This window comes from Balaenoptera borealis (assembly GCF_965194805.1).
Source record: "Balaenoptera borealis genome assembly, chromosome: 14".
Lineage (NCBI taxonomy): Eukaryota > Metazoa > Chordata > Mammalia > Artiodactyla > Balaenopteridae > Balaenoptera > Balaenoptera borealis.
Window position 1 is genome coordinate 79742980 of NC_138875.1, and position 873739 is coordinate 80616718.

The window sequence follows — 873739 nt, forward strand, 5'->3', positions numbered from 1 at the left end:
GCTGATTCGAGGAAAAACTGAATGTCCCCAAGAGTGGAGTTTTGGTCCTTTCTGTGCAGGAGAGCTGACCACACCAGGATGAGGTCCTCCGTACCCCTCCCCAGAACCAGAGGCCCCACGTTTGAGGGGATAGCGCGTCCCACTCTGCATTCAAATGACAAACACCGGTCACCGCAAACCAACTTCGCTCATCCTCGGAGAAAAACGTCTTCCTGGTAGGGGCACAGCTTTCTCGTTAAGGCCGTCCACTGCCTGTCAGGACGGGCAGGTCTACGACAATGGCTGAGGCGGGGGCCGGCTGGCTCTCCCAACTCGGACCTTTGCTCTGGGCAGCAGCTGTGGCAGCCGGGAGCGTGTGGTGCTGGCCGCCTGTCCGCGGCGCCCTGAGCCTCGCAGACCTGCCCACCTCACCAGCGGCCAGGCCAGATGGCTCCCTGGCTGCTGCAGTGGGCCATGCAGCGACTTGGACGGAGGCTGCCTGGGATGGGCGATGGCACAGCCCCTCTCACTGGGCTCCGGCCCCTGCCATGCGGGTGCCAGCCTGCTCTCTGCCTCTGATGGTGGGCAGGGGCTTCCAGGCAGAAGCTCTGTGCCGGGGACCTTTTCATCCCCTAGGGAGGGAGGGCAGGCTCCCCCGCCCCACCACTGTATCTTCTCTCCCCTCGCCCAGTGCTAGCACTAACGCTGCCGCCTCGTTTCTCTAAGATGGAGGCGGCCATAAACTGCTTCTCGGTACATCCTCCAGCCTTACTGCTGCCCCTTGGACCACTCCTGGGGTAAAGACCAGAAACCTAGCCCCTTGCTGACTTGGTCAACATGCAGATTAGAAGGAAGAGGAGTCACCGTGTGCCCGTCGGAGTCCTCAGTCCTCCTGGGGCCAAGTTCATCCACCACCGAATCCCTGCTGGCACTTGTTCACTGATTCCAAAAGAGCCTGGAGACAGAGGCAACACTGACACCCTGGGAAGTCGTGGTGAAAACCACGGCTCCTCCCACTCAACTGTCCAAGGCCTTCCCAAGGTCACTGTGTGGGAGGACAGCTTGCAAAGCAGGTGTTTGCAGAACACTTGCCAAGGCAACTTGTATCTTTAACTCTCCATCAGCCTGCGTAAGTCACTGTGCCGTCTGCAGTTCAGCTCCGGCCTGGTGAACCACAGGCAGTGGAGACAGATTCAACTGTTCAGCGACAAGGATCCGATCCGTACATGACGCACATCGAGAACTTGCCAGTGCCCGTGATCAGAAAAAAATGTAATGGTTTTGTTAAAGTCTAGCAATAATTCGCTCCCTCAGAGAGTGCTTGGCCAAAATTGGAAGCTGTTGTCATCTTACTGCATTCCCTTATCCATAATTCATGTTTAACGTGGCTGCAGAAGTTTTCCCCTGAGCTTCTCATATTAGATTTCCATTACACAGCCCTTTTGTAAACCTACCAAATTGGCGTGTTTGTGTCAAATTGCCGTATTCTTTTAACGGCCAAAAGCTGAGTTCTGGTAACTTTTCCCCTTGGTACTATGCTTTCAACCCAATTCCTGGGAAATGGGTGGAGAACATGGAGAGAGGTGACCTCACCCTCATCCCGCAGGCTGCCGACACTCTCCCTGCTCCATCTCCTCCACCCACAGCCTGAGGCCCTCGAAGCACTGACTTCAAATATTTGACTTAGCACTGATTAGTCACAGGGGTATAATTCCTAATGAAAGGAAAGCTGTAAAACAAGTGCATTTGGTAATTTCTCAACTTGCCTATTTTAGAACAAACATCACCTGCTTCAGGCTGCTTCAGATGGGGGGAGGGTGCTACACTCCCTCAGGGTCTCTGCAGCCAGAAAGCCCCTCCTGGGCACGCCCACCAGTCCAGCCCCGTAAGGGGCCGTTTCCGAGCCTCCAGCCTCCAGCCTCTGCAGACCGCACTGCCCAGACAGCCGTCCTGAGATGCGTACCCAGAGCAGTGACCCTCGTTTTTTCTAATCAAAGGCCAGCAGACTGGGGGGAATAACCACCCTTCCTAGGAGCAGGTCCGCACCAACTAACAGAAGACCCCGATCACTCCCGGAATGACCAAATGAGTGAAAACACATCACGCACACGGTGCCCTGGGAGCCGGCGGGGGAGCCCCAGGCGGACTCTGGCCGGCCCTCTGGTGGAAATGAGCCCCAACCCTGCCGATCAGACGACATCCTCAGTGACGGTGAACAAACAGCTTGGGTTTGAGCAGTATGGACTGGGCTCAGGGTGGATAAATCTCATTTTAATTAGCGGTTTAGGTAAGCTGAGGCTTCAAAGACACGAGGCCGGCCCTCGGTGGGCTGAACAAAGGCAAACGCTTGCCTGTGCCCACACTGGCCATGTCTCCCAAACGCAGGCTCTGCAGAGGGGCTGATGGAAGATCTATTATTTATAAAAACACTTTACATTAATGAACTGCCTTTGTTGAGAAGAACAAAATGGAAGCAAATTGGGAGAATCCCAGAAAAATACAGCCTACGGTGGCCACACCAGCAGTCCTGCTGCTCTGTAACTCCACGGGTCCCTGGCAGTAGTGCGGGGCAGGGGAGGGCACAGGGAAGGCACGGGGAGGGCACGGGGAGGGCAGGGGGAGGGCAGGGGGACGCACGCTTCTGCCAGGCTGCAGGGGTCTCACTGGAGACCCGTCCTGGACGACAGCTAACGGGCACCTAAATAGGACCAGATCTCCCCACGCCAGGCCTTTCTAGGTTCCCTCTGTGGGCTGCCGGGCACCCAGGGGTGTGAGCAACTGATCCCAGCAGCAGGAGAAGCGGGGGTGGGGCGGGAGATCACATCCCACTTTCCCACCCCATTGCCGGCACCTGGAGGGTAAGAAGCACAGCCTTGGCCCTGACCTACTGCTTTGAAAATGTCAAAATATTTGTGGAATTAAGCACAAGTCTAAATAAGAAGCAGATTCTACTGTGTAGCACAGGGAACTACATCCAATCTCCTGGGATAAACCATAATGGAAAATATTAAAAAAGGAATATATATATATATATATATATGTATAACTGAGTCACTTTGCTGTACAGCAGAAATTAGCACAACATTGTAAATCAACTATACTTCGATTTAAAAAAGTTAAAAAAAGCAGCAGAGCTCTGGAAGTGACTTCAGACCTCTCTCTACTTACCAGAGATGTGGCCGCGCTGCCCATGGCCGCCTGCCTGTCAGGCGCATCGTGGAGACTGGTGTTCCTCAGGCACAGCTGGGGTCGGAGGCCCAGTCCGGTCCACCGCACGCTCACCGGGGTGGGATGCCCGCGCCAGCTCTGTCTAAATGATGAGGGTTTCCCAGCTCCACTGCCGCCCTCAGGACACCTGCTGGCTTTTAAATACTGACATTAATCTCGTCCTAAGCAACGTGTGCACAACACAGCTTTGGGGGGCGGATGTCAGAGGAAGGACCATCATGACTGCCTCAGGGAAGGGAAGACCAGGTGCTGGGCGTCGGATGAAGACTCCAGGGGGCGCCTGTTACATTCTGAACCCCAACATGTGGGTATAAGATAGATAAAGCACACTTAATATCAAAACTGAATTACAAATTCAAGAATGCAAACAATAGCAATAGCCAATTATCAGGGGAACTTTCCTGGAAGGCTAGGAAGGTGCCTCCCGGCGAGTGTGGATGAAGCAACTACCAGGAGGAGGCCTGGAATGTCAACAGTGACCAGTGACCACGGTGATGGCAGCTCTCCCGAGCGAGTCAGCAGGTCACCAGGGCACCACCGGCTGCCAGCCCTCTGCTGACTCATGGGCCACTGCCACCAACCGAGATGAATGACCTTTGTTTCCTCCTCCCCTCAGACCCCACTGCCGGAAGGTGACAGCCGGAGTTGTGGGAGATGCCACCTGGGGCAGTCACCTCCCCTGCTGCTGCTGCGCTGGGGACAGTGGAGTGCTGACTATGCAGCCGGCCCCCATCCTGAGGAAGGGCCGCAGGGCACACCCCACCCGTTCCCCGCCGCGCCCTGACCGCTGGCGGCCCCAACACCGCGGGGCGAGCTCGGGCACTCACTGCGGCTGGCTCAGGCTCAGCTCCTCTTGTCTCCTCCTTGGGTCTGAATATCCGGTCACGGCACCAAGGAAGCCCCACCACCCAAGTCCCTGCCCCCATGGAGTGAGGGGCTGCTTCTCCTTACTTCCCTGCCGGGGCCTGAGAAGGCGGGCAAGTTCCCAGCACTCAGCAGGGAAAAGAGCAAATACTTAACCCAAAATAAACCAGAAAGGAAGGAGGCAATAAATCCCCTTGCAGACCAGCCTCTGAAGACTTGCTGCTGCGGCTTGCTCCTCGCTCCCCACCGTCAGCCAGCCTCGGGCCACCAAGTGGCCAGGCCACGTGCATGGACGTGGGGAACAGACAGGAGCCACGTTCATTAACAAACCCTTTTTCTTTTTTATTGGAGATAAAAACAGCAAAGCCCCGTGTACCATACCCTGCAGGAAAAAGAGGTGAGCGAGGAATGTTGACTGTTTACAAGAGCTGCAGCAAAAGGGCCCCCGGGGGCCTCGCTGCCCGGGCTCTCCGTGGGGGAGGGGCAGTCAGTGGCACAGGGCGATGGTTTCCATGTTAAGGAAGCGGACGTGCATCTTTGTCTCGATGTCTATCCCCTGCCAGATCTGGAACAGACGGAGCAGTGTGAGCGGGCATCCCCACCGGGGTCCTCGGCCACCTTCCCACCCGCCCTCCTCCGCCACCCACTGAGGAGCTCCCGCAGGTGGAATCCAGTGCGAAGCGTGGAAGAGAAACTTCCATCTGCCTTTTTGCTGGTTAATTGGGCTCTGACATTTGGATTCTTTCTGGATTGTCACAGCAAGTTATTATTAAGTACTGAATCCAAGCTCTTAGCTGAAGTCACTTGAATCCCACCCACCACTTCAGGCTCTGTGATTTTCATGCAAATTCCTTAACCCCACACTAAACCACCTTTTCACCAGAAAAATGTCGAGACCACCACCTGTGCTGCCCATTCACGGAATGTTCTGGGGGCTCCAGGGGAATCATGCACGGAAGCGGTTTATAAACTGTTAAGGGCTGTGCAATTATAAGGTTTCTTTAAGCCATCATCATTAATTAAAAGGTCACAACAGTTAGGTCTTTACAACCTCCCAGGGATAGGAGGTCACCATGTTCCAGACAGACAAGCTCATGCCCAGGAAAGGTACTTTCTGCCAAAGACCACATCCATCACCACATACCTGCTATTGGCACTGCCGTCACGGTCCATCCTGGCTAGGGCCCTAGCGGACACTCAGGCCACCAGACCCTGTATCTGCCACACTAGGAAGCCCCAGAGCGGGCAGGACTGTGCGCTCGCCAGCTCCTTGGCCACTCGGGGCCCAAGAGGACCACGGATGGAGAAGTGGCGGGCAGGATGCGAACAGGAACGGAGGGACGTGGTGGGCAGTGACTTGTCACTGTCTCCCTGCTTATGTAAGAACTTCAAACTGTCAAGCTGTCACCCTCAACATCTCCAGGGACAGCCTTGAGGCTGGGGAAAGCAGAGCCCTGTGGGCACCCAAGTGGCAGGGAGGCCTCAGCACGTTTCCTGCCACTGTCACGTGCCTACGGTCCCCCAAGTGCTTTCCTTGTTAGGTGAACAAGACGTTCCCAGGAGAAGGTACCTGGATGCCAGGGTGGTTTCTGCCAAAGGCCGGGTGATGCCAGGTGGCAAGAGGCTAGTTGTGGGGCTCAGAGAATGGGATGGGCCGGCTGGTCAGGAAAAACTCCCACGGTGCAGAGGCAACGGGCTTGGGAACACTAGAGGCGGGGCAGCGGCGGGGGCGGCCTTCTGGGGAAGAAGCTTGGTTTCTGAGGCCAAAATTGGATTTCATCCTATCTTCTGGCTTAAAGCAGCCGTCCCTCCTCCCTAAGCTTCCCTGGCCTCCCTGATCTTCTAACTCCTTATTCTGGTTCTTGCTTGAGTGTCATCACTTTTCTGGAGCGCAGACCTCAGAACAAGCCAAGGTGACCTGTGGCACAAACGCCAACTCAGCCTCTCCCAGTCTGCCTGCCCTGCCCAGCCCTGGGGGCGGCGGAGGGTGGTGCCTGTCCTCCTCCGGCCCAGCAGGCCCTTTGGGTCTCTCCCTCAGGCCCAGGTCTGTGCCGCCCGCCCCCTTCCTCTTGCCATGACTAGCCAGGTTGGCGGCGCAGACTTTGGGGGAGCGCCCGGCTGAGCTGCCCCTCAGCTCACCAGAGTCCCCGGCCCCAACCCAGGCACAGGCCTGCTTCCCTCGGGCCACCCGGAGAGTTGGCGGCCGGCCCGGGAGCCACGCTGGGTATCGTTCCCCTGACTTCCTATCTTCCTCGCCTCCTGGAAGGGGCTCGGGGACACCGCTGTTGGGATGCTCAGGGCCAAAGCACGGGCAGAGCACGGGGGGCTCGACTCCTTGCCACGGGGATCTGCCTGTCAGAGCAGCGAAGGGCCCCAGTTCCCAGCCTGCGAGCAGGCTTGTAGCAGTGAAGGCTGGGCGAGGCCTGAACGTCCACTAACAGGGGTGGAAGGTGGGCAGCCAGACAAACAGCACGGACTGCGAGGCCCAGGGCAGAACCACACGCGGTCAGCACCAGTGTGTGCTTCCGTGAACAGCAGGTCTCGTACAGGCACAGAACATTCCAGAACCCTGGTTCCAACTGTCAACAGGGTGCTTCTGAGAAGGGGGACCAGGGACTCGCGGGGGCAGAAAAATGGAGTTTTCCTCACAGGCCCTTTTGCACTTGCTTAGTTGTTCTGACTGTATACCTATCATCACCCTTCCAATAAAAATAAGTAAAACCAGTTTAAACTATTTTAAAGGCCACACCCAGGCTTGACCCCTTTCCACAGAGACGCCCATCTCCTCCTGACCAGCAGGGTCCCCCTCAAACCCCCAGCACAGCCCCCGTGCCCACCCCTACCCCCAGGTACCCACCTTCAGGAAGTCATCGAAAGTGATGCCCTCGTACACCTGATCAGGCTCCTGGGGACAGAGTACAGGGTGCAGTGAGGGGCTTCTGCCTGTAGACTCTCCATCTTCCCCCCACCCTGCAACACAGAAGGCTGGGGCCATTTAGGGAGAATCATGAGAATGGGGAGAACATTCTGGATTGTTTGCCTCCAGCTCGAGGCTGTTGGCCCTGAACTCCAGCGTCCCCTTCACTGGCTCGATGGTGGGACGGAAGGTGGTGCAGGCTCACCAGGGCCCCACCCACGCCCCCCAGGGAGGACAGAGCAGGCGAGGGTGGGAAAGGAAGAGGTGGGCACAGAGGCAGGGCTCGCTCCACCCGGCACAGCCGCCTCCCGCCACTTCCCAACAGTACGCCCACCAGCAGACACCTCCTGCCATCTCTTAGTCCTGCCTCCTCAAACCAGCCTTGGTAAGACCAGTTCTGGGCCGACCTGCACTCCAGACACTGGGGAAAGGGCCAAGTGAGTCACCCTGATAACATCTGGCCCAGGGGCCTCCCACCTACCAAGTCACTGGCAGTGCCAGTCTCCGCACACACACGAGATGATAAACGGAGCTCCTGCCCCTGATGCTGCTAAGACCAAGTCCCCACGGCGCCCTTTGTGACAGTGAAAGCTGGGCTGACACCCCACTGCCCATCAATACAAGACCAGCCAAATAAATCGTGGTCGCCCTGGCTATTGGTTACCACGAAAAAGGGGTTGATCTAGACCTGCTGATATGGAAAAGGCTCCAAGATACATACACGGCGGAAAAAAACACACAAGGAGCAGAAAGATGCCTGCAGATTCTGCCCCCCATCACGAAGCAGACGGCCGCCACCTGCCCCGTGGACCTGTGGGGTCAGCATGGGGGAGAGGGAGCCGTTGCAGTTCAGCGCCATTCTGTGTGAATCGGAACCGAAAGACACACGTGTACACGTCGGCCTGTGTCAGGAAAAACACCATCAAGGGCAGTTCCCTTTAGGGAAAAGGACCAGGGCCGATGGGAGGAGGGCCAGCAAAGACGCACTTCTCTTTCCGCACCGCTCGGAAACTTGTTCCTACGTGTATTTAAGAAAACATCGGCAGGCGCTCTCTGAGCGTTGGCCGTGTGCACTTTACAAACGTTATTACCATGAACTGATGCAGACCTCACAACAGCTCCCAGAGGTGGGTTCTGTTCTTAATCTAATTTTGGATATACTTTTTTTTTTTTTTTAGATTTTTTTTTTTTGAATGTGGACCATTTTTAAAGTCTTTATTGAATTTGTTACAATATTCCTTCTGTTTTATGTTTTAGTTTTTTGGCCGAGAGGCATATGGGATCTTACCTCCCCGACCAGGGATCGAACCCGCACCCCCTGCATTGGAAGGCAAAGTCTTAACCACTGGACCGCCAGGGAAGTCCCCTGGATATACTTTGTAATTTTATGAAAAACACCAATTTTTTAGAAGGCCTGGGCCAGCCCTGTCCCTAGGGCTGTCCGCTCTTCCTGCCCAGGGGCACAGACAGAAGTGGTCGCCCACTCCCTGCCAGGGACCCCGGGTTCCTAGGGTGGCGAGGGGAGCTAATTATAGATAAGGCCCCGCTGGCCCAAGACCCGGGCTGGACGGCGGGCACCGGGTGGAGGGGCTGCAGGGTCAGGGCAGCGCCCTAGGCTGAGACCCCAGCACAGCTGCCCCAGCCTCCAGCCACAACAAGGCTTTCCAGGGAAACACCCCGGAAAGAGCTCACTGCCGCAGTCGACAGCCGGCTTCGGAGGTCTGTTACAGTGGGGCGATGCGTCATTTGTCTTTGGCGAGAGGTGCTGGCAGAAATGTTAAGCGTCCTTGGAGGCCACAGGTATGAACTGACTCGGCCACCCCTCACCCTGCGCCTCTGTGTTTATCTGGTAGACGATCACACGAGAAAATATTCTAAGAGCACAGAGAGGATCCGTAAGTAAAGAAAGATGCACACGGTGAGCGGGACACACACCCGGGAAGCCGGCACAGACTCCCGGAATGCCCCGGCTTCTAAGGTTGTGCAGCTTTTATGCAGATCAGCAGCTGCCAGCTGCCAACAATTTTACTACAGCAAATTAAGAAAACTGTCGCCAATTGAAACTGGAGTGGGACGGGGAGCAATTTAACGAAGGAGAGTGTCATTAAATCAAATGGGAATTTGGCTCGGGCAACCCGGCAGCGGAATCCCCGCGCTCCCCACCGAGGTCACCGGCCCTTTTCCGCGGCAGTTAATTGGCTGAGAGGGGTGGCTTCGCCAAAGCCAGAAGCCTCCCCCTGGGCCCCCGAAGCAGACAAATGAAATACAGGCCAAGAAAGTGACCTCAGACCCCGCCCCTGGGGGCAGGCCCGGGCCCGCCATCTCCTGATGACAGGCCTGGGCACAAACAGCAGGTTCCAGCAGGAAAACACCCCTCCATCTGGGCTGGGGTCACCCCAAAGCCATGATGGTGTCTGGGGCTGCAGCCACTATAAATACACAGGAGCCAGAGGGGACGGCCCCAGGGGGACCACCCGAAACCCTCAGGGAACAAAGTCCACGGAGATGGTCACGTGCCTGCCCGCACGGCTCCCGGGGGCTCCGAGCCCCTCCGTCAGGGGCTGTCTGGACTGGACTGGACCCGGCCCTGCAAGAGTGAGTCCACCGAGCGCAGCAAAAAGGTCGCTGCCCCCAAAGTCCAGAAAATTCTTTATGTCCCCACCAGTGAAGCAAGGTTACAAATCTATGAAGTGATGCACGTGAAGAAGCCAGCACGGTGCCTGCACACGCTGTGTGGTCACCCTACAGGTGACCCTGGGGGCACCTGGCTGCCTGGAGCCTCCAGGGGGCGCCTGCCAGAGTCCGTGCCTCCCCACCCTGACGACAGCGCCATCTGAGCACAGAAAAACCGGCAGTGACCGCTCATACGACGTGCCAGCCACCACTGCCCTGACCATTCGCTCCTGTGCCCCTCTGAGCCAACGGTTCTGCACTGGGGGTGACTTCGCCCCCCCCCCCCGCCCCAGGGACATGTTGGTTGTCACGACTTGGAGGGTGTGACTGGCATCCAGTGGGTGGAAGCCAGGGAGGCTGCTGAACCCCCTGCAACCCCAGGACAACCCCACGTGTCAACAAGGCCGGGCAGAGAAACCCTGCTCTAACTCACCGACGTCACCCCAGGCCCGACAGCACGGTTCCAAGAAATGACCCAGCCACTTCTACGCCAGTCGGACCCTGACAAGCCTCAGCTGTGTCCAGCTGTGGTCCAGCTCCTGCTCACGTGGTCCCACCCGCCTTCCTCCCCATCACAGCTCGAGCCCGGCCCTCCGCCTGGGCCACCGTAGCAGCCTTGCAAGTGCCTCTGGACGAATCCTCTCATCTCTGTCAGCAGGGGGCCTCCCGTCCTGTCAGCACACAAGCCCTGATGGCCCAGCCCCTCTCCTCTGTCTCATCTACACGTCACCGCCCCCGCTGCTCTCAGCTCCTCGCTGGACCCCGGATCATGGGCCCTCAAGAGAGCTCCCTGCTGACCCCTGCCCTCCAGGCCACAAATCCCCTCATTAATAATTAAATGAGAGCAAGCCCGGGCTGTACGCCGACCGGGCCTGGCACTGTGCCAGGCGCTGCCCGTGGGCCCGAGGAAGCTACATAGTGGGGTCTATAGCCCCCAAAGCCCAGACTCCCCTGCTTGGCCCGACCCCCCGGGGGTTGGGACGTCGGGCCGGTCTTCTGGGGGGACAGGAAAGCAGCGAGAGGCCTCTGAGCAGTGGTCGGCGCCAGGCCCGGTTAGAGTGGCGAGCAGGACACGCACAGTCTCTGCCCGCTGGGGCCTTCCAGAAACACAGACTAGTGCCGGGGCACGGCACAGCGGGGTCAGCAGGGGCAGGGGGAGGGGGGATCTGGGGGCCCGGACCCGGCAGCTCTCACCATCCGCCCCACGCAGACGCTGGCCGCCTCCATCATGGCCCCGTCGGCGATGGAGCGCGCAGACTCCTTCTCGATGTGGGGGTTTCCGGAGAGCAGTTCCTCGACCACCTGCCGGTGGAGCAGAGATGCCGTGACCTCGGGCCTCCATCCCGGCTACAGGGCAGGGGAGGCGCTGGGGCCCCGCCGGCGCGGGAGCATTCTTTACATTTCGATACTCTTCCAGGGTGATGCGGCCGTCGCTGTCTGAGTCATACATGTGGAACAGAACTGGGGGTGGCAGGGGGGAGAGAGCGGCTGAGTCAGGCAAGGTGGAGGGGAGCCCGGGTCCCCCTGCCCCCCAACCTTTCCCTACCTCAAACTGAGCAAAAGACCCCAGTAACGGGAACCTAACTGCCAAAGCCACAGGGGGCAAGGGCAAAGGCCATGGGGCCAGACCGACCACTTGCTGGTGGGTGACCTTGGGTGAGTGACCTAACTTTTCTGAGCCTCAGCTTCCCCATCTGTAAAATGGGAGTAACCACACATCTGCCTCATGGTGCTACCAGGTGAGCTAAGGCTGGTGGACCAGGGCCAGCGACCGCCTGGCACACTGTGAGTGCAGATGATGTGATAGTCTCATTAACAGGAAGCCAGATCAGTGTTATTTCAAAGTGTCATTCCTGACAGACCCAAGAGGGTGGCTGTCATCCCAGGCCTGTGGCAGATCATGGACCCGGCTGCCTACATCCTGCCCCTGGCTGATCCGAGCCAGCCCCTGATGGTACGAGGGGCATTCACACCTGCTCTGGTTATTTCACTCTCAGTGACATCACGTGGTCCCTTTACTGACATAACTCAGCATCCCGCAGCCCAACAGAGCCAGGAGCTGAAGGGGAGGTGACCTCTCCGCCCCCTGGCTCAGCCTCAGGGAGCCTCAGGCACACAAAGTCCTCGGCCCTGGCACTTATCCAGCCTGGCGCTGTGCAAACATCTCTTCCCCTCATCCTCACATGACCCCGTGAGGCCAGGGCTGCCCTGAGCCCATTTCACAGACGGGGCTGCCAAGCTCACAGAAGCGAAGGCATTTGCCCGCAGCCACCCCATTAAGGGAGGGGCAGCTGGGGGGTTGAGCCAGAGTCCATCCCATCCCACAGCCCTCACACCCCTTGACCTGGCCCTTGGAACAGTGTGGAAGCCGGGCGGACACCAGGCATCACCACCCTGCCCCCAACAGCCCTCAGTACACGTCCAGTCCTGAGCTAAGTATAGCCCAAGTCCCGTGTTTACATGTCCCTGAAGACGCTGCTGCCTCGGGTGGGATGGAGAGGGATGCTGGAGTCGTGGGAAAGTGCACGGGGAAGGGAGGTGTGACGCAAGCCACCCTGGGACTCTGTGCCATCCCCCACCAAGGCCGATCCCAGCTAAACTTGCTCAGAGCCCAGGGCCAGCAGAGGCTCCTCCAGGACGGACGAGCCCCACAGAGGCTGCCCCGTGAAGCTGCGTATGGTGGCCGGTCATGGGCCAGGGAAGGGAAGAAAGGAACTTTCAGGAAGCACCCGAGATCTCACCCAGCCTCAGCATCACCCCTACGTTCAGTCCTCATCCCCACCGTCAGGTTCAGGGTCAGACAGCTGCTTAGTGAAGGGGCTGGATTGAACCAGGTCTGTCCAAACCAAGGGCCTTATTAACCTTTTCCAATCAATGACACCTCCTTCTGTTCCCAGAAAACCACCAGCTGCTGAGAAGTGTCAACAAGGAGGCGGCCATGGAGCAGCCTCGGAGGAGAGGGAGGTGCAAATGCCACCCTCTGTGTGTGCAAATCGGGACCAACCTCCCCAAGGCCTGGGCTGGTGCTCCCTGACCCTCCCCACCCCGCCCTGGGGGCGCAGCAGGACTCAGGGACACACAGGCGGCCAGGTGCGCACTGGGGAGGGGCCCTGCGACACCCACATCTTAGCTTCTCTTTCCGGCACAGCTGCACCTGCTCCTCATCCATGGTGGTGTCGATGGGCCGGAAGTAGGACATGATGGTCAGAAAGTCCTCGAAGTTGATCTCGTCAGCCAGGCCGCTGGGCCCCTTGCGCAGGTTCCTACGGGAGCAACGAGGGGGTGTCGGAAATGCGTTAGAAACAGAATCTCGTCCTTCTGCTACCAACAGCCCTCGAGAACCCGGCCCTTCTGGGCACACACTTCAGCTACGATGGCTGCCCAGCCTTGGGTTCTGTTTCCCAACAACCTGCTCGTGGGGGCCCCGGGCCCCAGGGCAGTTTAGTCCAGCCCCTCCCCGGCGCTCCCCCCACTCCCAAGAGATCGCCGTCTGAGGGCCTGGGGGGAGACACGGTCAACTGCACAGCTGCTGGGATGGAGGGCTGCCCGGGCAATGCTGCGGTGCACAGAGCTGGGCACTTAAACACGGGGAAACCGAGGCAGTAATTCACCCAGGTACGTCTCCTGACCCTTGCCTTTAGATCGGGGGTCAGCGAACTGCAGCCTGGGGGCCAAATCCCACCTGCTGTCTATTTTTATATAGCCCATAAACTAAGAAGGGTTTTTATGTTTTAATATGGTTGAAAAAAATGTTGGGAAAGAAAAGAATAGCATCTCATGACAAGTGAAAATTCCATGAAATTCAAATTTTGGCGTCCGTAAATAAAGTTTTACTGGCACACGGCCAGGTCCATTGATTTACATAGTATCCGTGGCCGCTTACAAGCTACAGAGGCAGAGTTGAGCAGCTGTGACAGAGACCATGTGGCCCGCAAAACATAAAATATTTACTCTCTGGCTTTTTAGAGAAAGTTTGCCAATTCCTGCTATAAGCTGTTTAAAACTTGAGTACAATGATCAGTTGCAGGCAGCTCTGAGTCATGTTTCCTACCAAAGTGCAAAACTCGCCAATGACTGCAGGTTTTCTAATAGATCAGGGCAGGTTTTCTAATAGATCAGGGCACAGAATCCCAGTGTGGCCTGCATCACACACCTCCCTTCCCCGTGCACTTTCCCACCACTCCAACATCCCTATGGATGTGCTTTTCTGCAGGGGCAAGAAAAGGGCTCACGTTCCAGGCGGGGCTCAGGGAGAGAACCCAAGGCTGGGTCTGCCCTGTGCCTAGCACACGGCGGGTACCCAGCAAATGCGTGAGTGCACTGAAAAGCCACTGGGTGAGGGTCCTGGCAGAGAAGAAGAGTTGAGAAAACAGCTTGGAGATGACTCCAACCAAACACGGGCTCCTGACCCACTGCTGCCAAACCCTCATCACTAACTGACTTCCGCTGGTGCAGGTGGCCATTGGGCTGATGGGCTGAGGGTCCCTCTGCCCTCACTGTGCATCCTTGCAAAGAGACAGTTCTCAGCTGGCCCGGGATAACTAACAGTCAGGGGCTAGTGCTTGTCAAATGCATTTGGGTCCCACCTGGGGTTAGGACCATATCTCGGTTTAAAGGAATACATTTGAGGTTCTCTCTCTAGGGGCCCATCCACTCCTTTTCAAATACTGCCCCTGAAGTGTGCACCACACTTCACAGTTTAGAGACCTCGCTATTCCCAATCTTCCATTCCAGGACATTTTCCAGACAGAGGTGGCTCCCAAGCCTGGAACAGGGAAGGTGGATCATGAAACAACAAATCTGAGAGGTAAGGCGAGATCTTCTCCTGGACTCAGGAAGCCTAGCCTTTGAGTGTTTTTTCTCAATCTTCCCGGAAATCTTCTATATTACAAAGTTTTTCCACTGCTCCTCCAGGCAGATTTTTAATAATCTCAGAGTTCTTGCTGTCAGAGGCACAGTCCAAATTTACAGGGCGTAAAAATATCCCCAGGATTTAGCGGGCTCCTCGGAGGTACTTTTCGCTGTGTTTGGGTTGCACGTCCTTCTCAAGGGGTTCAGGCTGCAGCGAGAGGGATGACAGTGAGCTCGGGGGACACGTGATAAACCCCGGGGCAGGCTGGCCACGAATGTGTCCTTCTCAGGGAAGGTCGAGACCTGGCTGCCTCAGCATCAGGACCTGATTCAGGGGCTAGGCATCCCTTCTCCTCCGAGTGTCCCCGGGAGGTCCACATGGGCCAGCATCACGGTCTCTAAAGGTGACCACAATGCAGAGACCGAGGAAACCCAGACACGGCACCTAGAGCCAGACCCACGTGCACTCCAGACCACTTCCACAACGGAGCACCCAAGACCTGGGTCGGGGGACAGAAGAACAGGGGCTACATCCAAATCTGCAGCCCAGCACGAGAGCATTCGTTCTGCAAGGATGCCTGATTCAGAGCAGTCTTCTCGCTTCCTTAACTCTCCGATGACCCTGTAAGGATCAGAGCCCTTGGAGGTGGGGACAGACCCAGCTCAAACTGCCCTCCAAGACCAGCTTCTTGGTTCAAAACGTCTTAGGAAGCAAGGTGGACGCTGGTATTTCTTGAAAGGAAAATCCCGTCTCCAGCCCCTCCTCTGAGTCCTCCCCCACCTCCTTGCTGGAACTTATAGGACGAGATGTAAGGATACATAGGCGCCGAGCTGTTCTGGGTCCAGGCTAGGGAAGCCTTTCCTTCATCCTCCCCTATCTGGTGACTTCTGGGCTGCTCACCGACTCACCCGGGGCCTCCCTTTCTCCACACCATGTCTCTAAGCAGCCGCCCCAGGCTGAGGCCCCAGGACCCCCAGGGGAGGCTCTCGCCATCCCCTACTGGCCACTGCCCTCCCTCTCCGGCTCACTGTCACGCGTCATCTTCCGATAGCAATTCCCTAGAGCAGGTGCCTCGTGAGCTGCCCGCACTGCAGACCCAGGAATCCCTTGACTCCGTCCCCATCCTATCCAGTCAATCTCCAGTTTCACTCCTCTGATCTCTCCGGGATTCCCTCCTCGTCTCTCCTGGGACAGCCTGGTCCAGCCTCCTCCATCTCAATGGGCACACCACATGCAGACAGAATGAGCTTTGCAAAAAGCAAATCAGACTCTGTCGCTCCCCTGCTCGATGCCCTCTGGGAAGCTCCTCCAGCTCTTGGGGTGACCCCCAAGCCCCCAACCTGGTCTCCCAGGCCCAGGAGATTTGGTCCCAGCCGCCCAGCTCTCACCACCCCTTCCCAGCACACTCCCCTCCCCAGGGGCCCAAAAGTTTGTTTCAATGTCCACCTTCTAGGCACTCAACGTTCCCTGATCGACTAAGGCCCCTTCCTCCATCCTTTAGGTGCCACTGCACCTGCGCCGCCCTTAAGAGCTCTGTCCTAACCTCAGATGCTCCAAGTACAGTAGGGGGTCTCTCCTGCCTCTGACTGTGGACTCAGGGCACGCCTTCTTGTCCTCTGGCCCCTGCCCACGCACTGTCCCCTCAGCAGAGGCAGCGCTCATGGAGAGCGGCCCGACAACGCCTGAATTCCACCCTAAGAGCTGAAAACGCAACTCCTGGATCTGTTCTGGTTTCCACAGGGGACAGCTGAGTGCCAAGCCACCTCAGGCCAGATTTGTTTTTTGGTTTGTTTGTTTTATAAATTTATTTATTTTTATTTACTTTTTGTTTATTTTTGGCTGCATTGGGTCTTCGTTGCTGCACGCAGGCTTTCTCTAGTTGTGGCGAGTGGGGGCTACTCTTCGTTGCAGTGCGCGGGCTTCTCATTGCGGTGGCTTCTCTTGTTGTGGCGCACGGGCTCTAGGCGTGCGGGCTTCAGTAGTTATAGCACGCGGGCTCAGTAGTTGTGGCACACGGGCTTGGTGGCTCCGCGGCATGTGGGATCTTCCTGGACCAGGGCTCGAACCCGTGTCCCCTGCATTGGCAGGCGGATTCTTAACCACTGCATCACCAGCAAAGTCCCCAGATTTGTTTTAAGGAATAATTACATACAGTAAAAGGCACATATCTAACGTTTGGACCAATGTGTTCACCTGAGAAACCCACCCCCCAGTCAGGATACCAGAGGTTTCCCTCGGGCCCCTCTCCAGCCCAACCTGTCTCCTCCTGGGCTGGCGGTGAGAATGGAAGAATCAAGCCCTTGGCCCTAGGTGGGCCCCACAGGCCCGGGGCAAGCAGGGTTTGCCAGGACCTCTGGGTGTCATCCTCTCCTCACCTTAGCACACCTAGTACTGCAGGAGACACCAGCCCCTCTAGCTCCAATCCACAGAAGGCTGGGTCCCCGGGGCCCGGCCAACTTCACAACTGGCCCAGTCTCGTCCAGCCGTTTGGAAACAAGCCTCACAGACACATACATGCAGGCACGTGTATATACAGACACATGTAAGGCATCACTAGGCTCTGGTCACCCTGTACCATCTTCTTGTGACGCCTCCAACTCCAGGCCCCGACACCCATGTCGTCTCCACGTTTGGGGGCCGCATCACCGCTCCCCCTGCCACCTCCCCTCTCCACCACCTGCCAGCGCCCCCAATCCTGCTCTGCCTCACTGCCCACCCAGGCCTCCCTCTGGGATTCCGCAGGCAGAACCAGGATTAAAAAGGAGCTGAGGGCCCTGCCCACCCCGCACCTCTCACCATGCTTGGCCTCTCTGTGCTCCAGCCCGGCCCCCTCTGCCACTCGCACCACTCCCTGTGCCACAGGGTCTTTGCACGTGCAGTTCTGGTCTCTCTCTGCTTTGCCTAGTTAACTCCTGGGCACTCTCTCCTCAGGTCTCACCCCACAGGTCCGGGAGGAAGGCCTCTGCATTTTCTGGGGCAGCCTGAGGACCCCGTAGCCCCAGCCCGTGAACAGGTGAGGCCCGGAGTCTTGCTCAGGGCCCTGCAGCCCTGGCAGAACCAGAGCTGGGCGGTTCAGGCTCGTACAACTTGAAACCCGTCTGGCAGTCCCCACCCATGATACGACCTCAAGGAAGGGACATGCCTATTTCTGCCAGTTCTCCCTGCTTCTCAGAGATCTCTGCAGACACAGGGTGTCAGGCCTGGGCCCCTGGTGTGTTTGTCCACAGGTTCTGGCAGCCTGGAGAGGGCATGACCCCCTCCCCCCTGCACCTCTCCACCAAGCCTCAGACACAGTGATCTCCATGCGGATATGTGAGTCTTTCAACTCCGACGACACTAAACGTTTGGGGACGTGAGCTCTGGTGTCAGCCTCAGCTTTGGGATACTGTCCATGGTGCCTCTCTCTGCCTCAGTCTGTAAGCCAGGGTGCTGAGCATTAACGACAGCTACCCTGGCTCTTTAACATACCTCAGCTCAGCACAGCCTCACAGCAACCCTGAGAGGCAGGTGCTATTATTACCTCCGTTCTCTATGTGAGAAAACCGAGGCAGCCTCCAAGAGGGGCCCCAGTGATCCTGCCTCCTGGTATTCATGCCCCATGTAGTCCCCTTTCCAAGTGCGAGGTGACCCAGTGACTTCTGATGAGGACAATATAACAAAAGTCATGGCATGTTATCTGCAAGATGAAGTTACCAAAAGATGGTGTTTTCCATCTCAGGTGCCCAATCTCTCTCTCTCTCATTGGAACATCTTACTCTGGGGGAAGCCAGCTGCCAGGTGTGGTAGCCCTGGTGACTGGTCCATGAGATGCCTCCAGCCAACAGCCAGGAGAGTGAGCTCGGAAGCACAGCCTCCCCCAGTCGAGCCTTCGGGTGAATGTAGCCCCAACGGACCCACCCTGAGCCTGAGAACCCAGATCCCTGACTCTCAAAAATGGTTAGCCAATAAATATATATTGTTTCAAACTTCTAAGTTTGGGGGTAATTTGTTACACAGCCATAGCTAACTAATACAGAGGCCTAGAGAGATTGAGTGAGCTGTCCCAAGTCACCCAGCCATGAATCCAGGACTGCCAGACCCCGGACCTGTGCTTGTAGCTCCTACCTGACAAAGCCCCCTCTTCTCTGTGTCAGCTTAAGGGGCTGTTCCGAGCACACGAGTCATGCAAGCAGTTACAAGGGCAAATGCTCCCCCAAAGTCACCCACCATCGGCAGTACCAGGAGAAAGGCCCACCTGTTGTCGAAGAAGGCACGGACGATTTTGGATCGGATCGGGTTGAGCTCCAGGTCAGGGATGTTGTTGAAGTTCTCCTTGCTGGGTACCAAGGAGGGGGCACACCGGGAAAAGAGTGAGAAAAGAAAGCAGACGTCAGAGAGCATGTTCATCACTTCTCAAGCTGTGTTTTTTTATCCTGAGCAGACTCCACGAGAACAGTCCAGAATGAGACAGGACTGGAATATGCTGCACCAGTCTGTCTCCTCCTCTAACCTCTGGACTGGCAGGACCACAGAGGGTCTGGAGGCTCAGAGATGTCCCTGTGAATCTGATAAACGTCCTAGACATCCACCCCCAGGAAGATGCAGCGACACAAGATCTGCACCCCATTCCGAGGGGTCAGAGAACCCAGGTAGGGAAACCCTCAGTTGGCCCTTCTGGAATCAGAGAAGCAGGATGCTGGCTTGGAGCTTTGGAAGACAGTGTGGCAGGTCCTCAACAAGTGAGAAACATGGAGTTACCATGTGACCCAGGGATTCCACTCCTAGGTATATAGCTGGGTATGTCCCTAGAGAAATGAAAACATTCATCCACATAAAAATTTGCCCATGAATATTCATAGAAGCATTCTTCCCAACAGCCATAAAGTAGAAACACCCCAAATGTCTGCCAACAGATAACTGGATAAATATGGTCTATCCATATAAGAGAATATTATTATTCAGCCACAGAAAGGAATGAAATACAGATACAGGCTACAACATGGACGGACCTTAAAGACACAGTGCTAAGTGAAAGAAGCCAGACACAGAAGACCACATAGCGTATGATTTCATTCATATGAAATGTTCAGAATAGATCAATCCATAGAGACAGAAAGTAGCTTAGTGGTTGCCAGGGGCTGGGGGATTGGGAGTGATGGGGAATGGGAATGGTGTCTAAAAGGTATGGGGATTCTTTTGCGGATGATGAAAATGTAAAATTGACTGTGGTGATGGATGCATAACTCTGTAAACATACTAAAAGCCATTGCATTGCACATCTTAGTGGGTGAATTGTAGGATATGTGAACTGTATTTCAGTAAAGCTGTTTAAAAAAAGAGAGAGAGAGAGGGACCTCCCTGGTCGTCCAGTGGTTAAGACTCCACGCTTCCACTGCAGGGGGTGTGGGTTCCATCCCTGGTCTCCCTGCTCGGGGAACAAGATCCTGCATGCCAAACAGCAGCACGGCCAAAAAAAAAGAGAGAGAGAGAGAGGAGAGACGCTTGCAGGAGAGGGTGAATTTCAAACACAGCCACTCTGTTGCTGGGTCCTAGAGGCTGTGAGTTTGCAGGCGTGGAGGCAGATAAGTCCCTCACCTACCTGACCTTCCCGCATAAGGCCATCCTTTGTTCTCGGAATCTGCTTCCAGCTCCCTGGACTTCAACGGGCAGTGGCCTTGGAAGGGACCCAGGGCACAGGCTGGTAATTCCGGAGAATAAGGGGGCACGCCCAGTGGGGAGGAGGAGGAAGGATATTAGCCACTTAAAACGAGGATGTCCAGGGGCCCTCAGATTCAGAACTCGAAACTAGCACCAACCCATGCTGGGAAGGAGGAAGTGCCACATATACGGAGAATTCAGCACTGTCAGAGTTGGAAGGTTCTGTAATCACACAGCTGACCCCTGTCCTGCCCCCACCTTACAGATGGGGAGGCTGCGGCTCAGGGAGGAGAAGCAGGACCTGCCTGGGGCCCGGACGCCTCCGTGTTCTCTCCATCTCTGTGTGTTTCAGCCTCTCCCCATCCCCCAGTGCTCCCAGCTTGGCCCGCTTGCAGCACTTGGCCAAACTCAGGAGCAGGCATCAGTGGACGCCAACATTTTAGATTCCTGACGGCCCAGTTCTAAAGGGGGCGACACAGAGCAGCTGGCCTGCAGCAATGGAGTATTTATTTGGCCATAAAAAAGGAATGAAGTACTGACCCATCCTACAACACAGATGAACCTCAAAAGCATGAACCTTATTTCACCACTTAGCAGTGAAAGAAGACACACAAAAGGCCACATAGTGTATGATTCCATTTATATGAAATGTCCAGAATGAGCAAATCCATAGAGACAGAAAGCAGACTGGTGGGTGCCAGGGGCTGGGGGATAGTTAATGGCTCGTAGGCACAGGGCCTCTTTTGGGCGTGATGAAAATATTCTAAAATTGATTGTAGACTTTAAGTGGGCGAACTGTGTCGCATGTGAATTATATCTCAATGAGGCTGTTTTAAAATATCCCTAAACTATTTTTAAAAACCAAAAAGCAAAGAACCACTGCACTATGGCTCCATCGATATAAAGAACAAAAAGTGAGATGCTAACCTGTGCAGGTTCACGGTCAGCTGTCTCCGGGAATGGTGACTAGGAGGGAGCATGTGGGGGCTCTTGGGGCTGAGGATGTTGTGCTCTTGCTCTGGGTTTGGGGCCACGGGTGTGTTCAGTCTGTGAAAGATCATCTCACTGCCCCCGTCACTTTTCTCCATGCACATGACAGTCGCCCCACACTGGCACAGGCCCCCATCCTCCCCTTCTTCCTGGTGAGTGGGAAGCAGCCACAGGAGGAAACAGACAGAAACCCCAGAGCCCCCAGGATGGGAACAGGTCAAGTCAAAGGGGCCACGTGGAGCTTGAGAGGGGATCTGGGGAGAAGGGAAAGGAAGCGAGCAGCTGCTAGTTAGCACGAGACCCCCAAGCCCTCTTTGGCTTTCACTGGCCAGGGGTCTTGGCTACTGCTAACTCTTCCTCAGCCTCAGTCTCCTCATCTGTGAAGTGGGCACAGCCTCTGGAGTCAGACTTGGGTTCTACCAGCTCTGCTACCTGGGACAAGTGACTTAGCCTCTCTGAGCCTCCGTTCGCTCCTCTACACACAGGAGCCTCAGGCGGCTGTCGCTCTCAGCACGGTGCCTGGTGAAGAGCAAGGGCTCCATGGATGGAGGTCTTCAGGCATCCGAGAGCACGGGGACAGGACTCTCGTCTCCACAGCACCACATCCCAGCACCACATCCTCAAGGCCTTGCACAACTGAGGGTTGCACAGGGACTCAAATCACGGCGTGTGGACCGAACAGCTGAGCAGAAGGGACGGCGGGTGTGGGCAGGGCACCTGACCCCCAGGCTCTGCTCCTTCCCCAGGCATCCACACCCTTTGGTGCCCCCAGGAGTCCTCAGTCTGCAGATCCTTGGAGAGCATCGCAACCCCGCTCTGCCTTGCCGAGTCCTGGAAGGGGCTCTCAGAGGAGTTTTGTCCCAGGGCTGCTGGAAGGACCACATCTGGGGACACGCCTGGGAAGTAGGCTGGTTAATTCCCCAGGAGGGAACAGAGGCCAAAAATGGGGAAGCTGCAGGTTCTAGGGGGACTGGGAGACACCCGGTCCCCATGCTTGTGAAGGTGGCAGGAAGGGCCCCCCTGGCACCATGACATCCCACAAAGGGCCAGAGGGACCCTGGCTGACTTGGGTGGGAGAGCAGACAGCAAGGTCCCAGGAGGAGGATAGAGGCAGAAGGACCTCGAAGAGCCCGACTGTGTGTCTGGAGGAGAAAATTAACAACAAAAAAGAAGTCTGACCTCCCACTGACAGAGGTGAGACAGATGCCAGGAATCGAACTGGGGACACAGTGTCTTTGGGTCCTGGCCGCACAGCCCCTGGCAGGTCTGTGCAGGTGTCTTTGAAGCCTAGCTGCCTTTCTCCATAAGCTAGAACCACACTGTCCCTCCCCACGGGCACCTTACTGACTCTCCAAGCCTCAGTTTCCTCATCTATGAATTGCGTACAGACCAAGCACCACCCCCCAATATCAAAGGGGAAGTGAAGTCAAGTACACCTGGGGGCCGGTCCAGGCTCCACTCCTGACCAGGCATGTGGTCCTGGGTGAGCCGCTGCATGTCCCAGAGCCTTGATTTCTCATCTGTAAAATGGAGATTGTGGAAATATCCCAGCAGGATCATGGGGTTAATGAAATGATTAAATGAGATAAACACAGGTAAGGTGCTTAGCATAATGCCTGACACGCAGTGAGATTGTCATTTTAAAATGATGATGATGATGATGGTGATAATTATAACAGCAGCTGCAGCTAACCTTCTACGTACTCCCAAGGTGTCAGGTACTGTTCTGAGAGCTCTACATTATTATCCTACAAGGTAAGAACATATTTCCACCTTACAGATGAGGAAACCGAGGCAGAGAGGTGAAGAAATGTCTTACTGCTAAGAACGACACCCCTGACTTAGGTGGCACATGGAAGCTCCAGCCCGGAAGCAGCTTCTCCTAAGGGGCGCGGGGAGGGGGACCAGGACTTTCCTGCCAGGATCTTTTGTGCAAAGGCATGTGGATGGGAGAACCACCTGGTGCAAGTAGGGAATTCTTGGGAATTCCCTGGCCGTCCAGTGGTTAGGACTTGGTGCTTTCACTGCCATGGCCCGGGTTCAATCCCTGGTTGAGGAACTAAGATCCTGCAAGCCACGTGGTGCAGCCAAAAAAAAAAAAAAAAAAGCAGGGAGTGAGGGCAGACAGCAGAAGCAAGAAGAACTACAACCCTGCAGTCTGTGGAACAAAAACCACATCCACAGAAAGACAGACAAGATGAAAAAGCAGAGGGCTATGTACCAGATGAAGGAACAAGATAAAACCCCAGAAAAACAACTAAATGAAGTGGAGATAGGCAACCTTCCAAAAAAGAACTCAGAATAATGATAGTGCAGATGATCCAGGACCTCAGAAAAAGAATGGAGGCAAAGATCGAGAAGATGCAAGAAATGTTTAACAAAGACCTAGAAGAATTAAAGAACAAACAAACAGAGATGAACAAAACAATAACTGAAATGAAAAATACACTAGAAGGAATCAATAGCAAAATAACTGAGTCAGAAGAACGGATAAGTGACCTGGAAGACAGAATGGTGGAATTCACTGCTGCGCAACAGAATAAAGAAAAAAGAATGAAAAGAAATGAAAACAGCCTAAGAGACCTCTGGGACAACATTAAACGCAACAACATTCGCATTATAGGGGTCCCAGAAGGAGAAGAGAGAGAGAAAGGACCCGAGAAAATATTTGAAGAGATTATAGTTGAAAACTTCCCTAACATGGGAAAGGAAATAGACACCCAAGTCCAGGAAGCGCAGAGAGTCCCATACAGGATTAACCCTAAGCAGAAATATGCCAAGACACACAGTAATCAAATTTGCAAAAATTAAAGACAAAGAAAAATTATTGAAAGCAGCAAGGGAAAAATGACAAATAACATACAAGGGAACTCCCATAAGGTTAACAGCTGATTTCTCAGTAGAAACTCTACAAGCCAGAAGGGAGTGGCATGATATACTTAAAGTGATGATAGGGAAGAACCTATGACCAAGATTACTCTACCCGGCAAGGATTTCATTCAGATTCAACGAAGAAATCAAAAGCTTTACAGACAAGCAAAAGCTAAGAGAATCCAGCACCACCAAACCAGCTCTACAAAAAATGCTAAAGGAACTTCTCTAAGTGGGAAACACAAGAGAAGAAAAGGACCTACAAAAACAAACCTAAAACAATTAAGAAAATGGTAATAGGAACATACATATCAATAATTACCTTAAACGTGAATGGATTAAATGCTCCAACCAAAAGACACACGCTTGCTGAATGGATACAAAAACAAGACCCATATATATGCTGTCTACAAGAGATCCATTTCAGACCTAGGGACACATACAGACTGAAAGTGAGGGGATGGAAAACATATTCCATGCAAATGGAAATCAAAAGAAAGCTGGAGTAGCAATACTCATATCAGATAAAACAGACTTTAAAATAAAGAATGTTGCAAGAGACAAGGAAGGACACTATATAATGATCAAGGGACCAACCCAAGAAGAAGATATAACAATTATAAATATATATGCACCCAACATAGGATCACCTCAATACATAAGGCAACTGCTAACAGCTATAAAAGAGGAAATTGACAGTAACACAATAATAGTGGGGGACTTTAACACCTCACTTACACCAATGGACAGATCATCCAAAATGAAAATTAATAAGGAAACACAAGCTTTAAATGACACAACAGACCAGATAGATTTAATTGGTATTTATAGGACATTCCATCCAAAAACAGCAGATTACACTTTCTTCTCAAGTACGCATGGAACATTTTCCAGGATAGAGCACATCTTTGGTCACAAATCAAGCCTCAGTAAATTTAAGAAAATTGAAATTATATCAAGCATCTTTTCTGACCACAACACTATGAGATTAGAAATCAATTACAGGGAAAAAAATGTAAAAAACACAAACACATGGAGGCTAAACAATACGTTACTAAATAACCAAGAGATCACTGAAGAAATCAAAGAGGAAATCTAAAAATACCTAGAGACAAATAACAATGAAAACATGACCATCCAAAACCAATGGGATGCAGCAAAAGCAGTTCTAAGAGGGAAGTTTATAGCTATACAAGCCTACCTCAAGAAACAAGAAAAATCTCAAATAAACAATCTAACCTTACACCTAAAGGAACTAGAGAAAGAAGAACACACAAAACCCAAAGTTAGCAGAAGGAAAGAAATCATAAATATCAGAGCAGAAATAAATGAAATACTAACAAAGAAAACAATAGCAAAGATCAATAAAACTAAAAGCTGGTTCTCTGAGAAGATAAACAAAATTGATAAACCATTAGCCAGACTCATCAAGAATAAGGGAGAGGACTCAAATCAATAAAATTAGAAATGAAAAAGGAGAAGTTACAACAGACACCACAGAAATACAAAGCATCCTAAGAGACTACTACAAGCAACTCTATGACAATAAAATGGACAAACTGGAAGAAATGGACAAATTCTTAGAAAGGGATAACCTTCCAAGACTGAACCAGGAAGAAATAGAAAATATGAACAGACCAATCACAAGTAATGAAATTGAAACTGTGATTAAAAATCTTCCAACAAACAAAAGTCCAGGACCAGATGGCTTCACAGGTGAATTCTATCAAACATTTAGAGAAGAGCTAACACCCATCCTTCTCAAACTCTTCCAAAAAATTGCAGAGGAAGGAACACTCCCAAACTCATTCTATGAGGCCACCATCACCCTAATACCAAAACTAGACAGATACTACAAAAAAAGAAAATTACAGACCAATATCACTGATGACTATAAATGTAAAAATCCTCAACAAAATACTAGCAAACAGAATCCAACAACACATTAAAAGGATCATACACCATGATCAAGTGGGATTTATCCCAGGAATGCAAGGATTCTTCAATATATGCAAATCAATCAATGTGATACACCGTATTAACAAACTGAAGGAGAAAAACCATATGATCATCTCAATAGATGCAGAAAAAGCTTTTGGTAAAATTCAACACCCATTTATGACAAAAACTCTCCAGAAAGTGGGCATAGAGGGAACCTACCTCAACATAATAAAGGCCATATATGACAAACCCAGAGCAAACATCATTCTCAATGGTGAAAAACTGAAAGCATTTCCTCTAAGATCAGGAACAAGACAAGGATGTCCACTCTCACCACTATTACTCAACATCGTTTTGGAAGTCCTAGCCACGGCAATCAGAGAAGAAAAAGAAATAAAAGGAATACAAATTGGAAAACAAGAAGGAAAACTGTCACTGTTTGCAGATGACATGATACTACACATAGAGAATCCTAAAGATGCCACCAGAAAACTACTAGAGCTAATCAATGAATTTGGTAAAATTGCCAGATACAAAATTAATGCACAGAAATATCTTGCATTCTTATACACTAATCATGAAAAATCTAAAAGAGAAATTAAGGAAACACTACCATTTACCATTGCAACAACAAGAATAAAATACCTAGGAATAAACCTACCTAGGGAGACAAAAGACCTGTATGCAGAAAACTATAAGACACTGATGAAAGAAATGAAAGATGATACCAACAGATGGAGAGATATACCATGTTCTTGGATTGGAAGAATCAATATTGTGAAAATGACTATACTACCCAGAGCAATCTACAGAGTCAATGTAATCCCTATCAAATTACCAATGGCATTTTTTACAGAACTAGAACAAAAAATCTTAAAATTTGTATGGAGACACAAAAGACCCTGAAAAGTCAAAACAGTCTTGAGGGGGAAAAACGGAGCTGGAGGAATCAGACTCCCTCACTTCAGACTATACTACAAAGCTACAGTAATCAAGACAATATGGTCCTGGCACAAAAAACATAAATATAGATCAATGGAACAAGATAGAAAGCCCAGAGATAAACCCACGAACCTATGGTCAACTAATCTATGACAAAGGAGGCAAGGATATACAATGGAGAAAAGACAGTCTCTTCAGTAAGTGGTGCTGGGAAAACTGGACAGCTACATGTAAAAGAATGAAATTAGAACACTCCCTAACACCATACACAAAAATAAACTCAAAATGGATTAGAGACCTAAATGTAAGACCGGACACTATAAAACTCTTAGAGGAAAACATAGGAAGAACACTCTTTGACAAAAATCACAGCAAGATCTTTTTTGATCCACCTCCTAGAGTAATGGAAATAAAAACAAAAATAAACAAATGGGACCTAATGAAACTTAAAAGCTTTTGCACAGCAAAAGAAACCATAAACAAGATGAAAAGACAACACTCAGAATGGGAGAAAATATTTGCAAACAAATCAACGGACAAAGGATTAATCTCCAAAATATATAAACAGCTCATGCAGCTCAATATTAAAAAAAACGAACAACCCAATCCAAAAATGGGCAGAAGACCTAAATAGACATGTCTCCAAAGAAGACACACAGATGGCCATGAAGCACATGAAAAGCTGCTCAACATCACTAATTATTAGAGAAATGCAAATCAAAACTACAATGAAGTATCACCTCACACCAGTTAGAATGGGCATCATCAGAAAATCTACAAACAACAAAGGCTGGAGAGGGTGTGGAGAAAAGGGAACCCTCTTGCATTGTTGGTGGGAATGTAAATTGATACAGCCACTATGGAGAACAGTATGGAGGTTCCTTAAAAAACTAAAAATAGAATTACCATATGACCCAGCAATCCCACTACTGGGCATATACCCAGAGAAAACCATAATTCAAAAAGACACATGCACCCCAATATTTATTGCAGCACTATTTACAGTAACCAGGTCATGGAAGCAACCTAAATGCCCATCAACAGATGAATGGATAAAGAAGATGTGGTACATATATACAATGGAATATTACTCAGCCATAAAAAGGAACGAAAATTGGGTCATTTGTAGAGACGTGGATGGATCTAGAGACTGTCATACAGAGTGAAGTAAGTCAGAAAGAGAAAAACAAATATCGTATATTAACGCATATATGTGGAACCTAGAAAATGGTACAGATGAACCAGTTTGCAGAGCAGAAATTGAGACACAGATATAGAGAACAAACGTATGGACACCAAGGGGGGAAAGCGGCAGGGGCTTGGGGGGTGGTGGTGTGATGAATTGGGCGATTGGGATTGACATGTATACACTGATCTGTATAAAATTGATGACTAATAAGAACCTGCTGTATAAAAAAATAAATAAAAGAATAAAAAAAAAAAGCAGGGAACTCTTGGCGCTTCTCAAACATGAACTTGCACACGAATCCTGGGGATCGTGGTAAAATGTAGGTTCTGATTCAATAGTCCTGTAAAGGCCAGTTTCAGTCTCATTTTCCTTCTTCCCCTCCCGCCCCCAGGTGCCCATGGGGCTGGTTGAACCAGCTCAGCCAAAGGCCTCCCTGCCACCCGTGGGAACAGCTCTGCTTCACCCTGAGCCCAGGGCTGGGGCCGGAGCTGACACACGGTGGCCAGTGGTCCAGCAATGTTGCCCCAGTGACCAGCAGACCGGGGTCTACCCAGGAGGGGTCCAGGGGCACACAGCTTCTGTGGGTTTACAACTTTCTCCCTCGAGTCCCCCTCATGTTTCCTGTGCCAGGCTGAGTACTCTGTGAGCTCAGCCATGTTTAATCACCCTCACATCCCAACGATGGGCGATGCCAATGACCCCACCATTTTACAGGCAAGAAAATGAGGCCCAGAGAGGGGAAGTGACTAAGCCATCGTCACACAGCTAGTAGAAGAGCTTTGAAGCCGGCTCTCACCACCCCATGCACTTCCTCACACTTGCTATTTCCTTCGAGTTGTAGTTTTTAATTTAAAGAGAGAGAACGAGAGAGATCTTCATAGGGCATCTGATCCCACCCAGCCCCGAGAGGCCCCATCCGGGACCCAGAAAGAGGGCAAGACAAGTGTCCAGCCCACAAAGGAAGGAAAGACTGAAAAACCACGAAGGAGGGTGGGCCGGGCACTTCCTCCTGCCTTGTGGTGTGGGTTGGTTTCCGGCGGCTTTGAGGCTCAGCTCAACTGCAAAGTTCTCTCTGCAAGTTTGGGGCGGATTCTCAGCCTGGAGCCCCGGCCTCCCTGCTCTCTGCTGGTCCAGGGCTTCCCACATCAAGGAAAGCCACGGGGCTCTCTCCTCTGCAGGCCGCATGCCCTACACTCCCGGACCCCCTCCCTGCACTCAGTGTTGAGCTTGTGATGGTTAAACAGCGGGGAAACTGGGGGCCCACAGGGGCCCAAGAAGGAAGGAGCACGTCTCACCTAGCGTGTGTCTTGCCAGGCAGTGCCGAGCCGCTCGAAGTGCAGTGTCTGGACCAGTAGTGGCAGCGGCACCCGGGAGCTTGCGAGAAATGGAGGGTCTTGGCTGGGCCCAACCAGCTGACTCAGAACCTGCATTTCACCTCGATCCCCAGGAGCTGTACGCGAGTTTGTGTTTGAGAAGCTCTGAGAATTCCCTACTTGCACCAGGCGGTTCTCCCATCCACATGCCTTTGCACAACAGATTCCGGCAGGAAAGCCCCGGTCCCCCCACCCCCGGACAAATGTCTCTTCCAGAAGCTGAAGCAGCATCAGCGATGTGATTCCTCCCCGCACGCGCTTCCCGACCTGCCCCCCACCGCTGCTCCATGCTCGGCCCGGCCGCACCCCAATACCGGTCACGTACTCAGTACAGGGGGAGCGACAGGTATTGCAGCACCTTCCAAGTGGCAGACCCTGTCCTGCGTGCTGGCTTCAGCAGCGATGGGACAGACATGATCCCTCCTGGGGTTCCAGTGGGGGAAATGATAGAGACAGAAAACGGAGGGACTTCCCCGGCGGTCCAGGGGTTAAGACTCTGCCTTCCAGTACAGGAGGCGTGGGTTCGGTCCCTGGTTGGGGAACTCAGACCCCACATGCCGTGGGGTGCGGCCAAAAACTTAAAAAAGAAAAAGAAAATGACACTTAAGAGTTAATGGTATCAAAGTCACATTGGCTAAAGAAGGAAAACAACACACTTTTGAAAAAAAAAGAAAAAAGAAAAGAAAACGGAGCATCTCAGGCAGTGAGAAGCGCTTCGCAGACACACCGAGCACACTGGGGATGGATGAGACCGCAGGGAGCTGGTGCAAGTCTCCGTGGGCTGGTCCGGGAAAGGCCTCACGGTGAAGGTGACACGTGAGCACAGACCCGCAGGAGGCGAGTGCTCAACCCCAGGGGACACCTGGCAACGTCTGGAGACATTTCTGGCTGTCACACTGCGAAAAGGTGCTACAGGCAGCCAGGGATGCGGCTCAACATCCTACAACATACATGACAGGCCCCCCCACCCCCAACAAGAATGATCCAGCTCCAAGCGCCAGTGGAAAGCCTACTCTGGGGAAAAGCATTTTAGAAAGAAGGAACGGTGCGTGTTAGAGCCCTGAGGCAGGAACAGTAAGAACGTCCACGCGGCTGGAACAGAAGGAGTAAAAGGCAGATGGTCAGGAGATCGGAGGGGTGGTGGGCACAGGGATCTGCAGGACACGCACTGACCAGGCGGCTCTGACTTTATTCTCCTCGGTGAGATGAAACATTCTTAGCAGAGAAGTGCCATTTTCGGAGTCCACCCCCACCACGCATCACTGTGGGTCTGTATGAGGGCGGGGCAGGGAGAACAGGAGCAGGAGGTCTTGGGGGGTGTGTGGCTGCTACGATAACCCAGGTGAGAGAGGATGGCAGCCTGGATGGGAGGTCTGGGGTGGGGGGCGACAGGGGGCTTTGCCCTGGGACGCGTTAAGCGTGAGATGCCTTCGGGACATCAAGGGGACGGGCAGGGGCTAGGCGAGTCTGGAATTCAGAGGAGATGGCCCAGCCGGAGATACAAATTAGGCAGTTAATATCCAGGTGGTATTCTGAGCCAGCACTGAGTCTTTTATTTCGGGTCCTTCCTACGGCCAAGACGGGCCTCCGTGATCTGCCCCCAACTCTCCAGTCCCCTCCTCACTGGGGCTGACGGAGCTCGGTCCCACCTCCGCCCGCAGCATCCTTCCCTCTTCCCTCCACACACCGGCCCCTTCTCTCCATGCTGCTCTCAGCCTCAGGGCGGCCACCTCAGAGGGGCCTTCACCGACCACCTGTCCCAAGGTCCTTCTCCACATGGTGGTCCCAAGGGATGCACCCTCTCTGCCCCGTTTCCCTCGTCACTGTATATAACGAGCTGGCTTATACACTAGTTACCTTGCTCACACTCACACGCACACACCTGAACAGAAGCCCCCCCCCCCCGAGGAGCAGAGGGAGCCTCACTTCTCATTCGGTCTCCTCGGCACTGGAACCCGCCAAGGAAGATCCTAACACCCGCTTTTGTAAAGCAAGGACTGAGTCAAGTATTAATCGTCCTGGGAAAAGAATCTGTTAAAAAAATTTTTTTTATGTGAGTCCTCTAAATCTAGGACCATTTAGGAAGCTTCCTCCTGCTCTGGGGGACACCTGGGCACCCTTTCACACCAAACTGGTGCCTTCATGGGTCCCCTTCTCACATCTGACCTCACACGGTCACCTGAGCAGGTGTGAGAGCCCCGGGGCCACTCACACCTGCTGTTTCCTGGGCAGTTCTACAAGTAACTGCGGGTTTTTCTTTTTAAGTGAATGTGTATCATGCTAGCTGAGGCTTTAAAGGGAGTCCTGGTAAACTCCTGGAATACGTTAAATACTGACAGTGAAATAGCCTCAGCATCTAGGTGGGGCCTCAATTCTTTCACTGTTGTGAGTACTTCTTAAAAAAAGAAAAAGTAAATCCTTAGTTATTTGACAGGTTAAAAAACAAAGCGACTGGGTTAAAAAGTGACTTCATTTGGGGAAAAGCGATGTGATCACAGTGGTTCAGGGCTCTGGCTATTCCAACAGCCGGCCCTGCTGTGGGACCTTAACCTTCTTAGCCTCAGTTTCTTGATCTGACAAATGGGGTAATGGTGTGAACTTCAGAGGGTCCCCGAGACCCTCGAGACCACACAGCTAACAGCTAACCTCTCACTGGATAAAGCCATGAGAGGCACGGCCGAGGGATGCAAAACAAGCCCTGGAGTTAGGACTTTTGCTAACGTCTGGCCCATCAGAATGCTGCTTGGCGCTTTGGTGGCGCTGGACAGTGGGCAACTGCATCCTTTTTCTTCCCCGTGTGCATCTGTGGTTGCGTTCATCCCGGGAATCACTCCACATGTGGTGGCTTGATGCAGCTAAAAATATTTTTGTAATGCAGCTCTATCTAATCAGGCACCCTCCTGGCCCCCATCACTAGATTTGAAGGATTCCATCGCATCTATTTCTGGGGGTTGGTGAACCTGCCAGAGCACTATCAGGAAGTCAAAGGCTGCTGTTTAAAACATTTGATGCTTAAGGGACCCCACTAAAGAAAGAAAGAGTTCAAGAAGCCATTATTGTATTTTCTTCACTGTCTAAAATCAGCATTGTTTAACGAGCTTATTTATGGAAGGTCTTCCCTGTTAGAAGAAAAGCTTTTGAGGACAGAAGTCTCTGCATATTAGGTGCTCAATTAATGAGTCAGATGAACATTTTTTATCCAAGCATTTTTCATCAAGAGGCCTCAGAACAGAGCGCTTTGTGATCAGGGTGGATTCAGGTTTGGGGGGTCCAGAAACACATATAATCTGCGGGGGCCCTCTTAAAGAAAAAGAATTCAGCATTAGGAATTCTTTAAAAAGTCAGTTGCTGGGCCTTGTAAGGAACCCATACAGAGTGGGGCCCTGAGCGCTGGCTTTGAAAGCCTCAGGGTAAACTCGCCTCTGGATGTCCTTACATGATTTTTCAGAAAAAGAGGGGACATGACCAGATATGGGTAGGAAGTGGTGGGTTAAAATTAAAAACAATTTTCGCAATTTTTACCCCATAGGATTTTTTTAAAAGCTATATTCAACTTATTAAAGTCATACATTCAGAAACCTGGGCTTCCCTGGTGGCAGAGTAGTTGAGAATCCGCCTGCCAATCCAGGGGACATGGGTTCGAGCCCTGGTCCGGGAAGATCCAACATGCCACGGAGCAACTAAGCCCGTGAGCCACAACCACTGAGCCCGCGTGCCACAACTACTGAAGCCCATGTGCCTAGAGCCCATGCTCCGCAACAAGAGAGGCCACTGCAGTGGGAAGCCCGCATATTGCAATGAAGAGTAGCCCCCACTCGCCGCAAATGGAGAAAGCCCAAGCGCAGCAACGAAGACCCAATGCAGCCAAAAATAAATAAATAAAATAAATAAATTTATAAAAAATAAACAAATAAATTCAGAAACCCAGTTCTTCATTAAGCTTTTAAACGCAACGTACAAGTCCTACTAGCCTATGTATAAATGCTGCAGGTGTCAATGGTCACTTTTAAGGGGCTTTCTGTACTGGAAGTATTCTGAAGTTCCCCCATGGGTCCCTAGTAAGCTCTCGGGCACCTTTGTTCTCTGAGAGGGAGGGGGCAGAGGGGCCACATCCCACACCCCTCCCAGACTGGGGTACTGGGTGCCTTGCTCAGGGGACCCCAGTCAACGACTTTCACAAATCTTGACACTAAAGAAACAAAGCTCTTTTCTATGCTCCAAAACCCCAGCGTGGCCCAGGGCCTCCTGGATGTTCCCCTGGACATGTCCAGGGATCAGAGAGGTTGAAGGCCCAGCCTGGGGTCACACAGGAATCCCTTTGCAGAATGGGGACCATATCACAGTCCAGGGCCGCTCATCCCTTCTGCCCAAGGAGAACATGCAGGAAAGCCTAGGAGGACTGGAAAAACTGCCCCATCGCCCTTCTCCAGGCCCTGGAGGGTGGATTAGGATTAGGCAAAGCAGTTGCAGGGGACTGAGAAGAGGTCCTTCCTGCAGGCCTGTTTGCATAAGCGCTGCAGTCGAGTGGTGTTACCTCCTTCCTGCACGCTGGGCCGGGCTATCACTGTGTATAGCTGACACTACCCACCCAGCAGAGACTGCAGACACTGCAGCAGGCGCTGTGGTGTTGGGAATGATACCCCCCCATCCCAGGATGGTAAGGGCGGAGGGTCCTCAGAGAGCAGAGCAGGGAGACGGAGGCCCTCACGGGACACTCGCAAGTCAAAGCCATGCCCCCAGCTTCCTTACAGAGGGATTTCAGCACCGGGTTCAAATCAGCTCCTCCACTTATGAGCTGTGTGACCAGGAGCCAGGTACGTGACCTGCCCGAGCCTTACTTTCACATGTGTCAAACGGGGAGAATAGGTGTTCCTACCACTAACTGTGGGGTTGTATAAGGCGGAAGTAGCAGGCTGTGCAGCACAAAACATGCTGAAACAATAGCTTCTACCTGTGAACAGTCCCCATGTGCCAGGCCCCCAGATAAATTATTTTACTAGGAATATATAAACCCTGTGAGGGAAAGACTACTAGTAACAACAGGTCTCATCTATACCATGCTCGATGGATTATAGAGAACTCTTCTAGTCAATATGCTCACTCACTTGTTCCTCACTTCTTTGCTCTCTCATTCATTCATTCATTCATTCAATCAATCGATCAACTACTCCCAGAGCATCCACCCTGTTACAAGCCCTGGACTCAGCACCAGAGCCAGGGGAAGAGACCCAGTTCCTGCCCCGCAAGGGGCCGATAGTCTGTTGCAGGGGATGGGTGGCAGGAAGGGGGGCAGTTACAACTCTGTGCTGTAAATGTTGGGCTGGGGCACCCCCAGGAGGAATCTGTGGGGGTTAGGAGGTAGGAGGGTGTCTTGGAGGAGGTGGTGTCCACACTGAGACCTCAGCAAAGCAAAACCCAGCAGCTGAAGACCCTGGTGGACCCCAGCTAAAGAGCATGGACATGACGTTGACTGGGGAGCCCCCGAGGGCTCGGGAGCAGGGGCTGCTCACTGGGTCCAGGTAGATATAATCAGGGCTTGCTCAAGGGCAGGGGTGGAAAGGGCAATGCATATGGTGCTCCCAGGAGTGGGTGTACAGGAGATTCGTAAGTGGGATGCAGGGTGGCGGGCAGAGTCACCAGCTCAAACCTTCCCAAGTCCTGGCTTGACCTACGAGGCACGGGAAATAGGAGGCTGCACATGGACCACTCGGCACCTGGGGGTGGATAGCACCACCTATCCAAGCCTGGAGGGCAAACAGGGTGCCATCCCCAGATTCTAGGCACCTCACCAAGACTGCCCATGACAGTTAAAAATGCAGAGTCCCAGGCACCACTACGGTCCTGTGAATCAAAACCTGTGTTTTAGCAAGATACCCAGGTGATTTGCACATACACTCATGCTGGGAAAGAACCAGTGTTGACTATTCACAATAGCAAGACATGGAAACAGCCTAAATGTCCATCAACAGATGAATGGATAAGGAAGATGTAGAACATATACACAATGGAATACTACTCAACCATAAAAATGAATGAAATAATGCCATTTGCAGCAACATGGGTGGACCTAGAGATTATCATATTAAGTGAAGTAAGTCAGAAAAAGACAGATACCATATGATATCACTTATATGTGGAATCTAAAACATGACACAAATATACTTATCTATGAAACAGAAACAGACACACAGACATAGAGCACAGACTCGTGGCTGCCAAGGGGGAGGGGGTTGGGAGAGGGAGGGATTGGGAGTTTGGGGTTAGCACATGCAAACTATTATATACAGAATGATTGGAAGGGAAGAGGTAAAGTTGTCACTATATGCAGATGACATGACACTATACATAGAAAACCTTAAGGACTCCACACAAAAACTAGTAGATCTGATAAATGAATTCAGCAAACTAGCAGGATACAAGATTAACATTCAGAAATCAGTTGCATTTCTTTACACTAACAATGAAATATCATTAGAAAGGGAATGTAAAAAAATAATAACTTTTAAAATCACACCAAAAACAACAAACAAAAAAAAACCCTAGGAATCAACCTGACCAAAGAGGTGGAAAGACTTATACGCTGAGAACTATAAAACATTAATAAAAGAAATTAAAGAAGATTCAAAGAAATGGAAAGATAGCCCATGCTCTTGGAGTGGAAGGATTAATATTGTTAAAACGCCAATACTACCCAAAGCAATCTACAGGTTTAATGTAATCCCTATCAAATTACTCATGACATTTTTCACAGAACTAGAATAATCCAAAAATTTACTTGGAACCATGAAAGACACAGAATTGCCAAAGCAATGCTGAGAGAAAAAAAAAAAAAAAACAGGAGGCATAACTCTCCCAGACTTCAGGCAATACTACAAAGCTACAGTAATCAAAACAGTGTGGTATTGATACAAAAACAGACAAACGGATCAACAGAACAGAATAGAGAATCAGAAATAAACCCAACGCTTATCGTCAATTAATCTTCAACAAAGGAGGCAAGAATATAAAATGGGAAAAAGTCTCTTCAGCAAGTGGTACTGGGAAAGTTGGACAGCTGCATGTAAATCAATGAAGTTAGAACACACCCTCACACCATGCACAAAAATAAACTAAAAAATGGCCTGAAGACTTAAACATAAGACATGACACCATAAGACTAGAAGAGAGCATAGGCAAAACATTCTCTGACATAAATCATACCAATGTTTTCTTAGGTCAGTCTCCCAATGCAATAGAAATAAAACAAAAATAAACAAATAGGAACTAATCAAACTTACAAGCTTTTGCACAGCAAAGAAAACCATTTTAAAAAAATGAAAAGACAACCTACGGAATGGGAGAAAATACTTGCAAATGATGTGACCGACAAGGGCTTAATCTCCAAAATATACAAACAGCTCAAACAACAACAAAAAACCAAGCAACCCAATCCAAAAATGGGCAGAAGACCTAAATAGACATTTCTCCAAAGAAGACATACACATGGCTAGTAGTTACATGAAAAGCTGCTCAACATCACTAATTATTAGAGAATGCAAATCAAAACTACAATGAGGTATCACCTCACACCAGTTAGAATGGGCATCATCAGAAAATCTACAGACAACAAATGCTGGAGAGGGTGTGGAGAAAAGGGAACCCTCCTACACTGTTGGCAGGAATGTAAGTTGGTGCAGCCACTATGGAAAACAGTATGGAGGTTCCTCAGAAAACTAAAAACAGAATTACGATATGATCCAGCAATCCCACTACTAGGCATGTACCTGGACAAAACTATAATTCAAAAAGATACATACACCCCTATGTTCATAGCAGCACTGTTCACAATAGCCAAGACATGGAAACAACCTAAATGTCCATCAACAGATGAATGGATAAAGAAGATGTGGTACATATATACACTGGGATATTACTCAGCCATAAAAAAGAATGAAATGATGCCATTTGCAGCAACATGGATGGACCTAGAGATTACCATACTAAGTGAAGTCAGTCAGAAAGAGAAAGACAAATACCATACGATATCACTTATATGTGGAATATAAAATATGGCACAAATGAACCTATCTACAAAACAGAAACTGACTCACAGATATAGAGAACAGACTTGTGGTTGCTGAGGTAGAGGGAAGGATTGGGAGTTTGGGGTTAGCAGATGCAAACCAGTATATACAGGATGGATAGACAACAAGATCCTACTGTATAGCACAGGGAACTATATCCAATCTCCAGGGATAAACCATAATGGAAAAGGATATGAAAAAGAATGTAGGGACTTCCCTGGTAGCGCAGTGGTTAAGACTCCACGATCCCAATGCAGGGGGCCCAGGTTTGATCCTGGTCAGGGAACTAGATCCCACGTATATGCCACAACTAGGACTTCACATGCCACAGCTAAGGAGCCCGTGGGCCGCAACTACGGAGCCCTCCTGTGCAACCAAATAAATAATAAAATAAAATTTAAAAAAGATTAATCAGAAAATAACTTTAAAAAAAGTCTGTATATATGTGTATAATTGAGTCACTTTGCCATACAGCAGAAATTAACACAACTTTGTAAACCAACTATACTTCAATTAAAAAAATAATGGATAAACAACAAGGTCCTACTGTATAGCACAGGGAACTATATTCAATACCCTGTAATAAACCATAATGAAAAAGAATATATATATGTACAGCTGAATCACTTTGCTGTACAGCAGAAATTAACAGAACATTGTAAAACAACTATACTTCAATAAAATTAAGAAAAAGAAAAAAAAAAAGAACCAGTGTAGAGCTCAACGTTTCCGTACATCCTTGCAAAGGCCCATGAGGGGCCCCCTGGACAACATAGTCAGGGCTCCAATGCTGGAATCTCAAAGTGGGAGGGGCCTCCACCAGCACTGCCACCTCCTGCTCACACAGCATCTGTGCTCCCCACCTCCACTCCAGCCCTATAATCAACGGCCGCTGCTTGGACATCTCAAGGTGGGTCCTCATGACCTCACCAACGGTCGAATGACAACAGTCCTGTTTGCCAAATGCCAAGGAACCCAGCTCAGAGCAGAAGCATCCTGCGTCTGCTCATCTTTAATGCTCAAATCAAATCCCAAATGACCACATTCACTTTATGGAGGAGACAGTCTCAGAGAAACAGAACAATTAACCCAAAGTCACGCAGCCAGGGATATGGATGATCCAAATACGATACGTTTCCCAAGTCTGGGTTTTGCCTCTGCTTCCCCCAAGTCTGAAAACACATGTGGAATTTGAACCTGAGACCTCTCACCAAGCCAAGACCCACGGACCCCAGACCCATAATAATGAGAAGCCCAAGGCAGCTTATGACAGGGCTGGGGGCACAACTTGGTGGAAAATTATCTTGAGAAATGGGGCCCCGCCTTCACACACCCCCAATTGTGAGCTGCATGGTGGTCCCGCCTGCCAGCACAGATATTGCCCACCTGGCACAGAGCATGTGCCCATGAATTTCTAAAGGAATGAAGGCTGCCCTTGACACTTCCATGTTCCAAAATCCAGGTGTACATGTGTCACCTCCCCTGAGACCTGCACCCATTCCTCAGCCCCTGGTCCAAGGAAGCCCTGGGAAATCACTCCACCCTCCACCCCTGCCCTTGGCAGATGACCCAGCCCTGCTCACTCACAGCTCTGGGAAAAAACAATTTGCATTTCCAACCCCTGGCTATGGTGATTGGCTCAGCGCTGGGCATGTGACCCCATCAGAGCCAATGAGAAGCCAGAGGAACTTTTGCTGGGCTCTTCACTGGGCTTAGTGAGTGAGATGTGTAGAATTCAAGAAGTCAGTCCTGATTTAATTTACTCCCGCTCTGATATAATCAAACTGAGACCAGAGGCCATCAGAACCTTGAGACCACCAGACTGAGCTCTGGAAATGGATGCTCTGAGAATATAATGCACTGGATTAACATGACTTTGTTTAGGCAGATGAGAGAAAGTGGATAGTATTTACATGCTGCTTTCCATAAAAACTTAGTTAAATTTTAAGTCCATTTACTAAGAAAAAAACATGTTTTCCTGGACTATTTAAAGGTTTATTTTAAAGTTCCAAAGACTGTAACCTTGCGACTCTGAATGTCTATTTTAGGAAACTACATCTGTTAGAAAGTTTGTGGTAGAACGGTATTCATTTGACGTTGGAAACTGCTTGCTTTAGTTCAACTCGAAGCTTCCTCACCAATTTTGTGCTCAACTCATTGACTAGGTCTTCTCACTAACTTAGTTCTAAATAACAACCACCACCTAAGACTGAACACACTCTCGTAGAAGAAGGCAAACAGTCCAAGGCGTTCCTCCTCACAAAAAAGTAACCCGCCCAGCTTCTACAAGATTCACATTAAATAACGCAATGTGAAATGGTGATTTTCCCTGACAGAAATCTGAGGCTGCCGCCCACCATCTTGCCTGAGGCTGGAACTACCAACCAGAGGAAGCAGAGTCAAGAGCCGGGGCCTCGTGACAGCATTCAAGCCCCTGAATTGAGCCGCACCACAACCGACTCATCTTTGGGGTGCCCAGCGCTGGGTATGATCCTGGCACTCAACAGGCCCGTCATGTGTGTCTGGGGTTCCAGGGAAGGGAAGGGAAGGTAGGGGTAGCTGACCAGCTCTTTGTCCCCGCCCCTTGTTTTCACTCCAGTTATAATTTTCTGATCCCAGTAGAAACAGATGAGATTCTTTTCCTCCCAGCTGAGGACATCTTGTCTATAAGGAACCAAAAGCATTACGACAACTACAGCTTTGTCTCAGGAAATGGGGCTACCCAGGGGCTCTGGCAGAGCCAGCCAGCACTCAGGGGAAGAAATAAATGGAAAGGGACATCCCCAAGGGTCACGGCCCTGTCCGACACCCAAACCCAGCTGCTGATCTTACCGAATGGTGGGCTGGTCTCCACTCAGGTGCTTAAATCTCCGGTGGAGCTGCTCTATCTGGTCAGATGAGACTAAGAAGTAGGAGAGAAAAAAGAAAAAAGAAAAGTGAGAAAGGCATCATTGACCTCTGAACTCGGAGCTACAGGAGGGGGGCTGGAGCCTCACTCTCACCCTCACCCTCCTGTTCCATTCATTCTCTCGCCACCTCCTACCAAGGCAAGACGAAGCTCAGGATGAAGAAGCAGAGAACGGGTTTGCCATTCCCTACTGGTAACACAGCTCTGGGGTTATTATTATTAGCTCTGCCCCCTTAGCAATAAGACAATTACTACTAATAACAGCTCCTGGGACAGGACAAACGTGAACCAGGTCACCCTCTGTCTCCTCAGCTCATTAAAGAGATGGTATCTGCTTCTCTGACTTCCTCCCCTCCCACTCCTAGAGATGGGCATTTTCCCCACTGAAAAAGGGGCTTCGTGTGTCACATTAAAAGAGACAGAGGAGGAGGGAAGGGGAAACGTGGTTCAGGCTGGTGCCAGAAGTGATTTGGGAGACCCGTAGTAAGAAGTGTACAGAGAATCTGGTAAAGCAAGAGAAGTGGAAGGAAAAGAAATAGAATTTTGATCATTGCTGTTGTGGGCAATGTATTTAGATAACCTCAATTGTTTCATTTTCTTCCTTCCAGTTTGATTGAGATATAATTGATGTACAGCACTGTATAAGTTTAAGGTATACTGTATAAAGATTTGAGTCACATACATCATGAAACGATGACCACAGTAAGTTTAGTGAATGTCCATCATCTCATATGGAAAATTTAATAAATCACTGAAGAAATCAAAGAGGAACCAAAAAAATACCTAGAGGCAAATGACAATGAAAACACAATGATCCAAAACATATGGGATGCAACAAAAGCAGTTCTAAGAGGGAAGTTTATAGCAATACAATCTTACCTCAGGAAACAAGAAAATTCTCAAATAAACAACCTAACCTTTTACCTAAAGCAACAAGAGAAAGAAAAACAAATAGAACCCAATGTTAGTAGAACAAAAAAAATCATAAAGATCAGAGCAGAAATAAATGAAATAGAGATGAAGAAAACAACAGAAAAGATCAATGAAACTAAAAGCTGGTTCTTTGAAAAGATAAACAGAATTGATAAACCTTTAGCCAGACTCATCAAGAAAAAAAGGGAGAAGACTCGAATCAATCAAATTTGAAATGAAAAAAGGAAAAGTTACAACAGACACCACAGAAATATAAAGGATCATAAGAGACTACTACAAACAACTCTACGTCAATAAAATGGACAACCTAGGAGAAATGGACAAATTCTTAGAAAGGTACAACCTTCCAAGACCGAACCAGGAAGAAATAGAAAATATGAACAGACCATTTACAAGTACTGAAATTGAAACAGTGATTAAAAAACTTTCAACAAACAAAAGTCCAGGACCAGATGGCTTCACAGGTGAATTCTATCAAACATTTAGAGAAGAGTTAACACCTATCCTTCTTAAACTCTTCCAAAAAATTGCAGAGGAAGGAACACTCCCAAACTCATTCTATGAGGCCACCATCACCCTGATATGAAAACCAGACAAAGATACCACACAAAAGAAGAAAATTACAGACCAATAAAACTGATCAACACAGATGCAAAAATCCTCAACAAAATACTAGCAAACCGAATCCAGCAATACATTAAAAGGATCATACACCACGATCAAGTGGGATTTATCCCAGGGATGCAAGGATTCTTCAATATCTGCAAATCAATCGGTATGATAAACCACAGTAACAAACTGAAGAATAGAAACCATATAATCATCTCAATAGATGCAGGAAAAGCTTTTGACAAAATTCAACACCCATTTATGATAAAAACTCTCTAGAAAGTGGGTATAGAGAGAACTTACCTCAAAATAATAAATGCCACAAATGACAAACCCACAGCTAACATCATTCTCAATGGTGAAAAGCTGAAAGTATTCCCTCTAAGATCAGGAACAAGACAAGGATGTCCAATGTCACCACTTATATGCAACACAGTTTTGGAAGTTCTAGCCATGGCAAACACAGAAGAAGAAGAAACAAAAGGAACCCAAATTGGAAAAGAAGTAAAACTGTCACTGTTTGCAGATGACATGATACTATACATAGAAAATCCTAAAGATGCTACCAGGAGACTACTAGAGCTCATCAATGAATTCAGTAAAGTTGCAGGATACAAAATTAATACACAGAAATCTCTTCATTCCTATACACTAACAACGAAAGATCAGAAAGAGAAATCAAGGAAATAATCCCATTTACCATCGCAGCAAAAAGAATAAAACACCTAGGAATAAACCTACCTAAGGAGGCAAAAGACTGTACTCAGGAAACTATAAGATATGATGAAAGAAATAAAAGATACAAACAGATGGAGACATATACCACGTTACTGAACTGGAAGAATCAATATTGTCAAAAAGACTATACTACCCAAGGCAATCTACAGATTCAATGCAATCCCTATCAAGTTACCAATGGCGTTTTTCACAGAACTAGAAAAAAAATTTTTTTTAATTTGTATGGAAATACAAAAGACCCCGAATAGCCAAAGCAATCCTGAGAAAGAAAAATGGAGCTGGAGGAATCAGGCTCCCTGACTTCAGACTATATTACAAAGCTACAGTAATTGAAACAGTATGGTACTGGCACAAAAACAGAAATATAGATCAATGGAACAGGATAGAAAGCCCAGAAGTAAACCCACAAAGCTATGGTCAATAAATCTATGACAAAGGAGGCAAGAATATACAATGGAGAAAAGACAGTCTCTTCAATAAGTGGTGCTGGGGAAAACTGGACAGCTACATGTAAAAGAATGAAATTAGAACATTATCTAACATCATACACAAAAATAAACAAAATGGATTAATGGGGACTACCCTGGTGATGCAGTGGTTAAGAATCTGCCTGCTAATGCGGATTTGAGTCCTGGTCCAGGAAGATCCCACACGCCGTGGAGCAACTAAGCCCGTGCGCCACGACTACTGAACCTGCGCTCTAGAGCCCGCGAGCCACAACTACTGAGCCTGCGTGCCTAGAGCCCATGCTCTGCAAAAAGAGAAGCCACTGCAATGAGAAGCCCGTGCCCCACAACAAAGAGTAGCCCCCACTCGCTGCAACTAGAGAAAGCCCGTGCGCAGCAACGAAGACCCAATGCAGCCAAATAAATAAATAAATTTTAAAAAATGGATTAATGACCTAAATGTAAGGCCAGACACTATAAAATTCTTAGAGGAAAACACAGTCAGAACACTCTCTGACATAAATCACATCAATATCTTCTTTGATTCACCTCCTAGAGTAATGAAAATAAAAACAAAAATAAACAAATGAGACCAAATTAAACTTAAAAGCTTCTGCACAGCAAAGAAAACCATAAACAAAACAAAAAGACAACCCACAGAATGGCAGAAAATGTTTGCAAATGAAGCAATCAACAAGGGATTGATTAATCTCCAAAATATACAAACAGCTCATGTAGCTCTTATATCAAAAAACAAAAAACCCAATCAAAAAATGGGCAGAAGATCCAAGTAGACATTTCTCCAAAGAAGACATACAGATGGCCTAAAGCACATGAAAACATGCTCAACATCACTAATTATCAGAAATGCAAATCAAAACTACAGTGAGGTATCACCTCACACCAGTCAGAATGGCCATCATCAAAAAGTCTACAAACAATAAATAATTGCTGAAGAGGGTGTGGAGAAAAGGGAACTCTGCTACACTGTTAGTGAGAATGTGAATTGGTACAGCCGCCATAGAGAACAGTATGGAGGTTCCTTAAAAAGCTAAAAACAGGGCTTCCCTGGTGGCGCAGTGGTTGAGAATCTGCCTGCCAATGCAGGGGACACGGGTTCGAGCCCTGGTCTGGGAAGATCCCACATGCCGCGGAGCAACTGGGCCCGTGAGCCACAATTACTGAGCCTGCGTGTCTGGAGCCTGTGCTCCACAACAAGAGAGGCCGCGATAGTGAGAGGCCTGCGCACCGCGATGAAGAGTGGCCCCCGCTTGCCACAACTAGAGAAAGCCCTCACACAGAAACGAAGACCCAACACAGCCATAAAATAAAATTAAATAAATAAATAATTAATTAATTAAAAAAAAAAAAAGCTAAAAACAGAACTACCATATGATCTAGCAATCCCACTCCTGGGCACATATCTGGAGAAAACTATAATTTCAAAAGATACATGCACCTCAGTGTTCACTGCAGCACTATTACAATAGCCAGGACATGGAAACAACCTAAATGTCCACTGACAGAGGAATGGATAAAGAAGATGTGGTACATATATACAATGGAATATTACTTAGCCATAAAAAAGAAGAAAATCATGCCATTTGCAGCAACATGGATGCAACCAGAAATTATCATACTAAGTGAAGTCAGACAAAGACAAATATCATATCACTCATATGTGGAATCTAATTTTTTAAAATGATACAAATGAACTTATTTACAAAACGGAAACAGACTTACAGATATCAAAAACAAACTTATGGTTACCAAAGGGGAAAAGCTGGGGGGAGGGATAAATCAGGAGTTTGGGACTGTCACACACACCCTACTGTATATAAGATAGATAACAAGCAAGGACCTACTATACAGCTCAGGAAACTCTACTCAATACTCTGTGATAACCTATATGAGAAAAGGATCTGAAAATGAATGAAAATATGTATATGCATAACTGAATCTCTTTGCTGTACACCTGAAATGAACACAACATTGGAAATCAACTGTACTCCAATAGAAGTTAAATAAAAAAAAAGAAAAAACTATTTCCATGTGATGAGAACTGTTAGGATTTACTTTCCTAACAACTTTCATGTATAACAAACATACGGCAACGTTCATTGTATTTATCACGTGGTACATCACATCCCTAGTACTGATTTATCTTATAACTGCAAGATCGTACCCTCTGACTGCCTTCATCCAATTCCCCCTCTCCCCACCCTCAACTGTTTTAGAAAACCTACGTACAGTTTTTTTTTTTTTTAATTACCATTTTTGGTGGGTAGGCCCTGATTATTCCACAGCTAAGACTGGGCCTGGTGGGTTCCAGGCTTTAGAAGGCTTCCACCCACGTGTTGGTGCTTATTTTATGAAACGCACAATATTAAACCCGTATGTGTACCTTCTCACTTCCTCCTCAAAACAACCCTGTGAAGAGATACTTTTTCCCTCTGTTGTATCATTGGAAAAGTGCAGCTCAGAGGGTGCTATGATCACACAACTGTGAGTGGTAGAACTGGGATTCAACCTCAAATCTCCCCAGCTCCACAGCCCACCCTTAACCGCTACACAACATCACCTCTTTCCCCAGAATATCCTAGTGTTTGAGGCCCTTAGGCCTGGCACATGGGGACTATGGACAGTTCAGGCAAAACTTTCTGAAATGGGGCTTCCCTGGTGGCACAATGGTTAAGAATCCGCCTGCCAATGCAGGGGACACGGGTTCGAGCCCTGGTCGGGGAAGAGCCCACATGCCACAGAGCAACTAAGCCCGTGCGTCACAACTACTGAACCTGCGCCCTAGAGCCCGCGAGCCACAACTACTGAAGCCCACACGGCTAAGGCCCATGCTCCGCAACAAGAGAAGCCACCGCAATGAGAAGCCTGCGCACCGCAATGAAGAGTAGCCCCCGCTCGCCACAACTAGAGAAAGTCTGCGCGCAGCAAAGAAGACCCAACGCACCCCAAAAAAAAATTAACATAAAATAAATAAATTTAAAAAAACAAAACAAAACTTTCCGATATGGTGGCTGGGCTGGGGAAGGGCTCTCTCCCCGCACCATCCTCTTGGCATTTCTCATCCCTTAAGCATCTTTTCGCTTCCTGTTCCAGAGGTAGCTAATTTCTTGGGCCAACTGGTCACCATACTTTACTTCATGTTTTTTTTAGCCTCAGGCTTGAGCTGTGATCTCTTCAAGAATCTGCAACTCAGGGGACTTCCCTGGTGGTCCAGTGGGTAAGACTCCACGCTACCAATGCAGGGGGCCTGGGTTCGATCCCTGGTCAGAGAACTAGATCCCGCATGTATGCCGCAACTAAGAAGTCCACATGCCACAACTAAAAGATCGTGCATGCCAGCAACTAAACAAAACAAAACAAAACAAAAGATACCGCATACCGCAATGAAGATCCCAGGTGCAGCAACTAAGACCCGGCACAGCCAAAATAAATAAATATTTAAAATAAAAAAGAATATGCAACTCAGAATTCTCAAGCCTTTCTAGAAGCTGCTGTTGGCTAGAAAATACTCTTTACAATGACCAACCCATCCCGAAGGCCTGCTATGTGCTGGGGGAATGGGGCTCATCTCCACACGTTAGCTCATCTGTTCCTCATGACGTCCTGGGAGGAGGCTGAATCCCATGTTACAGATGTAGAAACTGACACTCGGAAAGGTCAGGTAACCCCTGGGGACAGTTATCACCTTTCTGGAGGAAAATACAGCCATTTACATCACATGTATGTTAGCACGGACAATCATGTATTCCATGGTCTGGCCATTCCACTCTTAAGTACATACCCAACAGAAATGCATATTTGCCCACATCAGAAGATGTGTAGAAGGATTTCATGGCAGTACGATTTGAAGAGCCCTGAAATGGAAATTATCCAAATGCCCTGCAATGGCAGAATAGATGAAGTGTGTGGTATATGCAAGTAATGGAATAGGATACAGCAGTGAAAATGAACAAATAGTATGGACAATAGCTTGGGTGAGTTCCAAAACACAATAACAAGCAGAAGAAGCCAGACGTGGAAGAGTACATACTTCATGATTCCATTTACATAAAGCTCAAAAACGGGCAAAACTCATCTGCAGTGTTAAGTCAGGATAGAAAGGCTACATACGGTATGATTCCAACTACATGACATTCTGGAAGAGGCAAGACTACCGAGACGGCAACGAGGTCAGCGGTTACCAGGGAAGCAATGAGTTGGCGAAGCACAGAGAATTTTTAAGGCAGTGAACCTACTCTGTATGATACTATAATTATGGATACATGTCATTATACATTTGTCCAAACCCATAGGACGCCAAGAGAGAACCCTCATGTAAACCGTGGACTCTGGGTGATGATGTATCAATGGAGGTGCATCAATTGTAACAAATGTCCCCTCTGGTGGGGGACGCTGACAGTGGGCAAGGCTGTGCATGTGTGGGGGGCAGGGGGCCATGAGTAATCTCTGTACCTTCGCCTGAATTTTGCTGTTAACCTAAAATGGCTCATAATAATGTCTTAATTTTTTTAAAAGTTAGGATAGAAGTTGCCCTTGTGGGGCAGTAATTTGAATGGGGCATGAGAGGGTTTTTGGGAACTGGAAGCGTTTAATTCTTGATCCAGCTGCAGGTTACACAGATGTGTTCTCAGAAAGTTTTGGGATCTGCATGCTCACTAGTGATGTACTTTTCTCACTAGTGATGTGATATCGCAATAAAACATTTACTTAAGAAGATCAGCAATTCTACTTAGCGGGGATTTATCCTGAAAGAATAAATCCAACGGGTACAACAACATGAGTACATAACTGTTCACTGTTGCATTCTCTACAATAGTGTAAAAACTGGACTCAGCCTCAGGGCCCACCAAGAGCAGATCAGTTAAATAATTTATGGTAGGTTTAGCCAATTTTTTTAAAAAGATGCTGCCTTTAAAAGTGACAGTTGTGTACTGAATGTGAACATACATTCCAACATAATGTTGTCTAAAAACAACTGCTATGAAAACAGCATGAACCCCCATTGGGAAAACATCTAAATATATACAAATGTATGTAAGTAAGGAAAGAAAATCGACCTGTTTTCCCCAAATAATAATAGCAATTATCTGTCAATGCTGGGATTAAAGACTATGTTTGTTTTGCTTTGATTCATCTGCATTTTCCAAACCTTCTCTAATATACAATATATATTTATTAATCATGTAACAAATATTTTAAGCACACAATATGGTCCCATATGGGACAGCCGAGGCATCTCAAAAATATTGTTAGTGGTGAATCATTCATTGGCAAGTACTGCATCCTGGGCACATGTGTGCTTATTTAATCCTCTCCATGACCCAATGACCAACAGACAGACGATTCCCATTTTACAGACGCACAGAGGCTCTGAGGAGATTAGTAACCTGCTCAAGGTCACTAAACTTGAAAGAGGCAGACCCAGGATTTGAACTTAGTTTGTCTGGCAGAACATGTGTGGTTTAGTTTAGGTTTTTTTTTTAACTGACACCCCACACTGCCTCGCTTTGGGTGATCAGATTACATTGGCCAATTAGAGTTCTCAGCTCTAACCCACAGATCAAAAAAAATACACTGATGCCATTTGCAGCAACATGGATGGACCTAGAGATTATCATACTAAGTGAAGTAAGTCGGAGAAAGACAAATTATCATATGATATTGCTTATATGTGGAATCTTAAAAAATGATACAAATGAACTTATTTACAAAGCAGAAATAGACTTACAGACATAGAAAACAAACTTATGGTTACCAAAGGGGAAAGGCGGGAGGGAGGCATAAATGAGGAGTTTGGGATTAACATACACACACTACTATATATAAAATAGATGAACAACAAGGTGTTACTGTATAGCAGAGAACTATACTCAATATCTTATAATGACCTATAATGGAAAAGAATCTAAAAAAGAATATATATATGTATAACTGAGTCATTTTGCTATATATCTGAAACTAACACATCGTAAATCAACTATATTTCAATATTTTTTTTTTAAGTACACTGATCTGTTGAGAAATAATGATCAGAAATTAACGCCAACCACATGCTCCTACACCACCTCCATGAAAAATAAGTGAGAGAGGCCTGTCATAAAGCCACGCCTGGCGGGTTTCCATTTATACAAAACACTCAGAGAGGCAAAGCCATAGAGACAGAAAGTAGACCAGTGGTTGCCTGGGGCTGTGGAAAGAGAGAGGGAATCACTGCTAATAGCAAAGGAGTTTCTTTGACGGGGGATGAAAATGTTCCAAAATTAGATTGTTACACAACCCTGTGATTATACTACAAACTGAGGACACTTTAAATGGGTGAAATGCAGGGGATGTGAGTTATATCTCAATAAAGACATTAAAAAAGAAGTTAGTGCATCATCATGACAACAATAGCCATTAATTAACAATAGGCATTCATCAAGCTGTGTCCTGGGCACTGTGTTCGATTCTACTCTTGACAAGCCTTGGCTCACATAACCCTCAATCAATCCTATCAGATAGGGACAGTTCTCTCCCCAACCTAGAGATGGGAACACTGAGACCTGCCCAAGGTCACACAGACAGGAAGCGCTGTGTAAACAATAAACCATCTCAGACCAGATTTCTCTAATGAAGAGTTTCCAGCTAACTGCATCCAAAGTGCATGCACACATGACACACGCACCTTTCTGTCCTGCTTGACTGAAAGCAGAGGAATTAGGAGGACAAACTCCCCAATTCTGGTCCCCTCTTTTTGGCACTCAAATCCTCAGAGCCAAGAGCTCAGCCCTCAGCTAAGCTCCTGTGCCCCTGGGCCCCCTATAAGGTCTGTCCCGTGAGTGCCTGATACACATGTGCCCATGTCACACCCTGGAAGGCCCTGTCTGTTGTCCCCTCAAGGGTTCCCGGGACAGAAGCTTTTCCAGTTTCCCCGCTCCTCACTCTGAGCCCTCTCTCCAGGCCCCTGTGAGGTCACAGTTGCCATGGGAACGAGAGGCAGAGACACCTTGGAGCCTGGCATCTCGACCTCGTTATTTTGGGTATTAGATTTCAACCTGAGGGAAATGTACACCCTTCCATGGGGCTGGTGGGAGTTTCATCTGCCCAATTTGGCGGGGGTGGGGGGGTGGTGGTGGGGGGAGTGACTTGTCATTTTGTATCAAAAGCTTAAACAAAAAAGTATACACCTGTACTGCCCAATACAGAGCCACATGTGGCTGCTGAAATGTGCTCAAGTGTAAAAAAACATACTGCCTTTCAAAGACTTAGTATGAAAAAAACGTAAACTGTCTTAATAATTTTTATATTAATTATATTTGAAATAATATTTTAGTTATAATGGGTTAAATAAAATATATTATTAAACTAACTTCACCTGTTCTTTACTTTTTTTTTTTAAATGTGGCTACTAGAAAATCGGGAATTACATTCCATCTATAGCTCGTTGGAAATTTAGAATTATTCCACCTCGCATTATATTTGTGCTGGACAGTGCTTGGTATACGCGCTCTGAAGCAGCAACTTGATCCCTAGGAATGAATTCTGAGGAACCGAGACATATGTACAAAGATAAACAGATAAGCGTAATCATCGTTGCCTGTTTCAAACAGTAAAAAATTGGGGCAATGCCGGGCCATGGGAAACGGGTTAAATAAATCCTGGTGCATCCTACACAGCCTGAGAAAATATGTTTAAAATATCGTGGGACATCAGAAAATGTTCCTGGAATATCATTACATGGAAAAACCAACAGGCAACAAAGATCTCATTTACATGAAAGTTCATATTGTTATACAAGTGTGTGCACAAGAAAAATTACGAAAGGGTCACAACAAAATAGTAAATTGCTCCAGATGGTAGAATGACAGGACATTTCCCTCCTCTAGCTCCTTATCTTTGATTATCTGTCCTTTAACTTTTCTGCAATTAATAGGGATTACTTGTGTAATCTTACTTAAATTAAAAAAATTTTAACTTCAACGGCTATAATGAAAACTAAAACAGAAAATACCTAGCGTTGGTGACACTGTGGAGAAACTGGACCCCTCAGACATTGCTGGTGGGAATGGAAAATTGCGCAGCTGCTGTGGAAAACAGTTCGGTGATTCCTCAATAAATTAAACATAGATTTACCACACAATCCAGAAATTCTGCTCCTAAGTATATAACCAAGATAAGTGAAAACATACGCCCACAGAAAAAAACATAAATGAATGTTCACAGCACTACAATGCACAACAGCCAAAAGGTAGAAACAACCCAGATGTCCATCAACAGCTGAATGGATTAAGAAAGCAGCTCATGCAGCTCAATATCGAAAAAACAACCCAATCAAAAAATGGGTGGAAGATCTAAATAGACACTTCTCCAAAGAAGACATACAGATGGTCAAAAGGCACATGAAAAGACACTCAACATCACTAATTATCAGAGAAATGCAAATCAAAACTACAACTCATACTGGTCAGAATGGCCATCATCAAAAAGTCTACAAACAGAGCTGCAACGAACATTTTGGTACATGACTCTTTTTGAATTATGGTTTTCTCAGGGTATATATGCCCAGTAGTGGGATTGCTGGGTCATATGGTAGTTCTATTTTCAGTTTTTTAAGGAACCTCCATACTGTTCTCCATAGTGGCTGTATCAATGTACATTCCCACCAACAGTGCAAGAGGGCTCCCTTTTCTCCACACCCTCTGCAGCATTTATTGTTTGTAGATTTTTTGATGATGACCATTCTGACCGGTGTGAGATGATATCTCACTGCAGTTTTGATTTGCATTTCTCTAATGATTAATGATGTTGAGCATTCTTACATGGAAGCAACCTAAGTGTCCATCAACAGATGAATGGATAAAGAAGATGTGGCACATATATACAATGGAATATTACTCAGCCATAAAAAGGAACGAAAATGAGTTATTTGTAGTGAGGTGGATGGACCTAGAGACTGTCATACAGAGTGAAGTAAGTCAGAAAGAGAAAAACAAATACCGTATGCTAACACATATATATGGAATCTAAAAAAAGAAAGAAAAAAAAAAGGTCAGAAGAACCTAGGGGCAAGATGGGAATAAAGATGCAGACCTACTAGGAATGGACTTGAGGATACGGGGAGGGGGAAGGGTAAGCTGGGACGAAGTGAGAGAGTGGCATGGACATATATACACTACCAAAGGTAAAATAGATAGCTAGTGGGAAGCAGCCGCATAGCACAGGGAGATCAGCTCCGTGCTTTGTGACCACCTAGAGGGGTGGGATAGGGAGGGTGGGAGGGAGGGAGACGCAAGAGGGAAGAGATATGGGGACATATGTATAACTGATTCACTTTGTTATAAAGCAGAAACTAACACACCATTGTAAAGCAATTATACTCTAATAAAGATGTTAAAAAAAAAAAAGTCTACAAACAAATGCTGGGGAGGGTGTGGAGAAAAGGGAACCCTCTTGCACTGTTGGTGGGAATGTAAATGGATACAGCCACTATGGAGAACCGTATGGAGGTTCCTTAAAAAACTAAAAACAGTACTACCATATGATCCAGCAATCCCACTACTGGGCATATATCTGGAGAAAACTAATTTGAAAGATACATGCACCCCAATGTTCACTGCAGCACTCTTACAATAGCCAGGACATGGAAGCAACCTAAATGTCCACCAACAGAGGTATGGATAAAGAAGATGTGGTACATATATACAATGGAATATTGCTCAGCCATAAAAAAGAATGAAATAATGCCATTTGCAGCAACATGGATGGACCTAGAGATTGTCATACTGAGTGAAGTAAGTCAGAAAGAGAAAGACAAGTATCATATGATATCACTTATAAGTGGAATTTTAAAAAATGATACAAATGGACTTATTTACAAAACAGAAACAGACTCACAGACTTCAAAAACAAACTTACGGTTACCAAAGGGGAGAGATGGAGGGGAGGGATAAATCAGGAGTTAGGGATGAACATAAACAAACTACTACATATAAAACAGATAATCAACAAGGACCTACTGTATAGCACAGGGAACTCTACTCAGTGTTCTGTAATAACCTATATGGGAAAAGAATCTGAAAAAAAATGGATATATGTGTATGTATAACTGAATCACTTTGCTGTACACCTGAAACTAACACAATATTGTAAATCAACTATACTCCAATAGAAATTTAAAATTAAATTTAAAAAATAAGTACTAGGGGTGTAATGTACATGGTAAATATAATTAACACTGCCGTATGTTATATATGAAAGTTACTGAGAGAAAATCCTAAGAGTTCTCATCACAAGAAAAGAAAAAAAGGTTTTTTTCTATTTCTTTAATTTTGTATCTATATGAAATGATGGATGTTCACTAAACTTATTGCGATCATCACTTCGTGATGTATGTAAATCAAATAATTACGCTGCACACCTTAAACTTATATAGTGCTGTATGTCAATTATATCTCAGTAAAACTGGAAGAAGAAAAAAGGCAGACAGCGCAAATAGTTTTTTCCTCCCATATTCAGTTTGCTTGTTTACTAAAAACTACATATTTAAGGAAACAAAGAACAATATTTGATTAAAAACTGATTTAATAAAAAAGTGGGGGCTTCCCTGGTGGCGCAGTGGTTGAGAATCTGCCTGCCAACGCAGGGGACAAGGGTTCGAGCCCTGGTCTGGGAAGATCCCACATGCCGTGGAGCAACTAGGCCCGTGAGCCACAATTACTGAGCCTGCGCTTCTGGAACCTGTGCTCCGCAACAAGAGAGGCCGTGATAGTGAGAGGCCCACGCATCACGATGAAGAGTGGCCCCCGCTTGCTGCAACTAGAGAAAGCCCTCGCACAGAAACGAAGACCCAACACAGCCATAAATAAATAAATAAATAATTTAAAAAAAAAAGTGTTCTGTCCCTACAATGGAATATTATTTGGCCATAAAAAAGGATGGAGTACTGACACCTGCTACAACGTGGATGAACCTGGAACACATTCTGCTGAGGCACAGAAACCAGACACAAAAGGCCACATAGTGTGTGATTCCACTGATATGAAATGCCCAGAATAGGCAAATCTACAGACACAGAAAGTGGATGAGTGGGGTGCTAATGGATATGGGGTCTCTGCCTGGCCCCGGCCCCAACGGTCAGGCTGCCGACCTGGTATACTAAGCAAGGAGCCACTGGGGAAGGAGAGTCGTACAGACCAGGGGTCAGAGACAACACTCAGGAAGGAGGGCGGGAGGAGACTAGGCGCCGAGAAACAGGCCCGAAATCTCCCACAAGGTCCAGCCTCCCTCACGTGACTTGCGAGGAAACCGAAGATCCCCATTTACCCACATCCGCTACGGGGTGGTCAGAACTATTTGAGCCTGGCGGTGAGGGGCATATAGAATACCACTTGCTTCTTCCTCCCAGAATCTGGGCTGCCCTCAGGGGTGTGAGGGCCTGACGGACTCCTCCGTGGCACACCTGTATCTGCTCAACCCTCTGACAGGTGCCCCCACCACTCATTAAGAGATATTTACTGAGTGCCTCTGGTTTGCTGGGCACGTGCCAGATGCCAAGGATGCAGACAAAGAAGGCAGAGCCCTCACCTCGCTGGGATCCAGGGTGCTAAGTGCAGTGTCCGCTTGCCGAGGAGCACCAAAGTTGGAGCGGGGCTTCCAACCCACGGGGTTGGGGTGGGAGGTGATGCCCGATGGGATCCCAGGGGCTGAGGGCTGGCGCAGGCAGAGTGGGAAGAACTCGGGGAGCTCCAAGCCCTTTAGCACGGGTGGAAGGCGGACTAGGAACGTGTGCACAGGAGTGGGGGGCACACACGTCAGACTAAGGCATTGAGACTTCACCCTGAGTTTCCGGAGGATGCTAAGCCACAGAACAAGATCCCATGTGCCCGGCAACCGAATGGAGGGCAGATGCAGATGCTGGGGCTGGGTACCCACTGAGAGGCGGGCAGCTGTAGCAGTCCAGGTAGGGAAGGGCGCTCAAGACACAGCTGAGAGGGCTTCCCTGGTGGCGCAGTGGTTGAGAGTCTGCCTGCCAAGGCAGGGGACACGGGTTCGAGCCCTGGTCTGGGAGGATCCCACATGCCGCGGAGCAGCTGGGCCCATGAGCCACAACTGCTGAGCCTGCGCGTCTGGAGCCTGTGCTCCGCAGCGGGAGAGGCCGCGACAGTGAGAGGCCCGCGCACCGCGATGAAGAGTGGCCCCCGCTTGCTGCAACTAGAGAAAGCCCTCGCACAGGAAAGAAGACCCAACACAGCCAAAAATAAATAAATTACTAAAAAAAAAAAAAAAAAGACACAGCTGAGAGAAGCAAGGGCGGTTGAGAGTATGCTGGCTGCTTTCTCCAGGGGCGCCCCAGAGCCACCTTGCCTCCCTCCGTTTCCCCCGGCAGCGCCAGCCTGGATGCAGGCTCTGGGACTCCAAGTGGCATCACTGGGAAGGGCTTGGTGGCTTCCAGGACCCCCAAAGCTCTTCTGCTGGCTGTGCCCCGAGAGACTGGCCAGTACTCAACCCAGGCATTGGCCAAGGTCCTGCAACACAGGGATGCGCCCGGCCAGACAGAAAGGTGAGCTAACCCCATCGCTGCCAAGAGCTGCAGGTTCAACCCCCAGCTTCTCGTCCTACTAAACCTTCTCCCCAAGACTGTTACTTTCTCCTCCGTAACTCAGAGATAATAATAGCACTGCCTACATGAGGCTGTTCCTACCACAAAAAACAATCAAATCACATAAACAATATGCATAATCGTCAAAACGTGGGAACCCAAATGGCCATCTACTTGTGAACAGATGAACAAAATGTGGCATCTCCATCCAATGGAACATTATTCCACCATGAGACAGAATGAAGCAGTGACACTTGATACAACCTGGATGAACCTTGAAAACACGACATTAAGAAGCCAGACACGCAAGGCCACTACTGTATGCTTCCTTTTATATGAATCTCCCAAAGTAAGCAAATCCATAGAGACCGAAAGTAGGTTAGTGGTTGCCAGGGGCTACGAGTTGGGAGATTAGAGTGACTGCTGAAGCTTCTTTTTGGGGTGATGAAGATGGTCGGGAAATACAGTGGTGATGGTGGCACAGCATTGTGAATGTGCTTAATGCCACTGAATTGTATGCTTTAAGATGGTTAAGATGGGGGACTTCCCTGTTGGTCCAGTGGTTAGGACTCCACACTTCCACTGTTGGAGGCCCAGGTTCAATCCCTGGTTGGGAAACTAAGATCCTGCAAGCCGCACGGTGCGGCCAAAATAAATAAATAAATAATAAAAATAAAATAAAATGGTTAGGATGGTAAATTTTATGTTATGTGAATTTTGCCCCCATTGAAAAAAAATCATATACACACTCAGCACTGGACCTGGCAGGAGAAGCATAAGATGCTTGCTATTATTATGTCCCCAAAGCAATAATCTCACGGTACCTATGCGGCTCTTTGGCTGCCTCCAGGATCCCAGGGGAGAGAGAAGTTGTGTACCTCCTGGAATTACAGCCCAAGCAATGCCTAAGCTGGGGCCTGGGGAGGGAGAGCGAGGGACCGGCCTCCACAGCCTGGAAGGGACCCTCCTTCACATGCCTGGCACGCACAAGATGCTTCACGGTGCCGTTTGCCCTGCTTCTCTCCTCCACCTGCCTGCCCCTTGGAAGCCATGTGCTGGGCGTGTACACATTCCAGACCACATCTCACTGCTGGGAATTTAAAGTAATCCAAAGATGCACCTGGGTGCACTGGGTCTTGAGAATGAAGTTATCAAACTCAATTCTATTCCAAAGCAGAAGCAACGACAAGAAGATTAATTGCTGGCCTTCCTCCAGCAGCTTTCAACCCTTTGCTCGAAAACTTCAACCCGCTTTGTAAGTGCAAAAGCTGAGGGGTTCCCAGGAAGAGCTGCCCCAGGCCCATGCCAGCCTGAGGACGGCATTTATTTTAGGTACCGAGGGTCTTGTTAGGATATTTCGTTTTGTTTTGTTTTCTGCACAGAATGAATCCTCCAAATCTCAGGACTGGAGGGGACCCTGGGACAGACTGAAGGGACATGATTTTAGAAAACATTCTCCCCTCATGAGCAACGAGACAACTCAGAAAGCTGTCAGAGTGGGTGAGCATGACTCTCAAAATCACACAGACCATGCTCTGCTCATCCACGCTCACCTTCCTACGGCTAGCTTCTGTTCTTTCCCATTTGCCTTAGAGCAGAAATAATAACCACCAAGTGTCAGCATTTACTCAGAGGCAGGAACTAAGCCAAACACTTGACACACATGATCTTATTTAGTCCTCATCACAGTGCCTGCCTCTCCTGGGGGTTGTCACACCCATTTTACAGATACGGAAACTGACTCTCAGAGAGGGCAGGTCACTCGCTGAAGGTCACACAGATATGAGTGGCAGAACCGGGATTTGAACCCAGGTCTGTGACTCCAGAATCTGTTCCCATGACCATCTGCTGTGCTGTCTGCCAAAACTAAGAAGTGACTGGGACAATGAATACATACCATTTACATCACTAAACAAAGAGAGATGTCTCCATTTTAATAAAAAGACTAAAGATGAGGAAGGGAGGAAAGCAACAGTTAATCAGCGGAGATTTGGGCACTTTTCAGAGCCTCTAGGGAACTGGTTTTCACATTCTTCCAGATCTATCTTCAGCTCCAGATTTACCAAAAGCACGAGGGCTTATTATGGTAGGACATTTAGGTAAAGAACTCCAGTTTCAGGACTTCCCTGGCGGTCCAGTGGTTAAGACTCCACGCTTCCAAAGCAGGGGGCACGGGGTAGATCCCTGACTGGGCAACTAAGATCCCACATGCCACGCAGCATGGCCAAAAAATAAAAAAATATTAAAAATATATAAAAAGGAAAAAAAAAAAACTCAGTTCCTTCTACAAGGAGCTAACACAGACTTTGCATTCCACTATGAACCCATGAAGCACTGGATAAAATTAGAAAAAAATTTAAGACATCACTAAGCTTGAAAGAAAGGGAAATCCCCAGGTGCCAGAAGCAAGGAGGGGACTCAGACCCAGCAAGTGAGGTGGCCCAGGGGTACCAGAATATTTCCAGGCTCTCACAGCAAAGGGTGTGGCTTCTAGCCCACTGAGTGACAGCAGTGGTCTTGGGTCCGTATGAGTTAGAAGTGAGATTCCTATCAAAAGCTAGAGCACAAAGGGCTGCCTCTCCACATAAGGTGGGACAGAAAAATGTTCCCTGCTGGCCCAGAGAATCAACAAGGAAGTTGACTCTGCAGAAGAGGTGGCAGGGTGCAGAGGAGAGGAGGGGGACCCTGTGATGAATCAAAACTCCAGGCCTGTGTCATTCACGAGAGAAAAATCCAAACCTCTGTGGTGCAGGAAAGCCAAATTGAGGAATTAATGTAAAAAGTGTTTCCAGACCAGTGAAAGCCCTAAGGTACCCAGAACAACAAATGCAAAGCACTGTGTGAGGTACTTCTATAGCCCAGGGCACAGGGTACTCTCATGGGGGAGGTACTTCAGCTAAGCCCATCTCCACTTGGTTTGGCCTCAGCATGAATCTGGAGATGAGTGAAAAACCAGGGGGGAGCCAGCCCAGAGATGAGCTCAAAATCAAAAACCAAACTACACAGCAAATGACCACCATATGGGAGAATCAGCAGACACAATTAATAAATGGAATGGACCCCCAAGATGATGAGACAGCAGAAACTATACAATAAGCTTTAAATTATTACAAATAATATAAGAACAGTGCCCTATGACACAAGCACTGAATCTGAAAACCTTATAGAACTTACAAAATGTTTCTTTTTTAAGTCTATGGAATTTAAAAAACTAAGTTGGGTTAAGGCAGCAATGCTGTAATAGCTAAAGAGAGAATTAGTGAATTGGAAGACAGACCTAAGGAAACAAATCAAAATACAGCACACAGCAACAAAAAGATAGGAAATATGCAAGAAAAGTAAAGAGACATTCAGGACAGAATGACACGGTTCATCACCTTTCAAAAGTAATTACTGAGGAAAAATATTAGGAGAAAGGGGAGAGATAATATCTTCATTATGGAAGATATCAGTCATTTTTAGAATAATACAGCATAAACCATTCCCAGGCAGGATAAATTAAATCCACACCTACACAAAGCACCTAAAAAACCACCACCAACAAATATTTTTAAACAGAGGGGAAAAAGCAGATTTCTACAAAGAAATATCAATCAGACAAAAGAGCTGACTTTTCAACAGCAAAAAGAGACCAAAAACTCAGTGCTGAGAGAAAACATGCAGCAACCTCAAATTTTATACCCAGCCAAATGATCATTCCTATAGCCTGGCAAAATAAAGACATTTTCAGACAAAGCTGACAACTCAGAGAGACTCATTGCAAACTGCATGGAAAGGTGTGTTACATAAGAAGAAACTGAATTTGGGGACTTCCCTGGTGGTCCAGTGGGTAGGACTCCGTGCTCCCAAGTCAGGGGGCCCGGGTTTGATCCATGGTTGGGGAACTAGATCCCGTATGCATGCTGCGACTAAGAGTTCGCATGCCAAAACTAAGAAGCCCGCATGCCCCAACTAAAAAAGGATCCTGCATGCTGCAACAAAGATCCTGCATGCCACAACTAAGACCTCGTACAGCCAAAATAAATAAATATTAAAAAAAAAAAAAAGAAACTGAATCTGTAAGGAAGAATGGTTGCAAAAATTAATAGAGTCTGCATAAAACAAAAACCAATACATAGGTTTTTAAATTAGAGAAAAAATACTACAGAGTGATACAAATTAAAGCATGCTAAGGTCCCCGATCATTAGCACAACATCAAGAAAATGACAAACTTGAGGCATGTCAAAGATGGCAGATGTATCACAAGTGATATGAATTACTGAAGGAAGTTACAGAATACCCTTAAAAAGGAGATATATGGCCAGCTTCTGAAAGGTTTACAATCGAAATGATCTGTACCTGCCAACAACTATTGAACACTTATGACGTGTGAAGAGCTTTACTCAAATTCTCATTCGATCCTCACAGCAGCCCTGGGACACATTCCCATCATACAGATGAGGAAACTAAGACTCAGGGAGGCAAAGTTTCTTGCTTAGACAGTAAACAGCAGCGTCGTGATTCAAACCCACTTCTACCTGCTGGTAAAGGTCAAGGTGGTGGAAGGCTAGTCTGTGTCCACGTGGGACTCTGGCTGAGGCCTTGGAGATGCAGGAGAGGACAAGATAAGGGAACCCCTGAGGACTACCAGGTGGGTGAGGCCTGTGAAGTGCTGGGCGCTCAGCTGGGGTTCTCTGATCACTGAGACCCTGGCATGGGTGCTCAGGAGCTGGGAAGGGCCCCCCACCCTTCTCTTGCCATCGCTGTATAACTCAGCCACACCAACCGTGCTGCTGTCTCCTGCCTGGCCACCGGCCCCCCCTCCCAGAGGTACCTGGGCCCTGAGACCTAACTGCTCCCTTTCACCTCCCAGGGAGCTGTGCTGAGAACAGAAGGCCCACTTCTGACAGCCTGCCCGTCCACAAAGGTCACACTGTTGGGACAACAAAGGGCCTTTCTGTCCTTGCGCTTAAGGTGATTTCCACCACTGGCAGAAATCACCCACTTGACCTTCTGGTTTTATGAATTAATAATAAAGATGGAGCCGGTGACAGGATGGCTGGCAGGACCAAGGTGCCAGGCTCCTCCTCGTCACCTTGCCCAGCCTCTCCAGGCTGGGAAAAGGTGCCCTGCCTTATCTTCTCAAAGCAGTGGGCACTCCTGAGCCAAGAACGCCTTGTTCCCCGGGCTTGAGATAGCAGATACTAAAGTGCTTTGCAAAAGTAGAAGCATCTTATCGAGGCATTTTGTCTGTTGGATTGGGCCGTATGGCATATCTGAGCAGTGATTAAATTCCAGGCTGCATTCTGGGGACCATTAACTCACAGAAAAATTATCCTGCCAGCGTGGGGATGGGGGAGGTGAGAAAGAAAGATGCATAAGGGATCTAATTACTACTAATCCGTGGAGCTGGGAAGTCTTGGAGTGGATTGCCAGTTGCTTTCACGCAGAGAAAACACTACTTCTGAAACAGACGTGAGCCACACAGTCAGACCCAGGAAATGGAGGGGGTTTCTTCTTCTTAGCCCTCCCCATACCCCTCACACTGCTCATCACCAAGCTTGCCCTCCCCGGGGGTTTGGGGGGGAGGGGGGTGTAGCCCACACTTCTAGAACTTTCCACATCACCCAGAGCTAATACCATCTGCCTTGAAGTCCGATTCTCCCCTTGCCAACTGGGTAAACAAGTGTGTGGAACACTGTTAACAAGGTCATGGGGCGCCTCTCACAGATAATACGACCTGGGGTCACTCACACTCTCCACCTATGTTATATCACATGGGAGAGGCAGTTTCTCCTTGCACCCGAAAAAGATAGCTTTTTGTTTTTTGTTTTTTTACAGTGTATTCCTAAATTTATTTTTATTTATTTTTTATTGAGTATGGTTGCTTTACAATGTTGTGTTAGCCTCCACTGCACAACAGAATGAATCAGCCATACACATACAGATATCCCCTCCCTTTTGGACTTCCCTCCCATTTAGGCTACCACAGTGCACTAGGTGAGTTCCCTGTCCTATACAGCACGTTCCCATCAGTTGTTCATTTTATAAATAGTATCAATAATATATACGTGTCAATCCTAGTCTCCCAATTCCTCCCACCCCACCCCTTTCCCCCTTGGTATCCATACATTTGTTCTCTACCCCTGTCTCTACTTCTGCTTTACAAGTAAGATCATCTATACCATTAAAGAGGCCTTGTTTTGAATTTGGGTTCCACACACAGCATCTAAGTGACCTTTTTTTAAATTATATTTTCTTGTTTTTATTGAAGTATAATTGATTTATAATATCAAAATCGTGTTAGTTGCAGGTGTACAGCACAGTGATTCAGTTATACGTATGCATCTAAGTGACCGTGAGCAGTCACCTGCATGTCTGAGCCTCAGTTTCCTCATCTGTAAACGGTAACAAAAGTCCCACTGGGGGGGCTTCCCTGGTGGCGCAGTGGTTGAGAGTCTGCCTGCCAATGCAGGGGACGCGGGTTCCAGCCCTGGTCTGGGAGGATCCCACATGCCGCAGAGCAACTGGGCCCGTGAGCCACAATTACTGAGCCTGCGTGTCTGGAGCCTGTGCTCCGCAACAAGAGAGGCCGCGATGGTGAGAGGCCCGCGCACCACGATGAAGAGTGGCCCCCGCTTGCCGCAACTAGAGAAAGCCCATGCACAGAAACGAAGACCCAACACAGCCATAAATAAATAAATAAATAAATAAAGGAAAGAAAAAAAAAAAGTCCCACTGGGCTCTTAGGCGGATGAGATGATGGATGGAAAAGGCCCAAGAAAGAGCAGCTGTTACCTCATCCACAGCTCTAGACCATCTCGTTGACCGCCACATCTTCAAAGGGGTGGAACTGGTGGTTCAGAGAGGGCTGCAGCCTGGACCAGGCATCTCAGCACTGCCGCATGGGGCAAGCCCGATGATCGCCGGCCTCCTGGCCCTACTCTGCAGCTACTGCTAACACGGGATGACTGGATCCAGGTGCACAGAGTGAAAAATGGGCCAGAGCATGGGGCGCTTTTGGGTGCCCAGGAATTAGTTCACTTGCTACCCAGCCTTTTTCTGCACGTTTCCACACTGTGAGCACCCAGGGAGTGGGCAGAGGTCTGGACAACCCGCCCGACCAAGGTAGTAAAGGTTCCAGAGGGCTGGGGTCACTTGGCCCTCCCTGCTGTGGTCTTGACCACTGTGCCCAGGGCCCCCGAGAGCTCAGCCTTTGGGGACCAGTCCTCCCAGATATGTCTGTTCCTCCCTCAGCAGGGAGTCACCATTTTTCATTCTTCTAAAAAAATTTAAGTGCTCTTATTATTACTTTCTTATTGGGGTCTGATTTACATACTGTGGAATGTATCTCCACTGTTTTAAGAATCTCAGGAAAGCTGAGGGTCCACATCTCCCAGAGCCCCACGGACACAATTCTGCACCCCACTTTATGGGTTTCAGAGACTCCCCAAGGATCCCAAGTTAAAACCACGGTCCACCCCAGAGGAAACGGAAAGGGATCCAATAGGTCTTGTTGGCCATTTAGCTCCACAAGCCTTGGTGACAACAGGATGAACACAGTGGTACCGGCCGGTCCGCCCTTACCCCTCAAGGTCCCGAGCTTCAGGAAGGCAGGGGAGGTGTCTGGTGCACCAGGGAATGTGGCATGGGGTGAAGGGGCTGAGGCTGTGATCTGGGGCTGCTTGAAGACTTTATAACCCAGGAGTACTGCCCAGCCGGGAGATTCCAGTGGAAAATGCAGTGCCACCCCTAGAAGCCAGCCCAGGCCACACAGGCCTCCCGCGTCTCTGCTTCCCTCCCCAAAGGATGAGGTCCGGGGGTCAGACCAGGACTTGAATCCCGCCTCTGCTTCTCAGCGGCCTGTGGCAGTCACGTCCTCTCTTCAACCTTGACTTCCCCATCTCTGGAATGGGAAGGCCACAGCGTTCCTGGGAGGATTCCATGAGCCACTGCGGGGAAACTTCATAGCTCAGCACAGTGTTCGGCAGATGACAGGCGCCCGATAAACATTAGCTCTAACCATCATGAGGTCTGAACTCTAGATCTGGGAGATTGATTTTTCTTCTTTCTTCTGGCAGCTTCTTGGCATCTACACAGACATGCCTGTGGAGCTGTTCTGGAGCCTGAAGGAAAAATAGACCCCTCCACCTTTCCCAGATTCCTCCTCGTATTCTTTCCTTTCCAATTCCAGGAGCAGACACGGGGTTGGGGGGACAGGAAGGGGGGGCCACCTCCAGGCCAGCTCAAGGTGGTGACAGGGAACATGCCACGGTGAGTGATTCCTTTCTTCCTGTCCAGCGTCCACGTCACACCTTGGGACACACACTGGGCTTGACACCACGCCTGCCACGGAGAAAGGCCAGCTCACCACTCGGACACACAACCAGAATGCCTTCGCTCGGGTTTTTAATATGAATTTTAACAGTCTAGGTAGTCAGCTTTCCTGGCGCAGAAAAGATGTTTGGGAGTACTTGTCTATGCTTTAAATCAGTCGATGAGACTCTGACAGGCAAGGAGAGGTGGGCGTGCGGACCCAAGGAAGCCCTGAGTGAGCGAGCTTGCGCTCAGGCCTATTTTTGGCGGGGCTGACGTGGCCAAGGCCAGCTGCTGGTGCGGCACTAGATTTTATACCGGACACTGGCTCCTGGGCAATACTCCCTGGGTTATAAAGTCCCCAGGGCCTTCACCCCTTCAACGTGAACCTCTTGTGTTCTCACTGAGTACAAAGGCGAGTACACTGCCCACTCTCAGGGAGCTCCAAGTTTCAAGGGGGTAGCAGGTGACGAAGCTGACAATTATAACAGGGTGTGATGTGAGCTATTATGGGAGGGAATGCAGGGGCTGCGGGAGTGCCGAGGACGGGCATTTAACACACAAAGGTTGGAAGGAGGGTACCTGGGGATGGCTTTCTGGAAGGAAACAATAGCTAAGCTGAGCTCTGAACGAGGAAGAGCATGAGTTTCATAAAGAGGGGGGCAAAGAGGAAACGTGCGCGATCTTCACCTGGGTGGTGGTCACAGAAGTACGGCCATATGCAAATGCCGAATTATGTGAGATGGAAAGAGTGCTCCAGGCACAGGGAACAGATTGTGCAAAGGCCGGGTGGTGAGAAAAATATACGGGCAGGCTGTTCCTACCCCTTCTGGGTTCCTAGAAATCTGAGGGGCAACGAAACACAGTGAAAGCACAGCAGTGGCAGGACAGTGAACCTGGGGATCCTGAGATCTCCTACTCCTCCGCTTATGAGCTGTGGGACGGGAGGCAAGTTGCTTTACTCCTCCGAGCCTCTGTAAAATGGCCACAGTACCACCTTCCCCGGAGGATTACCATGAGGATTCCAAGAGAGCGCATGCAAAGGGACCAGGCTGATTCTTCAAATCAGGGACCACCCTGGGCCTCAGAGAGGCGGGGGAAGCCTAGCAACCCTGTGGGCACAGCCTGTTGTTCTCTGGCTGCCCTGGACCTAGGCTCTTCCCCCTTCTCAGGGATGCTTCCCAAGGGTTCTTACAGGAACACTCCACCCAGCCCGCAGGATGCTGGGAGCTGACGTTCCCATACCAAGTCAAGCACTGCCACACATAACATACACCCTCTTGTTGAATCTATACCGCCACCCCACGATCCAGGTGGGAGCACTAACGCTCAGAGAGGTAAAACGACTTGCTTAAGGTCATGCAGCTGTGAAGAAGTGGCACCAAGACTTAACTCTTACTTGTGGCTCAGAGCAACCAGGACCTATCAATGTATTTAAAGCATGGCTGATAATACTAAACACTTGTGCTTGCTCTAAATACTTCACGTGAATTCACTCACTTAATCCTTCCCAACAACTCAGAGGAAGGTACCACTTTTATCCCGATTTTACAGTGCATGAAACTGAGGCACTCAGGGCATAAATGACTTGCCCAAGGCTACATACCTATCAAGACCCCTTAAATCAGGTTCCCATCCCAACCTGAGCCCTATGTCCACGTCCTCATCTCATACAAACCTCATTCATTGTCCTCAACTTGTTCCTGCCAAAGGACCTTTGCATTTGCTGTGCCCTCTGCTCCAAATGCACTTCCGACTGGTCTTCACGCAGCTGGCTCCTTCTTACTTGGGTCTATTCCATTATCACCTCCCCCACGAAGCCCTCCTGGTCCCCTCGAAAGAAATGTTTCCTTGCCCCTCCCCCAACTCTCATGCCGTCGGATTGTATCTTCTTCACGGAACTTGACACCAATGGGTTGATCTGTTTATACTGTGCATCTCCCCTCAGGAAATCAACCTCTCTGGGTCTGAATGGATAAAAGTGCTCAGACTGTGCCAACCCCTTTCTCAGAACTAGGGGGAAGTTTCCACCTACTTGAAGTTCAGATAACGGAAGGCATTATCCTCCCCTCTAGTCTGACCTCAGAACTCCTTCCCTGACCGCCTCTGTCTCCCCTCCCTCCTTCGGGGTGTGAAATCTGAGTTCTGAGCAGCAAAAAGGGAAGTCACATCAGCCACCTCTAGGAAAGCAACAGAGCACGGAAGCCTCAGCTTCTATCACCCGGGCAGGAGGCTGGGCCCAGGAAACTGACAAGATTCCCAGAATGCTCTGCAGCCCCATCACCTGTCAAACCCACAACCAGATGGAATTCCCCCAGACTGCCTGCCACGGGGGCTGCCTGAGAGACTGCGGCCAGCCCTCCCTTCCTGCAGAGATCCCAGCCTCAGAAAACCCCCATTTCTAACCAGCCAGATTCAAGGCAGCCAGAGGGCACTCAAGAAATAATAAAAACAGGGGAAATCCAAGAAAGTCAGGTGACAGGAATCCTACCTCCTCTCTCACGTGCGCCTTGGGGTTGAACTAGACTTTATAAAACTTTTTGAGTAAGTGAAATAGTCACACATGGTTCAAAATGAAAACGTAAAAAAGTTAACAGTGAAAAGCTCATTCCCCCTTCATCTTTTCTACCAAATCCCCCAATAAGTATTCATTATTCTTAATTCCTTGATGCAAATAAAAGTTACAAAAATATACTCTTACTCCCTCTCTTTAAAAAAAAAAGGGGGTTCCATATGATATATATGCACCACAACTCTTTTTTTCTCCAGTTGAAGATAGCTCTGTATTTGTACACAGGAAGGTGTCCGCATACATGTCTGTGTATGTATGCATGTGTAGACGCAGACACCAATTATTAAGGGCTTTCTGTAATTTTCACCCAATTCTCCTGGGAAGAGGTGTTTAGATTGGGAGTCAGGAGGGGTCATTTTTCAGCCCACGCACAAATGGCGGGGCCGCTCCCTCCAGCTGATCAACCATGGACGCAGACTGTCTGCACTGAACTCGAAGCAGGCACCAGGAGCCAGCTCCTGACTGGAAATAACAGCTGCAGCTCCCGTTTTCTTGAGCATTTCTCTACAAGATACTAGCAGAAACCCCATTCTAGAAAGAAGGAAACAGAGACATAGAGAGGTAAAGTGACTAGCCCAAGGACACACAGCCAGGAAGTAGCGCTGGCGGGGTTGACACCCGGTCTGCCCATTGCCAAAGCCAGTCTGCCCACTCACCTGGCCTCTCTCGGTCTTCAGTCCACACCCCCCTTCACAGTCCGTAATAGAACCGGGTGCCCCGAAGTCAGGGCCCAGGGTCAAGTTCCCAGCCCGGCTGGACTTGGGCGGTCAGGCGCTTCCGCCATCACTCCCCTGCGGTCAGCTCGGCCCGCCGCCCGGCCTCCCGGTGCGCCCTGCCCCGGGCGGATATGGGGCGCACAGCGTCTGCGGGCCCGGGAGTCCGGGCGAGCTCCACGAAGGTCGCTGGGCTCCAGCAAAGTGCTCTTCGGGCGCTGCCTCGCTTAATCCTCCCAGTTACCCATGGGGGGGTAGGGGGGGAACCGCCTGAACCCATTTTACAGACGGGAGGCTCAGAGACCCGCTCCCCCGCGCTAAGGTCGCGGGGCCGGGCTCCCACCCAGCTCCCGCCGACTGAAAAACTTTCCTCCCTCTGCGTAATCCTGAATCCAAACGACTTTCAGGTGCGGGTCGCGTACAACAGCTGAGCGTCCATGGACGCTAGCTCTCCCGGGCCCGGGAGCCCGGACACTGCTCCCTCCCGGGTCCGCAGTCCCAGGTTCAGGGGTTCCCAGCCAACTCCGAGAGCACCGAGGCACAGCTGCCGCGACACTTACTCAGCATCACCGCAGCCTGCAAAGTGGCCGGCGGGGACCCATTTGAAGGAGGGGGAGACTGAGGCGCAGAGAGAGCCAGCAACTAGCCCAAGGTCACACAGCGCGGTGGCCCGAAGCCGAGCGGGTGGCCGTGGCTGGGAGCCCCCGTGCCAGCCGGCCGGCGGTCGCGGTCCCCGCCCCCGTCCCCTGCGGGATACTCACAGCCCGTCTTGCCCTGGAGCTCCCGCACCTCCTCGGACGCGGAGTGGGTAGCGCCCATGGTGCCCGCGGCGGGGGCCCGGGTGCGCTCGTTCCTCCCAGGCCCTGGGCTGGCGTCGGCTGCGCAGCGGCAGGTCCGGCCTCGGGTCCGACACAGGTCGGGACGCCAGGAACTGGTCTGAGCCGCGGGTTCCGCGTGGGGTGCGAGCGCGGCCTCTTATAGCGGCGGCGGGCGGAGCGCCACGGTCCTAGTGCGCTCCGGCTTCGCTCATTGCCGGGAGTGGGGAGCGCCCCGCCCCGGGCCGGAAACGTCGGGGAGAGGGGTGGGGAGAGGAGGGGGACCCAGGTTCCCCATTCCCCGCAACCGCGGCCGTGCTCGTCGCGCCTCACCCCTTCCGCACCCCTGCCGGCTCTGGGAAGAAGGTGTGAGCAGAGTTGGGGGTATAGGTAGGAGGGATCAGACCCCACGGAGGTTCCATGCCCTCCCCCACCCCTGTTCCACTACATATCCTCCCAGATGTCGGGAGGGAAACTCCCTGGGAACAATGGAGAAGGACAGCGTTAATTATCTCTATGGTGAACAGCAATAAAGATAATATAATAATAATCCAACCTGAATGCACAAGTGGGGGGGCTTTCTTTGGCTTATTCCAGGCAAGCCCACCCTGATGAAGTGGGCACACCCACGTACAAGACTGGCCTGTCCTAGCTGCTCAGCCTAGTTGCTTAGGGTGGGGACGTTCTCAGTCTTTAGGTTCAGGGATTCTGACTCAGGCAGGGCCCAGGAGGCTGCATTTCAAACTACCAGAGAGGATGCCATCCTTCTGGGAGAAGTTTCGCCCGAAGCTGGCTGAAGGAGTTGGGTTCCGTAACTAGGCTGGGTGACCCCGGCCAATCCTGCCACCTATCTAACCATGATTCCTTCTCCTTAAGATGGGGATAATAATAGTTAATGAGACATACATCAGAAAGGCCTGGCCTGGGACACAGCGCAAGAGAGCCGCTGTGGAATCATGTCCACTTTACAACAGAGGAACTGGTTCTCAGAAGGGTCACAAAGCCAGGGCATTAATTCAAAGTCAACACTTTCCCTGCCTCAAGCCCAGACCATTGTGCTCCACAGTGCCTGGTGACGTGGCCATCAAGGATTGGCATGTATTCAGGGTCTGTCCTGGGTGCCAGGCTCTGTTGATAGTGCTGGGGGGTGGCGGTCATGGAGACTTGAGCCGGCTCACCTACATCCGCGTCACAGAGCGCTGGGGAGGGAGGGCTGAGAACCAGGTACCCATACCTCCAAGCTGAGGGTTATAGCCCCTTCCAGGGACAAGGATGCCGTTCAGAGTCACCAGGGGGCTCCTGAAACCTGCCAGAGCAGCAGAATCAGCCCCCTCCTGGTTGAAAATCCATCTCCCCTTTACACTCTGTCAGGACACTCACAGAGCTGGGGCGGCACCTGGAATGTGCATTTGCAAAGCTCGCACGCACGGGCAGTGCTGAGACCTAGCCAAGCTGGGGAAATGTTGGCTGTGGGACATCAGCTGGTCCAAGCAAACTGGAAGGCCGCCTGGGAGACTGCATGTCAGGTCAGAAGGAATCTAGAAACCCAAAGTGGCCTCTGGATCAAGAAATGGGGCCCTGGACCCCTTGGGAATTACCCACAACTGCTGGACACAATTTTGTTCCGACTTAAAATATCTGTTCCTGGAATTTTATTAAATTATCCAAGGATTAAATGCTGGGGCTTTTTGCTGGGGAGATAGAAAATGACACTCTCATGGCTGTATCTCCTCCCCCTTGGCATGGTTGCTCTCAGAGCTGGTACAGTACAGGTGGGTGGGGGTAAAAGCCCTGGGACAGTGCCCTGGGGCAGGGAGGGGGCACGTGGCCTTGCTCTGCCCCTCAGGTGATCGCGGAGAGACTCCCAGTGTATGGGGTGAAGGGAGGTGGTCTTTACTCCATCATCTGTCTACACAGTCAACTTCATCTCAAGCTCCGCTGGCCACGGTCAGTTTCTAGACAAGCATTTGTGCTGGTCCCTTCTGCCAGGAACTCCGCTGCTCTCCCTTTTCCCATGATCGGGGCTCCTCAGATCTCAGCATAAACATCACCTCCTTGGAGAGTCCTTCTCAGGGCCCCCAGCCGCTCTCCTGGGTCAGCTGCCATACAAGCCGCCTTCACCAGCCAGCGGGAGCTGGAAGGCTGGGTGTGATGACCACAGGGAATTTGTTCCTGATGGCAGGGCTTGGAGAAATAAATCAGGAGCTCCTTGTGGCAGCAGGAAGGCACAATGTGCAGGCTTGCTTGTTCATTCATTGATTCATCGCCCATTTATCGAAGGCCTGCTGTGTACAGGGGACTGCCTGGGGCCTGGAGCCACATTTCTGCTCCTAAGAGAGTCCTGGAGGAGTGGGAGACAGACACACAGGAGGTGACAACGCAGCGGGGTAAACAAGGCCCCGCAGAGATCTGGACTGTTCGAGCTGGAATGGCCGCTGGAGAGACTCTGTTAATCCCTAAGCTGAGCTTTGGGGAGTCCATGACTGTCCCAAACTGTGGTCCCAAAGGGACATGCCAGAGGCAAATACTGGCTGGACAGAAGTACCTGTGAGGTTTGGGGGCCCTGCGGTCACCCACCCTCTGCCTGGGCTTTGCCTCCTTCTCTGGCAGTGACGCACACACACGGCAGGGCTCTCTGCACACAAAGCCTGCTGCCACTGTTCCAGGGCGTCAGGCCTTTAATTCAATCCTGCTAATGGCGTCAGAGCACCAAGGAGGTCTGGAGCGCTGCGTGGGGTCTGGCTGGGCTGATTGGATCAGTTGTCTGGAGCCCTGGAAGAGGGGGCACCCTGTGTGGTGATCTTTATCCTCCCCCTCACTCAATGTGACCTTCGGAGAGCTAGGGAACACTTTGGTCACCAGGCAACTGCCTCTCTTCTCCCAGAGGAGCTGATTACAAACAGTGGCTGTGGTGAGAATGGCTGGTACCTGTGAGGCCACCAAGGGCAGCTGAGCCCAGAGATGGTGAGGATGGTCTTCATTCGTCTAAGGGAAACAGACTACCGAACCACACTTGGGCAAGTGGCTTTGCCTCCCTGGGCCTCAGTTTCCCATCTGTAAAGTGGGAATAACAATGGTGCCCTCTTCATGATGTTTATGAGGGTTAAATGTGGATTCATATATCTAAAGGGCTTAAAACAGTGCCTGACACAGGAAGTGCTATCCAGTGGGGTGCAGGTAAACAGGCCCTGAGAAAACAGAGGGGAAGCTCTACTTTGCAACATTGCCAATTTCCCTGTTGTAAATACTCCCACCATGGTCAATTTCAAGCGACCAATAATTGAACAATGGGCTTGCAAAATTCCTGAATGTTTAATAATTTGTTCTTGCAAGCTGGTCTGAGACAACTCAGCACACCACTACACAGTAGGCTGTTATTATGATTCATATGTTCATTTGTCCATTCATTCATCTATTCACTCATTCACTACTGAGTGCCAGGAATTCAGATACTACAGTGAGGTAGTCAGTTTCTGACCTCAGAGTCTGGAAGGAAAAAGATAGGAACAGACCATCATCATTAGTGCGTACACTACTGGGTACCCAATACATGCCCTTTTTTTTTTTTTTTAATTTTTAAAATAAATTTATTTATTTATTTTTGGCTGCGTTGGGTCTTCGTTGCTGCACACGGGCTTTCTCTAGTTGCAGTGAGCGGGGGCTACTCTTTGTTGCGGTGTGCAGGCTTCTCATTGCGGTGGCTTCTCCTGCTGCGGAGCATGGGCTCCGGGCACACGGGCTTCAGTAGTTGTGGCTCGCAGGCTCCAGAGCGCAGGCTCAGTAGTTGTGGCGTACGGGTCCAGCTGCTCTGCAGCATGTGGGATCCTCCAGGACCAGGGTTCGAACCTGTGTCCCCCGCACTAGCAGGTGGACTCCTAACCACTGTGCCACCAGGGAAGTCCTGCCCATTTTATTGATGGGAAAACCAAGGTGTTCAGAATGGATGGTAAACCAGAATCAGAATACATATATGCAGTTGTGTAAATGGCAGTTCACCCGTATTGCTCTCCTGGCCCTCTGATCACTTAGCTTGGGGGGTCTCCAAAGGGTTGGCAATGTTCTGCGAGCAACAAAACACTTTTCTTAATTTGGGGACCACTGACCCTATGAAAGTTACAGGGATTCCAAGTGCCATCTTGCTTGGCCTTTGACTTAGAGCAGACCACACCTAACCACTTCAAACAAGTAAGGATTGGTGCAGCTCTTGTAAATTACGTCCAGGGAGGGAAACCCCAGAAACGGCTACACCAGTGTCTTGACTCTGAAACAGCTTTTCCCTTAAGCTCGTTTAAGCTCCTTATGCCGGTCTCATATGTCTTGGTCTCTTGGTTTCAGCGTGAATGGAATCAGAGAAGAATCATCCCCAATTTGAATTTTGAATTAAAGGTGTCCTTTTGGTTATCTTTTATTTGTTTTATTTATTTATTTTTTTATTGATAATATATTTTTTAACATCTTTATTGGAGTATAATTGCATTGCGTTGTGTTAGTTTCTGCTTTATAACAAACGGAATCAGCTATACGTATATCCCCATATCCCCTCCCTCTTGAGTCTCCCTCCCACCCTCCCTATCCCACCCCTCTAGGTGGTCACAAAGCACTGAGCTGATCTCCCTCTGCTATGCGGCTGCTTCCCACTAGCTATCTATTTTACATTTGGTAGTGTATATACGTCCATGCCACTCTCTCACTTCATCCCAGCTTACCCTTCCCCCTCCCTGTGTCCTCAAGTCCATTCTCTCTGTCTGTGTCTTTATTCCTGTCCTGCTCCTAGGTTCTTCAAAACCATTTTTTTTTTTTACATTTCATATATATGCATTAGCATACAGTATTTGTTGTTCTCTTTCTGACTTACTTCACTCGGTATGACAGTCTCTAGGTCCATCCACCTCACTACAAATAACTCAATATCATTTCTTTTTATGGCTGAGTAATATTCCATTGTATATATGTGCCACATCTTCTTTATCCATTCATCTGTTGATGGACACTTAGGTTGCTTCCATGTCCTGGCTATTGTAAATAGTGCTGCAGTGAACATTGTGGTACATGTCTCTTTTTGAATTATGGTTTTCTCAGGGTATATGCCCAGTAGTGGGATTGCTGGGTTGTATGGTAGTTCTAGTTTTAGTTTTTTAAGGAACCTCCATACTGTTCTCCATAGTGGCTGTATCAATTTACATTCCCACCAACAGTGCAAGAGGGTTCCCTTTTCTCCACACCCTCTCCAGCATTTATTGTTTGTAGATTTTTTGATGATGGCCATTCTGACTGATGTGAGATGATACCTCATTGTAGTTTTGATTTGCATTTCTCTAATGATTAGTGATGTTGAGCATACTTTTTTGTGTTTGTTGGCAATCTGTATATCTTCTTTGGAGAAATGTCTATTTAGGTCTTCTGCCCATTTTTGGATTGGGTTGTTTGTTTTTTTTATATTGAGCTGCGTGAGCTGCTTGTAAATTTTGGAGATTAATCCTTTGTCAGCTGCTTTATTTGCAAATATTTTCTCCCATTCTGAGGGTTGTCTTTTCGTCTTGTTCATGGTTTCCTTTGCTGTGCAAAAGCTTTTAGGTTTCATTAGGTCCCATTTGTTTATTTTTGTTTTTATTTCCATTTCTCTAGGAGGTGGGTCAGAAAGGATCTTGCTGTGATTTATGTCATAGAGTGTTCTGCCTATGTTTTCCTCTAAGAGTTTTATAGTGTCTGGCCTTACATTTAGGTCTTTAGTCCATTTTGAGTTTATTTTTGTGTATGGTGTTAGGGAGTGTTCTAATTTCATTCTTTTACATATACCTGTCCAGTTTTCCAGCACCACTTACTGAAGAGACTGTCTTTTCTCCATTGTATATTCTTGCCTCCTTTATCAAAGATAAGGTGACCACATGTGCGTGGGTTTATCTCTGGGTTTTCTGTCCTGCTTTTGGTTATCTTTTAAACAATCCTTTCTCACCTGAGGCACCCTGATCTTTGAAGCTAACCTTGGGTGATGGTGTGCTGCAGGAGACGGATTCAGATCTGAGTTGCATCCCAGCTCTGCCACTCCCTGGGTGGTGTGGCCTTGGGCTGGTTCCTTTGAAGCTCTGAACCTTGATGTCCTCATCTGTATAATGGGTCCACAATCCCATCTTTATAGAGAGGATTCAGCAAGGGTGACATGGCTAGGAGGTGACAGGGCTGGGATTGGATGCTGAGCCGGCCACCTGCGGGACCATGAACTAACCAGCAGGGCAGTACCACTGGCTGGGATCCTGCCACCTGGTTCATCTTAGCACCTCCCCAGCCAGGGGGTGGGAGTGGGGGCAGGCACAGCCACCTCTTCCCTCCCTCCCTCCCTGCCTCCCCTCCCTCCTGGGATGGCTGCAAGTACCTGTGGGACCCGGCTGAAGGCCTGGGAGGCAGGGTGATAAATATATGCTGGGGTTCAGAGTCAGCACAGCTGACAATTTGGGGCTTATATGGGACAGGATGCAGCAGGCACCTACCATCTGGGCCAGCAGGGGCAGACAGAGGGCAAAGGCAGGCCGGGGCGGGGTGGGGGTGAGGGTGGAGGTAAGAGGTGGGCCCAGGTGCCCCGCCGCGCGCCCCCCTCCCCAGGCTGTGCTGACTTGGCAGTGCCCAGGCCGCTCCCGCTGACTGGGCACGCTTCCCAGATGTCCACCCTCAGCTGTCTCCGCAGCCCTCCCAGGGCTGGCTGTGGACAGCCGAGATGGGAACCAGATCCAGCTCTACCCTTCATGGAGAAAGATGTGGATGTGAAGGAACGACAGGTTCCCAGCTTCTCTTTCAAGGCTCTTTACACAGAGGAAGGATCTCCTCTGCCCAAGAGACTCCAGCGTGGGGTGGGGGGAGAGAAAGGTGCTTTGGGGGCTTCTGGGTCCCCCACTGCACGTAGAGGCAGGTGAAACTCCTGGACAGGGTTTAGTGTTTTGACCTGGCAGAGGGGCTGCTGGGGGGAGAAACCGGGGAAGAGGAGCCCCCCTCCCTCCTCACATTGCAGTGGGCAGGAGCCAAGTTGGGGGGCTCCAGTGGGGGGATTAAAGAGCCCCTTGGAATTGGCAGGCTCGACCCTTTCATTTTCACCAGGGAGGAAGCTCAGAGGGTCAAGGTCACATAGGTCTAAACCCCAAAGAGGGAGGGAGCATAGACAGGGCCCTGGACCTCAAGCCCAGCCACCAGCTGTCACAGGGTGAGGGGAGGCCTGTGGATTTCTGGGGAGAGGGAGGCAGGTGGGGACAGGAGTGAACTCACCACCATGGGGCCCCTGGGCTTGCCGGTCAGCAGGAACAGGAGAGTCTGTGCTGGTGGGGGGTTCAGGAGCAGGGTCTTCCAGAAGGAGGCATCCCTCCCAGGGGACCCGGGAGGCCAGGGCAGACGGTGAGGGCACAAGTGAGACAGCACTGGGGCTGCCCTGAAATCCACGGGGAGCCGCGTGGGCTCAGCTCCTGCGCTGCGCACTCCAGGGCTGAGGAGCCAGGACCCTCCGGAGGTGCCGGGTGAGGCCTGAGGGTTGCCTGACAGCAGAGGCCCCTCCCCTCTTGGGGGGCTGTTTCCTGGAGCCAGGGTGCAAGGTCAACATCACGTGCAGCCACAGTCATCCTCAAAAATCCTCTAGTGACCATAAAGTCTGGTCCTTATAGGTTTATGCACACAACCCTGTGCAGGAAATACGCATAACATCTAAACATGCAAACGTCCAGTAACATACCGCGCACGAGCGTCTAAGTATGGCAAGGCACAATTTTAAAGATATTTTAAGTTTAAACTGTTCCCTTTTCCTTTTCTTTCTCCTCCCCTTGCCCCAATCCCTCTAATACTTCCACTAAAAGCTCACAGCTCCTGGCGGGGAACCATAATTTAACCTTAGGTTGACCTAATCTTTGTACTTAATCTCTCCCCAGAATTTATTAACTTCAGAAAAAGTCAGCAGTTACCTGCCGGGACTTGGAGCAAGTTCTGGACTGGAGTTCTGCTTCCCTTAAACGGCAGGACTTCCCACACTCGGGTGTGTGTAAGAATCCCCCAGAGCGTCTGGTGCAGTGGGCTGGGGTGAGGGGCTGGGGTCTGCACGTGTCAGAGGCCCCTCAGGTGCCGGTGAGGCCGGGGCCAGCAGGACGGAGGCACCTGTGCCCTCTCACTGCCCGGGAAGCATCTAAACCCAGAGCTGGCCAGGGACCGCCCCGCCCTCTCCCCTGCTGACCCCTGCTCTCTATCCCCATCTTACTGGTCCGGTGGCCAGCGTCCAGAAAACGGTGGGGGTGGTGAGGAGGTGGAGAAGTGACAGATCAGAAACCCCATCTTGGGGGTCACCCGGCCCCGTTGCTACACCTTCAACGAATTCCTTCGGCTCAGTGCATCCCTCTGAGGGGGAAAGGCGGTGACGCTGTACCGGCAGCTGTTACCAAGCTGGAGAAAACCCACATCCCCCCAGGCTGCTCTGCTCTTATGTCACCAGAAAGCTTCTCCCGTCAGGCCTCAGCTGCTATTCTTAGTCTGGAGAACACACCTCCGCCTGTTAGAAGTCTCTAGACTTCAGCAGGCTTTTTATAAATCACTTAGAAACTCGCAGCCTGCCGGGCGCTGGTTAAATACTTCTTTCTTGTAGGCAGAATGTTCGAAGCGTCTCTGGGGTGGGCGCACCTTCCGCCCCGGGGAAACTTGTAGATAATGTCGTAATATCAGCAATGATCACTTCCATCGATTGAACCTGCGCGCAGCCCTTCAGTACTAACAGCAAACAGGGGCGTGCATTGTGTGTGTTGAGCTGCGTGTGAGTGATTTCGGAGGCAGGTACAGTGCCGTGGTCACAGTGCAGCTGAAAGACCTGGGTTCAAATCCTGCCTCTGCCACTTACAGGTCACGTGACCACGAGGAAGTCACTCTGCTTCTCTTTGCCTCTGGGTAACCAGGATACCCACAGCTTCTGGATGCTGCGCTGCTGTGAAGGTGACTAGACCTTAGTCACTGAGTCTTGGAGCAGGGCAGGTGAGCCCTGCAGGGTCTGTGCTGCTCCTGACGTAGTGATGAGCAAGCACGCTCCGCGGAGGTCCTCGTCCCTCCATCCACCCACAGGAAACGGAGGCCCCCGCCTCCAGGCTAAATGACCAGCCCACGCTGGTTAGTAACAGAAGCTTAGCTTGAACCTGAGTCTGGTCCACTGCAAAGCGCGGGCAGTTACGACGCTCTGCTGCCCCCTAGGGCATGCGGGGGTGGAATCAGACGCCATCCAGGCCCGTGGGGCTCCCAGCCTCTCTGAACCTGTGACCCAACGAAAATCGGCCCACTCCATCCCCCCCGGGGGAGCCATCTTCCTCCGCCATCTGTTTCTTTCCCCCTTGAGACCTGGAGTGCCCCGTCGCTGAGCCTCTTTCTTCATCTGTAAAGTGGGTTGATAATAACAGCATCCACTCTGAAGAGTAGCATGAGGATTAAATGACATGGCTTTTCTGAAGGCACGGTCCCTCACCTCCTACTGGCCCCACCAGGGTGGGGGGCCATCTTCAGCCCCCTGGATGAGGCAGCCCCCTCCAAGACCAACTGATGTCCAAGATGTGCCAAGGCTGGGAACGCTCACATCTTTTCCTGGGTCTCCCCACCGACCTCTTGGGGTATCATCTTCGGCACAGATCCTCTGGGGACTCATGCTGGTTGTTTGGTTGCATGAATGTCTCCCTCGGACGCTGAGGCTCGGCTGATGTCCTCGCCAGGAGGAGGTGTCCAGGAGAATCAGAATGACGCTGATCTCCACCTACTCCCCTAGCCCCCAACCCCATAAACATTATGGAATAACCCACCCAGCGTCGTGAAGCACCATCTGGGGACTTGATCCAGGTGTTTCCCACATTTTTTTCACATCTGCGAGGGGAGACCACACTTGGTTGAACTCACTGCAGGGCCAGTGCCTATTGCTGGCTCCAGGAGGGAGTAAGGACCAGAGAAAGCACAGTGACACGACCCCCAGGGTGCAGCCTCTTCCCGGCCCCTCCAGTCTGGCGGTTCCCAGTTATCAAGGGGGCTCCTCACTCCATTTCAGGCCTCATCACATCCTGCAAAGATGACAGAAGCAGAGCATCTCAAATGTGATGCTCCCACTAGGGGTTGAAGCTGCTCAGGGGGTTGGGGGAGAGGAAACAGTGTGCCCAGCTGCTAGTTTACTTACTGGACTAGAATGAATTCCCCTCACCTCACAAGTTTTCCCATCTCCTGTTGGTGCATCATCCAACGACCAGTCCTAAATTCTCCTTTCTGGAAAGTCCTTCTTCCTTGTCCTCACCTCGCATTGCCCACTTCCCTCTCTGGGATGCTACAGAGTGAGGGTAACAGGAGCCGGGACGCAGAACCAGTGGGGTGCATTGAAAGTTCTCTGTAAGAGTCCTGAGCCTGGCAGGTGGCAAGAATTCAGCCAGGAAGGAAGCAGTGCAGACAGATGACACAGTTCAGTGTGCAGCTCTGAGGAAACCTGGGGCTGGAGATTCAAACTGGGGACGAATTAGGATATTTGTCATCAGACCCAGGGAATCTGGGCTTTGAGATCACTACCCAGTGTTGGGGGTGAAGGGGACTTGGAATCTTCCGTCAGCAGAGTGACTACAATTAGGGTTCAGCTGAGGTCCCTGGAAAAATCAATTCCTGGCCAAAGAGCAATTTGCAGCATTCTGCACTTGGAGGGGAGCACAGGCTTGCTTGGGATGGCACAATACTCACCCCAGAGGAGTTAGTATTTAGTACAGAGATGATGAAGTAAAGCAAAGTCAGGTGTTTTTATCTGTTTTGATCCTGTATTATATTGGAAAGTAATCCATGTATATTTTGTGTTTTAAGCCTTTGAAACGTTTGCAAGAATTTGAAATCATCTAAGAGAAAGGCTTCGTGATTCCATTTTATATGAACTGGGTAATCAGTTACTGCCAGGTTATTTTTCTAATTGTGGTAAAATACACATAACATAAAACTGACCATCTTAACCAGTTTCAAATGTACCGTTCAGTACAAGTGCATTCACGTTGCTGTACTGGATAGATTTTTACCTTGAAAGTTATAAGAGAATTTTACTGCATCTGCAAACAGTATGCTACTGTGAAGTTAAGACTTGCCATATTTAAAAGTTCAACTTTGTAGATGTATGAGAATATATGGTACACTTGGGAAGGTTTTGAAAAGTGCTTAAGGAGAAATCAAATTTATTAAATGCATTGGTGCACTTAAAGTACCTAAGGGAATTTAAGTGGTTTTTTACAAAAACAAAAGTTATTGTAAAATATAGTCAATTTATAAGCAAAATAGTAAGATTCAGAAATTCTACACAAAATCGTAAGAAGTGGTGTTTCAAATCTGTTATTTGTCATAGGTGGAACATTAATTGGAAAAAACCAACAAAGAGTTCCCTGAATAATCTTACATGAAAAGCCTTTCAGGCACCAAAAAAAAACCCTGCTGACAAATAAGTGCTTTACAGCCTTCAAACCATTTATACATAAAATACCTCATGACTCAGTGGTTCCCAAATTTGAAGCCTGGAGGACTTGTTCAAATACAGATCGTGGGCTCCTCCCCAGAGGTCCTGATTCAGTGGGTCTGGGGCCCAAGATCCTGCATTTCTAACGAGTTCCCAGGTGACGCTGATGCTGGGGGACCAGGGACCAGACTTTGGGACCCGCTGCACTAGACACACAGAGGCCAGGCGTTACCATCGTCAGCTGTGTGGCCTTCGCTAGTTACCACTGTCCTTTGGACCTTAATTCCCCCGGCTCCAGCACGAGAATAACACAAGGGCACTTACCCTGCAGGGCTGTCATGAGGGTCAGAGAGACGTGCATGCAGGGCTGGCGCACGGTGGGCTCGCAGCGTGTGGTATAGATGATTGTATTATACTGCTCAAATCCCGACATGGCCTCATAGCCTGGGTGCCTTTTATGGCCTCCATCCTCCCAGCATAGGGCTGTGCACATAATAGGTGCTCAAGAAACACTGATGGCAACAACGGGGACTGCCCCTTCCCCATTTACTGCGGACAACCAAAGCTTGGCTGTTATTGCTCCAGGCAGCCTCACCAAAAGCACCTGGGTCTCGGGGTTTGCTTTCTCCACGAAGGTGAGGAGACTGAAGATGCTCGTTGGCAGAAGACAGCAAGGCTGTCTAGTTTGTGCTGTTGGTGCCCGCAGCTGGGGCTTGTAGGGACGTGAGATGCTCTCTGTCGAATTCTGAGTGAACTGAAAGGCAATGAAGGATTCAGAGCACAGCCGTTGGCGGGTTCAGAGCACGAGCCTCTGCTGCAGGATGGGGATAATCAGACCCACCGTACTGGGAGGCTGCAAGGGGTCAATGAGATGGGCCATGTGGGCATGCCGGCCAGAGGGCACAATGTCAAGGCAACACTGGAGTTTTCTTCCCTGACTGTTCTTGTGTCAGAAGCTTCTGTCATTTCACCCCTCGCTCATGCTGTACTGTGTCCAGCTAGTTCTTGGATCTAAAATGCAGAAGAGAGCAGATGGGCTTCTCTAAGATGGACGTGAGGAGACAGATAATGCTCCCCAGCTGGGGCTCCTCAGACCCCCGGTTCCCTGGAGTCTAGGTTTTTACCACAAAACTTCTCCTCGAGGATTCTGCACATTTGGTTGGAAAGTGAACAGGGAAGATTGGGAAGCCACAGCAGGAGGAAATGTATTAAGCTGCCTTCTCTTTGTGCTAATGAGCACTTATTTATATGATAATGTAATAATACAGCATTATTTAGGTTATTTAGGATCTGTTAGACTGTGAGTGAAGAATGCTTGTTGTAAATATCACAGACAGGTCTTCTCCCCTTTTTTTTTTTTTTTCCCAATCTGTCATCTATTTATTAACATCATCTATGAAGATCATTTAACAAAATCTTTAATATTGATATCATCAAATGCATTAATTGTTCTCCCTAGGAGGTCTTCTCCCTTTTATCCAGAAGTTGGAGATGAGCATTTCCAAGGTTGGCACAGAAGCTCAGCAAAGTTGGAGTCTGGGCTGGCATTTCTATAATTCTTTGGACCTTCCCCTCATGGCTGCAATGTCTTTTGATAGTATTCAGTATTCAGAGCTGAGTAGTTGCAACAGAGACTGGCCTGCAAAGCCCAAAATATTTACTATCTGGCTCTTTATAGAAAAAGGTTTTCTATCTCTGCCTTACTGTGATAAGCCCCACTATTTAAAAGACAGAGGGGGGCCTGCTCTCAGGTTGGCAATACTCTGGCTGGGAAGATGACATGCACAAAGAAGAGAAAACAATAGATACACTCATGACTAGAGTCTGTATGCGTGGAACAGTTTGGGGGTCAACTCTTGAACTGGATGGCTATTTCTCTTTTCCTTCTAAAATTATTTCTTCTACCCAGTGCCGCCTGAGAACACTTTCCATTGAGTTTGGCAAATGCCAGGCGCCATGCTAGGTGCAGGAAGTACACACATCACGGTGATCCAGCCCCCGAATCTGCCCTTAAGTTGCTCGAAGCGTTTTGGGGGACACAGGCAAGAAATGAACATCCAGAGTGGCAAGTGCTCTGATAGGGTTAAGCTTAAGATGCTAAGGGGGCGGGGTCAGGCTGGCGAAAGTGAGAAGGTTGAAGCTGCCGAGGGCATGGCCGCGATGTCGGAGGTAGGGTGTCCCTGCAGAGGGAAGAGCCCACGCGGTGGCCCAGAGGTGGGCGTGTGTGGAGAAATGAGGGAGCCTGTGATCCGGGGCTGATGCACAGTCTGTGTACTAGAGGGCGGAAAGCTGCCCTCAGGAGTCTGGGCTTTATCCTTGCAACTTCCATCAAGCAAGGAATTAACTGGAAGAGATACATACTTTAGAAAGATCACCTTGGATGCAGCTGAACTTTCCAGGCAGGAGGCAGCAGGGGCCTGGACCAGGGTGGTGGCAGCGGGGACGCACCCAGGTACCCTCAGCAGGACCTGGTGGTGGATGAAACATGAGGAGTAAAAGAAGGGGTGGTGAGCCCTTCATTCAATTTCAGGATTCAGCAGACCCCTCCCGAGGGTGGGGGGGGTCCCCGTTTCCCCCCGGACCCTTCCCCAGCACAGAGTGGGAGGCCACACAGCCGATTTCCCTCCTAAGACCCCTCTGATTCACCCAGTGAGGCTACCGTCTCCTCTTTGTGCCTGACACTGCCACCGACGGGGAGATGGCAGGGCGTTCCCGATACCTGGATGGTTCTAGGCCCAAGGGAGACACAGCCTGTCCTGGTCCGTGCGGGCGAGGAACCATGTCCTCGTTCTCTGAGTCACTTACTGGAGCCAAGGAAGACCAGGTTTGCTCAGCAAATGCTATCCCGAAGAGAGCGTGTCGGAAGACACAGCCTCTCTCCTGTGACCTTCCCAGCCTGTTCTGTTCTGGTGGATTTGTGGCACATTCCACAAGGCAGCAATGTATGGCCGAATCCAAGCCCTCTGAACCCCGCCCATCCCTGGGCCACCAAGGGGGAGGGGCACTTCCCTTTAAAATAAAACGATGACAACGAGGCAGCGTCTCCAGGCAAACAAGCAGGCCCCCGGCAGATGCAAGGCTTCTGCAGGTGGAGAGGGAAGCTGATCGCAGAAAGAACTCCGGATCAGGAGGTGGAGTGGGTGTGGACAAATCTCCCCCAGTCTTCAATCTGTGCTGCTCAGCAAGAGAAATGACAGCAGTAGTAAAACAAGCTGGGAATGGATTTTGCTTTCTTCTGAGTCACCCGGGGGAGGAAAATGGAAAATTACCTCTCTCTCTCTCTCTTTCCCAAATGGGACACGAGTTCCTTGGAGGGGGCAGCTGAGCCTGGGGCGTGCAAGCAGCTGGCAGGATCCCTGGGCCATCTTGTGTGGCGGCCGCTCCATTCTGGCTCTCTGCGTGCGCCCATTCTGTGTCTCCTCCTGGCAGGTCACACGGTGCCGGAGCCTAATGAGCTCTTAAGGCTAGTGATGCAGCTGGCTTTGGGGAGCTGTGCAGCCTGACCGGGGGTGACATGCTGAATGGACCTTGCCCAGACAGTGACACTTAGCAGAGTCTGTCACTCCCAGAGGAAACTACAGAACATTTGCCCCGGCCCCCTCACCCCAGAACCATCTGTTTGTCTCTATTACCACATGACTATGCTACTGGGAGGGAGACTTCCGCCTCCCCTCCTATGGGGCTCACTGCGGGGGAACTGCAGCTCCACACATCAGAATGTGCATCTCAGCCTTGGAACCAGCCCTCCGTCCCCCCTTCCACCCCCGCCCCCCAGCTCCAAGCAGAGGGCAAAACCAAACTAGAATAAGCAACAAATGATAAATGGTGCTTGGACGATTTCTAATTAAGAGAAAAGTTAGGTGGAAGACTTAACACACATGGAGGAAATGGAGCTGTTGATAAATAACACACCCACATAAACGTGTGACCGAGTCACCATCGTGAGAAACCAAGGACTCAAAAGGTGGTCCTCTGAACATCTCTGGCTGGCAGCTGCTAATCCCTGGAAAGGGAAAAGGACGATAAGCACACAAAGAAATCATGCTTTGCCAGGAGGTCATAAAGTGTGTGCCCTGAGTCTACCCTTCTGACTTTCACTAACTCCACCCACGTGTTCTCACTGAAACTTTCTCACAAGCAACATCACTGAAAACTGTCAACATCTTTAATGGGAGGGTTGCCTTATTCTGTCTCCAGGAGGATAAGGAGGTAAACTCCACCAGGAGAGTTGTTATCTTAGTTCAGCCTGCTTCAGCAAAAACACCATAGACTGGGTGGCTTAAACAACAAATGCGTATTTCTCACTGTTCTGGAGGCTGGGAAGGCCAAGATCTGGTGCTGGCAGATCTGGTGTCCGGTGAAGGGCATGTGTCCTGGTTTGTAGGTAGCCAGCTTCTTGCTGTGTCCTCACATGATGGAGGGGGTGAGGGAACAGTCTGAGGTCTCTTTTATAAGGGCACTAATCCTATCACGAAGGCTCCACCCTCATGACCTAATCACCTCCCAAAGGCCCCACTTCCTAATACCATCACCTAGGGGGTTAGGTTTCAACACATGAATTGCAGGGGCAGGGGTGGGGGGGGGTGACATGCAAACACTCAGTCTATAGCAGCTATAAAGAGCAGCTTGGAGTCAGGCAGAGATGGGCTTGGATCTGGGCCCTGTTCCTTAGTAGCTGTGTCATCTTGGGCAAGTTACTCAACTTCTCTGAGCCTTAGTTTCCCCGTGTAAAAGTGGGAATATTCCTAATACCCCCAGGATTGGCAGAGAATAAAGGCTCAGCAGAGTGTGAGCTCTGACCGAGTGTGGAATGTTTGTGCTTTTTGGGAGCGTGTCCTGTCACAGGAAGGTGCAGTGACTCCATCTAACATTCTAGAAGCATTTGTCTGCCTCTTCCGTGTCAGCTCCTGTGGACCCAGACAGGAGCAGGTGCGAACGCTGACCTTGTAAGGTCTCCCCGAAAGTGGAAGGAAAATCTGCCTCGTTGCACAACGGAACGGAAGATGCCAGCCGGCCTGGGGTGCACAAGCTCCTGCTCACACCTGGGGCCGCCTCGGGTGTCAATCACCCACACATGGAACTGGGCTAGCCCAGGCTTGAGAGGACAGTCCCGTTTGGGTCTAAGTCTCGGCTGACTACGTTTTCCATATTATGAGGTCCAGGTCCTGAAAGCAGAAGGTGAACGGATTCGCCAGGATGGAGCACCTCAGCCCCAGGTGCTAACAGACAACCTGCCCAACTGGATTCAAACGCTATGGGGCCTTCCCGGGTCAGACCCCTCCCCCGTCTCCTCTGCTGAAGCTCCACTCTGAAGTACCTGGATGACAGTATCTGATGCACATTCCCTGAGCTGTTTTACAGATGCTAAAACTCCCACCAGATGGAAGACGTTAACTACTTGATGACCATGAGCACGGAGCCCCCAGGCCTCCTGGAGCCTAAGGATTGATAGTTAAAACCCCTGTGACATCGGCCCATTACCTCACCATCGCCCAATCAGAGAATTGTGCACGAGCTGATCACAGACCCTGGGACGCCCCTCCGTCACCTGGCCTTTATAAATGCTTTCCTGAACCCCATCAGAGAGTTTAGGGTTTGGGGGCATTAGCTGTCCTGAAGTCCTTGCTTGGTGCCTACAATAAACACTGCACTTTCCTTCACCACAACCTGCTGTCAGTAGATGGGCTTTACTGCGCGGGCGAGTGGACCCGAGTGTTGTTCAGTAACATGCATATAAGCAAAGCTGACGTTTTGGGGAACAAAAACCTAAAACCCCAAAGGGACACAGGGAAACTTTTGGAAATGATGGATCCGTTTATCACCTGGATTGTGGTGAGGGGAACACAAGTCTATGCATATATCCAAACTCACCAAGTTGTATACATAAATTATACGCAGTTTTTATTTATTTATTTTTGGCTGCACTGGGTTTTCACTGCTGCATGCGGGCTTTCTCTAGTTGCGGTGAGCAGGGGCTACTCTTCGTTGTGGTGCACGGGCTTCTCACTGCAGTGTCTTCTCTTGTTGCGGAGCACAGGCTCTAGGCATGCGGGCTTCAGTAGTTGCAGCACGCAGGCTCAGTAGTTGTGGCTCACGGGCTCTAGAGCACAGGCTCAGTAGTTGTGGCGCATGGGCTTAGTTGCTCCGCGGCATGTGGGACCTTCCCAGACCAGGGCTCGAACCCTTGTCCCCTGCATTGGCAGGCGGATTCTTAACCACTGCGCCACCAGGGAAGCCCTATACGCAGTTTTTAATATATACCGATTATACCTCAATAAAGCTAGAGGAGGGAAAAGCAACTTCCTTTAAAAAGTCTTTGCAGCCTTGGAATAGGGTTTCCCCAGACTTCAAGAGCGCACACTGCTGGGATGGGGAGGGATAACACGTCCTCATTTTCCCTCAACAAAGTCAGTGTGAGTGAAATAGAGTGGCTGAAGGTGGCCAGGTGGTTGTCACAGCACAGTCGGTGAAGAAATAACAAGGTTCTAAATCCCAAATAATGAGGGATGATATTATTAGCAAGATATTTTCTGAGGTCAAGTCCAAAGGCTCAGGCTCTAGTCCCTGCTCTGAGACCCAAGCCAGATCAAGTCACTTTAACCTCGATGGGCCTCATTATTTCTCTTTGTGAAATATCAGGAACCAGGGCTCTAGCAGCTGATTCTTAAGGGGTCTGTTAGCTTTCAAATTCTCTGTGGAAACAATTTAGGAAATGGTTTCATACGAAGGTAGCCACTACCCAGGAAGTCTTATAACTGCACTTTAAAAAAATCCTACTTTTTAAAGAGGCAAATAACTCTCTAATCAGGTTTTTTTTTTCTTTAAAGGAACAGGTTCTAGGAGATTCTGGGGTCAAGTCAATAAACTAAGGGAAGACAAAGCAACACATATCTAAAAAGGTCTTTGGAATATACATTTTAGCACTTGCAGGTGACAAAAGTGTTCTTATGTATTCACTACAGCTCCTGGCACAAAGGTGGGCACATTAAAAGACACTCCAAGATAGGACAGCAGTGGTCAACCAGTAGGAAGGAAAAGACAGCAGCTCTTTCCAAAGCTGCCTCCCAGGTGGGGCTTGAATTCTCAGTGGGGCAAAACTAATTGTTGGGGGGAGTGAAAAACGATTACTCTTTTGATAGGTAAAGCACAGATACACATACAATGCCTCAGTGGATATTTAGTGAGGTATTAAAATTTCATGGCAGTTCGCAGCAGCTCTATTCACAAGTGCTAAAAGGTGAAAACAACGCAAATGTCCATCAATAGCTGAATGGATAAACAAAATGTGGTCTATGCATAAATTATTACTTGGCCATAGAAAGGAATTAGGTACTGATTCATACTACAAAGTGAAAGGACCTTGAAAACATGATGCTAAGTGAAAGCAGCCAGTCCCAAAATGCCATATATTGTATGATTCCCTCTACATGAAATGTCTAGAATAGACAAACCCATAGAGATAGAAAGCAGATTGGGACGGGGGTGGGGGGAGGCTGGAAATGAGGAGCGACTGCTTCCTGCTTCATGGGGACAGGGTTTTATTTGGGGGCAGTAAAATGTTTTCATCTAGATAAAGGCGGTGGTTGCCCAATATTGTGAATGCGCTAAATGCCACTGACTGTACACTTTAAAATGGTGAATTTTATGTTCTATGAATTTCACCTCAAATTAAAAAAAAAGATCAAAACAATTTCATGGGGTGAGGGCTATTAGGAAGAAATTATCTTTAAAGGGTCCTGGAGTGGGGAGGGTTACTGGAAAAAAGGTTGAGAAGGACTGGGGTGGAGACGGGTAAGAGACGCTGTGGGGAAAGCTTTCTGCACAGGGACAGCCAGGACAGACCATCAGCACATCGTGATGGTAGGTTATGAAAGACTTCCACAGCCCTGAGAAGATGGTGTTCTAGAAATAGGAGAAACTCAAAACTCTCATTCAAAGCGCTCTCTTAATTTTCCCCAGATTCAACAACTTCAATGCGAACATTTCCATTAAGAATTCTGTCATTTTCACATAGTGTTTTGGGGCAGGAGCCCACTGTGTCCCCCTTCGCCTGGCAAAGCAATAAAGCTATTCTTTTCTACTTCACTCAAAAAAAAAAAAAAAAAAAAAAAAGAATTCTGTCATTTTAAGAGAAGTAGATGGAAATTCGATCTAACCACACAAGGAGTCTAGAATGAACTGGTTCTCCCCTCCACATTTTTCTTTATTCTGTACAACTTCTTTTCCTAAGTTCACGAAACAACCTGCTTTAGCTCTTTCTACTCCCCAGAAGACACTGACATCATTGTCCTCAGTTTTTTTTGTTTGTTTGTTTTTGCACAGCCAAACAGGAAATGGCGCTTCCTATGGAAAAATTAGCCCACTTTGAACTTCAAAACCAAACCAAAAAAAACCCCAAAAACCAAAACACAACCCTTGAAAGAACTGCTGTGACAAACCCTAAACTCTACGGTGTCAGCTTAGCAGGCGGGTGGCTAGGAGGCTGGAGGGTGTTTGGGGTTATACTTGGTTAAATTGCTGCTTATAATTTGCAGGCTGGAGCCTCGGGCACTGTAGCGAGTCTCGAAGTTGTCAAAGAGACAGAATACAGGGTACTGGCTGCTCTTTGCAGCAGCTGATAACGAGATACCTGAGAGAGGGACGCTCAGGCAAAAACATGCTGGTTTAGAACTAAAACAGCAGAGTCAGAAATCCCAGGCTTCCTATGTTGGGAAAGGCACTGCTTCTGGACACCACGGCAAGAGACAAGGATGGAAATCAGTTTGAGCAACGAAGGCCCCTTAGACACTTGCCCGTTCAACAGCTGGCTTTGGCTAACAGCAGAATCAGGCGGCCGCCACTAGGTCAGGAAGGGACACGCACCAGGAAGAGAAGCTAAGAAATAAAGTGGACTTGGGAGTTCCGGAAAAGAACTCTGGGTATGATTACCTGCGCAGGTAGTAGCCTGCTAAGTTTTTGAGGGAGCTGTTGCCAGAGGGATCAGAAGCTTGAAAAACGAAATGAAAGTCTTGGATTGGAGCTGTGAAAGCTACACAGCTTGCAGGGAGGGTGCCCCCGCAGCACCCACTTGTGAGGCGACCAGAATGGGCCCCAGAGGGCCGGATGGGGTGCGGGGAGCAGTGGACGAGGGAGTCCCTTCCAGAGAGCACACTCAACCTCCCCCACACCCCGCAGGGAGGCGGCTTCACGACGCCCACCTGCCCCACAGTATTTCATCAGCCAGTGCCCAGGGCCTACTGTGTGTCTCATTCTTTTTCCAAGCGGGAGTTTTCATTGCATTTCCCTGCTTCACCAGTGAATGGGAACTGGGAGGGGGGGGGGGTATGGACTGATAGAGAGGACGGCCCAGCTGGGCAGGAAGTGGGTGAGAGGCACAGACAAGGCGGGGACCCCAAACCTTTCACTTTCCCCACTGGGCACACAGGAGGCCACTGCTCAGCCTCCTCTGGAGTTAGGGTGCGAGTCGGTGACTTGAGTTCCGGCTACTGAGGCAGAAGTACCGGGTGCGGCTCACCCCTGTGAGGTCTCCGCACCACCCCCTCCACCACCGGCCATCTGTTGCGGGGAGAATGGGTTGAGGTGGCAGCGTGGCCTGCAGGAGCCCCCGCTGCTGGTGGTCGTGCTGTGGCAGGAGCCAGCGAGACATTTCTGGACTGAGATGCCCACAGCCTGCTGTCTGGCAGCCCGGCCAGCCTGACTTCAGAGGCCGGCTCCCTGGGAGGGAGCGTGCCCCCGCAGGGGAAGGCACACCACCTGACCCCCTCTGCCCCCTCTCCTCCACCCTGGCCTCCCCGGAGGAAGGTGAGCGCCAGCCCCAGCCCCAGCTCAAGAGCCCTCCCAGACATGTCCCTTCACGCTCCCCCCTCCCGCTGGACAGCAGGTGGCCCACGGTGCTCAGGGAAGCCACACCTGGTGGGTCTGGGTCTCTAGGTGACTGCGTGAGGGCCGCCCGCCAACCCACTCCCCTGCCCCGTGTTACGTGAACAAGAAAGTTCTTCTGTGTTCAAGCCATCGTACATTTTTGGGTCTATTTATTACAGAACTAACATTACCCTAATACAATCATTGCTAAATGGCCATAATACATTTCTTCTGTAATTGCACATCAATTTTAGTCACCAAAGGAATGTTCTTTTCTCTCAAGACTCTATAAATTTTCAGAACTGAAACGCGAGAAGTTATGGTTGCAGCAAGGCAAAGGGTAAAGACATCTGCGAGGTAGTTGCTGAGGCTGTCGGCAGTCTGGGCGCGGGGAGCTGGGGCTCAGAGGTCAGGTCCCTGGCTTCACAGCCAGGCTCCCACCTGCGAGCAGTCCGCTCAGGGAACCAGGCGGGCCCACACCTCAGCAGGGGTCAGCGGACTGCAGCCCACGGGCCAGCCGGCCCCACCCAGCCTGTGGACTGTTTCTTCACAGCCCTCTAGCTAAGAATGTTTTTTACATTTTTCAAACCGAAGACTATGTAACAGAGACCTTACACGGCCTGCAAACATGTTCACTGCCCGGCCCGCGTCTTGCAGTGTTGCCGTGAGGATTATAAACAGTTGAGGCCGGTGCCTGGCTTAAAGTAAGCACGCAACGCAAGGTAATACATGCAGTACAGCTGTTAATGTCTCCAAAACCAGACTGTCACACAGCCAAATTCTGCATTCCTTCTAGGTGAACAGTCTCTCCTTTCCTCCAAAAATCAAACAAAATACATGCAAGAGGGAAGAGATATGGGAACATACGTATGTGTATAACTGATTCACTTTGTTATAAAGCAGTAACTAACACACCATTGTAAAGCAATTATACTCCAATAAAGATGTTAAAAAAAAAAAAAACCCATGAAGAGCTACAGCTTGATTATTACGGCCACAAGACACTTTTCCATAAAAAGGCTGCTGGCAATCCAACTTCACTCGCTTGGAACATGAACGAAGGGAAAGACATGTCCCCCCCTTTACAGCAAAGGGGCCTTGGTGGTAGCGGATGAGAGCCCAGGACGTGAAAGCGTGACTCAGTTTAACACCTTAAGAAAGACTCAGACGTTTTAAACGTAGAACGAGACTTTAAGTGGATATTAGAAAATGTAAAACTGATTGAGCAAGAGTACCGATGCTGGTTTTTGAAATAACATGACTTTGCAACGTAAATGCACTTCTGATGGAGAGCTATTACGAGGCTCGGACAGAGACACCACGAAGCCAGCCTTTCAAAATCCAATTAGATGGATCATGTTTTCAAACGAGACGCTTGGCAAGACTGGTCTGCTGGTGACGTGGACTAGCTTTGGGCATAACTGACATCTCGCTGAGACTGTGTTTCCCAAAGCAGGTCTGCAAACCCTGGGCCTCGGGGACGCTGTGCACATGCGGGTGTGCTGGGGGAGGAAAGTTCTAGGGTCTTAGAAGTTGGGAAGACACCACTACACTCCCCTCCTGGAAAGTCACAAAGTACAACTGCACGTGAAAGGCTCTGAGAAACACCGCAGTGCACGAAACTGCTGACTGCTCAGCCGTGACCTTCCCTTTCCATGCCGTGTGTGACAGCACACGTGTGACAGCGCGGGGAAGCGGCGCTCGGCGGGACGCTGTGGAAAACGCCGCGTGCGTGCAGCTATCGGGTCAGCGTTAATGACACACCAAGAACCTGGGTTTCCCTCAAAGTGTCTGCAACTCTCACTTTACAACACGTAACTCGACATAATTAAAAGGCTGCAATCTTCGCGTTACAACCAGACACTCTCAAGATGACTAGCCAGCTCGAAAAATTAACGTTTGGCAGGGAAATCATAATATAAAGGTGCTCTGTCCGCTCACTGATGTAAAGAAAAATTCGGTAGAGCCAATTTTTGCATATTTCAATCAGAATGAGAACTGAGAGATTCTGCTGTTGTCACGGCTGGGCTTTCTGTTCTGGAACGAAACCCGGCAGGCCATTTGTGTGGTTTCTCTGGATAAGTTCCATTTATTAATCATTGTACAAAAAAATCTTGGCATTCATTTGAAGAGAAAAGAAGTTACTATATCCAAATATTTAATATTTCAACATTGTGAAAGTTCTACTTTTATAACAGGGGTTTTTAAAGTGGAGATAACGTTTCAAAAAATTTTAAAAAGAAACTTATGATTTATTAGAGTACAGGATCCAAAACACATTTTTAGAAAAATATAAAGTGCCCAAAGACCAACTTACACAGGTGACACAGGCTTCCTGGAGCCAAATGAAGCATTCATGAAGAAACACATTTAGAAACAGTCTAGATACATATTTACAGTGGGTCAGTAAAGGTAAAACCATCTTTCTTGGCTTCGATGTTACTCTAAGAAAAAAGGAAATCAAACCAGAAAACCAACAATTGTAACTCTCAGCATGCGCCACAGATTCTTAGTAATGCATCTCATTAATATTAATGCCATAGTATCTAATTTTCACCTTTAAATGAGAGTAGTGTAAAACCCCCCAACCTCAGACGGGCCGGGTGTTGTGAGTGGTCACAATTTCAAATGCAAGTCCAAATCATCTGACTTTGGATTGGACAGATGAGGAACACGGGCCCTGGACCAGAGCTGATGGGGGCTGGAGGGAGCTGGCTAGCCAAATCCCCATCTCTTTCCCATAACTGCTCAATAGCTGTCACTTGCTAGTAAGGGGTCTCAGGTGGCTTCCCCAAACCTTGGTCATCCCAGGGTTTCCAAAGGGTAAACGAGAGGCAGTCATCAAACATGGTGTGACAATACTGCATGCAAATGGACAGTAGGCAGCGAGGCGTGGCTGGACCACAGCCCCCCGAAAGCCTCATTCACTAGAGCGACTGGAATCTTTTAAACTTAGAGAGTAAAGTAACTAGGTCCTAACTCCAGAAGTTAGCTGCTACTGGTTAACTACAAGGTCAGCCTGCTGGAGGAGGGACGGGTCGAGAACGGTGGGAGTCGTTCACGCTCAGGTACCATGAACATGGAAAGGACCGGTGCCAGCGGAGCCTGGCTATGCAGCCGCACTCCCCAGCGGCTTGAGCACAGACTTTCTCCTGGTGCTTTCACAGCCACGGTAACTCGAGAACACGGGCCACGCTCACGTCTCCTTTCCCACAGGGCACACGCTCTTAAAATTGGAGATACTCCGTTTATTTCTACCCTGCCACATTCAAAAAGGTCCTGAAGTGATTCTAAGGAAGCACAGGGAGCACGAAAACTCCCCTTTCCTTTTTAATTTCCAAGTTTCATTATCTCTTCTTTTTTCTGGTTATAAAAGTGAAACCTCATTTTCAGGTCTTTGGAGACCACGGAGTACAGTTTCTAAAAGCAGACATTTTAACAGCAGATTGTACTTCCTACTACAAAGAGAACTCATCACTGATTTAAGATCTACTTACGATACTGGAGTAGATTTCTCTTAAAAACCCACTTATTTTAAAGGGAGGAAGAGCAGATGAATGTGGAAAACCCCATTCACAAAGGCTATTATTAATTACGCATTTTCTCAAAGAATTTTATGTAATAAAATAGAAAACTAATAATTCGTAGAGATATGAGCGTAAATCCAAGAGACGAATCCGGAAGGCAAAACTGTGTCATCCTCTCAATTCAAATAAAGAAAAGGACAAATGCCTGAAATCTGTTTCAAGAATTAGAAAAAAATAAATTCCAACACTTCTGATTACCATTAGTTTGTTAATGACTCCAGAGCTGAGATGCTGCCAATATCACCTAGAGCTTCAGCCCTGGATCAGCACTAAATGCAGGGTAAAAAGACAGATGATCCTGACTGAGGAGGGCACACATCCCACAGAGAAATCAGAGAAATGACTGCAAACGGACAACCCCATCTGTCCAGCAAATGAAACGTTCTGAGACAATGTAGACAGACACGATGGGAAGTGAGGAAAAAGAATGGTTATAAGAGTGTCGACTGTGAGACGTCATGAAGACAGCATGTCACGAACTGTCACCACAGGACAAGCATACAAGCCATGCCACTGAACACAGTGCCTTTCAATGAATCACTAGTGTAGGCGGAGAGCAACATTGTCTTTGCAGCTGGAGGAGAGCACACGTGATTTAAACTTAGTAGGAGGCAATCAGCACTACTGGTTAAGTGGCTTTCCCGGTGGTGTGAATCCAGAGGGATCCGTGGAGACATCTCCGTCCGGAATCCTGTTCTCTTGGAAATTAGCAGCAGCAGCAAAGGTACAATGTCCCCCTAGACTTTACTCCACATTCTCTTTCTTTGCACTGTAAATATTCTGCACCGTTTCATAGACAGACTCCAGATCCTCTGGGTACCGGATTTCTAGCTCTGCGTTCGGGATGTAGTGAGTGCCCGTGAACTCGGAGAAATAGCGTCCGACGTCAGGGTGTGAGATCTCCTGAGGCTCCACGTTATACTCCAAGTTCTCTGTTGGCAGAGAGGCACACGGACATTCTCATTAAAGCTGATTTCTGCAGCATATTTTATCCAGAGACCCTCCTATCACCCATTCTGAGTGCATTTTTGAGGGGGGGGAAAAGGAAAGACAGATGTTTATAGAAGTCGGAGGAGGAAACAGGAAAAGGCGGCGAGGCCACTGGAGGATGGAGGGAGGGAGCTCGGGGTCCTCCTCCAGCTCCGCAAGGAACACGAGTGTTTTCCTTCTCTCTGAACAAAACTCCAGCAGTCCCTCGGGGTCTGCACACTAGGGGCTCGGCAGGCTTCTCTGACCTGATCCAACACAAAGCCACACGTGTGGGCCGAGGGTGGCCTAGCCTGCTCGGTTCTCGCCAGCGGTGAAGCTTCTGAAGCCGCCTCAGCACCCGCTCACACGTCTCTCCCTGCCGTCCTCCTCGTCTGCTACTGGGAACCGCCCTCCCACCCCCCGCCCCAGCACCCTTCAGTGTTTCCAAGGGCGAGGACCTGGCTCACAGGGCTGGCTTGGGGACCCTACAGGGATAGGGGCTGTGGCATCTATATCACCTCTTAGGAAAACCACACTACCTCCCTTCCGTGCTCCCCGTTTTGCCACTAGAGAAAGCAATAGAAAATAAGACTCCTTTCAAACGGAATGAGAAAAAAAGAGGTGATAATACCTGCAAGGTATTTTAAAGCCTGAAATCCTATCCGATGGCCTCTCCCTCCCCAAGCGATTTGAAAAACGGCCCCTCCATGGGCCCAAGGAAAGGACAGTGTCTCGTGGGCCCTTCCTCGCTGGCCACAGAGGCCTGGCCCTAGACTGCGTGTGGCCCACAGTCAGGAAAGGCCACCCTCACCCTCCATGACCTGGACCAGAAAGGAGCTGCCCAGGCAGGCCTCCCCACTCTGACTGCGTCCCAGATCAATATGAACCATACTTAGCACCTACTGCCAAAATCAATTCAGGGAGTCCCTGCGCGAGCCTAGCTGACGGGCTAACTAACACCAACGGTGCAGCAGGTTATCTCTTAAACAGCTCATTAAACATCCTGAAACGCATGTGCAGGACCTTCGGTGCCCTCCACCCAGAGTACACAGGATAAACACGAGCGCCTTTCAGAAGCAGTGCCTGTAACGGATGTTTGTCTTTCAAGAGAGGGGGAAAGAGTCTGTAATTCAATCTGTAACTTTTTTACAAGATGGGAGGATTTAAAGAACTTTTGTGCTTGTAGCTGTTTTAGGCTGTTTATTCAGACTACCGCTGGGATGTATCAGTTTGAGAAAACAACACCCTTATGGACATCACATACCAATCACGAGCAAAGATGAATGTTCAGAGGTTACCTCAGCATCGCTTAGGAGAGCAAAAAATGTAGTAACAATCTAAATGTCCAACTGCAGGTCAATATGTAAATAAATGATGGCACATTAATTCAGCAAAATCCTAGACAGCCAGGAAAACGAGCAACCTGTTTTCAAGACGCTATGGGGGAAGTGGGAGTAAAAACACGTATCACTTATAAAAAGCCAGGAAGGCCACATACCTGCGCTGCTACGTGACACGCACATACACACAGCTACACGTTTCCCGTGAACTCCTTTAAGCTGGGCACGTACAGCGCGCCGGGCACCGCGGGACGTGCGCAGCCTCCAGCTCGCAAGGCTCCACGAAGAGCTCTGGTCACGCGCCCTCTTGCGGCTGAGCTGACAGCAGCAGGAGTGAGGACCCTGCCCAGGGATTCAGCCGGGGCTCAAACCCACACGGCCCAGTTCCAGGGCTGGGGAAGCAGCTGAAGAGAAGCGTCCCGTGCACTGTCCCGCCAGCAGAGGTCAGGGAGGAGGGGCTGGGATAGACCAGAGGGCCAGGCCACGGCTGCCTCAGAAAGCAGGCTGTGGGGACGGTGCTCTATGAGCTCTGATCTCTCTCTACTGTTACCACCAGAGCTCTGGAGATGGTTTTACTTCCTTCCTTACATTTATTTTCAACAAACGTTGAAAAACAAAACAAAAAAACAAAAAGTTGGATGCTTTAAAATGCCACTGGCTGAGAAAATCTGCTGTCTTGCTCCCCCCGCCCCCCAAGTGAGCGACGAGTCACAGGCGTACCTGCCTTGGGGAGGCCCAGGGGGATGCAACCACGGCCTGGGGCCTGAACCCGGCCAACTGCCTTCCCCTGTCGGCTGTTCTCGCCCCAGAGATGTTCGACGGAGGGCCAAGAACCTGGGATTACCCCCGAGAGATAAAAGTCCATTTGGTCCTCATCCGGGGGCCATTCTGCTTCTGACAGGACGCTCGGCAACATCTGAAGACATTTCTGGTTGTCATGGTTGGGGGCTGCTGCCGGCATCGCGTGGGCAGGGGCCAGGGTGCCTCTGAACCAATGCACAGGACACCCCCCAACACACAGCTTCTGAACCAGAATGCGCCCAGCGCCTGCTCTGAAGAAAGCCAGACACACGTTTCAGCATCACTTCTCTCCCTTTTTCTATGTATCCTTAAGCAGCAGCTTGGTGTCAGCCAACGCTTGGCGTCTGAGTGTTGGTAGGAGGGCAGAAAGGTCACAGTCAGGTCATGATCACGTGTCTGTAAGGACAGCACGACTGGGCAGCTGCTGCGGAGAATTCTGAACGTGGGCCCCAAACAAAGAGGCATGAGGAGTACGGACAGAACACTGGGGAAACCAGGAAAGGGGCGGTGACAGTCCACGAGGGCGCTCACGGCCCCGCTCTTGGCTGTTAACCAGGAACGTGGACTGAATTCAGTGTTTATCTACCTGGACTCCCAGCAAAACAGGAAAAATGTACTCATAAAAGAAACTTTTTTAGGAAAAAATAAAACACTGAAGTTGACAACTAAGTATTAGGAGGGGAAAATAATTCCCAATCCACTAAATAAGTTTAAAAAAAATTTGAATAGGAATAAGAAATCTAAGTGATATAAAACTTAATAAAGAGCAAAATATTAAACAGGGACTACTTAAAAGTCCTGGAAAAATCTTGGGAAGAATTTCTGATTCCCCTAAAATTTTCAGAGAAATGTGTCTGCTTATTTTATTTAAAAATTTCAGCTACCCCAAAATACACGAATACATTCCTGTAAAAGTCTGGAAACAGTACCCATGAGTCCTCTGGGGGCACCTATCAGCCCCTCCCCAGAGGAAACCACTATGACCGTGAGTTTTCTAGTCCTTTTATGAACATACATATATGTAGCTAAATATAATTATATGCATTCAAAGAAAATTCTGTGTTGCCTTATGTGTGCTTATTCCTATAAAACATACAGTAAGCATTTACCTGCAACTGGTTTATTTGGTTGCAGCTCAGTTACCCGAAGTTTGGATATACCCCCATTTACCAGACAAGTCCCATGAATGACACTGCTTTGCTGTCATAACAAGGGGACCATAGGCCCACTGTGTCAGCGCGTCTCCAGCGGAGGAACCGAGGGGAGAAATGCCAGGTCAGAGGAGAATGAGCACTTGAGATTTTGACAATTTGAGAGCCAAACCGCCCTCTGAGACGGCTGAAAATTTACACTCCAACCCTGGTGCAGGGAGTCCTCACACCCTTGCCAGCATGTGCAGACCGCCATGGACTGTGTGTGTGTGTGCGTGTTGGGGGCGGGGGGGGGGGATGGTGGAAACTTAGTTTGGAAGTGGAAGACCAATTATGGAAAAGGAAACTGACACTGGGTGAGGGCACGCCACGGCCCAAGCGTTCAACCAGGTGCTTTACTATCGTACACGGAAGACATGTAAGAGCCAGGTTCTCACACCACAGCTGAATTCCTGACCTTCCAATATGGGCAGCTGGCTTAAATTCAGAGCATCTGTGATAGTCATTTTCTTCAGTACTAAGAAGTACGCAGGGAAGTTGAGACAGGAGTTTCTGGTACCAAGAAAATATTAATACTAAAGCACGCCCCCTAGTGGGAACAAAAATTACAAAATGCAAGATGCTGTACAGCCCATTAACATATTGAGGGAAAATTTAATTGTGCAGACTATAAGTATTTGAGGATGGCACGCAGGTATGTGGTTTGTAATTCACTCTTCAACTCTCTGTGGAGAGCTAAAAAACAGAAAAGCATTCATTAATGGGCTCTGCCCAGATTACTAGGATCACTGGAGCCAGAGGCTGAAAATTTAGATCACGAAATAGTTTAAAAACAAAATAACTTAATGCAAATATATTAACCCAGAAATGTTCAAAAACATATTTAAATTAGTGCTTTTAAAATTTAGCCTCTCAAGGTCGCTCACTGGCTAAATGTGAGCTAATTTGAGAATAAAATTGTTCCAAATGATTATAACACATTGACTAAATAAAAAATCCAGGAATCTATGGGAGGAGAGGGGAAGGAGAGAGGGAGAGAGAGCAAGGGAGAGAGGAGGAGAGGAGAGAGAGGCGGGGGGGGGGGAGGAGAAAAGAGAGAGAGGAAGAGGGGGAGGAAGAGGGGGAAGGAGGGCAAAGCTCTTGTTTACAGAACTAGAGGGTATACCCACAGTAGAAAACCACTATTTTGCAATTCTCACATCATGATTTAGGCAAGAAGAGCCAATAGGTGCTAAAACAAACATAAGGATAAAGGTTATTGGGGGACAGGATATACCCAGGATGCCCCAGTTTGACCCCATGGATTTCCTGTTAACTGCAGAGGGAAAACTGTCCCTTATAGCGAGTCACCATCTTAGCCAATGACCACACTCTGCCTCACTAACAGTGGACACGGAACCCCATGGTCTCTGGACGAGATGCAACGTGACACACACAGCACCTGAGAGTAAGCACGCCAGCCAAAACCAGCAATCTGATCTAATCAAACCCGGGCTTAACTTCCAGTTTACAGACAATACATAGACAAAGAAACAGTAAGACAAATCCAGAATGTTAGACAATTTACAAGACAACCGGCCCGGACTCTTCAAAAAGTCAAAGTCTTGTGAAAAAGGGAAAAAAGATGAGAAATGAGGAACGGTTCTTTACTAAAAGAGACTACAGAGACATAATAACCAAACACACTGCCTGAATCTTGTCTGGATCATGATTTAAAAATGAATAAACAAGTACCTATAAAGTTATTCTTGTGACAATTGAGAAATTTGAATATTGACTGAATGTTAGATATTATGAAATCATTTTTATTTGCTGGGTGTAATGATGTAACTGTGGTAATGCAGAGAAATGTCCTTATTCTTATAAGATGCATGATTAAGTATTTAGGTCATGTTATCTGCAATATTCTTTCAAATCAATTTTAGAGTGTGAAACTGACAAGCAGATTTTTTTTTTTTTTTTTTTTTTTTAACAAAGTCATTATAGTATTCTGACTGTAAACCTTACAGCTCATGTTGACCTAAGGTAAGATTAGGATGAATTCCTGACTCTTCTATGCAGACACTGGACAAATTCAGAACACCTTAAAACCAAATACCCAGCTTCACCTACTCTAAGAAGCCCATTTTAAAGTTAATATAAATGTTTCTAGAAACCCAAATATCAGATACTGAAAGTCTTGATTATCAACTCCATGTAACGGGCAACGAGTGTACAAGGTGAAGGTGTAGACACGGCCCCCAGTGTCGACAACAAGACGATTTCCTCTGTGCTCGGGACTCACTCCGTGACGCGCAGTGGGAAATGCTCACTGAGTGATCAGTGACGGGGGCAAACAGTCCGAGAATCACTCAGCGATTTCCAAATAACTTGATTTTTAAAATTTGTAGTATAATTTTTTTTTTTATCTGACAAAGCTTCTTAAGTTAAATAAAATCCCTGTCAGTGCCTTCATCTGACATGGGGTGCACATAGCCCCCTTTGATAACTCCCCTTGTACTGACGGAGGTTAGGTGAGCTGTGGTCTCAATAAAGGGAATTTCTCTTGTATACGATCCTCTCTCAGCTTCTGATGAATTAACAATAATTAATATGAAACTTTTTCTAGTCTATTCGGTACTTCTGAGATTTTTATACATCCAACATTTCTATTATTGGATTTACCAGAACACAGTATCAACTTAGGTCAAACATGATGCTTTAGGTGAGACGCAAAAAGGTGCAGCATGATGGTTATGGGGAAGGCTCTTTGCCAAGCTGCCTGGCCGCATACTCTGTAAGTTAAAATTTAAACATCTCTATGTGCTTCAGTTTCCCTGTGTATCAAATGCGTACGATGATGATGATGATGATGGTAACTACAGTTCTCAAATGGAGTTAACGGACATTAGAAGGCTGCTGTCACAGAGCAGCACTACGTCAGCATTTTTATTAATAAAATGAACATTGCGAATGCCTTGACAGGCAGGCATGGGATAAATTCACCCCACTAAATGGAGGGACAAAGAAGAGGAGAGCCCTGGGTGAGCACCTGTCGGGGCTGGCAGCGACCCCAAACACCTACCAAGCACCTACCTGTTGCTGCCTCTCCCAGGTGCCCTCAGAGCCAGGGCTGTGAACTGCAGTTCCCACAGTGGCCACTGGGGGCGTCTCTGGGGGGAGCACAGCTAACTGGCTGCCAGCCTCAGTGATCCGGTGGCTCCCCCAGCAGTGCCAATCGGTGCCCTCCAGTTCAGGCAGGCAGTATGAGCAGGGCACAAGCTGACCCTCCTTGCCCGCAGGGAGCCAATGGCAGTGCCTGGGAAGCAGGACTTTGACTGGCAGAGGCAATGACCAATCAAAACAGAGGTCGGCAACAGCCTGGAACAGGGTCCTGGCTGGGGTGGTGACTGGGTAACTCGTGGTATGGCCGCACCAGTGCACACCCACCCACGTTCAGCTGAGTACCAGCTCTGATGAGGCTAACAGCCATGGGACACCTGTCAACTCTGAACAGACTGCCAGCCTGTGCCTGCGGAATCTGAGGGCTCAAACGTGTGCTTCAAGTACAGACAGTACCAGCTACTCACCTTGGGCGGCATATCTACAGGACCCATCCTCCACCAGAACATTATAGAAAGGCTGATGATGGCCGTGAGGCAGGCTGTGGACGTTCATGTTTCGAATCCACTCGTGTCCCATCATGCAGGTGGGGTCCCAACCATAGATGACACAGTTATAGCCATACCTAATTAACATAAGAGCAGTGGCAGATCAGCTCCCTGGGGCCCTGTCATGGCAGCTATGAAATATAGAGACAATGGCTTGGCTTCTCTGAAGCTTACATTCTTAGAGATTTGCCTGCTTTTACTCCATGCTAAATCAATTTTACTCCTGCCTCTCTTTATAAACCCCTCTTGTTATCTATCCATCCATCCATCCATCCACCCATCCATCCATCCATGGTAGGACAACTGAGGAAACACAAACTCTCACCAGATATTTGATGAGGTTAACGAACTGATTTTTTTCTTAGATATGACAACAGAATGGTAAAGGTGTCTTTTTAAAAAAGTCAGCCCTTACCTTTTAGTGTTACCTACTGAAATAGCTACAGATGAAAAGGACCTCTGGTATTTGCTCCAGGGAGGAGGGGGAGGGGGTGAAACAAATTGTATGATAACTGTTGAAGCTGGACATGGGAACATTACCTGGTTTGTAACACTCCTCTCTCTTACATATGCTTGCAATTTCCACAACAAAGTTAAAAAAAAGAAAAAGAACGTAATAAAAGAATGGAAAACACTAGCCAAAAACTGAGTAAAGATATTTGCAACTTATCTGAACATAGAGACTAATACACAGAATAAAGAAACTGCAAATCAGTAAGACTAACAACTCAAATGAAAAGCAAAATACCTGAAGAGGCACTTAATCAAAGGAACCTGAATGGCTAGTAAACGCAGGGAAAGAACCTCAATCTGGGTGGTAGCCAGGGAAATGCAAATTAAAACCACAATGAAATGCCATTTGCCATTTACCACATAAGTGCATTTTTAAAGGTCTGGCACTAACACAAGTTGTCGAGAATCAAACCTCTCAGGTCCTGGCCTGCTGGTGGGATGTAAATAGGTACAGCTGCTCTGGAGGCAGTTTAATTTTGCCTCGTCCATCAGCCATGTCCAAACCCCAGGACCCAGCAAGTCCCTACCACCCTCAGATCCAAGGAGAGCAAGACCCCTGGAGAGAGTGAGGACGACGAAGAGAGGAGAGGAAGAACGAGGCTGACAGGGCTTCCATCCCCCACGGAGAAGGGTCACTACACACAGTAGAAGAGCTCCCCGTTAGGAAAGCAAGTTGCGTCTTAAAAAACAAAAAGGTTAAAGATATGGTTCAGCCTTCGGTTCTCGCTGCGATGGGCCTCAGTCGCTGCTGCATCGGGTCAGGTCCCCTCCAGGTGCACCCCCGCTGCTCCGAGAAGCGGGGCTCACGGCGCTGTGTCCTCTGCAGCCGCGTGGGGGCGGACGCCGGGGCACTCACCTCTTATGCTTCATAATGAGCCCAATGGCATAGCAGACGTCTCTGTGCTTCTCGTGGGAGCGGAGCTTCACCTCCACGCCCACCTCCTCCTTCTTGCGCTCAATGTGCTCCAGCGTGTGCTGCACCAGATAGCCCACCGCCCCGTGCTGCCCGGGGTCTAGGGTTTGGATGTGCTGGAGGATGTCAAGCACCTTCAAGACAAGACAGAAAGACTAGGAGATAATATTTTCATTTAGGCCTTTTCTTTTTCCTGGCAAGGGATTTAGACCTACATAACCTGAGGAAGGGCAGCGAGGCGAGCCGGGCTGACGGCCCGAGTCTCCGTTACCCACAGGCTCTCACCCCGTCGGTGCTCTGTACGCCCAGAGTCACTTCACGTGCTGGGGACTGGCCCCGGCATCCAAATCCAACCAGCGTGAGTGGGAGGAACTCTATAGAAACATGGGGACCGGAGTCCGCACAGGATGGGGATGCGAGGGTCTGTCGGACTACGTGAACTCTTAACAGGTTCCAACATCCTTGGTGAGCGGGGGGACTCAATTTCTCACACACAGAAAGGAAACATTTTCAACCTGCCACTCATGAATTGAGAGGAAAAAGAAATGTGAAGCTGCTTCAATCAAGGTCAAGAGGCTGAGTGATAGACTGGCCTCAGTGCTGCAGGAGAGGGGAAGGGGTCACAGGGAGGGCACTGGAGTGATGGACGCAAATCAGCACAGTTCATTTATGATGCTATATGTGAAGAATGAAGATGTGCGGAGCAGGGTTCTGAAATCCTACTGGTCGCTTCAATGACTTTAACTCACAGCACAATTCAGTGTTCAGGTGGACGGGGAAACCCCGTCTCCCCGCAATTTATGCGACTAGCTGGCAGAGCAGAACTGCCCGACCCCAAGGCTCTACTCTTTCTACTGCACCCAGTGCCTCTACGGAAAAATACAAGTTCAAGGAACGCTAACACATGTGAACAATCAGCAAGCCCCGCTCGCTCACAGCTCAGCCGAGGGCCTGTGACACGGGTCTCCTCCTACTTACGGACGCTGAGGAGACAGAGCAGCCTGGACTCTAGGCCCGGATCAGCCACACTCGCTGTTTTTACCCTTGAATTAATTGATTCACTTGTCAAATAATGATTAATAACTGCCCTATTTCCTGATACATTGTGAGCCTATAAAAGTGTCGTGAAAACTACAGCTTTATGCAATGTAACATATTATTTTAAAACCCAATCTTGTCTTCCAGAATGAGATTTGCAGGATCTCAATAGTTACTGAATACTTATTCTCTGCTGGTCACTGTGCCAAGCCTGTCACATTTTTTACTTCATTTAATCCTCCCAACTTGAAGGTCAGCAGTCCAGTCACTGCCAATTTCAAAAGGAATCAGACACAAACAGAGCCGCTCTCCAGGCCATCCTATATAACCGCATCAGGACATTGGATTTATATCAATAGCATGATTCCCATTTAATCTAAACACAGGAGACCTGCAACAAATTTTTATACTCGACTTAAATCACTCAAATCTCCCCCTTGTAAGACTCGTACTAGCTGCAGCCGGAAAACCTGCTCATTCTGGACTTCACCCTTGACCCCCCTCAGCAACAGAAGGTCCTGCTCCTGTCTCAGCCTTACTGCACTCAAGCACAGTAGTCGTGGCAGGGATCTTCTTGCTTATTCGATTTTACCCTTTAACAGAAAACAATAAACTTATTCAAACAGTAGCACTATGCTTAGGAGCCCTTACCACCCTATTCACAGCAGTATGTGCCCTCACCCAAAACGACGTTAAAAAAATTGTCGCCTTCTCCACTTCCAGCCAATTAGGCCTAATAATGGTAACAACTGGCATCAACCAACCCTATCTAGCATTCTTGCACATGTTCACACATGCTTTTTTTTTAAGGCCCTACTATTCATATGCTCCGGATCTATTATTCACAGCCTGAACAACGACCAAGATATTCGAAAAATAGGAAGCCTATTCAAAGCTATACCTTTCACCACAACAGCCCTTATTATTGGAAGTTTAGCACTGACAGGAATGCCTTTCCTCACTGGCTTCTAAAGGCCTGATCACTGAAGCTGCTAACACATCTTACACCAACGCCCGAGCCCTGCTAATAACTCCAGCTGCCGCCTCCCTCCCAGCTGTCTGAAGTGCTCACGTTCCCTTCTTCACCCTGCTAGGACCACCTCACTTCTCTCCCTTAACCTCAACCAATGAAAACAGCCCACTCCTAATTAACTCCATCAAACTTCTTACTAATTGTGTTTTTGCCGGATTTATTATCTCCAACAACATCCCCCCAACAATGGTCCCCCTAATAACCACGCCCCCATACCTAAAATTAACTGCCTTTACAGTGACCATCCTGGGCTTTGTGCTAGCACTTGAAATTAACCTTAACACACAAGACTTAAAATTTATTTACCCCTCAAATACCCTCAAGTTTTCTAGTCTTTTAGGGTATTTCCCCACTATCATGCACCGTTTACCTCCCTACCTAAACCTATCATAAGCCAAAAATCAGCATCCTCCCTCTTAGACTTAATCTGACTAGAAAATATTTTACCGAAAACCACATCCCTTATTCAATTAAAGCCCTCCACGCTAGTTAAGCAACTTGCCTGAGGTCATGGGGTCGTGAAGACGTGCAGTGAGGATGTGGACCCAGAGCTGACTCGCAACTCCAGGTCTCAGTCACCTTCACATCAAAGCAGGAAGAGGAGTATTTTATTTTAATTGACTGTTAGGAAAATTTTCAAACACATAAAAAATGGACAGAGTGGTATAACCCCAAGTAGCAGACCCAGCTTCAACCAGTACCAGCCAGGAGCCAATCCCACCCACTTGCCACCCCCTGTAGTGGCCTTGTAATGTAGGGCCAACACTAACAACAGTTGTCCCTTGTAGCTAAAAGCATCTGATTTCACAGAAAGCTTCTTGTGTTCCCCTCCGCAGTTCCAACTAGTTACTGCTGACAACTTTCCTATAGACACAGCCTCCCCTCTGTTCCTGGCAGCCCCTTTCCACCAGATAAGTGAAAGAAACATAACGTGGAATCTTCAAAGCATAAAGGAAGTCTTGAACTCAGAGTATCCGAGGAGGAGATAAGGTTCAGGGATGATTACTCCCGTCCTTCCCTTGGTGTGAGGATGATAGGGTGAAGGGAGACGGCAGAAACGGAGAAGGCACCATGAGATGTGCCCGGTGTGTTTCCAAAAGCCCGTGCTGACAGTGGGGCACCATGACGTCTACAGCTAAATGTCTAGGCCTAGAATCCCAAGAGCCCACAACCTTCAGAGTAGAGATCTTGGAACAGGGGTGTCTATTGCCCACGACTGGCAACTTGTTCTGTAAAGGGCCCGAAAGTAAATATTTTCGGCTTTGTGGGCCATATGGTCTCTGACTCAACTACTCCCCTCTGCCGCTGTGGCTGAAAAGCAGCCAGAGACAGTCCACAGACAAACGGACACGGCTGTGTGCTGACAAAACGAATTCACAAAGCCAGCCGGCTCTGGGCCCAGGGGCCAGAGTTTGCAGACCCTGCTCTGTCCTCTTAACTGCAGGTTTCCCCTGACATGTCTCTGAAGCTCTTGGCTCCATCCTCTGGACGTCCACTTCTGTGGGCTCTTCCACGTTTGGGACTTCAGCTACCAGATGCTGATGCCAAGAGCGCCCACCAAACGCGGTACTCCACGGCTCCGGGTCATGCCAATCAACACATCCCAGACGGAACACTGTCTCCTACCCCGAAACAGGTCTGCTCCCCACACACTTCAACTTTTGAAGTGGCCACCCTTATTGGAAAATTGGGATATTCTCTTCGAGCCTCCTTCCTCGTTCACAGCTAACGAATTTCTGTCATTTCTTAATCATTCATTCAAATAAAATGTTGTGAGCACCTACTGGGTGGCAGGAATTGTGCTGAGAGCAAGGGGAAGAGCTACAGTAAAGAACAAGACATGGTCCCTGTCCTTAAAGAGCACGGTCTCGTGGGGAAGGGTGGCTAAGCAGCTGCGAGACACTCCTCCGCACAAGCTTTGTGGAAGGGCGCGCTCAGGGCCGTCAGGGTGCAGAGGGGCAGGGAGGGGTTTCAGAGGCAAGGGCTAAGCCGGCGGCTCAGCAGGAGTTAGCCGGCAGATGGAGCTGAGGGACACGAAAGGTGTTCTGGGCAGAGATGCAGCGTGTGCAGAGAACTGAGGCAAGAGCACAGCACAGATGCAGGACGTGGTTGTAGCAGCAGAGTGGATACAGGGAAACGCAGGCAGGCAGGGCCGGGCCGCCAAGAACCCAGCAGGCCTCGGTGGAGAGCACGAGCCTGGTCTTCCAGGCAACGGGGGAGCCACTCAGAGGGCCCTGAGCAGCGAAGAGACGTAACTGACATTTTGTCATGATCACTCTGGCTACAGTGTTTAAAACATGTTCAAACGGTCTCAGAGGAGAAGGAAGGAGACTGAAGGAGCCTGAAGGAAGGAGACTGAAGGAGACACAGCCACCGACAGGCATCTGGATGTGTTGGCCTGGAGCCCAGGGTCCAGGCAGGAGATCAGAGATTTGGGAGCCGCTGACCTACAGATGGTAACTGAGGTAAGGTGAGATCACTGAGGGGAACCGTGCACAGAAGAAAGAAGTCTAGAAACTACCCCACAGTGTAGAGCCTTAAAGGGAGAGACAGAGGACGGGAAAGGGAGAGACAGGACAGCAACTAGCGAGAGCCTGGGAACAGGGGACCAGAATCAAAGGAACAGAGTGTTTTGAGCGGGGGGACAACCTCCAAGTGATCAAGAAAGATAAGGAAAGACAAGTGTCCACTGGATTTGGCAACAAAGAGAAGGTTCAGCAAGAGGGGGTCACGGGCTTCCAGTTCACGCGGGGGGGAGGGGTGGGAACAGAGCCCCACGCTCTGTGCAGTGCGGGGGAGGTGAGAGGGAGGCCGTCACAAGGACCCTGGCCAGGCTGGGAGCAGAGAGGTAAGATGGAGCCGCGGGGAAAGCCAGGGGCTGTCGTCGGAGGCTTCTCCTTCTCTTTTTTCAAAGATGAGGGAGACCTGAGTATGTTTAATGCTGACAATAGAAGTAGAAACAGGGAGCTGCAGATACAGGAGAAGAAATAAAGGAGAACTTAATAGTCCAAGGACAGGCAGCAGGTTGGATCCAGAGCACATGGAGTTTTGCCTTGGAAAACTGAGGGACATCTTTTCCACTCAATGTGGAAAATGGAGGGAAGGGATAACTACGGATCGGAACAAGGATGTAGGTTTAGCAGCAGGAGTAGAAAATGCCCTTCTGCTGGCTTCTTCAGAAACAATCTCGCCTTGGCCCTGGTCCACAGGGGTGAAGCGTGTGGGTGGGCTGTGAATCTGAACGCCTGATGCCATCAACTTCTGTGCGGGAGACCTTGGCAAACTACTTTTCTCAGTGCCTCGGTTTCATTATTTGTAAAAGGGCAAAAAACAAAACAAAACAAAATGAAACAACAGTAGCCACCCCAAAGGGCTGGCAGAAGGGACTGGAGGTGTGCAGCACTGAGCTCTCCCAGCCGCCCCACCACTGGAGGAACCTACTTCCCTGTGCTCTGAAATCGTTCCCCGGCCTTCTAGGGCCACCTCAAACCCTTCCTCCGGAAAGGACCCTTTTCTAACTGCTTCCACACCCCCTGGAGCCTTCCTCACTGCGGGCCCCAGCTCTCCTCCGCTGTCTTGGGGTCCTTCCTGCAGTTGCAGCACAGTTCATGGAGGCGAGACAGTTGCCACACATGGGGAAGGAGCCACTTTCCCTTCCTGATCTTAGATGCAGGGAGCGTCTAGGTGCCTGACCCCAGCAGCCCATGAATGGTCATCATGGGGAAAAATTTTCTGCGTGTGACAATTTTGGAACTTGTTCCAGTGACATCTGTTTGGAAGGAAGGCAATCCTGACCATCTGAGGAGGATACCAAGGAAATTCCCCCAGAGGCAGCACAGGAGCCCTAAACTGAGCCTGTCATCAAAGGAAAGGATGCCAGGGCTTCTACAGACGTTCCTCCCAAAGGCGACGTCAACCCTACTCCTTCTAAGGCTGATGTGTAATTTAAGTACAGAATCTACTTATGAGGAGCCATGCTTTGAAAGGATCTCTGCATTTTACAAATTATCATGAAATTCCTGAACTAATGTACAGTATAAAGTGAAAGGAATTAGTTATGTATATCCTGGTATCAAAAATAAATCAAGTAAAAAGTAAAAGTAAACTATTCAATTCTGGACAAGGTCGTGGGAAGCAGGTGGTGACCCTGGTAGAGAGCCTAGTGTTCCAGGAACTCTTCTATCGCATCACATGGGTGTCCTGGGCTGTAGATGACATCTGAAGACAGGGGCTCAGGGATTTTCCTACTAATGCATCCTTTCCTAGAACTACAGTAGATCTTTGACACTGTCAATAAATGAGGAAATGTACATGTAAGCAACGGTGAGTCATTGAGATTATTTACTTTCTCAAGGAAGATTTTACCACTCTCTAGTGACAGGGCTGATGATTTTATGGTGATGTTCCTGTGAGAGCTTAGAATTCAAGCCTCTCACCCGGCTGTCTAAACAAAGTGGACCATTAACATATTCCCAGGGACAAGCAGGGGCGTGACAGGGGCGAGCAGCTGCTCCTGCACTGTGCTGCGCGGCTGGAAGCACACACGTGCTGCACCCGCAGCTCTTGAGCAGTGGTGCTGACCCCAAACACGGTGGCCTCTGACAGGGCTGCCTGCTGGCCAAAGGGGGCGTCACAAACCTGAGAGATCCAAGTGCAACAGTAAAACCCAACGGTTTCCAAAGGCATAAGCAGTCCTAAAAGCATCCAGCAGCTGGACCTGAACACATCTAAGATCTCACTTTCCTACGCCTTGCAGGGCTATTTACATGTGGTCAATTTCGTTGCTAACAGCACAGCTGGAGGATGAATATGGAAACTTCTGCTTCCCCTTGAGAAGGGTGACTTGGGGAAAATACATCTTTGGGGCACCAGTGGGTCAGTGGTAGGGCCGAGGCCTTGTGGTTCTGGGAGTTTAAGGCGCTGACCACAGAGAAAATGGGCAATTCCTGGCAGGATAACTAATTTTTAGTAGAATAAAAGGAGACAAAAAATTAAATCGATGGGTCAAAACCAGGAGACTGTGAATAAATCTGTGTTTATCCTCCAGGTTAATACAAGGATAAACTTGTAAGCGCTGCCTTTCAGCTAGGAGTTCCCTCTCTAAGACAGGTGCAAAGCATCAAAGTAAAATAATTACCTTCTCTGGCCAGATGCCCAGGTGGAAGTAGAGCCTGGCTTGGAGGAGGAGGAGCTGCACCTGGTCCGGGTACATCGCCAGGTACAGATCCAGGGAGTCCCTCAGGAGCTGGTACGACTGGTCGATGCCTTCCCTGTGAGGAAAGAAATCTGTGTTTATCCTGTTTGCTTCCGAGCTAAGACCCTCTTTTTCAAGGCCCAGATTTTAAAAGTAATGGACACAAATCCCACACGTTCTCTGATTCTGATACTTCCTCTCTTCAGCAAAGTTACAACACTCTTAATAAAAAAAGATACACAAGAAACAGAAATTTCGTACTCCACTAAGTTAAAATTGTAACCGTTTTCCTTACGGAGTCACCTCGATAACACTGTACATAAATTAAGAATGGACTCTGAATAGGTGGAGCACTGAGGACTTCCAGGTCAGTGAAACTCTTCTGGATGATACTACAGTGGTGGGTACATGTCATTACATACTTGTCAAAACCCACAGAATGTACACCAGCAACAGCAAACCCTAATGTAAACTACGGACTTTGAGTGATAATGACGTGCCGAGGTAGGTTCATCAACTGTAACAAACGCCCTGCTCCCGGCGGGCGGTGGGGGCGGGGGTTGAAATGAGGGAGGCTGTGTGTGCCCAGAGGCAGGGGGTAGACAGGAACTCTCTGTACTTTCTGCTCAGTTTTGCTGTGAACCTAAAACTGTTCTTAAAAAAATAAAATTAAAAAAAAAATTCTGCCAATAGGCAGAAAACTAATACTCCAATATATAAATTTCTATTTTTCCTGTAAGACAATTTTCCATGGACTCAGAAGCAAGATTGTTTCATACTTTTGTTTGTTTTCTTACCTAAGTGATAGAAAGGTATAAATTAAAAGACAGCAAAGCACTAGGAGGTGAAAAATAATTGTTGCCAGTCTAAACTATTCTTGTTACTGGAGAATGCTTTCAGCATTTATAAAAGAGAACTCGCCCAAGTCCACTGCAAAGATCTCAAAGAAAAGTCACTTAGCACATCCTAAGTCTGGACAGCATTACATCACGGGAACCAGTTTTTTCCCACGGTGGGTAGATAGCTGCAGCGGTCCCAACTGTGCCACACAGCATCCGCTGCGTCTCTGTATCACAGGCAGGCTCATTAAATACAATTCTCTGTAAGGTAATTTGCACCTCCAAAGACGCACACGCCGCGGAAGTACTGGAAAACCAAGAAAACCTTACCGCTTTCCCAGGCTTAAAAGGTTTCCCACCATTCGCTGTAACACCTTCTTTACATTCACCACCCCGTACAGCGCTGCAGTCACATGCTGGCCGATCAGGTATTCGCATTCTTTCACTGTCAGCTGCTTGCCTTTCCCAAAAGCATCTATGTAGATGTAGTCAAAGATGTCCAGGGTTGCCCTATCCAAAGAGCACACGTAGTGAGTCGTATCTCAGATTAGAGCTGAACAAGTCAATATTTAAAACTCCGTAATAAGTAGCTCAAATCAGAGACTGAATGTTAACACAGTGGCATTTCTACTGAAAATATCAAGGCCTTGCCCAAAGTCTGAAATCTGACCTCTATACACACTCTGCTGTATTAAGATTGCAGTACACTGATACTTGAGAAATAGCACTGGTTTATGCCATTTAATATAGTTTTTTCGAGATTAACTCTAAAACTCACTGCCAGGCCTATCTATCAGAAGTCTGGTTGAGAGAAATATTTCTGGAATGCCTGAGACAGTCTATTAATTTCACAGAGTAGCAGCAGTTAACGTCTGTGGATCCCGGGCCCCTTGAGGCTGTGATGACAGTTATGGGGCCTGGGGCCACAAGGATTCTGGCCTCAGCTCTGCAGATGCGCTCGGGAGGCTCAGGCTGGGACCCTGCTCCAGACCCCGGAGAGCTGTGTCCCTGGCCTCCACCTCCCGCTCCTCCCATGGAACCGCTCTCTGCGACCCGAGCTCTCGCACGTGGGGGTGGCCCACGCCGAGCCGGGCGGGTAGGCGGTCACATAAGCAGGTTCTCACCGCAGGACCTCTAACGATACTGCATTCACCCTAGGAGGACTCCTGAGGGATTGAGGTGGGACTTTGTTTCAGGGATGGCTGTGTTTTTTTTCTTTGAGCAACTGTTTCACTTTGATAGAGACTTTCTCTTGGGCAGCTAAAAAGCCCAGTCAGATTTCTTCTTTGAGTCGTATTAATAGCCTGCCTTTTTAGCAAGACATATATAATTGTTCCAGAAATAAGGAATGCTCTTCAACCCTTTTTTTGAGTCTAGGAGAACCACACAAATGCACACAAGTTTATAGGCAAAAATTCTAAATAAAATATGAGCAAATCAAACACAGCAATGTATTATAAAAATCGATATGAGTAAGTTCGATGTTCCTTGAGAATGAAAGGAGGATTGAACACTAAAAAATTTCACCACATGCAGCCTAAAAGAGAAAGACCACATCCTATCTGTAGACACAGAAAAGAAATTTTTGGGGAAAAAATCCTAGTTATTAATAAAACTCTTAGCAAATTACGACTTAATTATTTTTTTTCCTTTTTTTTTAACCGTACCGTGCGGCATGCAGGCTCTTAGTTCCCCGACCAGGGATGGAACCTGTGCCCCCTGCAGTGGAAGCGTGGAGTCCTAACCACTGGACTGCCAGGGAATTCCCAAATTACAACTTTAGAAGGCAGCTTTGATCATCTCAATGAAAGGTACTGCTCCCAAACATCATGTTTGAGATGAAATTTTAAAGTCATACCCAAGGCAGAGTGCCTGCTAGCCCTGTTTCTATTCACTGCGTACAAGAGGACCTAGCCAGCAGAATAAGTAAAAGAGACACAAACATACAACAGCTGGAAAAAAAAGAAATAAAACTGTCACAATTCAGACAATATGACTGTCTACATAGAAAAGTTGAAAGATCTAGCAAATTATTAGCACTAGTAACTGATTCAGCAGAGGTGCTGATAATCAGACCCAGATCTAAGTCATCAACCATGCCCCTGTACACCACCAATTCATAGACAGCGTAATTTAAACAATTATCATTTATAATAGCAACAAAAAGTTAAGGTACCCAGGAATAAATCTAGCAAGATATCAAAGAGCTAGATGTAGAAAACAATAAAATCTTTTTAAGGACATTAAAGATGACTTAAACGTGGAAGGAGATGTGTTTACAGACAGACAGACGGAGTAGGGAAACGCAAGCAGGCCATACTCCTCATGGGAATCCACGGATCCGTAGGAGCTCTGGGCCCAGCTACCATACCAGAGCTTCGAGGTGCCTGACAAACGGATTCTAAAGCTGCACATGGACATCAGGCTAAGAGGAGCCAGGGCGATTCTAAAGGACTCTGTGGGGGCCTCGCCCTACCAGTCATTAGGACTAACGATAAAGCCACAGTCAACGTGACATTATGGTCTTGGTGCAGACACAGAGACCACGGGAGCAGGGTCCTGTCAGGACGCAGAGGACCGCAGCCCAGCAGCTGTGCGCTCTCCCACCACCCTCCCGGCCTCTCCCCAGCGGGCCAGCCCTTTATGGGTCTCAGTGTTTGTGTCTGCCAGGTGCTTGGGGTGCTAACAAACCACTTCATTGTTCATCTGCATTGTGGTGTATGCTCACTGTAGCCTAAAGAAGGAAAAACAATCCTGTTACCACACACAAATGTGCCCAGCAATAGGTCACTGTGGTAAATAACATGGTAATTGGTGTTTTAAATGCTTTATATCATAGAGAAATCCTTGGTGGACCATTATATAAGCATTTAAGAATATTTTAGAGATATTTGGGGAAATTGGTTGGGTTATTCAGGGAGAGGGAATGAGCTGAAAAAGCACTTTTCTCATTTAAAATAATGGAAAATGGTTGCCTGCTATCCAAAAGAGAAACCATCCAATACATTTTAAGGAACAGATTATATTTGGGAAACAAGGGAAGCCTGTACTCGCTATTCAAGGAAACATACACATGTAATGAAATATTAAAATTTGCATGGAAATAACAAATACTTTCAAACTAACTGGCAGTTACCTCTAGAGAGAAGAGGAGGGAAAGGGATAAGGAAGAATACCGAGGAGGCGCCAACTTATAGACAAGTTTTATTTCCTAAACCCGGAGATGGAAATATAGAGACCAGCATGAGAAATTCCACCAGGCGTGTAAAGCACTGGGTTCTCTCATTTAACCCTCCAAACCACTTTATGAAAAACATTAGCCCCATTTTACACAGGAAGAAACTGAGGCTCAGAGGAAGCCAGGTCTGAATTCAAACTTCAAAGCTCAGCTACTTTCTATCATTCCACTCATCACTTCACCAAAGAGTACCACAGCCAGTCATTAAGAAGTAGTTTGAAATAATAGGATGTAATTAAATAACTTTGTTTCTTTTCCCTCTAGATGGCACTTTTAAAGAGACCGTCTCTCTAGCCTATACCTGAAAAGGAGCTTTATGTCCAATAGGACACCAGGTCTAAAAAAAGAGAACAAAATAGAACTCATTAACCTGGTCTGCAAAATGCACATCAGGTCACCAACCTTGCCTAAAAGGAGTGCCACTGCTGAGAACTTGAATATTTGCTTTTGCACATGGATGAAGAACTTGGGCCCAGTTCCCTCTCCCCTGCTTCTCCCTCCCTCCTTCCCTCTCTTCTGGGGGGAGATTTTATGGAAGACTGGGAAGTAACAGTTTCTTTAAGAACTCTTTGTACTGATTTGCTTTGGAACAAAGGGACTCTGAGATTGACATAAGATCCTCAACTCTTAGTCCTGTTCTTTAAAATTAAATGTTTTCTCTGAGATAACTGGAGATTCACATGCAGCTCTGAGAAATAAGACAAAGATCCAGAGTGCACTTTTCCCACGAGCAGATTACGGACGTGGATACAGTCAAGAGCAAACCAGTTCCATCACCACCCTAGGCCCCCTTTTAACCTCTGTTGTTACATCTCCTCTCAGCACAGTGGAAATGAATCCTCAGGGCAATCACAATGTGTCACGGATGGCTCACCCTTCTGCACCTTGGCACCACCTTAATAAGAAGTGACTGGGGAAGTTGACAGGCTCCAGTGGGACCCCCAACTGCCGGGCAATCGTCAGGTAGAGCAGAGACATGCTGATTGGGATTCCAGTTCTGCGGATTAAAACCTAGAGGAGAAGAGAAGGCTTTAGCTTCACAGAGATGAACCACACCTTCTCACCCCTTCCCCACACCTTCTCAGTGGGCACCTACTGTGCATCAGGTGAGAGGACAGGTTTTCAGGCTTAAGTGGATGAATATTTCATTTACTTAGATCAGGGCTCTCGGACTACAGTCCATGGCCAAATCGGGCCCACCACCTGTTTTTGGATGGCTTGCATAAGAAGAGTTTTAATATTTCTTAATGTTTAAAAAAAGTCAAAAGAATACTATTTCATGAAACATGAAAACTATATGAAATTCACAGGCCCATGTCCACATACAACGTTTTACTGGAACACAGCCACATGCCTTTGTTTCTGTATGGTTTGTGCCTTCTTTCGCTCGACCACGGCAGAACCGAGTGGTTAGGACAGAGGGCACATGGCCTGCAGAGCCAAGGGGAATCACTGTCTGGCCCTTCACAGAAAAAGTGTGCAGACCTGTGATTTAGGCCCTCCTTCTTCTAGGAAGAACGTAAGGCCATTTCAAATAATGTGTGTAAGATACGACAAAAGAAAATACAAGTCTCGTAGAGAGCAACAGAACAGATACGAAAACGGAGACAAGTGGGAAGCAAATAAAAAACAAGCATCAATGACGCAGCTGGTCATGTATTTCCTCCAGTCTTCCTGGAAGCCAGTGCAAAAAGGAAGACCTGGTTAGTTTCATAGTTTTGTGTTCACAAGATGCAAACGGACCACACTGAGTCAGAGAGGTCCAATTTCTAGTCAAGAATTTATTTACCTCAAGGGTTTTCAGATAGAGGATGCTCTGTGATGAAGTCGGTAAAAGCCATAGCAATACCCTCATAATAGAGGCAAAAATGAGTTTCACTGGGCATTGAGAGATGAACAAAATCTATTACTTGCCCTCAATAACTGTACAGTTTATCAGAGATAAGCTTAATATATATATGTAATTATTACATTTTCTATTATACACACATTTACCTGGTGCATATATAAGTTTAGGGCATTGTAGTAATCCATTCGGTTCCCCTTGAACTTCAGTTGGTCATAAAGGACGTAGTTCATGGCATCCAGCACCTGGCTCTGGAGTTCTATTTCCATTATCATGGAGGATTCACCTGAAATACAGAGACCTACTCTGAGGACACAAGCACAAATAACGTTGTGACCAGTGTCCCAAATAACCTTTAACATGCAGACACTGGCAATGTCCTAAGAATATACATCAGGTGTTACCAATCCAGGGTGGAAAAGAGAATACGTATTTGAGGTCTTTTACATCATCCAGGTGAATATGTGGTTGTATCATCAGTCGATTTTTTGGGACATAATGGGAAGGCACTGCAGAATTCCCCAAATTAATCAATTACTCTACGTTTTCTTTTGCAAATACAGCTGGATCCAAAGCAATTCCACACCTGCCTTGAAGGCCAAGCTGGGGTGGCGACTATTTATGCCCCGGAGGGTTTTGCAAACAAGCTCCACGATGCTGTCAATCTGGGCCTGAATGTCTCTGAGGCTGATGTCGGAGAGAGGATTGCAGTACTGGTCAATATACACTGCACCTGAAATGAACAAGAATTACTGAATGAACTCCTACTTCTACCTTTTCTTATTAGTGGTCATTCACCCCCGACTCCTGGGGCCATGGCTCTTTACACCACTCCTCCAGATGTGGTTCCTATCGTGGATGTCAGGTCTGGCTGCTAATACACTGAGAAGGAACAACATTCTTACACAAAGGAGATTACATTTCATTATTATTATTATTTTTTTAATATACCAAAACTCTCTCAGAGGTCATGGACTCAAAGAACTGTGTGATACATGCCATATCTCCACAGTCTACTAGGAAGAGAAATAAATACAATAAAGGAGATCTTTTCAAGCTACTTCTCTCTCCCTAATTTTCTTATAGTTCAAAATCCAACAACTCTGAAAACTTATAAGACAGTTCATTGAGACTTAAAAAAAAAAAAATAGTTGAAAGCCCTCAAAATGTCAGATATACCATTTCAACAAATTATTCCTCTGAAAGGTGAGCCAGTAAATGGACTTTGGAGATAACTGGACTTTGAAATTAAATAGTTACACTCAGGAAACCCACAGCTAAAAAGTTGTACAGAGCACACCAGAGACACTGTCTCTCGAAAATCACTACTCTTCACCACCTTAGGTTACTTTTTAATCCGAGACCCAGTGGGCTAACCTGCTCACCTGTTATAGGACGTTTTCACTCGGGAAGCTGCAGAGTCACTTTAAATTCAAGAGATCTCAAACCAGCTCGGGACCTGGATCCCCTACTTACACCCCAGTGGGTTATCAAGAGACCTGGACACCAGCCCCAGTTTTGCCACCAGCCAGGGACTGGCACCTGGGCCTCCTCGGGACTCAGTTCCCCACCTGTCGGCTGAAGGGATTTATGCTGCACAGCTCCGCAGCCTGTTCTATCCAACTGCTGCTTCTTAGACTTCGTCAATGGCATCAGATGATTCTAGTTGGTCACCAAGGATCAAAACCTTGGAGACAATTTCTATTCACTCAACTAGTTAAAAACCTTCAACAGCTACCCAATGTCCACAGCACTGATGTGAATGGGCTGCTGAAAATTATAATATTAATATTTGAAAGATGAAAGAGAAGTAATTGTTTTCATAAATAAAGCTTGTCAAGTTATTCTTGACTGTGGAATAAACAGAAGATGCCTCGTAACTCCGGGATGCGTATGTGAAGATTCCAGGGTGGTGAGGGTATTTTATTTTAATGAACTGAAGCAGATACTTCATGTCCTTCTGGATGGTATAATCAGCAAGATCAATCAATAAGAATCTGTGCTACGCACTGTGGAGTATGTCCTGATCATAACATAAGGACAAGGAACACAAGAAACACAGTGACTATTAAAGAAACAACCTGTACACACAGGAAACAGAAAGGATGGATAGGGTTTACTAGCCACTGCTACTGTATTAGGTCTGAGGCAGTAAAATCTGCAAGTGTTGCAGTTATCAGGGAAACTTAATGCAAGTGAAACCTGAAATGAACTTGGAGGGTGAGTAGGATTTAGGAGGGAATTCTAAGGAAAAGGGATATCACGAATGAGGAAGTGAAGCCAGGTGTATGCGTATGGCACCAGTGAGGACAGTGGCCTGGCTGGAGCAAATGGGACATTTTAGAGAGTGATGGGGAAAGGCCTGACTGAATTATGGAGGGCACTGAAAGCAGGCAGAGATTTAATTTAAAAAAGGAAATCAGCTGGCCACGTCGCAGGCTCACATGGAGTGCTGAAAAGGCTGGGTTTCAGACTAGGCCGGCACTGTACGCTGGCTGACTTGAGAGCAGGAGGGGGCGATGCCCATGAAAGCAAGTATTACTTAGAAAGCTGCTGCTGGGAGAGGTGGCAACGGCCTGCGTGAGACCAAGAACAGAACGGAGACACGACTGAGAAACGCTGGGAAGGAAAAAGAATCAACGAATTGGGTAAGTTGCTGGGAGTAGGGAATGAAAGTGAAGGAAGAGTCGTATCTGTATTTCATAACCATAACTTGTGGGAGTGTTTGTGTAATATGCTAGGAATTTAAAATAGTTTTTAAAAAATGAAGTCACATTTTGTTCTTGTTCAACTCAGTAGGAACAGAAAGTTCTTCCCTTCATCTTGCCTGTCCACTGGACTTCTTTCCACTCACTTCTCGTTATGGACAAGGAGACTCACTGACGTGCAAGAACATTTTGTCCTCATTAAACTCCAACCAGAGAGGTTAAGGGATTTGCTTGAGGTCACATGGAGACAAAACTGGACACATTTATTTCTGATTTGAAATGAGGCTTCAAAGCTTAGAGAGAAAGGGAATTAACCTCATTAGCTAAAATGTCAGCCTCATGCTTTGAACCGATGATACATCTTTAAATTTATTTACTTATTTTTGGCTGCGTTGGGTCTTCATTGCTGTGCGCGGGCTTTCTCTAGTTGCAGCGAGCAGGGACTACTCTTCGTTGCGGTGCGCGGGCTTCTCATTGTGGTGGCTTCCCTTGTTGCAGAGCACGGGCTCTAGGCGCGCGTGTTTCAGTAGTTGTGGCTCGCAGGCTCTAGAGTGCAGGCTCAGTAGTTGTGGTGCACGGGCTTAGTTGCTCCACGGCATGTGGGATCTTCCCGGACCAGGGCTCGAACCCGTGTCTCCTGCACTGGCAGGTGGATTCTTAACCACTGTGCCACCAGGGAAGCCCAATGGTGCATCTTTAGTAAACACTGTCTCTTTAGCTGGCAGCTAAAGATTTTGACCAGATCTTAGCTCTAAATGTAATCGTTTTGCCTACCTAATTGATCATACCATACAACCCAACCTCCAGAAGCCCATGTAGCACAGTTTACTTTTCCACTGCTTTTCCATCAGGGCCACTTTCACTGCTGCTCTTAAGGACAACTCAGCTGCCTATCAAAATATCAATGTTGAAGTCTCACCTTCAAGATATGATTCATAGTCATCAGGCTGCTGAAGAAAAGCCTTAAGATTATTTAAAATTTTCTGTTGTCGTAGGTAATAAAGAATTTTTTTGGCATAGTATTTCCAGGTCAAAGCTTTTCTGGAAAAAACAAACAAACAAACAAGCAATGAGTCAATAAGAATTAAGATATTAAAATTCTCAATTATCCATTTTTTTACTTCACACTAATCATACCACGTTAAGAGTCTATTTAACAAGAAAAGTATAATTGGCTCACAAGCATATAGTACTTATTATCATGGAAGCAGACAGCACAATTTAGGGTTTGGCATTTGTAATTTAACACTAAATTAGCTGTGCTGAAATTCAAGAAACAGTTATCCATTTGGCTTCAGATTTACTAACAGGAAATGAAAGAGAAACGTGAAAAGTCAGGGGAGCTGGGTGAGTCTCAGGAGACGGGAGAAAGGCGTTTGGAAGCTTTGCTGGCCGCTCAGTTACCCTGGCAGGGGTAACTCAGGCCTCAGGCTGCTGCCTTTCTCCTTCTACACTCACTGCCATCCCATCCAGTCTCAAGGTTTCAGACACCATCCATACTGACACCCCCCAATTTATTCTCCAGAACAGGTTTTTCCCCTAAACTCCACAGCTGTATATCCGACTGCTACAACCACATCCCACTTCAGCATCTGAGACCTGAACTTTCTTCCCCTCCTAGAGTCACGCCCATCTCAGATAAAGGCAACTCCACCACCCAGGGAGGCCACACCCTCGGAGCCATCCTTGACTCCTTGCTTTCTCTCACAGCCATATTCAGTCCACCACCTATGCTTAGTCCTGTCGTCGAAACATATCAGAAATGTGAACACGTCCAACTCATCTAAACCACCATCCTCTTTTGTCTGTATCATAGCAGCTTCCTGCTTTGATCCTTGCCCCTCACAGTCTACATTCGACATGGCAGCCAGAGGGCTCCAGGTGACATGTTAAGTCATAGCACAAAAATCCTCTGCCCCAAACTCTCCAATGGTTTTCCACCTCGATCAAAGTATATAAAAGGCCAAGTCCTAATGATGACCTGAAAGGTCCTTTAAACGCTCGCCCCGTCACCTGTCTGCCCTCAGTTCCTGTATCACCCTCCCCACCCAGTCCAGCCGCCAGCAATGCTGGTTTCCCGGCCGTTCCTTCCTCACACCTGGCTGGAGTTCACCTTAGGCCTTAGCACTCAATTCCTCCTGACTGGAACATTCCTTCCCTGGGGATCTGCAATCTGTGCCCTCACCTCCTTGCAGGTTTTGACTGAAATGTTGCTTTGAGTAAGGCTTTCTCCCACCATTCTATTTAAAATTGTACCGCCCCCCCCCCATCGTTCCCTCACCCTCTCCCCTGGTTAATATGTCTCTACAGCACTTCTCATTTTCTAATATAATTAATATCTTAACTTTGTTAAGCATCGCTCTTCTCCACTAGAGTGTGAGCTCCATGAAGGCAAGGTTTTTTTTTTTTTTAAGTGTTGCTCACTGCTGTATCCTCAGCTCCTAGAATGGTGTCTGACACACAGCAGATGCTCAATAAACACTTGCTGAATGATTGAAATTCTTCATCAGATCTCCCAAATATGCACAGGGATTATAGGAAGTAGGAGGGAGACAATCAATGATTAACTTATCGGCCTGGCTTCATAAATAAAGGACTCTCCAGTCTTCAGGGAGTAAGTGAAAATGAGCAGAGCTAGGTTTTACTAGCTTTTTAACCTTTGAGTTGTAAAGTATACCAATCTAGAAAATCACATGAAACAAATGAATAGCCTAATGAATTATTATAAGGGAAACACCCTTGTATCCACCACTTAGGCCAAGAAACAGAACTCTGCAGACACCCCGGAAGCTCTCCATGGGCCCCCCCAACCCATGACAGTGACCACAATCCACACCTCCACGGTCATCACCACCTCGCTTTCCTCTAGAGTTTTTGCAGATGTGTAACCCTAAACACTCCGGACTAGTCTGTTTAGACGCTTTGAAGTCTCTGAATTCACAGGATCCCCCTTCATCTTTTTTCCCCTTGTATTTTATTTGCTGAAGAAACCTGGTTGTTTGACCTGTACTTTCCCATAGCCTGGAATTTGTTGACTGCATCCACATGGTGTAGCATAACATGTTCTTCCGTCTTCTAAATTCCTGTAAATTGGACGTAGAGGCTTGATCAGATTCAGATTCCATTTACTTGGCAAGACGACTTCATAGGTGGTAGTGAGTTCCGTAAGGAGGCAATCATGCCTTGATTGTCTCTGTGATGTCAGCAGCCATTGCTACTCAAAGGCCCAGGTGTGTTAATTCATTAGCGGCCATAAAGTGGTGATATTCTAATGCAGCCATCCCTTTTAATTATTAGCTGGAATACTTCTATAAAGAATAATTTCCCCTCATCTACTATTTGGTCCCCCAGCGGCATAGTATGTAGGAAAAGGCAGGATAAATGTTCACTTCTTTCCTTTTATCATTTTCCAAAATAATAATTTGGGTTGTTATTATCCTCCAGAGGTGACCGATTAGTTGTTGTTAAGTATTAGTATGAACTCATGGAGCTAAACGTATTTGCTGTATTTCCACCCATTCTAGTTACTGTTCACAGTGATGCTCAAATCACTACATCTTTGGCCACAGGAAGCCTCCTCACGTTGGCCCCTGAATACTTCTGACATGAAATACTGTTACTTTTCTTGCTACCTGGTTCTAGGCTTCCAAGGTCATCTTTTACATTTCCTGCTCTGGACCTAGAATCAGCTATTTCTCCAAGAACTCTGGCTGCTTTTGATGGGAAGTAGAATGAAGACCACAATCTGAGTGCTAGGAATGATCATTTCTACTAGGTTGGTTATTGTTTCTAGACCTTTTCAGTGGGCAGATAGTAAGTCTAGTGTATAAGTGTGTGTACACACACACACACACACATATACCTACACCTATTTAAACATAAAATACCTCATGAATTCATACTGACACATCTAATTCAAATTCAGAACTATACAGTTTTTACCTTCTTCTATTTTATATCTATATCTTTTTTCCTCCAGGAGAATCCTGCTTCTTCAGGATAGCAGTGATGAATTAGAATATCACATAATCACTCATCTGCTTTATTCTACATCTCGCTCTCTTTTATACACACACACACACCAGCCTCAGAATAACAAGACCAATATTCTTATCACCTTGATGATTCCTGAAAACACCTAAATATTTTGTTCACGATCTCCCCCGTCCTCTGCTCATTTCTTCTGGACAGCTGTGTTGTATCTGCACTGTCAGGGCTTACAGACATCACATACAATACTTTCTCCCCTATCAACTGTCACTTGGATTTAATTCTACAAGTAAATATGTATTTAATGTTCACCACTAGTTCTTGTATCAGGGTCTTTTTGGTTATTTTGGTTGTCTGAAGCTCATTTTCTAGCATATTTTTCAGGTAGGGCTCAGAAGTCCCTGAGTTCTTTCAAGTGGATGAGTTTTTCCATAGCCCTTACACTTGGAAGTCAGTTTGGCTGGATATAAAAATACTTGGCTGACATTTTCCATCCTTGGGTATCTTAAATGTGTTACTCTTTTTTTTCTCTGGCAGAGAGTACTGCTGTTGAAAAGTTTAATGATATTCTGATTTGTTCTCCCTTATAAGTGGCTTTGTCTTTTTTTGCTTGGATCCCCAAAGGACTTTTCTGTCTTTAAAATCTAGTAGTTTTACTGAAATATGTCTCAGTGCTGGTCATTCTGGGTCAATATTCCCAGATATAGTGTATGCCCTTTTAATATGTTGCTTCAAATCTTTATTTGTAGGATGTACTCTTCTTTTAAGACCACATAGAACACCATAAATGCAAACTGTTTTCAAATACCCAGGGACTGGTGCCTTAGCACCAACTACCCTTCTTCATTCCTATGCTTTCCATATCCAAACAACAAGCATCTGCCAGGAATGAATACAAAGAGGGTCCTTCATGAAAACCGTCATCCCCAAATATTTACAAACATGAGACTATTCCCTATTATTAAAAAACAACCCTGTTTTAGGTTCAAAATACTTGTCAGGCCAAAGGGTAACATACTTATGATAATTTCTAAAAAGACTATAATGATATACACGTTTACTGGCTGTGCATATTTAGTCTTTTTTTTTACCAATCTGATAAGGAAAAATGCAATATTTCATTGTTATTTAACATTTCTTCGAAGAGTGAACTTAAAGGTCTTTTTACTTGACTGCCAGCCACTTGGACTTGCTCTTCTGAGAATGTCATCCCCTTATCCTTTGAACATTTTTCAATTTCTTTTTAGAAATTTTAAGGATTCCATTGACTTTGTTTATGGTTTCTTTGGTCATACAAGTCTATTTTTTTAATTGCAAAATCATTTGTCTTTATTTTTTTAATTGCTTTTGCATTACCAGTCTTGGTTAAGGAGGTATCCCCAGATTGTACATGAAGTCTCCTATTTTCTTGAAGGATTTTCATTGTGATAGTTTTAAATTTTAGGTTGTTTAATCTCTTGGAATTTAATTTTTGTATATGACACAAGTTTTACTTTCTTCCAGATGGATATTCAGTTATGTCCAATACCATTCATTAAATAACCCATCTTTTCCCCTCTGAGTTTAAATTTATTAAATTATCTGTTATGCTGGGACATGAATTTGAATTATCCTTTGCCACTGATGTAGCTATCTATTTTTATTCAAATATTGTATTGTTTGATAACAGGTAGTGTCATAATATGTTCTAATATCTAGTGATGCAAGTTTCCCATTGTGATTATTTAAAAATTGTTTTTTCTGGCTCCTGTGAATTTACTATTCTGTATATATTTTATGACAATACTATCCATTTAAAACACACAGAGCTCCCCTCCCAAAACTCTTGCTGGATCCTAATTGGAACAGCACTAAGTTTATGCATTAATTTTGGAAGAATCAACATTTTCATGATGGCAAGTCTTCTTATTCAAGGACATGTTATCTCTTATGTTTTTCAAACAACATTCTATAGTCTGACCTAGGAAACCCATCCCCAGGAATCTAATACTCAGAAGCGAAAGCACTAGAAACACCACCCTCCACAGTCACAAAATGGAGAAAAAAGTGGTACCCATTAATGGGGGATGATTAAATAAGTTATGGTATATACTACAAAACAGTATGTAGCCATTAACAAAAGTGAATTTGATTTTTACCAGTTGATTAGGATAGATTTCCACGGGGTAATGTTGAATGAGGAAAAAAAGATACCGCAAAGTACCTATTATTTGACCTCAGTTTTGTAAAGTGATGATCCCCCTCCATCCGCATGTATATCATATTAGCATGGAAGCATACAACCTAGGTTGTCATCATCAATTACGGGAGTGGGGGCAGGGAAGGGCAGTGCAAACGGAGGGAGAAGGGAGGAAAGAAAAAAAACAACATAAATAAGAAAAAAAAAAAAAAAGTCTGCACTAAACATCAAACCAAACCCAAAACAACCAATAAACTGAGTATGTATAACATTTATGTATTTAAAAGTTTATGTGTATGTATGTAAAAAAGACAGGTCGACTTTTATTTTTAAGGCTGCACAATACTGACTATTAGATCACACTTCAATTCATTTATAGATAAACCAAAATAGAAACAGAAAAATGACCTCTGCATCAGAACTCATCCAAGGCCTAGAATAGTGACACATCCTACCTCTCCCCACAGCTGTTCCACTGATAGATATTTCTCTCTCCTAAACCCCCTTGAAAACAACAAGAAAAACATCTTGCTCCCTGTTTGTGAGACATTTCACAATAATCTCTCTTAAGGAAGATGTTAAACTAGCACTCTTATCTTCCATCACTAGTAAAGTTTCCAGAACTTTTAGAGCAGAAAATCTTTTTCGTAGGTCAGTTAAGCTGGAAGCCAAGTCATCTTTCAGGTAAACTGGAAATTAACCTTCACAGCAGAAAATATAAGGCATAAAAAAATTTAAGCAACAACCAAGAGATAATGGATTCTTCTTAATCGGGAGAGATAAAAGGCTCAACCAAATATCTATAATGTTCGTCGCCAAAGTAAGATTACTGCTTACCAGAATTCATAAATTGTAAAAAAAATAATAATAATAATAATAATTATCCATTACATTAAGACATGCGTAAGAAATTTTTTTTATTTTTTTAATTCAACTCACGACAGGCAAATTTGGCGGTGGTAGATGAAGAGATGAAAACAAAGAAAAGATAATCTGTATTACCCAAATGACATACAGATACAAGTGCCCAGAGCACAGTATTTGACCCATAGGAGGATTAAATATTAATTCTCCCAAAAGGATTTTTGCACCATTTCTTTAAATATCAATTGTCTTGGTGTATTTACCTTACATACACAGACTTTTTCAAAAATATAACTATGGCAACATGAATGTAACATGAAATATTTGGAAATACGTGTACCACAGTTCAGCCACATACAAATTACAGCAATTAATTCTGGGATTATTATTAAAACACACAAACAAATGAACAAAATCCCTGATAAAACTACAGCTTACCTTCCTTCCATATTTAGGATACACACCAGTTCATCCTCAAAAAATATCTCTGGTCCCTCAAGATTCTCAATGTCACTAAAACCGTTACAAGGGACCTATGAAGAAGACACACACAAAGAGGCCTCAGTAACGAGTAATAATGTTGTTGTCACTCTCACACACAAATCTGAGTTGCAAACAAAGCTGCTCATTTCCATGGAAGTGGTAACACCTCTCCCACACTATCTTGCACCACCCACCCACTAGAGGTGGAAAGGAACATGTGGAGTAACAATAATTTGTTCAGATCATAATTGTTAGTTGTAAATGAATTTAATTTTCAAAGACTGGAATTTCTGAAAGTGATAACTCACATCGGAAATGTGAAGAAAAATAGCTCTGAAATGAGGACTAGAAATACAAAAATCTCCTAATTCACAATAACTATTCTGTGCAGTCTACGTTGTATTCACCTAGGAGTGTAGGGCCAGAGAGAGAAGTCCAGTGCTTTGGGCAACTCTTAACCGACTGGGCATGTTTCTCCTCTGTAAAATGAGGTGGTGGTAACCAATGAGCTTTAAGATCCCCTTGGTTTAAAATTCTATTACTTCTCCCACTTTTCTTTTTGAAAGTAGCCAGGAAATTTCTTGTCAACCTGTGTGCATGCTGAGAACACAGGAATACAAGGGTCCCGAGCCAAAGTAATCATCCACCCACAGATCAATCCTAAGTATACTCCTGTTATGTTCAAAGTCCTTGACACGCTTCTAATCAAGCAGAGGTACAGGGAAAGAGGGAGCTGGGGAAAAACCACACCAATGCATTATTATTAGACAAAGGCACAGGCTGTTAAGTATGCATACAAAACCAGCTGGACTATACGTGGAGGTAGCAAACCAGCAGCCCATGTCCAAGTGCATCCAACACATCCAGCACCCACATACATGTACGTGCAAACACACTTAAACCAGAATGGAATACCTGTGATTATGAATGCTCTTAGCCAGCGTCTGGCTTATCCAAAGTAGGACATAAATTCTGTCCATTCTAACATGAACAAACATTTATAGAAATGAATTACACTAGGAAATATCTAGTTTTATTCTCTATAGGGGAATAAGTTCAAATTTGTCCAAAGTTCAAATTTTCCCTTTCAAAACTTGAAAAGCCTTGAAAACATTTCAAAACGTATGAACTCCATTAAGTAATAGTAATTAAAATTAAAAATAGGAATTAATCGTCAGTAAACCAGGATAGTAAAATAAATCAGACTGGCTCCATTTCTAGACCTCCGATCACAAATAAACTTAAAATATTAGCGTGGACTATTTTCCAGAATTTACAAAAAGTTAAGAATCAGGACCCAATACAGAAACTTCTGTGAGATATTTTGTGGAAGGGAAACCAACCAACCAACCAACCCACGCACTTCAGCAATGTTAAAAAACAAACAAACAAAATAACTTTCCAGGGACAATGAATACAAGACTATTTAATTGAGGGAGTAATAATTCTTGATTTACAGGTATGTCTTGATTTTAGGCATGTCTTAATCCTCTGTTACCTTAACAAATAATGCAGTTCACTACTGGTTAGAAACCTGCAAAGCCAGAGAGAAGAACCATATTAATTTTGGCAACGCTTCTGGAAAACAACTGGGTGAAATCTGTAGTGTTTAATCATGGATAATACCCCCAATCATGTGGAGGTTGCAAAATATATGTTTAACCCACTTAAAGAGAAACAATGCTGATCTGGATTCCCTCCACATAGCGCTGCGGTGATGCCTTCCCTCTCCCTCCCCCTCTCCCCCCATTCTCTCTGGCTTTAGAAAAGTAAAGCTGGCAGGGACAAATGGCTTCACGTTGCTGGATAGGAGGAAAAGGACACAATGACTCTTGCAGCCATCTAAGTGAGGAAGGGATTGTGAGAGCACTGAAAAGGGAGATGGCAAAACGAGCTGGATGAGCTAATGCCGACAGACCCAGACGCAGACACCACTACCACGCAAATGCCTAGAGCTCCATCAACAGATCCTTACGTGCTCTGAAAAGAACCTCTTTGAGAAGGAGGCTACAATCTTCCGGGCCTCTAACCCAGCTTTTTGCCGAACTTTATACTCCTCCAACCAATTGACGTAGTCGGTGGGGCTGTAGTGTTTCATAAGGGAAGGCCACCTACAAGGAGAGAAACACCCCCTCAGCTTAACAGAGCCTCAAAGGCAGACAAACACGAATCAAAGGCAGCCTTGGAAAACAGGGAAAGCGGTTGGGTTTAGGGGTCAGAGGGGCCCTGGCGATGGACCCAGTTCAAATCTCCACCCGGCACGCACGCACTGGCTCACGGCGTGACCTTGGCGTAGCAGTATGAATACTGTGTTTTCCACTCCCCATTTATAAAATGCGGACAGTCGGAGCAACAACTATCATAGTGATGACAATCACAGTTAACATTAAGTGTGCGCCTCCTAAGAGCCGGGCCCTCCGTAAGTGCTCCCTATACATCAGCTCGTCTAATCACCACAGTAAAAGGTATACGTCTAATCAACACCGTTTAAAGTCGATGAAAGAGGCTCAGAAAAGGGCAGTCGCTACCCCCAAGGTCGCACGGCGAGTACGCCAGGGCCAGATTCTATCCCGGGTCCCACACCGAAATCTGTGCTCTCAGCCAACAGCCAGAGGATGATGCGCCCGCTTCCTCAAAGGGCTGTAAGGAGCACTGCATCACCCGGTCCGTGTAAACATTTTAGCACAGAGTCGGGCACAAAAGAAGCGCGCATGATGGATTAGCCGTGATACCACGGTCGTCATCCTTTATGGAGGGCCCGGCTGCTGGGCGCTTCCCAATGCGCAATCTGGACACCGGCGGGTCCGCTTGGCGTGGACCGAGGGGCCGGCGGCCTGGAGGCCTTTGTCTGTCTGTCCGCGGGAAGGGGTCCGGGGGTGGGATGCGGGGGTGGGGTCCGCGCGCGGGCAGGGAGGTGGCGGCTCCGGGCGGCCAGGCCCGGGCCCCGGGGGGCGCAGAGCGGGGGCGCGGGCGGCATGGGCGGCGGGCTCACCTCACCCGGAACTGCTCCTTCCACACCTTCCCGCTACTCTGGCACAGCTCGCGCAGCCGCCGGCAGGTGCTGGAGACGCGGCCGATATCGGCGGCCGTCAGCGAGCCGCTGCACAGGATGTACTCCAGCACCTCGCCGGGCAGGTTGACGAGGCAGCTGAGGCCCGCTGCCTCAGGCGCGGCCTCCTCCGCCAGCGCCGGCACCACTTCCATCGCGCTGTCGACCGCTGCCGCCGCCATCTTGTCCGCGTACCTGGGGCCGCCACGCGCGCGCGCGCGCGGGCGCCAGGACACCCCTCTTCGCTCCGCCCACCCGCCTTGAGGGGTGGGCGCCAGGGCCGCCCCGCCCACGCCCGTGGCCACACCCCCTCGGCCCCAGCTGCTCTCGGAGGGCTGAGCTGTGGCCAAGGGAAGGAAATGCGTTTTGGAAAATAACAGCGAGGTGGGGCCCGGAAGCTGTGAATGGACAATAATAGTGGCATCCATGTTTATTATGTGTGCGGAGCGTTTCCTGTCAATGAGCTCGTCGGCCCTTCCTAATAACCCTATGAACTGTTCTTCTCCCCAAGTTACAGGTGGGGAAACTGAGGTTCAGGGAGATAGATGGACTTGTTGGGAGTCCCTTGTCCTAGATTCTAATCCAGATACACTTGACTCTGCTTGACTGTATGCTAAACAGTATGCTGTAATAATAACAAACTTAATATTCATGAGCGGGTGCCCTGCCAAGCACTCTAAATCCGTTCTTCAAGGACGCCTCATCTGAGCCCTCTGCCATAGGTACCATATTTTATATACGTTCTACAAATAAGGAAAACCTGGCTCATAAAGGTGGGAGTCACTAGTTGAAAGTCACAGAGACAAAAAGTGGTCGAACCTGGATTTGAATCCTCCAAACAGGAGTTCCCATTCACCTGTGGGTGGGCGCTCTCTTACTTACATGCCTGCACCTGTTTATTTTTCCAACTCAGTTTAGTTTCCTGACAGGCCCTGGGCTGTGTGCCTTGGGGATACAGAGGTGAATAAGACAGTGTCCTTGCCTCCCAGGAACTCAAAGTCCTCACCCCCTCTCCCTCATCCCCACCTCCCGTAATTTACCTTGCCCCCTCCCAAAGTTTCCTGCCTTGGAAAGGGCCAACCATCCCTCCGTTCCCGCAAAACTGGAAACTGCTGCCATCCTTGCGACCTCTCTTTCCCTCACCCTCTGTATCCAAATGCCCCATAGAGGATAACATATCCAAGCCTCCATTTCCACATCTATAAAATGGGGATAACAATAGATCTTCCTATTAAATGAAACAATACATATACATCAGTTCCTGTTGCTGCATAAGAAACAAACACAAAGTCGAGGAGCTGAAAACAACCTTGTTTTTGTGCTCTTGATTTTGTAGGTCAGGAAATGGGGAAGGGCTCAGCCGGGCAACTCTGAATTGGAATCAGGTGGTAGCTCCAGATTCTCTGCTTTCAAGCACTGCATGCTTTCAAGATCCCACAGGGCCTGGAAAAAGTGTTGAGATCTTAAAGTGTGCTAGGAAACACTATCTGTATTCAAATGCCCAACAGAGGTTAAGTTCTCTGTGCCTCAGTTTCTTCAGAGAAACTTTTTTGTGGGAACAGGAAAGCAATTCTCTTTTCTAAAAGATCACTCCTAATATTTCTCAAATCTATCTCTTTCTCTGTCTCCTCAGCCACTGTCCCCATCCATGTCTCCAGGGTGGCTCTTACCAGTTCAGGCCTGGCCCTGAGAATGTGAATATCAGCCTTGGTGACACGCAGACCTCGGTAAGGTTTGCAGCCTGTTAAGTGGAAGGCAGACCCCCACAGCTGCACAGGTGGTTGGTAAGACATTCTTATGAACGACTATGGATTTCTTTTCAATGACAAATTAAAATTAAACTCTCCTGCCAATCCAGAAAATCCTCCCCAAACCCTAGGAAAGAAGGAGAACAGTTTTATTGTTGAACAAGCATTAAACTAGATGGTGATGCACATCACAGGTAACCTGCTAATGAGATTACAAAGACAGAGAGAAATCCCACCCTTTTATATACAGCCAAACATTTCATCGCGTACATGCTTCTGAGATTAATGGTGGCTTGTAAATTACCATGCACTTAAAAAGTAAGAGGACCTGATCACACTTTCCCTAGTTTATTCTTTCCAAGTTCATCCTAAGGTCACCTGGCAAGTGGGGTACACACTGTACTACCTGACTTTGTCTCAAGGAATAATAAAATTGCTCATCTTTGTGATAAGCTGGTGGTTACAGCCTGAAAGCGAGTGCTCAGACTTCCACATCGCCGGGAGAAAAGGACACTACCTTCCTTGATATTTACATTTCAAAGAGATGGTTCCCAGGCCCTTAAGAGAAACATTTCTGGGCTGTGACATTGGCAAGAGGCTTATTTAGCTTTTGAAAAGATTTGCAAAATGTACGGTAGACATACAGTGGAGTAGTATTCAGCCATGAAAAGGAATGAAGCACTGACACGTGCTACAATATGGATGAACCCTGAGAACATGATAAGTACAAGAAGCCTCACACAAAAGGACAAATATTGTATGATCCCACTTCTATGAAACATCTAGAATAGGCAAATTCATAGAGACAGAATGTAGATTAGAGGTTTACCAGGGGCTGGGAGGGAGGAGGGAATGGGGGGTTACTGCTGAATGTGTACAGAGTTTCTGTTTAGGGTGATGAAAAAGTTCTGGAAAGAGATAGTGGTGACAGTTACACAAGATGAATGCCCTTAATGCCATTGAACCGTATACTTAAAAATATTTAAATCGTAAATTTCCTGTTATGTATAGTTTACCATAGTAAAAAAATAAAAACAGCACCCACAGAAAAGATTTACATCCGTATCAAAGAGACAGAGGAAAGATTTACACATACAGAATTTGTCAAGGAAATACTCTAAGAAAGGAAGGAGGGAATGTGTCTCTTTCCATTTTGGCAACAGGGAAAATTCTAAGTTTTTAAGGTACCCTTTCGCTGAACTGCTGACTGTATTTAACCCAGAGCTGGTCCCCGCTACCTGAGTTCCTATTTAAAATCCCCTAGCAAAAGCCCAAATCCTTGACTACCCAGAGTTCCTCCTGGGTGCCCTCTCCCTGCTGTAGCAAAAGAATAACCCTATCTTTGTGGACCATCGGTGTATTTCTGGTTATCTTTGGCTGGAGGACTTCGACGTTCCTCTCCCATGAGATCGCCACAGTCCAGCTAGAGAGACCATTTCAATCCCCCTCAACATCTTCTATGGCTTTCCTTGTTCTCCAAATAAACAAACACATCCTTTCTCTTCTGATAACAGCCCCTAGACTCTCCCTCCCACCTGCTAATCCAGGGCCACTTTCCTGGAGTGTCTGCAGCTCCCACTCATCCTTTAGGTCTAACTCAAGCACTTGCCTGCAGAAACACATGTCTGCTGACCACAGACTAAGTCTGCTTCTGTCTCTGCCCTTGCAGAACCCCTTTTATTCATTCAGTACACACTCCCAAACTGTCATAATACACACCTTGGTGTGATTATCAGATTCACCCACCAGCACGGGCCGATTCAGGCTTCGCGGGGTGTGGACAAAGAATGTTGCCTCCCATTTCAGTAAACAAAGAATGCTGCAGCCATCAAGCCATCAGCTGCCCCCGATGGTGCACCCTGAGGGGAATTCAGGATGGAGAAAAACAGGGTACTGGCCCTACATAGTTAAGATGCCTATCAAAGGAATGATTTTAATAAGCCCAGACTCTTGCATATTTTCATACATAGAAAAGCACTAAAATCATTAACTTGAGATGTCTGTTTTTTTGTGATTAGCAGTAATCTTTTGATGTTTGACTACATGTTTTGTTTTTTCAGCAAAAACTCCTGTATATCCTGGCTCCTCCCTTTCCACTTCGGAACAGTTCCCCAGAGCTATCTGAGAGGCTGCCTTCCCTGGCCAGAGCCCTCAGTAAGGTCCCCGAATAAAACATAACTTGAAACTTTTAGGTAGTGCTTCTTTTTGCAGTCAGTAGGGGCCTGAAGCTTTCCTGTTTGGAGGCCCTGTTTTATTTTATTGTTTTTTGGCCGTGCCTTGCAGCTTGCGGGGAACCGGGGATCAAACCCGGGCCCTCGGCAGTGAAAACTTGGAGTCCTAACAACTGGACTGCCAGGGAATTCCCTGGAGGCCCTGTTTTAGAAAAGGAACACACAGGATGAACTTGTAAGTCAACAGGAGGGCATTTATGTAGAATGAGGAAAGAAGGCACCTTGGATGAGGGGCCCAAAGTTTATCATTAATTCGATGATAAACACATTTCTTCCTATAAGAGGTAACCTCCGTAAGAGCAGGGCCTCTGTCCCGTTTTGCTCAAATATTTACTGAAGGTACTGCTAGGGTGTATGAGAAGGCTTTGTGCTGTCGCCGCCCAGTCACCCCTGGATGTGTGTGGCTTTTCCCCTCACCCGCCCAAGTCTCCTCAGAGTCACCTAATTGAGGAGGCCCTGCCTGGCCACCTCATTTAAAACCCTCTGTCACTCTGCCCTGCTTTGTTTTTCTCTAAAATTTCTTACCACCATCTAACATACTCTTCAAAAAAAAAAAAACACTTAACTTATGTCTCTCTCCTTCCAGTAGAATGTGAACTCTACTGGTTGCTCTCCAATGTCTACAAAAGAGCTTGACACATACTAGGTCCTCCTTATATTTCTAATGAATGAGTGAATTAATCCCATGGGTGCAGCGCAATTGAGCTGGATGTATTTTGCATGTGGGGTGGAAGTGTATCTTTGAGGGCCAGAGAGTAGGCTATGGTAGGCTGAATAATGGCTCCCACAGACGTTCACATTCTAATCGCTAGAACCTGTGAATAGGTTACTATGGTGTGTGGGTTTTTTTCCCCCCCAACGTTGCCAAGCGATTCTCCGACACCAGCTGGGTGTCCTACAATTCAACTCAGTGCTGACACCATCTACCTGATACTCTCGACCAGGAGACAGATCCCACAGGTTAAGGGTTCAGTCCTACCAGACTGCCCCCCCGGCCCCGCCCACATCAGAAGCCACATTGCAAGTCCGTGTTGTCACCTGTGCTTCTGCCAGTCTGGCTACAGCTCGGAGCTCCCCATGACGCCCCTCCTTGTGTTTGATTAATTTGCTAGAGTGGCTCACGGAACTCAGAGAAACGTTTTGCTTACTAGATTAACCAGTTTACTATAAAAGGTATAACTCGGGAACAGCCAGATGGAAGAGATGCACAGGGCAAGGTATGGGGAAAGGGTGTGGAGCTGCTGTGTTCCCTGAGCCCATCACTCTCCCCAAATATCCACATCTTCACCAACCTGAAAGCTCTCCAAACCCCGTCCTTTTGGGTTTTTACGGAGGCCTCATTCCATAGGAATGATTGATTAAATCACTGGGCATTGGCAATCGATTCAACCTCCAGCCCCTCTCCCCTCCGAGGAGGTCAGAGGCATAGGACTGAAAGTACCAACCCTCTAATCACCTGGTTGGTTCCCCTGGCAACCAGCCCCTTCCTCAGGTGCTTTCCAAAAGTCACTGCAGTAACATAAACTCAGGTGTGGCTGAAAGGGGTTTGTTAATAACAAGACACCTTTGTCACTCTTATCACAGGAGATTCCAAGAATTTTAGGAGTTCTGTGCCAGAAATAGGACCAAGACCAAATATATCTTTCTTATTGTAAACCACAATATCACAGGTATCTTACATGGCAAAAGGGACTTTGCAGATGTAATTACGTTAGAAGTCTTGAGATGCAGAGATTATCCTCTACAATCTTGTGGGCTCAACGTAATCACAAGGGTCCTTATAAGAGGGAAACAGGAGAGTCAAAGTCAGAGAGAGGGGATGTGACGATGGATACAGAAGTTGGAGTGATGCTGGGCCATAAGCCAAGAAATGTGGGCAGCGTCTAAAAGCTGGAAAGCATAAGGAAATGGATTCTTCCCTAGAGCAGTAGCAATAAGAAATCAATACAGATTAAATACAGATTTTACTTTTCTATTGCTGCCATAACAAATTACCACAACTTAGGGGCTTAAAACAACATAAATGTATGATCTTATGGCTCTGGATGTCAGAAGTCTCAAATGGGTCTTACGAGGCTAAAATCAAGACATCAGGAGAGCTGTGTTGTTCCTTCTGGAGGCCCTGGGTGAAAATCAGTTCTTGGCCTTTCCCAGCTTGTAGAGGCTATTTGAATTCCTTGGCTCAGAGCAGCATGACTCCAACCTCTCAGCAATAAAGCAGTATGCCAGGGAGATTTTTGTGACTGTTTGTTACTCAGCATTATTGTGGCAATAGGTAACAGTTACATAGAAGCAGGTAAAATGCGTGCACACACACACACACACACACACACACACAATTGCAAAGCAGTACCTCCACGATGCCAAGCGATTGGTACAGGCAGGAAGTATAGTTGGTGGGTAGAGGAGGGCTTCCCTGAAAAGGCAGTGTCTGAGTCCAGCTCTCAGCAATAGAGGCGGGATCCGCAGAGGTGAGAGGGCAAAGTGGGCTTTCTAGGTAGGGGGTGTGCCAGAAGCAAAGGCCAACCAGAAGGAAAATAAAAGCTGTGTTTAGAGACCTTGGGGCGAATCAGTGAAGCTTTGCATGGAGCAGTGGCCGAAACAGAAACCCAAAGGCTGCTTGTGGCCAGAGCGGGCACTGAGTGTTGGCCGGAGGGGTTGGTCTTCCCCCTCTGGTCCCTGGCGGCCCCGAATGCCTTTGAGCGAAGGTGAGATGGGCCGAGAGAGATGTTTCTGGAAAGGCAATCTGGGGGCAGCGTGTGCCTTTCAAGGAAGGCGATGCTATTAGCACCAGCTTGGAGGAACATGGAACAGGTGTCTCTCTTCCTGCAGACTTTGCTGGCGGCTTTTCTGCTAATAACTGCATTCCCATTAGTGACTCTTTTTAAAGCCTTCAAAATGAAACTGATTCAATTACTCACTGCGTAATGTTTAATTAATGCCACAGATACTACACCTTGAGTTGATAGTATGTCTCAGAGGCTTTCTCGCATTTAATAGTTTCTTTTCCCCAACACATCCTTATGAGATGTGGGGCTCATCACCCTCGAAGATCTCAAAATTCCTGGAAACAGTAAATTAGTGAGGAGAGAGTGGGGCTCCCAATATCAACTTCCAACCTCAATTCTGAGTTCCAGCTGAGAAAACCAAGATGCCTAGAAGCCAGGAGACCACCCACTCCTGTCCTCCCACCCTGTTCCCAGGTCTAGTAATAACAAAAGACTTGAGACTTAAAAAAAAATCACTTTACTAATTACTTTGGTTTTAATCTTCTGCTATTTGATTAACTTAATCTTATTTTCCTCCAGAGGCTATTGCTAAAGTGATTTCCTTTTACTGATGTGGGTTAAGCTCTATATTGATTGTAAATACTTTCCCTGTTTTTGCTTCCTTGGCGATTTTGCCAAGGGTACAATGAAAAAAATAAGAAGTACATTTTTACTATTTAACTGACTGCAAAGCCCATATTCTGTAATGATCTGCAGTGATTCAAAAATCCTTTTTCCCTCCTCCCCTACTTGTTTTCCATCCCCTTCTCCTTTTGATTTGTGGTTGGGAAGGTTCTGTTTTGGTGTAAACTTGGATTTTTCACCTGGTTGCCAGGCAACAGAAGCCACCCCATTCGGGATGCATATAAATGTTAAATTGTCCCCAGCCACGTTTGAGGCCGGACCTGTCAAAACTCCAGTGTGTGTATGAATCACGTCGTCGGGGAGCTGGTTAAAAACGTGAGCGGTGTCAGACCTTATCCCCAGCGAGCGCTAATGAGCAGGTGTGGGGAGAGGCCAGGACCTGGCTTTTAAAACCAGTGGCCCCCGTGATGGCAGGTGGTCTGGGAAACGCAGTACCTAAGTATCAATTGACAAATGGCATCAAGATGGGGCTGTTTGGACTTCCCTGGTGGCGCAGTGGTTAAGAATCTGCCTGCCGATGCAGGGGACACGGGTTCGAGCCCTTGTCTGGGAAGATCCCACATGCCGCAGAGCAACTAAGCCCGTGCGCCACAACTACTTAGCCTGCGCTCTAGAGCCCGTGAGCCACAACTACTGAGCCCACGAGCCACAACTAATGAAGCCCACGCGCCTAGAGCCCGTGCTCTGCAACAAGAGAAGCCACCGCAATGAGAGGCCTGCGCACTACAAGGAAGAGTAACCCCCACTCGCTGCAACTAGAGAAAGCCCGCACGCAGCAACGAAGACCCAACGCAACCTAAATAAATAAATTAATTAATTAATTAATTTAAAAAAAAAAAAAAAAGATGGGGCTGTTTGAGCTTCAGTAAGAGAAAAGGGCTGAGAAAGTTGGAAGGAACCAGAGCTAGAACCTTAGTTTACTTGTGTATAGGACTCCTCGATTCTATCCTATTCTATTCCATTCCATTCCATTCTGTTCCATCATGTTATATGTGTGTTGCCTATATTAACTCACTTAATCCTATCGCATTCCAATGAAGTCAAAATGATCACAGCCTATTTTACAGTGAAGAAGTGAAGGTACAGAGAGGTTAGGCAACTTATCCAAAGTTGCACAGCTACGAAGTAGAGGAGCCAGGATTTGAATTGTGACGGTCTCTTAGCAGCAGCACTGTGTCGGCTGGAAAAAAACGCACAACCTGAAAGTTGAGAATTACGTTTTATGTGGAACCTTACTGAGAACTCTAGCCCGGGAAGGCAGCCTCTCGGATAGCTCTGAGGAACTGTTCCAAAGAAGTAAGGGAGGAGCCGGGATATATAGGCGTTTTTGCTGAAAAAAACCCAAACAAACATGCAGTCAAATATCAAAAGATTACTGCTAGTCACACACACACAAAAACCCCCAGCTATCTCAAGTTAATGATTTTAGTGCTTCTCTATGTATGGGAAGATGTAACAGTCTGGGCTTATTGAAATTATTCCTTGGATTTACATCTTAACTATCTAGGGCCAGTATCTTGTTTTTCTCCATCCTGACTCCCCTTCCAGGTACGCCATGGGGGAGGGGTGGGCTGCAGAGGCCGACGGCTTGATGGCAGGCAACATTAGTTGTTTACCGGAATGGCAGGGAACATTCTTTGTTTACTGAAATGGCAGACGACATTTTTTTTTTTTTGGTCCACAACAAGGTGGTGGTTAAAAATTCAGATTCTAGAGCCGGACAGTCTGGACTTAAACTCCACATCTAACATTTACTGGCTATGTTGACTGGCTGACCTGCTTTCGCCTTAGTTTCCCAGGTTTTAAATTGAGGAGAGCAATGGTAACATGTCAAAGTATTTTTGTAAAGACTGGCATTTGATAACTGTTAGCCATTATCTTAATTCATTTTTGTAGGACAGCGTGGATCCGGGTACTGAAGCATCCCCTGACTCCTGCTTCCTCTCTGATCTGCATCTCATGTTTGAACTTGGGCCTGAGGCTCAGGGATGGGGCAGAGGTGTCAGGAACCGTGTGAAGGGAGTGTTTGCTGTTGGATAAATAACTCTGTAATTTAAAAGGTTGAATATCGAATGGTTTGTGCTTTCTGACCAGGAAATAGGTGTGAAGGTCAAAATGCCCCAGCGTCTAAATGGCCACGCCCAGAAGGGCATGAGGAAGCCCACGCCCCACTTGATCCTTTGATAGTAGCCACTCTGTCAGGGTATTTGGGGTCGGCTCCTCTTCATCTGTCCTTTTAGGGCTTTTGAGGTCTCTGCCTTTTGGAACTGGGTCTGTAGCCAGTCAGGAACTAGGCTCAGGGTCTCAGGGTTGTCGTGCAGGGAAGAAGGGCTGAGGGGGAAGGTGGTCCCGTCTCTTTGGGGGTCCTTTCTAGGGATGCAGCTGTGATGGGAGCAGAGGTGTCAGGGAGGGGGGTGGACACGATGCTAAGAAGTGTCCTCCAGATCCATGTCAGGAGTCAACGGCTCTTCCTCTGGATGCTGGGAATGCCCTCATGCCCTTGGGGCTTGGCTTCTGCTGCAGAGAGCGAGGGCTTCTTGTCCCAAATCGGGACAGCTCTGGAAGGCCATTTTCAGAATTCCCTGCAGTGTTGGCTGAAGTTTCTGTTGAGACAACATTGCAGCTCAGGCTTCCCCTCCCGCCTTCCCAAGAGCGCCCCCCGCGCCCCCCTTCAGCCTCCTGCTGCCTCTGTCTCAGACTGGGCTTCCTGGTACCCGGCCCGCTGCAGTGGGCAAAGACATGAGAAATTCCAAGCAAATCAAACAAAAGACCACGGTCAGTCGAGTCAAGTCCACTTTTTAATATTTTGACCATGATGCAAACAGGCATAAATAGACTTTTGTTGAATTCCATCAAATTAGAAGATAAGAATTATACAGAAGAAGAACATGCGGCGAGCACAGCCTGGACAACCTCGCAGAGAGCATGGGGCAGGCGTCAGTCCTTCGAGAAGGTGCTGGAGCGCACGGGACACTTGGCGGAGATTAGCAGCATTGAGAGCTCAGAGGTAGGGGGAGGTCCGAGCTTCTGGCAGCGCGTTCAGTGACAGGTGACACCGGCTTGGCCCACCTTCCTGGCTCCCCAGACCCGGAAGGAACGGAAACCCACCACCACTGGCGCAGCAACGCAGGGCGACCCCCTCCCCGCACCCTGCGCCCCCCAGGTAACCACTGCTGAGCCCGGAGTGGGTCTTACGATCACGATGACACGACAACATGGAAAACAGGGTGGAGACGGGGTGGGGGGCACGGGAGGGCGCTGGGCCTCTGTGGGTCTTCATCGGAACTGGATGCCAAGGGCACAGCATCTTATGGAATCGGCGCTGTCATCCTTCTGTCTTGGGCAGGAGTTGGCGGAACCACACTTTTTCATTCCCTCTTGAAATCCTTCAAGTTCTTGGCGGCAGACAATGGAGAGAAAACCATCGGGCTGAGAAATGCTCTGCCTATTCCAGAAGGTGGATGGTGAGAAGGCCTGGGGCAGCCGGTAGAGATTCTGTTGCCCCCAGGGGACATCTGGCAATGTCCGAAGACATAGTTGGTTGTCACGACTTGTGAGGGTGGGGTGGGACTGCTACTGACATCTAGTAGCTGGAGGCCAGGGGTGCCACTCAACACCCTACAATGCCCAGGACAGCCCTCACCACAAAGAATTCCCCAGCCCCAAATGCCAACAGTGCTGAGGTTGACGGACCCTGGACCAGAGTCTCCTAGGAGCCGAGTCTGGGCACTTTGATGTCCTGGCGTCACTTTCTAGAAGACTATGGAAAGCTGCATCTTCAGGCAGATCTGTTCCTGCCTGTCAGGGCCACCTGCTTTAAGAACGGGCTCTGCTCTGGACCAGACACGCATGCCCCGCTTGCTCAGACCGTTCAGACGTTCTAGGACACGACAAACTCAGAAACATACCGAGGCGTATTTACTCCCGATCACCTCCCTTGCATGCGGCTCTGACAAGTATTAATAGAGAACAGACCCCACCCACACCGCCAAACAGCCCTTGCTTTCCTGGCGTGAAAGTTTACCTGGGTCTTCGCACCTGAGACACATCATTGTGTCTGTGCCACCAGGCGGGCACCGGCAGGTGGACCGAAGTTGGGGTGGGTGTGGAAGAAAGAGGAGAGGCCAGGCTGGCGTTAGTCCCCAAAGGCCAAATTCAGGTGTGTGGGGACCATCTGTGTTGAGTCCCTGGGGGGCACGGTCACTCCCTCAGCCTCTCAGATCCTTTATCCTCCATCCCAGCTCTTGGCCTGTAATTCTTGAGCCGAATGGCACATTTGGATGCAGGAGAGGGCTGGCAGAAGACAGGGAGTGTGGGCAGGTCCCAAGGGAAGCCCAGATTAATATTTCTTTTTCCTTGTCACTGGCAGACAGTCTCAGATTAACATGCCGATTCAGACAGAAGACTTCGAGGGTAAGGCGGGCACAGTGCCATGCTGGCAATCGGGGGCAGGGGGCGATGGAAATATACAAGGAAACATGGCCGGCTTAAAATCTTAAGTCCATGCTTTTCCTAATGGCATGAATTAAAAGGGCCAGTGCCCTTTTAGTGGTAAGGGGGTCCAGACATCGGCTTGCCCACTCTGGCAGGAACCGTTTGCACCATGATCTGGGTCAGAGAATCTCACCTGTGGCAAACCGACTTAGGGCAAAACCTGACCTCCTTTTGGAAGCCCAAAGCAGGGGGCTGCTGAGAGTGTGTCTGGCAAGAAAATCCCGTGTTCTAAGGCCGATGTCTACTGGCCTGGGGTCAGTTCTCTTTCTGCCCATCTAGGCGTGGCTGGACCTTGGAAGGATCCACCCTGCTGACTCGGGGAGAAGCTGGCTATCATGTCAGTTCCGAAAACGCAGCTTTACTTGGAGGCTGTTTTTTCTCCTGAGACCCATTTCTCAGCCTAGAGGCAACACTCTTGACTCTCCCTTTGTTCTCATCCTCCACAACAGGTGGGAGTCCAGGTCCTGGTAATTCAACCCCCGGAATGTCTTTATCACTACATCTGCCCTTTCCCTCATTCAAGCCTTGGGTTTCTGCAATAACCAACCAATAGTTGAACAGGTCAGCCATGCAGGCTCTGTGCTGTAGCCAGAACATTCTTTTCCAAGCATAACCCAAATCACCTTATTTTCCCCTTTTAAAAGCACTCCTAAGGACTCTGTGTTGCCTACCAAATAAAGTCAAAATCCCTTGACAAAATTCTGTCTGTTCCCTGCCTGTCTCTGCAGTGTACCCCTACCTTCCTCAGCCTTCCAAAGCTGCGCCATGTCTGAAGCCAGCCCCAATTTACCCTGCATGCCCCCTGTCCATGTCTTTCCCCTCTCCCTTCCTCCATCCTGGCAATCTCCTTTCCCCAAACCTGCTGGTGGAATTCCACCCATTGCTCAAACCCCAGACCTGCATGTAGATTCTAAGAATTGTGTCTCTGCATCCCAGATCCTAACCTTCTGTAAGAGAGGAAATGTGTTTTGCTCTGGACACTCCACGGCGCCTTCTGCCTACTGGAGAGGCAAGAAATGATACAGATTAAGTGAAACAAAATTTGATAGCTTATAATGGGCCAGGTACTGTAACTGGGCATTTTATGGGCATTAGCTCATTGAATCCACCTTGTGATACAGGTAGGTATGTAGGCTCGGAAAGGTTAGGTCACCAGCTCACAGCTGTCTACAGAGACAGGGGCAGAGTTAGCATTTGGACTCAGGTCTGCTTCTAAAACTCCATTTTGGTGGGTCTGAAGCAGTCCCCCAAAGATACCTGGCTGTCTCACTCCACAGAAACCAAGGGAAAACCTGCATCCTCTCAGGGAGTTTAACGACTTCTGCTTCTTTTGCAACACAAGGTACAGGAATAGAACTCACAGTGACAATAGGTGAACACGACTGTTCTAGCTTTCCTGTGGCAGGGAATGTCTCATCCCTCCTGGCCAAACTCACTTTTGTTAAGTGGAGTGGTCAGCTACTGCTGACCAGTTCAAGAGAGCGCAAGAGAAATAAGAGGGCTGCAACTAAGGCGACCCCTGAATGCCCAGGCAACCCTATTTTTGTTCATCTACTGTTACACCAAAATTGGCAGGCTACTGGGACTGAACTACAAACCACCACAAGAGAGCAGCATTTAGCCACCCTGGATCAGAGCTGAACCTGAAATCAGGGCTCCACTCCCTCTGCCTCTTGATAGGTTCATCACAGCGAGGCTTTTGGTATCAGAGATTCTGGCAAATGAGAGAAACACATCAGACCAATCTCCTGTCCTCCAGCCAGGAGTTATGAAGCAGCTTGTGTTGAGGGTTGAAAGGTGTTTACTTAAAAAAACACAAAATAGTCATTCTCGGGAAGAAAGATGAATCCTGGTGATGCAATCATTTCTTTAGACTCCCTGATAAAGCAAGATGATATTTTTCTCTGTCTGCCTGCTACTAGAAGGGCAGGGCTATTTGAAGAAGGTGCCTGGCATGGAATAAGTGCTCGTAAGTATTTATTTGGCGATGCAAAAGCATTCATGCCTAAAGCTTGATTTGGAAAGGGGAGCACTGATTAATTCCTCTATGATGGAGGTTGGACACAGTGGTTCAGTCCCTGGGGAGCTAGTGACATCTTAGGAGGTATCTCCAAAAGGCTCAAAGGGTTGGAAAGGAAGCCTCTGGGAGGAGAGCTACTGGCCAGAATCATGTTTGCAGGAAAGAAAGGGTTTAGAATGGGCTTCCCTCCTGGTCAGAGAGGGTCAGCCAAGCATGCCAAGGGCTTGGTCTCTGTGCCATGGAAGCCTGAGCAGGAGGAAACAGGATTAAAGGCAGGCAGGGAAATCATAACTGGCACGAAGGCAAACTCCAAGTGCCAGGGATGCGATACCAGCGGGGGCTGCCGGGAAGGGTGGAAAAAGGCGACATAGAGTTTGCCCTTTGTCTTTAAGAGTCTCTAAGGTTGTCCCCTCCTGGGGACACCTCTTTGGCACCCCCTATCTAAGGCCCTTCCAGAGAGAGCCAGGGCTCTCTCCCTTTGGCAGACCTCCAAACTGAGCATCAAGAAAGAAATGCCCGTGCGCTGTACAGAAAGAAAAAGCTGTCTTTCCATCGGACAAGACAAAACGAAACAAGACGGAAGATCAGAACTGGCTGATTGCTTGCCTTTCAACACTGGGAAGGCAGTTCCTGGGGGGTCAGTGGAACTTCTTGGCTCTCTCTGGGTGCTGCTCACCATTGATTTTTAGCACTTAAGTGTAGAAAGCGACCCTGCCACCCCATTTCCTCTGAGAAGTTGAACTCTCTCAGGTCTGCCTGGGAGAAACTGTACCTGCCCTGATTCCTACCAAAGACTTTCCTGCCTGTTTTTGATCTGAGTTGAGGATAATTTATTTGTCAGAATTATCTTATCAGGTTAAAAATTGGGGGGAATCTCTTTTAGAAGACCAAAAGCATGAGGGCAGGTACTCCCCACCCTGGCTGGGGTCCTGTAGAGGAAGCCGTGAGATACCTCATGACGGAGTCCCTCTCCAACCCGATCTGCTTTCACCGGCTTCCATTACTTTATCCCCAGGGGTGAAACAGCAAGCCTCACTTGGGGGAATAAAAAAATAACAGTGATATTCTTCCTTGATACCATTTTCAATCTCTACAACTTTAAAGTTTGATCCATTCATACTTTTTGGCTTCATAACATTACAATTAGTGGAAACTAAGGACCAGTGATATCGTCCAAAGTTAGCCGGTGGCAAAGACGGGAAGATTCTTATTTCCAGTTCATTCCCTTGGACAACATTACTTCTGGTCTTGTGGGTGGGAGTGCCAAATCAGGCGATCCTGATTTGACCCTGGGGTGCGTGGGGTTGGGGAGCAGGTTTGCCCAATCCATTAGATGGGTTAATTTCCCAGTAAGGGCTCCGCTAACTGGGGCCAGCATCTAAATGCATCTAATTCAGTGATTTCCCCTTTCATTGGAGATATCCCCCTTGATCATCACACCCCACCTCCATGCCCTGACCCTATATAACCAGGACAATTAGGACGCTTCCAAGTGTTTCAGGCATGCTAGCACAGACCCTTAATTATGGATGTGTGAGGCCCCACTATGGGCCGGGGCATATTTCTTGGCACTGAGGGTCTGCAGGCGACATGCCTGCATGGGCAAGAGGATGGAGGGAGACCCAGGCCCAACACACGCTCACACACGCACGACCAGAATGCCATCATAAAAAAGGACAAGGGGGATTTGAACGACTGAGGGACCAGCTCAAAAAACTCTTCCGTCTGGTCCCTGCAGCCTCTCCAGGGCAAACCCCAGAAAACACCCTAACACGAACCACAGCCATGTTCCAGTGGTTTCATGCACTGGTGATTTGCCCTTGTCAGAAAGAGAGAGAGAGGGAAACAGTTTTGTAAGAGCCACTGCGGATTATGAAGGCATTGCACTGCAGCAGGAAAACTCAAGGAGAAAACCCAAGAGGGCCAGGAAACCACTGAGAGGTGAGAACCCAGGAGAGGAGGGCCAGGACACGGCGACAGGACAAGAGGCAGAGCGGGGGCCACGTGCGGGCCCGAAGGAAAGGTTCAGCAGTGTCCGTGCTTACAAAACCTGCAGCCATCCTGGCCGAGTGCAGTGGGGTGCCATCCACCTGGGCAAGAGCGTCCAGTTAGGAGCTGAAAACCCTGTAGGAGGAGAAGTGGGGAGGGAGTTAGTGCCACAGGAGCAAAGGCTGCTCTGTTTCCTTACACAGACCCAGAGAAAAGCACCTGAGCTCTGGGTGCTTTGTCTCTTTCACTTCCTCGTTAGCCCCAGTGCCTTGGACAGGACCTGGCACCTTGCTGGGGCTCATCTTGAGTGAATGAATGAATGAATGAACAGATGAATGAATGCTTGCTCACCCACACAACAAACCAGGACGAGATGTGATCTTCAAGGCAATAATGTCAGCCTGCTGGACACCAGTGTATGTTTTCGAGACCGCCGTGTTGTCATAAGGGGAAAAAAAATGGGGATGCTTAAGAAATGGAGTGTGTGTGCCCTAGGCTACTGAAAACGAAGCAGCTGAATTCCCACCTAATTTAAAGGGCACACGGTGGTGGTTTCGAGGTGCTCTGTGGCAGAGAATGGGGAGAGTGAGATTACAATCAAGGGTGACATGTCATGGCATTAATGTAAGGTTAAAATAGTGAGACTCAGTCCCAGTTTTGTGGTACCTCAGACCATTTCCAGCAATTTCTAGAAGACAAGTGGAATTGTCAAATTAATATCAACTGGAATTTGTGTCAGTGAGAATGCTAGCGGCGCTCTGTGGGTGAGGGAGGTGGTGTAAACGCTAGGAGCAGTGAAGAGGAATACAAATTTTGCAGTGGTGAGGGCCATCACTCAACTGGGGGCGCCCCGGTGGAAGTTAACATCCAAAGCTGGGGTCCCCACACTTGAGGGGAGCTCAGAATCCCCTCCAGGGGTCGTAAAATCACAAACCGCTCGGTGCCCTGACCCCAGAGCTTCAGATTCATCAGGGCTGGGGCAGCCTGGGAATTTGCATTTCTAACACGTTCCCAGGTAGTGCTTATGCTGCTGGTCTGGGGACCCCACTGCGGGAAAGCCATGGTCAATGAAATCAGACATCCCTGCCTGGCAGGGCTCTGCCCAGCCCGCCCAGGGGTGGAGCCAACTTACTCATCAGTGTCCTTTTTGCTCTCCTCAATGAAGGCAATGGATTCAGATCTAAGGCGGTTGGTCACTTCATATGTGCGCAGGGTGACCCCGAAAATATCCTCATGGTACCGGTTGTCATCCTAGGGGACAGAAACAACCAGGAAACAGACCTCAAATGCCAGCCAAGGGCACGGAGAAGGGCAGACACATTGATACCCTGGAATGGAATATTCCTAGAGAAGACGGTTCCTTAAGAAACGAGGTGTAGGGAATTCCCTGGCGGTCCAGTGGTTAGGACTCGGCGCTTTAACTCCCGTAGCCCTGGGTTCAATCCCTGGTTGGGGGACTAAGATTCTGCAAGCCCTGCGGCACAGCCAGAAAAAGAAAGAAAGAAAAAAGAAACGAGGTGTAACCCAGGGCCCCCAGAGACCCCTTTGGTCTCTAAGACTCTGTTTCAGCAAGACCCTCTGCCCTCTAGGGCACGGGGCCTCTAAGCCAGTTGGCAAAGAACTCTTTTGCTCCCATCCAGAAACATGCTGCTGCTTTGTGGATTCTGAGGATAGAAGAGCTGAGGGGGTCCAGTGGAAACTTCTCCATTTCCCCCTTTCCTCCCTCCTCCTTGTTCCTGCAAGCTCAGATCTGGGCATGGCTGGGTTTAGTGTAAACATCACAGCCTGTAGAGACCAGCAGAGATGGGAGAAAAGACAAAGTGCCCGCTTAGCACTCAGGAAATACCACGGTTGCCAAAGTGGAGACTTCTCTGAACATAGGAGTTTTTCTGACGATGAGCATCTTAGCTCAGCCTTGCCCAGAAACAGACAAACAAAAAAGACAACTCAAGGAACGAATGATGATGAACTTGTGGCATCTGGGAGTTTCTGGAGCCATTGGAGCTCCTGAGGCAGGACTGAGGGATGGGCATTAAGAATATCCCAGAGGGCAGTGTCGCTGAGCATTAAATTCTGGCATCCTTGGTCCCAAAGGTTTTGAAGAAAGTTGCCCATCTGTAGAGTGGATTCATTTTACGTTGCGGTGGTTTTCAATCTTATTCTGCAGAGTTTTGCAGAATCTATGAAAGTGTCTCCCAAGACTCATACCAAAGAGACAGAGTGGTGAGGGCTCTGCAGCTCTCCTTGGAGCTGTGGCATGTCTACCAGAAAGTTGTTGTTGTCATTGTTTTTAACCTAGTAGGGTTTATTATCAGAATTGGAGCAAGGGCTTCTTCTGCAAAAATGTTTGATTACTGCTCATTTAGGGAAGAAGGGAGAAGAATGGGATCACCCCTGGAGCTTTGTGGAGGCCTGGGACTCAGTTTATTCTATTTGGGGCAGTTGGCCACATAGTTAGGACTTTGCTTACTGGGCTGCTACTAGCCTTTGTGTAAATTAGGAAAAGGCATCCCTCCTCCCAAGGTGCACTGCTTGGGAAGCCAAGCATGGGGTGGCTTTCATCCCCCACTTGCCCCCTTGGACACACCTTTTTGTGCAGTGCCCAACCTGCACAACTGCACAGAGCAGTGCTGCAGCTTGTTTCTGGGGACAGGAAAAGTTGGGTTAGGATGGTTTCCATCTAGCTACCCAGTGGTCCACCCACTTGTTATTTTCACACATCATAGCTCCCTACCATATTTAATACAAGCACCTGCATGTCCCACCATCCTTCCTTCTCTCTCAACTATGGTTTGGGACCACTATATCCTCTACCCCCAGTCATAAATGGGAAAATGGGAGCAGGGATGTCATCATGGGTCCCCTAGTCATTGAGACAGGAAGGATGAGGAAGAGGAGACAGGAAGCTGGATGCCAGAAAAGGAATCCCAGGAGCTGGCCCATCACTCACCCTCAGCCTGCTGATGAACACGCCGGCGTCCTCCACCGAGAGCTTCCCCTGCTGGGTCATGATGCGCTGGATGGCTTTGAGGACATCGGCCGCCATGGTGACGTCCCCGCAGACGTAAATGTGGCCCCCTTGCTCCTTCAGGGCTCGGTACACGGGTTCTGCCAACTGCTCCTGTAGGATGTCCTGCACGTACTTCTGCAGGGAGCAGGAGGGCCAGTGAGAAGGAGCCGGGCTTCAGGACAATCCTGTGTAGCTCACTCCCTGGCCCCACCACCCCGGGAGCGGAGTCAGACACAGGGGCTTGTGGGCAGGTCTATATTTTGTGCAGTGATGCAGGGGACTGGGAAGAGTGAAGCAGGAGAGGAGGGAAAGCCGATCTGAGGGTGTGATGAGTTGCCCCCCACTCTGGAGCTCACCTCTGCTGAGAACCCTCTTTGGAATCATGCAGCACGCCCCCCAGAGCCATGCCCTGGAGGGGCGAAGAGGGGGGCATCGTCCACCCGCTCCTCTCTTCAATGGCCTGTGGTCACCCCGGGGGTGTTAACTCCCGTACACTTCTAGGTGCGGGGCTGGTACTGCAGGCGTCCTATGTCGGGGTGCCAGAGAAGCCCCAGGACAGACAGCAAGAGATGGGGGCCGGGGAAGGGGCTGTCAGGTTACACCTGGGCAAAGCCAGCTGCTGCAGGAACTGCTGGAATAACAGGGGGGCTAAGAGGATGTCAGGTGGACACAAGGGGTGTACAATGCAGCCTCCAGGGAATTTGTCTGGTTTGTCCAGGAAACTTCCCCCAGGCGAGCCCGACATTCAGCTGGTACGTTCCGGCACGGCTGTACCTGCTACCGAAACATTGATGAACTTCCATGCCAGATGTCAAGTAGCTGCTGCCCAGATCCTCTGAGTGCCCCCCCTCCCTGCTTTCCTGGCTCCTTTCCTGGGACACCCCTGGGGGTCCAGTTGAGAACCCCAAGATCCAGCGGGGGCATGCTCCAGTCCTGCGGCCTGTGTCCATTCTGACTTGGAGTGCCTCTTATGGGCTGTTTAATTTTTTTTTTTGGCTGCTCTGCATGGCCTATGGGATCTTAGTTCCCCGACCAGGGATTGAACCTGGGCCCTTGGCAATGGGAGTGCGGAGTCCTAACCACTGGACTGTCAGGGAATTCCCTGTTTAATTTTTAAAATTCTTTTTATTGTGATAAAATACACATAACATAAAATATATGTGTGTTTTAAAGTGTATAATACAACGCAGTGGCACTCAGCACATTCACGGTGCTCTGCAACCATCCCCTCTACCTGGTTCCAGAACCCTTTCATCACCCCCAGAAGGAACCCTGTACCCTCCCCATTCCCCCTTCCCACAGCCCCTGGCAACCATGAATCCGCTTTCTGTCTCTATGGATTTGGCTGTTCTGGATATTTCATGTAAGTGGCCTCATAGAACGTGGGCTGTTCAATATTTTAAGTCAAATGTTTATGCTCCGTGCTTCCTTAAGTTCAGAGCAATGTCACGGAGGAGAATTCAGAAAGGGTGAGGGGGTTTCTGGGAACGGGATTTGCATGTGTGGAGAGCATGTGTGTGTGCTGGGCTGGGGTGGGGGGGACCATGAACAGGCTGGGGGTTACCTTTGGTTTGTCTGGCTCCCGGGAGTAGGCTGTGTACAGTTCTCTGAAGACCCCCTTGCTCTTGGCCTGTAGGGTCTCCTCCCTGTAGATGTGGTCTATCTTGGACTGCCGGCACCCGAAGACCAAGACCATGGGGCAGGGACTCATTCCTGGGGACCGGGAAGATCTCCTGTCACCGACAGCTCTGATGCCTGATTTGGGGGGGGGCAGCTGGTGGTGCCAGGGCTGCTCAGAACCTTAGCACGTGCTACAGGGGTAGAGGTGCACGGACCCTGGGGCAGGCGGTATATGGACTCGCATACACACACACGCACATGCACACACACTGAGGGAAGTAGGTGAAGTGTGTTCAGACTTCGGCAGGCCTCTCTTCTCTGGGTCTCAGTCTTTGCTCTGGGAAAGCCCCCACCACTGGGTACCGCTAACCCCCGAACCCTGAAGCTAGACCGCCTGGATTCAAATTCCAGCTCTGTGTGATGCTGAGGCGCTTACATAACTTTCTATGTCTCCGTGTCCCCAAGTACCAAATGGAAATAATAACAGCGTCTAACCTCGTAGGGTTAGTGTAAGAAGTAAATGTAAAACATTAGACCTGTGCCTGGTACACAGTGAATACAGTTGTCCTTCGGTATCCTAGGGCATCAGTTCCAGGACCCGCCCTGGATACCAAAATCCACTGATGCTCGAGTCCTATAGAGTTGGCCCCCTGTATCCGAGGTTCCTCTGTATCCGAGGTTCCACATCCGCAGATTCTCACCCAGCCTCGGAGGGTGTAGTACTATGCATATGTATTTAATGAAAAGAACTTGCGCGTAAGTGGACCATGCAGTTCAAACCCATGTTGTTCAAGGGTCAACTGTACTTTGTAAATGTTAGCTATTCCACTAGACTGACAGTTCCACTGGAGCAAGTTTTTTTTTTAAGTTGTTTCTCTGTCTTGTTCATTGCTGCGCCTCTAGTGCCTACGATAGTGTTTGGCATTCATGAGATGCTCAGTAAATTCCTGTTAAATGCATGTCAGAAATGTGGTTTTTTTTCTCTCTCTCCTCCCAAAGCTGATCTGTTGTGTTTCTTACACAGCAAACCCTGCTCCTGAATTACAGTCTTTGGGACCATCCCATGAACACACATCCATTTGATAAGGCTTAATGCTTACCCCTTCTAGGGCTGCTTACATTTTAAGATGGGAGTCTTATCTTAACAGTCCAAGAAATGTCTTCTGGGGATGGAATTTCGGGCCTTGGAACAGGCTGTGTGGACGATTTGTTTGGACAGGTCCTTTGAATTACACCGTAAACTTCACCCATGGGTCTGGTCACTACTGTGCTCCCCCTCCGTTCCCAGGTAGTGACACAAAGCAGAGAAGACATCACCATGCCTCTGGGATGCTGGGACACAGCTGGGCCTCCCCAGGTCCAGGGGGTAGAAACCATGTGCCTGCTAGACCATGACTCACCTTTGTGTTGGATATCAAATTGCCGTTGCTGCCAGAAGCTTCGGAAAGGGGCAATGCCTGTGCCCGGGCCAACCAGGATACAGGGCACTTGGGGATTTCGGGGCAGGTGGAAGCTGGGCGCTCTGGACAAGGAAGAGAGAGTCAGAAGCCTTGCTGAGCTCAAATCTGATCAAGAACTGTTGGGTCTTAGGTAAACCAGATGGCCATCTTGGGTAGAAATACAATGGGGCTTAAAGCTCTTCAGCTGGGGTCAGGCGGCCCTTATCAGGGTGGGAGGTCCCATTAATTTGGGTCCTCAGGGTCTGGCTATCACTCCATTTCCCAACTATCCCCATTGCTGAGCTAATCCACAAAGGGAGCGGGGTTGATTTAACCCAGGGTTTCCCTGCCTCAGCACTCCTGACAGTGGGGCCGCGTACCTCTCGGTGATGAGGGCTGTCCTGTGCATTGCAGGATGCTGAGTAGTACCCAGGCCTCTATCTATTAGATGCCAGGAGCACCCTCCAGCTGTGACAACCAAAAATATCCCCAGACATTGCTAAGGGCCCCTGGGGGCCAAAATCACCCCAGGTTGAGAACCACTGAATTAACCATCCATGAGATCTCCCCAAATCAGGGAGTTGCAAACTTCAACGTACAAAAGAATCATGTGGGGATGTTCAAAGAGGGTGTAGATTCCTGGGCAATGCAGTAAGTCTAGGCTCAGGACTCGGCATTTTTGAAGCACCCCACGGGATTCTGATGCTGATGGTATCTGGACCATATCATGACCATTCTACCCTTAACAGCTGAGAAAAATGGCTGGCCAAGCCCACCGTTTAGGTAGGGAAGTTATCAGTTGATAAAGCAGGTAACTACAGTGGGCCTAAGCTCAGACATATCCCTTATTTTTTTATTTTTATGTTTTTAAAGCTATATTATTTTATTTGATTGAGGTAGGAACACTTAACACATATTGACCGGGGGATTTTTACACAAACTGACACCTCTGGCCGTAATATGTCTCCGATCAAAAATGTGTTTAACGTGAAACCTATCCTCTTAACACACTTTAAAGAGCACAGTACAGTATTGTTAGCTATGGGCAGAAATAGCCTTTAAAACTGAGTTTGGAAAGGGAAGATGGTTGACGGGGAGGGGAATTAAATCTTCCCGGTCTCTAAGAAACTGGGAACACATGGGGTGGCCAGCAGATTGTGGATAGAAATTTCACTAGTCTGCAAATTCCATGAAGGCTGAAACTGCATTTTGCCTGGTTGTCTACTGTAGCCCCATCTAGCACAGGACATGCACTTGATAAATATCTGATGCATTGACCTGAACTTGACTAGAGGACTTGCTTAGCTTCTGCTATGTTGCTCTGCCCCCATGATCCAGTTTCCTTAACAGCTTGGAGCGATGCTGAACGTTGATATCAATCCCATCTGACTCAGCCGTCTCTCTAGAACCCTTCAGGCTGGTCCACCCACCCCATCTCAGGACATGAGGATGCAGATCTGGGATGGCTGCTTCTTTTCATTTGCCACTCACCCTCTCACGAAACAGGGCACCACTTCGTCAGCCTGGATCCGGTTGAGCCAGGAGGAGCACACGCCGTGGTGAATTGGTCCTTCTCCATCTAACAGGATAACCGAGGTACTCTGGCTCATTTATTGTCCCTCAAGCTCCCCCGTCCCTGGCTTCCCCCCATCCTCCAGTGCAGAAGGCTCACAGCCCCGACGCCAAGTTTCTGCCTTGGAGTTCCCTGTCTGGATCCCTTCCTCTGACGGGGAAGAGGAAATGGTAAAGCTGGGGTGGGCTCATGGCTGTGAAACTGGTGGTTAGGGGTGGCTTGTATTCCAATCGTGCCCACTGAAAGGGCCTTGATCGATCTGCTCTCGGTGGCCTGTCAGGACCCCAGTCTCAGAGCTCTCTCAGGCACCATGCGTTTTTTGTTTGTTTGTGTTTTTTTTGGCCACACTGCACAGTTTGCAGGATCTTAGTTCCCCAATCAGGTATTGAACCCGGGCCCCAGCAGTGAGAGCGCTGAGTCCTAACCACTGGACCGCCTGGGAATTCCCAGGCACCATGCATTTTAATTGCTATAACCAAGGAGGAAAACACGGGTGCAGAGGTCAGGTTATCCGGCTGACCTACAACCAGCTCCCCCCTCGGAGGGAAGGGGTGGTGGGGGCTTGTTCTAGCTGCTGCCTTGGGGGTATGAGGGGAGGACGGGAGTAAAAGGAGGTCTCAGGCTTTTGGAGAGGCCTCCAAATGCACATCTCATTTCCTTCCTAATTCTGCACAGAGCTGGCTCTGTGAGCTGGGATGGTTTGCTGCTCTGCTTCTTTTCCCAGTTTCCTGGTCTTGGGGGGTGGGTCACCTCACCAGGATTTGGGATGTGGCAGAAGTTTAGGCAGATGTGCAGAGGCCCCTGGAGGGGGGGAAATGCAGACCCGGGGGCTCTCCCAGCGCCTCTGCCCACCTCGGGTGCGGTAGGAGACAATGGCCACGGTGAGGTGCACCTCGTCGGGGTACATGTCCGGGGAGGAGCTGATGGAATAGTAGCGAGGTTGCAGCAGCGACAGCTGGGTCAGGAGCAGGGTGGAGGGCATCTGGATGGATGGGAACTCCTCCAGCACCTCCACGATGTTTGGGTTCCTGCCCCATTTCCATTCCTCGTACTCCTGCAAACCCTGAACCAAGGAGAGGGGCAGAAAAGAACTCGCAGCCAGACCCTGGAGCAAACTTCCAAGGAGCGCTTGAGGAGGTCCAGGGAAGAAGGCAAATTAACAAATAATAATAGTTAACTCTTGCCTAGGAATTATTCTGGGCCAGGTTTTCATTTTTGCAAGGACCTTATAAGTCTGATTGTCATCCCTATTTTATTGATGGGGAAACTGAGGGATATAGAGGTCCCATGGCTACGAGGTGGTGGCAGACTTCAGCCTGAAAACCAGATCTGGCTCACGACCTGCTCGTATGGCCCGTGAGCTAAGAGTTGTTTTTACATGTTTAAATGGTTGGGGGTAGGAGGGGGGAATCAAAAGAACAATACTATTTCATGACCCTAGACTATGACATGAAATTCAAATTTTGGTGTCCACAAGTAAAGTTTGCTTGGAACCCAGCCACGCCCACTCATTCATGGATGGTCTATGCTGTTGTGCTACAATGGCAGAGTTGAATGGTTGCAACAGAGACACATAGAGCATGAGTCTAAAATATTTACTATTTGGTCTTTTACAGAAAAAGTTTGCCGACCCCTGTTCTAGGCAGTCTGGCCCCAGAATCTGTGCTCTTAGTATTACACTCTCCTGCCATTTGCGAAGGTCAAGAGAAATGCACTGTGAAGGGAGTCATGACTTGCAGGCGTGTGATTTGTGGGTCTGCAAGGCTGGAGGTGTATCCTCGGAGCGTATGGGTCACATTCAAGATGGTAAAAGACAACCCCGAAGGAACAGGTTGGGGTGTGGAGGACCATGTTCAGGGGCATGTTGACAGCAAAGCCCAGGTGTTACTAGGGAACACAGGAACTCTCTGGGGCTCTGGAGTTATTTTTCCTACATCTTAGAAGCTGCCCTTAGGAGGCTCAGATTTTAAGGAGGGGTAAAGCATATTACCAGTGCATTGTATAACCAAGCTTTTCCCCATGTTCCTAAAGACCATCCTTGCTCTGCTGATAGGGTATGGCATTCTGGAGAACGTGCCTTCCAGACCCCCAGCCTCAGTGACTTCGAGCTGCTGGGGCTCAATTGGCCAAAAGCCCCAGCAGCTGCTCACTGAAACTGACATCCCCCTGAAAACTGACATGGATCTGATCCTATATGCTTCCATTCAAACTTTCTGCCCTCTCCTTCACCTGGGGTCAGGCTTGTTTTGAGGTCTGATGGTTCTCTCAGTCTTATCTGACTCTGTTCCCATTTTCTCTCACACAGGTGTTTCCCCTAATAAAAAAAATCCTCGCTCTTTTAATGGAGTTTGCGCTTTTTGGAAGAGGCGGATTAATACATACAGTTACATCAAATTTTACTTTAAATAATCCTGTGCAAAGAGTGCAAGCTCTGTTCCCTCTGCAGATTATCCCCCTTCCGTTACTTAAAATTTTAAATCAAAGTTATGGGTGTACAGAGTTTAAAAAGTTAAATAATTCTGCAAAACTTACGATTAAAGATAATGCTCTCCAACTCCCTAGAGGTAACCATGTACAGTTCTTTTAAGTGTTTTTTTCTGGTGCTTATTTTCATATTTCTAAGTAAGATGCACTCCCTGAATTAAAAACAGAACTTCTTGTGCCACCATTTGATTCCCTCTCCTGTACAGCAGACGAAAGTGAAACCATCATTTTCTGGTGGCTTGCTTACTGGGGAGGAACCCCACTGGGAGAAACCTGAGTGGTCCTCCCAGCTAGGATTTTTTGCAGCAGCTTGGTTTCTAAGCAAGGGCGGTAGAAGCTGTGCTTTTTGGTTCACCTTACCATCAGAGACCTCTTATATCTTGAAGTCATACCTATAGCTCTTCAGCACTGAAAAAGCTGATTTTTAAAACAGGGCACTGGGGGATTCTCTCAAGTTCTTTTTCTTCTAAGCATGGGCTCTGATGGAACTAATGGAGGCTCAAGGGTTCCAAAGGCAGGAGGAAAAAGAGTTAGAACAGCAATTTCGACTGTAGCCAGAGAACTCTGAGATTCAACGGGGTCGCTCTCTTGTTCTGTTAGACCTTAGTTAGAAGGAAGGGAGATGGTCAGGACTAGCCAAAATGGACTAGCCAGTATGGTGACCTGTAAACTAGACTATGGCAGCCCTCGCTCAAGACTGCCATCTGCTGGACAACTGTTGCAATAACTATACAATTCTCCAACGAGGAGGTAAGGTTGTATGTGGCCAGGGACCCACCTTGCTGAGGACCAACAGACGCTGCTTCTCTTTCTCACTGGTGGCCAAGGAGGCAAACTGCTGCAGCTGCAGTGGCGTTGGAGGCGTGGTGATATCCAGGTAGTACCTGAAGGCCTGGAAGATGGTGCAGGGTGGGAGGCGATGCTCATCAGTCCAGTTACTGATAACCCCTGTGGAGGCACAAAGGAGGTGAGAGACGGGTCGGGGAGGAGAGTCTGGGCTCTGAGGGCTTAGGTCCAAGTTAGGGAGGCCATACCTGCTTCTGGGACTGAGGATGGGGTATGGAGAGCCAGACTGCCCCAGAGCCAAGTAACCCCTAGGCTGTCCACCTCCCATGTCCCTCATCTATACCCAGAGTCCTGGGGACCCTGTGATCACCTCCTGTGTGCAAGGAGCTTGTCCAAAATCAATCGATATTATTAACTCATTTAATCCTCATCACAATCCTAGGTGGTGGGTGCTATTATTATCTCTATTTTGCAGTTGAGAAAAATGGAAGCACAGAGAGGTTAAGGAATTTGCCCAAGGTCACACAGTACAAATGCATAAAGTCAGCCAGTATTGCTCCAGACCATGTTTTAACTACTATACAATACTGCTTCTATTTACTTTACTCCAGTACAGCCCCTACACACAAGCCTCTACTTCAAGATAAAAAGTACTGTTCCAACATGGACAAAGAACTGTCTGGGTTGGATTTATTAAGAGAAGGTATGCCTCTAAAGTGGTACCTTCCTAAGGGATTTTCAGTAGGGCTTCGGCTACAAACTGTTTTCACATTCTGCCCTGACTTCGTGTCCTAGCTCCTTTGTAGAGGGGATGTGTCACTGTAGTCTGGGCTACCACGTATGGTCACTGCAGTTCCTTGTATCTGAGTTCTGAGCTCACCTGCAGCTACTGAGATGAAGCACGGAGACCCATTTACCTTGGAAAGTTATTTAATAGGAATGTCAAGGATGGTCCCTGAAACAGGTTGGGACTTGATCTAATTTGATCAGAAATGTGGTTCAATCCCAGTGGACCACTGAGCTTCATAGAGTGCCTTTGGATTCTAAGAGGAGGCATGGGCGGACTCCAGCTGCTATTTACTTGGTGGCAGTGAGGCAGGGGTGATGAAGGAAGTTAGACGAGTAGCCTCTGCTAAGATCAGTGTCTAGCTGATGAAGGAAGGTAGAAGCCCCTTTGGCTCGAAGATGAACCATCAATGTCCTGGCTTCATGGACATTTGCTTAGCCAGTTGGGCCAAGGTTATTCAACCATGAGAAAGGAGGAGTCTTCAGTCTCATAAGCTGGGCGTGACAGAGACCCAGTCTCCTACCTGGAATGGTGATTGAGAAGAACAAGTCTCCTCTTCCCCAGATACCCACTGCCTTTGGGACTCCCTGGACAAGGGAAGCACCCTTGGGTGTAGCCTGGCCATAGTTACCCAAAGCCGTGTTTCGCTCCTCTAGCAGCTCCACCTTCACCAGCTGGTTGACCGGGGGTGCGTCCTCCAGCCGCTCGATCAGGGCATTCACGAGGTCCTCGTGGTTGCCGGGGAAGACGCCCAGGTGGTCCCCAGGCTGGTACTGCAGCTCCTGATTCCCGTTGGTGTGGAGACGCACGAAGATGGTTGATCGGCTGGGGGGAAGAGGAGGGGAACAGTGGGATGAGGGCCACCAGCTTCTGCCCACCTCCTTTGCTCCTTTGTCTGTCGCTGTGGCTACAACTCCCCTCCTTCCATTTCTCTCTGGGGCTCAGGCCAATCAGACTTCTGCCCCCATCATTCCACGCCGCGGCTTTCAGCAAGGTCACCCACGAGCTCCTCATGGCAAATCCGACCGCCGGCTCCCAGCACTCACTGTGGTCATCAGAGCAGCAATGGACGCAGCTGCTCACTTCCTCCTTCTCAACACCGTTCTCTTGAGCATCCCAGGCTCTCCTGATCTTCCCTCTGGCTGCTCCTCCTTAGTCTCCTTTGCCAGTTCCTTCTCATCTCCCCTCACTGGACACTGGAGCACCCCAGGGTTCAGTTCCCAGACCTCTTTGCTCTCCTGACTTCCTGCCCCTGCTTTGCTTTCCTCCGTAGCACTTACCATCAACTGACCTCCAGCAGAGTTTACTCCGTTACATGCTTTGTGGTCTGTCCCCCCTGCCTGCCCCCTGGCCCCCAGGACAATGTAAACTCTAGAGGGCAGGGAATTTGTCTGTTTTTTCCACTGTTCTATTCTGGCACCTGGGACAGTGCATGGCACATAGAAGGCGTTCAAAAAATATTTGTTGTTTGCAGGAACCTCAGACCCTCAGGATTAACCAGCTACTGGAATAGGCTCTGTTCTCTGTACCAATCAGAGTTCTGCCAGGAACCATTAGCCCATTGGAGCCACAGGCAATGATGTCCACATTCTGTGAAATTCCATCTCTCCTAGAAATCCCAAGCTCCACCCGCTTTTGCAACCAGGGTCCTCATCTTGTCATGGAAAAGGGAAAAGAACTTGGCCTTAAACTCAGGTTCTCGTTGTGCACAAATCCCACGATATTATAACATTTATGGAACTAAGGAGAAAACCCAGAGAGAAACTCGTTGATGCCTGCCAGGTCATGCCCTTTCTTTCGATTTTTGGATTTCAAGTGCAGGAGGCCTGTGCTAAGAATGAATTCTCAGACTAGGATTATTCTGGTCCTCTTTAAAGTTTTAGTACAGATATACCACATTTTTATACCTGAAAACTTTGGGATGGATGTCTACACTTTGGTAAATCAAATCTTTTTTGTATTCTTCGAGTTACATTCGCATTTTCAGATCCGCTTTTTTCTTCGTTGCCAACTGGTTTTCAGTTGACAGAGACACTTGATATTCAACGTGAAGTTTCTACATTCTCCGCGGTATGTAAATCAGCACTTGAATAGACCAATGGGACTCGCTATTTAAAAGAGTTTTTGGCACAGCCAAGGGCCCTTTTGTGCTGCAAATAGCCGCCATTATTAAAAATAGTTGTGCTGGCATATTTTGCATGGCACCCCTGTCCTTAGTATGGGGGGGAACTTGGTAACTGAAATTGTGAATGATGGTGGTGGGGTGTGGGGTCCCACTCTCCTTCCCTCGGCAGATTTTGTTCTCTCTGGGGCACTGATCTTACCTATTAAATGCGCTTGCGCGACTGATTCTGCTCTGAGCTCATACCAGTCTTTTGGTTCCTGGAGAGCAAGACATCAATCATCACGCCCTGCCAGCTCCAGGAAGGGGATTGGCAGAGGCTGACAGCCAGCAGAGGGCGCTGTGGGGTTGCTAATTTGGGAGCCTCCAGCGCCTAACACGGGAAGCCTTTGAAATGCCCGCAAATCAATTCCCACTTTCTCCCAGATCATCACGATTTCTTTCAGAAGTGTATTTGCCTCTGTTCCTTTGGCCAGTACAAAATAGAAATGCGGAGGACCCGAACTTGCTGAGCTGGCTCACACGCACAGCCATTTCCCCTAAGTCCTCTTGAACGTGGCCGAAGGTGGTCAGGCGGATAAGAGGCAGGGATGGGAATGGAGGGCAGGTGGGCCACAAGGTGGGCCCCGGCTCTGCTGGGAATTTGACCACGGACACTTTGCAAGCCGCTGACCAGGCATGGCATGTGGAGAATCCCGGCAGTGAATGGCTGCATGGCCCTAGGACACCTCAGTGGGCTGGTCCTTGAAGCTTTGCAGGAAGCTGATCCCCCAGTGGGTAGCACTAGCCTGGAGACTAATTGTCTTACATCTCAGTTCTGCTGGGGGTTTCTAAGTATAGGATTTTCTAAGCCTTTAAAAAAAAAAAAAAGCTTGGGACACATATGGGCCATTGAAAAGTTTTAGGGGAGGGTAAAAGGGCAACATTGGGAAGGCAGAGCCATTTGAGCCCTTTCCCCCAGAGTATCCCCTGCCTGTGATGTATTTATATTCATCTACAGGAGCATAACACACACACACACACACACACACACACACACACACTCACGCACACACTTGGCAATGGTTCAATGACAGGTTCGCAGATGAAAGAACAGTCTGCTAACGTCCAGCATTAAATGGAAAAAAAAAAACTAGCTCATGTTCGTTCTTCAAGGAAAAGAGTAAACAGTGTCTGCTGTGAGCAGTTTGAGTGAATAAGGTTCATACCTTCAACAAATTTGTATTGAGTGTCAGGCACTGTTCTAGGCACTGGTGAGAGAGTGATGGATAAAGATAACAAAGGGCCTGATTCTCATTGAGAAATAACTTAAAAAGATCTCAGATGGGGCTGATGATGAGGATGGGTGGATGCTGATGGGTTGGGGCAGTGGGCTAAGTGACTGGCAGATAAGGATGGTCAAGGAGGCCTCTCTGGTGATTTGACATTTGAGCAGAGATCTGAAGAATGAGAAGGAACGGACATACAAAGATCTGGGGGAAGAGTGTTTCCGAAAGGGGAAGCAGCATGTGCAAAGGCCCTGAGGTCGGAAAAAGTGTGGCACATTTGAGGAAGGGAAAGAAGGCTGGAGTGTTTGGAAGAGGGGTCAACACAGGGGTGGGTGGTACAGAAGGAGATCAGAGAGCTAGGCAGAGGCCAGATCATGAGGGTCTTGTCATGACCTGTCATGGCAAAGGAGTTTGAAGTTTTCCTAAGTCCAGTGGGAAGCTATTGGAGGATGTGAAGCTGTGGATGGACAGGCTTCCGTTTACATTCTTAAAAGATTAGTCTGCCTGCTATTTGGGAAATGGATCTTTGAGAGAAATGTCAAGAAACAAGGAGACAAGTTAGGTATCTCTGGCAGGCACTCAGACCACAGACAATCGTGGCCTTGCTTAAGGTGGTGGATGTAGATCTGAGATGTAGTTGAAACACAAGACCCACAGTACCAGCTGAGAGTTGGATGGATAGTGGGAGGGAAAGCGAGGAGGCAGGGAGGATGTTTAAGTCTTGGGCTTAAGTCAAATGTTGATGTCTTCTGTTGAGACGGTGAAGGCTGGAGAGAAGCAATTTTATCAGAGGGTAGCTGGGAATTAAGAGTTCTCCCATCAAGAACTCTCCGTTATAATGTCCCATCTTTCTCTGAGATACCCCAGCGCTCAGGGCCCCTTCAGCATCTTTGCTCCTATTCTCTCTTCCTAGATGTCCCGCCTCTATTCACCAGCCTATCTAAAGCCTACCCTGCGTTTCCCCTCCTTCTTCTGACTTCTAGGACCTATGATCCACACCCCACCCATTAGCGCTCCATGATACTCTTTTCTGTATGGTTTGCTAATTGCCGTATGTAGAAAATTTATTTCCTGGCCAGGCAGTAACTGTGGTCACTTTTCTCTTTAGAGTTGCAAGGATCACCTTCAAAAGGTGGCTTATATCCTCTTAAGCACTTTGCTTGCAATATAAGGGTCTCTTGTTGGGGGTGGGAGTGGTGGGTGTGTGATTCATGATATCTTGCTGTGGTCTCCTGGTTCAAACAGCTCGACTTTGGCCTTGGGCAGGGGAAAACAGGAGAGAGAGTCATGCTTTTTTACTCAATTATTCTTAAAAAAAAAAACCCCAAAACAAAACAACAACCGTATAAAGCCGGAAATGGTAGTGCTACGGAGTGTGCTTTTAAAGAGTTAAACGCCTAGACGCCATTTGATCCTTTTTGAGCTAATCCATAACTGATTTTAATACTATCTTCTGGTTCCTAACCTTGTTGAAATATCTTCTTGTAAGCTGCTCAGAGTCAACTGCCTTTCCAGAGGTGGATCGGGGGTTATTCTGGGACTTCAGTCCAACTTAGCATCAAAACATTTGCAAATTACCTTGCTTTTTATGTACTATGGTTTGGGGAGTAATTTTTGAGATCTGGGCTTTCACAGTTTGTCGCTGAAAGAAATTTCCAGTAGATTCTTAGTCCCTTCTCTTCCAATGCTACTGAAGTTGTACTTTTCCACAGGATGGAAATGGGGAGTATGATGTGTATTTCAAATACAGAGTCCCTTTCTATATCAGAGATCATTATGCTCTGAATATTGCGTTTAACTAATTATTCAAATGGATTAATTTCCCAGTCTATTTCTTTAGTGTTTGAGGATCTGGGAGAGAACATGAGAGCCCTGGGGCTCCATCCTGTTGGCCACTTTATCAAAAGTTTTACGTCCAGGCACAGAGAACAGACTTGTGGTGGCCAAGGGGAAGGGGGTTGGGGGAGGGATGGAGTGGGAGGTTGGGTTTGGCAGATGTAAGCTTTTATATATAGAATGGATAAAAAATAAGGTCCTACTGTATAGCACGGGGAATTATATTCAATATCCTATGATAAACCACAATGGAAAAGAATATTAAAAAAAGAATGTATGTATATGTATAACTGAATCACTTTGCTGTACAGCAGAAATTGACACAACAGTGTAAATCAACTACACTTCAATTAAAAAAAAAAGGTTTTAAGTCCACGTAGAAAGCACACATACTAAATTTGCAGGTGTATGAAGCTGGGATGGGTAAGGAATAGTAACGGGAATGAGGGATACGCTAGTTGCTGTGTGTGTGTTGTTTCTAATACTCACAGCAGCCTTGTAATGCTGTTGAGGCCATAGGTATAGCCATTTGGCATTTTGACCTTGGAGTCAGAGAACTGAGCCTGTGTGGCCTTGAAAAGTTACTTGCATTTTCTAATTGTCACTTTTCATATTTAAAACGTGGATGATACTAGTACTTACTTCCTGGGCTGGTCAGAACTCTGGGAGATCCTGCACAGAGAGGACTCGAAACAGTGCTTGGAACACAGAAAGTACTAGATAAACATTGGCAATCTTTATAGCCATCGATCTCATTTTAGGTAAGGAGACGGGTTCAGAAGACCCAAGGGACTTGCCCAAGGTCACACAGCTGACATGTGGCAGCGCTGGGGTCAGAACCCAGGTCTGTCCAGCTGGAGAGCCCACCCTTTGTACTATGCCAGGCAAAGAATCAAGATCTCAAAAGATCTTCATGGGCTATAACTGCAGAGTGAAAAAGATTCCATTCAACAGGGATCAATGCAAAGACTTTCTTTACTGCCAAAAAATTTACTTATACAAGTAGAGGGATGCAGAGACCTGGCCTGATCATTCTGAAAAGACTTCAAGTCCGAGAGCAGCAAGGACGTAAGCTTAATGGGAGAGCAGCATGGCGGTTAGGACAACACCTGCAATCCTGGGCGGCATCAGAGCATCCTGTCCAGATCGGGGATGGTAATAATAGCCTTAGTGCACTTGGTAGTGATCACAGGGCCTCCACTGCACTGTGACCAGGGCTGAGGAATGACATTTCCAGCAGGACAGAGTGTGTCTTTTTTACTAAAGCAAAAGGTTTGGGAAACCAGGTCTCAGGAAGAACAGTTGGAAGGAATGAGGACCAGGGAGAGATCGGTCACTGTCCTTGGCTATTGGCAGCTCTCTCATTTGGAAGAACTGACTCTGTTTTGGGTGTCACTGGAGAGTGCAACTTAGGATCAAAGTGCTAGGAACACTTGCTTTGGTTATAAGGAATAGGAAGATAATTTCTAACAATTAGGACCTCAAAACACAGAGGGGGCTGTTTTATAGGTTAATAAACCTCCCGTCATCCCAAAGGAATTTAAACAGAGACTGAGCAGGCATTTCTTAGGACAGCAGAGAAGAATTTTCCACAGGGAGATGTCTGGACTAAGTGATTTCTGACTAAGATGCACATTACAATGAACATTAGCAGTCTGAAAAGGGTGTGGTCTCTATTAAAAATTCCTCGAAAAACTTTCTCTTTCCCCTTTCCACAAGGATCGTCACCATTTACTTTTTTCATTCCTGCAGGTTGGAGCTTGGCAAAGGGAAAGCAGGAAACCAAGATGCTAGCGGCAAGGGGGTCTCGAGGACCCTTAGAGTGGTAATAGGAAGCCAGCCCTGAGTCCTCCTTCCTTGTTGTGGGTGGCATCTGGGGCACAGGTGAGGGGGTCAAGGTGTTCCTACCTGGATTTAGGACTCTGAAGGTTTTGACGGCTGAGGAGTCGAGCGGCTGAGACCCGCTTTTTGTGGACATTGGATAGACCTGGGGGGAGAAGAACAACAGTCTTCCTGTGATGGAGTTAAACAGTTGTCAGTAAAAAGTCTCCAGCTTCTCCTGACCCTCTCTTTACTGGAGGACTGAACTAAAGGGAGACCAAAGCAATGAAGCCCACCTTCTCTAAGGACCTTTCGGAGGTGAGAACTCCTGTCTTCCTTTCCCCCCATTGTCATGAACATCTCCCCAGGTGCGTGGTGGGAGGTACCTTGTGTGAGTTCTGGAGCTTCGGCCATGTAGGTGAGGCGGAACTTGTTCCTCTTCCAACTGCGGTCATTGCTGATGAGGGAGTTGTTTGCCTTCTCAATGTTGACGTCATCTCCCACGCAGAACACATCACAGGCTGCCTGTGGCACACACGGGGCTTTCAGTGACCTCTTTCGGCCAACAGCGTGCCTCCCAACAGCTCCAAGTCATAGCATGTATCCATCCATCCATCCACCCATCAACCCATCCACCGACTCATCCACCCATCCTCCTCCTCCCTCCATTCTTTCCTTCCTAGCGTTCATCCACCCATCCATCCATCCCTCCACCCATTCACCCATTCTCCCATCCACCCACTCATCTACCCACCCTCCCTCCCTCCATTCCTCTCTTCCATCCATTCATCCACCTATCCATCCATCCATCCATCCACCCATTCACCCATTCTCCCATCTACCCTTCCATCAACCCATCCACCCATCCTCCTTCCCTCCATTGCATCCCTCCATTCATCCATCCATCCTCCTTTCCTCCCTTCCTCCCTCTCTCCCTTCCTCCTTTCCTTCCCTCCCTCCTTCCATCCATCCATCCATCCATCTATTCATCCACCCATCCATCCATTCCTCCATCCATCCACCCATCCTCCCTCCATCCTCTCTTCTTCCCTTCCTTCCCTCCCTTGTTCCTTCCATCCATCCATCAGTCCATCCATCCACCCATCCATCCTTCTCTCCATCCATTTATCCACTCATCCACTCATCAACCAATCCACCCTCACTTTTTGAGTGCCTTTGATGGGCTGGACATACCACATTTACTATTGACTTTGGGACCTAACCTCTATTTAATATGTAACTCTATTATGTCATTTATTTCTAAAACCAACTTTTGCAGAGGCTTAACATTAAACAAGAAAGTAAACACCTTAGAAATTTCCTATCTTCCTCTAAAGATTTAAAAATTATAGTAAAGGCAGAATATATTGCATGTTTGGATACCTGCATATAAAATTTTTCTTTTTCTTTTTTTGCCAAGTTCATAAGTTCTCCAACTTTATTGATTCTAAGAATTACTGTTCAGAATTCAGATTTTTGGAGGTTAAAAACCATGGATAATTCCAAAGGTTTTCAAAGGTAGGTTTTTTGAATACCATTTTTTGGCCTCATGTTGATTTTAAAATAATCCAAATGTCCATTTGCTGATGAGTGGAGAAATAAAATATGGTATATCTATAAAATGGAATATTATTTTGGCTGTAAAAAGGAATGAAGTACTGATATATACTATAATGTGGATGCACCAGGAAAGCATTAAGCTAAGTGAAAGAAGTCAGTTACAACAGACCACATATTATGATTCCATTCATATGAAATGTCCAGAATAGGCAAATTTATAGAGACACAAAGTAGATTTAGTGGTTGGTAGGGCTGGGAGGATGAGGGATGTGATAGCTTAAAGGGTATGATGGCTTGTAACAGGCCCTGCTTCTGCGATGCTCAATGTTGCCTGATTGAAGTCAAGAACCACTCAATTATCTCCAGGTATAAAAAGAGCCAAGTTATCTTGGTTCTCTTTGCCTAGGAAGAAATGCTGGCACAAGTTTATCAACACAGCCTCCTCACTCACATATCCTTATAGCTCAGGGGCCTCAGTTTCCCCTTTTGCTCCTTTGTGAGGATGAAAAGTGTCAACTGACTGACAGAAGGTTGCACAGTCCCCTTTCTCCTGGGGCTGCTGACAACAATGCATTCCAGGGCCAAAGAAGGAGCAGGTAAAGGTGGGTCCACATTCATTGCTTTTTTGTTTTTCCCAGGATGGCCAATTGCATCACGCCCCACATGCATATGGAGGCCATTGCTCATTCATTCTCTTGACCTCATATCTAGAATAACGCTATCCAATAGGATGTCCTATCATGATGGACACATTCTAATTGTCTAATATGGTAACCACTAGCCACTAGTGGCTATTGAGCACATGAAATGTGGCTTGTGCAGCTGAGGAGTGGAATTTTAAATTCTACTTAATTTACATCTAGTTGTATATATGTTATTTACAAGGTTGTACAATCACTACCACTATCCAGTTTCAGAACATTTCCCTCAACCCAGAAGAAACCCTGTACCCATTAGTAGCCACACCCATTTTCCACTCCCGCCACCAAACCCCTGGCAACCACTAATCTACTTTCTGTCTCTATGGATTTGCCTATTCTGGACATTTCATGTAAATGGAATCATACAGTAAGTGTCCCTTGTGTCTGGCTTCTTTCACTTAGCACGTGTTTTCAAGGTTCATCCTTGTAGCATGCATCAGCACTTCATTCCTTGTTATGTCCAAATAATTCCATTGTACGGACACACAACATTTAATTTATCCATTCATCATATTTAATGTTACTTAGTTTATATTTAAATTTAAATGATCACTTGTGGCTAGTGGCTATTGTATAGGTCACTGAAGATCTAGCACAAGAGGAATAAGATTGTCAAAGCAGACAAACTGGTGAGATTTGAGATCCAGCCCAAGGCATGGCCCCCTGGTTTGGTTAACTAACACTATGTTTTTTTGTTTACTTGTCTACCAAATGTGAGTGAGGGATGGATTCCTCCCAGCCCTGAAATTCCAAGACTCTATAATTTTTTATAGACCAACTCTTTACCCTTAATGCAGGAGGTTGGATTCTGGTTGGAAACTGTGTATCTTAAGACCACCCAAACTCATCTGAATTGTTTGAAGCTGTCTCCTGGTTGGATACATGAGGGAAATACCAAGGATTTTCTCAAGTTTCTTCTATCTCTGATAGTTTAGGTACTCTGTCCTTGGGGGTCACTGGGGATATGACTTCTCCCCCTGGGTCTCTGAGATCTGGGCAGATGGTTACCTTGAAGACCTTCTTGGCCCAGGTCCTGAAAGCCTCTTCCTGCCCACAGAGCTCATCCCCCTCCCTCATCTTCAGGATCCTCTCCCCACCCAGCTCCTCCAGGAGTGTGTCCACGGCATGTCCAAAGGCGCAGAAGTGAGGGTACGCCCGCGAGCCAAGGCCGAACACGGAGAACCTGCCAAGAAGACAACAGAAGTTCCAGGCTAGGGGACTGGGGAGGCGTTGGGGGGGTGTCTGGGGTTATGGACTGTTATGTCCCCCCAAATTCATATGTTGAAGCCCTCTCCCCCAATGTGACTATATTTGGAGATGGGGCCTTCAAGGAGGTAACTGAGGTCAAATGAGGTCATAAGGGTGGGGCCCTAATCCAGTAGGACTGGTGTCCTTTAAGAAGAGGGAGAGACACCAGAGAGCTCTCTCTCTTTCTCTCCCCCCACCACACGCTCACAGAGGAAAGGCCATGTGATGACACAGCAAGAAGGTGGTTGTCTGCAAGCCAGGAAGAGACGCCTCACCAGAAACCAATCCTACTGGTACCTTGATCTTGGACTTTTAGCCTCCAGAACTGTGAGAAAATAAATTTCTACTGTTGAAGTCCCCCAGTGCATGGTATTTTGTTATGGCCGCCCAAGCAGACAAAGACCTCTGGTATCTCCAGAAGGACGGTGTTTAGCCCGTGATGGTCAGACTACCCCAAGCCCATCTGGGGAAGGCCATCTTTAAGCCTGGGAGCCCCCAGCCCTGCTCTCCCTTCCTTCTGGTCTCTGCTAGGTATTACTGTCCTCAGGAGAAAAGTCCCAGTTGGTCCTAAGGAGGATGAGTTGGGGATAGTGGTGACCCAGAACAATTGGCTGTTTCTTGTGTGTCCATTTCTAAGCTGGACTAACTGGGGAAATGAGTCTACATTAGAGGAAGACTTGACTCTACTCATGATACAGTCAGATTAGTTTTAAGTACAAAGAGAATGAAAATCCTAGCATAGTAGTTCTAGGGGACCTGAGTTAACGAGGAGATCAGGACTTGTCATTAACACATCCAGTGTTGGTGTGTAAACAGGTTCTTCTAAAAGGGATTGAAAGGTTTATAAATATGCTGGCTCCACCCCTTGCAATATCTGTGAAATTGATTTGCTTCACAAAGTCTCTTTGCATAGATACCACCAAGAAAGTGTCGGTGTTTGAATCAATGGGCGTCAAGTTAATGAGATTTTTCTGAAGTCTGGGAAGTGGAGGGCTGTGTCCCAGGTGGCCCCTCAGTCCTGCAGAGACTTGATGTCACATTTCCAGGACTTGGTCCTGGCTGTGGGTCTTGACCTCATTGGGACTGGATGGACAGCTTTATAAGTGGGACACGAACAACACCCCAAATTGCTTATTTCCCATGTTGGAGGGTCCCATGGTGACTGCCAATTCAGACAAGCCAAGGAGTGGGGCTATTTAGCCTACTCCTTACAGGGTCTGGCTCTGCTCTTGAATCTCTTCTTTAGAATGATGGAGCCAGGGTGGTGAAAGATTGAGATGGAGGATGAGGGAAGGAGGTGGGGCAAGTTGGGAAGGGACCCTCTGTTATTGGAGAATGAATTTGAGTTGGGGTCCAGGAGTCTCAGAGATCAAGTGAAGGTTAACATAGGTTAATATCTACTCCTTTTAAATCTACATTTATGCTTTTCATCTCATTCTCCTCTCCTCTCCTGCCCTTCTTTCCCTGGGGTTCCAGAGCCTTTCCAAGGGAAGGATGTGGGATTAGGTAGCAAGTTTCCCCAGCACTCCTTCACCCACAATCCTCCTTTAGCTGGATTCCTTACCTTTTCCCCGCAGGGCAGTGGCCTGACAGGTGGAAAGAGCTGGTGGCCAGGAGAGGACTGGTTAAAGGATGCAGGAAGCAGCACTTCTGCCCCCCAGCCATCCCCCTTAGCCTAACACAGATTTGGAAACTCTTCGCGCTAGTCATGCCTTGTGGTTAAGGCATTGTTCCCCGAACCTCCAATATTTATTATGTTCGAGACATCCGCCATACTTGACCACCACCCATACTGTTATTTACTTAGTAGTGTTGTTTACTTTGCTTTTAATTTGTACTCACTGGCTATTCAAACCCACCCGTGTTCACTAAGAGTTGGTCCGGGTGATTAATTCATTAACATGCTTCCTGATGCACCTGAAGGTCTGTGTCACAGCTACTTCCTAGGTTCACATTTCATCACAGTCTTCATCTTATGGTTTCAAAATTCCTATTTTAAGCTTCCAAAACAGAAGTTGGCAAACTTATTATACATGGGGCCAGATAGTAAATATTTTCAGGCTTGTAGGCCAAGAAGGAAAATCAAAGCTATTTTGTAGATACCCATATGACAAAAAAGAAAATATATTCCTGCATACTTTTGGACAAAATTAAAAATACAATAATAATAATAATAGTTGCTGGGTACAATTTTTTAGTTATATATGTCTACTAATGAGAAGAATGGAATTCTTTTTTGGGGGGAGAGCATTTTGCTTAATTGGGGTTCAAAGGTAATGTTTTCTATCATCAAATAAATTGTAATTGTTCTTCTGTAAAAACCATTCTGAGCTCATGGGCTGTACAAAAGTATACAGTGGTCAGGCTGAATTTGGCCCATGGGCTGTAGTTTGCCAACCTCTGCTCTAAGCCATGATAGATTTAGTAAGGGAAAAATAGGTCTGACCGTCAAACCATGGATGTTTCAACGTCAAGCTAAAGAAAATGAACTGATGTCAAAACCCATCAGTTCAAGGGTGAACCAAGGGTGAACCCTAATGTAAACTATGGGCCCCAGGTGACAATGGTGTATCAGTGTAGCTTCATCAGTTGTGTAAATGCACCACAGTGGTGGGGGATGCTGATGGTAGAGGAGGCCGTGTGTGCGTGTGTGTGTGTGCGTGTGTGTGAGTGTGTGTGTGTGTGTGTGGGGGTGGGCAGGGAGTATATGGGAAATCTGTGCCTCCTCCTCAATTTTGCTGTGAAGCTAAAACTGCTTTAAAAAAAATAAAGTTTATTAACAAGCGTACTGATGGGCACTTTCCTGGCGGTCCAGTGGTTAGGACTCGGCACTTTCACTGCCATGGGTTCGATCCCTGGTCAGGGAACTAAGATCCTGAAAGCCGCGTGACTCAGCCAAAAAAAAAAAAAAGGGTACTGATGAAAACAATACTTGAATATCTGGGAACCCTGTGATCTCTGTCGTCTGCTAAGCACTGTCCTGAGCCGGTGTGGAGAAGGTTCAGTTGGTGAAGGTCTAAGAGATTTGTGGCCGGGCCTGAACACACTGCTTACATCAAGCCTCATCTTGACCAATATCTGTCAAACCAAGGGCTTGACATCCAGTTTTCTTTCTTTCCAAATACCCATTAAACCGAATTCACAACCATTGAAATATAAAACATCTGTCCATGTGCTATCTAAAATGCTCTCATGGGATGTGACTATGCTTTGGGTGACATGGGGTGAGGACAGTATTTTTTTGAATCTGACTGCACATTGGAGGCAATTAGGGAGATTTAAATAAAAAGAAAAAGCAATGCTTGGGCCCAATTTTAGACCAACTACATCAGAATCTCTGGAAGTGGAGCTAAGTTATCTGTATACTGCAAACACCTCCAGGTGATTTTGATGAGCACCCAAGGGTGGGAACCACTGGGTCATGGCAGGGTGTCCCCAGAAGAGAGGAGAATGAGATGAAAAGCATGAATGTAGATTTAAAAGGAGTAGATATTAACCTGTGTTAACTTTCACTTGATCTCTGAGACTCTTGGACCCCAACTCAAGTTCATTCTCCAATAACAGCACTTACAAAGGGAGCTCGCTGAGTGACGTGTGGGGCACTAACACCCTTCAGCACAAAGGATGTGAAATTTGTGTGATGGGGTGAAACTTGGGTGACAGGGGCTCTGAAGTCATGTGATAGGAAGAGGTCACAGGAGGGGTCCAGGTAGTGTGCTTTAATGGGGGAAGGATGTCCCCAAAGAGCCAGAGTGCAGCTGGTTATTCGAGGGATAAACAGACATGGAAGGGAGACCCCCCCCCCCAGCCTCCAAGAAAGAGCCCACTTTGTAACTCAGTCCAGCTCTGCAAGAGCCTTCGTCGTCCCTGACACCCTGGGCCCCTCGCTCACCTCACATTCGCCAGGGGTCCCGCGCTCTCAAAGTTGTCTCTGAGGTCCGGCCCATCGCCCGATGATTTGCGGGAGTCGGAGTAGGAGGAAACACTGTTGAAACGAACCTTGTAGCTCCTGCCAAGATGAAAGAGAGTCTGTGAGCTCTGGCTTGGAGCCCCCTCCTGGGGTCAACACCCGATGGCTCTCCAAATCACCAGTCCTGGTTCTAGGGCCTTCCCTTGGGTCTTGAGTGAGACCATAACACACCTATGGCTTTGTCTAGAATGTATCAACTCACCCTTGCCTGCCAAAAATGACACCTAGACATCATTTGATGCTACCTGTTGGTGGTTGCCAAGGGGAGGGGGTGGGGGGAGGGTTGGAGTGGGAAGTTGGGGTCAGCAGATGGAAGCTTTTATATACGGAATGGATAAACAACAAGGTCTTACTGTATCAGCACAGAGAACTAGATTCCATATCCTATGATAAACCATAATGGAAAAGAATATATAAAAAAAGATTGTATATATATATGTATAACTGAATCACTTTGCTGTACAGCAGAAATTAACACAACATTGTAAATCAACTATACTTCGATAAAAAAATATTAAAACTGAAAAAAAGAGAAAAGTTTCAGACCACACTTGAAAGAAAGAACAGAAAGAACAGTCCATTCCTTAACCCATCAGACCATGTTTCCTTGCTTCCCAAATTTTAATGAGTACAGGAATCATTCTGAGATCTTGTTAAGCAGCACATCCTAATTCAGTAGGTCCAGGGTAGGGCCTCAGATTCTGCATTTCTAACAGGAGATGCTGCTGGTCTCCTCCCCTCACACTGAGTAGCCAAGAACTACACTCGTGCTGTCTACTACAGTAGCCATAGGCTGTGTGTGGCTATTTAAAGTTAAATTCATTCAAATTCAATACAATGAACCATTCTGTTCCCCACGTGCACTAGCCTCGTGTCAAGTGCTCAATAGCCATGCGTGGCTAGTGGTTGCCGTACAGGATGGTACAGATATAGAACATTTATATGCTCGTAGAAAGGTTTATTGGATGGTGCAGGACTACCCCATTCAACATTCTTTCTTTTTAAAAATCTTTTTCCATTTTTAAAAATTGAAGTATAGTTGATGTACGATATTAAGTTACAGGTGTGTAATCTAGTGAGTCACAATTTTTTCTTTAAAGATTTATTGATTGATTGATTGATTAATTGCTATGTTGGGTCTTCGTTTCTGTGCTAGGGCTTTCTCTAGTTGTGGCAAGCGGGGGCCACTTTTCATCGCGGTGCGCGGGCCTCTCACTATCGTGGCTTCTCTTGTTGCGGAGCACAGGCTCCAAACGCGCAGGCTCAGTAGTTGTGGCTCACGGGCCTAGTTGCTCCGTGGCATGTGGGATCTTCCCAGGCCAGGGCTCGAACCTGTGTGCCCTGCATTAGCAGGCAGATTCTCAACCACTGTGCCACCCGGGAAGCCCCGAGATTCACAATTTTTAAATGTTATATACTCCATTTATAATTATTATAAAATATTGACTATATTCCCTGTGTTGTACAATATAACATTGTAGCTTATTTTATACATAATAGTTTGTACCTCTTAATCCCCTATCCCTATCTTGCACCTCCCCCTTCCCTCTCCCCACTGGTAACCATTACAACATTCTCTTTCAATAAAGTTTTGGTCTTCAGACATTTCAAGGGTCTCTCACATTTCACATTTCAAGTAAACATGAAAAATGTTCAGCACTGACACAGCCTGAAAAGAGACTGGATTTCTTATGAAGTTGTTTCAAAGGGGAAGAAAGATGTCATTGGGATCTCAGCATCAGAGGCTCAGGAGCCTTGAGATTTAAAAAAAACAAAACCATGAATGGTTTTCCAGTTTTCCTTTAAAAGTGGTAAGTCTTGTTCTCAGATAAGGCAAAAACCAAACCAAACCAAACCAAACCAAAAACGTCTCCAAGAGCAACAAAACAAAACAAACCCCTAAACTAAAAAACCCCATAAAACTCTCAAATCAAAACCCAAAACACAAAAACTCAACACACAAATCTGAGTGCAAAAGCCAAAAAAAGAAATTGCACATTCTGGCAGCAGGGTTTCTAAGCTGGATGTTCTTCAAAGTTTTCGCTCCAGCATCAGGAAAGTTCTAAATATATGTAAGTGTATTTGCTGCCCTAAAATAGTCTCACATTGAGTCACTTCTCCAAATAAGTCCTGTAACATATCAGGGGGTGGCTGTGTTGTTAGTGTGGGAAGGATGGTTGACGGTTGTGGGGTAAAAATAACAGCACTTGTGTTTGTATGAGGCTCGAGGTTTCTCCAAATGCGTTCCTCTTTGTTATTATCCTTCGATCCTTGCAACAGCTCCCAGAGGTGGCTGGGGGCAGAGGTAGTTTCTCCCCATTCGGCAGATGAGAAAGACGAGGCCCAGAGAGGTCAAGCAGCTTGCTCAAGGTTACTCAGCGTGTTAGTGTCACAGCCTGGGTTAGAACTCAGGTCTCCTTGAGACCTGGGTGTGGCCTTGGATGCTGCAGCATTGGGCATGCGCACACATACCTACCAACATGCACACAAGCGCTCACACCACTCATGCACACACATGAACACAAGGCATACACGTGCACACACACGCTCTACCTGCGCCGGCTGTCATGGGCTGCAGCCAGACCGTGGACTTCTGTGTCACCTCGGGGGAGGGGAGGCCCTTTACGGGGAAAGAAACGCAAGGGTTCCGGGTACCTAGAGGGGAGAATGGATGGTGCCCTATCTCTCCCTGAAGGAGGCGTGAGGGGGACCTACTGGAGGCCACCAGGATAGGGTGGGAAGGAGAGAGGCAGGGAGAGAGGACTAAGGTGTTGGCCTTGAGCACAGAAGGAAGGCTGACCACCTGGGACTCAGCTGTCCCCTGGATATGGAATGTAGGCAAGTTTGGCAATGTGTGCTTGGCTGAAAGAAAACCAAGAGGGATGTTGTGCAGAACGCAGCCTCTAACCACCAGCCAGCCATGGCATCCAATGCTCAACTTCAGACCCGTTCTGTGGTGGAGGAAACACTGCGATTCTCTCACAGAAAGGCGGCTCTGTATGCACATGCCGTATGTTCTCTACTTTGGGGGGATTTAAGGGTTTTTCAAGGGTAATTTTGGTTACGGGTGTTTGTCACCTTATGAAATATCTTTAGAACCGAACCCCATGTTAGATGCCATTTTACCAGGAACATCTTTTGACCTCAGGCATTTTTCACCTTATGAGATATCCTTTTTTTTTTTTTTTTTTGCCTGTACTGTGCAGCTTGTGGGATCTTATAGTTCCTAACTAGGGATTGAACCCAGGCCCTCAGCAGTGAAAGTGCCAAGTCCTAACCACTAGACAGCCAGGGAATTCCCGAGATATCTTTTGAGGTCAGCCTCCACGTTAGTGGATGCAACTCCATCAGATGGAAAAGTTCTAGGGAAAGAAACTCACTGATTCTGAATGTAGGTTTCCAAAGGGCGGCCATAATAAGAACTGATATTTACATAGTGCTCAACTTTTCATAGGATGCTGACATCTGTTTTCTAATTTGATTCTTACAAATTAGAAAGTTCATGCAGGTGGAATAAACCCAATGTGATGGAAAAAGAAACTGAGGCACAGGGCTGTGAAGTGACCAAAGACCAAATAATCCGCCCCAGAGGATGATAGACACCCACTGGTTAAAATCAGTCACAAATGAACTTCAGGTCACAAAACTACCCAGAACTCAGATGTGAGCCCCAAATGCCAAAAGACAATTTTCAGTTACCCTCACAGGGTGTCATGTGACACTGGCGGGTCATTCACTTACTTCCTTTCCTCGTGCACAGAGTTGGGGTGCCTCATTTCCATCAAAGCGCAGCCAAATTTCTGGAGGCCGAAAGAGATAAGCAAAATGTGAGGCATGCGTGATTAAATCTGGAACGGGGTCGGGGAGAGGGTCTGGGGACCTAACTGGCAAAAGAGGAGCCTGATGCCTGGGGGCCAGGGTGTCAGGGGCTTGGGCTGGGCAGCAATGCTGCATGTGGAAGAGGGCTGTTTATAAAGGGCTACAGGTATGGACTCCCCCTCACCACCTCCAGCACACAAATCCCCTTTGTGGCTTTCTACAAAAATATTGTCCCTGCTTCTTTCATCTGGAGCAGGGGACACCAAGCTCTTGATTGGAGCATCCATTCCAAAGAGGTAGTTCACTCAGGTGACAACATTTTCACTAGGGATCGGCTAGTCAGTGGACACCAATAGATTGAAGACTTGGAATTGTCCAATCTTGGCAGAACTTGGATCCAAATTGAGGTCACTGGCTTTGAGGCTTTGGAGGATTTGCTACTGGATAGCAGGTGTAACCGATTCCCCTCTTTTCTGCTGATGGAAACACGTGCCAGAACAGGTAAAAGCTCATCTCACCTCCCCATTCTCAGGGGGGTCTCCATTTCCAAAGGTGCTGGTAACCACCAGGACCAGAGTTTCATGCTCCAGGTGTACAATGTCATATTCTTCCATGGACATCACCTACGTAGCAGAATGAGGGGTGGGGAGAGGAAGGAAGAAGGTGATGAGAAGAGAGAAGGGGTAGGAGAGAACAAAGTGATGGGGGAAGAGAAGAGAGAGAGGAAGAAGATGAGTCATCTTAAGCCATCTCCTGTGGAAGGAGATCCAAAGGTTCTGGGTGCCACTATTTCAATGGGCTCAAGTGGGTAGAACCAATAGCTTGTTGGCAGTGTGGGACCTTTCTGTGGTCACCAGTGGCCTGAAGGACTACAGAGAGTCTGGGGCAATGGGTTGGCTGTCAGTAAAGACAGATCTTGATTAAGACTCCTGGGCTTCTTACAACCAAAGGATGCTGGAATCTTCTTGATCACATTTAGGCTGGGAATGACCCAGCTGGATTTGACCAATTGTCTGCTCTGCTTCCTTTCTAATCCTCCGTCCAGCAGTGTGGAGGACCTGGGCCAAACAGGTCTGAGATACCTGCCTTAGGGAAAGATTGTTTTGCCCTATATCTTAGCATTACTTGAGCAACGTTTCTCAAAGTAGGTTCTAGAGAAGCCTAGTCTCCTGAGATGCTCCTTAAAAGTAAGTGATCCATAAGCAAACATCTTTGGGAAACATTTATATTCTCTCCTCTCCTCTTTTGGGAATGATAACACGTACGTGCAGATTAAAGGCTCTGAGAATTCCTGCAGCAAAGAAACCCACTGAAATGTATTAAAGGCAGAGCTTCCCAAACTGACTCCAGAATTGTCTTTCATAAACTTTCTAATATTTTGCTCTTGGGATGGGGGTTATGATTCCTGGACTCCTGGAGGGTTCCCAGGGAGAGAACCATCAGAGTCCCCTGAAATATATGCAAATGTGCATGAGTGAGTTGATGGGCATCTTCAGATGTGCTATCACCCATTCTCAAAGGATTCTTCTTTGCTGAATTCCTTCTCTCCCCTCCCCAACTTTACCATGAAGGGTCAGAGAGCTGGCACTGCCCCCTACCAACCTTGGCGTCAAAGGCATGTTTGAAGATCTCACACAGGGTTTTGGCATAAGCCTGCGATTTGCCCGTCTCTGTGGCGTACAGGATGGTAGCCTTGACCCTCTTGGCCATGGCCTGTCCCATCAGCTTGGCTGAGAACTTGACGGCTCTGGAGGGGAGAGGATGGAGAGGAAAATGGGAAATGCAGAAAGGAGGGAGGATGCCACGCTGGGACTTTTGGGCAAGAACCATGATCCATGAAATTTAATAGGAGGGAACTTTCTCTCCTAATCTTTGATGGCTTCAGGGATACTCAAAGTGCAAGTTTAGGTGCCATATTGATCCCTTTCTTAAGTCACTCCAGACCAACTGGTCATGAGCTAACATGGTTAGTTAGTTTTATTAGTTTGTTACTTGATTAATTGATCCTGGTCTTGAGAACCTTGGTTTGCCAAGCATTGCTCCAAAAGATGATCATTCATTCCTTCACTCATTTGTTCATTCATCAAGTGTTTGTTGAGTGCCTAGCTATGTGCCAGGCATTGTTATAGGAATGGAAACACAGAGAAATGGCTGTCATGGGGCTTACGTTCATGTGTGTGTGTGGGTGTGTGTGTGTGTGTGTGTGTGTGTGTGTGTGTGAGAGAGAGAGAGAGAGAGAGAGAGAGAGAGAGAGAGAGAGAGAGAGAGAGAACGAATCACTAATAAATCACGAGGTATTGGGCTAGAAGGGATTTTAGAGGTTCATAAATCCACAAAGGAAGGACCAAGTCTGATTTAAGCAGCCATGCACATCCAGGGTCTTGCAGAGGCTGATACTTAACAGGCACTAAATACGTATCTATCAAAAGAAGGAATGGATTTTAAACATACTGCTACCACCAAAGCCCTGGGGAGTTTAAATGTCAAGTCGAGGCTCTTTCTAGTTAAATGGAGAATTCAGAACCAGTGTTTCTTCCTTCCCATCTATGAATGCCTGGGCTCACCTTCCGAGCAAGCATCCCTGTTCTAACTAGGAATCTCAGAGTAGACAAATTGCTAGTTACCCCCACCTGGGGATTATTGGTGGTAAATTCATCATGTTTTAGAATCAGGGAAACCACCCACACTGCCAGAGCACTCAGAGTTAAGGGGGAGAAACAGAAGAGAATAAAAGGTGCCTGCAGGGTTCCCTTTGAATGATCGGATAGTAAAAAAGCATCTATAATTAACTCCCATTGTTTCTACCCCGAACTTAATAGTGCAATTAATTCTTTAGATTTTTCCCTCCCTTCCTCCCTCAGAGACAGTTTGAACTGAACTGAAGCCAAAGGCTGCTGTCCCTGAGAATTTGTGATGCTCTTGTTAGGGAAAGAATGGCTGCTGATGCATTCTTGCTTGGCTGCAAGATAAAGTTAGGTGGAAGGAGAAAGGGGAGGGAGGGAGAGAAGGGAGAGATCCTGTGGACCATATCAGTGGAGCCAGGATCTAGGTTTCAGTCCCTGCAAGACCTACCAGTCACCTGTTGAGAGCTGGACCCAAGGGGCTGAGGAAAGTGACTAAGTAGCTTGGTGCATACTAGCCCCTCTGCCAAAAAGTGAGCTCCAAATAGAGGGTCTCTGCTCAGTGGATCAGGGAGTTCTCTATCTTTAGACAGAAAGCTGGCATCCCCATTAAACCATCTCAGTCAACCTCACCCCACTGGTCAGCTGGTCCCCTGGCTGACCACGAGTTCTTCAGGACAATTACTCTTCAATAGCCTTGGTCCCTAACCCTCGTCCCTCCCTCCTTTTCTCAGTGAAGTCTTATTCATTTCATTCTTCAGCTCAATTGTCATCTCCTGAGGGAAGCCCCTTTTGACCTCCCAAACTGGCTGAAGTCTATTTTATGGCACCATGAATCGTTCCTTGATGGTAGCTGTGAGCTTCTTGAGGGCAGGACCACATTACCTGGCTCATCATGGCATCTCTGGAGCCCAGCACAGTGCCTGGCACCGAGTAGGCACTTGGTATCCATTTGTTGGCTGAATGAGTGAATGAGTGAGTGAAATGAGATTCAGCCCTGGACGAGAGGCCTCTCTAGGCGGTGGTGGGCTGCAGCCAGCTCGTCCTAGCTCCTCCCAACTCTGGCTTCAGTGACTTCCTGTTGAGAGCTTGAAACTGGCCATAGGGGGAGTATTTACACCACGGAAATTGGCAAAGGTTACAAATCTATTATCATTATCATGGCCAACTTTATTAATTGGAGAGCTGGTTTATCAACACAACACTGTCTCCAGGACAAGAATTTAGCAAAGTGGGGGGAGGAAAGTGAGGTTGGGAAGGAGAAGAGTCATGGTGATGTTTGCATCCCAGACTCTGAGGCAAAGGAGGCACGAGGGGGTTGGAGAAAATGGAGAAATCATGTCACACAAGAGGGCAGAGGCGCAAGCATGTTTCCAGCCTCCTTTTCTGGGGCTCTCTGAATTCGGGGGCACATCCATCCCCCATCCCCACCTACTTTAGGAGACTTACTCTGCCAGCTTCTTGAAGCCAATGGCTCGCCGCTTTGTGGGGGTCCCATTGGTACCTTTCCAGACGTGGGTGTTCCAAGGGTCAGGCTGGGAAGAGAGGACTATGGTCACTGCAGTGAGGGACCCTGGCTCCTCCTGGGAGATGCTCAGGGCTCCCTGGGGGCCTGTGGCTGTCCAGCCACGTCCAACCCTTAGCCCTTGAAGGGAACGATTCTGTCAGTGGCGACCACAGGGGTCCTGGCACAGAGTGGCCGGTCCAGCCTCCCTGCACCGTCCTGCTAGACCTTCCCACTCATCCCTCAGAATCCCTCTCAAACACTCTCCTTGTGACCCCGGACTACTCATTTCATCTCCATTCGTCTTTCAGCTTGAGCTGTGCTGTTCAATATGGTGGTCACACTTGAGCATCCGAAATGCAAGTCTGAGTTGAGACGTGCTCTAATCATAACACACACACCGGATATTGAAGACTTTAGCACGAAAGAGGCGGGGAGGGGCAGGACCTGGTATTCGAAGGAGGGGGTGAGTCGGTAGTTGAGCATCTCTTGGTGGAAGACGGGGGTGATGCTGCCAGACATGGGGGGCACGATCCACACCCAGTCAGCGGGGCAGCCTCCGCGGCAGCGGTATTCATTCTCCATGTGCTTAATGAAGGACTCGGTGGCGGAGTGGTGGTCAACGATGGTCACTTTGTCACTCTGTGGGAGGAGGAGAGGGGATAAGGAGTCAGGAGGAAAGAGCAGCTGGGGTATTTCGGGGCTCCCTTGCCCATAGAGCAGTGTTTCCCAAAGGCTGGTCCTGGAGATGATTCCAGGCAGGTGATTCTCTGCATCGTGCTTTCAACCCTGATTAGACCCAGGAGAAACACCTCTCTTGCCAATCTTCCTCTGTCCTTCCTCCTTCTCTCTCTCTCTTTTTTTTTTTTAATGAGAGAGGAAGCTCAGGCAACTAGAATCCAACAACTTTGTGTTGTTTCCCTGTGTGTATTTGTTCATATATTTATTTAAATTTACAATTCTCTTCTATTTATGGCAAATGGTACTGGCTCTCCATTTATGATGGTGACACAAAATCCTCTTAAAATAAACAATTTTAAGTAATAAGGATGAGTTTATTAAAATGAAAACAAGTCAATCACAGCAGAGCTGGGTGGACTGAATGTCCGCCGTAACCCAGCCCCAGGGCCCGTTGTAGTCGGCCGGCTTGGATTCTTACCTTGCCCAGGCAGTGTCTTCCTTTTCTGCCCACAAAACTCTGTCCCTTTCCTGCACTTTTCTTTTCCAGTCATTCATCTCACTCACATCTCTGGCTCGCCAATCTTCGTACCAGTCTACCAAAGCATCCACCTTCATTTTCAACAATTCCTAAAACTTCACTCCTCCATGGTAGAGAGGGAAGGGAGGGGGTTTCCTTCTCCCTCATCCCATCTCAACTGGTCTCTTCCCTGGGATATACATTCCCCAGTATACCCAGTCTCCCTATTCCTGACATGGGGACCTATGGTTTATATTCATGTCTATACATGATTTGATATGTTCATTCTACTGCCTGTGGATGCCTCCCATGTATGTCTATGAGGGTCTAGCTTCCTAAACCATCACCCTCAGAGGACAGAGCTGGTTTCTACTACAGAGAGTGACCTCTGTTCTGTGGGCCTCCTGGTTTGCCCAGGAGAATCCCAGCTTATGCCCTTGTACTGTTACAATTATTAGTGGTGTCCCCCATTTGCTCTCAAAAGTGTCATGGTTTAGCCGATAATTTTTAAAGCTATCGTACTGTATATAATAGCATTTACCACGGAGCCACATGCCTTGGGGGACCTATGCTTCTGATCACGACGATGAGTATTTGTCTCTGTTAGGTGAAAGTCTGACTGCCTAAGAAGTGGCAAGACACAGATGATGCTTGCCATTTCTTTCTTTCTTTATTTTTTTTGGCTGCGCCATGCGTCCTGCAGGATTTTAGTTTCCCTACCAGGGATGGAACCCATGCCCCCTGTGGTGGAAATGTGGGGTCTTAACCACTGGACCACCAGGGAATTCCCAGATGTTTGTCATTTCAATTCTAAAAAATCATAAGCAACAAGTCACAAAACCCCTATCTTTTTGCCTCTTTCTCAAGTGGTCCCCACCCAAGATCCATCATGGGGAGGAAGGCATGCATGATGGGAAGTACACCTCACTGGTAGGCAGATCCCTGCAAGGACGGTTCCTGGGAGCTGGGCTCTTGACCTTCTGCCCCGAGACTCTGAAAGGTTCTAGTTCCCCTTTGAGGCTTGGCAGCCAGGAGGTGTGCCCTGGCACTACCTGGAAGCTGTACAGCACGGCAATGTTGATCTCCACCAGTGCCTGGTCCTTCCACAGGGAGGATGTCTTCCTCATGTCCAAGTTCATCTTCTTGGCCACTTCCTGAAAGGGGAAGGAAACACAGACTCATAGGCTGGGGCACCTCTGGATTTCAGACTAAAGAGGGACAGGGCTAGTGTCACCAATGAAATTCTTAATTAATTAATCAACTCATATGCAGACTAATTCACTTACTCAAATTTTTTTTTTTTTTTTTTTTATTGAGGACCCACTGGTAGCATCAAGAGACTAGAGGGACTTGGCTGGACCTTTTATTATTGAGCTTACCTTCTAGTGGGGGAGAGAAATAGGTAATATTGTGATGAGTGCTAATTTCTAGGAAGAAAATAAGGCGAGGAAATGGGATAAAGAGGGATATGGGGGCAGGATGTATTGAACCAGGATAGTCAGGGAAGGACCACTGCAGAGGTGGCATACAGGTGAGTCCCAAATGATGAGAAGAAGCAAGACATTTGTAAATCTTGGGAGGGAATGTTCTATGCAGAGAGAACAGCATGCAAAGACCCTGGGGTGGGATCAGGCTTGCGCTGAGGTACAGAAAGAAGGCCAGTGTATTTGGAGGGTAGGGAGCCAGGGGGAGTTGGTGAGAGAGAGATGCAGGACTGGATTATGCTAGATGTGCTAAGGAGTGAGGATTTTATTCCAAATATGATGAGGAGGGTCTTTGGGGGACTTTAAGGAGAGATGTGGGTCTGGGAGTGACATGAGCTGTTTTCTAGTAGGAAAAGCTCTCCACCCATCCTGTTCCATCTCCAGAGTGGCCACTGCCTGGATTCTAGATCATGGGTATTTTGAGTTCATGGAGACGCTTGCCTACTCCACTTGACAGATGAGGAAACTGAGGCTCAGAGAGCTGCAGAGACTTGCTCACAGGCCACAGAGCCAGTTGGCCTCGGGGCTGGAGCCCAGGGAGATGCATAACGCCCAAGACCTGGGAGCAGCTCCCCAGCCAGCCGATTCCTTTGGCAAAACTACTTGGAAAAAACAACTCCTGACATTTATGTTACAGCTCCAGCTAAAGCAGGAGCTGATGTCAGGAGCAGGGAAGACCCAATAGCAAATCCATTCATTAGAGCCTGGCTTCTCACTTCCTCTGTCAATTCTAGTCACTTGTGGGAACCTAGGTCTCATTATGGGGTTAGAATGTGACAGTTTCTCAAGTTTGGGTAAATCGCTTCCCAGCCCCAGATGTCATTTGTACATAATGGCAGTTAGAACTGGAAGGCTGGGGTGGGAGCGTGTCTCATTTAAGTTACCCAGTGACTACTCTTTGCAATCGAAATGTAAGCAGGGATCACGAAAGCAGACATTAATTTACTCTTGAGGCTGAGGTGTTAGGGTCTGTTTGGGGTCTTTTAGCGATGATACAAACACAGAGAGTAAGAAATTCGCTGCTTTACATAAATACATATAAAACTTGAGTTATTTTATAAAAGAAGAGATTGTGTACAGCCAGTCATGCTGCTATTGTTACTTCTACAGCATTATTTTGGTTAAAAGAATAGAAATTAGTTGCAAGAAAATGCAAAAAAAAAAATATATATGACTTTAAAAATTCCCAAATATTACTTGAGCCACATTTCTGGAAATTGCCTGGAAATGTTTTTTCCTTTCCTGCCAGGAGTTTGTATAAATCAGTGGCTTCCCAGTAGAATCTTCTGGGGAGCTTTGAAAAATACCGGTGCCCGGGCTCCACCCTGGAGCACTTTTATACAAATTCTGGGGAGTGGGACCCCAGCATAATAAAACTCCCTAGGTAATTCCAGTGTGTGGCGAGGCTGAGGACCCCTGGTTCTGTTTCCCAGGCCAGCGCCCGTGGAATGTTTTTAAATTGACATATAACATTATGTGTATTTCAGGTGTGAGAAATATTGGTTTGATACATTTATATATTGCAATATGATTACCGCTGTAGGGTTAGTTAACACCTTTATCCAATCACATAATTACCATTTCTTTTTTGTGGTGAGAACAATTAAGATCTAGTGTCTTAGCAACTCTGAAATTTACAACAGTATCATTGTTGAACATAATCACTATGCTGTGCATTAAATCTCCAGGAATTATTTATCTGCTAGTTGCAGGTTTGTACACTTCCACAACACCTTCCCCAGTTCTCCTGCCCCGCCTCCCCAGACCCTGGTAATCACCACTCTACTCTCTGTTTTGGGGAGTTTGGCTTTTTTAGATTCCACATATATGTGAGATCACTTAGTATTTGTCTTTCTCTGTCTGATTTATCTCACTTAGCATAATGCCCTTAAGGTCCACCCAGGTGAACACCCATGGATTTTAACGATATAAACCTAACGTTTGGTTCCGAGTTCGAATTTTGCCCTGTGCTTTATTTACTGTGTGACGTAGGCTCAGCACTTAACTTCTCTGTTTCTCAGTGTCCTCTTTTGAAACAAGGCCAATCACAGCAGACTGTGGTTACAAACAACATTTGCTGACAAAACCACAGCAATCCTGACGCTTTCACCAAAGTCGAGCTCCAGGGAGCAGTCCGCCCCAGCACTCTTTAGTAGATCAGGATGACTCAGCCCTGGAGAGAATCAGAACCTCCACCCAGAAATGTACGTGGTGGGGAATCACTGCCAAGCCTTGTTTTTTAAGAAAAGAGGCCAAAAATGTCCCATGTTCATGGGTCATTCTCAAAACCTTCTAACAAGGTTTGACACTGACAGGCAGTGTAGTAGAATGCTTATGAACTCAGATCGTAAAGCCAGACTGCCAGGGGAGGGGGAAGAAAAAAAAGCCAGACTGGGTTCATGTCCCAGCTCTGCCACTCCCTAGCTGTATGATCATGAGCTCGTTGTCATTTTAACCCTCCCAAAGGCCTCAGTTTCCTCATCTGTGAAAGGGGAATTATCACACCTGGAGGTTATGGTAAGGATTAAATGAGCACCTAATACATGCAAAGTGCTTGCAGTGGTGGCACATAGCACATAGTACACGTACTCTTCTTCTCTTTTTTTTTTTGTAGTACACGTACTCTTAATGCCACGGAAGCCTTCAGAAAGGCCAGGGGGCATCCCCAGAATTGCAGATTCTGTTTTAACCTCTTCCAGTTTCCAAGCCCCAAAGCTCAGCTGTGGGAAAGGACAGCTGAGCCCATCCCCTTTGCCTCCTGCTTCTGCATCATGATGACCAAGAAGGGACTTCACCTCCAGGATGTTGTATCGGGAGCTGTCACAGTAGTCGCGGACGCCAATCTCTGTGCCCATGTACCAGCCGCTGAAGGGACAGGCGCTGAACTCCAGGCCGCCGATCTCCAGGAGCATGTTTGACACAGCAGGGAGGCCGTACCACTTCAGCCCAAGGTCCTTGAACCACTCAAACCTGCGGAGATCAGCACAGCCCAGCTCACCATGGGGCAGGAGCCTCATGGGAAGACACGCAGGCGGGATATCCTTAGTCTGGGGATGCTGAAATGCCAGTGACTGACTAGGACTTACTATGCCAGAACCTAATTCCTGGGCTCATGTCAGACCTGTGGGATCACAGCTTCCACAGCTGGGGCCTGAGAATATGCACTTTAACATGTTTCCCAGGTGATTTGGATGGACATCCAGGCCTGGAAACCATTGCCTTGGGCTGCTGTTTATCTCCTAAACCCACCCTGAAGGTGAATCCAGGAGAAAGTGAACATTGCTGAGTTCCTTCTGACCTCAGGACCTTTGCACGGCAGTTCCTTCCTTCTCTTTTCCTTCTGTGCCTGTTCAGCTCTTACCCACCTTTCATTCTCAGCTAAAATGCTACTGACTCTGGGAAGCCTTCCCTTATGCCTGATCTGGATTGGGTCAGGAAGCTTTATGCCTCTAGGTACCATAAAATTTATTTTGCAGCACGTTATTGGAATTAAGTGGTTATTTGGGTCACTGATCTTCTCCTTGAGACTGACAGCACCATGGAGGCGGGGACCAAGTCATCTACAAAACCCAGCACAATGCCTGGCCCAGACTGGGAATAATAAACAGTGTCGAATGAGTGAAGGAATGAATGAATGAAGGCCAAGTTTCACCAGGGAGATTGGGTAAGTTCCCAGATATTGGGCAGTGTCAGGAGCCTCAGGACACTTGCTCCCTCTCCAGGGCCTGGACTAGGGTGAGGCAAGTAAGGCATTAGCCTTGGGTGCAAAATTTAAGGGGGCACCAACAAACCCAGGGATCAAGATCAATACTATTAATTTATTTACACAATATTCTAAATTAATTCAATGTTTTTTTAAAAAATCAAAATTAATGCCAAAAAAAAATCCATGACAAACAAAATACCAAAACTTTAAATAAAGACAGGCTCCCACCTTGCCCTAACTCGCCTCACTTGCTTCCCCCTAATTTCAGCCCTGACCTGGTCTGTGTTTAAAGTTTTGATATATTTAAAAAGTTAATTTTTATTTTAAAAAATATTACATTAAAATACTATTTATCTTGATGATTGATTTTTTTTTTTTTTTTGGTGCTTCCTCCATCAATTTTGCCCCTGAGGCCAGGGTCTTACTGTGGAGTTTCTTTACTCTCGAAAAGTGTAAATTCTATTTGTGCTGCTGGCCACAGCCCTCACAGCCCCATCCCGGCCCCAAATTGATTTTTTTTTTTTTTAACATCTTTATTGGAGTATAATTGCTTTACAATGGTGTGTTAGTTTCTGCTTTATAACAAAGTGAATCAGTTATACATATACATATGTTCCCATATCTCTTCCCTCTTGCGTCTCCCTCCCTCCCACCCTCCCTATCCCACACCTCTAGGTGGTCACAAAACACCGAGCTGATCTCCCTGTGCTATGCGGCTGCTTCCCACTAGCTATCTATTTTACATTTGGTAGTGTATATATGTCCATGCCACTCTCTCACTTTGTCCCAGCTTACCCTTCCCCCTCCCCATGTCCTCAAGTCCATTCTCTAGTAGGTCTGTGTCTTTATTCCCGTCTTACCACTAGGTTCTTCATGACTTTTTTTTTTCCCTTAGATTCCATATATATGTGTTAGCATACTGTATTTGTTTTTCTCTTTCTGACTTACTTCACTCTGTATGACAGACTCTAGGACCATCCACCTCACTACAAATAACTCCAGTTCGTTTCTTTTTATGGCTGAGTAATATTCCATTGTATATATGTGCCACATCTTCTTTATCCATTCATCCGATGATGGACACTTAGGTTGCTTCCATGTCCTGGCTATTGTAAATAGAGCTGCAATGAACATTTTGGTACATGACTCTTTTTGAATTACGGTTTTCTCAGGGTATATGCCCAGTAGTGGGATTGCTGGGTTGTATGGTAATTCTATTTTTAGTTTTTTAAGGAACCTCCACACTGTTCTCCATAGTGGCTGTATCAGTTTACATTCCCACCAACAGTGCAACTGGACAGGTATATGTAAAAGTATGAAATTAGAACACTCTCTAACACCATACACAAAAATAAACTCAAAATGGATTAAAGACCTAAATGTAAGGCCAGGCACTATCAAACTCTTAGAGGAAAACATAGGCAGAACACTCTATGACATAAATCACAGCAAGATCCTTTTTGACCCACCTCCTAGAGAAATGGAAATAAAAACAAAAATAAACAAATGGGACCTAATGAAACTTAAAAGCTTTTGCACAGCAAAGGAAACCATAAACAAGACCAAAAGACAACCCTCAGAATGGGAGAAAATATTTGCAAATGAAGCAACTGACAAAGGATTAATCTCCAAAATTTACAAGCAGCTCATGCAGCTCAATAACAAAAAAACAAACAACCCAATCCAAAAACGGGCAGAAGACCTAAATAGACATTTCTCCAAAGAAGATATACAGATGGCCAACAGACACATGAAAGATTGCTCAACATCATTAATCATTAGAGAAATGCAAATCAAAACTACAATGAGATATCATCTCACACTGGTCAGAATGGCCATCAGCAAAAAATCTAGAAACAATAAATGCTGGAGAGGGTGTGGAGAAAAGGGAACCCAAATTGCTTTTGACCTTGAGCTGCGTCAGGTCACATAGAGTGTTAAATGGCTCCCTCTATTTAAAATTTGTGCCCACAACGACACAGGAGGTGCTTCTGCTCTTTCAGCCCTTAGGGTTGGAAAAAGGGCAGGTCCGGGTTGATGGCTTAGGAGTGGGGTAAGGAGGGAGATTTTTTTTTTTAATTGAAGTATAGTTGATGTACAATATTATATAAGTTACAGGTGTACCATATAGTGATTCACAATTTTTAAAGGTTATACTCCATTTATAGTTATTATAAAATACTGGCTATCTTCCCTATGTTTTACTGTATCTCCTTGAGGTTTATTTGTTTTATACATAATAGTTTGTACCTCTTAATCCCCTACCCCTACATTGCCCCTCTCCCCTTCCCTCTCCCCACCGGAACCACTAGTTTATTCTCTATATCTGTGAGTCTGCTTCTTTTTTGTTATATTCACTAGTTTGTTGTATTTTTTAGAGTCTACATATAAGTGATATCATACAGTATTTGTCTTTCTCTATCTGACTTATAAGGAGGGAGATTTTGATTCAGAAAAGATGGTGGTCCCTAGGCTGGTGAAGGAGGAATTATTGATGTTGAGGGAGCCCACCTTGCCCTGGCCCCATGGTGAGGGTAGGAACCAAGACCCCCTTTCAGCCTCTGTCTGGGCTGGAGAGAGAGCCGGGGGGGTGCAGGGTTGGGTAGAGAGGGGCACTGGGTAAATCCACCCACCCTCACCCACCCCATGCCAGTTCCTCTTACTTGGGGTGCCTGATGGGCACTTCCAGCACCAGCTCTGGAGGAATCTGGAAGAGCTCAGGGTCATTGCCGTTGGCCTGGAGCAGGAGTGGCAGGACATCGAAGCGGCTTCTTGGGGGTTTCCAGCCCTGCTGGATGCAGATCTGCAACCAGACCCGCCAGGTCAGGCCGCCATGCCCCAGACCCTCCAGACACAACAGCAATGGGGGGAGGGGCAGAGGTCCCAGTGCAAGCCCGCCAGCAGCCCCCCTGGAGGCTCTGGGTCACAGCCACCTTCTTTATGAAGTTCTCCCTGACATCATCACGTAACTAGTATAACTTTCTGTGGTCTCACGGGACAGAAAGCAAACGTGTCCTCCAGCCCCTCACTTGGTTATATTTTCCAGGTCTTCCCTGCCAACTGGGAACTCCCGGAGCAAGGGCTGAACTGACTCTTGCATCTGTGGTGCCCTCGCACAGGGCTGGGCACGCCTACGCACTTGCTCCGGAAGTGTTTGCATCCGGTGCCTAAGACATGAAGAAAATGTACCAGATTTGATGAGGGCAGATCTCTCAGAATGACCACATAAAATGCATCTGTTAGAGCAGCTATCCTATCAAAATATAAAGCGAGCCACATAGTAATTTAAAATTTTCTAGCAGCCACATTTTAAAAATTAAAAAAAAAACAAAAAACCCAGAGCAAAACCAGGTGAAATTAATTTAAATAATATATCATTTTAAAAAGTTTTAATTTCAATAATATTTAATTAAATTAAATAATTATGAATTATAGCATATTAATTATAGTAATAGTAATTATAGTAACAGTAATTTATTAATACTGTACTAAAAGCATTACTATATCAAATATTAATATCATTATGTATTAATATATATTATATATGGCATATATATAATATATATGGTGTATATATTAATATATTAATAGTAATACTATTAATATATTAATAGTATATTTGACATTAAAATTAAATATGCAATTCATTTATTAATCCAATAAAATATAAAAATTTATAATATATAACATAATTAAACACCAACTGATTAATAATAAATTATTAATATTAATATATTTAAAGATGTTTAAAATAAAATTAACTATATTTATTAATACAATAAGTGTATTAATTTATTAATAAATAGAAATAGATTAGCCTGATATTATCCACAATATTATTTTTCAATAGGTAATCAAGATACAAATTACTAATGAGATCTTTTCCACTCTTTTTTTGTTCTCTGTCTCTGAGACCGTGCTATTTACACTTAGGGCATGTCTCAGTTTGGACTCGCCACATTTCAAGTGGTCACTCGCTACATGCAGCCAGCGGCTGCCGTACTGGGTGAGGGGGTTTTGAAAGTTACAATTCTGTGGTTACGTTTGGGGTGACTCTTTCTGCTGGGTTAGTAGACAGAGGAAGCACAGCAGCGTGGGTTTAGGAGAACACGTTGTGTCAGTGAGGTTTCTGGAGACAGAAGGAGACGGAGAGGCCATGGCGTTTCTGTTCCGGCGGCCACAAGGACAAGGTCAGCCAAGTACACAGTTTGAGGTCAGCCAAGTGGAGCAGAGAGTCTGGCTGAGGCTAAAAGACACAGGTCTGACTCCTGGTCGCCCTGGTTATAGCCCCCTCCCCAGGATAATAATATTTTAATAAGAAAAGCCACTTGCAAATGAAGTCAGCAGCGATGAGGGTGTGGGGTAGCCCTTGGCCTAAGCAGCTCCCTCGTGGGGTGGAGTTTGAGGGGCGTTTGAGGAAAGGACAAAGATAAAGCAGAATGGCGGCTGAGTGGGTGACAAATAAAAGGGGTACCAGCTCTGTGTACGTGAGATATTCCAGGCATGGGCTCTGCCTATTATGTCTCCTGTGGGCATAGCTGGTGGAAGCTTCCAGGCCTTACCTGTGCTGTCTGTCCACATCACCACCTGGAAGGAGCCCTGGATGGGGAGAAGGTGGTATTTGTGTTCCTAGTGGCTTTTATGAACTGACTTGGGCTGCCAGCAACCGTGGCGGTACTGGAGAGTCCAGTCTGTCCAGAGAGGGGTTGGGTGGGTAGAAATGTTGTACAAGGAAATGAATGAATGAATGAAGGGTATGAGTCTGACATATTACCCAACTCAGAAAAGATGAGGCCAGACATGGCTTCCACATGTCAGTTCCTCTCCTCCCAGGGGAAGGCAGGAGAGTGGAACTGTACTTCTAGCTTTTCCTCTGTTCCTTTAGTAGCCTTGGATAATGTGTTTGGCTTTGGTGAGACTCAGTCTACTCATCTGTGAAATGGGGCAATAGTTCCCATCATGAGGGTCGGGCAAGGTAATGGCATGAAAATGACCAAATGACCAGCTGTAGCAGAACCAGCAGGACTAGAGGCAAACAGAGCAGGAGCTCTGGAGATGAGTAAGCTGTACCTCACCGACCACTCTCCCTACGATAATATTAAACTAAGAGAAGTCTGTGGATAAAGACATTTTGGGGGGATGAGAGACCAGCTGGGGGAGGAGTGGGGGCACGCACCTCTGTGAACTCCACGCTGGCTGGATCCCCCAGGACGGAGCCGTCAGGCTGCTTGTAGCCAGCATAGCGGATGAGCTGGGAGTTCCAGACTCGAAAGTCATGCTTGCCGTCGGTCCTCTGGGGAAATATGGTGATGGCAGATCTGTGGCGGAGAGAGGGGGACGTTTGGTACCAGGGCTGGGCTTGCACTTTGGGGACATACTGGAAAAAGTGTCGTCCAGGCCAATGAGTGCATAAGGCTCAGGGCCCACGGAGCAGCTGTTGGAAGGGGAGGGACCTTGCTCTGTCTCTCCACTGGACCGCTGGGTGAGGAAGGGTGGAGGATAGGAGGCCTGGTGCCAGCTCACTGAAGGAAAGAGAATGCTTCTCTAACTGGAGACTTTCAATCTTGACTTGGGCCAGTTTTCCAGAAAGTTCTTTTGCAGCAGGTAATCCTCAGGGGAAAAAACATCAGATCCTGTTTTCCTTTTAAGAGCTCACCAGTGATTCCCAGTTTCAGTCTTTCTTTTACCACCATCATTATTTATTGTCCCATTTGCTCACCCCCTGTACCACAGCAAAGTCTACAGACTTGGGATTAATAAGAGATCAACTTCCATTTGTACTCATATTTATTTACTTTGAAAGAAAACTGAAGATCGCCCCTGGCCTTGCCCACCTAAATAGGCAGCTGTGAGACCGTGTACTGTTATTAAATTGTAGAAACATGTGGTTGCCTACGGAAGGCACCTCACTGGAGCCCTGCTCTTGTTTTGTTAAAAGGGAAATTGGCGTTTTGGAGAGGTGTTATAATGATGCCTTATCCTCTTTGGTACCATCAGAAGGATTGAAACAAATGGAAAGGAGAGTAATTTTTTCACGAAGTGGTTTGATATTATCTCTGGCCAGGAGCTCCTGTTACCTGGACTCATCAGTTCCATCCACGGACCAAATCCTAGGCTATGGAAACCACATCCTGGCTTGTGTCAACATGGGGATGACGTCATAGGTCCAAACCAATGCTCACATCTGCTCCCATTCACATCCTGCCCCTGGAACCCTGCCCTGCTGCTCCCTTGGTTGGAGTCTGTTTCTGCTGTCATGTACCCAATTTCAAGGCCCGATTCAAATTTGCTTTCTCCACACAGCATCCCCTGTCTTATCTAGTTCCCAGGGCCTCCTTTTGAGCACATTTAGGTCATACTGTCTGCACAAGACAATACTGCATTTAATACTGCAGGGAGCGGTGTGTCACACCTCGGGGTGAGTCTAGAACCCAGGCTGAAGGCGGAAGTCATATAGAGCCAAAGATGCTCTTAAAAATCTCTTAGCAAAGGTGCCATATTGGAGATGAACACAGACTGAGTAAAATTGTGAGCATTTCCCTCCAGCATTAAACCACATGGCTGTTTCTTTGGTTGAGCGGCAGATAAAGCCTGTTTGTGTTTGTTTATATATATTCAAAAAGTGTGTTTAGAAACTCCAGAATCTCACACGGTGGGGTGGGATACTTACTCTGTGTGTGGGAATGAGCCAATGGAGGACACAGAACAGGTTCACACCTCCCGTCTCCCAAGTCTCCTAAGCACAATGTCGCAAAATGGCAAGTCTAATGCCCTGTACTGTTTGAGATACATCTCTCTCCCTCCCTTCATCTCCCTGGTCCACCTTCCTCCTTTATGCTTAGATAGTTTCTATACATGGTATACATTCTCTTATGGCCTCTCATCGTGTGCAGATGTGTAGTTTCAAACTTGTAAAAAAAAAAAAATTAGCCAAATATTTCATCAATAGAATATCTCCTTTAGACCCGCCCCCCCAATACAGAATTGAAAAAAGCAAAGGTGCACTGCTTACCCTGTGGAGATCCCGCCCCCCATATTACCCCATCACAGCACCATTTGAAAGCTACCAAAATAACCCATAAACTCCTTGAGGCCAAGACCTTGACTGGGCCCTCCTTTAACGTTAGGATACGCAGGAGGGCTCTTGATTGTTTTCTGAGGGGTGAGGTCTTTTAGGAAAAAGATCTGAATACGAATTTCCCAAGCAGGCCCTGGGCTTAAATTACAGGGTCTTTTCCTATTGGTGGGCTCAGCTGGCAAACACCATTTTCTTCTCAAGGAAGAGACTCGTCCAAGAAAGCCCATGCTTAATGCCAATAGGCCACTTTGGGGATGAGCTCAGCGTAGCCTGAGGGCTTGTGGGAATATCCCTGCAGTGGTCCTGCATGGCCCCAAGATGGGGCTGGTCCTCAGCTGCTGGGAACAGATGCAGGGGCAGGACTGAGGGAGCAGGATTAACAACTGTCACCGCCTGTCTGCGGGGCCCCAGCTGTTCCCTTCTAGCTGCTCCTCCCCCAGCTGAGACTTGGCAACGTGGAAGCCACCAGCTCACATTGGCGCCTTCCTGCCTTGGCCTGTACCCTGTGGCTTTGTTCTTCGCGGAGGGCAAGAGGAGTCCCAGGTGTGGCTCAGCTTGGTGGAAACAGAAACGGTGGTCCCCACAGCAGCGGGAAGAGAAATTGCCTTTTAAACCCAGGGAGCCTCAGAGGTGGCTCCAGGCAACAGAGCAGGAGGTGGTAAAAGCAGGTCACCACCGGCAATGGGATTTTCCTATTCCTGGGAATCTGAAACATCCCTTCCTGTTTCCGCCGTGGGTGATATTGAACTGTGGGATAAACGTAATTTTGGTTGCTGTAGTCTTGCAAACCACACGGGAGTCTGTTTCTCCCAGGACAGAAGGCACATGGTGGTTAGAACGAGGATGTCAGGCTACCTCTCTTGGCTTGACACCTGTCCCCGGGAAAAGAAGTGGAGCATTTCCTTCACAGGGGAGTGAACGCCAGACCCAAGGGTCAACGATGGGGGGGACATCAGACTCCGCTCCCCTAAGCGGGTCAGCTCACCTGAGGTTCCCTTTGTTGGTGGCATACTTGATATGGTTACAGATGTAGTTGAACATCCCGTGAGCCGTGGTACAGTCGCGGGCATCGAACACCTGCAAGGGGTATATCATGGGAATGATCACCTCCTCCTTCCCCATTCATCACCCCCAGGGCAACCCTCCCAGTGGAGGAGCGCCCAGAGCCCCCCTCCCCGGCTGCTGCCCCCCCTGGAGTAGTGAGCATGTCATTACTGAGCCCCGGGCTGGGTTTTATCTTTTTTTCTACCCTAATAACTATGGCCAATCAAACCAGGAAAAATCCCGTAAAAGTAGGCATGGAGTGTACGTGAATGTAGGAAAGGGATGTGAGCAGAGGAGAGACTTTACATGGGCTGCCTGTATCTCCTCTGAGGCTCCTGGGGATTAGGGGCTTAAAAATAAAACAACAACAAAAAATCAGACACCCCTCCCCCCCCACCCGAGATTGATAACTAATCTACTTCCAAAAACGAAACTATTCCCTAGAGGAAAAAAAAAAGTCACACCAGGGGACACAGAATCTAATGCTTTTAGGGAGTAGGCAGATAATGTAAATAAGGAAAGAGAGGAGGTATAAGACAAAAGGGGCAAGTGGGGTCTGTAGTAAACTGGAGAGTATAAGCCCTACCTAGAGACATCCAATTCAATTTTTAAAAAAAGATTGTTTGGGCTAAGTAAGATATAAGCCAGATTCAGTCATGATCTGAGAATGTGGGACCCCATGATCACCATCTGAGAGCTCACCGTAGCCACCAAGTGCCCCCTGCTAGGAGCTGACCCTTCGTAAAGCTCATTCCTCGCCCCGCCCCAACCCCACCAAAGGGCTCTTCGCGGTACCCGAGCCTGGCCGCCCACCTGCAGCTTGGACCACTGGATCCGGCCGACGCAGCGGGAGGCATTCCTCCAGCCGTGCTTGGCCCCGTAGATGAGCTCCGTGTCCTTGAGCTGGTAGGTGCCGGTGCTTTCAGTCTCCCTGTTCACCTCTCCCAGCCTCTCCATATGGGCTTTGGAGCCGAATCTGAGGGAAGAGAGACGAGACATGGGGGCATCACCCTCTCTACTAAATTAGAGGTCGGTGGAAGGAGTGAGCTATTACAGGAGGCCAGAAGCCACAGACTCTGGATTGATATCTGGACACAAGAGTTTGAGCGTAAAGCAGAGACTGGCAAACTCAAATGCCTGCAAAGGCCCGGCAGTGTGCATATGACTGAACTGGCTGGCTGGGGACTGCAGCCAACAGGTGAGCCGACACCTGGTCCAAAGGGGGCAGCCCCAACTCTACTCTAGCCTGCTGTTGTCTGATAGGAATGGGGGGCCTGGTACTGCCAGATCTTCTTTCAAGAGAAACTGGACATCTGATTTTTAAAGGGAACTCTTCTAATTTTTAAATGGTGGCAATAAACTGAATTTTAGAAAGGTAAAAAATTCTTATGAAAAGGTTCAGGCTTACAAAAAGGTATAGAGAATAATGTAATGAATACCCATGTCCCAAGCCTAAGAAATGATAAATAAATAAGAAAATATATTATAGTTCCTTGGGAACTACTCTGCACTGTAGCCCACTTTCTTTCCAGGAGTGACTGCTGTTTTGAATGTGGCATCTAGCATTCTCATGCTTTTGTTTATATTTTCGCCACTTGTGTATCTATCCCCTAAAGCACGTATAGTATTTTTCTGCATGTTGAAAAAGTTGATGTAAATGGGGCTGTCCTGAATGTATCCTTCTACAACCTGTCCTTTTCTTCCTTTGCTCAAAGTTATTTAGGAGCTTCATTTCCATGAACATGCAGAGTTTTCACCTGTTCGTGTTCACAGCTGTATAGTATTCCATTACAGAAAAGGCCACAGTTTACTTACACGTTCAGAGTTCAATGGAGTTGAGATTGTTTCCAGTTGGCTCTTAATCTTTTTTCCTATTCTAACAACGTTTCAGTGAACATTCTTATGCAGGCCTTCTTGTGAACAAGTGTGAGAGTTTCTTTAGGGAATATACCCAGGCATGGAATTGCTTGAAAAGTTTCAAATTTAAGCAACACTTTGCAGGCTAAACAAAAACACTTCTAGGGGCCAGATCTGGCCCTTGGGCCACCAGTTTTTGACCTCTGTGCATGGCACACAGAGGCCTTATGCTCAGGTCTTGGTTCAACTGTCTGCACAGTTGGACCTGAAGTCTCTGTACCCAGTACCCAGTCTTCCCAGTGTAGACATGAACTTGCCTTTTAATTGATGAGTAGTACTGATCAATAAACTCTTTGGCAAGAGGGAAGAGATGCTCTTTTGTGCGGACGTCTTCAGGCCTTCGTATTTGCTGAGAAGGAAGCATGATGGACCCCATACAGACGTGCTCGGTGCATCCCGTTCCCTGGAAGGAAAAGAGATTTGGGCTATTACTTCGTTTCACCCAACTGTGGCACGTGTAGGGCTGTGGACCTGGATCTGACATTCGTGGTGGAGTTTCCCTGGCTTTAATTCCCAAAGCGGATTTCTCACATACCAGCTTCTAATCACTGTTGGACCTGGTTATCAGCCCAGGTAAGGAAAGGATAAGCAGTATTTTAAGGTTCTGAATGTGTTTGCTCTACTTAACTGGGGGGGGGAGAGGGGCTTTGTGACTGCCATTCCCTGGGAAGCAGAACCATTGGTGCTGAATCCCCAAATATTTTTTTGATCCCATGTTGATCAAGAAGGAGCTAGTAGAGTGATTATAGTAACTTGTTAGAATGTGTCTGTGGGATGTTGATTGCAGAACATAGCCCTAATTCTTCCCCTCCTTGTATTCACACCCTTTGCTCTGTGACTTTACAGCAATTCTCATCAAGAGGTAAAGCCTCTTCCCTGTCCTTTTGAATCTGGGCTGGTTTGGGCCAATAGAATATGGCAGAAGTGACACTGTGCCCATTCTGACTCTAGATCTCAAGAGATCTTACACGTTTCTGCTCATTCTCTCAGGACACTGCAAGCAGCATGTGAAGGAGACCAAGCTAGCTTGCTGGAGGATGAGAGGCCGCATGGAGCAGAGCTGAGTTATCCCAGCCAGGGCCATCCTAGACCAGCCTGCCGAGAGCTGACCCCTCAGATGATCGCAGAAGCATGAAATCAGCAGAACCACACAGCCAATCTGTAGGCTTTTGGAAAATAATAAGTGGTGGTTGTTTCAGGTCACTAATTTTGGGGGAAGTTTGTTACACTCCAATAGCTAACTGACAACATTCCTCCAAGAGGTCCATTTTTCAGAACAATGTAAAACAACAGATTGGTTGATTGACTTAAAAATATATAAAATTTAGAGGACAGACTGAAAACCAAGAAGGGTTTGTCCAAACCTCCATCAGTGGTCAGATTGTGTGAGAGAAAAAGAATGTACTTAGAACCAGCAACTCCCCTTTTGAGTACAAGGGACACAAATAAAAAGTATTTGCACAAGTAAGTATCCACCAGTGGTTCTCAAATGGGGGTGAATTTCCCACCCAGGGGACATCTGGTAATGTCTGAAGACATATTTGGTTGTCACAACTTGGTGGGGGGGGTACTGGCATCTGGTTGGCACAGGTCAGGGGTGATGCTCAACATCCTATAATGCACAGGTTGGTCCCCACGATAAGAATTACTCAGTCCCATGTGTGGATATTGCTGGGGTTGAGAAACCCTGGTCTCCCCCTTGCTGGGGTACTCACCAACGTGCTCTTAAGGTGGAGGGTGTCAGAGAGAACCACATCGGTCTCCCAGTTCTTGACCTTGAGGAAGCGAGGGCACTTGGAGGGGCTGCCATTCTTTATGGGAGACTGTTTTCCCGAGGCAGGGGGCTGGAGGAGAGAATAAAGATGAGATATTATGTATCTGAGGGCACTGGAAGATTGTTTCCACTGGGATGGGGAGAGGTGATGCTCTTCCTGGGATCTGTCGCCAGTCACCAACTGTCTGTGACTCTCTGGGATGGACACATACAAGGTAGCTGGGAACCTGGCCCCTCTTCCAAGGAGGCACCGTGGAAGAATGTTTCAGGTTCTATTCTGGGGAGAGGGGTCAGGAACTTAAAGGTGGTCTCTCTGGCGTCTAGCACAGGGTCTGGCACATAGCAGGGACTTAATGAAAGTTTGTGGAATGAATACGTGACTGAAAGAGCATTGTCAGTCTCTTCAAATGATAACAGCCCTCAGGGCGGAGGAATCAAACCTGAGGCTGGGTCAAGTGACTTGGATTTCTGGGCCTTCCTGCCATAGACCGAACTCACCATTTCGGGCAAGTACTGGGAAAACAAAAAGTTTATGTGAGAAAGGTTTAAAGCATAGAATACTTTCCCCCGATTTCAGGTTTCTGCTTTTCAAAAAGGCCAAACGTGTCCCTGCCTCAGGCCTTTGCACTTACTGTTCTCTCCATCTTGAATGTCTTCAGTGCTCCATTTACCTTCACCTCTGTGAGCAAACTGTCCAGTAGGTGAGCGGGGATAAGCCTGGGCTGACAAATGTTGGCCCATCCATTTTGAACTTCATCAATAAGGATCACATTCTGTCTTGGGTGTTTCTGAGTGGTCGTCTACCTGCCTGGGCAGAGGTGTGCTCGTGCATCAGACAACCATCAGCAACTCTAAGGGACAGGCAGAAGGCACCCCCTGATGCAACAACCGAGCAAGGGAGGGGAGAGGATGAGACAATGTTGCATCACTCAGGCCAAAGAGTAGAGCAGTGGGCAGTGACCTTGAGGCAGGGCATTCACACATTCAAATTGTATTTATTGAGCACCTACTATGTGCCAGACACTGTTAGGCACTGGGGACACTGAGGCGAACAAGGCAGTCCGGATCCTTGTCCTTCTGGAGCATCGTTTTGGGAGAAGCAGAGATAAATAATAAGTAAACTAATACATGGATGATATAATTTCAGGTGGTGATAAGAATATAATATAGAGGGAGGTAATGGTGACAAAGTGGAGGGGAAAGAGGCAAGTGCAAAGACCCTGAGGTAAGGATGAGCTTGCTCAGTTCAAAGGACCAGCAAGGAGGCCAGTGTGGCTGGAGTGGATGAGTGAGGATGAGTACAAGGAGATGAAGTCAGAAAGGAGGCAGGGTCCACATCTCATCAGCTTGGAGGTGCTCAGGCTGGCAGGGAGCTGTGAATTAGGATTAAATCAGGTTAAGCCTAGGACAGAAATCACAGGGAACTCTGAAGGACAACTACTGAAAACCAGCATTCAATGAGCACTTGCTATGTTCCAAACAACATCATCCCCATTTTACAGATGAGGAAACTGAGGCACAGACAGGTTAACTAAGTTGCCTAAGACCACAGAGCTAGTAAGCTGGAGTCAGGAGTCAAAGCCTGGCAGTCTAGCCTTTGAAACCATGCCCTTAACTGTTTGACTATCCTGCCTCTTGACGATCATGCACAATTCACTCATTCATTCATTCATTCAACACATGTTTATTGAATATCTCCTATGTGCCAGGCAAGTCAGTAAGGGCCAGGGCTACAGTGACAAACATACAGATGTGATCTGTGCCCTCATGGAGTTCACAGTCCAATGGGGATGGTGATTTAATGAACCATTATAATTGAGTGAAGTGGATGCCATAACACGGGACGTTGGCAGTGTGTAGGGGGCTGTGGAAGCACACAGAAGAGGCGCCTGACCCAGAGTATTTGACTTCTAAGTCAAGACCCGAAGGATAAGTAGGTGTTAACCAGGCAAAGAAGTGGGAGCACAGTCTTGCCGGCAGAGAAGTGAGAGGCATAGCCACCTTTCCGGCCAAGGAAGAGGAGCTCTGTGCTAAAGCGTCCATGCTGCCATGTTGGAGTCTGGGGAACAGGAGGCAGGTGACAGCATGCCACTGCTAAAGATCTCGCCGGAACAGTGCAGGGAGCAATGGCAGAGAACAGAAGGAAGGTACTATGACGCGTGATCTTCCACACCTCCCTGCTCTGGCCGGACCCAGTCATCCCCAGTGGCTCCCATCTCAGTGTTGGGCACCACCATCCATCCACCACCTGCGCATATGCCACAGGGAGGAGCTTCCTGGGCGTCATCCTCTTTATCTCCCACACCCAATCCATCCCTGACTCCCATCCATTTTAGCCTTCTAAATAACTCTAGAATCCATTTGGTCCCCTTTCTCTCCATCTACTGGCCAGCACCCTGTCCAAGCCTCCATCATCTTCCATTGGGGTGATTGCAACAGCCTCCTAAATGTTAGCCATTCTTCATCACTATTGGTGTCATTATTCTGCTACTAGTAAAACTTGTAGCCCTGTTACAACGGCTACTGCTATAAGTGTTACTACTGTACCGCCACCCGGGCAGCAGGAGAATGATATGGGTGAATTCCCTAACAGGGAATAGGCAGAGTCCCTATTTGCCCTTCTATCCTGCTAAACTCTTAAGTTATTTTACTTATGTCTCCACGGGAAGCCACATCCAAACTCCACTTCCTTGGAAGGCCTGTCCAGACAACCTCAACTTCTCTATTTCGGATTCTGTTTCCACTCCTGTGTCTTCCAGCAGATGTTCAGGTGATGGAGGTCACCTCTGGGCAGGTCTTTGTGGTGACAAATTCCTCTGATTGTGCCGACGACCTGCATCCTTGAGAAAATAAAATCCTACCTTGCCCACGTGGGAGGCACCCCAGCCATTCTCCCTAGGCAGGGCGTCACTTAGCCCGTTTAGAAACTCTCTCTCTGAACACCCTGGAGGTTGAGGAGCAGCTGGAATCCCACAGTGGGGATAACAGACATGGTGTTGGCGGTGGGGTCGGGCCCAGGACCCGTGGAGGTGACAGGAGGGCAGGAGCGCGGGGAGCCTGATAAGGAGGGAGGAAGAGAGGGGTGGGGCGTGGCCGGTGGGCAGGCAGCCGGCAGCAATCATTGGCAGGGCGGAGGGAGTGAGATAACAGGCAGTAAAAGAGGCCATGCGCTGAGGGTCCAGATGTGCGAGGGGTGGTCATTGCGAGACAAGTAATTGGGGGCCCAGGTGCGAGGTGTGCCATTCTGCACCCCAGGCTGTGTGAACTGCCCACTTGAAACCAGGCATTAGGAGGCCTCTGGCAGGGCTGTTGTACTTGGGTTTTGATGTTTTAATTAGCCAGCAGTCATATTAGCTGACTCAGGAGGGGACAAATGGGGAGATTAATATAGCAGTCAGGGGCCTGCATGGGGGATGCAAATGACTTTTCTGAGTGGGGACCTAAGCTAAAAATTCAGATTAGTGGCACTTGTGGGTTGTTAAGCTGGGAATGGGGCACAAGTGGACTTTGGGCTGCGGCTGTGTGTGTTTGTTTCTGGATTTGCATCTGGGGTAGACAATGGAAGCTTTTCAGGTCGCGGGAGACACTGACTCGATTTCAGTGGGTTCAGGCTCCTCGATGCCTGTTCCTAAATTTGCAAAGGAGGCTCTGAGCTCCTGGGCATTTCAAAGGCTTTGTCAACACCTCTTTGCTTGGGGAGCCTGCAGAGAGGCCCTGAGGAAATGGAAGGAAATGATCTCGCAACCCAAGAGGAGACAGCAGGTGAGGTCATGTCAGCCTAGGGTCCTGAGCCAGGAATTCAGCTTGTAGGAGCCCCGGCACCCTCATTCCTTGCCCCTTTCCTTCCCTCCCTGCTTTCTCTCTTTCAACAAATACACACTGAATACGTACTGTGTGCCAGGGACTTGTGTTCTAGGCCCTACAGTGATCCCCATTCTCTTGGGAGAAGCATCTTCTAGCTGCATGCTCTGAAGCAGGGGTTTGCAAACTGTGGCCCCGTGGGCCAAATTTGGTCTACCATCTATTTTGGTACAGCCCATGGACTAAGAATGGTCTTCCCATTTTAAACTTGTTGAATAAAAAAGTCAAAAGAAGGATAATGTGCCATGACAGGTGAAAGTTACATGAAGTTTGAATTTCAGTGTCTGTGAATAAAGTTTTATTGGCACACAGCCAACCTTGTTTGTTTCCATCTTGTCTACGGCTGCTTTTGCAATACAAGGGCAGAGTGGGGAAGTTGTGATGGAGACTAAGATGGGATGGCCCACAAAGCCAAAAATATTTCCTATCCTCTTCTTTACAGAAAAAGTTTGCAGACTCCTGATTTGAAGGATTAAATTCCGGTGGCTGAAAGGTAACCTATCTTACTTATGTCTCCATCCACTTAAACATTGCTGAGTCAGAGATCACTCCTTATCATTCTTTAAAACAGCGCCCCATCCTTGTTACTCTCTGCCCCTTTATCATGCTTTATTTTTATTCATAGCACTTATCACTGCCTGTAGTTTGTGAGTGTATATGTATTTGCACATGAATGTACGTAGTTATACCTCTTTATCTTATATAGATTTACATATATCTTTATAGATGTTTAGATATAGATACAGTTTTTTGCCTACTCACCATCCACTTTGCTCTTTCGCCAGTCTCTAGACCGGTGCCCAGCACACACTACGTGTTCAACAACATGTTCATCTGAGGTCTGCTATGGACTGAATTGTATCCTCTCGAATTCATATGTTGAAGCTCTCATTCCCATTGTGACATATTTGGAGATAGGGCTTTTAGAAGGTACTTAAGGTTAAATGAGGTTATAAGGGCAGGACCCTAATCTGATAGGATTAGTGGTCTCATAAGAAGAGGAAGAGAGATCGCTCTCTCTCTCTTTCCCTGTGTGCACAGGCTGTGTAAGGTGGGTGTCTGCAAGACAGGAAGAGAGCCCTCACCAAACGCTACCATGCTGGCACCACCCTCCAGAACTGTGAGAAATAACTTTCTGTTGTTTAAGCTGCTGAGTCTGTGGTTGTTGTTTTGGCAGCTTGAGCTATTTAATATAAGGTCTAAATGCATTTCAAATTGTAAAGCAATTATACTCCAATAAAGATGTTTAAATAAATAAATAAATGCAGTTCAAAATTGTGGAGTTCCTTAAATGCTAAGCCAAAGATTTGGGCCTTGATTTAGTAGACAGTGGAGAAGCTGCCTTATGGAGGGGGTGGCATTATCGAAGCTGAATTTTAGGAAATATGTGACTGCTGGGACTACAGGAGGGAGAGGGTGAAGGCTCAGAGACCCAGGGGGGCGCTGCTGCACCAGTGCAGGGGAGGGGCCAGGAGGGTGCAAAATACAGTTGCAGGAGCAGACGACAGGAAGGGAGGAGATGGGAGCTGGCGTGCCAGAAGCAGGACAAGAGCCTTGTAGCATGAGAGGATGGGAGGGAAAAGAACAAAGTCAACAATGACTTGGAGGCTTCCGGTCTAGGTAAGTGGGAGGATGTGAGCCTTTTAGCAGACGTTGGGAAGTAAGGAGTGGGAGTGGGTGGGAACGTGGAGGGAGGATTTTAAGGCAGGAAGATAGACGTTAGACATCAGAATCTGGCAGATCTAGAAATAGAGGCCGGGCACCCTGCCCTCCTCCGATCGTGGGCTGTCACAGCCAGGAGCCTCACAGTGAAACCGGGACAAGAGCTTGACAGCAGGGAGGGGGGTGCCTGCCAGACACAGAACATATTAGGAACAGTTAGGAGTTGAACTGTGTTCTCCCAATTCATACCTTGATGCCCTAACCCCAGGACCTCAAAATGTGACCTTATTTGGAGTCTTTAAAGAGGTAATTAAGTTAAAATGAGGTCATTAAGGTGGCCTTACTCCAATATGACTGGTGATCTTACAAAAAGGGGAAATTAGGAGGCAGACACGTATACAGGGAGAACGCCGTGTGAACACGAAGACCGTCATCTACAAGCCAAGGACAGGGGCCTGGAGCAGCTCCTTCCCTCACAGCCCTCAGAAGGAACTAACCCCGTAGCCACCTTGATCTCAGACTTCTGGTTTCCAGATTCTGAGATAATAAATTCCTGTTGTTTAAGCCACCCAGTTTGTGGTGCTTCCTCCTGAAAACAGCTCTAGGAAACGAATCTAGGAGCTGAGGCCCAAACCTGTACAAAGCAAGTAAGTTCTCGTTCTTTCACCGTTGGTGTCAGGGCCAGCTCCGCCCTCACAGGCCTGCAGCAACTTGCCCTGCTTGGCTTGCTCTAAAATGAGGGCAGCACGCTGGGGCTGAGCCGGGCAGCGGGCCATCCGAACCAGGGCCTGGACGCCACACCCCAGGCGGCACTGTTCCGATCTGTGGGTACCACCGCTCAGAGCAGCAAGTATAACCCGGTTGGGAGCTGTGGCAGCTCAGTTTCTAGAACCACGGGCCCGCAAACCAGCAGGTACGCACCCATCCGTGCAATTTAAAAATTGCTACTTATAAAACTTAACCAACGGTGTTAAGTACCTTGGAGTATAATTTCCTTGTAGCGTATTCAAAGCATGATTTCTAAAGTGATTCATTCTTTATAATAACTCCACAGAAGCTTGAAATGGCTTATTCTTTCCCCACTCTCTCTCTTTCCCCCGATTCAATGGTCCGTGTTCTGTAGTTTGTGGAGGTTGATTACGGAAGGGGCTGCTTGGAAGTCACTCTTGTCACAGTTTGGGTTCACAGACAAGAGCCTCTGGAGGTGAGGGTTTGTCTCTGTTTTTGTTTTTGGGCCTGCAGCGCTGCATGTGGGATCTTAGTTCCCCGACCAGGGATTGAACCCGCGCCTCCTGCAGTGGAATCAGGGAGTCCTAACCATTGGACCGCCAGGGAAGTCCCAAGGGGTTTTGAAGTTAGCTTGCTGTTGCTTTCTCCAAATGAGGTGATGTTTGTAGTCACGATGATCTCACAAGATGATCAGGATATTAGACAACTTTAAACTTGGTCCCATTGCCAGACCAGAATGTACATGTGCGCTATGAATTAATTTTGAGAAATCCTGTAATTATCTTGTGGTCCATTCCTATTATATTGCATTGTACTGTGTGTGTTTATTAAAAGCGTTAACTTGCTAAATGTAAATATTTAAAATGCACAACAAGCTTGGTGATCATGTTTTGGACTTTTTACCTTTTAAACATCCTGGGACCCTCAGAAAATCGAAGTGGGGTGGGGCTCTGGGGACTTCCGAGAATCTCCATGTGAAGGTGGCTTTGGCTGCTGATACCCATTTGTAAATAGAGGAGGAAGAAATGACTTTGACCCAACTCGGTCTATCTGGGGAAAGAATCTGAATACAGTTTGATGCAATAAATGAGCATACAGAGTGGAGTCACTGATTCCTGAGCTAGGACGTCATTGTCCTACACGGACAACACTCAAACAGCTTGCATTGAATATATTCACTATTAAAACAAACAGCTAACAAAATACGTGCAGGGTTTCCCTGTTGGCACAGTGGTTGGGAATCCACCTGCCAATGCAGGGGACATGGGTTCGAGCCCTGGTCCAGGAAGATCCCACATGCTGTGGAGCAAGTAAGCCCGGGCGCCACAACTACTGAGCCCGCAAGCCACAACTACTGAGCCTGCAGGTCACAACTACTGAAGCCCGCGTGCCTAGAGCCCGTGCTCCACAAGAGAAGCCACCGCAATGAGAAGCCTGCACATCGCAACGAAGAGTAGCCCCCGCTCGCCGCAACTAGGGAAAGCCCGCGCGCAGCAACGAAGACCCAACACAGCCAAAAATAAATAAATAAATAAATTTATTTATTTATTTATTTATTTATTTATTTATTTATTTATTTATTTTAAAAAAATGTGGAAATTCCAGCAGGGCTGAACCTGAACACCCGTCAATATAGGCCCCACTTCCTGGTTCCACCCTGGCTCAGACCACCTACAGCAGCAGGTCATAGAAGGCTGGTCCCTTGACTAAGTGACCTAGGAAGACCCTGGAGGTCACTGAGCAGGTGATGGTCTGGGTGGAGGGATGTGAAACATCAGCAAGATTTGGATTCTGCCACCACTGGGAACTGAGGGACTCTGTTCAGTATAAATTCCTGGAAAGCATCCTTTGCGCCCTGTTTGAGGGCGATCCAGGAACCCCTGGTGACTCGAGGAAGTGGGACGGGGGTATTGAACATGCTTTAGGGAAAATCCAACCTGAGTGTCTCACTTTGGTCGTGAGCCAGATCAAGGCAAAGGATACCTGGCCCGATAGAGCTGGGGGCAGAAATGGGTCTAATTGCAACTTATATTATATTAGGGATTTGGGGGCACTTTCCCACAGAGAGAAACTAACCTCAAAACATAAGAGGTTTCTCAAGTGCTTAGAGACAGGCTTAGGGAACGGAGTAATCAACAGGCCCCCCAGGAAGGTACCCTGAATGCAGCCAGTGGAATCTGCTAGAGCCAGCCAGGTGGGCTCTGCGGGGAACATCTGCTCATGAGTCTACGAAACCGCAACTATCACAGTGTGATAACTGCTGTGTGTGTGTCTGTGTCTGGAGCTTGTCTTGAGAGTGGTTGTTTCTGGAGGTTGAGGCAAATACTCGGGAAAAGATGACGTCTAGGCTCTGAACTCAAGGGCTGTGATCATTTCAATTTCATTTCGAGTGACATTCAGTAAATGCCTATTCTGTGCCTCACCCAGGCTAGGCCACTGCATATCCACTGGTTCATGGACTCCTCATGGTAACCCACTTTTCAGATGAGGAAATGGAGGCTCTGAGAAGTAAACTGACTATCCCCAAATTAACAACTGATAGGCCACAGAGCTGGGCCTGGAATCCAGGCCCTCGAAGTTTCCTTTTTTTCCATCTAGGTCTTATTGCTCCCTGCTCTGTGTATTCCTAGAGCTTGGCCCCAGGAGGTAAATGCCGTACACAACATTGATTTGAACGATTGACAAGGATGACGATGTCGTCGTAAAGGGAAAGAGATGCGGCTTTGTCACCAAGACTCAGTGGGTGGTCGCTTTCCCTTTCTGGGCCACAAGGGTGTCATCTGCAAAATGGGGACAGGGCTTCTTGCCCTATCTGCCTCACATTAGCAATATAATCACTAGCAATACATCTTTACCTAAATTAGCAATATGATGCCTAGATCAGCAATATAATAATTAGCCGAATCACAACAACAACAATAATAATAACACTAATGAACTTTTTTGGAGCATTTATTCTGTGCCAGGCCTTGTAGAGTTAAGAGTGGCTCTAGGGCTCCATGGCCTGGGTTCAAGTCCCATCTTGCCCACTTACTAGTCAAGTGACCTTCTTCAAGCTATTCAACCCTTTGGGCCTCAGTTTATTCATCTGTAAAATGGGAACGATAACAGTACTCCATTCGGTTGGGCTGGGGATTAAATGAGACTGTGGACCTAAAGTGCTTGGCACAGTGCCTGCCTCCGCTCAACAAATGTTAGCTTTTATCGTGACAGCAGATGCTATCATTTCATACAGTATCTCATTTCTTCCTCCCCACTACTCCACGAGCCCATAAGCCACTATGAGCCTCAGCGCAGATGCTACTCAGTTGTCTGACCACGGTCACCAGGAGGAGGAAGCCAAACGTAGGCTGACCCCATAGCTGAGCTCTTGAGCCCAGTGCTGTGCATGAGTCCAGGGATTAGAATGACCACACCCCCTGCAGGGCGGTATCGTTATCAGCGTTACTGTTATTTTTATCCCGACATCCTTACGTGCAGTGAGTCAGGGCTGACTTAGAAGATTTCCCTGCAGCACGCTGGGCTGTCGTTGAGAGGCAGAGGGCTGTGCTGGCTTGCCTTCATCCCAGCCTGGCTGGGTCTGGCGGCCCCTTTTGGTCATCAGCAAAGTCAGCAGCAGCTGGCCGGTTAGGGTGTTTACTCCCAGAGGGGCCCTGGACACCTCTGAAGATTGAGGGCCCATAAGCACTCCCCTTTTGCCTTATAATTTGGAGCTGTGCAGAGAGGCTGGGGTGATGCTGACACTTACCTGGAAATAGGGAAAAGCTTCTCAGCGGATTTTGACATTTTGAAAGCTAGCAAGTCCTATGTCCCCAGGGGTGAGGAAATGCCAGGTTCTTGACGAGGTGGTGGGGATGGGGTGGGGAGGGAGATTTCATAATAAGAATCATCTCTCTGACTACCTTGTTGCCTTTGTCAGTAAGTAAGAGGCCGGAGAGAGGGGCAGCGGGCTGAATAAGAAGGAAGAAACCCAAATGGAAATGCCACTTCCCCCAGGCACAGGACCCCCCTTGCACCCACTAAGGATTGGATGGATGCTTAATTAGTATCTGAAAATAGACGTTCTGCTCCCAAGCAGGGCACGGTTCTACCCCTACCCCTTAGGAAAGCAAATCAGGCAGGCGAGAAAAATAGATGCTTAATAAGAAGGGAAGCAGAGAAGGGCTTGTTTCAAATCCTAAAGTTTTGCGGGGAGAATGGACAAACAGCACTTTCTCATGTCCTTAATCTAGGGTAGCATTTCCACTTAGGAGGGTTATTATGTAAGGGGCTTTTAGAAAGTGTCAAAACTCAATATGTGTCTCAGGTGGTATTAGCATCAAAGACAACCTCAGCAATCAAATAATAATCCTTAGCAAGAAAAAGAAACATAGTTTATCAGCCATCGCTGTTCCTTTTAAAACTGTAATGCTTTTCCCCACTTTCTTCTAGGCAAACTCCTACATGATCATCAAAACCCAGATCAAATGTCACCTCTTCCAGTAAACCTGTCCTGATACTGCCTGAGGTATTTATGTTCCCACAGTGTCTTGTGTCCCTCTCTATTTTAGGATTAATTGCACTATCCATGCGTCTGTCTCCCCACATTCACCCGTGAAGGTCTCAAGGGCAGGGAGGGCGATGCTTGCTCACCTTTGCTTCCACCCCAAGCTGCGCAGGTGGCAGGTATTGGGTGACTATTTTTTGTGTGATGGGTGAACAGATTCATTCCATCCACCAGCCCAGGCCAGATACAATTTGCAAGGGGATGTTAAAGATAAGCATCACAGAGTCATTCACACACTGTGTCCTAGTGACCAGGGACTTGAGTCTCACTGCCTCTACCCATTACTGACCCAAACTATTAGCAAGAGAAATAACCACTAGGTAAAGACTAACATCTCAGCCTTCTGAGGCTAATTTAAGAGAAGTTGCCTCTATGGCTCGATTTTCCTTGAGTCTGGACAAACAAGAGTATCAAAGAGGATAGGACAGACCACACTATTCCTTCAGGGACCTAACAGTCGTCTGAGTCAGGAAGTTCTTTCTCATGTCTAGCCTGCATCTGCCCTGCTTCACCTGGGCTCTGTTGCCTTTTGCCCAGTCCTTGGGGAAAAGGCAGACCAGCTGCTCCTCCACCAGCTCCTGTCTCTTCGCGACTCAGGAAGGCAGGTAGTGGCTGGATCTCTCTTTGTGTTATTAATAATGCTACCCCCTCCACCGATGCCTAAAAAAGCAGCAAATGTGGGTTACAACTGGGAGGAAGGAAGCTGATTGCAGGAGCTCCAGGTAAAGTGGTTTTGAGCAGGTAGAGAAGAGGCTAAGCATAGGAGCTGGTCTTTCAGGTCAGAAAGAAACACGTTGGGTTCTCTGTTAATTTGCTCAGCCTGGGAAACATTTCTGAGCCCTGTGGCTGTGAGGGTGTCTAGCAGGAGGTAGCTGGGCTGTTTCTTTAGCACTGGGACTCCAATATAACTGAGTGCTTGGGTCTCCAGCTCTTTTCAGCTCTATTTCTGAGAGGCATTTGCAAAATTGAGTCTTAGGCAACAGAGCCCGGATAATCGCACAGGTCAGTGATTTTGAACCTTTTTTGGGTCACGGACTACAGTGAGGACTTGATAATGATAAAGGAGTGAGTGTAAATCCAAGCACTGCTGGTCTGTATGTCATGCTTCCAGGAGCTCCCATGTCTAAAACTGTTTGGCCGTCTTAACCTCAGGAAGACTGTCTTTTCCCCTTTCTCCAGCACCCTTTCTCCTCCAAGGAAATGGAATTTCCATTTTAGAGGAGGCCTTAAGGCAGGTTCCCAGCACCTCCCCCTGATTGCTATAGACTGAATGTTCATGTCCACCACAAATTCATCTGTTGAAACCCAACCTCTATGTGATGGTTTTGGAGGCGGGGCCTTTGGGAGGTGATGAGGTCATGAGGGTGGAGCCCTCATGAATGGAATTAGTGCCCTTCTGAAAGAAACCCCAGAGAGGTCCCTTGCCCCTTCTGCCATGTGAGGACACAGACATAGACGGATGTCTATCAACCAAGAAGCAGGCCTGCACTAGACGTTGAATCTGCCAGTGACTTGATCTTGGATTTCTCAGCCTCCAAAACTGTGGGAAATAAATTTCTGTTGTTTATAAGCCACCCAGTCTACGGTATTCTGTTATAGCAGCCCAAATGGACTAAGATACTGATCATTTCATCATGATGCTTTGCAAAGAAGGTCTCTGTTCCTATTAATCTCCCTGTCCTGTCCCCAGTATTGAACTCTACTCCTCTGGCTTGAAGTTCAAGTTTATGTTTTTCAAGCTGTCACTGTCTAACCAATATGGACCCTCTGAAAGGAAATAGCCATAATCGTGCTATCACTCAGATTTCAGCAGGACTTTAAGGGTCTTTCTGGTGGGGTCAAGGCCTCCTCTGCTTCTTCCCTCTACCCCAGATCTCAGGGGTTACTGCAGACCAGCAATCCCAAACTCTGATACATAGAGGGGGCAGGTAGGTAAGGCAAATAAGTAAAGGGTAATCTCAAGATAGAACACTTGGTTGCATATTAAACACATAAGAATATTCTTCATTCTCACAAACATGAAATCTTTCACATCTTTCCTGAAATGTGTGAACCTCTTGGTCAATCTCTACCTGCCACTTGTAATAAAGACATGGATACGAAAAGATTTAACTTTCATCCTAACTATTATAAGAAAACCAGCAGCACTAATGTTATGATAAATGACAATGAACAGTTGGCAGTAATGAGAGGGGCACAATAGAGAGTGGTGGGGATTGTGACAAACTGGAGAGCCCACACCCTGTGTAGTGGGGACAGCTGTTACTCAGTCCAGGCAGATTATTGCCCCATAAGAATATAGGCTCAATGTAGTCAGACTGTCCACATTTGTAAGAGAAGTTGTAAATGTGATAATTACATGAAAATTTGAAACATTGGCAATAAACTCAAAGTACAAACATAAATTGTCAATTAGGACAATATAGTACAAACTTAACAAATCATGTCTACAGCCTGGATCTGGCCTGAGGCTATGTCTTTCTGTCCTTTGTCTTGGGAGGGTTTGCATTATGGCAACACCCTTTCCTTTCAGTTAAGAAAGAAAATGTAAAGAAAATTTAAGCTCTATTTATTCATTTAATCATTAATGGATAATAATAGTCCTTACACTCACAGTATGGCCTGGATTTTTGAGGACAGCATAATAGAAGGCTACAATTGTGCTTGTCCACCAAACATTCCCAGGTGTCCCTGCAAGAGGGGGCGTGCTTGGTCGGTGGCATCATGGGTCTGACCTACTGTGGAATCCCTGATGTCTTTATCTTCCCGGCCAACCATCGGCAGCTAAAGAAAGCAATTCCCACTGAGGCTCTGGAATGTCTCATCCTCCCCTGTGAAGCTACTTAGACAGGCTATGAGTCATTGCTTATGTGGGCTAGTGGTGAAAAGTGTCGTCCATAGATTAAACATTGAAAGAAAGAGCTTGGCAACCTGGCCTGTGCCATCCAGGGCTTGGGACAGGTAGAGGGAAGGAAGAGGATGACCTGCTGAGTGGCCATTCCACCCATACTTTGCTCTGGTGCAGGGAAGGGGTGGGAAATTCACATGCCAGGGTTGCTCTGGTCTGGTCTGTTACCTGCCTGGGCAGGTGAGAAAAAGTGTCTGCTAATCTCTAGCCAGATCTAGCCACTCTCACCATATTGACTCAGCTGTTAAAACATTTCTCAGAAAATTGGCAGAGACTGAAGAGTTTGATAACACACCAAGCTGGCGAGGCTGTGGGGAAACAGTCATTCGCCTGCTTAGCAGGTGGGAATGGTGCAACCTCTGTGGTGAGCAGTTCGGCCATTTCTGCCCAAGTCACAAATGTATATGACCTTTGAGTCAACAATTCTGCTTATTCTTTTGATAAGCCCACCCATCTGTCAATGAGGTATTTGCACAATGTCATGCATTATAGCAATGTCATGGCAAAATATTGGCAATGGACCACGTGTCCACTTTGGAGGACTGGCTCAATAAACATGGCAGAGCAATATAATGGAATATTATGCAGCCATGAAAAAAGAACCAGGACTCTTTACCTACTAATGAGGACTAATCTCCAAGATACGTTGAAAAGTGAAAGAACAAGGCACAAAACAATACAGCCATATGTTGGAGATACTGTGGGTTCATTTCCAGACCAATAATAATACAGCAAATACAAAAATAAAGTACGTGACACTAATTTTTTGGTTTCCCAGTGCATACAAATGCTATATGTACTATACTACTATACTGTAGCCCACTAAGTGTGCAATACCTTGTGTCTTAAAAAATGTACATAATTTAAATTAAAAATAATGTTACTGGAAAAATGGCACCAATAGACTTGCTCAGTGCAGGGTTGCCACAAACCTTCAATTTGTAAAAACAAACAAACAAAAAAAGCAATGAAACAAGGTCTGCCTGTATGATGTGCTCTCCTTTGTGTCAAAAACGTGAAAATAGCTCTCTGCACATGGCCCTGGGCTGCCATCTTGGATTGCAGTGTCGTTCGACCCACTTCTGCACACGGCCCGCCTGAGCTGAGGTGCTGGCGGAAGCCATTCCGCACTAGGAACTCCAGTCAGAAGAGCTGGGTGTGAGGCCTCTGCACGTGGCCCCCTGTGAGCAAGTGAAACCCAACTAAGCACAAAGGGGAAAAAAAAGCCATCTCAGAGCTGTGACTATTTTCAAGGCTACTGTATTTCTCAGTGGAACACTGCCTTTGGGGCGAAACAAGGAAGAAGTAGGTGATTCTAATGTGCAGCACAGAAGGAGAGCCACTGCAGGCCAGCTTCTCCAACTCTGAAGGCACTCCAACCGTGTGGCTCACAGGGTCTTGGTGCTCCGGCCGGGTGTCAGGCCTGAGCCTCTGAGGTAGGAGAGCAGAGTTCAGGACACTGGACCACCAGAGACCTCCCGGCCCCACGTAATATCAATCGACAAGAGCTCTCCCAGAGATCTCTGTCTCAACACTAAGACCCAGCTCCACTCAACGGCCAGCAAGCTCCAGTGCTGGACGTCCCATGCCAAACAACTAGCAAGACAGAAACACAACCCCACCCATTAGCAGAGAGGCTGCCTAAAATCATACTAAGTTCACAGACACCCCAAAACACACCACTGGACGCAGTCCTGCCCACCAGAAAGACAAGATCCAGCCTCATCCACCAGAACACAGGCACAAGTCCCCTCTACCAGGAGGGCTACACAACCCACTGAACCAAACTTACCCACTGGGGGCAGACACCAAAAACAACGGGAACTATAAACCTGCAGCCTGTGAAAAGGAGACCCCAAACACAGTGAGTTAAGCAAAATGAGAAGACAAAGAAATACTCAGCAGATGAAGGAGCAAGGTAAAAACCCACCAGACCAAACAAATGAAGAGGAAATAGGCAGTCTACCTGAAAAAGAACTCAGAGTAATGACAGTAAAGATGATCCAAAATCTTGGAAATAGAATGGAGAAAATACAAGAAACGTTTAACAAGGATCTAGAAGAACTAAAGAGCAAACGAACAATGATGAACAACACAATAAATGAAATTAAAAATTCTCTAGAAGGAATCAGTAGCAGAATAACTGAGGCAGAAGAATAGATAAGTGACCTGGAAGATAAAATAGTGGAAATAACTACTGCAGAGCAGAATAAAGAAAAAAGAATGAAAAGAATTGAGGACGGTCTCAGAGACCTCTGGGACAACATTAAATGTACCAACATTCGAATTATAGGGGTCCCAGAAGAAGAAGAGAAAAAGAAAGGGACTGAGAAAATATTTGAAGAGATTATAGTTGAAAACTTCCCTAATATGGGAAAGGAAATAGTCAATCAAGTCCAGGAAGTGCAGAGAGTCCCATACAGGATAAAACCAAGGAGAAACACGCCAAGACACATATTAATCAAATTATCAAAAATTAAATACAAAGAAAAAATATTAAAAGCAGCAAGGGGAAAGCAACAAATAACATACAAGGGAAACCCCATAAGGTTAACAGCTGATCTTTCAGCAGAAACTCTGCAAGCCAGAAGGCAGTGGCAGGACATATTTAAAGTGATGAAAGGGAAGAACCTACAACCAAGATTACTCTACCCAGCAAGGATCTCATTCAGATTTGACAGAGAAATTAAAATCTTTACAGACAAGCAAAAGCTAAGAGAATTCAGCACCACCAAACCAGCTTTACAACAAACGCTAAAGGAACTTCTCTAGGCAGGAAACACAAGAGAAGGAAAAGACCTACAATAACAAACCCAAAACAATTAAGAAAATGGTAATAGGAACATACATATCGATAACTACCTTAAATGTAAATGGATTAAATGCTCCCACCAAAAGATACAGACTGGCTGAATGGATACAAAAACAAGACCTCCCGTATATATTCTGTCTACAAGAGACCCACTTAAGACCTAGGGACACATACAGACTGAAAGTGAGGGGATGGAAAAAGATATTCCATGCAAATGGAAATCAAAAGAAAGCTGGAGTAGCAATTCTCATATCACAGAAAATAGACTTTAAAATAAAGACTATTACAAGAGACAGAGAAGGACACTACATAATGATCAAGGGATCAATTCAAGAAGAAGATATGACAATTGTAAATATTTATGCACCCACATAGGAGCACCTCAATACATAAGGCAAACGCTAACAGCCGTATAAGGGGAAATCGACAGTAACACAATAATAGTAGGGGACTTTAACACCCCACTTTCACCAATGGACTGATCAACTAAAAGGAAAATAAATAAGGAAACACAAGCTTTAAATGATACATTAAACAAGATGGACTTAATTGATATTTATAGGACATTCCATCCAAAAACAACAGAATACACTTTCTTCTCAAGTGCTCATGGAACATTCTCCAGGATAGATCATATCTTGGGTCACAAATCAAGCCTTGGTAAATTTAGGAAAACTGAAATCATATCAAGTATCTTTTCCAACCACAACGCTATGAGACTAGATATCAATTACAGGAAAAAAACTGTAAAAAATGCAAACACATGGAGGCTAAACAATATGCTACTAAGTAACCAAGAGATCACTGAAGAAATCAAACAGGAAATCAAAAAATACCTAGAAACAAATGACAATGAAAACACGACAATCCAAAACCTATGGGATGCAGCAAAAGCAGTTCTAACAGGGAACTTTATAGCAATACAATCCTACCTCAAGAAACAAGAAAAATCTCAAATAAACAACCTAAGCTTACACCTAAAGCAATTAGATGGAGCAAAGGGAACCCTCTTGCACTGTTGGTGGGAATGTAAATTGATACAGCCACTATGGAGAACAGTTTGGAGGTTCCTTAAAAAACTAAAAATAGAACTACCATGACACAGCAATCCCATTACTGGGCATATACCCTGAGAAAACCATAATTCAAAAAGAGTCATGTACCACACAATGTTCTTTGCAGCTCTATTTACAATAGCCAGGACATGGAAGCAACCTAAGTGTCCATCGACAAATGAATGGATAAAGATGTGGCACATATATACAATGGAATATTACTCAGCCATAAAAAGAAATGAAATTGAATTATTTGTAGTGAGGTGGATGGACCTAGAGAGTGTCATACAGAGTGAAGTAAGTCAGAAAGAGAAAAACAAATACCGTATGCTAACACATACATATAGAATCTAAAAAAAAAAAAAAAAAAAAGGTTCTGAAGAACCTAGGGGCAGGACAGGAATAGAGACTCAGATGTAGAGAGTGGACATGAGGACACGGGGAAGGGGAAGGGTAAGCTGGGACAAAGTGAGAGAGTGGCATGGACATATATACACTACCAAATGTAAAATAGATAGCTAGTGGGAAGCAGCCACATAGCATAGGGAGATCAACTCAGTGCTTTGTGACCACATAGAGGGATGGGATAGGGAGGGTGGGAGTGAGGCACAAGAGGGAGGAGATATGGGGATATATGTATACATATAGGTGATTCACTTTGTTATACAGCAGAAACTAACACACCACTGTAAAGCAATTATACTCCAATAAAGATGTTAAAAAAAAAAAGCAATGAGAGAAAGAAGAACAAAAAGCCCCCAAAGTTAGCAGAAGGAAAGAAATCATAAAGATCTGATCAGAAATAAATGAAAAAGGATAAGGAACCAAGAAGGCGGAGTAGAAGGACGTGCTCTCACTCCCTCTTGTGAGAATGCCAGAGTCACGGCTAGCTGCTGGACAGTCATTGATAGGAGGACACTGGAGCTCACCAGAAAGGGTATCCCACATCCAAAAACAAAGGAGAAGCCACAATGAGATGGTAGGAGGGGCACAATCACAGTAAAATCAAATCCCATAACTGCTGGGTGGGTGACTCACAGACTGGAGAACACTTATACCACAGAAGTCCACCCACTAGAGTGAAGGTTCTGAGCCCCACGTCAGATCCTCAACAAAACACTAGCAAACAGAATCCAACAACACGTTAAAAGGATCATGCACCATGATCAAGTGGGATTTATCCCAGGGATGCAAGGATTCTTCAATATATGCAAATCAATCAATGTGATACACCATATTAACAAATGGAAGAAGAAAAACCATATGATCATCTCAATAGCTGCAGAAAAAGCTTTTGACAAAATTCAACACCCATTTATGATAAAAACTCTCCAGAAAGTGGGCATAGAGGGAACCTACCTCAACATAATAAAGGCCATATACGACAAACCCACAGCAAACATCATTCTCAATGGTGAAAAACTGAAAGCATTTCCTCTAAGATCAGGAACAAGATAAGGATGTCCACTCTCACCACTATTATTCAACATTGTTTTGGAAGTCCTAGCCATGGCAATCAGAGAAGAAAAAGACATAAAAGGAATGCAAATTGGAAAAGAAGAAGTAAAACTGTCACTGTTTACAGATGACATGATACTATACATAGAGAATCCTAAAAATGCCACCAGAAAACTACTAGAGCTAATCAATGAATTTGGTAAAGTTGCTGGATACAAAATTAATGCATAGAAATCTCTTGCATTCCTATACACTAATGATGAAAAGTCTGAAAGAGAAATTAAGGAAACACTCCCATTTACCATTGCAACAAAAAGAATAAAATACCTAGGAATAAACCTACCTAGGGAGACAAAAGAGCTGTATGCAGAAAACTATAAGACACTGATGAAAGAAATGAAAGATGACACCAACAGATGGAGAGATATACCATGTTCTTGGATTGGAAGAATCAATATTGTGAAAATGAGTATACTACCCAAAGCAATCTACAAATTCAATGCAATCTCTATCAAATTACCAATGGCATTTTTTACAGAACTAGAACAAAAAATCTTAAAATTTGTATGGAGACACAAAAGACCTGAATAGCCAAAGCAGTCTTGAGGGAAAAAAACGGAGCTGGAGGAATCAGACTCCCTGACTTCAGACTATACTACAAAGCTACAGTAACCAAGACAATATGGTACTGGCACAAAAACAGAAACACAGATCAATGGAACAAGATAGAAAGCCCAGAGATAAACCCACACACCTATGGTCAACTAATCTATGACAAAGGAGGCAAGGATATACAATGGAGAAAAGACAGTCTCTTCAATAAGTGGTGCTGGGAAAACTGGACAGCTACACGTAAAAGAATAAAATTAGAACACTCCCTAACACCAAACACAAAAATAAACTCAAAATGGATTAGAGACCTAAATGTAAGACCGGACACTATAAAACTCTTAGAGGAAAACATAGGCAGAACACTCTATGACATAAATTATAGCAAGATCCTTTTTTGACCTACCTCCTAGAGAAATGGAAATAAAAACAAAAATAAACAAATGGGACCTAATGAAATTTAAAAGCTTTTGCACAGCAAAGGAAACCATAAACAAGATGAAAAGACAAGTCTCAGAATGGGAGAAAATATTTGCAAATGAAGAAACGGACAAAGGATTAATCTCCAAAATATACAAGCAGCTCATGCAGCTCAATATCAAAAAAACAAACAACTCAATCCAAAAATGGGCAGAAGACCTAAATAGACATTTCTCCAAAGAAGATATACAGATTGCCAACAAACACATAAAAGGATGCTCAACATCACTAATCATTAGATAAATGCAAATCAAAACTACAATGAGGTATCACCTCATACCCGTCAGAATGGCCATCATCCAAAATCTACAAACAATAAATGCTGGAGAGGGTGTGGAGAAAAGGGAACCCTCTTGCACTGTTTGTGGGAATGTAAATTGATACAGCCACTATGGAGAACAGTACGGAGGTTCCTTAAAAAACTAAAAATAGAACTACCATACCACCCAGGAATCCCACTACTGGGCTTATACCCTGAGAAAACCATAATTCAAAAAGATACATGTACCACAATGTTCACTGCAGCACTATTTACAATAGCCAGGACATGGAAGCAACCTAAATGTCCATCATCGGATGAATGGATAAAGAAGATGTGGCACATATATACAATGGAATATTACTCAGCCATAAAAAGAAACGAAATTGAGTTATTTGTAGTGAGGTGGATGGTCCTAGAGTCTGTCATACAGAGTGAAGTAAGTCAGAAAGAGAAAAACAAATACCGTATGCTAACACATATATATGGAATCTAAAAAAAAAAAAAGGTTCTGAAGAACCTAGGGGCAGGACAAGAATAAAGACACAGATGTACAGATGTAGAGAATGGACTTGAGGACACGGGGAGGGGGAAGGGTAAGCTGAGACGAAGTGAGAGAGTGGCACTGACATATATACACTTCCAAATGTAAAATAGATAGGTAGTGGGAAACAGCCGCATAGCACAGGGAGATCAGTTCGGTGCTTTGTGACCACCTAGAGGGGTGGGATAGGGAGGGTGGGAGGGAGATGCAAGAGGGAGGGGATATGGGGATACAGGTATACCTATAGCTGATTCAATTTGCTATACAGCAGCAACTAACACAACAATGTAAAGCAATTATACTCCAATAAAGATGTTAAAAAAAAGTGAAAATAATGTTTGTGTATTTGTTTGTCTATACATAAAATATTGCTACAAGGACCCCTAAAATGATGATCGATGAACGCTGCTCGCCTCTGGGGAGGGAAACTGTGTGGCTGGGAAGACGGGAGAGAGAAAAAGTTTTTACCATGTGTCGTTTATATCTTTTAAATTTAGAACCATGTGAATGTCTTTCCTGGTAGAAACAGAAGGAAAATTTGAAAACTAGCAAGCTCTCAAAGTAAACTCAACCATATCAAAGCCAAAATCCATAGCCCAGGATAAGCACTCCTGGCCTCAGCTCCCCACCCCAGCTATCCAGCTACACTGGCTGGTTTCCTCCCCCACGTGGTTTGGAATTTGTCTCCCCAAGAGGATTCAGGGAGCCGTGGAGTGTGGGTGCCAGGCTGGTGCCACCACTTACCTGCTCCTTCTCTGAATACGGGTTGTTGAGGACGACTGGCATGTTGCCCTTCCCCCACAGGTCATTGAAGACTCGGTCGTTCTCCACACCGAGGGGCAGCGGTTTGTGTGATTTGCCATCCAGATCTCTGAAAGGCAAGGCAGGGGACGTGAGGAAGACACGACGTCTGGAGTGACAGGCTGGTCAGCCTGCTCTGAAAGTTCTGAGTCAGTGCAGAACCTTCAGGGTTCACCCACCTGACTCTACGCGGAGACGGGGAGCTTTGGACCTGCAGACTGCTGCTTCGTAGGATCAAGCGTGAAGGTGAGCTCATCCAACTTGGCACTGATGGCTGGCACATACCCATTTTGTGGACATCGTTTTAGGATGACCACGACAAAGATTTTGTTCTTCCCTCCCTCTTCCCTCATTTCCTCATCTAGGAAGACAGGGGGCCCCTCTCCTAGCAGAATTCTATGCAGAACCCCTGGGCAGCTTAACATCCCTGAAACTTAATGATAGAAGACACAGGAAGCAAGAGGGATAGGGTTGGAAACCAGTCCTGCGGGCCAAGGTGATGAGTCATACAAACGCCATCTAGAGCATTGATCACAAGACTAGTGATACCAGCCCAGGATCAACAGGAATGATTCTGAAAATAAGGGGAACATAGCAACAGAAATAATAATACTATCAATAATGACAGCGTTTATTAAGTACTTACTATGTGTCAAGCACTTTACATATGTTTTAGTGAATTTAGTCCTTGGGACAACCGTATGAGGTAGGTATGAATGTTAATCACTATTTTACAGATGGCATAAGTGAGACAGAAGCTCAAGGTCACAGTATTCCAGCCTACTCTCCACATTTATTCTGAAGTGGAGGCTCACTAATACCATCACTAATCACCATCGTCACCACCACCGTCACCATCACCACCATCATCCTTATGATTGTCATCACCAGCACCATCGTAATCATCACCATCCAACTTCTCCCTATCAGCATAACCCTGTCACCATAGCCATCACCACCATCCCCATCAGCACCAGTATCATTAGCCTCATCATCACCAACGCTATTGCCAAAATCATTCTCATCCTTCTCATCATCACCTTCATCAAATCAGAATCTTCATCATCATCATCAGCCTCTTACATCATCACCATCATCATCATCTTCATTACCACCATCATCTTTCTCACAGTCATTATCAGATGAGGAAACTGAGGCTCAGAGAGTTTAAATCACTAGCCTAAGTCTCACAGCTAGGGATGATGGAGTTGGGATTCAAACCCAGGCTTGTTCCTGACTCTGGAGGTTGACTTCTTAACAATGAAGCTTTCCTGGCTCTCTGCCCTTGAACTCTGATAGGTTCAAGAAGAGGCTATCTTGGCTAGATTCCACAGGCTGACCATCCTCAGAGATGGAGAGAAGTCATGGCTGAAACGGGACTGACTTTGCATCAAAACCCAGACCTCCCAATCAGTCCTGCCTCATCTCTGTTCTCCTGCCCTCTGAGCACTGCCCTCCTGCTTCCTAACGATCTGCCTCTTTTTAACCCTCCCATCCAGTTTCACTCTATGGTATCTGTCTGTTCCCCAGCTTTGGGTGATGTGGCTTGCTCCGTGGTCCATCTCAGTTTTGGTCCCACGTGTCGAGGCTGGCCGTATCCAGCCTTCTGTTCTATGTTCCCAGCTTTGGGGACTCCTGGTCCTGGCTTCATAATCTCCTCCAAACCCCAGTCTGGTGCTGACAGTCATTTGGGATGAATCAGAAGCCAAGGCCCAAGCTCTGAGTACAAGGCCGTAAGTGGCCCCTCTGGCTGCTCACAAGGAGGGGGGCTAACCAGAACCCCCTCCTTGCTTTGTTTCACGGCATTCTGGTGGCCCACGTCAAAGCCGCTTCTGCTCCCCTTGCTTGGAGAGGTCTGCAATTGTCAGAGGGAACATTCTGTTTTACCCTCTTTAAAATGTCACCAAAACACACCAGGAGTGGTTCTTGATTACAGACATTTCCCAAGTCAATGGTTTACCTACATGGTGATAAACAGAGGAATTGTCTGCTGAGATGGCTGCTCTAAATGTCACTCCAGTCCCTCTCAGCTCTAAAACTCCTGATCCCAGGATATCACATGACCATAAATGGGGATTCAGCAGAGAAGAGAAGAGGTTAGTACTGTTAGAGTGTCCGTAATGTAGCAGGTGCCAGCACAGAAGTTATTTCATTTAATCTCAACAGACATTAAAAGCCCTATTTTACAGATGTAAAAACTGAGCTCAGAGAGGTTATGTAAATTTCCCAAGGTCCAGCAGTAAGCACACAGCAGAGCTGGGATTTGAAACTAGGTCTAACTGATGCTCAGCTCAGATCCTTCTTTTTTTTTTAAACAGAGACAGGAAAAAAGAGTCAGGATGCTTACGCTAAGCCAGAGGCGAAAGAGCAAGGAATCCAACATCTCTCACTGAATGAGGTCAGTTTACAAAAATGACAGGGTTAAAATTACCTAGGCAACTCTGAAACCGCTCACATGGCTTGTCTTGTGTGAATCTGCAGGGAGAATTACTTTTATCAACCTTTTTTTTTTTTTAAAGCCTTTAACACCTTTGTTGAAATAATGCATTTGAAGTGTTCTGTCAACACAAACTTATTTAAGAGTCCTACGATGAGCAGGGGAAGAATATTTTTAACATGGGACCATAGGGAACACCCATTAGCGCCTGACGTGGAGCTATTTTGCTTCCTGCACCCGGGGACAAAATCAGAAGTAGAGTTAGGTACATTCTCAGCTCCCACCCCCACCCCAAGTCTGTCAGTGATAACCAGGTCTGAGGGGAATGAATATGTGGTTTATGGCCATGAATTTGTTCAGCCTGGGAGGTATCTTCTTGCTGGGTTCGTATGGGCCGTTCAGCCTACTGGTTAAGACATGGGCTGTGGATTGGGTAGAGCTGGATTCAACTCTTAGCTTCGCTGGTCATAAGCTGTGTGACTTTGGATATTTTCGATACTTAACCTTTCTAATTCTCAGTATACTCATCTCCAAAATAGGGTTAATAATAATACCCAGTTCACGGGGTTACTGCAATGGTTAAATGAGGTAAAGCTTATGGTGCTTAGCCTGTGGCATCTGCTATTGCTTTGACTACTAATTTGCTTACAGGCTGATCAGACAGAAGCAGAGAAAGGAAAATGCTAGTTCTTTATAAAACAGTCCAGATTCCTCTAAGCCAGCACGGTCTAGGAGAACTTCCTGAGTCAATGGAAACATTCCGTGTCTGCCTGTGTTGTCGGTTTTTTAGCCTCGGCCCACATGAGGCAACTGAATACTTGAAATGTGCCTATTGTCACTGAGGAATTGCATTTTTAATTTTATTTCACTTTATAGCTAGCGGCATCGCATTGGGCAGTGCTGGCCGAAGGCTTAACGTCTCTAAAGACTGAAGACATATAAGGCTTCCACCTGAGAAAGGGGTGTCTTCCCTGGGGGCTTATGGGGGCCCAGGCAGGATGTCTGTACTCAGACCTTTCTTTTTTTTAAATTGAAGTATAGTTAATTTACAATGTTGTGTTAGTTTCAAGTGTACAGCAAAGGGATTCAGTTATACATACATATATTCTTTTTCGGATTCCTTTCCATTATAGGTTGTTACAAGATACTGAGTATAGTTCCCTGTGCTATATAGCAGGACCTTGTTTTTTACCTATTTTATATATAGTAGTGTGTATATGTTAATCCCAAACTCTTAATTTATCTCCCTTCTCCCACTGTCCCCTTTGGTAGCCATAAGTTTTTTTCTCTATGTCTGTGAGTCTATTTCTGGTTTGTAAATAAGTTCATTTGTATCATTTTTTTAGATTCCACATATAAGTGATATCATATGATATGTGTCTTTCTCTGTCTGACTTAACTTCAGTTAGTATGATAATCTCTAGGTCCATCCATGTTGCTGCAAATGGCACTATTTCATTCTTTTTTTATGGCTGAGTAATATTCCATTGAGTTACCGCATATCATGTCTGGTTCACAGAGCCCAGAAATTTGGGAATTCTCTGCTTCCTTTCTAGACTCACACCTCCCATCACCCTTAGCCCTGATCTCCACTCTCCTCTCTTCCCAATGAGCACACTATGTCCACCCCTACATTTATCCTTGCCCTCCCCAGGATGTCCTTTCATTTCCCTCTACTGCGAGCCAACTCCTATTCGCCCTTCAAGGCCCATTTCACATGCCACCTCTCCTGGGGGTTACACAAGGTCATGCTTGTAAAATGCCTAGTACATAGTCAGCACTAACCAAACATGAACTAAATTTATCTTTATTTACAGCTAAGGAAATTGAAGTCCAGAGAGATTAAGTAACTTGTCGAGATCACACCACCAGTGAGAAGTGGAGGAAGCTTGGAAATCAAATGTCTCCTCCTCGCTGTTCCCCCAGCTGAGACTCACTGTGAACAGGGCTTATGGGGAAGGGGAGCCATTTGACTGGACCTCACACTCGTGAAGAACCTCAAATCTAGATCGCAAATATCGCCCCCAAATGAGGCGGAGGTGGTGAATGTATTTATCAGCTAGATGCAATTTTGGTAACTCCAACGTATCATTGCTTCATTTAAGTAAACGCCCTGGGAGCCCACAGATGGAAGTGGATGGGGCCTGGCTTGACTTCTGAGAAGCCTGGATGGTGACTCTCCTTTGCCAGTACTCTTGAGGCTCCGTCCTGCCCAGCTGCCTGAGGGGTCTTGATTTAGATCAGGGTTTCTCAGCCTGGAGCTCTTGATATTTGGCGTCTGATAAATCTTTGTGGTGAGGGCTGTCCTGTGCATTGTAGGATGTTTAGCAGTATCCCTGGTCTCTCCCCACTAGATAGCAGTAACATCCCCCATCACCCCACCACCAGTTGTGACAACCAAAAATGTCTAGACATTGCCCAATGTCCCCGTGGGCACGGGGAGAAATACACTCCTCCCTGTTGAGAAGCACAGCTTAGCTGCAGCCGAGGAGGACTCCAATCCCATGCTTCCCAGCTCCTTCCATCCTTGCTCCACGCCCACCCAAGGGTCTATGAGGATTTATTTACTAGTTGTCCCTTGTTTCCAGATGGGACTGAGGAACCTGCCTTCACTAAGTGGCTGCCACGTACTCTCAGTGTCCTTACCCCCCTGGAAAGGCCACCCTCCAGTGGACTTGGCAATCTGGTAGACCAGCGAGGCCAGAGCCATCATGTGGTCATGTCTGGTGGTTCTCAAACTTCAGGGTGCATCAGAATCCATTGAAGGGCTTGTTAAAATTCCCCTGAGCCCACCCCCTGGAGAGTCTGAAATAGTGGGAAGCCTGAAATCTGCATTGTCAAAAGCACCCCACATCGGCCAAGGATACCCTTGAAGACCTGTTTCTCTTGGAGAGCTCTGAGCTAGACTCTTGTAGTGAGCCGCAAGGTCCCCTCCTGGTTAGAAATGTCACCCTCCCCCCAGCTCCTCTGCTGCTCCCCTTACCCTCCCCCCATAGGATCAGGTAGGATGCCCTCCCTCCTACCTGGTGAGCATTTTCTCTGCTCTTTGGCAAGGACTAAACTAAAGCCCTTTTCTTCCACTTGACTACCTGGATCATCATACTCAAGCCAAGAGTCGGTCTAGCATCTCTAAACCTTCTGAGGACCTTTGCCAGATCCTTCCAACCGAGGATCCCCTGATCTCTCATGCAGGGGGGATGGGGGTCCCGGGCCTGACTCCACAGGGAGTTTGCACGTATGCCGGTCGGCCCAGTGCTGACCACTAACCCACCCCGAGGACCCAGGATGGGGAGTAGGTGGGCCCGGCCTGTGTGCAGGGCGCAGCCTGGAGGTGGGGACGGCCTGCTCCGGCCCAAGCAGGCGAGGAGGCCGCCAAGGAGCAGCCGGCCCTGGCAGGAAGCCCTGCCCGCATCTCTCGGCAGACACCGCACTCTCCCCGAGCCCCCTTCTCGCTCTCCACACTCCAACGGCCTTTGGCTTCCGCCTCTACCTGGTTGCGGATGATGGGAGCTGAGCTGAAGCTGGAAGACTTGGGGGTGGTGGACGTGGGTGTGGGGTCGCTGTGCAGCTTTCCTGCTAGATTTCATCCCGCCGGAGTGGGGGGAAGTTCTTGATAAAGAGAAAAGTATGCTCTTCAGAGCGGGAATTCCATGGCAAGTGCTGTAGCTGAGAAGTGAGGCGAGGGCCTCTGAGCTCAGGAACAACCATGACTCTCATTCATCACATCACCGAAGCTGGGCAGGGACTTCCCCAGTGGCGCAGTGGTTAAGAATCCGCCTGCCAATGCAGGGGACACGGGTTCGAACTCTGGTCAGGGAAGATCCCACATGCCGCAGAGCAACTAAACCCGAGCACCACAACTACTGAGCCTGCGCTCTAGAGCCCGTGAGCCACAACTACTGAAGCCCGTGCGCCTAGAGCCCGTGCTCTGCAACAAGAGAAGCCACTGCAATGAAGAAAAAAAAAAAAAAAAAAAAAAAAAAGCGGGGCAGGATTCTCCAGCTCGTGTCTATAGGCTCCAGGCTGGGGGGCTGGGACTGAGTTTGGACCCCAGCTCCCATGGCTGATTGCCTCGCCAGGATGTGGGCTTCTTGCTAACAGCTCTTCTGATCTATTTTTTGAGAGGCTCGAAATCGGTTTTAATGTAAAATCTCTTGATTTATCTATTTTGCCACAAATTCACTTTTTCAGTAAACTCTGCAGGCCAGATAAAACTCATGGGAGATCTACTCATGACCTTCAACCCCCAGTATGTGACCTCTGACCTAAAGGGATGTCACAGTTCCTCCTCCTGGAGTGATATTCCAGAGAGGTCGAAGGCAGCAGTAAACCTTCCGGGTATGGCTTCACAGAAGGTGGACTGGTCAGGTACTTGGCCTGCAATAAGCATGGCTACCCTTGACCTTCAGGAAGAACCTGAACGGTTGTTCTGGAAAGAATCTTAGGGCTCATCTTGTGCATGTACCATTTTTACCGATGGAGGAACTAAGTAAGGCCCAGAGAGGTCAAGGGGTTTTCCTAAACTATGTAGCTGGTGAGCGGCAAAGGGGGTGGGGTGGGGGGGTGGCAGCAGGTGGATCTAGAAGCAAGGCCACTGAACCCAGTCCAGTGAGACGTGATGGTGATGGTGACGGGGACAGCTATCGGCCAGTCCAGGGCCTGGCCACGGCACTGCTCGGGGAGGGGGCTTGGCGGGTGAACACGGTAGGCTGAGTAACAGCCTCCAAAGATACCCAGTCCTAGTCTCTGGAACCCATATATGTTACCTTGCGTGGACAAAGCATCTTTGCAGCTGTGCTTAAATTAAGGATCTTGAAAATAGAAAGATTATCCTGGATTATCTGGTTGGGCCCAAAAAGTTGTTACAACTATCTTTATAAGAAGGAAGCAGAGGGAGATTTGACCACAGAAGAGGAAGGCCATGTGACCATGGAGCAAAACGGTAGGTGTGCTGCTGGCTTTGAAGATGGTGGAAGGGGCCATAAGCCAAGGGATGCAAGGGATGCAGCTCTAGAACCTGGGAAAGGCCAGGAAGCAGCATCTCCTCTAGAGCCTCCAGACTTAAGACCTCCAGAATGTAAGAGAATAAAGATGTGTTCTTTTAAGGCACCAAGTTCGTGGCCATTTGTTACAGTAGCCACAGGAACGATGGCTGATACAATGAGTGGGTGGTGACAGGGACGGGGATGGCAAGGTGGTGGGATGGTTGATGGCCCCTGCCCAGGTGTCCGACCTCACTGCCTACCACTCTCCTCCTACTGGCTGAACTCAAGCCCCACAGGCCTCCTCCTTTCAGTTCCTTGAACATATCAACCTCATCCCTGCCTCAGGACATTTGCTCCTGCTGTACCCTCTGCCAGGAACACACTTCCCTAGATTTCACATGGTTCACACCTTCTGGCCTCAGTGTAAATGCCTTCAGAGAAGCCTTCCCTGACCTTCCGATCTAATGTGCTACCCAACCCCAAGCCACTTCTCTTGAAGTCAATGTATTACTTCCTTCACATCATGTATCACTATCTAAAATGATTGCATGTGTCTATTTGTTTATTATTCATTTCTTGCCTATGATATGACTCTACAATGGATCATCAGTGGATCCCCAGCTCTTAGGACAGTATCTGAGGCAGAAGAGATGCTCCAGAAATATGCAGCGACTGAAAGATGGAGAGAAGCCCTCCGGTTACATGCAATTTGAGGTGGGTGGGCTTGTTTCCATAGCTCTGCCGCAGAATGAGGGTCTGGGTGCCCACTGGACCAGGTGGCAGGGATATAGATGGGAGGAGGGCACAGAGCAAGAGCAATAACTGCTATAAATAGGACCTCTGTCCCCCACCCAGGAAAGGATGAACTGGGGAAGCCACTCACACTCGAACGTTCAGGGTGAGAATGAAAAGCTGAACCCAGATTCAGCGTGATGACAAAGTTAACCGGAGTCAATTCCTTAGTTGAAAAATGTCACCAGAGTGATTCAAAGCCATGAGGCATGTCAAGTGCAGCCTAGGAGGAGATTTTCTAATGCAGACAGTCCTGGAACCAATGCTGTCATTGGTTGGTCTGAGATCAGTTCTCCAGGGGGGCTGTCTTTAGTCGATGACAACCTCAGGGCCTCGGTTTCCCCTTCAGACTGAGAAAATATTCTGATGTCCTCAGAAATTTGATGGCTAGTGGTCAAGGGCACTGTCGCCAACAGTGCAATCTACAAAGTTAGTAGAGGTCAAGAGCATGGGTTTAGGGTCGAGTTACGGCTTTGCCATGGGCTGGCTGTGTGACCTGGCACAAGTGACTGCACCTCTCTGAGCCTTGGTGTCCTTATCAGGAAAACGGGGTGCTATGCAGAGAAAGTGAAGTACTTGATGTAAAGACCATAGCCTGGGGCCAGGCCCACCTGGAGTGCTCAGCAGAGGCTGACCAACATGACGATGATAAAACTCAGGCTTGTCATAGAAGGAGGCCACCTCCCCCAACTAAGCTGATTCTCTAGGGTTGAAATTGACTTCCGTTCCTCCAGCCACATTCCCTTGTCTGGTTTCTCTTTAACTGTAGACACTCACTGTGAGACGTCTAGGTAGAACCTGGATAGAACCCTGTGGCCAGTACTGTGTGACCCTGGGCAAGTTGCTTCACCTCTCTGAGCTTTAGTTCCTTCTTATATAAACGGGGGCTAAAACTACAGGTGCTACTTAGGGAGCTGAATTCATGCAAGCTCTGAAGAGCTGACTGTTGCGAAGGTACTCTTGTAAGTAACCAAGGGCCCTGTGAGCGGATGAGAAGTTATCAGAGCGCAGGGCAAGGCTCACCAGCTAGTCCAGATGGATGCTGGACCGGAGACCTTGGCCTCTTTAGAACCCTCCTTCAGGGCAGCAAGCTGAGCAACCTGGATATCCTCTGACATGCAGCATTTTAAAGTGACCGCTCCCAAGTACAGAAGGTCCCCAAAACACCACCTTCCTTCCTGACCATCCCTCACCTGCTGCCACCGCCTGCCAGGGCCAACTCCCCCGGGATGAAGGGATGAGACTCTGTCTAAAGTAAATATCACTTCTCTCCATAAATAAGGGCCAGCACGCCAAACAACAGGACTAGGGGTGCCCCATGAGGGAAAGGGATTAGACGGAGCAGGGGAATAAGTCCACAGCCAAGAGGAAAGGACGGAGGAAGAAAAGGAGGCCAAGAGGGCAGAAGAGTCAAGGTCGCTGCTGAGAACCAGTGATGGCCCAGCCTCTGCTCGGACCCAGAAGCCACGGACACTGAGTGTGACCTGGATGTGGTGCTCTGGGCCTGGCAGGCAGCTGGCCTCATTGTCGTCTAACACGTGGGATGGCAGTCTGACCCCACCCCAAAAAGCAGCCTGGATGGAGAGGCCCCTGGGAGGACGAGTCATTTCCAGGCAGCCCTGTGCTCCAAGGGCTTGAACCCTCCCAGGCCAGCAGCCCCAAGAGGGGCCCTGAAGAACATGCTGCCTCTGAGTTGCATTTCCTGACTTGGGACACCGATTCGTAACGAGACACTTATCTCAGCCGTGAGCAGACAGTTTGGCAATTTGTGGGAGCGCTTTTGTGGTTGTTACAGTGATGGCAAATGCTCCTGGCATCACAGCGGGAGGGAGGTGGCATGGGGGGGTGAGGGACCTCCTGCAATACCAGCGACAAACCCACTCAAGGAAGAAGGATCCAGACTGCCACACAAACGTTGGACATCCACTCAGATAAAAAAGCATGCTTAAATTTCTCAGCCAAGATCTCAATTTGGGCTTATGTATAAATTTGGCTTTAAATTATACTGAACTTTCCATGTGCAACTGTTGGGTAAATCAAAGAAAGACAGAACATCGTTTTATCAGGAATCATTCACCATTTTGGAAAATCACGTCACCAAGGTGACGCTGCAGGTGGCATTTGAGTTGCCAACACAACACACCTGTGTCAATCTGCATTTGACGCCGTCGTGTTTGCAGCAAGTCTATCTTTAGGTGCAAACATGTGACGTTCCGGTGGAGCCATGCCTGTGCACTGATATATTAAATTATAGGCTCTTTTATTAGAAATGACTTTTATGCTCTATCTCCTTTATTTTATAGTTAGGGCGTTATATTGATTTACAAAATGTAAAGTGTGGGTAGGTTTTATGCTCCATGAATGAGCTTCTGGTTAGTGAAGGGGACATTTAAAAATATTTGTTAAAAAAAAGGAGGGGAGCTTCGCATCTAGCCATTGAGCTGGGGGAACACATGCTATTACACAACCTTACTCAACCTTAGAACCATTCATCTTAGTGGGTTTCGTGGAGGCATATGCTTGCCCTGGGTCACTTTCTCCCACAAAAGCAGTGTTTTCGGCTACTTTTGGTCAATCACACTGCATGTGAGACTGATGTGGGCTCCCTGGATGGAGGACCCTGAATGGACGAGGGCAGCTGAGAGCTCAGATGTAACCTCCTGAGGTGGTAAAACAGGTCTGCGGGAGCAGGACCCCACAGCAGACAGCTGTGTCCCTCCCTCATTCTTGGGGACACAAGGCTGCTTCCCTGAGATGGTGTTTGGAGAAGCCCCTTGGGGTCTGGCCGCAAAGAGGGCTCCCATTAAAGTTCGTTACACTCGACGATCTCATCTCAGTCTGGTGTCCTGTCTCCGGACTGTCAGCTGGGAGAGGGAGTCACATTGGCTCCTTGGATGGAGGGCCCAGCTCCTAGTGAAACGAGGGACTTCTCCACATCATACCTGGTGATTCAGGCTCCCGGGGCCAGGGTGGGGCTGAAATAGAGCCCCCGGGGGAGGCTCACACCTCACGCCCACCCTGTGCCCAGCTGAGAATCAGAACCAAGTACATGGGACATTAGTACAGGGGTTCAGCTGCCCCGCACGGTGAGATGGCCCCATTCACTGCCTTGCTGCGCCTCCTGGGAGAGGTGGTGCTGAGGATGGGGGGCATGTATAGGATTAGGAGGGGAAGGCCGTGCCCAGGAGCCTCTGAGGACGGACACTTGCAATGCCTCCTGGAAAACAAGGCCAGTGTTTGATTGTGGACTCTACAGCTGCCTTAGAATTTAAGTCCACGGAGTGAGACCTGGGGGGCCTGCTGGCTGCCGAGAAGCTACCTCAAGGCTCAGCACGTCATCTCCGCTGCGCGTGTTGCTGTAGGGACCCCGGGAGGTGGCTGCTTTGAGAGCTGGATTCTAGCCTGGGGGACCTCCCTAGCTGAGGGAGAATCAGGCAGCAGGTCCCTGCCACCAGGAGAACCTCGAGGACTGATCCTGGCCCCCAGCTCTGGAAATGGACAGCAGGGCACTGGGGGCCCCCAACTCTGCCCACACCATGGCCTGTGTTTTGGGCCCAAGACTCGCTGTCTCTCGTGGAGACAGGACCCAAGGTGTCGGCAGGCTCCAGGGTGTTTGCAGGGAACTCACAGCAGTGAGAAGGGGTGGCTGGGAGGGCAGGGGCTGGGCGGGCAGCAGGTGCCCTTTGTCTCCCCTCTGCCCAAGCCTTCTGACAGAGCCTCCACCTTCCTACTTGGGGTCTTGCTGGCATTGGTTCAGTTTTTGCCCTGGTGTCAGATGCTGGAAAAGCCCCAGGATGCCATGGTGGCCGGGGTGGGTTCCACGGACTGAGGGGCCCACCAATGGGCAGTTTGGGGGCCGCCCCACCAGGAAGGCGGACCGGATCCCATGCAGCTCCTCAAATGTGTCAGGCACACCTGACCGCAGGACCTTGGCACCTGCCGCTCCCTCTGCCTGGAACACCCCTCCCCCATGAAGCTGCGAGCCTCCCTCTCCCACTTCCTCTGGGTCCTCCCATGTTGCCTTCCTAGTGAGACCCACCAGCTTCCGATCTGAAATGTCACCCTCCCCAACACTTCCTAAGCCCTTCCCCGCTCTATTTATCTACTTAGCACGTATGACAAACCGTCTACGTAGTTTACATCTTCATCTTCCCCACTGTATTGTAAGCTCCCAAAGGTCAGGGGGGTTGTCAATTTCATTCACGTTCAAGGTCAGAGGACTTGTCTATTCATTGCTCTATCCCAGTGCCAGAACAGTGTGGCACACAGTAGGTCCTCAACGAACATTTGTTAAACGAATACATTCAGGGGCTTGGGGAGCTACTTTAATCCAGGCCCCCGGGGGACTTCCTGGTGACCTCTAAATGCTCTTGGAACACTCAGGGGTCCTTGAGGAGGGGGCTGGGAAATCTCGGCCTGGGGCTCAGACCTGAGTCTCCCTGTGTAAATAAGAAGGGTCTGCCTAGTAACACTGCGGGCTGAAGGGTCAGGGCTAGACCTTAGATGGGAGTGGAAGAAGGCGGAGAGAAACTGTTCTCTCTCTCCTGACTAGTTCCCGACCACCTGGCCCAGCTGCTGACTCCTCACCAGAGAAGGAGCTAGAATCACCCACTGTGTTGCCAGCTCTCCTTCCCCAGAGAGTCAGAAAATGCCAATCTGGCAAATACAGAGGGGCTGGTACCCAGCTCTTCAAGTGCTAGCCTTGGCTCCCATATGACCTGAGCAATTCCAGTGTTTTGGGGGCGTCAGGGCCAATTCTCTACTTTGCCTCCATTTCCTCCTTTTCAAAGCTTCCTTGCCCTGGACCGGCCAGCACCAGGAGAGAGCTAGCTTGGGCTGAGGGTTACCCAGCTCTCAGCTCTCGGCGCTGCCTCTCTCTCCCCAGAGCCTCGGCATCCATCCACGCCCAAGCCTGCCATGTACATGTGCCTGTCATCACCGGGTGACCTCGGGAAAGGCCCCTCCTCTCTGACCCTCTGTCTTCCCACTCGTGAAATGTGGATTGCAGAAATCCCCACCTTGTGGGGTTGCTGGAAGACAGCACCTCAGCTACCAGCATTATGAACTCTGGGTTCATGGCAAGAGATACTTGCTAGACGTTACGCCCACTGCATTCCTGCAACAGCAATTTTCAGGGCAAGAGGCAAGTGTGGTTGAGTGGACATGCGTGTGCAGAAGACTGAGACACTCAGGTTAGCTTCCGGGCTGTGAGACAGTCGCAACACATGCTCGCGTACAACACACGTGCACACACATGCACCTGTGGAGCTTACCTGTTCACCTGGATTTCTGCGTCCTTTGTCTCCGCTTTGGCAGGTCCCCCTCCGTTGATCCCTTTGCCCCCACTGGTGAGAAGATTCAGCACAGGCTCTATCTCTTTGAGCAGTTTATTGTTCTCCCCAGAACTTTTCTTGGCAGGGTCCTGGCTTGGGGGCCTGGGAGCCAGGCCATTGGTGTGGGAGAGCAAGCCAGCTTCCTGCCCCTGGTCTGGCATGTGCCCATGGTCCTGAGGCCCATTGCCAGGACCCGTGGCCCCGTCTACTGCCAGGGTCTGCTCTTTGCTGGCTGATGACTGGTGGGACAGATCGACGGCTGTGGTTGGGGGACCCAGGGGCCGTGTCACCCGGATGGTCTTGGGGGTCCCGTCCCCAGTGAAAGTGGTCTCCAGGTGCGTGGTGAAGCCCTCGGGACCCCTCAGGATGAGGACCACATGGGTCTCGGAGGCAATACCTCTGAGCACCTCCAGGGCGCTGTCATAGCTCAGGTCCACCAAGGGCTGGCCGTTGACGGCAAGAATGATGTCCCCAGCCTGGATGAGGCCGCTCTGCTCCGCGGCGCCCCCTCGAATCAGGTCGGAGATGATCACAGGCGGCTTGCTCACCCTCTCCTTCACCAGGAACCCCAGGCCCCCCACTTTGCGCTTGAAGAGGCGGACAGAAATGACATTGGGTTGGATCTGCTTAACGCTGAACATGTGATTCTCCATGGTGTCTAGTGTCCAAGGGTCGGAAGACCTCAAAATGTGTCAAGCCGAGGCGATTTCGCCGGGAGCAGCCAGGCTTCTGGCTGTGACGAGAGGAGGAGTCGGGGGCTGGCGCTGCAGGGGCCAAGGGGAGACTGGAGAGGGAGCTGCTCTTGGTCTTGGTCTTCTCTGCCTTTGACGTCAACTCAGCGTCACTCACTCATTGTCGTTGGGCCGTCGGTGGCATGATTTCCTGTGTCTGCCTCCTTCCTTATTCTCTAAGGAAGCGATGGTTGATCAGGCAGACGTCAGGGGAAGCAGTGGGACGTGTCCCTAAGCAACAGGTCAGGCAGACCGGGGAGCAAATGTGTCTGGTGGATGTGTCTAGAGGTGACGCATGCTAGCGGGGACTATCCCCGGGGCATCGCCATCCCGTTAGACGCAGATCCAATCTGGGGCCTCCTGAGGTCAAGAGAAGGAAAAAGGGAGGGGAAGAAAAGAATTAAAAAAGAGAGATGGATGTGGAGTGTCCAACACCACCTTCAAAACTAACATGGGAAACGCAGCCAACTGAGAAGTCTAGCCATAACATGCTCTGGAGTTCTGAAGCCAACCTAGAAATGAAATCCTTCTTCCTCGAGGGGCATACTTTGCAGGTAGCTGCATATTGCCTGGTTTCACCCTCAGGATCAAAGTCCTATGAAACCGAGGGGCTCCTTGGGGGAAACCACTGACGGTCAGCCCCAAAAATCAAATGGCAAGAACCAGAAGACCTCTCTTATCTCTTTCTCACCACAAGAAGTCACCACTCCAACCTGTCATGCAGCCTTTGGCTCTCTGAGTTTTGCACCGTTTTCCATCCTCAGGTCAGGAGCTCGGCTGACAAAGATCACTGGGCTCTCCAGTCTGGCTACTCCCAAAGCCCGCCCACAACAAATCCACGGGACAGGGAATGACGCCACCTTCCATGGAACCACCGATGAGGGATGTCAACTGGACTTTATGACCATTTTTGTAATTATCGACAATCCAGGTTCAAAAGGACAGACTTGGCCACATTCCATACCATGATAAGCCAAAATTGGTATAATAAATACCAAAGACATGGGTCCACACCAAACTCTGGAGAGCATTTGTGTACCACAGACTGTCTGAAACCCTAACGGAGAAACATTAGGAAGCATGTAAACACACAGCTGGTGCTCAATGAATATTTGTGGAATGAAGAAGAAAAAGCCCCAAAGACTAAAGACAGTGGGCACTTGCTGAGCACGTACATTCTTAATTTTTTTTCTCCTTTGATTTTCACAGTAACCCTTCAACCGACGAGAAGACTGAAACTTGGGCAGGTTCAGTGACTTGTCCAAGGTCATGTGGAGAACGATGGTGAAGGGAGGATTTGAACTCAGATCTGCTCCACTCTTGAGCCTGAGCTTTTAAGTTTATACTCTAGTTTAAAAAAGTTTATAATCTAGTGATTTTTGCAACTCCCACCAGCTCCCCCAGGCTCAGAGAAATAAATGGGATACCAAAGGCCCATAGGGAGGCCAGCTGGAGGTGCTGTGGCCCAGGTGAGGTGTGTGCACCTGTGGCACGTGCACAGCGGGCAGCTGTGGAAGTGTGTCTTACGTGTCTGGGGGGGGGCGCAGGTGATCTGTGGTTTGTGGGTGGGGTCGGGGGGTAGGGGTGGAAGAGAATCCCTCCATCTCTTTTCCTGTCCCCCAGCCCAAGCCTCAGTCTCCTCTCTACCCTGGCAGCCCTTGCTGCCAGCATCTTCAGAGTTCCTTTGCACAAGGAGGGAGCCCCCATCTGCCACTACTAACAAAGTGACACTCCCTTGTTTCCCTTTTAGCAACTTCCCAGGGTCACCCCAGGGCTGGGGCAGCTGATAAACTCCTGCTGCCTCTGAGAGCGGGGGGTGGGTGCAGATGACACCCTGAGAAGGAGGCACTACCTCCTGGATCCCCCCTCAAGGTGGGTGGTGGTTAGCAAGTTCAACCTCTCCCTTTTGCAGCTTGCGTTATGCAACTCCGCCAGCCCCTCTCTGTGGGTGAGGGGATCATGAACACCCAGACCCAGCCCGGGCTGCCTTCTCCATCTGGTGTCGCCGTGTGTGTGTGTTTCTCTCTGTGTATTCATGCATCGCCCTCGTGCTGTGTCATTTCTCTGCTGTGTGTGTGAGCGTGTGCGGCCCATGTGTTGACAGGCGGAGTGTCTTTCAGCATCTTGCTGCCGGGGTTCTGGTTTGCAGAGAAAACCATCCAGAACCGCTATGTCATTCCTCACTGGGGAGGACTGGTCCACCTCCCTACCTGGGCCCCAGCCCCCGCCCCGGCTGTTGCTTCCTTAACTCTCCCGGAGCCCCATTTTTCTGGGTACCAAACCCAGGATGCTCATTGTTTAGTTGCAGGCAGAGACAGCTGGGACCTCCAGATCTCTCCTGAGTGTCCAAGTTTGGCATTTGGGCTCCGTTCTTTAATTTAAGAAGGGACTTGAAGGTGAGCTCTTGGGGAGGCGGGGCCCCCCAGTTCTCTTCTTCCCCACACTGGCTTGGGCCAGAATTTAGCAAAGGACAGAGCCAGGACTTGGCTTAAGAAAAAAGAAATAGGGACTTCCCTGGTGGTGCAGTGGTTAAGAATCCACCTGCCAATGCAGGGGACACGGGTTCGAGCCCTGGTCCGGGAAGATCCCACATGCTGCGGAGCAACTAAGCCCGTGCACCACAACTACTGAGCCTGCACTCTAGAGCCCACGAGCCACAACTACTGAGCCTGCACTCTAGATCCCGCGAGCCACAACAACTGAGCCTGCGTGCCACAACTACTGAAGCCCGTGCACTTAGAGCCCGTGCTCCACAACAAGAGAAGCCACCACAATGAGAAGCCCGCACACCGCAACGAACAGTAGCCCCTGCTCGCCGCAACTAGAGAAAGCCCGCGTGCAGCAACGAAGACCCAATGTGGCCAAAAATAAATTAATTAATTAAAAAAAAAAAAAAGAAAAAAGAAATAAAGCAACCCACAAACCTCCCTGGCCACGCCCAGCTTTCCCTCTCTCTTTCTCAGCTGCTTTCTAAATCAGGGGAGGCTGTTGGCTGGTGCTTGGGAAATTGAAGTGCTGTTTCTCAGACTGTGGCCCTAGAAAGACAGCTTGATCTTTGGAAGGAACTGGAAAGAGGCAGGGCTTAGGAGAGGCAGTGACATTCAGCGTCTGCTGAGAGACAGGGTGGGGCTGAACAAGCTCTCTGTCTAAGCAAGTGGCTTCTGAATCTTCACCAGGGGCAAAATCCTAATCTTAATAATAATCCCTCAACACTATCCCTCTTCCCCCCACCCCAAACACATCTTCATCTGCTGCCATATTTTCATCCTCCTGCTGACCGTGATCAGGTTCGATATCCCCAAAGAATACACTAAGCTGCTAGAAGGAGACCCTCTTGTCCTGCTTTGCGAATGGCAAGTATCCAGGAGCCTCCTCAATCCCGGCCCGCCCGGGACGGTTGTCCCCCCTTCTGCCACAGGGAAGATTTTGAAGGTCCTTTCTGGCTCTATCTGTGTGTTTCTGGGTGAGTTCTTTATTTTCTCTGAACCTCAGCTTCCTTATCTGTAAAATGGGTCAAGTAATTCCTCCCTCCCTGGGTAACTGGGAGGATTAAATAAAATAGTAAGTGCAAGGGTTTCAGTAAATTCACAGAGCAAATGCTCAGAAGAAACGGCTTCCTGTTATTGTTACATAACATATAGTGATTCGGGCTTCCTGGCTATTAATTCAGTGCACGTTCTCCTCCGTCACAGCCTCTCCAGATGTACGTCATGTGCCATCTAGAAGGGGGCCCTATGCTTGAAAGCACACAGAGGAATCTCACGCCAGTCGTGGTACAAGGCACTGGATACAGGAAGATGGGTGTTGGGTATCCCACCAACCTAGCTCAGACCTTTGGAGCCGCGATTTCAAACACATCACATGCATGTGCACGCCACAGCACATACCATGGAAACAATACTTGGACCCAGGCCTCACTGGAGTAGTTCAGTGGTTTCAGGTGTATTTATTTCATTTACCTTGCTGCAAAGAAATTCACGGCTGACTTTTGGGGATGCCTGCCAGGGAGGAGGAGGGAGCCAAAATAGACCAGCGTCTGCTACTACCGTCTCGCTGTGTGACCTTGGGTACGCCACTCCCCATCCTGGGCCCATGTCTGCATCTGGAGGGATGGTAACTGTAGCAGTTTCTAGTGATGGAGAGTTTACTGTGTGCTAAGCACAGCGCTGAGCCCTCTGCACGGGTGTCTTATTTCATCCTGACAGCCACTCTGTAAAGCACGTGTTGTTTTTATCCCCACTTTACAGAAGGACAAGGTGACTGAGGTTCAGAGACGTAAACTAGAGGGCAGCCCTGGCTCTAAGCGAGTGGGTGCTGGGCACTCACCGGGGTTGATCCTAATCCTAAAGACAATCCCTTAAGATGATGCCTCCCCCAAAACACATCCTCATCAGCTGCCATACTTGTCATCCTCACCCTGACTCATCACGTTCAATCATCCCCATTTTACAGATGTGGACATTAAGCTACAATAGGGAGAACCGCTTGTCCTGGCTTGCCCATGGCTTTTCATTCTTAGCACTGAAAGTCGGCCCATGTTAGGATGATGAGCAGCCATTAAAATCCAAAAGATTGCCCAGCTCCCCTACTCAAAAATAAGGAAACAGAGGCCTGGAGAAGTGAGGGGGAGGGTGTTCACTCAACATGGATCAGCCAGAGCTGGGGGTGTCTAGAGCTGTCTGTCCAATAGGGCAGCCACTAGCCACATGTGGCCATGGAACCCCTGAATTGTGACTGGTTCCTTGAGATGTGACATAAGAGTGAAATCTCGACTTCCCTGGTGGCGCAGTGGTTAAGAATCTGCCTGCCAGTGCAGGGGACACGGGCTTGAGCCTTGGTCCGGGAAGATCCCACATGCCGCGGAGCAACTAAGCCCATGTGCCACAACTACTGAGCCTGCGCTCTAGAGCCCGCAAGCCACAACTACTGAGCCCGCATGCCACAACTACTGAAGCCCGCGTGCCTAGAGACCATGCTCTACATCAAGAGAAACCACCACAATGAGAAGCCCATGCACTGCAACAAGGAGTAGCCCCCGCTCGCCGCAACTAGAGAAAGCCCACACACAGCGACGAAGACCCAACACAGCCAAAAATAAATAAATAAATAAATTTTAAAAAGAGTGAAATCTACACGGGGTCTCAAAGACTAGGAGGAAAAAAAGAATATCAGATATCTCAATAATTTCCAATATTGACTACATGTTGAAAGGATCATGTTTTCGGTATACTGGATTAAGCACAATTATGAAAATTAGTTTCACCTGTTGCTTTTGATGCTTTTAAATGCAACTACTATACAGTTAAAAATCACACACGTGCTCACACTGCATTGTCATTGGGCAGTGGAGGTCTAGAGTCTGACTCTCGTGGCTCCTGGACCAGAGTTCCTCCCTGCCACCCCACTGTCCCTGAGGTCCCCTCGAGCATCTACTAATAATCTAGGCAGGCAGAAGATACTCCTGCTTTCTAAAGAAGCCAGAAAAGTGACACAGACGGTGAACAAACATCTCGCCACTTTTTGAGGTTGACCACTGGGAATATTAGGTGTGATGGGGGTAGGAGTGGAGGAGAGAGAAGACCCACTTCAAACCATGTGAAGAGAGAGGTCATAGTAGGGGGTCACCTAGGCTAATAGTCCAGGACCCAACATCTTGCTGTCCGAATGTCATTTGAAATCTAACCCATCTGTGCAATGAATGTTTCATTTAAAAAATGATGCAGATCTCTATTTACAGGTAGGAAATGAGCTCCAAGGTATATCATTAGGTGAAAAAAGAAAGGTGCAAATGCATACATTCTGCACATGTAAATGTAGAGAATATTCTGGAAGGAACGGGTATCACTGGCTGCATCCTAGGAGAAATATTAGACATTAGTAGTAGGATGGAGACAGACTTTGCACTACCTTTTTTTTCTATTTGAATATCATTTAAATTATTATTTTAAAATCACAGGTATTACCATTTTAATGTGTATTACCACTAAATATTAAAGAAAACAACATCCAGCCTGTGAAGAACTCCTGGCTGTTTTCAGTTCGAACACCCACAAAATCTCTAATGGAGTCACGACCCTGTTTCCCATCTCCCTCCAATCTCATTTAAAAACAAATCCCAAGCCCTCCATGTCTTAAAACCAAAATATCACCACCCCCAATAAAAACAAAAGACCAAAACTGTAACCCAACTGTGCTCTTTAAAAAAAAACCAAACAACAAAACACAGCAAAACAACCAACTTCCTTACATCTCCCGAACTGCTAATTTGCAGTCTTTCCCCAGAGAGAGCGCCACCTGGGAATCAAACTGATGTGCTTTCTCCCACTCCAGCAAGTCAGAGCTACAAACCCGCCAACCTCTCTAAGCCAGGGGGTTAAGATGGCGTTCTGTGTCTTAGGGATCCCAGAGACACGGGCACCCTGGTGCCAGGGGGTCTCCCCAGCCACATAATTCCCCCAGTTTCATGGCTACAGTTTGTCTGTGATCTTTCCAGATCTAATAATGCCCACACCTCAGGGGCAGGAAGGGGCCTCAGAGTCAGGAGAGTGAGAATGAAGGACTGTTTAGCATTTGACAGCACACCCTGATGTGAGGCTTTGTGAAATCCCCACTCTCCTCTGTTGCTGCTTTGTACAGCCTCTTTGAATGGCAGTTTGACAATATCCACACCAAAATTGAAAATACACAGATCTTTGACCTGGCAATTCAATTTTTAGGACTTTCCCCTACAGATAAACTGGAAGAAACATTCTTACACACACACACACACACACACACACACACACACACACACACACACACACCTCTTCTTTGCAGGTTGTTCAGAATATCAAGAGATTGGGAAAATCTGAGTATCCATTAATAGAGAACCGCTACATAAACTATGGCATATCCATGCAATGGAATACAGTGCAAGCATTAAATGGGGGGGGGGGGATTAGATCTAAAAGGACCAATGGGGAATGACCTTTTAAGACACATTGTTAAATTTAAAAAGCAAGGTGGAGAACACCAATATATAAATACATTTGCATACCCATTGTATGTATTTGATTATACTTCCATGGAAGCTTGGAGATCCACTGAATATCTCTGGAAAAACACCCAAGATATTGGTAACAGAAGTTGCTTCTGGGAAAGGGGACTGGGAGGCTACGGGTGGGGTTGAAGGAGGAAGCTCACTTTTATTACATATTCTTTCATATTGTTTATTTATTTTGTACTATGTTTTTGTATCACCTTTAAAAAAAGAACAAGGTCTTTGAAGTCAGACTATCTTGTATTTGAACCCTAGCTTCTCCACGTGGCTTTGTGATGGTGGTCAAGTCACTTAGCGTCTCTGAGTCATAGTTTTTGCATCTATAAAATGGGAATGATAATAGCATCTCCTCAGGGTGTGTGTGTGAGGATAGAATGAGATAATAATTAGTATTTTCTGAGTTCTTACTATGCACCATACGCAATGGTAAGTGCTCAATAAATGGATCCTTTCCCCACTCCTGTTACTGATAATTAAAACGCAAGCAGCCATTATTCTACTGGCCGTCTGTAGTGTCCAGTGGACATATGTTGCTTTAAGTACTTTGTGCAGAAGGACCAGGTAAGAGCTGTGGACACGCAGATTGGTCCTGCTTTCCAATGGAATGGGAGCCTGTCACCGGCTCCTCCTCAGAATACTGAAAGAACAGAATTTGGTGTGTTGGAACGTACTCAAGAGAAGCACCCAGAAACTCAGACTCTGGAAGTTGGTGATGAGTCAATACCACTAGGGTGGGGTGGGGGTATTACTGGTCCAGTCCATCAGCAGGAGAGAGCTACAGGGCTGTCATCCCTATATTGGAATAGATCCGGGGAATTATGAAAACTTCATTTCATCTTCATTTTGCAAAGCTCATTTCTATGAACTAGTTCAGCTGGCTGTACAGCACTATATCCATCCCACAGACAGAAAATTCCAGGGTTTGGGGTGAAGGTTCTTAAATTCTTTCCATCCATGGACCCCCCTCAGTGGCACAAAAATCCTCACAGATGTGCCTTTGCCCCCAGTCTTGACAGACACACCGCATCACCTTAAGTGTCATGTAGGGGTTGAAGGCATGTGCATTGAAGCTGGAAAGACAAGGGTTTGTGACCCTCCTCTACCATTTATTAGCCTCAAACTCCTCATCTGTCAAGCAGAAGCAATAAGTTACATGGGATAAGTGAATGGGAAAACATTTGATGGGATAATCCATGTAAAGTGCATGGTGCTTCTATTATTTTTAGATGACACCTCGAGGAAAATGAAGTATCTCAGCCCAGATATGTGAACATAATCATGACCAAGAGGGTGGCCTCGTTACTATAAAAAGGAAACATATTACCAGTGGTCTCTGAAACAGTTCCTAAGAGTCATTACAAGAAGATGGCACATATTTTCTACCCCCGATAAAACTTACCCTCTTTTACTTTCTTTTTCTTTCCCCTTTTCTCTCCTTCCCTTCCTCTCTTCTTTCCTTTTTTTTTTCATTCACGTCACCTATTCATTCATTAACCCTTACATAGCTCCCAGCTGGGTCGGCAAGGAGCTTGGCACTGGGAATGTAAGAATAGACAAGACAGACAGCATTCCTACCCTCAGATCTCCCAAGCCAGGGGTGAAGCAGGGAGTAGAGAGAGATATTAGATATTAGATATTAGAGAGATATTACTCACAAGTATAGTGAGTAGAACAAAGTGGAAATACAGGGTGCTAATGGGAGCATGGACAGGACACTTAACATAGTCTGAGTGGTGGTGGTCAAGGAAGGCTTCCTGGAAGAAGAGTTAGGATACAGAGTTGGCCAGATTAAGGGGTGCAAGGGGTAGAGGAGAGAAGGCACTAGAGATGGGAGGGAGAAGGTTTGAGGCACTGGACAAAGTCCACTGTGGTTGGAGAAGAAAGTCAACACCTTACAAAGCTGGAGAGATCTTCAGGAGCTAGATCATGAAGTTCTCTTGAGAGTCAAGTTAAAGATTTTGGACTTTATTCTTATTGCGATGGCAAACACCGGAGGGATTTGACAAAAGAAGTTCTGTGGTTAGATTTAGATTTTATTAAGACGCTGGATGGAAAATGGATGGAAAAGCAAGGCTGGCTATGGGCAGCTCAGTTAGGAGGCTGCTGCAGGCCAGAGATGAGAGATGATGGTGGTTAGGATTAGGGTAGTGAAAGGGAGGAAGGAGGAAAGTGGGTAGATTTAAGAGATATTTAGGAGGTTGAGTCAACAAAATTTGGTGACTGATGTCTGGGGTTAGAAAGAAGGAAGTGTCGAGAAGGACTTTCCAGCTCTGGCTTCTACAAGCAGATAGAACATCATGGGATGAAAGAAAGGATAAGAATGAATGAAACTCATTTGATAGAATTGTCCTTCTTGAGTATTAATAAATAATTTAGTTTAGTATATTTCAAGAGTCAACATTTCCTGATGCCATTACTTCCTTAATTCTGAGAATTAAGGGGGATTACAGCAAATAGACTTGACTTGGCTCATTTCCCCAGCTGTGCCATTTACTGGGTATTTGATCTGGGGCAAGTCATTTTTAATATTTTGAATCTCAATTTCATTTTGTGAAATTGAAAAGGTAATAACAACTGCTTCCAAGGTTTTTGTGAAGATTAAATAAGACAGATGCTGGAAAGAGTGCTTTGTAAACTGTAAATGTCAACTGCAATGGTAATGTTGAGTCTTTATTTTTAGGAGGACATCAAGAACAGTACCTTCCAAATAGCAGCTCACTGGTAATGGAAACTCAACCAAGTTTCTCCTCATGCCTGGCATCCTTGGGTGCCTCTGGTGCAGGGAAGCTGGGTCAAGAGGATGGCAAAAGATGTTCATGGAAGGAAGAAGTAAGAATGATTATTTTAAGGGAGGAGTGATAATATCTGCTCCCTTAACTCAAAAGTTCCTTGTAAATAGATCACAGCATCCACACAGGCTTTAATCAATTAAAAATGAATTTCAGCAAAGGGAGAATACATTAAGTAGAAAACACAAACTTACAATAGCAGGAATAACTCACATATGTCGGATACATCAGTAATAACAATAAATGTAAATGGTTTAAACTTAAGTAAAAGATCAAGACTCTCAGATTGGCTACATGCATTTGCAGTTACCCTATATTAGCATGGACATAGGGCCAAGGGTCAAGGACAGGAGGGAAAACAATTCACCAAAGGAGGTATGAGCTTGGTATACATCTGCTGGTCACTTAACTCTAAGGCAGCATAGGTCTGCTTTGAATTGAAAGATGTAATTGACTCTCTTCTTAGAATATGTTAGTACCTAGTAAACACAGAAAAAATATTTACTGAATAAATGAACAGCTATCAAAGCAATATCTTTTATTAAATTTTTATTAATTAGGTTGAAATATATGGAATTAGCAGTTTTGTAAATGATCAAATTCTCCACTTTCCTAGAGTTCAACCTAATATTTTGAACATTTGTATATGTAAGAACTTTATTGAACTATCTAATTTCATTCTTGCAACAACCATATGAAGGACATGATATTATTATTCCCATTTTATAGGTGTTGAAACTGAGGCTCAAAGATGTTAATTAAGTCATAGAAGTTTATCCAGCTAGTGTCAATGGCGGGGATTCAAACCAAGTGTGTGGGACCCCAAAATCTTTGCTTTAAAAAAAATATAAAACTCTTTTTTAGCCACAAGAATGTTCAGTTTCAGAGTTTTTAAGCAATCACTTCACCTACAAATAACGACAGCTCAAAGTCTTTGCTTTTATCACTTTCCAGGTACTACTGTGTATTTTTATTTCAGCTGGCCTGATCACCAGCTATAATTTTAGTAATTGGAAGTTGAAAGGGACTCTAGGAGTTTTCTGTTCCAATGATTCATAATATGGAGTCTATGGGCCCCCTACAGGGCTCAGGAATCCCTGAAAATCCTGGAATTCTGTGCAAAACTTTCAGTGCACACAATTAGTGCATATGTGAATTTATACGGGGAGGGGGTCCATAGCATTAATATGATTTTCTAAGCACTCCTTGACCCAATAAGCAATAAGAGTAGAAGTTACTGCATTAACCTTAATTTTACAAATGAGGAGTTTGAGGCTTATAGATGGGGAAGAACTTGCCAAAAGTTCTTAGAGTCAGAACTAGGATTCAGGTCTGTTGCATGATTTCTTCTCAAACTCAGGTTACATGCTCATTTTCCTTGCCTTCCCTGTGAAATTAGGAAAGTTTCTCAGGGACTTGTTTTCAACAGCAGTGTTAATCTCAGGATGTCAGCTGCAGCCTTCTTGGTACATGCCCTTTCTGTCTGGCTATACTGTTTCTTGATTATTCAAAATAAGCCCAAGGAGTCAACTCTCTCCTCATCCATCCCCTCCTGGTGAACCATCCCCAATTACTATTCACCTCTTCAGGACTGATAACAGGGGAGTCTGAGGATACCCCGATAGGTGGGGGTTAGGGGCAAATTGTCATAAAAGATGTGCATATAATTCTAGGATTTTCAGATATCCCAGAGACCTGTAGGGGTCCACAGACCCCATACTAGTTGCTTGTCAAGGTAAATATTATAGATCAATTTCATAATTAGGATAAAAAGCTAGTTTATTTAGTGTTGATTAAAGGCAGCCATAAGTGATAATGTAGTTTTTAAAATAAAATAAAACTTAAGACTATCATATTAGAGACCCCTGCTACAACTCCTTCATTTACTCAGCTTTTATCGAGTAACAACTTTGTTCTCAAAAAGGATTATTCTAATGAACTATGAGAATGTACGCACCTTGAACACAGAGATCACAGTTCCCTGGTTTACTGTTGGACCCTCAATGCACAGCAAACTGCTGGGCACATAGTAGGTGCTCAGTATGTCAAAGTCTCAATCTCAAAGTCTGCAGCTATTGAATGAAGTAGCCCAGGCGAGAGGTGAGAGGGACTGGTGGAGATGGTGGGGAACTGGAGAGCCCATGCCATATCTAGAGGGCCATTCCAGCTGGTGGTTGCCAGGAAGAAAGGCAGGGCTGGGATTGGTTCACTTCTTACCTGCTGCAGAGAAGTGATAAATAGCCCACTACAAATGAAAGATGAAATAAATGAGACTTCACATATTTGGGTAACAGCACTTGGATTTAGGAAAAGGAGAGCTGAAGAGGGGGGATCTCAGTGGAGCTTGTAAAATCACCAATGATGGCCATGGTCTAATGCCTTGCTATGTAAGGTGTGGTCATGGATCACAGACATCACCTAAGAGCTGGTTAGAAATGCAGAGTCTCAGCCTCTACCCCAGACCTACAAATCAGAATCTGCATTTTTAAGAAGACCTCCGAGTGATTGGTATGTACACTACAGTTTAAGAAACACTGGTCCGGTTTGCTGCTAAATGCCTGTGTTACATTTTTGCAGTCGAATGAAGCTTCAACCAGAACACTTCAGTCTAGGGAGTGTGGTAATACTAGGTTGAACCATGTACAACTGCAGATATTGAACCATTCTGTGACCTACAAAAATGGCAATTTCAAACGAAATTTCAATCTCCACCCAACTATAAACTGTTCTGCACAAAACTGTCTGCTTCAGAGCCAGGATATCACTTGCTTCAAAAAGGCTCTGGTCAGATTTTACAAACAACAGCCCACAGGCATACAGATGACTGTAAGTTTCACATGAAAGACAAATTTCTGGCTTTCTTGGGTTATTGGAAGGTGCATTCATACATGGTCTGCATTCCTCAATGTCAGCAAACAGCTGGAGTGAGAGGTGATGCCCCCTTTACATAGGGCATGAGCTCTCCAGTTCCCCCAGCCCCCATGCAGCCCCCTCACTCATTTGTTTCTTGCCAGGACCCTGTAGGTATTTATTTGACTGTGGGACCCTGCTAGATAGTGAGTTTTAAAGAGAAACAAAGAAGGTCACATTTAGAAGCTGCTCAATGAAGGGGCAGATGTGCTCAGTGATTTGGGTCCTGTCACGGGTGCTCCCAGTTGGTCCAGGTGTTTGATGGGATGCCCACCTTCCTGAGAGCTCTCTGCATCTGTCCCAGCCTTTGCCCTCTGGCTGATGCTTACGCTGTCTTCATTTCCCCGGGTTAAAGCTACTGAGAATGGTGCAGCACTTTACACAACAGTCATCCTTAGCTCCATATCTGCTTCTTCTCTTAACCTGGTATTTTTACAAAAACCCTTCCTGGAGTGACACCTTTTTCTCTAAATGGAGCTTTTTCTTTTAATGTCAAGCCAGTCTGTGCCTACTCATTCCAACAAGATCTGAGCGGAAACCAGCCTCCTTCCTCCAATTGGAGGGAATACACAGTCCAGATCCTATATGTTTTCCTTAGTGACTCCACCTGGGTTACCTGAGCTGGCTGGGTCTTTATCTCCTGTTGTTCCAGTACACCTGGTAAGCCCCTAGAAGGCATCCCTTCCTCGGCACTGAGTGACACATTCCCACCTGATTCAGCCTTACCCCACCTGATTCAGCCTTACTGGACAGAGCTCTGCAAATTTCCCCCTGAAATAAAATCACAGAAAAAAAGAGAATGATGTCACCGTGAACAGCATCTTAGCTGGCAGCACAGAGGTGGGAAGAAAGGCTTATGGGGGAATGTCATGGTTAAGATTGTAGGTCCTGGGTTCAAATCCTGACTCTGCCAGTGATTGACTGTGGCTTTGGGCATGACGTTTGGCATCTCTGCACCTCTATTTCTTCATATGGAAAATGGCAAATATTAATAGTATCTACTTTGCAGGGCTCTTGTGACAATTCCATGAAATAATATCATGTTTCACCAACTGGTCTTGCCACCTTCATATCTTTGTGCCATACCTCTGTCTCATACTGTGCAATTATTTATTTACTATTTTTCCTTAAAGTTGACTCATTTTTCCCTTAAGTACATACCATGGCTTCATCCAAAGGAGGAACATCCATGAAATCATGGTACGAAGGTGCCAGCTACATTTTTCTATTACCAAAACAAATAGTTAACGAGCAAATTTGAAAAATGGATACTGTTCTGCTCCAATCATGAGAAAACACTGAACAAACTCCAATTTAGGGACATTCGAGAAAGTAACTGACCAGTAATCTTTTCCAGTCTCAAATGCATGACAGGCAAGGAGAGATTCACAAACTGTCACAGATCAGAGAAGACTAAAGAGAAATAATGCACTAAGAGTGGCATGGAATCCTGGATAAGGCCCTGGAACAGAAAAAGGTCATTAGTGGAAAAAGTGGTGAAATTCAAATAACGTCTGTTGTTTAGTTAATAATCTTATTCCATTGTCAATTTCCTGCTCTTGATAACTGCATTATGGCTATGAATGATGATAATATTAGGGGATGCTGGATAAGGGATAATAAAGAAAATCATTGTACTATTTTGCAACTTTTCTACAAGTCTAAAATTACTTCCAAATAAAAAGTTTAAAAAACTGGGTACCAGTGAAGCGGTATCTCTCTTTTGCCCCCTCTCTTCAGTGCCTGGCAACTACCTATCTGCTTTCTGTCTCTATGGATTTGCCTGTTCCAGGCATTTCATATAAATGGAAGCCTACAATAGGTGGCCTTTTGTGTCTAGCTTCTTTCACTTAGCACAATGTTTTCAAGGTTCATCTGTGTGGTCGCAGGTATCAGTACTTCATTCCTTTTTACAGTTGAATAATATTCCATTGTATGCATGGACCACATTTTGTTTATCCATTCATCCGTTGATGGACATTTGGGTAGTTTCCACCTTTTGACTACTGTGAACAATGCTGCTTTGAACATGTGTGTTCAAGCTTCATTTGAACAATTGTTTTCAATTCTTAATGGGTACGGGGTTTCCTATTGGGATGATGAAATGTTTTGGAACTAGATACAGGTGATGGTTGTAAAATACTGTGAATATACTAACTGCCACTGAATTGTATATTTTAAAACGATGAATTTTATGTTACATAAATTTTACCTCAATAAAAAAAATGGGTACCACCAGTGGAGTATCTATCATGTTTTGGAAAATCTGTGCTTCGGTGACCCCAGCACTTAACATAATACCTGGTCCTCAACAAATGTGTGAAGAATGCTGGCCAGGGTTAGTATCTTTGCTGGAGCAATATGACACTCCCAGGTCCCACCCCAGGATCCTTTCAACAATAGCACATTGCTTTCACCAAGAAAGTTCCTCCATGTTTAATCTACTACAGTCCTTGAAGGTGCAAAAAAATCTCAGGGTCCCTGGGGTACCACCACTAGAATGCCTTGCTTGGCATTCATGAACTTCTCCCATTTTCACAATATGCACACCTGGCTGATGTGACACAGCTGCCCACTGCCCCCAGACATGTGCTCAGAACAACACAGAATGAAAGTTCAACAGACACTAAACCAGTTACTTGTTGACTGAACACTGAACCTATTTCAGCAGCTTATTCAACAAGTCTCCTCAATAGACCGGATGCTTTATTGACCCAGAACTCTACCCTACAATTTGCCGGTTAAGTCTCAGTGCCCTGGCACTGTTCATTTGATTTTCTAATGCCCAGTCCCATTTCCTCAAAGTACCTAGGGATATATTTCAATGTTTGAAATGAAAGCAAACCTGATTCATTTTGAGGATTTCATGAGGATCCTACAGAAAACTGAAGACACTCCAGCACAACCCAGATCGGAGAAGCATCTTTCTGTTCAGAGCTAATGAATTGAGCTTGGTTTTACCGATGATTATCAGCAAGCTCTTCCTCTTTTCCTTGTCTGTGCTGGTTGTTCTCCATCCTTTGTCCCCAGATCTGTTCTCCATCCTTCTCCAAACTTATCTGGGCTCCAGGAGGAGGCTGACCTCTCCGGGTATCAATAGGTTCCTTGCCCTCTGGCTTTTGATTGGAGCCTCCAATTTGAGGCACAAGCAAGATGAGACAGATGGAGGAGAGAGAGGCTGCCTCCTCCCGTCTTAGCGCGGTGGTCTGGAGAGGTCTGCAGTTCTGTGTGAGCACAGCTTCTGCTGGGACACCCCTTGCCCCCGCCGCCTCTGCCACCCCATCCCACGGTCCAAAGGGCTTCAGTAACACTGTACCCTCCCCCCTCCCCCCACTTCATCAGGCCTGGGGTGGTCCTCACTCCTTTTGTTGCTAGTTTCTGGACACTTCACCCTCCCTTCTTGGTGCCTAAAACCATGTCCTTTATTAAATTATCTTGGAATAAAGTATCACTGCTGCAGGTACCTTCTGTTTCCTGTTACCCTGTCTGATAAATCTTCATCCCCACTGCTCTAGGGATGAGGAATATCAGAAGCGATGTTACGGTCAAGGGCATAGCAGGTCTAAGCTGAATTATCCTAATGGCCATCCTCCTCCTTACTAATAAACGTACAGAGCACCCAGTATGAGTCAAGCGTTGAATGGTTCCAAGAACCCACTGAAGTGGAGTCATACTCGTGTTTACAGAAGAGGAAAAGGACATTTCAAGAGAGATTAAATAACTTGCCCAAGGTTACAGGGCGAATGCTAGTGGTTGGATTCGAAACCAGCTTGGCCAGAATCCTGCCTCCTCTGCATCCCCTCACGTCCAGAGGCAGCTGATACGTTCAAGAGCTGATGTCATGGCAGGTCAGACCCCAGTGCCTGGGAGAAAAGCTTGCTGACACTAAGAAGGATGCCAAAGCTGCAGTTTTGAATCACCCTTCGGAGCTCAAACACATTCAGGTGTGCCCCGGCTGGAAAGCCAGTGGTGGAAAAGGCAACTTTGGAAGATATTCCAGGGACAAACCTCAAGCTCATTTCTCAGTTCCTCAAGAGGCCTAAAGCCTGCTCTGCTGATGACAGAGGGAACTGTCGCCTGCTCACTGCCCCTGATGCAATGAGCACCGTGGAAGAGGGCTCGACTGGGATGCTAAACAGCCGTAAATGACATTGTCACCAGCCTTCATAAAGCACAGTGACTCACAGCTCTAATTAAAATGCTGAGGGAAAAATGTAAAGAAAGGCTGCCATGGAAAACAGTGACATTCTGCTAAACTGCTGGATCATTTCTTCCAGGAAAAGAGGCGCTTATGAGTGTGTGTGTGTGTGTGTGTATGTGTGCATGTGTGTGTATGTGTGTGAGGGGAGGGGGGATAGAGATGGGGAGGCTGAATATTATTCTCTTAAGAAACTTGGGAAATTTTAATACAGAAGAAAGTCTAACTAAAGCTATTCTTGCCACCCAACTTTTTATTTTGAAATATTTAAATACAGAAAATTTAAAAGAATAATGCAATAACACCTATAAACTTCCAACTATATTCAAGTTATTAGCATTTGCCATATCTGCCCTGTCTGTTGTACCTATCTACCCATCCATCATTCCATCCATCCATCCATCCATCTATCCATCCATCCATCATCTCTCTTTGACTCTATCTATCCATCCATCCAACCACCCACCTACCTATATATTTACATCTGTTATCTCTCATCTCTCTCTGACTCTATCTATCTATCTATTTACCTATCATCTTTGCACTGAACCATTTGAAAATAGTTTGCAGACATCATAACGCTTCAGCCCTAAATTCTTAAGCATGCATATCCTAAACAAAACTCACAGCACCATCTTTACACCTAAGATTCTTGCAAATTTCACCAACTATTCAGCTAAGGTTGTGTTTTACACAATGGCAACTGAAGTAGTAAATCTAATCCCCACTGCTCAGGAGAGAAAAGTCAATCTACTGCACAGAAACAGGCTGTCAGGGGGTTCTTGAACGGGAAGATTTTTGGCTTTGTGGCTGGCTGGTTCCCATCATAAGACTTTCAAGATGAAATGCAGAGGGCTGCTTGACTTAGATACCGGTTTAGAACCAGACAAGAAATCCAGTCTGCTTACACAATATTGTTCTTAAAAGGAGCCCTCTTCCAAACAAAATCGCCACATGATTTCATTCAACGTAACCTCCAGTTTTAACCGTAAAATGTGGCTCCCAATGCCTTCTTGCTGTTTCTGAAAAGCAAATGAACTCTTAAAAGCCCAATGAAATAGCACCAGTAGGGAGATTCAGAAAGAAATATAATTTCTGAAGGCAAGTCTTGAAGAAGATACCCCCAAGAAACCCTGGGCATTGAAAACAGCAGTTAAAGAAACAACATTTTTGTGCATGTAGTTTTGCATGTTTGTTTAAAAATAATCAACAAAAATAAAAATATCAAACCAAAAAATCCAACCAGTCTCATCCTTTAAGAGCACACACTGTGAGAAATCAAGGGATTTCAGTTTAGTGACCACCGTGATATTAGGGGAGAAATGACAAATGAAGGTCTTTTCGGCTAAGACTTAACTTAATAAACAAGCGCAGAGATGTTATTGACTCTTTTCATTACCTGAATCTTGGTACATGAATATAATTGGTTTTCATTTTCCTCACTGAATATTCCAGAGTGAAGAGACTGCTTCAAAAATCAAAGAGAAAAACCTGCCCAAAATACGTCAGTTGCTATAGAGTACTATTCTGATTTATCCATATTCTGATTTATCTGGTTACATTTTTATGCTTAAAATTCCTGGAATGAACTACAGCACAACGCGATCCACATGGCTGTTTCAATGACCAAATAGGATGGATTGCTCACACCACCTGCCCGTTGCATTCTACTCATGGCAAGTTGATCCCTTTCTTGGACGCCAGGAGCTGCTTGAGGGTAAGGACTGTGTCTTCCACTTCTTTCTGCCCCAGCCTGTCCTATGGGTTCTGGCCCAGAGCTAGGAGCTCAGAGTTTGCTTGTTAGATGAAGAAGCAGCTGCCCTGACTCTTGTTCATGACAAGGAATCCTTTAGCTGAGAAACACTGGGTGCTCGATACTATCTGCAGTTGGGCAAGCTTTTTGAGTTCACAAGCTCCCTTCCTCATTTCTACCTGCAAACGGGTCCCAGAAAGGCTCACTTCTTTAATCCCCACGGTAGCAATTTAGCTATCAGGCTTTGAATAAATAAGAAATTCCTGAGTATTATTTAATGCTGGTGGGCAAAGGTTCCTGGCAGAAGCTGAGGCACTTTTTAGGAACCCCTGAAAATCTACGGAATTTCTTTCAGGTGCCTTTAGCCCAAGACTCCAGAAGCATCTTGCGTGGCCAAAAAGAAGGTCTGTGTTTTCTGGGGATCCCATTTGAGAAGAGGTGGTCTAATGATGGTAGGTGACAGAATATGCAAACCGGAGGTGAGGAGAAAGAAAACATTGCCCAGGCTGGAAATGGAGACTTTGCCCCTGCAAAGGCATCTGTTTTCAATCCTGACAGAGCAACTTTTTTTTTTTTTAAGGAGCTGTCAGCAGAAATCACGACTGCCACTGATGGACAAGAATGGGGCGAATGTTTTTCTCTGGCGAGGCATAGAATGTAAGGTGGGAAAAATCTTGGAGGGAAGTTAGTCCAGGGGTTGTAAACTGACACGTCTCAAAGTAGGCAAGGGACAAACAGTATTTAATGGTGGGGGCCTGTGACCTAAAGACAAGAAGAACGACCAAACCAAACCAAAACAAACCAAACTGAAACGCAAACCCTGTACCAGCCAGATAGAACATATCTGCACATTTCCAAATGGAGTTGCCCTTGAATTCCAGCTCCTTCATGTCACAGATGAGAAAATCAGGGCTGAGTGAGGGGAAGGGGCACGGCCCACATGAGCTGGCTAACTAATGGGTCTCTCTTTCTTGCATTTCTTTTCTTTGTTCTGATCATTGACACGGGCCTGATGCTGTCTGTCTCCTTTCCAGAATCACATTTACACTATCTCACTGAATCCTTCTAGCAACCCCACGCAGCAGTTATAATCTGCATTTAATGGATGACATGCCTGAGGTTCAGGGAGGTTAACTCACTCACCCCGAGTCACAGAATCCACAAGTGCCCGAGCCTGGCGTCAGATGCTTCCCCAGATGACATCCTCGTTTGATTTTCGGTGCATGCTCTGCCTTTCAACCTGGCTGCACTTGACCCAGTTCAGCATCGGAGACCCTGTCACTGAGAGGGTGCTACAAATCAGAAGGCTACCAGTTCTGATGCCACCTCCTCTGTGAAGTCTTCCCTGATACCTCCAGTCACCCATCTGCAGCAACATTTCACCTCTACCTCTCTTGTCGAAACTTCAAGCCTGGTATAGGGTTGGTTTGGTGCCCACTACCCGACCAGACTGCAGGCTTTGTCAGAGCAGGGCTCACACTTTAATCCGAGCGCCTGCCCTTGGGGCCCGGCACTGGGTCTGCCATTTAACACTCACCATCACACATTTGACAAATGTGCTGACGTCTGCTGCAGAACCACACGTAACTGCTGCTCATCTTTGGCTGATCATTGGTAAATACAACTATGCCAAGATCCATGTCCGCTGAACCCTGTCAGCTATACTTTTACTGGGGATTCAGGGGCATTTTCTGTTGGTAGATCCTTTTCCTTTGATAGATTCATGCGGATTCAATTTTCCAGCATTGCAGGGTCCTGCCCATCATTCTCCTTCCCTAGGAATGGACATGTAAGCAGCATAAACATACGCAGGACTTGCAAAGGCTGGGAGGGGGGCTGACTTGGCTGCTGAAATGAGCCCAAACCAATGGCTTTGGTGAAATCAATGATAAGTAGACAGGGTTTATTAGCCCCTGTGATTACTTGGTTCCTAAAGTTATATCCATTAGGTCACTTTAAAAAGGAATTTCTGGGCTTCCCTGGTGGCGCAGTGGTTGAGAGTCTGCCTGCCAATGCAGGGGACACGGGTTCAACCCCTGGTCTGGGAAGATCCCACATGCCGCTGAGCAACTAGGCCCGTGAGCCACAATTACTGAGCCTGTACGTCTGGAGCCTGTGCTCCGCAACAAGAGAGGCCGCGATAATGAGAGGCCGGCGCACCGCGATGAAGAGTGGCTCCCACTTGCCGCAACTAGAGAAAGCCCTCGCACAGAAACAAAGACCCAACACAGCCATAAATAAATAAATAAATAAATAAATAAATAAATAAATAAACCCAAAAGTTTAAAAAAAAAAGGAATTTGTTCTCTGAAAGGACAGATGGATCAACCAAAGGGGCTAATGCCCAACATTAGATGAGGACTCGGGTCTTAATGCATGGCAAGGTCAAGGTGGGTGGATTCATGCTCAGTTTTTCCTGAACAGTTTGTCCAACCTATGATAACAACCAGGAAAGAGATGGAATTAAATTTCCTTTCAGTACAGAATCTATGGGGATTCTTTACACTGAAGTAAATGTGGCATTATCATAAACGGGCACTGGGCAAAGAGCCAGGACACTGAGGTCCTATCCTAGCATTGTCAATACCGTGCTGTGTGACTTTCTGCAAGTCATGTACCTCTTCTGGGCTTTGGGTTCTCCATCTGTAAAATAAGGGTACTGGACAAGACTTGAGGGCATTAGAATCTCATGGAGAAGTCTTGTTAAAAATACAGAAACTTCAAGTCTCCCCTGGGGACACTGATTCATTAGCTCTGGGGTAGGATCTGGTGTCTCTGCTTTTGACCAGTTCTTTGTGGATTCTGAGGTTGATGGTCCACTGGGCTGATGTTTGGCATTTACCAGATTAGATATGCCCAAAAGCTATCCTGTATTAGAATGAGGGAAATGGTCACGTTTATAGTTGTTGCAGCTTTTGTGCTGTTAACTACATAAACCCACACTGACCGGTGGTGGGAAGCATGCCCCTTTACTCAAACTGGCCAGATGAAAATTGCTCCCGGAACGCCAGATTCAACTGCTGAGTATTCTGCTTGCTAATAGGAAAAAGCCCCAGTTCTAATGGTCATGATTGTTGCCTGCCGCTCTCAACCACATTCCAAGGCTCACCAAGGTATGCACAGACCCAAGAACCTGAGTGACAGGCAACCTAGTGAGTCTTGTCATAAGACACTCCAGAACATACACCCAAGAAGGCAACACAGCCAGACCTGTGTGTGTTCACAACACCCAGATGAACTGACCCCCAAGTCTTCCTGCATCCTAGGAAATTAACACCCCTACCAGCGGGTGGGAAAGATTTTGGATAACTCTCCAGTTGGTACCTTGGACAGCTCCCTGTGGCTCAGCTGCAGAGACCCTCAGACAGCAGCCTACCCAACCATACTACCCCTAGCCTTTCACCCTTTCTGGTGAGGTCCTTCCCCAGGGAAGATAGAGCCTTTGTGGGGGCTGGGGGTGAGTAGGGAGGGCTGGCTTTGGCCATTTGGGGAAAACAAAGAAGAGGCTGGAAGAACAAGCAAACGGCAGGCTGATCTAGAAACCACGTCCACACTACCAGCCCCAGATGGTACCACAGAAGACTTCCCTTCTGGGTTCTCTTTCTTCTATAATCACCAACCTTGGCATAAAAGTATTGTTCCCAGACCACCTTTCACATACGTTATCACAAAATCTTCAAGACAACCCCTTGTGGAAGTTACTGTTCTCATTTTGCAGATAATGGAACTGAAGCTCAGGTAGGTTAAGTGATCAGCCAGAGGTCACACAGCCAACGGAGTGAGCTAAGCTTGGCCTCAAGCAGGGGTCCTTACCAGATCTCTCTACTATGCTGCCTGCTCTTTCCCTACATGGCTGGGCATTTGGGGGAACTCACAATTTCTGGAGACACAGTCATGTCCCTGACTGTTGGCGTAGCCTCCAGCCGTGCAGACGTAGCAGGAAATGAGGTTGTGGGTGCTGAAGCAGGAGCACAGGCTGCTTCCATGTCCAGATGTGGCAAACCCCCCCACATTAGGAAACTAAAAACTGGGACTGAGGTCCAGTTGTGCCCCTTACCAGGTAGGTGGCTACGAGTGGGTTGCTTGGCTTGCCCTGCCTCAGTTTCCAAAGCTGCAAAATGGGATTCAGATTGCTGTGCTGGTGACCTGGGGAGGTGTTAAAAGTATTCCTGGGGGTATTCCAAGGATACCTTGTGTAACAGCACCTTGGGGACGGCACAAAGCTGTGCACTCTTTCGGGGGCTCCCAGAAACTGGATTGGTGGAAAGGACTGGGGTGGAAAGGACTGGGATGGTGGTGGTGGAAATGGGACAGAACGACCCCCTGTGGATACATGCCAAGGCTTCTCAAATCTGAGATCCTGAGGACAGAGGAGAATGGACATGACTGCTGCGGGCTGGGGCACAAGAGGCTCCTTCCTTGTTTTATCTTAAGTTCAAAATAACAATGGGTGAGGGGTGGGATAGGGAGGGTGGGAGGGAGACGCAAGAGGGAGGAGAAATGGGGATATACATATATGTATAGCTGATTCACTTTGTTATACAGCAGAAACTAACACACCATTGTAAAGCAATTATACTCCAATAAAGATGTTAATAAAATAAAATAACAATGAGGAAAATCAATGCTCCGTTGCACCTTTGTGAACACAGTATGTTTGCCCCAATACCAATTAGGGAAACGTGGAAGAAAGAGGGAAGTTTTCCCTCATTCCTCTGGGGGACCAGCCTGAGAGGCAGCTGCTTCCTTCTCTCTTCCAAGGTTCTGGACCACCAGAGGCCAGATGATGTGTCCTGGGTGCCCTCCCAGCACCACACGCATCTCTGCCCAGGGATGCTGTCTCTCACAGTCGTGTGCTCTTCTGGGGCCCGAAGTTGGGGTTTGAGCTGGGCTATGGGAGTACTTTCACATTTGTGATTTTTTAAGGTCCCCATGACAGTCACACGAGAAAGGTATTGTTTCCCCCATTTTACAGACAAGAGAACTGAGGCTTAGAGAAGTAAAGGGACTAACTTAAGACCATATAGCAAGTAAACGGTAAATCTAGGATTAGAACCCAGGGGTGTCACTCGAAAGCTGCCTTCCCTCGCTCTACTGCCTTCTGGGCGCGCGCCTCTCCTTTCTGCGTGCCGCCCGAGACGGCGCGGTCTGAGCGAGCCCTCCGGCCGCGATGCCCTGGGGATGGAGGCGAGGGTCTCGAGGTCTCTAGAGCACAGTTCGGAGAACCCTGTCCGGACTCTCGGGCCCAAGGACCCCTCGGGTGGCTCTGGAAGTTGGATCTCACGGGGACACTGTTCCGACCCTTGGCTACCTGGCGGTAAACCCACCGCTCGTGGTGCGCTGTCCGGCCCCGAATCCCAGCAGAGTGTGCCCCTCGCCCGCCGGGAGCTCTAGAGCCTCCTTCGAGCAGGAGGCACAACTTTCCTAGGTTCTAGGAGCCAGCGCTCTTGCACCCCAATCCCGCCCGGACGCAATAAGTAAGAGGTGCAGGCGGTCCCGCCATTACCGGGAGCGCAGTAAGAACCCTATAGCAAAGTTGGAAACCAGGCGGGAGCAACAACGTTTCCCAGGAGCGGAGCCCTCCCGGCCTCGGGCCCCCCACCGAGGGTGGCGAGCGATGCCAAAGAGTCCGCCATTACCGCGGGCTCGCGGTGGCCGTGCCTCCGGAGAGCCGGGCACGGAGGAAAGCTGAAAGTTGAGGTTGGGCAGGTGCAACGAGCCCCCGGGACTGGCGTCCCCCAGCCTCCGGCTGCCCGCGGGGGGTAGCGCGAGGTGCCCAAAGGGGCCGCCATTACCGCAGCTCCGAGCCGAGCGCGCGGCGCAAGAGGGACACTGGTCCCTGCAAAGTTGGAGCGCGGCGGGCGCGACAACGGCCGGGACCGGAGCCCCCGGCCTGGGGCTGCCTGCTGGGAGGAGATCGAGGCCGCCGGGACCAAGTTGGGACGCGCGCAAAGCCTGCGCCTCCCCGCGAGCCCTGGGGGCTGGCGCGAGAGCAGGGATCCCTAGCGGACAGCGAGGGGATGCGGGACGCCCGGGCCGAGAACTCACCTGCTGCCGGGCCGGGCAGTGCCAAGGCTGCCTGCTTGCGCTGCGCACCCGCCCGCCCGCCCGCTGCTCCGCTCGCCCGCCCGCCTCCTCCTCCTCCTTCTCCTCCTCCTCCTCCTTTCCCCGGGCGTCCGCAGCCACCGCGCGCCCGGTTCCAAATCCTCCCGGTCCGCCGCCCCGCGCGGCTGGAAGGCGCCAGTCGCACCCACTCACCTCTGGGTAGGAGACGCGCGCATCCCTCCCCCTTCCCCTCCGCTTTGTGCCTCTCTGATCCCTTCCCGCCCCCTCTCCCCGAGCCCCACCCCTCCCAGGTCCCCTCCCCTCCCTCCGCCCCAGCGAGAACCCAAGTTCGGGACGGAGGCCCTGGGCTTCCCCGGCGCAGTGCCGGCGCCCTGCGCGCGCCCCTGGCTCACCCCGTCCGCCCGGCAGCCGCTTGCCGCCTGGCCGCCCCGAGGAGCCGCGGGGCTAAGTAGCTCCTCGCCCAGCGGCCGGAAACGCGACATAAAGATGTAGGGGCAGAGCCGTGAGCTCAGCGAGGGTCGCGAGGGGGAATTTATTTCTTAATGTCCCTCCTTTATCCTATCATCGCTGAAACAAATTAGCGGTGACGTCCAACCCGGCTGGTTTATGGGTGTGGGGAGGGAGACGTCGCAACCCTCATTAAAAGAGCCGCTCTGGGCTCCAAAGCATACATCTTTTATATAACCCAATTTCCATTTTTTTTTTTTCCTATCAGGAAACACACACACACACACACACACACACACACACATACACACCCCATGACAATTTCTGGGAGCCTGGAGGGGGCTGAGTGTAGCCACAGGGCAGCTCCCTTTGGGCAGAGAGGGCCCCACAGGAGGCAGGGATGGTTATTTCTGCCTCTACATCAGTGCTGGGATAACATTCCTTAATGGGACAGTGGGACACGCTCGGCGCCGCTGGAAGCCCCAAGGAGCCTGAGTTCTGAGCCCGGCTCTTGGGAGGGCAGACAGGCAGAGAGGCGGCCGGTTCTGGAAATGTTGCCTTGTTCTGTTCTTCCCTGGAGCAGCGCTCAGGCCTGGCAGCTGGAGAGGGGCAAGGATGGAGGGGACAGGCTCACCTGTGGCCTGGTAAACCTGCAGGTGAGAGAGGCCTAGGGCTGGGCTGGGAGGAGGGGAGGAGGCAGAGAAGCAAGATTTCCTTCCTTGCTTAGGGGCCCTAACATATGGGTAACCATATAAACCCGGCTCAAAAGCTGTCTTTTCCTGGGCAGATTGCAAAGGATTTTGCATTTCACTGTTGCTGCTCACACACTCTTGGGGAAGTGGGGGGAACAAGGAAAGAGAGGAGAATTCAGCCACACACACACACACACACACACACACACACATACACACGGCACCTGGCTCTGGGTGGCTTGATTTCCCCCTCCCAGCCCTGTTGAGTGGAGAAAGCCCACTCAGGCTCTGAGTAGTGCAGAGAAGAGGCAACGAGGAATCCCCCCTCTTGTCACTAATAAATGCTTTTCTAATTGTCTTTCACATCAAGCACCGGGAGAAGGGGGTGTGACTTCGGGGACAGGAAGAGGGGTGGGGGGGGGATGAGGTGGGAGAGGAAAGAATGAAGACGCTGTTGGAGCCGTGGGCGTGTGGCGGTCTGTTTGCCTTCAACACGCTGAAAGGAAGACGCGAGAAATTCCCTCTCAGCCCCAGGGCTCTGCCACCTCCTGACCGTGACACGCGGTGCAAGGTTCAGAGCCTCAGTTTCCCCAGCAGTGAAATGGGCCTGGGGTCGTTATGAAGATGCCAATGACGAGGTGATGCTGGTGAAGCTCTTGGCACAGTGCCTGGCATATAGTAAATGCTCAGTAAACAGTAGCCCCAAGTAATAATAGTCATGATGAGAATAAGTACAGGGACATGCATGCTGGATGGGGCGTCCCAGGGAAGCGTCCAGCCTGGGCGCGGCTTCCCCTGCCTGAAACATCTCAAAGTTGAGCGCTGGGCTTCAGTGGTATCAGAGTCAGACTCAGAGCACTGCTCCCCTCAATTACCATGGCAACTGGGGAAAATCAGGAAGCCAGAAGAAGAGGATCTGCTCTTCCACTGGGCTGGCCGTTCACCTGCTCCAAACAGCTCCTGTGTATGCCTGCCCATGTGCGGCTCAGGGCCAGAGGCGGCCCCAGGCTGGGGCACCTTCTATCCCGGAGCACCAGCTGCTCTTAATGGGGAGAAGCGTGGTTCGTGGGGGGTGGGCAGCCACAGGATGGTGGGGTCAGGGCCAAGGCTGGACTGTGCCCGCAGAAGGCAGAGTTGGCCTGGGTTTGGGGAGAGGGGGACAGAAACCCCACTCCCCCAGGTCTGTCTTCGCCATCAGGTGTCCTGGCGCTGTTGAGGGCAAAGCACGGTAATGCAGCTCTCCAGAGGCAGAGATTTGGGAAGACAGACTTCTGAGACCAGGGAAGGAGCCAGTTACAACAGGAGTCCAGTGTGTGTGTGTGTGTGTGTGTGTGTGTGTGTGAGAGAGAGAGAGAGACAGAGAGACAGAGAGACAGAGAGACAGAGACATCAGCAGAGAGAGATAAAGAGGAAGAGAGAGGCAGAAAGAGAGGGGAAAGGAAGAGGGAAAGAGAGACAGAGACTCCCCTTCCCTTACTCTGTTTTTTTCGCTAGCATTAAGGGGACTAGTAACCATACTAGTTGTCGCAGTGGAAAGGATAACGGCTATCTTGTATTGAGTACCTTTCATTTTGCCAGTCTTGAGCCAAGGATTTTATAGGTATATCTCATTGACTCATCACAGAAATTGTAAGGGATGATTGCTTTTTCTTATTCTTATTTTACAGACGGGAAAGTGGAGGCTCTGAGAGGCAAAGTGACTTGCTCCAGTTAATTGGTGGTAAAAACAGCTATTAGAACTCGGTCCTACTGACCCCAAAGTGGGGCTTTTCCTGCCTCCCCTTTCGCCTTGTGGAGAAAGAGTGAAGATGTTGTTGCCGTCTTTCGGGGAGGGTAGGGGTGTGTCTGGCGTTTGGGATCCCTCCTTGGTTGTGCCAGAGAGCTTCAAAAACTGGTGCTAAAAGACCAGAGCCTCATAGCCACATGGTGGCCCTCGGACTATGCAGAGGGACGGTCCCCCAAAAGCTCCTCGGGTGTGGTACTCTCTGCAGTCTCTCCCGCTTAAAGGCTGCTTGGGCTTTGCCTCTAACCTGATTCCACCAGGACCTCCTTGGTGTTCGGGGGAGATGTTGATAATGCCTCCCCCCTCCAAGTGCTGTTGAGCTCAACCAGCCGAGACCCATCCAGGGGTCAGCCCAGAATAAGCTCTCCATAAATGGTCATCATGATAACAATCATTCTTGGATCTTCTCTCGGGCCCACACCCTCCATCCCTGTGTGGATGGTGGGTGGGTAAAAGGCTTCTCCCGGCTGAAGAGAGGCCGTCCCCTCTCCCCGCTCTCTGCCACCCTGGACCCTAACCAGTCCCCACCCAGCAGCTTAGAGGTGGGCCCAGGGGAGCAGAGGGCTCTGGCGCAGCCAAGGGGAGGGGAGGGAAGGAGGAGGTTGGCCGATGTGCTGCCACCGAGGGGGTAATACATTATCCAGGGCTAATGAAAACATAATTATCTTCTTTTGGCTGCAGAGAGGGGCTAATTCAATAGGCTGCGATCGAAAGGCATCTGCTGAATTCACCCAGCAGTGAAAACACTTGAAGGGCTTGGGCAGGGTGAGCGGGCAGAGGGCGGCTGGCCGGGCCCTGCAGCTGTGTCAAGGTGGGGGCTCCCCCAGGGGAGGGGGGCACGGGGTGCGGGGCAGAAGCCGCAAAGGGGGTGCGGCAGCTGACAGGTGTCCTCCGAACAGACAGACTGGGGCTACTTTCTCGCCATTAACTTGGGCCGGTCCTTTGCCTGTCTGAGCCTCAGCTTCCTCATCTGTAAAATGGGGTTAATACTGCCTCCCTCCCATTGACTGGGAGGAATAGATGAGAAATGGGAGATGGGTCCTGGCACCTACTCAGTAAGTGTCTAACAAGACCTCACCACTCCCGCGCTGCTTTGCGGGGCCAGCGCTACTCAGCCTTCAGGTCTTAGCGTAAGCATCCCCTCTTTGGAGACGCCCCTGCTCTGAGCTCCCACAGCACCCTGCCCACACACCCTGTTGTGTTTCATAACACAACACACTTTAGAATATTTACTGTTTCAGCTGCACTGTTAACAGCTCCACAAAGGCATGGCAGGTCTGTCTCATTTGTCCCTGGAAGCCAGTGCTTCTCAAAGCATGTTCCCTGGACCGGAGGCCTCAGCACGCCCTGAGAATGTATTCAAAATGCCAGTTCTTGGGTCCTGCCCCAGACCTGCTGAGCCAGACACTCAGATTGGGGCCCAGCCATCTGTGTTTTGCACAAACTCTCTAGGTGGTCCTGATTCACACTCAAGTGTGAGAACCTCTGCTCCAGCCCCAAACCCCAAAAATGTTTGGTGAATAAACGGATGAAGAGCTTACTGGGGTCCAGCTATGTGATGACCTTAACTCCCTTATTAGCCATCAGCTGTATACCAAACTGTGCATTATGTCATTAAACCCTCCCAGCCATGCCCTTGTCCACCCCTTGTCATCCCACACGCACCTCCATCCCCAAGCAATGCCCCTTGGTCTGCTGCTCCGTCCTGAGTTGAAGGCTCACAGGGGTGTTGAAAGACCCAGGGGTGCCTCGTCTGTGTCCCCCCTGCTCCCACTGCACATAGCTCCCCCTCCCTCAAGTAGTCCCTCACCCCTCTCCACCCTACCCGACCCTACTCACCCAGGGCCCCTGATTCTGGAAAAGAATTCAGCTTTCGATCCTGCCCCTGGGTTCTTGGCTGGGGAAGTTGGTCAGATGTGCTTGTGAAGGATTGAGCCCATGGGTCAGTCTTAAAAAGTTAGAGAGGCCCAGCACTGTGGCAGGGCCCTTGGAGATGGCTGTCGCCAACCCTGGCGTTTTATACTTAGGGAGGTCAAGGTCCAGGGAGGTGTGGCAATTCATCCAAGGGCAACAGCCTGTCAGAGGCCCATCAGATCCCTGTCATGGCTCCCAGTTCATGATCCCTAAGAGGGCTGGGTCACCGTTGCGGCCCTGGGGAGGGGGCGTCTGGGAGACGGCAGGCCAGCAGGGTCAGGGCACAGAAACAGGATTATGTGAGAGCCTGGAACCCCCAGGAGGCATGGGAATGTCACAGCCCCTGGGATGGCTGCCAAGTGGTCAAACACCTCGTAGACATTCGCAGGATTCTGACAGGAAAGAAATAAGGAGCAGCCCTTTAAGGCTTAAAGAGGCAGCCTGCGCAGAAGAGGCACTAGATTTGAAACCGGAACATCTGCCTCTCAGACCTGGCTTTGCCACTAATGGGCTGTGTGAGCTTGGGCAAACCCCTTGGCATCTCTGGGTCTCAGAAGGTGATCTTAAACCCAAGGATAGCCAACTCCCTGGAATTAAATGCAAAATCAAGTGCAAGTGTATTTTTCTGGGGTAGAGGATTTGTAGTAGTCGGTGGCTATTTAAAGAAGGCTGAGACCTGGAAAAGGTTAAGAGCAACAGAACCAGATGGTCTCTCAGGGCGCTTTAGTGGCCAAAAAGGAGGCAACTTCTTGCCTGAGAAACCCCGCGGGCAAGTTTGTTGGCGCCCTTTGCCCTGCGCAGCCTATTTGGCAAAGCGGCAGTTCCCCGAATAGCCGACAGATGGCGCTAAACCTTCACTGTAGCTTTCCTGTTTTCCGGAGACCTGCCAGATAGGTCCGTGCTTCTGTTTACTCAGCTTTGGGGACCTGGGGCCTGGGTCCCTGATACGTGGGGCTGACTTGAGTGGGATGAGAGCCCTGGGCCACCCCTGGGACTGCTTGTATCTTGTGGTTGCCATCCTATCTTGCAGCGTCTGTCCACAGAGGAGGCATCTAAAAGGATGTGAGGGTAGGGGCGTTAGGGTGTTGGGGGAGAAGAGGGGTGGAGGTCTCCAGCACCTGAGGGCACCAACTGAAAAATAGGCAGGAACCCTAAGTTTGCTGTTCATATCTCCTGCACTGCCAATATAGGACCTCCTACCTGTGCTTCCCCCATCCCAACTCAAGGCACCATATCTCAGAATCCTGTAAACCTGAAGGGTCTGATGGCCTGTCACACTGGGGTGTAAGGGGCCAATTAAAATATTTGCATCTTGAAGGCAATGGCAGGGAGAAGCCAATGCTACCAGGGAACAGATGAAGCGGGCTGGGTCAGGCAGCAGGGAGTAGTGGGGCCTGGGGCTAACTGGAGTGAGTGCCCTAACTAAAGGCATTCACACACAAATGTTTTCAAAGCGACCTTCCACCAAAATAAACTGCTATGGCCAGCAGTGTGAGAACTCTGACCAAGAAAATGGACTTCAGCACCTGAGTGGAGGTGTTTCAGTGCAAGGGAGTTCTTAATCAGAACAAAAAAAGCAGAGCTCCTTTAACTGTCAGGTACATAAAATTCACCTGAGAAGAGGACTACTGCTTCCTGGATTCTGCCTCCACAGCTTTTGAATCTGTAGGTCTCAGGTGGTGGTAATTTTTTAGCAAGCTCCTGGGGGAAGCTGAGGCAGGCAGCCTTCTGGTCCCAAGTTGGCAACTCTGTGCCTGTCCGTCCACTCCAGTGAGCTGGGTGGGGACCTCATCCTCAGCCTGCAGATGCTCGGAGTTCAATGACACAGCATCTCAGCAACGATGACACCCCTCCCCCACCAAAGCAGCCCTCTCTCACAGTTCTGCTCCTCCGCACCATACTACAGACATGCACAGAAAAGATGACACACCTGGGCTTATTTCTAAGAATTAAGGAAAATTCTGAGAGCAGTCCCTGGGAGAGGGTAACGGGGAGGTGGTAGGGAGAGGAGGAGGTCCAGTTCCAGCTCGATATTCCAGAAAGCTACCAAAACTAGGGTCAAGGTGAGTGACCTCTCATCTGACTCTGTCCTCATCCCCTCTGTGTGTGACCTTGGGCAAGGCCCCGCCCCTCTCTGGGGCGCTGTTTCCCCTTGTATAAAATTAAAGGGGTTGGACGGGAGCAGAGCTCCCTCCTCTGTTCTCCGACCCCCCTGGGGCTCTGCAGCAGTGTCTTGGGGGCTGCCAGTGGTGCAGGTGGAGGGGCAAGGGTGCTGCGGACTCCCCTTCCATTCGAGTTGATCTGTTTGTATCTAGCTTCCTCATGTAACTTTCATTTGAAAAACAAATCTGAGCGATGGGTCTGGACGCTTTCATGGCATCTTCTATGGTCCATTTAATAGACATGCCCTGCCTCCTCTTTTTTGGTGGGCCAGGGGCTGGGACAACCGAGACCCCCAGGGAGGATTTATGGCCCCTGGAACACTCAGTCCAGTGGGGAAATCAGACAAGCCCCCAGGCCATGAGCGGTGACAACCCAGCCTGCTGGCGTGCTGGCACTGTGCTGTCTATACCTCCTCGAACCCCAGAAAGGGATCCCGCTGGCCTCACTCTGACTTTTAAAGCCATAATGAGAGAACCCACTTCCTTCTCCCTAGCCTGACAGCCCAGAGTTTCATTAGTGTCATGTGTTTTGGCATTTGATTTATTCAAACTGACACTCGAGCAAACTGTCTTATACTCTTCTCTAATTGTGGGGAAAAGAGGAGTGTGCAAGTTTATGGTGTGATTTCAAAGCTCCCGAGTCAGTCTTGGGGTTTGCTACTTCCTGGTTGTGCGACCGTAGGCAGGTTAATTACCCGTTCGGAGCCTCTGCTTTCTTAGCTGTTAAAACTGGGGATGATGATAGTCCCTACCTGATAGGCTTGTGCTGATTAAATGAGATCATGCTTGTGAAGCCCTTACTTAGCACAGTCTTTGGCACACAGTACATGCTCAATTAATGGTAGCTCCTCCTCCTTTTATAATTATTATTATCTTTAGTATTATTATTATTAATTGTGTGAGGTTCTCGTCTCTGTTTTGAGATCAGAAGCCCTTTGAGGGATATGGGCCATGTCTGAATCCATTTTTGATGTTCTCCAACATGCCTAGCAGTTTGCTGGCGCATCCCAAGTGCTCAGTAGCTAGAGTTAATCGCATGGAGAAATCAGGATAGATTCTCTATTACAGTGGTTCTCAAAGTCTGGTCCCCAGACCAGCAGCGTCAGCATCTCCTGGGAGTTAGAAATGCAGGTTTTCTGGACCCACCCCAGACTTACTGACTCAGCAGCTCTGGGGGTGTGGTCTGGCAACTTGGGTTTCGACAAGCCTTCAGTGATTCTGATGCATCTTTAAGTTTGAGAATCACTTCTCTACACTGATGATTTTCAAACTTGTTTTGAAACTTAGCAATATTAAAAACAAAAATTCCAAATGGAATTGTATGCAGAAGCCAAGATATAAAATAGGTGAAAGAGAAGCTACTTAGGAATCGTGGGGTGAGGGCGAGACCCCTGCCCACCTGTCCTCCTCCTGGGAGCCCCCAAGCACTTAGGACTTCTGCAAATAGAGTTTAAAAAGCACAGCCTTACAATTTTTCATCCTCCTACCCATCATCTACCCACCCATCTATCCACCCACTCATCCACGCATCCATACACGCAGTAGCACTTAGCACTTACTACATTTCAGCACTTCATGTATATTACCTCTCACCCACTTGGTAAGTGGCAGAGCCAAGATTTGAACCCAGGAAGACTGGCTCCAGGGTCTATGTAATTAACATGATGGTCGCTGATATTGAGAAGCAAGCGGGGAGAGGGAGCAGTTGGGGGCTTAGAAAGATGGGGTAGCAACTGAAAAATAAGCTAAGCATCACTTCTTCAAGATCACCATGGTTACCATTTCTAGAGCACTTCCTATGGGCCAAGTTAACCCTCCTTAATCTTCACAGTCACTCTGCAAATACTGGCCTACTTTCTGGGGAAACCGAGTCACAGAGAGATAGAATTACTTGCTCAAGGACACACAGCTAAGCAGTGGCAGCTCCAGAATTTGAACCTAGGTTTGTTGGACTTCAAAGCCCACTAATCTTAAGGGGAAATTCTGGCTGAAGTGAAGCCTTAGAGGGTTGGAGTGACCTCAGGGCAAGGGGGTGTGTTGACTAGACTTGGGGACAGGGTTGGGCTGACCCAGCCTTGGAGCCAAAGAGAAGACAGAGAGACAAAGAGGGTGAATGAGAAAATCTGGGCCCCTCCTGAACTTTCTAGCCCAGAGTATCCACATCATTGTTGTATCCCACCAGCTGACATTATGATAAAGAGAGAGAGAGTAGGCACCGGAGCCAAGCAAGACTGGGCCAAATCCTGGCTTTGCCTCTTGCTGGCTGTGTGACCTTGGGCAAGTTACCTAATGTCTCTGAGCCCCAGTAACTACCTGCCTTCCAAAAGCTTTGAAAATCACAGTTAACAAACAGCTACAAGGCACCTGGTGGGTAGTAGGCATTCAACCAATGTCCTACTACAAATGCCATTCATTTACTCATTCATTCAACAAATATTGACCGTAGTACCTTCTGGCAGTGCAGCAGCTGTATCACCCTGGCGCCCACCATGCCCATACGTGCCTAACCAACTTCCAGCTGGCAGCACCTCCAGCTCTTTCACAGAAGAAATATCAGGAAATTAACATCTCCCCCTTGAAGTACCTTCAACCAATGCCTGACAGGAGCAGGAGGGCCCCAACTCCCTTGACCCCTGAGTAGGGTAACTTTGAGATGCGTGGTCTACACTGGCTCCCAGGCCGCTCCCACAGGCTTCAGCTGCGGTCACCCACAGTGGTAACTTGCTGGATATCGCATCCTCTTCTGGCTCCTTCCCTTCCCTGTCTCAGCCCCACACTCTCCCCTAGGTGTTTCCTGGGATTACCTCCGGAAGAAATTCCTTGCATTCCAGCACCTCAGGTTCTACTTCCAGGGAACTCAAACTCAAACTAAACTGAGACATTGACTAAACTACTATGTGCCACCCACCGGATGCCATCCTGTGCCCAGATTAACTGGACAGACAGGGTCCCTGCTGTCAGCACAGGACACACGGTCAGGCCATCGGAGAAACAGACAGAAAACAAGGAAGCCTGTAAAGATCTAACTGCAGTCAGTACACGAGCCTCCAGAATGTTAAGGCCTCTTTCTTAGAACACATCCAAGAATCACAATTATTTTTCTCAAGTCTTTCCTTGATCACCCAATGAATAAGCATTTTGAGGCCAGAAGCCACGTATTCCTTTTTTTTTTTTTTGGCCACTCCATGTGGCTTGTGGGATCTCAGTTCCCCGACCAGGGGTTAAACCTCGGCCAGGACAGTGAAAGTTCGGAATCCCAGCCAGTAGACCACCAGGGAACTCCTCGGAAACCACATCTTCTTGTTCATTTCTTCCCCCTGCAAAATGCCTAGCCCAGTGCCTGGCGTTCATTTACCCAATAAATATTCACTGAGCGCTCAGGGTATGTTCTAGGCTGTGCGGACAAAGCCAGCAGTGAGCAAAAGAGTCCTGACATTCTGGTTGGGGAGGCTGACCAAAAAACAAGACATACATGATATAAAAATCCACAAGTAAACAAATAAATAATATAACAGCAAACTGCAATAAACACAATGACAAAGACAGCAGGGCAACGGGGCAGAGAGGAGTCTGGGGCAGGGGGTACTTTTAGATAATGTGGCAGGGAGAGTGTCTTGGAGGACGTGCAGACCTTTGGTGTTCAAGAAACGGTTGCTGAACACAGGAAGTAAAATCTTTAGCTTTGCAGCCAATGAATAATACCACAATGAGAATAGCATCTTCAACACAGAAAACTTTTCCAAGCACTTCAAACCCCGCTGACTCCTCTCTGAGTTGATGCCACGGGAAAGATTTCAACGACTTCATTCAGAAATCTGTTAGGTGCCCAACGCACACAGTACTTGGGCCAATTAACACCTCCGAGAGGAAGGCAGCCTTGATATTTGATCAATACGAATAGGAGTGCGGCCAGAATCAAAGAGGGGGTCTCTGAGGTCTTGGGAAATCACACGGCACTGGAAAAGCAAGGTCTGGAGCAGATTCTGCAGCAAGTCTCATGACCAAGAAGTGGCCAAAACCAAGACGTGGCTAAAGCAGGCAGTCGCTGCCTGCTTCCTCCGTGCTGGCCACCATGCTAAGGGCATTATAAGGGCCACAGCCAATGAAGGCTCAAAAAGACCCTATTAGGCGGCTACTATTATAACCCCATTTTCCAGGGGGAGGAAACGGAGGCTCAGAGAAGGTTAAGTATCAATATTTAACTTGCTCAAGGACACTCAATGACAATGCAGTATGTTAAGGGGGATAATAGGGGCGGGGATGGTGGGAGCACAGAGGAGGCACGCCTACCCAGCCTGGGGCAAAGGAACTCCTATCCCTTTGGGTATAATTTCTGTGGTGAGGTCTGGAGAAGGTTGGAGAGGGTCCGGGGAAGGTGGGCAGGGAGGAGGGAGAGGAAAGCCTTCCAGAAATATGCAAAGCCCTGGAAGCGAGGACACATTCAGGAACCCCCGGGAAGTTGTATTTTGCCAAAAGTGGAATTAACCCCTTGCCTCATTTTGTGTGGCTCAGGGTTTAGCTGGATGGAGGTCACACTTCTGGAGCCACAGTGTAATTCTGGGCTGGCGGGCACTCTCCAGAAATGCTGTGTGGATGGCGAGGGAATCTTCGGGGTGATTGTGGGTGATGCCCTATTCCTCTTCCAGGAGGCAAGGTTATCCCTGGGCCCATCTCCCTGGGCCAACAGAACGGAAGATCTCTCGGGTCAGTGAGTGGACTCCATCATCCCGGCAGGTAGAGGGCTATTCATGTTGGTTCACGGGGTTAGCCTGGGGAGTCCACAGCTGTGATGAGTGATTAGGCGCGACCGCAGCATCTGACGAGTTTGTCAGCATGTGCTGCTGCTGATACCCAGGGCTGCAGCCCCCAAACCAGGCCCTCCGAGGGGGCTGTGAGCTACGTTTAGCAGCTTGATCAACAGTCATGTGTATAGAGTCTCAAAGGCTCTGACTGTGCCCGCAGCCCCCAAATTGCTTGACGTAACCCCATCTTCCCTTCTCTACGACCCCTCTCTAGTCTGAGCTGCCATCTTCCTCACCTGGGACACTCCATCAGCCCCGAGAGGCTTCCTGCCCCCTGCAACCTAGTCTTCCCACCCAAATCAGACTCACCTTTCCAAAATGCAAATCTGACCACGTCACCTCTGGAGCTTGACGCACGTCCAAGTCTCCAGTGCCCTCTGGATAAAGCCCAGATCCTCTAGCATTCTTTGGTTCATTAATTCTTCCAACCCAGAAGTGGTGATTGAGCACCAATGGATGATCCTTCTGAGGTCTGGTGAGGCATTAGCTTCTCCACTGACTAGGCTGTATTTCCCTTTGGTAGGAGTGAGTCTTGTGAGGACATCTCTTGTTTTTGTGGGCCCGGCATTAGCATCCCTTCTTCTGGCAACTGCACCACAGTTTTCTCTGGGGAGCCCCCACTTTTACATGCAGTCCTGGAACTCTGGTTCCTCCCTGAGGCTCAGTTGTTCAGCTTTTCCTTGAAATCTTAGAGCTACCCCGTATCCCTTCAATACATTCCTTGTTTTGCGGGAGTTTTGCCACAGTCAGTTTATGGTGCTTGAAACCAAAGAAACCCTGATGGATGGGGCCACCTCTCATCTTCCAGCCTGAAAGGGGTGTGAGCTGGCTATTGTCTCCCCAGGTCCACTTGGACCCTTCTGCCCCTTGGAGGCTGACCCAATTAGCTGAGTCACTTGCATCCAGCTTCCAGTGGGATTCAGCCAATGGAAAGCATTGGCACAGCAATGGGGATGGAAGGCCTGGGAGAAGACAAAGAGAAATCTCCTAAAGTACCCCCAAAATGGGAGTGCTAAGAAGAGACCCAGCTCGAACGAGCTCTGAGCTGTAGGTTCACCACGTCCTTGCTGTGTGATCTTGAGAAAAACCACTGCCTGTCTCTGAGCCTCACCTTCTCACCTGTAAAATGGGAATGATAAGAGAACCTACTGCCTGTCTCTGAGCCTCATCTTCTCACCTGTAAAATGGGAATGATAAGAGAACCTACTGCCTGTCTCTGAGCCTCACCTTCTCACCTGTAAAATGGGAATGATAAGAGAACCTACTGCCTGTCTCTGAGCCTCACCTTCTCACCTGTAAAATGGGAATGATAAGAGAACCTACTGCCTGTCTCTGAGCCTCATCTTCTCACCTGTAAAATGGGAATGATAAGAGAACCTACTGCCTGTCTCTGAGCCTCATCTTCTCACCTGTAAAATGGGAATGATAAGAGAACCTACTGCCTGTCTCTGAGCCTCATCTTCTCACCTGTAAAATGGGAATGATAAGAGAACCTACTGCCTGTCTCTGAGCCTCATCTTCTCACCTGTAAAATGGGAATGATAAGAGAACCTACTGCCTGTCTCTGAGCCTCACCTTCTCACCTGTAAAATGGGAATGATAAGAGAACCTACTGCCTGTCTCTGAGCCTCATCTTCTCACCTGTAAAATGGGAATGATAAGAGAACCTACTGCCTGTCTCTGAGCCTCACCTTCTCACCTGTAAAATGGGAATGATAATAGAACCTACTGCCTGTCTCTGAGCCTCACCTTCTCACCTGTAAAATGGGAATGATAAGAGAACCTACTGCCTGTCTCTGAGCCTCATCTTCTCACCTGTAAAATGGGAATGATAAGAGAACCTACTGCCTGTCTCTGAGCCTCACCTTCTCACCTGTAAAATGGGAATGATAAGAGAACCTACTGCCTGTCTCTGAGCCTCACCTTCTCACCTGTAAAATGGGAATGATAAGAGAACCTACTGCCTGTCTCTGAGCCTCATCTTCTCACCTGTAAAATGGGAATGATAAGAGAACCTACTGCCTGTCTCTGAGCCTCATCTTCTCACCTGTAAAATGGGAATGATAAGAGAACCTACTGCCTGTCTCTGAGCCTCATCTTCTCACCTGTAAAATGGGAATGATAAGAGAACCTACTGCCTGTCTCTGAGCCTCACCTTCTCACCTGTAAAATGGGAATGATAAGAGAACCTACTGCCTGTCTCTGAGCCTCATCTTCTCACCTGTAAAATGGGAATGATAAGAGAACCTACTGCCTGTCTCTGAGCCTCACCTTCTCACCTGTAAAATGGGAATGATAAGAGAACCTACTGCCTGTCTCTGAGCCTCATCTTCTCACCTGTAAAATGGGAATGATAAGAGAACCTACTGCCTGTCTCTGAGCCTCATCTTCTCACCTGTAAAATGGGAATGATAAGAGAACCTACTGCCTGTCTCTGAGCCTCACCTTCTCACCTGTAAAATGGGAATGATAAGAGAACCTACTGCCTGTCTCTGAGCCTCACCTTCTCACCTGTAAAATGGGAATGATAAGAGAACCTACTGCCTGTCTCTGAGCCTCATCTTCTCACCTGTAAAATGGGAATGATAAGAGAACCTACTGCCTGTCTCTGAGCCTCATCTTCTCACCTGTAAAATGGGAATGATAAGAGAACCTACTGCCTGTCTCTGAGCCTCATCTTCTCACCTGTAAAATGGGAATGATAAGAGAACCTACTGCCTGTCTCTGAGCCTCACCTTCTCACCTGTAAAATGGGAATGATAAGAGAACCTACTGCCTGTCTCTGAGCCTCATCTTCTCACCTGTAAAATGGGAATGATAAGAGAACCTACTGCCTGTCTCTGAGCCTCACCTTCTCACCTGTAAAATGGGAATGATAAGAGAACCTACTGCCTGTCTCTGAGCCTCACCTTCTCACCTGTAAAATGGGAATGATAATAGAACCTACTGCCTGTCTCTGAGCCTCACCTTCTCACCTGTAAAATGGGAATGATAAGAGAACCTACTGCCTGTCTCTGAGCCTCATCTTCTCACCTGTAAAATGGGAATGATAAGAGAACCTACTGCCTGTCTCTGAGCCTCATCTTCTCACCTGTAAAATGGGAATGATAAGAGAACCTACTGCCTGTCTCTGAGCCTCATCTTCTCACCTGTAAAATGGGAATGATAAGAGAACCTACTGCACCGGGTTGTGCTGAGGAGTCCATGACATCATGTTATCCATCCATTCATTCGTTCACTCACTCAACAAATGTGTATTGAGCCCCTACTATGTGCCAAGCAATGTGCTAGGTTGCCAGGACACCAGTAAAGAGAACAGATACTGTTTCTTACCCTCCAGGAGCTCACAGCCTATGTGGGAAAAGGCACATAAACAAGGAGCCATACAAATAAATATCCAGGTATTCACTGTGAAAGCCCTCCTACGAAGGGCCCTGATTGGATTGAAAAGTCTTCTCTGAGGAAACGGCTAGTGTTTAAGCTGAGTCTTGGAGGATGAGGGAGGTCAGCTGAAAGGTGAGCCAAGACAACAGGACATGTCAGGGGTGGAGGTAGTTATTGGAGGAGCTGCAAGTGATGGGGGAAGCAGATGATGAGGTGGAAGAGGTGGCAGGGACCAGGCTAATTGGAGCTTTGCATCCCTCAGTGATGGGTTTGTATTTCATTCTGAGCATGAGAAGGAACATGGGTGGTCTGATTTATGGTTTGAAGGACCACTCTGGCTGTCGTGTGAAGAACAGACTAGAGAAGGGCCAGGAATGGAGTCAAGGAAACCAGAAGGGGACTGCTGCAGTTGCCCAAGTGAGACAGGACACTGGCTCAGACTGGGGAAGTGGCAGTGAAGGTGGAAGAAATGAACTGAGGCAGAAGTGGCCTGCTGTCCACCAAAGCTCCGCTTCCACAGTGTATCGCTGTGGCTGGGAAGCAGCTGCCCCACCAGAGACTACACTTCCCAGTGCCCTTTGTGGCTGGATGAGGTCATGTGACTTGTTCTCACCAATGAAGTGAGAGCAGAAGTGATGGTGTCACTTCTGGGCTGAAGCAGTTAAGAGCAGGTGTGTCTTCCCTGCCTTCTCTTTTCCTTTCCACTGGTTGGAAGCAAAAGCCCTATGGCAGGACCGGGCCACGGCCGGTACCGGTACACAGCCTGTTAGGGACTGGGCGGCACAGCAGGAGGTAAGTGGCAGGTGAGCGAGTGAAGCTTCATCTGCTGCTCCCCATCACTCCCCATCACTCGCATTACCGCCTGAACCATCTGCCCCATCACTCGCATTACCGCCTGAACCATCGACCCCATCGCTCGCATTACCGCCTGAACCATCGACCCCATCACTCGCATTACCGCCTGAACCATCCCCGTCACTCGCATTACCGCCTGAACCATCCGCCCCATCACTCGCATTACCGCCTGAACCATCGACCCCATCACTCGCATTACCGCCTGAACCATCCCCGTCACTCGCATTACCGCCTGAACCATCCCCCCCATCGCTCGCATTACCGCCTGAACCATCCCCCCCATCGCTCGCATTACCGCCTGAACCATCCCCCCATCGCTCGCATTACCGCCTGAACCATCCCCCCCATCGCTCGCATTACCGCCTGAACCATCCCCCCCATCGCTCGCATTACCGCCTGAACCATCCCCCCCATCGCTCGCATTACTGCCTGAACCATCCCCCTCATCGCTCACATTACCGCCTGAACCATCCCCCCTCCTTGCCCCGTCTGTGGAAAAATTGTCTCCCATGAAACTGGTCCCTGGTGCCAAAAAAGGCTGGGGACTGCTGCCCTATGGCATGGTGGAGTCATAAGATGGGAGCCCCTTGGGTCCCTGAATCACCCTCTAGATCCCTAATTAGACTTTATTTGACCCAAGAAGACATTTCTGTTCTACTGAGCCACTGAGGTTATAGGGTCTAACTGTTACAGCAGCTAGCACTACCTTAACTAAGCATTGGGCAGAGCAGTTACAAGAAAGAACCAGCAGGACTCGGTGGTGGATCGGCTGTTGTGGATGAGCAAGAAGGAGGTCAAGAATAACTTCTATGTTTTAGCTTGAACAATTGTGGAGATGAAGTTGATGTTTCCTGAGCTGGGGAAGATGGAGAGAGTTCTTCTTTTCTTTCTTCCTTCCCTATTTTTGTGGGAGTGAAGAGTTGAGTTTAGAACACGATGTTTGCAATGTCTGGGAGACATTTGAATGGAGACGTTAAGTAGAAAGTTAAATACAAGAATTCAGAAGAGGTCTGAGCTGGTGACATAGTTTGGGATTTGCTGTCTTGTAGACAATGTTTGAAGTACATAGTAGGTCCTCAATAAACGTTCTCTGAATCAGAATGTGAGTCATTTCTTCTTCACTTCTACTCAGCTCTTGGAAGTCAGTGAGTGCAAATCATCCAAAAGTGATGAATGACCTCCCCCCCCGCCACCACAACAGCAAGGTGAAGAACTACCTACTCCTTGCTCTGCTCTCCTATGCCCATTGAAGAATCTCTCTGAGCTCAGAGAAGCTTGAGAATCAAGCTATTCAAAGGCTGAATGAAGGTAATTCTGATGATGCTTAAAACTGTCTTCATGCCATGTTGAGGAAAACACTCATCTTTGATGCAATAAAAACCACTTGTATCTGGTTTTTATTCCCTCAAGCAGCTTCACCTAATGGGCTAGGGTGTGAAAACAGAGTGTGAAAAACAAGGCTGGGCTTCACCTCCCTCTGGATGAGGTCACTTGTCTCTCTCCCTGGGCTATGAGTCTTTTTCTCCATGGGGTTTGGGAGGGGCTGCTGCATAGGGAAGGTCTTCTGGGCAGACTGGGGAGGCAGCTTGGAAGAAACCCCTTGGCAAAGCTGACATTTTCACCCAATGGCCTCTGACCCCAGGGTAGCAAAAGCAAATACAGTCGCCCCCTCAGCATCCAAGGGGGATTGGTTCCAGGACCCCGCCAGTGATACCAGAATCAGCAGATGCTCAAGTCCTTTATATAAAATGGTGTAGTACAGTCAGCCCTGAGTATCTGTGCATCCATGGGTTCCACCAACCACAGACGGAAAAATACAGAACAGGTGGATATGAAGGGCCTGGATTGGCAGTTGGTTGAATCCACAGATGCAGAACTGGACATGGAGGGCTGACTGGACCTGCAGGAGCCAGCCAGTTAATGACTCAAAGAAATGGGTCATATAGGGACTTGGAGAATTGAAGAGAACAGGTCCTGTCTAGAGGGTTGGACACAGCGTGGTTCCGGCGAATCCTTGCCATGTGGAATGCAAGTCCAGTATCACTGGGTCTTCTGGCTTCTCAAGAGAAGCTCCAAATACAAATTTTATATGAAATCTGAGTTTTAAATGCTGGCAACTAATTACATTTAAGCAGTGCTCTGTGGGCCAAACGAAGAACATGTGCTTATGCATTTGATGCCTTGAAACCAGCTTGAAACCCTCAGGGACTTGTGGGATGGACGTGCACCGCTTTCCTAAGTAACTGCCTGTGGGGGGGAATATGTAATCATTTTGGAATTGCTATTGAACCAGCACAAGTTCATTGACTCATCTACATAGATCGTGAACCATAATTCATGGTTCTTTTTCCCCCCTCTTTGGTGAGGTAAGCCTTTCAGGTTTTTCAACAGGTGAGAAAGAAAGTCAAGATAAATGGTGATGGTCAGCAAACTGGACTTTGAGGGGGAGGGCTGTGTGTGCCTTGCTCACTGCTGAGTCCTCGGCACTGAGCAGGTGCTCAAAAATATTGTTGAATAAAGTAATGAACAGAAGGGGATGGGTGAATAAAAGCAGGAACAACCACAGAACCAGGCTTGCATGTTTCAGAGAATGGGAACCCTTAGTGGCCCAGTTGTCCCCCAAGCCCCACATTTTAGTTCTGCTACACTTAAATTATTCTTTATTTTTATTAAGTGCATGTTTTTTTAAAAACTCTTCTTATTTATTTATTTATCTTTGGCCGAGCAGCGCGGCATGCGGGATCTTAGGTCCACCACCAGGGATTGAACCCATAGCCCCTGCAGTGGAAGCACGGAGTCTTAACCACTGGACTGCAAGGGAAGTCCCTAAATTATTCTTTAAAGAGGAATTATTCATCCTAGAGGATGCTGGTGCAATGTATGATGGTTGGTTCTTTCCTTCCTCCCTCCTTCCCTCCCATCCCTCTACTGTCATAAGTATTGAAGACAATTGGAGAATCAAGAAGATGCAGAGTCCCATGTCCACACAAGCTTCACCCCACCATCCAATCCATTCTCCTTACTGCAGTGAGAGCGAGATTCTAAAACACAGCTATCATCCTATTACCCCCTTACTTCAAGCCCATCAGTGGCCTTCCATTGCCCTCAAGATAGAATGAGCTACAGGCCCCTACCCGATGCAGCCCCCGCCCACTCCTCCTTCCCTGCCTCTCCCCTCCCCCACCCCATGATCTAGACTCCAGCTGAACACAGAGACTCACAGTTGTTAGCATGGGCTCACCCCAGGGCCTTTGCACAAGTGCTTCTTTATGCCTGGAATACCTTCCCATCCCCTCTTTTATTTTTTCATAAATTTATTTATTTATTTTTGGCTACGTTGGGTCTTCGTTGCTATGCACAGGTTTTCTCTAGTTGCCTCGAGCAGGGGCTACTCTTCGTTGCGGTGTACGGGCCTCTCATTGCGGTGGCTCCTCTTGTTGCGGAGCACGGGCTCTAGGCACGTGGGCTTCAGTAGTTGTGGCACACAGGCTCAGTAGTTGTGGCTCGTGGGCTCTAGCACGCAGGCTCAGTAGTCGTGGCGCATGGCCTCAGTAGCTCCACGGCATGTGGGATCTTCCCGGACCAGGGCTCGAACCCGTGTCCCCTGCATTGGCAGGTGGATTCTTAACCACTGCGCCACCAGGGAAGTCCCCCACCCCCCTCTTTACCTGGCTATAATCCTACTTCTCCTTCACATCTCAGCGCAGACCTCACCACCCCCAGGAGGCCTCTCCTACCTCCTGAGACTGGGTCAAGTACCCCACTGTGTGTTTCCTGAGTCCCCTGGGCTCACCTCCAACCCGGCATAGATCACACTGCTCTTGGCTCCCTCCCTGCCTGTCTCTGTCTCCGTGTCATGTTCAGCGCTGGCTGGTTCTCTGATGCCTAACAGAATTGCAGTAAAGACTTTTGAATGAATACCATCTCTCCTCTCCCGTCTTCCCCATCCCTCAGGGCCCTGTGAATTACAGAGGGAGTTAATGGTCCTCCACAAGGTAGGGAGTGAAAGGCTGTGGAAGGGACCCCACGTCCCCACAGCTCTAATCAACCACAGAGCAGGAACCACCACCACGAGCAAGTCATGATCAAATGTAAGCATTGCCCCCTTCTCGGGGTCCTCAGGTAGAGACCCCACAAAAACATGTGACACTTTTGGTGTCAGGGGAGCATCCTATGGGACCAAAGACCCAGAAAGGGGTGTGTGTGTGTGTGTGTGTGTGTGTGTGTGTGTGTGTGTGTGTGTCTGTGCTCATTTCACACCCCAGCACTTTGCAAGGGTCTCAGAGTCAGACGTGGCGGCAGCATTGCCACCAGGTGCTGGGTAAGAGGCTGTTCCTATGAGGCTGTGTGGTGCAGTGGTTACTTCCTGACTGTGGTGTCCAACTTCCTGGGATTGAATCTTGACTCTACTATTACCCAGCTGGGTGCCCTTGGCCAAGCCATTTAACTTCTCTGTGCTTCAGTTTCCCTCTCTCTTCTTTTGAGAAGAAAAGTATTAACTTTTGGGCTCAGGATGGGCGTTCAGTGCTGTGAGGCCAGTTAAGTATTCAGTGCTGGGCTGGGGTGTAGGAAGAGCTGGATAAACCTCAGTTTTTTAAAAATCATTATTCGGCTTTAAATAGAGATGGAAATTATTCTGCTTATCCAGAAGACCTGGCCTGGGACTTCGGGTCACCCTAGCACAGCAGACATCCCCTGGGCAGGATCATAACACTTCCGGGATAATGAGGTTGAGAAAAGACGGGACGTGGCTACTGGAGGCCAGGATGGGCTGCCCTACGCACCTGGCGCTGCGGGTCTCGGGCAGAGGAGGGGTCCCGGCACCCCGGGGCAGGCAGGCAGAGGCTGCTGCTGTATCTCTTTTTGCACAACTTCCCCCCAAATGTCAGACCCCCTATAAAATGAAAGCTGAGACTCTTCCGGCCGCAGGGCTGTTCAGGCTGTACCCTCTGCCTGGACCTCCCTCCCTCCCCTCCTTTCCTTAAAGGAAATCCTCCTCATTGCTCAAGATCCAGCTCAACTCTCAGCCCCTGTTTCCTGACCTGCCGGCTGGGCGGCCGTGCTTGGGAACGAGCAGCACCCCTCCCAGCATGCAACCCCCCCAGGACCCTGTGGAAATCCCTCCATCGCGTTGCTGGTGCCCACAGGCAAGTTCCTGAGATGCCTCCGTCTCCTTGTCCGCGCAGCAGGAGCATAAGACAAGCGACCTCTTAGGGTTACCAGGACAATCCCCCCTTGTCCCCTGGTCCCTTTCTCTCACCTACTTAAGAACTGGGCCCACAGAATGTTAAATTGGTGCAGCCAGTATGGAGGTTCCTCAGAAAACTAAAAATAGAGTTACCATATGATCCTGCAGTCCCACTCCTGGGCATATATCTGTACAAAACTATAATTCAAAAAGATACATGCACCCCATGTTCATAGCAGCACTACTTACGACAGCCAAGACACGGAAACAACCTAGATATCCATCGACAGAGGAATGGATGAAGAAGATGTGATACATGTATACAATGGAATACTACACAGCCACAAAAAAGAATGAAATAATGCCATTTGCACCTACATGGATGGACCTACAGATTATCATACTAAGCGAAGTAAGTCAGAAAAAGACAAATACAATATGATATCACTTACATATGGAATCTAAAATATGACACAAATGAACTTATCTGTGAAATAGAAACTCACAGACATAGAGAACAGACGTGTGTTTACCAAGGAGGAAGGCAGGTAGGGGAGGGATAGATTGGGAGTATGGGATTAACAGATGCAAACTATTATATATAATGGATACACAACAAGGTCCTACTGTACAGCATAGGGAACTATATTCAATATCCTATAATAAATCATAATGGAAAAGAATATGAAAGGAATGTATGTATCTGTATAACCGAATCACTTTGCTGTACAGCAGAAATTAGCACAACATTGTAAATCAACTAGACTTCAATAAAACAAATTAAAAAAAAAAAAAAAAGACCTGGGCCCACATATGTATCTATCGCAGGCTGGACTATAGCTCTCCGTACATGCGTATGGTTCGTATGACTGTCCAACCACAGATTTCACAACCTCCTTTCAAAGGCGTCAAAAGGGCCTTTGGCCAGACGACCACAAGCGCAGTGAACATCTGAGTGCTTACTGCGCGTCCTGCCATGTCCTGAGCTGCCACCGCTCTGAGCTCAGACAGCGGCTACTGGTCTGATGCAGCCTCTGTCTGTCAAGTGTTGACCACGTGTCAGGCATGGCTCAGAGCACTCCACACCAGCGATCCCCGGCAGGGGTGGTGGGGAAGCCGGACCTCCGTGGGACGCGTGGCAACGTCTGGAGACACTTTTGTTGTCACAGCTAGGGGACGGGTGCCACTGGCATCTAGTGGGTGGAGGTCAAGGACGGTGCCTATTGCCCTGCAGGGCAACCCCCCACCACGAAGAATTATCCAGACCAATATATGAACAGGGCCAGCCAAGGTCAAGAGACCCTGCTCTACCTGTGTGATCTCCTATGTCATCCGCCCAATGGCCCTGGGACGTGGGAGAAACAGAGGAGGCAATGGAGGCTCAGGTCCTGGAAAATGCCCAGAGGAGCCAGGACGTGACCCCTGGTAGATGTGATGCCCCGTCCTGTGTTCTTTCAGCCCCAGCTCTGGGGGAGCAGACTTGGAGGGGAGATCGGAGGCGGCTACCTTGGCAGGAGATGAGGGGACGCTCGGCTGGAGGTGGGGGACCCCTCTGATTAGCTGAGCACAGCCCTGTCTGAGGGTCACCAGAGGGTCGGCTTGGGGCAGAGCGGCTTGCCAGAGCCCAGAGCTGGCCCGCAGGGAATTCTCCCGGTTGGCCAGAGCTGCCAACAGATGGGAGGCCGAGTGGAATTTAATATCTGACCATCTGCAGCCAGCAGCCCCCAAACTCTGCAGGCAGCCCTCCCGGTGGATGGGAAGTGTCTTCCGGCAACCCTGTGTACTTCACTGCTGGTTCTAGAAGACCTGACCGCCGAAGATATAGTGTCTCACACGCCATGTGCGCACGCACACACACACACACACATAGCTTCTGTCCCTCGGGTGCCAGGAGCCCCGGTGGGCACTGAAACCATCCATCTCTCTGTCACATGCGTGCCCCTCCCTCTCCTTAGGACCCTGGTGGACACTGGGCTATAATGGAGGGGGTCTTTTTCCCCTATGCCAAGCTGGAGGGAAAACACCAAGATTTCTGGTTGCATCCAAGGAGGACATTCGTGAGTGGCAAGGGGGCGGTGTCCCTCACCTGTCCCAGGCCCACCCTAAGCCTTCGGAGAGGCCGGGTCCCCTCTGCCTCCTGTGAGCTGCCAGCCAGCACTCTGTTCCCTTGATCCGTTTCCGGGAAGATACAACCAGCTTCACTCCTTGGGACTCAGGGGTCCTGAGACATTACAGAGTCATTCTAAAGAGGCACATCCCTTCATAGCAGTGGGGACTCCCAATGACGGAGGATTTATATCAGGCACCAGGCACTGCAATTCATGTGTCACCTTCAAGTCCTGAGGACAGCTCTGATATGAACCCTGTTGTCTGAAGCTCAGAGAGGTTAGGTCTGTCTCCCAAGATCACAGAGCATGTACATCATTTCACGGTTTTCTAGTAAGTCGAGAATTGCCACAGATCATGCAGAAGGGTCCAGGGTAGAGCTGGCATACGGCAGATGCCGCAGATCAATCCACGTCCCCATGGGGTCTTGGGAAGCCCGCTGCAATGAGTGACAAGCACTGCTCCCCATCTGCCTTGCACCTGGCTGCCTCCCAGGTGTCAGGGGCACTCTTCCCTTTTGAGGTGTTGAAACAGACCCAATTGCCATCAATAACTCTTTGGACCAAAGCTTTCTTTAGAGATAGCGCCATGACCCACTTCGTAGCGACTCCATGATTGCGAATGGTTCCAACTCCTGGATTCGCATCTTTCGAGCCCTCACCCTGTCCAGAAGTTGCATTCTTCCTTGCTGGTCTAACTGATTAGCCAAGTCTGTGCCCAGCACGAGGAAGAGAAGCACAACGATGACATGCCTCTGCCTGGCACGTCCCACATGCCGAGAAGAGCCAGCGCTGGCTCAGCACCCACTCTCTGAGGGGTGTTTTGCAGGTCTTACGCCTTCTCATCCTCTCCGTGGTCCTGCGAATTTGGATTACCATCACTTCCAGTCCTGGCAATTGGGGCTTACAGTTGTTTGTGGCTTGCTCAGGGCCCTACAGTCAGATGGTGGCCGAGCTGGGACAGGGAACCAGGCCTGGCTGGGGCGTAAGTCCCCATCCCTCCTGGGTATGAGCTCTGGAAGGCTGCCCTGCTGGGGTCAGGGAGGGACAAGACCATTCTCTTGGCCTCCTGGGTTCTGCTCCTGTCCTTTGCCACCTTTGGGAGTTCAAGGCAGTTTCTTTCCAATGGGATCAGCTCTGCTCTCCCAATTTTAACCTGAGCAAACAGTGCTGGCTGGCTACAATTCTCCAGTAACGTTCAAGTCTCCAATGTGCCAAGCCAGATAGGCTAAGGAGTTTGCTTCTGCTGGCCCAGAACACTCAGTCTGCCCCAAGCAAGGAAATAGCATTACTGAATTACAGCTCATTTGCAAAGTTCCCTTGACCTGCCAGTAGGCTTGTTTCCTGACCCCATTAATCAGATATTCAACTTCCCATGTTCAGGGTGGCCCAGCCAGTCTGTGGCTGGATCCCAAAGGACAGTGGCCTGACCTACGTGGAGTGAGAGGCCAACGATAAAAACATGGTTCGAATTCCAGGAGCTCCTCCCAATTTCTGGGCAAGTTACCTAACTCCTCTGAGCCTCAACTTTCTCACCCATAAAGTAGGGATGGTAACAGTATTTGGCAGACTTTTTTTTTTTTTTGCCTCTTAGGATGTATTTTCCTTTCCTACCAGCATCTTTTAAGGGGTCAATTTGTCTTTCTCTGTTGGATGATCATTTGTTCTGTCCATCCCTTGCTGAGGGGTGGGTAATACTTAGCCCACGGGGCCATAGTGGGGATTAAATAGGTGATGCCCACAAAGCATTTAATCCAGTGCCTGGCACTCAGTAATGACGCTAACTGTCCCTTTGGGGTAGGCAGCCTCCACTGTGCCCCCAATGACCCCTGCCTCCCGGGAGTCATCCCTGTATCCCTGTGAACCCTCCCCCCAAGAGTGTGGCTGGGACCTAGTGATTTCTTCTAATGAAGAGAATACAGCTCAAGTGATGGGTGTCACTTCCGAGATTTGGTTCCAATAGAGATAGAGGCTTCTGTCTTCTTGCCTCCTCCTGCCCTTGCCTTAGTGAGGATCAAGTAAGATGATGCCTGCAAAGTGTTTAACCCTGGCAGTCTCTCAGACCCCTCTCCCTGGGGAAAGCTGGGGAGAAAGCTGGGAGCCGACTGTGGAGAGGCCCACGTGGTGAGGAGCTGACGTCTCCCGGCAACAGGCAGCGAGACCCGCGCTGCAGAGAGCCAGTGACTTGCTGGGAAGTGGATCCTCCCGTGGTGGAGTCTCGAGATGACTGGTCTACTGCCTTTCCCCACCCTTCAGGGGGATCCATGGGGACTGTGGTTTTAAGGTGTTCTGGAAGCTCTGAAGCCCTCTAAGGGATCTGCTATTTTTCTGTTAACTATTACTCCAGCAGCTGCCAACAGAAACCTCCAGTGACCAAAGTACAGGGGTTGAACCCATTTGCCTACTTGATTTTTTAAATCCCCATTTTGCAGATGTTAAAACTTCTCACTCCAAGAACTGCCCTTAGCCTGCGGTGGGGTCAGTGAAGGGCATCTGTGTTGTCTTCCTCAAGGGTTCCCCAAAGCTGAGACTGGTCCCAAGAGACTGAGAGATCAGTGGGTTTGCAGCATCTTGCTCTTAGGTTGAAGAGGGTGCTGGGGCAGCCTGCGTGGAGGCAGGGGGATGGCCGAGGTAGACTGTCTGAGTCCTGGATGACCAGGACCTGAGCTCAGAGGCCCTGGCCACAGACCTCTGACTCTGGGTCCCTGGAGGCCTCTGGTGGGGAGTGGCCCACACCTGTAAAATTGAAGGGTGAAGGATCCCCACTGTCAGCCCCCTTCCGAAGGAATCTCATCTGAGCCAGAGGTTTATGGTTGCTGTGACCTCATCCCCCTGTGTCCGTCCCTGCTTCCCCATAATTTATGTTCACATCCACATTAACTGATGTTGCAGAGGCCGTGAACTGGGCTAATTGTTTCCAAATAGCGGATTGCGAGGTTTCTTGGCCGATTACTGGGCATTAGAGTGGGAAGCAGCAAGGTTCTGCTGTAGGATAATTAGTGAAGGACCCGGGGGACACCATCTGCCCGGATGGGATTCAGAAACCTCCGCATGGCATGGTCACCCAGCGGCCTTGGACGTCCTCCAGCCCCAGACCGCAGGAAGGGTGCATCTCCTGGGCGGAGCTGGAGGAATTCTCCTCTGGGGTGATTTCTTCAACATCCCCCATTTTCATGTGGTGATGATGTGACAGAAAGAAAGAAGCCTAGTGATGAGGCTTCCAGGCTCCAGAGGAAGCAAATACTTGCTAGACAATAATAATAATAATAATAATAATAATAACCATTCTAATAGTATTTACTATGTGCTAGGCACTGTGCCAGTACTTTCCTTAGGCCTTGCCTAATTGACATCTCAACCTGGGGGAAGGGGCTCTCAGCACTCCCATTCTACAGATGAGAAAACTGAGACACGAGAGGTGATATCACACAATCAGTAGGAGGAAGAGCTGGGCTTTAACCCTGTGTGGCCTGGCTCAAACCACCACTCCCAACAGCCTCTCCAGGAAGCAGTGGGCTAGCCGGACAAGCTTGTACCTCTAGTGGAAGCTTTGAGGTTGGTTTTTTAAACTTCCCATTGCTCCTTAATTATTCCAATTTTAGTTCATTTCCAGGTTAGCCCCTCTGCACATTCCTTAGCCGGTTATGCCAGGAGGTCTTCTGCCTCCGCTTTCTGACTTCTCACCTCCTTGGTATGGATGGCCACAGGAGGAGAGGATGGAAACAAGGGAAATAGGGCTTATTGAATCATATTGCATATGTGATCCCATTTGATCTTTAAAAACTCCTATGTGATAGGAGTGATGTTATTGCTATAATAATGAGAAGAGGAAACTGAGGTTCAGAGAGGTAGGTAACTGGCCCGAGGTCACACAGTATACAAGTGGTGGAACCAGGAGTGGTCTGACCTCAGACTCTGCTCTTTACTGTGACATGTGACCTTGGGACAATGCCTGTTATCACCCTGCATCTATTTCTAGTGGGACATTTTTCTCTAGGAAGCACAATGTTGTCCATTTGATCAGGTGCGGTAAATATCTGGCATGTGTGCATAACCCACTCTTCCTATATCCCTGGCAGACATTACTAGTGGATCATGGCACACTTTCTGCTGAGCCTGTATCTGTGCTCAACATGGTGGTCCAGGCAGTCATTACCGACCCCTTTGAGATGGCATCTGAGATGAAAGCCAGGTGTTACTCCTGCCTGAGACAGTCATCTTGAGGACAAGGCAACATTTCTAATCCCTTGGACACTAATCTCAGGGCCTCAGATGACTTCCCAATAACATGGAGGCCACCTGAAAACCCTTCCAAGATTGTTGAAAACAAACCCGACCCGAAGCTTGGCCTCCTCCCCAGACACAAGTGTTTCTGGAAGTTACCCTTTCTGGAAAAAATATTACCCCAGTCCCACTAAATTGCAATTCTCAACTCTCACTTTCTGAGACCCACAAAACAGATGAGGCAGTGCACTCTCATAGGCATACCTGATCTTAAGGCCAGAGAAACATTTTGCAGAGAAGGAAAGCAGTGCAATAGCCGATGACCACCAGGACCACCGACACCCAACCAGCCAGAGGCTCGTGGTGTCAGGCATGGTGTGGCTGAAATAGGGTGGAGGATGGGAGCCGAGCTTCATGCATCTGTGGTGCCTCCAGATCTTTCTCTCCTGCTTGTTTCTCAGGGCCCTCCTAGAGTCTGCTCTGATTTGAGTCAGACATTGACATGCTCAGGTGCTCCAGGGTCCCTTGCTTGATCCCGACACACCACTGTCCCACCCTGGAGGTGAGAAGCTACAAGGTAAGAAATGACCTCTCTCCAACCAGTGCCTAGAGAGTTTTCCACAATGCCTGGCACAGAGGGGTGCATACCATGAGACTTGGTGTAGGGTCAGCAATCCTGGGTCCTGAGTCCCTGAGTCTATTCCCTCCATGGTCTGAGGGGGACACCTCCTGGGTTTGCCTGACTGTCTCCATCCCACCCTTCTCTGGAAATATCTCATCATTTTCCTTTGGGACAATTCTCCCCTTGCTCTCATTGCCATGAGATTGGTTGAGGAGCAGGCACCTGCAGCTGGGGCAGTCAGAGGTCCCACACATCAACTGAACTCTCACCTGTCCACCTCCTGCCCATTACTCTCCAACCCCCTCCTGGTTATCATTGCTTTAAGGGGCTCATTATCCTGACTTGTTTATTGTCTGTCTCCCCCACTAGAATGTAAACCCCAAGAGGACAAGGACTCCATTTGTTTACTGATGACTCTTTGATTTTTAGAACAGTACCTGGAACATAGTTAAGTGCTCACTCAATAAAGAAAGACTTGTCCAATGAATAAATGGTAACTTAACTCTGGCTGAAACGATTTGAAAGGAGAGCCTCTTTTCCCACTGGAGTTGCTAAAGCCTGCCCCAAGGAGACCTCGCCTGAGAATGAAGACAGCACAGAGGAGAGCAGATCTAGGTAAACAGAGAAAGATTCCTGATGACAATGATCACCTAGATCCAGCTGTGCCTGAAGCCAGAACTGGAATCACTGCATAAGATGGCTTTCTCATTTATTTTTACTACATGTAATTCATTGTGTTAGATTCTGAGTTATACATTGGTAAATAAAACATCCACAGTCCCTGCCTTCATAGTCCAGAAGAGGAGCTAGACAACATAAAAGCAAGCAAATGAACAAAAGCTATCATTACAAGCCATGATAAGGGCTATGAAGAAATGCCATAGGGTGTAGTGAAAGACAATGACTGGGGAGACTTCCTTCAGCTAGGTATTCTGCAACATTTATTCTGACTTGAAGCTTAAACTTGAATGGGTCCCTCTGCGCCTCACGTGAAGATGGGGTATTCCCAGTAAAGGAGAGAGTATGTGCAAAGGCCCTGAGGTTGGAACAAATGTGATATGTTTGAGGATGCCAGAATCCTGACGTGGACAGGGTGAGGGCCCACCTGGCTTGAGATGAGGCTGGACAGGTAGACATCAGCTCACCACTTAGATTAGAACTTGGAGATCAAGGCGAGACACTGAGATTTTCTCTGATAAGCACTGAGAAGCTACAGAAGGATCTGGAACAAGGGAATGGCAGTCACCTTGTCTCTAGACAGATTCCTCTGGCTCCTAAGATGAATGGATTGGGAGAGAGGCAAAGAGAGGAAGGAAGGGCACCAGCAAGGTGGTCATTTCTGGGCTCCAGGGAGAGAGGTCAGGGGCTTGGATCAGCGTGGAGGAGCTGGACATGGCAAGGAGTGGGCAGATTTGAGGCTGGTGGTCTGGCTGGACTTTCTGAGCCCCTCTCATCTGTACCAACTCTTTAGAATCATTCCGGTGGCTCCTCTAGGGGACAACCACCCCCAGTCTGGCCCTGAGACACACTTAGTCATTCCCAGGCACGGCCTTCAGGGATCCTTCCCTCACCTGCTTTTCTCTGTTTTTTAAGCTCTTCATTACTTCCTAATTGTTCTGGCTTCAGTTCTTTCTTGTTCTTGTCAAACACCAATTTAAAGTGTGAGTCATCATTAACTTCACGCCACTCCTCATTTATAATTAGGCCCATTTCCCCCCTCTTTCTCTCTCTCTTTCTTTTTATCCACTTTGAAAAATTAGGGGAGAAAAAAACTATCCATTTTTGACACCTTTTTTGTATCTCTTTTGCTAGCACAAAGGCTATTGGCTGTTCAACTTGTCTTGAGGTTGCCTTCTGCGGTTTAATAGAGCAGTCTTGTGCTTCTGGCTGGTATAAATGCCACACAAGGACCACAGCTGGGGACCCTGAGAGGTGCCAGGATGCTTCAAGAGAGGCAGTGCAGTCGACTTTGGCCTTTGGTGGCTCCGGGGGGCATGTCTCACTGAGCCCAACCTCCAGGCCCCCGGGGCTCAGCCTCCCAAACTGGCCAGCTCAGTTGTGAGTCAGGCTGAGGCTAGACCACTGGGGACGTGAATCCACTGTTCACCCCGCGAGCAAAGCTAGCCTGACTTTGAGCCCTGGGAAGTGATCCTAGGCTGCTTTTTAATGTAGCAACTCCAAAGACCAGCAGAACAGCTGCTTTGGGAGTGGAGAGGTCACTTCATCACTTCATTCAGTCAATTAACAAACACTGACATGCATGTCTACTGGGTCATAAGGCTCCATTGGGAGGGAGGCAGGATGGTCTCATGGTTAAAGGCAGGCTCTGGATTCAAACTACCTGAGGCTGCTTCTTATAGGCTATGGGATTTGGGGCAAATGTCTTAACCTCTCTGAACCTCATAAAATGGCAGGAATATAAACACCTTCCTTACAGGGCTGTTTTGAGAACTGAAAAGAAGTCGGAGGATCTCAAGGAAAACACACCTTACACAGAGGAAGAGGCACAGGGAAGTGTTCTTGGATGTAGTCACTTGCACTTTCTGGACTGAATGTTTGGAGTGAGTGAGGAATAAAAAATAAACCTGTCAACTATTGAGAAGGGGCCTCTGGCACAAAGAGAGCACACTGTGTGATTACATCTTATGAAGTTCAAGAGGAAGGACCCCGTTCCTTCCCAGAATACCTCTAGGTGTGGGTTACTGATTATGGGGACACATGAGAAAGACTGCTGGGCACACTGGAAATGTTCTGCATCTTGATCCAGGTGTGGACACACAGGTGTACATCCATGTAAATATCCATCAAGCTTGTGTCTTTAAGATGCGTGCACTTTACTGGGTGTACTTATACTTCCATTCAAAAAGAGAGCTGTAGATAAATAGAGGGTCTGGGGGAGTTTGCAGAAAGGACTGAGCGAGGGGAGCAAAGAAGAAAAGCTCAGGGACCTGGCTGAGCACCTTGAACCCCATCCATGCTAATGTTCCCTCCTCTTACAAACGCTGGCCCTCTGGAATGTGGACGAGGTGAATGGACATCAAGTAGGAACATGTTAGAAATGCAGATTCCTGCTCCCCTCTGCCCCCCGCCCCCTGCCCCAGACCTACTGACTTAGAGACTCTGGAGCGGGGCCCAGGCATCTGAGTATCATAAGCCCTGTGGGCAATTCTGACGCCCCCTCCCTATGGGACCTCCAGAGTCCCCTCCATATGGGACCAGCAACTCTATGTCGAGCCCCTGCCAGAGGAAGTTTGGCCTTTGAGGACCCCCATCCTTTGGAAGAACCTCCTTTGGTTTTCACCCACTGCCCTGTCCCATCCCCTCTGTGGATGCCTCTTCTGGTGTCATTCTGAACATGTTTCTTTGCTCAGGGTTTTCCCTCAGCCCCTCTTCTTTTCTCCATCCTGAGCTGCCTCTTCCCCACTCCAGTAGCTTCAACCGTCACCTACCGGCTGTCACGTCCCCAAGCTCTCCCATCAGCTCACACCTCCATCCTGGGCTCCCAGCAGGTCCTTAGACCCCTGCCTGGGCTGAGTCTTGGCTCCACTGTACCTGAGGGTGGTGGCAGGGATCCTGTCTCTCAACTTTACTCTTTGGGGCCTCAGTTGTTTTACCTTCAAGTAGAAATAATGATGTCTACCTCATCAGTCTGCTCTGAGAATTAAAGGAGATAAAACAAGGATTCAAATCCCAGCTCTGCCGCCCACTAGCTGTGTGGCCCTCCCTGGACCATTCTGAGCCTCAGTTTCCTCATCTGTAGGATGGGACATTCGATGCACATACTTGATGGAGCTGTTGGGAACACTTATCAAAGCCTGGAAGGAGATCAATGTTGGCTGGTCTTGTAATCTATGCTTTTGCTAAAGCCTGGGCTGCTCACTTAGCTGGGGTGGACTCAGCACTCACTTCGAGGTGCTCAGGGAAGAAGGAAACTATTTCTGAGGTAGAGGCCGGCCCCAGACCTACCCCGCTTTGTAAACAAAAGCCCTTCCAAGGCTTCAGGGTCTTTGTGTAACTCCTCTTCCCTTTTCTCAAAACCTGAAAGTACCTTGGTTTCAGCAGTAAAACAGGCCCTGGGCCATGACTACACCTCTACAGCACACTTAGTTATGTGTGCAATTTACTTTTAATAAGAAGGTTCTCAGATTGTGTAATAAAATACAAGGAGTGTGTTAACAGGTGAGGTCTGACTGATCTCTATTTAATTAGATGCTGGCTTCATAGGGCTTCAGGGAATGGTGAAAAGACTTCTGGGCAGAGGATGCCTTTTGCAGCCAAGTCTCTCTGTGTTTCTCTCTGGGATATCTGTTGAAATTACCAATGGAATAGAAAAACCAGGGAAAAGCCTTTATTGGATCTAGAAACTAGGGAAGGTTGGCATCCACATTGCCCCAAACTTCAGATAATTATGCAAAATAGTGTGGAGATGGGATCAGATTGGAGGAATATCTGAACAGATTCATGGAAGGTCATGTGTGAAAGAATAAGTTACTGTCAAGTCTGGGGAAAAGACCCCAGAGCATACCACTGTCAGGAGTGGGGAGTAACAAGCAGTTCATTTATATCCAGCTGGTGCCTCTGGGAAGGGTGTAGTATGGGCTGCCATGCTGTGGGGAACCCCAAGGGGAAGCTAGTCATCTGGGAGCATTGCCGTGGCTGGCTGCCACCGAGGGAAGCCAGGCTTAGCAAAGAGTTAAGGGCATTGCCTTTGCTAGTCCTCTGATTCCACAATTATCAGAGACAAGACACTATTTGACCCAAAGCTGAGCTTCCTGATGAAGCTGGCCATGGTGCAAATCTCCACTCTGCTCTCCTAGGTGCCTGGAATTCCAAACCAGAAATGCTGCTCTGTAACAACCTCTGTTTTCTCCTTCTCACTTCCACTGGGCCTGAAAGGACCAACAGGATGCATAATCTTAGAAAAGCCCAACTCAATACCCTACATTGTATCAGCAGAAAGCTCCCTTAGGAAGAATAAGCAGAGGAACAATATTAAACATGAGATGGTGCATCCAAGAGAATGGGATGATGCATCCTTATGGGAGGGAGGGATTAAAAGAAATCAGAAAAAACTTTGTCAAATTTCTAGTTCATGTTCTTGATACAGTTCTAACGGACGCTACACCTAAGAAACGAGAGGAAGCTTTCACAGAAGAGGCATATCTGAGATTAGGGAAGATCGTGAGGAGATGAAAACATAATTGCCAAATTAAAAACTGCAGTGGAAGCAGAAGATTAAGTATTGCGGGAAACTAAATCAGAGAATAGAAGACAAGCTTGAGAAATTAATTCAGAACTCAGAAGAAAAAAGTTAAGATTAATAAAATGACAGGAAAGTAAGACACATGGAGGACCAATCTAAGAATTACAGAAGAAGGAGCAGAGTGAGTAGAGAAAAAAGCAAATAAATAATAATGGAAAGGGCTTGCCTGGTGGCGCAGTGGTTAAGAATCTGCCTGCCAATGCAGGGGACACGGGTTCAAGCCCTGGTCCGGGAAGATCCCACATGCCGCAGAGCAACTAAGCCCGTGCGCCACAACTACTGAGCCTGCGCTCTAGAGCCCACGAGCCACAACTACTGAGTCCATGTGCTGCAACTACTGAAGCCTGCGCGCCTAGAGCCCATGCTTCGCAACAAGAGAAGCCACCGCAATGAGAAGTCCGCACACCGCAACAAAGAGTAGCCCCCGCTCTGTGCAACTAGAGACAGCCCGCACGCAGCAACGAAGACCCAAAGCAGCCAAAAATAAATAAATGGAATAAATAAATTTATAAAAAAAGAAGGGGATCCCCCTGGGGATCCTTTAAAAAAAAAATAATAATGGAAAACTGCCTTGAGCTTTCCGTGTATAATTGGCTGGACTGAGTTTCAGCTAAATCTAGCAGATATCAATGTCAGGAAATTTCAGAGATAAGAAAAAAATCTACAAGTATTTAAGAAAAAGTGAAGCAAAATGAACCAAAAAACTCTAAGCAACAAAAGCAACAACCCAGGTGATCTTTGTAAAGGAAAAAAATCAGGTTGCCTCAGATTTCTGACAATCAAAACCAAAAGTCAAAGAAGTCAATGGACCACAGAGTTGAACAGGCATTTTGCAAAAGAAGGTATCCAAACAAGCAATAAGCGCGTGAAAAGGTGTTCACTACTAGTCAACAGAGAAATGCAAGTTAAAACCACAATAAGATCTCTCTCCACACCCATCATAATGGTTAAAACAAAGCAAAACATCAACACAACAATTTTTTAAAACCTTGGCAATTTCAAGTGCTGTTCAGGATGTGGAACAAGTGTAAAAATGGTCCAACCACATTGGAAATTGTTTGATAGGTTCTTACAAAGCTAAACACCATCTCCATGACCCAGCAATTCCCCTCCTACATACACACCAAAGGGAAGTAAATGCAATGTTTACAAAAAAACCTGTGTGACAATAATAGTCCCAAACTGGAAATCACTCAACTGTGTATCTAGAGGAAAATGGATAAACCAACTGTGGTATATTCATTCAATGTAATACCAATCAGATGAAAACAAGCAAACAAAAAGGAACTAATGATACACATGACAATATGGATAAATCTCAAAAACATTATGTTGAGTGAACTAAGCCAGACATGAGTTCATACATAGGATTCCATTTATATGAACTTCAAGAACAGACAAAACTAAACAACGGCATTATCAGAACATATCATCTGTTGGGTGGAAGAATGATGGAAAGGAGCCCAAGGGAACATTCTGTGCTGATGGAAATATTTTATATCTTGATCTGGTTGATGGTTGTATGGGTGAATTACTTGTCAAAATTTTATTGAGCTACACACTAAAAATTTCTGCATGCTACTGTATGTTTATGATAGCTCAATAAAATACTTCTGCACACACACACACACACACACACACACACACACACACACACACACACACGCAAACACCCTATATACCCAATCCTGGCTAATGGATTGTGGCCCAAGAATTCTACTCCCTTCAAATCTCCTTTCATGGGCTAAGATGCCAGAAATACATTCCTAGACGTGCAAAGACTTAGAAAGTTTGCCGCTTACATGTCCATAAAAAAAACCTACTCAAATATAAGCCCCAGTTGACCAAATGATAAATCAAAATAAATAATCCCCAAATGGAGAGATCATGGTTTTTTGGGTTTTTTTTTTTTAGAGATCATGGTTTTTAATCACTGACACTTAGTGACAAAACCAGGAAAACAAAAAGAGAAAGCTTTTTAGAAAGCTTTATAGAAAAATAATAGAAAAATAATTATCTAAAGCAAGACCTTTTCAATAAAACTATTTTATAATAATAATAATTTGACTCTAAGCCCCCAGAATATGGTAACAGAAACAGGGGAGAGAAGGGAAGAAATAAATCTTAAGGAAATAGATATAGGAAAAAAGACGAATGTACAAGGAGGGTCATCAAGTTATTGATTAGAGAGAAGAAACAATAAAAATGTTTGACAACAGAAGACTGGATAACAGAAGATTATGCATTTCATAAAGTGATGTTCTCTTCCTCATCTGGAGTTGTCTGCTTATGGGGTAGGAAACCTCAAGTGAGTCCCTTAAACTTTCTGAGCCTCAGATTCTTCATCTGCAAAATAGGGTCATTCATTCCAATCTAAAAGGGTCATTCATTCAGCCAACCAATGCTTTTTGAGCATCTACTAAGTACCAGGCACTGTGCTAGGTCCCAGAGACACAGAATGAACACACCAGGTCCCTATACACATGGAGGTGACATTCTAGTGTGTCAGGGTGGGTAACGATGCTTTGGAGAAAACCACAACAGGGAAGGGAGATGGAAAGGGACAGGGGATTCTAGGATAGTCAGTAAAGCCCTCTTTGATGAGGTATCGCTTCATCAGGACCTGATGAAGATGAAGGAATGGGATGTGGGGATACCTGGGAAAGAGGCTTCCAGGCAGAGGGCACAGCCAGTGCAAAGGCCCTGAGGCATAAGCATGCTTGATGTGCTGAAATAGCGGTATGGCTGGGCTGGAGTCAGCGAGAGGGGAGGGCAGTCGGAAAAGAGACCCCAGAGATAACAGGGTAGGGGAAAAGCCTTGTGGACCATGGTGAAGAATTTGGACCTCGTTCGAAGGGACTGGGGAGCCACTGGAAGGCTTTGAGGAGGGGAGTGATGTCATCTGACTCATATTTTAATAGAATCCCTCTATGTGGGAGAATAAACATAGGGTCACTATAAGGAGAGGATGGACTACTGGGGTCCAGGAGTACACACAGAGCTTGGCACACTAGCCACTCAGCAATGTTTTAAGACCCTACTTCCCCTTGCACCCAGGAGAAAGCAGGATTCTTTTTCGTGGGGAAAGAGGAGGATGGGGAAAGAGGAGGCGCCTTAAATGTCCATTTGGTCCCTTGTTGTTCTAACTGTGCTCCTTCCAGAGGGCCCTGGCTGGGCAGTGACTGTTTGTAAGGCCCGATGGACAAGGCATGCCTTGCTCCTCTGGCTGTGGCTTCTGCCAAGCTCTGTGCAACTCGACCGGTAGAAATGGAATCCTGCCCTCCGCAGGGACTGAGGGGTCATTGCCAAGTTCTCATTAACATAGCGTGTGGTGACCTTGCCACAGGCAGAGGATGGTGGCCTTCCTCCAAAGTCCCCTGCTCTTCCCTGTCCAGCCAGGAGAGGTGTCAGCGCCCCAGGAGCACTGGCCAGCAGAGACCCCTCCCCAGGGGCTTTGTAAGGAGACAATGCTTTTGCAGTGAACATCTCCCAGGGTTTCTCCAGCAGTCCTGCCCCATCCTCCACTTTTGCAACCAGCTGCTGCAGAGCTAAGACTTAACGGAGACCCCCTTCCCTCCCGCCTCTGGTCACTGGGGGCCGGTGTGCCTGGAAGTGCTCCCTTTTTTCATGCACTCATTCTTTAATCTATTCCCTCAATGTTACGTAATGTGCACAGTCAACAGGTTCAATGCCCCCAGGGGGAGTGATGAAGCCTAATGAGTAAGACCATGGCCTCCAGTCTTAGCCAGCTCTGGGTGAATCCTGGCTCTGCCATTTACTGTCGTTGTGATCTGGGGGAAGTCACTTCACTTCTCTGTAACTCAGTTTCTTCTTCTGTACACTGGAGATCGTAAGGAGCCCTACCTCAGAGAGTTGATGTGAGGATTTGTGCACGTAAAATGCTTAGCCTGTGCTTGGCATACGGTGAGAAGTCAAAATGGTAAATGCGATAATGTTGATGATGATGATGATGATGATGATGATGATGATGATGATGATGATGATGATGAAATCTGCTTGGCTTTGAATCCCAGGGACACCACTCACTTTTAGATCACTTTGGAGGGTTGCAGAATCTTCCTAGTGTTGAGGCTGGAATTAACTAAGGCAGGGGAAGTGCATGGAACAGTACCTGGTACAAGTCAGGATGTAAAAAGTGTTAAATCAGTACAAAAAGGCCAAATTGGTCCTCTTGGCGATGTGCCACGCTGGCACCAGGAGAGAAGGGCAGGGTGCATTTGACTGCGGGAGGGTGGAGAGAACAGTGGCTCGGGCCCACTACAGGAAGAACCTTCGGGGTGATCTGTCTGCTTTACATGTTTTTGTTTGTACCCCTCCCGCATCCCGCCCACAGGTCTAGACTCTTTGGAGCCAGCAGAGTTGAAGGGGCCGCTGTGCAGCTGAGAGCGTATGCACTTCAGAGCCAGATAGGACCGGTCTGAGTCTTGACTCTGCCATCTCCTAGCTGTGTGACTTGGACAAATTCTTTCCATGCCCAGGGCCCCAGTTTTCTCATCTGCAAAATGGGGGTGGTAATAATGGTACCTGCTTGGTATTAAATGAGATCATGCCACAAATCCCCACATCTCCTGGACCGGGCTCAACGCCAGGCATGGAGGTATAACAGTGAATGGGACAGGAATGGTCCCCAGCTTTCAGCAGGGGACATGCCACAAAGTCAGCATTCAATAACTGGGGTTAATCAGTTATAATAACTATATGACACCGTTCATTCTCTCCTCTGCCCCAAACAACCCAAAGGCCCTTTACCCCAGCTGGGATAATCACACTCTTCTTTTCATACCACTGGTCTCAGTTTCCCCAGGCTTGTGGGATGTTTGGTGGCTGATCGCTGGGGTCCCTTGCCGGAGGGTGACCTTGCACTGAGCAGGTCTGATACTCTTCCGCAGAGCTGGCCTCATCCAGGAGGCCACAGTTCTCTTCTGCCATCTCAGAACCTGAGACGTATGAGAGGTCTCAGAGCACACAGGCTGTATCTCTTGAACAACAGAGAGCCTTTTCTGGTGAGAGGGGTTAAGGGAGAGCAGTTCAGGCCAAGGAATCTCCACGTTTGCTCTTAGACCAAACAATGAAATTATAAAAGGGGCTCTTGGTCAATGCTTAAGAGTTTAACTTGAGTGAAAAAAATTCTGAGAGTTTCTGGCAAAACCACTTGGGTTTTCCTTGGAAAAAGAGACAGGAGGATTGATGGAGAATCCACCAGGAGCTTGTCAGGCTTTGGCTACTGATAGATTGCAGGAGACTTGGCTCAGGGGGAGAGAGGCACGTGTCTGGTGTGAGCAGCCGGGGCTCCTTCTGTTTCAAGGACAGGTAATAGAATAATAGCCCTTCTTCCTCCACTATCTTATTTGAGCTTTATGACAACCTGTGAGGTAGGCAGGAAGAGTGTATTTTTTCCTATAATATAAATGAAGAAACTGAGACCCACAGAAGTTAAGTAACTGACCAAGACCACATAGCTAAGTAATTGACAGTTTCCTGGAGCCAGGTTAAGTGCTGGTACCACCAACCATAAAGACTACATGAATAGGTGACCTCAGCCTGGGAGAAAAATGCCGATGGAGGAAACTGCACGGTGATAATACTTTGGGTGGAATCTACTTCCCCACCCCTTGGGTCTGCGCTGGTCCTGTAACTTGCTTTGATCAACAGAATGCAGCAGAACTGACATTTCCCGATTCCCAGAAAAGGCTCCGAGAGTCGTCATTGATCCTCTCACACACTTAAAATCCTGCCACTGCCATGTATAAAAGCTCAGACTAGTCTGCTAGAGGTTGAGTGACCAGGTGTAACAGAGATGAGTCATCCAGCTAAAGGCCTTCTAGATCAGCCAGCCCCCAGCCAACCTGGGAGTTGACCACAGATCCAAACTGTTGACTTGCACAATCGTGAACTTCAATAGTGACTTAAATAACAGGTGTTTACTTTTGGGGTGGACTGTTACACAGCCAAAGCTGACCGATACAAGGAGAGACAGTTTCAAAGGGCCATCATTGGCCCGACATCTGTCAGACTTAAGCACCCGTGGAGATAGGACCTTACTCCCTCATGAGGCCAGGGCCTCCATCCATGCTGTCTCATGATCTGTCCTCTTGGGGACTTCCAACGATGGGAACACAGATGCCTCTTGCCCAATGAACATATGTAGCTGTGTCCCATGGGAAGTAACCATTTTATGAGCCATCAGTTAGTCGACAGCATCTAGCATAGTGTTTAAGAGCATGGGCTTTGGAGAAAATCCCAGGTTCAAAGGTGATTGATATTCAGCAGTTGCTTTCCCTCTCCAAGCCTCATTTTCTTCACCTGTAAAATGGGGAGTTTTTAAAAACCTCGTAGGATTGCTAATAACATAAACAGCTCGCTACAGACCGAGCACAGAGTAAACATCAACATGTGTTAGTTATTATCACTTCTGGACCTTTCTCTGATTGCAGGCTCCAGACAGCAGGCAACATAGCATCTTGGCTGCCTTGTATTTACAAGAGGAGGATGTGATATCCTGATACTGTAACAAAAAGTTAAAAGAAGTAGAGAAACACAAAGCCCAGGGTTTCTCAACCTCAGCACCACTGACATTTGGGATCATTCTTTGTGGCGGCGGGCAGGGGGGCTGCCCTGCGTGTTGTAGGATGTTTAGCAGCACCCCTGGTCCCTACCCACTAGATGCCAGTTGTGACAGCCTAAAATGTCTCCTGACACTGCCAAATGTCCCTCGGGGGACAAAATTGTCTCCAGCTGAAAACCACTGACATAGCCCCCCTCTGACGCCCAAGAAACAGGGCTGAACTTCCTCTATCCTGGAGGACAGCAGAAGGTGGAGCGAGACAGCTAAAAATAACAGCTGCCCAATCAAGGATCATAAATCACTGTGAAGGGAGCTCTCTTGCCCAGATGATGCCATCTGCTTCCAAGGTGGTGGCGGAGGTGGCTGAGTGAGCTGTCCGGGAGCGGAAGGCAGAGCAGGGAGGAGAAATGGGGAGAGTGAGGAAGAAATGGAACCACGATGGGAGGGAGGGGCACCTGGGAGGCTGAGATGAAAAGAGACCCTGTCTTTGGTGGGGTTCCCCAGAAGTAAACCCTGAGATGAGGATTTGGGTGGCAGTGATTTATGGGGAAATGTCTCCATGGAATATGTTGGGGAGAGAGGGAAGGAGGACCAGGAAGGGAAGGTGACCAAGAGAGGATGTGCTATCAGTAAAGTCCCCAGAGGCTCAGTCCTGTAGGGAGAGCGCTGCAGACAGTGTAGATAATACCCCAGAGTTGTCCCCGTTAGGACGTGAGGGCGCCACACCCCTCAATCACTGGGTAGGTGTCACCCCCAGGAAGATGTCAATTCCTGGGCCCTCAGATTCTCTCCCAGGCAAAGCGGGTTCTGGCTGTTGGGAGTGAATGTACATGGAGAGTAGCTGTGCCCAAACATGGTGAAGAAATATTAATAAATGTGCACAGGGCACGGAGGACATCTGCTGCAGACACTCAGAGGAAGAACTGCATGGAAGAAAGAAGAATGCGCGGACACAGTTGTCTTTTACTGAACGGAGTGCCAGGTACTGTGCCTGCCACTTGACCCCATCTCATCCCCGCAGTAACCCCACGATGTGGGTGCCATGACTGTTCTCGCTTAAGGGGAAGTGACTGTCCAAGTCACACCACTGTTAAGCGCCAGAGCAGGATTTGAAGTCAGCTCTTCCTGACACCAAATTCTGAGTTGTACTAGACTCTGGGGAAGACTGGGAGAGATGTAGATGAATAAGTGGAACAGAGACAAGTGTCTTAGAAGAGGAGAAAAGAGGTGCTGGGGCTTGGTGGGGGTGAGTCCCAGCCTTTTCTCTCCACTCCCCCATTCTCCTTTCCTTGCTTCCCTCTGCCTGGCCAAATGAGCACTGCCTTGAACCCTACTCAGCCAGCCTTGCCCGTGGAGAGCCGCCCAGATCAGCCCCTCTAGGTAAGGGGTCTAGAAGGGGTGGCTGAGAGGTTAGGACCCTCTAGATGATCACCTTTGATGCCCAGTTGCACCCAGGGGATGCTGGACGAGCATTCCAGGTGGCAGGAAATAGGGTGACTCGTGGGTTATGTTGGAACTCTGACATGGAGGGTCCCAAAGCAGGGACCCCAGTCACCGAGGCTTCCTGGAGCCAGGCTGGGTGTGTATAAATGAGGCCGTGGGCTGAGGGAGAGGGGCAGATGGAACTGGAAAGCCCATCGCCCCATCTCCTGGAGCACCCATCACTGTCCTACAGCTGCGGCTGACTGTTCCAGGTGGGATGTGGAAGCCCCAGTGTGGTCAGATTATCCGATCTTTCACAAGAAGCTGGAAATATGGAATCTTTTTTTTTTTTTTTTTTAATGTTAAATCTCCTAAATGTTTCATCTGGCAACCAAGCTCCAACAGCAAACCCGAAAAGATCTAACACTGCAGTGTAAACAGGATGTGTCCACCTGAGAGCTGTTCCTGGGTGACAACTGGCTTATAGGGATAAGGACAGAAGGGCTGTGAAAATGGTGAGGCCATGATGGTATGCCCTACTTTATAGGATCCTAACTTAAAAAAAAAAAAAAAGAACAAAAAACAGTCTCTTTTTCTCATCTATTCTCTCTTCTGTCTACTCCCTACTTCTACTGCCTCTTTTCACCAAAACTGTACACATGATGAACTTTTCAGCTTGTCCCAAATATGCCATTGCCATTTTGCACCTCTGTGCCTTTGCATATGCTGTTCCCCTGTCTGGAATGCCCTCCCTCACCTCTTCTCCTCTGGCTTATCTTCTACTCATTCGAAGAAAGGTAACTCGATTGCTAATTTCTCTAGACTTAAACGAGGCAGAGTTGGGCCAGTCCCCATCACATTTAATACAGAATATAACTCCCATTCTTGTAATCTGCTCTTTACTTGATTTCTATCCCTTTGTTTTCCCCGTACACAACGTCAGGAGGGTAGAAACACTGTATTTCTTGGGCAATATAGTGCCTGCCAGTACAGTAGGCGTGCACCCAAAGTGTGTGGAGTGAATGAATGAATGAATGAGACTGTATTCCCCCTCAGGTATGGCTGGTTGGCCTAGTGGCTAATCACACGTCAAGAAGGCCAAGGTAAGGGGTCATTTCTACGTGACATGGTCAGGGACCCACACCAGGGCAGCCAAAACCCCGAGCAAGCCTGGGACTTGTGATGGAGGCTGGCACTCCAAATCCAGTCAGAATCCTTCCCTCAATAACTGAAGCCCCCAAACACTCAGAAACAGTCCAGAGTGAGAGATTTGGAGGAGATGGAACGAGGAGGCAGTAAGAGGTGATGGAGACAAAGAGATGCTGAGAAGATAGTGGTGGGCACTCCGCAAACATCAGTTATTATTTTAATACTTGGTACATACCCCATGTCACCTTTGGTTGGGGTGATCTCTGTAGGACCCTGCCCTGTGTGACCCTCAAGTGTGCAAGCTCCATGCAGGTGGGGGATGTTCTCTGCTCAGTGCAACCCTCTGCACACAGTATGCACTCTCTATGTACTTCTTGCTCAGCAAGGCTGCTGCAGGGACTTGACAGCATATGACATCTAAGAGCACCTACCCAGGGCCTGGCACACAGCAGGTGCTCAATAAATGTACACTGCATGAATGAAGGAGGGAATCGATGAATGAAAGAATGTTGGTGCCTACCCAGACAGAGCAAACCATCTCATGCTTCTGAAGCCACAGCTTCTTAATGTTACAAAATGTCTCAGAACTTCACTCAAGTGCCACCTCTTCCAGGAAGCCTTCCTTGATCTCCTCCCTGCCCTGAATACAATGAATTATTCCCTTCTCTATAAGACCATCTGCTTGGGCATATTTCTACTAATCACCTATTAAGTTGAAGTGATATTAACTTTTTTTATGCCCTTCTTTGCCCTCCAGTACACTGGAGGCTCCTTGAACACAGGCACCTTGATTTAATTATTCCTATATATCCTAGTGCCTAGTATTGTGCTTCATGTATTGTAGACGCTGAACTGGTGTATGTTAAATAAATTTTCAGAGCCTATTGATAAGGAGTAAGATTTGGATGTACATGGGAAGTCATCCCAGCAGCTTCCTCTCCTTCTTCTCTGTGTCTCAGTTTCCTCTTTTGCAAAGTGGGGATATGGAGAGAGACCACTTGGAACCGTTATGGGAACTTGTGGTGGACAGACTCTAGGATGGCCTCTGATGGTTCCCATCACCTGGTGTCCACACCCTTGTGTAATCCATTCCCCTCAAGTGTGGGCAGGACCTGTGATGTGCTTTCAACTAATAGAATACAGCAAAGGTGATGGGCCGCCAGTTCTGTGATTTGCTTACAAAAGAGTATGACTTCCATCCTGCTAGCAGAGTCTATTTCCTTCTCATTGTACACACTTTAATGAAGCCAACAGCCATGCTGGAGAATCCCACATGACAAGGAATTGAGGCGCTCAGTCCACCAACCCTCAAGGAACTCACTTCTGTCAACAAACACAGGAACCTGGAAATAGATCCTTCCTGAGTAGAGCCTTCAGATGAGACCCCAGACCCGGCCAACACCCTAATTGCAGTCTCGTGAGAGACCATGAAGCAGAGGACCCAGCTAAGCTATGCTGAGATTCCTGACCCACAGAAACAGAGATCAAAACTGTGTATTGTTTTAAGCCACTAAGTTTGTGGTGACTTATTTATATAGCAGTAGACAACTTATATAACAGATAACTTATATATATATATTATCTCTTATATACAGTCCTGATGCTCTCAATTAATGGCAGCCATGATTTTTAACGTTATTATTTGGGGGCGGGGCAGGGGGAGGAAAAAGCCACAAGTTGCCCATCCCAACACCTGTGTACTTTCACACTCCTGATGACAAACCTTCCTGATCATTTTGTTTTTCTGTACTTACCGATTTGTCTACAAGGAACATAGATATATGCAAATTTTAAAAACCACGCTGACAATATCTACAAGTAAAGAAAGTCTGGCTAAACTGACTGTAGGAATTAAAGTTCCAATTCCTGAATATGCCTGAGAGGGCTTCCTAGTCTGCCCCTGCCTACTCACCTCTCCATCCTCAGTTCTCATACCAAGGGCTCCAGCCGCCTCTGGCCAGTTCTTGCTATTCTTTCCTCCTGGTAACCCACTTCTTGCCCTTCTTCATCATGCTCACGCTTACTCATCCTTCAGGTCCCAGGTTAGAGCCACCTCCTCCAGGAAGTCCCCCTGGCTTCCCCCAGTTGGTCGAGATGCTTCCTCCATCCTCCCATGGTGCCCTGCCTCATCCAACCACATCTCCCAGGTCTCCCCACCAGAATCCCATATGTCTCCCTAATGACCCACCCACAGTTTTTTTCCGTAGGGAGCAGGAGCCCCAAACTCAGTCACCTGACGTGGTCTCTGAATATGCTCGTTCATACAGTCACCAAGACTCAGCGATAGGATCTCAAGTAGATGACATTCATCAAATAACTTTTAACTTCTCCCCCACCACTGCCCCCAGGCTGTGGGGTACTATGAACTTATATTTAAAACCAATCCTGTCCTCTTCTTCTGACCAGTGTACCTGCATTGCCCTGTTGTGGGTGGGTATTAACTGTAGCTTCATTAATTCATTGCAAGTGTTAAAAATACAGCAGTGAGGTTTTGAATCTCGATTTGGAAATTTCCTCATTTTTCCAATACTGGAGCCTCGGGAAATGAGGGTGGTCTGGATCCTTCTCAGACGCCCTGTTCCTGGCTCCCGCTGTAGCCACCACCAGGAACGCCTTTCTCATTCTTTTCTGCCCATTCAAACCTGCCCTGGCCCCTCCAGTGCTCACAATGGGCACTTCCTTCACCAAACCTGGACGCGGCCCAGGACTGTAAGGGCGGCTGGTGCCAGGGCGGGGCCTCGGTGGGGGCGGAGCGGGGTCTTGGCAGAAGGGCTCCCCTGCCAGGCAGACGAGCCAGGCTCCTCCCTGCCCGGGTTGTGTACCTGCTGAGGCCGCTGAGACCCTCCAAGTCTCCTTTCTGCCTTGTCCTGTTCCTCCTTCTCCTCAGAGCCGGCAGGTCCTGAGGGCACCTCTGTCCTGGCTGTCCCAGAGACCGGGCTTCCGCAGGCTCCTGGCAGCCTGGCGCTGACCAGGTCTGACCCCGGGCCTCGGGGAGCCCTCCCCCCAGAGCTCTGGGCTGTGAGAACCAGCCCAGGTGCGTCGCCGGGGCGCAGCTGTTCCCGCGAGGCTGCGGGGCTGCAGCTGAGGACGGGGGAGTAGGTGGAGCCGAGACACAGCTCACCCGGGCAGCACCCACCGGCTCGTCTGCCATCACAACAGGGTTCCAGGTCCCGCAAGGGTATCTCCAGAAGGGTTCTAGAAATCTCTAACAGCTGCACCAGCGATTCTCATGATTGGGCCAGTTGAGGCAAGAGTCAAGGAAAGTTCTGGGAGGAAACCTCTGCTGAAGCAGGACCCCAAGGGGCTGGCCCCAGGCTTTTTGCAGGACCGATGGAGAAGTGTAAGTCCAGGGAGGGGCCCTGGCAGTTGGATGGCCAGCCACATGGACAGACAGGCAGCAGCCTCAAGACCCCCGGAGTCTTCGCCCAAATAGTGATTATATATCTGGCTGTTTGTTCACTTGTTACTGCCGTGTCCCCCACTAGAATGTCAGCCCCGGGAGGGCAGGGACTGTGTCTGCCCCATTCATGGCGATGTCCCAGGCCTAGCATAGTACCGGGCACATAGTCGGTGCTCAATAAATATTTGTGGAATAAATGAATGAATGAAATGGATATTTGAGAGGAGGAACTGGCAGACAGGCAGATAGAAAGGCAGGTGGATGGATGGATGGATGGATGGATGAATGAATGGATGGATGGATGGATGGATGGCCAGAGAGGAGGACGGACAGGCACCAGGGTCGGTGCTTCAGGCAGGCTCCTGTCCAGTCTCCATCCCTATCTCTCCATCTGGAGACCTTCCAAACCTGGAAGCTTCTCCCCATCCCTCTGCCAACCTGGCCTAAGACCCTCCTAAACTCCCAGCAGCTGGGCTTCTCCCTGTGTCCATCCCCAGACAAAGAAAATCTGCTCAGAGAGAAAGACCGCCTCTTGGGTCACGCCAGAAATTTTCATAGGCCAGGCCAGAGCTGTTCTGAGCAGACCTGGAAGCAACAGATCCAAAGGGGAAGGGTGTGCTGCGGGGCTGGGCCCTGTTTCAGCCCCTGAGGCCTCAGAGAGACCCCCTCCGGGCCTTCCAGCCTTAAGGTGGGGGTGGGGTGTGTAATAATTTTTTAAAAACACAAAGAATAAAATAACTATGCTGCATGGTACTCAGCATTAATCTTAGTTAACATTTCAGCATTCTGGCCTTTCTTCTAGACTTGCGCTTTAAACTTTTATTTTAGGTTAACTTTGAACGGAAAGTACAGAGTTCCCATATGCCTCCTGCCACCCCCTGTTCCCCAGCACACACACAGTCTCCCCCACCAGAGTGGGACATTCGTCAGATCGATGAACCTACACTGACACGTCATTATCACCCAGAGTCCACGGTTTACGTTAGGGTTCACTCCTGCTGTTGGACGTTCTATGGGTTTGGACAAACGTATAATGGCATGTATCCACCAGGACAGTATCATTCAGAGTAGTTCCACTGCCCTCAAAATCCCCTGTGCTCCAACTGCTTATCCCACCCCCTCCCTAATCTCTGGAAACCACTGATCTTTTTACTGTCTCTACATTTTTATCTTTTCCAGAATGTCATACAGTTGGAATCATACAGTATGCAGCCTTTTCAGATTGGCTTCTTTCACCTAGCGACATGCATTTCAGTGTCCTCCTTGTCTTTGCATGGCTTGATAGCTCGTTGCTTCCTAGTGCTGAATAATATTCCATTGTCTGGATATATCTCAGTTTATTTATCCACTCACCTACTGAAAGATGTTTTGGTTGCTTCCAAATTTTGGCAATTATGAATAAAGCTGCTATGAAATCTGTTTGCAGGTTTCTGTGTGGACCTAAGATTTCAACTCGTTTCAGTAAATATCAAGGAGTGAGATTGCTGGATTCTATAGTAAGAGTATATTGAGGCACACACTTAAAAAATTACATTGTAATATACGAACACATTGTCCTCCAGAAACATGGTCAACATTTATTGAGCACGTACCATATGCCAGAATTTTATACAAATTATCTCGTGACATTCTCACAGCCACTCTATGACATAGGCATTATTGGCTCCATATTTCCTCCAGATGAGGAAAACAAGACCAGAGAGATTAAGTAACTTGCCCAGGGTCACACAACCTTGGGACCAAGATTCGAACCCAGGCGGTCTGACTTCAGGGCCCATGTTCTTAGCCACTATGCTGGAAAAATTAGAATATTATAGGTAGAGCTAAAGTCCCCTTTGATACCCCCATCCCTGACCCTGGTCCCTACCAGCCCTCCCTAGCAATGGGGTACCAAGGGTGGGGCTGAGGGGCTGGCCCACCTTGAAAGCAGGCAATAATGAGCTGAGCTGTCTGTAGAAAAGTGTACAATATAATAAAACTAAGTTGGTCTGCTTTTTATTATTACCATGCACTGTGTATTCTACCCAAAGTCAGTGATCAAATACCAACTTTGAGAAAGTGTTTCTAAGTTCTAAACCATTGCTGCATTACTGTTAAGTTTTAATAATAAGCTTCAGATTGGCCCATTTTTTATTACATATTGCTTTAATGAGCATAGTATTCTATGGAAACTAACTCAGAGAACTCCCAATTATACACTGGCCCCTGACACAGGCAGACTCAGCTACACAGGGTTGTTTTGAAAGTTCAAACGTTCACAGCAGTTTGGAATTGTTCAAAGTCACTTTGGGCTCAATTTGTGTCTCCAGCCTCTGGGATAATATATATTCTTATGTTTAAACAGTAGATTCAGAATAAAGAGTGATTATAGACACTTCTGCCATTCTTTACTTCCATGTGGAGTAGTGTTTGAAATTAATTTGTGTTTAAAATGTAAAAGAGTGGAATGGAGTACAAATCTCTAGATGTAAAATTTTTGGGTTTTTGTTAAGGACAAATTTTTAGTTTATTCATGATTTATTTTACTGAATTTGAATATATCTTTTACATTGAAATTTATTCTTTAAAAATTTTTGGTTTAAAAACTAAAGAATGAGGGCTTCCCTGAACCACCAGGGAATGCAGAGGACACGGGTTCGAGCCCTGGTCCGGGAAGATCCCACGTGCCGCGGAGCGACTAAGCCCGTGTGCCACAACTACTGAGCCTGCGCTCTAGAGCCCATGAGGCACAACTACTGAGCCCACGTGCCACAACTACTGAAGCCCGCGCGCCTAGAGCCCGTGCTCCGCAACGAGAGAAGCCACCGCAATGAGAAGCCCGTGCACCGCAACAAAGAGTAGCCCCCGCTCGCCGCAACTAGAGAAAGCCCGCGTGCAGCAACGAAGACCCAAAGCAGCCAAAAATAAATAAATAAAATAAATAAATAAATTGTATCATTTAAAAAAATAAAAACTAAACAACAAGCCCTGAAGATAATGCTTATTATTACAGAATTATTACAGAAAATAATTTTGCCCTGTAGAGGTGGGTAGTGTTAAAAAAATGACCCACTCTAGGTATCAAATATCCTCAACGTTCTTGTTCCTAGAGGAATTCTTTGCTGTGAGTTTCGCGTGTATTTTTCCAGACTTGCTTTATACTTATACATACATATATACATATCGATAATAACGTGATTTTGTATATGTACACACATTTAAATATATGGGAATATTATCACCTTTTGTACCTTGTTCTACAAATTTCTCTCACTCTGCAGGATGTGTTTGAGGTCTTGTCATGTGAATGCTTTTCTTTTCTAGACTAGTTCTTTTTTTTAAATCGCCATATCCATTAAAGAGAATGCATTTTACTCATGCACGTTCCTTCTGACATTTCTTTAGTCTATTTCCAGTTTTTTACTGTTATAAACAATGTGCCCTGGGCTGGAGTTTCTCTAGAGGTGAGAAGGTCAGAGGCAAGCGGAGCTCTCAGTTTAAAAGATCCCATCAGGTGCCCTCCTGAAGGCCGTCCCAGCGTGCAACTTCTGATGGTCCAGGGCTATTTTCACTCTTGCCCTTTCCCCCACGGCCCAGGGCCAGGCGAGGCCCGGGATGCCTTTCTCATATCAGGTGGCGCCTCCTGCGTGCATCCCGGTGACCCTGTGCTTGTCACAAACCTCGAGCCTTGTGATCTGGGCTACTTAGGCAACCTCCCCTGCCGCGATACACACACACACATACACACACACACACCCCTTCCCTTGGTCTCTTCACGCCAAGGAGAGATTTCCAGCCCCGATCATGTTACTCTGCTCTGTGTTCCCGTGCTGGCAGCTGGGACTGGGGATCCCAAGGGCTGTTCTCATTGCCTGTCTACACCCATGGCTTTTTCCTCTTCCCCCAAACATGCCCCTGGTGTCCCTTGCCCACGCCTGCAAGGGACACCAGGCACGGCTGCCTCTTCTCTTGCTTTTACGCAAGTGTCTGCCTCCCCAGCTAGTCTGTGACATGAGGGTAGGGATAGCATCTTGCTCACTGGGTCCCCAGAACCTGGCACGAAGTAGGTGCTGGATCACTGGAGAATTAACAATTGATAAATGAAATAATTACAGCCAGTCTGTGTTAGGTCCTTGCTCTGTTGGGCACCATTCTTTATGTGTATTTTGTCATTTAATCCTCACATGGCCATACATATGATTAGAAGCTGATATTATTCCTGTGAGGTAGGCAATTATCCTTATTTTATGGCTGGGAAAACCAAGGCTCAGAGAGCTTCAGTGTGTTGCCCAAGGCCACACAGCAAGTTCCTCCATGGCCAGGACTTGAACTGGGGTGCTGACCTCTGCTGGTGATACACTCTAGACCCTGCCATCAGACTAGGTCAAGTTCGGGAGTTCAGAGTGAGACAGGTGCCATTTTTGCCCTCAGCTCCTTAGTCATATTAGCAAGCCTTAGACCACAAGCATCTCTTGCCAGGATTACTGTGAACATCTCCAATCTGTCGTCTTGCGCACTCTTCATTCCCATCCAGCCAGCGTGATCTTCCTGAGGTACAAAATCGGAATATATTTCTTTTCTTCCTCTTGTTCAGATCCTTTCCTTGCCTGCACATTGGCCAAACTGTTGAAGACTCTCCTAGGCCCTCCTTGACCCGGACTTGCTTTTTGTCTCCAGCCTCCATGTCCCAGCCACACCCTGCTGCCTTCTGTTCTGTGGTTGGACCTCCCCCTTCCTCACCCCAGGGTCTTTGCACATGCCGCTCCCTCTGCCTGGAGCACTCTTCCTGCCGTCTCCCTCCGTCTGCTGACTCAACCTGCAAGATCCCAGCTTGGAGAACTCTTCCTCTAAGAAGCCCTTTCCTGGTCTCCCCTAGACTGACATCAGTGGCCCCCATGCCTCAAGCACAGCCCCGATCACATTAGACTGTAATATCCTGCTGTAGTTAGGAGCTGTCTGAAAGCTGGGCTGAGATGGTCATCGTCACGAGTCCTGGCACCTAGTACGTATTCAATTAATGACTGGTAAATGAGAGTAAAACATGAAACTCCTGGGCCAGGTGGGTGGTGACTGGGTGAGTGAGTTTGGGTGGCTCAGTTCAGCCCCCTCCAACCCCCCAACTCCTAGAAATGCTACTCCAAGCCCTTACTCTCAGGGCCCCAGTGACGGCGGGGCAAAACCCTCTTCCCTCCTCCTTTTCCCAGCTCACAGACCCTACCATGTTATTGCCTCTCCCTGCCCCACAGATGCTGCTGGTTTTCTCATTGGAGGGAGGGTCTGGCCCTTGTTATCAAGTTGTAGCCCTGACCTGGGGTTGGCATCACCCAAATCTCTACCCTGGGGACAGCTCTTGTGGATCCATAGCGGAGGAGAAGGAGGAGAAAGACGAAGAAAGCCATGATTGGCAGCCGAGGTGGCCCCTGCTGGGAGGCTGAACCCCATCCCATCCTCAGACAACGATTACTTCTGTGCCTGATCGGAAGGACCTTCCTCAGGAACTGCCCTGCAGTGGTCCTGGAACAGTAGAAGAAGCCAGTGTTCTATTTGCCAAATGCTGGGAGAAAGAGCTTCTTGCCCACAGGAGGGACAGAGAGAGGGCCAGGCAGGAGAGAGCATGTCCAGTCCTGGACCTGTCTCGTTTGACCTTCAGAACATCCCTCCGAGATAAGCAGTCCTGGTCCCACGTTATAGATGAAGAATCAGAGGCTCAGGAAATAGCAAACAGCTTATTGTTAAAAGTCAGAAATCCCGTTAAAAATTTTTTTCTTAAAAACAGGAGTGGGGCAAAGATGCTCCAGATGGAGGCTTCTCAAAATCGCAGGTACCCCCAGGCGCCCTGGGGATCTCGCTAAAATGCAGGTGCTCATTCAGCAAGTCTGAGGAAGGGCCTGAAGTTTCGCATTTCTGTCTTATTTATTTATTTTTATGGAAAATTGATGTATAACATCATGCGAGTTTCCGGTGTATGTACTGATTTGATATATTTATATATCGTAATATGATTACCACCAGGTGCATTAGCCAATACCTTCATCACTTGACATAATTATCGTTTCTTTTTTGTGGTGGAAACAATTAAGATCTAGCCTTTTAGCAACTTTGAAGTTTATAATATGGTGTTGTTACTATACAGGTTCCAGACCTCCACGATAAAGCGAGTATTGAGATAAAGCGAGTCACACACATTGTTTTGGTTTCCCAGTGCATATGAAAGTTATGTTTACACTATATGGTAGCCTATTAAGTAGGCAATAGCATTATGTATCAAAACAATGTACGTACCTTAATTAAAAAAATACTTAATGGCTAAAACAGTGTTAACCATTACCTGGGCCTTCAGTCAGTCATAGTAGGGACAAAAACCACTGATCACAGATCACCATAACAAATAGAATAATAATGGAAAAGACTGAAATATTATGAGAATTACCAAAATGTGACACAGAGACACAAAAGTGAAAAATGTCACCGGTAGACTTGCTCGATGCAGGGTTGCCACAAACATTCAATTTGTAAAAAAACACAGTATCTGTGAAGCGCAATAAAGCAAAGCACAATAAAATGAGCTCTGCCTGTGATCATTAGATTCTACATTTCTCACCAGCTCCCGCTGACCTCAGTTTGGGAAGGAAAGTCCTCCAGAGTGCTTTTCAAATTTAACAACAAAACTCCTCTTTTCAAAAGCGCTCTTACGTCCTAAATTTCCTAGGAATGCTGATTGTTCTGGTTTTAAGATCCCTTATAATCTTGTTTAAAAGTCAGCGTAACGAAAAGCAACTTCCTAAAATGAACACATGTTTATTGAGAATTTACTGTGTGCTGGGTCCAGCCAGGAAGGCCTGTGTCCATTACATTTGCACGAGTTTCTTGGGGCTGCCGTAACAAATTGCCACAAACTTGGTGGTTTAAAGCAACAGCATTTATTCTCTCTGGAGAATTTATTCTCTCTGGAGTTTTGGAGGCCAGAAGTCCCAAAACCCTCGATCAGCAGGGCCCACATCCTATGAAGCTTCCAGAGGAGAATTGATTCCATGCCTCTCTCTTTTTCTTCGTCTTTTTAAAATGAACATATTTATTACATTTTTTTCTTTTAAAAAACTTGTAATTTTGAAATATTATAGATGCTCATGAAGTTGCAAATCAATTACATGAGGGGTTGTGGGCACCCTTCACCCTTTGGGTGGTTGCCGGCAATCTTTAGTGTTCCTTGGCTTATAAGTGCATCACTCTAATCTCTGTCTTCATTTTCACACCCTCTTCTTCTCTGTGTCTCAAATCTCCCCCTGCCCCTTTCTCTTATAAGGACACCAGTCAATGGATACCAGTCAGGGCTTACTCTAAATCCAGGATGTGTTCATCAAGAATTCCTTAACTTAATCGTATCTGCAAAGACTCTATTTCCAAATGAGGTCACATTCAGGGGTAATGGGGGTTAGGGCTCAGACATATCTTTTTTGGGGAACACTGTTCAACTCTCAGCAAGAGGTGAGGATAGGAAAGGGAATTTAAAGGATCCAACTCAATTCTGAATCCCGCTGATGTGGTTACTGCAGTGGGGTGTTGGGAGGTGCCCAAAAAACCAACCCCACCTTCTCTGGGATCCCCCATAATGGGTTCAGCTCACACCAACCTTCCTTCTCCCCTCCTGAACCCTCAGTGCTTGATGGCATTGTCTCGTTCTCTAGCTGTTCCCTACAGAATCTAATAACACCAGCTGGACTACAGGCTCCCGGGGCACTGCGGCTGGGACCTTGGAATAATTTGGTTTCTCACCTAGAACTTCTCTTGGTCCAGTACCAGGTCAGGGAGAACTAGCTTGGCCACCGTGGGTGCAGTCATTGTGCTGAGAGGTTTCTGGGGTCAGGTCTTGGGGCTGGGGGGTGGAGTGTGGGTGCATGCCCTCCCACCTGGGGAGCACTCAGCGTGTGCACACTTCCAGGGTCAGCAGTCGGGATGGGAGGAGACTGGCCAGATAATGGACCACTGCCCAAAGCCTCCTCCAGATCTGAGCCAAATGCCTCTTCATTTTTTTGGCACTGAGTTGGGGGGCTGCTGGTTACTTTTAGCAGGTAAAGACCCTAGGGAAGTGGCCCTTGTCTGTCTGTCTTTACATTTTCTTTATTCTTTCATGTCCCTAATGTTAAGTAATTATCCATCCCCCTCAGTGAGCCAGGCACTGGGATAGATGTGACACCAACCACGGGCTCAGACAGAGGACGGGCAATGCCAGACCCCATCTCAGGCTTGTCCTCTCTTGAAACCCCAGGGAGTTCTCTCCTTGGAGCTTTCTGGTCTGGTTCCTCTAAAAATGCGCTGGGGATGCCACCTGCCACCTGGGAACGCTGGCTGACCTGACTTCGGGGGGAATGCCAGCACTTGTCTTCTTTCACAGGAAAACTGCAAAGTCCAGCTCAAACTTCCTGATATCCCTTTGGGCTGAACCTCGGTCAAAGCCACCCACAAATTGTCATGAGAGGCTTAGAGACCAGGGCACAAACATCTGTCCTTTGGCCTCTGCAAAGTCCTCTCCAGAGGCGGGAGAGGCGGAGGGCCAAGCCCCAGGGGTTCCCCTTCCCCCAACTCCCTCTAGAGTGTTCCCCCAACTCACACTCAGAGGGGCCCTGAGCTTCTGCTGTCCTTGAATTTCTTATTAAATTTTTTCTTTTTTAGTTTTTTTTCTTTTTATTGAAGTATAGTTGATTTTGTTTTCTTTTTATTGAAGTATAGTTGATTTACATATGTTAGTTTCTGGTGTGCAGCAAGGTGATTCAATTACATATGTATATATTCTTTTCCATGATGGTTTATTACAGGATATTGAATATAGTTCCCTGTGCTGTACAGTAGGACCTTGTTTATCCATTCTCTACATAATAGTTTGCATTGTTATTAAATTTTGAACAAGGGGTCCCACCATTTCATTTTGCATGGGGCCCTGCAAATCGTGTAGTCTGTCCTGATCAGAATTCCTGGAAGCGGGACCCAGGAATCTCCTTTTTCTTTTTAACCAGGTCCCTGGGCGGGGTAGACTGACGCTGAAGTGTGAGAGCTGCAGCTCTAGGGAAGCTGAAGTGGGAGCAAGAAAAGCAGTCCGAATCCCCTCATTTAAAAAGGCGAGGGCTTCCCTGGTGGCGCAGTGGTTGAGAATCTGCCTGCCAATGCAGGGGACACGGGTTCGAGCCCTGGTCTGGGAAGATCCCACATGCCGCGGAGCGACTGGGCCCGTGAGCCACAATTACTGAGCCTGCGCGTCTGGAGACTGTGCTCCGCAACGAGAGGCCGCGATAGTGAGAGGCCCGCGCACCGCGATGAAGAATGGCCCCCACTTGCCGCAACTGGAGAAAGCCCTCACACAGAAACGAAGACCCAACACAGCCATAAATAAATAAATAAATAAATAAATAAATAAAATATTAAAAAAAAAAAAAAAGGCGAAATACATCCAACACCATTTCTTTTCCAAACTCCCAACAGCTTCCCCTTGCCCACCTGGCCCCCGGCACTCAAATCCCTTGTCCCTTGTCTTCTTGAATAAAGAGAAATCATCCTCCAAATGCCCAAGTACCTCACTCTTCGCTTATTTGAAGGAGGGGGAGGGGGAGGGGCAAGTGGAAGACCTACAACCCAGTTCTGGGGTCAGGCCTGTGTCCTCCACCCTCAGGTCCTGTGCCTTCAATGATAACCACATTCTCTCCCCCCTCTCCTCCCGCCATCCTTCTTTCGCCTCATCTGTGCATCTCTCTGTTGATCACTCATCGAGGGGACAGCAGATTCCAAGCCATTCTCGCACAGTCCTGAGTTGCTATGAAGCCCCCTCTTGTCATGACTGAATTATGCTCCCCAAACTCCACCATCTCCAATTCATAGATTGACGTCCTAACCCCTGGCACCCCAGAATGTGACTTTATTTGGAAATAAGGTCGTCGCAGATGTAATTAGTTAAGATGAGGGCCTACTGGAGTAGGGGCGGGGATTCAATATGACAGGTGTCCTTATAAGACAAACTCCACATGAAGAGACAGACAGACACAGAGGGAAGACAGTGTGAAGACCGGGCAATGTCACTTACCCATCGAGGAGCCCTGAGGCAGCCAGAGCTGAGAGAGGCATGCTACAGATACCCGTCCAGAGCCCTCAGAAGGAGTCCCCCTGCAGACACCTTGGTCTTGGACTTGTAGCCTCCAGGACTGTGAGATGATACGTTTCTATTGTCGAAGCCATCCAGTCTGTGGGAGTTTGTTACGGCGGCCCTCGCGAACTATGTCCGACTGCAGAGTGGATTGCCAGGCCCCCTCACATTTCAGAAGTGGGTGCCCAGAGATGTCAATAATACACCTGGTGTCCCCCAGCACTTCCGGGCATGAGCAAGGGTTGGACTCGGAACATTTCCAGGCTGCCTCTTCCCTCCTTTCTGCTTTGATGTGTCTCCCACATTCCGTGGGTAATGATTGACAGAGGGAGATGAAGGCTGGCAAGAGCTCTAATTGGCATGAGCTGGTCATTCAGGTGAACTCCCTGTGGATGGCGGCCAAGCCCCTGGGAGGGGCCCGGGACTGAAGCCACCCACTTGAGTGGGTCTTGCGGTCCTCTGTGGGGGAGGACATCACCATCAGGCTGTCAGCCTGGTGCTTCCCTGCCTATCAAAATCATGGGGGAGAAGAACCCGCTACCGTATCCCTTCCAGGAGACAAAGCCGCTGGGCAACCAATTCCCGATGACTCCACGGCCTACGGGTTGCTCCTCTCATTAGACAGTCTCAGAATTCTAGGAGTGACACTGACCATCCGAGGAAAGGAAAGAACACCCATGTGCTGCCATGAATGGAGCTGTCCTGCTGTTCTGTGTCGCTGTGAGAAGAGCAGCCCACAGCCTGCCAAGCGGGGCATCCTGCCCTGGAAACTTCAGGGGGCTTCGGGAGGGACGGGCTCAGCAAGCAGCCCACCCGGTGTGCCCCAAGGCTGGGAGCAGAGCACACTGCAGTCAGGGTGACGGACACCTCCAAGGTCCTACTGGGGCGTCCCGCTGCCTCCACTCTGCAGCTGGTCTACCCCCATGAGCTCTGGTCCAACAAAGACCCCATCTTACTACATTTAAGGGCGTGTGTAATAAAATCCTCTCACGTTAGGAGCTCGACTATTAGAATTAAATGGACCCTTGGCTCTGCCACTTACTGAATGATCCTGGGCAACTTCTGTGCCTCAGTGTCTTCATCTGCAAAATGGGGCTTATGATATGTGGGACTGCTTTGTTTGGTCAAAAAAGTGCTAATGCGTGTAAAAGGCTTCGTGCCATGCTCAGAACATGGGAAATGTCCCAACAACGGTGGTGGTGGTTGTTTTTATCAATTCACAGATGCTTTAGAGCATTTTCTTGTTTGTCCACAGAGAGGCTCTCAAACTGGATTATCTATGGTTCTTTGGGTTTCCAAAATCTGAGATCACCAAAATGCTAATGGGAGCAACTGCATGTCTTACCCCTTGGCCCTGAGACCAGGAGGCCTGACTCTGGGCCCACAGCAGTGTACAAGCCTCCTGAGATGGCACACGCAGTGCAGGGTGTATGTGTATTTTTCTTCAGAGGTTCCAGCTGTCATCAGATTTTCAAAGGGGTATCCTGTCCACAAAGGGGTCATCCCTGAGAATGGTCTGAGCAGGCTGTCTGTGCCCAAGGGCCGGCAAAAGTGACCCACCACTTACTGAGCCCTACTGTGTGCCAGGCTGGCATACGTTATCCCAAAACCAACAACTGGGTAAAGTAGGCACCATCACTCCCATTTTTCAGATGAGGAAACAGAGGCTCAGGGAGCTCAATCTGGGAGCCAGGCACTGGGCTCGGCCGCTTGCCTGTCACACGGCTGGCACCGGCCTGGGATTCCAGCTCAGGACTCTCTGATGCCAAGCTCTGTCCTGCTCTTGGCACTGTGCTGCCTTGGGGAAACCCAGCAAGGTACCCCAGCCAGGAAGTGCCCTTGGTCAGAGCCTCAGCTCAAGCTCCACCCCACGGATCTCACCAGGCATGGCGGCATCAGAGACCACAGGACGATGGCCCTCAAGTCCATGGAGACCCCACATACCCTCCAGGAAGAAAGAGTTCACTTCCCTCTCCGACTTGGCCCCTGGCACCTGGCTTACCCACTCTTAGTCCTTCTCTGGTGCTCTGCTGTGTGCTACAGACCCCGGCCAAGCAGCTGTTAAAAGCCTGGGTCCTGGAGGCCGGGAGAATTCTGGTTCCGCCACTTATCAGCTGTGTGACCTTGAGTGACTCAACTAATCCCTCTGAGCCTCACTTCCTACATTTACACAATGAAGCTAATAGTCCCTGCTTCACATGACAGGCTGTTCTCTTTTCCTTGTACTTTCTCCTATCAGGGCCACCCTCTTTCCTTTCTCCATCTCCATCTATTCTCCTATGAGCATGAACTCAATAAATGGTAGCAACATTGACTGCTGGTGTTATTGTGTTCTTATCAGCTGAGTACATGTTTACATTCACTGCTTTCCTCACATTTTAAGCTCCAGGGAGGCAATGATCGTTCATCTCCACATCCCTAGCACCTACCATAGTTGCTGGAGCATAATATACCATCAGGAAATGTTTGTGCTGAACAATAAATTCAAAGAAAGTCCTGCTTCCACCATTGATAGCTAATATAGAAAATTCAGAGCCCCAAAAGCACTTCATAAAAGTACAGTTTCCAGGAAGGTTCACAGACATTTTTGAGTGAAATATCCACCCTGGGTTACTGGGGAGAGCTGGGGAAAGTAGGGACACGAACTTAACCTCAAGGCTACGTACAACAGGACCAATCAAGTCATCTCATGGCACATGTTTTGATGTCTCCATCAATGATGGAGTTTTAGGATGAAAGAAATATGAAGATTGTTCCCTGTGATAGTTCTTATTATACACACCTTTATCAGGGATTTAACAGTCATCTACCTTCCATCCTGCCAACCGGGAACCTTTTTACCTATTTATGTATCCATCCCATTCTTCCAGTTATCCATCCATCCATCCATCCATCCATCCAAGTATTCATCTGTCCATCTATTCATCCATCTATCCATCCATCCATTTGTACATCTATCAACCCATGCACCCATCATAAACGTATTTATCAAACACTTTCCAGCTTCCAGGCACTGTGTTAAACATTGTTGTGACCTAACACTGAATAACCTATGGATTCTACCTTCAAGGAATTTACATTCTAGAGAGAGAGACGAACAAGTAAATAGATGGTCTCAATTCAGCATGATATGGGATATGGTGGGGTGTGTATAAGAGTCTGTGGGAGGACACAAGACCTAGGAGGGTCCAGCAAGACTTCCTGGCATAGGTGATGTCTAAGTTGAGGCAGGAAGGATGGATAGGGTACACTTTGTGGGGCTTTTGTGGGGAGATGGCCCTTCCATTCAGAGTGAACAGCAGGTGCAAAGGCAAGGGCAGGAGGACGTGTGCTAACCTGGGGGAACAGTAAGTGGTTCTGTCTGGATGGACTATGGGAAGTGAAGCTGAGAGGAATGACAGAGTTGGCGAGAGCCCAGGGCCTTGGGTTGAGTTTGGACTTTGTCCCAAGAAACTGGGAAGCCTTGGATGGATGTAAAGAGGCTTGAGTGAAGGGAGAGGCTCTATAAAGTTCTCTCTCACAGGAAACGGATTCCCGTTTTGAATAGGAACAGCACATGGGAAGCAAGTCACCAAACTTGGGAATGATACAAAAAAGACTTCTTCCTTCTGAAATTTGCCATCTCCTTTCCCAGAGCACAGGACACAGACTTACTGCCACCTACTATGTGCCAAGCACTGTGCTGGGATACACGAGAAACCAAACCAGGTCCCTGCTTTCCAGAAGCTTATAACTATATTGGTAGATAGGACTTGTACATAGAAAGAATCAGCGATAGGCATCGATCAGGCAAGAAAAGGGGGAGAAGAAAGGAAGGTTGACCATCAACACCTCATCTGAAATAACTGTGGAGTCAAGATACCCCACCTGTGGTTGATGGAATAAGAAATGAAAGTGGAAGGCATTTCTTAAAGTTGCCAAGGTAACCAATGTGGAACTAAAACTAGTGATAGACGTATTGGGAGGACAGGGAAGGAAATGTCAATAGATAAGGTCTAAGGTCCGTAAATCAATAAATATCAAGTATATGCATGGTATTTAGAGATTTGGAGATAACCACAGAGGAAACTGCTAGAAAATGTAAGAGCAGTGTCCTTGGGAAGCAGGCTAAGAGTAGGAAGGGGTGGGATGGGGAACTGCTTCCCACTGTAAGGCTTTCTCTCTTATTTGATTATTTTTTAACTAGGGGTATGTTCTTAGATACGAGATTTTGAACATTCAAATAGAGAGAAATCTTAGCTTCCTAGAGTTAGTGGCAAAAGGCACATGCACGGCACAGGCAGTTAACACCATTGGCTTTGGAGCAAAGGGTCTCTGGATACAATTCAGAGGGGCCGTGAACTTGGATGGGAAAAATAATTACATCTTTATTTTATTAACCTCTAGCTGAAATATAGCATTTGCTTTCCTTACGAATACAGAGAAGGCCACATTGGCATTATCAGACCTGTGACTTTATCACTGATAGTTATCGCAAGTAGTTTCATATCACCTTACAACTATTGCAAATATCTCGAAATATGTATGCTTATCACTCCTTCAAAATCACAGTGTGTTAGGCTCACAGCTACTCTTTTAGTTAATGCATAAATAAAGAAACACACAGGGCTTCCCTGGTGGCGCAGTGGTTGAGAATCTGCCTGCCGATGCAGGGGACACGGGTTCGAGCCCTGGTCTGGGAAGATCCCACATGCCGCGGAGCAACTAGGCCCGTGAGCCACAACTACTGAGCCTGCGCGTCTGGAGCTTGTGCTCCGCAACAAGAGAGGCCGCGACAGTGAGAGGCCCGCGCACCGTGATGAAGAGTGGCCCCCGCTCGCCGCAACTAGAGAAAGCCCTCGCACAGAAACGAAGACCCAACACAGCCAAAAATAAATAAATAAATTAATTAATTAAAAAAAAAAAAGAAAGAAACATACATATTCCCATATTTGTTTTTTGAAATGTATTTTTGGTAACTATGTCTCGATATAATTGGTTCCTTTGCAAACTTGTGTGTTATTTTTTATGCACTGAAAAACATTCTTCTGCAAAGGGGTCTGTGGGCTTCACCAGATGGCCAAGGGATGTGTGGCATGAGACAGGTTGAAAACCTTCTTTAGAGAAAAGAGAGCAGCTGGGTGTGAAGGCTTTTGATAAAGTCTTCACAGGCGGGGAGCAGGATCTATCAGTACACGTTGAGGGGAGCTGGGACCCGGGTTGCTGGAGAGGCAGATCGAGGGCGCTGATGAAGGGATGTTGCTGATACACAGTGGGACGATCCCAGTAACAGCAGTGGCCGAAGCTGTAAATTACTGAGCTTACAAGGTTCCAGTCCTTGTGTTCGACCTTGACGACAAACGTAGGAAGGTACTAATGCAATTTCCCTTTTATAGCAAGGAAACACAGTTGCAGACGCGTTCAGGGGCTAGTCTGAGGTTCCATAGCTGGTAAATCATAGCGCTAGAATTCAGACTACGATCAGCTTGTCCCCTGACTCACTTGTCTATACTGCCAAGAATGGTGGAAGGTCTCGTTTAACCGACCAAGAAGCCGAGGATGGGACAACAAGTGAAGCCAAGCCCAGGATCCCAGTGTGCTTGGGAAAAACCAGCTGAGGCTTCTTCCTTGCCCAGCTTCCTGCTAATTCCTTCCTCCTGGCACCCCACAGCTCTGGGAGGCTCCAGGAACCCTGTGCCAGTTCTCTGGGCCATCACCATCAAAACCCAAATCCTACCTAACCTTCCTTTAGCCCATCACTCAGAAATTCCTTCCCATTTTGGCCTTCGGAGCCCTCCCGGCATTAAGTCTTAATGCCCCCATAACCTCCTAGTTGGACCCCCTAACTTGAATGTATGCCCCCCGCCACCGCTAGATGCATCTGAACTTGAGTTCCTGAAACTGAGGTCTCCTTGGGGGTTCATAAGACACTCTGATCGTGTTAGAAGTGTTATCGTTGTGTTTTTATTTGCAGGACATTACCATCAGCCTCTCCTGGATTTGCTGATAACTGTCTTATCAGTAAGAATTGCCACATGGTCCAGTGACCGTTCTGTGAGGATGGAAGTGGGCTGAGCTGTTCCGCTTTAATTACTGCGCGGTAACAAGAAAAGGCCATGGGTGGGATACAGAAATGACCCTTCCCGTGTCTGGCAAAGGCCAAAGGCTGGAACGCCACGCTCTACAGACAGAGGATTCAAAGCAGTGTGAGGAGAGGGTGAGGGAAAACCAAGTCCTCACGGGGCCGCTGGGGCAGAGGCTGGGGGATCCCAGGGGACCCTCTGGGCCGTGCGTCATCTACGCACATTGCGAACAGAACTTCACTCCAGCCATCATGTACATGTTTTGAATTTGATTTGTTTTGAAATTGGGATGGTGTTCAACTTGTGGATTTGTTTTGGTTTTATAGGGATATAAGCATGAAGAACTCATACCTGCTTTTCTGCCGGTACACACTTAAGTGGCATCATAATAGAAGTATTTTATGACAACACTGAGAGGGCGCATTTGTGAGAATACGTGCCCTTTAAAAGTGATCCATGTTTGAGAGACACTGATCTATATGCCATCTTTTATTTTCAGTTTTCCCTTTCCATTTATTTATTATTATTTTTTAAATTTAATTTAATTTATTTTTTTATAAGCAGGTTCTTATTAGTCATCCATTTTATACACGTCAGTGTATACATGTCAATCCCAATCTCCCAATTCATCACACCACCACCACCCCCCGCCGCTTTCCCCCCTTGGTGTCCATACGTTTGTTCTCTACTTCTGTGTATTTATCTATTTTTATTGAAGTATAGTTGACTTACAATGATGTGTTAGTTTCAGGTGTGCAGCGAAGTGGTTCAGCCATATGTATATATGAGACAGGCTGGGACCTGGGCCCCTCTGCTGCAGTGCTTGCACCTGGACACATCTCTCCCCCAGCAACAAACAGACAAGGAAACTATACGGGACTAAAAATAACTGTGTGCATGCGCCGTTGGGACAAATTCTGGACAAAAGATACACAGAGACCAAAAAACCCAACTGCCGCTTTTGAAGAGCCTGGAGCAAAAGCAAGGGGTCGGGAGCGAAAGCAGGGTACTGAGCTTGCCCCCTGCACACAGCACCACCTAAGGGGTGGGCAAAACACCTAAGCCACCACTGTGTCCCGACCCCTGGACACACCTCTACCCTCACCCCATGTAAGGAACAAGCTCGCCCCACCTCAGGGAGCTGACCAAGCAAGGGAACCTGTTGTTTGTTCTCGCTCCCCCCTGCTATAGCGGGGGCCCCAGTAAAGCCTTGCCTGAGTTTCTTGTCTGGCCTCTGATCAATTTCTACTGACTAAGGAGGTCAAGAACCCTGGTTGGTTATATTTATACACACACACATATTCTTTTTCAGATTCTTTTCCATTGTAAGTTATTATGAGATACTAAACATAGTTCCCTGTACTATACAGTAGGTCCTTGTTGTTTATCTCTTCTATATGTAGTAATGTGTATCTGTCAATTCCAAACTCCTGATTTATTCCTCCCCCTCACTTTCCACTCTGATAACCAGTTTGTTTTCTATGTCTGTGAGTCTGTTTCTGTTTAGTAAATAAGTTCATTTGTATCAATTTTTTAGATTCCACATATAAGCGAAATCATAGGATATTTGTCTTTCTCTGTCTGACTTACTTCACTTAGTATAATAATCTCTCGGTCCATCCATGTTGCTGTAAATGACACTATTTCATTCTTTTTTATTATATGCCATCATTTCACAGGCTACACTCACTGCTCAAAAATTGTTGCTCACTTGGAATTAATATCCCAAACGCCTAGTGTGGCCCTGTATCGTGCCAGTCCTCATGGACAGGTCCTTCATTCCAGCCAAATAGGTCGATTTAATATTCTTCAACTAGTCTGTGCCAGTTTCCAGTGATGGCAGGTAAGGGTGGGGTGTGCCAATGGCTGAAACCAGCATCTAAAACACTGATCAGTACCTGATAAACGGTAACCGCTACTAATACCAGCATCATTGCTATCTCATGGGGCTGAAGGAAGAGACATCCAGTAGTATAAAAACATCCTCTCCTGACATTCCTGTCTGTATCTTACAACCTGGTCAAGAGGATACAAGGGAAATCGAGGTAAAGGTGTCAACCAGAGTGGAGAAACACCTGGGAAGGAGACATGGGAGCCTCCATGATGCCGTGGGAAAGAACATTCTGGACGGGAGAACACGCAGTCTTGGGAGGAAGGTCCAGCTCTGCATGACCTTGGACAAACTACCTAACCTCTCTGAGCCTCTGGCTCTCAACATACGAATGAGGACAAAGGATCATTCCAGCCTTGCTCACTGCACAGAGAAGGTGGGAGGATGGCGAGGGCAGTGATGTGGAAGAAGGCAGTGACAGTGACATGAAAGGCTACCATTATTATCGTTAGGGTGGCGGTGACATGGCAGAGCCAGAGAGATGCTCAGAAAGCCGGTGAGGGAGGGAGAGACAGAGAGAGACAGAGATGGAGAGCACCTTCACTGCCTTGACCGTCTGTCCCCTCCCCAAGGCTAACGCAGGCACCGTCCGGAGGGATTTCACTCCCAGCTCCCGCCCTCAGCTGGGTTCAGCTCACACAGGCTCCCTGGGGCTGCCTTGCTGGCAGCTGAGGTCCCAGTCAGGAGGCTGGAGGGTCAGGTCACAGGCCCCTTGGAAGAGGAACCTGGTGGGGACAGACCGTTGACTGCCTGGAGTGGGGATGCCCAAGGCTGGGCCGCGCTAAGCTCAGACCACACTGCGGCGCGGGGTCTGGAGCTTAGCACTGACCCTCAGTTCCTCAGAATATAATAGCGTCACCTCTTCTTCTATCTTCCTGTGGGCATCTGGAGGGCCCCGAGTCCCCGATGCTGAGTAGGAAGGTCCTTTGGGGTCATTAGCTAATATGCAGGATCCAGTGGGCAGAAGAATGCATTTTGTTTCCTGAATCTGTGGGAATTGCTGGCCAATTGCACGATCGGCTTCCTTAAGACTGAATTTGTTTTCTCTGCTTTGGGGTTTGAGTCTTTCAAAATATTTGGTCTTTATTTGAGATGGTTTGTTTTTCTTTGCAAGCAGCGAATGTCTCTATATAAGGCATTGTTCCGGGGAATCCTGGTGAGCATTTGCAAACCTATCTTTTTCCCTAGCCGAATTTTCTTGAATAATGAGCTCCACTTCGATTTAAACATTTTTTTTTAATAAGAATTTTCCTCTTAATTGCACAGTGATTTTGTAAAAGGCATTTGGCAGAGGGGGGTGAGGGATGTGTTAAAGTTACAGGCTCATTCATTGCTAATGAAGTGGAAGGGGAGTGGAACCAGGGGAGAAATAGGATAAAAAAAGAAAGTAATAGAATCAAAGGAGAAAAGAAATAGTATAATGGATGTGTGTGGGCTTTGAATAGGCATCTTGTTACGTGGGTAAGCGCTTGAGCTGGAAGAGATACAGGGAGGAGGAGTCAGAGCCGGGATCTGGCCAGACACCAAGTCCTGGGACTTACAGGCACTGCCCGCATCTCCCTCCGGGCCCGGGGCCTCAGTTGCCACATCTGTCAAATGGGATGGAGCCGTCTTCCCAGGGCTGCTGCTGGAGGCGGGCATCCCAGGGAACAATGGATGAATGGGAAAGTGTGAGCTGTAGGGTGCTGTGCACATGTACGGTGGGCTTGTTATTGGGGTCGGGGGTGGGGTGGACTGAAGGGGCTTCCAGACTCTCTCTAGCTCTCCGAACCCAGAATTTGATGAAAATACATTGACACAGATACACACTCATAGGTACAGACCCATACACACCTGTGCACAGGGACAGATGCACACACACTCACAGATACACACGCACACCTTCACACCCTAACCCTAACCCTCTCACACATTGGTTCTCACACACCCACATATACTTCATTACACACCCTCACACGCCCATATACACACCATTCAATACACACACCCTCACACGTGTATCTCCCCTCAACTCCTCACACACCCTCTCACACACTCACAAACCCTCATACACACCCTCACACACCCGCCCTCACAGTCATGCCCCCATTCTTTCACGTAGCTCCCCACAATCCCTCACACACACACAGACCCACACAACCCTCTCATGTATATACACCCCACACCCTCACAAATGTGCCCCCGACACCCCGATACACACCCTCACATCCACGGGTCCACCCACCCCTTCCCACGATCCTCCATACACAGCCCTGCACACACACATCCCCACGCACACACGTGCCCTTCAGTCAGACAGTCACTACTGGCCTCCACGCCACCGCCCCTTCCTCGCCAAGCTCTGGCTGAAAGTGAGGCAGGAGCTAGATGGGCCCCCGGCTGAGCGGCTGGAGCTCGTCCCCTGCGGACAGATCCTCCCAGATGAAGGGGAGGAGGAGCTGAGCCCTGCCCAGATAAGAGAACACGTATTTCTCATTCCTGAGGTCAAGGAGACCTTCCCGACTACACGTGAGCAGAAAGGCTCCTCAGAGGTCAAAAGGGAGGGGGCGTCACCTCATAGTAAGTCATGTCAACCTACCCATAGGCCTCTTCGCTAGAATCCATCTTGGCTAAGAGATGTGCACGCATACAGGGGAGGACCCTGAGATATACCAAATGCAGACTCAGAACCAGGCAAAGCAAGATGAGTGGCCAAAGGAGACCCGGAAGAAATGCCCCATAAAAGTGATTCAAATTACCATGAGGGTGCGACTCTCTCTGAGTCTGCCCGTGTGTCTACCCCAACATATTCTTTTTCCTCCTAATAAACACTTTACTTGCTTCACTACTTTCTGTCTCTGTGGGAATTCCTTTCTGCAAAGCCGGAGGGCCAGGGCCTTGTCACCGGCCACTGGTCTAGTGGCGGGGAATCAGCGCTCTCACTGCCACTGCCCGACCTCAGTCTCTGGCCGGGAACCGAAACCCTGCTTCAAGCCCTGCAGGCCGAGGCCACCCGAGATCAAAAGTAGAGCAGACCCTCCATCCTCTCCCCCTGCCGAGCTCACGCCTCACAGCCCTGCCACCAGGCCTCTGGCCCACGACACCCAGAAACTGCTCAAAACTTTCATCTTCTCGACTCCTCGGCCATGTCCCTCTTTTTGTCCTCTGTCCTTGGCATTTGATGACCCCCGACCATGAACTGAGCTCCATGAGATGAGGGATCCTTTCTGTCTTACTCACGAACACATCTTTCAGACCCTGGCATGTAGTTGGAGTTCAATAAATATTTGTTGGGGCTTCCTTGGTGGCGCAGTGCTTGAGAATCTGCCTGCAAATGCAGGGGACACGGGTTCGAGCCCGGGTCTGGGAAGATCCCACATGCCGCGGAGCAACTAGGCCCGTGAGCCACAATTACTGAGCCTGTGCGTCTGGAGCCTGTGCCCCGCAACAAGAGAGGCCGCGATAGTGAGAGGCCCGCGCACCGCGATGAAGAGTGGCCCTCGCTTGCCGCAACTGGAGAAAGCCCTCGCACAGAAACGAAGACCCAACACAGCCAAAAATAAAGAAAGAAAGAAAGAAAGAAAGAAAGAAAGATTTGTTAAATAAATGAATGGATGGATGGATGGATGGGTGGACGGACGGATGAAGGTATGGTCCTTAGGGAAAGAGCGGGTCTGCTCAGACCCGGGCTTTGGGAGCGAGGCGTGGGGAGAGTAGGGGGGCCTGGCCCCCTCGGTCCGTCCCAGGGCTCTGCTCCCTCCTGAGCTGACTCTGCTCTGCCCAGTCCACACACACCCCGTCTTTGCCTCCGCCTGACGGACCAACGTACCGATGACACCCAGGACCTGCCACTGGCAGCCATTTCTGGCTCACCCCCCGGGGCTCCCTGGTCCCTCTGGAGTTTGCAGGAAAGGCCCCAGATTCTGCAGGCACACAGCGCTCTACAACCCGACCCTGCTTCCGTCCACCAATTCTGCCATCTGCAGTGCCCAGCACTTGCCCTGTGCCAGGGATGGGGCTACTCGAATCACGTAGAAATCCTACCAGCCATTCCAGAAGGGGGCCCCAAGGAGCATCTACAGCCTAGAGCTGACCAAGCAGAGGCTCTAGGAGGGAAGCAAAAGGCCAACACCTGGCAAGTGGCAGGGCTAGGATTGGAACCCAGGCCCCAAGATCGATGGCACCTTCCCCTGACTTCCTGCACTGGGTCTGGTGCCCCTTCCTGGGCTCCCCAACCCCTCTGCGCTTCTCCACTGGGGCAAGGCACCCTCCCGACTGCCCTCATCTGTCCACTGCCTGCCTCCCCACCCCGGACCAGGAGCTACTCAGGGGCAGCGTCGGGGGCAATTCTGGGGCCTGGTCCAGGTGTCCTTTGTCCAGCAACGCACGCACTTCCCAGCTGCTATCTTTATTCCCGGAGAACTGCCTTCCGTAGGGAAGCTGGCTTGTTGGTGAAATGATGACACCCCTCGCCCCAGCTGGGGACCAGTGACTGGCTGACAACGGGGATCCCAAAGGCTTGCCCCCTTACCTCAAGGTGGGATCAACTTCGCGGTGCAACTCATGATAAAGAGCCTGCCATGGGATCAGCAGAGTGTCTCCAGCTGAGCCCCCAGGCTTGTTAAGCCCCTTCTGCTGCCCTCTCCTGCGTCCCTCCCTCTCCCTTTCTAGAAAGCACTCCCTCCAACTGTTAATCGTTGTAATCCCAGTGCCAAGACCAAGGCCAGGTGGACAGTGGGAGCGTCAAGTGCTACTGAAGGAACGAGCCATTTCTCCTGCCCTCCATGCAAAGGCTCTGCTCTGATCCCACGGGCCTCCTCGGTCAGGCCGTGCAGAGAATCAGTTCTCGGCCAAGGGAAGAAGCGTGATTTATCATCAACCCCACTCTAATCCTTGTACCTTGACCAGTGTCTGGCCCAGAGTAAGAGCTTAGTGAGTATTTGTTGAGTGAGTGAATCCATGAATGAATCAATGAGTGACTGCCTCATCCTCTCTCTGCCCAGACGTCTGGTTTCGCCACCTTCAAGGTCACCTCAGCCCTCACCTGCCAGGTATCCTCGCGGGCCATGGTCACCCTGGCTGGCTTTGACCTCATACCAAAGTGCTCTGCCGGCTGCCCGCACACCTCTGGGTTTCACTGGGGGCCCACGGGCCCCCCCTCAAGGGCAGGGGAGCAGAGGCAGCCTGCGCTGCGCTGGGTCAGACCCCTGCCCTTGATCCACCCAGGACAGCCCTGCTCTGCGCTACCTCCATGAGGCTTTGTCTGGACAAAAGCGCTCTGTGGTTACAAAGACTAGGAAGCCCTTTGCTGCCTGGCGTTTTCTAACCGCCCCGCCCCCTTGAGTGGGGCACATCCTCTCTCACGCTGACCCACTCAAGTTTTGTTTGTAGACGTTCTGCTCACGTCCCCATCTAGACGGGAACTCCTTAAGGGCTCTAGCCTAGAGGGTGAAAGCTCAGGCTTTGGTGTCGGAAAGGCCCTGTGCAGGGAATTCCCTGGCCGTCCAGGGGTTAGGACCCGGCGCTTTCACTGGTGGGCCTGGGTTCAATCCCTGGTCGGGGGACTAAGATCCTGGGAGCTGCATGGCGCAGCCAGAAAAACAAAAAAAAAAAGAAAAGAAAAGAAAAGGAAGGCCTTGGGCAGGTTATGAAGCCCCTCGTACCCTCAGTTTCTGTAGCTGTAAAATGGGGAAGTGACAGGGCTACCGTCAGACTGGGGCAAGAATTCAAAAAGATGAATCATGTATATGCTAAGCCCTGTGCCTGGCTCTGGCTCATGGCAAATAATAAGTGGCACCTTCTAGTATTTATGAATTACCTGAGCAAGTGCCTTAGGCATACTTGGTAATTAATCATCAAAATTATCACACTTTCCTTTGGAAAAGGAAGTTAAACCATGGACGTGTGTAAAGCCCATCCTGTTTTGGTGTGGATATTTCCCAGAGACCTAAGAGGGTACGTCACTGCCATGATCACTGGGCTCCAGTGAAAGTCACTAATTCCAGGTAGACACTGGGGACATTCCAAGTGGCAGCTGCATGGCGAAATGGGGCCCTTATGCCCTGATGCAAAAGGACCAGAGGACCCCAATGTTCTTCTGCTTCTTAGGCATCTGGCTTTCTGCCAGATCCAGGCTCATGTGTACAGACAGCAAGGAAAGTTGGAAGAGACGGCGATTTCTCATTTCCCAGATTTGCCGGTGTAACTGCAGAAGCTAACACAGCGCTGGGTACATAGCAGATGCTCCACAAATATTGTGGGATGAATGAAGGGATAAAGGAAGGAATGGATTTGAAACCTACCATGAAATTTCAGCACCTAGTATAGGTGCCTATCAATCAATATATTTGAGTGAATGAATGAATGAATGAATTCTAGGGTCACTCTCACAGTACCGGTTCTGAGCCCAGGTTCTGGGCTGGAGGTTCTAGCCTGGAGGAGGCCCGTGATAAATATTTATGGAGGAAATGAGCTAGATCCAGTATTTCCCAGAAAGCAGCTGAGCTTCAGCTGTGGTTGCCCCACCCCCTTCCCCACTCACCCCAGACCCACAGACGATGTTCCAGCCTGGCTTGGCCTCAGCTCGGTGGGAGTGGGGTCTGAGAAACAGCAAGTTCAGCTCCCCGGGGTGCACAATAGGGTGACCATCTAGCTGGCTCGCCAGGGAGCTCGTGGGTGCTGCCCTCAGGAAACATCCCTTACCTCCCCCAAGACGGACTGAGCTGGCAAAACAGGCTGCAACGACCCAGGGACGCTGCCAAGGAGCCCCCGTCTACACAGCCCTGGCATCAATACAACCACACACGCAGACACAGATGGGGGCATGCGACTGTGCCCCGCTGGCCACAGGGCTCTCTGCCCACAACCCATCCTTCCTCCCAAGCCTACGTGTTGGAGCCCGTGTCCAGAACAGGCTCCAACGATTCACACAGGTGATCCTGCCCATCTCCTAAACGCACCCCACGTGGCACAAGCCCGTGGACACGCACCCAGCATCGCTCCATCCCCCCAGGGCCCGCCATCCTGTCTCAAACACACCTTGCCTCCGCCCCAAGCCGGCGGTTGCCACAGACCACTCAGTGGTCCCACCCAGAGATAACGCCATCTGTCACAAGGGACCCCTCTCATGGATAACAGAACACCCCTTAGCCAGGAACTGGGGCCCACAGTTCATAGCGTGGGCCCAGAGACAAGTCACACGTCACCACATTGCTTGGAGGTACTAGAGCTCTGCCTCCCTCTGACCCCCAGTCTGTGCCAGGGGTAGGCAGCTGCCCCCTCCTTTGCCGCTACTGGGACTGACTCCCCACTGGGGACCAGGGGCTGGCTCAGACCCTGCAGAGCTGTGCGGCCTGCACGCCGGACGGGCACCCCCAGAAGCGTCCACGGGTCCTAGACCAGCGCCCTCCTTGCCGCCGGCCGTGCTCCAGGCCACGTGGCTCTCCGAAGCCAGAGGCCTCCGCCCGAGCTCCGGCAGTGGGCGCAGCAGACCCCCCATGCTGGCTTCCTGCAGGGGTCTCGTGCCCGCCAACCAAACGGGGCCTCCCGGGAGCGCGAGCTGGCAGTTTGGAGGAAGGTGGCCTTAGGTGCCCAGACGGGCCGGCACAAAGAGCCAGTTTTTCCGGGGTGACGAGCAGAGAGCTGGGACCCTAAAGCCTCCGTCTGGGCCGACTGGCCCTTCGTTCACCTGTCAGGTCCCCTTCAGCCTTAGCCCCGGGGTGGCCCCTGCAGCTGCACGACCCGGGAGGAAGGACACCAGGCCGGCGTTTGGTCCCCTGGGCTACCCGGCAGGTCAGGACGAGGCGAAGGGGGTCGGGGACGCCGGGAGGCCCCATGAGGCCCAGGGAGAGCAAAGCCCACGGCGAGCCCCCTCCCCACCACGGCCAAGCCGGGCTCGCCAGGCCCGCCTGCCCGGGGAGCAGCGCCCCCGCCCGGGTACTCACCAGCTCTGGCGAGGCCTCCCCCTGGCGTGGTGGCAGGCGCCCCTCTCAGGCCGGACTCCCCATCGGGAGAGGCCAGCGGCACTAATCAGCCGCCTGGCGTGGTGCGAGCCGCGTGGCTGGGCCTTAATTGACACCAGGTGGCCCCTCCCCAGGGACAGGCTGGGAGGTGGTTCTGCAGGGCCGGGAGGCCGAAGCCAGGGCAGGGGGGCTGCACCCAGGCCCGGCCGGTTCAGGCCTCCCCTGGAGAGAGCGGGGCGGTCAGGCGGCCGCCGGCCACCCCTCCCCTCCTCTCCGGCCGGCCGCCTCCATCGCACACCCAGCCCTGCTTCCCTAGGCTCTGACCTTTCATTTCAGAGGCGGCAGCAGCAGTGACAGCGTCTGTCCAGGAGGAGTGTGGCTCAGGTTTCCCCCCAGCTGGACAGGGGCAGCCGGGAGTGTGAGTGCTGGGTCTGCAGTGGCCAGGCTGGGTCCGCAGGATCCTGAGGAGGGCCACCCACTGTGCTCCCAAAGGACCCCCCCCAACCACCGCCCTGAACCATTTTTATTGAACACTTATTATGTGCCAGGCCCTGCACAGTGCCCTCGCGGTACCCCGTGAACTCTCTCGGGCCCTGAGAGTTGGGTATTTATTAACTCCACCTAGTAGGTGAAAAAACCGAGGCTCAGAGAAGCTAAGTTTCTTTCCTAAGATCACACAGCAGGAGAGACACCAAGTCAGGGATTTTAACCACTCCCTGCAAAGTAAGGCATCATTTTTTAGATAGGGAAATTGAGGCTCAGAGACAGGCAGCCGGGTCTCAAGGTCATACAGCAAAGTGTGAATTTGGATTTGCCACCAGTCGTATTGGGCCAGGTTGCCTGGAAAAACAAAGTCCATGTTTATGCTGAAACATAAGCTTTCTCTCCTAAACCGCATGCGTCCCTGCTTATATTAGGGCTCCGAGTTTGAGCCATAACTGGGGTTTAGGGGAAAGAACATTGGACATAGACTCAGAAGACCTGTGCCGAACTTGCTGTGTGACCTTGAGCAAGTGACTCTTCCTCTCTGGGCTTTGCTGAAGCTGCAGTGAACACCAAATGGGACACCATGTTGAAAGGGCTTTGTGACTGGGACACACAAGGCAGGATTGGGGAGTGCTTATTCTGCCTCAGTACCCCTTCTCAGAGGCCCCAACCCCTGCCCTCTCCCCTCACTGCCAGGGGCAGCAGGACCCAGCAGTTAAGAGCACACACAGGCTCTGCCATCTCACAGATGTGGGTTCAAACCCTGGCTCTTCCTCACCAACTGGGTGACCTTCAGAGGTCACTTCCCTGCTCCAGGGCTCAATTTCTCATCTCTAAGATGTGCTAAAGAGCACCGCCTCCCTGCCTGGGCTGAGTGACATTAAATGAGAAAATGCCCAGCACCTGCCTCTTTACTCAGTAACATTTATTGAGCACCTACTATGTGTGTGTCATCGTGCTGGGCACATAATGGTGGACAAAATAGAGTCAGTCTGTGTCCTGGTGATGGACACAGACAGTAAATAAAAACAAATATATATGTAATTCCTTGTAGAACGTCCTCCAAAAATAGAAGTAGCTATTATTGTCCACGCACTTATTTAACAAAAGAAGTTGACCACCTACTATGTGCCACATACTGTTACAGGCACTGAGCATATAGCAGTGAACAGTGCATACGGGTCCCTGTCCACATGGACTTGACAATTTCTAATAATTAACCATGACAATTCATAGCAATAATAATTATTATAATACCATTCCCAGGCAGGACAGTTTCACCCTCCCCCCCCACGACCACTATGTGCCTTGGTTTCTTCACTGGTAGAATAACATGCCTGTCTGCTGGGTCTGCCCCTCAGGGAGCTCCAAGGTGGAGCATGCCATTCCAGAATGTTCTTAGGTCTAATCCTCAGTGAGGCTCATGGGCTCATTTTGGTCTGACTTAAGGACACTCTGGCAGGGAGCTGATCCCTCTGGCCCAGGCCCAGATCCCACAGGGGCTGGGAGAAGAAGCTGAGCCCGTGACTCAGCCGGCCTGGCTTGTCAGGCTGAGAAGGAAGCAGGCAGCTGGCTGGGCTGTCAGCCATGGGGCCCTCCTGAGCCAGACATGTGACAGGTGCCTGGGGTACACACTGGGGCCTCAAGATGACAAAGGAAGGGCTCTGAGGTCAGGTGACTGCACCCTAGCCCCTGGTGTGAGAATATTCTAGTAAGAAGCAGTGAGAAATCACAGAGTGGGCTGCCTTGTGAGGGAATGAGCTCTCCGTCAGTCAAAGAATTCCAGCAGGATGCTGTAAAGGGTACTCCAGAAATGGGGAGAGCGTTCTAAAAAAGCTAGTTGATTTTTCCCCCTCCTCCAGGCCTAATGTTGGACATCACCTTCTCTTGGAAGCTTTTTCTGAGTCCCTTTTCCACCCTAGGCAGGTGCTTCCCCTGAGCTCCCCAGCCCCGGGGCTCACCCCTGCCCCAACACTTACCACTCGGTGCCAGAATGAACTGTTCATTTGTCCAACTTGCCCATAAGACTGAGCTCCACCTCCTCTGTTCCATCCACACCATTAAACCCCCAGTACCCAAGCACAGAGCATGGCACACAGTAGGTGCTCAGCAAACGTTTCTTGTATTAATAAAAGTACAGATCGCAATGATCATCTACAACGCCCTTTCTTACTTTGAGCATTTGAGCCTTTGACAGTGAGGAGCCCTGCCATTTCATTCATTCTTCATTCAACAAATATTTCCTGAGCACCTACTATGTGCCAGGCACTGCTCTAGGTACTGGAGATACAACGATAACCAAAAAATCCCTGCCTTCATGGAGTCTACCATCTCGTGACTGTACCTTTAACTAGGTAATTTTCACAGGTGTTTCTATTAATAGCAATAACAGCCATTGCCATATACCAGGGTTTCTCAACCTCACCGCTATTGGATAATTCTTTGGGGTGGGGGTGAGGGCTCTCCTGTGCACGGTAGGAGGTTTAGCAACATGTCTGGACTCCGCCCATTAAACACCAATAGCAACCTCCCCCCTCTAGATGTGACACCCCAAATGTTTCCAGACATCGTCAAATGCCCTGGGGGAACAATCACCCCTAGTTGCTAACCACAGTCATATATTAAGCACCTGCTATGGGACATGCACTTTGCATTCATTAATTTACTTCATCTCTAAAATAACTCCAGGAGGCAGGGGTAATTATTTTCATTTTACAGATGAGGAAACAGAAAAGATTAGTTGCTTGCTTACGGCCCCAGCTCTGCGCACGCAGCCCTGGGTGTGCAGCTTTTCAGCATGCCTGTGCAGAAGGCAGGACTGGCGGACGCTCAGAGCTTGGGTACCGGCTGCGGAGACCAGTCTCAGAGCAGCATGTTCCTTGTCTGGGCTCCCACAGGCATCTGCTGTCAGCCTGGAGCTGAATTCTCTTCTGGTTCCACCCTGCGGCCACTTGCAGGGCGCAGGGACTGACACCCAGTAGGCCTTCGAGAGCAGCAACAGCTGGGAGAAATACGCTGAAAGCCACAGAACTAATTATAAGTTTTCTAGTAGCCACGTTAAAAAGGTGAAACGAAACAGGTGAAATTAATTATAGTAATTATTTTATTTAACTCAGTCTAGTCGAAAATGATCATGTCAATATGTAATCATTATACAAAATTATTAAGCAGATAGTTTACACTCTTTCTGGGGTTTTTTTTGGAACATCTTAGAAATCCAGTGTGTATTTTACACATATATCTCCATTCAGACTCATCACGTTTCAAGGGCTCAAAAAACTAAACGTAGCCTGTGGCTTCTGTATTGGGCAACGCCATTCTGGGAAGTCTTGTTGATCGAGGGAATGAAGACAGGAGATGGATATTCTCAGCTCAGTGGGTAAGGTGTCCCTGGGCCCACAGATCCCGTGGGCTGCCACATGGTACTGTTTTTCATTACTCATCTCTCTGTCCTCCAAGTTCATCCGTCTTTTGTCCTTGGAGCCCAGCCCCAGTGCCAGGCACTTGTAGGAGAAGTGGTGCGGTCTGGTGGCTTGGAATCAGGGGCCTGGCGTAAATCCTGGCTTAACTACACAGCTGCATGACTCTGAGCCTCAGTTTCGTCATCTGGAAAGTGGGGGTGAGGACAGTGTCACCTGGTGCAGCACTGCTCAGTGGAACTTTCTGGCATGATGGCCATGTGGGCACTAAGGTGGTAACCTCCACCCACATGTGGCTATCAAGCACGTGAAATGTGGCAGGTCCGATGGCGGAACTGATTTTCAAATTTTAATTTTAACTAAATTTAAATTTAAATAACCACACGTGGCTAGTGGCTATGGTATCAGATAGCACAGCTTCCCAGTGTTATTGCGGGGATGAAGTCTAAAGCTCCTGGCCCAGAGCAAGGCCTACACCACCTGGTGCCTAGTTTACCAGGCTGGAGGGGCTATAAAGATAGTGTGCAGAGGTCCCTCTAGAGTATTCAGGGTACTGATGTGGGTGTGAGGAAACTGCCCCAAGGCCCAGGAAAGAAGCCTCTGAGGGGATTAGGGTGGGGCCATTTGAAATGCAAATATCTTGATACAATTTACTGGGATGAGGAGGGCCCTGAAAGCCTCAACCCTCAGAAGGAGCCTGCTCTTTCAGAGGTGCTGGAAGGCTGCAAACTCATTCCTTGCATCTTGAAAGTCAACCTTTGATGGGAAGATGAAAAGGAAAGTGAAGGGTAGATAGAACCAGGCAGACCACAGAATTGAGTTGGGGGCAGGGGGAGGTGGAGCCCACAGGATTGTCTAAACTGTGAGCAATGGGGATGAAGGGTGCCTGCTACCTTGAAATAGCATTGACCTTTCTCTGGGTGATCTATCATAAAACTGGTAATAGTAGCTATCAGTTATTGAGGGCTAACTATGTGCCTGGCACAGTGTTAAATGGCTTAACCTGTATTATATCATTTAATGCTCACAATAACTCTATGGCACAGAGACTAGTATTGTCTCCATTATATGAATGGTGAAACTGAGGCTCAGAGAGGTTGAGCAACCTGCCCAAGGTCACACAGCAACAGAGCTAGGATTCCAACGCAAGTCTGGCTGACTGTGAAGCCCTGGCTCTTTTCTCCACTGTTCCCTTGATACTGTTCCCTTGTGCAACTCCATTTATCTTTCCATAGCTTCTCAGTAATTTTACATCAATCTTGATATTAGTTTTATAAGGTCATGTCATACTGCCATTTGGTGATGATGAAAAAACTGGGCCACCAATAGGTTCAACAACTTATCTAATAAAATATTAGTGTTAAGAACATTGTTAATGAAATTGATTCTGAAATTGGTTTATACAATGTTTTTATATTTAAAAATAAAGCCTGTCATCTTTTCTCACTCGGATCTTTCTAATTTACTTAGAGGGTCACTGTTTTCATCCTCTTGGCTCTGGATGTTTTGTAATGCCCCTTTGCAAGAAGAAATAACATTAAGACCTGACATCGTATCACGTAAATGATGAGCAGAGATCTGGGCTAGAGACCAGGTCTTCAGGTTTGTTTGGTTTGCAAGTAACAAAAAAAAAATTATAACTGAGCTTTGGGGAAAAGAGGAGGAAAGGGGAAGAATTGATTAGAATACAGAGCACCTGGAGAATCCAAGGAATCTGAGGAAATGCAAAAACCAAGTCTGCTCTGGGGATGTCAGCAGTAGAAATTCTTGAACCTTCTTTGAGTCACATAAGTAGTGTATTAGCTCCTAATACTATTCAATTCCTCTCTGCAAGCCCCAGTTCAGAATTCTAAATTCCCAGGGAAGGACATCTGATTGGCCAAGTCTAGGTCGGGTGTCTACCCCTAAACCAATCAGCTATGGGTGGGCAGGGCCAAATCATACAATCATGGAGCAGAAAGGACTGCTGGGATATATACATCCACATGGAGAAGAGAGGGTGGGCAGCCCGAAAAGAGAGGGACCCTTACCTTTGGCAAAGAACCTTCTTCCCAAACCCAATCCCATGTGGCTGGATGTCCTCTCACTGTCCCACTCCAAACAGACCTGTCTCCTCCTTCCCTAGAGAGTGCTGACAATTCTGTAATGCAGAAGTCAGCAAACAATTTCTGTAAAGGACCAGATAGTAAATATTTTTAGCCTCACAGACCATACAGTGTGTGTGGCTGTGTTCCAATAAAACATTATTTATGGACACTGAAATTTGAATTCCATATAATTTTCATATGTCACAGAATCTTCTGACTTTTTTCAACCATTTAAAAATATAAGAGTCATTCTTATCTTGTGGGCTGTGCAAAACTAGGTGGCTGGTCAGAAGGGGTTTGGGGGCTGGAGGTTGCAGATCCCCTGCTGTAATGAAAGTAACATTAAGTCCTTTGATCTGAATCTTTACTTCAAGATAGAGAAAGCAACAAGGGAACCAAACATCACTTCAAATATGTCACAAGTGAAAACTAAATTAGCCTTAAGAGGACTTAATTTAATATGTAGTAAAACAGTTGCAAATCTGGCCTCAGTGAGTGATGCTGGTCAATTCACCTCTTCCTCCAATTCAATGTCTAGGGGACATCACTCAGCTATGTTTCACATCTGCCTCCTTGTCAAGGTGGTATTAGCAATTTCTTATTTTTTGAAGAACTTCTAGCCATTATTCTTTAAGTGGGATCTGATTTTCCTTTAAAAAAAAATCTCATTGAGATTGGAAAATGCCACATAGAACACGGAATCAGGACGGCGCTGAACAAGAAAATCACAGACCTGCTCCCCACCCTCTCCCCCGAAGCCTAGCTCCATAGTCAGGCTGCTGGTATGGAGTCGGATATTAAAAAAAAAGAGGAAGCAATCAAATAAATTGAAATCCTCAGAGGTCTGGTTAGAGGCATTGAAGCTTCATTCTTTCTGGATGAAAAGTCTGAGGGGAAGGAGCCCAGTGCTAGAGGGGACCCCATGCCAGAGCTTCAAGCTCCAGCCCGTGTTCTGGGAGTACCTTCTGACAGGGAGTGGGGTCGGGGGAGGTGCTGGGTCTGCAGCTTCCAGGTGAGGACATCACAGGTGCGCCATTGCCCAATAGCCAGTCTTTCTTGTAGAGACCGATCTCTTGGGTTCGTGGGCTAGAGAGAGCTGCTACAAACCCCAAAGACACATAGGTTCCAATAATAGCCTAATAACAATGGCAGGTATCAGCCTTTCTTGAATTCTGAGCTAGCCTCCATGCTAAATGGTTCACACATATCATCTCCCTGGATGCGATTATCATCCCTATATGATGCCTGAGGAAACTGAGGCTCAGAGAATGGCACAGGTGACTTAGTTTGGGTTCTCCCAGAAGCAGACCCTAAGGAGCCACGTGCAACTCATTTATTAAAGATGTGATGGGTAAGGGGGCGGGTTGGGGAAAAGGCAGGCAAGGAGCCATTTCAGGCTAGGTTCCAGCCTCAGCCTGGTCCTGTGGGGGACTCTGGAGTGTAAGGTACACCTTGGAGGTCATCTTCCTTCAAGGCAAGGGCTGCCGCCTGGCTTGGTACTTCTGCACCAGTCAGTCAAGGCTAACAGCTGAAGTTGGAGAGATCTTATTTAAGATTTTGCTTTGTTTTTTGACAAAGCAAAATAAAACGCCAAGACAATATATCAGTTTCCCTAATTTTTTTTTTCCTTTTCATCTGACAGTCTGGGAAACATGGACTCTGAAACTGCATGGTCTGCAAGGGGTCCAAGAATATATTTCAACTTTTTCCCATGGCTGAGAGCAACGTTTCTCAAAGCACCCCATGGGATATGAATCCTCTAAGATACAGTAAACAAAGGGTTCTGGGGCCAAATAAGTTGGGAAACCTACACACTGTAGCCCACTCTGGCAGAGTGTATGAGGTACATGAGCATATTAAAGGCTATGACAAGTCCTGCAGCAAAGAGACAACACCTTAGTTTCATCCAGTGCTCCTGTGCTTTTTGACCACACTCAATAGCCTGCCACGAGCATATTTCAGGAAAACTCTGGGCACTGGCTGAAGCCACTGTTAGTGTCTAAGAATGCATTAAACCTTGCTTAGCTTGCAGGTGGCACTGTGCCTAGGAACAGGCTGATGGGAGATGAGGGTCTCAGTTTGGGCAAAGGTGAGGAGGACCCCAGGGGCCAGAAGGGTTTGCGAGGCCTTGTCCCTGCCACTGGGCAGCCGGGTGGCCTCCTCTGTGGTTGTTTCTCACTCCCAGGCACTTTCCCAGCAGCCTGTGCACGGAGGTTAATGAGCTGTTCAGTTCCGTTGACTTGCAAGGCCTCCCTTACTCAGCTCAACACCTGCTATGCCTGATTGATGGTGGCCCTGCGGCCACAGAGTACCACAAGCCAGAACCGGGACAATCAATTAGTTCCAGGCCCCAGGGAAAACTCTGTCCCCTTCTCTTCTGCTTGAAATAGAAGAGGTGGGGATGGAAGTTTCTGGTCCGTCTCACACTTTCTTCCCACGTCAACACTATCCCAGGGCTAAATGTCAGATCTGGGCTTGAAATATCTAATGTTCATTGGTTGCTTATGTCAGGAAGTGTGTTAAGTATCTTACCTGCTTTTAATCCTGATCACAGCTCTCGGAAGTGAGAGCAATTATTATCCCAATTTTACAGTTAAAGAATTTGAGGCTCTGACAGTTGACATCACTGCCCAGCCAGGTCACATAGCTGGTCTAAGTAACATAGCCCAGGACTGACATTCAGATGCTATGGGAGACCTTTGCTTCTCAGAACCTCAGTTTCCCCCTCTGTAAAATGGGGCAACTTGTACCACCCACCACATTTGATCATGATGAGAGGGAAGAAATCATGCTTGTGAAGGTAGGTCAGCAAATTTAGAGCATTATATACCAGGTGATATTCTCTGAGACAGACAATGGCGGTGGGCTGGGGCCTGAGTCACCTCCCAGCAGAGATGGGGCACTCTGGGGTGCAGAAACTCAGCGTGGAGCTTGTTCTTTACTCACTAAGGCTGGCCCCACACCATAGCCATACTAGTAACAAATACTAACACTAGCAACTAACATCCATAGAGCATTTACTAGAGGCTGGCACTGCTCCAAGTTAATCCATGTAAGCCTCACGACACTGGGAGCTCGGTACTAGAGGTACAATAATTATGCCTATTCTACAGATATGGAAATGAAGGCTCAGGGAAGCTAAGCGACTTGCCCAAGGCCACACAGCTTGCCTGTGGTAGAGCTAGAATTTGACTCCAGGTCCATCAACGTGCCCTTGCTCCTGGAGTGTGTGCTGGGAAGAACTTACTGGGACAGAGGAGGCCAGCTCTTCTCTCTCTCTGCAGCACGGTCTCCAGGGAGGGAGTTGGGAATTTGAGTCAGAGTTACCCTGTAGTTTGTTTCCCCAGCTCTCAGTCCCTCCTGCTTTGAATGAGTTGAAGCGTCCCTGCCTCATTGGCTGGTTTTCCTGACGAGACGTGATCTTATTTCATAAAAGCACTTTGTAAATTGGCGTTGGTAATCCACGTGACTGAGGAGCCCATCATGCTGTGTGTGCGCCCAAGAGAGTGTGGGCTTTGGCTTTTCACCTTGGTTTGGGCCAGTTACTTCATCCCTCTGCACCAGCTTCATCTGTCAAATGGAATTGGGTGGTTGTGGGGATTAATGACAATGCTTAAAACTTTCTGGGCCAGACACAGAGCAGGTGCTCAACGTGTAGAGTCATATTTGTGTGTGTGTACAGTGTGTGTGTGTGTGTGTGTGTGTGTACAGTGTGTGTGTGTGTACACAGTGTGTGCATACCTGTGTGTGCACTTGTGCATTCCCACCATATTCATCCCTAGGGAGAAAACATCGATGTCTGGCAAGATGGAAGAATACTCGGCCAGGTTATGATAGTTTGCATTCCTGTTCAGCAAACATTCACTTTCCTCCCCCCTCCCACTCTGGGTGGAGTTTACAGCCTCTTCCCACCGAAAGGCTGGGTCACGTGACTTGCTTTGGCCACTGGAATGTTAGTGGATGTGGTTTGAGAAGATGCCTTGAATGTGTTCAAGCAGCTTGTCTTAGCTCTTCTGTTCTGGTGACCTGCCATAGGAAGATCATGCCCCAGGGAGCTTCTCCTTCAGCCTGCGCCCTGAAACAGGGAGACGGGTGGAGCAGACTTGATCTTGACCTGAAGCCTAAAAAGGACCCTTATTTAAGCCAATGTAGGCCTGCAGACCCGGGAGCATGAGGATAAATGCTAGTTATTGTCAACCACGGAGTTTGGGGGAAAATTTGTTATGCAGCATTACTGTGTCGATAGCTGACTGAGACACTGGCTGATGTCACATCTCAAGATTCCTTCTGTACAACAGACAACAACAGAATTCAGACCTGTTTTGGCGGCAGTGCGATGCAGTGATTCTCAAATTCTTTATTGGCATAAATAATTCAGACATTGGATTCTCACTAAACATTGCACTAAACACAGGAAACAATAGGCTTGCCGGCTCAGAGGCTCACAACCTGTCCAACAGCCCAAGTTAGAAATACCTTTTTGAGAAGTGTAGAAAACTTTATAAATGATTCTGTACAAATATACACAGTGGACCCTCCATCCAGCTGGCCTTCCTTTCTTGGATGGCATCTGAATCGACTGTTCTTTCCCAGCAATGAGACATTGGCAATGAGAGACAGACAGACAGACAGAGACTAAGACAGACAAAGACAGAGAGATCAAGGAAAGGAAAGAAGCAGCCCCAAAAGGAAAACATGAAGCCAACTTCATACATGAACTCATTCTGCGACAGTCAGCACAAACATGAAGAAATATGGGCCATCGGTCCATGTCGGTCTGTACAAGAGTTAGTCTTTATATATATATATATAATATATATATGTATAATATTTATAGGTATATATACTTTGGGTATAGAAAAAGTAACAGCATAATTTACATAGAGAAAGCCTTTTTTACAATTGAGAATTTTCCTAAGGTCAGTAACTTTGAGAGTAATCAACCGAATGAATCATGCGGTAAGTGTGTGGAGTGGACCCCAGTGCAAGATCGAAGCTCAGGGAGACAGAAATGAAAGGCTGAGGGTGGGACTTGACCGCCCAAGTGGGATGTTCTCAGCCTGGCCCAGCCATGGGCAAGGGCACTCACCTGGTGTGACCAGACTCATCTGGCCCCCGTGCACACCCTTGGCTTCTGTCTTGGGGCCTTGGAGGGTGCTGGTATTGCCGGGGGCTCTCCAGCTCCCTAAGGTTGAGCCTCTGCCCTGTGGATGCTGACCCCCACAGCAGCGGTGGGGGCATGCCCTTATGAGATGTAGGCATCCCTCCCCATGTCCACCAGGGCACCAACATCCAAGAAAATGGGTAACACCTACCATCTCTCTATTCCAGTCTTTCATCTTTTCAGGAACAACCTCCTGGAGGTGGAATTCCTGGGAAAGCTACAGTTGGGTCATGGAGAAGAGAAACCACATTTACTGAGCACCTACAGTGTGCCAGGTATTGTGTGATGCTATTGACATTCATGACTTCATGTACTCTCTCCAATACCCTTGAAGGTTAGGGATATACTAAGTGCTCGTGGGCTGCACGAAGCTAAGAAAATCCAAGGAACACTTGGGGGAACTGCTGGCACTGAGAAATTGATGGTGAGGTCATTATTCACGATCGAGTGTGGCTTATGAAATACATGTTGAGTCACAATGAAGCAGGTGAACAAGCCCTGCTAATTTACAGCAACACACACACACACGCACACACACACACACACACACACACACACCTGGGAGTCCTATGGTCAGCAAAGATACTATGTTTCCCATCCTTCAAGCCCTGACACATATTTATAGGGACAATGGCACACACCATCCCACCAAGAGGGTTGATACATTTTCTCCACACTTTAGGCTGCATTGCAGACTTGGCCCGTGGCCCACTATGACCTCTAGGTCTTCTTAAGCCACTTGGTAACAAACCAGTATTTTGCCCATCACACCTGTCATGTTTAGTTGGAGACCCTTAGAGTAGGGTCTTTCCATCAATAAATTTCCATGTTCATGCAAGTCCTTGACCTCAACACTCCAGTGGTCTATGAACAGGGGGACATAAACTCTCCAGGAAAGAGGCCATGGTGAGACAGCCGAGGGAGGCTTTCTGGTGTGGCAAGACAGACATGTGGGCCTCAGAGAGCAGAGACACAGGTCGCAAGAGGAGGTAGAGGGAGAGTGAAGCAGAAGCAAAGACAGGGAGGAAAATGCCTTAAAGAGAAGGGCTGATGGTCAATCCATCTATAGAAGTGATACCCATGAGTCCTACCCAATGCAAGGGCACTAAGAAACAGAGACATTGTGTGGAGGCAGGCAGCAACAGAGCCTGAGAGAGAGAGAGAGAGAGATGCAGAGAGAGTCCGAGGCAGCCTAAGTACTGGCCTGATCCAGCAAGCACAAACCCACCTGAGACACCTTCTTTCCCAGGACAAGGCCAATAACCTGGGCCAGGCATGATGTCGGGGGAGAAGTCAAGGTCTCCACATCTAAGCCAGGGCACCTTCTGTTTCGGGGTGGAATTTCCCAGGGTCTCGCATCAGGGTTGGGGGAAGTCAGGGGAGGGCAGAGCTAGTGCCTAGGGGCAGGCTTTCAATATATCATCACCTTGCCTCTGAGCCTGCACATGGGCTATTCCTTCCACTTGGCACACTGTTCCCTACCACTCACTCCCATTTGACTCAAATCTCAAGACGAGGTTCAGGCGTCCCCTCCTCTGAGAAACTTCTCCTGAGGGCACTTGTTGGGGTTGGGTGATCCTCTGGGGCTTCAGGACACCTGTCACAACTTCTCTATCTCATCCACTGGACTCAGGTCCCCTGAAGGGAGGGGGCACTTTTCTTCCTCATTTTTTTCCAGAAGCACAGGAAGAACTGACTAAATATTTATTGGATGAGTATATGAGATGAAGTCTTGGGGAACGAAGGGATACATGTTGCCTAATGCTGAGCTCTGCTGGGGGTGTAGCAGGTGCGGTTGGGGACATGAGCTTTTTTTTTAATAGATCTTTATTGGAGTGTAATTGCTTCACAATACTGTGTTAGTTTCTGTTGCACAACAAAGCGAATCAGCCATATGCATACACATGTCCCCAGATCCCCTCCCTCTTGAGCCTCCCTCCCACCCTCCCTATCCCACCCCTCTAGGTCATCGCAAAGCACCAAGCCGATCTCCCTCTGCTATGTGGCTGCTTCCCACCAGCCAACTATTCTACATTCGGTAGTATATATATGTCGATGCTACCCTCACTTCGCCCCAGCTTCCCCCTCCCCACCCACTCGTGCCCTCAAGTCCATTCTCTACGGCTAGCTCTTTATTTCTGTCCTGCCCCTATGTTCATCAGAACCTTTTTTTTTTTTTTTTTAAGATTCCATATATATGCGTTAGCATACGGTATTTGTTTTTCTCTTTCTGACTCACTTCACTCTGTATGACAGACTCTAGGGGGGACACGAGCTTTTGAAATACGGGGGAGACTTTCTTTGACTCCTGCAGCTGCTCAATGGGAGGCATTTTAGATCCACCAAAGGGCCAAAAAGTAGGAGCTACGGTGGTTCTAGGGGACCATGACGTGGAAGCGATGCCCGTGGAATATGGGAGCCCACGGAGATCTGGGGAGCCCATGGTGGGGTAAAGGCTACCAACTGGATGACAGCTAGGGAAGGGGAGTCAGAGAAGCTTGGGTGACACTATGCCTGACACCATTCAGGCATCCAGCCTTTGTGCTCCAAGGCTCGGGGCTTTATATTCTGGACCGCAAGGCCAGGATGTGTGCATGGAGGAAGGGAAACAACAATCTATGGCATTCCCTGGGGTAGGGGGCACCAGGGCCTCAGCGGAGGAAAGCCTGATGAGAAAGAGTAGGAAGGAACCGAGAAAAGCCTTCAGGCATCTCACAGTTGAGCTCAGGCCTGGCCAAGGGCTCCCATGCTAGCCACGCCCCCTCCCTTAATGGCCCAGCCAGGCCAGCACCGCCCAGCTGGCTGCCGGGATTTGCAGGGGGGCTGAGCGGCTCTCCGTGGGAGGCTGGCTGGGAGGGCGGGCGGGGGTGGGAGGTCCTTGGTGTGGCAGGACAAGTACATTAGGGCGGCCTGATGTCTACACTATAGCTACACAGCAGTTACGTGAACTTACACGCGTTTGTATGTACCCATTTTATTAGTAGTAGTAGTAGCAACACAGATAGAAAATAAACAGAGAAAATGGCTACAGTCTTGGAGGACCAATGCATTGCATTCATTGTCCGGGACGCACTCAAGCTGCCACTGCCCCAACCCGGGCAGGGCTCGGGTGGGGAGAGGTTGACCCACCAGGGAACGGCACCCCAGACCACTCAGCATCCTTCTTGGAAGGTGCTGGACTGAGTGTCCCCAATTCCCAAAACAACTTTCCCAGCCCCAGTCCTTTGCGATGCCGGACTTCCTCATTCCCCCCATCCTGGGACTGCTGGAACCCCCAGGCTCTGATCGTAGGGGTGAAGCAGCGGGACCTACGGAGCGCGTCCACACCCCTGCCCGCCTCCATCCCCAAATCAGCCACGCGGGATGGGACGGAACAGCCACCTATTGTCCACACCGTCCGTTTTATTGCTTCGTCCCCACAAGAGACAGCCCTCATAACTCTCTTCTCCACACTTAACTAGGGATTGGAAGGAGGGTGGAGAGGCCCTCGGATACCTGGAGACTCTCCTTCCTGGGGAAGACAGAGGGGACTTCCCTGAGTAGCCCCTGAGAGCAGCACTGGGGTTGCCTGATGCAAGTGATAAGATTTCTGTTCGGTAAGAGGCTTTACTTCAGTAAGAGGCTGGAGCCGGCTACCGCAGAAGGAACGGGGGAGGATGTGGCAGGGAGAGCCAGGCACCGGGGAGGTGGCCTGTGGCTCACTTCCTAGCCCACGAGCTGGGATTTTAGACCTTGCCTTGTCCATGTAGATGGTGACAGGCAAGTCAACTTCCTCCTCGCCTAGGCAGCCTTCCAACCATTGAAGATGCTAAATATTGCTTTAAAACCCACTTCCATGCCACAGTTACTCAAGGAGGCCCCGCCTTGAGTTTTCCTGTTTACCACTGTCTGATTTCCTTTTTTCTTTCGTGAAAGGTTGCAGATGGCAGGAGGCTGGATGTGGGTCCCAGTGATGTGGCTGGGTGACAGTGTACTCAAGACCTCATGCCTTGGCTCAAACAAGTGAGAATCAGATGGTGACACTGTACCCCTTAAAAGCTCCCAGTGCTTTCCCGCTGCCCTTAGAAGACCTTTGAGATGCTCCCCCGCCCGGGATGCTCCTATTCCCCACCCCTCAGCCCAGTTCATCCACTGTCCACCCTGCTCATCCCCTCTGGCCTCCTGCCATGCCTCAGCCTAGAATGGTGTTTTCGTGATTCTACCCCCCCAGGGGACATTTGCAATGTCCGAGACATCTTTGGTTGTCACAACTCAGGGGTGGCAGGAAAGGGGGGTGCAACCAGCATCTAGTGGATGCAGGCCACGGACGCTGCTCAACATCCAACAGTGCACAGGACGCCCTGCCCGCAGCACAAATGATCTGGTCCCAAATACCAACAGGGCTGAGGCTGGGAGACCCTGACCTAGAACTGTCATCTCTTCCTCCTTCTCTTCCTTTAGATCTCATCTGAAATCTCACCTCCTAGGAAAGACCTTTGCCAACTGCTCCCTCCACAGTAGTCTCCCCTCCCCACATCTCATGTTACTGGTCCCTCATTTCAGGGGCTATGTTAGTGGTAATTTATAGATTGTTGTTGGCCAGATTCTTGTCTATCTCCTCCACTGGGCTCTAAGCTTCAGAACGGGGAGACTTTGTTTCCCTCATCACTGAATGCCCAGGGTCTACAAATGTAGTAGATGCTCAATAAATAACCCACCGAATAAATGGCGGATGAAGAAATAACCCCACAGAATTCTGAACTGACCCAGCCGTCGGCATCCGTCAAAAGCTCATCTCCCACCTTGACCAGCCCATTGCTCACCACTTCAGAACAGGCTTCTCTGCCTCCTACTGTCTGCCTGTGTTTTTTTTTTTTTTTCCTGCTATCCTGGCACCAGTCTTTCCAAAATTCTCAGTCTAAGTGCTGGAGGTCAGGGTAATTTTAAACTAGAAGAACTAGCCAAGCTGGTCTTTTCTTAAGTGGTGGAAAAGAAAAACTAAGATTTGTTTTTAATCATTAGACTTTCAAATCTAAGAAGGCAGGATGCAAACAGCGTGTTGGCATAAACAATGGCTGCCCACTCAATGGAGGGAGGGAGCCGTTCTTCTGAGCTAATTTAAGCTAAATACATGGCGGTTATTTTTCATCTCTACTATTGTGTAACTTTCTCCTCTGTTCACGGTCCAGGGGAGATGTTATCTGGTAGGAGTCGGTGGTGGTGGAAGATAAGGGGAGGAAGGAAAGGAAGAGGTAGCAGACGGAAAGTACTCTCAGCCACCAAGCTGGTTATTAAAAGCCTTTCAAGAGCTCAGGAGTAGAGCTGGTGGTCCACTAGGACCCCAGGGAATTTTATCTGGGTGAAAACTCGATTTTGAGCCTTCCACACAGGGAAGAAACCAAAAAACAACCGGAGTCAGGTTTCCTTTCCGCCCCTCTATAGGCAACATTCCGTATCTTCAGAGATGTCCAGGTTGAACCACAGAAACGTTTACAAACTGCCTCAAGTGAAGAACATCCCTCCCACTCACATACACACTGTATTTCCTTAAGGTCCCCAGGCCCTCCAGCCCCTGGTACGACGAGGCTGGGGGTGGCAGTCAGGCCTTGAGGGGAAGCTGTTCCCTGGAAGATAAATGATTTCTCTCCAAGCAAACACATTACCAAACAGGATCATACGCAAGGTGTTACAGACAGAATCTTTCTTTCTGTATTTTCCAAGTTGCCTGACTGAAAATAAAGCTCTGCAGGGCCCTTCGACACCATCCACCAGTTACAGACAAGACGGCAAATGACTAGGCTTCTGGAAATTTCTGAGGCCTTAGTTCTAAATCTACCTCTGCTTCTAAGAAGGGACCTAGCTTGGAAGAGTTTACCTTCTTTTCTCTGGGCCTGAGTTCTTTCTCCTGTGAAAGGAGGAGCGGCATGAGATCAGGCTGGCTACTCGCATCCACATGAAGTGGCAAGGCATGCTGCGATTGATTAGCAATGTCTGCCAAGAGTACAGGAGGGGCAGTGGTAGCAGAAATGTCACATATTTGTACTCCTTGGACTAGGTCATCCTTCTAGATCTTCTAAATATAGATCATTCTAGATCTTCACTGCAATGACCTGGCTGAAGATAAAAATTCAGGTCAAGACCTAGCTGGCCCCTATGAGGGCATGATGTCTTCTGTTAGTCTCTGAACCATGGTATGTTGGGGAAGTCACTGACACACAGCACATCTGACCCCTCCATTGGAAGACACGATCAGCCAGAATTTCCCTTTGCGGCGTCCTTGTGCATGGAACCACTGTCCTCATGCACAGAACCGGGGTCTTCCTTCAGCAGGCCTGGGTAGGGAATGTGAGGTGGCAGGGGCAAGGTTCAAGTTTTCTGGGGCTCAGGAGCAGCCAGTGGTCACCCCCCAGCCACATCTCTCTGCCTAATGCATCTTGTTCTGCTTCTACATTCATTGCTCACAATGCCAGCCTCCAGGAGAGGTGGGGCTGGACGGGGTCGATCTACCTGTCCTGGCTCCTAGCAGGTGGTGGGTAAGTGCTGGGGGTCAGCTGTTCTCTTCTGTGGGCTGGCACTTGCTCTCAGAATACCGTGTAAGATATTGAGTTGAATTTACAGAGACTGATCTTGTTGGGGATTCAGAAGCCAGCCTGGGGAAGCTTAGGAAGAGCAGCCTGCTGTTGGCCTTTTACAGGTTTAACTACATGGTAGTGTCTTAAAAGCTCTGGTTAAGTCCTGCAATCAAGAATTAAGTTCAACCTTGTTCTGCCTAAGCATTTCCGATGCTTATTTGTCCCAGAACCCTTCCACTAATGCAACATCCATCTAGTCTGCTATGGAATTAAAGGTCTATGCAACACAATTGGTAAACTGTGTTGATCCAGGGTCAACCTGGATCAGGCAAGCTCCGGGCAAAGCCCATTTCCTCCAGCTTCGTCCTCAATAGAGGGACAGCAGGCATCTCAACCCCATGACGAGAAATCCTTCATGTTCTTGGTGTTAGGATAAGGGGCAGTAGGATCCCAGCGGTCAGCGTGACCACTGAGAGGGAGGAGGACTCACTGGAGAGCCTCCTGGGACAGAGGCCCACAGTTAAGTGTTAAGTACAGGAGAGGGAGAGGGCTGAGCTGACGGTACAGGCTGCTCGGCGCAGAGGTGCTGGAGGAACCCAGGAGTGGCTTTACCAACCCAGATGCCCATTTCCTGGACACGGGCAGCTCCGGGCAGCCTGTCAGCCTGGGACCGTAAGTGGGAGCTTCCGTGCAAACTCCCACGAGGGTCCCCACCCTCCCCTGCATCCTCCCTCTCCCCTGGTTATGAGCTACAGATAACAGCACAGGTGTGAACTGTAACATCCCCATGGGCAGCTGGGCATATACCACTCAAGATGGTGGTGGGTTCCTGGGAACGAACGAGCCCAAAGAATCACATTTAAAATGTTGGCTCTACCACTTCACAGGCTGGTTTACGTCTCCTTCCCACAGTTTCTTCACCTGTGAAATGAGGATGATGGTACCTACTTCCTAGGACCGTCCAGTCATGGGGATTCAGTTGGCCTGGCACATAGTAAGTGCTCACTGAAGAGTGGCGGTTAGAGGTGCATCATTACTCCGCCTCCCAGGGCCTAGGTACCCGGGGACACCTGCCCCAACGGGTCTCTTTATGAGTCACGACCGCTGAATCTGGCAAATTCATTTGGAGTGACGTGGGAGTCACAACACAGGGCCTGGTTGTGGGAATCCCGTTACTGCCCAGCCCTGCCAGTGGACCCCCTGGCTGCAGGGAAGGATGTCTGAGCCCCGTGCCAGGGCCTCGCTCTGACCCAGCAACCCTCCACCCCGGCATTCTGCAAACATTTACTGAGTACCTACTACGTGCCAGGTGCTACGCTCGGTGCTGGCGCGTAGGTAAATTGAGGAAGTCGGGGAGACGGAAGATCTCCCACCAACCTTCTGCCCCAGTTGGTTAACAGCATGGGCGTGGACAGTATGCTCTTGAGAGGGCAGTCAGTGACAGGAGAGGAATGAGGCCGCCGAGGCGTGCCCTCGGGAGAGCCAGGAAGAACCTCCCAGACACGGGGTTCCCACATTCCCGGGTCCAGGCTGACATATGCTGCATCTCATCCCTCCCCGAGGTCAGGACCATTACCTTACGGGTGAGGGCTGGGCTGGGGGGGGTCAGGTGGGGCTGGGGGCCAGGGAGAGCATCCCCCGAGCCTGCTCAAAACCTTCCTCACTTCACAGGCAAAGCCAAAAGAGGACACAGCAAAAGCGTGACTCACCGAGGTCTGTTCCTTTGCCGCTGAGTGAGAATACAAATAAAAGCAAGCATCGTGTCACCAACCCTTTCGGACTGGGCTGAAGCACATTCATTCAATGGTCAAGCGACTGTCCCGCTACAGATGGACCGCCCACCCTCATCCATGGAGATGAAATCTGGGACTACTGGACCCCAGGGACGGAGGTGTGGGTCAGGGGGCATGTTTGACAAGAGTGGCAGCAATGGGCTGACCCTCGTAGCCCAGGGGTCTGGGGAATCTATCTTCCAGGGGATCTGCCATGGAGGAACCAAGGCACAAGAGAAAGCTCCTTAGAGGATGTCAAGGGTTGAACTGAGCTCCCCGCTCCCGCCAAAACAAAGATACATTCAAATCCTAACCCACAGTACCTCAGAATGCGACCTTATCTGGAAATAGGGTCACTGCAGATGCATTGGTTAAGGTAAAGTTGAACTTGAGTAGGATGGGCCCCTAATCCAATATGACTGGTGTCCTAATGAAAAGATGGCAGTGAGAAGACAGACACACAGAAGGAGAAGGCTGTGTGATGACAGAGGCAGAGATTGGAGAGATGCATCCGCAAGCCAAGGAATGCCTGAGATTGCCAGAAAACTGCCAGAAGTAAAGCAGCGGGCGGCCAGGAAGGACTCCCTTACGGGTGCCAGGGGGAACTTGGTCCTGCCAACACCTTGATTCTAGACTTCTAGGCTTCAGAAGCATGAGAGCATCAATTCCTGTTGCTTGTGGTACTTTGCCACAGCAGCCCTAGCTGACTAGTGCAGAGGGGGAGGGGGGCTTGAGTGCATTGGTGGCATATCTGAAGCAAGACCAGCCCTCAGGGGATTGCTGGGTCAAAAGAAGGCTGGCAAGGGATGAGGATGGGGAGGGCAAGTTTAGGGACCCAAGGCTGAGAACTAGGCAGCCAGGGATGGGAATTTTGCTTCAAAAGACTCTAAAATCAGTCTCTGAAATCCCAAGGGTCCTTGTTATGGACTGAATTGTGCACCTCCCCCAGACCCCCGCCATTCATATGCTGAAGCCCTAACCTCCAATGTGGCTGTATTTGGAGATGGGCCCTTAAAGAGGTAATTAAGGTTAAATTAGGTCGTAAGGGCAGGACCGTAATTCGATATCACTGGTGTCCTTATAAGAAGAGACACACCAGGCATGTGTGCGCCCAGAGGAAAGGCCACGTGAAGACACAGTGAGAGGCTGACTGTCTGCAAGCCGAGGAGAGAGGCCTCAGAAGAAACCAAGCCTGACACCTTGATCTTGGACTCCCAGTCTCTAGAACTGTGAGTCAATACATTTCTGTTGTTGAAGCCCCCCAACCCACCCCCCCCACCCCCCCCAGACTGTGGTGTTTCCTTACGGCAGCCTGAGCAGATTAGACTCTTTCGACCTCTGAGGCCCGAATTCCCTCCAGATCCTGCACACCAAGTGGTCTCAATGTCGGCTCACGCCTCTCCCAGGACGGGGAGCTTTCTACCTTCCAAGGCAAGCCGTTAGAAAGTTCTTCCCCTGCTGGAACTCGTTCTCGGCCCCTGTAACTCCCTCCCCCTGGGTTCCTGTTCCTCCTCTGGGAACCATGTGCAAACTGGTTTTTTCTTCCTTCTGACAGTCGCCTAGATCAGAGGTCGGTAAAAGTCTTCAGTAGAGGGCAAGACTGTAAATATTCTCAGCTTGAAGGGCCACCCTGTCTCCGTTACAACTAGCCAACTCTGTCGCAGCACAAATGAAACCATGGCCCGTATGTAAATGAGTGGGTGTGGCTGTGAGCCAACATTTGTTTATTGACATTGCTATTTGAATTTCATAGAGTTTTCACGTATCATGAGCTCTTCTGTTTTTTCCCCCCTATTAAATACTGTAAAAACCACTTGGTGGGCTGGATATAGCCCACGGGGCCTAATGTGCCAACCCGAAGTCGAGATTTTTAAACATAGTGATTGGGCCTCAGTGTGTATCACTTCCTTCCTGTTCCTTAGACGATCAGTCACAGGTGGGGACAAGAACTGAGGGAGGTGAGGAGTGGGACGGGATGTGTGCACACGGGGTGGGAGGCGGAAAGGCGGCAGACCGGGGTTCCCCAGATACAGGAGTCTAGTCTCCAGAGATCAATCCAGGGCTTCTAATGACGCAGAATCCAAGGTAGAAATAAAGGACTCCACGGCAACACAAGATTTTTCTTTTTGACCAGCAAAAGGAGAACGAGGACAAAACAGTTAAGTGGAGACTCTGATTTCCAGTTCACTCTGGGGATGGTGACGTGTGGAGATGTCCCCACGTAAGGTCCCCCTGCAAGGGGACTCCCCATTTTATGAAAGACCTGTGACCAGGAAGAGTTGGTGGGAATTCAGTGTGCAAATCCACATGCCTTTGAAAGAAGGCAAGGTCAAGGCTTCCTAGTGAATCTTTACCCTGTGGACTGGTCCATTTGGGAAGCCTGTGTACCTCAGGGTTTGCTGAAAGCAGGGCGGAGACAGAGGCAACTTGCTGCTGGGCGCCGGGCACCTGCACACAGCGGTGATTGGACGTGTGCACACAGTCTGTGTTGTGGATTCTATAGAATGAGCCAATGGTGGGCTGGCAACTACGGTGTAAATATACACACCGCCTTTTCTTTTCCCTTTGCAAAAGATGAATGAACATGACCTCCTCCCACTGCTTCAGTGAATAAGGACTGAGGTCAGCAGGGAAAGCAGGGGCTTGGTTCTTTCTGGATCAAAATGTCTGCAAATAAAAGCTGGCTTCTAAACAATTCAGGGCGGCGGTGCAGCAGGAGGGCGGTGCGGGGCTGGACTGGACTGGCTACAGCGAGACTGAGGAAGGAGGGAACAAAGTAAAGACCTGGGGAAAGAGGGAGAAGGCGAGGCGAGAGCAGGTGACGTGGGACCCTGTTCTGCAGGCAGAGAAACTCCAAAGGCGCAGGGGAAGCTGGGGTTTCTCCCTGGGTCCCTCAGGCTCCGCCCTTAATCTCAAGCTGGTGCTTGTGAACAAATGGAAAAAGCAGCCTGTGGAGATGCTGCTGGGCCCTGCCAAAGGCTCTGGGTGGCCCTGTTAGTTAATTCTGGAAACAACGGGGGCAAGAGGGCGTGGGCTGCAGCTCTGGTGAGCATGTCAGCTTCAGGGAGCTGACCTTGGCTACCCCTCCCCTTCCTCATTTCCTCCCCCCGCACACAGGTCTGTGATAAAGACTGGGGTCCACGGACCCAAGAAGTCTGATTGGGCTAAAGAGATGTGAGACCCTCAGGAGGCCCCGGCTCAGGCCTGGGGCGGGTCCGCTGGGTGACCTGCCTTAACAGGGCGGCGGCCGCTGACAAGAGCTGCCCGCAGCGACAGCAAAGCAGCTGGGGCTTGTGCAAACACGTGTCAGCACCTCCAGACACACAAGTGACGGGCTGAGGGCCACAGGGACAGATGCCCCAGAAGAGGAATGCTTAGGAATGGCCCACATGGGGGCCTGGAGCCTCTGGTCCCAGGCAGGTGGGAACGCTGGGAAAGTAACCAGGAAGGCCTTTGGGGTTTCCCTCAGCCAGGGTCTCGGGAAGCATGACCGGTCTCATCATTTTTCCCAGTTTGGAAGCTGGCTTGGCCCCCAGATCGTGAACCAAAGTGGGGAAGATCCCCATATCTCTGGTTGGACGTTGAGTCAGAGCCCAGGTGGGTTTTTGAAGTCGGAGGTCCCCTCTCTTTGAGGGAGACATCTAGATAAGGTGGCGACCAGAAGAAACCAAGGCTGGGCAGTGTCCAAGAAGTACGGCGGGACTGTGGGCAGACCCTGGGCCTCCTGCCTAATGCCCAGCTGTCCTGCTAGCGCCCTGCTGGGGGGCAGATTCCCCTCGGATGCCTGGTCAGGTGAATGCGGTCCAGGGTTTGGGGAACGTAAGACATTCCCTTGTAAGGTAAGGAACATAAGACAGAAGCTCTCCCCATCACTCTGCACCTGACTTGCTCCCAGCGCCCTCCGTGTAGAGCACTGGACCCTGGTGCAGTTAGCAAGAGCAGCTGGGCCAGATGGGGAGCGAGGGTGAGGGATGGAAGGCAGGGGCGCTGAGTGTGCAGAGACGTCGAATGGGGAAGCCGCTCCGCGATTCGGCACCGGCTGGAGCTGAAAATGCAGAACCCCGACAAACAGCTGCCCTCCTCGCCTCCCCAGCTGGACTTTTTAAGGGTGAAGCAGCAGGAATGGGGGAGGGATCATTTGCAAACAAGATGCCGTGCACACGCCCTGTAACCCAACACACACACCTAACCCAACGACCCATATCCGTCACTGTGGTGGATAAACTTAGCTGGTGTAAGTGCCAGGGCAGAGGGAGGGAAAGAGAATGTCCTAGAACTTCCCCCTCCCAGAGCCCCGGTTCCCAAGGCTCAGACTTCAGGGGGGAGTCATGGATGAAGGTGAGCTGGAAGGAGCCCCCTGAAGTCATCTTGGCCAGGGAGCCACTGTGCTTTCCAAATGGAAGTGGGGGGCAGCGAGGAAGAAAGGGGACGAGGCTGTCACAGGAGAAGGCAGCGGAAACGGGGAAGCATAGCCCAGAGAGACCCAGAGCGCAGAGGACATGCATTTCGGAGCGATACGCAGAGGTGCCCAAACCTTGACAGGCTTGGGGTGGGGGGGCCTCCGAGAACAGATGTTTGCACAGGAACAGCTGAGCCTCCCGCCCAGATCTCGGCCCCATAGCCTCCACTAAGCGCGCGCTCAGCTCTGCACCCCCGTCCCGTCTCTCCAGAGAGCGCAGCTGGAACCCACCACGCAGACACCGAAACAGCTGATGGGCGCTCAGCCCCGGACCCGGGGCAGCCTGACTCCCGTCATCAAGGGCAATCGAGAGCGGACGGTGTCGCGCACGTAGACACACACGCACACACAGACCGGTCCTGCGAGCCTGCCCGCGTGGGACTCCTGCCCTAGCCTCCACGGCCCAGGGGCTCCACATCCAGCCCAAAGTTCTGTTGTCTACACCGTCCCCCGGGCCTCACTGATCAACTCTGCATCTCCCTGGCTGGTCCCATGAAGTCCTGGCTCGGGGTCCCCACCCCTGCCCGAGCGAAGGCGTGGGTCTGGGGTGCGGGGAAGCTGCCGGGCTCAGTCGTGCAGCGCTCCCAGGCCGGCCGGGGTCGGTACCCTCTGACGGTGAGCCTCTGGCCTCCTGAGCTGGCAGAGGGCAGAGCAGGGGAGGAGAGGTGGCTTGGGAGCTGAGGCAGCTGAGCGCTGTCCCTTTGTCCAGTGGTCACAGCCTGGAGCACGGAGAGAAGGGAGAGAGTGGCAAGAGGTCACATGGGTACGACAACGCCATCTTTTGTGAATTAGCGCCCTCTCGGAGGTCAGGTGGTCTGAGATGAGCTTTTCCCGCCCTCTACAAGAAAAGGCGGAGGTCCTACTATGCGCTGGGCCCCGTGCCAAGCACCTCACATACCTGATCTCGTTTAAACCTGAGGATAGCCTGCAAGAAAGGCACATTACACCGTTTTTACAGATGAGGCTCAGAGAGGTTAGGTGTTTTGCCCAAGGGTGCACAGCCAGGAAGCAGCAGGCTCTTCTCACTGGAGCATGTAGCTTCTGTACTAGGGATGGTCACCCAGCTGTGAGCTGGGTTGAGGCCACGTGGGACCAGAACACCAGCCCGTGTGCCATGTGGAGTTGCTGAGAATGCTCAGTAAGGGATGGAGATAAAGGAAGCGGAGGTGAGAAAAGACCCACACCATAGACTCCAGCTGTGGGTGGAGGCTTTGCTGACTACCGTTGAGCCAGGATCTGGGCTGTCAGGGGCAGAATTTATGCCCACTCTCCCAGGATGGTTCTAGAAAGACAGGCAGCCTTTGCCTAGAAGGCAGCAGAGTGGAGGAGTCAAGATCATGGATTTAGGGTCCAGGCCAATCTCGGTTCCAATATTTGTTCTGCTCCTTACTAGCTGTGTGACCTGTGAATAGGCACTTAACCTCTCTGTGCCTCCTCTGGGGGTACCAGACTACCTCTTAGGGGGGCCCTGAGGATTCAGTGAGATAATGCAGACAGAATGCTTGACATGGCACCTATCACACATGTGCTTAATAAGTGGTGCCCAGATGATGGAGGTCGTGCTGGTGGTCGTGGTGATGAAAAAAAGAATTGGAAGCAGGGACTTGAACAGATACTTATACACCAATGTTCACAGCAACACTATTCACAATAGCCAAAAGGTGCAAACAAACCAAGCGTCCAACAACAGATTAATGAACAAACAAAACGTGGTATAGACTTACAACGGAATATCACTCAGCCATAAAAAGGAATGATGGTCTAATAATATATGCTACACTGTGGATGAAACTTGAAAACATGCTGAGTAAAAGAAGCCAAACACAAAAGGATAAATATTGTAGGCGGCCACTTATATGGAGCATCTAGAACAGGTAAATTCATAGAGACAGAACGTAGATGAAAGATTAGGGGCTAGGGAGAGGAGGGATTAACCATTATTTCCTTTCTCCTGAGTCTCTGAAATTTAGTGTAGATTTTATACTCAAAGCACATCTCAACCTAGACTCGCCCCCTTCAAGTGTTCAATAGCCCCACGTGGTATGTGGCTGTTTTTGGACAACACAGGTCCAAAGGGTGGTCCATGGACCAGCAGCGTCGGCATCACCTTGGAAATGCAAGATCTTGGGCCCCACCCCAGACATACAGAATGAGAATCCGCATTTTAACAAAGTCCCTAGGTGATATGAATGCATATTAAATTTTGAGACGCACCGCTCTGGAACGCAGGCTTGCCCCAGCCTTGCCTCCAGCTCACCACGGGCTAAGCCACACTGGGATTCTAGAAATGCCAGCTCCTCTGATGTGAGCCGTGGAGGGGCAAACCCAAGATCCCAGAGGCGAGTTTCGAGTTAGCTGCTCGCCTCCTGGGAACGTGCCAGCTGCAGCTGAGACCTCTTGGTCGGTCCCCTGTGCAGATTACAAAGCCCTAGACAGGACCCAGATCCTGGGCCTACTGTAGCCAAGCCCTCCCCCAATCCACTGCCGACCCAGGCGGTTTCTGAAAGGACCACACCTCCAGAGTGACCATCTCAAAGCCGGATGAGTGTGAGTGAGGAATCTTGAGGGGCTGACGTTGTGGGGAGAGCAAACTCTAGACTAGGGACTTGGGACCTGACCTGTGTCCCCAGCTTTGTCACCAACACCCCATGCAGATGTGGGTGAGTTGCTGAACGTCTCTGGGCCACGGTTTCTCCATGTGTAAAAGAAGGAGGCTGGATAAATCTGGAATGGCCAGGAAAGGCATCCATGCACTGATTCTAAATAACTGCTGATGAGTACCACTGAGTGATGGCAGATGCGCTGTGACAGATTAGTCATGTCTGCCGTGGGTACCGGAATAGGACACAGACACCTTGCCCGTCTATCATCCGTGAAATAGGTACACCCCAGGACTTTTCTACTTTGATGAACAGCTGACACGTAGGGCTTGGTGGGTTCAGGGTACCACCTCACCATGTGATGCTCAGACTTACTGGGGCATCAACCTTCATGAGGAAGAAACAGGCAATGAGGCAGCCATGGTAGCCACAGGGATCCAGGCCCTGTATGGCAGCCTCTAGGACCCAAACTGCAGAGGAGACTCCCCTGAACAGAAACACGGTGGGGAAGGGTGGTACGCTGGGGAGGGAGGTGGGTACAGGGAAAGGAGACGGTTGGCAGAGGAGCTGGGGAGGGGAGCAAAAAGGTGACAAAGGCCAGAGGACAGGGCAGTGGGGAGAGATGCTAAGGGGGAACACTTACTCTGCAGACTTCCAGAAATGTCCAGGGTGAGACAGGCGGCGGTTTCGCTTTGGCAGTTTCTCCAGCATGTCCATGAGCTTGGTAAAGGTAGGTCTCTCCTCTTGTTCAAAGGCCCAGCAGAAGAGAAGAATGTCCTAAAGGAAACCAACATGGTGATTTAACGTTAACTAATAACTTCTTGATTACTCCTTGACATCTCATTGGATTTGTCTGTTTGTCTACCCATTCGTTCCACTGCCAGATTCCTCCATCATCCATCCATCCATCCACCCACCCATCCATCCATCCACCCACCCATCCATCTATCCATCCACCCATCCATCTATCTATCCACCCATCCATCTATCCATCCACCCATCCATCTATCCATCCACCCATCCATCTATCCATCCACCCACCCATCCATCCATCCACCTACCCACCCATCCATCCATCCACCCACCCATCCATCCATCCACCCACCCATCTATCCATCCACCCATCCATCTATCCATCCACCCATCCATCCATCTATCCATCCACCCATCCATCTATCCATCCACCCATCCATCTATCCATCCACCCATCCATCTATCCATCCACCCATTCATCTATCCATCCACCCATTCATCTATCCATCCACCCACCCATCCATCCATCCACCCACCCATCCATCCATCCACCTACCCACCCATCCATCCATCCACCCACCCATCCATCCATCCACCCACCCATCTATCCATCCACCCATCCATCTATCCATCCACCCATCCATCTATCCATCCACCCATTCATCTATCCATCCACCCATTCATCTATCTATCCATCCACCCATCTATCCATCCACCCACCCATCCATCCATCCATCCACCCATTCATCCATCCATCCACCCATCCATCTATCCATCCACCCACCCATCCATCCATCCACCCACCCATCCATCCATCCACCCATCCATCTATCCATCCACCCATCCATCTATCCATCCACCCATCCGTCTATCCATCCACCCATCCATCTATCCATCCACCCATCCGTCTATCCATCCACCCATCCGTCTATCCATCCACCCATTCATCTATCTATCCACCCATCCATCTATCCATCCACCCATCCGTCTATCCATCCACCCATCCGTCTATCCATCCACCCATTCATCTATCTATCCATCCACCCATCTATCCATCCACCCACCCATCCATCCATCCATCCACCCATTCATCCATCCATCCACCCATCCATCTATCCATCCACCCACCCATCCATCCATCCACCCACCCATCCATCCATCCACCCATCCATCTATCCATCCACCCATCCATCTATCCATCCACCCATCCGTCTATCCATCCACCCATCCATCTATCCATCCACCCATTCATCTATCCATCCACCCATTCATCTATCTATCCATCCACCCATCTATCCATCCACCCACCCATCTATCCATCCACCCATTCATCTATCCATCCACCCATTCATCTATCTATCCATCCACCCATCTATCCATCCACCCACCCATCCATCCATCCATCCACCCATTCATCCATCCATCCACCCATCCATCTATCCATCCACCCACCCATCCATCCATCCACCCACCCATCCATCCATCCACCCATCCATCTATCCATCCACCCATCCATCTATCCATCCACCCATCCGTCTATCCATCCACCCATCCATCTATCCATCCACCCACCCATCCATCCATCCACCCATCCATCTATCCATCCACCCATCCATCTATCCATCCACCCATCCATCTATCCATCCACCCATCCGTCTATCCATCCACCCATCCGTCTATCCATCCACCCATCCGTCTATCCATCCACCCATTCATCTATCTATCCACCCATCCATCTATCCATCCACCCATCCGTCCATCCACCCACCCATCCGTCTATCCATCCACCCATCCATCTATCCATCCACCCATCCATCTATCCATCCACCCATCCGTCTATCCATCCACCCATCCGTCTATCCATCCACCCATCCATCTATCCATCCACCCATCCGTCTATCCATCCACCCATCCGTCTATCCATCCACCCATCCGTCTATCCATCCACCCATTCATCTATCCATCCACCCATCCATCTATCCATCCACCCATCCATCTATCCATCCACCCATCCGTCTATCCATCCACCCATCCGTCTATCCATCCACCCATCCATCTATCCATCCACCCATCCGTCTATCCATCCACCCATCCGTCTATCCATCCACCCATCCATCTATCCATCCACCCATCCGTCTATCCATCCACCCATCCGTCTATCCATCCACCCATCCGTCTATCCATCCACCCATCCGTCTATCCATCCACCCATCCATCTATCCATCCACCCATCCATCCATCCACCCACCCATCCATCTATCCATCCACCCATTCATCTATCCATCCACCCATCCATCTATCCATCCACCCATCCGTCTATCCATCCACCCATCCGTCTATCCATCCACCCATTCATCTATCTATCCACCCATCCATCTATCCATCCACCCACCCATCCATCCATCCACCCATCCATCTATCCATCCACCCATTCATCTATCTATCCACCCATCCATCTATCCATCCACCCATCCATCCATCCACCCACCCATCCATCTATCCATCCACCCATTCATCTATCCATCCACCCATCCATCTATCCATCCACCCATCCATCTATCCATCCACCCATCCATCCATCCACCCACCCATCCGTCTATCCATCCACCCATCCATCTATCCATCCACCCATCCATCTATCCATCCACCCATCCGTCTATCCATCCACCCATCCGTCTATCCATCCACCCATTCATCTATCTATCCACCCATCCATCTATCCATCCACCCATCCATCCATCCACCCACCCATCCATCTATCCATCCACCCATCCATCTATCTATTCATCTCAGTTCATGTATTTATCCTTCATCTATCGTCCAGCCATGCATCACTCATCCATTGCATCATCCATCCTTTTACTCATCCACTTTCTGAGCCTATATAGCAAACTAGGTAAATCCTATTATGGAAGGTCTGGGATACATTGAACTCAATAATGCTCCCCAAGGAGTTTCGTGGCATTTTTTCTCAAAAAGGAGGGAGAAAAGGGAATCCTGAAGCTTCTATCCACGTCCTAATATTATAAGCACACTTAAAGTCACAGACAGGAAAATTACTCTTAGTAATTGCCTCACTTGAGAAAGGAAATCTAGAGACAGGTAATCCTTAAAAACATACCAGATAATTACGCCTTCCCTGACACATCTATCTTCTGATCAAAAGAGGATTCTTCCTGATGTGTTTTAAAGGATGATTACTAATTTATACTCAGGCTTCTCTGTTTCCATATATCTTGTTCTGAGTTGGATAACACCTTAAAAATTTTATGTAGATCCAAATAAAATTAGAATCATTAATACCAGTGATATCTTAATGTATGTCTTTAAAAAATAACAGAAAAAGAGGGATTCACTCGTTCTACTAGACTCAGCAATCCCTTGCTAAGAAAACCCTGGCCAACTGTTACTGTGCCCTGATAGCAGGAACCTGAATTGCAGGCATAGTTCAAAAGCTTTGCCTTCTAAGCTCCAAATCATTATCTGACAAGTCTGTGGGCAGCCTTTTTTGTCACCCTCCAGGAAAGCGTTTGCAACCTCATTAACACGCAGGAAAAAGAAGGCCCAGAATTGTGTCTGCTTCTCCCCTCATCCCCCAGACCTGGCACTATCCTGGGACTTACCGAGATTTCTTTTCCCATGCCGATCTGGCTGAGGTTGGGTTTCATGCCTGTGCCCATTTGCCAGATTATTGCCTCTGCTGGTTGGGTCTTGAAAGGCCACTCTCTGGCATGGAGTTCATACCAGATTGTCCTGTTGGCAGACATTGTTTAAGGGTGTGATATGTCACTTGCAACTCTGTGTCCCCTTACCAACACACGCCCACCCGGTCAGCCTGCTGGCTAACCACTCTGGCCCCCTAGTTTCTGCCTCACAGGGCTGGTGTTTTGCTACCTAAGATGTACATAAAGCTTTGTCAATGTCTTAAAAGTCATGCTTATCCCAGGATATCTTCTCTGGTGCCTGAATTAAAATGAATCAAAAGCTAGAACCTGAACAGTCTAATATAATGCGGCTAGGATCTCTGACCCCATGCTTGTAAGTTTAGGAAACTATTGTAAGGGGAATATAAGGGATACAGACAAAATCTCATTTACAAGGATCTTCTGTACACCATTATATAGAACATTGAAAAAAGTAGCAATAACACGATTGTTCAATAACAAGAATTGACACTTCCTAACACCATACATAAAAATAAACTCAAAATGGATGGATTAAAGACCGAAATGTAAGGCCAGACACTATAAAACTCTTAGAGGAAAACATAGGCAGAACACTCTGTGACATAAATCACAGCAAGATCCTTTTTGACCCACCTTCTAGAGTAATGGAAATAAAAACAAAAATAAACAAATGGGACCTAATGAAACTTAAAAGCTTTTGCACAGCAAAGGAAACCATAAACAAGATGAAAAGACAACCCTCAGAATGGGAGAAAATATTTGCAAATGAAGCAACTGACAAAGGATTAATCTCCAAAATATACAAGCAGCTTATGCAGCTCAATATCAAAAAAACAAACAACCCAATCCAAAAATGGGCAGAAGACCTAAACAGACATTTCTCCAAAGAAGACATAGATTGCTAACAAACACATGCAAGGATGCTCAACATCACTAATCATTAGAGAAATGCAAATCAAAACCACAATGAGGTATCACCTCACACTGATCAGAGTGGCCAATCATCAAAAAATCTACAAACAATAAATGCTGGAGAGGGTGTGGAGAAAAGGGAATCCTCCTGCACTGTTGTTGGGAATGCAAATTGATACAGTCACTATGGAGAACAGTATGGAGATATCTTAAAAAACTAAAAATAGAACTACTATATGACCCAGCAATCCTCCTACTGGGCATACACCCTGAGAAAACCGTAATTCAAAAAGATACATGTACCACAATGTTCATTGCAGCTCTATTTACAATAGCCAGGACATGGAAGCAACCTAAGTGTCCATCGACAGATGAATGGATAAAGAAGATGTGACACATATACACAATGAAATATTACTCAGCCATAAAAAGGAATGAAACTGAGTTACCTGTAGTGAGGTGGATGGACCTAGAGTCTGTCATACAGAGTGAAGTAAGTCAGAAAGAGAAAAACAAATAGCGTATGCTAACACATATATATGGAATCTAGAAAAATGGTACTGATGAACCTAGTGGAGGGCAGGAATAAAGACACTGATGTAGAGAACGGACTTGAGGTCACGGGGGGAGGGGGAGGCTGGGACGTAGTGAGAGAGTAGCACTGACATATATACACTACGAAATGTAAAATAGCAATGGGAAGCTGCTGCATAGCACAGGGAGATCATCTGGGTGCTTTGTGACGACCTGGAGGGGTGGGATAGGGAAGGTGGGAGGGAGCCTCAAGAGGGAGGGGATATGGGGATATATGTGTACATATAGCTGATTCATTTTGTTGTACAGCAGAAACTAACATCACATTGTAAAGCAATTATACTCCAATAAAGATTAAAAAAATAACAAGAATTGGTTACATGTATTATGGTAAATCCATAAACTAAGATATTTATTATTATTATAACATTTCAAAGAAATTTTGCTGACATAAAAAATGCTCAAAATATAATTTTAAGTGAAAAAAGCAGGACACAAAACTGTATATAAGGTATGTTATGCTTTTTAAATACCACTATATATGTATGGACAAGAGAATAAGAGCAACACAGCAAAATGTTAACAAGGGCTACCTCTCAGTGATAGAAAGGACAGAATTTTTTTCTATTATATTTGTGTTTTCTAAGAAGGAAACTTCCTTTGAAATAGTGGAAAGAAAAAAAAACAAAAACAATCTGAGGGTCAGACTGCCTTGGGTTCAAGTCCTGATTCTATTCTATGCTAGTAATATGTCACTGGGTAGGTTGCTTCCCTTCTGAATCCAGGTTTCCTTACTTGCCAAATGAGAATGATGATAAAACTGCAGTGGGAGAATGTTCATCTGGGAGGCGGAATGCCAGAACAACTCGATGCCGGAGTTATTCTAGAGAGATCGACTGTGTTATCGTCTGTTTCATAAATCATGACGTTGTAATGACGGAAGAAACGAGTGCCTGCTGCAGTGAGCGGCACGTGGGAACGGATGGGGAGATGCGCTGGGCAGTGCATAAGTGACGCTGGGAGGTGTGGCGGCAGTGAGGACCACGGTGCATGCGTCGGGGTGTTCAGAGGGCTGTACGGTGGGGATAGGTCTCAACTCACTGAGACGATTCCCCAACTCAGGGGCTAACTGAAACAGCCCTAGGAAATGATCTTTCCTCTGACCTGAGATGATTTATGTAAATTTGCTTTAAAGAACACGAAGCACTCAGTTATCCTTTTTACTGATAGAGGACTGTATCAAACCAGCTATTTCTAGGGGTCCACCTCTCAGTTAGCATCTTCTCATCCCTCCGGGGCGAGGAGGGGTGGTAATGCTCAGGTGTTGGGATGTTGAGTTAGGTGGTCAGGAAGCTCTCAAGTTAAGGGCTGGATGATTCTAGTTCTCTTCATCATAAACAATAACACTTACTGAGTTTTCACTCTGTGCTAGACACTAATCTTAGCCTTCTGTACTTACTATGATTATGGGGGAGGTGTATTAGCATGCCTTTTATTCTGATGTTCTGCTATCTGGGGGCTTGCTGACCCTGGAGGGACTGCCCCTCTCAGGGCTAGCCAATTCCTAGAGATAGTAAAGGACTGACCTGTAAGTGTGCTTTTCATATGCAAACTAACCAATCCAAAGTCCTCCACCGTCCCTCCATCTCCTCTATCAGGCTCTCACACTCAGGGCCAATGTTCCCCTGCCCTGCTCAGGACAGCCCCCATACCCCAGAGCCCACTGAAATTAGTTAAACTAGCCAATGCTAAGCCAGCTCACCCTGCCTCGCCCATTCCTTCCTGAGAAAACCACAATAACGGCTCTTGCCCACATTTTCTTCCTGCTCCCTCTGCCTCCTGACTGACCCTGGTGTTTCCCCGTGTGGCCCTCTGTGGTATGATGTGCCCTCTCCTTCTGGGAACTGTGAATAACAAACTATCCAGTGGTAGTTGTTTCCTGATCTATTGGCCTCATCAAAACTGAATAATAATAAAACCCACATTTTAAACAAGAAGTGCTATTATCAGCTCCATTTTACAGCTGGGGAAACTGAGGCTCATGAAGGTTACATATCTTACCCAGGGTCATACAGCAAAATAAGAGGTATAGCCAGAGTTGAAGCCATCTGACTACAGAATTACACCATTGGCCATTATGCTATACTGAGAAACCTACACTCCATCCCATTTGAGGGTCCTTTGTAATTGGGGCAGTGAACTATTTGGAAGGGCAACCCTCTAGCTGATGGTTGGGGCCTAGTGAAGGAGGCACACACAGAGTGTAGGCACCACTCATGTGAACCAGGGAAGGGAGCCTATCAGGAGCTTGGCCTTGTGCTGTGTGCCTTACAGGTGTTTTCTCATTCAATCCTTAGAACATCTCAATGGGCTTTATTATCTTTGATTTACGGCTGAGGGAAGTAGGGCTTTCAGTGGTGAAATGACTCTCAAGCCTGGGGGCTCTGTGGTTAAAAGCTCCAACCCTGGGGTCAGGATGTCCCAAGTTTGACTCCCAGCTTCATTGCTAATTACCATAAGGCAAGTCACTAAGCCACTCGGAACCTCAGTTTCCTCATCTGTCAATTGGGAACAATGGTACCTGCTTCAAAGTGTGCTTCTGAAGATGCCACGAGACAGCACCCATAACAAGCTTAGCACGGTGCTCAATACACTTTTAAAAGTCCATTTTTGTTCTAAGTCATGCCCCAGCATGATGTCCCCAAGCAACAAGATGCACCTAATTGGCAGGAAACCAGGAGCACCAGGCCCCTCGGAATTCAGCAGTGTCAGGAATAAAAGCCTCATTAAAACTTCCTTTCAAACCTAACTTTCAAGAGAAACTCACTTGAGGGGGAAAAAAATTGCTAAAGATTAAAACTCCAGTGGAAAACCAATTACTTACTTTGGTACATTTTGTTAATTACAGTCTTTTTTCTTTTGCTAAATTGATAGTAAAATATACCAACTTAATTATTGCAATTTGGTTTCAGATAACAATATCTAACAAGATAAAGATTTGGGCATAAACTAATCAGGGCAAGTGACAGCCTCTTAAGGGGCCCAAGTGACAGATGGCGAGAATCCTGATGTGCCAGCAAACACTGCCCCCACCCCGATTTATAGAGAGGACGCAGCAGGGGTGCTTTTCCATGGAAGACGTTCTCTGTTACATCTCCTGGTGGCGCTAAATCTAACTGCACACATCTGCAAGCCTCCAACTTTCCCAAACAGCTTTCCCAGCTTATCTCTGCCAGTCCGTGTAACCGCCCCCATGGTCGAGGTAAGGTGAGGATTAGCATGGCCATCTGAGGGATAGGCGCACGGAAGCCTTCCTGCTGTACCTTCTCAGAGCGTCTGGATCTGCATCTTAGGGCTGCACCCTGGACCCTCTCTCCCTCCTCCGTACTTTCAAAGACATCTCATTCTCTCCCACGGCTGCAGTTACCCTCTCTTTGCCGACAAGTCCTGAAATCTTTCCCAAACTTAAAATGTGTAGATTCAGCCACCTTCTGGCTGCTCCCCTCGGCTGTCTCCAAGGTAGCTCAAACTCACTGTGTCCAAATCTGCTCTCTCTGCCTTCCTGGCACGCCCCAACCCTGCCCCACCTCCAGGGTCTCCACTTCGGTGAATGACACTACTCTCTACCAAGTTGCTTCAGGTAGATATCTGGCATCACCCACATTTAAACCGACAATCAAGCCCTATCACTTCCACCCCCCAAATGCTGCTTCTTATGTCCAATCCCAGCTTTCACACCCACTGGCACTGATTCAGCAGAGAATCTCAGCATCTCCCCCCTGGATTGGTCAACCGGCCCCAGTCTTGTCCTTCTCCTTTCCGTTTTCAACACAGTAGTGATTGTTCTAATGCTTAAAGTGTGATTATGTCACTCTCCTGCTCAATAACCATCAGTGGCTCCCTACTGCCCTGAAGATGAAAACTCCTTAACTCAGCCTCTAGGTCCCTGCAGAATGCCTTCTTTCCTCTCTAGTCTCTCATCTCACCACCCCAGGCTCATTTTTTCCTGATTCTCCATCCATCAGCTTCCTCTTCTTCCCTCCACCCCTGCTCCCCACATATTCCTCCATTGTGGGCAATTTGTTCTTTTCACCCTTGTTCCTTTTCATGTGTTCCTTCTATCTGGAACACTTCACCTTACCCTCACCTGGACTACTTACACTCAATCTTTAACACAGGCTCAGGAGTCACCTCCTCCAGGAAGCTCTCTCTGATCTCCCAGGTTGGATTTAGTTCCTCCTTTCTTCCCACAGTCCTGTGTTTATCCCCAGCATAGCACTTATCACAGAATTTTGTAAAAAAAAACTGTTTCCTTGTCTGTCTTCCACCAGACAAGAGAGAATAGGGACCTATGGTGGTTTTAAAATGTCCACAAATTGTTTGATACTCCTTCCTGTAAAAAGTAGAGCTTAATTCCCCTCCCCCTGATTTGCTGACTTGCTTCTAACAAACAGAATACGGTAGAAGTGACGATGTATAATTTCTACGACTAGATCATAAAGGCAATGCAGCTTCTTGCCGCCGTGTTGTGAGGTCACTCAAGCAGCCTTTGGAAAGGCCTGTGTGGTGAGGAACTGAGGCCTCCTGCCAACAGCCACGTGAGCAGGCCACCTTGGAGATGGATCCTCAGCCTGTCAAAACTTCAGATGAGACTGCAGCCCTGGCCAACATCTTGACTGCAGCCTAATGCGAGATCCAGAGCCAGTTCAGAACCACTCCCAAATTCCTGGCCACAGAAACTTGAGATAATAAAGGTCGTTTTAAGCCACTAAGTTTTTGACAATTTGTTAATAATAGGCACCCAGTAAATAGCTATTGCACGAATGAATGAATGAATCAGGTAACTTGCCATGGTCACACAACCAGTTAGAAACCAGGCATGAAGGTTTGCTAGGGTCTCTCTACTACAGCCCACTCAGATCCCCCCTAACTCACCCAGAAATCCAGCCACCTTTTTCTCCGCAGGCAGATCCCCTGTCCCTTCCAAAAGCACTAAAGGAATGCTTTGGGAAGTGCCCCTCTGCCCATGCTGGGGCACTCAAAAGCCAGGGTGGGCTACCTACCCGAGCGCAAAGACGTCCGAGTGTTTGGAGAAGGGGAGCTTGTCTTCCTCTGTGTCGGGAGACAGCTGGCGGATGATCTCCGGGGCCAAGTGGCACAGCCAGCCGCTCTGGATACGCAGCTTGTCATCACGCCTGGAGAAGCAAAGCACAGAGTGAGCCCCGTTTCACAGCCCAGGGAGGACCAGTCCTCCATCACGGACCCCAAGTCCCTGGACCATCTCTGCTGGCTTTCTTGTGTTCCTCCCCCATCCCTAGCCCCCCATCAAGCACTGCCTGACCTTGTACTTGAGGCCAAGACTCAGTGGGAGGTGCAGGAAAGGCTGATCTGGAGAGAGACACCCAACACCCAAACAGTCATCGTGTCCCTTCGTCTCTGAGGCGCCCCCTTCTCCATCTTCATTTAACAAATACAGCCGATTCTTGTTATTCGTGGCACTTATGTTCTATAAAGTCTCAGCAAACACTGAATTAGTGAAAACTGAGTTTTTGCTCCTGGAGGAAATATATATATACACACACGCATGCACACATCTCAAAAAGATAATAATCTTAAATCCTAAAAACAATTCATCCCAGTCTATTTTATTTTACACAAGAGAAAATGAGGCTCAGAAGTATTACGTGATTTGCCCTGAGGCTGCCCCACTACCAGGGGGCAGAACTGCAAAACCCATCCAACTGGCCCCAGAGCTGGAGCTTCTTGCCCTGCACTGCACCAGCCCATCTCCATCCTCTGGTCTTCGCTGATGAGAGCTGAAACAAAACTGCACAGCACCCTCTCCTTGGACCTCAGCTGGGAACATGTGCATCAGTTGACTCAAGTTTTTCACCACCCTGTACATGTCCACGAATGACTGTGAATATGCCATGAGTATTGATTCGGGGGTTACAAATAAATTTTAGTGAGTAGGTGAATTTGCAAATATGGAATCCGCGAATAATGAGGACCGACTGTATTTATGAGCACCCACTATGCCTCGGCTCTGTTCTCTGCACTGGGACCACAGCAGTGAACAAGACTGACAAAGTCCCTGCCCTCCTGGAGCTTGTACTTTGGTAGGGGAAAGTGATGACAAATGAATTATCTAAACAGGAAAGATTAAAATAGGAGAATGTGTCAAAGATAAGAGGGAGCTTACTTTAGGTAAAATGTGAGCTAAGATTTTCATGACATAAAGGATCCAGCCATATGAACAAGGAGAAGAATACTCTAGGCAGAAGAGAAGTGAGGACAAAGGCCCAAGGCAGGTCCTCTTTGGGGTGTTCTAGAAACCCAAAGAACATCAGTGTAGTGGGGACATATCATGCTACCCCACGCATCCATTAAATTGTACACGACAATTCCCTTGTTGATGGGTCTTAGGTGATTCCCTCTCTCATCATTATAAACAAAGCTGCAATGCACATCCTTGGGTAGGTACTGTGCATATATCTCTTCACCCACATCTATGGGTGGGTGAAATTCTTAGAAGACAAATTCTTAGAAGACAAAGGATACTGGCTCCCTTCTTCATATTGTAAGTCTTCAGCAAGTACACAGCTTTCTATTTGGGACTGAAATCTGAACTTCTATGAGGTTTCCACTGATTCAAGACTCCTGGGAAAAGGTCAGTTAACACAGGGAGAGTGGGATGGATCTTCAAACCATCAAGAGTGAGATCATGAAGGACCAGATCCTCTAGCATGTGGGGACCTGCTGGAGACCTGGGGCTGGCTGGATTTTATACATCTTCCAGGGTGAGCTTTGAGCTATTTAAGGTGTGAGGCACTGCTCCCTTAACTGTACTCATGCATATCCCATAATCATGATTATTGCCCTATCTGAACACCTTCCACAGTAGTGCTATCCAAAAGAACTTTCCATGATGATGGAAATGTTCTCCATCTCTGCTGTCCAATATGGCAGCCACTAGCCATCATGACTACTGAGGACTTGAAATCCAGCTAGCGCAAATGAAGAACTGAACTTTTCGTTTTATTTAATTTTAATTGAAGTTACAATTACATAGCCATATGTGGCTACCATATTGGAAAGTGCTGCTCTAGACGATCACTTACTACAAATGGATTTTTTTCATTTATATGTATTTTAACAGGTTACCTTTTAACGTGATCGTAAATGGAAACTAGTACTTTTTTTAGTACACGTTAAAATTAAGATAAAAAATGTTTGTTCGCATTCTCCCTAAAGTCAGCTTGTGGACCACACGTGTGAGGGGATGAGAGAACCCTGACGGAAGAGGCTCCAGGAGTTTGGAGTTCTGGGTTTGGAGCTGGACAATTCTTCGTGGTGGAGGGACCGTCCTGGGCACTGCAGGATGTGTGGTAGCATCCCTCGCCTCTACCCACTAGATGCCAGTAGCACCCCCTTCCCTGTTATGACAACCAAAAATGTGTCCAGACATCACAAATGTCTCTGGGGGGTGGGAGAGTCCCAGCTGAAAAAAAATCACTGTTCTAATTTATACATAGAACAAGGAAATAGTCCAAATTTCACTTTCAGCTTTAGTGACACATGACGTGCTCCTGTGCTCTACACAGCAGACCTGACAGGACACATCCTCTGCTGGAGCCAGAAAATAGGACTCAAATCCACTGGCGAGCCTGTGAGTTGGCAGGGTCCAGTGAGTTCTGGCTTCTAGAATTGGGGACGCTGGCAGGGGTTTAAGGACCCATCTGTTGCTTACTCGCTGTTCGTCCTTGAGCAGACCTGGGTCTCTACTTTCCCATCCAAGTTTGTTTGCAAAATGGGCACATGAACTTGGACTCCACATGGCTGGTGCAAGGATGGAAAGGAGAAAGGCTGGGTCAGCTGCCAAGGACACATGATTACTGGACATCACTATTCCCTAGGGAATTTTTTGTAACTTGAGGACTCAGAAATGGAATGGAGATTAGAGTCCAAAGTAAGAATGTCATCTAAGAAAGAGGGGCCGTGGCCTGGGCCAGCTGCCATTCTCCTGGCATGACCAGGCCCTGTGGGGTGGGGTGGAGTGGAATGCTGCTGCCCAAAGGGCAAACTTCCCAGTTCCCATCTCATCCAACAGCCCCCTCCGCCTCCTCCTGACTCACTGGGGCAGTGGAGGTTTGGAATTGTAGGGCTGGGCCAGGAAGAAGGGTGCTGGCCGCTCGATAACCATCATCCTGGGGCGGATGTGAGCACGTGCCTAGAGGGGTCTGGGAGCCAGGCCTGGCACAGACACCCTGCGGTGTCCTGTTCCCATGGTGATGGACCCATCGGTGACCAACCCAAATCGTCTTCGTTATGGTTATTATTATGATCAATAACAGCCTGTGGGCAACAGGCATGATGCCACTGGCATCTCAAATGACACCTTTTCTGGACGACGGCAGAACAGCTGTAGGCAAGGCAATGCCAGGGACGGGCTCAGGGGAAGCCCTGGCATCTGTCTGGATGTTCAGAACGTGCTCACTTACTGCTACCCCCGCCCCTGCCCCAGGCCCGGCTGATCTCCCCTTTCTGGGCACCCAGCACTGTCAGTGACCCAAGGTGTAACTGAGGGAAGGGCAGGAAGGCAAGTAACTCCTGCTGAGCGCCTCCTGTATGTCAGGCTGTCCACCCAACTTAATTCTTATGTGCCCACAATCAGATGGGTATCACCCCTGTTCTATGGGTCAGGAAATAGCCTCAAAAAGCTTGAGTGACCCTCCCAAAGCCATGGAGGTAACAAGTGAAAGAACTAACGTCCGTTTGATTGCAAGTCTTTAAAACTCCAGCGACTAAACTCCTAACCACAATTCTACACGAATTCTATAGCACACCGTTTGGGAGCAAAGTTCTGAACTGAGCCCTATTTGCCCTCCAACAGGGAAAAAAGCACAGGAAGCCACCGATGGCTGCTCCTGGCTGTGGATCTCTGGTTGGGAGAGATTGCTGAGGGCTCCCTGGCCTCTTGCAACACTAACCGGGTTTGCGTTGACAGCCAGCCTGGGGCACGGTGGGGGCGGGGGCGGTGTGCTGCCTGGGCGACAAGGCCAGAAGCCACCTTGCCCTTGACTTGCACTCCCTTCCTGGTTGACACTGGGCCTCCATGAATGAGCTGAAGGTCATTCCTTTTCCCTTTGCTTTCTCGTCTCCCTGTGGCTTCAGAAAACCATGAATCTAAAGGGAAAAAATCAGGGACTTCCCTGGTAGCGCAGTGGTTAAGAATCCGCCTGCCAATGCAGGGGACATGGGTTCGAGCCCTGGTCCGGGAAGATCCCACATGCCGCGGAGCAACTAAGCCCGCGAGCCACAACTACTGAGCCCGTGTGCCACAACTACTGAGCCTGCATGCCACAACTACTGAAGCCCGCGCGCCTAGAGCCCGTGCTCCGCAACAAGAGAATCCACCGCGATGAGAAGCACGCGCATCGCAACAGAGTAGCCCCTGCTCGCCGCAACTAGTGAAAGTCCGCGTGTAGCAACGAAGACCCAATGCAGCCATAAATAAATAAATAAATAAATAAATAAAATTTAATAAATAAATAAAGGAAAAAGATCAGAGGCCCTCTGGTTTTTGGGGGAGAAGCCACTGACAAGGAGAAAGTGTGTGGACCTGCCACCAGGAGGGAGGAATCTGATTTTTTTTTTTTCTTAGGAGCCTTGGACTAGGTTAAAGACAACGCCTGCTGAACCTCTTGTCTTGACACAAATACTTGGGTTCATAGTGATGTCACCAACTGCTTCCTCTGCCCTTGGCCTGGGGCAATGGAAACAGGGAGGGAGCGATTCCCCAACCAGTAAACCAGAACCTAAGTGGGTTCTTGGCTTCTTGGGTTCTGACTTGATGACTCTCTCCATCTATCCATTGATCCATTTGTTAATCTCCTGTCTACTTACTTTCTTATCTTAGGGACTATAGGTAGTTTTGGAGATGAATGTCTTTGGGTGGAGTAAAATCTTAAAAAAAACCCTTCAGCTTCTGTTTGTTACTGCAACACACAGGAACAGCTAGATCAGCCTCCACCAGATTTCAGATGGTCTGACTGAGATTCAAGGCACTACAGAGCACGAACAAAATTCACTTTGTTGGGGGGCTCCTGGGTGTACCTCAAAGGGATCAGGGATTTTCCAAAGCAGCTGAAATGGAAGTACAATGAGAGAAACCAGGGCTTGGGGGGTGCTGCCTTTCTGGAGAGGCATACCATTTGTTAAAAGAGGCATGATTAGAGAGAACATGCTGGGTTTAAAGTGTGTGTGTGTGTGTGTGTGTGTGTGTGTGTGTGTGTGTGGAGAACACACTCCAAATTAAAAGCCACAAAGGGCAGACCTTCTGAATTATGGGTTGTTTATTTGGGATCAGGCTGTTTTTCACATGGTCAACTCAAGGTAGCTTGCTCTAGGGTGAGTGGTGGCTGAGAGTTTATTACTTAACAATAGTTAATGACCCTCCTGGGTGATACTGAGGAGGTATATGCAAATTAATACTAATTACAACAATTCCACAGAAGCTATTGGGTTGGCCAGAAAGTTCATTCGGGTTTTCCATAAGGTGTTACAGAAAAACCCGAACGAACTTTTTGGCCAACCCAGTATTATTTGTAGCGCTTGATGGGCTCCAGGCATCGTGCTGGACGCTTGCTGTGTGTTGTCTTATTCTACCCTCATAACGACCCTCTGAGGCAGGAATCATCATACCCAGCATTTTTCTTGCAGGAAAGTGAAGGCACAGTTCATAAGTGGCAGAGCCAAGCTGGGCCCCGGGTGGGTCTGACTTTAAATCCCTTGCTCTTAACTACACTCCTGCTGTACTAAAACAACGGGATTCATAAGAAAACTTTGAGCGAGGGTGCTTGGGGGAGCCCAACTTCCATGTGTGTGCTTGGAGTAAGGAGAGTGTCTTCCAGTGCAATTCAAGGGCAAGGGCGCTGCAGGACTGAAGGATGCTTTGTGCCCATTCAAACGCGCCATTTCCAAGACAGGCCCCATGGGACTCAGTGTGACCTGGGCATCCGCACTGCATCATGGGCTCAGCAGCCTAGCCGCGCAGCTAAGCGACCTCAGGTCCGGCATCGCGTCTAGGTCACTGAAGCCATCTGGGTGACTTCTCATCCCCTGACCGTCATCTGTCAAGAACCCCTCTGGGCCCTTCTACCACCTCTCACCTGCCAGCCTGCAGCACCCCGGAAATGCTGAAGAGCCCGAAATCTGTGATCACCACTTTGCCGTTGTCGTAGAAGACGTTCTTGGACTTGAGGTCCTTGTGCAGGATTCCCTTGGCGTGGAGGTAGCCCATGCCCTGCAAGAAACAAGGATACAGGGAGCTGCCAGAGGATACCCATGCCCTCACTGCCAGCCTGGCCTGGGTTCACGATTCACACGCCTTGCCTTTCCACTGAAACCACACACTGAACAGCTGCAGATCCGGGACCCAAATGCCAAGGTGTGCAGGTGGGGTGGAGAAGGCATGGCGAGTGGGAACAGGCAGGGTCCCCAAGACAGAAATCTGCCACCACCCTCAGATCATAGCAAAACCATCTCCATCTAAGCTCTTCTGCTTCCTGAAGAAGAAACGAAGGAAGATCTCCCCAGAGGGAAAGGGGCGGGGACAAACCTGAAAAGAGGCCCCCAGAGTAAGGAATCCCATCAGCCATCTTCTCCACTTCCATTCTGCAAAATAACTCATCTGCAGGAGACTTGTTCCTTAGATCTACTTAACCCACACAACTGCAGAATTTCACTGTGCTCCTCAAGAGACATATCATGAGGCAATAATCAAGAACATGGAGAAGGGTCTATGGGAGGTCAAGCTTAAGGGTGAAATGTCTAGATTTCTCTTTTTGCCTTAATGAGCAGTTACATTTTAATTTCTTTTTGCAGCTCAGTCCTGACACTTACAATGGGAAATAAAAACCTGAAGACGATGGACTAACGAGGCACCCACCAGAAAACACAGGATGTTCCTGTCTGTTTTAATCCCAAACACCACCAAACAATTTGATGCTTCCCCAGCAGCTGTGGAGAGAGATGGCTTACATTCATGGGAATTCAAGGTTTCAAGGGGTAAGGGATTCCAGCAATAAGAAGAGTCCCTCACCCCCGGTCTCTGCACACGCCCAATTATCACGATGATGGGGCACCAGATGGAAACCAAACATTAGTAGACCATCCCTCATGGTTGTATCTCAGCAAAATTCTTACATACACACAGCCTGGTATTGCTCAGGTCAAGTTTAATTTCTTTTAAGCCCAGACTTGATCTGAAGCCAGACCATGAGTCTCAGGAGGGGTCTTTCTGAGGTTCAGGGAGGAGGCTCCAGACCCTACGGTACCTTCACAATTTCTTGGGCAATCTGCCTCGTTTTGTTGACATCCAAGACGATCTTGGCATCCCTCACCACAGAGTAGAGTGTCCGGCCCTTACAGAGGCTGGAAAGCAAAAGGACAAAATTAATTATTGGCAGTTGTTACGATAAGGGCCACACACAACAGTTATTAAAAGTGACACATAGAGGGAATTCCCTAGCGGTCCAGTGGTTAGGACTCGGTGCTTTCACTGCCGGGGCCCGGGTTCGATCCCTGGTTGGGGAAAAAAGATCCCGCAAGCCACGTGGCACACACACACAAAAGTGACACATAGAGAGTGGGTGTGTGTGGACATGCCACTATTATGCCTGCAAGATACTAAGCCACCACAGCCTTGCACTGGACCTCAGTTCTGGTTCTGGGATTTGGGTCTGGGAGCAATTCCTTTGGGGTTCTTCAGGATCTTTATCAGCTAACCCCAGCATCCAAGGACACCTTCAGAGTCTAGCCTAGCCCAGAAGCAGGTTTTACCACGTACCGTCTAACACAGGCTCTCACAGGTGAAAATTTGCTTGTAAACTGATAACTTCTGGGGTCCTCAGACAGCACTCAGACGGCACTCTGCCGGCCCCTCGGCCCAGCTGCTCTCACTCGCCAGGAGCCACTGGTGTGTGGGGAAAGTGATGAAAGACCAGCAAAGCAGTTGCTGATGTGTACTAAGTACCGTCAGTGAATAATGTATTCAAGCCTTTAGACAGGGGTGTGTAAACACCAGTAACACTCCCCCAAAGCAGATGCCTGTCTGGATAGAGGGCTTTCAAACTATTTTCAACCTCACTGAGCTCATTTCGAGGACCAGTGGTTCAAGATGAATGACAAGATGAAAAAGGACGTTACACAGTAACACCTAATTTAATTGCCGGCGTGTTTACCCATCCTTTTCCTCTGCAATGAGCCTGAATCCTGGCGCACACAGACCAGGAACTTGATAAACAGTCCGCAAATGAATGAGTGAATGAATGAATGAGTGAATGAATGAGTTCTAGATTCACCATAGCATTCCCCAGCCCCTAAAATCACATCTGGTTCATCACATCTGGTTCATCACATCCAATATCGGCTGAAAGAAGAAGGAACGACATTAGGAAAGTTCATTTTCCCTCTATGTCTAAATGATGGCATGAATTTTTCTTTTAATCTGTGACTTGATTGCTAAAATATTCTTGGCATTGTATTCATTCCTTTAGTAGTTACCGAGCCCTGCTGTGGTCTTGAATTAGCTGAGATGGTGTGGTTACAGCCAGAACTCAGGTATCAGAGGGATCTGTTTGAATCCCAGCTCTGCTCTTTACTTACCACGTGTCGTTCTGTCTTTGGATGGGTTACTTAACCTCTCTGGGCCTCAGATTCCTCATCTATCAAAGGGAACTAATGATACCCACCCACAGAGTTAGTATGAGGACGGAATGAGAGAAGGAGCAGGTGGGGAGTGGAGCACACTGGTTAGAACAGGGGCCCAGAGTCAGACTGGCTTAGAACCGTGGTTTGTCAGTCAGTGGCTGTGTGACCCTGGGCAGGAGAGCTAACCTCTCTGAGCCTCAGTTTCATTATCTGTAAAACGAGGCCGGCAGTTTTTGCTTTACAAGGTTTCTTAGGAGAATCACATGAAATCAGGCATATCAAGGTGTAGGCAACTCTCCATGCCCAACACAGTAAGTATTCATGAAACTCTGGCTATTCTGAGAGGTGGTAAATGATCAATACAATGGTGAACATACACATATGTGTGTGCAAATTATATATCAGTTACGTACTTATACACACATCACATCCGTCTGTCCGTCTATTCCCTATCCACGTATCCACTTACCCACCATGCTACCTATAATCATCTATGATCTTCAACTGAGATTCGTTTCTTCACCTGCTTGAGGTGAGATTCCCAGGGTAGCTGACTCACAGGGAGTCGGATTCGCCCGCCTGTCCAGGGTTGCCCAGTAAGTCGGCGAGGGGCAGCCATGGTGACTCAGGGCTGTCCCCGCTTGTTGTCTCAGGCACTGGGTTTGCTACTGCTGGAGGTGAGGTGGAGGGGGGCAGTGGGCTGCACAGCCAATTAGACCACAGTGACATTTAAGTATTAGGGATGGCCGAGACCGTGGGTGGATTCCCTCCCCGGGAGACTCTGTTCTTGAACAGCCACCTACACTCATTACAGGCCAGAGCCCAGAAGAAATATGTCCCCACTGCAGACGGCCAAGCGAACAATCGCAACAGTCTCCAAGCCTCCCAGACTCTCAGTGTAACTGCATAGAAGTTGCAGCCTCCAAATGTCCATCCCTGTCTCCTTTCCCCTGGTCACATCCTCCTTTCCAGCTGCAGCTGCTAAAGTCTTTGCTTCTCTCACTACCTTATGGCATCTGGAGCCCCTGGACGCACACACACACACACACACACACACACACACACACGTGCGCATGCACACTGGCTGGTAAGATATCAACTGGTACGACCACAGCTCGGCACTTTTACTTAAGTGAAATATACAAATAAGCCATAACCAGCAATTCCTCTCCTAAGTATGTATCCAGAAGGCATGCACACTCATATTCACCTATAGACATGTACCAGAATGTACTAGAATATTCTAGAATGTTAATAGCAACCCATTCATAATAGCCCCAAACTGGAACCTACCCAAATGTTCACTGACAGAAAAATGGATAAATTATGATATATCTGTATAACAAAATATACTCATACTGGACTGTTAATAAGCAAACTACTGCTAACCGCAAAAGACATGAAGTTCTAAACCTAATGTTGAGCAAAAGAAGCCACACACACACTGAATGACTCCATTTATATAAAGTGCAAAAGCAGACAAAACTGGTCCATGTGTTAGAAGTCAGCACAGCAGTGACCCTTGGTGGGTGGGGAGGATGGAGAGGGGGTGGGGGAGCTGGGGGCAGGTGATGCTCTGCGTTTTGATTTGGGTGTTGGTTATATGGATGTGCATTTAGTGGAAATTAATCGGGCTGCGCTCTTAGGATCTGAACACTTTGGCAGGTACGTTATCCTTCCAAAAACAATTTACTTTAAAAAAAAAATCATCGAGGAAAGGATGAACAATTAATACAACAGTGTTAAGCTTTAAAATCTAAGCCAATATTGACACCCCAGGTAACTATTTCTAAACGCTTCACACAGCCCCGAGGGGCAGCATCTACAGGGGCATGAGGGGCTCCAGGCCTGGCTGTGCCTGCTCAGGTGTTTATCGGAGGCTGAGTTGAAGGTGAGGGCTGAGCTCTAAGCAGGAGGAGGCATTAGGCAGGTGTCCAGGGTGCCCAAGGCTCCAATTGTCCAGGCAAGTCAGTCCAACTATCCACGGCAACTGCTCCGAGCTTGGGAGTTCTGTGGCTAACGTCAGTGCCCTAAAAGCTGCTTGTGCTTGCGTGGTGGGGAAGGGAAGCGAGGAGAGGATGAAGGTTTCCTGAGCACGTGTGGGGCCTCTCTCACATCCAGCCATCCTCCCCAGCATCCCTGCAGGGTCCACGTTATCACCCACCTCTTACAGGTGAGGATGTGGAGACCCAGAGGGGTGGAGGACCTGCTCACAGACACATGGCCATGGTGCCAGCCTGTTCCTGATCTCTCATCTCATCCACGGTGTGGGCGCCCTGTTACTGGACATGATTTTGGGGCCATGAAAGAGACACACAGCCGAGGGAACCCAAATCCCAACTCTACCATTTACTGCTTGTCGGGTGACCTCGGGAAGTGACTTCAACCTCAGCTTCCTCATCTGTAAAATGGGGACAATAGAAACAATACCAGCTAACGTGGACTGAGCCCTTTCTATGTGCCTGACGCCAGCCTAAGCACAAGAGCCCCAGGAGGTGTGTACTCTCGAGGTATTTCATTGATTCCAATGTGCATTTCCTCACATTGTAACTAACATCTCTGAAATCAGAATGTGTTTTGCATTCGTTGACAGGTCACAGTTTCACGGGCACTGCCCTTCTCTCTTCGTAGTACATAAAAGAAACGGCACATAGTCTAATCTAACTTGATTTAATCAAGTTTGGGATCAGCCCCATTTTTACAGATGAGGGAACTGAGGCTCAGAGAGGTTAAGCAGAGCTGATTTGAACCCAGGCAGGCTGGCTCCAGAGTTTACGCTCTTAACCCCCATCTTTTGTTTCTTAACAATTTTCTCAGACTCCAGCACATCATAGGCCCTCAGTGAATGGTAGCTACAATATCACTACTAACATCACCTATGGCAATGAAGATTAATGAGGTCCGCAGGCCTCAGTAGCAGAGTCAGTATGGAGGTCAAGAGAAGGTGTTTCAGTGGTTTAAGGTTACATTTAGTACCTCCCTAGCTTCTGGGGCAGTAGGCCCAAGCACTAGTGTACACACAGTATCTCCCTCTGCAACAAAGATCATGTTTTTCCAAGAAGAGGAGCAAAGCTGGGAATTTTCCACCTTATCTGCAGGTCAACATCTCTTCCGACCGTGGCCCCAGGCACCTCAAATAATGCTGGTTTTGACTCCATATCTCAGGTGACACAGTAAACCTATGGCCCAGATGGCAAGGCAAATGAAAGATGTTTGATGTAAACCAGCCTAAAAGAGGCTTGTCAGAAACAATGAGATAAAACCATCTAGAGGTTTCTCTCCAAGGGCCTCTGTCCAAACTGGCTCATTCTGCCAAAACAGTGGCTGGGAAAGAAACCTGGACGCCGTGGCAGCCGTTTCCTTTCTCTCCCGCGAACTCTTCAGCATCAAGGCCGGGGACCCAGGCCAGGGTGAATGGTGGGCAGTGGGAGCTGGGGGCCACCTCCTCTGAAGACCGACAGACCGGCTCTCAGCCCAGCTCTGCCCCCTCTGAGCCCACACGGCCTTGGGGACTAACTGGGCCTCATCTGTGTCCACATCTGTAACTGTGGGTGTGGTCAACTCCATGACGGTCCCCCAAAGATATCCACACCCCAATCCACAGAAACAGTAAACATTTACGTGGCAAAAGGGTCTCTGCAGCTGTGATTAAATTAAGGTTCTTGAGGTGGGGAGATTACCCTGGATGACCAGGGTGGGCCCAACATGGCATCACAAGAAGCCTTATAAAAGGGAGGCGAGAGTCACAGGAAGGTGGCAAGTGAATCGAGAGGCAAAAGAGAGGCAGAGGGAGATCTGAGTACGGAAGAGGCAGCTGAGGGATGTTACGTGAGAAAGAACCACCCGGTCTTTGCTGGCTGTGCAGACGGAGGAAGGGGCTGTGAGCCAAGGAAGGCAGGCAGCCTGCAGAAGCTGGAAGGGGCAAGGGGCGGATTCTCCCCTAGAGCCCCCAGCATGGAAGGCAGCTCTTCAAGGCCTTGATTTTAACCCTGTGAGACCCATTTTGGACTTCGGACCTCCAGAGCTGAAAGATAAATTTTTGTTGTTCCAAGCCACTGAGTTTGTGGTAATCTGTTACTGCAGCAATCAGAAACTAACCCAGTGGGGCAGTAAGTACTGCCGCAGAGGGGGGCATGAGGGTGAAATGGGGTCACAGAAGTACAGTGCTTGCCAAGGGCCTGGCCAGAACGTGTGCTCCTTGAACATGGATCACATCATGGTTCATAATATTCTAACATTGTTATTTCTAGTAATATTCTAATACTATTTCTAATAATAATGTTCTCCTGCCTGGATGACCACATTGCCCCTCATGGCTGCTCCGGCTTCCCCAATCCATTCTCCAGCCAGCACTCCGAGCGGTGGCTTCAAGATGCAAAGCTGACCAAGTCGCTCCCCAGTGCCCTCCGGATAGAGACCCAACTCCTCCAGCGCCCAAAGGCCCTGCACAGACTGGCCTCTGCACACAGCTCCACCCCTTCACTCACAGAGCTCCAGCCACACCAGCCTGCCTCAGGGCCTTTGCTCGGGTCGTTTCCTCAGCCAGCAACGCTCTCCCCATCTGTCCTCAAAAGCCTTCCCAGCTAGGTCCCTATTCCCGTCAGACCCCGTGGCACTGTGCACTCCATCCTTGCAGCCCTTGTCATGGCTCTCATTGTACACGTGTCAGCTGGAGTCTTTGATTAGAGGCTGTCTCTCCCTCCAGGCTGTACACACCACGAAGGCAGGGTCTAACCTATCTGGTTGCCGCTGTACTCCCAACACACAAAAGCTTCTGATGGAACGAATGGTTGCAGTGCTACAGCTGCTTCCCGTGGCCAGGCCTCCTCTTCCAGGATTCCAGGGAGTGACAGTCCCATCAGAGCATCATGTATCACATCCAACCAAAGAAAAACAATTTCTCAGGGGCCTGTGTCTTCACCTTTCTTGGCTTATTTGTTCGTGTGCTTTTTGGGGAGTTCTAAGGGTACCAATTGGCCTATTTGAGAAGGATGGGGTGTTGGGCTTTCGGGCAGGCTTGGTCTTACATTTCAATGTCCCTAGACAGGGCATGTAGGGTCTCCTCTGCCACACCTGGTCTACTTCCTGCATTGACACCATCTGCCTGCACCTCACAGGTATTTAAGCACTGGAGCAACGGTTGACAAACTTGAGTGTGCAACAGAATCCCCTGGAAGGGCTTGTTAAAACAAAGACGGCTGTTCCCACCCCAAGAGATTCCGATTCTGGGAGTCTGGGGTGAGCCCTGAGAATGTGCTTTTCTAACGAGTTCCCAGGCGATGCTGATGTGGGTAGTCTGGGGACCCCACTTGGAGAACTGCCGTTCAAGCCAATCTTGTTTCACTGAGACCCAGAGATCATGAAGTTGACAATCACTGCCCCTTAGTGAGTGCCACGCAGGCCTGGTGGTGTTCTAGGTGTCGGAGATACAGAATGCAAGACAGGCCCATCTTCACCTGGGGCTGATCGGCCAGAGGAGAAGTCAGCTGATAAACAAGCAGGCAAGCAAATCGATGAGATGTTCAGAGAGGCACAAGTGCTATGAAGAGAATAAACAGATTTATCGGACAAAGTGTGGTGGGGCTGGGGGCCTCTTTAGTTAGGAGGCTCTGGGAAAGTTGCTCCAGAGAGGTAGCCATGCTGCGAGAAAAGGAAGAAGGAAGCCAGCAGTGTGAAAATCTGGGAGAAAAGCACTCCAGGCTAAGGGACCAGCCAGTGCAAAGGCCCTGGGGCAGAACCAATGCAGCATGCTTGATTACACAGCCAAGGCCATATGGCTGGGCTCTAGAGAGCATCTCCCAGTGCCTGCCCTCCCCAAGTGTTGATCCTCTGAATAAAAGAAACAGGTGGGTGGAAACAGTCTCAGCTCTGCCTGATTTTAGGTCCCAAGGCAGCTGGTTTCAAAGTCAGCTGTTAGTTTAAAAATACTCGGTTCTGTCAGAAGGAATTTACAACCCCTCGGCGGCTTCTCCTCCTCAGTCACTTCTCAGCATCCCCAACCCCACAAAACTCGAAACCCACTTAATTGCCCCCCACTCTTTCCCCCTCCCTGGAGCAAATAAATCACAGGCCAAGCAACAAGTTGCTGCTCCATCCAATTCCAGACGCAGGCAATCTCTAACTTCCAAGCCCTTGGTGAATCTAACACCGAGGATATGAAACCTTGGGACTCTGGGGCTTTATAATAAAAAAAAAAATGCCAGGTTAGCTTCCTATAAAAAATGGGAAATGCCAGAAAGCAAGTGAGAAATGCCAGCAGTTTTCCACCTGCTTAACCTGCCGTACGTCCAGGAAATGAAGAGTTATAGAGTTCCATTAAATAAGGCGTTGGCCAGGGAAGGCTCGTGTCCCAGCCAGACAAGAAAGGTGGCCCTCCAGGCATCAGAATACGCAAAGCAGGAGCTAGCAGCACTTGAAAGAAGGGCTTCAGTTTTTTTTGGTTTTTTTTTTTCCAAACGCATCCCTGCAAAGCTCGGAGAAGCGGGAGGGAAAAGGAAGCTTACAGTCTCGATCTCACTGGATTCTTCTCTCTGATTTTGCTAAATCCGGAGAGGCCAAGCGTTGAATGCTCTGGGACCTTCAAGGACTGAGATGGGGGTTCTGCCCATTTTAGGGGGTACCCCTGGCCCTGATGGGGACGTTCTGCCCTCCCTGGTCTGTGCTTTATAAGGGAAGGAGCGTTTCAAGGGCACAGGCAACCAGCCAGGGCGGTGTGGGCCTCCAGCTCACCCCGAGAACTCCTGGCCGCTTCCTCTGCCTCTCGTCACACTCTGTGGTCCAGCCAGCATCCAAGACCTGCTCTTCTTGACCTTGTCCAGAGGCGTTCCAGGACATGTTCCTCCCAAACTCTACAGCATCTCTTCTCAGCGTCCCCTAAGGGTCAGACTGTGCGTCTCACTCAGAATCCCTCACACTGCAATCATTCCAAAACTACCTTACAGAGTTTTGCCAGATCAGCCAACTCATTATTTCCCGCTTGCTAATAGTTTTCTTTAGATGCACTGCCTCTGAAAAATAAGTGTATTTTAGAAAGAAACTTTTGTTGTTACCTTCTGTCATTACCAGAAGGAAAGCCAGAATTTCTAGCCCCATATAAATGTTAAAATACATACAACAAAAACAAACCCACTAAAAAACAATATTAAATCCTTGCTTGGCATCACGGTCTGACAAATGGTCAGAGCTTAAGGCCTCCTCTTTTTGTTTAAAAAAAAAAGCTTTAGCAAGTAAGGGTTAGGAAGGTGTTAAATACTAGCACTGAATGAAGAGTTTCTCCTTAATGTCACCAGAAGGATGGAGAGAGAACTGAAGAGGAAAATCATGCCCCCCACTATGTGATTCGATGTTATTTGGGGCCAGTGGTACCTGTCCCACCTTCTGGGAAATCCAGACTCATTCATCTCCAGGCCTGCAAACCCTCCCCTCCTGCCAATTATGTATTAACAGGGACTATAGGCCAGATACGTGCAGGGACAAGACAAAAGGGCCATTTCCTTGGCGATGGAGCTGACATTCTCGCGGGGGAGACAGACAGTAAGCAAACAGAATAACCGCAGTTTATAACGAGGGCCATGGAGAAACGCACGTGGGATCAGGCACACGATGAGAGGACGGAGGGGGGTCCTCCATGAACACGTAGTCAGGGTTGGCATCTCAGGAGGGGACAGCAGGGACTCCCTTCCCAACACATCCTTTTGTTTCAGGGCAAAGACTCTGGACCGATTTCTGGCAACATCTCACCAAATGCCCCTTATCTAATCTCTCCAAGAAGGGCAGGCATCGTCTTGTTTAGGATGAGGCCTCCCAGGGGACCAAGACAGAGCCAAAAGGTTCCCAGGCATCATCACATTGAATAACTCATCATCACATTGAATAAGTGGGTCTGGTTATTCCCATTGTACAGATGAGGAAACCAAGGCAATGAGTCAGCCTGGACAGGAGCATACACTTCAGAATCAGAATCACCGGAGCTAAAATGCTGTCCCTTGCTGGCCGTGTGGTCTTGGGCAAGTTACCTGAAATCTTTGGAACTCATAGTGCTTTGTGAACTGTGAGGTGGGGTGACTCGGGCAAAGGGGTTGGTTATACGTGTGAGTATGTGTGTGATCTCTACGTGCAGCTTTCATACCTGCTACTTAGGAGTGCCTGGAGTTGATGGCGCGCTCTCCACAAGGCGCTGAACTGAGACCTTTTCACACCAGCCTTCCCAGGAGGGGAGGCTCTATGCTACAAATGAAAAACTGCATATGCAGGAAGGTTAAGTAACCTACCCAGGTCCCCACAGCCAGTAGGTGACAGGGTCAGGACTTGAGTCCAGGTCTCGAATCACCTTTCCAGGATTTCATAAGGTCCCTTGGGAAAGGATGGTTTAGCAAAGCAGGAACCAGCCAGGCCCAGCTCAGAGGGCCTGACCTTGGAAACCCTTGTTTATCCACTGAGCTCACCCGCCTCCCTCCCTTCCCAACTCTAGGCCTCTCCTTCCACCCTTTCAATTCAGGGCCAGCCCTTGTTTGGCCTCATTGCCCCTTTGCTGCTTCTGTTTGGGAACTCCCAGCTGCTACCCACAGACAGGCAAGGCAGGCTGCAGAGGGCTAGACCATCGGAGGGGGTCTGGAGAACTTCTGGATGCACCTGTGCAAGTCCAGCGGGCAGTACACATGGGCCAGGCCCAGGGGAGGTGCTCAGGGAATGCTTCTAGAACGGGTGAATCGACGAACAAAGGAATGAGTGATTGCGACCACCTTCCTTCTTCCCATCGTCCGCGGGAGCTGGAAGAGCTGTGCTCAGTGCCGAGGCAGGTCTTTCCCTACTGGCTCAGCACACGAAACAGACCATAAGCCAAACCAGATCCAGTTAGCAATGATGCTTCCAGCCTTTCCCCTGCACAAGGTTCCCTGTACAAGGTTCCCTGTGGCACTAAAAGACCAGACCGACCCGGGTCCTTCCCTCTGGGGCTGGATATCAAAACGCATCAGTTCTTGCTGCCCCCAACCAGAACCACATTTTTTTTAAGCTAAACAGTCAACTGAATTACTGTTTTTGAAACATATACATACACCACCTAATTTATATGCATTAAAATCCACAGAGAGGATAGACTCCAGGGTGTTAGCAGGGCCAGTCCCGGGTCATGGGATTAGAAGCTTTGCAAAAAACCTTTTTCTCACTGCTTATCTCTCTTTCCTAATTTTTCTCCAACAAACACGTATTACTTTTGTAAAATGAGAAAAAAGGAAAAAGGCACTTTTGAGTCAGACGGAAATGAAACCAGACACATGTTTACTCTATAGACAGTTTGGAAAATATTGAAAGGGTGACAAACTAAAGTGAGAAAGCAGAGTCGGAACCAAATTCCTCCTCCCAGTAGCCCAGTCTCGCTTGGAAGACTCTCTGGCTGTCACTCTCAGGGAGGGAAGCAGGTTTTTGCTCCTCTGTCTTCTGCACAGGGCTTATAGCCTGGTCAGGGCACAAAGCCAGGGACTGGCCCTTACCTGAAAGTCCCGATGGAACTCTCTCAGCTTGAAAAAATTCAATTCTGAACGAAGAAGATGGATTTGACTATTTGATATTTTAAAATGACTGTGGGGCTGGCAAAGGAGAAGGGGCAGACAGTTGAATGGTGGGTGTAACCCCACAAAACAGCTGTGTCCTTTCCACCCATGAGAGAAGGGGGAGGGGAAGAGGGGAAGGAGGAGCAGGGGAGGAGGGGAGGGGGAGGAGGAGGAAGGGGGAGGGGGAGGGGAGAAGCTTACCTTCCTAGGGGATACTGGGAATGTACCTGAGCCTGGAACCTACCCGGCCATGGTGTTAGAAAACATGTACAGAAATTTCTAGAGTTCAAGTTGTAGACTAGTGTTAGAAATCATTGGGTCCACTTCCTTCACGGAAGAGATGGGGAAACCGAAACGCACAAAGGGGGATGGAATTTCCCAAGGTCATGCTTCAACTGGCACAGCCTGGCTCAAACCCAGACCTGTCTGAGACTAAACCGTGGGTTCGCAGCCACAGAGCCACACTGCCTCCTAAGAATAAGAAATACCATTCATTGAACTTTCCCGTGAGCATTCTGCTAAAGGTTTTACACGAATGATCTTATTTAGTCGTACTCTTGACCTCAACCTTTTTCGGGAGGTACTGGTCCTATTTCACAGATGGGAAAACTGAGACTGGGGCAGGTGAGGTCGTTTGCTAAGCTCACGCAGCTCAGATCCATGAAGCAGAACTGGCATTCTACCCTCAGTCTATTTGACACTTGCATCTTGTTCTCAACCCCTAAGCTACTTGGCCTCTTTGGGAAATGGAAAGAACAGAGGCTGAAGGACGAGGAAACCAGTGTTTTCAAGCTCCTGAGACAAGCCTGGAGTTCATCTCATCCTCACGAGAGCCCCAGGGGTTGGGGGTGACTTTTCATCTTCCCATTTTTCCAACGAGGAAGCAAAAGCCCGAGGGAATGAATGCCTGGCCCAGGGTCCTTCTGGCCAGAACGTGGAGGCAGAATCTGGGTCTAGTTTGCCCAAAGCTCCTGGCCTTTCCACTGCCTCTCCCTTCTTTGAGAAGGCCTCTGGCGCTGGGCCACCCCAGGACACACCCAACTAGCCCACTGTCTATACTGCTCTAGGTCAGGGTTGCAGGGAATTTCGCAGAGTGTAGACATGCAGGCCTACTAGAACCAAGCTCCTAAGACAGGGGCTGCAAACTACGGCCCGAGGGCCAAATCCAGGCCATTGCCTATTTCTATATAGCCCGTGAGCTAAAAAAGTTAGAAGAAATCAAAGATCAGAGCAGAAAACTCAGAGACGAAGAAAGCAATAGAAAAGATCAATGAAACTAAAAGCTGGTTCTTTGAAAAGATAAACAAAATTGATAAACCTTTAGTCAGACTCATCAAGAAAAGAAAGGGAGAGGGCCCAAATCCATAAAATTAGAAATGAAAAAGAAGTTACAATGGACAGCACAGAAATACAAAGGATCGTAGGAGACTACTACAAGCAACTATATGCCAATAACATGGACAACCTAGAAGAAACGGACAAGTTCTTAGAAAGGTACAATCTCTCAAGACTGAACCAGGAAGAAATAGAAAATACGAATAGATCAATTACAAGTACTGAAATTGAATCTCTGATTAAAAAATTCCCAACAAACAAAAGCCCAGGACCAGATGGCTTCACAGGTGAATTTTACCAAACATTTAAAGAGTTAACACCTATCCTTCTGGAACTATTCCAAAAAACTGCAGAGAAAGGAACACTTCCGAACTCAATATATGAGGTCACCGACACCCTGATACCAAAACCAGACAAAGATATCACAAAAAAAGAAAATTACAGGCCAATATCACCAACGAACACAGACGCAAAAATCCTCAACAAAATACTAGCAAACCAAATGCAACAATACATTAAAAGGATCACACACCATGATCAAGTGGGGTTTATGCCCAGGGATGCAAAATTTTTCAATATCCACAAATCAATCAGTGTGATACACCACATTAACAAACCGAAGAATAAAAACGATATGATCATCTCAATAAAAGCTTTTGATAAAATTCAGCATCCATTTATGATAAAAACTCTTCAGAATGTGGGCGTAGAGGGAACATACCTCAACATAATAGAGGCCATATATGACAAACCCACAGCCAGTTTGAAACACCTTTAAATAAAAGTTTAAAAAGTTCAAAAGAGGGGCTTCCCTGGTGGCGCAGTGGTTGAGAATCTGCTTGCTAGTGCAGGGGACACGGGTTCGAGCCCTGGTCTGGGAGGATCCCACATGCCGCGGAGCAGCTGGGCCCGTGAGCCACAATTACTGAGCCTGCGCTTCTGGAGCCTGTGCTCCGCAACAGGAGGGGCCGCGATAGTGAAAGACCCGCGCACCGCGATGAAGAGTGACCCCCGCTTGCCGCAACTAGAGAAAGCCCTCACACGAAAACTCAGAGACCCAACACAGACATAAATAAATAAAATAAATAAATAAAGTATTAAAAAAAAAAAGTTCAAAAGAGGAATGATACTTTGTGACCTTGGGAAAATTATAAGAAATTCAAATTTCTGTGAAATAATGTTTCGTTGGCACACTGCCACACCCTGTTTCCATACTGTCTGTGGACGCTTTCGTGCCACAATGGAAGCGCTGAGTAGTCGTGACAGAGACCAAAGAACACGGCTGAAAACATTTCCTGTCTGGCCCACTATGGAAAATGTTTGCTGGCCTTTGTTCTAAGAAACTGGGGTGGCTCAACACAAATTGGGCTGCTAGAACTAGGAGTTTGACAAATTTGAGCCATTCTCCTCTGCGCTGAGAGCTGGGTGTGGTCAAGGTCACGTGGGTTTTCCATTCATTCACTCCCTTACTCGTTCATCCATTCATTCAATCGTTCAACCATTCGTGCATCCGTACGGGCATGGAGCCAACACTCCCGGCCAGGCGTGGGGACGCGGAGCCTGGCGGGTGAGGCAGTGCCACAGATGCAGGGGCACAGCTCTCTGCTGCGGATTCGGTTGGGGTGATGCGCGAGAAGGCCAGAGATGTGGGACCAGTGCAAACGCCAGCCAGGAGCTTCTCTGCAAACCTGAGTTCCACAACAGTGGAGACGGGATGCACCGCCAGCCGCCGCCCCCGACTGGAAGGCGGCTCCAGCAAGGACCGCCCCAAGCCCGACACGCCGTCACCCCAACCCGGAAGCACATGCCGAGTTCATGTCATACAATTGACACGTTTCTAAGTCTCCTGCCTCTTCCTCTCTGCCATTCCCTGCCTGAATCCCCTCACCGCACCCTACCAGAGCCTTCCCAGGCAGCCTCCGGGCATGAAATTAGCTGGACGAATGCTCACCCAAGTGAGGTAAATCCCAAATTGCTTTAGAATGCCTTCCTTGCGGACCACTGGCTTGGACAGGGCCACGAGGCGGAGATTACCCGATCTGCTGCCACCAAAGGATCAGTGTAGCAAAGGACACATCTGTGCATACTGATATGTATGTGTGCATTGTTTCTACGGCAAGGACCTCTGCCTGTACGCATGTTTACGTGCACATGAACATGGGTGTACACACGTGAGTGAATTCATGTGGGTATGTGTGCAAGAATGTAGTAGTGTATGCGTATATTTATGTATGTGCATCCGTGTGTGTGTGCGCGCGTGGCTGTCTTTGCATTTATAGATACACCTGTGTCTACCTATGGGTGTGTTTTCTGTGACTGCAGTTGGAAAGTAATGCAGGTAGTGTCATGCCAACTCCAGAACTGGCCACAGCCTCCCTCACCCCTTAAAAAACACTCTGTGTTTTCATTTCCCCCAGTCTCCAAAATGCTCCAATGAAAACATTGTTTGTCTGAAAACTGGAGGCTCAGCTGGCCAGGGGCTGGGGGTAGATGGGGCTGGGAGTAGGCAGTGACTGTTAATGGGTACAGGGTTTCTTTCTGAGGTGATAAGATGTTCTCAAATCATATAATAACTTTGAATGGAATATAATCTATAAAATATTGATTATATTTTTATATAAAATATAAAATATTGAATCACCTGAAACTAATAAAATATTGTAAATCAACTATACTTCAATAAAAAATTAGATCTGGTGATAGTTGCACAATTTTGTAAATATACTAAAAACCATCGAACTGTATGGATGAGTGAATTTTGTGATTTATATATAAAGTTGTTTAAAAAAGAAAAAGCTGGAAGTTCACAAAAATTCCCACTCACTTCATCCCATTGCATTTATAGAGGAACCTTGGTCTGGGAAACGGGAAAAAAACCTGATTTCTCAGCCTGGGAAGAAATTTCACCAGGGAAGGAATTTCTCCAACTTTACAGAACCCATGCCTCTGCCAGGCTGACAGCAAGGAACACTGTGTCCTTTGCACTTGAAGCTTTGTATCAATAGATAAATCTAGAACACCGAGGGGGGTTAAGGCAGGCTGGATGTGCAGGATTCCTGGAATGAACACTGGGAGGGAAATGAACTTGAACTACCATTTCATTACCCCAAGAGGAACAGAGAAGAATCCAGAGACAGGGGAGTGTGCTGGGAGGAATCATTCCTTTTAGAAGTAGAAACAGATACAGAGAGTGGAAAGGAGAGAACTCATTGGGCAGGTAGTAGTGCCCAGCAGTTAGGAGCTGAGAATTTGGAGTTGGGCAGAACTGGGCTCCAGATCCAGGCCTGGACCTCTTACATTAGGAGCCTCTGGGCAAGCTGCTGAAGATAAATGCCGGTGGACAAAGCAAAATCTACCTCCCAGCTCTGGGGGGATTAAATTAGAAAACTCTTGCATGGAAGAGACAATGTCCTGTGTTCACCAAATTCTGTTTCCTATTGCTCCCTCCCAGATTCCCCCCTGGAGACCACACTTCCCAGTCTCTTTGTGGTTATGCAGTACCACAGGACTGGTTCTGGCCAATGGAAAGTGACCCCTAGCACTTCCTGGTTGGGGTAGTGAGAAGTCCATCACCGAATCTGCAGCCTTGTGCCACGGTGACTGTGGAGGCCCTATGATGATAGGGTAGAGCCACACGACTGGAGTTTCCTGGATCCCTGAGTAACTTCACGGAAGACAGCTCCCCTGGAGCACTGCCCAAACTATAGCAAACTCAATGAGCAAGAAACCTTGAGTAAGCCAAAGAGATCTCAGGGTTGTTTGTCACTGCAGCACAAGCCTATCCTATCCTGACTATAGTACCTGGTTAATAGGTAATTGGCAGAAGGGAAAGGTCTGCAGGTGTGGGGGTGTCCCAGCAGGTAGGACGGGTACCACCAGCCCCAAAGAGCATTGAATCACGTAGTGATGAAGTGAGTGAGGGCTTAAGAAAATGGAAATAGACAAACTAGTAAAATAAAAATAAGATACTCTGGCTGGGGCCATGCTTCTACAGCAACCATCACCGGGGAAACCAGTCTCCGCGATGGGAGCTGCATTTTCCTCTGCGCTGAAGAATCGTGGCTCTTTTCCAAATGGCCCACAGACACCTCCATTTGTATGTAACTGGGCAGCACAGTGGTTTTAAAGAAGCAATAAACAAGATGAAAACACAACCCTCAGAATGGGAGAAAATATTTGCAAATGAAGCAACTGACAAAGGATTAATCTCCAAAATTTACAAGCAGCTCATGCAGCTCAATATCAAAAAAACAAACAACCCAGTCAAAAAATGGGCAGAAGACCTAAACAGACATTTCTCCAAAGAAGATATACAGATTGCCAACAAACACATGAAAGGATGCTCAACATCACTAATCTTTAGAGAAATGCAAATCCAAACTACAATGAGGTATCACCTCACACTAGTCAGAATGGCCATCAGCAAAAAATCTACAAACAATAAATGCTGGAGAGGGTGTGGAGAAAAGGGAACCCTCTTGCACTGTTGGTGGGAATGTCAATTGATACAGCCACTATGGAGAACAGTATGGCGGTTCCTTAAAAAACTAAAAATAGAACTACCATACAACCCAGCAATCCCACTACTGGGCATATACCCTGAGAAAACCATAAATCAAAAAGAGTCATGTACCACAATGTTCACTGCAGCTCTATTTACAATAGCCAGGACATGGAAGCAACCTAAGTGTCCATCGACAGATGAATGGATAAAGATGTGGCACATATATATATACAATGGAATATTACTCAGCCATAAAAAGAAATGAAATTGAGTTATTTGTAGTGAGGTGGATGGACCTAGAGTCTGTCATACAGAGTGAAGTAAATCAGAAAGAGAAAAACAAATACCGTATGCTAACATATATATATGGAATCTAAAAAAAAAAAAAAGGTTCTGAAGAACCTAGTGGCAGGACAGGAATAAAGACGCAGACGTAGAGAATGGACTTGAGGACACGGGGAGGGGGGAAGGGTAAACTGGGACGAAGTGAGAGAGTGGCATGGACATATATACACTACCAAATGTGAAATAGATAGCTAGTGGGAAGCAGCTGCATAGCACAGGGAGATCAGCTCGGTGCTTCGTGACCACCTAGAAGGGTGGGATAGGGAGGGTGGGAGGGAGACACAAGAGGGAGGCATATGGGGATATATGTATATGTATAGCTGATTCACTTTGTCATAAAGCAGAAACTAACACACCATGGTAAAGCAATTATACTCCAATAAAGATGTTTAAAAAAAAAAATGAAGCAAAGGCAAATGGGAACCTAAGCTCAGTGAGATTCAATTTCACGTTTTTATTAATGGCTTCCTCCTGCTTCCCACAGACAGAAAGCAAGTCAGCCAAGGGATGTGACCTAACCTCTCAATCATTTAAAAACAGAAAATGCCCCGAAAGGTTGTCACGTGACATTGTCGCATCTTCATGGGAAAGATGAAAACGCCATGTAATCCTATTACGAATATTTCCATTAGTCACCAAGCCTTACCCTGGTAATCTGTTTCAATTGAAAGTCCTGTCATTCCCCCAAACCAATTTAAAAGGTACAGGAACAAAATGTAAGTGTGTGCCAATTTCTTGGAGATGGGCGAGAATCATCACTCAAGTTCATCTGGGGTTCTTTTTCCCCCTTAAGCTCTTAACCCCAGGGCACCAAGAGAATCCTTCCCAATGTTCACCCAGGTAATCTTGCCCTTCAAGGCCTCCTTAAATCCCAGAGGCGCTCTAGTTTCTATCTACAAAGCTTCGAGGGCAAAGATGCAGGGATCTTGACAAGCGAAGGCCCAGCCACCTCGAGCTCCAAGGTTCACGTGCTTTGGTTTGCTCTGGGGAGGTTTGTGGGAGGGGGTGCCCAGGCCTGAGGCCAGGACGTATATAAGAGAAGTTAGGACCAGCCAGACCATTCACTCTACCTAGCTTAGGACCAGAATCTTGACCGCATGTCGGTCCCTATACTGTCCTCTGTGCTACGTCATTTCATGCACACTGCCTAAATGGGTACAGTTGGCCCCATTTTATACCGAGGAAATGGAGGTTCAGGGTTTAACCCAAACCCTGGAGCCAGCACGTGGGGATGCTACTCCTTCCACCCAAGACCAGAACCCAGACCATTGTTTTCATGTCTTTGTCTTTTCCCATCAGATTACCCCAGCCTCCTGCTCAAACTGAGGTGTGCTTCTGTGGTTTACACCCAGGGAACCCTGGACAAGTAACAAAACTTCTTGGACAGAATAATGGACAAAGTTTGTGTCCCCTCTCCCCAATGTGTTAGGTTTCACATGTCGAAACCTAACCCCCAATGTGATAGTATTTGGAAGTGGGGCCTTTGGAAAGTGATTAGGTCATGAGGGTGGAGCCCTCGTGAAAAGGATCAGTGCCCTTAAAAAAAGAGAACCACAACTCCCTCACCCCCTCCATCATGTGAGGTTACAGTGATAAGATAGCCATCTATGAACCCAGAAGTGGGCACTCATCAGACACTGAATCTGCCAGAGCCTTGGTCTTCGACTTTTCAGCCTCCAGAACTGTGAGAAGTTAATGTCTGATGTTTATAAGCCACCTAGTCTGTGGTATTTTGCTACAGCAGCCTGAACAGACCAAGACAGAGCCTAATCTGTAAAATGGAGATGAATAATCATTCACTTCTCAGGGTGGCCTGAGCAGTCAATAATGAAGTAACACACTTGGCACAGTGCCTGGCACTCAGTAGAACTCAATCACTATCCACTCCCATTATTATGATTACTCGTCCTTGAGGGTCAAGAGACGTCACACTTTGGTGCCCACTGTACAACCCCCAGTTCCAACCCAACTGAACTACTGATACTTTTCCAAATGTGGCATCTTGTTTCTCCTATCTTCTTGCCTTTGCCTATACTGTTCCCTCCGTCGAGAACACCCTTCCTCTATTTCTTCCAAATGTCTTATTCTTCAGGAAGCAGCCCATCTCCCCTCTCCTTGAGTTCTCATCACAACTTTTGCACATCTGTTTCAATCCTTCCTACCTGGTATAACGATCACTGAGTTTCTCATGTGTTGGATGGCTGGATGAATGGATGGATGAGTGGGTGAACAGATACATGAATTATTAAAGCCATTTTTGAACATTTTGATTGGGAACACAGGTTTTGAGCATCTACGACTGTGAAGGAGCCTTCAGCGTTGACAACGCACGCCACCACATTGGGCCAACAGAACGTCATCTCTATCAAGATTAGGAGCTACATGCAAGGCTCTCAGATGAAATTTCACAAATTATTTTAACTAGGTGACTCAGAAGAACTAGACCATAGATTTTATTGGCTCTCCATATTATATGTTAACACTCTTTTTGGCAGCCTGAAAATGACATTTCTCTCCCTAGCCAATATTGCCTCTTTTCCCACTTAGCAAACATTGATATATATTTTTTCATGAGTTGTCAATTTCAGTTTGTGATTTTATTCTTCTTTGCTGTGTGCACATGAGGGTCTGTTCACTTCAGAGATGCAGAAATACCATCCTCTTGGTGTCAGAACAGCCCTGTGTTGCCCACAAGCCTGACTGTCACTTCCTAGTGCAGCTTCAAAAACCACACAGGAGATGGGAGGAGGGAGCCCAATCTGGGGGCTTTTCCAGGAGAGAAGCAGATCCTGGATCTTCTACTCCGAGGGTGGAGGCTGACAGAGACCCAAGAGAGAGCTCATGGGCTTCAGAGTAACACACAGTCTCAGGTGCTTCCTAGTTGAGTAACCCAGACATATTATTTAACCTTCCTGGGCCTCAGTTTCCTTACCTGCAAGATAAGGGTGATAAAACCATCCTCCAGAGAGTCAAGGAAATGCTGAGGTGTGAATCCTGGCTCCACCACTGCTCATTGCTTTATCTTTATCAGTTTTTTCATCCGTAAGCTGGACTTAATGAGCCTACAACCCTTTTCTGAAAATTCATTAATGAGCCTTAATGAGCCTACAACCCTTTTCTGAAAATTCATTTCGATAATATTTCTAAAGGGCTTACTGCTGTGCCTGGCTCATGGTGCGTGCTGAAATAATCACCACCGTTGCCCAGCAGTCCTCATGGGCACTGTTCTAAGCCTGCTACAGGCTTCATCACCTTCAAGCCTCCACATGACCCTGTGAGCTTGGTACTCTCATCACCCCCATTTTACAGGGGAGGAAACTGAGGCTCAGGGAGGAGAAGTGACTTCCTGATCTTGCTGGGGCACTTAAGTGAGGGAGCCCGGACTGGAATGCAGGTCTAGATTCTCTGGAGAAGAAAAGGTGTGAGGATCCTCTTTTTGCTTTAACAGAACCTAAAAGGTTCCAGGCACATGCCTCATCAAACAAAAGGACCAGATCTTCAAGACATCTAAAGAAAGCCATGGCCATTCATCTCACAAAAGGTAAGGGGTTTGGACACTTGACCTCGTTTGGACACTTGACTCCAAAGGTATCCTTACTAGGGTTGACCGAAGGGTTTTACTGTGATACTAAAATGGCAACATAGAGCTGATTGTCAGATTTGGACTGGATGGGGCAGGAGAGGGGGTGAGATGTGTTCCTTAGAGAGAGACCATTTTGAGACCACGTGAAGATTTCTGAGGTTGCAAGGCAGGAACCATGAAGGCCAGTGGGTGTCCATCTGTCACCAGCAGCTCCATCTGCCTTCAGACAATGAATGTGCTCTGGTTGGATTTCTTGAGTGGGTTAAATCTACCTCCCTGTGATCTTGTCTGAACTGCTGATTTGCTTAGCAAACACTTTCTCAATAAATAATGAATAAGTAAACTCCAGCCTGCCACTGATAAATTATCATGAGTTGGGAGTTAATGGGGTGTAACACAGGCAGCAATCAGCCCTGCAGGCCGCTCCCTACCACCAACCTTCGGAAAACGTGCTAAGCTACCTCAGAGCCTCCTAAATGGGCACCTTCCTCCCCCTCTCCCACCACCCAAGATCACCCTCTGACCACCCTCTCCTCCTCCATTTATCACCAGGGTCTCGGCTTCCACGCTTCTCAGCATAGAGTTCCACAAAAATCTGAACCAAAGGGAAGGAAACATGGAGGCAAAGGTGATTCTTAGTCTTTTAGCCTTCCTGCCTGGTTTTTCATTTGGGTGGTCTGTTCTCTTTTCATATCTGGGAATATGGCCTACAGTTCCTTTCCACAGATGTGCAGTCTACTGAAATTCCCATCCGTGGATGCTTCCATAGACTCATTTGTTGTTGGCTCCAGCCCAGTGATACCAGAATGATGTTGACCACAGCCTCCCCGCTCAACCCTGCCATCTTGAGCTGCTTCGAGGATTGGCTTTAATTACGACACACTGACTCCATCACATCCCTGAAGAATTTACTCATTCCCAGTAAATGGCAGTGCCTAAGAGAACAGCTCTCAACAAGTATTTGCTGAATGGCTTGATGGCTAGATCATTAGAACAGTAGGTGGCTGAGTGCCTGAATGGATAGGTGGGAGGATGGATGGATGGATGGATGGATGGATGGATGGGTAGTTCAGAAGGCAGATGTTGGATGGATGAATGTGAGAGAAAGGCAGGTGGGTAGATGTGGGATGGGTGGAAGGGTGGGGGGATAGGTCTATGAAGGGGGAGAGGGTATAAGGTGAATGGATAAATTGATGAGAAGATGGATAGACAGATGAGGGTCATTCACTTCTAAGGGTTCAGCTTAGGCCAACCAGGTCCAGACAAGGATGTAAATGACCCAACTGAGGATGAAATAGGTAATGGTATAATCATTTCACCAACAAGGAAACTGAAAGGTTAAAGGCCTGTCTAAGGTGACAGCAGAAGGACTTCTTGAATTCTTGGCTCCTTCCTCCTTCTGAGCTCTTCCCTTGTCACATTCAGCACCTGACGGGAGGCCCATTGCTCTGGATGCTATGTAAACAGCCCCAGTTTTTCATCTCTATACTCCATATCTGGGTGGTAAGATCAGCCCCAGGGATGTGCCAGCATCAAGGCTGAAAGCAGGAGAGGAAGAAGGAGAGCAGGGAGGCCAGAGGGGGCAGAGGTCCTGCAGAAGGAAGGGCCGTAAGGCCAGCTGAGCCAGAGAAACAGTGGTTTGTTAACAAGACAGAATAACCATCCACTGGGCTGCAGTGCGGCATCTCCAATTTTGAGGAGCTGTCACAGGCAGCTCTTGTTGCTCAGAGAGAGACCAGATTCCAGTGACCGAGATGCTCTGACAGTTCTCAATGGTCTACAAACGCTTCCAAACAAGTCCGCTGAGAATCCTTGATATGTGCCTCAAATCCCAATGGGCTGTGCTAATAACTGCGTTGGAGGGACTGGCCTCAGCTGGGAAAATGCTCAAGACGGTTGCGACCCCTCCCCTGCCTTTGAAAGTACTTGATGTGTTCCCTGCTTGGTGCTCCTCTGGGTCTTTTGAACACCTAGAAGAAACGGAATCCTCTTTTGAAGAGGACTCGGAGACACACCTTTTGATTAAAGGCAAGAGCAACTTCGCAGCCACAAGACTCTCTGTTTTCATCAAAGAGAGAAGATGACAAGAGGGCTCAGGAGAGGGGAGCTCTGCTTCTCATCCGTCAGCCACAGCCTGGGGACGGCCACTTCCCCAGAGACCAGAGGGCTTAAGCCCCAAGAAGGGGGTACTGATTGCAGGTCCCCTCAGTTGCCATCCCAACTTTAAACTTGGGTCACTGCTGCCTGCTAATGCAACTAGAAAGTTCTCTTTGCCAAGAAAGTACTTGTGTATGCTTGCTTTGACAGTAGCAGAGCTAAGTTCAAGTCCCAGCTCCACCCTTACAAAAGTATCAACCTTATCTGGTAGTTGGGAAAAGTCAAAGTGCTTAGAACACTGCCAGACATATAGTCAGTACTTCATGAACTATTATTATTGTTCTTATTATGTGATTTTAAATTATCCCACAATTCTCTAGTCCTGGTCACTTTATGAAGAGTTTTCAGTTCTGGCATTTCATATGCTCCTCCTAGCCACCCAGGGAAATATGTTATCCCCGATTTACAGATGAGAACACTGAGGCCCAGAGAGGTGACATGATTTGTCCAAGGTCACACAGTCAGCAAGTAATCAGGTTAGAACATTCACCCAGAACTCCTAACTTCACATCTGAGGTTCTTTCTATTGCAGCACAGGACATGAGTTGTATTTCTGTCACCTCCAGTGGGTACCCATGGTGCAGGGCTAGTAGTAATAAAAACTGCAACAATAACAACAAATGCTAACACTTACATAGCACTCAGTGTGTGCCAGGTTCTGTTCTCAGTGTCTTACATGTATGAGCTCACTTAGTCCTCACAATAAACCCATGAGGTGGAGACGATTATTATCTCCATCGTACAGATGCAGAAATCAAGGCTCAGAAAGGCTAAATCATTACCAATACAAAAGAAAAACTTGTGCTGGTAAATCTGCACCAAAATCTAATTACTCAGATCCGGACAACTGGTAAACTAAACATTTCCCCACAGGCTCTTTTGGTGACCATCAAAACTTGGTATTTTCTGATGATCCAGAAGGCCAGGCACTTGAAGATCCACAGAAGTTTGACTTTGACATGCAAGAACTTTCTTTTTCAGTTTAAAATTTCTACACGGGGAGAAATTCCCATAAATTTGACTCCGTTCCCAAGGGTGAGAGAAGTGGCCAGACTGTGACACTGAGCTGGAGGGCCTTGGAGAACAGCCAGAAAGAACACTGCTGTAGGTTACATATGAAAGTTGTTAAGAGAGAAAATCCTAAGAGTTCTCATCACAAGGAGAAAATATTTTTTTCTATTTCTTTAATTTTGTATCTATATGAGATGATGGACGCTCACTAAACTTGCAGTACTCATCTCAGGATGTAAGTCAAATCATCACGCAGTACACCTGAAACTCATACAGGGCTGCGTGTCAATTGTATCTCAATAAAACTGGAAGAAAAAGTAAGTAATTAAAAAAATATTCAGGGGCTTCCCTGGTGGTGCAGTAGTTAAGAATCCGCCTGCCAATGCAGGGGACACGGGTTCAAGCCCTGGTCCGGGAAGATCCCACATGCCGCGGAGCAACTAAGCCCATGCGCCACAACTACTGAGCCTGCGCTCTAGAGCCCACGCACCACAACTACTGAGCCTGCGAGCCACAACTACTGAGCCCGCATGCCTAGAGCCCGTGCTCCGCAACAAGAGAAGCCACCGCAATGAGAATCCCGTGCACCACAACAAAGAGTAGCCCCCGCTCGCCGCTCAACTAGAGAAAGCCTGCATGCAGCAATGAAGACCCAACGCAGCCAAAAATAAATAAATAAATAAATAAATTTTATTTAAAAAAAAAATCTTCTGACCTTTAAAAAGAAAAAAAAAAAAATTCAAACAAAGAATTAATTCAGTCTAAGATGACACAGGACAGCCTGGTGGAGTTAAGGCTCAAACTCTGGGCTCAGAAAGGTCAAGTTAGACCCTGACTCAGCCTCACACAAGCCACTTTATCCAAGTCTCAGGCTCCTCATCTGTAAAACGGGGACAACAATTACATGAAGCAATGTCTGCAAAGTTCTTAGCACAGAACCCAGCATGTAGTAGATGTTCAATAAATGTTCCCCTTAATAAATATTCACAGTGCCTTTTCACAACAATGATTCAACCAAGCAACCAACTTCCCTTATTTTTAAAAGGATGCTGGCGGCTGAGCATCAGTGATAGGTTTTGAAAACAACACGGTGCAGCGCTCAGAGAGAGCGTCTCCCCCGAGTACATTCATCTCCGGCCTCAGCGACTCCACACAGCCATTCTGATGAATTTCAGCTCTTTCCCGCTGGGCTGCTCCTGGGAATGCATCTTCCAGCTGTGCCTCAGACCCCTCCAATCGCTGTCACCAGCATCACTGAAGCAGTCCCATCATCCTTCTGGTTTGGAAGGTGAAGAGCTCCGTTCCGACCTGAATCCTAGCCCTAACCTGGAACGCACAGGACAGACACCTAGGATCACAGCTGGGGGTGTCAAAGGTCGCTGAGCAGGTGAATAGGGAAGTCTGCAAGTAGGTATAAATCCACAAGCCAACAAACTCTTAAGGCTGCAAGAATTCTGAGTGCCACTTCTCCAGTTGCATCTTGCCTGTTCTTTCAACATCAGCTGAAAGGACCTCTTGTTAAAACACCATCTGCCCCAGGTTTCCATGATAACACATTCTCCTGGTTTTTCTCTGACTCTCTGGCCCCTACTTAGCAGTCTCTGCAGGAACCCTCTGTTCCCACTTTGATTTTTTTCCCCCAGGGCCGCTGGTTCTCAAAGTGGGGTTCCCACACCTGCAGCTTCGGTGTCACCTGGGAACATGTTAAAAATGCAATTTCTTAGGCCCCCATCCAAGAGCTACTGGATCCAAAGCTGAGGGTAGAGCCCAACAATCTGTGTCTGCATGAGCCCTCCAGGGGATTTGAATATGCAGTCAAGTTTGAGAAGCACGGCCCCGGGCCAGCTCCCCAAGCCCACGGCTCTTACTGCCTCACAGCACAGATGGCTCCCAGTTTTACATCTCTAGGCTAGAACTCACCTCTGAACAACGATTTATCTAAAAGCCTACTTAACATCGCCTCTTGAAAGATTCAGCGGCCCCTCAAACTCAACCCAACTCTTGATTTTGCTCCGCGAACCTGATGTGGTTCTGCAATCTCTTTCTCAGTGCGTGTCGTCAGCACCTATGCAGACCCGTATCCCCTCTCCTGCCCTCCCCACCCCACCACCATTTCCGGTCCTTCCCTCCTCTTTCCTTCCAGTTGACACTGGAAGGCCAAACATGAACAGAACAACGCAGCCCTTGGGCAGAGGGGATCTCTGGGTGCTTGGACATCCAGAGACTAGAAAGAGTGAACACTAAATATAGTTCCTCTTTAAGGCAAATCTCTCCTTGGATTTCTGCAGTTCACCAAAAAAATCAGTGAGCGCCTGGTACCCTGCTTGGCTCTAGGGATACGGTCAGTCTCTGTCTGCCTCTCCTGTTCTCCCCTTCTGCCAAAACAAACTCTTAGTTCACATTTGAAGATATATGCTCCCAATGCATATATTAATATACCTATCGATCTTCCTCTTGTCGGTCATTAGCAAGATTTATTTATCCCCCCAGCTCCCCATCGATTGAGGAAAGCAGTATTCCCAGTGGTCAATCAATTCTGATATACTCCATGACAAAGAGTCAATATCTATTTATTATTTGATTTATGGGCTTAATTATCTTAAACACGATCAGGCAGGGACAAAGCAGAAGTTGAGCAGTGCCCAAGCAACTCTAGCCAGGTAACCATCAAACCCTACTCCAGGGCCGGCGAGTTCCCAGAGTGGTGAAAACCCACTGATCTGACATCTCTCACTCTCTGCCCGTTCTGGCCACCTTGGAGTCTGCCACACAGGGAGGGAGGGAAAGGGACAAATACCAGGGCCAACTCAACAAGTCACAAGACTGGCAAGTTTGGTGGCTGGGACAATGAATCTGACTCGGACGTGGGGCAACTGTTGCCCTCGGCGGGGGAGAGGACCCAGCAGTGGAGGGTTCTAAGAGGTCCATGGGGCATGGAGAAGGGAGATAGACTTAGGTATGTCTAAGGGAAAGAGGACAAGAAGATGGTTTAATCTGGACTTTGGTCTGAAACACACAGTCTTGGGTTTAAATCCTGCCTCTTCCTAGCTTTATAACCTTAGGCACCGTGCTTCCTCTCCCTGTTTCCTTGTCTATAAACGGCAGAGTTGCGTGGTGCCTACTTCAGAGGGTTGTTAAAATGATCTAGAAGACAGAAAAACCAGAATGCGCACACACGTCGATCAGATTGCAGGGAACCAGCTTTTAATTATAATTTCAGCTCCCTCCGTGAAGCTGCCCCTGTGCTCCTGAATCTTTGTTTAACCACCGCCTGCCAGAAGTGCAGAAGAAACCGTCCCTCTGGTTTCGGGAACACATGTTAAGGAGCTGATGTTGCCCACATTTGCCTTCACAACATGGGACTGCAGCCAGCTATTTTTAACTGGGGTAAATAAAGCTGTTGAAGATGCCTTCACTTCCAGAGGGGCTGCCAGCTCACAGTTGCTTTCCCCTTAGGGAGTCGAGCCGAGTATCTTTTAGGACCTAGGGCATTAAAACCTGCGCTGGCCACGGACATATATACACTACCAAACGTAAAACAGATGGCTAGTGGGAAGCAGCCGCATAGCACAGGGAGATCAGCTCGGTGCTTTGTGACCACCTAGAGGGGTGGGATAGGGAGGGTGGGAGGGAGGGAGACGCAAGAGGGAAGAGATGTGGGAACATATGTATACGTATAACTGATTCACTTTGTTATAAAGCAGAAACTAACACACCATTGTAAAGCAATTATACTCCAATAAAGATGTTTAAAAAAAAAACAAAACCTGCGCTGGTTCCCACTGATGTCAGATTAGGGTCAGCAGCGACTGTCCACATCCTTCTTAAGTCGGGGAAGCACGTCAACAATCCCGAGACAAGCTCTGCTAAGAAAAGGGATCGCCCCAAAGCGGTCTTTCTAAATTGCAAACCGGACATTGTCACTCCTCTGGTTACAACTCTGGGTGGCTTCCGCCTGCCTTTAGGAGAAGAGTTCCGAGTCCTTAGCTTGGCTCTCGAGGTCCTTTAAGACCATCTCCGGCTTCTTGTCTCTTGTTATTCCCCATACGGATCCTACGTTCCAGTTCCTGCCTCTTGCGTCCCATCGCGGCCCATCCCCCTGGTCTGCTGTCCCCTAACCTCCAGCCCTTTGCACGTGCCGGCCCCTCTACAGGGAATGCCAATACATTCTTGTCCATCTGGCCAATTGGTTGGATAAGGGGGCCACTCTGGGGCCCCACAGCCAGCCCACTATGATCCTATGGCAGCAATTAGGACCCTTTGAGAATCACCCTGTTACTTGTCTGCCTGTAAGTGCCACGGCTGCAGAGGCCGTGCCCGCCTCTTTTCATTCCCAACATCAGGGCCAGGACCTTATACGTGATGAGTGTTGGAAGCAAATACCCCCAAACCATTCAGCCTCTTTATTGTATTTTTATCATCTACATCACCTTATTGGCATCTTTTTTCTTGCCATCACCACTAACTCTCCCACATCCTATAGCCACCCCATGACTGGTTTGTACCATATTTTACTTATGTTCCACTCATTCCTCAGTGATTCTAAGTAAATGGTACCATTCATACTTGTCTAGAGAAGCAGGCTGTGATAACGCATGCGAATGTATTTTTGGAATCTGTTATTCATTCATTTAAAACATATTTAAGGAGGACCTAATATCTTAGGGGCTGGGGACACAGAGGTGTGTCAAATAGCTGAGGTCCTGCGTTCCTGGGGCTTATGTTCTAAGGTAGGGGGGGAGGGGATGTAGGGAAAGGAGACAAGCAGCAAACAAACTGAGGAACAAAATATTATCTTGTGGTGAGAAGTGCCCTATGGAAAATAAAACACAGTGATGTCATTAGGAGGGACCAGGGGCAGGGAAGCTGGGTGGCGGGAGCCTCTTTGGATTGGCTTCCTGACTCCAGGTGCTTCTGGTTGCTTCTACTGCCCTGCCTGCTGCTTCTCAGTCTCTTGTGCAGGGTGGCCCTTCCTGACCAGGCCACTCAGTGCTGGAAGTGCTCCAGGCTCTGCCCTTGGATGACCCTCCAGGGTCATCTAAGGGAGAGAGGAGGATGACCTCAGCGTCCACTGAAGCCCACAGCTTCAATCACCACTTCCACGCAGATGACTCACATGCGTTTATTTCCAGCCCCGACCTTTCATCTGAGCTTTAGACCAGTATATCCAGCCCCGACTTGACATCTCCTGGGCAGCTCAAAGCTTACAGAGGTTAAGCCACGTGGCCAAGGCACAAGCCTGGAGCAGAGCTAGGTCACAAACCTAAGAGGTCAAACCACAGCAATCATTTCATACCATCTGATATTATAATAAACATAAAACATCTTTTCTTTGTAGCGCCAAGGCTTTGGCACCTGAAAATATACTACTTCTCCTAATTGCTGCTATCATTTTCATTATTGCTGGCATCATCACTGTTATTATGTCATCATTATTACCATAGTGACCGGATGATACAAGGTATCGAGCACCTCCAGTTACAGGAGGCATTAAGCTACCGCCTTTTCATACAAGATCTCCAATTCTTACCCCTACCTTGCAAAGGAGATCAATGTTATCCCCATTTTACAGATGAGAAAACTGAGGCAAACAGGAGTAATGACATTGGCAATAACAGACTCAAACCCGAACAGGTATTATCCATGCAGAAATTATTTAGTGAAAATAGCCGGCCATGAACAGGGTTGGTGGAGGAGTCTACCTTCAATGGGAGAAGGAGATCTACCCATAAATGTGTGTTTGCCACAGAGCTGCTGGCTTTTCATCAAAAGCCATGTCGTTTTCTTCCCAGGGATACAGTGAGTCATTTCTCAGCCTCCCTTGCAGTCAGGTGTGGCCAAGGGGCTGGGACAGCCTATGGTACACGAGTGGAATGATGTGCACCACTTCTCAGCTTGGCTCATGGATACCTCCCACATGACCCTTCATGTTCTTCCTCTTTGCCCAACTAGAAGCAGAGGATTCTGAGCCCTGGGGACAGCTCCAAAAGATGCGATTGGGTGTGAATCCCTCTACACATGGAGAACAGCCACCTGCCATCCAGAAACACCCACCTCGAACTATTACATGAGCAACAAATACATTTCTCTTGAGTTAAGCCACTTAATGTTATTAAGGAGGATGTTAAGCCACTTAAGTTAAGCCACTTAATGTTTCAAGGCTTATTTGTTACAGCAGCTACTATTACCCTGACAAATACAGACTGTGAGTTGGCATATATACTCAGAAAACTGCCTGGAAGGATACAGAGCAAAATGTTAATGTGATTCTCTCTGGCTGGAGACATTCTGGGTGAATTTCACTTTCTTCTTTTTGCTGATCTGTATTTTCAACAACAAACGAGTTATCACTTGTGTAATAAGACGCAAAAGTCAAGGGATGACAGCTGTCACACATGCCAGTGTAGAATCTTTGAGATCTGAGGAAAGTGGTGGCCAGTGGCATAATCTTCACCCATGCAAGTTCTCTGCTGGTCACATGATCATTTACCAACAGGCATGTACAATATACATGAAATGATGCTAATAATAATAATAATGATTTAGTACATTTATAGGCTTCCTTCACAAAAGTGCCGTGGCATTTTAAATTCCAGCACAATTGAAGACAGCCACAGACAAAAAAAAACCTTTTCAGCTGTGCTTTATAAAAAGGGAAAGCAATTCAGCTTTTTGAACATAAAAGGAAGCCAATTCCACTAGATGACGGGGGCGGGGGGAGGAATCTTCATGTGCTCAGGCCTCCCAACTCTTGTATGATATATTTAGGACAGTCAAACTGGCCTGAAGAAAAAAAAATCAGAAAGCCCACAAGTACAGAGTTACAGAAAAAGTAAGTCGAGATCTCATTCAGGCACTGAATTACCATCTTAGCAGAAGGCAGCGTCCTCCATTTGTCAAACATAGCAGCTTGGCACTATTATATTTGAAAACATGAAAAACAGGAACCGATTTGGAGTTGGAAATAAATAACCTATTACATAGCTCCCGATATTTACTGGATTTAAAATGCTGTGCAAATGAGGCCCTGTGGGATTTCATTACTACCTCACCCCTGGGAGATGGGGACGGGCTGGATGTCGTGTGCATGGGGGCAATACAGTCAAGATGACATGACTGCAGAATTGCGCTTGGACTCCGGGCACCCAGCAACGGGACTGATGACACGCACTAAACGAGAAATAAAATCTTCCCGACAGCAGTGGGGAAACGCTGCCCTTCCTTCCTTCTCTTTCCTGGGGTGCACAGCCCAAGCCCCTCCAGAGACCAGACGTTTAGGTAACACTCCCTCCTACTCCCGTCCCTGTAAAAGCATCTTGATGAAGTTCACTGTGTCCCCAAATGCAGAGGAATCATTCAGTATCTTTCCTAAAGCTCCCCGCGGTAGAAACACCACGCTGACGGCCGGGACACCTCAGCCTGTATCCTTCAAAGCTGGGCTTGGTCGATGGCCTCATGGCTCTTGACCAAATGAGTTTCGACACATTTGATACAAGCAGCTGAGTGTCAGAGGAGACAGCAGCCAGGCCACCGGGAAACTTCCAGAGTGGTGGGAGCAGCTCCTGTTTAAAATCTTTCACTAGCTTCCCCGGCATTAGGATAAACTCCAAGGCTTCAGCTGCACTTCTGAGGCCCCGCAGCTCCTTCCCTCCCCCCACCCTGCCATCACTCGCACTTGCTTCCTTGTGGTCCTCAGACGTGCCCATCTCATTCCCACCATGAAACTCAGTCCACCTAAAACCGGGTTCCTCTGCCGAGTTTATGAGTAACCTCTGTACCCAAAACTTTATTCCTTTTCTCGTCCCGCCCCTGTTCCCCCTCAAGATTGAGGAGTATCGAAGAAAAGGGGGGATTGTAACCGAGCAGAACCCTTCCCGGGATAGACACCCCGCGCCATGTCCTCCCCTTGCCTCTAGTTTATAGAAAAATTTTAGCCTCCCAGGCCTTCCCTGGGTTTCAAAGAACAAATTTAATTAGAGAAGTGAGAAAATGCAGAAACAAAGGAAAACAGTCAAGCAAGACAAAACAATAATAGTTTAGCCATTAAGCAAAGTCAAGGACCTTCAGTTCCTCGTCAAGGGCTGTACATAATATTCTAAGCCACATCCTCTGAGCTGTTTTGCAGACACTGAATCCCCCACCAGGTGGAAGAAGTTAACTACATGCTGCCCACAAGCATGTAGACCCCAGACCACAAGGGTTGGAACCAGAAGATCGATGATGTTGACTCCCGATTACTCCACCACCAACCAACCAGAAGAATGTCCACGAGCTGATCACATACCCCACACCCTCCTCCCTCACTCTGTCTTTAAAAACACTTCCCTGAAGGCCATTAGAGAGTTCAGCCTGTACTCCTTGCTTGACACCCTGCAGTAAATGCTGCACCTTCCTTCACCACAACCTGGTGTCAGTAGGTTGGCCTTACTGTGCGTAGGTGAGCAAACCCAAATTTGGTTCTGTAACAACCTCAGGGGCTTTGCACCTGCTGTACTGCTGCTTAGACTGCTTCCTCTGCCTCTCTGCACAGCCATCTCCTCCTCGTCATTAGGTCTCAGCTCAAATGCCACCCCCCCCCACCCTGGACAACTCTTCTGAGCGCCTCTTCAAAGTAGCATACCTGTGGCTCCGACCCCAGCCCTCCCACTGTTTGTGGCCTTCATAGCACTTAACAAAGTGCTTTAATTATCTTAATTGTCTGTTTAACTTGTTATTATCGGTCTCTTCTACTGACACATGAAGTCCTTGTGTAAAATGGAGGAACTATGTTCTGAGCATCCAGCCCCCAGCCTGGCTCTCAGACAGGTCCAGTAAACGACCGTGGAAGGTACATTAGTGAACTGAAGCTAAGAGACGGCTCTAAGGCCCCTGCTGGTTCTCACACGGGCACATGCTAGGCCCTCACTCACCTTGGACTCAGCTGCTCAGCTCTCCGCACCTCCGGGCAGAATCGCTGGGGGAGGGGGCAAGGAGGTTTCGAAGTATGCAGGAAATGCTAGGCAGTAGAAAAGTCCGCTCGCCTGGCACAGGAAGCAGGAACAGGTTTCTTTAAAGCAGGGGTCTGAGCTCCAGCATGCATCAGAATCTCCTGGAGGGGCTTGGGCCCACCCCCAAGCCTCTGATTGGCGGGGAGGGGATAAGAATTTGCATTTCTAACAAGTTCCCAGGTGATGCTAGTCAGGGTCCAGGTGATGCTGGTCAGGGGGGCCACACTCTGAAGCACAGATTTAAACAACTTGGGGAATTCTAGATAATTATTTGGGGGGTGGGGACTTCTGGGCTACCCGACCTTTGTGAGTTGCTAATATTAATGAAATGAGTCTTTTACAGGGAAAGAGAGAATAAGACAGCATGTATGTGTTTGTACGAATGAGAGAAGGGGTGTGGGAGAGAGGACAAGAATGGGAGAGAGAAAGGAGAGAGCTGGGGTGTCATTTAGGGTGTATACGGAAGAGGTGTGTCTGTTGGCCCCATGGGAACTTACAGGGCATTTCAGAAGTACATAAACAGAAAATCAAAGCTCCAAAAAAATGAAACTCAGTTTAATAAGAAAGTGGTTCTCAAACTGTGGTGTTCCCAATCCTCTGGAACTTAATAAAAATGTCAGAGGCCTTGGCTCGTTGGAGTGAGACGGGGCCTGGTCTTGTATCGTTACCAAGTCCACCAGCTGATTTGGATATGATCAAATGTGGCAAACTCCCCTGACCGGTTATTGCTTATGAGCTGAGCCCATCCCCCTCAACCTGGTGGCAAAGAAGGAACATGCTAGACTAATATTCAGATGTACAATTGCTCATCTCCAAGTTCTGCCAGTTATTTGTTCTATGACCTGGGCAAGGGCTCCCTTGACCTCGCTGACCTCAGACCTCAGTTTTCCCACCTGTAAAATGGGCGCAGTGATAACCGGGAGACCATCACTGTGCCTTGCTGAAGACTGGTGGAATCTGTTGCTTTTGGGGGTATATTTTGGGGGTTCTGCATTTATTAACATTAAATAAATGCCCCTCAATCAGGGAAATGGTTTCAATAATGAAGATCAGCTGTGCCTCCTTCAGTTGCAAGAAAAGGAAGCAGGTGACAGAACCACAGTCTCTGCCTGACCCACAGCTCTCCATGTCCTCCTGTCCTGAGGGAGGGCTGATGCAGAAGCTAAGGAGGGCAACGAGACATTGTGATAACCTTTCTGGGGAGAATGAGGCAGTTTCTCCCTCCCTAGGCTTCCCCTACGCTGGTGCAGAGCCTCGTCTGCTGTTAAGACAGCAACCACAATAGGGCGGTCTTCATAACACAGCCTTTCCTGGGCTGGCCAAGGGCAGAGGGATGGGCTGGAGGAGAGGATGCTGGTGGCAGCTGAAGCCGTCAGCTCTCTGATCATGTTGGGAAGTTAGGGTAGATAAACTGACATTTCCTTGAACTGTTGTTGCCTCTGCAGCTGCCAAAATACTTCCCTTGGGCTGTCACCCTTCATTTTGGAAGTTTCCCAGTTTTTGCTCTCAAAGACACTAGATGTTGTCCCTGCCTGCTGCACGGAGCATAAAATCCAGACCAAGCTTTTAGGTCCTATGACAGAGGGTCTCAGAGCGTCTCCTGACTGCCGATAGAGTCACCTGGGGAGGTTTTGTACTGAGGTCCCAGCCCCATCCAGGCTAATTAAATTAGAAACCCCAGGGCAATGGTTCTCAGCTGGGGCGACTTTGCCCCAGGGGACGTTGGCAATGTTTGAAGACATCTGGGTTATCGCAACGAGGGACTTGGTACTACTGGCATCTAGTGGGAAGGAGGCAGGGATGCTGCTAAACATCCTAGAACGCACAGGGCAGCCCCCATAAATGAATCATCCAGCCCCAAATGTCACAGTGTCGAGGTTGAGAGACTGGGGTAGGTGTCGGTATTGTTTTAAAAGCCCCCCGCTCCCCAACCAGGCTTGAGAGCCCCCTCCCCTCCACAATCTGGCTCCTGCCAGCTTCTTTACCCTCATCTTCTACCCTCTTGCCCTCACCCACCATGCTTTGCCACCACAGTTTTCCTTCTGGTCCTCAAACACTCCCTGCTTATTCCTACCCCAGGACCTTTGCATCTGCTGTTCCCTCTGCTGGGTGTGCCCTGCCCCCGAGTCTGCACAGCTGGCTCCTAGCATCCAGGTCCCTGCCCAAATACCACTTCTTCAGAGAGGCTTCCTGGACCCCACACATACCCCCCCAAAATAACCCCGACACCCAAGTCCCTCTGTAGCACATCTCTCCCGTTTGTTTCCTTCAACAGACTGGGACCTACTTGAATTATCTCATTACCACTTTAGTACTAGTCTGTCTCTCCTACTAAAAATGACAGCACCCTGTGAACCGGGTCCATGTCTGTCTTGCTCACCATCATCCCCTAACGTCCAGCAAAATGCCTGGTGCTTAATAAGTGTTTACTAAATATCTGTTGGATGGATGGATGGATGAACAAGCATTGGAGAAGGACGGGGTTCTCAAGCTGTCAGAGGATGAGGTGTATTGATGATGGAGACCTGTGCTCCTGTCCTGGCTCCACTTTTCCTCTCCTGGTCTCAGTTTCCACATCTGTAACGCAGCTGGGATGGGTTCAGTGGGATCAGGATCCCCCAGTGAAGCCCTCTCGGAGACATCAATTTCAGGGATTTGCTTTGTCTTTGTCTCCATGGCCCCAAGCTAAGGTAGGTTGACCCATAACCCTGTCACCAGATAAATAACAAATTACCTCCCACTGAGATCCCAATACTATGTAATTCTGTCTGGTCTATTTTCCTTGGAAAATTTCCCTGCTTCCATTTCCCTTTGCACTAGCTGGACACATCTGACACCAATGCTGGGCACATAATAGTACTCCCTGGCGACACTCTTTAAGGCAGGGTTCCCCAATATTAGTCAAATTAGAATGGGTTGGGGAGCTTGGTTGAAAAGGCTTCACCTACAAATAGACTGGATGCACCAGACTGAGGGTAATGTGGCAGACTGAAAAATGGCTCCCAACGATATCCAGCTCCTAATCGCTAGAAACTGTGACAGTTACTTTATATGGCAAAAGGGACTTGGCGGGTGTGATTAAGTCAAGCATCTTGAAATGGGAGCTTATCTTGGATTATCTGGGTGGATCCTACATGTAATCACAAGAGTCCTTGTAAGAGGGAGATGTGACCTGTGACGCCCGAAGACGCCATGCTGCTGGCTTTGAAGATGGAGGAAGGGGCCACAAGCCAAGAAATGCAAGGAAGGCAGCTCCAAAAGCTGGGAAAGGCAAGGACACAGATTCTCCTCTACAGCCTCCAGAAAAGAAAGCAGGCTTGCCTTGATTTTAGCCTAGCGAGACCCACTCCAGGCTTCTGACCTGCAGACCTGTAAGAGAATGAATGTGTGGCGTTTTAAACCATCAAGTTTGTGGCAATTTGTCATGACAGCCCTAGGAAACTAATAGAGGTAGCACTCAGGAGCCTGCATTTTAGCGACCTACCTCCCTTTGTTGGCTCTGATGCAGGAAGTCCTGGTGGACCATATTTTGGGAAGTGCTGCTCTAGAGCAGTTCCAGTCTGCTTCTGAAACAGCCCAGTCTCAGAGAACCAAAGAAGGACCCTGCAACAAACACCTGCTTTTACCTGCTCATTTTACAGATGGGGAAACTGTGGTCTAAGAAACGCTGCAGCAAGGTAGAAGGAGAAGAGATGCTTTCATTCAACTCTATCTTTATTGGCTTTCAAATTCCATCTGGAGTTTTAAAAAATGAGCAATTGTGCCGACTGTCGATAGCTTTGCAATCATCTCATAATGACCCAATCGTGAAACGATTTAGCAATACTGCTGCTAATTGCATTTGTGGATCTAGCAATTGGGTAACTAGTTGGTTATTACTCATTCCCCAAGAGCCATATACATCGCATTACAAGGAAGCTAATCTTAGAAATACTTGTTAACTTCAACGATAATTACTAGGTAATTGGCTAGAGCACGCCATTGTGAATTTATCTGGAATATGCCAGGTAATTATCTGGTCTTATGTTCCCTGTAAAATAAATCCAGGGTCCAGAAACTGTTCCAGTTGGTTGGCTATCATCCAATCATCAACCTCTGCCAACCAACTGCACGAATGCGAGTGATTAATCAAATTACTCAAATATTTGGTTTCAAACTGAATGTTCAGATAAGAAACCTGGATGGCCAACAAGTGGACGTTGCTGAACGGGAGAGAGGAGGGCACTCAGCCACTCCCTAAGACAAATATATAACGACACAATAATATGGAATAAATGCCACTTCTTTGGGGCTCATCTGGCTTCTTCAAACAAAATACCAAAACACTTCAGAGACCAATTATATGTCCCAAAGCTGCAGAGTCTTTATCATGGTGCCAGGAAAAGGCTGCGCTATTTGTGAAATCTGCAGGCAGTTATGGTGCTTGGGGAGGGGGACTCAGAATTTTGTATGTAATAGAAAAGGGGCTGCCAACGCAGCTGGCTTGCAGGGGGAGTGACACATTTTCATAATGACCACTCTTTTTTCAAGGATGGCTGCTGACTGAATCCATCCATTTCCAATTAGCCAGCCCTTGGGAAAGAGGGGAGGGAGGCTTGGGTAACTGGGTTCCACTGATACCCCTGAAAAAGTCAGAGGCTGGTAGGTCCTTAGAGGGTCTAGGCAAAGGAGAAGAGATGATGGATTTCAAATTTCTAATTTGGGGATTTGAAAAAGAGGGGTTAGCAGGTCAGAAGGTGAGGGGCTGACCAGAGGGAAAGTTGGGTTAACAGACTGGTGGGAACAGTGGGCAGAAGGCCAGTGGTGGGGGAAAGACCACCTTCCAACCAGACTTGTGCACCTCAAGTAAAGGACCATTGACAGCCTGCTAATATAGATGATACATACTAGAAAGGGGAAAGAAAAGGGAGCTAAGGGTCTTACGTGCAGTGGTAGGTGGTAAGAATGGCCACAGACTGTCTCTCTCCCTGCATCCACATTCTTGCAACATGGCATTGCAAATCCTCCCATCTAAAGGCAGACTCTGTTCCCCATGCCTTGGATGGAGGTTGGCCACGTGACTTGCTTTGGCCAATGGACATCAGCCAACGCAATAAAGACAGAGATGTGAAAGGCACTTGTCCAACAGGGCTTGACCTCTTGTTGTCTTGCTGCATTTGGAACCCTGAGACCACCCATGGGAATGAGCCCAGGCTGGCCTGTCGGGGGGATGAGAGGCTGTGTGGAGAAGAACCGAGGCACCCCAGCTGACAGTCTGCCAACCAGCAGACACATGAGTGAGGGCGTCTGAGACTGACCAGCCCTCAGTCTGACCAGCCAGAGGACCACAGACACATCCAAGAGCCCAGCTACTGAGCCTGGCTCAGCCCAGAACTGTTTGCAGACTAGAAAGAAACTGTGACTTTGGGGTATTTGTTACTCAGCAAAAGCTTACTGATACACTCACCTAATCAGGACAGCTCAGCCCCTGAATATGATCTGGGCTGATTATTTGAGAGCCACTTCTGGTCCTGTGTAGAGTTGAGAACCGCCAATTTCTACCCTGGTTTAAGGAGGGTTGAAGGGCCATCCTTAGATCTCTAGTTCTTTGCAAGCACTTACCATTTGACACGTGGGTTCCAGTCAACCCACCAACTGCATAATCAATGGTGACAGACAATAACACACCTTCTACCGATCACCCAGGTCTTACAAATGGACTCAAAAAGGCTTTGTATGGATCACAAGGGAACAGATCAAAGACATAGCAGCTCTTCCCTGAGCCCACAGCTCCCACTATGGCACCTGCCAAAATGCGAGGCTTGTGTATTTGGGATCTTATTGCTTGGGTTGAGAATAAGAATAAGAAGGCTCCTAATGGACACTTGGCACCACAGGACACACCAAGGACACTGCTGCTGTGGCCAGTCCTAATGCAACAGAGGAGCAAAGGCCAGAGTTTAAAAACACACCAAAGGATTGTTCCACAACTGTTCAACTGAAACCAAAGCTATTTTTTTTCAATGCCTACAGGTTAGAGAGAGCAAGTCCAAGAAAGTTCCTATCATGTGACATTTTCTTAATGTCAGTGCTCTGTTAACTACAATTTTTGTGCAGCTATAGACCATGGATCCTGGATATTTAAAACAACAATGGTAGAGTTCTACAAAAGTACTCTGCGATTTTAATGAAAGCCAGAGCAAGTCATCAGAATGTCAGTCCCGGGGTCAACAAACTAGGGTCTGCAGGCCAAACCCAGCCCCTCGCCTGGTTGTGTTAATAATGTTTTATTGGCACACAGCCACATACGTCCATTTACATCTTGTCTGAGGCTACTTTCGCACTACAGCAGCAGAGTTGAGCAGTCACTAGAGAAACTGCATGGCCCGCAAAGCCCAAAATACTGTTGGGCCCTTTAGAGAGAAAGTTTGCTGACCCCTGATTTAGCCTAATCCATTCAATTTACATTTGGAGAAAGTGAGTCTCAGAGACGTTGTTTCACAAACATGGAGCACAAGCGGGTTTCGAATCAGCCTTTCTGACTTCCCATGTGGTGCCCGCTCCAGGGCACCACTCTGCCAAAGAGTTCTAGCATTAATCGTATTTTCTGGAATCGCAAATCTTAAAACCATGTAAGTTGTGATTGGTAAAGCCAGAGACTCCCCATTTACCGGAACGCTGAATTTAGCAGAACCCGCGTTTCTCAACGCTGCCGGAAGCAGAGCTTCGGGGATGAGTCTACGGGCGGGGAGCCGGCTGGGACTGACCTGGTGATGATGGCCAGGTGGGGCGGGCTCATGCAGGCGCCCATGAAGAGCACCACGTTCTCGTGCCGCGTCTGCCTGTAGGCCATCACCTCCCGCTTGAAGGCCTTGAGCTGCTCCTCGTTATCCCTCTCAATGTCGATCAGCCGGATGGCCACCTCCCCGTGCCAGCGGCCGTGGTACACCTGCCCGAAGCGGCCCTTTCCGATGAGCTCGCCGATCTCCAGCTGCTCAAAGGGGATGTCCCACTCCTGAAGGAAGATGCTGGTCTGGCTAGCCTTGCGCGGGAAGCTCCGGGCCGAGAGGAGGGACAGGTTCATCTCCTCAAAGTCATCCTCCGACTCCTCGGCCTCATCGTGACCCTCCTCGTTCTGCGGCCAGAGGGGGAGAGGGGTCAGTTCCCACCACTGCCCCACCTGCCCACCGGGTCCCACTGTGCCCCACAGTGTGTTTTCGGCTGGTGCACACGTGTCTCTCTATTTGCCCAGGCACCTCCTGTCGATCACTGTACTGCAGTGAAGGAGCTGACAGGGAGATCCTGGCGATCCATCCCTCTTGTGCTAAAGGGAAACTGAGGCTCAGAGAGGGGAAACGCCAGGAGGACCACGTATTCCGGTTTCCCATGACTTTGCCCGTTTGGGCACTGAAAGTCTCACACTTGGAAAACTGGCAAACGGGGATGGTTGGTCCCTGTGGGAAGTGCCTAGCTCTGGTCAGGCAGCCAGGCTGAGCTAGGATTAAGATTCAGGCCTCTCAAATCCTAATATCCGATGCCCTCCTGCTCGACCATGATGTTTTGACTTGCCTGATTATTTATGTGGGAGTAAGAAAGACGACAGGTTGAAATACGGGTACACCACACACCTGCATATAACATGTGACAACCCTTGACATGGAGGGCCTTCGCTTCCCCAGGGAATTTGGAATTGATGAGGCAGAAACTGAGAGATGTCAGAGCTATTCAGCACAGGCCAGAGGCCTGGGGTTCCTGTGCAGCTGAGATACAAGAGGGAGAGGTTGACAGAATGAGCCTAACACTCAGACCAAATGAGCTGGAATATGGCCGCTGTGTGACCTTGGGCAAGTCACTTCACTTCTCTGGGCCTTCTTTTCCTCATCGTAAAGTGGGGCTAATGACATCTGCCTCTGGGGGTGGTTTGAGGTTTTCAATAAGGCGAAGATCTTTGAGTTGAGTTCTTTGCACAGACCTGACCGCCTGTATGAAACATCCGCTGGGATGGCTTAGAAAATGCAGATTCCTAGGCCCCTCCCAGATTTTCTGAACCAGAATATCATAAGGCCAGGGCCAGGACTCTGCATTTTTACCCTGCACGCCCACATGACTCAGGCACACTTAGACGTGACCACTGCAACAGTTAGACACTCAAGGCCCAGGGACCTACCTTCCCAGCCTGGTGTCTGGGGGCGCCTGGGGCTGCAGGGCCCTGCCCCTTGGGTTCTTTGGCTGGAATGGGGGAGCAGCAGGTGCCTGAGATGGGGGGATTTTCAGGGGCTTGGAGTCTGACAAGACAGCCGGAGAAGGTGGCCGCTTGGCTGGGTACAGGTCTCTCTGACCCCAAACCTGAGCAAGCTGTCCCCAATGGCACACTCAGGAAATATACCTTCTTTCACGGTCATTTTCCAACTACCACAATGGTTCCAGAAAAGGACATGATTTTCTCTGGAAACCCTGACTCCACTCCCTTCAGTTCAGGACACACCAGCAGAGCCGAGGAGTCAGGGCTCTGGTTCTCACCCCAAAGACTTCATTTATTCCTCCAGGAGCTCTGGCAGGTGGGAAGAAGCCCCAGAACATTCTCAACACCCCGCCAAGCCAGTGTCCCTGAGGCTCCCATCTCCTCCTACCACATGTTCTTTAGAAAGCAGCGGGGCACATCCCCCTTGGTACTCACCCAGCCCTGAGCTGAATTTTCAACTAAGAACGCAAATCACTTGCCAACTTCTGCACAACTAGCTTTTCCGTGATGCACACCATATAACGGCCCATTAGGCTCAGTGCCGGGAGGGGCCATCCGCTCATTAGTCGTCCCGGAGTTAGAACAGCCATCAAACAGGGCCACTGCACCCCCAGCCCGCCCCAAGCCCTCTGCGTCATCAAAGACATCAATCGGCTTTGCCAAGTGGGTAGCCCCCGGAAAAAGTTGCTTCATTGCTCTCCGGTTCTCACCTCTGAGGTTGGCTCCACTTCAATTTGAAGTAATGGATTTCCTTCCAAGCTTTAAAGAAAGAAAAATAAACGTGACCCTCAGGTGAAAAGATGGGTCCATGCATTGACTTGATCCATGTAAGAAATGTCTTAAAATGAGAAGTCCTCACCACCAAGCCTTTTTCTCCAATTTCACTTCAATGCTTGTGTCTAGAAAAATCCATAACCTTGTCCCCAAGGAGTGGTGTGCAAGGACACTGTCTTAAATAGGTTTTCTGGCCTGCTCAGGGCTCATTTTTCTTTGTTGGTTTCCACTAATCTAGCAGTTCCCTTATAAACTGGCCTAAATGCCATGGATGGCAGGATCCTTAGAGCTCTAGGTGTTTGCTAGGAAAGAATGAATCAGATCTCTACAGTTCTGAATCTTTTGGAAGGATCCTAGTGTTCATTTGGTTTTTTGCTCATTTATTCATTCATTCATTTGATTAGAATTATGTGCCAGACACAGTGCCAGACCTTTAGAGGGATACAGAGTTGAAATTGACATGGCTTCCTGACTTTACGGAATATTTATATTACTACTGTTGCGTAGATAGGCTACAAGTAACAAGGGTTGAAAGTTAGGTATGTATTGAATAAATGGAGGGTGATGGACATTCCCAGGAGAGAGGATTACTGGATATATTTGAAAGTTAGCAGTGTTTTGAGTTGCACCTTGCCAATCACGTTCAGAAGACACGTGCAGGGTGAGAAGGAGGAGGAGGAAGCCAGACTGTATTGGAGTGGAAGACACAGGCGTGTGTGTGTGTGTGTGTGTGTGACTCATGCATTCATGAGCTTGTGAGCTGCAGTTGTGTTCTGAGTACGGGAACAAGCTGGGTATGGGTGCTGGGGGCACAGCGTGAGGGCTAAGTGTCCACCGAGGACTGTGTGGGTATTATGGAATGTGCTCTGTGCAGGGGTTGTTCTGTGTGGGTGTGAGTTGGGTGTACATACTGGGGATGCTGGGGGAGGGGGAGTGCCATTCTTGATGGTGTAACTGGTGATGCATTGGGGATGTGTGGGCGTGTTGGAGCACACAGTATGTGATGGAGATGTCGGGCACCATATGTGTTAAAGGATTTTGGGGCGAGTGGGTTTTTAGAGCAGAGGATGTGTTTACGGAGTGAACTGGAACTGGTAGGAGGAAGGGATCACAATGGCCACCACACCCCCTTCCTACTTCCGCAGTGGAAGCTTAGCAGATTCCCCCGACCCATCTCCTCATTTGAGGGAGACCTCCCCTATCTTGACCCTCAGACCTCACCCAGAAAGCTGCTGACCCTGCAGACAGAGTCAGTCCACTTGCTGGAGGAGGAGTGGTGAGGGGGAGTCTGGAAGACTGTAAGAACTCAAAGAGGAGAAAGAAGTAGCGTTTGCCATCCTATTAACCAATAATTTACAGTACAGCTTGGGAAGGCAGAAACCACGTCATAACAGCTGACATGCTGGAAACCTGACGCACTGCGAGAGATTTGGGTGGAACAATGCAGCTGGAATCCTTCCTCATGCCCAACAAAATGGACTGCTCGCCTCTGCTTGCATCAAGGCGTGATTATAGCAGCCGGGGCTATTAAATGATTTCCCTTCTGCAAAGAGTCAGTTCCCATCACTCCACGCACATTTAAGCAGATCGCAGGCACTTATTGACTCCGTTTTTCACTGGCACTCCCTGACTCTCAGTTAATAACCTGGAGTTCATCTTGCACAAATTGTGGAATTGGTTTATGTGCAGCAGAGAAATGATCTGGAGCTAGATGTCAGCACAATATCCCTAGGCAAGTTGCTGCTCCTTTGATTTCAGAAATGTACCATTTGGGTCTTTAACAAAGGCTATAACATGGGTCAGAAAGGATGGAGCAGCTAGGGTAGCCAGAAGAAAAACCAAGTAGGCAAAAATGTGAGTTGGGAAAGAAGTCAAATCAAAATTAGGTCCCTAGCATGCCCCAGACTTGGGTCACAACCAAAGAAGTTAAGGAAGGTGATTTCACTTTGGCTGCACAAGCAATAGACCACCTGGAAAGAGGGTCTGTATCCTAAGGATGCTAAAGGCACCACACACAAAGATGTTTGTTGCAGAGTTGTTTACAGCAGTGAGGTATGGGAAGATGTAAGATCCAGTGGTAGGGAAATGGTTAAGGAAATTATTCTGCATTGATATGATATTTTACATTCATTAAAATCAATGTGTATGAAGAGCCCAGAATAATATGAAAAAATGTGATGTTATAGCATTAAGGGATAAACAGAGCAGGATGGAAATTGCATATAGTATGGATCACAAGTATGTAAAATATGAATAGAGCACACTTCTAAGAGTGGTGCAATTGTAAGTGATTATTTTTCCTTTCTTTTTTTTACAGAATAGTCCAAATTTCGCCAAATTAGCTTACTTTATTTTTATAATGTTATAAAGCAGGGATCAGCAAACTTGTTCTGCAAAGGGCCAGGTAGTAGATATTTTACACTTTGCAGGCCATACGGTCTCTGTTGCAACTACTCATCTCTGCTGTTGTAGTCTGAAAGCCTCCATAGACAGCACATTGTGAACAAATGGGCATGGCTGTGTTCCAATAAAACTTTATTTATAAAAATATGCTGAAAGTTGGATTTGTCCCATAGGCTGTAAGTTGCTGATCCCTGGTATAAACCTAAATTATCCTTTTTAAAAGGGGGATAATGATGCAGAATAATTGCCCTTTCATTAAGCTCTAGCTATTGCCTGGGGGAAGTGGTCTTTCTGATCACAGGAGGGTCTGGGGCTCTGAAGGAAATGGTCTGGCCCCTGGAAATCACACTTGATCGGCAGGGCCAGGGACACAAGGCAGAAGTGACTCAAGGGGATGGGTACTGTCCCTCTCTTGGCCTGGGCTGTCACACTCTCTCTCTCTTAGCTTGAGTTATTCCCTTGCCTCTATGGCCCCCTCATACTTCTTCCCCGCCTCCCACCCCATCAATTCCAGGAGAAGGAAGAAAGAAGACATGGACCCTGAGCAAACTGAAGGGCCAGGGCAGGGGAAAAGGTCTCTGTTCCACTTACATTGGATTCGAGGTCACTGGATGCAGGATGACCTGGGGCGCCCGGGTCGGCGTCTCTGGCACCGGCACCACATCTGAGAGTCAAAGATTAGACAGTAAGAAACCAAACTCGGGGTCCACAACCACCCCCAAAAGCCTGATTCCCGGGAGATGCTGGCAGCTGAGAACTTCTCACCAGACCATGAGTCCCTGGGGCTGCCCAATCCCCTCTCTCCCTTCCCTGGCCACTTGAATTTACCTGCCTAGGTGCACGAGTGGTCTAGATGACATCCTGAACAAAGTTCCCCACTGCCACCTGGGGGCTCCCGGAGGCCCTAAGCCTCTGGCCTGAAGCACCCACTGGATCCTCCTCACCCCTGAGTCCCCTTTGGGATGATGAGGCCACTTGGTTTCACGTCTCCCAGTGCCCGATTCAAGCCCCTTTGACCATCCCTCCCCTGCCACGTGGTTCTAGACCCCTCCTCACCCTTGCCCATCCTTGCACTGCAGACCACCCACTCAGGCCTTCCTACTGTGCTCTGGGACCTCGTCAGTGCCTCGTCCCACACCCTTTCCTCCTCCACCTCCATAGCCAGTCGCCAGCCTGTGGTCTGGGGATTCCACCCCATCCTCTTGGGGCTCATTCACCCCGGCAACCTTCGCCTCCATCCCCTCCAGCAGCTGCCACGCCTCAGAGGGCTTGCTCGGGAGGAACTGAGGTCACATGAAACTCACCTGGGAAAATGAACTGCTGCCTGTATTTGTAGTAGTGGGACGCTTGCGAAAGAAAGAAAACATCACAGTGAGCGCTGCCCCGGAGCGGGCCCTTCAGGTAACAAATGGGGCTCCTGCGGCCACCTGTGGTTCTCTGCCCGCCCCTGAGGTTTCCAGACTTCTGCAGACACCCCGAATTCCAAGGGACTGAGAACATGTTTAAAGAAGCCAGAAACATCCCAGCCAACCCTCCCACTGACACTCTCTGAAAACAGAGCAGCCCAACTCAGAGAGCCAACCTGAGCACAATCCCACCTTTGTTAAATGCGTAAGGACACACATATACAGAGAGAAAAGCCTCCAAGGCCATAATCTAACACAGTGATCTTCTCCCTTCTGGCAGAGCGATGACAGTGGCTTCAAAAAAATCTTTTATGACCACAATAAGGTATCACCTCACAACTGTTAGGATGTCTATTATCAAAAAGACAAGAAATAACAAGTGTTGGTAAAGATGTAAAGGAAAGGAAACCCTTGTGCATTGTTGGTGGGAATGTAAATTGGTAGAGCCACGATAGAAAACAGTACGGGGGTTCCTAAAAAAATTAAAATTAGAACTACCATATGATCCAGGGATTCCACTTCTGGGTATATATCTGAAGGAAAAGAAATCACTATCCCAAAGACATGGAAACAACCTAAGTGCCCATCAACAGACAAATGGATAAAGAATATATATATACATATATATATGTACACACACACACACACACACATACATACATACACACAATTGAAAACTATTCAGCCATAATAAAGAATGAAATCTTGTCATTTGTGACAACATGGATGGACCTAGAGGGCATTATGCTAAGTGAAATAAGTCAGACAGAGAAAGACAAACAGTATGATCTCACTTACATGCAGAACCTATAAAAAAACACACTCATGGAAACAGAGATCAGATCTGTGATTGCCAGAAGTGGGGAATGGGGATAGGAGAATTGGGTGAAGGTGGTCAAAAGGTACAAATGCTAGTTATAAGACAAATAAGTCCTGGGGATGTGACGTACAGCATGGCGACTGTAATTAACAATACTGTAGCGTCTATTTGAAAGACGCTAAGAGAGGAGATCTTAAAAGTTCTCATCACAAGGAAAAACAATGGATAACTATGTGAGGTGATGGATGTTGTTTTGCAACAGATACATATATCACATCATTATATCCTTAAACTTATACAATGTTATATGTCAACTGTATCTCAATAAAACTGGAAAAAGTCCTTTATGTGTTTCTTGTGTGTTTCCAATTGGCTGCATTGAGCATTGTATTAGTTTTCTTATTGCTGCTGTAATAACTTACCATAAACTGGATGGCTTAAGACAGTACAACTTTATCCTCTTCGAGTTCTGGAGGTCAGAAGTCTAAAAACAGTTGTAAGTGGCTAAATGAAGGTGTTGGCAGGACTGATTCTTTCTGGAGGCTCCAAAGGAGAATCCACTCCTTGCCTTTTCCAGCTATAGAGCCCGCCTGCATTTCTTGGCTCACAGCCCCGTCACCCCAATCTCTGCTTCCATCCCGACATCGCCTTCTACTGTCTTTGACCTTCTCATCTCGCTCTTATAAGGATCCTCATGATTGCATCTCGAGTCCCCCCAGATAATCCAGGGTAATCTTTCCACCTCAAGATCCTTAATTTAGTAACAGCTGCAAAGGTCTTTTTGCCGTATAAAGTAACATGTTCACAGAACCCAGGATTAGCGCGTGGCCCTCTTTGCGGGACCATTATTCTGCCTACCACAGGCATGAATTAATTTCCATATTTAGGGAAAAATCATATAAAAGAAACTTCCTCAAATTCACTGCTCGTTCTCTTACAATTCATTTTACTTCCAGTCTGTTCGCTGGAGGCCAGTTGTTCTGGACATCCCCAAGGTTTCCAATGTTACCCCTATTCCAGTGGGGTGGGGGGTCTGGACTAGGGGGTACAAGGGGTGTCAGCGGTGGGGGACAGGTCACACAGAGTTTTATATCCTCAAGTAAAGGCAGTGAGCAGGGATGGGATCAGATATGAGTCTGTGTTTGTGAATATACTTCCGGAAACAGTTTTATTCATTCAGCGACAAGCTGGCTCACCAAAAATTAGTACAGTGGTTCCAAGCCTGGAGTCTAGAAGCTGATCCTGTAGGGCTGAATCCTTGTTCTTCCTTGATTGCTTATAAAAGCTTCAGCAACTCTCTCCAGGTCTCAGTTTCTAGATGTGTAAAATGGGGATAATAAAAATCTCTCCTTCATAGGGCTGAGCTCATCATGACATAAGAGTGCATAGGACGTGCAGAATCAGGATGAGTTGCGATGCGTAAGCCGATCTCTTTCTAAGCTCTCTTAACTAACAGACAAGGATGCTTTATAATTCATAGACAGTCAGATAGTTTCAAAGAGCTAAGTCATTAGCTGCCCCTGAGGGTGCAGTTGATTTATAAATTCCCCCCGGGATGGACAGCAAGTCCTGGCATCTCAGGACCCCAAGCACCTGGTTTGGTGCCTTGCACCCAGTGGGTGAGCTGCTCACGTTTGTTGAATTACTCAACTCTCTTTTAGCACAGCAATTCCCAAATATCTCAGCTAGTTGGAATTGAAATGGATGCATTTTTGATTCTGGAAAATGAAGTGCCTGGGCTGGGAAGCAACTCATTCAAGGTTACAGAACAAAGCTTTAAAAGAAATCCAACCTCCATGATGTCAGGGACCTTTCTTCCATTAGATAAATGGTTTAGGTTTATGGTCTTAGGTTTTCTCATTGCAGGCAGACATTTTGTTAGTCAACAAGGGGCTAAAATTAAAAGAAGAAAAACTACCTGGGATTGTCAAGAGACTTAGTTGATCTCTTCCCTCCCCAACTGGGACTGAGGATTCAGTGTCTGCAGAAGAGGTTAGCTGGCAGTTAAGTGTTCTTTTAAGGAGGCGGGGCTGGTGATGGAGAGAAGGCACCACTCTGAGATGGGACGGGTGTCAGGCAATGGGACACATGGCAAATGCCTCCACGCTCAGAGCCAACCTCTGCCTGGACCCCTTCAAGTGCCTGATAACAGCTTGTTCCTGATGGCCGAAAGGGAGAGAGTCTTGGCCAGAGGAGGAGGGAAAGGGCGCTGTGAGTCCTGCCTGTTCTTCTTGCTGATAACGGACACCAGCGAGAAGCAGGTCCGAGGGGCAGCAGATGAACCCGAGTGACTTCTGGCTCTCTGGCATCAAAGAGGACCCAGGAACTGGGAGGCTGCAGATGACCAGAGGTCAGAGAGACAAGCAGGCCACTTTGAAGGCTCTTCCACTCTGAAGCCCCCATTCCCTCCCTATGGGCTCCCCAGAGAGCAGCCTGAGTGGTCATCTGAAAGGAAGGATCTAGAAGGAAAGAAGAAAGATCAAAATATCCCCTGCCTAAACCTTGCAACTGCCTCTCATTGTGTCTTAAATAAAATCTAAATTCCTGCCAAGCCCTACAAGGCCCTGCCAGGCCTCAGCCCTGCAGCTCTGAGTCTTGCTTGGTGCCTTGTTTATGGCACTCCAGCCACTGGGACATTTTTTTCCAGCTCTTTCCGGTGGCAGGGGCTTTGCATGTGTTCCCCTCTCTTTGCCTGGAAACTCCCCACCAGCCCTCTCTGGCCAGTCTTCAGAACTCAGCTGCCTCTGACCTTTCAACCTAAACTTGTTCTCTTCTTGAATTTGCTCATAGCACTGTTCTTTCCCTTCACAGCACTTATCACAACTTATAATCCTATTTTCATGTGTATGTTTGCTCGGCTAACACCTGTGCCTCCCGCTAAGCTATAACCTCCATGAGAACAGAGGCTGACAGGCAGAGTGACGCCCTCTCCCCCACCCCCATCCCTAAGATGGCCATATCCCAGCCACTGGAACCCATGAATATGTTACCTTACATGACAAAAGGGACTTGGCAGATGTGATGAAGTTAAGGATCTTGAGATGAGGCGATTATCCTGGATGCTCTGGGTGAACCCTAAACATAATCACAAGGGTCCTTACGAGAGGGAGGCAGGAGGATCCAAGTCAGAGAGAATCACAGGAGATGTGATAACAGAGGCAGAGGCTGGAGTGATGCGAGGCCATGAGCAAAGGAATGCAGGCAGCCTCTAGAAGCTGGGAAAAGGCAAGGAAATGGATTCCTTCCTAGAACCTCCAAAAGAAACCAGCTCTGCAAACTCCTTGATTTTGAGCCCAGTGAAACTGATTTTGGACTTCTGATCTCCATAACCACAAGATAATAAATTTCTGCTGCTTTAATCCTCTAAGCTCGTGGTGATTTGCTACAGCAGCAACGGCAAACTTTTACAGGGCATTTCTGGTTTGTGCCTTGCTCCATACGTGGTGCCTTGTACAGTAGCTGGTGTGTAGTAGATGCTTAATAAGTACCCATTAGGGATATTGGAATGGATGAATGCAGTCTGAGGGCCAGAAGACAGTTTAAAGGAAAAAAAAAAACAAAAACCTGCAGCTCTGGGCAGTGCATGAGCCTCAAGTCACTCGTTCACTCACTCATTCAGCAAACTTCTAATCAGTGCCTTCAGCAGTGGGCACTGTGATGGGCTTTGGGCGCAGAGGGGTGGATGAAGCAGACTAGTTTCCTAGTCTCATGGAGCTGACATTCTGAGGGAGGAGACAGACACTAAACACGGCACTAGGTTACGCCCCAGAAAGAAGACATTTGAACACTCCAGTCTCTAAAACCCACACAATAGTCCCTTACAACCCCTTCATGTACCTTCCCACATCAAATGTCACACAAGCTTGCAAGTTAGACCCATTTTACAGATGAGAAACTGAGATCTAAACAGGGCCAGTGCCATACTCAAGGCCACAGAGGTGGGAAGGGGCAAATCTGGGATCCAAATGTAGCCATCTTGACTCCATCCTACACTGTGCCATGTCCAACATGGCACCAGGCTTCTTAAGGGAGTGGCGGAAAACAAGGAGGTCCAGCCGACCAGCAGAGCACAATCTCAAATCCCACCAAGCCCGTGGGTGTCCTTCACGTGCCCTGAGGTTAGCAAATGAGCCAAATGACCATTAACCGTATAGCCTGTTTTAGAGAAAGAATATTCTAGATCAATCAATGCCAGGGACATTTTTATGCCTAGGCGTTAGCTTGAATAATCTTCAGAAAACTCAACATCTGGCAGGAAACCAGAGCCAAAGCTCCTTTTCCCATCAACAGAGGCTCACAGTCTAGAGTATAACAGGTGACCAGGGCCTTGTATGAACAGAACAGATGCCTGTCACCCTGGGGGAATTTTGCGAAAACCGCCTAAGACAGAGGGAAGGTCTGGCTGCCCTTCTGGAAGGTTCTAGTTTGTTTTCCCTGTCGACAATGCATTTTATTGTTATTATTCAGTTATAAAACTGGTGCATATTCCTTGCTCTTATATACGTTACAGAAGTGCATAAAAGAAAATTCCTTTTCTTAGAACACCTGCCATGAAGTCTTGCAGACATGTGTGTGCATAGACAAACATATATATACACACACATTTAAACATATATATACAAATATATAAAACCATTTTACAATAAATAGGATGTTATTATACCAGTTGCTTTGCACATCACTTATTTTCCACTTAAAAGATATTGTGGCTATCTTTCCATGTCAGGATATTTACAAAGAGCTACTCCATTCTTTTTAAGGGTGGCTGAGTATTTGGTTATACAGATATATTGGTTATACAGATATATTAGCGTATTTGGTTGAGTATTTGGTTACAGATATATTAGCGTATTTGGTTGAGTATTTGGTTATACAGATATATTAGCGTATTCAAACACTCCCCTCTTGATGGGCATTTGGGTTGAGTCCAAATTTTTTACTGTTGCCATGAAATCCTTACATACAGATCCCTGTGCCCTTTGCAAACACTTCTGTATATAAATTCTTTCAAGTGATTTTGCTGGTCCAAGGAATGTACATTTGAAACTTTGACAGGCAATGCCAAATTACCTACATTGTAATTGGAATGTACATTTGAAACTTTGACAGACAATGCCAAATTACCTACCCCCAAAGTTTAATTTGATTCTTATTCCCAATACCATGGTATATGGGGATTTCATCTTTATTTCCACAATTCTAGTTAGGCCCGGATTACTTAGCAGTGGTAGCCACGGTAATTTGCTATTCCTGTGTTTATCTAATAGTAATGAAAATAGCTCACCTTTGTTGAGCTCTTTGACAAGACAGGTGCTCCGCTAAGCTCTGTACACGTATGGTAACGTTTAGCCCTTCGAGGATTCTACAGAGTAGGTACTATTATTATCCCCGTTGTACAGATGAGGGAACAGAGGCACAGAGAGGCAAGCAGTTTGTTCAACATCACGCAGTTATTAAGTGACGGAGCTGGGATTTGAACCCAAGCAGCCCGGCTCCAGAACCCACACTCTTAACTGCTGTTCTAAAGTGCCTTCCCCCAAAGGACCCCTTAGCCCACTCTCCAAAGAGGGTCAGGACACTGTTGGGACCTGCCAAGGAGTAGATGCAGACCCACTGGCAGGCGAGCCCTGCAACTTGGCCAAGACCCCTCCCTGGGGCTCTGACGGAAGGGACAAAGGAACTGATGGAACAGTGACTGCCCCTGTCGAGTCAGGTCTCTTGTTTAAAGATGCCGGCAGAGTCTTTTGGAGATGAAAAGAGCTGTGGTGCTTTGATGCGTGGTTCTCCCTTAAGAGGTTCTTTCCCGCCCCCCCTCCCCACCCATAAACAAGTAGCAAACAGTTACAGGGAAAACAGCCCTAAGTGTGTGTCTTGGGTGGCGGGTGGTACAGCTCTAGGAAAGGACCCAGCCCCTCCCTCCAGAAATTGGGGGGTCATGGGGTGTCAAAGGGCCTTTTTTCCATTCCCCTCCTTCCAGAGAAGTGGAAATGGTTCGGGGTGCTGGTGGGAACCCTCAGTCTACGGAAATGCTGGGCAATTGTTGCCTTGTTGACTCAGGGGCACTTACTGAAATGATTCCGGCTGCTGACTCCCGTTATGGTCCTTGCTGGCTGCCAGGTGAGTGGCCCTCACACCACAGGTATGAGGTTGCCTCGGGCTTGGACTTAACCAAAAAATTTCCACGATGCAAGTCTTTAAAACACACTCTATCCCTTTGGACACAGCCCAGATCGAAGCAGTGTGGGCAGGTGACGTGATCAGCTTGTCCTCAATGGGTGGTTGTATCTGGGTGTTGCCCAGATGTGGGGTTGGGTCTTCGTTCTTTTCCCAGATATTCTCGCACGGCTGGTTAGGCTTGCAGGTGTGACGTGTGGCTGCGGACCTGGGATTTCTTTTCCCCCTGCGTGAAGCTCACTGGCTCAGGAGGAAACCAGCCCCTAGATCAGCACTGTCCAGTGGAACTTTCTGCAGTGGTGGGAAATGGTCTATACCTGTGCTGTCCAGCATTGCAGCCACTAGCCACATGTGGCTCGCAAGCACCTGAAATGTGGCTAGTGTGACTGAGGAATTAAAATTTTAATTATATTTAATTTTAATTAGTTTAAATTTACACAGCCATGCGTGACTAGTGGGTACCATGTTGAACAACACAGACCTAGACTTTGGTCCCAACCGGCCAAGCCAGACCTCATCCCACCTGCCTCTGTCTTGAAGTCAGCTATGATGCTGCCAATATGGCTGAGCTGGAAATGTCCTCGGGGCCCTAGAACGGCAAGTGGGCTGGGCCGGGCCCCGGAAGGGGTAGGAAGACTCTTAGGTCTGGCCTGCCTAAGAGCAGAGAGAGAGCCCTTTCTTAAGTTCAAGAAGCCAAAGCAGCACATGATGGCCTCTCTACCATCTCACAGCCCAGCACATAGTCTCAGGTCAGCAGCCGAGAGCCCTGGAGTTTGCGAGCTACAAGACCCTTTGGGGTCCTCTCGTCCACCTATATCCTTTCAGAGATGAGAAAACTGAAGTCAGAGGTCACAGGGCAGGGACGTGAGAGAGCTGGATGCTGAATATCGGACGCCAGCCCGCTCATTCAGAGGCCTGTCCTGATGTCTGGGGTAGGACTCAGAATGCAGCCCTGTTGCCAGTTTCAACTGCTTTAGCTCATAAGACAACGGCCAGCTCCAGAGCCAATGGCTCCCCCTGGGACTCAGACTTAGGTGGAGACCCTGGGTTGCTGCTTCCCAAAAGACTGAGTCTCTAAGAGTCCCTTTACCTCTCTGAGCCTCTGTTTCCTCATCTGTAAAATGGAGCTGCTCGTACTTGCGTTATGGCTACTCTAAAGATCAAATAAGGTAATATGTAGCACCTGCCCTGCATATGGTAAGACTCAATCCACATGCTTCCAACCCATTGCCTTTACGCATGGACTGGTCCGGAAATGGCTCTGGCACGAACCCAGAGCTCCCCCCTGTAGCTTCCCAAGCATGGAGGTACCTGGCAGGTTGAGGTTCTTCTGCTGCCTTGTGCACTGCGGAGAAGGGTGTAGGGGAGAAGGCGGCGTGGCACTGGGAGGGAGCGGGGGTGCTGGCGAGGAGGGCGTGGAGGACGTTGTGGACGAGGGGTTGCTGCTAGAGTCTGGCTGGTAAGGAACAGGGATGTGGTCCTGCAGGAAGAAAACAGGGCAGGGGGCAGGGGCCGACAGAGAGGCGGAGACACAGTAGTGAGGGCGGGTTGCCCAGGAAGAGACCCCACCCTAACATCCACAGGACCTCTTCCGTCTTCCTCAACCTCCAGATCCTTCCAAAGTCCCCCCACCTGCCTCATCATCCCCACCAGGCTGCATCCAGCTGCGGATGGAACAGCTTCTGGGGTCAAATTCCTGTCCACTGCTTGGAGCCCGGACTGACAGGTTGCCACATAATGAAAGCCATGTAGGCGACAGTCACGCTCCCTGGGCCTCTTTGATTTTGGAAAGTCCCACGCAGAGGTGCCCAGAGTGCTCTTCCCATCCTAACGCCTCTCCTCCTGAGTGTTTATTAAAGAATCAACAGCCTGACAGCCCAAGAGACAGTGTGAGAGCAAGCCTGCAGCATCTTCCCTCGCATCTCAGTTGGAACCAGCAATGCCTCTTCCGGCCCTTGAAACTGCTCTAAAGTCAAGAGGAAGATAGAATCCACGTGTGCATCCTCAGAATGACGCTGGTCAGGGATTTTGAAATGAGATCATCCTGGATTTGGGCGTGGGGGGCATTAAATCCAATGTCAAGTGTCCTTATAAGAAACAGAAAAGGAAAGACACGCAGAGGAAAAGGCGATTTGAAGACAGGGGTAGACAGGGGACTGATGCTTCTAGAAGCCAAGAAATGCCAAGGATTGCCGGAGCCACTGAAGGTAAGGCGAGAGGCACGGAATGGATTTCCCTCAGAGTCTCCAGAAAGAACCAACCCTGCTGACACCTCGATCTCAGACTTCTGCACTCCAGACTGTGAGAGAATAAATGTCTTTTGTCTTAGCTACCCAGTTTGTGGTAATTTGTCTTAGCTACCCAGCATCTCCAGGAAACCGATACAAGCAGAATCCAGAGTGAGGCAAACGCAGATTCAAAATCCCATGGCCACCTCTTCCCCTTGCATCCTGAACAAAATGATTAACCTCGCCATTCCTCAGTTTTGCCCACTGTAAAATGGGAATAACACTAGCAAACCTCAGCATCCCAAAAAAGGGGTTCCTGCCTCTCAAAGCCAGCAGAGCTAAGAGTTCTCAGGGGAACCTTAATCTGTTCACTCACAGGACATGGATCATTTGGTCCCTGCACTACTCAGAGGTCCACCGTTCAGCTTGGCTCCAGGTGCCCAAGGATGGTTTTGTGGGATCTGGTTATTTGTCAACAGGTGTGTTTACCTGCCAAACTCCAGAGCTGGTGTAGCAAACACCAACCAGCATATGAGGGTGGGGGGTAAGGGGTGGGGAACGGACATTCCCCATCTGGATGCCCGGTGACATCCCGTGCTCAGCCGGTGCTGTGCACGTCCCCCTCCCAGAGTCCATCCCACTCTCACGCGGTCACACTGCCTCCACGTCAGGGGCTTCCCCTCTGTGAGCTTCAGTCTCTCCCTGTCCTTCATGTGGACGAAGAACACCCACTGTGTGTGGATCTGTTGCGAAGTTTAAATAAGGTTATGTCTGTACCTACACCCTGAGCACTGCGCTGAGGCACTTTGTTACCAACAAACGGTAGCGATTATATTGATGACGGCGTTTACTTTTGCAATTAAGCTTTTTATTTGAGATAACTGCAGATTTGCATGTAGTTGCAGGAAATAATAGAGGGATCCCATGCATTCTTACTCAGTTTTTTCCAATGATAACATCTTGCAAAACTACGGTACAATATCATGACCCAGACACTGAACTGATACAGTCAAGATACAGAACATTTCCACCCCCAGAAGGGGCCCTCATGTTGCCCTTTTCTAACCACACCCACTTCCCTCTCTCTCCTCACCACCCCTCCCTCCCATCTTTTATCCCTGGCACCACTACCCTATTCTCCATTGGTATAATTCTGTCATTTCAAGAATGTTCTATAAATCGAATCATATAGTATGTAACCTTGTTGGATTGGCTTTTTTCACTCAGAATAGTTCTCTGGCGAGTCATCCAAGTTTTGCATGCATCGATGGATTGTTCCTTTTCATTGCTGAGTGGTATTTCATGGTATGGATGTACCACAGTTTATTTGATCAACCATCCATTGAAGGACAGCTAGGTTGCTACCCTCTGTGGCTCCTGTGGATCAAACTCCTACAGACATTCCTTGGACAAAGTACTCCTATTCCAGGCAAGGTCATGCTCAAGTTCATTCCAGCCACCTTCCACGCAAGACCACCTTGGAGGTAATTCTGATCTGATTTTAGTAGAAAGGCATCAGGAAGCCAGCCTTCTCATTCTATCCTAATTTATCTAATGGTAATTAAATTTCAATGGCAATGGACATGTTAGTATAAGGAATAATATGGCAGTGACATGTGGGCTAAGATTTACGTGGTTGGGCTGTGAAGGCCCCATACAGCCCAATGGGGCACAGGAGGTTTTTAAAGGAAGTTAGGGACTGATCGTGTCAGTAGAGGGACAAGGGGAGATGAAAGTCAGGCATCTATCCATCCTATCAAGACTCTTCTTTGAACTTCTACTCACAGATTGGCAAATTTCAAGAAGTTTCCGTAGATGCTCTGCCAAAAAGTCATTATATCAGTTAAAAAAAGTATAAAGGTTTGTACTAAAAACAGCATCCCATTAGGAGGAACTGGCATATAGACTGTGATCCAATGACACAGCACGTTTAAATGAAAACGTTGGTCCGTGATGTACACATTCAGGCTTGACCTGGGCTTACATCACTTCCTCTTCTCTCATCCCTACAATGACTGCCTCAGTCACATCAAATGGTAGGTCCACAGTTCCCAACACAAGCCAGGCTATTTCACACCTCCGAGGCTTGGGACATGTTGTTATTTCTGCTTGGAATATCTGCCCCCCCTTGTCCCAGTCTGCCTGGAAGATGCCTATTCTTTCTCCAAAGCCCAGCTCAGACTGCCCCTCCTCTGAGAAGTTCCCCTGACCTCTCACTCCACCAGGTCAGCACATTGCTTGCTCCTGGTTCCAGCCCTCCTGGTACTAGCCCTGCCTGGTACTAGCTCACTCCTGGTACTAGCCCTGCCTGGTACTAGCTCGCTCCTGGTACTAGCCCTGCCTGGTACTAGCTCACTCCTGGTACTAGCCCTTCCTGGTACTAGCTCACTCCTGGTACTGGCCCTGCCTGGTACTAGCCCTGCCTGGTACTAGCTCGCTCCTGGTACTGGCCCTGCCTGGTACTGGCTCGCTCCTGGTACTGGCCCTGCCTGGTACTGGCTCGCTCCTGGTACTAGCGCTGCCTGGTACTGGCTCGCTCCTGGTACTGGCCCTGCCTGGTACTGGCTCGCTCCTGGTACTGGCACTGCCTGGTACTGGCTCGCTCCTGGTACTAGCGCTGCCTGGTACTGGCTCGCTCCTGGTACTGGCCCTGCCTGGTACTGGCTCGCTCCTGGTACTGGCCCTGCCTGGTACTGGCTCACTCCTGGTACTAGCCCTGCCTGGTACTGGCTCGCTCCTGGTACTAGCCCTGCCTGGTACTAGCTCGCTCCTGGTACTAGCCCTTCCTGGTACTAGCTCACTCCTGGTACTAGCCCTGCCTGGTACTAGCTCGCTCCTGGTACTAGCCCTTCCTGGTACTAGCTCACTCCTGGTACTAGCCCTTCCTGGTACTGGCTCGCTCCTGGTACTAGCCCTGCCTGGTACTGGCTCGCTCCTGGTACTAGCCCTGCCTGGTACTAGCTCGCTCCTGGTACTAGCCCTTCCTGGTACTAGCTCGCTCCTGGTACTAGCCCTTCCTGGTACTAGCTCACTCCTGGTACTAGCCCTGCCTGGTACTAGCTCGCTCCTGGTACTAGCCCTTCCTGGTACTAGCTCACTCCTGGTACTAGCCCTGCCTGGTACTAGCTCGCTCCTGGTACTAGCCCTTCCTGGTACTAGCTCACTCCTGGTACTGGCCCTGCCTGGTACTGGCCCTGCCTGGTACTGGCTCGCTCCTGGTACTGGCCCTGCCTGGTACTGGCTCGCTCCTGGTACTAGCGCTGCCTGGTACTGGCACGCTCCTGGTACTAGCGCTGCCTGGTACTGGCTTGCTCCTGGTACTAGCCCTGCCTGGTACTGGCTCGCTCCTGGTACTAGCCCTGCCTGGTACTAGCTCGCTCCTGGTACTAGCTCGCTCCTGGTACTAGCTCGCTCCTGGTACTAGCCCTGCCTGGTACTAGCTCGCTCCTGGTACTAGCGCTGCCTGGTACTGGCTCGCTCCTGGTACTAGCCCTGCCTGGTACTAGCTCACTCCTGGTACTGGCCCTGCCTGGTACTAGCTCGCTCCTGGTACTAGCTCGCTCCTGGTACTAGCCCTGCCTGGTACTAGCTCGCTCCTGGTACTAGCTCGCTCCTGGTACTAGCCCTGCCTGGTACTAGCTCACTCCTGGTACTGGCCCTGCCTGGTACTGGCTCGCTCCTGGTACTGGCTCGCTCCTGGTACTAGCCCTGCCTGGTACTGGCTCGCTCCTGGTACTGGCCCTGCCTGGTACTAGCTCGCTCCTGGTACTAGCCCTGCCTGGTACTAGCTCACTCCTGGTACTAGCCCTGCCTGATACTGGCCTCAGCTTCCATTGATGCTTCAACACCGTCACTTCTCAGCTTACTTATCTGTCTCGTCCTTGAGGCTAGAAGCTCCCTATTCTCAGCACTTAGCAACATGCCAGGCACAGTGTGGTCCCTCGAAAAATGTGTGATAGAGGAAGGAAAAAAGGAAGAAATGAAGAGAGGGAGGGATAAGGAGAAGGAGAGAGGGAAGGAGGAAAAGGTTTATCTCCTCGTACGAGACAGTGTCTTATTCATCTTGGAATCTGCAGAACTTAGCACAGAAACAAAAACATAGGAGGTGGCTAATAAATGTTATATGAATCAATGAATGGAAAGGAAAGAGGGATGGAAGGAGAGATGAAGGGAGAGAGGGAAGGAGGAGCCTCTCTTATGAAAGAAATAGTTATGGCAGGAATTCAGTCTTTCTCATCTCTGAGGCTCAGGGCTGATGTGAATCAACAGAATCAGCAAAAGAGAAAGCTGCATATGGTGCCCACGTTCCCCAGCAGAACTGCTAAACAGGATGGGAAATTCCTTCCTCAGGCCAGACCCAGATCTGTGTTCCAACGGCAGCAGCAGCTGGAGGTTGTCTTCCAGCAGAGGGAAACTCAAATGCTACCAGATCATGAAGGGAAGGGCTAGTGGCATAATTCCTCTTTCTGAGTGCAGTTAAGATGTGGAAACATCCTTCAGAGACCATCCAGGCCCACCCCTTTGTGCTATAGATGGGGACGCTGAGACTCAGAGATGGGATGTGACTTGCTGGAGTCATACAGAGAGTTAGTGGCCCAGGTCCCCATCTCCAGCCCAGAAGCAGAAACAGAAGGTTGAACCAAGTAATAAGAAACTCCCATCTGACTCTGGGAATCAAACAGCAGCATGTTCACCTCCCAGGTTCCCCCTTCACCCAGCTGCGCACTGATTTGAACATGCCAATGATAGTAACTCTCTCTCCCGTGGACTTTTCCGAAGGAAACTGTCCCCACCCTCCAACCCAACAGACTCTCCTAAACAGCCATACTTGTCTTGTGACTGCCGTAGCCCACTCCCAACTCAAGACCATAGGTCAGGGCATCATGACAGCTGGTCAGTGACCTATGATATGGAATAAAAAGAGCGGGGCCAAGAGGAAGAACAGTGGAAAGCAGAGCAAAGGTGGTGAGGAGATGAAGTTCCAGGGAACAGAAGAGCCACGACAGGCCAGAAAACAAACTGGCTGAGCTTACAAGGAGTAGGAACTCTATGGCCACAGAAGCAACGATGGAGAGAAAAGATGAGATTAGAGGATGAGGTGACCGGTCAACAGTAACAGACCAGAGGGGACCCACAAATAGTAGCTGAGCCACCGTCATGATGGAGGACCGGGACAGGGATCCAGGGTCTTGCTGAGGGTCCAAGCAGCTGGTCTGAGCACAAGTCTGTCCTCCACGTCCAGTTCATGAGACCTATAGCTCCTCAACTGTGATTCCCCTTTCTCGTATTGCCCCGTGTCCCTCCTTCCAACAGACAACTCCTTGTGCTGAGCTAGCCGAGCTGAGCCTGTCCCTTGCAGCCAACTGTAAAGGACAGCCAGCAAGCAGCCACTTCAGAAAGCTTCCCTGCAGCAGGCAGATCTTCGGCTTCGGACACCACTGCAGATGGGACTTTTGATGGCCTTGATGTGGAAGCACAAACATTGGAGACTGGTCCCCTCAGAAGACGGCAGATGCCGCTAAGGCTTCTCCTCCATCTCCTCCCCCTCCTCCATCTCCTCCCCCTCCTCCATCCTCCCCATCCTCCTCCTGCATCCCCTTTCCCCCTCCTCATTGTCTGTCTTCTTCATCACCAAGCTCTTCCATGCCCTGAGGATCCAGTGTTGGGACTAACTCCTGACGTATAACACACTGCATCAACTCCTCTCCACAACTCCCATAACATCTACTATTATAATGCCCACTTGACAGAGGGGAAAGCAAAGGCAGAAGGATCTTGCTCTGGTCACAGAGCATATGAAGAAACTTGAGTTTCAAGCCCAGACCTTCTGACTCCAAAATGCACACTCAGATCATTCTGCTGGGTGAACAAGCTGGGCTCTCATGAACCTGGACTGACAGAGCTAGACAAGAGAAGAGACAGAGAGCAATGAAAAGGAAATCTTCAGATCAAATTGGCTCAGAAATCTATTGCACTAACCACATCATCGCCTGACAAAAAGAATCTGCGTGAAGCCCGTGAGAAGAGAAAGAGGGGAAAAAATAACCCAGCTCTCAGATAGCTCCTGTCTACCTTCATGTCAAAGCCACTTTCTAAATAGAGGTTAATTTATTTCTCTTATCAAATTCTCCTGCTGGCAGACAAGCAGAACAATGTCACAGTCACCGATCTGTCTGACCCATGTTTCCGTCCCGTCTGACACCAAGAGGCTCGTTGCATCTGTAAAGCTGGAGAGAAAGGTCTCGAGACGGCTCTGAGCCACTCACCCCTCAGGAGGTCACAAAGACAGGATGGTTATAGGTGTGCCCGGTTACTTCCCAGGAGCCTCACCATTCAAGCCCCTTAAGCACCCCAACCCCAGCGGTGGGGAGACCTACATCTTTTACAAATAACAAAGGAAAAGCAGACCCAGCCGGACATTATGATTGGAAGCCCAAGATTTAAGCTGATAAAAATAGCTAGAATTTCCTGTACGCTTACCATGTGCCAGGAACCTCTCTTAAGTGCTTTATGTTGATTGTTTCATTTCATCCCCACAATAACTCTCTGGGGTTGGTGCTCTTTTTGCTTACCAGGGGACATTTTCAAACAGGGTCACAAATTCCTCGGATTCTTCCCATTGACAAGTGAGATCACGCCTCCTCCCCTTAAATCTGAGTAGGCTTGTGACTGCGTCCATCGGTAGAGTACAGCAGAACTGACACTGCCAGCCCTTGGCTAGTGACAAGCCAAGACAATGCATGGGCTTTTATATTGCTAGGTTATAAAAAGCCTTTGCAGCTTCCACCTTGTTTGCTAAGACAGTTGCTGTTCGAGCCCTGAGGTGCCACGTAGGAAGCCTGACTATCCTGAAGCAGCCATATTGTGAGGAAGCCCAAGCCACAAGGCAAGACCACATGTAGTTGCTCCCGCTGAGTCTCTGTTGAGCTCAGCCTTTGACTCATCCCAGCACCAGAAACGTGAGTGAAGGAGCCTCTAGATCAGGGGCTGGCAAAATTTTTCTTGAAACGGTTAAACCATCCTGTGGTTTAGGCTCTGTGAGCCAAGTGGTCTTTGTTGTAACTACTCAATTCTGCCCTTGAAGCATGAAAGCAGCCATAGAAAATATGGGTGTGGCTTGTTCCAATATAATTTAATTCACAAAAACAGGCAGTGGGCTAGATTTGGCCTGTAAACCATAGTTTGCCAATCCCTGTTCTGGATGATTCCAGCCCCCAGCTGCGTGAGCTTTTCGCAGCTGGACATCATGAAGCAGAGACAAACCATCCCCACTGTACCCCTTTCCCAATCCCCGACCCACAGACTCCATGAGCATAATTAAAGAGCTATTGGTGTCCATCACGAAGTTTGAGGTCGTTTGTTCATACAGCAGTGGATAACTGGAACACGCCCATTTTACACACAGGAAAGCTGAGGCTCAGAGAGGTTCAGTTACTTGCCCGGAGTCTCAGAGTGAGTAAGTGGAGACCCCAAGACTGGCCGCCAGGTCTGCCTGACTTCAGAGGCCAAGCTGCATCATCAAGTCCTAAGACAATGCCACAAGGAGACAGACGGTGAATGACTGAGATCCAGTAGTAAAAACGGTGGGTGACAGCATGAGAGAGAAAGAACATATGGGCTTTGTTGCGGAGGCCTGGAAAGGCAGGTCGGAGATGGAGGAAGGGACCAAATTGTGCATGGCCTTGCAGGCTGCAGTGAGGAGTTTGATTTGTTTCCTCCACGCAACAGAAAGCCACGGGATGGTTTTTAAGCAGAGGGTAGTGTGATTCAAATTACATTCATTAAGAATCACTCTGTCACGGGGAGGGGGAAGGGGAGGCTGGGACGAAGTGAGAGTAGCATTGACATATATACACTACCAAATGTAAAATAGATAGCTAGTGGGAAGCAGCCGCATAGCACAGGGAGATCAGCTCGGTGCTTCGTGACCACCTAGAGGGGTGGGATAGGGAGGGTGGGAGGGAGACGCAAGAGGGAGGAGATATGGGGATATATGTATATGTATAGTTGATTCACTTTGTTATAAAGCAGAAACTAACACATCATTGTAAAGCAATTATGCTCCAATAAAGATGTTAAAAAAAAAATGTAAGAAAAAAAAAAGAATCATTCTGGCTGCTGTGTGGAGAGTGGATCGGGGAGGGGGAAAGGCCCTCTCCAGCCTTATGCAGAGAAGGGAGAGTATGCCTTGCCGGCGAGAGGTCACACGGCCACCATGACGCTCATCTGGGTCCTGAACACAGGCTGGTGACTTCCCACACGCTTGGATTGACCCGCATTTTATCCACCTTCCATACAATTCATGGAGGCACCGCAGGGCTTGAGAAATCACCTGCTGGCATATGTTACCTTCGCTTCTTCCGTGAGGTTGGAAGTGTCCCTGGGATCGCTTTGGTGCCATCCAACCAACAGACCAAACAAAGGACAGGGAAATCACACTGGAAATTTCCAGGCCACGTTGGAAAGAAAGAGGCACAGAGAAGCCCACTGCTGACCACCATCTGAGGACCAGCCAGAAGCCAACCAGGCTAGCTAGGGCTCAGAGCCTGTGGTCCCCACACAGATCCATCTACCCAGTCTGCAGCAGGAGCTCAGAAACAGACTCTTGTCCCTTGGTGGTTGGATTCAACAGATGTGTGAGAAAGCACACAACCATCTGCAAAGCTCATCCTGGCAGAGGATGCGACATCTCACAGAGGAAAGAGGGCGGAGTCTGCGCCACTAAGGACCCCCTCTCAGGCTCTCCTCCATCCCTACTGTGCCCCTGTCAACACGCTCATTCATTCTCATTGCCAGGTGCCCTCTCTCTAAATTAGGTAGATTTCTGGCACACTCACTCTGCACCGATGGCTGGATGCCCCCCAGACTTTTCTAGACACAAACCACACAGAATGAGGAGAGCCTAGGTGGGCTGGGAAGTAAGGGCAATGCTCCCAGATCAATCTGCCGAGTCCTGTTCAAGAACCTTCCTCCCTCCCGCCCCTTGTCTGGCAGCGGCAGCCCCAGCACGCCCCTTCCCAACAGAACTCCAGTCTCACCTTGTTGATTTTGTTGGTTTTAGGGAGCGTCTGGCTGATGTGCAGGTCCGAATACCGGGGTGGCTTTCGTAGAGGGTTGTTGATGTCACACGGAACGGACTCTGTCCGGACTAACCTTGCTGGATCCGTAGGGGTAAAAACAGCGATTTGGGAATTTAAGTACCACTTTTGCTCTGTACTGTCACGTCAGGAGAGCAGATCTCCGACCCCACTTCAAAGGCCCACCCCCCAGACTGGAAGGGAATTCCCTAAAAATGATAGTCATTGTGTTGTGTCACGATACTGGGACACTTTTCCCACTATCTGTGTTCTCTGTGGTTTCTAAAATGTTTGTGTTGTCGATATATGGCTTTTGACGATTAAAAATTATTACAATGAAACTGAAGCTACTGGAGCTTTTTTCTCCAATACCATAATTGTTTCACATTGGCGTTCATTTCAGAATTGAACCTCCTTTGAAAGACAAGAGGCTCCTGATTTCTCAGGGGCTGTCATCAGTCGACAAGCTCATTGTGGCCACCTGTCTCTCCCGCATCTAAGCTTGTGTGTTAGGATCATCTTGGGTCACCTGTGGGATTTCTCAGGCCCGAGCAGCCTGTAGCATGTCAAAACACATTTGTGCTAAACAAGGTCACCATGGATCCCTGAAGGAAAGTCTCCGCTTCCCAGCTTCCCCTTTGCATCACCCCTAAAGGCACAAAGCTGGGCACACAGGCGATGCTAAATAAATGTGTCCTGATCCAAACCACATCACCCGAGCCCCTCTCCCTGTTACCCCTCTGTTACTTACTATTTACAGGGACCACCGGGAGGGGCAGAGCAAGAAGCTTGCATTCAAATGTGATGCCTGGTAATGTTACTTGTTAGCTGTTTTTTTATTGTGGGGCTGGGGGTTAAAAAAGTTAAAGCTTTGGATTGACCCAGGGGTTTAATTTGTCTCTTAAGCCTGGGCTGCCATCACCATGGAAACCAACTATATTTTCAACTTCCTACCAAAGGGGGGTGGGTAGAACAAGAAGCTGGTGGACCTCTGGAAAGTTCCATTTGCTTCGTGTGTACAGGCACCTGCCGCCTTTGAGTAAAGGGGGCATGGTCCTGAAGGTGGGTGGGAGGGAGCCCTTCTTCCGATGTCAGTGTCTGACAGTGGGTCGCCTCCCAGCAGGCTGGTCCTGGTCTCCATGTGGGGGTCGGGCTCCAGCAGAGACCACAGTGGAGGGGAGTCCGGTGGGAGGCGATTTCCTCGACAAAGCTGACCCAAGACGAGGGCTCAGGTAGTGGTGAGAATTCAGGTTTAAAACAGCCTCGTGGCGTGTATACAGTTGTTCAAGGAACAGATGGTTCTTAATTAAGGATATGAGGTGGGAAGGGGCAAGAGAAAGGAGCTGAAGACTTTTCCTTCTCTTGCAATTTTCTCTCCTCATAGAGGAAAGCAATGCAGAGATCATCGAAAACTGATGGCCCATTGGCTCTGGAAGACATGCCAGCACTTTCTGGCAGCAATCTACCTCCTTCTTTAAGTTTCCCTTGGGTTCATTCAAGACCAGGGTAGAGTCCCCTGAGCCTACACTGACCCGAGGCCGGCAGGGCTGGGAGGGGTAGAGGAGGAGGGCGAGGACGAGCGAGCTGTTCCCCGAAGTTGGCACTAGGCCTCCATCCAACCTATGGATGGGGGGCGGCAGGGAGGGGGCCAGCAAGAATTTTAACAATTTTAATAAGTTGTTAACATTTAAACATAAGTATACGGCACATAAAACTACTTGGGCTTTTCTTTGAAACATGAGGAACGGTACAATGCAGGTCCACACTGCTGGAGTGGCCATCCTCTCTAGATGGCGCCTGGCTCTCTCTCCACTTTGCACGGCCCCGCCTGGCCAGCGGCTCTCATTTAGGGTACCTGGCAGGCATCTGAGTTTGCAACTTCTCCTCTAGAGCGGTGCTTCTTTAAAGTGTAGATAAGTTGCCAGTAGAAGCTGTTTAAAATGCATGATCTGGAGTAAGGCCAGAAGCTGTGCATTTCTAACAAGCTCCCGGGCGATTCCCGCGTTGCTGCTGGCCCACGCACCACGGCTGGAAGGGCAAGCGTCTGGCCTAGTGGCGTCCAGCAGAACTTTCTGCAATGATGATGCGTTCTCGATCTGTACTATTCAATATGGCAGCCACAGGCGGCTATGGAGCCCTCGAAGTGTGGCTGGTATGACAGAGTATTACATTTTTATTTTTATTTCATTGTAATACATCTAAATTTAAATAGTCAGATATGGCTGGTAGCTACTGTGTTGAACAGCACAGGCCTACAGAATCCTCCGGTGGGTGAAGTGCAGTGTGGATAATGGAGTCTGGGAATAACTACCCCACAGGCCAAGAACTGGGGGAACTCTTTTGAAAGCTGGACTGCGAGGCCTCCAACTGAATCCCTAGCAGACAGGGAAAAGCCTTTCCTTCTCACTAAACTGGTCTTGCTCTTGCCTGGTGGAAGGCTGGTAGTGGCTTCCCAGAGGTAGCGGCTGGCTCCCTGCCTAGACAGGTTGGCCCAGACCCTCCCAGGGCCCCAGGAGATGGAACACGGATGGCCCAAACCAACAGGCCCGAGCAAGAGCCCTCCCTATGCCTACTTCTGCAGGGCCAGTTGACCGAGTCTGAAGAGCACATAATGGAAAAACACTCAGCTAGCACTCTTTTCAAGTGGGAAGGGAAAGGAATGGGATTGGGGGAAAGAGAGGAGAGTAAAAATTAGGAGAGAGGACAAGAATGAGAGAAAAAGACTTAGGGAGGGGTAGATGAATCTGGGGGCTAAAGTATCAGAGATACCAGAATGGGAACAAAGAATAGGGAGAACAGGCATGGGAGGTGGATTAAGGAGACAGATGTCAGGAGGAAGGGTGTCAGAGGGAAAGAAACGAGACAGGCAAGGATCAAGGGTCAAGGGGTATCCAGAGGTGAGCTGGATAGGACAGCTATCTCAGAAGGCCTGCAGGAGTCCCCCCCAGCCCAACCCGAGGGCAGTAAGTGTTAAATACTTACCTCCTCGGTGGATGATCAGGAGATGACAGGGTGGGGCTTCTTTGGTGCATTTGTTGTGGCACTTTAACCTGAGAGAGAGAAAGAGCGAGAAGGATGGATAGATGGATGGATGTTTAGATGGATTGGTGGATGGATGGATGGGTGGGTGGATGGGTAGATGGATGGGTGGGTGGATGTATGGTTGGGTAGATGGATGGGTGGATGGGACACACCAATGGTTCAGAAAGCTCTGGGTGCTGTGGATACCAAGACATGAGATGAGATAGGGCAGCTACTGCAAAGGCATACCCTTGGAACCTAGGAACTTAACTCTGGAGAGAGTTTGCTGCCATCCCACACTCACAGGTCAGTCCTGGATCGTCCAAGAGTTGGTAGCAACTGTTTCACCAACAGTGCCCACTTGGACTTCATGCTTTGAAAGACATTGTTATCTATCAGTCTATATTTATCATCATCATCAGCATTCAACCCTAATAATCATCACCTGCTTACTTGAAGACTCATTTGCCAGGCATTGCACTAAACATTCTATAGATGCTATGTCATTAGATCTTTATAACACCGTTATGAAATAGGTATTATTATTCTTCCCATTTTACAGATGGAAAAACTGAGATTAACTGACTTGTCCTGGCAGAAACCCTGGGTCAGGGGTGCCAGAGGTGGCATCATTTTTTCTTAAAGGCTCATGCTATAGGAGACAGCCAACCAAGGCTTCCAATTAGGATGAGATCAGTAACAGGTATTAAGTTTTAGAAGTATTAAGTTTAAGAGTTTAGAGTCAAAATGTCTTCCTTTGAGACAAATCCAAGATGTCACCTTGCTCTTCCCCATACCATTGTCAGACTTCAAAAGGGTACTATGACCTTGCTCTATCCTTTTCTTTTGGAACTTTACATCTGTAGGGTGGATACACACTGCAGTGGACGCTGTCAATGCTCCACGCATATCCTTTTGGATTCCCTTACTATTTCTGTGTGCACTACCTTAACTTCCAATGGCCAACATCTTTGCCAGAAGGCTACCCTCAGCCTGCTTAGAGGTTTATTATCAAAGTACTCTACACAGAGAAGTGGGACCTTTAGATTTGTCCTCCACTCTCTTCCCTTCTAGGGATTTGACAGATATCTTTAATGGAATGGTTTGGATGCCCAGACATGGACTTGACATTGACTCAGTTAGTCTAGTTCAGTGGTTCTCAAAGTGGAGTCTCCAGACTAGCAGCAGCAGCACCAGGTGAGAACTTTCCAGAAATGCAACTTCCAGGGCTCCAGCCCAGATGTGATGAATCAAAGACTCTGGAGCTGAGATGCAGTAGCCTGCGTTAACAAGCCCTCCAGATGAGTTTGATGGTAGGTGCTGAGGCATGAGAACCACTGGTCTAGTTGATGGGTTTGGAATGTCTGTGCACATTTCCCCAATTTTCCTTGTGTTCAGTCTTTTATGGCCGTAACAGGGCCCTGAATTCCTATATGATATGGAAAACTTAGATCTGGGGCTCCCAGGGGTGCAGGGGGAAGCCAGGAGGGATGTGGGCAGCATGAAACAATCGCATAGTGAGAACATTAGTCCATCTCAATTCTCCTTCACTCTGACTGCATCAGGGGGGTTTCTTGTGCTAAGACGTCTTTACGTCTCTCTGCCATGCGCTAACCCCAGTCCCAGATTTGGACAGGCAACAGTATTCACAGGGAATTTAATACATTTATCTTTCCATTTGGATGTCTACTTTTTTCTGGTCACCTTATTTTAATGGTAAGTGATGCTGATTCTCCATTCATGATTATAAGATACATTTTTACCTTTAAATAAATTTGCTTTAAGTGAAAAAGTCTACAAATGGTAAATGAATAAATGTAGGGCTGCTACATGAATAGAACAAAATCAAGACAGGGTGGTGAATGAATGGCTGAGTTAGGCTGGGAAAAGTTGGCTGAGACAATGTAGAATCTTCAAAAAGAGGTGACAGCTCTTGGCACCCGGAAGTCTAAGAGGGCTGGAAACATTAGGAGGTACCTTTGGTCACAAATGTCATGAAGACCACGTGACTCTGAAAAAACCAAGAGCTAACACTTATGCAGTGCTTACAATGTACCAGGCAATGCTCTCAGTGCTTTACACAATTTATTTAATCCTTGTAACAACCCTAAAAAGTAGGAACTTTTGTTATCCCCATTTTACAGAATGAGAAACTGAGGCTCAGCAAATTTGGATAACTTGCCCAAGGTCCAACTAGTCAGTAAGAGGTCCCAAGTCCAGCTCTAGCTCTGTTAGATGCCTCCAAAGCCTCCATTCTTCTTGCTTTACATCTTGGGGGTGGAGGTGAGTAAAGGGGAAGGTTCCTGTGGTCTATAAGCAGCTGAGTCAAAATGTCCCTTTTTTTGAGCCCGTCACCTTGCTCTTCCCCCTACAGTTGCCTGACTTCACAAGGCAATAAAAATCCCACGTTACTGCAAACTGGCTTTGGCTTTTTCTTTTCTAAGGCCCCCAGACTCAGACCTATAGAGAAGGGAAGACCTGCTGAGTGTGAAATTAGCCTTTAATTCATTCTACATACACTTAAACTCGGTCTACTGGACCCCAGGTCCTGCGGACACAATGGTCACCCAGATGAAGCCCCTATGTTTATGGGGAGGGTTAATAAACACATAAACAAGTATCAGATAATCACCCGTGTGGTTAGATGGTGAACAAAATAATACAGGGAAATGGGATGGAGAGTGACAGGAGTGGGAGGGGGAAGGACTCCAGCGGCACAAAGGTTGGGGAGCAAAATCAAGCCTCGTGGGTTCAGAGGTCAGAAGTTAAAGGTTGATGAGGCTGAAGTGAAGAGAACCAGAATGAAGGGAAGACTTGAGGAAGGGGAGGTGGGCGGGACCCCGGGGCCCCAGCAAGGAGTCTGTATTTGAGTCTACAAACACCGGGAAGCCTCTGGAGGCTTTGGACGACTGTGACTCGATCAGATGGATGTTTGGGAAGCCCTGGTTGGGGAGACTGCTGACGCCAAGTGATAGTTGAACCAAGAAGTGTCTGCACTCTTTCCTGTTTGAACTAGCTCAATTCCACCAGGAAGCTTCCAGAAAGAGATTGTTCCTTTCTGCCAGCCCCACCTAGGAGTCTGCTTGAACAATCCCAGCTGGAAGCTGACGAGCAGATGTGAAGCAGCCCGTTCCCTACCGTGGGCAGCACCGCAGAGCGAGGGCAAGCAGCTGAACGTCACCTTTGGACCACATCCGTATCAGGACAAGGCAGCCGAGACCACCAGTGACCTCAGCCGCCTCCTGCCTCGCCCTGGCGTTTGCCTCTCTGTCTCTCACAGTCAGGGAGCAGCCCTCCTCCACCTCTGGCTGAAGGGTGGGAGATGGAACTCTCATCCTTCCAGCCAGGGCTTCAGAGGGCAGCACCAGGACCTGGAGCACAGCCACTGCCCTTGCAGACACCCCAAGACAGCGCTCTCCGATGCCCGGACACAAACTTTGCACAGAGGTTCACGTGTCTAGAACTAGAACTAGAGCCCACACATCCAGGACCCGCTGATCCAGCCAGCAGGATTAGCTTAGAGCTGAAGTCACCCAGACCCTGGAGGGGAGGCGGTACAGGGACTGAGGCCAGAATTGTGCACGTCCCACTTACAAAGAATCATTTTTCCAGCAGGAAACACGCATGATTCCACCCAAATTAGACTTTTCCTTTTCACTGCCCATGAAAGAAAAGAGCTACTAGCACGCAATGTATCGGTAAACCACCTGCTTCAGAATCAGATTCCCAAGGCATACCCTCTCGGGTTCTGACTCAGGAAGTGCTGGGAATGTGAGTTTTCAGCAAGTGCACGCCACAGCTCAAGGACCACAGTAGAAGAGGGATACATTCTACTTCCCGGATGAGAGGTGTCTGGATGCCTAAATCTTCCAGAAGGCAGGGTCCTCCCCCCTCCACACCCCCACCAAAAAATAAATAAATAAATAAAAGGAAGTGGTGTCAGGATAATATACAGAACAAATCTGAGTTCAAAGCCTGACACCCCTTCCTGGCTGTGACAAGCTGGGCAAGTCGCTGACCCCCTCTGAGCCTCAGTTTCCTCATCTGTAAAGTGGGGACAACCTAAATGTCCATCGACAGACGAATGGATAAAGAAGATGTGGCACATATATACAATGGATTATCACTCAGACATAAAAAAGTAACGAAATTGAGTTACTTGTAGTGAGGTGGATGGACCTAGAGTCTGTCATACAGAGTGAAGTAAGTCAGAAAGAGAAAAACAAATACTGTATGCTAACACATATATATGGAATCTAAAAAAATGGTACTGATGAACCTAGTGGAGGGCAGGAATAAAGACGCAGACATTGAGAATGGACTTGAGGTCACGGGGGGGAAGGGGAGGCTGGGACGTAGTGACAGAGTGGCATTGACATACATACACCACCAAATGTAAAATGGATGGCTGGTGGGAAGCAGCTGCATAGCACAGGGAGATCATCTGGGTGCTTTGTGACGACCTAGAGGGGTGGGATAGGGAGGGTGGGAGGGAGACACAAGAGGGAGGGGATATGGGGATATATGTGTGCATATAGCTGATTCACTTTGTTGTATGGCAGAAACAAACACAACATTGTGAAGCAATTACATTCCAATAAAGAGGTATAAAAAAAAAAGTGGGGACGATCATAGCATCTGTCTCATAGGGTGGCAGAGGAGATTAATGATACGACAGAAGTAAGGTGCCCAGGACAAGCACTTGAAGTTGCAGGTACTCTCGTTTTTATTGTGGGAGTTGTCGCTTTTACTGCTAGTTTATGCAGTGTTCCACAAGCCCCTAAGACCCTCTGCTGGAGGACTTTCTCTGGCTGGGAATGTGGGCTGGTTGGACTGCCTGGAGCCCTGAAAGAACTCCAGGTGGAGCTGGTTGATGGACCGCCCAGTATCCTCTCCCTTGGGGTGTGTCGGCGTGGGGCTGGACCCCAGGTGCCCAGAGCCGTCACCCGCTCTTCCAGGGCCCAGGACAGGCTGCCTTTCTTCCCCTCCCTGCCTCGCTCGCCTACTCCCCTGCTGGTGTGGCCTGGGATCACTTCTCAAAGAAACCATGTGCCCTCAAATCCTCGTCTCAAGGTCTGGAGAAACAGGGGAGCCCAACTAAGACACCACGATTATTAAGGGAGGTTCAGAACACTGACGTGGTCTGTCCCAAAGTTCTCACACCAAAACCAAGTCCTCTGCTCCGTCCCTCGTGTGTCCCTCGAGCCCAGAGTCCTGAAGGAGTTTGGTCCTCCTGGTGCTCCGTTCCACAAGGAGGAAGAGGGAGGGGTGGGGAGGACGCGGCTGACCACCCTGGACAAATCTCCATAGGAGCTGCATGGATGCCTAAATCTTCCAGAAGGCGGGACCAGAGGAGCACCATGAGTTAGGAGGGTGGCACTGATCAACTCCAGGCACCAGGGAAAGGTCGTCTGTGGTTCCAGAAGCGGTGAAAAGCCTGGGCTTTGGAATCCAGCCAACCTGAGCTTGAATCTACCCTTTCCAGACTAAGGGGGCATCCATCTGCCTTGTTAAGTTCTGGGTTCCTCATCTGCAAAGCTGCCATGAGGATCCAGTGAGAAAATGCCTAAGTGGTGCCCACCTGGGAAGCAAACAAGTCAGTGTCTCTGCAGGCAGGGCTAAGGCACACTTGAGGGCACATGGGGAATGCCATGCGAGCCTCAGACAGCTTGGAAACTTGGAAAGGGTTTATTTAAAACTTTCATGGAAAAGAGTTTATTTTTTTCAACTTCAAAGGCTAACAGGATAAGCTTCAGTTATCAAGAAAAGTTGCTTACGTGGGATATCTCATTCTCCAAAGGAGCTGCTGGCCGAATGAGACATCCTCTCTGTCTGAAAATTAAATATGTGAATTTATCTTGGGGGCAGGATCTGGGTCTTCCTCATCTTTGCAGCAACCTTCCCTAGCCCGCCTTCAGTGCCTGGGCTGGTGGCTGGTGCGTGATACATGCTGAACAGATACTGGAGAGGTGGAGGGAGAGAGGAGGAGAGAAAGAAAAAGGAAGGCAAGCCCAGCAGCAGGGAAAGCCCATCGAATGCTCCTCGTGTGGGGCCCTTAACAGTCTCCATCAATTTTTAAAAATGATTTCTATTTCTTATAAATTGTATCCCTTGCAGAGTGTGAAGTGCAAACACGTCCCCTTCAGCATTCCCTTCATTCTGCCCTCCTTCCTCCCCGATGGGGAGGTGGGGGACAGGGGTCTGACCACAGGCAAACTGGACTTCCATGGATCTTGCCCGGGAACTGCAGGGACAAACGGCCCCTTTTATGAGCAGCTCTGCCATTTCCTTAATGGATTCGTCCTGGCCCCCCAGCAGCCCCATGGAGCAGACGCAAGCCCGGAGACGGGCGTGGGGCTGGAATCAAGAAGGGCGGCCTTCCTGGAGGAGGGGTCCCCAAGACTCTTGCTGGTGAACACAGTCACGCTCATTTCAAACAGTTCATGGGGGATTCTAACCAGTTTATGAAAAGTTTGCTCCAAGCAGCCCAAATCCCTGATCCTTTCTCTCATCTCACACCAGCTCACGTTGCAACCCACCTGAGAAGGCACCGCCTTTCCTTCCGGAGTGCAAATGGGATGTTTTAAAAAGCTGGCCCCCGATATCCAATTGAGGAAACGTTAAGCAAACACCAATTTGGGGCCAGGTGCTCTTACATAACCCTGGACAACTCTGAAGAACAATCCCGTGAGCAACGGATAATGCTACACCCATGCCCGTTTTAAAGTCAAAAAGACTGAGGCTCAGGAAGCAGCCCAATCATACAGATAGTAAATGGCAGAGTCAGGATAACCATTCATTCACGCAAGCAAAGAACATCATCGCCTTCCTCCTCATGTCAGGTGCTGTGAGAGGCACTGGGGGTGTATAATAAAATAAGACAAGAATTCTTTCTTTAACCATCTTTCTTAGAATCATCTAGAAAGGAGTTTACTACCTAGATGGGTATATAAAGCCATCTCTTGTCCTTTCAAACATGAACATCTTTCTAATTGTCCCATCACCTCAAAATTGCCTCCTAATAGGAACATACATATCGATAATTACCTTAAATGTAAATGGATTAAATGCTCCAACCAAAAGACATAGACTGGCTGAATGGATACAAAAACAAGACCCGTATATATACTGTCCACAAGAGACCCACTTCAGACCTAGGGACACATACAGACTGAAAGTGAGGGGATGGAAAAACATATTCCATGCAAATGGAAAGCAAAAGAAAGCTGGAGTAGCAATTCTCATATCAGACAAAATAGACTTTAAAACAAAGACTATTAGACAAAGAAGGACACTACATAATGATGAAGGGATCAATCCAAGAAGAAGATATAACAATTGTAAATATTTATGCACCCAACATAGGAGCACCTCAATACATAAGGCAAATGCTAACAACCATGAAAGGGGAAATCGACAGTAACACAATAATAGTAGGGGACTTTAACACCCCACTTTCACCAATGGACAGATCATCCAAAATGAAAATAAATAAGGAAACACAAGCTTTAAATGATACATTAAATAAGATGGACTTAATTGATATTTATAGGACATTCCATCCAAAAACAACAGATTACACTTTCTTCTCAAGTGGTCATGGAACGTTCTCCAGGATAGATCATATCTTGGGTCACAAATCAAGCCTTGGTAAATTTAAGAAAATTGAAATCGTATCAAGTATCTTTTCCGAACACAATGCTATGAGACTAGATATCAATTACAGGAAAAAAATCTGTAAAAAATACAAACACATGGAGGCTTAACAATACACTACTTAATAACCAAGAGATCACTGAAGAAATCAAAGAGGAAATCAAAAAATACCTAGAAACAAATGACAATGAAAACACGACAATCCAAAACCTATGGGATGCAGCAAAAGGAGTTCTAAGAGGGAAGTTTATAGCAATACAATCCTACCTTAAGAAACAAGAAACATCTCAAATAAACAACCTAACCTTACACCTAAAGCAATTAGGGAAAGAAGAACAAAAAATCCCCAAAGTTAGCAGAAGGAAAGAAATCATAAAGATCAGATCAGAAATAAATGAAAAAGAAATGAAGGAAACGATAGCAAAGATCAATAAAACTAAAAGCTGATTCTTTGAGAAGATAAACAAAATTGATAAACCATTAGCCAGACTCATCAAGAAAAAAAGGGAGAAGACTCAAATCAACAGAATTAGAAATGAAAAAGGAAAAGTAACAACTGACACTGCAGAAATACAAAGGATCATGAGCGATTACTACAAGAAACTATATGTCACTAAAATGGACAACCTGGAAGAAATGGACAAATTCTTAGAAAAGCACAACCTTCCGAGACTCAACCAGGAAGAAACAGAAAATATAAACAGGCCAATCACAAGCACTGAAATTGAAACTGTGATTAAAAATCTTCCAACAAACAAAAGCCCACGACCAGATGGCTTCACAGGCGAATTCTATCAAACATTTAGATAAGAGCTAACACCTATCCTTCTCAAACTCTTCCAAAATATAGCAGAGGGAGGAACACTCCCAAACTCATTCTACGAGGCCACCATCACCCTGATACCAAAACCAGACAAAGATGTCACCACGAAGAAAGAAAACTACAGGCCAATATCACTGATGAACATAGATGCAAAAATCCTCAACAAAATACTAGCAAACAGAATCCAACAGCACATTAAAAGGATCATACACCATGATCAAGTGGGGTTTATCCCAGGAATGCAAGGATACTTCAATATACGCAAATCAATCAATGTGATACACCATATTAACAAATTGAAAAATAAAAATCATACCAAAAAAATTGCCTCCTAGAAATGATCCCATTTGGATTGGAACCAGGTTTCCAGAGTCTTGGGTTGGGAGGAACCACTTTCCCTCCAGAGGCTTCTTTTGAGATCTATTCCACCAACTAGTATTTCCTGAGCATTTGCTATGTGCCAGGCATGGTGCTCGCCCTGGATGTATAAACAGTGAACAAAGCAGACAGAGCCCTACCCTCAAATAGTTTAAAGTCTGGTCGGAGAGACACGCAGGTAAATAGACAAGCACAATGTAGTATGTTATATGGAATGATCGTGAAGGGCGGGGTATGGCACTTGGAACTGAGGGGAGTCAGGGAGGGCTTCCTGGAGAAAGTGATAACTGAGCTGAGCCTGGGGAGCTAGCAGAGTCGTGCAAGGAAGATCTAGGCTGAAGCGCTAGGGTGCAAAGAAGCCTCAGTGGTGGGCACGTCTCCTGCTGATGGCTCAGAGAAGCTGGAGCTCCAGGCATAAGGAGGGAAGTGGTGAGAGGGGAGGAAGGAGAGGTAAACGAGGATCGTGCAGGGTCTCCTCGGGAGACTGGATTTTATCCTGAGAGCCAGGGGGAACTAAGGAAGGGTTTTAAACAGGGAGGTGAAGGCTGGATAAGCATCTTGGAAAGACCCCCCTCTGGCAGCAGATACAATCACAGGGCAGCAAGTTCCCCTCTCAGGTTATCCTTCCCGCTCCCTGCCTCTGCGTGCCTTTTCCCACATCACTGCATTAAGTGCTCCTTAAGCCTTCTTGCAAAATCACTAAACAAAATCATTACCCCCTTCGCAGTGGGCATGTTCGAATGAGTACCCCAACCGAGCAGTTTTGACGCCCCTGGGGTCTCTCATTTGAGCCCGTGCTTCTAGAAATGTCTCCATATGCTCTCAGTGAAGGATCTCAAAAAACACCCCTTCCCTCACTGCCGACAGCTCAGTGGGGTTGAGCTCTTTGGCGTACAACTGGGTTAGAAAGAAAAAGGCAACAGCAGAAATGAGCAAGAGAGATGGGATGCATTAACACAGAAATAAGACTGAACGCTCCAGCAACATAATGAAAAATAATCAGGAAAACCCCGGCACTGGTCTCTCCACAAGAGGATACTGTAAGGAAGCTGTAGATTTATTACCTGTTGGTGATGCCTTCCCCGGCCCCCTCAGCTTCCCCGAGAGAGGAGAGCATGACCACAGGGTCCGCTGGGTTCCCAGCACCTGGGGGTGTTCATCACAGAGACCCATTTGTCATCTTTCAATTCAAGAAGGGATGATGGGAGAGGGTAGCAGGTGGGGTAGGAAAAGACTGACAGCTCTGGTCCAGGGTCAGGTTGAGATCAGATGCTCATCTTCTGTTCTGCTTGTCTGGTTCAAGGAGAAGAAGAGTGGGGGCTGGCAACTGTGTGGCCGGTCCTTTGCCCATGTAAAGTGGTTAAGGCTCTGGGACCTTGAATCAGAGGGATCAGTGGGTTTGAGGAGTGGATCCACCCGCAGTGAGACTTTGGGCCAACTGTTTACTCCTGAAGGCCTCTGTTTTCTCATCTGTAAAATGGGGATAATAATAGACCCTACCTTCCCTGGTTGTTGTAAGAATTAAATGAGCTTGTGCATGTAAAGTACGTAGCAAAATGTCTGGCACTCAGTCAGGCCTCAATACCTGGGGTCAGCATCATCATCATCCTCATATCCAATCCCCACCTCAGCCTCAAGAGAATTATAATCCTCCCTCACATACCACTGTAACTGGACCCAACTATAATAGGTAAAAACGCATATAAGGGACCATTCATTCCCATGACGATTATTGCCCAAACTGAAGTGTTTCTATTAATGGAAAAATAAGTTCGGGCTTCAAGCTGGTGATCTCTGAGATGCATGCTCATAATTATATCCTGCCAATATCCTGCCCGTTGTACAAATTCCCGAAGCCTCCGGGAACTTCGCAGCAGCTGCAACACCTGCTCATCATTTCCCCCGTTTTTCAAGAGCTGGGAAAATTAGGGCACGCAGTGGCTCAAACCAACCATGGCTTACTTCATGCTTTTATCTCCTTGTCACCTGTGGCTGAAGTCATTTTGCAAACACAGGAAAATTTCAGATAAAACATTGTATTTTAACGTAAGGACACGGGCTAGAAGGACATGCAGGGCAAGAAGGGAACCAAAGAGTATGTGAAATCCAAGTGAAAAGATCCAGTAACAGAGCAAAACCAGATAAAGAAGTGCATGGAAATTAGCAAAGTGACTGCGTACGTGAAAAGAATTAAGTGCAAGCGTGTCTAGCCAGGCTACTGCGGGCAGGAGGAGAGGGGACCTGTGGAAAGTGCATTAAAACACCACTGGAATAAATTGGAAATTGCGTGCTAGTTTCCAAACATCACTCTTTACCTTTCTAGGGAAATGATTATGGGTCTCACACCTGCAGACGTGGGCAGGGACCTTAACTGGAGCATGTGAAATGTTTCTACTAGCATAGACCTGCCTCGACCAACCTGGGTCACCTGGGACATGGGACTTCCAGTGCCCAACCCAGTCCCAAGCAAACCAAGCTGTTCGATCACTCTATTGAATAGTTTAGTAATGACACTCTAATGCTGGCACTCAAAAACTAAATAATGGATACACAGTCCCATTGGTTGGGAGTGAAGGATTTATGATATAAAACAGTGGTTCTCCTCCAAGGGCAATTTTGCCTGCCACCCCAGGGGACATTTGGCAATGTCTGGAGACATTTTTGATTGTCACAACTGAGGATGGAGTTGGGGGGGGTGGTGGAAACAATGGTGCTAAACATCCTCAATGCACAGGACAGCCCTCACCACAAAGAATTACCTAGCTCAGAATGTCAACAGTGCCAGGGTTAAGAAACCCTGATATAAACCCTGTAACATGTCTGTCTCCCAAGAAGTTGGCTGGTTCTGAAAATCCCCAAAGAAAAATGGAGAACAAGAACTATGGAAAAGTAGGAAATGGGCTAACTTTTCCATAACCTTGACCTTGCTTAAGCCCATGGAGGTGATTTGGTGAGTCTGTTTCTTTCCATACTTTGTGTTAATAGAGAATCCACTTCTGCAATGAAATAAGTGCTGAACAACTTAAAGATTCTGATTTGAAGGAATCCCCAAATCATTAAGGTGACTCACATGTCTTATCACATCAAATGCACATACTAGCCTCATTTTACATCAGAGAGGTTTAGAAACTCTCCCAGAGTCACACAGCTAGGAAGCGGCAGAGCCAGGACCTGCTCCCTCTAGCTCCAGCGTCTGGATCTTGCTGTTGCTTTACTGTCCTAAGTTGAGTTCCCTAGAAGCAGATCCTGAGACGGGTAATCTGGCAGGTGGTTTATGGAGGGAGTTCTCCAGGATGTTCCTCAGCAGGATAGGAACTGGGGGAGAAGCTAAGCAAGGATGTGGCTGCCGGCGACTACAGTCTCAGCCTGATCCCGCAGGGGCCTCTGCAGTGTGAACTGTACCATAGGGTCTGTCTGCCTTGAGGCGAGGAAGCTGGCCTTTTGCACACTTGCACCAGTTAGGCCCTGGCTCTGAGCCACCCGGGGGAGGAGCTGCAGTCACCCAAGGGCGAGCCTCCAGAGGAGGTCTCAGGTATGAGCCGTCGGCAGCAGCGCCCCTAAATGAGGTCACTGGGACTCTGAGTACGACATCAAGGCACACGTGGGCGAGCTAGGGCTGCGCTCGGCAGCCATTAATTTTATCACCTTATCTTCAAAACACAGGAGGGAGTACTCTGCGGTCCTAGAGGAAAATGAGTCTGAAACATCTGCAAGGTATTCTGATACCCGAACCCTTCCCGTCTCAGGCCCGGAGAGCAGGTGACTCAGAGAACATCAGACTCCTGGCTTCTGCCCTCCACTCCGCCACCCAGAGGAAAGGCCATCCTGACATCACATTCTCCTCCCCCAATCAGGTCCTGGCTGGCAGGCTGGTCCAGCGTGACGAGAGCTCCAGAGCCCAAGACTGCTTTCCCTGGACTGCGGCCGGACGCGCGGTGAGCGGTGCCCCCCTGCAGCCTGGAGGCACAGCGGTAAGGCCGGCGGCACAGCGGTAAGGCCGGTGCCGCAGTAGCAGAGCAGAGCCAGTCTCCTCTCGAGCCCGGGCCCCGCCTGCAAAACATGCTCAAACTCTTCTCAGCCCTGATCCAAGCCTCTGCCCATGCTATTTCCTCAGCCCAGAACACTCATGCTTATGTGCAAACAGGAATTATCCGAGAGTTTGGTTAAAAATGCAGATTTCTAGGCCCTACCCGTAGAGTCTGGGCCAGAGTCTGGGCTACTTCTCCATTGGTGGGTTTGGATGTCCCCTCCCTTCTACTCTCCAGCCTGTGCAGGAAAAAAAAAAAAAAAAAAAAAAAACCCACCTTGGTTCAAACTCTTATTTTCTAGAACACAAGCCACCCAAATCACCGCTGCCGCCAGTTTTCCTGCCAGAGATGCAGATAGAGGTGGAGAGGTTTCCAAGGAACCAGACCTCGGCTCTGCAGAAAGGTCCTTCTGTGGAAGGACTCTGAGAAGGAGGAAGGAGGCAGATAAGGCATGACTGAACCAGGGAAATGCATCAGCGTCTTACTGCGAAAGCAAAGTGCAGCCAGCTGAGTCCACGGCTATCAGACAGCATGTGGATTGTGCTGACATCCGCCCACTGAGAACTCAACTCCATTCCGTGCTCAAGAACCCATTAGATGGAAATGCCTCATTGTAGGTAACTGCAAATTGCCTTCTGAGCATAATTTCCTATTAGTTCACTGATCTCTCTATTCAGAATGCCGACAAGACAGCTGACGATAATTCTGGAGGAAGTGGGCACTGAACCAAAGCAGGAGGCAGAGGGTTAGATATTTGGAAGTATCCTGGTTTCCGGAGTGGAGGGGTACCCCAAATTAATTCATAACGTTAATTACAGTATTAGCTTTCATTTATTAAGCTCTTATAATGGGTCAGGTACCAGGCTAAGCATTTTCCCTTATTTATCTCAGCTGTTTTTTTTTTTAAACAATCTAGTAAGGTAGATATTATTTTCTTCTTTCTGTAGAGGAAGAAATTGAGCCTCAGAAGTGATTACACAGTTAGTGGCAGAGTCAGGATTCAAATGTAGGTGTGTGTGTCTGACCTACAGCCTGGGTTCCTAATCATACCTTATCATTTTGACTCAGCACACAAATATTTACTGGATGAATTTACTGGAGAAACCAGGATGAACAAGACTCATGTCTATAGAGTGAGGCCAAGGGATGTTAACAGCAGAAGAGACTGAAAAATAATCAGCAGAGACGGACCGACCTTCAAAAAAAAGAAATGTCAGCTTGGAAAATAAAATTGGATTTTGCCAAACTCCTGCTTTTATATAGAGCGGTGGTTCTCAAACTGTGGTCCCAAGACCAGCAGCAAGAACATCACCTGGGAACTTGTTAGAGATGCAAATTCTGGGGACCCACCTCAGACCCGCTGAATTGGAGACTCCGGGGCATAGGTCCAGGAAGCTATGTTTTAATAAACCTTCCAGGGGATTTTGATACACACTCAAGTTTCGAGACCCATAATCTAGAAAAATAAAATCAGCTCCACGAGGGAATTTGGAGCTCACGAGAGTAGCGCTTCTCAAACTTAATGTGCACAAGAATCACCAGGACAACCTTAAAATGCAGATTCGGATGCGGCAGGTCTGGGGCGGGGCCTGAGAGTCTGCATTTCTGATCAGCTCCCAGGTGATGCTGATGCTGCAGGACCAGGGGCCACACTTGGAGTAGCAACGGGTCTAAGCCAGGGAGTTTCTGGCAATAACACAACCAGAATTGCTCTAGGTTTAAAAAAGGGGGGGGGGGCGGGTGGGCGGGAAAGAACCATTGCCTTTGGGATAGGTTCAAACCCAAGCCTCTGGAAATGCTTTAGGAAAACAGGAAATGACCCGCATCACATACCACATTTTCCCCAAAGTTCCCACTCAGGTATAAGACCTTCTCTGAGCACTTTAATTAAAATTGCAGCCCCTCCCCTGACTCTTCCTGTCTCCCTTCTCCGCTGTGCTCGTCTCCTCAGCACTTCAGCATCATCTGAACAGATGACCTATTTTACTAATTCACTTTGTTTACTGTCTGGCCTTCCCCATCTCCATCTCTCACCGGCATGTAAGTTCCATGAGGGCAGGGATTTTGTCTGTTTCATTCACTGTTATTTCCCCTGTGCCTAGAACAGTGCCCGGTGCAGAGTACGTGCTCAATAAACATTAGTCAAGTAAATGAATACACATTTCTGCCCATTTTTTCTAAGAAGCTCCCTCCCCATTCTCGGCGCTGCCCTCTGGAATTTCACCTGTTGCTGCTCTCATGCATGTATTTCAGTTTCACCAAAATTCATTTCTCTATAGGTGTGTCTTCCCCTAAACTCCTTGACAATGGGGTCTGTGTGTTACCCTCTTCTGTCCTTCATTCAACCCTTCCACTCAAAATTCTGCCAACCTTTGAAAACACATATAAACAGCCATCCATCCTCACTATAATTAATGCAAAAACCACAGAATTTCATTCATGCAAACTTCAGCTGGTGGTATCAGTAATGCATGCTCCTAATTACATACTAGAGAGAGCGCTAAACTCCACTGCCATCACATAAGTACAACATCAAAGTTCCTGAAGCAACCCAGAACTCTGTAGCTGTTACAGACTCTGCTTTCACCTTTCGTGCAGTTTTTCTAAGGGCTGAGGCAAATTGGAAATATCAGTTGTTCCTTCCAACCACGGCTTGGTTTGAATCCTGCCTCTTAGAGTTCCAGGAGCTGTATCTGCACAAGGTGGAGTGAGGAGGACTTTTGATAAAACATTGTCATCTGGGGCAAGGACATTTCACCCGTTCCTTCCAACCGCCCTGTGGCAGGAGGTGCTAATACCACGCCCACTTTGCAGGTAAGGAAACTGAGCCCTGGGATGACAGTCCCTTGCTCAAGGTCACACAGGGAGTCTGGCAATGCAGGTGGGACTCCAGCTCAGTTCTGGCTGCTTTAAAGCCTCTGCTTCTGGCACCCACCTCTCTCCCCCAGGTCCCCGTCCCTCCCACAACCCTTGGCAGGGTCTGAGCCTCTGCTCATTACTTCTAGAACAGAGACAGCATGAGTGGAGGCTATCTCATACTTCTGCCTCTAGCGCTGAAAATTAAAATGGCTCAGGAAGTATTCAGCCTTGCCGACTCCTGGCTGCATCCCTGTCACCTAATTACCTGACTTCAAAGCCTCCACTCGGCAGGTGTGAAGATGTGAAAGCTGCCATTTCCCCTCAGAACATGGAGTGACTACACACAGATAAGACAGGCCCCAGAGCAGCTAGTGTACCGGGGAAATCAGACAGAACTTTGAGTTGGACCCGAGGGCTTGGCTTAGTGTGTCTCAAAGTCAGAAAGACCAGGGGCTGCCATCCTGGGTACTCACCTGAGAGTTGGGTCTGTAAAGGACCAAGGTGGGGATGTGGGCCTCCAAACACTAATGCTTGGTAGTTACTGACCCAATCTCCTTCCCTTGTGCCATGGAGCTTAAGGCTCCTTAGGGGCTAGAACTCATTAATCCTCCCCACAACTCCAGGAGGGACGGGCACTCAGCCTTACCTTATGACTGAGACATCCAGGCTGGGGGAAGAGTAAGAACTCCTTCATGGGGCAGGGATGTGGGGAGGCCTGAAGGAACCCAAATGAGTTCCCAGCCTGGACTGGATAAGGAAGAGGAAGTCTAGAGGAGAAAGAAGGGTTCCTACTTTTCAACTTAGTGGCTCCTGTAAGGCGATCAGATGCACACTCATTTGTAACCCTTAGATACAGTTGAATGTTATTGACTATTTTATAGTAATTGGACCAAAGCGGGTATTTAATACAAGTTTACAGAAGGAAAGAGGAAGGCCAGACAGAAAGGCATTTGTGACCTTTGACAGAGGACAAAACCCTAAGCCTGGCACTGGGCTATGTCCTTTGGTGCTGATTTATTCAACGCTCACCGTCACATTGGGCAGGTGTGATGATTATTCCTTTCATGCAGATGAAAATACTAGCAACAGAAATGTGGGGCGACTCGCCCAATGTCATTGAGCTAGACAGTGGTGGGACCAGGATGGAAACGCATCTCAGTCTGACTCCAGGGCCCACGCTGGGCACTGCAGTCTCTCCTACGTCCCTATCTGTTGCCAGCCACGACCCGGGATGGGTGCGTGGAAGCAGGGGAAGGCAGGGGCTTGTATGGTCTGGTCTTCTAACCAGAACTCAAGACCAACATGATGCCACAGGAAGGACAGGAGTTCAGGGGTCAGGGTTCAAGTCCTGACTGCCACTTCTTAGCTGTGTGACCTCAGGCTTATCCTTGCTGGGAGTCAGCTTTCACATCTGTAAAATGGGAAGAATCAGAACCACCCCCCCCCCCACAAGAGAGGCACCACAAGAAGAAAAACTAAAGGGCAAAAGGCCTTTGCAAACTCTAACTCAGGGATCAGCAAACCACGGCTGAGCGGCCAAAGCCAGCCATGGCATATTTTTGTACAAAAGGCTTTACTGGAATAAATAAATTTGTCACACTTATTTGTTTATATATTGTCTAAGGCTGCTTTTGAGCAACACAGCAGAGCTGAGTGGTTGTAACAGGGACCCACTGGCCCACAAAGCCTAAAATATTTACTATCTGGTCGACTAGAGAAAAAGTTTGCCAACCCCTGACTTCAGACGCTATGAAAATACAAGTTCCCACTGTGCCTCTGCAGACAGCACTATGCATTTCAGCATCGCCCTCAGCTCTGGTTCTTATTCATAAGCTCTCTCCGTGACCCTTTACCCATGTGTAGAGGTTGATTTAAGACCTATTTCTGAAAAAACAGAGAAGCAGCTCTCCTGAGAGCCAAGAAACCAAAATCCCATAAGCTATTTCAGAGCCCAGGATGGCTCCTGCCGACATCAGGGACCATGAAAAGGTGCTTCCAGGAACAGCCACTTACTTGCAGTTTTTACACTTGAGGCCAAAAAGCATCCCCTTCCCACAGACTGTGCATGTCTGAGACATCCAGTACTTCGTGGAAAACCTGCGGGAAAGAGACAGAAAGTGTTCAAGGCCAAGGTGATGGTGACTGACCTATCTCTAGAAGGACGACCACTGACAGGATAAGAACATGGGCCCTGGATTCCAGCCCCACTTCTTCAGAGATAGGTGACTTAATCGAGTTGCTTAAACTTCAGTCTCTTTATCTGTAAAGTGGGAATAATAACAGTATTGACCTCATAGGTTGTTCAGAGGATTAAACAAGGTCATGCACAGTGCAAGGGCTTTACACAGTGCCTTGTAAACAGAGAGCGCTCACTGAATTGGGCTGTGACTGTATTGTTACCCAAACATTCATAACAGTCATTCAGTCGTTCAACAAACATTGCCTGCCTGGAGGCCTACTATGTGCCAAGTTCAGATCAGAGACAGATGGATAGGGCTAGAACTGTCCTCAGAGAACCACAAAGCAAGGTGGGGCCCCCTGGGGGTCTATTCCCCATCACTGCTAGTTACATCGCCTGGGGAGCTTCAAGAAGGGGTGATCCCCCCAAAAGTGAAGACTGCAAACGTTAGTAGCAGAGAAGAGGGCCCTAAAGGGAAAGCCTTTTTGGACCATCAGCCTACCTCGCTCCCCAGCCACCACCACTTGCTGCAAACATAAGGCAATGTAGAGGTTTCTGATATACAGCTAGGAACCAGTGGGAACAGAGATGCATTTGATTAACTTCTGGGGCCCCCTACTGCTGCCAGCGTGCTTTCCTCTTCAAGAGATACCAGGAAGCAGCAGGGCTGGCCCCAAGAAAAGTATTGAAGGTTGCCAGGTCAGAGTTAATTTTCATTTTCAATTTTTGTCACCTTCCGCAGGAGTTGTAGCTAATCTCCACTGCCTCACAGTGTCAAAATGAAAATCGGAAGCGATTACGTAACTTGGTGCTTAAGAATTTTGAGGGCCAGCCTGCATCCCTCTGCTGTACCATCTTGCCTGATTTAGGTCAGTCACTCTTCCAACAGAATGATCTTCAGCCCAAAGCCTCCATAACTAAGCAAATAGCAATATTCTGAAGAGACACTCTTGTGGCCAAGAAAACTCCCTTTCCAGTTTTGGACTGGGGGTTGGTTAAGTCCCTTTCTGCCCCTTTAGCAGGACGAGCAAGTGTGGCAGGATCTATTTTGCAGGATTTGTCAGCTCTGGGGAATGGCAAACGGACTCGTGTTTCATCCACCAGCCAGCAGCGTGGGGATCAAGAGTATGCAGGTGGGAGTTCCTTCTCCTTTCCAGCCCTCTCCCATCCCTGGGATCAGCAATCCCTCTTCCAAGCTGTGGCTGAGGTGACTCTGAGGACAGCGGATGGTATGGGATTTTAATTTCATTTTTTCACCAAGGCTGGGATGAGTCTAGGTCTTTTCCATCCTGGCATGGAGCCCAGGGAGAAACACAGGGTGAGACTGGAGAGTAACAAGGCAGCCCAAGTGCCAGCTCCTCTAAGAAGATGTTCCTGATGCCCAAGATCATCAGATCATTTTCCTCCTCTCAGCATCAGCATTTGAATCTGAGGTACCACCAGGTCTAACATTAGGGTGCTAGAGTCTGGTGTCGTGGCTGAGCCATGGGTGTGGCCAATTGGGTGGAGCCAATCCAGTGGTGTGGCCAGTCCAGGGGTGGAGCTGAGCCAGGGAGCAGCCTGTAAGCAAACAAAAAAAGGCCCTTCTTTTTGATGCCTTTCTCTCTGCATCTCACCGCCTGACCACTGACGTGTCTATCGTGTATTTCTCACGGCTTCCTCCACCGTTTTCTCATTTGAGTCTTAACAACTATCCTGTCAACATATTTCTTTCAAAAACTGTTGACGAGATGCCATTCCGGGAGAATGTGCTCATTCCTGCCTCACCCCGGGTTATGGTGACGTGTCTGCCCCTGGTATTGCCTCCTCCCCTTATAGCCCTGATCCCCACCACCACCGTACTGTCATGGTCTGTTAACTGTCTATCCCTCCACTAGACCTCGAGCTCCCCAAGGCTGAAAGCCTTACGTCGTGTTCAGTGCTGCAGCCCTGGTACAGATATTCTCTATAAATACTAGTGGAAAGAAACCATGAATGAGTGAACTCTCTGCTGGTCACAGAGGCCTCGTGCAAAGAAAGCTCTCAGCAGAGGTGTCAAAAGAACACAAAATGCTGGGGTTAATTAGCTTGTAGATTCATCACTTAATCATTCAGGGCCTCAGTTTCCCTATCTGTCAAATGGACATGACCACACTTGTGCTACTTACCCCACTGAGTTTGTGAACAGATTGTGAGGATAATGAGATAAAATGTGGAAAGTTAACTTCGTATAAGGGATGACTTAGTAGATAGAAATCTTCCTCCTGAAAAGGGCAGGTGTACTCCTGGCGAGGTTGTCCCGGGCACCCAACAGGGCTGGAGCCCTGGACTGACCTATGCTTCAGCAGAAAGTGAGCATCTCTGACTTCAGCCTGCAATCTTGTCTTCTGGGTGGGGAGACCCAAAATTAGGACAATCATTTGTCTTAATATTGATACCATTTACTGAGTGGTTATTATGTGCCAGGCCCTTTGTTTAGCACTATAATATATTATCTCATTTAATCCTCATGACCACCCTATGAGTAGTCAGAAATATCTGATGAGAAAATTGAGTCTCAGAGAGGTTAAGTAACTTCCTCAAGGTTGCAAAGCTTTACTAGCTGGGACTGGAATACAGGTCAGTCTGACTCCAAAGGCCTGGCTTTTAACCAGTAGGTGTTCATTTTATAAGAGCCAGGTGAATAAGAAGCAGACATCTCAGTCCCTTGCCACGTCGAGGTTCAGCCTGGCAGAGGAGAGAAGAGCATGGTGATATAGGAGCTGGGGCAAAACACCCTGCCCAGCCTTCCCCCACGCTGGGCCCTGTGCTGGGAGGTGGGCCCCGGTGCAGCCAGGAATCCAGCCTACCTGTGCTTGATGGAGTTGCCGAGGTCTCTGCGAGGGATCTGTGGGGACCAGCGTGGCACTGACAGGGTGTCTGCAGGGAGAGAAGAGAGGAGGAGAAGGTCCTGTTACACAGAGAATCGGAAGTGGGGGTGCGCTCCCACCGAGCCCCGGAAGGAAGAGGGAGGCTCGCTGGCTTCCGGAAGGACACTGGCCGCCATCACTTGCTAAACCAAAGCCAAATGGAAAACTGGTTTAGCTTGTGTTACCTTAACTCACGCAAGGTCCCCCGGGTGGGGCAGTGCCTGGAAAGAAACCAGCTGGGGGAAGAATAAAACTGAGCGTGGCTCCCATTTACCAAGTGCTTACTGTGTGCCAGGCATGTGCCACGTGACTCACATGCCTTAGCTCGTTACATCCTCAGAACAAGGTTCGGGGGTGTTAGCATCCCAGCCTTACAGGTGAGGAAGCTGAGGCTTGGAGAGAGGAGGTCACGTGCTCAAGATCCTGTACCTTGTAGACCACACAGCAGCTGTGAATCCAGGCTTAAGGGACCTAGAACACGTGCCTGTGTATGCAAAGTTCTAACTCAGCAGATTCCAAATGCCAGTCATACAAGTACCACTTTCCTAATTTTTGTCATGCCCCTGTACAACCCATAAAATGATCTACTTAATATTTTAGGTTGACTTATTTGTTTGTTTAAACACATTTATTCTCAAAGCAACTCTATACGGAAAACCAATATCACTTTCTGTATATTATAAGTAACTATTTAAAATATGTCTAACCATGTGCCACCTAAACTCATGCTGGAATAAGTGGATGGATTGATGAATGGATGGATGAGTGGATAGATGGATGGATGGATAGATGAATGTCTGGATAGGTGCATGGATGGACAGATGAGTCAGTAGATGGACAGATGGGGAGGTGGGTGGATGGCTTGGTAGGTGGGTAGATGGATGGATGGATGAATGTTTGGATAGGTAGGTGGATGGATGGTTGGATAGGTGGGTAGATGGACAGATGAGTTGCAAGGTGGACAGATGGGTAGGCGGATGGATGGATTGGTAGGTGGGTGGATGGATGGATGGATGGATGGATGGATGGATGGATGGATGGATGGACAGCTAGATGAATGGATAAACTGATGGATGAATGGGAATGAGGAAGAAACAATAAATCACACAGACTTCAGACTGGGTGCCTCTGCCCATCTGGTCTTTTCTTTCACGCCTCGGGCTACATCCCAGCGACCCACACTATCACTCCACCACTGACTGAGTTCCAGGACTTCTTGCACAGCCTCTGGGCATCAGCCCCCACCTTCACTCCACTGCCTGGTTGTCCTCATCCTCCTCCTCGCAGACCTCACAGGCCCCAGAGAGGTGTGAAACAACAGCAGAAGTGAACCGGTGCAGCCTGTGAAACCTCCACCGGCTCGGGCAGAGAAGAAGGAAGCGGCTGAGCCACACGCCAGCCCTCATTTCTCAGGCCGGATGGATGGAGCCAGCTCCCTGTCCGCAGGGCTGCAAATGCACACGCCTCACTTTTCACAGCAGTTGTTATGAAGTGGCACGCTCATTGGGGAGCTGGGCATGTCTGAACCGAGCAGGGAGCATTTAACCCTAACCCACTCACTCCTCTCTTCTGTCTAATGACACTGTCAACAGCCATCTGAAAGCTGTTTCCAGAAACCCCAATTCTGCCCTTGTAAAGCTGGGACCATTTCTGGAAGAGCTAATGATTTCCCAAGCCCCAAAGGCCAGAGAAAGAGGGAGACAGCATGATATATCACTCAGAATCAGAGCCAGGGGAATTTCCTCTAGTTTAACTAAAAACTAAATGTCATCAAGTCCAAGCCCATTTTATTACTTGTTTTGGCTTCTGAGAGAAGCCAAAAAGACAAGAAAGAAAAACAGTTTTAAAAGAGAGAGAGAGCAGGGGACTGAAGTCAGATTTGGAAGGAAGGGTGCTGCTACCTGCTAAGTCCTTAAAATGCTTTCTCCGGGGACGCGTAGAGGTGGAATGGTTATGCTGGAGAGGAAGGGTTAGCTCAGACACACAGCCTCCTCATGGGGAATCTACGAAGTGAGGAGTGCCAAAGGGGTTTCATCTCACGGGATGTTAGTGGCGGCTGTCTAGAAAAGTGTGTTGAGAAGGATTCTGAGGCTCAAGAGGAAAGAGCATGGAGACTGATTAGTAATGTCTGCCAGGGGTGAAGAATAAGGCAGTTCCACCAAGTCTCCATATTTCTGCCACTCCTACAAGGACAGGGACCACATCTTCATCTTCGCATCACTGCCTCACAGCATAGCCAGCACCTGGGACAAAGTAAGTACGTAACACATGTTTGCTGAATCTGAGATTATTATCATAGAAACAGTGAATTTACTGAGCGCTCAATATGTGGTAGGCATAATTCTGTGCAGTTTATATGCAGAAGCTTTGCCTCTATGCAGTCGGTGTTCTCATTATTCCCACTGCACAAAGGTAGACACAGGAGCTCAAAGAGGTGCAGGGACTAGCTAAAGGTCACACAGCCGGGCACTGGTAGATCCTCAAGGGGTAACTCTGCAGTTGTTCGCGAGCCTTCCAAAAGCCCCTACATCAGCATCTTCAATCAGGGGCACTTTTGCCCGGGGGAACATTTGGCATTGTTTGGAGATACTGCCAAATAACTGGGGCGGCGGGGTGGGCAGACTACTGGCATCTAATGTGTAGACACCAGCCATGCTGCTCAACATCCTACAATACCCAAGACAGATCCCCGCGTCAAAGCACTAACTAGAGGGCTTCCCTGGTGGTGCAGTGGTTGAGAGTCTGCCTGCCAATGCAGGGGACATAGGTTCGAGCCCTGGTCTGGGAGGATCCCACATGCCGCGGAGCAGCTGGGCCCGTGAGCCACAACTACTGAGCCTGCGCGTCTGGAGCCTGTGCTCTGCAATAAGAGAGGCCACGATAGTGAGAGGCCCGCGCACCGCGATGAAGAGTGGCCCCCGCTCGCCGCAACTAGAGAAAGCCCTCGCACAGAAACGAAGACCCAACACAGCCAAAAATAAATAAATAAATAAATAAATTTTAAAAAAAGAACTAACTAGACCCAAATGGCAATAGTGCCAAGGCTGAGAGAAACCCTGATCGAGATGTTTTTCACTTCTCTAGCCATCTCCCCACCCCCTCCCTCTCCCCACAATCTTGAGATGGTACTTCTGAAGTTCAACTCAGTAGAGAACCAAATCCTCTTTTATTATAAGCACATCTCACTGTTAGATTCATATCCTAGTGGTTCTCATTCTTAATTATAGCACCTTCTCGAAAAAGTAGATGTAATTAAGTTTAGTAGTTTGGTTTCATTTCCCAATATCTGGTTGAAGGAGCAAATTCCGTCAGTTACATTCAGCGGCTGCGACATCCTTAGTCTCCAGCAATAATAACCTCCACATGGCTTCGTCCGTGGGTGTGCAGATCTGAACTCTGAGATCTTCTCTTTACTTTCTTCGTTTGGATTTCATTAAACTTGCCAACGCAAGCCTTAAAGCAAAGGAAAACTGTTTGAAGGGAAAATCTATGAAAATTCAGGCCTTATCACAACAGAGAAGGCAAACAGCACTTATAGCAATTAAACTGATATGGAAACTTCTGTTTAACAATCAAAGTGCCTATTAAGATGTCCCCATAGCTGAACAAAAGCTTCTTTTCTACTCTAATTTTCTAATAACAAGACACGCAGACACGGAGTCAGAATTATGACCATCCCTGGTGCCTTCGGTTCCAGGGGTAGAATAATAGACATTTCTTCCCAGATATTTTCATTTGCAGTGCATGGCAAGGGAGAGGGCTGGAGAGAAGGAGCACTTTTCTTCCCTCCTTTAGGTCCCACTGTTGATGCCCTCTCAAAAGTGCCTCTGTATAACAGAAGAGGAGAAACCAGGAGGCTTGGTCTTTGACACCTTGGTAGCCAGATAGTCAAACAGAAGCCATAATAGAAGAAACCAATATTAATAAAGCATCATGGTGGTTGAGCTTTAAAATGAAAAACTCAGGCTCTGACCTGGTGAGTTTGAACTCAGGCTAACAGAGGAGTCAGGCATGGGGAAAACTCTTGAAAACATTTAACACAGAGACATCACGTAAAAATGGGTGATGATAAAGCAAAGGAAAAGGAGGGAAAAGAAGAGGAAGAATGAAATAAGAATAATGATAAGAATTTTAAAAATGAGAAATAAGAAAAATAATAAATATGCTTTGTGTTAAGTGTTACCATGTGCCAAGCACTATTGCCAAATAAGCCCTTTACATATATTCTCATTTTATCCATACACTGCATGTGTGCGCACATGTGATGTATCAGCTGTTATCATCGGTGCCATTTCACCAACAAGGATATCGAGAAGTTATACCATTTGCCCAAGGTCACACAGCAAGTAAAGGCCAGGACTGGGTTTTTAAAATTCAGGTCACATAGCTGGGGCTCAATAAATGACAGCCAATTTCATCCCCATTTCACAGATGGGAATACTGAGGCTTAGAAGCAATAAGCAATTGTCTATAGCTAAGAAGTGACTGAGTGGTGATCTGAACCTCAGAGAGGAACAAACTGGATGCTTCTAGTCCAGACTGCTCTCCAGATACACGGAGTTCAACCCATCCTGTACTGTCTGTGCCTCCTACCTCTGTCTGGGGAAAGCAAAGGAAACAATGAGAACCAGCCCTTTTAAACTCAGAAAAGGGCCTCAGAGGCCCAGAAAGCAATGTCACAGTATGTTGTTTTTATTAATAACACAGTATGTTGTTTTTTTAATAACACAGTATGTTATTCCTACTATCATTCATACAGTTACTCAGTAAACATTTTGTTGAATATGCCTACCCGCCACCCCCAAAGATGTCCATGTCCTAATCCCTGGGCCCCATAAAATATATGACTTAACAGGCAAAAAGAGATTTTGCAGATGTGATTGAGTTAAGGATCTTGAAACGAGAGATTAGTCTGGATTAGCCAGGTAGGGCTGATGTAATCATAAGTGAAAGAGGGACGCAGGAGGGTCAGAGTCAGAGAAGGAGATGTGATGTTTGCTGGCTCTGAGGATGGAAAGGAGCCAAGTGCCAAGGGATGCAGCAGCCTCTGGAAGCTAGAAAAGGCAAGAGAACAGAGTTTCCCCTGGAGCCTCCAGAAGGAAACAGCCCTGCAGACACCTTAACTTTAGCCCTGAGACTTGTTTTTGGACTTCTGACCTCCAGAACTGTAAGATAATACATGTATATTCTTGTAAGCCATTGAGTTTTGGTAATCTGTTACAGCAGCCATAGGAAGCTGAGACGGCAATACTGTGTGCCAGGTACGGAACTGGGGGTGGGTATGGCAAACAAGATAGTCAAGTTTTCTGAGCTTAGAGTCTACAGGGGGAGACATAATGTGACACATTCCACGAAGGAAATAAAACAGGACTTTGGGGTTTGTGTTAAGGCAACGGGAACCGTCTAGTGCGTTAGAACAGAGGCAGGAGGCTGTGCAGGGTCTTACGCATTTAAGAGCTCCCTCTGGCAGCTGAGGGGAGAGCAGCCTGCCAGGCTATGACAAAAAGAGGACGGCCCCACTCCCACCCCCTCCTCTAACTCCCCACCTCCGCTGGGGTCCAAAACATCAGCCCTGACCCTTACAAGGCCATTCAGCTCCCAGGCCAGGTCTTTCTCACTTGAGCTGTCATGTCATGATCCCACCTGCAGCCCCCAATAAAAAACCCAGACCCCCGAGTACTCAGTCCACTGGCTGGTACAGGAGCAATGCACAATCTGACTTCTTGTACGTTTCCCAAGCGGGGAATTCGCCTCTTGGAGCTGTTTCTTCCTTTAATCCAAACAACTCTACAAGGTTGTATCCCTAGTTTAGAGATAAGGAAAATGAGGATAATTAATTGTTCAAAGTCCTATTGCTAGTATTTGGTGGACTTGAGAGTTGACCCCAGCTTCCTATAAAACTAAAGCCTTGCTTTTCACCCCCGCACCCTACTGCCTTCCTATGCTATGTCTCCTTCTGAGACATGCGTAAAAATTATTGTTCAAATCACGCAGTCCTTGAGTTGGAAAGGACCACAAGAAACCGTCTATTGCAGTCTCTGAGTCTCTAAACTCTATTGGCTAGAAGAGGAGCTATCCTATCCTTAAATGTTTCCATGGAGATAAAGACCTCTGAGCACACAGTACTATTAATAATAACAGCTAACATTTATTGAGTACTTACTATATGGCAGGACTCAGATTAAACGCTTTAGATGTATTATTTCATCTAATCTCCTAACTCCATTTTAGGCGGGAGAGCTGGGGTTTGAGCTAGGATAGTCCAACCCCAGAGCTCATCCTCAGAAATGCCACAAATGAAATGGAAGGTCCAGCTGCCCTTCAACTTCTAGCCCAGGGACAGGAGAGACTGAGAACTTAACAATGGTGCTGCATTCAAATCAAGCAGCAAATTCTTTAGGCTCCAAGAGTCCTGAAATTAATAAAACTTAGAGCATTCAACTTTTCATCTGCGGCCACAGGCCAGTCACCAGCTAAAATCCCACTGATTCATCCAAGGTGCCAACCAATCCTTGACTAAAGCTGTTCACAGTATTATTCACATAGCGGGGAACAACTCTGTTTGCTTTAATATCCAATTCAAATACATCAGATCTAAAAGTCTTTTAATCATGTGCTATCTCTAAAGGTTACAGCACCATGGTGCTTCGGGGCCAAATTGAGTTTCTCTGTGTAGATGGACATAATTTTCTCCCTGAGACAACTACACCACTTCTCAAGATCCAAATTTCATCACCTGCGGGCTTGTGATCGCTATGAAGGTGTCTAGGGAACAACTCAGCACAGGTGAGTAGTAGATAAGAGTGAGCCTGGGTCACAGGTCTTGGGGGAAGAAATAAGGCAGAAGAGATGCTGGGGGTGAGCAAATGTTGTGCTGCTCACTCTTGATGGAAGAGACCCTTCAGGGGAGATGCTTAGGGATTCCCCATGGCACTGAGGCAAAACAAAGGGCAATGGTGAAGTTACCTGCCTAGAAATAGGAAGACTGCAGGAATGGAGGTATCAGGGTCAAACCAATCTGCATGTCTGTGGGGTTCAAACCAGCTACAAGGCCTTGAGCACAGGCCTGTTTTAAAGAAAGAGCAGCAGACTTCATTTCTGAATGCAAAGGTTATCAAGTTGCCCCGTGGAGTGTGGGACTTTGGAGTGAGTAGACCTGTGTTCAAGCATCAGCTCAGCCACTTACTAGCTATGAGATCTTGGGCATTTTCACCTCTGTGAGTCTCAGCTTCTGTCTCCTGTAAAAAAGGGGTCATAATATCTCCCTCACAGAATTGTTAGCAGGATGAAGTGGGGTAATATAATTGGAACAGGGCTTAGCTGAGTGCCTGACATATTATTGTTATTCTTGTTTTTGTCATTGTCATCATCACTCCACCCCTACAATTAACACACCAGTTAGAACCTCACAAAGCTCTCCATGAACTATGATTTAGAACAGAGGTTGGCAAACTATGACCCTCAGGCCAAATCTGGCCCATCGCCTGCTTCCGTAAATAAAGTCTGATTGGCACACAGACACACCCACTCATTTACACACTGTCTGTGACTGCTTCTGCACTATAATAGCAGAGTTTGAGTAACTGACAGAAACATGTGGTCCACAAAGCCAGGTATAATTATTACCTGGCCCTTTATAGAAAAAGTGTGTCAACGCCTGATTAAGAGCTGTGTAACTCATTTCCTTGGCTAATTAGTGGAGAAATTTTTCCCTTTTTCTTTTCTTTTCTTTTTTTTCCAGTTTTATTGAGGTCCACAAAGCCAGGTATAATTATTACCTGGCCCTTTATAGAAAAAGTGTGTCAACCCCTGATTAAGAGTTGTGTAACTCATTTCCTTGGCTGATTAGTGGAGAAATTTTTCCCTTTTTCTTTTTTTTTTCCAGTTTTATTGAGGTATAATTGACAAATAAAATTGTAAGATATTTAAAGTATACAATGTGATGGTTTGATATACGTATGCATTGTGAAAGGTTTTTTTCTTTGAAGCCAGAAGACTTGGGTTATAGACCCACTGCGGCCACTTACATGGTGGGAATTCTTGGACAAATAGCCTGCAGCTTCCAAGCCAAAGTGTGCATGACCACGTGGTGTCACCCCTCTGCTCAGCTAATCCTAGGTGTGTTGTTTCAATGTCCATTTTACAGAAGAGAAGAGCCAGGCAGAGTAGAACCATCAAGCGGTCCAGCCAAGGTTCTAACCTATCCCAGTCTCACCCCAAGCCTGTTTTCTTTCTAGCTCTCACCATCTCCCGGTAGAATAATCTGTGATGAGGCAATGTCTCTGATTACATGCCACTGCTGAAATCCATGTCAGCTCACGAAGACAGAGGGAAAGGAAAATTAACTCTCTCCTCTCACTGCTTCTGCCTGGGCTAATTAATACAATTATCCAGTTGTCACTTTATCAAAGCAGAGAGAAGACCTGGAGGACATGTAAGTTACAATAGGGGAGGTGGTGGTGCTGGTCATGGTCAAGGAGAACAGATGAAGCGCTCTCCTGGGAGTGGCTCCAGGTAGAAGTCTACCTTGGTAGGACAGGTGAGCCGTGAGAGCACTGAGCAAATGCGAGCACAGAGAGAGCTGACGTGTGAGGCAAGGGGCAGAAAAGTGCAGAGGATGTGAGGGGAAGACCTCACAGTGAGTCAGAATCAAAGTTCTCTTCCATCACCTGTTCCTCCTGGTCCAAGGCTATAGGTTAAAATCTTTTTTCAATGGTGAAACCAAACTGGAATTACCTTCAGGATCTAGTGGGAAAACTAGGATGTATTGATTCTAACACCCTCCTTCAAAACCATGCTCCCCTTTTTAAAAAACCATCACCACCTCGCGCCTGAATCCCGGCAGGTAACTGCTTAGCTGGGATTCCCTGAATTGCCCATAAATCACACATGTGAACAGTGATAATATCACGCCCTCTCCCAGCGAGACGTGTGAAGGGTGGAGTCATCACCTGTGATTTATTTCGGCCCCCTCAGATGTCCTCAATTAAATTTCATTGCCAGTAAAGAAAGGGAAGATGGCTGAGGCATTTAATTACATTTTATACTGTGCTCGCTGTTGAATTTATTGAAGTGTATCAGGGATTTTTAACCTCCTAACCAAACAATGGGACACCTGGGTGCCACATGAGTAATTATCTTCCTTGTGGGAATGATAGACGAAGAATCTAAAATGTTAGCAGTAGTCTGGGTATATGTGCAGGCGGTGTGGTGGCAGCGGCGGGTGATGGGAGTGGATATGACAAGAGAAGTGAGGCAATGGGCCGCTAATTCCATGACACCACCCCACGGACTAGAGGTGTGGACTGGTACTAATTATGCATCTTCCCTCGGTTCTAAAGACTAGACCTATTAGGAAACCCATCTTCCTTCCCTCTCCCTGTATCCCCTCAAATTTCCCCTTGATATAATTTTACTGCTATGGTCTAGAAAGAGGAGAGGAATCATCTTGAAATGTCAAAATCAGTTTATGTAATAAGATAATAAAATACAAAAAAAATCTAGAAATCCAGAAGAATCTCATTAGGAAAATGGATCCAGGTTGGTTTATTTGGGAAGCACGCAGGAAATAAATTATCAAGAAGGAAATATGTGTGATGCTTCTGGAGTTAGAGTGGAGGGTGGCAGGTCCCTTCAATAGAATCTTGAGGGCAGACTTGGTATATCCAAAATCATTATCTCCAGGACCTCTGTTATAGCATCATGTCTACTCAAGTGACCACGAAAAGTCAGATGAAGAAGAAGAATATGCCAATCCCAGGCCAAAGAGGAAGAAACGCCTGGTGCCTCTGAGAAAGCAGAAGGACAGCACTGAGGGCCAGTCCTGGGCTGAAAATTGCCACTGGCTGCATTGCTGTCCCCAGCCTTCCCCTGGTCACATTCACACCATGGATTTACTCACTTGCACCTCCCACCTTCAAAGATACTGTTCTCTCTTTCTAGAACAGTCTTCCATACCCCTTCCCTACTTCTCTTAGCCTGACTCATGCCCACTCTTCCTCCAAGATCTAGCTCAGGCATGGCTCCTCCAGGAAGCCCTCCCTGAATGTACGGGGCAGACACCCCTCCCGGAGCATCCTGCGCTTACCTCTTTGGGTCACTTGCCTCGTTGCACAAGAGCCTCTGCATACACATCTGATCTCTCCACCACCCACTTGACCGTGAGCTCCTGGACAGTAGGAGCTGCCGATTACTCATCTTTATGTGTTCAGTGTCTCATGCAGAGTTTGGCTTAGAGCTGAGAGGTGAAGGGTTTTTCTTGCTAACTCCAACAAAAATAAGCCAGTAGCCTAACCCTCCAAATGGAGGCTTCACTCTTCCACAGCCCTGCAGGGCCTGGACCACTGAGGAGTCCCAGGAAGCCAGGCGCCCCACTCTGCCCTGGCCACACACCCATACCTCCAGCCCTGGCTCTGAGCGGGAGCTGGGACCTCAGCTGGGGCGGCTGACCAAACTAAGCCCATCTGCTCAAAAATGGAGCCCACCACTTCCTCGCCCAAACCTCTCCCCAAGTGCCTGTCTGTTCAGGGCCCCACGGCTTCCTGAGCAACTGGGGTCAGGACCCCTGGAACGTTCTCAGCTCCTCCTGACTCTTACCATTGACAGAATCCCTCTCGAGGGCAGATTTGCACTGTATGTCAATGTTCACATTCAGTCCCCTTAGCTACTGTGTCAGGGAGGTCTAGTATCAATCCCATTTTACAGATGAAGAAACTGAGGCTCTGAGAGCTTAAAACAGAGAAGCAAAATGATCAAAAGAAAGGGGTTTGGAGTTAGAAAGACCGGCGTTATTGTCCTGGTTCTGCCCCCAAACTGGGCAAGGTACTTAACTTCTCTCAGCTGCCGCACAGTAATCGCGATAACAGCTAACACGTACCAGGCATTGCCTAAGTCAGTGGTTCCCCAATTGTCAGCATACTGGAATCAACAGGTGCCTGGGCCTCTCCCCTGCACTGTGATTTAATTCAGGGGTCAGCAAAGTACAGCCCATGGGCCAAATCTGTTTTATAAATAAAGTTTTGTTGGCACATCAACATGTGCATCGTCTACAGCTGCTTTTGCACTATAAGGGCAGACTTGAGGAGCCATGATGAAGACCTGATGGCCCACGAAGCCTAAAATATTTACTATCTGGCTCTTTCATTAAAAGTTTGCTGATCCTCGATTTAATTATACTGGGGTATGGCCTGGCTTTGAACATTTCAAAAGGTTTTCAGGTCATACTAATGTGCAGACAAGTTTGGGCACCACTGGCCTAAGTGTTTCACCTGCATTAGCTCATTGATTCTCTATAACATATCTGTTTCATTCCCTCCTGTATCCTCAGCAGCTAGCACAGGGATGGCACAAAGTGGCATCTCCACAAATATTTACTGATGAACAAATGAACGAACGAACGAACGAATGAACAATCCACCCTGTGAGGTAGGTACTAATGATCCCATTTTGCACATGGGAAAACTGAGGCTCAGAGGTCGCCTAAGGAATATGTCCTTCTGGGATTTTAACCTAAATCTCTTGGACTGCAGAGCCCCATTTGTGAGTACCGTGGTCTCTGTTCAGATATTCAGGAAGTAGAGACCACCAGCAGAGTTGGTGAGGGGGGTCTTCTTGTGCACCCTCCCTGGGAGAGACGCCCTGAGCAAGAGGAGAGGCAACCTGGAAACCCGAAGACGCTCGGGGGCCCCTGCTAGCGATGCAGAGCCATCTCAGACCACACAGATACAGGACCTGTCTCCTTGGCCTGAAGGAAAATGCCAACTGGAAGAGGCTGGCTCACTGCGCCTGGCTCAGGCTTAAATGAGGACAAAACAAGAGTTGACAGAGGCCTCGCGCTGCCATCACCGCAAATGTTCCTGTGAAGGGAGGAAAACAGCCAGCCCTGTGCTCCATCAATTTCAATTGTAAATGGTCTCACGTTGAAATAGAACAACAGAAATGGCAGTATCAGGGACAGGCGTGGGGCGGGGGAGGCAGGGGACATGCAGACCACAGGCTGGGATCTGCAAGTCGGGCTTGACATCTGGACCCAGAAATGGGCAACAAACGTGTTTGTGGATGGCACGTTCCACAATCCAGGCAACCCAGGGGCTAGACCCCCTCTTTTGCCTAAGAGGCAGAGAGACAAGATGGAATTAATTACAGGCGCAGATCTGAATCCCAATCCTGATTTTGCCTTTGTGATGCTTGTGTCCTCTGCTCTTTGGACCTCTTCCTCTGTAAAAGGGGAGCGATAACACCCATCTTGCAGAGTTTCCCTAAGGAATCGGGCACTGGAACATGAAGCAAATGCCTGGTACATAGTAGGTGTGCCATAAAGGTGGCTTTCACCTCGAGCAACCTAGGTGCTTGTCTGCGCTTTCCTTAGTGGCCCTTCTCTCCGGCCTGAGAAGACAAAACTGGGGAGGAGGCTCTTTTGGGAACGAGGCCACGACTCCAAGCAGAAGCAGTGGTGAATTATGGGGAGAGCAGAACTGTCTAGGTCCCTCTGGCCATTTATTCCCCTCCTGTCATCCTGTTCTCTGAGCGTGTCCACAGCCCTTACTTGCCTGGATGTGATGGATGGGTCTTAAGTTGCTTGCACACTACATCATCAATTACTTACATATTTACTGCCTTGAACTAGGTTTATGGATCTTAAATCAGAGCTGTTCAGAGTTGCCTGAGCTGAAATTCTTCCCCAGTGGAAATGTGGCATTTTAAAAATTATGCTGCCACCCTGTAGCCAGTGTTCAGCAGAAGTTAACTGTCCTTAGAACAAAGGGCTGCTGAGAAGTTCCCCACGCAGAGTCATTCCATGGAATTTACTGCCTGAGCAGGCTCAGCGGGGACAGACCAGGCGAGCTTGCTGCGAGAGACCCCAGTCCGACTTTAAGAAACCCAAGACACCAGGCATTCTTGGGTCTGAACTTCGGGCAATACATTTCCTCCCCCCTCTGTTCTCTGATGCTCAAGTGATGTCCAAAGCTGTGTCACACTGTCTGTAGTTTGCAGACATGGTGGAGACAGCCTTGTGATGGAGCATATTCCAAGGTCAAGATGGGGCATCCATATTCCAAAGCATCTCCAAGTGGGGCTGAGGTGATGGAGATGTGACAGGTCCTGGTCCTGATGTGGCAGCCCTGAAGGTGAGGCCGTGGAGACAGGGGACCTCTGCTACAACAGGGTCACAGTTTATCAGTGAGAAGTGTTGTCAGTATTGGGGGGTACAGAGAACCCCCATCCCAAGAACTTGGAGATAAGGAAGTTGACCCTGCAAGTGTGAAACCAGCCCAACCCCTACTGGGTCAGAGGACAGAGGAACAACATTAACCGAAAGCAGTGGTTCTCAAGTCTCTGGAGACACTTTGGGAGGTCACAGCTCGGGGGATGGTGCTACTGGCATCTACCGGGTGAAAACCAGGGGTGCTGTTAAACATCCTCCAAAGCACAGGTCAGCCCCCAGCACAAAGAATCATACATCTCCAAATCCATAGTTTTATAGTTGACAATCCCTGTGCAAAGAGTCAGGAAGGGACCTAAATCCAGAGCCTGATGCAATCAGATTAAATATTAGATCGAAAGAGGAGCTTAGTCAACCATAAAAAGAGAGGCAAAGAGAGTCACAGGGGCAGATGTTGGCTCGTCTCTCCCGGCCCATCCAAGGGACAGGGGTCTTTGGCACTGGAGCTTATTCCTTCTTCTAATAACAGCAGCCTGGTTTTCCATTGGGAAACAACCGTTCTGGCGTCTCAGTGCTAGAGGTTCAGGGCAGGCTGGACCTCTCAGTCCTGGGGCAGGGCGTTTGACCCAGGCATGGAGAGTCCAGAGTATTCCAACTCCTTGACCACTGTGACTGGTTCAGAGGCAGGCATGTGACCCAAGATGAGCCAATCAGAGTCCACAAAACACCCTGCAACCTTTTTTTAAAAGATACCCTCTGTTCCCTGGAGTAGCTAAGCTGGTGGGCTACACACCTGAGTGCCCAGGGGCGACCTGAGCATACCTGTGGGAAGGGCCTGCCTGAGAAGGAGGCCAACACACTAGAAAAGCAGAGTGGAGAGATGCAGAACAACCAAGGGCTGATATATCACTTGAGCCCCTGGAGCTTCTCTATTAAATCCTCATTTTTAAACATTTAAAGCAGTTTAAGTTGTTTCACTTACAAGCAGAAGAATGTTGCCCTTATACAAGGTCACAGAGACAGACCTTATAGCAGACTTCTGTTATCTCCAGTCGCTATAGCAACCCCTCTCCCAAACATGAGATGGTTAATCATTGTGAAGGTGGTGGGTGGTAACCCACCATTCATGGACCACGTACTAGGCACTAGTACTGAACACTTTACAGGTGTTATCTCATTTAATCTGCCCAATGGTCCTATGACATCTTCATTATTATTATCTCAAAATCACAGAGAAGGAAGTATAGTTCAGAGAGGTTGAATAACTGGTTCTAGGTCACACAGCTCGCCAGTGGCGGGGCCAGGATCCACCCTTGGGCAGTTTGCCTGTACTCTCAGTTACCCTGCCCAAGGAGAGCAGGTTGTCCCAGCCCGAAGCCTTCAAACATTCCATATAGCAAACTCTCCTGCTCTGTATTCCACATTCATCAGGAAAAGTCCTGATGAAACTCTGGCTTTCAGGAAGGGTGTACTGCAGAAAGGAAATGGGCAAATCACATGGCCCTTGAGAAATGCAGTACCTGTGACAGTGAGTTCTCATTGTACATTATTAAACAGACATTTCAACTTTATACATCAGTCTCAAAAGTCTGGTTAATGTGAATCTGACTCTAAGAGAATCCATATTCTGTACTAGCAAAGCAAGACCCAGACTTCTGGATTCTGATGAATTCTCTTTCACAGTGGTTCTCAAACTTGGGCATTCACAGCAGCATTATTTATAATATCCAAAAAGTGAAGACAACCCAAATGTTCATCAAGTGATGTATAGATAAACAAACTGTAGTCTATCCAAATAATGGAATATTCGGCCATGAAAAAGAATGAAGTATTATTCCTGCTACAACATGGATGAGTCTTGAAAATATTATGCTAAGTAAAGGAAGGCGGATGCAAATGGCTACATATTGTATGATTTTATTTACATGAGATGTCCAGAGTAGGTAAATCCATAGAGACAGAAAGTGGATTAATGGTTGCCAGGGGCTTGAAGGAGGAGTAACAGGGAGTGACAGCTAATAGGTGTGGGGTTTCTTTTTGGGGTGATGGAAATATTCTGGAATTAGATAGTGGTGATGGTTGCACAACTCTATGAATATAATACTAAAAACCACTGAATTGTTTTAAAAGAGTAAACTTTGAAGTATGTGAATTATATCTCAATAAAGCTGCTCTTTATTTAAAAAGCTTGAGCATGCACCAGAATCATCAGGAAAGCTTGTTAAAATGCATATTACTGGGCTCTGCTGCCAGGGAATCTAATTCAGTTAAATCTGGAACAGGACCTGAGAATCTGCATTTTTAACAAGTCCCCAGGTGATGTAATGCTGCTGGTCCAAGCACCTTGCTCTGAGAACCGCTGGGTGGTGTATGGCACTCCCCACCTGCCATAAACTTAGGAGCAGCTCTGAGGAACAGCAGTACCCAGACATCACCCTGTGACCAAACCTAGTGCTAGGGCCCTTTCACTATTGGGTCTTCTACAAAGGACTTTACTTATAGAATTGCCAAGGACCTTAGTCACTGTGTGTCATGGACCGAATGTTTGTGTCCCCCCCAAATTCACATGTTGAAATCCTCATCCTCAGTGTGATGGTATTTGGAGGTGGGGCCTTTGGGAGGTGATCAGATCATGAGGGTGAAGCCTCATGAATGGAATTAGGGTCCTTATGAAAGAGACCCTAGAAAGTTCCCTTGTCTTTCCTACAACTTGAGGATACAGCAAGAAGACGGGCATCTGTGAATCAGGAAGCCAGCCTCACCAGATGCCAAATCTGCTGGCACTTTCATCTTGGACTTCCTAGCCTCCAGAACTGTGAGAATTAAATATTTGCTTGCTTAAGCCACCCAATCTGTAGCATTTTTGTTATAGCAGCCCAAATGGGCTAAGACACTGTGGTAGGCCGAACAATGCGCCGCCCCCCACCCCTGCAAAGATATCCACATCCTAATGCCTGGAACCTATGAATGTGACTTCATATGGCAAAAGGGACTTTGCAGATGGGATTAAATTAAGGATCCTGAGATGGGGAAGTTATCCTGGATTATCCAGGTGGGCCCTACATGGAATCACAAGGATCTTTATAAAAGGGAATCAAGAAAGTCACAGGAAGAAGGTGATGTGACCGTGACAGGGGGAGCTGTGGGAGAAACTGTGATGTGATGCAGACCATGAGCCAAGGAATGAGGACAACCTCTAGAAGGTAGAAAGGGCAAGGAAACAGATCTCCTTGGGGCCTCTAGAAGGAACCAGCCCTGCAGACACCTTGATTTTAGCCCCATAAGACTCATTTTGGGCTTCTGACCTCCAGAGCTGTAGGAGAATGTTTATGTGGCTTTGAGCCGCTGAATGTATGACAATTTGTTACAGCAGCAATAGGAAACCGATACAGCCAAGTGCCTCCCAGCCCTTCTTTCAAAAAAGAAGTGTAAATGGGCATTTATTAAGCTTCTATTCTGTGCTTGTCATTTTAGGTACAGGGTCCTAAAAACAACCGGAAAGCTCAGGACTCTAACGCATTTTACAGAAGAGAAAATTGCAGATCGGAGAAGTCCAGTAATTTACCAACGCAGTTAATAAGGGAGGAGGGAGGAATTTCTTGCTACTTTCTTTATCAGAAATTTCCATAGGGGAAAAAAATCTGTTTATCCACCTAGCAGCCTGAAGTGATGAGACTGGCACGGTAGCATCTGTGACTAAGACTCAACCTTCTATGAAAATCACAATCAAGGGAAATCCTGCACTGGCTCTTTTTTGGAATCAAGCAATTTAATCTACCAAATGTACAAGAGCAGGCACCATTCAGAGAAACCCAAGGTGTGCTCTCACCTCCAAGAGCCATTTAGCGGTGTTTTAATTTACCTCACAAATTCTCTGGCCTCTCAGACTGACACTAGGCCCTGATGTGGAGGATTAGCTATCTGTAGTCTGACACAACTTCAATTGGGACCAAGACGCAGGGGTGATGGAGAACCCGGGCCCTGAGGTCAGAGAGGCATCTCTGCCATGTAGTGAGACCTGGGCCTGCAGCTGCTTCGCTTGGCCTTTTATAAAACGAATTGCCGTTGAGTCAGTGGTTCTCAGACTTCATGTGTCAGGATCATCTGAATGGCCTGGCAAAATACTGGTTTCTGGGCCCCAGTTGCTGAGTCACTGAGTCTGGGGTGGGGACCAAGAACGTGAGTTCCTAACAAGTTCCAGGTGACGTGGACACTGCTGTTAAGTTCGGGGACTGCACCTGGAAAACGACGCTCTGGATCAGGGCTTCCTGACCCCGGCATGGTTGTTATTTGGGGCTGGATAATTCTTTGTGTTGGAGGTTGTCTGTGCATTATAGGGTGTCGAGCAGCATGCCTGGTCTTAACCTACTAGATGCCAGCGGCACCCTGTTCCCCCAGCTGTGACACATAAAGCCATCCCCAAACACTGTCAAGTGTCCCTGGGGAGTGGGTGGGGAAGGGACAGTATTGCCCCTGGTTGAGAATCGCTGCTCTAGGTCAAAGATACCAAAAACGTACAAGAAGAAGGGAACCACTGAATGGGACTCCCAAACATCTTGGGGCTCTCGACCATGGTCCCAACTATCTATCAATGGTGTGGGTTGAATGGTGAGCGTAGGGGTTGGGACAGGTTGCCCAAACCTGTGACCCCCGCGGGCATCGCAAGGTCAGTCATGCAGTCACAGGTTCTTCCAGCCACATGGTTCATTGCCTTCTCAAAGTTTCCCCAAGTTCTCAGAGAAGCCACCTTTCAGGTGCAGTGACTCAGCCCTGTCACTAAGGACAGAATGGCCACCGGACTAATCATTGAGCAGTGAGTCTGAGCCAGTGAAGGCACTCAGGGCCAATGTTCAAAGACGGTGTGATTGCAGATATCAAAGAGGAAAATAAATTCACAAATGGGCCCCAGGTTCCCAATTCTCAAGCTCAGCAACCCAAACCCTAAGGTACAATTTTCTCAGATTTGCAAAAGCCACGTGATTGACAGCCGGCAGGGAAAGGAAGAGGGGCTGAACCCGGGGCTGATGGATGGGTGTGGATGCAATCAGACGCGTTTTCAGAGCCTCTTCGCTCTGACACCTGCCCCCATTCTCCGTGGAGGTGGGCCCTGAATGCGCTCCTGGACCACACCCTCCGTCTCCTCTCCCCAGTGCCCATATTCTTGTAGAAAGGAACACAAGCTAATGATGGATTCCTTCAACGTGATCATCCTCACTTATGCACAAGACAAAGGCAGGATTGATGAACTCCGAGGAAGCACATTCATCGGCCTGATCTATTATGCCTTTCACCCTGGAGCAGGCAGCCAGCCTCCAAGCGCGTGTCAACATCTTAGTATTTGTCAATAGGACCTTGATTCTCTAAAGGCTGAAAGGGTTTTCATGGGTGAATGCTTAGAGCCAGCTCAGGGTTTTTGGAGCCTCACTTAAAGCCTCCAGGTGACTCTTTTTGCATCTGCTAGCTTCTTTCATCCCGAGATATCACCCTTGAGTGAGGGCAGGCAAAAGACTTTCTCCATGCATGTAAGGAAGAAATGGAGATTAAAGGCAGGGGGGCTGCGGGGAGAGGACTCCTGTGCGCTGGAAAGACCAAGGTCCTGCTCCCTGATTTACATCTCAGCTTTGCCGCTGGCCAAGTCCTCTAACCTCTCTGAGACTGTTTACTTACTTAACCTGCAAGATGAAAATTTAAAGAGGAACCCTGTGAGGTGGCCATCGGATTCAATAAGACTCTGGAGTCATGCTGCCTGGGTTGGCATCCTGGCTCGGCTACGTGTTAGCTGTAAAACTTCGGGAAAGTTCTTGCTTAATCTCTTTGTGCCTCGTCGGTTCCTCAGAGGATTAATCAAGTGCTTAGAACCGTGCCCAGCACTTAGAAGGTGCTTAATTCATATTTAATTTAATATTTAATTAATATTCCTCCGCTTACTTCCACTCAGGGTGCTTCCAATAAGGCCTGAGTAGTCTGTGCTCACTCATTCAGAATCAAAGATCTTGGGGGTGCCTGATGAACTAGGTTAAATAGGGTCCCCTCCCCCAAATTCATGTCTACCTAGAACTTCAGAATGTGACCTGATTTGTTTTTTTCTTTTCCATTATGGTCTACCACAGGATACTGAATATAGTTCCCTGTGCTATACAGTAGGACCCTGTTGTTTATTCATTCTATATACACTAGTTTGCATCTGCTAACCCCTAACTCCCAATCCATCCCTCCTCCCCCGCCACCCCTCCACCTCCCCCAAGTCTGTTCTCTATGTCTGTGAGTCTGTTTCTGTTTCCTAGATAACTTCATTTGTGAGAATGTGACCTTATTTGGAAATAGGGTCTCTGCAGATGTAATCAAGTTAAGATGAGGTCATAATGGGTTAGCGTGGGTCCTAATCTGACGGTTTATAAGAAGAGGGGGAAATGGACATAGAGACACACAGAGGAGGGAGGATGTGATGTCACACGCAGGGAGAAGGCCATGTGAAGACAGAGGCAGAGACTGGAGGGATGTGTCCACAAGCCAAGAATTGCTGGCAACCACCAAGAGCCAGGAAGAGGCAAGGAAGGATCCTCCCCTAAAGCCTTCAGAGAGAGCACGGCCCTGCAGATGAGCTGATTTCAGACTTCTAGCTCCAGAACTAGGAGAGAATAAATGTCTGTTGTTTAAGCCACCTGGTTTGTGGAACTTGGTTGGAGCAGCCCTAGGAAACTAACACACTGAACATCAAGGGAAGCCTGTTTGTCCATCCCTCTGCCTCCTGGCTCAAGACCAATGACCACTGCATTCCCCTCTCAGGAACCGAGATACTAATTTCCACCTGACTTCCATCACCTGGTTGAGAAAGATCTAGAGCAGAGGTCAGCAAACTTTTTCAGTAAAGTATCAGATAGGAAATATTTGAGACTTTCAGCCCTTACAGTTTCTGTCACAGCTACTCAACTCTGTACTGTAACTCTGAAGCAGCCATAGGCAATGCATAAACGAACAGGCATGGCTCTTTTCCAATAATACTCTATTTATGGACACTAAAATTAATTTCATATAGTGTTCACGAGTCATTAAATAGTATTCTTCTTTTGCTTTGTTTCACTTATTTAAAAATGTAAAAGCAAATTCTTAGCTTGAGGGCAGCACAAAAACAGGCAAGGGGTCAGTTTCTTTTTTTTTAACGAAGTGAAATTCACATAACATAAAATTAACCATTTTAACATGTAAGATTCAGTGGAATTTAACATATTCACAGTGTTGTATAAACATCACCTCTGTCTAGTTCCAAACCATGTTCATAACCCCCCCCAAAGGAGGCTTATGAAGCAGGCACTCCCTGTTTTCTGCCCCCCTGCAGTTCCTGGCAACTACCTATCTGCTTTCTGTCTCTAAGGATTTGCCTAATTCTGGACATTTCATATCAATGGAATCACACAACACATGGCCTTTTGTGGCTGCTTTCTTTCACTCAGCATCATGTTTTCAAGTTCATCCATGCTGTTGCATGCATCAGTGCTTCATTCTTTTTTATGGCTGAATAATATTCCATTGTGTGGATAGACCACATTTGGTTTATCCATCCATCCACTGATGGGCATATGGGTGGTTCCCACCTTTTGACTATTGTGAATCCTGCTTCTATGAACATCTGTGTACAAGTACTTGTTTGAAAACCTGTTTTCAATTCTTCTGGGTATACATCTAGGAGTAGAATTACTGGGTTTTATGGTAATTCTGTGTTTAACTTTTTTGAGTAACCACCAAACTGCTTTCTACCGCGGCTGCACCATTTTGCTTTCAGTGGGCCAGATGAGACTGGTAAGTCATAGTTTGCCAATTGTATGAGTTAGACAAATGAAATATAGGGCCCTCTCAGTCTATTCATAGTTTTCCTAATTTTTATAGAAACATGGATGCAGGAAATTGTTCATGATGATTAATCCAATTAAATAAAGATTAAAACAACAAGAGCACATAGTCTAGGCAGCGGCTGGCATTCTGCTTTGTTATTGGAGAGACAACAGGAGGGGTGGGCACTGTGGGGGAGCTAGAGACCACGTACTGATTTCAAGCAGCGACCACCACTCAGCTCTCGTCCTTTGTGGCCAAATGGGAATGAGGGTCCAGAGCTGCTAGATTTTCTGGGTTTTCCATGAGAAACCAGAATTCAGATTTTTATGTGAAATTCCCCAATTTTTAAATGTTGACTATTAATTCAGGGGAAAGATGAATTCATTTGCATGGGCCAAGCAGTCCATATTCAAGATGTCTAATCTCTTATGTCTGCCTCTAAGATTGTTGGTGGCCTCTTCTAAAGAGGGGGACAAACGGAGTCCCTGGGATCTCAGTAGATTTTAGCCTCTGAGAGGAACTGCGTGTTCTGAGGTTCTCCCAAGAGTCTGCTGACGGACAGATATGTGCACCCTGAGTTTGGGTGAGTGCTAGTGTGACAAACATGTTGACTGGGGTTAAGGAGCCTCTCTCCAAGCCAGCAGAGCTCCAACATCCATTAAAGTTCCTCTAGTGTTGCTGATAAGGACCCCAAACTTCATAAACTGTCACTCGATGGTGGGGGGCAGTGGGGGCGTGGGGGTGCGGTGGTCCACTGGACTACATTACAGTGGGCTTATTTCATGCCTCAGATGGAATCCAGAAATAAGCAAAAGAAACCAAAGAAAGAAACAGTGAGGCCAAAGTGAGGAAGGTTCATCCACAAAAGGAAGACAGGCGCTTCCAAAATGTTATGGCAGTGAGTTGGGAGATTGGCAATAAAGCTTTGCCCACTGGCGAGAGCATAGGGCTGGGGATCAGGCTGGGTTTTAAGGGATGCTCTGCTAACTAGGGTCAGTCACTTCGCCTCTCTGTGCCTCAGTTTCTTCATCCGTTAGATGGAGATCCTGGTAAGCATTCTTCCTGCTTCTCTGACTTGCAAGTTCAAAGTGTTTGGGGTTCTAAGATATAATTCGGCTAGTCCCAATACTTATTACATGTACCACACTAACCCTAATAAATGCTCCATGAAAAAAAGCCAAGGATTCCATGCTCATCAAGCTTTGAAGAGTCACCATTACCAGCACCACAAGTTTCGAAAAGTCTTGTAGTAAAAGAGACCTTGTTTAACTTGTTATAACCTAGATTTTCCAAAGTTGTTTGACCTTGGTTCTTACCCTCCCTCCCCACATCACACCTATTAACATCCCACATAACTTGTCCTCAACAAACACACAACGAACACCCAGGGGCGGTGGAGGGACCCCCAGAGGCTAAGAGCCGGGGTTAGCCTACAGCCCCTTGAAGCTTTTAAACAGCTTCCCGCCTGCCCCATCCTGGCTTCGGTCTTCCACCCCCAGTTCCTGGCTCCCCTCTCCAGCTGTGACCCCCACTCCAAAAGGAGAGGAAGGGTCACAGAGGCTCCCTTAAAGAAGGGTAGGACAGGAAAAGTCCTCCAACTCTACCCATTAATGAGAGTGACAGCAAGAGCTCAAATCTCAGCTCGGTCACTTCCTAGTCGGGCGCTTCGGGCAAGTTACTCCTCTCTGTTCCCGTTTCTTTGTTGCAAATCAGTAACATCCATGCCCCACGGTGGTGGTCATAGCTCGTGTAAGATGCTGGAATCCACGGGCAGTTCTGTAGGTGATGGGACCCCGTGCAGCCAGGCCCGTCCCTGAGCGGCACCTGCAGGCTGATTTGTGCTGTTTCTCTGTGCTTGATGGCAATGATCTTCAAGAACAAGGGACAGGTCTGGTTCATCTCAGCCTCCCGGGTGCTGGCCCAGGACCCGTGTGGCTCAGAGGGATCGCTACTGAAGACCTAGGTGCAGTAAATTAAGGTAGGGCTAGGCCAGTTTGCACACAGAGGAAATCCCTCTAATAGTAATTAACTGAAATGTATTCACTGTCCTAAGAGCTTGGTATACATGACTGCATTTGGTCTTTCCAAGGACTATGGGAGAGAGGCAAGTATATGCCCCTTCTGCAGATAAGGAGACTGATCTCAGAGAGATGCACGGCTGGTTGGCGGCAAAGCCAGCACTGAGCTCAGGGTGAGCAGCCTGAGAAAACTGCAAAGGGCCAGGTCTGCACCACACTGGAGGGACCACTGCTCCCTCCTGGCACGGGGAGCTGAGAATCCTGGGATCTGCTTGCCTCTCCAAGCCCCCTAACATCTCCCCCAGTAGGGAGATCTCCAAATAGGGATCAGGCAAAGCTCAGAGCTGCCTTGGGCTCATGCTCTATCACCCAAGTTGCATCAACAGAGCTCCTTGGAAGGGAAACTTCAGAGGAACAATGAGCTGGCTTGATGGGCAAGGGGTGACGATGTCAGGCACTCAGCTGACAGGAGATTAACCAGGGGGTTCTGTGGATCTGAGGCCAACAGACAGGTATGACAGGAGGGTGCAAGGTTTCTGACACCACTGGGGACCTTCTGGAGAGAGCAGGGCAGAGTCTAGGTGCAGTTGCTGCCACATGAGACTGGGTTGTCCCCAAGGTCACTGAGCATGAGTGATGGCTCCTGAGCAGGGACACCCAAGCCACAGGAACCACCACCACGCGGGGCCAGCTCAACTGTGCAAGGGGAGTGCCCCGCCCCCCCAGGGAATGTTATTTAAACTCTGAGCCTCAGTTTCTTCATCTGTACAGTGGAGCTGAAAATAGTGCCAGCCTCCTGGGCTTGTTAAATGACAAATTGCCCACCAAGTGCCTAATGATGTCTAAGGCTTGCCAGTATTTTATTATAAGCTCACCTGGACCACAAGCTCCGCAAAGCATAGCTGTGTCTTATGCAGCACGTAGAAAAGTATCGGGCGTGTAGTAGCTGCTCAATTAAGAAAAACAATATCTGCCGAATGAAGGAATGAACAAAGGAAGGAAACCTCAGATCATTTCATCATGGCCTCCTGATTCAGATTTGTAAGGCATCATTATTACTTTTAAAACAAGGAGATCTCAGCTCAGAGAATAAAGAAACTCACTCAAGAATTCAGAGGCTTGCATTTGTGGCCTGATCCCAGAACTCTGCGGAAACAGCATCAGAGCAGCTACTCCACTTGGCACGGAAAGGTCAGTGCTGGGGGCCCGTGAAAATGTTTTCATTTTCATTTCTTTATAAATTAGAAAAAAAAATGAATGTATGAATAATGAGTATATAATACTCAATCCAGCATGGGCTATAGTTGTCTTAATGATGATGTAGTCACAAAGCATGATTTTTAATTCTATTTTAATGGAGGAAGGGGCTCACGAAGGCAAAAGTGCCTCGGGGCACCCTGGACAGTATGGACCCCCGTGGGGACACACCCACGGGAAGCAGTGTGGAGCCGTGAGCGGCGGCTACTTGGTGGAGCTAAGCACTGTGAGGCCTGAGGATGGGCACGGGCTGGGGGGGAGTAATAGCTCATGCTGGGGTTGCACGGGGAATTCTGGGAGGCCACCCTTAGCCAGGGAGCCTCCTTCCTAACTTCTGTCAACAGGAAGCAGGGCTTTCTCTCAACCTTCTTCCTTTACACGCTCCCCATTACTCCCTACAGCCCCGTCTGTCCCCCCCCCTTATCTCACCTTGGTCCCAACCTCAGACAGACACATCTAGGCTTGGGGAAGAGGCGTGTCATTTTGGAGCCAGGTGGCTTGTTGATTTCATGCACTGGGTCCAGAAGGAGCCACCCCTGCGTTCACATCCCAGCTCCGCCGCTTTGTAGGTGAGAGATCTCAGACAGGTGACTTCATCTCTCTTGGTCTCAAGTTCCTCATCTTTAAAATGGGGATAAGAACCTTCCACAGGGTTGGCGTGAGAATAAGCAAGGTAACAATCCATGTACAGTGCCTGGCATAGAATAAATGCTCAAGAAGCAATCTCTGCCGCCTCCATCTGACAGAATCTCTAAGCAGCAGAGTTCAACTAACTCAGAGGTCAGCAAACTGGCTAGATGGCCAAATCCAGCCCACTATTTACGGCTTCAATCTAAGAATGGTCTTTACATTTTTAAGTGATTAAAACAAATTTTTTTAAAGAACACTTTGTGACAAATTATACGAAATCCAAATTTCAGGGTCCATAAACAAAATTTCATTGGCACACAGTGGTACCCATTCCTGTCTGTATGTCTCTGGCTGCTTCTGGACTACAGGGACAGAGTTGAGTAGCTGTGACAGAGACCACACGGCAGCGTTTCTCTGCTTCGGCACCGCTGACGTTTGGGGCTGGATAAATCTTTGTGGTGAGGGCTGTCCTGTGCATTGCAGGATGTTGAGCAGCACCCCTGGTCTCTCCCCACTAGATACCCACGGCACTCCTTCCCCAGTTGTGACAACCAAAGCGTCTCCAGACACTGGGAATGCGAAATCAACCCCCAGTTGCAAACTACTGCCATATGGCCCACAAAACCTAAAATATTTACTATCGGGCCCTTTATGGGAAAAGTTTGCCAGAGCCTGAGCTAACCCAACTTCCCTGTTACATAAATGAAGAAACAGTCACGGGGCGGGGAAAAGAGCTGCCTAGATCCACCCAGCTGGATAGTTTTCTTATTTTTATACTTTTCCGGAGTGTTCTTTCTACTATATTATTAACCAGCCTCCTGGGTAGGAAAATTTTTAGCTTTTAGGGAGTATAAATCAGTACAATTTTCATAGCGTAATATGGCAACATAATTCAATAGCTTTATAAATATGCACGCACTGTGACACAGAAATTATTCTTCTAAAAAATGCCACCTAAGGAAATAATCATGGTTGCACACAAAGCTCTGTAGCTATGTGATTGTTTTGAAATCGTAGAATTATTTAGAATGTCCCCAAATTAGAGAACAACCCAAATGTCATACAATAAGAGAATGCGTAAATAAAACACAGGACATAAGACACTATGCAGCCATTAAGGTTGATCCCAATTAGAAAAAATAGACACAGATATCCTAAATTTTCATATATAAATAAAAATATATGTGGGGGGGAGAAAAACACTGAAGATATCTACATTTCACAGTATAAATAAGAACACTCTCTAAGAAATAAAATTACTTCTGTAATAGACCATTATTAGTCTATTGCGTTGTTAATTTTAATTTTTAAACGAACCTGAAATCATCGTTCATTCCTCCCTCCCCTCCTCTTACCCTCAGCCCACCATGTAGGCTTGGAGTTGTGAAATGAAGCCTGTAGGGAGTATGAATCCTCGGGTGGGGAGGGGTGGCGGTCAAAGGAAGCTTGGGCAACTCTAACTTGGTTCTGATTTACAAAAGAAAGCTCAGAAGGTCCCACAGGGTATGGCAAGACCAGGGTTAACATATGGTCTCTTTTAAAATTTCCAAACTAGTCAAATCAAGGTGTGCCCCTGAGCATGATAGAAATTTGACAATAGTTGAAAAGACACACGTGTATTCATTGCAGACTACCTGCTATCAGGAAGCAGGGTGACAAGTGGATGGATCATGGCATGGCAGGCACCAATAAAGCTTATGTTCATGGGAAGGAGATAGGGAAGGTGAGGGGACACCTGGGGGGCCCAGGAACCATGACGTGGCCAAGAAAAAAGATGTGTGGAGCCGAAGTGATGGCGGAACCCAGTGCTCAAGCAGCAACTTGGAGCCTCTTCTAATGACTGCTTCAGAAACCCATGGTCTCCTGGAGAACCACAGATAATCCTAACCAGTGATCATTCAAAATCACATTTGTATTCAGCCTCAAATAGGAAGGAAATTCAGACACATGCTACAACCTGGATGAGCCTTGAAGACATTATGCTCAATGACATAAGCGAGTCACAAAAGATCAAATCTTGTAGGATCCCACTGATACAAGGTACTTAGAGTAGTCAACATTATAGAGACAGAAAGTAGAATGGTGGTTGTCAGGGACTGGGCAGAGAGGAAATGGGAAGTTAGTATTTAATGGGTATAGAGTTTCTGTTTGGGAAGATGAAAAAGTTCTGGAGATGGGTGACAGTAATGGTTGCCCAACAATGCAAATGTATTTAATGCCACAGAACTGTATGCTTAAAAACCATTAAAATGATAAATTTTATGTTACATATATTTTACCACAATAAAAAAATGAAAAAAGAATTCCCTGGTGGTCCAGTGGTTAGGACTCTGTGCTTTCACTGCCGAGGGCAAGGGTTCAATCCCTGGTCTAAGGTCGGGGAACTAACATCCAGCAAGTCTTGTGGTGAGGCCAAAAATTAAAAAAAAAAAAAGAAAGAAAGAAAGAAAGGAAAAAAATCACACTTGTGTTTGACTTTGGAAGGAATGATGCAGCTCTTTTTGGCAGAAGGTTTCCTTTCTCTAGGGTCACTCAGGACAATATTTAAATGCCTTTGTACTCCCTGGAGAAAGCATCCAGTAACCTGCTAGAACAACTTAAATTTTCTATTTTCTAAGACATATGAATGGGCAAGTCACAGAAGAAAACCCAATGACCAATACATCTATCAAAAAATGTTTAACTTTACTAATAATTAAATAATCACATGTTAAAACAAAACCATTTTCACCTATCAAGCTGGACACCTTGATGAAGACCAATAGTATCCAGGGTTGGTGAAAGTATAAGAAATGACTCTCTCATGCTCTCTTATGAGACTGTAAATCAGTAGGAACTTATTGGAAAGAAATTTGTTGGAACCTATCAAAATTTGATATGCACACAACCTTTGACCAAACAATTCTACTTCTAGTAATATATCTTATAGAAATATGAGTTTATGAGACACATCTCACTGGCCTCCCCCGATTCTCCCAGCCTCACTGCCTCCTGGACGCTCACTCTGTCCCAGCTGCCACCCTGCAGACCCAGCCCATGGGGCCTGAGTGGTTTAGCCACCTGAGGCTGATCAAGAGCACATCCAGAAGTCTCTGGAGCCCCCTCACTGGACTCAGAAGAAACACCATCCAATAAACAAGGTCCTACTGCATAGCACAGGGAACTATATTCAATATCCTGTGATAAACCATCATGGAAAAGAATACGAAAAAGAATGTGTGTATATACCAAATGTAAAATAGATAGCTAGTGGGAAGCAGCCGCATAGCACAGGGAGATCAGCTCGGTGCTTTGTGACCACCTAGAGAGGTGGGATAGGGAGGGTGGGAGGGAGACGCAAAAGGGAGGAGATATGGGGATGTATGTATATGTATAGCTGATTCACTTTGTTATACAGCAGAAACTAACACACCATTGTAAAGCACTTATACTCCAATAAAGACGTTAAAAAAAAAGAATGTGTGTGTGTGTGTGTGTGTGTGTGTGTGTGTATATATATATATATATATATATATATATATATAAAACTGAATCACTTTGCTCTACAGTAAAAATTAACACAACATTGTAAATCAACTATACTTCAATAAAATAAATTAAAAGAAGAAACACCATCCTGTGAGGCATGGGATCTGGCCTCTGAGCAGCTGCCAAATGGGCTGAATGACACAACCTATAAGTGTGGGAGGGTTAACGCACCACGGGGTGAACCAAGACCACTGGAAGACAGACTGTGAGAAGCAGGCAGGCAGATCCATTTCCTCTCCTTTCCTCTCCTGAGTGGTCTGTTCTTAAGACGCAGTTTCCCTGCCCAGCCTGTCCTGGGGCATCCCATGTGGAAGAGCAGATGCACTGCTGAGTGATGTTGTGCCTCTTTGTGGCTCACAGTGGACCAGTGGCCAGGATGTCATTGCTTCTCCTTCTTCCCTTATTTCTCACTTTCGATGCCCTGGGTTTGTGCCTCCCAAATAAAGCAATAGCACTTAATCCTTGCCTCAGACTCTGTGCTCTGAGGCAGGTTAAAACAACTAACAGTGTGCTCAGAGAGCTGCATACAAGATGTTGTGGTAACGACAGTTCAATAAAATAACGGAGCAAATATAATAAAACAGAAGCAGACTCATACAGAACAAACTAGTGATTATCAATGGGGAGAAGGATGGGGGAGGGGCAAGATAGGGGAAGGAGATGACGAGGTACAAACTGCTAGGTATAAAATAAATAAGATACAAGGATGTAATGTACAGCACAGGGAATATGGCTAATTTTTTAAAATAACTTTAAATAGGGTATAATCTATAAAAATATCGAATTCACTATGTTGTATACCCGAAACCAATATAACATTGTAAATCAACTGTACTTCAGTTTAAAAAATACGGGCGCAAATAAATAAATTATACTGCATCCAAAGTATGAAATATTATATGTCTTTAATACCACAGACATATATGTAATGATATGAAAAGATGTCCTTGATATATTAAGTGAAAATACACAAGATGTAGAATAACATAGTTAATAAATTTTAAAAATAGAACACTACTATATGTATAGAAAAAAAATTCAGGAAGGATACACTCAGACTGGTTTAAGTGGACATATTCTGATGGTGGGATTTGACCTTTTTACGTGATATACTTGTTTACTGTTTGAATTTGTTGCGATAGTATAAATTACTTTTTGTAATTAAAAGAAAAAATTGTAAAAGTCTAGAGAAAACTTGTTCTAAGCATAAGACACCCAGAAGAAAGGACACGAATGGATAATTAAGAATTGACTGGACTTGTTCAGTCTCTATTAAAAAAAATGCCCTGAAACTCTCTGGAATACATGTCCCTCAGTGGGCTACTCAGAACTCTAGTTCATCATCTGATAAAATGTGAATTTATTATCACTATTAGGAGTAAATGATAGATCCCACTGAAAAGGAACCTAACAAGAGATAAAAGGGAAGGCAACTGACATCTCCATGTGGAGAAAGTTCTCTCAATACCTTCCTGTCGTACTTTTGCGCATTCAACTGTGGGAATTTGAGGAGAGGAAAATGAATCAATGTTACAGGACTGGCTTTTAATTTACACCCGTGAAATAATTTTGATGGTTGTTCATAAGTGTTTAACTAATGTTTATTCTGGAAATGTCACCACTGCCTCTGAAATTTACTTTGATATTCTCTGAGCATTATCTCTCTATTTATATGTGAGTGTGGAAACACTTGCTCTCTGTTTCCTGTCCTGATATCTTTTTTGACGTGCTAAGACCTGGCTTGAATTTGTTAATAGTGGTTGCAGTTGAGATAAAGTTTATCTTAAAAGAAAATCTATTTCATTTTTTATCCTCTCACACCAATATACAAACCAGGAACACACCCAATGTACATATCAGGAACACCCAATATACACACCAGGAATACTCAGTATACACACCAGGAACACCCAATATTCATATCAGGAACACCCAATATACACACCAGGAACACTCACTGTACTCAGCAGGAACACCTAATATACACACCAGAAAAACCCAACATACACACCAGGAATACCCAATATACACACTGGGAACACCCTTGGCCTCTGGGGTGTTCCCCACTCCAGTGTACCTGCTACAGGAGCAGGAATCTTGGGGTAACAGCAGAGGTGACCACCCACTCTGTCTTCCCCTGGTGAGACACACCCAGAGTGCTGAGAAAGCATGTTCCCTTCCCTCCAGTTACATAACCTGCTCAGGCATCCTATTCCATTTTAGTCTAGAAGAACTCATTGTGCCTTAAAGACCTTAGAGCAGCTCAGGCACAGGGGTTAAATCCTGCACAATGACTCAAGGCTTTGAGAAGAGTAATATCTGCTAAGCAACATTAAATACTTTGCTGTTCTTTGCTACTTCCCTTTCCCCACCCCATTACCTGCCCATCCCCAAGTCTTCAGTCTTCAGTAAAACATGAATTTACGACTATGTCCACCTTGGAACAAAGCAGACTGGAGAGACCAATGTGATGTGGAGAGGTGGTGGCAAGCTCCTGTGAAACTTGGGGTGCTTTGTCATGAGGCCACTCAAGCAGCCCTATAGAAAGATTCACATGGAGAGAAACTGATCCTGCCTTCCAAAAGCCAGCACCAACTTGCCAGCTGTGTTAAGTGCACCACCTTGGAAGTAGATACTTCAGCCTCTGCTATGGTCTGAATCTGTCCCCCACCGAATTCATATGTTGAGATCCTAACTGTCAAAGGATGATGGTTTAGTAGGTGGGGACTTTGGGAGGTGCTTAAGCATGAGGGTGGAGCCCTCATGAATGAGATAAGTGCCTTATAAAAGGAGAGATTCCTAGCCCCTTCCACCATGTGAGGACACAGCAAGAAGGTGCCAACTATGAACCAGGAAGAGAGCCCTCATATGATGGCTGGCACCATGATCCTCATTTCCAGTCTAAGAAACTGTGAGACTTAAATATCTGTTGTTTATAAGCCATCCAGTCTGTGGCATTTTATTACAGCAGCTCCAGTGGACTTAGACTGTCTCGGTCAAGTCTTCAGATGAGACTGCAGCCCCAACATCTTGCTTGCACTCTCATGAAAGACCCTTATCCAAAACCACCCAGCTAAGCTGCTCCAAAATTCCTTACAGAACTGTGAGATAATAAAGGTATGTTGTTGTAAGCCACTAAGTTTTGAGATAATTTGTCATGCAGCAACAGATAACACATACAGATTTTTAAAGAGAAAGAACTTCAGTGCATAGTACAGTGCCTCAGAAATATTTAAATAAATATTTTAATAATGCTGAATCATTAAATGGGTGAATTTTGAAAAAAGAAAGGCATCAGAAAAAAATCAGAATAGGTAAATAACCCTCCAGTCACCATGCCCCATAAGGTAAATACATTTTCTTCATTCACACTGTATGAGGGCTTAAGTTATTTCATGAGTGTTAAAGAACTGGGTGATTCCAGAAGGCTATAGAACTTGGGATCCTGGGATCCCATGCCATTTCTTTTTTATGGGGAAAAGGAATGGAAGGAAGTATCGTAGAGCTAATGGACACTGTGAGGCAACCCCCAGATACCCTCTCAACCCAACAACTGCCCTTGGCTGAAGAAAGCAGCCTTGCCCAAAGCACACCCCCTCCCTGAGGACAGCCCACTACTAAAGACTCGTCAGTGAAGGCATATAAAGACCTGAGCACTTTGTCCCTATTGAGAACATCTCTGCACCACCAGCCCAGCTTGAGTGCCCTGTGAGGTTCGATGAGGTCTTTATTGAGACTGTATCACAGCCCAACTTCTCCTTCTGTCCAATTTTGCATCCTTTACACCCCCACAGCTGTAGATGCCAAGAGTGCTCCCCAAGAAACTTCCTACATGCTAATTTCCATCTCAGACTCTGCTTCCCAGGAAACCACCTGCAGCACATGGCAAATCAGGGAAATAAAGCTGGGCTCCATGACTCACCTTCCTTCCATTTTCTTCTTCTTTCCCTCCTTCCTTTCCTTCATTATTCATTCATTCATTTATTCACACATGCATGCATGTAATAAGCATTGACTGAGAAACCTCCATGAAACAGGAACTGAGCTTATCAGGAAGCCCACTGATCTTATCAGTTTTACTAAGAGGTGCTTGCATATATTTTTCTTTGTATTCATTCTGTTCGGGGTTCAAGGCACTTCTTAAAGCTGTAGCTTGATGTCTTTTGTCATTTTTGGAAATTTCTCTATCATTATCACTTCAAATGTTGCTTTTATCTCTTTCTTTATCTCCTCTCCCTCTGAAATCCCAATTACAAGTATATTAGGCCATCTCAGCATATCCCATATGTCTCACATACATTCTTCTCAGTATTTTCTCTATCTTTATTTTCCCTTTGTGCTTAGGTCTCGGTATTTTCTTCTGACCCACCTTCCAGTTCACCAATTCTCTCTTCAATATGTCTAATTTGCTAACTTTTAAACCCATGTATTGAATTATTAATTTCAGTTATTATGTTTTTCAGTTCTGGAATGCCCATTTGATTTTTTATAGTTTCCAGATCTCTGCTAAAATTCTCCATTTTGTCATCGAATTTCTTATATACCTTAATCATAGTTACCTAAAGTCCATGTCTTACAGTGAAATATAAGCAATAAAAAATAACAAACCACTGATAACTGCAACAATAGAAATGAACTTCAAAAACATTATGCTGAGTGTAAAAAGCCAAACACAAAAGAATACCTACTATATGAATCTATTTACATGAAACTCTAGAAAATGTAAACTAATGTATAGTGACAGAGGGAAGATAAGTGGTTGATGGGACTGGGAAGATGGAGGGATTAACTGCAAAGGGATATGAGAATTTTGGGGGGTGATGAAAATGTTCTGTATCTTCACTGTGGTGGTGGTTACCCAGGTGTATACACTTGTCAAAATCCATCCAACACCAAATTTAAATGGGTGCAACTTATTACACCTTGATAGTGTTGGTTTTAAAAAACCTAAATTAGACCTACACTACTTGAGGAGCCAGCTTCTAATTCTGGCAAATCCTGAATCACATGAATTAAGAAATTGAATCATGATAAAATAAAAGATTAAGTCCATGTTTGACAACTCAAATAACTCCTCTGGGTCTGTCTTTTCCTTCTGGTTTTAAGTCATGTGGTTTTGACTCCTAATACGCTTGGTAATTTTTTTTTTACTGAATTCCTAAAACTGTGTCTGAAAATTGAGGTAATTTGAGATTCCGGATGATGTTATTTTTCTCCAAAAACGACTGAAATTTTGCTTTTCGCAGGCAGTTAAGAGAGGGGAAAATCACATTAATCCAACCAGGGACTCAGCAGATTTGAAGCTCAGCTTTATTTTTATAAGCACTGGTGTGTTTCTAGTTTCCCTTTCCTCCTAGAGCATAGCCCCTCAGGTCCCTACTGGACACATTGCTATCTACCAGGGTCCCCTTCTGTTTTTCTTGAGCTCCACTTTTTCTTCCTCAGCCCCAGGAGGTGAAGGAAGTTCTTAGCTTCTCAGTCTCTCAGCTGCCATTTTGGAATTAACCGATACCATGAGTGGAAAAGTAGCACTGAACTATGGGCTCACTTCCTGTACCTCCCTTCTTTCTAGGAGCCCCACAGTGACCTGAGTACCTTACTGATGCCTTTAAACAGATTGTTAAAAATATCTTATCCAGCATTTCTAGTTATTCTTGCTGGAGGGTTGGTCCACAAAAGTACAGCTCACCATTGCTGGAAGTAGGAATTTCTTCAGAGCCCTGGGGAGACCCAGATCCAAGGCCAGTCCCTACCTTCCAGAAACTGACAACTTTCAATTTTCATTAATTACTACAAGGATGTCTGCTAGACGTCCAGGCTACCAAGCAGGTGCAACTGCTCTCCCCAGCAACATTTTCTGTGTGCAATTGGCCTCATAGAACAGTTAACTTCCAATTTTGAAAATGCTAATGATAATGCACATATGTACAGCATGTCAGAATGTCTTAAGCAGTTCCATTCCATCATCTTACTTGAGCCTCACACTTGACACTTTTTTTAAACAGCTTTATTGAGGTATAATTTACAAATTGTAAAACTCACTCAATTTAAGTGTACAGTTCAGTGAGTTTTAGTAAATTTACAGAGTTGTGATCGTCCTCACAACTCAATTTTAGAACATTTCCATCACCCCAGGAGACACCTTGTGCCCATTTGCAGTTACTTCCTGTTCCCATTCCCAGCCCCAGGCAACCACTAATCTATTCTCTGTCTCTATATATTTGCCTTTTCTGGACATTTCATACAAATAAAATTGTATAGTATGTGGTCTTTTACGTTTGTCTTCTTTCATTTATCACAGTTGATCTTTAATGAAGGTATTGCTACTTTCACTTTACAAATGAGAAAGTTGATGGTCAGAGAGCTTAAGAGACTTGCCCAAAGTTGATCAGCTGGTTCATGACAAGGGCACTGGGATTTGAACCCATATCTGAGAGCTCTTTCCCTCTACCAAACTGCCACCATCATATGCAAGCTGCCTTAAAGCCAGAGCTAGTCCTAACGGTGCCTAGATCCTGAGTGATGACCACAGTGTCTGGCCCATCATGGGTGCTCAGTAATTATTTGTTGTACTGAAGTTAACTGATCCTTTCTAGTTCCTGCCCCTGTCCTTATTCACTATCCCCAGGTACCATTTTGAGTGACCTCATATTGACTGTCATTAGTTGATATTCACCTAGGGATCACACATTTGTGTCATGGTTGACCAAAGGCAAACAAAGGAAAGAAAAATGAAGAAATTAAGGAAGTACACCCAGCACAACAGTTTGTGGATTAACTATTATTGAAGCTCATGCACTCCAGAGCTCCCAGTGAACAGATATCTGTGCCCTGATAGAAATAAGTTAGGTTTGCCCCTAGCTCCATGATGGGATAGACAGAAAGGTGGGCCCATTCTCTGGCTACATGGCTTAGGATGCTGGTATCAGGTCAAGGAACCTCTCTGTGGTCCATTACCAATAACCAATGTGCGGGTATTTCCCATTCTCCTTTTTTTCCAGGCTGTTTCATTCCTAGTTCTCATAACTTAGACTTAGCAAGTTCTGGGAAAGTAGGGGGAGAACAAGATCCAGTCTGGTCATACCTCATAGTCCCTACCCATGTATTCAAAACAAAACCTAAATATGTAGTGAGCCCTTACCAGCTGTAAATCTCTGCAGTAAGATTAGGTGGATATATAATCTAAGTCCCTACTTCCAAAGAATTTTATTACTGAGTTGGAAGGCAGTATAGAAAAGAGGTTAAGAGCACAGGATCTGGAATCAGATTCCAGGTTTGTGTCACAACCGCACACTTAACTAGCTGCATGCACTTAGGCAGGTTTTTTCTCTGTGTCTCACTCTCCTCAACTGTAAAATGGGGATAATGATAGTATCTACCTCAAAAGGTTCTTATGGGCTTCCCTGGTGGCGCAGTGGTTGAGAATCTGCCTGCCAATGCAGGGGACACGGGTTCGAGCCCTGGTCTGGGAAGATCCCACATGCCGCAGACCAACTAGGCCTGTGAGCCACAACTACTGATCCTGCGCGTCTGGAAACTGTGCTCCGCAACAAGAGAGGCCACGATAGTGAGAGGCCCATGCGCCGCGATGAAGAGTGGCCCCCGCTTGCCGCAACTAGAGAAAGCCCTCGCACAGAAACGAAGACCCAACACAGCCAAAAACAAACAAATAAATAAATTAATTAATTAAAAAAAAAAAAAAGGTTCTTAACAAGAATTTAAATTATATCATCATGCAAAGGGGTTGGTACAGAGCAAGAATTCAGTTATTGCATCCACATATACTTGTATGTAAGTAACACAGACATTCTCTTGTTAATAGTATCATACCAATGTCATTTTCCTGGTTTTGGTAATATAGTATAGCTATGCAAGGTAATGTCACTGGGAGAAGCTGAGTGAAGGGTACACGGGAACCCTATACTATTTTTGCATCTTCTCATGAGTCCAATGTTATTTCAAAGTTAAAAAAAAAAACTTTAAAAAATTCCAAAGCCAAATATAAAAACGTTAATCATAACACAGACTTTCTGCCCAACAACCATCCTCTACCACCAGCCACACCTCCACGCTTTAGCCTCCACAATACTAATTTGCAAAGGGAGACAGATGAAGGGGCCAGAGACATTCCATGGATATCCTGGGGATGCATTTGCACACTCTATTCTATCAATTTAGGGAGCTAAGGGATAATCTCATTCAGCACTTGAAAATTACATAACTGTGTTGGCCTCACAAGCAAGACAGCACCAGTTGCAAAACTCAAGCCCACCTTGATGGAAGAGTCTCAGACCATTTCCACCAATGACTCCCAATGCAACCATAGGCATGTCACCATAATTCTCAGCACTTCTGATTTTTAAAACAGAGGAGAGGATGGAAAAAGCACCCGATCCTCTAAGAATCCAGGATTTGAGATGTGAGTCGCTCAGGATTGAATCATCATTTCCTGCATCTTATTTTACATGCGTAATTCAAGAGCTCAGAGAGTCAACACTATCGAGATTCACAATTAGCCTTCACAGACTGCACCCAAAACAGCTGCAAAGCAAAAGAAAGATTCTCTTGCAGAGAGCCTCTTTGATAAGACAACAAAAATTATTTTACTCAACTGGCATCTCCTTCTCAATGAGCCTATTTGTGCAATTTGAGTGTTGTGCAATTTAGTTATCAAGACTTCTTTTTTCCCTGTCCCCAGAAGACAAGGTCAAACAGGATTATACACATGTTCATACCTTCCACTGACTTGAAGAAAGGCAGCACCATGACTAACTCACACTGGTTGAAAAACGTTCTCTTACATCTGCAGAAAACTTCCAGGTCCACTATATACTAAAATACTTTAATTAAGTAGAATTTTCAGAACCATGAATTATTTATAACTGTTCTTTACTCCCCTTTTAGGAATAAGAGGAAATTGTTCCCCAAACCCAGTTTAAGTTGATTTCCACTCAACAAATATTTACTGAACTTCTTCTATACTCTAAACATGGTGTTAAATGCCAGGACTATGACACAAGCTTTGAACTTCGTCCTCCTGGCACACACAGTCAGGTCTGGGAGAAAGACAAGGAGCCAGACAATTACAGAGCACTGAGATAGGCAAGTGCTCCACTGGAGGAAGTTTAAGCTAGTGGGTCAAAGCACAGTTTTTAAGAAAAAGAGCTGACATTAAAACCGGACTCTGCCAAGTGCTGGTCTGCAACTCTGGGCAGGCTACCCAACCTCTTTGAGCCTCATTTTCCTTTTCTTTAAACTTCATAACGCAAATCTGATAATGTGACCCAGTGCCTGGCATATGATAGACTCCCCATGGGCCCTCGGGGGTGAGTAGGCATATATACAATGATACCTAACATTTGCACATTTTTAAAATGCCTTTCTTTATTCCAGAAAGGATCTAAATCTGTTTATATTCATACATTATAGAAGGAAAAAAAGTTTTTTGGATGAGCTAATAAAAAAAGCTCAGCAAGAAGAAGATGAGAGTAGGAAACAAATGTAAAGCCTAGAAGGAGAATAGACATAACACTTAAGCTGACCATTGTGGGCAGCTGGCCAAAGATTTGATTTTGAGCTTCCTGGTAGCCAGCACAAAGAGGAAAACACAACTAGTCACCTGACCATGTCACTAGTTCCAGAATATAAAAAACGAAACAAGAGAGTGTGAGAATCACAACTCTTCCTGTTCCTGACTGCAGAAATAGGTCCTCCACAGGATACTGGTTACCATAGCAACCAACATCCTCAACAAACTCCTCTTGGGACTATCCTAAAATGTTTCAATTAATGATGAGGAAATATAAGAACCAAAATGTAGGTCAGTGAAAGGAATCCTGTGGGAAGTCAAAATGATGCAGTCCTGGTACCATCCCAGAGACTTACTTGGCGTATCAAGAAGAACTGCACATACTCTCCATAAGCTCTGCTTTTTACAAAATAAGAAATATCAGCCAGTCCTCTACGAGGGGGACTGTCTTCAGCTTCACTGAGTGTGCTACCATCTGCTTAATTGTTCAGTCCACTGGGCTCACACAGAAGTGGGTCACAGGAGTGCTCATGGACAGGCCAGGGAGATCCCTCTCAAGTAGTTTTGGGTTCCTCCCAGGACACCGAGGAGGAAGCAAGGAAAACCCTTAAGTTCTAAGGAAGTGGTGCTACACATGCCTAATGTACTCCCATGAGTAATGCCTTTCAGTATCTCCTTATGGAAATGCGAATCTACTGCAGAGTGAGGGTTGACGCATATTCTGGGTGCTCGGTTGTGTTCCAGGCGGGGAGAACAGCACGTGCAAAAGTCCTGGGGTTGGAGAGAATAGGGTGGTATGAGGGGCTGAAAGAAACCAGTATATCTGGAAGAGGGAGAGTGGAGATGAGGCAAAGAGAAAAAGAGAGGGCAGGAGAGGAGGGGTGGGGGAGGGAAAGAGAGGGAGAGAATGTGTGTGTGTGTGTGTGTGTGTGTGTGTGTGTATGAATGGTGCAAAATGAAGCCAGAGAGGGAGGGGTCAGAGCACACAGCCTGGTGGCCACATTGAGGAGTTCTGCTTCTGACCTAAGAGCAATGGGGGTCGTGGAAGAATGAGCAGGCGGAACTGACCAGACTTGCCTTCTGCACAGATCTCATGGGCGGCAGCGGGGTCACGGATTGGAAGAAGGGGAAGGGAGAGGAGGAGTCAGGAGGCTGTGGCTGTGGAAGTGATGGCTTCGACCCAGCAGGGAAACATGAATGGAAAGATGCAATCTGAGAACTAACTAGGAAGTGACAATAGGGAGGGACTGGGGACATAGATTTTGTGGGAGTTGTGGTCATTAAATGGGTGAAGGAGACAGGCCCTGATGGGCGGAATGGAGGGGTGTTAATGACAGCTGGACAAACCAGAGGTCAGGACTGTGCCCTCTGCAAAAAGCAGGGACCCTGCAGATAAAGGACAACGGTACTTTTTCCTGTTGGTATTGATTCACCAAAGACCTGAGAATTTGCAACCCAGGTCAATGGGCTCCAAGAAAATTAAAAACACTCCCCAGGCTGACAAGAGACAGACGCTAGAACAAGGCTCTGAATAGTTTATTGAAAGAATGAATGAACGGCTGAATCTGGAGCTGCCATTTTAAAACTACAAGCCTGGATGATGGCCTGACCTAAAACTATTTCTGTGTTTAAAAAACATTTAGACTCTTTTGGTCAAAAAACAACTTCATGATTCTTCTTTGTGATTATTATTAACCTAGGTCTTTTCTTCTCCATCAGAAAAAAAAAAATCTTGACTTTTATCTACATTTTTCATGCCTAACTATTTTTCTTCATCTATATTCCAATATGCTAAATAATATGATAATAAATCTAGATAGTCTTTTGTCGGTTCCTTTTCTAAGTGTTAATTAACACCTGGAATCCAAATGAAACCTCAGTGTTTTCTACATACTCACAAATAAGATGAATCAAGTTCCTTGGGGGTAGAATGGGGGTAATTATCATTATTTATTAAATGAGATAATACACGAAAAAGCACTTTTAAGCCAAAAAGCATTATACAGAATGTGAGCGGTTACCATGCGTTAAACAAAAGTCCAAAGTTAAAAAAAAATCATAAAAGCCCTCATAAAAAATTTATTTATTCTGATGGAAGGAGAAAGTTAGGTGTATAAGATGGAGCTTTAAAAGGCCCTCACAAAGCTCAGATTCCCTATAGAGTTTGAAAGCCCCTGAGTCTGCCAGGCGTTCATCAGCCACCAAACTTCCATAAGCTAACCATGAAGGCAGACAGTTGCCAGGCCAAGATTAAAAGGAGGAGAAATTTCACTCCAAGCAGAAAGGGGCTAGAGGGAGATGCCTCCGGGATGGGATAAGGTCCTACAGGAATTATCTCTCCCCCAGGCTGCTACTGAAATACACCAACTGAGGAGGACTTTCCATTTCAAGTCATACTTCCATTGTCACATGAACTGGCCACAAGGAAGGTAGGAATTCGGGGCTGGCTCCCCTTAGATAAGCCACACCCAGCACTCAGAGCCCCAGAAATGATCTGCCTGCCCTGAGAACTCTGGAATCAACTAGGGTTACCTCCAAGTTGATGGTATTTTTCTTGGCAAGGGGAACGTCAGTATTGAGATAAATCATATCCATCTTGCTGGAGAACTTGAGTCAGGCCCAGAAGCAGACCCTCTCTCTGGCCATCCTGAAGTTGGGGATGTGAGAGCAGTGAGATCAAGTTCATTCGACAGAGGTGAGGGAGGCCCAGATGCAATGACACTGGGCCATGGATTTTCAAGGAGGCGATGCCACATAGGTGCAATGGATGCTGCCCAAAGCGTTATGGAAGCTGCTGCCCCAGCAAATGAAACGTGCCATCTGCACTCAGAGAACAGCTGCCTGTAGAGGGTGAACCCATGGCCAGTCTCCCGGCGGGTGGCCCTCTGGAAAAGCTAGACTCTGCTGCTAAAACTCTGGGGAGGAAGGAAGCAGGTCTCCTGTTGCCCCCATTCATGATGAGGGCTTTCTCCTTACTGTCTCCCCATGGCCAGGGTTTTCTGCTGTTACAAACACGACCAAAAATAAGAGAATGTACTCAGAAAGAAGCAGAGGAGAGAAATGTTATATATTTTAAGTATAATGTATATTTATATAATATATATTATATATAAATATATAATAACATAATATATATTTAAAATATATAATATTTTAAAGGGAGGGTAGGGACTTCCCTGGTGGTCCAGTGGTAAAGAATCTGCCTTCCAATGCAGGGGACGCAGGTTTGATCCCTGGTAGGGAACTAAGATCCCACATGCCTCAGGGCAACTAAGCCCACACGCCACAACTACTGAGCTTGCGCGCCTCTACTAGAGAGCACAAGTGCCACAGACTACAGAGCCCACGCACCACAACTACAGAGCCCACGCGCCCTGGAGCCTGTGTGCCACAACTAGAGAGAGAAAACCTGCACGCCACAACTAAAGAGAAGCCCGTGCGCCTCAACAAAGACCCCGCGTGTCACAACTAAGACTTGACGCAGCCAAGGGGGGAAAAGAAAAGGGAGGATAGATGATTGTGAAGAGATTAAAGGTGAGAGCAAACTAAAAGAGATGAATAACCTGCAAGTTCAAAATGAGTTAGGATGCCAATAAGCAGAAGATAGTAAAAGTTTTTGCCTTATGTAGTGAGAGAAAAGGAAGAAGACTGAAAGTAAAAAATGACTGTCAGTCAAGGAAGCAGAAATTTTAAAGATGGAGGGCAAAAGAGATCAAAGATTAAGATAAATGTTTTAAACTCAAGAGATGATAAATTAAAAAATGTAAAAGTAAGCGATGGGTTTAAGGATTAGAGAAGGCATTAGTAACAGAAAAGGCCAAAAAATTACTTTTAAGAAATGAGAGAAATCTCTTTTAATCAACTTATTACTTTGGAATACTTTTTGATTTACAGAAGAGCTGCAAAGATAGTATGGAGACTTCCCATATACCTTTCACGCAGCTTCCTCCATACACACAGTACATCTGTCAAAACTAAGAAACTGATGTTGGTACGTTGCTCTTCAGTAAACACCAGACTTTATTTGGATTTCACTACGTTTTCCCCCGATGTCCTTTTTCTACTCTGGGATACCACAGCGCATTTAAGAGAGACTGTTTTTAAAAAGAAAATTAAAGCAAATTTTAAAATATTATCCAGATGTACATGAAAAAGGAAAAAGGAGGGATAGGAAGAAGTGAGAACCAGCGGAACAGAATAAAAAGTACAGGAATGGTCCTGAGTGAATTTAGACACCTGACCAATGACAAGGTAGCATGGCAGATCAGTGGGGCAAAAGAAAGCCTATTTGACAAATGGTGCTGGGAAACCGGCTATCCATTTGGGGGGGAAAAAAAAGAAAAAGAAAAAGAAAGCAAGCTGCCCTTATACATCAAAATCAATTCCAGGTGGGTAGGACAATGTGTTTATGACCTCAGGGCAGAAAGAATTTATTAAATAGGATTTTTTAAAAGCAAAAGCTATAAAGGAAAGAAATGATACATTTGCCTACATTAATGTTAAAAACTTCTATTCATCAAAAGAGAAAATAAAGAAAGTGAGAAGGCACACCACAAATCAGAAGATATTTGCCACACGTATAACAAAGAATTAGAACCCAGAATATGTTTAGTCCCTAAAAATCAATAAGGAAAAAAAAAGAAACAACTCAACAGAAAAAAATGGGCAAAAGACACGGACATTTCACAGAGGAGGAAACATGAGAGGCCAAAACACCTTTGAAAAGATCCTCAGCCACACCAGCAACTGGGGAAATGTGAACGGAAATGAAGCTGAGACACCATTTTATTCTCACCAGATGGGCAAAGTAGTTCAACAGTCTGGCCAAACGAAAGCTGGCAAAAATAGGGAGAACCAGGAACCCCATGCATCGCTGGTGAACATATAAACTGATGCAACCATTTCGGCCACCAATCATACATCTTCCGGTCCCGTGGCTGTCTCTCAGCCATGGGGTGATTTTGGCCCCCAGAGGATGTTTGGCAATGTCTGGAACGCTTTTGGTTTCTTAAATGTGTGTTTTGGAGGAAGGGTACTACTGGCATCTCGGCAGGGAGAGGCCAGGGATGCCGCTAAACATCCCACAATGCACAAGACAGTCCCCGCCATGAAGAATTACTCATCCCCAAGTGTCAACAGTGCTGAAGTTGAGAAACTCTGATCTCATCAAGTTGAATGCTTCAAAGTAAAAAAGAGGGAAAAAAAATCCCAGTGTCCATCAACAGAGGAATGCATGCATTCATTGTGGTCTAGTCATACAATGGAATATTACCATACTTCACTGACCTTTAAGATGCCATTGAGTGTTAAGGTCATTAATTTATGAACCACTGAAATAGAAAGAGGCTGCCAATTATCTAGGACACAGTGTTTTCTTACACTTAAAATTCTTAAATTTAGTGTTATTTCAAAATCTCTTTTAGATTTATTTAGACATATTTTATCATATATCATTCTGCCCTGTCCTTAAGCCTTTCTGCATAGACAATATGTATAGACAATTTTTTGTTTCAAAGCCAAGTCATGGTGTGATATTTTTGAAGACTTTTTCAACTCCAATGAAACTCAACTCATGTTAAGATCAACAAAGCAGAGGACCTCAGAAGTGACGACATTATGAAGAGCCACGTCTGTGTGCACTGGATGGGTGACGAATGACAATGACAGTCTGACCCCGTCAGGAGGACAGAGACCATGAGGTGCCATAGATTGCAAATTACAGCCCACCTTCAGAGGTGCTGAACTGCGGAGAGACATGTGCATCTTAGAGCTGGTGAAACACGGGATGTGACAGCATGAAAATGAATGCAATTATTCACATAGATCTGAATGAATCTCAAAACCAGAATATTCAAGAAATAAAAAAGCTGCAGAGTATGTGAAGTTTGATTTCATTTCTGTGAAGTTCAAAAACATGCAAAAAGAGAAATGGAAATAAAGACAAAAATAAACAAATGGGACCTAATGAAACTTAAAAGCTTTTGCACAGCAAAGGAAACCATAAATAAGACAAAAAGACAACCCTCAGAATGGGAGAAAATATTTGCAAATGAAGCAACTGACAAAGGATTAATCTCCAAAATTTACAAGCAGCTCATGCAGCTCAATAACAAAAAAACAAACAACCCAATCCAAAAATGGGCAGAAGACCTAAATAGACATTTCTTCAAAGAAGATATACAGATTGCCAACAAACACATGAAAGAATGCTCAACATCATTAATCATTAGAGAAATGCAAATCAAAACTACAATGAGATATCATCTCACACCGGTCAGAATGGCCATCATCAAAAAATCTAGAAACAATAAATGCTGGAGAGGGTGTGGAGAAAAGGGAACCCTCTTGCACTGTTGGTGGGAATGTAAATTGATACAGCCACTATGGAGAACAGTATGGAGGTTCCTTAAAAAACTAAAAATAGAACTACCATATGACCCAGCAATCCCACTACTGGGCATATACCCTGAGAAAACCATAATTCAAAAAGAGTCATGTACCAAAATGTTCATTGCAGTTCTATTTACAATAGCCAGGACATGGAAGCAACCTAAGTGTCCATCATCAGATGAATGGATAAAGAAGATGTGGCAAATATATACAATGGAATATTACTCAGTCATAAAAAGAAATGAAATTGAGATATTTGTAGTGAGGTGGATGGACCTAGAGTCTGTCATACAGAGTGAAGTAAGTCAGAAAGAGAAAAACAAATACAGTATGCTAACACATATATATGGAATCTAAGAAGAAAAAAAAAAAAGGTCATGAAGAACCTAGGGGCAAGACAGGAATAAAGACGCAGACATAGTAGAGAATGGACTTGAGGATATGGGGAGGGGGAAGGGTAAGCTGTGACAAAGTGAGAGAGTGGCATGGACATATATACATTACCAAACGTAAAATAGATAGCTAGTGGGAAGCAGCCGCATAGCACAGGGAGATCAGCTCGGTGCTTTGTGACCACCTAGAGGGGTGGGATAGGGAGGGTGGGAGGGAGGGAGATGCAAGAGGGAAGAGATATGGGAACATATGTATATGTAAAACTGATTCACTTTGTTATAAAGCAGAAACTAACACACCATTGTAAAGCAATTATACTCCAATAAAGATGTTAAAAAAAAAACATGCAAAACTAAACTACATATTGTTTAGGAACACGTACATGTGAGGTGTCCCACAAAGAAAAGCAAGACATGGTAAAACAAATCCAGGATGGCGTCATCCCTTGGGGGAACAGAAGGGGAATGCACACAAAGGGCTTCCAGGAGCTTGAGATGCTCTATTTAAGTTCAAGTTCTGTTTCCTGAGTAATTTTATCAGGGCTGGGACTTGGGTGAAGCAAGTAAGGCACTAGCCTGCAGGAAAAAATTTAAGGGGGTGGTCAAAACACTCAGGTATCAAGATAAATATATTTTGATGCAACATTTTTAAATGAGTTCAAAGAAATCCATGAGAAACAAAATATCAAACTTTTATATAAGTACTTACATGACTTTGCCTCACTTGCCACTCACTAATCCCAGCTCTGGTTTGAATAAAACTTTATTAACAAAAACAGGCAGCCAGCCCACAGGGCATAGTTTGCCCACTTGTTATTTTAAGATATTGCATTAACATTTTATTATTCTTCTTTAGAGTGTATATAGATTATAAACATACACATATAAGCACATACACATACATATTATGTATAAATGCAAATACACTATTTTTCATTTGGGATACATATTTTTAAAATATTTCAGAGAAAGGAAAAAACAGTGAGAAGAACACCCAAAACAGCATTGGGCTGGGAGATCTCCCTGCAGCCACCATTTATCGGTCATTTTCAGTAAGATCAAGGGATGTTTCCTACCACGAACCCCAAATAGAGGGATGGGGGGCTTCACTCCAGCCTCTGTCAGGATGAGTGGATAAAGAAGATGTGATAGATAGATATATATATTATACACACACACACACACACACACACACTGGAATATTACTCAGCTGCAAAAAAGAATGAAATAATGCCATTTGCAGCAACATGGATGGACCTACAGATTGCCATATAAGTGAAGTGAGTCAGAAAGAAAAAGACAAATATCATATGATATCACTTATATGTGAAATCTAAAAAAAAAATGATACAAATGAACTTATTTACAAAACAGAAATAGACTCACAGACATAGAAAACAAACTTATGGTTACCAAAAGGGAAAGGGGGGGAGATAAATTAGGAATTTGGGATTAACTGATACTACTGTATATAAAATAGATAACCAACAAGGTCCTACTGTATAGCACAGAGAACTATACTCAATATCTTTTAATAACATATAATGGGAAAGAATTTGAAAAAGAACAGATATATAATATGCATAAATGAATCACTTTGCTGTACACCTGAAACTAACACAACATTGTAAATCAACTAGACTTCAATAAAAATTTTTTTTAAAAAAAGCCTCTGTCAGCCTGCCTGGCTGTCCTCTCGATCAGCCTTCCCCAGTGGAGCAGAATTCTTCAGTACAGAAGCCACTTTGCCATCCATTCTTGAATTTAATCTTTATCATGCTATTGTGGGGGAAGTAGCAGAATCTTCACTTTCCAATGTGGAAACTGAGTCTCAGAGAGGTTGACTAACCCAGCCAACACTGCACAGTGAGGAATGGCAGACCCCGACTCACACTGTGGGTTTCTAATCCGTTCAACACCCATTCCATAGACGCCAGCATCTGACTGGCAGGTGTCCTTTGTGATTTAAGAAGTGCCTTACCCAGTTTACCATTAAATCAGAAAGTGGGGTGACAACAGGATGCAAATGGGCTTCCGCTGAAGCTTTTTTGGCTGGGAAAATGGCTTAATCCAAAGAGCTTATTCCCATAGTGTTGCAGGCAGTATAGACCCTCGTGCCTGAGGGTGGGCGGCAACAGCTGTGTCTAATTGGTTTCCACCCCCTCCTCCGCCAGGAGTCCCCGAGGGATGCACGTCCAGATTCTCTTGCGTGGCAAACAGCCGTCCAGGGAGCCAGCGGGGCATCTTGGGAAGCAGCACTAACTCTTTATGGTCACTAGGAGGCCATCTGCGAGGTGATCGCTCGAAGGCACTGATTGATGAGCAATTTCACAGCTGAGAAGAGCTCATGTCATTTTCCCAAAAAGCACCCAGTTTACTCCCAGACTGATTATACAGTCACCGGGAGACTGACTCATGAGCATGGCACTCTCATACGTCAGGGCTGAAGATGTACCCCTTACGGACGCATGTTAGTGTCCCGGGGCTGCCGTAACAAAGTACTCCAAATTGGGTGGCTTAAAACAGCAGAGATATATTGTCTCACAGTTTTAAAGGCCAGAAACCTGAAATCAAGGTGTCGGCAGGGTCACGTTCCCTCTGTGGCTAAATGCAACCCTTCCTTACCTCCTCCAGCTTCTGGTGGTGGCCATCAATCTTGGGAGCTCCTTGGTTTGCAGCTGCGTCCCTCCAATCTCTGCCTCCATGGTCACATGGCATTCCCCTTGTATGTTTCTGCCTTGGTGTCCAAATTCCCCTCTTCTTAGAAGGACACGGGTCATATTGGATGAAGGGCCCATCCTGCTCCAGTATGACCTCATCTTAACTGATTATGTCTGCAATGACCCCCTTTCCAAATAAGAGCATATTCTGTACTGGGGGCTAGGACTGCAACATATCTTTGGGGGGATCTCAATTCAACCCATAACAGACCCACCTGTCAGAGAGCGGAAGATGCCATTGAAGGGAAGGGTAGAAACTGCACAGGCGAGTCAGTGCCTGAGCCTGAGGCTTAAAAGCTTCCCTCAGCACTGAAATTAAACCGCAGATACTAAACTAAAATCCCGGATCTGGCTCCTGCTCGCCTTGCCAGCCTCACCTCTTTTTCCCTGCCCTGCCTCATCCACAGGCTCCTGGGTTCCTGAAACCTGTCCAACTCTTTCAGCCTGGGCTGTTCCTTCTGCCTTAAATGCATGTCCATCCCATTCGTCATCTGGCCAACCCTACTTAGCCTTCAAGTCTCCGCATAAACAGCCCTTGCTCATGAAAGTCTTCTTGGTTCCCCGGCTTGACTAGGCATCTCTGCTCTGCCCCACCCCCATCATCGCGCCTCTGGTTGAATTTGCATAGCATCCTGGACATCCACTCTACAGCTCTCGTCACCACCGAAATTGGCTCATCTCTGTCTCCCCCGGCAGTCTGGATGTTCCATGAAGATGGAGATCTTGAATGTCTATACATCTCTGTATCTCTGGTACCCACACAGAGAGGAGGCACTCTGAAATATTTTTGGTTGGATGGACAGATGGAGGAATGACTCTTGAAGAGATCAACTCGAAAGTTATACTGTTGGAAAAGCCATAGTTCCTGAATATTTTCAAAGTTCCCTCCGACACGCCAGAGCTGGCTTTGTAGCATAAGGGAAAGCAGAAAAGCGCTCTGGACCTCAAGGTAAACCAAGTCCTGACCCCAAGTCCTTCCTCCCTCTTGGTAACCCTGAGAAAGTCACGTCACTTCCCTAGACCACGCTCTTCTTGTTTTTCAAAGTGAGAACATCAGGGTTGTTACAATGAATACCACACCCCCTGACACCTTAGTGCTAAGTGCATTCTGGGGTTGGTGGGGGATGGGAGGGTCTTTTAATTCATCAGTGACATGTTGGCCTTGGGATGAGTGGACCCAATTAGGAATCAGCAGTTTGGGAAAACACTGTCTGTCCTAGAGCCTTGGGTTTCCCACTCAAATCATCATTTAAAGAAATTTCCAGGATAGCAGCTCCAAACTGAGTTTCAAAGACATGTCTCAGAGGCCACCACTGAGGGGACTCGGGGATGGTACACAAAGCCCCCTGATGGACATAACCCAGAACAACTGCCCTTTCAACCTGCTGATTCATATACTGGGGGTTTATATAAGCTTCTTTTTGAAGCAGGGGTTTTATTGTTCAATAATATTAATAATCAACCTTTAAAACTCCAGTCTAGAGAAAGGATTCCTGACTTGAATTTTGTAGACCTGAAAATTTAATAAATGGGAGACTGCTTAGAGTTAGCAATGTCTGTTTCTAAGTAAGGACACTACATAAAAAACAATCACCATCTATAATTACCCATCATTTCACTTTAAAAAGGACATTTAACACCAAAAAGTTTTGATGGATGTTATCTCAAACTAAAGGGTTGTTTATTAAGTTCACTAACATACTTCATGGAAACACAGTTTGTTTCTGGTCCTTTTTTTTTAATCTGGCTGGAAGCCAGTTGAAAACAGCCCCAGGCCCTAACCCTCATCTGGGGGCTGGTCTCTGTGACATAATTCCAAGGGAGCTTGTTCAATACCTAGATTCTGGGCCCAGCCTCAGAGAATGGGATGGGAAAGAGATTCAGAAGCAGCTGACCTATTACCGCCAGCATTTAGGAAGTGCCAGCGTCTCCTCTTGCTTAAATCTTAGGCATAGGGTCAACAATTTGATTCTGAGACTTCTGCACAGCTCCTGACTTTGTAAGCCCTTCACAAGCACTGAATGAATGAATGACCCAGGAGGGGAAAAGCAGATATTTGAGGCCCTCTGGACAGCTGTCCAAGTCTCCTCATTGGCACTGTTCCCATAGCCTGATCTGTCTGTCATCCGCCCCAGGAACCACAGTCCTGTCTGTATTTCACACCTGTCTGCCCACCCACTTCCTCCACCTCTGCAAATGTGCCTTCAGAGGCCTGTGCTGACGCCTCGGTGCCGGCCTGGCTGAAGATGCAGCAAGGGGACCAGATAATCTGACGGTATTCAGTGTGTTAGCAAACAGGAATGGCAGCGGTGAATCACGGCCCTGGCAGGACCCCAACACCTGTAAATCACGTGGGATGACACTGCAGACCAAAACTTGTCTTCTATTTATATCCAGAGCTTGAGATGAGAAGAGAAAGTTCGCAGCACCTACACTGATGACATAGGTGTTCAGAAAATCCTACAAGAACTTACCTCCACCTGTCTAGGATAGCTTCTGAATACGCTGGCCACTCCGGCTGGATCGGTGATTCTCGGCCTTGGCTGCACATTGCAATCACCCGGGGAGCATTAAAAAGTACTGATGCCTGGGCCTCACCCTCCAGCGGCTCTCATGTCACTGGACAGGGGTATAGCCTGGGAATCAGAATTTTGAAAAGCTCCCCTCACCCAGGTGATTGGGATATACAGCCAAGGTTGGAACCACCAGGCTAGAAGTAGTTCCTTCTTATTTCACAGCCAGCTGGAAGTCGACGGTGAAGGGGAAAAGAAAGATTTCTGACACCCTCTGAAAGTAGGAATCTCAAGTAGACAGAAAAGGAAATAATACTCATCAAATAGGTTCATTCTCTTTTTCTGAATTAGTAATTGTTCATATTTCCCCCTGGCTACTCAATGAGGAGAGAAACAAGTGAGAGCATGAATCACAGGTACCCAACCCGTAGATCAGTGGCTTTTTATAGGGGCAGTTGTTGCTCTTGCCTGCTCAGCATCCCTATTCTGGGAGTTACATCATCCAGGTGTTCCTTGGAGATCTATTCCCCTTCATCGCAATCCAACTGGTTCAGTGGGGTTGATGCACTTAGATCTATAAAGATGGAAGCCTGAAGCAGCCAAGGGCCACCATGAAGGGAGAGCCTAACTGAGAATGACACCGTAAGGAGGAAAGCAGGACTATGAGATGGGAGAGAAAAAGAACATGGCTTGATGACACTGAGTTCCTGGATCCAGCCATTCCTGAAGCCCTTGTTTATGTCTAGATTTTTTTTTCAGTACCTAAACCAGAAAGTTCCCTTTTATTTGCTGAAGCTGGTATGTGGTGGGTCTCTGCATCAGAAAAAGCCCTAACAAATGCAGTCTTGGAGGTCTCTAAGCCAGGTACCCCTCTTTCGCCAATAGCCCCCACTACTTTGTCCAGGTTCTGTGGGATTTCCAAAAGGACAAGAAACTGGGTACCAAAGGGCTTCTTCCTCTGTCCGGACACCTGGATCCCCCACAGCATACATCTGAAGTAAGTTTACACGTGAGCAGAGGCCGTATTGTCCTTGGTGCAAACCTCGATTTCATAGTCTGCCTCCCCATCCAATGCCCATGGAAACGGAATCCCAGACTGCTCAGAACGGGTTGTGAAGGGGCAGTCACCTCAGTGTGGACGAGCTGGGCTGTGGGCACGGCAGCCCTTGACAGAGGAAATGGGGCCTTGGAGAAAAGCCTTGGTTTCTCATGGGGACCAACTGTGAAGTGGCCTCATTAAATAAGGTGAGTGGAGAAGCCTCACCAAAAACCACACTGCTTCAGTTCTGTGTGTGTGTGTGTGTGTGTGCATGTAACATATAGAACGTATATGTGTTATATATAACAGATACACACATTAGTAACATTGTATAAATAGTAATTGCTGACATTTATTGCCTGCTCACCATGTGCCTGGCCCTGTGCTAGCAGTTTACAGGCGTTCTCTCATTTAATCTTACAACTGCCCTATGAGGGAGAGCCGACCGTTCTCCTAACTTTGCAGATGAGAAACTGCAGCTCAGAGACCTCACTCCCCTGAGGCCTCCCAGCCAGTAGGGGGCAAAGCTGGGCTCTGAAACCCGGTCTTGTTTAGCTCTGAAGTCTGAGCCCAAGTCAGCCCACTGCCTGTTTTGTAAATAAAGCTTTATTGGGACACAGCCCTGCCCCCTCGGTTACCTAAGGCTGTGTTCACGACACTATCGAAGAGTTAGTCGTTGAGACTGTCGACTTGCAAAGCTGGAAATATTTGCTCTCTGGACCTTTACAGAAAAAGTAGCTGAGCCCTAAATAGTCACAGTGGCTGCTGTGGTTTCCAGAAAGTGCTGAGGCTAAAGGCGGAACGGGAATGCCAGGATTTCCCCAGGCCAGCAGGGATGGGGGGCTGTGACAGGTCCCCCTGAGGCCTAGGAAGCAGCCTGTTCTTCGGAGAAGGAGGACTCTTCCCACTCAAAAGGAGTAACAGATAGGTAAAATGCCTGGGATGAAAATTAGAGTTATCAGAGCTACACCCCAGAGCAGGACAGCCTGTGTGGCACTTGAGTGACAGGGAAGGTCAGGAGGGGAGCCCAGAAGCACAGTCCTGGGGATGAGAAGAAGAGCAGACCCTACGTCTGTGAAAAGAAAAGCTTCTGTTATCAGAATTAGCAAAGGACACGTCGTTTATGGCAGGTATGGGCACAAGGACCCTAACAGCCCACAAGGACTAATACACTCAGTATCACACTTTACACGTCAGGAATTCAATCAGTAGTGATGGTTCCATCTAGGTATGGTGGGGGGTGGACTGATGTCCAGCAGAAACCAGGGAGGACCAAAGTTGACCGAAACCCCAACACCGTATAATAGTATCGATGACCACAGCAACACAGGTAGTGCTTCCCAGGCACCAGGCACGGTGCTCAGCATCCTTTTATTTCATCCTGACAACCACTCCACAAGAAAGGCCTATTAGGCCCATTTTGAAGATGGGGAAACTGAGGCTCAGAGGTGTTAGCTAATAAATGGCAGAAATGAGATTCAAACCCAGGTTTGTGTAACTCTCAATTCCGTGCCTGGCTAATGCCAGGATGCTATGGCTTCACCTTGAGAGTGGAGCTGAGTCTCCACCTGGAACCGGGGGTTAACCTTCCCTGGCAGGTTGTGTGCTTCCTGGAGACCCCCCAGGAGTGTCAGAGGGATAGAAAAGAAATTCCTTGCCATGGATCACTGAGAAACACAGCCCAGGGGAGACACAGAAAAAGGAAAGGATTGTCTGTACAATAGTGGAGACACGGTCCCACTATCTTGGATCATGAACTAATCTGGCCAGGAAGATGCTCCTAAAAGCCCCTGAGGACAGGGACCCTTGTTAATCATTTTTACTCTAATGGACACTGATTTTCAGCTTCCCCAGCATTCACGTTCCATTTTTAGGCAAAATCCTCCATTTCTAAGCCCAAAAGTAAAGTTCACAGCCCAGGATTAAGCCAGTAAATTTCCATCCCATTTCCCTGACCCTACCAGTTGGTTCAGAGGTGGCATGTGGTCACACTGGTTGACTCAGTGAATCTCAGACTTAAACAATCTCATTCCTTTACTATGGACCAGAAGAGGGAAGGGGCTGAGACTTCTGAGGCCATATCGCCACCACATGGAAAGCCTAAGAGTGAAGCCATCCTGGAGAAGAGCAGAGCTGAGAGAGATATGGAGTCCTGACATGAACTGAGCCCCTAGATCCAGCCAAGCCTGAAGCTCATGCAACCCCTGGACTTTTCAGCTACATGTGCCAATAAATGACCTTGACACTAAAAAAAAAGTTCAAGTTTGTTTACTGTCACTTGAAACCAAGCCATATGTCCATACTACCACCATCGTACAGCGATAAAGACCTGCTTATTTTCTGATTAACAAAATAGTTCTTGGCAGTTTTGCTTGGGGGCCTGCTTCTCTGGTCAGTTAAAGCAGGAGAACCATCCATAAAATCCCAAAGACTACATCGAAGTCTAGCAACTTCAGCTCCTGCCTCAGTGATGCCCAAACCAGCCAGCTCTACAGCTCTGGAGGGCAACAAGCAGAATCCTTTCTCCTTTGCTCTCTAGATCCTGAGTAGCTGAAGGCCCACAATGCTGGCCACAAAGTGAATGCTCAGAAATGGTACTGTCCATTCAAAAACATTTATTTGTGCAGGAGGGGTTGTTACTAGGACAAAGGCACAATCAGACACAGGTCCTGATGACAGGGAACGAGATGCCCATGCCGCCAGTGTGTACCTGACTGAGGATCAGGGCTCACTGAGGATCAGGGCTCACCGAGGATCAGGGCTCACTCCAAGAAGCACAGATGACCCCCCTGGCTCCTAGCACCAACCACTTGCCAACCGATTTTTGCTGCCACAATTCCCGGTGGGAGCAATCATAACAAAAGGTCTAAGGTTGCCCATTGCATGCTGAGCCCAAACTCTTTGTGCCAAGGCAGGAATTCCAAAATATACGGGCAGATCAGAGAAGAGGGAGTTGATAAAAATCCAGCACTAGCCTCACATAAAACATACATACCCACCTGCACGCCCCCCCAACACACACACACAGCACCAGCGCCCCCGTACACACAAAACGTGTCATCTTTTAAATGAAGGCACTGTTTCCCTCCTCTCGGGCACTTTCAGTAGCACTTTCAAAAGCTTCAGTTTTGCAACCATCTCGGTGTAACGGAGAGAACCATTAGTTAGGCCCCAGGAGACCTAGGTTCAAAGCCCAGCTCTGTAATCCTGGGCAAGTCCCTTCCACTCTCTGGCCTCAGTTTCTCCATCTGTAAAATGAGAGCTTGCACTCAGTGATTTTTGAGGCACCTACCAGTTTCAACCTCCATGATTCTAGGACGGGGGTTAAAAACTGGGAACCCCAAGACCAAATAGGACCCACAGGCCCATGGGGTTATTTAAACTGGTTCACGCATCGTTGAAAGATTTTTCACTGGGTGCTTACATTTTAAAACTGGGAGTCTTCTCATAAACGTCACGGTCTCTGACTTCTTTTGAAAAAGCCAAACATCTGGCAGCCCTGGGCCCACAAAGAGGGTCTGCACAAAGTAAAACACAACAGCACTTACACAGAAGTCCCACCAAGACTGCACGGCCTGAGTCTAACCGTGCAGAAACATCAGACAAACCCAAACTGAGGGACATTCTGTAAAGTAGCTGGTCCCTACTCTTCGAAAATATCAAAGTCACAAATGACAAGGGCTAAGGAACTGTTCAAGGTCGACACAACCGCTAAATGCAGTAGGTGATCCCAGACTGAATCCTGCGCCAGAAAAATAAAATGCTCTAAAGGATGCTATTGAGACAAATTGCTGAAATTGGAAGATGGTTAGGTAAAAGTCTTGATCAGATAAGCTTACTAAATCTGGTAACTCTGTGTGGTTATATAAGAGAGTATACAACCTAGCCTCAAATGGTTCACCAAAAGGAGGGAGGGGGGGAGAGAGAGAGAGAGAGAGGGAGAGAGAGAGAGAGACAGAGAAATCAGGGTTGGGGGCGGGGGAACTGGAGAGAGGAAGCAAATGTAAAGAAATGTTAAAAACTAGTGATTCTGAGTTTAAGGGGTACAGGAATCCTCTGTATTGTTTTTGCAACTTTTCTATAAGTTTGAAACTATTTCCAAAAGAAGCTTAAAAAAAAAAGGCACATAACCGAGTGATGCTCAAATGTTCACGTGCAAAATCCCCTGGAGGGCTGGTGAAAAGTCATGTACCAAAATGTTCATTGCAGCTCTATTTACAATAGCCAGGACATGGAAGCAACCTAAGTGTCCATCAACAGATGAATGGATAAAGAAGATGTGGCACATATATACAATGGAATATTACTCAGCCATAAAAAGAAATGAAATGGAGGTATTTGTAGTGAGGTAGATGGAGTTAGAGTCTGTCATACAGAGTGAAGTAAGTCAGAAAGAGAAAAACAAATACAGTATGCTAACACATATATATGGAATCTAAGGGAAAAAAAAAAGGTCATGAAGAACCTAGTGGCAAGACGGGAATAAAGACACAGACCTACTAGAGAATGGACTTGAGGATATGGGGAGGGGGTGGGGTGAGATGTGACAGGGTAAGAGAGTGTCATGGACATATATACACTACCAAGTGTAAAATAGATAGCTAGTGGGAAGCAGCCGCATAGCACAGGGAGATCAGCTCGGTGCTTTGTGACCACCTAGAGGGGTGGGATAGGGAGGGTGGGAGGGAGGGAGATGCAAGAGGGAAGAGATATGGGAACATATGTATATGTATAACTGATTCACTTTGTTATAAAGCAGAAACTAACACACCATTGTAAGGCAATTATACTCCAATAAAGATGTTAAAAAAAAAAAAAAGCAGGATTGGGAGAGGGATGGTGCAAGGAACGAATGTGTCATTATGAAACTTTCTGTATCATTTCACTTGTTCCCAGGTGTATATATCTGAATGCCTGTAAAGCACCTACACCAGCACCTGCCTGGCGAGGGCAGATGGTCAGTACGTGTTAGCGACCTGCTGGTTTCTAAATACAGCAAAGATGCCAGGTGACATGGGACATGGGTGCTTCTTGTGTCTCCTGGGTGAGGGCAGTGGGAGCAGGCCTTCCGCTGGCTCATTCTTGGGGAGAAAAGTCCTTCAGGTCACTCTAACAGGATATATGTTTTCCCCTTGGAATTGCCACCACTGAATCAGGTCAGACACAAATTTCTCAGAATCTCTCCTGATTCTGAGATGAGAACATGGTTCAGGCAGCCGATTTTTGTCAAGACACGCGCTCCTCCTCCCCCTCTTCCGGGCGGAGGGAGGGTAATGAACCTTGGTCTCAAGGATCATTAAACCGCAATATATAATCACCCCCATCCTGAGTCTCTGTACAACCCTCCCAGTGTCTGGTTTCTTGGGAGGCCACAGCTCGGCTTCATCAGTCTTTATTGCTACCTGCTGCGGCCACCCTAACAAATCAGGCTTCTGACTCAGCCTCAGGGCACATGAGGCCGGGCCCTCAACTGAGGGTCAGCTACCTGTCGCTGTGTCTCCAGGACAAAGAACAGGAGTTGCTTGGAGAAGAGATGAGAAGAGGGCACGGTGAGATGGCACAAGGTGAGGGCATGCTGTCTTTCAAACGCCTGGTGAAGGACAATATTTCATAAGCTCGGGGCCTCGTATCAGACTCCAGCTGGTGCCACTGGGGCCAAGGTGGGGATGTCCGGGTATCATCAGTCACTTGTTGGCTTTTGTAGCTGCTGCCCTGAAGTGCTCAACCTCCCACCCCCAGGCAGCTAATAAACTCCCAGAAAACTGCAGGAGGCAAAAGTCCCCCGTCATTCCTCACCTGCTACCAAAGATGTTCAGGATGACATCTTTTGGCCACGTTCTGCAGCTGCCTGGCCCCCACAGGAATGGCCACCACCTGGGACAGTGGGTCCCCTAAATATCAGCACCAGAGTCCGGCGGGGTAATAGTTCGCTAGCCAGCATGGGTGCTGATCGCTGAGCAAGTGCAATGCTCTGGTGAACAAGAGGCATCCTTGGAGCAAGGCTGGGCCCCACCATACAATCCCCCAACTAAGCAAGGGTGCCAGAGGGAAACCTTGAACAAGTTAAGCTCCCTACTTGCTGAGCAGGCAAGTTCCAGTGGAGACAGCGTTGCCATTTCACACCCCAGCACTGCAGACTGGCGGATTCAGAATGACTGCAAACTCCACCTCCTTCCTGGCCTGTGACCTTGGGCCAGTTACTTAAATCTCTCAGCCTCAGTTTCTTCATCTGTAAAACGGGGATCATAATAGTACCTACCTGATGGAAGACTGTGAAGCTTAAACAAAATAATAGAAGTAAATTGCCTCGCCTGAACCGATGATGCTTGGGACATTGTCAACACACAATAAATGCTAATTGCTATTATTATCATCATTTTCATCATTGTTACAAGCTATCCCATCACATAATGTACAGCAATAGCTCCCCGAGCTACCCTTTATTGAGATTCAGTGCTCTAAGCTCTGGCCCCTGTGCTAGGAAATTTACATGATTTCCTCATTTTGTCCTCACTACATCCTTGCCGGGTAGAAGCAGACCCACAGGGCTCAGTGATGTGCCCAAAGATACGTCAGCCACCACTTAGTTGCTATAAACCCCAAATCACTTCTGCCAGCCAGTAATGAATGATGATGTAGGTGGCATTTTTTTCATTCTGAAGAAGCTTCTTTATAGGGATCATAGAGGCTACCTAAGTCAGCTGGGATCAGAGATGCCCTCCAAGGAGCCAAAGACACACAGCTTATTGGACCAAAAATGGTCCACGGGTGGAGGGCATCCAATCAGATACCACAGGGGCAACACGGCATGCATGAATGCAGCGTGGAATAAATAAACACAGCGAGGATGGAGAGCGAAGTCCGTGGTTCTCTACTTCTCTGGGAAACAGGTTCACTCCTGAGTCAGCATCTTCCACACTGCACAGCAGAGTCTAACACCTTATGTTTTGTCCATAGCTAACCTTAGGGACAGATTCCTCAGAAGTCAGGGCTCCTTCTACTCCCCTCCCTCCCCCTGTTTGTCACCCCCAGACCAAGGAAGGAGGGCGAGCCCCAAGGAGGTAAGTCCTTCTCGCAGCCCATCCGAGGTGGCTAGGCACCCCGAGGGTCCAAGACTCGGCCACTCTGCAGCCGGAATCTTCCTAATGCTGACTCCAGGCATTACCATCAGGGGTAACAAAATGCAGGATCACCACCCTTCACAGCACAGCCCCAGCCAGAGCTGACGGTGACAAACGGGCGGACAGACTCAGACTGGCAGGGACACAGCCTCAGAGGCTCCCTCGGCTGGGTCGTGGGAGGAAGGCTGGCACTGGGGCCCAGAGGCAGGAAGTTCTCCTCTGGAACTCAGAGTGGCATGAGATTGGGACTGTTGGAAGCATGGGGGAGCCAGTGCCAGCAGCTGTGTTCTCCCAACAGCCCCGGCCTGGAGACTCCGAAATCAGCATTCTAAGTGAGTCAAAAGATCTGCCTAGGAAAAGCCACTTTGCATACTCACTGGGTAAGCCTTAGGGTTTCTAAGCTCTGGAATGGACCTGCATGGAGTCTCTTATTGTACAGTTGGGGAAACTGAAACCCAGATGGAGACAGGAAGACGGGATGCAGGTTAGATTTGCATTTGGATTCAAAATCTACAATGTGGGCAAGATCACTCACCTTTTGGAGCCTCGGTTTCCTGATCTGTAACATGGGAATGATGATGTCTGCCTCAAAGAGTGCAGTGAATCTTAACTGCTACAATGCAGTTGATGTGCTCAGCAGGGACAAACAAGCACTCTTAGGGCCGTAAGGAAGTGGGGAGTGTGAAGTGAAAGGCATTTAGCCACAGCCTCAAAATTAACCATGGAGCCAGAGGATGGAAATGATACTAGGCTAAGGAGCCAATAAACATCAGAACAACAGCTATCATTTATCAGGCACTTACTCTGTGCCAACTACTGTGCAGACAACTTGACAAATATGAGCTGATCTAATCTTCACAACCATCTATGACATGAAGCTACCGTTAGGCCCATTTTACAGATTAAGGAAACTGAGGCTCAGAGAGGCTCTTGACTTGCTCGAGGTCCGCACACTGCTCAAAAGTAACAGAGCTGGGACTGGAACCCAGGCAGCTCCCTCCAGGGCCATGACACCCTGCCCCACCCTGCTGTCGTTACACATCGGATATGTCATCCCCTTTTTTCTCGTCCAGGCTCACCACGCAGCCCTCTGACTGCCACGCAGGCCCACCCACCGTCATGGAGAGTTTCTAGTCTCTCTGACAGTGATTTCTCTTGACAAATTGATAAATTGGCCTTCTGGCGTTGACGTGTGTCATGAGTGCTATTTTAGTTTGCTTGATTCAGGGCCTCTACCCTCTGGGCACTGAGATAAGCCAGGCTCTGGAACTTATCCTAACTGATGTCCACACAAGTCTCTTCTGGTACCAGACCCTCCAATGATTCCTGCAGTGGACTCATGAGACACATCTGTGGCTTGTAAACAGTTCACGGTTCTGCCCCGGGCCAACCATCCAGCTGGGCTAAGGCAGAGGTTCTGAACCCAACAGTCTTGACACTGGACATTTGTGTTGGATGTTACATGTGCAGTTTTCCAGGAAGAAAATTAATAGATTGCATCCAATTCTTAAAGGGCCCATGGCCTCCCTAAAAAAAGTTTTAAAACCCTTATGTGAAGGTAAAGAATAGAACCCCACATTTAGAGAAGGGTATCCCACTGGATATTTGAGGAACTTGGTTATCAAATCAGGCATGATGGATAAGCTTGTATACTCTGGAGTGAGAAAGAATCAGATTCAAATCCTGACTCAACTACTCCATAGCTGTGTGACTTTAGGCAATTCTTTGATGTCCCTGGGCCTCAGTTTCCTCATCTATACAATGGGAATAATCCATCTGTACCACTGATTATTGCCAAGAACTAAATGATATCACACATGTGGGTGAGTAGCCCATCCTGGTGCTCAGTAAACATCACTTATCATTTATCACAGCATCAACATGTGGACCCAGTCTGGCTGTATTAAGGGCAAGGGGTTATTTCCTACAAATTCCAGCACCCCCTCCTCTTCCTGAGTTCCCAGGCAATAAAGTTTTTGTCTTGGCTGGCGGACTGGTTGGGCTTTTTTCAGGGGCTCCCCTCTGACCACATCTGTGCCTGTTCAGCAAAATGGGCCTCTAGGCAGAGAAGATTAAACGCCTTCTGAGACCTCAGCTCTCGATCACCAGAAAGTTCCATTTCCTCTCCCAGGAATAACCACTTTGCTGCAAAATTCATGGGAGCAGAATGTAAGCCACTCCAAGCCACGCTCAGCCCAGTTTGAACCCAAATCCATCTTTGAGATGTAAAGGTTATGCGCTTTGACCCACGGTGGGGGAGAAAATTACAAAATTGAATCAGAGATGCCTTATCCACAGTGGCCAGGAAAAATCCTGTGACCCGACTGCTGAGAAGCAGAGAAGAGAAAAGGCTGATGTTTCCTTTAATGCCCTGCACGCTTCCTTCCTGCTGTCATCCCTACACACCTGCAGGCCAAAAAAGAGGAGGCACATGGGACCAATGGCAACAGCCTCCCAATTATGCCCCCTTCTCTCCGAAACCATCCTCAGGGGCATGAGTGGCGCCGGTGGAGGCGGCAGGCGGACCGCGGATGAGGCGTGTTCCGCGCGCGCATTTCCCGACGCGGAAGGAAAAGAAGAGGGCGCGCCCCGGGAGGCGGAGGGCAGCAGGTGCAGCTGCTGGGGACTTACTTGAGGAGAAGCTGGCCTCGGAGTGGACGGGAGGGGTGGAGGGCAGGAAGGGCGCGTGTCCCACGAAGAAGGAGCGGAGGGAGCGCTCGGACAGCAGCGGGGAGCGCTGCTGGGAGGGGATATTCTCACAGCTGCCCACGCTGCTGTGGATCTTGAGGTTCAACGGCTTGCTTTTCTTCTTGGCTCTGAAAGGGAGACAGAAAAAAGAAGAGAGGGAAATGTATCCCTAAGCACACACAGTGAGAGCAGGGGGACCCAATCTCCTTAGCGTGGCACCCAGTAACCACTCCCCACCTCCATCTGGCCCTGCCACCCTCTCCGGCTCCCTCCCACTGGGCTCCAGCCACATATTTTGTGCTGCTTCTCACCTCTAACCCTTGGTTTATGCTCTTCCCATGGCCTGGGAAACCCTCCCCTTCTTTGTCGGGTCAAGGCCCCATATGTTTTTTTACAACTCTGGTGTCCTCTCCTCCCGGAAGCCTTCCTTGACACCCCAGTCCATCCCAACCAGGGTTGAGTGTTCTTCCTACAGGAAGCCTTCCCTGATACTCCCCCTTTCGTCCTAGCTTGGGTTGGTGTTCCTCCTCCATCCTCCTAAAATATTCTCTATATATCTCTGTGGCTGCACTTTCCTATATTTTCCAAATTTGTTCTTTTAGGCTCTGTCTCCCAAGTGGACTGAGGGTCTTTGAGGCCAGTGACTCTGTATTGTTCGTTTCTCCGTCTTTGGCAACCAGCACAGAGCCTGGCACACAGTAGGTGCTCACGAAATGTTTATTAAATGATCGATCTGGATGAAGACGGCCACTCATAACGCTGCATTTTAATTCTCCATCTTCCAGGCCTGACTGTGAGCTCCTTGAGGGTCGGAACCTGTGGTTTTTGTTGTTGGAGCGCTCAGCCCCAGCTGAATAGAATGTACCTCTTGGGCTGGTTCTGAAACATTTCTCCCCTTCCCCAGGAGTTTAGGTGATCAGCTGAAGAGAGTTTGGTCCAAAATTAACCTCACCGCCTTCTCCCCAACCCCCAACTCCCGCAGTGCCCTGTTCAGGTGTGGCCAGGAGTTGGGCGCCCTCTTGTGGCCAAAGCAAACCTGCCTCGCAAATGTTCACAGATCCGGATGCAGGGCCCAGGAAGGGGTGTTCATTTAAGACTAGAGGCCTCCCACACAGGCAGCCTAAAAGTCACCCTCTCCAGGAGGTCTGCTGCCCCTCAGCTTTAAGGAGTTCAAGTGTGCCTGCAGAGCTGCCCCCCGCAGCGCCCGCGCGGGCAGCCCTGCTCCTCATCCCCGCGGGGGTCTGCAGCAAGGCCCAGGGAAGCGCCTCCTGCTAGAGCAGCACGCGATGGCCGGCTCACCCCGACCGCGGCTGGAGAAGAGCAGGCAGCGGGGGTGGCGGCATTTCATTCCACACGAGTCCAGTGGTGGAGAGTCACAAAGGCGTCTACACAGAGGGAGTGTAATGTAGGAGTTACACTCGCAGGCTTTGGGGTCAGGGAGTTTGGAGCCTGGGTCCTGACTGTGACCTCAGGAAAGTGATCTCACCTTTTCGTGCCTCAGTGTCCTCACCTGGACGATGGGGGAAACCACAGCACCTACCTAAGAAGGATGGATGACGATTCTACGGGATCATGTGCTTGGCACGGGGCCCAGCACAGAATGAGGGTTCAGGTGACCTGATGTTAACGTCACTATGACCAGGTTAAACTGGCTGTCTGTATAGCAGGGGCTTAACCTTGAAGAAGCCAAAAACTGAAGCCAAGCCATGTTTTTCACCTGAAACACCCAACAGCTCCCTCAACTCACCACGACCCTTGGCAGATGAAGAGGATGCAGTCAAACCCTGCAGCAATAGGTACCATGATGATCTCCCAAACACAGACGGCAGCCTTGAGGCACTGGGCCACTAAGTGATGAGGCCAGATCCCTTGTACAAGAAGAACCAAGTCTATATGTAAAATAGATAACTAATAAGGACCTACCGTATAGCACAGGGAACTCTTCTCAATACTCTGTAATGACCTATATGGGAAAAGAATCTAAAAAGGAGTGGATGTATGTATATGTGTAACCGATTCACTTTGCTGTACAGCAGAAAATAACACAACATTGTAAATCAACTATACTTCAATAAAAAATTTTTTAAATAAAATAAAATAAAAAGAAGAAGCAAGTCTAACCCAGCACAAGTGTAATAGTAGCTCAGTGCTGCTTCACTCACGGCCACAGATGGAGCAGAGAAGGGGTGTGTATAAATAAATGTTAGTTGGACAGACGGATGGATAAAAGGATGGATGGATGGATGGGTGGATAGAGGGGAAAAGGGTGAAAAGTGGAAGGATGGAATAAATGAAGGACAGAGAGGATGAGAAGATGAAAGAATGGGAGGGCAAATGGATAGAATGAAAGAGAGAATGAGAAGATGGACGGATGGGGAAGGGGAGGATGGATGGAAGGAAGAATGGATGGATGGATGAATGGATGGATGGAAGGGTGAAAAGGTCAAAGGATGAAAGGGTGATGGATGGATGGATGCAATGAAGGAGGAGAGGATGGTAGGATGGAAAGATGGATAGAAAGAAGGGAGGAAGAGAGGATAGGAAGAAGAGAAAGTGGGAGGATGAATGGCTATTTAATCAGAGAAAGTGGAAGGAAATTCTGTATCGCTTCCCACCCACCAAGGAAACCTTTGTAGACAGGATGTAGGATTCACCTTTACCATCTGTGCTCATTACCCAGACGTGCTTGGAGGGGAAAACAGACACAATCGACTGTGTCTGATGACTGTGACTAAAATTTAGTGGATATTTTGCAGTATATCCTGCAGATGCAGTTAAGAAGAACATCCTCTCCATGATCTTCACAGGATATTAGATATCTATTACATAAATGTATTTTCTGGAAATGGGGCCAATTCTGGGGAAAGCAGCAAAATGAAACACTGGCACGGGCAGCTCCATCCTCTGGGGCTGTACCAGCACCGGGTGGACATGCCGCTTTCTGGAAGAGCTCTCTGACATGGCAGGCTGGACCACAAACCGTGCCTAGGAAAATGTGCTTGTTTTACCAGGTACAGCAAAGGCCTAGTCCAATGTTGGCATCTAGAAAAGTTCTTCCAACCTTCCTGACTTGCATAGCCTATTTGAACGAAAAGGATCCTGAGAATTCTCACCGCTTCACATTGGTTCATTACTTTCCATCTCCAGCCCACAGTTCTGGACCAAGCCACCTTCCTCCCTCACCTAAGCTACTGCTGCTCCTGCCTCTTAAAATCCTAATCCCAGTTTTGTTTCCCTTTGCTCTGTTTTTTTTTTTGTATTGAGGTAAAATTCACATGAAGTTAACCATTTTAAAGTGAACAACTCAGTAGCATTAAGTATTCACAATGCTGTGCAAACACTACCTCTATTTAGCCCCCCCAAATATTTTCCTCATCCCAAAAGAAAACCCTCTACCCATGAAACCATTACTCTCCATTCCCCTTTGCTCCAGCCCCTGGCAATCACTAATGTTTTCTGTCTCTAAGGATTTGCCTATTCCAGGTACTTCATATAAATGGAATGAATCATCCAATATGTGACCTTTTGCGTCTGGCTTCTTTCACTTAGCGTCATGTTTTTGAGGTTCATCCATGTTGTAGCATGTATCAAAACATCATTCCTTTTAATGACTGAATAACACCATCTGACTTTTAATTCTTTACAATGTATTTTCTACCCAGCAGTTAAAGTGATGTTTAAAAATGGTACATTGTATCATGTCACCCTCAGCTTAAAAACTTCCAAAGGTTTTCCATTGTTCTCCCTTCCCATGGCTTACAAAAGCTTCACAGCACCCTCAACATCCTCTCTCCAACTTCTTTACCATCACCTTGTCACACTCTGACTCTGGTCATCTCCCTGGTCCTTGATCACACCAAGTTGTCATCCACCTCAGGGCCTTTGCACATGCTGTCCCTCTGCCTGGGGCGCTATTCCCCATCCTGTTAGTGGAGACCTACTCACCTTTAGGCATCACTCCCTTAGAGACACTGTCCCCAATCCTCAGAACTAGTCAGATCTCTAGGCTACATGTGCTCCCAGCACTATGTGAATTCTGCATTTACTTATGTGGTTACTGAATGTCTGTCTCCCCCATGGCCTGTGCCCCCCACACACAAGGGAAGAATCTGTATCCCCAGCACCTAACACAAAGCAGGCACGCCACAGTGGCAGAGCCAAGATCAGATGCCGGGTCCACAGACTCCCAACCACGTCCATGTGCCCCAGCTCAGGCTAGGACCTGACATCCTCTATCTGGGGGGAGGGGGGAGGGCGGGGAATTCTAAAGGACTGTGTCCCAGTTTCGATCTGTGAGTCAGGAGGACTGTTTATCAGCATCTTCCCAGTTAATTCTCAAATATGGGCTCCTTGAGGGCGGAGATGCATCTTATTTCTTTCGCCAGCCTCTGGCCACCTCTGTCTGGATCTGGCAGACAGCTCTGCACTCATAAGGCTCCTGATCGATGCCCATTTGCCAGCTAGCCTCTCAGAGCCTTCATCACAAAGGTTGCCAAGGGAAGTCCCAGACTGATGCTTAGGCTTTGCACCGTTTCCTCTCCCGAAAGTCTGCTGGATTTTGAGCTAAGCCAAGCCGCTGGCTCACACGGCCCCTCAGCTTCCTCAAGGGTGGGGTTGTGTCCCCTTGCACTTGAAAGCCTTCACCAGCCAAACCCCTCAGCATATCATTAACGGGGTCTGGGGCATCTGGCCCTGCCGATCGGCAGGAAATGACAGGGCTGGGAACAGGGAGTCTCCTCGCAGGCATGGCAGAAGGACAGGCACAAACACACATTCTCACACACCACCCTGGGCAGCAAAGTGCTAATCCAGTAGCCATTTGCCCAAACAGGAAAAAAATGCCAGCTGGTCTAACCCGGAGCTGCGTGAGCTGCCCCTCCTTCTCAAACTGGGCCATTTAAATCCTTTGCAGTTGGCCTGATCTGATTACCCAAGAGGAGGTCTCCAGGAAAGACCCTTTTCAAAACCAAAGAATAACACCAGTTCTTGGGTGAGAAGGGGTGGAGGTGGGGGGAGTACTTAGGGACCCTCGGCTCAGCTGCTCGAGCCTGGGGAAGGAGGAGGTTTAGAAAAGCCTAACACTGGAGGATGTTTATTGAGAATCCATTGTGGTCCTTGGCCACAGGTGACAACCCTCATTTCTGCCTTAGGCATGCCCAGAGCATGGCAAGAATCAACAGGGGCCCCGGCAAAAAAAGGAGCACTGATGAGTCAGTCAGACAACAGAAGCTGCATTTCCCCAGGTGTGGAGGAACAGGCAATGCTTTTAGATGACACGTGGATGCCATTTTTGTATTTTAAAAGTTGAAATTTGAAATATTGATTTTGCACACCAAATCCATAATTTCATGCAGTTTTTCACAGTATACAGCCTTAGGTAAAATACACTAAGAAGAATTAAAAGAAGAAGAGGGAGAAAAGGAAAGGAAAGAAGGAGAAGGAAAAGAAAAAGAGGAAGAAGGAGATGAGGAAGAACAAAGGAGATGGAGGAAGAGACATTGGCCGAAAAAAAAATGTCAAGTAAATTCTAGTATAGGTCCCACCAGAGTGGCTAAAATAGAGTTGACAGCACCAGATGTTGGCAAGGATACAGAGCAACCAGAATTCTCATAAAATTCTGGTGAGATTGTGAATGGAAACAATTTGACAGTATCTACTGAAACTGAACATATGCTCTGACCCAACAGTTTCACCCCAGGGTATTATGTCAACCAAAATGAGCGCCCATGTCCACAGAATGACCTGTGTAAGAATATTCGTGACAATGTCATTCATATGGGCAAACACTGGGAAAAATCTCAATGTCCATCAATAGTAGTATGGATAAATACATCACAATATACTCATTTATTTGACTACTGCACGACAATGAAAAAGAGGAAACTATTGCTATACTACAATATGGCTGAGTCTCAAAGATACAGTGTTGGGCCAAAGAAGCCAGCCACAAAACAGTTTTATGTTGTATGAGTCCATTATGATTCCATTTACATCGAGTTCAAGAACAGGCAAAACTAATCTATGGTGAGAGACCCCAGAAGAGTGATTTTCTTTGGGGAGGTCACTGACTGGAAGGGGAACCAAGAATCCTTCTGGGGGCTGGACATGTCCTCTGTTTTGACTGGGTGACGGTCACCTGGGTGGATTGATAAATAAAAATACATCAAACTGTACACAAAAATTGTGCACTTTACTTCTGAATTAAACTTATGCCTTACAAAAAGTTTTTTAAAACAACGGTAAAAAAAACAAACAACCCAATTAAAAAGTGAGATTAAAATTAAAAGATTTGAATCGACATTTCTCCAAAGAAGATATACAAATGACCAACAAGCCCATAAAAAGATGTTCAGCATTACTAGTCATTAGGGAAATGCAAATCAAAACCACAATGAGATGCCACTTCACACCCACTAAGATGGCCATAATCAAGAAGTCAGAAAATAATAAGTGGTGATGAGGATGTGGAGAAATTGGAACTCTTTTCCATTGCTGGTGGGAATGTGTTGCAGCCACTGTGGAAAACAGTCTGATGGTTCATTCCTCAACAAGTTAAACATGGAATTACTATCTGACCCAGCAATTCTACTCCTAGATATATACCTAAAAGAATTGAGAACAGGTGTTCAAACAAAAACTGTACACAATGTTTACAGCAGCATTATTCAAATAATCAAAAGGTGGAAACAACTCCCATGTCCATCAAAAAATGAATGGATAAACCAATTGTGGTCTATCCAGACAATGTAATATTATTCACTATTATGAAGTACTGATTCATGCTACAATGTAGATGAACCTCAAAAACATGAGCTAAGTGAAAAAAACCACATGCAAAGGCCACATATGACGATTCCATTTATATGAAATATCCAGAATAGGCAAATCTATAGAGACAAAAAGCAGATTAGTGGTTGCCCAGGGCTGGGGGCAGGAGGGGGAATGGGAAATGACTGTTTAATGGGTCTGGGGTTTCCATTTGAGGTGATGGAAAAGTTTTAGAACTGGATAGTGGTGATAGTTGCACAAGATTATAAATGTACTTAATGCCATTGAATTGTACACTTTAAAATGGTAAATTTTATAGGACGGATAAACAAGAAGGTCCTACTGTATAGCACAGGGAACTATATTCAATATCCTGTGATAAACCATATGGAAAAGTACATGAAAAAGAATATATATGTATAACTGAGTCATTTTGCTGTACAGCAAAAATTAAACACAACATTGTAAATCAACTATACTTCAATAAAATTTAAAATAAAAATGGTAAATTTTATGCTATGTGTATTTTACTATAATTAGAAAAAAATAATAGCAATAAAAAATAATAGCGATACAGGAAGCATATTTTTCCCCCTTCCTAGCTGTGTGACCTTTATCAAGTCACTTAACCTCTCTGAGCATCAATGTCCTCACCTGTAAAAATGCCTACTAATGCCTCTACCTCACAGGGTTGTATGAAGATCCAATGAAATAATGGACTTCAATGCCTCACAGAGTACCTGGCACCTGAGCTAGGGAGCTCTTCTCACATTTGTCCTTTGCCAAGAAATTTCTTTTCCTCTAGACACAGACTGAGGCTCCTTATAGGCAAAGTCTGTCCCACGTGGAAGTAGGTCAGGACTCAAAATCAAGAGAAGATGGATAAGTATCCACAAAGAGGACCAAACAATTCCTCTTTACCCTGGACTTCTTGCCTCGGGAGAAGCACATGAAGGTCTGAGGACCACACTGACCCATCTCTGGGGTGATGACACCAGACGGGGGAGGCAGGAACCTTCCTGGAAGAAGGGCAGTTACAAAAGGATTTTCAAAGGCATCCAGAGAAAAGGGTCGGCGAGCAATGCTTGCTCAAGGCACCCCTTTCCCTCCACTGTGTTCTTCCTAGGACCCCTCTAGGCTCTCACCATCAGTGCCTATTATATGCTAAGGGAATCCCTCGGCATCACTCAGATTAATTTTAACACTAAAAGAAGAGAAACACCCACTGCCTTTGACAGAGTAGTCACTAGGGAATGGACTTGAGACTGGTCACTTTATGAAATTCTTATTCTAGTGGTATATTAATTTCCTCATTTGCTCTCTAGAATATTCTAGAACTAGAATATAAGCCCCATCTCAATCTTGTTCACCAATGTGAATGCTTGATACATAGTGCCCCCGAAATTATATTCTGGATGAATGCACAAGTGAATATTATCACCAAGCCTCAAGGGCAGTTCCATTTTACAGATGAAGTAACTGAGTCCAGAGAGTACCAGGATTCAAACTCAATTTGTCCAAAGCCAGAGCCCAGATCCCCACAACTACATGTGACACCGTCCCAGTCCAGCACCAGCGAGGGGGTTTTCCCCAAAGCTCAGGATCCTGGACCCAGACATCTTCATCATGTACTAGAAGTTAGCATTCAAGGGTTCTCTAAATGAGACGCATGTGGGTTCCTTCCCACCTCGGTCACACAGAGATCTGGACTGGGGAACAGATTCTTGCAAAAACCAAAGCAGAGTTTCCCCAAAGTATAAAACAGAACTGCTAAGGTGCCAGAGAAGAGATGCCACCTGCCTCTGTCCCACCAAGCCCAGCTCCCAAGACACAGGATCTGGCTTGGGAGGAAGATGGTTCCCAGGTCATGGAATCTGGTTTGGGGGTAAATGTGGCTCTTAGGAGTGATCCAAGTAACCTCCAAGACACCTCTGAAGTGTGCAGGCCGGTTTTCTGTGGATGAGGACAGCAGACAATACAATGATGTGCTCATCAAGGCCTGGGAGTCAAACAGTCCTGGATGGAGGGCCCACTCCCCCTGTGCTAGCTGTGTGGTCTTGGGCAAGTTGTTTCCCCATTCTGAGCCTTTCTCCTTGTTTCTCAAAGAGGGCTATCACCAAGGTGTGGAAAGGATCACACAAGATAAAAGGGATCTGTGAGGCGTGAGGCCCGGCACCACCCTCTTGGTATGAATCTGTATTATTTCCAGTCGATTTCCTACTTCATGAAGGCACGAGACGTCAACTCTGTTTTCCTTGTCGCTTCTTACCTCGAATGAGCTCTACCTCAGCTCCTCCATGCCTTCACTCTCCTAGAACCCTATCATATCTTCTCTCCGGCACATCCTTAAAGGCTCGGCCCGAGGATGACCAGCTCTGAGCCCTCCAGAACCATCTGCCTCTAGGTTGCCATCAACAGCTCAGCACGTGCATCTGTGTCATGCCCTGAGCACTCAGTGCAGTCCAGATAACAGCCCTGAACACACAGGAACTCATGTGATCCTCCCCACAGCCCTGTGGAGAAGGTTCTATGGTCATACCCATTTTACAGATGGGAAAACTGAAGCTCACAGAGATGATACGGCCACTTGGTTGCAAATTCGGCCCAGGCCACCCAAGCACACTCTAAGTGCAATGCACTGTGTTAGACACCACGGGGCATAAAAAGGAGTCCAGCCTCTGTTCTCAGCAGCCCCACCTTGTGTGTCACTTCTGCACCAGTACAGACCTGGCCAGAAAACGGGAGTGTGCTCCACACCTGCTTCATGGCTGTGGGTATCGCACCGAAGCACAGCAGGAATCCCAAATTCAGGTGTGACCCACCAGAAATCGTCTTTCACTGGAAGTAGGTCATCCACGCTGCCTTGTACCCTGGCTGGGCGTGCCAAATGTGAGAAACCCTGAGTTATGCCTGGGGCATTGCTCTCCTTTTGTTCTCTGGGAAGCTGCCTGCTGGTCTGAACTGGGCAGATCCAGCCAGATTCTTCTAGTCCAGAGGTTGACAAACTATGTGCCAACGCTGGGCCAAATCCAGCTCTCAGCCTGTTCTTGTAAATAAAGCTTTATTGGAACGCAGCCATGCCCATTCATTACACATTGTCTGTTAATTCTTTAGCTTGACAACTGCAGAGTTAGTTGCAGCACAGACTGTATGGCCCACAAAGGGGCCCTTTACCGGAAAAGTTTGCCAATCCCTGTTCTAGATTCCCTGCCCACAGATGTTAATCACAAAAAAAATAAAATAAAAAAATCCTGACAAGAACCAGAGTCTGCTTGGGATTTATTTTCCCTCAAGTGACAGCGTCTCTCTTGACCTTTGCATCTAAATAATGAACACTCTGCCTTCCTACTCCCTTCTCTCCCTGTGGCCCAGTCACGGTGGCCTGAATCATCCAGGGTCAGGCAATGGCCAACATCCCTGAGTGGTAAGACTAAGCCCTTTGCCTAAATCTGTGTTGTTCTATACAGTAGCCATAGCCACACATGGCTACTAAAATTTAAATTCAGTAAGACAAAATTTTAAATTCTGTTCATCAGTCTCAAATTGCCATAATTTAAATGCCCAAAAGTCACACGTGGCTGCTGGCTACCATGGTGGACACAGCAGACACAGACATTTCCATCATCACTGAAACTCCTTTTGGACTCTGCTGCTCTAAACAACCCTGTTCCCGGCATTACAGGGTGAGGTGACCACTGCTCTGCTATCAGAGCACCTGCTCCGTCCCATCTCTCTCTCCTCTCTGATGTTCACCCTTCCTCTCCCAATAGTAAAATTAACTGCTTTGCAAAAAGACTGGAAATAGCTAAAACATGCATCATAGGGGGCTGGTCCATTAAATGGTATTAAATGGTAACTCCATTTGATGGAGCTGTGTAGGGATTTAAAAGAATCGCGATAGCGAGAACACCAATATTTATTATTAAGTGAAGGAAAAGGCAAAACAATGTAGACAATTGGGTGCAGATAATTACTGTTTGATTCCACTTATACGACATACCTAGAATAGCCAAATTCATAGAGTCAGAGAGTACAGTGGTCGATGCCAGGGGCCGGGAGGTGAGGGTGGGGTGGGGAGGGGGAATGGGGAGTTAGTGTTTAATGGGCACAGTTTCAGTTTAGGAAGGTGAAAAATTCGGGAGATGGATGCTGGTGAGAGCTGCACAGCAATGTGGACGTCCTTAGTGCCACTGAACTGTACAGTTAAATATGGCTAGGATAGTATGTTTTATATTATGTGACTTTTACCACAATAAAGAAACATTTAAAAAATAACAAATAAATAAACAATGTATACAGTATGACCTCATTTGTGTCTTTAAAAGATATATATTAGGGCTTCCCTGGTGGCGCAGTGGTTAAGAATCCGCCTGCCAATGCACGGGACACGGGTTCGAGCCCTGGTCCGGGAAGATCCCACATGCCGCGGAGCAACTAAGCCCATGCGCCACAACTACTGAGCCTGCACTCTAGAGCCCGTGAGCCACAACTACTGAAGCCCGCACACCTAGAGCCTGTGCTCCGCAACAAGAGAAACCACTGCAATGATAAGCCCACGCACTGCAACGAAGAGTAGCCCCTGCTCGCCGCAACTAGAGAAAGCCCGCACGCAGCAACGAAGACCCAGTGCAGCCAAAAATAAATAAATAAATAAATAATTTTTTCAAAAAATTAAAAAGAAAGATATATATTAATGAAAAACATGAATCCAAAAAATACTCCTAGAACAATGAGGTGCCTGGACTCTAGCAATGAAGGAGGCAGACAAGAGCCACGCTTTCCCTGGGCTGGTACCCTGGTGAGGGTACAGACAAACAGATGAAACAATAAGGGAATACTGGTTAATAATAAGAGCTACATGGAGAATTAAAATCAGAGGATGTAGTGACTGGGTGGTAGTGCCTGTCTGGGGACATGGCATCTAGGCTGAGACCTGCATGTCGAGGAGAAGCCAGACTTACAAAGATCTGGAAGGAGAGGGGACCAGGCAGTGAGGGAAGGTCAAGGCCAGGGCAGGTCACCTCACAGTGAGGGAGGAGAAAAGAGACAGTGGGGCCACTGTAAGGAGAGGGGGTTTGATTGTGAGAGCAATGGGAACCTGCTGGAGAGGTTTAAGAAGGAAGGTGATGAACTCTGATTCTGTTCTTAAGAGATCACTCTGCCCAGTGAGTAGAGAGTTGACCTGTGGTGGAAGCAAGAATGGGATGAGGGGATCCGGACAGGAGGCTGTTGGAGGCCCCCAGGCAAAAGATGGTGGCGCCTTGGACCAAGGTCTAAGTTGTGGAGGTGGAGGGAGAGGAGGTATTTGGGACTCAGCTCTCCCAGGACTTGCTGGCCAATTCAACATGAGGAAGGCGAGAGGAAGAGACGGGAGATGCTTCCTAAGTCGGTGTGTCATACGGACCCCCAGTCTTAGATGGATACACTCACGTCTAAGGTTATACAAGAGGCAGTTGGCAGCCAGGGATTTCCAGAGCAGGTACTTTGTTACTTTTAGACTTTCCTTTGCCTTTTGAACTTACTAACAGGAGTATTCTTTTATAATAAAAGATAATCTTTAAATGGCATACTGTATTTTTTGCTTGAATTTCTCCTCTTTGTTTTATTAAAAAAAAAAAAAAACTCTAGAAAACAGAGGTATGGGCATGGAATAATGTGCTCAATTGTTACTTAATATTTCAATGATGTTTCATTATTTTTTCAAATTTTAAATTGAAGATCAAATTTGAAATGGGTTTTTGTTTCCCAAATGGCTGGTACCAGTCAACTGGTAACTGGTATCTCAGATTTAGTCGACAGATATTAAAATGTGGTAGTTTATAGATTCCTAGAAATTAAACATATATATTTAATTATACAATATTATGTTTTTATATAATATTAATTATATATAATATTATATAAATTGTATGGATGGTGTGTATTTGTATATTATATAGCATACAAAATTAAACATATATGTTTATACTCTATATTTTTATATTTTATATATGATATATAATTAAACGTATATGTATACTTTTATATCTATATATTACATATGATATATAACTAAACATATGCATACTTTTGTATCTTTATATATTATATATAAATATATATGTTATATACAAACATATATATATATATAAAAATATGCACTTGAAAAACATAAAATGTCTTAAGCACAGATACATAGTATTTTTTTTTTAAGGTTAAACTTTGTTCAGTAACAGATCAGCTCTCAATATCCAACAAACTTTCTACCGAGACTTGATTTCAGGAAAGAGCAAACTGTCCTCATACACACATTCCCCTCCCATCGACTAAGACACGCTTCAGATCCGGGATGAGTACAGGAGACAAAAAAATGATCAGGAGAGGAAAGGAAAGATGTTCCAGTTGCAGAGGTCAGCAAACTTCCAGTAAACAGCCAGGGAGTAAATAATATCTTTGGCTTCACAAGCCCTATGCTCTCTGTTGCAATTACTCAACTCTGCCCTTGTAGCACAAGCTCAGTCACAGACAACAGGTGAATGAATGGGCAGGGCATGTTCCAATAAAGCTATCCATAAAAATAGGCCCTGGGCCAAATGTGGGCCGCAGCTTGCCCACCCCTGTCCTAGTAGGGTCTGGACTTACCTGAAGGTAGGAAAACTGAAACAAACCAGCCCTTCGGTTTGTTTCACCCTTGAATCCCACTTCCCATCGCCTGGCTCACCCCAAGAGCTTGCCATCCTGCCACCTGGACTTTATTTGGTGTTCTTCCTTTCTTCATCCTGACCCCACCCCTCCTGGGTTTAACTGGGTCTTGTCACAGATCCTAGACATTTCTTCCAGCTCCAGCCACAGTTTTGGAATACACACCTGTTTTTCTAATTATATTATTTGTTGAACGTGGACCTCTCCCACCCATGTGGAAGCACCAGAAGGACGGGGAGACAGGGATCGTGTCTGACTTGCTCTTTGTGGATCCCCAGGGCCCAGTACGGTGCCTGGCATATAGTAAGAGCTCAATTAATGAAATGAATGTCTGAAAGTCCAAGTGAGCCCACTGTCTCATCACCTGAGTGTTCGGGGGCTCCTCCTGAAAGTGAGTCGGGGGCAGGGGTAGCCTTCCAGTGCCTCCACGTTGCCTTGATGCCAGGGGTGGGGGGGGTACCAGGCTGGCACCCACCCTATATATTTATTTCTAACAGGAGGCGTTTGCTGCATGCAGTGGCTGTGGGAGTGGTTAGCCTGCAGGAAAGGTAAGAGCCCGAATCAGCCACCTGGGGGTGGGGGGGCAGGGTCTGAATCCCAGTACTCATGGGACTGCTGATGTCAGCAGTAAGATTGGTCTCGCTGAGATGCTGGGGGTCAGACGCTGTGCTCCGTACACATTATCTCATTGGACTTGGAACGATTATTACCCGCATTTTGCAGTGAAGGTAACTGGGGTTCTCCACAGCTAATGTACCCAAGACACAACTCAATAAAGGCTCAGAGTGTGATCACAGATTTAACTGACTTCAAAGTCAATTCCTAATTGCTCTGTCGATTCCACTGCAAGAGCTGATGGCATATATTCCCGTTTCACAGCAGTGCCTGTGCAGGCCTGGCGCTGTCCAAGTGGCTGATTTCAGGGCTGGCCAGGGACAACCAGTTTTACACTTGCAAACTGGGCATCTTGCTGGTCTCGGCCAGTTTTTGACCTGGACACAGGCAACACTGCTTCTGCCCCACGGAATAATCCAGAAGCCCACGGCTCCCTCTCCAGCCTCCCTCACCCCATCTGAGCTCACCCAGACAGCCATCCTCAATTCTGCCTTCCAGGCCTGATCTGCGCCGGCATCCAGGCCCGCTGATTTTCCTGCATCCCTGTGATTAGGAACTAATCTTATATTTTTGTTCCCCAACCCATAAATCAGTTACAGACCAAATATTTACACAGGCCATCATTTCCGACCAAACCAAGGCTCATGACAGCCCTCATTATTAAAAAGGATGACTGATTTTAGGCAGAGATTTCACAGGCATGTGGCTGGATGTTTTCTTTTAGGTTTCCTTCCCCCTCCCCTGGCCTGAAGAAAAGACAATTTCCAAGATAAATTGGTACAAAGGTCTGCTCTTGCTGTCTCCTTGGGGCCAGTAGGATGTGGGCAGGCTTCCATAAGCCCAAAAAGTGATGGCTGCTGTTGGCTTCTTCTCCCTTCTCTTGGCCTCCCCCTGGGCAGGGAATCATTTAACTAAACATCCCCTAAAATCAGAAACCCTAAAGGAGACAGAGAGGGAAAGGGTCAGGAAGGGGAAACTCGGCAGCATCACTACTCCCAGTCGTGACACCCACCCTACTGGGGGTAGTGTGGCCTGTCCAGGGTGACCCCGAGGCGGGCCATGTGCTAAGTTGTTAATATTGCTTGGTGGGGAAGCAGGAGGCCGAGCTCCTGACCTGGCTCTGTCATTACTTAGCAAGTCACTATGGCCTTTGAGGCTGGTTCCCCTTCCTTTCAAAGCAGGGATTTGCTAAGTGGACTCTGTCCGTTTCCAGTCCAGGTATCTTGGCTCTCATCGTGAGAGATGCCATTCATTAAGCTCTTACTATGAGCCTAGCCTGGTGTTAAGCACTTTATAGGTATTAGCTCATTTTAGTCTTTAAGATGGGCATCATCCACTCCAGATGAAGAAACAGAGGGTCAGAGAGGCTAAGCCACTCACCTGAGGTCACACAGCATGTAAGGGGCAGAGGCCAGGACTTGAAATTTGTTCTGTCTGACCTCAGTGCTCTTGGTCCTAAAATACACTGCAGCCTCCCTAAGACCTGAATTTGCTTGGGGCACGGAGTCTGTTGTCACATTGATTCTTAACACCCTGATATCTCCCCATGAAAGCACCTGGGGTCAGCGTCCTAAGCAAAGGCAGAATTGACAACTGTCTGCCCAGTGGTGAGCCAGCAAAAAGCCTTCTCTCTGCAAAGCGAGAGGTCAGCTGGAAATGTTTCTTCAGGGAAACCATGAGTATTTTGCCTCCTATGGAACTCTTCAAAGAAGCTTCCTTTACCCTGGGAAAATTAATTGGGAGTGAATCTTTACAGACATGCCTAAAAAGCACATATTTCAGTCTGGTGGTTCTATGAGATCCACATTGAAATGCGTCCATCAGAGTCTGTGAGACAGACAGCAGCATGTGTTAGCTCTGAGGGCTTGGGAAGGATTCAGACAGTACAGGGGCCGGCTGGGTACTCGGGGCCAGCCGCTTAACCTCAGCAGGCTCTCAGCCTCTCCACTCGTAAAATGAGGGCTTAGAGCAGATCATCCTTAAAAGCTCATCCATCCTCACTGTGATGGTTCTGTGATGCTGCCCTCTTTCCTCCAGACTTACGGCGTGACCTTGGGTGGGTCAGAATCTGTGAGTCTTCGAGCCTTCTTATTTATACTGTGGGATAACCTCTCCAGACCCCCTGTCTGCCCCTTGCTTCTGTGGGGGGAAATGAGTCAGCGTGAGCACTATGAAACCTCAGCGCTATGATCCCAGCGGTGCGGAATTTCCAAGAAGTCATGACTTTCCTATGGTGACTCTAAGAAGAAAGTCTGAAACATTTTCCATGTGAGTTTGAACACTGTTGTCTGAAATCAGCGTTTTGTTTTGCTTTTCGTACCAAGGCCTTCCACCCCATTTCAACTTTTGCATCCAACAGTGACTTGTTATGATACAAAATGTGTCCGTTGGGGATCAAATAATACAGAGGGCGGGCCCACCAGGGATTGTAACTTAATGTGCTTGCCCACGGATTTCTTCCTGCTCAGCACAACTCAGGTATTTAATCTTAGTCAATGGCCTGTCTGGCTGCTTTGCAGTGGACATTTGATTGTGACCACCTAGCACTCACCATCCCCCCCCCACTTTTGGGGGGAATTCTCTCTCCTCTGTGCACAATCTTGTTGGGGGTGTCAGCCAGGGGACAGACGTTGCCCATCCCAAGTCACCAGGTGCCAAATCAGGCCCATCGGAATCTCTCCGGGGAACGTGAATCTTGAATGGCGTGACACATAATGGAAAAAAATTTTAAAGCTCGGTTGATCTACTGGTGGTTCACCCCCAAAACAACCTTTCAAGTCATTCCTGCTACTTAGAGCCTCCAAGACACCCTGGATCCTGCTCCTTTCTGAGCTTTCCAGTGGATCCTGAGAGCTACCCCAGAATCTTCCGTGTAGGTAGGTCCATTCTCTGCTTAAGTCAGCCAGGGTTGGCTTCCGTTGTTTGCAATCCAAGACCCCTAGTGCATCCTTGAGAGAGACCACGAAAGCTGAGTTTCCATTTTTCACTATGTCAGACTCTTGACTCCAGAGTTTCTCAAATCCTTTGGGCTGGGGCCCAGACATCTGTGTGTTAACAAGCTTTCCAAAGCCACCTCCACACTCCTGAGAACCTCTGCCTTGCCTGGTAATTCCACATCAAAGACAGTGGTCTGTACCGTTACTGGCAGGTGTGGCACAGGCTAACTCTCTGAAATAAAGGACCATTCATTTTGCTAGCATCTGCTCAGGCTCTCCAAGAACCAGACTTCAAGGCCTGAGAGTTTAGGCCAGGCCAGGGCTGGAGGAAAGCTATCACCAAAAGACACTCTCCAGGACAGCCACGGGGACACAACTGCAAAAGGCACACAGCCCATTCTGCTGCCAGTGTTGAAGGCTCAGGCTTCACCACCTTCCCCATTAGAAAAGTCCAGTATTTATGTCAAACCTGAGGCACAGCAGGGTCAGCCCTGTTTAGTGGGTCCCCATTGGAGTAGGTACAGAGAGCAAAGCAGGAAATGTCTTAATAAGGGAGTGATTTAATAAAATACAATGCATCCACACTTCAGAATACTATGCAGTCATTAAAAAGAATGAGGTAGGATTTCCCTGGTGGCGCAGTGGTTAAGAATCTGCCTGCCAATGCAGGGGACATGGGTTCGAGCCCTGGTCTGGGAAGATCCCACATGCCACGGAGCAACTAAGCTTGTGCGCCACAACTACTGACTGAGCCTGCGCTCTAGAGCCTGCGAGCCACAACTACTGAGCCCGTGTGCCACAACTACTGAAGCTCGTGAGCCTGGAGCCCATGCTCCACAACAAGAGAAGCCACTGCAATGAGAAGCCCGCGCACCGCAACTAGAGAAAGCCCGTGTGCAGCAATGAAGACCCAACACAGCCATAAATAAATAAATAAATAAAATTTATTAAAAAAAAAAAAGAATGAGGTAGCTCTATAGCCAGGATCAACAAACTTTTTCTACAAGGGCCAGATAGTAAATACTACAGACTTTGGAGGCCAGGGTGTCTCCACTGCAACTACTCAACTCTCCAATGAAGCACAAAAGCCGTCCTGGGCAACACATAAACACAAGGGCAAGGCTGTGTCCCAATAAAATTTTATTTACAAAAACAAGCAGTGGGCCAGATTTGGCCCAGAGCCTGGTTTGCCAACTCCTGTTCTCCACGAGCAGATGTGGGAAACTCCAAGACACACCGATTTATGAAGAAAACTAACTGCCCAGCAACACGTCTAGTGTGAGCTCATCTCTACAAATATAAATATATATAAACATAAATATGTATAGATACATTTGCATAATGTTTGAATATATTTACTATCTATTCCTGTGATGTATTTAAGGTCATAGAATAAGAACCGGAAGAAAGGAGTGGGAGTAACAGAGTTAGAGGAACTCCCACATTTGACTATGTATGTGAAGCTTTTACAGTGAAAATGCTTACTGTGAGTGTAATGTGTAATTTGGAAGGAGGGAGGGAAGAGAAGAAGGAAGTTCGGAGAGAGGAGGAGAGGGAGGGAAGAATGAAGGGGGAGAAGAAGGAAGGAAAAGAAATAAAGCAAAGGAGGAAGAAGGGAGATAGGGAAGGACAGAAGGAAAGCTGTGTTTCAATAAAACTTTCTTTACAAAACCAGGCAGTGGGCCAGATTTGGTCCACAGGTCATAGTTTTGTGACCTCTGGTCTAGGAGGGCAGAGTCATGACAGTTTTGTTCATCGCTACATCTATAGTGTCTAGAGCAGACCTTGGCACACAGTAGGAGCTCAAGAAATAGTATTTGGAAGAATGAATGAAACCCAGCCTCTCCCTATTAACCTAGAAAACAAACAAGTCAACTATTACCCTAAGCCCTTGACATGAGCAGATATAAAGGGAATTTGGCTGTGTGTTAACTCATTTAAATGTCTTGAACTAACTGATATCAGCATACAGGTTAATTAAATGGCAGAGATCTTAAAAAAAAAAAATTCAGTTCTTATTCTCACATTACCACATCAAAGGGGTCTCACTATGTGGCACTGGGCTGGCTTAGAAAAAGAGAAACAGGACTATGGCTCCACATCTAGAGACCTGTTCTCCAGTTCCCGCCAGGCACAAAAGCTGGTCTGCTGTCACGCAGGTCCCCAGATCTGCAGGCAGATGTTTCCATCTCCAAGGAAACTGCATCTCTAAATGCCAGGCAGTGTTTTCCAACCACAGGCAAGCAGATTCTGATTCGGAGGAAAATCTGCAAACCTTCTCTCAAAAATAGGAACAGGGCTTCAAGGGGTGGGGGGGCCGACATGGGATGACAATGCCACAAGGTGACTTTCAAAAGAATCAGGGCTGTATTTTTGAGGGGATGGGAGGAGAGATGGGAAGCTGTGCAAGTGGATTTTTAAAGTAGCAAGACAATTGCTGCATTTTTGGACACTCTGTTCTGCAGTGCCCTGGAATCAAGGGCAATTGGCGTCTCAACTGGCAGATTAGGGGAGCAATGTCAAGTACGGTCTTTAAGTCTTTGGGAAATGACTCAACCTGGTGTCTCACTGCTACAAAGAAAGATTGCAGCACTAGACACTGAGTCACTGGCCCTCACCTTAAGCCAAAGGCACCTGGGAAACTAAATAAGAGGCTCCTTTCTTCCTCCTGAATATGCAAACTCACCAGCCCATTGGGTTCTGCTGCCTTCAGTGTGACTGCAGCATCAAGATGAATTACGTATCGGAGAGGTTTGGCAGATTGACAGAGACAGACAGCTGCCCACCAAAGGCCGTGCTGGGTGCAAAGAGAGCCATCACATCAAGATGTTGCAAAAGGCCCCCTCCTGCCCCCTGTTTGCTTCGGTACAGAATCCCTAAGCTGTATGGCGGTCTCCATCACCATCTACAGTGTCCATCCCAGATCGCTTGTGGATGCAAAAGCAACCAGGAAGATAGCAGATGTCATGAGCTAAGCCATGAGCTGCAAATTAAATTGAGGAGCAGGAGTAAAATTCAAGCTAATAAAAAGGGTTACCATCTCTTTGGGGGCCTCCCCATGCTCGGCACTGGATAAACATTTCCCCTACATTACCTCCAATCTTTAGAGCCCATGTAGGAGACAGAGGACCGTGTCCCTATTTTATAGATGAGGAAACTGAGGCTCAGAGAATGGAAGCTGCTTGCCCAAGGGCCCACAGAGGTGGCACTCCACCCAGACCCTGCTGGCTGCAAGTCTGTGCTCCTTCACCTCTGCAAGGTGCTATTGCTACAACCAGGCTGGTTGGGGGCTCAAGAGAAGGAGACATGATGAATGTGGATCAAAAGAGAATATGGAACAAAAAGACAAACAATCCAATTATAAAATGGACAAAAGACTTGAATAGATGTTTCTCCAAAGAAGATCTACAAATGGCAGCCAACAAAAACATAAAAGGATGCTCAAACTGGTCATTAGCCAAATGCAAATTAAAACCACAATGAGATACCACTTCACACCCACTAGGGTGGCTAAAAATTTTTAAAAAGGAAAATAACAAGTGTTGGCAAGGATGTGGATGTGGAACCCTTGCACATTGCTGGTGGGAGTGTAAAATGGCTCAGCTGCCACGGAAGTTCGATGGTTCCTCAAAAAGTTAAACATAACATTACCACATGACCCAGCAACCCTACTCCTCGACATGTATCTAAAAGAATTAAAAATAGGTACTCAGACAAATACATGTACGTGCATGTTCATAGCAGCATTCAAAAGGTGAAAATGACACAAATGTCCATCAAAGGATGGATGGACAAACAAATTGTGGCATATCCATACAGTGCAATATTATTCAGCCATGAAAAGGAATGAAGATTTACAACGTGGATGAACCTGGAAAACATGATGCTAAGTAAAAGAAGCCAGATACCAATGGTCATGTATCATATGATTCCACTTATGTGAAATGTCCAGAATAGGCAAGTCCACAGAGACAGAAAGCAGATTCGTGGTTGCCAGGGGTTGGAGGAAGGGGGCATGGGGAGTGACTGCTTAATGGGTACGAGGTTTCTTTTTGGGGTGATGACAATATTTAGGAACTAGACAGAGATGGTGGTTGCACAACATGGTAAGCATACCAAATGCCACTGAATTGTTCACTTCAAAATGGTTCATTTTATGTTATCTGAATCTCAATGTTGCAAACGTTACTTTAAAATACTTTTTTAAAAAAGCATGGAATCCAAAAAATGGGGAGGCAGGGTGACTGCAAAAGAGGAAGTGTGGACCACAGGAGACCCGGAGGACCTGGAGGTCTCTGTCACCAACTGGCTCCGTGACGGGTCACATCTGTTGTTCTCTCTGGGCCTCAGTTTCCTTGCCTGTTGGATACCACGGTGGCACAAAAGGCACTTGGAGATCCCGTCACTCAACAAGCTGAGGGTCTACAATGTGCAGGCACTGAAAATTTAATAGTAAGCTGCAGGTCTGCTTGCCAAAACCTCTAAATCCAGCAGGAAATAACATAAACATCTAACTGCTCCAGAAGTGGGTGGGGGATGGGAGTGGGAGGGGCTCATTCCAACTCCAGAAATCAAGGAAAGTTTTATGGAAGATGGGGGATTTGGGCTGCATCCAACATGAACAATATTAGTAACTCACATCTATAGAGCATGTACAATGGGCCAAGTGCTGTACCACTTTACATGCATCTTTCAAAACTGAATCTTCATAACAAATCCATGAAGCTGAGACTGCCATGTACCCTGTGTGCTAGATGCTGTGAGGTATCACCCAGATCTGCCTTCAGGAAGGACCTGTTGCCCCTGCTGCCCTTCAGGGATTGCCTCACCCAAGGTCATACCTCCCGGGGGCAGCCCTCATCCAATGACCCATCAAGGCAAAGTTGTAATGGTCTGGCCACGTAGGCCCATTTCAAGCCAACTCTAGTTGGACATTTCAGCCCCCAAGCTCCCGTGGGGTCATTGGGCTGAGGCTGTCACTTGGCCTCCATCATGACTCGACTTCCCCCTCTGTCTGATCCTACATCTGCCCCCTCCCTCCCACAGGGGTGGATACCCACAGCATTCCATAATAAACATTCACCGTGCTAAACTCCAGCTCAGAGCCTGCTTCCTGGGGAACCCAGCCCTCTACCGCATTTCAGAACAGAAGAGGCAACTGAGGCTCAGAGAGGTTATTTCGCTTCCCTTAAGTCACACAGTTGGGAAATGGGAAAGTAGGGGCTTGAACCTGGGCTCACATAGCTCCTAAGCTCCTGTTTAGTTATCTACCCTTTGTGATCACCTCCCAGGGCAAATAGCAGCCGGGCAGGCAGAGGGGAGAAGAGTTGCTCTTGACAGGTTCCAAATCCCACAGCTCTGGCAAAGGAAAAGGGGCTCAGAGGCATGTGATGAGGGCACAGATGGTCAAGCTGATTCCGATTAAGCCAAGAGTGGGGCTTGGTGGTGCCCGTGACACGCAAAGAACCTTTCCCCTGAGAAGGGGCCACAGGCAAGCAAGCACGAAGGCCATGTGGCTTCTGACGAGTTGCACTCAGTCCTGAATAATTCAGGGAAGAGGGATACCATTTACTATTTCTCAGCCTGCACTCAGGGGCTCTTTCAGCAAAAGAGACCAGCTGCATCATAAAGTCCTGAGAACAACCATGGGTCCTGGCCTCGGGCAGGAGGGAAAGAACTCGATATCACCCACCTACTTCTTGTTTCGTTTCAAGGGAAAGTGTCTGTTGTGCAAATGAGATACTCAGCATAGTGGGATATGAAACAGTAGGGAGAAGAAGAAGAATTAGACTGAGAAAGGAAAGGGGAAAATGAACATGTTTCCCGGTGCTGGAGGCAGCCAGATGCCGGCTCTGCCGTGTCCCAGCTGTCACTCCAAGGGCCCCACGTCTCCACGTCATCTCTACGGTGAGGACGGAGGCGGTGCCTCTCCCAGGGCTGTCGTGATGATTAAATGAGGTGATGTGTGTAAAGAGCTTGGTACGTACCTGACACTTAATGGATGCTTGGTGACTGTGTCACGTTCTCCCTAACTATCATATTAACCATCGCCACTCCCTGGAGCCCTGTAGTATACTGCAAACAGACTGTTATCTCTATGAAATAACATTTAGTAAGGGCTTTCTACTTGCCAGCCACTCTCCCAAGAACTCAATGTGTACTCTTAATACATTTAATTCTTCCAAACACCCCTTGGTCGGTACTAGTACTATTGTCCCCATTTTACAGATAAGGAAACAGAGGCCATATCCAGTCATACCGTCCATTCATTAGCTGAACAAATATTTACTGAATGATAGGGCAGAATATATGAAGAGGCAGCTGCCCTCAAGCTGTTGTTAATCTAGTTGAGGAGCCAAGATGGACTCCCACAAGAAGTTATACAGAAAACAATGAATAAAAATAAAGGGGAACACACAGTGTGATATAAATGCCAAGTGCCTGCTGTGGCCTTGCTTAAAGAAGAATATAGGAGGGGCTTCCCTGGTGGCGCAGTGGTTGAGAATCTGCCTGCCAATGCAGGGGACACGGGTTCGGGCCCTGGTCTGGGAAGATCCCACATGCCGCGGAGCAACTAGGCCCGTGAGCCACAGCTACTGAGCCTGCGCGTCTGGAGCCTGTGCTCCACAACAAGAGAGGCTGTGACAGTGAGAGGCCCGCGCACCGCGATGAAGAGTGGCCCCCGCTTGCCACAACTGGAGAAAGCCCTTGCACAGAAACAAAGACCCAACACAGCCATAAATAAATAAATAATAATAATTAAAAAAAGAAGAATATAGGAGATGCTCCAGAGTAAGAACCAACATAAAATGAGCCACCTATGGGCAATGAATGAGTCCCAATCCACGCTCTATGGAAGCCCAGAGGATGGGGCCAACTTTCTACAACATTCCTGGAGGAAGAAGCTCATTTTCCAAAAACCTAGACTTCCTCTTCCCCTCTTGACCTAGAGATTGCTTAGGTCACTGAAGATGAGTGGCTGCTTCTAAGGACCCCTGCATCTCAAAGCCCGGGCCTTGAGAAGCAACCAACATGATAGATAGTAGGTGTCTCTGCGAATTCCCAGGCCAAGCATAAATAGGTGGTTGATAAATCCTGGGTGGATAAATGCCTTCCATCCACACTAGGGATACTCCCAGAATGCTTATCTCCCATCAGACTCTATGCTAGATGCTTTCTATGTACAGTCTCATGGAACCCTCCTGACCCTAGAAAGCAGGTCCTGCAATTACCCCACTGATTAGCTGGGACACCTGAGACTTACAGGGGAGCGTCATTTATTCAAGTCATCTGTCCTGTGAGCAGTAAACTCAGGCTTCAAGAAGACCCTCTCGGAGTCCTATGCCCTTGGGCTAAACCACTCTGCTCTTGCTTCTTTAATAAATTATTTTCCTCCAATTTCATATTCCTTGGTCTACACTGGCTGAAGGGTCATCACTCAGCCCTTGAACTTTGTCTAAGGGAAGAAGGAGTGAAAGGGTTAACCAGGGGACCTACAAATGCATTGAGGATATGCAGAAATTGGAACTCTAGTGCACTGCTGGTGAGAATGGAAAATGGTAGCTGTTGTGGAAAACAATATGGCAGTTCCTCAAAAAAGTCATAGAGACAGAAAGTAGAATGGGAGTTTCCAGGGGCCAGAGGGAGGGGAGAATGGGGAGTTTAATGGAGACAGAGCTTCAGTTTGGGAAGATGGGAAAAGCTCTGGAGATGGATGGTAATGATGGCTGCAGAATAATGTTCAATTCATGCCACTGAACCGTATACCTAAAAATGGTTAAAGTGACAAATTTGATGTTATATGTATTTTATCACAGTTTTTAAAAATTAGCAAGTGGATAACCCACACAATGATGACAGCTGGGGAGGAGGGTCCTGTGGGGGAAGAGAGAGAAAGAGAGATGCTTGGAGAGGAAATTGCTTTTCTTCAAGAAGACCAAAGGGAGGACTGCCGAGGTTCGCCGCAGAGCCACGGTGCCATTTTCTGGGCAAAGGAAGCTGAGCTGTGCGAGTGAAAGTTCACAGCCTCCACCGCGAGAGAAGCCATCAGCCAGCTCAGCCCAGGCCCCTCCGCCTTCTCCACAGCTATTACATACCTTCTCTAGCTGTGTGCTCTCCACCCGCTCAGACCCAACTTCACTGGAGATTCAGGGCTCCCCAAGTACCAAAAGCAAATGCCAAGTTTATGACCACTGGCAAAGGAGCCATAAAACCCAGACCTGCTCAAGTATATCACAGTGCCACCTGCCACCTGCCACCCTGGGGAGGCTGCTGGGCCCCAGCTTGGGTTTTGTCGGGATCCCACTCCACCCATGATCAACGCATTATCTGGATCATAAGAAAAGCAGTGGACAGTGAACCCTAAAGGAGAGTGGATTTCTCAGGAGCACAGCTTGTACAAACTTTCAGAAGTGATCACGGCAATAATTGTCCCGTTATTACCTGAGCTGCCCTGACAGCTAAGTTTCGCACTAGATGCCAAGAAAAATGCAGATTTGGAGTCAGACAAGCTTGGAATTGGCTTCGCTGCACCTGGGGTTTCTCTTCCGTAGGAAGGTATGACCTGTATCCTAGCACTGTTGGAAGCAGTATCATGAAGGTTTTCGGGTTGTGGGCTCAGGACGCGGAATGGGATTCAGAACCCAGCTCTGCAGCTGAGCGGCTGTGCTGTTTCAGCGAGCCTGCTTACTCACTCTTATCAAGGGACTGGACTGGGTTAGAGAGTGCCATTCCCAAAAGGGTCCTTCTAGCTCCAATCCTCCCTAGTGAGTGGCTAGTATGGAACTAATGAGCCATTCCAGACATCCAAGGGCATCCAGGACCTCCCTTTGCCAGGTCCAGCTGATGTCAAGAAAACACCTAAGAAACTGGACCTGGGAAATCACCTCACAGAGCCTCAGCCTTCACACCTGTAAAATGGGACTAACAGCAGCACCTTCCTCCCTAGGTCGCCGGGAGGGTTTCCTGAGATGGCACATGGCAAGCTGGGCTCCTGAATCATGTTCACCTCATGGTACACGCAGGAAGTGACACAACTTGTGCACTGGGATAAACAGATGGGGGGGCCAGTTGCAACAGGCCCCCAAGGGACTGAGCTGGTCAATACTTCAAGGCACCTTTAAATCATTTTGCACCATGCTGGTTGGCAAGTTCCACTGGAAAGCACCAGCACAGAGAACAAAGGAAGCTGCTCTCGGGACTTCCCTGGTGGTCCAGCGGCTGACTCTGTGCTCCCAAGGCAGGGGGCCTGGGATCCATCCCTAGTCAGGGAACTAGATCCCACATGCCGCAACTGAGAGTTGCATGCTGCAACGAAGATCACGCGTGCCGCAACTAAGACCTGGCACAGACAAATAAATAAATAAATATTTTTAAAAAAAACAAAAAAGGAAGCTGCTCTCCTTCTGCCAGAACAGAGGGACCCATATGCACTCCTTCTCTCTGGAAACCCATAGGCTTGAACTCTTTAATTCTCACTTCCCTCCATCTGAGATTACAAGCACCTTCAACATGGAAGGGCAAAAAGGATGCTGCAGACCCGCTCCCAACTATTAGCTCTCTAGAACATACACAGCCCTGATATCAATATTCTCAGAGAGACCTTCCCTGATGGCTCCCCCCTCAAAAGACCTCCAGCAGACTCCCACGCCACGTTCTGTCCCCTCGCCCACCTTATTTTTCCCCTAGCACCACCTGATGTTATATTACCTCTTATTTATTGATCTTCTGCCCGCCTCCTGACTGGGGCCATCAAGCCTTACCGGCTGCCTCAGGGCCTTTGCACATACTGTTCCCTTAGCCTGAAACACTCTTCCTACAGAAATCCATACAGCTTGTTCCATCATTTCATTCAGTTCTGTGCTCAAGCACGCCCTTGTTAGTAAGGCCGTCCCATCCACCTCGTCTAAAACGGCAGACCCCTCCCCACACTCTCCCTCCCCTTATCTTGGCTTTCAGCTTCTTCATGACAGGAAACATCACCTGATGTTGTGCATATTTACTGGTTTATGCACCTATTGTCTATCTTCCCCACCAAGCCACAGGGCCTTTGGATGTTCTGTTCTGCTTATAACCAGCACCTAAGATAGTGCCTGGCATGTGCTAGGCACTCAACACATGCCTGTGAACAAATCCATGTTATCGCTTTTACGTAAAATGTCAGAGATGATTACCCTTTTGCTGAGTACTGTCAGTGTATTATCTCATTTAATTCTCACAACAGCCCAGTAAAGTAGGTATTATGATTCTCCCATTTTACAGACGGAGACAGAGCAGCTAAGTGACTCACCCAAGGCCATACAGCGACAGGGTGGTGGAGGTAGGATCTGACGGCGGGACATCAGATCCCAGAGCCCACGGGCTGGACCATCTTCCTCGCTCCCTCTACTCACCTCCCAAGCTCCCCACCTACCACTTTGCCTCCCCAGCCATGATCTGAACTAGCGTCATGGCAGAGTGAGATCTTTCATGAAATGCAAATGAAATGCAACCAACAGTAAGCACTAAATTGCCTTTCTTATTTATTTTTCCTGCACAGGACTGGCCTGGTTGTTATTAAAAAAACATAAAATAAAATAAGTCACTGGAAAATAATGATGCTGCACCGATGCCTTGGAGCTATATGGAGATGTATAAAGCCTGCCCGTGCTTTAATTGGCTTCCTGCCACTGGGTGTACTTAACTAGTTGAGGACGCTGTTAACTGCGCTGAAGAAAACATTTATTCACAAGAAAGCCACATAATGAGGGGAATTGTCAGTGAGGGAGCAAATGTCGGCATCTCTCAGATGAGGGAGAATGGCTCACTCGAACTGCTGAAACGTCCTCTTAACTCTCGACATCGGTGCCATCGTGCAGGGCAACGCTGAATAAATGACTCTGGATGATAACAAGGAACTTCTAGTTTATTTCCATTCACTTCACATCACTCCCTCCACCACTCCAGGACAAGCCCCAGCATCTCTCTCCTGGTGATGGAGGAAAAAAACCTCTTAGCTGCACCGGATGCCCCCAGTCCTCTCTTTGCATTACAGAAGAGAAAACTTTTTAAAAGTTTAAATCTGGACTTACCACACCTTTGCTTAAAACCTTTTAGTGGCTTCCCAAAGTCATAAAATAAATATGAAATTTGTTACCATCACCTCTGTAGTGGGTTGAACGGTGCCCCCCGCCCCCCAAAGATATATCCACTGGGACTTGTGAATGTTGCCTTCTTTGGGGAAAAAAGGTCCTTGTACAAGTACATTTGGGATCCAAAGCTCAGATGAGGGGCAAGGGAGAGGGTGGGGGTCATGCCACTTTTCTCCTCCTCATTTGTACAGAAACCTCACCTATTCACTCATGATAAAGAGATAACTGTATGTATTTTGTTCCCCAAACTCAGAATAAAACCTATTTGTTAAAAGAAAAAAAAGAAAGTCCTTGTAGATACAATTAAGTTGGGGATCTTGAGATGAAATAATCTTGGATTATCCAGCTGGGCCCTAAATCCAACGACAGTATTCTTTCTTATAAGAGAAAGGGAGAGGGAGATTGCACATAGAAGAGAAGACAGAAGGGAAGGCCATGTGAAGATGGAGGCAGAGGTTGGAGTGATGCTGTCACAAGCCAAGGAAAGCCAGAGCCACCAGAAGGTGAAAAAGGCAAGGAAGGGTCCTCCCCTAGAAGCCTTTGGAGAGGGCATGGCCCTGCTGACTCCTTGTTCTGACTTCTGGCCTCCAGAACTGTGAGAGAATAGATTTCTATTGTTTGAAACCGCCCAGCTTGGGGTAAATTGTTATGGCAGTCCCAGGAAACTTACACAGCCCCCAAAGTCTCCATGGGATTCACCCCTCACATTCTCTCTCTTCCCCCACACTGCCCTTCTTCAGTCACTCAAATGAAACATGCTATCATGTCCACCCCAGGGCCTTTGCACATGCTGTTGCCTCTGTCTGCCCCCTGTTAACTTCTTCTACACATTCAGATAGCAATTCAATCATAACTCCCCTCAGGGAGGTTTTCCTGATGTCACTGGCCAAGAATGAGATCCCCGTTACAGACCCTCCCATCCCCAAGCACCTCTCCTTAGTAGCCCCTGTCGGTTACCATTGCCAAGGTGTGGGATTGAATCACCTCCCTCATCAGAACTGAGAGTGAGTATCATGTCTGTCTTCTACTCCAATCCCCAGAGCTGTGCACACAGTGCCTGGTATATAATAGATCCCCAAATATTTGATTGAATGTTGAAGGGAGGAGTAATTCAGAGAACCTCAGAAACAGGTTCTACAGCCAGACATCAAATAGATCCATCCAATTAAAAAGAGAGGAAAGAAAAAAAGGTCTCTGGAGTGAGCCCGCAATTTAGCCTGGCTTGTTTTCCCAAAGCCACATCAAAGTTTTCAGAAACAACTTCCAGAGCCTTCGGATGGTGTCAAATCAGGACGTCTTGTCTTCCAGACTCCCCAGTGTGGGCAGAACTAATTTCCTCATTAAGCATCATTTTTATCCATGCCTCAACCAAACTGGAATATTCCCAGAGACCAAGGCAAAGATCACTTGCAAAAGGAGAGAAATTCAGTGAAACTGCTGGAGCTGGTGACCAGCATACCACGGCCCTTTTAAAGCTCCTCTCTGGCTAATGGGATGTTTAGCTTGGAGTGAGATCTCCCAGAGCTATAATATTACACATTCGGGGCCAAAATTTTTCTCTATTCACAGCTGGACAATTGACTGGATGGAGGGAAAGCCAGTCAGCTCCCCCAAGGGGGATGAGGAGGAGAAAAAGTGAGAAGAGACAGTTTTCCAGCGACGGACTCAGTTCCTTCTCATTCTCTCCAAACTCAAATTCATCAACCCAGAAACTAAAAGCCAACCCAGAAATGATGGGGAGGAAAGCCGGGATGGAGCAGGGGGCGGGGAGGGAGAGGTAGATGGCCCGGGAGTGAAGCCTAGATTCCAATCACAAACTCAGGACCTGCCATGTGCCGAATCTTGGGCAAATTATTTAACCTCTTTTCGTCTCATTTCAGCTGTAGAGCAGGATTTAATTTGTTCATTCAACAAATACTTATGGGGTGCCAACAACGTGCTAGGCAGGGCTGGGACTAGGGCGAGTTGGGTGAGGTACCAGTGCCTGGAATTCAGGCACCGGCCCAGCCCCCAGAGCGAGCATCTCTGTAAACGTTGCTCCCTTGGCCCCGACTCACTCCACCCTGGCTCTGGTGCTAGGGGTCGGGGTCCACGGATGAACAACACCAAATCGGTTCTGCTGTCGTGAAGTCTAGGAGTTGGAGGGGAGAAAACTTGTCTACACTTCACGACACTCATGCTTTTGGACACAACAAAAAAACAGCAAAGAAATTGCACGCTGAAGTTCTTAAAAGGCAATTCCACCTCCTGCTGAAAAACCACTCGTGTGTCCCAGGCTAGGCTGGATTTATCAAACACACACAGCTACCCAGCAATCTTCCCAGAGCGCAGGATTAGAGGCCAAAGGAAATTAACGCAAACAGACCCCATAAATATCAGTCTCTTCCAGACCTGCTCTGTTGGGGTGTCCGTCCTTCCAATCCCAATGCCGTGCGCTCCAGCCGCATCGGGGTCTGGATTGGGAGCACCGAAATTACCCCCGCTGCATGCAGTGTACATAAAACGGGTGGAATCAGCTCGTCTCTTTACTTTGCAAAGAAACTGTAGAGAAAAAGGGCAAACAGTACATGTCCACAACCGGGATGCATTAACATAAACAGAAGGCATTTGGGCAACTTCTGGGTAAAAGCTGAGTCTCATTTAGGGGTATTATTTGATCTGTGCACTGCTTCCTATGAGATTCCGATAGAAGACCTGTAATCTTCGGGATTATCTGAACTCAGGGAGGACATTTTGTATTCAGGGATGAAGACATTCATATTTATGCCTTTGTGGTGAATGGTTCCTGAGCTGCAGGTGCCCCTGAAAGATCTTTCACATCAGTCACTTTCATTGAGGGAAACACGGCTTTCCCTCTAAGGACCGTATCCCACCCACTGCCATCTCCAGCCAAGGGGACGAGTGGAAAAGCACGTTTCCCGTGTGGGAGGGGAAACTGGTACTGGGTGGAGATGGAAGAATCCAACTGCCACTGACCTCGGAGCTTACTTCTGCATCTCTTCCATAACCGAGCTGGGGAGAGAAGCAATCGCTGAAGACCACTGAATCGGGCCCCTGGAAGGCCAAGAGGCAAGACTGTCAAAGAACATGGGCTCCCATATCAGATGGCTGGGTCTAAATCCCCATTCTTTTTATCTGAAGGATGGGAATGATTCTGGCATCTCTCTCATGGGGCCATTGTAAGGATCACATGAGATAACGCATGGAAAGCCTCGGTGCCCCTAAATCCCTACCCGTGTTAGCTACTATCTGAGCAAGGCAGGTATTCTGACCACCTGTATTCATTTCCTTGGGCTGCTGTAACCAACTACCGCAAACTAGGTGGCTTAAAATAACAGGAATTTATTTTCTGGAGGCTGGAAGTCTAAAATCTAGGTGTTGGCAGGGCCACGCTCCCTCTGAAGGCTCTAGGGAAGAACCCTTCCTCACCTCTTCTGATGGCTCTTAGCACACCTTGGCATTCCTTGGCATGTAACCGCTCACTCCAGCTTCTGTCTCTGTCTTCCCATGGCCTTCTCCTCTGTGTGACCCTGTGTCTCTGAATACCCTGCTCCTCCTCTGATAAGGACACCAGTCACTGGATTTAGGGCCCACCCTAATCCAGAATGACCTCATCTTAACTTGATTCATCTGCAAAGACTCTTCTTCCTAATGAGGTCACATTCTGTGGTTCCGGATGGACGTGATTTGGCGGGGAACAGTATTCAACCCACTCACCGCTCATACTTTTCCTAATCCTGAAAATCACCAGGAAGAAGACCCTAGCACTTCCTTTTAGCAGACGTCTTTCAGGATACCCACATCTCCCTCTGTGAAGACTCCTACCACCTTCAGCCATGATTGCAACACATGTCCCCGCCCCCTTGGCAACAGGTGATTGGATGAGAGAGGGCTCCTGACCTAGGACGGGCCAATCAGATTCTCTCTCCTGGGATTTTGGAGCTGGACCTAGTGCCTCTGGTTGGTTAGCTGTAGATGCTGCACTACGAGGACCTGTGAACTTGGGGTTGAGGCTGCCACTCTGAGTGCACAGAGAGTTGGGGGGGCTGACCTGCAAAGAGACAGGGGCTACACAGAGGGGCAGAGAGGCAGCAGCCACCTGGGCTCCCGACCCTAGCCCTCAGCCTCCTTGAGGCACCCTTATCATTCCAACGAATCTCACTGTGTGTGTGTGTGTGTGTGTGTGTGTGTGTGTGTGTGTGTGTGAATGTTCTTGAGACGGAGGGACTTCTGCTCCTTGCATCCTTTAGAGCTTTGATTGAGACAAACAGTCTCTAAGCCATGACTCTCTTAGGGTCAAGAACTCTTCATCTCCAACCAAAGCCTTTCTCACTTGGGTCCAATTCTCTTGTTCTGGCCTCTCCAGTGGAAGTCATTGCATAGAATCTGCTATGTTGAAAACACACACACACACCAAAAACAACCTCTTTCCAAATCCACAGACATGATCTGGACCACCTTCCTCTTCTGGGCCCAGGCTTCACAATGCCAGATCTTCCAATTTTTTTGTCTACAGCTCTCCACACCCGTAGTCAGCAAACTGTGGCCCTCTGGCCAAATCTGGCCCAGCACCTGTTTTTGTAAATAAAGTTCTACTGGAGCACAGCCAAATCCACTCACTGACATATCATCTCTGACTGCTTTCGCGTGGTAAGTGCGGAGTTAACTGCAACAGAGGCTGTGTGGCCCACAAAGCCTAAAATATTTCCTATCTGGCCCTTTACAGAACGGGTTTGCTGACCTCTGTAATATACCATCCTCAAGACACAACGGAAAAGGATCCTGAGCTGAGATGATTTTAATTAGAACCTACTAACTCTACGTTTAAAGAGTAGGGCAAGGTCAGAAGAGCTCCTGTGTCCGGGCTTTTATTTAGTCATTTGTCCCACAAATATTCCTTGAGGGCCTAGTCTATGCTGGACGCTGGGCTAGATGCTGGGGCATGACTTTGAAAGAGACCCACCCAGCGCTGCCTTCAAGGGGCTTACAGCTCATTCTGTAAAGGATGACTTCACTGCTGCTACGGAAAGTGCTACAGAAGGGTGGTCCTGGGTCCTCTCAGAGTGGATTAGAGGCACGTAGCCTAGTGAAGGGGACCGGGGAAAGTTCCCTAAGGGAGCTAAGACCAGACGGGGGAGCAGGAACTGGTCAGGCAAAGGATGTTCCCAGAGTGGGAGACGCATGTGCGTTTCTCAACCTGCACTGAGAAATGTCAGCCGTGTCCACACTCTCCTGATTATACAATAGAGTCACCTGTGTACTGAGAAACAATTAGGAGTCTGGAATCGAGGACAGAGGACATAGAGCAATGTGGTTCTGGGACACCCTTTCCAGCTCTTCCATGTACAATGGCAGGTCCCCTGACAGGGCCCCAGGGGACACCGAGCAGACGTCCCTAACCCCATCCTTATCCTGATACCTTCAGATCCCACAGCCCCAGCCTCAAGGTCGGCCTTGGCTTGATGGCGAGCAGCTGCGTGGGTCTTTTGCAGCCCGGTGACAGCTTCCATCTGCCTCATTTCCATCATTACCCAGAAAACACATTTGCAGTTAACTGCTCTTAGCCCTAATTGGTTCCTGATACATGGAGCCATAACAAAGCGCTCAGAACCCTCCAGGCAAGGTTGTGTGTGGGGGCGGAGGCGTTGCCCTCCTCTTTGGGAATTCTTGCTACAAAGTCTGAGAAGCCAGTGAAGTGAGAGGGCCCAGACTCTGGAAGCCACTGATTTTGGAATTCATTCCCAACACCTCCTCCACTGCTCTGAGCCTCAGTGTATTCATCTGTAAAATAGGGCTGATGACACCCGCCCCACAGAGCTGTTAGGAGAAGGTGAGGAGGTAGGTGATTAGGATGTCCAAAATTCACTGAGTGCCTGACATACAAAGACTATCAAGCTGAGTGTTTCGAACGTATTCACTGGTTACAAATTCCCATCCTGTAAGCCACTTACAGTGATCAACCCCATTTCACAGATAGGGGAACTGAGGCCAGAAGAGGTGAAATCACTTGCCTAAGCCACCTGTCCCCTATCCATATGCCCATCATAGACAGACATTCAGAAAGCATAATCTCTTCTAAGTAGCAGCCATTCCTCTTACAAAACACATTTTAACATGGCCGAGTCACATATGTGGAGACACAGAAAGCAGACTGACAGTTGCCTGGAACTGGGGTAGAAGCAGGAATTAACTGCAAGTAAATACAAGAAATCTCTTTGGTCTGATGGACGCAATCTAAAACTAGGGTAAGGTAAAGTTTGCACAATTCTGTAAATTTACTAAAATGCATTCATTTTATTTAAAATGGATGAATTTTATGGTATGTAAATTAAACAAATGAACAAATATCAATATGTTTCCAAAAAAATGGCCTGGTCAATGTGGCTGTAAATGGCTATAAATATGGCTATAAATATAAAATATAAACTATCATAAATAGGAGGGTTAAAATAGAAATGGAAGCATACGTCTACACAAAAACTTGTACATAAATGTTCACAGCCGCACTATTCATAATAGCCAAAAAGTAAAAACAACCCAAATGTTCATCAACTGAAGAAGGGATAAACAAAATGTGGTCCATCCATACAATAGAATATTATTCAACCATAAAAAGGAATGAAGTATTGACACAGGCTACAACATGGATGAACCATGAAAACATTATGCTAGAAAACATTATGAAAGAAGCCAGACACAAAAAGTCACATAGTGTATGATTCCATCTATATGAAATTCCCAGAATAGGCAAATCTAGACACAGAAACAGATTAGTAGCTGTCAAGGACTGGGGTGGGAAGGAGTGAGAAGTGACTGCTAACGGGCACAGATTTTCTTTTTAGGGTGACAAAAATGTCCTAAAATTAGATGATAATCATGGTTGTACAACTCTGTGATTACACTAAAAACCATGGAATTGTACAGTTTATATGGGTGAATTCTATGGTATGAGAATAAAGCTGTTAAAAAATTAAATTACATTAAATCAGTGGGTGAGTTATAGTCTTGGACAGCCAGGGTTCCAAGCTGAGCTGTGTGACCCTGGGCTGGTGTCTTGGCCTCTCTGAGCCTTGGTTTCGTCATATATTAAAAATGGAGGTATGAATAACAACTGTACAATTGCAGAGGGCGTGGGCAGGAAAAATATGAGGTTACTGCATGGAGAGCACTAAGCATAATGAGCCTGGCACAGACTCTGCCCGAGAGAAATACAGGAGCATGTAGGAAGGTGAGGACAGCAGAGAGTCACTCATCTATTCCAACCGAACCAGCATCAAGGAGTGGCCAACTGGGGAGGACGGGTAATAGGTTACAAATATTCCTTAACCCCCTTCCTAAGTCCTCCTGGATCAATGATCTCTGGCAGTATTTCCACCAGGATGTTCCTCAGAACGTTAATTCCAGTAGATGTTGACAGGTATTATATGAAAAATGGGTCCCCAAAGCAAATTCGTTTGAGAACTTTGAAGTTTAAATAAAGTGAAATGGGCATCTTTACTGCAGGCCTTGTCAGGGCCTTTAATTCACATATTCATGCACTGAGATATACAAGAATACAACACCTAGAATTTTCAAAACTAACCTGGCCACACACCATTTTCAAGAGCTTCTGGTGGTACTACAGTTTGGGGAAAGAAAAATAAAACTTTAGGAAACAGTCATCTATGACCTGAATTAGACCATTGTGAATCTACTGTTAGATGTTAAATCAGATGATGATGACTGAAAATTCAACCCAGGACTCCACATTCCATTCTTCCATTGACTCCAGTGCCAGGCTCTCTGCCTTATTTCATGGGATCCTCTTGAGAAGAGGGAGGAAGGGGCTGGGATTTCCCCTGCTCTCTAGAGGAGACGGGACTTGCCTCAGCTAACAAGCAGTCACACTAGACCTTGAATCCAGGCCAGACTGGCTGCAAGGTTTAATCACCATGCCTCGTCACTTACTAAACCATAGCGGCTAATACCTAGTGTAGTGGATGCTGTAATGTGCCACCCTGACCTCCCTCGAGGAATGAAGGACCCATGTCCCCAGCTAGCGAGTGTTGCCAATGGACAGCTCTCCACTATCACTCTCTCCAAGAATTGACCAAGGCTGAAGAAGACTGCCCAAGGTCAACCTCCTTCTGGGAGCAGGCCACATCTAATGACCAATTACTCCAATGTGTAATCGTGCTGAAAGTCATTCCAGCATCAAACCTCCCTGCAGGGCCACCTCAGGCCTCTGCTGAGACTACATCACAGCCCAACTTCTCCCTCTTCCCAACTGTATGAGTCTCCTGTTGCTGCTGTAACAAATGACCATGATCTCAATGGCTTAAACCAACACAAATTGATTATCCTACAGTTCTGACAGTCATAAGTCTACAATAGGTCTTTCAGGGCTAATATCAAGGTGTCATTCTTTCTGGAGGTTCTAGGGCAAATCCATCCTTTGCCTTTTCCAGCCTCTAGAGGCTGCCTGCATTCCTTGGCTTATGGCCCCTTCCTCCACTTTCAAAGTATGTCATTCCAACCTCTGCTTCTATTGTCACACCTCTGATTCTGATCCTCCTACCTCCCTCTTACAGGACCCTTGTCCTTATAATCTCCCCATCACAAGATGCTTAATTTAATCACATCTGAAAATCCTTTTTACCCTGTGGAGTAACATATTCACAAGTTCCAGGGATATGGACGTCTTTGAGGGGCCATTACATTGCCTCCCACACCCACCTCTCTTCCATCCATCTCTCCCCCAGATGTTGATCCCAAGAGCACTTCCTGCTCAACGCCCTGCACCTTATTCTCCATCTCAGAGGTGGCTTCTCAAGAACTTGGCCTGTACACCAAACACGCTCTTTATGTTTTATCTACCCCAGTGACCCAGTGGGGAGAACACCATTTTCCCTTAAACTGCAAGAGGTCAAGTATCTTGTCTAAGGTTGTCAGGCTAATTGGCAGCAAGTCAACTTGACCTCAAGCATCTGTAGTGGGCTGAACTGTGTCCCCTCAAAAGATATGTCCAGGTCCTAATGCCCAGTACCTGTGAATGTGACCTTATTTGGAAATAAGATTTTTGCAGATGTAGTTACATTAAGGAGTTCAAGATGAGATCATCATGGATTTAGGCTAGGCCCGAAATCCAATGACTCGTGTCTTTACAAGAGAAAGGAAAGGGAGATTTGAGACTCAGACACACAGAGGGGAAAGTCCTGTGAAGACGAGGTAGAGATTTGAATGATGTGTTTATAAACCAAGGAACATTAAGGATTGCCAGGAACCACCAAAAGCTAGGAGAAAGGCATGAACTGGATTCTCCTTCAGAGCCTCCAGAAGGAATCAACCCTGAAGTCATCTTGATTTCAGATCTCCAGTCTCCAAATCTGTGAGAGAATAAATTTCTGTTATTTAAGCCATGTATTTTGTGGTCATTTGGTACAGCAGCCCTGGGAGACTTACACAGCTTGCAAATCCAGAAATGTTAGCTCTTAATCACTATATGATTTTTTCCCCTGAGAGAGAATCAGGCGATGGTGGTCAGCAGGAATGGAAGTGTGGGGAAGCAGGTGGTAAGTTAGAATATAGAAGGGACATTTGGGAGGGAAGGGGCCACGCTTGTTCACAATCTGATGGACTTCACATAGTGACGAGCATTGTGATTGGGTGACTGAAGAGTGTGATGGGGCTCAGAGGAGGGACACCAGCACAGCCTGGGGGAGTCAAAGAAGGCTTCCTGGAGGAGGTGACACCTGAGCTGAGTGTTAAAGAGTAAACGGGAGTTAGGCAGGGGAGGAAGACAAGGAAGGGCATGAAGAAAGGAATAAGTAAAGAAACTACACAGAGTTGGAGTTCCTGGAATAGAGCACGGAAGGATGGGAGATGCAGATGGGCTATCCCCAAACTCCCAGCTAAGAGCAGCCAAATGAGATCATTCATTCAACCAACACTTACTGAGTCTCTACTGAGTGCCAGGCACTAGGCTGGGGACATGGTGGTGAAGATGACAGCTTCCCTTGGGAGTCCCAGTCTGACTCAGGATCTCTCAGCCTCGGCGCTGTTGACATTTGGGGCTAGATAATTCTTTGTTGTGAGGGACTGCCCTGTGCTTTGTAGGCTATCAAGCAGTATCACTAGCTGTACTTGTCAGATGCCAATAGTGCCAAAATTGACTCCAGGCATTGCCCAAAGTCCCCTGAGGAGCAGAACCATCCGGATTAAGAACCGCTGGCCTATGGGAGAGACAGATACCAAATGCACTTGATCATAAAGAGTCTAGTTCCACACCCAGTTCTTAGCCTAAGAAAGAAGGTCACAGAGTGAGACTGCTCTCAGCTCTCAAGGGGGTGGATCTGGATTGGACCTTTGGCATTTGATATGTATTTGAAAAACTGTCTGCAAGGCAGTTGGAATACTGAATTGGAGCCTCGAATCCAAGGAGAGAAATGAGTGAACGAAACATAGCGAGGCCCGACAGGTAATGATGCCATTTGAATATGGCCTCTTGCTCCAAACCATCAAGCCATCGCTTCTGTTTTGTTTAAAGAAAAAAAAAAAAAAATGAGCAACAGAAAAGCTGGCAGGTGACATCTGAAGGCCTTGAGGGCATCTGGATTTCATTATCCACTTCTCATCTTTTATTTAACAAGGAGATGGGAAAGTTTCCGAGCATCTGGGGGAATAGAAATAATGGAACATTCAAGTGCCCTATGGAAAAACATACATATTAGGGCTGGGCAGAAATCTGGGTCCTGGGGTGGATTATGGGGGAGCCAGGGGTGTTCACACCTCCCTGTACCCCAGGTGGCCTTGGATGCTGGGGCAGAAGGAACCTGATGTAGACGGAAGCAAGTGTTTTGTGGGATTTAAAAGCTTTGGAGTTCTGGGTTCAAATTTCGGTCTGACCCTGCAGGCTGTGGGAGTGGGGCTTTGGGGGTGCCACTTAATCTTTGGGGGTCTCCATTTCTTCATCTACACTCTGAGAATAATCATACCTGTGGTTGTAAGAATTAAAGGAACTACATAAAGCTTTTTACTCAGGGCCTAATACATATTAGGGCTGAATAAATGGTGAGTACCATTATGCTGGCAATTTTTTGTTTGTTTTGTTTTGTTTTGGCCTCGCCGCGTGGCTTGTGGGATCTTAGTTCCCCAACCGGAATGGAACCCAGGCCCTCAGCAGTGAAAGCGAGGAGTCCTAGTGAGCACCAGGGAATTCCCTACACTTGGCGATTTTTAGCAAATGCAAGCTCTGATCTCTGCCTGCCTCCCGAGCACCAGGTCACATCTCCTCACTCACCATGAGGCATTATCCATGCCAGACTCCTTTCCAGGAGCACACGGTTACTGTTCCTGCCTCAAGACCTTTGCACACGCTGTTCCCTCTGTGTAGAACGCTGTTCCCTCTGTGTAGTCTAATGCCTACATTTCCACTTGGCTAATGTCTACATTTCCTTTAGAGCTTGTCTTGAATGTCACTTAATCAGAGATGCTTTCTCCATCCATGCCGTCAAAGTCAGATCCTCCTGGCTTCATCCCTCATCGTGCCATTTATTTTCCTTCCTATCCCTTAACACAATTTTATAATGTGTATAACTCTTTGGGCAATCATCTGCCTCTAAGTTCCAAGACTACTGCTGCCTCTAAGTTCCAAGACTACTGCTGCCTCTAAGTTCCAAGAGGGCAGGGACATGGGGTGGCTGACAAGCTTACCATCAAATACATAAAATCATTTCAAAGTGTCCCAAGGGCTATGAAAGAAACACAGCGGATGCTGAGATTGAGGTTAGTAGGGTGGTCAGGAAGGTCTCTCTGAGCAGCTGGAGCTGAGATAAGAAGGATTAGAAAGAGTCGGCCATGCAAAGAGTAGAGGTGGAAATGGGGGCGGTGTTCCAAGGGGAGAGAAGACATGTGCAAAGGCCCTGAGGCAGGAAGTGCTTGCTGCTCTAGAAACTCAGGAAGAACAGTGTGGCTGGAACTCTGGAGAATGGCTTGGAGGAGGGCAGTCATGGCTGGGAAGCAGTGACAGTCAGCCAATGGTGATGGAGATTGGAATGGCCACACCAAGGGTGGATGGAGTTGAGATAGATTTTGGAGGTGGGATTGACAGGCCTCACCAATGATCACTGGGTTGTTATTCTTCTTGTGAAGAGAGAAGTCTGGGATGTAGAGAGATCTGTGGACCATACAGATCAGAAACTTGGGACTTTAGCTTGACCTCTTGATTCTTCCTGGCGGGATCTTCCTGAAATTCTCCATGGTTCCCTCTATTTGTCATCACCTTAAACTCCTACAGAGATGCCCTTTTGCTGTCTCCCATAACACACAAATCAGTGGGCGATCCTGGGCTTAGGAGGAAGGTCTGAGGATGCCCTTGCGGCCAGGTGTGTGCCACGAGGAGTTGGCCCAGTGGCATGGGGCCCGGGGAGACACCTTGACCCACACCCTTTCTCCACCCCTCCCATGGCCTTCCCTGCACGGATGAGGCAGAGCTGAGCTCAGGTCCCGCGTCCACTTGCATGCCAGCTGCCCACGTGTGAGGCCAGCCAGGGTCTGAGGCACCCAAGATCCAGGTGTGAATCACCCACATCAACCCTCCCAGGCCCAGGAAGGCTGCAGTGGGCCCGTGGCAGAGCCCCCAATCACCTCCCACACATCGCAGTGACCAGGCCTCTCCATTCTCATCCTCTTCAGCAGGAGGTGGCAGGTAAGGTAGAAGCCCAGGGTGCACCAGACTCCCTTATTTTCCCAGCAGCGAAAGAGCTCATCTCCACTTACAACAAGATGCTCTCAAGCTTCCTCTCAAGGAGACAGGCCCTCTGATGCCTCCGCCTTGGGGGGTGATGGCAACTCTTCCCAAGAAGGGGTGAAGTCTGGGGACAGGGTATCAGACACACCCAGGAACAGGCCAGGGGATCCACAGTGGGGACCCTCAGAAACATCACTGGCCGGAGGGGCTCTCTTCCCTGCCCAGCCACATGAACACTCCTGCGGCTCCCGCCTGGCCATCACTCCTTCCACCTGTAAAATGGGGCAGTGAGCTTCATCTCCACCTCCTAGAGTACTTATGGGAGCAAACAAGATGCCATTCAGGGGCTTAACACAGCCCCTGGCATGTGGGAAAGAATTCCGCCTCCATGCTGCCTCTGGACTCAAGATTGCAATGTCAACTCCGGAACTTCCAGCCTGCTGGCCTGCTTTGCGGAATTTGGACTTTCCATCCCCCACAAGCCCATGAATCAATTCCTTCAATTCTAGATATAGATATAGATATGGGTAATATAGAGATATAGATATATACGATATTGATATAGATACAGATATTGATATAGATGATACAGAGATGGCATTGATATAGATATATTGATACACAGATGATATAGATATAGATGATACTGATAGAAACAGAGATGAGATAGAGATATATACACACGTCCTATTGGTTCTGTTCTCTGGGAACTCTGACTAATACAGATTTTGTCACGTTGGCTATTATTCCCCCAAAAGACAGATAGCAGAGGATTAAAAGCAGTTATTTGGGGACTAAAATTGGGGCAGGAGGAAAGGGGGACTGTCACTGTTTTACTCTATGTACTTGTGTGCAATTGTTTGTTACACCAGCGCGGCTTACCTTTACCATTTAAAATAGGGGAAGGGGAGGGACGGGAAGGGACAGTAAGAGGGAAAGATGAGAGGACAGGGCAGGACGAGGAAAGGAAAGCCGATTCAGCCTCCACAGCCATACCCTTGCCCTCTCTTCCCTCCTACCTTCTATAAGCCCTGATGAGCAAGTACCAGCGAAAGGGCTTCTACAGTGAGAGGTGAAATGCGGCTGCTCCTCAGGGGACGAGGCGAAAACACAAATTACTCCCGGAGGCTGACTCAATTTCAACTCCTTGGGCTCCCTGGAGGCCAGCAACCCACTGCTTCAGAGTCAGAATCAAATGAGTTCGGCACAGCGTTCCTTGCGATGTTTGGGGGCTGGGGAGGGCAAGTTATTCCCCAATATTTCACTCTATCCTTTTCTCATTCATCTAAGAGGCTAGAATGAAGAAGAGGAATTTTCTTTTCTGATTTGGGGGCAGGATCAGGGGAAGCAGTAGCTTTTCGTTATCAAAGCCGGGCTCGTTAAATATTCACCCAGATGCCTGTCACCATTCCAGGAGGATGATCGGATTTAAGGTTCAAATCTCACTGATCTATTATTCTTTTTGGAGCCGCAGGTGGAACTCTTTCATGTAGTTGCAAATTAGAAAACCGCGCCGTTCTTCCAAAGGGAACTTTATGTAATCAGATGCAACTTTTTCTTCACCCCGACAGGTGCCCTCCTATGCTGCATCTCACGAAGAAAGGCAAGAGGAGGAGCAGGGGAAAACCTGGAGCGCAGCCTGCACCCATTTGCCCCTACGGATCAGCTCAGAGGGGGAAAGACTCTGAGAGTCTTTCTGGGGAGAAGGAAGGACAAGGAGGCGGGAAGAGTGGGGTGTGCAGCAAGGACAGAAAGAAATCAGCACTCACAGAGATTCCCCCTCGTGCCCGGCATTTCAACCACACCGTCCCATGTCATCTCTACAACAACCTTTGAAGCAGGAATTATGCTCCGAAAGGTTAAGTGATGTGCCCAGGGTCACACAGCTAGCAGAACTCACCCCAGGGATCTGAAGCCAGTTCGTCTGACCTCTAAGCCCCGTTCCCTGTAGCAGCGGCCTCCTAACTCACGTATGCGTCAATATCTGATGGGTCCCTCTAGAGCAGTGCTTCTCAAGCAGGGACAGTGTTAGGCAATGTCAGGAGACATCTTTGGTTGTCACAACTTGGGGAGGGGGGTCCAACTGGCATCTAGTGGGTAGAGGCCAGGGAAGCTATTAAACCCCCTCCAGTGTACAGGAAAGCCCCTTACCACAAAGAATTATCTATCCCCGGATGTCCACAGTGTCGAGGCTGAGAAAGTCTGCACTATGCGGAGGGCACATGCAATCACCCCCCAGCTCCTAGCTTTCACCCTGGGAATCTAGAAATTCTACCCGGTGCTCTTATATTTTTGCCCAATGCCCGGGACAAAACTCATCTGGTAGTAAGCAGGTGTGTGGGGAATTCTCGCCTCTCTGCGTCGCCCCTGGATACATAAATTCTCATCTAAATTCATGCTCACGCTCACAATTTCACAGTGGCAAGACAAGCACAACTTTCTCATTAAGGGGTACAGTTGAAGTTTCTCTCCACCGAGAGCAGTGAGAATCTGGGCTCTCTTGAAATGAAGCGCAGCCATAATTAACTTTAACGAAACCCCTAAGTCAGCCCACATGCTTGCACAACAGGGTGACGGCAGCAGGGTCTGTGAGCTACAGACCACCCCATCCTACCCCTATCGCCCCTCATGCAAACAAAATGCCACATTCAGGAGGAACTGGGGGATCCAGAGAGAGAAGTCAATTTCCCATTTCAGATGCCTGGGAACATGAGAGGTCGACAGGAGGATGGACAGGGAGTTCACAGAAGAATTTGGGAGGGAACACAGAAGAGAAAATTCACCTCTGTTGGTGTAAACTAAGCCTAGTCACTGGGGCAGGCGAGGGACAGCCTCCTCTCATTTAATCTCCACAACAATTATTTGTAGAAGTCAATATTATTGCTGTCCCCGTTTTATAAATCAGAGATCATCAAACTTTTTCTGTAAAGGGCAAGATAGTAAATATTTTAGGCTTTGTAGACTGTAGGAACTACTGCAACTATTCAACTCTGCCATTTTGGCACAAAAGCAGCCATAGACAACACATAAGGAATGCACCCTTCTGTCCATCCATCCATCCATCCATCCATCCATCCATCCATCCATCCATCCATTTATCCATCTATCCATCCAACCATCCTTCCATCCATCCATCCATCCATCCATCCATTTATCCATCTATCCATCCAACCATCCTTCCATCCATCCATCCATCCATCCATCCATTTATCCATCTATCCATCCAACCATCCTTCCATCCATCCATCCATCCATCCATCCATTTATCCATCTATCCATCCAACCATCCTTCCATCCATCCATCCATCCATCCATCCATCCATCCATTCATTCATTTATCCATCTATCCATCCAACCATCCTTCCATCCATCCATCCATCCATCCATCCATTAATCTATCCATCCATCCATCTATTAATCTATCCATCCATCCATCCATTAATCTATCCATCCATCCATCCATCCATCCATTCATTTATCCATCTATCCATCCAACCATCCTTCCATCCATCCATCCATCCATCCATCCATCCATCCATTCATTCATTTATCCATCTATCCATCCAACCATCCTTCCATCCATCCATCCATCCATCCATCCATTCATTCATTTATCCATCTATCCATCCAACCATCCTTCCATCCATCCATCCATCCATCCATCCATCCATCCATCCATCCATCCATTCATTTATCCATCTATCCATCCAACCATCCTTCCATCCATCCATCCATCCATCCATCCATTCATTCATTTATCCATCTATCCATCCAACCATCCTTCCATCCATCCATCCATCCATCCATCCATTAATCTATCCATCCATCCATCCATCCATTCATTTATCCATCTATCCATCCAACCATCCTTCCATCCATCCATCCATCCATCCATCCATTCATTCATTTATCCATCTATCCATCCAACCATCCTTCCATCCATCCATCCATCCATCCATTCATTCATTTATCCATCTATCCATCCAACCATCCTTCCATCCATCCATCCATCCATCCATCCATCCATCCATTCATTTATCCATCTATCCATCCAACCATCCTTCCATCCATCCATCCATCCATCCATCCATTCATTCATTTATCCATCTATCCATCCAACCATCCTTCCATCCATCCATCCATCCATCCATCCATTCATTCATTTATCCATCTATCCATCCAACCATCCTTCCATCCATCCAACCATCCATCCATCCATTAATCTATCCATACATCCATCCATCCATCCATGCAACAAATATTCATTGACAACATACCATATATCAGACACTTTGGATATCAAGACAAATGAGTTTTTTCCAAGTCCTTCCCCATGGGAGCTCCAGCCACACTGGTCTTCAGAAAGTTCCTGGAACATGCAAGTGCTTTCCTTTCACAGGGCCTTTGAATATTGTCCAGGGCCTTTGTTCTCTCCCCCTACAACTCCCTCCGCCATCCCCACCACCAGCTCTTTGCATGGCCACTCCTGTTATCCTTCTGATCTCAGCTTCTGCTGCACAGAGAAGCCTTCCTGCCCAACCTTTCATTCTCAATCTCAGCACCCTGTGTGTTTCTTTCATAGCACTTGGGATACTTTGAAATGATTTTATTTATTTCACTGTAAATCAGGTTTATGTCAGCCTCTCCTACTAGCATATAAATTCCATGGAGGTAAGGATCAAGTCTTTCTCGTTTGCCATTATATTCTCAGCATCTGGCACAAAACAGATGCTCAACAAATAGTTATTGAACTGAATTAATAAGTATAAACCCAGAAAAGTTGACTCCAAAGTATGGCCTCTACCCATTACAGCAACTACAGCCTAGACTGTACCATCCAATATGGCAGCCACTGGCCACATGTGGCTAGTGAGCAACTAAAATGTAGCTAGTCTGAGTTGAGATGAGCTATAAGTATACAATACACACCAGATTTAGGAGACTTCATATGGAAAAAATAATGTAAAATACCTCAAGTTTTCAAACTGACTCTACGGTGAAATGGTGTTTTGGATTTACAGAGCAAAATGAAATAAATTATTTAAATCAATTTCAACCGTTTGTTTTTTTTTTACTTTTAAAAAATATGGCTACTAAAGTTTTTAAAATTACATATGTGGTTTGCACTATATGTCTATTAAGTAACACTGGTTTAGAACCTCCCCAGTTCTATTCCCAGACTTCTTACTGATTAGCTCTTTGATGTTGGTCCAGTCAATTAACCTCAACAGGTCTTGGTTTCTTTACACAACAAATGAATATAAGAATTTCTGACCAACCAACCACATGGGTTGTGGTGTAGCTCAAATGAGATAATGGATATGAAAGTGCCTGGGAAAAAATCTATACAAATGCAAGCTCTTCTGTAATGAGATTTTCTGACTCTGTTTCTAAATCCCCAAGTGGTTTTTTCCCTCTCTCCCTCCCTGGCTCCTGACTATGACCTAACTTCCTCCATCTTTTCCAAATTTGATCCTCATGGTCTGACTTCTGAAGTCAATATTGGTTCTTTCTCCCAAGTGACACAGCCCTTCCCGTCCAGCCCCAGGGGCAGACTTTCAGAAGCTAAAGAGTTTGGCAAGACAAGCCCATCGTCAGACTCCTCAAGTTCACCAAAGTCAATGTGTGGACCACTTTCCCACGCTACTTTGGGTGATCTTTCAAGAATGACAGCGCCAAGGAAATCTAAAAAAGAGTGGATATGTGTATATGTATAACTGATTGAATTTGCTGCACAGCAGAAACTAACACAACATTGTAAAGCAACTGTAGTCCAATAAAAATTAATTTTAAAAAAAAAGAATGATAGCACCAAGGAAAACTTGATTATTCAGACATCTTCCTCTTGTATTATAACAGGAAGCTGACAACTGTACTTTTGAGAGAGCTCTATATAATTTAGGCTGACCCAGGGTTGAGGTTTTAATTATTTTTAAAATGTAGAAGACCTTGTAGGTTTAGTCTGCCTATCATCCATTTCCTCTGGGTCCCACAAATGCACAATCATTTCCCTATTGAGGGCCCATTCTTTCCCTGGTCTTCACCCACATGGTCTGTGCAGGGCAGACAGGTGTGTGTGTACCTGTCTCAATCAGCTTATTCTGTCCCCCTGGACATAGCAATGGTTTCAAGGATGAGCATAAGACCCAGGTTGATCTATTAGGGGCCAATCCCAGGACTTTTGTGGGAACCTTTAAGAAAGAAGAGTTGATCTTTCCACTGGGGTTGTAAGTCTGCAACTACTTGAGACATGGAGTTGGGGGAAGCTAGCCACCATGAGAAAGCAAAACTATCATGGAGAAAGGATCAAGACAGACAAAGTCCCTTCAACATTGTTTAGTCACCTAGATGCAACTATACCTGAAGCCAGAATCCCTCTGAACTTTGCAGTCACAAAAGCCAATGAGTGCATTTTGTAGGAGAAGCCAGTCTAACTTGAGATTTAATCATTTGCAACCAAAAGAACCCGTCTAATGCAAAAAGAGGTCAAATATAGTGCATTTTTAAAAAAATTTGTTTTTATGACTTTCAATTAATGTAGTAATTCCATGTGGGTTAACAGAGCGTTGTCTAGAGGTGCCACTAAGAATCTTTTACAACTAGATTATGAGTTAACCGCAAACAACTTCATCTAAAGCCACTGAGAATGCACAGAGGTTCATGAGAAGGGCACTTTCACTGGGACCATTTTACTAAAACCCAATTGTTCACTGTCCGTGGAAGGAAAGATACTGCTCAGCAAAAGTAAACTTTAGACAAGTCACTCCACTTGGAATAACTCAGAACTGGATTAATGGGGCTTTAAATTAATATGGCCTTCAGGGTTTTATTTTTGTTACTTGAGAGAAACCTTCTGTTGCCACTGGGAAACCGTCACCTTTACCCTGAAATCACGGCCCCCCAGGTCACCTTCTTGGACAGCTCACAAGGTTGGTGAGTGGACGGCTCATGGGCAGATGGGGAAACTGAGGGTCACACACACCCAGTCATAAATAAATGTATGGACTTTGGAAGTCCAGCTCTGCCCTCCAAGCCAGGCTCCCTGCCGTGAAGATTAATGAGGTGACAATTGCCAAAGGCCTGGAGGTGGTTAAAACAAAAAAAATCACCCAAACACCTAGGACTATTTTTAGCCTCTTCTGCAAGGGCTTGAATACATATGCCAACAGCAGCCTGGCAAAGCATGGCCTTTCAGCTGTGTGCTGGTCTTTCCTGTGTCCCCTCCACCATATATAACTCTAACATGGAGACACCGACAAGGTCCAAGGTGATGTCATAGAGTCACCATCTCCCTAAAAAAGAGGACTTCCAACCTTTCGACCAACCACCCTGCAATGGACCCAGCAGGCTTTCTATTTTGGTGGACTTCAAGGAAAACATTTATTAAATGAGCTTGTAAGATTTTAAAATTAGTATGCAAAGTGGTGACCTGTAGTGTAACATCTGGACAGCAGACAAATTCTATCTGGCTCATAAGAGGCTTAAGTTTGGAGGTGCTGGCAACGTTTTTTTTTTAGATAGAGAAATTTCACATGAAAAATTCCATACTTCTCTCTTCTCTTGATAAACTGGAACAGTGCAGGGCCTGCTACGTGGCAACAATCAGCTGGAGACGAGGAATACAGATGCGGGCATGAGCTCTCCGGTTTGCCCCACTCCCCACCCTGCCCTACTCTGCTCCTTGAGCCTGAAGCAGAATGTCAGTTGCCATTTGTCATCTTACATCAGACCCTTTTTGTCCGTTTGACTTTCCTGCCTGGCCCTATTATGTACTGGAGTTCGCAAGCTCTGCAAAACGCCCGTGAATTAACTGCATAGTAAATTGTTTTGGTAAAACCCAAGCAAGCAAGGAGGTGAAAGAAGACAAGGCTTCGAAGGTCCCTTGGAACTCAGAGGACACCAGAACTGTACGAGCTTTCTGAGGCCACTGTTGGGGGGATGTGAGGGGAGGGGCGGGTGCTTCTCAAACCTTCAGGGTATCTTTCCACGTGAAAGAAGCTCCACCCGCATCCCACTTGGGGCCCCTCTCCAACCACCATCACTCCTTCCACAGAGAGAGGGTAACTCAGTAACTTGAAATTTGGGGGAGGAACTGGGCTCACGTAGCCCCTCTCCTTCCTCGTCCTCCTCCAGACTGGGAGTAGTGAGGACTATACTTTAGATATACTATAGATGGGACTATCCCCATCTGCATCTTTCTTTACGCTTATTTCTCAGCTGACTCAGAGCTCAGGCAGGGAGTGGGGGAAGGAGCGCTAGCTACTGAGTGCTCCAAAGACCTTGACCATCATCTAGGCTGACAGTTCTTATTATTTTGAGGGTTCGTTACCCCTTTTGAGAATCTGTTGAAAGCTACACACCTGTTCACACCGTAGTTGTACACATAACTACCTGGTGCTCACAGACCCCTGAAGCCCATTCACAGACTTCAGGTTGTTTTTAATTCCTGATTGGTTTCCATCCCCAAAGAGGAGTTATTCAAAGTGAGATGAGGCAGAGACAAGACTGATAAAAGCCCCGACATCCTGACTGGCAGCCTCCTCGCTTGGCATTCAGATGCACCTGTTCATTCAACACAGCCCAATGCCAGGCGTTCCCCGGGCACGCGGTGATGAGCTCCACCGTGTGTCCAAACAAAGGACTCGAACACCAGTCCACTTATTACACAAATAAACGTCCAAGCACACAGCATGCTAAACACTATGATGGAAAAAACGGGCACCATTTTTGACGAGGGAGTCTGACATATTTGAAGGAGTGAAGAAAGATTTCTCAGAGAAAATGACATTGGAGCCTAGAACTGAAATCTAAAGGATCAAGATAAATTAATTAAAGGTGGGGGAAGGAACACAGAGAAGAGGCATCCAGACAGAGAGAAGAGCATGGGCAAAGTCCCTGGGGCAGGAGGGAAGGGAGAATGGAATGAGATGGAACTGGAAAGAAAAGACGTGTGTGCGTGTGTAGTACAGGTGACACGTAGACATGTCAAGTAGATAACCTCTTAAGACCCCATTCAGCCATCAGACACGCAGTGAGTGTGGGGTGGGGGGTTACCTTAAGCTCTGACAGAGAGTTAAGAGGTTCATAACCTCAATCCCACATGCCAATTCTGGGAAAATTTCTCCAAAGGAAAGAAATCATCAAAATCAAGGAGTTATATGCACCAAGATGCTCGCAGCAGTGCTATATATAACATCAAAGCTCTGGAAATAATGGAAATCTCCAACTAAAAGAAGAATCACTAGAGAACCATGGGCATCAACACGATGCGATGTTATCTAAAAATGGAAATTCTAGTTGAAGTAGAAATTTGGGGACATGCTTATGAGAAATGAACAGCTATGTAAGAGTGTAGAGAAGAAACGGAGGGTAGGATATTTCCATACTTGTAAGGCACGTCTAGAAGGTTATACAGTCAGAATGATTCTATTCATAGTAACAGTGTAATAGAATATCAAGGGGGATTTCTCCTATTATCCCAGAATCATGGTTAAGGCCCAAAGCTAAAAATAAAAGACATAAATAACTCCACTTTCTAAAGAGAACTGCTCACAGCCGAAGTTGGGACCAGACTCCTTCCCACAAGGGTAACAAAGAGGGGGCAGAGTCAGCCCCACACCCCAGCCATCACTGCCACCTCCTCCCCAGTGCACAGAAGAAGAGGGGTATGGGATGGGTTTTGGTCTTCGACCTTGTGAAGGTATAGGATTCACAAAGTGTGTGCATTCCTGTTCCCTAGAGGCGAAAGGGAAGAAAGGGAAATAGGCATCTCATTTCCTGGGTAGATACCTGCTGAAATATTGATGCCATACTCTAATGCCACCATCCAAGCAGAGAAGGGTGGGACAGTTCTTGGAAGAGATGGACATGGGTACCTGAAGGTGGAGAATGTCTAGACCAGCAATGTCCAAAAGAACTTTCTGTGATAATGGAAATGTTCTATATCTGTGCTGTCCAATATGGCAGCCACCAGCCAAATATGGTTACTGAGCACTTGACATGTGACTGGTGTAACTGAGAAACTGAAAGTTTAACTTAACCTAATTTTAATTAAAATAATTACCACCTGTGGCTAGTGACTACCATATACAGGTCCAGACGTTTCCATAGATGGGAGATCACTAGATATCTGAACACCTTAAGGGGAAACCAAAGTGGTGAGCCTGGGAAGGAAACTGGGATACTTCCTACTCCATCCCAGACCTCTGCCCCCTCAGAGAATGTGAGAAGGGACCTCAGTGCGCCCACGGCTCCAGGGGAATGAGCATGCAGGTTAGTGGATGAGTGGCATCTATCCACGTCCAGGTAGCCACCGGAGAAGGGGCCAAGGGTGGTGCCATTGATGGCGCCCATGGGATCCTCTGAGGAGGGTGGTTCTCAGTGACGGAAGAGGCTGTCAGGATGAACATGAGGACGGGTCGGGGGACACCATGCTCCCATCTGTATGGAAACCACTCATAGCAGAAGATTCAGACCAAACCAGAGCATCACCAAGGAAGCCAAGCCTGGTTTAAGTTTTCCAACCAAAAGTGAATGAACCTGCCCAAGCTGTCGTTAAGGATGGGAAAGGATATATTCAATCTATCTCAGTTGCGGGAAAAATAAACTGCTTCCTTCATGTTTACACTTTGATGAATTTAGATTTTTCAACAAACCTATTACAAAAGTGTCCAAGCATTATATGCTCACATAAGTTGTTTAAGCCTCACAATAACCCTATTAGGCAGCTCTCATAATCCCCGTTTTATGGAGGAAGAAACTGAGGCTTGGAAAGTTTAAGCGAATCACCCGTGATCCCACAGATAAGTGGTGGAGCTGGAATTTGCCCCCAGGTTTTCTTGCTCCAAAATTTTCTTTAATTTTGTTAAGTCATCTTTTGGACAATAAGATGATTTTTTTTTTTAAGACCAAAAAACAAAAATGCATGTAAAACCGATGAAATCCAAATAAGATCTGTGCTTGTGTCAGCAGTATTATACCTATGTCAATGTCCTGGTTTTGACAATGTACTAAGGTTACGTAAGATACTATCAATGGGGGAAGCTGGGTGAAGGGTACACAGAAACTTCTGCACTACAACTTCTTGGGAGTCCTAAACCATTTTATAATAAAAATTTATTTTTTTAAAAAGTTAAGATGGGGTTTTTTGGAAGTTATGCAAAATGATGTTTATTGTATATTTTTGACATAGAAGTACTAGTCTATGCTTTAAGAAAGGAAATCATTTAAAGATAATGTAAATCCTAAATTTTTATTAGCTAAGTATTTTATTCTATAAATTTTTAAAAATATTTATTTATTTTGCTGAGCCGGGTCCCCGTTGCGGCACGCGGGATACTCGTCACCACGCGCAGGATCTTTGTTGAGGCACGCGCCTGGACCCCGTGCACTGGCAGCCCAGAGTCCTAACCACTGGACCACCAGGGAAGTCCCTAGGGAAGTATTTTAGATTCAAGCTGTCTTTAAAGCCTGCTCTTACTATTTATTTCAATGTACTCTTTAAAACATAATATGTTTGGGGGATAGGATTTAATGTATATCATTTAAACTATACCTGGAAATAAGCAGCAATGCCCCTCAGATATGGAGGAATCAGTACAGGTTCTGATGATCATTTGCATATATAAAAACAGAACTTTTCCTAAATTGAGCTGCAATGGGCATTATAACCTTTCCATTTAGTCTGGAAGAGTCATGAGACTCTAAGTGGCTTTGCTGCTGGTACCTACACAACAAGCATCATCTCTCTGGATCATTAGCAGAAAATAGTCTTGCCCTTCCTCCTCCCTCTGTGCATTTCTGAGCTGCTGGATACTCCATGAGCCGTGTCAAACAGGCAGGGGGTCTGCAATGCCAGGACATAACCAGCACCATCAGCCCAGATACACAAGAACATGCCAAGAATAAATAGGAGAATCAACAGAGACTAGAAACATTTTCGATCCTTTGTAGAGACGGCTGTTTGTGAGTGTTCAGCCCTGGCTTGATGAGTCATTCATTAGGAAAGAAACATGACCTTTTTCTATTGATTCCAGGACAACTGGTAGGGGGAGGGCATGGATTTCAAGAAGTCAGTAGAATCAAAGACAAGGGGAGGAATAAGTTGTAGCCACTCTGTCTAGGTAGGATGTTCTTGGGGCAAGTGAGAACTAAGGGGTTGAGTGAAAAATAAGGAAACTGGTTAACAAGAACAAGGATGCTGGGTGCAGTCATGTAATGCTTTTTACTCCTGGCTAAGTCAATTTTCACACACACACACACACACACACACACACACACACACACACACACACAGAGGGAGAGAGGGAGAGAGAGGGAAGATGAAAAGAGAAAGAGACTGCAAAGAGGCATGAAAAAAGAAGAAAAACTTAACGTAGTTTTTTTTTTCCTCCCAACTGCCCTCATCCCAAGCCCAGTGAAAGAGGAGAAGTTAAGAGAACAAAAAACAGAAGAGATAGATGAGCAGAGAAAGGCCAAGGAGACTACAGTAATCAAGACAGTGTGAGACTGGCATAAGAATAAAGCAGAATAAAGAGTCTTGAAATAGACCCACATATACATGGCCCATTTATATGCAACAAAGATGCCAGGTAATTCATGGGGAATGGGTGGTCTTTACAACAAATGGTGCTGGAACAACTAGATACACCATATGCAAAAATTAATGTGAGATGGATAATAAACCTGGATCATAAAAGCTAAAACTGTAAACTTCTAAGAGAAAACAGGAGAATATCTCGGTGACTTTGGGATTTGCAAAGATTTCTTAGGATATAAAAAGCACTGAGCATAAAACAAAAAATGTGATACCTGACTCCGTTAAAACTGAAAACTTTAGCTCTTTGAAAGACAAGTGTATGAAAGTGATAAGGGAGATCACAGATTGAGAGAAAATATCCATAATACATAATCTGGTAAAGGGCCTACAATACAGTAATAAGAAGATAAACAACTCAATTAAAAAATAGGCAAAAGACTTGAACAGATAATTCACATGAAGAAAAATACTTGAACAGATAATTCACATAAAGAGTAAGAAATGACCAGGAAACGTTCAACATCTTGAGTCATGAGGGAAATGCAAATCAATTAATTAATTAGTGCAAAGTAAAACGCAAAAAGATCCCACTGCATATCTATTAGAAAGGATAAAATTAGAAGCCTGACAATATCAAGTGGTGACAAGGATGTAGAACAAGGTTTCTCAGCCTCTGCATTATTAATACTTTGGGCTGGATAATTCTTTCCTGGGGAGGGGAGGGGTGAAGGGGGGGTTGCTCCATGCATCACACGATGTTTATCAGCACCCCCGGTCTCTACCCAGGAGCTAGATGCTAGCAGCACCCTCCCCCCAAGTTGTGGCAACCCAAAATGTCTCCAGACATTGCCAAATGTCCACTGGGGGACAAAACTGCCCCACATTGAGAACCACTGATGCAGAGCCACTGACTTCCCATGCATTGTTGGTGGGCTGCAAAATGTACAGCCGCTCTGGAAAACAGTTTGGCAGATCCTTATAAAGTTAAATATATACATACACTACCACTTAGGCATTCTACTCATAGGTATTTACCCAAGAGAAATGAAAGCATACGTTGACAAAAAAAAACAAAAAACAAAAACAAAAAACTCATACAGACTGTTCATAGCAGATTTATTCTTAACAGTCCCAAATTGGAAACACTCCAAATGTCTATCAATGTGAGTGTAGGGGGCTGAATTGTGTCCTCAAAAGGATATGCTGGGCTTCCCTGGTGGTGCAGTGGTTGAGAATCTGCCTGCCAATGCAGGGGACACGGGTTCGGGCCCTGGTCTGGGAAGAACCCACATGCCGCGGAGCAACTGGGCCCATGAGCCACAACTACTGAGCCTGCGCGTCTGGAGCCTGTGCTCCACAATAGGAGAGGCCGCGATAGTGAGAGGCCCGCGCACCGCAATGAAGAGTGGCCCCCACTTGCCTGAACTAGAGAAAGCCCTCGCACAGAAACGAAGACCCAACACAGCCAAAATAAATAAATAAATAAATAAATAAATAAATAAATAAATAAAAGTGAAATTCTTTAAAAAAAAAAAAAAAGGATATGCTGAAGTCCTAACCTCTAGGACCTATGACTGGGACCTTATCTAGAAATAGGGTCTTGGCACATGTAATCGAGTTAAGGTAAGAGTGGGCCCTAAATCTAATGACCGCTGTCCTTATAAGAAGAGGAGAGGGTACACAGAGGGAAGAAGGCCACGTGTAGACAGAGGTAGAGATTGGAATGATGCAGCTACCAGCCCAGAAACGTCAGGGATTGCTAGGAGTCATCAGACGCTAGAAGAGACAAGGAAGGATTCTCTTCTAGATCTTTCAGAGGAAGTAAGGCTCAGTCGTCACCTTGACTTGGCATTCTGACCTCCAGAACTGTGAGATAACAAATTTCTATTGTTTTAAGCCACCAAGTTTATGTTACTTTGTTATGACAGCCCTAGGAAACAAATACAGTGAGAAGGGATAAACTGTGGTGTGGTCACACAATGAAATATTATTAACAGATAATAATGAAGTGATACAAAAGAATAAACTACTGATACACAGAACAACATAGGTTAATCTCGACAGCATCATACTGGGTGAAAAAAGCCAGACACGAAAGAGTATATGTACAATGCATGATTCCATTTATGTGAAGTTTTATGAGAGGACTCAGCCATGAGATAAAAATCAGAATGGTGGCTACCTTGAAGGTAGGGAAAAATAATTGGAGGGCGGGACACAGGGAACTTTGCAGAGTGGATGAGAAATATTCTAAATCTTGATTAGGGTGGTGGGTATCTGGGGATATACATTTATCAAAACTCACTGAACTTGAAATCTGTGTTTTTTATTGTAAGTAAATCAATGCTCTACTTTTAAAACTGGAAATAAAGAGGCTCATGAGAAGAGAAAAGAAAATTGGGACACACGTGACTTTTTCACAATGATAAGGGGCAGAGAAGGAAAAGAGGGGGAGAAAGCAAGGGGCTGTATCAGAAAAGACCAACTGCAAACACGCCAACAACTCCGTCCCCACCTCCAACAAGTTTTGTCACTCTGCTACACCTGCGCTCGCCAGGGGTAAGTAAACTCACAAATTCTCCACTGGAGGCCAAGTGTGCAAAGCTGTTCACAGCAAATTGGCCCAGGCAGACATCCCAGCTGCTGTCCATTATAACCTGGAATGGAACATTAACTTCTGAGAGGTCCCTCTGGCTCCCAGAGAGACCCTAGCCTCCCCACACTTCGGGAATATTCTTGAAAACCTAAATGGATAACTGAGAAAAACTCGGAACTCAGCGCTTGGTGAGCAACCTGTGAGGTCCCCCTGTGGCATGAAACACTCCAAGTGAGGCTAACGGCCCTGCAGCCCCCACCGCCCAGACAGCAGCGGGCTCTCCACGCGGCCATGCTGGGGACTTGGCCTGAGTGAGTCGCAGACACTTAAGGGCTCAGGCAGGAAGCAGTGCCTGAGGCCAAAGCCTTCCATGCTGCCCAACCCACAGCCAAGCCATGCCGGGGAGAGGCTAAAATCATTAACTTTGGCACCAGACAGCCCAGAGCCCAAGTGCCGAGATTGCTTCTTCCCTGGGCTCTTTACATCATCATTTCCTCACCTGAGAAATGGGGGAAATGTTAAGGTGCATGCAGGTGGGGAAACAGCACTCAGGAAATGCTGGGGTCCTCTTGTGGAAGGCGGTTAGCAGCGCCCTAACGTGAGATTGTGAACTCTACGCGAATTGCATTCCTTGCTTAGAAAGAAGTTCCCTGCTGGAGACTTCATTTGGCTGTGGCCTTGGCATTGGCCAAAACACCTCTGGGCCCCCCGTTGGGTTTGGTCTCGTAGCTGCCCTTTGAGGAAGGTGATGCTGCTTTTGTCCCTCCCTGGAGCTCCCCTCTCAGGCAGGCCTTTTGCAGAAGCTCTAGGAAAGGGTCCCCACGAATTCACACTCGGGCCTGTGCTCGCCGTGCGTGCGGGCTGACACACATTGCGTGAATGGAATAGGGTATTAGGAACATTCAGAATCTGAACTTCAGGACAACTCTAAGAGGACCAGTAAAAGATGTAGAAAACAAACTAATGGTTACCAGAGGATAAGAGGGGGAGGGTAAATTGGGAGATTGGGACTGACATATACACACTACTATATATAAAATAGATAACTAATAAGGACCTACTGTATAGCACAGGGAACTCTACTCAGTACTCTGTAATGGCCTATATGGGAAAAGAATCTAAAAAAGAGTGGATATATGTATATGTGTAACTGATTCACTTTGCTGTACGCCTGAAACTAACATAACGTTGTAAATCAACTATACTCCAATAGAAATTAAATTTAAAAAGAACAGTAAAGACTGCTTTCTCTGGCATCTGCCAGCTGCTTCCACATTACCCTGCTGGCAGGAGCACGGCTGGAAACAATGGAACAGGTAACTTTGGCAGGGACAACGTCACTCACCTCCATCCCTGACTTAAAGGAGCAAACTGGACAAGGGTCCTCCTTATGTAGCTTCTCTCGCATTCACTCTGTAATGGGAAGAGTAGGGAGGGGTAGCTTCCAACGATGGGGAAGCTGGGAAAATCATCCATCCATCCATCCATCCAACCAACCATTCAGTCATTCAACAAACACTTACTGAGCCTTTAACTCTGTACCCAGTGCTGTGTTAAGCAAAGAAGTGAAAGAGATGAATGAGACAGGGTCCCTCCTCTCAAAGAACTCCCAGTCTAGGGTCTGGAAAAGGACAGAGACTTAAAACCTGCTGGAGAAAGAGTGACAGGCATGGACATGGCAACTACAGAGGCAGCCTAGCATACGTAAGGTCATGAATTCAGCCTCTGGGCCAGATGCGTATTACACTTGCCACTTCAGCTAAGGACAGGAGTCTTTATGCATTCTCTGAAAGGGCCAGAGAGCAAATATTTCAGGCTCTGGATGCAACTGCTCAACTCTGCCATCGTAGTGTGAAAGGATGTGACACGTTCCAATAAAACTTTATTTACATAAACAGGTGGTGGGCCAGATCTGGCCCTCGGGTGGTAATCTGGCAATACCTGATGGAGAAGATGCCATCCTAGGTGAACTGTAATCTCCTATACCTCAGTTTCTTCAGTACAAAAGAGAGATGATAATAATACCTACTTCATGGGCGACAGAAGCTGATACATTGTGTAAAGCACTTAGCACAGTGCCCACAATATGGTATGGATGCAGTAAATGTTAGCTGTTTCTAGTATTATTATTATTATTATTATTCACTGTACTATAGTATGAATACAGAAGTATGCAGGCAGAGGCAGGAAGGAGTGGAGGGTCAGTTTGGTGTGCGGGAAACCATAGCCAATATTCCCTGTTTGAGCCTAAATCTACCTGTCAGAACAAGAACAAACCCACCTAACTCCCCCACAGGGCTGAGTTGCTGTCCAAAAAACTCTCTGAAAGAAAAAAAAAAAAGGCTCTCTGAAGACTGGAAATTTCTCTCAGGTCCTCACACACAGACTTTTGATGAAACGAAGGATTTAGAAAATGAATCAGTGTCTTCCCTGAGCCAAGAACATGTTTCTTAGATATTCCTCCTCATCTTCACTGAAAACAAAACGCTTTCAGTCTCAGCATCTTGGAAGGTGACATCAAAGCCGGTGCCAAGAGATGACATCCCGACAGCTGGGTGTCCCTCCCCAGACACATCCCACCCCAACTTGGTGTTTAAAACCTGGGCTGACGGGACGATATCCGCACACCTGTGCCTGATTCAGCAGACAGACACCGAAAGGCCATCTCTCTAACGTGGGAATCATGATCCCGAAACACGACTAGGGCTGAAAGGAAGGACTCAGTGATGGCTTCCTGACAGTCGTTAAGCACCACTCCAGAAAATTAACCTCGCCTGCCCTTGGCTTCCAGAAGCCCAGCCATGGTGGAAGCGGGCCCCAGCTGGAGGCCTCGAGAGCTGTGAGTACTTTTCTTCTTCCTCTATTAATTTGAGTTAATAAACACCTCCGGCCTGAGGAGAGCAAGGGGAGGCGGCTGGAGGGCTCACTGTTAGCAACCAGAGACCCCCGGCCGTGTTCATTTTAAATTACAGAGTCCCCGGGGGCCAGAGGCCACCGGAGGAAGTGGGCGGCTCCAGCAGCGGGTCAGGGGCTCCCTTCCCTGCCATCAGCCACCAGGAGCAGATGGCAGGCCTCCCGTTGACTTCTGCTCGGCAGTGTCACCAGAGCCGCGCTCTCCTGCGTCCCGGAAGGGACGTCGCATACCTGAAAGAATTAATTAATGGAAAACAAGAAGAAAAGCGCTCACAGCAATTGGACTGAGGCCTCGAGGCCAAAACGCCTCTCAGCTAAAATGACTCAAGACAGGTCACGCTCCTCTGCACTAAGAGGCCTTCCGGAGGCTCCCTACCGACCGCCTCGGGGAGAAGCTTCAAACTCGCCAACAGCTCCTGCCTCATCCTCGCTTCTCACCCCACACCCCACACACACACACACACACACACACACACACACACACACACACACACACACACATGCGCACGCACGCTAAAGTCTGGCTACACAACCATTTTCAGCTCCCCAACCAGCCCTCGCTTCCAGGCCTTTCCACCTGCCATTCTGCCTGCACATCTTTCCCCCTCTCTCTTCACCTGGCCGACTCCCACTCACTCTACAGGTCTCATCTTAGGTCAGGAGCTGGCAAACTACAGCCCAAAGGCCAAATCTGGCCCGCCACTTGTTTTTGTGAATAAAGTTTTACTGGAACACAGCCACACCCATTCATTTGCATATCGTCTATGGCAGCTCTCACTTAACAACTGCAGAGTTGAGTGGATGCCAGAGAGACCACTGGGCTGCAGAGGCTGATGTATTTACTACCTGACCCCTTACAGGAAAAGTTTTCTGACTCCTGCCTTAGATGATGGTTCCTCCAGGAAGCTGTCCCTGGCTCCCTCAAATGTTTTAGGTGATCCTCACCTGGGCTACCTCGGTCCTAGTATTACCGCCTTTGCTCCAGACCTTTCCCCACTGAGTTATACGGTAGGTTTCTACCCTGTCTCCTCTAAACCTTGAGCTCCTTGAAAGGAAGGCTGGGGTTTTTTTGTTTATTTGTTTGTTTTCAACTCTGTTTCCCCGGCTTCTCACTCAGACCCTGCTCATCCTAAGCGCTGAAAAATCAGTTTTTCTGAATGAAAGAATGAGCAAATGAGTGAGTGTTTGATGCAGGGCTGGAGAGCCCAATAATACCACTAAATAGGGTACAACTAATTCAGGCTATTGGCGACTTGGTCAGGACACTGCGCAGCAGCATTACTTTCCTGGGATGAACAGAGAACAGAGGGAAGGCCCAAACGTGAGCCCATCCAATGAACGAAGAGGCCCTAAAATATCTCCTGGGGAACAGCTCCCAGGGCAAACACAAGGGGAGAAGAGAGGAAAGTGTCACTAACAGTTGGGGATGGACTATTCCAAGTTGGGACCCATACTCTAAATCCCACTGTCACTTCCAAGGTAGCCCCCAAGGCCCTCTTTATCCCACTCAGCACACACTGCTTTTTCAGTCTGCTAACTTATCGTTCTTTTCTGCTCAGTTGTAAGTTCCTGGAAAGTAGGGATCATTTGCAAACCAGGGAATCCCTGTAGGACTTGGCACCATGTAGGCAAAAATGTATGACACATGAATGAATGAATGAATCTCAAAACATCAAATCCTTCCATCCAGTATAAAGTAGTACAGAGTGCCAGATGGGGCCAGATTTTACTCTGGGGTGGACCCAGGACTGGCCCCTGAACACAGGGGACACAGAAGGGAACACAGAAGTACCTTCTATAAGGACAGTCATGACTGTTTCGTGGCTACCTGACATCCGCATGCCGAGGCCACACACTTGGCTTTAAACAGCTTCTCCATCACGGCTTCCAGTTTCTAGATGCATTTCTGAGGTCTCAGCTGTGCCCAGCCTTGTTCCTGACCTCTGCCTTGGCTTTCAAAGCCCTCACTTACAAGCCTGCCTCAGTGTGACGGTTCCAGCCCACGCTGATATCACTCCTGCATCCTGGCCCCTCTTATCTTAAAGTGCTGGGCAGCTGCCCCCTATGACTCAAGTTGCCATCTGGGAGCCAAACACAGTGGTGAAGTTGGCCCTGGGAGGAACTTTTCTGTCTCCCCATTTATCACAATAAAAGGTTTGTTTTCAAATTCTATCAAACATGTCAGATAGCAAGATAGAGAATAGTGCCTCCTGTTTGTGTTTTTTCCAGAAATGACACCACCCTCTCGAGTGAATAGATCTGGGGCATTTAATTTGGCAACCAAATGACATTCCCTCCCAGAAGGCTGGAGCCTGCCAGTGGCAGAACAAAGAGAGGAAGTGGAGAAGCAAAAACGCAACATCGTTACCACAAAGAAAGATAAAAAGGACCCATAAGTTCTACTCAACGAATGAGGTCCATCAGGAAACCCTGCAGTTTCCTGTATGTAAGATGGACTTTTATTCTTAGGCACCTCAATCCTGAGTCTAATTCTAATGCTTTTCCTTTTATCATGGTAATTACAATAACTATCATTATACATTCAAGAGGATGCACGAATGAATGAATGAAACTCAATCATCAAATCCATCTGGCATACAGAGGTACAGAGTGTCAGGTGGGGCGTGATTTCACTCTGTGAACACACGGCACCCATACCAGTACCATGCAAAATGTATCACCCCACTTGTGGCCAAGCAGCCCTTGGTCTGCATAAACAGTGGGCCTATAGGATGACACTTCCAGATGATTCGGGGAAAGTGCATCTATGAGATAATCACAGCACCGCAAAACCACGGGGTGCCCTGTAATAGTTGCTAAGAAATACATTTAACAGATTAAGGGTAACACTCTTCCTCTAGCTTTTTCTTACCTGTGTGTGTTTCATATTTGAAGTCACATCCCCCTCAAGAGTAGAAGCATTTGCTCTAATCAATAAAATGAACAGCTTTGGGGAGGGATGGAAATGCATGAACATTAATTAATCGAACATTTCACTTTCAATTGACTGACAGTGACCTTCCCAAGCTGTTGTGTTGAGAAGGATTCTGAAGTCATACCAGGGTCCATGAAAAACGCCTGCCTCTGGAACTGGAGGGGGAATGGCCAGCCTTACACATACACCAGATACACCAACCCTACCTTTGGTCATTTGACCATAGTTGAATCAGGTCAAGTGGGTATTAAAATTTCTCCCCATTCTCTGTGCCCAGCCAACTCAATCACATCCCACAAAGTGCCATTAAAATGTCACCTAATATGACTTATTTACTTGAGGTTTCCTTGGCACTGTTCCCTTCTGCTTGGGGAAAATGAACGTTCCTTTGTTCGAAAATGTAAAGTGATCGACTCTATAAACTCTACTCTTTCTTTAGCACTTTTGACACTGACTAGGGGAACTTGTCTCCATGTTCATCTCTGTCCACCATGCTTGTCCCCGTGCCTGGTCCATGGAAGGGACCCAGTAAATATTTGTTGAATTCATCTTGCATTTGAACAAATTCCGTCCCATCCTCATCTCATCCCAGGAACTTTTAAAACTAATAAGGAGTGCGGATTTCTGGGGGAAATTCCAATGAGTTTATTCCACAGTAGGAGAGTCTCCTCCCTACCAAGAACCAAGCTCTGTAGCTTAGAGGGAAGCATGGAGATTAACCACCTGGAGGGCCACGGGGAAGACTGTACCCCTCCTCAGCCTGTTATCCAAAATCTTCTATATTCAACTCGCAACACAACTTTCTACCTCCATGAACTTGTGAGTGTGCTTCACCCACATTGGAAAATTAAATCTGATCTTTTGTGGTGAGAATATAACTTCAAGATGGTCCTTTCCAATCCTTAGTCATCCTCGGAATCACCTTCTCAAGCTCTGCCGTATCTAAGCACCACCTTATTTACTCACAGTTTCTTTACACTGACTTTTTATTTTAGCCTCATCTTAAGCAACAAACAACATCAAATGAATCCTGGATCTGATGTGTCAGCCACACTTTTTTTCTAATAACATTAAAATATTAACATAATTTAAAATGTTTCAAGTTGCCTCATGTACCTCGTTAAGTCATCTTGCCCAGATGAGTCCCAGAGGATCCGAATCACTGCCCTGAAGTCTCGTTCCACAAGCACACAGGCACAACAAGGTGGTGACCTTTCCCCTCTCCAGGACTCCAAGCACCAGGGATTCTAACTCAAGTCCTTCCTGGGCAGAAGTCAATGCTATCTGGGAAGCAGTAGAGGGCACAGCAGTAAAGGGACAGGGATTTGGAGTCAGGGCTGTGTTTAAACTCTGGCTCCCACTTACAAGCTGTGGCTGTAAGCAATCTGTCTACCCTTTCTGAGCCTCAGTTTCTTTACCTGTAAAATGGGGATAATAAGAGTAGCCACTTCACAGGGGGTGCTGTGGGAATTAAATAAGAAAATGCATTTTAAGTAACTAGCACAGCGCCTGGGACACCATCGGCACCCAGTAAATCACTGATGCTGTTATTATTACCAACATCCAGTCATTCAACAAGTGCACGTAGTGTCTGCCGTATTCTCACTAAGCACCCAGTCGTGAGCAAGACCAGCAGGGGCCACACAGCGCTAGGAATGGGGGCAAAGAGAGTGCAGGGAAGAAGACAGATTAGAAAGAATTCTAAAGGGTGGTTGAAGCCCGGGTTAGGTAAGCCATGGGGAGCCATCTTGGGAGTGCTGGAAGCTTCTATGAGGGTGTAAGGAGCTGACAAAAGCCCTCCAACCCTACCCAGAGCACAAGATCAGGGAAGAGTTCAGGAGGAAGCTGAGATACATAGTTAGATGGACATATTTTAGGTATGACTATTTTTAATTGATAGAACCTGGCCCATTCCAGCCAGATGAGGATAATGACAAGGATAAAGGAAGACTAGGGAGCTTCCCTGGTGGCGCAGTGGTTGAGAGTCTGCCTGCCAATGCAGGGGACACGGGTTCGTGCCCTGGTCTGGGAAGATCCCACATGCCGCAGAGCAACAAAGCCCGTGAGCCACAACTACTGAGCCTGCGCGTCTGGAGCCTGTGCTCCGCAGCAAGAGAGGCCGCGACAGTGAGAGGCCCGCGCACCGCGATGAAGAGTGGCCCCCGCTTGCCACAACTAGAGGAAGCCCTCGCACAGAAACGAAGACCCAACACAGCCAAAAATAAATAATAATAAACTAATTTAAAAAAAAAAAGAAAGACTAGGAAGGCAATAATACCAGCTCAACACAAGCACTCTCCCGGCAAGCGTGACTTCAGCTGCTGTTTCTGGGGGCCCTCTTGGGCAGTCTCTCTCCAAGAATCCCCAGTCTTGTCATCCATCTAAGACGAAGAAGTATAAGAAGAGGACAGTGCTGCCTTACCACTCACCCCGCTGGCTCTGCAAACTTACCTGATGGTCAAGGGCAAAAGGCAAACAGGTGGCAGCACCAGCCTGATACGAAATTTGATTTGATGGACTCCAGAAAGACACTCCCCCGCCCCCAGGACCAAAATGTCTCCATCACCAATCTCAGTGCCTGAGTCTCCCCTTTATCCTTGAAAAGACTGCAATCTCAAGGAGATCCTCCCTCCCCCATTAAAATACAAATACTCTTGGCCCAGCAATTCTATTTCAAAGGATGTTTTGGAAAGAAACCCTTGCATGTAGGCACAAGGAAACAAGTACGAGAATTTTCATTGCAACACTGGTTGCAGTACTAAAGGCTTAAAAGCAACCTAGATGTCCATCAACAGGGGAATCAGTAAATATGTAACTATGGTATATTTGTACAATGGAATATTATGTAGCAGTTGAAAGTAAATAACATGGAGTTATGTATATATCAACATGGAGATCTCACAAACATGTTGAGTGAAGAAAAGCAAGAAACAATGATATATACATATGTACATATTTACAGTTACGTAAAACGTTCAAGTACACAGAATAATACGTACACACACACAGGAAGGACACGCTCTGAAATGAATTTGTGGCTGCCTCTGAGAAGAGGTGGCAGGAATGAGGTTGAGTTTTCAGAGGGATCTTCAAGTTTATCTGTCAATATTTGTTGTTATTGTTGGGGGAAAATGGCAATGCAAATAGAACAAAATGTTAATGTATGTTCATTCTGAGTAGTGGGAAGCTAAGTGTCCATTACATTAGTCACTGCATTTTTCTGTAGACTTTTTAATTTCTCAAAAAAATTACATGCCTAAGGGGATAACCCCTGAAGACTGTATTATATTGAGTTAAGAGTCTAGGCGCCAGAAAAGAAGAAACAGCCTCTGTGCCTTTGTGACAGCCAACTGTGTCTGGCAGAGCCTGCCTGCCCACTGCTGTTAGAAAAAGATCAGGAGGTCTGAGGGTCAAGAGCTAGCATATCATAATAACACAGTGATGCCATTAATAATAGGAGCTAACACTTACTTTGCACGAGGCATGGTGCTCAGATCTTTACACACAGTATCTTATACGTGAAAAAAAAAACCTGCCTTCCGATAGAGATTCCACATCTTTCTATGCCAGAAAATAAGGCAACACTCAAAGAAAGATGAGAACACGTCTAAAGGATGCAGGAGCCAGTCTGAAGGGGCTTTCACTGGTAGAGTCTGAGACAACTTGAGCAGCAAGATAAATAATGATATTACGTAAAGGATTATAACCTATTGAATAAGATAAGAAACCTTGAGAGTCCACTGATATAAATCAAGAAGGAGAAGGGAAAGCTCTTCCTTTCAAATGCGGAAGAAATGATGGAATTAGAAAATGACCATTTGGAAACCATCCTAGTAACAACTGATTCAGGCAAGAATCATCAATAGATGCTAAAACAGTGGTGAACTTCTGAGGAGTAACAAACTATTTACATATTTTCAAAGTACCTCCCCACAAGACACTTATTCATTTTAATGGGCAAAATAATAACTTTGGCAGACACCACCTTCACCAAATGATCATAATTAGCAACACCAGGAATGGGTCATATCAACACGCATTTCCTGATGTGATGCACTGAGAATTCCATATGGCTTCTGTGGCATCCCTGCTAAACTGTATAACCTGAATCTAATCATAAGGAAACATCAGAAAAACCCAAATTGAGAGATGGTCTACAAGATAAAGCATATCTCAGGGACTCTGCCAATCAAAGGAATCTAAGGGGTCGTGATAACTGGATTCATTGTCTGATCTGGATTCTCCTTTTGCTATTAAGAGCATTATGAAGACAACTGAAATCTGGATAAAGTCTGACACTAGGTAAAAGTATTTTATCAGTGTTAATTTTCTGATTTGGGGAATTATACTGTAATTATTTAAGAGAATGCTTTTGATTTTAGGAAGTACACGCTGAATAAGATAGAATTAAGGGGGTATTTTGTCTGCCACTTATTCTCAAATGGTTTAAAAAGAAATATGGATGGGTGGATGGATGGATGGACAGACAGATGGATGAATGGGTGGATACAGGGGGAAAGCGAGTGTGATAACAGTAATGTTTGGGAATCTGGGTGAAGGGAACTGGGAAAGAATTCTTTGTATATTCTTGCAACTCTTCTACAAGCCTGAAATAATTTCAAAAACATTGTTCTAAACAGACTTTAAAGGACCTTTAAAAGAGACTTCTCCCTCCCAAATATTTGAAGGCACAACCAACCCTGTCAATCTTTAAAATCTAGACAGGAGTAGAATAAGACTCATCAATGAGTCCCACTCCCCTGAACAAAAGCCATCCCTCTGCAAGAATAGTTATGTCGTGAAGAAATCCACATATCAGATAACTGAGCCAAAAGTTGTGATCAGAATGTGGTGGATAAATATCCTACTTCACGTCTACAAAGTGTGGTTAGTCTGGCGAGTGCTTTCCCGGGGCCATCACATTTATTCAGTCACCTGTGTGAGCTATTGAAGGGCACTGATCACCAAGCTAGACCCTCCCCCGCCAGGAATATCTGAACCTCCAGCTTCTCCAGGTCACAGTCAAGGACTTGTCTCTCCCACATAATGCAATTAGCCAATCACCACGTGTCCCCAAAAATTAAACACACAGAAATCCTAATAACAAAGCCTTTAGTACACTGCTCAGGCTCCCTTCGGAGCTCCCCATCACCACTAGCCTCTGGTGAGGAGGCAAGCACGCCCCAGCTTCACTAACAAGGCTCTGGACCGCCCTCCAGCTCTGTACGTGGCAATGGCAGGATGTGTCTTCGGATCCCAGCCCACTGCCGCCTTGATGTGCTCCCAGAGGGGAAGAGGGAAGACCAGAGATGAGAAGAACCAGATGACAAGTGGCGAGAAGCAGCAAAGGGCTCCTTTCCCGCCTCCAGGTTGACTACAATGCTAGTAGATACACACAGGGATGTGTGTGGGTCTATTCTGCGAATGCACACACGACAGGGTACACTCATTGCACTAAACCATCACCGATAACTCCATACTATAACTACTATAACCGTCTCCATTTTGAAGAAGAGGAAACTAATGCTCAGACAGGTTACATCATTTTTCCAGGGAAATTGGGCCAGGAGGTAGCATGGCTGGGATGTGAACCCAAGTCTGTTTGGCTCTATTGCCTGCACACTTAACCTTTAGGTTATACTGCTTTTCTGTCACTGGGCTCTAAAGTGGCAAGGCTCTCAGATGCATGGTAGAGTCCTTTTAATTCGGGGGCGGGGGTGTGTGGAGCAGAAGATTCTCTGCTGCTTGGCTGCTTTCAACCCGGCTGCTAGGTTACAAACCAAGATGGTGACCTGGGAAGTGCCAAGAGCATCGCTTGAATTCTCTGCCCCCTTCATTTTATTCCCCCCATCCCCACCTGTAGGTTCTAACTGTCCCAAGCCAGCAAGCAAGCCCCCGTGCTCTCCTATTACACCTGATTTCTATCATCTTTGGTCTCTGCACCGTCTGCTTGGTGCAAGCTGCATCCACCATGGCACAGTAACAAGAGCTCTGGGGTCAGGCTGGGTTCTCATCCTGTCTCTGCTGCATACAAAGCTGCACGACACTGATCAACCTCCCTGAACCTCAGTTTTCTCATCTGTAAAATGGGGATAAAGATGACTACCTCTCCTCCCATTTACTATGAGAAGCAATTACCCTAACACATGTGGAGTGCCAGGTCCTCCATACATGTATTCAATAATTATCAATTCTCTACCTCCTTGAACTTACAGTGATACTTTTCCCATGTATCCATGTGTTCTGGGTACCAAGACCCATACCAACTGTAACTGGGTTACAGACTGTGGGCTGGTAGACTTATAAGACCTTATCAGTCACATGATATGTCCCACCCCATGGGAGGAAAAGGAAGCAATGCCCTGCTTAAAGCATGATATGAACTTCTCCTTGGTTCCAGCCTAGAGCTTGGCTTATGGAAGGTCTGAGATCTAGCCGAAAGATTTTCTAGTTCAGCTCACAGGAAGGGAAGAAACAGAGGAAAGCCATGGCAATGTGGCCCCTCACAGCTGCCCTGTGCGGAAGCACTCAGACAGAGCCTGGGGCCGGAGGCAACAAATTTGTAAGTTTCTTCTCTATTTCCAAATCTATTTTTATGTTTGAGCTGACTTACATTATTAAGATTATGCCTTAACAATATGCCTGTCTTCTCAAACTAGAACTGAAGCTCCTTAAAAGCAGTGGGGGGGTCCTATCAGACCCTCTTTTCTATGCCTCACAGATTATTTCCCTGCAGGAAACCTACAAACAACCAAGGTTATTATCATGGATTCTGATATTTTTAAAATAGTGACAATGAGTAGCACTTATTTAGCCCCTGTTATGGGTCAGGCACTGTTTTAAGCACTTGACATATATTAACACTTCCAACAACACTATGAACTAGGTACCATATAAGCCCCATTATATAGATGAGAAAATCAAAGCTCAGAGAGGGTAATCATCTTGCCTGGGGTCACACAGCCAGGAAGTGGTGAAGTCAGGATGCAAACCAGGCCCCTTGGCTCCAGAGACCATGGTCCCTACTCACCCCATCCCCCAACACCACCATGAACTTTGGGGTGGAAGGAACCCCAACTCTGGTACTTAACTAGTCTGAATGAGTTTGGAAGAGGCACATTCTCTCTTAAAGCCAATTTCCTTGTCTGTAAAATGGAATGTTTGAGGATTAAATAAAACACACCATGTAAAGTGCCAGCATACAATAAGCAATACAAAAAAAAACAAAAATAAGCAATACAATATGTGACAGCTATGATTTGCATTATTATAACAATCATTCGATTGGCAAATCTTTTAACTGAGTAAAAATGTGTCCACACAGCCGTGTGTAGAGCTTAATGCGACTACATCAATGATTGACTACCTTTATTCCTGTCTTAGTTCGGTTTCCCCCAAAATCAGTCCCTGAGAGAGATTCTGGGGTGCAAGCAGGATACTTGGGAGGTGGTCCCAGGAGGCATGATGAAGTGGAAAGGTGAGACAGGGAAGGAAGGAAAGCCCATAGAAGGTGTGTTGTTGGGGGGTGGGTCTGAACCACTGTGGGCAACTGGGGTGTGGCCCTTGTGAGGCCCCTCCAAGAGTACACATGTCAGAGTGGCCCCACTGAGGACATATTTACACACGAACTCTTGTCCCTATTGGGGGCATGGGCTGCCCTGCACTCAAGCAAAACATGCTCCACTGGCCCAAAGAAGCCCCCAGGCAGAGACACAGGTGCCAGAGGCAGGACTTGGTGTGCACAGGGTCTGCCCACCAAAGCTGCATGTAACATCCAGCCCAGGGGGGATGTGCTGGGCCTCACCTGCCCCAAGAAGTGGGCAGACACAGCCTCCTCTCACCGGAAGCAACAGTTCCTACGCAACTTGTTTCTACTCACAAGGCTAGTCGGCAGTAAAGCTGGGACTCACCTTGGCTCCTTCTAAAACTGAGAGCTACCCAAAAGGAGTGGTTACAAGGGCTCGTAGGAAACTCTCAACTCCTTAAAAAGAAATAACAAGAGACAGAGGCAGGCACTGGGGAAGCAAAATGACTCTACATAGAATGAGAACAAATCTCACCTATAATAAATTCAGTTATTCCTTGTAAATAACAAGAAACCTCAAACAAAATACCTGTTCCCCAAACCACAACACACCTCACCACAATAAGTCAAAATAAAATCAGCACGTTGTCCAGCTACATTTTCACCGTGGAACTTCAGAGCTGCTCTGTCAGTAGGAATGTAGCAATGGATGATTCATAGGTGGTGTTTTCATAAGCCTCTGCAGCAAAAACAGAGAGATGGTCCCACTGATGTTTGGAAGGCCAAACTTACTCTAAATGAGTCTCCCTGGAGTCATCACAGGACTGCAGCTTGAGGGAAAGGGAGAGGTCTCCATGAGGGTAAGAGCCTACTCTTGCTCCAGCCCTGGGGGAGAGGGCCTGTAATCTAGGCCAGAGGGCACAGGTCAAGGGTGAATGGGAAGATGCGGCTGTGAACAGAACTTTCTTATGCAAAGTAATGACAATACTTAACCAAAAAACTGATACGCATAAATTTTACAGCAAATAATTATAAATTATGTTATATATAATACACGTTATATATTATTATATGAATTATAAAAGCCTTTGTTAAAGACCTCACTAATTCAAAATAAGAAATTCAATGTGAATTGGAGGCATTTAAAAATGACAGGATTTGGGGGACATCCCTGGTGGTCCAGTGGTAAATAATCCACCTTACAATGCAGGGGACAGGTTCCATCCCTGGTCAGGGAACTAAGATCCCACATGCCGTGGGACAACAAAGCCCACGCACCACAACTTCTGAGCTCGCGCACCTCAACTAGAGAGCCTGCGTGCCGCAAACTACAGAGCCCACGCGCTCTGGAACCCACGCACCACAATTACAAAGCCCACGCACCCTGGAGCCCAAGCACCACAACTAGAGAAGAGAAAACCTGCATGCCACAACTAGAGAGAAGGTCACATGCCGCAACGAAAGATCCCGCATGCCTCAACGAAGATCCCACGTGCCGCAACTAAGACCCGACGCGGCCAAATAAATAATAAATAAATCGTTTTTTAAATAAATAAATTTTTTAAAATGACAGGATTTGGGACTACCCTGGTGGTCAAGCAGTTGGGACTCCACGCTCCCAATGCGGGGTGGGCGGCGGGGGGCGGGACCCGGGTTCTATCCCTGGTCAGGGAACTGGATCCTGCACGCCGCAACTAAAAGCCTGCATGCCTAACACCTATCATTCTCAAACTCTTCCAAAATATAGCAGAAGGAGGAACACTCCCAAACTCATTCTACGAGGCCACCATCACCCTAATACCAAAACCAAAGATGTCACACAGAAAGAAAACTATAGGCCAATATCACTGATGAACATAGATGCAAAAATCCTCAACAGAATACTAGCAAACAGAATCCAACAGCACATTAAAAGGATCATACAGCATGATCAAGTGGGGTTTATCCCAGGAATGCAAGGATTCTTCAATATACGCAAAACAATCAACACCATATTAACAAATTGAAGGAGAAAAACCATATGATCATCTCAATAGATGCAGAAAAAGCTTTTGACAAAATTCAACACCCATGTATGATAAAAACCCTCCAGAAAGTAGGCACAGAGGGAACTTTCCTCAACATAATAAAGGCCATATATGACAAACCCACAGCCAACATCGTCCTCAATGGTGAAAAACTGAAACCATTTCCACTAAGATCAGGAACAAGACAAGGTTGCCCACTCTCACCACTATTATTCAACATAGTTTTGGAAGTTTTAGCCACAGCAATCAGAGAAGAAAAAGAAATAAAAGGAATCCAAGTCGGAAAAGAAGAAGTAAAGCTGTCACTGTTTGCAGATGACATGATACTATACACAGAGAATCCTAAAGATGCCACCAGAAAACTACTAGAGCTAATCAATGAATTTGGTAAAGTTGCAGGATACAAAATGAATGCACAGAAATCTCTTGCATTCCTATACACTAACGATGAAAAATCTGAAAGTGAAATTAAGAAAACACTCCCATTTACCACTGCAACAAAAAGAATAATATATCTAGGAATAAACCTACCTAAGGAGACAAAAGACCTGTATGCAGAAAATTATAAGACACTGATGAAAGAAATTAAAGATGATACAAATAGATGGAGAGATATACCATGTTCTTGGATTGGAAGAATCAACATTGTGAAAATGACTCTACTACCCAAAGCAATCTACAGATTCAATGCAATCCCTATCAAACTATCACTGGCATTTTTCACAGAACTAGAACAAAATATCTCACAATTTGTATGGAAACACAAAAGACCCCAAATAGCCAAAGCAACCTTGAGAAAGAAAAACGGAGCTGGAGGAATCAGGCTCCCTGACTTCAGACTATACTACAAAGTTACAGTCATCAAGACAGTATGGTACTGGCACAAAAACAGAAATATAGATCAATGGAACAGGATAGAAAGCCCGGAGATAAACCCACGCACATATGGTCACCTTATCTTTGATAAAGGAGGCAAGAATATACAGTGGAGAAAAGACAGCCTCTTCAATAAGTGGTGCTGGGAAAACTGGACAGGTACATGTAAAAGTATGAAATTAGAACACTCCCTAACACCATACACAAAAATAAACTCAAAATGGATTAAAGACCTAAATGTAAGGCCAGACACTATTAAACTCTTAGAGGAAAACATAGGCAGAACACTCTGTGACATAAATCACAGCAGGATACTTTTTGACCCAGCTCCTAGAGAAATGGAAATAAGAACACAAATAAACAAATGGGACCTAATGAAACTTAAAAGCTTTTGCACAGCAAAGGAAACCATAAACAAGAAGAAAAGACAACCCTGAGAATGGGAGAAAATATTTGCAAATGAAGCAGCTGACAAAGGATTAATCTCCAAAATTTAAAAGCAGCTCATGCAGCTCAGTAACAAAAAAACAAACAACCCAATCCAAAAATGGGCAGAAGACCTAAACAGACATTTCTCCAAAGAAGATATACAGATTGCCAACAAACACATGAAAGAATGCTCAACATCATTAATCATTAGAGAAATGTAAATCAAAACTACAATGAGATATCATCTCACACCGGTCAGAATGGCCATCATCAAAAAATCTAGAAACAATAAATGCTGGAGAGGGTGTGGAGAAAAGGGAACACTCTTGCACTGTTGGTGGGAATGTAAATTGATACAGCCATTGTGGAGAACAGTATGGAGGTTCCTTAAAAAACTAAAAATAGAACTACCATACGACCCAGCAATCCCACTACTGGGCATCTACCCTGAGAAAACCATAATTCAAAAAGAGTCATGTACCACAATGTTCATTGCAGTTCTATTTACAATAGCCAGGACATGGAAACAACCTAAGTGTCCATCAACAGATGAATGGATAAAGAAGATGTGGCACATATATATAATGGAATATTACTCAGCCATAAAAAGAAATGAAATGGAGGTATTTGTAATGAGGTGGATGGAGTTAGAGTCTGTCATACAAAGTGAAGTAAGTCAGAAAGAGAAAAACAAATACCATATGCTAACACATATATATGGAATCTAAAAAAAAGAAAAAAATGCTCATGAAGAACCTAGGGGCAAGACAGGAATAAAGACGCAGACCTAGTAGAGAATGGACTTGAGGATATGCAGAGGGGGAAGGGTAAGCTGGGACGAAGTGAGAGAGTGGCATGGACATATATACACTACCAAATGTAAAATAGATAGCTAGTGGGAAGCAGCTGCATAGCACAGGGAGATCAGCTCAGTGCTTTGTGACCACCTAGAGGGGTGGGATAGGGAGGGTGGGAGGGAGGGAGACACAAGAGGGAAGAGATATGGGGATATATGTATATGTATAACTGATTCACTTTGTTATAAAGCAGAAACTAACACACCATTGTAAAGCAATTATACTCCAATAAAGATGTTAAAAAAAAAAAAGAGCCTGCATGCCTCAACTAAAAGATCCCACATGCCGCAACTAAGGATCCCACATGCCGCAGCTGAGACCTGGCACAGCCAAATAAATAAATAAATAAATGTTTAATATAAAATAAAAGAAATAAAAATGAAAGGATTTTTCAAGAGAAGCTGTGGGTGAAGGGTGAAGGGTGAACTCAACTTTTTCATCTTCTGAAAGTGGAAATGACCTTGGGTGGACTGTCTAACTCTAATCCTTCGAATCTAAAGGGGCAATGTCAACTCTGTTAATAGACCACACTGCTCGTGGTAGAATTGCCTCTGATGGGTGAATTGTACATAGAATGGGAGTTCTTGGTATGAGCTTGAAATACCTGATAAGGAATCCACAGCCTTGGGGATCCTTGAGTAGCGTGACTGTTAGAACTGGGCATGTCCCCTGCAGGGACCCTAGGAGCTATACTGATGCAGGTTTTACGAGAGCTCTTGTCCCCTAAGCCAGGATGGTTCCCACACCTGCTTAATGTGGACCTCACCACCTTGCACCTGAACGGCCACTTGGAGGTGAGGGCGAGGAAGAGCAGCCCCCGGGGACCCACAGAAGAGACGCCTGCTGCTGCCGTGCACCAGCCAGACGCCAAGTGTGATCAGTATTAATCGCGTGTGTCTAAATGCTTAATTAGACCTAAAAGAACCCCGTGTATGAGCCCAGTAGAAGCCTTCCTATTTTAATGAATATGCTGTGATAGAAAACCAATCACCCCACTCTTGCCCTTATAAAAATACTAGAGTTTGTCGTAATAATTAGCACAATGATCTGTAGGTGTGTGTCGGTGAGTCTGAGTGTTTGCCCATAATTAGTTTTCTAAAATAAATGAGAAGAGTCCCCTTGAATTCTTATTTACGTAAGGAATCTGTGGGGGAAAGCCTATTCTCATACAAGCTACAAATGGCATAGATATCTCAGATACAGAAATGTGAATTCACTGGAACGAAGAGTCAGAGTGAGGACTGAGTATGGGTTTCATCCAGCTCGTTCTCTTTGCTCCCAGGTCAGCTGAGGTTTGCACACTCTGCCCCAGAAAGCAGAGATATGAACCCAGGAATGTTCTAGATGAGCTTGGAGGAGACAGAAGAATTTCTAAAAGAGATAAGGTATGAAGGCCATAAAGGGAATATTTATATTTATGCAGAACTAATAACGGCAAGTCACATTGGGAAAGCCATACAGTGTGGTTCCAATAAGGAAGGAAGGGAAGTAGACATATTATAGATACACATACAAACACAACATATGTACACAAGGACTTTTATCAACGTATTAAGAGCAGCTCTAGATGTTCTCTTTGGCAAGGGGAAGGGGACTTTGACCCTGGATGGCTTACATTTTATACTACTTTTATTTTCAAAACAAAGCTTATCTGGGAGTCACTTCTGTAATTAAAATTATAATTGGAAATTATGTTTTAAAAGAATTTGCAAAAAAAGGGGGATTTACAATAGAATTCCTTTTTAATACTGAGCTACTCTTGTGCATTTAAAATGTGATTCAGTTCACAGAAATCCAGTGTACCCTTTCAGATGCTCTGACAAAAGAGAGCAAGTCATTTGTGTGATGGGTGGACAAATGGGGGAATCAAAAGACAGACAACTCATCACACACTTAAGAATTGTTAGGTTTTTCCTTTTTCCAACACAGTAACCATGGAATTCCTGGACTGAAGGCCAAGATGACCAGAATCCCTGAAATTGCTCCCTCAATTTTTCAAATGGCTGACCGTAAGGAATCAGCGCCAGCTTACCTATGTAAGTGTGTCCACAAAGCCAGAGGGAGAAGAAAGACGGGTAAGAACATTGGGGAGACTTAGTAACCCCCAATGTTTATGCCTAAGTCTATCTATAGGATTATATCCACAGATCTATGTCAGTGTTTCCCAGCTCTTTTTCAATGACCCCTTAAAGAAGCTTTTTAGATATTTTTTTCCAATCGTCACCCCCAACTCCCAATGAAATTTTAATACCACAGATATACTGGGTATCTATTTATGTATATGACTCTACGGAGATCCGCAAACTATTATATCAAGGTTTTTTCTCCCCACCTCTCTCCTCTAAAAACCAATTTGTGCCCCGTTAGGGGTGATTTCACCCTTGTGAGAATGCATGTTATGTGTATGTGTATAAAACAAAAGGTCCAGCATATACTTTCTACTTTCTTCATCACGTGTCCTGTGTTGTCTCAATTTCCACAACAGTCAGGTATTACTTTTACCAGGGGAAAAAATAGGACTTTTTTCCCTCTGAGTGTGTATGCATACACGTGTATATGTGTGTGTGTGTGTTTTGGTAGTGCCACAGGAGTAAAATCACACTCATAAATTCGAATGCAAGACAAAAGAAAAGAAAAAAAGGAAAAGAAGAAAGTAAAAAGGACTTTGAGAATGCATACAAAGCAGGAGAAACGGTTTTGGCCAATACCAACCACAACAGTTCTGACCCGGCTCAACGTACCTGGATTGCAAGGCTACCAGTGATGAGAGACATACTATAGCTAATATAGTCTTGTTTTCCTGCCCTGCTTTTTCTACAAATGCCCATGAGGTACTATTGGGGACAGGACTGAAACCCGAGCAGACCACCTGCTGAACACCACTGTGGGTACACCTGAGAGTGCCAAGAATAAATGGTCTCAAACACAGCCTTCCTCCCGCCCAACACCCATCAGGGTACTGGTGCTGGAAAGCTCACAGGAACCAATGGTTTTGAAAGACTCAGTTCTGTTCAGAAGGACCTGTGACTTCGGAAACCCCACTTCATCCCATTGAGAGGAAATAAAAGTAGGCTTAAAACTGCCAAGTTGGCAACAAAGAACCATCCCCAGCAGGGCTACCAGGGAGAAGGAGAGAAGAAACCAGACATTAAACAGACAACTGAAACCCGAATGAGCCGAGTAATTCTAGAAGTGCCTCTGGCGACATTCCACGGCATAAAAGGCTGACTTCTTAAATCTCCTCACCCTCTCCCCAGTGGGGTTTATTCCCAAATCAAAGCTGTCCCAAGTGGGAAGAACCCCCAGAATTTAAAAAAAAACTATATACAGTTTGACCCTTGAACAACGTGGGTTTGAACTGTGTGGGTCCACTTATACATGAATTTTTTTTTTTCAATAAGTCATACATGATCTGTGGTTGGAACTGCAGATATGGAAGGCCAACAATGGGACTTGAGATATGTGGATTTTGGTGTCCTTGGTGGGTCCTGGAACCAATCCCCTGTGGATACCGAGGGATGACTGTATATCTGACACAAGTTTCACAAAACAATACTAACACTTAGCCTCACTACATGCAATGCATTCCAATATAATCTAGTCTAGGACAGTCTATTTCATATTTTTTAATGCTGGTCACAGCCCACTAAAATAAGCTCCTTGAGAAAAGGGAACCCTTGTACACTGTTGGTGGGAATGTAAATTCATGCAGCCACTGTGGAAACAATATGGAGGTTTCTCAAAAAACTAAAAATAAAACTACCATATCACCCAGCAATTCTACTCCTGGGTATATATCCCAAAAAACCAAAAACATGAATTCAAAAAGATACACGCACCCCAATGTTCACAGCAGCATTATCTACAACTGCCCAGATATGGAAGCAACCTAAGTGTCCATCAACAGATGACTGGATGAAGAAGATGTGGTACATATATACAATGGAATACTACTCAACCATAAAAAAGAACATAATTTTGCCATTTGCAGCAACACGGATGGACTTGGAGGGCATTACGCTAAGTGAAATAAGTCAGAGAAAAAACAAATACTGTATGATATCACTTACATGTGGAATGGAATGTAAAAAATACAACAAACTAGTGGATATAACAAAAAAGAAGCAGACTCACAGATACAGAAAACAAACTAGTGGGGGCTTCCCTGGTGGCACAGTGGTTGAGAATCTGCCTGCTAATGCAGGGGACACGGGTTTGCGCCCTGGTCTGGGAAGATCCCACATGCCGCGGAGCAACTAGACCCGTGAGCCACAACTACTGAGCCTGCGCATCTGGAGCCTGTGCTCCGCAACAAGAGAGGCCACGATAATGAGAGGCCCGCGCACCACGATGAAGAGTGGCCCCCGCTTGCCGCAACTAGAGAAAGCCCTAGCACAGAAACGAAGACCCAACATAGCAATCAAGCAATCAATCAATCAATAAATTAAAACTTAAAAAAAAAAAAAAACCTCTACCAGGTGATTTAAAAAAAAAAAAAAAAAGAAAAGAAAACAAACTAGTGGTCACCAGTGGGGAGAGGGAAGGGGGAGGGGCAACATAGGGGTGCAGCAGTAAGAGGTACAAACTACTAGGTATAAAATAAACTACAAGGATATATTGTACAATATATGGGGCATATAGCTAACATTTTCTAATAACTATAAGTGGAGTATAACCGTTAAGAATTGTGAATCATTATATTGTACACCTGTAACTTATATACTATTATACAACAACTATATTTCAATTTAAAAAATAGACCAAAAAAATAAGCTCCTTGACACTGGTCTTGGCAATGATTTTTTGGGTATGACACCAAAAGCAAAGGAAAAATAAATAAGTGGGACTATATCAAACTAAAAAGCTTCTGCATAGCAAAAGAAACAGTCAAAAAATGAAAAGGCAGTCTACAGAATGACAGAAAATACTTGCAAACCGTATGTCTGATAAGGGGTTAATAACCAAAATACATCAGGAACTCCTACAACTAACTCAATAGAAAAAAAAAAAAGAAAAAAAAGGATCCAATTAAAACATGGGCAAAAGACCTGAATAAACATTTTTCCAAAGAAGGTTTACAAATTTACAAAAGGCAACATGTATATGAAAAGGTGTTCAGTATCACTAATTATCAGGGAAATACAAATCAAAACCACAATGAGATATCACCTCACACCTGTTGGAATGGCTACCATGTAAAAGACAAGAGATAACAAGCGTAGGTGAGGATGTGGAGAAAAGGGAACCCTTGGGCACTGTTGATAAGAATATAAATTGGGGGCTTCCCTGGTGGCGCAGTGGTTGAGAATCTGCCTGCCAATGCAGGGGACACGGGTTCGAGCCCTGGTCTGGGAAGATCCCACATGCCGCGGAGCAACTAGGCCCGTGAGCCACAATTACTGAGCCTGCACGTCTGGAGCCTGTGCTCCGCAACAAGAGAGGCCGCGATAGTGAGAGGCCCGCGCATCGCGATGAAGAGTGGCCCCCACTTGCTGCAACTAGAGAAAGCCCTCGCACAGAAACGAAGACCCAACACAGCCATAAATAAATAAAAATAAAAATTAAAAAAAAAAGAATATAAATTGGTGCAGCCACTATGGAAAACAGTATGGCGTTTCCTCAGAAATTTAAAAATGGAACTACCATATGATCCAGCAATCCCACTACTGGGTATATATCCAAAGAGGATGAAATTATCATCTCAAAGAGATATCTGCACCCCCATGTTCATTGCAGCATTGTTCACAATAGCCAAGATAGGGGAGCAACCTAAATGCACATTGATGGATGAATGGATAAAGAAAATACGGCACACACACACACACACACACACACACACACACACACACACACAATGGAATATTATTCAACCACAGAAAAGAAAACATCCTGCCATTTGCAACAACATGGATGGAACTTGAGAGCGTTATGCTAAGGGAAATAAGTCAGACAGAGAAAGAAGAATACTGCGTGGTCTCACTTATATGTGGAATCTAAAAACATTGAATTCATATAAACAGAGAGTAGAATGGTGGTTGCCAGGGACTAGGGGGTGGGAGAAATGGGGAGATGCTGTTCAAAGGGTACAAACTTCCAGTTACAAGGATAGGTTCTGGGGAATCTAACGTACAATATGTTGACTGTTTAACAATATTATATTGTTAGCATTTGAAAGTTGCTAAGAGAGCAAATCTTAACTGTTCTCACCACAAAAAAAAGGTAATTATGCGAGGTGATGGATGTGCTAACTAACCTTATTGTGGTAATCATTTCATAATACGTGTGTGTACTAAGTCATCACATTGCACACCTTGAACTTACACGGTGTTATTTGTCAACTACATCTCAATAATGCTGGGGCAAAAAACAAACAGGCAAAGGGCAGCCTGCCTCACTTCGCCCCCAGCTTGTAGATTAAAAGATCATGTGTCTGTCAAGCCAGGTTCTGCCTTCTGGTCAAATTCCACCTCACTCTGTGATCAACACAGCGATGAGTGAGGGAGATGCACAGTCTGGGGAAACCATGGCCAGCAGACACCAAATGTCCCTCCCACCTTCCACAGCGGCAACCTGCATTCCTAGCCTTCCTGCAACCCCTCCCCACGTCCTCATCCTGAGGTCTCAGCAGCCAGTCTCTCTGGCCCTCACAAAACCATGAAAATAAGGACTTCCCTGGTGGCGCAGTGGTTAAGAATCCGCCTGCTAATGCAGGGGACATGGGTTCGAGCTCTGGTCCAGGAAGATCCCACATGTCGCGGAGCAACTAAGCCCATGTGCCACAACTACTGAGCCCGCGCTCTAGAGCCCATGAGCCACAGCTACTGAGCCCACGCGCCACAACTACTGAAGCCTGCGTGCCTAGAGCCTGTGCTCCGCAACTAGAGAAGCCACCGCAATGAGAAGCCCGCGCACCACAACGAAGAGTAGGCCCCGCTCGCCGCAACTAGAGAAAGCCTGCGCGCAGCAACAAAGACCCAACGCAGCCAAAATAAGTAAGTAAAATATAAATAAATTTATATTAAAAAACCCATAAAAATCAAGCCCAACTCCAATCAGAAAAGCATCAACCCTCTGTTAAGTCTCTGATGTCCCAAATATGTCTGGTAAAGTGGTATGTTTCCAACACAGATTTCACACAGAAGCTTGAGTAACCTTCGTAAAATCAGATCTGATCATGTCTTCCACTTAAATCACTTTAAGGCCTTAGAAGGGAGAATCACTGCCTACACCAGGGCTTCTGCCAGGGCATACTACAGCCAGTGGGCCAAATGCAGCCAGGCGCCTGTTTTTATAAGTAAAGTTTTATTGGAACATCATCACGGCCGCTTATTCAGCTACTGTCTGTGGCTGCTTTTGCTACGATGGCAGAGATGCCACAGACCACCTGACCCGCGAAGCCTAAAACATTTACTATCTGGCCCTTTACAGAAAAAGTGTGCCCATGCCTGGCTTTCCTGTCTCTTTCTTTATCATTGTTGTAAAATATATATAAAATTACCATTTTAAACATTTTTAAGGGTACAGTTCAGTGGCATTAAGTACATTCACATTGTGTGCCACCATGGCCACCATCCATCTCCAGAACTTTTCCACTTCCCAAACTGAAACTCTACCCAGTAAACACTAACTCCTCATTCCCCTCCTCCAGCCCCTGGCAACCTCTATTCTACTTTCTCTCTCTGTGAATTTGCCTATTCTAGGCACTGCACATCAGTTCAATCATACCATAGTTGTCCTTTTGTGTCTGGCTTTTAGTTCACTTAGCATAACGTTTTCAAGGTTCATCCATGTTGTAGTAGGTGTCAGAATTTCATTCCTTTTTATGGCTGAATAATATTTCATTGTACGGATGGACCACACTGTGTTCACCCCTTCATCTGCTGATGGACACTCGGGTTGTTTCACCTTTTGGCTGTTGTGAACAGTGCTGCCACCTGCCTAACCCAGGAGTCTCTTCTTGCATCACCTGCCTGCTCCCTAAGCCACAGAGGCCTTCCGTCAGTTCCTCCAATGGGTCATGTTCCCTCCTGGAACACCTCCCACCCCTTCCACCATCTTAATCCCTAATTAGCCTTCAGTCCAAACAGTTCTTCTAGAAGCCACGCCGACCAAACCCTCCCCAATCCCCCAACTCACCTCCCTGCCAGTGCAAACTCAATCAGCTCCACAAGCTCTGACAGCATCCTGCACTTTCTTCTGATAGCCTGTAACACTGTTCGTAAATACTGGACATAAGATTATAACACCTATGTGTGGTTACTGGATTAGTGTAGTCTTCACGAGGCCGAGGGCTATGTCTTTTTCCTTTCCATTGTACCCCCGCCAACTAGCCCAGAGTCTGGAACACACCACATTTCATCAGTTCTAAGATGCACACAGGATGTACCTCACGATCAACGTCTTAGATTCACCCGCATACGGTAGTGAGAGCTCACGAAACACCGGCTAAATCGTTGAAATGGAAATGCAGTGAACTGTTCCCCAGTGCTTCCCCCAACTCAGAGCTCCCAGAACCGGGGTCCACGCCTCTCACACACGACAGTTCCCAAATTTAGACTCTTCCCCATGTCTCCTCATAGGATTATCCATAACCATTTTATCTTCTATGCCTCAGATGCAATTTTGTTAAAGGTAAATATTTAAAATGTGCTACTCACTTCTGTGACCCTGTTTAGCATTTCTTCCATTTTTAATACACTGAGACCTCAAAAACCTGCAAGGGACCCAGGTCACAGCCAGCCTCTGAGCGGCCCTGGAGGGAGCTGCCCCATTTCTCTCATTAGCCGGCATATAGCCACAGACACCGTGTCGCCCTCTGCTGGCAGCAAGTCCCACCCACCCCACCCCCAAGCCAGAGCCAGGCACAGCCCATGTCAACTTTCAGGATTTTTATCCCCTGGGTGGCTGTGGCCCCACCTGCAGCTTCTGCGGGACGACCTTTGCCCTGACAGTCCACTTATCCGCTCCCCGAGCCCCCTCCCACCCCCAGCAGACCTGGGCATGTATCTCAGGTATAAACACAGAGCAAGTCCCAGGCACAGGGTCAGTCAGAGCAGCACCATCCAGCAGCGCAGCCACTTGACACAGGTGGCCATTCCACACCTGGAAGGTGGCCGGTACGAACTGAGATGAGCCACTGGTGTGAAATACCCTCCAGATTTCAAAGACTCAGTGTGGAGAAAAGAATGCAAAGTATTTCTGTAATAATACTTTACACTCATTCTATGCTGAAATGATCATGTTTTACTATATTGGGTTAAATGACATACCATAAAAGTTAATATCACTTGTTTCTTTTTACTCTTTTAAAGCAGCTACTAGAAAACGTAAGGTCGTGTATGCAGCTGGCGTCCTATTTCTAGGGGCGGCACTAGGATAGACTCTGCAGGGACTGGCAATTTTTCCTGTAAAGGGCCAGACGGTAAAGACTTCGGCTTTTCGGGCCACACTCAGCTCGGCCGTCGTAGCAGGAACGCACCCACAGACAAAACAGAACGGAATGAATCTGGATGCGTTGCAATAAATTCAGATTTGGCTCCTGGGCTATAGTTTTCCGACCCCTACTTTACAGCATTAATAGTATTAAAAGGGGTCGTTTCTGGGAAATTCCGGACCAGCCATTAGGGAAAATCCACCTTTCATCCAACTGGAGGAGGGAAATACAAGTAGATTTGCAGCTTCCCTGACCGGGAGGCTCAGCTGCCCCCGGGAACCCACCAGATGCACTCACTTGGGCGTGTGGGCCTCGTCTACGCGGTGACCCAGCTGGAACTCGTGGGACTTGCTCCGATGCAGGGCCGTGAACCCCGGTATCAGGTGGATCAGCTTCCGGGAGGAGGGCGGCGGGGTCCCCGGGGGCTTCAGCTTGTTCTTCCTCCTCACGGGTGGCGTGCCGGGCGGGGTCACGGTGGTGACGATGTTGGGGGTGCGCGGCGGGGTGCGGACCGTGTGCCGCTGCCGGGGCGACGGAGGCAGGGACCGGTGGCCCGACTCCAGTGGCAGGGGCGGGCACAGGCCCGGGTAGGCGTCCACCGTGAGCCTGTCCACGTGGGTGTACACGGGGGCCCCCGGGCTGGGGCTGGCGTGACAGTAGTGCTGGACGCACTTGGACGGGACCCTGGGGCTCTGGGAGAGGTGGGTGCGGATCCACGGGGTCGGCTCCGGGGGGCACACGGGGTTGTTCTCCTTCCCTGTCTCCGTGGTGGGCCACTGGATGGTCCAGTCTTGTTTGGAAAGGTTGCCTCCTGAGTTGGGACAAAGGAGCAGAGACGACAGATGAGCCATGAGAAAGCGGGTGAACTACACTGTAGGCACATTACCGTAGACGCGCATTACACCGTATACACCGTGCACCGCGCGTGTGCTGATTACAGCGTGCTCTGTACGCACATTTACATAAACTATGCACGGTATGCTATGTGCACATTTACATACATTATGCACGGTAGGCTGTATGCATATTTACATAAATTATGCACGATATGCTGTATGCATATTTACATAAATTCAACCACACCCATTTGGCCCCTCGAAAAAGAATGAAACCCTTCAGTTGACCGTCTCACCATAATCCCCATTCAACAGCCTTGCCCTCCACTGTCCAGGGTTGGGGAGCCCACAGCTCCAATGTCCAAGGAAAGAGCGTGGCAGGTGTGGGGAGAGGGGAGGAGGATGGTAAGGACAAGAGCATAGAGGTAGGAAGGAGATTTTCTTGTCTTACAACAGTTTATTAGAAAAAATGGAGCACTAAAAAAAAAATCCTACTGTCTGAATGCAACTTGAGGTTTTCAGCCCTGAAATAAGCTAAGTCAGAAAATAAAACTAAATCCTGTTTTGCTGTGTTAAGAGTGCAAATACGTATTTGGTCTACACATACAGACTCTCAGGCTACAACGTGCAGTCCTACATCCTCTACACTAAGAGATGTAAAAACGTAAGGGTCAAATACTGAGACCAAACATTCAGGCTCCAAAACCATCTAAGTCAGGGCAGGCACTTTCCTGGGTCCCTTTTCCTGTGTCTTCTCGAAGGCAATATATGGTGACAATGGGGAAACTGGCTCAGGAGGCTGAAGGGACAGGTGAGGGCAGACCTGCAGGCCCATGTGGATTTTATACCAAGTTCAACAGGAGGCCATTGAGGGTTTTGATCTAAAGTTCATTTCTCTAGTTAGCATCTCTCACCATACAAAGATATCACAGTATTATTGACTATATTCCCCACGCTGTAACTAGACTTATCGTGGTGATCGTTTTGTAATATATAGAAATTTCAAATCACTATGCTGTATACCAGGAAGTAACAGAGTGTTGTAGGTCAATTATATTTCAAAAGACAAACAAACTTATAGAAAAAGAGATCAGATTTGTCATTACCAGAGACAGGGGGTGCTGAGGAGGGAAACTGGATGAAGGCAGGCAAAAGATACAAACTTCCAATTATAAGATAAATAAGTACTAGGGATGTGCTGTACCCCATGATTAATATAATTAATACTGCCATTTGTTACACAGGGAAGTGGTTAGGAGAGTAAATCCTAAAAGTTCTCATCACAAGGAAAAAAATAGTTCTTTTTCTTCTTCTTTTCTTTTGTATCTATATGAGATGATGGACGTTCACTAAACCTGTTGTGGTCATCACTTCATCATGTATGTAAGTCAAATCGTTATGCAGACACCTTAAACATACACAGTGCTGTATGTCAATTATTTCTCAACAAAACGGGAAGATAGAGAGAGAGAGAGAGGTAATAGATGATAGATAGACAGATAGATAATAGATGATAGATAGATAGATAAAATTTAACTAATCCCAAAAAATCTAATGAAGTTCATTTCTCAAAGACACTGAGGCTGCTGCTTGGACAAGGAGAACCCAGTTAAAGGGTATCACAGGGCTCCCGGTGAGAGAGGATGCTGGCTTCCACTTGGGTGGTGGCAGCACAGATGGAGAGAAGTCAGCATGTGTCAAGAGAGGACCACGGGGCTTCCCTGGTGGCACAGTGGTTAAGAATCCACCTGCCAATGCAGGGGACACGGGTTCGAGCCCTGGTCCGGGAAGATTCCACATGCCGCGGAGCAACGAAGCCCGTGTGCCACACCTACTGAGCCTGCGTGCTAGAGCCTGCGAGCCACAACTACTGAGCCTCCGCTCTAGAGCCCATGCTCCGCAGCAAGAGAAGCCACCGCAATGAGAAGCCCGCGCACCACAACGAAGAGTAACCCCCGCTCGCTGCAACTAGAGAAAGCCCGTGTGCAGCAACGAAGACCCAACGCAGCCAAAAATAAATAAATAAATAAATTTATTTTAAAAAAGAGAGAGAGAGAGAGAGGATCACGTGGCAGGACCTGGCAGAAGGCAGTCAAGTGGGCCCTCCCATCACAGGCCAAGTTGAAATAAATTCCAACTCGTGGCCGACTGGCAATAACAATAATAATTACTATAAGGACCATAACAAGAGCTAATTTATAGAGCATTTGACAGTTTACAAAGTGCTTTCATGAACACTGACTCACTGCCCCTTTTTTAATTAAAAACAACTCATTTTGTTCTTACATATTCATTATAGAAAAACTGGAAAATCCGGATAAGGAAAAAGGCAATGTTGCTCTACAGCCTAGCCATCCTGCCTGTTAACGCTTGGCTGTGGAGCCTGCCAGCTGGTTTGCTGTGCTTTTTTTTTTTTTTAAGAAACGCCATAAGATCTCATTTAATGGTTTGTCATCTGCTTTCTTCATTTGGTATATTGAGACTGTTCCACATCTTACTTAATTTTCATAAATCTGTGTGCAAAGGGCCATTTTGATCTCTACTTTGTAGATAAGGAAATGTATGTGCAGAGATGAAGATGTTTCCAAGGTTACAGCAGAGATGGGAGCTGGCTGCTGGGATTCAAACCCAGGATCTTGGCCAACTCAACAACGAGGGCACAGGGCCTCTGGGACTGTGGGACCTGCATTCACCAAAGACCCTGGACCATTATAATCAGCAAAATGGGAGCAGGAGCTGGAGCAAGGGCTATTTCTGGCAAGAGACTCCTTTTTCCTTCCTCCCAGACTTTGCCAGAACATTCTACCAAAATCACCATCACTATGGTGTGTCGATTCTCAAATATTTACACATACACATTAGCCCAGGGACTAAGAGAGCCAGCTCTGGAGTCAGATGACTTGGCCCTAATTCTGGCTCTCCTACTTCCTGGCTGTGTGACCTTGGACACTCATCAAACTTCTCTGAGTCTTAGCTTTATCAGCAGTGAAACGGGACAATAGTAGACCTGCTCCGGGGGAATATTATGAGGATCAAATGCAATAACACAAGCAGTGTGCTGAGCCCAGCACCTGGCACACAGCAGGCCCTCCATAAATGTTAGCTGCTTGTACTGTAATTCTCAACACCATGGTGATACGTTGCTACCTCCCGTTTAAAGCGTATGTGCCGGTGCTGAGAGCTGAACACGGCACCAGGTGACGTCACCTCCCTGTGTACCTCTCGGAAGGTGATGCTCGGAGAGGCTGAACAGCTCTGAGAGCTGGGGGCAGACAGAGAATCAAGCCCAGATCAGCTTGACTCACCCGGCAAGCTCTGGGTTGATGTCTTTGCTCAGGAAGTACAAACACATTGCCAAATGAGCCTAAGTAAAACATGTGTAAGAAAGTAAATCTATTTTTTTAAGTTTTCTTAATCACATACCGCACTCCAAGGCCACAGGGAAGTACTTTCGGCATTATCGCTAGAGCTCATGCTCCCCTGAGTGAAGTGAAAAGAATATGCAACTGCGACTCAGAGAGATCCAGCTTAGAACTCTGGTTCCACTGCTGATCAGCTCTGTCATCTTGGGCCAGTTACTTGACCTCTCTGAGACTCTGGGGGTTTGTAAAATGAGAATGAATAATCATGGCTCCCTTGGAGGGTGCAGTGAGGATTAAACTCATTCATTCATTCATTCACCCAAGTATATTTCACAAATATTTGCACTCTTCTCGTATACCAGGCACTGTTCTAGGCACCGGGATACAGCAATGAACAAAAGAGACGAAAGTTCCTGTCTTCACAGAGCTCATGTTCTTGGTAAGGAAACAGAGAAGAAAAGGGGATGAACAAAAAAGTAACATTACATTACTTATAAGATGTCATATATAATATAATGCCTATAATATGTCAGTGATAATAAATGCTATGGAGGAAAAGAAAGCTGGACGTGGGTACCAAAAAAGAGTATTGGGGCTACTTCAATCAGAAAAGGATGCGGACATGACAGTGGGCATTTGAGCAAATATCAGAGTGAAGCAAGGAGCAAGTTAATGAGATAAAATGAGTCGAGCTGTCAGCACAGAGCCTGGACCACACGATGATGCAGACAAATGGGCGGGTGCTTGAGGATGAGTGAGACATCTATTCGGGATGCCTGGGACTCATCTCGTCTGCTCCCCAGGCATTCGCTATACCAGCCCCTGGGGTCGGGCGTCTGTCTCCCCTGTCCTCGAGATGCTCACAGTCTAGTGGGAAGATCAACAATGAAATAAGCACTCACTGCAATTGCACTCCCAGGTATAGACCCAAAGGAATTGAAAGCAGCACTCAAATGTTTGTATGTGAATGTTCACAGCAATGCTAGTCACAACAGCCAAAAGGTAGAAACAACCCAAATGCCCATCGACTGACAAATGGATAAAGTAAATGTGGTGTGTCCATACAACGGAATATGATTCCACCATCAAAAAGAATGAACTACTGATACAGGCTACAATTTGGATGAACCTCAAAAACACGATGTCAAGTGGAATTAGCCAAACATGAAATGTCACATAGTGTATGATTCCATTTATATGAAATGCCCAGAATAGGCAAATCCATAAAGACAGAAATCAGATTAGTGGTTGCCAGGGGCTGGGGTGGGGGGAAGAAGGAATGGGGAGCAACTGCTTAATGGGTACAGAGTTTCCTTTTCGGGTGATAAAAATGTTTTGGAACTTGATAGAGGTGATGGTTGCACAACGTTGTGAATGCACTAAATGCTGTGGAATCGTTCACTTTTAAATGGTTAATTGTATGTTCTGTGAGTTTCACCTCGATTAAATAAATGTAAGTACTCACAATGTGGAACCGGGAATCCAATGTTAGAGAAAGTGCAGGTGAGCGAGAGCAGAGGGGAGGAAGCCAGCTTTCTGGGGAGGGGTGGGGAAAGGCATCCCGGAGGAGAGGACACCTCAGCCCAGATCTTGAGGATGAAGGAGAACATCCTAGGAAAGGGGCAGAGTGGAGGGTGTAGGAGGAAGGATGCGGACAGAGGGAACAGCAGGGCCGAGGGCCAGGAGACGGCAGAACGTGGCAAGTCTGGAGAACTGCAAGCAGTTCAGTGTGGCTGGAGATATTCCGGAGGAGGAAGACATCCAAGCTGAGGCTGGAAAGAAGGGCAAAGGTGGACCGTCCAGGGATTTGCTCTGCCAAGTGGAAGGGGATGGTGACTGATCCCCTGCAATGGCCTCCTGCAGAGCTCCTGGAAACCTGACACAGCCCAGGGCTCAAGGCCACCAAACCCAGTAATAAGCAAGGGGGAAGCTCTGGTCTACCATCATGCAGCTGTAAGCTCCAGGCCTGGACCCCAGCCCCACAGTCATGCCCAAGGAGGGGCTGGCACCCCCACAACCATAAATGATGATGGCATGGAGGCCAAGTTCCTGCTTGGCCGTACTGTTATATCCACAAGGCTTGGGCCCCAAACCCCTGCTTATGCCAAGGGAAGGGCTGGCTCTCCCAGCGGGAAAATGCTGAGAAGCGGGTTAGGGCTGGAGGGCAAGGTTCTTTCCATCATATCACTGTTACACCCCAGCCCCTGTTCATACCAGCGGACGTGCTGGCGCACCCCTGATCCTGTGGCTTACAAACCAGAGCCCAAGGGATGGGGTCCATTTGCCACGGGCTCCTGCTAGCCCTAACCCCCAGTGCCGGTGAATGTGACCTTATTTGCAGATAGGGTCTCTGCAGATGTAATCAAGTTAAGATGAGGGAAGAGTGGATTAGGGCGTACCCTAAACCCAATGACTGGTGTCCTTAAGAAGAGGAAAGGACACACAGAGGAGGAGGCCATGGGAAGACAGAGGCAGAGATTGCAGTGACGCAGCTACAAGCCAAGGACCGCCCCCAGCCACCAGAAGCTGGGAGAGAGGGGCATGGGACAGATTCTCCCCTACAGCCTTCTCCTTGATTCTTCTCCACCAGCACCTTGATTTTAGACTTCAAGACCCCCAGAACTGGGAGAGAATACATTTCTGCTGTTTCAAGCCATCTAGTTTGTGGTGGTTTTGTTACAGCAGATCAAGGAGACTAACAGAGCCTTCAACCAGGAGTCAATGACATTTACTGAATACAGACTGCGGAGTTATGATAGAAAAGTTAGCATTTGGAGGGCCCTGCCAGGCCCAGTTAGGGGATTCAGTGCTTGTCTTACCCGCCCTGTAAGGTAGGTGTTATTGATCTGTTTTATAAATGAGTTCTATAAAGTCCCATAGTTGGTATTAACCTTCACCTTCACGCTTCCCCTTTATCACACGTCATCTGAAGATGAGCTGGGACCTACTGCCCCCCACAGTCTACAGTTCCTCCAAACACACACACACACACACACACACACACAGAACTCCATGAGATTCAAGGAAGCACTGAGTTGGTCCCAAGGATCGCTGTCCTAAAGTTTCAAAGTCTGAGAGATAAAAAGAGAGGAAGAAAAGCTTTACTCTTTCCAAATTCCCTTCTCCATCAAATTCTCTTCTCCTTCACCCTTACATTTAAAAATCAGAAGTTTGGGGATGCAGAAGCAAAAAGCCTCATTTCATTAACCAAACTGCCAGCCGCTCAACTAACAGGGATTCAACTTCTCTCTGCCGACGCTTCAGAAGTGTTTCACTGATGGGTTATATTACATCAACTCTTCCCCTCTCTCTTTTGATCCTCTTTTTAATAAAGTCTGAGGCAAGAGGGTAATTTTTCATTTTAAATAGGGAAGGTGTGGCACCAAGGTGCTCTGGGGGTTATTAATCGTAGCCCTTGCTATCTTGTCATCTGTTTCTGGAAAATCATTTTATTTCAAGTCTTGAATGGGGTGGGGAGAAGGGAATAGGTTTTAAGAAATGAAAGGTCTGAGGATTGATTAAAGACATTTCAAGGTGCAGGGATTTTTCTTTTGACATTCTCTGATAAGCGACCAAGAGAAATAAAAGCCATTCTCAAGGGAGAAAGTGATTTCAGAAAGTCTAGGCAAGTGTCTGACTTCTTTGTCCCTTCCCATTAATATTTTATAAACAGGCAAACGTGTGGCTTGGACTTTGTCTGAATTTCAGTGCCAGCATCAGAATGCATATATGCTACTATTCCAGAATCACCCCTGCTTGTAACTTTTGTGAATATTTCAAAATGCTTGTTAGTTTAATCCTCACAACTTTCCGGCAAGAAACAGAACTTTTAGATGCTGGCTGAAAATATTTCACTGGAGTCATTGGCAAAGCAAAAAAATAGTAACAATAACAATTATTATTAACACTAACAAGAGTTACTGTTTACTGAGCACTTACTATGCACCAGAGAGTATTCTAAGTATTTTATATGCATTACTTCACATTATCCTCACAAGACCCTTTGGAGAAAATTCTGTTACTGTCTTCATGTTACAGTGGAGGAAACGGAGGATCATCTGAGAGACGGAGTGGCCCAAGGTCACACAGCTGATAAGTGGTACAGTGGGGTTTCCAATACAGGTCTGTACCCCTCACCATCCCGATTTTTCTAGGAGCCTTCCAATGCTCTCAGGAAGTGGAGACCCAGCCAGAAAGCCCTTGAAAGGCTGAACCATTTTACACAGACCTTTCGGATCAGCATTGAGGGCAATGCCATCTGCCCCTTCAAAAAAAAGTCAAATATGATACTCACTATAGACACAATCCCTGAAAGAGTGAAACCTGAAATCCAGGACAAATTTTCAAGTTTCTGGTTTGTAGTACTTGCAAAAAGAAGCAAATAAGGACAAATGAAAAACACACCATTGCCAAAGCAATTCAACAGTGGCAAGAATCTTAATCTAAGACCGCATTAATGAGCTTGGCATCCGGCCTAACTGTGGGTCCCGCTGGGCACTGTCTCCACCCCAGGACGTCCCCAAACTGGACCAAACAAATGCACTGACCCCAGTCTGTGCAGGTCATCTGGGAGATGGGCCAGGGCAGGGAGCTTGGGCTCTGACCCAGTAATGCTTCCTAGGTCCTGCCCTACAAGGCTTTTGGGATTTTATTATCCACCAGGAGATCTAGCCAGATTAACCTTTGGTCACGAACTTTAGGGTAGCTTTTCTGTTCTAACAAAGCTCCTTTTTTTTAAAAGAAAATTGTATTGAGGTGAAATTCACATCAACCATTTTTAAGTGCAGAATTCAGTGACATTTAGTACATTGACAATGTTGTCTCTATCAATTCTAAAAAATTTCCATCACTCCCCCCAAAAAATCCCATACCTACTAAACAGTCACTCCCTACCTCACCCCCTTCTCTCAGCCTCTGGTAACCACTAATCTGTTTTCTGTCTCTATGGATTTACCTATTCTGGATGTTTCGTACAAATAGAATCATACAATAAGTGATCTTTTGTAACTGGCTTCTCTCACTTTGTATCATGTTTTCAAGGCTCATTCACGTTGTAGCCTGTATCAGAATCTCATTCCTCTTTATGGTGGAATAACATTCCATGATATGGGTAGAACACATTTTGTTCATCTATTCATAAGTTGATGGACATAAGCGTTGTTTCCACTTTTTGGCTATTGTGAGCAGCACTGCTATGATAATTTGCAGACGAGTATTTCTTTGAACAACTGTTTTCAATTCTTTGGGGCATATACCTAGGAGTGGAATTGCTGGGTCACCTGGTAATTCTGTTTAACCTTCTGAGAAACCGCCAAACTGTTTTCCACAGTGGCTGCACCATTTTATATTCCCACCAACAATATACTAGGGTCTGATTTCTCCCAATCTTAGCCAACTCTTGTTATTTCTATTTATTTATTTACTATTAATATTATTATTGCCATCCTAATGAGTGTTTAACAGAGCACTTTTTTAATAGTACTATTTTTTAATTAATTTATTTATTTGTATTTGGGGGGGCCACGCCCTGCAGCTTGCGGGATCTTAGTTCCCCAACCAGGGATCGAACTCGCACTCTCACCAGTGAAAGCACGGAGTCTTAACCACTGGACTGCCAGGGAAGTCCCAACAAAGCACTTTCAATCACGGCCATAGCTAACGTTCACTGAGGGCTTACTTTACACCCCACTGCTGCCCCGCCATCTCTCATCCTGATGCCTTATTTCGTTTATTTCTCACGACAACCCTGTGGGGCTGGTGAGGAAATTAAGGCTTTGGAAAATTAAAACACTTGCCCGAGGCCAAGCTCCAAACCCTGGTGTTCTGACCACAGATCACATTCTCTTGGCAGCTATATGTAGCACATCTGAATTAATCCTCATAGCCATGCAGGGTGACATGTATTACCAGCCCCATCTTTCAGATGGAAAGACTGAGCCCCACAGAGCAGCAGGGACCTTCCCTAGGTCCACCCACGTAGAAGGTGCCAGGTCCATCCAACTCCAAACCCCATGTTCTTTTCCCTCCGCTGTATATTCTTTCACAATATTTAGTGTTTTAATTGTTAAGTACAATTAAAATTGTGACTGGGATGCAGCCAATCTCCAGAATAAAGAGAGCAACCGCCACCATCTGTTGGACAGTTTAAACTGAAAGAAAGCCCTTCCTGGTTAGTAACACGGTTAGAATCTGCATGGAGAAAACTGCAATAAAACGCCTCCCAGAGGATCTGGTGGAGAGAATGTCTGATAGGGCAGCAAGCCCTGCAGGTACTGACTGGCTCTGGCACTGTACCCTGCAGTCGCCTTGGAACCGTGGTTCTGAACCCCGGTGACCGGCAGCATCACACGGCAGCTCTGAACAGCCTCATAGGAACGGAGAGCAGAGTGGATGGCGCAGTGCACTGCACTCCAGGATTCCTGGGTTCCAAGCTTCCCGCAGAGCTGAGTGCCCGTCACCATGCTCTGTTCATCGCCTCCACCCTGCTACCCACTCTCTCTCCTCCTCCTCCTCCTCCTGTTTCATTTTCCTCACACCCCTTACCACCCAGTGGAATTATTCTTTTATATCATCTGTTCTCATTATTCACCACCGTTATATTCTATAATATAAAGTCACTGCGAACACTGAATTAGCCAATATTGAACCATGGCTCCTAGTGGAAATACAAGGTTAGGTTCCTAGGACCCTCTGGTGACATTTTCATCAACGGATCCCTACGTAATCTTGTTTTATGAATATTTCTGTTTAAAGGCAGAATCTAATAAGTTATTTAATATCTACGTTGCGGATACATTAACATTCCACTCATGGCCAACAGCACTGTCACGCCTGCCTGAAGGAATCTTACATAACACACGTATTTTCTGGAAAGGCACATCGCAGCCTGCTTGTGCCCAGGACCACTGGACAGCACTTCAGCACTATGCTCAGGGGTCATTTTAAACAGAGAAATCACCCCCAGAAAGCACAAAAAATGTGAAAAACTTGAAAAAAACAAAAAAACCACCTCACTGACAGTATGAGAGCTGAAACAAGAAGGCAGAGCATGAACCCCTCAGCTGAGAACATGAACACCAGGCGACTCAGACTTTTCCCCTCTCCACAAAGCCAAGTATTGATTTTAGGATTATGAATAAATTTTAGGGAATAGGCAAATTCACGGAGATGAGTACAGAATCCATGAAGAACTAAGACTGACTTATTCATCTGTTTGTTTGTCAGCTGCCTTCCCCACTGGAATACAAGCTCTAAGAAGACAGATGCCTGGGCTAGATTTCTCATCACTGCATCACCCAGCACCTAGAACAGTGCTTGGCAACAAATAAATGCAGATGTTTTTCCCCAGCACATATGTACATCAAATCATCATATGGTATCATATGGTACATCTAAAACTTATACCATGTTATCTGTCAATTATATCTCGATAAAGCTGGGGGCAATTTTTTAAATAAATATAGACTGTTTTGTCTCAATGCATAAATTATACACTGCTTCAATAAATATTTGTGGACTGAATCAATTCTTCATAAATTCTAACTGCCATGACTGATAACCTTGTTTGTATCACCCATCCTGAATTCACCAAGCAGTGAGATGGGAAACACCTTAACCCAGCTAAAATCCTATTCATGCCAAGGGCTGCCCTGCAAAGATAAAGTCTTGAGAAATAAAGGCCTGGTGACCAAAGAAAAAGAGTAGGAAGATGTCCTTATCTTGATCCTGCCTCCTTCTGGCTCTATGTCCTCTGAGTAATAGCTGTGTCTCTGCCCCGCCCCAGCCCCCTGCAGAAGGATGGACTGTCCCATGGGCCTCTGAGGGAGGAGGAGGAGGAGAAGGTGGAGGTGAGAAGGTGGGGGACCCATCAGGCTCAGACCAGTTCCCAGGGATGCAGCAGGAGAGAGTCCACACAGGGACAAGCCACATTGGAGAAGGATGCTTTCTGAGATGCTTCTAATTCCAGAACTCTCTGTCGCTCCATCACTCTGCCACCCTTTGAGTGACAGGTGTTATATTAGTTCTATAACTTCTTGTGTTGGCAAATTCAAGAAAGCGGAAGGTGGCATTAGATGACCTTAGGTGCGGCAAGGCAACCTATTTTTATCTCCAGACAACTGACTGGTACAGCAGGTTTTCTTAATCCTCCTGCCTTTTCCCTCACCGTGCGGATTCAGTGGGACCCGCACCTGCCCTCATTTCTCTCCCAATTTCCCTCTGCGGGGAAATTGTTTGTGAAAGCTTTAGAGCCTGGTGTGGCAGGCAGTCAATCTGTTCAGGTTACCCACATAGACAGAAATGTGGATGCTTCCAGGAAAAAGATGTTGGAAAAACTTTTATTATCCTCTGTCACCCCTCTTAACCGAGGCTGACACCTCCTTGGGCACCAGAGGGCTTTTCAGAGACCTCTAGATTTAGCACCTCCTGTGATAACTCCTTGTCACAGAATGGCAGAACCCAACTGAGTTTGAATCCCAGCTCTACTAATTACAAGTTGTGTGACCTGGAGTCAAGTGCTTAACCTCTCTGAACTGCGCTTTGTGTATCTCAAAGGGGAATGATAAAAGCACCCACTCCGTAGGGTTGTTTTGAGAATTCATGAAAATAAAGCGCTTTGCAAACAGTCTCCCTGCCCTCATTGTCATGACTGTTGCTCTTGTTGGTTAGCTGTGATTCTCCTTCATTCCCCAGGCAGCTATGTACGTTCATCTTTTAGATTAGACACCCACTATGTACAAGGCACTTGGATCCACAAAACCAGCGGCTTCTCCATCCACATAGAATTTATACCCTACAAACCAGATTATGAAGACTTAGCATGAAAAAGAAGTTAAAAAAAACCTCATTAATAATTTTTATATTAACTACATGTTGAAAGGGTTAAGTTTTTTGGAAATACTGGGCTACATAAAATATATTGTTAAATTTAGTGTCATTCCTTAAACGTTAAACATAGAGTTACCATCTGATCCAGGAATTCTACTCCTGGGTAGATACCCAAAATAATTGAAAGCAGGGACTCAAACAGATACTTGCACACTGATGTTCATGGCAACATTATTCACTATAACCAAAAGGTAGAAACAACTCAAGGGCCCATCAACAGATGAATGAATAAACAAAATGTGGTCCATCCACACAACTGAATATTATTCAACCATAAAAACAGATGAAATTGTAATACATGCTACAACATGGATGAACCTTGAAAACGTGCTAAGTGAAATAATCCATTCACAAAAGGACAAATATCATTGTGTTTCCACTTGTATGAGGTCCCTGGTCAACTTTACACAGACGGAAAGTAGAATGGTGGTTGCCAGGGGCTGGAGTTGTTTAATGGTTACAGAGTTTCAGTTTGGGATGATGAAAAAAAGTTCTAGGGAGGGATAGTGGTGATGATTATACAACATTGTGAAAGTACTTACCGCCACTGAAACATACACTTCAAACGGTTAACATGGGCAATTTGATGTTATGTATACTTTAACAGAATAAAAAATTAATGTCACCTGTTTCTTTTTTATTGTGACAACTAGAAGATTTTAAATTACATACATGGCTCGTATTATCTTCTCCTTATACATATAACGTCCAGCACAGATCTAGAAGAGGAAGCAAGCATTAAATATGGACTCACACTTCAATTATTTAGTTAGAACAGAGGGAGCTGAGGGCTGGGAAGAGGCTCCCCTGAGCTGGGGTCTGGAGGATGGGCAGTGGTTAATTAGGCAAAGAAAGAGGGGCAGGTGCCCCAACCAGGACACGCTTGTCCAAGGATGGGGCCCATTGGAGGAAATGAGAGGGGCCAGTGGGGCCAGAGTATAGAGGGTCTGGGGCGGGGAACTGAGGGGGGTGGTGGCAGGCTGGGACCTGCGGGCCAAGGTGGGAAGCTGAGGCTTTATCCAAAGGACGGTGCCCTCTGTGCTCTGACGGTACTGATGACCACGCCTTAGGAGGACGCGAGCCCACTGCATTTGAGCTGCGGACCTGCCCGTATCTGCAGTTAGACCACCAACTCCTGGAGGACAGAGGCCACGTCCTGACACTTTCCATCTCCTCATACCATCTCAGGCCCTAGCACAACACTGGCACCAATAAATATTTGCTGGCTTGATCTGAAAGAAGCCAACCCAAATGGGTCCAGCCCCGTAGCAGCTAACCTTTCCTGGCACCCAGGCTGCCACTGGAGCCCAAACACCACGTTGACGATGCTTCCAAAGAACATTTCTGAAAGGAGATGCTGCCGAGCCCAGAGGTAAAAAAAAAAATGAAAAATTAAAAAATATCCCTCCAGGTCTAAACAATAATTAAACCTTTTAAACTGATTTTAAAAATCAGAGACTGAGATGGAACTAAGAGTGTCTAGATATTAGCAACACAGGCACTCACGGCTACTCACCGCGAAGGGCAGTCTGATGCTGACAGGCAAGGCACCGAGCTTGCGTCATGCAGTGGTTTACTCACCCCACAAATATTTATTGAGCACTTATTATGCAGCAAGCACTTGTGAGGTGTTAGAAGCCTTGGGCAGCTTCTTGCCAACTGTATCTGGACCATAGTTCCTCTCACATCTGGAATAACTCCTTGTACACTGCAGTCCGAACTTCTGTATATTATACTATCAGGGGTTAATAAGGAAACTAACATTTTTAAAGGACTTTGTGCCCTGCACTGTGCTAAACATTTTGCCTGTATTTTTAATTTTCACAGATAGAAGCAATTATTCACAAGGTACAGATGAGAGTTGCAGGGGGCAGGGAAGGTCTCAGCTTTACTTGTTCTAAAGCTATACTGTTATTAAGTGAAAAATGGCAAAATTTTAACTGAGAGTTCCTCTTTCTTCCTCTCGTGGTGGAGGATGATAAGGAAGAAGTGGGAGAAGTTCATCTGAGCAAAAAAAAAAAGAAGAAGAAGAAGAAAACTGAAAAAGGGCGGAGAAGGGGAAGAGGACACTCAGTCCCCTGGGAGCATCCTCTGGGCAGTGTCAGCGATTGGGGGACTAAAAGGAATAATGGCCCGAAATGCTAATGTATTTCTGAAAGAGAAATGACAAAGTAACACACACTGTGGTTAAGGATAAAATGGTTTCACAAGTGACTGAACTCAATAAATATTTACTGAGCCCCACAGTATGCCAGTCATTGTGCTGAGAAATGTCCATATTGGAAAAAATAATAGCAGTGGCAATGACCCCAGTCACACTTCACTGAGAGTCTACTGTGTGCCAGGCCCTATTCTAAACACATATTACCGAATCCAATCCTTACGATGGTGCTACAAGGTAGATACCAGTATTTCCCCATTTTATAGATGAAGGACGAGGAGGATGTGGGCCCTGACCCCAAGGGTGCCCTAGTGAGTAGGGGAGAAAAGGGGCCCAGGTAAGCAGCTTTGACATCATGAAGCAGATTTAGGCAAGACAGCAGGTAGCATGAGAATGGCCGTCAGCTGAGAGTTTAGAACCTGGCTTCACCTCTCTGAGCCTCTGTTTCCTCACCTGTAAAATGGGGACAGTATCACCTACCTCATAAGATTGTTTTGAGGGTCTAGTGAGTTGACATTTCTAAAATACCCATGCCAGTTCTGGGTCTGGCCATGATGGAGAAAGCCCACCTTAGGAGCACTGATTACAGCCCCAAACTCTGGGAAAAATGCAAAAGACACCTAATTATCTCAGGATTCAAACAAATAAATAACAGCAGGTGAAAAGGGATGGAAAGTAAAAATTTGAAGAATGACTAATATGGTGAGTTTCCTTCATCTCCTAGTTTTGCCTTGAAAGTGGGCAGAATCTAGCAACTATGCAGTGGGCATGGAGAATAAACCTCCCAGAGGAGCCTATTTTTCTAGCCAAAGGATGGAGACATGGGGCCCTGTGAGCAGAAGAATGTGGGGAGAATCCGCATTTTTTCTCGTTTTCCTCTCCCAGCCTTGCCCCCAGGTCACACCAGTCATAAAACTGCTTTTATATGACACAGAAACAACACAGGCACCTAGGACCCCAAGAGAAAGCCCATCCCTTTGGATAGAGGAACTGGGAATAGGGGCCAGTGTGATGTGAATAACATGAGGGCAAATCCATGGGGTTTTTTCTCTCTCTTTCCTCACCACTTCATCCCAAGGTCAGGATCAGTCATTCAAAACAATGCACCAGGGCAGCAGGCTAAACTCTGAAAGAACGCCATCTTTTTGGCCAGAAGAACTGAAGAAAGAAGCCCCTGGGAGCCAGAGAACGGGGAAGATATCCCCAAAAGGAAAGAGCGGGAGAAGGGGCTTCCTAATTCAGTGTGTAATACACTGCACATGCTCAGGCCAACCCAAAGAAGCTCCAAAAAACTTAGAGAAATGATCCGGCGTTGGATCCACAGAAAGCAAGACAAAACTGACAGCCTGAATCTAACCAGATGGATTGCTTAAGAAAATTAAAACAAAACAAACAATAATCAATATTCTCCAAAGGAGATTCAGAATGTCACAATATTCCAAATGTCCAGGAGATACTCCAAAACTACTTTAATGTTTATAGACGTGATACATACGACAACTATAATGTAAAGGAGAGTGGAAACCCAGACAAGAGTAGACCCTTAATAAATGGTAACATTATACTTGCTCTAGTATACACTGATATTTAAGAAAGGTAGTAGCTTGTGGATAGCTTTTCTACAGGGAGAGACTTGTTTCAATCATACATGAGATTTCCAGATCTTCCTCACCATCAACCATGATGCCTACGTCTTTATACTAAGCACAATATGAAAACCTAGTCCCTGCCCTCTGAGCCCTTATAACCTAAGGCTGATTGTAATGATACAATCAGAATTACGAAATCCAAAACAAAATGGGTTGTAATCATATACATCAGCTCTCAGCTCAAACATCCAGCATCCTTCCCTGACCACCTTCTCTGGGTTGGTCCCCACCCTTGTTATTCTCCATCACTGCCTTGCCACTTAGCACATGTTTAAAATATGTGTTTATGTGTTCTTTTCATCATCGCTCTTCTCCCTATAGCCTGTGCAGATCAAACTGGTCTTGTTCAGCTCTGTAGCACCTCATAGATGCCTGGCACAGAGTGGACACCCAAAGATTTTGGGATGAATGAATAAATAGACAAACGAGAGAAATCAGTCAATCGGTCAATTGGTTGTTTAGTCAAAGTGAAGTGCAAATATGATTTAGGAACAGATGGGTAAGGAAACCATGCTGTTAGGCATAAGAAGGAGATTTCAGATGAGCAAAACTACCGGACTTCACCAGAAGAGACAAATGAGAAAGACTGTGATCTCCCCAGATCTTTATTAATAGACTAGACCACTATCTACTTGGGATAGATGGAATGATGATAAACTACTATAGAAGATTCTTGAAATACCTGTCTGCCCAATGATAAGTGTTTGTTCTTTGTAATCATGTCTCTGAAAGAAGCCATTTTAAAGAAGGAACATCCCAGTACTTCCCTAACGACAGAAGTCAGACCATATCTATGGGATGGGAACTGCAAAGGAGACATCTTGGGAAGAGATTGTGGATGGACGGCTATCTTTCTGCTGCCATGAGGCAGAAGAGGAATTAGATTTGCCCTAGATGGTTCCAGGGGTCGTTGCTAAAACCAATAGGAAGAAATTAAAGGAAAGCAGATTTGGCTTATTACAAGTCAAACACTAATAGTTACCAACAGCCTCTCTAAAAAAAGAAACGCTGACCTCATAAGGTTGACAACAACCTGGATCTAGAAGCTTTGAAGAAAATGCTGAATAACCAGAAATTTACAGATGGGGGTTGTCCATGGGATGGCAGATTGGACTAGATGTGTGTTTCCCAGACTATGTGCCATAGAATATGAGTCCTAAAAGTAAACCTCAGAAAGACTGCCTGCTATAGCCCTCCATTGGAGATTCACAAAGCACATTAGCATATTAAAGGTTCTGACAAGTCCTGCAGAGTAGAAACTCAGCATTTCTCAGACTCATTGATATGATATTATATGATCACGGAATCCAAATTACTTAACTTCCACCACACATGGGTGAAACTCATGGTCTATAAAACATGTTTCAAATAACCTGGACTAGACAATAACTCTAATCTTCTCAATTTGAACATTCTGATTCTCTTTCCATTAAAGGAAAAGAAGTATTGGAGGCTGGAAGCTCTAGGCCAATGGATCTCAACTTGAACATGCCTGTGAATTCCCCATAGGCCTTGTTAAAACACTGAATGTGGGGACTTCCCTGGTGGCGCAGTGGTTAAGAATCCGCCTGCCAAGGCAGGGAACACGGGTTTGATCCCTGGTCTGGGAAGATCCCACATGCCATGGAGCAACCAAGCCCATGCACCACAACTACTGAGCCTGCGCTCTAGAGCCCGTGAGCCACAACTACTGAGCCCACGTGCTGCAACTACTGAAGCCCGTGCACATGGAGCCTGTGCTCCGAAACAAGAGAAGCCACTGCAATGAGAAGCCCGCGCACTGCAATGAAGAGTAGCCCCCGCTCGCCGCAACTGAAGAAAGCCCACGTGCAGCAACGAAGATCCAACACAGCCAAAAATCAATCAATCAATAAACAAATTAATTAAAAAAAAAAAAAAGAAAACACTGAATGTGGGGCCCACCCCTGAGGTTCTGATGCCTTGGACCTGGGATAGAGTCTGATATTTTGCATCTCCGACAAGCTCCCAGGTGGTGCTGATGCCGCTGGTGCAGGACCACAGTTTGAAAACCACTTGTCTAGACTTCGAGATTAAGGCCTTTCTGTGTTCTGACAACCTGGAGTCAGAGCGCTCCATACATCTCACTGTGAGTTAAGCTCCAACCCTTTGTAATTCTGACTTTTTCTTCTCATTCCATAAATGGGAGGTGGAGAGGGGAGAGAAAGAGGAATCTGATCATTACTGATGGAGGTACAGTCTGCAAAGCCCTCCCCTGCCAGTCGTGGGGCCAGAGAAAACTCAGGCGGCATTATTAGAGGAGATATTACACCCAGCCCTGCTCAGACTTTTCAGGTTCTAATTCAATTACTGTCTGTCTCCCCCAACTCCAGCTGGAATGTAAGCTCTACAAAAGCAGGAACTTTTGTTTATCTTGTTTACTGTTCTCCCACCTTGAACTGAGCCTGGCACATAATAGACCCCCAAATATTTACTGCATGAGTCAGTGAGTGAGTGAATGGCCAAAAAACCCCAAACCACTCAGTGTGACCAGAACACTGAATCTGTGGAAATGAGGCTGAATGGTTTCATTCAAGGAATGACATGATCAGAGGTACCTTCTAGAAAGATCCCTCTGGCTGTTGGTGGAAAGGGGCAGGAGGTGAGATCATTTTGGAGACTGACATGGAAATCCAGCAGAGACTAGGATGGCCGGGCTAGCGGTGGTTGTGGTGTGTGTGATACACGTGACACACACCAACTCCAGGGACATTTGGACAGAATGAATGACTGACAAGACGTGGAAGAAGCTGAGGAAAGGAGGCCTCGAAGATCAAAACCCCGATCACAGTCTGTCTACCACACACCCAGATACGCGAACTGTGCAGCAACAGAAATCAACCGCTTTATAAATGCACGGAGCTTATACAAGGGGAAGGACCAGCATTCTCTCAGTAAGACACCAGGAGACCAGGATGTTCTGGACGGAGCTGGTTACGTTTCATGCAACGCCCCGGCAGCTCGCTTAACTTCGGGGCCCCAGTATCTGCATCTGCAGAGCAGGGATAATGGGCCCCCCCCCCATCACAGAAGATCCTTGCATGGAGTAAACAGGACCCTACACGTAGAGGGCTCAGCACCGTGCCTAGCACAGAGCAAGCCCTCAACCAAGGGAGCTATTACTAGGAATCCCGGCCACTTAAACTGATTCAGCGGCCTCTCCCGGCCCCTCGGCCCCTGGCCCTCTGGCTCTGTCCCCGTGTCTGACTCACTGCTCCCTTTCCACGTCTTGCCTGCTGGTTAGCTGCTGCTTCTCCAGAGCTGGAATATGTCATAATGTGATTGATGCACCCAATCGCAAAAATAACCAGTTATTTTGATGTCGGGTGCGTCATCCCTAAAAATAACCGGGTGTCTTGGAAGTGAAGGCGCCACGGCGAACGTTGGGTTGCATCAGGCACACGCGCACTCACATCAGCGCGCGCACACTCTCTCACACACACACACACACACATACACACGAAAGTCACTTTAAATGGGATGGGAAAACACACCAACTTTAACCAAGGGGGAAAAGTCCTGTCCTCCTTTATCACTCTCCCGGTGAGTTGATGATGGTGACATTTTATTAGAGGACTCTTGTCGGGAGGCAACGCGGATGGGGAACAGGGCGAGGCAGCCTGACTACAGTATCACAGAATACTGCCAGGTAACAGTTTCCCCGGAGCTACAGCAAAGCCACTGACTTTGGCTCTCACAACCTCCCTGGACTTCATTTGCCACGAGAGCATCCCTCATTCTAAGCCCGTGTCATGCTTCCCTCCTTTAGCAGAGAAATGGCCCCCAGGCATATCATCCCAACTTGCAACACAAAGAGACACCAACTCATCTTTCTTCAGCTACTGGAAATGCATCCCTTGCCACTGAAAGTGCCCAGGAAGCTAGGATGGGGAAGAAATTCACTCTTGACAGCCAGGACCCTTTGCTTCTTCCCTGTACATTTCAAGAGCTATAAGCACAAGGTTTTTAAAACCTCTAGACTTTCTTAGAAAAGAGATGAAGTCCAACTTGTCAGTGGTGTCATTGTTCCAGGGACGTCACCCTTGTCTCCTTGTGATACTCACTCTGGAAAATGATGCCAGCTTTTCACAGTTCAGCATGCCAGGTGGAACAAGCTAGAACACCAGAGAAGCACAACGAGGTTTGGGTTATCAGTGCATGAAGATGTTCTGGGGGCGATCCAGAATCTTCACAGATGTCCCTGGCGCCCCGAGAACAACATTTGTCAACAAGGTGAAGGAAGGAGGTTATGCCAGCTCGCTGGGGCAAGCATGAGTGGGGGCTGGGGTCAGAAGCCTGCATTTGAATCCAAGCTCTGACTCTTACTAGTTAGGCATTTGTGAGCAAGGGAGGTGTGAGCCTCAGTTTACCTGTCTGTAAACTGGGGAGAATAATAGCTTCCAAGTAAGGTGGCAGGTGAGGACTAAATGAGATAATGCAAGGAAGTCACTGAGCACCACACTGGGCATACAGTAAGCACTGAGTTACTTCCCTCGTCACCATCACCATAATATTAATCACTTTTGATGAAGTGTGGAAGGGATGTAAACTGCCCTGTAAATTTATAGACCCACGTTACATTCCTGAGAGCGCCCAGTGAAGCCTGAGACCTGAAACAACACTGTTGCTCTGGGCAAAGAACATGGCCTTCAGACTCAAACAGACCTAGGTTCAAATCCCAGCCCTGCCACCTACCAGGCACGTGTCCTTAATTCTCCCAAGCCTCAGTTTCCTCGGCCGTAAGATGGAGCCGATCACGCCTACTTCCCAGAGTAGGTGTGAGAATAAACAAGGTTTCTCATCACAGAACCAGGAACATGGTAAGGTCTCACGAGAGGAGAGCTCCCTCGGCTTCCCTTTCACAAAGTGGCTTAAGGAAGATGAGAGACATCATGACTCAGCTTGACACCGCCCACCATCCCGCAGCGGCTGGGAACACGACGAGCAGAACCAAGGCAGCCCCTGCCCTCCCAGAGCAGACGCTGGACAGTGAGGTCCCGGCACAAAATCATCACACAAAGGCTGGATTACGGTTCCTCAAAAGGCAAAACAGAGACTCACCACATGACTCAGCAATCTCGCTCCTAAGCACATACCCCCAAAATGGAAAACAGGTGCTCAAACAACCCTTTGTACACAAATGTTCACAGCAGCGCTATTCACAGTAGCCAGAAGGTCAAGACAACCCAGATGGATGGATAAACAAAATGGCCCTGGTCATACAATGGAATATTATTCAGCCATAAAAAGGAATGAAGCATTGATGCATGCTACAACGTGGATGAACCTCAAAAACATGATGCTGAGTGACAGAAGCCAGACGCAAAAGGAAAATATGGAATGATGCCGTTTATATGAAATACCTAGAATCAGTAAATCCACACAGACAGAAAGCAGATTGGTAGTTGCCAGGGGCTTTGGGAAGGAAGAAGTAAGAAGTGACTGCCTGATGGGTACAGGGCTTTATTTGGGGTGATGAAAATGTTTTGGAACTAGATAGAGGTGATGGTTGCACAACATTGTGAATGTAACTAAATGCCACTGAATTGTTTGCTTTAAAATGGTTAATTTGATGTTATGTAAATTTCACCTCAATAAAAAAAAAAAAAAGACTGAATCATGTATAATAGGCCTAAGTGTTTGAAGCACCAGGTGCTACAGGCAGCACCAGGGCAGTACACTATTGTTCACTGTGGCATGACTCACGACAGCCCGAAAGTGGAAACAACCCAAATTTCCATCAATGGTTGAGTGGATAAACAAAATGTGGTGTCCACACAATGGAATAACTATTCAGCCATAAAAAGGAATGAAGTACTACAACTTGGATGAACCTGGAACACATTATGCAAAGTGAAAAAAGCCAGACACAAAAGTGTTATGATTCCACTTATATGAAATACCTAGAACAGGCAAATTCATAGAGACAGAAAGCAGAATAGTAGATTAGCCAGGGGGTGGGAAAGAAAGGGGGATGGGGAGGGACGGCTTAACAGGTACAGAGTTTCTGTGTGGGGTGATGAAAAAGTTTTGGAAAGAGATGGTGATAGTTGTACAACACTGTGAATGTCATCAATGCCACTGAATTGTACACTTACAAATAGTTAAAATGGTAATTTTACATTATGTCTATTTTGCCACAAGAAACAAACGTAAAAAAAAAATCATAGGTGATGAGCAGTCATTGGCTTTATTCTTCCTTAAAGCAAACTTCAGAGGATTCGCGGCAGGACTCAAGCAGATCGGCGTTTGCAGCTCCGCTGCAGCCTCCTCCGAGCTGTGTGACCTCGGTCAAGACACCTGACATCTCTAAGCCTGTTTCCTGATCTATAATAGGTAACCAGAGCTACCCTGATTTTCCATATATGATAGGTCCTCTTCTTCCTCCAGGTACGTTCCCCCTGGAACATCAGAAGCCATCAATAAACGTTATTGAAATTGAATTTGAAAGAGCAAAGATTCCTTCAAATTCTAGGTAAATCAAAAGGACCCTTTCTTTTCATGCATTAAAAAAATATATATATATATATTTTTATCATGGCTTTTCTGTCTAGACAAATTAGACAAAGCTAGCTGCTATAATAAATAAATTAAAAGATGTTTAAAAAAAAAAAAAACAGTACCCACAGCTGAGGGTTGTCGTGAACAGGAATGTAAACCACAGTGCCTGGCCGGAGTGTTGAATAAATAGTGATGAACGTTAAGAACTGGGGTGCCTAAGAGGCACCAAAACTCTTCTCCACCTCCTAGAACTGTACCTTGTTGAGAATAAAGACAGGTACCCAGAGTAGGGACAAGTGATCTGCCTCTGGGGCTGACTCCTGGGTTCTGTGAGACGTGGCCGGCTGTGTGCCTGCAGGATGACAGTAGAGGTGATAATTCAATGACAATGGCTGTACCAGAGACCTAGGAGAAACATCCAAAGGACACCTTCCATGTGGTATATATATATACGCACAATGGAATACTACTCAGCCATAAGAAAGAATGAAATAATGCCATTTGCAGCAACATGGATGGACCTAGAGATTATCATGCTAAATGAAGTAAGTCAGAAAGAGAAAGACACGTATCATATGATATCACTTATATGTGGAATCTAAAATATGACACAGATGAACTTATCTACAAAACAGAAACAGATTTACAGGCGTAGAGAACAGACTTGTGGTAGCCAAGGGGGAGGGGAGTGGGGGAGGGATGGATTGGGAGTTTGGGATTAGCAGGTGCAAACTATTATATATAGGATGGATAAACAACAAGGTCCTACTATATAGCATAGGGAACTATATTCAATATCCTGTGATAAACCATAACGGAAAAGAATATGAAAAATAATGTATATATATGTATAACTGAATCACTTTGCTATACAGCAGAAATTAACACAACATTGTAAATCAACTATACTCGATAAAATAAATTTTAAAAACTAAACAAAGGACATCTACCGAGCCTGGATACCTGTGGGCATCAGCCCCTCTGAAGAGCCTCAGGCACTCCTACGCCCCCAAGCACCACGGGTGATTAGACTGCTTTGGGGGTGCCTGCAGCTCACCTCTGGGCAGAGTTAGGAATAAAAAGGGATGGCAGAAGCTGCAGTGGCCCTCTGGACAGTTCAGACAGTCACAGGAAGCAAGGACGAAGTTGCTGTTATGGTGGCACTTCCTGGGGAGCAGGGAGCTCTGAGGATGGAGATCCTATGAGTACTTCCTCACTTGCTCGCCCTGACTGCCAAAGCAGAAAAATCCAAGAGTCACAAAGGCCTGGGTGCTTGTCCCCCAGGGATCTGGGGAGGCCAAGCCCCGCTGGCCACTCGGTTGGAGAAAAGCAGATTCCAACGGGATAGAGAAGGGGGTGGGAAGGGCCAAGGGATGAGGCATGCCCGTGGCTGAGTCAAGGCCATCAGGAAGCTGGTCTGGGATTCCTGAGTGGCCCCCAGGCTAAAGAATTTTACATGAGCTGAGTTTCTCACCATGGAAACTTGTCTCCAAAAGAAGGATGACTGAGAAGGTAACAGAAGGGGTGTGGGATATGCTTGCAAAAGGGATACTGAGCAGAGCCGCTTACTAGCCACTAACCTCAGTCAAGTTTCCAATTGCCGCTGTAACAAATCACCACAAACCTAGTGGCTCAATGCAACACACATTTATTATCTTAAGAGTTCTGGATGTCAGAAGTCCAAAGTGGGTCTTAGTGGACTATAATCAAGGTGTCACTAGAGGGGATGCTGTTTCCTCACCTTTTCCAGCTTCTCCAGGCCGCCCGCTTTCCTTGGCTCCTGGCCCCTCCCTCCACCTTCAAAGCCAGCTGTGTAGCTTCTTCAAATCCCTATCTCTGACTCTGACCCTCCTGCCTTCCTTTTTCTCTTATAAGAACCCCTGTGATTACATTGGGCCCACTGAATATTCCAGAATAATCTCCCCATCTCAAGATCCTTAACCACATCTGCAAAGTCCCTTTTGCTATGTAAGATGACATAGTCACAGGTTCCAGAGATTAGGGCAAGACCATCTTTGGGGATCCACAGCAAACAAGTCCCTCCTCCTCCCTGAGCCTCAGTTTTCTCACCTGTAAAGTGGAGCTGATGATGATGATCATGATGATAATAATAATAATAATAATAGCACCAATGTCCTGGGTTTGTGTGAGGATGACAATAGGAATGCAATGATCTCTTAGCACAGCATCTGGGACAGAGCAGGTTGGGGGGTGGGGGCCAGCTGGGGACCATCCCCTTCCCTTTCCTACTCCCACTCTTTACCAGAAACCCCCAGGAGGCCTGTTGCATCTTTGGAATCAGGGTTTGCCAAACTCCTTGTCCAAGGCTGAGGCTCAGGAGAAACTTACTCTGACAAGAGGGTATCATTCTTCATATAAAAGTGAAAAATGAATCTTCACACCCCCTGATCTGGGAGTAATGGGATTTTTCAGGCAGGCTTCATTACAGTGTCTCGGTGCCACTGGACGGATAATTGCATTCTGAACCGGAATTGATAAATTGCCCATGCATTGTCATTATTGGATGTTTACCTGATCTATTTGATGAATATTAATTCACAAAAAAAATATTTCCATTCCTGAAGCAATTCTGGGCAAAATGATGCCTTTCTCCCTCCCTTCTCCTACCAGCAACTGCTGAAACAATGTACAGAGTTAAATAACAACAAGCCCTTGTCAGAGTGATTTATTGGGCGTGAAAACAAAGAGAGAGAAGGACTTCAGCCTCTCCTCCATCAAACAACACCTGGGGGAAGGAACACAGTGTTCCTTTCCAGAGCTGGGAGCACATGGCGGACAGGTGGAGTCCACAGGCCATGCAGGAGCGAGTTCGGGCAACATACATCACCCTCTTGCCGAGGTATCTGAAAGAGGGACCAGGGTACCCACCGTCTACCCCCGCCCCGCGCTGAGAAGCTTATATAAAAGAGTTAACATTTACTGAGCACTCGCTACCCTGCGGGCTCTCTGGACATGCATTCATCCTTACTACAAATCTGGGAGATCGGGTCCATCAACTGTTCCCATTTTACAGATGAGCACACTGGGGCTCAGAGAGGACAAGGTTACACGTGTCCAAGGTCACCTGCTAGAAACTGGCAGAGGTGAGTCTGGAACCTAAGTCTGACTCCCAAAGACAATGCTCTTTCCACTCCACCAGGGAGTGGCGAACTGTAGCCCGAGGGCCAGCTACCTATTTTTGTAAATCTGACTTTATTGGAACATGGCCACATTTGTGGGCAGATCGTTTAGGGCTGATTTCACCCTACAACGGCAGAGTTGTGTAGTTGCGACTGTGATCATACGGCCTTCAAAAGTCTAAAATATTTACTCTCTGGCCCTTTAAGAAAAAGTTTGCTGACTCCTGGTACTATACCCTTTGCCAGCAAGTTCACGGTGCGTTTGGAGACCCTACACTGTGCGTTCAGTAAAGTGCAGCCAAAATAATCAGTATCATTATTACTGTTGTTTTCTTATTACTGTTATTATTATTATGCTGCTTTTACCATCTTTACCTCCTTGAGAAAGACAAATCTTGCTAACCACCCATCAAGGAACCAGACTTCAAGATAATAAATGCTGTGTTCCCCACAGTAAACCATGAGATTCTTCAACATATTTAATAATAGCTTAAGTTTTTCAGTGTCCCTGGGATCTTAATGAGAATTTAAATTGCAACTGCATCCTCCAACAGGCTCTTTTGAAAACATAAGCTCCTCTTCTCCACAACACAGAACAATCCCAGGGACGTCCAAAGACGCACAGTTGAAAAAGGTCAAAGTTATTTACTAAGACAGGCCATACGTGGGGATAGTCAAAGTAGGGGCATCTTGCCCCGCCAGCCACGGCCAACACAGCAGCATCTTTGGAAGCCGTAAAGAACTCCTGAACTCTAAGTAGGGGACCAATCATCCCGGTTTGCAAAGGACTGGAGTGATTTCCAGGGACAGGGGACTTTCCATGCTAAAATCAGGAAAGTCCTCGGCAAACCAGGATGACTTGGTGATCCCTGCTCCCCAGATACTGGACAGTCACCCCATCGACAGCAGATGGGAGGCCCTGTCAAAGTCACCTACAGACCTCTTAATTCAGGGGACCTAGTTGTTGAATTCAAACACCCACACACACACCTTTTCATGCACCAGCCTGGCTGTGCTGAATTTGGACTCTGAATATTACCCTGCCCATCTTTGCACCATCTTGAGCCAGGACACACAGGTCTGGCCCTCCCCCGTCCCTCCCCTAGAGGCGGGGAAGAGGACAGGTGGAGAGTACAGTCGTACAAGCGTGGACAAGTTACTCCCCGCCTCTCAGCCTCAGTGTCCTCATCTGTAGAACAGGGACAATTGAAACCCTTGCTTCACAGAAACAGTGTCAGGGCTGAAATGACCAGAGGATACAAGACAGAGCTCAACAAGCAATAACTCTCTTGAGCTATATGCTTTTTTAAAAAGTCTCTGAACCTGAATTTTCACATGTTGATTCATTTGCATTTTAGACCCTGGCTGAGTGTGGCCCCTGGACCAGGGGCGGCAGCATCACTCAGGCGCTGGTTAGAAAATGCAGATTCTCACACCCATCCCAGACCTGCTGAACCCTGACCTTCACTGTACTACACGCGCAGATGATTTATGTGCTCGTTCGAGTGTGAGGAGCCGTGCTTTACACGTCTGGCATTTCCTGACAGCTGAGACTCAGGAGGGATGAGGGTATAAACAGCACGGGGTGGGAGCGTGGGATTTGGGAGACGCGTGCTCTGGCCCTGGCTTTGCTGTTCACCTGCTGTATATTCCAATCCCTGCTTCCAGCTGCCCGGACCCCAGCCCAGACCTATTATATCAGCTCTGGGGGTGAGGCCCAGGCAGCCAGACTTTTAAGAGCTCCCCAGGATATGATTCTAACTGCAGCCTGGGGTGAGACTGCTCCAGTCCAGACCAGATCCCAAAACTCCTCTAGGGCTCCGTTTCCCTCTCTCTAAGTTGACAGAGCCGGACTAAGGAATTATTTTTTTAATTGAGGTGAAATTTACATAACATAAAATTAACCATTTTAATGTGTACATTTCAGTGGTATTTAGTCACAATCCTGTGCAACCACCACGTGTATCTAAGTCCAAACATTTCTATCACTCCCAAAGGAGACTTTGTACCTCTTAAGCAGTCACGCCCCATTTCCCCCTGCCCCAGCCCCTGGCCACCACCCATCTGCTTTCTGCCTCTATGTGTTTATCCTGGACACTTCGTAGGAACGGAATCATACAACATGGGGCCTTTTGTGCCTGGCTTTTCTCAAGGTTCACCCATGCTGGAGCATGAATCAGAACCCCCTTCCTTTTAAAGCGCAATAACGCTCTAGTGCTCCATGAACTGAAACTCAAATTAATCCCTGCAGGAGCCAAAGACATCGGCTGGGTCTCCAGAACAGGCCTCTGACCTTCCGGGGTGGCTTGTCCCCGCCCCCAACACCTGTCACCCGCCTTCCCCTGGCACCCCCTCCCCTGTCAGGATCCCTTACAGAGAGACACAGGCAAAGAGGGCACATCACACAAACCTGTTCCGCTCAGGCCCCTCAGACTCAGCCCAGCAGCCGTGACACTTCCTTTTCACGGTAGGGACTCGGTGGTGCCAAGGGAAGCTTCTAGGCCCTGATGAAACCTGACAGGGAGGGGGGCTATCAGCGACACGGCGTCACTCTCACCCGACACCCTGCTCCAGAAACGACGCGAGGAGGAAATGAAGCAGCCGCATCCTGGGCCTCTCGTGAAATCCACGGCTGCATGGTATTTTAGAAACCCACCTCCAAATTCCACCTGACCGCCAAGGTGAGCCCCCCACTCCCCGCACCACCTGAAAACCACGGAGGGCTTGAGGGTGGCATATGAGAAGGTAGAGAGGGAGAGAATATACAGAAGAAAACCACCATCACTTTAGAACGCCTCCCAAACTGTGCTCCACAGCGGGTTACCAGGGGCTGTGGGAAAGAGAGACTAGATGCTCTAAGTTCAGGTATCACTGAATGTCATCTCCCCCTTTCGGAGATTCTCCAAGCAAGTCTGCAGATCAAAGGCCCTGAGAAGTCCCGCAGGAAAGGAAACTATGGTCATTTCATTTAATGCATCCGATCAAGGAAATATTCCTCTGTATATGAAGACCCTCACCTATAAATGCATCTTAGAAGTCCCTACACACACAGAATCCTTTGTTCAACAAATGTTTATTGAGAACCTACTATGTGCCGGGCACCATTTGGGGACTGAGGATGTGGAAGTAGAAGAGTTATGATCCCTGCACCCAAAGGGCTTCCACTCTAGTAGGTGGAGACATAATCCATACATAAATAAGTAAACAAAAATAACAACACCTGAAATCTACTCTCTCAGTGCCTGCCTTAAAGATCTCCTCATTCAAACCTTTCCAGGCCCCTGCAGTCAGGGGTGACATCTTCCCCTTTGAGCTCCTATAATATTTACGGTCTGCACTATTCAGGAGGTAATTATTTGTGCTCTGCCTGCACCAGCTCCCACATAATTATGTTGGAACTTTCATAATCTCTCGGGTTGTCAATATTCCCTGTCTTATGTCTTGGTTTCTCAGCTGCACTGTAAACTCCATTGGGAAAGGAAAGGAATCTCTATGTTTGCCCCCTGCCCACGTTGATCCCCGTTGTGTGAAGCCCTAACAAGTTACCTGGAGAACCCTGGGTGGATTACAGCGAGTCCATATTACATATATGGTGCTCTCCTAGGACCACACATCTATCCAAGCAGAAGCAGGAAGGGGGAGCCCAGCAAGACTTCCAGACAACTCTGATGGCACACGCAAGTTTGAGAACCACTAGCCTAGGGTCTCCACCATGGCTTCTTAGAGCCTGCGATTAAATCCCAGCTCCAACCTTTATTAGCTATGTGACCATGGGCAAGTTATTTAATCTCTCTAACCCTCAGTTTTCTCATCTCTCAAAGGGGAATGATAAGAGTAACGATCTCAGAGAGTTGCTGTGAGGATTAAGTGAGATTTTCATTGAAAGAGGCTTAACCCAGGGCCCACTCCCTGCTACATCTCACTGGCCAGTGTCCCTAAGAAAACAGAGTGTGTTTGTCTAATTGCATCTCGTACTGAGGCTGTGTGCTCATCCCTCCAACCTCAACCCCTACATGCTCTCCTCTCCCACCCATTCCAGTCCTGGTGAGCTCCTTATGGGGTCTCCAAAATACCCAGTTCATCCCCACGCGGCTGGCTGAACACGGAAAGCTCCTCCCTTTCCTCCTGGGCGCACATCTGGACGTTTCCCAGCCTCCTTCGCGGTTAGAGTTCTGGCCGACGGAACATGGATGGAAGCAAGGCAGACCACAAGAGAAAGGAGGTCCATGAAAAACTATCTGCTCAATCCTCCCCCCACCAGCCCCCTGCCATCCACCTTCTGGGTGTCAATATCCAGGACAACTCCAGTAGCTCCGTGTTGAAGATGGCGGAGCCCGGCTCCTGGGTTCCTGAATGAACAGAACCCCCGCCCCACCTCCCATCAAAACCAGCCATTTTGGACAATAAGTTAGAAATAAACTTCTACTATACTTAGCTGCTGAGACTTTGAGGTTTACCTTCTATAATAACCAGCATTACCTTAACTAATACATCACCTTAGGGGTTTATACTTGCTGTTTCTTCTCCCTAGAAATTCCGAGGCCACTACTCCTTAAAGACAGACCATCAGTGAGCTGCTGGCCAGTGGAACCTGACAAACCGATGTGTTTTTTTATATCAAATAACAAAGGGCCCACAAAATTCACGAGCTATCACTCCATGAATCCTGACTCTACAGCATCGCTATCAAACCCCAGTTTAATATTAACTAAATCCTTTCTCAATTTTAAAGGTGATACCTGACTGGCAATTAAACCATCACGTCTTAGCCCTCATCTTAACACTGCCAGCTAATGTGCAGAAGAAATGACAGACAGCTGCTGCAGTATGGAGATGGTTAAACCATGTTCAACCATCCTAGACCTTGGGCTAGTCTTTGTTTTTCCTTTGTTTTGTTTTGCTTAGGGGGTATTATTTTGGGTCGCTTTTAGAAAAGAGAAATGAAAAAAAAAAAAACCAAAGTTAATGAGCTTATCAGAACAAAGCTAAAAATAAATGAATAAATAACAATGATGTTGTGAAACAAAATACAATTAAATCCAAATTAAAATGTGCTACGATGTTTTTAGAAAGAGCAGCAAACTTGAGAAACTGATGTCTTCATAAAATCCACCAAAGAAAGGATTTTTCTCCTGCTCTCCGACCAATGTGAGGTCTCAGCTCAAACCCTCTTATGGGAGGACAGGTCTGGCTAATGGAAAGTTCTTTCTTTTATGGAGCCCTGATCCGGTCAAGGTGACTTCTGCCTTCCTGGCCCCTGCTCTGCCCTCTACACCCACACAGCACAGCCCCCTCTGCCCTGCGACAGCCCTGCTCATATGTGAGAACCAGGTGTGACCGTGTCCCTCCCGGCTTCTGCTTTCAGGATAAATAACTTTAGTGCCTTCAACCCTTCTGCAAGGGAAGCGACTTGGGGGGAGGGTTAACTTCAGCACAGTGCTGCTCAAACTGTGGCCCCCAGACCAGCAGCATCAAGATCACCTGGGAACTTGTTTTAAAATGCACATTCCCGGGCCCTGCCCCAGACCCACAGTCAGAAATTCTGAGAGTGGAGCCCAGCAATCTGTGTTGTTATAAGCCTCCAGGGGATTCTGATGCATACTCAAGTTTGAAACGTACTGCTTCACATTAAGACCTTGGCAAGTTACTTTAACTTCTCTCTGCCTGAGCTTCCCCTCTCTCAAATGGGCATATTAGAAGTACCCACGTCACAGGGTGGTTGTGAGATAAGGTATGTGATGGGGCTAACATGGTAAGCCTGGTAAGGACGTTGGTGAAAGGTGGTTCTAGTTACTGGTGTCGTCACTACTTATTTGCTAAGGTTTGGTAGCTACAGAGAGGATGAGTCCTAAATTGGGTTGAGGTCTTCATAGATTTGCCTGCTCAGAAAGGGAGCTGTTTGGAGATGCTGCAGGGAGCTGGAGCATCTCCTGGGCAGCATTTGCAAATTCACAGCCCTGCCTGGAGCTTGGGAAAGGGCACAGTTATGTGGCCCTCTTCTTCAACAAGCCAGCTGACCATGCTTAGTGAAAGTCCCTGCTGAGAGTCAGCCCCCTGAGCTTGGGATCTGGGAGCAGCAGAATTCTATTTGGAATACACTGGGTTAAAGTCTCCAATGCGGGACTTCCCTGGTGGGGAAGAATCTTCTCAGTGGTTAAGAATCCACCTCCCAATGCAGGGGACGAGGGTTCGACCCCTGGTCGGGGAACTAAGATGCCACGGGGCAACTAAGCCCGCATGCTGAAACTACTGAGCCAGTGCGCCACAACTAGAGAGCCTGCATGCCGCAAACTACAGAGCCCATGTGCTCTGGAACCCGCACACCACAACTAGAAAGAAGCCTGCATGCCGCAATAAAGAGCCCTCATGCCACAAGGAAATATCCCACAGGCCGCCACTGAGACCCGACGCAGCCAAAAATAAATACATACATACATACATACATACATACATAAATAAACAGATATTTTAAAAATAATAATAATAATAAAGTCTCCAATGCGAGATGTTTCTTGTTCACGTTCACAAACTACCCACCTCGGAGAGCTCCAGAGCTGCCCGGTCCAATAGGGTAGGCACCAGCCACGTGTGGTTATTAAACCCTTGAAGTGTGGCTAGTTGAATTGAGATGGGCTGTAAGTGTAAAATATACACCAGCTCTTAAAGACTTAGCATAAAATAAAATTATGTAAAATGTCTCAATAATTTTTTTATTTTGATGACAATTGCAATAATTATATCTTAGATATGCAGGGTTAAATAAAACACATTAAAATTAGTTACCTGTCTACAGATTCAATGCAATCCTTATCAAAATTCCAATGTCATTTTTCACAGAAATAGAAAAAAAAAATTCTAAAATTTGTATGGAACCACAAAAGACCCCAAAGAGCCAAAGCAATCTTGAGAAAGAACAAAGCTGGAAGCATCATGCTTACTGATTTCAAACCATATTACAAAGCTACAGTAATCAGAACAGTTTCATACCACCATAAAAACAGACACATAGACTAATGGAACAGAATTGAGAACCCAGAAATAGACCCACACGTTGTCAATTAATATTTGACAACAGAGTCGAGAACACTCAATGGGGAAAGCATAGTCCCTTCAATAAATGGTATTGGGAAAACTGATTATTCACATGCAAAAGAATGAAATTGGCCCTGTATCTTACACTCACAAAAATTAACTCTAAATGTATTAGACTTAAATGTAAGACCTGACACCATAAAACTCCTAGAAGAAAACATAGGGAAAAAGCTCCTTGACATTGGTCTTGGCAATGATTTTTTTGGATATGATACCAAAAGCACAAGAAACAAAAGCAAAAATAAACAAATGGGACTACATCAAACTAAAAAGCTTCTACACAGCAAAACAAGCAATCAACAAAATGGAAAGGTAATATACAGCCTGGGAGAAAATATCTGCAAACCATAAATCTGATAAGGAGTTAATATCCAAAATATATAAGGAACTCATACAATTCAATAGTGTATACACACACACACACTGGATATTATTCAGCCATAAAAAGGAAGGAAATTCTGCCATTTGTGACAACACTGATGGACCTTAAGGCCATTATGCTAAGTGAAATAAGACAGAGAAAAACAAATACTGTATGATCTCGTTTAATCTAAAAACACTGAACTCATAGAAAGAGAGAATAGAAGAGTGGTTGCCAGGGACTGGAGGTGGGGGAAATGGGGAGATGTTGGTCAAAGGGTACAAACTTTCAGTTATAAGATGAATAAGTTTCAGGGATCTAATGTACAGTGTGGTGACTGTAGTTAACAATACTGTATTGTGTACTTAAAAGCTGGTATGAGAGTAGAACTATAATATTACCCCATCACAACAACAATAACAAAAAGGTAATTACAGGGACTTCCCTGGTGGCACAGTGGTTAAGAATCCGCCTGCCAATGCAAGGGACACGGGCTCAAGCCCTGGTCTGGGAAAATCCCACATGCCGCAGGGCAACTAAGCCCATGAGCCACAACTACTGAGCCTGCGCTCTAGAGCCTGCGACCCACAACTACTGAGCCTGCATGCCACAACTACTGAAGCCCACGCACCTAGAGCCCGTGCTCTGGAACAAGAGAAGCCACCGCAACGAGAAGCCCGTGCACCACAACGAAGAGTAGCCCCCGCTCGCCACAACTAGAGAAAGCCTACACACAGCAACGAAGACCCAACGCAGCCATAAATAAATAAATAAATAAATAAATAAGTTTTTTTTTTTTTTTAAAGTAATTTAAAAAAGGATGTGTTAACTAACCTGATGGTGGTAATCACTGATTACCATACATGGTACCCAATCATCACATCATACACCTTAAACAAAGTTATATTTCAATTATATGTCAGTAAAGCTGGAAAAAATTAATATTAGCTGTTTCTTTTTTCTTTTCCAATGTGGCTACTAGAAAATTTAAGACTGCATTTGTGGCATGTTGTGAGGGTACCCAAGCAGCCACAGGGCAAGGCCATGTGTAGGAGTTTCACTGAGGACCCCAGCTGAGGTTTTGGCCAATAGCTAGGATCAACTTCCAGACATGTGAGTGTGGGTCAGCTTTTAGACGATTCCAGCCACCAGGCATCATGGAGCAGACACAAGTCATCCCCACTCTACCCTGTCCCAGTCCCTGACCCTAGGAATCCATGAACATAATAAAATGGTTGCTATTTAACATCATTAAGTTTGGGATGGTTTGTTACACAGCAGTGGTAACTATGACAACATTTTACAAGTATCTGTGAAGTGGCTTTGTCTTTTCTTGGTCATCATGGAACCACTGGAAGGTCATGATGGTTGAAGGGGAGAGTCCTGGACCATAGCTGGTATAACTCTTTGTTCTATTTATTAGTTTACACCTCTAGCAACCTGTGTGTTCCTTAAAGGTTAAGGTCTGTATCATGGTCATCCTTATGTCCTCAATGCCCAGCACAGAAACTGGCCCAATGGAACAGCTGCCCTCACCAGGTGTTCACCAGGAGCTAGGCACGGAGCTGAGGGCTCTAGATGTGCAATTTTAGTTAATTCACACAACAACCCTGCCACGTAGGAATGACCACCCACTTTGCAGATAAGGCAACAAGGTTAGAGAAGTAAAGTGAGTTTGTTTGAGGTTCATCAGCTCGTAAGGGCAGAGCAGAAATTCCAACCCAGGGCTGTGCAGGTGGATCCCATAGCCTACACCCTGAACCATCACACACACAGCACAAAGAAGCCACCAGACAGATGGGTACACTTATGTCTGGAATGGCTGGGCCACGGGGGAGGATGTCCTTTTGACAAATGTCACCAGCAGTCCCAGAACTCAGCTTTCAACCAACTCCTACTCATGAAAGTTTTGATAAGCCATTTCAAGACTGTTAGAGCCTTCCCATGACAGTCTCTCTTCCTCTGGTAGAGAAAGTTTGCTGACAAGAGAAATCCCTTAAGACCTACTGTCTGTTCACATCTGAATTTCTAAGCCGTTCTAGCAAAACTTCATTAGGCTCTGAGTGTGGCAGAAGAGATAATGATCTGATCTCTCCCTCCCTCCACGACCCTCTCCACATTCCCAACTGGAAACGGCAGAGGAAATTAGACGGCTCTAATCAATGACTCAATAATTAGAGAAAAGGGGGAAAGGTTGGCACCACGCTCATTCCAGATCATGGATACACGTTTCAGCCCGTGACGAGTTTCCTTCCCACAGCAGGCTCACCGCTCTTTAAAGAAAGGGCACCCCTTCCAGGATCTGAGCGATGGCCCTCGTTATGAAGGACCCTCTCCCGATGCCTCACATTTGCGTGCCAACACTGGTGCTCCCCATGAGACCCGGATTAGACTCCGGGGGCTAGGACAGTGGAGAAAGACTCCTTCTCCCTGCAGAACCTGGGACGCACACGCCTAACCTCCTCTCCTCAAGATGCTCTTCCAAAGAGAAGGCGGAACAGAGTGGGGTTTAAGGATAACCTCTAGGGTCACATTGCTGGGGCCAATTTCCAATATCACCATTTGGCCTTGGGAAGATTCCCTATTGCTGCCCCTGCCCCCAAACCTTTAATATCCCCACCTGGAAAACTGGAACCATAACAGAGGTTGTAGAGTGCTTGGTGGCTCCAACCACTGACTCTGAGGGTTTGATCCTGGCTGTGTGGCCTGGGGCAAATTGCTTAACCTCTCTCTGCCTCAGTGTCCTCATCTGTAAAGTGGGAAGAGTAAAAATACCTACCTCATCAGGTTGCTATGAGGATGAAGTGAGTTATGATGCATAAACCACTCACAACAGAGGCTTCACACCCCACATGCTGTAAAGGGTTGGCTCTTATTAGTGAGTTTATATTGTCATGGGGAGAATGAGGTGAACGAGTTCCCGGGAAAGGCTTAGCACAGGGAAGAGGAGTATTTGATAGATGTTCATGGGTCTCATTGTATTATTGTGGTTATTGTTGCTTCTCAGTCAGCCTTTGATCCTACTGAAAATTTCCTGTGGCTGAAGGAAGGAAATGAATGCAGTCATTGACTGTGTGATTAGGCAAGTAATGTCCTCAGAGATGGAGCTCGCAGTGTTCTTCTGGCACAGGATGCAAGGATGACAAAAAGCAGAGGGGGATGGAGAGGTCTGAAAGTCCTGCCCAAGGAGAAATGGCCAAAGGAACTGAAAATGTTTGGTCCAGAGAAGGGAAAACTGAAAAGAAGCATAAGATGCTATCTCCCAGCAAGCAAAAGCTCATGAAATGTCACTTTCTATAGAGGTCTTCCCTGACCTCACCCCCCAAAAAAGATTAACTCCCCATTATAAGCTCTCATGGCTCCTTACGCCCCTCTCCTTCAGAGTGAGGCTCAGCCCGGAGTTAAATCATTATTTACATACTTAGTTGTTGAACGTCTATCTCCCCCACCTAATCATGAACCCTGTGAGATCAAGGACTGGGTATGTTGCACTCACCACCATGGTCAAAATATTTTGCGCCAGGCCCCAGGGGAAATGAATGAAATGGGGAAAGAAGCAGCGGTCAGGAAGGAGAGAAGGAACGCACCCTGAGAAGACTGGAGGGCAGAATTAAAACCAGAGAGTGTAAGCTGTGCCAGGAGGCCAGTTTGAGATTGGTCAAGGGAGAAACAGGCAGAACAGCCAGCCGTGAAAGGAGGCTGACTTTTTTGGGGGCATGAGCTCCCTGTCACTGAAGGCATTCAAGGCAGGCAGGTGTTAAGTTGCATTCTTCCATTTGGTGAACTGTGGCATCTTCTACATGCAGGGCAGGTCCTAAGTTGTGTCCTAGGACCACAAGGGGATCGGAAGTTGCTAAGAGCGTCCTAGACATGTGAGGTCACCTCAAAGTGCAAGGAAACCAAAGCCATTCAAGGACAGTTTGGTAGTGATAGATATGTTCACTGTCTTAATTCGTGATATTGGTTGCCCATGTGTATACATATGTCAAAACTCATCAAACTGTACACTTGAATCTGTGCAGTTTATTACATGTTGATTATACTCAGTGAAGTTCTTAAAATATACCATCTTTAAAAGAAACGGAGGGCTTCCCTGGTGGCGCAGAGGTTGAGAATCTGCCTGCCAATGCAGGGGACACAGGTTCGAGCCCTGGTCTGGGAAGATCCCACATGCCGGGGAGCAACTGGGCCCGTGAGCCACAACTACTGAGCCTGCGCGTCTGGAGCCTGTGCTCCGCAACAGGAGAGGCCGCGATAGTGAGAGGCCCGCGCACCGCGATGAAGAGTGGCCCCCGCTTGCCGCAACTAGAGAAAGCCCTCGCACAGAAATGAAGACCCAACACAGCTAAAATAAATAAATTAAAAAAAAAAAAAAAAAAAAAAAAGAAACGGAATGAGAGTACATGATACAAAGACCAGATGATACAAAGATGTTCACGACACTAGTGTTAATAATAACAAAAACGGAAAGTACAACATAACTAAAAACCAGTGGTTATGCAAATTCACCATATCCACAGGAAGAAACTGGGTGTAGCTATTAGATGTGATATTTTCAAAAGTTAATTAATGACATGGCCAAAAAAGAAAATTGAGTGAAGGAAAAAGGGTATAAGACAATCTATACAATTTGATATTGTTTTATTTTGTTTAAAATGCATAGAAAAAAAGCCTGGGAATTATCATAATTAAAAGGTAATCCTGTGTTACTTGGGCAATTTTGAAAGCATTTTTAGGTATTGAAAGGACCCACCATAAAATGTGACTATGAGCAAGATTACGGGTGATTTGGGTTTGCTTTTTTTATTCTCTTCTTTATTTTACAGAATTTTTGCAAATAAATATGATTTTGGTGTCAAAAAGAGAAATAAATATTACTTTAGAACAATAAATAAAGGGTACGTAAGGTGTTCTCCCCACACCACTTCTGTGGGGAGGGAGAGTCCAGAGGCATGTTAACGTCCAGGTGACCTCGGCCCCTTAGAAGACAGAGCCTCCTTTTAACCTTTGTGGGCAGGGGTTGGGGGATGTGCTCCCTAACGCAGATGCCGATTGGATTAGGACCTGGTTCTGTTTTCCTCTAAGTAGATTATGCTTTTCTTGAACTTGCTCCAGTGGGTCCCGGAAATTCATCCCAGGACAGTCCTGCGGTTCATTTTCAGAGCTCACTGGAATATGCTTAAGCATGTAATAAATACATTTAAGCCTAATCGGATAAATCACTAAATCAGATCGTTGTCTTGCAATTTGAAAACCAGACTCTGGCTCCATATCCCAGGGGGAAGGAGGAATATGAAGAAATGGAAAGGCTTCTCCGCATCAGCAAGGTCACATTCTTACCCAGGACCATCAAACACCAAAGGCAAAGACGTGCACCACCACCCCGAACCCAGACGTTCATCGGCCGCAGACTGGCCTCAAATTTGCAACAAAACTTGTCAGCAGACTGAAAAAGAAACATCTAGGTGCCCCTGTCATTTAAGGCCTTTCAAGCAACACCAGTGCTAGAGTTCCAAATGAGGTTCATCTGGTCTACCTCCCTCCTCAAAGCGAAAGAACTTTCAAGTGCTTAGCCAAAACCACCAGAAGAGCTGACATCACCCTTTTCCAAGTCTGTAGATATATTATGGAGCTTTCATTATGTCAAAGCCCTGTAAAGCTGAGGTTAAAAGGCAAGAACTTGAGAATCCCACAGGTCTAGGTCCAAATCCCAGCTCTGCCTCTGATCTGTAAGATCTTACAAAAGTGACTTCACCTCTCTGTTTCTCAAGTCTCTTCATCTATAAAATGAGGACAGTAATAGCACCTACCTCATCACGCTGTTGGGAGGATTAAATGAGATAATGCGTATAAAGCACTTAGCACAATGCCTGGCACAGAGTAATTAATCCATGTTAAATACAGTTATTGTCTGAATTACTTTTATAGAACTTCCTACCTAATATATTTTTTTTATGTGGACATATAATTTTAAGCAGGGGAGCCACATGTTTTGATTTGGGATTATAAGAGATTAATCTGACTCCAAGTAGAGAAGGCACTGGAGGGGAGCAAGTATGAAAGCACAGAAACCAGAGAGGAGGCTGCTGCAGTCATCCAGGCAAAAGACTAGGGTTGTAGTGGTGAGAAGTGGGAATATTTGAGATACATTCTGGGGACAGAATTAACATGACCTGGGGACGTACAGCATGTGAGGAGTGAGGGTAGGGCTGAAATCAGGATGACTCCCAGGTTGCCAGCTTGAACAACTAGAGAGATGGTACTGCCACTTACGGGAAGGGCAATTTGAGAGGAAGATGAGCAAATTCAGTTTTAGGCACATAGGAGCCAGAAAAGTAGGAGTAAACCAGGAGAGTGTGCCCTCTTGGAAGCCAAGAGAAGAGAATGTTTCCAAAAGGAAGACGTGGCCAATGGTTGTATCTGCTACTGAGAGATCAAGTAAGAGGAGAGACGTGTCTGATATGTAACAGGTTGTCAGTTAATGTTTGTTAGATGGATGGATGGATAGGTACACAGATGAGTACATGGGTGCACGGATAGATGTGCATGTGGATAATTGATGGATGCACAGATGGATAAATGAGTTCATGGATGGGTGCATGGATGAATGGCTACATAGATGAGTGAATGGGTACACGGATAGACGGATGGGTGCATGAATGTGTGCCTGGGTGCAGGACGGATGTGAACATGGATGATGGATGGGTACACAGAGAGATACATGGATGTATGCAAGGATGCATGGATGTACATGGATGAATGAACAGGTGCATGGACAGATGGGTACCTTCATGGGGGCATGGATGTAGTGGCCCCAGCCACAGAGAACTCTGGTTACTTCCTTAAGTCGGAACTACTTTCCTTCATCATACAACCATTCCCTGTGTCTGAAGAACTCTTTCTTTTAAAAAATTTATTTAATTTTGGCTGCGTTGGGTCTTTGTTGTTGCGCGCGGGCTTTCTCTAGTTGCGGCGAGCAGGGGCTACTCTTCGTTGCAGTGCACGGGCTTCTCACTGCAGTGGCTTCTCTTGTCTCAGGGCGCGGGCTCCAGGCGCACAGGCTTCAGTAGTTGTGACTCACGGGCTCTAGAGCGCAGGCTCAGTAGTTGTGGCTCACGGGCTTAGTTGCTCCGCAGCATGTGGGATCTTCCAGGACCAGGGCTCGAACCTGTGTCCCCTGCATTGGCAGGCGGATTCTTAACCACTGAGCCACCAGGGAAGCCCTGGAGAACTCTTTCTGCCACTTCCTCTCCCCTTTACATTCTTCAGATCTCAGTTCAAATGTTCCTCAGAGAAACCTTCACTGTCTCTTCTAACTAACATGGTTCTCTCACTACTTTCTTCACAATGTTTGTCAGATTCTCAAATCATCTCATTCCTGTGTTTAATGGTCTATTGTCTGTCTCCTTCATTAGGTGGTTCTGTCCGCCACAAGGGCAGGGGCCTTGTTCATCATTTCTAAATCTCCAGCACTGACCAAAGTGTCTGGTGCATAGAAGGGACTTGGTACCTATAAAATAGATGGATGGGTGGATGAATAAGTAGATGGATGGGTGGGTAAATGTGATAGATGAGTAGATGGACAGATGAGTGGATGGATGGAAGATAGGTGAGTGGATGGAAGATGGATAGGTGGATGAACAGATGGGTGGGTGAGTGGATGGATAGATGGGTGGATAGGTGGGTGGCTGTGTGACCGGGTGGATGTATGAGTTAGTGGGTAGGTTAAGTGAGTGAACGAATGAGTAGATAGATAGATGGATGAATGGATATGGATGGATGGGTGGATATATGGATGGATGGATGGATGGATGGAGCAAAGGGTAGAAAGACAGAAAGGAAAGAGGGTAAAAGAGAGGGAAGGAGGAAAAATTGGATGAATGAATGAATGAGTGAATGAATGCACCCACTCCCTTTTGACCCACACCTAGGACAACTGCCCCCTAAGCAAGTCTCTCTCTGCCTCTGCTCAGTCACCAGCTGACACAGCCCAGTGTGGTCGCAGAGAAGACACCCAACCCTCCCAGGTGCTAAGGGACTTAAATTCTCTCTTTCCAAAGGCCATGGCAATCCTGCTCTGCAACCTCAGCCAGAGCTGCGGCAACAACCTGTCCGGGGGGGTTGACATTAGCTTGTTCCTGTTTTATTGTCTTAGATAAGCAAGGCAGGGTCAGGCTACGGGGCACTGGGAAGGAGGAAAAAGGAAGATTTTAAAAGATGAGGAGAAAAAAAACACTGGAATAGGCAAACAGACAACAAGAAGGCACTCTTAAAATCCACTGCTTCTTAGGGAGGGGGTCAAGCCCCTTACTCTCAAAATATTCAGAAGATGACAAGCAAGAGACACACGAAGTCTGAAAGGTGACCTCTATGAAGCACTGCCTGACATTAGCAGAGGCAGGTATTAGCATTTGGCAAGATCTTTTTTAAAAATACACACACAGACACATACACACACATACACACACACACACACACACACAGAACTGGTTCAAGTATTAGGGCTCCCATGTCCTTTCATTTTTTGTTTAAACACTTGTGGAAAGTAGTTCTCTCTTTTATAGATCTGTTCTTAGGAGCCCTGAACTGTACTTCTGACTTCAAAAGGCCATTACAAAGGATAGAGAGAGGAGGAGGAAAGAGAATCAAGTCTGCCTTTTGAAAGGGAAAAAAGGAGACCACGTACAGGTTCCTGAAGGTCTGAGGAAGAAAGACTGGACCTGAATGATCTTCGGAAATGCTAAACAGAATGCAGTCTGCCCCCTAGCTCTGCTGCGCTCTCCTCTCTACATGCGTCCACAAGCTGGACCCCTGCCTGGTAGACACACTCTGCTCCACAATAATCTCATCTATGTAGGGATGGGGCAGTGGTTACAACCTCAAGCACTGGAGTCTGTCACTTACAAATTGTGTCCTCTTGACAGGGGCTTAATTCTAAGCCTCAGTTTTCTCATCTGTTAAATGGAGATAATAATTGTAGTTACCAGGTAAGGTTGCTGTGAGGAATAAATTAAACAAATCCATGCAAAGTGCCTGGAACAAAGCAAACAATCCACCAATCCACCAACAATGTTATTGTTACCATTGTTACTGATTATCCTTTTAATAAATATAAAGCACTTCATATATGTCAGTGCTTTATAACTCATTAAATTCTCATAACAACCCTATGAGGTAATAGTAGTACTCTTCTCATTTTGTAGAAGAGGCAACAGAGGCCCAGAGATGTTAAGTAACTTGCACAAGGTCACACAGTTAAGAGACCACAGTTAGGCAGAACTGGTTCTCCAACCTCAGCTGACTGATTCCAAGGTCTGTGCTCTTAGCTCCTACATTATGCTTTAAGCATGACCCTTCCCCAGTTCAGTTTTACTAATCCTTGCCCAAGTCAGTATTTCTCATTACCTTTCCAAACTCTTGGCAAGATAAAATGCAGCAGAGATTCATATTGTTCCCATTTTACAGAGCGTAACAGTGAGGCGCAGAGCAGCTCGGGGCTCTCGTGTGAACTCTAGGAGTTACCGTCAGAGTCTGTGAGGCCAGGACTGTGTGCTTCTTGTTCACTCTTATATCCCCAGAGCCTAGCACAGTGCCTGACACAGAGGAAGCCCTCGGTAGGTGTCACCCTTCCCTTAAACAGTATTCCCCAAAGCCTGCTTCATGAGACACTGTATCAACATATCCTCAGTGAAAACAGGGAGCCACAACCAAGTTTGGGTCAAATCCTGATGTTGTAAGTAAAATCACAGTACATAGCAACTTACTACATACACCAAGAAGCCCTACAGGAAAGAAACCTGTTTGATTTTTGTTTTAAGTAAAACCCCTCAACATCCTTTAGAAAATGCTATCCTGGATAGTAATTTCATTACTGAACCATTTTATTGAGTGCTTACCGTTCAAGGCACTTGCTTTTTATTGTAACTCATTAAATTATCACAATAATCCTAAGAAGTGAGTATTATAATTACCCTATATCACAGATGAGGAAGCAAAGATCTCTAAGCCCCTTTATCAAAGCAAATGTACAAACCCTGGACCTCCCCTTGTGGTCAACCTGTCCCAAGTTACAAGGGCAGCCAGTGTCCAAGGTTAACTTGTCCCAATCTTGCCAACTCTAGGACTTCTCAGCCCTGATCTCAGGCCTTCAAAGGGAATCCAGTATCCAGACCACATGGCTGTCCCTCTGGGACTTGCCCAGACACTCTATGGAATACACCAGACTACAGGTTCTTCTCCCCTGGCCAGCCTCCTAACTGCCATCTGTACTCTACTGTAAAACAGGAACTATGTCTTGGAGAATTCTACTGCTAACATTCTCACTGGCCGCAAAAGGAGAAGAGTAAATTCCAAAAGGATGAAGTATTTCTAAAGGGAGACATTTGAGATGGGTATAAAAATGGAAAGCCAACCTGGATCCAGATCAGCCACCTCCAAAGCTACCTGCAGATGTGGTGACCTTGAGATACCCCTCAGAGTTATGAACCCCATCAACCACACACCACCCCTAAGCTGTGGCCTGGAGATAATCATAACAGAATAAAGACACAAAAGTCACCATTCCTGTCCTTAGAGTGCTGCCACATAGCCTCTCACCTATCTTACTAGTCTCATCTTTTCCCTTCATCACCCAAACCATCCTCCAAGTTGACTTCCAACTCTCTGAGCTGATCATGCTTTATCACAATCACATACCTCACTATAGGCTGTTCCCATGCCTGGGAGGTCATGGTCCCCCAGCCGTTTGGGAAACTTTCCATTTTTATACCCATCTCAAATGTCTCCTCGCTATGAAGGTTTCTCTAGCTTTCTCCTGCACTCAGCCTCCAGAACACTGCCTGTTTCCCCTTTCCTGTCACCACCGCAGCAGACACAGCCCTCTGTTTGTATCTTATTGCATTGCAATAATTCCTTAAAGACAAGAGACACCCCTTGTACCTAACAGGAGGCTTGGCACCAAAAAAGTGCTCCTAAATGGTTGGTGAATGAATAAATGAACCAGCTTACTTGTTCATAAGCACACACAGCAGAAAAAAATGAAAAACCATAAAGGCCCACAGTCAAGGACTAGAACAGAGATTGACAAATTTTTTCTGTAAAGGACAAGATAGTAAAATACTTTGACTTGTGAGCCATACAGTCTCTTGCAACTACTCAACTCTGCCATTGTAATGCAAAAGCAGCCACAGACAGTACATAAATGAATAGGTATAGCTGTGACCTAATAAAATTTTATTTTAAAAAGCAGGCAGCTGGTCAGATTTGGCCAACGGGCCATAGTTTGCCAGTCCCTGCGTTAGATTATTTAATACATCTCAAAATGGCATAAAGGAGATAGGCTCATTCTTAGCAAGTCTTCCTCTATTTTCCCCAAAGACAGCTGGCCAGGCTAGAATAGAGAAGGAAAGGACGGAAGGAGGGAGGGAGGAAGGAAGAAAGGGAGGCAGGGGGTGGAGACGCCATCTCCTAAAGCCTGAATGGTTTCTGGATGATTAAAAAGATCTTCTCAGAACTCTCTCAGACCTCAAGCTTCAAACTCTTGAGGCAGACATGGGAAGAACAAAATCGACGTAAGCTACAAGATAATGACAGATTGCTCTAAAGAGACAGATAGGACTTCAGCTACACACTTCAGATACCAGAGGATGTGGTGCTGTTTGGATTTTATTACAATCTTTATTGTTATTGTTACTAATACTGTCATTTCTATTGATAAATTCTGCCCTAACCGACATCTTGGGAAACAAAGAAAATATTAGAGAAAATTAGCTCAAGGGAAAAACCAAACTCAAAGGAAATTTAATTAAATAAATAGATTTTCTTGAGTGTAAAAGAAAAGAGATGTGACATGTCCCAAAAATCCAACTTCCTCCCAGGTCCCTGTCTCCCACGGGACTGGCAGAGCATGAACAATCCAAATACTTTCCCCAGAGCAGGAAACGCCCTGATATTACCATCAATACGCCCCGGCCACATTAAATCATGTCTGTTCAGGCAGAACTTGTTCACTTCGCTCTTTCCCCTTCCCCAGAAAACGCATTTGAAAAGAAAGTTTGGGTTATTGCTCGGCTCTTTCTTCTTCCGTCCTGCTCTTTGGCTGATGCTCTCTCTTCACCAGCATCAGCATTTCTCTCCTTAGATGAGGAGTTTCATGCAAGCATCACACTGGCAGACACCATCCAATTTGGCCCATCTCGATAGAGGCAGAGGAGGGGCAACCCCAGGACCCCTCTTCTCTGCCTCTCTGAGACCCAGACCAATAGGCTTTGGCAGCTGTACCTCTTTCTTTGTCCACAAATTGGGGCCATGAACCCCAGGCACTTAATTCGCACAGAAGACAGGGTGGGGAAATGGAGTGGCACTGAGAGAGAAGTAAAATAATCCTTGCAGGACTCCCGGGAGCATTTAACGAGATCAGAGAGGTGGAGAAACCTAACAGTAACAATAATTATTGGCCAATGATATAACAGTAATAGCAAGGGACCAGTTATCAGGCCCCATGGGAACGCCATGCCAGGCACTGGGCTTTGCATATTTTATCTCATTTAATCCTCACAATAAGCCAAGGAGGGACAACTATTATCTGAATTTTCAGGCCAGGAAATGATGGCTCACAGATGAAATGACTTACCCAAGGCCACAAAGCTGGGACCTCTCCACCAGTACTGGGCACAGGGAGGTTTCTGATAAACGCCGGTTAAAGCTGAATGCAGGAGTGAACTATATACTAAAACATCACCCAACCTCTCCAACCAGGCTCTACTTTCCAGGATGGGCCATCAAAGACATTTGAGTATTTTTTTGTAACATTTGTATTGTGTCTGCCTGCATATGTTTTGGGGCAACCAACCAGAGCTCTGGGGAATTTATTTCAAGGGAGATTCCACCTCTTCTTTGCTAATGGCCCCAGAGAAAGCTGGCACTTCAGACCCAGCCATCCCCAGTAAAAGTAACCACCCCTCCAATTGTAGGTACTAGACAGCTTGCAAAGCCCTTCCTGGATGTCATCTGGCTTGACCCTCACCGACACCTGGGCAGGTGAGGAGAATGAGAATTCCGATTCTCTTTTTTTAAAGAGAGAAAGTGAGGCTTGAGTGATGTGACCCAGGAAGTAGGCCGGGGATTCAAGGAATGCCTCGGGTCTCAATCCGGGCTGCTCTGTTCTGAGCTGTTTTTCTGCTGCGGGGGGACTTTGGCCCCAGCCCACGTCTGTGAGGAGTCTGGTGTGTCAGAGAGAGAGAAGCAGCCAGTGGCTGTACAATCCAGGGATGTTCTCTGGCCTGAGGGGCATCACTCCGGCAATGCAGGTGCAAAAGGTAGAGCAGACGACCAGTGGTATCGACGCTGACCTCTGTCCCTGCTCACCTTGATCTCTGGCACCCAAGCTGGTCCCCCAGCCCGAGTCCCTGCCTGCTCCTCTGGGCCTTCCCCAGCTTGCTAACCATCGATTGCTCCAGGCTCCCGCGGTCCTTCCAACTCCACGGCCTCAACCCCTCTGTGCAGATGGCGACACCGATGCCCGGAGAAGCAGACCAACTTCCCAAGGTCACAAGGAGGTAAGTTGCAGGAGCCCAGCGTTTGAAACCAGGACCATGTGACAGCAGAGCCGATGCTTAGTGGGATGACACCTGTTTTGTGGAAAAGTCTCCCCCACTTCCTTCCTTTTCCCCTCCCCCCGAGCGGAGCCCACCCGGAATACCCAGCGTGTTCCTGGGGTCACCCGGCTGCTGGCACTGAGGAACGGCGCCCTTCAGACCTCGAAACTGGCCCACGTCGGTTGAAATTTGAGCTCAGCGCACCGGGAAGCAGACAACTGTGACCCCCCCTCACTGCACCAAACCCCAGGTCCCCCCTTTACCTGACGCTTCATTTAAAGAAACTTCCCAGGCAGCGGCCATGCTTACCTACCCCCGAGAAACCTGCTTGAGCCAGATCGCTAGCAATAATAGCGCAAGTAACAACTGCCATGTGTTTACTGAGCACATACTGTACGCCAGGGCTGGGCCACAAGCCTTTAGGTGCATCACCTCACTGCCTCCTCAAACCTGCCTTTTGGAGAAAACACAGGCACTATTATTCTATTCCTATTAAAGAGGACCAGAGAAGTCAGGGCAGCAGCTGCCTGACCTCAAAGAACAGGACTCCCCTTCAGGCTCCAGGCCTCACCCCCACCCCCCGCCCCCCCCGTGTCACCTCACCTCTCCCTCCCGCTCACGCACCACTTCCGCCGGGACCGGCCACGTGCAACCCGGTCACTGGCTCTGCTCCAATCGACTCCCAGGGCATCAAACCACCCACCGACGATACCTGGGCCAACAGGTCACTGTCACCCAATGAGTTCATGTTCCTCAAAACTCACGTCTAAGCAGACCTGACCGAGTCCAGGTGACCTTGGCCAAGCGACTTCTGTAGAGCACCTGGGTTCTCAATCTATGCCACTCCCTTGCTGTCTCTCCTCAGGGCCTGGGGCGTGGCATAAAGCAGTGGTTACATGCCAAACTCTCAAGTGCAAGGCTGGCTTCGTGACTTGACTATGCTGTGCAGCCTTGGCTAAATTCATCCACCTCTCTGAACTCCATCTCCTCCCTTTTCACAGGGCAGCCCTGACCTTACACAGTTGTTACAAGGATAACGCATCATGGAAAATCCTTTCATATGATGTGTCTAGCACATCGTAAGTGTGGAGCAACGCCTTGGACACAACAGGGAAGAGCAAACATCTATGCAGAGAGAGACACCCGAGGCATGGGGGCATTTTAAATCCTCCCTTTCCACATTCATTGGCACCATGAATATTTGGAAAACTTCACTGGACACCAACCCCTTCCTTCATAACAAAACCTCTAATCTCTTCCGTCCCAACCTTTTCTGGCCCAAACCTGATGTCATAATTCCCCTTTGCCAAAAGTCCAGTGTCTCCTCATAAAATTGGCATCACCCAGGAAACTGAAAGGCCTTGCCAAATAAAGCCCATGGTCAGGGCTTAGGAGGAATTTAACTTAAAATCCTCTTTCACCTTCTGGTCATGGGTACAAGGATCAAAGGAAAGTGGATGGAGCTGGGTCAGGTCCTGGCATTTTCTGTACGTACAACATCCTTCTTTCCAAAAACAGAACGTGCAACATGACTGACTTTGGCACTGAAAGTCTTCAGGCAGCTTTCACAACACAAAATGGTCCAGAAAGATACTGCCCCAAAAATGGTCCAAAAAGATATTGCAAAAAAAAAAAAAATTTTTTTTTTGAGCTAGGATGATTTGACAGAAAAACAAAACAAAAACACCCTGAGCAGATTTGAGAGTTGGCACTTGGTGGGCAATAAAACAAAATAATCAACCCAGGAAGCCAGCAAAGAAGCCCAAACACAGCCTGTCATCCTCGGAACTCAGTGTCGCTGTTCCTTCCTCTAGAAAGTTCCCCGGAACTCACTGGGGCTGCGTTCGGCCCCTCCCCCGGGGTTCTCCCAGCCCCCGAGCTTCCCTGAGTAATGACAGAGAAGATAATCAGACTAATACCCAGTAGCGAGCACATCCAGAGCTGAGAGCAAATAATGGGAAGAAGCCAGTCCCAGCAAGAGTGTCACAGGCAGAAGAGACGAGTACAAAGGTGGGAACTACTTCTTATGTTCCAAGAATCCCCAGAAGGTGTGTCTCTGAGTTGATACAGGCATCAATGCAAGAATAACAATCACAACCGGAAGCCACGGTGTGAACTGTACAGCTGTCAGTGAGGGTGGGGGCGTGGTTACTGCCGTCAGCTCACTGGCCCAGCATGAAGGTCAAATCTGAGACACAGAAGCACGGGGGAAGGGTTTAGACCAAGACGCCAGGCTCAGGGAGGCCGCGTGGCTGGTCCAGGCTCTCACGGCTGAAGAAGTCAGGGTGTGGAGAGCTGTTTACCTGCAAAAGTGATGGAAGTTTTAACTAGGTCCCTGGGGAGAGAGGGAAGGATTATGCACGTGAGCGTGAGCGCGCGCCTGCGTGCGTGCGTGTGTGCATGTGTATGTGTGTCTGTGCTGGAGGGAGGATGGTACATCAAGGCTCCTTGCTTTCATCTGGTTCCTGAAAATTTGACTGAAGACCCCTGGGAAAACGACACTCTGGGCATGATAAGCCAAAGTCCAACTCAGTTACGGGTTTCTGTGCTTTTATAGACCCTCGGTCTTCACAAACTCTGCTGGCTTTCGCCTGGCCTCAGGATACTTCACTTGTCACCGCTGTCACCCTCATCGTCATCACCGCTGTCACCCTTGTCGTCACTGTCCGAGCAGGAACAGCATCAGTGGGGCGAGCCTGCCGCCTTGGAGAAGTCCAGACAGCGCTTCTCCACCCGGCACACCTGAGGAGGCCTGGAGGCATTTTTGATTTCACGGTGGGGGCGGGGGTGGGGGACGGACGCTACTGGCCTCAAAGCTACTGGCATAGCGGGCTGCTGCTGAACAGCCTACAATGCACAGGACAGCCCGAGCACAAAGAATCATCCAGCCGGAAGCGTCAACAGTGCCAAGGCTGAGAAACCCCGAGCTGCCCTTTACATGCTATCATGGAGGAGCCCAAGAAAGCCTCCTGCCTGGGGCCTGAGACGTGGTGACCCTGACATCCGATGGGATTAACAATGATCGTTGTTCTGAAGCACGTCGTCCCCACCCCATACCCGGAGACAGTCCGCAGTGAGGAAGGACCCCGTGGAAGCCGACGGATCCCCTGCCTAAAAGCCCTTTAGTCCAGAATCTTGCTCCCTTTGGGGAAATAAATATAGTCCTACGGTTCTATAAAAGATGATGGAAACTTTTCCAACCTCTCAAATGTATTACAGGAAGGCTGTGATGAGTTATCTTTTTTCTGCTCCAAAATCATAAAAGGGCTGCACTGCCCGCCCCCCATCCATGGGGCATGAGCTCTGGCAAATTCGGGGGCTTGACCGAAGTTCTGGCATGACCCTCGGCTGCCCACGCCCATTGGGGAGTGGGCTTTACCAGCCCTGGGGCCCCCGGACCATTCCGCTCCGGAGGAGTCTGCCTTCAAGAAGCAGGCTGGAGGCAGAACAGGGGAGCAGAGGGAGAGACCTTTGGCTTGGCCCATTCACTTGGTTCCTCTGCTTCCCAGTTCACTCCAGCCCAAAGGACCGAAGCACGGCTCTGCTCGGGTAGCAGAGGTAGCCCGACACGGGGAACCTACGTCATCTCGCCTGCTCCGTGCAACAGCCACAAGACGGCCAGGCACTTTCATGCCTGTGTCAAAGACAGAGGCTCTGACAGGCAAGGGGCTGAACCAGCTTCACTACAGTCCAGTGGCCCAGCCAGGATGCACATGCCAGGCTCAGAACTCACACACCCTCCCAACTGTGCCACAAACTGGTCGGGCCGGCTGGAAGAAGAACCCAGGAGCTCAGCCCCTTGCCAACTGTAGCCCGTGTCTTTTTTATCTCTGTGCCCCAGTGCCGGGCACGTGGCAAAGGCCAAGAGGCTGATTTCAATCAAAGCACGTCCTGCTGCTTCTCACAGCCATCCTGTTGACAGCCTCCGGGAGGCCCCCATGTGGCTGGAGTTACCCCATGTCTGGCCCCATGCTCCTCCAGACATCTCCCAAGGGAATGAAGCCACTGTCCCTTCCGAGCTCCCTTTGCATCTCCACTAGTTATTATTTGAAGGCACGTTTCAAGCTTCCTCCTTTACAGATCATCTTCTTCTCTTAACTGGTTTCTCAGTGTAGCAGGGAGACGGAGGTAAGAGCTTCAGTGACATGAGTGCTGCAGGAAGGTTAGTTACAGTAAGACCCCCATCTGAGCAGACTGGAGGCAGGCAGGAACCAGGAGCTGCTCCGATGCTGTGCAGCTCATGTAAGGCCAGCCAGGAAAAGAGACTGAAGTTCCCCCTGGTTCTCAGCCCGCCCAGATGCTCTGTCTATAACACGGAATTCAGCCTACATTGCTCCCTGCCGTGGATGGGTCAAGCCCTTCTCCTCTCAGGAACTCCTTTTTCCCTATTTGAAAGCTGAGGTGATTAGACTGCGCTTCCTTCCAGTTTGCACCTTAATGTAGATCTTTTTTTCTGTGGCACTTGAGCAAATTCTTTGGCGTCTCAGCTAAAGGAAGATTATCAGGCAGCGCCCCCTGGCGGTCGTCAAGAATCATCACATAGTGGCCCCGGTCAGATGGCGTCCAAGGCAATAAATACTGGGAGGAAAAAGCATCCAAGTGTTTGCAGCCAACCAGTTATTTGACCCCAACTTTTTCCAGCAAGGAGCCTAGGGTTTAGAGCAAAAATACAGCCTGCCACTCAGTCCCTCCGTCTTCCATGACAATGAAGGCAGAAGGTCTTTAGAAGTTAGAGCTTGAAAAACAATCTGTCACCATCACCCAGGGTGTCCTGGTATCCGATTACAAAGTTTGTCCGCCTCATTTCTCCTCCACAAAGTACCACACGGAGAAGGGAAAAACAAAAGCGCTAAAGTAAGAAGATGATCAGATGACGGCGCTAAACCGACCTCTGTTCCCAAGGACGGGGGGGGGGGGGGGGGGGGGGGGGGCGGTGGGACACATCAACAGGTCTGTGTCACTGGGGGAAGGGAGGCATTTCGGGTTTCCTTTTCCAAGTAGGAGTGGAGGCAGCAGGGAGATCTGGAGTGCAGGCACCCCCGAATTCAGGATCCTATTGGGATGGTGTGACACGTTCCCCAAAGAGAACCACAGACCCCCCTAAATGAGAGTGACCCTCCGGGGGCACCATCCAGGCAGCACTCAAGAGATAATGAGATGTGATCCCCATCCCCCAAAAAACTCACAGTCTGGTGGGAAACAGACAAGAAGAATCGGTACATGGGACACCGCAAGAAACACTAGAAAGCGCGTGTTTCTAGTGAGTCCGGTGTGGGTTTGAGTGCAGGCTCTACCCTGTAGCAGCTGTGTGACCCCGAGCAAGTTACTTAATCTCTCTGGGGCCTGTCCATCCTCCCTGCCTTTTCTTCCTTCCCCTGAGGATTTAGTGTAGTAAGTGCTCAATAAAGGGCAGCTCCAGGTAATGCTGTACCACTGTGCAAATAGTAATTCACCCTCATCGTAGACCTCTCCACTGTCAATGTCCCCCAATCTCATCGTGTACTTATTTCCCTCCTCCCAGAGGAAGTTCTTCTTAACATCAGACTGAGATCTCTCCTGCCTTAGAGCATATGTGTATTTGTTTTAGCCAACACTCAGTATTTCTTGCTTGGTCTTTTACAACAAGGGTCAGCAAAACTTTTTCTGTAAAAAGCCAGGTAGTAAATATTTTAGGCTTTCTGGGCCATATGGTCTCTGTTCTGCTGTTGCCGTGTGAAAACAGCCATAGACAATATAATATGTTGTCAACAAAAAATTAATCCATCGATCTAAGAAAGAAATGGAAAATTTTATTCGAGCCAAATTGAGGATTATAACACAGGAATGGCATCTTGGAAAGCTCCAAGAACTGTTCTGCCCATTAGAAGTCAAGGTACAGTTATATAAGTTTTTGAGACAGAGGGCTGTACGTTAAATGACGTACTGTTGACAGTGTACACAATCCAGATCTAAGCGTCATCGTGGCCTCTTACAAGATCAAAAAGGAATGTTATCTTTAATTTTTTATATTTAAATTTTTCTTGTCTTGCCATTAAATGTGAATTTTATTTCACGATGTCAACAAATGGGTGTGGCGGTGTTCCAATAAAACTTTATTTTCAAAAGCAGGCAGAGGGCCGAATTTGGCCGGTGGGCTATACTTCACTGACCCCTGATGTAGAGAGAGTATCTGTTTGTTATCTCCACCACACAAGCCAATCAGTGATATAGACAGAAACTACTCTCTATTTCTCACTTCTCTCTCCTGGGGCAAATCTAGAAATGCTTCAACCTCCCCCTCAATGATACTTCTGCTACTGTGCTAAGTACTCTATAGAAAACAAAAGAAGCAAAAAAAAAAAAAAAGAGTCTGTGGTCAGCCCGAGCTCAAATCCTGGCACCCTACAATTCACTGCACGTGACCTTGGGTCACTAGGCTCACCTCCCTGCACCTTAGTTCACTTATCTGAAAACTGGGGACTACAACAGTCCCTATCTCATGGGCAAGTTCTGAAGACTGAGTGAAGTTACCCTTAAAATCAGCTTAGAACAGTACCTGATACAGAGCATACTTTTAATAATTAATTGTTATTTTTGTGATGGCTCCTGTTATCCAGGAATTTCTAATCTGATATGGGAGATTTATATATCAAAACAACTACAAGAGAACTGCAAGATGAATAACACAAGAGTGGAGCAGGGGTAATCCAGGCAGCCTTCCCGGCAGTGGTGGCATTTAAGTTGCATTTTAGAGCATCGTCAAGAATTGTCTAAACCACAGGGAATTTAACTTCAGGAAGATGCAGCAGGAAGTTTGCCCTTTTGAACAGGTGCAGAGAAGGGGGTTAATCAATGAGGAAATCATAGAAATAACAAAAGGGGTGGGTACAGAAAAAGGTAAACAAACTGGGTTCAAGGAAGATTTTTTTTCCTTCTAATTTTTTTTTTTTGTTTAAATTACATCATTGCTTGTTCCTTGCTCAGAAAGATAGAAAATGCAGATAAGCAAAACAGAAATAACATCACCTTACTCCAAAAACAACTATGGTAAATATCCAAGTGTATTTCCTTCTAGACTTTTTCTTCCTATGGATCCATTTTTAAAATACTAACTAGCATGCAAATTATGGTCAAAACAAAGCCTTTTTTTTTCCCTTCCCCAAACAACAGACTGGATACTTCTCATATAAGGTTGTAAGTCAGTAATCAGGAAAATAAGTAAACAATGCAAAAAACAAAAACAAAAAAACAACTGAGTGAAAAGTGTGGCTATTATGAACTGGACCCCTCTTGTAGTTTCCAGCAATGCAGTGTCACAATGTTGGGACATTTTAGGGGGAGGGGAAAATAACCCAGTTCAAATAACAATACAAGGTAATAACATTTTTCTCCATCCTCCCTGCCCTTCCTGCTTTCCTCCTGCACATTTACTGAACTTTTCAAACACATTCATATGGCCAAGGATGCCTCCCATTCTCTCTTAGGACCACTGAGGCTGAGAAGGGCAGAAACAGTCACCAAGAGAGACTCAACCCTGCCAGAAGAAGGAAGAGCCTCCCTGGACTCTGAAGCAGATCAAGGGGCTTCTGAGCTTTCCCAGCCACACCCAGCTTGAGGCAGCGCCTGGCTCTCCAGTTCGAGGATCCCACGTGGAGGGGAAATATGGCCACCACCATCATCCCCCAACACCATACAGCAGAAAGGGCTCTGCGCTGAGAATCAGGAATGGGACATTGCAGTTCCAATTCCAGCTCTGTGGGACCGTGAGAGGGTCAAAGTGACCTTCTTTTGGCCTCGGTTTTCTCACCTGTGAAATGTGTACTCATCTGCCCACACTCACAGGGTTGTGAGGATCAAATGGGGTCACCTGTATGCAGGTACTTCCTACAATGGAAGGTGCTCTGTCAACAGGCAATGTTGCTGTTACTTGGTAGTTACATCCAGCCTTTAAGTAATTTCTTTTTATCTCAAGCTCTCTTTTAAGCTGCTACATCCCTGCAACCCCCCCAAAGGGCAGCCACTTCAGCGGAGGTAGAGGGACCTCCCAGAGTTAAGGGGAAAGCTGTCCCCACCTCTCTCTCTCTCTCTGGTTTTTTATTTTTATTTATTTATTTATTTTGGCCATGCCACACAGCTTGTGGGATCTTAGTTCCCCAACCAGGGATTGAACCCGGGTCCTCGGCAGTGAGAGTGCGAAGTCCTAACCATCGGACCGCCAGGGAACTCCCCCCACCTCTCCCTATTGAGGGAGCCTCGGCTCGACAGGACTCAGATGGATCCAGGTTCAAACCCTGCCTCTGGTACTTAGTTGCTGTGTGACTCTGAGCTTCAGTTTTCTTACTAGAAAATAGACATAATAATCACATGGACCTCATGAGGTTGTTGAAAGGATTAAATAAGCCAGTGCTGCATGTCAATTACCCAGGACAGCTCTTGGCCCGGTAAGAACTCAGTATGTGCTGTTACCATTATCATGGTAACAATTCCTAGGTGCCGACCTGGACCGGTTGAAACGGGAACTCTGGGAGTGGAGCCCTCTGGAGGATTCTGATGCACATCCAGGTCTGAGAACCACTGTTCTAGTGAGAAGGGGTAGAGAAACAAATATTTAAAACGAAATCGTTGTATTTGTGATAGGGACCATGAAGAAATGAGTGAGTGACTGAGATGAAGGTGGGATCAGGAGAAGGTCTCATTTGAGCTGAGACCAAAATGACGAGGAACCAGCCAGAGGAAGATTGGAGCAGCGCATTCCAGGCAGAAAGAAGGACCCGTGCAAAGGCCCTGAGGCAGGCCTTTCAAGGAAAAGCAGGAAGATCAGGGTAGCTGGGTGTGATGAGCTAGTGGAGACATCAGGGGCCTGGGGGAAGGAGCTGGGATCTGAGTCTAAGCTGTAACAGTCCGCCTGGGTCTGACTTGGCTGATCGGGTGTAGTGCACAGGGAACCCACAATCCTCAAACAGTTCAGCCCCTGCAGACCATATAGTACAAGTTCAGTGTCAGTTTTGTGCCCAATTCTGCTCAGCACCTGCTGGGTGCAACCACGGTGCTGATCAGAGATGACAGCGGGGAGCCAGGTTCTCTTTGTTCTCATTGGGGTGGGACAGGGGTCAGGGGGTGTGTGTGCGGTGGTTCCACAAAAGCCAGAGCTGGCTGTGTGAGGCAGCAGGTGGGCTAGACAGAGGGGCCAGAATGTGGCAAGAAAGCAGAAATAGAGGCTGTATCGGGAAGGGCAGCTTAAGCCCTGGACTGGGTGCTGACCTGCGGCTCTGCTTCCGGGGCTGTAAGATAAAGGCTGGTGTGGGGCGGGGGGGGGGGGGGGGGGGGGGGGGGGGTGCGGTGGAATGTCCTGTGCCCCAGGGAGCAGCCAGAGGCTTGTGGGGAAAATACACTATTTCAGATTCAGCTTTTGGAAGGGAAGGGGTTGGGGTGGGGCGGGGGGCAGTGTGCAGGAGGAAGCTGACTTAAAAGAATGATAAGGATGGGGCTTCCCTGGTGGCGCAGTGGTTAGGAATCCGCCTGCCAATGCAGGGGACACGGGTTCGAGCCCTGGTCCGGGAAGATCCCACATGCCGCGGAGCAACTAAGCCCGTGTGCCACAACTACTGAGCCTGCTCTCTAGAGCCCACGAGCCACAACTGCTGAGCACGCGTGCCACAATTACCGAAGCCCACATGCCTACAGCCTGTGCTCCACAGCAAGAGAAGCCACCGCAATGAGAAGCACGCGCACCACAATGAAGAGTAGCCCCCGCTCGCCGCAACTAGAGAAAAGCCCGCGTGCAGCAACAAAGACCCAACACAGCCATAAATAAATAAATAAATAAATAAATAAATAAATAAATAAATAAATAAAATAATAAGGATAATCATAGCTATCATATATTAAGCACTTGATTTGCCAGACATCAGGCTAAGTGTTTATATTAACTCTTTTCTTGCAACCACGCCATGAGGAAGATATTATCAGCATGCCCACTTTGCAGATGAGGAAAGTGAGATAGAGTTAAATAGATAGGGAAGGTTGAGGCCGACCCCAAGGGAAGCAGAACTAAGATGAAGGAGGAAGGAGAGAGACTGACTGATGGATTGAACTTTGCCTAAAGCCAGCTCCATCCATCTTTGCCTTATGAGTGAAGTGAAATCAAATCAAGACGATTCCCTTCTTAAAACCCCCTCCAACAGCCTCCCACTCTGCTTTTCCTGCCATGGCTCTGAGGCTCCCCAGGAGCTGGTCCCCGCCTGCATCTCCGCCTGCACCTTCTCCCTGCCACCCCTGCTCCCTGCGCTGTACTAGCCTATTGTCGACTTGGCTAGGCTGGGACCACGTTTCCAGAGTCCTGTTCTCTGTGGTTTCAGGTTAGAGCTGGCCAAAAGTGAACATGCACCAGATTAGGGCAGAGAAAGTGAAGCAGCAGCCGTCTTGCTCTGAAGGGTGGCAAGGGCAGCAGGCGGCAGGTGCAGAAGATGGAGTTCATCCTCCATCTCCCTGCTCCATGGCCAACTTTCCTTCCTGACGTGGACCCTGGTGACCAACGGTGACCTCAGGTCCACCACCAGACGCTTCCTGCAAACTCACAGAGGTGACAGCTCCAAAGAACCAATACCCTTCCACTGGCATCTACACCAGCCCCTCTTCATGGTCCGCCTGCAACAACTGGACATGCTGCTTCCAGAAGTTCCCAACAACCCAGGCTGGCTTCCCTTATCAGGGCAGGTTAGAGACTTTGCTCTGAGTCTCCAGTTAGTCCTTTCAAACTTTTACTTCCCCAGCTCCTCCTACCGTTGTATAAGGTCTGCACTCCTATGATAAATTCTTTTTTCCATTACCCTCAGAGTGGCTCTGCTCCCTGACTGACCCCTCACTGATCCAGTCACCAGCAAAAGCAATACAGTACCTGTTCCAGGACTAGCTTCTAAGGCAACTGGTGGCTTCCAATTCCTGCCTCTTGGAATGCTCACTCCAACATAAGAAGCCCAAGCCACACACAACACGTGGGTGGCCCATAAACAGCCCAGGTTGAACTCCCATCCAACAACCAGCGTCAACTGCCATCCACGCACGTGTACCATCTTGAATGTTCCAGCCCAGTCAAGTCCATAACACACGCGACCAAAGAACCACCCAGCTGAGCCCAGCCAACCCAGGGAAGCATGAAAGATAACAATGTAGGTGCTGTTTTGAGCCATTAAATTGTGGAGTAGATTGTTACATAGGAACGGGTTACCAGAACACGCCCCACGGTTCAGCCACGTGGGTCTTCCTTCTGCTTCTTAACAGTGCTTTTGAGATTTGATGACCTGTTTCTTCTGCTCAAAATGTTCTTCCCCCGATCTTCTCATATCTGTACCTTCTTGTCATTCAAGGCTTAGTTTAAATGTCACCTCCCCAGAGAGGCCCACTGTCATGGTCAGTTCAATATGTCAACGTGGCTAAGGCACAGTCCCCAGTAATTCGAGCAATTATTAATTTATATTCCTGCTGTGAAGGTATTTTGTAGGTGTGATTGAAGTCCACAGTCAGCTGGCTGTGAGTAAGGGAGATTACCCTCGGTAATCTGGATGGGGCTGGCTCAATCCACTGACAGGCGCTAAGAGCAGAACTCAGGCTTCCCTGAAGAAAAGGAAATTCTGCCCACGGATAGCGACTTCAGCTCATGCCCAATCATTCCAGCCAGCCCTTCCTGGCCGCCTACCCCATGGATTTCAGACCTGCCCAGCCAGTCACCACAATCACGTAAACCAAATCCTTGCAATGAATCTCTTAATATATTTATTCTACCGGTTCTGCTTCTCTGGTAGAGCTCTGACTGACCTGACCCTCCCTCTGTGGCCTCCCCATCAAAGCTGGCCACCTAGCCACCATCGCATCACCCTATTTTAATTCTCCACATAAAACTGATCACTGTTTGTTATCTCTCCTGTGTATTGTTTCTCTCGACATATTCTAGAAAAGTGCTGTCCAACAGAACTTTCTGTGATGATGGAAACGACCTAGAACCGTGCTGTGCCAATAGGGTAGCCACTAGACACAGGTGGCTATGGATCACTTGAAGTGCGGCTAGTGCCATGGAAGAAGTGAAATTTTAATTTTATTTCACTTTAATGAACATACGTTTAATTCACCACATGAGTCTAGTGGCCGCCATATTGGACTGCTCGGGTCTGGAACACAAGGTCCGCGGGAGCTGGCTGGCCTTGCCCGCCACTGTGTCCCTAGTCCCCCACCAAGACCGAAACAAAGGATGTTCAATCGAAATTTATAGTAAATGAATGAGCCATGTCTGCGGAAGGGTAATCACATCAGGTTTCTGTCGCTTGCAATCAAGAGTCCTAACGTGGAGTCACGCTGTGTAAGGGATTCCTGAGAAGCCACAGAACAGCACGCTGGAGAACGGATGAGGACGAGGCGCTGGAACACACCAGACACGGCGGGCGGTGGAAGGGGCGGCTCTTCCTCCGCCACCCAGCCCAGCCCTCCCGAAGTTAGAAGCAACTGGAACAATAGGGCAATCAAGACGGCGCCTACTCTTTGTTCCCGTGGGAGGAAGGCTAGAGTGGAAGGCGGGGTTCTGGTGGGCTTCATTCAATACCCAAACTGAGGAGATACCAGAGAGCATCTGAGGCTGTCCTATTTCGGGGCCACTTTGCATCCTGTTTTTCTCCTGGCTGCCAGTTCCCTGCCCCTCCACCCACCCCCGAAACTCAGGAGGAGGAGCTGGAGGGGGGCTCAACAAAGCGAGCTCCTGGGGCACCTGTCTGCCAGTGGCACCCTGGGCTCCTCTTACGCTTCCTGGCATCTCACTCCAAGCCACCCACCCTCTCTGCAGCCAGAGTGTTTGTTTGAAAACTGGACAAGTAATCCAGGCATCTTCTACTCAAAACCCTGCCATGCAAGCTCTGTGCCATGGTCCACCGTGGCGGCTGGCCCTGCCCCCTGTCTGATGCCAGCTCCCACCTCTCTGCCCAACATTCCCAGTGGGCCAGCCACACTGGTCTCTCCACGCCTGGGACGCTCCGAGCTCCCTTGCGGAAGCAACGCACTTCGATGTGCTCCCACCACCCCCCGGTCATTAGGAGACCTCCTCCTCCTCCTCCTCTCGGTCTCAGCTCTACCCTGAAGCCCCAAGAAAGTCGTCAAGCCCTGCTTGCGGAAGCAATGCACCTCGATGTGCTCCCACCACCCCCCGGTCATTAGCAGACCTCCTCCTCCTCCTCTCGGTCTCAGCTCTACCCTGAAGCCCCAAGAAAGTCGTCAAGCCCTGCTTGCGGAAGCAATGCACTTCGATGTGCTCCCACCACCCGCCGGGCATTAGAAGACCTCCTCCTCCTCCTCTCGGTCTCAGCTCTACCCTGAAGCCCCAAGAAAGTCGTCAAGCCCTGCCTGCGGAAGCAATGCACTTCGATGTGCTCCCACCACCCCCCGGTCATTAGGAGACCTCCTCCTCCTCCTCCTCTCGGTCTCAGCTCTACCCTGAAGCCTCAAGAAAGTCGTCAAGCCCTGCTTGCGGAAGCAATGCACTTCGATGTGCTCCCACAATCCCCCGGTCATTAGGAGACCTCCTCCTCCTCCTCTTGGTCTCAGCTCTACCCTGAAGCCCCAAGAAAGTCGTCAAGCCCTGCTTGCGGAAGCAATGCACTTCGATGTGCTCCCACCACCCCCCGGTCATTAGGAGACCTCCTCCTCCTCCTCTTGGTCTCAGCTCTACCCTGAAGCCCCAAGAAAGTCGTCAAGCCCTGGAACCCAGCACAGTACCAGATGTGTAGTGAGTGCTTGATACATGTGTATAGGAGGAAGGGGTGGGAGAGAGGGAGGGAGAAAAGCAGGCTCTTCCATTACCTTGAACCTGGATTTTTCCTTCGGAAAGTGAAGGTACAAATGACCACAAATTATTAGGCTAAAAATAATCAAAAAGCCAAGAAACAGCATAGAGAGAAAGAGGAAACATCAGAAAAGAGAAAGCCACGGCCACAGCACTTTGATACCTGAGCCATGCCCCCACCAGGTTCTCCTCTGATAAGGCAGCTGTGACCCAGGAAAGGTAGGTTCAGGAAGGGAGCCCGTGGTCTTCATACCTGAGGTCTCCAGCCTTGGAGTCTCCACAGCACTTATTCTAACACACTTTCTAATGTACATGCTTATTATGATATAATTTATTGCCAGTCTCCCCCACTAGAATGTAAACTCCATAAGGACAGACATCTAAGCATACATTTTCAGAGATTTGAACAGTGCCTGGCATACTGTAGGCATTTGATAAACTTTGTTAAATGAGTGAATGAATGTTTGTGATTTCAGGCCATAGCTGATATGATAAGGAACGGTTAGGATATCCTGGCTTCGGGGTCCCTGGAGCTTGTTGAAGGAATGATTGCGCATTCTTTGGTGTCAGGCTAAGGCTGACCTAACAAGCTGTGAGAAGAGATGAAAGGGTTAAGCTTTCCTATCTTTGGGGTTCCTTGGGCACTGGGAAATAAGGATAGCCCCAAAACCCAAGGAGAAAACTAAGATTAGAGTTAACAACTCTAAAATCAAGCTGCCCTATGCTCTAAGAAAGAGAGAGACAGAGAGATTACATGCATTCAGATACATGCAGACATAAAGCTTCCTTGTCTCCATATGTTTGGTTTCCATATGAGTTTCTCAACACAACCTGTATTCCTTCAGTCCCTCAACAAACGTGCATTGAGTCCCCACTACACACCAGAATTTAAAATATCTGATTTCATCACTGTAGGAGACTCCAGCTTTCTGGCTGAGAGCTGGGAATACCAAGCTGAACACGGCAAGACTCTCAAGAAACCAGAGTCTGGTGCGAAAGACACTTATTTTTTTCTCTAGTTTGGGATAACATTTTTGGTTAAGGTGAAGGGCAGGAAATGACAGGAACCAGCCAGCTCCCGAGATGGTTCGAAGCTTCAAGAAACCAATGATAATTTTTGAGCAAAGAGAATTTAAAGCAAGAATCCTTTGAGGGTGGCTCACTGCTTCCCCCTGGTGGAGATCAGTAGCAAGCATGTCAGGCAGCTTTCCCAAAAAACTTTTCATTCAACAAAGTGCAGAAGCTTCGAGGCAGGAGTTGGGCCTGAGAATAAACAGGGATTCACCAGGAGGACAAAGGGGAAGGGAATTCTAGGCAGAGGGGTGAGTACCAAGAGGCAAAATCCATGTCTGATCTAGGAAACCCTAAGTACCTAATAGATAAATTGGATATTTAGGGCTTGTGGGGGAAATGTGAACAGTGGGCTTCCAAATGGGAGCCAGATTCTGAGGTGCTTTGCAATCCATAAGAAAGACTGTTCATTAAGGCACTGGGGAGTTTTCCTGGGCTACATGAGCGGGAAGGTGTATTGATTCAGAGATATTTGTTGAGTCCCTCCTATGGGCTAGATATGTAGCTGGGAGTAAAATGGTGAATAAACACAGGTATGATCCCTGCCCTCTTGCAGCTTTAAGGCTACTAAGGAAGAGAGGTATCCATTAAAATAAAAAAAACACTCCTTAAAAAAGTTTAAATGAAACTTAAAATGTGAAGAGTGGCACCATAACATTGAGGAAAGGCAGAAGTAGAGCACGATATTAAGGAGACTCAGAGCTTTACTGAGTTGAGGTTCTCTCCAAGCTGACCCTGGCACTGGAGGAATTTGGGCATGAACGCAGCCCTTGGTCACTGGTTTCAAGGTCCCAGTGGCTCAAAGGGTGGCATCAGAGGTAGGACATTGTCAAAGGAACCTCAGCTGCCTAGGAAGGGCTGGTGGTGGCGGGAGGATTGATTTTATCAGTGTTTTTTTCAAACCGTGGCTCACAGTGCAAAAGTGGGGTGTGAAATCGAAGTGGTGGATCACCACCAGCATTTGGTAAATGATATGGAATTAAATAGAAAAAAGTGTATAAAATATCATGTATGGTAAGAATGAGTATTGTTTCATGAAACTTTTAGTTGTGTATGTGAATGTGTACATGCGTGTGTATTTGTGTATGTGTGTGTGTGTACAGGGTTGCAATATAAATCATATTTGTTACTGTGTATCTTGATTAAAAAAATGTTGAAAAACACCCGATTAGAGGCCCTCTCAAGGTCTCACCAAGCCCAGGATGTTACAAAGGATGACAGCCCAGCCCGTGGAGAGGTGACATAAACCCCTCTCTCAGGAAGAACTGGGGTCCAGCTCATTTATAAGAACTTTTCCAAACTCAGTAGCACAACTCTGAAGAGAAGATATTAACTCTGAAAAGCAATTAAGAACCTAACCTCATGGATGGACCTAGAGTCTGTCATACAGAGTGAAGTAAGCCAGAAAGAGAAAAACAAACACCGTATGCTAACACATATGTATGGAATCTAAAAAAAAAAAAAATGGTTATGAAGAACCTAGGGGCAGGACAGGAATAAAGACGCAGACGTAGAGAATGGACTTGAGGACACGGGGAGGGGGAAGCGTAAGCTGGGACGAAGTGAGAGAGTGGCACTGACATATATACACTATCAAATGTAAAATAGATAGCTAGTGGGAAGCAGCTGCATAGCACAGGGAGATCAGCTTGGTGCTTTGTGACCACCTAGAGGGGTGGGATAGGGAGGGTGGGAGAGAGACGCAAGAGGGAGGAGATATGGGGATATATGTATATGTATAGCTGATGCACTTTGTTATACAGCAGAAACTAACACACCATTGTAAAGCAATCATACTCCAATAAAGATGTTAAAACAAACAAATAAAAAAAAGAACCTAACCTCAAATGCTCACTCTCATGCATTGTGCGGGGCGGTGGGAGGGAGAGGCATAAATTGGTACGAATTTTTGGAAAGCCATATGGCGACATTCACCAGAAGCCTTAAAATATGTAAACACTTTGCTGCAGGAACTCCACTCCTATGAATTCACACTACAGGGATCGCCAAGGATGTACCCAAAGTTAACACTCAAACTTGTTCACTGCAGCAATGCTTATAACAGGCAAAAAAATGGATACAACCTACATTTCTAGAAATAGGAAGCCAGTGGAATAAATGGTGGCAGATTTCAGGCGTTAAAAATGAGCAGGAAATACATTTATTGACAAAGGAAGATGTTTATGATATAACATTGTAATTCAGTGCAGTGTTTTAAAGGAGAGAAAATTGCCAGCTGCTTCTCACAGTAGGTAGAGAGAAGAAGTCTCCTTGAAGCAGGTTTTGTCTGCACTGAGTGATTGAGAGGCCTTTCTTAACTATGTGAATATTAGGTGAGTCAATAGCATTGTACTAGAATGAAGAATGACATGACCTTTATAGCTAGTCAACCAGGGGTAATTCCTCACCCTCCCTGGAACATTTAGAAACATCTGGAGACATTTCTGTTTGTCATGGCAGGGATGGGGCAGGGGTGCTACTGGTACCTAGCGTTACCTCTACTGGTAGAGGCCAGGAATGCTACCAAACACCCTTCAATGACAGAAGAGCCCCCAATTCAGAGCTATTGGATGATGATCGTAGCCATCATTAGAATCTGCTAGCAAGAAAGAATCCAAAAGGGCGTGCATGGGGGAGCTGGGCCAATGACCTGTTTCAAACATGCTCTTTTTTTGTCCACTTCCGTATGTCCAGCCCTGCTGGCACACATAATCACTCCATAAATACTTGTTGAATGTCACATGTTGAATCCAGCTAGGGCACCTATAGATGAACAGCCACCTGACCGTTTATCAGTGCCAGACTAGTGCTCAACAGTGACTCCTTGTGGTGGGAACTGAAACAACCAAGCAGGTGGACCAGTAGGCTTTTCTTTGGCTGTTTGCAGAGCTGATCCCTTAGGACTGAAAAGGCCCCAGAGAGAGTGGAAAAATCATGAGGCTAGAGGAAAGCAGGAAACCTCAGTCAGGATGATGTTTGGTGTCCTGCTAATCAGGGCAAACAGGTATTTGAGAAATTAATGAAAAATAGCAAAGAAAGATTACAATGTTGGACCTCAAACTGATAAAAACAAGTCAGAGGTTATTTTGTTAGGTGAAAAAGGCAGGTTTCAAAATAATATGTATGGATAATCCTAGCTTCATGGTTTTATCATTTATTGTTTAGAAAAACTATACACATACTCATTTGTCAGGAAGAATTATACCAAAAATTATACCAAAATGGTAACAGTAGAGGGTGGGGACTTGGGGTTAATTTTGTTTATCTATTTTCTAATTTATTTTACAATGAATGTATATTATTTATGGAAAAAGAAAAATAAGAAATTAGATGTTGAGTCAAAATACAAAGGCACTTCCCAATGTATAAGGCAAAAAGACCCTAGGGACTTCCCTGGTGGTGCAGCGGTTGGGAGTCTGCCTGCCAATGCAGGGGACACGGGTTCGAGCTCTGGTCCGGGAGGATCCCACATGGCGCGGTGCAAAAAAAAGACCCTGGTCTTTCACACACGCCCAATATTTCCATATCTGGACCCTAATTATCCAGAACCCCATGCCCTACAACCTCAGAAGGTCTCCCTTGGGCAAGAGTAGCTGCCCTGACCACTTCTTCTGGCTCCAAATTCCAGGCCCCTCTTCCCTCTGCTCATGAGCGGTACGCACCATCCAGAGCTGGCTCTGCCTCACCCTGGACTGCAGGTGCGGGCACAGGAGCCCGGAGGAATGGCGGCACACGCTGGGGACGCGTTTCCATCCCCCTGGGGCTGCTCACCTGACATGTGGACGTTCCGGAGGCAGGAGAGGGAGGCATTGAGGCGGGCACACTCCTCCCGGTTGGCCCCGTATTTCTCCACGGTCTCACACACCTGCTCGTCCGTCATCTCCAAGAGGTCCTCCAGACTCAGCTGGCCCGGGGTGATCTCCTAGCGGAGGGAAGAGAGAAGGAGGGTAAACAGACCGGAAGCGCCCCTAGGGGAGGCCTCCATATCGCCCTCTAGTGGTACCTAGAGGAACGCCAGGCTCTCGGTGGATGTCGGCTTGGCATAATGGTTGGGTCTCCTGACTCCGGTCAGACAGGCCTGGGTTTGAATCTCAGCTTTGCCACTCATTAGCTAGATGATCCCGGGCAAATCACTTAACCTCTCTGAGCCTCACTTTACTCACCTGAAAAGTGGGAATCTTAAGCTCATGTGCTCTGTAAGGTAGCAGGTATGTTTAGCTACTGTAAATGGTAGCAGTTAATTACCTGTCTCCCCATGCAGTTTCTGAACTCCTTATAGGCAGGGCTCCAATTTACTCATCTTGGAAGGCCTTCCATGCCGCCTGCCCGGCTTGGACTGCAATGATTTGTCCCAAATCCAGGGTGAACTAATAAGAGCAGAGAAAACTGGACAGCCCAAGTCTCCTGATGGCTGGTCTCCTTTCCCTTTTCTTCTTCTCTTTCCCAGCCACACATTCTAGGGCTCAGATTCGGGGTTCAGGAACCCTAAGGGGAAAGGGGGGCTGGAACCCTGTGGGTGGTTCAGTGCTGTCAATCAAACGGGATTTGTGTCTGAGCCCGATGGGGCAAGACTTTGCAATATAAGACAAAGTGGAGTATAGCATGGAGTGGGGAAAGGGACACCGCTGAAGAGATGGGCTGGAGGAAAGGTAGGATTGCCGGCTATAACTGTGTTGGTCAGGCGTCCCTTCACCACCGCCAGCAACCATCCCCTCCCTTCCCCGAAGCAGTGTGTCCCTATACACCATAATATGGACACACCTGGAAACTGGTCAAACTTCTATATTTATGCATCTACAAAAAAATAGCCTTCACATTATAGCACTTATTGGTAACCAACATTTTACATTTATTATTATTATTACTACTATTATTAAAATAGGAGTTTTAGATAGCAAAGAATGGAGATTCTAAGGCAATATTGTGGGGTACTTCCGCCCTCTTGTGGCCATATCTGTGTATTACAACCAAATGAGACACCACCCTGCCCCACCCCGCCCCCGCCTTAATCTGGCAGTCAGAAAGATGAAAACTGCATCGACACAAAAATTCTATGAAAAAAAAAAAAAAAAGCTGCCGGGCAAAAGCCGAAACCCAATCAGTGCCTCTCCAACTCACTAGGTCAGGGGCAGAGAAAGAACAATAATGAGTCACATAGAAGCTTTCTCGAATAGGGACTGTTACAGGGAAGTCCACATTAAGAAAGGTGATGGACCAGGATCTGAAAGTATGAAATGAATTACATTTAGAAGGGATGATTCACAACATAAAAGAATTCTCCTCTTTGCTGCAAGATTCACTTGTGCATTTTAATCCTATAATTTACCCTCCAAAATACTCAGTTTACACTGAAGTTTACAGTTCACACACACACACAAATCACAGAAGAATGACAGAAAAAAATGGAGAAGGCTTTAACTAGCTTGGGCCAAAAGAGGAGATGCACTTCTGTTCGATTTATTCATAATAATAATAATAATTGAAATAGAACACTGTTTTAAGTGCTTTTCATGGATTTTCTTTAAAGGTCACAAAGACCACATAAAGCAGGTACTTTTACCACCATCATCAGTCTGTAACTAGGACACTGGCATTCAGAGAAGTCAGACCATCACCCAGGGTCACACTGTGAGTAAGTGTGAACCCAGGCAGTCTCACTTAGGAGCTTTCTCCATACTGCTGGTTCTTCCACAGAAGGGGGCCATCTGGTGGACACACGCGTGAGCTGCAGACAGAGAGTTGGAAACCCAGCTCTGTCCACACCGCCTGGTTGGTGGCCTTGGACTCCATTCTCGTAGACTAAGATAAGAGCCAGAGCTCAGGCACCTGCAGGCCAGGTAAATGTAAATGAGCAAAGCTGAGAACTAGCCTGCGGGATCCTAAGGGGCAGCAGAATTCGGTTTACCGACACCAGACAGGAATTCAGTTCTGTGTGGTCAGCAATTCCGATTCTTCGAGAGAAGCCGAAGATCTGAGTTTTTTATGCAGACTCTTTCAACTTTTAAATACTGGCTCAAAAATAATTTAGAAGACAAACAAAAAATATCTGTGCGGCAGATACAAGATACAGCAGAGGACCACTAGTTTTCAACCCCTGAAGGTTTGTCTCGGTCTTATTCGCCTCAGTTGATAAATAAATGGTCCCGAAAGCCTCTGAAAAGTGTATGCAGCCATGCAAATAAAATGTACTGTCTGTACTTTTATGGGACCTTTCATTTTAAGGATATTCACGCGAAACCGCCATCCTGGGAATGATATTAAGAAACAGAGACTCCTACACCATCTGGTGCGTATGCGCAAGATGGGGGGGCGGGGGAGAGGGGAATGTAGGGGTTCTGTGTCCCCAGCTCAGGACGGTTAGATGTGGCGGGTTCAGGCAAGATCACATTGGGAACAAGTTCTAAAAAAGAGAAAAGGATCTTCCAGGCCTCTTCGAGCAGGAAGCAGGGGGTGCCTTGAGAAATGGCACTTGGTCCTGCAGGTGAGGGGGGCACCCAGAACGCCCTCTCCCCAGCTCAGGGAGGCCCCCCCAACAGGAAAACGAGGAGAAAGCACTCTGGAGTCCATCTGAGCTGGGTTTTCCTGCTAGCCCCGCCCACTCACAAGCAGGGCAACTCCCTCCATCTTCTAGCCTCAGTTTCCTGCCCTGTACAATGGGGTAAAAGTCATACCTACCTCAAAAGGTCGTTGTGAGGGTCTGAACAGTCTCAAGAGTTGAGATTCTGCGTGTAAAACCGTCAGTACTATGCCTGGCACTGAAGATTCAATGAATGAGAGCTGATTTTATTAGGAAAGTTTCCACCCAGTCACTGAAAACAGGGAGGACCCAAGATCCCAGAGGGTAAGGAAATCTCACCATCCTTGAAACCTTAAGGATGTGATCCACTCCTGGAGCGTGGACACAAGACAACAGGTGTTCTGGTTTTGTCACTAGAAAACCTATTACTTCCAAAGTTTTCAGTAACAGCAACAACAATAATAATAAGTTGACATTTCCTGGGTACTATTAGGTTCCAGACTATGGGCTGAACATTTTACACAGATCATCTCATTTTATCATGCCAACTACTTAAGAAGAGGAGACAACCATTACCCCACTGAACAGATGAGAAAACCAATGTCCTAAGATACGCTGCCCAGTATGGTGGCCACTGGCCACATTAACGAACATTAAATACAATTAAAAATTGAGTTCCTCAGTCACATGCACCAACCACAATTCAAGTGCTCAGTAGCTACATGTGGCTGGTGGCTACCGCATCAGGCAGCACAGATATGAAATATTTCCACCATAGTAGAACATTCTGCTGGACAGCACTGGTCTAAGAGCTAAAGTGATTTGGCCCAGGAGACTGAGTCCTTAAGTGGCAGAGCTGAAAGAGGGTCTATCTGACTCTAGATCCACACTCTTTTTTTTTTTTTTGGCCACACCTCACAGCATGTGGGATCTTAGTTCCCCGACCAGGGATCGAACCTAAGCCTGGATTCTTAACCACTGGACCGCCAGGGAAGTCCCTAGAACCACATTCTTAATGACCCCATTCAGACAGCATCAGAGATGCTCCGTGCCTTCATCCAACACGTATTTAAGTCCTACTATGAGCCAGACACAGCCAAAAACCCACTGCCTGACGGGGCTGGCTGCCGGTCAGTAAGGGGCAGAGGGCAGGGGTCGCCTCCAGTCACCTCCAGGACTTCCTTCCGCACGTCGACGATCCGGAACCAGTGCCGGAGCTGGGGGAAGCCGTCCAGCTCGGCATTGCGTTCCTGCAGGGCTACCTTCTTTTTGCAGGACAGCTGCCGGCTGAAGTACTTCACCAGCTTGCTCTGCGGAGACACAGAGAACAGAGGACACGTCTCAGAGGCACTGCCACAAGGAGGAGAGGCAAGTATCTCCCCAATGTCCCCTCCGCACCCCAACTCCGTGTTTTAAAGACCGGTTCAACTGCAGTGAGACCCAGTTTCCACTCATGTCCCAACTGTGTTGTTGAAGATGGGCAAACAGGCAGGTTCCAAGATTCTGCTGGGGAGGAAGGCGTGCCTTGTACCCGTGTAGTGGGGCGCGGGGTTTGGACTGTATCCATCCACATCTCCACTGCACCAGTCCTCTGACCTTCACAGTTGCACTTGTAGGAACTCCTCCTACAGACACCCCAACCTGTGCCAAATGACTGTGGAGAAGGATATTTCCTACAGTTCTGTTTGCAATGGCAAAAGACTGCAAACACCCTGAGGGGCCATCGGTAGGAGACTCATCATAAATGAGGATACACACACACAGCAGGACTCTATGCAGCTGTAAAACAAAAAGGGGAAGTGTGCTGTGTACTAAGGCAAGATATGCTGATAAACAAACATAAATCCTCTCTCATTCATGTGGGAAATGTTTACATTTGTGTATCTTTGTAAACGCAGACGCTCTCTGGAAAGATCCCTAATCTTCTAGGGAAGGAAAGAGGGAGGGAGGGGGACAGAGGTGAGAGGAACATTTTGTTTAACCCCTTTCTTACTATTTCAATCTTAAGTCACATGCAAGTATTCATAAATTAACAAATACTTTTAAAGTGAGGTGGACCCCGGGACTTCCCTGGTGGTCCAGTGGTTAAGACTCCATGCTTCCACCGCAGGGGGCACAGGTCCGATCCCTCATCCAGGAACTAAGATCCGCATGCCGCATGGTGTGGGCAAAAAATAAATTTAAAAAATAAAATAAAATGCGATGGACCTGAACCCATGCTTCTAGAGGGATGCCATGCCATGAAAAAGGAAAGTTTTTTTTTTAATTGCCTATTATGTAAAAACTAACAACATTAACAAAAGAAAGGCAATACGTGTGCATGAGCAGAGAAAAAAGTGTGGAAGACACACCCCAGCCTGCTAAGTTGGGATGGGGAAGCTCTACAGATGGGGTGAGAAAAAAACGGTTGTATTTCTTTATATATTTTTGCTTTGTTTCAATAGTTACTTAAAGCATGTTATCATGTTTGTGATTTAAAAGCTATCTAATAAAGATAATTCAATGAAACAAAAATAAAAATCCTTAGTTATACAAATGCCTTTGACACTTTAAAGCACCTGTCAACCAATATTTATCAAGAAGGCAGTCCCGGAATTCTAGGATCACATAATTTGGAGCAGGGCATGACAGCAGTGGGCATCTGTTTCTGTCTAGCTGGTCTCCACACAAAGACTATTTCAGCTTTCTTTTGGGGAACCTTCCTTCTTTGGCTCCCAGTTCAGATGGTTGAGGTGAGGCTGGCTTCACCCACCTACCCCACCGCCACCGGGCTGCAGGGTGGGCATGTGACCCAGGCCTGGCTGCAGCATTTGGAGCAGGAGTAACAAGCAAGCCAGGCTGGGCCGCCGAGAAACCTCCCCATCAACTCTTCCCGAGCACTCAGAGGACAGCTCCCACCTCTCACTGGAATTGCCAGGAGGGCGCCAGCGAAGCCAGGAGCTGCCGGGACATCCCTGCTGCCATCTGGGAGAGCTCACCTGACACTGAAGCCCACCGGAAGAAATCAGAAAACTGGCATTTAAGTTAACGTTAATTTTATTCACCTTACTAGTAAAGAGAAAGTTGCCATTCTCTTTTTTTTTTTTTAAAGGAGATTTTTAAAATTTATTTATTTTTTGGCCATGCCGCGCAGCATGTGGGATCCTAGTTCCCCAACCAGGGATCGAACCCGTGCCCCCTGCAGTGGAAGCGTGGAGTCTTAACCACTGGACCGCCAGGGAAGTCCCAAAGTTGCCATTCTTGATAAGCCCACATTCTATTGCAATAACGGCACAAAAATCACCTTATGCTAATGTACCTAGAATGCTTTTCATTTAGAATCTCAACTTCGAGTGTTAGAATAGAAAATGTCAAAAAGAATATGTTTTTTCTCTAGCTTATTTCTGAATGAATAGGGTCTGACCTACTGAGACTTCAAAGCTGGGCTCTCAACTAAGACATCTATAGAACTCTCATGTCTGTCTGTTGTTTTATTTTACGACTTGTTTTAACTATTTTCTTTATACAGGTATGGAAAACCACACAAAAGAAATAAGTACACTTTGACACGTCCCCATCATTCTTTGAGCACTTCCTTACTCTCTGACACAACAAAATTTTCTAGGGTCATCTTATTCTTTTCCTGCCCCAACCCTGGAATCCATCATTTCTCCAAGGAGTGTTGGTTCCTCTGAGCGGAATTCAGAAGCCAAGATTTGGGTACTTGGTGAGATTACTGATATTGGGGTGTCATCATTTCCAGTTCCCTTAGTAGACAGCCTAGGCAACATATGTATGTGCAATGCATATGTGAATATGTACATACATAAATCTGCACCTATATTTATTTTGTTATTTATATGTATTGATAACTGATACCTCTAATCCCAATCCAACACCATAGGGTTTATTCTAGCATTTTCCCTCCCCACATTTGTATCACTCTTCTCAGGCAGTGAGAAAAACAATCCTCAATATATTTATTTATTGGCTCCGTCTGCGGAATATAGCGAATTCCCTAACTCCACCAGGCCACTGCCCTGCCTGGGTGCTGCCCTCATGAACCCTGACCCCTGCTGGGCTGCCTTCTCACCCTAGTTCTGCTGCCTGCCTTGTTTTTTTGTTTTTTTGTTTTTTAATTGAAGTATAGTTGATTTACAGTGTTGTGTTAGTTTCTGGTGTACAGCAAAGTGATTCAGATACAGATATAGATAGATATAGATATGTATATATCTATCTATATATATTCTTTTTCATATTCTTTTCCATTATGGTTTATCACAGGATATTGAATATAGTTCCCTGTGCTATATAGTAGGACCTTGTTGTTTATCCATCCTATATACAATAGTTTGCAACTGCTAATCCCTAACTCCCAATTCTTCCCTCCCCTACCCCGCCTTGGCAACCGCAAGTCTGTTCTCTATGTCTGTGAGTCTGTTTCTGTTTTGTAGATAAGTTCATTTGTGTCATATTTTAGATTTCACATATAAGTGATATCATATGGTATTTGTCTTTCTCTTTCTGACTTACTTCGCTTAGCATGATAATCTCTAGTTGCATACATGTAGCTTCAAATGACATTATTTCATTCTTTTTTATGGCTGATTAGTATTCCATTGTATATATGTACCACATCTTCTTTACCCATTCATCTGTCGATGGACATTTAAGTTGTTTCCATATCTTCGCTATTGTAAACTCTGCTGCTTATGAACACTGGGGTGCACGTATCTTTTCAAATTATGGTTTTCTCTAGATATATGCCTAGGAGTGGGATTGCTGGATCATATGGCATGCCTTGTTGTTGTTGTTTCAGATATTGATGTTTGCCGATGGATTCTCAAATCCTCTATCCAGGCACCACCCCCAACTCTGCTCTGGTTTCACACGTTGAGAAGCGGACATGAGTGAAACTGATTTAATCTCGGTGTCAAATGTCCAAAATGGTCATTTCACCAGCTACATGTAGCTAACTGAACATTTAGGGTATTGCTATAGGGTGATTAAGAAATGGAATTTTAAATTTTATTTAATTTAAATTTGAAAATGGAAGCCACGTACAGTATTTTTCTGTTAAACATAACCTTATCGCTTTGATAGAGCTACATTTTACTTTAACTTTGACATTTTAGTGTCTGAATTGAGATGTGCTGTAAGTGTAAAATACACATTGGATTTCAAAGACTTGATAGGAAAAAAATAACATAAAATATCTCATTAATATTCTTACATGGATTACATGTTTCAATGATAATATTTTGGATACATTGGGTTAGATAAAATATATTATTAAAATGAATTTCAGCTGTTTCTTTATTAATATGGCTACTAGAAAATTTTAAATTATACATTTGGTTCACATCTGTCACCCTCATTATATTTCTAAGGGACAGTGCTGCTCTAGGGCTTTATCCTAAAGAAATAATTAAGGATATTCATGAAGCCTTGCTCCAAGTGGATAATAGCCATGAAAGATTGGAAACAATCCAACTCTTCAGTGATAAGAGCTGATGTAAATAAATTACAATGTATTCATATAGTGGCATACCATTTAAAGATGTACAAAATATGTATAATATTTGTAATGTATAAATAATGCATTAAAAGCTTTATAAAACTATATGAGTATAGATGCAAAAAGCCTTGGGAGGGTATATAACAAAATTAAGATTACGGGTGACTTATTTTTTTCCTGTTTGCACATCGGTAGCGATCTTAGAAAATACGATGTATATGCATTAGCTGCTTATCAATGGAAAGAAATGTTTGGATAGGGTTGGCAATATTTTCTAACACTGATGCTATCCAATGTCAGTGAGAATGTGAGAAACCATTGAGAATGCCACCAGAGAGCAATTTGATTTGGAAGTTTCAACATTTTTTTTTCAACTGAAGTACAGTTGACTTACAATGTTGTGTTAATTTCTGCTGTATAGCAAAGTGATTCAGTTATAAATATATATATATACATACATTCTTGTAAAAATTCTTTTCCATTATGGTTCACCACAGGATACTGAATATAGTTCCCTGTGCTATACAGTAGCACCTTGTTGTTATCCATTCTACACATAACGGTTTGCATCTGCTAACCCCAAACTCCCAATCCATCCCCAACTCCCTCCACCTTGGCAACCACAAGTCTGTTCTCTATGTCTGTGAGTCTGTTTCTGTTTCGTAGATATATTCATTTGTGTCGTATTTTAGATTCTACATATAAGTGATATCATATGGTATTTGCCTTTCTCTGACTTACATCACTTAGTATGATCATCTCTAAGTTCATCCATGTAGTTGCAAATGGCATTATTTCATTCTTTTTTATGGCTGTAAGTAGTATTCCATTGTAAACATGTACCACATCTTTATCCATTCATCTGTCGATGGACATTTAGCAGGAGTGATGGAACCATGTCACTGCTCAAACACCCATGCTTGAAGAGTAGCATTTCCCAAGTGTGGGTACCACTGATAACTTGGGGTGGTACCCAGGCATGGCATTAAACAACATTGGGTCCCATAATGAGCACATTCTTTCCTGTCCTAATCTCCCTGCAGCCATCTAATTATATATCAAAAAGAGTCTCAGTTCAGTGATATTATGTCTTTAACACCTAACACTGGCTAATCTCTATAACAGACAGCAGGACACAGACTCACAGCCCTGGGCCGGTAACAGTATTTAACAACTTAATGATACATTTTCATTGCATTTGTTTTCTTGATTGTCTTCCATTTATAGCAAGTGATACTAGTTTTCCATTACAATAGTTGTACAAAGCTTTATTTTTAGATACTTGTATGTTTTTAGAAAATTGGATTTGGTTGATAGCAAAATACACAAATATGACAAAAAGTATGATGGTGATACAAACTGATGAGTTTGGGCAACACTGTCCTATAGAATAATGTTCAAACTCTTTTGACTATTATTTGGGGTTCATCTCAACTCCATTATTCTCCTTGCCTCTCATTTCCATGCAATTCCCTAAACACGTCACCTCAATGTCACCTCTCTATGCATTTGCTCAGGCTCCTCCTACCTAAAAGTCCTTTCCATATCCACCTGTGGTAGATTGTAAAGACGACCTGAATCCTTTACCCCTCCTGTCTCCACATCCTTTGTGATATGACTTTGCAGTTAACTCACTAAACAGGCAGAATCGGTGCCAGCACCCAACCATTGCGACTTGCCTCCGCCAATAGAAAGAGGCCTTGTGTGTTTCTGCTTGCTCTCTTGAATCTCCATGAGAATGTGCCCAGGCTGGTCAGCTAGTCACTGAAGGATGAGAAACTACACAGAGCAAAGTCAAGTTTTCACAGACATCCAAGCCAAAGCCATCCTAGCTCAGCCAAAAGCAAATTGTTGCCTGGGGTTGGCTATGAGTGAGCCCAGTCAAGATCAGAAGAGCCACTAATCTTCAGAGAACCAATAAAAGTTTACGTTGTATACAACTAAGGTTTTGTGATTGTTTGTTATGCAGCATTAGTGGAACCCATAGCTAATTGATATACCACCCCATCAACTCATGAAAATCTGACTTTCTCTGCAAAGCCCATCTCAGATGTCACCTTCTCCAGCAAGTCCTTATCGATTCTTCTCTGGCATTTTATTTGTACATACGCTATTGTAAAATTTATTACTGTTTTCCTTGCATTATAATTGGTGAGTAATGAAGACACAGGAGTCTTAAAGGATTAAGGAGCCCTTTTCAGATTTGGAAGAGTAAATGAAATAAGCATAACGATAAAAATAAAAGTACCATTACTGAGCACTTCCGTGTGCTCTTACATGCATCATGTTAATATATCCTCACATCCCCCGGAGCTAGGTGCTATCAAGATCTACATTTTGCAGATGAAGAAATGATGCCCAGAGAAATTAAGTCATTTGCTCACCATCACACAACTTCAGTAGAGAGCTAGGATTCAAACCCAAGTCTGATTCCAAAGCCCCAATACTGCAGAAAGGATAACTTTATTTTAATTTACTTTACTTATTTAATAAACACATCCATATATTTTCTTTGTAAAGAAGAAGCTAGAACACTTCAGATAAAGCCAAAGCTCCCTGTGACCACTACTCCCACTAATGCTGGCCTCCTTCTCCCTGAAGATAATGGGGGTAACTATTGAGGTTCGTTTGGTGCCCTTCTTTCCAGACCTTTTCCTATGTACTTTCACATATATGTACATACATGTAGAAACTCTGCAGTGTGGTTTGATGGGTACGGTTGTGGTTTTTTTCACATAAACTGTATCATACTTTTTTCACTTGGTAGTAAGCCTCCAGGATCTCTCCCTGTTTTTTCATACTTTTTCATACTACCTCTTTCTTTTTAATCTTCTGCATGAGGCATTCTTTTGATACCAGGGTCAAAAGCCCATGATGCGAGCATCTCTGGGATGTCTGCTGGGGGTATCTTTGTCAGTTACCATAAAGCATTCCGGGGAATAATGGCCATGATCACGCAGCCACCGTTCACTGAATACTCACAGTGTGCCGGCGCTGTGAGATAAGTGCTTTGAATGTGTTTGTTTGTTTTTAAATCCACACAGCAATGCTAGCTGAGGCCGGTGTTCTGAGCCCATTCTGGGAACGAAAAAACTGAGGCATCAAAAACGTTAAATCACTTGCCTGGATCCACAAAGCTAGGGTAGGATCCCAAAGCTCCCTCTCTTTACCAGGATGCTGCACTCTGAGTTGTTCACAGGTCCTTCCCACCAAATGGGAAATCCAAAAGTTGGCTATCAACCCCTCAAGGGCAGGGAGACAGTCTCACTCATTTTGGAAAGCCTACTAGGTATTGTGGGAGAAGTGCATTTCTGAATTCCAGTTCTGAGGCTTGGGCAAGTCATATCAGCTCCCTGGGCCTCTACTTTCTCGTCTGTGAAATGGGCATATATCACCTTTGCTCACATGCCTGCTGAGGCATCTCATGAGATAATGTCTGTGCAGAAGACAGGCTGAGCCCCACCCCACCCCACCCCTCACAAAACACCGTGTCCTAACTATTTGTTGAAGGAATGTTTGGATTCTGGGGAGGAGTTTCCAGGGTCACCCAGAGACTGGACCTACACCTGCCCAGAAGCCAGAATCAAGGGGCATCCCCACTATGATGCATTAGAATGGAGGAGACAGATGGGTGTAGGAAGCAGATGGAGTGCGAGGGGGCAGCCACAGGTCCAGGGCTTCCCCTTGAGTCAAAGAGGAATACAGATCCCCTTTCCGGACCAGAGCATGGCTAGTCCGAGCAGGGAAAACCCCAGAAAACTGCCCAGAACGTGAAGTTGGACTGGGCAGAGATGGAGCGGCACTTCCCAAATGGGGACTCTGGGGATGAGCAGCTCTTTCCACCAGGTCCCCAGGGCTGGTGCTGCAGGATGGCCACAGCTGTCAGCTAACAGGGGCTCTCTCTGAGCCACGTGCCGTGATAAGCATTTTTTATGAATTATCGATTTAATCCTCACAGTGACATTGCAGCATAGGTCCAATCACTGCCCCAATCTACAACTGAGAATATCAAGGCTCAGAAAGGTTAAATAACTTGCCCAAGGTCACCGAACTACTAAGTGCATGAATCAAGGTATGAACCCAAGTCTAACAAACTCTTATTTATTGACGCACAAAGAATGTTACGATCCACCGCCAAGTGCAACAACACAACAGGAACAGTATAATCCCATTTTCTGAATATAAACTGCACGTATGTATAGGCACACGCGCACACACAAGACTAGAAGGCAATGCTCCAAAATGTTAGCAGCTGCATCTCTGGGTTAGTATCTCTGCATCTCTGTGCATGGGTATCTTCGAATTTTTCTATAAGCTTGAATTATCTATATAACGATTAGTCACAAATGTCATGAAAATCAGACACTTGCCAACAACAGAGATGTGGGTCATTCACAATGTTAGCCATTTCATTAAATAAATTTTAAATATATCTATATAGTATATATAAATATCTATATATAAATACACACACATACATATCCCCATTTTACAGATGAGGAAACTGAGGGCCATGGAGCTTAAGTAGCTCTCCTAAGGCACTAGAATATTTTACAAGGTAGTTCCCTCTTTCCCTAATTTCCTGACCATAAAAATCACCTGGAAGTGTTTGCTAAAAAAATCAAACTCCCAGACCCATGCCCTAGAAATTCCGATTCAGGGAATCTGGAGAAAGCCCAGGAATCCATAGAAACGCAAGCACCCCAATGGTTCTGAGCATCAGGCAAGCATGAGAAACATCCATCTACTGTCTGAATTACATAACGAAGGCAGTTTGTTTCTCAGACAAGCTTAAGCATCCAGATCCTTCGGCAACAAAATCAGGGCAGAAAACCAGTTCCGGAAGCTGGGGTGCAGCACCCCTGCCAGCAGCACCCTTTAAGGGCTGTGGGCTCATCTGCACAGCAGGCCTTTACCAAGCAGCTCTGAGGGAGAAGTCCTCATCAAAGCCCAGGGTATCCAAAGAGCAGGCCGCCCCAGTCCAGGCCTGAAGGGGCTCCCAGTGGGGCAGACGAGACAGCCGTGCAAACACAATCAAGAGGCAGAGGACAGGAGTCAGAGCAGAAGGGCAGCCAGGGTTCAGCACAGGCACCAAGGACGCAAAATTATGAGAACAGCCTCTTACAAAGCAATGTACCAAGATCACAGGATGACAAAGATGGGTGAGTTCTACGTTATCCTAAGAGAAGTAAGACTTCTCATTCGTTCATTTAAGTTTATTTAGGTACTTTCTAAATACAAAGAGCTGGCGGGTGGGTGGGGGGAATATGAGATTAATTACACACACACACACACCCCACCCCTGCACCTGCCCTAAGACAGGACTATTCAAGTGCCAGGAAGGCCCTGAAGGCCAGCCCCCTTCAGTTAAGGACAGAAATTGAGAGCAGTTAGACACTTTAATGGCTATTTGACAGGGCAATTTTATGTCTGTTGAATCTGATAGTTTTAAAGTGAGGCTTCTATTTTGTTTGGGGTTTTGGGTCCATTTCATTTTTCTAGTAAGTCATTTTTATCATATTTTATAAGAGTATTGGCTCCAAAGTACCAGGAAAGAAAAAAACTGACCCTTCCCCACACGAGGTGTGGGAGGCCCTGACCTCCACTTGAGGAATTTTCAGGGATTGATCTTAATTCCCCTGCATCACTAACCAAATTATTTTCCAAAATGGTCCTAAAGATACTGCTTTATAAGAGCATCATGACAATGCTGAAGTGGCTGTTGGATTGTTATTAACAGAATTCTGCAGATGGGGAAACTGATGCTGAGAGGCTTGGGAACTGTGTCCAAGCTCATAACTAAAGAAGCAGGAGGGTCGGGATTTGAACTCGGGCTCTGATTTCCAGTTCCGTGCCCTCTGCACCATAACACTCTGCTGAAGTGGAGAGTCTAAACCATCTAGAGGTCAAGGTTGTGAAACACAATTAGTAAAGGGCTTTGGTATGTCCTCACCCTGCCAGGTGTCCTAATTTATTTTTAGGTCACCCTCAATTCAAGTCCATGCAGAGCTGAACTGCAAAAAGTCCAAAGAAATCCCATCTTCAAGTGAATAAACACTGAGCTCCTGGAAATAGCACATCCAAGCTGAGCCCACCATGGGCCCCTGCACTGTCCCGTACAAAATAAGGTCTCCTGGGCTTGGGGTCAGAAGGATCACAGGACTTTGAGAGTAGGAACCCAGAGATGTAGTTCCCCATCTCCCCACCAGGGGGCAGCCTGGCACTTTCCACAGCAGATGGAAAAATTTTTGCGACCTCACTGGATCTGAGCATCTTCAGTGCCTTATTACTGTACTTGGTATTAGCATGATGGTAAATTTAGCAGCATAAACAAAAAAAATGTTTAAAGTCAAGACATGTGACAGAGCTATAAATAATCACGTCTGAAATCTCTAACGTGAAAACGGGTAACTTTTCACTCAGAGTCTAAACCTAGATAAACCCAGAGACCCATGGGCAAGCCCTGGGGTTTGGTTTGCTGGAGTCCAAAACCTTCACCACTTGGATGTTTAAAAAACAAACAAACAAAAAAACAAACAACAAAAAAGACTAAAGCAGAGTCCGTGGAACCTGGAAAGCAGTGCAATACAGATTGAGGATCTGTCATCTTTCACGAATCATCTCGTGTAAACCTCATGGTAACGGCCATTTTACACACTAGGAAACTGAGGCTCAGAGACGAGCTATAACTGGCCTTAAAATCGCACAGATGAAGAGCCCTCTGTAACCCTCAGGGCTGCCTGTCAGCAAGCACCCACACTGCTGCCTTCTCTTTAGCAGGAATCCACTGCTAACGGAGAGCTCAAAGCCCTGAATCTGAACGGTCCACGTCTTCCACTGCTCAGAGTTCTTTCCCTCCGGCGTTAAGACATAAACGGCATTTTCCTGTCTTCCGGGTGTCATCCCTTCCCAACTGTCCCCCAATGTCACCGTCACAACACCCTGTTTTTTCCTCGGGAGCACTCATCGCTATCCCACAAATTATCCTGTTTATTGGTTTCCGTGGTTACCCCCCCCCCCATCATCTCACACACCCATCAGAATGTCAGCTCAAAAGAGCACGGGCTTTGCCTGTCTCTCCCCGCAGCGTTCAGATCAGTGCCTGACATACAAGACATTTTTCTTGGTTGTTCTATGAACCAACATCATTGGGGTTCGGGGTGGGGGTCAGGCCTCTACCCAGAAATCCCAACTCCTTTTCCAGCCGGCGCTGCACGTTCAGAACCGAGCCCTGGCTCTGCGGCCCAGGCTCTCTGAGGGTAAAGAAATCGCCAGCGGCCCGACGCCTTCCCGCGGTTGCCAGGGCGACCATTGTCATAACATCTCCGGCGCTGGGGGGACCAGCTGACAGCGGAAAGTATTGACTCTCTAACGTCTCAAGTAACCGGCGATTTGCATCCGCAGGCAAATTCGCTGCTGACGGCTGGAGGCCTGGGAGACGCGCCCTTCTTCTTCCCACCCCATCCCAGTAAGAACAGGATCCCTCAGGCGGAAGCCAACCCGACCCAGCAGTCCAGCGCTGGCCTCCCGGAATGCCGCACCGCGGCCGGCTCCCTCTGCCCGAAACTGACCACTGCCTTTTACAGCCCTCAATGCACCTGGTGGCTTTTCTTTTTCTTTACATTATTACTGCTAATGAATACTACAAACAGTAGGGAAAAAAGAGTTGACATATTTAATGAGCACTTACTTAGATGCCAGCCCCACTGGTAACTTCCTCACATAATGATAATTAAAATTTTAATATTTTTGCTATAACAATACATTTTGCTATAACATATTTATAGTACATCTATATACTATATAACATATACAATTTATTATATATTAATATATGTATTATATATTATTGTATATTAAATATAGTATATCTGTATAATATATATCCATAGATAAGAGTTCATAGATATATAATACATAGGATAATTTTAAACATAATTTTATATTATACAGCATATATTATATATTTATAATAATAAAATTGACATTTGTTGACACTTTTTATATGTCAGCCCTGTGCCTACTGCTTTAGTTATGTTGAGAACAATACTATTATCAATAAACTATTATACAATAATATATTCATAATCATAGCTAAATTTAATTGAGCACTTACCATGTGCCAGGCATTGCGGTAAGTGCTTTGTTAATGTTATTTGATTGTCATATGAACCGTAAGAGCCAAGAACTTTATCGTCCCCATTTTTATTTTTTTAATTTTTAAATTTTTTTTGGCCGCGCTGCGCAGCTTGCAGGATCTTAGTTCCCCAACCCGGGATCGAACCCGTGCTCCTTGAAGTGGAAGCGCGGAGCCCTAACCACTGGACCACCAAGGATGCCCCTATTCCCATTTTTGAGATGAGAAAATGGAGGCACAGAGTGACCATGTAACTTACCTAAGCTCACAAGGATAACAAGTAGGAGCTGAGTTTGCCCCTGAGCCTGTCACGTTCCTTATTTTCATTCCATTAAGTGACAACACTTTCAAGTTGTCAACCTTTAGCTCCCTTAGGGGAGCTTGTTAAGAACACACAGGCTGAGCCCCTGCTCCCCCCAACCCACACATGCGGAATCAAATACTCCTGGGGACAGGGGGTTTCTCATCTCATTTCTTTTAAACAAGGTCCCCAGATAGTTCTGACAGACGCAAGAAGTCCAGAACCACTGCCGAGGGGTTCTTTATCAGTCATTGCCACTGCAGTGCCAATTAGGTGATCTGATTAAACGAGGGAGTCTTGAGGGGTTGAAATTCCAGAGAGGGCAGAGTGATGTATATAGGACCAATCATCCTGAAAATGAGAAGAAGCAGGGGGAAAAATAAGATTGCAGGGTTCCCTCAGGCAAACTTAGCTTGTGCCCCAGCTGTAACCTCTCCCAACCTTTCTGGAACAAGGACAGCCTGCATGAAGAGCAATAAATAATAGCACACATTTTTGTCCAGGGCCAGCTTTAGGGGGGCAAAGCCAGACAGTTGAAATGACCTCCCCCTGCCCATCCCCTTTCTTCCCCCTTAATCATTCACCAAGGACCAAGCTGTACAGAGAAATATAAGCTTGCAGAGTGGGGACCCACACTTTTACCTACACTTTGAGCATGAAACCTCCTGGCAAGTGACAAAGATAAATGAAGTTGTCAAAAAACGAAAAAAAAAAGCCAATGGGTGGGCACTGCACAAGAGGAGGTGTGGCTGGGAGGAATCCCACAGAAGTTCTGGGAGGTGATGGCTGTGGTCCCTGGGCAGCTGGGGGGACAGAGCCAGACTTAAAAAAGTAGCAGCCAAAAACATCTGTGGAAGGTCTGCCCTAGGCCAGATGTTGCCTTACTCTTCACTGCCCGAACGAGAGGGAAAATAGAACTAAGACCCCAGGCGTAAAGCAAGAACAGATGACACAAGGAACAAACACAAAACCTGCGTACACTGAAAGCACGTCTCATTTGGGCAACCACTTCACCTTGACCGTGGAAACCTATTCCATCTAGAGCTGTGCTTTCCAATACACCAGCCACTGAGCACACGTGGCCCTGTACAGGTAAATTTAAATTAACTAAAATTACATAATTAATCAACATAGTGACTAAACAAGGTTAGGGCAGCTTATGGGCACCACTGACAAAAATCCAGAAAGCAGCTTTACTGGACATTAAGTGACCTCAGGCAATCAGAGAATTCACCCCCCAAAAATGTCATTAGACTTTAAGCTGAGAATTGTGTGAGATAAACTAGTCTCCTGAATGGGTTAGCATCTTGAAGTTCTGGGAAAATCTAGGATGAATTATAGACATATTTAAGTAATTAAACCCATAATAGTAATATTTGAATTAAAGAGTCTGTGCCTTTGGAGTATTTATTTTACATTCTCTTACTGTTTTATATAATTTGGCCAACTAGAGGAACACTTCACCTTTCTAAGTCTAATTTGAAATGTGTAATTGAATAACTGGTTCAGACGTACATTTTAAGTTAAAATTGTATTCCATTTATGTACTATGATAGAAAGTGGCTTAAGGCCCAGCATATTTATAAGTTTATTTTTTAGATTTCTATGTGCTGTGTAAGTAGTGGGATGGCTTGTCTGTCAACTGAGTACTTAAAAAATTTTTCTGCATATCAAATTTATAAATATAGTTAAAATTATTTGAAGGTGTTTAATTCACTAAGGTTGTCAATGGAAGCAAAAATTATGCAAACTCCCCTTACATGTGATTGCTAAAATCTCCTGGACTTACACGAATAGAATAATACTGCCTGTAAGCTGAATTTAAAGCATAAGGAGAATAAGGGTATTGAATTTTTTTTTTGCTTTAATAAACTATTTACTTCTAAAACCAACAAATAATTACATAAAAGTGAAAATTCAGTTCTTCAGCTGCACTAACCACATTTCAAGTGGTCAACAGGCACATGTGGCCAGCAGTTGTGGTGCTGGACAATGCAGAAGTAGACTATGTCCATCATTCATAGGGTATTTCCTCTCTAACGCATGTCCAGTTTTTACCAGATCTCTTAGGAAGCAAACACCCCAAAACCTTTTCCCCCAGGTAGACAACATGACTCTTTCAAAGATGTTCAGGATTGGAAAATGCAAGCTCCTGAAGGAAAGAGGCAAGATCCAGAGTAGACCTGGGATGGGAGAGGCGGAGAAGGGAACAGGGAAATTCACCTCAGAATGAATAGAATCCATCAAAATCTGCAGGAGGAAGCATAGAAGCGATAAACGCGTCCTCTAAACCCTGTCTGTTTTATTTGATGATGGATTTTTGCCAAATTCTTGATAGTACTGTCACTCTGATCCCTGCTCAATGCTGGGCAGTTCTGAGTGGGGAATCAGGGAAGCGCTTAATCGATTTTGATTTTTTCCCCCCATTTGGTAAATTTCACACACAAGCTAAAGGATCCTGACCCAAAAATAAACTTGGAAATTTTCAAGTGAGCCAGAAAATGGTCTGGCTAAGACGAACCGTATGACATCACCATGCCCTTTGAATGCCAGGGTGAAAAAGACTAAAATTAAAGTCAGGGGCCCGCATTCAACTCTCTGCTTTGCAACTAAGAAGCTATGAGGCGCCAGGCAAGCCCACAACCCCTCACAGACTCGTTTATCTATCCATTCAATGAAAGATTAAAAAATACTCTCCAGAGTAAGTGACCCCAAGTTCAAATACCTCAGGATTATTCTTAGAAGTGACACTGATGAAGGAAAAGCAAAAGCTTCCTACTAAGTTTTACACACTAGTCTCGCCTTTGCTTGGCGAGGAAAACCATTTTTGTGTCTCCTTGTACTGCACCTGGGGTCTTGGCAACAGAGTCAGTGTTCAGAAGACGCTGGTCAGGCAGGTGGGGCTCGGGTTTGGGCCGCAAGCCTCCTGGTCCTGCGCGCAAGCAGGCAAAGCTGAAAGCAGGGAGACTTCAGCACACGTGGCAGCACACGTGGCCACCACGGAAGTGAAATCATGGAGCAAAAATAGTTCCAGGCTGGGAGCTGTTCTGGAGACCAGGTTCCCATCTGACTCTCTCCTAAACAAGCTGATAAAACCTCACTTAAGGCAGTACTGCCCATTAGAACTTTCTGTGATGATGGCAATGTCCTATATCTGCCACATCCAAGATGGTAGCCGTAGTCACCTGTGGCTATCGAGTACTTGAAATGTGGCTACTCCGTGTGACTCTGGGGCTGAATTCAAAGTTTTACTTAATATTGATTAATTTAGTTTTCAATAGCCACATGCAGCCAGTGGCTACCATCTTGGACAGCACAGATGTAACACTTTCTCCATGGTTTTTCTTCTCCCCATTTCCTCTCCCTCAGCAAAAAGGCATACCTGCTCCTCCCTCCCTTCCAGGTATGTTTAGAGATTGAACAAAGGGATTACTATGGAGGGTTGAGGGTTGGCTAATAGAAGGTCCCTTCGGAGGGGTGAGGTGGTACTGTCCAGCCGAGGTCAGGGCAGTCTCCCACTCAGATCTTGCTGTGGCCACGGATGAAGGCCTAAGGTCCTGAGACTCATCTAAGACCTTCCTGTCCTGTGGCCTAAACTCTCTCCACTTCTGTCCCAAACGTGCATTTGCTGGATACCCAATGCACTTTGAGTACCATCCAAATGTCTTACCCTGGCCGGCAGGGCTCTGCCCACTTCTCCTTCATCATGAACCCCACAACTCTTTATTCCAAGTCCATGAGAAGGTTCTTCCACTCCTCAGATGAGCCAAGCTCGTTACTACCCCAGGGCCTCTTCATATGCCGGTCCCTTCACCAGGAACCCTCGCCACACACATCTCACCAGATCCTTCTCATCCTGCACAGCCCCACTCACACGTCATGTCCATTCCAGCAAGACAGATGAGACCCCCCTCTGTTATTCTCTCCTATATCACCATGTTCTTTTCCTTCATAGCACTTATCACAGCTTCCAATCATATTCTCTTGGCGTCTCTCTGCTTAACATCCTTCTTCCCCTGTCCTGGCAGCAGTCTCTTTTATCCTCTTCTGTATTCCTATCACCTAGCACAGGGCCTGATGCGTAGTAAGTGCTTAACATTTGTTCAATGGGGAAGTGAGTGAATGAATGATCTCTTACACTTTCTTCCTCTGCCGCTTTGCCTTCACCAGGGGTTCTCAAAGTGGGGTCCCCAGACCAGGGCCATCAACATCAGCTGGGAACTTGTTAGTGATGCAAATTCTCAGGCCCCACCCCAGACCCACTGAATGAAACGCTGGGTGTGACGGAACAACGTGTTTTTCACAAGGTGATTCTGATGCACGTTCAAGTTTGGGAGCTCCTGCTCTGGGTACTTCTGTGCTTCTGAAATGACCTCCCTGCCCTTTGACCTCCTGTTCATCCTTCAGGTTCTAACTCAAATGCTCACTCTCCCTGGAAGCCTTCTTTTTCCCCAATCAGAGTACAATCCACCATCCTCAACTCCAAGACCACAATGTTCATGCTTGACAGCTAAAACGTATTCCCTGGTATTAGAGCTGTTTCTAGTCATGTCTTAATTCTCCCACCAGATTTCAAGTATCTTAAGGGCCGGGAGCCTTGTTTTTGTCACCTTTGCATTCTCCCACCAATGAACACAGTGATGTCCCCCTAGGAAGTAATTAAAATGGTAGAACATGGGGGAAGGGACGAATCAGGAGATTGGGATCGACATATACACACGACTGTATATAAAACAGATAACTAATAAGGACCTGCTGTACAGCACAGGGAACTCTACTCAATACTCTGTAATGACCTGTATGGGAAAAGAATCTGAAAAAGAGTGGATATATGTATACGTATAATTGATTCACTTTGCTGTACACCTGAAACTAACACAACGTTGTAAATCAACTATACTCCAATAAAAATTTTAGAAAATAAAAATAAATGACACTTACAAAAAAATAAATAAAATAAAACAGTAGAATGGATTCATGAATGAATGAGAGATGCACAAAAATGACCAAAGGAAGGGCATTCTCTGTTCACAAAACCCACAGCTGCCTCACAGGTCCCGGGTTCGGATTCCCAGCCTCAACTCCGGATTACATTTTTTGTTTTGTTTGTTTTGGTGTGTTTTGGGGTGTGGAGGGGGTTTAGTATACAAACCCAACAGATTGGCAACTCCAACCATCTGCTACTAACCTAGAGATAAGGTTGTTGTCAGCAGAGAGAAGTGGAAAGCTATTCTTTCCCAAAAGAAAGAGAGAGGAGAGATTCTTTTGATCATGTGACTCTTTTTAGTACGGTGACTGTCCTCTAGCCCCTGTTGCGTCATTTCTCCCAATCATCTCGGCAGCTAATAAATGGCAACAGCAGCCTCCATTTCTCAGGCTCTTTATGTATAGTCTCTCAAATCCTTACTGCAAACCTGCAAGGTTGGCCTCATTGTCTCTATTTTACAAACGAGGAAAATAGGGAGTCAGTGGACTTGCCTGGAGCAAGTCTAGCTGGGCAGCGGCAGAGCTGACCCCAGGGCTGTCTGCTTCAAAGCTGCAGGCCTTCCACAGCTGTGGGGCCAGCTGAGCTGGTACGAGGCGGAGCCAGAGGCCAAGGCTGTGGTTAAGTCCAGCAGGCTTAGTGACTCTATGCATCTTAGCCCAATTAATATCTCCCAAGGTCGTGAGAACGGAGAGATAACAGGACACCGCATGGCTTAGGGCTCCACCCCCAGGACCACAATCCTATCCAGAGCCCCTCAAAGGGAATGCTGGGGTGTCCTGGGCACATTTACAGAGGACATACATTTCCCTGAAAGCCCAGAGGCAGCTATAGGCCTCAGCAAGGAAAAACCATGGCAGCTAGAAAAGGCCAGACAACCTCAAGAGGAAAGCACCTTGCAGCTCCCAACCAGGCCCTGCTTTCAAGGAGCTCAGAGGGTAGTGAAGTGGCCAGGTGCATGCACAGCTCCTTCAGATGACTGCAGGGGAAATGGGCACTAGAGTACAGGTAGCAGCGTAGTGCTCCAAGGACAGAGAGAGGACTTCTGGGAGGGACAATCTGAGAAAACTCCCCAGAGGAGGTGGCATCCAAGGCAGGCCTTGACAGACATTCATAATTTCCTGTGTTCCAAGTCGCCATTCACCTGTCCCCTACACACAAAAATACATCCACACCAGCTTCCATTTGAGCGGAGGGGGATCATTGTGGATGGGGGATTGAACTGGGTGAATCTTGAGGTTCCTTTCAACCCTGGAATCCTTTGATTGCAGATACCTGGAACCTAACCATTCTTCTATCCATCCATCTATCCACCCACCATCCATCCACCCAACCATCCATCCACCCCTTTATCCATCCACTCATCCATCCACTCATGCATGCAACCATCCATTCATTCATCCACCTAACCATCCATTCATCATATAAGCATTTCACTCATGGTACCTGCCTAGCACCATACAATGAAAACACAGGGAAGCTGGGATTGACTCCCATCTTGAAAGCCAATGACATCACACTGGACATATCAGGCTTTGTGTAGCTGTTATATCCAAGTGATATAAATTTCTATTACTAGTCTTGACAATAAAGTTAGTCTACAACCAACCGCAGAGCAGAATAAGATGTTGTTTTAAAAGTGCTCCTCATAGTGTTTGGCACATAGTAGACAGTGAATAAATAGTTGATTTCCTTTAAGTGCCAACCACTGTGCTAAGCCTTGGGATAAAATGGTGAACAAGGCAGACTTGATCCCTGCCCTCTTGGAACTTCTATTTTTGTGGGAAAGAGAAACAACAGGTAAGCAATAAATAAGATAAGCACAGATTGTGATAAATGCTATGGTTGTAACAAAGAGCTTAGAGCACATAACGGGGAAGGATGATTACCTGGACCAGCTAAAGGAAATCTCCCTACATCAGGGGCAATGCAGCCAAGTACAGCATGTGCAAAGGCCCTGAGGTGGGAAAGCACTTGACATGTTTCAGGATCTGAGGGCTGGATTACCATGGGCAAAGGGAAGATAAGGAGGAAATGAGGTCAAAGATGTAGGCAGGGGCTAGATCATGTGGGTCCTACTAGTCATGGCAAGGAGCAAGGTTTTATTACTATGCAGTAGGGAGCTGCAGACGTTTTTTGGTTTTTGTTCGTTTGTTTGGGTTTTTTTTCCTTGAAGTACAGTTGATTTACAACATTGTGTTAGTTTCAGGTGTACAGCAAAGTGATTCATTTATATATATTTCTATATTTTTCAGATTCTTTTCCATTATAGGTTATTAAAAAATATTGAATAGGACTTCCCTGGTGGCACAGTCATTAAGAATTTGCTTGCCAATGCAGGGGACACAGGTTCAAGCCCTTGTCCAGGAAGATCCCACATGCCGCGGAGCAACTAAGCCCGTGCACCACAACTACTGAGCCTGCACTCTGGAGCCCGCGTGCTGCAACTACTGAGCCCACGCGCCTAGAGCCCATGCTTGACAACAAGAGAAGCCACCGCAATGAGAAGCCCGCGTACTGAAAGAGACTAGCCCACGCATGCCACAGCTAGAGAAAGCCCGCGTGCAGCAACAAAGACCCAACGCAGCCAAAAATAAAAATAAAATTTTTTAAAAAGATATTAACATTAAAATATATATATATATTGAATATGGTTCCCTGTGCTATACAGTAAATCCTCATTGCTCATCTATTTTATATATAGTGTTATGTATCTGTTAGTCCCATACTCCTAATTTATCCCTCCCCCTCTTCCCCCTTTGGTAACCATAGAAAACCCTTTGTTTTCTATGTCTGTGAGTCTGTTTCTGTTTTGTAAATAAATTCATTTGTATTATTTTTTAGATTCCATATGTAAGTGACATATAATATTTGTCTTTCTCTGTCTGACTTACTTCTCTTAGTATGATAATCTCTAGGTTCATCCACGTTGCAGAAGTTTTTTAAGCAAGGAGTGACATTCCCCAATAAAAGAAATAAACAATCTCATTTGTCCCGTAAAGCAACCTTGTGAGAGATGGGTACGGCCAATGTTATTATGCCCATTTTACAAATGGGGAAACAGAGGCACCAGGGGATTAAGGGCCTCCTCCGTCTCTTCTGGTTCTGTAACTCTGTAACCCCCCCACCTGGCCATTGAGCCTCCTCCCGCCTTCCAACTGTGAAGACCCTTCTACAGATTACACCCTGGCAAAGTCCCCAATCCCAGAACAAAGGATACAAGCAAAAGAGAGAAAGAAAGAAGACATGAGACCCAGGATGAGGGGAGATCCTGTCCCTGGCGAGGCCTTAGCACAGCGATCGTTAACGAGCGTGTACTTGAACTGAGATGGACATTTTCGGCTCCATGTTGCACAGGCAAAATCCTCAACTCTGCCAGCTATTACGAGAACTAAAAATGGTCTTCTCAAAGGGAAATTTCTGAAAACCTATTACTTGTAGTGGTGGGGAAAAAAACAAAGGGCCTTCCCAGAATCCTGATGGCCAGCCAGCCTCATATATTCAGTTTCCACCAAAAGATGATACTCAGAAGAGATGTTGCCAAAAATCCTGCCTTAGGGCTTCCCTGGTGGCACAGTGGTTGAGAATCTGCCTGCCAATGCAGGGGACACGGGTTCGAGTCCTGGTCTGGGAAGATCCCACATGCCGCGGAGCAACTAAGCCCGTGCGCCACTACTACGGAGCCCACGCGCCTAGAGCCCATGCTCCACAACAAGAGAAGCCACCACGATGAGAAGCCCGCACACCGCAGCAAAGAGTAGCCCCCACTTTTCGCAACTAGAGAAAGCCCGCGCGCAGCAACGAAGACCCAACGCAGCCAAAAATAAATGATAATAAATACAAAAAAAAAAAATCCCGCCTTAAAACTGAGGAAACAGTTTCTGGTTTCTTTTATTTCTGGTGGATGTGCAAGAAGTTATATATTTATGAAAAGCAATCTGGCAGGAGTTATTAAAAATTCAAATTATACATCCTTTGACCTCTGCGGCTGTTGTGTAGCTAGTGAGTGGAAAGGAGGAAGGCAGACACAAAATACTGCCCTGAATAGATCTCTGCAAATCCCAGTGCGGGGAACGAGGCACTAGATTTCGCCAGCCCTGTGTGTCTCCATCATCTCTACCAACCACTCTGGTCCTTCTCCTTACTTTAAGCCTCACCGGCAACAAATGGGGGCAGAAGCAGCCATAGCATCTGCCATGTAGAAAAACTGCACGTAACTAACGCCTTTCTGTCTTCCCTCCCGATGTTCAATAGGTAATGCCAAAGGATGCCCAAGCCCAGAGGAGGGAGGACAGAGCCTAGTTGGGTGTCCCTGTACATGTCACTTCACCTACCTGGGCCTCGGATACCACTGCAATGGGCACAATCACAACAACCTGTTGGATGCAGATGGCCAAGGCCAGGCTCAGAGAGGCAAAAGGACTCCTTTGGGGTTACACAGCTACGAGGTGGCACAGCTGAAGCCAGAATCCAGGTCTTTCCAATGAAGGTTATAGGAGTCATTACTATCCCTAATCATTGAGCGCTAAGTACACACTGGGCATCGTGTTAAGCACTTTGCATGCATATCTCGTTTGATCTGCACCACAAACCTATGAAGTAGGTATTAATATTATTAATCACTTTTTACAGATAAGGAAACTGACACAGAGAAAGCTTAGTCAGTTTGCCCAAGATCACACAGCCAGAAAAGGTGGAGCCCAAAAATGAATGCAGGAGGTCTAGCTCAGAGCCCAGGCACGTAACCACTATGGTACCCTGCCAGAGTTATCTCTGGGGGAAAAGTTGTGTGTGTGTGTGTGTGTGTGTGTGTGTGTGCACACGCGCGCGTGTGTGTGTATATGCATGTGCACAATATGTAAATTATCTATATAATATACATGTAATCATACAGGTATATATACACATACATAATATACATATTTAACAATTACATACACACATACAGATGTGTGTGTATATGTAATTGTTAAGTATATCCTTTTTTGTTTTTGTTATGTATATTTTATGTCATAAGCTGACCTGGGTTATTAAAAACCTAGGGTCGGGACTTCCCTGGTGGTCCAGTGGGTAAGACTCCACGCTCCCAATGCAGGTGGCCCAGGGTTCTATCCCTGGTCGGGGAACTAGATCCTGAGTGCACGCTGCAACTAAAGATCCCGCATGCTGCAACAAAGATGCCGTGTGCCTCAACTAAGACCCGGTGCAGCCAAAATAATAAAATAAATAAATAGTAAATTTTTTAACAAAATAGGGTCATCCCCTGGGAAAGAGTTGCCTTCTTTTTTGTCAAGGTCCTAAGAAGAGGTGTGGGGGGAGGGTAGAGGTACATCTTGGTCAAAATCCAGTATACACAGGTCTCAATGCAACCACCGGAGTAAGAGGGCCCATAACCAATTCCTGAGAATCTAGCCTATCCATGGGATGCTCTGTCTTAGGGAACTAAAAACCCTATTAAAATTGGATTCAACAGAGGAATCTTTTAGTTACAGAGCAAGAAATCCAGAGGGCAGTGGCTTCCAGGGTTGGTTCATTCAGTGGTTCATTGACACTAGCAAGCACCGTGTATAATGATTTCTCTCCTAGTGGGCACCAAATGGCTGCAGCAATTCCCTGTAGGTGACAACAAAGGGGCAGCATTTTCTCCAAGGGGTCTCTTTCCATCAGTGAGACAACTTTTTCCAGGAGCCCTCTTCCTTTAGACCTCCCCTGCATCCCATTGGCCAGAAGGGGAGGTCACATGGTTAGGACAAGCCAATCATTGCAAAGAGAATGTCATTGGTTTGGACCAGTTCTGAGTGACCCACTGAAGGGCAGTGTTACTCAAATGAACACAAACAAAATCATATTAGAATTCAGGAAGCAGGGAGGAAGATGGATGACTTTGGATAGGCAAACAGGAGTGTCTGCCACACCCAGTGCTTGCCTCAAAAAGGGCTGAATGCTTGGGACAGTATTTCCAACAAGTGCAGCCTCTTTTCCAGCCCCAAATAACTTGTGGCTTGAACCCCTATGGAGGATAACTGGAAAACCAGCAGCATTTTATAGTTTTTATTCAGCTGTTTGACCTTTGGTTTTTCCCCAGGGCACTTCCAAACTTTCCACCGGAGTTCAGATTCAGCCCTGAATAAGGCTTCTCAGAAAACTCAAAGAGGGTCAGTGCTACAAATAAAAGCTTCCACCGTATCAAAAGTATGTTCTCTAAAAGGACAAATATTGGATGATTCCACTTATATGAGGTACAGCACAGTCAAATTCACAGAGACAAAAAGTAGAGGTTTGCAGGGGAGGAATGGGGAGTGTTATGGACTGAATGTGTCTCCCCAAAATTCATACGTTGAAGCTCTAATCCCCAATGTGATGGTATCTGGAATTGGGAAATTTGGGAGGTAATAAGGTTGAGGTCATGAGGGGGCTGTCTGCAAGACAGGAAGAGAGCCCTCACCAGAACCCGACCATGCTGGCACCATGATCTTGCAAGCAAGGTTAGGAGGTCCCCGGAGAAAGAGAACCAGGCATGGCTTTCTCGACATAAGAGAACCCATTTTGGCCTAAGCCATTTTGTGATCTAAGCCTGGCCACAATGCTTGCCCTTGAACAGGTCTCAGTAATTAACGATCTGAAGGGAGGGAATGCAGAAACAAGGGAGGAGAAGTCAAGAAACAATAGTGTAGCCTTGGGGGAGAGGCCTGGTCCCTCAAGGGATACACATAATAATATACCTTTGAGTTCTGCAGAAACTCAGGCCCCCACCTAGGTGGAGGATGGAATGATATGTTGACCCTCCTGACTTCAATCAACTAAACCTTGGACTCTGTCGACCTTTGCTCCAATTCTATGCTGAGTTCTCCTCTGCTCAAGCCCCTTCATGAATATGCATGTACCCTTAGCTTAAAACTTTCCCAATTTTGCTGTTCAGAGAGAAACTGCTTTGGGGAAGATCCCTGGTGTTCTCCTTACTTGCTGCAAGTAATAATAAGTCCTTCCTTCTCCTGATCTTTGGCTTGGCTGTGTCTACTGGCTCAACACCCACCAAGAGGAAAACTCAGTTTTCCGGTGACAATCTTGAACATCCAGTCTCCAGAACTGTGAGAAAATAAACGTCTGTTGTTTAAGCTGCCCATTCTGTGATATTTTGTATGGCAGCCCTGGCTGACAGGGAGTTATTGTTAATGGATACAGAGTTTGAGTCTGGGATGATGAAGAAGTTCTGGGGACGGATCACGGCGAGGGTTACACAACATGCCAATACACTTAATACTAAATTGTACACTTGAAATGGTTAAAATGGTAAGTTTTATGACATATATATATTTTTTACAACAATAAAAGAAAAATTATGTTCCCACAGAAGCCCCAGGTATTATAGTGTCCATTTTACAGATGCAGAAACCGAATGACTTGCCCAGCATCTCCCATGCAAGTCAGCAGCAGAGGCAGAATTAGAACCAGGGTCACCCAATTCCATGGCACCACACTGGGACGATGCCCGCTTCCCCAGGCTCAGATGCCTCTTCAAACTCGGGTCACATGTCGAAGGAAAATCCAGGCACAAGAGACAGTTAACCAGCAAAGGGAAACAGATCTCCTCTGGTTATTATTAGCAGGGGGAGGCAGCCAGGTGTCGAGGGCACCAGCTGTGCGGCTCTCTCGGGAGAGGAACCCAAGGTGAAGTGGAGGGACATCGTGCCCGTGCATCTGGGCAGCAAGCCCTGCACTCACAACGACCTAAAACTTTCCACCAAAATCCCCACGTGCAGCCACTTAGCTTTGGGGGAGAATTAATGCGGGTCCCCGGCGCTGAGATTTTCCATGTTTAGCTTCAACCCAGAGGAAAATTTTGTTAGAAAGTTTAAAGGGTATGACTATTTTTAAATGAGACATCAGGCCACGATGTCGGCACACCCACAAAAGTTTAAAAAAAAAAAAAGAAAAGGCTTGCATCTTGCCTCTTTTCTTCTTTTTTCCTACTACAATTCAAATGGCTAAACCGCAGAAGAAAGTAAAGCAAGTTAATGCTTAATGAACAGCCTACCATAGTTCCAGGAACTCGCTTTATACTAAACTAGTGGTTCCCAAAACTAGGGGCGATTTTGGCTCCCAGGCGACATTTGGCAAAGTCTGGAGACATTTTTGATTGTCACAACTTACAGGGGAGGGTTTGCTACTGGCATCAGGTGGGTAGAGGCCAGGGCTGCCCAACATCCTACAGTGCACAGGACAGTCCGCCCTTCCCTCCCATCACCCCCGCCCCTACAAAGAATTATCCAGCCCTAAATATCAGCAGTGCTGAGGCTGAGAAACCCTCTCCTGCGCCCACGGTTCTCAAACTTGAGCTGCATCGGAATCCCCTGGAGGGCTTGTCAAAACATAGCTTGCTGGACCCCACCCTCAGAGTTGTGATTCAGGAGGTCTGGGGAGATGACCAACTTCGCATCCAACCAGCTGATGCTGCTGGCCCAGGGACTACAGTGTGAGAAGCACTGTCGTGGGTCAGCCTCACAACAGTCTGGAGTCATCAACACTGTTCTTCCTATCTTATAGACGTTGAGAACAGAGGCTCTAAAGCGGACAAGCGTTGCCCAAAGGCACTCAAGCTATTAAGTGACAGGATCAGTATTCAAACCCAGATGCATACAATCTCCAGCCTCCATGGGTACCCAAAGGCTTTAGTGCTCAGCCAAGTGTCCTAGGAGCCCAGGACGGTACCTTTTGCACATGTTTTCTCCAACCACAATCATCCTCTATCAATGGAGATTGTAAGTTTCAGACTAAGGGGACCAAGCTCAGAATTCCATAATTGTGTTCTCCTGGAAACGCTGCTTATAAACCTAGTATTTTTAAATAAGATCACTATTCAAAGGTCTTCTCTGTGTTAATATAGCCTTTGCAGGTTGTAGAAACTTTATAGAAGAAATATTTTACCCATGATTTCATGCCCGATTTACTTTATGTGGGGACCCCTCTCCTATGCTTCATTCAGATCCATTTTATGGCATTTAAAGTTGTTTATATATCCATAAACCATAGGGTTTTTTTCTTTTTTTCTTCCCACTGGGATCCACCATGGGACATTTTTCTGCCAAATCTTGCATCACACTTGAATGGTGTAATGGAAATAGCGCTGGACTGGGAGCCAGGAGACTTGGGTTCCAGCAGACGGGAGACGGAAACCTCAAAGTGCAATGACGCAACAGCCCACCTTCCCCCTCCAAGGGCTACTGGATTCCCTTGCTGATGAGGAATTACCCACTGGGTCACCTTACTACGTGGTTAAGCACTGTCACCCCTTTAAATCATTCAAAGGTCACAGAAGTGTGCATGGGGAGGGAAAAAAGTATAGGGCTGGCCGAAAGTTCGTTCGGGTTTTTCTATAACATCCTACGGAAAAACCCGAACGAACTTTTTGGCCAATCCAATTAAGTGAGGTTCTTGATTCTTAGGCCTCTAGTTCCAATCACTAGAGCTCACCTCTTTTATTAGAAATGTCTTATTACATCTAAAGTGATTTATTTCAAAATTGGTTGGGGGGGGGAAAACGGGGAATTGCTAACCAATAAATATAAAATTCCAGTTACACAAGATGAGAAAGTTCTAGAGATCTGACATACAACATCATGACCAAAAAATCTAATAGTACTGTACTACACAATTAAAACTTCATTAAGAGGGCATGTCTCATGTTAAACGTTCTTACCACAATAAAATTTTTGAATAATTTTTTAAAAGACAGTTGAGAGTCAAGTGAAAAAAAAAGCAGTTTATATGTCCTTTTAAACATCTCTGTTCTAACTTACATTCTCATTTTCCCCCATTTAAAATTCAAGATTAAATTAAAAGCCAACTCCTCCTGCCCCCCAAAAAATTGGCATATCTTTTTTTTTTCTTTCTCATTCCCCCTCATGCCTCCAAGGCTGAGGACTCTCACAACACAATATTTCCACCTCTTCTATTTCTGCCTTTTAGAATTCATTTGGTTTCCAGCCTTTCAAGATTCTATCTTCAACAGGTCAATTTCAGACATTTCCAAGCATTTTTTTTCCCATACTGGCTTCTGGTGAAAGATACACTTTCCTTTACACCTGGGGTCAGCAAACTATTGCCCACAGGCCAAATCCGGCCCTCAGCTTGTTTTTGTAAATAAAGTTTTATTGAAACACAGGCACACCCATTCGTTTACTGCTTTTGTGCTACTACTGCAGAGTTGAGTAGTTGCAACAGACTGCAGGACCTGGAAAGCTTAAAATATTTACTCTCTGGCTCTTTACAGAAAAGAGGGAACCCCTGCTCTACATACAAAAAAAAAAATCAATTTCATGAGAAGCTGCTTATAAAGTGAATTTTTACAAATACCACTACATCTCTACTCCAGATGCAGAACTTTGGCTGTCTTGTCCCCTACTCGACAACCAATATGACAGAGCACACATAGCTGGATTCAATAATTATTTGCTGGGCCAAATAAATAAATTGCCAATGAAATTTAAAGGGAAAATGGAATGAGATTCTATGTAAACTAAAAAAAACCTTTTCAGAAAAAGTGACCAAATCGCCAATGAATTAGTAGTGACTAAGGCTCAGTTTTCTCATCTGTACATGGGGACCCACACTTTCCATCCTTTGTACTTTGCAGGGTTGGTTTAGGCTTATGAATTTGAACATGTCAGAAACCCCAGCACAGAGCTGTGCAAAAAGCATCATCTCAGGCACAAAGATCTGGGTCCAAATCCAGCCTTGTCACCCACGCTACCTGTGTGATTTGGGTCACGGTCACTATCTCTCTGAACCTTGTTCCTTGCTCTGAATCCATAAACTGAGGATTCTATCACCTACTGTAAATGGCTTGCTGCGAGAATTAGGTGTGATAAAATGAGATCACACAGAGCATCTAAAAGTAACCGGAACATAGTAGGTGCTTAATTTTCACTGTATCTGGAGGCAGGTAAAGGCAGGGCTGGGAGAAAGTGGAGGAGAGTAAGGCATTCACCCTAGGTGCAAAATTCAAGGAGGCATCAAACACTCAAGATGGATTCTGTTTTAATGCAATATTCTTTAAAAATCAAAAGTAATACCAAAAAAAATCTACAAAGAACAAAAGCTCACAATTTTAAATAAAGACAGGATCTAATAGTGCCAGGATTAGGGTGAGGGGAGTGAGGTAAGTCATGCCAATGAGGGGTCAGAGGCTGTTTTTATATAAAACGTGGTATTTTGTTTATCAAGAATTTGTTGCATTAATTTTGATTTTTAAATATTGCATTAAAATATTAAATATCTTGATTACTGACTTTTTTTTTTCACCCCTGGCCCTTAAACTTTGTGCCCAAGGAGAATGCCTTGCTTACCTCACCTACTCCCAACCCTGGGTAGAGGCCTGCTAAATATCTACTAATGTGCTAAAAAGTGCTCCCAGCCCCATGGTTTTCAAACCTGGCTGTACAAGAGACTCAGCTGGGGGAATTTAAAAATACAGTAATAATAAAACCAATGCCTATGCCCAATCCCCAGACCAATTCATCAGAATGGAGAGAAGTGGGGGTGGTATAGGCATTTGGTATTTTTAAAAAGGTCTCCTGACCACTTCACACCCACTAGGATGTCTATCATCAAAAAGACAGACAAATGTCGGTGACGATGCGGTGAAACTGGAACTCTCATACACTGCTGGTGGGAATGTCAAATGGTGCAGCGCTGTGGAACACAGTTTGCGGGTTCCTCAAAAGCTAAACACAGAGTTACCACTTGACCCAGAAATTCTGCTAGTAGGTACAGACCAAGAAAATTGAAAACATACATTCATACAAAAATCACACACAAATGTACACAGAAGCACTCTTCACAACAGCCCAAATGCAGAAACAGTGTCCATCAACTAAGGAATGGATAAACAAAATGTGGTCTAGCCATACGGTGGAATATTATTTGGCCATAAAAAAGAATGAGGTACTGACACAGGCTACAACATGGATGAACCCTGAAAATATGATGCTGAGTGAAAGAAGCCAGACACAAAAAGCCACATACTGTGTGATTCCATTTGTATGAAATGTCCAGAATAGGCACATCTATAGAGACAGAAAGTAGATTAGTGGTTGCTAGGGGCTGGGGAGAGGAGGGGATGGGGCATAACTGGGCATGGGTTTTTTTCTGGGGTGATGAAAATGCTCTGGAATTGGATAGTGGTGATGTAAATATGCTAAAAGCAACTGAACTGTACACTTGAAACCTTGTAAATACGCTAAAAGCAACTGAACTGTACACTTGAAAAGGGGGGATTTTATATTATGTGAATTATATCTCAATTTTAGAAAAAAAGGTCCCTGCGTGATTCTAACATGCAGCTAAGTCTCCATCTTTATAAAATGGGTGTGCTGGTAGTTGCCCGTCTCAGCAAGGTCAAGGCTCCGATCGTGATCAGACTAGGAGAGCTTGACAGGGCAGGGCTGTGCCACTTCCTCCGCTAACCAGGAGGTGTTAGAGAGAAACAGTTTCTTCCCCTTCACCCTGTTCCTCTTTGCCCACGTCAACAGGGACTGGTCTTCAGCTTGGGGAGGGGGAGGGCAGGAAGCATCCACCCTTTCGTTACCGGGAGTTACTGCCTCATAAGCATCCATCTCCCAAGCTGTGGCAGATGCCAGTTTCAAGCCACATTATGTACAGCAGAAATGATCTGGAGGGGAAAAAAAATACAAAGGCACAAGTGCCAAGGAAATACACTCAAACTAAGAATAGCTTTGGCACTCAGCACGCTGTACAGAAAGGTGAGAAGGTTGCTTTCCCTGACCCAGCAAGTCTGAGATCTCCGCTTCTTTTAAGAGAAAAAGCAAGCACTCCAGTCCGCCCAGTAGCCTCCATTATCAGGAGGCATGAAAGGTTGACTAGGAAAGCACATCAGCTTTGCAGTGTCCAAAAATACAATCAAAGCTTAGCTGGTGTCTCCTGTGATTCCCATGCAACGGGCTTCTGTCTTCATGCTTGTCCCCATTACCTGGCTCAACAGACATGCCTTTGAGGTAGCAATGGCCTTCGGAAGGGAGGAAAATTCTCCCCCTGTGGAAATCCCCTTTGGTCCAAAAATAAGCACTGGGTTGGTAATTTTCCTTTTTTTTTGAATGTGAGCTAGGTGACTTGGGTGCTAGCTTTTTGCAGGGCAAAGAAACCTGGTGATGCCAGATCATTAACGCAGCAGAAACCACTAAGCAGATACCCCACAAATATAATGGGCTCAAGTCCCCAGATTGTTGGGAATATTGTCTTATTTTGAAGTCTTCTATGAAAACACCCCCGCAGAAGTTTCACTTGGCTTGAGAATATGTCCACCCACACAAAAGTGTTGGCAATTTATTGTGCACAACGTGAGAGTGTGTGTGTGTGTACACGCACATATGCGCGCGTCTATGCACACAGTCATATATTACCCTCGGCTCAGTGACTTAGCACCTCTCCCAGGTGGCTTCCTGCGGGCTCCTGTCTTTTGCACATCGACCTCCTGCAAACTAGTTGCCCATGTTGAGGGTTAAGACACTCAAATGCACTTCAAAAGGGTGATGGGATAGTGAACACAGACAGTGATGGTCAATCTCCCCCCTCTCAGCAACTGTCTTTTTAGTACACAGCCAAATGCAATCATACTTCAAAAGTCCTCCAGCTGGAGAAGAGGTCAGTGAAGGTTTTCTTTTTCCACTTTCTTTTAAGAAAACAGTAGGAGGTGTTTGTGGGGCTGTTTTGTCTCCTGGGTTGTTTTTGTTTGGGAGGGGTAAGGACTGACTAAACTCCTGCTTGGAGGCAGGAAGCAGGATCAGAGGACCTCGGGCTCTTCCTTCTGTGTAAACTGTTGTTGAAAGTCCCCCCTTTCATAAAACCTTGAATACTATGGATCCCAACATAAGCACAGATTTTCTCAACAGCTATATAAATTTGACTGGTATATCATGGATACTTAGTGTGTGATAAAAACATAAAAATCTCTACTTATTCCCAGACCACACTTCCAGCAACTTCCCCCCCTTTTGGGACACAACCATAAAGTAAACTGTAGATGAGGTCTTATTAGAAGTTAAAACAGTTTTCACAAAGCCCATGCTCTAACATCTAACTGTTTCTCCAAGGAGGCTGTGGTAGGAAGAATTCTAAGATGGCCCCATGATCTGTTATGTCCTTGTGCAACCCTTGCTCTTGAGTGTGGGGAGAATATATGACTTGCTTCTAACCAACAGAATATGGCAAAGGTGATGGGATGTCATTCCAGTAATTAGGACTCATTATATAAAACTCCCATCTTAGCAGAGTGGGGAACAAGACTTCCCTGCTGGCCTTGAAGAAACAAACAGCTATGTTGTGAACTGCCTACAGAGATGGCCATATGGTCAGGGAACCATGGGCAACTTCTAGGACACGAGGGTGGACTCCAGGCAACAGTTAGCAAGAAGCTGGGGTCCTCAGTCATAAAGCTGCCAGGAGATAAACTCTGCCAGCAACATGAATGAATTTAGAAGCAGATTATTCTCCAGTCAAGCCTTCAGATGAGAATGCAGCCCAGCCAACACCCTGACTGCAGCTCTGTGAGACTCTGAGCACAGAACCCAGCTAAGCCACTTCTGGACGTACGGCCCATGGAAACCGTGAGATAACAGATGTGTATGTTTCAAGCCACTAAAATTGTGATAACTTGTACGCAGCAATATAAAACTAACATAGAGGTCCTCAACTCCCTGCTCAGAGGTTTATGGGACTCTCACCCAATATCCAATACAGAGGCTTATTAACTCTAACTCAGTACATAAATTCAGGTGTATATTTTTCTAGAACACTGCTAGTAAGAAACATAATACTGGAAAGACATAGCCAGCAGGAACAGATCCTATATGAAAGAGACTTTGACAGCAGCCAAAGGTGCTGTGGTCAGTCTTTAGCACACAGTGTGTAATCAAAGAACATTTCACGGATGCATCAAGGGAAAGGAAAGAAAAACAGGAAGATAGACATAAAATTCAAAATAATAATGACCATTATTTATTGAAAATCTAGTGTGTGCCAGGCACCCTGATAGGGACCTCATATGTTTCATCTTCACAGTAGATATGACAAGTTGCTTATTATTAATTGGGCTTTTGAGATGTGACAGACATGCAAACCCAACTTATAACTTGTAACCCACTGCTTTTTTTTTCTTCCTATTATAAGAACATCAGCATCATAGCCAAAACCTGTATTTAAGAATGCATCCAACATTGATAAGGTATTGAATAAACTGGCATTCGACCATACTATCCACTGTGACAAGCAAATGTGATGGGCCAGCGTGTAAGGTGGACAAGCTCTGGGTTGAATGGATGCTTGATCGGATACAATAAATTCACATGCCTCCCAACTAATCGTGATATTGGCAAAGGCATCCTTTCTCTTCAAAATGCTTAGAACAGCATGGCAAGACATCAAATCATTAAGACCAAAAGATGGTTTCATCTTTCCCAGGAGAGAACCTGTTGGCAAAATAAATTCAGAAGCAACACGGACTCTTCCCAAAAAGGCAGCTTAACATCAGTGAAGAGAATACCATTGCGACAGATGTTCAAGAGTGAAACAGTGTGCAACGGGGTCACTGAAGTTGAGGGACCAGGGCTAGGGTGAGGCAGGTGAGGCATTTGCCTTGGATACAAATTTAAGGGGTGCCACAGACACAGAGAACGGTCTTGTGGTTGCCAAGGGGGACAGGGGATGGTAGAAGGATGGGTTGGGAGTTTGGGATTAACAGATGCAAACTACTATATAATATAATAGCATGGATAAACAACAAGGTCCTACTGTATAGCACAGGGAACTATATTCAGCATGCTGTACTAAACCATAATGGAAAAGAATACGAAAAAGAATGTATACATATGTATAGCTAAATCACTTTACTGTACAGCAGAAATTAACATTGTAAATCAACTATACTTCAATAAAATAAATTTTTAAAAAACTGTTTGCCACTCAAAAAAAAAGAGTTAAAGGGGTGCCAAAACACCCTGGAAATCATAAGTAAATAATAGAATGTAAATAAAACATAAAATAAACATAAGATAATAAATATATACAAAAATATAAATAAAATACCTAATATTTTAAGGCAATACTTTAAAAAAATGGAAAAAATGATTCATGATGAACAAAATATTCAAATATTTTTAAAAGACAGGCCATGGTTGATGGCTCATTTTGAGACCCAGAGTTACTGTGCAATAGGAGTTGTCATTTCCAATGAGCCTTAGACCTGTGAGGTCATCATGTCCCCTACTGGGCAGGTTTATGAGGGTCGACAATGACATTCAGACATTGGACAATGCAGGCTTTACATGTAGTCATGTTTTGTTTTGTTTTGTTTTAGCCGCAACTCGAGGCTTATGGGATCTTAGTTCCCCGACCAGGGATCGACCGAACCCGGCCCCCCTGCAGTGGAAGCATGCAGTCCTAACCACTGGACCATCAGGGAAGTCCCGATGTAGTCATGTTCTTTTATTGTAGAGCTTTTGTTGGGGAAACACTGACCGAAACTGCCCGGCCCGGCCAGGCCCAATAGTAACCACTGGTATGAGTTATCTTACAACAGGAGGCCCTGGTAAGGAACGCGGAACCAACAAGCTACCACCAACCAGAAGATTTTGGGAAAGGACAAAAGGAGAGAGGAGACGCCAGCCCATATGTCCTGCCAACCTCCAGAATCTTTCTCTATGGAATCCATCTTGGCTGAGTGATGTGCGCACCACCAGTAAGGACCCTGAGTCAGAATGATTGGCCAGAGACAACCCGGAAACTAACCCCATTACCCTAAAACCCAAGACTGCAAGCCACGTGGCAGAGCAGTTCTCCTGGGTTCCCTTACCCTGCTGCTCTCCACCCAGGCGCCCCTTCCCAATAAAGTCTCCTGCTTTGTCAGCACGTGTGTCTCCTCAGACAATTCATTTCCAAGAGTTAGAAAAAGGCCACTCTTGGGCCCTGGAAGGGGTCCCCCTTCCTGCAACACTTTTACTAACTTTCCCACTCAGCTCAGAATATGGGCAGATCTTCTGAGAAGGACATAGAGGGGCGCCCATTTTTCCTGCCCCTCATGCCCCAATGGGCTCTGCTCACTACTGTCAAAACTACCTTTCCCCGGCCAGCAGTTAGCAGTCAAAGCCTTTCATTTTTATATACCCTAAATGGCCAAACATAATGAATGTAATTTTGAACTTGGTTTGAAAATTTGAAAATTCTGGATACAACAAAGTTTGTCTACGCTTGCTAAAGGTGAATTGCCAGGAAAGGAAAATGAAATCTTCAGTACAAATGTCAATAGACTCCTATTTTAAGGAGTCTCTGCTAAACCAACCCGATGGAAAAATTTCTCCGAAGGTTCCAAAAGTTTTATTTATGGATTCATCTCAAACATATACCAAACGATGCAGAGAGGTCAACAACAGTCTCTGGAGCCAGACTGCTTGGATTCAAATCCTGACTCTACTGCCTATGAGCTGTGTGACCTTGGGCAAGTTCCTTAACCTCTCTGAGCTGAAAAATAGAGGACGATCATACCATTCATATTAACATTTTCTACATCAACACTTTGTTTAATTCAGACCATCTTTAAGAAACTAGAAAACAGATTCCCATGGCATTATAACCCCCTTCCTCTACTAAAAATATTAGGCTTGTATATTGGGCCTTTACTAAGTGCCAGCACTCTGCTAAGCATTTTGCATATGCTTCTCACTTAATCCTCCCCACCAACCTGTGAGGGAGGAAATATTCCCTTTTTATGGATGAGAAAACAGTTGTTTAAGGATGTTTAATGGTTTGGCCAAGGTTACGGAGCTCGTAATTGGCAGATCCTGAGGTCAAACCCAGCTATGTTTAACCCCAAAGATGATGCTCTCGGCCCCTGGGCTAGTTTCCCAAACTTGTCACCTGTATACCGCCTTGCTGACCTTTGCCACAGTCACTGCTGTTTCTTTAAAATCGGCAATTGGGGACTTCCCTGGTGGTCCAGTGGCTAAGACTCCGCGCTCCCAATGCAGGGGGCCCGGGTTCGAACCCTGGTTAGGGAACGAGATCCCGCATGCATGCCACAACTAAGAGTCCGCATGCCGCAACTAAAGACCCCACGTGCTGCAACTGAGACCTGGCGCAGCCAAAATAAATAAATAAAATAAGAAATATTAAAAAAAAAAAAAAAAGTCTGCTTTGCCCCAAGAGGGACATGGAGGTGACCACTGAATAAACTGCAAAGATGAAAGTGTTCCACAAAAAAATAAAATAAAATCAGCAATTGTTATTTCTTTAAAATTTGTCTTCAAGTTAATGCAAACCTAGTAACACTTCTCATTTTGGCCTATGCTAGTATGTGTATTTAATACAAATAAAATTAAACATGTAACTATTAAAATGCAAAATGTTTTGCCCACATGCCACACCCCAGCCCCAAATCACCATGTGCATATACCATTGGTAGTCAGTTTGTCACAGTCTGGGATGCCTGAAACACTAGAAGCAGCAAAAACAATGAAGGGAGACAGGATTCCAGAAGAGGAAAGAGCAAAAGCTAATGTAATATGTAGGCTACACACAGCAGCTGTGGAGTATCGGCAATGAAAAATTCTGCGGAACTAAGAATGTATTCTCTTCCCCATAAGGATAGCACCTTGCAGCAGAAAAACATTACCCTGAGAAGCGGGTGACAAGGGTTGGAATCACAGCTCTGCCTTATGCCTGCGGACTAGACACTGAGCCATAATAAGAGGAAAATATAAATAAAATAACCACAAAATGGGAATTGTATACCCTTATCTTTCTGAAGAGATCTGGACTAAATTATACCAGCTTCCCCTTTTTTCTGATCTGATTCCATGACTTAAAAAGTAGGAAGATACCATGTAATAATTAGTAATAAAAATGATAATTGAGTGATGATAACAGTTAACACCCATTCATTCATTTCACAAATGTTTGTTGAGTACCTACTATGTGTTAGGCCTGGTTCTAGGTGCTGGGGACACATGGATGAAATATATTAAAAAATCACTGACCTTCAAGAAGCTTCTGCTCTTCGGAGGTATAAGCTTCTGAGGTGCCGACGATTCTCTCTTTGACTCCTTAAGGCAGTGGTTCTCAAAGTGTGCATCGAATTCCCCGGAGGGCTTGTTACAACACAGATCCCTGGGCTCCACTCTCAAAGTTGCTGATTCAATAGGTCCTGGGGTGGGATCTGAAAATCTGTATTTCTAATAGGTATCAAGGTGATGCTAATTCACACTGCTGGTCAGGGGGCCCACTTTGGGAACCAATGCCTTTCAACAATTCTATGAGACAGGTACTTTTATTTTCCTTGTTGGACAGACGGGGAAACTGAGGCTCAGGGAGGTTAAATGACTTGTTCAAATTAACACAGTAAGTAAGTGACAACACCAAGATTCACACCTGGTTCTTTCTGGCTACAGCATCTATGAGATTTGTCACTGCGACAGACTGTCTTGGTTGAGGATGGGGAGTCCTGCCGTGCTGATTCAGCAGAGATTGAACAGGTGCACTTTCTTTCAGCCAGAATGTATAAGACTCAAAGAAACGAGTCCTCCAGCCTGTAAACATGTGCCAGGTCTGGGAGCTCAAGATGACACTTGCCAGGCATCTCAGGTGAGATCTGGTCTCCAGGTGAAGGTACAACAGCTGCACCTCTCTCGCAACGCCCTCCGCTAACTAATCTGCAGGGCTGCATTGACGTCAGCCACAATGGAAACTGCTCTCCTGCCCTGACCTGTTTAGAGATTAAGAGAGCACAGAACAGAGAAAGGAAGGGGCGGGGGGGGGGAGAGAGAGGGGGAGAGGGACAGAGTGAGAGAGGGAGAATATCAGAAAAAGTGAATGGAAAAATCTGCAAGCAAACCAAGCACCTGTAAGAGTTACAAGGTCAAAGTAAGCTGACTTCACGCTGTTTAGTCATGAAATGCAAATGAAGAGAAATTCATGTCCAAGGTTCCAGAAATATCTGGAAGGGGGACTGTAGCCACATCTTTTTGTTTTTTAATTTTTCCTTTTTTCTTCCTATAAAGCTATATAATACTGGCTTCATAATAATCCTTTCACTGGCCCTCTTTGGGAGCTGCCAGCTTACTGAAAAGGTATTCAATTAATCACACTGCTTGTCTTTTAGAGAGAAAAGAATCAAGTGAAAGCATCTGGTGAGAGCTGGAAGATACTGGAAGATTCAGGTTGGGTAAAAGTAAAGTGAGAATTAGTTATAAAGAAGAATGTAATGAGAAAAAGAAACATTTGGGGTGGGTATTTGCAGGATAGAGTGGTTGACAGCGATCAGTTTACAGTGTGGCATCAATATCTTCCATTTCTATCTCGTGTTGAAATGAAAACAATCCATATATGGAAAAGCAAAGCATCGACTATATTTAAATGAACCTGTCATATATCCATTTACATACATTTCCAAATAAATATCCAGAAAAAAATAACTAGAAAACTCATTCACTTTGGCTCTGTTTATGCTTTCTTGCAAGACTAATTCTTTACTGAGTTTGGCTTTCTTCTGGATTACACTTTAGAATCCACTGGCATGTTTACTTAGTGAGACTGCCTTGAGAGAAAAACAAGGCTTCTGAAATCCGAACAAATGTGGAAATGCACACCTACCTTCACCTTTAAGGGACTTTATCAAGGCAAAATATTCCTAAGCAACCAGCCTTAGGAATAGAACAGTAAACAGAGGCACAACTCATGAAAGCTGCTCTTTCTACTACCTGAAGGATGTCTATAGTTTAGTATCTTTAAGTATCTCTAGGACACAAAAATCACAAAGATAATCCTCAGTGTTTGGGATCTAAATCCACAGAGGTCAAGGGTCAAAGAGATGTCGGTGTTACACAGCATCTCTGAGGTCAAAGGAACTTCCATGTGCTGTGACTCTTACGAGAATGTGAAGTCATGTGCTATATACTTACTGCAAGTAAACCACCATTTTAACACAATACAGGGAAAAGTTACATACTTTGCATAAGTCCCACTCGAGTTTCCAAAGCAAGTTACAGAATTTCTTTTGGACTATTAAGGCAACAAAGTAGTTGGGCAATGAAATATCCCTTTCAATTCCAGTATTTAATTCACTGCAACCTATAACTATAGAGAATACTGAAACCAAAAGTGAGCCTCCGAGGGCCTCTCATGCAATCCAACTTTGTAGGTGAGGAAAGACATAGAGCGGTGGCATAAACATGCAAAGCCGAGAAGCAAGTTAATCCCAGCACCAAGACTCAAACTTGGTTCTGCCTCCAGACCAATCAAACTTGGTTCTGCCTCCAGACGAAGATGCATGTCCTTATACCAGTGGTTTTCAAACCGCGTTCCATGGAACCCTCAGGGTTCTAATAACCCCAACTGCTTCAACCTAGTAGCTGGACTTTCACCTTCTTTTTATATTGGAGTCTTCAGGAAGATTTCACTTGGAAAAAGGGTCTCCACAGCCTGAATAAAATCTAGGCACTTCACTACCCCCGTTGTTGTCTCTTATAAAACAAATTCACTAGTTCCCTCCCTACCAGGTCTAAGTCACCTGACATTGTTTACCAAAAGGATGGTGATAAAGTGGGAGACAATACTTCTCTACGCCTCCAGTTCTCCTTCCACTGCCCCCCACCCCAGCTTCTATGTCTTTCAACTGGCTTTACCCTCCAGAACAATTACCTAAGATACAATTTACCAAAGTGTGGTACGTGTACACCTGTTAATATCAGGGAATATTTAGCTGGTGCCTGCACATGGCATTACATAACCCTGAATCACATGGTATGAAACTTATTCACTTTCTCCAATTCTTCAACTGTATCAAGATTATACCAAGAGAGTCTCAGCTTAGTGCTATTCTATCCTTAACAACTCCCCAGTGCTTGCTGATCTCCTTCCTCTAACTAAGAGCGAGCCTCTATTTCCTCATTTGTAATAAGAATACTTGCCTCATAGGATGGTGTGAGGTTCAAAAGAGATACTGCGTGAAAAGCGCCCAGCTCGGTGCCTGGCGTAGAAAATAGCCAACGTTGGCTGATGGGCTCTTGCTTTTGCCTGTTCCTGTATAAGGCTCGTGAAGTCAGGGTTCACTAGTCCCCCTGCCCTCAAAGGGCACGACCCTGGCCACTGCATTATTTTTCAGTCAGCTAACACATGCTGTATCCAGACTCCCCTCCTCTGGTATGGCGGTACTTGAACACGTCTATCCAAGGACTTCTTATCATACTTTAAGTGCTTTTCTTTACAATTCCATGTCCACATGAGACAGCTCCTTGAGGGCAGGAATGACATCCCTTCCAGTTTCCTATACGGCAGGCATTCAGTACACTTGCTCAATAAATTACAGTGTTGACTGGACAGATACCGCAGTTCACGATGACTACAGGCGTAAGTTAGCAAACGTGAGTTGGATTTTTAAACACGGCAACATACTGCTTGGCAAGAAGTCTTCTTAGGTCAAGAGGGCCACCTGTCCTGAGCTTTGAATCCAGAAAGGACCTTGAATCCAGACATCCAACACCATCTCAAAAAGCCATGAATCTCACTATATTATGAGGGTAAAGCATGTTGATTTCCTAAATGAAAACATTTAAAACATATCACCAGCTTGCATAATTCTCTTTGGGCCTTTTGTTATTTTTCTTCATTTCCAATATACCAGGAAACTAAAAAGAAGGAAAGTGACCTAGCTCTCTCTCAACCTTTAGGATGTGTTGTAATAAACAAGAGTCTTGGATGTTCAATGCCATTATATATTAAATATGAAAATTAAGTTCTCCCAAGACCAAATTAAGCAGCCGAGTTGACTGGGAAGAAGCTATTTTGCTGGTACTTAGCTATTTGGATCTGTAACCCTGCTTAATGCTTTGTCTTAATATCCTTGTTAAAATAAAAGTAGAGGTTAACATTATTGAAATGATAGTAGGTTATATTCTTCTGGGAAACACAAAAAAATATATCTGTGACCTTAAGACCATTTGGAACCTTGGAAACTTATAGCAAAACCTTGCCAGTACAGGAGACTTCTGTATTAATGAAAAGAGAAACTTATGGAAAACTGCTGATTTGTTTGCCCACAGGGATCTAAAGTTGTCTGAGAGTTTTGAAATGACAGAGAAATGGTCAAGCAAGAATATAAGGTTAAGCAAGAAAAGCAAGATACAAAGCATTATATGCAGATGACCTCAATATTATAGAGGAGAAAAAATATTTAAAATGTCTCAGTGAATGCTTTTGGGTGGTACGGGTATTGGACTGTTTTGTACTCGTTAACACTTTTGCACACTGTCCAAATGTTCACCAAGGAGCCAGATTTAAAAATATAAAATACAGGGAAAACACACATTAAAAGAAAGAGTGATTTGAGCTCAACACTCCAGAGGATAGAGTTTTCTCTGATCTTGGCTCCCTGGATGTTGTATTTCAGGAAGACGGCAAGCAGGGACCTGTAAAGATAGTGAAATGCCAGCTAGGGAGGCTTACCTAGTTAAAAAAATTCATTGGCAGTCAGTCCCCTCAGGGCAGACACTGTTTCCAGCAGTTCTGAAAACAGTTTGTTCCAAATTAACCTTTTGATGAGAATCTCCAGCAAGCCCAGAGGTGAGAGGCCCTACCCGGGGCAGGGGAGCCAGCAACGGAGGTGGGGGGCACATCTTCGACTAGGAAATGAACGGCATATCTTGTCCCCACCCCCAGATGGCTTCAGAAGCAGAGTGCTCGATCCCCACGTGGCCCAAAAAGAGAAACATCCTGGGATTTGGACAGTGAGTTTCTAGAACAGGACGCGGGGACCTGGTTTCTTTCGGCTGTGAGATGGTCACATGTCAGTGGGCTGGGGGAGCTTTGAAAGTCACCCCCAGGGAAGCAGTTACCACCGCCAAGTGCCATGGGGCAGTAACGAAACCTGGCCTTTCTGCTCCCTGCCCCATTCCAGGCCTCTCTTTCTCTAAACCTGTCCATCCTACTATAGTAGTGAAGAGTGTCTCCTCCAAAATTCCTGTCCCCCTGGAACCTTAGGATGTGACCTTATTTGGAAATAGAGTCCTTGAAGATGTAATTAAGGTAAAAAGAGGAGATCATACTAAATTAGGGTGGGCCCTGAATCTAATGGCAGTGTCCTTATTAGAAACAGAAATAGGACACACAGAGAGACACAGGAAAGAAGGCCACGTGAAGACGGCGGAAGAGACTAGAGTGATGTAGCCACAAGCCAAGGGACACCTGGAGCCACAGAAGCTGGAAGAGGCAAGAAGGATCCTCCCTTCAAGCCTTCAGAGGGAGCACGGCCCTGCTGATGCCTTGATGTGGACTCCTGATCTCCGGAACTTTGAGAGAATAAATTTCTATAGTATTAAGCCACTTGGTTTATGGAATTTTGTTACAGCAGCCCCAGGAAACTAATACACCTACCACCCCAAGTTCTCCACCCTGGCCCCGTGAATCCAGCTCCTACGCGTCACCCTCTTCCTGTGGCTTTTCTTCTCTGCTCCTCTCTTCACTCCAAATGGGGCAAATGACCCCAAAATGGTTCTAAGGGGGTCCTGACATTTACTGGCTGTGCGACCTGGATATAAACTGCATCAAATGCCTGGTGCATCAGATTTCCCATCTCAACACTGGGAAGAATAATGTGCTGGGTGTACCCTGTTATTAGGAGGATCAAAGAAGTAATCCATGTCAAGCACCTCACACTGATTTCATCTGTCACAAATCGGTAATGCTTTTACTCAGCTGCTTATGCCCCTTTTGTTGGCACTTTCTCTAAGTTGATCTGAACAGCCTTGGATAAAAGCGGAGCTAAGAGAATAATGAAGGATTCTGAGGTTCCTGGACCTAGGCAGAAAAATTAGCAGTTGCTGGATAATAAATTCCAAAAATGGTACCACTTTACAGTTTGCAAACTACTTCCACTTTGTGATTTGTTTGAGCCTCAGGATAACTTCGCAAAGTAGAAGTTATAATACTCATTAGATAGATGAAAAAACAAGGCTCACAGAGTTGAATTCCAATTATTGGGCATTGAGCCTTTATGGGACCCCTGACTTGTCCCTTTCTATGCCTATGTCTGTCTCAGGGCCTGGTGGTAGTAAGTGCTGGACGACTCTGATGAAAACGACAAGAGATAAATTCTCACACACTTAAGCTAGATACAGTGTGAATATAGGGATCTGAAAGTATGGGGGCCGCGGGCTGGCAGAGCATCTCAGAGAGATGAGGCCAAGAAAGGACACATTCAGGTACCCGCGATTTCAGTCACATAGTGAAGGTCTGCGACACCAAATGTCAGTGGGGTAGAAGGTCACCCGAAGCCATGACTGTATCGGTAGCAGTCTGTATCTGCAGTGGCTTTTTTCCTACCCCAAAAATCAAGATTCGAGATCTGACAAGCCCCGGTGCACTTAGGAGGATGCCGGGGCAGAGGACTTTCAGCCGAGATGACCACACACTCACTGCTTTAACAGATATTCAACTGCATACTTGTACACACCAGACAGTGGGGAAATAGTGGAGAGGAACACAGATGTGGCTTCTGCCATCAGGCTGATCACAGACTAAACCTATCCTGGCAAACACAGGGGAAACTGTCATATCTGTGTATTTTCCATGGATCCTGACAAGTTTAGAAGCTTTGGCTTGAGATACATACCCTAAAAAAGGGGTCCTCTTTTTTCAAGACCTGATGCAAACAGCTCCTCCACCTGGAAACCTCTTTCAGCCTTGAGGAAGATTTAAAATCTATCAGCTGCACACCCAGAACACCCTCCCACCATCTCCTCCACACCCAGAATTACCAAAACCTTCTCTACCATTAAGCAGACTTTGAGGAAATGGCCAATTTATCATTTTGCCAACTGCAAGATTAGCAAAATAATTCCACTTCCGTTTCTTGCTTTTTTCCCCAATCCAACGCGTTCTGATATCATCCACATTAGTGGTCCTCCAACTAGGATACGTGAAACCTTGAGGGTCCTCAGATGAATTCTTCAGGGTCTATAAATTCCACAGGAGAATTTTTTAATTTTGAGTTTTCCCTTCAAAGCTAATATTTTTAAATGGCACACGGTACCCAGACCTACTAGATCGTCTGGATGCCCACCTTGGAAACCAGTCCTGCCTGGCAATTTCAGTGCTTGTAATTTATAAGCCTTTTGGTGCCAAGCTGTTCTGCTTTAATTATCTAATGAGAATCGGACTGAGGCAGTTTTAACACAGAGATAACGGGTTCCCCCTGAAGGCCAAACCCTACCATTCTTCCTTCCTCATAGGACAGGAGAACTCAGGCACCAAGGCGCACACCTGAGGCTCACTGAAGACAAAACAACTACACAGGAGTAAGATGCAGCCACATCAGGCTTCCAATGAACAACTGACTTTCAGTAAAGTATTGTTTGCCCCACTGATATGATCCATTGGAATATACTGGGTTTGCAAAACAGTCTGCATTTAATTTTTGCAAATCTGTGTGGTCTTCATCATTGTTTAATGTCTATAAGCATGAGACATTTACACCTAGGTTTGTGCAAGGGGGTCTCCATATGGGCACTACTGATATTTGGGGCCAGACAATCCCCTGTTGGGGGGTCGTCCTGCACATTATAGGGTGTTGATCAGCATCCTCTCTGCACTGGATGCTAGTGGTACCTCATCCTCCCTGAAGTCATGACAACCAAAAATATCTCCAGATTTTGCCAAATGACCTCTGGGAGGGGGCAAAACCACCCCTGCTTAAGAACTAGTCTTGTGTTGGTAGAGATTTAATTAAATAATTATTTACTTAAAATAATTAAGTCTATATAACATATCTAAAAGTGTTTTTCCCTTATAAGAGGAATATTCCTTGAGTTTGTGAAACCCCACCTGACAGAGTACCTGCACCCATGGATGGATATACCTGTAGATATATTGGAATGTAATCAATACTCGGAATCCTTACTGTATCTGGCCTCTCTTTGCTCCGTTCTCTCCTCAGCACCAGAGGATGAAAACATGCAACTCACAGGTCAGATCCAGCCCATAAAAGTATCCTTTCAATTGTGCATTAGCTGCCAAACTCTAAAAGTTAGGAGAAATCAAGAAAAATCTGAATGTCTGACTTCTCTCGAAAAACAAACAGAAGATTCAGCAACTCTGAGCCCACATTCGTGCATGGAAACCCCAGCTGGAACACAGTAACGGTGTCTCCACTTTCCAGTCCCCCCCCCCCATCTCCTTCCCACCCCCCATCCCCCTACTCCTTATTATCTCACATCCAGTCAGTGGCAACTCCATCAGGGATAGCTTTCTGATTGAAAGAGGAGGCTGACAATTGACCTGGAACGCCCTGAACTAGCAAGCAAGCTGTTGTTACTTGGACTGTATGTTTATTTCAGGCGACACTGCCCCATTCATTATGATAGCCTCTTTGGCACCTCTAAGCATTTGAGTTTGCAAACCTAAGCCCTATGTGGTGCCTCGCGCCGCATCCTAAAACACGCCCCTGATCATGCCACTTTCCTGCTCATGAACTTTCACTGGTTCCCACTGCCCACCAAACTAAGTACTCAAAGTTCTTCATGATACGGCCCCAGTCTCAAGGGCCAACTTCTGCACACTCCACTACAAACCCCAAACTTCCTTGCCCTGTCACCTACTAACTCACCCTATTACTTCTGCCCTATCATCTCCTAACCACCTTTCAATACCCATTTCAAACACTGTCTCTTATAAACCTTATGTGGTCCTTCAGACCAGGCATGATCTTGTCCCTGCTTTGAACAACTCCCGTGTTTTATCTATAGCTGGTTGGTGAGTAAGTCCCAGAGCCCCAAGGAATAAGCAGGAGCATCACCGGCTTTAATCACAATGTGGCAGAAGGTAAATCCTTGAGTAGGCATATACTAGGCTCTTTGTTGCAGTAATTATTGTAAAAACAAAATAGTCAAAAATATCCTAGATGACTTTTTTTTTTTTTTGGCCGTGCTGTGCCGCATGTGGGATCTTAGTTCCCCAACCAGGGACCAAACCCATGCCCCCTGCAGTGGAAGCGCGGACCCCTAACCACTGGACCTCCAGGGAATTCCTCCTAGATGACTTTTGATAGTAAAATGGTTAAACTATGGAACATCCATTTTATGGCTCTCAGTGCGACTCACTAGTTCCACGTTCACTTATCACAAAAGACTATACCTCCTCTTCATATCCTTTAAAGTAAGGCATGGCCATGTGACCTTCTCTGACCAGTGAAACACAAGCAGAAGTGACATGTGTCACATCCAAATGGAAGCCTTCAAGGGCCGGTGTGGCCATCTCTACATTCCCCTTTTCTGCCTCAGTGATTGTGAAGTTGAAGCCTCTGTCAGCCTATGCCCATGAGTGACTCTGATTAACAGAGATCCCTGCTGGCCTGCACTGAACATGTAGCATGAAATAAAGATAAACTTTTGTTGTGTTAAGCTACTGAAATTTGAGGGTTATTTGTCACTGCAGCATTTCCTAGCCCATGCTGACTGGTACACATTCTATAGAACACAATGCAGCACTCTAAAAGATGAGACTAACAACTATACAAAATACACACCCCTAACAACAAAGCTCCAAAATACATGAACTAAAAACTCACAGAACTGAAGGGAGAAGAAAACAATTTAATAATAATAGTTGGAGGGACCTCCCTGGCGGTCCAGTGGTTAAGGTGCTCCCAAGGAAGGGGAACAGATTGAATCCCTGGTCAGGGAACTAAGATCCCACATGCCTCACGGCAGGGCCAAAAAATAAATAAATAAATAAACAAATGAATAAATAAATAAATAAAAATAGCTGGAGACTTTAATATCCACTCTCAACAAATGATAGAATTAGACAAAATCAGCAAAAACAGAGAAGACTTGAAAAAATAGGAACTAATTCATATTAAGTGAAAAAAAATTACAGAATAATGTATATAGTAAAGGTATATACTTATATACAAATAAAACAATGATATGTATTTCCTACAAGTGCATATATGTATATGTAAATACACAGAAAACAGTCTAGAAGGATACACAGCAAACCGATCATACCAACTAGCTCTGGGGAGCAGGGAACAGGCCCCAGAATTGGAGGGGTGCTTAAGGGCATTTTAATGCTATCTGTAATACTCTAATTTTTTACCAAGAGAATGAGTCATGCATTATATGAATAATTTTTAAACAACATAAATGAAAGAAACATAAAGTAGGTCCTATGATGGTGGCTTTGACCTGGAATAAAGGAAGAATAAGAAACAACTGCCTGGGCTTCCCTGGTGGTGCAGTGGTTGAGAATCCGCCTGCCAATGCAGGGAACACGGGTTCGAGCCCTGGTCTGGGAAGATCCCACATGCCGCGGAGCAATTAGGCCCGTGAGCACAACTACTGAGCCTGCGCGTCTGGAGCCTGTGCTCCGCAACGAGAGGCCGCGACAGTGAGAGGCCCGCGCACCGCGATGAAGAGTGGCCCCTGCTCGCCGCAACTAGAGAAAGTCCTCGCACAGAAACGAAGACCCAACACAGCCAAAAATTAATTAATTAATTAATTAATTAATTTAAAAAAAAAAGAAACAACTGCCTATCCATGCTTTTTCTTAAAACTTCACTAAGATACATTATTAAATTAGTAGAGACCAAAACTTCTAGGATTTTAAAGGGTAATTGATATTTTCATTAAATTTTAGCACTTAAAAAAAAAAAGGAAGAAACAACTGCCTAGATTAAAATAAGACAGATGAATAATAGTAATATATTGATGCCATTTATTGAGCACTTACTATATGCCAGGCATTAAATCAGCTACTTTGGATGCATTAACTTGAAACCTCACAAGAGTCCCATGGGAGAGGTACAGTTATGATTTCTCATTTTTCAATAAAGACATGGTGACCCGCAAAGGTAAAAGGCCTTTCCTAAGATCATACTCTGTAATGCAGTCTCTTAACTTCTGTAAGTCAACACAGGGCTCAGGGTGGAGATGGCAGAATGGCTGCCCACACCACAGAACAGGGTGGAGAGAAAGGAGAATTCGAGCACAAAGCAGCAGGGTTTCCGAACTGGGGGCCCACGTGGCTTCAAAATGGGTTTGCAGCCCACAGATGGCAAACTCCTGAGGAACAAACACAAACCTGGGGTAAAACTGTGGACTCACGGTGGGTGGAAGCACAAAACCCTCCTCATTCTAAATTATAGCTTTTTAGGTACTGTTCTTACTCCCGTACTGGTGTTTGATTTATCTTTGAGAGGCAGTAAGAGTGTAGTGGTCCAGCTCAGGGACCCTGGTGCCCGGGTATGAGTCTTGACTGCTATTTACTTACTGTGGGACTCTGACTTCTTGTTTAACTGCTCTAGGCCTCGGTTTCCTCATCTGTAAAATGAGGGTAATAATAAAACCTACCTGAAATGGTTATTATAATGATTACATGAGCCAATATATGTAAAATCCTCAGAATAGCATGGGCACATTAAATACTACATAAGTACTGACTGCCACTGTTATTCTTAATTCCACAAACGCCAAGTGGGGTGTCTAGCATATGATACGTGTTCAGTAAATATTAAGCAAGTTGAATAAGACTGTCTTTGAGGCCACACAGTGAGACCTTATCACAAAGAGACTTTTAGAGACACTTCTGACTGAGGTAGTTAACACACAGGCTTTGGAGTCAGGCTGACTTAGACTCTGCCACTAACAGGTTGTGTGACTCTGGGTAGATGGTTTCACCTCTCTGAGCCTCAGCTTCCTTATCTGTAAAATGGATGTTGATACTATGCCCTCAGAACTGCCGGGAGAATTAAATGCAATCAATATAAAGCTCTTAGCACCATGCCTAGCACGTAATAAATAATAATGCCCATTAAAATAACAGTAATCACTATCAGCAACTATGTCACTGCATTGGGCTCACTTAATCCTACTCCTTTTCCATCACAAATAATGTTATAGTGTCACCCACAAGAGGATGCATAGCTAGTAAAGTGGTTTGAACCTTACAAAACAACAGGAAGTGATCGGTAAGTAGTAGATGCTCTTCTGAACATATATACATACAAATCCCTAAAGAACTTAGCAAATGTATGTTCGTGTGACAGCTATTTATGGAGGTTGCATGCTTTTATTTGCCTAGAATTTGATGCACTAAATGTAAACAAATTATGATGAAGACTCTAATAGAAGCAGTCCCCAGACAGAAGCCAGGACTCCTTCCCAAGCTCTCTGGAAGCTTAGCTCCTCTGCAGGCAGGATGATACAGTATATTTAGGCTGCTAATCACACCCAGAAATGTTCCCACCTATCTGAAGACAGGGCAAACCCAGCGAGTCTCAAATTAGCAACATCCAACAAAATCTCATCAGCCAATCTAATGCAAATGCTTTAACTTCTTCTCAGAGAAATTCTCCCTAACAGGCTAAACTTCAGGGCTTAAGATCACCTACCAGGACAATGCCTGTGTGGCTGAAAGAGTACGTATCAATCAACTTGGGGTAAATGAAAGCATCGCTTGCACATATTAGTAGAGTTCTCTATTTAAAGAAAATCTGGGTAAATCGTATGGCAGCGTGACCAACAGTCACAAATGAAGCACTTGGGAAATTTTACATGAATCTGACTTCACGCAAGATATTTCTGAAGACCCAGAACCAACAGAGTTGATAGACTTGATGACTAATGTGCCAGGCCAGTGCCTTATTGACAAAAAACTACTATTTCAGAAGAATGGAAACACATCTAAACCAAATTAAACACAAATATTTAGAGCTATACGACCCAAAGTAGAAAATACCCATTCTCACTTGGGGATCCATTCATCCATCATTATTAAGCTTCTACCATGTCCGAGACACACACAAGCAGGGCCTCTCCCATAATAGAGCTTACAACAGTGGAGAATGAAGGAGAAAGAAAATAGAGATAGGCAAATAAAATACAATCCACCCTCATTATTTGCTGATTTCCTGTTGTAGATTTGCCTACTTGCTAAAATGCATTTGTAATCCCCAAATCAATACTCACAGCATTTTCACAGTCATTTGGGAAACATACACAGAGCAGTGAAAGGTTTGCACTGCCCACTGTACGTTGCCAGTTGAGGTTGAACAAAGTGACATTCTGGCTTCTTGTTTTAACTCTGGTTCTATAAACTAGTGTCCTTTTCATGGTCTATTTAGAGCCACGTTTTTGTGCCTTTCCTTTTTTTTTTTTTTTTTTTAGATTTCACTTTTTTAAACGGCCCCCAAGCATAGTGCTGAAAAGCTGTTTACAGTTCCTAAGGAAGAAAGCTGGGACATGTGACTTATGGAGACAATACGTGTGTTAGATAAGGTTCATTCAGGGTGAGTTATAGTAGTGTTGGTTGCGATACTAAATAAGGTATCTTTAAACAGAAACACACATAAAACAAGGTTATGCGCTGATCAGTTGGCAAAAACATGACCAGAGGCTTGCAGGAACCCGACCCTGTATCTCCCCTGGGGTAATGGTTCAGTATTTGTGAACTCAGTGATGACTTTATAGAACATAACTACCGTGAATAATGAGAATCAACTCATTCAAATCTATAAACGCAATGAAGCAAACAACTTAGCTGAAATAGAACTAAACAGGGGAGCTCTACTTTAGATTATTAGGGTATATAGTGTATATAACATTCTACCTTTTGTGTAAGAAAGGGGGTAATATTAACGAATATATTTGTCATATATGCACATATGTATACATGTACATATTTGCTTTTTTGATGGAGGTTAAAACTAAAATAAAAATTTTAAAACAAATGAATCTAACTGTATATCAAGTTGGTGACATAACTACACAGAGAAAAAAAACTTATGTGACTTTAAAACACAGTGTTTCAATTGTAAATATTGAGTAGGACATATCTTAATGACAAAAGGAACTGAAAAAAATCTTAATTATATTCAGTATTCTTAGTCAACAGTAGCAGTATAAATATCATTATTTTGAAACATATATAATTAGTATTAAGGTCAATAAAGTTAGAAACCAAAATTCTTAGCTTAAGAGAAATGAGATACAAATATAAAATCAAAAGCTAAGTAAAGTCACATAATCTTAGATTTAAATTATGAATTCATTTTTCTCTCTCTAAAAAATATGTATCTTCTATCTACTGAAATGATAACCCAGTAGCAATGAGCACCCCCAGTGCCCACCTGTGGTTTCTAAATATCATTTTCTCTCAAAGGAATCAGGGCTTCTTTGAGAAATGACTGATTTCAGGTCTGGGGAACAAAATAAGAATTCTGGCACAACTTGTTGTGACAGAAGGCATGGAAGCCATTCAAGACAACTGAGACCATGTCCGAAGAACTTGGGAGACAACTTAAAGTGGCTTTGAGTGGTCAAAGATGGGGCATTTTGAGCTTCAAAAACAGTAATGGCTACAATGGACTGTAACACATCAAGTAAATTTTTTAAATCCATGATTTCAAAATAATATTCTTTAAAACAATCACTGGCCATTTTTACCAACTCTACATTTGCAAAACTGGTAAGTAAAGGGAAAGAATCAACATTTATCCTGCCTCTTCATATAAACTGGATTTCAGAGTAACCATATAGGAGATATGCAAAAGTTATTTATAAAATAATTCTAGCTTAAAATGCAGAAGGAATGACAGAATTAGAAAAGCACGATATTGCAACCCCCTAATGGAATAAAGGATCTAGATATGGTCATCAGTGGATGCCAGTCATTAAATGAAAGACTGTTGGGACACATAATGCATACTTCAGGTTGACAGCACATGATCCTGCTAGATGGATGTTCACATCACTTAAAGTGTAACATCCAGATGTTGCGTGCTTTCTGGTGTGATCATTACAAAATACTCAGCATCACCTATGAAGTATTCTTGAAAAAGATAAATAAATAAGCCTGAACTTAATCAAACACCTCTAGATTTAGCTATCATTTGACAGGAAACATGGGGATATAGGGACAAGCTACACCATACCCTGAGGAAGCATGCAAACTCTACAAGACAAATGACTCAGCTTCATCAACAAATAAGTAACATGGAAAAAAAGGAGCAGGAACTATGATGATTAAGAACTTAAGAGACACATAAACCAAATGCAATATAAGATCCTCATATGGATCCTGATTCAAACAAATCAAGTGCACAAACACATTTTCAAAACACCTGGAGAAATCTGAACATGGACTGTGTATTAAATTATATTAAGAAATTAGTTTTTATTTTGTAAGCTGTGGTTAACAGCTTTGTAGTTATATTATTTTAAAAGGCTTAACCTGTTTGAGGTGCATACTGAAGTATTTACAGATAAAAGTCTACAACCTTTGGCATTTGCTTTAAAATACTCTAAAACACACACACACACACACACACACACACACACACACACAGACAAATGAAACAAGATTAGCAAAATGTTGATTACTGTTTGATCTGTTAAATTTTTCCATTAAAAAAAATTAAATAGTCTCCTATTTACCTTACTCTTTAAAGGAAAAGATAGTTAATGCTGACAATTTTTACCACATGGTAGTATTTTCCATAATAATAACTATATAATAATGATAACAGCAGTAGCTATTAATATTATTACTTCCTGCATGCCTGATATAAGGCATTTTACATGTATTATCTCATTAAATCCTAACCCTGAGAGGAAGGTCCTGTTATTATCTGTATTTTACAGATGATAAAACTGACAGAGTTGTTCAAAGACACACAGCTAATTAACAGCAAACCTGAGATTTGAACCCAGGGTTGATTCTGAAGTGTGTGCTTATCTGTCTTGGGACACTGCCCAACGTAGCCTTTTCAGAAACAAAGTACTGGCTGCCCATCTATCTTTCTCATGTAGCTCTGGAAGTAAACAACAGAGAAAATAGAAGAAAAATCGGCTCTCTCCCCATCCTTGCCTTGGTTTCCTTCTTAGGGAACCAGGCAAAGCTTCACTAGCCTATCTTGTTTTCTGCTACAAAGACAGAAGTCCTGATAGCTTGTTGACAAGGATGCTGTGAGCACCAAACATCATGTGCAAAGCACCGCAAGGATGACGAGCGCTCCATAATTCCTAATTAGCATCTCTCAGTTAGGAATCTGGAAGCTGCTGCTTTGGAGGTGAATTATAAGTTTGATTTGCATATGTCAGGGCTGCTTTAAACAGAGGAAACTGGTTGATCTCTCCTGGGAGGGACTCCACTGGTGCTGCTCCCAAGAGCTCTTTCTGGCACCAAGGAAGTTTCCCTGAACATTCTTTCTCCTGTCACACATTCATTCCCACCCAGAGGAGAAAAATCATTCAGCAGCCACTGGTAGTGAAAGCCACAGACGGCCCTGCTCCTGGCAGAGATGGCCCAATGAACTCCACCACCAACCTTCTTCCTGCCACATAGGGGCATAGTTACGATCTAAGGGTGTCCTTTGTAGATTACCTTTGGGACGCAGCACAGCTTGGCCTGTAGGTCAGCAGGTCCCGAGGCTTTCAAATCCTGCCTCCACCAGTGACTAGCTGTGTGTCCTCGGGAAAGTTATTTGATCTCTCAGTTTTTTCATGTGTCAAATATGACGGCACCTACCTCCCGGGGTTGTTGTGCAGATGAAAATAGAATAATATATGGAAAGAGTTTTGCCTAGTCTCTGGCACACTGTCAGCACCCAATAACAACCCTGATCACTTATGGGTAATGTTCTTATCATCATTATATCATAAAGAAAAAAAAGGACCCAGCCTTTCCTGGATGCCAATCAAATACTGATATGTGAAAGCAAGGTAATCAGGGCATACCAGGAAAAAATTAGTACCTGGAAAAGTACTTCTCCTCCCTTTCTTCATTTTTTAATACTGTAGTAAAATATATATAACAAAATATATCATTTTAGCCATCTTTAAGGGTACAGTTTAGCACATCCATATTGTTGTGCAACCATCACCACCATCCATCTCCAGAATCTTCTCATCTTCCCAAACTGAAACTCTGTACCCACTAAACAATAACTCCCCATTTCCCTCTCTCCCAGCTCCAGACAACAACAATTCTACTTTCTGCCTCTATGAATTTGACAATGCCAGGTATCTCATAAAAGTGGAAAAGGACAGTATTAATCATTTTGTGTCTGGTTTATTTCACTTAGCATAATGCTTTCAAGGGTCATCCATGTTGTAGCATTTATCAGTACTTCCTTTTCATGGCAAAATAATATTCCGTTGTATGGATATACCACATTTTGTTTATTTATTCATTCGTTGATGGACACAGGTTTTTTCTGCCTCTTGGCTATTGTGAACAATGCTTCTATGAATATTCATGTAAAAGTATCTGTTTGAGTCTGTGCTTTCAATCTTGGGTATACACCCAGAAGTGAAATTGCTGGATCATATGGTATTTCTATGTTTAATTTTGTAAGGAACCCCCTTTTTTTTTTTTTTTGGCTATGTCACACAGCTTGTGAGATCTTAGTTCCCCAACCAGGGATTTCACTTGGCAGTGAAAGCGTGGCATCCTAACCACTGGACTGCCAGAGAATTCCCAGGAACCTCCTTATTTTTAATGGTAAACAATACTTGTTGAATATTTACAATGAGGCACTTGAATTACTTTTTCCCATTTAATTCTCACAGCAATTTCCATTGTAGGCATTTTGATTTTACAGATTAAAAAAATAGAGTTTAAGACTGGATAGGTAATGTGTCCAAGACACTAAACTTAGCAAGAGCAAATGGTGGGATTTGAACTCAGATCTGGAAGACCCCAAAGCCCAATATTTACCACCAGGCCATGTTGTCATCCCTTAGAAAGGAAGAAAAACATTTGTCTTTCTCTTTAAGGATGCATGTGGCCTCTGGGTTCAATGGAAGGGACCAAATAAATGCAGAAACCCAGCACCACCACCCAGCAGCTGTGTGACTTGAGACGAGTCCCTTCACATCTCTGCATCTCAATTTCTTCATGTGTAAATGGAGTTAATACTCCTAGGAATACATCCTAAAGGACTGAAAGCAGGGAAAGTACAAACAGATATTTGTACGTGAATATTCACAGCAGCATTATTCACCATAGTCAAGAGGCAGGAACAGGGGACTTCCCTGGTGATCCAGTGGGTAAGACTCCACACTCCCAATGCAGGGGGCCCGGGTTCTATCCCTGGTCAGGGAACTAGATCCTGCATGCATGCTGCAACTAAGAGTCCTCATGCCACAACTAGGAAACCCGTATGCCACAACTAAGAAGCCCGCATGCCAAAACTAAAAGATCCTGCATGCAGCAACAAAGATCTTGCATGCTGCAACTAAGACCCAGCATAGCATAAATAAATAAACAAACAAATAAATAAATATTTTTTAAAAAGAGGCAGGAACAACTCGTCAGTGTCCATCAACAGATGAATGGATAACTAAAATGTGGTCTATCCATATAATGGAATATTATGCAGACCTGAAAAGGAATGAGGTGATGATACACATGACAACATGGATGAACCTGAAAGGCATTATGCTAAGTGAAATAAGTCAGACACAAAAGAACAAATATTGTATGATTCTACTCATATGAGATACCTAGAATGTGCAAATTCATGGAGACCGAAAGTAGAATAGAGGTTACCAGGGACTGGAAGGGGCAGGGAAGGGGGAGTTACTGTTTCATGGTTACAGAGTTTTTCTCGGTAATGATGGAAAAGTTTTGGGTACAGACAATGGTGATGATTACACCACACTGTAAATGTATTTAACGTCACTGAATTGTACACTTACCAATGGTTAAAATAATAAACATTATATATATTTTACCACAGGAAAAAAATTTTAATGGAATCAATAATATTGGGGTTGTTCTAAGGATTAGACTGGTGCTTCACAAACTTTTATGTGCACACAGATCACCTGATTGTATTAAAATTCAATTCAATTAGTCTGAGCCAGAGCCTGAGACTCTGCGGTTTGCGAACCAGCTCCCAAGTGGCACCGATGCCACCTGTCTGTGGGCCACACTGTGGGGAGCCACGTACCTGAAGTTCAGGTGAGTGCTTAGGATTCAGTATCCACCAGCACACTGTGATCTGCCTCTGAAATTTCATAGCCCCCAAGCACACTCTTTTTAAGAAGCTACAAGAGTCTTGCAGAGCAGAGGCTTCAGCCACTGTGTCTCCCACAGTCATCTAAAAACTTTTCTCTCACAACAGCATTTGGATAAAAACACCAAGCTTGAAAACATTTCCATGTTAAATAATCCTGAGGAGAAAGAAGCATGCATAACACACAGCATGAACCTTGGGCAGGCCCTGTCCAGACCCTGATCTTGGGCAGCCCTCAAACACTTCTGATGACCAAGAGCTCATCTGTACTCAGCCCCGGCATTTGCCCAGGGCTTGCAGGTGAGGAATGGACAGAAATAGTTAGAAACAGGAGCTGCAGAAAATGACTCAAAAAGGAGCACATCTCCATGGCCTGGATCCAAGTCATGTTCCTACACCCAACCCCCCTGCTAAACAGGGCACGTCTGCTTGAATTTGGGGCAAAATCTTGAGCTAAGACTGCCAAAATCATGCCCACCAAGCCTAGGAAAACAGTCCAAATCACTGTTTGTTCTCCCTCCTCATTTCTCCCCCTTCCCCCAGTTTGGAGCTCATAGCTGCCCATATATGTCAAGTTCAAGACTACACCTTGTTATTCTGCTTCAAGGGTTCGATCTGGTAAGCATGAAGCCCGAACCATAAGGACAATTCAACCCCAAATTTTCCACATGGAGCTGAGAAGTTAATTTGGAAAACCAAACACAAATTATTATGGACCAGCCAGATTAATTTCTAGAGATTTGCCATAACTGCAGCAGCTAACACTTAGTGAGCTCTTGTTATGTGCTAGACACTGAGCTAAACATTTTGCATATATTATCCAATCCTCATAACAACATTATGAAGTAAGTACTGTCATCTTCCTATTTGTACAGATGGGAAAACTGAGACACAGAGAAGATTAAGCCCAAGGTTATGGCTCATAACTGGAAGAGCCAACACTGTTACCCAAAACTTAAACCTATCTTAAAATGAGAATTTCAAAATGTGGTATTATAGGATGGACATACATGAATTTGACATAGTCAAATTCAAGAATTTAAACTTAGCCATAAACCCATAGCCCAAAAAGAGAACAAAAAGTTCATTCATGTCCAATCTGAAAACACTAGTGATATCTACAGTTTAGAGAATGTTCCTGGTCCTCGCATGAATTGTGTGTCAGGAGATAGTCATGAGCAATCAGTAAGAATAACACGTTTCCCTTGTCATGATCACCCAGCACTGCCAGGTTTAGCAAATAAAAGAATATTCAGCTAAATCTGAATGTCAGATAAACAATGATAATTTTTGTAAGTATGTCCTATACAATATTTGGGCATACTTATACTGGAAAAGTATTCATTACCTATCTAAAATGCAAGTTTAACTGAGCATCCTATATTTTATTTGGCAACCCCATGATCAGCAAATACAAAACAATACAGCCAACGCCCTGACTTGTGGGTCCACTTTCCCAAGCGCTTTATTTTATTTATTTATTTATTTATTTATTTATTTATTTATTTATTTAGGCCACGCTGCATGGCACGCAGGATCTTAGTTCCCTGACCAGGGATTGAACTCGCGCCCCCTGCAGTGGAAGCTCAGAGTCCTAACCACTGGACCACTAGGGAATTTCCCCCAAGCGCTTTAAAAAGCGTCTGTCCTTTGATCCTGCCAATATCCTCTGTGGCTCAGTAAAGTTATGTAATTTGCCCAAATCAGCAGCAAGAGGGTGGCGGAGCTGGGACCCATACCTCGTGTTCTAGCTCTCCATCTACTCACTGTCCCATGAGAGATATATGGCCCACCTTGAAGGGAGGCCAATCATGAGAACACACTGGAAGCAAAGTTTCTTGGTCCCAGAGTAGACTCACAGAGTAAGGCTATTAGGTAAATCCACTGATTTTGTGAACACTGAGTTAAAAAATCTCTGAAACACCCCACTATGAGCATCTCGACATTCCCAGGGTATGTTTTACCCTTTTGCTCCTTATACCCTCCTCAGAATTTCCTACATTTGCTGGAATTCTGGATTAAGGATTGGGACAACAGAATCTAGTGTTCCCTCCATCCAAGCTTTTGCTTAGAACACCCCTGCTTGGTCCATGAAGCTTGGGAAGAGCTGACCTTCTGCCCTTGTTCCAGGATCCATCTCTGAGAATGCTGTCCCCTCCTGTAGAGAGGAGGAGTAGAGAAATGAATCAAGCCCGACCAGTGAAAAGGATACCCCAGACATTTGTTGCAGCTCCTGGGAAATAATGATGCTCTTCCTCCATAGTAGCTAAAAGTGATAGAAAGACTGGATGAAAGCAACAGAGAAAGAAAGCAGAGCTGAGAGGTGGAGATAGAGGCCCTTGCCTGTATTCTTTAAGTATCTGGATCCAGCCATGCTGAAGCTAATAATGACCCATAGACTTCTCAGTTACATAAGCCAAAGAACTCCCACTTTTTGCATAAGCAATTTGAGGTACGTTTCTGCACTTGCGACCAAAAGAGTTCGGGTTAACGCAACCAGTAAACACCATCATTTTTTACGTCAATCAACAGGCAAGGTCAAAAATATCTGGAAATCCTATTTGCTGTAACTTCTAAATATATCCAAAATCCAACCCCGGCTCACCAGCCTGGTGTGAGCCACCATCGTCTCTCTCCATGATAGTCTTCTAAGTCATCTATCTGCTTCTACTCTTGCCCCCTACAGTCTATTAGTTAGAAGGATGTTATTAAAACTCAAGTCAGATCATGTTACTCCTCTGCTCAAAATCCTCCAGTGCACCTCACTGCACTTAGTAAAAAATCTTTACACTGGTCTAAAAGACCCTACTGATCTGGTCCCACTCTGCTGCTCTGACCTTATCCTCAACACTCCACTCCAGTCACACAAGCTTCCTCCAAGGCCTCAGGGCCTTTGCACGAGCTGTTGCCTCACTCTAAGTGCTCTTCCCCTGCCCCAGACAGATTCATGGATGGCTCCCTTGTTTCCTTTAAGTCTTTGCTCAAATGTCACCTTTTCCATGAAGGTGGAAAAGATGACATTTCCTTTTCTTCATGTTTATTTATTGTCTGTCTCCACCAACTAGAATGTGAGCTACCCAACATCAGGGCTCTTTGCCTGTTTTACACCCAGATGTATCCCTAGCACCTAGAACATCGCATGGCATGTTGTATGGGCTCAACACTAGGAAATCATGAGTTGGGATAACGCGGGCCCAGGAGGAAGGAAACAGGTCTGAAAAATAGAAGGGCAGCCTCAGGGAGATTAGACAAAAGCTGGAGCACAGGGGAGGGTCCAAAGACTCTTCCTCCATCAGACCCAAGGTTCAAGGTGGCATCTGGGCTCAGCCTACCCTCTGCCGTCCTGGTTCTACCTTTGCAAAGACCCTAGTTCCCATCTTAGCAGAAAACTGAGGGCAACTGGCTGTGAGGAAATGTGATTATACATGTACGACTGAATAGTAGGGGGAAGAGTCCTCCTCTTAATCTGAGTTATTATAAGACTGCTCTCATTATCGTTAATCTGATCAAACAATGACCAGCTTCTCGGACCTGTAGCATGCTACTAAGGAACTTTTTATAACTCTGTGGAGACATTTTCTGCACTGCTGTTAATAATAAACCACAAAGCATGGGATTGAAAATGTATTTCCATTTCACCACCTCTTTCTCTCCTGGCTTTATTTTCCCTCCCTCCAGCCCACCCTTCTCAAGGTCTTGCCCATCTGTTATTATTATGGGATGGCTTGTGTTTGTCATGGAGTTAAAGAACCTGCCTCCACCTTAGGGGACCAAAAAACTCATGTTATGCTTTCAAATTGTACTTGAGAAATGGTGATCATAGAGAGTTTTATTCAATTTGGCAAATGAGACTGCCTCATTTTTCTATAATAAGGAGGAGATGAGGCAGGAAGAAGATGCAAAGGAACCCAGTTTAGAAAAAGGAAAAAGTGCTGTCCCATCCCCTTGCCTTCAAATGGGCCTGAAGCACTCGGTACTCCAGCCATGTTGGGCTCCATCTGGTCCCTAAGAAGACTCAGGCTGTCTTCTACCTCTAGGCTTTTGCACATACTGTCCCTCTGCCTGGAACAGCCTTTCCTCAACTCAAGGTAACTCCATTGTCCTTCAGGTCTTAGCTTTAACATCATATCACTAGATCCATGAGGCAGTATATTCCAGGTCCCAGTACCTAGAACAGTGCCTTATGTGCTGTACATATTTATACATCTTAAGCCCCATATGGGCAAGATGTTGTTCCAGTCTCCTTTGTATGTCTAATGCATTTAACACAAAGTGGAATGAATGAATGAGTGAATGAATGTTGAAGCTAATCAACCAGGTCCTCTTTCAGAGTAGACATTGGAAATGGCTGAAGGCTTATCCTAACATCAAAGCTATGACTCTTCTCCTTGAGTTTCCTCTCAGACACGGTGCCCAGAACGTTGTCAGGAGCATCTTCAATGGCAACACGGCTTGTTCTCTGAGTGCCTGTTTATTTGTTTTAAATGACCAAAAGTCATCAGGAGTGGGTCAAGCCAAGTCAAGATGGTAGACTTCCAACTTGAAAGCCACCATTTAGGGTCAAGAAAAAAATAAAGAGACTTGTTTTCTTGTAAGGTGACTCTGAAGATGGTTTTCAAGAATGTCTTAAGTAACGCCAGCAGAGCTGGGACAAGACAGATGCCTTCTACCATGGCTGCTTTGAGAAGTACAGCTCTCTTTTGTGTATAAATACTTTGATTTGTTGTTTAGAGAAATATCTGACTAAGGAATTATTGGTGTGATAATAGGAGTCTCGTTATGCCTAAAACAGAGCACTTGGTATTTAACAGAAATATACATTTGAAATATTTGAGGATGAAATGCTACGATGTCTTAGGAATTGCTTCAGAATAATCCAGGGAGGATGGGGTAGGGGGAGAAGATGAGCCAGAATTTGATACTTGTTGAATTTTTGTGATGGGTACATAAGGGTCCATTATGCTATTCTCCCTACCTTTGTATAGGTTTGAAGTGTGTGTGTGTGTGTGTGTGTGTGTGTGTCTGTGTGTGTGTGTGTGTCTGTGTGTGTGTGTCTGTGTGTGTGTGTCTGTGTGTCTCTGTGTGTGTTTGTCTGTGTGTGTGTCTGTGTATGTCTGTCTGTGTGTGTGTGTCTGTGTGTCTCTGTGTGTGTGTGTCTGTGTGTGTGTCTGTGTGTGTCTGTGTGTCTCTGTGTGTGTTTGTCTGTGTGTGTGTGTCTGTGTCTGTGTGTGTGTGTGTGTGTGTGTGTGTGTGTGTGTGTGTGTGTGTGTGTGTGTGATTGTCTGGTCCCAGTCACATCTCTAACTTTGCCCTCACTGGTGATTGAGAATAGCCTCCCAATAAGCAAAGATCATAAAATCAACAAGTAGTTGGTTACCCCATCTTCTCCAGACTAAACAATACAACCTCAATTTTTTCAACTTATGGATGGGTAGGATTAGAAAAAACAATTTTGAAACAGCAATGAGACATTACTTCAATAGCATTGATTATCTGTACCTTCCTTTTCCTTATCCAACATTGTTTAAATATATTAAGGGAAACAATGGTGAGGTTCTTGATCAGATAATAATGAGTCAATGTCTGCTTTTTACTTATAGTTTTGATTTCTGAGTTCTGCTGGAAAATGGAAATTCCATGATAAAATGAGGCTTACACACGACCCATTGGCAACACTGACATCTGTAGATGTGACATATGCTCTCCAGTTCACCGTGACCCTTATGTCTCCTCCCAAGTATCCTGCCCCTGGCCTATTTTTCTTCTGTGGGTTCCCTTCCTGGTCCCAGAAAACAACTGACTGTGTGACCCCTGGAAATCACACAGCCTCATCTGTAAAACTCACATCCCTTTCTGATGTCACTTCAGAAAAATTTCATCTTAAATTAGGCTTCCTTGTCATTGACATGATTCTAACTCTGTATTTATTTCAACTGAAAGTATGTATTTTTAAAAACCAAGCCTGTCCCAAGTTTCTTAGCTCATCACAAGTGGATTCACTAGTAAAGTGACTTTACATATTTTTTATTAAGTCACAGATTTGCTGGAAACATTTACCTCTCACAGTTGTCATTCCTGAAGATGCAAAACCACAAACTCTGCTCTCGTAAAGTCTGAGAGGGTTATAAACGGGTACACTCTTCCTAAAGGACCATTTGGCCATAGATGAGAAAAAGCTTTCCAAGCACGCAGTAATTCTACTTCTAGGTATATTTCTTAAGGAAACAAATAAGAATGCTTTACAAAGACTTCATTTCAAAAGTAGTCACTAAGGCTGTGTTTATGAGAGCAAAAAACCAGAAATAATCTAACTCACTAAAGGGGGTTGTTTAACTCAATTATGCTACATCTTTATGCTGGAGTGTTACCAGCCATTTGAAATGCTATTTAAAAAATGGTTTTGGCAGGGAAAGACATTCATGTCTTAAGTCAAATTTTAAGAGGAAAAAGAAACAAATAAGAGGAGACTATGAAATAAATAAAATATAGTTGTTCTTAAAAGTCATATGAAAGTACATGTTTGCATGCAGAAAAACCTATAAGACTCTATAACAAGATGTTAACAATGTTGATCTGTGGGTGGTGGGATTATAAGTGTGTTCATTTTTCTTTTTGATTAAATGCATATTCTATTTTTTTCTAGAGTGAATATGCTTTGCTTTAATGGCTATAAATGTCTTTTAAATGACTATTTTATTTAATGAGTTCCATTTCTGAAGTCAGTGTGAACGATTCATTACCTGGCATGTGTAACCTGAAGAGCCAACCGAGTACCTGCAAGAGCTCCAGGGAAATGTCACAGAGACCATCACATACAACCACAAAGGGTGTGGAAGGAACTTCCAGCTCTAGAGTTCCTAACTGCATGGCAGCCTGAACCTGGGGACACGTTTCTTTAGTTTTTAGCAGAAGCAAAACAGTTTCCTCCCCAAATGCCCCCATCCTCTTAACCAAACAAATGATCGTGGCAGCACTATTCACAAATAGCCACAAGGTGGAAACAACCCAAATGTCCACTGACGGACCGATAAACAAAATGGGTTTATCCATACGATGGAATATTATTCAGCCATAAAAAGGAATGAATTATTGATACATGCTACACCATGGATGGACCTTGAAGACATTATGTTCAGTGGAAGAGGCCACACATAAAAGGCCACATACTGTATGATTTCATTTATATGAAATACCCAGACTAGGAAAAACCATAGCAACAGAAAATAGATTAATGGTTGCCAGGGGATGGAGGGCAGGAACATTGAAATTGACTGCAAATAGGTACAAGGTTTAGTTCTGGTTTTTTGGTTGTTGGGGGTTTTTTGTTTTGTTTTGTTTTGTTTTTGCATGTGTGGTAATGGAAATGTTCTAAAATTAGATAGGGGAAATGTTGCATAACTGCACATATATTAAAAAGCATTCAATTGTATACTTCAAAAGAGTTTAAATGGTGAATTTTATGTTATGTGAATTTTATCTCAACTTTTAAAAACCTAAAAAAAGAAACGCTGGGGTGGCTATATTAATATCAAAGAAAATAGTTTTCAGAGCAAGGAAAATTACCAAGGATAAATAGTAACTTTACATAATGATGAAGGGTGAAGTCGCCAAGAAAACAACCATCCCAAATGCATATACACTTAACAAAACAGTTCAAGATACATGAAAGCAAAAAGTGATGGAACTACAAGGAGAAATGGACAACACTCCCCTCTGTGTAATCAATAAAACTTGAGAGAAAATCAGCAAGGATACAGAGGACTTAACACTATCAACCAACTGGATCTAATTGACATTTATACAACACTGCACCCGTCAACTGCAGAATTCACATTCTTTTCAAGTATACCTGCTACATTCACCAAGAGAGAATATGGTCTAAGTGATAAAATAAACCTTAAACATTTTAAAAGAATTAAAATAATATAAAATGTGTTCACTGATATAATTGAATTAAACTGTTAGTCAAAGATAACAGGAAATATTCCCAATACTTGGAAATTAAATGACATCAAATATCATTTAATTTGATGAATATATTCATCAAAGAAAAAGCCTCAAAAGAAATTATAAAATACTGTGAGCTAAAGGGAAATGAAAATATAATATATCAAAATTTGTGGGATGCAGTTAAAGTAATCCTTCAAGGGAAATTTACAGCAACAAATACTTATATTAGAAAAGGAGAAAGGTCTCAAATCAACAATCTAAGCATCTGCCTCAAGAAAATAGAAAAAAGAGGAGCAAAATAAACCCAGAGCAAGCAGGAGAAAGGAAATAATAAGAAGAACAAAAATTAGTAAAAGTTAAAACAGAAAAATAGAGAAAATAAATGAAGCTAAAAATTAGTTCTCTGAAAATATGGCTAAAATTGATAAACCTCTAGCCAGACTAACACAGAATACAAGAGAAAGAATATACATTACCAATATCAGGAATGAAAGAGGTGACACTACTATACACCCCACAGACACAAAAGGATAATAAGGGAATACTATGAGCAACTCTCCGTATGTAAATTGAACAATTTAGATAAAATGTACCAATTCCTTGAAAGCCACAAAGTCCTAAAATTCACCCAATAATAAATTAAAGAAATTGAAGTTGTAGTTTAAAACCTTCTGCAAAAAAATTAAATTAAAATAAATCTCTAGTCCAGATAGTTTCACTGGGGAATTCTACCAGAATTTAAAGATGAAATAACACCAATTCTACACAGTCTCTTCCAGAAAACAGAAGTAGAGGAAACAATTCCTCGTTAAATAAAACTCGTAAAATAAAACTCATTTTATAAGGCCAGTATTACCCTGATACTTAAACTAAACAAAGATGGTATGAAAAAGGAAACCACAGACAATATCCCTCATGAACAAAGACACAAAAATCCTCAACAAAATTGTAACAAATCAAATCCAGCAACATATTAAAATAATAGTATAGCAACATATTAAAAGGATAATATTGCTTTTTGGGTTTATCACAAAGCACTGTTTCTCCCAGTCAGATAAGCATAAAAATATAAAAAGTGGCATCTAACCTTGCTCTACCTCCTACCTAATAAAAATGAAGCCCCTGGATGCCCCACTTGATGGGTTCATTTTTATACTTGTCTATTCGCCTCATTGCTCAAGTGCATGCCACCCAACCCTGCCCAAGGCACCATCCCAGTGCCTTTGTGGATGGGCACAAAGAGACACATTCATGACTATTTCTGATGGGCATGATACTCTGGGTAGGATTGGCGCACAGGCAAAGGGAAATTTATCATCACCAGAGACCCCAGAATCCAAAATTCTATAAGAATGGAACTCATACAGGACAAAGCAGGGAGACAGTGGCTGCAAAATTTGGGTTGGAGACTTGTCAGGAATCTGTGGCCATGGCTATCTCTTGTCTCTACTTGGTAGGTTCCAGATCTAAATGCAAACTCTACTTGAGACTTTTGTCAGCCAAAGGAAGGACTGGCCTTATTCGCTCTCCTCCAAAGAGTAGAACCAAAGGATAAAAGACATCAGAGTGTAGATCCAAGTCAACAGAAGGAGGATAATTCTAACCTTTATAACTCACCCATATCAAAAGGCTGACTTATGAAAGGACTTGAATAGACATTCCTCCAAAGGGGATATACAAATGGCCAATCAGCACATGAAAAGATGCCTACCGTCATTAGTCATTAGGGAAATGTGAATCAAAACCACAATGAGATACCACTTCATACCCACTGGGATGGCTATAGTCAAAAAACCAGGAAATAGTAGGTATTGCCAAGGATGTAGAGAAATTGGAAACCTTGTGCATTGCTGGTGGAAATATAAAACGGTGTAGCCACTGTGGAAAACAGTATGAAGGTTTCTCAAAAAATTAAGTATAGAATTACCACATGACCCAGCAATTCCACTCCTAGATACATAACCCCAAAGAATTCAAAGCAGGGAATCAAACAGATACTTGTACAATAATGTTCATAGCAGCATTATTCACAGTAGTCAAAAGATGAAAACAACTCAAGTGTCTATCAACACAGGATGGATAAACAAAACATGGTCTATCAATATAATGGAATATTATGCAGCCATAAAAAGGAATGAAACACTGATACATGCTATAACATCGATGAACCTCAGAAACGTTATGCTACGTGAAAGAAGCCAGACACAAAAGACACACAGTGTACGATTTAACTTACATGAGGTAGTACCTAGAACAGTCAGATTCATAGAGACAGAAAATAGAATGGAGGTAACCATGTGGCTGGGGTCAGGGGGAGATATTGTTTAATGGGTACAGAATTTCTATTTGGGGTGATGAAAAAGTTCTGCAGGTGGATAGTGATGATGGTTGCACAACACCGTGAATGTCCTTAATGCCACTGAATTGTTCATTTAAAAATAGTTAAAATGGTAAATTTCATGTTATACATATTTTACCACAATAAAAAAAAAATGCATTTTTTAAAAGGTTGTTTTGTGAAGTAGTGCTTGCCCCAAATCACAAAGCCAAAGCTGGACACTGGGCAGGAGGGGGGCCTACACAACCTCTTAGGGTCCTCTGAAGCACTTGGATATCACAGCTTCTGACTTTTCTCTTTACCGCACAAGCTTGAGACAAGTTCAGGAGTTGTAAGGCCCAACCCCATAACTGGCATTTTGTTATCCAACTTGGAGTTTATGACGAGCAAATGGTTTAAAGACTAAAGCCTGCTAGGCACTGATGGGAAGTGAGTCATCTGTGAGCAATTCGAAGATGCAGACCTGGTATGAGAATCTTGTTCGCTTATGTCACCTGCAGCCCAGCAGGTGTGCCATTATCCCATAGAAGGCCTCCAAGGGCTTCGCCTTCTCGCGTCTTGCTGTCTTCTCCCTGCTTCTCACACACTGGGGGCTCAGTTAACAATGACGGAATAAATGAACTGGCACCTCCCTGGATGGCTGAAACACCCCATCCACCACTCAGGGCTGAAGCACCCTAACCTCCCTATGACAAGCTACAGAGAGTATGATCATCAAAACCACCAAAGCTAACAATTATTAAGCATTTGCTATGTGCCGGGCGCTTTGCCCGGCTTTTTAATGCATGATTCCATTGAATCACCGTAACAACCCCATGTAAAACACTGTCCCAATTTTATAAGCAAGGAAACTGAGGCTCAGGAAGGAGAGCTCATTTGCCCAGGGTTACTTAGCTAGTAGGTCCTGAATTCAGACTGGGATCCAAGCAGTCTTACTGTGTAGCCCACACCCTCCCAACTACTTGGCTCTACTGCTTCGAGCACCCACCCAAATTTCCAGGGACTCAATTATGTTATTATTTCTGAGTCTTCAGCTCATTTTTTTCCTGGTCCAGGGAAATCGAAGGCATCCATCTTTGGAACGCGTCCACAGCTCTAATCGATGGCTGCCTAGAAACTCCAGGGGGCCCATGCTTTCAGTCTTTATCAAGAACAAGATTTCCATTACGGCAAAACAGAGAAATCACCTCGATGCCCAAGAGCTGCGCTGACCAAGTGAAATATACAGTGAGCTGCCTGTGTCATTTAAAATGTTCTAATAGCCTCAGGGAAAAAATAAGATACAGGTGAAATCAATTTTAACATAGTTTATTTAACCCAATATATCTAAAATAGCATCATTTCAACATGTTGTCAATGTAAAAGAATACCAATGAGATATTTTGCATTCTATTCTTCATTCTAAGAGTTTGGGATCTGGCGGGTATTTTATAATAATAGCACAGTTCAATTAGAGCTCGCCACATTTCAACTGATTAATAGTCAATGTGGCAAGTGGCTGGCATACTGGACCTCTCAGGTCTAAAATGCCTCCCTCTGGGGACTTCCCTGGCTGGTGGTCCAGTGGGTAAGACTCCACGCTCCCAATGCAGGGGGCCTGGGTTTGATCCCTGGTCGGGGAACTAAGATCCCACATGCATGCTGCAACTAAGACCCGGCACAGCCAAAAATAAATAAATAAGCCTTTTTTAAAAATAATAATAAAAAAAAATAAAATGTCTCCCTCTCTTTTTCTCATCTTTCCTTGTCTCTGTAGATGCCCTACTTTGTCTCCATCAGTTCTGTATTTCTCTTCAATCATCATCTGGCACGGTCATCAATGAGCGCACACGAGTGACAGTACTCCGTCGTTAGGATTCTCATCAATCCCACAGCTCTCGCCTCTGATCACATTGCCCTTATCACCTATGCTTCCTCCTTCGCCTCTATCTGCTCTCACCTGTGCTTTCTTTTCTTCCGGGCCAGGCCACCTCTGGGGAATCCGGGCAGGAGCAGTCAACCTCCAACCTCTTCCTGGATCCATGGCTGCCTGAATTTGCAGTTTGGGTCAGATCAGTGACTCTAAACCTCAGCCCACTGGCTTGTAAAACAGGAACAACTACAGTTACGGTCACTCCCCACTGGAGAGACATTCCAAGGGTCATAGAAACCCTGCCCAAGAAAATCACGCTACACTCTGCCTTTTCTCCCACTGTTGTCCCTTTTCCCTCCCCACCCTTCAGCTTCTCCATCCTCCCTCCCAGCTGCCACGTCCCCCTCGGCTTCCTCAGCTTCGGAACACCTTCCATTCCCCAGCTCCAGAGCAGCAAGGGGGAAGGGAGGTCCCAAAAGGTGGAGCCCGGCGAGGGGGGGTGGAGAGAGGAGCCCAGAAAATGACCCGTCCTCAGGGAGAGGAGGAAGAGCCCTCAGTGTCCTGCCCATTGGAAGAAGGATAAGAGCTCCCTAGTAGAACCCACCCTAAAACCCCAGAGCGGGTAGAGAACCCTTCAGAAATAACTCTTGCCGCTGACTCAGAAGTTTGAGACCACGTCCCACCCATGTCTCTATGAGAACGAGGCAGAGGCTGGGTCGCCGCAGGCTGGGTGCTGTGCATGGAAAACCATGTGCTGCTCTCACCAACACAGGTTCCCAGGTCCTTCCCAAGTGCAAACAGGAAAGACGAGATTTGGGCCTAAGACAACTGCCTCCTTAACCCAGAGCTCTTGGTCATCAAAGCACAGGCAACCAAAAAATAAAACAAAACATAAATCGAGACTGAGGATACGGAGAAACGGGCCCTTTCCCACACTGTGGGTGAAAGGTAATTTGGCAAAACCTATCAAAAGTCCAGAAACTTTGCATATCCTTGGATCCAGCAATATTCCACTTCTAGGAATCGAAGACAAGGATTACTACAAGCCACTAGGATGTCTACTACAGTATTATTTATAATAATGGAACATGATAAACATACACATCTGACAGAATTAAATAAGTTAGATAAATTATGCAACGGCCATGTAGCACTATGCAGCCATTAAAAATACTATTTAATAAGATGAAAAGATGTTCCTGACATGTTAAGTGAACCTCATATCTCTAGCCTTCCTCAAATCTCCAGGCTCACATACCCAACTGTCTACTTCACAAACGTAAATGTCTAAACAGGACTTCATTGTCAAGCCCAACCTAATCCACCCCCGGTCTTCACACTTCAAATAATGACACCGCCATTCACTTAGTTCTTCGGCCAAACACGTAGGAATAATCATTGGCTCTTTATTTTCCTCCACCCCCAACATCCGATTCATGCGCATCCCCCATGCACTTGACCGTCTGAGACCAGCCACTTGCTCCATCTCCCCACCATCACTCAAGTCAAAAGCACTCATTCCTGGCTTTGACTCCCATACTAACCTCCCAATTTGTCTCCGTGCTCCCATTCTTATTCCCTATAGTCTACTTTCCCTGCAGCAATCAAAAGGAGCTTTTAAATAAGTCAGTCCCCCACCCTTTGCATAGTTAGAACAAAGTGCAAGTATCTCAGCCAAGCCCTCTCTGACTGGGGCCCTGCGTCTGCCTCCCACTTGTGCCCCTCATCCCTTCCCCGCTCACCCTGCGGCAAACACAGTGGTCTCCTTGCTGTTCTCAAAACATGTAGAACGTAATCCCACCCAAGAACTTTGCACCTGCTGTTCCCTCTGACTTGCGCATTCCCCAGATATTTCATGGCTTGCTTCCTCAAGTCAGTAAAACCTCCTCAAGGGGGCCTTTGCTGATCATCCCATGCCTTCCTCTCTTTCCCATGCTCTTTTGGTTTTATTGTGGATTTTTTCCATAGCTGTGATTCAGTTATATTAGATTGTTCACTGGCCCCCAATGAACCACACCTGCTGGAATCCATACCCTTGGATACTAAGTCCCACATTGACGATGGGCTCAACCACATAATTTGCTTTGGCCAGTGGGACGTTAGCAAAAGTTACAGAAGCAGAGGCTTAAGACAGGCTATGAACTGGAGCTTGCCTTCTTGGAACACTGCTGCTGCCACCATGTAAGAAATCTGGACACTGTAAATAAACTGTAGTTCAATGAAAGAAAGAAAGAGACAGAGAAAGAGAGAAAGAAAGGAAGGAAGGGAGGGAGGGGAGGAGGGAGGAAGGGAGAGAGGAAGGAAGGAAGGAAGGGAGAGAGAGAGAGAAAGGAAGGAAGGGAGAAAAGAAAGAAAGAGAGAGAAAGAAAGGAAGGAAAGAAGGAAGGAAGGAAGGAAGAAAGAAAGAAGGAAAGAAAGAGAAAGAAAGAAAGAGGGGAGGGAGGGAGGAAGAAAGAGAGAGAGAGAAAGGAAGGAAGGAAGGGAGGGAGGGAGAGAGAGAGGAAGGAAGGAAGGGAGAAAAGAAAGAAAGAAAGGAAGAAAGAAAGAAAGAAACAAATCTGGGCTGTCCTGCTGGAGAGGCTATGTGGAAGAGAGCTGAGGTGCCTGAGCCAATCACTAGCCGACCACCAGTCACATGAATAGGGCCATCTTGGACCATTCAGCCTCAGTGGAGCTGCCAGATGACCACAAGTACTGGTCTGCAAGACCAGCCGAAGAACTGCCCAGCCAATCCCAACCCACAGCATCACTGAAAATAATGCGTTATTGTCTGAGGTTTCCCAAACTTAACTAAGTCTAGGTATGGTCTCTCAGACCATAATCTGTAATTGAGATGGAACAGATAAAGAACAAATAATTGATATGTGATGGCTAGAACACCCTTGCTGTATAGGAGATTCTGTTACTTAGCCATCCCCCAACCCAATCCTGATATTTACCTCCACTTGTAATTTAACCGAAATAGAACCCAACTCAGTACCAGCTGCACGTGGCCAGTGCCCACCAGCCCTAGTGCCACTCATTCACCTTTCAGATGGCCTCTGTGCCTCCAGGTTCATTTCTCACCCTATAAATCAGGGATCAGCAAACTACAGGCCACGGGCCAAGTCTGACCCACCACCTGTTTTTTTCAGGCCTGAATCCTAAGAATAGTTTTTACATTTTTAAATGTCAAAAAAAAATTAGAAGGAAAATACTATTTCGTGACACGTGAAAATTGTATCAAATTCGAATTTCAGGGACCCTAAATGAAGTTTTATTAGAAAACGTTTATTTCTGGGTTGTCCGTGGCTGCTTCAGGCTACAACAGCAGAGCTGAGTGGTTGTGATGGAAACCACATGGCCCACAAAGCCTCAACGATTTACTATCTGTCCCGTTACAGAAAAAGTTTGCTGGTCCCTGCTGCAGGCTGCCATCAGACTAACCTTTAAACAACTTTTTAACTGTACTCACTCCAAAACCTTTGAAGATCTCTATCTCCCCTCTAAAAGGGATGAAACTTTGTCTGACTTCCCGATACTAAGCTACACTCCAGGAGTTTGTAACCTGAATTCGTTTCCTATGACACTCTACCAGGTACTCTTCATTCTGGGCCAGCCGGTCTGTAAGCTGCCCCTTGAAGGCAGGAGAATGCCTCCATCCGGTTTTTTTGTTCTGGCCCAGAGAGCTCCCCCAACCCGCTGCAATTTAAACCCTCCCCATATCTCACTCCACTCAGGGTCCCCAGCTCCCCAATCAAGGGTGCTTCCCTAACCACTTCGTCACATGTTTCCCTGGGTGCATTCTATGCAGCATCAAGCCCAAGAGATGCCTCTGGAAAAAGGAAACACCGCAGACGCTACCCTCTCTTGGAGTCACAATGCACAAATACAGCACATTAAAGGCTCTGAGAAGTCCTGCAGTCAAGATACCTATCTCTTTTGCTTACCTCAACCTTTCCCAAATGTGTTAACCATGGGATTTATTTTGTCTTCAGAATACTTGTTGACCACCAGCATCTAGTACAGTGCCAGGATTTCAGTATTTGTTGAAAGAATGATAATGCTAGGGTTCTATAGAACTAGCGTTCCACAGAACATACTTTGGAAATGCTGCTCAAGATCCTTCTCTCCCTCCAGTCTGAGCTGTTCCCTTCCGTGTCATCTACTCTACACCATGTAATGTTAATCATCACCATCAAAGAAGCTATCATTTATTTAGCACCTGCAGGCACTGGGCTACAGATCGCGTTAGACCCTTGAAAATCTCACCTCTTTTCATCCTTACCACCACCTCTGAGGTAGGTAATGTTATTCCTTCACTGCCATTTTGCCAAAAATGAAACCATGGGTCAGAAAATTTAAATCACTAGGCCAAGATAAAGTAAGTAGGAAAGCTAGAATGCCAAACTACATCGGTCTAACTCCAAAACTCATGACCTTTCTTCTCTGCCAGAGGAACTCCTGGTAACATACTGTGGCCAGCGCTGCTGGCTGGCCCCCCAGTGTCCCTTCATGCCTTCTTCCAGGCTAGCACAACCCTGATTTTGTATGGAGTAGCAACAGGTCAACCCAGGAAACAGACTGCAACTATCTAGACCAGTCATGATGGCATCCCCACTGCCTTGCAGCTCGGACAAGCGACCTGACCCAGCTGTGGCAAAGAAGACATAATGAAACATCACCTTAGGGGTAGGAAGGAGGAGGTGTCCTGCGGAAGCCAAACAAAGACATGAAGCCTTTATTCCTTCCTATTCACCTGGTCCCCCTCTTCCCTACCTTGAACGTGGGTGTAATGGCTAAAGCTTCAGGGGCCATCTTGTGGCCATAAGGAAGAGGCCATGAGAATTCACAAAGACATCAGCCCCAATGTTATTAACTCACTGAGCCAACTCAAGCAGCTACATACCTCCAGACTTCTTGCTACTTGAGAAAAATAAACCATTAATTGCTTAACCACGCTGGGTGGATTTTCCATTTCACGCAGCTGAACACATTCCTAACGGACCCACGTGCTGTCTCCCATATTACTGTTTGGACTTTATCATTATCTCACATACACATGATTAGCCTTGTCTCCCTCGTCATGAAAGTACGCTTCTTGGAGACTAAGTCCATGTCAGATGTTTTTTGTTTCCACAGGGGTATAGGCAAGGTTTTCAGGGATGGTCTGTTCAATTTACTACTTTCTTTAGTGTTTGTGAGCAGGGAGATGTCATCATCTAACAGCTGAAATATGGCCTCTATCTCCTATTAGATTAGTCTTTCTCAAAGTGTCAATATGAAAACATGCATCACAAACACCTGGACTGTTTACTAAATGCAGATACCTAGGCGCCCTCCAATCCCAACTGAATTAGAATCTCTAGGATTAGAGGCTGAAAATCTGCATTTTTAATAAGCTCCCTCAGGTGGTTCTGATATATAAAATTTGACAGCTGCTGGGATTTAAAAACAACAACAACTGTGGATCCAAAACCTATGTGAGGTTTGGCAGGACTTGGCTGGACCCTAAGGCATCAGCCCCTCCTCAGAGGCCCCACCCTAGCCCTAGAGACCTAGAAAGCCTAAACTGGCATAACTGCTCAAGATCCTTTCTTGGGCAATATGGATAAAGTCGTGGGCACACTCTGTGGCATACTGGGATTAGGAAACTAACAACAGATGCATTCCCAGTAACTGTCACTTCCCACCATACCAATGCCCACATCCCCCAGTTTAAAAAGAAAACCACTATGCAGAAAAGAAGCAATGGAATCCGTGGCCCACTGCAACAATCACCATGATCCAGGGGGCTCTCAGAGGATGGAGCATGTTGAAAAGAGGAAAAGAAAACTGGAGAAACTTACATAGTAATACACAAACTAGCATTTGGGACTCCTGACTCAGAGGAACAGAAGAGACCTCCGGTGGCCCTTTTGGGTTATTTATTTACAGCATGCAATTCTGAGCAGGACCTTCTCTTGGGCACTGCTCAGACAGAGACAGAAGGCTGGGCCAGGGCATCCCACGCTTTTTCTTCCATCAGCGGAGTCCTAGCCTACACGGTTCTCCAAAGCTCCGAGAAAGAAAATACCTGTGCCTCCCCACAGAATTCCCACGCCTCTGCTACCCCTTGATACTTACGTTATTTCATTTCTGACGATCATTTTCCCAGATGACAGGTGCACACAGAGATGCATTCTAGGGGAGCAAACAGTATACTCAATACACACACACACACACACACACACACACACACACACACACACACACACACACTCCACTTTCAAACTGGTGACCTTCCTGCCTGCTGATATGCGGCCAAATTTAAAACCACGGAGGGAAAAAGGAAGACTTGAAAGTGAACCAGAGATAGGTGCTCATCCAGACTAGAACGGGGGCACAAGGGCTAAAAGATTCAGTAGGGATTAAAGAGTTCAGGCCTTGGAAACACACAGGCTGGAAACTAGTGCCCATCCCAGCTCTGCACACGTCCGCCCCACCACAGGGAGAACCACTTTCCTTTGCTCCCAGCCCCATGGCCACCACCCTCAGCAAGTGCCAGCTAATGGGAGTTCCCAAATTTAATCAAGCCATGCATAGCACGGGGCCGGTTGGAGGGAGGGATTTGAGTCGAACCCTAGAGATGTTTCGAACAACGTGGATGCTCAATGATTACGTGGAAGCCAGGCATTTTCTAAAGCTCTTGAAACCTTCTTCCTTTGACCAGATGGCCTTCGGAAGAAATAATTTCTGCCATCTTCTTTCTGAGTAACTTTGCATCCACCCCCCCCCCCACGAAATTGCTTCAAACTCCCCCTCAAGTTCTGTTGGAGAGAATGTTACAACACGCCAAAGATAACTCCTCCTCCCGACCCCTTTTTTCACGGTCCCACCAAGATTTCAGAGTATTTTCCCACACAACCTGTGTGTGCTGATCCAGGGTTGTTTTGGGGTTTTTGGGGGGTTTTGGGGGGTTTTTTGTTTTGTTTTTAACACGTTTCAGGCCTGCAACAGCTCCCTGCATCAAAATGATTTGATTGGAAATGGGTAGCTCAATGGGGAATTCTTTTTCATGCATCTTGCCTCCTGACATGTATATTACTGAAAACAAACAAGTAAACAAACAAACCAAATCCAAGGAGCAAAAGGGGGGCTGGGAAGGAGGCCGAAAAAGAAGAGGTCTATCTTTACAGGCAGCCCCATTCTGCGAGCAAAAAGCACCTTTTGACCACCTGCAGAATGCGCAAGGTCACGTGGGTTCTCTGCAGCGCCTTAATGTCTTACCCAGCACACAAGCAAGCCCCCGTGGCATATAAACAAATTCACAAGCAGAAAAAAGGGAGAACTCACTCCTCAAAGAGGAAGCGAATGATAACCACAGCCGCAAGAATAATAATAAAGAATAACAGTTACTACTACTCCTCCCACCACCCAGCCAAGCGCCGACGACAGCAGTACAGTAAAGGGACACCCAGTGCAGGCTTTGCAAGATAAATCACAGGAGACCAAATCGTGCCCACCTTGCTACCCTCCCACCGCTCCCCCACCCCCAACAAACAGAATCAAGGGAAAGGGGATGGTGGGGGAGAAGGGGGAGGGAAGGAAGGATGGCTTTCTTTCCATAGGCAACACCTACCTCCAGGGTCCGGATTTCTTTTTGTGTGAGGTCGTTGGAAGTAGCACATTTGGTCCTAAGCCCTTCCAGGTTGGAGATGCTCAGGTCTATCATGTTTTGGACCAACTCGCACTGCTGTAAGGCTTTTTGCAAACTCAGAGGCTGCTGCTCCTCGCTTTTCGTCATGTTTTCCTCATCCATCGCTTGCTCTGCAAGCCCCCTTCCCCTCCTCCTCCTCCCAGAGAGAAAAAAGGGGGGTGTGGGGGGAGTAGAGGTAGTCTGCCCCCTACGCCTCTCCAACCACTGCGACTTCTCAACAATGTCTCATGAAGAAGAAACCCAACATCTCACACAGGGTTGAGGGGGTGGGGGTGGGAGGAGGGGACAAGAGCCAAAATTTATTATTTTATTTTGGGGTATCAAGCAGACTTCATGAGAACGTCTCCTCTCTCTGAGTCTCTGGTCCCTGAAAAGGAGAGATGCTGCTTCTCAGAAGCAAACCAGGTGATGTGATGCTGTCTGTACACTTAGGGAGGAGGAGGAGGAAAAAGAGGAGGAGGGGGGGAGGGAGAGGAGGAGGAGGAGGAGGAGGAGAAGGAAAACAGCGCTCACTCTTTACACACCGGCTCCGTGAAGGACAAAATTATATATTTTTGGCTGGCTGGCTTTTATGTCAAAAAAAATCTGGTTTGCCCCCCTCCCAGTTGCAGTGACACGGCATTGTCCACCGTTTGTGGTGCTTTAGCGCGTTCTCAAGATGCTGTCTGCATTGCTCCCGCGGCTGCGGCGGCGACTGCGGCTGGTTGCTGGCTCGTCGTCGCGCTGCTGCTGCTGCCGCCGCCGGGCTCCGGGGGTGACGGCTGCTGCATTCGCTCCTGCCTCGCTCCACTCCGACATCTTGCCTGTCAATCAAGGTGGGGGGGGGGGAGCAAGGGAGCGCCGGCGAGGGATGGAGAGCAAGGAACCTGCATGGGAGTGGGTTGGTGGAGAGGCGCGGTGCGCGCATCCGCCCCCGCCGGGCCCTGGCCCCGGCTCGCCAGGGACCCGCCGAAGGAGGCGGAGAAGGAGCGCGCAGGCTCGCGCACCTGGCCGGGAAAAGGGACGATTCCCGGCGGCGGCAGGGGGAGCGGGGGGCGGGATTTCTAGGCGATGCGGAGCTCGCGTGGCAAAGTGAAATTACTACCGGGCGGGCGTGCGAGCGAGCAGTCGGCGGGCGGGGGCGCGGGGGAAGCGCGCACGGCGGGCCGAGGCTGCTCCCGGGGGCGGTGGAGATGGCAGGGACTGTGCTACAGCGCGGAGGCTGGGCCGAGGGGGCGGGGAGAGGGATTTAGTGGCCGGGTGGGGGTGGGGGCCACTACTACGGCACCGCTCTCGCGAGACGAGGCCGGAGCGCGGCTCAGCAGGTGCCCTCCCGCAGGGAGCAGGTGTGCGTCCAACTTTAAACCCCGTAGTGCATGCTGGAGAAACGTCAGCGTGAACCTGGGCACGTCCTCTCTGGCTTTCTAGCTGTGTGTGTGTGTGTGTGTGTGTGTGTGTGTGTGTGTGTGTGTGTGCGTGCGCGCGCTCCTGCCTTTTTGCTTGTCGTCTCTTGCTACTGGGGGAAAATGAAACAAACCTGGTGATCTCCCATGAGCTGTAGGAAGCTGCCTCCCAGAACTGTCACCCCGGCCTGCAATTGCCCTGAGGGGTGGCTTTACATTTGGAGAGTGAAAGGGGTTTTGCTTCAATCTGATTGTTACCATGTCCTACATGTCCTGCATGGTCTGATCCCAGCCTACCTAACCCCCCTTATATCAGCAAACTACGGTCCCAGAGTTAAGAATGGATTTTACGCTACAAACAACTGCTGGAGAAGGTGTGGAGAAAAGGGAGACTCCTGCACTGTTGGTGGGCATGTAAATTGGTGCGGCCGCTGTGGAGAACAGCATGGAGGTTGCTGAAAGAGCTAAAAATAGAGCTACCATATGATCCAGCAATCCCACTCCTGGGCATATATCCGGAGAAAACCATAATTCGAAAAGACATATGCACCCCAATGTTCACTGCAGCACTGTTTGCAATAGCCAGGACATGGAAGCAACCTAAATGCCCATCGACAGAGGAATGGATAAAGAAGATGTGGTACATGTATACAATGGAATATTACTCAGCCATGAAAAAACGAAATAGTGCCATTTGCAGCAACATGGATGGACCTAGAGATTGTCATACTGAGTGAAGGAAGTCAGACAAAGACAAAGATCATATGATATCACTTACATGTGGAATCTAAAAAAATGGTACAAATGAACTTATTTACAAAACAGAAATAGAGTCACAGATGTAGAAAACAAACTTATGGTTACCAAAGGGGAAAGGGAGGGAAGAGAAAAATTGGAATATTGGAGTTGACATATACACACTACTATATGTAAAACAGATAACTAATAAGGACCTACTGTATAGCATGGGGAACTCTACTCAATATTCTAAAATGACCTATATGGGCAAAGAATCTAAAAAAGGGCATATATGTATATGTATAACTGATCCACTTTGCCGTACAGTAGAAACTATCACAACATTGTAAATCAACTATACTCCAATAAAAATTTAAAAAAAGAAAAGAATGGATTTTACGTTTTTAAATGGTTGGGGAAAAAATCTAAAGGATATTTTGTGATGTGAAAATTAACAAGGAATTCTAATTTCAGTGTTCATAAATAAAGTTTTATTGGGACACTACCACCCATTTATTTATTATGTGTCTGTACCTTTGCATTATAGCAGCAGAATTTAGTTGCAGCAGACACTGTATGACTTGGAACAGCTAAAATATTTACTATCTAGCCCTTTACAGAAAAGTTTGTTATCCCCAGGTTAAATCGCCAAACACAGTCTTGCCTCAGAGGTCTTTGTACTCTATGTCCCCTCTGCCCAGGTCAAATTTCCCCCTAATCCTCTCCTGGTTGGCTCCTGTCACTTAGTGTCAATTCAAATAGGCTTCATCTCCCTGACCATTTTAACTAACAGTACTCCCAGCACACATTGCCCAAAGGATGTATTTAGGATAATTAGCAAAAGGCACCTCTTTAACAGAGCTCCATTCCAGGGATTGGGCTTATTGGGCAGAGTAGACTCAAGAGCTCAGGGTACATTATGTGTTCCTTAAAGGAAGCCACTTAAGAAGTAGAGAGAATGACAACCCGTGATGGCAAACTTTTTCTCAGACTGTGGGTTGTAGGGTTTCATGGCCCGTATAGAGCTGAACCAGCATTTTCAAAATCCCCCTGTCGATGAGGAGCTCAAGTGTGTTCTCTGTGCTCTCAATCTTTTGGACTATGAAGTTTATGGATTCCAATTTTCTGGTAAAATTCTCTTTTCATCCATTTTCTCCACCTTCTGCTTTGTTTTTCTTGAACATATTAATTATGGTTATTTTAAAGCCCCTGTCTAATTCCAGTGCCTCGGTCACCTGTGGGGTCTATTTCTACTGACTATTTTTCTCTTTGTTTTCAGTGATTTGGTCCTGTCTCTTGGCAGGCCTTGTAATTTTTGTTGAATGCCATACAATGTCTGTGCAAGAAAAAAATATCTAGAGTCTCCAGGTGATGTTATCTAACTCTGGAGAGGGCTCACCCTTTCTCTGCAAGACAGATGGCATGAGGACTGACCATCTTAATCCAATCAGAGGCTGAGCTGGATGGAGGCTGGGTTGCAGTTTTGATAAGACACCATTTAACTCTGGCCTTCACTTCTAAGGCCTTGCCTTTCAGGATTTCCAACTGAGAAGTTTAGGTGTTCACCGAGGCCCCTCCCACCAGTCCTGAGTTCTAATGGCAAGACTGCTGGAAACTCTGCTCTGTTTTTGTTTGTTTGTTTGGCCGCACTGTGCAGCAGGCAGAACTTTCCCAACCAGGGATCGAACCCCTGCCCCCTGCATTGGAAGCATGGAGTCTTAACCACTGGACAAACAGGGAAGTTCCTCTGCTCTGTTTTTCAGGAACTTTTTACTTGGTTTCTTAGCTTCTTGGCCTGCACTGTTTCAGAATCTGCCAAATGTCTTAAGGGGGATATTGCCATCTATCAAGCTCATTTTTCTGTCCCCCCACTCCTTCTCTCTGGGATATTAGCCTTTCAAGTCCCTGGTTTTGTCTCTCCAGCCCTAGAAGACTGCTGAAAGTTCTGTGGTTTCCCTGTCCCCCAGAAGCAGCTCCCTGCCTGGGAGTTAACTGATGAGAATTGTATTTCATCTCAGAAACTGCATTATAGGGCTTCCCTGGTGGTGCAGTGGTTAAGAAACTGCCTGCCAATGCAGGGGACACAGGTTCGAGCCCTTGTCCGGGAAGATCCCAAATGCCGCGGAGCAACTAAGCCCATGCGCCACAACTACTGAGCCTGCGCTCTAAAGCCCATGAGCCACAACTACTGAGCCTGCGTGCCACAACTACTGAAGCCCGTGCAAACTAGAGCCTGTGCTCCGCAACAAGAGAAGCCCGCGTATCGCAACAAAGAGTAGCCCCTGCTCGCCGCAACTAGAGAAAGCCCTCACGCAGCAACGAAGACCCAACGCAGCCAAAAATAAAGAAAGAAATAAAAAGAAACTGCATTCTAGCTCTGAATGACGAATGTCTCAGAGTAGCTTCATCAATGGTGGAAATAAATTATTGTTACTGGGCTACTGAATGAGCTGAAGTTGGCAATACTTCATTAGATCCCATAGCTTTTAGTTTCAACTATAAGAACAGTCTCAAATTTAAATATTAGAAGGCCGTTCTAGCCCAACCAAAACTTCATTCTCACATCCAGTGTGATACCTCTTCCCCGCCCCTCTGGTCTGACCACAGATGGCTCAGGAATCTGCAGGGTGGAGACTAGGCAGGCGTGTCCTTTCCTGCCTCCTCTCCAGCTCCCCTTGCTGGTGTACAGGAGCAAAGGAATGAGTGGACAAGGGGCCTCGGAACAGGCGAGAACAGGTATAGTTCTCGCTTGAGTGTCAGATCCTGCCCCCGCCATATCCTGATGAGCCCTCACATGCTGCCTCTTTCACTTGGGGGTGAACTGCGGGATCTTCGGAGACCTCCGTGGGGACCACGTGGGGACTCAAAGCACATGCTGTGACCTCTCGCACACCCCTTTTCCACTCACACCCTGGGAAGTACCCTACATTCTCTATCTGAGGGCCCCTTGCCTGGCAGGCTGGGTGAGTTTTTCAGGATGACTCAAGTCTAATATGTGCTCTAGCTCACGAGAAACAGGATGCACCTTTGTCCTGCTGCCCTCTCTCCTCACCCCAGGCAGCCTTCAGCGGGCAGTGAGATGCCAGCCGCTCCCCCTCGGTACGCCCAGTCTCATGAGTCTCATGGGTGATTCTTCTTTGAACTCTCCTCTCTTGGCTTGGGGGTTGGGAGGGGAGAAGAAAACCCCCTACAAAGACCTGTCAGAAAAACCTCCTCTGGATAAAATCTTGAACTTGTCTCACATCGGCTGGAGGCTGATGGTTACTGATGGTCAGAGGACCAGTCTGGCTGCCTCTTAATGGAAGGATGGAGTATCGTTACCCACTGCCCTCCCTTCGAAGCTTTAGCTGTAGTCCTGGGTTGATAGGAAGAGTCTCATTCCACATCCTGTTGTATTAGCAATGACCTGCTCCCAATATTTTCTAAGTTGCATTGTGAATGGGGACGCAAATTGGGAAACAGCAGATTCAAAGGTAGAGGGGTGGTCGATGACCCTGGAACTGAAAAAAACTACCATTGACTTGTCCTTAAAGAAGCTCAATGTACTGTTTTCCCAGGGCATTGCTTTTTTTTTTTTCCTTTTTTCCTACTGACTTCTTCAAGGAGGGGAAAAAGCTCAGAACACTAGCCCCCAGGACACAACCAAATCTTCATAGCTGCAAGAGGATTATTATTGCTCTGTTCTAACTCATTGATCCCCAAAACATAAATGGCTTTTTAAAAAATACCTTTGATGAGTGCAGGCAGAAAGTTCCTATCTTTAACCTTGTGAATTTTTCCTAACATCAGAAAACTGACTTGTTCTAGAGTTCTTTTGGCCTTTTGCCTCTTTGTCTTTTAATTTTCCAATGTGAGCAAAACAACCAGATCACTCTCTTGATGGTGAGATAATTTGAGCTCATCGTAATGGACGATGATTAGTCCAGTGATTTATGCTGGCTTTACAAATTAAGCACTGAACAATGCACTGTGAATTTTCAGACACAGCACCCTCAGGATGGAAAAGGACGCGGACTGTGGCACTCTCCGGGTTCTGAGAGATACACAGCCGAGGAGGACTGAAAATTGCAGTAAAGTGATGCCATCAACCGAGCTTGCTTACTTCTCATGCCATCTTGTCTATGAAGTTCTGCATTAGCCCAAATGGTGTCTTTGTGTGAATCAGAAAAAGGCATCTGCTCTGCAAGGGGACCAGGGGTCACAGCTTGTGGGGCAGAGCACGGTCTGGATTTCAGACTTACTCCGATCTGGGCACCTTATGAAGGAAACAACCTGCATGGCATCCATCTGCAGCAGCCCTGAAGAAGTTCCCAATTCTTTTGTTTTTACTGTTGAAAAATATGCATAACATGAAATTCACCGCTAGTGACATGTAGTCCCTTCACAATGTTGTGCAACCATCACCACCATCTAGTTTCAGATCGCTTTCCTCACCCCAGAAGGAAATCCCGTACAGGTTTAGCAGTCACTCCACATTTCCCCTCCTCCCCCTGCCTTGGGCAACCACAAATCTGCTTTCTGTTTCTATGGATTTACGTATTCTGGACATTCCACGTAAGCGGAACCATACAGTATGTGGCCCTTTGTGTCTGGCTTCTTTCCCTTTGCATAATGTTTTCAAGGTTCATTCACGCTGTAGCATGTGTCAGTACTTCATTCCTTTTTGTGGTTGCATAATATTCCATTGTGTGCATATCCTGCATTTTATTGATCCACTTATCTTTTGGTGGATATTGTTCTTCCACCTTTTGGCTATTGTGAATAGTGCTGCTGTGAACATTTGTGTGCAAGTTTTTGTTTGAACACTGGTTTTCGATTCTTTGGCTATATATCCAGGAGTGGAATTAGCATAGATGGTGATTCTACGTTTAACTTTTTGAGACACTGTCACTGTTTTCCATAGTGGTTGCACCATTTTACATTCCCACTAGCAGTGTGTGAGGGCTCCAACTTTTCTACATCCTCCCCTCCTGACTCTCCTTGCATCGATATTGTTTCATTATTGGAAAAAGAAAAAAAAACATCGTAATGGCGTACTTAGGAAAGTATTGACACATTCATTTCTTGAGTGCCTGCAATGTGCTGGGAGAATGCTACATGCACAGGATCTAAAGATTAATAAGGGACAGTGCATTCTTCACTTTTCTCTTAGTTACAAGGGACAAAAACCCAACACAAACCAGTTTAGACAAAAAAAGTGACTCAGATCACCAGGAGGTGAAGGGGAAGAATCTTGCTCTGGCCTGGCACCATCCTTTTCTCTCCCCATCACTCAGCTCTGCTTTCTTCTGTGTTGGCTTCGTTTTTAGGTGGCTTTTCCCCAGGAGGTGACAAAGATGGTAACAGAGAGCTTAGCAACTCCGTGAGAAAAAGAGTCCCTTTCTCCTTCGTTCCAAAGAAGTTCTAACTCATTGCAACTTAGTTCCAGCTAGTTTCAACATAAGTTGCAGGAGTGAATGTGCACTAACCTGGTTTGGGCCACCTATTCCCAAGCCAGTCACCTTGGCCAAGGGGGTGGAATGTGAGGACGGGCCAGGCCTGGGTTGTAGGAAGTGGCATCAACTCTACCCAAACCACGTGGTATGAGATTAGGGGAGGGCTGGTCCCCCAAAGGGAAAGAGGAATGCTATTATCAGAAGAAGAGAGGGTATATTTGGCCAGACAAAAGCATCAGCAACATTCCACCCTCCTTGAGAAAGTCACAGACTAGTGGGGAGACCCGTGCAAACAAATCCTGTAATTATAATATGCTCTGGGAAAAAAGGAGGTGAGCGCTTTAGACCCCTGCAAGGGAAAGGGGGGAGACTCTGGGAAGGCTCTGTTGAGGTAGAGATTCTGAGGCTGAGACTAAAGAAGAAATGGGCCATTTGCAGCTATGTGGATGGACCTAGAGATTATCATACTTCATAAGAGAAGTAAGTCAGAATGAGAAAGACAAATACCATATGATATCACTTATATGTAGAACCTAAACTATGATACAAATGAACTTATCTACGAAACAGAAACAGACACACAGACATAGAGAACAGACTTGTGGTTGCCAGCGGGGAGAGGGGACAGGGGAAGGATGGATTGGGAGGTGGGGATTAGCAGATGCAAACTTATATACAGAATGGATAAAAAACAAGGTCCTACTGTAGAGCATATTCAGTATCTTGTAATCAACCATAATGGAAAAGAATATGAAAAAGAATACATACATAATATATATATATATGTATAACTGAATCACTTTGCTGACCACCAGAAACTAAGACAACATTGTAAATCAACTATACTCCAATACGAAAAAAATCTTTTAATAAATAAATAAAAGAAGGAATGGGAATCCTCCAGGTGCACACAGAGGTACCGGCTTGTGCCAAAGCACAGAGGCCTGAAATCAATGGTGATTACAGACAACTGCAAGAAACATGTACTTGTCATGATGATTTTTAAAGTCACAATCGAAATACTAAACCATCTGGCCTGGCCTTGAGAAGGCTCATGCTGGTGAGTGAGAGAAGCCCTGTCAGTCCTTCCTCTACTGATTGGCTTCAGCAGCCTCTATAGGAAGACCAACCACCCTCATTTACTGGGGACTGAGGGATTTCCTGGGATGTGGGGACTTCAGTGCCTAAACCGTGACTGTCCAAAGCAAACTGGGACCCTAGAGTGAAGTTCCCAATTCATGAGCACCTACAGTGTGCTTAGAGTTGGGATCAGTGCTATGGGAGCATATGTTGTTATGGAAGACTGCTCCCTGTGTTGAAACAAAACTTGCACACAGATGTTCAGAGCAGCACTATTCACAAGAGCCAAAAGGTGGAAACAACCTAACTATCCATCATCTAAAGCGCAGATAAACAAAATGTGGCCTATCCACACAATGGAATCTTATTCACCCATAAAAAGGAGTGGAGCACGGAAGCATGCTACAACATGGATGAACTTGAAAACGCTACGCTGAGGGAAGGAAGCCGGCCACAGAAGGTCACATCTGTATGATTCCACTTACATGGAATACCCAGAATAGGCAAATCCAGAGAGACACAAAGCAGATTAGTGGTTGCCAGGGGCTGGGGGAGGGGAGAATGGGGAGTGAGTGTTTAAAAGTATGGGGTTTCTGTTTGGGGTAATGAAAAGGTTCTAGAACTAGATAGAGCTGATGGTTGTACAACACCATGAAGGCACTTAATGCCACTGAATTGTACACTTTAAAATGACTGAAATGGTAAACTTTACGTTAAGTATATTTTACTGCAATTAAAAAAAGAAGAAGAATCCCCAAAAGGTATATAAACTAGGTGAACTAAAAGCCAGCCCACTGGGCCAAATTTGGCCTGCAGTGAGTTTCATTTGGCTTCAGGGAGTTTTAAAATTTGAATTTGTGGCAAACAGATCTAAAAGGGGATATTTCGCATTAAAAAATTGATGAGCAATTTATTCGGAAAAATTCGAAAGCCTGGCCCCACTGAGACTGCATCTGCCCCTGGCAACGTCAGGAGGAGGGCGGAGGGGCTGCTTTACTCTGAGGCTGAGGCCTTCCATTCCCCTTCAGTCCCCTTGCCCCCAACCTTCACCTGGGCTCCTTCCCTCCTGTGCAGTACCTGCCTGGCCCACAGAGGCCCTAGGCATAGGCTTTCCAATACTTGCACAAAACAATTAGAAAAGAGGCAGATGATCAAGTCTGGAAATCAGGCACACTACATGGTGACTTCCATTTTCATCCCCTTGTAAATGAGATATCAGTGGATTATCATTTCCCCCAAAATGCTATATGACTTTTGAAAAGGTCAAGCAGTGATTCAGAACCTTTGCTGCACGTGGGAATCACCCAGGAAACTTTTTAAAGTATTGATGCCTGGGTCCTACCCACCCCCAAGAGATTCTGACTTCTTTGGTCTGGGGCGCAACTTGGGCATTGGGATTTTTTAAAGCTCCCCAGCTAATTCTAATATGCAGCCAAAATTGAGAATTACCGCTTTACAGCTGCCTTTTAGAGAATCACCCTTTTTTGGCCTCAGATGTCACAGAGCAAACTGCACACAAGTTGAAAATCTCTGTAGCTGTTACTAACATGTCTTTTGTTGTTCTTGATATCTACCCCTACAGACACAAGCTCTCCTCAGCTGGAAACACATGAGCAAATCATCTATTTTGTTTTGGAGGGGAGTCCACTGCTCCATTATCAAAAGGACATCTAAAGCGCCTCATAAAATCAAGACATTAACCGCACGTTTGTTTAATGGGTGTGAAGGGCTCCAGTCCACAGTGTGCTTGGGCCTAAGGAAGCCATCTGATAAAGAACACATGCTGTTTCCCCGGGCCGGAGTCTTAATGGTTTGTCATGTGAATGTGTGTGCACTGTTCAAAGTGATCACCCCTTTGCAAAGTGCAACTGTGACGCAATTGCTAACATCCTGGCCATGCATTTTCCATGTGCTCCTGCTTGTAAGCTCTCTTCCACCAGAGCAATTCAACGGTGCAAAAAAGCATCTGCTGGCAGGAAAAACAAAACCTGTTCCATAGTCTGTGCATATTCAAGGCACGCTACCTACCTTGGTACCAGACCTTTGCTGAGGTCAGTTGTGCCCGGGTCAGAGATGAAGCCCACCACCGCCTCCAGTTCACACGTGGGCCGTCTGTCTGGCCGATAAAAGCAGAACATGCCTCCTCTTCACACCCCACCACAGCTGTCTGCAACTTGCCTGGTGGCCCAGTGTTGGCTCAGCTTCCAGCACCCATCTGTGACTTGGGGGAAAAAAAAGAAAAAGAAAAAAGAAATGCATGTGGTGAGGGAACAAAATTGCCCACGTCATCCTGGATGAGCCTCAAGTCATCCAAAATTTGATTGCCTTCTGAAAGGTATAGACCTGGAGTTTATTGAGCCTCATTTTGTACCCAAGTCAGAAAAATGGAACTGAAGGTCCTTTACAAGTCTCGTCTGCGATTTTTGGACTTTCCTTTTCTCTGAAGAAATGGAGGAGAAAATTAGAAATGTTGAGTGGGACAGATCACAGGTTTTCCCCTGTCTTGTGCTTTTTGTGCATAGAATCAGATAAATCGGTACCAGTTTAGTTTTCTTGGTAAATTGAGAACATTTTTTTTTTTCATCAAAAGAAGTACAAATGTTGGCTTTTAGTTTTTAAAGACAGACCCGGTCCCCGGTTTCAAATGAGCTAGAAGGTGAATCGTCCTCAATCCTGGGACATTCACCTAGTCATTGATTTGTTTATTTATTCAATCCAAATATCAATATATTTCTGATTTTAAATAAAAAGTCTGATTTCCTGATAGGATGACAAGAAGATGTCGAGTTGAAGGAGGTGATGATCCTTTATCATCACAAGTAGAGCTGGGGTCCAGGAGAGGTAAGAGGCTCCTACAGGGAAAAATACTGACCTGGAGCCGGATGGCCAGGTTCAAATCCCAGCCCTGCCACCTCCTGGCCCTGTGACCTTATTCAAGGGATTTCAGCTCTCTGGATCTGGGCTTCCTCACCTGTAAAATAAGAGTAATAATAGTCTGCCTCCTGGGGTGGCACTGAGGATTCAGTGACTCAACTTGTGTAAAGTGCTTAGAACGCTGCCTGAACATTAGTAATAACTGCTTCTGCCCCTGGAAACACAACAGTAGCACAAAGGCAAAAGCATTTTTGTAGCATGGCAGGTTTACACACATGTAGCACTGTCACAAACCCATTTTTTTTTTTTTTTAAATCTGTATTGGGCTAAAATTGGAAGATCCAGTTCAGAATTTCTACAAGTGCCCCAGGCTGACCAGTTACATCAGAATTGCAAAATCCCAGAGAGTTCCCTGGTGGCCTAGTGGTTAGGATTCCGGGCTTTCACTGCCGTGGCCAGGGTTCAATCCCTGGTTGGGGAACTGAGATCCTGCAAGCCGTGCAGCACGGCCAAAAAAAAAAAAATTGCAATATCTCAGATCCCACCTGGGACTTACTGAGGCTCTCTGGGGTTAAAGTCCTGGGGATCTGCATTTTAACAAGCATCCCATGGGGCCGTGATGTACCCTAAAGCTAGAAAAGCATGAACAGACTTGACAAATAACGATACCCGTGAAGCCCAGATACTGCTGTTACGGATCCACTAGAGTAGTGTCTCCAAAACTTCATTTGAATATTATCTTTATGCACAATTTTTGCCCAATTATTTTACAATCTGACACAGCATATGCTTATAGTTTTATATAAAGTGACTCATGGTTTTTACAAAAGTGAATTTATTTTATTATTTTTTTAAATTGATTTTTAAAAATCAATTTAATCGGAAGCCTGTGAATTTATTTTAAAAGGGAAATTTATTTCATTCGAGTGAATGAAAAAAATAGGTATCTTGCATAATTAGATGATAACTATAAAAGTAAATATAATTTTAAAAATAATGTTATTAAATTCTACCTAGACACTGTTACCTGCTGAAGCTCTGAATTTGCAGCAGCATCTTTTTAAAAAAAAAAAAAATCGGCAAGGGTTGGAGAGGTGTTACAGTCTTTCTAGCACCACATGGAGACCTTCTCCTTCATGAAATGATTGCAAGGGAATGAGAGGGGAATAACTTCCTCGTTGGGGGATTCAGTGCCATTTAATATTGTATCTAGGACTTCCCTGGTGGTGCAGTGGTTAAGAATCTGCCTGCCAATTCAGGGGACATGGGTTTGAGCCCTGGTCCGGGAAGAGCCCACAAGCTGCAGAGCAAGTAAGCCCGTGCGCCACAACTACTAAGCCTGCGCTCTACAGCCCGCGAGCCACAACTACTGAAGCCCATGTGCCACAACTACTGAAGCCCGCACACCTAGAGCCCGTGCTCTGCAACAAGAGAAGCCACCGCAATGAGAAGCCTGCTTGCCGCAACTAGAGAAAGACTGCTCGCAGCAACGAAGACCCAACGCAGCCAAAAATAAATAAACTTATTAAAAAAATAAAACAGTGATCTCCATTACACTTTTAAAATATATACATATATTGTATCTAAGCAGCCCCTTAAGTCCCTTCCTAGTGAAGTCACGGCGCACACTTTGTGCAGAACTGCAATCAGGTCTTTGTCTGAAAGTTTACTGACTCTGGATTTGCACACACACTCACAAAAGAACAAAACAAAAACAAAAACAAAAAGCCCCAGGATATTCAAGACACTGGGAGTCATGGTCCGGGCAGTCCACACTTCTATCTCCACAAGGTTCCAGGACCCACTTCAGATGTCACTCTCAAGGGCGACAGATAGATTTGGGTTGGTATCCACTACCCACTCACCTACTATGCTTTGTGACCTTGGGCACACCTCCAGAGTCCGTCTCCACAACTGTAAAATGAGAGGATGCCTGTTCGAGCCATGATGACATAATGATGTATGAAAAGCCCCTAACAAAGAGGGTGACACGTGGTTGATGTTCAGTAAATGGTAGCTTTCAAAAATTACCAAGCCTTCATATTTTAAACCACTTTTGATAGAACTATTTGTAAAACACTTTTCTACTTCCTAAATCCCGCGTAACTACTTGATGATTCAGGGTTATCATTCTGAATGTCTCTGTAGTCATTTTATTGTCTTTGGACGCATTTCTAATAGCTTCCCAAACTCACACTCCTCTTTGGCCATTTCACATACGCAGTGGGCTGGTAACCAAGCTCAGTGTCCACCAATAGAAAACTGATTAAACCATAGCGAAATTACATGGGTAGCCAATAACAATGCAAAAAGATACTCCCATAGCAATCAGAAAAATACAAATTTAAGCACTGAGCTATTTTTTGTCCATCCGCATAGCAAATATTAAGTACAATATTATCTAAGGTGGGTGAGGAAATGGCAAATAAGAACTTCTATGCACTAATGGTGGCAGTGTAAATTGGTACAACCTTCTGGAGGGCATATGCATTTGACCCAGCAATTCCATTTCTAAAAATCTATACAACAGAATCTCTTCCGTACAGGCACAAGAATGTATGTGCAAAACAAGTGTTGGTGAGGATGTGGAGAAGTTGGAGCCCTGGTGCGCTGCTAGTGGGAGTATAAAGTGATACAGCCACTGTGAAAAACAGTATGACGGGTCCTCATAAAATCAAACATAGAATTACCATATGATCCAGGAATTGCACTTTGAGCACATACTCAAAAGAATTGAAAGTAGGGACTCAAACAGATATTTGCACATGAATGTTCATAGCAGCATCATTCACTGTGGTCAAAAGGTAGAAACAACCCAAATGTCCATCAGTGGATGAATGGATAAACAAAATGTGGTCTAGTCACACAGTGGAACATTATTCAGCCTTAAAAAAAGAATGAAATTCTGATACATACTACAACATGGGTGAACCTTGGAGACATTATACTCAGTGAAATAAGCCAGACATGAAAGGACAACTATTGTACGATTGCACTTATGTTGATTACCTAGAAGAGTCAAATTCATAGAGACAGAAGTAGAATAATGGTTACCAGGGGCTGCGAGAAGGGGCAATGGGGAGTTATTGTTTAATGGGTACAGAGGTTCATTTTGGGAAGATGAAAAGTTCTGGAGATGGATGGTGGTGATGGTTGCACGACAATGCGAATGTACTTATGTCACTGGACTGTGCACTGACAGTTAAAATGGTAAACTTTACGTTAAGTATATTTTACCACAATTTAAAAAAAGAATGCAGTGCTAAACCAAAAAGGTGTCACTTTTGAACAGAACTTTGATGCCCTGGGGACATTTTTCTTTTTATTTCATGTTCAAGACTATGGGTAATGGGAGGACAGAGGACAGTGCAAATCTGGTCTCAAAATAAGCAGAATGCTACTGAGTTTATCTTTTTTTCATTTTGTATCTCCTATTCATCTTCATTCCCATTGAAATACTAACAGAAAACTGCTAACATTAAACAATTAATAATTATACAATTTGGGCTTCCCTGCTGGCACAGTGGTTAAGAATCTGCCTGCCAATGCAGGGGACACAGGTTCGAGCCCTGGTTTGGGAAGATCCCACATGCCAAGGAGCAACTAAGCCCATGTGCCACAACTACTGAGCCTGTGCTCTAGAGCCTGCCTGCCTGCCACAACTACTGAGCCTGTGCGCCACAACTACTGAAGCCTGCGCGCCCAGAGCCCATGCTCTGCAATAAGAGGAACCACCACAATGAGAAGCCCGCGCATCGCAGTGAAGAGTAGCCCCTGCTCACCACAACTAGAGAAAGTCCACGTGCAGCAATGAAGGCCCAATGCAGCCAAAAAAATAAAAAGTAAAATTAATTAATTAATTAATTAATTTAAAAAATAATTATACAATTAGACGTTGTGATATGATGCCCTTCACAAATTTTGCAAGTCATAAAGATTCAATGAGATAACATGTATAAAGTGGTTAGCACAGTTCCTTAGTTATTATTGTTCTTATTTTTGTCTCATTTAATTCTCAAATCATTCCTGTGACTTGGGTATTATTGATATCCCCATTCTGTAGCCAAGAAAAACCAAGGCTCAGAGAAGTTAAGTGATTTGTCCAAGGTCACACAGCACCTGGCAGAGCTGAGGCTAAAAAGTGACTGTCAGACTCCAAAGTCTATGTACTTCAGATGTAGAAAACAAACTTATGGTTACCAGGGGGAAATAGAGGGGGGAGGAATAAACTGGGAGACTGGGATTGACATATACACACTATTATATATAAAATAGATAACTAATAAGGACCTACTGTACAGCACAGGGAACTCTACTCAGTACTCTGTAATAACCTATATGGGAAAAGGATCTAAAAAAGAGTGGACATATTTATATGTATAACTGATTCACTTTGCTGTACAGTAGAAACTAACACAACATTGTAAATCAACTACACTCCCATAAAAATTTTAAAAAACAACAAAAAAACCAAAGTCTATGTGCTTGACCCCTATGCTGAGAATACTTTGCCAAGCCTTCAGTTTCATGAGACAATTCTAATCGTTCCTAAAAGTGCACCAAAGCAAGTATTAATTAATTTTTTACATTTCAAAATATCATTCACTTACTTATTACTGTAGTCAAATATATTATAGTACACATCACTTCTTCAAAGTATTAAATGATTTATTCAAAATAATATAGTTGCGGGTCTTCCCTGGTGGTCCAGTGGTTAAGAATCGGCGCTTCCACTACAGGGGGCGCGGGTTCGATCCCTGGTCGGGGAATTAAGATCCCATTGGCCACGCGGCGCAGCCAAAAAAAAACCAAAGAAAAAAATGAAATAATACACTTGAAAGGCACTTAATTTAAAAGACCCCTCTATCCTACCCTTCCCCATCTCACCTTTCAGGTCCTGTTCGTTAAAGGCAACCACCTTCAACCCTCATATCTTTTCCCCTGGTACTTACTACCACCCTTCTAAATGAGAAACTTATAGTGACATTTCTTGATTTATCAAGTTTAGAATGTTTATTGGCTCATTTCTCCCACACGAACATCACTCCCCATTACCCTCCTATCTCTCCAACATCATTACATAGCACTTTGAGGGTGGAAAATGTTTACGTTAGGTTTTTATTACAACCACATAAATACTGTTTACTGCCAAACCAAGTACATGCACTATGGCTATGGCTCCTTTCCTACACGACCCTTTGCTTTTCCTAGAATTAATAACTAACTTGGTTTTTTTATGTCTCTGGTTTTCTTACTATTGTTTCTAAGTAATTCTCCAAGTGCTCTGACATCTCTGCCATAGGCCTATCAACAAAATGTTCTCTACATTCAAAGAATCAGTTTCATCTATTTCCCAGAGACCGCCTCCCAGAGTCTGTTTTCTTGCTCCAATCTGGACAAGTTGCTCTTTGGGGCCTGCTACACAGCTGTCATTTTGAATCATCTCTTTGCCATTGTCCTTGGAATTCCCTTTATTTTCGCCCATTTAAAATCTCCCCTTCCCTGGAGTCTTGTCCTTCTCGTTCTCACTTTACTCTATCATTTTGTTGGAACACATTTCCAAAAGCTTACTAAAAGAGGGTAAATGGGAGGTAATTTTTTTCAAGTCTCTGCATGCCCAAAAATACTGTTCTAACCTCACTCCTCAAGGACAGTTTCTCTCATCCCAGCCTTCCTCAATTACTACGTGTGAGCTCCCCCAGAAAGGACATGAACTTGGAGGAGGCGGCTCTCTGTAGCTGAGGCTGAGCACAAAGAAGCTGACAGCAGAGTCTGTCTCCAGGTCATGCTACCAGCAGCTGGACAGCAAGTCCTTCCTTGAATAGGGTCTGGACCATCTCCAGGGCCCATCCTTACCGTATGAGTCTGCTATGGCTGCTATAACAAATTAGCACGAACATAGTGGCTAAAAACAACACAAATTTATTATCTTACAGTTCAGAAGACTGCAAGTTCAAAAATACCTTGCTGAGCTAGTGAAGGTGTTGGCAGGGTTTTGTTCCTTCTGGAGGCTCTAGAGGAGAATACATTTCTTTGACTTTTCTGCCTGCTAAAGACTGCTCACAATTCTTGGCTTGTGGCCCCCGGCCAGCAATCACATCACTCTGACCTCTGCTTCCATTGTCACATCTTTCTCTAAATCCTCTGCCTCCCTCTCTCACTTATAAGGACTCTTGTGATTACACTGGGCCCACTGGGATAATCTAGAATAATCTCCGCATCGCAAGATCCTTAACTTAATCATATCTGTGAAGTCCCGCTTGCCATGTCAGGTAACATAGTCACAGGTTCCGGGGATTAGGAAGTGGACATCTCTGGGGGGCCATTATCCTGCCTACCAAAGTCACCAAAGAGACGGATATTCTAGAGTAGCTGGTGAGATTAACACCAAACAGATACAATGAACTTGATGCCTACATTTGTCTACAATAACACCTCGCGTGGATGGAGAGCTTACTCTATCCCAAGCACTGTGGTAAGTGCCTGACACGAATATCTCATTTATTTCTCTCAACAGTTCTCTGAGGCAGGCACTATTTTTACAATCCTTATTTTGCAGATGAGCGAGAGGCCCAAAAAGATTGAGCTATTCACCTCTGGTCAAACAGCCGGTGAGTGGAAGACTCCTTATTCAAATCCGGGTCTGCCTGACTCCAAAGCTGGTGCCCTTGACCATGTCTCTCTAATCCTTCTTTGCTTGTTGCTAATTTAGGTCTTTAGGCTGCTAAACACAACTGCCTCTCCTCACCCTACGTGCCAGCTCAGGGTGGCACACGACAAGGGCTCAATAAATATTTGTTGAATTTAATTCCCAAAAAAGTCATCTCTTGCTGGTTTCCTCATAACTTTTAGGGCATTCCCAATTCCCATATTCTCCTTCTTGCATCCAATACACTTTTTTTTTAGTTTGTTTTTGTGTTTTGGCCACACCTCGCGGCATGCGGGATCTTAGTTCCACAACCAGGGACCGAACCTGCACCCCCTGCAGTGGAAGCATGGAGTCTTCACCACTGGACCACCAGGGAAGTCCCTGATACACTTCTTTTTTAAATAAATTTATTTATTTACTTTTGGCTGCTTTGGTTCTTTGTTGCTGTGCGCGGGCTTTCTCTAGTTGCGGCGAGCGGGGGCTACTCTTCGTTGCAGTGCACGGGCTTCTCATTGCGGTGGCTTCTCTTGTTGCAGAGCACAGGCTCTAGGCACACGGGCTTCAGTAGTTGTGGCACATGGGCTCAGCAGTTGTGGCTCGCGGGCTCTAGAGCACAGGCTCAGTAGTTGCGGCGCACAGGCTTAGTTGCTCCACAGCATGTGGGATCTTCCCGGACCAGGGCTCGAACCCGTGTCCCCTGCATTGGCAGGCAGATTCTTAACCACTGTCCCACCAGGGAAGCCCTCTGATACACTTTTATTGGGCATCTATGTGCTGCCCACTGGAGAAATTCAAAGATAAATAGAACACGTGGTTTACTTCCGGGGAGCTCACTTTCCAGTGAGGGGATCATGATAGTGACCTAGGAGTAATTTTAAGTTTTTCTCTCTTTTCATCTCTTTAGACAATTAGCGGTGAATGTGAAAAAAGGAGATATCATTGTTATTGTTTTCCCCCAACTATCGAGGATAGAAACCAGAAACACCAGAAGAGGAGGCTGGTAGCTCTTTCAGACTATTTTTCACGTTAATACATATTTTCACTATGCACACAGTACAGGGGCAGTTTTAGGTTTTGTTTCCCTTTTTAAAAAAATGGGAGCATGGTCTGCAGATTATTCTTATGCTTGTTTTTCCATTTAGGAAGGCACAATAGATACATTGCCAAGCTCACTTCCTCTTAACTGTTTCATTTCCCTATTGGTGCTCATCAAAATTGTTTCAAGTGTTCCCCCCGTCCCCAAACTTGCAGGATAGGAACTTCCTTTTGCAGCTCAAGTCCTGGTTACAACAACCTTGAGGAATGACAGCTCTACCTTTTACTAAACCATGGGGCACCTCGTCCCCAGAATGATCTTTCCAAAACATAAGTTTGATGATCTCTCCTCTCCCAAATTTCCCCAAGGCCCTGCAGCATAAATCCAAATCCCAACTGCCTGGCCTAGCATGAAGATTTTCAGAAGCTGGCGCCTCGTCCAGAATCAGCCTTGAGTGCTGACGGTCTACACACACATTCCACACCCCCATGGGCTTTCTTCATTCCGCCTTAGTGGTCTTCTTGCAGACTCTCCACTGCACAAGCCTGTCTGGAATCCGGGTAAATTTTACTCATTCTTCAGTTTCTGCTGAAACATCACTTCCGCAGGGTCCTTCCTGGCTCCTCCCAGCCTGGGTCTCCCTTTACTTTCTTTCACCCTGGGGGCGTGCATCACACTAGTAATTAACTTACTCAGTGTCTGTGTTGCCTGCCCTTCTCTCTCATCCACTTGAGGGTCTTTCTCCTTTACCTGCTGTACCCCCAAGGCATAGCACAGTTGGTGGCCCACTGCAGGTGTCAATAAATGTTTGCTGAAAGGGTGACAATGAATGACTCATGGGGAAATTTTACTGCTCCTAGTTAATACACAAATGCGTAGGTACAGTCTCATGTTGAATATTTGGTTCCACTGACAGTGATAAAAAAAGAGAAAGATCGCTTACCAAAATACAGGCATCCTACTTTCTTTTTTAAAAGTACCTTATCTATTTTAAGAGTCGTTCTCTTCTCGTGGTTTTTATTCGTTTATTTATGGCTTTAATCACTGTGATCCAATTTATTTTTTTAATTTTATTTTAAAATTAGTCAGTTTTATTTTACTAATTAATTTTTATTGAAATATAATTGATTTACAATATTAGTTTCAGCTATACAACACAGTGATTCAATATTTTTACAGATTATACTCCAGTTAAACTTATTACCAAATAATGGCTATATTTCCCTGTGCTGTACAAATAGATGTGATCCAATTTATTTTAACGGAGTCTTTAAAAATATAATTATCTGAAGCGATTGGCAACTTATCTTGCTGTTTATTGTTTCTTTTGTCTCTTGCTCATGGTGAATTGTTTCCTTGTGTGTTTTGTAATTTCAAACGAGTTGATCTTTATTTGTGGGAATTCTGTATGTCAAGGCTGAAGGTTTGTCCTTCCAGAGCTTGTGTTTAGCTACTTTCTTCACTTGGCGGTTCCCCACAGTGTAAATTAAAACCCAAACCTATGTGAGTACAGTCGTACTGTGACAAATTCAGAGGGGGCATTTCTTGCCCACCCAGGCCCACCTAAGGAGAGATAAACATCCGAGTTATCACCCTATGCTGGCTGGGCAGATTTTTCTAGAACCCCACTCCCTTCCGTAAGAGTGGAGCTCTTTGAGGGTCCTTGTTTGTGTGGAGGCCACAGTTCCAATTCCCCCCAAACTTTGTCCCCTCTGTCCTTTGGTTTGTTTGGTTGGTTGGTTGGTTTTTGGTTTTTTTCTTTTTTTTTTTTTGGCCATGCCGCACGTCTTGTGGGACCTTAGTTCCCCAACCAGGGATTGAACCTGGGTCCTCTGCAGTGAGAGTGCAGAGTCCTAACCACTGGACTGCCAGGGAACTCCCCCCTCTTTCCTTTGGCACCTTTAGAAATCAAAGACCTCCTCCTGCTACTCTGGATTTCATACCCTCTTTTTCTGACTCCAGAAGATTATCTCTATTTTCTCCGGTATTTCTAGTTGACTATCAAATGTGGGAAAGTTTTTAGATTATCTAGTCCAGAATATTGCCCAAAATGGAAACCCAGTGGACTAGTTTTCAGATCTTTCCCTCATTCTGTATGCATGAGTCTATTTTTTTAAGTCACTTTGTTCTCCTCTTATTTTCTGTATATTTACCACCTCTCTCCTGTTCTCTTACATTTACAAGTTACATTACAGAACAAGATGCCTTATGCTAATAATTTCTCAGTATAAACCATTCTTTTTTTCCCTTAGTATTTGGCTCTTATTATTGGCTCTTTTTCAGCTCCTAGCCTATCTTTTTTTTTGTAATTTCCTAGTGAACAGGCACCAAATATAGTTAGTATTTAATCTATATGTCACCTACTCATTTAAATGCTCTTCTTTAAAAAAAAAAAAATCTAACCCAGTCTTGCAGATAAAAAAAATCTTGAGGTCGACAAAACTGCTAGCAATGTTTCCATAAAAACTGTTGTCAAAAGACTGGCAAACTTGGTAACACTAGGTAGCTAAGTTTTTAAAAATTCAGTACTAGTAATGCAAGTCACATCTACAATTTGAACGAAAATTCTAACTTGCTTCAAACTTATTTTAGGCCTAGATAAATTACTTTTGGTCTTAGATCTAGGAATATATGCATATAAACATTCTATTGCTATACAAGTATACTGTGTACTTTATACAGATAATATTTGCAGCCTAGGGATGCTGTAGCGGTATTTGTAATACTGTTCATCCTCACTCATAGCTTACTTGGAACTTCTCCTTAACATAATACCAAGTAAGAATTAGATAAGTATTAAAGTGACTACTTTTGTCATTGCTCTAGTCAAGGTTACACGTTAGCTAACTTATAAATAAGTCACTCTCCATGACAGAAACATCAGCCACTGAAATAGTTTATGAGCACAGTCACAAAGTTTTTTCAAAAGGACTTTTAAAAATTCTCTTAGGGAATTCCCTGGCAGTCCAGTGGTTAAGACTCCACCCTTCCAATGCAGGGGGTGCAGGTTTGATCCCCGGTCAGGGAACTAAGATCCTGCAAGCCGCGGGTTGCGGTCAAAAAAAAAAAAAGAAAGAAAGAAAAAAAAATTCTCTTAGTTATGTCAGCTTTGGTTAATGAATATTCTACCTGGCTTTTCTTCTCAGCCTCCAAGAAAGTTTTAAGAGTTGGTAAATCCCAATTTTAAGGATTTGGAGAATTGTCACTGTAGCAGTTATCTATTGCTGCATGACAGACCACACCTAAACGCAATAGCTTAAAATAACAATCGTTTAATTTGTTCCTGAGTCTGTGGGTCAGGAACTCTGTCAGGGCTCAGAGGGGCAGTTCATCTGTGTCCCATGCGGTGCCGGCTGGGGTGCATTCATGTGGGGCTGGAGGACCCACGCTGGCCTCACTCACAGGGCTGGTGCTTCAGCTGGAACGGCTTGAACGACTGGGGACTGCGCGGCTGGGCCTCCTTCCTTGTGGGGCTGGCTGGACTTCCTAGTGTGCACGGGGCCTCCTGGCTGTCACCTGAGTTCCCGGACTCCCCTGCCTTGGCCTCTTTCTCCAGCAGGATAGCCTGGACTTCTAGACATGGCAGATGGTGTCCCACGCTGGTTAAAGTGGAACCTTCCAGGCCTCAGCTGGGAAGTTCCAGAATAGTATTTCCACCAGATTCTGCCACATTCCATTGGTCAAAGCAAGTCAAAGGCCAGCCTCCAAGGAGTGAAGAAATAGATTCCACCTCTTGAGAGGGGAAGAGGCCCCCATCCACAGCGACAGGAGGAATTGTTGGCAGCCATCTTTGCAGGCAATCTACAACAGTTGCTTTACCCAACTAAATACATAGCACCCATTCTGTTTATAAAGTTGCTACAAATCAAAGGGGGAAGTTTATTAACGACAGTTTAGGATAACTTAATAACTAGTATTAGTATAGTTCATAATACTTAGACTAAAGATGTCAAGGTATTTTCCTAATATAAATACACTTAGGGCTGCGTTTAAATATCACCGTCATTATTCAGCACTTAACAGTTTCAAGTGAGAAGGCACAATCTCACTTGATTAACAACAAAGCTTAAGTTAAATTCAACTCCTCCTTAGGATCTGGGGGATTACCTTTACTTATTTATTTGCTTGTTTATTTTCTAAACAGCAATTCTATATGGCTTGACTTACTACATTTTCCCATCTCAGAATAATTTCCAAAGTCCTTTTTTATTTATTTATTTTTCCTTTTTTTTTTTTGGCTGAGCCATGCCATGCTCCAGATGGAACCCATGCCCCCTGCAGTGGAAGCGCAGAGTCCTAGCTACTGGACGGGGGAAATTCCCGTGGGTGATTACCTTTAGTTCCTTACCTCTGTGTGTGTCTTCTCCCTGGTGGTCACTTAGGAGTATGGGGAGACATGAATAAATTATCTTGTTTTCTTGTTCTGATGTACCATATTGTAGGCTTGGAAGAACTTTCTAATCCCACTAATTGTTTTTAAGAAACAACGATTTTGATTTTGCAAATTTTACCACACCGAGTTCTCCACAGTCGGGTACACCAAGATCTTACCACTGCAACCCTTCCTGGTGTTAAGCAGATGGATAATTTTGAAATATGTACGTATGGAATTAAGTTTCGTGACTATCCAAATACGCCAACCACTTCCACGGCAGTTGGAATTATGCAGTGGAAAACATTTCCAATGATGCCCTTTTATGTGTTAATTTTGCAAAATTTATTCTCAATTATAATTTCAAATCACCTGAGCAACAGAAGAAAATCAGAAGTTGTATCAAAACCAAGAACTTATTTGAATTTAGCATTAAGAAAACATTTTTAATTAATTAATTGGCACAAGTTGAAGATAACCCGTATTTAACAAGCCAGTTCTGGTTGACATTTGCCAAAATATGACATATTGAATATGTTCTCTTTATTCAATACCCCTTAAATTAAATTGTGAAAAAAAATTAAAGCAGAGGGTATAAAATAATCTACTTCCATGAGACTCAGGAAAATTTAATTAGATACCCCTTTAAGTAAGAAATTTGCTTTTGTAAAATTTTTTTTAAATCTGTACTTTAAATGACCTTTAAATTTCAAGACTTTTTCAAGATACAATTGTCCAGTCCTCATATTCATGAACATGCCAGATATTTTAATTTCTTGCACATCTGCCAAGTCTCTTCAGTTTAGAACAAGATTTAATTCTAAGGTGCCTCCCTTTTTAAAAAACACACTTTCTCCAAGTCAAAAGAATTTTTAAAAATATATTTTGAAGAAGCCCATAGGCCGCAACTAAGACCCAGCACAGCCAAAAAAAAAAAAAAAAAAAAGACTCTAAGGCATTGTCTAAACTAGTACAAAAGCCACTGGTTGAAAATGAAAATGTTAAAAAAAATTCATAATAAAAAGATAAATTGTTAAAATATATATATATATATATATTTTTTAACCATCTATATCTTTGAAACACTTAAAATATTTTCAGGTTTAAAAATCCTCCTCCAGACTGACCTGCGGCAGCCTTGGCTCTTCAGTGTTCAGTACTACTCTCTTGCTGTACTTTTCAACATTACATTGATTTTAAATACACTTTTTTTTTAAATCACATTGCCATTGAACTTGGGCCAAATACTTTGAGTGAGTTTAGGGGGATTGGAGGAATGGGATGAAATATCTATAAATAGCAGTTCTCTGTGTAGCATGCACTGTATAATAAAGTGTGTGTAACTCTGCCATGCAATGTAAATAATGACAGTAATTTGCATTTTCTTATTACTATTCGTCCTCGAATTGAATCTGTGGTCTTTTGCCAATATTAAGGTCTATTTCTCACTTCCTTACATCCCCCAGGGTCCCTACTATGATGGGAGTGGGTAGTCAACAGTCCCCTTGTTCAGCACACAGATCTTAATGACAGGTACACATCCAGCTGCTTTTTTGCCTCTGCCTTTTCAGTCTCACAAACCCAAAGGCAGTATGGTTCACGGCTGGACCAATGCCGAACAGAGCCAGGCCAGTGTAACTACACTTCCATCACCTCTTTATTGACACCCTTTTCTCTTTTTAAATCCCAATGACCCCGGAGATTCTAGCCCAAGGCAATGACGCTGAACTCCAAGTAGGGAGAATTAGGAAGGATTCCAGAAGAAGAAATATTTTTAAAATTTTACCAGCCTGGAGGGCCTATTATTAATGTGACAGAATAATATGATTAAGAATAAACTGGACTTATTTTCTACTCTAGACTCATCACAAATGGCTAAGGGGGATTTTTTTTCCCCCAAGCAATTAAGTCTTAGAGTCCTGGGGTGCTGGGCTTGCCTTGCTCAAGGGAGCTAGGATGCCTAGGATCTTAGGGACTTGAGTGGATTCTCAAGCTTCCAGGCCCTTAGAGGGGCAGGGGTGGGAGTGCGTGTGAGAGGGGAGTGGTCAGGCTCCGTGAAGCTCCACGCTCGGGACGCAGAGCAGCAGTGGGGAGCGAGATGGCGGGAGAGAGACAGATTACGCGATCCAGCTTATCAACTGCGATGTGCACACAAACTGCCCGGAGAACTTGTTATAATGGAAGTCTGATTCAGGAGGTCTGGAGTGGGTCCAGAGACTCTGCATTTCTAACAAGCTCCCTGGTAATGCCCATACTATGGGTCCTGGGGCCTCACTTGGAGCAGCAGTGGGTAAGGGGGAGGAGGTGGGAGGACTTCGAAGGAGGGGCACAGGAAAGTCTAAACTTCATGCTCTGTGGCATTGGGAGGAATGACAAAAGTTCTGGGTGGCTGAGTTGTACGCTGAGGGAAAGGACACTATTATCAACAGAACTGTCCATCTTCAAAGGGATCATCCAGTCTGTACGAAGAGCGTCTATTCCAACAGACTATGTAAAGAACTGAAGACTAAGAGCCCTTCCCCAAATGTTCTGGCCTGTTTCCCCACAACCTCTTAGACTTCTTGAATGACCCTACAGAAGGGAAGGAACCCAACTCCCAACCCCCAATAGATTGAATTTCTGAACTGCCTTGGCCTGTGGAAGGAGCAGTAGAGGACCTTGAACCAGATATATTTAATGTAGAAAAACTGAAAATTTTGAGCGCAAGTGGCATGGAGCAAATTCATATAAGTTACCCTTTCAATCTCAAAGAGAATCAAATTCAGGAATCTTTAAATAGCCATTTCATTAGTTATTCGATCAACAAATGTTTAGGGGATGCTGAATGAATTTCCCTAAGTTCCAATGTAGGGCATTTCTGGACTTCTGACAAGAGAAACTAGTTGTAGGGGACAAGTAGCCCCAAAAGACCTGAGGGCTTAAATTCCTTGTCAGTCAATGATCTTGCCATGGTCACCAAAGAAGATGGCCCTTCCCCTTATACACACTCTTCAAATTGCCCTTTGAGATTTTTCCCTCCTTCAAGTCCTAGCTCTTCATTTAAACATGATTTCACCAGTATAAACATGTTCAGGAGAAAGACCCAGTTTGATTTTCTTCTGCCAGCCTCTTCCAAAGATAGCCTGAATCCCATTCTCTCATAAGAACAAGTCTTAAAAATAAACTAAGGCAGTAAGTGCTGTGTCCAAGGCCAAGTTTGTTCCAAAGCTGAGAATAATAAAATTCAGGGTTCCCTTTCCCTAATCCAATTTTAAGAGCAAATGCCTTTTGTTGTTAATTTTGTTTGCAAACTCTGATCCTGCCATCTCCAGGACCTGATATTTTATTAAAGCATTTCCAAATCCGGTTCTGATTATATAAGAAAAGTGTGCGCCTGTGCTCTTCAATGTCACAATTCACATGGAGAGAGCAGCTTGATTTGCCTTAATCCCCCAGAAGGTCTAAAATCTAGGCACAGCGTAAGAAGGAATCGCTATACCTTTTGCCTGATCATCTGTCCTTGAGAAATCAAAAGTCACAAGTACTCTGATGGTGTTCTTGCTTGGCCAGCAGATTTTTTTTTTTTTAATTAGTTGTCAATGTTTAACATACGAGAATTTCACATACAAATCCAAGTTTCTGGTTTCTCTTGAAAAATCAGAAGAGCTGGCACCATTTGGTCGCTGTCCCTCATGGCTGAGTGCTGGCGTGGTGACCAGTTGTGACCCTTATGGCTGCAATCCCTCTCCTGTATTCAGGGATGTCAACAGTTCACAAGTCTTGGTGGCAGGCAGATGTCACTTCCCACTACTCAAGCTATATACCTGGTACTTACTAGCATGTGACCCAGGCCTGGCCAATTAGGCATGTCTCCCCAGGTTTTTATTTTTATTTTTTTATTTTATTATTATTATTTTTTAATTTTTTGGCTGTACCACGCGACATGCAGGATCTTAGTTCCTAGACCAGGGATCGGACCCGCGCCCCCTGTAGCGGAAGCGCGGAGTCTTAACCGCTGGACCCCCAGGAAAGTCCCTCCCCAGGTTTTTAATGTGGCACTAGCTTTAGGAAAACTCTAGTACAGGAGAGAAATAAATTCTTTCTGACAGTAGAAATGGTTAAAGCAACATCCAGTTTGTAGGGTCAGCTTGGGGTGGGGTGGGCGGGCAGTAGCCTCTGAAAGTCGGCAGCAAAAACAGTTTTCTTACTAGTTTCGTTCCGTGGAGTAATTTTGACCATGGTTTCAGTTCCACAGCCTGTCTCTGTTCCATTTTCCAAGCGGGGGTCTCCAGAATTCTGACTGTGAGCTATCCAGTATTTCATTGCTACAATCCTCTTCTGCTTAAATCTTTCATCTATAAGCTCTGCCCCCTTGAGGCAGGGCGTAGTGTACACCCAACCCTCTTCCTTTATATATTAACTTCAGGCTACTTACAAGACATGTGAGCTTGGAACTCAGGTCTTCTCTCCCTCTCTCTCTTTAAAGTGATAGAGTTTTGTCACTGGGAGAAAAGCTAAAGATCACCTAGTGCAAAAATCGGCAAAGTAATGAGAAAAGTTTCCCAGATGCCCCTTCCCTCCACCACTATTCTCTCTTAACATCTCATTGGGCAGAACTGGATCACAGGCTCACCCTTTAAGCCAATCAGGGGACTAGGTTTGTTGTGATTGGCTTAGCCTAGGGCAGTAGTTCAACTCTGCCTGAATATCAGAATCAACTGAGAACCTTTTATAATGCCAACTGCCGGGTCACACCCCCCGGCCACATTTAATTGGTCTGACTGGACTTCTGGCACTGGAATTTTAAAAAATCCTCTGGTGCTTTTAATATTAACCCTCTCTCTAGTTCAGCCCCACCCATTTTACGAATGCCAATACTGAGGTCCAAAGAGATATTAATTAAGTTGCCTAAAGGACTATACCTTCAGTTAATAGCAAAACAGACAGAAGCAAAACCACACACAAATGACATTTACTAGGACACCTTTGTTTTTCCAGAAAACTCATTTGAGTACCCATTCTTTTTCTTAGAAAGTGAAGTCCTGAGGAGCTCCAAGACTAAGAAGCAGTAGAATATAAGGCGGTGGTTTTCAAGCTTGAGCGCATCAGAATCCCCTAGAGGGCTTGTTACAACACGGAGAGCTGGGCCCACCCCTGGAGTTTCAGATTCAGTGGTTTTGGGGTGGGGGGAAGAATAATGAGCATTTCTAACAAGTTTCCAGGAGATGCTGCCGCAGCTGGTCCAGCAACCACACCAGCCACCACCAGAGTGGCTAAGAGCTTGGGCTATAGAATCACACCATCTTGGTGAGATCCAGTTCTGCCTCTTATACCAAGTCAGAACATGGGCAAGTTACTTAGCATACCTATGAAATGGGGCCGATAATAATAGTGGCCTGGGTTCATGGCAACAACTGAATATGCATTGAGAACGTAAAAGCACTTAGAACAGTGTCTGGCCCATAGTAACTGCCTAATGAGTGTTAGCTATTAGCATTCATTCATTCCTTCATCAAACAATTATAAATTGAGTGCTTCCTTTGAGACAGGCACTGTTCCAGGCACCAGGAGTACAGTGGTGAGGAAATCAAATGAGCTTACAATCCACTGGGGAGGCACACAATAAATGACCTCATAAATATAAGATAGAATGTCACACAGAAGAATTTTGCACTCCAAGCAAACTGGACAGCAAGTGCACACAGTTTTATGAGAACTTGGTCAAGTTTTGTTTGCATCTTCCAGCTCAAGGAGGTGGTGGCAACATGTTCCTAATGCAAAAGCCCCTTAGCAGCATGGCTCTTACCATGGCAGTTGAATAAAGCCCAGTTTATGGTTTTTATAGTAAGGTTCTCCAGAGAAACAGAACCAATAGTATTTACATATATATATATATTATATTTATACTTATGTTATAATACAAGTATGTTTAAATATAATTTATATTTATACTATGTATTATATTTATGTAGATTTAAAAATATTTTTATATTATACGCCATACAATAAATAGTAATATATCACTATACATTATATATACTATTTTTTTAATTTAAAATATATTTTAGATATATTCATATTTGTATAGATATTTATATAACATAGATATCATAGGAATTGTAGGAATTGACTCACATGATTATGGAGGCCAAGAAGTCCCATGATTTGCTGTCTGCAAGCTGAAGACTCAGGAAAGCTGGTCCAAAGGCCTGAGGATCAAGAGCGCCAATGTCCGGGGGGCAGGAAAGGATGGATGCCCCAGCTCAAAACGAGAGCAAATTCACCTCTCCTCTGCCTTTTTTGTTCTATTCAGGACCCCAGTGGATCGGACCACGCCCACCTGCATTGATGGGAGTTATCTGCTCTACTCATTCTCCCACTTCAAATGCCAATCTCTTCCAGAAACACCCTCAGAGACGCTCCCCCAAAATAATGTTTACAAGCTCTCCAAGCATCACTTGGCCCAGTCAGGTTGACACATAAAATTAACCCTCCCCGGCATAGTCACACCAGCCAATTCTTTAGGTTTCGTCTGAGAGGAAACATTTGTGACAAGAACAGGACGGGTGAAGAGCTTACTAGAAGAGAAAGAGAGAGGCGGGTGGAATGCACCAGATGCTTTACCTATGTTATTTCACCTAATCCTCACAGCCATCTTGGAGTAGATATGGTTGGACGAGGAGAGAAGTAACCTGCCCAAAGGTGAGCGGGAACGGTGGTACCCTAGCATCTGCACGACCAGTGCCAGGAGGAAGCAGAGAGCAGGGGCGCTGTCACATCACAAGCCCCATCTGACCCCCTTCTTCTGACTCCCCAGGCAGGGGCGAGGGTGAAGCCATACCTGCCATCGTGTATTTGTCCTCTGTCCCTCTACTCTGCTCCTAAAACAGGTGACAGTGATGTCATAAGATGCAAGGAGCAGCTACTTCTGAATCACAACACTTCTGATCCTGGTCCAAACTCATCTTCTCCCAGGACTGCTGTCTTTCTCAGCATGTTAAAAAACAAAAAACAAAAAAACTTTACTATGGATGTAATACATACTCATTGCTGGGAATACAGACCAGCAAAATAGAAGAAAACAAAAGTGGTCCATAATCCCCTCACCTCAGAAAAAAATGCTAACATTCTGATACCGATTCTCCTCAGCAGCTTGAGACCATAGGCAGCCTGTCCTCTATGCTTAGTAACTAGCCTTTTCCAGTTACACATATTAACCTAACTGGAAGTTACTTACTTTTTATTTATTTATTTATTTTCGCTCTGGAGTTGTTTCTGGAGGTCGGTCGGTTCTGTAAATTTTGTTGGGTGAGGGAAATGGATTTGGGAGACGGACTGGAGTTGGAGTTCTGCTTGGAATTGTTTTTCAATTTGAAGTACTCACCTCCCAGCTTTGGGGCCAACAAAGTATTTCGAGCCTTTTTTCATACGGCAACTGTATTCAAGAACTGTAAGCGGTGGCCTTGCCTCTCCTGCTCCCGCGCTCGCTGGGCTCGGGACGCCCCGCCGCACCAGAGAGAGGGCAGCTCCGGCTAGAACGGCGGAGTTGGAGCGAGGCTGACTGCCAGGGTCTCCCGGTAACCAAGCAACAGAGGCCTTAGCAACGGGGAGGGGGTGGGACCGAGGGAGGAAGTCGGAAGCAAGCGGCTAAACCTCGCGAGAGTTGCGTTTGCGCGCGAACTGTAAGTCCGTGGGTCTCGGGGTCAGGTCTTGGCTGGTCGAGGTGCAGGCCCCTGGGGGAGGCGACAAGCCCACCGGACCCAGCCACCTTCGTCACCCTGTCATGGAGACCTCAGCGCACAAGCAGCAGCAGCAGCAGCAGCAGCCCGAGGCGGGCAAGATCAGGAACCTGCCCTGGTAGGAGGAGGCCCGGCTGCCGCGGGGAAGGGGGTCGGCCGCGCGGGGAGGTGGTGGCCGGAGTGGGCAAGTGGCAGGTCCCCAGCCCGACCTCGCCCCGCCGCCCCAGGGTCCCACCTGGGTGACAGCACAGGGGTTCGATCTCGTGTCTTCTGACACTACATTGACCTCCGTGGCAAAATATTCTTCTCTCTTGCCAAAATATTCTCTTCTCTCGGTGCGATTATTGGTCAGATTCTAAACTAGAAGAAGATTGCTGATGATGATGGTAACAACGCTCCCTAGTTAACTTTTATTCAAGTGACTTTCTATTAGATTAGCAGGCACCCTATTAGGTGTTTGAATTTTACAAAGACACTAGGAGGAAGGTACTGTTATTCCAGTTTTACCAAAAGGTTAAACGACTTGCCTAAGGTCCAGAGTTGGAAAATAAGTTTGTATTTGAACCCAGCTGGTCCAGATTCAGAGCTTGCACTCTTAACCATCCTACTTACACAACTGTGTCTTAATGATGGTTTAAAGACTGAGTGGATTTGACTTGATTTCGGAAAACTCCAAGTTGTTTCTTTTCAGTTTATTGTTATTGTAGTAAAAACACATAACATACAATTCACAGTTGTAACCATTTTAAAGTGTACAGTTCAGTGGCATTAAGTACATTCAGAATGTTGTGTAACCATCCCACTATCTAGTTCCAAAATTTTTCATCATCCCAAATGGAAACCCCATACCCATTGGCAGTCACTCCCCATTCCCCCCTCCCTTAGCCCGTGGCAACCACTAATCTACTTTCTGTCTCTTATGAATTTGCCTATTCTGGATATTTCATATAAATGGAGTCATACAATACGTGGCCTTTTGTGACTGGCTTCTTCTTTTTTGTTTTTTAATATTTATTTATTTATTTTGGCTGCACCGGGTCTTAGTTGTGGCACATAGGATCTTCGTTGCGGCATGTGGGATCTTTCATTGCGGCATTCGAACTCTTAGTTACAGATGCATGCGGGATCTAATTCCCCAACCAGGGATCGAACCTGGGCCCCCTGCATTGGGAGTGCAGTCTTACCCACTGGACCACCAGGGATGTCCCGTTACTGGCTTCTTATATCAGTAATTGATTTCCTTTTATTGCCAAATAACGTTCCCTTGTGTGGCTGTACCACCATTTATTTATCCATTCATCTGTTAAGTTATATTTGGATATGAGTTCAATTTTGGATTAATTTAGGTACTCATCCAGGTTGAGATTATAGGCAGACAGCTGGAAAGATGAAATGAGAGCAGTTTTTCAGCACTATTGATATTTGGGGCCAGGTATTTGGGGTGGCGGGGGAGGGCATGGGGGTTGTCCTGTGCATTGCAGGATGTTTAACAGCATCCCTGGTGCCTTTCCACTAGATGCCAGTGGCACCCCCCACTCAGCTTTGACAGTGGAAAATGTCTCCAGATATTATCAAGAGTTCATTGGAGGACAAAATGGCCCCGGGTGAGAACCACTGAGTTAAAGGGTTTTGTACCTCTTTCTCTTTTAGTTAGGATATGAAAGGATTCTTTTGCACATAACAAAATGTTCTTGCCTTTATATATGTTGTAATCAATGCTAAATTGTATTTCAGGGTTGAAAAATACCGGCCACAGACACTGGATGATCTCATTTCTCATCAGGACATCTTGAGTACCAGTAAGTATCCATGTGTCAGCGGCTGGTATCCTAGTCGCAGGACCTGGATACATTTCTTAGGAATGTTGTCTCTACTGAGTAGTAATTTTGAAGGATCTGATTGAGCTTTATGGGATGTGGCTTTAAGAGCTGAGTCCTTCAGATTTTTCATTCCTGCATCTGACCCAGATTTGAACATATGGTTGAAGTACCTTCAGCCCAACTCGGGCCTGCAGTGAATGAGGCAACTCTCAGAGACTGATGGCCTCTCTCTTTCTCCCCCCGACCTTCAGTTCAGAAGTTTATCAGTCAGGACCGCCTGCCGCATCTCCTTCTCTATGGTCCTCCAGGGACGGGAAAGACATCCACCATCCTGGCCTGTGCTAAACAGCTGTACAAAGATAAGGAGTTTGGCTCCATGGTCTTGGAGGTAAATGGGAGGTTTACTGTTACTCTCGAAGGACTCCAGCCTCTTACTTTTAGTTCTGCTAGTTTTGTTTTACTTTACAAGTTAGTTGCCCTGCTGGTGGTTGGGAAAGAAGGAGACGTAAGATGTTTTAATTCACTTTTTTTCTATAATTGACATTTTTGCCTTGACTGGTACAAGCTAAAGGGCAGTGGTAGGACTAGGTGTCTTTCTTTGCTGTTGCCAACTTTTACCCAGATCCTCAGTGGTTGCTCGGTTGATGGCTGTCCCCCATGTGCCCCCAGATCCCTTCTGCATGTTGCTCCATGCTGTTCTTGCCCCGCCCCGGAAGGCTGAGCTGTGTCGACTGCGAGCTCTCTTGCCCTCTGCCTCCTGGTTGGGTTTGGCCAGCAGGGGCCTGGAAGGGGTTGGGGAAGGGAGAAGGAGGCCTGGTCCTGCCCTGGGGGTCACCACAGGCCGACAGCTTCCCCACCCGCAGGGCACAGCACGCAGCCTTCCCCCCGGCCAGCGCCACTCCCCCACCAACCCCTTAAGACTTGGGGGTGATAATGGGCCCCAGCAGGCCCTGAGGTATTGCATAGCCCTTGTGGTTTCCCCACACCTCACCAGCACCTTTTAAACTATCTCTTCATTTAATTCTCTTCAAATTACTGAATTTGAGTATGCCATCTGTTTACTACTAGGACTCGACTGATATACTTAGCTTACGAAATTCTAAATTTTGTCTATTGTAAGAAAAAAACTGTTTAACTTGCTTTTGTATTATAGAACCTTGCTGCCACCAGTGTTCTTACTTCATTGTATTAAAAACTTGGTAACTTCTGGGTTGCTCTGGGTTGTGGTAGCTAAAATTAGCCTCATTCTGCTCGTGCCAGAGGTGCTGTTCACCGTGACCGGACCAATTAATTCTTCCTCCGGAGCTTGTCAGTGATTGTCCTCAAAAGGGGGAGGAAAGACAGGCATTGGCCTTTCAGAATATAATGGAATGATCTAGTGAGTTGTAAGTTTTAAATATAATTGTGATCTTATTTTTAATGATTATCTCTTATCTGTCCTTAGAACTAGAGACCTAGCTTGCTGAGCAGGATTGATGAAAAGATACATTAATTCACAGCTAGCACACCAACATGTTTTCTATTATTTTGGCTTCTCTCTTTCACATTTAGCTGAATGCTTCAGATGACCGAGGAATAGATATCGTTCGGGGACCAATCCTGAGCTTTGCTAGCACAAGGACAATATTTAAGTAAGAATTCTTTGCATAATTTCTCTCCCTAAAGATTTTGATCAGTGAGGTGATAGAGTTTAATTTCTTAAATCCTCTCCTTTGCCAGTTTGTAAAAGTAAGGGGAAAAGAAAAAGGCTTTGTCAAAAGCAGTCATGAAAAAGAGATAAAGTACAGGAATGGTGGTAAGAAATATTAAAATGCAAATATTAAAACAAAATATTATCTAAATCTATATTAGCAAGTTCTCTGGGGAAGCATTAATTTCATTACATCCTAAGACCGGAGGAGCTAGTTTGAATTTAAACAAAAATGCATTGAGATCAGGGTGGATAACTAGGATGGTGGTAAAAAAAGAAAAAGAGGAAAAAGCAGAAGTGAAGGGGGTGGGAAAAAAGCAGCACTAGAATAGAATAAGAGGCTACTGGGTGGAAGAAAGATGAAGGTGCCAGAGGACATAATCTAACACAAATACAGAAATTAGACCTCCGTGCCCTTTGACCACAGATGTCTGCTTTGGTCAAGAGTTCTAGGAGAAATGAACTTCATGAGCCAGGGCCTGATGGCACAAATGTGAAGGTGTAGGTTTGGGCCTGGAAGTCGAAGGGAGATTGAAGAAGCCTTTTTAGGTGGTACCATTTGTTTTCCTAGGAAAGGCTTTAAACTAGTGATCTTGGATGAAGCTGATGCCATGACTCAGGACGCCCAGAACGCCTTGCGGAGAGGTAAGGAGCACAGCCGTGTGCGGCGTGTGTGGCTGAGGAACGCTTCAGAAGGAGAGTTGGCAACTTTGGACATGACATAGGACGTGGCTCCTTTTCAGTTTTCATTCATCTTCTGGCCCAGCGAAATCTCTGTATACCTTTCACTGTGTATCCCACCTGATGACCTAGACAAAAATCTCTATACCGGTGGTTACCCCTTTTAATAGTGTAAAGACATTAGCCTTTTGGGGACTTTTAGGTATGACCAGACACTGGTGTCTCATCCTCCTTCTCCATTGGGTTCAGTTTCAGGGTTGGGAATTTGTACTGTTTGATGGGAGGGAATGGGAAGTCTTTCACTTCTAAACTGCTAGATAGGTCTTTCTGCTGTTGGTACCGTTAGATACAATATAGCCAGGAAAATAACACTGGAAATTTAGTTGCACTCAGAAAGCTGACATGACTTCCCTACTTGCCGGGAGAATGATTGGGCCAGGAAAGGAGAGTATACTGTGATTTGTTGGTCTTAAGGCGCCTGGTGCAGTTAATTTCTTTGCAAGGACATTCTTAATCTCTCTCATTAAGATTCTGTGGTAGACAGCTAGGAGAGAAGACAATCTTTAGGAATTCTGGGGAGGAGTGGATTGCAGCCCATGTTTAAGAAGAGGAGGAGGAGGACGGAATATCTTCTGGTCCTAGAGGCTTTGGCCACCTTTCTTCAGCATCTTATTCTGTAGAGTCAGTCTGGGCAGATCCCAGTGTGAGAACGTTGGTACCTACAGGATGAAACTGGTGTCACAGGCATCTCTGAATTAGGGTTAATGCTCTCTCAAATGCTCTAAGGGTTCGAGACAAGGTCCACTGGAAAGTCTGCAAAAAGCCATCCCCCTCCCCCGCCCAGTAGAAGGTGGCACATCATCCATTTGCCAAATAGAATTTTATGCAAAAGGGCAGGCATACTGGATTTCGTATCTTAGTGGAATGGAATGGCAAGAGTGCCAGAATCACAGCCAGTCATGAAAAAGGAAGCATTTTGTTCAGTCCTGTGGAGGGGACGTGTTCATCAGCTCTGGGGAGAGAGGGGCTGGTCTCCAGGCTCACCCTCTCTCGCCACAGTAGCATTCCCACTTGTTTGCATTCTTGATTCCCCGCTTCACGTGACCATAGGAAAGTTCAGGGTTTCTGGGTCCCTTGAAGAATCAGGATGGACGTGAGGTGGTTTTCTTTTCCCTTGCCAGTGATTGAGAAGTTTACTGAAAATACCAGATTTTGCCTCATCTGTAACTATCTGTCAAAGATCATCCCCGCCTTGCAGTCCCGGTGTACAAGGTTCCGATTCGGTCCCCTGACCCCCGAACTCATGGTTCCCCGCCTGGAACATGTCGCAGAAAAAGAGAAGTAAGTATGTTGAAAAGCAGGGAAAGGGGGGCCTTGGAGACTGGGTGTCACATAAGGTGGCTACTGGTACGTCTGAAGGCGATAACGTTTGTAAACAACTCGGGAGAGCCTGGCACAGGGTAAACCTCACTGTCTGTCGGCCGCCCTGGTAGCTCACAGACGTTCTTCATAAAGGTCATTTGGTTCCTTACTGGAGTCCATCATCCTCCCCTAGAAGCGGTCCCACTTTCCTCCTACTCTTTGTCTTTGGAAACTGCACGCTGCCAGGTCCCTCCCGTTAAGATGCCTCTAGCCTTTCTCGGCTAGCAGGGAAGGTCCTGAGACATCACATTCTGTGTGGTCAGATGCCAAGCCAGTAGCCAGCCCGAGCTGCTGCTGATTCGACGGGTGCTTGGGCTCTGCGAGCGCAGATCTCGCCAGCGCCCTCTCCTCTCCAGAGAACAGAATTCAAAGCTACCTGCTCAACATAGCAGTGCTTGGCCGCAAAGGATGGTCTTGCTAGACTTGGACTGGGCTGTGACTACTCACGTGAGGCCCACGTCCCCAATAGCCAGAGCGAATTCTGGAGCCTGTAAATCAGGAGAGTATTGTTAACTCCGTCCTTCCCTTTTTTCTCTTTAATGGTTTCAAAGCCTTGACCTTCACAGTCCATCTTGTTCCCTCGGGGAGCATTTGTGCTTCAGGGCCTCTACATCCCTCCTGCCTGTTGCCTTTCAGAGTCGACATAAGTGAAGACGGGATGAAAGCGCTCATAACTCTTTCCAGTGGAGACATGCGAAGGGCTCTGAACATCTTGCAGGTAGGGCACCGCTCCTAGCACATCTCGAGTTGCTGCTTCAGAATACTTTTTCAAGAAAGACGTAAGCAGCAGCATGACCGATGGGTTAATTCAGAAATCTAGAACTGGTAAGACATCTCATAGTTTGTCAGAGATGTACTCCCACCTTTGTGTTTTGGTTAATTGAAAGAATAATTTGTTGCAAATAAGGGAAAGATAGGGAAGGACTCTACAAAGTAACGTAGCCGACAAGCAGTGGCCTCCTCTGATGCGGTGAGCTCTTAGCAGTGTAAACGGTACAGGGCTCGAGCTCTCCCGTGCCCACCCGCATTGCTGCCTCCGCAGTTTCCTCCTGACCCTCCTGCAGCTCAGTGGCTGCAGCAGCCGTGGTGACTGTCCCCCTGTCTGCCCAGAGCACCAACATGGCCTTTGGGAAGGTGACAGAGGAGACCGTCTACACCTGCACGGGGCACCCACTCAAGTCAGACATCGCCAACATTCTGGACTGGATGTTGAATCAAGACTTCACCACGGCCTACAGGAGTATCCTTTCTCTTGTCCTTCGGTCGGTGCATCAGGTGCCCGAGGCCTGAACGTGGCCTCACGAGCTCAGGCTGCAGGCAGCACCTACACCCTACTGGCAAAAGCCAAGTGGCTGCACGGGACACCTTTCAGCTTGTCGTGGGAGCAGGGTGTCTGTCGGGGGGATGGGTACTTGTCTTTCATGCCCCAAATGCTTCCCGCAGGGCCCTGAGCTGGGTATGGCTTGAAGCCGCTTAACTCACAGATGGGAGGGAAGCAGTTAGACCTTGGGTGGAAGGTGCAGTCATTTTCAAGCAGTTAGTGTTACTCTTGTTTTGCTATGAAATTAAAATCTAGGTGTAGTGATGGAAAGCCTTTTGGGCGATGCATTTGGTTCTGTTCTCTACTAGACAGAGATATCTTTCATCTCCATTAATGGAGATGAAAACAGAAAAATAAAAACTGGGGTCCAACACGTGCAACTTCACATTGAAGGAAACAGCTGTGTTGGTATGAAAAGCCCTACTTTCAAGTCATTCTCTGCAGTGTTTGTTCTGGAATTTGTTCCCTTTGCCTTAACTGCTCCTCTCTAGATATCATGGAGTTGAAAACTCTAAAGGGGTTGGCATTACATGACATCCTGACAGAGATACACCTGTTCGTGCACAGAGGTAACCTAGGTTCTCCCCCAGTTCAGAAGCTATGCAGGTGGTGGCATGCATCGGGGTTAAGGGTGGCTGGAGAGGGGACGTGATGCTTCATTTTGGAAGCAAAGAAACAGGAATGAAGAGGTGTAAACCCCGCCCCCCATTTTTAGTTTTGTTTTGCTATTTATTTTTTTATTGGGTTGGCCAAAAAGTTCATTCAGGTTTAAGTAAAACTAAGACACATTTTTAATTTTCGTGAAGAACTTCATTGAATAACGTATTCACTGACCGAATGAACTTTTTGGCCAACCCAATATTTGTGTGTCTGTGTCTTGCTTTTAAAACCTTGTTCCAAAAATACTTTTTTTTTTTCATAAATTCATTTATTTTATTTATTTTATTCTTGGCTGCGTTGGGTTTTCGTTGCTGCGCGCAGGCTTTCTCTAGTTGTGGCTAGCGGGGGCTACTCTTCATTGTGGTGCACAGGCTTCTCATTGCTGTGGCTTCTCGTTGCAGAGCACGGGCTCTAGGCGCGCGGGCTTCAGTAGTTGTGGCACGCGGGCTCGGTTGTTGTGGTGCACGGGTTTAGTTGCTTCGCAGCATGTGGGATCTTCCCGGACCAGGGCTCGAACCCACGTCCCCTGCACTGGCAGGCGGATTCTTAACCACTGCACTACCAAGGAAGCACCAAAAATACTCTTTTGACTTCTAGAATGCTGGGGAAAAAGAGGAAAGAAACTCCTAAAGGCTAACTTACTTCCTCCAAGGGTTTGTATTTTACAGCAGTATGTTGGAGTTTGTATTTCTAAAAGGCTATTTTCCCCAAAAGTAAAGAAGGAGAAGGAAGATCTAGCTTCACATAACCAAAGCAGCCTCAGCTAAACCATCTTTAGTTCCACACTTGGTCGTATGTCCTGTACAGAGAATTGCTTCTCTACCTTGAGAGCACATGTGAATCACCCCAGACCAATCCAGTTGGCCCTTTTGGGGGAGAACCAGACACGAGTGTATCTTTGAGCTCTACGTGAGAATCACCCCAGGCCAATCCAGTTGGCCCTGTTGGGGGAGAACCAGACACGAGTGTATCTTTGAGCTCTACGTGAGAATCACCCCAGGCCAATCCAGTTGGCCCTGTTGGGGGAGAACCAGACATGAGTGTATCTTTGAGCTCTACGTGAGAATCACCCCAGGCCAATCCAGTTGGCCCTGTTGGGGGAGAACCAGACATGAGTGTATCTTTGAGCTCTACGTGAGAATCACCCCAGGCCAATCCAGTTGGCCCTGTTGGGGGAGAACCAGACACGAGTGTATCTTTGAGCTCTACGTGACGTACTGTTCAGCCTCCTGGAGAAGCTCTGCCTGCCCAACAGCCACCTGCAGACACTCGGGTCCACGAACACTGTTCTGCCAGTGCCTTTCCAGGCCTCTCCCTGGCTGGCTGGCATGTGAAATTCTGCCCAAGAACATGGTTGGCTCAGGCCCAGCTCTGCACTTTGTGGATGCTGAGCATGAATCGACTTTTAAAAATTATTTGTTTTGTTTTTTGTTTTTTAACATCTTTATTGGAGTATTAATTGCTTTACAGTGGTTACGTTTGTTTTTAAATTTGGGACAGCGAGTGAGAACTTAGCTTTCACGGTACCTTACAGAGCGGCCCGGTGCTGACAGGGCAGTGTGGATGGCGCGTCCATCTTCTTACGATCACTCTGGAACCTGCTCATTTTTCTTTTTGGCTACCCTACGAAGACTAAAATGAATAAAAACTATGAAAACCTATGCAATTTTTACCTCCTAGAGGTGTGGTGTCTTGAGATTTGTGGCCTCAAGAGGTTAGTCTTACGTATCTGGTGTGGAAACTCATACTTGTCTTCTGTGATTTTTTTTTTTTTTATAGTAGGTAATGACACACCCCACTCATTTGATTTTGTTTTTCCCCCAGTTGACTTTCCATCTTCAGTTCGAATACATTTATTGACCAAAATGGCAGACATTGAGTGAGTATTTATTTCCCAGTTTTAATTCTTTTCCTCCTTTTTTCCCCGTTGTGAGTTTTTTGTTTCTCCTTGCTTGGTTTCAACTGTTTTGTCTAAATCATTCATATACAGTATAGTTTTTGCTGGGATTATTGAACGAAGCATGGGGAAGGGTGTGAGCTGCTTATGTAAAGAACACGGATAAACACAAAGGCAGGTACAGCTCAGTTACGTATTTGAGATAAAGGCCTCTCCTTCGACCTCAGAGGCCTGGTCCACCTTGGTTCTAGACATGCTCTTGTTATTTGGGAGGCCTGCTTCAGTTCAGACATCTAGGTCGTTTGGGGACGGCCAGCTATCCAGCTGTTATTAAGGCCTTTTGCCATACGAAAGCATATTGCAGGGAAAGTAAACATAAACTCAATTTTCCACTTTGCCTGGTTCAGTAAACAGTTATTAGTCCCCAGTGAAGCTGGCAGCTATCATTTAAGTAGACAAAAGCACTAGGTTCAAAATAGATGTCCACGTAAGCCAACTAATTTGCCGTCGTTGGCTTTCACACGTACCAATTAGGTCACTTCTTATCACTACACTGTGAATAGCATGATTTTGCTTTCAATGGCTGGGCACTTGAAAGGTGGCAAGATGAAATACCAGTGTCTTGCTTTATTGACCACAGAACCACAGATATGGCAGCCAAACTTCCCAGTGAATTAGGAGGAAGGGAATCTTAATTATAATTCCTCTCGATGCATTTTGCAGGTGAAGAAATAATGCCTAATCACATAAATTTTACATATCTGTATAGAGCTTGAACAAGTTATGTTCAGAACCCTGCTACTGGGAACAATTTTTTTTAATTTAATATTTCCTCCCCAGTTTGAATCAAATAAAGGAGTGTTTGAGGCAACCAAGAAAATGTTAGGGGACATGTACAAGGTTGCTGCCCAGAATGAATTTCTCTCACCTCTTTCCTTTCCTTCTCTGGCCAACTTTCAGTCTGACTGTTATTGTTCTCTTCAAAAGGCAGCTGTTGTGATAGTCTCTCTTCTTACCTTTTGTTTGATTTCTTTTAGGTACAGACTTTCTGTTGGCACCAATGAGAAGATTCAGCTGAGTTCCCTCATTGCCGCCTTTCAAGTCACCAGAGACCTAATTGTCACAGAGGCCTAGATGCTGAGGACCACTTGCTGCCTATTCTCAGGCCCAGCAGTGACTGGAGAGCAGGGGACACAGTCACCCCCAGTTTCGGAGAATTGTTCCAGGCGTGGGTGGGCAGACATGTACCCAAAGTACCGTGTTTGTGGCTGGCTGGAGCAGGGATGTACAAAGCAGTTTTAATGTACAGCTCTCTCACTGCACTGCCCATTTGTGTTTTATAAGGGGGGAAAAAAAAGCAAAACCCTTTTTTAGCCTTAAGGCTTTTACCCTTGAGTTGCCTGGATGATAGGAAATGGGCTACCCCATTTGGAATAGCAGGCCTTCAAATCTAATACAGTCCAAGTGTCTTCCAACTCAAGGCAAAAAGAACATCTTCAGAGTTAAGTTTGTAAATCTAAATCTGTGGCGCTACTTTAAATAGGTGTTAATGGATTTCTGGCCCAAACTATTATACTCTTATAAAGTGGACTCAATTTTCTTTACTTTAAAAACTGGCCTGCCTTTTTATTTCTCCTTTTGAAGTAGAGGAGTTGCTAGCAGGTTCCCAATTGTGGTGTGGACAGTAGCAAAAACATTCATTTTAAATGATGCTATCGGGGCCATAGGTCGTTCAACACTGGCTTGTTTAACCCGGGGCACATGAGACTAAGCCTGACTCTAAACCTGCAAGTGCTGAAAGGATTGAGACTCTTCATATTTAATCTAAATGTAATGCAGTGTATCTGCGAGCATTTGTGCTGCATGTGTGATTAGTGTTCTGCACAATAAAAATAAAGCAGCTTGCTTGTTGTGTTACAAGTGACTCCTTTCCTTAGCCAATTATACAGACGCTGACTTGTTCAACTTGCATTTATATGAAAAAGCCTCCTCCGTCCCTGATATCAGAGAATCAACTTTCTTTGGAGTCTGTTCTTTATAAAGGTGTCCAATTCTTATCCTATCAAAAGGGAGACGTCGGTTTTGTGCATCACACGCATAGGCCTCGCTGCCAAAGGACAAGAGCAGAGTCTGAAGCTAATGGCTGGGGGTGGGGTGAGGGGCTCAAGGAGGCGGCCCAGAGCCTCTCAGACTACACTGTACATGATATTTCAAGATAACCACAAAACTTAATTTTGCCCAATCCATTCCCAGCTGTCTTGTTGTACTCACTAGTTTTAAAAGGTGATTTTTTTTTTTTTCCTTAATGGAAAAAATGAAACGGCAAGCCAAAAGCTTTTAACTTTCTTTCCTTCGATGAAAGCCTCTCATCTTGAAAAGAAGTGTTTTTCTTTCAGCAACAAAGGCAGCAGAGGAGAGACTCCTCTGCTTTTTCAACACGTTTTATCATGGTACACAGGCCTCCACAAAGCACCTAGTAAGAAAGCCAAAGGATAAGATGTTGCATTTCTTTTAAAATAATTTAAAATATATTAAATTTTCCAAAGGCAGATTTTGTTTGAATGAGGTGTCTTGATTAGATAACTATACGCCACGAAGAACAGTACTTTTAAGGAGCTAGTTGTGTTTAGGGGCAGAGTTGAGACTGGCTGATGAGTCCAATGAGGTGAAGCAGTCAAGCAGATCTTGTACAGAAGAAAATCAGCTGAAATGATGACGACACCAATTCTTCACACAATTAAGAGACATCTTCACAACTGTTGGAATTAAGTACTATGGTTTTTAGATACCATTGAGAGAAACACAGTTGTACCTTAACATCTGTTGAGAAAATACAAATAAATACGCTAACTGGCGAACAACTGACAGATAACTCAGTAGCCACTGATAACAGTCATGCAGTTGAGGAATACGTCCCGTGTAACATGACACACAAATCTGGCCTCCGGCACATGCACACCGTTGTTTCTTAAAAAAAAAAAAAGCCAAGTCTAGTGTCTGTATCAGGAGCACGGCCTCTGAGTCACCTGGACTTTAGTTAAGCTAAGTAATATCTCACACTAGACGGCTCTGTGAAAACTGTCCTGTGGGTCAGAGGAAGGAAAGCCCTTGCCCACATCAAAGCGACGCTGACCAGCAGGAGAGAACTTTCACCAACACCTCCTCTGCATCCGGATCAACGACGGACACCCAGCAGAAGCCACACTCCAGTCGAGGGAGTGGAAACTTCTTGGAATCAAAATGACCAGAGAGGGTCCAGCACTGCTGTGCGTAAGTGGACTGAAGGTTAAGGTCAGGCTCCGTCACTGCGGAAGTGGAATCCCCCTTCTACGACTGACCCTCACACGTCATGGGGAAGAGACCCCTGGCGAGGCCACTGGAATCTGGTTTTGCTACATTCTGTTCACAATCCCAAAGAGAAATTCTATCTCAATCCAAGACCAGATGTTTGGCCCATTACTCCAGCTACTTGTCAGGAAGATTTATCCTGCTACAGAGGAAACAAGTAAGACTACGGAGACTGGCTTAAAAAGTCCTGTACGTGAGGAACTCTTTCATTTTCTTAGGGATTGGCAGTGCTAGCACTTGGTACGTTGTTAGGAAACTTCGAAGGGCTTTCCGGCATAAGTGCTTCAGTGATGACAGGACCCGAGGAGCCGTCCAGAACTGGACGTGGCCATCCCTTGTCCTGAAATGAAACGGAAACCAATGCGTCACGGCAGACCTTGGAAATGTACGTTTTCACTGGGATAGATATCAATGTTCCTACTCTGACTTGCACTGGCAGGAGACCCTGGAGAGTGAAATGCAACCTGGACCTTGGAAACAGATGTAAAGGCTGTGGTGCTGAATAATTAAGGCTGCTGAGGGCATCAGGAGAACTCAAAAGACACCTCTGGTTCCAAAGTGCTGTCTCTGTCACTACAGCCCTTTATAAATCATACTGTGGGTTCAAATGTAACAGGGAAGGGTGCCACCTATTGGATTACAGACGTTCCCTGTAAGGTGGTCTCTGCCCTAAATGGTTTCCTATATGAACTCTGCATCCCCTTGATTTCTGCTTCCTTGCAGACTTGGCCCGTTAGGTAGCATGAACTGTAGATCTTTCACGTTTACATTTAGGTTAAATATTAAGACTAAATGATGAACTATATTAGCAGAAGAGAATATCAGAATTTTATGAAATCTCAGATTTCCTTAAAGCCTTCCTCACAGGCAAGAAAATTCTAGATGCTTTCTTTCCTTAAAAAGCTACATGGAATACTCAGCAGAAATCACCACCCATCTGTTCGGCTAACAGATACATACCCCGTGGCAATAACTCCACCATGTGGAAAAAATGTGCAGCAAAGACCATTGGTCATAGGAGCAAACGCAATTGGAGTTTTCAGTTCCAGGGCCCAGATCCTGAGGAGCCTGGAGGAGAAAGGGATGTGTCAGCAGACCTGGGGCCAGACCCCAAGGGTGATGCTACAAGCCCTTTTCAACACTTGCTCTGAGGCTGCGGAAAGAGGTTTCTCTTCGTTACCTGTCATCCGCTACCGTGGCGAGGTACAAGCCTTCGGGGGAGAAGCACACAGATCTCAGGGAGCTGATGTGGACATCGCTGTCATCCATGGGGGGGTTGAGCTGGGTGTGGCTGAGGAGGACACAGGACAGTAGGTGGGCCTGGAGTGATGGCTGCCCTCCGCCCTCCGCCTTTCATCCCCGGGCAGGAGGCCAAAGTGCCATGGCCAAGAAAAGGTTCCAGACACGTCTCGTACCCCATGTGGAAAACCTGGGGATTTGCAGACTGGAAAAGACGACTGGAAACAAGTGCATTTCATACAGCTCCAGTGTCTCGTGGAGGGGGCTGAAGGATTACTAACATTCCCTGTGCTAATTTCCTTATGCAAAGTAGGTCAGCCCTCACTTTAATGCCACAGTACAAACTGAAAGTCTTTTTTAGGCTAAGATACATGATAATTATAGGACTACCTATTATTTGCTTCAGAAAACAACAGAGACAAAGGGAAAAAGTAGACCAAGTTGGTGAGAACATGAAAATTCACTTTGGAAATAACAGTTTCAATAAGAGGATCATTCTGAACCTGTTACTACAGTTATTAGTAAATGGAAAGAAAGAGTCACTGTGAGGTTTCATAATGCTGAATCCAAAGCAGTACAGAGAGCCTCCTATAGCCGGAGACTTGAAGGCACTCGGGGCTAATTTGAGAATTGACAATGAAACACTGCTGCATGCCAGTGCCTTAGAATAAGCACAAACACACTGTGTCCTGGACCAAGACAGCTTTCCCATCGATCACCCCACCGGGAAGCCGAAGCAGGGAGGCAGTCCTTACTGGAGTGACCGCAGCCGCTCGCCAGTGTAGGGGTCCCACATGATCACATTGGTATCGTAAGAAGCCGTGACGAGCAAGGCAGAGTCGGGGGAGAAGTCACAAGAGACCACGCTGCTTTGGTGGCCCTCCAGCTTCCGGATTAATGTGTAGGACCGCATGCTCCACAGGAAGACCTGTGGGAAGAACAGGTGCCTGGTCAGGGCGGAAACAGCGCTCAGGACGTGAACAGTGAGGGGAAGGCACAGCCAGGGGAAGCTCAGTTCTCCAGCCCCTTTTCGATGTTTCTTCTAGAACATGTCATACTGGCCTAAATAAAGTGACAGGTCTGAATTCTTGAGGCACGTAACCAACAAACACGCTCAAGGAGCTTACTTTAGGGGAGAATCAACCAACCGACCTCAGGAAGACGGCAGCCAACATGGCTCAGGGGAGGCTTCTGGGTCCTGCTTCTGAGCGCTCTTAGCAAACAGGGCAACGCATGCCGAAGACCTAAGCCAAGGGCTACCTCGTCCTTTCACTTGAAACCAAAACTAGGGGTCAGAGGTGAATTCCTGGTCACCCAACAGAGCCATCTGACACCCCCCCTCCGGTTTACAGGACCACAGAAATCTGCCCCACGGCTGTAGGTCTGACCTAGCTCCTTACTTGAAACCTTTCTGAGAGTCATTAAAAGAAGTATTTTCTTTTTTTTCCTTTAAGAAAACTCTCACTTTCACATAGTTCCAAACCTCAAATCAATGATTAACCACCTGGGCTGTACCAAATAGTGGACTCTTAACTTTCCCAAGTCGGTCACAGCAAACAACAGCTCAATGTAGATATAAAACTCAAACAATCGGTTCGCAAACTGTTCCTGGGTTTCTAGTACTTTTGTTATAACAGACAGGATTTCAGGACAAAGTTCAACGAGTTACTGTACATTTTATGACTTGAATGGAAATCCTAATTAGATGGATTCAAATTACATGGTTCAAAGGAAATCTGGATCCACATGTGGGTTGCAACTTTTAAAATCGTAGACTCCGACGGGGAAAGAAATTTAAAAAACATGGCTTTCCCATCTCGTGAAGGCAAACAGCCCTCCCATGACATGACGGGAAGCGATCTGCTTCCAAACACCTCCTCTCCTTTGGTTTGTGTCAAAGTGCAAATCAGAAAAGGAGGGGCCTCAGCCCGGCAGCGTGCCTCCCGCTGGGGCTGATTTGCAGGTGGCTTTGGAGGACACTGGCTCACTTACCCTCTCATGCACGAGGCCGCTTCAGGCCTCCATGTCTCCCTGAACCGAAGCAGCAAAGGGCACCCCAAGTTTGAGACTCACCGACTTCTCCCCAGCTGCAGAACACAGCATGCTGCAGTCTGGCGAGATGGAGCAGCAGTAAACCCACTGCAGGTGGCCTGATAACACCTGAATCTGTTTACCTGTCAGAGAAATGGAGCACACGGTGAGCCGACTCCCAAGACCACAGAGCAGGAAGCCTGAAGCACCGGCGGTGGTGCCTCCCCCCAGCCCCGCCCACTATATGCAGCGGTTCGCTAGCAGCTGAGCCCACGGGCCCCTTTTTTAACGCAGAGAAAGAAATATGACAGGATTTGTCATTTAAATGCCTGAAATCCATTAACATGACGTTATAATGCCCAAGGGAAATCATTACCTACTGAAATCCGCAAGGTCAGTGGGACAAAGGCTGTCCACAGATCAGGTTTGATACATTCCTTTGATAGCAGAGAACATTCTTTTCAGGTCCCCCAACCACCTCAATTACTTTCAAGCATCCTTCCAAATCTGAGAGAGTGTTTACCTTCAATTCTCTGTCGTTTACGCTCTGTAATGGTTTCCCCCTGGCCACAAGGATCCCACTCTCACCCTCCTCCCACCCTCACCAGGATGTCCGGATGAGCAGTGGTGCAGCATAATTAGGGCCACATGCTCTGGAGGCAGGTAAACTCGGCCTTGAATCCTGGCTCCACTGTTTACTCAGTGCATAACCCTAGGTCACTCACATCATCTCTCCAGGTCTCCATCTGGGAAAAAACTAAATGCCCATCAACAGAGGAATGGATGAATAAAGGGTAGTATTCCACCTGTTAAGTCAGATGAAATTAAGGAACTAGATTTTCCATGGAGTACTGTCTAATGAAAAAGAAAAAAGCAAAATGCAGAAAAAATGTGAAGAATATGATTCCATTTTTGTGAAACAATGACCCCCAAATCCATAAATGTAAAAGTGAGTGTCTGGGACTTCCCTGGTGGCACAGTGGTTAAGAATCCGCCTGTCAATGCAGGGGACACGGGTTCGAGCCCTGGTCCGGGAAGATCTCACATGCCACGGAGCAACTAATAAGCCCGTGCGCCACAACTACTGAGCCTGTGCTCTAGAGCCTGTGAGCCACATCTACTGAGCCCATGTGCCAGCGCGCCTAGAGCCCGGGCTCTACAACAAGAGACACCACCGCAATGAGAAGCCTGCGCACCACAACAAAGAGTAGCCCCCGCTCGCAGCAACTAGAGAAAGCCCGCACACAGCAACAAAAACCCAATGCAGCCAAAAATAAATAAATTAATTTTTTTAAAAAAGTGAGTGTCTGAATAGGATTATGCAAGTATAGAGAAAAATATGGAAGGCAACATGGAAGGGTCTTATTTAGCATGGGTGACAGGACTACAGGGGGATTCTGGAGGAATGCAAAAGAGGGGAGGATGAGAAAGTTTGCGGGGAGAAGCCCCAGAAAAGGGGGGAAGAATGTATATGGTCATACATATGCATTTAAGAATTCATGTGTATGTGTGGGTATATAGAAATAAATTTTATGAAAGTCAGTCATGGTTTCTTCAGCTCTCAAGTAAGAAGCGTACCTGCTCCCCCGGGGTAGGTGTGAGTGAATAAATCACGGCAGGGTGGGAGGGCAGGGCCCCGTGCCCGGGGACACTACTTGAGTCCCCTCCTCTCCTTGAGAAGCCCTAGTGACTGGCCTCGTCCATTCTGCCCACTCAGTCCCCTTCAGCGAGTCCTCCCTCCCTGCCTCAGCTGGTGGCAAGGTGCCTGCGCCGCTCAGTAAAAAAGGCGCTGTGCCTGAGCACCCTCCCGGCCAGCAGGCCCACCTCAGACCGCACGGCCACAAGCTCCACAGCAGCGGGCGGACAGCACCCAGGGCGCGCTGCGCGACTCGATGCCTTCAGAGGACGACACCACAAGCACCTCCTCGGTTGCCTGACAAGTTACCAGGCTCGTTTCCAAGAGGGCAGGGACGGGGCCCCTCTCGTGGTGTGCAGAGCTGCACAGTCACCGCTCGGACTCTGCATCGTCAGGGACAAGGGGGCTCTTCATGAACCGCCCACGTCCCCATTTCCTCCTTCCCTGTCCCTCCACACCTGCGAGGGAGAAATGGCCCGGCGACCAATTCCCCTTCCCTGTGTCACCTTCCCAGCTGAGGAGCAACACCAGAGATGTCTGGAATTCTTCGGCGGGCTGCTCCGGGATACAGTCCTGCTTAGAGCAGAACTGCACTAAAGCTGACCGCCCCCCTCCCCACCCCAACCTGAGAGGATTCTTCTAGACCTAGATTCCACTGTGCAAAGAAACTTTACTTCTAACAGCAAGTACCCAACATGGATGAATTCTTCCAGATCAGTGGTTCTCAACCCAGGGAGACTGTGGCCTTTATGTTGACACTGGGCTATGTCTGGAGACATCTGTGGTTGTCACCACTGGAGAAGGTGCTACTGGCATCTCACGGGTTAAGAGGGCAAGGATGCTGTCCACACCAGAATGCACAGGAAGGTCCGTAACAAAGAATTATCCAGCCCAATACGGCAAGAGTGCCACAGCTGAGAAAACCTATTCTACACCATGTATTTTCGAGACGGGTGAAAACTGGTTCTTGATGGCCAGAAAAATCTGACCTTTTTTTATGTACAAAGCACAGATATGCATCCAGTACCTGAAGAGATATTCAATATATTTTTGGTGTGAAAATCTCCCAGGTGGTGAGGGGGCTGGGGGGTGACTAGGAAAAACATGTCTAAAAAGTCTCCTTAGGAGGCAAAAGCAGAAAAAAGGTTGAGAAACACTGTTCTGGACAAAATGACACTGGTCAAGTAGAGAGAGGGGCAAATACAGTATTTTAGGGCTGCCAAGTCATTCCGTCACCTCCATACCATGTTTATTCAGGTCCCAGATGCGAAGAGTCTTATCTCGGGATGCAGAAACCAAAATCAAACTGCCACTGGGTGTGAAGCTCAGATCTCTCACGACGTCTTGGTGGCCAGACAGATTCAAAAGCAGGAGCCCTAGCGTGAGAGAGAGGGGCACTCGATCAGGGGAAGAGGCAGCTCTGGTTTACAGGTCACAGCCACACCCCTCAGCCAACTGGCGGCCCCTCTGGTCCCTGATTGGAACGTGCACGAGAGCCCCCTGGGGCCTGATCCCAGCCAGAAATGACCTACCTGTCTGTACCTCCCAAATCTTGATCTGCCCATCGTTGAGCCCTGTAGCAAGGATCAGGCAAGAGACGTCTGGCACCTGGGGATGGTGGCGTGCCCAGAGCTTCCTGCTGGGTGGAGAAGGCCACGGGCTGAAGGCCAAGCCCCAGACAATCTGCCCACAGTCCAGCGTCTTCTCCTTTGGGCTGCCTCGCCCTTTTGTATCATTTTTGCTGCTTCGGCTTTTGGCTTCGAACCCTTTAGGGATGCTGGGGAAAGCAGAGAGTTCTTAATGAGTCTGAAATTGCCACCAAGTCAATCGACTTTTCATTCTGGGGTATCTAAGCCTTTGAAAGCCTAGAAACAAACAGGCCTTCAGTGAATTCTAGTACGACCTTTCTTCTTGTTTTTTTTTTTAGAATTCGTGTAACAGAGACTTCACTGGCCGTGGCTCATCCCATCTGTGACAGCCCTGCAGTGGGGCGACCTCCCTTGTGGGATAACTAGATCACAGATGCTCCAGGGAGCCATTTGCTTCTTCAGAAAGTTCTCCTGGGTTTTGGTCCGTGGAAGGAAAGATGCACTCCATGTTTCTCATGAGAAAGAAAGCATGCTGTAGGTTTGGAACTAGGACAGAACTTAGAGCCTGAATAACCATCTGCCACTCTTCTGCCTCATACCCCCCTTATCTCTAGCTTACAAAGTCCCCAAGGAGCAGGAAAATAAACCCATTGTTCGGGCCAACAGTTTACTTGGTACACGCTGATTTCCACCTTCACTCACTTTGCTCCGATCAATGAATGAGGCTCTTTCATTTACTTCTCGGATGGCACATCCAGTCCAGGAACCAACCAGCAGGGCAGTCAAGGAAAGAACTCACAGAGCTGTTCAGGGGCACGCTGACCTCAAAGATCTCGTGGCCCAAGCCTTTCCTTTTACCTTCTACTTATGCTGAAACACAGGCCCAGACAAGCTAAATAAGACTCCGTCCCTAAGAAACACGGCCCTGCCCACCACTCTGCCTCGCAGACAATCTCTCAAAGGCATGAGCAATTAAACAATCCTGGGGTTCGGCCCGCAAACGCAGAACACTTATCTGCGGTACACTTTATCACTGTAAGTATTCAGTCCTGCTTTGCTACCTGGCTCTGATCACACTCCGTGGTTTATCGAACCGGGGGAAAGAGTGATGATAAAGCTGGGACTCATTTCCATGAAAAATCCTATAGCCAACATACATGCAGCTGAACCTCTTTCTGTATTACATCTGTTCCCGAAAAGTTAAGTAAGTCATATTTTTGCCAATCGCATCATCGAAATATAGTAAAGAATTGTAAGCAAGCTCACCTACAGAACTAGAAGGGAGAGATTGGGGCAAATGTGGGCTCCTTCGGCTCTGAAAGTCTGTCATTGTAAAGCAGAGGCTGCGGGAGTGTGCCCGGGAGGGCAGTCTGTTCCGTACGCGAAGCTGTCTCCCACCTCCACCAGGCTCGTCTGCCCACCTCTCGCCTAGGGATGTGTTCACGCTCGAGCAGCAGAGCTGACTTGTCTTGACAGAGACATACGGCCCCCAAAGCCAGAAATATTTACTATCTGGGCCTTTATAGAAAAAGTGTGCCGACCCCTGGTCTAAATGGCCAAACGTGGTCTGAAAATTTGTCATTCTGACAGAACATCTGAAATGTGACACTGAATGTCTTTTCAATGAAGCACGCCCAATCCACATCCGGCCCCAGCCAGGCCGACACACGCACTTCGAAGACCTGCCGGGCCCTGACTCGGGGGCCTGAGTTGGCCATCCAGGGGAGAAGCACAGAAAAGGCAGGCTATGGGGAGAGCTCTGTAGGCCAGCTCAGAACCTTCAAAGTTACCTTTTTTTTTTTTTTTTTAATAAAATCCTGATTTCTGTATTTGAATTAAGGGATACATCTGTAGCTACTTTATTCCAAAGGAATTAAGGCACACTGACATAGTAATTCATTTTACTATCATAAATTTAACATGTTAGGGGTAGAGATAACTTTCCTGGGGTCACAAAATCGGGGGCAGAACGGGAACTAGTAGTCAAGTCTTGGGTGTCCTAGCCTAGTGTTCAGCACATGCCCTGCACTTCAGAGTCTGCAATGAATTCAAGGGATGAGCTACATGGGAGGTGGCAGATGTGACTGTGGGAGGGGGCCGCTCGGGGCCAGGGACAGTCATTAGGAGAATTTAACTTCACCAAAATTGAATTTTCAGCAAATTTTATTTCTATAAGTACTAGTAAATTTATCTAGTTATTATCAATTATTTGCTCAATATCAAAAGCACTACATTATATGATTTTTTAAATGTATAACAATCCTAACAAGAATATAAAGGCCCCAGATTTCCCCTTTTAAAGGACTTTAAAAATAACAATTATTTTAAATTATAAAATTAATAGTGAAACATGGGGAAATTTTGGAAATGAGAAAATTATAAAAATTACCCAGATCCTAATACCACTCTAACCACAGTAAACACTGTATGATGAATTTTTATTTATGTGTACATTCACATGTTATTCAAAAACAAATTTGGGATCATACTGCAAATACAGTTTCATAGCTTGCTTTTTTTCAGTAAGCCTTGTACTGTAAGCATTTCCTCAAGTTATTATTCTTCAAAATCTGTGATTTTTCCCTAAAACAAGTAACTGCTCATTTAACATATTAAACAATATTTCCCTCATTATATTAAACAAAAGATACACATAAAGGGTTAATGCTCAAATTTACATTTTCCCTAATATTGGAAAGATATATTTATGTATAGTAATATATATATTTGAAAACAAGAGTGATTTTCAAGGAAGTAACAGATTTCCCACTTTATACGTTTTAAAAAATACTTTTTCAGACTATAAATCTACATCAGATTTAAGTCTGGATATGAAGTTGAGTCCCTTGTATTTAGACTGGGGGAATCAATAAATAATGATCTTGGCATTACCATTAAATTGAGTATAGAAGGAACTAAAAATTGTGATTAATAAAAACAAAAAACACATACAACAATCTTTGATGGCTACAAAAATACACAGCAATGCCACAATTTTCTTAAGCATTCTCTCATCACCAGATTTTAAGCTATTTCTGATTTTTAACTATCATATGATTAATTTCATGTTGAAAATCAGTGTATGTAAATGGTTGACCTCCCATTTGCAGCAACATGGATGGACCTAGAGATTGTCATAGTAAGTGAAGTAAGTCAGACAGTGAAAGACAAATATCATGTGATATCACTTATATGTGGAATATAAAAAAATGGTACAAATGAACTTATCTACAAAACAGAAATAGAGGCACAAATGTAGAACACAATCTTATGGTTACCGGGGGTAAGTGACGGGAGGGATAAATTGGGAGATTGGGATCGACATATACACACTACTATATATAAAATAGATAACTAATAAAGACCTACTGTATAGCACAGGGAACTCTACTCAATATTCTGTAATGACCTATGTGGGAAAAGAATCTAAAAGAGACTGGATATATGTATATGTATAATTGATTCATTTTGCTGTACAGCAGAAAATAACAACATTGTAAATCAACTATACTCCAATAAAAATTTTTTAATAAATAAATAAATAAATAGACGACCCCATTTCTGAGATTCCTAATCGCAGGAAGAACAGTTTTAAGGTCCTCAAAATGGCCTTCCTTCCAGCAAGTGCACAAATTTATACTCCTCAACCCCAGCAGCGTGCAGAGTACCCACCTCAGCAAATTTTCATCAGCGTTACCTATTATCAAGGCAACAAGTTTCAGACTGAACTAACAAAAAACTTAAATCTAACGTGCTACTTGTAAGAAATGCTTAAAGCAAAACAAATGAGACCCTAATGGGCAGGGGCCATGTTTGATTTATTTCAGGATTCTCAGCCCCTGGCTCTGGGTCAGGCAAGGAAGACTGCAACAACTGTTGGCTGAGTAAATAAATACAGACGTAGAGTTGCCCTGTGACAAATGAAAAAAATACTGATGCTGGGCCATCTGACTGGGAGCTCACAGCATTCAGATACTGGGACTTGTCCAGCCCAGAGAAAGAAAAGCTAGTTAATATCAGGAACTGAACTTAGTTGATAATAAAAAAGGCAACTAGCCAACTTTAAAATGGACCAAGGATCTGAATAGACATTTCTCCAAAGAAGACATGCAAAGAGCCAATAAGCACATGAAAAGGTGGGCAAGATCAGTAGCCAGCAAGGAAATGCAAATCAAAACCACAATGAGATGCCACTTTGCTCCCACTAGGATGGCTACACTATAATCAAAAAGACAGTCGATAACAAGTGTTTGTGAGGATGTGGAAAATTTGGAAATCTCCAACATTGCTGGTGGGATTGTAAAATGGTGCAACCACTTTGAAAAACAGTCTGACAGTTCCTCAACCAGTTAAACATACACAAAAACATATCTCCACACAAAAACTTGACGTAAGTGTTCACAGAAGCATTATCTAATAGCCAAAAAGTGAAAACAACCTGAATGTTCACCAGCGGATAAACTTATAAACAAAATGTGGTGTCTCCATAAAATGGAACATTATTTGGCAGTAAAGGGAAATGAAGTAATGAAGCATGCTACAACATGGATAACCATGAAAACAGCATCCTAAGTGAAAGAAGCCAGTCAACCGACTACATAGTGTATGATTCGATTTGTATGAAATGTCTAGAATAGACAAATCTATAAAGACAGAAAGTAGATTAGAGGCTGCTCAGGGCTGGAGAGCAGAGGGGGATTAGAGGGTTTCTTTTTGGGGTGACAAAAATGTTGTAAGATTGATCATGGTGATGGATGCACAACTCTGTGAATATTCTCAAGTCACTTAGCTGTATACTTTATTTATTCTTTTTGTGAAAGACAAGTTTATTTGCCTCCAAAGGACTCAGGTAATTTAGAGGAATTTAAAATACAGTTAGTTGGTAAGGGGGAATCATCCCAAATCAGCAGCTGCCGAATAATCAAGCCTAACTACCCAGTTGGGCCTCTAGCTGTATACTTTAAATGTGCAAATTGTATGGCGTGTAAATTATATCTCAGTAAAGCTGTTAAAAAAAAAAAACTCGGGGCTAACATAATCTCAATGGAGTTAATTTTCACAGGTACAGAATGTGGGATCCTGGAAACCTCACTGATCAATTCCTGAATGGTTTTGGCCACCTTCTCTCTCCTGCTCTCGGGCAGGGAGTCATCTGGGAGAGCGCTCAGTTCCCCAGGACTCCCTCATTCCCTTGGGTGTGAAAGAACTTACAACTGCTCCTCCAGCGGCCAGGGGATCAGCTTGACAATGCAGTGTCCTTGAGACCAGGCGAACCAGGAACCATCCGGAGAGAAGGCAACGCTCCACGTTTCACAGCTTGACTTCCAATCAAACTGATGGGGGCGCCCGGGCTTGAGTTCGGCCAGCAGCAGTGGCTCCTCTGGGGCAGGAGACAGCATGCTTCAAACAAGCACCCTCACCTCGAGGGAAAGGGCAGAACCAGGCCCCTGACCACCTTGCTGACTCAGAAACTGGAAAGCCACCGAGGTCTCCCCATGGCACAAAGTAACAGTCCGGATTCTGGGAGGGAGTTGTCATTTAAATGACCTGGGGCAATAACAGTAGCCACAGGCCAAATTCCAGTGGGGTTACTCAGTTCTGGCATCCTGACTGCTGGTTAACCATGACTCAGAGTAACCTTTGTAAGAGTGAGCCCAGTGAAGGGAGGCTTCATTTTCCTATGAAAGCCCGAAGAGGAAGAAAGGAGACAGGCCAGGCAAGGATCAGACGGTGCTGATGAGGAGGCCTTCAGATGCACTTAAGGTCTCTCCAAAAGAACCTGCTACTGGGAAACAGGTGAAAGAAGGAATATCTGAAACTCACAGGCTCCCTCTCACTCCCCATCATCCCCCCATCATCAAGGCTAAAATGTTCAGCACTGGCCCTGCTTCCTGTCACTCAGACTTCTTGATCTGGCCTCCCACTTCCATCTCCTCTCTATTCTGGCCTAAACCTTCATCCCATCTTGCCCCGATCTTTTACAAGACTCTCCTGATGCGTTTTCTCCTGCCCCCAGGGACCCTGCTGAAGCTGAAACGCACATCACATCACGACATTTCTTTCAAATACATTCCAAAGCTCCCAACTGCCTACCAGATAAAGGCAGCTGAGCCCCGGCCTCCCAGCCCACCCCACCGGCCCCAGCCTCCCCTTTCCGGTCTCCCTGCACACCACACGCCGGCCACACACACCTCCCTGTTGTGCCCCAAGTAGCTCATCTGAGTTCACACCTAGACTCATTTTCTGCTTATGAGAATCCCACTGAGATTAGCAGCCCAGAAGCATACCCAGATCTCACACTATCAAAGCAGAAGGAAGTCCCACTCTCCCTATTTCTTTCTCTCCTGTAGTGACAAGTTTCCCTCTGCCCCAACGCCACCCCCAGCTGGGAATTTACACAGCCGCCTTCAAATGCCAAGCCGATTCAATCCTTGTTTCTTTTGGGGGGGGGTGGGGGAGCGGAGGCTAGCACAGCGACCTGTGAAGGGCGGGGGCTGGACTGGTGCTTCTTCATCGACCTGAAGGGCAGTCCCCAGTTCAAGTCTCTCCTCCAGCGGAAGATTCTCAATGGCTGACAAAGCTTGTAAGTTCAAGGCCTTCAGAACTGATTTTTTGACCGCTATGATTGCGTTACATACGAATATAAAAACTGGCTTCCATCCTGAATGAGGTCACTGTCTGATGTGTATGTTCCACTTTAGCAGTTTTGAGACTTTGACCTTTTTATAGCTGTTACCAGATAGATACTAATTTAAACAGCCCCTATTTCGTATATTTTAGGACATATCTTTATAAGTCTTCTCAGTTTGACCTTGTTAAAATCAGGATGTGTCAAGCAATAACTTTTCATAGTTAAATAGGCAGGATTTTTTTCAGTGACACATACTGGCAATACAATCCATGATATCCTGGATTCAATGAAACAGATGGTAAACAGACGGTAAACATGCATATATGTATATAATATTTATACGTATATATATATATTTTCTGACATATGCATTATAGGAAAATACATGGGTACATCTTGTTTCATGAAATTAATGTGCTGCTGAAAATTCTGTCTTTAAATAGAATTTTAATAAATCATATTAAGCCTTTATGGCTTTGTTATTTAAAGAAAATTTAAGGATGTTTCCTTTGTAAAGAGAATATTCATTCCCTGAGGTTCTATGCTTAAATCTAGGTTTTAATATATCAGATCTGTCTAAATTGGCATTTGTATACGCCCAGGTAATTCCTCCTAGAAATCTGTATGTGTTTGCACAGGCGATCCTTTCACTTACACAAGTACTTGTGTATCTGAGCACAGTCCTCTGGCTGTGAATACCTGCACGGTAAGAAGTTACTTTATACTGTAAATCCAAAACAAGACCCAGTGTTACGCAGCAACCCCGTGGCGTTTATTCCCATTATTTCTAGCTATCTTCTTAAGGTAAAAGAGCCCTATTCTGTTGATGCCTCCCCATGGGGTCCAGTGGTTCTCAGCCGGGGGGCACTTTTGCCCCCTAGGGACATGTGGCAACGTCTGGACACGTTCTGGTTGTCGTGACCAGAGGCGGTGCTACTGGCATCTAACGGGTGGAGGCCAGGGATGCTGCTCAACATCCTACAGTGCACACGGCGGCCGCTACGACGAAGAATTATTTTGCTCAAAACGTCAGTGGTGCTGAGAAACCAGATGGAGTCAAATATTAAACGACACTGACTGATCTGGAGGTACATTTTCATCACCTGACTTCATTCCATCCTGGTAATATTCACACTTGGTTCGCTTCCTCCACGATACGCACATTATCCATCCTTTCGACACCACGGAGGCTCCACACAATGTGAAAAGGGGTCACCCCTGACTTCTCTCTTTTCTTTACCTCCCAAACCAAATCCATTAAGAAGTTCTACTGCATCTGCTTCCAAAAGACTTGCCAAACCTAACTTCCCTCCATCTCACGGCTGCTATTCTAACCTATGCAACATCGTCTCATCAACATTGGCTCATATATGCAACATCATTTCTCACTAAGCAGCCTCCTAGCTCCCTCTGCTAGGAGACTGCTCTCCTAGCTCCCCCTCTAGCCCCCACCAGCCATTCTCCTCACCTTTCAGAGTGATCAGTTTCGATCACTCTTAGAATGAAATCCTCACCCTGCCCTAGAAGTCCTGGACACTGGCCTTCTCTCACCCCTTGACTATGCTCAATTAGTTCTGACCTCAGGGCCTTTGCACCAGCTATTCTCTTAGACTGGAATGCCTGCATGCCTGGCGTCTTCTCTTCATCCAGGTCTCGGCTCAAATGACAACTCCTTAGAGAGCCCTGCTCTGATCCCAAGTCAACGTCCTTCATAACTCCTCACTTTATTTTCTTTACAGCACAATCACCATTATGATTATTATCCGTCTCCCTCCAATTAGGACATCAATGCCACAGACAGAGCAGGGACCTTGTATGTTTATCCCCAGTGCCTAGCAGAGTTCCTGGCAGAGAGCAGGCACTCAGTAAATATTTGTGGAATAAATGTACATGGTATCTCTCTATAATATAAATGAAATGAAGCCCCTTAGACTATTATGATGACTTTGCCAAACATTTTACATGAAATGCTTCTTAAACATAAGCCATACCCAGATTTCACACTCTATTTCTGTGATTTGGGGATTTAATCTCTTGCTATTTCAGGCTCAAGAATCCAAGGACTAAAATAAGAAAAAAAACGAAGGAACTACGGAGATTCTGAAGAGGAGGCTGGGGCCCAAACTAAACTTGGCTGCTGGAAAAGAAAGCCATAATTAGTGCAGAACTTTAAAAAAAAAAAAAAAAAAAACCAGAGGCAAGAGGATCCAGCGTCATCTGGGATTGTACCTGCCCTGGCCCTTCTTGGTGAAAAGGCCTATGGATCCGAGTTTTCTAATTAAACACTGGGATGTGTTTGGATAATCAGGCAGAGTGGAAAGACATTTACCATGGGCCTCTTCTGTGAATGGAGATTTGCCTGAACACAGAGAGAGAGAAGCTATGAATGACTCTAGCCAGCAGGAAGCTTGTTGATTTGTCCTGCCTTGAGATCTTTACATGAGATGTTCCATCGGTCCAGAAAACTCTGCCTGGCTGGCCCCAGATCCTTGCCCAGCTGCTCTGCCTACCATTCAGGCCTCAGTGCTGGTGTCACCTTCTCAGAGACCTTCCTGGCCTCACTATCCAAAGTGGCTCAGTGACTTTCTTTTCACTCCACTGAATTTTCTTTATAACTGTCACTCACACAACTTCTCTCGATTGCTTACTTGTTTTTATGCAACTGTTGTTTCTCTCTTCCCCACCCTCATTCCGAACTGTTCACTGCTATTGGGCTGTGCTGTCCAATACAGTAACTGCTAGCCACACGTGGCTACTGACCTTCTGAAATGTGGCAAGTCCCAATTACGATGGGCCATTAGGTACATGATACACACTTTACTTCAAAGACTTAGTACAAAAGCAAAAATCTAAAAATTTTCAATAATTATTCATGATTACATGTTAAAACGATAATATTTTAGATATGTGGGATTGGCAAAGATATAATTTTAAAATTACTTTCACCTGTTTCACTTTTTTTTTTAATGCAACTACTAGAACATTTCAAATTGCGTATGTGGCTCGCGTTGTATTTCTATTGGCCGGTGCTGGCCTAGAGAGTGCCTGGTCCATAGTAGACACTCAATAAATATTTGAATGAATAAATACATTCTAACCACTACTCTGAAGATATCTACTGCTGTCCATTACAATTAGTCCCATTACAATGGTCTTTATTCAGTTTCAAAAGAATAAAACTCTGGCCTTTTTTTTTTTTTTAACGGTAGCTTGGCAGCTCTCAACAGCTCAGCCCACACCCCAAAACACAGTCGTCAATCATTAGGAAAAAACCCAGAACTGGAAACAGATTCCTGCTAAAAAGGGAGGCTAGCTCCAGATCGCTTTCAGATATAAACTAAAAGGAGTCAATGGAATAGACAGCGGAAGCTATAAAAAGATTCACATAAGATTTCAGGCAAACAGTAGGGGCCATTTAACAACAGTTCTATGGGTAACAAACTCACCGAAGAGAAAGCCCTTATCTAGATGGGAAGGCAGAGAGAGCTACCTCTACACCTGGTACTGAATGCCTGACTCCAGCAAACAAAGAAACGTCATTTCCCAAATTAAAAAGTTACACCACCCCAGGGAAAACCCTGATTTCAACCCACCCACCCACAATCCCTGCTCCATCAAAGAAGCCAGGGAAACACAAAAACATCCACGATCAGAATCCTCCAGACCAGAATGAAGCTTGAACTTCACTGGAAGAATACAAAGAGGTTCTGGAACAAATTCTGAGCCTAGGCCTTGACCCCTTCTGAGAAATTTCCCCGGAGGAAACCGCCTTTAAGCATGGGAGTATATTCAAGAGTTGGGACTCCCAGAATAAATCACAAGCCCACCCCAAATTTCTGTTAGTGGGGTTTAGGGGCAAAGTGGTTGGAAAGAAGCCTGAAGGACGCGTCTTGAGGTTTGGCCTTTGCATAACAAGCACACCATTCCCACTGAGGCTGCATGGTCATTTGGGCTGACCCTCCAAGGGCTTCCAATATTCTCCGACTTCCACACCGTTTTCTGATGACAGCTGTTAACAAGGAGAGAGGCAAGTACCTCACTCATCGGTGTATCCTAAACTTGTCCCCTCATCCATGTCACCAGGGATCGGCAGCCCGACTCTACAAATCAGTCTCTATTGAGAGAGGCTTGGAATATGTGTTTTCAATAGGGATTCCAGACCCCATTTTCACGCACAGACAAGTTTGGGAAGCTCCCAACCACCCGCTGAGGCAGATACTATTATTAGCCCATTTTGCAGCTACAAAACAGACTTGGGTTAAGTGGTTCGTCCACTATCACACAGCCTGTAAGGAGCAGAGCGGACTCCCACCCAGACATCGAGTGCAGCACCTGGGCACCCACCCCCTCGGGTATCACTCGCCCCCCCCGCCCGAGGGCCTGGCGCCCGTCGCGTCCCACCCGGGCGGAGGCGTCGGGCTCCGGGCGCCCCCGACTGTCCCGGGGATGGGGATCCCCGCCGCGCAGAGGCCCGTCCTCCCCGGGTCCAGTCGGCGGCGGGAGACGGGGTGGCGGCCGCTGACAGCGAAAGCGAAACAAAGCTGATCGCCCGGCGCGCACCCTGCCGCCGGCCGACGCGGACGGCCCAGGCCCGGCGCCCCCGCCGTCCCCACCCCCCGCCCCGGCCGAGTCCGCGCCCCACCCCCCCGGGAACGGGCCCGGCCCCGCCGGCGGGGAACGCGCACCACGGCCCCACTCACCTCCGGCCTCCATGGAGGACGCGCGCGGCCCCGCGGCAGGCGGCGGGCGCCTCAGCCCCCCGGGCCGCCGGCCCTCATGCCGCCCCCGCGCCGCCCGCCCCCGCCCCGGCCCCGGCCCCGCCGCCGCCGCCGCCGCCGCCGCGCCCGCCGCCGCCGCCCGGAGAGGCCATCAGCTGCTTCCCGTCACATGGCGGCGGCCGCGGGCGGGGACGCGCGGGGGGCGGGGCCGGGGCGGGCTGGAGAGAACCCAGGAGCCGGGCTGCGGGACGGCGGGGGGCGGGCAGGTGGACGCCGGGCGGGGAAGGGTCGGCCCTGGGGGGTCGGGGGGGAACGGGGCCGAGGGGAAAGCGGGGTGGGGGGGCAGGTAGACGCGGGCAGGAGAAAAACCTGGGGTTTGGGGGAGCGGGGCCCGGGGAAAGTGGGGGGCATGTGAAAACCCGGGGGTGGGGAGCAGAGCTCAGAGGAGAACGGGGGGCTGTCAGGACAGACTATAACCTGGGGCGGGGGGTGCTGAGGGAAAAACCAGGGTGGGAGGCAGGCAGGTGAACGCGGGGGGGGGGTCGGGGAGCGGGGCCGAGGGGAAAGGGGGGTCGGAGGGGAAAATGGGGGTGGGAGAACCAGGGGGCAGAGGGAGCGCCTCTGGTAGACCTGGGAGGAGCGGGGCTTAGGGGGAAAGGCGGGAATGGGGGGGATGGGAGGAACGGAGTGGGGGGCCAGGTGATGATCGGGGATGGAGGGAGGAGGTGTGGGTTTAAAACGGGGTGCGGTGAAGCTGAGGGGAAAACGAGGAAGGGGTTACGGAAAGGCACCGGGGAGCTGAGGAGAAAACGGGGGGAGATGGGGCAGGGGGAAAATCGGGGGTGGGGGCGGACCAGGCCGGAAGGGGGACCTGAAGACGCCGGCGGTCAGGAGAATGGGGGAGACGAAAAGCAAAGACTGAGGAGAGAACTGGGGGGATGGGGTCCCGGAACCCCGGCAGGAGAGAAGAAATGAGGCAGAGGAGTACGATTGGCAACCTGAGGCGGCGGGGAGCTCAGAGGTTAAATGGGAGCCGCGGTAGAGGAATGAAAGGGCTGAGTAGGAGTAAAAGTGTAGGATGAGAGGAAGGCGTCAGCCGCCGTTGCTTAAAAAATGGGAACCAGAAAAAAAAAGCCCAGCGGAAAATGGAGGGTGAAAACATGCACGTGCCACGATTAAAAGGGGCGGACAGCAAGGGGCAGCTAGCCAGAGAAAAAGAGGGGTCAAAAGTGGTGGGAGGGTCCAGAAATGGACAAGCTGGGTGAACGTGGGTGTGACCCAGGAAGCCTGAGGGACAGCACGGAACAGAAGTGAAAACAGGCGGAGGTAAAATGAGGGGCTGGGAAAACAGAGGCTTGGATTAAACACACACGGGACATGAAAATGGAGGGACTGGGTTAAAAAGAACATGGGGGGACTTCCCTGGTGGCGCAGTGGTTAAGAATCTGCCTGCCAGTGCAGGGGACACGGGCTTGAGCCCTGGTCCGGGAAGATCCCACATGCCGCGGAGCAGCTAAGCCCGTGTGCCACAACTACTGAGCCCGCGTGCTGCAACTACTGAAGCCCGCGCACCTAGAGTCCATGCTCTGTAACAAGAGAAGCCACTGCAATGAGAAGCCTGTGCGCAAAAACTTAGACCAAACGCAGCCTAAATAAATAAATAAATAAATTTATTAAAAAAAAAAAAAAAAAAAACATGGGAAACTGAGGTGAAGGTAGGAATCATGGGTTTGGTTAAAAAGGAAGGAAGTTGAAAATGGGACAGCTTTGATTAGAGCTTAGGAAGCTTGGAATGAAGTAAAGAAACGGGAGAGATGAATGACCCAAGAGAAAGGCCTAGAACAGGAACAGGGAGTGGAGTTGGGCCACCTCAAGTGGGAGGTGAGGTGACACATTCTGGGGACTACAATTAGCTGAACCCTGTGAGAAACTCCAAAACCACCAACTGCTACAAGGACCAGACAGCTGATATAAATTGTCTTTTCAGACAGCCCATCAGTCTACTGCTCCATGACAACTCCTACCCTAGCCCTTTAATATTAGAAAGCATGCAATCTGACCAAGGGAATTCCCTGGTGGTCCAGGGGTTAGGACCTCGTGCTTTCACTGCCAAGGGCACGGGTTCAATCCCTGGTCAGGGAACTAATATCCTGCAAGCCGCAGGGCATGGCAAACAAAACAAAAAACAATCTGACCAGGGACTTCCCTGGTGGCACAGTGGTTAAGAATCTGCCTGCCAGTGCAGGGAACATGGGTTTGAGCCCTGGTCCAGACAGATCCCACATGCCGTGGAGCAACTAAGCCCATGAACCACAACTACTGAAGCCCGCGCACCTAGAGCCCGTGTTCTGCAACAAAAAGAAGCCACGGCAGTGAGAAGCCCGCGCACTGCAACAAAGAGTAGCCCCTGCTCACCACAACTAGAGGAAGCCCACGCACAGCAACGAAGACCCAACACCGCCAAAAATAAATAAATAAATAAAACAATCTGACCAAAAAGAGGCGTGTGTTTGAGGGTATGTAGCGAGAAAACAATGGAGAACAAATTTCTCGAGGAGTTTAGGAGAGATGAGAGGGTGGGTAGGATCTACAAGTCGTGGAAAAGAATAACACGGCAACAAAGACAATATTGTTACCAATATTGGGAAAGCTAATTAAAAAAACAAAAATTGTGGGCAGCAAATCCACTTCCCCAAATCTTTCAGTTTATTAATCAGGTCTAAATGAAGATGACTAAAGCAGTTATTTAAAAATAACTTTATTCCATTATCTTAAAAAAATCCATATTATACCCTCAGAATGAATTTCTCCCAACTTTGCCTCCACACCAATTATTAAAATGTAAATAATGCAGAGGGATCTGTTTCGTTCTTTTTGCAGCAGTTCCTGGCAAGGACCATGGTGAGAAATACCGGTTGGCACATGTTGCATCATAATAAACTTTACCCAGCAAGGATGATTTTCCAGGTTTCAGTGCCTGGGTTAGGGACATTTTCCATCATGGGCTTTCCGGCTGCAGTAATAGGGTTGGTGTGTGCTTGTGAGAATGGGAGCTGATATTAAAGCCACAGGATTATGACAGCCCCTTTCCCAATGTCCACCAGGTTTTGAGAAAAAGGAATGTCAGTTGCGATGGCCTGGAAGTATTTATCTTCCCGGTTCTGGTAAGTATATCTCCTCCTCTCCAGTTCACAATACATTCAGATAAGATTTTATTTTAAAGCACAATGTAACAAGTTGGACTTTGCCACAGAAAGTCTGTAACCCGCTGTCAACGTACTGGTGGAGTTGGGGATGGGTCATCTTAAAGAAAAGAAAAAAAGCCCTAATTCTTTAAAAATCCTTAAAGCTTGCAGACCCCCCAGTACCTCAGCTCGTAACTGACCCAGCAATATTGTCTGTGCACACAGGGCTCAGATATAAGGGACGACAATCACAGCTCAGCTGCGCAAGGGTTAATAATGTTTGGCACCAAGACCCTGAAGCTCCCATTTACTAGTGGAAAAATCCTGCCTCAAAGATTTCCCTATCATCAGGTGTGCATGCAGGAGAAGAGGAAGTCGCAGGGGGCATCTCAGTGATCTTGCAAATCATTCTCTGCATGCCCAGCTAGGGATTTTTTTTTTTTTTCCTAATAGTTTCTTTGCTTTTTCCCTTTTTAAATATGGTCGCCTCTGCAGGGTGGACTGTCGGATCCAGAGACTAGCTCAGTGTTCAGTGAGTTTAAACACAACCTGTCAAGTATCTGTTCTGAAATGACACTAACTTAGACTGGTTAGAGTGGTTAAAAATGTGAGGTTCCACGCAGCGAAAGACCCAGCCCAACAAGAGGACTGCAGGTCACAGCTATCCCTGACGGGTCGACACTGCAGCCAGCCTCTGACCTCCGCGGTGTTCTGAGCTGGGGACAGGGCTCACTTCTAGTGACTCCCTCAGTTTAGTTCCTTCATCCAAGAAAGTGGACCTGCTGCAACCACACCTGCAGGGTAACCCTGCAGGTAACACACCTCTCATCTTAGGAGTCCCAGGTCCTGTTATTGGAGAGCGAAGTTCCCCTTTAAGTCGTGCCCATCAGAGCAGGATATGCAACATTGAAGAGTGCAAATTCAAGTCAGATTTTCAAGTTTAGCACACATATTTTACACCCTTAGAAGGTCCCTGACATTTAAGAGATTAGGATGAAATTAGAAAGAAAAAAAAAGTCTCTAAACTGTACAGGGAACAGCAGCAGCTTAAACTCATCATATGTTATTTTCATTCAAAACTTAGCATTATTGAGCAGCGTATCTTCATAACATCCTTAAGAAGTAGGAAGGAAACAAGCTTTCCCATTCCCATTTCCAAGATCAAGAAACCGAGGCCAGACGAACTGATCTACTCTGTTACAAAACATTTCTCCTTGCCTTTTTCAAAGCCACAGGAGAAAGGAAGGATGGGAAAGTCTGAAAGCTAATAGTGCATCACCTAAGAGGCTTTTCTATAAACACGAAGCTCTGGAAAATGCGAGATTCTAATGAAAGGCGCTTCCTCTTATCAGCCCCTACCTCTTTTGAAAAGAATTCTATCTCCAGGGAGGCAAAAATCCCCAGGAGAGCTCTGATGATGCCCTGGTCTGGAATATTCTACAGAGAATGGAAGGCCCAGGCAGCAGTTTGTAACTGAACAGTTGACATTTTTCTTCTTCCGCTAAGGAAGGCAAAGGAGAAGATAACTAACATCTACGGAGCACCTCCTAGGCACTCTCACATCCTGAAGTACCTTGGTCCCCACCATAACCCTGTAAGATAGGTGTGATTTCACCCATTTCACAGATGAAGAAATTGAGGCTCAGGGGAGAGGTAAAGCTACCTGCCCAAGCCCATGAAACAGGTAAGGAGCAGAGTCCAGATTCAAGACCAGGTGTTTCCGACTCAAAACCCAAACCAAAGTGCCTCCCTCTGATTAGCCTCAGTAGCCGACCCCCCTCACCTTTTCCAGAGAGCTGATGTGTGCCTGGTTCCTCAGCTCAGCTGGGCAGTGAGAAAGGAAGTGTCCTTATTACCCCACACTATTCCCTTGTGTGCCGGGGCGAGCTGGTTACAGACCTTTAACAGTAACAAAGGGCGCCCAGGCCAAGTGCCTCCCCCCACTCCTGCTCCCCCATCTCAGCATCAGTCAACCTGGAGAAAGCCAGGGGCACAGTGACAGGGGCACCTCAGATACCAAATGCAGCTTTCCCCCCACACACTGCCCGTTCCAAAGCTTTTCAACATCTTTGAGAAAACTTACAGTAAATCAAACCAATTTAGAAAAAAGAAAAAAAAAGGGAAGGAAAGATGTGTGTGTGTTTTCCTTTTTTTGCTGAGAGCCACAAACCGTTTTCAGCCCTCAGGCAGGGATGCAAGTCAAGTGAAGCAGAATATAAAACTCATCTTCGATGTAGCTTTCCAAGCTTTTGAGACAGGATAACAAAGGACAGTTGTCTTCTTCAAACTGGCCTGTCTTCTTCTTGAATGATGTCACTCTGCTGCTCACTGCTGTCATCTGTACAGGAGGGAAAAGTAGACCCAACTCTGAGTAATCTCAATAGGGGTGACTCTGTTTCCCTATCGGTTTTCTTTTCTTTTTTTTTTGTTTTTGTTTTTGTTTTGGCTACTCCGTGCGGCATGTGGGATCTTAGTTCCCTGACCAGGGATTGAACCTGTGCCCCCTGCAGTGGTAGCGCACAGCCCTAACCACTGGACCGCCAGGGAATTCCTCCCCCCCGCCGCAATCAGTTTTCAGTCACCTCTATTTCTAGACCTTTACTGATGACTTTGTGGAGGAGCAGGTGGGTCAGGGTGTATATCCCCGCCTTTACCTGTTCTTTCCACTCAAAATCCTCTGACATGCTTGACACTGCCCACCCTCCACACTCTTGGCTTCTGCCATTCCCCTCGCCTGGACCACCCTCTCCTTTCTGCTTATTCAAACTTAGCTGTCCTGAAAGACGTGCCTCACAGCCCACATCTTCCATAAAACATCTCCCAACCAATGCACCCCTCAGGGCTCTCATCTTTCTCCTGAGGTTCTGTGATTTGTAAACGTATCATTCATCAGGCAAGGAATCAGATTCCTTCTTGCCAAAGCTCCTCTACTGCCCTCGCAAAGGGTTGGTTAAATCTTCCTGCTGTTTTCATTTCCCCCTCGTGTTTTAGTCTGTTCGCCCTAACTGGTCTCGTAAAGCCCTTCACCATCGGTCTTTCTTTTCTAGTGCCTGACAGTACCAATCTGTGCCTTTCCCAGAGCAGGCCCTTGATAAATATTTGTCCATTTAATTAGCGTGTTGGTAGTTGATAGGAGATTCTGATTCTAGACTAAACTTTAAGTGTCTTTCCCAACCTTTAAAAGACAGACCCTTGGAGATTTCTTCCGGGGAAGCCCACCACAACCTCGCAGAGAGCTTCTAAGGACAAAGAGCTTACCCTGCAGAGCCTGGAGTCCATTGGCCATGCGGTCCACGTTCCCATTCACCAGTGCGGTCACTCTGTGGATGTGGCCGTACTTGGTTACTTCTTTTGGCGACTCGTGCCTCTCACTTGCTTCCTCCTCTTCCTCTTCGGCAGCATCTTCCTCCTCCTCCACCTCTTCCTCTTCTGAGTCCACCAAAACCATGACATCACCCATGTCTTGCCTCCTAATTTCCAGAAGGGGAGAAATAATCAAGAAGATACCCTGTTTTCTCCAACTTCAGCCCTCGCTGAATAGGAAACACTTGGTTCTTTGCAGCCCCTCTGGTAACATGGAAAATTCTTCATGTATTCAACTTGGTTGAGTCGTGAGATGACAGTGCGGTTGTAACCTCGCAGAGAGATGCTGCCGAAGACTGTCTAGATAACTGTATCCTGTGCTGGGTGAGTTTTATCACTCCACCTCTCCCCACCCTGTGGCTCCTCAGGCAGATGACCTCATTGTCCCAAGCACCCACCATTTCAGTTCCCCTCACAGCACGTACACAGACGCTCTGTTCCTTTCCTGAAATGCCCTTCTTTCTCCTGCGCTTACTGAAATTTCTCCACCTTTTCATTATTCAAGGCCCAAGTAAAGTCCTCTGCCTCCCCCTGAAGCCTTGAACTATGAGTGAATTTGGCGTCCACGGGCAGCGGTTTGGCACTGAATTGTTCTCTAGCTTGTTGCTGGCTCTTGCCTGCCCAGCCAGACTGTACATTTCACGGGCTAGTCACAGTCCGAAGAGCATTACATTCTCATTTCATCCTTACAGCCCGCCTCTGAGAAACAGATGAGGAGACAAAGGCTCAGAGAGGGTCAGGGATTTTCCAGGAGCCACGGGCTTCACGGGCAGAGCTGCCATGTGAACCCAGGTCCATTCATTCCAAAGCCTTTTCCCATTATGCCAAGCTGCTCCCTTCTGTGAAAAATAAGCCTGGGGAATGACAGATTCATTCCAGAATGACCCTCAAAAACAGGGCAGTAAAGGTAACACTTTCTGTTGAAAGATGGTCCCAGAACAATAAAATCCCCTCATTATGAATGATGGTCCCAGAACAGTAATACCGCATAGTTATAAATGGATAAGAGGAGCAAAGAGAAGAGTTCTTTGCTTCCACCCAGAATCTCCTTAGGAGGCTAAATACGTAAGTTCCATTTAGCTGCTTTGCCCCTGCTGAGGTTTCCTTTTGGGAGGGGCTTCTGGGCATGCTCAGACTACTCTTCCAAAACATGCTGTAAGACTATGACTTATTCTTCCTTTTAGAAAAGGAAAACTAGATAAAATAAATGCATGAATGACCGGGCTCAACATGTACATGCTGTCTTTATGCCTCAGTGACAGTCCAGCAAGGTGCCTCGCCCCGAGGTCTGGCGTCGTAAAAAGAGCACAGACTTTGGAATCGGGTCAGGCCCAGGTCTGACTGCAGGCACGGCCGCTCACTTCCTGCAGAGCTTGCAGAAGCTCACTGAGCCTCCCTCGACTTGTCTGGAACACGGAGACAACAGCAGCACCCTGAAGAGTTCATGACGGGGTTGTAATAATGCCTGAGGAAGCACCAGCCCCGTGTCTGGCCCGTGGTAGGTCCCCAGTGGCGGTGGTTATTATTGTTCTTATGAAACATTATAAACAAAACGTCAGTGAAGACATCATGGAAATGGATTTTTGATTTGAGTCTAGGGAACACTCACCTGAAAGTGCTTCCTACTGAAAGGAGAAAGGAAAAAACATTAATATCCAATAATATCCACTTCGGCCTCACAGAAGTTTCTAATCAATCTAACATTTACAAAAGAATGGACAATGAGAAAACTGACCCAATACGAGAGATGACAGGGTGTTCAGGAGTGGTTCTTAGGTGCTGCATTATTGCACATCTGCACCCAATTTGGAAACCTCTCGAATGGAGCTTCAGGTGGGAGCATAACAGGGGCCACCTTCCCCCACCCACACCCTCTCAAGGAGCCTGAGAGAGAAGCAAAGGGACCCAGGAAGCCCTTACCGTTCCGGGAAGCCCTTACCTTTCCAGCAGAACACAGGGCTGTAGTACAGCAGAAGCCCGGAGATAATGGCCAGTCCCAGCAGAAGGAGGCTCACGATGGTGCCCACAATTCCCCCGATGTTTACAGGTTCTGCAAAGACAAATCACACCCTTGACTCGGCCACGTGATACACACAGCTAGGAGGGCAATACCTCCTCTCCTCTGCCTGGATCCTACTCTTATCTCGGTTTCATGACCTTGGGCAAGGCATATGACCTCTCTGCAGAGCAAGATAAAGTTCTCATTTTTCTACTTCAGACAGCTTGTGGGAATCAAACAAAGCATGTGATGCAAAAGAACACTGGAGGGGGGTGTGGTGGTGGGATGAACTGGGAGATTGGGATTGACATATATACACTCATATGTATAAAATAGATAACGAATAAGAATTAGTTATGTAAAACTAATTTTATATAAAAATATAATTTTATATAAAAATATAAAATAAAATTCAAAAAATAAATTAAATAAATAAAAAGTAAAAACAGAAAAAAAAAAAAAGAAGAACATTGGAAAGTTAAAATCTCTGTGTCTCCACACATCAAGCCTGCTGTTAAGGCCATAGTAATTAAGAGTGTGAGTTACTGGTGCCACAATGAAGTGATCAATAGAACAGAATAGGGAGGGTCTTCCCTGGCAGTCCAGTGGTTAAGACTCAGCGCTTCAGGACTTCCCTGGTGGCGCAGTGGTTAAGAATCCGCCTGCCAATGCAGGGGACATGGGTTCGATCCCTGGTCGGGGAAGAGCCCATATGCCACAACTAAGCCCGTGAGCCACAACTACTGAGCCTGCACTCTAGAGCCTGCAAGTCACAACTACTGAAGCCCGTGCGCCTAGAGCCCGTGCTCTGCAACAAGAGAAGCCACCGCAATGAGGAGCCCTCTTGCCACGACTAGAGAAAAGCCCGTGCACAGCAACGAAGACCCAATGCAGCCAAAAATAATAAATAAATAAATAAATGAATTTATTAAAAAAAAAAAAAAAAAAAGACTCAGCGCTTCCCTGGTCGGGGAAACTAAGATCCCGCATGCTGCTTGGGACGGCCAAAAATATATATATATTTAAAAAAAGAGAACAGAATAGGAAATCCAAGAACAGGTCCACACACAGAAGGAAACTTGATATAGGACAGCCTAGTGAGTAGAAGAGGAACTCTTCAGGATGTGGTGCTAGACCAAATAGTTATCCAAATTGGGGGGTAGAGGAAACTTGATGTCTACCTCACATCATTCACAAAAATCAATTCTAGATGGACTACAGAGTTAACTATGAAAGGCAAGTGTTAAAACTTTTAAGAAAATATGGAAGAATACTTTCATGACCATAGGATAGATAAGGATTTCTTAAGACACAAAAATTGCTAATGATATAAGAACAGATTCATAAAGTCAACAACATTAAAGTAAGAATGTCTGCAAATCGAAGGATACCATAAAGAAAACAAGAAAGACAACTGAAAGGAGATATTTGTAACATATAAAACTAACAATTAGCATATGGAATTTCTAAAGAACTCCTATATATCTATAGGAAAGGGGAAAACGTCAAAAGACACAATTATGTATTTCGCAGACGAAACATAAATAGCAAATAAACATATGAAATAATGCTCAGCCTTCTTAGTAATCAGACACATTCAAATTAGAACCACAGTGAGATTTCATTTTACACCTACTTGATGGGCAAAAATCACAAAGTCTGTGGGTGAAAATGTGGAACAACTGCCGTTGCAAATGGAAATTGGTATAACCACTTTGGAAAATAATTTGATGTTATCTCATAGATAAAAATGCACATAACCTAACCTTCATTTCTACTCCTTGTACAAATATTCTAGAGAAATATTTGCCTGGAGACCTGGGTATATGTACACAAGGGGCTGGTAAAAAGGTTTCCATAGCAACACCGTTTGTTCATCACAACAAAAAAATCAGAAGCAGCACAAACATCCATCAGCAGGAAAATCAATAACTTAGTTGTGGAGTAGTGATACAATGGAAAATTATACAGCAGTACAGAGGTACAAAGTATAATTATACACATCAGCATGAATAAATTCTGGAAACAAAATGTGGGATAAAAAAGGCAAATTACAAAAGACTACATTTGTATGGTAACAACCATTTTTCAAAACTCTAAAACAAACAATATATTATGTAGAAATGTGTACGTATGCAGCATATTTTTTCTTAAATAAAACATGAAACTCAGGATAGTGGTTACCTTTTTCAGAAGGCCCAGTATGAGCCTGGAAATGGACCTACAGGTAGGGTTGCCAGATAAAATACTGTGTGCCCACTTAAATTTGGATTTCAGATAAACAATGAATAATTTTTTTAGAATAAGTATGTCCCAAAAAAAAAAAAAAAAAAAAAGAATAAGTATGTCCCAAGCAATACTGGGGTCGTACATTAAAAAAAAAAATTGTTTGTTTTTTGTTTTTCTGAAATACAAATTTAAGTGAGCATCCTGTTTTTTTAGCTTTGCTATTGTTGTTTTCTAAATCTGGCCACACTATCTGCAGGTAATTCCAGCAGCGTTGGCACTGTTCTATATCGTAAGTGGGATGTTACTTTCCTGGGTGTTCATTTTGCTATTATGTTTCTCAGCTTACATTTTATATATATGTATATATATAAATTATATCTACTTTATACATGTATGTATTTTATTTATATATATATATATTTATTTTTCCTTTAGGATGTAACAGATATTAAATAACTTTTTTATCCCTATGCAAATGTTAGAGATTTAGGACTGGACAATAATTTTCCCATCCACCTTGTCAAGCCACAGGGAAGCAGATAGGCCTTCTCCCAGATGGCAGTGACCCACATGTAGGGAGGCACCAAGCTGTCCCCATGCTGATGCCAGGTCCTCTGAAGCTCTCGGCCCTCCTCCTCCTCCTCCTCCGGGGCCACTTCACTCACCTTTCACGCTCAACCAGATGTCCACCTCCCTGACCCCCACGGGGTTCTCAGCCCGGCAGACATAGTAGCCCTCGTCCAGGTCCTGGGAGCAGTTGCGGATGGTGAGCGTGGAGCTCTGGCCACTCTGGGCGATGAGGTGGTGGCCGCTGGGCTGGATGACGACCTCCGGCTGGGTGAGGTTGCTCAGCCACAGGATCTTGGCGGGGGGGTAGGCTCCAGACACTTCGCAGGTGAGCGTCACATTGCCTCCCACGAAACAAGTCTTCATGGGCTCAGAGAGAAGGGAGGGGCTCCCTGACCATCAGAAGAAGGTAAAGAAAGACAAACGTTGAAGGAGATTCAATCGGTGGTCTGAGAATTTCAAGAATATTACTTCTTCCAAACAAAGCAACTCCAGGAACTTCTGTACTGCACCTGGTCTCACATAATAATAAAAGCTAATATTTGTTGAACATTCAATGGGCTAGGCACCATTCTACTTATTAACCCAATTAATAATTCTCACAACAGTCTTGCAGATGGGGAAACTGTGGCACAGAGAACGTTAAGTAACTTGCTCAAAGTCACATGACTAAATAAGTGAGCAGCTAGGATTTAGGGGGAACAAATGTCCTGGTTTGTGCAAGGCTGAGGGGGTTCCCAGGACCTGGGGGCTTTCAGTGCTAAAACTGGTGAAGTCCCGGGCAAACCAAGATGAGTTGGTCACTCTATGTAAGAATGGAACCCAAGGAGTCACGCTTTTGTGGTCCACATCTCCTTACTTCTTATGCTGTAAGCTTCTATGTATAATAACCATACTGATCAGGTAAGATATGGGCACACAACCTGACAAGGGCGTTCCAGGGGACAGAAGGCAGCTGTATTAGTTTCCTGTTGCTGCTATAACAAATTGCACAAACTTAGCAGTTAAAACAACACAAATTTATCCTTTTATAGTTCTGGAGGTCAGAAGTCCGAAATAATCTTGCAGAACTAAAATCAAGGTGTTGGCAGAGCTGGTTCCTTCTGGAGGCTCTAGGTGAGAATCCATTTCCTTGTTTTGTCAGCTTCTAGAAAGGAGCCACCTGCATTCCTTGGCTTGTAGTCCCTTCCTTGAATTACTCCTACCTCTTGCATCTGTCATCACTTCTCACTACTGCATGTGACCCTCCTGCCTCCCTCTTATAAGGACCCTTGGGATCACACTGGGCCCACCCAGATAACCCAGGACACTCTCCCCATCTCAAATTCTTAATCACAGATGCAAAGTCCCTCTACCATGTAAGGTAACATTATCACAGGTTCTGGGGATTAGGATGTGGACATCTTTTGGGGGCCATTCTTCTGTCTAACACAGGTCTGTCCTAGAAAACTCAGAATGTGGCGTCCCTGTGGCCTTGGGGTCTGATTTAAGTGGGACACAGGGAGCTATGAGGTCTACTATGGCGATCTACTTGTATCCTTCGCAAGAGAAGCCTTTTCCCAAAATGCACACCCTCTTGGGAAGGGTAGCAAATTCATCTTGGGAGGATTTATGAAATCCATATTTTCAGCAGCTGAGGGATACAGAGAAGCATGTTGGGTTCCTGCCCTGGAGAGTGAAACTACATGCTTCCCCTTGGCATTTGTTCCAAGAGAGAAACTAGGGTTTCACTGCTGGCATCTGGGGAAGGGGGAAGGGGCAAGGGGGTGGGGGTGGAACAACCCAGAAGCCTCTCTCTCTAGGTCAGGTTAACAGAAGAGAATACCCCAAACCTGGTTTTGCTCAGAAAACTCACCTGCGGACACCCCTTCTTGGATCAACAGTCAGATTCCCCCCATGTTGCTAAATCACTCCTTCCCCGCTTTATGGTTAACCAGAATTTCCTTTAGGGTCACAAAGCCAGCAGCAGTGACAAGCCTCATCAGTATGTCTGTATTTGGGGGTCCCAAACCAAAGTCTGATAAATGGCCCCCTCCTCCTTTATTAAAAGCAAAACAAACAATTCCCCCGGTGCACCTCCCCTGAACCCCAAACAAACATCATGTATTTTTGCCAAACACAGCACTCACCCCTCAGACAGCTGGGTCACCATCCAGCTAGTGTGGCACCTATAAATTCAACAAGTTTCACTTAAAGGGATGCTGTATCAGGGGTGGGGCAGGTGCTGCTGGGCCCTCACAGATCTGCAGGAGGCGGACGACAAGCTGGGGCCGCCGCGCACGGGGCTCCGTAACACTGCAGCTTATCGTAGGCTGAGTTGGCGTCTTCAGTTTCGGGGCCTACACACCATATAAAGAGAGATCTGGGGAGCTCCCTGGCCGTCCAGTGGTTAGGACTTGGCGTTTTCACTGCTGGGTGGCCCAGGTTCAATCCCTGGTTGGGAAACTAAGATCCCACAAACTGTGTGGCACAGCTGAGAGAAAGAAAGAAAGAGAGAGGGAGGAAGGGAGGGAGGGAGAGAGAGAGAAAGAGAGAGAGAGAGAGAGAGAGAGAGAGGGAGGGAGGGAGGAAGAAAGAGAGAAAGAGAGAGAGAGGGAGGGAGGGAGGGGGAGAGAGAGAAAGAGAGAAAGAGAAAGAGAGAGGGAGGGAGGGGGAGAGAGAGAGAGAGAGAAAGAAGGAAGGAAGGAAGGGGAGGGAGGGAGGAAGAAAGAGAAAGAGAGAAAGAAGGAAGGAAGGAAGGGGAGGGAGGGAGGAAGAAAGAGAGAAAGAAAGAAAAAAGGAAGGAAGGAAGGAAGGAAAAGAAATGAAAGAAAAGAAAGGTAGATAGATAGGTAGGTAGATAGATAGATGATAGATAGATAGATCGATCAATCTGGGCAGCAGGAATCCCCGAAAGCATCACTTTTCATCAGCTTGGGGGCTACACTGCCCTGAATCCCTGAGGTGGACGTTAGCATTACACTTCAGTGACGTACTAGTCCTTTCAAGTGGAATGATCCAGAGACCCCTCGCCTGCAAGGGCCTTGCTACTCAAGGTGTGGTCCTCAGACCAGCAGCAACAGCACTTCCTGGAGGCAATTAGAAATGCAGATATTGGGTCCACCCAGACCAAGAGAGTCAGAATCTGCATTTTAACCAGCCCCCCCAGGTGACTTGTATGCACATCCAGGCTCGAGTGCCCAAGAGGGAGGCGGGGAGAACTGGACGGTGTCAGAGTCCGAGAAGGGTCCAGGCTCTGTGCTTGCTTCCTGTGCTCCTGGAATTGGGAAAACTTCTGGTCAGCTCCCTTCTCCAGACACATTTCTTAACCCTGAGCACATATTTAGATTCAAATTATTGGTCAAGTCTCAGGGGTCACAGGAATAAAGACTTAGGCAAGATCTGCAAATAAAATGGGAGGGTAAGGGCAAAATAACACAACCCCACCAGCTGCCTCTGCTAATTTCACCCTCTCTCAGCATCGGTCCATCATTTACTCACTTCCTGGGACTTACTTCCATAACACACTTCGGACATCCTCATTATGTACCACTCTGAGTGTGTATACTGCTTTCTATTTGCAGTCTGGGCAAGTCGGCTGCCTCTGTTTCACCATCGGTGAAATGGAGCGTCCTCCCCAAATTCATGTCCACCTAGAACCCCAGAATGTGATCTTATTCGGAAGTGGAGTCTTTGCAGATGTAACTAGTTAAGGATCTCAAGATGTAATCATCCTGGATTGAGGTGGGCCCTAAATCCAAGGACTGGTATCTTATAAGAAGAGGAGAGGCCACAGGGAGACATACACACAGAGGGGAAGTCACATGAAAACGGATGCAGAGACCAAAGTGATGCAGCCACAAGCCAAGGAACACATAGCACCATCAGGAGCTGGAAGAGGCCAGGAAGGATTCTCCCAGGAAGACTCTGATGGGAGCACGGCCCTGCCCACACCTTGATTTCAAACTTCTAGGCTCCAGAACTGAGAGAGAATAAACGGCTGTTGTTTTAAGCCACCAAGTTCGTGATACTTTGTTACAGCAGCTCCAGGAAACTAATTCTGAGGGATAATAGGAGCTCTCAGCTCACAGGGTGACTGAGGACTGAACGAGATACTGTGTGCAAAACACTTGGCACCTGCACTCTATCTGCACTCAGTAAATGTTAATGTCACCATCGCAGTTGACCCTTGAACAACATGGGGGTTGGGGGACCAACCTGCGAGAAATCTAAAAATCCACGTCCTGCTCTCTCTGCCTCAGAAACAAAGGAATTGATAAATGGCTCGCCCAAGGACAGGAAGCTGAAACAGTTTGGATAGAATCAGGACTCAAACCCTAGTTCTTTTGATTCTATATCCTGTGATCTCTAATCAGACACAAACTTTTCCCCACAGCGAGTTAATTTAAAGATCTGTAAAGTGAAAATACAGATACTACATTTATTGAAAAAAATCCACATGTATGTGGAACCGCGCAATTCAAACCTGTGGTGTTCAAGGGTCAGTTGTATTTGTGATATTGCCATTTCCTGCTTCACATTTGCCAGACTTCTCTCTCCAAGTAAAGTTTAAGTCCTTTAAAGGCAAAGACTCTGTATTCCTCCACAGTACCTGGAACCATGCTGAGCACCTAAATCCTACCCAAAAAGATTTGCTGGATCATGTGTGGAAGGTCACCAGGAAAGCAGTGAGCACTACCTGGATAAAAGCAAGAGCGCTGGGGTCAGACCAGCCTGGCTATGTGTTGGCTCTGTCACTTACGAGCCAGCTGATCTTGGGTAAATTAGTTCACACATGTTATCATCTGCAACTTACGAATCATCCTAATTTGCAGGCCACTGTGAGGATTACAAATAGTAAATTAATAAGAAAGAGTCAAAGACCTTCTGAGCGCAGAAACCTAAAAGAACAGGACTGAGAGGGGACTTCCCTGGTGGTCCAGTGGTTAAGACTCCGCGCTCCCAATGTAGGCGGTCCGGGTTCGATCCCTGGTCAGGCAACTATCAATAGATCCCACACGCTACAACTAAGACCCTGTGCAGCCAAATAAATAAATAAATGAATATTTATTAAAAAAAAAAAAAGAACAGGACTGACAGAGGTGAACCTTTCAAAATCAGAAACTGCTCATCACTAGCAGAAATGTGGTTTAGGAGCCAAATATGCCAGAAAAATATCTATAACGTGCATGACAGTTCTATGAAATTAACTGGCTCTTATGGAATAATAAGAAAAGATGAACAAGCCAATAGAAAAATGGACAAAATATGAACAGATAATTCACAGATAATATATAGGAAGTCAATACACATATGAAAATTATCAACTCCACCAGTGATCAAAGAAAACCAAATGAAAACAATATGCCATATCCGAACTAGCACACAGGAAAAATCTAAAAAATTAATAACACTCGATGTCGGTGGAAATACTGGGAAATGAGTACCCTCACGTGGTCTTTCTAGAGAGAGTGACTGCTAGGGTTTCTTTTGGGGGTGATGGAAATATTCTGGATTAGAATGGTGATGGTAGTACAACATTGTGAACATACTAAAAAAAAAAAAACAATGAATTATAAACTTAAAATAGTGAATTTTAGGGAATTTCCTGGTGGTCCAGTGGTTAGGACTCTGAGCTTTCACTGCCGAGGGCACAGTTTCGATCCCTGGTCGGGGAACTAAGATCCCACAAGCTGCACGGTGCGGCCAAAAAAAAAAAAATAGTTAAGTTTATATTATGTGACTTAAATCTCATTTTTAAAAAATTGTCCCAAAACCAATTGGGTCGGATTTGGCCCATGAGGCATAGTTCACCAACCCCTGTCCTAGGGCAGAAGGCGAGTCTTGGTCCCTTATGTTGCCCAAGGCCAGGTATGGTACCTGACACAGAGTGGACACTCGGGAGCAGTGTGCTGACTGAGTTAGTGGGACGGGTAAACCATCTGAATGTCACTTGCCTGGGAAAACAAGCACCTGCTGACACAGCAGGGCTCACTTCTCAGCATGTCAGCTCTCCACAGCTGCTCCTCTGAGGATTATCCTCATAAACTGTGAGGACAACCTCACCAGGGCCAACACAACCCAACACGCTCTGGCCCTGGCTTACTCATTGTATTGGCTTCCTGAGGCTGTTGTAACAAAGTACCACAAACGGGGTGGCTTAAAACAACAGATATTTATTCTCACAGTTTGGAAAGTCTGAAGTTCTAAATCAAGATGTCAGCACCTTGCCCTGTATGAATTCCTGGCCCACAGAAATCGTGAGATAATGACTGCTGTTTGAAGCCATTAAGTTCGGGGGTAATTTGTTCCATAACAGGAGGTAACTAGTAAATGAACCTTGTCTGTCTTGTTCACTGCTCCATCTTCAGTACTTAGAAACTGCAAGGGAAAACCAGTTTGGACTAGAAACAAGAAGTTTCATTAAGCATCTTTAAAGTTTGAAAGGAAGGGATGAAGAGGGCATTTGGGGTTAGCAGATGCAAACTAGTATATATAGAATGGATAAACAACAAGGTCCTACTGTATAGCACAGGGGACTATACTCAATATCCTGTGATAAACCAGAATGAAAAAGAATATAAAAAAGAATGTGTGTATACATATATTTGTGTGTGTGTGTGTGTGTGTGTGTGTGCAACTGAATCACTCTGCTGCAGAAATTAACACAATATTGTAAATCCAATATACTTCAATTAAAAAAAAAAAGCAAAAGGAAGGAAGAAATGGAAGGAATTCAGTTCACTCCAACACCCTGGGATTTCTTTCCCAGACCTTCTTTCAAAGGGTTGTCCCAGAAAAGAGGAAGGTGAGTGGACCCCAGAACCCCAGGACAAGGCAAAGCAGACTTACTGATCTGTACCACACAGCTGGCTCCCAACTCCGGCCCCACTATGTGGCTCCCGACACACTTGAACTTCTTGCCGTCCGACAGCTGGGGCTGGTTCAGCATCTCAACCCCCAGCTTTGATGTCCCCACAGCCACACCTCCTGGCTCTTCTGTCCACAGGAGGTCTGGGTCTGGGTATCCTCCGGCCCAGCGACAGCTGAGCTGCAGCGTGAACAATCCTGGTGACAGCTCTGCCCAGCACTGCAGGGCTGACGGAGGGGGTGCTGCAAAACACCAGAGGACGTGGCCTTAATCACAGACTAAGATGAGCCACTGGGCTGACCCTAAGGATTACAGAACCAGGGTATCAGAGAAACGTCAACCCCAGTTAGTGTACCTTGAGATAGCTCCTAGCACAAATCAGTGCCTGACACAAGTTGGGTTTCCTCGGCTGGGTGTTAAATCTTGGAAGAGATTTGCATTTCTCACTAGCCACGTGTGGCTATTTAAATTTTCATTAACTTAATTACAAATTTATTTCCTCCATCAGACTACTCACATTTCCTAGTCATCACACATGGTAGCTATTAGACCATACAGAAGAGAACATTTCCATCATCACAGAAAGTTCTACTGGACGCTGCTGGTCCCTAGAGGGAGTTGCAGGAAGAGGGAGATTTATTCATCCCCAAACCTCAACACACACTTTTTTTTTGCTATGTGCAAGTACCACTTAAAAAAAATATAAAAATTTAACAAATTACAAACCTGTTGTAACCTATGTGTTCATAATTATATATAAAATAATATATATTATATATGTATGTAGATAGTATATATATTATGTGTGTCATATACCTTTATATATTTTATATAATACATATAAATAGAAATTTGGATCTTATTTGTAGATATGTGGCATCTAAAAGAAAAATTATTGGAAATATACCAAAATGATGGTTAGAGTACAAGTGATTATTTTCTTCTTTCTACTCATCTGTTTCCTACAACAAGCACGTATGACTTTATATACGATGAATGTCATTTATGATAGACAGCATTGAGACTTACAAAGGCTCTGAACAACGTATAAAGTAAGTGTGTCGTTGCCCTGCCTGCTAATTGTCGTTCTCATGCTCCCTTCCCTTAGCAAGGATTAGGAGTGCACCCTGTGTTTATTTCTACAGTGGTTTTCCTCCGCTAAATGTGTGCATAGGTGCATTGGGTTGTTGTTTCTTCACCTGCAAAATAAAGCTTCATGAACTATTGGTTCTTAACAGCGCTAGAGGGCCTGTGTTCACGGAGAGCGTGAGAGCAGATGAATGGATAAACAAATTGTGGTAGAGCCATACAATAGATACTCTTAGGCCAAGAAATGAAAGCAAGTACTGACACAAGCTACAACAAGATGAACCTTGAAAACATGATGCTAAGGGAAAGATGCCAGTCCCCAAAGGTCATATAGGGTATGATTCCATTTATATGACATGTCCAGAATAGGCAAATCCATAGAGATAGAACATAGACTGGTGGTTACCAGGGGCTGGGGGAAGGCAGTATGGGAGTGACTGCTTCACGGATATGGGGTTTCCAATTTGGGGTGATGAAAATGTTTTGGAACTAGATAAACGTGATGGTTGCACAACACTGTGGATAGACTCAATGCCACTGAATTGTACATCTTAAAATGGTTAATGGTATGCTATATACTTTCACCTCAATTAAAAAAAAAAACTTTAGACCTAGCATTAATTCCCCTCTATGACTCACAGGGATTCTCCTGTACTCCTAGTTAGCAGCGAGCTTCCAGAAGAGGCAACACTCTCTTCGACATGTGTACGTGTGTGTCAAGGGAGCTGCAGAAGCACATTAGAACCTGTGCATCAGGTAAGTCTTTGTATACAAAGGGGAGGCACAAACACGCAGTTCACGAAGGGTCAAGGTGAAGGAGTGGGGGAGGGGAGCACTTCTTACGCACAGTAGACCAGGAGCTCGGTGGTCACCTTTCGATGTCTCCCGCCGAGCATGTTTGTGGCCAAACAGGTGTAGTTCCCTTGGAGGTTCTGCGACATCAGTAACAGCGTGAAGCAGCTGGCCGTCAGGTTGTTTCCGAAGGGCTCGGTGCTAGAATCCGGGGCCCGGAACCACCACTCAACCATGGGCGGAGGCCAGGAGCTGCTGCTGCAGCAGAAATCCACCTGGGAGCCCTTGGCCGCATACAGCGTGCCGTTGGGGAGCCTGCCGGTGCTGGAGATGTTGACCTCAACCTGATAGGGGCCTCCTGGGAACGACAGAGCGGGTGGGGAAGGCGTAAGAGTTAACTGGAGCCCCTTACCAACTCTAAGAGACACAGAAATGATCAGGAAGCAGCCAGTGAGGATGACAATATCAACCACTTATTATGTGACAAACACTGTGCCAAGTGCCCTTAGGCATGCTTTCATTTACTCCTGAGCAATTCCGTGAGATTTACTGAGGGGATCAATCCTTACAGAAGACGGAAAACGCAAATCGCCCCTATTCAGAAACGCGGATGAGTGGAAAGGATATCTGTGCCTTAAAGAGTTAACGTAGCAGGACTTCCCTGGTGGTCCAGTGGTTAGGATTCTGCACTCTCACTGCCAAGGGTCTGGGTTCAATGCCTGGTCGGGGAACTAAGATCCCACACACACACACAAAAAAGTTAACATAGCAGGCCTGAGTGCCTTCCTTAGAAAGGCCTGCCTGCAAGGTTGGCCTGGGCTGGCAACTAGGAACTTGGATTTCAGGGGGGTTCCCACCGTTCCCAGAACTGGTAAGAGTGGGGTTCACCAGGCCTAAACTGTTTGTACAAACAGTGTGGCTTATGCTGAACACCTGCTTTCCTTCTGAGAGTCTGGAATTTTGGTATGTGCTAGGCAGAGGATGCCTATGTGACGAGCCCCAGTAAAAACCTAGGGCGCTGGAGTCTCTAACGAGCGTCCCTGGTAGATACTCCACACGTGTTGCCACAACTTGCTGCTGGAGGAATTAAGCGTGTCCCATGTGACTGCACTGGGAGAGGGCTCTTGGAAGCGTGCTCTTCATTGTCCTGTGAGTTCTCCTAGAGAATCAGTGAAGCTGGGGGTGGTCTTGGGGACCCCCGGCACAATTTCACACTGAAAGACAAGAAACATTGGTTCCAGTCCCAATTTTGAACTCCACTTACTAGCTGTGTGACTTTGGGCAAAGTATTTAACTTCTCTTAAGCCTCCATTTCCTCATCTGTAAAATGGGGTGATGCTAGAACCCACTCTATGGGGTTGTCATGACAATTAAATGAATTAGTATCGTACAGCACTCAGAACAGTGCCAGAAATGCCGTCCCACGATTGGTACCCAGTGCATCTAAGATCCTCTTTGATCCTATTTATACTAAAGTCCTGTAGTGTGTTGCCTCCACCAGAGACTTCCTCTTAAGAAGAGTCCAGAAAGGGCAATGCTTGGCCAAAGGAATAAATCTATGACTGTAGAATTTTGGATAAAAATATGCCCGGGGGATAAATTATTAGGGGGAGGAAAGGCTTTGCCAGGTCCCCTCAAAGTACAGAAGCTACTTCCACCTATTCTGGGGCCACTGTATAATGACAGAAATTGTGGGTTTCTGAGGAAAATATTCTTGACAATATGCTTGTCTAGTCAGGGCTGGCTCCTAAGAGTTGCAATGATTTGCTGGAATCATGTCACCTCCCACAGAGGGTCTGGGGAAAAAATTATACTGTAGTTTGGGAGGTGCTCAAATATCCCATTGCCTGTTGCTGACTAGTTGGGTAGGTATGCGGACCAGCAGGTCCCAGGGAGTGCCCACAGTTGGCGAGCACCCAGCCAAGCACAGGGTACCTCTGTGGTATTGGTAGCCACGCCTGGGCCAGCAAAGGTACTGTGTTAGATTGGACCACCTGGGTCTTCCAAATTGTGGTCTGGAGGGTCACAGAGGCCTGTCATGAACAGTGAGACCCCCGGAAACTGGCTGGGATGGGGGTTTTGTTTTTTTTTTGACTGCGCCACGTGACTTGCGGGATTTTAGTTCCCCTACCAGGTATCAAACCCTCATCCTTGGCAGTGAAAGCACCGAGTCCTGACCACTGGACCGCCAAGGAATTCCCTGGGAGGGGCTTTTGACCAGCACAATGCTGAGCAAAACATGGGTTTGGATAAAGGGAACGGATGAGATCGCTGTAGGTGGAAGCGTTAAAAAAAAATAAAAAAATCAAATGAGAGAACCTGAAGGGCCTTCTGAATTAAGTGTTCAAAGGTTACAGCTTTTTTATAAACCCTTGGGTTGAATCTGCTTTCTTAATTAAAGCTGACACCATCTTCTTAAATCCCTGGGGTTCTTCCCCTATTCTGACTAAAAAGAAGGTGGTACCCATTTCCATCCCTCCCACCTCTCTCTCCACCCCGCTGATATTCCTAAACAGAAACCACCAGCCCTTTTTGCTTGCAGGGTGATGGTAGCAATCACTCGGAGAGACAGACAGATAGGGGAGGAAACAAAAATAAAACAGCAAATAAATAAAAATATAGCGTGTTTACAAAGGTTCAGCAGCTTATGGAGGCCTTGGTCATGTCAGTTTCTTGGATGGATGCCTTAGCCTAGTGGTTATGAACTTGGACTCTGCATTCAGACAGACCTGGGTGTAAATTCTACTGCCGCTTCTAGACAGACAACCTTGAGCAAGTGTCCATCCCTCCTATTCTCACTCTCCTGTCCTTCCTAGGAAATGAAAGGAACAGGAGTAACTTCTATCACCAGGTTATTGAAGGATCCAATAAGAGAATATAAGCAGAACACTTAGCCTGGTGTTCGACATGTGGTCAATGTCCTATGAATGTTATCTGACATTATTAACAGTAGTATACTTGTAGATTGATTCTAGAACATGCATCGGCAAACAACGGCCCACTGTCTGTTTTTGTACAGCCTACAAGCTAAGACGGTAGGTACAGATGAACAGCCACAATCGATCTGATGAGAGAGAACACTAACTTTGAACCCCAACTAAGTGAAATGTTATCCCTCCCCCGCCCAAAGAATCCCATTCTTCTCATTAGTAGGCCTGCACTACCAAAAAAATGTACTAGGTTATGGGAATTCCCTGGCAGTCCACTGGTTAGGACTTGGCGCTTTCACTGCAGCGGCCTGGGTTCAATCCCTGGTTGGGGAACTAAGATCCTAAAAGCCTCATGGCGCACCCAAAAGAAAAAAAAAAAGTACTCAGTTATTATTATATTTTGAATTTTGTCAACAAAAAACATGTGGAAATTTGTTTTCTCTCTTGTTATATAAGTACTTATATGATATTCTCATTTTTACCTGTTGACTCAGAAAGACTAGAATATTTACCGTCTGGCCTCTACAGAAAAAGTTTGATTCCTGTTCTACAACAATCCACTACTGCTGCTGCCTTCCTGTCCTCTGTAGTCATTCTTGACATCAGAACTCACTTCTTTCCTTCCCCACCATAACTATAGGTTGGCCAGTAAGTGTCTCAAAGAGTTAATTTACATCTCAGGGACCCACAAAATAGGAGATTCCCATCTTCGTATCTTGGGTTCTTTGACAAGACGAAAGTTATTTTCCTATATTTATTCTTCACCCCAGCATTTTTATTTGAAAATGACCTAAGAATGTACTGACTAGCCTCTGCTAACCAGTGGGTGTACCTGTTGTTCCACAGTGGGACAAGATCCTTGGGGAAACTTACAGAGTGTTTTGATATCACTTAGAGATGGAACATAAGGAATTCCCTGGTGGTCCAGTGGTTAGGAATCTGTGCTTTCACTGCCGAGGGCACAGGTTCAATCCCTGGTCAGGGAACTAAGATCCTGCAAGCTGTGTGGCGCAGCCAAATTAAAAAAAAAAAAAAAAGGAGATGGAACATAGAGGTGACTATAACAACCCCATTGCCTCCCCACCTCCCTAGTGACCACTGATTCTGTCCAGAAGACCAAAACCCAGAGGTCCTCAGCCTCTTACAAGCATACTTCTCTGCTTCAGATGAGCTTGGCAAGACTCAGGTTAATCAATCTTTGGGCAAAGGTCATCCCATCTTCTGACGGGGCCAGCAATCTTTCTTCAGTATGCCCAACATCCCCTTTCCCTAGGACCTTATGTTGTGATAGGGCACAGTGACACCATCACCATCACAGAATGAGTACAGATCAGATGGGCCCAGTTGGTCGGGGAACATGGGGCTTTCCTGAGACTCCCTTTCCTGGAAGTCGGGAGTGGCAGCCAATCACTAGCTAAACAGGAGCACTCCCATCCTCCAAACCCCACCTGAATCCAAAGGGGCTCTCGGAGGTTGATACAAACCAGCTTCCTCATTGCCCATGTGCCAACCAGCTCAAATGCTCCCTCAACACTTGCTGGGCCTAAGAAAAATAGACACAGGGAGAGTCTGGCATTGTGTACCACTCAGCTCCCCAATGGCTAAGAGATCATCTCTTGAAAGAAGCACAAAGTCTACTGGAATATGTTAAGGTCTGAGCTACCCACTCCACCCACTCCAGGCTTTCTGCCGGTAAACACACAGTGGTTCTAACCTCGTATCCACCTGACTTGGAGGCAGGAGCAGATGGGTAGGTAAGTCAGTGAAATAAACAGCTGTGGCAATCCTGAACTGCTCTGGACTAAGGGATTTCTGTACCCTCAGGAGCAGCGGTCCCAATCTCAATGGTAAAACTCTTCAACTGCATCATTAAATTAACAAGGAACAGTGCAGAGTTCTTACTCCTGAGATGAATAACAAAATCACACTGCAGTGCCCATTCCAGACAGGTTGTATCACCCCAGGCCTATAGAAAACCTCACTCCCTAGAAGGCAGAGGCACCAAATGCCCACTGATGGTTAAGCAGAGATGCAGGTGGTAAGGAGGGAGAAAGCTCTCGGCCCTCAGTGTTTCTGCAGCATCTCTGTCCATTCACACATTCAAGGTCACTTACAGTTCTTTGTATATCTTGGATATTAACCCCTTATCAGATATATTATATGCAACTGTCTTCTCCCATTCAGTAGTTGGCCTTTTTGTTTTGTTGACAGTTTCTTTCACTGTGCAATAAGCTTTTTAGTTTGATGTAGTCTCATTTGTTTATTTTTGCTTTTGTTTCCCTTGCCTAAGAAGACATATCCAAAAAAAAAAAGTACTAAGGCCAATATCAAAGAGCATATTGCCTATGTTTTCTTCTAGAAGTTTTATGGTTTCAGGTCTTACATTTAAGTCTTTAATGCATACACCTCCATATCAAAAAAATAAAAAAGATTAAAAAATGGGCAGAGAAACTGAATAGACATTTTTCCAAAGAAGACATACAGATGGCCAAGAGACACATGAAAAGATGTTCACCATCACTAATCATCAGGGAAATGCAAATCAAAACCACAGTGAGATATCACCTCACACCTGTCAGAATGGCTATTACTAAAAAGACAACAAATGACAAGTGTTGGAGAGGGTGTGGAGAAAAGGGAACCCTTGTGCACTGTTGGTGTTGGAATGTAAACTGGTGCAGCCACTATGGAAAACAGTACGGTGATTCCTAAAAAAATTAAAAATAGAACTATCACACAATCCAGCAATTCCACTCCTGGGTATTTATCCAAAGAAAATGAAAACACTAATTAGAAAAGATACGAGACTTCCCTGGTGGTCCAGTGGTTAAGACCCCATGCTTCCACTGCAGGGGTCATGGGTTCCATCCCTGGTCAGGGAACCAAGATCCCACATGCCATGTGGCGCAGCCAAAAAAAAAAAAGAAAAGATACATGCACCCTTATGCTCATTGCAGCATTATTTACAATAGCCAAGATATGGAAGCAACTTAAGTGTCCATCAACAGATGAATGCATAAAGAAGATATGGTACATATATACAATGGAATACTACTCAGCCATAAAAAAAGAATGAAATCTTGCCATCTGTGACAATATGGAGGACCTAGAGGATATTATGCTAAGTGAAACAAGTCAGATGGAGAAAGTCATAAGTGTATGATTTCACTTATATGTGGAATCTAAAAAATAAAACAAATGAAAAAACATAAAACAGAAACAGAGTCATAGATACAGAGAACAAACAGGTGGTTGCCAGAGGGGAGGAAGGTGAGGGAGATTAAGAGGTACAAACTTTCAGTTACAAAATAAATGAGTCATGGGTATGAAATGTCCAGTGCGGGGAATATAGTCAATAATTATGTAATATCTCTGTATGGAACCAGGTCATAACTAGAGTTATTGTGGTGATCATTTTGAAAAGTATAGAAATATCAAATCACTGTGTTGTGTAACAGGAACTAACAATGCTGTAGGTCCGTTATACTTCAAAAACAAACAAACAAAGAGACTCAGAAAAAGAGATCAGATTTGTGGTTATCAGAGGTGAAGAGTAGAAGGAGGGGAAATTGGATGAAGGTAGAAACTTCCAGTTATAAGATAAATAAGTACGAGAGATGTAATGTACAACATGATAAATATAATTAACACTGCTGTATGTCATATATAAAAGTTAAGAGAGTAAATCTTAAGAGTTCTCATCACAGGAAAGAATTTTTTTCTGTTTAATTTTGTATCTATATGAGGCAATGGATGTTCACTAAACTTATTGTGGTCATCATTTCACGATGTACGTAAGTCAAGTCATTACGCTGTACACCTTAAACTTATACAGTGCTGTATGTCAATCATACCTCAATAAAGCTGGAAGAAAAAAAAATTTTTTAAAACAAAACAAGAAAACAAAGTCACGTACAGGTAACAACTTGCCACATCTCAGATTTTTTTCCCCTAGCTTCCAAGGCCATGTTAGAATATTTCCAAACTTTTCTCCTTAAGAGACTAAGTTATCAACCATGTCAGTAGAAAGACAGGAAAAGCAAGATCTAGGCACGCAAGTCTTGTTCGAAAAGCCCAGATGTACTGACTGATGGGAACTTGAGATGCATTTTTCCCACAAGAATCCTCCTTAACCAGCTGACGGAGGTAACATGGACCAAGTGCATATACACCGTGTGCCCAACTCTATGCTGAAGTCTGTGCGTGTTTATCTCATGAATGTGTGCAGGGAATCTGTGCCTAGCTTCCACCATTACCCCTGAATTCACAGATGATAAAACTAAGGTTGGAGGAGTTCAAGCGACTTCCCCAAGGTCACAAAGACAACAGCCAGCAGGACCTGCGTTTGAACCCGGGCAGCTGGGCCTCAGAGTGTATGCCCTCAGCCACTCAGCAACACCACCACCCTCCCAGAAGTAGCGGTTGGGTCAAGTCTAATCCATTTTCCGAAACCTTCCATGCAGAAATGAGGGCTGAATTCCAATCTGAGATGCCAAGGCCTCCCCTTCTGCCACTGTCTGAGGAGCAAGAAGGGGCTCCCTGGTGCCCAGAAGAGTCTGGTGTTGGCCCGGGGTCTCTCGTGGAATGGGAACGAGGCCTGACGTTACAGAGGGCCCCGGTGTATGTGAAACCGGAGGACATCTGTGCTACGGACTGAACGTTTGTATCCCCCAAAATTCATATGCTGAAGCCTGTCCCCAGTGTGATGGCATCTGGAGGTGGGGTCTTCGGGAGGGGATTAGGTCATGAGAGCAGAGCCCTCATGAATGGGATGAGTGCCCTTATAAGGAGAGACCCCACAGAGCTTGCTTCCTCCCTCTCTGTTCTTCACCAAGGAGAGAAGACACACATCTGCCAACCAGAAAGCAGGCCCTCAACAGACACCGCATCTGCCGGCACCTTGACCTTGGACTTCCCCGCCTCCAGAACTGTGAGGAATAAATGTTTGTTGTTAAACTACCCAGTCCCTTCTATTTTTGTTATAGCAGCCCAAACTGACTAAGACAGCCCGTGTCCTGTTTTCACGAGCAAGCCCTGCACCAGTCAGGGACCCCCTATGTTTCCAAATGAAGAAGTTTCCTTAACACATATCATACCACAGTAACTCACGGAGCTCAAAACACCATTTGAGTTTAGTGATTTTTTTTTTAATGTAAATTCATTTTCATCATAAGAAGACCTTACGTTTATCTCCCTACAGGGCAATAATGAAACTAATCCATCCTCCAATAAACTTAGCCAATGATTAATAAGTCAGTGTCAGATAAAATCATCATAAACCGGAGAGAGTGATAATAAAAAAAAGCCCCTAAAGTTGTAATGCCACCTTACTCCTCTGAGGTCAAAAGCAAAGACACTTACTGACAAGACTGACATGAAGAAATTATTATTATTTTTGGCCGCACCGTGCAGCACGCGGGATCTTAGTTCCCTCACCGAGGATCGAACCCATGCCCCATGCGTTGGGAGCGCAGTCTTAACCACTGGACCTCCAGGGAAGTCCCAAAGGAATTTTTGTGTGTGTGTGTGTGTGGGGAAAGGGGGTTCTTTATTGAAAAAACCTCTGCCACCACTGACGCTCAGAACTGGATGCCAGAAATTCCATCGCTGCCCCCTCCAAGGAGTGCAGTAACGGTGGAGGGGGGCATGAAGGTGAGGATGCAGTGAGGAAAGAGGCAGGGTCCTGCTGAGGAAGGTAGGTTTGAGAAGGAAGTAGAGGAGGAGGCTCAAAGCTTTCAGAAGCAGCAGCAGCCCAGCCCTGGGGCCTCCTAAGACTTTGCCATCTCGGGGGAGCACAGTTGCCCGGCTCTCCTGAGCCCTGTTGCAGCCACCACAGGTGCACCACAGGTCCTCTGTATCCAGGAAGTTGTTCTGCTTCCTTCTGCCCCCGCCGTAAGCAAAGGTCTCGCAGAGCCTGGACTTCACATTGTAGAAGTACCTGATGAACAGGGCCCTGCAGGGACACGTGTCGGGAGACTCCAGGCAGAAGGCAGGGCGCAGGACCTGGGCCTCGTTGCTGTTTTCACCCCCCGGGGTGCTGGCCACCAGGGTGCCCAGGAAGACTAGAAGGGCTGCAGACAGGCAGAGCTGGCTCGTCTTCGTGGCCTTGCAGGAGGGCTTCTCCCGAAGGAATTATTAATTACCGTTTGACAGCTGGAGTGAGGGAGGCCTGTTGGCACCCGCCCATGGGCTCACAGTGAGAACCAATCAGAATTGGGCCAAACTGGGTGACATTTTTTGATACACCCACATTCATTCCTGGCCATTCAGCGATTCATCCACGGCATCTCCAGACCCAAAAACACTGCATTCTCAAATTCCATAAGCCTTAAGAGTTGGTGGAAAACGTACAAACCATCCAAAAATCTAGACGTGTCCTTGAAGCCTCTCTTTCCTTTGTCCTCCACTTCCAATCCACCAGCAAATCTTGCTGGTGTACCTCCAAAATATTTTCTGAAACTGTACATTTTCACCAAGGTCAGTGCTACTACCCTGACTCTGGCCACTAATATCTTATACCTCCGATTGGCTTCCTTGTGTGGTTTTTTTGTTTGTTTGTTTGTTTTTAGTTTCTTTAAGTTCTTTTAAAATTAATTTTTATTGGAGGATAGCTGCTTTTGGTTTCCTTGTTTCTTATTTTACCAGTCTTTCTTGAGACCGCACATGTCCATTCTCCACGTGTAATTCAAATGATACCACATCCCTGCTTGCTTACAGCTCCAGGAGTTCCTCCTGCACCCAGAATAAAATCCCAATTTTTGACCAGGTGTATTAGTGTCCTGGGGCTGCCTTAACAAAGTAAGTCCAACCAGATGGCTTAAAACAACAGAAATTGATTCTACCACTGTTCTGGAGGCCAGAAGTATGAAATCAGGTGCTAGAAGGGCTGTACTCCTCCGAAGGCTCTAGGAGAGAACCCTTCCTTGTCTCTTCCCTGGCTGCTGGTTATGGCCGTCCATCTTTGGCATTCCTTTGCTTGCAGCTGCATTACTCCAATCTCTCCTTCTGCCACAGTACGACATTCTCCCTGTGTCTCTGTCTTTGCATGCATTTTCCTCTTCTTATAAGGATACCAGTCAATTTTATTAGTGCCCACCCTAATGACCTCATCTTAAGTTGATTATATCTGCAAAGACCCTATTTCCAAATAAGGTCACGTTCACAGGTATCAAGGGTTAGGATTTCAACATATCTGTCTGGGGGACACAATTCAACCCATAATAATACCAGTCCTACCCGGCCCCACATGGTCTGGCCCTGCCTTCCATGTCTCACACGTCCTGCCCTCTCACACTCAGGGTTCCCACCACACCAGCCTTCTCCTCATCCACACACGCACCATGTTCAACCCATCTTGCACTTCAATTTCTGCCTGGATCTCTCTCTCTTATCTTCATGTGACTGGCTCCTACGTATCATTCAGCTTCAATGTCACTCTTTCCAAAAGCTCCTCTCTGACCCACCAACGTAAAGTGTTTCAGAGAATCTAATCGCATCACCCCATCTCAATTCTCTGCACAGCACCTGTCACTCTGATACTGCCTGACGCATTTGTTTACCTGCTTATTGTCTGTCTTCTCCTACTAGGATGTCAGCTCCACACGGGTAGAGACCTTCTCTGACCTGTCCATTCCTGTGGCCCAGTGCCTAGAATAGTGCCTGGCATTGGGCTCTCAATAAATACATATTGACTAAAGGAATGAGTTAATAATTTATAGATGAGAAAATCAGGGAGCAATAGTGATCACATGGGTATTTCTACTCAACGACACACCCAGGGTATAGAATGTGGATATCCCTCTAAACCAGTGACCAACAAATTTTTCTGTAGGGGTCAGAGAGTAAATATTTTAGGTCCTGCAGGACATACAATCAGTGTCACAGCCACTCAGCTCTGAGGATGTAGCACTAAAGGCAGTCAGAGATAACATGTGAATGAATGAGTGTTGCTGTGTTCAAATAAGACCTTATTTATGGACACCAAAATGTGAATTTCATATAATTTTCACATGTCACAAATATCATTCTTCTTTTGATTTTTTTCAACCGTTAAAAATGTTAAAAAAAATTTGTCACTTGCAGGCCATACAAAAATAGCAACAGGCTAGAAATGGTCCACAGGTTATGATTTGCCAACCCTTGCTCTAAATTCATGCGTATATATTGACAGACATGATAGACTGATTTAGGAAAGACAGTAGTAACAGTAGCTCATACCAAGCCCTGCATTTAGCACTGCAGCATAAGAGCATATACTTGATAAATTATGCAATGCATTGTCCCCAATTAACAAATAAGAAAAACCAAAGCTACTGAAAAACAAAGATATTAAGCTACTTACTTACTCAAGGTGACCTAGCCTTAGGATTGGAACTCAGTCAGCCTGACTTGATTATGCTATACTCTGACTTTGTTGCATAATAAAATGAGATTGATAGCGAGGATGATATTAACAAGCTAACTAATATGCCAGGAGCCATTTACAGCACTTTATATAGATAAACTGGGATCTATTCCTCACAGCAATTCTATGAGGCAAGAATCCCCTTTATCTCCATTATACAGATGAGGAAATAACAGGTATGAGAGGTCATTTAGCTTGCAGGTAGCAGAGCCCAGAATGAAACCCAGGCCATTGACTCCAGAGGCCTCCTCGGGTCCCAGGCTCTGAGCGCCACGCCAGCCAGTCTCAGTCCCCACCCACCACTTACTGGTCACCTGCAGCCACACCTGGAACCACCGAGTCTCGTTCAGGACCTCCCAGCAGGTGTAGTTCCCTTCATCCTGCAGGCTCAGTGCCTCGATGTGCAGGGAGCTGGCATTCACCAGAGAGAAGCGTGGCTGGGCTGGCGGGAGGCTGGAATTGGAGGACAGGAGGAAGACAGGCTCCGAGTCATTGCGGTACCAGGTCATGAGGCCCCTCGGTCCCAAGATGTTGCCACAGCGCAGTGTGATATTCTCGTGAACTTCTCCAATGACGACAGCCTCCAGTCCTGAGTGAGGAAAGGTCAGGCTGTTACCACCTTTCTTGATCTCCCTTTTTGCACAGTCCCTCTGCATTAAGATTTTTTAAAAATCAGACATATGTTTTTGAGATGCAGTAACACACAGAGCCCCACCCTGTCGGGATAATTGGCCAGTACCTGACAGTAATGAACTTGTGGTGGATCACAATTGCAAACAGCCCTAATAACCCCCTCCCCCCACTATCCATGCCCTTCACGATGTCACTCTGTGGTGCCCTCCCACTCTGACTCTGGCAGGGCCATGTGACTTGCTCTGGTCTATGGGGTGTTAGCAAATGTGGTTCAAGGAGAGGCTTAAAAAGCACTGGTGTAATTGGGCTTGCTCACTCTCACCTTCTGCCACCACCCTGAGAAGGACATGCCTAGCTTAGGTGCCAGGGGGAGGATGAAAGCTATACGGTGCAGTCCCCAGTTGTCTCAGTCCTCCCAGCTGTGGCCATTCTAGATCAGTCTTCAGCCACTCAGTGGACGCCCGGACATGCGAGTGAGCCCAGGCAAGATCAGCAGAGCCAACTGACCAACCATGCCAGACCCTTGAGCAATAAGCACTTATTGCCATTTTGTCATTGTTTGTTATGCAGCATTGTTGTGGTAATAACTAACTGATATAGGACCCCAGTGGTTTTATTTGCCTAGCAATCCAGAAGAGGGGAAGGAAGAGGGCTTTGGCTTTGTTCCCTCTTTCCTGCTGCTCTCTCTGTCTCTCTCCATCTCGAGTCCAGTGCAAGACCTCTCGGCAGCTCCAGGCAAGAACAAGCTCACGGTGGGGACTTTGGGGCATGCTCTGTGCCAGGCACTGGGGAGCTAATGGTGGGCAAAACAGAGACCACCAGGATCTCACAGTCTAGTGGAGAAAACAGACAGTAAACTGGCAATTACAATGCAGTGTGATAAATAACACAACAGCGGCTCAGAGAAGGGGCTCCTAAGTCCAGCTGCGGTTTTTGTCAGGGAAGCTTCCTCCAGGAAGCCATACTGAGATCTGAAGGACAGGAAAGAATTAGCCAGGTAAAGGTGAAGCTGGGGTTCCCAGGCAGAAGGGAAAGCCCAGATCAGCAGCAGCACTGTTAGAAATGCAGATTATCCGGTCCCACCCAGAACATCGAAATCAGAAACAAACCAGGGTTGTGGGTGGAAGGTAGAACTTTGCATTTTAACAAGCCCTCCAGGTGATTCTGATGCTCATTCAAGACTGACAAATGCTGGGACTTCCGTGGTGGTCCAGCAGTTAAAGACACCCGCTCCCAGTGTAGGGAGCCTGAGTTTGATCCCTGATCAGGGAACTAGATCCTACATTCCACAACTAAAAGATCCCGAGCGCTGCAGCTAAGACCTGGCACAGCTGAATAAATAAATGTTTTTTAAAAATTAAAAAAAAAAAGACTGACAAATGCTAAGGCAATTGATTTGGCATAAGACTGCCACCAGGTAAACAGAAGCGAATGCAGCCAGTTTTGCTGAGAAGTGTCACAATTTTCCAGGCCCCTCCACAACCAGTGCCCAAATACAAAGAGGCCACAGGCACAGGAATAATGGGCAGAACCTGTTAGAGGTCTCTTACTCATGCTGCCACATTCAATAGATGAGAAAAGTGTGATGCAAAGAAGGGAAGTGGGCTGGACCAAAGTCCTACGATGAGAAGGGAGCAGCATGCGACTACAGTCTAGATTTCTCCATTCAGTTCTTTTCCCACCACATCAGAAGTTTTCAAAGTATGTGAATATATTGGGGTTTTGTGAAAGATGCTATTTCATTACAAAATAAACTGCCTTCAACAGTGGTCTTGGGACAATCGGATTTCCACATGCAAAAGAATGAAGTTGGATCCGTTACCTCACATCATATACAAAAATTAACTCAAAATCAGGAGCTCCCTGGCGGTCCAGTGGTTAGGACTCAGCGCTTTCACTGCCATGGCCCAGGTTCAATCCCTGGTCAGGGAACTAAGATCCCGCAAGCCGAGCGGCAAGGTCAAAAAAAAAAAAAAAAATTAACTCAAAAGAGACCATAGATCTATATGTAAGAGCTAAAACTATAAAATGCTTAGAAAAAAAACCCAAAAGAATAAGTCTTTGTGATTTTGGGTTAAGCGATGTTTTCTTAGATATGATACCAAAAGTAAAGTGACAAAAGAAAAATAGATCAACTGGACTTCATCAAAATTAAAACTTTTGTGCTGCAAAGGACACCATCAAGAAAGTGAAAAGACCTTTCCAGCGGTGACGATCTACCCACGAGAACATGCCTCTTGCAAAGGATCTCCTTCATCCCTCTCTGGAAGAGGAGAAGAAGAAACACAAGAAGAAGCGCCTGGTGCAGAGCCCCAGTTCTTACTTCATGGATGTGAAATGTCCAGGATGCTATAAAATCACCACCATCTTCAGCCATGCACAAACAGTAGTTTTGTGTGTTAGCTGCTCCACTGTCCTCTGCCAGCCTACAGGAGGAAAAGCAAGGCTTACAGAAGGATGCTCCTTTAGATGGAAGCAGTATTAAAAGCGCCCTGAGGGAGGAGATATAGGGATATATGTGTATGTATAGCTGATTCACTTTGTTATAAAGCAGAAACTAACACACCATTGTAAAGCAATTATACTCCAATAAAGATGTTAAAAATAAATTAATTAATTAATTTTTTAAAAAAAAGCACCTGAATCAAGATGAATGGGAAACCATCCCAATAAACACAGTTTGGATACAAAAAAAAAAAGTGAAAAGACAACCCACAGACTGGGAGAAAATATTTGCAAACCACATCTGAGAAGGGATTTGTATCCAGAATATATAAAGAACTCTCACAACTCAACAATAAGAAGACAAATAATACATTTTAAAAATGGGCAAAGGATTTGAATAGACATTTCTCTAAAAGATAGACAAAAGGCCAATAAGCACATGAAAAGATGCTCATCATTAGTCACTAGGGAAAGGCAAATCAAAACCACGGTAAGATACCTAACACTTCACACCCACTAGAATGGCTAAAATCAAAGACAATAACAAGTGTTGACAAAGATGTGGAGAAACTGGAACCATTATACATTGTTAATAGGATTTTTAAATGGTGCAGCTACACTGGTAAAGAGTTTGGCATTTCCTCACAAGGTTAAAATTATCATATGACTCAACAATTCCACTCCTAGGTGTATATCCAAGAGAAATGAAAACGTATCTACACAAAAACTTGTACATGCATGCTCACAGTTATTCATAACAGCCAAAAGGTGGAAACAACCCAAATGCCCATCAGCTGATGAATGGATAAATAAAATGTGGTATATCCATACAACAGGAATATTATTAGGCTATAAAAAGGCCGAATGCTACAGCATGGATGAATCTTGAAAACACTATGCTAAGTGAAAGAAGGCAGTCATAAAAGACAACATATTGTATGATTCCACTTATATGAAATGTCTAAATAGGCAAATCTATGGAGATAGAAAGTAGATTAGCTATTGTCTAGGGCTGGGGAAGTGGCTTGTCTGGGGATGGGGGCGGGTAGTGACGAGTGACTGTTAATACTTAAGTAGTGGGCTTCTCTTTGTGGTGATGAATTAGTGTTTTGGAATTAGTGGTAATGGTTGCATAATCTTGTGAATATACTAAACACCACTGAATTGTACAGTTTAAAAGGGTGAAGTGTATGGTATATAAATTATATCTCAATTAGGTTGTTATAAAAAAATTAACTGCTACCTGCCTTTGGAATGCCTTCCCTTTTATAAAAGAAAGAGTAACAGTTATCTGTATTTGGCCTTTTGCCTGGTTAGAAGGGGCTCCCTCTGAAAGATCAGTCAGCCTGGAGCCACAGGATGTTCTGACTCTTTCCCCATTTTGGCCACACCATTCCCCAAAGCCAGGGCAAGATGAAAAAAAAAAATTCTAAGCCACTTGCTGGAAGGCAGAAAATGTCACCTAATGCTAGAGATTCTGAAACAGCAAGAAATGCTTCTGAACAATCACTTTAAAAAGCAAGTGAGAATTTTTTTTAAACAATTAGGCCTGGGAACCCAAGTTCTCAGTGGCAATCCCCACTGAGGAGAGAAGTACAGGAGAATTACAGATGCAATGTGTGTTCACGAGATCTGCAGACCTGCCCCTTCCCCGGCTCCTTGGCAAAGGAATAAAAAAGACTTGGAAAAGCCCTGGCGAAACTTTAGTCTTGGAACTTGAGCTAACATTGTCTTCTCCTCCAAAGAGTAGAATGACATAACCACAAAATACACCATTTTAAGGCATTTCACTTCTCCTCCTGGCTTTGCTCACTCCATTCTTTTTAACCACTGAAAGTGACCTTAGAGATCCTTCAGTCCTGAGGGCTGGGTTAAAGGTGAGGGCAGGCTGAGTCAGGGCTCAGTGGAGAAGAATTACAGTCATCAATTAGTGATGTCTGACATGGACAAGGAATGAGTGGTCTCTGAGGTTGCACTAGTTCCATGCTTGATCATCCTAAACCCCCTCATTTTACAGTTGAGAAAATTGAGGTTCAGAAAGATTAAGTGATTTACTTAAGGTCCCACACAAGCCATTGTGAGAGCTGGGACTGCCATTCAGGTCTTCAGTGCTCCAGGTCACAGGAATTTACTCTGGTCTCCCAACTAGAAGGGTGAGACAATGAGACGCAGTAACAGTTTGTGTTACTAGAAGTCGTCCACCAGGTGTCCAGAGGGTCCCCGAAGGTCCCCCAACCTTAAATTCAGAATACGGACCAAAGGAAGGAGCAATAGAAACAACCATTTCCCAGTGCTGCCTTCATATTATCATTTACAGAGTTGACATTGTACCCAAACATTTATTTTTTTTCCTACCAACCTTTCCCCAAGAATGACCCCAGGTTTACAACCTGAGGTGACAGTGGGGGCATGAACATTGTCCAGAGTTAAGTGACAGGAGAAAGACAATATTTTCACCCCAGACAACTTCCAACTTGAAAAACAAAGAACAAAAATACAAAGGTATAGTACAGGGATCTCTACTCAATCATCTGTGGTGACCTAAATGGGAAGGAAATCTAAAAAAGAGTGGATACGTGTATCCACTGATAGCTGATTCACTTTGCTGTACAGCAGAAACTAACACAACATTGTAAAGCAACTATACTCCAATAAAAATTAATTAAAAAATAATAAAAGTTTAAAAAATAAAAAATAAAATAAATAAAAAACCAAAAATACATCAAGCGAGGCAAGCCCCCTGGCACTGTACACAAAGGTGAACTTGGCCTGGGCATCAAAATAACTGGGCGTGGCAGCGGAGGAAGCGTCCCTGTGAGGTGAGCTGCAGCCAGTTCATTCCAGTACAAAGATTTCAGCTCAGGGTTCTGATGTCCCCAGGCCCTTGATATTCACAGTGCGGTAAACACTGCACACAGCTGGGGAAAAGGGAATACACAATCACCTTTAACTTTCAGGGTCGGCCAATTGGAGACCGTGTGTACGCTTCTCCTCCTCACAGCACAGTGACCACTAAGTATATGCCTGCAGGGGCCAGCAGGTCATGTCCATGACTGCAGTGGGCCAGGGGTAAGTACTGCAGCAGGGAGAGGGGGAACCAGTTTGAAGTCACCTGCCCTAGATGAAAATGGGTAACCACTGTTCAGTTCCACGTGGGAAGGCAGGCCCTGTGCTGCCAGATCCTCGGAGTTTTCCACCTAAACGAGAAATCTAGCTCATGAGAAATTTTACTATTTTTAAATAATTGCTAAAAACAAAGCAAAATAAAAACATGGGAGAGCCTCACAATTAGGAAGTTTTGGCACTTTCTGCTAGGAAGCTCGGAGTAGGGCGGGCAATTCCTCTAGGAACCTACAAGAGATCATCAGCTGGGTGTGCTGGACTGGGTAACCCTAAAAATAGGACTCTGCAAGTATTCTGGCAAACTGCATCTCCTTTCCCTCAACCCGAGTCCGCTCACATGCATTCGCAGGTGAATTAAATTAAAAAGTAATTTTTCAATCTTTTTAAAATTCTATATGTTTTTGTAAGCGACACTCTATTCTTTATTGTTACAAGGCAGAGCAGAGATGAACCATTTAAGACCTTTCGCCAATCAGGTCAAGTGTAAGAGGCGATGTCAAGTGTAAGGGAAGTTTTCTGTAAGTCTGAAATTATTTCAAAGTAAAAGTTGTGTTTTGTTTTGTTTTTTAAGTGAAGGAGAAAAGCACAACTTTGCGATAGTCCACACAGGTCGGCTTGCAGGACTGTGTAGGGAAATCCACAGCTTACAGGTGCAAGTTCAACCTTGGGCAGAGGGAGGAGAGGAAAATAAAGGAGCCTCGAGTTTGAGAACCATCGCAGCACGTAAAACCAGAACGCAAATTTACATCCGACGCTTAAAAAAAATAAAAATAAACATTTTACGCCTCTTCAATTTTCCCATCTTCAAAACTCCCATCTTCGATTTCCCCAATTTTCCCATCACCTCTCCGCAGGCGCCTTGAGCCTCGCCGGCTGCCCACTCCAAGGGTGGGGATGTCTTGCCTTCTATCAAGCGTCCGGGAAAATTCCTTCCTGCAAAAAGCGGAGCTGCGAGCAGGAAACTCAAGATCCTCCCGGGGCGACTTCGGGGCCGCGGCACAACTGGATCCGGCGGAGTCGGAGGGAATTCGGTCCCCGACTCTCCCTCCCCACCGTTGACTGGCAAAACTCAACTTTTCCCTCCAGATCGCAGCCCCTTACCTGCGGCGACCCAGTGGGCCAGTAGCGCCCCGAGGCAGACGAAGACCCGGGGCTCGGACGCCCGGACGCCTGCGGCCATCTCGCCCCAGATGCGGGCAGGGGCCCCTCGGGAAACGCAGGCTCCGGCTTGGCTGGGTGTGCGCCCCCAAGGACTCCGGCCCCTGGGGTGGTGCTGAGTGCTCCTCCCAGATCCTCGGAACGACAGAGTAGCTCCACTTTCCGCAACCCCCAGGAAAGATGCTTGGGGTGAGCCCGATGTCAGGGGCTGGGAGCTGCGCTGCACTCCGAGCGCGATTCTCTCTCCCGAGCGCCCGGCCCGGGGTGGGAGGGCGCACCCCGCCCCCTGCGCCCGCCACCCACTCCCGCTGACGGAAAACAACAGGAGCTGGGCTCCCTCCCGCCCATCCAGGCGGGAGCCCAACTTCCTCTACCTTGGCCGGGGAGGAGGGCTTTATGCAAAGGGCGCACGCCGGGGCGCGCCGAGCCGGGTCCGGGCAGGCCTGGGGAGGAGCACAGAAGCTGGTCCCTCCCCGAGCCCACTCAGCCGGGCTGGGCCGGGCAAAGGCCTCCGGCTGCCGGAGGACGGCACCCTCGCCTCGGCCCGCCGGCTGCTACCTCCCGGGCGCTCCGGATGCGGCACCCGGAGGAGCGTCGCGAGCCGGAGGGGTCGACTGCCAAGGGGCAGAATTCAGGGTCCCCTCGGCTTAGCTGTTCTAGGGATTCTTAGTTGTTTTCCTGTGCCCCGGGCGGACGCCAGGGCCGCCATCGCTGCCTTTCTCTACCCTTTGCAGAAGGAAGACAAGTCTAGAGCAGAGAAAGATGATCCCTTAGACCTTCCAGCCAAGAGCAGCCACGAGACTCTGGTCCTCCGGTTAACTGGCTGAGACCACACAGTAAGAGCCAGGGCAGCGGAACTGGGTTCCGGGAGCTTTTTTGTTTTTCCTTTTTAGTTCCCCCACCCCCATCCAGTCTGGTTCCCAGAGAACTACATTCCCAGCCTAAAATCCCCCTCTTCCTGCCACACCCCCATCCCAGCCTTCTGTCCTAGGGAAGACACGGTAATGATATACTCAGGAAGAGCTGATCCTTGAAACAGCCCTACCAGAAACTTCCTCTTGAAAAAAACAAAGCTGCAACTAATACAGTGAAATATTAACTGTAGACTCTAGGAAGTGGATATGTGAGTGTTCACCTTCTTTGGATTTTTCTATGTTTGAAAATTTCCCCCTCATCTCATCATAAAATGTTGGGGAAAAAACAAACAATGCTATTAAGAAAATCATTCGTTCTGTTGCCCAAAGGCCCCTTACTGAAATACGTTTTCCATGAGGAAATCCTCTTGAAACCACTAAAAATGTATGTTTCACCCATGAACTGAGCCATGATGTTGCACAGTTCCTTTTTTTCCTCTTCTGCTCAATGATTTTACCTCTTCAGCCAGCTCCGGAAAGTTTTCCTCCTTCCTCTCCCTCTTTTGTTTCTGTTTTTCATCTTCTACTTGGTGATGGAAAGTGAAGTATGTCCAGGACGCACTGTCCTGTCTTCCCCGTGCCCGGCACCTCGGTTACCACCCAATATATATTTGTTAAATAAACAAATGAAAGTTGATTGGTTTTGATATTGAAGCTGCTCAAGCTTTCCTGACAAACACCTCACATCCTCACCTGAAGTTAACAAGATATAAGTAAAATTAATAAGTGGCAAGTTTTCAGCTGAGGGTCTGGAATTTTCTGTGACCCTAGTGGTGCCTCACAGGGGGACTTGCTCAGAGCACACCCTCCTGGTATATTTGCTGAATCAAATGGACAGTCTCTTGACCAGTTCTCCACTCCTAGAAGGATTAACCTCCCACAGGATATTTTACAACAGTGATTAGAGCACCTCACATTTGCATAGCTGGGGCCTTTTTCTAAAGCAGTTTTAGAAACTTAATCTCACTGGGCCCTCCCTCCAACCCTTGGACCTAAAGAATCATTCAATCCCATTTTACTTGTGAGAAACCTACAGCTAGGAAGTTAAGCTCCAGGTCACAAAGCCGGTTGGTGGTAAAGCCAGGTCTGGAACCCATGTCTGTCTGACTCCAATTCCTGCCAAACTAAGTTCCAATCTTGTCACTTACACAAAGGCTGCCATGGTCTTGTCTACTTGAAAGAAAAATGCGCAATGTAAAAGTTGTGAGTTAAGTTGTATTTCAAGACCTTACTGAGGACCACAGCCCCAGAGACAGTCTCTCAGGTACCTCCGAGGAACCACTCGAAGAGGTAAGGTACAATCCAGGATGTATATGATCTTTTTCGCTGGGAAAAACATGTAGTCAAGCATCAGAAGATTACTGATAATTACAAAGAACAGACATCTTAAGTTAATGATTTTAGCATTTTTCTATGTATGGAAAGATGCAAGAATTTGGGGTCATTTGAAAATTTTCCTTAGATATGCATCTTAACCGTTTAGGGGCCTGTATATCCAAAGCACAGAATGTTTCCTGTTTTTCTCCATCCTGAATTCCCCAGAGGTTGCACTGTTGTGGGCCACTGCAGTGGCTAGCGGCTTGATCCTTGTAGAGCTGGAATGGCAGGCAATATTTTTTTCTTTACAGCCTGGATGTTTTGGATGTCACCAGACCAGCAGACATGGGCATTTCCCTGAGCAGGGCTCAAAGGAAGCCTCCAGACTACTCAATGTGGGACAGAGCTGGCCCAGGAAGCACCCACTCTCTCTGGTTTGGGGAAGGCTGTTGCTGACTCTGAGACAGGACTTGTTAGGAAATGCCCTGCCCTAACATCCAGTTGTGTTTCAGGCCACTCTGGACAGTGGAAAATGCCTTACCTAGAACAGTGACCTTGGGGGTGAGTTGGGCGTTCACTGTGGTGTCTCTAGCAAGGTAGGGGTCTTTCAAAGCCCTAGTTTCACCTATCTGCACCTTATAGTCAATGTTTACCTCATGGGATGGCCGTGAAGATAAAGTAAGGGACTCAAAAGTCTTTAAAGGGCTTCCCTGGTGGCGCAGTGGTTGAGAGTCTGCCTGCCAATGCAGGGGACACGGGTTCGAGCCCTGGTCTGGGAAGATCCCACATGCCACGGAGCAGCTGGGCCCGTGAGCCGCAATTGCTGAGCCTGCGCGTCTGGAGCCTGTGCTCAGCAACAAGAGAGGCCGCGATAGTGAGAGGCCCGCGCACCGCGATGAAGAGTGGCCCCCGCTTGCCGCAACTAGAGAAAGCCCTCGCACAGAAATGAAGACCTAACACAGCCATAAATAAATTAATTAATTAATTTTTAAAAAAAATTAAAAAAAAAAAAGTCTTTAAAGCATCGCTTTGGGGTCTGTCATTTGAGATGCACCCCGACAGAACCTGTCAGAACTCCTAAATCCCGAAATCAGATATTAAACATGAGGCTCAAACACCTCTCAGCTCAGGCTGCTACACATGGCTGTTTTTGTTTTGTTTCATTTTCACCTCCCAAGAATTGAAAAAACTTACTCTATGTTAGGTGCTTTGTGTCCATTCCTTCGTTACCCTTCCCAATTGACATATGGCTCAGAGCGGCCAATTTACATCTCAAGTAAATGGGGGATCTGGATTTGGACCCAGGTCTGAGGGGGTGTCATCTTTTTTTTTTTCTTTTGGCCACGCCTGTGTGGCATGCAGGATCTTAGTTCCCCGACCAGGGATTGAACCCGTGCTCCCTGCATTGGGAGCACGGAGTCTTAACCACTGGACCGCCTGGGAAGTCCCATGAGGTGGTGTCATCTTGCTCAGTCTTGGCGGGAGGAATGGGCTGGGGCTCCTGCCTGACTCCAGGGCCAGCGCCCCTGCAGCCTGGGTCTTTGAAGCCATCCAGCCACCTATTATTTCCGCCCCGCTACTCCTCTTGCCAAGTCCCCTGCCTAGAGGTAACACTGAAAGGTTTCTTAGCAACAACGTGCTTCTCCGTTCAACCTCTCCTGGGGGCTCAGAAAGGGCGGGCCAGTTGGGAACAGCTCAGATAGCAGCCTGGCCCCTCAGATCCAGCTCTGGACCCCTCACTTCAAGAATTACTGAGAGGTCTGTCTAGTGGGATGCCTACCATGTGCTATAAAACTATAGAACTAGAACTATGGAGGGGGAATAAAAAGGGAGATTGCGATTGACATATACACACTACTATATATAAAAGATAATGGAAACCTACTGTATAGCACAGGGAACTCGATTCAGTGCTCTGTAATGACCTATATGGGAATGGAGTCTAGAAGAGAGTGGATATATGTATATGTATATGTACCTGATTCACTTTGCTGTACAGGCAGAAACTAACACAACATTGTAAATCAACTATACTCCAATAAAAAATTAATTAAAAAAAAAACATTACTAGGAGGTGAATGACAAAATCCTACTCATGCCTTCTTGGATGGGTCGGGGACCCACAGGCTGGTGCCTCAGAAACGAGGGACAACGAAATCAACCTGGCTTCTTCTCTGGAGAAGGAAGCCTACTAACCCTTCCCCAAACACCACCTTCTCTCACCTCTCCTCTGCCTTCTGCCCAGAAGAAAAGAATTGAGGTGCAGGTGCTGTAGCAAGAAAGTTCCAAATCAGGCGAAGTTCCAAAAAGAAGCTGGCTGGGGGACTTCCCTGGTGGTCCAGTGGTTAGGACTCCACGCTTCCACTGCTGGGGCCCTGCATTCCATCCTGGGTCGGGGAACTAAGATCCCGCGAGGTGTGGCCAAAAACAAAGCTGGCAGGATGAGACGGGAAAACGAAAAATAGAGAGTTGTGAAATGAATCTATTTTTGACCAAAGCCCAGCGTCTCCTCTCTGGACTCAAGACCAAGAGCTTGAAGTTCAGTGTCTCCAAGTGACAAAGAACCACGGGACTTGGAAGCAGATACACCCCCAGAAGATAAAATGCTGCTTACTGAGGCACGAGGAAAGTGATCATCCAGTGCCCTGAGAAATGGGCAACCAGCAGCTGAAAAGAGATGCATGGCTCACTCATCCTAACGGATGAAAGGAGCCCAGCCTGTGCTGGTGAATGTGAAACCACAGACGCTTGGCTGGTGGCAGTGAGGGCGATTGTAGTGTCCACCAATTTCCATGGTGTAAATACTTCCACAACAGCCAATTACAAGTTATCACTGTGAAGTTACTAAACTATAGGCACAGTCAGCTCTCCAGAGCCAGTACCTCTGGAACGGCCCACTTTCCCCCCATGAGACGACTCCAAGGTGGGAAACAACAGGATTACCCAGGAGGAGACCTGCTGGGAGCCAGTTGTACCGGATGACTCAGGTGAATACATTCTCCCATCAAACTCCTGTTCTCAGGAATTCCCTGGCGGTCCAGTGGTTAGGACCCTGCGCTCTCACTGCCAGGGGCCCAGGTTCAATCCTTGGTCAGGCGACTAAGATCCTGCAAGCTGCGCGGCCAAAGGAAAAAACAAAAAACAAAACAACTCCTGTTTTCTGCTCTCACCCTCACCTATTGAGTGCATTTGTCGGCCAACATAAATGTTACCTTCCTAACTCCAAATTGGGACATGTGGATTGGCAATCACAAATGTATTGAATTCATGGGGACAGAAGAACTTAGTAAGCTCAGGGTATCCTGAGAAAGCTTGGATGAAGCATTTTCCTGAAGTTGTCTATTTTTTAGATAGCATTTGCTGTGTTACTGATTATAAACATGAGCATGTTATGCTTAGTGTAGAATAATGAAAAAACAAAGAGAGAAAATAAAATGTAACCATAAGTCATCTAGAAGTAATCACTATCATCACCAGGAACTTTTCTGCTGAGTTCCAATGTGTGATTTTTTTTTGTTTTTTTACAAAGTTGTGATGACATTTTACAGTTTTCATTCCTGCTTTTTTCCCTTAACTTTATATTAAAAATAGACATTGTGTGTTTTTGACAACTAACTATTTTTTTAACTGGAAAACTAATAAAATGCTTATGCTTTAAAAAAAAAGTCCAGATGAACCTTGCAGACATTGTGCTAAGTGAAATAAAGCAGTCACAAAAGAACAAATACTGTATGACACCACTTATTTGAGAGGTACCTAGTGCAATCAAGTTCCTGGAGACAGAAAGTAGAGGGGGTGAGGAGTGGGTAGAGAAATGGGGAGATGTTTAATTTATCTGTCATTTCCATTTTGCAAGATGAAAAGTTCTGGAGATAGATGGTGGAGATGGTGGCACAACAATGTGAATGTACCTAATGCCACTGAACCATACACTTAAAAAGGTTAAAAAGAAAAAAAAAAGGTTAAGACAGTAAATTTTATTTTATTTTATTTTTTTATTTTGGCCACGCCACGCGACTTGCCTTTCCCTGACCAGGGATTGAACCTGGGCCATGGCAGTGAAAACATGGAATCCTAACCACTAGGCCACCACGGGACTCCCAAGATGTAAATTTTATGTTATGTGTATTTTACCACAAATTTTTTTAAAGCAGAAAAAAATGGGAAAGTGACAAAACAAACAAACAAAATCCAAGCACTTTTGTAATACAATTATATCTTGAAAGTGAGCCATCTGTCCACCTCCCCCAGGCCTCAGTCCACTTCCCCAGGGACAGACAACCAGTCTCACCAACTTCTGGAGACTACAGTCTTTGCTTGTTACCTAATATGCACCTGTTGGAATATTACACACCCGTTAACACTTGTTTTCAAAGTTTATGTAATGATAGAGGATCCATCTATTGTGATTACCCAGATGTGTGACGTTCAATGAGAGTTTTTTTCAACATCACTGTTGAAGTATGTTTCACATACCACACTTTCATTCTCCCATTTAAAGTCTACAATTCAGTGGTGTTTAGTATAGTCACAGAGTTGTCAGCCATCACCACAATCAATTTTAGACTTTTTTTACCCCCAAAAGAAATCCCTTACCCTTTAGATATTACTCTCAATTCCTTCCACCCGCCACACCCAACCCCTGGCAAACACTAATCTACTTTCTGTCTCTACGGATTTGCCTATTCTGGACATTTCATATAAATGGAATCAAACACTATGTGTTGTGACTGGCTGCTTTCACTTAGCATAAAGTTTTCAATTAGCATAATGTGTTCATCCATGTTGTAGCAGGTATCAGTACTTCCTTTCTTTTTATGGCGGAATTATATTCCAGTGTATGGAGATAACACATAGTGTTTATCTGTTCATCACTTGATGGACATTCAATAGATATTTAAGCCACTAAGGGACTCAGAAGACCTGGGGCACTTCTTTTCTAGTTTCCTCTCTGCCTTAACCATCATTCCACTCACATCTTCTGGAAAAAAGATTGTTCTTGCTTCCTTTGATGCTCTACTATGAGCAGATGCTGGCATTTTACAAAAGCCTGCCTCTCTTTACTTTGATTGGGCTCTCAGTATGCCAAGGCACTGGCCTGGAATGTGGTCAGGTAGCGTTTTATGCCATTATTTTTTCTTTTTCCAAAGATTTCAGTCAAACTCCTTCGGCTGTGTAGCCAGGAATTTCCAACCTCTTAGGGTCCCAGAATCTGATCTTTGTTCTCTTCAATTCTTTCTCCCACCTTGCAAAAGTTCCATCCCATTTCTCAAAGACAAGTGCGTTAAACTTAATTCCACTCTAAGATTTTTGCATTCCTTGTCTAGAATTCCCTGTCTCTGCTAAACTGGCAGAGACACGGTACCTACTTGCATCCTGGCTTTTCCAGCCAATGGCTGACTTCTTGCAAGATTTTGAGAAAATTTCCTCATAATATATAATAATGCTCTTGCCAGGCACACTTTCTACGGAATTTCTCCTCCTATTCTTTGAGCAAACTTCAGAAGGAGGTACAAATCTTATCTACATTTTACAAATGAGGAAGCTTAGGCTCAGAGAGGTAAAATAACTTTCCAAACAAAGTCACAGCCTCCAGCCCATGTTTATAGAATGAATCACTTCTGCTCTGGGCCTCACATTTACTGACAGAAGTAAAAACTTGGATTGGGGAAAGGGAGGATTAAGAAACTTGTGATGAAAATCTATGTACCCTCTTCCCAAGCAAATGCAATATTCACAACATTTTAAAAGCAATTTCAAGGAGTTAGGGGAAAAAACCATCCTGCGGGTCTAAACTGGAATTGTCGACTGGGTTGGCTGGGCACAGGAGGAAGTGAAAAATCTCACTTACAAGCTTGAATCACCAGGTGGCGCTCTCAGCCCTGAATGGACTCTGGGTTCCACAGCCAAGGTCTTCCAAGAGATAGGAGTTGGTCCAAGCTGCCTGGAACTCAAAGAATTTCAGAGATTGTTGGTTCAAACAATAACCCTCACCATCAGAGGAGGAAAAGCGGCAGTGTGCTCAAGGTCACAGCTCATGGACAAAGCCAGAACTCACCCACTTATCCAAGTTCTGATATTTCTGAAATGTAGCACATAGTGCCCTTACTCTGAACAGAGCACAGTGGACACAATGCAATCTTTTCTCATGACGATTCCAGGAATGACCTTCTGTGTCTGAACATTGCTATCTGTGGGAACTAGAAGGGCTTATCTCACACACAAAATGGCCCCAGACTGCTGTTTCTTTAATTCCTCCTGCGGGTTAGGCACTGAGCACGGGTTTGGTTCCTCCTATCTGCCAGGTTTGCTTACGTTTCCATGTGTCCTTAGGTAAGTTATTTACTCCTCTTGGAGCCTCCGTTTCTGGGGGTTATTGGATTTGATGAGGCATGCGCCAGTAAAGTACCCTGCAGGCAGTAGATGTCCAACAATCGGTAACTACTAACATAACTGTGCTTCTTGCTCCTGTCAATTTGCTGCTTTAATTTGTTGCTTTATACATTCTCTACCTTGGAACCCAGACGACTAAACTTATTAGAACTCTGGGTAAAATAAGAATACACAGACACTAAATGAGAAAATTACCTGCTCTGCTGTGGACTCTATGACCTTTGTTTTTGTGGCTTGGCAGTCCTGATTCTCGGCTGGGTTCTGGAGAGGCAGGGGTTCCAGGCGGGCGCCTTCAGAGGATATAGGGCATTTGTGGAAATAGAAAGGAGATGGAAGGTTAGACTCCTGGACAATAAGTTACTTTTAGGTTTAACTACCCTAGACCTCCTTTTTCTTTTCAACATGTATTTCTGACCATTCTGTCGATGGAAATAAGAAAACGCACAACATGAATTGTGTGTTTCAGTTTTATTCGGGGACCTTATTGAGGGCAATAGCCTGGGAAAGAGTCTCTAAGTAACTCTGAGGAACTGCTTCAAAGACGTAGAGGGAAAAGCCAGTATACATAGGATTTTGGCGAGGGAATACGTGCAGTCAAGCATACATCTCGGTAAAAGGTTACTGTTAGTCACAAGTAACAGGTATCTCAGTTCATGATTTTAGTGCTTTACTATGTATGGGAAGATGCAAGAATCTGGGTTCATTAAAATTCTTCCTGGAATATACACCCTAACTATGTAAGGGGCCTGTTTTCTAAAGCACAGAGTGCCCCATCCTGGTTTTCATCCTGAATTCCTGTCAGGGTGCACTGTCGGTCAGTCACTGCAGTGGCTAATGACTTAATCCTTGTAGAAACGGGTGGTGAGCAACATTCTTTGTTGTACAATTCCAATGTCAAATAGCAATGGATCTGTATTTTTACAAATAGGAAACTCCCAAAAGGCAAAACCCCAAGGAATGTGAAATTTCACTTTTCAGCGGATTTGTTCATTGCCAAAGTCCTTTCAGACATATACACCCTTCAGTCACTCACACACTCCAGCCCTGGAGTCCATCTCCTCCCCTCTGTTCCCACACTCCTTACTGGAGTTCTGATCTTTACTGTGTGCCAGGCACCATGCTGGATACTGCAGTAACAATTGGGAACAGAACAAAGAGTGGGCTTTGCCCTCACGGAGCCCACACTCATCCCTGTAGCTCCAGCAATGTCTGACAATGACGGTTTCAATCAAGCCATGGTGTCTCTACACCCCCATGTCCCCCACCCATGTTCTTGCTCTTTCCACTACCGGGGATGCCCTTTACTCCCTCCTTCACCTGGCTAATTCCCACAAATTCTTTGGGCTCAAGTGGTCACCTCTTCCAAGAAGTCTTCCTTGGTGTACACAGCAGGGACAGGTGCCCTTCTTCTGTATTCCTGTAGCACCCTATGGAAATTTATATCAGAACCCTTGTTACTCTGAATTGTAAGAATCACTTTGTATGTCTGTCTTCCTGCTCCAGCCTGGAATCTCTCTGAAGGTATGGACAATGTTTCATCCATGTCTCTGTCTTCAGAGTCTAGCACAGGGCTTGGTAGACATTCAGTAAATGGTAAGTGAACAAATAGAGTGTTGGCCCCAACAGAAACGAACGGCAACACTGAATGTAGCACTCAGGAGAGGATTTATTTTGGCATCTCTTGCTCACAAAACTCTAGAATCTTGAAGATGGTTCTTGTTTGCCCAAAACTATCTTCTTGACAATCAGTTCAGTTTCTCCCCTTCCAGGGGATATCTGGCCTCCCCAGGAGTTGCTTATCTTCCCTGCTTCAGGGTACAGCCTGTCTTTTGGGGACTATCTTTAATTGGGCATCTTCATCTAAGTTTATATAAAGTCACAGGTAAGTTTCACCGCTCTTGTCCTCAATATTTATCTCCTTAGTGACTTTTTCACTTTCTTTCTTCTTTTTTTTTAATTTTTAAAATTTTAATACAGTTCAAATCAGCATGTGTCGTTCATTTCAGCTTTTTCACTGCCAAAGCTGGGAGCAGGAACTGCTTCAGCTTCTCTGCCTTCTCTTTGTCTGTGATGACCAAGGTGTAAAGGTATCTGCTGCATCGAACTTTAAACTTCACATTATCCTTATTTTTCTTGATCTTGGCAGACTTGGCGCCCTTTCACCTGGCTGTAAGCAGAAAGTCCTTGATTTCCTCAATTTTGTGAGGCATGGTGATGAGGCACGGAGAGCCTGGCTGGCACCTTCGATCCAGGCCCGGGGTCCCCAGATGTCACCCAGCCTGGATTACCACGGATTACCCCCCATTCCCCACGTACAGCCTGAGAGACACTCACTGCCACTTCTTCACTTTCTTATGCTCTCTGTTTCCCAGCCTGCATTCCAATCTTTTCTAACCGGCTGCAGGATAAGACCCTGGGTTCTGGTATCAAACACACTCAGATTCATATCTCAGGAATTCCCTGGCGGTCCAGTGGTTAAGACTCCGTGCTTTCACTGCCAAGAGCACGGGTTCAATCCCTGGTCGGGGTAATAAGAACCCCCAAGCCGTGCGGCCAAAAAAAAAAAAATTATATCTCTAGCCCACTGCTTCTAAGCTTCCCTATGAGATCTCTCTGAGCCTGTTTCCTCTGTTGTAAATGGCAACGATGGGAATGATAACTATAGCCCTTACCTTAGGATATGTTGAGAAGATTATATGAGAGAAAGCCATTATGAGAGGCTTAGCATGGAACCTGACAAAGAAGAAAGCTGAATAAATATCATTATGTCATTTGGGACATGCAGAATATGTATATTATTATTTTATAATTTATTATAATATTATAATTATATAAAAGATAATATCAATAAAATAGAATAATAAAATATAACATTATAATTATTGGATTGGCCAAAAAGTTCATCCGGGTTCTTCCGTAACATCTTACAGAAAAACCCGAATGAACTTTTTGGCCAACCCAATATATAAATTTAATATAATTCATAATATTTTACAATTACAATTATAAAAATTATAATTTTTATCTACATTTTATATATCAAATAATCAACATGACCATACTAATTATTTGGCTTACTTTAGTTTCCCGTTTTTTAAAACCCTTCCTGCTTGTCATTAAGAAGAAATATTTTAATTGTCTTAAAAGGAAAATTTGTAAAAATATAATTTAAAATAATTCAGTCCACTTGTGGGAAGTAAAAGTCCCTGTAACAAATCTTCTTAAGTTCTTTATTTCTCCCTAAAAAAAAAACACAGTTAACTGTTGTTTATCCTTCCAGTTATGTGTTTACATACACATGCATTATATACAACATGTAAACATACAGATTTTTTTAAAAGCATAGATGAGATCACACACTATATATATATATATTTTTTAATTTATTTATTTTTCACACACACACACTGTATTTTATTTCTACAAGAGATAAATAGACTGACACCAAGCACTGTACATGGATGACCACAACAAAAGCAACAATGATTGCAATTACCAAACATGAAACACACTCATACTGTGTCATAATATTGACATTCAGTCCAGTAATCCTCCACTGTAACAGCTCCTTTACTTTGCAGTGAAAATTGATTTGTATATTCTTTGCCTCTGAGTCTTTGTGGGATTTTTTTTTTTTTTAAATTCAGACAGAAAGTCACAAAAATTATACTCATCCTCATCAGTTCACTCAGTCCCATGTAATTAATTTTTTTTTTCATCTTGATCTTTTGTTAGCACTTTTATGAGTTCATCAGTTTTTCATTAGAGTTCTGAAAATGCTTATTCATTCAGTTCAGCAGTACATTCAGTTACCAGAAACCTGTACTTGTCAGAGTCTTTTCCTTGAATTTCTTAAAGATGAAACCCTTTTATCGGAACATATTTGCAAAAGCATCAGAGTACACCCAGAACTGTCTGTAAATGACAAAAGACTTAAAAATGACCACAGTTAAAAATTTGATGAAAGTTCATAATAATGCAGTTGACAAGAAAATTAGTTATTTCTGAGATATACATTTTAAGGTAATAACTAGGATTATGACTTATAACATTATACCAGAACATATAAGATTTTTAGAAATTTCATGTAATGTCTGAAACATTTATATTAACATATTTCCATACAAATAACCCAATGAAAGTTTAGTATTAGTAGTTTTGTTTGTTTGTTTTTTTATACTGCAGGTTCTTATTAGGCATCAATTTTATACACATCAGTGTATACATGTCAATCCCAATCGCCCAATTCAGCACAACACCATCCCCACCCCACGGCAGTTTTCCCCCCTTGGTGTCCATATGTCCGTTCTCTACATCTGTGTCTCAACTTCTGCCCTGCAAACCGGCTCATCTGTACCATTTTTCTAGGTTCCACATACATGCGTTAATATACGATATTTGTTTTTCTCTTTCTGACTTACTTCACTCTGTATGACAGTCTCTAGATCCATCCACGTCTCAACAAATGACTCAATTTCATTCCTTTTTATGGCTGAGTAATATTCCATTGTATATATGTACCACATCTTCTTTATCCATTCGTCTGTTGATGGGCATTTAGGTTGCTTCCATGACCTGGCTATTGTAAGTAGTGCTGCAATGAACATTCGGGTGCATGTGTCTTTTTGAATTACGGTTTTCTCTGGGTATATGCCCAGTAGTGGGATTGCTGGGTCATATGGTAATTCTATTTTTAGTTTTTTAAGGAACCTCCATATTGTTCTCCATAGTGGCTGTATCAATTTACATTCCCACCAACAGTGCAAGAGGGTTCCCTTTTCTCCACACCCTCTCCAGCATTTGTTGTTTGTAGATTTTCTGATGATGCCCATTCTAACTGGTGTGAGGTGATACCTCATTGTAGTTTTGATTTGCATTTCTCTAATAATTAGAGGATCACACACTATATATTTTTAAGCGACTTGCTTTTTTTTTTTTTTTTTACCCTTTTAAATAAAGTGTACAGTTCAGTGGGTGTTTGTACATTCACAAGTTTGTGCAGCCATCACCACTAATTCCAGATCATTCTCATCACCTCAAAAAGAAACCCCATACCCACTGGTAGTCACTTCCCATTTCCCTTCCTCACACCTCCCAGCTCCTGGCAACCACTGATCTACTTTTTGTCTCTGTGGAATTGCCTATTGTGGATAATTCATATAAGTGGAATCATATAATATATGGCCTTCTGTGTCTGGCTTCCTATCACTACATTTAAGTTCAGCTAATGCTTTTTAAAGATTACCCAGTATTCCATAGTTATTATGATTCCATAGTGTGGATTCACCATAATCCAGTTAATCCTCCACTCAATGGGCATTTAAGTTGTTTCCTTTTTTTCATTATCACAAACCACAAAACAATGAACACCCCATGCTTCATAGCAATGTTCAGGCTTTGTGAACCTCGTGAGATTTCCTGCCGGAAAAATTCTCAGGAGAGGTATTATTATTGGAGAAAAAATCATGCATAGTGAAATTCTGATAGATCCTGCCAAATTGCCCTCTAGAAAAGTTATACTACTCTCTAGTCCTTCCAACAGTGTGAGTTGAGCATTGTCCCCAGTCTTTGTTAATGTTGTATATTTTAGATTTAAAAGAGAAGTGATTTCTAAGCTCACTTTCCCTGCAATCACACCAGCTTGTATGGTAGAAATAGTGATATTTTGGGGTACATTGGGTTAAATGAAATATATTATTAAAATTAATTTCACCTGATTTTAATTTTTATTAAATTCACCTGCTTTAAGAAAAATTTTTTAATGTGACTACTTGAAAAATTTTAGATTACATATGTGGCTCAACTTTTATTTCCTTTTTTTTTTTTTTTTTTTTAGTGATAAAATCGAGACCTTTTTTTTTTTGCTGCATTGGGTCTTCATTGCTGCGCGTGGGCTTTCTCTAGTTGCAGCTATCAGGGGCTACTTTTCATTGTGGTGCACGGGCTTCTCATTGCGGTGGCTTCTCTTGTTGCGGAACACTGGCTCTAGGCATGGGGTCTTCAGTAGTCATGGCACTCGGGCTCAGTAGTTGTGGCTTGTGGGCTCCAGAACGCAGGCTCAGTAGTTGTGGTGCATGGGCTTAGTTGCTCCTCAGCATGGGGATCTTCCTGGGCCAGGGCTCGAACCTGTGTCCCCTGCACTGGCAGGCGGATTCTTAACCACTGTGCCACCAGGGAAGTCCTCAACTTTTATTTCTATTGGATGCTGCTACTCTAGAGTTAACCGTGATCTCTATTCTCCTCCTGAACATCTTGTTATTGCTTTTTACAATCAATGAACATTTATATTTACCCATATGTTTACCAGTTTCTTTGTTCTCCATGACTTCTTGCATCTCCTTCCTTCAGGTACATATATCCTCCCAAAAGAACTTTTTTTGGGGTATTTTTTTCAGCACAAATATGAGAGTGGGAACCACTGTGTCTTAGTCTAAAAGAGTATTGGATGATAGTGTATATATATATATGTATTTATATATATATATATATATATATATATATACACACATATATTTTTGTATATGGGGGTGTTATTTGGACTTTTAATCGTGGGAGGAGGGGTTGAGTTAGAGAGATGGAAGATACTTCAGTGAAATACACATCTTATTTCCCATGACAGCAAATTGAAATGTACAATCATAGTCAAGGTGTCTCACAGGAAACTGAGAAGAACAATACACCATATGTTATGTAGAAGTCCAATGTCAGTGTGTAAAGCCAAACACGTAGCCCCTCAAACTACTTACACTGTAGTAAATTTGAATTTTAAAAGTAAATTTCTTTTTGGGACTTCCCTGGCAGTCCAGTGGTTAAGACTCTGTGCTTCCACTGCAGGGCGCACAGGTTGGATCCTTGGTCAGGGGAACTAGGATCCCGCGTGTCATGTGATGCGGCCAAAAGATTAAAAAAAATTTTTTTTTTAAAGTAAATTTCTTTTTAAGTAAACTTAAATTTCTCTCTTTCCCAAGTAGAATTCACAAAAGTTATATATGTAGATAATGTATTTATTTTTTAATATACATATATATTTCTGTATTTCTGACATTGCCCTTCTAGGACTTTGACTCAACTACAGGGAAATGGCTGGGCACCCTTTTGTTATCCAATCTCTTTGTTCACTTGCCTTGAACTTCTGGACAAATGTTAATTACAGCAAAACCTTACTAATTCAAACAAGTTGAGGAAATCAGAATAAGCGGTAGGTTAACGTGTTTTCATAAATATACAGTTGTGCCGCAGACCGGCTGCAGAAAGCTAGAAGTTCCTGGCGGTGAGGGATAAGGAACTGAAAAGCACCAGTATGGGATCAGAAGGGCCAAGACAACTGATGGTTGCAAGGCAAGTTTATTCAAAGAGCATGAATGTATATATAGGTTTAGTACGGAACGAATATTAGACAATAAATCAGTAAACCTTGTATTTCCACATAATTCTGTCGCCACTATCTATGCGCCACTATCTATGCGTCAGCATGCCTTATGGGCCATTCTTTGGAGATACAGACTTCCCCCTCAGGGCAGCACGTCCTTCTTCTGGGGAACAACCAGGGGCTCTTAGATCCAGAGCAGGCACCTGGAACGAAACTGGCCGCAAGCCATTTTCCTTTTTTACGCTCAATACCGCAGCGTCAGGAGTGCATACCAAGAAAGAGACAAGCAGTTCTCCGGAAAGCAGAAAGCTGAATAAGCTTACAGCTTGGGGGCCACCACACAGTTGACCCTTGAACAACATGGGGGTTAGGGGCAACCCCTTCATGCAGTCAAAAATCCACATATAAGTGTTGACTCCTCTAAAACTTAATAGCCTACTGTTGACCAGAAGGCTTACTGATAACATAAACAGTCAACATATATTTTGTATGTTATATGTATATTTATATATATTTTATGCATTCATGACTTACCTTTTTCTTAATTTTTTTCCATATTTCTAGGCTACGTGGTTCATCTGAAAGTTTTTCAAATTGTCACAAATCTCCAAAAGATTTTCCAATACATGTATTGAAAAAAATCCGTGTGTAAGTGGACCTGCACAGTTCAAAACCGTGTTGTTCAAGGGTCAACTGCAGTTTCTTAATTTCTGGAGCGTGCAGAAAGTTCTAGTAAGCTAATAAAATTTTGTTAAGTAGAGATGGAGTCTAATAAAGTGGCCGGTATCGGAGGTAATTTGTACTACCTGTGTAGTCACGCAAGGCGCTTACTGACACGGTGCTTGCAAGTTGCTCTCTTGAGCCGGTTAACAGTATCTCTGTGAAGGTGTGTGCTTTACTTACTTGCTACTTGTAGAAAACAGGTCTTGCTTTTGCTTTCCTGCCTCTGTTTCTCTTCTTTCTGGTATCGGCGCAATTATTTTCCTTTGGAAAGCTGCCTCTCCCCAACTCTAAGCAAACAGGGTTGGGATGGAGCTATGGGAGTGGATGAGGACCCAGGCTGGTCAGAATGATAATGAGTGGGTTAGGACTAGGCACACAGCCGGTCTGGATTAGCGAGAGGCAGTCCCTATTTTCTGCTGGAGGTGTGGAGCAATGGAACCCCTCTTTCTGCTGGGGTTGCTAACTTGAATGAACGCAGGCCTGAAGCTGTTGGTGGCTATCATTGGTCAGCTATTGCTGCATAATAAATCACCACAAGCTCTGCAGCTTAAAACAATATACATACATCATCTCACAACTTCTGTGGGTCAGGGACTCTGCCTCAGGGTCTCTCAAGAGACTGCAGTCAAGGTGTCAGCCTAAGCTGGGGTCTCCTTGTCAGGATCACAGTCTAGCTGGGAGAGAGCGCTGAAGTGTCAGGTGTGCAAGTAGCCGAATAAAGCAACAAGCTGAAAATGAAAGAGTTAAGCCGTTGATCACTTGCTGCGATGGTTTAGGGAAGAGGCTGAAACTGGAGAAAGTACCTACTCTCCCTGTTGCATTTTCCTCTATATGCGTCTCACTGTTGAAGGGACCCCAGACAAAAGGCTCTAGCAGTTTATAGCCCCTGGGACTTGGGGGTGTGAGGATGTAGAGGGAGGAGGGATTGGAGTGGAAAAGTACCTGGTATGGAGTCAGAGTGAGCAAGTGTCTGCAAGACCATGTCCACTCACCCCCAATAAGGAGGCCGGGGCAGAGGTGCCTGGAGAGGACCTCTGCCCAGGACCTCAGATAAAGGGACCCAAGAAGGAAGGAGCATAATATGCAGAAGAGCATGACTGGTCAGAGGGGCTGAGTCCTGGACAGCAACTCCCTTAGAGACTGCAATGTGCTGGCTGTGCACCAGGTCTGGCATGGGGGGGAAGGGGGCAGCTTTCCCCTGGGAGCCCTGCCAGGTAAACCCTTTGAATTGCCTACCGTCAGGCCTGAGAAATCACACATAGGTTTTTTTGTTTTTTGTTGTTGTTGTTTTTTAATTTTTTTTTTATTTTTTTGGCTGCTCCACGCAGCATAAGGAATCCTAGTTCCCCAGCCAGGGATCTAACCCGCGCCCCCTGCAGTGGAAGCGTGGAGGCTTAACCACAGGACCAGCAAGGAAGCCCACACATTAGCTTTTAACCAGGAACCGGACACCTCATTCATCTGGAGTCTTGACTGGGGAACCATCTGCTTCCAACCTCACTTGGTGGTTGTTGGCAGGATTCAGTTTCTTGTGGGACATTGGACCGAGGGCCTCAGATCCTCACTGACTGTTGGCCAGGGGCCACCCCCAGTTCCTTGTCATGTGAGTCTTTCTATACTTGGCAGGTGATTTCATGAAAGCCGGCAAGCCAAGAAGGCAATAGAGAGTACGTGCTAGCAAGTTGTAAGTAAGTCCCAATCTTATGTAACCTAATCACAGAAGTGACATCCCATTAACATTGCCATAGTTTATTGGTTAGAAGTGGCTTACTCAAGGGGAGGGAATTATACAAGACCATGAATACCAGGAGGTGGGGATTGCTGGGGCCATCTTAGAAGCTGCTGACCGCAATGGCCATAGGGCAACATAAAGGGAGAATCTACTTGGGATTGAAACCAGCCCAGAGGCAAACAAAGTGGAGAAACAGGAGGGAGACAGATACTTAGGGTACCACTTAAGCCTGTGGATCTGGATACTTCTGAAGCCAACTACCCATTGGCATCCCAGTACTGGAACTAATTACTTTTCTTCTTTAAAGATTCCATTTGCACTGGGTTTTAGTCACTTGCAACTGAAAGAGTCCTTATTAACATAAAAATAATGCGGGCAGGTTCTTTGGGTTTCTTGGGACTGAGATGTGCTGAGGTCACCTAAAGAACAAGGAGTTTCTGTTGGTGTGAATGTAAATTGGTGCAGCCACTATGGAAAACAGTATGGAGGTTCCTCAAAAACTAAAAATAGAGTTGCCATATGATGCAGCAATCCTACTCCTGGGCATATATCTGGACAAAACTATAATTTAAAAAGATGCAGGCACCTCAATGATCATAGCAGCAATATTCACAATAGCCAAGACATGCAAACAACCTAAATGTCCATCAACAGATGAATGGGTAAAGAAGATGTGGTACATATATACAATGGAATATTACTCAGCCATAAAAAAGAATGAAATAATGCCATTTGCAGCAAGGTAGATGGACCTAGAGATTATCATACTAAGTGAAGTAAGTCAGAAAGACAAAGACAAATACCATATGATATCAATTATATATGTAATCTAAAATATGACACAAATATCTACAAAACAGAAACAAACTCACAGATATAGAGAACAGATTTATGGTTGCCAAGGGGGGTGATGCGGGAGGGATGGATTGGGAATTTGGGGTTAGCAGATGCAAATTGTTATATAGAGAATGGATAAACAACAAGGTCCTACTGTATAGCACAGGGAACTAGATTCAGTATCCTACGATAAACCATAATGGAAGAGAATATGAAAAAGAATATATATATATATATATATATATATATATATATCTGAATCACTTTGCTGTACAGTAGAAATTAACACAATGTTGTAAGTCAACTATACTTCAAAAAAATAAATTTTCAGAAAAGAACAAGGTGTTTGCTCAAAGGGTGCTGGTGGTCTGGCACCCACCTGGAGCCCTTCCGTGGAGCGGGTCAGTTCTGGAGATGGAAGGCTGTCTGTTTCTCCGGGTGCTCGTTTTTCTCTGTGAATCTGCTGTTTTCCCACTGCCGATCGGCCATTTCTCCTCCATACTGTAAATCCTTTACCCACACTCTCTGCTGCCTCCGATTTCCAGCCTGCCCAAGGCTCTTAACGGCCCCTCTGCACTCTCTGCGCATCTTCTCCTTTCTGCATTAGTTTCTACCACTTACACCTGCCTGCTTCTCCTTATATACTAGTGCAGATTCAAGAGGTTGAATCTGATTGGTGTAGGCCATACTTTTGAACCAGGCCAGTTCACAGGTGGTTTGACAGGCCTGTGCATTGCCTGTCAGGTGGGTCAGGGGGTGGACTCATGAGGGCTTCAGAGTGGCTGTGGGCAGGCCAGGCATTCTATAGTTTCTCTTGTTTAAGACACAGGCAAGCCATTTTTCATGAAGATGGTAAAGATTCCAGTTTGAATAATCATTAATTTGATAGCTTAAGGTCTGAATGAATGAGGCTTCACTGACTTGTAGCATGATTTGGGAGACATAGTTTCTATTTCTAGCTCCTCTTTAATGAGCAGATCATCTGCATTGATCCAGGATTCATTTTATTGCAAGTGAAGAACATCCAACTTAAATTGGCACAGGTCCAAAATGGAATTAGCTGGCTCACGTATCTGAAAAGTCCAAGGGATAGATCTTGCTTCATGCTTGGCTCCATCCAGGTGTCAAACAGTGTCAATGTCACCATGTCATAATGACTCTCTCTGTCTCAGAGCTACTTTGCTCTGTCTTGGCTCCTTTCCCAGGCAGCCTCTTCGGTCCCGGTGGTCAGATTACCACCAACAGCTCCAGGCTGACATTCTCTCTCCTCAGCAGCACTGCTGGAAGAGAGATTCCCTCTTCCCAGTGGTTCCACCCAAGGTCCTGGAACTGAGTCTCATTGGCTTGGCTTCGTTCACCTGTGCATCCCTGAACCAATGGCTAGACCAGAGGGATGCAATGCTTTGATTGGCCTGCCTTAGGTCACATGACTATCCCAGCAGCCCCTCCTAAACCACATGAACTGAGAGTGACAGAGGGGTGGTTCCCCAAAGGAAGAGTGGGGTGCTATTAATCGAAAGAGAAATGGATGGTGGCAAACCAACACCAGTGTTTATACCAGTTAGTCTGTCCATTTCTGTTTCCCAGTCTCTGAAAGCATGTGCTATTTGCAGAGTAATACTGCAAGCAACCTCTGAGCCTACAAATATTTGCAGGTGACTTCTATAATTTGCTTATTTTTTAAGTGAAGTGAGATTCATG

General features: G+C 46.7%; 7 protein-coding genes, 4 long non-coding RNA genes and 2 pseudogenes across 47 annotated transcripts; 5 read left to right on the forward strand and 8 right to left on the reverse strand.

Annotated features, from left to right (window-relative positions):
• Positions 1–4388: 4388 nt before the first annotated feature.
• Positions 4389–68302, reverse strand: TESC (tescalcin). 4 transcript variants are annotated; one of them, XM_082355786.1, is made up of 8 exons: positions 68094–68301; positions 40352–40421; positions 18748–18828; positions 12785–12924; positions 11061–11122; positions 10842–10963; positions 6929–6976; positions 4389–4636 (listed from the first exon to the last, which is right to left on the reverse strand). In XM_082355786.1, the coding sequence occupies exons 1-7, from the start codon at positions 68149–68151 to the stop codon at positions 6931–6933; spliced, it is 579 nt and encodes a 192-aa protein (XP_082211912.1). In that variant the 5' UTR covers positions 68152–68301; the 3' UTR covers positions 4389–4636; positions 6929–6930. The 4 variants fall into 4 exon arrangements, with proteins under 4 accessions (XP_082211912.1, XP_082211914.1, XP_082211913.1 ...); XM_082355788.1 differs by having other exon boundaries at positions 10856–10963; positions 68094–68294; XM_082355785.1 differs by lacking the exon at positions 4389–4636 and adding an exon at positions 4697–5808 and having other exon boundaries at positions 10856–10963; positions 68094–68302.
• LOC309611388 lies at positions 12947–18735 on the forward strand. 2 transcript variants are annotated; one of them, XR_014234500.1, is made up of 4 exons: positions 12947–13276; positions 14396–14468; positions 16160–16298; positions 17445–18735. It is a non-coding gene; the product is annotated as an uncharacterized lncRNA (long non-coding RNA). The 2 variants fall into 2 exon arrangements; XR_014234499.1 differs by having other exon boundaries at positions 12947–14468.
• Positions 51931–597033, forward strand: LOC309611398. Its single transcript, XR_014234510.1, has 2 exons — positions 51931–52123; positions 596593–597033. It is a non-coding gene; the product is annotated as an uncharacterized lncRNA (long non-coding RNA).
• FBXO21 (F-box protein 21) lies at positions 71441–129094 on the reverse strand. Of its 11 annotated transcripts, XR_014234473.1 has the most exons (15): positions 128792–129091; positions 127775–127910; positions 125755–125849; positions 119203–119324; positions 116162–116308; positions 115725–115861; positions 114604–114740; positions 110822–111001; positions 109596–109728; positions 102331–102542; positions 100881–101038; positions 83515–83605; positions 82408–83024; positions 81964–82070; positions 71441–80613 (listed from the first exon to the last, which is right to left on the reverse strand). XR_014234473.1 is itself a non-coding variant. In XM_082355721.1 (13 exons), exons 1-13 carry the CDS (start codon positions 129028–129030, stop codon positions 83050–83052), a joined length of 1830 nt encoding a protein of 609 aa, XP_082211847.1. In that variant the 5' UTR covers positions 129031–129089; the 3' UTR covers positions 83005–83049. The 11 variants fall into 11 exon arrangements, 6 of the variants coding, with proteins under 6 accessions (XP_082211847.1, XP_082211848.1, XP_082211846.1 ...); XR_014234474.1 differs by having other exon boundaries at positions 81964–83024; XR_014234476.1 differs by having other exon boundaries at positions 81964–83024; positions 102331–102521; positions 128792–129089.
• On the reverse strand, positions 139021–339148 carry NOS1 (nitric oxide synthase 1). 4 transcript variants are annotated; one of them, XM_082355691.1, is made up of 30 exons: positions 329852–339148; positions 232325–233475; positions 218781–218907; positions 197055–197183; positions 195597–195742; positions 194236–194398; positions 193364–193455; positions 190477–190618; positions 187964–188103; positions 184390–184564; positions 181163–181264; positions 179360–179554; positions 178858–178943; positions 176390–176534; positions 175306–175410; positions 174710–174768; positions 173522–173623; positions 170891–171007; positions 166759–166933; positions 163876–164014; positions 163577–163655; positions 157074–157267; positions 155648–155817; positions 153238–153448; positions 152304–152391; positions 150774–150895; positions 149318–149466; positions 147694–147888; positions 145876–145994; positions 139021–144878 (listed from the first exon to the last, which is right to left on the reverse strand). In XM_082355691.1, the coding sequence occupies exons 2-30, from the start codon at positions 233035–233037 to the stop codon at positions 144863–144865; spliced, it is 4395 nt and encodes a 1464-aa protein (XP_082211817.1). In that variant the 5' UTR covers positions 233038–233475; positions 329852–339148; the 3' UTR covers positions 139021–144862. The 4 variants fall into 4 exon arrangements, with proteins under 4 accessions (XP_082211817.1, XP_082211819.1, XP_082211818.1 ...); XM_082355693.1 differs by lacking the exon at positions 173522–173623; XM_082355692.1 differs by lacking the exon at positions 139021–144878 and having other exon boundaries at positions 144897–145994.
• Positions 294194–314086, forward strand: LOC309611393. Its single transcript, XR_014234505.1, has 3 exons — positions 294194–298879; positions 306460–312960; positions 313279–314086. It is a non-coding gene; the product is annotated as an uncharacterized lncRNA (long non-coding RNA).
• Positions 340199–783126, reverse strand: KSR2 (kinase suppressor of ras 2; the record flags this gene model as incomplete). Of its 15 annotated transcripts, XM_082355701.1 has the most annotated exons (23): positions 781700–783126; positions 763527–763625; positions 762683–762875; positions 751942–758467; positions 676375–676515; positions 672460–672610; positions 606513–607026; positions 523174–523358; positions 462354–462423; positions 459360–459443; positions 441564–441631; positions 438543–438661; positions 428588–428756; positions 420181–420222; positions 419468–419540; positions 416410–416458; positions 414225–414592; positions 374631–374727; positions 373464–373597; positions 367356–367487; positions 360784–360913; positions 357051–357184; positions 340199–354526 (listed from the first exon to the last, which is right to left on the reverse strand). In XM_082355701.1, exons 4-23 carry the CDS (start codon positions 752119–752121, stop codon positions 354520–354522), a joined length of 2847 nt encoding a protein of 948 aa, XP_082211827.1. In that variant the 5' UTR covers positions 752122–758467; positions 762683–762875; positions 763527–763625; positions 781700–783126. The 15 variants fall into 15 exon arrangements, with proteins under 15 accessions (XP_082211827.1, XP_082211828.1, XP_082211836.1 ...); XM_082355702.1 differs by lacking the exon at positions 340199–354526 and having other exon boundaries at positions 357047–357184; XM_082355710.1 differs by lacking the exons at positions 340199–354526; positions 357051–357184 and having other exon boundaries at positions 359805–360913; positions 781700–781773; positions 782949–783126.
• Positions 783127–783222: 96 nt separating this feature from the next.
• On the forward strand, positions 783223–794699 carry RFC5 (replication factor C subunit 5). Its single transcript, XM_082355738.1, has 11 exons — positions 783223–783421; positions 785038–785102; positions 785375–785511; positions 786675–786754; positions 787385–787458; positions 788676–788835; positions 789553–789634; positions 790027–790156; positions 790729–790806; positions 792722–792776; positions 793832–794699. Exons 1-11 carry the CDS (start codon positions 783348–783350, stop codon positions 793926–793928), a joined length of 1032 nt encoding a protein of 343 aa, XP_082211864.1. The 5' UTR covers positions 783223–783347; the 3' UTR covers positions 793929–794699.
• A 600-nt stretch (positions 794700–795299) lies between these two features.
• On the reverse strand, positions 795300–814104 carry WSB2 (WD repeat and SOCS box containing 2). Of its 2 annotated transcripts, XM_082355737.1 has the most exons (9): positions 813969–814104; positions 807849–808017; positions 802581–802825; positions 802293–802424; positions 799455–799555; positions 798137–798309; positions 797323–797433; positions 797103–797210; positions 795300–796482 (listed from the first exon to the last, which is right to left on the reverse strand). In XM_082355737.1, the coding sequence occupies exons 1-9, from the start codon at positions 813979–813981 to the stop codon at positions 796320–796322; spliced, it is 1215 nt and encodes a 404-aa protein (XP_082211863.1). In that variant the 5' UTR covers positions 813982–814104; the 3' UTR covers positions 795300–796319. The 2 variants fall into 2 exon arrangements, with proteins under 2 accessions (XP_082211863.1, XP_082211862.1); XM_082355736.1 differs by lacking the exon at positions 813969–814104 and having other exon boundaries at positions 807849–808419.
• LOC309611383 lies at positions 809084–813183 on the reverse strand. The gene is made up of 2 exons (XR_014234494.1): positions 810372–813183; positions 809084–809545 (listed from the first exon to the last, which is right to left on the reverse strand). It is a non-coding gene; the product is annotated as an uncharacterized lncRNA (long non-coding RNA).
• Positions 814105–816728: 2624 nt separating the features above from the next.
• On the reverse strand, positions 816729–856495 carry VSIG10 (V-set and immunoglobulin domain containing 10). 3 transcript variants are annotated; one of them, XM_082354957.1, is made up of 9 exons: positions 852697–855567; positions 845702–845983; positions 834116–834418; positions 832161–832421; positions 825428–825721; positions 822474–822584; positions 822144–822159; positions 820430–820641; positions 816729–819509 (listed from the first exon to the last, which is right to left on the reverse strand). In XM_082354957.1, the coding sequence occupies exons 1-9, from the start codon at positions 852773–852775 to the stop codon at positions 819454–819456; spliced, it is 1614 nt and encodes a 537-aa protein (XP_082211083.1). In that variant the 5' UTR covers positions 852776–855567; the 3' UTR covers positions 816729–819453. The 3 variants fall into 3 exon arrangements, 2 of the variants coding, with proteins under 2 accessions (XP_082211083.1, XP_082211084.1); XR_014234314.1 differs by lacking the exon at positions 822144–822159 and having other exon boundaries at positions 852697–855572; XM_082354958.1 differs by lacking the exon at positions 845702–845983 and having other exon boundaries at positions 852697–856495.
• Positions 846008–852690, forward strand: LOC309611078 (small ribosomal subunit protein eS27-like pseudogene; annotated as a pseudogene). The gene has a single exon. The product of its transcript is annotated as a small ribosomal subunit protein eS27-like pseudogene (transcript).
• Positions 856496–863326: 6831 nt separating the features above from the next.
• On the reverse strand, positions 863327–863602 carry LOC309611079 (large ribosomal subunit protein eL38 pseudogene; annotated as a pseudogene). The gene has a single exon. The product of its transcript is annotated as a large ribosomal subunit protein eL38 pseudogene (transcript).
• Between the last annotated feature and the right edge of the window lie 10137 nt (positions 863603–873739).

What these genes read in the sequence shown, in the direction of transcription:
- TESC (XM_082355788.1), bottom strand. Translation starts at nt 68,151, where the DNA reads ATGGGCGCTACCCACTCCGCGTCCGAGGAGGTGCGGGAGCTCCAGGGC. An exon ending in CGTGCCTTCTTCGACAACAG is followed by an intron (nt 12,925 to 18,747) that starts GTGGGCCTTTCT and finishes TTGCTCCCGTAG; the next exon opens with GAACCTGCGCAAGGGGCCCA. An exon ending in GCGTCTGCGTGGGGCGGATG is followed by an intron (nt 6,977 to 10,855) that starts GTGAGAGCTGCC and finishes CTCTGTCCCCAG; the next exon opens with GAGCCTGATCAGGTGTACGA.
- FBXO21 (XM_082355718.1), bottom strand. Translation starts at nt 129,030, where the DNA reads ATGGCGGCGGCAGCGGTCGACAGCGCGATGGAAGTGGTGCCGGCGCTG. An exon ending in TAAACTTATATATGCACCAG is followed by an intron (nt 114,741 to 115,724) that starts GTAAATGTGTGT and finishes CTTCTCCTCTAG; the next exon opens with GTTTTAATCCGCAGAACTGG. An exon ending in CTGTAGATATGCCGCCCAAG is followed by an intron (nt 93,983 to 100,880) that starts GTGAGTAGCTGG and finishes CTCTGCCAACAG; the next exon opens with AGAACTTGGAGTATAACGTG.
- NOS1 (XM_082355691.1), bottom strand. Translation starts at nt 233,037, where the DNA reads ATGGAGAATCACATGTTCAGCGTTAAGCAGATCCAACCCAATGTCATT. An exon ending in GCAGAAATCCAGGTGAACAG is followed by an intron (nt 218,908 to 232,324) that starts GTAAGCTCCACA and finishes CTTGCCTTTCAG; the next exon opens with AGATCTGGATGGCAAATCAC. An exon ending in GGAGCGAAACACGGCTTTGG is followed by an intron (nt 155,818 to 157,073) that starts GTAACTATGGCC and finishes GTGCCTCCACAG; the next exon opens with GGGTTATCAGTAACTGGACT.
- RFC5 (XM_082355738.1), top strand. Translation starts at nt 783,348, where the DNA reads ATGGAGACCTCAGCGCACAAGCAGCAGCAGCAGCAGCAGCAGCCCGAG. An exon ending in TCAGGACATCTTGAGTACCA is followed by an intron (nt 785,103 to 785,374) that starts GTAAGTATCCAT and finishes CCCGACCTTCAG; the next exon opens with TTCAGAAGTTTATCAGTCAG. An exon ending in ACACCTGTTCGTGCACAGAG is followed by an intron (nt 790,807 to 792,721) that starts GTAACCTAGGTT and finishes TTTTTCCCCCAG; the next exon opens with TTGACTTTCCATCTTCAGTT.
- WSB2 (XM_082355736.1), bottom strand. Translation starts at nt 808,036, where the DNA reads ATGCTGTCTCCTGCCCCAGAGGAGCCACTGCTGCTGGCCGAACTCAAG. An exon ending in CTGCAGCTGGGGAGAAGTCG is followed by an intron (nt 798,310 to 799,454) that starts GTGAGTCTCAAA and finishes TTCTTCCCACAG; the next exon opens with GTCTTCCTGTGGAGCATGCG. An exon ending in GGTGGAGTTATTGCCACGGG is followed by an intron (nt 796,483 to 797,102) that starts GTATGTATCTGT and finishes GTTTCATTTCAG; the next exon opens with GACAAGGGATGGCCACGTCC.
- VSIG10 (XM_082354957.1), bottom strand. Translation starts at nt 852,775, where the DNA reads ATGGCCGCAGGCGTCCGGGCGTCCGAGCCCCGGGTCTTCGTCTGCCTC. An exon ending in CAGCTGTGTGGTACAGATCA is followed by an intron (nt 825,722 to 832,160) that starts GTAAGTCTGCTT and finishes TCTGATGGTCAG; the next exon opens with GGAGCCCCTCCCTTCTCTCT. An exon ending in TGGACTCCAGGCTCTGCAGG is followed by an intron (nt 819,510 to 820,429) that starts GTAAGCTCTTTG and finishes CCTCCTGTACAG; the next exon opens with ATGACAGCAGTGAGCAGCAG.